Source organism: Cyanistes caeruleus, chromosome 9, assembly GCF_971803275.1.
Source record: "Cyanistes caeruleus chromosome 9, bCyaCae1.hap1.1, whole genome shotgun sequence".
NCBI classification, from domain to species: domain Eukaryota; kingdom Metazoa; phylum Chordata; class Aves; order Passeriformes; family Paridae; genus Cyanistes; species Cyanistes caeruleus.
In genome coordinates this window covers 23,633,848-24,777,574 of record NC_141709.1, presented here as the reverse complement: position 1 = coordinate 24,777,574, position 1,143,727 = coordinate 23,633,848, and the positions used below count along the sequence as shown (strand labels likewise).

The window sequence follows — 1,143,727 nt, the reverse complement described above, 5'->3', positions numbered from 1 at the left end:
ATTTGTCTCACTAAACCAGCCGGAAACTATCTTGTTTTAATTGTGTTTTATTCTGGCTGTGTTAGTCCTTTTATAGGTTCCTGTGGTTGCATCAGCTCACAGAAGAGCCAGACAAGCTCAGGAACTGGTGTAACGTAATCAGCAGGAGAGTAAGTCTGAGAGGGAAGGACAGGCCTGCCTCCTTTTGGCCTCCCAGAATTATTGGCTTGGTTAACCTCATTTTGTGTAGTTTCACACTGGTGTGTTTTCTTATGGATCCCAGGCAGAGGCAGGAGACGAGTAGAGGATTTTTGGTCTGATCCTGTGCAACTACTCTTTTCCTTAATAGCAAATCTGTTCTTCCTCTTCGGCTTTTGCTGTATGTGTCCCTGTTAATGCTTCTTTGTTTTAATTTTTGTTCTTTCCTTTCTCTACGTTTCTTCTAAGTGACCAGTCCTTTGCTGTGTGGAACTTCTTCAGACTCCAGCTTAGACCCGTTTGCTCATCTGCAGTTACTCTTGGAGAAGGTTTAAAAATACACAGCAAAGCCTGTCTTAGGAGACCAGTCAAGGAGCTGACGAAAGTGGGTTGCCTAGCAGAGGTGGCCTAATAAAATTGAAGTGGAATTGTACTGTGCATCTTTGGGACGGCTTCTGGGTGGTCTGTTCAGACAAATTCGTGTCCTGCTGGTGTGGAGTCTCCATGTGGGTTTCACTGTGTTGTCAAGTGAACTGAGATGTGTTTGTTTCCCAGCTTTGTAGGGTGCCATAGCTCCAGCAAGTGCTTCCCTAAGTAATCAGCGCCTTCGGCCTTGCACATTGTGATCTCACAAGCCATCGCGTCTGTGATGTCACAATGGAAGAGATTCTGGTGCTCTGACATGTGTGGTCGTGCCTTTGACAAATCAGCCAAGGAACCCAGCGGCAAGAATGAGCTCAAGAAATGGGAGAGACCTTCCTTAACCCGAGAGTGCCCTCCATCCTTTAGTCAGCCTTTTCCATGTTCCATAATGACCATGTAGAGGGAAACCAGTGCCTGTATAGGGTGAATTATTTTTTTCAGTTGACCTACCAAGTTGCATGTTTCTTCCAGATGAGCAGTTGCCCAATCCTCCTCCTGTACCCCTCATTCTATTCTGTTTTTCCCCTCACTTGTATTGCTTCTAATTTTAGACTGTAAGTTCTTGAGAACAGGGACCTCCTCATCTGTAGTGGGAAGAGCCTGGGTGTGATTGTGGAGTACTGTAAAGACAAAATGATGAATGCCAAGTTGTATCTGAGCTGAGTAATGATGGGGCAGCATATAGACATGCCATGACATTACAAATTTTCCAAAATACAGGCGTGGTTGTCTAGCAGTGCTGGAGGCAAACCCAGCCAAATGAGAAGGGAGTGCAGCCATGAAGTGTACTGTTCTCATGTTCAAGTGATGATACTGTGAGGTTAACAAATTAAAGAAGCAAATTTACCTGTCTTAAAAATGTGTTACTTTATTAAAAAGTTCTAAAAGCTTTGTCTTTTGTTATTTGTTTTACTTTATGTTGGTTGGTTTTTTTGCAAGTTTGAGTGGTGAGAGTGGATAAGTTGGTCTTGTTCATAGTCTCTTGTTTTCTGCCTCACAGGCTAGCCAGGTGCTGTCATTTTTGGACTGTAGTTCGTCTAATGAAATATTTGGGTTTAGGTTAAGGTTGATTAAAAAACACCCTGAGTTATCTCTATTGTTCTTCAGTTATATTTTCACACAAGTGAAATATGGGCTCACATTTGACCTCTGAGTATGCATTTGAACAGCTACCAAAATTGAAGTTCTGCATTTTTTGTTATACTGTGTTCCAGGTGTTGCAAAATGTGTGCAATTTTGTTATACAGAAAGCATCTCTATTACCTGAACTTCTTTTCCCCTCCATAATTCAATAAAATAGACAAACCTGACTTACATTTTTGATTGGTTTTAGTGCTCTAGCCTTGAGTTCAGTTGTCTCTTTGAGGCCAGGAGTCACAGCTGCCCCTACCCAGTTTTTGCACAAATAATAAACAAGCATTTTACTCCCAGAGCTTGCTTGCTTTTATGTAATTTCAGTTTGTGTTGTAGTTTAGGTTAGTGGGGTTTTTTCCTTGTTTGTTTGTTGGTTTTGTAATATGGTGGAGGGCTGTCTTGCCATAACAAAGTAATTTAACATGTAAGTGAAGGCTCTCATAAAATGTAATTTGGATCACCCTGCCAATGTGAAGTTAGGTGTTGTCTTCCTGCCCCTTCCCTACTCAACTTATCAAACTGAAAAATAAAGGGGGGTATTTTGGGCTTAAAGGCAAACTTCAGTTTTAATTAGACGTAGTTATAAAAAGTTCATATTTATGTTATATGCCAGGAATCATTAAGCTCAAGTTCGTAGGCTAATTTGTTGTGCCATTGATGAATTTGACTCCTCTGGAGCTTGTGTGGTGTACATTCCTCTCTGTGGCTTTAGGGCTGCCCTGCAGGCAAGGGACAGCATTTGCACCGTCCTCTGGCTCTTGTCACCAGCATTCTTCACATGGCAGGAGTTCCCTCTCTTGTTCATTGCTGCTTTGGTTGTCCCTAAGAAACTTTCCCAGTAGGAAGCCTGGTGTGCAACAACCACCAGTGCAGATTCTCTGCTTTGCACTCAGTGGGGCCCCTGGCAAAGCTGATGGCTACAGCTGGCTCTTGCCTTTCTCTTGGCTTTCCTTCCTTACTGGTGCTTACTGTCGTGCTTTAGTACCATATGCTTGGACTGCTAAAGAAGCAAGAGCTGTGGTCAGTCTGAACTTGTCTTGCTACCTGCAGCTGATGTCCAGAGAACATTTTTTCTTAAACTTACTTTTGAAATAATGATGCTGATTTTAGCCAGTCCTGTCACATGGGACACATACTGTTACACAGCACAGAACACAACCTATCTTCCAGGTGAAACCCATCACATATGGCCATTTCCCATCTTACTGGGTGCAGCAAATGTAAAGTGGTGTCACATTTTCCTAGGTCTGTGTACAATCTGTCAAAATAATTCCTGAGGTCCAACCTCAGTTCATGGTCCCATTACATTTCATACGTATCTGTATGAGGAATTTGAGCTCTGTGATATGAAATATCAACCTAGTAGGGTTGACTGCCAGATGTGACAGCTTGCACTGTCTGAGATTATAATCTGATCCTATGTGTGTAAGAAATATATATGGTGTTTTATGTAGGTTTGGAAATGGAATCACTGAACATGTGGATTTATATGGCTAGAGCTGGGTTTTTAATTTTTGAAGCTGCATTGCCTACATCGTTGTCTCTTGGAAAAAAATACAGGATAATTACTAGTGCTTTGCATTGTCATACCCATTATAAATGCTTTACATGACATCTAATAAAGTGTGTTTGCTCACCAGCTATCTTGTGCTCTGAGGCACTCTGACCTTGCCAAAGAAGATGATGTGAGGTCTTCCCAGGGCACCCAGAGCAGTGGCTGGGTAAACATACCGTTAAAACTTCATTTGGCTGAAGGTGCAGAGTTTGCAGTGGTGTTGCCCTGATTTGTATGCTGCCTGTGTAGGGAAATCCACATGCGATACCCCACTCACACACCTTTGTTCAGAGCACTGCTCCCTCTGCTACATGGGATAGTGGGGAGGGAGGCTGCTTTTGGGATGGGGAACCTGATCCTGTTGCTAGATATGGACCACTGCAGAAGCTGTTAGTGTAAACATGCACTGGATTTTTGCTGTTACTTCCTTCCATGGATGTCACACACTACTTTTGTGACCCTGACCTGCCATGCCAGGGTCTGGCATAGTGCTGCTGTGTCTGCATGGGGATGTGCCTGAATCCTGCCAAGGTGGCTGGTTTACCTTTGCCATGGATTCAGTGGCTCAGAAACCTCTGCACCACTGTGTTTAGTGCAACCCAGCCTGAAGATTCTTGGGGTCCATGTCTGATACCCGGGTTTTGCCAGTTAAGATATGCTAGAGAAGAGATCTTGCTGTGGGTGGATGGATAATACATGTTTCATTGTCTCTGTTTGATTTAGGGGTTGAAGCCTGTCTGCCTCCCCCACTCCAACTGTGAACTTTACTTGATGCAGTAAGCTAAAGACCAGGTTTTCCTGCAACTAACATACAAGCTGCTTTATTCTTGTGAATAAACATTATATATGTTGTGATGGGCCTTTAGAGTCATAGTAGTTAGAAGATTTAAAGCATGTATACCTAGAATATCTCTTATGTGGCACATGTTAGAAGTAAGTACAAGTAACTTCTATTTCTTTGTAATACATTTATGAATGACAGCCAAAGCTGTAGATGGAAAGGCAATTGGTAGAACTGAGCCCCTTTAAAATAAATGCCACATTGGGCTCTTCATTTTTGGTTTTGAAACTTGAGTTTTCAGTTTTTGAGGTACCTGCTGTCTGGCACACAGCTTTAATAAAGCAAACAGCTTCAAAACATGAAAGCCTTAAGGCAGGGGCAATGCATATATGCCATGGAATTGGCAGTGTGGGCACTAGCTCAATCTTAAACATTTCAACTTTGATTTTTGCCTTTCACTCAAAAGCTTGGAAAGGGAAGGTTACCAAATGTGTGTTTACTCGAAGCACACAACCTGCTTAGCCGCAATTATCTCCTAATCTGGTCCTTCTGAGTTTCTCTGGTCTCGCAGGTAAATACAGATTTAGCCGTTATTCAAGGCATATTATTTACCTCATTAAGTGTGTGTTTTGGCACGCGCATTATTTACCTGATGGACTAACGGATGGGAGAGAGCAAATGCTGTCTTTTGTGCAAACAGTGACTTTGTTCATGAGCAGCAAGTCCCCATTTTGCCACGGCCACCTTTGTCTCATGTCTCATGGTGGGTGTTTCCATCCCTTCATGGTAGAGCAAAAAGCCAGCACAGGTGTTGGGGCGGGGGGCATGTCAAGTGATGGAGTTCTTCCATGAGCAGTGGGACCAACTGTGGGGATAGATTTAAATATCTATGTAGCAGGATGTGTGTGTGTATATACATGCATGCACAATTAGAGGGGGTAGTCCTATCCTTGTTCAAGAGGACTGAGTTGGTGCAATTTGCCTGTTTAGCTATCAGTCCCTGTACCCACCCATGTAATACCATGAGCTGGTCTGGAGTTCTCATCCCTGTAGATACATTACCAGCCCTGAGGCTGACTCATCTTGAATAGTGACAACTGGCAACTTTTTCCTGAAAAGTTTTAGAAGAAAAGTAATAGGAGGGGAAATCCATGTAGTCTCACATGGATAATGCAATTTACTAAATAGTGTTTGTTAAATAGAAGTATCAGAAGGTGATGGCTGAGTGAGGTATTTCTTTGGAAGCGAGACTGTACCCTATAGAGTCCTGCTTGCATTTTACATTATTGCAGTCCCTGTGTGTGATTAGTTGAACTGATACCTTCCTCTGAGAGAAATACCTGAAGTAAGAAGCGGAGTGTAGCATTAAAATCACATCTCTGAGAAACCTTGTGTACAGAGCAAATGAGAACTTTCCTGGGGAGGAGCCTTCCAGCCACTTGGCACCTGGATTTGTAATGAAAGTGCCATGTTTTGGTGCAACTGGCAGATGTTTCAGGGCCAAGCTGTTTGGATAAACTGTAGTGTTGGTATGTGTATTGCTGTGTTTAATTTTTACTGTGTATCAGAAACTGCTTTGTATATGAAAAGATGAAAGACCTCAGAAATTTCAACAGGGCTTAGACTGGATATTCTGTGTTTTAGTTGGTTTGTATTATGTTCTGCTGTAATGAGGTTCAGCAGTGGGGTGTGATCTGGTGCCTGGAGCCATGACTGTTGTGTATCTCATAGTTCTTAATTTAGAGTTGTTTGCAGAGGTTAATTTTCAGTTGCCTGTGATTCTGGACACCTTAGGCTCAATCCAAATGTCATCTGCTGTGCTTAGAACAGGTTACTGTGTTATTTCAGGCTTGTGATGCTGGAACCTTCACTGGGAAGCACAAAGGGAATCCCTTGCAGAGGAGGACAGTGAATGGATACCAGCAGAGATAAAAAGTATGTGTGCGTGAGTAACATGAGTCTCTCTTCAGTTTCAGATGCCTCTGGATGTTCAATGATAGCACTTCTCCATACTGGAGCAGCAAAGTTTTCCCAAAACTTACTTTCAAGGTCAAGACAAGCTGTGTCCCCCATCTTCCCAGCTGGTGTTCTCAAAGGGTTCAGCTCCATCGTAAGCAGGAAACTGGCGTCCCACGGCTTTGGAGCTTCCATGGCAGCAATGTCATCCTTCCCTCCACAGAGATATCACTACTTCCTAGTGCTGGATTTTGAGGCGACATGTGATAAACCACAGATTCATCCTCAGGTAAATGGTTAATCCTATTAATTATTGCCTTGCAAGTTGCTGCTGCTCTTCTAGAGGTAAAAGCACCCACAGTGCTAGCTCACTAATTTTTTCTGGTTGTCCCACCTCCTTTCTATTGCTGGTTCTCCAGGGCTCTTGCCAATCACTTGCTGTCTCAGAAGCAATGCTAGGACTGTTTGGTGGGAATGAATAAATTAGTCTGATTTCCATCAAGGGAGTGACAATTCATGTGTTATTGAAAGCAACTTTAAGTCATGTATACTTTGTCATTTGTCTGAATTGGGAAGGATCTAAAAATTTTTGGCTGGAAACTTGCAATAATAGATGGCAGCCGTGTTTGATTCTGCAAGGAAAACGGCTGTTGGTGGTGAACAGCTTTAGGAAAAGAATATTTTGAACAATGGAAATATGTGGAACATGATGGTATTTCTAAGTAGAGAAGAAAAACATTTTTTAGATAGTTTCAGCAAGGTCAGATATCTTGCCTGGGTTTTAACTCTGGAGTGTAGAGACAGGAAGAGTTCAGCTTCAGAGAGGTCTTCCAGTGCTCTACCACTTGAGACATACAGAGATCCAGATGAAGTACAGGGCTTTTCTGCAAATAGTTCTTTCACAGTACTTTAGAGCAGATTAGTAAAAATATTCTCAGTTGTAATCAGGATGGGCTTAGGTTTTCAACTGGAAAACTGTACTAAAAAAACCCCAGAAAACTCCGATATTAGGTTGGTAGCGAACAAACAGAATTTCTGAGCCTGAAGTGGACTCAACATCCTCTGCTGAGTAATTGGTCTGCATGTGTTGGTAGTACCTGCTTTGGTTCACAACAACTTCCTTTTGCTTTGTTTCAACTGTATGAAAGGCTTAAGCAGTTTTCAGCGTGGTGTCTCCCAGTGCTGCTCTGGTTTCCCTTGCACTTGTCCTAGCAAAGGGTTGCTGCAAGTTGGGAACAAACTTGACTCCTGCCTTCCCCAGTAATGCTTTGGTGGGTGCTGCCTGTTCTTTGTGTTTCTTGAAAAATGGATAGCAAATTCCCTGCTCTTTCGCTGGCCCGTTGTGGGAGGCTGTTGTGGCTCTGCAAACAGTTCTACTTGTAGGCTCTTAACTGCTCTCCAAGTGAGATGTCAGGATATTTCCTGCATGCTCCGCCTCAGGTGCATAGACCTGTCAAAGCTGTAAATTGGATCTACCTTGTCCCTTTGGATATGGGCTTGGTCTGTGCACATTTTGATGCAAAACCATGATGCATGTGGAGCTAGTTTACAGCTGGCAGTAAAAAGGAGCATGAGTGGAATATGATTACTACTGTTTTAAGGAGCTTTGTCCCCAAGTCCTTGCCAGGGAAAGTAATGGTCTGGGCCAATGCAGATCTGCTATATATTTTGTTGGTGAGATAGCACCTTTAAGGTGGAGATGTTCTTCAGTGTTGTTTTTCCAGTCTGCTGTGTTCAGTGCCTGTCTGTGTCATATAATGTATTGAAAGGGCTGTCAGTCCCTCACATATCCTCACCAACAAATTAGTTTGACAAATAAAGAAATTACTTTTGCTACATGGGGTTCAATGTAGCTGGAAAGGCTAAAGGTGCCTGCCAAAATCAGGAAACTTCATAAAATGAGACTTCAGCTGATGCCCTACCTCTTATGTCACTGCTGACCAGCATGCCTTTTGTCCTCTTCACTGCTAGGCTGTATGTCATGGTGAGCAAACTGTGCCATGCATTTCAGCAATGTTTTCTGCAAAGTTTGAGTGACAGGATCTTTCACTGCAGGATTGATAGACAGGTTTTGGAGGTTCAGTCTGAGGTCAGAGCTGGGAGCTAGAAATGGATGCTTATCTTCATTGTGATACTGATTAATTTTTTTGCTTTTATTTTAATATCTGCAAAACAGAAGTACAGATACAGTGAAATTCAAATGCATTTGGATTTGATCAGAAGGCTGCATATACAGAGCTAAGCTAAGCTGTGAACCACGTTACTTTAAGTGGGTAGCCATAGCTGTAAATTTAGCCAGTTCAGCCTAAAAATCTTGCAAGAGTTCACTTACCACCATACAACACATTTTACATTTTTCACTCACTGCTCTTAAAAAAATATTCTGGCTTCTTACAAGAAACTACCGAAAGAGCTATCTTTTTATGTACACTAAGATGTGTGTCTGCCACATCTGCTCCCCCTCCCGTTGTATTTACTTGTGCTTCTCTGTAACTGGCAGCCTTGCTGGCTTTATCCCTGGGGGAGTCCTCCATGCTCATTCGTGAGCCCTGAAGGCCCCTTCATTTCCATTCCCTTTCACATTGTCTGATCTCTCTCTGAGGTCTCGTGGTATGGCCTCTGTAATGGGGATCAAGGAGGGTCAAGGACAGTGGTATTCCCCAGGGAAGCCATCTGTATGGTGGCTCCAGTGGCTGGGACTGCTGGCTGAGTGCCTTGTGACTGCTGCCCTGTGCCCTTCACCACTCACTCCTGTGTCAGGCATTGAGGGTTCCTTCACGTTCCACGCCCTATACCCACAAAGGAATAGGAGCATCCTTGCAGCCCTGACTTCTGACTGCTTCCAGAAGATATGCCCCTCCATCAAAGTGCTTGTTTATATACACATAGAAACCACTTAGCTTTATTGGTTTTCTGGATGTATGCATGAATAATTGGACCATCCCAGAGAGAAAAGGTGTGGAGGGTTTTGACTGAACAGTCTGTGTCATGTAGTGTTTTAGCCAGTCAAAGGTCATTTGGGGTTGGCAGTAAGAGATGTTTATGGCTGGCCTCTCACATCTCTTTAAAGCTTACCTTGTGCCTTTGGAATGTGATCCGAAGCCCAGTGGGGTCAGTTGGGAGCTGTCATTCTGCAGAGGTCAGTGGACCCTGAACAGTGGTGGTGTGTTTCATTTTTCAGCTGAGTTTTTTCTTTTACTGTCTGGTAAGAGTTTATAAGTACCTTCTGCTTTTTATACACTGTCAGCCCATAGAGCTGGGTACATATGGAGCTTTAGCTTCATGAGAAGATGCATTAGTAAGTGGGAGTCTTGCTCTTTTGTCCCTTTGTCCTTGTAGACACCAATGTTTATGGTGGTCAGTGCTTTCAGTGACTGTGCTAGGCAGCTCCACAGACTCAGATCTGTGGCTGCCTTTATTAATGCAGTAAGAAGGTGTGCCTCTTTCAGTCAGCAAGCCAGGCATCTTGCCTTCAACTTCAGCCGAGTGGAAGAAAATAAATTATTTGTTTTAAATATAAAAAGTCTGACAGCAGAAATCAGATATGTTCAAAGCTGAATTTGAAATTAGCCTTCTATATATGATGTTAATTAGTATCTACTCTGATTTATTAAAGCCACTTAAATGAAAATCAAATAAAATTCAAGCTCTGTATGTCTGCTGCCTGGAAATGTAAAAGAGCATCAGACCTCTGGCCTGGTAGAAGGAGCTGAATCTTAGAGTTGCTAAGCTGCTAAATGAGCTTCTGGTAATGATAAAGTTGCATTTTCTTGTGTCAGTTTTTTCAGGTGCTCAGTGTCTCAGATTCACTCAAATTAGTAATTATTTGGGAAGTAGAAATTTGCCTCTTGCAAACTCTCTGTAAAGGTAAAATATGAAATGTTCAGATCTTCTCATTGCTGAAGAAGGTTGTGACCAGAAGCAGAAGAATAAGTTGTTTATAGACAATGCTTTCTGTGTCCTCCCAAACAGTACTTTTTAAATGCTTATATGCAAATATCTTGATATTTTTTGTTAGTGTATCCTAGATACTTCAGGTCTGTTTAGCATGCATTTAGATTGTTATTTTGGGAGAATTTTTTATTTTAATTGCTGTCAAATGAAACTGGATATACTAATAAGTACAAAACATCACTCACCATTTCAACATAAAACCATAAACAGACACTGACTAAGCAGATGTTCAGTTACTAATAATTTATTTCTAAGTATTCAAACAAATCTGGGTGATCACAGTACATATTGTGATTGGCAAAACTGTGTTAACAAATAGGAGCCAATCTTTCTGTAAGATAATATTAAGTACAAATGCAGGAGAAGGTTATATTGGGTTCAGTCTGTATTTCCTTGAGTGCTGCTGTAAAAGAGCATTACAAGTGTTTTCCCTTGAACATCGGTCTCACATCCAGCCCACAGTTAGGGGCAGGTACAGCTGGAGTGGCTGTGATGTTCTGTACAGCTCCCTGTCCTGCTCTATCTGCGATCTTGTTACTGCAGCAGGGACAACTGAGTTGTGTCTCTGCTGCTGAGGTGCTGTGATTTATAGACTGACCTTGGAATGGGAATGGATGTCCATTTCCACCAAATTTAGGCCATATCAACAGATGTGCAGTCCCTGCCAAGCTGTCTGTGTAGGGTGACTACATTGGAAGCTGCACTGGAAGCCATAGCTGAGGCTAGTTTGTAGGAGGAATATGTCCTTGAAATCACAAACTTACTGCAGGAAGAGGTGATGGAGGGATCACTCATCTGCTGGGAAGCAGGCTGCAAGGTACCTTCTGTGTGCTTTCCACATTGTTTTCTGTGGAGAATGCATCAAGGCAATCGCACCTGAAGGCCAGGATGGGAATGCAGGTGTCTCACACAGTAACAGACATTGTCACAATCCTACCCAGAGGTGGATAAAGGATGTGTGTGTGCCTGTGCCTGCCTGTTCCATCTAGACATTCCCATGTAGCATCTTTCTTCTTGCACTGTTTTTGTGTGGCTGTTAAGCTCAATGCACTAGAAATCACCTGCCAGAACCTTTATTGAGGATGATCATAAGTTGCTGAAAAATAAAGAAATTCAGGCTTGTTTCCCGTGGCAACTTTAACTCAGCATAAGTATTACAATGGAATATTAATTTGCAATTACCTATGTTCATGCATCTTAGGCTTGGGTGTAGTTTTAATTACCTGCTTCTCAATTCAGCTTCTCACAATGCTATTTCTAGAGAAATGCTGTTAAAAATGCATGTAACATAACAACTTAAAAGCATTTTTTTAAAATTTTTACTAGAAGTAAGTAAATATATACATATTTATACATAACTTTGCCAGTTATGGCTGTTATTATGCCAGTGTTCTTTCATCAGAATGCTTTAAGTTCCTAGAGTAGCAGGAAACAGTTCCTGTAAGGGCCCTTTCAGATGGATTTTCCTGTTTGCATTGAGCTTTTGAACAAACTTCTTTATGCCTTGTAGCTTTAGAGGGTGACACTGCACCTGGCATCTTAGACCTGCACTCACTTGGAGACCTCCCTCATTCTCCCAGTAAGTGGGGAAAACCTTTCTGTGACCCATATCAATCTGACACGGTGGGTTATGACTTCAGGCAACAGAATTAGTTGTATTTATTTAAAACCTGATGAGCTAGAGAACATGAATTTGAGTTATTGAACCCAAATCTCCTGGAGAGCACAACCATGAGACCACCAGGCAAGACATCTGATGTATGAAAAAAAATTCAAAGCAATTTCTTATTTAAAGATATAAAACCAGCATTATTAAAAGTCTGAGATACCAAGGCACTCCGGTGGCCAATGGCTGCAGTCCTAACCTGACCTAACCTGCTCAGCTTTTGGCTGGTTATTGACAGGCTGGTGAGATGACTACTTTAAAGCAATCAGTCATGTTTTGCTTTCCCTCACAATGTGTGGAGACCCCACATCAGTTATGCATCCCGGAGAACAATTCCCCACCTGTGCTGTTTGAACACTGTATCCTTAGCTGTGCAAACATTACACACCGTTTAGGTGACAAGTTGCAAAGTTAAGTAGACTTGTTGTTACAGCAGAAAGTAGTTGGGCAGCAGTCACCCTGAAAAGAAAAGATCCAGGCTAGCTGAGGAATGTGCAAGTCTGCTGGATTGTTTGCCTGTCTATAAAGCTGCTGCTGAGGGCTACATGTGCTTCTGGAAATACTCCCATCATGTGCATTTCTGAACTGAAGGGGATGGGTGTCACAGGTTTGTACATTTGCTGTGCTTGTCCTGCCATGTGCATTGTCCTGTGTGGTTGTTGATCATTGGTGTGTGCCTGCTGCTCTTTTGCAGCCTCTGAGGTATGGGAAGTATTTTGCATCACTCCCAGAATAATGTTTTAAAACCAGGCAGTATTCTTTCATGGCATGGCACGGTATCCATTTAGTGTTACTTGGGAATGGTTCTTTTCAGGCTGCTGTGGTTCCTGTGTTAAAGTGGTCTTGTCTTAGCTTTGAACAAAACCTTCCTGATAAACAAGCAATGCAACTCAGCTCTTTAGTGAGAAGGACACAGGACATGCTTAAATCTTGTGGGCTTTCCCCCCTTTATGCCAAGCTTGCTGTGCAACCATCCCTGTGTTGTTTTTTTCGGTCTGTGCACTTGTTAGCTGGCAAAATAACTCTTCCTAACATTATTTAGTTCCTCTCTGTCAGGCAGAAATGCACTGTCATCAGCAGCTAGTTGTAATGTCTGTAAAACCCTTGGTATTCATTTACATGCACTAATGTGCCCTTTCTACCCATCCCAGATGTTTTAGTGTTGTTGGGAACATTGATCATTTGTCCTGCTCAATATCAGGTGAAGAGGTTGGGACTTGAAATGATCTGATAATTCTGCAACAGGGACTGCACAGGCTGTTTGTCTGCCATAGAGTGGAGTGGATGTGAAAAAAGATATAGTGTAGTTGCCATCTTGCAGTGGAAAGGTAATACTTGGAAATGTGTGTGTGTGTTGTTTTTAACCTGGTTTGAGTGCTAAACTTCTACCAAACTGTCAAGCTTAAATTGTTGTTGGCTGTGTCAGTAGAGATGTTCTGGGTGGTTAAATATATGTCAATAGTGCTTGAAGAAACTTGGTGAAGTGTTGATTTCTGTTGGTCTATATTTCTCACCCCATATGTGAAAAGAGGAAGGAGATTCTGCCTTATTTTTGATATCTGGGTCCTGCTGGAAAGATCAAAATAGCTTAGTGGGTTTTGGCAGGGAGAGATGATGCTGGTGGTGAGAGGCAGGAACAAGCCCGGGAGGAAATGATTACTGAAAGTTTTGTTAAGGATGGCAGGACAAGGGTTGTGAGCCTGCTGTCAAGATTTCAAGTGCAATGGCAGGCAAGAAAAACTCCCAAGGACCACAGTGGTAAGTTTAGGAGAAAATTGTCATTTGTGAGATGTGGATCCTCCTTTTATTGGCCCTGTATGAAGGGACTTGAGCTGATGAAGTACTTCACTTTGTATTCTGTATGCTTTAGAAGAAAAAAAAAAGATACTATTTCAAGAGAGTGAAGAAGAGAATCAGTGAGTGTGGCCAGGGGTCTGCAAAACACAGCTGTGAGTGCAGGCAGGATGGCATCGGGTTTGTGTTTAGTGCAGTGATGAGAGGTGTATATAAGATGAGGTCTTTCTTGCAAAAATGAGAAAGGCAATGTTCTGGCCTGTGTCTGCTGTGGGTAGGAAGAGTGGTTGGAATCTAAACAACAGCAGGGGAAAATTCAGATTAGACATTAGGAAAAACTTTGCAATGATAAGACTAATGAAACAGGAGGATAGAGTGAGTGCCTGGGGAGTGTGTGAGTCTCTCTTATTGGAGTCGGTAAAAACAGCCTAGACAAAGTCAGAAATTATTTAGGGGGTGATGATGCTGCCCTCAGGCAGGTGCATGGACTAGATGTCTCTTTTAAAGCTGAAGCTCCTGGAGGCATGTGATTAGATGGGGATTTCAGCTTCTATTAAAGAAAGAGAAATGGTCCCTCACCCTCAGAGTTGTAAGGCAGCACTGGGAAATAAGAGCCATGTTTGATGTCACTGCAGAACCCAAAATGCAGCTCAAAATTTATTTTTGGGGAAATCCAGCCTTTGACATTGGGCTTCAGTGCCTGAGTTTTTGGGGTAGGCAGTGTGATTCACCTGAGAGCAGGGGGAAGAAGAAGCACTGGATAGTCAATGATCAGACAGCAGAATTTTTCTTCCTGTCATCTTATCCCAGGGTTTCATGATCTTCCCATATGCCTTCCAGTTCTCTTGTGTTTTGTTTTTGATGTGTATTTCCCTTCATGCTTTTCTGGGATATAGTAGTTTTTTTAAATGTAGCAAGTTGTTAGGTGTGTGAATACGTGTATTTTAAGCTAGATAGTGATGGGAAAAAGAAATTTGGAGGCCAGCTGCTTCCCCAAAGACCTTTTGATAGGCTTGATCAGTATACAAAAGTAACTTAGCCAGGACTGAGAGGCTCTGTGGCACGTGTGCAGGCAGACATCCTTCGGAAAGCCAGCATAGCCCTGATTCAGCAGAAGTCCTGCTGTTCCACACTGGAGAGATGTTGCCATTATGGTACTTGTTTTGGTTAGTTTAATAAAAATTTAGAAGTGGGGAAAAGACCTATGAGGTCATCTTGGTTACTGCCCCTTAGGGCCAGTACAAGGCTGCTCACTTGGAAATGGCTTTAGTTAAAATAATAATTAAGGCAGAGGATGGAAACTGGGGAGGTAGATCTGTTAGGCTAGTGCTGTCCTTACTATGTCCCTTTCGATTTTAATTGCCTTGGAAAAAAAAAAGAAAATCACAAGGCTTTAAAAGCTCTGATTCTTTCTGCTCTTCAACGCCCCCACACCCTCTCCCCGATCTTGGAGGCATCAACTCTCATCTGTCAAAGTGTAAATCAGCAATTAAAACACAAACAGCGAAATGCCAAAGATGACCCGAAGCACAAAGCAACTGACAAACAAGTCCGGACAAATCGGCGGATAATTTATAAGCATTGCCCTAAAATCTAATTATTTGGCAATTCGAATTTGCAGCCGGCCAGGGCTGTGCAATAAATTTAACCCACCATAAATTATTTAGGAGCAGCCCATGGTGTAAATCAAAAACACGAGTGTTTGTTTAAGAAATAAGCTCCTTGTGCATAAAATCACTTTTTTTTTTCTTTAAAGAGAGGGGGGAAAAACTGTGCCTGAACCAAATGAGCTGGTGCTAAAGCTCTGTCCCTCCACAGACACTCCCTTACCTCTTCTGCCCTTACCTTTTTTGAAGGTGCAAGCAGTTCTTTTGGTAAGAAGTTTTATGCTTTTCCTTATCAGACAAAATCCGTTTCTCTCAACAGCCTCTGCTTGTTTTTATTGCATTTTGAACAGTCAGCTCTGATTTTTATGGGCATCTTTTATTCTTGTGTTTATTAAACTTCTTCACATGGGGGTTAGAGTAAGGGATAAATTATTCTCTGGTAGTTTTTGAACTGAATAGGCCATACAGTCTTCCTCAAATATATAACTCTGTGTACTAAGGCATGCTCTGTCCACTTTGTACATAGGCATCTGGATTAAAAGGTTTTGAGAGCTGGGAAGCTCTTGCTGGGAACTTTATTCTTTCTCTATAATGATGTTAGTGGTACCCAGATCCAAAAGGATAAGCAAAAAGAATTGTCTGTGGGAATTAGGGTAATTTCAGGTGCTTTCTCCTCTGACTGGAAATTGTTTAGCAAGCATAGCTGTGTGCTCATTCATTTCTTTTACTAGCAAGAAGATCAAGACAGCTGAATTGGTGCATCCCTGCTCTGGTGTTAAAGGGAAGGGAGTTTCATGTAGGATGACTGGGTAAGGAAAGGCTGGGTTTATAGCAGTGCTTTCACGTGCCATTAAGAATTTTTTAAAGCCCTCTTAGAAGAAAGTCCCTAGCCATTCCAGTTACCCTGATGCTGCTTAACCCACTGGCTTGGGACAGCCAGGTTGCAGAGGAGACTTCTACCTGGAACTTCTTTTTTTTTAAACCCTTGGTTTTTCAGAAAGACTAAAATTCTGAGGAAGCTGTCACATAGATTTGCTTAAAGTACCTTGAAATCGTAAATGTAGGATTGTTGTAAAGAGAGTGGACCTGATAATGGATATGTATAAGCCTCTGGCTCTGTAGGTTCCTATTGTTACTGTGTTTGGGGGCACAGCTGAGGGGAGGGAGAGGGTGCTGATGTTTTTTTCTTTAAATGTGTTAATATTGATTTTAGAAGCTCTGTGTTCCAACAATATAAATGCAAATGTCTGTAATTGGGAGCCTTGTGCAGAATTTCTCAACAGAAAACATGTCCAACTTTTCTGACAATGAAAGGAAAATAAAAAGCTGCTTATTTATTGGTGGTGGTTTGAATCCTGGATTTCCTTTCAAGTTACTTTGCAGTGCTAAATAAAATACCTAATTGCAGTGCTCGCAAAATTCAAATGAGTACATTTGTTCCTCTGGTAGCTCGCGGCTATTTGCAGCCTCTGGACACCCTCAGCATTATTTTAGCATATCCATAACTCCTGGTTGTGCTATAAGGAAAAGCTGGCAGTGGGGGCAGAGGGAAGGCTTAGAAGCCCCAAATGCTGCTGGCACAAATCACTGCCAAAGTTGGAACATTTACTCAGTGTTGGAGTGGATATATGTGAGGATCTCAAGGTAACACTTACGGATGATCAGGCTATGATAGAAGAAAGGAAGTGTCCATGAATCTCTCCCTTAACTCCCTCATGCTGCTTTCCTCCACATTTCCTGCCTGGGAAGAAGCAGTGAAGGTCCTTGAATGGTGGAGATGGAGCTGAGTATGTTGAGCTCACTGGGCTGCTGTGAAACATGAGAGAGCACCCGGCTGCCTTCCTGCATCACAGTCTGTTGGGGGGTTGTGTGTATGAGTGTCTAAGTGCTCACCGTTTCATAATAATTACTAATGAAATTCTAGATCTGTAATAACATTTCAGATATCTAAACCAAACCATATGCTTGTTAAAAAAAAAAAAAGGAGAGAGAGAAAAAAAAAGTGGAAACAGATCAACTTTAAGCCATAAATTCTTGGTAATAGAGGCCTCTTTTCTCCCCCCTTTCTGTTTATGTTTGATAGATATTTTTGTTTCTGCAGGAATGTCAACTCTTAATTTCATGATGTATCATGGGCTTAAGAAAATTGAATTTAATAAAGGCAAAAGATGAATGGCACCTTTAAAGGTCCCAACACTTGTCTTTATTAGCAGGACAAACTGCAGGGTCTCCAAACACTGCTTCTCTCCAAATGAAAGTTTAAATGAAAAGTACAGCAGTGTCACAGGTTAAATTTCATTGCAGGACTGGCTAACGTTGTTAGTGAGGAGTGGGGCTGATTTCATGGGGCTGGTATCTGTTGCCTTAGATACCAGTGGAGCAAACACTGCCAGAGACTGGAAAAATCTCCGCTATAGGAAGCGTGCAGATAAACAGCCTTTTGGGAAGGGTTCTTTACCACTTGCTTCAAAAACTGACCCAATAAGCTCAAGGGAGTGGCTGCGCTTTCTCCTAAGATGCTCTAGTTGCCTCTGGGGTTCCCCCCCTGCTCCTGGCCATTCACTTCCCACAGACCTACAGTAATTCTGGATATTGTTAAATTTTCCACATTTTTTAAGTATGGCTTTTTATTTCCTCCGTCTGTCTTAATCGGACCCTCCTGGAAGTGCTTTTTGCCTTTGGTTCTGGAAGGCGAGTGACGCCTTTGTGTATCAGATCAGCAGCATGCTGTCTTTCAGTCACACTTTGCATTCAGCCAGTTGATGGCCCCTGAGGATGTTTGTGGTCCCTTAGGGTACATCCCAGCATTGCAACGCAGCCCTGCTATGAAATCCAGCCGGTCTGTGTCCCTCTCTGAAAGGAGAAATGTTCATCTTGCCTTGCTGTGGGCTTGCCTGCTTTCATTCCTCTGGGTGGGATACAGGCCTAAGGGGCTGTGAGATGCCCCGGACCAATTTGAAAGATGGGATGGTGTTATCCTGAGGTTAAGCCTGGCTCTGTTATGGCAGCCTGTCTGTTGACTTCAGACTTTGCAGTCTGTTTTCCTTCTGAACAGAAGCTTGCTGCTTTCAGAACCTATCTGGCTGCCCTTTTGAGGGGAGGATCAGCTATATCCAGCATTTCTTGCTCTCTTGGGTTTCCATGGGTCCTCCTGGGTGGCTGAAGCTGGTGAGTTTAGCTGCACCAAAGCGGGCAGTCTGGCTAATACTCAAACGCTTGGCATGTGTCTTCTCCTTCCTTTAGAGCCTTTGGGTCAAGTTTGTTCTCTTTCCTGGGAGAACTTGGTGACTCCCAGTGGGGTGGTATGGCTGTGGGGAAGGATGTGCCCAGCCATCTGTTCTTGCTCATCCATCACAGCATGCACAGGGTGTGGCACAGCTGACCATGAGGAGATGCTTAAGCCATGCGTCCTGTGCAGCTTCAATGTCTACACCTGGGCACTTCCACACTGTTAACACTTTATTTGATTTTTACATTTTTTTCTAATTTTCCATCTCAGCAGCACGTGCTCTCCATGTGCTCTGGTCTGGGCTGTGCCCCTGCTCCACTGGGGAGCTGCTCTGCTCTATCTCTGGGCTCTGCCCACCATGGAAATTGGGTGTTTCTCCTGGCTATTTAAATTCTCTGTTGTTTCCATTTACCCACCCAGCTTCTTGCCCTCCTGCTGCCTAGTGGGGTGGTGAAGTCATCAGCTCATATGTGTAACCTCATGATAATTTCCGCCTGCAGGTCATGAGGGTTGCAACCATGGTCCAAAAAAGTGTGTTAGTTCCTCTGCAGCGGCTGCATTTTTCACATGCTAATTTTACTCACAGGAGTTGGATTTTTTTTTCATTTTTTATTATTTCTTATTTGTCTCTTCCAGATGTTTTCAGGCAGTTTTTTTTGTTGTTAAACTAATTCCGTTCATGTTTTAAAAATTTATGAAAGCACTAATAAAAATGTCAAAGTGGTAAAAATGTTAGCTTTTGCTCTGCTTTGATTAAATTTTGCAAACTGTTTTTGAATATTAAAAAGCAATATTTTTTTTATTCTCTCTCCCTCTCTCTGTTTTTCTCCAGAAGTGATTTGAGAGGCTTGTTGCATGGATATCACTCAGCAGGCTCATTTGCACTCCAGAACCTCGGTGTCATGGATCTCTATTAAATAACATAGACAAATTATTCTTTAAAGACACCAAACAAATTGTCACTTCTCCTCTTACATTAAACTGGAAGGAAGAAAGGGAGTGCAGAAGAAGGGGGGTGAACACAAAGGATTTTATCGCTTTTATTCAGTGGGCGGCTTTTTTAATTTCATGTATATTTTTTAATAATTGAGAAATCCATCGCAACAGGATTTGTTTAAACTTTTTATTAACAGGTCCATGTAAATTTTTGATTGCTGATTATTCAAATAATTGAACATTCTTCTGATGAAGGAACATTTTTATTTCCCTATCAGCATAAATTTGCTGCAAAGAGGAAAATGAAGTGGAGCTAGCTACTGTGCTATATCCCATAGGGATCGATTTGGGGGGAGCTTTCAGCTCCTCTTCTCAGTCTGTTGGAGGAGGGCAGTCCTCCTCAGCCTCTCCAGAGGAGGTGCAGTAGTCCCTGTTGTCTGTCTGATGGTGTCCTTAAAAGGATGGTGGTCTGGAAAGGTTGAGACTGGTCTTGGGGAGGGTACAGACCCTGCGATGTCCCTGCTAAACAGTTGTGAGTCCATTGGGAATACAGCTTCATACCCTCTGGGAGCAAATGGGAGTGGTGTGAGACCACCTTCCTCAGGTTCAGCTTAGGCAGTGATGTGTGCAGCTGCAGTGCTGAGCAGGGAGACCTCACAGAGCCTGTCCTGGCTGTGATGAGCATCAACACTATCCTCGTCTGTTCTGACCGTGTTGGATGTGCTCTGTGCAGCACCACCTTCCCACTTCTGCAGAGCTTTGTGTTGAGTTTACTTTTGTTTGGGACTATCAGACCACCTTGCTAGATGGGAAAATTTCCAGCTTAATTTCTTGTTTATTTGAAGTGAACAGCTGCTTTTCTTTTTGCCCTATTCAGGAAATCATCGAATTCCCTATCCTGAAGCTGAATGGCAGGACGATGGAGATCGAATCCACCTTTCACATGTATGTTCAGCCTGTGGTGCATCCCCAGCTTACGCCCTTCTGTACAGAGGTAAAGTGCAAAGGTTTCCTGGTGCTCCAAGAGTCTCTCTGGGAAGCAGGTTTCCATTGCACCAGAGACTTGGGTCACCTCTTCATGGTGCAGCTGCAAGGCAGCATGTCATGCCACCCTTGAGTTAATGACAAAGAGAATGATTTTTTGTTACTGCAGTAGTGTGTAAAGACCTCCATTTGGATTCATAACTAAGTCTAGCTATGATCTGCTAACTTAAGATAATTGTATTTACAGCTAACAAATGTCTTGATTGGGTGACCACCAAATAAACACTAGCTGATGTTCAAAATCCTGTAACCTCTTTATGAGCTCTTGCGATTTTGCTGTGTTCCTCTGTGGTGGGGAAGGTCGAAGAGAGCATAGACTGAGGAATGACACTGCTGGGCAGATGTGTGGTTCAGAGGCATTAAATGACTCTCCTGTAGGCATGCATGTTGGGATTTGAGAAGTCCTTCAGAGTGGTAGGATAATTCATGTCTGTATTTTTAAGACTTTCTTTTTGATTTTATAATTGTGGGCTACTTTAAATGATTGCTGGAGAAGAGGCCTCTTTACTTGCTTAGCCTCTCATTGCCTAGGACAGCTGCTCTTGAGCTGTGGCCACCTTTCCCAGATATGGAGTGAAGGTGGTAAATGTGATCCCTGAGGGTTCAAAGGAATTGAGGAGCAGACATTGGGTTTTGTTGTTGATTTGGGGTTGTTTTACTTTTTTATTCGACCCAAAAAGTTAACTGTTTTTCCAAATGTGTTTATCCTCCTTGCCATAATCATCAAAATAAACTTTAAGTTCCTTTTGTTTTAGACTTTCTTTCCTATCAGGCCATTGGTTCGATTTTGGCCAGATCAATGTCTAAAATACTGACTGTGGGAATCAGTGTATTCAAGTTCTTCATTCTGTCCCTGTCCTGTCTAGGATCATCAACACCACGGTTGTTTCCCCTCCCTCTGTGGCTACAGGCTTAAGCCCACAGAGGGCTTGTCCCCACCTGTACTAGCCTGATGAAAAATGACTCCTCTGTGTTCAGTAGAGTCCCCTCCAGAACCAACCAGCCCCTTCCATATTTTCACATTGTAAAAACAAATACTTATTTTTATTCTCCTGTAACTCAAAACCATCTGAAGGTATTTTATTTAAACTTAAAAAAAAAGAAAAGACTAAGCACCGAAAACATTATTCCCCAGAGAAGAGCTTTCAGAAAGCTATAAATGTGTGAGAACAGAGGGTTATAATGGAAATGGTTTTGCAACCTTAATGCTAGAAGGCTGGACAACTACTTTGGCTGTCCTTATCCCCATGAGACTTGCTGGACATATGCTTGTACAAATGTGATAAATCTCACAGCTTGCACCTGATCTTTGCTAAAAACAACGTCATCTTCCAGAGCTGAGCCCAAAATGTCGGCCTTGCAAGTCCCCTAAATTCTGGAGAGAAGTTGTCTCTTTAACTCCCGCCAAAACTCCTTTTTCTGGAAATCTCTCTATTGCATCCTTTCCTCTGTTGCTAAAGACTGCAGCTCTGTTCTTGCACAAGAACCTGCATGACTGGCTTGGTGTGTGCTTGTGATTCAGCTTTGTGAACTGAACAGACTCTCCAGCCTGCTGCAATCTAGGGACATTCAGAAGTTCCCTGGATGATGACCTTGTGACCAACAGTCAGCCCATCTAATGCTCCTGTACTGCAGTGATGGTTTCTTGTCTTCCCTTGCTCTTGGGGATCTGGAGCAGGTGTTCGTGTCCCCCATGTGGAGCCTTGAAGAAAGCAAGGATGAGAGTGTGTGTGTGTGTTTGTGTGTTTGTGGCTGTGGCTGTGTGGCTGTGATGGCCAGGAGTCCAGGACGGGCACAGGTGTCACAGGTCAGCATTCTGCTGCAGGCTCTGCCACAAATGTTGGTCTGGCATCATGTCCAGAGTTGGGTGAAAATGGGCAGTACTGATGTCAGAAGGCAAAATGATTGCAGGACCCCCACCTATTTGTATCAATGGTACAAAAAGGCCCCACTACCTACAAGTCCTCTGTTATTAACAGCATGGATTAGGAAGCTGGTTTTAATCCTAGCCATGATGTTACTGGCTCCTGGTCACCCCCACATTGTACCCCTTGTTACTTAGTGCCCAGCATGGCCCCTGGCCTTCCTGGCTTGGCAGTCCCCTGGCCTGTTGCAGGGGCTGCCAAGAGGTCCAAGAGTGAGATCATGCTAGAGGTGTAACTGGGCTTTTTCCTGGGGCCTCTGTATGGGGCTGAGTTTGAAACTCTGCCCTGAGAGCCACAGGTGACCCTTACTAAACAGTGGGGTGCTGCTTGGTAGGTGCAGGGATCATCCCTGTGCCACTGGTGTAGGTTCACTTGAGACCCCAGAGACACAACCAGGATGTGCTCTTGCAGAGCTGCTGCCTGAACTGCTCTAGCACTTGTTATTGGCTTTCTGCTGGTTTATGTTTTCTGAAAAATACTCATTTTGCTAAATGCCAGTAAAGGCCTTTGCCTAGGCACCTCTACTTACAAAGGGTGAGATTTATTGGCCTCTTTGTCTACAAAGAAAGATCAGGCCTGATTATCAGATTGTACACCAGAGACAAGTGCTTAGGTAATCAGCAAACTGATTGTCTTGAAGTAGAAATACGATGGTTTTCCAGATAAACTCTCTAGGTGGTGTTGACATTATGTGGGAGCCTGTCTGCTGTGCTGCTGATTTCCCCTCTCCCCTCTGCCTTTGCTAAACAGTAGAACTGCTTGGTGTAGACTGTGTGGAAGGGTTACTGGAGTTGCTTGACATTACTCCCTGGGGTTTGGAGTACCTCTTCCATCCCTCATCCTTCTTGAAGACAACAGCACAGCATGGGAAGGGTGCCTGGAAGGGTGGAGAGCTTGTTGCCCCTTCAACAAGCTTAGCTTTTGATGTGTCTGTGCTCTCCCCTGGCTACAGGATGTTTCTCCAACTCCCCACACCAATGGCCAGGAGCTGTCTTCCAGTGCTGGTTCACTCTTAGACCTCATCTCATCCCCTTTCCCCTGACCTGCTTCTGTAGAACAACAGGTCGTGAACCTTGGTTATTGTGAAGAGTGAGCTGAATGCTTAGGTGGAGAAGATAGACAGTGTTTGCAAGTTGCTGAAAGTTGTTATTAGGTGCATAAAGCTCATTGTGCCCTTTTGGCTGATGCAGATGATTTTCTGTGGTGCCCAAAAAAGTTCTTGCCAGGAGCTTAAGGAGATGTTCCCTCTACACACAAGGTGCTTGTACAGATCTTTTCATGATACTTTGCTCTCTTTTTATGACTAATTTTTATTGATTTTTTTTCCTGAAGGAATAGACAATAAAAATACAAAATGATAAAGGCATTATAGCTTGCTTATGTTCCCAAGTACCTCATGCTTCTTTGGATAACCAGTGAAATTTTACAATTGTGCAGTTTTATGTTTTTATACTTTTTCAAAGCTGCAAGACCAGATAATGCTGCAGAGATCCAATGCACTAGGTTGGATGCAGCAGATGGGCATAACTGATAACAAAAAATATCAGAAAGGAAGAGAGAGTAGAAATCTGGTCCAGTTTGAGCACTCTGTGACATGTATTGCAATGTACCTATGGAGCAGGTACATGCCTCTGTATTCATATGTGTGATTTCTGCAGCGTGAATCTTGTGTGCGTATACTTGGCAATGTGTCCTTGTACAGACAGGCTGGTACTTCGCTTGGCCTGGCAGAAAAGGACAGGAGTTTTGGGCAAGAATAAGCAGTGATTCTTGGTGGCACCTCTGCATCTGCCTTCATATCCCTCCCTCCTCCTGATGGGAAGTGTCTGGATGAGGCTCTTATACCCTGTCCTCCCATGACATCAGGGGTGCAGTGCTCCACAGATACAGTCCTGAGGGTGCCTGGAATAGTAGAAACCATTTGCATCAGTGCTGGCTGAGATAGTGAAAGGTCGCCTGACATCCTTAGTACAGGAAAGACTTGGACCTCTTGGAGCAAGTTCAGAGGAGGGCCATGAAGATGAACAGAGGGATGAAACACCTCTCCTGTGAGGAAAGGCTGGGAGCTATGGGAACTTGTTCAGCTTGAAGAAGAGAAGGCTCCCAAGAGACCTTATTGCAACCTTTCAGTACTTAAGGGGGCCTATAAAATAGACTTTTCAGTTTGGCCCCATTGTGACAGGATGAGGAATAATGACTTTAAACTAGTCAACTAAGTATACAGAAGAAGATTTTTACATTGAGGGTGGTGAAGCAGTGGCACAGGTTGCCAGAGAGTCAACATTCAGGGTCAGGTTGGACGGGGCTGTGAGCAACCTGATCTAGTTGAAAATGTCCCTACTCACTGCAAGGGAGGTTAGAGTGGATGAACTTTAAAGGTCCCTTCCAAAACAAACTGTTCTATGATTCTGTGTTCCTTTCTGAACGCACATTTCAGTCACTTCCAGAGATTTGGGTTGAGCTTCTGTCTGAAAGGCAGAACCAGCACTTTGCAATAGGTGAGCTGTCCACCTCTGCCAGAGGAATGCGTGGAGAGAAATAGGGCAAGAAAAGCAAAAATTATGCCAGTGAGCTTTAAAAACTGCTCTAAAGAGCCATGTGTTAATTCCTCAAATCTGTTTGCTTCTCAGAGTATGGAAGTTTGTAGCAGCTGTTAACCCAATTAAAATACAGATTAATATATAAACAGTTTCTGAAATATTAGAGTGTCTGTGTCCCTCCACTTTCTTAAAATTCCACTTCATAATGGCTTGATGAACTTGAGAAACACACCTAGAGGAGCTCTGCATTCTTAAAATTAAAATACTTTCCCTTAAAGGTATGTATTGCCATTTCATGGGAGTCACTATGAGAAAATAATCTTCCCACTTACAGTTTATTCAGTGAGTCAGGTATTTGGTATTCATTAAATGTAATTACAGTTTAATCAGAGTTTAATATAATTTCTTTTTCTATCCTCCAAGTTCAGTGTTGTAAGCTAAGCAGCCAACAAAACTGAGGGATAGAAATCATTTAGCTTCCTTCAGTTGCCACATACTTAATAAAGCAGAGCTCTGTGGTTTGTGAAAGGACTTATGTACGACTAGGTTGAGCTGGTCTGTGTGGAAGAGTTACTCCCGAGTGATGGTGGGGCCATTGGTATCTCTCAACTGGATGCTATGGCTTCCAGAGGTGTGGATGCTTCTAGGTTGTGCTTGACCTTTATTTTATGAAAACGTGTGAGATGTGTAGCTTCAGGAAAGTGCCATATGAAGTGAAATCCCATAGTGTGGACTTGTTTTAATAATGATTTTTTTAATTACTTGGGTGCATCGATGGCAAGCTACTGAACTCCGATATTCAATATGTTAAAGGACAGTTTTGTCAGTTGGAAGGCAGACAGAAAAATTATCTGTTTTCCATGTGCCTCAAGCTCTCCTGGGCAGACACAGGCAGAAGCTCATGAGACTGCATCTTTTAATGCATGTACTTAGCTTTGAATGGCCGAGCAGTCTAGGAGCAGTCAGTAGGAGTATCTGTCAGCAGGACCTCTTCCTAAGGAACCTCCTGGAAAAGAGACTAGAGAGGGTTCTGGAAAGAAGTGCTTTTCTTCAGATTTCATTCTCTTATTTTAAATACAATTTTGAACTGCCAAGGAATGCTGTGATGGACAATAGGAAAGTACACATGCTGGCTGTCCAGCTCAGGAGAAGATGACTGAGTCCATTCCAGGTCTCACTTACCAATACTCCTCTGTTTGGTTCATCTAACACTGAAATTTTGGTGTCCTCCTAGCAGAGGAATGTCCAGACACCTTGGTAGTTACCACTGCCTGTGTACATCAAGGCAACACCTAAACTGCTGAAAGGCATGCTGAAAAAGGGCATCATGCTGGTGCATGACACTGCTCCCCAAGTGGACCCTGCCATGCTGAGAATTTTGCAGTTTTGTGATGTGAGTAGGAGCACCACTACATTTCTGTGTTTGGGATGAAGCTGTGCCCTTGCCTGTGGCTGGGCAGCTGCCAGGGTCACTCTGCTATGGCTGGTTCCTCAGCAACATCCATGTGGATCACAGGAGCATGTTTTGGTTGCAGAAAGATGGACAGGAGAGTAGACCTCTCTAATGATCTTTTGAGTGCTGCTCTGGTGACTGCTTTCCGTTTGTCTCTGTTTCAGCTGACTGGGATTATTCAAGGCATGGTGGATGGGCAGCCAAGCCTCCAGCAAGTGCTTGAGGTAAGCAGAATAACCTTTAGTTCTCAAACTCTGACCTCTGGTCCTGCAGTCCCCTCTTCATCTCTTTCCCTGCACCCTCCCCTTTCTGAGAATCGAACCGCGTAATTTGACTATGATTACAGCTTCATTAGAATAACATTTGCTGTCACACTGGTGACACACTGCTGAGATTATTGAACCATTGATCTGTCATCTCCAGCTGTTCATGTCAAGGGTGCTGACAAGATATCCAAACTCCTTCCAGTAGATAGGAGAAGAGGCGATTCTTTCTTGAGCCAGTTTTAAAGCACCAAGACAATACTCAAGACCACTGCTCCTGGAGATTCTGCTTTCATTTCTTTTCCCTTCCCTCAGCACTTTATTAAATTATTTTTTCTACCTATTTAAATGCTCGATAATACATGTAGTATAGAAGGAAAATGCTTCTGAAATCTAATCTAAAGCATGTGTGAATGCAGATACAGCCCTAATAATACCATCTGCTTAATGTGGAATTCCTAGAGCATTTAAGGCTTAATTAGCTTGGAAGTATTTCTCCATCAATAGCTTTCATTGGCAGTCAGATAGTGAAGGAAATCTCCTCAAGCAGAGCCTGCTTGGGCTGCAGGTTGGTGTTTGATGCGTTGTCTCTGTCAGGATTTCCACTGCTGTGTTACCTAATTGTTCCTAATCAGAGTAATTGCAACAATTGCTTATCTGAGGAAATCAAATTAAAGGTGTTAAAATCCTCCATGGAGGCAGCACTTGATGGGCGCTCACATCAGGGAGTTTAGAAAGGTTACAACTGCTGTCCCTAACTCCCGGCAGGCTCATGTGAGGCTTGCTGGGAGATCCTCTCAGCCAAAGGGAGTGTGGCTGAGAGGCTGGGTGCTGCTTTTCTGGGGAGTTCCACTCAGAGGGTTGTCACACAGTCAGTCACAGGAAGAAGCATCGACCCCTGGCAGGAAAGGCTGTGGCAGTGACATGAGACTGAAGATGGTGCTCTGCAGAGGTGATGTCTCTCATCCATGCAAACCCCCAGCTCTCCAGAGAGACATAGCAGTCTTGCTTGTCCATAAATATATAGATGCATGTGCCTGTTTCCCCCAGGAGAAGAGCCCTCTTTGCCTGGATGGATGAATGTAGATCACTACTGGAGTATTCCAGAAAATAATTTGTTCTGTTTCTATGAAAGCTTTTTAGAGTATGGAAACGATTATGTGGAACTTTTTTTTTATTTGGACAGAAAAGGTGCTCATACAGCAGTATGCTTGTAGGATAAAATGAGATTCAGGTCAGGCAGTTTCTGAGGCATGCTGGTTTACTCGGGAGTAGAAGGTGTGAAGCAAGGGAGAAGAGGAGGGATTTCTGTTGCTCAAGCATTGAAAATACTGCTAGTGAGGTTGTGTAATAACAGTTGATTGCCTGCCACTCTAAGATTTTGGGCAAGTCGTTTGCTAGTCTTAGCTGGAATAAGTGTCTGTGCAGGGCTTCTGTATATGCAGGGCTTCTAGTCTAGGTTAGTTCCTTAATCCCTAAGGTGGGTTGCATCCTCCAGGTTAACACAGCCCATTTCTGAAGAGGACCCAGAATATCTGTCCCTGTGGGAAATTGATCAGGAATAGTGGATCCACTCTAAACCCACACTACCCTGAACAAGCACTTCTTCAGAACTGTAAGAAGGAGAGAGGGATCCAGTCTGGAGAGGAGGGGGATACCTGGCTTTGCTTGTTACTGCCACACAGTGCCTATGTGTACCCATCCCTTCTATTTTTCCCTCTTCCCGTATCCCCCTGGTGCTATATGAATTAGAGTATGTGAGAAATGCTGTAAGGGAGGGATGTCATCTCAATATACCTGTCTTTTCTCCTCATTGGAGGGGACACAAGTTATGTTCCCTACGAGCCTCTTTGGTACAGGGAGAGGAGAAATGCCAGGTAACAGCACAGTTGTATCGTCCCGTTAACGCTGCACAACTTTCATCCCTCCACAAGCAGAGCTGCTGCAGTGTCTGATAAGATCATCTCTCCTCTGGTTGCCTGATGTCTCCTATCAGAAATCTTCAAAGGTCCAAACGTGCTGTTGTTGAGATGGCAAGCAAAGAGAGAAGAGAGAGAGGGAGAGGTTGGATAAGATCACAATTTTCTTCTCTCTTGATTGCAAGCAGCTTATCTGAGTTTAACTGTTGTGGCTCGGCCTGTCTCTGAAAAACTCATCCCCTTTTCTTGCCTTCCTTTCAGAGGGTTGACGAGTGGATGGCAAAAGAAGGCCTCTTAGATCCCAGCGTCAAGTCGATTTTTGTGACCTGTGGAGACTGGGATTTGAAAGTGATGTGAGTATGGGAGGGAAGGGAGATTTTACTGGCCTTTATTGCTCCATGCTTGCCTGTAGTGCATATGTCTTTGTCCTTGCAAGCCTCCAATGTTTACTAGTCATTGTTTCTTAGGGAAATTGTTGTTTGCCATGCATAACTGGGAGAGGAGAGTTGTTTCAGAAGACAGGTGGGTGCTGGGCAGGGTGCAAGATCACTGCCTAGAATATTCCCTATAGTGAGTGAAGCCTTTCAGAACCCCAAGAAAAGTTTAAACTGGGGCTTTGTGACATTTTGCCTTTTATCCAATATACTTTCCAAAGGGATGGATATTTCTGAGTGCATACATGGATGATCAAGTGATGATCCTTACCTGACTTCCTGCATTTAAGGCTTTTTCTGTCATTTTGGCACAGTAACTCAATATGAATCACAAAGTAATCTTTGGAACAGAGTATAAGCCAGGTCTGGCATGCTCCAGTGGTGGTCTTATCGTTAAGGTCATCTTCATCAGCTGGGTGAATACCTGGCAAGTAGCAGGTGGGGACCTGCACTAGGATCTGCAAGTGTCAGTGTATGTGCATGTTTTGTTAGAAAAATAGCTAGGCCAAAACATAAAAATATTATTATAAGAATGGAACTAAATGTCCAGAAATTAAACTAGTTCAATCTCCAAAGCATTTGCAGATCAGTGTCCTATAGAGCTGAATTCCCTTGGATTTGTATAATCTTGCTTTAGCTTTTCATTTTCCTGTGGTGCTGGATAGACTTCTGTTGTTGTCACACCAGTAAAGCATGGGCTTGACACTTCCCATCCTAAACTGACAGCCACAACTCGTTAGTAGTGTTACTTGGTTTTCACTGTGACATTGGTTTCCCCAAGCTGGAAGCCTAAATAAACTGCACATAGTCTAGGAGCAATCAGCAAAAGTTCTTCCCTGACGGGTAGTCTTTGCAGAGTGGCAGCTCCTTGCCTTTTCTTGGTGTGATTAGTGGAACAGGAGATATGGGGTCCAAAGCTCAGCACAAGCACTAGTGGAGATGAGAAATTGGCTCCAGACAGAGACAGAAGGGTGGTATTTGAACTTTTGAGTCAGAATCTGGGTCTCTGCTCAGGCTGTGTCTAGAGCTCATATATATTGCAAGTTCCTGTGTTAGCTGCTTTAAATTAGGAGTGAGTTATTTTTCTTTATATATCATGTTTAAGCTTCTGTTAGAGACGAGCACAATTGCTGTACTAAACTTCTGTTTCTCATGTGTTTTATTTTCTCTGTTCTTTACTCCTGTATTGCTGTTCTGAGAGTCCAGTTTACCATTTTGTTGATGGTTGTGAGAAACAGTTGTCTTTGCTCCAATCCCATCTTTCCATTGCTTTCACAGTAGGCTGACAAGTCTCAGGTAATGACATCCTAACTTGGTGTCCATATGGAAGGAGCAACCTGGATGTGTTTGGTGGCTTTTTTTTTTTTTTCTTGCTTTTTTTTTTTTTTTCTTCAGAGCTCTACAGCAGGCAAATAGAGGTAAAGATGAGCCCCATTTCTGGTGAGCCATTGGGGTTGTAAGGTGAGCTGGCTCAGAGGGACATGCTGTTCTGGAGTGGAGATACACTATTCACCATTTGCAGTGGTCTCTCGCATGGATTGTCCCTCACTAGTCAGCTGGAAAAGAAGACTCCACTCCTGGCCATGAGGTTATTGCGAGTGGTTCATTTCTCCCCCTTCCTTTTAAAATTTTTTTTTAAACCATTAACTTCAGAATTCAATCCTGAAGCATCTCCAGGGCAAAGCAGAAAATACATTCTGTGTTTCCAAACACATGGATAGCAGGAGCCTGGCTGCAGCTGCCTGGTGAGTAGCACATCACGCTGCTCCATCACCGATTGGAGCTGCAGCGTGTAGCATCACATCTGATTAGCACCGTGCCAGTGGATGAGGCTCGAGTGAGGACTCCCTGCCAGCTCTGACTTGTCTCATTTCCCATTACTTTTATCCGTCACCACAAATGCCGAGTCTCCCTCCTGAACTAATTAAGTTTGCATGTGTTTAGACACATTGCCAAATAGGGTTTAGCAAAGCAGAACTGAGCATCTCTTTTTAAAGAGGGAAAGCAGAGAGCTGAAACAAGGCTGCTCAGACAGGGAGACGGAGCCTCAGAGACATAGAACATCCATGAGGTATTCCAGGGAATCACCCCATGCTTCCCTTCAAGACCTTCAGTGTAGCTGATGCTACCATGTTGAGACCACACTCTGGTCACCAAAGGCATTGGGGCAGTAGGAAGGGAGGTGGTGCTGTTTGTCCACATTTGGAGGAGTGTTGTTGGAAGCATTACATGGTTAGAAACCTGGCTGGGTTCCAGGGGAATTGAGGACACTGAGGTGAGTGCAACGCTTCTGGGCTTAAGGAGCCAGCACTTGTGACAGGTCCACTTCTAACTCTACTCTTTCTTTTCTCAGCTTCCTTAGTAATGACAGCTGCTTGCATAGCTATGCATAGCTTGCATAGGTGCTTGCAGTCCTCTTGCCCATCCATTGAGTGGTTTAGAGTTCCTGTCCTCCATTGTCCTTAGCTTGGCTGGTAAACCATGCAGCTTTGTTCCTGGCTTCTTCAGCAGTGACCTGGACATTTAGTTTGGCTTCTGTCTGCATGTGCTGTTCTAGAGCTGAGGCATGGTGACTTCTGAACTGATCTGTCTACTGTGAGGGCTTCCAGTAGGTACCACTGGTAGATGCCAGGGAGGCACAGTGGGATGAGCAACCTGGACGTAGGAAAGTGGCTGTAACAAGGAGGAATCTTCAAGCCTGTCAGTGTTGGATATAGGGATAAGGTGGGGAAATAGCTCTGCCTAAGTGAGGAGTTGCAATGTGTGTAGCACTCCTAGCTCAAACAAAGGCACCAGAGGAGCAACGATTGTCAGGGTACTGCTCTCTGCTGATGGTGTCTGGCACTGCTCAGTCTGCAGGATTCAAGATGTAAACTCAGCTGCTAAAGGATCACTAAAGCCTCTGCTTGACTCAGGGATCTTCAGGAAATGAGGTGCTGTGTGGCTACAGATTTGGTTGCTCTTGAGCACTGGAGCTTCCTTGGAAGACCACAGAGCTGTTTGTCTGTCTTCCCTCAGACAACAGAGACCACTAGTCACAAGGAGCTGGGTGCCCAGAACAGGAAGTTCTGGGTACCCTGAGTACCAAGCATCTGGGAAAGGCTTATGGAGATTTAGCATGAGTCAAGGTCCTCGACCATGCTGTCAAAGGCTTTGTTATGGGTGTGGTGCCCCATCAGAAGGTGCACCTGTCAGAGGGATTTGGTTGCTGCTGGAGAGAGTCCATTGTGTGAGAGGGCTCCTAAATGGAGCGCTGATCCTCTACTGGCTGTGCTTGGATCAACCTGCTTTCAGTTCTTGGTGTGTGTGAATCAGGCTGGAGTCGGGGAGACAGCAGCTCTCCTGCCAGCCCTCCCCTTCCCTCTTGTTAAGATGCAATTTCTTTAATGAGGAAAACCTCTTGAGTAGGAACATCACCTTTCTTGAAGGCTTGTCCTGACAAGGCAGTTCAAGCCGACAGAGTCGCATATCAACTTCAGCAAATATCAGTCACTCATTACAGAGACTCTTCTCCCCCCCACCCCCCAGCAACACCCCTCATTCCCAGACAAGGGAATGAATCACACTTCTGCTCTTGAATACATCATGACAAGTCATGGTTCTAATGAGAGAGGGCCATTCATTCTGGGTGGAAAGTTCCCTGTGTCGACTCAGAAATGTTATTAATTAAAGAGAGCTACCTGAAGCAAAAGATGAAAGGAGCACCAGACCTGCCAAGCTAAAATATGAGTGGGGATACAGCCTCGTTAGACACACGGTCCTCAGGCCTCTGCATGCTCAGTGGGAGGATTCCTTTAGCCTGTTGCAAGGAGCCATAGTCCAACTTTAACAGCTCCAGGGATGGATTCAGATACCAATGTCGTCTGCTTTAGTGCTTGGACCTCATTCTGCACCTAGGTTGGAACTGACACTAGTCATTAAGCAAATAGCATTGATGTGGCATTGGGTGGCGAGGGTAACGTGCCTCTGAAGGGGCTGAGGGAGCTGCTGACTGCAGGAGACGGGCTTAGTGGAAAAGAGGGTACTTAGTATCTGCCAGAGTTGAGCCCTTGTAATATAAGCTCTTTAGTGTAGTTTATCTCTGCTGAAATGTCAAATTGCTTTCCTCTGTGTGCGGAACCAGTTTGTGGGCTCTTAAACACAATGTGAATTAATCTTGGCAACGAAAGAGGCATTTTTACCATGTGTTCATAGATAAAGGGTTGAAATACAGTGAGGTTAAGTGATATGCCTGTGGCTGTGCAGGCAGGCAGAGGCAGAGCTAAAGTCTTATGTCCCAAATCTCAGACCTGCACCATAATGTCAGAAGCATCAGTTAATCCTTCTCCTTCCAGATTTGGATTGTTCTGTAAATGCACTGAGAATAGCTAAAAGTACATGTAGGCTTTGGTCTATATAACTCTGACATGAAGATGCTTGTATTGCACTTACTGCGGCTGATCAGAAACTGCTAATTTATGTCTTCACAGGAAACTACTGCTCAGAAATTTTTTATTTTCTTAAATAAGTGTTAAAAGGCAAGTACTCTCTAATATAGTGAAGTGTCTTGAAATGTTTATAGCCCTTGGTGTTCTTCTTCAGTTGGATATTAGTAAATTCTAAGCAGTAAATTAGACCATTGCTTAATTTTGTCTTACTGTTTTAATTCTTTCCTTGCAAGTTACGCAGGCTGGGAAGGATGCTTGTCTTCTCAGACCAGCTCCAAATGTGGCAATGGGTTGCTCTTTCCAGACTTCTGTTCTGGACATTTTTGAGATCAGAATGGAAAAGAATTGTTGGTGTTAGTGTCCTCTGTATGTGCTGTTCTTTATCACAGGACCAGGAAGGGGTTGGTAGACTCTGCCTGGAGAGAAATTTCAGATGGCCACTGACTGGAGTGAGTGGGAACGCTTGGGTAGTCATGAGGAAAGGTGGGCTGGCTGTGTGGCAGCAGAGCAAGAGGTATGTTCAGAATTGAGAGTAATAAGAAAGATCTGGTAACTGAAAGATAATAAAATAATTCCTTTCCAACTAAGATCTTTGGATTAGCTTGGTGGTGTTTTTTTTAGTGGGGATCATTTTGCTGAACAAGCCTATGCTGTATCTCTTCACACAGTTACATTGGCTGAACAAAGAGTGTGGTGTGAACTACAGTGAAGGGATGGGACTGAGTATCCAGGGTCAGGAACCTTTTGAGTCAGCTTTGCTGATGGAGTTGTTCATGTAATTACATCCTAAAGTGCTTTGCCAGAGCTAAGCAAGGGAGCCTTGTGAGCACTTACAGGGAATAGCACTGACCCCATTCACTTCTGCGACCCTGCAGTCCAGCTTTTTGTTTTTAAAGAAAGTGATATCACTTATGCAAAAAAAAATTTGGATTTAAGATTTCCCTTCCTGCTCTTCTATACATTCTTATTTAAAATGAATATACCAGGCTTGACTTCTGTTATCCTTATGTACCAGTTACCCCATCTGTCTCCTGTTCTTGTCTTTATTTGAAATTGGTTGCTTGGGTTTCTGCAAGTTACATTGTCCTAGATGTCTGGGAGTGCCTTTGGGTTAAGCTTTAGACATGAAATCTTTGCATAGGGATCATCATGCAATGGACTGTCACCTTCAGGTCTGATCCTTATCTGGCACATCATAGCAAAGACATTTGTCATAGTCAGGGCTATAGTGGCTACAGATTTATTGAGCTGTGGTGCCCAGTGCACTCTGGGGAGCAGGACTCATCTACCTGGGAATTAAGACCAAAGAAGTTGAAAGCAGCATGAAAAATGCTGGAGAAACTTCGAAATAAACTTGTAGTGTAGGGGAGAATGAAATAGGCATTGTATCTTGTGCTTTATTTCCAGCACTGAACCATTGGGATGGAGTAATAAGTGGAGAAGGTGGATTTTCTACCCCTGGGTAACTTAACTCAAGCTGTTTGAAAACAGTCACACTGAATTGGATGTAAATCGATGATCTCAATGTCATCTGCTCATTGAGTAGGGAGCCATGATTCCCTCTGCACCAGGAATCACTAGGATGAATTCTATGTCCAGCATTTTAGTGAATTCAGGCAAAATGGTTTCAAAATCAATGGATCTATAATGGATACTTGATAAAAAACACACCCTAGCCTCTGTCTGTATGAGATCCCTCTAATAGCAGTTCATGATTGTGGTGGTGCCCCAGATTCCTTGGGGAATTGAAAAGTTGGTTGGCTTGGGACTGCAGAGGACAATCGCTGGAGGACTGTTTGCTGTCTGAATTTTGTTTGTGGCATATGTGAAAAACAGGATTAGTTCCACAAAGTGTTCACTTTCTCTTAAAACAGCTTAATTTTTCTAGTGTTAGACAGCCATAGTGTTTCATGCTGGGTCTGAAGTGTCAGCTGTCTTCTTTTGGATCCCAGCTCTTCTTACTTTGCAGCTGAAGCTGAAGTTGTGTGTTGGCACCAATGCTACCCTCTCAGTGGCTTGGCTGGGAGAGATCTGCTTATGGCTCCTCTGCCTAGAGAGCTCTGCTTGAAGCTGCCAGCCTGGGAGCAGCATCCTTCCTTTTTCACTTGCTCTGCTGTGTGAGTCTATAGCTTTCTTGAAGATGCTTTATTTTGTTTGGATGTTTCTTTCCTTTTGGGAGCCATTTTCCTGGATGGGTTCAGTCTCGTTCCTCCTGAGGCTCCTGGCTGGCAAAGGCCTACTGGGCCATCTTGAGGTCATCCCTGGTATTTTCCCTCCAGCATATTCTCATGTGCCTTGTCCAGTGACACTGTATCCTCAGGAGTGGATGACCAGGTGCATGCAGGACTTGGGAGGACACCATAGCTGCAGACTAACTTTTTGAGCTGAGTCCATTTCATGTTGGAGTCACCTTTTCCAGTGTTTGGCCCAGGTGCTGCCGTCAGCAGCCTGGCACCCCAAAGGCAGTGTCATGTGCTCAGACATTGATATGTACCAGATATTAGCACTGATGTGAGGCATATGGCAGTGGTAGTAAAAGAAAGCAGAATAGAGAAGTCTGTGGGAAGAAGACAGAGGAAGCAGGGTGATGTCCTGGCAGGGTCCCAGAAGCTCATCCTGCCCAGGACTTCATCCTGCCTTGGTCCTACCAGTTTTGCCTCTCTTGGAGCAAGAATTTCTCCTCCTCTCTGCCTGTTGCCTACACCCTGGGACACCCTTCGTTTTTCCTCCATAGGTGCCTCTTGGTCATCTCTAATTCCTTGCTTCGGTTTTTCCACCTGAATGTTGAACCAAGTTCCAGTGTTGACTGTCAGCCAGCATGCCCAAGGTGCCTGGGCACCAACTGAGTTCAGTTCCTCATCCCTGCCTGGAGTCACATCTGTCCCTCCAAAGCGGGTGGATGGAGTAGGCTGGTGGGAGGTTGCCAAGACCTCTCCTCCAGCTCACAATGCTCCTAGCTCTAAAGAGAACTTTTGCATTTTATGGACCATTTAGCTTCCCAGTGGTGATCCTAATTCTTCACAGCATGTATATGCCATTTCTTGGTTACTAAAAGGTCCTCTGAAAAGGAGCTGCCCTCTGAGTCAGAGCTCTTCCATGCAGTTAATTGTAGGAAGGTTTTCCTTAGACTGTGAGGCTTAATATTTCTGAACTCTCTCTATGCTAAGAGGGTGAACTAATACCCAGGTTTCCCCATGACTGCAGAGACTGACCCTTGTGCACCATCAGTAAGCAGGCACGGGAAGAGCACTTACACTGGGAGTAGTTCAGACTTGGAATTGTTGGAAGGAAGTCCACTTGGTTTCTGCACAGAGCTGCACAAGAGGACTTTAAAGGTTTCCTGGCCAAGTGTTTCAGCCTTTCATCTCTATATCCTTATTTCATGTGACACTTCAGGTGCCAAAGGAGCCTCCATTCCTTGGGGGCCCAAGCAAGCACCATGTTTACTGGAAAAGGAGTGATTACCTTAGACTGACTGACAAGTCAGCTGAACGTTGGATGGATGGACTGGAGGTGGTTCAAGCAGGGAAGTTCTTTGTCAAATCACTGTGCTCTGTATTAGGAAACAGAGGCAGCAAGCCATTAGACTGTGTATTTCAGGTGTGAGGAAGCTGCTGAGGTCCCCTGGCATTGTGAAATGCCAAGTGAAATGTTACTGCCATGCGGAGCACAGCAGTGTGTTGGAATTAATGAGTCTGGTGTAGGAAGAGCTCATGTGAACAGTCTGGAGGGTTAATGTGTGAGGGTGATAGACTTAGGCAGGGGTTTGTCATCAGGATTGCTGTGTTTGGGAAGCACGTTCTAATGGCAAGACCACATGAAAAGAAATTGGGACTTGCAAGGAGAGCACTAAAAGTCATCAATTGCCTAAGCTGTTTTGCGTTTGCTGCAGGCCTGAAGCAAATTGCTGGCTTAAGGGGCTCTAAGCACCTGGGTCTTGCACTGGATTTACAGGTAAGGTGAAATTGAGAAGGGGCTAAGTAATTAATTCCTCTTCCTGTGACCAGGATGGGAGATGATTCTGACTTGCCACTTCTCCTCAGAAGTTGCTTTAGAAGCTGGTAAGGACTCTGGTTGTGAAACCTAGGAAGCAAAGAGGATCCCTGGGTGCCTGACAATTCCTTTTCTCTCTTGGTTCTTTCTTGCAGGCAGCCTCAGGCTGCCTGTCTCTTTGTTAAGAGAGTGACAGCAATGTGACACCGTGAAAATAATTACTAACAAATCACGGTGGTGACTGCAAACAGCTCGCTGTCTTCAGAGGCATGTCAGGGAGCATTAGAGCAGGGCCGTGGGAGCGGCAGAGCGGCTAGGGGCTCTTTCTCTGCTCTAGGCTGGGGGAAGATCTTCGGAGACCTTTGGTGCCTGCCACCCCCACATCATTCCTTCCTTGTTGGCTCTTTCTTTCTGCCCTTCCCTGCCTTTGCCATCAATAATTAAGCCCATTAATTGCGCAGTGAGTTTTAAAAAGGTGCTAATGGTAAGACAGGACTTCTGCTTTCCCTGGATTCAGCAACCAAACACAGAAAAATTTAAAAATTCTGGAGAGGTCTCATGGGCAGAAGCACATCCAAGCTGTGTTTTTCATCTTGCAGCTCTCATGTATTGCCCTGGGCATTAATGTTTATTAGCAGCATGCCCCTAGGAATTCATGGGCTGCTGGTACAGTTGGAGAATGGCCCATGTCCTTGTCCTCAGGAGCCTTCAGTCTTGGTGAATCTGAGATATGTTTATATTTGTGCAGAGCATCACAGCAAATGTGCAGTTACTTGGCATGTCCAGCAAAAACAGTAGGCAGAAGAATGAGGATGTTCCAATATTCAGTAGAGAAGGTTCAGTGTGACTGAAGCTGCAGGTGAAAACAATCCTTCAGGGAATGAGGAGTGAACAGGTCACGTGTGAGGAAGGTGGCTGGTATCAAATAGAGCAGCTGGGGGAGTTTCTGCAGGGATGAGCCCCTGTGGCTGTGTTGGAGTGGGGACCCTTCTGCAGGTCTGCATAGTCTGAGAGAAGCTCCTAAAACCTCTTGTTATATTGATTATAAAGCTCCCTCCAAAGGATGGGTCTAGCAGAGATACTGATAGGAAACTGGAAGGCAGCTGCTGGCTGAAGCATCATTCAGCAGCATTGATAATCAAACCCCTGGGCAAGCTTTGAGAGGGGAGCCCTGCCTCCCCTCCCCTCCTTGTTCCTGGTAGTATTTCATGCACCAGTTTGAGAACAGGCCGTGCAGTTTGGCAGGGCTGTAAGGGGAGGCAGAATGTGCGGATGGAAGCCTGCTCCCAGACGCCTGCTCTACTGTGCAGCCTTCATTCCCATTCCCTTAGTTACTAAAGTGATTTTCCTGACTGTCACATCTGTAAATAATGTTGCTGGCGTATCAAGCTGGATGCAGAGTGGCGATGGATGGGGGAGGGCTGGCGCTGAGGGTGGCCGTAACAGCCCCTCTCCCCGACTCATACAATATTTATGCAGGGCTGGGAGTCAGTGGCACTGACCTCTGGGTCGTGCTGTTAAACAGCTCCCGCAGCCCCTGCATCCTAATTGCTGCACTTGTCCTTTGCTCTGGAGGATTCGCTGCTCCTTCTCTCTGGTGAAGCAAATACTAATGGCAGCTTGTGCTTGGAGGTGGGAGCAGTCTCTTCCCTATGAGGAAAAGACAAACTTGTTTTCCCCTGTGCATGTGTAATTTGCACAGAAACCTGTGCTCAGACCCTGCTAGCCAATGTGCTGGTCTCCCCAGTGCTGGCAGCATGAGAGCCCGTGAAGCTGCTGTGCTTTTTGGGTTGTGTATCATCAGAGGGCACAGAAAGGTGGTTTACCCCATCCCACTGCCTTCTATTAGGATTTCTCTCTTCCTTTTAGTGGGGAGTGGGAAGAAGGAGCAATCTCAGAAGTCAGTTGAGAGAGTAAAACTGGGTGATGTGGTGCCAGAGGAAGACAGATGATGCCAGGAAGGAAGAGGACTTCAAACAGGGTCACAAAACAGAATGGCATCTTTTCTTGTACATAAATTGTCTGCTTCAGTGAGTGTAAAGAGAGGTGATGCAGAAGGCTGGAGACTCCCTCTGGATGAGGGGCTCTTCCCCTTGCAAGTGGTACAACCACAACTATGGCTGAATGTGGAGACAGACCTGGCAGATAGAGGTTTTCAGCTGATTTGAGTAGTTCAAGAAAGCCCAAAAGACAAAACTTTTAATTGCTAGAGTTGCCATGGTTTTCCTCCTTGCCTTCTGGCCAGAATCTGTCCTGCTTGGGGCTTCTGTTGGTTCTTTCTTGCAGGCCTGAAGCAAATTGCTGGCTTAAGGGGCTCTAAGCAGGTGTCTGCAAGTCCAGTGACCTGACTGACCACCCACGTCCCTTATTCTGCCTTCCTGGGTTGGCAGATCCCCTCTGTGACTGGAAAAGTGCTGTTCAGACTGGAGACTAATGGCCTTTAAGTGACATGATTGTATTATCTTAAGCGTCTATAGGCTTTACCATTAGGCACTAAACAGTTTATGACTCATAGCAGAGAAGCCCTTGTCCTGAAGAGTTTATATGCTAAATGGTCTGGACAGGCAAGGCTTGGAAGAGGCAAGATTTCCTCTTGCCTGTCGGAGAGCAGATCTAGAGAAGGCCTGCAACAGGACATGTCTTCTTAGTTTAGAGTAGCACCTTGTCTCTAGGTCTTGCATGTTCAGGTTTCCTGGAGAGAAATACTTCTGCAATGGGATTTGTACAGTGGGAGGAGAATCATATTTAATTTTAGCTTAGTTTTTGAGCATGTTTTGGTTTTGAGGGGGCTTAGACACGATGTGTTGTGGGTACATCCATTTCATCAGTTATATTCCCTTACTCAGTGCATAATTACAGTGTTCTGCAGCAGGAGTCTGAATGCTCCCTCTTAAAGCAGCTAGTATGCAGAGAACCATGCGATTACTAAATTAGTGTATGAAAGACTTATTAAGAGACTGTATAGACAGAGAAAGGACACATGCTCTGTGTAATCAGGCTCTGCTGGAGCATGATTCACAGAATAATTCAAATAGAGATCTCTAATCCAACCACCTGTTCCAAGCAGAGCTAACTTCAAACTTAGATTGGGTTGCTCTGAGTTTTCTCCAGATGAGTTTGAATGTCTCCAGGGGAGGAGATTTTGCTACCAATCTGTTCCAGTGCTTTATTACCTGCATGGTGAAGAGTTTTTCCTGATGACAAATAGGACATTCACCTGCTGCAGCCTGTGATCATGATGCATGACTTTCACTGAGAACATAGTATTCAATTTTGTACACTCCTCTTCATAAGATGCCGTATGATGTCATGTTTAGTAAGCAGATGGACTCTCACACCAAGTTTATGTGTAAAAATCAGTTGTAGGGGTTTTTCATAGGGTCAAGTTCCCAAGGCTGGGGAGGCAACCTCAGCCTCGGAGACTTGGCAGTTTCTCTTTTCTTGGGAGCAGTGTCATGCATTTCTGATGTCAAAGGGAAGTCCACCTAGTTGTTCTCCATGTCTGGAAGGGATGGTGAGAGCATTTGCTCTACCCCTCCACCAATCTGGAGTAGTGCAAATCTTCAGCCTGCTGCACTTCTGATCTCAGCTGAACCATGGAGTCAGCAAGCTCTAGTTTCCTGCATGGATATTAAGTACTTATTTAAAAATCAAGAAGCTCAATTCTCATTCTACTATCCCTGGCTGTTTACAAACTCCAGGTAAAGTTACTCTAGATTTACTCCCACATGCCTAGCAGCAGAATCAGGCCCAGTAAATAGAGCTATGAATCTTTTTAAGAGAAGCTGTTAAGAAGTAGCACATAGATTTATTGTAGCATCATGTGTGTGCAATTGTTGATGAACATCTTCTGTTGGGGGCTGTATACCTGCTGTGTTACAGCCTTGCTTTTAATGTTGAGATAGCATCTCTGCCAGCATCTTGCTGATGCACAGACAGATACCCATAAATGGGCCAGATCTCACTTCGTGTTAAATGCCTTCATGTTTCATTAAGGTTGATGGCAGTGGAAGGCACACAGTGCTTTGCAGGATGAGCGAGTCACAATAAGCCACCTGCCCTATGTGCTTTTTGTGACAGAATTATGTCCCTAGTGTATACGTTGCTCTGGCTACAAAAGGTTAACACCCTTTTCCATTCACTGGCTAGCCCCTTGGAAAGCAAGGGTCTTGAGGTTCTCTCAAATTTCTTTGTACCCAGCAAAAATTTGGAGACTAGGGAATCACACTGTTAGCATGTGATGGGTGTTCAGATATTTCAGCCAATGCTGCTATGAGTACCAAGTGTTAAGGCTTGCAGCTTGCCTTTTAGGCTTCCTAGACAGGAATTTGTCTAGTAGAGAATACAGCTCTGTCCAGAATTGGCATCACAGAAAAAGAAAGAAGATCTGAAAGTGCCAGGTATTAGCCTTGCTGCTTAGCCTGTGTTTTTAGCCTCATTACACTAATCCAATTAAAGATTGACAGGAAAAGAATGCACACTCCAGTGAAGGGGTTTGTGTGGCAACTGCTTTCCTTCCTGGGCATCTGGAGTGGCCTAAGTTATGTTGTGCATCACCACACCTCCTCGGGCCCTGCAGACCCACTGGTGCCTCCATGTGCCGTGGTGTGTGCTCTTCTCCTGCATCGTGTCTCTCTTATTACTAATGGAGCATGGATGCATTTTAGCTGCTGGTCAGCCCTCATTAATATCCAGAGATGACAGGTTGACATTTGTAAAGAAGACTTGCATTGACCTTCATGTTGTGCATCGGTGCGGTTGCCATACAGTGCCCTGTGCTGGATGCTTCTCCCTGTGCTGCCTCGGGAATGCATTTGTGTTAGCAAAGGGACAGACTGCTCTGTAACCCTTTGCTGCTGTCAGGAATGCAGGCAGTGTGTCTGGATGTCTCTGCACCCCTCTACCCATTCCAGGACTGGTTGCTGTAGAACCTCTGTCCGTCTGTCTGTTCGTCCATCCCATCCATCCATCCATCCATCCATCCATCCATCCATCCATCCATCCATCCATTCGTCCCAGTGAACAGGACTGGAGGGTGTTTGGCTTGCACTTGTGGCTCCTCATGGAGGTTTGTTATTTGGGTACTGGGGCCTTAATGGAAGACAGCTTTATGCCAACAGCAATGACCCATCTTCTTCCTTTTCCTGACTCTTGTCTGGGGAAGCAGCAGAAGAAAAGGCTGTGCTGCCCAGGCATCCTGAATGCTGTCAGTTGCCTGTCTCTCCCCCAGCCCACGCCATCCTGGCTTGAGGACTGCTGCAGCCTGCTCAACAATGACATTTATTAACAGAGGGGGCTTTGAAAAAAGGCAGGCTGCTCCTGCAAAGGCTTCTTGCTGTAACTCTGTCTCCTCTCACCAGCCCGTCTGAGGCAATGGCTGCTGGTGTTGAAATTCATTAGTGTTACCTGACAGGCGATGGAGGCTTGCTCTGTCTGTTCCCACTTCCCTGCTCTCATGTCCCTGCTTCATACATGCTGATATTTAAAGGTGATATGTGGCTCATAGGCTTGTTGCACTGTGACAAGTCTGGGGGTGGTTGGGAGAACTGAGAGGGTGGAAGGAAAGCAAAGAGGGAGGGAGATGGGACCTGTCTCAGGGTTTCTGTGAAAGCCCAGGGCTCTCCAGATATACTGTCTTTCCACAGCTTCTGCTTGTGAATTTAAAGTACAGGCACACAGGTATGGTTTGTCCTGCACTGATGGGAGGCAGAGAGAGATGGCACTGTGTGTGCTTGGCTAGAGTGGGGTGCAGCCACCTGGCAAGGGCTTATCTGGTGGAAAGCAAGAGCAGGTGGGCTCCTCTGGCCTCTTGGCTGGTCTGTGGGGCTGAGAAGCGTGTGAGTGGAGAGCCAGAGGTTTGCCAGGGGGTTTGTCCTTCATATTGGACAGAAGCCTGTTTGCACTGAGTGGCAAAGTACTGAGGAGTAGACACCTCCCTGCCAAAGCTTTCGGTTATACAGGAAAGTTGTCCCAGTCTAACCTCAATTACTGGGATGAGAGAGTTGGGATTTGGGGATTTTTGTGGAGGTGTATGTCAGCATGCTTCAGATTTTGTAGGCTGTGGTGTGGCTTGGGCTGTTCATTGTGCCTGGGTCACTCTACTGTGCGCGGGTGCTGTGACATCCCCCTGACAGAGGCCTCCTGGTGTCGCACTGTGGTTTCAGCAGCCTGTACCTGCCTCTTTGGGAGGGTACGGATCTACCTAAACTGCTTTGAATTCCTAGCTTGGCCCTATCTCATGTAAGTACAGGTTATGTGCAGACACAGGCAGCTTTGCCTGTTGCAGTGCCATTTCTCGGCTAAATCAGTTCAGGTGTCTTAGCATAAATGGTATTCCCTTGCTAGCTTGTGCTGTTGGGAGAGGACACCTAAGCTTTCCTCTTGGCTGGGCAGACATGCTGTTCTACATCAAAACAGAGCAGCACCTCTGAGCTGTGCGGTCCAGAGTGTTGACCAGCCTTGCTTTGAGCAAAGGGGCCCAGCTGAGGTGGTTTGACAGCTCCTCTCTTTCATCAGGGTGCATGCTGTTGTGTGCTTCAGCATCCAGGCAGCTTCCTATTTCAGTGAAGGATTTCCAGGGCAGTAGCCTGCCAGTGCTCTCCTTTGCAGCCCAATGCACAAGTATTGGCCAGGACACAATAAAAATGTTCTGCATCTCTTACAATGCAAGGTCTCCACAGAATGAATTTTTTTGGAAGGCTAAGATCAGGTTTATAAACCCCAAGATTTAATGTCCCTTTATCTTCCCATAGAGGAACTTGTTTTTTTAACTGCCTTGATATCAATACACCCTATGTGTAGCAAGTGGCCCAATTTCTTTGTCTCCTGACATCCTGAACCCAGAAGCAGATGGACGTTAACCAGCTCTGATTAGTTGGGAGAATCATGCATTAATTTTTTATACGCCAGAACCACCTGAGTGACGGAAATCAATTATGGCTGCCCCTCCCCCTTCCATATTAATGTGTTGGCTCTGAGCGGAGATGGAGGGACCTGTTGAAACGAGAAACCCCTATTTCTTCATTTGACCCTCTAGATAATTAGGGTTAAATTGATATGCTATCACACTGGTGACACATTTTATCTGCCTCTGTTTGTACAAGAGGATACAATAGTGGAGGAAGGACCAATTTGTGCCCTGCTTTAGCTAACCAGACTGAGATAAAAGGTGTCACTAGTATGATAACGTTCTTGCCTCATGCTCCTTTATTGTTGCTCAATTTGCCTTTTTTTTTTTTAATCCTGTTCTTTTTCTCTCAGTACCCTTGGTCATATTTTAACTCCATGCCATCGCATAATGACGCCCTGCTAAATGTGTGTGGAGATAGGCAACTCTGGCTGACAGCCTTCCCTGATAACCGAATTCCAGCCCATCCATCACTAGGCTGCTCTCCTTAACTTAAGGAAAGTGATAACTAAAGCAAGGCCGTTTATCACCGCCGAGCTGTGCGCTTCTTGCTGCCTTGGAGAGAACTGGCTTCAACAGCAGAAATGCAGCCGTGTCACCTCACCTCCTATTTGCATCCTGTTCATCTCCAGGCTCCATTTACCCTGCAGGGTGGTGAAGCAGGGCTGGATGGAAATCTGAGCCTGGGGTGGTAAAAGCTCTTGGAAAATGGTGCAGAGTTGCCACTGCTGACCACAGTCTAAGAAGGACTTAGACTTGCTTAGCTGGTAAAGGAGGGTGTGCTACCTGATGTCACTGGCTCTTCTGCCCAAAGGTGATCTGTGTTTTGGGAGCAGGCAGAAGTTATATGCTCCCATCTCTGCTTCTGCACAAAAAGAGCTGCATTGGAGGCTGGAAAATCCCACAGCCATTTTCAAGTTTCTCTACACTGAATGCATTTTGGCTGATGGGGTGATTTTTGAAAGCCACCTTCTTTCCTGAGTTGAGAGAGCTTTGGTGTTTGGGAAGCCAGTTAAACCTCATTCAAAAACTAGAAGGATCATGGGATGTTGAATTCAGCAAAGTGTGCCATCATTTCTCCCTTACCTGAGGGAGGGCCAAATTCTGAGCTATCTGCTGAAGCAGAGCTGCCCTCAGTGAGCAAGTTTGGCTCTGGCAAGAGCAAGAAGCTGTACTGGGCATAAAAGCTTATTTATCAAATAAGTGAATGCTCAAGTGAATGGTTGCTCTCAAAAATAGACATAATTCCTTACAGGCCATGGTACTTCTGTTCCCCAGGACAGCCACAGATATGCCTTATTCAGTCCAGCATGGAAAAGATGATAGAGAAACTCTTGCCTGGTCACTCAGCTGAAGAGTGGGGGGGACCACTGCAGGTGGCAGTCTTGGAGCTGGGGAAAAGATTTTGCAGGGGTATTTTCCTCCCCGTAGCTACCAGGAAACCTGGGTGCTGTGCAGCAAAAGCCCCTGGTTCCCTGTGCCAGGGGAGTGCTGCATATTCAGATTAGACCAGACCCATTCAGCAATCCTTTGCTAATCCTTGCTCAGTGGCTGTGACCCCAGTGGCCTGGAGCCTCCAGGACTGCATCTTCCAGCTCAGGGATAGACTTTCCTTTTGGTCTGTGCTGCTGGCAGCCTGCCCAGGTTATAATGTGAGTGTTGGTCTCCTGGTGCTTGAAAAACTTGAAGCCCCTCTGCTGCTGACAAGAAATGAGGGGAGCACAAGCTTGGAGGGAGAGGGGGAATGTCCTGAGGTCACACAGCTTCACAGGCAGTTTCTGGGGTTGTTACTTGTTTGCAAAAATGCGTCATTTATTTAGTTGACATATTTATTTGGAGCATTTATTTTCTCCAATTAAAGACCCACTGTCCAGCGCCCAGGGCACACTGCCATCAGTCTCAGGGTGAAAATAGAACCAGACTGTCCAGTTTGCTGGGCCTTTTGGTCCCACAGGGATGGCAGTGCTTTAGATGTCATTCGTTGCACTGGGTGGTTTGCTGTCAATTCCTGTGGCTAACAAGAACAATGATGCTCTCACTTCTTCTGGGCCCCATCCAGATGTTAGGTAAACTGATAATTTTTCTTCTAACTGGAGCTAGGCTGAGACCTGTCTTAATGAAAGCCTCTTGGGTTTGGAGGAGAAACTAATTTTTTGTAACATACTTTTTGTAACACAACTTCTGTTAGTATCATCCTCTCTAGATAAATGTGAGCAGACTGAAAGAGGTTGAGCTAACCAAGTGCCTTATTTAGAACATTTGTTTGTTTTAGATAGTTCCTTTTCTTGTGATCTTTCTTGATTTGGGCACCAGCAAAAAGCAGCTTTCCTGGAGAGTTTTCTCAGCATGCTGCTTGGGGCTGGTCGGGTCTGTTCAACTAAAGGATGTCATGGACATCTGTGTAATGGCTGTAAAATGCATGGGCCAGGTTACTGTTTATGTGGCAGTGTGCAATTTTGAGGAGTGACTCCAGGTGCTTTATTTCTGCATGATGGCATCAGATGAGCTGTGCCCAGGGATGGGACTGTGCTGTCAACTTGCACTACTTGCCCTGTGAATCACTGTGGCCTTGCTCCTTGCAAGCTTGTTCTTTTGACAGCCTTCCTGCTTTCAAAGAGGTTCCTCTGGATATTCTTACACAAATGTGTTTGTATGACTTAAATGATTGGTCCTAAATCATCACATGTACATCTTCTCAGGACCAGGCATTTGATTTTGGCATATGAAATCTATTATTTTCTCAGCCCTGCTTAGAAAACCTGTTTATTTCTCCACATAGAAATGGAGAAGTCACCAAGACCAGATTTCTCTGCTACTGCACTACCATGGGTCTCACATTATCTGCAAGTGCATTATCTGTGTTGCTCCTTCATCTCGTTACTTGGGGAAATGTCTGGAGATGCTTCCCTGTTCACCAAAGGGTTTAGAGCTGGGCTGAGCACTCAGGTACTTCCTGGGATACTGATGGTGCACCTTTGGGTGTTTACCTTGTATCCACTTCTCACCAGAGCTTGTTCCTGTATTTCAGTCTTGAGTCTGAAAACTAGTCTGGACTATTCACTTTTTCCTCTGTGGAGAGCAGGAGAAGACTTTGCCGTGTACACAGTGATCTGTGTTTGGATGTTTGAGCTGATGCTGGCACTTACAGCTTTTCTTCCTACCCTACAATCTCCTCCTACAACCCCCATGTGCCTGAGGAAGTTGGGAGATTCCCCACCCTCTCTGTTTGCAAAAGCTGATTTCTGGGGTTGTGACTTTTAACATGCACAAACAGCGCTAATTTAGTCATTTATTTAGTTGACATATTTATTTGGGATGTTCCTTTGCTTCACTTAAAGATCCTGTGGCCAGTGCCCCAGGCATGCTCAGCAGTATGTGAATGAACAAGATCCATCAATTACCCTTGATCAGATCAAAGTGGCCAGGAAATACTCACATAACTCATGTCCCTGCACAGGCTTGGCTGGAGACACACATTTTGCGACTCAGCATCCCTGGCTGAGGGCCGCATCCTTGCTGCCCTGCAAACACATTTGGATCAGCACAGTGTGGGAGAAGCAGCTTTCCTGAGGTGCTGCTGTCCCTTCAGGCAATCTGCCTCCCTTACCGGTGCTGTTTTGTTTTGAGCCCTGTTCCATCAGCTTGCTGTAGGAAGGGAGAGGATCAATATGTGTGCTTGCAGCTCTGGCTGCTGTGCTCACATCCCGAGTGAGACAGTGTGCACCACCTTGTATCTTCAGAGTTGTCTGCTCTCTTCTTCCAAGCACCTGCTTGGAAAAGAGCCTCTGCTTTATTGGCCCTACAGCATTTCTATCAAAAAAATGAATGCTGTGGTGCCTCCTTCCCTCCTTCATATCTCTTCTGATGTTTTAACCATAAAGGCCAAATGGAGAAGCACCATGGCATGACAGGTGAATGGTCTGTCTTTCATACAGTCTGGCCTGTAGGCTGCTGGCAGAGCAGGATGGTTTTGCAGGGATTTGTGATGGGTTTGCTTAGCCAAGGACAGCCTGGATACTCCAGTCGTATTTGTGTGTTAGCCAGTGTGGAGAAGAGCTGAGTGCTGCACTTGTACACAACTGTTGAAAATGTTTAGTCTAAAAGGTTTCAGCAGCCTGGATGTGCCTGGATGTATGTAAGTCTTAAGCCAAGCTGTACTCTCATGAGATTTTTTTGCCAAGAGCTATGGTGTTGCTGATGTGCAGCATGATGTTACAGCAGATTTGAGAGTCTTTTCCATCTCTGAACAAAATGCACTTAAGAAAACGGAGTTTGTGTTGTCAAGACACTGATTGAATCAAACTTGCTCTCTCTCTTCTCTCTTACAGGTTACCAGGACAATGCCAGTACTTAGGGCTGCCGGTTGCTGATTACTTCAAACAGTGGATTAATCTGAAAAAGGTACTGCTGTGCAAACTGCCATGGTCCCTATCTCCCTGTCTCCCTCCTCCCCTTGTCCTTCACTTTTCCTCTTTAAGGAGGTATCTAATAACTACTGCTGTTTTGCATTGAAATGAGTTATTTTCTCAGAAGCTGGGCTGAGCGAGTCCTCCAGCTCCCTATTGTATCTCCTCTAATAGAGTCTTACTGTACTTGATGGGATGTGTTCTGCAGCTGGGGAGAATCCCATTGTGGCAGGCACAGTGCAATGTCTCTGCATAATATTGGGACACTGTGAGACCCCTTTTCAGTGAAGGTTGTGTTGTCGCCAGTACTGCTGACTTTGTTTTGTTTTGCAGCCATATAAGGCTCCTTGGAGCATGGTCCCCATCAGATGAAATTCCAGTTAATAAATGTGGAAATACTCCAATATAAAAATCAGCATTTCTCTTTGTGGTGTGGGGAAAGGGAGCTGTCTCTGCAGCATATCCAACTCAGAGATCAATGATCACTTTGCTAACCAAAATGCCTTGGACTGAATACTGTCTGGTGCTTTGTCTTTTGCTCCATGCCTTCACTGGGTGGTTAAGGAGCAGCATGCTGTGCATCCACAAGGACTCCTGGCACAGCTTCTTCATCTGCACAGAAAAATATGATGATGCCATAAGTCACAAACCAAAGTGGGAAGAAAACAACTCTGATTACAAGCAGGAGCAGAGTGAGGGAGGAGGCTGCGGTCTGTGCACAAGAGAAATTGGGGTGGCCCTCCTGACTAAACCTTTAGATGAGTAAGATTCCCTTCCCCCATCCAATTTAGTGCTTTATTTGGGTTTCTATGCCTTTTCCTGGTAATTAAGGGTCTCAGTAAGCGGAATTTTCTTATAAACAGCTCGTTGTTCTTGCAGGCTTTTCTTTTGTTCTTTTTATTTATTTATTGTTTTAAATGGAAGTGTGAGTGACAGGCTGAGCGGCCGCAGAAGGACAATTTGCATGATCTGTTCCGTCAAATAGGGTAGAACATGAACTTAACAAGGGATGCTGGCAGCACATTCCTGGATGAACTTGTCAAAGGGTCTTGTATTTCCCTGCTGTCAGAGCAAATCTTTTGGCTGATTGCTGGTCCTTGGTAAATGAAATCTGAAAGCACATTGGGGCATTCTGCAGTTCAGTGACCATTAATGATCGCCATTTGAAGTTCACTAAACTTCCGGTGAATGGATAGCAGCTATATAACCAGCAGGTTGATGGCTGCAGAATAATAATACTAAAAAAAAAAAAAATCCCTGTGTACTGTGATGTTTGCTAAGAAGTAGGTTGATCCAGCCATGCTCCTCCTCTGGGCCTTAGGATTAATGACTTACGGCACTCTCCCATAGTTGAAGGCTCCTGGATTTAGTGTGTTAGGAGGTGGGATTCATCATTTTGTAGGTGTCCAGGCAAGTGTCTCTTCTTCAAGGTGAGCGTTCGTGTATTGCATGTCAGCAAGTACTAAGATACTAAGCTGAGGGCTTCTAAGCCTCCATGAAGTCCCAAGCACAGAGCTAAAGGCAGGAGCAGGAGGGAAGTTGTTACAGTGAAATCCTCCCCTCTCCAGCTACCTGAAAGGGTCACATGCTGAGCATGTAGGATGGGGGCATGTGGGTTGGGTTGTCCTCCTCTGCAGATGTGTTACTTGGAAAGTAAAGCTTCAGCCTCCTTCAGATTGTGCAGGAAAAGGAATGTGAGAGAGAACTGCTGATCTTCTTCCAACCCCTCTAGTCCCTTAAAAACAATGAAGTTTTTCTGACACTTTAATACCTGACATCCTCTGAGCACAGAATGGTTCGAGGGACCCTGGTCACTTCATAGGAAGTAACCCATGTTGCAGAGGAGAGCAGGGACCTCTCCTGTCTTGTGGCTAAGAGCTGCTTCTCCTGGGACTTGCTCTTACCCTGGGGCGGTGATCTTTCTATGCCATGCACTGCTTTCAGGTGCTTGTGGGGCAGTTGGCTGTGTGTTTTCACGAGAGAATTTCCAGCCTAGATAACTAATTCTGTCCAAGCAGATGGACCCAGTGGAGACTCAGTCTCTATTGAATGAGCTCCCAGTGTGAGACAGATAAGAGTAGACAAGTAACTAGCCCCCCCATTCTTCCCTGCGTAGCTCAGTTGGCCCTTTTTCCCCTCCCTCTGGCACATTCCTTACTAAGAAATACCTCCAAGGCTGAGTTTGCCTTTGACCTGATCCATGAAGTAAGTGGAGGTGTTGGAGGGTGGGTGGGGCTTGCAGTGTGAAACTGATGATTTCTAGGTCATAGATAATGCAGAGACATGAATGTTTCAGATCTCAAGAAAACAGGCATATATGACAGAGAGCAGTTTCCTGAAGGATGGCCCCACCTGCATCTGCTGTATCTTCTTTGAGTCTTTATGAGCAGTGATAACAAGAGGACCTTTCTGAATTAGGGAGCTCCTGCTGCAACTACCAGGCAATGCTGAAGTAGTATTACACACAGGCAAGTCTGTGTACCTATGTGTATTGCAGTAGTAACAAAATATGTTCCAGATTCCTCTGCCAATGCACACACAGCTTCAGGTCCTTTTTGTCTCTGTTTTTTATAATTTTTAAAAAACAGTCCTTGTTTGGACTCCCTCTGCCACAGCATGGGATGCTCCAGAGCTCAGCAGATCTTCTTCGTGGTGAGAGAGTGTTTCTCAGAGTTCATTTGCCAATAAACTTCCCTTTTGACTGCTGTACTGCAGGAGCAGTTGAGGTGAGAATTTTGTGCCTGCAGGCAGCTTTCACAGTTTCCAAGACCTGCCTCTCAGGCAAGCTGGAGAGAGAAATTGCCCCTAGTAGCTGTCACGCTTGCTTTGCCTCAGGCAAACTTGTTGGATTGATCTGGCCATTCAGGTGGTGGTGAGCTCCACATCTGACTGTTGCAATGGTGGCCATAGTGTCTTGGGATCAGTAAAAAAGCCTTCTGCGGAGGAGACTGCAGAGGGGGAAGCTGCCTGTGCACTTGACCATATTTGCTGAAGTTTTACCTTGCCCTGTGCCCCCCCAGTCTGCTAATGCATCCCTTCTGTCAAGCCTGATCGGTGTTTGCTGACATTTTTAATGTCACTGAGCGATCTTGTATCTCTAGTGAACTGTCAGTGTAGAGCTGACTCGGGGCAGAGAGTTTATCATGTTCTTCACTTCGATTAGCTCAGCCTTGTGGGAGGGGAGCAGAAAGCAGAGGAGGCTTTCTTTGAATGCTGCAACATTTCAGATATCCCCCTAAACCATCTCAACAGAGAGCCACCATCCCATCTGCCAGTTCTCCTTAGGTACCTATCATGTTGATCTGCAGAGGCCCTATGGGTTAGGACTGAGGTGCAGAACCTGAGCTACATCACTGGAGATGGATGCTCAAGGTAGAAATAGCAGAGAGTGCTTCATGTCTGGAGAGAGGGGCACCAGCAGAGTAATGTGTACAGAAAGCTAGAGACCATGGGTCAAGATTTATGCAAAAAGGAAAGCTGCTGCAGCTAGCAAGCTACAGCCAAGCTGTTGCCCTGAGAGTATCCTCAGATAGCCTGGGTAAATCCATTACTGCTTATTATAACACAGGGATCAGCTCTCATTTGTGGCCCCTCTGCTCTCTTAGGAGCCTCTGTGGTTTGTTCTCCAGGTCCCACTAGACTTAGCAGCATGGTTGGTCCTGTGAGGAATCCTTACCTCTGGGGCTGGTACCAGTACTGTGTTAGGCTGGGGACACAGTGCCTGCAATCACAGGGTGTCCAAGAATGGGAATGGGAAACCCAGCAGACAGTAGTTGTCATCACCATTGGTCTGGGAGCATGTCACTGAAGGGAGAGCGGTTTAAAGGAGGAAAGAGGTGGAGGAAGAGGGGTGAAGATAGATTTTCTTACAATGAGCTTTTGCAAGAAGAATGTTAGAAACACAATGAGGGTATCAAAATGGGCCAACCAAATATGTAACCCAGGTTATCTTTATGCCAGAGGCCAGTAGCCAGTGCTTGTGGGTGTAACAGGGAGAGCATGGCTTGAGTCAGCTTTCTCTGATTCCCAGCAATTGTCTCAAGAACTGAGAGCTGTCCCTGGACCACTGTATCTAGTACCTACTGTTCTTACCAGAAACTTGTACACCCTTTTCTGAATCTGCTCATGCCTTCAGTTTCTACAGCATCCTGCAGCAATGACTTTTGCTATTTAATTATGCATCAATTATACTCTGTTTACTTGTATATTGTGTGAAGATGCAGATCCCTTTGTTTCTTTTAAACCTATTGTCAGATCATTTTCTTGTACCTAGGTCTTGCATTGTGTGAAAGAGCATGTTTCTAGTTCTTCATGGTGTTACTCTTGATTTGAGACCTCAGTCATATTCTCGCTCAATTGTCTTTTCCAGCACGGCAAAACTTGTTGGAGGGCTCAAGGCACAAAGGCACTTGTGGTCTCTGTGACTCTATAACTGGCTTGTGGAAGTTATTCTTAACATGTGTACACTATCCTGATCTTCCATTAATTCTCTGGATGTTTTGCAGTTAAAAGATAAGAGGAATGTTTTATGTATCCACTAAGGGTTTGTTTTATTCCTTGTTTCTCAAATTATGTATATATTTATTTTTTTTAAAAAAAATAAGACAATCATCATACCCATCACAGAGCTGTCCCTTTCTCCACACAGCAATCCTGGCGTCTTTGACTATCTTTGATTTCTGTTCAGAGAGTGCAGCATGTCTTTAGATACAGTAATAGTGGCTGCTTTAGGAGTGACAGAAAACTGGTTTTAGTTTGACATCCTCCTGAAATTCAGGGAAGTTTTTATGAAAGGCAAGAGTAGAATGATATGTGTGAAGGAATGCAACTTTCCTTCTCTGAGCATGATGAAATAGGGTTGACAGAGCTTTGGGGAGCACAATGCTGGGGTGCCGTGGCTGTACACAGAGCTAGCCTTTCCCAGGGCCAGCCTTTATTGATCTTTAGATATTCCTGTTTGGAAGCAAACTGTTAATATACATTCACATATGTTTTAAGGTCACCTACTTGCATTGTGAAATCTGTCAGAGGAAGCATGTAATAGGATGTTTTTGTTAATATTTGGCTACTAGAAATAAACACATCTTAAACAAACAAAGATTTGCTAACAGCTTTCTGTCTCTCCTCTGAATTAACAATTCCTTCTGCCTTTGGGGTGGGAGGAGGGGCTCAGAGTACTTCTCAAGCACTTGGTGCTGAAGTGTCTTGAGTGCTTTGGATGAAGATAGTTGGAATGGGTGAGAAATGGTTTATGTGGTATATTTCGAAGTTGCTTTTGTGAGGTTTAAATACTTGAGGACTTAGAGTGATTGTTATCAATTTCCTGTTTATTGAATTACTGGCTGCAGGGAATATAAAATGCCTGGTCAGGTTAGAAATGCCAGAGGAGGAGTCCTCAGGCAAAGTGCTTCATGGCCAGAGCTCCAGGGACATGAATAAATGTTGCCTTCTAACTGCAAAGAACTGTGCCCAGGGCTTTGCTTGTTTGCAACATGGGTGACTGTTCTGAGACCCTGTGAAACCTTCCTTCAGCGGGACCTGGGCTTGCTTGGTTCCTCACCTCATCGGTGAAGCTCTTGGCTTTGGAAAGTCTCAGAGGGCACAAATGGGAGAGGTTGTGAAAGGGAGCACAAGGAGAAGTGTGACTCGGGGGCTAGGACAGTAAAGGTATCTCTTCCACAGAGATGAGGGAAGGAAAGTGTCTGTGGAATGGCATTGGTTCATAGTTGGAAGGAAATGGAAGGAATTGCTTATAACAGCAAAATGACTATGTTTAATAAATACTCTGCTCTGTATTTACAGAAAGGCAGAGGTTGCCATATTGCTGAGCAAGAGGTTTGCTGTTACAACACAATTTTCTGATAAAGTCAAGTGGTGAATTGGTTGGCATTTTGCATAGCTGGTTTACAGGACTTCTAAGAGCTGGCTGAGATGCCCTGGACTATTAATAAGTCTTTGAACATAGGGGAAGTTCTAGAGGACTGGAAGAAAGCTAATGTTGTACCAGTAATTTAGAAGGGCAAATGGGATGACCGATGAAGTAATTATAGCCCTATCATCTTGACATTAATTCTGGGCAAAGTAATGAAAAGCCAGATATCATAGTTGATTAATAAAGAATGAAAAGAGGGTAATATAATGCCAATCAATGTGGATTTATGGAAACTAGATCTTTTTCAAACTAACTTGATATTTTTTTTATGAGAATACATGTTTGGTTGATAAAGGTAACCATGTCAATGTAATATACTTCTGGAAGGCATTTGACTTGGTACCTTATGACATTTTGATTAAGAAACAAGAGTGATACAAAATCAACATGGCACACATTACATTGATTAAGAAAGAGCAAACTGACAGCTCCTAGCATTTAATTGTAAATGGATAATCATCATGGAGTGCATGTCTTCCTAGTGGGGTCCCACAGGGATCTATTTCTCAGACCTCTTGTATTTAACACTTTTGTCAATGCCCTGAAAGAAAACATAAAAATAATTTTCAAAAACATGTGCAGATACTGCATCCAGAAGGTGGCTGCTGTTGGATTTATAAACAGGCAATGATGAGGGGGAGCAGAGGTGCTGGATCATTTCTTTCTTTGGGTCTTGTTTGACCAGTGTGGGATGTTGGATCCCACCTGCATCAGAAAGAATTGTGGAAACCTGAAGACTGGATGAGAACTGCAAGACCAGAGGAGCACTCGCCATGCAGTAACAACCCTGGGAGCCATTTAGCTACCAGAGCCATTAGTACCAGAGAAGGGTAAGGGCTGTAGTTGCCAAGCATCTAAAGGGAGAGCCATGATGTGACAAGAGGTTCCTTCACAGAAGCAGACAAAAGCATAAGCAGTTCCAGTTCCTGGAAGACAAAGCAAGGTAATTCAGGTGCAGATCTTTACAGTGTGGGGTAATTAACTGTTGGAACAACTTTGTGAGGGCTGTAGTGGATTACCCAGTTTAGGAGGAAGGGTGTTTTTCCTAAAAAACATCAGCTGTGGTTCAGACAGGAATTTGGGGCAGTGCTGTGGCCTGTGCAGGTCAAGCCAGCTGGATGTGGCTGTTTCTTCTACCATGATGATCTTTTCCCGTCTTGTACAGCTCTGGCTGCTCTGTTCCCTTGCAGTGAGAGCACTCTCAAGGGCTCCTGGCTCGGGGAGCACAGACAGCAAGAACAACACGAGGCTGGGAATGGAGGGGGAAGCATCCCAGGGAATGCAGCACCTCTGGCATGGGCAGAAGAACCCTCCTGCTCCGAGGCTCGAGCACAGCAGCCTTCCGCGACTTCTCCTTTAAATCTGTCGTGCAGCTGTCTGAACTCTGAAATTTCTTTCACTCTCTCCCTCGCCTTGTTAACATGTGTTGCCTTTGGGGTAATCAGGGAAAAAATATTATGTCCTTTTACAATTACCGGGTTTTGGAATATTAAAATGTCTCTCTGCATCGGCAGTGTTATTTTGATTGGTATTCTAACCTTTGACTAGCCCATAAAGCGAGCCGCTCTTCAAGCCAATATTGCGGGACTGAAATTTAATTCCGAAATGATTCCAGATAATAGGGAGACAGATAATATATGCATGAAGGATATTATGTTTGGACTAAATGCAGCAGGGCCAGGGCTTGGGAGTTGAATAATAGCCCAGAGTGAGTTATAATCTGTGGGACAGAAATACCTTACTGTCAGGGCCAGGAGAGGAACTCTTAAATCAAAGGGAGGCAGATGAGGAGGGAGTTGAGGATAGTCATCTCAATGGGAAAGGGCATCCAGGAGAGGCCTTAAAGGAGCAGCCCTTTCTGTTCTTTTGCAGAGCAACCTGTCCTTCCTTTCTTAATAAGGAGTGCTGAGTAAAAACATACTTCCAAGGAAAACCAATAGGCAGGGATTCTGGAAGTTCTTGGCAGTCTTTTCCTTTTTGTCTTCCTGGATTCATTAGAAGAAGGTACAGCATGGATTGATGTCTCAGTTTCCCTACAAGTTGTACTAGATGGACCAAGGGGTTGTTGTTGTAGTGGGTTTGCAGTACATGCTAAGGTAGGGTGCTCACATAATACAGAGTAATCATTGGGGTTGATATTGACATCCACTATCACATACAACAAAGAAAGCACAGGCATGGCGTGTGGGCTACATGGACAGCAGCTGCTGTTCAGGGCTTTGCCCCTGACATTTTCAGCCTGGGACTCACTGCCAGGCAAGGCTGTTTCCTTCCCTCAGAGTTGCTGCCTAAGCTGGTGACTGGAGACACACAGTAGAAGTATCTTCTGTGACAACAGAGGTGCAAATTCAGTAACTTTTTAACATTGAAAGCTTTAAGAAACAACACCTCCCTCTGGGGTCTCTGTACCAGAGAAGGGAACTTGTGGTTTTTGCTATTTACTCCTCTACAAGTGGCACTTTGTTCTTTGCCAGCATCTTCCAAGCGTGATGGAGTAGTCAGCAGAATACTCTCCATTCTGGAGTATCTCAGTCCTCTAACTTAACCTGCTGGGCCAGCTGTTGGGAGCTTTCTGTAGGTAGACTTTGCAGAGCATTGCAGATAACCGTTCTGCCAGCTGTCCTGGGAGGAGGGGAACTGAGCAGGCAGAGATGGAGAATGATGTCTGCTGCTGGGTGACACAAAACCATGTCAATATAACAGGCTTTGGCTCAGTGGCACGAGCTTATAGTTTCAAAGTAATGATCCCAGCCTCACATTTCATTTCCTTGCCTTGCAGTCTCAGGAGCTGGTCTTGCTACAGCTGAGAGGGGCTCTAGATGTAGCTTGGAGGCTTCATTGGTTTTGGATGACTTGAACGATAACATACATGCCCCTCTCAGGAGGGCAGAAATAAAGAGTGTCCATTTTTGCCTAAATCAAATGATTTCGTGTTTCACTCTCCTTTGATTTTTTGTTTTAGGGTTTTTTTGTAAATTACATCATCAAAACACAGTAGCAATTTTCTGTGGACCTTGTGTCTGTACAAATTGTTCAGAGAGACAAGAAAGATGTGATCCCCTGCGGGTTAATGTAGTTATATGGAAGCCACTCAGAGCTACTCCAGGGTAAAGGGGATGCCTGAATATTTTGGTCCTATTAATAACAAGTTCTTCCTGGAACTTCCTTCCGTCCTCCTCGTAACTATTCTGCATGTTTTCTCATGGCATCTCACACACAAGTTAACTTCTTTACCATCAGGGTTCTCCTACATTCTCTTTTGCTAATACATACTGAAATGCACTAGGTGCATGTTAAAGCTCTTTTCCTAGGCAGGGTGTTTTACAGCCTGGTCTTAGCCTTTAGAACAATTAAGTTTAACATACTGCCTTTGGGGAGGATCTGGCACCGGTGGAAAAACCCAGAGAGGAACAGAAGGGTCAGAGAACTGGAAGATACAACCTCCAGAGGAAGACTGAGGGATTTAGAGGACAAAACCTCCAGCTGCACCAAGGGACGTTTAAGTGAAGAATTTGGAAGAATTTGTTCACAGAAAGGGTGATTAGATATTGGAATGGGCTTCCCAGGGAGCTAGTGGGGTCACCGTCCCTGGAGGTGTTTGAGGAAAGACTGAATGTGTGGAAACTGAGGAAAGACTGGATGTGGCACTCAGTGCCGTGGTCTGGTTGACAAGGTGGTGTTAGGTCATAGGTTAGACTCCATGATCTTAGAGGTCTTTTCCAACCTAATTGCTTCTGTGATCTGGGATATTCAGCCTAGAGAAGACTAAGCAGAAATAATTTTTGAGGAATGAAAATGCTCAGTTTCTGATTGGTTGTGGTGTATGGCTCTTGACCTGCTGCAAGATCAGTAAGCAGTCTCCATGGATAAGAGCAGGAATATGGGACCTCTAGCTCTTGTGAGTTCAGAAGAATGTGGTGGGGGTGGTTTGGGTAGAGCAGGTCCTGCCTTGAAGAAGACAGTCAGTCAGTCATCCCGTCTTGCTTGCCCTGTGTTCTGATACTTTGTCCTTTGCCCTTGCACTGGGACATGGGCTGTCTGCATTCCTTGGGACACATCACTGAAACTCAAAGAGTACGTGAGCTGGGAAAGAAGGATATTTTCCTTGGGTGCCATGTACAGTCTCCACTCCCCTTCTGATGCTGTCTGCCCAAATCCCAGATGTTTGAACTGGGAAAATCCCAAGGCAGACTTTATTATTTGACAGTGCTTTTGGGCTTCAAGTAAGAACCAGGGCCTCCTGTAGCCACATGATACAGAGGGCTCTCAGGTAAGGTCAGAAGGTATTGATTCAAGAGAAAATGCACAATTGTGTTCCTTGATCCCATGTACCCTGCAGCTACTGGACAAAGCAGGGAGGAGAATTTGTTGCCTTTGATCTTTTTTTAACCAGGGCAAAAGATTTGCCTTTTAGGTGAAATTCTGAGCACCAGTTTGCTGAGCACACTGTGATGGTCACTTTACCAAAAGCATCCTTGTCTATGCAAGTGGTTGGAGGCAGGTTGGCATTTGTGATTCTTTCCATGCACGTTGTTTTAGCTGCAGGCAAAAGGCACAAAGGCAGATGCTCAGACCTTGCGTGCTGCTCTTCCTGCTGAGTGCCATATTGCTTGGATGTACCTCACTGTGCCTGCATTCCCCGTGCTGGGGGATTTGAACATCTGTCCCCTGCACTGAGGAGCCTCCTGGTTTCCATCTGGCTGTGTGTGTGTGCTGCTGCTGAGGTTAAACATAGTGCTCAGACCTTTGTTCCATGGGTCTGGTTGTTGCTTGCAGGTTGAGGAAGGAGCCGTGCTGACACTCCTGGTCCTGCCTCTTTATGGGGGTGTGTGCTCTAGGTGCCAAAGACAAAAGCTTTAGAAAGAGCTTGCACCCAGACTTGGTCCCCTTAGCTTGACAGGCCAGGAGCAAGCCCGGGGAACCACAAGAATGGTGAGAATTAGGCATTTGTGAACTGGTGTCATGAGTCTGGCTTTTCACCTGCACACAGGACTGAGGCTGTGCCTACAGGGCACTAGTGCTGTTGGCAGAAGCTGGGGCCTCCAGTCTCACCTGCCTGTTTATGTGAAGCTGTGGAGTGTCCTGCATTTCCCCATGTCTCACTTGCTGAGGTTCACCAGAGGGGCTGGAACCTTCTTTGTGCCCTAGTATAGTGAGAGAGAAGCCGACCCCAGGCCTGACACAGCTCCTTGCAGTCAATACTGGAGCAAGGCTGGAGGAGAAGGGATTAGAGGCAGGGCATGTTTTACAATAATCCTGCAATGTGTCCTGCATTTCAGGCCAGGAAGAGCTGGGAGTTGAAGGCACAAATGTGTGAAAAATGGGATTAAAACATTGGCTGCTTTGGTCCTCATTTTCCTACCAAGGCAGCATAGCTACAAAGGGAGAGTAGCTCCATCACCACCAGCAACAGCAGACAGGTTTATGGTAGCCATTGGCTTACCATAAGTGGGAAGAACAGAACTTTGTTTTTTATTTTTTCGGGGTTTTTTTGTATGAGATGTTCCTGGTGCCCTGTGCCATGTGTGATGCACTGTACTACTGAAAGGGTTGGGACTTTGCTACTGGTGTCTTGGGTGGGAAAGTGTGGGTGTGCAGCCGCTGCCCCATTGCACAGAGGCATACCAGGGCTTGGCTGTGGCCTCTCATGGGCTCAATATAAAGTAGCCAGAGATGGTGAGCAGTGAGATGGGAGATACAGTAGTGGAATTTGTATATTAATAACTTGCAGTACTTCACACTCATTAAATTAATTAATTAAATCACTCAGAACCCCAAGGCTACTAAGCAAGTTGATTTCAGAGTTAGGATTAAAAGTCTCCTGTCACCCTTCCCCCATGCTGGCGTAGCACTTCTGGCTTCATCCTGGCTTTTGCTCTTTCCACTTGCAGGTTTCCGTGCTTGAACTCTGCAGCCCAAGGATTGAATCTGTCAAAGTGGCTTTTCTAAGAACTGGCTGAAAAGTCTACAGATATGATCTGCTTTTGTTTAGAAAACAACCCATCTTTTGTCCTTGTCTGGGCACAAACTTCTTTTATTTTGTGGCCTGCTGGGAAGGGCAGCTCTCATCACTCTGAAGCATGAGCCCAGCTAGGGTCTATCCCACAGTGACTGCCTTTCCCAGTTACCTGGGCACTGTCTCCTACAGACCAGGACCATCTTCTCCTTGGGTGCTCTGACATGAGTGTTGCTGCTATCTTTATAGGGCATTAAAGCTCCTGAGCAAATGGTCATTCCCAAGCTCACTGAGTACCCATCAAATGCTCAGCAGTCTCTTCTGGGTGTCAGTAGGTGTGGTGGGGCAAGATGCTTTTATTTACTGACAAACATGCACCCTTCCTTCCTTCCTTCCTTGTCTTCAATATTGTGTTGCAAAAGCTAAGCTCATAGTCATGTTTGATGTTTTCCTGGACATCCTCTCCACAGCTGAAAATGTAGGTTTCATGACTGATGGATCAGCTCCATCCACCTCACCTTTCTTTGAGTCAGGACATCGGCATTTATTTCAACACTGCACTCAAAATACCTGAAAGCAAATGACTTACATTAAGCCACGCAGGATGGAATGTAGTGGAGCTGTTGTCTCTCCTCCAAGCATTGGTTGACATCCCTGATGGTTTTAGTGGTTTGGAGATGAAACCTCAGTGTACTGTTCTGCCAGTGCTTCTCCTGCATGTATCCTGTAGATGTGTTTTTAAGCAAACTGTAGATATTTAGTGTATGGTTTTGTATCAATTTCAGGAAAGCCTGTTTCCTGTGCTCTCCCAGTGTGGTAACCTCTGTCAGCCTGGCCCTGATTGATGCTGTTAATATTTGAGAGATCATTTGGGATCTCTGCCTTAGCTGCGCTCCTCACTCAGGGAAGAACTGTCCTGTGTGGATGCTGCAGCTGCCAGTGGAGTGTGCTTCTTGCCTGATAGTGTGTTTTGGAGGAGGCAGGTCTACCAGGATTATGGGTAGCATGAAACTTTCAAAGAGCTTATTTCTAACCTCCAGCAGGTCCAGACTGAGCCTTTATTTCTGTGGGTGAGGGTCTTTCAGCCTCCCTGGGACATGTCAATCTGTTCTTGCCTTTTGGCACCAACTGTATTTGGACACTGCAGTGGAGGGGTCCTCACACCTCTGCTCAGCCCTTCCAGGTACTGGAGCTGACCTTGGCAGAGCTGCCAAACCAGAAACAGCTCTGAGTCTCTCCTGTGTTTTGGGTCTCCCTTTGCCATTGTACCACATATGTTTTGCCCGTATGGAGCTGGTTCTGCTGCACTGTTCCTTCCCCTGTGGGGACAGTCTGTGCTGATCAGGAGATGACTGATCCTCTGTTGGTAACTCTGCCACACACAGTTTTCAGCCACCTCCCAGATGCTGCACATGGGATGTCTGCTCTAAGCAGTGGAGGCGCATGGTCATTTCTCTTGCTGCAGGAGAGTTCTAGTGACACATTCCTTGCTCAGCCCTCTCTACAGGGCCCAACTAAATCCAGTTGTAAGAATGGGGCTGCCATGCTGAGGATAGGGGCTCTAACAGATCCAGGAGACAGTAAAGCCATGTGTCTGAATACCAGTCTGTGTTTGCTCTGCCTAATTATCAAAAGTATGAGTTTGTTCTGCTAGGTGCACATTATGCCTTTATTGTGGTGTAATTATGCCAGCTGCCTATGTTTAGTGTCATAAAAAGGAATAAAATGCCCATTACCCGCCTAAAGAATTCTTCTTGTGGGTTTTTTTTATTTTTATTGCTCTGGAGTACACAGTGGGGATAACTTTGATCGGCAATTCTCCATGCAAAATAGCTAGTGAAATACTGTGCCTTTCAGAGAGCTCCTCCAGCCAGCAGCCTGCAAAGGCAGCTGGCCCACGAGCCTCACCTGGCGATGCCTCTGTTGCTTTCTGCCAGCCCGATCTGGTGGTCAAAATGGTGAAGGCACCGCAAAGCCTTCCTCTGCAGGAGCTCACCTGCTTTCCAGCAGCATTTTCCTGCTGCCATCCAGGTCCCAAAGCTCCCTCCTGCCGGCACAGCATGTGAGAGGTGCAGGATGCTTTCCAAGCCTGGGAAAAGATGCAGCCTCTTTACCTGCTGACTTACTCGGGAAGATACAACAGTGCCTGGGTCTGGCTGAGGTATATTTTTTGGGCAGAATGTTGTGTTAAGGAATCCCATGCCATGGGGAAGCACTTAAAGTTGTCGAGGGGGCAGCCCAGAGAGATGTGTGGGTGGGAGCCATGTGCTCCTTTGCCCTGCCTTGTCTGGAAACACAAGCCAAGTGTCATGAACCTGCCAATGGCCTGGTGGTGCTCTTGCAAGAGAAGGGATATCAAGCCTTATCCCCCAGCCAGCCCACAGCTCCTGCAGTTGGGTTTTGGCTGCTTTGAGGTTTCCTGTGGTGTCTAAATATCTGAGGCCATGTTTCTGTGGTGCTGAGAGATGCCTCAAAGGAGCCACATCCTCCAAGAGCTGAGGTTCTGTGCAAACATCAATTACTGAAACACATACCCTGCCAGGGAACAGCAGCGGGGGGCTTGCTTTGTGTGTGTAAATCCTAGGGGCATTTTGGTGATATTAAGTAATTTCTGACAGGAAAAAAATTAAAGCCCCATATCCAAATCCCACATCTTCAGAGGTTTTTAAAAGCTGCCTCTCTGCCTTTCCTTCTTCTAGTGTTTCAGTCTCTTAATTGGAAACTGACTTTATTAGCCTTGTTAGGAATGGTTAGTGCTGGCTATAGATAGCGCTTAAATATATGGTTTCAGTGGATGTTAAATCTCTTGTGTTAGTTGGTTTATTTTTCAACTCGATGTTATGTTCAGCAGGTCCCCGATCCCCCCAGCCCAGCTGTGCCACAGATACCTTGCACAATGTCCCTTTTAATTCCCTCCACTTATTTTTTACATCAGGTGTTCCTTGAAGTGGCCTTCACAGTTCTCCACCCTTTCAGCCGATGACTACGTCAGGGGAAGATGGACTTGTGCCTCCCCGCAGCTTCATTGCATATGCACACGCTGTCTGCCCCGGTGGCACGATTGCCTTGGTGAAGAATCCAAGGGGCTGCTGATAGCAATCATTGATTAAGAGGGTAATTGTCCTGAAAATTCAGATTGATCAAAAGGCAGAAATGATAACTTGTGTAACTGTGTTTAAAACCACGTCCTGTCAATAGGGGAGACTGAGACGTGGCGAGCAGAAAGCAGGGAGAATTGGATGTGCAAGCAGGTGAGTGTGCCTGTGGTTCAGGGAGGAGGGGGAGCCATTCTTCCTTGGGGTCCATAGCAGGATGTTTCTTGTCACTGACGCTGGGCTATTGGAGATTCAATCACTTTTATCTTCCCCTCTCTCTCAATCCAAATGCCTTTTCATATTAGAAAATTAGAATCAGCTCTGCTCATGCAAGATTTATTAGCTCTGCTGAGCAATACCACAGAAGAGTAAATGATGTCGCATTTCAGGGGCTTTTTACACATTATGACCAAACTTGCAACTTCTAAAGTATTTTTCCATTGAGCCACTGCAGTATGTTAAAGGGATGGAGAGACAAACTTCTCTCTGGAAATAGTTCTGCACCAGTTCAGATGTCTTTTCTTTATTACCAGAATGATTGGATTTGGATTCTAATACAGATCTTTTCTTTGGGCTCAGTTTCTGTGCTTACTGCTCTGGAAATCAAACTCTGAGAACTGAGCCTGTTTATCGCATTTTTTTCTTGGGTCCCTTTGTAGAAACTCTTTTTGGTGCTAAAATGGGTGTCTTTGGAGCTCTGCTGCTAGCTGGCACTCATTTACATCTGAAGAAGGCAAGTCTTGTTTCCTGCTGACTTCTTTTCCATTGTGTTTTGCACTGGGTGGCTTCTTTTTAAAATGCCTTCTGACCTTGTGCCATACACAGCTCATGTTTTGCGTAGTGATGGTCCTTTGGTCTTCGAGTAGTAGATGTTAAAGGTCTTTAAAGACATGAATTAATTTAGGCTCATACCACTCAACAGATGTTATTATGGGGATACCGAGGCATGGGGGATTGGATGATTTTCCTGTGATCCATATCAGAGATTGAAACAGAAATTAGGTCTCATCTCTCCTGCCTCTGGACATCAGCCACAAGGCTCGTTTGTGAGGCTTTTCACTTTCAAATTGCTTTGCAGGCATTAAATCCATGCAGCATCCTTGTGGGCTGGCTGCACAGGAGGGTCACTCAGCCACAGGAGTCAGAACGACCAGTTACTGGGAGCCTCTGCCTGAGCTGCTGTTCAGTTTTTCTCCCCATCTCAAAAATTAAAGCACTTGAGTTACACTCACTGATTTCACTGATGCTACCTTCACAAATCCCTGGTGCTCTACAGCATTTCACCCCTCTCAGAATGAGCATTTTGTATGTAGCCCCTACACAAACATGGCCGTTGCCAAGGTAAACACCATTTTCCTGCTAGATCTGGTTTGGAATATTCTCAGAAGGGAGCAAATTTTTCTCCAGACATCATCATTTAGGAAAGTAGCACCACACAGGGATACTGATGCCACTGCTCAAGTGTCTCACACCAAAACCAGCATTAAACAACAGAAGCTGGAATCAAGCTGTGGAAGGGAATAGTTCATTCATAGCTTCATCTGCTGTCATTATGGCGTGGTGGAGCCCAGCACCTGCAGCTGAGTTTCTGCCAGTCTTTTGTCTATTTGGATCCAACTTTTTCTTGACATGGCTGAGCTGCTGGGAGGATTGCAGTGCAGACCGGGTGAAGGAGAGGTTTGGGCAGCCTCATGGTTAAGGTTCCAAACACCCAGCAGCATTCTTCACTTGGCAGGTGTAAAGGAGCCTTATTAACAGGCAGTACTAATTGCATTTAAAATAGCACCATATTTGGACCTGTGCCAAATATGCCAGGCTAACTTGGTGCAAAGTTTTGCCCTTCGTCTTAACAAAAGCTATTTCTGAAGAGCTGCTTAGAACTGTGTGTGGCTAGCAGGGAGGTTTCTCATCAGATGTCAGTGCTTGGGAGGCAGATACACTTGACAGGCAGAAGGACTTGACTTCTTCCCCTTCCATGTACAAGCACTATGTATTATTCAGGGTCTTCTTGAGTCAATGCTGGGTTATTAATCGGTCGTTTCTCTGCATGCTAAATTTGCCTACTAATTTCAAGGAAGAGGACTGTGGGTATGAGATTTCACAGTATTTTCTTTCCCTCTGTGAGTCTCTCAACACCTGTGTATGCAATCTGTGGCTGCTGCACCCCCTTGCTTTGGGTTCAGATGACATAGTTCTGCCTGTGCAGCAGCTGCATGGGGAGGCAAGGTCCATGTTATTGATGTAATGTTCCTGTATCCAGATAGTCACAGATGGTGGGGGGAGCAGGGGCAGGGCTGGGGCAATTAAAGCCTTGTTGAACCTAGAGGGACCAAGGAAGACCCCCACACACCACCTTCTAAGGACTAGCAGTGCTACAGTCTCAGGTGTCACCCTGGTGTGGTGTCCAGGTGTGGGGCAGGCATTGTACACAGGCCAGGAGGGGTTTGATCCATGACATAGATGCTGACCACTTCCCCTTGGCTCCTGCTCTGCTTGCAGACTGATGTAATGAGTTATTTGCAGCTGGTTTGTCTCTTGCAACAGTCTCTTGTCTTGGGACTCTCTCTCCCTTGTACCCCAGCCAGAATTTATGCTCTGGTCTCCTCTCCCTCCACAAGCTCTGGCGGTGCTGCCTGTGGTAGGCAAGGCACGTGGGCCAGTAGTGCCTGCACGTTCCAGGAATCACGTCAGCTGTCATTACTTACATTACCTTGATTGGGAACAGTCAGTTATGTCACCGTTCATCATCGCGTCTCTCCCAGGAGACGCTGAGGAAGGAGGAGAGGAGCAGGAATTATAAAGCGCTTCTGCGGTGCTCTGCCAATCCCACTGCTCCATTGGCTGAACATCTGTCATCAGGCAGCTTGAAGAGAAGGTGCTTTGTCTGATGGATCTTCACATTGTAGCTCCACAGGGAGGAGCCTTCTGCAACACCAGGACAGCCCCACGGGAAGAGCACTGGGGACTCTGTAAGAGTTTAACACAAAGAGAATAACGCTGCTGCCTGGGAAGCTCTGTGGGGTACTGCAGTAGAGGATGCTGGGCAGCAGGGGCCACAGGATGGGCTCTCCTGGCTGAGGACTGCTTTGAGTCAGGTAGAATTACCAAAACTGTCTCCAGTCCAAATGAGTCTGAGCTTGAACTTGGATGTTGTCCCCAAGTGTGACTGTGGAGGATTTCTGCCCATGTCTCAGGTGGCATTTAATCCTCCCTTTTGCCAGGAGCTCCAAATTCCCTGAATGAGAATGAGATCTGGGTTTTGCTGAAGGAAAGTTCTTATTTCTAATGGAGAATTATCTGGAAAGTTTCCAGTCCTCTGTCCCAGTTGATTTGGGAATTTGACTCCAGTTCCAGCAACAAGTCTCTTTGACTCTGGTCCCCCCCTGGCAGGCTGGAAGACAACATTGGAAGTGGCAGAAGCTATGTCCATCTCTGGTGGCAGAGCCCACGATGCCATGTGTGGGGAGGAAGACAGTTTGTCTGTCCAGCAGTCTCCTGTGAATGAATTTGTAACTGATCTCAGGGTGGGTTTGAGTTACACGGGTAAGAAGAATAGGAACTCTGTGGCTATAGCCAGGAGGTGCTCCAGGGCTGTAAGGCCAGGTTCCCCAAGGCTTGTGTGAGAAGGTTGTCAAGGCTGAAAGCAGGAAGGGTTCAAGAAGCACATGTAGCCCAGCAGGACACAGTGGGAGGGGGGGAAGGCAGTAGTGCCTGCTTGCTTGTGTTTCATGCTATGTGTATTGGTCCTGGCACTGTGACGTGGGAGAAACGCTATCTGTCAAGCACAGTACTCACATTTTAACTTCTGTAAACTGGGCAGAGAGCAAGGGTGGCTTGACAACAACTGGACCTGGCAGAGCCTCTCCAGAGATCAAGCCACTGAAGGGGAGGAAAGCCAGGACAGCAGAGGTCTGTACCCAGGGTCCAAAGTGGGGAAGGAAAATAAGTTCTGTGGTTCTGTATGTTTCTCCTTGGAGCAGCTCCAGAAGATTGTTCAAAGGGGAGGGAGTGTTAAAACACACGAAGGAACTGGCTGCACCAGCAGTGACACACGACTGCTGCATGAGGTGGGGGGGGAATGCGGGTAAGTCATGAGTGGCTGAAGTAGCCTGGTCTCAGCCTATGCAAGGCATCTTGTGCAAGTACAGCCAGCAAGATCTGACCTGTGATCCATTCTGTCATTTAAAGAACTTGCAGTTGTACAAAAGTGATGCTTTCTGTGTGCCAGGGGCATCACTGCAGTTTCTCTTAGCTGAGTTTGAAGAGCTCTTGCTGTCCCCACCTTTAGGTGTAGGCATTGTGCTGGATGGTCCAGGTACATGGTGTTTGCTAGGCAAAGAAGAGATTGAAAAGGGTACATGGAGCAGAGGAGAATTGTTCTTGAGGAAAGGTGGGTTTCTATGGTGGGTGGATAGCTAGTGAAGTGAGTAAATACTTGCTATAAACATGTTCAGAGCATCTCTGTGTGAAGAACCCAGCACAGCTTTTCCAAGTGAATAGAAAGAGAGCCTGGGTTCAGTTCATATGTCTGTTTTCATTTCTTTTCTTCTTCTGGTCAACTGTGGCTGTAGATAAGAGTTTTCTATTTGAAGTTCAGAAGGGAAGGGAAACCCATTGTTAGAAGAGGAGACATTTTTTTTTGCTAGATATCTATCTCCAGCGACACAGCAGAGAAGGAAAAGATTTGCTATGATAAAGGTAGGTTTAAGGAGAAGGAAAAAAAAAAGGCACATTGAGTGTTGCTTTTCTCTGTACTTCAAAGCCTGGAGTAATATGGAACAGTATAAAAGAAGAGAGGAAAAAAAAACAACCTAGCCCACTCTCTGCATGGGGGCTGAGAGTGCCATAATAGAGCACCATCCTGGCCAGAAATCCAGAGTTCTGCCTAAGCTGTTCATGTGGGCTTGGCAAGGTGGTGTTCAGTATGCACAGCACCTGCCAGGAGTCCGCAGGGATGGGCTGCAGAGGGGATGGATGCTCCTTATGGGGAAAGCAGAGGAAATGTTTTGCAGGTGTGCATCCTGTGGAAGGACTGAACCAAGGGAAGTCACTCACTGGAAAGAAAATCAGGCAAATGTGGAAACAGTATGGGAAAAATGTGCCAATAAACATTTAATTATTAAAATAACTTGGAGAGTGTATGGAGTGTTCAATACAGCGTGGCAGAGTGAAAAAGCTGAACTGCACAGCTCTGGTGAAGGCTGTGGGTGGGAAATAGCTAAACATCTCTGTCCACGTGCCTCAGGGCCAGTGGGGTTGGTTTTCTGGGGTCCTGGGCTGTAGAATCACCATTTCCTAGGGCTCAGTTTATTCTGAACAAATAAGAGTAGAGGAGTGCTGGGAATGAGGTACCTGTGAGTGCCATTCCCTTGCTTGGAGCAGGCATGAGCATACAGGGGGACTGCAGCTCCACAATCATCAGTGGGACTCCAGTCGCCTAAATGTGGGTTTGGGCTGTGCATAACAGTCAGGAACAGGAGCTTCCTCCCAGGGGACAGAGACTGTAACCTGGGGAGCTGGGGCTTGTGCCACTTCCACTGCAGTTCTGCTCTGTTCATGCAGGCATTTCCTTTCCTCTGGATCTCCAGCCAGACTCGTGCCCCATGTCTGCTCTGCTGTCATTATGCTTTTGGTCTTCATCCCCATTCCAAGCTCCATGCATGATCCTGGCTTCTGGAACAGCCCTTGTTGTGTCAGCCAGTTGCTGCTCTGCCAGCCTCTTTTGGGCTTGCTGAACTGCTGGGACACCCCTGGAAAAGGCACCATCTAAGGCCTCCCATTCCCCTCCAAGCTGATGCCTTAAATAAAGGAGAGAGCAAGCCTTTGCTGGAGGCTTTGCCTCTGTGGGAGTCTGGGGAGGAGCAGAACAAGAAACCAACAAGCTCATTTTCAGTGCTGACCTGAGCAGAGGTTGGAAGTGAAAAGATTTCCAGCAAACCTGAGCTGGTCAGGGTTGCTAACGAGCCTTTCCTTTGAGCAATGTTTTACATTCTTTAAGGATGGCAGGGTGCTCTTGGGGAGAATCTGCTAAAGTAAATGGCAGAGTCAAGTGTGCCGGCTCCTTTCTTTCCCTTTTCTTTTCCCTTTTTTTTCCTTTCCCCTTTCTTGGTTCTCTTTATTATGTGGAGTTGCTCTGGCTCTTTCTCTCACTTCTGTTTCTCCTTTTGTTCTCTCTTTGTCTATTTATCACACTGTGAAGGTTGAAAGAGATGTTATTAATCTGGGAGAATGAAGGCAGGATTAGTGGTATGAATCGGATTTTGAGAGCTGTAATGATGGAAAGACTCGCTCTGCTGGCGGGCTGCGTGAGTTTGATAAATGGGGAGCACTCCAAACTGACTCGCGCCTTCCTCCGCACTGCTCGCTTTGCCCGCTGGGGCGTGCCATGCTCTCAGATCTGCCAGCCATCCCACACCGCTCCTACCTGAACCAGAGCAAAAAGCCAAGGGTAAATCAGAGACAAATATCTCCCATTGCACTTAAAGAGATCATTTCTTTCAACATCTTTTTCAAACAGAGTCCTGTCAAGTTCTTGGACAGCCTTGTGTGGAGGTAGGATCCTCCCTTGGAGTGTGGCTCGGAGCCGTGGCCATGTGTTATTGTCTCCTGCCGTGGCTTTGCGGAGAGCATTGAGGAGTTAGTGTGGCTGAAGCAGAGCTCCCATCCTGCAAAGCACAAAGAAGCAGGATAATCTCCATAGGACTGCACCCTGCTGTGCTTGCTTCCTGAGGACTGCACCAGACTTCAAAGCCCTTCTGGAGCTGGAAGAAAGCAGGGGCTATTTCATCAAAAGTTGCTTTGGGGTCTTTGCCCTGAAATCTCCTGAGTGAGGAGTTCTTCCCTTGCATAACATGAACCAGGTTCCCTGTTCACAACCTTGGGGTGGAGCAAAGTAGGCTCTGGGAACAGCCTCAGAGAGTAACAGACCCCAGCTATGGGCCAAAACAGGACTCTGGACAGCATCTTTAGTGAGTAGGGTTCTTTCCTGGGATCACCCATCACTGCATACTCACCCACTTGAACCCTTCTTCATCCCCACCTTTGGGTATGTGGTGCCCCACATTGCGCCCTGCAGAGCCAAAAAACTAGGAACAAACTCATGGGTGTAGGTTATGCTGAACTTTGAAGCAAGGACAGAGCTCGCTGAAGTTGTGCTACCAGGCACACATATGTGGGGACTGCACCCTTGTCCCAGGGTCCTTCATGGGAGTCCTTACTCCACTCTCTAATATGGCCTCTGTGGACATTTTGGGCTCTCTGCTTGGTCATGGCTGGGCTTGGGTCTCGTGGTCCCACCCAAGAGCATGCATTTGCTGAAGTGAGATGTGGTTTTGTGAAGTCCATGTGCAATGTGTTGGGAAGGTTTGGGTTCTGCAGTGCCCCTTGCCCCAGAGGCTATGGGCATAGACTTGGCCCTACAAGTCCCCATCCAGGGGAGCAGCGAGTGCCTGGTGGTGGTTGCAGGACAACCCACCACTGCAAGGTTTGCATCTTGCCTGGATTAAGCAAGGGGTTATTGCTCAGTAGAGGAGGGGGAACAACAGTGTGCAGAAGCAATCCTGCTTCCAAGGGGGAGTCAGACCACCAGGCAGCCCAGAGTTGTCAATGTCCCTTTAACTACGAGGTAATGGACTCCCCCGCGCTTGGGCTGAGCTCTGCTCCTGCCTTGGCAGGAACAGTAATGATTGTCAAGGTAGAGCTAATGAGACGTGCACATCTTTAAAGGATCGTGGCTTCCAAGACAAAATTAAAAGGCAAAAAAAGAAAAAAGAAATGAGGGAAGGAGAGAAAATCCAACTACACTGCCTTGGCCAGCAAGGTGTCTGTCCATCTGTCTTGCCTGCCCTTGGCAGGATCACCCCTAAATGACTAGCAGGGCCTCTTTGCTTGCTGCTTCAACTCCTATTTGGCCCTGAGAGCCCCTTCACCTCCCTGTGACCTTCCCCCCAGCCTCTCTGCAGGCTCTGGCCCCAGTGGGGGAGAGAGCAGGGCATTTCTGGGTATGTGACACCTTTGCTGCTGTGTGGCACAGCTGTGGGGACAGTGGAGCTGAAAAGTGGGATAGCAGGAAGGCATACAAGGAGATTAAGAACACAGGACTATCCTGTCCTGGGTCAGTTGAAAATGTGGGGATGGTGGTGCTGTCAGTCCTGGCTCATCCCTCTCTTCATCTTTTTCTCCCAGGTCTGGGATTGATGCAGTTGGCATTCCCAAGCATACATAAAGGTACAATCTGGATGCCAGGGTTTTAATGATCTCCCAAATGCCTGTCCCATTGTGGGTTGGGAGGAAAAGATGTCTCCAGTGTTGGGAAATGCTCCATGGCCACTCCTGGTTTAGGAGAAGGCTGTGTCAATCAGGCTGAGTCAGGGTGTGACCCTTTGGGAAGAGCTGGCAGGGGAGCTGGGACGTTGTGTGCAGTGTTTGGTGTGACTGCCTGCCCACACTTTTCCTCCTGTTCTCACTATTTCAACTTCACAGGTTGAATTGGTTCAGAGCAGCCAAACTAAATGAGGAGAGAAATGATCAGTCAAATATTTCTTAAATCCTGTCTTTAAGAGATAAGTGCTTGGCTGGAACTTTATGGCAGGTAATGAGGCTCTCTTCAGATCAGCTTGTGATGTGGAAAGTGCTAGATTGACCAGGCTGCAACTGGAAGAAAGCTCTGTCACAGCCGGGGATGGTGCGGCACGGGACTCCCCACACTCCAGCACTCTGCACCAGCTGCCACCCACTGCTCTCTGCTGCCTTTGCCCTCATCCTGCAAGGAGTAAAATACACCTTGGAGCTGTGGGGAGCTGCTTGCTCACACAAAACGGAATGACTCCCTTCCACAGAAGGAATGTCAGTCAGTGCTTTGGACCCCAGGCCCAGTTTGCTCCAGCCATGCAGGCAAGAGTTTGAGTGGAGGTGGTGAGTGAGAGGACCACTGTCCCTCCAAAGGACTCTTACCAGTTTTCAGTTTTAAGCTGACAGATTTGTTTTGCTGAAGAAATCAGAGTGACTTCAAGCCTTGCAATGGCTCTTTGAGGTGGGGTTCTCTCAACCATGTCTCAAGTTGGTGCAAGGGGAGAAGGAAAATGATGTCATTCTTCCAGCAGCCTGGTAAGGATGTGTTGGTAGGATTGTCCTTCCTTTTCAAGACACTGTCCTTCCCTCTGCAGTGGGGCACCAGCAGTGTTTGTCTGCCTCAGGATGACACCTTCAAAAAGCACTTACCAGAGAAGAGGAGCTGGTTTGTTGGAGGAAAAGTGGCAGTGCAGGGGCAGCGGAAGAGAAGGGAGAAATGTTGTGTAAGATGGGATGTACAAGTGCCTCTTCCTAGCTCCAAAATAATTGCTTCTCTTTTAGTCTGTGACTGGGAAGAATCTGGTCTTACCTGTGAGCTCTGCACCCCAGTGCCAGTGCCAGACACCTGTGCTCTTGCTCCCTTGTGCCATGCCCACCGGGCAGCCGCTTGCCAACCTGCTCTTCTCTAGGGCTTTCCCAGGCAGGAGCTGGGGACCCTCTGAGCTTTCTGGTTTGTATCCAGGATTTTTAGGCCTTCTGTTGTTAATTATTGAGATGTAATAATGTGATTAGTGCACTATTAAAAAAATCGCTGATATGATTACCATGGATTTAATATCACATGATATATCATTACATTGTTACATGGTGACAGATGTAATTGAAATACACTTATTGGTGCCTGGGGTTGTGTTTCATTCAATCACAGCAGCACCTCTGGGGGGCAGAGCAGAAATGGCTAAAAAAAAAAAAATAAAAAGGCATCAGCATTGGAATTTGTAATGAAAACAAAGAAACTTCCAGCCTGTTCGAGTGCGAGGCAACTGCTGCTTTGGCATTTTCTCCATAGGAATTTAGAAAGGTACAAGTTTGGAGGATCACCTTGGGGAGATTGTCAGTCGAGTTGAACTTTTTAGCTCAGGGGACCGGCAGGAGGACGTGTGCTGTGGACTTGTACCCAGAAGGCCTCCAGCCATCTTGCAGCACAAGAGCCTGGCACTATGGGCACTGTACCACTGACCTCTTGGTCCCGTTTGGCTCCTTTTAAAAGGCAATTGGAGCCGAAGATGGTGTTCACTGTGCTGTGGGAAAGCCAGCTAGCTACTCCCCACCTTCTGCCTAACGCGTTTTTGGAGTCAGGGATAACCCAGTGTGGCTCAGGCTGTGCCACAGAGGGAGGGTAGACAGTGGTGAGCTCACCTGCACAACTGTGACCTGGGTTGTGTTTCCTTCATTCGTGTCAGTGGGGTGGCATCTGTCTCTGCCATGTTATCCTCGAGGGGATCTGCACGTGGGCTTTGGGCAGCTGGGGTGAGGAGAGGAGCGGCTCTTGTGTACCCTCTGCAGAGGCAGCCAAACTGGAGCCTGGGCAGGGAAAGGACTGGGTTCTCACTGCCCATGGGGAAAGGCCTGGGCTAGAGAAATATACCTGCAAGAGAAACACCAAGACGCTGCCTGCTGCTGGCTCAAACCTGCTGTTTCTCAACATGGTGGTCAATAAGAAGCTGCTGGTGAACATAGAGGTCTCCTTTTCCTTCATCTTCTTCCCTTCCCAGGGTCACCCACCCTCCAAGTCCCCCACAAGGCAAATTTGGGGTGTTGCCTTGGATAGGATCAGGGCTGTGGCAAGATCTCAGAGATACAGCCCAACATACTTATTGCACTTTAATTACCCTTATCATCACCATGTGCTAAATCGCATCCCCTGAAGGGGGCCAGAAGCGTGATTTTGCCTCAGGTACATCTGGTCCTACCTCTACTGCAGGTCCCAGGGCTATTTTATCTTTGCAACAGACAGTGTGTAGGTGACTTCAGAACTGAAGGGGATGTGTTTAATCTTGACCTTATCCAAAATAAAGAGGAAGAATTTGTGGATAGAGTGAAGGCGACTTTTCCACCAAGAGGGGAATGGCAGTGTGGTGAGCTTGAGACATCTGGATGTTTGCATAATGATGTAGCAGCATCTGGCCCTGGTCACTAGCTAGCATTCAGATGTTCAGCACAGCATCACCCCCTACTCCAATGTGTCTGTCCCCAAAAGCAAACCTCACTCCTATTTTGAGCTTTCAGTTCTGTGTCCTCCCCCCCAAAAAGTGCTCCCACCCCTCTTTTGTGGAGCCAGCATACTCATTCTAAGCCCTTGTTTTGCTGGGAGCTAGAAATTAATTTCCAACTGGCATGGGAGCTCTCTGGCTGGGAAGACTCTGGCAAGCATCTTTCTTTTAAGGTTAAAAACATAATTTCAGTCTGACCTCTGTGTTTCGGAGCTTTTGTTGGTTTTCTCCACCCCCAGATGGTTTTTGTGTGTGATTTTAAAATAGCCTTCTTCTCTTGGTTGAAGCTAGCTGATGCGTCCACTTCTCATTCGAGGATTGTTGTGTTTTATTAATGCTGTTATTATTCCATTACTGTCATTGTGCTCTTTTATAGCAAATAGCTTAATTTAGTTGAGATATACAGATGCTGAGAGTTTAAGTGAAATCTTCAGCACTTGGTATGCTGGGCACTGAGCAGATATTCCCTAAGCACTTTGGTATAAACCTTTCACTTAAATAGGCTGCTGGGGCAGGAGTTTGGGAGAGGGGAGAAGGGGTAGGGGACCTGTTTAGCACTGTACAGAGGACCTCATAGTTAAATGTGACTATAGGTGCTGAGGAATGAAGCTCCCACTGAGGATTTCACCCCAAAGATTGTCTGTAATGGGTCCCTCTTCCCTACCAGTGCTGCAGGACATGGGGAATTATGCCACCAGCATTTCTGGGTGCTTTGGGTTGAGATTTTTAGGGGTGTAGGGACAAAGTGTACTGTAATTTCTTCAGCTGAAGCTGTCTGGCTCCTGGGAGAGGTGAGAACTGGACATGCTGCCACCCTGGGGAGGAACGTACAGTGCCAGTGAAACCCAGTGAATATTTGAAGAAAAATATGGCTGCTGGAAAGCTGTACTGTGCTGCAAGTAGATCTTGGAGTAGAGGAGTTGAGAAATAACATTGGTGCCCAGATGACTTAGGGGCCAGGGCCCTACTGTCAAAAATTACTTGGGTGCTTAAGCCTACTGGGAAGCTGGTGCAATCCAGGCTTTGAAGTACCTTAGCTACTTCTGAAATTTTACCACTTAACTGTTGACAGATGTTCATCTGAAATGGATGCTTCTTGTTCGGTGCCTCTGGGCATTCATTAATACTAGTGATAACAATTTCAGATTGTCTCCTATACCTCTTTCCCTGCCTCCATCCCTTAAAAATTGCAGAGGTAAAGCTTGTTAGTGTCATGTTATTTGTGCACTTAACTCTTACTGCCTTGGCAAAACCTTCTGATTTTGGTGCTGTTGGTGCCAAAATTTCTTTATGTGGGGCAGGGAAAGCAAGAAGAGAGTAAAGTAAAGTGGAGCAGGCATGTTGCCACACAGGTTGAGGTGGTGCTGATGGCAGTGTTGGCTCAAGTTGTTCTCTACATGTGGCCATGGCATGGAGGGTAACATGTCCCAGCCAGGTGGTCCTTTGGGGAGCAGCAACTTTGCTTTCTATCTCTACCTCCCATAGCTCTAGGACACCCCAGTCTTCCTGGAGAGGGCTCTGCTCCTCTCTCGAGCCCCCCAGGGGCAACCTCTTTCGGGGTGCAGCTAGCAAAGACTTGCTTCCACCCTTTATTCTGGGGCAAAGCAAGGGGAGCAGCTCCCTGTAGTGGGGAACAGTTGGAGAGAAGAAGTGCTAACCCATGCTGTTCATCCCCACTGTGCACTCATAATAACTTGGGGGTCCATGGGGAGTTGCTGGGATCATTTTTATTCCCAGCTTTGTGGCAGCTTTGTGACTTTATCTGGCTTTTGAGGCGACTGGGGTAGCTAACAACATGCATGGAGCATCCTCTGTGGAGGAGGCCGAGTGCCCAGGTTTGCTAGAGGTCTGCTTTACCACTTATGAGAAACGAGTTAACCTCCCTTTGATCTCAGTTCACAGCTAACCCTTTAACAAAGTCCGGGATGTGCAAGGAAATCAATACTCAAGGCATTGAATTTAACACCAGCCATCAACTCAAGCGTAACACACACACTGACTGACTCCGATTACAAGGAGCGGTCTGGTTTGAAGCTTGTTTGCCAGCTCTCTGGGGTGGTGCAGGGCAGCTGTGGGAAGAGCAGGCAGGCTTACATGGCTTGCTGTCATTCAGGGAGGGAGTAAGAGGGACCTGGTGTGCTCTGCCATGTCCTCCTGATCATCTCTGCCTTCTACCTCCTGCCTTCTGTCTCCTTATACCTCTGATTTGCAGCCCCAGCAGCTGTTCCCTGACACTGGAGCAGAGAGCTTAGATGCTGTGTGTGATCACTGAATGCCTGTTTGTGTACACATGAATTGTGCTTTGCTGGTGAGAAGCAATAGGACCCAAGGCAGGGTAGGTTCTGCTGAGCCAGACAAAAATCAGTACTGCAGGTTAAAAATCAGAAAAATAAAATGCTGCAGGCAGGAAAGGTTGAGTATCTGGTCAAGGAGGCAGCTGTGTCATTTTGCCAGCTCTAGTCCTCCCCACAGAGATCTAATTAGATTAGTGGTGAGCTAATTGGGACACCTTGTTCCATACCAGCTTCTTACTCTTTGCTGGCACACTGGCAGTGGGCAGGCTGCCTGCCATGGTTCCACATAGGGGAAGCCAAGTGGTCCACAGCCAAGCGCTTTCTGGACAGCCCATGGACCTACTCCTCACACCTCAGCCCTCCAGTCCCCAGCTGGAGACCAGCTCTTCTGCAGCGACATTTGTTCCTACTTGCTCTTCATCTTTCCACCAGCCACAGCCAGAGCTGAGACAGCACATATAGGTTAGGGATGAGTTCAGAGGGCAGCTGAAGGATGCTGAAGAGGTGGGATGAGCATTCCATGACCCCACAGCTCTGTCCTTGCACCATGACTGCATGAGTGCCATGCCTCTGCTACACATGCTCAGTAATGTTGGGCAGAGCTCCTGGGACGTGCTTCTCAGTTCTTCTATCACCAGCAGGCACCAAGGCAAATCCTACTGGCGTTTCCCAGGCTCACTGGCTGCAAAGAGCCAGCCAAGCCACAGAATCTCAGCAGTGCCAAGCAGTGATGGCCCCTTCCACAGGGAGCAGGACCCAGGGGCATCCACGTGTCTGGGTGTCACAGCCCTTCCCAGTGCCTTACAGGAAAGCCACAACCAGAGAGTGTCCCAGCTTGCCCAGTAAGGAGACCAAGATCTGCTTGGCTGGGTGCAGATGACTCCCTGTGTCCTTGCAGGAGCCCAGCCTGGCTGGAGGTCAGCGAAACCTGGTGGCACCAAAGAGCTCTGAAGGTGCTTTAAGCTCTCTTGGAAGACATGAGTTGAGCTCTTGAGGACCCAAAACCCTTCATTTCTGTCAACTGTTGACATGATCTTCTCTGTCACCTTCTCAGGACTATAACATGGTGCTGGTGCCCCCTTTCCAGTCCAGCTAGCCAGTCCTGCCCCAAACTCCTGCCTGGCTGTAGCTGCTGTGGTTCATCCCCCCCATGCCTCCTTTATTAACCTCTTTTAAGGACCTTGCCATGTTCTCCTTGCAGGTCCCTTTATTTTCTGCTTTCATAACCTCTCTCCAAATTGATTCTCTCATGATGTGTTGCCCAGCCCCTCAGACCATCTCCTTCTGTTTGTTCTTCCATTGAAATTGGGAAACCTCAATTTTGCTGCTGGTGCCCCAGCAGGCTATGCTAGCTGGGCTGCTTGCCTGGTGTTTGCATCCATCACAGCTCTTAGAGGCGCCTCTGCTTTAACCTCCTCAGTCTTAACCCCGACCTGAGTCAATAATCATGAGGAAGAGCTGTTGCTTAGATGATCCAGTGTAAACTCTACCTTTGATTAGACAGGTATCATCCCTAGGCACTGGCACAGCAGCACCTTGTTAGCTTTCCTTGGTGTTCCTTTACTGTAGCCATGAGAGCCTCCAATGTGGGCAGGGGATGGGCTGCTGCCCTAGTAATCTTTATTGATCTTTTCCCTGATGTCTCACGCATTGTATTTCTTGCTTTTCTCTCGTTCTTCCAGCTGCCTCTCCTTTGAGCAGCTTTGCATCTTGTGGGAGTGCAGAGAAAAAGTTTTTTTTTCAATCCTTGCAGAGCAGCAGCACTCAGAGACTCCAACAGCTGTTAGATTGTTGCTCTGCAATGAAAACTTCGGTGCTGCTACTTCATGTTTTCTGTCTGGGAGGAGGAGGTAAGAAGGAGCAGGGCAGGTGTCTTTATGCCCCTCTGGTCTGTTGTGTACAGACCAGTTTATCTGCATTGTGCCAGAGGTGTTTTATAGAAGGTCATGTATCTGTCCCAAGACCTGACCTGGTGAACATGAAAATGGAAGGGATTGAAGGATGTGAGCTGAGGGAGAGGTGTTCCTGCAGGATCACTCTGATTTCTTTCCCATCCTCCAGGGTCTGGGTTTTCCAAACAGGTTATGAAACTAAGATGTGAAAATGCTGATCACCCAGCATCCCCACCCTTGCTGCCACCTTGCATGCACCTAAACTTGGCAAAGACAAGTAGTGGAAACCAGACAGTTGAACTGCCTTGTCTGGCACCTGCACTGTGAATGGATGTGCAGTTGTACATCATCTCCCCTGTGTGTTTCTCTTGGTAACCTGTCCGTGGGTCTGTGCCCTCCATGGTCCCATCATCCCCATCTGGCATGTTTGTACACAGCAGCTGAACCATTGCCAGAGGCGTCCTTGCCAAAAATGTCCAGACTACCACATGCTGAAACATGCTCTGTGTGGTGCAAAGGAACAGTGTATCTGCTCTGGACAAATGGCTTTGTTTTGCACTGGAAAAACTGGAGTCAAAATGTCAAAGCAGTGTTTTGCACAGGAATAGATTGCTCCTTTCCAAAGGGCAACAGTTCTGTCACTGGCTTTTACTTTGTGGCTCCTAAGCAGAACTGTTCCCACACAGTGAAACAAGCCAATATTTTGGCTTTTCCATCCAGGCTTAGGATGAAAGGTAATGTCTTTGGTCTTTCAGTGGGGTGGACGCAGTTTCCCAGCCTGTTACAGCAAGAGCACACTCCCTGGCAGGAGGCAAGGATGAGTCCCAGGGATGTGTTGCTTCTGCTTTCAGCACGTTTGATCCAGCCCGTCTCTTTCAAGGTGTGTGGAAATGAGCTACAATCTCATCATTCCTGTGGAGGCTTCTCGGAGGAGATAGCAGAAGGGTCACAGCGCCTCTGGAAATCTCCCTTCAGGTGATGTGCCGTCGCATTTCACAGCAGACAGACAGAATAACCTTTAGGGCATGGTAAGAGGCAGCGTTTTGAACTCTGAGCTGGGGAGCTCAGGAGCTCATTTCTCTGACACATCATCTGTGTCCCTGCCGGTTCCTGCATCCCCCTGAAATACCTTTGTCCTAATCCATCACTTCCTTAGCTAGAATTTTATAAAAAAAAAAAAGCTGGGCAGTTGGTCCCTTGTGTGCTGGCCACACAAAAGCTAGTCTCTTCTGCAGAAATGCACCCAGACCCTCTGCTGTAACCAATTTTGCCTTAATCTGAGCTGGTCTCAGTCTGTGTGGAGGAGGAGGGCTGCCCCACCAGGACAGCTCCTGGCAGCAGAATGGGTCTCGCCTCTCGCCTTTCCTGCATTGCAGCCTTGGTTCGTGGTCCTGAGTTGGGTTTTTCCCCCAGATTTATCTTTGCAGTAGTGGGGAGATGAGCGGGCTGGAGCCAGGTGAGCTGGGCTATGTGCAGGCTGGCACAGGCTGCCCCTATGAACCAGAGGCTGGGAACACTGGGAGGAAATTGCTGGCTCTCCCTCCTCCCTGCTCTGGAGTAAATAATGGTACTTTTTATTTAGCTATTATTTCCCAGTGGCAGATATCTCCTCGGCTGTCTGTTTAACTATCTTTATCTCACCCTCCTTCTCTGTTTGATATAGTTATAGATAAACAGATAGCTACCTTATTAAATAACATGTTTTAAGAGACCAGTGGTATGGTTAACATAATGCAGCAGCTGTTGATTTGTCTTTCACTGTTGGTTTGTTTTTTGGTTTTTTTTCTTAAGGAAATGCTTTAAATAAGGGATACTTCATCTATTAAAAAAAATACACTTGTAGCAGCTGCTAAGCCCATCCATAAGCCTGCTTTACGTTGTATTTGTGATGGGACTGACAGTGCATGGAGGAGCCTGATTATACACAATTCCATTTTAGCAAGCCCTGCGATGTAATTTCACAGGGCGATCAGTGTTTGAATGTAATAGCAGCCTGTGCTAAGGTGTCAGAATATTAAAGGCGCTAATGGAAAAGCTCCCTGGTACACAAGGGGGACAGCATTACAGGAGACGTCGCAGATGGCTGGGCACTAAACTAATGGGGCAGGATCCAAAAAGGGAAAAAAAACCTAGAGAAGGGAGAGCTCACGGGAGCACGGGCACCTGCTTCCCTCTCACACGGAAATTAAACAGCGAGCGAGGGAGAGGCGAGCGTGTGCGTGTGTAAAGATAGAAATTGAGGGGGGAAAATACCCCCACTTGAAAAGCTTGAAGGTTTTGACAGCAAGCCTGGTGCCAGCTTTGCTTGGGAAAAGCTTGGGGTTAGATTAAAGGGATATGTGGGGAGGTCTGAGCATCACAGCCATCACCTGGCCCTGGAAAAAGAGTGATGGATGGATACTGTTACCCACCCTATTGTAATATGGCAAAACTGCTGCTCTCTTTGGTGGTTGTTCATCTCCAGTTAAATCCAAGGAGGGTGAGATGTATCCGCTCCGTTCTGCAGCAAGGTGCATCTGCTGGGGCCACCATGCTCGTTTCCATCTTCATGCATACAGAGGCTGATGCTGGGTTTGATTACAGGGCAATGTCAACATTTTCCTGTTTTCCAGCACAGTTAGAGGCATCTTCTCCCTCCCTGTGAACCCCCAGTTTCCCCAGGAGCAGCCAGAATTGGACCAATCCATTCCTGTCTGTGTGGAGAGGCTTCTGTGCCTGTGGTGAATCATCCATGAACTGTGCTTGTGGGTTTTCCTTGGTATCATACCCAGCTTCCCGCTCTGCTGGCCACAAAGCTGCGGTAGGGAAAGGCTTAGTGCTGCTTTCCTGCTTGAATTGGCCCCATAGGGGCTGGAGTGGTTGGGGGATAGCACTGCAGGACGTGAGCCTGTCCTTCCAGGGCTGGAAGGGTAAATCAGCCACGTGTAGGTACTCCCTGGAAGCTGTCTGCCATGTCGTCATGTGTCTCTGCCTTTCAGACACTAATCGGGAGCTGCCTGTGTATTTTACTGCTGGGAGCCAATTGCATACATCAGAATAAGCCAGCTTGGGTCTGTCACCCTGCAGTGCCACTAGGAATTCAGGGACACCATGAGAAGTGAGCCCTGCCACTTGTCCCAAATTGGGAAAGGGATGTGTCGCCCAGACCCTCTGGTCATGCTAGCAGCCCCCATCCTTGGGCTGCTTTCTTGGTGGTTTGTGGCTCTGCTTGTCTCCTCTCCTGAGCCAGCACTGGCTTGTGCACACTCAGCTCCATTTCCCAGCCCTCCAGGAACCAAGACCTGTAGTTTTGTTTTGCTTGTGACCAAACCCAGGGCTTTGACCCAGATCTCCACAGCATTAACCTGGTGTGTCCCCAGCCGCAGAGCACACAGCAGTCGAGAACATTTTATCCAGGATAATCCGTAGCCTGGGAGCAAGGCAAAGACTCTTCTTGTTCAAACACAGGGAAATGTGAAGCCTAAACCGCTTGGCACTTTGACACCCTGCAGTCAGGCACACCAGTGTGTTTCTATTGCAGCCTAAGCCAGGGCACATGCTAAACCAGCACAGCAGCAGGGACACCTTCCTGCTGCCTGATGGGACCACAGCATCCAAATGCAACCTGGAGTGGGGCTTTTGGTGACTGTACGGTCCCTCCTGCTGCTCCTGAAGTCCAGAGGAGTTTTAGCAGTGAATTTGTACAGCTGTGGCTGAGTTGAGATATTGCCAGGACACAAGCAGGATGAGGCTGCTCAGATGTGTCTGAATGGGGGGAATAGGCAAGGCAAGACATCACAATGTGCCTCAGTTTCCCTTTTGCAGAGCTCCTATGTACACAGCTCTGATGGCATGGGCTGCTTCTTTTAGTAAGGAGAAAGCACATACAATTATGCTGCATCCTCTGCATCTTCTCTGACATCTTGGTGCCTTCCCTGAAGATTGACTTGTCCTCCTCCCATGGTCTGGGCCACCTTACCCTCTGTAAAGCACTTCCTAAGGTGGGCAGACCCAGGCAGCTCCTGTGTGCCCAGCACTCACCTTTCAAAAAACAGATCATTCATCTTTTTATTTGTTTAATTTACTCTTTGGTGTGAGGCATAGTTGTTTCTGTTCTTACAAGCAGCTTTGCAAATGCACTGCAGTGGACACCAGCTGGGCTTGCCAAAGGCTCCCTGCATCCAGGACACAAGGGAAGCTGGCTGTGTGGCACCGATCTGTGAAAAGCCCTTGTGTGAAGAGGGCAGAGTACCAGACAAAGCCTCAGCACCTTTTTAGCAGTCTGAGAGGATTTTGTCCAGATCTCATCCTCTCGCTTGCAGGAATTTCTAATTTTCCCTTACTTCCACCCAAGTGGGGCCAGACCCCATGCATGGTGTCCTATTTTTCAGTGTGTCAGCTGCTCTCCTTCCCCCACAGCTCTCAGAGGGTTTGGGCTCTGGAGAGTGATGTTCCCTGAGAAAGGGCACTGCTCACTTCTTCCTCAGCGTCCTCCCGTGTCCAAAACCCAGCCAAACCATGTCCTGCAGTGGCATTGCAGATATATTTGGCAAAAATGCTTTGTCACCCCCCAGTAATGATTGTCACAGATGTTTAATTCAAGGCTTAGGTTCACAGGTGCTACACTTGGGCAAAAGTTGTTTTTGTGCACCCTGTACCACTCATGAGTGTTCTCAGTGCACAGAGAGAAACTAATTAAACATGAGTGGTGTTGGTGCTGTACCTGGTCAGTCTGGTGGCCCCTCTTGCCACTGCGTTTGTAAAAATTAAATGCCTCTTATTAGTGGTGCAGCAGAAATCTCTAATATGCGTGGACAGAAAGGCAGGGATGGATGGAGTTGGTGTCAGGGCAGCAATTGCTTATCGTGCCTTATCTGGGAATATGAAACTGTATTGCATGACATCCAGAGGCAGGCTGAATAGATATGCCAATTCATCTCGAGCCTGGGCTTTGACAAGCTAGACTGCCCTTGTTGAAAGGCATCAGTCAAACAAGAGCTGCTGGCTGCTTTTCCCTTTTTTATACTTTCTCTCGCTCCCGCGCTCCCTCTCCCTCTCTCGCCGCCTCCCCTCCCTCCACCTCTTTTTTCTAAGCTTTTTCCACACAAAATTGAAAAGCTTTGGAAATAATAATAATAAAAGCCCCCCAAACTAATACCGTTTTAAGTACACCCCCCTCCCTCCCTAAATGGGATTGATAAGGAACCCCAGTGTATGAAGGCATGTTTAGATAACATTGAGAATATTATAGCGAGTGAGAGAAAGTAGGGGGAAAAGCTTCCTGCCGCGTCTAAGCCGGGAAAGGCGACGGCACCCTGGCTAATACGAGTGTTTAATATTTGATGTGTTGGGATAAAGCAGGATCACCTTCGAATTGAATTGAGTGTCAGAATGAGAATCTATTACTGAAATTCTTGTGTGATTTGACAGCAAAGCAGACGATGTTATTCTTCACTAGTTACCGCAATCTTCTCCCCTACATCACTTAAATATTTTTTTCTTTGCTTGAGTAAACACACATTATCCCTTTTTTCCACCTCCCTTTCCTTTTTTCTCTACCTCTTTTATACTTATTTTTTTATTTATTTTTTTCTTAAATCAAACCTGCCTTTCACAGGGCTGATGGAGTAGATTGTTATTTCTTTATTTGTCCTATTAAATGGAATTCCTGATCATTTAATCCTGCTTTTGTAAGTGATTTAAAAATACTTGAAAAGCTGTGAATGTGGCAGCACTTCTGACTAAACTGCTTAAAAGGGACATGTTACACCTGGGTTTAGCTCCTGACAGCCAGCGAGGAGTCCCAGGCTCTGTACCTCCATCCTGCCAGGCAAGCTTTCCTCTGCACCTTCCCTGTAACAGGGGAGTTCTGCTGTTGTCAGCTGGGGGTTGGCAAGCTGCTTATTTATTACCTGACTCTTCTTTAATTGCATTCAGCCCTGTTCAGGAGCCTCCTACTAAATGATTTGGTGATGGGGTCAGTCCCTCAGTGGTGTTACATTTGCCTTGTATCGTGCTGGTAAATTTGCATGGCAAGAAATCCCAGCAAGAAATGTCCACCTCCCATTCCTGGACTGGCATGCAATTAAAATGGGAACATTCTGGAGCCTCCAGTATCCTGGGTGCTGTTCAAGGATGTCCTGCAAGACAGTCCCAGCCCCAAAACCTTACAGTCACTAAAAACATTTCAAACTATGTTTAAAAGCCCACTTAGTCATAGACATGACCTCTTTTTTCTTCCCACCATACCAGGTAATATAAACCTTTACACCTTATTGTGGCAGCAGTGGAATAAGGGCAGTTAGAGGAGAAATGCTTATTTTGGGTGGGTGCAGTGCACAGTTGACATGACAGGAGGAGGAAGATGATTTTGCTGTTCTAAAGGTATTTTCTCCATTGCAGAAATGTCAGGGGGTTCACCTTCGATCAGCAGGCAGCTGTGCCCAGCCTGATCCTGGGAGAGCACAGCTGGTACCGACTGCTTGCCCAAGCTAAGGGCAGCTGGGAGTTCTCACACTTTCCTTCTGTATATTTAAAACCATGTATTTTTCATGTGTCTTTCTGAAATTCTTAATGGAGATTTTCAGCAAAACCCACCACTTTCCTTATTGCTTAGTACCTACCCTTCAGCATCTTCTCAGACTGCTTAAGCCCCTTTGCTCCTAGGAGGATTTTTTCCAAAAGGAAATATTTTCTCCCTGCCTGAAAGTGTCTGTATTAATATTAAAATTACAATTAGCAGATGAAACATAGCATATAAAACCTCTTGGTAGGACATGTGAAATAAAACGACAGCATTGCCCAGCTGGTCAGGGCAGGACACTCTGTGCCAGTCCTGGCGGTTCTTGCTGCCGTGGCTTGTGAACATGCTCATGCCAGTGCAAAGCACAAAGGTCCACTTCCCTCCTGCCCTTCAGCTAAAGCATCCAGGGTGATGCAATTCCAGCAGCTCTAGTGGAGGGTAGAGGGGCCAGGAGTTGGCAAGCAGGTTACAGCATGGACACATGTGGAAAGAACAAGGCTGCCTCTGCCAACATCACTGCATTGCCCTAGCAGAGCTCTGGCATCTCTGTGAGGACCAGCTCTGTTCCTCCCTCTGTACGTGGGGAGGATTTGTGGGGCTCCCTTATTCTGACTTCTGAACAGGTGCCTGTTTATATGCTGTGGGGTGTTTAATTTTGCCTTAATGTGACTGCCGAACACCAGTTTTTGTGAAGTGTGCTGGGCACTTCCCCATAAATAAATGATGGAGCATTATTCAGTCTACTTAGATCAATACATCAGCTTGACAAGTTCCAGTTCTGGGAATTTTCTGCCCCCCTGGAACATCTTCTCTGCAGCTGTGCTGCTTATAATCCATGGTGTGCAGCCTAAGCAAGCTCCAGAGAGCAGCACATCAGGACCCAACTGTGTTGGTGCTGTTGCTTTGCTGGCCCCGGCGTTGCTGGGGATGGGCGCTGATGTGCGCTGGGATCGCAGCAAGGGCAGGTGAGCCAAACTTGGTGCCAAACTGCACAAGCAGCCACCACCATGGGATTGTCCAGCTTCACTGGCACAGCCTCTGTCCCAGCACAGGGGACCGGGACCATCTTTGTACCCCAGTGCTGTCAGAAATAGGACATAGAGCTCTTGTTTCAGGCTCTTTGCAATCTGAGGCAGATGTGTCATAGCTTCTGGGAAGGTTTGTGACCTGGTGCAACAGGAGGTTGGTTTCAGACCTTTTTTTGCTCTGTTATAAAGCCAGCCTCAGATGCTGTGATTCTGTGCATGCGTCATCTCCATGCCCCATGTTTTATCCCCACTTCTGGTTTTTGGATTTTCCGCAGGATATGTGGTGTGCAGGTTACCTAATGACCTACCTCCCCACACCAGCACTTGTTTAACAAGGTGTGGATTATCCCTGGTGCTTGCTCTATGCATGGAAACACAGTATGTTCCTAATCTCCTGCTGCTATTAGCTCACATTTATCACAGGAGTATCTGCTTACCTTTGATTCGAGATCCCTCCATCAGGGACCCAGGGCAGTATTTGTCTGTGAACTACTGGGTATGCCTATGGGATTGCATAAGTAAATAAATATAATTAATAATCATCTGACTTCGGAGCAGCATTGGCAGGGAGGTAAATGTAGCCTTCATAGGATTACAAACAAAATCAGAAAAAAAGGAAAACCTTTCTAGGAGATGGTATGAATGAAAATAATTGCATTCTGTCTGCTTGAAAATTATTCTGTAAACATTGTTCAAGTGTTTTTTAGCAGATCAGAAATACTGAGTTTCTCTCTAAATCAGAATTTTGGCCAGAACCATAAAAAATATATATTTTTAAAGATTCCTGCATTTTTATCAATTAAAATGCAGATAAAAATAAAAAAAAAAAACTTAGGGTCCTGGCCTTGCTTCAGTGTCTGACCTAAAAAGGAGCAATCCAGTCTCTGCAACACCAAGACTGAACCAGAGGGAGGGACAAAGTAGTGCAATTTCCTCACAGAAGGGGTTTCATGGTATTTTTTTTAAATCCTTTGGATTGCAAGCGAACCAGGGGCATCTCAGACTCTTCTTTTTTTCTTTTTTTTTGCCACAGGGATAAGCACTGAAGGGACAGGGGTCTGCACCACTGCTGGTGGCTGTGCAGTCAGAGCTGGCAGGAAAGTGGATGACACCAGTGTCCCAGCAGCTCCAGTGAGCCAGTGGCTACAGCCACCCCTGCAGGCTGGGTACCCCTGGTGTTGGGGAGCCACCGGCGCTTTCTGCTTCGCTTTAACAGTCAGAAGAAGAACTTTCCTGTTTAAAGATTAAACGTTGTCTTTAAATATTAAACAGCAAAGCTCCTTGCTCTTGATTGTGTGGCTGCTGCCAGCAGGCGGCTCAGAATTGCCACTTTTAATTAAAAAAACTTTATTTTCCAGTGCAGCCCAGCAGTTGCTCCTCCTCTCGGCCAGCGGTGGTTGACCTCTCCCCTGCCTTCATCCCTTCATCATCGCTGCTTGCACTTCCCTCTGCCTGCAGCTGTGATGGTCCCTGCCAGCCCCGGAGTGTGAGCAGCCTTGTCTGGGACTGATCAATGCCCCTGGCACTTCCTTCCAAAACCCCAGGAAAAACAATTAAAACCCGATCGATCCTGCAGGCAGCTTTGAATATGCATAAGTGCACACTTGACCTTCAGTGGTCAGGCCAACTTCCACCCCAGCTGCTTAGGTAGTTTGCTCAGGTATTGCAGCTGTACCGAATGACCTTGATCAGGAAAGCAGAACGTGATGCAGAGATGGGCCTGGTGCTGATCCAGGGGCTGGGGCACAAGCTGCCAGCTCCCTGCTGCTGCTGCAGAGCCAGGGGAGGCAGGCTGAGGTTGGCAAGTAGCACCCAGCTGCCAGGAGCTTTCCAAAGCTGTCCCTGTGGCTTTCCCAGGATCCTGCCAGTCTCCTGTTGTGCTCCCTCAGTTGCTTCTGGCCAGAGTCCAAGGGATGTCTGGGCTGGGAAGGCAGCCTGCCATATGGTAGCTCCCTGTGCAGGGACACCCTTGGTCCTTCCTCATCTGGGGATACCCCTTCCCCAGGGATGGCCCCACTGCTGTCGATCCACTGGTGCTGAGCATGGGAGCCTTCCTGTGCTCTGCCTGAGTTTGCTCCGTGGAATGGAGCCCAGGAGAGGGAACACTTGGAATCACTTCTGCCAGCCGGCAGCTGGGTGGCAGGGTCCCATCCTGCACCCCAACCTCTGGTTCCCCCCACCCCGTGGCTGGCTGGCCTGCATCCTGATCATGGCAGGGAACATACCAGAGCGTGTTTGTCAAAGGCAAAGGAAATCTCCCCGTTGTGTACACAAAGTGTAATTTCAGTGAATTATGCATAGACTTAATTAGGAGTTTTAATTGCTAATCATCTCCCAACAGGATTAGCAATGCTGTCTATTAATTATCTGTGGAGCCCTCTGTTTTGCTAAGGCAGGAGTAACAAAGCAGCATGAATGGCTACATGGGCCACTAATAAATTAACTCCCCCAAGCCTCGTGGCTCCCAGGGGGCTGCCAGCAGAAGGGGCTGTGCAGGGGCTGGACCTGCCCGCTCTAGACACAGCAGCGGGTAGCAGGAAAGAGGGGCTGGCAGGAGGTACCAGTGGCAGGCAGGTGGCTGGTGGGCTGGTGGGGGACACCTCTCAGTGCTGGTCACCCAGTTCATCCCCATTCCTTCTGCAGAGCATCTTCCTGGCATTTGCAGCCTGCGGGGGGTGTCAGCAATGCCCTGCCACACTGTGGCTGCGGTTAGCTATGATCCCCCGCTGCAGGAGGGAGATAGGGGCTGCTGGATTGACCTGATCTCATCTGGGGACAATGGCTCTCGTGGCAGCAAAGATAGTGCCAGCATGAGCGACGCTAAGCCCACACACCCTTCTTACTGCTCACAATGCGTTCTGAGCTTAATTCCTCAAGATGAAGAAGATATGTGGCTGTCAGGCTGTAATTACAGCCGTGCGTGTGACATGGAGGCCCGGCTGCTTTTATATTTGCATTGTCCAGTGGAGTTTTGTGCTGCTTAGGCTCCCAGCTGCCCTGCTCCTCCTGGAAGCCCTGCCAGGGATTGCCATGGGTATGAAATAGGCTCCCTCCAGCCAGGCTGCAGGCTGTGTGCACTGGGATGCGCAGTACTGGCTCCCAGAAGGATTTGTCCCAGTGATGGAGAGCACTGAGGCAACTGGGGCTTGGGGGTGGAAAGGAAAGGAGCTGGGAGGGCTGTGCTTGCCAGAGAAGAAGGAGCCTGCTGGCCAGGCCAACCTGGGAATGAGAACCCCTGTCCAAACTCTCTGACTCCTCTTGGTGACCCTGTTAAGGCAGGAGTGGGTGAATGTTTTCGAAGCAACTAAGGACATAGAGGATGAGCTTATAGCCCCTGGCTTGCCCCTCCTCAGCATGGCAAAGGTGGCCTTGAGTGATGCAAACCCCTCTGTCACAAGTGTTGGCATGTGTACAGGACACCACCAGAGGCTCTGAACACCTCTAAGGAGAATCAGGTGGGACAGAGCAGGGTTGGAGCGCTTCGTGTGGGCAATTCCAGAAGAGCTGCTGCAAGGGTGATGTGCGGGTCCACACTGAACACGGTGAACACAGACACACTGCAGCTCCTGAACACAGACCCACTCCAGCCTCAGGAGCAGTCAGACCTGGGCAAGTACAGATCATGCCTGCACATGGGCTATGTCTGACCCTCTGCTTCTCTCTTCCAGGCGTACAGCTTTGCCATGGGGAGTTGGCCAAAGAACGGGCTCTTAGACATGAACAAAGGACTGAACCTACAGCACATAGGGAGGCCTCACAGCGGGATAGGTGAGTGATGCTGCCCTGTGCCATTTCCATCCCCACAGCTGCTGCTCCAGGTATGTGGGACATGCCTCAGCTCTAAGACATTCTCCAGTCTGGGGTGCCGAGAACAAGCCAAAGGGCTGCAGAGTCCCCAGCTGGTGGAAGGGATGAAGATGGATCAGGGTAGAATTGGGCATATGGATGACCTCTCTGTCCCTTGTACATGCCAGGGTGCCAGACATGCCTGCCTGTCCCACTGGCTGGGGAGCCGCTTCCCTCCTAGACTGCTCTAGCAGTGCCTGGGTTAGGGCTGGATTTGGGCAGCACCAGGTACCTGGAGCACAGTGCAAGGGTCCCCAAGCTGGGTGGGATGCTCTCCCTGTTGGACCAATGCTCCAGTTGCTCTGGATGCTGCAGTCCTTGGAAAGGAGGCTGTGCTGCCTTCCTTGGGAACTGGCTGGGAATACACTGCAGAGTGAAGATGTGTGATCCCAGCTGGAGAACTGAACCATCGTCCTCTTTGTTAACACGTATGATGAGTTTTGTGGTCCTACAGCATGCTCCAAGATAAACTGATGAACAGTGCCCTGAGATAAACAGTGGTAGAGTTCCATGTGTCCCCCAGCTCCTCTGTACCAGGGATCAGAGTAGTATGAGGGAGACCTGGCCCAGGACACTGAAGCCATATTTCTGCCTGCTGCTTAACACTGGGGATGTAGAGCTGGTACAGCAGCAGGCTGTGGTACAGGCAGGATCTCAGATTTACTGGGCTGTAGACAGGGCTGTGACTCAGGGCTGCATCGCTCTTGTCTGTCTTGTTTCTCTGTGGAGCAGTAGTTTACCTGTTAGACACCAGTGGTCAGGTATTCTCTTGGCCTCACAGCCCTTCATCCACAGTGACTTTTGAGCATTAAAGTTTGCAAGGAGGTAAGATTTACTTGGAAAAGTCACTGGCTTCCTGGGCCTTAAAGAGGCTGTTTAATATTGTTTCAAGTCTCTAACCATTAAACTCCCCAATCAATCCAAGTTAAGGAGATGAATTATTTAAAGCTCACCAGCTTTTAATTAGCAGGCTCCTTTTGAACTATGGATCTGGTTGCATTATTGACAGAGGTAACATTAAAATTTGCTTCCCTGCCTGGGAGCAGATTTGCCTGGATTGTATGCCATGTTGGGAGGATCACTGGGAGGAAGCAGGAGCTGCAGGAGTTGTGTTTGCATGTCCTGCTCTGGGGACTTAGGCTTTTTCTGGGGTTTCCTGGTAGATGCAGAGTTGGTTTCTGCCTCATCATTCCTCATTTTCTTTGTGTGATGAGCTCTCTTGTTGCTGTCATCCCTTCCTCCAACAAAGTGTCCTTGTTCTCTGGAGTATCATGTCTCCTGTTGGTTTCTGCCCCTTTATCTCAATGCTGTTGTCTTGCACAGATGTGATTCTGCTGCCTGACAGTTCAGGGATTTGCTGTTCATGTCCCTCCCCATTCCAGTCCTTTAGGAGAGTTTTGCCAAACTCCCTCTGTGGAGGAGCTCTCCTAGTACACAGTGAGCCATGGGCTAATAGCCCATGGAAAGTGAGGCCCAGCATCCAAGCTCCCTTTCTTGCACTGCTCTATCCCAATAGCAAACCTGCCTTTCCCACACTGCTTGGAAGGGGTTTACATGGGGGCTGTGAAGGATGCCAGGCCAGCAGTGTGACAGTCTCCATCTCCTTGGTACCACCAGTGGTGCACACATGCCCTGTGTGTTACAGCCTAATGGCTGCTCCATTTGGGCTGGCTCCAGAGCAGATCTGCCCTGGATGCCTGTAATGCTCTGACTGCCTGCAGAGGTGGTAGCCACTGGCACCGTGTGCCTGGTGGCTTTACTACAGGCTGAGTACCCCAGAGTGAGCTGGAGTTGGAGAAAAGAACTCCTCCTCCCAGGCAGCTTGGCACCACCAGGCACAGCTGCTTTTAGGGCTGCTGGCTTCATGGCTTGTTGCCCCATGTCCCTCTGGGAAAAGGCTTGGGGCAATGCTGGTGTCTAGTGACATGCCTTGCCTGGCATTTTTTTCAGAGAACCGGCTTCCTGGCTTTCTGGCTGCTTCATTTCCTAGCCTGGCCTAGGCATGGATTAGGTGCTGGTTCTAGTGACAGCCCAAGAGGTTCCCAAGCTCAGGAGGGACTGCCCACTGCAGAGGCAGCCTGGCTTGCCTGGATCCAGCATTGCTGCCTCATCCTGGAGACAGTTCAGTCCTCCCCAGCCGAGTTCTTCCATACTGGCCACTGGGACTGGGCACAGTCATCCCAATTGCTGATGGTCACCCTGCAGCCTGAACAGTCCTTACTTCTCTCTTCTTCATGCTTTTGACTGCACACGTGTCAGGCTTGGGAGGAGCCATCCATCCCTTTCCCTGCTCAGGGCTGCCCTTCCCTCTCTGACTGTAAGGAGCCCTGCTCCCAACACAGCCCTACTTCTCAGCCAAATAAAGGACTCCTAATCAAGGTCTGCTGCAGAAGGAAGTGGAGAACAGTGAAGACTACCAGTCTCTCACTGCCCAGAGTGAGACAAGGAGTTGCCTGTGGATCTGGGGATGGCCCCATGGTGTCTGGAGCTTCCCTTCTCTTTGTGCTCAGCCCTGGAGTGCAGCAGTGTTGAGGGAATGTTAGGGAGCTGAGAGGAGGCTTCCTGGGTCATCTGAGGGGGCATCAGCCTCTGATTTTCGTGGCCCCCATGGGTCACTGATGGCCAAAAAATCTGCAAACCAAAGAGGACTGAGAAGGGAGCAGCAAGAAGATTCGATAGCCAGACTCACCAGTTTCACAGGTACCATGCAATGTAAGAGTGTCTGTACAGCTCCTTTCCTGGCAGTCTGGGGAGCTGTCCAGGGAGATGCAAACATTCCTGTGAAGCCTCAGCGTGCTTATGCAGGAATGCACAACACGGATGTTTCCCTTCAAATCTGACAGAAAAATTGCAGTGGATAGCCACTTGTTTTTGCAAACAATTTGCAAGGAATTTTGCCGTCTTGCCTGATGGATTCTGTATTGCTTTGTTTTCAAATCACTCTCTGTTTCACTGTCTCAGCAGGTATCTGTTCCAAATCCCTGCACTTGACATGCTCTGGGACCAGACCTACTCTATGCTTCATCTTCTTTCCTTCATCATGTTCAAAATCTGCAGAGTTCAGGGTGCTTGACACCCTGCAGGGCCAAGGCTGGGCTCTGGATGGGAACCACCTTTAGCATCCAGTGGATACAGGCAGGATGGGCTCATGCACAGTGGAGTCTCCCTACATGCCCTGAACATACAGCTGCAAGTTGCTGCACAGAGTTTGTTTTAGCTTCTGTCTGGTTTCTATTCATGAGCAAGTGAGCTACAAAACTTATTGAGGGGTTAGAAAAGTGAATTGTGTCCCCAAACACACTGAAATCTACCTGCATACACTGCAATACAGCTGGCTTGGGGTGGGATGGGTGCAGGTCTGGTGCCATTATGTTCTTGAGAGGGAAAAGGTAAAGGAAGGGAGAGAATGTAAATATTTCAGGATAAGGAGTTAGAAAAGTCCTGCTCCAGAGGGTGAGGATTCGGGAATTCCTTGGGAGATCAGAAAGGAGCAAAAAGGGTATAAGCTTATTCTTTCATGCCCTTTCTCAGGTTGGTATTTCAGCTCTGGGCTGAATGTGTCCCTGGAGACCAGAAAGAACATTTTTATGCAATATCCATCTCTTCTCTAGCCCAGGTTAGATATGTGGCAGCCTCCAGTGTAGGCTGTAGAATCTCGGGGTGAGAAACTTATCTTTGTCTGCTGTTTTCTTGGCCCTCAGCAAAATGAAGTTGAGTCTTGCCAAGAAGTTACTCAGTCTTACATATATGAGGACATTGCCATTCTTAACACATGTGTTTGAGGCAGTGCTTGCCAAAAACAAGCTGCAGCTTTTAATGGGAGTCTCAGCACCCACAGGAAAAGACCATCATTCACAGGCTCCACACCAGTGGAGCTGGATACCTGTGTTGGGGTCTCTCTGCTGAGAGTCAGAGACTCATACAAATCAAAAGGATTAAAATCCCAGGTTTTAGTTGTGATTTAAATCAGACAGCAGATCACCTACATTCAGAAATTTTTTTTCCTCTGGTTTTGCCTTTTTTTAAATCTGTTTCCCTAAATAAAAATCATCAAATTTTACTGAACAGCACCTATCAAACCAAGTACAGCTTTCCTTACTACTGCCCAGTTGTTAAATTTCGTTATTCTTTTACTCATCCAATACTCTATTTTTGCTACATTTATTTTGATTGATTATGTACCATAATATGCCTTTAGTTTTAGTTTTTAAATATTTTTTACATTAGAAAAATGGTGAATTACTATTTGTTCTTGAAGAGTTGGTGATTAAATTATTACTCATGATTGCTCTTTTGGATGAAAACTGTAATGCCATGCTAAAGTACCCCAGTGGTAGTTGGAATTGATTTTATTAGGAAAATCTTCTTTCCCTTACAAATATTCACTATGGAAGGAAAAGTAAATTTCAGGATACTTTTTAGGTAAAAAAAACCTAGTATGTGAAACCAAAGCAAGTGATCAGTGAGCTGGAGGAGTGTTTCTGGAAATCAGCCTTTCAAGGTATTAGAATGAGTACAGCTCATCCTCTCTTACCTTGGTTGTTTTGTTTATCTTCACTGATTATGGAAAGATAGAAGACAAGCCTTCTTTTTTATTTTCAATCCTTTGTTGCTTCTCAGCTCTGAACTAGCCAGTTCTTAAACTGAAAATACACCAAAACCAGCAAAAAAATTCCAAAACTGCAAAAGCAGCAGCTCCTATTGGGAAAGTTTTTTTTCTCATTTGTCAGCTCTGCTTCCCTCTCCAGTGCATTGACTGTCTTTAAAACATGACATTACTCCTTGCTACTGATCTTTCTTGAATCTAATTGAATGTAATTGAATCTTTAAAGTTTAGGTTTTAGCACATACATTATTGTGATTTTAGATCTAGCTGTAAATGTCTGGAGTTTGTTTGGTTTTGGGTTTGTTGGGTTTTTTTTTCTTTTTAGGAGAAAGACAGTAATTAGGCTGCTATGTCTCTTGCTAGTGAACCCTCAGTCCCCATCCCAGGTGACCAGGAGATCTGATCCTGTGGTAGCACCTGTCTTCAGATGGTGCTGTTTTACAGCAGCTGTCATAATCCTGTGAGCTCCGAGCCTCTGTGCAGCCGGCTTCTCCATCTTCCTTCCCTGTTCCGCAGTTCCCCTGGCCGGGGCCGTGCCGTGCTCCCTCCGGGGGGGATCTCTGCCCCTGCCGAACAGAAGAGCCCCACCTGCCTGGGCAGGTCAGCAGCCCGTGCGGTGAGCGACCCAGCAAGCCACCGTGCCTTCCCGGCTCCATCTCTCTCTTTTCATTTACTGATTGGAAATCTCGGAAGGTTAGGGTGTGATATTGTTCCTGATCCAGAGCATTAATTAGGCCTCGGAAAGAAGAAGAGGAATTGCGTGTTTTTAACAGTGAGGTTAATGGGATGCTCGCAGAGTAGACAGTTTTAATGAGCTTCAACTCGATGTGCAGTGAGTTTACTCTTTGTGTTAAAAGGGTCACACTGCAGTAGTTTGATGTGGATTGTCTCCTGGCCCCCAGTGTCATAGGTGAGCGTCTGTCAGAGTCCAGTCAGAGCGCATTTACTTAGTGACACGATTCTAATTAACTAGCTGGAGCTGCCACCGCCGCGGGGAGCCGGGGCAGCGCCTGCCAGGGTGCCTCCTGCCCGGCGGAGCATCCCTCTCCGCGCCGCTCCGCCCGCTCGGTCTCGGCCGCGCTGGAGCGCTCCCCGCGCTGACGCTGAAGGACAGGCCGGGCGGGCCGCGCTCGCCCAGGCCGGTGGCAGGTGACGGGCCACCCTCCGTACGGAGCTCGCCGGGAACGGGTGGGGCTGTGCCTCACCCTGCAAGGTGCCGGAGGTGTGTGGTCCTGGCAGCTTGCTGGCCTTAGTTCAGCCTGCTCTCTCTCTTCCCTGTTTTCCTTTCCTGTCTTTCCTGCCTCTCCCAGCGTTTGTGGGATCCTCGGTCATTTTTTGACCTGCCTCCTCTGCGTCAGGGCAGGGGGAACAAGGAGGTGGGCAGCTTTTTGTGAAACTCCCCTTCATGTTTTCGACTACTTTTCATCCCCACCCCATGTGGCAGAACCAGTCGCACCCTCCCGGTCCGTCCCGGGGTGTGGGAGAAGCCCCAGAGAACCTCGTGTTCCCGCAGAGCAGGCATAGCCCGTGCTTTTTGAGCTCTTCGTTTCTCAGCAGAGGTGGCGCTTGCACGGCTCCATCCTTCTGCTGCGGGATCCTGAGAGCTGAGACCGGGGCTCACTCCTGCGGAACGGGGCACTGCCCCACACACGGTGGCTGGGGCTCAAGGCAGAAGGGGAAGGACTCTGAATTAAATAATTAAAAGAGACTTAAGTAAAAATCAACAGAAATGTCACCAAATGAGCAGTGTCATTTTGAATTAGCGCTCATAAAGGTCAGGCGGATCCAGAACAGGTGGAGGGGCTGCGTGCCGGGTGTCGCTGCCAGGCGGCGTGTCCCGGCACCCAGGCTGGCTGCAGGGACCGGCACAGCCGCTCCGGGGTACCCGCTGGGCCCTGGGCACAGGGACACCGCGGCTGGCCGGCGGCGGGGGGTCCTGCTGCGAGCACCGAGCCCCAAATCCCCGAGGAGCGGCGGGGAGGGAGGGCTGGCCGGGGCAGCCGGTTAGAGGACGAGCAACTGTCAGAGTCCAGTCAGAGCACATTAACGCGGTGACATGATTCTAATTAACTACCGTGAGAGGTGTCACAGCTGGAAAAGCAGTGAGCAGAGACAAGCTTTTAAAAAAAGAAAAAAGCAATGTGACAGTCTTTTTTTTTTTTTTCCCTCTTTCTTTTTCTTTTCTTTTCTTTCCTTTTTTTTTTTTTTCTTTTTTTTTTTTTTTTTTTTTACTCTTGTGTGCTCTCTCCCCTCCATGTGGGAGTGGATCTAAAGATAATTAGGATGTCTGGCTGCCTGGGAACCTGAGCCGGGGCTCTTTTGCTTTCAGTCATTTAAGTTTTCGACATCTCTCTGAAGGGACTTGGTGGCGCAGTGGATTACTGCGCGCCAGAGTGACAGAACACTCTTCTAATCGTAAACCCTTTTTAGAAAGGATTCTGCTCTCCCTTTTTCCCCTGGAGCAGCAGGGGGTATGTTCTGATCACTGCAGCTCTGTTCCCATACATGCTACAATGGGAAACTCAAGGTCTTTCAGCTGTTTCCTGCAGTTAACAAAGGAGGCACAGAAGAAAGAAAGGAAGGATGATTGAGTGTTTGTGTTGACTGCACTCACCCCTCCATCCTACCCTGCCAAAAGTTGGTCGTGTGCCCATCTGACCCCACTGCCTGACAGGGGTGTGATGGGTTTGTCACACCTTGCCCTTGGCTGAAGGCTCGGAGTCCCCAGAGAGCAGCCTTTGGAGGGAGTGTGACGGCTGCAGGGACTTCAGCTGCCTGAGAAAAGTCAGGGTGCTTCCATGTGTTTCTCCCAGCCTCCAGGCAGGCAGTGGCAGTGCCTGCCCCCTGGGGATGTGTGAAAGGTAGGCTCACGTCCCTCTCTTCTGGCTGGAGGCAGTTGCAGCACCAATGTTAGACTGAAGATTTAAGATGGATTTCTGGATTGTTTGCTGTGCTGCAGTGCCTAGGAGCCCAGCTGCAAACCAGGACAAGTCTGTCTCAAGCCTCAGGTCTGGCTAATCCCCAGCAGGACAGCATTGCCATCATCTGGGAGCTGCCCTTTGGCACAGCAGCAGCAGCTCTGCTGTCTTCCTCTGGCTTCTGGTTTTAGAACAAGCAGCGAGCGGGGGCTGTCTCCCTTGGCAAGAAGATGTGCTGTCCTTCCCCTTCTCCCTTCCACCCATGCCAGTTGTGATCCTCAGCCCAACAACTGGCCCAATTTCTGCCCCCCCATGACAGATGAGAAACCTTTTAAATTTATTTTTCATATCATTCTCAACTGTTGTAGTAGGAGCACAGGGAGAGGCTGATGGTTTGTATTATACTTGTATTATGTCTGCTCTGTTTTAGCAATCAGACAGTCTGAAAACCAGGAGTGTGGTTTTCAGACCTGAACTGATCTGTGCTGTAGAGACCCTTGCACTGCCTTGTACCCATCACACTCCTGGCTATTTGTTCAGTCTTTTTAGTTGTCTGTGTCTAAGTTTTGCAAAATATCCCCCTCACACACTAGTGGAACAACCCTTGCACTGTCTGAGCCCTGTCCAGTATTGTGCTGGGCAGGCAGAACATCTTTGCTAGCACTTGTTCTCCTGCCCCTGTAACAGACAGCACTTCCCAAGCACCGTGATGCACTCTCTGACACAGTGAGATGTGTTAGGTGAGAAGCCTTGGAAGATCATTAAGTTTCTACAGAGCTTTTTCTGTAGGAAATAGCAACGTAAAACACCGAGTGACACTTTGATTTCCTGTAGATTCTTTTGGTGCCTTGGTGTCTCTGCAATATGTCCCAGACGAGGCTAAATGGTAGTGCGTCTTCCCTTACCTGTGAGGAGGGGAAGAGTTTCCTGTTAATGAACATAAACATCTCACTTACGGGCACGGATTGCCTGCCCTGCTCCACACTGGACTCTGGTGGAAGGTGTCCTTTAACATCCTACTCTCCTGCAACAGCAGTGTGTCCCCAAATCTGCCTTCACATGACTGCAGCTGGCGGGATCACAGGCATGCTGTTGTCCCTCTCAGGTTAGCCCTTGTCTCCAGAGTCTGGGCATCTACATTGTCCCCTCTCTGTCCTCCCTAGAATGCACAGGGCTGGAGGGCACTGTGGTCCGCCTTTGCAAGGAGGAGAGACTCCTGCCTAAGTTTTAGTAAGGATCTGCCTTTAAGGAGAGTGATGGCAGAGTGCAGAGGGAAGGCTGTGTCAGCAAGGCATGCCAGGTTTAGAGGTGCCCCGCTTCACCTAATGAGAACCAATTGCAAGGTGCAGGAGGGCAGGGGGTAGCAGTCAGCCAGAGAGACTCCACCGCAATTTAACAAGTTTTCATTCCCCTGAGTTCCCTGATAAGACCCCCCTCGAAGTCTGTACAGGAATTCATAAGAATAGGATAATTAGGATGTTTCAAAGCTGCGACCCTCAGAGGAGTCCTTGGATTAATCTGTTTTTTCCCTTAAAGACATCTGTAACTACAATCTTTGTTTCTCTCCTCTTCTTTCCCCCCTCCTTCTTTTCCCTTCTTGTCTGTCTCTGTATCTCCTGTCAAACCGTAGCAGACGTAAATGACAAAGAAATCAGAAAGAGAGATCAATGCAGTCCAAATTAGCACTTGGAGATAGACTGTGCTGGAGATGTCAGAGCCTGACCCCAGTTGATCTGCCAGCCTCCACTGGTGATATTATGCAAATTGCATCCATCTGGCAGAGCCCAGTAAAGGACTAATGGGGCAGGGAGGGGGCCAGGACCAGGCACCTTTAGGAAGGGGAGAGAGATGGGGGTCTTTGGGGAGGGGGGTCCATGATCGACGGGGGAGATGAGGTACTGCATTGGCTTCCTTTGCACTCCTGGGTGGATTAAAAGCCAAACTCCAGATAAGAGATAACCAAACTTCATTTTGCTTTTTATTTTATTCCTTATTTCTCCCCCCATGCAACCTAGTACCAAAAAGAAGGGGGGGGAAAAAAAGGTGGTTCTTGGCGCTCGTTTCCTGCACGTCATTACCACTAATGGCAGTTCGAGGGGAGAGACAAAGTCAGGGAAAGAAAGCAAAAAAAAAAAAAAAAAAAAAAGCTGGCTGCTTAAAAGACTGTTGTAATAGGAGCATGGATAATAGAAATCTCAAATTACGGTGATCGCCTTGTTAAGAAGTTTGAAAATACAGCCAGATTGTCTTTAATGAGAGAAATATGGCTGTTAGTTAGTGAAGGAGGAGGGAATGGACCTTGTTTCAAGATCTGTAGCTTGCCCATCAAAGAGGCACTGTCTGTTTCATTTCAAAATCCTGCTCCTCTGCCTGATATTAAAAATAGTTGTTAAAGGCTTTGACTAGCAAGACGATTCTCTTTGACTTCCTACTCTCTTTCCACCTCCCCCAAAAGACTTCGCTAAGATAACTTCTGCTTTAAAAAACAGCTAAGCAAGGAAAGAAAGACGAAAGTTTTGGGGGCTGCAGGATGATACTGCCCCTGGCACTCCTGGGTGCCTGAAGCCTTAAGCCTGAGCACTGCCAGCACCGTGCCCATTCTCACCATGGCAGAGGGGAGCCTCCTCCGTGCCATGTGCTGCTGTGCCGGGATGTGCACAGATATGTGGTACCACCACTGCTTTCCTCTTGGCAGCCCTGACCCAGGCACAAGGCAGAAGTGCCTTTTTTTGGCATCTGGACCCCCATTAAGTGTCATGATGCTGCTTTCCTTTGCTCTACCCTGAGCCTGGGAAGTGGCACCAGGCCAGGTTTGAGGATGCAGAAAAGGGCTCTGACAGAAGCCAGCTGCCCGCCACCCCCGCCTCTTGTGAAGAGTTAAGGGGCACCTCTGTGCTGTTAGGCTCTGACCCGTAACTCCTGCCTCGCTGTGGTGCTGACAGTCCCCTCTTCATTCTCCCCTGAAATCAAAGGATCACATTAATTGGTTTCAGGATCGTGGCCCCATGTCCTGAGTGGCCTGTTTAAGATAACGAACTCAGAGTGTGTTAATGGCTGGTATAGCTCAGCAGAGGATCTAGGGACAAGGCCTGGATGGGGAAGATGCTGCTGGGTGGGGAAGATGGGCATTGACACATCAAAAGTCTGTCCCGTGCTGTGTTTTTCCTTGTCCTTACACAAATCAGTGTAATTCCCTCACTCCCAAGCTGCTAACATTTTGAAATCCCAGAGCAAAGGACACTGGCCAGAGGAGAGAGCTGGACCAGCCAAACTGTTGCCCTTTCCCAGCGTGGCCTTGCTCTTTTCATGGGTCTGCAGAGGGATCAGAGGGGATCTGCTCATATGCTCCATATCTTGAGGCTCTTCCCAAAGGCAAAGCTGCCACTGCACAGGTTGACTCTGCCATTAATCACCCAAGTTCTGGCTTGTTTTTGATTCTGCAGGAGAGACCTGCAGTGGGCTGCACTGGGATGACAGTGTTTCTGTCTGTTCCCAAGAGTCATGAGCAATCCTGCTCCAGCTTGAAAGCTGTGTTCTTCTAATACAGAAGAGGCCATGCAGCTTCTCCCATGGGCCCTGAACTGGGCTGCCAGTGTACAGGACGGGGAGGGGAGGCAGGAGGGGAGGGTCACGGTCATTGCTAAGGGTGGGTGTACTAGTCCATGCTACTAGACCAAGATTCCATGTTCAGTACATGTCTGCCCTGTATGCTTGGATGTCTCTGAAGAGATGGCATGAAGGAAGGGCTCAAGAGCTCCTATGAGTTTTTGGCCAGTTGATGGCCCAGGGATCTAGCAGGCTGTAGTGCCAGGTGGGCTGCAGAGCTGTCCTTCCTCATCCCCCATGGCACAGAGCTGATTTTTAACCATGGAATACCCCTACCCAAAAATGTGATCCAAACCCCACAGTGATGGAGAGTGCCTGGTAGTTGTGGGTCACTTTTCCCACTATAATTAGCCTCACTGTTAATTACTTGCAGGCCAGTGATGTGCAGGGGTAGCATCCACGCAGCTAGAGGGACTGCCTCTGCACAGGCCCTCGTGCAGTGCACCAACCCTGCATTGCCCCTTGTCTCCTGCCCACCTCAGCAGCAGGCATGGCACTGTTGCTTCTGGCTGCCTTAGCTTCTTTCCCAAGGTGTGCAGCTCCCTGCCTGCTGCCACCGCTCAGCCAGGCCCCAGGGGGAGGGGACCTGAGCCCTGGCACTGCCACCTCAGGAGCCTTTCTCCAGGGGCTTATGGATGGGGTTAGCCTGCAGACAGCAGGACCCCCAGCCCTTTGCCTTAGGGAGGACAGAGCAGCACCAGCTTGCCAGGAAGCCCACTCCAGCCCTTAGCTGCCAACTGCCCACTGCAGGAGGTGTTGGGGCTGGCTCCCCTCTCCTGTGCTGTGTGCCTTCAGCCAAGAACCACCAATTTGGCTCTATGTGCATGCCTAGGAGTCTTAGGGCTTGGCAGCTGGGTCATCTCCAGCACCCACAAAGCTCTCTGCTCATGCTCTCCCCCTCTGAAAGTACATATATAACAACCGAGAGAGGCAGAGAGGGAGAGAAAAGGAGAGACGCCAGCTTTGCCTCCGCGCTCCCATCCAGAGCAATCTCCTAATGAGAAGAATATGGCTGCTAGTTAGCAGAGGGGTGTGTCCTGTAGGCTAAAATGAGATAGTTACACTGCACTGATTGAAGGTTGAGGTTAGAGGGCAGCACAATTATGTTCAGGAGATTCAAGGGCTCTGTTTGATGCGGCAGTTCTAAGCTCCCAGCCAGTGTCAGTAGTTTAGCTCAGGGTTTCTTTTTTTTTCTTTTTTTTTTTCTTTCTTTTTTTTTTTTTTTTTTTTTTTTGTGGGCTAAAGACAGGAAGGATAAAAACTATGGGAATGAGTTGTTTCTATTATTATAAAGTGGTGTGAGTTTTCTTTTTTTTAAACCACCAGTTCACCCCCCCTTTTGCTTAACTGTTTCCTGATCATTATTTTTTAAGCTGCTCAGAGGGAAGAAGCGCGCATCCCTTTCCCCCTGGAGAGCAGCTCTGAATTTCCCCCAGACAGGGAACGTGATCAGTTCACTGACTACGGATCAGGAAAGCAATTAGCAGTTCAAATTATGCCAGCACCAAATTCTTTGTCTCAAAATCAAGGGTTAAGAGTTGCAAAAGAACCTTAATTGTCTGGTGCTGAACTAGATGTTTCTTTCTGAAAGCATTTCCAGTGCTTAGGGCTGTTTGTGGGGGGAGCCTCTTGTGTTTCAAAAACTGTGGATCCTTTTCCCAGAGCCTGCAGCACTGTTCAGGCACTGCAGCAGCATCTCTGGCCTCTCCAGCCTGTCTCCCATTAGCTGGCTAGCTGCCTTGCCCATCTCAAGATGATCCTGGTCACTGTCACCCATCTCCACTGTCCTCTAACCCATGTGTAGCTCTCCGGTCGCTGTGCACAGCCTCTGCCACCCGCACACACTTCGGGGAGGTGAGGACCAAAGGGAATGCTGGCCTGCAACAGCAGCACATGGCAGCCCCGTGCTGCCCATGGAAGGGAGGCTGTTGCTCTCTCGGCAACAGCACCCAGCCCTGCTGGGCTGAACATGAGGTGCTGGCCTGCCCATCTCATTCAGCCCATCCTTAAGGATGAACGAAGGGGTGCCTGCCCCTTTCTCTCCTTGCCTGCTCCCCAGGGCCCATTTTGTCCCAAGCCCACACTTTGCATTGCCTTTTGATCTGAGTGACAGACTGGTTTATTTACTCTAATGGTTCTCTGTTTTAAATGTTAATTCCTCCCTGAAGAAAATGTCTTTTCAGGATGAGTTGCCCATCAGCATAGACATGGAGGGTGTTTTGGCATCCCTGGCCTCTGTGCAGAGCCAAGGCAGTCTGGGCAGATCTAGGTGGGACAGATGCATCCCTAGCATCGCAGTTTGTCCCTGTGCAGCCTGTTTGGCACAGTGCCACACACCACTGTCACAGCCCCCCATAATCCCAGCTGCAGTTAGGGGTTGATGGATTGTCCCCAGGCCAGGGTCTCAGTACAGCCCCCTAACAGGGATGAGGCACACGCAGAGACAGGCAGGGGCCTGCTGAGCTGCCACCATCCAACAACAATTTCCAATCTTGATTGGAGAGGAGGGCGGTGGGCTGGGGGAGGAAGAATCAGAGATAAATGTTAGCTCATTTCTTAAGTAATTAGTTACCTCCTCATCCCCATGTTGTAATTGTGAACAAGCTGTAATGTTTAATTAGTGTGTAAATGAAACCCCAATTTCATAATGGCTGCGGTGACAGCGCTAAGTGAGACAGGCACAGAAGGGGCCGCATTGTTTCAGCAGGAGATGAAGCTGTCGCCCAGCAAGCCAAGCGTCTCTGGGAGAAAATGGAAATGATAAACGAAGTGAGGCTAATTAGCAAAATCCTACAGGCCCCACTGATGGTTCTCATCAAGGGGAGGTAATGAAGCGGGCGGGCCAAGCTGAGGGGGGATTAATTGGAGCTGATTGCTGCACATACAGGCATCTTAGAGCAGTGGATGCAGGGACGCAAACTTTTCTGCTTTTCTTCTCTTGCCTTTCCCCAGGACCCACCTGTGGGTAGAGCCTGTAGGGAGGACACAGGTGAGAGTCTGGTCCTAGAGCAGGCAGGACACAGATGCAGAGGGGTGTTCCCTGCCTGCAGGTGTCTGGGCAGAGGCACATGGGCACCCAGCCCATGTGAAAAGCATAGTATGAAGGATCTGAAACATTGGAGAGCTGCTGCAGGGCTGGTTTATAGCACAAGGAGGAATATAGCTCTTCATTTGCTCCCTTCAAGTCCCTCCTCCTGTGCTGACTATATTTTGAGTGTAGGCATTTGGAGAGTAAATAAAGCACCTCTGCATGATGGGTGCTAGGGAAGGGATAAGTCCTCCCTGCTCCCCCTCTGGGTGAGAGTTTCTGCAGACCTGATACCTGTGGCAGCACAGTGTGGCAACTGAGCCAGAGCTCACTGTGGTGGGGGAACCTGGGGCATCGTGGAGCTGAACTTTATCCTTTCAAGCTGTGTAAGAAATGCCCTTTCTGCAGCTGTTGGCACACAACCCTGATCACATTGCATTACTTAGTGACATTTCAGGGAGAGCATGGAGCCCCGCTGCCAGTGGGCTCGGTCCCAAATGTCCCATCCCTGATGCGGATGGGGTTCGGCTGCCTGCGGGCCAGGCTGCCCCACAACCTGCTCTTTACCTGCTGCCAACTCAATATCAGAAGTGAGCAAAAGCCTTGCCAAGCAGAAGAAAGGACAGCAATACCTCTCTGAGTTCGCATGCGTTAGTCTGTCCAAGCAGGTTATTCATGGCTGCATGTGGAGCTATGGGACCATGAGCAGGTCTTTTCAATGTCTCAGCCTCCTTTTCTGACAGAAAATGAGAGAGTGAGTTGTCTGCTTGACAAGTGCCCATACCTGGGATGTCCAGTGCCTGCTCAGAGTCATTGCTTCCCTTCCTCATGGCATCTCCAAGCCCCCTGCTGCCTCTCTTGCTGAGTAATGAGAGATTTCCCTGGGCCTCCGAGGGCTCTAAAGAGGGGCTGAGCAATATTATTTATTCAGTTGTTTACAGAAGCGTTTGATCGGGAATAGTTCTTCACTGCCAGCCTGTTGTGTATTATTCATTGCAATAATCTCTGCAGATTGTGATAAACTGTAACTGCGGCGGGGCAGCGCGTAGCTGGGCTGTACTGCCACCGCTGCCTGCTCCGGCCTCTAAAATATCGGCAGCTGCAATCATAAATCTCAATTTACAAGTGGGACTATTGCACGGGGAGTTATAGTTATACTAATGATTACTTCTCTGTCTTATTTTTCATGTTGCAACAGAGTAATAAATTTTTAAAAACAGCCTGGGCAAAGCGTCAGCAAAGGCTGTGCGTCCTCTCACCACACTGTCGGCAGAGAGGGGCATTCCTGCTCTCCAGCAGGCATCTCGCTGGCAGGGGACCGGCCCCACTTCTCAAGGAGGTGGCTCAAAGAGGGGGGACTTTGTGTCCTCACACTGGGAAAGATGCATAGAAACTCCCTGTGGGCATGGTGGGGCAGCAGACTGGAGTGTGGTGTTGGGGTCAATCCTTATGCTTGCTATAGCAGAGAAGAGAGCTCATCTCCCTGCATTGTTTTCCCTGCTGAGACTGGGGACTGAGCCCTGCATTTGTCACTGACCTAGTCTTTCTCAGTCAGACTTAGGACATCCTGGGGTTGATCGGTCCAAGAGTTGGGGATGTGATGACTGAGACTGGAGCTGACGTTTGAAGGGTGTATCTTATTCCTGTAGCTCACCACCCTCCCTGGGGCTTTCCCAGATACAGAGAGTTGGAAGCTGCCTTTTTCAGACCGTGTGCCCACGGTGTGGAAATGGGGTGATGGCTTGGATGGTCCCACCTGAAGGAAAGCCCCCCCTTCCTGGAGAACAGCAAGGGTCAGAAGGAGAGGCTTTGGGTTAGAGGAACTCAGAGCTTGCTCCCATCCCCATCTGGGAGCAGTGACTCAGGAACACCCAGTGGCATTCCTCCTGGAGGAGTCACCATGGGACACCCCCTCAAAGATCAAGTCTCTTGCCCAGAAGGCAGCAGTGGGACACGGGGTTCAGCGAGCATTTCCCGAGTGTTTATCACAGCTCCGAGGTCTGTGATGTGAGGCCTCTGATGGATGCCTCAATTCACAGACTTGACATTATGATGTACAGGGAGCCTAGAGATATATAGATTTTCAAAGTGGCCACTTTGAGCATAATTATAAATATCCAGCCTCTTTACATAGTGAATTGTTGCCAGGAAAAGAAGGACCCCAGGAGATCTGAAATTTAGCATCCAGGATTTCTTGAGAAAGGAGCCTTGGCAGAGGTTTTCCACCCATTTTGGGGCCAAGAAGGCGTGGGTGTTAAGGGATGATGCTTTTCCCATCCTGAACCCCCCTGGCAGGTCCTCCCTCATTCCTCATGGTGCTGGCAGTGTCTCTCTGCGAGGGACATCTCCAAGGCACTGTCTTGGACCCTCACCTCCCCTGCTTGTCTGCACCAGCACACTGTAATATGATTTTAACTGCTTCCGAGTGGCTGGCTCCCCTTCCAGATCACGGCACAGAGCACCAGGGGCATAACAGAGCTGGGAGCAGGTGCTCCTGATCTCTGTGTCTGATCCATGGCCCAGAGACACAGAAAAGGAGAGATCTTCCCCTAGCTCATGGCTGGCTCATCTCCTTACACTTACCTTTGGAGCATCCCAGCCCACAGGGGGAAGGGGTTCAGTACAAAAGCATCAGTTTTCAGGTTAGCAGAAGATCCCCCAGTGGGATGGGTGCTGGTTGCAAAACCAGCAGCTGAGACCTGAGCACAGTCAAGAGCACTTCCACATGCCCTCCTTGGATTCACAGGCTCCTAGAAAAAAGGCAGCTGTCCTTTACAGGAAACCATCTGGAAATCCCCTTATCATGCTTTTCTCTTGGCATTTGGGTAATATCAGAGCATCACCACTTCCATTTCCATGCTGGAGCTGGGTGAGTGTGCCCTGGGGAAGGTCTCTGCAGGCAGCTGTGTGCCCATCCCTGTGTGTGAGTATCTAGGCTCAAAGAGGCACTGGTTATTGCCTTCCCCACCCTGGGACTGGGGCACACTGGAATATTGCAGGGGAAAATGAAGAGAATGAGGATTTGTGTTCTGTTTGCAAGCAGGGTCTGGAGGAGAGAAGGTCAAAGAAGAAAATTGGAGCTGAATTTAAATCAATGGCATGTAGAGATTAGAGCAGTGGCCCAATTAACTGCAGCAAGGCAGGTGGAGGCTGAGGGAGGACTCCAGCTCTCTGGGTTAGGACACTTCATGGGACCCTGGTTCTGGTCCATGGAGATGTGAATGCCCCAGACAAAACAGGGAGCATGGCCAGGGACTTGGGATGGGGATTTTGTGCCAAGGACTTGCTGGTGGGCAAGCACTGGAGTAGCTGGAGGCTGTGGATGGTAGCAGGAGACCTAGGTGGTTCAATGTTGGATAGAATCCCACTCCCTCCTTCCTTCTTTGCACATCTTGCCAAGCTCAGTCTGCCTCTCCATCCACACACCACTCTTCATCCTTGTTTTCTCGTCCCAGTCCCTTCCCCCATGTCCTGCTATCATCTCAGCTGCTCCCACCACCAGCCCCACTTGCTCCCCATCACTGTTTCCTCCTGCTTGTCTGTCCCTTGACTCCAGCTCTTGTTGGTGCAAGTGTTTCAATGAAACAGTTTCCTCCCTCGCACTTCCTGGGGAAGTCACGGAGCACCCGGAGAGCTGGGTCCCCACTTCCCACGCAGGTGTGTAGAGTGGGTGCCAGGGGGGCTTCAGCAGCTGGGAGCAGGGACTGGGATGGGTGTCAGTGCACGTGCAGCTGCCCAAGGCCACATGCAGCTGTCTTTGCCCAAAGTTGGCTTGATGCTGATGGGAAATCCAAAACATTCTGGGTTCCCAGAATCACTTTCCCAACAGACTTCAAGGTTTTGTTCCAAAACATCAGGGCACATATGAAAAAATCTTGCCCTGGCAAGTAACTGGAATTTAAGGGAAATAGTGACATTCTTGTCATTCTTGTTGATGGCAATGTATTAATGGTTCAGGCTGGAATTTCCTGGGAAAAGAATTCAGTGTGAGTTGAACATCCAACATGGAATGTCTCAGCTGAATCACTAAATTTTGAGGAAAATCACATCAGGGCAAGGGGATGCCACTAGCACTGTCCCCAGCACACATTCCCCCATGTGCTCTTGGGATCAGGGCAGCCAGGAACACAGCTCCCATGTCTCTAGGCCTACAGGGATCTGGCTTTGCTCTCTCCAGCAACCCTGTGCACTGCAGCATGTTGCACATCACCCAAGGAACATTAATTAACATTGCTGGAAGATCTCAGGAAAGGTGCAATTTGAATGATCTGGCACCACAGTCATTCGGATGCTGAGTTAATTCAATCCTTGCACACAGTGCTCCTACAGATTGTTGGCTTTAAACAAACAGCGGTGACAGATTTGTTGCTGCGGAAATGTGGTCATTAAGTCAGGAGCGTGTGTTTGACCTGAAAGCGATTGAGTGATGGATGCAAGTCATTTTAAAGCTGCAGCAGGCAAAAGGATGCTCCTTTTGGAGAGCAATCTTGCATCTAAGGAGTGTAAATAATTTAAACAAACAAGTAAAGTAAGGTGAAAGCACTGCTGTGTTGTAGCTCTAAATGCAAAGCAGGGCAGTGCTGCCAGTCCTGTGGTGAAGGAGAGCTCCTTTGCACAGCATTGTCATAAAGAGGTGCAAGGTCCCAGCTTTGGGACTGTCTGTGGGGATAAATGGTACCAACCAAGCTCCCATCACTTCATAGTCACCTGTGGGAACTGTGCATCTGCCGCACTCCGAATGTGAGCAGTACAAGCGCTGTAGGATCCCCAAGGAACAGTAATCAAAGTGGATTGGTGGAGATCAACTTCATGTCCTGAAAGAGCAGGATTCACATGTCCTGTAGTGTGGCACTGTGCCACTCCAGCTGCTCCTCTTGTCAAGCTGAAGGAGTCTGATACTCCCTTGGCTTCCAGACAAGGTCTGGCTTGTCTTGTCCAGCAAGGAAGGTTTGGTGAACCAGGAGCTTAGCATGCTGCTGCTCCATGCCAGCCTTGCTCTGAGCCATCCTCTCATTGCTGTAGAAGATCCTCTCACCCACGGAGTTTGAGCAGGCAGGGAGCATTTGATCCACACTGGTCACGTCACATGGGTCTGCGCATTCTGCCGCTGGATGTGGCGTCCCCATAATGAGGCTGGTACTTACTGTGCATTAGAAGCAGCCACTGCTTAAGCCTCAATATCTCGGCCATTTAATTTAATGGGTTTTTTTTAAATACCAAAAGCAATTAAGTTCACATTGTGAGCTAATCGCCTACAAAATTTCATTTCAAAGATGCTCAGACTGTTTGTGAGAGAGTTGCTGGAAAGCAGCCCAAATATGCCATCTCATCTGTCTGTTTGTCCTTCTTTGCCTTCCCTCTTTCCCAACCAGAGTTAAGCAGACTTCTCAAAAGGAAACAATCACGTTCTCAGTTCCCTGCATTTCTGATAGTTTTTACCTGGTGTGAATTTTGGATATCTAAGTTAAATGCCAATGATTGGTGAGAATAATAGTGCTCAGCTGGTACTACAACAGTAGAAAACAGGGTTTTGAGGTCTGGCTGATGGGCAAAAGCCAGGCAGCTGTTGTTGGGGAGCGAGTGGGCACACAGATGTGTACCCAGGCCAGGAGGATACAGTGGGAGCTCTGATATTAACTTGTGTCACCACTGCCTTAAGGCCATGTGTCTGTGCTACTGTCCCTGGGGTTATAAGAGGTGCCTGAGCAGTAACGCCCAAACCTTGAACAAGGCCTTCTGCTTTGGAAAAGTGTTCTGGGTGCACTGTTTGCAGCATGTCCACCGTGTCCCACGGTGGCTCGCCTCACCATGCCTGCCTTCCTGATCCTCCTCCTTCCTTAGCAGCTCCAGCCCACAGCATTCATCCGTGTCAGTCCCTGCAGGGACCAGCTTGCCTGTAGGCTGCAAGGCTTTATCAGATTGGAGAAGAGCCGGAGGTCTTTGTCAGAGATTACTTGTTCTCCTAAACAACCGTGTTACTGAATATGGAATAATCCCTCCTCAGCATCTAGCTGGGGGTTTTGTTTCCTTCACTGTGGGCTATCATGTTAATGCTCTCTCCTTAAAGCACCTTTGCCAGCTGAGTCACCCACATGATGCCCATCACCTGACCAGCACAGTGGGCAGGGGCACACTCCACACCACTGCCCACCAGTGTATTTGGCTGAGCCATGCATGGCTGCCATCCTGTTTTGGCTGTGGTGTTGCCTTCTCCATATTCCCGTTGCCATCCCCCCAGCCGGTTTCCGTGGCCGGCAGTGGGGAGGTGATTTATGGAGTCCCACAAGCACCCAGTGAGTCCAGCTCTCTGTGTTTCAGGGAGATCCATCGCACAGGGAGGGGAGGTCACTGCGTTGCAGGTTTGCTAACCCTGCCCGCTTATTAAAAATGGTAAAAGCGTCCCTCAGGACTCGTGAAGTATAGATCCAAAGAGCTCCATATGCTGTTCCCCTTAATGAGATGTCTGCCTGAAGAGCAATAGCAAAACACACCATCCAGTGCAGGGTCCCTATAGCTAGATGGCCTGGCTGTAAACAGAGCCGTCCGTCTTAATGGGCTATCGTGTAAAAACTTCTCCCAGTCAATAAATCAAAGGGGCTCCATTTATATCATGTGCTGCCTTCGCTATTAGGCTGCCTCTGGATGGCATGTTCTGATACAGAGCTCCCCGGGCCTGCCAGACGAGGCCAGAGGCTCTAATAGGCATTTAATTTAGGCTTCCCCTTGCTGATACCCATGCAGAGTTCAGCATCTGGGACTCGGCAGGGGCTCCCTCATGGTTTGAGATGGCCCTGCTGTGCAGGAAAGGGCACCCGTGGATCGGCACCTGGCAGGCATCACCTCTCCTGCCCTGCTGGGTAGGAGCCTCTGGTGTACAGAGAGCCAGACCCTCTCTGTGAAGGGGTGTGTGGGTTTGGTGAGCACCCCTACTCGTTCGGGAGCAGCAGCCAGAGCCTGGCGCAGTTATTTATTTTTCATCCCCTCCCTTGCGCTGCTCGGATGCCACCAGAGGGAAGTTCCGCTTCAGCCACCATCCCAGGCAGAGATATTAGTCCTCATTACTAATTAAAGGAAGCAGGAGTAATTGACGGATGGTGGATGGCAGGGGAGCCAGTGTGATGAACAGCCCCTGTCCCTGTGCCGGGGACGCATGCTGAGCACTACCTGTTAGCTACAAATAAACAAACCTGATAAATAATAAATAGTTTGAGAAGAGTGGGCAAGCATTATTTAAATTAATAGGGATTAGAGGGAGAGGTCTGAAAGAGCATTCCTCCAGATGAGCTATCCCTGGACAGACAGGGACTCATTTGTTGCAGACTGGAGTAAACAAGGAGATGGGGAGGATTCATCACAGCAGGGCCTTGCAGCGCTTCTCGGGCTGGTAACAGCGTGGCTGTACTCTTCCTGGCCAGCCCTGCACCACGGCTCCTGTGTCTCTGCTGCCTCGCTGGTGTCACTGTGCTGTCACACCTCTGGTGCCAGGCTGGGGCACTGAGTGCTCTGAGGGAGTCAGTTTGCTGTGGCAGAGCAGTGGGGAGTGGATGCTGAGCTCTGGCTGCTGGCAGGGTCCCACATCATGACAGGGCAAGTTTTCCCAGACAGCCTGATGGCCCCCTGCAGCTTGCCCCCACCAGGTACAGGCTGGTCCCAGCCAGCGAAGCCGGCCGCAGAGGGGGTCTCTCCTCACTCCCTGACATTTGGATACCACCATGCCTGCTCAGGGCAGGAGGCTGGGGGTGGCAGAGGAAGGGGGAACGCTGTGGGAAGCAGGGGAAAGAGGGGAGGACAGACGCTCTGCTCGCTATCACATCTACTCCATCTTATCGCCACAGTAATTTGATGATAAAAAATAATCCGAGGCTGGAAAGGAAACATGTGTAGTGGAGTAAAGATTGAATGTAGGTGGATTGTGCCCTGGGGCGGTGGCTGGGAGATAGAAGGAAATGTCCTTCTGTTTGACATACTGCCGAGTCGCAGCCGTGCCCCCGCCTCGCCTCGCCCTGCCCGAGGCACGGGGAGCCCGCTGGCCCGTGGGCCATGTGCCGGGCAGGAGGGTGCCTGTTGCGGCCCCCCGACACTCCTACCCCTCCACCTGCACCTCCTGTGACCCCAGTACCCTGCGGAGTGCTGGCCCTTACCCTCCCACCCCACAGCTCGCTCCCAGCACACTTCTGGTTATATTTTTTTTCCCCTTTGGTTATGCTTCACAACTCATTTTATCAGCTGTCAGTAACCAAATGTCTTTTTTAAGGAGTGGGTTATAGCCACTAATGTACTGAATGCTATTGCACTGGCTGCAGTTAGTGTTCCACGGCTAAATTACTATAATTAATGTTCCACTAGAACTGTTTGTAACAGGCGGCTGCGGGAGCCCCAGGTCCGGGCTTTCACAGCCACTGAATGATCTCTCCTCCCCGGAGAAAGCGCCTCTCACAGCGCGGGGGACCAGGTCAGCCCTGGGACGGGCCGGCGCTAGCCGAGCCGAACTCCAGCAGATGAGGCCCGGGAGGTGTTCCCGGGGCACAGAGTCCCGGCGTGTCCCCATCTGGGCTGGCTGAGCTGGAATTCTGCTGCCATTGTCAGGGCGCTGCTGCATCGCCAGGGCTTCGCTCATCGCCCTCCGCGATTGCGTTTTAAAGCAGGAACACAGTGCCTAAGAAACGCTTCCAAAACTCGCTAAGGGCAGACAGCAGAGATGTTTCCCTGTGCCGGCCATGGCACTTCAGCCCACACTCCACACCAAGTCTGCACCCAAAACTATCCCTGCCCTCCCTGCTCCCCCATCGCCTCCCAGTGAGGCCGGAGGTGCAGGGGAAAAAAAATGTGCTCGGCGGGCACACACACCCCTTGTTTCGCTAAATGCATTGTTCAATACCTGCAACAAACAGATTAGCCGAGGCTTTATCAGGGACAAGAGAAGGGAGAGCAGTGTGATAATGGTTTTCAGCAAATCCTCGGGCTGTCACAGATTAGAGCCGCGGCAGGAGCATTATCAGCCCTTTCCTCCTCTCCCCATCACCTCCCCCTTTGTCTCTTCTCACCATCGGATTTCTCCAGCCAATCTATCCCTGAGAGAGCCGGGCAGATACAAGAAGAAGTCGGTTTCCATCTGATCTGCAATTGGTTTTTCTCAGCAGCCGATCCGTGTCGCAGCATTGATCCGTGGGCCCCCCAGCGCTTGTCACCTTGCGTGTCTGGAGAGGAAGGTGGCCGAAGGAAGGGGGGCTGAGGTGGGGGTGCTTTAAACTTGCTGTGTGCCATTGATCTGAAGGCGGGAGCGTGGCCAGGCCAGCCCTGCCAGGCAGGAGGGCACGAGCCTCCTCATCAGAGGAGTTTAAGTGGCTGTGACCTTCTTAGGAAAGGAGAGGAATGTCTTTGGAAGGCCAGCGGAAGGAAGGGGCCAGCCCCAGGCCCTGGAACAGGTGTTTGGGAGCTGCCCACCCCTCGCCATCTCACCAAGGGACAGCCCGATGAGACTGGCACCGGGGTGCTGGGAGCCTCCCAGGCACCCTCCTCTCTCAGAGGGGTGGTCACCCACTTCACCCACATCCCCATTTCTGCTCTCACCTCTCTGTGCCACACTGCAGCATGGCCAGGCAGGAGTGGGGACCCCTGTCTTGGCTCTGTAGTTTGCCCAAGCCTGAGGGAGAGAAGCTGCTGTTGAGTTAACTCCAGTGGGCGGGCAGCATTCTTAACGAGACCTGAAGCTGCAGAAAGTTGTTTTTTCCTTCTAAATGTGGGATACAAGGCTGTCCTTTATCCCAGTGACTGCAGTCAGCTCCCACAGGCCCCATCAGGTAGGGGTTTGTTGAAATACCTGGATGCTCAGGAGCCACAGCCCAATGGGCAGGGCAGCAGTGCTGCACCAAGCAGGACCCAGCATCTTTGGAGTCAAGCTGGGACATCCTGTCTGTGCCACCTGCCCCCCTCGTACCCTTCTGCCAGGCTCCTGCTAGGGCAGAGCTGTGGCAGCTCTGCCTCGTCTCGCCTTTTCTGGCTGACCTGAGGGATGGTATGCAGGTGGGTGGGAGGGCAAGAGGGGATATAACAAGTAATGGCCCCAAGTGTGGAAACAGTGTTAATAAAGTGTATTTCACTTTTAATTTTGGCATATAATGTAATGATCTTTTTTAAGGCCCTATCATATTATCTGCATGACTAGATTATTGAGTCTTCATCATCTCCAGATAAATTTATGACCAGGATGATGCTTGGAATTTATTATCAGTCAATAGAGCTCAATACTGTAACAAGGCGTGTAATAAGATATACATATTTAATGATCCGGAGTAAAACAGCCCCGCTAATGGGCAGGATGAGACGGAGGCTGGACTGTTAATTTCCATCCCTTGCCCCTTTCCATGAGAGCTTGCACCATTCAGCTGGGATGCAGCCCCAGGGTCTCGTGCGTTGCCTGAGGTCGGGAGCAGGGACTGGCTGTGGGGGATACAGAGGAGCACAGCCCTCATGCTGCTGTGGCTGTGAGCACGTGCCTGCTGCACGTATGCGCTCGTGGGAAGGCACATGTGCCACCCACCCCTGCAGAGATGTGCAGGTCTGTCTCACACAGCACACAGCTCTCTTACATGGCTTTGCAGGTCTGGCTGACATCCCCGTCTGCGCCAGGTAAGGACCATCACACATCCACTTTGCAGGTGGCTCTCTCCAGCCCAGCAGTCTGGGCAAGCTTTGCACCAAGCTGCTGCTCCAGCAGCTGCTGAGATAGCTGGAAAAGCCACGGAGTGCTTTTTATGTTCCAGGGGCAGGCCTGAAATCCTGCTTCTGGGACAGTGCAGGGCTCTCCAGCTCAACAAGCAGAGCCGGGGCAGACAGGTGCACTCTGTCCACACCACATGAGGACATCTCTGGCCCAGCAAAGCCTTTGGTGGGGACACCGTCGCATATGGCCTCACAGAGGGACCCGTGCTCCAGCTCACCTGGCTGTCTCCGTGTCAGGAGACCAGAGAGCACCAGAGCAGGCACAGCCCAGGGACATAGCAGGTCTGTGTGCCCAAACACCCTGGCCCTGTGTGCAGCTGCCTACAGACTGTCATGTTGAACAGAGGGCCATCTCCTTTGCCAGGTTATATTTTGAGCTGCCAGCGCTGATTTTTCCAGCCTTTTGGGATGTTATTAAATTACTTCCCAAGGACTTTTAATAAGCACTTTTGTTACCTTTGAAGCGTGCAGCTTTGTGGGAAGATTACAGTCCCGCATCCATCTCGCTGGGAGAGAAACAATGGCAGCAGGGCTGGTGTTTGATCTCTCCTCCAGAAGGCGAGAGAGGGTTTGGGTTAGACAAAGAGGTGAGCTGCTGATTTAGAGCTAATGTTTAAAAATAGGCAGGTCTCCCTCCAAGATAGAGAGACCTGCCCTCCTCTGTGTAATCGCCTGCTTCTGCCTTGCCGGACTTGCAGAAACACAGCTCGCTTTATTTGAAGGCTTCGAGTGCAGCATCGCAGTTTGATTCTTGGTCCTTTTAAAGCAATAACTAGGCCATCTGACCAAGCTTTAAAGAGCAGGAGAACTTTCCATTAGGACTTGCGACACACTCTTGGCAGCACTGGAATTGCATTCTTGCCTTTCATTTTCTTTCTCTGACATCTCATGTCACTCAGGCAGGAGAAACTCAGCTTTATAAACTCACTCATATCTACCTTGAAATTTCTCCCTAATTAGGGTCCCCATCCCAGTGGTGGGACTGGGTGTCAGGGAATGGATGTGGAACAGAGCCAACAGCAGTGGTGTAGGTCAAACCAAACTGCTCCCTGCAGCTCAGAGACCACCTGGCCCCAGCAGCGTCAGGGGCAGGGAGAGGGTATCTCCCATGTCTGTGCCCACAGCTCGCACACAAGAGAAACAAAGCCACCATCCCTGCCATGCCAAGCATCTGCATGTCGGGCTCCCGTGCTGCCCTCGGCAGGGACCATCGGATGAGTTACAGCACCACGAGCACCCAGCTCCTGCCAGGCATGCCTTCATTGCAGGGAGAAAAGGTGTCAAGGGAGTCGAATTCCCTTTATCTGTGGATAACTACTGCTGCCTTTAACAGCCTGGAATAAACTAGCCATAAATATCATGATCATAAGTGCTTAGATATGGCAACTTTATACCGAACAGAGGTTTTAACCTTCCCTGCGGAGGATATCCAGCTCTACATCACTGACTGTTTCCATTCAGCTGCACGGCCAAAGACAAGCTATTGATGAGCTGCTCAGTGCAGCTGCACCAGCTACTGACCACCTCTCAGCCCAGTCTCACCCCAGTCCTTATCCCAGTTTTGGACTCCCTCCTGCTTTCAGGTCCAGACAAGAGTCCTGCTGTCCTCTCCCCCACTGCCAGCATTCTTTCCTCCTCTAAGGAATCACCTGCAGTTTACTGGGCTCCTGTGGGGATCCCATCTTATATTCTCATTCCCACCCACAAGGAGGGTCCTAAGCCCCCAACTTCTGCAGCAACTTGTCCCTGAGCCAGGCCAGGGGTCTGGTATCAGCAAGAGGGCAGTTTGCATCCTCCCTGCACTTTGCCAGTGCCCCGCCGTGACTTTATTTTGCATGGCGACTTTGAGGGGAGCTGTAAAACACTCAGACGAGTTAAATAATACACGACAGTGTACGGTATAAATTACAGGAAGCCAGCGGTGGAGCGACATTGTATGCTGAATAAATTAAAGGCTGCGTGACTTACAGGCAAGATTGATCTGCCGAGCATTTTGTTTAGTGACGTGCTTGTCATAAGGGAGAGCTAATTACAGGCGCGGAGGCGCGCGGCTCCGGCGCTGGGGAGCACAGAGCAAACTGGGCTCACGAATGTCAGCGGGGTCCTTGCACTTCCAGGATTTGCTCTTTCTGAGGCCAGCCACATGCCAGACCCCGTTAGCTGGATGCCTGCTGTTTTCCCAGGGTCATCCAGCACTCTCACAACCAAGGAAAAGGACTGTGCTGTCACAGGGAGCTGCCACAGTCTGGAAGTGGGTGTGCTGGTGTGGGGGACACAGGCAGCTGGTGGCTCTGGGGTCTGCCCTGAGCAAGGGCTGGTGTTGGGTCTGCCTCAGCAGCCTAAGGGAAATGGAGATATCCAATGCTGAGCCCATTCTGAATGGAGCAGAGCCATATAGGAGTGCATCCTTTGCTCCTGTGGCATTTTGAGCCCAGCGCTGCTCACAAGGTGACACAAGGATTTCACTGCTCTGGGATACCCAGGGCTGGCTGAGCAGCAAAGCTGAGAGCTACGGGGGCTGATATGGGGACTGAAGAGTACAAAAAGGCAAGTACAATTCAGAAATTAGGTAGGGATCTTGTAATACAAGCAAGCTGCCATGAGCCAGCAAGGGAGGGGGCAGTCTTCTTCAGGTCAAAGTTTGGACTGCATAATTTTGGGGAAGATGTGCTTTACCCACAGGAATGTGGGAGACTGGCAAGAGGCTTGGATTCAGCTGGATGACTTTAACCACTAAACTTGGGGCTGAGTTTGGAGGCTTGTCCTGCTGGGCTCCAGAGCAGGGATGGCTCCTGTGCCAGGACATCTGTCCCCGCTGCCTGCACAGCTGAGGGATGCCATGCAGGCTGTGTGCAGCCCTTGAGGTCACAGCAGAGGCTGCACCATGGGGCTGGTGGAACGGGGACCTCCCTGGCCTGCCACAAGGGTGCCGGTGGCTGGAGACCACAGTCCAGAGCGGGCCGGCCGTCGGGATGTGCTCCCCTCCGGCTCGGCGGTTGTCTGTCACTCGGTGGGATTATGAGTAGTGAGTGTAATGCATCGGCATATGAATAGGGTTGTCTGGCTGATGGTGATGTATCGTTTTTCATTACTGCCTCTCAAGCCCTCCCTGCTCCACGTGTGGAAATTCTATTTATTCCCTAATTTGTAAAAATTCCCTCCTTATCTGATACCAATCAGGGAGGGGTAATTGGCTCTCCAGGGCTAGCGGCTGGGGTCCTGATGAAGAGATATGTGTGTCTGCTCTGGCTGTCCAGGCACCCTGCCCTGCTGCACCAGCGACACGGGCCACAATTAATAATGATTTGCAAATGGCAGACAAGCAATAACGCAGAAAGATGTCCAGCCAGCCTCCTGCCCGCCCCTTAATTTCCTTCTGTAATATAAATGGCACAGGAACGAAAATCCAGCGCCATAAATTCTGAAATTAGTTATTCACCGTAATAAATGGTTCCCTTTTTGGTGCACGGTCCTCCCCATCCTTCTCCCTTGACTCCCCCACTTCCTCCTCTCCTCCCAGCCCCCTTGCCTGCTACCTACTTTATTTGAGTCCTAATATGCAAATGCTGTAATTTAACGGGATGGTGAAGTTGATTTTCATGTTAACTTAATTACTTTGATTTATGAAGGGCTGGGATCTAGACACAGCTCCATCCTTACCCACCTCCCACCCTCACCCCTCTGCAGTCCTGCTGACCCACCACCTCTCTTCCCTTTTCTTCCCTTGGCTCAGTCCTCTTTTCCTCTCCTTCCCAAGTTTAGTGTTTTATTAGCTGCCTTTAAGTGGACATAAGTCCTCGCGACAATCGCATGATGCGGAGGACAAATTCCCCGTCCTGCCTTGTTTAATCGTGCCTGGATAATGGATGTATAATTGACTCATTTGAATGCTTTTGCCTACAGGAGTGCAGAGCATTAAATGTTTGATTGCCTTAATTTCCAAACAGATCATTATCCCCTTCTTACCCGCTCTTAATAAACACTTTATGAGGATTTTTTTTGTAAAGGAAAAAAATCTCCACTCCTCGTACTTCTCTGAAGTGATAAACTCTAATTAAGTCTAATATTTAAAAATATGGTAATGGTGACTTGTTTGAATAAGTGGCCTGCATTTCCATAATTTCATTATTACGTAAAACACGCTAATTATTTGAAGTGTGCTTATTACTAAAAGAGAAATCTCCTTCTAATAAAGATGAAATTGGCTTTTTTCCCTGTATTGCCGTGCACGCCGCTCCCCTTCTCTCCTGGATGGTGAGTGGCCACAGCCAGGAGTGGGGTGATGGCAGCATTCGCTTTGTTTGCTCAGGGAAGGCTGCCAGCCAGGGGATGCTGGATGTCCAGGGACAGGCAGAGAGGCTGAAGGACAAGCTGAGGTCTTTGTGCACCCTGTGTCACCCTTGGCCCAGCAACATTGGTACCCTTTGGGCTCATGGGCTCCAGGAGTTGTTTGGAACACTGCAAGACAGCCCAGCCCCTGCTGCCCATTCCCTCCAGCAGGGATGCCCCAGCTGTCATGGTTTGCCCACACAGCATCGCCTGTGCCAGGCTATCCAGCAGCCTGTGGGGCTGGAAGGTGTCTCAGCAGCCAGGTGTCCTGTAGTGCAGAGGCCCCAGCCACCCAGCTCTGCCCTGGGAGGGAGCCAGCATCGTGTGTGCATGATGGGAAGAGTGGTTCCCAATGCAGAAGACAGGAGGAAGCATCCTGTCTCCCACAGGGTGACAGTGGCCAGCCTGGGTGGGAGAAAGAAAGTGCCCAAGCAGCAGGTTGATAGCCAAGACTAGATCCCTTTTTCTGCACTTCCTGTACTTCCTCTGGGAAGTGCCAGAGATGGGCCCTCCCTGCTGCAGTGTCCCTGCTGGGGTAAACTGGATTTGGAGGTCTTGCTGACCCCCAGTGTGCAGGGAGTGGGACAAGCATCCTGTCCCCCTGGGACAGACACACGTTGAGGAAGGATGAGTATGAATTGTGTCCAAGCCCTCTTCAGAGCCTTTGCGGGCGCTCTGTGGTGGGGCAGGCAGGGAGGCACTGGGATGAAGTCAATATAAAACTAATTTTCTTTTCTTCATGAAGAAATGAGGTGTGTGGCAGTAACGTAATTGCAGATAATGAGGTAAGTTATTCTTAATATTCTGCACGTCGCTGTCAGCTCCACCTAATATACCTGCCGGCTGTGTGGGGCACACAGAGCCCCTTGCCCCATGCGCAGGATTATGAGGCCATTAATTTGGGAGCAGCTCAGCAGGACCATCCCTGGTGTCCCTGTGTATCCCTGGGAGCTGGGAGCACTTGGTTCTGACACGTCCTTGTCACCACTATGGCGGGCATCCTGGTGTCCCCACCTTACCCAGCATGTCACGGTGGGGATGGATTCAGATCAGACACAAACTCCCTCCTAGCTCCAGTGTGGACAGGGTGAGTGACACAAGAGCCTGGCTCTGTGTGCTGGGAAAATGCTGTCACTCCCTGCCCTGACAGTGACATTTGTGCTCACAGAAAGCAGCACTGCCCACTGTGGGGACACAGCGCCCAGTGCTTCCATTCATGATTGCTGGGGACACCAGCAGCAGTGGCAGACTGCGTGAGACCTCGGAGGTCCGTGTGGCTGCCGCCGCTCACAAGGCCACCTGCTGTCACCCGGGGGCGGCGCTGGGGAGGCTCCGGGTGGCGGTGGCCGGGCGGCCCTGTTTCCGCTTTGCAGGGAGCTGTTATACAAAGGCAGCGGTGATATTATTCATTAACAGTAATCTGCCATTAGAACATTGACAAATGGCCCCTCGGCGCCTGAGCATCAGTTCTGGTACAGCCCATAAAGCATGGGGACAGTTTAAATATGGACCTGCTCAGCTCGGGCCGGGGGTGATCTGTCTTCCCGGCCATAGCACAGGTGCACTGGGGTTGCCTCCAAATGAGCACGTTTGGGGGGGCCCTGCAGTCCCTGACCACCCACGGCCCAGTGGGGCAGCTGCTGGGATGGAAAAGCTCCTTCCTTGCTCCAGGAGTGTCTCAGCCCAGCGCACGGCAGTTGCAGCAGCGCTCAGCCCCTGTGGTAGAGGTGTCTGTGTGGTTTGATCCTATGGGGAGGTGGGAGAAATGCTGGCAGGGCAGCACGCACAGGGATCCAGCCCCTACCCTTCTCCCCAGTGCCTGGGCTGGGTGTGCAGGTAATGCTGTCCTGGAGTGAGCATTGCTGCTCCTGACAGCCCAGTCCAACAGCACAGACTCCTGCTGATGGAATCCTTGAGCTCATGCTGGGTTCACAGCAGTGCCACCATGCAGGGACTGGCAGGAGGGTGTCAGCCCAGTGCCATGGGCTCGGGACTTTCTGCCTCTATCTCAGCAGAGGAGTACAATGGAAACGTCTGTGCCCCTCCAAGGACAAGGCAGCCAGGGATGCTGAACGGCCACAAACTCCAGCCTCAACTAGAACGTCCTGCTGCCCCATGTGTATGCACGTGTCGCTGTCCTTGGCTGTCACCGCAGCGGGAGCTTGGCAGGACATGGAGAGGGCTGAAACAAGGTGTCACAGTGGGCAATGCTGAAACACACAGGGCAGGAGGGTTAAAACCTGGTGGGCTAAGCGAGCCAGGGCGAGTGGAGGCTGGGGTGTCACATTACCCCACACTGCACTGGCAGCTGGGCCAAAGGAGGGTCCCAGAGGTAGCCAGCCCCAGAACCCAGCACCTCAGGGCAAGCTCAACCCCAGCCATCCTGGGCCACTGCACAGGGACATGGGGGCAATGCTCGGAGACAGCACAGCAAGGTGAGGGGCAGGGAGGCAGGGCACAGCCACTGCTCTGTTTGCGTGAGGCAGGATAACCCCAGGCTGACCCCTTTCACACACACCGCACAACACCCCTAAATCAATTGCATCTTATTATTACAATATCAATATACAATATTCCTACAATAACACCATTGATTTTCTACTCAGAGGCTGCACCTAAGTCTGTTTTAAAGAGGAGGGAGTTAATAGTGCCCTCATTAAAAATCTATAGATTACCCCCCACCCCAAAAAAAAGAAAAAGCAGTTTATATTCATTAGGGCTATTGAATATAAAGTAATATGTTTGTGTAGGACATTGGAGTAATGTGATAATCCGTCCGCATATCAGGGAGAAATCCACTTAGCAACCCTGTCAGCTTGACAAGAAAAATGTGCCCATAAAGTCGGGAATACATTGAGGGAGTGAGCGGGAGGAGAGCAGGGGTGCGCGTGCGTGTGCGCGCCTGTGCAGAGCCGTGCTGGCCATCAGCGTGGGACCACCTTCATTCACCCCATCACCCTGCTCAGCCTTGGGACACGGCTGGGCACCACTCAGGCCCCTGGAGGTGTCTGGGGCTGGGACACACCAGGTGTGCCAGGATGGGGATCAAGTTGGGGGGCTCCACAACCTGCCAGCCTCCCCGGCCCCACCTATGGTCACCAGATGAGACAGGTTGGTGGGTGCCAGCCTGGTGCCAGCCTATGCCAGCCACAGCCATGTGCCCCCCAGGGAGAGCTGGGCTGGGTGGGGGCTATAGGGTGGTCAGGGATGTCTGCACCCTCCTGTCAGCCTCCGACTCTTCTTGTCCCCTGCCCCGTGGTCACCTTTGCAATGGATTAAGCACTGAAAAGCAGCCGAGCAATCCCAGTCGCGCTCTCTTAGGCTGTCAATTGCCATTTTTGTAATAGAAATTCCTTTCACAAGGTAACGACGGCCAGATTTAGAGGATTTCATATTGTTAATAATTCCCCAAACAGCCATCTGACTGTGTTGTTTTAAAAGCCGCTTAGTTTTTTGCTTTGGAGTTTATGAAAATCTCCCACTCTAATATCCCGAGAGCCAGCCTATAATTGTGTTATTAAATCAATCGGAGCGGATTACATTGTAAAATCAATAGATGGCTGTAATTGCATATTAGAAAGTTGTTCTGCTGTTGTTGATTTTTTTTTACATGGATAATTATAATAAGCGTGTTTACCTTAGTGCTGATTTGGAATGAGTCTCACTAAATGACGTATGATGAGCTTGGCACACTCGCTGCCAGGGGCCATAGCATCGTTTGGGACAGCAAGGACAGCACTGGCATGGGCATGTAGGTGACACTGACCCAACAGGATCCCACCAGTTCTGCAGGGTGGCAGCTCAGACTTTAGGGTGTCTTCCTGTGCTGGCACATGGCAACAGCACACTGGGGTTTTGGGGAGGCAGATGATGGGGTGCAAGAAGCAGACAGCCATGGCAGATGGTGTCCCCAAGGACCAGCCTGGGAGTCCCAGGAAGTGGCATGGGGTCTCACTGCCCATCTGGTAGCTGCCCAAGTCTCTGTGCAGTTCCCCCTCAGCAATATGAAGCAATAGTCAAGTCCCAGTGCCCACTTCAGCTCAGGGCAATGCTGCAGGCTGTGAGGTTGGCAGTGGGACACCTGGGGCTGTGCTTTCACAAACTGCTCACTTGTCTTGCAACCCACCTGCCACAGCTCCAGGATTTGCTTTGCTGTTACTTTTTGGGGGTAGCAGGACAGGGCTGGCTGGGTGGGGGTATTTTTGCCACAGACAGTTGCATTCCTCTCACCTCCATTTCCCCAGCTTTCAAGCCACTATTACCCTGTTAGATCCCACTGGCAGCTGGCTCCAAGGGCTGAGGGCTTTCCAAGGGGCACTCAGTTGTCTGGGGGATAAGATGGAACAGGTGATCCTAAGGACAGTGAGGGGATCGTTTGAGTGGGAACAACCTGACAGCAGCAGGAGCTAGCATTGAGGCTTGGCTGGGCAGGACACCTGTCACCTCCAGGGGCTTTATGCAGCCATCAGTGTTACCTTGGGCAGAAGAGAGGATGAAGGCACAGAGAGATGGGCTCACCTCTGCCCTGTGCCACCCAGTGGGCTGGGGACCCCCTCTTTTGTTGGGCTGTCCTCATGCCCAGCTGCTGTCCCCTGTCTGGCAGATGAATGACAAGAAGGGGTGCCACGAGAGGGTCTTGGGGACATTTCAGAGGCATGTGGCACTGATGGGGACATTACTCTTCCACTGCCAACCATCAGCCAGGAGGGTCTCTGGCAGCTCATAGCAGCCCCTCAGGAAGCTGCACATGGGGAAAGTTCTGAACCTCCAGCAGATGCTGGGGGACAGGCAGTGGCTTTGCCAGCAGGTCACTGGGCATGGTGGGGCTGGGCTGCGCTGCTGGTGGGGCAGGGAGCATCCAGGAGGCCAGGCAGCCCCATCCCTAGAGGCAATGCCTGGCAGCAGGACAGCGCTGCCCGGCTGCGGGGGGCCCTCAATCCGGCACGCGGCACTGTCAGCAGGCAGCCTGCTGTCTCCTAGACAGTGAAATATGGCCACAATTAGCCCGGATACAGTTCAATTATGATAAACAGCGTTTGCACCCTTTAAGCTGTGATTAAAAGGCCTCCTCCCGTTGATAGAGAGACCTAATTTCACATTATTATCGCTGTAGCTTGATTATAAAGCACTCCCTGGATTTACAGTTGGGAGATGGATGTGGAGGCTTCTTTATCATTTACACATCAGTAATGATGCAGCCGTCCCTCCACCACAACATCCATCCAGCAGCGGCGGGGAGAGGGGGGCCTTGCCTGCACCCCCCTCCCGGGGCACCCTCTCCCCATGTCAGCCAGGCCCCGCTGCCACACGCAAGTGGGCAAAGTCACCCTTACGGTAACAGCTTGATAAATGGGCGGGCGGTAATGAAATGGAGACATCAAGGCGTGGGGCGAGGAAGAAAGAGTGGTAATCGGAACGAGTGGAGCTGTCCCGAAACGGAGGGGAGCGGGAAGAAGGATCGCCTCTGCGCCGTGTGCTGTCAAGGGAGAAATTACACATTTACTCTTGCTTTTTCTTAAGGAGACGGCCCTCATAGATCAAAACATGGATTTACAAGCCAATTTTCAACATGAAATATAGACACTAGGAATCAATTTAAGCCCAGCTTCTATTTTAGCAAACGGTGCCTGAGTTTAGTCCCAGGTAAATAACACAAGAGCCTTCCCCCTTCCCATCTTGCTGCTCTGCCACAGCCCAGCACCAGGAGTGGCTGTGGCTTGCCATCCCAGCCACCTGTCACTTGTCAAACTCTGGTCGCTGGGCATAGGGAGGCACCGCGGGCTGGCTCTGGTGGGAACATGGATGACTCTGACCTTCAGGTCTGGGGCATGGGTCCATCTCAGTGCAGCACCGGGTCATACTGGGATGCAGGTGGCCAGTGCTGGGACTGGGAGCTCTGCAATCTTGCCACATCACTGCAAGGTCCTTGGGACAGAGTACCTGGACTGGTGAGGACACAGGTCCAGTGCGGGATTCAGAACTTGCTCCAACAACTCCTCTTTGGATCATGCCTCTAACCCAGTATCTCTGTGCTTTCTCCTTAGATGACTGCAAGAACATTGCCAACATCATGAAGACACTGGCCCATAGAGGCTTCATCTTCAAGCAGACCTCCAAACCTTTTTGATCCCCGAGGCAAGCCAGGCAAGGGCTGCATGCGCCCGGTGCCGGCAAGGCGGGGAGGACGGGCTCCAGCATTAAAAAAAACCCGGCAACCGAGGCCAGAGGAACCGACACAAAAAAAATCTCAATTTCAGCTGTTAACTCCAGTAGAGGTTGTATATATGGGAAGGCAAATCTGTGTAGACCTGATGTGACTCCCTCTCTGGGCTGCTCCGGACATTATGCCATGCTAGCGGACAGCCGCGTAGGGCGCTTGCACCACATTTTAGACTTGTAGTTCGTTCTTTTTCTTTGGCTCCTGATTTCCGTCCCTCCCTCCATATCCCACCCCGTCCTCCCTCTCCCACCCCGCAGCCAGAGCATCCCCCATCTCCACCCTGGCATGGGCCATACCCACCTTCCCTTCTTCTTTCTCTTCTCCGGTTTTATGTTTTCAGGCCTCGATGGCTGCTGCAGCGATGCCGGTGTGTGCCTGCACTCGGGCAGCACTCACGGAGGCTCAGCGTGTCGAGACGGCCCCTCGCCCTCCCCGCCAGCTCCCCCCGCCTCTCCCTGAGCGCCTTTTCCCCTTTTTGAGTCAACACTAACCCCTCTCTGACTCCTGTATGTGACAAACGCGATCCGTCTCTTTATGTTCGAGGTGAAGTGCCTGTATTCTCCGCTGCAGAGCCCCTGGCAGCCCCACCGTGGGCTGCAGGGCCCCGGAGGGCTCCCTTCAGTGAGGCAGGGGCCCAGCGGACAGGCGGGCGGCAGGAGGGAGGTGACAGTGTCCGCATGGAGCCCCGTCCCCTCCCCGTTCCGTCTGCTCGTGCCTCTTGCGGGGCTGGGTGGGATGCCCAGCCCTGCCTCGTCCCCGCCAATCAATTCCAGCTCCATGGGGGACAGGCCCGCCACAGCACCGTGTCCGTGTCCGGTGGTGGACGTGCCAGCGCGCGCTGGCCCCCGGCCCACAGGTACCTGAGCAGGGGAGCTGCAAATTGGCCCAGGCCCCTGAGTGTGCTCCCTGCCAACCTCCCTCGGTTCCCGAGCTGAGGCTCAGCCCCTGACGTGCCCACGTGCTGTGCCCCTCACAGGTCCCCGCGGACGCTCAGCAGCAGCTGGCTTGTTGCCTGAGAGAGTTGCCGAGCACATCCCCGGCTGGGTGGGCTCCCGGCCGGCCAGGGCGGTTGGGGGGAGCCGTGGGGCGGGCTGAGGGCGCACGTCCTCTCAGTGTCACCCAGCCCCAGGGCCCTGCTGAATGGAGCCCTCGTCCGGGCACTGACCTGCAGGGAGGCTGCAGCCCCAGGCCCGTGCGTGCATGGCCTGGAGCGAAGCCGGTGACGGCAGCCAGAAGGGCAATACAGGCACTGAACTTGGCGGTACATGACTGCATGGTGTGTGGTGTTCCAGTTAAACCAACCGATAATGCAACCCCAGCATTTTCATTGTCTAGTTATTCCAATCCTTGCTGTAAATGTGCCACATGAATAAAGTTTGGGGGTAAAGGAGCCCAGGCTGTGCCCATGCATGTGCAAGTTTGTATGGGGGGCAGAGGCAGGGGAGTGCCACCTGGATATGTGGGAGTAGGGTGCTCCCTGGGGTATGGCACGTCCGTGCTCCCCATAAAAGGCAAGGGTTTTGGCTGTGAAAGGGTGGTCAAGGTTCCCTGCTGCCAGGAGCACTGCCCCACTCTCCAGCATGGGCACTGTGAGTGGGCACCAGCCCCACCACCACCTCAGGTTTGCTTGTGCCCCAAGGCAGCTCTACCCTGAGGATCCCACCAGCCCATCACAGCTGGACCTTATCCATTGGTGCACCCCACACACTTTTCTGCCCAGTGCCAGGTGACAGCCACCACTACATCCCACTGGCACCTGTCACCCCACCTTGCAGCCTGGCACACTGTAGCCACACAGCTGCCACTGCATTTGGAGCATCTTGGCTACAGAATGGAGCCAGCATGGCTCTGCTGGACCCTGGGGCATCTGCTCTGCCCTGGCCAGCTGAGCCAGCACGAGTGCAACACTGTGGGGTGCAGGAGCAATACCCAGCCATGCAGGAACCAGCACTGCATCCAGGTGCCCAAGGAATTTGCCCCGTGCCAGAGTTCCACTGGGTAATGGGGATGCAATATCCAGCTAGCACCGAGTGGGCAGCTCCCAGACAGCAGGGGCAGTCCAGGCAACTTGCTCCATGCAAAGGTCACAGGGGTTTTACCAGTTCCCTCTGTGCAGCACCTGATCAGCTTTATTGACCCTTTTTCGATGGGAGTTGTCTAATTAGTTTTTTATGAAAACTAAGAACTTGGCCTTTGCCCTCTGCTCCTGCAGGCGAGAATGTGACTCAGAGGACACTGTCACAGTGGATCGATGATGGCCACTTACACTTGGAAGGCAGGTGTAGGGGACACAGGGTGGGCAGCAGCCCAGAGCAGGGCACACAGCCAGGGCCACCAGTGCCCACAGTGGGCAGCACATAAACCCAGGCTCCCACCGTGATGCCTCAGCCCCTCCAAGACCCTGCAAAACATGAGATGCCCGGACCAGGAGCCCCTCCCACCACAGACTGACGCCTTGGGTGGGGCAGTAGGAGAAACTGTACTGACAGTGAGTGCTGGGGACAACGAGTGTTTCCAGCAGGGGCAGCCCCTCACTTAGGCAAGGCAGCACCTGCAGGTGTCGGGCACGCAGGAGTTAGTGGAAGACAGCAGCTACAGAAGAGCTGGGCATGGGAGCAACAGGCTCACGGCATGGTAGCCTCAAAGGCAGCAGGGGCTGCAGCAGCTCCCAGTAGGGTCAGTGGCACCCAGCCTGTCTGGGATGGGGGTGAGACAGCTCCATGCACCAGGACCAGTGGCCACAGGGCAGCCATGGGTGCCCTGGGGCAGAGCCTTGCACATCTCTGGGGCAGCTCTCCAGCACCTGCTACAAGCACCTGGAGGTTGCACTACTCCAGAGGTCAGATGGGGCTGGGACTACAGCACTGGGCAGAGGGGATAGCTCCCACTTTTCTCTGGAGCACTGCAGTGTTTGTCCCAGCAAGGCCCTGTCTTGTCCCATGGCTGCAAGCAGCCAGCTGTCCCTAGGGGCACTGGGACAGTCAGCACTGCCCCTGCACCTCCTCATCCTCACCCTGCACAGCATGCTTACAGCTTCTTCACATTCTTGATGGAGAACGAGCTGGAGGCCAACTCCCTTCACTTTCTCTGCTACAAAAGGGAGACAGGAAAGAAAAGAGAAACCAGAACAGCAGGTGGGACCACTTGGGTTGTGACAAACACATCCACCTGTCCCAGAGCTAGCTCCAGAGCTTCAGCAGCAATCCAGGCAGTGCCAATTGGACTCCACTGCCTGGTCGAAGGCAGAGCCAAGTCTCTGCGTGACAGGAGGGACAGAGCTAATCCAGTGGTGACAAGGGGGTGGGACAGCACCCTCACAGGGAATGCTACCTCCCTGGCATGAACAGGGCTTTGGGATGGTCAGGAGGAAGGGGCTGAACTCTGCAAGAACTTGGTGGCCCCAGGAGTCCTGACTAAGCAAGACAGTGTGCACCAAGCCCTAAGAAGGACACTGAGAGAGGGGCAGAACAGCTCTGTGCTATGGGCAGCTGTGCCAGGGATGCTTCACATGGGACAGGACAGAGTCTGGAAATGCTCCTCTGCCATCCAGACGTGCTGTGATGTGGCCCAGGAGCAGATCAGGAGGCTGACAAAACAACAGGGCTCCTCAGAAAACCCACCCCTTTTCTGGGCAGTACATGCCAATATGCCTGAACGAGGCCTGGCAAGCTCCAGGGAGCTCCCCTTCACAGAGAAGGTTCAGGGCTGCACCCAGCCCTAGGAAAGCCGGGGCCATTGTCACCAAGTGAGACTTTCCCCACAGTGAGACTGTGCCAGGTGCCACATGGACCCTCCGCCCACAGCCACGGCAGGGTCAGCACCCAGAGCTGGGCTCCGCGTGTGGGGTGCCCCAGGCACTGCCCAGCTCCCAGATGTGCTGGGTGCTGCAGCGACAGGAGGTGCCAGAGCTCCGGGTCCCCACGGCACAAGGCACCGCAGGCAGCAGCACAGGCCAGCGCTGCACTGGCACAGTGACTGCACTCTGGTGCCCGCCGTGCCCGGCCCCACAGCCCTCCCCTGTCCCCGCAGGCCGGCAGAGCCACTGCCCCAACCCACAAGCGCCCAGGGGACGGACGAGGCAGCAGGGACCCGCTCTCCGGAGCCAGCCAGGCCTGCCCATCCCTGCTCCCGCGGCCCCCGGCCCTGCGTGCGCCTGCTCCCGGCGGCAGAGCACGTCGTGGGAGGCCCCGCTGCCTCCCCTGGCGGGAAGCGGCCCCCAGTTCCCGCCGGGCAGACGGCAAACAGAGCATGGAATTTGCACGGCTGAAAGTTAAATACAACACACACACGGATTTCGTCAGAGGCCCTGGCACCGCTGCCTTCGCGGGATCCGATTAACGGGGAAATAAAAGGGCCAGAGAACCCACACAGCAGAGTGAGCAGATGCCCTATAAAAATCAAATACAGGGTAATCAAGGGGACCGAAAGGTACATTTAAAAAAACAAAAACCCACCCTGGAAACAAAGGAGCTGGGCTTTGTGGCTTTCCTGGGAGGGCTGCAGAATTAATGGGGAAGAGCACATGTGTTTGATAATCTTTATATGGCAAAAGACCCATCTTTCAAATATGTCACAAATTCATATTAATCACCTTCCTATTGCCTTCCGTGGCACAGCTATTCCAGTTGCCTCGGGCAAAATTGGGAACTGTCTGGTTAAAAAAAATGTTTTACATTATAATTTACAAGAGCTTACAAGTCTAGTTTCTTTTAATGGAAAGAACGATTAAAAAAAAGAGAAGAATATATATACACCCTGGTATATATACACTATATATATTAAAATATATATATATAAAAGACAGATATTGTAACTCCATCTGGAAAGAGAGAATGTTTGATCTTAACAATGTAACTTCTAGCTTTCAAACAGGCTCAGAAAACAAGAAGTCAGCAGGAGTTCAGATAAAGGAAGCTTAAAAGTCAAATAATTCTGACTCTGAACCCGAGACTTCTTAGACTCAAGGTCCTTTCCTTTACCCATTAATGGGCTGACTTGTGAGCTCAGGAACAAAGTGCTGCAATGTGAGGATTTCTGAGAGTCACTCATTACAGATCACTGAGTGGAGTCTGAGTTGCGGAAATCAAAGGATCCAATCTGGAGTAACTGGCTGAACTTCTGCTTGGAACTAATTTGTTCCGAGTTCGGCTCACCTTTCACCTCCCGAAGGCCCCGAGTAAAGTCCCTACCGGGGTCAGCCTCAAACAGCACTGGGGGGATCCCAGCTCAGCTTTAATGGTCAGCAATGGGCACTGCAGTCCCTGGGAGAGAGTGGACAGGTAGCCAGGGTAGGCGAAAAGTGGTGGACACAGCAGGGCAAGACAGCACCAGGCTTCCCACTTCCCCATGGGCTCTGAGAAAGATGCCTCTCCCAGCCTGGCTAATACACCCTGCTGACATGTCCCCCATGCCCACTGCTGGCCAAGCAGGGTGGTGGCAGACAGCTGCTGACAAAACCGGTATCTCGAAAGACCCTGGTGTGCCTTTGCCCATTCATTCCAATTCCTGGGAAGGAATCCAGGCAGTGCTCAGGAGTTAGGACTCCTAATCCTATTCCTGGCTTTGCCACTCTCTCCAACATCTGGAGCAAGATACTTCTCTCCAGGGAAACAAATCTGGCTTCAGGGAAGAAGCTGGTTTGGAGGCTGAACTAATCCATGCTTAATCCAACATGTAGAGTGCCATGGACAGGCAGTGCTAGACAGCACAAAGGGATTCTCCAACTCAGAGGAATTTGAAGGAGGGAGATTAATTGATTCCCCCAAAGGCCCTGGCAGCTCAGTGGCAAAGCACACGCTTGAACTCGGGAGTTCAAGGCTGGCATGGCAGGGTTAAACCACTGCAGCAGGACAAGGGCAGGTGTCATGGCCAAGCACCCACAGCTGCAGGAGCAAGGGAAGGAACGGCCATCAAAAAGCACCGCTGTGCTCCAGAGCTACTTGTTCCCACCACCAGCCACACTGCTGCCACGGGGCAGGGACAAAGCGCTGTGCTTCCACAGGCTGCTTCCTCTGCACCCTGCCCTGGCCCCGCTGTCCCCACCACGGCCTGGACACCTTGAGGCCATCGCCATGCAGAGTGGGGACACATGCATGCACCCACCAGCCATCCCCCTTCTCAGTGCTGACTGAGCCCAACAATCTTCCAGAGGCAAATTTCAGCCATGATGCTGGACAAGAAGCACCAGAGTTGCATCTGCCAAGGAGGATCACCAGGACATGACCTCTACTCAGCTCAGCCTATCTTTGGAAAAGCTGGCTGTGGGCTGCAGGGCGTTGCTCTCTCCTATGCTGACACCACCAATAGCCCAACAACCGTAGAAAGGTTCAGGGCAAGCACAGTGCCAGGCCCTGCCTGAGTCTCCAAACATATCTGAACCAGGCAGAACATGGGACAGAAGCCCCTTTCTCTTCCTCTCCAAAATACCCCTCCAGCTGGGATGTAATTTCCCCCCCGCCCCCAAAAGGTAGCAAAAAATGGTCACAGTGTGAATGTGCTTGACCTTTTGTCTTGGACTAATCTAATTGTGTCGTCTTTGTGTAATCAGCCGGTAAAGGTCAGTGCTGTATTTAACATGGGGGCCCTTTAGGTACTGAATTTGCCTTGCAGTGAATTAACTTGATTATATTTCTTTCAAATATGTCAGAGACCAGGTCAGTTTAACCCTCTCTGTGCTGCCTGGGCCCATGCCTTTGTTTCCAATTCCAGGAGGTGGCACCGAGGAACAATGTGGTCAGAAACACACTCATGGGCTCCCTCCTCCTGCAGTTATGGCCACCACCACCATCTCTCCCACCTTCCCAACAAGCCAGTTCTCAAGGGAGACCAAGTGTACTGTAAATCAGCCCGAAAGTTTGCGAACCAGGACACTCCAGACCGCAGGGAGGGAGGGGTGAGATTCCAGATTGAATGCAGTAGGGGAAAAAAAATAATAATTCAAAAGACTCCTTTACAAACATGAACCTGTCTCAGTGGAACTCTTCCTTACGACTCAACATTGTCACAATCAAATAGGACATTACTCAAGTCCAGGTTAACGTGTCGCCTCTGCCGTCGACAGATAAGGTGTTCTCAATATCCTGCAATACATTATACATTTTAGAAAGTAAAGGTCTGTGCCGCTACCAGGGGCAGTGCGTTGGAGGCGTCAGGGATGCCACGGTGTGGAGATGGACAGCTTTCATCAGGCAGTTCAGCTCAGCTGTGCCAGGGGACTGCACAGAGGGGAAAGCAGCCTCAGCTAATCCCCAGGCTTACCCTTGACCCTGAGGCAGTGGTGAGGGGCTGGGCAGCCTGCCCTCCTGGAGGCAGGGAGGAGAGGCCGGTGATTCACATCCTGCAGAAGTACATGCACAGGACATTGCCACAGGGCTTGCACTGGAAGAAGCCCTAGGCCTGGCTTTTCTTTCTTGGCACTGGAAGTAGGGTACAAAAACCCTCCTTTGCTCTTCAAACACCTCTCTCCTTCCCAAGCCTCCTGCTCCAGGCAGGGCTACTGCTTGACTCCAGGGTCTTGGGCAAGTCATGTCTCATCACCTGAAGACTGCTTTCCCCACTCGCTTCCCTCTGCTGAGCAACCCTTATGAGGCTGTGTCTAGAGGAAAAATGCCTCAGGTTTGCAGCTGTACTGTTGCTGCCTTAGAACAAGCTCTCATCACCCAAAGCCTCACCGCTTTGGTCCACCCACACCAAGCTATCTGCCTGCATGCAGGATGTAGAGAAAGCCCTGCTGGCCCCACCTGTAGCACCAAGAACACTGTCCAGCACAGGAGACAAGCCCAGAGAGCAGCACTGGGACTTGGGGGGGAACAGGCGTGTTCTGCTCCCTTGGACGCGCATGCCTGGAGGGAGAGCAGGGCAGCATCCCCAGCGCTTGTCAGGGCATCTGCGTCGGAGACCTGAGTGCGCCCTGTTCTGCCCCCCCGACCTTCCTTCTCACCGAGTTGGGGGTCAGTGGTGCTCCTACTACATCAATGATCTGGTCCTTGGTATCTCCCTTGCCCTCCTCGATGCCGAGCCCTGTCTGGCCATCTGGATGGGCACCTTCCACGCTGAGGGGGCCGATGCTCCCAGCTTTGGCCAGGGCCTCGTAGCGGTGCCGTAACATCTGCAGCTCATACTCGCAGTTGGCAAAGGCTTGTTTCAGCTCGTACAGCAGCACCAGGTCACTCCGCAGCTCGTTGAACATCTGCACAATCTCCTCTGTGGGCATAGGGTTGAGATCTAGGGAGAAAAACACCCTCTGTTAAACACCCAGACCTACAACCCTATAAAATGAAAAATCCCTATAAATGTTTTGGCTGCTCTTTCATTCCCAAAAAGATACACCAGAAGCCTCACTCTAATCACATGGATCAATATCAACTGGTATCCCTAAGGGCTGGGCTGTCTTTTGGTTCTGGCCAATGACTAAGGGTGAACCTTCAAAGTCCAGCACTCAGCAAGTGAAGGATGATGGAAAAACCAGATGATTGAACCTTGCCACCCACAAGGTCACATATGAAGGGAGCTCTGTCTTACAGAGAGACTGGATCCACCTTGCTGCAAAGGGCAGAAGAGCTCCTGCTGTTCCCTACACTTTCACCAAAAGAGGGTGGACAGGCTGAGCTCCATTGCTTCTTATTGCTCCTCCCTGGGCAGGTCCAAGGCAGAGAACTGTTCTGCTGCTGTGTTACAGACCTGTTTGTAGCAGCAACTATCAAATCACCTCCCCACACCTTGCATTCTGCTGCACCCCACCATGCACACATAGAGAAGTGGGCCCCATCTGCAGGGCTGCCCACATGACCCCCTTCCTGCTGGCAGGGTGTTCACCCCCACAAAGCCCAGGTGTGGTTCTGCACTCTAAAGTACAGCAGGGCTGGAGCCCCAAGAGACCCCCAAGGTATGTGTGTTCTTTGAGGCAGGAACCTCTCCTTACCCTCATGGAAAGCGAGCTCCAAGAAACACTCACATGTTTCCCCCAGGCTTCCCTAGTAAGCACAAATAGCAGCTCCCTCAATTCTACAGCCGAAACAGGAAACCATCCTGGCTGAGCCACTTTCACCAGCCACGGTAGGTCTTCAGAATGGCACAGTTTCCGAGACAACATAGCGAGCCATAAACCAGCTGGCCCAAAAAACTAACAAGACTTAACAGAAGTCAGTGCTGGGAACAGGCTCAGTAACCTCTTGTAAATCATTAATAAGGCTTCTATTTTTCTCTTTTCCTACCTTTAAATATCTCTCCAGCCACCGTGCGGGAGAAAGGGATCATCAGGTGTCTAATCAAGAGACACTGCATGCTGGGACCTGTAATACCTGTAAACTGTCCCCACTGCATGGAGAGCAGCCGCTGGCCATGGGCTGCACTTCTCCCCCTCTAGCCACGAGCAGGTATTGTACATGTTAAGTGAACCCTTCTTTCAGCTACTAAGACACTCGAGTTCAAGAGTGAGGGATGTGTGTTTACTCGCCTTTCAGCAGAGATGCTCCAGATTTTCACACAGCATGCAACCTATAAAGGGGGGATGAACAGTCCCAGATGCATTTTGGACTTGCCACCGTGAGCAGTAAATTAAGAGGAAATGAGGCTTAAAAGCAAGACAGGGCAGCCCTGAACAATGCGCGTGCCGTGGTCACTAACACACTTAGAAGTACCTCTCCCGGCAAGGCTGAGATTTGCCTTCCTAATACTGCGCTGCCTCTCTTGATGGTTAAAAAGGCCCAAACAAGAGAGAAACAAAGGCTCTTTTAAAAGATTTTTCTACTGGGAGGAAAAAAAAAAAGCCCTGTGCATCTTGTTCTGGCTTTTACCCTCTCTTTTTTTTTTTTAAACACATAAAATATTTTAAAAACCATTCACATACTGTTATTCAAGAAACTGGCTGTATTACTAGGGGAAAAAATAGCCCATCTCGAGAACAAAGGCTAGCTCTGTGTGTCTCTTTCTCTCTCGCGTGCCCCCTTTACTCACCTACTCCGAGTTCCATCAGCATCTGCTCCAGGGCTTTAATCTTCTTCTGTCCCACCGAGCTTGGCAGTTTCATCTGGAACACAAAGGTAACAGAGCCACACAGCTCAGAGATAGCCCTCACTCACAGCCGTCTAGTTCAAAAGGCAAGAGAGCTTTTCTTTTTATAGTGCAGGGGGAACAAAAAAAGAAAGGGAGAGAAAGGAAAATCAAGTGGTAAGAGAGGGAGACAGGGGCTGAAAGTTTTCAGACTAGGTCCGAGGGCAGGTATTGAAAAGCCCGGTCGTGAGGGCTTTTATTTTCTCTCTCGTGTGTGTGCAAGACACGCTGTTTTACAGTTTCCATGTGTCACTGAATTAACAACAAAAGTTCTTCTTGGCTTCAAACCCTCTCCCGCGGTGCCCAGCCCATCAAAGGGCTCATTTACACAGCGGCTAATGTGCAATGCTGCCCTACTTTATTCGCTTTAGCCGGCCTGATTAGACTCATGCGCTAACAGACTCACTTCTCCTTTTACCTGCTGAGCCCCAGACCTGTGGGATTCATTTACAGAGCAGGCTTTGTAACAAAGGGGAGAGACAGAGAGAGCACAGTTACTTGACTGGCGGAAGTGTGCACACACATTTACATCGGAGCTAAGGGGCTAGGTGAGAGAGGAAGCATCAGATGTGAGCTATGAAAGGGAATTGAAGCTGGCCAGGAGAGGAAGAATGCACACACTTAGCAGGGTCCTTCCTCTGCATTCATTTGGGCTCTAGCAGGAGTGCTAGCTGCTCAGACCAAGCATTTATTAGATTATCAGCAGCACAAACGCAGCTGGCACAATATGGCAGGGAGAACAGGTTTCCAAGCCCTGCGGATATACCCAAGAAAAAATGAAAGCACTCAGCTATGCTAGAAAACACACCAGGAAAGAAAGGGCTCTCAACACTGCATTGTCAAACATCCTTCTGCACAGGCACAGGCTGCCCCCCTCTGTATCCAGCCCTGGAAAGGTGACCTCACACCTCAACCTGGGGATCCCATTCAGCAACCCAAGTTGCCCAGCAGGCAAGAGCATCCTGCAGGCATCCTGCACACGCTGCTTACTGACCAGGGGCCCAAACCTCAGCCAAACCAACCATGAGTCTGCAACGTGGCTGGGAATGACCTGAAGGAAGAAACATTATTCACTCCACCTTAAAACTGGCCTCTCAGGGAGAACACACTGGGAGGGCCTGTGGTCACCTTACTTCCCATAAGCCACAGGCTAAAGCTGCCCAAAGCAGGCAGCTCAACATCAATCTCCCAGATTAGACCCATTGCTTCCAGTGTTTGCTGCCCCAACACAAAAATGCCAAGAGGCTCCATCTGGAACTTCCTAATTCCTCTGAATGCCGGAGCAGTGCATGCATGCACACATCCCCAAATGCTGAGAGTTCTAACCTTAACTCAGCTATGGCTATGTCCATATCATATCCATAGCAGCTGCTCCACAACACCAGTGTAGGACCTGTGGGAAATCCTGCCTTCTCCATGACATCACTTCAGCCAAGAAACCAGAGTATGGATGCCATAGAGCACCCCAGGGGAATGGGCCTTTCACAGTACATGCTGGGAAGCACCAAGTTCTTTTTGACAGATATTAACACGACAAGAAAGGCTCCAGCAAAGGACCAATACGACTATCAGGGGAGGATTTCTAAGAAACCAGCCTGACCCAGAGAATCCAACAGGACCACTAGAGAAAAGAAACAAAACCACACCTTCATGCAAACACTTAGCACAGGTAAGGACCATGGGATGCCTCTGCCTTTTTGTTTTTTACCCCAAAGGTCTTTGGCTTAGTGCTGGGGTTTCTGCACAGCAGTCAATTTCATACTTCTTTCCTACTGCTAAAGAAACCAATTCTTTGCAGTTCACCACAGAATGATAGTTTTAGCAGAAGAAAGACTGTCAAAGTTATCATGTATTTGGATTTCAGTCAAGTCTTCAGGCCAGAGTCTCAACTTGAGCAGAACCCCACTAAAACAGGTTTTCCGAGGAACTCTGCTGCACAGACAACCTGCACAGGCTCTGCTGAAAAGGACAGGGCAGAGCCCTAAGATAACTCAGCCCAGCCCTGGGACAGGAGATGGATGCCTTGCTGCAGCTAGCAGCCAGATGCCAAGGAAGGAAAGGTCACTTTGCACAGCTTAGCAGAAAACTTAGTCAAGTCTAGAATATCAGGAAGACATCCCTGAAAGCAAGAAGATTCAGCCCAAAGAATTGCTCTGTGCCACAAAGAATCATACAGAACATCTAAATGGGTGAAATACTCAGCTCTGCCTCAGCTTCGGGATATAGGGGCTGATCTAGTCAGGAGGTACTGCCCTTAACTGGGGTTTAAGGATTAACAATGAGCCCAGCATCTGCCCACTGAAGAGCTCGTGGACACACAATAGTTGTGTGACATCACAGCCCTGAGAGTCTGTCTTCACCCCTGCCCCAACAGCAGACACTGGAGCCTTCTTAGCCAAAGGCAAGATTCCCTTCTGTTAATTTCCCGTCTGGCAAAAGCACGCTGGGCACCAAGCCAGCTTCAGGAACAAAGGACAAGAAGAGTTCACCTTTGGCTAGGCTAGCTATACAGACAGGAGGTCTTGGTTTGTTGGTTAAAGGAAGAGACCAAGCTTTCCATCTGGGAGGCCTCCACTAGCTCAAATACCTACTGGTAATGCAAACAACGTGGCAAAGCCTTCAACTGTGATGTTAAGCACATTTGGATCATGTCCCACAGGAGTCTGGTCTTCACTGACACTCTTGAAGATTAGAGGCTGGAGCAGGGAGAGGCAGGACAAATTAATTTAACTTCAAAGAAAGGAACACTAGAGGTGCTGAGGAAGAGTGGGACTGTGAGTTTAGTTTAAAACCACATCAATTAAGCTTCTTTTTAATTCAGGCAGGAGGATCTGGCCTGCAAACAGGAAGGCTTCATTGGTTTCTCAAAGCAAGAGTATATTTTAATTTTACCATCATTAAGAAAATGTTATGATTTATGTGGCTGCTGTCGGACTAATATCTTTAGAATTTAGCTGGCTAAGCCAATTCATCTCTAAGACTGATGAAGGCTGATTGCTCTCTATGCAAAATGTATTAAAACTAAATGAGCAGTCTATTACTCAAATGCTGCTGATAATCTGTTAGCCAAGGTCCGTTAGTTGGGCTGCCTTGTTGCAAGAGAGAAGTCTTCATGCTCTATACAGCTCTGATAAGACCAAGCTTACCTCAGGAAGCCCTTCTTTGTTTTGGTCTTTCAGTCAGATATCCAGAAAAGCAGCACAGTGCTGGAAGTGCTGCTCACTTACCCCTCATTCCCAAAGAATGAGGCAATCTGCAGGGGCCACAAGTCCCAGCCAGTAGCCCAAAGAAGAGCTCTCTGGCTCATGATGTCTGCAGTGGGATATGTGGTTTCTGCAGGCCATATCTCTGCATTAATGAGAACACCCCTTCAGGCAAGCTTACTGCTGACACCACAGCTCCTGGGATGTTCTTGGTGTTGTCATGGATGGAGGCCTCCACAGGGGCCGAAGAAAATTATGTTCCTCAGAGAACTCCAGTGAGCAACCACAGCTTCCGAGGTGAATGGCATTTGCCCTTTTCTTTCCTTCCTCATAGTAGACTATTATTGTTATTTATTATCTTTAAAGTCCCCATATAATAATAATACCTGGGAAACAGATTGCTCCCGTCAGAAAACTGATTAGCTGGGGTTTTTGAGGTTACTATATTTTGGATGCTCTTCTCCTCTGACAGCCTCTCCCTACAGCCCTCTTCGCAACACCAGCCTGTGCTTATAATTACACCAACATCACTTTTGATTTAAGGACTGTAATCCTTTGTCCTCGCTATAAACAACCTGCATTAAACACATGAACTGCGTGTACCAAGAGAAAAATAAAGAGCTACAGAAAATTGTGAGTCAACACCACAAAGCCACAGTACCAGAGCCTGCCTATGCAGAGAGAAGCCTGGGATACATAGGCTCTGCTGGAATGCACTAGGTCTGGGAGGAATGGAATACAGGGCACTGACCTGCTCTGTTTCCCCCTGAAGGAGGAGGACGTTGCTCCAGAGTTGAGTCGTGCAGTTCAAAAAGAACAGAACAGAGCTCCCACAACACCTTCACAGCAAGGGCTGGGACTGAGGTGGACCCTCTGCAGTTCAATTTTTGTACAGGATCTCACCATGAAGTACCCTTGAGGTTTTGCATGATACAGGGTTTTTATTTAATGTTCGAGGCATTCTGCCAACAAAACCTTGCTAATTCACACTAATGACTAGGGGACCTACTGCAAATTAATTGCTAATTGGCAAAATTCATTAAATGAACAAACAGGGTAAGAAATAACTGAAGATATAGCCTCCCCAAACAGACTCAGTTCATTTATTTTTGTGTGCCATTCGGTTTTCATGATTTATGCTAATACTTTTAAGCATAGTTATAAATGTATTTGAATCTATTTTAGTAGAGTAATGAAGTCTAAGTAATAGCAGAGCTTGCAACACAGTTCTGTTATGTCTCACAGCATCACCACCTGGCAGGTAGAGACTGTCATGGGGATCTGCACTAGGAATGGAAGAGGTCTATAGCATCTACAGATTCTCACGGCCCTTGAGTAATTGTGTGGGTGTGGTCATCTTAAAGGTCCCGCTCTCAATTCATCACTTTCTTCATAAATGCTCCTTTTCTGATGCTCCAAACTTCCCACTCCTCCCCAAAAAATCTTCTTTTGTGCTGAAGCCTTTTGTTTGGTCTGTTACCAAAATACAAGGTTTTTTAATTAATCAGTGGTTATTTGAATATTTCATGTATGTGGTGATGCCACACTTCATTTTTATTCAATTTTAAGGTAAGCTTCTCCTTAAAATCAGCCTTCCCCAACCCTAAACAACGTAACTGTCCTAAAAACATTCATCCTAAAATCTCCACACATCTGACCTGTGTCTGTACAGCTGTAAACTGTGGTTTTATGCACCAGCACCAGTATTGTTCAGCATTATTATATAGCTCACTGACATTGAAAACCACCTTCCTTGTAGATTTCAGCAGCAAGAAAACTTTCTCATTAGGCACTTTCTTCTTGGAGATCTTTAGAGTACTGAATAGTTTAGTGGATTTCCAGGAAAGAGCGCTGAAGTTTCAGATGAATAATGTTTTCTGCATTTTCTGCCTGAAGGTCAAACATTCCTGGGCTGCATGGCTTTACTCTGCAGGAGCAGAGAGCCTCCACTCCTATACAATTTTAACACTCAACAAAGGGAAGAACCATATCAAGTACTTAAGTCTTAGAGTTCTAGAATCTGAAAAACCTCAGCTGAAAAATTCAGTTTAAGATATGAACTTGCACATTTCTGAAATTCTGAAGTGCTTCACTGCATGGAACTGAAGTGCTGCGGTGGAAGGTGGACAGGCAAGTGCAATGAATATATGCAAAAAGTAGAAAAGGGTGAAATTGCACAGCTATTCTCTGTCTCAATGAACATATATGCTTCTCTCTGCCCCAACTTATAGCTATGGACTCTGTCTTCTGTCTATGCCTGCTGATCTGCCACAGTAAGATTTTGCACAGGTCAAAATAAGGAGTAATACCACTATGCCATCTCTCCTATGTTCTGTTGCACATTAAACACACAGCCATCTCTCTGGAGCAGTACATGACCATCAACTTGCTCCATCAGTGAGGCTTAATGACAAATAAACAAATCTTTTAAAAAGAAAACATTTCTAAAGTAACTTATGTAAATGTCTATTTAAGGGGTTTTTGGGCTGTGGCTAGACATACCTCAGAAATTCCCAAATCAGTTGTGCAAAACTGTAAAATTTATACTTGTATCCTCCTTGTAAATTAAACCAGTTTTACAGGAATATACCTAGTGAAGGCTTTGTCAAGATGAGGGAGGCCAACAGATACCAGAGAAGCACAACACACCTAGGCATATATGGCAGAGAAGCAGCTCACTGATCCTGTAAGCATTAACGCCTCATTATTCACCTGTAGCACTGACTCAAAGGGTAAAGCTAAGATTCCCTGAAGGAACCAAAGTCCTGGGGCATCAATGTCACAGCATGAAGGGTTTTCACCAGTGCAGGCAAAAGGGTCTTCAAGGCTTTTATACTCTCCCACCCTTTCTCCCCAGAAAGAGGATACAGACTGCTTTGAAACGGCACAAGTGGCCTAATATTAGGGCTACTTGGAATCTACATAATGATGGCTGAGAACCTGGAAAGCAACAGCTTTCTCCCCATTTGACACACAGGCTATGACCAGAAACAAGACACCTGAGAAAAAAAGAGGAACTCACACTTTGCTAAGATTTCCTGCCATTTTGAAGATGGACATTCTCTGGCAAGCGAAGTATCATTGGCCACTTACCAATCCTGAGATTCCTTGTCCTTAAATACCTTTTGCTTTCAAAATAGTGCAAGCCTATAAAACAATTGCAAAAGGACTACAGAAAGTGTTTCTGTAGGAAAAAAATAAAAAATACATGGTGCAGAAGAAAAAACTGCACAGGACATTTTTACTGGGGGTATTTTATGCTAAAAGCACATTACCAGAATGACACTACAGTAGTTTGCTTTAAGCAGATCTGCAGATTCCCAGATAGTCCTGCCCCTGTCTCTCACTACAGGCATGGAGACCAAGATGAGACCTATAGAGGTGGCTGCAGAAAATGGAAATGGCTGCACCCTCTGAGCTGCATCTGACAAACAAATCAAGAACTCAGCAATGTATGCTGTGATTACAGGGAGGGGGCCCTAAGGTCACAGGAGGGGGGAATTCCAAGGGCACTCTACCATGGTACAAGAATGATATGTAAACTTCCAGATCAGACATAGGAAAGTGTAGCAACACATGCATCTAGTCTTGAATTGATGTTGCTTTTCTTTTAAATAATTTAACTGAATCTCCACTTACACAAACAACCACAGTGACTAATTACAGGGCAATCATTATATTGGTTACACTAATGAAAGAAAAAAGGTTAAAGGATATATATGGAGCTCTGCACATGTTACACACAATAAAACTGGCTGATGAATGACACCTGAGACTGTGTCACTATGGGCACACAAAGGTAGTAAAAGCTTCTCAAATCCAGGACTGACAAAGCTCCCTGAGGCCACACACTGCATGGACACTGTACTGGATGATTCAACAGAAGCAGCAGCATGGAGTGTCCTTTCCAGAACTCAAATTTATTTTAAAGATCCCATTCCTGCACCCAGAATGCTTTCCTTATACCTGAGAACCTACTAAGGCTTTGGTCCAGAAGCTCTCCCACATCAATGACCTCCACAAAAAAAAGGTGATGGATTCATTTTCTTTCAGCAATTTAACATTAAGTGCCTTTTGGTTTAGCTAAAAACAAGAATGGAGGAAAAATGTGTTGGATTCACCTTCTCTAGTTCATTTAAGATTTTGTATCCTTTGCAGTTCTCTTTAAAAATAAATATACAAATATTTTCATCTTATTTCATTCTCTACGGACAGGAGTTTGATTAGGAAATGCACCAGCACTCTCTTGGCCCTAATTAAAGGGCATGTAATACAACAAATAGATGGCAATGCCACAACATGAATTCGATCCAGCCTGCATCATTTCTTCATAAGTTTTACTCACAGAAATGAGAGAACTACTTCCCTTCTACACCTCTGTCAGGCTCCCTGTGGAAATTACTCCCGGCCACTCTCTTGTAGAGTGCAAAACATACAACTTCACTAATGAAAAATTGCTAGCAGAAGCAACAAGCACATCTCAGCTAACTAATCCATGGGATGTTCAGACCTGGTAACATAAACTTTCCCCACCTAATAAGGGTTTGCTGATCTCCATGAGATTGATGTCAGAACGCCTTGGAGTGCAATCAATACAAAGCAAATAAATAATTAATTGCTTTAAGTAATTAAATTTATCAAATCCAAATAAGAATAACTGGTATTTTATGGAACTGCTTCCAAAAGCTGAACCTCTGAAGGGACAGTATTGATCACAGGAGGACAGACAGATGTGTCACATGTTCCCTGCCAATGAGGTCTGGGTTTGCATTAATGATAGGGAAGGAACAGAGCCAGCAGCCTCCAAAGCAAGGTAAACAGCCAGCATGCTTGGCCATTTAATTATTGGTTGAATCAAATATAGAAAATAAACATGTCTAAACAAATACATACAACCCCATCTTCCTCTAGAAATATCATTCACCTTGGACTTGCAGGAAGCACTTACTTCTCACTCCAAGGGAAAAAAAAAAATAGAATAACTCACACACATGTTTTCCCCACACAACCACAGTAAATTCTTATTCATTAATCAGTGCTAAAAAATGCTCAAAAGGCTACTAAATATTTAAAAGCTGGTGAGTGTGAATATTTGAATCAATTGAATCAATGAGTGCTAAAGTTCTACTTGTACTTTTCCTTCCTTCTTTCTTAATTTGTTCAACTGGCAAATTGTCTACAAGCTCCCAGTTAAGCAGATGGAGTCAGGCTGCTGGCTGGAAGCCTGTTCTGAAAGGAGGAGGCCAGCTTTGAATGACTAAGCTGGAGCATCCCTCAGTCTTTTCTGCAGACTGAGAATTCTACAAACATCTTTAAATCACAGGTTTTGGAGGTTTTTTTTCCAGATGAGACACCACTCAATCAATTATCTTCCAGTTCCTTTGCTTCTGAACCCATGACAACAGAGCAAGGACACAGACATACACCTCAACATCCACCCTTTCCCATTCATCACCCTCCTTCTTAAAATCACTGCTGAAACAATTAAACAGCATTACCAAAATTGTAAGTTAAAATCCATAGACAGGTCTGAGAGAGAAGAACAACTTAAAACACACTGCAGAGAAGTTAAGCATGCCAACGTCAAGTGCTCTGAACACAACAAAGGTTAAATTTAAGAGAATGCTGAACGTAAGATGGTACAGAAACACTGTGGCGAAATCAGGACAAACTCAGTTCTGCCTTACTGAAGCAACACCATGCCCAGATCACAAACATGTGGTTACTGTTGGTCTGTCTGGATCCTCGAAAATATCCAAGTTCAACAGCTCCCATTCTCCTTCCCTTCAGGAAGATCTGCAGCAAAGCATTCCTCCCTCATAGCTCTCTGCTTTCCCTTTAGTCTTTTCTTCACCTTCCCCTGGTCAAATTCCCTACACATCTGTTTTCCTCTGGCTCTTTGGCTGTCTAACCTCCCAACTGAGCAGAGCTGGTGTAACAGAAAGTTTTCCAGAAGTAATGCTTAGGATTAATAACACAGTTCTGATTTCATTTTCATAAGCTGTTTTACTAACATCAAATGCAAAGGTCTAAAATTCTTTTCAAGAAACTCTTGGAAGGCTCACTCCTTTCCAAACATCTACTACTGCCTCCTGTTCTCAGCAGCACCAAGGCAATACACTGTCTTGAATTAAGAGGAAGCTTTTCATAATGCCCAGCTTCCCACTGCCTCAGAAAAACTTGCAATCTGTGCTGTCAGGAGGCAGAGGGAAATCCCATGCAGAGCAAGGGCATGGGGGCTGTGGCCTTCTTTGCCTGTGGCCACAGTCCCATGGAGAACAATGGGAGACTGAGGCCAGTCTGATAGAAGGCAGCTTGTCGAAGTCACTGCAGAAGATTACTCTTCAGCGTCTGCTGAAGGAGAAACTTTCAGTTATGAAGAATAATGGCTCTAAGTGACCATTAATCCTCACAGGGAAAAAAAACCCAGTCTTCAAATTCAGCCTGTCCATAAGATCGTGTAAGCTGTAACAACAGGGGGAATTTGAAGAGCCATGGCTATTGTCATAAAAACTACTGCGAACAAATTAAGTTGAATACAGATTCCTAACTTTTTCTTCAAGGACTCATTTCTATAAATTAATTTTAACTCAGATTCCAGACTAATTGTAAATCCTCAGAAAAAAAAAAAAAGTCTCTAATCAAAGAATAAGTGCCATTATCCTGGGGATGATATGGTACATTTTTCACACATGACAGAGGTTGAGCCCTGATTTCACTGAAAAATCCAGCTTCACCTAACCACAAAGGCGTAAAGCATGGTAGCAAAGTATAAAATAAAGGAGGGCAACAGAAGCCTTTAAGTGAGGAACTCTTTAGGTCTTCAGGCAAAAAAACTTACTGCAGGACAGCACAAGCTTTAGAAATCATTTTTCAATGTGCTAAGGGCAAAACATCTTATGTTGGATGTTGCCAGAGTATGAATTTCCATTCCAGTTCCTCACTTAGCCCTAGTCAGCCTCCACCCTGATCAATTCCACATCACTGGAGTTCAGAGGGTTTGCCATATAAATCCCACAAGTAAAATAATTTGGATTAGCATGGACTGTCAACTCCATAACATCTGGCACTTCAGCACCTCTTACCAGTTCAAAAGGCCTGTACTGACCTCATGTAATTAATTCTCCCCATCATGCATCTGTGAGGCAAGTGAGTCTAATAGCTCCCATTTAAAAAACAGGGATGGCTTGGATAAGTAAGCCAGGTGACTGGCTAAAAGCCACAAATGAATTCATGTTTCTGGGTTAGAGGTAGGTTTCACAATCCAAACAGCAAAGTATTGTTTTTTCACTTAGATCAGTGATGAACCATCTTTTTAATTCACAAACTACTGGTAATTGTAAGAATAGCATTTATCTCCTTAAAAATTTCAAGAATAACATAGGAAGTTGCTCTAGGTCACTTCAGGAGCTTGGATACTGCAGCTAAAAGCTGCTGAATCAGACTGCCATGCCTCAGTTTAGCACTGCATCTTGTGAGCATTAAAAGGAACAGATAAAAGCATGTAGCACCCATTTTCATGAAGGCTGGGATTTGGATTGTCTGTTTGGCACACAAAGAGGCTGCTGGCTTTGCCAGATGGTTCCATCACTGATATGTTATTGCTCAGCTTCTCTTCCAGAGGGGGTAGAAAAAATAGAAAAGATCAACCATTACTTATTAGTTTTCAAAATCCAAATCAATCTCCATAAATTATCTATTTATCTTAGTGTTGGAGAACACATGTGCCACATCTCAATAAATCTCAACACTTGCACTGCAGTCCTGCTTCTCTCTGGAGTGGGATTTCCTCAAGGCTGTAGCCCCTCACTCAAACAGGTATCCTGCAGATGGTGGCACTGGTACACTGAAGGAGCCCCTCAGCAGTGACCCTGCTGAGGCATCCCACCTCTAACACACACATGCTTCAGTACATCAAAGCAGCATTATCCTTAACACATTTCTGTTAACAGCCAGCAAGATCTGAAACCATCCTGATATCAAAAGAACATTCCATAAAAACAGCCTTTCAAATTTACTATGCCAAGTGAGGATGCGAGGGCAAGGTATGTACTTATCTGATTTTGCTATAATAAAGCAATTAAAAGTTGCTTTAAGGATAGTTTTTTTTTTTGCTAGGAAAAAAAGCAGAAAAGTACTTGTATGTGCACACAGGATTTTGCTATCAAAACTTCTCTGAAAATATTCAGCTGACCAAACAGATCTAAGTTACTTGGTGTCCCAAAACCTGTGGCTAAGAGGCAGGTGTGAAGTCTTGCTGATATAAGAAAGCAATACAAAAACAGCAAGAAAGTTCTTTACTCAGAAGTACCTCTGCAACAGCCTGAACACAGGGGCTTTTCCAAAAAATATCTCCTAAGATAATGTATACAGAAAAGTTAAAAATTCTATGTATTTATGTGTTTCTGGTTTTTTCAAGACACAACCTGAGCTCCAGGTTAATCCAGCTCTTAATCATCTTATCTGGATGATTTTTAAGGTCCTTTCCAGCCCAAATGACTCCAAAAGAACCTCTCAGCTAGTAACACACGTGCTTCAAGGAGCCCATTAGTTCTGGCTTTGAGCTCTGGACTAGACAGCTCCATTTGGTTCTGTTACAGGTGTCTAAGAGCAGAGCAGGCACACCAGTGTCAAACACCAGCAAGTTCAGGTGCCTCTGCAAGGCAATGACTTGGCTTCCACAGAGCCAGCATTCCAGGTTTCTGAGTCTCCACATTTATGGAATGCCTTTCTTATTTTAGAGGCAAGAACTTGACTTTTTTAGCTATAAAAGGATGAGAAGAGAGCCAGGCACAGTGAAAGACATTAACAGAGGTCCCATGGGAACAGGACAAGAACCTACCCTCTGGCTCCGAAGCGTGACACCTGCAGATTTGAAGTCAGGAAACTTGATGCCAGCAGTCTCAGGAACAGCCTGAAAGAGATCGAAACAGGATGTGTTGATGGAGGAAACAAAAGAAACACGAGATTTCATATAGAGACTGTCTGAAGGGGAAAGACCATTTCCTATGACAGAGAACCACCTGCCACAGCCACATGCCAGAGCTGAAGCAAGAGGAAAATCCCAGACAACGGGATTCAGTGGGAAAATCCCAAGCAATTCATTGAGAAGAATACTCCAGTTCAAGGCATCTTTGGAAAGCTCAAATATTTTTGGCCAGTTGGTTTAAATGCACTGCTCTGCACAGAGCCTTACATCCACCCACACAGAAACCCTGACCCTACATGGTATTTGTATGTATTTGTACAGTATCATCCTTATCCAACTTAGACCCATTTCACTGATCAAAACAGCCCAGGACTTCTCTAAATCTTGCCTTTTTACTGTAAACTCTCTAAGGAATGAGCTGAGAAACCTCTGATCTGTACAGACATGAGCCCACTAATGAGGATGCAAGGACTGCCCCCTCCCAGGGAGACCTGCTGTTCATACATATTTTGTCATTTGCCCAGTCATTAGACAGTTTTGTTCCTTACTTATTTTAAGCACAGCATTAAAATGCAGCAAACTTCCAATGCTTCTGCTGCTAACAGTACAGCATATAGTTGAATTTCAACAAAATGGAAAAAAATAAATGCAATCCCTTACAAATCTATGCTGATGAAAGCAAAAGGTGAGCAGACTTTAAAACTATTAAACCAGGCTATCTGTGCACTGAATGGTTTGGGGTCCCCTGAATGGGTCAGCAGAACTTATGATTCAAGCTAAGAATAGCTACAACCTCTGCAAAACACATGCACAATTGTGGTTTTCCAAAACTAAGTCACCTCGAATCTCCCCATTTCTTTGGAGACAGCACTTGCTTTGCTGCTCCCAGATTCCTCTACAGAGAGACTCTGCAGCCTGCTCTTTCTTTGTTCCAGCCAGGGCTGAGACAGCCAGGGCTGCCCCAAGACCATAAGAGATGCTGAAGGACAGTGACTCAATTTCTCAAGTTCCCTGCCAATAACTCTCACATCCCTATCAGTTATCTCTAGGTCTTCATCTTGAGGTGGCACCCTGCAAATCACTCTGCATGGCCAGGCATTAAGTTTATTTCAGTTATCTGTTGCCTGTCCAATAAACAGAGGACCTGGGAAAAGATTCCTAAACATGACCATAAAGGAAAAAGTATTCGCTAACCACCAACAGGGCTAATGAACTTGTAGAGATCACTTTGATCTTTGGCAGGATATAGCCTCCCTGTTAGCATTGTTTGAGACAAACAAGGCTGCAATCAAAAAACCAATCCTCTCTGCTTCCTTTGAATGAAGGCTGGCTTCCAAACTCCCCGAACTCTGCCCCTCAGCCTGTTGCTGAACACCCTGACACAAGCAGTGTGGGGAAATCAGCATCACTGCCTCAGCCAAGCCAACTCTGAATTGCATTCAGCAATAAGCAATTAAATGGGTTCTTTTGCCTCATGTGGTCTGTACAGCCTGTACATGCTGTAAACGCTTCAACCTCAATTGACTCTTTGCTAAATGATTTTCCTTTGTTGAAATGATGCTGATGCAGCTCCCGATTCAAATTCTTAGTTAAAATGCAATTTTTTTCTTAACATTTCCTGGCTATAGTTGGTAATTGACTCCTAATGGACTCTGTCATGGTTGAAATGATGCTAGTACAACAACAGAAACTGCTTCTCTGCCTACCCTGGTGTGCCTATGCACTACATGCCTGCAGACAGGTCCCAGCCAACAATCAGGGGTGGACTCCCTCGCCTTGGCATCCTCAGTATCTTTCCAGCCCCATTCTCTAGCTCTCTTTTTTTCATTACCATCAATGACAAACTGCTTTCTTTACAGGGAGATATGCCAGCCATGGCTGAGCTTTCCCAGAACAACCCTTAAGGGAATTCAATGCACAAGGTGCCCAGTGACATCACACTCATCACACAGCAGGGACACACATGGGACACGACACACCAAAGGAGTGTTTTGAGGAAGTGGTGGCCATTAGGCACACTTCAAGCAGTAACTGTCTAGAATTCACTGCTTCTCCCACCTCTCTGTACAGAATCTTTTGGAGAGAAATGACACAGTGCTCTCTGTTACAAGGTGGAGGGACAGGAATTCCCAGGGATTCACTTGAAACATCTGAGATTTTTTTAACAGTCCTTTTTCCTACTGAAGGTGCTGAATTTAGATCAGTCCATGCTGTCCTCCCCTTTCCAGAAAGGGAAACTGAGGACTGTGAATGTGAACTGAAAGCTGTGTTCTGGCTCCTTAGAGTGCAGCTCAGCTCATGGAGAAATAGCAATAGCTCCCAGAATACAAGAGTCCCGCAGCAAGGCTGGTCTGATCACAGCTGAGGATCAGGAGAGGGGCAGGTACTGAGCTCAGGGAGATGCTGCTGAGATCCTAGAGCTGGGAAGAAAAGGAAAGCTTGAACTAGACAAAGAAGGCAGGTGAAAGACAATGGGACTGTGGGCCAACCCTACAAAGCAGTAACAGAATAGACTTGGAAGAAGCAGGGAGACAGATGCTTCTCCTTACCATGATGCATGAATGGCTGGGATAATTTCATCCCTTTTCTCAAGCAGGGAAAGAGAAACAGGACTTAAACCAGCATTTTTCAAACTGAGGAGAGACTGAGAGCACACCAGGGGACTCTGACAATGGCTGCATTACACAAATCTGCCTTCCAAAGATGTAACCACAACACATCTGCCAGAGAGCAACCAGCAGTTACTCCCCCTACCCAAAAAGGGTCTGATCCCCATAGGACTCCTGCAGAAAACATGTTACCCAGCCAGAGCATAAACAGGGTAAGGGGGAAAAAAAGAGAGAAATGTTTACAGGCTTCTCTGTCTCCTTCTTCTGTGGCAGCTTCTTCTTGGGAGCCTTGCGCTCTGCACGCCTCTGCTCAGTGGTGGTGTCAGCAGCTGTGATGAGCTTCTGCAGGTCTTGGGTTCTCTTTTCTCTCTCTTTCTTCCTGGTTTCAATTTTGCGGAGCTCCTGGATGAGGTATTCTTCTTCTGCCACCTGCAGACCAGAGCACGTCAGAGCAGTCACAAAGCAGAGGAGGCCTGGCAAGGCAAGGGGGCCATCTACCGATAACAGCTCTGCCCTGGGCCAGCCCAAGGATGATTTTATGCCCCTGCCTAACTTCTTGGATTTGTAAAGCATGTTTCACTCCATAACCTTACCCTGCACCCATGGCAATGCCACTCTACAATCTGGCAGCTACTGTATCACAACATTTATGATGCACCCTTCAACAATCCATAAATTATTCATCCCATCTTCCAGAGACCAAAAGCACAGAAAGAAGGGTTAAAAAGCCCAAATATGCTGTAGTTATAAATAAAGTGTTGTGAAAAGCTGGCTCTCCTCCCCAGACATAGCATGTAGAACCCAGAGCAGCTATGCCTAGTACTGACACCTGTCAATGGGGGGAAGAAGCAGAGTAAGTCACATACAAACTTGTCCTTGGAATGAACAAACTGAAAATGATGCTCTCCATCAGCCTATGAAGAACACACTTTCTTAATCTCTAAACTGTAAGACCATTACACAGCTTCAACACAGGGAAGAACTAAGCATGCAGACTTAGTCTTTGATGTTTTCTGGAAAGTTTTTTACTCTCAAATAAATAATTCTCTCTCACAAGACTCCGGTACTCATAAGGACATTGAGAATTTGCTTCTATCAGAGGACTCTACACTCTCTACAACTTCCTGAAAGATGGTTGTAGTCAGGTGGGGGTTGGTCTCTTTCACCAGGCAGCAACTGACAGAATGAGAGGACACAGTCTCAAGCTCTGCCAAGGGAAATAAAGGCTGAATATTAGGAAAAAGTTTTTCATGGAAAGAATAATAAAGTACTGGAATGGTCTGCCCAGGGAGGTGATGGAGTGACCACCCCTTGATGTGTTTAAAAAAAGACTGAATGTGGAACTCGGTGCCAAAGTCTAATTTGGTGTTAGGACATGGGCTGGACTCTGTGATCTTGGAGGTCTCTTCCAACCTAGTCATTCTGTTGAATTATGTTGACTAATACAGTCAATGTCACTTACAACATGGGAGTTACCAGAGACCATGTAGGCCTTTCTCCTAGATAGTCAGATTTCTCAATTATTGTCCTTTTAAACTCCTTACAGGGACATTAACCTAACAACAGCTGTACTTTTTTCTTCTGCAGCCCTTCTTTACCTTTCCCACGCTCTGGACTGCATCATACACCTACTGATTCAACATATCAATCTTCTGGAGAAGTGGTGTGCTCTTCCCCACGTTACCTGCTCTGGTGTCCTATTGTAAAGCCTTTCCAGCTGCTCCTTCCTTCGTCTCTCATGGCCAGCATCAAAGACTGGGATTTTCAGGTCTGTGCCTGGAGCTGCACGAATGTTTGCCAGCTTGGCACAAATGTGGTAATACCGTTCCTTCAGGTCCTCCACTGACCTTTTCTGTGGAAGACATCATAGGAGGACAACATTATGGAAGAACCAAGCAAAACCTTGTGTAGTAAGGACCACTGGCTGAAGGATGTCACATACAGTAAAAGACAATGCCTGGGAGGTGAGCAGGGACCCTTGCAGGTGCTGGAGGAATGACAGGGAAGGAGGAGTTTCTCAGTGAGCTGCATGAATTAACTGTCACATTTTAAAAACACCCACCAAATTATCCAACAGTGCTGAGGGCTTAGAGCCAACACAGCAGTGAAGCATCCTGAGCAGTGAAGATAAAAGGATGCAAGGAGAGTTGAGAGGAGAAAGCCTGTGTGCAGGAAACTGCAACTAATGTGCAGGTCTCCGAATTGCTCAAGACAATGGTCATTCAAGACGCAGCCAAGAAGGCATCAATTCACTGCCCATGATTTCATGAAGTCTGAGCTGTGTTCCATTAACCCAAGCACAAAAGATATTTGGGCTGCTCAGCTGGGCATACTCTTGTTATTTTACTTTGCTACATGCTCTTCATGTGAGAATTTCAGATGACAACAGAAACAGTATTTAGAGCTGTTCTGTAGATGTCACATCATTTCCTATGTCACCAGGAGGCATGGAACCAGTATAGGAGATCAGCAACCATGACACCAGGGTTGCAATTTCAGACCACTGATGGTCCCTGTTTCACAGCAGAGGTGATGGAAACCTGCACCATGTCAGACCACAAGTCAGAAGCAGCACCAGGGAGAAGTCACAGCCCCCAGGGTTCATTGGCAGACCCTTCTCCAAGGGCCTAGACTGAAATCTACACCACCTAGCCTGCTCAAATAAAATCCCCAGCTGCCTTATCTTCAAGGAACAATGAGCTGTTCTTCTGGCAGGTGCAAACCTTCTAACTTTCTAATAAAACACAACAGAGAATGAGAACAAGTCACAGTGGATTTAATTACACACGTAGCAAGCAGCAATGCCTTGTGTTGGAAATTCAATATTCCTTGCTGCCAATAATTCATTATTTTCCCCTAATTAAGTTGATATAACGGGTAATTTTGTCTTTCAAGTGCAGAAAACCCTGGACATGCCATAGCAGCAGGTTGCTAGCAGCAACTTGGCCCCCAGGACTCACCTTGAACTGCTGGTGATCGTAGCGGTCGTGAATGACCACAAAGCGCAGATCAAAGCGCCGAGCCAGGTCAAAGAGATGGTCTGTCTCAGCTTTGGTCCACGCATCGTCGTGGAGATACATCTGGTACTCCTGCTCTGAGTAGACAGGAACCTGCACTGTCTGTGGAGAGAAAACCATGGTAGCTCTCCTGCAGCAGTGCCCTCCTCACTGCCAAGATACCTGAGCCAAGAGCATGAGCACAGCAATGACAGAAGGGGACTGCCAGGACCCTGAGCAATGAGTCCTGATAGGAAACATGATGAGCAGGCAGAGGACTTGATATGGAGCAATGTGTGGTCCCAAGACCATTATATGACATTCAGGGAAGCCTACCAGGAACTACTGCCTAGGAGGCTGAAATCTATTTCAGATGGCTGACACAGGCAGAGGTCAGCAACCCACATCCTGACCATGGGTTTCAAAATTTGAGGCTAACATGACAGTGAAACCAAGGTTCAGCCAGCCTCCCTGCATTCCTTCCATACAGCAAAACCAATACTTCGGCACAAAGTACTCTGACAGTTGACTCTTTACTTATACAGGAAGAACAGGAAAGGCAAGGAACAGTAATCCCCAGCCTTCAGCACACCTGCTTTGATACTCAGACTACTTCTTTCATGTTTGGTGCAGACAGTATCCATGAAGATCTGAAAGACTGTGTACTGTACAACTGAAAGTCATGAACTTTGTCCCTCCCTTCCCCATAGATCTTTTTCCCAGCAGAATAACAGAGCCAAATGACAGTCCAATTCTCACAGTGTCCCAGGTGCCTAAAAGACCAAGCCCACACCACAGTTTCCAGCCTGGAACTGCTCTGCAAGGGCTCTATCCAGAAGAGAAGTGTCACATGAGTACTAAAGAAATAGCAAAAATACTTAGTATACTAGGGGAAATCCTAGCATGTGGTAAAGCAAAAGTGTAAATAAACCTGTGCTTTCCTCCCTTATTGCCCCTCAGTCCCTTCCTCCTGCAGCAAAACTTTGCTCAGCCTGAGGAGATCCTGCCTTCAGAAGAAAACTCTGTGCATGCAAGCAGCAGATGTGCTTCAACACCTCTGTGGTTTTGTGCCCTGTCACTAGGAAAGTCATACTCATGAACTCCATACAGCTTGGAGGAGCATTTCTGAGTCTCCAAATAACCGCTTCTTTAGGTCTACTGCCCTTCCTTTATCACTTAGACACAGAAATTCAAAGGTCAAGCAGACCTCTTGGGGATGCACTGAACCTCAGCCTTCAAGTACCACTTCCTCCAGGAGCAAAGCCATCTTACCAGACACTGTAAGGATGTCCCATGCACATAATGAAACAAAATCATTTCAAGAAGACACGCACACATGAGAAGAGCCAGCAGGACCCTCTGCAGTGGATGGAAGGGAAGGTGGCAGATGCCTCATCAGACAAGAGAATGCAACAAGAGCAAAGACACTTCCAAAACACTGCCCCCATTCATGGCTGCTCAGGTGAGAACCACTGAGAAATCTGGGAGAAGCTGGGAACAGATGGAAAGCTTGGGCCAACCACAGGCTGACTATTCATTCAAATGCAACATAACCATGAAAAGGCAAATATAACCCCCAGAGAGGGATTTTCAGCAGAAACTGGCAGTGTTTCAACTGCACAACAAGAATACTGGTAGGAATATCAACTACAACACTACTGATCCCTGGTCAGGAAAGATGCACTGAAATGGAAACAAGTACAGAAAAGAGCATGAGTAATAGGGAGGTGAGTTTGTCTTCCCACAGCAGACTGGAAGAGAATGCAGCCTAGCAAAGGAAATCTGAAAGAGAATCTGACTGCAGGCTTCAAGTATGCTAGATGAAATGAAAGGTATACTCATGGGAAGAAAAGAGCAACTGAAATAAGAACAAAGAAATTGACTTGCTAAGAAATGCCAATTTAACATGGAAAATTTAACCTGAAAATGAAATTGAGCAAAGACAGTCTAGAAGAGCTTCCCAAGGAAGCACAGGGGCAGGAAAAGCTAAGTGCTTTTCAGAAGGAACTTGATCAGTTTTGAAAGGGACTGGATTGTGGCAGGACCTGAAAGAGCCAAGAGGAGGATTCAGTGGCCTAGAAAACCCCTCATTCCAACATTGCACATTATAAACTCACAAAATTATGAGTATTAAATTAGCTGAAACTGCTCAGGATCCTGGAGCCATGAGACAGCTCTGTGGAAACATCAGCACAATGCCTCATAGAGGTGAAAATACAAACCAAACAGTAAAAATTAGGAGAGAAAAACAGCCAACATAAATCCACCATGCTCTCGTAAGTGGAACACTCACTCCTAGTCCACCCATTTCAAAAGAAAGGATATTTGAGAACAAAGGAGTGCACAGGAGGGCATGTCACATTACATACAACAACATACACAGCAAGGACAATTTACTACATCATGTAACACAGGATCTCAGAGGGACTAAACCTCAAGGCAGCAGTTTGAAATGATCACAAGAACACACCTTTGCACACCACAAAAAATTAACCTGAAGAACCCATTAGGATGGGTTACTCACAAAGCAGCTTTCTGCCCTGAATGTACCTAGCAAGAATTATTAAACACAAATTTCAAATTAGGAAATCCTTAAGCCAAAAACCACCAGAAGGTAGGAAAATATGTATTTGCCCCACTCTCATACTCTTTTGCTAAGCTTTTACTGATGGTAGCCAAAAAAAACAGTACTGGCTGAGAGAGAGCTTTGCAAAGCTGCTTTTATGCTCCTATTTCACACCCTGAAACAAGCAAGACCATGCTTTTTGCTGTAATGCTTTTTTGCATTACACCATGCTCAGTGTGCATGGTGAAACCCAAGTTCACATTTTGGATCTCACAACAAAGAGGACAGAATTGTATTGGAGACCAGAAGCACAGAGAAAAGGGAAAGCAACTGAGCAGTGACCCAGGAGCTTGGTTAAAGAACTTGAGTGAAGGACAGGAAAACAGGCTCATGCCAAGGAGACAGAAAGATTCAGGCAGAGGTATCAAGTATGGGAGAAGAAACCCACAAAAGTCTGGAGAAGTAAGTAAATTTCCTCTGATAAAGTAAGTATCTTCAAAACTCTTGATCAGTGCCTTCAATTTTCTTAACTACAGCACCACAAGAGTAACAACTTGCCCCTGATATTATGTAATTGTGCATTTGCAGATCGCAGAGGTCTGTACCACTAATCTAAAGGTTACAGCCTTGCTGAAGGCTCTTCTGTCTGTCAGTTCACAGTACCTGATAAAGTTAAGGAAAGGAGAATCATATAATTAAAACACCCATATGTGATGTGTGGCCCCCTCTGATAAACTCAGTTGAACTCAGCCAAAACCAGTTCCAGCAGTAGAGTCTTAGAGACAATTAGCCTCACAAAGTTTCACTCAGACAGCTAGGTAGGTGCCTCGACTAAGTGAGTCATACTCCAGACTTCCACCCCAGACATCAGAGAAGAGATACCACAGGAGGCTCTTACCAATGTCCCAGCTAGAGGAAAAGCATCAGTCAGAGCTTGAGCCTTCTAACATATGAGGTCAACCAACCACTTAACTCTGCAGGAAGCCAAGCTTTGTTAGAGCTGATGCTCTGTGGGTTATAAACTTAAAATATTGTATACGGTTACACACAAGCAGAGCTTTTGTGGAATCATGTTAGCACATGGTTTTCTCAGTCTTTCAGATTTGCATCATGAAGGGAGTTAAATTACATTATGGAAGCACCCTAACTCTGCTCCTTCCTAACTTTGGAGGTCCTGACTTTGAAGTATAAATCTTGATGTAGTTTTCTTTGTGCATACACATGAAAGGCCCAGCCACTCAAAGCAGATACATCTGGGACAAAAGACAGCAGGAGATTACAACAACACATTGTGACAATTTAATGTAAGACGCAAAGAACAGGGGACTGCACCACACTGATACCACGAGAGCAATTTCAGAGGGAACGCAAAGTAATTCAGCATCTGCGCTGGAATCTGGCCAAGAGGTTGCAAGCCACCTTTTTGGCCACGAAGCTCAAGCGATTTTTTCATACTGAGCAAAATAACAAGACTTACGACTTTTATGTCTCACTCAGAATAGAATACCTTTTACTACCCTGAGCCTGTAATCAGAGGGAGGATGTTGGTCAGGAACAGAGGGAGATATCACGAGTCCTCCTCACCAAATCCATGACTGCAAACCTGAAACCACAGGGTCTCTAGCAAGGTCTGACCACATACAAAGCCCACTTCACCTAAATGATTTGGAGACATCAGTCCATGGTCACATGGCTCAAAATGCAATTACCAAATCTAACTCAGCCTTCACTTGTTGAAAGAAACAACTTCCTCTCTAGACAGCCAAGAAACTGACTGAAGGGTATTTTCCAACTGCTATTTATATGCTTTTGATTGTAAGTGCTCCCACTTACTTTATTGAATCTGGCAAAAGGGTAATCCTTCCCTTCCTCTGCTGCTCTCCTCCAGTGGTAGAACATTGCTCCATCTTTCCTCGCTGGGTTGGTGAAAGGCATCCACTTCCAAGGCCGGACTTTCTTGGAGCCCAGTTTTGCTTTGACTGTACGATAACCCTGAGTTGTATCACTTGGCAGCAGCGGAGGTGCATCCCTGTGGTGGACAGAAGTGCTGGTGATGAGAAGCAAGGAACAGCCCAAGACAAACCAAAAAGATTTTGGGCTCAGAACTCTTTTTGCAGATTTAAAAGCAGGTGCTATTCCCAGTTGAGATTAAGAAAGCATTAGCTACAAAGGGTAAGAACACTGGTTTGTTTGCATTAGACTATTTTGCCTTCATCCAATTAATTTCCTATATTAAGCAAACTCCTCAAATTTAGAAGAGAGAAAACAGACCCTGTCCATGACTAAGAGAAGGGCACAAGCATGAGCCGAGCACAAAGGAGAATCAATCTGGGAAGCAAGACTGCTCCTGGTTTCAAGAGGATTCTGCCCTGCCACCAAAAGCCCAGGCCACCCAACAACCTGCACAGATGACCATGTGCTCTTACTTTTTGTCAGAATAGAGGAGTGCATAAACTTCTCGGTGCATTCCCTCTGGCCTCTTAAACGTCAATGTCTCTGAAGATTTCTTGGATTTTTTCTGAAACAAAAGAATTGCACTTTAGATTCAGAAGTAGAAATTCCTGAGGGAACTTTAAAACTGTATAACCTGGTGCCCTGAGATGGTTTTTACTTTTATCTGGTTTTAGACACCTTGAATTTCTCCAGGAAAGTGCCTATTCCTGGTGGAAGACACTGACAGACAAAATGTACCCACTTTCAGTGATAGGGCTCACCAGTACCCACATTTGCTCTTGCTGATAACACACTTAAATTCCAAGCTGAACATCTGGCTGTAGATTGCAGGGACTGGTGCACTAAGTCTTTTCTTACTAGGCAAGCACTGTCCTCCCTCAGAGGTATTAAAGCATTTAATTGATTCTCTACCTTTTTGAGAAGATAGTAGGAAATGTCTTCCCAGTTTTTTATAGTTTTTGTCACTTTGTTCTGCAGCAGCTTCAGTTTTTACCATCTGTGATTACACCCTTGCAGCAACCCCTTGGCAAAACCCCCAGTATCACCTACCAAAGTTCTCCAGTCCCAGCTCTGCTCTCCCATTTACACAGCAAACAATTTTTTTGAAAGTTTCTTCATAAGAGGAATTTGGTGTGCACAACTCAGCCTGGCCCCTAGGCCCTTGACAGAATTGATGGTCTCTAAGACACACTCTAACTCATACCCAATCCAAGTTCATCAGTAATCAAATCATCAGTTTTGGATTCAGGGAAGTACAGTAACAGCCACATTAAAAAGTTACACTTTATTTAAGAGGGAAAAGTTTACTGAGCATTTGGTCTACCTGTACCATCTTTATAACTACTACCCCAGTCACTACTATTACATACTTGCTTACCATATCGCTACCAAATTTTGAATCAGAATATTTTTCAGTAGTAAAACTAACACTGCATCATAAACTGCATTAAATCCATACAGTCACCTTTATCAAATAAATTCAAGATTCCACTGAAAAAATAAAACCCTGTCATCTTGGACTACAACTGCTTTCCATAAAACTTCATGACAGACATGCATTATATCAGCACCTTTTCATCTCTAGTCAATCACCTTTCTCCTAGTATGTCTGTCATTTTGCCCAGGAGCAAACTAAGGCCAACCAAGGCAGTTACCCAGAGGTCAACACACACCGTGTATGAACACAGGCTTCTGGAATTCCCCCAAAGTTCCCAGATTTATTAAAAGTTAATATCAGCAGGCCAGAGATCAGCTCAGCCCGCTTTTAAGGAGTTGAGAACAAATTACTTGGTCATGCTGATTTAAATGTTTTTATGCCTAGTAATTTTTATTTTAATATTCTCAGTCACTAATGGACTGGAAAGTACTTCATGGTTCTCTTGTGATTTCAAGACAGCAATCTGTTTCTTTTCTAATTGAGAACAGATCTATTTCCTGAGCGAGAGATGCACTGTTATTAGCAACTCTGCACTCTCCATGTGATAACAGCTTACACCTTCGGTTTGGCTTAGTTTCTGTACTTCATAGAAATTCAAAATGTTTCCTTCAAGTGGCCTCTTGCACCCCTCCCAAAACTTTTCACTGCACCTTTCCTTTGTCTCTCTTCCCATTACAGTAACTTGAGGAGGAAACCATCTTGGTCCCTGCTCCAAAGAGACAGCCAGCAACCAGTTCTTTGGCTCTCTGCTGCCTAACACACAAACACATTTATATCAAAGAACTCTCAACTCCAAAAGCCCAGTGACAACACTGCAGGCTGAATCCAGCCAACAGGCTGCTCACCAGAGACTGTTCACCAAGACAGCTGATAACCGGGAATTTTAACATTTCAGCCTTTAAATGACTGAAACTCACTGGTTTTCCATTACACCAATTATACTGTGTGCCCTAGCCCCAGCAGTGAAACCACAGTGCTTCTCCTCAGAAACAAACATTTCAGTGGAGGCAAACAGTGACAGCCAGGACATGCTTTTAGGGATGGGGTGGTTGTGTATGTTTAGTGTCATTCTGATTTTTTCCCCACATACACAGGCTTTACTTCAAATCAGACCATCTCTGTATCAGAGAGCTTCCTGGGCTCATTTCAAAGCACCTCCACCTCTCATAACTACTCCTAAGCTGACCTTCCCAACACCTTACAAAACATGGGACACCCACGACCTTGCCCAAATTTAAAATACAGAAGACAACAAGATGTTGTAGCACATTACCACACAGAATGCAGCACATCATGTAACACATCTTTAACAGAGCTTACTAATTTGCCATATTCCCACAGGCAATGCATCCCCAGTTGTCCCAAACCCCAGCCACACACCTTCCCCACACAGGCTGGAAGGCTTCTGTCATTCAGTCAAGTCAGACAGTATTTTCTTTCTTCTAAAACATGACTGTGTTATAGTATTTCCATTTGCTTTGGGGCTAGATACTTCACAAAATGAGAATTTTAGAGAGAGCTGAGAATGTTCTGGGGCCTGGCCCAGCTCAGCAGAACACCGCTTACACAGCTCCAGTTTAAATTCCACACCGGATGCCATGGCACAGGTAACTAAGAAGGTACACGCTTTATTCCATCTTTTCTTCCAATATTCACCTCAAACACCACATGCAAGGTCAGTGAGTGCCTAGAAATCACGCAGCAGCCCCTCAGGGCCCTGCAGTTCACCTTATCCGAGTTGATGATGTCCTTTTTGTTGATGGTGCCGGTGTTCTCTGACTCCACGCCTCCCAGCTCCAGGATGTCCCGTACATCTGCCCCCGTCGCCATGTCTCCGCCTGCCCTCTGGCCTTCTCTGCGCCGTCCTGTCCGTCCCCTCCAGCTCTGGGAGGGCGGGAAACCGGGGGTCGGGGGTTAACGGCCGCGGGGGGATCCCGGACTCATACAAACACGCGTAGGTGCGTGTGTATACACATACGCACACGTATATCTGCACACACGCACGCATATACATGCACACGCACACTCACACACTTATATCTACATAGACACACACCCCCCTCGGCCGCCTCCCATCCCCCCGCCAGGCCCAACAACGGGGCCTTGCACCCGGCGGGTCCCGGGGGTTCCGCACGCCGCGCCCGCAGCCCGCAGCCCCGCGGGGGGATCCCGGGAGGCCCGCGGGATGGAATGCGGGACGCGGCGCTCCCCGCGCGGCCGCGGTCGCCCCGCTCCGAGCGGGACCCGCGCACCCACCGGCGCCGGCTCCGCGGCCACCGGGACGTGCGGCGCATACGGCGGCCCGGGCAGCGCCGCTTCCGCTCCCGCCAAGAGGCGCCCGGAAGTGCCCGGAGCGCTTTGGGGGACGCACCAAGCCGGGGTGAGGGCGAAGGAGTGCGGGTTCGAGTCCCGCTCCTGGCGGGTCGTGGCCAGCCGGCCCGAGGCCACCGGCGCCGCTTTCCCCGCGGCAGCGGCCGGGCCCAGCCGGGTCCCGGCACCCCCCGTCCCGCTCAGGGCGCACAGCCCGCTGCAGACGCAGCTCGCCCCCGCGCCAGGAGGTGGCAGCAGCGCCGCGCTCGACCGGCGCCTCCGAGCCCGGCCCGGGGAGAGGGCGCCGCCAGCCCGCTCGTCGCGCTCACCGTGGCCCCCCCATTGCCGCGACCCCGTTCCCTCGGGGACTGTGGCATGGGTCGCTGTTCTCCCTGGGACTGACCCTAGTTTCCCGCAGAACTCATTTTCCCGGCTCCTTTCCCGAGGTGCTCGCTGGCACCTGTGCCCTGTCCCGTTCTCCCCAGCAGCCGTGCCAGGGGCCGGCCCGGTGCCAGCCACACCGCGTGGCACACCCGGGCCGCTCGGCCTGGCTTCGTGTGCCACAGCGTGTGCTCCTCGCCCTCCTGCTCTGTGCTCCAGAGCACTCACATGGGGCAGCCAGGAGTGAAAGTTTTATTAATAAGACTGTCCTGTTTCTTCTTCCCCGTGGGAAGAGATGGGGGAACAAGGAAAGGGGTGAAACAGTGGTGTGGGGCCAGGAGGGACTCGGAGAAATCCCCTTCCCTGGCAGATCGAGGCAAGGCAAGGCTGCCTGGCAAAGGTTTGCCTGAAGGAGATGGTTTCTGCACAGGGCACAGAGATACACTGGGACCTGTGGCCACCTGGGATAGCCCAGAGGAGGGGGTGCCTCTGAGGGGAATCTCTTCTCCTTGTGCAGCCCTGGGATGAGCTGAACCCCAGTTGCTCTTGCATGGAATCCCTCCAGCCAGGCTATGCTGAAGTTACCACCATCCCCATCCTGCTGGTGAACCCTTCTCACGAGGACCGGCACATCACCTTTGTGTCATGGCCTAACCGATGGCAGTGTGCCACAATGGGAACTGGTGACACCCCCAGAGTACTATCTGTTGCCCCCAGAAATCATTTAATCCCTTTTCTACCCCTTTCCACATCACCAGGGATGGCTTTTAGCATCTTAGCCCTTCCAGAAAGAGAGAGCTGATCCTAAGGTTTTGCCTGTCCTGCCTATTTGCTTTCAGCGCTGCCTCATCCACCCAAGTCCTCTCCCATCAGTGTGTGTGGACATTGCTAATAATTTCTAGCACACTTCCTTGTTCTCTTGCCACAACTGGCCTGGAAGTGGGGTCCACACTCCCCCAAGGTAGGCTTGCAGAGGGAGACAAGGCTTTCCCAACTTTTGCAGTCTCTGCCTGCCTGGCAAGCCTGGCACTATGGTTCCATGGAGAGCTTTGAAATACCAAAAAAGGGGGCCCCTCTTTTTGCCGCTCACGGCGGGTTGTTTGCAGTCCATTCATCCTGTTAAGCAGCACTTAAAGAAAACAAAAACCCGTTCCAAAAATAAAACCCGGGGACAGATGGGCCATTCAGTGCGTTTTTTGATTATATCTCCCACTTGCCTGCCTGACTTGCTCAAACCCTCTCCCAACAGGACTCAATCTCTGCCCCAGCGCGGGGTGTCCATTTCCTCTTCAACAGCCTGCAGCACGTTTTGAGCTCATCTCCCCAGGACAGAGGCTTTTTGATCTCGTTAATGATGGAGATCATGGGCAGCTGGACAGTGCTGTTTCGCAGTTTCACATCCTGCCTCTCCCACAGCCCTGTGAGCCTCGGGAGCTGTGTCCCACCAGGAGCTTTATGGACCCGCAGGTGAAACACATTAGCTGGGTGCTTTTGCTGATGGGCTCATCAGCAGAGCAATTAGCACTACTTCAAGGGAGCTTGGACTTATTGTTTCTGGTCACTGCATCCCAAAGCTTGCAGAGCAAAAGGGAAAGGCTGGAAACGTGAGTCACGTACCTGGTCCCTCACTGAGAGTCCTGCACTGAGACTGCCCAGATCTGACCACCAGGGTGGTCCTGACTCGCCAGCGCACAGGGAGAACCGAGGGAATTCAGGGAGTCAGGGAAAGTCAGCAGTGATGAGGAATCCAGTGCTTCTGTGCCCTGGAACTCTGGCATCACTGTTCTGTCACTGCAACACCTTCACCCACCTCCAGCTGTCCTGGATACACCAGGGATGTCCAAATTACCAAAGCCTGGGCGATCTGCCACCAAGCAGCTGCGGGAAAGATGTGCCCTCCAGATTTAGACCTGGCAGGAAGGCCCCCTCCAGGCCAACTCCTCACCCACCTCAGGATGCTGGGGAAGGATGCACTTCATGCCCTTTACCCATCCCCTGGCTGCCAAGCATGACCAAAGGTGGCCCCAGGCCAGAGGTGTGCGTGCATTCGGACCAGGGCTCAGGGTGTGTGTGTCTCCCAGCCTGGCACCAGCGGGGGAGGACAAGTGCAAACACTGTGGCCAGTGGGGCAGGAGAAGGTTATCTGGGGCCCAGCAGTGGAAAAACTCTCGGTGTGTGACTAAGGCACAACAGTGCCAGGTGTGGGTCCAGGCAGGGCAAGTGAGCCGGGAGTTATCGCTTCCCCATGGGTTCAGGTGCCTGAAGCCAAATGTTTCCTAAGGGTGCGGTGACAGCCACAGCCCCGTTATCGTGGTACCTGGCCCACCCCAAGCAGCATGGACACAGGGACCAGTTGCTGGACCTTTCCCCCACCCTGGCAGGGATGCGGCACTTCCCGCTGCTCTTCCAATGGGAGACGCAAGCCCTGAGAGCATACTTCAGCAGGGACACCTTGGTCCTGGGGAGCCGAGTTCTGACCTCATGGTGAGGAACGGTCTGTGTCAGCCTGTCCAAGCACTCCCAAACTCTCTCCCCACCCTTGAGCACCCAGGCTGCATCCTACCTACAGCACTCTTGTCCCCCCCTGAGCTCCATGCTGTCCCCATGGACCACAGCATCCCCAAAGTCAAGCCCTGGCAAAGGAACCCTCAGATCTGCAACACTCCTTTTCCTTATGGATCAAGAATCCCAGACCAGCTGTGGGACCTACTGGCTGTAGTATGGGGGATCCCCATGAGCTGGGTCATCCCCAGACAGCAGAAACCCATTCAAACCTCTCTTTCACCCCTCTCCAGCTTTGAGGACCCCAGGGCCCCGCTCCAACTGGCAAGTGACTGGTGCCAGGCCATACTGTGGCCATGACTCACATTTCTGCTGGGACGTGTTTCTCCATACCTTGTTCCTTCCTTTACCCACTTGCCTCTTCATTGGACCAGGTCAGCTGTACCCCAAAACCATGGGGTTTAAGAGTTACAGAGGGTTCAGGGGCCTCTGCACAGTTCCAAGGGTCCTTTTTGACAGGAAGTAACCATGGTGGAAAAGGAAGGGAGACATGACTTAGCTCAGGTTCTCCAGCTGACTGCAGGTACCCATACCACAGGGATTGCACCCCAGCTCTGCCTCCCTAAGTGCTGCCAAAGGTGTTTTCTTGCTGCCCTCATCACTTTGCAGGGCAGGTTTTGCTGGGGACAGGACTGACCTCCCTTGTCCAAAGGAGAGTGTGTCTTAGCCCAGGCAATTGGAAGAGGGTGTTTTTTATTAACAACAAATTAACTGTAATTGTCTTTTCCACTACAGCCACTCCTCCCCAGCCATGAGGTGATTCCCAGCCATGCTGGTCCATTTGACTGTCATGCCCCATTGTGTGCCTGAAGGAGTGTCTTGCCCCAGGCACAGGGGATCAAACCTGGAGCAGCTCTGTTTGGAGGAGCCAAAGCAGCCTCCCCTGCTCTCACCTCTCCGTGTAAGGTAGTGGCAGCAGAGCCGGACTTCACTCCTGCCCTGGCACAGCAATGATGAAAAGCGAGAAAGAACTGGTTTGAGCTCTGATCTCAGAGCTGAACCTCAAAACAGCTGTGAACTGTCACTCCGGCTCCCAGGATGCTTAGGGAGGACAGGACAGCAGAGCAAGCCTTTCCAGTGGGACAGGATGGTTGGAGAAATTCATCGTTCCCCTGGAAATAAAAATAATAATCATAATAAAAACACAAAGCCAGAGATTACTTATACGCACACAAACACGCAGGCACGCACTCTCCCCATCTGGCTTTGCCAGCCTGACTCATCGCTAATTCAAACAGCCCACACCTTTCCCTCTCCCTCCATGTGACATTTTGAACAAGTCTCCACGGAAGAGGCAGAAGTTTTGCCCCAGCTATCCCCTGGCAGTGTAGCCCTGTCCTTGGGTTCTGGTGGTCCCAGGAACAAGACATCCCCAGTCCCTCATCACAGGCCACATGTGTCCCAGCAGTCACCCTTGCACAGGCACCTCTCAGAAAGTGGGGCAGGGCAAGCAGAGGGTGGAGGCAGCAGTGGAAAGGACAAGTGATTGAGCCTGATGGATCTGACACCTGTGGATGCAGCCCCATGGTCCTGACCTCAGGCCTACAGGCAGAACACAATGTCCCAAACTGCTGCCACCCTGCCTGGAATCACCCATGCTTTTGTACCTACTCAAGGACAGACCACAAGGCTGGGTGCTGGTCCCAGATCAAAGAGCCAAACACCAAAATATTAGCCACTCCTCAGGGGATCATCAGACCTGTTTTGCCATTCCTATCTGAGCAGGAAGGAGTAGGATCAGCCCAGCTACATCCCACTTCCACTTGCAGGGCAAGCAGCCCTAGGGCACCCCCAGCCCTGGCCAGCCGCTGGGGGTTGCAGTGGTGAGCAGAGGAGGAGGGAGCTGCTGCTACCACCACCCTGGGCCACGGCATCATACAGCCTGTGTGCTCCCTGCACTGCCAGCATGGTGTCAGGTCTAGACAAGTTCCTGCCTTCAGAGGGATTCGTGCATCACAGGTAATCAGCTGTGGGAGGGAGGGAGGGATGGAGCCAGACCTGCTTGCTGAGCTTGGGACCTGCCAGCATGCTTGTGCTGAGTCACCACCTATTAACGCAGGGAAACCTCAGCACCTGAACCCCACCAAGCTGCCAGGCCATCCCCAGAGGACAGCAGAGACAGCACCCTGGACCAGGCAGCTGACAGCAATCTCCCTCCTGGTTGTGACCACAAGGCTGGTACTGTGGAGCTCCCACTGTGAGGCACAGCGGGACAGGACTACTCAGGAAGAATTCAGGACCAGCAAGACTCTCAGTTGAGTTTCGGCTGCCATTCCCTTTGGAGATGACTCACCGCAGGACCAGTCACACCATCCCAGTGCTGCAATTGCCCCATCTGCAGATTAGGGAAACTGAGGCACAGGGAAGTGGGGTGACTCAAGAGCTGTTGCACAGGAGATGCTACTCAGATGCCGAGGCTTGGGCGTTCCCCATCGATCCTCCGCAGCTAACTTAAGCAGAAATGAACATCGATGTAAATATTTACTGACAAACAAGCTCAGCCTCACCCTCTCCTCTTAGAAGAAACCTTTAAAGTAAACTCTCCTGGCTCTTTCATGTTTACATCTTGTTTATTTATTATACAGCAGATCACAATATTTCAACAGTTTGCATATAAAGAAAAGTAACATTTCAGAGTGCAAGAGACCTAACGTGCCCAAGCAGAGAAATGTTAATTAACAATATACACAGATGGGAACAGTGCACTTCCCAAAGCTGAGACTCATCTGTGTTCCCAGCTGGAAGAAAAAAATATATTAAAAAAACAGAAACATTATATATTACTGCTTTGTTTAATTTACAACTTGCTTTGCAGAAGCTGCACATAAAAAGACTCATTTTCCTTTGAGCTTTCTTTTTGTCCCCCCCTCCTACAAAAGTTTCAAGTATAGCAGAGACCTGGGTATTCATAGCTGGACTCACTGTCCTTTACATACTAAATTTTAAAAAGCAGCATGGGGAAGGCAGCTGCAGCAGTACCTGGTGTCATCCTGAGGGGAAGAACAAGACAAAATAAAGCAGACAAGAGCCAGGAGAGACATTTTAGGCTCTTGAGTGGAAAACTGGGAATGGTCAGGGCTGGACTGACCAGTGGAGTCCCAGGCTGGTGACAGGAGCATCCCTGCCCTCTGTGCAAGGCGATGCTGTGCTGCCAACACCTGCAAACTTTTATAGCATGAGCCAGTGAAATCCCACCCTCACCCATCCACTCCGGGCTTTGGGTCAGGAGATTTGTTCTGATGATCACAACTGAGACAACCAGCAACCCATTTCCCAGCACCACAACCAATGTGCCCAACTGGCATGGCTATCTAGCCAAAAAACAGCCAGTCAGCCAGCACAGCCCCTAGAGCCAGAGGGGTGCCAGAATCTGGGGAAAGAAGGTTAAGTTGATGCCAAATACAAGCCAGGAGTTCTGGGGACAGATCCCTTATGCACCAGCCCCCTGCTCACCAGGTACCTGGCTGGGGGGAACCCTCCAGGTCATGGGGGGCTGAGTGGTGATGCCTGGGCAGGTGTTTCTTGCAGTTTTTCTCCCCACATACATCCCCAAAGCAGCCCTTTCCCACCACTTGGCTGGGCCAGCTCTCACAGGGGTAGGAGGAGAGAACTACTTATCAACTATAAGCAGAGAGGGCTGGGTGGCCAAAGCTGCAACCCCCCATTGCCATCCCTGGCCCAACACTATTTACACCGTGAGCTGGCTCCAGGGACATCGAGTCCGGCTGCAGCCACTGCTCACATGTGCCGCTTCATGTGGAGAGCAAGGTGGTCTGAGCGGGAGAACGCCCGCTCGCAGAGGTGGCACTGGAACGGCCGGTGCCCTGTGTGCTTGCGGTAGTGGCGGGTCAGCTCATCGGAGCGGGCAAATTTCCAGCCACATCCTTCCCAGGTGCAGTGGTAGGGCTTCTCGCCTGCAGAGTAGAGGGGGTGTCAGTGGGCTTGTAGGTTCCCACCCTCCCTACGCCTTCAGCTCTGTGCTATCCTACCCAGCACCCCATTTTCAAGGGCGCTCCCTGATGCCTACCCTTAGGAGATGGGAGCCCCACTGCTCCCCTCTGCCTGCCCAACTTTTCCCTTCTGTCCCCCATTTTTCTGCCCTTCCCTATGTGCAAAGGTCTGTTCTCTTGGCATCCCTGCCCCATTACAGGTCTCCTCCTATGCGCCCTTGCTTTACTTTAAACTGCGGGTGGTCCCCTGTTCATCCCTGCTGTGGGGTGCCACCATGTGCCCTGTCCCAGCTCGGCCAGAGGGTCTCACCATACAGCCCCCCAGTCTGTCTCCCTATTCTGTTTGTCCCTAGCCCAAGTGGAGGGCTTCTCCACGTTCCCAAGTTCTACCACCTCAGGCACCCCCGGGTCCCAAAGCCAGCAAGTAGAGGCACCACAAGAGTGGTCTCACTACATGCCTCGGTCCCTATGTGTCCCTGTCCAACCCCACCGCGGGGGTCCTCCTGAGCACATCAGGGCCATCCCCATTGCCCCCTGCCCTCCACGCAGGACACCTCCACACAGTCCCATGCCGGCTGTGGGCTATCTCTGGGTGCCCACGGGGACACACCGCATGGGTCTTCTCCAAACGACACGCCCCCTCTCCCCCCCCCCCCGGTGTCACCGACACCCCTTCCCACCCCGGAGCCACGCTCGGGCTCTCAGCACGTGCCGCGGTGCCCCCACCCGAGACCCTCTGCGCGTGTCCCCGCCCCGGCGCGCCCTTACCCGTGTGGGTCCGCATGTGCGCCTTGAGGTGCGAGCTCTTGGTGTAGGTCTTGCCGCAGCCCGGGTATTCACAGTTGTGCGTGGCCGTTCGCTTGCGCGCCCACGAGCGCCGGCCGCGTTTGGGCTTGCAGTCCTCGGGGGGAGCCCCGGCCGGGAAGTACTCCAGCACCGGGGAGTTGGGCGGCGTGACCAGCAAGCCGGGCAGCCCCGCCGGGCTCGGCCCTGGCCCCGGCCCTTTCAGGGGCTCCCTGAAAACACTGAAATGTCCATGAAACTGCGGCGGCGGCTGGGGGGTGAAGTGGGGCGCATAGCGGTGCGGGGCCACGGCGTAATGGGGCGGCAGGTCGCCCAAGAGGTGGGGATCGGCGCCAGGCAGCGGCTCCTCAGGGGGCCCCAAGCGGCCGTGGGGGAATCCCGGGTAGGGCAGCGGCGGCACCGGTCCCGGGCCGGGACCCGGCGCCACGCGTGGCTTGTGCTCGCCGCCGCCCGGTCCCAGGTACTCGGCGGCGGACATCCCCAACATGCAGGCGCGCTCCTCCGGCTGCTCCTTCTTGATGCGGGGCACGAAGGACTGCGCGGGGTCCAGGGGCAGCGGGCGGGCTAGGGCCGAGTGGAGAGGCGGGTGGTGATGGGGGTGAGGGTGGTGGTGGGGGCCGCCGGGAACCCGCAACTCCGTGTACTCCCTCCGCTGCAGGTCGTAGTGGCCGGGCAGGTCCGGGGTGAGCAGCTCAGCCACGTAGCTGTGGCCCTGGCCCTCGGGGTAAGGCGCCGGGAACTTGCCCGGGGTGGAGTACGAGCCGTCGCTGTCGTAGGTCGTGCCACAGCTCTCGGGGGTCTCGGGCAGGGGGTAGTTGGGGCCGGTCGGCCCCTGCCCGCCACTGCTGGTGTGCGCCAGGATGAAGTCCAAGTCCACGAACTTGCCCAGGTCGTCTTCCTCCCGCTTGACGGCAGCGGGGCCATCCTGCTGTAGCATCCTCTGCGGGAAAATGAAGCGTCAGGATCGGCGGGGAGACGGTTGCGGCGGCACCCGCCACCCCAACACCGCGGCCCGCGCCCCCCCCAACCCGTCCGACGGGTCGGCAGCGCTCCGGCTGCGCTGCGCCGCCCCCGGGGCGCCCTCCCACGGCGGGAAAGGCGACCCGCCCCCCACTCCCCAGGCTGAGCTCCAGCCCGGAACGCTCCGTCCCGTACCCCCCTTGCCACCCTCTCCCCGATGCCAGGTGCTTACGTGGAGCATGTCGGCGGGCCGCTCCTCTAGCGGCATCAAGTTAGCGAAAGTAGAGATAGAGGGCAAGGCGCTCTCGTCCACGGCCACCGCCATGGCGAGCCGGGCCGAGGCAGCGGGGCCGGGGCGGGCTGGGGGAGCGCGGTGCGCGGAGCCCGGCACCGCTCCGCTCCCCGAGGCAGCAGCGCTGCTCTGCGCCGCCCCGCGCCCCTAAGCTGTTAACAGCATGGCTGCGCCCCGATTGGTCCGGCTCTCATTGATATTCACCGCTGCCGCTTGCCATTGGCTCTGCTGCAGCCAGAGCCACGCCCCCTGTGGCGGGGCTGTCCCGGCGGGCGGGGGTCGGCGGTTGCCGCTGCCCCGACCGCGCTCGGAGCCCGCGCGGGACGGGAGAGGACGGGGCAGAGCGGCGGGGTCTGCACACCCTGATTTGCCCTGCTCTGCGAGAGTGTCCCACGGGCGAGGAGAGACAAGGGTGCTGTTGTGGATCGCGGAGGCCAGAACCCTGCCCGCGACGTGGACGGGGCAGCGGCGTCCTTAACGCACCACGCGCGGGGAGGGAGGCTGTAGGCGGGAGAGCCGGAGCTCCCCGGCACGGTGTCCCGAGGGGGGTAGGGGCAATGGCTGTGTCACACGCACCCGTGTCTGGAGGCAGAGGGTGCCGGAGAGGTCTGGCGTAGGGCTACAGGTAAAAGCATTACAGCCGGTGTGCCGGGCACTACACTCGCCACGGGGGCCAGCGAGCGCGTCAGCGAGCGAAGGTGCAGTCCCAAAAAGGGGTGCTTGTGCCACAGTAGGAGCTGAAGCAGAGAACCGAGCCCCGGTGCCCCCACACCCCCACGCCATTCGTTTCACGTAAGCGCAGCCGTGAAGCCGCGTCCTCCCGCGCCGCCGCTGTCGGTGAGGCAATCAGCAGCACAGAGCGTACAGCTCGCATCTGCCGGCGTGCAGGGTGCGTGTGCGAGCCGAGATAACTGCTCGTCCACCCTGTCGGGGGCTGGCACCCTGCCGGCATCTCCTCATCTCGCCCGACAGCCCCCACACAGCACGTTTGTCTGCCCTTCCTAGGGACCGGTGCTGTGGCTGAGTCTCCGACCACGCTGGCACAGGGGGACATGAGCCGGCTGTCCCACCCTGAGCAGCCCCTGGGACAGTGCTGTCCTCCTGAGAGCTTCCCATGGCAGGGGACGCAAGGACAGCAGGTTGTTCCACCTTGCAGGAGACATTTAAGTCCCTCAGCCCTTTCTGGCTAGCTGGATGGCAGCACAGAGACCCAGGGCACCGGGCAGGCCTCCCCGCGGGCTCTCTGCCTCCCTGTCCAGCTCACAGCAAGATCTTCTCCGTCTGGCCCCCATCCAGCCAGTACCAGGAATGGCCCTGCTACTGTTGCGCTCGTCAAGAAGCAATGGCCCTTATCTCTTGGAGCCTGTCTCCCTGCTCTCTGGAGCTGTCCATCTCCAGATACCTTTCTAAGAACTGAGGCTGCTGCCTGCTCTATTCAGAAGCAAGGAGTCAATTTAAAAAAAAGCAAATATAAACACCAAAGGTGAGGTGTGCACACACACCACACGCACATGCCGCTTCTGAATCCAAAGCTACTCTACCAGTTGCTCTCATCACCACGCTTTAATTATAAGGGTGGAGCATTGCAATAAATTATTTCAGTAATCCAGTGGAACAACAACAATCCAGATCTTCCCCCTTTTACCAAGAATCCCTGCCCTGGTTTCCAGAGCACATGTTGGGCTGCTGCCTGGGCCCCATCTGCTTGTCTGCCAGCGAGGCAGCAGGTTTATTAATGGCACCTATTGGGTCAAAACACATAGGCTCCAAAGGCCTTTCTCGGAAAAAGTCACCTCCAAAGTGGCAAAGAAACATGTGGGCATTACTTGAAATTACTTTTAGTTTGCCTCCCCAGAGTAGTTTATTCAAGTCACCAGTTAATCCCATTACTTGTTTCTTGGCCAAATAATAATTAATAGTAAGGCAAGTTCCTGCCCCAAAGTTTTACAGATAAGTGAGAGAAGCTGCCATTGGAGACAAACACTAATTTCTCTTGGTTTTCCCCTTTCCCAGGCAGTTTTGGCATCTACACCCGTGCTGACTTATTTTGAGAGGCATTGCCAACAGATCAGCTTAATTTTTGCAGCCAATATTTCTTGCAAATGTGGGATATTCCCCAGGAAACTCTTTTTTACTGATGCTCTGGTGGGAGGACCGGCACGGCGGGGAGCGGCAGCATGCCAGGCACCGCAGCAACACAAGCACTGCCAGCGCTGACTGTGCAGGGAGCCAGGAGTGCGTCACGGGCAGGGTTTTCCTGTTGTGAACCATGGGGTGGGCACGGGGGGTCCCTGCCACTGCCTTGTCAGCGCCTCAGCCACAGAAGTCCCTTCTGAGGTGAGTGGGAGGCAAGCAGAAGCAGACAGTTCATGCACAACCCACTGTTGACAGAAGCCCATTTAGGAAACGTGGGGTTATCTCCCAAGCCACTACAGCAGACTGTAAAGTCACTGGCACCCCAAGAGATCAAACAGCAGCCAGGCAAGACAGCAAACAGAAGGTGGGAAGGGCCACCCACCCAGGTGATGGCTAAAGAGGAAAGGGTTAATGGTTATCCCTGCTTTTGGCACATCTGGCAACAGAGAAGCGTGGCCAGAGGTGGCCCCGTCAAACCAAAAGCATTGTCAGCCCCGCCAACACTTCCACAGTGCCATGGCACCCTCCCCAGTGGTCCACAGCACGCGTAGGGTGGGCAGGGGGACAATGCCCTGTGGCACTACCAGAGGTGGAATTGATGCCCAGGTTGCTCAGTAGGGCTCCCAGGAGACCCAGAGGGGTCCCCTACCCCACAAAACATTGGGGACTGAAAAACACCTGTACTGCATCCCTTTCTGTGCTGTCACTTGGAGCTGGGAAACTAGAATGAACCCAAAGACCCTCTTTCAGAGCATCTCCAGTGCCCCCTCTCCAACACCACCTACAGCATCACAGCCCAGAGAGCTTCTGCTTCAGTGGGAGGCAAAGCCCAAGTTCCAACAGCTCCAGAGAGGACCCCACAAGAGGTGCCAGGGAGATCCACTGCAGAACAACCTAAACAGCTGTGACACTCCAGGGTTATATCCCTGAGAGCAGAGAATTAATCTGGCTGGGTTTTACTCTCTGTTTTCCTCTCTGCATGGTACTGGCCTGCCTAGAGAAGGGTCGAGGAGCCCCCAGACCTGCCTGTACTCCCAAAGCCCCCTTCCCCTCCTGAAAAGAAAAGAGGAACTGAAAATGAAATTAAAGCATAATTCAATCCGGAGCGGGTCCAGAGTAAAGTCATCTGCTCTTATCGTGTGCTGGCAGGCTCTTCCCGCTCCGCAACAAACACAATGTTATCAGGGCACAGAGGGCAGATTCGTTTGCACCGACCAAGCAAGCTGCTGTGTCCGCCCTGCCTGCCCTGGGGTCTGGGGAGCACCGGGATGTGTGGCCGAGGACCGGGGCTGCCAGGGGCTCGGGGAGGCAGGCAGCACCCCGGCAGCACTGACAGGGAGCTCAGTCTCAAAACAGGGTGCTTTGGCTGGAGGCCATATCCAGCCTCCTGCACAGCTCTCTGGCCAGAGGAGACAGGTCGGGTTGCTCCCGGTGAATGTCAGCACAGAGTAAAGGCTACAGAGGGACAGGGTCCACGAGTGATGTCTTTGCCTGTGGGAATATACATGGCCTCATCTTCCATGGGTGCTGCCCAGCTGCTTGGCCAGGAGGCTGCCAAGCTGGCAGATCTTGGCATCCCACCCCCTGGTGAAGCAGTCCAGCAGCACCCCCAGACCCCGCACACACTCCCAGCCCCACTGCATCGCCTGGACCGCATCCTGCTTTGATCTCTGCCTGCTGCCTCGCTGTGCCCTGGTGGCTGCGGGGCCAGCGCAGCCCTCTCTGTCCTTCTTTATATACCCCTGTTATTTTTAACTCTGCCTACGCAAATCCCGAATCCGGAATGAGCAGCGGCCGGGGGCCAAGGGGAAATGGACATGGTGCAAATTTCCTGCCCTTTTTACCTCTCTTCCTCTATAACATACAGCAACGTTTTTCCTCCACTTCTTAACTTTCACTGGTACAGGAAAGCCGAAAGCTCCAGGGTCTGCACAGAGCCACAAGGTCCAGCAATGGAGGGGGTATCCCACGCGGAAGGGACATCGCACTCAGCATGGTGCCAGGGGACATCCCTACCAGTAGCTCACACCACACCACAGGCTCCATCAGCAGCGCGATGCGCTGGAGGCATCCGGACAGCCCTCACGTGCAAACACGTGTGCTCACGTGCCAGCCCAGGGGCCCATCCTTCCCCCTGTCCTGGCAAGAGCTCTGGCCCCAGCCACAGCAGCTGGGACTGGACCACAGCCATGGGAGCCGTTCCCTTTTGCCACACACAAAAATGCCGGACAAGACCTGTGACACCCCAGCAGCTCCAGGAGTAACAGGAGGAATTGCTGTTTTCTGGTTCCTTGTAAGCAACGAGGAGGAGAAACACAGGATATTCTTCCCAACATCTTTGGCTTAGTCTTTAAAAAAAGAAGCCACACCACAGAGTACCACAGTGAGTTGCACAGGGAGTCTTGCAGAGGATGCCATGGTATGGCTGCAGTGCCCAGGGAATGTGCATGTTAGAATCCTTCTCTCACGTGCTGGAGATTAATAGCTGTACATCGTGTAAAAGCAATTTGTCTTGTTACAAAAGTTCCAAATTACCCAGGTAAACATCTCTGCCACTCTCTTCTGAGCAGTGTCCATCCCTCCTCCCAGCTATATTCTAAGGTATTCAGTCTCCAATGAACCTGGATTCTCAGTGAGCGGGGAAAACCTCCCTTGCCATGCACAGAGGCAGGAGAAGTGTGGATGCCAAGGCCAGTGCTGGTCAGACCTGATCCACTCACCTGATACACCATTTCCCAGCCTGGAGAAAGCCTGGCTAGCCCTGGAACCTGGACACTGGTGTGGCTGGGCCAGTGGGAGAGCAATTTTCCAATGGGAGCTGTGGGATGGGGTTGAGTGAATGGTCTGCACCATGAGTCACTGGCAGCCATGGGGACACAGATCAGTATGAGGCAGTGGGGGACAGCCCAGGTGACAACAGAACAAGCAGGGAGCTGGAGAACTCTGTGTAGAAACTGGTTTCCAGGTAATTTGATTCTGTTATTCCTCCCATACAGCTATCTGCCCAGAGCCAGTGTAAATCACACACCATAGTGCATTGCATGGAAAACTCATCCTGCCACCTTCCCATGCCCCTGGGACACTGCACCAAGGCCACCACAATGGCACAGGATGCCGGAATCAATCACAGTCAGCCACATGTGGCTGCTGCAGTGGTTTTACAGAAGCAGCCCGCAGAAGTGTATCTTCCCGCCCTCGACACTTGTGGGGTGTCTGGCAGGATCAGTGGCCACCCTCTGTCAGGAGCAAACCCCTCTGCACTGGCATTACATAGGGTGCTTCATTCTGCTCCAGGAAGTGGCATTTAATTACCCAGCCTCCTGGTAGTAAATAGGTTTCCAACACATTACAAAAGGCTGTATTACATTTTTTTTTATCCCCAGCCTTGCTCATGCTCTGCGCCGGTGAGCTCATCCCCTGGGAATACCGTCTCCAAAATAGATTCACTCCCTTGTTGGAAATAATCAAATGGGAATCCAAGCTGCTGAGCCCAAGCCCAATTCCTCCCTTTGTTCTGGGGCTCTGGCAGTGAAGGGGTTCCGAGCAGGGTGACAGGAACTCGCCTTCTCTTTAATTGACCTCCGATGATGAAACAATCAACCAAACGATTTAGAAATGTGCATCCAGTGAGATCATCAGGAAAACTTCTCCACGAAGGGGCCTGGGGAAAGGAAGGTGCAGTAATCCACCTGCCCCAGCCGCCTCGGCAGGCCTCACTGCGTGGCACAACGTGGCACAGCATGGCATGGTGTGTCACAGCCATGCAGCGCCTCTTGGGCTACCTTGCTGTGGCTTCATGCCAGAAGCTGCCTCACTAGGTCTAGCATGGGGAAAGAGTACAGCTAGATCTGTCCCAGTGAGGACATCTCCTCCCATGGGACACCTATTCTCCTTGTTTCCAGCCCCAGCCCATGCTATTGAACACCCATTTATCCCAAGCCAGCACCAAGCAGTAGTGCTGCCTGTCTCCACTCCCAGACTCACTGCAAGTGCTGCTACCCTGACGGGCATTTAGGACAAGATTCCATGATGTTGTGGGGGAAAAACCCTCCTAGCCCCACAAGCACTGCCTTCCTGGGGATTTCCATCTCTTGCACCCTTTCCCCAGCTTTTTGTAGCCTGGCGGGAGGGCAGCCACCCGGGAAGGGCTGGCATGGCTCCCTGGCCCCAGCTGTGCCGCTGGGGCTGCCCCGGCTTCCCCAGCCCAGGTCAGTGCACGCTGCAGCTTGGCATGTGGCAGGCACTAATTTTGGCCCAAAGGGTTTCCCTTCAGCAGACTCTGCCGCCAGGGTGGTTTTGAAGACAATCTTAGCCAGAGTCTTCCTTCCTCGACTGCCAGCGATCCGGAGCCAGGCTGGTGTGTTTGTGTTGTGTGTACATGTGTGTGTGTATCTCCAAACCGCAACAAATATTTCATATTCGTTTTCTTTCTTTCCCTTTTTTTTTTTCCCCCCTCCAAGCCCTTGGCTGTGGTATTTAAATAGTAGGTGTGGTCCCGGTGCTGTGTGCCAAAACCAACACCAGTTCCAGAGCAGATAACCCTGTGAGCAAATGCAGCAGCGAAACCACACTGAGCTGCTGGGGGAGCTGTGCCGGGATGGGCAGTGCTGCTGGGTATGGCCACGGCATGGCCCTGGGGGCAGGCAGGCAGCAGGTGGGCACAGTGGCCCTATGGCTCCCTGGCCCAACACAAAAGCTCAGCCAAAGGGGCCAGGTGAAGGGAGGAGATGGTGGAGTCAGCATGTCCAGCTGAAGGGCCACACACTAGCTGCTCACTCTGTGCAGCCAGGAGCTGTTTGGGATAGACCCAGGTGGTCTTTTGGGGTTTGTTTTTTTAATAAATCAAGGCAAAACATGTTACTTAATCATCTGTTTTCCGTGTTATAAGCAGTCAGAAAGATTTGTTTGTTAAAAAGGCTACTTTTCTCCCCCCAAAAACGTAGAGCGTGAGCAAATGGGAGAAGTCACTTCAGCGTTTTAAAAGCAGTTTGCAAAGAAACTTTCTTACACCCTGATGTTTTTCTCATCCAAGCTGAAAGCCCTGAAATATGGTGAACGTCATGTATTTCAGCATGAGTCACCTGGAGAGAACCAGCTGCGTCACCTTCCCTGGCAGTGCTGGCTGTGCCTGTGTGTACGGGGGACAGTGGGGATGGAGGGGACCTCTGGGTGCTCCTCATCCTAGGATGGAGATAAGTCAGTTCAGGCAGGAGAGGAATGAAGCAGGATTGCTGCAGACCCAGAGCTGGAATGCCACCCTGCCCTTCCCTGGGGCAACTGCCATTTTTGGGGATGGAGAGGGGTTGCCTTGGAGCAGCCATGAAGTTTTGAAGATTCATGGTGTGAGCATAATACCCAGGAAGTTTTCAAACTCATCCACAGAGGAGTGTACACACAGTGCCACAGACAGCCAAGTGAGTGCCACAGCACTCCAGCTCCAGCAGAGCCTGTCCTGGCTGCTGGTGTCCCCCCAGAGCAACACCCACGTCTGAAAAGACAAAGGAAGATCCTTACTACAGCTCTCAATCCCCCAGCTTTCCACAGGGCTGGCAGGGCACCAGGTTTCTTGGAGGGTGGGTTCTCATAAGATTTTGCTCCAGACGGGACCTATTTGCCTTCTGCAGCCTGTGGTATAGGGGACCAATGTCCTGGAACAGAGACTAGGGGAAGCCTAAGCTTTTCCAGACCTGGCACTCACACCCTACTCTCCTCCTCACTCCCTGGGTGGCTCTGGTGTGGCATACCCTGTTTGCTCCTGCCCTAAGCCAGTGCCTTGTGGGAAGTAGGCAGAAGGGGCAGTGCCATCCCACAACTGTGGTCTGAGCAGAGACCACTTAGGTGAATGGAACACTCATCCCCAGGAGATGGGGATGCTCCTCTCCAGCTGAAGCCCAATACCCTGCCCAGGGGATAACTGGGGATAAGTGTCCCGTGGCTGGACAGTGCCTGGGGTGGCCACAGGCTGCTTGTCCCTGAGCTGAGCTGGTGCACGGCCACGGCCAGGCGTGTGGCAGGCACAGCCAGCACACCGCTCCCTGCCTCCCGGCCCCGCCGCAGCTGCAGCGCTGGAGAGGAGCCGGCCAGGCGTGCAGCACTTCGCCAGCAGCACAAGGTGCACAGCGGGGCGAGGATCCACCCAGCCCGTGGCAGAGTAGGAGGGTCCTTGGCAGACAAGGTTCTGTTTTAAAATCCACAGCCAAGCCGGCTCCCTGCCCAACCTCAGCACGTGTTCTGGCTATGGGCAAACAGCCTCGAGCCCAAACCCAACCTCCATGGCCTCCATTTTCCCTGGCTCCATCTTCCCTGACCTGCCTCGCTCCTGCTCTGCCACTGCCTCCCGTGTCAGCTCAGTGCCGTGTCCCGTGGCTCCCCAGGGACCAGTCGGCCCCACTGGCACGTGTCCCAGCGTGGAAAGGAAAATAAAGTTCGGATGTCACCTCCCCAATCAAGAGTGGAAAACTCTTTCCCAAAAAACACCCTTTTAATCCCTCACTGAGAGAAGCCAATGTTGGAGTCCCCAGTCCCACAGATTCACAGCCAAACAGGGAATTTTCCACCTACATCAAAGCAGAGCCGTATGGCTTTTACAGGAATGGACAGGGATGTTGTGTCCTGTGCACCTGCCTGCCTGTCTTCTTGTTTTGGAAAATTGCAGTGACCACGAGGCAGGAGTTATTGAGGTCCCCTGCTCCACACCATGTTGATTCAGCCTTTCCTGCCTCCCCCAGCACCCCATGTACTGTGAGGTGTAGGGAGCCTGGGGGCTTTCCCAGGAATGATTACCCTAAACCCATCACTCCTCTCAGACATGTGAATGAATGAGACCTCATTCAACTCATAGCACATGTGATGGTGAGGAGACTGCTCTGCCTACAACATGGGATAGGAAGAAATGAAGGGGGTGGAGAGGGGATCTCAGGGGTTTAGAGCTGTAAGTCTAGCCTGGCCCCGCTGCTGCTCTCCGTGCATGACCCTGCATCCCTCCCTCTGCTCTGAAGGGGAGGATGCTGGGGGACAGGGGGAGTTTCTAAGGGGCTGAAGTGAGGTTCTGTGGCACTTCAGAGCTCTCTCCATGGACTCCACAGGACGGTTTGTTGGGCTGTTCCTGGGTCAGTGAGAAAGGGATCACATGGGGAGAGTCCAGTCCTGCATCCCAGGCTTTCCCCAACACCAAGCCCTTTGCGGAGCCTGCCTTCACAAAATTACATCCCAGGGGTGGGAGATGGGGGTCCATAGCTTGGTGGGCAGCTTTCCCCCCACCCAAGGCTGCCACATCCTAGTGGCCCAACCTCACTCTTAGCCGTTGGGTGGATTTAGGAAGCCAGGATGCCCCTAAAATTACTGGAACTCGGCTTTGCCCCAGTAAGCCTGTTCCAATTCGCTTGGTGCACACGGGGCCACAGCAGGCACAGGGACTTGGGGGTACCCGGCCATGCCTGCTTACCTCCCCCACACCATCTGTGCCCTGGGAAGGGGCATCGCCTCCTCCAGCCCTCCGGTGTGGGTCAGGTGCCTGTACCTTCCCACTAGCCCAATCTGATGCACTTCAAAGCCGGGGCAGGAGCACGGGCTGCCTGCCCCGGGGACATTAGTGTCAGGCAGGGGGACATGCGGGCAGCCCCGGCTGGCGGTGGGGATGGTAGGAGATTGCTCCAGCAATCTGCACTTCCCGTAAAGAGGCTGATTCCGGGAAGGAACCCCCGGACCGGGGTCATCAGCGGGACCATTACGGGCCACTCCAGCCATCTGGAAATTTTAGTCTCCAGCCAAGTCTGCTTCCACCGACCATGATGTGTGGGGATTCTCCTGCCCTCCAAGTACACAACTGCAGGGTCATTTGCATCTAAAATGGGAGCTGGGCCCTTTAGCTCGTCTGCTCCTGATAGCGGGGCTGGGAGCCTGCTCGGGCACTAAACCCGCTAATGCAATCAGCGGGGCCGGGGCTCTGCACATCAAAGATCCCCGGCTCCCTCATAGCAGCCTCCCGGCCACAAACCTCCCCTCGGCCACCTTTCATCAGTGCCGGAGTGGCTGCCACCCCTCTCCTGGGGAAACGTGGCTGGGGGAAGTCCAAGGAACAGGGATGATGAAGGGCCACCAGCCCTCTGAGAGTGCAGCATGTGGCCACTGCTGCATCCTGGCCTGCACCCCCCTCATAGAATCATAGAATGATTTGGGTTGAAAGGCACCTTAAAGACCATCTAGTTGCAGCCTGCCTGCCACAGGCAGGGACACCTGCATTAGACCAGGCTGCTTAAAGCCCCATCCAGCATGGTCACTTCCTTCCCTACAGGACTTCCTTTGTCCCCATTCATGTTGTGGAGGAACATGACCATGGAGAGACTGGGGAGGGGGCCACAGCCCCCACACTGACCTGAGGGAACCACGGAGCCAGCACAAGACAAGAGCACCCACAAACACTGTGACGCATTAATGGGGTTACTAATAACATCCGAAAGGAAACTGGCTAAGGTGGCCCTGCCCCACATTCCCTGCACCAGGGAGTGGCACCGTCTTCATCCCACTGCAATGTGTCCCTAGAGAAAGGACTGGCAGCCCTGGTGCCACGTACTTCCAGGGAGAGTGCTGCTTGGCATCCAGGTAACAGGGTGCTGGATGCTGGAGGCTCAGTTGTGTGGTTCAGCCTCAGCACCTCAGGGTGTCCTGGCTGGGGCTGCTACATCCCTCAAGGAGTGCTTGCAGACCAACCAGCATCTCCTCCTCTTTGGAAGGTGTTTTCCTCCTTGTTCATCCTCTGCACCCCCAGGGTCACCACAGAGATCCTTCCCTGGGAGTAGAGAGGCCACTGCCCAAGGTGGCATCACACTGCAGCTGCAGGCAGGGCAGGCCTGAGTCATCCCTGAATCCAGAGACATGCACTGGGTGCTCCCACACCATGGGCTGGTGGCCCTATCCCTCCTGTTCAGGCAGACCCCAGAGCCCCCTTGGGTCACTGCATAATCCTTGCCACAGGCAGGTACTGGAGACCATGCCCTCCCTGACTGGGCTCCTGGCTACAGCTCTCTCTGGCAGAGTCTAGGTCTGCTGAAGGGACAGCACAGTGCTCCTGGAAGGACATGAGGACACCTACTCAAAGGCACAGGGGTGCTGGCTGCACTGGCTCGGTGCCGTCCAGGGCGCTGGCCCACGGCGTCTGGCCAGCAGTCACTGCTCATGGCAAACACAGCTGCTTCCCCATCCTTCTCCAGAGCCGGCTCGTGGCGCCAGAGGCTGCTGCCATATGGTGCTGATGTGTACACAGCGCCTGGGTACGCACAGTGTGCCAGGAGCGCCTGCACTGGGGTCTGCCTGGCCTCAGGGGGACACAGCACCCTCCAAATGGCTGCACCCTTTGGCAAGGAGTGGGGTGGAGGCCCTCAAGTGCCTGTACAAGGGATGGGGCCTCACCACTGCCTGAGCTGTGTCTGATCTGGCCTGCTAGAGAAGGGGATGGGCTCCTGGCATGGTGAAGAACTGCCCCCCCACCCCCTGCCAGTGGAGACCTCTTGGAGCAAAGTGGTGTTTTTTCATGCCTGCTGGTGGTTTGGTGCTCCCAGTGCAACCAGTGGGATGCCAGGTGGCTTCCCACCCTGGCAGGGAAAGCTGGCAGTGACTCACTACCCTCACCAGCCCTGCCTGCTGGGTGACTCCTCCTGCAAATCATCCCATTGCTATTGCCAGCCCCTGCTCCCTCCAAGGGCCCAGATCCTTTGGGGTGCTGGGAGGATACTGGCCAGGCTGGCTGCCACCCACTGGGGATATCCCCTGAGCCTGGGGGACCCCACACCCCGTGGCCAAGACTGCACCATTGACACCCTGTTCCCGTACCCTGGCTTGATGGTGTCACATTCAGGACAGGGGGAAAAGAAAGTCATCCTCCACTCCTTTTTCCCTGTTTTTCCACCCTCTAGAGGGGAATCCCAAATCTCTTCCACAGGGTTCCTTCATCCCCCTGCTCTCAACCAGTGCAGGGGACAGGGAGAGGGGGAGTTCTGGGATTGTTGTGGTCCCCAGAGCAGTACCCGGGGCTGAGCCAAGCCCTACTCAGCTAACACCTCACCCAGCTGCCCCAGGGCTTACAGGGATGTGTGCATCCTGGGGGAAGGATGCAGGCAACGTTTTCATGCATCCAGGGAGAAAAGAAAGTAATTTTAGTATGTGTCCCAGTTGTAAGTTGCCGTTTTGGGAAAAGGGTTGTGGGTCTGGGAGGGGCAGATGGGCCAGGTGGGGGTGAGGCAGTAGGCAAGAGGTGGGGAAGGGATGGGCTTTGGAGTCTGCAGAGTTTAGCTCCCCTGCACAGCTGCTGTGGCAGCAAGTGGGTCTCTACAGAACAGCCTCCTGCAGAATGTGATATGCTCTGGTCTTGCCACATCCAGGGTGGCAGCAAGCCCAAGAGCAGCCCCTGAATGTGCATGAGGCTTGCCCCCGCACACTGATTGCAGCAGGGAGGACATGGGATGATGCCCAGGGTCTGTCAGGAGCAGGCTGGGGGCTGGGGCCAAGCCCTGCCTGGCCCAACTGTCCTGCACAAGTCCTGCAGGCACCCAGCCCCCAGGCTGCAGCCCCCACCACATGCTGCAGGAGCACAGGTGCAAAGAGAAGAAAGCAGAGGCACCGATGCTTTGCTTCTCCCTGCACTCCCATGGCTAAAGATGCATTGCATGAACCAGTGCACAGAGCCAGGGACCCCAAAACCAGCCCTCCAGAGGAGTGCGGGGTGACGGTACAGGCGATGGTTGGGAGCTGCCGGAGATGTTGTGGGAACTGGTGGAGTAGGCACTGAGAGCTAGGAAGTTGGACCCCAGCTCTGGTGGGTGGTGATGATGGGGGGATTACAGGGTGGTTGGCATTTTTGGGGGTCTCCCTGCAGCTCTGCTGGGAGGCTGGGTACAGTACGGGGAGGAGCAGAGAGATCAAAGAGGTGGGGGAGAGAAGCTCGTGAGTTGTGGGTCATTATCTGCTATTAACATCTGTAATCTCCCAAGAGCAAACTGAGATTTACAGCCTGTTATTAGGCTGTTACTCAACCTGTTGTGCAACAGCTCAATTAAAAAAAAAAACCAACAAAAAACCCAAAAACAACCAAAAAAACCCTGAATGTGATTAATAGCCTGCTAATAAGGGGGAAATCTCTCCTATTTAATTCAAACAGCCTCTGCCTAGGCACTCCAGGAAGGTATGGGCTCTCAGCCCAGCTTCCCAGGCTGGCTGCTGGGCTCCTGCGCTCCTGCTGGGATTCCCCCGGGTGCTGACACTGAATAGAGGTCCTGGGGAGTCGGTGGGTGCTGCTCCCCACCACAGATCTGGACTCTGGATTCCCAAAGGCAATTGCCCATTGGGGTGCAATTGCCATTTCCTCCCAACACTGGCTCCATGCAAAGGGGGTACCAAATGGTCCCTGGCCATTCTTTGTGGTCACTCTCTGGAAGAGGTGGAAACTCTGAGTCAGCTGTGGTTCTTATCCAAGCATCTCACCTTTTCTTTGGCCATGACTCACACCTGAGTCTCTTTGACCCCACAGCTTCCTGCCCTCCTGCCTTTCACTGCCTGTGGTCCAGAGGGTGCTCTCTGTCCCCAGATGTCCCTACCTGCTACAACTTCACCTCTAGACTCTCACCTCCTTTTCCAGACATCCAAACCAGTCCTCCCTGTAAACACCTCCATGGCCTTGAGACCATTCCACTGGGAGTAGTCCCTGGTTCCTGAACTCCTCTGCTTCTGTGTCTTTGTTTCCTCAAATTGTCCCTTCTTAGGAGAGGAGAAGCAGGCAAGAGTCACATGGCTGTTCCACTCAAATCCAGTCTCTGGACACTATGTGCACCCCACTGGGACCCAAAACACTTGTCCCTTGTCCAAGATGGGGTCATCAGCACTTAGCACTACAGGCTTAAGTAGAAGATGCCCACAGACTCACACTTTGCAGCCTGGATTCAGCCCATTCCACTAAGTCAATCAAGGCCTCTCTCAGCTGGCGTTTGACCCAGTGACTGAGCACCATGGTTAATTGGATTGCAGCCGGCCTCATTCCTACCCCTGCTGCCAGCCCAAGTCCTGCCTGTGATCCTGGGATGCTTCAGGAAAGCTGCCATCTAGGATCCACCTCTCTGCAGCATTTTCCTCTCCCTGCGGCATTAAATCCCTTGGCCACTTCCCTTTGGACACACACTGGCCCTGCCCAGAGGGACTCACAAGCTCTACCCTAAGTGAAGAATTTGGCCACCCACAAGCTGCTGCCATCTCAATCCCTGGCTGAAGGCAACATGACCTGCAAATGCTGGTGCTTCTGGTCTTGCCAGCAGTAGCTGGTCTCCAGAGCCATTCTTTGCCTGTCCTGGGGTGGTTGAAGGCACCTGGGATCAGGGAACAGCCCTTGGCCCCTCCAAATGGTACCCAGAGAGGACTGAAGTGTCCCTGGGCAGCTTCTTCCAGCATCTTGATCTCTGCTTGTGAGCAAATACACCTGGGGAGGGCTGGGCTGGGGTACCACAGGGCAGTGAGGACACACACAGAATCCATGGGCACCAGGGCAGTGGCACATCACAGGGGTGTCCTACTCCCCACACTGACCACCCTGCAAGGCCAGGCAGCATCAGATCACCAAGCTCCTGTGCTGGTGATCACCACTGGAGCTGCCACCCACCACCACCTCCAGCACAGGGCTGCAGTGGGCCAGGGCTTTGTTGGTGGCCCCTGGGCTCCCAAAGCATCCCGTCCGGTTGCTGCTGTGGGACGTGTGGGCAGCCACACTATGCCAGCTTCCCGCAGGCTTGCTCAACACTGCAGTGGAGGGCGAGCTGAGCCCGTCCTCGCGGCCCACGCAGGTAATGAGGGCCCTGGCAGTGCCTCGTCAGCAGGCGCCCTCGCTGCCCCGGCCGCGCATCCCTCACCCAGCGCGGCGCACGCGGCGCTGGAGCCCGGCCGCTGGCAGGCCCAGCCCTGCCTGCTTCTCACGTGGAATTGCGGCCAGGCTGCATTTTCCACATTCTGCCCCACTCTGAGTCATCGGCACCTCTGCTGCCAAAACCTGTACCTGTGCCTGGCTGTGCCAGCAGGCTGTGCTGGCTCCAGTGGCTGTGCATGGCTCCATGTAAGGTGACGGGCACCTATCCTGTGTGTTTGCTCCAGGGCGCTGTCCCCTGCCTCAGAGATGAGTTTCCCACCCTTGGCCCAGGAGAATTGTGCAAATGCTCCTTCCTTGCCCCAGGGAAGCTTTGGTGCTGGAGGTCCTGCACCCCATGAGGAGCACCCACCTTCGTACCCTTTGCCCCAGGCATCCCAGGGAAGGGGTTTGCATCCTTTGCACCATTCCCCAGCTCCCCGTCTCCAGGAACTGCATCACTAATCTCCTGCTGCCTCCTGTCCCAGTTCACCGTGGTGCTTGACTTCTTCGAAGAGTGCAGCAGTGCTGCCAGCAGCCTCACCCTGCTGGCAGCCAGCCTGCCCCAGCCCCTGCTCAGCTCCATGTGCACTGTCCCATGTCCCCATCTAGACATGGCAGCACTGCCACCTCTAGCCCTGGGCCTGGACTGGCATTTGCAAAAGTAGCCATGACCTGGGCTCAGGCACATGGGAAGCACTTGACCAGGGGCACTGTGTGCTGTCTGGGGGGAGGAGGTGCAGAGGGAGAGATGTGTGAGGCTTCCACCCACAACCTCCTGGCAGCACCTTGGGACAGCTCACTGTCAGCCAGGACTGCACATGGCTCTCCCCTCCCGTTTCTCCAATCCACTGTGGAGCCTGGCACAAGTATGCCAGGGATTGCCAAGACCCAGCACTGGAGCGATGTGTGACCCCCAGCACGGAGGTGATTCCAACCCTCCGTGGGGCCCTTGGCTCACACCGGTGCCAGCGTGTGCAGTGACTTTGCCAAGCCATGGCTGAGCCCAGGGCAGAGTGGCCGCATGGGTGAAGGAGTCTGGGTGATCAACACACCATAGCACCCCACCAGCCCCACAGTGAGATTCCCCCAGGAGGGGAATCAGTGTGAGTGTTGGATGTACAGGAGCATGGGGATATGTGGCAGGAGTCTGTGTGGTCTGTGAGTGTCCACAGTGGCGGGCCATGCATCCATATCTCCATGTGATGTGCAGGCACACACAAGCCCAAACTGAGCCTGTATGGCTGGGGGACAGGGAAGGAGTGAGGTGAAGGGGGCCAGTGAGTGGGCCCGTGGAGGTTTGCATGTGAGGGGTGTGGGGAATGGGGGGGGATACACAGTGTGAGGTCTGGGCTCACCCAGGCATGCACGTATATGGTGGGTGTGTATGTGATGTATGCATGTGTAGGCATGTATATCCATGTGCAGGGAGTGCATGCGTGTGAGGGGTGCACATGCATTCCTGTGGGGGCATTTGTGTGGTGCAGGTGTGGCGGGGGGACGCTGATGTATGCACAGCACGTCTGGAGGGGTGTGGGGAGGCCTGTACAGGCCTGTGGGATATATGTCCAGGCATGTGCCTCACTCCTGGGGAGGACAGTGTAGAGAGGGGTGTAGGAGCTGTGCGTGTGGGTGGTGTGTGTGTGCGTACATGGTGTGTGCACTGCCAGGTGCACATGATGTCAGGTGTGTGTCTGTCCACCTGTGCCACACACAAACACGTGCGAGTGTCCATGGCAGCACCTCCCAGCACTCAGCAGTGTTCCAGGGAGCACCGCTGGCTCATTTGGTGCCAGCAGCCAGCGAGCTCTCGTGCAAGCAGGTGGCTGGGGAACACCCCTGAGCCCTTCCTGGTGCCTCTCCCCACAGCGGTGGCTCCAAGCCGTGACACAGGGGCCAGGCTGTCTCTTTCCGGCTGTTTCCCAGCCTGTCAGGCCAGTCATGTTGGGTCTTGCTGTGATTTCCCGGATGGTTGCTTGGCACCTTCCTCTTCCCCATCCGGATGGACAAGTTCCCGGAGCACCAGGCTGGGGCAACACATCTCCTTGGCTCCTGCCCTGCCTTTCCACCTCCATGCTCTGGCTTCAGAAACCCTCCCCAGTGCTGGCCAGCTCCGTGCCTGGGTGATTTGAGGGGGGTGGCGAGGCAGCGGGGCTGCGGGCGGGCACTGAGTCACGGCAGGGTGGGAGGCACGGGGACAAGGCTGCTGCCGCCTCTGCCGGGCGGTTGGGGCGGCTGGACTGGCTGGGCGAGTCAGGCTCGGGCGGGCAGCGCGGGCGCCGCTCGCTCGCTGCTGTGGCTGTAGGACGTGCCAGGAGGAGCAGCGCTGGTGGGCACCTCCTGGTGCTGGAGCCTGGGGAGAGGTGCCCAGGGCTGGGCAGGAGAGCAAGGCCTGCCCAGAGGTGGGAGCTGAACAGGCAGAGTCCGGCTGGGATGGCACCAGTGAGCTCAGCTCTCCTTCCTGCTGTGCTGGATGGTACCGGCCATATGGGGTTGCTCAGCCCTGGGGAGAGGCCAGATCTCACAGTGCCCATGGAAAATCCCTTCCTTGCCCGGAGCCACTCACAGCTCCGTGCCGAGGGTAAGGATGCAGTTTTGAGCAGAGGGTGTAGTTATGGCCACAGGCAGGCTCACGGGAGCCACTTGCCCTGCTGAGTCCTGCTGTGCCTTGCTGTTCCTGCAGCCTGCCCGGGGTGATTCTCACCATGCCACCACTCCTACCCTGGCAGCAGGACAGCTCACGTGACTGCTCGCTCATCCCTCCTTCTGCACATGGGAAAACTGAAGCAGAGAGTGTGGCAGAAAAGACATGTTGGGTTAAGCCCCAGAGAAGCTGTGGGCATTGAGCCATCAGCCCTGCCCAACCCCACACACTGCAAGAGCATCCTTTGGGGAAAGCTGGAATGTGCAGCTCAGGTGGTGTGGTAATGCCAGATCCATTTCAGTGTCCCCAGCAGCCAGGGGCCAGCCCTGGGCACTTGCCCCTCAAGCCATGCTAAGCTATGGTTCTGTGCCCTCCTGGCCACACAGGCTCTTGGCTGGGACAGGAGGAGTGCAGGCCCTCAGGCATTCAGACCTGTTCCATTTATTCCCACAACCTGTGATCAGCATTGCTGCCAGGGTCTGTAATTACCCACAGCTCTTCATGGCAGGAGCATGGTCCTGATGGGACAGGAGCCAAAGGGACCCCCAGGCTAGAAGTTCCCTCTGATACCCTTTGAGTCCCAGGGGCTACATCCCCAATGGAGGGGAAAAGGGCTTGCTTCATTCCTGGTATTTCCAGGAGCCCCTTGGCTGTGGTGTCCCACCAGCCACTGCACAGGGCACCAGGGGCAGGAGGCAGATGAAATGAGGATCCCCGGCTCAGCCCAAGGGATGGAGGAGTGGGGCTGACCAGCCCCATTGCTGAGTCAGGATCTCCTCCCTGGCAAGTGAGGCCAGATCAAGGAGGGATGGAGCTCCTCAGTGCCCAGAGGATGGGCCATTGAGCTCCACTCTCCATCCCTAATGAAGTCCTTCCCACCCTTGCAACAGACATCTGGTTAATGATCCACATAGTTCCTGCTGGGAAGGTGCTGGGAACCTTGTCCTTCTGCAATTGTAACCGTTCCCAACCCGGGCTCCTGCAGCCTGCCCTCTCCTGTATCCTTTCCTGGTTGGCAACTGGAGGGTGAGGATGCACCAGCCATAGGGACCCAGACTTTAGGGTTGTTGACAAGTCTGGATGCCCTGGCAGAGCCTGGATATGTCCATCTTGTGTGGTCCCATCCAGCCCCACAAGTGTCCTGGGGGATGGCTTGGGGGGAAGGCCATGTTGGAGAGAACCAAAGGACCTTGTGGACCCCACAGGGCAGTAGGGTGGAGGTGCAGGGATGGGGCTGTGGTAAGGGCCAAGCTGCACCCTTAGTGCATATCTGGGGTACAGGTCTGCCACTACAGACAGTGGCAGGGGCCTGCTGTGGTGTAAGGAAGCCAAGTGCATTGCCCCAGAAGGGACAGCAGCAGTTTTCATTACTGGAGGAACCTATTCCTGAGGGTGTCAGAGCCTGGCACACCTGTGCACAGGGCTGTACATGCCTGGCACACACATCCAGGGATGCGCAGATTGCTTGCAGCAGCATGTGGGCAGCACCTGCAACCTCTCTCCTGGCTCTAGTGCAATCAGATCAGTGTCCAGAGCAAGGGTGCTGGACACCAAGACCCAAACAAACCCACCATGTTCCTGTTGTCCCCCATATTGTCCCACCAGAGCCTTCAGCCCGTGAGTGAGGCTTGGCTGGGGTCAGGACAGGTAGAGCAGGATCCCCGCTCTGGCCTGTCATTTTGTCTCTAATTGGATCCCCTGCTGTTCCCCTTCATCAGGACTGAATGAGGTCTGGCTAATGAGGGGAATGTGATTAGCAGGGCAGGGGGCTGGCTCTGGGCACAAGAGGTTTCCCTGGGCCAGGTAATGACAGGCTTTTGTCCCCTCTGCTCCTCCTCCCAATAGATGCAAGAGGATGAGGATGCCCCGGGCAAAGGGCTGAACTCAGCAAGTCCTGGCTTTTCCCACCCATCTGTAGTGTCCTGCTAAGGGGATGCCTCAGCTGCCAGAGCCTGACTGGGGACCTGGGAATGCTGGCTCCAGTTCAAGTGCCCAGACCCAGTGTGTCAGCGGTGGGGACATCCCAGAACAGTCACCCTCAGGCCTGAGGATCCTGGTGCCAGCTGGGAAACTCATCCAGTCGTCAGGTCCTGTCTTTGGACACCGTATTTCAAGTGGCCAGGGTTTACCCAGGATGGGACAGATGCCTGGACAGCAGGCTCCAATTCACTTCAGCCCTGGGCCACAGTGCCACAAGAGGCACGTGGGGCCAGTTGCCCCCTAGGCTGCTCACCTGTGCAGGGGTCAGCATGAGGCCACATCAGGCAGCACTGTTTGGGAGACACATTGGAGGCCATGGCTGCTGAGAGCCAGGAACAGGGTGGGTTCAGTGTGGGTTGAGCTGTGTGTAGTACTTGGAAGAGGCCAGGACAGAATCAGAAGAGCAGGACTGGCTCCCACTCCTATGTATGTGAGGGTGCTCTCAGGCCTTGGGGGACAGAGGTGTGGGTTCCCACTTTAACCAAGGCCACAAAGCCAGTGCTTGGTCATACTTCAGCCCTGCTGGGGTCTCATACCCTGTGAGGCTGCAAGGATGTGGGGAACCCAGGATGGACATGGTGTGCAGAGGCAGGACCCTGCAGTGGGACCCTGGTTCAACCAGCACATGGGACAGGTGCTGTGCCTGCAACCTGGCAAGCAGGAGAGTGGAGAGGCAGACAGATTGCGTGCGACAGGCCAGGGATAATTCACTGCTCCTGAGGAGAGAAATCTTCCACCTGGAAAGGAATCTGCTCCCCTCCGCCCTCAGCCCAGGAGCTGCAGGGCCCAGAGGGGCAGGGAGGGGTGTGCAGGTGGGCTGCTGCACTGTGAGCCTGGACAGGCAGGGCAGGCAGCATCCTTCACTGGGCAGGGCACCTGCAGCACTGCCGTGTCTGCATGGGTCCCCTCACCCCACAGACACGAGTGCTGACTCTCTGTTGGGATGCTGGGGAGGAAGCTGGGGTTGGTGCCAGCTGCTCACCCACCCTGCAGCTGAACATGCACACCCACCACAGCTAGCACTGCCCCTGTACCGGGTGCACATGCTGGAATGAGCGGGAGGGTGCTTCCTGATCCTACCAACAGCCTGGAAGCAGCAGTTCCCGTCCGGGCATACGGGAGGGGCATGATCCCGGTGGGGTGCTTAGAGGCCCCAGCAAGGTGCAGTATATGCACTGCTTTGGAAAAAGGCTGTGCCAGGCAGTGCTGAGAGAGCTGGGAGCCAGCGCGGCTGGAGGGCTCATGGGGAAGGTATGGCCTGCGTGCCCCAGCCCATCACTGCTGTGCTAGGGAAGCCGGCTGTGTGGCACGCCCTGGCATGAAACAGCGTCTGTGCTGAGCACCTCTCGTGTCTTAGCATCTCCCAGGAGAGGCAGCGTGCTCCTCTAAAGGTGTCCTGGCCTTCAGGCTGCTGAGTAGACACAGACACGTGTGGGGGGTGTGTGTGTGTGTGTACATGTGTGTGTGTGTACACATATGTCTGAGCATGAGCATACTGGCTGTGCACGTGACACGTCTTCAGTCAGGGCTAATTAGGTAGTGAGCTGATCAGCAAACGACCCTGAAAGCATTGGCTTTCTGGGGACAGCAAAGGAGACAAATGAGGATCAGTGAAGACACAGGTTCCCCCACAGCATCCCTCTCAGACACACCTAAGCCACAAGCAACCTCACACCAGGGTCTCCTGAGGGAGGACTTTCCCCACCTTCAGCCAGGTACATCCATCCCTGTTGTCCTTGTTCCCAGCTCTGTCTCTCTGGCAAAGAGGATGAGATGATGAGGACAACATGCCAGCAAGGATGCTGGAGCAGGCTGCTAGCATGGGGAAATCTGCACCCATGGAGGTGGCTTTGCTTTCCCAGGGTGGCCAGACACACCAGAGGGACACAGGGACACCCTGCTGAGCTGAGGGCACAGGTGGCAGTGCCAGGCACCCTACCTGCAGTGGGCAGGACTGCAGCAGTGTGAGCAGTCCTCTACCCAGCACTGTCACACTCCCCTGCTGGTCCCCGTGTCGCCTCGCCGTCCTGTCCCGCACAAACATTCCCTCACTCCCGGCCATGGTAAATATTGTTGCAGGGCAAACAGTGAATCAGCCCTCTTTGTTCGAGTGCTGCTGGCAGCCCCATCTTGTTCAACTGCTGTTTAATGACCCTCCAGTTGTGTACCCTGGAGGTACTCATTAACCTTGGGCTGCAGATGGTGAGGAGGATGGATCTGAGCTAGCCAGGAACGGTTTGACAGTGCTGGGGACCAGCTCTGGGCAAATTCTGGTGACCTTTTACCAGGAGCGGATGTGCCAGAGGTTTCCTCTCACACCTCTGCAAGGTGCGGCCAACCTGCTGACAGCTCAGCATACCCACAAGCTGATGTTCTTATCACAACCCATGAGTTCTATTTTATTTTCTTTCCTGATTCTCCTCCCCATGCTGTTGGTGGAGGAATGGGAAGGGAAAGTGAGCAGGCAGTTGTGTAGTACTTAGCTGGCAGCTGGGGTTAAATCTTGACACCACCCCACAGTACAGCACAATGGGGCTTGACTTGAGAAGCATCTCCTTTAGAGCATCCCTCTTCAGCTCAGTCCACGTTCCTGGCACAGCTGTGGGGTGCAGAGAAGATGCAGCCCCTTGTTGTGTGCAGCAGGAGGATTTCAGAGGCCTCATGATGGGAGCTGTGGGTAGGAAGGCTGTGCAGAGCAGCTTGGGTGGGTTGGAGAGGACCGTGGATGTGAACAGCAGGACATCCTGAGACATGCAGGATGCAGTGGACTGGAAATGGGTAGTCCAGGAACAATGAGGAGAAACACGGGTGCTGAGCCCATAGGAGCTTTCTGCCACTGCTGAGAAGCTGCTCCTGCCACTCTGCCTGGTCCTCACCTCCCATTCATGTATTCCTGGCTCTCCCACAACACCTCAAGCTCCACATTGTGGTCTGGTTCCTTCCCCCACTGCGGTCCAGGCCTCACCCCTAATGGTGGCAGTGGCTCTTGACCCACAGTGGTCCCATGGTGGTCAGTGTCCAAGGGGCAGTGCCAGCACTGCCCAGGGACACTCCATGCACCAGCTGGAGCGAGGCCCAGGATGCCTCAGGGTCCCCTGGGCTCCAGCACAGGTCCCCATAGTGGTGCCCAAACCAGCAAACAGCAGGGGCCAGGATGCCAACCCTAGTCCTTTGTGCCCCCACACAAACTTCTTCTCAGGGAGCCAGGAAAACAGGGCTGGTGGCAGGTGACAGCACAGGGCCTGGGGCCATTCCCACTCCCACCAGCAAACTGTAGGAGTCAGCATCCACCCAGGAGCAAGTGCCTGCTGGATCTTTACTGCTGAGGGCCTGGTGGGATCAGAGCAGGGCCATGGTGCGGGGCAGGAGCCTGTGACCCTGTCCCTGTAGGGCTGTGCAGGACCCAGATGTGCTTCTGGCAGAGGGGACAGCCTGGGGAGGACTGCAGAGACTGTGAGGGATGCCCAGCATGTTGGATCGGGGCTGCCAGGAAGGCCCCGATAAACATCTAGCCTCTGTTTATTTATGACTGAGGATATTTATACCACAAAGTCCTTTAAATTTAGCTGGGGACACACCCAGGCACCATCCAGTGCTGACGGCCGTAGGGAGCTCCCGGTGCAGTCTGAGCTGGCACACCAACTCAGGCAGTGGGTACACCAGCAGCACCAGATGTGTGCCCTGGAACTGTCACCTCCAGGACCGACATCCACTGTGGGCTGTGAGGCACAGGAGCGTGGCTGTGGGGACAGCAGCACTTCTCATGAAGACAGGATGAGGCTGCACCCCAGAGGGACAGCGTTTCTGAAGATGATGGCACAGGCTCCGTGCCCATGGAGTGAGGACCCCAGTGCCAGGCTCACATCTCCTCTGACACAAAGTGACACCTTCCAATCCCTGTGCTCAGTGCCATGCGAGGCTGGTTGTTGGGTCAGAAACGTTCTTGGGGCTATATTCCCGACACTACAGCCTAGAGCTCAGCCGTGTGGGCTGGGAGCAGCCCGGGCCGTGGGGCACGCTGTGGCACCCGAGTCAGCCGGCCGTGGCCCTGCGCTCCTGTCGCTGCCGTGCCGGGCCGGGGGCCGTGCGGAGCATCCCCCGCCCCGCCGCGGTGTCTGCCTCCCTCTGCCGGCAGCGGGACACCCGGCGCTCCCCGCTGCCGGAGCGCCGCGGCTTGCGGTCCCTCAGCCCGGAGGCAGCACGGTCTCCTGCCAGCCAGGCTCCCTTCTTCCCGTTCAGCCGGCTTTGGCCGAAATGCGGCATTTTGCTCACACAGTTTCCAGCTGCTCCACGTGTGGCTCTGTCCTCGTTGCTACAGCATCGTCTGGAGAGAAGAGGTTTGGCATTTCCCCTGCTCTGCACTGAAGCACAGAGCAGTGTCCAGGCACCCACAGACCGGGCTGCCCCTTGTCCCATGTGGACCCTCTGTGCAGTGCCATGGACACTCAGCTGAGCACCCTTTAGCACTTGCAGCTCTGTGCTGTGTGGACGTGCCACCGTGCTCATTTTACCAGACTCCTTGCTGGTCTACCCAGTGCCTTTAACAAGTTAATTCCTTGTCTTGGAAAGGGACTCAATAGTTTTGGACAGGCAAGGCCGAGTTTACACGAGGCAAAGGCAACACGCATTAGGATCCCTACCCACTCAGTCTTTATTAATTAGATCCCATCTCAAACTCTGCTGGCTCTCCAGGACAAATGCGATGCCCATCAGCCTGTGATTGTCCTTGACAGCTAAGACAGCCAGCCCGTTTCTTTCCATAAATGTGCTGCACTTCATTCTACTCTGACACCAAGCCTTTTACCTCCAGCTTGTCCTAAAATCCCTGCCTCACAGATCAAAAGAAGTCCTAAAGGACTCTGTCTCTGAGCAGTGGGAGCTTAGGGCTGGTCAGCCTGAGCAGTGCCTGCATGCCCATCTCTCCAGCACCTCACCCCACCCCATGGGGACCATGTACCCAGCTGGTCCCCAGGCTTGGGCCATCCTTCTCAGTCTTTTCCAGCTGTCCCCTCTGTCCCCTGCTTCCCTTACTGCTGCCAAGTCACATTAACAGCTGCAAAGCTGCACGGTGGAGCTTGCTGGGGTGAGTGTCCCTAGGACAGGCAGCTCTGCATGGCAGAGCCTGGCCTTGCCCGGAGGCTGCTTATCCCTGTCCTCAGACATTCCAGAGCTTGTTTTCAGACTTGGGGACACTCTCAGTAGGGCTATCTGGATTTTATCTGCTGTGATATCTGATTTTATCTGCTCTCCCTCCCTCCAGCTGTACACGTGGAGCTCCTACAAGCTCTCCACAGGGAGACGTGAGCCGCTGTGGTTTCAGGGGTGTGATGGGTGCTCGGCAGCACCGGCACACACCAGGCGTGGGACACAACCCAGAGGGAGACAACCCTGGTACCTGCCAGCAGCGAGGGCTAAGGGACCCAGGCCGGGCTGTGCGCACCGCCTGCGGGGGACAGTATCCCTGGGAGAGCCGTCGGAGCCAGGCAGGATCCGGGATCCGCTGCTTTGCCGGCGGCTGCAGTGAGCAGCAGCTGTCCGCAGAGGGAGCGCGGCTCCTTCCCGGCCCTCCTCCTCCTCCTCCTCCTCCTCCTCCTCCTGCCGGCAGTTCCCCTTCAGGCCCCGGCACCTCTGCCCGTGAGTGTGAATGCTCAGCATCCCCAGGTCCCCGGGGTCCCCTGCACAGAACGGGGCGAGCTGCGGGGCAGGAGGGCAGAGAGGTGACTCCCTCTGAGCAAAGTTGGGTGCTGCCTAAGCTCTGTCCATGTGGCATGGCCTCCACCTCTCTGGATATGTGCCGGAGGGATCCACCCCCCTCCCAGAAGGGGTCCCCAGCATTCAGGTCTGGACACACCTGCTGGCAGCAGCTGTAGAACACACCCATCTCTGCCAGCACCAGGAATTCTATTTAAAATTACCTGTCCCGAGGTCCATGGAGCTCTCCAGCCCCCTCACACTCTGTGACTTCCACTCCTAATGCAGCTGGTGTCTGTTTTACACCCAAATCTGCTAGACTGTTATGATTCCAGTAAGAAAGGCACTCAGATTCTTTAAGTGACATTTAAAATAGTATTTAATAGAGCTCACAGAGACTACTTTAGATAATCTTAGACCCCTTGATGTGCAGGAACCCCAAGTGGCCCAGAACATTAGAACAGATCTCCAGTCCACACACAGCACTATTATAGAATTTCCTTAGAAGAAAACAACTCTTCAGTATTTTACTGCCAAAAAGAAAGATGCTGATATGAGAACTTCTTGCTGCTGTTTAAGATAAAGGCACAGATGTGTGCATGGCAGGTACCAGGTAGGAGCTCCCTGCAGACTCATCTGTTACAGGCTGGTTTCTAACTTGGATGTGCTTAGCCTGGAGCCAAGGGATGCCCACAGCAAAGGTCTGGGCCTGTTCAGACATGCTATTCCATGGGTCACTAACTCCTCCTGCCAGGAGGACAGCAGCACCCCGGCTGTAGTCTGTCAGAACTGCAATGGGCTGTTTCCTAGGGCTTCTGCCTCCATGATGTCATTGTGTCCCTCCTCCACAGGGATGCTTGGATGATTTCCCCAAAGGAAATTTCAGCAGAAGTCAGAGGATGGGTGAGGAGAAACGTCATGGAAATGCCCCAAAGGGAACTGAAACCCCTTTGTCATGTAGGGTGGAGGACTACAGGGTAAGCAGGGTGGACAGGACCTCGTCCTCCTCACTGCCCTTGAGGATGCAACAGAAACGGCCTTGGAGTCTCTCTCTTTGCACAACGGGCAAAGGTCATATAGGGGCAAGTACTGGCTGCTGCTTTGCAAGGCTGCTGCAGTCATTGTCCTTTGTCCCTCAACCCATTCTCTGTGGGAGTGCCATTACCCCAGGGATGCTGCCCACCCCAGCCTCAGCAGCCAGGTGTGACTTATGCCTGGTTCCCTGGCTGCCCACCACTCCCTAGGGACTCTGCACCAGCCCTGGGCAGGGCAGCAATGCCACCCCCTTTTGCCAGGACTCAAGAGCCAGCTGGCCAGGCCAGAGAGAGGAAGGTGCTTGAGGCAAAAGGGGAAGGGGATGGGGAAGGGGATGGGGGTTGGGAGATGGGGGGGTGTGCACCCTGCAGCGCGTGGCTGGCTGCCAAGTTGCAACAGGAGATGGGAGCATTTCTGCAAGCCCTGCTGGACCTCCAGGCACCGGCTATCCCTGTCTGGGGGGCAAAGGTGGGTTTGACAAGGCCCAGGGCTACTGGGCTACAGGGCTACCCACACACTCTCCCCAGGCAGAGTGCCCAAGGGTGCACCAGGTCATGGCAAGGAGACAGGCCCTATGGTGATGCTTGTCCCAGCCCAGGGTGCTCTGCAGCCCATGGGTGGCAGGCTGAGCATTACAGTGGTCACTTCCAGCTGGCTCCAGGTCCGTGGGGTGCTGTTATGGGATAGCCTCTAGCTGCCAGGCAGTGGGGGACCAGGGATAGCTATTTTGGGCAGCCCAAGGCACCCCAGCTGTCATGCTCTCTGAAGCACAGTGCTCTGGGCAGGGACCTGGGTGCTGCTCTTGGAGAGGAGGACCACAAAAGAGCAGCACCCTGTTACCCCCATGCCTAGGGGAGAACCACATTCCAGGGATGAAGCAGCTCAGTGCAGGGCTGGCCTGGGGGATGCTGAACCCATCCAGATGACTGTGCCTCCCAGACAGGTGTCATCAGGGCAGAGGGAGGAATAACAGCCTCAGGACCTGAAGCCAAAGTATGAGCTCCTAGCAGTGAAATCCTTGTCTGTATCCAGGACTGTCCCCACCAGCCACACGTAACCATGGTGTTAAACACAAGCTCTGTGTTGTGAGCTGGGTGCTGTGTGTGCCGCCAAAGCTGCAGGGAGGGCACAATGGGGCAGTGTAGGGGCCTGGCTTCAACCCTTGTGGCTGCTGTCCCCTGGGCATCCACACCCATCTTTCTGCCTATCCAAGCCAGAGCTTCTCCCAGGCTGTCTGGATACTCTGTGAGGGAATTTTCCCAGGTCATTAGCAGGCACGCAGGCACGGGAGTGGAAAGTCCCCAGGAGCTGCTGGGGATGCAGCTCCCTGTGACCACAAGCAATGATGCCTGTGGTATTTCCTCCCGATGTCACTTGCCTGTCCTGGCACCCACCCAGGCTGTGGGCTCTCAGTGGAAGCCTGGAGAGGGTGTGAGCTGCTGGTAAAGCCTGGGGCAGGGCTGGGGGAAGGGCAGCCCTTGGCACAGCAGGGACAGGGGTCCCAGGATGCCGAGTGGGGCCGGAGCAGGAGCATGGCACTGCCCTCACAGCATTGCAAATATACCAGATCTGTGCTGGGGAGCAAGGCCGCTCTCACAAGGTGGCTTCAAATTGCTGGCAAATCAGGGACAGTTTTGGGGGCTTCCCAAGAGCTTTGATACTATCATGGCTGCTTTGGGGCAGGAGATGAAATGCTGTCATAGAACAGTTCAGTTCTCCATGTGTCAGGCAGGATAGAGATGACATACCAGAGAAAAAAGAAAGATGGGAAAGCTGGGAGGACAAAACATGAGATGGTGGCTCTTCTGTGGCCCTTCTGCTGCTCCTCTTGCAGCATCCTTCCTGATAACACAGGGCCAGCTGTGAAATCCCCAGAGTGGGCACAGCCAGCCTGTGTAGGGACTTCTATACCCATTCCTCCCATCCTGAAGGCAGAAGCTATTCCCCACCAGCTCACTTCCTTCCCAGGCTTCAGTGCAGAGGTGGGAATTTGGGGGACCAGGATGACCACCACTCCAGAGTGTGTGGTCTTCCAGTCTCTGCAGCTCCTCAGGCAGCCTGATGCCCTTTGGGATTGACCTGCAGGCTGGGGAGCTGTAAGCTGCCTCCAAGAAGAATCCAAGAAGATTGTTTAAAAGAAAATTGGTTGATTTTGGTGATGGACCTTCTTGCCAAAGCTGAACTTAAACCTTCCCCTGCCTCCTATCCCAGGATACACGTAAGAACTGGAGCTGTCATTCTAGGAGGAGTGGGTAAGGAGCCCCCAGTTCTGCATGCAGCATCCCACCATAGGGAGACCTCAAGGCCAGATCCAGACCCAGCAGTTCTGGGTCTCATGGTGCTCAGGAAGTCCTTGGGACACAACCCCAGGGTCTGTCTGCAGAGGTGGAGAGCCAACCTCCATGTCAGGCACACAGCAGGGACAGCATTAAGTCCTGCTGTATTTGATGGATGCCTGAACTCAAGGGCTAGCCCTGGACCACATCAGGGCTTCAGCCACTTGGGGATTATCACAGGCCCATGCTGCAGGCCTGGTGCTTGGGAAATCTTCAGAGATTGCTGGTGTTTCAACCAGCCCATCCCTCTTGCAGGTGCTGGGAGCTGGCATTTCCTCCCCACCCTTCACCCCTCTGGATCCCTGCCCGCATTTGCCCATGGTTTCCCAGGCAACAGCACCCGTGGAGATAGGAGAGGAGAGGCTGTGCTGCCTAGGCAGCGGTGCCACCCCCATGGTGACCCATGTCCCCCACGGAGCTGGCACTGACGCCAGGAGGTCACTGCACCTGCCGACAGAGGAGGAAGCTTTCAGACTCACGGATCTGAATGGCACTGCTGTAGGGGTGCTGTGGCCCCAGCACCATGAGAGGATTTAGGGGACATTGTGACACCTGCCAGCCTAGGGGAGCAATAGTGAGGAAGAAAAGAGATGAGTGCTCCAAGATGGGGAATGGGGGGATGATTGCTACCAGATGGGGAGAGAGGGCTGAAGGGCGCACAAGTACAGGCTGGAGCACTTTCCCCTTTGGCACTGCAGTCTCCCACCCCACAGATCACAGTTGGCCTCTGCTCCTGCTGCATCTCTGGGCACCAGGAGAGCCCAGGAAAGTTCTGACAGGCATGGTAGGACCATGGCCAAAGCCATGGGTGCACAAAGCAGCTAGGCTCCTGGGAAGGAGGTGTTTGCACCCAGGTGTAGGTTGCTAGAAGATGCTGCAGCATCTCGGAGATTGCAGAGGAGAAGGAGCAGACCCTTGCTGATCCACTTGGGTCTGCAGGGCCCCTCCTCCTCTTTCCCCATGTTCAGTGCACTGAGGAGATGCATGGAAAGTGAGAGCGATCCTAAGAAGGGGGTTTGAAAGCACGAGTTTCACCCATGGAAATCCATCCCTTAAGGATCAACTCCACAGCTGGAAGCTCATTTCCAAAGCCCAGATCCTGGGGCAGGGGTGTGGGTTGCAGCCACATTCTGGCTCTGACACAGGACGCTGGGTGTGGAATGCTGGGTTCAGGAAGCTGGGTGTGGGTTGCTGGATTCAGGTTCTGGGTGCAGGATTTGGGCTGCAGGGTAGAGTGTGAGGCCACACGCAGCCAGGAGCGAGGGTGCTAGTGAGCAGCCTGGCTCCTTGTGCAGAGCAGCTATGCGTAGGGTGCTGGGAGGGTGTGGGAGGACCTGAGCACCCGCCGGTCTTGCTGCTGCCTTCCCCTTCCTGCTCTGGGAGCCCTCACTCTGGCTTTACCACACTCAAGAAACGAAAGCAGTGTTGGTGTATGGCTGCACTCCCTCCTATCCTGCAGCCCAGCACACTGGTGAGACTGCTGCAGTGGGGCCTGGACAAACACACCTGGGACACTGCCCCACCTCTACCCCATCCCTGCGGAGGATTTCCCTAACCAGGCAGCAACCCTCAGGGACAGCAGGGATCCGTGGAGAGACAGGTAAGGGGCGCTTCCCGAGTTGGTTGGAACACTGCAAGGTCAGCTCTGGGATGGTGTGCAGGGCTGTGGAGGCAAAAAGGATTCTCAGTGGGATGTGGGAAGGGCTGTACTTGGGGGGCTGGGCTGCACCCCTGCCACGGTCCCCAAAACAGCTCCTTCCTGAAGATGCAGGGTGCAGTGCCAAGGCCCCAAGGTACAGGAACTGGAAGGGATTCAGGGAGCAGGGCAGGGTGCTGGAGAGCAGGCACACATCCCAGCACGTGGGAAGCCCAGCGGGATAGAGAGGGGAGGGCAGAGAGGCCTCGGCGAGAGGCCAAGCAAGGGGTGGCCCCTGGCGCACTCGTCATGCATTACTGGAAACATCTGGCCTGGGATGTGGGGGCGTGCACTGGCTGCACACACGTGTGCACAAGCGCATGGGTATGGGGAAACATACACACACACATGTATTTATGGGAACATGTGTATCAGTACACGCACCCACACCTGTGTATGTGCACTTTCACGTGTGCCCATGTACCCATACATGTGTACATATGTGCCTATGCATGTACACACACACGCAGGCATGAATGTTTGCACACTCATGTAGCTGCCCCCAGACATGTGTGTGCCCATGGATGCAAACATGTACAACTACATGTGTACACACCCCTAACCACATAGGAATAAGTGTACAGATTTACACGCATGTATGTGTTTATGTGTTGCACACTTGCTACAGCATGCACAGGCATGTATACACAGGTGTGTGATACACATGTACAACTGACAGAGTGACTTCATGCATCCTGGCCGGAGCCTGTGGCCGTCCCGCTGCCCGGGATTGCCATGGCGCTGTGCCCTGGCAGCGTGTCACGCTGCGTGTGGCGGTTCCTCTGTGTGTGAAAACGCGTGTGTGCAGGGATATGTGTGTGGAGGGATGTGTGAGTGCAGGGATGTGTGTGTGCCCAGTGGGAGCCTCTGTGTGACCCCATATATGTTCACATGTGCCACATGCCTGGGCAAGCCGGCATATGCCCCTCCACGTCCACATGCCTGTGGGCTGCCATGTGGGATACCGGCGGCTATGTGTGCCAAGTATGCCATGTGCGTGCCCAAGCGCAGTGTGCCCGTGCATGCCCATGCGTGCAGCACGCCCGTGTGTGCCCGTGTGCCCACGGGTGTGTGTGTGTGTGCCATACGCAGCCGCGTGCCCGCCGCAGCGGGTGCGCTCTCGCGCTCCGCGGTGCCCGCGGTGCCCCGGTGCGGCGGGGCGCGGTGCGGCGGGGCGCGGTGCCCGCGGTGCCCCGGTGCGGCGGGGCGCGGTGCCCGCGGTGCCCCGGTGCGGCGGGGCGCGGTGCCCGCGGTGCCCCGGTGCGGCGGGGCGCGGTGCGGGTGCCGAGGCGGGGCGCTGGGGAGCGCGGCGAAGCGGGGGGCGGAGCACGGCGGCGGGGGCGAGAGGCGGCGCCAGCCCCCACCGACCTCCAAACTTTCATTAACTCGGTAGCACCGGCGGCGGCGGCTCCGGGCCTGGTGGAGCACCGGCACTGACACCAGCAGCGGGCTGGGCGCGGCGGAGCGGCGCCCCCGCGGGCCCACCCGGCGCGGCGGGAGGGGCCGGGCGTCGGCATGGGCACGGTAAGGGGCTCACACCTCCGCCGGCACCGGGTGCCCGGCCCGTCCAGCAGCCGTGGCAGCGCTGGGGATGGGACGGGAGGAGGAGGAGTGGGTGGGCTGCCGAAGAGGGGTGGGAAGGGGACGAAGGCGGCGAGGGCCTCCGGAGCGGCGGGCTCGGGGACATCGGGAGCGGCATCGGGAGCGGCCACCCGTCAGGACGATGTCGGGAGCGGGATAGCGGGATGCGGGATAGCGGGATAGCGGGATGCGGGGCGGTCCCGCATCTGTTGCTCTCGCGGCGCGGTGCCGGGGGAGCGCGGGGGCGCGGCGCGCAGAGCGGGAGCACCGCTGCCGCACCCGGGGAGGGCGCCGGGCACCGGGGCGGCCCGGCTCGGTGACGGGCCGGGGGGGTTGGCGGTAATTTTCCACGGGCATGTGCCGGGGCGGGGCGGCGGAGCAGCCACCACGTGGCGGCTGATGTAACCGGGCCCCCCCCGCTACCGTACTGCACCGGGCGGCGGCGGCGGGAGGGGGGAGCCGGGCGGCGGGCGCTGCCCCCGGGGCCGCCGCCGGTGCCGTCCCGAGGCCGGAGGGGAGCATGGGGACGGCAGGCCGGCCCGCTGACCGCCTTCCGTGGGCACCGGGAAACCCCGGTTGCGGTGGGCCCGGCGGATGGTGGCGGAAGAAATGGCCTCGCAGGTGGCAGCGGCTGCACCGGTGCATCGGGCCGCCCGCCTGCCGGGCGGGAAGGGACGGGGGTTCCATCCTTCAGTCGGGCATCCGTGGCCTTCCGCTAGTGCCGTGGGTTGCTTCCCCGCGCCGAGGTGTGACATCCTGCCGGGAGCCCCCGTGGGTGCCCAGGTGTCCCCATTTCCAGGGTGTCACCCGTGCCGGCTCTAGGTACGAGCTGCGCTGCCCTCTGGTCATGGCATCCCGCAGCTCTGGGAGAGCCACCCCGTGGCACCAGTGCTTTGCATCCTTGTCCCTGCTGGGCTGTGCCAGGGGATGCTGCAGCCTCGGGCATCCTCGCATCCTTCCCATTGCCACACCACCGCTGGCTTCGCGCTCGGTCCTTGTCAGGCTGGGAGCCAATGCCAGTGGCATTTACGGTGCTCACGGAGGCTTATCAGCACTTGGCAGACCCCGAGGGGAGTGACAGCCGTCCGGCCCCTTGGGCACACCCCCTTCCCGGGGCACGGGATTAGTACCCGGTGTGAATTCAGGGCCGCAGGGTGGGCAGCTTTTGGCTGGCTGGCGGTAGGTGTGTGATGGGGAGGAGGTCTGGCCACTGAGCCTGCACTCCCACCTTTGAGAGGTCCCTGTGCCATGCGAGGAGCCAGGCTTGTGGCAGAGATGACATCTCAGCTCCCCTGGAAACGCAGCCACTGCTGAGCAGCGCATTGGTAGTGGGGTGCAGGATCCACGGTATCTGCTGCCAGCAGCCTGTCTGCGCTGGAGGGGCTGGGGGCTCACACCACAGCCCCTGGATTCCTGCCCCTTATCTACACTGGCCACGCTCCTTCCTTATGTCTTAAAGTCTTCTGCTGATTGCTTCAGAGTCATGGCAGCCTAGGGATAGGCTCTGGGGTGTTTGACTGCTGCTGGTGGTGGTTGGAGACCCTCAGTGCGGGTCAGGGGTCCTTCTTCAGCCAGCAAGGGTACTGAGCACTGGTGTGGAATCTGCAAACACCAGTGCTTGTTGCACAGACAATCAAACTGGTGTTTTGCAAGAGCGTCTGTCCCTTTCAGTGGGGTCAGGTCTCAGTGTTCCCCTGGGGCCTCCAGCAGCCCCAGGCTGGGGCAGGGGTGAGGGCCAGGAAGACAGATGCCTGTGCCCGTGCACTGTCCAGCAGCACCTGGCACCCGGCAGAGCCCAGCGGCTCGGCCCCCCTGCGCTGCACGTGCATGCGATGCACCGGGGCAGAAGGCAATCGTTTCCCATCTGTGTCCTGCGCGGCAGCTGAGCCCTGCGCTGGCCCCGCTCAGCGCCCAGTCCCGGCGCTGTCGTGTGCTGCAGCCACTTCAGCTTCATCTCTCGCCGGGGGAGAGCTCAAGGGGCCCCCGCTCCTGCCCGCGGCCCCTGACGCCCACCAGCCGGGGGGCCAGCAGCCAGCTGTCCGCAAGGTCGTCTGTCCACACCGGGTAAATCTTTAACTGCTTCTTGGGAAACACCTGGGAGCCGCCACTCGTGTGGGTGCCAGGGGGTTCAGAGACGCTGCAGGGGCTGGGAGCCAGCAGGAAGAGACCCTGCCACCAACTCACCCAGCCCCAGGCCCTGCGTCCTCCACCAGGAGTCCTGCTACCCAGTGGGCAGGTAGAGGGGAGCGACTATTCTGGCACAAGCCCCCCAGTTCCTGGAGGGAGGGGGAGGCCTGGGGTGAGGATGTGCCCACCTCACCAGTCACATCTCTCTTGCTGTCTTCTTCCCTCTGCCCAGCTTGCTCTGACGGTGGACTGAAGGACGCTAGTGCCGGTGCCGCAGCCAGCGCGACAGAGAGCGGGCAGGCAAGGGACCCTGCACTGGGCAGCCGACACCGTGCTTCAGCCTCCAGGAATGGCTGATAAGTGCAGCGAGGGGCTGCTGGTAAGTGCAGGGGTGTGGGGAGCAGAATGGTGTGTGCCACTGCCTCGGGGACCCAGAGAACCTGGCACAGGAGCCAGGACACTGGGGCTCCTGTAGGACTTGGTACGCCCTCCCGGGACCTCTGTTTGGTGTTGTGGCACCGCGGTGCTCTCCCAGCATGATGATTTTTGGGCTGATGCTCTCTCTCCATGAACCTGTTGCCTGTGGGACTCTTCGGGTGTGGTGTCTTGTTGTGCCTGGAGATAATACTGCCTGTTTTCAGGCGCTCTGCCCAGCCTTATCACCCACCCCAGCTCTGCAGACAGGCAACTCTACAGCCTGTTGTCAGCAAAGGGTACAGGTGTTCCTTCAAGCCAGGTGCCCCCAGAGGGGCATAGATTGTGGGTGCTTCTCCTTTGCCTTCACCCAGTGGGCTGTCTGAGACTGGGCTGGTAGGATGGTAGAGGAGGGTTTCTCTGGGCACCAGTGTAGCGCCTGAGCCTCCATCCTCATAAGCAGTGTGTTGCAGGGTGCTGTGAGCTGCTGCGCACTTGTGTGTGCCAGGGGTGGCTTTGGTGTTCTGGGCAGATGTTGGATGTGCCTGCTGCATGTCTTTGCTGGAAGGCTTCAATGGCCCCATGCTTGTGGAAGCTCAGGTTCCTGTGATAGGCTGCTGTGCTGCCTTGGGCAGGTGAGACCCCAGGCTAGGCTTGGCTTTTTCCCTTTTTCCCAAAGGATGGGAGCTGAATGCTGAGATTGACACGGTCACTGGGCCCTCCCCTTCCCGGGGGGCTTCCTGAAATAGCTGCACACTCCAGCTGGAGGGCTGGGAGCCAGGGTTTGCCTGGGAAGCCAAGAGCCAGGGGAGCGGCATGCTCCAGCAAGTGCTTCCAGCGCACCCGCGTGCACGCCGTTCCTCTGCTTGTGTGTCCCAGCATGGCCCCGCCGGCTGTGCCTGCAGCAGGGAGCTCAGCGCCCATCCTGCCCCCAACAGAGAAGGGGTTGGGGCAGCTGGTGGAATAGGAAGGCAGATTTCTTCTGGAGAAGCCCTGTGCTGGTAGCAGGGAGGTGCTGAGGGTGTATCTGGGCATAGTCAGGGGTCTGTCTTGGGAACACACTTCTGCACATGGCGCTTGCCTTGACTGCATACCATTGATGTTTTCTTGCTATGACCAGGGCAGTCAACATTGCACTGGGGCGTGGGCTGAGCCTGACACCCATGTCAGAGAGCCAGACATTGGAGTGCCCACCCACTCCCCATAAATCTTTAACCTGCTTCTCAGAAGTACCTGACCAGCCCACCTGACCATGCCAGGGCCAGGGTGTCAGGTCCAACAGGGTCTGACACATGCTGTGTTTGCCACCCTGGTCTCTTCCTGGGTTCCTGTTTGCAGGATGCAAGGATACTCCTGCACAGAGCATTGCTGCTATGGGGTCTGTGGGAAGAAGGGTAGATCCCTGTGAGAGCATCCCTGGTCCTGAAGCATCCCCATTCCTGCATCCTGTGAGCCCCAGGAGGAGCTGCAGTGGGCCAGGTTCTGACTACTGAACTCCCTGAGTCCCTGGGAAAGGAACATAATATCCTTGGCCTGCCTCCAGGGCCCTGCCAGTAACCTCGTAAAGTTTGGTCCCTGCCTGTCCTCTCATCCCTGCCTGCAGGTGAAGCTCCCACCTCCACCACCCCTAGTCCAGCCAAGCTCTCACCATGCAACCCCTGCCCAGCATTGTGTGCAGTGACTGGGGCTGGACAAGTTTACAGTGGCTGCTGTGCCCCACCTGGGGGAGGGACAGGGGTGATGGAAGCAGCAGGTGGGTGATGTGTGGCTATGCCTCAGTTTCCCCTCCTGTCACCTGGGGCCTGGAGAACAAGGGTGACATGTACTGCTTCTGCAGGATCTATGTTTTTGGGTGTCCTGCTGAAGCTCTGAATGCTTACTTCAAAACAGGAGGCAGATGGGAGGGGCCGTGCCCACCCTACTTCTCCCAAGCCCCAGAAATGCTCTGATTGTGGATACCCAATGGACTGCAGGGCAGCTCCAGGGGCTGGATCAGTCCCTGTGCAGCTGGGCAGAGGGGATCCCTGTGAGCCACAAGGGAGGGTCTGACTGCCTCTCCCTCACAGGCTTTTAAGGACATTTTCTTTTGTTGTCCTTGGGGTGCTTTGTTCAGACTCAAACATTGCCAGTGGCTCCTGACTCCCAGGGCTGTCTTGCTGGCACAGCCAGGCAGCCTTTGGCTGCAGCTTGCCCAGCTCAGGTAGGTTCCTGCTGTCACCCAAGGCCACCCTGACTACACACTGGGGTGCTGCTCCCACTGCACTGCAGGGGGGTAAGGGCTGGGGGGTCCCTGCCTGTTCCAGACACCCCCAGCGGCGCAGTGCCACTGACCAGCGGCAGGAGCTGCGGAAGTGGCTTTTGGCTGCGGGAGCCCTTCCCGGAATACCAAGGGGCAGTGATGGGGGGGCTGGCGGGGGATTTTTCTGCCTGAACGCCCCAGGAGAATCATGTCTGCCCTGGTAGAATGGGGCCGGAGAAAGGCAGCCCTGTCGGGAAGCACTCAGCTAGGGGATAGTGGCACTGGGACAGGTCCCTGGGCATCATTCCTACCCCAGTCACCCTGCAGCCCTGTTGGGGGGCTGGAAGACCTGCGGACCACCCCCCATGCACCCATCACCCCTGTCTCTAGTTCAGCCCCAGCACCACCAGCCAGCCAGGTTGGAGACCAGAATGCCAGGCTAGGTGAGGGTCCTACTGCAGGCTCTTTATTTCTAGCAGCGTGCTCCGTGCAGCTGGCTGTCCCCTCTGTCTGCTGGCTGGGCTGCCAGGGAAGTGGCACTTTGCTCCCACAGGGAAAGGCTGGCACAGGGTCTGGCATCTGCAAGACAGGGCGGTGGGTCCTGCTGTGCTGTGCTCAGGCTGCTCTAAGGGGCAGGGGATGCACCATGCCCAGGGCAAGACGTGGTGGTGGCACACAGGTGACCCAGGCAAAGTGTTGCAGCTGAACTAGATCATGGAAGGATGCCCACAAGGGGCCCACGCACCTTGCAGGGTGTTCGAGCACAGAGCTGCCAGGCTGCGTGTAGGGCAGGACTGAGCTGGGGTCACTGGGGCTGGCACAGCATGGGGTGGCTCTTGGCTGGCACGTCTTAGGGGGCACAGTCGGGTGCTGCCATCCCATGGGTGGGACATGTAGCTGGTGCAGGAAGGGACAGGAACAAGCCCTGGGTGCTGGCATGTGGGAGGTTGAGTGCCCACCCCGCACACGTGTGCTGTTCACGTGTGTGCCCACGGCCGCTGCTGCCCGGACCCCAGATGGTCGCCTGAAAGCGCCGGCCCGTCCCCCCGCCCTCAGTGCACCATCATGCGTCGCTGGCGCCTTGGCTACACTCCCCAGCCGGGACACGGGGCTGGGAGCAGCTGGGGCACCCCGAGCCTGGCTGCAGGGCACCCTCTGCCTGTCCTCCTATGGGACACACCACCCCACCAGGGTCCCACCTCATGCTGGCAAAGGGGTGAGCAGGGAGGCTGTGGGGTGCCTGGGCAGTGAAGGGGTCGTGGCACAGCCCTCCTGCCAGCCAGATGGTCCCCCTTGGGGCAGTGACCTTGTAAGGGTTGCCATGGAGGCCCCATGATGTCACCAACAGTATGACGTTGAGTGAAGTAGCATGGCACCAGGCTGGAGATGTGCCAGCAGAAACGCTTGTCCCTGTGCCCCTATGCCCAAGCAGGGCTGTGCCCTGTTCCTGCAGCCCTTGAATACCCAGGGCTGGGATTGGGCATGCAGGGCCAAGCTGCTGTGTGGATGATGGGCATAGGGGTGGGAATGCATGTGCGGGGCTTGGGATGTTGAGGCATGGAAATAGGGGGCTCTGAGGGAATGTCATCCTCTGCTGTGCTCCAAGAGCAGCTCCTGGCCCCGACCAGACGGGCAGCGGTGCCCGCAGGGAGGGCAGTGCTGCCCACTGGAGCGTGCAGGGCTGTGAGCAGCTGGACCCCGCTAATGAGGCCTCATTAAGTGGGACAGGGCTGAGCCCGCTGTGCTCTGCCTTGCCCTGCCTACACGAGCCAGGAAGGGCACCTGGCTCGTGGGGGTACAGCTCGTGGGGGGTAGCAGAGGCACGGCAGTGCCTGCAGGGTGGGCCAGGCAGGCATGGTGCCAGGGCAGGTGGCATGGTGGGGTGCCGGTGCTGCATCGGGGCGGGCAACAGGGGGCCGAGCCTGGCTGGGAGGCAAGTGGGGAGCAGTGCCAAGCGCTGGAGGCAGCGGGCGGGGGAAGGCGGGAGGGCGGGCGGCTGCTGCTGCGCCGGAGCCCGAGGTGCCAATGAAGCTGGGGACTCACGGAGCCGTCCAGCCTGGGCCCCCGGATGGCAGCTGCGAGCAGCCAGGCCCCCTCGGACCCTCTCAGCAGGTCAGTGGGCAGGTGAGAGCAGCGTCTGGGGGGCAGAGTGGGGGGCGGGCCAAGTGGAATGGTGGCCGTGCCAGTGCTGTCCCCCCGCCACTTCGCAGACTTTTGGCTCTCCAAAACCTTTTGTACTGTCTTCAGGGTGGTGGCTCTGCAGGGCTGAGCTGCAGCTGTAGATTTGTGCCATGACAGGCTGGAGAGGTACCCCCAAGCCCCACAGGCTTTGATGTGGGTGCTCCAGGGAGGGAGGGCAGAGCATGGCACCAAAACCCTCCATGGCCTCAGTTGTGTTGGTAGAAGAGATTGCCTGACAGTTGTGTGTTTGTTATCCCTGGAATCAACCGATTTTGTAGAAGACGTGCACAGCACCTGGGTTGCAGCTCAGTGTTGTAGCGGCACTGTAGCAAAGATCCTCCTTCTGCCTCCCCCCCCTCTTCCCTTTCATGGACATTAGTGAGCAATGTCAAAGTTTGCCCCAGCCCCCCATGGCACCCCAGGGCAGTTTTGGTGGCTCGTGGAGCAGGCTCAGGGCTGTCACTGGGGCTGGAAAGCCTTCTGCAGTGAGGGATGGTGAAGTCTGTGTAATAGTCCTGGAAGGTCCTGGGGTTTGGGCATGCCCCTCATCACTGCATTACCCTAGCCCTGGGACTGTCCCCAGCACCATGCCAGATGCCTTTTCCCCCACAACATGCCTCTGGTACACTGGGACAGGAGCAAACATGGAGCTTGGCACTAAAGAGAGAGGTTAGGGAGAGTTAGGATATGCTGGTGAGGCTGGCAGAGTCAGGATGTGCAGGGCACAGCAACCTCTGATGTAGGGATGACACTTGTGGATTCATTACCCCATGTACCAGGGACAAGGAGTGCAGGGCTTGATTATAGGGCCCCCAGCACCCAGGATCAGCAAGGGCACCCAGGACACCCCCTCTCTAAGTGACCCCATCCCTTGGGACCCCCACCTCAGGCTGGGTTTCATCAGCCTCCAACATCCTGCACCCCACTTTCTTGCACCAGAAGAGCCACTATTGTGGTAAAGGATGTAATTAGCATATTTTTCTATCTTCCAGCAGCCCCTGCCTAAAACAGCTATGAGTTTGTTGCCATCGCCATGGCAATGAGCAATGGCATCAGGCTGATGACATCAGGGGTACAGGTAACCTCTGCTGGCGTTGCAGGACCAGCCCTGACAGCCCTGCGGCTGGAGGTTGGATGGAGAAATTGGGGGTCCCTCACTGGTTCATGGGGGCTGGATAAAATTTGTGCCCCACACAGTGCCTCTGCTGGGCTGGCATACCCCCATATGGACAGTTTGAATTAGGAAAACAGAGGAGGGGGTTGATGCTGGAGATTCCTCCCCATAGGACATCCCCTTCCAGTATCAACCCTGCCACCATCACAAGATTAACAGCCATAAATCAGGGCCCCTTAGGGAAGTGGGGGGCATCCGGGCACCCCAGCCAAGCTGTCATTGTGTGAGGCGATGCTGCTTAGCATGAGAAAGACTTTGGTGCCAGGCAGAGTGATGGATGATTCCTGCTTTGCTGGGCTGGGGAAGTTTTGGCCGTGGTATATGGGGGGTTCCCTGGGGAAGGGGAGGAAGGATGCCCTGGGCACCCCGAACGCCTCCTTTTGGGTTGTTTTGGATATTCCCTTTTGGAACTTCCCTTCTGGAAATATTCGGGGTGCCTGTGGCATCCTTCCTCTAGTCCCTGGTGTTATCACCCAAGCCAGGCATCCTTTGAAGCTGCATTGGATTACATGCATGGAAAATTTGGGGCCTGGGAGCCTGACCTGGTCCCCCCAGAGACTGCACTGTTGCTGGGTGGCAGCTCTCCCTTTGAATTCCAGCTCTGTCCCCTTCCTACAGCAGGGAAAGGGGAGAGTTTCATTTTCCCAGATGTCTGGGTTCTCTCTATCCACCCCTTCTTTTACCATGTGGGGTTGGGAGGGTGGTTAATGAGTGTAAAGGACAGGATGACCTTCCTAGTTTTGGGGAGGGGGGGTTGTAGCGAGCTGATGGGTGAGCATGCAAGTGTTCGCGCACGTGTGCTCGCTTGTGCATGCATGGACACACATGTGGCCGCCCCCTTATTGGGGACAAGTGCACCAAAGCCCAGTGCTGCAGGAAAGGAGGGAGCAGCACAGGCCTGGCAGTTTCATTGCACTGGTGCCAAGCAACTCAAACTTGGGGTGCTCCATGAGGCTTGGGAGTGAAGCCAGGGTGACCTGAGCAGAGCAATGGCTTGGAACAGGGATGAGGTTCCTTGTGGGCACCAGGGATCCTGGCTGAGCTGGGGCCATATAGTGTATCTGGTCCCCTCACCAGACCCTTTGTCAGGGAGGCTGGAGCATTGCCCCCACTCCTGCTGGCTCTGCTGCTCATTAGGAGCCTCGTTAGTGCGAGCAGCTTAATCAGAGGCTTCCCGATCGGATCAGTCTGCTCGAGTGGGCAGCGTGCCCTGGCATGGGGACGCTGCCAGTGTCCTGTCCCCACTTTGGGGACCCCTGCATCCTGCTCTTGCACAGCACCCCACAATGAGAAAGTCTGCTGGGAGGGAGATCCCCCAGCACCTGGAGCTGCCGTGAGCTGGTTTCTGACGGGCCCTTGGCTCACAGGGTCAGGTGGGGGCACTCCGGTTCCCCGGCTGGGCACGGCAGCGTAGTGTCCCTACAGCCCTGCCCAAAGTGCCCTCCGATCCCCCCTGGCCCCTCTCCTGCAGCCCTGCTCCCCTGCAGCCCCCCCGCAGCCCGCGGCGCGTGCGGGCCCCGCTCGCAGCAGATGGCTTTGTTTGGCAGCGCGGTGCCGGAGTCGCTGGGCATCACGTCCCGGCTGTGCCGGCCCTAATCAAATGATACGGTTAGGTGCACCGCGCCTGCTGCCTGCGCCCCGCCGGCGTGAGCAGATCCAAAGTGACGGCTCCCATTTGTGGCCCACTCACTGCCAGCGTCAGCCATTGTGGGGGGCACACGGGGAGAGGCATGAGGTGGGCATGGGCTCTGGGGTGTCCGTGGTGGTGTGAGCAGCGCTGTAGAGTTCCGAGAGGCTCCTGGGGCTGCTGGCACCCTGTGCTGCTCCTGCAGGGGCATGGAACCCGTGGGACTATGGACTGGCAACCATCCTCACCCCTTGCAGCCATCCATCACCTGGCCTCAGGTGGGGAGGGAAGGGCTTGGGGCACCCCTGCATTGAAAAATGCCATCTACCCTCAGCCTAACCTACCAGAGCTCCACAGCATCCACGCAGGACATTGGTACAGCCCCAGGACTGTGCTGGGACAGAACCATGGGGTGATGGGTGCCATCCCTGCTGGAGTGACAGGCACTCGTCTCCTTTGTTGTTGTCCTCGGTGTGAGCTCACATTGTGTGGCAGTCTGCACAAAGCGCCCTTTCTTGCCCCCTTCTGCCCTCCTGCCCCCCAAGTCACCTGCAGTGAGAGACAGCTGGGCACTGGGGCAGTCCATGCAGGGGACCCAACTGCATGGGACCCCCTGTGAGCTGGTGCCCTTGCCTAGTGCTGAGCTGGCAGCAGGACCCTGGCTGAAGCAGGGTGCTTTTTCCAGGGGGGTACCCAGGCCCTTGCCAGGTCTAATCACTGCACCTCACTTCCCATCAAGAGGGGCTTTTGCTTCAACCCGGGGGTCTCACAATTTCCCCCCCAGTCGTGGGCAGTGGCCACCCAGCAGGACCTCTCTCACTGGGCTCTGGGGAGGGGGGGGGCATGAGAACAGAGGCCCCTTTGTGCTCTGGCGCCTGGGCCTGCTTTGTATGAGTTGCAGGCTCTCCCTTTGCTGCAGCCGGGCTCTGGGCAGAGCCATTCATTGGGGGGGGCTGACACCGCTGCCCTCCCCCTCCTTGGCACTGCCTGTGCGTGGCGGGCGGCGGGGACAGGCAGGGGGGCGGGATGGGGAAGGATGCCGGGGACCTCCCAGTCCTGCTCGGCGGCTGTCACCCTTCCAATGGGGCCAGCAGGGGGGTCCCCAGTTGACACATCCTACGGCATCTCTCTGCAGAACGGCGCCGTGCCCGGGGAGCAGGGCAAGCAGGAGAAGAGTGTCAAGCGTGGCAACTGGGGCAACCAGATCGAGTTTGTGCTGACCAGCGTGGGCTATGCCGTGGGCCTAGGCAACGTCTGGCGCTTCCCATACCTCTGCTACCGCAATGGGGGAGGTGGGTGTCAGGAGGCCAGGGGAGGGGGGTTCCTCTGGGCAGGTGTGGGGGTGTGCACCCCAACCCCACATGGTATTTCTTGGGGTGGTGCAGGGCTTGGGAAGAACAGCCGTGCCTGAGGTTACTGCTCACACATCCGTCCTCTGGTTCCTGCTTACTAGGTGCCTTCATGTTCCCCTACTTCATCATGCTCGTGTTCTGCGGCATCCCCCTCTTCTTCATGGAGCTCTCCTTTGGGCAGTTTGCCAGCCAGGGCTGCCTTGGCGTCTGGAGGGTCAGCCCCATGTTCAAAGGTAAGGAGCTGCCTGTCTGTACTGTACAGGCCAGCACAGGACACCTGCTGTCACAGTGCCCAGCAACTGGTGTGGTGCTCACACACCATGGGGTGCTCGCACACCTCTGGCACACCACATGGCCCTGGTGCAGGCACCTGCAGCTCGTGCAGTCCTGCACACACATGCCCACCCTGGCTACGCTACCCTGCACAGCCTGCCTGGCATCCCTTGCACGCATTACACGTGCCCCTGCACACGCGTTGCATCTCCTGCGCAAACTCCAGCCCCGCGCTGGCATCCACTGAAGGCATTACACACACATCCCTGCATATGCCACACGTGTCCCCAGCACATCACTCCTGCAGAGGCCACTCAGGTCCCCTGAACACACTTTGGCACGTCCAGCTGTGGGCATGCTTCTGCAGTCGCCTCCCTGGACCATAGTTAGCAGGTGCTGTGCCCACGTGCTTGCCCTGCCATGGCTGGACCCTGCTCCAGGTGTATCTCCTGGCTTACTGCTGTGCTCCCATGCTGCTGGCTCTCCTGGCCCACACCTGCAGGCTGCCTGCCAGGTGACATGTCCACAATGTCATGTCTGAGTGCAAGCAGCCGATGCACACACTCTTGTGTGCTCTGCACAGTGGCATGCTGAGCCTGGGGTGCACTTTGTTGTGCTCATGTGGCCTGTCACATGCCACCACATAACTGCAAACCTAAAGTCATTGTAGTCAGGAGTGACCCCCACCCAGTTGTTCTTTCAGGCTGCAGACCCCAAGGGTTTGCCTGCAGCCTGTGTGCATTGCCATGTGTCCCAGCAGACCCTCAGCACCACTAGGCTTGTCTGGAGGTAGAGGATCCCACACACCCATGCCAAAGCCAGGCACGGAGCCGCAGCATGGCTGCAAGGCTGCTGACAGTGTCGCAATCATCCCACTCCTCCCATGCCACAACCCCTGGTGCTGTGCGCCGTGCCCGTGCCGCCGCACCCTGCCGCTCACCCCTCCCCGGTGCTGTTCCCAGGCGTGGGCTACGGGATGATGGTGGTGTCCACATACATCGGGATCTACTACAACGTGGTGATCTGTATTGCCTTCTACTACTTCTTTGTGTCCATGACGCGCGTGCTGCCCTGGACGTACTGCAGCAACCCCTGGAACACGCCTGACTGCGTTGGGGTGCTGGACAGGAACCTCTCCAGCCGTGTTGCCCTCAACATCACCCAGCTCCTCAACACCACCCAGAAGCGCACCAGCCCCAGCGAGGAGTACTGGAGGTACCGGGGCCTGGGGTCAGGGATGGGGGAGGTGATGATGGTTGGGCCCCACTGACTCTGCTGCCCCCTCCCCATACAGGAGATATGTGCTGAACCTGTCGGATGACATCGGGAACCTGGGTGAGGTGCGGCTGCCCCTCCTGGGCTGCCTTGGTGTCTCCTGGGTCGTTGTCTTCCTCTGCCTCATCAAGGGCGTGAAATCCTCGGGGAAGGTATCTGTGTGTTCCCTCTCCAGGCCCCTTCCTGTCCGTGTGGACATGCCTTCAGGATAGATGGACATGTCCCCATCCCTTCTGGGCACAGCTCCTCCTCTTTGTCCTTGCCCTCTGTATGCTCCCACTGTGGGAGAGGCCACACCTCTGTGACCTGTCCACATCCCTTCTGGACATAGCTCCTCCCGTGTGGCTATGGTCCCACCTCCTTGATGGTAGTCCCTTCTCTGGACCATGTCCTCTTCCTGGTCTGTCGCTCCACACCCTGGACCATAACCCCAGCCTATAGCCACACCTTAGCCACACCTGCCTGTGTCCCCACCCCTGCCCCCATCCCCACCTCACTGAGGTGCTGCCCTACAGGTGGTGTATTTCACGGCCACCTTCCCCTATGTGGTGCTCACCATCCTCTTCGTGCGCGGCATCACGCTGGAGGGGGCCGTCACTGGCATCATGTACTACCTGACACCCCAGTGGGACAAGATCCTCAATGCCAAGGTGAGCAGGAACGAAGGGTGGCAGGCAGCCAGGGCTGAGTGGGGCTGGGGGCACAGTATTGACCATCCCACTGCCACAGGTGTGGGGTGATGCAGCCTCACAGATCTTCTACTCGCTGGGCTGTGCCTGGGGTGGGCTCATCACCATGGCCTCCTACAACAAGTTCAACAACAACTGCTACCGGTGAGTGCCCGACCACAGTCCCCCAGAGCCCTGACAGTGCCCTCATGTCACTGCTGACCCTGACTCCTCTTCCTATAGGGACAGCATCATCATCAGCATCACCAACTGTGCTACCAGTGTCTATGCTGGCTTCGTCATCTTCTCCATCCTGGGTTTCATGGCCAACCACCTGGGTGTGGATGTCTCCAAGGTGGCTGACCACGGGCCGGGCCTGGCCTTTGTCGCCTACCCTGAGGCCCTCACCTTGCTCCCCATCTCGCCACTGTGGTCCATTCTCTTCTTCTTTATGCTTATCCTCCTGGGGCTGGGTACACAGGTAGGTCATGGTGGGGCCAGCATGTTCAGATGGAGCAGCATGGTGGGGTCAAGGCGGTGACATGCTGCCCCTTCTGCCCCTAATGTAGTTCTGCCTGCTGGAGACTCTGGTCACAGCCATTGTGGATGAGGTGGGCAACGAGTGGATCATCCGCAAAAAGACCTTCGTAACGCTGGGAGTGGCTGTGGCTGGCTTCCTGCTGGGGGTCCCGCTCACCACACAGGTAGGTGACCACGGGACTGTTGCCACAGGGTGCCATTGCTATGGCCACCTTCATCAGCCACATCCACTTTGCTGCCACTGTGATGGCAGTGACACCCAGGGCCTGGTCTTCCCACACCAGCACTGGTGATGGTACCCAGAATTAAGTGTCTCCATGCTGGCTGTGGCAGCTGTGGGGGTGGTATCCGAGCTGTGTGTTGCCAGCACAGTTGTGCTGTTGCCCTGCCAGCAGCGGTGGTACCGCAGGGGCAGCTGTGCCAATGAGTCTGTCTTCCAGGCGGGCATCTACTGGCTCCTGCTAATGGACAACTACGCTGCCAGCTTCTCCCTGGTGGTCATCTCCTGCATCATGTGTGTGGCCATCATGTACATCTATGGTAGGTGCAGCTGCCTGCAGCCAATCAGGTGGTAGGGCTGATCCAGCCAGCCAATGGGGAAGGGTTTTCCCCAGCATCTGGCCAATCAGCAGTTTGCTCTGTGCTACATGGGGAGGCTGTTGCCCAGTCGGGCGCTGCGGCCTGGGGAAGCTCGTGGGTCCCACCACGATGGCGCTGGGGCTGGAGCCGGCTGGGTGGTGAGGGGGCTCAGGTCACCACCAGGGCTGACGGTCACTTTTCTCCCCAGGGCACCGCAACTACTTCAAGGACATTGAGATGATGCTGGGCTTTCCTCCCCCGCTCTTCTTCCAGATCTGCTGGCGCTTCATCTCACCTGCCATCATATTTGTGAGCATCTCAGCCATGGGGTGTTGGGCTGTGGGAGAAGGGGGTGAGGAGCTCACCTGGACACGGCATTCCCTGGAGAGTGCTGGGCTCAGGAGAGCAGCAGTAGGGCAGAGCAGGGAAGCTGTGGGGGCACAGAGCAAGCTGGCTGCTCCCCACCGGCTGATCCTGCCTATCCCTTCCCAGTTCATCCTGGTCTTCACAGTGATCCAGTACCGGCCCATCTCCTACAATGAGTACGTCTACCCTACCTGGGCCATCAGCATCGGCTTTCTCATGGCGCTCTCTTCTGTCATCTGCATCCCCATCTACGCCATCTACAAAGTGTGCTGTTCTGAGGGGGACACACTTCTTGAGGTGCGTAGCCAGGGGCTACACCCTTTTGTCTATGTCCCACCTAGGGCTGCCATCAAGGCTGTCGCTGTCCCTGACCTCACTGGGGCTGTCAGTAGTGGCTGTGTGCAGGCAGCAGGCATAGGGCAGCACATGTGTGCACCTGTGGAAGCTGCTGGCATGTTGGTGCAGACTGGGGCAGGGGAGCATGGTGGGTGCTAATCTTGTCTCCATCCTCTCCCTTTCTAGCGCTTGAAAAATGCTACCAAGGCAAGCAAGGACTGGGGCCCAGCGCTGCCAGAGCACCGCAGCGGGCGCTACGCCCCAGCGTTCAGCCCTTCCACTGAGTCCCACCTGGAGGTGCAGCCCCTGCAGCCAGAGAAGGGCCAGAGTGAGGCAGCGGCTGCATCCCCCGTGCAGGGCAGCAATGGCTCAGCCCACAGCCAGGACTCCAGACTGTGACCCCCCACAATCCCCGCACCCCCTCTAACCCCTCTTGCACCTTCCGCTGGCGGAGCCTGGCTCCGGGCCGCACCGGACCTTGGGGGCTCTCAGCACCCATCCCCGAGACCCCCCCACCTCCTCGCCGGTTAACCCCTCCCGCCCCCGCCCCCGTGGCGTTCGTTAACCCTCGTGTTTACGGTAACCTTTGTGCTCGACGCTGGGACAAGAGAGGAGGGGGCACAGCCCCGGGAGGGCCGGGAGCCAGAGGCACTTTGCAGGGGCCTTGACCTGGGGGTATGCACAGGATGGGGGGGGTGGGATGCTCCCAGGCTCCCACCCCCCCCTCCCTAAGCCAGGTAGCCTGCCCTGCCATGGGGCACCCTCCTGACCTTCCCGTGGGGAGGATGTGGGGTGGGACCACGGCTGAGCATGCCAGGATCGCCTGTGGCCTGTGTGTGCACAAGGCCATCATGGCAGGGGTTGGCGCTGCAGGGACCCTCAGCCTGGGTGCACACCCACTGTGGCTCAGAGCCTACTGGCTCTCACAGGAGGTGCTGCCAGGCACCAGGCCAGCACAGGGAGATGAGGGGCAAGCATGTTGCTTGCACCGGCGGGGGGATCTGACGGCACAAGACACAAGCACTTAGAGCACACGTGTACACGTGTGTCCCTCACAGACACGGCATGGGCACACGTGGCATATGTGGGCATGTACATATGCACAGTACGCCGGGGCTGTTCAGGCAGTGAGCTGGGATGCTCCCCTCCATGCACCCCTCCACCCTGTGGCCCCACTGGGGTCTGTGGGTGCCCTTCTGGGTGGCCAGGTATTGCCTGCAAAGCTGGGCACAGCCACAAGCAGCGTGGGCACAGCCCAATGCCGCTGCCTGCCCCACAGTGGGGCAGGAGGCTGGGGAATACTTAAGCCTGGCCGGGGGGTAACCAGACAAGGATGAGGTCCAGCTCTCCCTGGCAGCCCCAGCACTGGCAGGGGAGGACCCTCCATGGTGCTAAGGGGGAGCAGGATGGACCGGCCTCCCCCAGCTGCTGCTTAGCATGAGGTACCAGCGGAGACATGAAGGGCTGCACCAGCCCACTCGCTCCGAGCCATCTGGGGATGCTCAGTCCCCAACCAGTATTAGTGGAACAGGATGCACTGGCAAAGGCCGGGCGGTTTTAAATCTGTCTTCCAGCTCCAGCCAAAGGGCTTGGAGCTCTTGATTTGGGGTGGATGGGATGAAACCCTTCCTACCCCACTTGCTCCCCTCCCAGCCAGCACCTTGTGCTCCCTATGTTGCAGCCCCGAGGCTGGCACAGGGACATGGCACAGCTTGGCACGGTGGCGGGAGGTGGTGGGCGGCGAGCCCCAGCAGGATGTTCCAGCTCCCCGTCCCAAGGCCCCCGTCGTGCTGCGGCGAGGGGCGCAGGTTCCCGCATGGTGCCCGTGCCCTGCCCCTCGAGTCACGCCGCTACTCTTCACCTCTAATTGTTAGCAATAACGCGCGCGTCCCTGGGCAGCGCTGCCTGTGCCAGTGTCTCTGGGCAGCACTGCCTGTGCCAGTGTCTCTCCTGGTGTAGAGTTCTAAAGTATCCTAGATTTTAATGAGATTTATATTCCTGAGGTTGTGTCCTGCTGTGCCCTTCTTTGGGAACCATGTGGGGGAAGGGAGGGGTTGAAGAGTGGGGGACCACACCTAATGGGTGCAGCTCTTTTCCTCTCTGATGCCTAGCATTGGCGCTCAACAGCCAGCCAGGTTCTGAGGAATTCTCCTTTGCCCTACCTGGATGTACAAAGCCAGCTGGCGGTAAGGCAGAGGATGGAGGATGAGAGAAATCACTGTCAATGGACAGGAAGGCAGCAAATATCCATGGCACAGAGAGGGCAGCTGGCTTTGCCCTGTGTACTGCCCTAGGTGGGCACCTTGTTAGGCCCCCTTGCATCGCTGAGTGAACTGGGGGGGGTCCCCCAGGGGTGGATAGGGTGAGGCAGGGGGCTCTGCCTCCCAACCAGCAGCTCGAGGTAGCAGACAGGACTTCCCCTCTATACTCCACAACCCCACTTCCACATCAGATAATGCTTTCTCCCACCCCCACCCACCCCCACAAAGCCTACCAACTTTTCAAACTTTTATTAAATACAAAACCCTCGGTCTCTACGACCGAACGCTGCATTCAACGTACGCTGAAAAAAGGGTCAGACATTCAAATGTACAAAAGTCACCAGTGCCCCCCAGCCCTGGCGAGCTGCCCTGCTCCCAACCCCACTGCTCCCAGCCCCCCATGGAGCGTCAGGGGTGCTGGGGCTCCCAAGTCCCATGGAGGGGTACAGGGCTACCACCCTGCATGGTCCCAGCCTCTCCTGCCTACAGCCCCCCTGCCCCTGGCCTGGAAGGGGGAAGGCAGACAAGAGGAGACCTCAAGGGGAAGATTCCCTCCCTGCAAGAGGGGGGCTGCACTAGCCCCCACCAAGAGGGGCTGGGGGGTTCAAATGAGCCCTATTTCCCCCACCAAAGGGGGGAGGGCAGGTGAGGGCAGGCGCAGGCAGGAGCTGCACACACACACAGCACCTGCCTTTGGGGAAGGGGGATGGGATACAGCTGCCATCCCCCCAGCCCTGGGGATACTGAGGCACAGCGAGGGGCGTTCGCTAATCAGAGGTCTCTGTTTGGCAGAGCTGAGACAGGGCCCGGCTCTAAGCACCAGACTAAAGCAGAGGAAGACAGCAAGCCACGTCTGAGTGCCCAGCAGCATGGGCAGTGCCTGGCCAGGGCAGCAACCTTGCCCTGATCCCGCCTGCCTGGGGGCCCCAGGCTGCTCCCATCCCCAGCTGGGGCAGCAGTGGCTCCAGCGCTAGTAAAGGGGGAAGCCTGCACCCCACTTCTCACAGCGCTGGTGGGGACCCTCCAGCTCTCACCGAGCAGTGGGATTTCACCCTCCCCACCCAGGGTGCAGGCAGGAGCTGGCATGGACTGGGGGCTTCTTGCCAAGCCTGGGGTTGCCCCCTCCCTCTGTGCCAGGAGCTGCTTGCAGGGCAGCTGGGCTCATCCACCAACACACCACGTATGGGGCAGGGGTCCTGCAAACGCACTCGTGGGGATGGGGGAGACGGAGAAATCCTGGGGACCAAAGGGCCGGCTGGGGGGCAGCCGTCTCCAGAAGGCAGCAGAGTAGGCAGAAAACATCCCTGTCCAGTCCTGGCTCTTGAGCTGGGGCAAAACTTGCTATGCCCAGCCAGCCTAGGCACAGGGGTTCCCGGTTACAGGAGCACTAGCCGCGGGCCAGGCGGGGCGGTGGCCTGCCGATCTCCACCGTGATGTTGGTGTACATGGGCTGGCGGGAGATCTCCACCAGCCGGTACTGCAGCGAGCTGATCCCATCCCGCTTCATCGTCATTTTGGTGTTCTGGATCTTGGTGAATCTGGTGGAAGGAAGAGTGGGATGAGGGTGGAGGGATGTTTTGCTGTAGTGCCAGCAGTGCTGGATCTCTATAGGGGTGAGCAGCCAAGTGATCGCCCAGCATCCCAACTGCCCCAGCCCTGTGGCTCACTCACCTCTGCGGGTTGGGCTCGTTGTGTTTGTCGCGTTCATGCTTAATCATGCGGTACCTCCCAATGCGGATGTCGGGCCTCGACACCTTCATGCCATTCAGGGAGATGCTGGGGACCAGGAGCAGAGTGGGATCAGTGTGTGGGCACCAGGGTGGGACATTCCCCAGCCCAGAGACCTCCAGGGTCAGACCCCAGGCAAAATAAACCTGTCCTTGGTTGAACAAAGCTGTGCCAAGCCAAGATGAGCAAAGCCAAGCCCCACCCAAGCCAGTGTCATGACCTAGAGTGCCACATACCCCATGGCACTGTGCCCAAATTGCCACTCCCGTCCAGGGACAGGCAGCTGCATTCAGCCTGTGCTGCACAGAGGCAGCCATCCATGTGCAGCCATCCATCCCTCCCTCCCTCCTTCCCTCTGTGGCCCCTGCCCTTTACATTCCCTGAATGCTGCTGCCTAGCCCTTCCTTTGGAGCCCTTCCCTCAGATCAAGGACTGCCTGAAGTTCTTCCAGAGCCCTACACACTTCTTGTCCTGCACCCTGAGCCCACCTTGTGTGGAAATCACAACTGTGCCACGTGCCTGGGGCTTCCACAAGGATGTTTTGCTCGTCTGGCCATTACAGGCTGGTTACACCCCTGTGGCTGCACACTGCTTCCCTGGGCAGCACCATGGGGAACTGGGCTTTGCTCAGCACGCAGCCATACTGCTGCCTGCCAGCTGCTGGCAGGAATGACTGCGTGGCTGCTACATGGCCACCACTGAAACGCTTCCAAGTTTTCGATCTCAGCCCTGGACACATCCAAGTCTAGCATCCCAGCCCCTGTACGGAGCAGAGCCCACAGGCACACCACCCTGCGGGTGCAGTGCACACTGTGCTGGCACACCTTCAGGCTTCAGCCACAAGGGAGGCAGAGGGATGTCCTGCAGCACCCTGGGAAAGGCCAGTTCCATCCATGCGGGTCATCAGCCCTGAAGCTGGAGTGTAATTCAGTCCCTCCCTGACATGTGGCACAACTTGTGCACATCCCCCAGAAAACCGGGAACACCACTGAAGTGGTGCTAATTCAGTGCTCAGTGGGGAGCCTGGTACACCTCAACCAGTCAGTGCTAGTGAGGGATCGGGACCTACCGATTAAAGATGTCATCATCCTCTCCTCCCCAGCCCCAGTACTCATTGGGAAAGCCATTGATCTTCAGGAACTGGGACTTGCTCAGCCCAGAGACACCACCAAAGTAGCCGGCATAGGGAAGCCTGCAGTTGACAGCAAATGGGTTAGCCCCAGGAACAGGCAAAGATGGAGGTGAGCCCCATGGAGACACCCAAGTACAAGGACCGACCCCTTTCCTGTGTCACCCTCCTACCCAGGGCTCTGTGCCCTCTCCCATCTCAGGTCCACAATCTGAACCATTGACCTCATGCCTGCCCCAGGTGACAATTGAGGATGGTTGCCCTTATGCCATCCCAGAGAGATAATCCAGCCCTACTTGGGCAGAAACACCCTAACTCCCCAGGGCACCCACCTGAATCCAAACTTGTCCATGCCAACAGCAAAGTGCCGTGGCTGCTCGTAGCAGCGATAGAGGTTGCGATCGTCCATGGGGATGAGGTCCACGTCGCTGAAAATGAAGCAGTCATACTCCTCGTCGTCCTTGAGTGCCTCCATGAATCCCACGTTGAGCAGTTTGGCCCGGTTGAAGGTGTCTTCACCGAACTGCAGGGCAAAGCTTAGCAATGCCTGCTTGTCCATCCCAGCCCCACCACCCCCTTGCCCCTGGCTCCCCTCACCTGGTTGATGATGTAGATACCATAAGCCACCTTCTGTCGGCGCAGGATGGGGTGCAGGTAGTGCAGCCAGTACTTGAGGTGGTGCTCACGGTGCCGGAAGGGGATGAGGATGGCCACTTTCTGCCGGGGTAGGCAGTCGGGGGGGGTGTACTTGCCGCCCTGGCGCACATCAGGGTTCTCCCGCTGCACTCGCTCCATGCTCATGGGAGAGCTGAACTCGATGAGCAGGCGTCCAACTGTGAGAGGGAGGGCAGGGCGATGCCCACAGGACAGGACATGGTCAGGGTCATGGTCACCTGCTGCTCCTGCCTGGACTGGTAAAGCAAACAGCAAGGGGGACCTGCAAGGGGGACCGGCACTGCCGAGGGCAGAGAGTGCCCAAAAATTTTCCTGAACAGGGACAGAGAGACTGGGCTAACAAAGCCTGAAACCAGCTATCCTGATACAGTTCCAGGCTGGGTTTTTTCTGCTATTTCACAGGGAAGCTGGGCCCAGGGAATAAGGATGTCAGTCATGAGCACCCACCTTAGCCCCATGTTCAGAGTCAGAGCCCAAATTCATCCCCAACGCTCACCCAGCATGTCTCACCTAAGCCAGGAGGCATCTCCTGGCAGGGCTGCAAGGGCTTCTCAGTGGCAGACTGGTTGGTGCTGGGCTTGGTGCTGGGGGATGGGGCCTCAGCACCAGCTGGCCCGTAGCTGGGAACGGTGCCGTTGGGGCGGGACGAGTTGGAGAAGGGGTGGGTGCGCGAGGCGTTCCTGGCGTTGAAACGGCTGAAGAAGTCCAGGTGCTGCGCGTAGACGTCAAAATAGAGGATCATGATGATAACGAAGTGGAGCAGGCAGAGCAGCAGCACGGCCTTGCAAATCCTTTCCAGGGTCACCCCCAAGAGCAGCCTGGTCATCTTCTGGGCACGGGCAGGCGGACATGTGCGCTTGGCGGGGCAGGGGGGCGGCTCCAGCCACGGTCCTGATCCTGCCAAGACACCTCATGCTCAGGACACCACGAGTCTGAGCTCCCAACCCATCCCAAATGACACTGGGACAGCAGGAGCAGCACAGGCCTGATGCAGACATGAAAGGCTTGTAGGCTGGTATGCCAGAGAACACCCGAGGAGGAATGCTGCACCTGGATCCCTGTTCTGAAGGCACAGCCATGAAGATAACAGAGTTCCTCAGCCCCAAATAGCAAGTCCCCTTCTTGCTTTCCTAGGCCAAGACCAGAACAGGACAGACCCACTCCCCTTTTTCCCCACTCAGAGAGATGATGCAGACACTTCCAGACATGCCACAAAAAGCCTCCATGGAGGCTGGATCCTTGATGAAGGATACACTCTCCAGAAACATGGCCAGCCTGGGATGTCCAAAGGGCACCACAGGTGTCCCCACCAGCCACTCCTTTCTGAGCCACTTCAAATCCCTGTTCCCCATCCTGCACCCTCCCCACAGAGCTACACCCCAGCAGCAGCACCAAAGCAGGGTGGCAATGAGAGTCACGCTGGCAGGGGCCCTCCTCAAGGCACACAGTGGGTCAGCAGCTGCACAGCAGACAGAGCCAAGCCAAGCTGAGCAGGACATCCCAGCCCCCAAGTAAGTTCCCTGCCCCATCCAGGGAGGTCTGGCTTACAGCCAGCAGCACAGATCCTCTCCCCTCCTCCTGATGGTGAGGCCTCCTGGGACACTGGACTGCTGGAAGTCAGGGTCCCCTTATCTCCCACATGACACCTGGAGCTGGGCCAGAGCCCTGCCAGGAAGCCAGCTGGGAGAGTCACTAGAGGGTCCCAGACAAGTCAAACCATCCGCCTTTCCCAGCCCTGCAATGCCAGGGCTCAGGCCACAGCACAGCCATGCACCCCAGTTCCTGCCCTGATCCCTGCCCTGCCCATCCCTGCTTTCAGGGAAGCTGCTAGGACATGGCAAAGCAACCACAAGGGACAGGCACTGGGGCTCACAAAGCCCTGAGGACCTCGGGACAGGCCAGAGCAGCTGCATAGTCCCTGGGGGGACCTTGGTGGCTGGGGGCCTGCAGCAGGACCCCCAGAAGGAGTGCAGGTAGCACCCAACAGTGCTGGCAACCAGTCACTGGCAGCTGCCAGCCCTGTCCAGTGGAGACCCGCAGGGCACAGAGCTGGCAGTGATGGCCACACTGGATGGGAATGGGGATCAGAGCCGAGGTGTGAATCAGGATTCTTCACCCCACCGTGCTCTGGGGCGTCCTCTTACAGTTGCAGGACTGACCCTGGCAGGCAGACCCTGGCACCCATCACAAGTAGGGAGGTGCTAGAAAAGGCTCTAAGCACACCAGCCCAACTATGTCCACCTTCTCTCTGCAGGATGCAGAGCAGTATCCCTGTGGATAGGGGTGTCCTGGCACGTGTCAACAGCCCAACCCCACATCCAGTTTTTTTCTAGAAAGTAGCCCTCTGAAGAAAAGCTGGTCTTGCTGCTATTGCTCAAACTTTCCCCCTTGACAGTGCCTTGTCACCCTGCACAGACCGTGACACGGGGACCTGCCTGCCCCAGCACCTGCCAGAAACCCTCCCCAAAAACCTGTGCAGTATATGGAGTGGTGGTGCCTCAACAGCCAGACAGGGATGCAACAGGGAAAAATCAGAGCTGGTTTTAGGGGTGCTTTGGCAGAATGGTTCACGAGGTTGAGAGTGCTGCACAGCAAGAACAAAAGCAAAGCAGTCCATCAAGCAGCAGCCACAGGACACCACGAACATGAGTGGGCTTAAACTGCTAAGGAGGGGGTTACAAAATATGATGTCATCTTCCCCCACCACAAGATCTGTGCAGGGTGTGAGGGGCCAAAAGCAAGCCGGGGTTGGGGAGCTGGTCCCCAGGGTTTCAAGCCAGTGCAGTATGTGCCACGGAGCTGGTGATGCTCGTTTTGGAGGGGATGCTCAAACCCGTGAACTCAATCCTTCTTCCCACAAGTCATCCCCAGGGCTGGGAGAAGGGAGGCACGGTGAAAGCCGGTGGTCCCGATGCCCTAAAGGTGGCCACCTCCCGGCCAAAAGTGGGGCGAAGGACCGCATTCAGCAAAACTAACACTCCCCCCGCCCCCTAATTTTTCTCAGTCCCCGACACATGCGAAAACTTATTTAAAAAACGAGAAATAACCTCAAAATTAGGCTTTTTCCCGAGCTGGAGCGGTGCCGCCCCCGGGTGACCGGGATCGCATCCCCTGGGTCGCATCCCGGGCCTCCCCCGCCCGGCCAGGCCTGCCCGCGCCGCTCCACTCACCGCGGCCTCGGGGCTGCCGCGCCGCCCCGGCGCCGGTCAGCGGCCCCCGCCGCCGCCTCCTTCTCTTCCTCTTCCTTCTCTTCCTCCTCCAGCCCCGGCCGCCGGCCCGCGGGCTCCCATGCCCGGGGCTGCGGGGGGCCCAGCCGGCCGGGCCGCCGCACCGCCGAGAGCCGCAGGGAGACGGGGCCGCGCCCGCACGCCGGCTCCGCCCGCCGCCGCCGCACCGGGCGGGGCCGCCGCCGCCGCCCGCCCCGGGGCCCGGAGGGAAGTCCCGCAGGCACCGGGGCCCACGGACGCGGATGCCAGGGATGCAGACACACCCCGGGGTGTGCGATGCCTCCGGCTCCACCACGGGATGCTCACCGCTCGGCCCTAGGAGCGGCACCGGGGACCTTCCAAGCACCTCCGGGACACAGGCACACGGTGTCCCGGCCTTCCTTCGTTCCCTTGCTCCTTGTTGCCTGAAGGCAGCGCTTCCACGGACCCACCTGCGGCCGCTCCCATGCTCCCGGCCGTTGGTGCCGGCTCAGCGTCCGTTGCAACCCATTCGTGGCTCCTTCCCCCCCCACCCTACGTTTCACTGCTAGGAAACACTGGGAATCTCACCCTCTTTACCATAATGGCATCACCGAAAGATCTCGGTTTGGTCCAGCTGCAAGTTTGGCCCACCAGAAGTAGTTATTGCACTGTCTGCAGACTTTCCCTTCCTGACACCCCCTGAGCTCCCTTCCCCAGCAATTGTATCTGTTTGGAGCAACCCTGTTCCCTGAGGCCTCTCCTCCTCCCATGCCTGGCTGCTCACCCAAGCGAGGGCTCTCCAGCTCCCTTCAGAAGCTCCCTTCAGCAGACAACCCTTCCGAAGAGAACTGAATGGCAGCCACCCAGCCCCGCCCTGCTCCACCCCTGCAAACAAGCCCCAACTGAAAGCAGTCCAACTTCTGCCTCCAGCTCTTGGTTTGGCTCCTCAGCAGGTGGCATTTTCCTCAATACCTACACATGGTTACCAAAATATCTTTCGACTCCCGCTGCCGATGCTTCTAGATGACACAAGGTGTTAGATCCTGGAGCCTTGTTGAAGCTTTTTTTCCTCTGCTTGAGCAGCAGGTGTTTAGTCCAAGTCCTGGAACCCAAGCATGCACACCTAGAACGAGGTGAGCACAGGGCGTGCTCACCTTATCACTGCTGGCTATGGTAGGTGGGCTGTGGGCCACCCTGAGAGTAGTCCTGATGGCTCTCATATGCTTATAAGGGGCCTGTGGGTAAGTCTAGAGCCCATTGCCCTGCCAAAGCTGTGACATACAGAAGCAGGATTGGGAGAGGGGAAAGCATCTCAGAGAGACATATTTCTGACGGCTGATACATTTCTTTCTGGGCAGGGCAGAGCAACGCCCATACCTAAAAAGCAAGTGCATGAATCTTTCAAGACAGCTGCTAACCAGGAAGATGATTAACCCCAAAAGCAGTTTCTCTAACACCAGCACAGCCTCTCCAACCCCAGGCATCTCCTTTTGGAGCTCGGTGTGGGTCTGATGAAATGGCTCTGCAGCTCTCACACAGGACAGGCAAAAGTCTGCCCACACCTGACAGACACTCTCTTCAAAGCAGGCAGAGCCCAGTTTGCCACTGCACAGGTCTCACATTGCTCCTGTGACACCCTCCAACCCCAAGGGACAGCTAGCACAGCTAGCAGGGCCCATGGGTTGGTTTTCCCCCCACCCAGGGCTGAAATATACTGCAGTCCCAAAACTCATAGGACAGTGCAGAACAGAGGCAGGAGAACAGCAGATCTCAGAGGGGTCATGCAGAGGCAGCTGCCCTAGTTCAAGGGCAAGAACCAGCAGGCCTGTGGTGTCCACATGAGAAGAGAGAAGAGCAGCTCTAAGAGTGCATCTGCTCTGACACAGCACTGGAAGATCAGTGCTTTCTCCATGAAGGTATACTGGTAGAAGAACAGGATGAGGCCCTGTGCTGGATACAGCAGAAGCAGCAGCCTCCAGGCTCTCTGCAGAGCACATGCACTAGGACTTCGTTCTTCCCTTCCCCCAAGCAGCAGATGAGCTGCAGGTCCAGCTGTCTACAGCCAGCTTCCCCCGCTATTCAGCACAGCCAGGGACCGGGAACAGAGCCAGCACAAAGCATCCCCACCCCTGGGACCTCTGCCAGGGCCCCCTGGACAGAGGGGCACTGCAGACTGGAGAGCCCCAGCACGCAGCCAACAGTCACACCATGGCCTTGCTGGCTGGAGGACATCCTTTGAAGGGGGAAAAGTTTCGCTTGTCTGTTCTTCTGGTGCTCCCCAGCTACACAATGGGGCTATGCACACTGTGTACACCCCCACTACACTAAACTACCCCAATGGCAGCTCAAAGGCCCAAAGCAGCTTGTTTAGCTCATGTTGGGCTGCTAGGAGCCTGGCAGAGGCAACTCAGAGCTGCCTGCTGCCTGTTCCAACAGCCTTGTACCTGCTCCAGGCAGCAAGGCCCAGCTCTGCGTTCCCACAGCCCAAACAGGGTGGCTCTTGCAGCCTGAGAAGGCAACAGAATTAATCCCACACAGGCATGACACCACCAGGCTCCTGGAACAGGACAGGGATTTTTCCAGAGGCACAGAGATGAATCTCTGGGCACTGGGGCAGCCCAAACCAGCACCTTCTCTCTGCAAACCTCCTTAGCATGCACAGGGAGGAGAAAGAGCTGGACAAGAACCATATTTATTTCACTGACACAGAATTGCACTGATGGTCGATTCTACACACCGGGGATGGGCAGCAGCAGGGCCCCATGGGCTGGGCCAGGCTGCTGGGGGCAGAATTCACACAGAGAAATTTGTTTCTTCCAAGGTGCCGATTGATCTGCAGGACGGGGCTCTACGCAGTCAGGCTCCTGCTCCTGATGCCAGTAATCTCCCACCCCAATCAAGTATACAAACATTAAATAAGTATATACAGAACCTCTTGGGGTGGGCTGGAACAGGCTGAGTGCAAGAGGGCTCAGCCCATTTTTACTCTGGACGTCTAGAAAGAAAGAAGAGAGGTTAGGTTGTGGCACATAAACCCCAGCTCAGCACCCCAGGTCCACCCAAGCACCCCAGGACCATCCAGTAGCTGCAGACAGCTTATCAGTCCCACTGGTAACACATGAGCGTCACACGAGGAGCACTCAAGGTGACACACTTGGTGACACAAGGGCCATCAGAAGGGTTCATAATGTTGCAAACAGGCACAGTATACTGTGGCAAGAGCTGTGACACCCCAAACTTTGTAAGCAGCCTCCCCATCCCAGTGCAGAAGACTGCTGAAACCCAGGGGTGTCTCCCTGGGGCTGGAGAGCATCCAGGGTGACAGCACCTTGTGCTCACATAGGCCTGGTGGCCTCAGGAAACAGGTACCTGCAGGATAGCAACGATGACCCCAAACAGCCCTATGGCACTGCCAAAGATTTCCACAATCAGGATCTTGACGAAGAGGCTGGCATTCTGGGCATCAGCCAGGGCAGCCCCGCTGCCCACGATGCCCACACAGACCCCACAGAAGAGATTGCATAAACCCACGGTCAGACCAGCTCCAAACATGGAGAAACCTGTGAGAGAGGAATGCTGTGAGAGAAGGGTGTAACCTACTTCCACCTGCACCCAGGACATGCTGCAGAAGCTCTCCCTCGAGGTGACAAAAGACCTGGAGCTGCCAAGCCCCAGCAACACCCTGTTTGAGGAGCTGGAATGCTCTGAGGTGTGCCTCAGCTCCTGCAGTGCCAGGCCACTGCTCCACCCAGAGGAGGAGCAGTGCTGCTGCTGGGCAGCACAGCCCGCTGGGTGCAGGAGGACCTCGAGAAGGTAAGTAAAATGCTGCCTTTAGGCAGAAGAGTCACATGTCCTTCAGACACCAGCAGCAGACCATGGGTAGATCAGAGGGTGGGGGTCAGGGTGTGGCAGTGCCCACAGTGACAGCACCAGGGACCCAGCAGTCCTTACCTGCGTGGTAGTTCCTGGCTCCAATCTCTTCTGGGGTGACTCCGTTGAAAGGCTGAAAAGAGAAAGCACAGGACCTGGGTTAGTGACAAGTGTGTGGTGTCTGGAAAAGGTACAGCATGAGGCAGCCACGTTTTGGCCAGAGCCGGTCCCTGACTCCACATCAGGCTGGCTTCATGGCATCTGCCTTGTGTGTGCTCTCCCAACACTCTCTTTATCACAGGCAAGGATCACTACACAGACCACCAGTCCAGGGGTTCCCAAAGGCACAACAGGGCTACTCCCTCACAACACTGGCCCATGACCAGCTGCCCATGCCCACCATGGCCGCAGGGGTGGCATGGCAGCCCAGGTGCTCCCATACCTCAGCCATGTTACTGATGACTATTGCCATGATGATCCCGTAGATGGCCACGGCCTCGCAGAAAATGATGCTGTGGGAGAAAGGCAAAGCCTGAGCACAGTGTCTCAGTCAGTCTGACCAGTGTGCCAGGGGAAAGACCCCACCCCAAGGAACCCCTAACACTTTACACCCAGCCAGCCAGACTCCTCCACAGCCATATGGGAAGCTACCCACTACTTTCCTTTTAAACTAGGGGGAGCTGCCAAGCACAAAGGCTGGTTCTGCCATGGCACCTGAGTAAGCTGCAAGGACCCTGTTGGAAACAGGCCTAGGAAGTCCTGCCCTTCACCAGCCTGTTTCTGCTCCTTGTGGAAGGGTTGTGCAAGGAGAACCTTTGCCTAGGCATGATGTGTGATCTCAGGGTGTTTGTTTTGAACACACTGGGCTCATTCACAGCATGATATCACACAGTGACCCTTCAAAGGGACACTCTGGCTCCTTTAAGGCCCTTTGTTTTGAAAGCAAACAGCATCAGCAGCTCAGCAAAGAACAATCTGCCAGCAGCACCCAGCTAGAGAGCACACAGAAGCCTCTTCACTGGGTGGGTTGTGACCTGCCCTACTCAGATGCAGCACAAGAACTAACCCTAGGTTTGTGCTTACCTGACCAGATTCTTTGTTTTGATCCGCGGGGCTTTGACTCCACCACCAATGATGCTGGAGCCCGTGATGTAAATCCCCCTGTAGTAGACAAGGGTGGTTGGTGGCAGGTCTGGCATTCGCAGAATTCTATACAGAAACCAGGATCTTTCAGCTGAGCAAGGAATCTGGCATGCAGCTGGGGGACACTGAGCACTCAGCCTGGCCACTCCTGAGGTATGAGTGGCCCCAGGGTGCATCACCTACACCAGCAGAACTGCTGGGGCACGAGAGCCACCACTGGACAGCCTGGGCTCAGGGGTACAGCTTCCAGAGACTTCCCTGTCTTGCCACTGCTGCCTGTGGGCTGGTCCACCCAGACTCCCCACTAGCCCAGCAATTCAGCCCCACTGCTGTGCTGACCCACAGCCCTACAAGAACACATTGCTCTACCCTGCTCTGCTGTGGGAAAACTGCAGTGTATACACAGCTACCAAGATGGGACATCAGGAGAATGCTGAAGAGTCAGTCCCACTCACCAGGCAGCTCCCACCACAGACAGGGAGATGGCCAAGCCAATGCCCAGGTTGGACCACATGTAGGGTGAGGTCTCCGTCAGAAACCTGGAGAGGAAGAAATGTCCTAAGTAAGCACAGAGGCTGAGGCCCCATAGTCATGCCACACAGCCTACCCCAAAACAGGTACCCCTTCACCAAATTATGAAGCCCAAGATGGGTTGGGCAGCCAGATAGCAGTACACAAGAACCTCTCTCTGCCAGCCAGAAGCACAGGACCCTCACCTGCATGGAGCAAGATCTTCCTCCCAAACCCTAACTGTGAAGCAGAAGCCTGGGCTCGGAGATGTGAAGGGCAGAGCAGCAACAGCTGCACCAGCACCTCGTATGGAGCTAGTAACAGGAACACATGGGCTGCATCCATCCCACCTCCCGGGGAGCAGAGGCCCTGCTCACTGTAGCTCTTGTTCTCCTGTGATGCAGTGACTGCTGCCCATCACTCAAAAGCAAGTGCTGCTCCTGGGAGGCACTGCCAGCACAGTCCTGTTTACAGGGATGTCTGTGTTTACAGGGAACTCACCAAGCCACATCGAAGCGGAAGCCCAGGTCAAATATTGTGTAGCAGATCCCTGGAAAGCAAGAACAAGATGGAAACTTCCGGGGAGGCACCAGCTTGATCCAACACTGCTGGTTCCTCCCCAGCCTGTGAAGCCCCAAGGCAAAGGCCCAGAAGCACAGCACAGCATGAAGGAGGGTTACTGGGAAGACTGGCTCAGGCATGCAGAGCTGTGGGACAGGTGTCCCCTCCAAATCATACCCCTGTGATCCCAACACTTCCACATCAGCACAGGACAGACAGCCTGGGCCCGCAATACTATCAGACCCCATCCCAGTCCTGCCCAGAAGATGATCACAGTTGTTGTCACACCCATCTTCTATTCCCTAAGACCATGCTGAGCTACAGGGTCTCCAGGGCAATCCACAGAGCCCTGTGCCCTGGCATGGTCTCCACCATGGCTCTCCAATGGCTCAGCCCTGTTGGAAAGCCACAGCTCCAGGGGACCAGCTGTGAGCTCTTCCCTGCCACAGGAGGGACAAGAGGAGCAAGACTGTGCCCTGAGTGACCATCACATGTTGCTACATCACCATCCCATCAGCATTTGTGTTGCTTCCCAGGAGCCCATCAACATGATAAGCTCCAGCTTTCCTCCAACACCTTCTTTCCAAGGCTGTGGGTTCAAGACCTGACTGTTTCCTCAGCATTTCCCCTAGTGAAATTTCTAGATAAATTTATACTCCAACACAGGTGGGAGACACCAAAGCACTGCCCTGAGAAACTCAGAAAAGCCCTTCCTTTCCAAGGAGGGCTTGCCCTGCTGTGTTCATCTCCCACCAGAGACCACAGCCAAGAGTCACATCCCTGCACAGCTCAGGCACATGCAGAGGTGCTTGCACTGAAACCCTGCTTTACTCTGAGCTCCTGAGAGGGAAACATGGCTGCAGACCAGAAGGAACACTTGCTCTTTGCTGGAAAAGGGAGGGTGACCCAGCCCTGAGGAACAGATAAGCACAAGCATCGTGGCACTGTGTGCTCCATGCCAGACAGAGAGGGTGAAGGGACAGCAGTAGCGTATCTGACTGTAACCAGTCAGTGTGACGCTGATCCTGCATACGGTTGGGAAAAGAGGAAATGGGAGACTTCTGAAACGCTCAAATGCAGCAAAGAGGTCACTGCACATGTCCCACCACTCCCTTCCACCCCAGAGCAGCAGCCTGGCAGTAGGGGGTGATGGCAATGTGCCCAGCAGAAATATGGGGGCAGGACTATGCCCCCCAGGTTGGTGAAGCCCTTCCCTGAGCACAGCCAAGGCCTGCAGGACATTTCGTCCCACTGGAAGGCCTTAGCACGGCAGATCCCTTGCAGCAGAGATATCCCCATTATTCTTGTGTGCTCACCCCTCCATGTACAGGTCAGGTCTTAGCACCTCACACTCAGGGGAGCACACAAGCACTGTCAGGCAAGCCAGTGAGCCCCATAATGGGAAGTGGTAACACTGGTCACTCTTTCTGCCACAGATTTGGGGTGGCCCCCTCCCCTGCAGTGACACACAAGAATGAAGAATAGTGTCACCACAGCGAGGGAATACAGAGGAAAGCCACAGCCCACCCTGCATGTCTGGCAACCTTCAAGGATGATCCCTAGTGCTGGGCCCAGCCAGTCTTTTACTTGTGTTTTGGCTTTGCTGCTTGGCTGTCAGAACAGGAACTGAACCCAGCCAGCCTCAGCTGCCTCCACTCCCCAGAAGTGGTAAAAAAGAGCTACAACCAGCTCAGGGCAGATCCTCAGGGCACCTTTCATCTCTTCAAGAGCAGGTGTAACCTTAGATTCATATGCAAAAGAAACAGGGTAAAGGACACTCTCCTGCGAGCTCTGACTTGCAGGCCTGCAGCCAGAAGGACAGAAGATAGGGCAGCAGAGCTGGAGGATCAAATCAGGGTAGTTAGGACAAAGACAGAAAACACAAAGAGCCACTACTACAATACTGCATGGAGCAAGACCCCTTCATGCTCATGGTCTTCCTCAAAAAAGGACTGCAGAAGGGCAGGGGAAGCTAGGAGCAGCTGGGTTCAGCTCAGCAAGATTTTCCGACAGTCTCATGTTCACAGGGTGAATCTCTACTGGTGTGAGCTACATGATTCAGAGAGCCCAGCAGGCAGCCCTAGGCCCATGCTGGCTTCACCAAACCCTGGAAACACGAGGGAGCGAGACACCCTTCGCTTCAGACTCATTCTCTCCCTTCACTCAAACACTGAAGAAAGGGACAAGGTTTCCCCTGCCTCTGCCTGGTTTGTGGCCACTTCATTCTGTGCTAAGAGAAAATAACCAGCAGTCCCACCACAAAATCCACCTGCTGGCCCTAGGGCATTAAATCCATCCTCCAAAAGCCCAACACCTTCAGCAGCAGAGCACGGGCTGCCATGAGCTCCAGCACAGCCAGGCAGCAGCTCCACGATCACCCAAACTTGCATATTCTCTCATGCTGCCACAGCTTGGCAAAGCAAGGAGATCTCTCCACCCGAGAGACATCAGCCATCACAGTCTGAAGGAACAGGCTCCTGCCTTTACCTCCCCCAGTCTACCAAATCCAAACACGACCCCTGACTGGCACCAGCACCTTTCTGCTCTCGCACACACAGAGAAGCAAATCAACTGCTCAAGCCAGACAGGCTCAGAGCGCTGAAAGCTGCACATCCAACAGCGACTGGGAGTTACACGGCACCGCCGGGGGCTCCGAGGGAGCAGCTACAAGCCCCAAGGGGTGATGCCCGGGCTGGGGAGCCCCACAGCAGCACTGCCGGTCGTGCCGCAGACCACAGACAGCCCTGGGGAGTACCCCGGCCACCGGGGGCCTGACAACGCTGCACCCCTCAACGCCCGCCTTCCTTTTCCACTCCAAAGCAACCCTCCCGGCCGCTCTGCAGCACAGGAGCAGCCAGCACGGGCACAGGCAGGAACCGCAGCCTCCCCTCCGTCCCGGAGACCCCTCCGGCCCCACGGCTCAGCCCCGTACCGCGGCCCCCTGACCCCCACCTCCGCGGCCCCGAGCCCTCCCCCGCCCCGGCGCTGACCGACGCCAAGCAGCGTGGTCCAGAAGGCGAGGCCGAGCCCCGAGTAGAGCAGGGCGAGCCCCGTCATGGCGGCGGCGGCGGCGGCGGCACCGGGCGGCGGGAGCGGATCGGGCCGGGTCACCTGACCCGCGCTCGGCACGTGACCGGAACTGCAGCGCCCGGACGGAAGTAACGGAACTCCACCGCTGCCACCGCGCCTGCTTATTGGCTGCCTGGTTTGACAGTGGCGGGAGAACTACATACACCATAATGCATCGCGACCAGCGCGTATTTCCATTGGCTGTCGTTCCCTCTCCACCCCGTTGTGGGCGGAGCTTCTGGGGCGGGGAAGGCAGAGCCGAGCTTCCATTGGCCAGCGCCGCGCCGCAGCCCGGAAGCAGGCGCAGGGTCCCGCGTGCCGCCATGGCCGCGGCCTTCAGCAGCGATGGGGAGGCTGTGCTGCGGCGGGAGCTGCGCTCGGCCGTGGTGGCGGCACCGCGGAGCGACCTCGATGGCTTCTACGAGATGGGCCGGGCCGCCGCTTTTGTACGGGATGGCGGGTTCCGCAAGGTGAGTGGGACCGATGATGGGGCCGGCCGGGGCTGCCCTCCCGGTACCTCGCAGAATTGTTAGCCTTGGAAGGGACCTCTGGAGATCATCCAGTCCAACCCCTTTGCCAAGGCAGGGTCACCAGAGCAGGATGTACAGCAATGCTCCCAGGTGGGTTTGGAATGTCTCCAGTGATGGAGATTCCACCACTTCCCTGGGCACCTGTTCCAATGCTTTGCCATCCTCAGTGTAAAGAAGTCCTTCCTCATTTTAACATGAAACTGTTTTTGTCTTAGTTTATGGCCATTGCTCCTTTCTCTCACCTGTTGCTGGGCTCCACTGAAGAGAGTCCGGCACTGTCCTCTTGGCACCCACCTTTGAGATATTTATATGTATTAATGAGATCCTAATGATGTCCTCGTTCCAGGAAGGACAGGGTTAATTTTTGCAATAGCCAGGAGGGGGCATAGCCACGACCCAGAGGTTACTGTGTGCCAGCTCCCGTCGTTTTCTGGGGACAGGGAAGGGGTTCTTTCCAGGTCCTGTAGTGTGGCACAGTCAGATATTGTCAGAAGCCTGCATTGAGCACTCAGGTGTGAATCATTTGTCTCTTGTACATTGTTATTAATAGTGTTGCTGTTACCATTGTTTTCTTATTTAATTTGTTTCCAGTAAATTGGTCTGATCTTGACCTGTGATCTTTACCCTTTGTGCCTCTAAATCTCCACTCCATCTCGCAGCAGGAGGAAAGGGAGGGGGGAGCAAGTGAGTGGCAGTGTGGTTTAGAGAGGCTTACTGGGAGCACTGAATTGGGGAGTACCATTCCTAAACCACAACAGATCTCCTCTCAGTCTTCTCTTGTTCAGACTAAATGGGCCCAGCTCCCACAGTCTCTCCTCACAAGAAAGACGCTCCAGACCCCTCGTCATCTTTGTGGCCTCTGCTGGACCTTCTCCAGCAGCTCCTTGTCTCTGTTATCCTGAGGAGCCCAGAACTGGAGACAGTACTCCTGATGTGCCTCACCTGGGGCAAGTAGAAGGGCAGGATCATCACTCTCAACCTGCTGGCCACACTCTTCCCAATGCACTCCAGGATCCCATTGGCCCTCCTGGCTGTAAGGGCCCTGCCAATTCATGGTCAGCTTGTCACCCACCAAGATCCAGGTCCTTATCTGCAGAACTGCTCTCTAGGAGATCAGCCCCCAGCCTGTGCTGATAGTTGGAGTTATTCCTCTCCCGGTGTAGTACCCTACACTTGCCCTAGTTGGCCCTCATTAGGTTTCTCTAATTAATTTAATTTAATTAATCTAATTTAATTCTCCAGCCTATCAAGGTCCTGCTGAATGGCACAGCCTTCAGATATATCAGCCACTCCCCCAGTTTCATATCAGCAAACTTGCTGAGGGTATATTCTATCCATTTTATCCCTTCTGTCTCTCCATCTCACCCTCTCCAGTGCCTCATTCCCTGTCTGCCATTCCCTTGTTCCCGCCAGGTTGCCCTGCAGTTCCCTGACGAGCTCCTGGCAGACGCAGTGGAGGTGGCAGGCCGCATGGAGGCAGCAACCGGGGCCGAGATGTACGTGTTAGGAGACACCACGTACGGCAGGTCTGTGTGGGGCTGAGGAGGGTGTCCTGGGCTCCCCTGCGGGCAGGAATGCCGCGGAGGAGGGAGAGTTCCGTGCTGCAGAGCCTGTCTGACACCGGCTTCTCCTCACAGCTGCTGCGTGGACGAAGTGGCTGCCGAGCACGTGGGTGCCGAGGCAGTGCTGCACTACGGCCCAGCCTGCCTCAGCCCCTGCGGAAAGCTCCCGGTGCTGCACATCTTCGGGCAGCAGCCCCTGGACGTCGGGCGCTGCACAGAGGTGTTCCGGGAGCTCTACCCCGAGCAGCAGAGCTGTGTGGTGGTGCTGAGCGATGTGGTCTATGCCCATGCGATGGGTGAGTGCTCTGGGGCAGGGAGGGGGCTCTGGTACTGCTCTGAGCTCTGCAGAGCTGCCAGGGTCAGACCAAGCAGGCATTCATTCCTCAGACATGGGCAGCTTTGATTTCTGTCTTCTCCCTGCCTTAGTCACATCAGGACTGTGGCCAAGTTTAGTTCTCACTCCTCTTTCTTCAGGTGAGCTGGAGCAGCAACTCTGCCCCGAGTACCCCAATATCATCTTCTCCAGGCTGGTGTGTGGAGACCCTCCTGGCCCCGCAGTGCCTGGAGAGGAGCGGAAGTTTGGTCGCCAGTTCTTGGTGGAGGCTGCAGGAGGGCTGCAGGATTATGCCATGTTCTATGTGGGAACTGAGGGCCTTGCCCTCACCAGCTTCATGCTGACCTGGAACTGCTGCCCTTTCAGCTCCTTCAACCCTATCACCGGCTGCGGCCGCCGCGAGACCCTCAATGTCAACCGGGCCTTGATGCGCCGCCTGTACCTGGTGGAGCGGGCCCGGGATGCCAGTGTGGTGGGCATCCTGGTGGGCACCCTCGGCGTGGCGGGCTACCTGACCGTGCTGCAGCACCTCCGGGAGCTGCTGCGCCGGGCCGGCAAGCGCAGCTACACGCTGGCCGTGGGGAAGCCAAACCCCGCCAAGCTGGCCAACTTCCTGGAGGTGGACATCTTTGTCCTGGTGGCCTGTGCTCAGAATTCCCTCCTGGACTCCAGTGACTTCTACAGACCTGTTGTGACCCCCTATGAGCTGGAGCTGGCCTGCAACCCAGCCCGTGAGTGGACAGGGAACTACCTCACAGACTTCCGAGACCTGCTGCCAGGTAATAGCTAGTGACAGCTACCCATCAGCCTCCCAGGGCATATTCTGCCCAGGTGCCCTGCCTGTAAGCTGTGGTTGCTCCAGGATAGATGGACCAGGCTAACATTACCGTTCCCTGGCAGGTGCCTGTGCGCATGTTGAGCTCCCACCGGCTGTTCCCGCAGCGGAGGCTGTTCCCGATGTTTCGCTGATCACAGGGAAGATGCGTGCTACCCACCTCTGTGACCCCCTGACCTCTCAGCTGCCCCCCAGCACTGCCCTGGCCTGCAGGGACCAGACACGGGCTCTTGCAGAGATCAGCCCTGCAGGTTTGTGTTGGTTTCATGGTGGGGCCGAGCTCTGGTGGAGGGGCAGTGCCACATTCCTGCTCTCGGTAATAATTCCCTTTCTCCTCCCAGCCTCCTTCCTGGAGTCCCGCAGCTGGCAGGGTCTGGAGCAGCAGCTGGGACAGACCCCTGTCTCCAAGGCTGTGCAGGGCCGACGAGGGATTGCCATTGCCTATGAGGATGAAGGGTGTGAGCAGCCCTGATTCAGCAGCATTGGCACCCAACCAGGAGCGGGGCCATGTGGGGGCCCAGACATTGCCTCCCACTGGGTGCTGGACCTGCTGCCAGCTGGCACCTTGCTGGATGCAGCCTTGGGTCAGTAATACTGCAGTGTGACAGCAGGAATTGCACGTGTGTTCAGGAATGCCTGTGGCACCCTGAGGCTCATGGCCAGGGCAGCAGCAGGGCCAGGAGAGATGGCCACTTGGCCCAGACCCAGTCTTGGAGGGCTCGTTCATCCAGGGCAGCTTTGTCCCTACATGGAAAGGTCACAACTTTGCAAGAGCTGACAGTGCTGAGACTTGAGGCTTTTGTGGACTATTGCTCCTAACTAAAGCTGAAGAGGATTTGTGAATGAAATGTTTTTTAGAATAAAACGTGGGCTGAAGAGTGCAGATGGGTGATACCAGCTGTCCCAAAGTGAAATAAACCTATCATGGTGCCCACCTGCGGAGCAAAATCTGTCAGCTCACACCAGCCAGAGGGAACAGAAAACCAGAACTAGGACCTCCAACAGTGAAAACACAGGTTGGGCTGGGGTACTAAGGCAAAGGCAGGGGGACTCTGAGCACAAACAAGCCCCTCAGCTGTTCTTATGAATGGGAATGGGGTGCTGCAGGAAGGACCCTGTGTTTGGCAGGGGTGGAGCCCCTCTCCTGTGAGGCAGGGCTGTTTATGTTCCATGCTGGGCAAGCAGGACAGACTGTTTTTTGCCATCCCTCCCAAAGCTGGGGAGACACTGAGGCATCCCAGCCTTGATTTAACCCCCTCCACCCAGTTCTTCCCCAGAGGGAAGAGGCAGGCAGTGTCTGGGCACTGCAATAATGACAGCCACAACATAGAAATATTCTTAATATAATTAGGTGCAGGGCCTCCCCCCTCCCAACCACACATACAAATGAGCAGGGGGCAAATTCCCCCTGCCCAGCCAGCCACTGCTGCAGGCACAGGGTGGCCTCCCCACTGTGGGGCACAGGCACCCATGGGGAAGGGCTGGGGAGGGGCTGGTAGCCCAGGCATGGGGCAGCCCGTGCTGGGGCAGTTCTGCCCAGGCTTCCCCTGCCCCGCCACCGCCTCCTGCAGCCAGCACTCCTGTTCCCTGCGAGGAGGGAGCATGCTGGGGGAAACAAAGATGCTGACACCGAGATGCGGCCACCAAATCTAGCTGAGGAGCGTCCCGAGTGGGTTAATTCTAGGTGGAGGGTTATTCTATGAGCCGTACTGCAGCAGGGCAGGGAGGATGGGGGGGCTTTTCCTTGTGGGGAAGAGCTGGTCCAGGCAAATCGTCCGCGGTCCTGGCCAGGTGCTCAGTAGTCTGCTGTGTATTCTGTACCATGCAGCCCTCGGCACAACAAGGTGAACTCCTTCACCATCTCCTTCACTCGCCGCTTGTTCACACGCTCTCTGCTAAGACAGAGGGAGGGGACAAATATGAAGTAGGAGGGCTGCACTGGGCCATGCAGGCGGGGTCATTCCTGTGGGAAATGTGTTGCACAGCTGCCAGGGCAAGTGGCACACAAACCTGAGGATCTGCTGGCTGAAGTTTTCCTTCTGCTCTGGAGTTACTCGGGCCGAGGGGAAGCCATCCTGCTGCATGGCCTCCTTGATCCAGACACTCAGGAGGCTGAAGCAGTGCTTGTTCAAGGCAAAGAGGATTTCTGCGAAGTGATCCATGAGGCTGCGGGAAGCCTGGCCACCGATGCCCTACCACCGAGCAAACAACATGCTGAGCCTACGTTGTCACTCCCCCTGCTCCCACCCATGCTGCTGGGCTCTCTGCCCCTGGTTCCATAGGGATGCTGCTCAGGAACAGAGCCCAGTGCTGCCTGGGGAGCCCATGGTCTGGCGCCTCTCACCTCCAGCACTGCCTGCAGCAGCGCTTTGCCATTCTCATGCACGACCTGTCCCACCGGGGCGATCTCTCCACAGCGGGGCAGCAGCTCCGTCTGCAACACACAGGCCAGGCTCGCTCAGTGCCAGCACAGGCTTCACTCTCCAGCACCCGTGCCCAACCTCAGCCCCACTCCTGCCTTCCCAGTTCTGAGAGGAGATGCCACGATGGCATCATACTCACAAAAAAGCCACAGGATGCTTTGACTGTTAGGGCCTCGGGAAACTTGAGTGAAAGGACACCTGCAGGTAAAAATCACTCAGGTTAGCAGCCAGAAAACCCCCTGGCAATCCCAAATCAGCCCTGTGGTCCCTAGCCCTTGGCTGTTTTGCACCCAGCTCTACAGGTGGAGCAGGCTGGCTTCTCAGAGTGCCCATGCTCATGGTACTCACCACACTGAAACACTGCTTTGACATCCAGGTTGCTACACAGGAAGAGATCCGGCTTCCTTTTCAGAGCCTGCAAGGCACACAGACAGGCAGCATGAACCCAGCGATGCAGAGGCAGCCAGGAAGCCTCCAAGGAACCCGATGCCCCAGACAGCCTCTGCCTGGACACACACTTACCTGAGCACACCCCCGGGAAAGGGCAGATTCACACAGTACAGCAGGAAACCATCACTTTACCCCTCCCCATGAATATCATTCAAACAGCCAGGCAGTTTGCTATGCCCAGGATCCACTGACCCCAGGACCTGAGGATAGGTGCCACAGTAGTGTGCAAACACTCAGACACAGAGGGCTCCTGTCCCATCAGAGCAGATCAGGCAGCAGCACCGCTCCCAGGACAAGGGAAGCCATGCAGGGCTCAGCAGAGACCAGCCACCTGTGTACTTTGCTCCTCTCCTGAAGATGCTGGCATCCCTGGGGTCACAGCAACTCTTTCAAGCAGTAGCCCCAGACTCCATTGTCATCTGTGACAATGAGATGCCAACATTTCTTGGCAGTTCCTGAGCAGCAAGTCTGAGATCAAGAAAGCCTGAGAGTTTCTAATTCCACACAATGATTCCACCAGCTTCTGTGCAGGTCAGGCACTGCTGCTGGCGACACCCTGAGCTGTAGTACCTCGTGCAATGACTTAGTCCCCCTGGTGCTGGCACTGAGCAGTTACTGGGTGGAAATGTTTCAGCCTGCACCCTCCACTCAATGGGAAGGGTTTCTGACCTGCCTCAGTGAGCCCTGCTATATTAGGCAGCCACATCCATACCCTGAGCACCATACCCACTGCTGCAGAAAAGCACTGGGAATGGCAGCCATTCCTCCTGCCCTGCTGTCACTGCAACACCAGGGACATCAGCCATGGCACTGGAGCAGCCCTGCTGTGTCCCTGGAGCTCAGAGAGCAGCATACCAGGGCAGGCAGCCCTTGGGCTGAACTCAGTGTGGGGCCACTGCTGCCCTCTCAGCCTTCTCCCAGGGATAAAAGCAGGACAGCTCTCCATCAACAGCACCCAGGACACAAGGCCATCTGCCCCTGTGGTCTCTACCTGGTGCAAAACAGACTTAATTCCCACCCCATCTTCTCCAGGGAAAGTCCAGAGCCATCTGCCCAGTGCAGATGCTGGAAAACAAGAAACTGAGTAGAGTTACCCCATCTCCTTTCTGACCTTTTCTATCACTGCAAAAGAGGATTCAGTTTTGGGCACTGAAGCCATCATTGTACCAGGTGGAGATGGCACAATTACAGGGACCTGCTCCCTACTGGATATAAGCAGAGAACTTCATGGGGCAATCAGGGGCCACATTATACCTGTGTGTGTATATACAGGCTGTGCACCACCGCTCCTGAGCCACTGGCAGCAGTAGCAGAAGGTGAACTGCTGGCTGAGCAATGGTTTATCAACATACCCGCTCATTGAGGCTGCTGCTGTTCAGCTGGCCCCATACAGGACCAAACAAAGCTTGCAAGAGATGTTATAGTTTTAGCCCTGGAAGACTACCCCTGCTGGGGCTCTACTCTGAGCTCCAGAGCAGGGACTGAGCCTTTTCCCCAGCAGCATGCTGCTCAAGGGCAGCTGGCTCCCGTGATAACCACCCAGCTGCAAGTTCCTCTACCCTGCCCATCCATGGGTTTTAACCTGAGTCCTGCATGCTACAAGTATTCCATTTGGCACAAGTCTTCCCACCTACCTGCAGGGTGCTTCTCCCAGCCCAACCAGACCTGCTGCAGGCTGAGCCTCCCAAGTTCTCCTGCAGATTCACTGCAGCATCTGCTCCTCATTCCATCAGTGCCACGGAGAAAAGTATGCCACGATTGGGACAGCTCCTTCCCATAGCACACTTTGCAGAGTGCAAGCCCAATGCAGACCAAGGCACATATGCACATGTCTAATGTAAAGAGAGATGCTTTTTACCCCCACAAAATGGGCCCCGTGGAGCTTCTCCCATAAGAAACCAGCACCGGATAGGTTTAGCTACTCTTTCCCAACACCAGGTATGTTCAGCTACTCTTTCCTAGCACCAGGAACCCTAATCCAGCTCTAGGACCTCTTCTTGCCAGACCACCTTCCCTGTCTCCTGCCAGAGCACCTCTGATCAAATGGGGGCAGGTCTTTAAATGTTTTCAAACGTCCCCCCCTCCCATCCTCTGCATGAGCAGCCACTGCGGAGATAAGCACTTGCTCTCCAAGAAGAGGGAACATTGGGTTCTTCTCCACAGCAGCTCAGACACCATCAGAGAGCTCTTCAGAGCAGGCTCTTCTGTGCCCATTTCTTCATAGGCAGAAAGGCATGGAACTCTTCCAGCAGACAGAGGGCAGTGGGGACTGCACCGCCAGTTCCTGCAGCTCTCCAGAACACACAGCCTTAGTATCCAGTACCCAATCTCTTCCCAAACCCCACAGCTGGCACAGCAGAGCCTCCTCCTTTGAAAAGGGCACATAAGGCTGGCCAGGCAGGAGCGGTGAGCCTCAGCAAGGGGATGCTGAACACGTCCTCCATGGGGTTCTCTGAGTCTGGCTGGAGTGGGTGAGGCAGAGCTCAACAACTGCCACATGCAGCCTGGACCAGACCATGAAGGGAGGTGGGCATGAAGCTGGCTGTGCTTGGCCAAGCACTGTCTGTGCCATCACAGGAGGTCAACTCTGCATCTTCTACCTGGTGAAGCCCTGGCAGGCAGACAGCCCCAAGGATCTGTCAGGGGAAGTCACAAAAATGCTCCCATGGTCTGTGCAAGTGAGAAGCCCTGCCGGGGTTGGGGTGAATGAGGTGGAATGCCAGGCTGGAGAGTCCCAAAATCCTACCTGCAACCGGGAGCACACATGATACCCACTGGTTCCCCAACTTCAGAACCTGCCTGGTTTTGCTAATGCAGATCTGGGTGCAAGCCCCAGCCACCATGGCCATGTGGTCCTGGGCAGAGGCACTCCAGCTGCATGGGTGGAACTGAGCCCACACCCTCCAGGTGGGATGCTTGCCTTGGGCACTGCAGCAGCAATGCTCTGCACCAATCCCAGCATGCAGCAGAGGAAGGAGGGAGCAGCTGAGAACAGGATGCTGGCACTGCTCTGTGCAGCCTTATGGCAGACTGGTTATTTTATCCTTAGCTTTGAGTACTATAACTTTGTAATTTGGTTTAAGCCAGCAGCTCCCATGATAAGCCAGCCATCAAGAGTGGATTGCCAATTAACACTGTGGCAAAAGGATCAGCTGCAACAATGGGGCAGTTCCATGGGCTGCAACCAAGCCCGAAGATAAAGTCAGCAGGAATCCAGAGAGAGATGGTTCCCTGTGTACTGGTGACAGAGATGCAGGCCTCATGAGCTTCTACAGAGCTATCAGAAGGTAGGACAGTACTTGCTGGCAGAGAGGGCAGAAACTGTGCCTGCAAAGAGGAACCAGACAAATTTGAAACAGGGAAGACGGTATTTCCACCAAGGTGATCAGCCACAAAAACAGATGGTCAGGGAAGTGGGAAAGTTTCCACCTTGACAAACTCTTGTGTCCACATTCACTGCTGCTCTGGAATATGCATTACTTTGCCAAGGGGTCTGCAGGCAGAGCAGGGTGAGTGAAAATACAGCTCTCACCATACAAAAATCTGGTCTGAAGAGATTTGCAGTTCCCTCTTGAGTTTAACCCTCTAATCTAAAAATCCTCAACAGCATCACCACAGAGTATGGTCCTCTAGAAGAGGACAGGCTGGACCCATTTCTGCCATCAGATGGCCCTCAAAGTCCTGAGAGCAAGGAGTCAGTCAGGGATGTTAAGGCCAGTTCTTGATGGATTTTAAAGCACCTCACTAGATCATCAGTCTATGAGAAGGGTCAGGCCAAGGAAGAGGAAACCTTAATTTCTATGCGTGAAGAGAGAAGACAGACATGGAATCCTTTGGTATCCGTGGGGCTTCAGGAATACAAAGCCTGGGAAAACAACAGGTCTTGAGTGGGTGGTGTCAAGCTGGCAGCATGATGTCAGAAGTCTCACAATGATCCAAGATGGAGAAGACACTGAGGTTGGAGCCTCTGAGCTGCTCCTGCAGGAGTTCCTCTGGAGGGTATCTGGAGATCCACACACGAGACAGGACCAGCTGCCAGCACATTGCCCCAGCACTGCCTGCAGATCCTGCCCAGAAGGACAGAGTATAACAGATTCCCAGCACCCTGGATGGGCGGTGTTTGGTCTCACAGTACACCCCATGAAAGTGCAGCATGGTTGCACTTTTCTCTCCAAGAAAGAACAAATATTCTGTGTCCAGACACAGAGGAGAAACCCAAGCCAGAGAGAAATTCAGTATTTTCCAAAGAAATAACAAGTAGCCTTGGGAGAGTCTTTCAGAGTCACCTAATGCCTTATACCCTGGCAGGACCACTTTTACCTACCCTTCAAGAGCAATGGGCTTGTTGGGTCCTTTGAAAAACTCCTTGCAACAACAGTTCCCCATATGATCTTTCAGTGCTTCCCTGCCCTCTTAGGAAGATTTGCTCCTGCCAGACCTGGATCCTTTACCATGATTTCCTCCTCAAGGAGAACAGGAAAGGGTTTTTTACCTACAACTGGCACATTACCTTTTACACATTCCAAGCCTCATGCAGCTCCGCAGGCTCCCATCAGCTTTTCCTCCCCACCATGTGTACAAGGTGGCCATCTTCCCACATGCTTTTCTCTGTGGTCTCTGATATAAATCTACAGGAATGTTCTGCCCCAAACTAGGCACAGTGTTCAAATGGAGGTTCTGCTAGCAGTGAGGACACCACCAAGAACCTCATGCACAGACCCCATTTACCACCCTCCCATCATGTTCAAAACCCTTGTTAAGAGGTCACAGCTTCCAAAACCAAAAGCAGAGCAGAAGTCTGATAGCCTTATGTTCCATCTTTCAAGATGAAAAGCAGGGAAGAAAAGACTGCAATATGGCTCTGTGATGCAATGAGTCTCAGCAGGCTCTGGGCATCAAGGTCAGAACTGTGAGGAGAAGACCCTGCCTGGGGGAGGTCAGGTGCAGCCCTCTTGCCCACTCCAACCCTCAAGACCCATGGAAGGATCAGAGGGGTCTGACAGCTTAGTACCAGGACGTGCCAGGCACCCTCCCAGGGCTGTCAGCAAGGGTAGGATAGCCACAGCTCTGGGAGGAGCTTGGGTGAGTGTTCCTGCACAGCCACTGGTCCAGCATGTGTGGTTAGAGGTCTCCCCATTACAGATAGAGTAGAAAGTAACTCTGCCAGGCCCCTCCTCACCACAGACCCACCCTGTGGGTAAGTGGGCAGGTGTCACGTCTCTGTCAGGGACACTGTGTACATGAAGGACATCAGGGCTTCTCCCTCAAGGGCCACGGGGGGCTGAGGAGCACACTGGGCAGGAGTATATACACACACAGCATAGCACTGGCCCTGCCTGCCCACTGCCAGCCCACACAAGTGCCAGCCCACGGGCCAGCCTGCAGCCCCTGCCACGTCAATGCAAACTGTCCCCGTGCACTGCTGAGCCAGCAGCTCCTGCACAGGAACTGCCACCACCCAGAGAGGCTGCTGGGGCAGGAGGCAATGTGGCTCTTGCCAGATCCAGATGCCATCACAAACACATTGCTCAGAGCCAAACCCTGGCAGCTGCCTGCTCCTGAGGGCAGGGGCTTCCTCCTGCTAGCCCCTGGGCAGGGCAGCCAGCTCAGCCTGTCCCCACTCAAGAGGACCCATCAGAGGGCAGGTAAATGGGTTGGAAAACATCCACTTAATGCTCTAATTTGTCTGTCACCCAAGGGTGACTGCAGCAGCAGCACCAAGCGCCCCATGCCAGCTTCAGCCCAGCAAGGGGGTGGGAGCTGGAGCTGCCCTGCAAAGGAGGGCACTGCCCTGGGGATGGTGTGAACCCAGAACTAAAGGAGAATGTTTTGTTTTCAACTTCCACGGAAACAGATGGAGAAACTCGATATTCAACTAAAAGGAAAAAAAAAACGTTGTCAACAGAAAGCTAAAAATAGGTTTAAATTGAATTAAAAAGAGAAAGAGAGAGAACAGAAAGTGAATGAATAAGAAACTAAAACACACCTGTGCCAGGAGTTGCATAAATGAATCAACAATATCAGGATGATCCCTGGGCCCTAAAATATAATAAAGATGTAACTTAAGAGAAAAATCATACAAACAGCAACTCAACATCATATAGTTATGTGATACAGAAAGAATTTACAAGTGAAAACAGGAGTGTAAGGGAGGAGGGGTGTGTGGGGAAGGGGATGGGCAACATGAGCAGCTTGAAGCAAGTTAAAGAAACAAAACATACAAAAAATCATGAAACTTGGAGAACCCAAGAACAGAAAGAAACTGCAAAGGAAAGGGTCTAAAGCCCCAGGGTCTCCAGCTAGCACCTGGGTGCTGCAGAGCCAAGGAGGAGATCTTCGTTTCCTTGGGGAGGAAGAGAAGGAGGAGCAGGGGCTAGCTGAGCACCATCTCCACAAGGAGAATTATAGCTTTTGCACTGAGGGGACTGAGCAGGTCTTCAGAGCACTGTTTGGTCCTGGAAGGTAACTGCAAGTGAACGACAACACCTCAGCAAATGCTTGACAGGCCTGGCTGGGCTCAGGCGTGCACATGCTTGTCACCAGCATCAGCTGCTCAGGAGACCCTGGCACAGACACCCTCCCACCCCATTCCCAGATGCTCTCCAGAACGGTGAGTCCAGGACCCTCCTGGAGGTCTCCTCCAGCATCCTCATGGGAGAGAGCAGCTCAGTGCCCAGAGATCTCTGTGCCAGCACCACTCACCCTACCTTGGCATCTGACTGTGCACACTTTTCTTGGCCCCTGTAGGCTCAGGCATGCCCCCTTCTCCTGCCACACGTGGGCTCAGCAGAAGGGGCTGGCTCTGCTCAGAGAGCTGACCCCCTGCCCAAGGGGACAGTCCTGAGCACACACCAAGCTGAACAGCCGCTTGCCTGAGCAAAGCTTGCATCCACGTGTTGGCACAGCTCAGGCTCTGTCCCCTCCCTTTTCCTCCTGCAGACGTGCCTGCTGCTGCCTGGAGGCATTGCCAGCTCCCCAGCACCGAGGCAAAAGGGCTCCAGCATAGACACATCCACACGCCACCGGCACGAGCGGGGAAGCCTGGTTTGCTTGTCACTGACCCCAGTGACACCTCAGCACAATGGGATTTGCTCAGACCGTGGCGTGATGATGAAGCAGGGCTCCTCATGTCTCCCCCCACCTCTCTAGAGAGCTCTGAGCCTTGAGCTGGGGGACAGAATCACCCTACCTGACACCCAGCTGTGAGCAAAAGATAAGACCCCGTGGGGGCCATGTGGTAATGCTGAAGGACCAAATCCAGCAGCTCCAATGTACATTTGTCTCTGTCACAGGGCAGGTCACCAATATGCTGAGGGGAGCCATGGTGCAAAGGAGCCTGTTCTAACTCCATTTGCTTTTTGTAGGGTGTGCAGTGAGTCACAGAGGGGCCCCTGCCATGCAGGAGGACACCAGCATCCTCAGCATTACAGCAGGGACTCGGTGGCCACCAGTGACTCTGAAAAAGTAATTTCCCAGCTGTTCACACACACATTCTTCTGCTCATGAGGGCTTGATTTCAGGCTACTACAAGTAGCAGTGGTCCCCAGAGAAGCCCCAAGAACTTCCTGTGGGCATAGCCTCCCTGCCAAGCTGGACTGCAGTTCCAGTTTGACCCTTGCTGCACCTGATATCCAGCCTGGGCTGCTGTAACAGTACAGAGGCACAGAGCACCCAGGGATTTCCTGCTTCTGTTGCCTGCAGGGAAGGTACCCACCTTCCAGGGGTTGGGATGAATCCAAGAAACAGAGATGGCCCCAATTAGCTTAGCTAGGAGTGAAAACAGCCATTCCTGGTAAGACGCCTCCAGACTCCATGCATGCAAAAGCCTGACAACAGCCCCAGCGCGAAGATGGGCTCATCCTACGTACCTTGCTGGAACAGGGTCAGTGTGACTGAGGTAACAAGCAAGAAGAGGGCCTTGATGGGAGGGAAGTGGGCAGGCTCATAAGAAAAGATGTGAACCAGCTGCAAAAGAGAGAGAAGGACTGAAGCTTCTGCTGGCCCTGCACATCCCCAGCCACCCAAGCACAGCTCCGTACCTGCCGGGTGAGTTCAATGGCAGAGACCTGGGGTATGGTGCTGTACATCTGCCCCAGCATCTCACACAGCTGAGGCACCATGGGGGCAAAATCATCCAGGAGGGTCTTCACAGACTTTTCAAATATGGCACAGACAGACTGTGGGAAAAGAGGGACTGCATGAGCAATGCACATCTCCCAGGACTTAATGGATGGATTCCAGGGGAGCAAAGAGCTGGCAGCAAGGACAGGGACCAGCCAGGCAAAGGGCTCAGACCTGCTCTGGTACTGGTGGCCTGCTCTGCAGCACAGGATGCTCAGAGTGACCAGGAAACACCACTATTCCCACCGCAGCAGGAGAGCTCCCCAAGGGCCAGGCAGAAATGGCTGGTGGGACATTGCACATGGGCATTACTGGACTGAATAAACTGGACAAGCACCAGATGATAAAGGTCCAGTTCAGAACAGAGCTGTTCTCTTAGGGAACACAGATTGGGTAGATCTCTTCTCCCTGCTCAAGGCAGGACCTCAGTTACTGGAAAGAAGCAGAACTGATGGAGGAACAAAACAGACAAGAATGACTTGATGTTGCTGGTGACAGCAAGCAGCACTGGTCCAGATAACCCAGCAAGACATCCCTCTCACAGGCCACCACCCAGAGTCTGTTCTTTGCTGTTCCCCACTCAGGTCAGCAAGGACAGGCAGAGCTGCAGGCAGTATACAGGTGAAGCCTGGTTACCTCCACCACCTGGGCATCATTCAGCCACTTGCTGAGAACCTTCTGTATGAGCTGGAAGACTTGCTGCAGAACCACCACCACCTGTAAGGAATGAGAGACACTGAAGACAATTGGTCCCCATGGCACTGAGAAGGGGAGATTCAAGACTAAGCATGGCCTGGACTCAAACCTTCAGGCACCACCCCTCTGCAAAGCTGGACAGCTTTTCTCTGAAGCAGCCTGGCACAGCTCACAGTTGGTAAGTAGCACTCAGACCATCCTCCAGAGCAGCACCTAGCCAAGAGGCATCCAAGAGGCAAGTCACCTCTATCCACCTCAGGAGTGGTGGGATGAGCTGAAGGAGCAATTTTAGCTGGAATAGACTAGCACTACCCTCTTGCTGGCACATGCTGCATTCCCCATTAACCCCCTCCTCTCCTGCAGTGAGCTGTGAGGCTCTGGCCAGTCTGTGGCAGAGAACATGGAACTATCGCTCTACTCACTGGGTTGGGTCCTTGCTGCACTGGCAGATTTTTGACCTCGGTGCTTTCATGGTCGTCATCGTGGTGGCTGATGTCTAGGGTGGTGAAGAGGTTTGAAAGCAGGCCCAGGATGTGGATGATGGCCAGCCTGTTGGAGGGATTGGGCTGCCAGGGAAAATAAAGCCGAAGTATGACACAGACTGCACTACTCAACCATAGTCATGTCTTTGGGATGCTGAGGATCTAGACTGGCAGAGGCAAAGTGCCAGAGAGGGGTTCCCTGCACTGCACTTTCCCTTGAGCCCAGGTTTAAGAGTGCTGCTGCAGCACAGCAGCCCCAGGGCTACAGCCAGCAGGAGAAACCACTTCTGGATGGAGGCAGCACACAGGCACTCACCGTTTCATCAGCCAGCTTTTCCAGCTGCTGGATGTAGGGGGTGATCAGGGAGTGCAGGTTCTTCAGGATCTCCTCCACTTGCAGTGCAGAAAGCAGGAAACCAAGAGCCTGCATCAGCCACATGCACTGGCTTGTCTGGGACAGAGAAGACACAACAGGGCAGGTCATTGCCTGACCCACAGCCCATGCTCTGACAGCTGCCAGGGTCCCAGTTGGGTGTGCTGCAGCTCCTGAGCTGCTCTATACAGGTCCCTCTAGGTGCATCTCACTGCAGGAGAGGGGAACAGCTCCCTAACAGCTTCTGTTCCCAGGGGACAGGAGCTCTGGCTTCAGCACACCTAGCCTCTTCCCAGCACCTGCCAAGGAAAGACCAGTTGGTGTCCAGAGATCTCCATGCTGGCATCACTCACCCTAATTTGACACACCATCCTTTGCAAAGCCTGTCTCAGCCAGCTCATCATAGTCACAGCCAAGGCTGGGACTCAGTTCTTACACTTATCTCCCTCTTTCCTCTTGAAAACATGCCTGTCATCTTGGTATCCTTGGGTCTGGAGAGACTGGGAACTGCAAGAATTAAGCCTCCTCCTCCCTCTCTAGGGGACATACCCTCCCAGCACAACCCCAGCCTGTGTGGGTGAAGTGAAGGCCAGCAGCGCAGCGAGAGGCAGCCAGCAGGTTCTCCTGATCCTGCACACCACGGATGCAGTGCTGAGCTCTCCTCTGGGGACAGCTTTGTGTCTTCAGCTGAGCATGACTAAGGGGGCATGGGGGGCAAGAAGAACCATCAGAGGTGTGAGTCAGCCTCTCTTACCTTGTGAATCTGCTTCATCAACACCTCCTGTCAAAGGGAAAGGGAGAAGAAAAGAGGAGGGTGAGTGCTGCAGAAAGGCCCTTCCAGGCAGCAGGACTGACAACAGGAGGTAGGATTGACACAGGAAGTTAAAATAACTAACATGAGTGTGGGCACAGACCAACATCGTGTGCTCCCCACAACCTGTCGCAGGCAAGAACTAAAATTCTTGTCCCCTGAGCCAGCCCACTCAGCCACCCAGCAAGGGGAGCTCCTGGCTTGGATGGGTTCTGCAGCAGGATTGCTCAGGAGTCCACCTTAGCCAGGGTTTTCTTACTCCAGTGACAGTGTTTCCTAGGCTCTAACAGCAGAGATGCTTTCAAGAGCCCTTCCTCTCTCTGCTTCCATATACATATATATATATATATATATATCCTGGCAGCATGCCCAAGTCCAGCCCTTCTCCTAGTGCCTCATCTGCCCCAAATCTTGAGAGTCAAGACAGAGCATGGGACAAGCTGCCCCAGCACTGCAGGGATCAGCTCAGTCTCCAAGGAGAGGTCTGAACACCTCCAAGATGCCCAGCAGCGGTACCAGCAGTGTGGCAGGTGCACAGCTGGCAGGCTGCTGCTCCCAACAAGGCAAACAAAACCCTGGGGGAAGGACAGACACCCATGTGCAACCCCAGCAGACCCCTTGGCAGCTGTGTCTGTCAGTCGCTGCCATTTCTACATTCACAGCAGGATGCAGGGCCTGCCACCTGGGTTTACTAGCATATGAACAAAACAGGCAAGAAATCTCCTGCACCACGCAAGATGCCTTGAGCTGCTCCTTTGTCCCCCTGTCCTGATCCTTACAAAGGAAAAGGTGTGCACAGAGCACATCCCAGGTCACCACCACACGTTCACCTGCATCCAGCTCCTACCTGTGACACAGCGACAATGTTGGCAGCATAAGGCGGCAGGTCGTACTTGCACTCTCGGCAGATCTTTTTCAGGGTGGAGACGCTGGAGATGGAGAGCTCAGGGTTGCCCAAGGCTTGGAGCACCAGTGGTAACACATTGTTAATCATGACAGGGTGATCAGCCAGCCACTCAGACAGGGACCCTGCGTACACAGATGGGATCAGACTGCAGGACTGCACCACAGGTTCTTGCTCTCTGCATTGCGTGAGCCCAGCTTTGCTTTCCACCACTGGTATTGCTGGGCAGATATGGTCTCAGAGGCTTTCACTCCCCAGCCCAGCCCACTCACCGATAGTGAACATGACGGTGTCAGCAAGCTGCACGTTGCTGATGCTGATCCGGGGAATGAGGCCGATCAGTCCAGGCACCACATCGGAGTAGTTTACATCGATGGTCTCAGCAATGGACTGGAAGCCATAGAGCAAGGCCTCCGTGTGCTGCCAGCGTGGGAGAGGCACTGTCAGAGCCACGCACTGACCCCTGATGCCCAACCCCACCCCAGCTCCAGGCACCAGCTCAGCACCCCCACAGTAGCTGAAGAGTCTGATCCCTTGGCAGCACTAAGGACAGGGAGGCAGAAGACCCATTCCTCTCCACAGCATACTCCAGAGAGCCTGTGTGCTGGCAAGGTGCTCATGCTCCTCACCTCTGTCATGTCCCTTTGCTTTCAATGCCCCATTGAGGGTGAGGACAGGTCCCTGAGGGCTGGTAGCTGTTGGCCTGGCACCTGGGTCCCCTTGCTCACCTGCCACGTGGACGGCTGCTCCGTGTTGGTCAGAAGACGTCCTAGTTTGTCATAGAGGCTGCTCAGGAGCTCAGCGCCCAGCATCTCATACACGTACATCAGTGTGTCAGAGATATCCACCCTGCAGAGAACACAGGTGTCTCCAAAGGTTGTCCCCAACCCGTGCAGAGAGCTCCAAGTGTGGACACATCACTTTCTCTCCAGAGCACAGACACTGCTCATACAAGCACATTGTCCCAACCAATGGAGTGATCCTATGGCCACTTGGGCAGGGTAACCGGTGCTGTGCCAAAATTTTGCCAAATGAGCCAAACCAGCTCATTTTCACATAACCACCACAGCCAAAACAGCTCTTGATGGAAGGAATCTCATCTGTGTCCCTCCTTGCATCATCATACAGCACTCAGTCTCCAGGGTGGCATAATACTGCCCCTGCATCAGCACCTGCATCCAGCAAATCCAAATCTCCCATTTGTACCTGTATATCCGAAACTGCTCCTTCTCATCTGAAGACCAGAAGCCATACTCCTCATCAGAGGGGAACTGGGCTTTGTGCAGCAGCACGTCCACCAGCTGGAAGTAGACAGGCCTGTAGACCTGCTGGTACACCGCCTGCTTGTCTGGCTCAAAGGAAAGGATATCATCCTGGAGGCAGGAAGAGGAATAAATACATCAGATGTTGCAGGGAAAGGAAAATAGAGCTAATATGTCTGCTGCATAGGGGACTCGGGCACATCTCCCAGGGCTGGTGGAACCTGTCACAAGGCTGCATTTCCAGCTCCCTGAGATCCACTTGATGCTGTGCCCTTCTGCAGTGGCAGCATTATCTGGAGGCAAGATGCCAGAAGCCCCAGAATCTGAGAGGACCCTCAGACAGCATCATTATAGGGGGTGGCAGTGTCCTGCCATGTCCTATCCTTGGGAGCAGATGTGCCTCAGACTGCTGTGAGAGAACTGACTGGGCACAGCACCCTCCTGCATGCACCTGTAATCTCAGACCCATCTGGAGAAGCAGCAAGAGGTGGTGGGAGCCCCAGCCTGGCCTCATGCAGCAGAGGAGCTGCTGGCACGGCACTGACTTCGCTCCCCTCCCTGCCCACGCTCAGCCACGCCACATTGGATTGCAGAGGAATGGAGCTGAGAGATGAAAGGGAGCTAAAAATAGAGCACAGTGTGGCAGGGATGCTCTGCTGATACAGGGAACACTGACCCTGGAAGAGGGACCCCACACTGTGCAGCCACTAGAGCCATACTCTTGTTCCTGCCTGCTGCAGGCATGCACCAAGGAGCTAAACAACCAGGTCTGCTGCAAAGAAAAAAAATTAACATGAAGTTTTAAATAGTTTGGGTAATGAGGCCCTTATAGGATGGCTTACACTTCTAAGGAGGACTTGTGGCAGGAAGAGCCAGCCACAGGGCCAGCATTTCCTAGGTATGTGCCCTGCCCGAGCTGCAAGTGCAGGGCAAGGAGTGAGGATATCAGAAATCCCTGAGACCAATTAAATCCAGGCCTGACCCCAGTCCCCAGGCACTGGTGCCTCTGGCCATGCCTGGAGGGCAGAGCCCAGGCAGGCTGTCCACAGCAGTCACTGACCTGCAGCGTGTACCAGAAGGTGAGGGTCAAGGAGCTGGTGGTTTCGTTGACGGGGTAGTGTCCAGGGATGCCAGTGCAGAACATAATCATGTTGACCAGGGCCAGGAAACTCTGCCAGTGCTCCACCTGGTCCAGGAGGGCTCTGGGAAGCAGAGAGCATGGTCAGAGTGGCATATCTGCTGTAAGCCCAACTCCTCTGCCCTGACACATCACTGGGTGCAGGACAGGCCCTGGACAAAGCAGCATGTGGGGAAGAGCAGGCTGCTCCAAGCTCACTCCCCCTCCTAGGGACCACACCCAGCACTCACCGGGAATGGTTCTCCCCCAAGGCCACAGCGATGCGGCAGATTCCGTGCGATGTCTCCATGTCCCCGCTCTGGACTGCCTGGCGCAGCTGCTCTTGGAGCCCCAGCACGGGCGGGATGAGCTTGAGGAGGGTGTTCACATACCTGTAAGCACAGCATGAATCAGTGCCAGGCATCACCTCCCTGGCATGAGCTGCCATGCCATCCATTCCTCCTGATGCTCTCCCAGAGCTCCTGCCCAGCCTTCCCTACTCGAAGGCTGCTTTGTGCAATGGGATGCACGCCGGAGCCCTCACTGCTTACATGAGCTCTCCCTGCTGCCTGTGGCATTAGGACAAAAGCTGCAGCCTCGAGCACTGCTGCAGCAGAGCCTCTGCAAGTGAAGTGCTGAGCTGGTGGCCATCAGCTCTGGGCAAACCCTGCACTGCACCACGGTGTGGACCCCTGCCTCTGCCCACCCACACCTGCCAGCACCTGCAAGCTGCCACTGCCACAAGCAGCTCTGAGTGAGCTGTGCCTGCACACAGCAGCATCGATGTGGAGCAGAACAGCCGCGAGGCAGAGCCGGGGGCTCTTCCTACCATGCTCGCAGCCCCCAGATCTGCCAGTGGGAAACCATGCGACTCTCCAGCCTGGGCACATCCAGACTGTGGGCCAAATCTGGGATGAACTGGGCGGCCACCACTGGGGAATCCCAGCCAGGGACAATGCTGGCCGCTCGGCACATCCCGACTGCCACAGCCCAGTGCGGCGCTGCTCTCTCACATCCCATCCCGCACATCAGCTTCCCCTGATGCCTGTAAGGGATGGTAACCAAGGCAACGGGAAGGAGGCAGCCAAGGTGAAAGGCAGCCCAGGGCCCCCGGAGAGAGGGAGAGAGGCCGTGCTGGAGGCTGATGAGCAGCCTGCCTTTTCCCTGCCATTTCTCTGCCCGCCCAGGCGTGTTATCTGCAGCCGCAGCCTGTGCTCTCTGCCCGCCCCCTACACGCAGGTGCGGGGCTAAGGATGCTTGGAGTGGGAGGCATACGTGATTCCAGCTCTACTGTGCCCACCCTGGGGAAGAGATGTGAGTGCTGACACCAGGACAGCCACACATCCACCCCTGAGTGGCGGGGTGGCTTTTGCTATGGATGATTTAGGAGGGAACAAAGCCATTGGTGCCACCAGTGCAGGGACAGAGTTGCGCGGGTGGTGACAGCTTTCTCTCTGGGTCAGCAAGAGAAGACAGAGGAAACAAGGTGTCTACAATCCCAGTTGTCATCCCAGCATTCCCTCTGTGCTGTTGGGGGTCATCCTCCTCTCACCCTCTCCCCCAGAGAAAATCACACAGCAAAGGGTTTATTTTTGCATAAGCCGTTTCCAAGCCTCTGATGCCCTGTGTGTTATGTATCTGGCAGCACGGGAACAATGTGATGATGGAGAATTTGGAAATTCAATAGCTCCTCTCCCTAGGAACCAATGCTGCTTGCAGGGTAGGCCCAAGGGAGCCAGGGCAGTGCTCAGACAAAAAGCCACAGGGAACCTTCCACTGCTCCAGTGTAAGGCAAAGCCATCCCTCCTCCACAGCACTGGGTTCACATTACCCTAGGGATGTTTTTATGGCTTTATGACTTTTTCTGACAAGGATCCTGCTTCTGCCAGTTACCTTGAAATACTCACAGTGCCAGGACCTGAACTGATCCTCTGGAATCCCCGCACAGCCAACAGAGATAACCACCCAGATTTGCTTCCATACTGCAATCCCATATCATTGAAGACTTCTAGAAAAGTGAACTGTGTCTTCTGAGCACCACCTTGCTCTGCTAACTGTTCTGCAAACACAAGGACATCCTGGATGCAAGGGTCCCTAGCCAGGAGGGAAATGCTTGCTCTAGATGAGTTGTTTTAACCAGTCACCCAAGACCTGCCAGATCAGCCAAAGATGCACTGCTCTATCCCATACCTAGGAGCACTGAGCCCCAGGTCACTCCACCTGGTCAGTGCTGCTTTCCAGCCCGAGGGACCAGCTGATGCCACACCCCTGAACAGGTACAGAGCCTGCCCCAGGAGGTGCTGCTGCCACTACTTCCCACCCCCACACCACTGTCAAGAAGAAGACAGAACCATCCCAGCTCAGAAAAGCCCTGGATGCCCAGCTTGTTTCCAGCAGCTAGAAACTGAATGCCTATGAAAACAGTATATGAACATGGCAGTCACATGGTGACTCTTGCCCATGCAGCTCCCTGCAGTGATTTGTCTTAGCCTTCCAGAGCAAGATTTGCTATCCTGGTATTTAGGAGCTGAACAACTTTTGCTTTCATGACTTTGTCTGGTCCCTTCTCAAAGCCCAGTGAACTGCAGCATTTGCAGCTCCCCCTGTGGGACCAGCACCTACTCTTGCTCTCCCCACAACCCTCTGCAAACTGCACCATTATGGGGGAGAACCTGTAGAGGGGAGATATGGACATACGGGACAATCTCATCCTTCCTGATCCAAAATCTGAGCTACATCTTGATGAGATAATAACCCGATCTTATTGAAAACCTGTTTCTAATGAAGCTGTTGGAAAACTGTTCAAGTGAAATTCCTCTCCAAAAATTCAGCACCAGGTGCCAAGACCAGAAACATATGGGCTGTACACAGGCAGCCCCATACAGACACCTGCAATCCTGCCAAGTCCACTACTGTGGCAGCACCCTGCTGCTTTCAGAAAGGACACTGAGTGTCCAACATCAGCGCTCCGTAACTCCTACCATGGCCATACACCACAAGCAGGTCCCTTCCCCACTCCAGTGCTACCCACTGCACTACAGGAAGGCCAAGTGGTCAAGTGCCACATGCCAGCTCTCCCCTTGTAGCATGTGCTGCCAAACTCTGACCCACTTAGCTGAGGGGATAATCCTCAGATGAGATGGAAAATACAGCCCAAGTCTCTCCTCTGCAAATGAGATGCAACAGTATCTCCATTCCTCCCCTCTGGCAACTCAGGAGCTTCCCACCACTTTCAAGAGCAGAGGTGTGCTCAGAGATGCTCCAGTGCCAGCTCCTGACCCAGCCTCCAAGGTTTCTTCTCAGGAATGCCATGTCCTAATAGAAGAGCAGCATCAAGACTCCAGCAATACCCAGCATGTCCCCTTCTCTGGGTTCACAGGGCTCCCACCCACCTGGCAGGTATAGAGATCAAACACTTTGCACCTACACATCTCTGGTGCATCATTTCTAGTAACACCTCGGAGGCAGGAAACCACTCTGCTCCTTGCAAGCAGGGAAATGGGAGCTGCCAGCACAAGTGACTTACTCAAGAGTAAGGCAGCACCAAGGCCATGTGGTCCTTACCCACGAGGTCACACCTGCCCTCACCTGGACACGGGTGCTGTGGTAGGAGAGCTGCCTCATAAGGTGGTGCTCCCCTGGGAAGATCAGCCACAAACCACCTAACCCTCAAAGTCAGAAGCCAAGTTCATGAGACACTGAGACTTCTGCTGGTGGCAGAAGCACACCTGCATGATCACCTCTGCAGAAACGTCAGTGAAGACAGCTGGGAGGGAGCGAGGGGAGAAAGACACAGTGTATAAAGCACTCGTGGAATTGGTGGCAAAGTGGTGAGCCCCAAGACATTGCTCTCATGGAGCAATGCACTAGTAATCTCTGGAGAGGACCATGCCAGCAGCCTAGTGCCAAGAATGCTCCGAGCCTGCAGCCAAGAGCCCGGCAGAAACACAGGCAAGAGACCATGGAGGAAGAGAGCAGCTGAAAAGCAGCAGGGATCTCCCAGACTATCAAGATAAGAGAGGGAAAGGTCAGGAGACTCCCTGGAGGTTCTGGGAAAGAGCTGGATCCACTTTGGCTGAGTGACAGAGGGGTGGGACAGCTAGCACTAGGGGAAGCAGGAGGAAGAACACATTATAGTGGACACAAGAAACAAAAGGAGAGGAGAGCACCCACCAGGGCTGGGAAGCAGCTGACACCACACGCCGCCTGGCAGGGCATCCCTGTGACAATGCCTGCCTGTCCCCACACACGGGGCAGGAGCTGTACCAGGCTCACACACTGGGTAGCTTTTCAGGCCAGCTGCCTGCCCTGTCCTGGCCACTGCCCACATGCCTACAGACTGGAGGGCGCTCTACATGGCTGATGATGCCTCCAGAAAGAAGGATGGAGAGCAAGTACTGATGATTCTGTAAGGGAGCAGCCAGCATGGTAGGTCTGAATGGGGCCAAAAACTGCATGGTCAGCACAGAAACAGAGAGGAAAACCCACTGTCAGTCACACTTCTCTCCATAATTCACTTTGAAAGCTCAACAGAAAATTCAGCCTTTTAATGCAATCAAAGAGCAGCACTGTAGGGCCAGGCTCCTGCACAAAGGTATGGAATCATGGCCAAGGGACTTCTGAGACTCAAGGGAAATGGAAAGCAGTAAGACCTAGTCCAACATTTCAGAACTACAGGTGACCTTCTCACACGTTCTCAGTTTCTGCCCCAGACCTGCTACAAGGGTCTGAGCTGGTCCACAGCCTTTGCCAGGCACAAGAAAAAACGGTTTGTGGTCACCTTAAACGGTTTGTGGCAACACATTAAAATCCTGATGGGCCCCTTTGTGCACCAGGATTTGCAGCCCACAGATGCAGCTCCTTGTCACTGAAAAGGACAGCCCCAGGCTGCCCTAGAGCTGGGGAATTTGCAGGCTGCCCCTGCTCTTAACCAAGGGGAGGACCAGGGCTCACAACTGCAGTGGCAGCATCATTCCCACCGCTGCAGAGGGTCGGAGCCTGCGTGATGTGCAGCGATGCACAGGGCATGCACAGTGGCAGCAGCTCAGCTCAGCCCTCAAGGAAACCCTCCTCTTCAGGGAAGGTTGCTAAGCAGCCAGGAAGGGATGTGGCCACGGGAACTGGAGATGTACTGTCCCTTCTGCAGGCATTGGTCCCAAGAGCTGACAGCAGGCTCAGGCAATGCAGCCAAGCAGACAAGCTTGGAGCCCCACAGCGCAGCCCCAGCAGGACCAGCTCAACAGCTCCCAGGGCAGCCATGGCCACAGACAAAGGATGAGTCCTTGGCTGGCACGAGCTGTTGGAGGGAAAAAAATGACAGATCTGGTTTCATTATCTCTGCATTGAATCAACTCCTTGGCTGGACCAGCAGCACAAGGCAGAGGAAGGTCTCTGAACTCCTGCTGGCAGGAGTCAGGCAGTTGCTCTCTGGTTGGCTGCTGCAGGATCTGACATGAGGAGCCAGAAGAACGCATCCTCGTCTGCCTCAGAGGCCAGTGTGGACATGGGCTGCAGCTGCCCAAGACTTCATGGTCCCTGCAAGTCAACCATCAGTGCATAGCCTTTCAGGACCGACCATGAGAAACCAACAGCCTCCAACTGCTTTTGAAAGTCTCCCACTTCCAAACCCTTTCATCATTACCTTCAGAGCCAATGACAGCTAGAAAAAAGCCCGAGATTTTTCCTTCCCACCCTGTTTCCCCACTGATGTCCAGGAGCACCAGTCTGCAGCACACAGGAGGGGCTGCCCTTACCTCTGGGCATCGGGCTGGGAAATGGCATTGACCACAGCCTCCACTGCTGTGTCAAAGAGCTCTGGGTCCTGCAGAGAGGTGAAAGCTGCCTGGATGAGGTTCTCGCAGTCCATCAGCGGGATCTCCAGCTGAACCCAGCTGGAGAAGCACTTCAGCACCTTCTGCTTGATGAAACCCGGGGAGTCCTGCTGCTGCAGCAGCTGCTCCAGCAAAGGGAAGACAGAGCCGCACTCCTGCGCCAGGACGCTGCGTACCTGGCCCTTGCGGTACTGTGGAAGGCGGCTGGTCTGAAACTCCTCGGGCAGCACCGTCAGCAGCTCCAGCAGCGCCAGGCACCGCGCCCGCCCGTCCACATTGGAGTCCTCCGCCTGGAACATGCGCACCATGTCTGCCACGGCGCAGGGCCAGGCCTCTGGCATCATGCTGAGAGCCAGGGAGGCCAGCGCCACGCACAGCCGGGTCAGCACGATCTTGGAGCCGCTGGCAAAGCGCGTGATGTGGGTGAAGAGCTGCGACTTGAGGCTCTCATATTGGTCAGCCGGGATGTCGTTCCAGTAGCGGGAGATTTTAATGTGGAGAGCGCTGGCACCAAAGTACTGGATCTCAGGCACCTTGTCCATGTGGAGAAGCAGCCAGCTGAAGTGCCATGCCTGGGGGGACACCTGTGCTTGCATCAGCCATTTCTGAGCCAAGTTCTTGTTCTCGATGTTTGGGTCATAATACAGCTGATGGAGAGCCTGGAAGAGAGAGGGAAACACCCTAGAGCAGCTGAGAAGCACCACTATGGCCTGTCCTGCCTGGGAAAGGCTTACCAGGAGCTCATTAGGATGGAGCCCAGTGCCCAGGCTGCCCTGCACAGCCAGCCCCCCTCCCCAGGGCAGCCTGTGGTAGCTGGCCTCCCTCTTCTCAGTCCCAGTGAAGCAAGAGTGATCTGGCAGCTGGAGAGGACCTGCAAAGAAACCTTCCCGTCCTCTCATGTTTCACTCTAGAAATGCCTTTTCCTTAGTCAGGTCTCATCCTCACCTTCACTCATGCTGAATCTGCCTGCTTCCCTGCTAATGTGCCATCACTGGGGTGGGCACAAGACCCTCCTTCCACATGTGGACTGTAAGGGACAAGTAAGTGCTGTAAGGGACAAGTGTAAGTGCTGACCAGCACTCCTGCCTTCCTCTCACTCCTGCTCTCTGAAAGGTGCTGTGGTCCACAGCTTGAGTCCATGAGCCCATGGAATGCAAGAGCCACTGCAGATCTTTGTCAGGTTATGAAGAGTCCTGAAAACCCACAGTCACTAAGTTCAGGGATTCATCTCTCCATTAAGCCCCTTCAAAACATTCCCAAACCCACCCAGTTACAGCTGAGCCAAGAGAGCTGGCATCCAATCCTGCCTCTGCCACCACTTTCTGTGACAGTGCAGTGCTGCTTAGTGCATCTCTCCATACGGAGAAGTGAAACATCACTTACCTGCTCCTGCAGCTTTGTGAGATCTAGTTACTGCTTTGCATAGTTCAGATCCACATGAACAGCTTCACACAGGCTACAAGACTTTATTTGCAGAGGAATATTATACAGACATGAATCCCAACCTTAATTAGCTACTTATCCTGAGTGGGTACAGCCAGCAACCAGTGATGTCCTCATACAAGGAAGGGAATAACTACCCCTTGCCTGAACTCCATCTTCCCAGCAGTGAGGATTTCTGCCTGGCACAGCATGTTTCATTTCAAATTGCTGACTGCACACATCAGGAGCAAGGAAAATCCATGGCACCTGTCGGGCAATCAGGCACCCGTTACACCCCACCAACACATCAGAGGATGATCGCAGCAGGTGCAGAGGATTTTTTTGTGTTCCCACCCTGGCTCCAGGTCTCAAATAGCCTCCCCCTCCCCCTCTAAAAAGCTCTATGTAATTCTTGTGGTTCTTGTACCAAGGAGAGGATTTAAACCCTATTTTTAAGCATGCAGAACTGGCAGCTTGGGGCACAGGAACAAGCGTCTCAAGCAAGTGCTTGTGCCTCCTGCTGCTTCCCAGCGTGAGACCTAAGAGAAGGACAATATGGCAGGAACTTCATAGAGTCAGCATTGCCTGGGCCATAATTTGAATCACCACTGTTCAAGACTTTGTGACAGGGGAAAATGAGGATAACCTCTTTGTAAGAAAGAGGTTATGAAGTACGTCGTAGGAGACGGAGCCAGCCAACATGGGCTGCAGAGGGACAGTGTCTGACCCACTAAAACATGCATCCTGACACAGAGAAAGTTAACCCTACATAAGCAGGACATGGGAGAGAGAAATCTATCCCAAGAGAGCAAGACCACGAGCTCTCAGTAACTAGCCAAACCTTTGCTCTGTTCCCAGTTATCTTGGACTTGGATGCAGGAAGCATCACTCAGCTGCTGGGGCAAAGGTAAGCACTGTCATCCCTTCCAAGCAAAGCCACAATTTACTTCACTATAGAGCAGCAGCTGCAGATGTGCTAAAAGCTCAGCCACTCCTGGGGGTAGGAACCTGGCTCCTACCCCTGCTGTTGTGCTAAGGACTGAGTCATCCTGCAGCAGGGCTGAAGCTGGAGCTCCCATTACTGGCTCAGTCTCTTGCTCCCATCAGAGCTTGCTGCTTATTTGTCTTCCCAAATAAATCTCACTTGAGATTCCCAGAATGGTGACAGCCCACTCTTTCCCTTCCCTGCTTGCTGGGCACTGTCACAAGGTGAAACGAGCAGTGCCCTTCTGCATGCTCCCTTGTCCAGGATCTTTCCCCACCTCTACCCAGCCTCTATTTTTGCACCTCCATGCACTTCCTAATGAATTAATTTCTTCTGAGTAGTGCTACTGCTCAGAAAACTGTGGGGAGAAGAAAATCCCTATGCATGATACATTACAAGGCACAATGTGTACACAGGAGCCCGAATCTCTAAACCTGAACAAGCTTCGTAAAACACAGATCTCACCATGTCTGCAGGATGGACCTGGCCCAGGGTTGGGTTTCTGACCCACAAGCTCCCCAGCTGCTCACCTGAGCTGGCCACAGAGCCACTGCACACCAGTCTCACATGGAGGAAACTGCCAGGCAAAGCATGGCACTGTGCACACTCCAGGCACACCACAGTGAGTCCCAGGAGTAATGCACATGCAGGGCAAGACCTGCACAGCACCGCAGGTCACTGGGACCATGGCAGGGCAGCAGAGCAAGAGTTGGCAAACACAGTCTGCCTGCTGGGAAGCAGCTGAGGGCACATCCTCCACCTGGCTGGGGCTGCTGGTTAAGGCCTGATCTTGCTAACAGGATCTGCTTCAATCCAGAAACCTCTGGTGTTTCCATCCATCCAACAGAATGGAGAGGAGTGAGCAACCGGGAAAAGCCCAGAAGGGAGCTGAGGTGCAAGCAGATACCAATGCTGCACACACCTCCAGCACACACACATCCTGCACACAATCCCATCAGAGAACTCCAGCACTGGCTAGGCTAAAAAACCCCAGCTGCTGCTTTGTAACAAGGGCAAAGAGGGAGCACTATCATAGCTGCTCCCCTCAACACTTGTGCTGGGGAGATGTTACTACCCCTGCATTAAGAGGAACAGAGAGCAGTTGGGTTGCAAGACCCCTTTCCATGCAGGGCCAGCTTTCCAGATATATGGACAGCTCTCCCACCACCACCACCAACCCAGCGCTTTGCCTGCACCCCTCATATTCCGCCCTGTGCGCAGTCCCCACAGTCACCAGTGAGCTCTCTGGAGAGGCATCCACACCCAGCAACACCAGCTCAGAGCCCTGCTCCTCTTGCTCCTCCTGCAGGGAGTCTCTGGAGAGGTTTCCAGCAAAGGTCCCCAAGGACATGCTGGAGCCTCCACTGCTCAGCACCTCAGGGAGAGAATGTGAGTGGCGAGATGAAAAAGTCTACTAACTACACAAAGAAATTCAGAGGATGGAAGCAAAGTTAATGCTGAAAGCTCATGCTACAAGCTGTTGGAAGACAGAAGAATATTCTGGGAAAAAGCACATGCTCACTATCTCAGCCCCCTTTTGCAAACACCCTGCTTGGGAGGGGACCAGTTGTGGTGGGTCTTGAAAAAAGCATGGCTGTTTCTGCCTGCATGCAGGACACCAGGTGGAAAGGAAAGGCAGCACATGCCCAACAACACACCCCATCCAGTACTCTACACAACGTGGGGGTCCCTTCCAGAGGACCTCCAAGGCTGGGCATAAATACTGGCACCATCCTAACTATCCTCAAAGCAGCAGAAGCCCCTGGGAGCAGACTAGGCTCTCTCCCTGGCCTACCATGCACATCAACTGAGTACCATCCTCTGCTAAGAGCATTGGGCAGGAGACTGCAAGACCTTCATGCCCTGCAGAAGGGTACCTGAACACCCAGCATGCTCTTCCTCAGCAAGGAGACACTGCCCTCATGCCAGACCAGGCACCAGCAACAGCTGCTGTTGGACTTTAGTCTGACCACTCTGGCCAGCACCCTGAGGCCCATCAGGAAGCACTGGAGATGACAAGGGGAACTCATTAGTGCCAAGAGGGAGAAGCAGAAGGCATGAAATCGGGTGACATCTAACAGGGAGGCTTTGTGCATTCCAATTTGAACGGGTGGCTGACACCAGACCTGCCTTCTCTGCAATTAGACCTGTAATGTGAGAGCTGGTAAACAGCCCGGCTGTCAGCTATGCCCTTTGGCTGGGGAAGGAGCCTTCTCCAACATCAGCTCTGCTTGGCTGAAAATAATTCAAGCTTATTACAATGGCTCTTCCCTGCTCCAAAAAGCTGTGACCAAAGCCTGTCAGGCTTTAGTCACTGGAGCAACATCAGCCCCTCGAGTAACCTGTGCTGGTGCAGGGCAACCTGCCCAAAAGACACGGGTCAGAGATCCCACACTGGTTCCTTTGTCAGGTGGAATGGGAGCAGTCCAAGGAGAGTTACAGCCAAGCAGAGGCACCTGATCTTAGGCTGCACTCAGGTAGTGCAAGAGAAGAGAATCTGCTACAAGCCCAGCTCCCACCCTTCAGAGCTCCTGCAGGGAGCCCAGTGCCAGCAGGCTGTCTCCCTCACTGCGCTGTGTAAATACATTAACATGGGCTACCCTGCAGAGAGGTGCTGTGTCCATGCCATTATGGGGTGACACCATGAGCCCCAGATACACAGCTCTGATCCCAGAGCAGGAGTGTGCTGCCTCCTGTTCTTGGGGGCTCCATGGGGAGACAGAAGCCCTCCAAGGGCCAGTCTGCTTCAGCACACAGAGCTGAGAGAGGTCTGCATCGCAGCTGGGGAAACAGAAAGCTGCAAAATACTCCTGCTCTGCTCTTCGTAGCGTGTCCATAGCAATGGCATGGCGGGGGCAGCGGTGGCCACGGCCCCTTGGCAACCACCAGCCTCCTTCCAGCAGGACCCCCGGGATGTCTCCCGCTGTCCTTTCTACTTGAACGCACTCGCAGTGTCAGTGCTCCAGGCCTGCAGCAGCACAGCCATTACCCTGGCTCTGCCAAGCGAAGGGAACATCATCCCTGCCTCCCCCTGCCTGCAGCAGCTGGCCCCCCCGCCCCAGCGGGGCAGGCTGAGCAGCCAGCACCCCGGGAAGGCGGCAGCCTGCCGAGGAGAGCAAATGGATGCAAAATAAAGCTGAGTGTGTGCCGCCAGGCATGCTGCTCCTGTTCATAGAGCCACATTTTGCCAGCAGTCCAAAAGAAAAGGGTTTTTCTCCCCTCGCCTAATTAAAGATGCTGCCACTCTGAAGCCCCTCTTTGAGCCCAGCTTGCCTACACCAAATCTTTGGCTGTCTAGAAGAGGCTGCAGCCCAGACAGAGCTCACCAGCTTTGGCATCCCTCTCACTGCTTCACTGCCATCAGCCCTCTGCAGAGCATGGGGTGGTCCCCAGCAGGGACAGGGGCTGTGGGACACACGTGTGCTCCCAGCAGGAGAGGGCAGGGGCCTGAAAGAGCGAATGGTGAGCGGGACCAGAGAGAAACCCTGGAGATGCAAAGCCCAGGATGAGCTGCAAGGGTGAACCAAACAGCCCCGTCCACTGTCCCTTATTTCTACCCAACACTTGCATGATGGAGTACACAAGCAATTTGAGAGAGGAATTCCTGCTGAAGCCCAGGCACCAATCCCATCCATTCCTGCACCAAAACACATCAGAGCTGAGACTCCAATGATGGCTCTTGTAGAGCTCAGACCAGCACTGGACAACAAGACGCTGCCCTCCCATCCCATCACCACCACACCACAGGAAGGAGACGTGTGTTCAGCCAAGGCTGGCTCTGGCTGGAATCTGCTTCTGCAAGAACTATTTGCTTAAACATATAACAAGGTTATATGTATATAACTCCCTGCTTCCCTCAATTCTGCAAGAATCTCTCCTCCTAAGGCCCCCAGCTTACCATCCCCAGTGTGGCTGCCACATCTCACACACAGGAGCTGCCTGCAAGAACTAAGTGGTCAATCCAGTACCAGACAGAGGATGCCATTCCCTCACTCTCCAGTATCTGTAATTCTCTTGATCAGGTTTCTGGAGACAGGCAATAGCCTTCCAAAGAAACCAGATGCACTTGATTTCTCCTCCCCATCCTCACGGGCAGGAGGCAGCCCCAGCAGCTGCCACATCCCCGAGGCTCAGCATCTCGGAGGAGCAGTGATCAAAGCCATCCCTCTCCCATTGCGGTAGGCTCCGGATGTCAGCTCCATGACACCCCGCCTACCCATCCTGCCGGAGAGACTCTGTGCATTCATCAGGCATCTCCAGAGAGGCACACGGCAATCTGGAAGGCCCAGAGATGCCAGACCGCTAATGTGCTAGGGAAAAGACGTCAGCGAATATTACAAACACCCCAGAGGATCAGAGGCAGGACAAGGGAGGAAAGACCTGGAAGGAATTAGACAAAAAAAGAGGGCGAGAGACTGCACCTGGGAAATTCACGGAGGAATGGCACTGCCTTTTTTCTTATTTCAAAAAGGGCAATGCTGCTGAAGCAGATTCAACTGCACTAAGAACATGTGAGCAGGGTCTCGCATTCTTCCTCTCCTGTCCAATACTGCAGTACTAAGTGCTGAGAGAAACCAAAATTGCAGGGCACAAGTCCTGCTTGTGCACTGGTCCTCTGAGATGGACAAAGCAGCCTGGACTAAACATCTGCAATCCATCTTCATCATCACCCAGCACCAGGCTGTCAGTCACACCAGGGACAGCTCCTGGGCACACAAAAGCACATGCAGGTCACAGACCAGATTGCACCACTTAGGCAATGAAAAGTTGAGCATTCTCACAGCCTGAAGCCCTTGGCTTTCCCAGCCTTCCAGTCCCTCCAACCCCTCCAAACACAGCAACAGAGCCCCACTCAGCAGCAGGTGCAGGGGTTCCCTGCAGAGCTGCTGGACTCCCAGCAGGTCCCCACAGCGTGGCCACACCAGCTGGCTCTAGCTGTGCTGAAGTCAGAGCAGCATCTAGGTCAGGCTCAGAAGAAAACAAAAAGCAGAGAAGCAGCCCTCAGCTAGGACTGGGGGATGCTGACACAGTAACCCTACCAAAACAGCTCAGCCCCAGTGCAGCCCCGCTCCTTCCCTGTGCCATGGGAGAGCTCCCTGTAGAAAAACAGAACAAAAAAATACAGGGAGCAGCTTTCTGATGGTTCCTGAAGTGCAGCACCTGAACCTGGCACCTGTCCGTAGGCTTTCAGACCTGTCAGCTGGCCCTGCCTCCAGCACCTGCACCCTCCTGCCTCCCTGAAACCACTGTTCACAGCTGGAGGGATCTCTCTCTGGCACTGATTATGCATAAACACAGCAACGATCCTCTCCAGCTACACAGGCACCCCAGAGCCCTGCAAAACTCCACTGCATAATAAACCACACTAGAGGTACAAAAGGATTTTCCAGGGACAGAATCTTCTCCATGAAAACCATCAGAAGGGTGTAACAGGCACAGTCTTGCCAGTTACTGCCCTAGCTACAGCTGCCACACATGATGACTTCCACTGCGGGGGACCTGGAAAGGCTTCAGCCCTCTAATTTAAGAGATAACCAGCTCCTCATACTGTTCCTAACCCCAGCACTTATCACTGACTGACTCAGAGTGGAGTCAAACTCCGACTTTAATCAGTATTCAGTATTATTAATAGAGCCATGCACAAAAACTGGCAGGTGGAAGAACCCAGGCCAGTAGAGGCATCACTCATCTGCCAGCATCACCTCTGACAAAGTGGCTCTACCCACCTACCTCCTCCCACCAACCCTGCTCCCAGCAAAGCCCATCTTTCCTTCACTTGGTAACCCACAGACCTTCCTGAAAAAGACTGACACAGGAAGGCTCTGAGCTGCTGAACCACTGTGTTTTTTTCTGATTCCACCCCATGCTTCTTCCCCTCTTCAGGGACTGCGCTGCTGCCCACCACCAGCAGCTCAGAGTCCCGCTGCAGTCCACAGCTGCACCTTCAGAGGACACTACTGAGATGGCAAAGCCTGCAGAGATCAGGAGAGGCAGAGGCAGGCTGGGGGAGGGGACATGAAGCATCCTAGAGGGCATCTCTGCCTCCTCCCAGGCACTGGGAGACTAAATCCCGAGCAGCTTGGCAAGGATGAGCTGCCTCACCCAGCCTGTGCCGGGTGCCCCCCACCCTGGCACTGCCCACCCTTCCCAAGGGCAAGTGTGGGCCTCATTGTTGGTGCAAACAAAGGAGTGGTTTGTGTCTGACGAAAAGAAAGGGAGTCAGAGGCAAAATCATCCAGCAGCCCTGGATATATGCAGATTAAGCTGCATAAGGTTGCATGAACATAGCATTTTCCAGACATCAGTTAATCCCCGGCTGTGCTCTGTCTCCGTCTCCCTGGAAGAGGTGTGCTGTGTCTCACCTGCAGCCACAAAGGCAACCAGTGACAAACCTGATATCCCTGACCTGACATCTCCTGTGAGGCCAGGCAACCTACCGGGGAGGGATGGATGTGAAAAGCTTGGGGAAACGGTTTAGTGGTGGGCTTGGCAGGGCTGCACTAATCATTGGGCATGATGATCTGAGAGGTCTTTTCCAATCTAAATGATTCCATGATTCTATGTGCCCACCAGCACGCCCATGAGTATTGCTTTGGCAAGGATCTCAGTCTATTCTTATAGAGGAAAAATGAGGACACTGGGATTCCCACTAACTGTCTGAGGACCAAGCTATGGATGTCTGTTGGATGTCTGGCTACAGGGTATGTAGAAGAGCGATGCACTTGCTGTTTGCCCTTCAGGGATGCATCCTCTGCTGCCCTGCCCCCATTGCCTCCGAGGTGGCCAAGGGAAGGTTTCTGCTCAGCTGCCTTCCCAGGTGTTCTCTCTGAGGTGCCCTGCTCAGTCTCTGTGATGAACCCCAGGTCACACATCAGCTGCTCAGGGCTCATCCCAGCAGCAGTATGATGCCAGCAGGCCTTGGTTGGCTGTGGCCATGCCTTGGATCCCAGATTTCAGCAATCAGCCTCGCTCCTGTTGCCCTGCAGATACCTTGAAGGACCTTGAGCTTCAGCAGGAGCAAAGGGGCTGGATTCCTGGTCTAGAAAGGTTTAAGTGTGCTATCTGCCTGCTGAAGCCTTTTCCCAACCATAATACCAAATAATTCCTCGCACCGGACAAAAGTTCCTTCCCTGCCTAATGGAGATAATGGGCTTCACAGTGATGCAGCTGGTTCAGCAGCCAGCACCAGACCCGTGGGCTCTCCCTGCCCAGCGCTGCAGCTGGCGACCTAGAGGACGCCAGTCAGAAACACACACAACCCCTCCCTTCTGCTCCCATTCCTGCCAAATCATTTTCCTTGCCCGGGCTGCCCCGGCGGCTCCCTCTCCAGCCCCGTGTCCCGGACCCCCGGCAGCGGCAGAGCGGGCAGGCACAGGGGACGCCGCCCTCGCCGGGCCCGGCACCGCCGAGCAGGTGCCCCCCGCTCCCCGAGCCGCATCCCCCGCAGCACCGCGGCACCATCAGCATCCCCGAGCCGAGCCCGCCCCAGCCCCGCCACGGCCAGGGGTGGGCCGGCGGGGTTCGCTCACCTTCTCCACGTTCTCCACGGTGAAGTCGAGGCCCTGCGGCGGCGGCGCCTCCGCCCTCCGCTCCATGGCTGCGGCGGCGCTCAGGAGGCGGCGGCGGGCGGGCGACAGCGGCGGCGCACGGGCAGCCGCATCGCGGCGGGACCCGCCTCCCCGCCCCGACGGGGGAGGCGGCACCGGGGCGGCGCGGCTCGGCGCGGCGGTCGGGCCGGGAGGCGCCCGCGGGACTCCCCCGAGCAGCCCCGGTGCCCCGCTCCGCTTCTCTCCGGCCCCACCTCGCCTCTCCCCGCGGCGCCGCAGGCGCGGGCGGGCAGCCCGGGGCCTGCCGCAGCGCCGCGCTGCACGCCGGGAGCGGTAGTCCCGGGCCGAGCGCGTCCCCTGCCGGCACCGGCGCCGCTCCCCACGCGCGGGGCGGGCAGCGCCGGCGGGAGCCGCCCGCGGCACCGCGCCGCAACCTCCCGCTGCCACCGCAGGGACACCCCCGTCCCCGTCCCCATCACGGGCACACGCAGGGGTTGGACGCGCAGCCCATCGCTTTATTGCTACAGGAAAAGGCGACTGTACAAAAATAGAGTTTATCCCTCAAATTTTACAAATAATAGAAAAAGGGTGCGGGGTGCACGGGGCGCTGCACAGGGCTTCGGTGCAGCGCTGGGGTTAAATTACACCCGGCCCCCGGGGGCCCAAAGTCATAAATACGAGCTGCCGCTCGAGAACAATAAATAAATAATTTAGAGTAATAAATAGTTTAGTGCCACAGCACCACGGAGCAGCGGGGGGACCCTTCCACTACCCTGGGAACCAGGCAGTGGTGGGGGTCCCAATGGGTGTCTATGACCAAACACCCTGCAGAATACTAGGGGCTGCTGCTGGTCCTGGTGCAGGTGCCCCACTTCACAGTGGTGCAAATTGGCCCCACTGCATCCCCGCCTTCAGGAACACCCCTTCCTTGCACCACTGACCCCAGGGTGCCCGAGGGGACCGGCAGGTTTTGCCCCCTCTGAAGCTTGGGTGATGCTTGGCCCCTGGAGCACATGTGCAGGAGCTCTGCTGATGGACACTGGGCTGGAGACCCTTGGGAGTGGTGGGGATGGTCCATACTCTCTTCAGCTCATCTCCCAGGGCTGAGCCAGGGCACCTGGGTAGGACCCCACGTAGCTGATGGCACCAGCTGCTTGGCACTGAGCAGGAGCGGGCTTGGCCACCCACACGGCAGTCACGACTCCATCTCACCTCGGTTCTTTGTGGCCACATAATAGCAGGGGCACCAGCCTCTGCCAGACCCTTGCTCTGGGCAACAGTGCCACTGCATGTGGCAAGCTGGAGTCTGTCAGCATGTGTCGAGCTGGGGCCAAGCCAGCAGCCCCCTCCTCAGCCAATACAGCTGCACTCAGCTGCTGAGAGCTTCTCCACTGTCTGCCATGTGTTCTCCACATCCATGAAGGAGACAGCCTCATAGCGGGTGGGTCGGCAGCAGGGGTGGCTGAGGACCCGCTCCTGTGGCCCCGGGGTGATGAGCTGCTGCCGCAGCAGGCTGCCCAGCGTCAGGTCATAGTTGCTGCGTGCCCGGTGGCAGGACCCGCTGCAGTACTTGAAGAGCACGATCTCGTCCGAGTTGAAGCCCAGGCCCAGGTCACGCACCTTCACCATCAGGTTGCGGATGTGGCAGTTGCGCCCACGGGTGCCCCGTGAGGGTTTCCGCGCCCCCTTTTTGGCTTTGCTGGCGCCTGGCGGTGAGCGCTCAGCACGCAGCAGCAGGTCCTCCGCCAGCTCTGCGGTGCCTGGGCCACCTGTTGTCGCGTTGTCCCCTGCACATGGAGGAGATGGCGCTGTCAGGACCCATCCTGCACCCATCACCCTCCTTCTGAGCTGCTGGTCCCCGCTGTGACCTACAGATCCCTCCTGATCACCCGCCACGGCAATGGCTGGTGCCTGAGAGGGCACGTGGGTGTGTGGGAAGATTCTTCCAGCCAAGAATCTTCTCATCTTCTCATTTCTAGGGCTCTGCATGTGGCTTCCAGTATGAAGCTCAGGGCCCCCATCTGTTGAGATCCCCTCAGCCTAGCCCCAAAGTGCAGCCAAGGCCCACAGAGGCTGGGGCTCCCCACAGCAGCTCCCAACCCGCCCATGCCACACACACGGGACTACCATGCCCAGGCTGGGGGCCCTGTCCCAAAACGCACCATACAGCTGGCTCCAGGCAGCGGCAAGTGGTGTCTCCACACCATCCTCCACAGACAGGCTGGCAGTGGCCATGCCCCGTGGTGTGGGGGCTGCGTCCAGCGTCTCGTTGCAGTGTGGTGTTCGCAGGGTGCCTGTGGCCAGCCCAGCCAGCAGTGACAGGATGGCAAAGAACCCCCACAGTGTCCCCTCCTGCAATGAATCACAGCACAGCAGGGTCAGCCCTGACCAGGAATAAGGCTCCATGAGCTGGGGATGGGGTCATGTAGTCCTGGCCATTGCAGCCAGACAGACCTGGGCTCACCTTGGGCTGCAGGTGTGTGGCAGATCCTGCAGGCTTTCGCTCTGGTGGCTCCTGTCGCTGGTCCATGCTAGCTGCAAGCACAGAGGTTGAGGTCAGTGCCCACACAGGGTGCATATAGAGCTGACTGGCTGGGAGTTGGCACATGCCACCCCTGTCCTGGCCAAGCATGCCACCCCTTCCCTTGCCCCCCAGAACCTCACAACACCTCCTGCACCCCATTCATGGCCCACCCCTACCCCTCTCCTTTCCTGGCATAACCAGGCATCCTTACCACACCGAGCACCCCTTCCAAGAGACCGGGCAGCTTGGGCAACCCAGCCTTTGTATCGCACCTCTCCTCAGGGGCAATGCAGCCATGTCCTTGTGTGAACAGCCTGGGATGCCAGGCTGGGCTCTGAGGCAGCGGCTGGGGCTGGGAGTGCTGTGCGGGGGGGGCCTTTCCCATGGCCCTTCCCTGGGAATGTTTTTCTTGCTCACAGTGGGAGCCTGACCTCGAAAACTCCAAATCCATTAGCACAGGGTCCTTGGGTGCAGCCACCCCTTGGCCCCGCGCTGGTTCCCCAGGCTGCTGCCTGCGCCAAGCTGGGACATGCAACCCCTGAACAGCCTGGATGAGTGGGACTGCAAGGGGCACGACGGTCAGGCAGGTCCTGTGGGGACACAGCAGGGTATGGAGCACCATGCTGGGCTCATATTAGTCATTCACCCCAACACCACTGCTTGGCATCCCTGACACGCAGAAAGGAACTGCATCCCTGCTGTGCATGGTCCTGGCGAAGCAGCCAGCAGAGTCTCAGGGGAGTGATGTCGCCCAGGAGGTACTGGGGCAACTCCCTCCTGCAGCCACATCTTTGCCTCCTTCCCAGCTCCCCCCGGCAGTGCAGGGATGCCCCAGTGGCCACAGTTAGGACACCCTGGCTTTTGAGGGCTTTAGAAGTGGTTCCAAAAGGGGTTGTACCCTCCTTGGCCCATCTGCTGCATACTCTATCTCTCAGGACGGGACTGTCCCCTTGGAGCTTAGTGACAACCTGCATTCACGAGTTCCTCCATCCCCTTATGACTTTAGCTGTGCCCCAGCATGTCCCAATTGCTTCCACTGCAAAGGAAGAACGGGAGACTGGGACATGCTGAGGAGAGCATTCCTGACCAAGAAAAAGTGAAAACACATGCCTGGGCACTGCTGGGACAAGAAGAAAAAATAATTTCTTCCAGTCCCTCTAGCATCTCAGGGGATGGTCCCCAAGTCCCAGTAGTGGAATCTCGATACCACCCTGCACTGGCCACACTGTGACAGGGTCTGTAGTGGGCGCTGCCAGGCCCATGTGCCCTCTCTAGGATCCGTGAACCGGGAGGGATGTGTCCCCGGTGCCGGCAGGGCTCGCACCGGCCCCCCCGGCCGCGCCAGCCGCCACAGCCTGGCCAAACACAGCCCACGCTGCACTTCGCTCCCGTGGCGGCCCGTGGCCCCACGCCAGCCGCTGCCGCCAGGTCACGGATTTCCCAGGCCGGCACCGCTGGAGGGGCCAGGCGAGGGTCCCTGTGCCCTGCTGGGAAGGGACGGACTCCCCGGTCCTCGCTTCCGCGGCCGGCCGCCCCGCTACGGCCCCTCGGCTCCAGCATCCCGGTGGGACGGGACGGGACGGGACGGGACGGGACGGGACGGGACGGGACGGGACGGGACGGGACGGATCAGCCGGTGCAATTCAGGCTTCTCCCGTCCGGCGGCAGCACGGCCCCGGACTCTGCAGCGGGAGCGCTGCCGGCGGGGCGCCGAACGAGGGCAGCCTCCCTTCGCCATCGGGAGCCCCAGAGCCGAAGCGACGGACGAACACAGCCAGTGCCTCCTCAGACTCGGGGCCCCGTCCACGGGAGCAGCTCCTCGAGCGAACAGGAGCGCAGCCCACGCCGGCCCCACAGCCCCGCTCGGCATCTGCTCTCGCCCAGCGCGGGCAGGGCTGAGCCAAGCACCTGAGCACCCCACGGGCGTGCCAGACCTGCACACCCCACAGCACACCCCCATGTCCTGTATGGGGAAATCTGACTGAGATCTGCCCCAGACACGGCTGCCAGAGCTCTGCCGGGCTATTCATAGACACAGGGAGGCTTTTTCCCAGAGTCGGAACCGAGCTCATCCGTGTGAGCACCTGTCTGGACCTCCGCTACATGTGTCCCCCGCCCGGGGCCGAGCAACAGCAATTGTTGGTGCAATCCCTGAGCGAGCCACCTCACAATCACTCGTGCAGGGCCCGCCGAGAGCGCCGCTGCCTGCCCCAGCATGGGGCGCTGGGGGAGGATGTCCCGTGGCTGCAGCAGGCCCCCGGGGGAGGCAGCAGACACTCGTGAAGTGCATCCACACTGTTCCAGCGGGTGCCCCAGGCCCGCGGTGAGTGTTTCGGCTCTCGGAGTAGCTGTGCCAGCCCTGCAGCCGCGGGTCCCACCTAGAAGCGCGGGGGGATGCCCAGAGACCCCTTCGGGCACCTGCGGGCACCGGCGGAGGCCCTGCATCCCTCCGCCCCGACCCTGGCAGAAGTGACGGGGATCAGAAATCAGCCCCACGTATGATGAGAGGCGTCCCGCAAAGCCTTGCACGACCGGGCTCGGACACGTGGGATACACGGCAGAGACCAAACTGGGCCCCAACTCAGGGACAGCAGAGCCGGGGGGCACAGGGTACCCCCGCCCCTTGCCTCTCGCCTGCCCACCGCCCGGGGCGCACACCTGTCCCACGTGCCCAACGGGCCGGGCGGGAGCCCAGGGAAGAGGACGGAGACGCCGTCCCCGTCCCCCCGGGCGCCCACAGCGGGGTGCCCCCTCTCCTCGCCCCGGCAGGGAACCCCGGTCCCGCCGCGGCCGCCAGCGCTTCCCGCCGCCGGGTCGGGCTCGGCACCCTGGTACCCTGGGGGGCAGCCCGAGACCCCTCACCGACCCTCGAGTATTGCCGGGAGGTGGGGGGCGAAGCGGGTTCCTCTCGTCCCCCCGTAGTCCCGGTACGAGCCTCCGCCGAGACTCGGGGCCGCCGGCAGGCTGGGGCGGGCGCTGTCGCCCGCCACCCCGGCCCGCACTCACCGTGCCCGCGGCGGGGACCATCCCCCGGGCCGCCGCTGCCCCGCATCGCCTCCGCTCCCCGCCGCCCCCCGCCGCCCGCCGCCGCTGCGCCGGGGCGGGGCGCTGGCGGGGGCCGGCGCTGCCCCGCCGGCACCGACTCCCGCCGCTGCTCCCGGTGCCGCTCCCGCTGCGTCTCGGGGTGCGGTGCCGGCGGCGTCAGGCGGACGCGCAGTGCGGGGCAGCGGCGGCTCCATCCCGCTCCCGTCGTCGCTGCCGGTGTCAAATTCCAGCCACCGTCACCTGACCGGCGGGGCGGGCACCGGCACCGGGACCCCGACCCGCACCGGCACCAGGATACCAACCGGAACCCCGATCCGCACCTAGTGGCACCGGGACCCCGACCCGCACGGGCGCCTGGACCGCACCGAGATCAGGAGAGCACCGGAATCCCGCCAGCAGCACGAGCCGCAGCCCAACCCGCTTCAGCACCGGCTTTTGCCGTGATCCGCACCGCCTCCGAGCTCCCGCGGAAACTCGCACCCCGCCGGGAACAGCACCGGGATCCCCGGAGGCACCCGACCCCCGCTACCGCCACCTGCCCGTCGGCCGAACCCCGGGCAGGCGGACCCGCAGCCCGCAAGGACGGACTCCCCGTGATCGGTGCTCTCTGCCCCGACAGCCCGGTCACAGCGCTGCCAGGACGGACACACGGACACCCTCGGGGGTTCAGCCCTTCCCGGAGCGCTCCGGGAGCAGAGCCCCACGGACACCCCACACCCGCATCGGAGGGCAGAGCCCCGCGGGGGACCGCTTGCACACGTGGGGATCCGGCGGGGATGGGTTGTCGGGCAGGGTCAAGGCCATCCCGGCAGCTCCCGGCAGCGGCGGGGCCGGCCGGCGTCCCGAGCACCCCGAGCTATCTCGGGTCACCGGTGCGCCTGGCGCCCGTGTCCGGCCGCGCCGGAGGAGGAGTCCGACCTCCCGCCCTCCCGCGCCCCGGTCCTCCTCGGCTGGGCCGCCCGCCACCGGGCTCCTTACCTCTGCCGGCGCCCTGCCTCCCTCCGCCGGGGCCGCCGCTGGCCCCGGGGACATGGGGGCCGGCTGGCGAGCCGAGCGGAGCCCGTGCGAGTCCTTACGTCACCGCCCGGGGCCCTCCGCGTCCATCCCGGGGCTCTCGAGTGCTCCTTGCGAACGTGCCAAATCCCGGGGCCGCCTCCGCTCGGCCCCGCTTCACACGTGCTCCCCCGGCCGGAGCCGATCGCCGGGCCGCGCCCCGGGCCGGCCGAGCCCCGCGGGTCCGGCCCTCATGGCTGCGGGGTCCGAGGCCGCCCGGGCGGGCTGCGCGCCCCGCGCTGCCGCCGGCCGTGTCACCTGCCCCGGCGGCGCTCCGCCGCCTCGGCGCAACTCCCCGGCCTTATGCAACTCCCCGGCTGGAGCGGGGCCAGCGGCTCGGTCGCCGGCTGTGCCACGGCTGCACGCCGGTCCCCAGGTCACCCCGACCCCGGGCCACCCGCGTGGCTTTAACCCCCTTCCCGCCGCCCGGCAGCCCGGGCCCCGCGGAGGGGTCGGATGGCAGCTCCCGCAGCCACCTGCGGAGCCGCCGCCTCGCTTGCTCTCATCTCCTCGGATTATCCAGCGCGGGGGTGACAACTCCCGCGTCCTCCTGCGACATCACCTGCCAGGGAGTGTGCGGGCACAGGCGGCGCCCGCTAAGCCGTCCCTGCCAGAGAGCAACAGGGACAGCGGAGGTGGCACGCGGCCCGGAGCTGCTGCTTCACCTGCCCTGGAGAGGCACCGTGTGGCCCCGGCTCCCCCCTTTTCACCCCCACTCCTGTCCTGGCACAAGGATCTTGACCTAGTCTGTGGTTATGGGTGGCTCCCTGAGTGCTAGTGGCATTGCGTGGGAGCACGGGCTCTGCCCTGGGACTGCTGCTCCACCGCCGTGGCCTGGGGCTGCTCCTATCTGAGATGTCCTCTTGGGCATCGGAGGCAGTGCCCGTGGGTGCCTTGGTCCAGCAGAATTTTGGAGGCCCTGGTGCATCTTTGCGGTAGAGAAACAGCTAGGGGAGAGTGACAGGGAACAGGATCCTCTGCTTTGCAGGGCTGCAGGCTAATGCAGCTGACTGCTTGGAAAATTTCAGTCTGAGTGGCATGTCCTGTTCCAGGTTGCCTGGCATGGAGCTGCATCTGGCCACAGCCTTGCCCATACTAGGGAAGCTGCCCAGGTAGAGACGACTGCCAATGAAGGGAAGGGCTGCCTTCCTCACTGATAACCCTCAGGGCTTGGGGATAGCCTCAGGTGCTGGCTCAGCACAGGGGTTACCCCATCCCCTCCCACCTTCCCTACAGGTTGGGCAGGTCTTCAGGTCCCCAGGACATAGCCAGGAAGTTCTGAGGATGTGATGCTGATTGTATGCAGGGGGCTGTGTGGGGCACGGCACAGGGTATCCAGGGGAACCCGTACAGGTGAGCCTGATGTCCCCCGTATGTGGAAGGGGTGGTTGTGAAAAGCCTGGCCTCTGTCCTCTTCCAGGGGTGCCCCCTTCGAGGCTGTTATCCCAGACAGCTGGAGGCACTGGCTCCCTCCTCTGTACTTTATTCTTGTCCTGGGAAACATAATCCTGTAGCTGCTGTCAGCCCCACTAATGTCCTACCAGCAGCACCTCCTCCCTGTCCCCCACAATCATGGTGGCAGAGGATGGCATGTCCCAGCTATGTGCCTCAATCCCAGCACTGCTCTCCCCTCCTGGGCTCCCATGAGTATTGACTCTGCCCTGGGCATGCTGAGCGTGGGTCAGGCTGCACAGGGTACTGGGGTGCAGGGCAGGCTTCCAGCCCTGCAGGTCTCCAGACAGAGGGGTGACCTGCTCCCTGAGTGCTGCTGGCACTGCCTGGCTCGGTACCTCCCAGGGCCCTGCCGGTGTCAGCCCGTGCTCCTGCACCCCTGGGGCTGGGTACCCCCAAGTGCCTTGTCTGGTCTGGAATAAGCCCTGCCGAGCCGAGGCAGGACCTGCTGTGACATCTGTCCCTAAAGGTGCCACCCTTGCATGTGGCAGGATGGGGGTGATGCAGACCAGCCAGATGGCAAGTCTGAGCATGCTGTGACTGCTGTCCGAGGCCATGGCTGGGTGTGACAAAACATACGTGGGAGAGAGCTTGACGCAGGCTGTGTCCCACCTCAGCAGTGACGTGGCTCTTTCAGGGGTATCTCTGAACAAGTCTCCTTGTCTCAGCTGACCTGAACGTCCTTGTGTGCCCTGGTCCCAGGCTCAGTGCTCTTTTCCTCCTCAGACCTCCCAAAGCCAGGACAGGGCATGGGCCATGCCTGGGGCTGGCTCAGCCCAATGGCAGTGGTGGCCCTGCATCCGATGGAAGGTGGATTTCAGCTGCTCCAGCATCTCCTTGAAGCCTGCAACTATGCATCAGGGAGGGTTGGGCAATTGCTTCTCTGGTGCCACATTGGTGCTAGCAACAACTGACCCCTCGTTGTTTAGAAGCTGGGAGGTCTGACAGACCAGTCACTCACCTGGAAGTAGCCTTTCCATGCCTCCAAGCAATGGAACTCTCTCCAACATATCCTGTGGGTCTGGGAGCCTGGTGCCATCACCAGAGTTTGCCTAAGCGGTTGCACTCCTCCAGCTGGGATTTGGCAGGTATGAGAGCTGGTCACAGGCTCAGTCCCTGGCTTCCTAAACCATTTCCTTTTCCAGGACACTGTGGTGAGAAGGTCACTTGGCTGGACACCTGCCTTTGTCAGGGCCGCACCCAGCCCGGTTGCTGCTGTGACCCTTGGCGGGAAGTCACCCTGCCGGCAGGGAGTTCCCAGGAGACTGTCACAACAGTTGTAGTCCCCAGCAGTCATAGTCACAGGCAGCTTGTCACAGGCAGGACAAGCTCTGATGCCTGTGCCTTCCAACATTAAATGAACCCAACCTGCAATCCCATCTCCCACCCCTCAAAGTCACCTGCAAGGAGGAGCACAGCCCTCTCCTGTCCCCAGCACCAGGCCAGTGGCATTGGCCAGCTGCAGCTCCTGGCAGCTGCATTACTGTTCTGGAGGAGTCAGCAGTGAAACCCGGCAGGGGACAGCCCAAACAGGGGAATCCCTCTACCTCCCATAAAAAAGGCCCAAGGCAGCAGAAAAAAGAGGCCAGCCAAGCTTGTTTGATAGCTTTATTGCTTCTGTGATATGACTGAATTGATGTGACATAAGCCGGCTTGGAGGAGCCTGCAAGACTCTTACCCTCCCTGCCTAGAGGGGAAATTAAAAAAAAAGGCAGAAACTAAAACTAATTTTAAAAACTCATTGAGTTCTTGCATCTTGGCTTGGTATAGTACCGGCAAATGCACTGGCCTTTTTGAGACCCTGTGCAGGCTGTGCAAGGAGCCAGAGCCCAGAGGGGCTGGGCAGTGGCCCCAGAGGGGCTCCTGCACTTTGGACACGTCTCTAATACTGCAAATGACACACGCTTGGACTGAGAGCACGTGCCGTGCCTGTGGAGCTCGGCATGGTGGTTGCCTCCCTGCCAAACACTCTGGAAGCCCTTGCCCGTGTCCAGTTCTGCCCCTACCCAACCCAACTGTGCCCATTTGACACAGATGGCCCTGTCCTGACACCTTCTCCCATTCCCAGCAGTGCTCACACCGAGGGGCAGCACAGTGGCTGGGCAGGGCCTCTCCACTTCTCCCTCCGAGGAAGGAGACACTGGAAGCCCAGAGATGTTGGGATGAGGAATGTTGGGCTGGATCCCACTGCTGCCTCATGTTTCCTGGCCATGGTGCTTACCTTTGGCACGTGTGAGCTTGAGGCCACAGCATGGCCAGGCCTAACAGGGTGAGCTGGTGGTGGGAGCCAAATGCCAGTGTGGTGGGCACTACCACAAATGCACAAGCAGCTCATGGTGTGCTCAGCACAGCAGCAGCAGCAGCTCCTGTCCCCCAGAGCAGCATGTGCAGGCTTCCCTGTAGGTCCCCAGACGTGCTCCCTGCACTAGCTGGAGCAAAACCCACTGTGGTCATGGCCCCTGATCTTGCTGTGTTTCCCTGGGCTGTCTCTAGGCAGGTTCCCTGCCACCTGAGTGTCCTTTCTGCACCACAGCGCATCAGAGGCACCAGGCAACCCCGCTCTATATTTAGGCTATGGAGAATTCCCCTGGGCTCTCCCTTCCGATCTGACAAGGTGAGTCACTGCAAGGGAGAGGCCAAGACTCACATCCGTCCCACTGACCCTGCTCTGACCCACGTGCACCGCTCCGAGCTGCCAGGACTGCAGCGGTTCAAGGGCGGGAGGTGGCTGCAGGTGCATGTGGGGAGGCAGCCAAAAAAACAGCACCCAGGAGCAAAACCCAGTGCTGTGCACTGCTCCTGGAACTGGAGCCCCATCACCCAGCCATGGGCTTCTCTGTGGTGTCAGTGAGCTAGATGAGAGTCTTGGTGCCCAAACACTCTTTCCTTCTACATGCAGGTAGTCCTGACCCACCACAGTCCCTCTGGGCCATGCACTCAACTATTCAACTTGGACTCCTCTGGCTTGAGACCCCTGTCAAGTTGGAGGGAAGGGCTTGGAGTCACCTTCCTGGTCCAACTTCCCATCAGGACCTGTTCCTGGCCATGGTGGAGAGCTCGGATGAGTAGTGTCCTTGGACCTGGAGCCAGTCAATTTGAAGATAAAAGTGCCCTGTAGCTTTATAGTGTTCAATAAAACTAGTCATAATCAAATTAATGCCATCACAATCCTCTGTGAGGATGCTTCCCCCAGTGGGTGGAGAGGAGCCCAGCACAGACACTGAAGGCTCTTCCCTCCTCCTTCTGGATGCAGCTGCCCACTCTGCCATCTCAGCTCTCTGAAGCCCATGGATACAGCCCTAGGGCTCTCATGGCAGCTGGTTAAAGCACCAAGACAGAGAAGTGAGTGTCAACCCTTCCCCAGCCACAACCTCAGCTAGATCCAGACCAAGCATTCCCACTGCCAGCATGGCTGGGACTCAACAGAAGATGATCCCAAGTCCAGGAACTGCAAAGGTAGTGTTGCCTGGTGAGAGCCATAGCAATCCAGTCCCATGGACTTCTCAAGAACAAAAACCAAACTGGAAGATACTTCAAAGGAGTATCTGCCAGAGCATATGCTCAAAAACCCACTGGAAACCTCACAGAGCATCCTGACAGGAGGCATGTCCCTGGGGAAACATGGACTGCCTGGCTGGGAGGCCAGAGCAGCGGGGATGGGACATGGGAAGGGTAAAGGGAAGGAGAACCTCCCAGCATGCCTTCTGTGGCCCAGAAGCAGCAGGATCTTTGAGCTGCTCCCAGATGACAAGGGAAAGAGCAGCCACAACAAGAAGCTGGGCAGGACTTGCCCCTGAGCAAGCTCCTTGGCTACAGGCATAGCAGGCAGGAGAGGCTCCTGAGGGGCGCATCCCACACCAGTCTGTAAGCAACACTCAGTACCATGTCCTGGGAACTGCCTCTGTCTGCAGCCTGGTCTCAAACCATTCTGTACAGTTTGCTTGTCTGCCCCATACCCAGGTCACTGCCTGTTCCTCCTGCACACCCCCTTGAGGGTCTCAGGTCCAAGGTCACAGACCCTGCAAGTCAGTGGGTGCAGAGTTGGTCTAGGGGAGCCATGTGAGCCCTGCTCTGAGCATTCCTTGCCCATGCCAGGGTCATGCTCCCTTCAGTCCAGAGCAAGGCAGACTGCAATCCTTGTGCTATGTCAGTGCCAGGACCATGAGCCCAACCCACAGCCCTCTGGGATCCCCCTCCATGGACTCCAGCACCGGCTGGCTGTGTGCCAGTGCCTTGACACCCAGGTACTGGGACAGTGCCTGTGGGTGCACTCCTGCCTGCCCCAGGCTAGGAGAGCACAGGGGCCATTCATTCCCTTACATGTTCCAGATGTAACCATTCATTCCCTTGGCAATCTCCTTTCTGCCCACGCTCTTCAGGTGGATGAGACCACCCTGCTGCCCTTGCACTTGGCCACGTTGATCAGTTTATTCCAGCTCCCCTGAAATACGTATACAAATCACATGTGCAAATAGTGCATCTTGGGACGGCGAAGGAAGGATGTGCTCCTGAGAGCAGGAGGAGCAGCAGTGCTAGAGCAGCACAGGAGGAGCTTGGAAATGGAATGAGCAGGGGCCAAGCAGAGGGTGACAGTTCCCATCGGGTTCCATTATCACTGAGGTCACACGTCGCTTAAACAGGGAACATGATCGAGTCTGGAACGTAAAACAAACATCTTCAGCAGTCTGCTCTCAAACTGTAAAGCTTGAGATCTCCGCTCAAGATCTGACCTCCTTCCAAAGAATAAATTACTCCCCTCCCACACAAAACCAAAGCGAGATGCTGTCCAGAAACAGTGACACCAGTCTGCATGGACTCCATGGGGGCCCTGCACAGCAGGCACAAACCAAGAGGCCTGAAAGCCTTGAGCACAACGGGGCAGGCTCCTCTGCATCGTGACAGGCAGGAAGGTGCAGAGGGTCTGCTGTAGGCGGAGAAAGCCACCGGCTCCCTGCTCCACCTTGGGGGTCAGGACAGAGGCAAATGGCTATGAAGAACACAGCCAAGTCAGTGGCTGCTGCTGTTGCTGCCTCTGTGGAGGAAGCGAGGAAAAAAATGCAGAAAAACAAACCCATGCTCATCTCCATCCAGAAGCTCCACGTGAGAGGAAGCCATCATTTTACCTTCAGATTGTCACCAATGACACTGAAGTTTTGGATGGATTTGTTTTCCTGGGGAAAGGTCTGAGGCCAGTAACAATGCAGGTGGAGTATGAAGAGGCCTGTTTTTTCGCAGGGCTGTGCACAAGCAGACTTTGCCTTGTACCTTGGTATTTCTAGTATGGTTCCAGCAGTCTTTTAAAAAATAATACTTTGTACATTCAGGCTTTGCTGCCTTGGGGCAGCATCACCTTCCATTTGGCACTAATCGTTTTATTCACAAACCTTTCTTCTCTCTCCTGAGTCTTTCCTGGCTAATTCAGGATGCAGAAGATCTGTCTGTGATGCAGAGTTCAAGAACGGTCCACTCAGCCCCTTGCCCACCTCCTGCCAGCTCTAGGCCTGTAGGTGGGAGACATAACCCTCGTGCAGACTGGCAATGCAAGAGGGTCTTCCCAGAGCACCTGGGCATCTCTGTGTGTCTTCAGTGAGGTGGGATTCTTGCAGGGGGCTGCCAGTGCCTGCTCCCAGAGCTGCAGCGTGTCTTTGTCTCCTCCCTTGGATGCAGTGGCTGCAGCCACTCAAATCCCACTGGTTAGGTCAGTGATGACTCGGGCTTTCACCAGCTTTCTCAGAAATTCCTTCTCCCGCTGGATGTTGTGCGTCCAGGACTGGAAGAAAATGAGAGAGACAGGAGGTCAGCAGCTACCCTGGCCAAGCATGCTCCTGTCCCTCATGCCTGGGAGACTGTCAAGGACACAGATCCTGCTGTAGGTCAGAAAAGCCCTTGCACACCAAGGACCTTCTCTTACATAAAGCTGACACAGTCAGGGTCAGACCTGTGTACCTGAGGGAGTAAGTTTCCCCACAGGCTGGGGGAAGTTTTTTGCTATGGTGACATCTGGGCAATCCAGGTTCTTTGGGCAGATGTGCCCCCCCCAAGCTATTGCACAGAGGAGCCCAACAGCACAGCACTGGTGATGTTCTGTGCCAGGGAACAGAGCTGGCAGAGGACACAATGGCAGGACATGTACCTACCACACACAGCTCCCTGCCAGCCCATGGCAGTGCATCGGGGTGCATGCAGCTGAAACACCCCAAGACCACCACCACCAAAGCTGGCTCTTGCTTCTGCTAGCCCTGTCAAGAGGAAATCACATGCTAAAGGTTACTCTAACACAATGTGAAAGGTGAAACAGCCACATCTCCCAGCAGGCACTTCAGAGCAGTGATTGCTATAGCTGGTGTCACCCCACACAGATGTGTTCCCTGCAGCAGGCTTGAGCTGGGATCACAGCATCTGCCATCACTCCCCTGTGCTGGGACTATTGAAGCACTTAATGAAAGCAGGAAGTTTGTCACACCATGGAGCCCAAACAGAACAGGGAAAAGCAACTTTCCCCAAAATCTCCCAACAGAACAAGAATCACAGTACATGATTTTGGCACAGTGCTCTGGTCAGCAGAAAATCTGAGCTCTAAATGCAATCTGGACCATCACAAAATCACTCTACAGGAGCCTCCCTGACATGGCCTCAAACCAACAAAGCATCAGCCCCATGAGCCCACTGAAGGCACTCTGTCATAGGTATCGAAATCCAGCTTACCCACTGCCAAACCATGGGCACCTGCCTGCAAAGCACTGGTTACATCGTGCACAATGTGCATGTGGCTCTCCTGTCATCCTGCTTGTCCTGCCCTGTCCTGTCAGGGACAAGCAGTTCTCAGCCGTCACTGCTGTGTGGCACTGACAGCCCCAGGCATGACATGCACACAGAGGGCTGACAAGAGGTTCAAGGCACTGAAGGTCCCTCTCTAGATCTCCAGCACATTTTGGGAATATCTTTCTTGCTCCTACTGTGCATTTACAAGCCACTTCCATCCCCTCAGTGCAGGTAATGACAACAGTTAAAGCTGCTAAATAAACTTCAGGCAGGTATTACCTTATAATCTGTGTTCAAAGGAAGTCTTTGCCTTCCTCTGCTTCCAGTGACACTATTACCTGAACTCTGGAAAGGCTACACCACTATTGGGAACAGGACCACACATGAGAACTCTGTTGGTGCTTTTTGGGACTCTGGAAATGCATAAGGCCTTATCTCTAAACTGAAAAGATGCTGCCCTGAAACAACTCATTGCTTGGCTTCAGCTAACCTAAAAGCAGAAACTGAAAAGTGACACTGGGGATAAGGGTAACAAAAGCTTGTAAAAGGAAAATGGCATCAGTTCCAGAAAGCAGCAGTGGGAATGATGGCCACACAGAGAGAGCTGGGAGAGCAGAGTGTGTGTTGGAGCCAGAGAGCCAGGATCCCCAATGTGCTGGAAACAGTTCCACATGTGGCATGTCAGCTGGGAGCCCTGGGCTTGGCCCCTGCCATGCAGCAGTGTCACTTCTGCCAACACAACCCCTTGCTAGGAGGGCTCAGCCCCGGCAGAAGCAGCTGAGCGTGCGGGTGAGCTCCTGCCCACAGCCAGCCAGCACTGCCTGCTGGCACAGAGACCACGCTGGGACACCAACTCTCAGGGCATTCACTTGCACCTGGCTGGGCTTGTTGTTAAAACCTGCCTGGAGCCTGATACCTCATAGCACAATCTGAGCCCTCCTCCACACCTTTCAGCCTCATCACAGGGTATGAGAAGTCAACTGGTTTCGGCCAGGACAACCATTTGTGTTTGTGATCTTTGTACAGATGAACTGGGGAGGCAGCCACTTGTAGGCAAACTCAAACCACCTAAAACATCACCTCAGGCCACGTGCAAGTGCCTTATCTGATGGCAAGAGGAAATTTGCTTTGTGAAAAGTACAAGTGGAGCAGGAATTTAAATCCAGGAGGTAGATGACAAAACTTTGGGTGATACAATTGCAGTCTCTCACATTACAGCTAGGTCTGGCTCCAGCACTCACCGCAAAGCTGTTGGCAGGACCTACCGACCTGTGGCTGCTCAGCATCCAGGCTGCTTTATAGCCCAGGCACTGCCACTAACTCCTTCTTACAGGCAGACAGTCACACAAGAGGCAATTCAGCCTCCCACCTGGCCCATGGATCTTAGTGATGTCCACATCAGTACTCTCTAATGTTTTGTGGTTAATGTAAGCCCACAGAGGAAGAGGTTCCCTCGTGAGAACAGGCTGTCATCCCTCCCAGAGCACTATCAGGGCACTCAGTGTGGTGCTGCTCCCTCATCGCCCGACAGCAGCACGGGCAGGAGGGATGAAGCATGTCTTCAACACCAGCTCTGGTTACTGATTACAGGAGAGGGACCCACCCCACTGACAGACAGAGCTGATCAGATGAAGGAAGCTGTGTTCCAGCACTAGCAGCAGCAGTGGGGAAAAGAGCCAGAGCAGTTTCCTCAAAACTGACAAGAAAACGGGCACCTCAGTCCCATTTCTCCAACAGGAAAAGGCAACAAAATCCACCCTAAACCCCAGAAGGTTTCAGGGTGTGTACACCTCAAATAGCACCGTAGGTATACACATCAAATAGCACACAGTGCTAGCAGAAAACTCCAGCTCTTTTCTTGTTAATCTGCATCTCAAAGACAGTGATGGAGCAGTTTGGAGCATTCACTGTCACCTCCACCTTCCCGTCCCTGCACATCACCACCACTGCTGTAACCTGGCAGACTGGCTCTGCCCTCTCTCTCCCCTGCTGCTCTCATCCAGAGCAGCTTCCACTTGCAGAGTCAAAAAGGCTGTTTGCCTGAGCCACTGGTTGGAGTAATGAACTTGGAGAGTTCCAACAGGAACATCCCAGGAGGCTCCAGACCCCGTCCTGTTCTCCGGGGATCAGGCTAGGATTTCCTGCGCTTTGGGTCTCTCTCTGAGTAGTGGATGTTTGCTCTTTCCAGTGGAGAGAGAAGCAGAGTTACTCTGCCAGCACTGTTGTGGCTGCTCATCCCAGGGAGGTGGCAGTGGCTCTGAGCGCTTGGTCACAGTTATTAGGTGAAAATTTATCATCAGTTAAAGCCACCTTTCAGGGTTATGCAAATGCAGCAGCCTCAAACCACCTATCCTTTTTATCTTGACAATTCCACAAAGAAGCACAAAACATCATCTGTCGCTTCAAGAGAAGCCAAGTAGAATATTTTAAGCCTAAGCAAATGTTTCAGAGACCAACCCAGGAGGAAGGTAAGCTCCCCGTCTGTAATCAATTACAATCGGGGAATGCCTCAGCTTCAGACCACATTAGTCTTATCAGGCATGCTGCAATTAAAATACAGGAAGGCTAAATTAGAGTGAAGTCAATGAGGAATGCATTCAAGAAAAACAGCAAGTTGTAGAGAAGGAGTTTTCCCAGTTCTGTTACATCCTCTGCATTTCTGCATGTCAGCAGCACTTCTCCACGAAAACCTGCACAGAAACCACAGCAGAGGAAGAAGCACTACTTCACTGGCAACAGTCAGTTTGCAGTCTCCACTGGTGCTAATTTATCTTTGTCTTTAATCTGCACTGCCTTGTCTCTAGAGCTGCTTAATTTTCATCATCAGACTGCCCTACTCTGCTTGAACCCCCTTGGGATTCCCAAGTACTGAAACAAAAGGGACGGCTGGGCACCCTCATCTTCTTGTCTTTAGGGGATTTACTCACAGCTCCTTTATGCCCAGTCATTCTTACATCAACTTTAAATTTCAAACAGCTGTCTTTGCTCCTGCTTACTCTTAATACTCACAGAGAGAGAAACTGTATCTCCTTTCTGTCTTCATTTTACCAAGTTAAACAAGCAATGTCTTTCTTCTACCAAAACAAGCTGTTCATTTACACCATGAAGACTTGGAAATTTCACAGAATTGTAGTAGCTCCCTCTGTCCCTATTTACTCAAAATTTACTTCTCATGATCTTGAAAAAAAAAGCTCACCAGTGCATCTTGCAGAGGCAATTCCCTTACTCAGCAAGAAGTCCTTTCCTCTAGTCTTTACAGAGGTGTATTTGTCTTTTTTTTTTTTTGCCAGTAACAATCTGGCAGCCTGAATTATTCTGTAATTTATTTGTACCTATCTAAGCACTGTCCTCCTCTGCCATTGCCAAAAAATGCTATCTCAAATTAGAGTCAAAATGTCTGTTATTTCCCCAAATAGCACAACCTTCCATTCATATTCTTAGGTTTCATGCCACTCAGTTCACTCCTGTTCTCAAGGTGTTCAAGGCCTTCCTGCATGGTATTTTGATTCTCCCTTGTATTGGCCACACCTGGCTTTGTCTCATCACAAATTCCACTCGCACACCATTGCCCTCTGTGCCAAAATTCATTAAAGCAAACACTAAACATGACCTCCTGCAGAGGAACTCCCAGCTGTCCATTCAGTGCTGCTTTTTGTGTTCTCTCTTAGAGAGACTATTCATGTACAGGTGTTGCACCAAACCATGGCTTCTGAAACTTAACTAATAATATCTCACACAGCACAGGATTGCATGCTTAACTGAACTTCTGACAGGCAGGACTGCTACACTTCCTCTGTCCCAAGAATACTTTTTTTAAAAATCAAATAAAGATATTAAATTAGTTTTTGTAACCTGCCTTTGGTAAATCCATGTTGTGTTTGCTTTCAGGATTTAATTATTCTTTCATTTAAACCCTGCTCTGAAGTTCTGAATAGTACCTCTGAGGTTTGTTTAAGAGATCTGAATTTGACAGGATTATTTTCCTTGACTTGCTCTCATACCCACCTCCCACCCCCCCTCCCCCACCCCCCCCAAAAAAAAAGGAAAAAAGAGGTATTATGTCCACTACAAGCTAATCCTGTGGAACCTGATAGATTTATTGTGGACCTTTTCCTCTGGACTTGCAGCTTAATTGGCTCAAAGTGGAACAGAGATCTCCTAGGCTCTCACACCTACTGCATTAACTTTAACAGCTTTTGCCTTTCAGTGCTGACCCAGTAATTTTCATTTTCTGTGAACTTCGCACCGTAACTGACCCTTTCCCTCACATTCATCATATCATCCTGAGAGTGGTAAAATATATATTCATGTGGTTCTTACTTTAATCCTTCTGCTTCCTTCACCTCCCTGGATGTCAGTCTTGATAATTCTTTCCTTGCCTCCTTATTAATTGTTTGTCAGTGACACTGTTCAGTATTCACTAATTTTCCTTTGCAATGTCTAATTGAACTTGATTTTTGCCAATTTCTACTTTGCCTCTTCCAGCCATCAGGACTGAAGTCTTCTGATGATCTTCCTTACTCCTCTATTACTTCTAACACCACTTTGAAGCAGTTCTTTATGGAGTTATATTTACAGCCTTCTCCTGTCAGTTTCTCCCTTGCTGCAAATAGGAATCACAGATAATTAATGTACTTTCACAAACAAGACTTCAAGTCTACAATAAGTCCATGAGCTCTTCAGTGACTCTGCTTTTAGTAGCCCATTCTCCAAGGCTAGAGAATAGGCTCTCTCCTAAATTCAGAGAGGTCAGAGTCTGCATTCATGTCCCAATTCCACTGAGCACCCTGCCACCACTGCTGAGTCTAAATTCAGCCTGCTTATCAAACTCCCTTGTTTTGGGAGCAAAATCTGAGTTATATCATCCCTTCTGTTGACCTTACATTTAATTTAACCATGAAGGCACTTGATCAAAGGCTATTTCTTAAAATGCCCTTCTGCAAGGTCTTCATACATGCTGAAAGCAGCTGTGAAAGGCACACAGCTCTTCTTGTGCCCTCCCAGCTGGTGAGAAGAGCTGTGCCAGCCACTGTGCCTGGGAATACCTGGGCTCTCCTTTGACAGTCCCACTGTACATCCACGACACAGCCACTTCTGGGGGCACCCAGCGCCCCACAGACATCTGTGTTCAGTGCTGGGACCAGCAGCTGGGCTCTAACACACCTCTGTAGATCTTTCACTGACTCCTTCTACTGAGATCTTGTCCAAACCCCAATTCTGTTTTTGTCCATTCTACAGCCTTCCTTGCTGTTCTTATCAGGTGATATCCTGAGTGTCACCGTACTTCTGTCCTTCTGAACAAGGCAATACCTGGGCTCTGGTCAGGGCTGCTATTCCAGCAATCTTTTCCAGATTTCTGTTATATAGACACACAGTCCTTATGCACAGGAACAGCATGTGAGGCCTTTGCTCAGCCCCAACGCTGTCAAACAGGTGGCTTTTAAACAAAGACAAAAATGTATAAACTTCATCAGTCATCACTGCCGGCCCCAAGAAAAAGCACTGCCCTTTCAGAGGTGCCCCTGCCCCAGCCCCTAACCTCCCCCTCAAAAGCTGACCTCCATTTCAGTCTGCACCACTCCTTGTACTGCAATCACAATTCATCAGCCGGGCTCCAATAGCCATGTTTTCAGTCTATAAATCACCACGCCAGACATCTGCCCGGCTTTCAAAGGAGTTTTGTTCTTCTTGTTGGCTACCACAAACTTTAAGGTACTTGGAAGCCTGAAGCAGCCCTACCACCCCCTCCCAAGCAACTCGTGTTGATTTAAAATGCAAAAGGCGGCTTCACAGAGAGAGCCCAGATGATGATAAAGCACCATTGTTTGTGCCTTTATGGTTCAAGACTCCAAACTCGATGTTTGTGGATTACTCTGAGAGGTAGCTGCTGTTGGGGAGAGACAGAGACAAAGCTGTGTGTCACTGCATGCTGCAGGCCACCTCCCCTGGCCCTTGTGACAGCCCTTACACAGGCTGAATGAGAAGTGTTACAAGATGGTGTCCTCAGCATCCCACAAAGACCTGCTGGGGAAGGGGCCAGTGATCAGAAAGAAGCCATCAAAGGCTGCCAGCCACCTCCCCCTCAGGTCAGGCAGTGAGTCACTGAGGTGCTGGGCACAGCTGTTTCAAAGGAGCTGACACCTCCAACAGCAGTGCTGGTGCTTGACCTGTTTCTCCAGTAAAAGGGAGACCCAACAGCAGCTCCACTGTGGGACACAAGCGCTGCAGACAGGCTCTGGATGAGCAAGGGTGGCTTTTAACCATGAATTACCCTTTTAACCATTCACAACTGTGTGAGGCTGTCTGCAGGCAGCTGCTGAGAAGACAGCCCAGGATGTTTCCTGTGTGGTATCTGAGGTAACTCCTTGCTCACGTCCTTGCTCCTGCAAGAAATGACCAGGGGATAGAAGCTCACCTCTGGATCATAAGGCTTGGGAAGATTGTGTGCTGGGGCAGAGCACATGGAGGAGAGATGCTGGGAGCCTGTCTTGTGCTTCGTTCCCATGATTTAGCGCAGCCTCTGGCTCTCTCAGTTTCATAAGCTCCTTATAGATCTGTTTTTACTATTCTAAACAGTCACTTTCCCATCCTTAAATAATTTCTATTTCACTCTATTTTAAAATTATTCCTTTTCCTCACCATCATTTCCACATTTCCTTCACTATGTTCCCAGTGGGTCTGACACTTCTACATTAATAGAAGACAGTGACCTGTGATAAAAATACATTTTTATGGAGTGCTTGGACAGGAAGCATTACAGGACCTGAGCAGGACATAAAAATACAATAAAGTATATGAAAATCCAGCTCTGATAGATTCATTGCCATGAAAACAGAAACAAGTGAGCAGACACCTTGGCAAAGACACAATTTTTTGTGCAGCATTCATGGAAGCAGGCAAGGGACAAAAGCTGTTGCAAAGTTATTTGGAATAGGGAAAATAGTGATTGAACAGAGATGACACACTTGGACATTCTACATTTTGTAAGCTAAAACAAAGAGATGGGATAAGAGCTGAAAAATCATCTGTGAGAGTTTATATAACAGCACTGGGTCTGTTGGACAGTGGAATCCCAGTAACAGATCAGAGAACACAGTTTGTCTTGACACCACCCAGAAATCTTCTGCTGAAGTGCAGGCCAGGACTCTGCACTCCAGCCATGATGGGAAGAAGTTGAGAGCACAGGGGAGAAGGTGCTGGACAGAAGAACTGGCCTTGAGGTACAGTTTTAATTGCATTGATGTTTCAGCTCACACCTGAAACTGAAAGCACCACCCCAGTGTGCTTCCAGATCTCCAGAGCACACTGAAGAGTATAAAAGGGTCTCCTCCACCAGCTCTGCCTGGACATACCCTGGCCAGAGTACACTGAGCTACCCAGGAGAGAGGGTAAAGAAGCTATCCAGCACTAAATTGGAGAAATTGGAGAAATGAACTCTGATGAGCATTCCCAAGGACAGGAGAATCCATACATGTTTGTATCCATACTACTGAACAGAGCCCCAAGACCATACACTTCTTCTTGACTACTAACAGTGGTCAAGCTCCAGTGCATCTGCCTCCTTGCAGAGCCTTTTCTCCTGGGCAGGAAATGCCTGCCCAGCCCTCAGGAGTTGGAGATTCTGCAAGACTCAGTGTAGGCAGCTGGCCTCTGTGGTAGCAATAGCAGAACAATCTTGGACCTTGAGAGCTTTTACTCCTGTGGGGAAAGCATGGGCTGAGCTAAGCTGTGGACTGGGTATGCCTGTTTCTCCTTTTGGAAATTCAGCTGCCAGTGCCACAGAGCAACAGGAAAAATCAGGTTCATTTCCACAGAGATTTTATCATCTCAGTCTTGGCATGGGAGAGGCATCTCCACCCAGCTGTGAGCAAGTGAGTGCATTTTGCCGGCTTTTTTATGTAATCAGAACAAATTACTTGGAGATGAGTCACAGGGTTTCAAGGGTGTCCAGAGAGATGTCAAGCAGCCGCAAGTGTAAATCAGTGACACACCTTGCTGAGAGGACTCCTGCTCACCAGCAGGCCCATTTTCCCTGCAGATACCAGGCAAGGGAAGTGGCTTGAGGGATATTACCCAACAGGCTCCCACAATCCACACACACGTGTGGCATCTGTAGACCCAGGACACTGCTGGTGTTTACATTCCCTCTGTAAAGACAGTGATGTTTTCAGGGTGGAGCTGGAGTGCTTCCCTGCAGCTGCTCTCTAGGCTTAAACACTGAAGATTTAAGGACATTCAGGCTGGGGGAGTTTGGCAGTCATTGAAGAGATCTGAACTTCAGAAAGACAGGTTCTGCCCCACCAAAGCCTGGTCAAACTGCAGAGGTTCTTACCTGGGACTCTGCACAGATTCATTGTGGTGGAACAGCTGCTTCCCATTGCAGTTGTTTCAGTGCTGTGATGATGCTATGATAAGTGAACCTGTTCCATTCCCCTGCCCAGGAATGAACACTCCAGCCTCCATGGATCTGCAGGCCCGAGGACAAAGATGACTCTTGCATAATTTCAAGGCATAGCCTGCTTCAGTGGCTTCTTTAGAGGCTGAAATATAGAGGAGGACCAGGAAGATCTAGGCCTGAACACAATCCCAGAGGTCCAAAGTAACACAGAGAAAAATCCTGTAGACACACTTGGACCTCTGGGTGTCCGAGCAGATGGGAACAGACAAAAACATTGGTGTAGCTTGGTTCTGGGTCAGTCTTCTTTCACTAATGCCAAGGGCAAAGTTTGACACAAAAGTCTGTGGCCAGTGCAGGCCAGCCTCCCAGTTTGCAAGGTGTGTGCAGGTCTTCAATCAAGCAGATGCTTCCAATCTGGAGTGGGGCAAATCTCTATTTCTGCAGTCTTTGGAGGCAACAGCAGAAGACAGAACCCAGGTATTATGCCCTTCACCTTTCAACTTCACCCTCAGATGACTAACAATTACCAGCTACCATTAATATTAAATAGGAGAGAAAGAAATGTGATCCTCTCGTTGCTCTTCACATTCCACAATATCACAAACAATTTGTCATATTGGGAGGGGCAGAGGCAGGAGGAGCATTAATTATTGATACTTGGGAACAGATGGCTTTTCTTGTACCAGGGCAGTGAAATGTAAGAGGAGCCTGTGGGTGAGGATGTGAGGATTAGATGGGCAGACACATATCAGATAATCAGCCTTCAAGTGGAACAGGAACCTTCCTCCTAGAACCAGCTCCAATGGGCTGCAGAGCTCTCAACAACAGCCCTGGCTGCAGAAACAAATCCACTGACATCTGAATTACTGAGGCTTCACCAGAACCTTTCAACGCTCCCTCACCTCTGTACAGAACATCCTGGACATGACAACTGATGGCTTCCAGACAGCAGAGGCCTGGCAAATCAGGCACCAGCAGCTCTCTCTAGGAGACTTTACTGGTTGCATTTCAGGTGTTCATCCTCATCTGTCCTGTGTCATACAATGTCTACTCCTTAGACCACATACAGTGCCCAAGAGTGACCTCCTCCAGTCTTCCAATGGCCTTGGATCCCATTTGGGGTGCTGGCTTCCAAAATCAGAAATCCAAGTGATGTGGATCTGAAACTTCAACCAGAGACTCTGTTAACCAACTCTTTGCCAAGTCCCATTGATTTGTGTAAGGATGATGAGCAAGAAAACTTAATTTTTGTCAGCCGCAGTGGTGTCCTTGAGGACAGAGACACACACCAGGTTGTAAAACAAGCTTGGCAAGGACACCTGCTGTGGGTGTCCCCATGTCCAAGAGCTGATCTTGGGACTGACATCCTTATGAGACAGGAGGAACAACTGGGCAAGAGTGATTCTCCACCAAAGGCAGCTGATTCACCAGAGTGAAAACAGTGGCACCAAAAGCTTCTCCTGAAACTTTCTTGAAGAGTCTTTGTACTCACTGCTGGATTCAGACATCTGCAGCCTGACTGTTCACTCTGGCATAGTTGTCTCTTTGCTGGAAGACTAAGGGACCAGCTGTACTGCCTCAGAGCTGGGCCTGGGGAGCCCAGGATCCTGTCTCTGGCAGTGGTTATAAGCAGATGCCCAGAACTGGACGAGCCAATGGTGATACCTCCTCTACTACTGCAAAAGTTATATTCCGTAGCTATTTTCCATTCACGGATTTCACAAGCCAGATATCACCTCCATTCAATTTACTTCTCTGGACATACCCCTTAAATCCCAAATAGGCACTCATTTTTCCCAGTAAGGACTGACTAAATCTATGGTTACTCCACTGAGCTAAGCAGATTCTCTTGCCACCTCCACTGGCCCAGAAGGTACCTCAGGACCAAAATGTCAAGTTCCTTGGTATACTGAAGAGCTCCTCACTGCCTTTTCCTAAACTCTGTTCTCTTAGCCTCTACTGAAAGCTTATTCCAAACTTTCATTACTCTGATAATTCTCATTTCTCAAGCTGACTAATCACTGATTCCTCTCAGTCTGCCTAGGGTCATGCAGCCTGCAGTCTGTGAGAATACTAAGACATGTACAGTCTTGTGATTTGGAAAAACACAACTTCCCAGCTTTCCTCCTGGTCTGAATCAATGGTAAAATGCTTGAGGTGAACAAATGCCAGGTGCCAGGAGGCAGCTACTGTTCATGAACAATACAACTTTTCACAGTGTGGAGTAGGATAGAGCAAGTTTTCCTATCCAGAACGATAGAGGGAGAAGCAATCTTAGGAAGACCTGGGCCACATCTGTGCTGGGAAAGAAGGAGCTCTCCCAAAAAAGCAGCAAACCTTCCCTCTATAGAAGCTTTGACCAGTGTCCAAGTTTGCTTTAGTTTGGTACAGGAAATGGACAGACCTTAAGGCGTCTATGCTGCTGCATTATACCAATATGAAAGCTTTTGTTCCTCCAAAAATGCTGTTTGCCTCCCTGTGACAGTAGCAGAAAATGTGTTTAATGTGGACCTGTTTTTACAGAGCAGTCTCCACAGAGCCTGGGTGTGTTTACACCAGTGAGGTGCTGCTGAACAGTCAGCTGAGAGCTCAGGCACACAGGCTGATCTCCCCCATCCTTCCCAGGGCCTGAGGAGGGGATCACCTCGCAAAAGAACCCTATGGATTAGAGAGCAATACAATGGATCAAAAAACAGGAGAGGGCACATCTTTTCAACCCCAGAGCAGAATTGCTCCCTTTCACACTTCTTGAGTAAACATTTATGTGAATCCTTTCCCTGCCACTCAAAGAGGAAATTACATTATATACACATTCCAGAGAACGTTTCCCAGCAGTAATAACCATTTTTAACATATATTGAGCCTGGGAGAATGTCTAGAAGTTTACAGGCAAATGCATGGGTGGAGCTGTGTTTTGATCCACACAGGAAAGCTGTAAGCTGACATCACAATCCCAGTCAGGCTCTGGAGTCGAGGTGGCCAGCGGGCTTGGGAGGAGGATGTGCTTGGCAGGTGCTCCCTACCTCTTTGATGGCAGACATCTTGATGTTCTCATAGTAGTGCAGCGGTGCATTGGGTGAACTCATGTCATAGCCAAACCCAGCCACCGCCACCTCATCACAGTTGTGCAGCGCCATGGTTATTGCTACGCTTCCCAAGGTGGGGATGTTCTGAGAGGAGAGAAAGCAGGAATGGAAGTCATTAGCAGGTTGCCATTTTTATCATCAAAGATTTCCTCTTATTGTCTCTGCTCAGGGGGAGACTGCTGCTACTAAGCAGAAAATCAGGAATGTGGTATTTGGCTACATTCAACCTGCCAGCTTGCAGGTTTGATAGCCTCCCAGCTTGTAAAGAAATTAATGCAAATGGTCAGAGTCCCCTTCCACAACTTTTCTGCCCTGAGAACAGGGCAGCAGATGAGCTGGAAGATGAATCACACTGGATACATTAGCTTTCTGAAATTAAAATAGATGTAGATAGTGGATTACAATGTTAATGCAAATTACTGTCTTCCAGCTAGGCTAAGGAAGAATACTCATCCCAAACAGGTCACCATACAGGAGCAAAAGTGAGGAACAGCACACACCCCTTATTTTACTGATGGCAAAAGTTTGAGGTTGTTAAACAGCTCTGGGAGATGGAGAGGAGATCAGGCAGTGATCAGGGGCACCTTGACAGTGAAGGGGCACTCTGACCTGTGCTATTCCCTCTGAATCACACACCAGGAAAACAAGGAGCAGTGGGAAGCCAGTCAGAGATGGGTGGCAGCATCCAGGGACACCCCAACTATCCTTTCCCATCTGCTGACCTGCAATTTGCACTCAAGTCCAGCCTCAACCCTTCCCATTTCACTGGGCTCTGCCAAGGCCCTGTGACAGCAGTGCTGTACAGCTACAACTCCTCCTGTGTGTTCTGCTGGGACAACAAACTGCTTCCAGTGTAAAATCCTAGCTCACTGACTTTCCTAGCTTCCCTTTAGCCGGATAAATCCAGAGGCAACTTTGCCCCAGGGGCTAGGGAGAGGCTGAGAAATGCACACACATCTTCATTTGTAGAGTATCCAACATTGGCCATATTGGAAATATCCTGAATTCAGAGGACATGTTCAGACAGTCACCAAGGGTGACAGCTCTTAGCTGAGATGTAGAAACCAAGTGCACACTTATATTTTTCATTTACAATGGTTCACCCTGAACTGGTGAGCAATGCTATTGCATGTTCAAAAACGTTGGGAACAATGTTTTGAGTTTCTGCTTCTCATTCAAAGGAACTTGGTTTTGTCAGCACACGACCTTGCCCACTTCTGACTGCCTGACCAGTCCAAAGAACCATGTTTTCCAAGCAAAGAATGCCACCCATATCCCAGCTGAGAAGTGCAGAGCTGGAAGCACAACTCATGTGCTATGTAGAACTCCACTACAGTGCACCAGAATTGCTCTAATCTGAAAACAAATGGGCAAAAACTGCTTATGGCTAAATCATTGAGACATTAAGTTCAAATATTTACAGCACAACAGTAAGAGAGCACATCTGAAATGACAACATCTTTCTACATCCTCCTGTTCCAGCTCTAGATGTTGGGAAAAACAGCAGAGTAATTTTGTTCTTGCTGCTTAATTTCAGTTGATACTCACAAAAACAATACTGGTTTTATTCTAGTTAATTTTGTAAACTGTTAATTCATGGGCGGCCAAAAAATATCAAGTAGGGGTTTCAAAAAAATGGAAAAAGTTTATTAGGCAAGGATAAGAACATTGCCCCAAATTTCAAAATATCCAAGAGCATCCTGTCTTTCCAGACATGACAGTTTTAATTCTGATTTCTCAGCTTTATGTTTTGCATAGAAGATGACATTTGTATGTGGCTGGAATTGCATCAGCTGGTAAGCGGACGTGCCACAAAGCCCTTTCCCTCAGCAGAGCTGTAGTTACAGTGTCCAAAACACAGTGAGTAAATGGTTACATCCTCGAGACTGTGTCGTCACTGGGAACACGATGGTGTTAACACCACCCACACTTGCACTGGGCCCATTCCCACGCTACCGCTCAAGGGAGACACAGGGTCTTTGCCTGGAGGGAATTTCACTGGCCAAGTCAACATTTAAGAGCTAACTTTCTAATGTGAGTCTTGCAAACCACAGAGAATTAATCACACTGCCCAACCTTACGGGAGGACTGCCAAACTTTCTTCCAGGCGTACTCTGTTTGGAGAATAACAGTAGACAAAAATCGAAAGTGAACTTGCCTTTGGTCGCCAAATATCTGACTTTATTCTTTCTGTAATACATCCAATGGTATTTATGGGAAAATAGGAGGTAATTTTTTCATCTGCTTCTGCTCTTCAGTAGTTCCTGAGATGCCACTATCTTAGTACCACCTGCTATCTCTCAAAAATATTTAAAATACCAGGGACTACCTACCTTCCTAACATCTTGAACTGTAGTAGATGTCTCTGATTTGGCCCCTACAACTATCAGAAATTCACAGGGTATCCTTAGCAAAAGAGTTTTGCATTGCCCTTAAATCACATTTGGAAACTGATGATCTGATGACAGTTTTATATTAAATTATACCTCATTGATGTTAGCACCCTCCAACATTGCCGTAGCTACAGCATAATATGTGTCCCCCTTGAAGACAGAATTCTGCAGCCTTTACTGGTGAGATGCAGCCTCACATCTCACTGCTGCAGGCAGAATCCTGTGGGCTACAGAGGTGCCTCTTGAAAATACTGTCAAGATTATCACCCCTGCTATTCACTGAGGGCAGTAACTGTCAGGGCAGCACAGGGGTGCCTGCAGAGCCCACCCATAGTAAATGGTGAGGATAACAGCACCTGCCAAAGAGAAGAGCATGGTACAAAGTGTGTGTGCACCCACATGTGCCCTGATCACACAGAGGTAACTGGGCATTTGCTCCAAAGTGTTTATCTTCTTTAAAAAAAGGAGCAACCTTTAATCAGAGGGATTAAACACTAACTGGGCAATTACAGTCTTGAAGAAAAAGGAGCTGTCTTGAACAAAAGTATAAAAAAAGCACAACTGTTGGTTAACTAAGTGTCATTAGTACATCAGCACAGTTCTTTGGTCCTGATTTGGTTTAAGCTACAGAAACTGAGCCTTCTTCTCCTGTGGCAGCCTGTTGAGCTTTTGCTATTCCTTCCCCCTGAAAATGAAGCACTGTCTCATGCTCAGCTTGTGGCATGGGAAAGACAACACCTTGTAGGATCTAGGACGTGTCCCAGGCTGTGCTGCAGAGAATGCAACAGAGCAGCACTCTGCAGGTCCAAGGGAAAGGGCTCTCCCTTCCTTTCCTCTTAGCAAAGAAGTGGCAAATAAGAGGAGACATGTCTTAGAGAGGAAATGGCTATAACTACTCCCTGGCTGCATCTACACAGCTCCCAGGCTTTTCTGATTGTACATAAATTCATCAGCTGCTAACCTCTAATCTGGACCTAAAGGACTGTATACAACTTATGGGCCATGCTGGGGGACAGGTCACACCAAACGAAGCTGGGCATCACGGACATGGCTGTGCCAAATCTGGCTTGCTATGCCCTGCACAATGCGTCAGTGCTATCTCACCACACACACACCCTTGTGCCGTGCCCCAAAGACATACCAAAGCAGCCACCACACCTCCTGTGTTGAGTTACGAAAATAAAACTCTCTCAAACAACTGAGCAGGCCTCTTGTTATTTGAGGCCTTTGCTAAGACAAAATCCCCAAAATTCCACCATCTTGCCTCAGGAATAATATAGTGTTAGACCAGTTCAAAGCCTGTCTTCCTGCTCATGACCCTCTGAATGCTGGGGTGTTCCTGTATCACCAAGCAGTGCTGCTTTCAACCAAATGGTTGAAGAGCTACAGCCCAACAGCAGCCAGTGCCGAGGCAGGAGCTTCCTGGGATGCCTCCCAGCTGCACAGAGACTGCCCAGTGCAGGTTAGACCATGGGGCTGCCTGGGATGGTCCAACATGACCACTGCTCCAGATGTGGCTGTGATGAGTCTCTGACCTGAAGTAGTGCCCAGCAAGCAGTGTGAGCTGGGGATGGCAAAGCCCAGAAGTCATTGGCAGCCCTCTCCCCTTGTCAATTCTCTGCCACAAGCATTGAGCTTGGCCTTGCAAGCTCTGCATTGCCTGCTGTGTGTCAATGGTTTCTGTCCAGGCTGGGGCCCATGGGGGTACCAGGCTTAGCATCCCCTCTCCAGCACCTGTAAACAACTACAAGGGCAACCTCACTGGATAACGTGTCCAGAACTGAAAGTCCACATTTCCAAGCTTGGCCTGCTTTTCTAAGACCAAACATATGGAAAATGTAATATCTAATATAATGCTCCCCAGAGATCAGCCCTTTGCCTGGTCCCATTTGAGAGAACACAGCAGACTGACAGATGAGCCAGGGATGACACTAAAAGGCCATGTGACAAACAGAGGCAGAAAACACAGCAGTGGTGAGTGACACGTCACCACAGCAGTGCTGGAGAAAGCCTGCCTGAGCCTCTGGAGCATGGCTCCTTCCAGGGGTGCCTGCCCTCCATGGGTAAGGTGAGCACATGCATGGTGGATTGTGGTGAGAAAAGTGACAGAGGCAAAGATTTCTGGTCTTGTGCTGTGTCAGGGACCACAGCAAGCTCCATGCAATGCAAACACAGCCAGTTTGCACCACCAGGTAAGGGGACCAGAAATGCCTTTAGCAGTACAGACATAGGACAGGTTCTTCTAACTGCTCCTATGCTGTTCTCTGCTGCAGGCAGGAAGACAAAAGGCTTCACCTCAAGACACTGATGTTTTATCTTTCATTCTGCCCCCTGAAGAGGCCTTAAAGACTGACTTCTACTTACATAAGGAAAGAAGTCAGTCAGCAGAGAAGAACACTGGAACTCCCCTGGACTCTGTTGAGGCTGCCCATTACCTCATGGGCTTGTGCTGAAGATCCAGTGCTGGTGACTGAACCAGGTCTGGAACTGCTCTTTGCTTGTTGCATGTGAAAAGCTCTTGATGCTTTTCATTCCATGCCCGGGTCATTCCTGTGTCACTGCCTGCTGCACTGGAAGGAAATGACTGCTGTAAATCTGTTTTTAGAAATATTTGACTCCCTTAATATGTTAAATGAATTCCAGTTATTTATGGGATTTTACTTAGTTCAGGGTAAGACTTATTGGATTGTTCAGACTATTCCAATTGTTACTTTTTTCAATAAAAGGGTAAGTGTTACTGAAGAATAAACCCCCTACAAACAATAATGCACCTGGATATTCTAAATGGTTTGACTACTATATTAAATAACTTAAGGAAAACCCCAAATATTTGCTTACCTGGGAAAAATCCCTACCTTAGTTTTATCAGTTATAGACCTGATCACCTAATAGCAATGAACAAAAGAAATACAGGACAAAACCATAAAAATCATCACAACATACACAACAATCACTATCTTTCCATTTTGTTTCTTTATGTTTGCAACGGAGCAAACCCAAACCTACCCTTTGTTTCCTTTAGCTGAAAAGTGTGGAAATACGGCATGGAAAGCAATTTAGTGTCACTCATTGTGAGCAGGCAAGTGCCTGGCATTCTGCAGTGGTCCTTGTTACAATGCACACTGCTGCTCCTACAGCTGCCTCCACCCATGGACACAAACAGCTGCAATAGTGGGCTTCAAAAGACAAAGCAGAGCATCTCAGTGCCCTTCCTTCCCTGGTTATCCCTTGCTGTGAGTGGGACAGAGCCTGCAGGACTGCCTGTGTGCAGCTGAGCAAAGGGAAGGGTCAGCAGCTGGTGGCTGGAGACAGGACAGCCCAGCAGGTTCCCTTCTGCCACTTCCCTGCTGAGCTCCTGAACACCTAAGCCCAGTCCAAGTATTTTTGACCACATCTAACCTGATGCACAAATTCTGATTCACCATTTGCCATAAAGCAGATTTCTGTGCAGTGCAGGGAGTACTTCCAAAGGACCTAAGGACTTAACAGAAGGCAAGCAAGGGCATGACTTTACTACAGTCTACCTGCTCTGTGATAAGCACGCTCACCCCATGCTAAATGGGAGTTCATGGTCTACTCTTCATGAGAAGCAAACTCCCTTCAGTTCCTTGTCATCTCTCATGTGCACAAGCAGGTGGCTGGGCTTGTACCAAGAAGAGGCTGGTGTGCATTTACCTTTTGTTTGTCTGAGCATCCTCTCCTTTCCCAGCAGCTCATGGACTGATCCCACTGCAGTGGCAATGGGTGGAACAGCCCAGCCCACACAGCAAATGTGCTGCCTTGCAAACCCAAAGTTTTACAGTGACACTAAGTCTCTACATTTAACTGACTGCAGCTGCAGTGGCCCCTTACCTGTCCCTCTACCTGCCTTAGAAGATGCCATCGGGGTGCAAAAAAGGGAGAACCACATACCTGGAAAGGATTAAGTGGAAGACTGCTCTGCTCCTGCCACCCCCACCTCTCTTCTACTCCACAAAGACCCAACAGGTTCCAAGACACAACCTTCACACAGTCATAGTCCAGTAATAGCAGCCCAGGAGACAAAGTTTGCTGACACCTGGGCAACCCACGAGAGAAAAGGTCACGATGATGAGACAAGGGAGCTGAAAACTGTCCAAGGAGCAAAGGATCCCCACTAGCACCTCCAGGAAGGCTGCCTGTCCACAGGAAAAACCATCTAAGAGCTGCTATGAGAAGCCCTGGCCAGGACGTGCTAACACTCCAGCATCAGAGGTTAATCCCTGAGCTGTCAGCACTATGCAGAGGTGCTAATCCATGGCTGGGTGCCTGAATCAGCCTGGTAACACCTCCTGCACATGGCTCCTCCTTCACCAGGTTAGTGCTGAGGCTGGGTGAAGTCCAAAGAAGGATGCTTTATCTTTTCAGTTTATAGATTCAACCATTTCCAGTATATGAACAAACGAAAGGTTTCCAGAGTTGGGTTAAATCATAAACAGATCCATGGATGCACAGCACCATCACAGAGAGAGAAACAAACATTGCAGTCTGCACTGGAGTCCTCAGACTTCTGATCATTTGTGTCACCTGAAGTGTTCTTTCCACCTCACACCAGGCTCAGGGCTCCCAGAGGAGCCAGAGACACTGCTCCAATGGCTCTGAGAGCTACTGACAGGACACAGCCAAAGGCACCACAGCAGTGACATCCCTAGGGCTGTCTGTGCACCCAGCAGTGACACCTCTGAGCTGATGCTCATGCTTGTCCCCCAGTAAAATGCCTGCAGCGTAAGGGGGGCTATTGCAAGCTTGAACCACCAGCTGCAATACCAGTGATTTCTGGTTTCAAGCCCCAAAGAGCTGTAGAAACAGAACTTCCACCTGAACAAAAATCACATTTGGCTAGTGAGAAAGCCAGCCCCATACCCACAAGTTAACAGAATTCTTTAATCAGAGAAAGGATCATTACTATATATATTTTTTACTTTTTTTTTTTTTTCTAAATCATCTTCAGGCATTAACAGTTATTTTTCTCCAGACATTGCTAGAAGCCCAAAGTTTGTTCTTTATGATGAGCTTATCCCAAGAAAGAGAAGTCCACATAAAGTGTGGAACAGCTCTCCCACTCTTGAGACTTCAATAGGACTGAAGAAAACTCCTGAAAAGCTCTACCAGTCCCAGAGAGAAGTCACTATTCATTGTGGGTGTGAGTTTTGCTCCTTGCTAAGACTTTTGGCTACCACTGCCATGAGTGCAATCAAAATGCACATCTGAGTTGTACCCCACTACTATACCCCAGGATCATCTGGCCCAAATTATATTATCAAAGCAGAGGATGTTACTACATTCACCCTTTATTGAATCCTGGGAAAAACGCTTTGAGATCAGCCCCAAACTGTTTTACTAGCTCTGCTCAACCTTGCTGAAAAAGCCGCCAAATTACAAAGTTAATTGGCAGCACATTGTTACCATATGTGGTGTGCAAGAGAAGCACTGAAGTTTATTTAGGCATCAGAACCAAAGGAGAGTGGAATATTACTGCTCTTTATGAGGATTTAGTGTTGGCCTTGATTACGAAGGCATCCCCAGCCTTGATCCTCCTGTGTGCAGCCTGCCCAACACAGCACAGCACACTGCAGCACGGGGGCACCAGTCTGCCTCCAGCCCCATTTCCCAGGAAAAACCCAGACACTCTGCTTGCTGTCTTTCTGCTCACTAGTCCTCAGCATTTTCCTTTTCCATGCTCACATGCTTCTTTCTTGAGTAAAGTTTTCCAAGATATCGCTCATGGTTAAAGCACAGCCCCAAACCCAACCAGCTGTGCAGCTGCTGGGTCACACAGATTTGGAACAATCCTCTTTGCTGCCCCACTTCTCTGGCTGGATCTCTCACAAATCTTCAACAAGAGCTGGATTCTCGGTCTACAGGCTCCGATTTCCACTCCTGCCATTTAAAATCTGAGCAAAAAAATGTAGCGAATTTTTATCACCAGGGCCTTACTCAGACTCTTCCCTCTTCACCCTGGCAGCAATAGCTCCTGTTGGAGCCTTTGCTCTTACAAAGCTCTAAACTTTGCAGTGGTGCAGCAGAATTCACTAAAGTGTGAAGCCCCAGAGCTCCATGACAGCAGTCCATAGCTGATGTTTGCAGTAAAATTGTAGCCACAGGCCAGGAACACTCTCTGTTTTCAAACTCTGACAGAATCCCTGTATTAGTGTCCTTGCACAGACCGCCCAGGCTACGCTGACATCTCAGCCCCACACAGGCACCTGCAGAGCCCCATCTGGAGGAATAAACTACAATTCACACAGTCTGCTAGGGGTCATGGGCAAAGACTTCTTGCCTCAAAGGATCATAAACTATTTTTAAATGTTTAAATGGACTTTTGTGAAGTGAAACATCAGGTTTCAATTAAGATGCCTTCATTTCCCAATCTGATGTGTGTTAAACAACCTATCAAAACCTCATAAACTTCAGTTCACAGCATTTTCATTTCCGGATTCTCTCTTCTCCTTTTAGTTTAAGTAATAACTTGTGTATTAAAATAATGTGTTTAAAAATAAAAACAAATTGGAGAAAAATAAAGTATGATGATTTTTGTCCTTTATTGAGGCAGCACTCCTGATTTTCTGGAAGACACATCAAGACCACATTGTTCTAATTGTAAGTTCTGGAGAATGCAGAGAGGTGAAGTAAGTTAATTCCTAGCTGACTGGAATATTTGCAATTAGATACCTTCAGTGCACAGAACAAAAATCCAGAGTTCCCATAATCCCATGACAGCTTCTGTACACAGCAGTGCATTTTTCAAAAGGCCCATTCCATGTGGCTGAATCTGTCTGCACATCTTGCACTTTGCATTTTGAGAAGGAAACATCTTATCTCCAGGCACCCACCCATCTGACTTGCACAAAATAAAAGTCTCTAATATTCCAGAAATCTTCATGATATAATTAGAGCATGGAAAATGAGGCACTATTCTGTGTAGTCCAAATCCCTGCTGTGACATAGCAAATCTCCTGCACTGATAGCAATGAAGGGACAGTGCCAGGGGCAGACCATGCACTCCTTGTCCAGTGAAAGTGCTTCTCTCTGGGTTTGTCAGCTGTGCTAATGTGCCCAAAAATGTCACGTGTGGTCTCTATCAGCAACTATATCACATGTGTACATGAGCAATTTACCCACCCAAGTAATACTTACTCTAATGGTTGATATATTACGTAGAGCAAATATAAATAGGTTCTGAGGACAGTGTTGCAATGTGAGATAATCCAGAAAACCCAAGTCACCACCTACTCTAACACTAACACTCCAAAAAGGTGCACTGTGGGTGAGAGATATGAGAATGACCATTAAGGAATTTTGTTAATAAATATGAGCTGAAGCTGTGGTTTGCATTGTTTTCTTTTGTGAGCTTTTACATATAAAAGGTGTTGGGATAAGACCAGAATTTCTTACCAAAGGCCTCAGAAAGCAAACCTTTACCCTCCTCTACTATAAGCCTGGGATGCAACTGTGGCTTTCAAGGCACTGCTAAAGTGTTGATGATCCCCCCCAAAATCCATGGAGCAGGAAAGTTCTTGCCTGGACCTGAAGGAGTCTGAGAGCTGCCACTGTAACAGAGCCAAGGTCCCTCCCTTTCAGTGTCCAACAGTGGAGGCCCAAAGGAAACATAAGAACAGTGTAAGCCTCCTCTGCTGCTTGGTGTAACATCCTTCTCTGAGGTTTTGCTTCCTTTGCTCTATACGTACCCCTCTGCCCATCAGGCCGTTGTTGAAAGGCAGTCCAATGAAGCTGAAAGCTGCCTCCTGGATGAAGTAGGGATTCAGGATACGTATCTCATGAGGCTCCCTTGGGACACGGGTTGCCACTGACTTCCAAAAGCCATCAGAGGCACTCTGGTAACAAAAAAAGAAACAAAAGATAAAACAACAAACAGAATTATATACAAAATAGAAAAAATATTTCTATCATTTTATGTTAACAATAATATTAAAATGCACTACTGCAGCAGTTGCCATTGTCTCTGCTCACTGCCACAGGGCAGTAATGTAACACTGTGTGAGACCTGTGTCTCTTGGAGAGGTGGCAGCAGCATGGGCTGATGCAGTTGAGCCAGTCTAGATAGTAACTGTGAGCAAGAGACAGGCCAGGGCTTCAGCACAAATTGCCTCCTCCCTGGTGCTTTCTTTTCACTCTAATTGGCAGCTGGTTTGATCCATGGATTAAGCATTCCAGCACATCCTGTGATCACTCCCACCTGCCTCCAAGGAGATACACCATTGGACAGCAAATGCTTTTAAGAACATTCAAAGAGATGAAAATGACTGTACAGCCCTACCTGCAGTGTGAGCTACATGCTTTCCACTTTATCCTAGATTCGTCCTCCCATTAGGTTTTAAGTGAATTAAGCTGTAAACTTACAGAGGTATCACCTTGCCTTGTAAACAGTCATGAATGTTCATGGTACAAGGGGAGAAACAACTATGTCTATTATTTTTACCCCATTCAAGCTTTCACTCTGCAAACATGGAAGAACAGTGGCCTTGATGTGTGCTGCACTCCTAGAGAGCCGTGCCTGGGGAGGGGCTTTTGCCACTCTGCCACATGGCTTCCCATCCTTGCTCATTGTTGCCTTTGCATCATTGCTTCCCATCACTGACACCTTTCCAGGGGTCAGCAGGTACAGCAGAGTGCCCCCAAAATAACCAGAGGCTCTGTGCTCACAGGACTCAGGGAGCAACTGCGTTCCAACTTCTCACTTCTGTTTGGGTTAATTCAGAGCAAGGCACAGGGAGGATGGAAGGAATTTTAATCTGCTGACCAGCATCTTGGGCAGGATAATCTGAGGGAACACCTCCTTCTTGCAGCATTGAGCCATCTTCCCTGAGATCTCCATGACAAGAAACAGACACTACACTACATAAAAAGGACACACTCTGGAATTCATTACATACACCAGTTTTGGGTTGCTTGCAGCTTAGCAGTGACTTTACAGCTGCTCTCAAGGCACAGATGAAAATGTTGATTATCCACTGCAAAATCCTCAGGAGCTTCCTCTGCCCAGTAGTGATCACCCCTGTAATTACAGACTGGAATTCTGCCTCAGCCAATGCCTGCTGCATTTCACACACTCCTTGTACTGTGCTCAGCTCCTGTGAACTCACTCCACGTGTTGCTAAACACCTTACAGAGTGTTTCTTATGGAGCAATCCCAAGGATATCTTTAGCTGCTGAATTTCATATCCTGAAATTGAAACTTTGGCAGATGGTTCAGATGCTAGAAAAGGCATTAACAGAGCAAACCTGAGGAGGGTGCACACCGTCATCCAAAGCAACATCTAGGAAAGCCAAATCCCATTGCTATCTGTGGCCCCTCTAAACTGCCCAAACATAATACACTTTTGACAACCAGGGCAAGCATCCCATGGGTTTAAGTTCACATTTCAATAATGTATTCCTTTGGGATGCTAAATGGAAAAAAAATCTGAATTATCACTCATATTCTTTCATCATAGTAGAATTAGAAAGAATGCCTGGTGTCAAAGTAGTCTAACACTTTCTGTTATAAGACATTTCAGCCACTGAGTGATCCCAGCATTTAAAAAAAACAGAAAAAAACTTTACAAATATTAATAAAGTCCAACATCCATTTGACCAAGGGATTTGAGGGATTTGGTATGCCAGCTGGGTTTTGCCTCCTTGTGAAAATTCATTAAAAATTGGATAAATATTAAACCTTTGGAATTTCCTAAGGGCACATATAAAGTAGAGGCCTTTCAGTTCCAGGAAAGGAGGGGGAGAAAAAAAAAAAATGGTCACAGACTCCACTTGCATTAAGCATGCTCCAGGTCTCACAAAAATGAAGATGATAAGCAAAAATCTTCAACAGCTACTCATTCAGTGAAACCATCTTATCATGGGCTTAAGCAGGCACACCCTGGAAAAATAGTGTGTGACCTTGAAACTAAAATAAATTTATAAGTTCAATTATGATTTCACATACAACTCTAAATATGGCATTGCACAAATTTTGTGAACAATTCAAGCCAAAGGTCTGCAAGCTATTTAAAGTGGACAGAAGATGCCTTTTGTTTGGACTTACACTCCATAGGAGATTCTATATAAGTTCTGGGATTTAAATAGGTTTTACATGGCTTTTAGATTACACACAAAACACTAAATAGAAAAAGAATTAAAAAAGAAAAAGAAGGAAAGTTATAAATATTTGAGAGTTTTATTCTTTGCTGCTGCTGGAGCTGTTTGGAGAGAAATAACCACACATATCACCATTGTCCATTTTCCCAGCATTGCGTGAACCATGAAGACCACACCTGGGCTCCTCTCAGCTAGTTCAATGCCAGTGCAAAATAAATGTGGGTACCTATCCCTAGTTGGAAATACAACCAGTCTGCTTTACTCCCCTCTATTTGGCTGTTTCTCCTGTTGTTCTTCATGGCTATTTCCTCAACCATTTCCTTCGGCTATCACACTGCTCTGAAATTGCTCTGGCTTCTCCATTCTGTCTCATTTCTATTTGCTCTGTGTTCATCCCTTTAACCTTTCTGGGCAGTTGCCCTGAGATTAGTTTTGAGGGACACCTGGGGTAGTCTTTCATTTTGGTGAGTTTTCCCGCTGTAGTTTCTGAAACAATTGTAGGGAGGAGCACGGAGTCTCAGCAGGCAGCTCTCGCTTCTACCTATACAGCAGGCAAAGCCCTGTGCAGGGCTAAAGAACCAAAACCTGTTTTCCTGGCTTACAATTACTGAAATCCCAGCCTTGTGGTTTGGCTCTCCAAGCCCTGCAGTCCTGAGCTCCCTCCTCAAGCAGTGGTTTTGTTCTGCAGCTTGTCACTGGCACGCTCCAGAGCGCAGCACCAGCCCCACGGGCCCAGGGGCTGCTCCCGGACACAGCCCCCGAGCGGGAGCGCAGCCCCTGCCAAGGCTCCGCGCTACCGCTGCTGATCTTCAGCCTGATTGGACCCAGATGTGCAGAGAGGTTTCCAAAGCAATTACTTCCCATCGGGGAACGCTGTCCCTTTTTTTGGCTGGGAGGAGACCCGAGGAGCAGCAGGCATTAGGAGGGAGGGCACGCTTTTCCTGCCAGATTCAGGAGCTCAGACTCAGTTGGAGGTTGGGGGCATCCTCTGTTGTCCGCTGCAGTGGCTAAACCTGCAGTGCTTAAGGGTGGGCTTGTCACAATGAAATAAGTCCTGTCCTGATGAGCACAAGGTAAACAGTCAGAAAATGAGTCTGAAAAACTACTTTGGCAATGTTCCTGCAGTGCCTCATCACCTCCTGGTACTGAGGTGGAAACCAGAGGGTCCAGGCTGGAAATTGTGCATGCTTGTGTTAAGCTTCCACTGCTATTACTTGTTGATATTACAGTGTACCTGGAGTCCCAGTCACAGATCAGTGTTCACAGTGCCAAAGGCTGCCAAAAGCAGCATCAAGCTTCTATGATACAAGCATAAAGCTTCTATGATACAAGCATAAAGAAACAAGCATCACAGAGAGGCAGACAGGAGAACATGACTGAAGTACCAGTCTATGAGGGCCATGGCATTTTTAACCAATCTTGGAGTGTTTTCAAAATTGTATAATTGCAAAGGCATCACTAAAGACTTTAGATGAAAGTATTTTAAAAGCACAAAATAATTTAGATAGGCCAGGGCTTTCAAGCCAGTCTCTTATCCAGAAAGAGAGGCAGAAAGAGACACCACCTCTATAGACACCACTCCAGGAATAAACTGGTAGAGATATGACAGACCAAAGATAACAGATTAGGAGGAAGGGATAAAAAATGTCAGGGCTCACCAAATAACTCCAGGAACAAGACAATCCAGCTGCAATCCCTCATTCTGTCCATTTGCAGAGTACTGAGGGCTAATAGGCACAGCCAGTTGTAAACTATTTTTTGTCTCTATTCAGTTTTCCATCCCCTGTTCTCAGATTTACCAAGGCAAATCACAACATTTGCTAAAATAAAACATGGAAACTGAGAGCCTTAGCCAAGAAGCACCTCAGTGGAAAATACAAACCACTGGAAGCAGGCTGAGTCTCCCACATTAACAACATTTCTAATATACTGAGCAAAATGAGAGGTAATGCCATTGCATCCTGGTGATACAGATGCTCTTTTGCGCCTCTGTGGCAGTGCTGGATTTAGGAGTACAAGAAGCATAGCTCATTGAGACTTCTAGCTCTGATGGGAAGGGGACAGGGACAAGTCAGCTACATGCAACATGATGTCTGGGTATGCAATACTTTGCTGCAGAGCAGCCAAAGGAAGAGACTGGAGAGGGAGCCTGTGGGAAATGGAGATTACTGCTTTTCCAAACTCTGCTAATACCAGAAATGGAGAGGAAGAAGGACATGAGGCAATAAAAAAAAGTCAAGGGATGATGCACCAGTCACAAGACCTCACTGTGCCCTTGAGCACATTGTTAATTGGAATCTCTGCCCCCACCAAGGCTGGAATGTGGTTTATTCTCAACCCGTCATCCACGAGCTCTCACTGTCACACAAACAAGGTACAGCAAAACCACTGCAATCCATCTGCAGAGGCTTTTGAAAGGTTTCTGCTCAGGCATGACTGGATTAGATGTGGAAGGTGTGTTTCCACTAGAAAATAACCATTTTATCTGCCAATGCTGCATTTCTCAGCGGTCAAGTAGACACAGAAGCCTAGAAAATGCTCTTCTATAAGTGGTAATATAAATGAAGTTGCATCATTTGCACTGATTATCAAAGCAACCAGGAATTTTTAGCAACAAGAACAGAGGTGCTGAGAGCCTGCAGTCTGGGTTAATGGTCAATTGCCAGACCCACTAGCCCACACTTCAAGCATATTTACCCAACTTTCTCCAAGCTATGGAGAACCCCTCACCATCCTCTGCACATGGCTCTGACAACCAGCATTCATTTGGAATGAACCTATCTTCAGTTTCTAGAACTTAGAAATGCTCTAGAGACTAGTTCCACTCTTATCTGCCCCACTGAAAAGCTCTTACTCTGCCTGAAGTAGGAGCATTGCTCCAGCCTTTCCCTTATCTTCTCTTTGTTCTGCTGTCAAAACGGATGCAGCTTTTGGACTACCCAACAACACAATACTTCTGATTTTTTACCAGTTTTGTTTCTTCTCCCAAGGCACCCTCCCCTTGACCAAGTCTAAAATCAACTGGCTGTAATTTCCCAGGCCATACCCCTGTTAGTATGCCCCACCTCCCACACAGCACCTAAAAGAACTCCTGACAGGTTATAAAGCCCACAAATTAGTTTTTACTAATGTTTCTCAGTGTAAAATCCAAATATATTTTATACATAGCAAACAAAGGGCAGCAAAGTATGATGGCAACAAAAGCACCTCAAAACATGGCACTACTAGAGCTTTTTTTTTCTCTTTAAAGCAGCAATATTTTCTTCTTCACTGATAGAGCTGAGCTAATAGTTCACTACCTTGGCTAGAGATAAGTTTCTTTAGTCTTGATAACCAAGTTGAAAACCACAAGAGAAAGGAAACTGATTCCAAGCAGCAGCTGCAAACTTTAAACATCGTGCCAGATATGGAAGTTACGCAGCACCCTGGCTACACACGGCACTGGGAGCTGTCCCGTGCACAGACACCAGCTCAGAAAGCAGCAACTTGAGTGGTGACAAAATCCACCTGGGACATGAGGGTGGCACTGGTGTGTCACACACCAGCTTGCTGTAACTCAGCAATGTGCTCATTCCCATGGATGTCAGGAAGTTTCTGCCCTGCTTACCTGCAAACATATATTGTGAATAAGCAGATAAGCATATTCAAATAGGCCTACTGAATTTCCAGCTTTATTTGACCTACATAACTGGGTGCTACAGCTAACCCAAATACAGACACGTGGGCCTCCTGTGTGGCTGGTCTAATACAAGCTGCTGTCTTCTGATTCACAGGATTAAGCAGCACAAGGCCAAGACCAGCTTTAAGGAGTCATGAGAGCAAAGCTATTTTTATGATATGTTGTAAATGAAAAGGAATTCCTCTTTAAAAAAAAAAAAAAAAAGGTATTCTCATGGTTTCATCCATGTAACTGAGAGCAAAATGTGGTTCACAGTTGTAAGATAACAAAACGCTGTCAAAAAAGAGATTGTCCTGTGAAGAAAATGGAACTTGGAACATGTCAGAGGAGCTGCAGAAAAACTGAAGATTTTTCTGATGAATGCTGTTTCACAAGTTGAAGCATAAATGATGGCTCACATACGGTGTGTCAGTAGACGTGTCTTCTATGTACAAACTGGGTGATGGATAGACTGTCCTACAGACTTTTGTTCAAAATGTAAGCTGGATTTTGAGCCAAAATTTGAAGAAATATTCCTGCTCTGGAATGCTCTAGGAAAGATGGAAGTTTTTAGTGAAAGGAATGGATTTAGAAAACTTATGCTTGCTTTGTGGTTTTTTGTCTGTGAATAATTATCCTTCAATGAAAAGAATGTAGACTTTCAGAAAAATCCTAAAGAAGAATAGGCCCTGTATCATCATTATATACAGGGTGTATTATTCCCCTAAGGGTCCAGCTCCCTCATTATTATTTTTATGACATAGTTTATTAAAAGTCATACTCATGTAACATCTTTTTAAAAGATACCAGGGCTGAAAGTGTAAGATCCACATGCTGAACTGGGACTGTCTTGCAATTTCAGCTCAGGATTGCTGTTGAGAACACTGACTTTCCAATCTTCCCACAAGATTTTTCTTATATTGCCATGTATCTAAATGTTATACAAACCATATTTTCACAATTAGAGCATCTCTGCAATACTTTGTGTGTATAACATCTCCTCAAGAGGAACCCTCAGTGTCTGTAACCAGACCATTCTTCCTCCTCGCATTTCCTCTCTGCTATCCACATGTTCTACAGCTCCTACAACAACTCATACAAGGCTGAATGTCTTACATTATAGAAATTAGCCCAAATCTCAGTCTTCCCTCTCCACAAGATAGACAGCTGTGTTCTAAGCAAGCCAGGATATAATTATGTAATTAAGGATAACATCTGCACAGGAGAACTGAATCAACATTGAAAATGCTATGTTATTTTTTTGCTTTTTTTAACTTTTGGCAGCTTGATTTCTATAATCACACAGCACTTTAAAAAGTCTTCAAGTGCCAGTGTTTTAGGAATTTCCTGCCAGTTATAAACCCTTCCTTTCTCTGCTGTCCCCATCACTCCCGCTCTTGCCATGTCCCAGACCAGGCTACTGCTCCTTCACATTGCCTAGATGGCTGGGAAGAGAAAAAGGGGTTCCTGAGAGTCCAGGAGATATTCCCTGCTCCCTGGTCTGCTGCCCTTGCCCCATACTCTCTGTGGAGAAGTAACTGATGAGAAAATCCTACTTGGTTCTTACATGCCTGCAGATATTGCATCCCAGCTAACTCACTGTGGGGGAGGACAGCAGGCAGGCAGGACAGGGGAGCCACAGCAGGACTGACAGTGCTGGCACTGACAGCGCCTAACAGCCCCCAGCAAACATCAGACCCAGCCCTGGGATTTCACAGAACTCTCAAATCTGGACAACCTCAGCAGAATAGGAGGGAAGACTTCTTTAGACTATTTTTTTTTTTTTTAACAGAGATATAACTGTACATTTTCAGTAGCCTCACCTTGAGAAAGCTGAGTTATTTCAGCTGAACTCTACGGCTGTGCCAAACATGGGGCACGGAAAACATCAGCTCAAAGATGCCAGTGTAATAAAATGACAAAGCACTTTCCCCATCACTTATAACAGCAAACATGAGGTGATCCCAGCTATGATCTAAACTACAAGCTCAGCTACCTGCTCCACTTACTACCATATGCCTGCTCAGAAGAAAAAAAAAAAAATTAAAAAAATTTAAAAATCTGTCTTTGCAGGCTTGGGTGACAAAGCACAAGGGCATCCCAGGGCATCTGAGGACACCCATCAGCAAAGTCTTTTTTGGGGAGCTGAACTGGTTCATGAGTTTGAATACAAACAGCAACTCATTAAACAATGCATATTTAGACTAACAGAAAAAGCTAAAGGATCACCACAGGAAGAATTATGGACTAAAACCCCTCATTGCCTTCTGAAGTTATCTCAAAGTGAGACTCCAGGGAAATTGTTACATTGTTTTTACAGCAAGAGTACACAGAAAATCTGTCTTCTCCTATTTTGGCATCTTCGCTGAAATGAGAAGCCAAATCATTTGTATATTCACTGAGTGTTCATATAGAATATATACAAATTATTCAGCATCCTCTAAGAGGAGAAGGCAGAAAGGTCAAAATAACAAGAAACTGGGAGGATGCCAGGAAGCTCCTGCCCTACTTTGTTTTCTAGACTTGCATTAATAATTGGTGTTTTACAGAAGAAGAGTTTTTAAGTAAGATTATTTAATATTCTTAAAAGATTAGAATTTAAATAAACCGCAATCCAAACAGAACATTTACATTTAAAGAGTTTTTTCCAAATAACAGAAGTACTTGGGCCAGGCCCTCTGTTTTCTGTCCTTGTCAGGTGTCGGCAAAGTTAATTTAATCAAAAATGGCCAGAATACAAGTGATGGTCAAGATAAAAAAAACTTCCAAGTAGACCTACCAAGCTCTTGTGCACCCAACAAACTGGCCATTTTCCTCCAATTTTATGCCTCTGACTAAGTAAATAAATAAAAATTAAGGCACTAACAGTTTTACAAATCTGTCTTAATTAAGAAGAGAAGAAACACCCTCAGACACATGGCATAAAATCACAACTGCAAGAATAGAAATACTACCTAAAAAAAGCCAGGTCTTTCCTGAATCCCTCTTGCTTACTGCCTCCACATGGCTTGGTCTATTTTCACTCCTGTTGTCAGGAGAAGTGTTTGCACTGAATAGCTGTGAGTGTTGAGGCAGGGGTGCTGCTCAGTCAGGAGAGGAAGGAGGTCAGGGATGCACAGCTCGCACACAGGAGCATCCTTCTCTCCTGCAGAAAGAAGCTGCCATTCCTCTTGGGCAGAACCAGAAGCACCACACACAGCCGGAGCACAGGGGGAGAGATCAATTTAGGAAGATAAAAGCACACAGGGAGTTTAGTTACCTCAGTGTTTATTATAGCAGACTGAAGATATAGGTCAACCCCCTGTCCTGGAGCCCTCGGTGATTCGAGGCAGAGAAAATGTTACAAATTGCTCAGACAGCTCTAACTATGCAAGTAATCCATGGAGCCTGCCAAGGAACACATGTGTTCCAGGCATAAATCGTCCAATCTATTCCTTTCTGAATTAACATCTGTCATCGTGACACCATTCAAAATGACTGAAGACTGGATCATATTAACAACCACACATCTTGGATAAATATTTACTGTTCAGACTTTCTCCCCCCACCTCACTTTAAATAAAAAATGCAGATAGCAAAATTCCTGGAGCTGTGAAAGGGGAGTCTCTTTTCAGCCACTGACAGAAAGCATGTGATTTTATTTACAAAATCAAATCTGTGTTTTTCCCCTCCTCTGTGAGTCTTCATACCCCACACCAATGAACTTAGAGCATCCCATGGTGTTGCAATGCTTTCCAAAGAGCTCTTCTGGGGAATTTTGTTATGCTGGAGGTTGCTCACCTCAGAGACTCCACAAAGCCTTCTCCCTCTGGATGCAGAAACAAATCTGGCTAATTGTGCCCCAAGAAGAGAAAAATTTGCTGTGACCTTTGCAGACAACTGGATAAAGCAAATAACTTAGGTCCATGACAAGCTGTCAGGTGTGTTACTGGCTTGCTACCCTGCTCCCCATAGTCAACAAATGGGTCACAGAGAGTGAGGACAGGGGGTCCCAGAGTCACAGAACAGGAGGGTGGGAAGGCAACACGTGAGTGCAGCCCTGTCCTTCGTACTCCCAGGACACACAATTTTCCCAGGTACTGGATTAAGTCTGCATTAAAGAAAACAAGATGTCAGCAGTCAGCGCTCCCCTCTATGAGTATGTCATCTGAGAATTGCAAGGACAGATTTCTAGGAAATTATATGTGTTCAGACTGATTTTATCTAGTTGAACTTCTAGCCACCACCCTCTGCTATTTCTTCTCAGCACAGCTTGAGAGGCTGAGAGAAATCCTGCTGACATCTTTCTGGACATCCTGCCTAGCAGGGAGCAGTGCTCCTCCATCAGCAACTTCTCCTTCCAGCCTTTTACTCTCACACTGCTTGAGTGGAACTTGACCAAGATATCCAGTCTTGATTTCAAGACATCAAGAGCAAATTCATCAAGCCTTTAGGGCAGATGTGGCAAAAATACTTATACTGATATAAATATTCTGCCTTTTTTGGTCATTTGCCTAGGTTCAGATACACTTTTTCCTACAAAATTAAAAAGTTTTTTGAGAAAAAATGTTCCCTCTAGGTAGAGAGTGAGACTACAAGTAAATCCCCCCAAAATCTCATGCATAAGCTAAATAAATTGAACTCCGTAACTAAATAAATTGAACTCAAATCTCTCAGACTAAGGGAGGCTTTGCAGACTTCAAATGATTCCTGTAGTTCTTTACTGAAGTGTTAACACGGAACATCTTTATTCTACTAACAGTTGCAGGAATAGCTGATATCCTCCGGGTGACGTTTCAGTTTCACTGCTGGCAATGTCCTGGCACTTTTTCTGTGTCCTGGATTCACCATGTGGAAGAACATCTGCTGCACATGTGGGCCATGCAATACCCTCAGCAGGCATGGGCTGCACTGGTGGTAAAGCCAAGTATGGCTGGGTGGGAGAGACACACACCTTGCTGCTGGCAAGGCCAGGTGGAGGTGAGACCATGCAAGTAATGGGAAAGTTGGGGGATACCCGAGAGCACTGTGGCACAAAAGGGAGCAGGACACAGATCCACAGGCAATCAGGCAATTTTGTTAGCTCTGCTCTTTATGGAATTGTGTGTTTCATTAAGACCAGCATCAGATTTGGAATTACTTTCTTTACATTGGCTCAGATATTCCAATCAAGGCAGGCAACCTGAGTTCACACACACTATGACCTTGAAATGCACCTAGCGGGATTTGCATAATGTTGGTGTCTGAATATTGCCAGAGCCTGCCAAAGACAGCGAGTGCAACATGAGCATCCTCCTGGTGCTTTTTCAAGACATCTGCACTAGCTCTTCAGCTGGCCTGCACATTGACTTTTCGAGATGTGGAAAAACTGCAACTCTAAATTGCCCATCTTTTTTGACTTTGGTTGAGAAGGAAGGAGTGATCGAATATCTGGGCGAGAGCAGGAACTGCTGGCTGGATGGCAACAGACATCAGGAAAGATTAGACAGTGACAATATTGGGAAGAAATTGTCTCAGGAAAAAGCAGGATGGGGAGGCAATCCCAGAAAGGATGTCCTACTAGGGCAACAATACAGTCTTTTCAGGGGTAGATCCTGTTTGGGTCTCTTCATTTAAGAATGATGCACATGAATAGAAACTAAAGAAATAAACATCTGACTGCGGCTCTTTGGTTTTCACGTTACAGCTGGGATTACTGAGCCAGAAACGAAGATGATGCTGTCTTGGCAGATGTGGGTTAAAGGTTCTTTAAGGACTGCTGATGGCTAAATGCTTCTTCTCAATTAATAAAAGTATAGGGATGTAAAAGATGACTGGTGTTAGGTAAGAGCAAGCAAAGCAAAGGACAAAAATAAAAGGACAAAACCCACCAATGGTGTGGGAAAGACTAGAAGGGCAGACACACCAACAATTTCTATTTTAATTTTATAGGGAAACTGCTTAAAAACTGAGCAATCAATGATGTCATTCCTTCAAGTATAGATACTTTGCAGACTTTTGATACCTGGATTTCTTTCATCCAGGAAATAGTGTGGTCATGGCTATTTTTTATTTCCTTTGCCTGCCCCATGATCTTAGGTGGATGGTTACAGACTTGTAGATATTAATGGCTACCCAATCCAGGTGGACAAATTTTATTGTCCAGGACACATCCACCTGGCAGTATTAAATGCTATGAAGACACATTGCAAAGGCACCAGAGCAGCCCCTGCCACCAGCTGATGCTTAACAGTGCACTTAAGACACACAGTGCATGCCTGGGTGGGAGCAGCTCTCAGCTATGTAGTGACCTGCCTAATCTCATTACGCTCTTGCATGCAGGTATGCATGAAGGGCAAGCTCCAGCCTGCACTTCCCATACCAACAACCTTCCTTTGGGAATCTGGCCAGGAAGTCTCCCCCAAGGCCCATGCTGCAAACTGGGTCGTTTGCCTACTGAGGTTCCTGAATGGTCCTCCCCACAGTGCTACCTGAAAGCTTGTTAAAGATCACAAAATACACAACTAAACTTTTCTCCCTCTCTTGGTCAACAGGAACAACATTTTATATAGCATATCTACATATTTTCGAGCCTCTCTTCTAACCATGACTGGAAAAAACTGGCTTACGTTCTCTCACAGGGCACCAGTGTTCATACTTCTCCTAAAATCTTCTGGAAATTGCTCTGATCTCCTAGGCCAGTGACAGAGAAGGATTTTTTTTTTCATATGCAAGTCTTCTGCGGTTCTCTTTGGCCATTCCCACCAATGCACTGTAATGGTGAAACAGCTCCTGACCATGACAGCACAACCCCCCAGGCAGTATGGGTTAGCTTTCTACACAGCCAGAGAGATCAAAACCTAAAAAAACCCAAACAATGATGTCAAAACAATCATACCAGAAAGACAAGCTAACTTCCAGCTACTCTCTGGCAAAGGAATATGGAACATTCTCCACAGAATGCATCACAGAGACTCTCCCACCTCATCTTCTCAGTCAGAGATTTGGTAGGAGCCAGAAAAGTCTGCCTCGTGTTTTCACTTTCTTACAAAGCATTTTCTGTGCTTCAACTTTTAGTCAGGGTTCAGTTGCCTTGACTGAGGCACTGAACCATCCTGATGATGTGGTAAGGTATTCCTTGCTACAATTCCTCCTAGAATTCCCCCACACTCTGAGAGTGGAAATGGTTTTTAAACCATGTTCTAAAGCAACAGGACAACCACCACTTGAAAGGCTTTCTTGCCTCTTCCTCCCTGCAAGCCTCATCATGTCCCTTGAACAGGCTGGCTGCTTTACTCACCAGCCATGCCTTCCTAAATTATACTTCTGAAGGGATTAGTTATAAATAGCTATTTAGGTGAAAACTCAAATTTGTGAAAGAAATTAAACAGTCCTTAAGCTGACTTCTCAATTCAAAAGCTTTTCTCATTTATGATGGAGCAGCTTCTGTTCCCTTTCAGATGACTCCAAGGAGAGCAGGAGGACACAAGGCAATGCCCAGGCAGGCACATCTCTAAGCAGATGGGCTGAAGCTGTGTTTCAGCATAGGATGAGGCACCACAAATCTATTATCAAGCTTTGCATTCACAATGCATGAAGAAAACTGGTAGTGGATTTACAGCTCCACCAAACAAGAATGTTATCTCAACCGTCCTTTAAAACCTGGTAAGACCCACTCTACACAAGACATATAAAGCAGCAAGCCCCTTGGAGGAGTAAAGGGAAAGAAAAAATCTGCAATTCAAAAGCAAACCCTGGAGTGAATCTGCCAGTAGCAGTGGCCACTCCATTTGTCACCAAAGGCAAGGGACACCATTGGACAAAAGCAGATTCTCCCTCCCTAGTGCAGACCCAGAGAAACCACCTCCTCAAGCACTGGTCTCAAGTTCCAAACAAGCCAAAAATCGTGCATGTGAATGAAGCTTTCCTTGGGATGGGACAGCATCAACAGATTCACAGCCTCGCTGTTTTCCTGAAGATGACAGCGTGATGGCTCCTCAGGTTTCTTTTAGGATGTAAACCAGCCCACAGGTAAGGCTATTTCATAATCTGAGGAATCCACAGTGAACTACAGGGCTGTGACACTCACAGGCTGCCCTAGCAAACATGCAGCATGACAAGGCCATTAACTTATGGAAGAAGAGGAGCTCTAAACCAAAGCTCAGCCGGCAGCACGAGAGCTGGCAGCAGTCCGGCCTTGGCTGCAGCACAGCAGCACTCACTGATTGTGCCAGGAAGGTATCACAACACACATTTTACCACAACTAGGAGAATGCTATTGGGTTCATACAATAATGTAGCTCCCCAATAAAAAGTTAAATAAAACCTTCCCCAGTGCCACATCCACAAGGTCTCTGCAAGCAGCAGTCATGTTCTGTGACACAGGAGCAGGGGCCGTGTCATGCCCACTGCTGGAGGTTGTTGGGCACCACTGCTGTGGGCCAGCTGTCAGAGACATGTCCCTGCAAGGGACAGACAGACAGCCTGGCATCACTCACAGGCAGGTGCTCACTTGCTCCTATGACTTTCACTATCAAAGAGAACTTCTAGGTGCCGCAGGCACTTTCTGCACAAGTGGCTCCTCCTGGCAAAAGCTGCAGAGATCCCCACTGGAATCATCCACAGGCTCATTTCCACATGAGCAGGAAGCTCGTGAGCTGCCAATTTCTAGTGGCACCTTTGCCCTCACTTGGCTGCTTTATTGCCGTGTGCCAGGTGTTCAGGGATGTGAGCCCTAACAAGCAAGAGAGCTCCCTCTAATTCACTAATGACAGCCAAGAAACAACCCTGGAATTGGCCTCAGTACTAGGCTGAGATGGCTGCTTTGCATATCTGGAGCTTGTAAATTCCTGTTTGTTTCAGGAAGCATCTACTTCCCATGCAATAGAGAAACTTTCAGCTTTTGACCACTATTTTAAGAAGAGTAATATATGGCCAAGCTCCTATGCCCCTGCAATTCCTCTGGTACTTTGTGTATTCAGAAAGAGTTTCTGTCACTGAGAGATCCAGGCAGATGTAGGAGGGTACAAGCAGTGGGAAGCAGCAGGGTGGATCACAATATATATAGATTATGTCTCTTGGCAAAAATAGCAGTTCAGGGGAAAGTGTAACTGTTCTGAGTGACTGTCCATGAGTAATCCCCCTCTGGGGATGCGCTGGCAGCAGTCATTTCATCAGCAAAGGGGTGCCTGGAAGTGTCACAGGCTCTTACAGCAATTATTCCAAGTCAGCACTGCCAGACCAGTCACCACAGACGCACGAACAGCTCACATCTGTGACCCTTCTGCAACAGCCATGAGTTCATGGAACTGCAGGCTCTGGGACTCCAACCCACTTCCTTTCACTTGTACACTGACTTATTAGGTCAGCATGGTGCAATACTCCCCTCTGCTAACCATGGCACCTTTCTCCATCCCACACTCCTTTTAGCTGCAACCAGTGCAATGATTTTCTCCTTTAGTTTATTCTAATGCTTGTCAAATGACTGAAATCAAGTTACCAGCATTTTAGTCACTCAGATCCACTCACTCTTCCCTTTCTTAAAGGCAGGTCTACATTCTCTGGTGATACACTATGCTCTAACTTCCTACAAGACTTCAATCTGGAGTGCCACCTCAGCCAGAACTCTGTGATGGAGACTACCTTTGTTTTGTTGCTGACAGTGAACATTTAGCCAAACCTGTCCTTTTTCTAGATCAATGTTTACTCTCAAGTTTTTGCTTGCTTCCAGATCTTTCTGGTTTAGTGTAAAATAAAAAGCTGCTGAGCTTTTACACTTCCTTAGGTCCATATTCCACTGTTCCTGTTTCTGGATATAGTGTCCCCCAGGGCACTAAGGCATCACACAGTTATCAGGGAGGCTGTTGCACCAGACTGTGTGTAACACATAAAATCCCCTGCCCCACTGTTCTGCTGCTGCTTCTGCATCACACTGATTCTTTTTCCTTATAACATCTCCTGAAAATCCTCCTCTCTACACAGCACTTACCCCTTCCTCAGTACGCAAGTGCTGCCAAAAGACAGCACGGAGCAAATCCCTCTCAGCTGCAGGGAGAATAAGCTTATCTGACCACTGACCCAGCAATAAATAACCACTTGCCTTTCATTTACTCTTTCTCAGATAAGCTCCCTCTGATTTCACTTACTCAAGAGAGGACTAAGCAAGGATCCCAGCCTGGAATCTCTGGTCCAGCAGGTCCAAGCTTCTCCAGGTGCCTGAAGGAATTCAGAAGGTCTCATTACGTACCTGTGACTGTACCATGGACATGTGCAGTTGCCATCATCAGTCACAAACAGAGGAAACATCAGAGGGCAGAGATCAGCCCATTTTTTTGAGGAATGTGTCAACTTTCACAGCAGTTGTGTTCTTCAGCAGAATGCTTCCATTTTCCTTTTCTTTTTCCTGAGGTCAGACTCCTGACTGCAGCCACTGGTTTGAAACAGGGACGAAGTCTTGCAAATGGACATGTCAGATAAGGAATAAGCAGCAGTGGCATACAGAGCTCTCAGGTCATGCAAGTGCCTCTAGATAAATGCAGGAAAGGAAGAAACTCCCCTTTCTCTGGAACACCAGCTGAGAGTGAAACACACTTGACACACAGAGAGCACTGGACAGACATTTGTCATTTTGAACTTACCACACACTGATTAAAATACTAACACTCACTACCAGAATAAACAGACGCCTACGAGCTATTCCCACAGCACTGCTGGTTCTCCACTGTGTCATTCCTATCTAAGAGACAGCACTTTGTGTGTTGGATTCCTCTAGAAAAAGCAGCTGTGTGAGCCACCTGCTTGCAGCTGAAGCCAGTGACAGCAAGATCTCAGCCTCAAGCAGAGAGAAATCAGACTAGAGCACAAGAGAACGTAAGACAGATGTTCTCAGTCACCTGGGCCGCATCCTAAAGTACTTGAACTGGCTCAGCGGCCTCAAGAGCTAGCATTGATTTCCTTTGGAACTTGTGTGGAACAGGTAGAGGGTCAAAGGATTAAAAAATGGGCAAAAGTAGTGCCTAGCATTAAGAAGGCAAAAAGGTGAAGGGAGTTGAATTATGATTTCAATTCCCAGAATAGCAGGATTAATTATATGTAAGCACCTGTAAAATAACAGAGTAGCAACCCAGGTGGATTTGTCAAGAGTGAATTATTTTTAAAAAAATTTCTTTATACAGACAAAAAATTACCATAGGGGAGAAGCAAGACATAAACTGGAATTTAGTATGGCTTCTGGCAGAACACTTTCACAAACATGCCAAAAGCATTATTGATGATACAACTGTGATACAAGTTCAGAAGTGGCCAAAAAACTATCCAGGAGGCTCAGTGGGCTCACTCGAGGAATGGAAGGATGTTAGTACTTCGGGGTCTGCCTAGGAACCAACGTTGTTTCGTGTTTTCATTATCAACCTGGATGATGAAGTAAAAAATATGTTCATTAAATTGCAGAGGACATGAATCTGGAAAGAATGGCAGGTATGCTGGGAAGCTCTGCCAAAGGAACTTGGCAAACTGGAGGAGTGTCCTGGAAGAAAGGATCAGCAGGGAGAAGTGCACAATGCTGCTCTTTGGCACGAGGAGCCAGCAGCACAAGCACAGGGTGTGGAGCGGGGGAAGTGGCTGCTCTCCAGCTCTTCCCAAGACCTGGAGTCTCCAGGAATCCAACACTCACCCTCAGTTCCATGCCACTGTGGAAAAGGCCATTGAAACAGTGGATGTATAAAGAATGAGAACTTTGAGGTTATTGAATTATCCATTTGTTCCTCCTTTTTGCTGTAGTCTGTACATTTTTGGGCACTGCTCCTTAAGAAAAAGATGAATTAACTACAAGCACTCAAAAGAGCAACAGGAATTAAGAGATCTGGAAAACATCACCTAAAAGAACTGGAAAAATCTTAGAATGTTTATTCTGAAGAACTGAAGGATAAGGAGCCAATCACAAGAACACTGAAGTAATGCACAAAACTCAAGTTCTTTCTGCTCTCTGCCAAGCTGGGCACTGAAGCACTCAGTTAAGAGAGCTGCAATCCATCTCCCCGGTCTAGAAGGTTTTAGCAGACTATTTGTTGCATCCTCCCATGAGCAGGGGATACCACAGAAGAATCTAGTGATGATGACTTGACTGCAAGCATCAGGTGGAAATTCAATTTGTTTTGAAGTAAACCAACCCATTCTTTGAGCTTCAAGCTAAACACCAGGAGTCCCTGGAAGTGCATTCAGATTGCAGGGCACTGACACTGCCAGGGCTTTCCCTGAATGAGGAACAAGAGCCTGACATAAAGCAAGGAAAATTACTTTTGACTCATTTATTCATGTTACGAAAGCCCACTTGTGCTTGCCCAGAGGCTGACAGGTAACTTCATCTGTCTGGTAGCAAGAAAATAATTGCAAGTTGGTGCCAGTGTTAGACAAGAGCAAAGTATGAGCCCTTAAGGCCCTCTCTGTAACAACCATATACAATTATATTCCCAGACTGTTTTATTCTGTATGTGGTGAGCTGCCAACCTCCTCTCTCTGTCTCTAAATACACAATATAACATGCCATCCCATGAATGCTAATTCATTTGTCTTCTTATTTGATGAAAAGTCATTAAGCAACATTTGAAAACAGATATATAAGATTTGTAAAACAAGAACTATACCCATTATTTATTTGGGATTTCCTGACAGACAAACCATCTACTGAATGAGAAGTCATTGATCACAACCTGATTCCATTCTGGATAGGAGAATTAAAGAGAGCAACCCTAATTATTAATAGGTCCGTGGTGCTTCAGAAAGGCACTCATGCAAATGAAGGGGTCAAATTTTTACATGGGGAAAGCAGTACATCCACCACTTTAGTGTTTTAAAATGAGACTTGATACTGTTGTTCTGGATGATACTTTAAGCAAACACAAATCATGAATCTCAGTAACTGAGCAAAATATAATGGCTTGTGCTATTCAGGAGGGCACATTAAGTCTGATTGTAGCCTTTTCAACAAGTTGTGCTGCCGCTGTCTCCTCCTCCCCTCCTCTGACATCAGATCCTTGTCCCCAAACTCCCATTTCATTTCTTCCCCTTCCCATTTCTCTTTTCCTTCCTCTGCTCTTAAATCCTAAGAGCCCATAAAATTCATGCAAAAGCTGGTCCTTTTAAATACTCTTTAAGATAACTAAAAATTAATTTAATTGTTCATAGTACACACTAACAGTCTTGAATAGCAAGCCTCATCTGTGATGCAACACAGATTACAGAGAGATGTCTTTGTAAAACATATTTAATTAAAGCTGAAGTCCATGTAGGTAAAGAAAGTCTTCACTTAAATGCAGCAGGAGACAGAGTGGAACTCTCCTCAGACCGAAATGTGGCAGATAAAATGGTGATATAAAGTCTGCCCATCGTTATTAATTAGGTGACCTTCACAGTGTCAGCTGACATCATTCTTACCACTTTCTCCTTGTAAACAATGTATTTCAGCCACTTGAAATCCTGCCATTTGAATCCTGCCAGAACAAACAGGGAATCCTTCTCATACTGCTCCATTTTCTGGATTGCACCTTCAGGATATGTGATCCGGAGCGTTGTCTTGCCACCCACATCTTTCTCAAAGCCCTTCACCGGAGCCGAGTTCAGCCTGCAGGGCAACCAGAGAAGACACGGTCACGGATTCCCACTTACACTCACATTCCCACTCACACTCCTGTGATGATGACACAGCAATCACTGCTGGGCAAGAGCTCCCTGTAGCAGCTGCTACAGTAGCAAATGTTAACTCTTGCAGTTCTTCATCGCAAACACTTAAGGAGGTTTGTACCAAGTGACGACAGCTTAATTAGAAGTTACATAAATTCTATCATTGAATATAATGTAAACCATTTCTGCATATCAACTCCTGTCATTTAAATAGGGTTGGAGGCTTTGGAAGAGGAAAGTGAAAAATACTGTCCTTGCAAATTTAGAGTAAGAAAGTAAGCATTAATATTTTAACAGCCCATTGCTCCTGTGATGTGTTGGTTGGGTTCTGCAAGGCTGTGGTGAAAGAGATGATGCAGCTCCTCATCAGTTTAACCAAACTGAAACTGGTCTCATTTTCCAACCCCAGCCCACAGCTTACACCACTCATCTTACCTGCAGTGAGGATGCACAGGGAAATAAGCCAACTTGTAATTCTCAAACAAATCCCCTAGGAACAATCTGAAGATGGTTTAATTCCCCACACAGGCCCACTGGGAGGGTGAGTTGCCTTGCAATGCCAGCACAAAGGAGGAGGTTGGGCTGGGACAAGGCTCAGCACCACTGCAGTCTCACAGACTCCAAGGAGTTTCTGCTATGGAAATGCATCCCACTCTGAAAACACTCATTCAGTCACACAGCTTTGCTCTTGGGGACACTGACTGCTAAGGAGATGCTACATATTTAGCTGTGCTTTTGTTAAAACATTTCTCAGGAACCAAGTTTTTTCCCTTGGAAAATCAAACTGCTTTGGCATGAACAGCAATGGTAACTACCATGATGTTAAAGTTTTCAGAATTTCTATTTAAAACAAAAACCCCAAAGCTGAGGAAATTTCATGTAACTTGGAATACAAATCTTGCTGACACCAAACATCAGCCTCTGATGGCACAGGATTGCCTGCTTGAATTATTGCAGCATTCTTGACTTGGTGTAGTTCAACATACTGGAAAGTGCTTATGGACTGCAAATTTTGCCATGTAGGAATGTTAATGAGAATCTGGATTTGTCTTTTTCAGCCTGGGTAAGCATTTTACATTGGAAAACTGTCAGAAGAATAAAAATATCTATAAAATCTGAAATTATATTAAAAATCTAGAGGAATACATTCTTATGGATTCTTAGCAGAAATGCTTACTTTATCATAAGGAATAAAATATTAAAGGAAAAAAAATCCTTGCTTTTTAGCCTGACTTTGAGGTAACTAGACCTGAGTACAATGCTCCCAGCCAGCCTGATCCTTTGTTTTTTCCCTCTTCATTCACACATCACTCACTTTTTCTGTGGGCAGTATTTAAACTTTAAGGTCTTGTCTCTTCAGGGCAGAAGACCTTACATAAAGCAAAAACATGCAGCTCTAAAGGTAACATAATACTACCAATACTCTGCAAAAAAAGCTAGTTTTACATATTTTCATCTGTTTTCTTTAGGATGAGGAGGTGTCTGCAGTTGTTTCAAATGTCACCGTGCAGCTCTTTGGCAGGGTTTTTCTCATCCCCAGCTGCTGGGTTCACTGTTTTGCTGCTTACTTTGTTAACACTCTCAAAACTTGGGAGCCCTACTTTGTACCTAGACAGAAAATAAATCTAGCATTTCCCCAAGTGAAATGAGCCTCCAGCAAAGGGCGGGAGTGTGAACTGCTGATGGAGCCAGCACCACCAAGGCGGTGCCCCGAGGGCAGTGTGGGCAATGGAGCAGGGAAAGTTCTGGCAGCCACAGCCCACATCCACAAAGGTGCAGAATCCACAGCTCCAACCCCTTCCCAGGCAGGATGCACTGGTGGTTATAAACGCAGCTGAATCTTGGAAAACCTCAATTAGGATGTCAGGCCTCCTTGTACTGCTCGTGGACAGGCAGTTTTCTCCACAAGAAGTTCCAGAGTGTTTTTCTCTCTGTGCTTGCTGATTACATATAGAGCTTAGAGACACTAACCCTGCCTAGCTCCTAACCCTGGCACCATGAAGATCCTTTCAGATACCACTCAAGCATCAACACCAGGTGAATCCCTATCTGGTTCTAATCAGGAATTTATAATACACACTTATTTTTGCCCAGTCTGCAGTCTATTCTAAGGAGGCATTTCAGAGCACTGATGACTGCTGCAAGAAGTCCTGCCAGGTAAACAGTGTGACAGCTGGGAATAACATCTGCACTGAAATCTGATAATGTCTAGTTAAAGAAAAACAATAACTCACTCCAAGCTCTTTTAGAACAAAGCTGAATTGGACTACCTTCACTGCAAAGAACAAAATTTCTTGCTGCAATTAGCAATCCTCACATGGCAACACATGAGGCATCAAAGAACTCCACATACTGCTGGATCACTCCTTTGTCCACAAATGTACCACTTTTTTCATTTAAATTTCACTCCCTAGGTCCCAAATATCATCCTTCAAAGGAGTTCTGCAGTGTATGAAAAAGGATCTTATAGTACATGGGACTTCCCCAGCTTCCACAGGAATAAAGCAAGCAGTTGGATACATATCCAAGCACCTGGCTTCATTTAACCTTTACAGTTGACTTCTCTCTCCTTTATCCATCCCACCAACAGCACAGGTGCTCAGCTGCCCTCTTATCCTCTCAGCTTGCAAACTGACATAGATTTACTGATGTGGAGAGAAAAGTTGAACTTTTCATTTAAAAATTAAATAGTGGTCTTTCTGATGTAAATCTTAGTGGGTGGCTTAGTCCAGATGGATTGAAACTGTTCTTTTGCTACTTTTTGAACAATCTGAGCCCAAGGAAAGGCTATAAACTGCATTTTAATTCAGCTCAAATAACTACAAGTCACCCAACTATGACGAGGAGTAAGAGCTCTTTGTTAACGACTGACAGTGGGATGAACTAGGAGAAGGGCTGCAAAAATTTTGTCCTGTTCTGAACAGCCATCCCCATGTCCAGAATGCTGATGGAGAAGCAAAGAACCATTCACAGGAAGCAAAGACTGAAAGAGATCTTCTCAGTCTTTTTGTCAAGAGTTAGAAGATATTTATGTCTCTCTGTATGTCCTATCCTTTCCTTACACAAGGGAGAGAATAGAGACTGTGCTAAATAATATCTGCCTTAAATTCTTTTATTAATCCCTTTCTTTCTTCTACCTTTAGCTAAGAATTTGCAATTTGCCACCATGTCTTAAGGTTGATTAATATTGAGAGAGATTATATCAGATACATCTCTTTTAATACAAAATCAGTTATCTTACTAAGAAAAAAAATACCAATTTAGACTATATTAAACCACTTTTATAAACTTACATTGCAGTTTATCTCACTTTTGTTATTTACCATCATAATATTTTTTTACTCATGACTCAAAACCTGATGGAAAACTGTATTTTTTTTTCAGGTCAGACTAATGGGTCTGTAGCTCCCTAGAGCACATCCTCCCTCCCTCCTACACACACTCTCTCACTCTCCATTAGTACAGGTATTATGTTTGCTCATCTCCAGTCACCCAGAACGCCTCCCTGAGTTGACAGATTTATTACTGAGAGTTATGACTAGACCTGTGATTTCACATATCAGCACGTTTTTCAAGCATTCTGAGATGGCGCTGCTCCAGGTCCTCAGCAAAAGTCCTAACTCTGACTGTGGTCCTTTGCACTCCCACCACTCTGCTTCTGGTGCCTTGGTCAACATTGTCATCTACCAAAGTATTGCCAATTTCTAGGGCACACTTACAGGTGTTTAATCACTGCTGGGTCCTTGCTCATAGAGGCTTCCTGCTTCCTAACATCCTTTGCTGCAGCATTCTTAGCCCATCCTAACTGTGAGGTGAAGTTCCAGGGGAATGCAACATGACCAAGAATACTCTCCTGAGCTACCACAGGGACACATCTGGGAGCAGATCCAACAGTGTGAATTACTGCTTCACCACCTAAGGGAATCACAAAAGCAGCAACTTTTAGAAAGGAGCTATGAAGGGAATGTTCAAGTGATATCATACAAGAGACCACATTCCCAAGAAGCTGTGGAGAACAGAAAGCTTGAGGAATGCCTTTATCCTTTGATGTGATCATTATTTATAACAAATCTTTCTAAGCTCATGTCTATTTTTACCTTCTCTGTAAGTTAATGCTTCTTCCATAGAAAGGGATACTGTCACTAATACAGGTTAAAGTTTGCCTGCATAGCAAGTGAACTGATAGAGAAACTGAATATGTGACAAGAACTGTAATGCCAAAGACTCACCTGACAACAACATCATAGTCATCAATTTTTAACCCTAATGACTTATTTGCAAGGACTCCACCATTTCCCACAATAATACATCGCCGGCAGCTGAGACTGTGGAAGAAACAGAGAAGTGATTTTTGTAACAGAACTTCAAACACACAGAGAACACATGTTCAGTTTGCATGCATCTGAGAACTACAGGAAACCTCTGTAAATATTAATAATTAAGAGGGGGACAGAGATACACTTGATCCCCAGCTCACCTCGTCATGCCCAGGCATTACATGTGATAAACTGCTTTCAACACCTCACACCACGTGTGGCCTAATGAGATGAGCTGTCAGGACAAGCAGCTCCTCTCCCCCCACACCCCTGATATGATGGGCTTGAATCAAACCCATCTGTTTACTTGAACCACCTCATTATTCATTCAGCACTGAAATAACAATAAACCAAAGGCTTAGTGAGGAAGTCTTCTCTCCGAGCAATTTTGTGAGTGCAGGCAGATCTTGCCAGGTTATCTGGGGTGTGCTCACCTTGCTGAGAGAGCAAAATTGCTGCTGTTATCATGAGACTTCAAGAGACAGAAAAACATTAAATGGAGAGGAAAAAAAGACCCCCACCCCCCCATGCCTGTCCAGTAGGAAACATATCTGGAGATACAATAGGTGAGGAAAGGGAAGGAAAATAACCTTCATTAACAAAGAAACAGGAAAGAGAAGGAAGAGAACAGTTTCTCGTGGAACCCCAAGTCACGAGAACTCTGCAGCAGATGTTAAAAAGTGATTTTGTTTTGAAGGCAGAGAGAGGACTTCTTTCCAGCCATCTAATCCCAAACGCAGCTGGCTCTTCTGGCAGTGTGCCTCCATCTCTGGTAGTTCACTGAAGGAATACGTGTCTGCAGAGCCTTTTTCGGAAAGGGTCCAAGGCAATCAGTTGTTTGGAGCAGATCCCTGAACTAGGCAGCCTTCCTAGTCCCAGGCACAGTCAACTGGTCGCTTCTAGGCTGTCCCCTCTGTGATAACTAAAGAGCCAGCATGGGGGAAGCTCTGCCTATGTGAGGTCCCTTTTTGCAGAGCAGGAGTGCACTCAAAAGACTCAGCTAAACTGTTGAAGATCACTCTGCTGTCAGAGCCATTAGCTGGAGACATGTGCAGAATTAACAGCACCAAGAAATGCTCAGGAACAGCTTCCCCTGCCCAGATAAAGTTCCCCTGCAGATCCAAGCCTTTCCGAAAGAAAAAAACTTCCTCATGCAGATGGACATATTAGCCCAGTGTCCCCAAGGGCTGAAGAAGTGTGTGTGTTTGTGATAATCAAACCACAATAGAGAAAGAATTTTATAGATAATGGCATAGCCAAAAAATAAAAACCCAGTTCTGGCAACAAGGAGAAATCAGACACAAGATCTGGTTCAAGCAGTATACTGTGACGAAGAGGGAAAGGAGAGGCAGCGCCAAGTACACCAAAATGAGTGACAAAGATGGTAACAGCTTTGTCAAAACCTTCAAGGAAAAGGTGCTGAAGAAGGGAGAAAGAGACATAGTTCAGTTCTGGTCAAGTGATAGTTCAGAAAGAAATGCACTCTTGATGATTATGACAGGAAAGTTTGACCTCCTAAACAACAGACTGCTGGGTGAAATACTGTACCTTCTCTACTCAGCTGTCTCTCAGCTATGAGTCCTTTTGAATTTTCTGTTTTGAAGAAGAATACTGTGCTGAAATCCAAAGGCTGCAAGCTCCAGGCACTCCACTCTGTCCTCTTCCCACTTACTGTTAGGATGTTCTAACCAATTCTGAATACAAATCTGCTTGTTTCAACCTCAAACCACTTAGTTGCTTTCTTTGCTTTCCTGCTAAATTAAAGCACCATCTACTGTCAGTAGTCCCTTCCACATCTGCATGAGATCCACTTACTGACAAAGCACTGTGTATAAACATTTGCCTCTCACAGGACAGACTGGTGAGCATGAGCTGCTGCACATGAGATAAAAGAACCAGTTCCACCAGCCAAAGCTGTTCCAGCAGCTTCATAGTCCTGTTCCCACACAGGACTCAGACTGATCAAAACCCACTCCTAATCTTATATTGACCATACAAACTGGAGTGAGTTCATCACATCTTGCACAGTATGACAGCTCTTCTAGGTCTTGAGTCACACTGGCAGTACCTCCCTGAACAATTCTCAACTTCTCCCCAGATCTCCAAAGTAGTGATTCTGGAAGACCAGCACGTGGAGCTAATGCTGCTCAAGGCAGAGTGCCTTTTACACAGATTTTCCTTACATCATTCCAATCCTCTTCTTACAGTCATTGGTTTGCAGAATATAATCCTCATCTTGTAAACATCACCTGCATTGTTACCTCTGTGATACCTGATTTTTGATGTGGCTCCAGTGAAGGATGCAACAAAATAGTCAAGACTGACTTGGCCTTCCTGCTTGTTACTTTCCCAGTCTTTAGTTCTGGCAAATTTTCCTAGTGGAATTTCACATTTTCTCCAGACTGGTTTTAGCCCCTGTGAACACCTGCCATCAGGATTACACTAGAAGTGTTACCAAAGGATTAATTCTCAACTCTGACAATAACTTTTTAAAGCTGTGTAACATATCCTATGCCTAAAAAGGACACCTCTAAATGGTGTAGTATAGAATTAGAATACAATGGACTGAGACAAATAACTAATGTGTGCCTCTAAAAGTTTACCTTTATCATTCAAGCTTCTAGGTAATCTAAAAATATATCCTCTATATGGCAAGATTTAATTTCCACAAACCCAAAGCAACACAACATCAGTTATGCTGCCATCCTGCCTCTGTCCTCTGCAGGATTTTTCCTGCAAAACCAAACGAATCAACTTATAGTTACCTCTTTATTATCTCCCATATTTCTTCAGGAATGGCACAACATTTGCTGTTCTATCAAACATTCCAAGAAGGGCTAAAAAGCAAACAGGAATAACAAAAAATTCTTTGTTTAAAACACTCTTCAGTGCTTACTGACTTTAAAAGACATATAATTGTCATTTAATATCCTTGAAGTTACTAATAAAAAAATCACAAAGTATTTCATTGTTGCTGTAAAATGAGACATCTTTCTATCTTTACCCCCAAAATGAAACAAATACTTAACTGAATGGTTCTGCCTTTACTCATCATAATTGATAGGTTAATCACTTTTACCCAGCCTCATGTCTGAACCACTCTTCTACCCTCATGATTCTGACATATTTAAATGCATTCTCCTTTTTCCTTAAGTCTGCAGATAAGATTTTTCATTAGTAACTTTCTGACCCTAAGGTCTCATCTTTGATCTTCTAACAGCTTAAATTTCTTTCAAATGTATTCTGTCTACTGATTGTGCCTGAGCATGGGAAACCTGCACAGTCACTGCTGGCTCCAGGCAAGTTTCTAGGTGAAGAAATACACAGTGCAAGCAGCATCAGTTACAGCTCAATTGTTTCTCCACAAAGAAGTGTGCAAACACCTTTGTGCTTGTTTACACAGTATGTCAAAGCCCTGTTTCTTTTCCAGAAGAGCTCAAGGACTGAACACCCCAGACACAGCCCATGTTTCAGTTTGCTACCAGGGTGGTATGAAGGACGGTCATGGACTTCCCACCACAGATACTCCCTAAAGCCCTAAGCTGGGAGCTGCAGCCAGATGTACAGACTCTTGACACAGATCCTCCAGGGTTCAGTTCATCTACACGAAAAGCAGGATTCATGCAGATTTTCTTGAACAATATAGAACTGTAAACACATGTATGCGTTGTAGTGATTCCTATTTCCTCTTCTCTCTTATCAAAGTGCTTTAGGGATTTGTCAGGGGAGAAAAACCACAAAGCCTTTCTTTACGCAACTTTGGATCTGAAGGCTTTGAGGAAAGATATAACAGAATAATTAAGAAAAACATCTTTAGGGTAACTGATGCTTAAGGAGGCTTAACATATTCTGGTTTGATCTAGCTGCTGTTACTTAAATGGGTGCTATCAACCTGAACCAGAGGGACATACACACCTCTCTTCTATTAAATCCCTTCCTCACCTGTTCAGGTAATATAGTGCATTAGTAAAGACTGTGATAGCTATAAGCTCAAACTCTCAGCTTTCTTTCATTACTAGCTGGAGGCAATACAAAAAAAAATAGTCAGGTTTTTATAATTATGTCTTTTCATAAGAAATTTACATGTCATCACCACGGAGATGTAACCCAAAAATTCACTGAAGTCCAGCCAGCAGATGGGCTGTGCAATTAAAAGCCAAGCCCTGATCCATTTGCAGAATGAGGGTCAGGCCACTGGAAGAGCCACTAAATCAAGCAGTGAAAATGCCAGCAATATAAGTGGGCCTGGAAGAGCCAATGGAGGGCAAGAAGTTTCAAAGATGGGGCCCATTGACATCTGTGAAAGGGAGAAAGATATGCCAACTCATAAGGAAGAGGTCAATGGTTCTAAAGAAAGTCCCCTGGATCTCCAAACTTTTCCAGACAAGCTCAGGGGTGAGCTGTAACTACCCTTCCTAACATGACTGCAGCTCTACCTACCCCTGTCCTGGAGCAGGAGCAGGTTACTATTCAACACAACGGTGCTGTAATAAGGAGTCATGAAGAAAGAAGGGTACCAGGTACACTGTGAACAGGTGTGAACCACAGCCTTTGTTCACATGCCCTCCAGCTGCTGCTAGCTATAACACAATGGAGGGATTAGTTGAAGTGAGCTGGCAAAGCTGTGGGATGATGAAAAGTGCACGCATACCCGGAAGGATCACGTTTGCCTCGTTTCAGCACCATGTCAGTACATTGTGTCAGGAAAGGTGCATCAGGATGCCCTTTAGCACAGGAATAATCAAACAAACAAGTTAATTTCCAGGGCTTATGAGAGGCAAGTGAATGCAACTTCTCAAGGACCAGCTTTGTGAAGAAGGGCAGAAATAGAGAAGCTTGGGTAGGAACAAGACCAAAGGCTTGGTGTAGAGCTCCTTCACCACACAACTCTAATCCTCTCTGCTTCCTATGCTCTCACGAACTGCTCTGACCTCACCTTTCCTGCCTCTCCCACCCTTCCCCTGGGAAAGCTGCCTTCAGTGTATAGTTACATGAACACTTATCCAATGGGCTGGGCAGTGCTCACTCTCCCCACCCATCCCAGCCTCTGCCTCTCCTGCTGCCATTTCAGCTCTGTGCCCACACAACTCTTCAGTGGGAGGGGAGCTCTGGAAATGAAGTCACTTGAATGACCTGGGTTGAGAGTAAAACTTGCAAACTGGAATCATCCCACTGATCCACGTTAAAGTCCCTTTTCAAACAATAGCAGCAGCACAAGGAGAAGGGCAGCAGCAGTAGCAAATATGGTTTCTTAGACTGGTTTTGCCAACAGAGAAAATATTGGTGTAACCCTATTCTGAAAAGATGGTGAACCTGGAGCCTTTTTCATGCTTCTAGAATCAGCCCACTAGACTTCTGAGAGTCTACAAGTGGAATGGCTCACAAGATCTCCCAAGCCCAACCCCTTGTACTTCACAGACTTGAGTTGTGTCTCTAATCCTTCCACAATAAGACATGTTCTCAGTCCTTTATCATAGAACCAAGAATGGTTTGGGTTGGAAGCGACCTCTCAAGGTCCCCTAAATCAGGCTTTCTCCAGTTGCTTCAAGGTGTTGAGCAAAGTGAAGAGGTCTGGACTTTCTCCTTAACCAGTGAGCAGGGAGGGAGTAGCTAAACTCAAGGTTCTGCCTCTGGCACACTGGTGCTGCCATGGAGGGGAATTGTTCAGATCTGCTTGGAGCTTGAGACAAGATGAGAAAGGAGCTAACCTTCCCCCACCAATCTTCATCAACTTTTTAGGAATCCAAAATGACAGATACCCATTGCTGCCAGCACTGGAATTCCATGATGACCACAGCTCAGGAACATTTCTGGAACGATACCCAAGTCTTCATCTGTGCCCTACTCACCAAGCTGTTTTACCAGAGCAGCACTATGGCAGCCTTAACACCTCCTACAGATCCCAAGCTCTTTCTCCTAATAACTCCTCTGTTGTAACTCCACCCATCTCCTCCTTTAGGCTCTCACTTTGTAGCTTGCCATCCCCAAGCCTTCTTGAGTCCCTTTCTCCCATATACACTTCTATTTTTATCCTTCCTAAGACCTGCTCACTTGGAAGGCCTTTGGGAGCTATTTGATTGTGACACAACCAACATCCACGGATACAGATTTATCACAATTTCCAAGGAAACAGTACTTCCACAAGATATCTGTGTGTTTATACACCACCAAACCTTGCTACTGCAATACCACAGAAATAGATGTCTAGACTGTTCCTGAGGTCTCATTTGCACTTGGTATCTCAGGGATTTTGCATACATTTCACATGTATTGAATGTTAGACCTTTCTTCTCTCTGCACCAAACACCTTATAAAGAACACAAACCAAAGTGAGCAGATCATGCTAGAGTAGTAATGTTTCAGAATCTCCTGTGAAATTACTTTTCAAAGGCCTGAAACTTTCTACTCCTCACAAAACAGGTGAGCAGCAAGGGTCACAATTACATTAACCTTCTCTGCAAGAATCTTCCACCTACCCTCTGTCATTAACACTAATTTCATATGAGCAGCCTTCTGAAAGAGTATATATGTAGATTTTTCAACAGATTAAAATCTTAATTCTCCAACCAGAATTGAGATAAACCCCAGATGGATGAGACTCAGTTGTGTGAAAAATCTCTAAGAAGGTCATTTGTAAAATGGTTTTACCTTCTGGACATAATTTCTCAAATTAACCCAAAGTCTGAGGCCTAACCCTATCTGGCACTGCTGTGAGGCAAGGCAAACTTCAAAGAAACCTAAATTAACACACAGACTGCAAAACTAAGAATAAGCTTTCACACAGGGAGTAACTTCCAACTACAGCACGCAAGCTCTACAATCAGCATGGGAGATGTGGAGACCTATGGAAAGGCTGGAAAAGCGTATGAACTTTGTTATGAAAAGTGGGCAGAAGGGGAGCTGGGCCAGGAAATAAAACCCATGTGTTTAGAAAGCAGGAACTGTGTTGGCAGCCTGGGTCAAGTACCACTGGAAAGAAGTATTACCAGCACTTTGAAAAGAGCTCATGTCCCAGAGTAAAACCCTCTGACAGCTTCTGAAAAAAACTACCCCTAATCCTGGAGGTGGCACTAAATCAAACCTGCAAGACAAGTGAAAGGAATGACAGAAAACCAGGGACAGGAACAACTAAAGCACCATCATTAGGAAGTTGATTGTAAGCATGCCAGTGAGTTTCAGAAACAACCTCTACGACAGAAGTGAAGAATCAAAGGAACTTCTTCTAAAGGCATCAATTCAAATACCACAGGACCAGGAGACTGCTATCCTGTTCATCCTAGCACAGCCTTGGCCAATACAACCAATATTCCTGCTTTGAGAGTGAGGTATTAGTGAAAAACATTGTTAAAATAAACCAGTCCCTTCTTTCCTTCTAAAGTTTCTTGTGATCCTGCTGCTTTGTCAGAAAGGCTGGAAAAGAGGAAAGTGTTTATTGAAAACCTGCTATTTACTTATTTGAAAACAGGACAAGAGGATATCTTGCAACAACATATGAAACAAAAGATTAGGAAATAGTCAAAAACTAAATACTTTTTTTCTATTTATGTCTGACTTAACAGAGGTCTCCAGACTCTACAGATTTACTATAAAGAGGGCTCAGTTTTCAGCTCCTGATATACTCATCCACATCCAAATGTATTGCCAACAATTTCTGCCAAAAAATGTCTAACAAAATTTATTTAGGACATATGGAAAAGAATCACTTCTACTCCTGTTCTGAAGGTCTCATCTTACCTGTCAAGAGCTGGAGTTAGACGATAATCTTTGGTTGCTGACAGGATGGCTTTGATTAGATTATCTGGGGAGAGAGGAAGAAGACATTAGGAACAAGTTCTCACTTCTAACGGAAATGAGAAACAATGTGGTGTAAAGCATCTGAAGCAGTTACTTGAAGGACCTGAAAGGTTCTTATTAGGAATGAACACTAAGTTGAATGTTTTCTCTGGACAATGACCTTCACACACAGCCCACAAAGACATGTTATGTGCCAAATTCTGATGCAGTGTGTAATTGCCTAGCATGGAGAGTGTCACAGGGAACAAGCACCGTACATTTTATAACAGTGATTTCATATCCACTGCCCTGAGATGGCAGTTTCACAAACATTTCAGACGTGAAAAGGCAAGCATCACTGTCACTGCTTGCTTTCAGAAAAGCTTTTATGCAGCTGAGTGGTGAACTGGATGCAGGAACAGAACCAGGTTAAAACAGACGCTTTTTATTCTGCAGGTTACTTTCAGTTTAGGTTCCTCAGCCTGTCTTTCTTCAATTAAAGCACCATAACTGCATAACGAAATGCCCATGGAACCACAGTCTGCACTGATACCCTGTGAATGCTGCAGCAACCAGATGATATAAGTTATGCAAGCATAGGCATACACACAAATTTATTGCATTAAGCTGCAGAGGCACAATGATTACATATAAATCTATCAGCTGTGGAAACTCTGGAGTCTGCTTGCCTCTAGATTTTGTCATTTGTCCCTAATTTTTCCACCTTTCTCCCCCAGCAAGGTCCAAACTCCTTTACCATGGCCCAAATAGGGCCAAGAAGCATCAAGGCTCTGGCTAGTCTGTATTTACAAAGGTACCAGTAATTCAGAATGTCTGTACTGGGTTTGACAAAAAGTCCATCTGCTTCCAAATCCTGACTCTAACTGTGGTCTTAAGCAGGTACCTAAGAGGAGAACAAAACGAAAACCAACAAATATATTTCCCTGAAATTCTCTTCTGCTGTTCAAGTGTTTCCAATTCAGGGATTTCATATGACAGATATAGCTTCTTTGTATCTGGTAACCTGCAATGACTTCTAGTCCATGAGCTCAGAATCCTCCTCGATCCACATGGACATTCCATCACTTCCCTTTCCCAATTTTGAATATGGCTTCTCTGAGCTTCATTTATACTGGAAAAAATTGTGAACATTTAGTCCCCTTCCATCTTTGCTTGGGAGATTGCAAATAACTCTAATAACCTTAAATATATGAGTCAACTTGTTCAGAAGTTCTTAGGAAACACCAGTCAAAATGAACAAATAAGTCTCATTTCTTTACAAAAGACTAAAAATGGTACAGAAACATTAAGAAAACTGACAACAAGTGATTTTCCACCTCAAATTTAAACAGCTTTCCTGACAAACACTGATCACTGCAATAGGCACAGTTAGGGGAGACCCTTTCACATAAAGAATTCTGTTCTTCTCCACTGCATCCTTCCTCAGCAGCAACAGGACAAATGTGTGGGATAAACACAGGAGCTCAAGGCAGCCCAAGTGCCAAAGAACTTTGAATGTGACAACAAGCTGGCCAGACACACAAAGGTGATAAACAGCAACTCTGACAATTACTTTGAGATTTGGGGAAATTTTTGACATGCCAGCAGTGACAGCACCTGCCAACCATTACAAGCTGGGGAGTGTGATTACTTTCAGAACATTGTAGTTTAGAGTTGAGTATGGGACGAGGCAATTTATAAGGGTAAAAGCAACTTTGATAACAAAATAGTGGTGTTGTTTAATTTTTCTTCATCTGAAGAATTTCTTCTGAATGCTATTTCTTTAAATCTGCTGTAACAGCAGTAGGTTGCTGTGACCTCTAATGGCACCATGCCGCAGTCCTCTCCTTGGCCTGCTTCACACCTTGGCTTTTTCTGAACAGCATACTTTACTGATGTTGTTTTCCCACGTTCCCAAAGAAGAGATCAAAGGATTGCATGTCAAGGGCTCCAACCTCCCATCTACCAAGCTTTTGTTGTGCCAGGTTTGCTCTACCACCCACAAGTTACACCCTGCACTACTTGGAGACCATCCGATGGACTATTTTAGAAAGAGCATCAAAAGAATACAATTGAGTGATGCACTCAAATTATTCTGGTTTACTCATCTTGCCAGATAATTAGCAATGCTTTAGTGAATGCTCAGGAATGAAATAAAACTTCTTTAGGAGTGGATATGGCAGCATTTGGAATGGAGGTGCTTCCCAAACAAAAGAAACAACAATTTTGAGCATTCAGTACAGATTATGAACAGACAAGCAGGAGATAGCTCTTCAGCAGTCCAACAATACATGGCATCCAAAAGGTTTGGAAGTTGCACAAATCTCAGTGTTACTATTCAAAACTGCTGAATGAAGCTCATTCAATAAAACACAAAGTACTTTGCTGTCAAGGGTTCACCCACAGCTGGAATGAAGGTGGCACCAGGTTCAACTGGTCTAGCCCTCTTCTTGGAAGCTAGGAGCAGGAGCTACAAGCCAGGAAAAGCTAATGGCTGGGGCAGGGGACAGGCAGTAGATATTTCTGGTTGAGCTGGAGCTGTACAACACTGTTGCTCACGTGAGCATCTGCACTTGCACCTTGACACTGGCCCTAGGATGGAAAGACAAAGCCTTCTCCAGGAGTTTCTGTACTTACTGTATTTTCCTGGGGAGAGGTTTGAAGGATCACCAGATGCTGCTGTGGCTGATCTGCAACCTTGGACAAGCAGTAAGGAACAGTAAGGAGTCACTGGCAGGATCTTTTAATATAGCTGGGGCAAGCAAAGACTATGATCACAGATATCAGTGACCTGCACGACACAAAGCAGGGCTACCTCCAGGCTGTGAGTAAAGAAAATTTGGCACCAGGAAATCAGGTGCATTTTGTAAAGTTAATTGATGAGATGCTCTCTCCAAGGTAAGAAACTGAAGGGGTGATGAGCACACTCTGCCTTACACACCTATGTACTGAGGGATAATAACGGTGCAAGTACACCTAACAAATACTACAAAGAAAAATTCCTTCCTGGTTTAAGTAACAGGATTTGTGCACAGCTGCTGCCTGGAAGTCAAGGAGTGAAAGAAGTTTTGCAAGGACAAAAGAAAGGCCAAGTTGTCTAGATGAACACATCAGGAGGGCAAGCAATCTACTGCAGTTTCCTGCAGCCATAGCCTGTTTATTGTATTTTTTTTTCTTGTCATGGACAATTTAGATCATTGGGGAGAGTGGGAGATTATTTAACCCATTCATCTATCAACCACTATGCATGCACTCTTACTATAAAAACAAAGCAAGAAGCCTCTGCACATTTTTCTCCCATCTAGAGGAGGAGCTGACTACATTTATCTAAGAATCCTGAGTTATCTTGACATATTCTATCAACTTTGCCTTATAATATCAGAAGATTCAAAAGCCAGCTCGGTACTGCACGATTTCTCTGAACCCAAGTACATCTTGACTTCAGGTTGACCCTGAAATTTTCAGACATTTGGAAAAACTAAATAGTTAGAAATTAGGCAGACAGTGACCACACAGTGAGAACCAGCCTAAGTCTCAATTCTAGCCTTTTTCTCTGTTATTTATGTGAAGGAGTGGAGGAGACCTTCACTGTAAATGTCAACAACACTTAAAATTGTTGTTTCTAATGCAGAAACTTCTTGCTTGTATCACCAAAAAAAGATGGGAGGCCTTTTCAGTCCACAGGGCTTTCTGAAGGCATCTCACAGGGTCTACCTTTTGCCTGCCTTGAAAGTAGGCAAATTGGGATGTTTGTGCACTCTCAAGTGGCCAAATTTTTCAAGTTTCAAGAGGCCATAATTTTTCAAGTTGTCTGTACCAGCCACTTTCCTCAAACCCCAGGAAGCCTACATGTCCCTACTGCCAGCAGTGAGTGTGTGAACACCCTGCCTCAGGGTCAGGAACAGCGTGCTGCTGCAGGGCTGTGCGCTTGCCCTGGGAGCTGTGGCCAGTGCCCATCTCCACAGGTGGTCACCCAGCTGCCAGCCCTCCAGCCAGCACTTCTGCAGGTCCCTGGGCATCAGCTCCAGCTTTTGGGAATGGACTGACTCGAGTGAGGTTGGTTGTCATTCTGTGAAGCCTGCCAGGAGGCTCTGCACATGGGTCCCTGTCCCACGATAACAGAATGCCACGTGTGTGTCAGCTTTGTGGGGAGAGTAAACTAAACACTACCAATGCTATGGATTAAACAAATCACAGTATTTACAAACAAGTCCTTAGCACAGGCCAGTGCAGACGCTTGTTTCGATACACCCCCCAAAAGTTCAGCTTTGTATAAAATTCCTCCTTCAGCATTTTTTTACCTTAAGGTCTTGCTCCATATGGGAGCTGAGAAATGACCTTTAACAGCAAAATTTTTACATCTTTTGAGGAATGATCTTTACAGTAGGTCAAGGGAGGTGATTCTTCTACTCAACCCTAGTAAGGTGGCACCTGGAGTTCTGTGTCCAGTTCTGGGCTCCTCAGGACAGAAAATGTGGAACTCCTGGACCGAGTCCAGTGGAGGGCAACAAAGATGGTGAAGGGACTGGAGCATCTCTCTTATGAGGAAACGCTGAGGGAGCTGGGCCTGTTCAGCCTCGAGAAGAGACAACTGAGAGGGAATCTCATCAATGTCTGTCAGTCTCTGCTGAAAGGAGGTGTCAGAGGATGAACTGGGCTCTGCTCAGTGGTACCAAGGAATGGTACAAGAGGAAACAGGCAGAAACCGATTCCCAGGAAGTTCCACTCGAACATAAGAAAAAACTTCTTCACTGTGCAGGTGACTGAGCACTGGGACAGGCTGTCCAGAGAGGGTGTGGGACCTCCCTCACTGAGGACATCCCAGAATCGTCTGGATGCAATCCTGTGCAATGTGATTTGAGATGAAGCTGCTTGAGCAGGGAGGTTGGACCAGATGACCCAGTGTGGTCCCTTCCAACCTGACTCATTCTGTGATTTGCCCAGCACGAGGCCATAGACCCAAGTCTCATCACATGTTTTATTCTCTCTTCCAGAAACACCATTTCCAGCTGTCGACACTCATTATTATTCGTACCTTTGTGAAGCTGGGAATCCAGTGGTTATAACAAGTATCACAATGTGTCTGAAATTCCCTGCACAACTTCTTTTTATTATTGATCACTTAACTTTAAGAGGTCAATGCAGGAAAAAGCACCTATGAAGAATTCCAGAATTTAGCAGTACATTGCAAACATGTGAACTGGCTCTCAAAACCAGCTAACTACAAGCTGAGGAATCTGTCCCCAGATCAAAACTTGTGTGTAAATAACAGGAGAGTGGTTTCCTGAGGTCACTAGCTGTACCAGACTTAGGCGGATTACTGGAAATACACTTTACTAACAACAGGATTTTAAACTGCCACTCCTTGCAAGATCTCCATTGATGATTTTTAACAACATTAAGACAAGAGGCATATACTGTTGCCTAGACACAAAACAAAAATAAAAAAAGACTGAATGTGCATGGTATCCTCCCTAGCATTTTTAGAAGAACCTGGCATGCATTAAATGTAAGCTCCATTAAAGCCCTTAAGGCCTTTTTTTATAACAAGATATAAATAAAATACATAACATTTGGACTCTTCATTTACATCGTCATTTTAGAGCCTTCGGGGATTTTTTTTTCTAAGCTTTTCTTCACAACAAAGAGTTTGTTTTTTTAGAAGACAAGCTAAGTTCCCAACATAATCCCAGGGCTTGGAAAGTTGGAACATTAATTTAAAAAACAATTATGCAAAAAAATGGGTAACATTTTGCAATAACTATGCATTAACAATTTTGATCTAAACTTGAGTTCAATGCACAGGAAGCAATAAAGTCTGTAGAAAGAGGCAAATTCACGCCAAATAAAAACAGTCCTTGAAAGATACAGAGTGTGCTGGTTAAATACAAGCAGGAAAATAAACAGAGTTGTTATATAGGGCTCTGAATTTTTGATGACCCTTCACAGGTGGTCAGGCAATATCTCCAAGACCAAAAAACTCAGTAACTACTACACTGATTCCTAATTCTTCTGCCCCTTGCAGAAGCATTAATAAATGGCACTTGAAAATACAACAGCCAGAGAAGATCTGCTCTTCAGGAGGCAGAAGAAAGGAATAATGACATATCCACGTTTCCATTGCAATTCAAGATTTCTGTGAAGAACTCCAATATATGGAGCCATCCAATTAACTGCAAACTTAAGGTTTGCATCTCCCTTCTCAGTGAGATGGGAGCAGGACTATTCCTTAGCAACACTCAACAGCAAAGCATCGGTTTTGATTGAAATAAGGGACTGCACTGTTATACTTTCATCAGGAGAGCTCAAGAACGAGAAGGGATTTAACTTCAAAATTTACAACATAACTTCCCTTTACAAGTTTTATTCAGTAATGAAAAGTCAACCCTCTACCTCCTCTGAAACTTTCAACTTTTTTCCCCCTTCAAACTACTAATTTAATTTCTTCAGGCTATAAAATCAGCTAAATTCCCTGGGGAAACATCAACATTTTTATATCTATATTCCCACGTGATAATGGCAACTATTACCAATTTTGGTAAAATGCAAAATTCTAGTGGAATCTAGTCCAGAAATGTGCCTCCAACTCAGGAAGAAACAACAGTCTTGTTAATAGCTACTCTGAACAGAACTACTGGCTATACTTGCTTGTGCTTCTACTTTTCTGTTAGAGGAATAAGACATGAAGAGCAAAAGAATGCTTATGGTAGGAAAATCATCTGTACAAGTGAGTATCACTAAGAAAATGAGGATAAAGTTGGAGAATTAAAGCATAAAATGCCTCATTCAGACCTAGTCAAATGTAGGCAAGGTGTCTGCATGTGGTACTCCAGTCTCTACAGAGAGATTAGGTTAGAAAAGACCTACTTTTCTAATGTTTTCTTTTCTTGAATCAGCTGTAAATTTTAATTGTCATGTCCAACTGAATATGTTTTCTCAGAGATTAAGTACTGCTCATGCCAAGAAAGCCAATATAAAAGAAAAAGCTGTGCAATAACATCATGAAATGCCAACTTTTGCAGGCCTGAAAACTCAACATTTTCACTGGAGATGAATGACCTCTGCCTCATGAGACTACTGAACAACTGCTGAGCAGCACTGAACCATGGCTTTTCCCAGGAGCACTGACACAAAAGAAAACATCCAAATAAAACCAAGTACAAGAACAGTTAATCATTGCACAATACATCCATTAGCATTGGTGGTCTGGACAAAGATTTAATTCCTTTGTCACTGAATGTGTTACCAGTTCCAGACATCCCTCCACTATCAAGTGAAAATACAAAGTCTCCTGGCCAGTAGTTCATATTACATTTGATAAAACTGTGACATTTCAAACATGTTCTTAATATTCTCTTAACACCATGGGGAAGAAATTGCTTCCTAGTGTCTTGATGGAAGGGAAATTCTGAATGGTGACAAGAGAATCACTCCCTAAGAAATAACTATCACCTTCAAAGACAAACTGATTCAGGGCCAACAAAGCAGCCTCTCTGCTCAAAACAACTCAGCAGGAACAAAGGTGGAAGTGAAGACCTATAATTACTGCTAAGCAGTGACACAATTACTGAACAAATGCATGGAAGAAATATTACATTGATCACGTCTGTTTAGTTTATGTATGCTGTGCCATATGTTTTCACTTAAGTTCAAAAAAACTGCAGCAACTCTTCCATCCTCATTACACAGAGAGGATGCCAGATACCAGCTACTCTTTCTTATGAAAGCCTTTTATATTCTTCAAACCACATGTACTGAGAAATTCTATTAATAGTCAGGTATTTACCCAGTCTTGTTTGTTGCCCTTCTCCAAATAACTCTTTCCTTTTGCTTTAGCTACAGAGGTAAATTTGGGGAGAAGGCCCTCTGGGATTAATAATCTTACTAACACTATAAACAATTTTTCCATTGCTTATCCATTGACAAATTTAACCCTGAGAGCAGTGCACATGCTAGAGAATCTCTGCAACTACGTGGACAGCATGGGCATATTCATAGCTCCATAATTACACTGATAAAAGCACTGCTAGAAAAGGGTGCAAATCCAAAAGAAGAAATTTCAATTTAGAATTAAAAAAACCCCTCCATGTGACTTGTTTAAGAGCCCAAGACTGCTGCAGTCTCCCTGCTCTTCACTGAAAAAAGTTGCAACAACTGACTTGGTGGGTGCTGGGAAAGAATTCCTACAAGCAAATTATACCCTCACAAATGGTGAAACATGGGAGGCACTCCAACATCCTAGTTAATGCCAAAACAATAGCCTGGGACACAGGAGGGTGCGCAGCAACTGGAGCTGTCCCCCACAGGAACTCTTGACATTTGAAGCTTTTAGAGTTCCAACTTCTTGTTACAGTTTGATCTTGACAACTGTGAGAGTTGACCAATTTCATCATGTTCCTCACTTTGGCTATAAACACACAGTAAACAACTTGGCAGCAGGGCATGGGCCTGCAGTCCTACTCGAGTCCATACTATTGAAGTGTTAGCACAGTCCCAGATGTGCTCACCAGGGCCAACAAACATCCTCCTCTACAATTCTCACGCATTCACAGGCAAATACAGGCCAGTGACCTTTCTTGATAGGAAGCCTGGACATAGCCACTCTATTTTTGTGGGGGGCAGGGAGTTAATCTGTTTGAACAATGAGCTCAACAGTGTTCACGACCACAGGACAACCGCTTTATTTATTAATAGAGACGGAGTCATCGTTTCCAAGCACTTAGAGTGGCCCATGCCCCAGACTCTGTCAAATCCCACAGTAGGAGACAACAAGTTTGATGTGGCAGACAATCTCAGTTTTTAAAAGTAAGTGCAGTCAAACATGACACTGGCCTGTTTGTCAACATGGTCACTCCTCATTTAGAAAATCTTGATCCAGATTCTGAAATATAATCTCATAGGTTCCCAGCCAGCTGCAGAAGTCACTGGGCAAAACCAAGGTCCACTGTTATGATGAATGGTCAAACTAGATACTGGTAGTGACCATTTATGGTGTCAAAACATAATCACATCTCTTCATACCTATTATTTCCCCTATTGTCTGCACACAGAGGAAGCCAGAGTTTCCACAAGGTCTACAGACATCTGTGATGAATGCAACATCTTCAACCTGCTGGATTAGCTCCAACACTCCTGACAACTCTCACCTCTGCTTTTGTTCCAGGTTGCTGGGCATTGTGATCAAGTAATTAGGACCAGTCCTTGGTCCAGATCTTTGGTGAGCAGTGAACTACAAAACATACTAAAACTCTGCCCATTTAAGACAGGTTAAGAAAAAGGTACAACAACTGCTCTTATGCTCTTCTTCATCTATTTCTAATACCTAGCTGAGGACCCTCAGAACCACTATTCAAAGAGAGTTTGCACAAGACTCTGTACCACACACCTCATCTCAGGAAGCCCTGCTCACAAAGCAGGCAGCAAGGCTGTCACCTGCTTGTTCTGTGCCTCTTTCATAGCATGCAAGTAATCACTAAGGCTGTTAACTGACAGTAGCAGCAGTTTCTTATCACACACAGGTTGTGCAGTATTCCTATCACAACAGTCCATTTCACAACCAGCAGCATTCAGGGGAAAGTCTAAAAACTTTCATATTCAGGACCATATTCGCCTTCAGGGCTTCTGCACACAAATGGTCTTGCCAAGAATGGAGCACTCTGCCCATAAAACCTCCTTGCCTGGGCTAATGGCCAAATCAGAAAATAACCACTGGAGTGAAGGAGTGAGAAATCTTTCACAAAGAAACACTGTTAATCTTTCACTGTTAAACACTGTACTGAGTACTTTTAACCGTCTGGAGATAGAAGAACTGTCTTTACAATCAGATTCTCATTGAAGAAAATTAAAATCTCTGACGGACTGTTGTCAAAATGATCAGCATACTGCCATCTCCTTGATATGATAACCTTTAAAGAGCAGTAGTCCTGCTCTGAAAAATTCTGAACCATTTCTACTATTTTACATGTAATTTATAGAGACGTGTTATTCCAAATTAGTGCAGTCCTGTAGACAATACTCCTCAAAAGCTGCTTTCCCCTAAATATTGCAAGACTCATTCTTGCAATCTTGGAACTGTCCTTTCTTGGACCAGTAAACACAAAGTGATGGATAAAAAAGGACTTCAGCTTTTTTTCAGAGACAAAGCAAAACTTAGGTAAGAATAGAAACTTGAACAAGAGAAAGCAAAAATGGTGGATTGATTAGCTTCCAAGCTACCAAGAATACCTTGATTTCATAACTGTAGCACTTCCAAGCTACCACAGATTAATTTCATGAAATTGCTTGGAACATGCAGCATTACTGAAAGTAAACTCAATCCTGTAGCCATATTTCACACACAAAAAATGCAAACCCAAAAGGACTTAAAAAAAACAAAAAGCCATTTTTTGCACTTGGAATAGATCACAGTGACTTAAAACCAGCAGGTGATATTCACCATAGTTCTCAGCAAGGTCTTGCCATTACCATCTCAGCTGCAGTCAGTGTCTACAAACACCAACCACCTTTCCCAGTGTGATGCATGTCGGAAATCCCAGCTGACAGTGTCGTGGGGCTGCCTAACACAGAGCAGAGCTCCTGCCCCATCTCCCTCAACACAGCCACCCTGACTATGAGATGACACTCCTTTTCCTGTGCACATCCCAGCTCTGAGAGTCTTCACCTTGCACCAGCACATCACTGAGCCCCACGCTGCCTGCCTGGATGGTTTATTTGGATATCATTAGACTGCCCTGACTGAAAGCCCTAATGAGGTGCTGATCCCATCATCCAATCAGTCGTCTGAGCCCAAATGCATCCCATGGGACAGCCAGAAAAGACTGATGCGAGAATTCCAAGTGATGTGTAACATGAAAGGGCGCCATTCGAATCGCTAGAACTCACAGCCTGTCAGCACGGCCATTAGAAATCCGGGGCTACACAGATTTATAATTCAACCCTCCCACACACAGAACTTGCTCCGGAGTGAAATTTGGCACAAAATTCAGTCCCAGGAGGGTGTTAAAAAAATAACCTATTCAACAGTTTCTGTCCCATGGCTTCAGCTCACAGCCATTTAAATAATGGCAATTTCTCATTTCTCTTTTTAACTGAGGAAATCCAATATAAAACACCAGATTTACATAACATTGCAGTGGTGATACAATCTGGCAACAAACCCAGAGAGAAGGCTGCCAGAGCCATTCTGTCATTCTTTTTTGGTGAATTCCTCCATTTGGATTCAGTTTAATGGAATGATTTTTATTAGGTCCAGCTGACATCACACGTAACCTGCAAACCCCACCTCCACCCTGGCCAGGCACCTTGCCCTAGCTTTGTACACCTTGTGTGCTGGTTAGAAGGGGACGAGCCCTCCTGTGGCCACAGCAGCCTCCCACTTGTGCTGCCACTGTTAGTTCTCTGCTGCAAACTCTGCTGGCTGATTTAGAGGACAGTAATTAGCATCCTATTGAGCTGCAAAAGACTGAGTGGACAAGGAATGGACAAAACAAAGAAGGGAACTGATGCAAGCCAAAAGCAATTTGTCAGTAGAGCCTTTGACTTGATCAGAGATTGTTCTGACAACTACCACACCTGCTTCTAGGGAGAGACACAGAACCAAGCTTTCTGGGGCTGCAGTTCTTTCTCCACCAGGTATTTAAATTAATTTAAATAAATTAACCTACAAGATTATCTGTAATCTTCCAAGATGATGCAGTGCCACAAAAAGTTCTTAAATACACAGGACGTCAGACAGTCCACAGCAAATCACTGCAGAGAGCACAAGCCTTCTGCTCCACCACCACTTGGACAGAGATGCTGTGACAGTACGTGGGACAGGTAGGAGCTTGTCACCCCAAAACAGATCATCATCTGGGTGGGCTACTGGCTCCCATCTCATCCACCAGCCACCACTCCTGCTTTCCCACATCACACCTGAGACACAGCCCCTGCTGCCTCGCTCCAGCTGGAGGACAAGGCATATTAAAATAATCATCAAAGCATCTGAACATACTTTTCTTACTTGTTATGTAAGTAAATAAGTAGCCCAACTATAAAATTCTATGAGAAGAAAATGAAGATTTGTATCAGTGGTCAAGCCCAAGGCATCTTTCCTGTTCTTTGTAGAATTACTGACTTAAAGGTACTTCAAACCAGTTTGAACTCTCTGCTGCTGTCAACAAAGCTGCTACAAGGTTCTCTGGCAGCCAATATCAAAATGCTTCTTCAAGAATGCAGTCATTGGTCTAAATTGCCATCGTTGCACTGACTCTCCACATGTACTAAACCATCTTCCATAAGGCCAGCCTCCAAGGTCCACAGTCCAGCTGTAAAAACCCTTCTGCATTTCTGAGAACTACATATACAATAATTCTCTCAAACAGGGGAAATAAACTGAGCCCAAAGGACCACCTGAGTTTTCAAAACAGAAAAGAAAACGGGGCAAGCATCTGCAGAACCTCCTTCTTATCCATCAGCTACAGTTTTCTCATACCTTGTCCTTTAATTCCAAAGGGGGGTACAAAGTCCCTGATACGTGCCCATTTCCTGAAGGAATCATCCAAGAACATTGGTGCCGGCTTCGAGAACCTGAGAAAACCAAAATGAGAAAGAAATTAACTCCTGAACTAGGAAGGATAAACTTCTGCAGAAATGTTGAGAGAATCCATACCTAAGTGCTGATTCTACATTGTCACTGGCAACAGAGTAATGTGGAAGATTTTACCATTACCCAGAGATGACTGCAGTGAAACAAACCTGTCAGAATTTGTGCCACAAGGACACTCAAATCACTCAAGCTGTGAACCTAGCGATCACTTCCACTCAACAATTTAGAACTGCCCCAGTACAGTTTGGCTATTAACTTAGCTACAATAATTTGTAAATTGCAAGCAGGGTTTAGGCAGTTTAACTTCCAGCTTTGTGACCCCAAGGCAATTTTTGTGCTGTGTGAATGTGTGAGGAGGCTGCTTTGGCCTCACTCGTGCACATACACAGCAGCTATCACCACACAGGCAAGAAAGAAAACAGTTCAGGAGACATGAAACAGCTTGTAGTTTACAGAGAAAGGAAATGGAAATTCAGTGCCTTCTTCTGCATTCATTAACATATAAATGATTCAAGAGACATCCCTGCCAAACCAAACAGTTATGATCTATCCAGAATCCCCTACAAAAGAGAGACCTAGTCCTTCTTAACCATGTCATTATGGAAATACACTATCCTAATTATACCCTCACCACACAAACACAGCAGCTAGTAAAAATTTGTCTCTTCTAAAAATGATTGCTACAGTGGCCAGAGAAAAGGAAACAGTTAGCAAATATAGAAACATTAACTTCCATATGGGACCATTTCTGAGTGTATCAAGTATACAAAAAAGTACGCTGATTCTATTAGAAATGCGTTCATTCAATTGTATCAAAACAGTGGCAGAGATGTTCTGGATCAAAATCAATCCCACCATGAAAAGAAATGCACTCCATGTTCAGAGTGAGAGAAAACACCTCCACTGCAGAGCAAGGTACATGCCCCTGAAATAGATCCAGCTTGGCCAACCTACACATGGGAGCAGGACAGATGTAATCCACGGGTTTAGCTTCCCTCCAGGCTGTTTCTGTACTCAGCACACAACTATTGAAGCAATCAGATAACCTTTGGCCTTGAACTAGATGATTTAGGATAAACTCAGCTACACTGTGCCACAGCCAGGTACAGAGCAACAATTTCAAACAGCAGCACAGTGAGGAAAGAATGGAACAAAATCTAAATTACAAACTGATCAAAGTGAAGTCCTATCATAGATGCCCAGTAAATAACAGATGCAGAAATCTATGGAAAGGGGAAAGAGCCCAAGATATTTAACAAAACTAGAAGACTCAGATTCACCCATGCATACTGCTTCACATCCACTCATGCAATCTTTAATAAGATCATCTATAACCATAAAAGCAAGATGCACATATGACATGGCTGATCTAGAAGGAAAGGAATGTTTTTCCAGAGCTGAGAATACAAAAGCATATATATAACTTTATCTGGGAAAAGGTGGAAGAGGTATGTTAGATATATTAGAGCTTCTAAAACTTTCAAATAAAAACACCCCACAAGCCTATTTAAAAACAAATAAAGAACAATACAGTATTAACTGTAACACATTTACTCTGAAAATATCCTAAAAGCTTAAATAACCTGACAAATTAGTTCAGTGTTTTCTCACACATCTTGGTGCACCAAAGCATAATTATTATGTTTCCCTGGGGGTTCTCCAGGGACTTATCTCCACCTCCTTCCAACATCAACAGGAGGAATCTTTGCAGGACTGTCATGCAATGCAAGAGCTTTTATAAACTGAGGGGCTACAGCACAGGTGTTCACAGCCCTTCCTTTACAGCCACCCCTTGAACTCTCAGTAGAAGCCAGGTCCCACAGAGTGGTCCCTGTTCTCCCCAGGCAGCAGCTGGGGAGAACAGGGACCTTGGGGACAGGGACATTACCTGGGGCTCACCAGCACCTTGGGGCTGCTCTGCAAGGTCACCAAGCTACTCTGGTTGCTGCAGTGACATGCAGTCTCCAGGAAAAATTTGGACACTTCAGAATATGCATATATGAACAGGTTTTTTTCTCTCCTCAAGAAATAAGAGGATGCAAGAGGATACTCATTGCAATGTAAATAAAACCTTTGCCAACTCAGTTCACCTGTTCAAAAGCACAGCATGAGAAAGAAGGCACAGGCTATAAGGTCAGGCCTAACTCAGAAGCTGGTGTTATTTATACATGCAAATCTGGAAAAGACAGCTTAGTATGATGTGGAGTAAGGAGTGCCTCTCCCCGATGCAGACTCCCATTTACAAGGTGCCTGGTAAAACCAGGAGGAAAGTCAGATCCTCCTAAGATTCCCTGAACCACCGGGAACACAGGGGAGTTCCCAAAATCAGCTGAAGCTCAAGGCATGACTGATCCAATGCTCTATGGTATCGCTTCTGCATGTAACAACCAGGGCAGCAAAGTGATGCCAAAAAGGGTGAAATGACCATTGACCTTTTTATTATATTTGCTACAAGTAAATGTAGGGATTTTTCTAGCAAAGAACACAATAGCCTTAGACTAGCTGCTATTATTTGGTAATACTTAATACTCCTGTATACAGGGCCAGGGAAACAGATTTTTAATTCATACTTTTGCTTCATTTAAGAAGGAGGAAGAACAGTATTGGGGAAATATTATATCCATATGGGAAAAAAGGGAGCAAGTTAGAAGATATTTTGCTCCCATAAATCTTGCAAGTAATTCTGTTTTGGAAATATTAAGAAATTCTGAATGCTGTAAGCTCATGTGCTGATGTCCAGCAGTGACAGGGAAATGCTGTCTGCCAGACTCTCCAGGAGCACGGCTGTTCTGTCTCAGCTCTGAACCGCATCTGGCATATTCCAGGACCCTTCAGGAAACATTGGGATTTTCCTCAAACAGGCCATGGGACTGCTCTCTGCAGAGCACCTAAAATGCATCCCAAGGAATGCACAGGAGTTTGTCAAACAGAAAAAGCAAATGTTTCCGACTGATGCTAGAATTCTGCATGCACTGAGCAGCTTGGTACGGGATGCTGCATTTTGCCTGTCACAGCTGCCTAAAGGCAGGTTGGCTTCACTGGCAACCACTGCTCCAGACCCAAAACAGGTTTGTGCTCCTTCAGCAAATGGCGCAGAAAGTGAAAATTTAGATTTTTCAGATTTAAATTTTAAGTGCTTCCTCTCTACCCCACCCCAAATTTCAGAACAGACATAATGCGATCTCATTGCACGTACAGCCTGAAAAGTTGAGGAATTTGGCTGCTTGTGGCACACACTTATGACCTGTGTAATTTGAGAGAGAAATGCCAAGTATCTACATTCTCTAGTTTGAATGGCATACCCTGCTAAAACACAAATGACATCTAAATGGACTAAATGCTTGACATGATAATTGTGAGGTACAAAACAAGTCTCTCCCAGTTCTCAAGTTTGAATTCCTCATACAAAGACATTAATAAAATCTCTAACAATTTGTCACCATGCACAGCAAAAGGAAGTGAGTGTTCTGCCAGAAACTGTTCTTAAACAGGAATCTATAATCACACAAAAATGTGATATATATTTGTGCCTATGTGACTCTGGCTTATGTGACAAAACGGTACATTTCCAGTTTCTCCCTCCCTGACAAGAAGAGTTGCGACCCCAAAATGTTTCTGAAGGCTGAGCTAGCCTGCCAGAAGCTCCCCAGCCAAGTTTTTCGGCCATTCCATTTTGTCCCTGATATTGAGACCACTTCACAGCTGCTCCTCTTGGATGAGCACTGAGGTACTCGGCATAAGCAGCACTAACTTCCCAAAGTATCTTGCAGTCGCTCTGCAAGGCAGCTATGGGACAATTTCAGACATTAAATCTTGACTAGAATCTGGTCCCTACTCCTTATCTGCTGCTTTCCAGGTAATTAATACATAAATGTGTAGAAGAGAAAAAGCTGTATCTCAGAGAAAGTAAAATAAATAAACTGATTTACATGTCTTCGGCTTTAATGAGGAGGGACTAAGACAAGGTCAAGTTCCTGAATGAGTTAAGAAGACCTTACCACAACACTAAGGAAAGGCAGACTGGCAGCCAGTAAGCTATAAGCTTGTATTTCAGATATTTCAGATATTCCCTTTTTTTAGACATCCTCCTTTAAGCTGACCTGCGCTTTTGTTTATTCTTTAATTAAAGAGAATCAGTAGTGCTGGAAAACTGAAAGCTAAAAGAAAAAAGCTAGAAAAAACAGTGCTAGAACCTAATGCTGTGCAGAACCTGCACACCTGCACTGTAAAGGGCCAGGAACAGCTTCTTTCTCTTTTTTAAAACCACACAAATAAATTATTTATTTGTTCTGGCATGAATTCTGTCTTCTGTTTGCTGATGGTCAAAAGCATTCATGGTTAGACAGAAGGTACAAAATTTACCAATGTTATTAATTAAATTCAAACTGAAGCTCCTGAGTTGCTGAATCATTAGCCTGACACAGGCATTTATGGAGATAGAAAATCTAAACTAACCTTTTCATTTTTCCTTACTGAGACCTAGATGTATGCTGTCTCCTTTGCCTCCCTTCTCTGGGGAGCAGCATGGTGTGACAGCATAGGAATGAGGAGGTTTGTGATATCCTGATTTTACATTTCTTATTGACATTAATCCTCTGTCAAAAATCCAAGCAGTTCAAAGATTCCTCAAGAAGCTGAAAAAATTAAGAAACCACATTAATAAGGATTAACCCCATCCTGCAACCAACATATTACTTTTCCTATACCAGCAAATGAGTCCCCCCCAAAAAAAAGATGTCTGCAAGAATATCTTTAACAGCAGAGATCATGCCAAAAATTAAGCTGATCTTAACAAACTGCAGAAGTCTAAAATAATATGGTAAAGACAACCTAGCACTAAGGAACAGTTTTTCAGGCTGTAAAGGTCTTGGCTACTTGGCCACTCCCCACAGTGACACCACTGAATTACACAGCAGCACAAGAGTGCTCTGCAGGAAATGCCACCGCCACTCTGAAAAGATGGCTTTGAACAGGCTTCATTCCATAAGCAAAGGGCAGGTAAAATCAACTGAACCAAAACCCCACAGACCACATAGCAATTATCCCTGCTTACTTCCCCAGGAGTGATTGCTCTGTACCTTTGAGGCACTCTGGAACATCTTCAGCCTTCTTGCCCTCTGCTCTCCATCACCTAGTAGGTTGTTTAAACTCATCAGTGCAGACCTTTTCTCATTGCCTGCTCATTGCTCTATTTAGAGCTGGACCAGCTGCTCCAAGATGTATCTTAAAAGGCCCTCTGTGCTGTGGTTCATACAAAGAACATTGTTACGCTCTTGCCGGAAAGATAAACATCCTATCATGAATGAAAAATGTAACTATCACAGCTGTAAAACCTGTTAAATACTCTACTTTATTCAAGATCAGAAAGCATCAACTCAAGGACTATGTCCAATTCTGGGCCTCATGTGAAAAACAAGAACAAACTGAAAAAAGGCCAGAGGAGACTCAGAAAAAGATCTAAGGTGTAGAAAACATGATGTCCAAGGAAAGCTCGGAAAAAAAAAAAAAAAAGCTTTGTTTAGTCCTAGAAAAAACTGGAAGAGGACATTATAAACCATTAAATATTACAAGGCTGCGGCAAAAGAGAAAGACGGAATCTCCATGGTAAAGAGAAGTACTAACACCGGTCCTAAAATGCAGCAAAGAAAACTTAATCATTAAAAAAATGTTTCTTATGCTTGGGATTGTTACACATTGAAATCTACTGTCTGGACATGGGTCCAGACTGGACTGGACAGAACTCGCATCAACTACACCAGTTTCTGATTTGACTGTAATATTTTTAACAAGTTTATATCTATTAGACATCAGATAGCCACAGTTGTGCCTCCTTTTAAGAGGGAAATGCAAATAGATGATCTTTTGAAGTTCTGCACAGGCCTATTTCATCTAAAACCACGTTCATACTGGGCTAACATTGCTAGGATGTGACCAAGTAGCCAAGTTACAGTCTGCTGTAGCTGGGAATCAAGACCTGCCCTTCAGACTTCTTGCACTTCTTAAGTATTTCTCTTCATATATGGTAATCAAATTTCAGTACAATCACTGTAGATAAGCAGCACGTGTATTTTCCAGCCTGCTGCCTGCCAAGAGTGCTTTCTGTTTGTACCCCACACCTTTGTGATAAACAGGAAGACACGTAAAGTTTAACCTTTCTGCAGTCATTAATGTCTTGGGCTTATGGCACCACCAAGGCACAAAAATCAAAGAATGATTTAATACTGCCTCAGTCCCTCCTGCTCACTGACTGTGTTCTGACATGCATAAAGTCCAACAAAGTGTCGAGAGTAGCTTAACTATATAATGCAGTTAGTCATGGGGACTGGAAAAGTTTTGAGATAAACTAAATATTAAAGATGAAAATAAATCAGTTTGCCTGCTCTGATGAAATCCTTGCACTTTCCTACTGATTCTCCAAACATTTCAGACAAAAAAAACACATGCATGCACAAAAATAACAAGAAGCTTGGTTTAAAGGTAGGCTTCCTCTCGGGGAAAAAAAGCCCAAACCAAAACCAAACAAAACTATAAAATTCAGACCAGGCAGAAACTTTGTCCTGACCTGCCTCATGGAGCAGCTTACATGACAACATGCAAAATTTGTCATTGTTCTCAAAACTCTCTAATAACAAAACACAATTATGCAAGGGTGAAAAGCTAACTTCTCAACTACACAAGGTTCTGTTAGTTTAAAAACCAGTCTTCTAACATCATTTCAGTGTCATAGCTTGTTTCTCATGTGTTATTGTCAATGATGCAAGATTGAATTACAGCTCATTTTTCCTACTAAAAGCCAGGTGGGGGGTTCAAGAACTCTGAGGGAGCATTGAGCCAAATAGATGAGATTATGTGGTATTTGGAAATATGATGAAGGTGAGCGAAAGCAGACTGCAATTACTGCCTGGGTTTCCAAAGCCTTCTGTGAAAACAAAAAATGACATGAAGAGGGAAGGTGAAAGGTCCAATACTTCTCCCAGGAAGAAAGAGTGAGGTCCCACAGAAGATGCCAGCCAGCAACTCTGCCGCTTGGCCAGACTTTAGTACAATTATGTTCCTGTTAATATTCCACTGGAACAGGAATGGGATTTCCATTCCACAGGAACTGGTGTTCTAACAAACACCAATTGGAGAGCAGTCATGTAGGGTCTGCTGCTGTGCAACACTGCACTCCCAAAAGGCAGATTCCTTGTGAAGATCTAACACATTCCAGAAGACTGCAAAGGAGGGGCACAGCTCCCAACACGGACCTGTTGTCTTTCATCACGCTAATTAACCGGTCTGTTAAATGCAGTGCCTGCATGTTACTTTTATAAAGCAAATTTAATGTTCTCTTTATCCTTCTTGCAGAACAAGTTAATCCCTGTCATTGCCACTCACTGCTCATTCTTGCCACCACTGGCCACGTATGACTGTCCTGAGCTGCCAGCAATCTTATGGTGGAGCACAACAAATGGCACTTCTCTGTTTCAAAAGCCTCTGATCTCATTTCTCCTACCACACTATTTAATGTATACACCTATCCTGATATATCTTCAGATTTCAGATCATTGGAGGGAATAGTAAAATTTTGAGTGGCCTTCGTACAAGTAATCATGTCACTGCAGAAGGAGCCTGGAACACTCAATGCTGTAAAGAAATGGGTATATATGTAGGGAACAGGACAGTGATGAAAAAAGAGCCTTCCACCATCAGCTGAGCCAAAAATGCACATATTGCTCAGCACAGAACAGATGTGACTGCTCTGTTGATGTTCAGCACAGGGGACGTGGCACAGAAGGGAAAGAGCTGTTGAAGCTAATGAACAAGCACAAAATGAGTGTGACTCGATCCTGATACAACCAGCTAAAGACAAAAATAAGGTCACCAATGTTTAAAAAAATCCAGAACAGCTTTGTTATGGAAGCTAATGAAGACAGGAAAGCACAAAACAAATTACTTGATGTGAAGCTTGGTCATTTTGTGAAAGGGGTTGTATGATTTGGTGTCTGCATAGATAGAAGACTGGACTTCATAACTCATTCAGTTTATGAATGCCTGATGTTCCATCACCTCTGGCCCGTTGCTCTTATCCAGGTCAAAAATTCACTTGAGGCAAAAGTTCCCTGTGTAAGTCTTACTGGAGTGAGAATTCTGGTAGAAGAAACATCAATGTTTCAATAATTGTAACTGAAAGAGATGGACTCATCTGAGTGAAAATAATCTTTAAATTTTTCAAGGCTCATACACTTCTGGAATGACCAATGCCATTTTAGAAGCTGGACAAAAAATTCCTATTAACATGATATGGAAAACATTAGTCTGTTGTGAAATACACATTGCATTAACAGAAGTCTTGTGAGCTCTTCTGATTTTCTTACACATAAGGGAATATTCTGAAAAGTTCTACAGGACACAGCTCCTCATATCACACTTCTGGGAGAATCTCAGCCTTCATGTTAAAAAAAATCCCACAGCAAATAAAAAAATATTTTTCTAGAGTTATAGTTGGAAATGAGACCTCAGTAACTAACAAATGCTCAGAAACCTGAGGACAAATAAAAAGAAACCATTATTTTTCAACTGCATGAATTTTCTGTCCTGACTCATTATTACTGACTATTTGCAGGTTGCAATTCTCATCAGAGCAGCTCCCTACAGTGACTTTAAGGTGATCCAGAGAGGGTTTCCCCAACGAAAATACAGGCAAGGGACAAGCTTGCTTTCACACACCAGCAGAAAATGAGAGGAAAGGAATAAAAGTGAGGAAAAAAAAGTCTTCAGAAGGTATTGCTCCCACAGCTGCCTGCAGCACAGAAGACAGGCAGATAATTAAATGCAAAGAAACAAAGACAAGAAGTGAATCTTCTTTGCATATTGATGCTCAAAGACAGTTATACAGATAGTCCACTATGATGCTTCTTACAATTTTTTGTCAGTTATTTTCAAAACAATTTTTTTAAAGTTATCACAATGTGGATTTCATGTGAAAAACTGGCATAGCAATGACCGTATCAACAGGTCTGTGGTTCATTTGATAAAACAGGAAGATATGAACTAGAAATGAGAACAAAATTTGCAGTGGAAACAAGAAGGGACTGAAAGCATAGGAGGTGTTGGGCAAGCACAGGAGATGCCAGGCAAGCACAGTTCTCCCCAAACACCTGGAAATTGGACAATGCTTTTTGGCTGGAATCCACACCATGGCTTGCACCCTGCAGATGTCCAACAGATTGACATCCTAACTTAAACAGTGAGAGTGGAAATGTCCTCCATTGCACAAATTCCTAAGGCCTAAATAATTTAGCTTGTCATGCTCCTTCTTGTAGGAAGTTGCTCAAGGAACAGTCGTGTGATTTTCAAGCTTGCCAAGACGTCAAGGCATCATTCATCCAACCAGAGAATAAGCTTTTTTCCTTCTATCAGGTGAAACAGGATAATGTAGCTTTAGGTGCCATCTCCTAGGTACAGCAACTAGATGAGCATTTGTAGAATGTACACCAAAAAAGTATCATTACTATCAGAATAATTTCACTTGCTGAAAAACAGTTACAGATAGATCACAAAGCTGCTATTAATGAGATCCATATCAATCTCAATGGGAAAAATTCCAGATGCATTTCTGTTTCTCTGCTGCACAATAGACTTCACATTGTAGTCCAGGACAAAGTGGGGGCAGCCAGTTATTACTATTTAAGATTCAGACAGAGGCTTTTTTCTTCCTTTAACCAGATGCAAAAACCTCCAAGGATTTCACTGAAAGCCTGACCAAAAAAAAAACCAAAAAGCTCAAGTGGAAAGAGTATTTTCAGAGGGACCTATCCCCCTAAGTGCCAGAAAGTACTTCTGTAACTGGAGATAATACTTAATAGGGTTGACATGGACCTCATGTCCAGTTTCACTTTATTTTCTGGCTCCTCTGTCACCTTATTAATTCCAGCCCTTAGCCTAAGAGTGGTGATCTGCAAAGCAACATGCACTAAAATCTTCCAGATAATATCAGCACTATTTAATATACGCCTCTCCCCTTTGGTCCCATAGTTTTAAAAATAAACAAGTATTTTAACAAAACAAGGGTAAGACTCTGATCTTGTAAAACCTCTTTCTAGGTATTGTTTCCAGAGATAAGGCACAGAGACTGGACACTGAACAGTTTCCATGCAAGAGGCCACCTGACAAAACCAAAAGGATTTACTGACTCACAGAGCAAGTGGGTGCTGTGGAGAAAGCTGCAAACAGTGCCAGCACAGACAGCTACATCCTCTCCTCATCCCACACACAAAGTGTCTGGCTTGAGTTAGAGATTAGGCAGGGAAAAGAGACTGGAGGTGAGACTTGATTACTCTGATGAAGTAAAAAACCACAAACCATGTGGACTTCTTCTGTCCTACCTGAAAAACAGGTGTGAAAAATAAGGCCTGCCCTTGCAGCCCAGCACATTCACTGGCCTCTTCCAACCAGAGTCCTCTGCTCTGCTGTGTCCCCACGTCCAAATTCATCACACATATGGCAAGAGACCATGCAACAACAACAGCAGCCCCAGTAACTTCAAAGGGCTCTGCAGAGAGGCTTGATAGATACCTGAAGCACAAGGATAGATACCTGATGCTCTTAAAAGCCTACCCTCTAAAATGCTATAAATCTCCTGGAAGAACTGATATCCACCCTGACTCACTAATCAAAGCAGGGATACCCTCCCAGTTCTTATTGCTCCACTTGAAGAATGGTACAACAGTCCTCCTTATTCCAGGAATGGAGTTTTTCAATGAGATAGTTCATTTCAACAAGTTCCCACAAGAAAAAAACTGCAGAAAAAAATGATATTGCTGGTTTATGCATTTGAGATTTATGTAAGTCACTGAAATAAATACTAAATATTATTAGCTACTAAGGAAATGGTTACAGTGAAGATGGGGGGATAAAAGCCTCACACAAATATGCCTTCTCTTTCAGTATCCTTGATAGAGAAAGCACTTCTCCTACAGCTGTGGGAAAGAAAACAAGACAACGGCTGAAGTTAAAATTACACATCTTTGGCTGTTATCAAAGGGAGCTATAGCACATGGACAAAGTGCAGTCTGCGTGATTCCAATTCCAAACCAAAGAAATGCTGCAGGCATATTCATCATTGACATTTGTATTTGCTCCTGAATATTACAAAGAGCAGTGAACACTGCTGATCCACTACTATTGTCCCAGTAGCAATGTTCAATTGCGTCAACTGCATTCAGCCTTTGTAGAAAGCATCAATGAGCTCACTCCTACAATTGATCCTCTCCCAGTGACCCCCTCAGGCAAACCAACACAAGCAGCTCCAGCACAGCACTGCCAGCTGACACAGAAATCCTGCCACACCCGGGAGTCTTCCATACCCTTGGAGTGTGGGTGGAACAAAGTACAGAGAGTAATTCAGCATCTCCATGAATCCATCAGGGAGACACAAAAGAGTAATAGAACCGCTGAGGTTGGAAAAGACCTCTAAGATGGAGTCCAACCATTAACCCAGCCTTCCCAAGGCTACCACTAAATCATGTCCCCACGTGCCACATCTAAATGTCTTTTAGCTCCTTCCAGGAATGGTGACTCCACTACCTCCCTTGATTTTAGTGGAGAAATTTTCCTAACATCCAATCTAAACCTCCTCTGACACAACTAAAGGCCATTTCCTCTTATCCTGGAGAAGAGAAGGACATCCACCACACTAGAACATCCTTTCAGTCCCTCATCCTGTAGACAGTGATGAGGTTCCCTCTGAGCCTTCTTTTCTCTTGGCTAGACACCCCCAGGTGCCTCAGCAGCTCCTCACAGAACTTGTGCTCTAGAGCCTCCACCAGCTAGTCTCTGCCTCGGCCTGGAATTCAGTCTATTCACTGTATTTTCTTAACATCATCCTGTTTGGGGTTTTTTCTCATTCTTTTATTTGCTCATTTATGTTTGTCTAACCACTTAGATGGCATTCCACAAACAATTACTTTCAATTTACGTCTGTCATAGAGAAGGTGTTCTGTGTTTTCTTTTCACTTCTTAAAAATATTAAACTTTTCACTACAGACATTTTGGAAGCAGACACGCTTGGTGTGACAGGGCAAGAAATATCTCCATTAAAATGACAAATTGCAGTCATTTTGTTCTCATTTAATCTTACTTTTGATAAAACAATCACCTTGTTAGGAAAAGACTGAAAAAAGGCATGAAAGCTCTCAGCCTGTAAAGTGAAGGCTTTGAAATGCACTTGCAAAGAAAACTAAGATCATAATATAAATGACAAGTAATCTTAACCACCAGCTATTTCTAATATCTTTTAGTCTTAAATATGTCTACCCACCAATAAATCAAAAAATGCTTACTCACTTCTTTGAATTTACAGAGGTACAATAGAACAATTAACAAGAAAGTTATGTTTCAGCCACTGAATAAATAAATAAATGCAATAAATAATAACTTTTTTTTTTCAAAGCTATAAGAAAATCCTATAAAATATGGTGACTGTCCCTCAAATTTTTTCCCAGTTATTTTTTCTAAAAATAATTTCCCCATGTTAACTTAGAGTAGTTTAAAAAAAGTTAAAGCCCACAACACCATCTAACTCAGGATATTCTTAAATTTCCTTGTCTAAACAGAAAAGTTGAAGGACTACATTAGCCAAGTATCTGCTGATCTCAATGACAAGAGAAATAGCAGATTTGCATTAGCCAGCAAAACAGCAATGCTGTTGGCCAAAAGGAGAACTTCCCACATGTATTTATGGGTGCTCCTAGGGCAAGTGTTCAAACAGACAGCTGTGGAGTGAGAAAACTAATTTTATCCCACATTACTCTCTCTGGCCCTGTAATGCTCATGCTCAGCCCTCCTAAAACTGTACGTTTCCACTGGAAATTTTGCTTTCCCTGAGCTGCAGACTAAGTGCACTTGGCTGTGACATTCACAACCAACACCACCACAAAACCTGCAGATTCCCACATCAATGCTGCATAAATGTCACTGTCTAAACCACAGAGTACAAGTGACAAAAGATTTTCAGAGACAATCAGCACTTTGCTGAATACAACAGCAACTGTGTAGTAACCAGTCTTCTTAACACATCAGGTTACTCATGTTACCATATTTGCCTTGTAGCAATTATTTCTGAGTATTCCCAGTGCATGTTTTCCCATCATGACAACCTGATACATGCTCTGCAGCAATGGTTTTCATTTTAATATCTTGGCCAGTCATGGAATGAGTCAAATTGACAGCCCCTCTGCTGATATCAAGCTTTAGAGGCAGCAGAACAGGTCCACTCCCATCAATTTTTATCAGCTGAACTTTGAAAAATGGTGGTCCTAGTTAAAGGGATTAGTATGTCCCTGAAAATAGGTATTAGGAATAACAATACAAGAGCAGCTCTAGCAGAAATAAGAACAGGCTGATGTGCAGGAGTATCAACAAATTGCTTCCAAAACTGCCTGGGGCCAGCAAAGCTTTGGAGAATCTGTAACACTTGGAGGGAGCTTTCATCCCATGGCTACTTACTTCTTTTGATACCAAGAGCATGCTGAATGTGTGCAAAGCCTAAATCTAAACAAACTGCCTGCTCTACTCCCTGTTATCACCCACTGAAAGCTATCATGGACCTTTCTTGAAATGCAGGTGAAGAGTCTGATCTGAGGGCAGTGACCTTGAAGCACCGAGCACCAGCCACCAGCACCAAGCCCAGGACAGGCACAGGGATCAGAGCTGTGCTCTCCTGGTAATTACAGTTACTGTGCCAGAACTGGTTGTCTCTGAGGGAGGGAGGTGGGGGGGAGAAAGTGTTGTTTGATTTTTTAGCTTGGGATTATTTTTTTAAGAATTCATCAGCTTGATTGCCCAGCAGCAAGGAAAATCCCTCCTAAGGATGCAAGTGAGACTCTGCTGGGGCAGATCAGAGTTCAAAATCTCTTTCCCAAAAATGGCAATAAAATGGATGTCCAAGGTAAAGCAAGAACAGGGCAAAGAGATAAAATATTTCCTCCCTAACATTCACACAGCTTTCAAACATTTTCAGCTGAGTGGATTTCCTGAGCTTGATGTGGTTTTGTCTAATCAGCAACCCCCTTTCCCTCCCAGCAATGGATCCCTCCTCCAAATGTTTGTCCAGACTCCTCTGGAATTTGTACAGACAATTTGCAGCTGTCACAAGCTTTGGCAAGGAACTGCCCAGGTACATGACCTGATACACAAAGAACTGAATCTTTTTTGTTCTGATGCATGTAAGTAGAAACATATTATGCAGAAAGACTCTATCAATGATTTTTCCCTTCCCTTTTTTCCCCTGTAGTAAAAGCCAAAGGTAAATTCAGTGCAGCCCAACCAGAAGACCCCCCATGAAAGATCATATTTCCTTCCAGCTGCCTCAGTAATCACACTGTCCCCTACCTTTCAATCCCTCTTTGCCCTCAAGGTCTTTCCTTATTCTGCCTTTGGGATCTGAAGTTACCATGAAGTTTGTTTCATGCAGCTCTCATGTAGGAAGTACACTCCACATCTGTACAACAGAAGTCTTTTCATCATTTTATTATGTTCCTTATGTGTTATCATACTGTATCTCCTAAAGCTTCCAAGTGGTTCCCCTGATGTTGACCTCAAGCCACTTGCTCCATCCCACCAGGTGAGCACCTTCTCCTTTTTAGCCTGGCAGACCACTCAGCAACATTTAAATTGGGAAGTACTGCAGGCAGTATTGCCTCTCCCATCTCATAAGGAGCCTAGCCTCCTTCTGTGTTCACAGAGGACAGCTTTCCCTAAGATGTTTCTGGCCACTAAGATGGCTGGGAAATTTCAGATTTATGGCCTGTGACTGAAAAGCTCTCTCTGCACGTTATAATTCCTGACAGGACCATTACAAATCCCAAATGGACTTGCTGGAGTGAGTCTAGAGAAGGGCCACAAAGATGATAAAGGGCTGGAGTGTTCAAGGGTAGGCTGGATAGGGCTTGGATCAGCCTGGTCTAGCAGAAGGTGTTGCTGCTGGGACCTCAGATTAGCTGGTTTGGAAAAAGGCTACAAATAAGATGTGTGCAGCCACACATGTTTTTACTCAATTAGATGACAGTAGGACATGTATTACTTCAAACATCAAGGCTACACCAAATCAGATAAGCAATCCCACCTAAAACAAAAACCAGCAACATACTTCACACAAATGTAAAAAACTTTGTGCTAAGCCACAGTGGAATAAACTGACCAGAGACACCATTTCTTCCCAACCCCAATCAGCTTCAAAATCAATACCTTAAAGAGCAAGAATTCAGGGGTGACTGGAACTAGATGATCTTTAAGGTCCCTTCCAACCCAAACCCTTGTATAGTTCTATGATCTGTATTGGACTGAAGGGCCGTACACATAAACCTCAGCTGCTTTCTGGAAACAGAACACATGCACAGACACACTCAGGAAATGGTCTGGGCTTCCAGCTGGTGAAAAACGAAGTCACTACATCCACAGACTGCACAGAACAAGAAACAGCAATTATGGCAGCGACCAACTGCTTTGAGAGATCCTCTCCTGCTCTTTTGCAAGGGCCAATGTTCATCAGCAGCTGCACACAAGGAGTCAAACACCAGCTTTCAAAAATACATTTCATTCGGAGATGTGGTCTGTCCAGACACAAATGACGAGCCACATTAGTCCTCTTTAGCTTTAGCTAGCGTGGGAATGAAGCTCAGACACAGGAAAACTTCCTCCATAGCAATGTCCTGCAGCTGTCAAAGAACTGGCACGTGAACAAGTCAGGCACAGGAAGAAGAGAAGTGCTACTACAACTCTGGCCAACTGAGCAACTTCAGAGTCTCAATCTGCCAGCACAAATGTAGGTGACCATTGAGACACTCTCCCACTTTCTGTACAGCTTTGACTCAGACATTCACATGTTGTCCCTATGGGCCTGCAGGAAGCATAGGAATACATATGGTTTAATCCAGCAATAATGACTTAAAATCCAGTCTTGTGTGGGAAGTGTTGACAAATTACCTCTGGTAGACACTGAAATCAGTCAAACAATTAACAGAGATTAGATTAGCTGGTAGGTTTGGAAAAAGGCTACAAATAAGATGTGTGCAGCCACACATGTTTTTACTCAATTAGATGACAGTAGGACATGTATTACTTCAAACATCAAGGCTACACCAAATCAGATAAGCAATCCCACCTAAAACAAAAGCCAGCAATATACTTCCCACAAATGTAAAATAACTTTGTGCTAAGCCATAGTGGAATAAACTGACCAGAGACACCATTTCTTCCCAACCCCAATCAGCTTCAAAATCAATATCTTAAAGAGCAAGAATTCACATTCTTACCTTTTTAAAAATCTATTGTAACTACAGAAGTTTTATTACTTCTGTATTAGAATTAGTTTATGATGTTACATCTTTCTTTCAGGTCCTGTCTCAGTAAAGTATATAATATGAGACCAGCTTGAAACATGATCTATTTCCATTTAATTGAAAGCCAAGAAGGTCTAATATTAATGCAATTTACTACTTTTCTGACATTCACTAAATTGTACACACCTATGGTATTTCCCCTGCAAACTAAATGCATCACATTTTTGTCCATAGAAAACCTGTCCTTCCTAGACAGACATGCTGTGATTTTATTTTCAGAAATCAGATCTGATGTAGGTTTGCAGACATGCAGGTCTTCTGTGCCACTACCTCTTCTTAGCACAGAGTAAGAGAAAGAGCACAGGACCAATGCCCGAGCACTTGGGGCCTCCTTCTAAAGGAGGCTTTACAGAACTGGAGTGAAAGAGCTTCTGAGGGATCTGTAAAGGAGTGCAGTGAAAAAAACACATTATGAAAAGAGCCAGCTTGACGGTGGTAAAGGCTGTTGGCTGAGGTAACCTTAAAGACCACCAGTTTTAATTTGTTACACTTTTTATTCTACCCCCTCCTGTAAAGTCACATTACATCAGCTCAGAAAACACCACCAGGAAGACATAAGAAAAACCTCATAAACACAGGATTCCACAGACAATGGGACAGGCTCTCAGGTGACTTGGACTAGAAAGTTTACTTTTTAAAACCATATCTCAGAGTCACACCTCTACAGTCTGCTTGGAAGCCATCTGAGAGTAGTCCTTGAAGCTTAGCAGTGAACCAAGCAAAAAGAAGACAGGGAAAACAAAACACCTGTAAATGGAGGGGGAAAAGCAGACACAAGGCAGTATAAGGAAAACACAATGAATTGTTGTAAGTGATGCAACAGGTCACAGCAAAGAAGAAAAGAGCACTGAATTGTGAGTTTTGAACCACTACATAGATAGCAAAACTTCAAATAGGTTCACACTGCATCACATTGAATTACAGGAGTCGTGCTGATCTGTGTCACACCATGGTCACCTAGATGTTTAAAGGTCTATTTTTAGCACTCCTTTTAAAGAGTTTTCCTAGTAGAGCATATTTATTGAGTTGTGATTTTTCAAGTCTATTGCTGAGTTTATGTAATACATTTGTTTCTTTTGTTCCTGCAGCTGAAAGTCTGATTTTAATGAGAGGTTGCCCATTTTGGTTAGCAGCTCAATCTTTACATTCTTAAGCCTCTTTGAAATTCCTGGATATATACAGCCTAGGATGGGTGATTTAGTACTGATTAGTTTAGTGGTGTGAGAGAGACCAGAGACACTGCTCAGAGATATTTTACTGTTCTGAAGTTAGGTCCTCAGCATAAGAGGTTTGAAAGCCAAAAAATAGGAGAGCAGCTTTACAAATTGCAACAGGAAGGAGAGCCAAAGATTCAATGAGATACACTCTATCCTCCACCTCCTTCCTGTCTGTACAAATGAAAACAAAATGCCTCTAACTTACAAAAAATACTTGCTACTATGGGCAGAAGCATGACAAAGAATCCACCCTCCAAGCAGTTTTAGTGACAGCTTCCGTGGCAGTCCACTTCTTGATCAATGGGGTTCTTTTTAAATGATTAGCAAGGGTGTAATTAAGGAAACCAAAGGAAGAAAGATAACTCAAAAGATGAATGAGGCCTTTATTCAAGGTATCACTGAGATGGGGCACAGGCTGTATGACAAGCAAAGATGAGAGTCCTGGTGGGTAAGATGAACACGAGCCAAAGTTGCACCTTTGTGGCAAAGGCAGCCAACAGCCCCCAGGGTGGGGGGACCCTTCCCCTGGCTCAGCACCAGGGGGGCTCTGCTGCAGGGCTGGGGCACTGCTGGGCTCCCCTCGACAGAGACACACTGGAACCAGTCCAGTGAGCTAAGATGATTAAAGGATTGAAGCATCTGCCACGAGGGAAGGCTGAGAGAGCTGGGATTGTTCAGCCTTGAGCAGAGAAGGCTCAGAGGGCTCTGATCAGTGTGCATAAACACCTGACAGGGGCAGTCAAGCAGGCAGAGAGTCTCTTCTCAGGGGTGCACAACACACAGGGCAATGGGGGGAAAAACTGAAATACAAGAAATTCCATTGGAATCAATAACACTGCTTGGGTGGTCAAACATGGGAAAAGGCTGTGTAGAGAAGTTGTTCAAACACAACTGAGCATAGTCCCGAGCAACCTGTTGCAGGTGACCCCACATTGAGCAGGGGTTTGGACTAGATCATCTCCAGAGGTCCCTGCCCACCCCACCTAGGCAGTGATGCTGTGATCCTTCTCCCTGTGAAGCAAGGAACAATAAAGTTGCAAGATCTCAATTTTTATCCAGGTCAAATCACAGAAACAAGGGTCTGCTAAAACCCCATTTTATACAACTGCTGTAATTCCTGCTGACCTCAATCACCCTAATCAAGTGGCAAGATTACAAAATGAAAAAAAAAGGCTTTAATTTGATCACCACTCATAGCTATTCCATTGACCTAATGCTTGGCCATGAAGAGCTCAGGAAAACTGGATTAATGCATAAAAATAGGATTTCATCCTCTGGAAATCACAGTTGAAATTTGACATTCAACAAAACTGGAAGTCTGTAGCTTTAATGTCATCCCACTGATAATGGGCATATTTACCTGGCATAACACTCACAAGGATACTTTGATAACCAAGGTATTTGCCATTTAGTCAAAGCTCTCCTACGAATGCAAACACCCAACACCATTCCACACCTTCACAGTTTAAAGGGAGTGATAGGACTGATAAATAAGTTAGCACCAGAGCTGTGTGACACCACTGTCTGTGTTGGGAGACTCAGGGCTAGGGTACAGCCAGCAGTGCTGCTGCAGGCAAGGACAAAAGGACAGTCACAGAGCAGAGATGAAAAGAACAAGAGAGCCCAGCATGTCCAGTGAGCGTGCACACTATGGCACTGCTTAAAATGTTAACTTGTGTTGCAAAGGAAACAGTAAAAGTGACAACTATTTCTCCCTAATGTTTTGATTTGATTTTTTTTATGCTACTTCTCAGCACAGTCATCTGACAAACTACAGAACCATGCAACCTATGCAGCTAACAAGCATAAATAGGAAAGATGCTTCACTTTTGTGATTGAGTCATATTAATAATTAATAATCCCTGTATTAGTCAAGGCTTCCTAACAACCTCATGAAATGCAGCAATTGGCAGAGAGGTCAGAAATTTGAAAATTATGTGCCCAGACATGTGATCTGGTTTCATAATTTATACTCATGAACCATCTTGGCCAGCATAAAGCTGAATATTAATTGAATACGAACACACCATGGGAGCAATGGGGACTTCAGTTTATCTGATCTGAGGCTTCTTTTCTACACCATTTCAGCATCAATCCACCTGATCTGACAAAAGGTATTAAGCAAGAGACTGGAGAACAGAAAGCACAGCCAGCACTTGGGTTATGCTGGCAGCTAGATGGCAGGTTTTATTCTCCACAATTATTATTAAAACCTGGGTCCAAAAAACACTTGAGAGTCCAGAGCCTCCCAGACATGAAAGAGTCTGTGAACATCCAAGGAGTGGGTAGCTCACTCAGGACTATAACAACCCCAGACAGAATCCTTCTGATGAGGCCAAGGTTCCTGACAACACAAACATCACAATTCAGTGATAAAGGAAAGGCTGGCAAACCTGTGAACTACTCCTGCTTCTATAATCCACAGAGCACAGAACTGCCCTTCCTCCAGAAATTTGTCCCTCCAGCTTCCCAGCAGCCATCCTAGAGTGGATCATGTTATCTCCTTCTGGAAGCACCTTAGACTCCTTAGCCCTCACTTCGCTTTCTTTCCCTGTCCAGGAGAGGGAGGAAGCTGAACTTAATCCTTTGCCTGCTTGCAAAGCAGGAACCAAATAAATTTACTCCTAAACCATCTACAACTTGGACTATTTTCTCTTGAATAATTCTATGCCAAGAGTGACTCAGAAATTATTTTGAGGTAAGTTTTATTAAACTGTTCATAACCATTACCCCATTGGAAAGGATGGTCAGCGTGAAGAATGCCTTTCCATCACTGTGAAATTTTGTGCTTTAGCAGCTTTCAGTCACAGAGGTCAATATTTTCAAAATAGGCTACCCAGACTTCAGTTTTCTAAGGCAATTTAAGTAAAATAAGTCTATGAAACTTTGTCCTAGATTTCTGAGGTATTGAATGCATGCATCTCTCACAGCTCTGTAGCATATATAGATAAAAAAAAAAAAAGAAAAAAGAGAGACTAGGTTCTATATCCATAAAACATGGATATAGACTAAACTTTGGAAATGTTAGTTTAAAGTCAAGGATCTGAAACTGATCACAAAAGAAACCAGAGTCAGCTTGTAAAAATATTTTCTATGCATTTTTTCTTAGCACATTTATGCCACAGCAGTGTAAAGCATCATGCACACAGCAAAGATTTATTGAGTTATACCTTCATTGGGAACATTCTTCTCTGTCTTTTAAAATAAATTTTAAAAACCAACATTAATATTACACTGCAGTGGGGGATCCATGACCACAAATGCCTCCTTTTTGAAGCATAATCCATAATGGATGTGCTTTTAATAAGCACCTTAGACGCTGCGGAAATGTCAACTATTAAATGGGACTATTAAATGTCTGCTATGGAATACACTGACTGCTTCCACAGAGCTCTGCTAATGCTTATTTTCCTACATAATTCCTAGTGCTTGCAGGGGTGTGACACACACTCTGACTATTGCTCTGGTACCTCAGCTGGCTTCCTTCCTCCTGTAAGTACACTTTACAGCACTTGCAGATGTGCACTTTAGGAAAAAATTAAATCTATACTTTTCCATGGCACAGGTCCCAGCAGGCAGAGCTCTTATGCTTGTAATTGAATTATTCTAGCTTCTCCTTCACCCTTCCAAATACCAAAGAACAGACATAACTACTGGGCTTTTTTCTTTTATTACCTCCTCAGAGTAGGCAAACCAAGACAGTAAATTCAGAGTTGCACCACTTAAACTCAGATGGTATGAGCACTGCAGAAGGCATTGACACACCACATTAAATTAACACCTTACAAGAATTTCCATTATTAGTCTTTTCTGCTTAGTTCAAGGAGTAGAACACTACACTGAACCAACACAGGCAAGAAGAAAATCTCTTCACTTTCCCTCTGGTCAAGAGGTTTTGCCAGTTGTCTGCAAACTGATATGCAATAAAGGTAAGGGGTTCTCTTCCCTCCTCATCAATATAATTCAGAGCATCTAGAAATGAAAATTGTAAGAAGAACTAGCAAAGGCAGCAAAGGATTCAACATCTACAAATTTCCCATGAGGCTGAACTGTAACTTTTATAGCCTCCATTCTATTAGCACCATGGCTGCTTTACAATGATTTCCATCCCTGTTGTGCATTTCTATTATTTGTTAATAAAGCGTGGTTTTACTCTTCTGCAATGCCCAGACATGTCCTTTGGGATGCTCACAACATATTAGACTCCACCTCCCCCTGATTAACAAGCACAATGAGAAATGCAATGTAAAAACCAATGGACACTCCAATGCACCTCACAGTCAGAGACCTCGCAGCACGTCCACATAATGTAACAGAGCTGTGCTGCTGAGACCAACCTGGCATGCACAGCTACACCAAGGTAGGAGCCTGGTCCCAGAAGCAGGAGAGCCATGCCAGAGGGAATAAAGCTCCCCACGAGGCTTATGAGCTCTGGCACAAGAGCCACAGATGAATTTCTCCTCCTTCCAAAGGCAGGTTCATGCCCACCATTTCGCGCTTAGTGTATGCATTACGTAACATGCTGCTCAGACTTACCACATTCAAACTCCTAGGGTACTTTGTGGCAACATCTGGCAGACAAAGAATATGCAATTCAAATCTAGTTTCTTTTTCCTTCAGCCAGACAGATGAGCTCTCTTCTGCCTTATCTTGTTTTTCCCCTAGTCTCAGGTACCCACATACAAGGATTAAATAATTCTGAACATTTTACAGGAAAGTATCATCTAATAATTTATCTTTGCAGTTAAATTCACTATAGGCTCGCAAACAGGCTGTGTGAGCTGTCAAAATGTTCCCAGATTTCCTTGGAAAGACAAAAAGATTTCACGTTTAACTCAGCTGATGGTTAAGTGGTTGGCAGTAACTGTCCACAGAGTCCTGCAGAGGCAAATAAGCCTGAATTTAATAGGGTGGAAAAGAGGGAGTTAGTGAAAGGCGGCAGCTCTTGTCACTGAAAGTATGACAAATGAGAAGGATGAACTTAATAGCAGTTTTACGAGAGACTAAAAGGAGTGATACAAGTATAAACAAGAGGAGAAAGGAGCACATTACTGTAATAATACTAAAAAGAGAAAGTGCCAGCTCAGGGTTCAGCTATGTAAAGAGGAGGCAGCTTGCTGGTTTTTTGTAGATCAGTTTTGGAGCAGAATCCCATGGGTTATGTCTCTACATGGCTATACTATTTGAGTTACATTTAGCAATCCAATCTTGTTATTTAGCAGCACAGACTTGCTGATTCATATAAGCTAACCCAGAACACAAAGTGTTTGGATTCTCTTTTCCTGTTAAAGGCTTTTGTTATTTACTGCCTGCAAGATTGCACTGAAGTTCCAGCCAAAACTCGTTTCTGCTGTTTCCAATGTACATTCCAAATACAAAAAACATGGCATCACATCAAATGTTAAAGTAAGATCGTTATCAGCCAGCTGCCAAATAGTTCCTACAGGTTCTGAGGCAGACAGTTACAGAAATCATGAACAGTGGCTCAGCAGAGTGAGCTGACAAGTGTTTTCATACTTGTAGTATCACACTGCAGTACCACAGCATACTGGGAGACATGGTGGTCTAGAGGATGAATAGATTTTACCATGGAAGGAAAAGGATAGATAAGGCAGTGGCTCATAAGCTCAGAGCTACCCAAAGAGCACAGCGTGCAAAACTGCAAAAACAGGCAGAAGGACTGCACAGAAAGGGCAGAATAATCTTTTGCCAGCAGAATAACCCAGTATCCTCCAGGAATGTTACTCACAATGTTAATCACTGCAGAGTCAAGGATGAAAGCTGAGGTCCTATTGTGCTGTGCAGCATAAAACCATGGACCAGCCCATGCAAAAACATCTGTCATTCATTTGGATGAATTTGGAGATAAGGCAAAGGCAAGACAAATCTCACAGAGAAAGGGAACTGCACAATGGTAGTAGTTATTTTAGCTTCATAGTTGAGAAACGGGTTTAGGTCAGAATGAAATGACACAGGATGAAGAAAGTAAGGCAATACTACAAGGATAATTTTAATGAAAAACTGTAATTGAAGAAAACCTGGAAAGTTCTAAGGCAGTTGTAGGAAATAAAGCCAGGAAGGTCTTAGAATATAGATGTAAATGAGTCATTTGGCAAATTTAAGGAAGTTCAGACTGAAAAGCTGAAAAGAATTCCACAATCCAACCACCTTCAGGATTTGTTTGAATTCCTTGTATCTACTCAGCTGTTGCTTAGAATGTTGCAGTTCTTTAAACTGTCCTAAACCCAAGGTGACCTTTAAAAAAAAAACAACCAAACAGCACAACCCAAAAAATTTGCCAGCACATACAAACATATTCTAAAACATGCTGTCCAGAACAAAGAGTCTTCAGAGCAGGGCACCAAACAGTCTCTATAATAAGCCACGAGCAATTATTCTGCTGGGAAACACATCAGCTCACTGAATTTCAGCAGTGAAGTGAAGCAGAGTGAAGGTGGCTGTCATGCTCCAGGGGTGATGTTAACTGTAGGGTCTTTTCCTGAGCAATGCTTACTGGAAACCCACTGGTTTATACCTACTAGTGGGAACTGAGAATTTCCAGGGCCTAAGAGGTAAAGCTTTGCAGTGACTCACTACAAACCACCAAAGTACTGCTTGTGCTCCCTTGAAATGCCCCAGAGAGCCTGAACCCTCTGGCCCACCATGCTCTCTTATTCTTCTCTGCTGCCTCTGAGTCCTCCCATTCCATCCAAAACTTCCTGCAAAAAACTGAGAAGAGAGATCTGTCTCAGGTTCTCATCTGTACCATTATTGTGCTTTGGGAAGCCTACAGACAGCCAAGCTCAGCTGGGGAGCAGCGTGACTGGGACTTACGCACACTGGACATGCTTCCTGACAGGATTTACAAGCTGCTGTAGGAGACTTACAAATGATGTGAACAACAAAGGTTACCATCTTATTTAAACAAAAGTAAACACAGATGTAACCCAAGAGAGATAAAGGAGGGACACAATCTGTGTGACACAATCTCCATCCACATAGGAAGGTAGATGGAGCCAAAAGAAGAGCTCTGAGGTAAAAAACAGGAGGAGGGAAATGATTGCCTTGCATGTGAGAGAAAATAGCCCAGGATTACAGCATGGAACAAATCCTGGGAGACCAGACAGAGAACAATCATCATCTTCTCTAGCATTGTGGTGAAATGCAGCATTATGAAGTCAAAGTATTGAAGAATTGACACTTGGCTTCCACAATCAAGATGAGTCTTCAAAATCTTCTAGCAGCAGATGAAATGAAGAGATTGATGCCAGGTATATTCAGAATTTTGCATTTGGCTAATTTTATGTTTTGTAGCTATTTCCAAGCTACTGATCAAGAATTTAAACTGTGATTTGCTGGAGACATCAGGTTGGTTTTTTAAAATTTTGTTTAGTGGTCTGACATGAAAAGGGTGCATTGTAATCCACAAATAAAAATCCTCAACCCAAACCCAAAATATAATGTAGCAGACAAACCCTTTCAACACTTACAAACTGGAACAAGCTTGGAAACCTCCCCTCCTGTGTGTCTAACTCTCCAGCTGACATGCCAGCTCTTGGGTATTAAAAGAAACACCTCAGTAGCTGCTGAAAGTCAGTGCTATGCTTAAAAACTTCTAGAAGTGAGAGATTCCCACAACTCCAGAAATGCCTCAAGTGTTTAACACTGATTTTCCTACTTAAATTTTCACTTCTTAGCTGCAGTGGTCACTGTGAACAAGCTGTAGAGGGCTCCTCCTCAGCCAAATGTCTGGGATACTTAGGGTTCCTCTCCCCACCAAGGAAGAGGGGCTTGTCACTGATGGCTGCTCCAGGTTCTCCAGATACAGACAACTCAAATTATTATTTGGTTTACCAACTGCAGGCAACAGAGCTTGTGCACTTCTAAACAGGCCAGGCAACTTATTAAACACTGTTAGATCTGTGTATAGGAACCTTTTCCTCTTCCCTCTCCTCTGATTCTCATTGGGCTTACTGCATCTTCAGGGTGCATAATTTCTTTAGAATAGCTAAAGACAGGATTATCTCAGAATAAACTGCCCTCCTGGCATCACTTTATTTGAATTACTGGATCTTCTGTTTAACATAAGACAACATTCAAGTATTTTGAGATCTTAACTCAATAAAGACAGTTCTGTCAGTGAAAATATTTACAGTAACCTCACTAATTGAGACTGATTCCAGCTTCCTGAATCTCATTATGGTAAACTGGGCACCGCTGTGAAAGGGAAACAAAGAGGAGATAAATTAAAACAAACATGCAGAAACCCAAACAACTGCTTGGGTGATGTTAATCATTACAAAAAAAAAACTGTCAAAAACATCCCTCTGACTGGCATCTGTCAAAACATCTCAGCAGTTCATCATTGCACAGCCACGGTTTAGATGGAGACAGAGCGTGCATCAGCCAGCACTGCAGATCTCACACAGCTCTGAATTTCTACATGAATTATTCTGTGTTTTAGGGCACTCCAGACATGGCTTGTTTCACAGGATTTCTCTCCTCTTTCTTCTGGATAGCCTGAACCATCATTGTTCCTATATCCTCAGAGAGGGTGTAGTGTCTGGCAGCTAATTACACAGAATGATGTACTGTTTCCCCCCCATGTTTTCTGTCCAACAACCCACAAGAGATGGTAAAATACTGGAAATTAAGTCCTACATAAACTTAAGCCTAACATAAAGAAAAAAAACACACCCAAACTATTATCCCTGTTTTCTTCCATTTCCTGTCTGGATGTGGTTTAGGAGTCCTCCAGCTATTGCAAATCCTAATAATGCAGTACTGAAGAATGAAGAACCTGCTTCCCAGAGAAGAGACAGAGGAGATCAGGATTTCAAACCCACACCCTCCATTAGCAGCAGGTGCCAGAGCTGGAAGAATGAAGCAGAACAGTTCCTTCTTTCCTTTTAGAAAATACATGATGACTACTTCCCAGTTAAAATACCTTCCTTACTGAGCACAGGTGGAATTTTTGGCTGAGCAGAACAGATTTTCCACCAGGCTACTATGGCAAAGCAAGACCAACTACTTCTTTACAGATGTGTCTACTCATACAAGTTTCTTCACCCTTGATAGATGAGGAAACCCCTATGTGAAATGAGCAGTCACAGAGCAGAAGTAAACAAACTTAGAGTTTATAAACTGTTCGGTATCCTGTTGTTCCACAAATAGTTGTTATTACCCAGGAGATCAGATCTGTCTTAAGGACAAGAAATGCCTGGTACATGTACTGACAAAAATCCCCAAAAAGGGGAAAAAACTGAGAAATTTTCTGGTTTCCTTATTTTAGTTTTCTTTCCTTAAACCAGAACCTGTAAGCATATTTTGCCTCCTTCAAATTCTGGACATCCTTTCTCAGACGTTCCAAGAACAGCAGGAATAAGTCAGCAACAGCAGACTGAGAGTTGGCCTGTTTAATCAGACCCTTGGGACCAGCATCTTCCTCTGCAGATGCCTAAACTCTGCAGACACTGTTTAAGAAACAAATCAAAAGCAAAAAGAGCTGGCCACCACTGGCTCTAAGAAGTTGCTTGTTTGCCACAGGTCACACTGAGACTGCCTGGAGCTGTACACTGTATCTATCCATGAGGTTACACATTTACAAACAATTTCTTAAAACATAAACAAAAGTCCCAGGACAGATATATGCTGTGCTACTCATCCCTATTTCACTGCCTGGTGGCGCAGCTGGCGTGGCTTTGAACATCCCTGAGGCCATTCCAAAGTTGGTGTTCTCTTTGCAAACTGGAGGCAAGACTCTCCCACCACAACAGCTGCCATCCTATGGACGTGCTCATGCTGCAGGCCAGCCCAGGATAGCACATTGTGGAGCCCAGGGATGGCTTCAGGGACAGGGAAACTCATTTTGTCACAAACAGCTTTCCCTTGCTTTTCATTTTCAGGTGACTTAAAACTATTCCACTTTTCCAAAAGCATCCAAGGGAACTGTTTGTATTCAGACCAGCTTGACCATGGGCCAGTTTTCACTCTCAGTGTAAACAGTCTATAGAAAAAAATAAAAAAAAATAATAATAATAAAAAAAAATCCAAGCCCAGAAACAAACACTTCTGGTGGCTAACAGGGCATCACCTTCCATTAAAGGCAGCAGAGACTGACTCTTGCCAACAGAGGAAAGCCCAAAGTAAATCAGATACACAGACCTTTCAGTCCAGGAATAAAATCATTGTGGTTTTATGCACTGGCATAGTTATATATTCTTCTGGTTTCAGGTGTTCCAAGATCCCACAGAATGTAACACATATTTTGATCTGTTTCATTCCAAGATAAATTAACTAACTTCTCAGCAATCTCTTTATCATACTGATATCACCAGTGTAAACATGAGCTTAGGCTGGCACAGCTGATAAACAGATAAGAAACATGGTGTGACACAAATATCAGTTTAGAAAGGGGAAACCATATAAACCTCAAATCTTCTTTTCTCTTTTCTGAGAACTGTGTAAGTCATGTTACTTGAAACCTACATAATCCTGAATCTAACATCAGTTGTTTAAACTTGAAAGAAGAGCAAGTTAGCATGGCAGATGCATTCAGAAGAATCACAAACATCTCTAAGGAAAGTTTGACACAGTTATTCTGTTTTCAAGCTGGATGCTGGAGTAAGCTACAGGCCTGACTTGCACACAGGAAGTGCAAGTAAATCAAAGTGCTTCAGGAAGAAAAGGATGTGATCATTTTTAAATGTGCAGATTACACAAAAAGGAAACAACTTTTACTGAATACATAAATCTCCAGAATTTAGCAAGACAGGAGCAGAATAAAAACCACAGTGAGTAATACAAGTGAAATCTACTATCCCATTGCATCCCAGTGTGTGGCAATGCCCTTGCCCTGGTTTCCTGCATTAAGTGTGTTTTGAGTTGGGTGAACTTAGGAAACAACAGGAACTTCACCAAGTTATTGTGATCCCTGGCACTACTGCAACAGCTTTGCTTTGATAGTATTTAGCAATTCATTTATGGATTTTATTTTGCTGCATACTTACCTCAGAATTGTAGTAAAGGTACCAAGAAAATAATTGCCAAAGGAGCTTTTGCTGTTCTCTCTGTGGTGGAGTCAGAGTTTCTACAACATTATCTGAACAATGTTCTCAAGCGACTTTTCAAATCGCTACAAAGAGAATTTATAATCTTTTCAGTTTTTACCTTCATTTGCCTAATGTAGAGTTGGAGGGTTCCCCAGACTGTTTCTAATTTGGTCTAATAATCTTGCATAAATTATCAGGCTGCCTTTTCATCCATTTTCTTAGCCAATGTACACTGGCTCAGTGACAGCATTTGCATGCACTGACACTCCTGAAATGTTTCAATAATAGAACAAAGTGAACAGTAATAAAGGAGAGGGAAAGATAGAAGAGGAAAATAATTTGACTTGATATCTACCCAAAGATAGGAAATGATGAAAGCGACCAGTAGGGAGTTCAGAAGGAAAAATTATCTACTCTTGAACACAATTCAGAAAACTTTGAGGGAAGCTGCACACTTTTCTACAGAAAGAGGAAATCACTGGTGACACACAGAGTCTCAAAGATACCAAGGAACTTGTTGGAACTCTGGGGAGATGGTGGTCTGAACCAATAAAAATGAACTTTCAGAAAGTCAAAGTCAGAGTTTAAATCAAAAGAGATAAAAACATTTTCTTATGGGAATGTGAGGAAGAGAAAAGAAGGTAAGACTTATATATCAAAACCATGGTGATATTACAGCTTAACCTTCAAGCTCACTGATATTTTTCATTTCTTGCATTCCACGCTCACTGATATTTTCCTTCAAATGGATTTAGATCCTCAAGAAATCTTTCCTGCAAGATTTTCCTGGAAGTCAAACATTCTTACTGGTGTAGCTTTAAGAGCAGATGGGCCACAGCAACAGAGCCCAAACACACATACACAATAAAATATGCTCATTTGGTGGCATGAGTTAAGTTTATTGCTTCTATTACAATCTTACATGCTCACACAAATATGGTTATTTATTTGTACATTTGCAAAGCTGTCCTTCCTTTTTTTTTTTTTTGTTAACAGTCCACAATTTAGAAATAACTTTAGTATTCTGCAAAACAACAAGAAGTAAAAAAGAAAACCACCCCCAAAACAACCAAACCTGTCCTGTTCCCACTCTAACATATGATGCAGTGTACTCATATTAAAGCAAGAACACATATGCTCTGCATCTTTTTTGAAGCCAGAAAGGCAAATGCTCAGTAAAATCCCTTGTGTCCATGTTCCAGCTTTCATTTTATAGTCTCACTTAGTTCCAAAGTCACGATAAAGACTCAGAAGACATACTTTTCAGTCACAAAGCCTGCACATCACATGGATTCACATACTTCATTTTAAACTGAGAGTAGTCAAACATGAAAGATTTTAGCACCAAAAATGGCTCTGATACAGAATCTACTGTCATGATCAGCACATGGGAATTGCATGTATTACTATACACATTTGTTCAAAGGTTAAAAGGTCAACATGGGATAGAAAGAACAACCTACATGAACTGAAGGTGAAATCACACTTCTGCCTCCTGAGCATCAGCTCCCCACATCCCTGTCCTGGTGCCCAGGCTGACTGACCGAGTTTCTGCAGTGCCATCACCTTGGCTCCTCAATTCTCAAACTGCTCCCTGGCAGGGTTTGTATAATGATATGGTAATTTCATAAGCTGAATCAGTGAACTGGTCTGGATTAAAAAGAATCTTGCACAAAATGAGTAGATGGATGGGGAAGGGAAAACTCATGTTCATCCATAAGGATTATTTTACTTACCCAGTTCAGTGCATTGTGTGCAGGCAGCTCTGCTCACTCAGGTAACAGAGCAGCACAAACTCCTCAGGCAAACAGTGGGGATGCAAACACAGAAACAGAGCTTTTTCTTTTACATCTACTCTTACATTATGCCATGTCTACTTCAACCTGACTGCAGCAGCATGCACATCACTAGAAGTGAGGCAATGAGCTGCTGTCATTGAATTTTGTTTTGAAGTACAAGCTCCAGCTGGTCAATCAGTGCATGAATTTCAGAGCAAGCATTGAAGTTGTGTCAGGTTTCATCTGCTCCTCTCTGGAATTACATTCCCAAGCACTTCTCTCTATGATAAAAAATGAATGCAGGGAATCTGCCACAGAGAAATTAAGTTATATGACCACACTTTAAACAAAGCTTTGGTTACCACCACTTCAGTACCAGAGGTTTGCAACGCTCTGGACATGAATTAACAAATGCTGCTTCTTAATCCCAGCTTCCTCCTACAGACAAGGCAGGTGCAAGGGACTGAAGCAGTCAGGGTGTTGTGAAGGGCAATCCAATTGGCCCAGATATAAATAGCAACTAGAGCTCAGACAACAATCCTAGTTTGAACATTAAAAGCAAATATCTCTTAAGAGACTGTGCTGTATATTCACTAGAGCCAGCCACAGTGAAAATATCTTGTGAGATAACATACCTGTCACCTTTAGGCTGAAGTATGAGACATTTAAATATCTCAAATGAGTCCATGTCAATAAAGAAAACATAGGAATTATACCTGTTGTAGACTGACCCAATTTTGTCACTCAAAATCTACACTAATACATATTTTTTAAAAAAATCTTCCTCTTAGTAACAGCCTTCAAATAATACAAATACCTAACACACTGACTGCAGAGGTGAAAAAGCTGAGAAAGTTTTCCCGGAACAAACATATAAAGGAGAAAAAAGCCACCACTTCATAAAATTCACAAGGAGAGAAAGGTAGAGAAGTGCAAAATATTCCCTTTGCCAGCAGTGACAGTGGAACAGCAGCAGGCTGGATGGGAAGATGTGTTACTGGAGAAGCCACAGAGCTCTGTGTGGGGAGGTGCTACCCAGACACCAGGATTTGAGAGGGTGTGTGTTCTGGCTTGCATCTTTGTTTAGCCTGGGATTTACAAAACACAGAGTAAGGAGGTGACAGGAGGTAAGGGTGAGCAGCAGCAGGCTTCAATCCCCTGGCACAGCACAGGCCAGGCATTTAACAGCCTGGAGCTTGGAGAAATGGAAAACCCTGACAGCTTAACTGACTAGGGTGCCAACAACTTCTCTTTTATCCTTACTTTCCTGTGCTGCAAGTCTTGAACTCTTTTAGGCACCAAGAAAATGAAGGAAATTGATGATGTTCAGTACTGCCTGGAAGAAAATACACCTGCATCAACTTGTCCCTTCAAATTCAAGCCTCACTAATGCAACAATGATATTTTCTTAGTCCTTGATGTGGGGGCAGGGGGCAGGTGTGATGAAGATTCCAGGTCAGCAGTTTGGCTTCCCCAAAAACCCTTTTGGACACTTTTGGCACCTAAGAAGTTCCTTCCAGAGCTGTGATTACAGCAGTTACTGGGTCTCCAAATGTAACTGTGAGCTCTGAAACAATCTCAGTCACCTTCACACACTATTCCTGAATGAATGCACAGGCGCAGAACAAGAGGTTTAAGGAAGGGACAGGGATTTGAGCATTCCCCATTGCCAGAACAGCAGCAATCTTATTTTGAAGGAAAGCAGAAAGACTTCCTCACAGCAGTGTCTGGGGCACAGGAACCCTGACATCAGTGGAAGCCTTGAGATGCATCCACTCTTCGTTGAACACAAGCTGCTTTCACAGATCACATTAACAAAATTAACCACCTCAGTGTGTTTCAAAATGAGATGTACATTATACTTAAATTTAGAAGACAAAAAACTCCCTACTATCAATAACTACAGTAACTAATTCAGCATATATATATATATATACATACAGACAAAATTTTATATATTCTAAAAACTTAAGAGATACTATTCAGTGCACCTGGAAAACCCCAAGCTATGCAACAGATGCACCACACTATAGTCAGGCAACAGTTTTGAATCCCTGTAGCAATCCTCAGTGGCACATTAATTATCCAGCCTATTTCTTCATGAGCTCTCAGGAACCATATGAAGCTGCAATCCTTTGCCTTGCTCTACTCTCCTTAAATAGTTAATCACAGAGGAAGCAGCCATCACCTGCACTGACAGCTCCTAAGCACTGAGCTCATGCCCTGTCACTTCAGTACAAGCCCATGCTGGGCACAGCAGTAATTCATGAGGCACGGAGACAGTCAGACATGAATAAAGTCAGTTCCGAGCAGAGGGTTAAAAAATTGTCCTCCTAGAATATTTTTTTTTCTGAATATCTAAACAACAAAGCAGAAATGTGTGGAATGGACAGATGCTATTGTGTGCTTGTTATAAGAAGCACAGCTTCCTGAAAGGAGATATGGAAATGAATATGGAAATATTTAGGATCAGGGATCACATTTTAAATTATCTTGCCTCCTACTAAAGCCCTTACTGAAGCTCCAGTTCCACTCAAAGTCCCTATCCCCCATTTGCATATAAGAATGGGGTTTTTCCCTAAAGCATAGAAAGTGCAAAACCATATCTCTAACACATCAATGGCAAATAAATTTTTACCAAGCTCTGATGTGAAGGAGATAAGTCTACACTCTAAAGAAAGGCCTTCTGGTCCTGCCCCATTTATACTCCCCCAGCCTGTGGAAGTGGAAAAAGGCACAGGAGTCTATGACCTACAAAATCAAGGGGGAACTAAACATCAGAAAAAAAAACCCACAGAAGAATGACTTCAGAGAAAGCCACTGAAATTTCTGTGGCTGGCACAAATCCGTGTCATGCACTCTCTGCTGATATGAAAGCCTTAAAAATTTTGAACTTAATGTACAAAGAAGCAATTCAGCATGAAAATATAAACCCAGAAGACTTTACAGGAGAGCTGTTTATAGTCTGAGTGAAGAGCAGGCTACAGTATTGAAAAATAAGAGGGGGGGGGGGGAAATAAGACTGTAAAGAAAATATCAATTGCTAATCAATAGGAAGTTCACACCAGAATAATCAAACAAACAAAGCTGAATTTATTTTTGAATTGGCTTTAAAAGGTTTGTGAATCATATAAAGCTATTTCTTAGCACCAGTTGACTACAAAATGCTTACAATCGTATCTCCTTGGTGAAAAAATACTTTTATGTATCTGAATCACAAATGATAAATTCACTCTTTTGGTCACAACACCAACAGATTTGTTGTATATTGCACTTCCCCTTTCTCCCTTATTCTGAAATACCTTCAGATACTCCTTAAATAATTATTTGCCATGTTCCCCTACCAAACACAGATACACAAGTCTGCAGGCTGCAGACATTCCCTCCCTATTTACCGCCTCCTCTAATTTTTAGTATTAGCTGCCAAATTACAAGAGCTTGTGGTTGGAAAATTGCAGCTCAGTATTGAGTAGCTGAACTGTCCCAGGCTGGCATGTCAGCCACAAACGGCGGGCAGAGGTCTCTTTTCTCATTTGATAAAGAATAGGGCACAGAAAGAGCTGTACACAGGCAGCGCCGTTTGCACAGCAAGGCCAGACACGCAGGAGACTGCAGTGTTACCACTGCAAACACAAGTTAGTGCCTTCTACAGAAAGGTCAAAGCATTAACTCCAGACGTGTAGGTGACCTCAGACCAGCTAAAATAGAGTAATTCACTGAACATAGTAGTCTAATTCACCGACCTACTGATGCCATCTTACCAAACACATTTGCCATTTTCTTTGTATCATTCTGAAACCAATAACCTCACTTCAGGCACTTTGAGACATTATCTTCTATTGGGAGAGTTGCAAGAGGCAGAATCTTATTGTCTTGGAAAGTGAAAAACTAGGTAACTCCTTCACTTAGAGCGAGCAGCAGATGCAGCCCAGCTGGCCAGACCTTACACCAAGATGCAGGACTGGGATCATGCACCCATTTCTCTTGGTGTGGAGCCAGTGTTGTGACTCAGACTGCAGCCTGTTTTTCTGAAGCTATGTCACTCTGCCTTTAAGGCACAATCATTAAAAAACCCAGAAAAGAAATCATGGGAACAAGGGATTGGACCAGACATCCATTTTGCCCAATACCTGATGTCTGTGTCCATGTGACAACACTCCAGTAAAAAGCCTAAGAAAGAGGGATGACATCAAGCTACATGCTGCCCTCAGCATCCATTTAAGATGTAACTTAGAGAGTTCCATACACGAGTACTTAAGAGTCTATTTTATTTTTTAAAATCTTCTACCCACTATGGATCCCATTCTCAGAAAAATATAAATGGAAATAGCGAGAAATAACACTTACCATAATTTATATTAAACCTGAAGCACAATATTTGGATTTAGTATCTCCAAACGTCCTCAAACCATGTCATTCACTATGTTATACAGGCTTGTGAACACCCTCTGCTTGCTCTACTTCAGAGTGTAACTAAGGCACAGCTAAGTCCACCACACACCTCAAACTGTCAGATCAGTCTTCTCCACAAACACTATCTTATATCTATCAGAACTGAATTTGGCCTGCCATTTTCTTGCCCCACCACTTACACCACTGTGAGATCCCTCTGACATTACTCATAGCCAGCTTTTGATCTTATCACCTGGAAAAATGTGCTAGTGCTTTATTATTCATCCTCCATTCCAGGTAGTTTATGAGCACTTGGAACATCAGAGATTCCAGCACACTTTCTTCCAGAAGACTCCAGGAATAACATTCCTGTACTGTCCAATCTTTTTATTTTTTCCATAGTTTCCACTGTTTACCTAGTCACAATAGGATTGCACCAGTTGAACTTTCAAAAAATCTTTGAAATGGCAAATATTTGGTTGTTTTTGGGTTTTTGAGGTGGGGTTTGTTTTCTTGGGGACTTTATGTCTGTGTGTATTAATTTTTTTTAAGAAATCCAGGTGTATTGTATTATTTAAATCACCTCTATCAAATGCTGATCTGGTCATTGAAACAACAAAGCAGATTTACAGGGCAGAAATTCCTGCTGCAGAAGACAACTTCTCTCTTCTCTGTGAGCTAACACTAATTCTTTTCTTTATTTTTAGATTCTAAGAGGAGCCTGGTACAGAAACCAGGCTTGCTGTTAGCTTCCACTTTCCCAAACAACCCCCCAGACCCTTTTTGAAAAGCCCAGCACGTTTACTGCTTTTCATTCTTCCATTCTAAGGCCAGTTTAAGCAATGATTAAACGCAACCGTGTGTAACTCGGCAACTTCAACACCAAGTTCCTCACAAAGTGAGAACTTTTCCTAGCAATTCTTTGTGCTAGGAATTCACTCCAAAACGTCAAGCTTCTGTCACTTTCCCCCAGCCTGTCCCCTGGAAATGAAGGGTCCACATGGGAACTGTTCTGTAGTGAATAGCAATGCAAATAACTTCTCTGCTGCAGCTTTACCTCCCCTTAGCTCACGTGTAATATTATGAACCTCTATCAGCTCATCGGGATCTCTGACAGCTTTCTGCCTTTGACAGTTAGACAAAAAGCTTTATTTTTTTTTTTAATGTCTTTACAAAGTTGTTCCTCAACATTTTTTTTGCTCTACCTCATTATGGTTTATATTTAACTTGCCAAAGTTAATGCTCTTTCCTATTCTCCTCATTTGGATACTTCTGCTTCAGAAAGATGACTTATTTCTAGGAGTCTTGTTTACTTTACTGTTTAAGCAAGTCATTCATTTCTGTGGCTTCTCTTCCATCTCTTATTTCTTCTCCATTCTCACACTTTACCATTGAAACTGGACACAGTACTCCAGAAATCTTGGATTGTGAGGTTTTATATTTTTATTATAATTCAGCGCTTCACATAAAATTCTCAACTTTTTTGTGTACATATGAAATAGCACTTAAGAAATGGTATTTTATTAAGATTACATGAAGCTTTCTCTGTTTCCAAGACAGTTTTTTTTCTGTCTTGAACGTAACATCTGCATTTGTTCCTCCCAGATGTTTAATTTCATGCTAGATATATTAACATATATTTTGTTGGACTGTGGTCATTTAAATCAGGCAATCCAGATTGTTCCCTAGAAGTAACTGACCTTTTATTTAGTACTCTACAACCTAGGATTCTTCCCAGGTAGAATTATTGATTAAGGGATCAAGCACTGCTAGAATGAGAACTGATTGACTGAGGACCTCATTCAAACAAACAAATAAACAAGCATTTAGTCTTTCCTTACCATAAACCACATTTTGGTACTTCTCAGGCCATTGCCCTTTAATCCATCCAGCACTTGCTCGTGCTTGGTAAAGTCTGAATTCCTATTTTTACCAGTAAAAAGAGCACTTATCAAGAAGAGCTACATTCTTTGAGAAATATTTATTCTATGTCAACTATTTCCACCATATTTTGCCTATTTACATTTAAAATTGCACTAAAAAGTCAGGAACTTTAAAATGGGAAAACATTTATTCATTTTATTCATGCTTGAAAACAGCCAAACCAACTTTATCCAAATATTAAAAACACCCAACAAAACCACACATTTTACAGCAAAGACCAAGCCTAAAAAATGTCAGTTGTAGAGATGATGGATTCCTAATGACACAATCAACTGAAAACAAAAACTAGAATAAAGCAAATCATGCAGCTCGAATCTTTAAATGAACAGGCATGATAATTTGGTTTTAAGAGTTCTAAATATGTTGAATACCTGGCTTAGTAACATTAACATTGCATAGTTCTCCAAGTACAAGGAAAGTTGCAGAAGAGAAAGAATTTTAAGTGCAGCATGATTTTTTTTTCAGAACTACTGGTCAGCCATCCTTACAGCAGTACTCGGTAAAATAATGAAATGTCCAACACTGAATTCAATTGGTAAAGAAATTAAAGGCCTCACAGAAAAAAAAAGTTAACATTAGTTAAGTTCTAGGGCCCATGTTAGATGAGCACCTGAACATAAACACCCAGTGAGATGTTGTGTTTAAACAACATCTTTAAACTGTGAATGTGATTTTTCAATGTATGAACAAGACAACAAGCACTTGCTTTGACTAGAGACACATTTGTACCTCTTTGCATGGAATTGGTTCAATCCTATCAACTGCTGGGAGAAGGTGACTGAACAGAGATCTGTAAGCAGCTGCTGAGGGAGAGAATATCACTTCAGATTCTAGGAGGCTAAAAACCTCCTTCTCAAAGCCAAAGTATTTTAAAAATTAAAATAAGATTAATAGTTTTGTAATAATGAGTTCATCCTACTCTCTACTATTTACATTTAATATGTACACAAACATAGATTTAAAAGCACTTACTTTCAGTTCTAGTATGCATACTGTAACCAGAGTTCCAAAATTCTCACAGAAGATAATACTGATAATTGTTTGGTTTACACTGCTGATGGAGAACTTCAGTGTTTTGTTTTGTTTTGTTTCTAAGGCTTGTCTGTAGTATCTACTGGTTACAAGGCAATGTCGGATGTATTTTTTTATTTTAAAAAAGCTTCCTGACACCATGCTTGTCAACAAAAAAAAAAAGACAGAAGATAACACCAATTTCAGGCTTGACTTGAAGGCCATGATCATTCAACCTAACCTTTAGATGCACAGGTCGTGGAAATTCCCTCCTCAAAAGAAATAAAATCTCTCTTTTGGAAATGTGCCAGTTACGTTAAAAAGTCCACAACCTCTTCTGCCACAGAGATCATTGCACTAGAGCATCTCTTCTGTGTGTACAAGAAGCTTGTACAATGGTCAAACAACCATTTGGTCAAATCTTCCATTCAATGCACCAAACTGAATTCCTTGAGCCTCAACAGATTAATGCTCCTGCCAGTGTATCTTCTGAACTGTCTTCCATCAAATCTACAAACTCCAGGTGCCTGAGGATGCTTCACCCTGCTCTTCCAAGAACAGAAAACCCCAGAACTAACTACAGCAAAACATCACACCTTACTATCTACTCCAGATAACTCAATCATGACCAAAGCTTCCTAAGCATTCCATCATCTGGTACTAGCAGTGAACTTGACCACACATTTGTATCATGCACTGACAACATAATTTGTTTTATTACTCAACACCCAGAAGTCTCTACTCTGAGAGTGAAGCCCTAGTCAGACTAAAGTCAACTAAGCTACTGCCACTGACCGCTCAAACAGTCCAGAATTTCAACATTGGCCTCTCCATGGACCAGTCGAGTGACAGAGTAAGGAAACTTTTCAAGACAAACTCTGCCAATCACCCACCTTGAAGGATGAGAGGTCATCAGGGGAAGTGGGAAAAAGCCTCCCACAGTGATTACTTACTTTGGGAAGATGACAGTCATGAGCGCTGATGCATAGCCTGGCTTGCACACTCCCTCAGAGAAATTGGCATACTTTGATGCCAGTTCTGGAGGCCTGCGGAAAAACAAGTACAGAATCAGGACTCTCCTGGCTATGAACTAGTTTTTGCAATCATCCAAGTAATTCTTCTCCTAATAGCTTTGCTATAACTGAGAACAGCTGCTGGGAGTAATTGCAAACACAGACCGTTATTTATTTGTTGCACGATGGCATCACAGAAGAACAACAAAGGAGAGAGGTAAAGATATCTGAAATACCACTAAACCACTAGTTTTGCTGAGAGATTTTCATAGCTAGCAAGGTAAAGCTCATGGAAGAAAAATATCAATATATCATTTCAGACTTCAACCTTTCAAAAGGAAAAAAGACGTAAACAGCAATTTGCTTTGGCTATTTTTTTCCTAAGTTATGATCAAAGTTAAAATTATAGAAAAGTATTATTTAGAAGATTACTTAAAGATAGTTTCAGGAATTTGAAACTAAACTACAAGCAGTACTGGCAGGGTATCATCATAGGATGCGTGGTTTCACTGTTTGGAAGAGATGACAATTGCTGCTGCTTTGTTGAGGAGTGTCTTAATTCAGCTCAACTAGTGACTCTTGGGCCAAATTTAGAATGTCGGGGGTTTTTTCATTCCATTTCTGTACAGAAACAAAAGTAGCAACTCAATTAAAGTCTCAAAATTCAAAATTTTGTTCAAAATTTCAGTCCAGCACATGCATTTACCATAGGTCTAGTGAGTGACCAGAAAAAAACATTTCCTTTTGTGTCACTATTCACCATCTGCAACATTTTTATATTCATCCATTTCATTAAAGCATTACAAGGGTCAATTCACTTGTGCTTTCAAAGTAACACTGGATATCTTAGTGTCAGCCACAATATGAGAATTGTTAATATTCCTTCAAAGAACAACAAAAAAAGCATTTACAATTCCGCGTGTGACGCTCAGTGGAAGTTGCGAAGACCCGATCGATAACACTGTTCTTGCTACATCATTATCAGCAACAGGCAAGTAATGAAAAGTTTCTTCCTCCAGTTCCAAGCAGGACTCAAATGAAGATGACAGTGCAGCTCCACAGAGTAGCACCATGAAATCAGTTCTGAAGAGCCTTTGCTAACCCAGTCATGTTCTTTCCCAGGCATCACCATTATCACTTAACCAGCGAATTACTACCAACTACAAGGAACGTGGATTCACAGTTTCAAAATTACACACAGGAAAGACAGTAACTCCATGCTGAACTGGTAGTAACTATTCTTATATTGGTCCTGCATTACCTCTGAAGAGGCCAATAGCCAGTTCCAACTGGATGAACAAGAGATGGACAATTAATTTTACAGCAAGCTGCATACAGTACAAAACCTGCCATAGCTCCGAAGCAATAGGGAGAATGGTCTCTCTGTACACAGAACCCCTGTAATTCTGAATGTACAGATATGTACAGAATCTCTATGGCTCTTAAAGAATAAAATATATTTCTGCTGAATAAAAATCTAAACCTTCCAACATCTGGAAGAGAAAAGAAACTGGAGAAGATAATCACTGTAAGTATTTAATTTCTTAAGACCTTTTAAGCTAAAGAGTACCATAAAAAGCTTAAGAACACAGATCCTATTTAATTTTGCCACAGATATCCTGCATAGCTATGGTCCAAACATGTAATATTTTGCTATCAAAAATCCTCATCTGTAGGATGGCAAAACAATGCTTCTGGCCATTTACACTGTAAATTATTTACAATAAAGTTTAGATATCTCTAAGTATGTAATACAGACATGGGGAGAAAAAGACACGTGTAACATTACCTAGCCCAACCCATATCCATGAGTTTGGTTTCCACAGGTGATCATGAGATCTCATAATACATTTCTTTAAATGACAGAGATGAGAAAACATCTGAGAAATGAGCATCTAAAATGATCTCTTTATAAACAGGCACATTAAGGACTGACAAAATAGAAGGTTATAATGATGCTAAAGTATATTCCGTTCTGACAGTCAAAAGGGACAGCAGGATGTATGAACCATAGCTTATTGAAGCATTTCAGATAAGAAGGATGTATGGGAAATTTCAACTGTTTTCAAGCAAACCTAAGCTTGCTAAAATTTTATTCTTTAGGCAACATACCAAAACCTTCAAAAACAAGTAGAAAGCAACTGGAATTTATCTGCAGCCACCATGGTAGTGAGTCATTGCTGGCAAACTTGTATAACTATTTCAACAGCAGGCCTGTCTCAAATGACCTCAGTGGTCACACAAAATATCTTGTGCCACAAACAGGCATTTTTCTCTTTTCTGATTTAATGGTGCTTTCATTATCAAATTAAAACGTCACTCAGATGCCCATCATGGCGTTTCTGCACAAGAATAGCAGGCTGAGACCCTCCTGCATGTGAGCCCCCCGGATGCCAATCACTGCATACTGATGGAGGGAAGCTGTCAGTACAAACCCACAAAGACACTCAGAGCTGCTAAAGCCCCCAGGCCGAGCTGTTAACATTTCTTGGATGTGATGAAGTTCATGATCCAAAGTGCCAGAGGCAGAACAGTTCTCTAAGCCAACTGTAGCTGCCATCTCGTATCATTCAACATTTGCTCATCTCCTTTCTTGGTGCCGCATTTTGAGTCAGCAAGCTACAGAAAACTAGAACGGGGCACTCTACATTTAAAATCCATCTAGGGACGTGTTTTATTTGTTCAATCTCTTTGAAATAGGCATTGCATACTGTCACTGCCAACATGCTCATAATGATAAGCCTCTAGTAGGTGTAACCCAGAGCAAATTTAGAGGAAGGCTGGATCCAGCCTTGGTGTTTATCATTCTGCTACCAGATGAAGCTGTCCAAGTTAACAACATTTTAGATATATACATTTGTTTTGTGAGTATTTTTTTCTGCAAGATCCACAAATCTTGCAGAGATCAGTCTTCCATAAATCAGGATGCAAAACATTCTGCACGAAGTATCCCACAGAGAACTATACATCTTTCAAACAAATCCAACTTCAAAAAAATCACACTGTGTTTGCAGCTACATGGTCCTGCAATAAAAGAACTGTACAGAACTGAAGTCTACAAATGAGCATCTCCTCTGTATTTGATGACAATGTACCTAACTACACTGCTGCATATATTGCTGCTTCTTTGATGGGGTTTTTATTTCCAAATGGGAAAACAAACACTATTACTGTCTTAGTCCTTTAGAAGCTAGCAGATAACTTCATCTCACTAGGCCCATTACTGTGCCTGGACTCCAAGGCCATCCTGATAAGCCAGCCAGGCAGGAGCATCATGATGCTTATGACAGAAGAGTGCAACTCTCCCTTACATCTTCCAGGTCCAGGTCCATTATTCCAGCTCACAACTCCCATGCTCATGCTGGGCTGAGGTAGTTAAAGAGGTAGTGGAGACAGCAGAAAGAATGCAATTAGACAACATTGTGGACCCTTTAAATTTTGGTCAGATTATGTGCAGGAAAAAGCTGGTAAAGTAAAAAATTTCTCCAGAATAAATGAGAAAAACAAGTCACAGTCAGTAACTGTAAACATCTGCTGTTTTTAAACAAGTGCCTGCATGAGGGTGAAGTTAAAGGGAAGTAATTGGCTTATTCCACTGAAGAGAAAATGCACTCTTGCTTTTTTTTCCTGACTATTCTCTTATGAGACCAGCACACATCCTGAATTCTTAAGATTTTCTGTGCTTCTCTACACTGTTATGTGGACATCAATCTCAACAAAATGTCACAATTTGGATAAGTTAAAAATCCAGCTGCTTTCAGAGGATTTAGAAAAAGTAACAAGATTTTTCCTTCTGCTTGCATTTGGCAGATGTGTGTCTTCTTTTAATCTCAAATATGAAAACGTCACCATGGTTAATTCCTTCATCACGTCCTGATCAGGGACAGCATGTCATCCTCATAGACTGGAATCTAAATCCTTTTTAAAAATGAAATTAGTAATACAACTCAGTGTTTAGATTACTGAAAAAATGGCCATAACTAAGCTCATGTAATTGAATATTACAAAATCTACTAGAAGAGAGAGATTTTGCTGCTTTGCCTCTCACATGGAATTTCAATTGCAGGTTGTAAAAAATCAAAAAACTTCATCTATTTGAGATGAGTCCTCATCTTATTTGAGGACTGATGTCTCTTGCTGTTACTCTTGCACACAAAATATATGAGCTGACATATTTCTGAAACAAGGGAAAGGAGTTCTTGGCAATGTGCGCTCTAGGCTGATCCCTCTCCTTGGGGTTTCTTTCTCTTTGGTTCAAAATAACTTGAATCTCATGGCTATACAGCAGCTCTACAAAGCCTATGTCATGATACATGAAGAATGAACAGGAGATGGAATGAGAACATGAAATGAAGGCATATTAAACATAGTGAGGTATTATGGAGCAATAATGAAATATTAGCACATAATTTGGCAGATCACTAAATCAAAGCAGTTAATGCTGAGACCCCATAGCTATACCCTGTGAGATTCAGAGCATTTTAATTTAGGTAGGACCCCCTGGATCAGATGCATCCACCATACAGTCATGGCTCAGTGTTGGCCAAAGCACAGTTTTGTAGATTCCTAGAAAAAAACTTCCAGTTCAGTGTCCCTCAAATAAGCCAAGGGCTACATTTCAATCAGCATACAGTAAGAACTAGTTACAGGATTTATTTCAAAATTGCAGGACTGTTCAAAAAACCACACTACTGAAGACACGAGCAGAATGGTTAGGGTGTGCATTTGTGTGTAATTCAATGAATATTGAAAGGTCACCGATAATTGAATAGTATTTGTTTTATACATCACTTATAGTCTAATAAACAGACAGCTTCCAGTCCTTCATGTTCTTTTTCACAATATCATATACGCTTGTAAAGCAACAAATTCCATTTGATGGGAAAAACCACTGAAACAAAACTATAAACCAGCCCTCCCTTCTGCCCAACCAGTAAGGAATTTTGTTAAATAGAGAGGTGAGAAGGTAAGTGCTCTGTCAACTCTCCCCTTCATTACAGACTGCCAGGCTCACAGCAGATACAACCAGTTTACCTAAAGGCAGGGCAGGACACCTGCAGCAGGTTTGGTGATGCAGCTCCTCAATTGCTCAGCCTGAGGAAGTAATTTACATTCATCTATAGGGTGGTCAGTGCCATACACCGGGGCACTGAAAAATCCATCTCCACATCTGCCTTTGTAACCATCGTGTCACTCAGCTGGTATCTCCTTGAGTGGAAGACACCAGCATAAAACCCTCCCCTGGCTACATGGCTGGAGTTCCATGTTCATCAGGAGCACAGTGTGGATTGGGGAACACTGAACCAAAATTTTAAGAAGCTCCAATTACAGTTCTCACAAGATTGCAAACTTGGGTTCAAAGCATTACACAGCCTGATCATTTGATATTTGCTATTTTCCAGCTGAGGAAAAAGTAAACAAGCAAAATAAAGGAATGGCTAGATAGAAAGAAGAGGAAAAGCAAAATGCTTACATTGAAAGAGATGGGAACAGCATCTATTGTCCTATAGCCAGCAAAATAAATGTAAATATTTTCAAATGTTACTCCAGTATGTAAGCAAATTCCCCAAGGAGATTGTATGGCCAAATACAAGGACGGATGATCCAAAATCCTGCTTCTAAAATGACATTGTGAATGGTAAATTCTGCTTCTCTACCACGACCTGTGGCTTCTCGTGAAATTCATTTACCATGATAATCAACACATTTATTTGGACTACTCAAGAACAGCAGCTGAAGAAGATTAGGTTACATTAAATTGGCCCAGGAATACAAAGTTTTGAAGACATTCCACCAAAACCCACAACCTACCTTCACAGCCCTGAAGGAAGAGGTGACATGAAGCCAGTTCTGCCCTTGGGAAGTGCAGGGCAGGCAGAGGGGCAGGGACAGCTCAGAGCAGTAACACTGAATGCCACTCATCTGAAATGCCATCTTTGCACAAACACACTGAAAAGGCTTCCACCCACAAAAAAATCATGAGGATTCTACTTCCTTACTAAATTCCATTCCTAATCTTTGCAATAGCAGAAATTAGATCACCAGGCAGAAGTAGCAATTTCAGATTAGTCTCAGCAGTGCTAAAAACATAAACATCTTAAGAAATACAGCTACAAGTAATTTCTATATCAGAAAAGGACCAAGAACCCTGCCTGGAGCTTCTCAATTAATAACCTTTCGTCAATGCCTAAAAAGTGTCAGGATTCTAATGGAAAAAAAGAATAAGAAGTTTTCAAGATGGACAGTTTTTATTTAAGTAAGTAAATAAAGAAACAAAATCCTGAGTTTAACAAAAAACAGATTAAAAGGATCAAGATTAAAAATCCAACCAAAGTCCATGGCACATTTTGTATGTGACCTCATGCTGCATACTCCTTCAAGATTGAGTAATATCCCTGATCTCCCGATCTCTTTTGGTTTCTGTAAACTTTCCCTTTTCCCCAAAAAAACTTACCTTCAAGGCTAGTAGCCCAGAGAAAAAGCAGAATTGTATTCAAATAGACAGAGATGAGGAATAAAGAAAATAGTCCATTTCAGGTTTGTTTGTGATTTTAAAGAAACATGGAAAAGAAAAAACAACTGGCTAGAATACCAGTTGTTAGACTAAACAAAAAGCACGAAATCCAGAAGTTGTTGTTTTTTGGGTTTTTTTTTTCACAGAAGGCAGCTGTTTACCAAAAGAAAAAAAAAAATATGAAGATGACTGCTCCCTCAGTTTTTGATTATTTACTAATCTGCGGACAAAAAACAGTATAACTTAATGATGAAGTAATTTGCTGACAACCAACACAATTCTTCAATGTATATTACTGAACTTTTATCTACTTTAGGTTCCCTAAATCCAAAATTACTGGGTTTCTATCCTCAGTGATAAGTAACAGCATTCTGGTTTCACAGATAGGAGACAAGGATAACCCAGCTGTTTGGAGATGGAATATGTTAGGACTCAATAGTCAACAAAAATTCTCTCAGCAGTCAATTGGGATTCCTAGCTGAACTGCTTTCTCAAGAACCTTCTAAATGAGCTCTGTTTCCCCAAAGCCAGAAATTATAGTGCTCCATGATATTAGGTCATGTGATTTTCAAAACCTGCACAAATTAAATGCTGTGATTAACTATTTAAATGCCTCTTAAAAACCACTGTTAGTGCAATGACCATAAAAAGTGAAGCAATTAAAAGCCTAATAGGAAATAAAATGCTCACCCATTACGTCCATTTTTGCCAAATGAAGGAATGAAGGAAGCCAAATTGAGGCATCATAATTTTGTTGCTGTAACCCATAACTCTTCCTCACCAACACTCATCTGTCACACATAGGCAATGTTTTCTTTGGACAGGAAACAGGGTTTGTCTCCTTGTAGTATAATGAACCCAGCAGCGTAGGTCCAGGAGACACAAACAAGTGCTAAAGAGATGAGAATAAAAAATTCAATCCAATTAGAATCCAGGAATCCTCTCTTCAGACTAACAGGAATCAGTACATCTGAAAACAAAGATACTTCCCCAAAGGCTATAGCTATGGGGGAAAAAAAAAGATCAACTAAGAAGTCCTGGAACAGCATAGCCAAAATTACAATTTTACGTATGTGGATAATACAATTTAGTAGATTTGAGTGTCAAAATCCAGTGCTTAGTAGTTCTAAATGCCAAATGAGAACATCAGTCACACCAAGGTTTTAATCACTGAATCTTCCTTCAGAAAACTGCAGTTCATTTCATTGTAGAAAGCACCAGGCTATGGGCTCAGTGTTTTGCTAGGCGTAGAGCACAGCAGAATTATACGTAAAATGTCAACCATGATTTATTATTCACTATTTCTCATATCATTGGAACATCAAACAAAATTACTCTGAAGATAGTAAAACTGACAAAAGGAAGCACTTGTAGAACATGCTGTTAATAAGCAGATTTCTTCACATCAGTATGTTATAGACACCAGATGTATAAATGGCATCAAAAGCTATGAAGAGGTTTAACAACATCCTAACCCTAAAGCTTCCTCCCCTCAGAAGCTGGAGAGGAACACTGGAGCAAGGACAGCATCACAGTTGTGTATTTTTCTCCTTCCCTAAACTAGGGGAGCATTTTGAGACAAGATATTGGAGCAGGTGAGTCTTTGGCCTGGCTATTTCTCTTTTCCCACAAAAGAAGTCCAACCCTTCCTGTTGCAGTAGCAGATCTGCTGCACAGACAACTAGAAGACACCAAACCTTAGGGGAATAAACTCCACTTGGAAAGATCTCTCTCTCAGCTACTGAGAGAGATGGAAACCTAACACAAACACTTCACAACACCCTCCCTTTTCAGTCTCTTCAGTAACTTTCCAGGGCTAAGGGTGATAAAAGCTGCCCTTTAAACTCTTCTTTAGAAGTTCTGGACAGCCTGGGAAAAAATAACAACTTCTCTAAACAAAAGAAAAAGCCAACTTGATATGGCAAGGGTGCTTTCCCCCCTCTCCAGACTGGATGAAATGAAGAGGAAAAAACCACTGGTCAGTGAATAAAGTCCTCTAGACAGTATGCAGTGGTGACCTCACAACTGGGGAATGTGGTTTAACAGTAGTTTTACAAAATGCTGTATATAGTCATGAGGTTTTGAATTTTTCTCACTCCTCTTTCTGAACCAGTAGTCCAAAAAAGGCTGTATCCACTGACCTATATTAGAGACAGATGTCATGAATTCAAGCAGACATCAATTAATCTAGTAAGGACCACATGGAAGCCTTAAGAAGAAGAATGCTATGGGAGGAAAAACACTTCCTCCAGAAACTTTGCTGTAAATACAGAACACAACCCTGACCTGGAAGAACCCTTGCAGTTACCATGACTAAAAGTGCCCTCACAAAACTAACAAAAATCCAAACTGCTTCAGGGAAAACAGAGAATAGCTGGAACCTTTAACAGTAAGAACAGCTGCAGAAACACTGAGATCAAAAAAGCCCTCCTGTTTACTCCATACATTGTTCTAGTGAATGCTCTTCTGCTAAGATAAATGCTTTCTTCTTTCTTCCTTAGCTTCAAAGAGCAGCTGTTTGCTGAAAAGGCTGCCCAACATCCAAACTGCCATAGGTAAGCACCATGAGTCAGAGAACTCAATAGATTTTGTCTCAAAGAACTGTGAATAGTCCAATTAATCAGACTGTCCTTCATCTTGTATCAGCATAACTTCACTGAACACCAGCCTTACATCAGGTGATTATTCATGGCTCTGACACAGAGAGGGAGAGAAAAATGTTTTTCCCAAATAGTTTGGTGAACAGGCTAAAGGAAAGCTCTAAGGTTGACCATAATATAGTTTTACCTTTTTAACAGGACAAATCCTGTCCTCTCCTACATGTTAATTCATCAAAATAGCAAATCACCAGAGCCAAGTTAAATGATGTTAAAATACAGCTTTGACTCCTGCACAGATCAGAGTCACTGACTCAGCCCAGTGACACAGCCACCTTCAGGAATTTCTGCCTTTAACAATGTAAAAAGGGTCATAAGAGAGGATGAAAGGGGGCAGAAGGAAGGCACCTGACATTTTGCAGCTCTACAGGACACTCACAGTTTTGAGGTCTTCAAGATTAACTCTTTTAAGGAGCCAAGAAGAAGATATTTCTAGGTAGTAATTAAAAGTCTGAAATCAACCAGAATCATCCAAACACATTCAATATGGAAATTTAAAACACTGTTTGTTGGCTTTTCAGTTTATTCTTTGATGAGTTGGAACAGATTGCACGGCAGACAAGACAGGAACAGTACATACATGTTCTCAGTTTTCCATCTCTCCCTTTGTGGTCCTGATTCCCATTTCTTAGAGCAGGAGTGGGGCTGCAAGCTAGTGTTAGCAGTAGCATTTCTGCCTGTTTTCATTTTTGCTGTGAACTGGGAAAGAATCACATGAGCTTCTATGTAATGTTAGAGAAAAAAGTATTTCATTAAAATTAATTTAATTTAACTGCCTAGTTTTCTCAAAAGCAAATAGAAAAAACCTCATCTCAGCCTCATAATTTAATTCAAACATCCATAACCTCAAAAACATCTTACAGCAACAACTGCTACATGACTGCTTCCCCAGCATGTCATATCAGACACATTAACCTTTCTGCTGCAAAGTAGCCTTCATCATGTTTTGTTTATTGCAATGGGCATCACACACCACCACCTCTCCCACCAGTCCTAGTCAGGGTTCTTTGGAGTACTTCTCCAAATATCCAGTGCAGATTTCTCAAGGATGCTAGCAGCAATGTCATGCTACCTGAAAGAAAAAGCATAACCTAAATTTATCAACCTAACCAAAACTGACCTTGTGCTTCAGTCCTAGAACAACTAAAATAAGGAGGTCTTTACTCATCACAGCTTACTATCATCAGGCTTCCAGTCTTAAGACTGGGAACAGAACAAGTAAAATAAAGTATCCCTTGGATTATATTTAACAGGGTTCCTTCAGTCTCCTTCATTCCTCTCTTCTGCTAGACAGTTCTCAAGCATAACAATAAGGCTTCTTCCATTCTTGCAGCGTAAAAAGATATTGTTTTCTGACCTAACAGATGCTAATCACAACTGTTAAAAGTATGTCTTGGTTTTACTGTCCTTTCTCAGCACACAAGAAGTCTGTATGTGTCGCACTAAACTCTTTCCTGCCTTGATGACTACTACATACTCTTAAAATTTACGTACAGCCATCTTAGCAAAATGAGGCAGAGAGCAAAGCTTTGATGTCCCTGGTCACATTATAGCAACACAGAAGACAAAATTAGAGGCAGACTGAGTAGACTAAGTTGTTTCATCTATATACTCCATTTACAAAACCTCAGAGCCAGCTTATTAGTGTCTGGATACCAGTGCAAGCATGTTCTTCAGAGTAAGTGACAAGGTGCAGAAGAAGGCCTGAGAAGCAGCATAACATTCACCTACTGGAATACACTTGACTTCCATTCCATCATCTGATGAGGGTTCCCTACAACATTTCCAAGAGAACACAAAATGGAAGTAGTTTCCCTTTGGAGGTGGAACACTGCTGACCTTGCAGGCAGGCACAGAAGAGTTGATGCCTGGTGATCACACACACACCTTCAGGATTTTCAAGAGAAGAAGCTCTTGCATCAGTTTAAGGTCACAGCTGCTTTGATTGAATACATGCAGCAACAAATCACCTGCTTCCACAGTGTGTCCTGGTGCTTTGCTCTTGATGACCAAGATCAAGAATAAAATGATGAATGGCAGTGTTTGAACAAAAATCTCTGAACCTATGGAACATCTAGCAGTAATTTCTAATCTCTTAACTGAAGTGTTGAGAATGAACAGTGTTTAGATTGCCCAATTCACTCAAGTTTTATAACCTATTCAGGGAACAAGAAGGTCTTTCTAGGAGGATATTTTTTCTCTGAGTTTTAGAACAGATTTCTGAAGGAAGAATATGAAGTGCAGTTTTAATGTGCTCTTCTCTCAAGAGGACAAAGAACCATGACAACCCTCCTGCCATTTCTGAGCTACTTAGATCTTCCCTGAATAGAGTTTTGCTACTAAAGAAAATGTAGCCCTCTATGAATGCAACAACTGTAAAAATTTTTGCACAAACAATAGTAGTAGAATAACAATAGTAGAAACTTGTAACTAGTTATAACCATATCCACTCTCAGAAAACAAATAAACATTTAATTAGGTTAATGCTACTGTGGTGAAGAGTTGCAAGCAAAGAAAGCATTTCACCTTACACATACAAAGGGAGAAAAAGCCCTGAGATTTGCCAGTTTTATGCAACTCATCTGGCTGGTTAGAAGAACACAAAATGTACAAATTTAGTCCTAAGATGAACATATAAAGAAATAGATCAACCTCATACATAGCAGGCACCTTCATGAATATTCACAGGAAGAACAAGTCCATCTTAAAAAAGTGTTCATTTTTCAGTAAGCATAACAACTGGAACTATAGGTATTGCTTCTTTTTCTCTGTGGAAACTCATATTGGCAAATATGCTATTGTTCTCAAAATCAAAAATGGATTGAAAAGCTTATGAGTCATTCCCTTTTGCTTTTAAAATATTTGTACTTCATCTTTCTGCCAAGGATATGGAGAACCCCTTGTGTTTGAAGATTTATTAATAATCTCTAGTAGTCCAAAAAGTCCTCTGCTACTTCTTCAGAAACTCTTTCAAGAATCTTATCCAGACACACCAATTCTAAAGCACATAAACTTAGATATCTACTGCTAGAATTTTGTTGCTGATATTAAAGACAGCATTTTTTCCCCTCATCCAAGCAGAACAAAACTCTATGTTTACTGCACACTTCCACCTTTTCTATAAATACATTATTACTGTCTCCCCTTGTATTCTCAATAAAACTATTTTTCCATGCACATTTCTTTCTTATGAAACGGAACTTTTGGGGCAAACAGTATAAAACTGCTCTAAACAATGCCCAGCCATTCATATTTCTTGCTTTACATGCTTTCCCACATGGTTTGATTCATAATTACTTCCAGCTTCAGGAAACTGGCCCTTTTAAAGACACCAAATGTAAGTTTTTGACTTTGTTTGCATTTAACAAATCAAGCAATGAATCAATTCTATCTAAGCTGCCAGCAGTTCTGAATTCTACAAATTTTATCTTCTTCTTCATCAACTGAGACTGTATCTAACATAGGAATCCCAAAGTTGCATAATAAAGACTTGCATGAGAAATCCTTATCAGAATGCCAAAGGATCAAAATTGAAACAAACTGAAATGAACTAAGAAGGGCAAAAGAAAAACAGGGATGGCAGTTAGATCCCACCCAATGTGAGAGAGGTTTGATGGATGAACAAGGAACAGCCAGGTAACTGAATTTGCTATAAATAGCTTGGGTTAACTTTCTTAACTATTTCAAGAGCTCAAACAATTACTACAGAGTGAAAGAGATTAGGCAGAAGGAGACGAATTAAAAAACTTAGATGAAAGAGAAATAAATAACCAATTGCCAGAAAAATACCAGTGTCATAAAGCATGCTAAGCATTTAAATAATCTTTCAGAAAAAGCATCAGGAGACTCTTGCATGTGATGGTCAGAATCCTTTAATTTAGCCCATGAGAGACACTTTTAGTCTTGGGCAGGACGGGATTGGGACTTCTTCACTTTTGTCCCTCATTCAGGATTGCAGGAATACAAAAAGACAAATTGAAAAAAAAAAACCAAAACCCAGGGCAGAAAGAAATCCCACAGCACCAGGCATGGGGAAACTCCAGCATTCCAACACGTTTACTGCTTATTTTTACAGTGTGTAATGGCAAAGTACCACACAAAGACACAAACAGTTTCAAAGCTACCTCCCAGCCTAGAAAGAAAATGAGGGGAAGGGGCTCTGTTTCAGTTCTTCATTATTAAAGCTCTGAAGTAAAGAAATTTCAACAAACATAAGTAACCCAATCTGTGTGTTTCCCTAGCCCAAACTCCCTCCACTTTTATGGTCTTTTCAAAGTCTAGATCAAGTTTCATTTGAGTTTACATGGTGAAGGTTGTTATTTCTGGCTTCCCCCCCCATCGCCCCCCGACTCAATTTCTTTGTCTTTTCTTTTTAACATAAAGTTGAAATCATCATAAATATTAAAAAAAATCTTTGTTGCACCTCCAAAATCTATTCTATAATAATGAAGAAATACGTAAATACACAACATCATAAACTAGCAAAACATAAAGTTCATTGGAAAAAATATTCTTTCTTATTTAAGTTCTGCCTAAAAATTCCCAAAGTACACAATACAAAATATATACCAATATAAAATACATACCATATAGTTAACAGAGTCTCCTGATATGTTAATATTATGTTGTTCTGAACCATAGTAATCTTATAATCATTTTTCCAGCTGAGAGGGGAAACAACTTTTTTTTCCTATTTCTACATTGAAAGAAAATGATAAGGCCCCCTGTTTTGTTAAAGTGCAAAATGATTCCATGAAACTCAAGTGTATCTTCTAACATTTGTTTAACTTTATGAGGGAGTGGTTCTTCCACAGTCAAAGTCAAACCCTGGGAAGATCTTACCATCATTCATCAGCTGTGATTTTGAACTGACAATGATCAAGGTTTTGAACTGACAATGGCAGAAGGTGAAAAGATCGACCAAGTTCCTATGGGGAACTTTTCTCTGTTTAGAAGCATCAAATCCCCCGTATATCTGCTGAAGTCTCTTTGAAAGTAGTTTCTGAAGGATGAGTTTGAAAGAGGGGCATAAGCAGTCACTAATCTTCCATCCCACTGAGGCAATGACACAGCAGCAGAGCAGGAAGGAAAGCTGGCACAGAAGCATGAGAGCAACAAAGCAAAAAACCAAGGTTTTTTGGGAGAAACCCCCAAATTATATGAGTTACAAAAAAGAAACTTTTCATATGCTCAACACAAATTAATCTACACTTGCAATCTGCCATGGCAGACTCAAAGCAATAAGTAAGGTGACTAAACCAAGCATTCAGAGAGTACTAAGTGACAGAAGAATGACCATACAACCTTCAGCTTGGTCCACTTAATAAGCATTGAATACAGTCTATAATTAACTCCACGTTCATGATCCTCCTTTGGAAATCTCATTTAATTCAATGCAAACATAGATTCCGCTTGGGGAATGATTCAGAAATTGTAGTGAATGAGACTCTTGTTTCTAAGACCTGGCCAGTCTCAAAGAACTACTACAATATAAATATTTAATAATAACAAAAGCATGCAACTCATTGCCAAGCACAGATGTTAGAAAGTGACTGCAAATCTTGGCATTTGGTGGCACCTAGTAATCCACTGGCTGAGTCACTAATGTGATTGATAGCCTTAAGTTGTTCAGGAACTATTGCCCCCCTGAGAATAAAAATCTGTGGGTTGTATCATAGTTTTTATATAAGTATTTTTCTCTACACAACCAGTAAATGTCAGATGTTATCCTTACAGGTTTTAAAAAGGTTCCTGCTGCTTGGGAAAACCCTTTAGCAGGGAGAAACGGATGCAACCGGCCTGTTTCTATACTTAGGGCATATTTTGTTTTGATATTCTAATTCTGGTAATGGTGTTATGGTTAGTACAAACATAACTAAAAGATGAACTCCTCTTGCAACAGATCTTTTTCACTAACCTGGTCCTGAGGAGACTTATATCTTATTTTGACTAAGGGAACAACTCATTCATAAACTGCATTGCCTGTGGAAGTCCTCAGCTTCCCATTCACCCTGTATGTCATTAACAATCCCCACCTGGATACCGTCCTGCCCCTTGAAAGCTGTTAGACTTTCTAAAGAAGAGCCTTCCTAGGCAAAGGCACCAGAAAGGAACCATCTTCCATCTTAATATTCTCCTTTCCAACAAGAGTGGTCAGAACCTGTCATTTCCATGAAGCTTCCATACAGTATCTTTAAAACTGGCCATCCCCTTACAGATGAGATTCCTGTCCATGCCAGCCTCCCTAATTACAGCAAGGCACTTATCAGACATAGAGCTCCCACAGAAAACACTATTCAAGTGCTTCTGACAGAATTCCTTCCAAAGTGAACAAATCTGGTTTCATTACCATTTCCATGAATTCAGGGAGAACAAAACCATTACATTCCTGTGACCACAGCAGACTGTGCTACATCTGAATAACACACCCTGGACGTCTGCAGGGTAGAGGACATTAAAGCATCAATGCATAAAAAAAACTAAAGAAGCAAAGGCAAATGGACACATTACTACTTATTTATGTCAAATGTTTTCCTTTGTATGACATCCAAAATGCAAGCCAGAGCATTGAAGGTGTAATGCAGATCTACCTTTGTAGAAAATGTTAGTCTTACGGGCAGTTAGTTTCAATGACATCAATTGACACAGCCAGCAACAGGTTTTGAGCAAACAAAAGATTAAGAAAAAAACATCCAAAGAAAACTAATTGTTGCCTTAAGTCCTTCAAGCCACTCAAGATTCTCACATGCTGTCAATTAAGTGAACCCTATAAAGTTACGATTTATGGCAAGATTCCACCAGAACGATTATATCACAACAACAGATATAATTCAATTATTTCTGCCAATAAAGTCATCAGTGCAGAACATATTATCCCTTTCAACTCAAAGCATTTTTTTCAAACCAGAAAGTGCTTCTGTGATGGTATCATCTTGACTCAGTCACAGGAAGTATTTTTAACCACCAAGTTCCATTAAATTCAGTCTGTACTTAGAAATTTGCTACTACAGAATTTCTGGCCACAAAAGGTGAACTTGTAGAATGGTAGCAAAGTCCTTTAGGCTATCAGCCATTTTTCTTTTAAAATTTATTTCTGATATTTTGTGGTATTTTCAGCCATTTTCTGTCTTCCTTGCTATTAAAAAATAAACAGACCAAAAAATCCAGAATAATTCAGGTCAGAAGTGAAGTCTGCAGGTCATCAGGTCTAGTCTCAAAGCAAGATCAGCTTTAATTCTACAGAAGAAACAAATAAACCACAACAAAAAGAAAAAAAAAACAACTAAAAAACCGTAACAAAGCTGCACTTTAAAAAAAAAAGTTATTTCACCTACATACAGTACTTGTTTTTCTTGTTCCTTAGGTTAGCTTATAGTATTTATTTTAATCATGCTGATTTTTTTACAAGTCTTTCTAGAAGTTAACTTTAGGACTTCAAAAAATGAACATGCATAGTTAGAGTACTATATAAGCATATATTTTTAACTAGTCAACAAAATCTTTCTTTAATCAAACTAATGGAGAGTTTTTATAATGGGAAGTTTTAAGAACAGAAATCAGTGTTCTGGAAGCCCTCTACCAGGTAAAACTTCACTTGGCCTCATACTGAAGAATAAAAAAAAGCAGACTGTGCCTTGGAGAGCTGTGATCAAATAGGAAAATCAGCAAAGAAGGAAAAAAAGAATGGAACAAAGGCCTGAGGGGAAGGAAGACTCAAGGGGATTTACTAAAAGGAAAATGAAAAGGACAGTGCAAGCAGGAGAAGGAAGACTGAAGCAGTGGTTTGGATGCAGCACAGACTGGGATGCCAACTGTGTGTGGACAGTCAGCAGGCGTGTTCAAGAAATTGGACATTACAAAATACACAAAAATAGCCTGGAAAAAAACCAATCAGTCTAGTTAAAAACTTAAAAACCATTTTTCCCTCTTCAACACGCAGACATTCACTCAAAGGCTACTTATTCACTTCACTATTTTGGATTAATCTCTTTACTTTGACTTCTACATGTATAAATTGAAGGTAATGTACCATGTGAATCTCATCCCACAGTGTGTATTGATACACCCACTGTTGTCTCTGTATCACTGGGATGTCTCAACACAGAAAGTTTAACAAAGAAATTGGGTAACTGTGCCACCAGTATGTGTTCCAGACAGCATGCAACAAAAACTGTGTAGAACACGACACTGAATGAGACTAGAAAGAAACCTTGAGCTATTTATGCAGCCAACACTATCCTTCCTGACCACTGAACATGATACAGAGCCTTTGGAGAAAAATAAATAAATAAATAAACAAAGAAACAATATTCCTTCTTTATCGTATACATTCTGCAATCTTTTTGCTGTATGTTTCTATAATTGAGTTTATACACTCAGCTGCTTCTGAAAAAGAAGCTGCTGCCTAGAGACTTTCTCATCTCCTGCAAGCAGCAGTTCCCAACACACTTAGGGCACTTTTATTCCATTATGGAAGCTCACAGGCTGCTCACCATCACCAAACGGAATTGTTTCTCCCTATAGGTACAATGCTATTTTGAAAACATTAAGAATAGGGTTTGTATTGACATGACGAGAATACATCCCCTGCACAACACAAGTCACCCAAGGCCACGAGATTGGTCCTGGGCCCTTTTAAGTAGAAGGCTTTCAGCAGCATTTTTACAAAGATTTTTTTGAATATTTAAGATGATTTCACCAAGAAATTCTGTCAGGTTGCTGACCCCAGAAACAGGGTCCCTACTGACCCCTAGTGTTCGGCAACCCAGGCTCAATTCGATTGATTTAAGGCAAAAAGCATGAGAAGCATCTTCATCCTTCAGCACTGCATTGCCCTTCTGACATAGCAAGAGGTCCCTGCCTTGTGCTGAGGTTCTTTCCACTCTATTTTATCAACACAAATAGTAGTACTCATTTTTTCAAGAAACAAATAGAAAGGAAATAAAAACTCTCAAGCATCTCAGCAAATTGTAGATTCACATTCCTTCTGCTTTCACATCTGTAATACATTTTTCATTTGGAAGATTAAGAGAAGGATATCTAGAGCAGAGACTGACAGTTGTGACTTCAAGTAGGTATTTATAGTCTCTTGATCAGTTATTAAGGAATTAATGACAGTGAACCACAATCCAAGCTGGCCTGCAAAGCCTTGTGCAAGGGAAGGAGTTGTAATTGTCAGGTTGCTGCAGGACTTGACTGTCCCAGGTAGAGTCCAGTGAGCCAGCTGCTCAGATGGCATAAAAGTTGCTTACAACAGAAAATTGTAACTACAGAAATGAAGAAGAATCCTACTGTTCTACTTACAATTTTGAGTCCAGGTTCAGGAGAAAGCCCAGTTTGTCATATTCTGGAAAACAAAAGCAAAGGACACAATATGATAAAAGCTGCAAGAGTCTCCTCTGCAAAAGGCACCAAAACCAAACAGCAGCAAGTTCTTATAGCAGCTGTTAATACAGATTATTGTTACTTCAAGGTATTCCTAAATTAACATTTCTCAATCTCCAGGAAATACCAGAGCAAGAGAACACATGGGTAACCATTAATTTAGAAATCACTAGAATTAACCAAGATATCCAGAGTGATAAAAAGAAACCATTACTGGAACCACTTATGCAGTGATAAACAAAGCTTTCCTGCTTGCTGTACAAAACCATATGACAAACATTCCTCCTAAATTCTGATGTGTAGAGCTTTGAAATTTGTCTTCATTCCCTGTCTATTCCAACCCACAACTTCATAATCAAGCAGCTGCTCTTCAAGAGAAAGTGACTTACGGTGGCAAAAGTGCTTCAGGTGCTGTTCAGCTGGGAACTGCAAAGTCAGTTTATGCCACGAACAGGGGGCAGCTACAGAAACAAAACTATCACTCAGAACATCTGTAAGTCATGTATAAAATAAGCTTTTCATTCAGCATCTCTGAATACATTGTGATCTTGAAAATCGAACACTTAATAAAAAAAATAAAAACTCACTTAGAATTCACATGAGATACACAAGAAAAAGGTGTAGTGTTCTCCTGCTGGGTTAGGCTCAGGGGCCTCCTCACACTGAGGACCCCTGAGCCTCACTGCTATACAATAAAAAAATAATACAGAGAAGTAAAAGATAACCCAGTCTGAGATTAAAAAAAACCAAGAAAAAAAAATCTCATAAGCTTTTAGAAAGAGCTCATTGGAAATACAAGATTAATTTTCTCATGAGACACCCCTAGAATTCCTGGTGCAGTAGTTTACCTGAGAAGATCACAAACTTTTCACACTCTCATTTACAGCAAAGCCTAAACACACACCTCAGACACAATGATTGCATGAGATAGGTCAGTGTAAATTGTGCCATTGGTTTCAATCCCATTAAGATTTAATTCCTGAGCCAAGGGAAGTATTCTATTTGACGTCACTTAGGTAACAGAAGCTGCAGAACACGTGCACACTTGATACTGGCACATACTGTCTGTTCCCTGCCAGCACCCGAGTGCCACCCACCATCCCCACTCCACCTGTGCTTCTCTCCTCCGCTTTCCTCATTCTGACAGTTCTGTTTCCCCCATGTGCTGCTTTCCTCATAACTTCTTCCCAGTTTATTCCTCCTACAAGAAATTATGTCCTGTACAACCTCACCTCCGCCACCTGTAGGACTGGGCTTAGGAAATTATCCATTCCAGAAAAAGAAACATGTCATCAATTTTTATTAACCCTTCTGACTCCCAAACCCAACATCTGTACTATGCAAACAGCAACAAAGATTTTTTTTTTTTTTTAATAACTCTTTCTTTAAAAACATCTACAGCCACTGACCCATCTGTCATCAATCTTATCTCATTCAAACCAACATTCCCTTCTTCCTAACAGGAAATGCAAACAGAGGAAATGCAATAAGAGATATATCACCTCATAACTACAACAGCATCCTGGACTTTCTATGTCTATTAACTCAGCACTTCATTAGCTTTGCAACCAAAGCACCAGAACACAGACATGAGCTAAACATTAAGGACAGACTTCCATTGCACTGTTTCACAAGATTTAACTTCAGTTTGTCACAAAAGTTTCATCTTCCCTAGGCTTTAAATTTTCATGTTCAGTGATTATTGCTGAGAGAGATAAAAAATAATATTTTAAAAATGATATGTCAACTACCTTGCAACAGGCACTTTATATTAAAAAAAAAAAGAAAAAAGAGTGTTACAAAAGAAAACAACATTTCTGGTTTCAAATCAGCTGCACAGGTATCTTCTTGATTTTCAGTAGGGTGCAACTATAGTTTCAGGCTGTAACATCAAACCAGAAGCACCCACACCCCTTCCTCTCATTGGTGAGATGTGCAAGCTACTGCAGGCAGAGAAATGCTGCCCTCACCATGGGCCATCTCACACTCATGGGCACTTTTTGAAGTCAGCATTACTATTAGCTTGGAAATTAATCTCTATCACATGCTGCTCCCCCAGGAAAGCCACTAGGACCCTCTAAAATGGCAGCCTCTAAGTAATCTTCCTTTTTAGCAAAAATCGGAGTCTTGCTACAGACTTCCAGAGACATTTGGCTGTACCACTACAAATACAGGGCCTGAAAGTTAGCCCAACATGCCAGCTGGAAGTGGCCTGGATTCACAAAAGTCAGATAAAGCCCCAAAGATCTGAAGAAAGCCAAACACAGAGCCTAACTCCAGGAAAAGGCAATCCTTGTCTGGAGTTATGTGTTTAAATTAAAACAAGAAACACAGATCCATTAAATCAAAGTATAACTGAATCTAAAATAGTTTGCTCAGTGTGTGATGATTACAGGAGAGGAACTGAACTGATCACACAGCTCAAGAAAGGGGCAATCCCATTCCTACCCCTTCTTCCATTTAAAACAGAGGTGTCAATAACCTGCCTTGGCACTCATGCTATTTCTCTGTATCCTACAGGTTGCTTCCTCCTCCCATAACCTTAGTTTAAAGCCTTACTCACCAAGCTAACCACTTGATATACAGAAATATTTCTCCTCTTTTTCATGTAGTGGGATAAAGAAGTGCTGGAATATTAGAGAAAGCAGAACAAAATAGTTAGAGAGTACAAGGTAAAAAGACTCTAGCTTCTCCACCAAAAATCAGCTTGGACCAGCTGGCCAAATTAACTGTGGTTTGATGTTGGCCTCCACCATCATCATGATGACCTTTCCCCAGCAGCCCAATCATTAGGGGGTCTCTGCACTGAAGGACAATGCAGAGCCACTCACAGGTACAGTCTGGAAAACTCCCTTCACATTTAAGCATGTTGATAGGTCTGATCCAGCCCAGGCCATGTCTGACCCATCAGTCTCCAGACAAGACACCTCTATGGCTGTGTGGCACAGGATCTGTTTCTAAAGCAAAAAATTAGTAAAGGGAATAAAGAACTTATTTTGCATCCCCTGGAAGAACATCATGGAGTAATCTGAACAAGACTTCATATTATCAGCCCACAGAAGACTGAAAGGCCCATGGAAGATAAAAGTAACATGATTAGAAGAGCACTAGTTAATCTAAAGATCACAGTCACCTGTGCTAAGGAGCCACAGATCTCAGCTGACAATGTGGTACAGCAGCACACAGAAGCAGAGAAATGAACAAACATGGGAAGTGAAGTTTCATCGTGTCCCATAAGAACAAGAGGTCATCCTAGGTCAAAAACAAAATGCATTTCTACATTTCCAGGAAGATCAGAACTGAATAAGAATCTAAGAACTGACAACAATTTCATAATAAAGCATGTAATTGGGATTACATGAACAGAAATAGAGCCAAGTATAGCAATTTCTATAAATTATGCAAATCCTGTGACAAATTCAATGTTGGCATTAGCATGGAAATTCCTCCAAAGAATCCAACAGAAATACAGATACCAGGCTGCAAGTGAGAGATGAACTGTCTCATGTCTGAAAACTCCATGCAGACCACCCAGGAAGCCACAAACCCCAGTGTACAATATCCAGCAAGTATTCAAGTTGCCTTTTGCATCTGCAGCCAATATAGCTATATAGAAGCAAAATGGGAAAAATTTTGCCCTTATGATACTAATCTGAAATTAACAATCCAGGAATTAACTTGGCATAGTGGATCTATCCTTTCAAACTACTTGTAACTAATTTCACTGATGACTTGAATACTAACCCTTTTAGCAGCCAGCTACTTAGAAGCACAGTACAAATAACTTTGCCTGCAGAAATATAAAATTAAACTTTTTTTTTTTCATGACCAGCTATATACAGTTCTAGCTCTGTGTTTAACTGGTGATTGCAAGTACAGGAGGGAAGGCAGAAGATTCAATTTCACTATTTTTTTCAAAATGTTTGTGTTTGTCAAAGAAACGAGTATGATTCTCAGGAGACAGAAGCCCTATCAAGGATGCTCAGACCACCCTGATACATTTCATCCTGTCTAGTGCAGTTTGGTCTCTGCAGAACTGAGGATCCAGTTGAGCCAAGCTTCCATTCACATGCAAGTTCTACATCTGCAGCAAAGGCCACAGGTAAAATTACTTACTCTGCATGAAAAAGGCCAAACATATCACATTCACCTTGGACTAAGAAAACACATATGGACAGTTATAAAAGTTCAGTTGATATAAAATAATTCTGCTAGAACTCGAGAGACAAGAAAGAATTAATGAAAAAAAGTCATGTTAAATGGATCAACTGAAAGGGACAAAAGAAAGATTTTATTCCAGGGTTAAAAAAATACCAGTCAGGATTACTGAGCAACAATCAAAGTACTGGATAAACAAAGACTTCATTTTGCATCCTTTCCTTAGGATTTTCACTTTAACCTCTTCAGTGATGGAATTTACTGATGGAAGCATTATCTTCTATTTAAATAACCAGAGAATAAAAAAGACTGCAAAGGCAAGTTCAGAAGTGGTAAAGCTGAGGCCACCCGAGCTTCTCAGCCCAGTCCTGCATGGTCAGCATGCAGGGCTGCATTTCAGCTTCCTCCTCATCCCCACTTACACTTTTGCATACGCATTTACCAACCTTTTTCTTCAGGTTGCCAAGTGACACCAAGGAAAACACCAAGACAAAGCCCAGTCCCTGGTGCCTTTCCCTGCTGTGTAACAACAGACAGAAGAAGCAGAAGTGACCCCTGTAAAGCTAAGTGCTCAGCCCTTGCAGCCCAGCACCAGGAGCTCACCTCACCAATCTACAGCTACACATCCTAATACAACTATAGCAACCTCCAATGGTAGAAAAGCAACTGACTGCTTTAAGCTGAATTTAGGAAAGACTCCAATAGGAAGATGAAAAATTTCCTCCTATGATCTGCATATGCCCTTTTGCTTTTCCCAGGAAGTCATCTTTTTCAAGCCAGACTACAGCCTTTGCTAAACAGTTGTTCCATTTACTGCCATGAGTCCACTTGGCAAATGGAGTTAATGCTGCCCTATTTAGTCTTCCAACATACTCTTTATTCTATAAATTGTATCATATTTCCTAATAAAAGTCAAGAACAATATTAACAAAACAGTAATCGATATTGGCTTTTAGTAACTTACAAGATGTGCAGATTTGATGCAGAGAGATGTCACATGAGAGCGAAATACTAAAATACTTTTAATTTGAGGCATTCATTAAGCCACTTCTTGACATTTGCACCTCAACTCATTCACAGCTGTATTTTCAACTGGAGGAATAGAGTATTAATAAGAAGACAGATGATGATACTGAACATGCTGGCAAAGTCACATAAGGACTATGAAACAGCTTCATGACAGTCACTGGCAAAGATTCAAGCAGCTCCCACAGTCTACACTCAGAAAAATAAAGAATGAAGTAGAACTTCATTAATCAGAAATGAAAAGGGAAAAGCATTTTTGCAGAAAAAAAGGCACTAAAACCAGCAGAAAAAATACACATATTTCCCTTTTTTCTTTCTGCCTTTCAGGGATGAAGAAACACACAGCATAGTAAGTTCATCTCTCCTTTCACATCATAATCACATAGTGCTAAACAGAAATGCAATTTGGCTGAAAAACCCCAACATGCTGGAACCACATCAGCTCCAAATATTAATTAAACTTGCTTTCCTCAAACCACGAACATCTAAACCTAATTACCACTGACCTGAAAATCCAGGAAATATCAGAGTTTGCAACTGTAGACATCTGAGTATCACTGAGAAATCAAATAAACAGCAAGGAATCTTCTGCAAGTCACCAATGCTTTTCTCTTATGCTAGGAATCTATCACTACTCTATCCATTTGATACCTCATTCAGTTGCACTTCTATTCCTGGCCTCCATCCACACCACTCTCCATCCAAAACATAGGCAAGCAGTCACCAAATTCCCACTGGAGTTGTATTTGATAGGACAGACACAGTGATATTCTCATCCTTCACAGAATGGCTATCCGACCATCTTCAGCAGCTGAACAAAACAGAGAAAGTTGCCTTCATAGTTCTCACAGCTTCTCCCAAAATGGTTATGGACTTTGACTTAAGGAATCACTAACAGCAAACTCCTAAATAAACACAGATTTAAATTCTCAGATGATTACTCCACTATCAGTGTGAACTCAGCATTTGGAAGCATGGTCTCACATGTGGGCTTTCACAAGCACATGAGCTGCAGCAGATAACACTACTCAAACAACTTGACCAAGACCTAGATTGCTAGTAATTTGGTTGCTTGTAATGTTGGAAGTAGCACCTTTTAAGCCTGCAGCGAGAACATCTGCTATGAATCAGTGGTCAGTACTGCAATCAAACATGTCTAACAAGAGCATAAGCCTACAGCCCAAAGGTATTCAGTATTTTCAGCAAGCACAGTAGCATCTGGGAAACTTGCACTCGTATCCAAGGCTTAGCGAAGAAAAATTTAGCTTGCTGTCAGACGCAGGAGGTAGGAAAAAGTCTTGAACAAAAATAGCAGGGGTATAAATCTAACTTTCAAGGTCCAATGTTTGATTTGGTAGCAACAAAGTAAAACAAAGCAACTAGAGAGGAAAGAAAAAAATAAAAGGAGCACTAGCTGTCTATGGCAAGTGAATGAAATCTAGGTCTCCTAAAAAACTGATTGTTTCTCCAACTTCAGAGCATGACACCCTTCTTTCTGAAATGGTTTCAGCTGAAACACTGGCCTAGACATCACATCAAACATTTATCTCAGCTGCTCAAGAGCTGCTCAAAACTTATCTTTCAAGGGAATAGACAGCCATGAAGAGAATTACAAAAACATCTGGACTTGTGAAGGCTGGACCACAGCATGAACCTCATGGCTCAGCCTCACTCAAAGCACATTTGGCTTGCATGTCCTCTACCCAATAATCTCCTGTGAAGCATTACATTGAAGCTCCATAGCCAAATGAACTTCTGAACAAGCAGTTCAGAAATTTTATCCAGGAAAACCTAAACAGTGTCATTAGTCTGAGTTGCATAAGGACAGATTTCCAGCATTTCTGAAAACTGTGACTTCCATATGGGACAAAGTTAAGGGGAAAGCCAAGATAAGGACAGTCAATTCAAGTATGATACAGAAGCTGCAACAAGACAGCCCTTCACGTGGCATGATTAACAAGTAGCAAAGAGCACTTCTAAACTGTTTAATATGCAAATACAGGTACCAGTTTTAAGCAGCATGAAATCTAAACAGGGAGACTTACTTTCAGCTGGTTTTGACTAATAAAGAAAAAGGTATATGTAATTTTATGTTTCAAATCATATAACTTTAGCTGAAACATCACCTACTGGGAATGGCTGGGCCTGGAGCTGCCATGGTTTCTGTGGGTTCTTTCTGGGCTCTGTCTTTTCCTGGGTCTGCAGCAAGGTGAGATGGGATGGACAGCGGAAGCACAATAGCCACAGTTTTTCTCTCTCTCCTTCCTGTTCAACAAGGAAAGCTATCCCTCAGTTGGACAAACATCACACATCTTGACATCTTATTACACATACCAGTTAGAGCAAGGTGAAGTTTGCAGCACAGTAAGTGCAAAGTACTAAACACAAGAGCAATAAACATACAGCTTTCTCAGACATTTCTGAGCCTCTCTTCTCAAACACATAAGTTTTCTTCACGTTTCTTCAATGAAGGAAGTCAAACTTGTTGCAGTGAAAGGGTTTACAAAAGATCAAGTGTTACTGCCTCAATCCCTAACCTTTTTCTAGCTTGAGTTGTAAAATGCCAGCAAAGACCAGTGCTTTTAAAAGAGACCGAGGTAGTCCAATGTCTCACATGAGCCTGTCTCCCACCCTCCATATTAACAGAACTCCAAAAGACACAGAGCAGTTGAACAGTTTTTCATCACTAAGTTTACTTTCCTATTGGTAGAAACATTTATAGTTAACTCCATAGATACAAAATCTGTGATTAAAATTCAAGCAGGGGTATCTCAAACCTATGCAACTTCCTCCCTACTTTTGCAGGCTGAAGAGACCACCACCCAATACAGGAGGCAGGCAACAACACACTTCAGTTATGACATAGTAATTAGTAAGAGAGAATTAATAGAGGATTTCTTCCCCCCATATACACAACATATCCATTTGGCACCCTAGAGATACTCCCACTTTAGATCATGCACTAAGAATAGATCTGTTTCCAGACAGAAGTTTTAGAGGAGATACAGGGAGAGAAGAAAAAGTTTGAGTTCTTTTAAACTAAGTAAGCTATTACCACTAGTTCAGGGGTTAGTAAATCAGATATGTGTTCAAGCTTCAATGTTAGTGTCAGGCAGCAGGCTCTCTTTCAAACTGTGCAGGCAGAAGACAGGTGCTATGTTGGAAGGCAGCATGTTCCCCCTATCAGCCTAAGAGGAAAGGCTGGCAAGCAAGATAAAATAAAAAAAATCCAAGCCAAGGTTTTATCTTTTGTGTAAGACAATAAATATCCCCATCTTTTACGTGTTAAGGGGTTTAAAGTTGTAAGAGAAATTCTTAGCCTTTCCCTTGCACTTCATATATATTATATACACTGTAAACTGAATTTCATCAAGTATCATGCTCACTATGGTGTGCCTTGGCTGCAGCTTGCATATTACACACAGCCAAATGGAGTTACTGATCTAGCAAAGTGCCCCCAGCACAAAAGAATTTTTGATTTCTGGTTCAGTTTAATTGTAGGTCATGCTTAGGCTCCAAAGGAAATGAGATTGGGAAAGATTTGCCCTGGGGTTTGATAATTCTGGTCAATATCCACCCAAAAAACCCCGTTTCCAGCCCTATTGGTTTAGTTACGACTTTTTTGCCTTCTCCTTCCTGGAAGCATTCCTAATGTCTTTCCCCAAATAACTCAACTGTTTGTTTAGCTGGGAAACTGTCCTAGTAGCATGAAACAGTTTTTCTTCTGCTGGTGGGTGACATCATCTTAATGCCTTTCACATGAGAAGAGAAGCACAAACTGCATCATCAACACGTGTCCAGGTCGTTTCCTTGCTGGGTAAGGGAAGAGTCCCGCAGGTTAATCCTTGTGTCGTACTAAGGCTCTTAGAACTCCCACTGCACTTAGGAAAGGACCCATTTACCCTTTGGCTAGATGCTTGATTCCCACACAAGTCTGACTCGGTGTCCTGCCTCCCAACATGGCTACCATGTCCAACTAAGTAGAGGCCTTGTCATGAGGTGGGAGATAGAGAAGAAGGCAATGTTGTACCTGAGCCTAATGTTTGTCCAACGGAGTCAAAGGAAAGAACCACTGAATCTGTAACACAAGAGTACAAGTTCATTTTCCCCTTTTTTCAGCACCATTTCTTGCTGTAACATTTTTTTGTTATTTTGCTTAAGCAATTCCTTGTTGCTCCCTTCTGCCAGGAAGCAGAACAACTTCTTCACCAACCAGACGAAACAAGAGGCACCAAGCAAAGGCAGAACAACGGAGTATGCAATAAACCACAGTGCTGATAACCAATGAAGTAGCTACAATTCATTGAAAAGAATTTTATTTTATGTCTAATAAGCTTGGTCAAGTGAATCAAAACATGCTTTGACTGCTGGCCTAGAGAGTTTTTTTCTTATCAAATGTATTTCCAATATTTTATCCCCACTTAGGGGCCTCACTTCTTACGATCAGTTCTTCCCTGACACGGTTTGCTAAGCCAAGCACTTTGTGCTCCTTGCATTCCATGCTCACCATGTTTCCCACATCTTTACTCACAGTAGTGGCTTCCAACTACTTCCAGCAGTGCATTTCAGTTCATCAATATCTTTTCACCTTTGCACTATATGCAGCACATGTGCAAAGCATCAAGAAAATATAACCTCTCTACTTGATACTCTTATTTTTCTATCTGGGAATCACAACAATGCTTTTATCCATGACTGCATTGGCACCTCTTGCTCACCAGTTAATGCCTGACACTTTTAATCACTGTTTCAGATGATGAGGCACTCTTTGCTTCAACTGTGCTTTAAAGATCCTAGTTTTTATATATGCAACTTGACATTTGGCCACATAGAAACCCTTACTGCCTGCTTGCACTCAGCTCACCCCATGATCCAAACCCCTTTATTAGACATTCATTTTCCTCATATACCACCCTTTCAGCGTAGAATTTGTTTGCAAAACTACCAGTAATAATTTGATATTCTGTTTCAAGTGGAGTTGCATTATGTCATCATGCTCAATAATGGGGCTTCCCCCCAACTTTATGCTTATTTGAGACAAACTAAGATTTATTTTGGTAGTAAGCCTCCTGGTTTGCCATCCATTTTCATGGAAATCCTAACTGAAGGAGGAAGACTACCAAATTCAATACCCTTACAGAATTGGGCCCAGAACTTAGAGACAAATTGCCAGTGGGCACAACACAGAAAAGAATAAAACACCACAATAGGATTAATAATTTTATGGTCTGAGAAACTTTAAACTGACACAGCAATAGCTAAATGAATAGACCAAATCTTTTGACATTTCTCTTTGTCACTCAGGGTTCAGAAGCGATCAATTCATCACACATCCTTTGCAGTATCACAAAGGCTGCCAAGGTGCAAGTCCTCAGTGCAAGGCAAAAAGCTCAAGCACAAGAAGACTTAGCCTGCTGAAAAAGAGTTCAACCTCCTGCTAGATCACTTGAAATTTAGGCAGGATACAATCACAGGCACTGGCAGTTACCATGTTAAAGCTGAAAATAACTTGACACAGGACTGAGCCCTTGGATTCTCTATATTTTACATTATCCTGATGCTTTTTTCCAACCCTTAAAAATGCAGTAAGAAACTTAATTTTCAAAATTAACACTGTTGTTTTAATAAAGGACTGTTAATCTGACTGGGTTTGAAAGGATTTAGAAAAAGTCTATGCTGTCTCAGATTCAGCACTATGGTAGTAACATTAAAAAAAATTAAAAAGATATTACTGGTCTCAAAACTTACTCCAACAAAAATAAAAATCCATCTGGACTTAACAACTATATTTCCTCTTTTGGGAATAAAATTCAGACATCATTATATTATTCTAAATAACAAGGAGTTTAATTCATTTTAACTGCATTAACTTTATTTGCCATCAATTTTAAAGTATCTCTGTGGAGTTCTACTTTTTAAAAAGAACTGTTGAGATTTTTATCAACATAAAGTACTGCTTTCTAGTTAATGTCAAATTTAAAAGCTGTTAATTTTTCTGAAATATATTTTGCGCTCACACACTGCACATGAAATATTAGGACTTATCTAAGAATGGCTGAAAAGCACTGCAAGCACCAAATTAATAACATTATCGCAACCCACAAAAATAGTATAATGTTTCATTCCCTTAACTGAGAACATTATCTTCCTCATATAAAAAAACAATTTACAAGAAGATTAAGAGCTCCCTTTTCCAATCCAGTCCTTCATGCTACTAGTAGTTTCAACTAATCAAATTCACTGTGAAAAACCTGTATCACAGTCAACTCCCCCTCGACCTCCAGGAGTAATTTCACAAAACTATGGATCTTTATTAAAATGGATCTTTATTAAAATGCTTTGCTGAAACTGTGTTTATTTCTGGTATTAGCACTCCAAAACTGAATAAACTATAAACCTGAAGAAAGCTAAGAAGATAATCATATGTTACCTTTCTTCTACCCAAATAGTTAACATCCAAATTCAGAGCTACAGGTTATTTCTGTCAGAAGTTGACAGAGAGAAGCATTTCTTTGAAGCAAGCCAGATTTACTTGCAAATACACTGAGTTCTGCTTCCACAAACATAAGAAAAAAAGTTTCTTTGCTTCTAGCTTCAAATCTCTTCCAGTCACGGCTCAGTTCAAAATCCTCCTGACTTTCTAGGGGGTCTTTTTTGCTGAGACAAAGTGGCAGCTCTGTCTGTGCCCAGCGCCTTTCCCCAAGCCCTGGAGTGCGCTCTACCTTTCAAAGGCAATCTTCAAAGGCTTATCTTTCAAAACTTAGTAAGATACAATGTAAAACATACCACTTACATGAGCCCTTGCTTTAGGTGCCAGGAAGTGTTTGTGCCTGAAGGAAGTCCCCAACCTTTCAGATAACTATTTCCATTAAGAAGCTTAAATGTTTTTCCTCCTGCCTTAACTAAAGGGCAGCCTTTATACCTAAATCATGAAATCTGACACACAGTAGTTTGCCAATATGTACAGCTTAAGGCTGCACACACCACAGTGCCAGTCTTTTACATCTGTTCTCATGTTAACTACAACCTTTTTTTTCAGTGGCTCTAGCAGCTTAAAAAAGAAAAGGGAAAAAAAACCCCAAAACAACAAGATACAGCAAAATCCAAATGTAATTCTGGACCTTATCCAATCCATCAGAAGAAGCACAAGCACTCACTCAATTTAGAAGGCACTCAGTGCCAGGAATAATGGCAGCTGAGATCTTACCAGCCAGATTGCAAAGTTGCTTTGGGTCACTTTGTGTCAAATTTGGATTAAAGTTGCATTGGGATCTATGCCCTGGGTCACTTTCCCCTCACTCCCACCATTCAGTTAGAGCATCACAAGCTGGACCAATATACAAATCTGCTCCATCATCCCCCATAAAACAGTGCTATGCAGGGCTACCTGAATGCATTCCATCATAGCCCCTTTGGAGTGTGGAGGAGTGTTGTATGGGACCCTGTTCCACTGCTGTGAAACCAACACAAGGATCCCATTCCATTCAGGAACAAGGAGCTCAAAGACAGACTCTGCAAAGACCCTCAGTGCTGCTCTGGGAACAAATTTAAACTCAGTTCCAACAATGCTCCATACAGGACCCAGAAGTGAATGTACCTTCGTAGGAACACAACTGGACTTGCACAGATCTGTTCTGTAGTAAACAAACAAACAAACCAACCAATCAAAAATGAAAACCAAAAACCAAATCTCAAAAAAACCCACCTGCAAATCTGTAATGACTACATTTATTGCTGCATTTACACCACAGTCCAGCTAAGACATCCAGGTATGTGGACTGATTGTATTTCAAGGCAAAGGATGCACTTCAAGTATTGCTAGCCCCTTACCTTTCTCAGGGCCTGGATAACTGTGCACCACACTCCCCTGTCCCTAAAACAGGCAGATTGTATCATCCATCTTGCTACATATATTGTGCACCTTAGCTTGGGGCATTTTTGGACACCAGACAAGTATTTAACTGCTACTTGTAATGGATTGCTGTATCTTTTCCTGTAGTCTAGTTTCTGAAAAGAAAACTAAACCAAGATTTGGATCTTCACAAATGAGTGATGATCCTGACCAACAAACTGCAGATTTGTAGGAGACAAACAAAGCCATGCTGAAAAACATCTGAAGTTTCATACCCCATGTACATCACTAGATAAATATTTAAAATGGGTACTGCTCTGAAGAGATGTATGGAAACAGCTCCTAAAAGCCCAGTTGTGTTAAGTTCTTACAATCATGTAGGAGCAAATACACAGATTAATTTCCAATAAAAATAGTGTCCTTTGATTTCATCCTTGAAGAAAATGCAGTATACAAACCTAAAACCAAACAGTGGCAACGCATAATGAGAACAGCAAATATAATCCACATTCAAACAAAAACTGTATATAAACTGTATGTTTACCTAAGTGCTGTTTCAAAATTTCAGTCAAGATTTTTATAGTAAGTCCCTCTGAGAAGCCACTAACCTTTTATCGCTTTTTACAGATTCTCCCTGCAAGGATTTGTACATATTTGTCTCAACCTATTGGAAACCAAAGAAGCTAAACCAATAACTTCTCTTATCTGGGTTTTTTTTGTTTGTTTGTTTGTTTGTTTTTTGGTTTTGTTTTGTAGGGGGGATTGTTTGGGGTTTTTTTTAAAGAAAAAAAAATAAAAAATGCAAACCCAGACTTCAGCAATAAAGTAATTTAGTAACTTCCCCAAGAAAAACATGATTGCGTGCTGCTTTGGAAGTGGTCCTGAGAAACCACAAACTGTCAGTCCCACTGGAGTTATAAGAGTTTAATAATAAAGGCTTAACACAGCCTCAGTACCACATACCATTACAGCAATACACTCCACAGGCCAAGCCAAACAGGGAATACAAGAATACATCACAATATAAGGCTGTGATTTGGCACATCCTTATTCAGACACTCAAGCTCTGAGGTCTGTATTGCTTTGTTATATGCATAATCAACGTCTCTCATTCCACACCCCTGCTCTCCAGATACTCTGACGGATCCCTACAGAACTACAGTCTATATTTAATAACATTTAATGTAATTTATACCTCCAGAGCTTGGTCAGAGACCAGATATGCTGCAGAGCTCCATCAGCTGGCCTGGGGATGGCAACTGCAGTAATATTATCTACTAAAATTTTGATTCAGAGTCAGAATGAAAAAAGAAAAAAAAAGAGGTGTTTCATTTTTATCACAGAATTAGAACAACATCCTTAAGGGTTTGTCATTCATCTGTCTCCATTTTTCTGCTGAGTACTGAAAAGTATAGGATCAAACATCCCAGTAGCCATCAAAATTTATTTTCTATTTGAGATCAATATTCTGCAATGTAACATACCAGAGAAGGAACATTTAATGCATGAAACTCTTCATAACTTGCTGACAAAGAGATCAATAACAACAAGAACTATTCTGATGTTTCACCTAGTCAGGAAATGAAGCTCACAAAAGCAGTGCACTCTCAAAGAACATTCTACTGTCGGGATTCATTTGGCAAGAAGATCTGTCTTAGAATATCTCCTGCCCCAAAGAAAAAATATTTTTAATAAGACCCTCTCTTATCATGACTATGCAACATACTGGATAATTCTTATATCCAAAGAATTGAAGGGAACTGCATAATTTCACTTCTGTCTTGGAGATCTCATTTAGATATCTAAAGCATGAATATCCTTCCTCAGATTCAGAAAAACAACTGCCTACACTCAAAAATTCCTTGACAGGGCAACAGTCACTTCCTAACACATTGTTTTGCATGCTGAAGATGGATTTAGGGAAGGGCTAAGTAAATTACTCAGTTAATGACAAATGCCATCCTACTAACTTATTAAGAATCCTACTTTTGTGTTAATGTTGGGCTCCCAATTCCTCCAGCTTGGTCTATTTTGCTGCACTAAGCTCTTTCTTCTATAGTGCCCAGGATTTCCCTATTTGACACCTTTTTTCTGAACACAGTGAGATGGCTCTGTGTTAAGGGCACTAGTCACTACAATAAAATCTTTTGTACCACAGTTCAAGGATGTTCCAAGTGACTCATATTCATCACTTAAAACTCAAGGCACTAATTAAGACATGGCCTAAGCTCCACTTCACACAGCATCAGTGATGGTAAAGGAAACACCACTCTTACGGGTAATCTCAGCTCCTACACACATACTCTGTCAAAAACAATCAGTAGTGCTCCCATGTTTAGACACCACAAGGAGTTATGATCTCAAGTGTATTGTTTGAGCAGTGTAATTCTAACATTTTCAATATCTAAGATGAGAAATTACATAAAAAGATGACACATACAGAGCACAGGCACACTTCCTAATCACAGATTTGAGAGCTAATAGAAGCAAATAAAGGGATTGCAAGTTTTGGCAAGCAAAACACATGCAGGGTTTCAGTCCAGTGCTGTCTGCAGCTGATAGGAGACTTAGGTTCAAAGTTTAAAACTTAGTCCATTTATGGGAAGAGAAAAGTCACTCAGCAACAGGACACATCTTCAGCAGCAGGAAACATCTGATTGTAAAGAACATTTCCAATAAACTCTGTATTTAATAAATTGTCTTAAGACAAAGCTGCACTAAATTTGAATGCCTGTCCTGTGTGCCACCTGGCTATGCTTATTTTGGTATGGAAATATGGGAATAGGATAATGCTTGTTTCAGATAATGTACCTGTAAGGGAAGAATCATCCTCATTTGAGAGCCCACATAATGGAAATAACTCATTCTTAACAGTAATTCACTTCTGCACTGTACAAATTAAAAAGCTACTGCACTGTTGCTCTAGCCACTATTTCTTTAAATACCATCCCCATTTACAAAGCACACAGCACTAAAGAAGGCCCCTAGGTTCTCTCTCCATTTTTGTGCCTGACCCAAAACACCCATTTTTTATTGACAGCTGACCTCACAGCCAAGCTTAGATCTGAACCCAAAATCCTTGGTCATCCACTCTGTCCAGACACGAGGTCCCTTTTGTGCTTCAGCCTGGAGCCAGCCAGCTTCCACACCGGGAAACTTGACACAGGGCGCTGAGGCTCAGCACAAGCTCTGCTGCAGGGAGGGCAGGCACAGCTGGCTCCAAGTGAGTCTCTGCAAACTGAACCACAGCCAACAGGGGTAATTTTGCTATAACCCATGCAGCCCTGAACAAGTCCTTTGATTAAATTGTTTCTCATCCATAAAAATAAACAGTCTGATTTTTTCCAAAGGCCCTTGGATAAAAGGCTCGAGAGCTAAAAATGGATATTTTCAAGTATTTCAAGTATTATCACTTGTCTGGAGAATTTAATGTGGCATCAAGGTCTACTGGTTACATTGTAAATAGAAAAGTCATTCTCTATCACCTTTCAATTTCCTGTCATTTAATTGAAAATACAGCTCTCTTAGTGATACTGAGCTCGAGAGATGTAGTAATATTTCTTTAGGCAATTTTTATGCATTTCATAGAACCTAACCAACCTTTTTACACTTGCTGTTTTGTGCATTGCTCCTTTTTCATCAGGACGTTTGTTATGAAGTGGTAAATGAACTGAACAAGAAACAACATTCATGTTCTGAACAGATGTATTTTTAAAATGGTCTGAGCATGCCAATTTTCTTTATTCTGCAATGAATGAACGGAATGAAAAGATGTGGTGCCCTGCGCCAGCTGGCAAATGCTTCAGAAGGATATTACATTGCTATTGTCTTCAGCAGCGCCCAAATAACTGTTTGGTGGCAGCAAGGGCTGGTATGTTGTGCTCATAAGATCAGTATTTATTTGGATCTACTACATGAGTGTGCAGAGCCATGACTTGGTGTTTCACCAAGCATCAGGGACATGCAGCTCCTCCGTGTCCACCACAGCTCCCCATCCCAGGGGAAGGCCAACAGCACCTGCTTCTTACCTTGCACTTTCCAGAGGAGAGATGGACAGTTCCCAGACACAAAGGAGAGGGAAGATCAAGGTGCTGCAGGCATTCAATGAAGATATACTTGGCTTTGAGGAACACTACTGAAGGCACAGAACTACCATAATGTCACAAAAACACCCAGGCCAAACTCTGCCAATAAAGCAGATATCCAAGAGGTTCTTCACTTGACAATGAGAAATCCTTTCTAGCTAAACCCAAACAGATTCTCAGTATTTTAAGGAGCTCTTTATCTCCTAAGTCAAGCCTCATATTTTGGTTTCAATTATTACTATAGCACAAAGTCAGTCATACTCCCAAATTCCATAGAGGAACATGCAATAAATTACAAAACAGTACAATTTCTCTCTTTGAAGATAACAATCTGTGGCCAAGACAGAAAATGGGTAGTGGCAGTTGGGGAATTGCACAGCACAGAGAAAATTAATTTTGTATTTTCACATTGCAAAAAAAATATATCTTGTTAGCTTAGATGCTATAAAACACAAAGCATTTATCATTTGAAATAAATTGCTTTAGTCTTGTAGCACTTTTTCTAAATATGGACATGGACTTTTACCTTAATAAAACACAGTTTGTGTCTCAGACTTACATATACTCACACAAGTGTCACAGAACTCTGGAAGGCTGATGCACATAAATGAAGACATCTATATACAATTAATGACAATCAGGACAACAACTATTTTAATAGACTGGTCTTGGTTTTATGCTTACTGGAGCCACTCAGCTATTTTTGCCTCCCTTTCCCCCACATGCAAAAACCTTTTCCTTTTCTGAGCTAACTCTCTTGAGTTTGTTTGAAAATTATCTACAACTTATGATATTTAGCCAGTGGTTAAAAGCTTCCCAAAATCTTAAAGCACACAACATCTGGCCCACCTACCACAATAACTGCCAACAAGGTCCTATGTAGAGTGTTACAGTGAGATTTGTCATTTCTCCCTGCCTGGAGCACAAACAAATCACAGGAAGGAGTAAGATACGAGGTATGAGCATAAAACATCTGAATACAAGTGATTTAGAGGCATTTTGTCTAGAAAATGACCACACTTGAATTTCTTTTGCATTGCAAGGACCTAGATTATTTATTAACATGAAAGGTGATGCTGAACAGAAAGTCTGCAGGATCCATTTTTCACTCATGTATTTTGCAGTTTGGGGTCAGAGGGAAGTTTATGGGAACTTAACAGCATCGCCAAACTGATTCTAAAATTTGAAGAGATTTCTGGCCCATCAAATCCTAAAATTTAGTAAGTTTCCAAAACATGCTAGAACTCCCAAACTAAGATTTTGATTTCAGAGATCCTACACAACATGTGATTTTATAGGTAGTGGACATACTCAGAGAGATATGGAGCATAAGTTCTTCCCAAGCTGACTGGCTTGAGGAGCTTGAGGAGCAACTTGTCTTTACCTTACTGACACACAAACTGGTCAACAAAGGGCATCATGCCTACACAACCTAAACCAAACACTGACACGATCAAATCTGAAATAAAGGTGTTCCCAGAGTATCAACTTGACTATGAAAGCGCCTACACTCAGAGGAAAAAACCAAACTAAAAAAAAAGCCTCCAAAACAAAAACCACAGTAACTGAACAATGCATATATTCTCATTTCCTATTATTTTCTTTACATAAGTGTTTGATTTTAATTTTTAAAAAAAAGTTCACCAAAACGCAAGAAAAATAATCCAGGGATGCACTAAATACTGTCAATAGTGCCCCATTTCCATGTGCAGAAATTGCAGGACAATGAAAAACTTATTGAAATAGCAGCTGCAGGAGCGGAAGTTGATCACCACACACACCACTCAGCCCCTGGACAAATACAGCTGGAGACAATCTAAAGGAAAAGCGTTCCTTCTATCACACCACATACAAAAATACAATGAATCCCTTTAAATTATCACTTGGCAGAGAAACAAGCCAGTGAGAAACAAACAAAAAAAAACAACCAACCAAAAACAGCATTAAAATAATTTCAAGGCACCCAGAAGGTTAAATAAGAAGAAACATTGGTTCCAGTCTAGGATCAATGGAATTAAACTGCTGAGCACCTCCCTGAAGTGTTTCACAAAGCAAGCAAGCTTTTTTATAAAAATTAACTCATAGGGTAATTTCCAAATCAGCAGCAACTAAAAATCAGCAGCCACTGAAAAGGGAAAAGGACAAAAATAAAACATGCCAGTCTCACCTCCAGCTACAAGAATTTTTACTGTCCATGAACAAATTCTACCAAAAAGATCCTTGTCAATCAGACTGAAGTTACAGTGACACAAAGCTTGTATACAAAACTGGAATAGGCAGTAAAAAAACCAGAGAACTGCAGAAAGATACACTGCATCCAAACATATTGGGTGACCCTATTCAGGAAAGCCACAAAGTCTCTCACATCTTTGCTACAAGCAATCAAAATGCCTCTGGAAAACAAAACTAAACAAGAAAACCAAACCCAAAAACAGAAAAAGAAAACCCAAACCAATCCACATCAATGGACTACTTTAATGAAAATATCGAGACAAGGGATAAACTAGCTTAAGAACGGTAATCCAGCATCCAGCGTAGCAGCATCCTGTGAAACTGCCAACTCTACTTCAACAAAAGCTGAAACTTCAGAAATTAAGTGATGCCAAGAACAACTCCCTTTCTAAGTCAATTTCCACAAATAAAATCTACTGTAATCTCAGAAAGACAAAACTTCCACAGCGCTCCACAACAGACTCCATTCCTTATTAGCATTTCCAGCCACCTGCTGAAGTCTGCTTCCAGCCAGGATTTCACAGGCTCACTGGGATTCACAAATTTTAGAGTTTCACCAGTTCTGGATTACTCCACTAGCAGAACTTGTTATAAAAGGCAACAGTCATTTTATTAACCTTACTCTAAAACAGCTGCCTCATCTAACACAACTTCATTTGACTGGCAAAAAAACCCAACAGCTTGGTGTTGGCAGGTCTGGGATCAATTCAGCAATGGAAAAAGGCCTTTTCTTGGTTTGTGACAAGTCATCAATGTTGGCAACTTTTTGGCCCTAAATTAGACTGTGAAATTGCCTGCACAACTGAGCACATGATAGGGAAAGAGAGGAGAGGATTAAGGGAAGGGAGATAGCAATGAGTAGGGCATTCTAAAAATAAAGAATATTGCCGAAGCCTGAGACAGCAGGTCACAAAACACAAAGGCCTGCTGGTCACTTGGAAAAGGCAAACTGTGTTGAATGGCTTAAGCTGTTGGGTTTTAGAGTCAGGGATTGGTTGTAGAGGAAGAGGTTCTTAGGTTTTATGAGGTTTTTCAACTGTAATAAAAGAGTGACTTTCTCAGGCTGGATAACCTTGACATTCCTTTTAAACCATACTAAAACAAACATGCCCACCAACTTTCCCAAACCAAATCAAGAAATGGCAACACTAACCATCATAGATGCTATTCAAGGCAATACACAAACCTCAGCATCTCAAGGCCAAGGACTCCATATGGAGAAATGCAAGCCAAAAGCAGGATTTAGGGCCAACTTCAAAATTGCACATATGTAAGAGAACTGCAATCACTTTAAGATCCTCACTGCATCCAAGCAGCTCGTTATCACCAGCCCCAGGCCCACAAGACTTCAGAGAAGGAAATCAAGTTATCAGTTGCAGCAGAGCACTTTTCCACAGCTGGTTTTAATTAAGCTAATTTGGCAGTAGTGATTGACAGCAAGCAGAGCCTTCCCAAATCACTTTCCAAGCATTTTTGCCAGTATTTCACCATCTGTGATAACCAGGATACTTGATACTAACTAGGATCTGTCTGAGGTTCAGTGTGTCCACTCTCCCTTAAAATCATCTGGTACAGCCACTGCATACAGGTAATGTGGTGCTGGGAGAAGATGCAGAACTTGAAGAAAGGTATTGGATAAATTCCACTGAGAAAACCACTCCTGAAAAAGCGGATATATCACTTGCCAGAACCCTATCATACCTTGGCCATACCCATGGTACATGAAACTTATAAATGATCACATGGATATGGAGGAGATTTTGGAGCTGTAACAAATAGAACAGCCTATATAATTTCTAGGCTAGTTGTGCAGTTTTGTGGATACATGCAAGATAGGGGGCAGGTTTACCACAAAGAAATGCTTTGGGTTACACCATGATGCCAGAACAAACCAGGGTATGGCCAGACTGGGCAAATTTAAACCCCATTAAGGGAATGAGAAAGGGTCTAGCAAGGGAGTAATTTGAATGGCATCTAACTACATGGAATTTTTTTTCTAAGGTAAACCTGTGACCAGCGATTGGAGTGGGAGACACTAATGGTATCAGTACCAGCACTGGTACATGAGACCAACACTCATAAGAAACGGATCAGTAAATCTAAGTCAAGAACATTAAAAAAACAAAAAGAAAAAAACCAAAACAATTAACCTTCTGCAGGAACATTTAGCATGTACCCACACCTGGTCTGTTTGGTTCACTCAAGGTATAAATATCTGATACAAACACTAGTTCAGACTAAAACACTGACCTGACCAACTCTAATAAATGCAGACTGCTGACACTAAAGCCAGGGTAGTTGCCAGGAACCAAGCCTTAAGTCTGAACCAAGGCAAAGGAAACAATGAAATTTGCAGGATCAGAAGTCTGGGCTTCACAAGAGCAGAATTCAGGAACCAGCTTCAGAAAAATCCACAGGATATGTGCCTTGGGAGAAGACCAGTACAGGAGAGTTTGCTCATTTTGAAGAATGACCCTACCATGCTCAAGATTCCTAGAGCCAATGTGCAGAAAATCAAGCAAAGGTACCAGGAGACCCACATGGATCAACAAGGAGCTTTTGACAATACTCAAATACAGAAAGGATGCACATGAGGTGGGAGCAGGGTCAGGTGAGTGGGGATGAATGTAGAGACACTGTCCTAATGTGCAGACTTGGGAAGGTCAAGTCCTGCCTGGAGCTGAAAGCAGTCAGGGACAAGAAATGCTTCTACAAGTAATCGAGCAGTAAAAAGAAGACTAGGGAAAATGTGGGCCTCCTGCTGAGAAAAAAAATATGGAAAAGGTCTGGAGAAATGGGCAGATCTCACAAAGTTCAGCAAAGAAAAATGCAAAGTCTTGCTCCTGGAGAAGAATAACTATGCCCTACAGGCTGTGTGCCAACCTCCTGGAAAACAGCTTTGCAGAGAAGGACCTGGGAATCTGGGTGGAGCAGCTGAACAGAGCCAGCAACATGCCCTGGTCACAAAAGCAGCCAACAGCCCCCAGGGTGGGGGGACCCTTCCCCTGGCTCAGCACCAGGGGGGCTCTGCTGCAGGGCTGGGGCACTGCTGGGCTCCCCTCGACAGAGACACACTGGAACCAGTCCAGTGAGCTAAGATGATTAAAGGATTGAAGCATCTGCCACGAGGGAAGGCTGAGAGAGCTGGGATTGTTCAGCCTTGAGCAGAGAAGGCTCAGGAGGACCTTAGTAACATAACCTGATGGGAAAGATTAAAGAAGGCAGAAATGGGCTCAGAGGTGAGGTGCCCAGTGAAAGGGCAATAGGCAATGGGAACAAACTGAAAAGCAGGAAATTCTGTTTAAACCTAAGAAAAAAACCACATTGGTACTAAGGGGGTGCCTCCTAGTTACAACTATTTTGTGATTCTGTAAAACACCCTTGTGTTCTAAATAAGTATTACTCTTAGGATTTTAGTGCAAGTACTGCCCCTCACCTGAGACTGCTTCAGAACAAATTAAATGCAGAGGAATCAACTGCAAAAAAAGACAAACCTTCCAGTTTGCTGGTAATACTATGCCAGGCAAAAATTCTTAACGATGCCTTAAAAAAGTGAGAACGCAATTTATCCCAAATAGAGCACAGGATAAATCTAATAACTACAAGGTTAGGGTTCACTTAAAAAGAATTTCCTTCCCAGTATAATGAAATATATTGTTAATGGCTACTATTTGAGTCCAGGAGTGAAAATCCAGCCATCCTGCTGAGGTCACAATTATTACCCATAATAAACCGGGTTTTACTACAGGTTTTCACAAGCAGCCAGTTAAATACAATGGCCAGGAATTGAGTTAGAAGGATCTGGGCAGTTTCTTTATGGTTGTTCAACATATTCAACATGACTTCATCACATGAAGTGCCCCACACTGACAAATTCTCCCAACAAATTTCACTCCTCAGAAAATTTCAAGCAGGTGGGTTTATTTTATTTGGATTATTATTAATGCCCTGCATTCTTCTAGTGAAAATTTACAGTGATGCCACACAAGGCACAGCTTCCCACCACAGCCCCAAACAGCTCATTCCCCTATGCCTCCTCCTCTGAGCTATCACAAGGACTCTCCTGGCTGGAAGCTCAAACTGGAAAAATGCCTTTCCATTTTGGTTTTCTGCTGTTTTGCAGTAGGCTGGCATTGTTTACTATGCCATCAGTCAAATAGAAACAGCTGGCTCAAGGTAAGCTGTAGAAGGGTTAGGGTTGAAGCACAAAGAATGCAAGTGATGTTTCAAAACACAGTTATAGCCAGTGCTAGCAGTGTTTCCCATTGCCAAAGCCCAAAAGCACATAAATACCTTTCTATCCACTCCTCCTCCACTGTAGCTCTACCCCTACCAGGCATCTTGTTTCCTGCTCACAACAGATTCCATCACCAAAAGCTACCTCTTATCCCAGAAACGTGCAGAATAATGAAGACAGATTGGAAAAAGTTATTGCGGCCTATGAATATTTTTTCTTTTTCAAGCCTGTCTACATAAGGTCTTCTCTCCATGAAATCACAGTGTAGTACCTGTAAAATTATCCATGAGGACAAGCCTTGATGAGAGGTAGACTCAGCAAATGAAGTGCTTCAGTGAGTTTGCCACTATACCTATTAAATCTTGGACCTACGAGGGGTGTCTTCTGACACCGTGGCTTAGATCACTTTGCAAAGCAGAAAACTTCACTCACAAAGTAGTTCTTTTTGCCAGCTTAATATCAGATAAGCCTGTACCAGAATTCCATGGAACCAGATAATGGTTTGGTTTGGAAGGCATCTTAAAAACCATCTTGTTCCAACCCCCTACCATGGGCAGGGACAACTTCCACTAGACCAAGTTCCTCAAACCCCTGTCTGACCTGGCCTTCAAAACTTCCAGGAATGAGACAGCCACAACTTCTCTGGGAACTCTCTTCCACTGCCTCACCACCCTCACAGTAAATAATTTCTTCCTAATATTCAGTCTAAACCTACACTCTCAGTTTGAAACCATTTCCATAAGCACGTTACAGTAGAGCGAGAATACAGCAGTGACCAAACTGAAGGTGTCTCGCTTCCATCAAGATTACCAATTCCAGCCACAAATTAACACCAACCCCAAGGCCACACAGGATACTTGGGGAGCAAAGCAAAATTTAGGAAACTTTCACATCCTGTGTGGCCCAGCACATCACTGCAACTGCCCCCAGCACAGCTGTGCCATGACAACTGCTCACAGGCTGAGGGGAGGTGGTAAATTGGATCACTGAAAAACTGCACAAAAGTCACCAAAAATAGTCCTTAAAAATGTTACTATGTAGTCATTTAGAGCAGATTTACCACAAAAATCAACATAGTATGTAACTGTACTCTCAGAAACTTAGATTTGGAAAGCTCAGGTCGTTTTCACAGAACTGAAATGATGCCTGGCAAAACGGTAACATTCCTTAACATTCCTTAAAAGCGGGTCTTAAATAACAGCCCACCTGTTGACATTCAAATAAAACACAACTTCGGTGAACAGCAGCCAGAGACTCTGCAAGAATGTGGTAAATAAAACACAGGAGAGAGAAGGGCTGTCCAACAAGAGATGGAATAATTGCAACTTTGTTCTCAAATTTTTATTTTTTTTTTTTTTTACTTTTATCTCCAGTAGAAAAACTCTCTAGAGAGTTCCAGCATAATCAACTCCTCAATGTAGAACAAAGAAGGAACAGTCTTACCACAACACTGAAGGACAAACAAGCTGTATCTGAATATACATCTTTGAATCACTTTTTGTGACAGCAAAAATAATGAGAAAACATTCATATTTAATTGGGGGATTCTCCACAAAACTACTTAGCAAATCCATAAATGCATGCTATGAAGACGAGGCAGTGATCTAACAACAACTAATTACATGTCAACAGTTCCAGTGAACAACAAATTAGGAGCAAAAAAAAATAAATTCCAAGCTCTGTGTGAAAAACCTCATTTTTTATCTTGCACCAACAGTACCCTCTGCCGTTCCAAAGCTGCACTGCATAAGGTGAAATCCAGCCCTGACCATGGGGAACACTCAATCCATCAAAAGCACCTACCTAGCTTTATCCATTCATTATCTCACTTCCTGTAAACATGTTCCAGATATGTTAGTTTCTTCCTACTATGAAGCCAGGTTTTGGGTTGGTTATGATGTTAATCTATTTATTGTCCCAAGAGTTTCTTCTGTGATTAGAAAAAGACAGTTTTAGCCTTAAAAATAATTTTTAAATTAACAAAAAGAAAATAAATTGAAGGCTATCCTCTAAGGAAGACAAGACCCACTCACCACCACAGTAATATTTTCTGGATCATTTCTGTAAAGCCAATAGGGGGTTTTAGATTCTAAATTCAGTGAACCAGTCAAGAGACACACATGAGATAAATCCAAATATTCTACCACAAAGTTTTTCAAAAAGCAACTTAAAGGCTACATCCCATCTTGCAAATGGCCCTAGGGGTAACAACACAGGAAGACTCATGTACTTCTGGTATCCTGTGATAACCCAGCACACCCATGCGGTAAGAAGGACCATCACGCTGCAGAAGCAGCACAGCAAAAGCAGAAACAGGGAGGTGAGGCACAGTCCCATGGGCTTTCCCTGTGATGAAGATTCCAGACCCATCCACACAGGGTCACTGTGAAGCTTCAGCAAAAGCCCTGAAGCTGAGAGGACACCACCCTCAGTGTCCAGCTGATGATCTTCATTAGCAGAGAAATTCAGAAATTGAGAGTACTACTGTTCTTCTCCCCTCGTGTGGAAGGCAGCGTGAGGGAGGATAGGCACAAATTGTATGAGCACTACAGGAGAAGAAATGCCCCCAAGTGTGATTTGAAGCACAGGCATCTCACCACAGGCAGCCTGTATGAACAAGCACAAGGAGGAAAAGACATACAAGAGCAAGGAATGCTCTTACTAGATTACATGCTTAAGATGACCGTGCCAAAATTGAACTGTCAATGAATACACTGAAGCATAATCCAGAACTACAGGAAAAAAACCAAAAACAACACAGAAAATAGAACTCCTTCAGTATAGAGAAGAAACGAACTTGTACAACTTGCAATGGAAAAGAAACCTCTACTACTTGATCTCAAAAGCTTTTCAGGGCAGGGTAACACATAACAGAAAATGTCTACAGAGCTTAACACCAAAAGAAACTGAACAAAACATGTTGTCCTTAACTATTCTGTCCACAAGACACTTCCACCCAGTGCAGTGTCTTCTTCTGAAGCAATGGGAGGCAGCAGTCAGTTGCCTTTGACTAAAGACACAACTTTGAAGCCCCAAAGATGGTTCCATGTCTTTCCATCAGAGCAGACTTAGAACCACATTTTCATACATTTCAGAGCAACAGCAACATGACTTCCAAGTGTGTGGCAAGTATACAAATATTTGATCTTGGCAAAGGAACAAAGTACTTCTGAGGGGACTCCATGGTGTTGTAATGAGTTATGGTGAACAGCAGGCTGATCTGAATTGGCACCACAGCACTGAAACCCCCATGTCTTTGCACTGAAAAGCATCAACTAGAGCACAACTGCAGACCACATTTTTCTATTCCAGTCATGAAGATAGAGCCTCCAAAGAAATACATGCTGGAGTACCACGCTCCAAGAAACATACACACAAGTTTTTATTTACAAGTAACAATGTTTAATATTTTAAAATTTTAAAAAATTTCTCCACTAGAAAGATTATAAAGCCCAAATCTGTAGAAAATAAAGACTGCAAGAAGCTTATCAACTAATCTAAAACTCACAAACACATGTTGAGGGGAGAAAAAAAATTAAAACAAGAGAGCATGAAAGTCAGAGAAGCTTACAAATGACTTCATTGTGGTCAAAGTGATTTAGAGAAGACATCAGGAAAAATCTGTCTAGAGGGAAGAACAATTAAGCACTGGGATAGGATGTACCAGTTTCCATGATTAGATTTTATAGAGTACTAATAATATATGTTGGAATAAAGTGATGTCAAATATATTATTTCTAAAAGCCCAGATAAAGACCTCCTGTAGTTCTTTCCAGGGCTATTTGCTACAATTTCCTATGAAGAAAAACATTCCGAATAGCCATTATTAAAATATACAGCTTCTAAAACAAGTAGTAACATTTAAGATCAGATAATCAAGAAAACACACAGTACTAGAAATCAAGCATATTAACCTAAAAAGCACAGGACAATAATTTTTCAAATTAAGTGTTTACTAAAGTATCTGAGAAGGTACCTAAATGTTACACAGAAGGAAAGGAAACTGCCTTGTACTCCAGCTCACCCCCTGCTGCTTCTTACATGCCAGTGAGGTAGCTGGACTAAATGAGAGAGTGCCAAGAGTACAAAACTACAAAAATGCAAGATAATGGCACAGAGGTACATAAAATAAATATTAAAATAAGTTAAAAATAAATAAAAATTATGTTTTCAGAACTTAATTATTTTGGAACTTAACACTATCCCTTTCTTACCTACAGACTGACTGTTCAGGACTAATATTCTCACTTGCTGATATTATCTTGTTGCTCTCGGTGCTTTAAAAAAAAAAAAAGGATAATTAATTTTCAACCAGTTTTAGCATTAGGACAGAAATAAGGAAGGAAGCTTCTGCTTTATGGCCAAAGAAACATTATTTTTCAATACAACCCAAGTCCTAAGAAGGTTACAATCACAACAATGTAACTTCTTTCTCAGTACAATTGACGAACATCCCTCTAGAAATTTGAGACTGGTTCAAGCCTGTCCTTTAAGAGAAGCCAAAAAAACATTTGCCTTGATGGAGAAACAACACGGAAGAAAAGAGAAATTAAAATTATTAACACGGATTTGCTCCTATCTTCAAGATGAAACTTGCAATATGCAAGCACCTCCACGTGTTTATAATCCTGTCAGAGCCCAACATTCAACATGCAATTGCAGGGGATTTATACCCCACGTGATTCCATGTAACTGCATTCCCCAAACGTTTTATTGGACCAGACAGACATTCCAGAGATGAGGGTTCACACTGTACAGGATGCAGGAAGGGAACCACCCAGCAATCAACACAAAATGAAGCCTTCTGGAAACATTCATCCCACCAGCTCCCACTGGACATGGACAAAGGAAATACCACAAATAATGCTTTTTAATTAAAATGTGTTATAAAGTGTACACACTAGGAGGAACTGATAAAAAATATTATAAGACAAAATATCTTAGAAGAGGAGTACACTTACTTCTCAACTCCTACTAAAAGAAAAGAAATTATGGTATTTGTTATGGATTTGTAGCTTTGGAAATTTCATCTTTCAAGGACAATAAGCAGAGCTGCTATGAGGAAGAGACAACCACACTGTTGGTGCAGTCACTGCAGGCAGAAAGACAGACAATTTTGTGCAATGGCTAAAAGGACTCAAAAGGGAAATGAATCGGGAACATACAACACTCTGGTTGCCACCAGCATATATCTTTTTGCACAATTAATGAAATTAATTAATCTCCAGTGTTCCTACACCACAGAGCTTTGAATCAATGAAGCAATTCATGGGAGAGATTTAAACAGCTTAGTGTAGATGCCTGACTGAAAAAATAAGCTACCTCAAAAATAGTTTGGAAAACATCATCTGTGCTATAGCAGGAATTGCAGAACTTGAAGAAAACTGAATTGAAGAAAGATGTGCAGAAAGTTGAAACATGGTCAAATAAGCAATACAAATGCTCATAAGGATTAGAAAAACCATACATAAGTACACAAGGGAGACTTCAAGGACACCACTCCTTTTGGATGCAACACATTGCAGTGCCCAACACCCTCTGAAATGGGTTGCAACCCCAGTATAGTCACTTCAATAATGAACAAACCTATGTGCAACACTCCAGATATTTCCACATTTTTAGTCACAATCCAGACATGCCTATCATTAATAGCTGGCAGCAGCAGAAGTCATTAAAACACAGCAGTGTTCACACCCAATCAAGCTATTTTCTGCAGCTTTGCTTTCTCCAGCAAGAGCCGATTACAACATGCATGGCCCCCCTTGCAACCATCATCTTCACACGAGTCCTCAGCTTCTGATTACACCGCAGTCAGTAACAGCCATCCTCTTCCAAACAGTTCTTTGTTATCCTGAGCTTACTTAAACAGCTGTGTGTCAAGCACTCAGAGCCTAAATTAGAAGTATTGCACATACAGCCACTGCCTTTCCTCACTGACCTTCTCATCTGCTGACTTCTGAAATTTCAAGAGACAGCCCTGATTACTTTGGTAATTACTTCTCACATTGTCTTCTGGTCTTTGCTTTACACCTACAATTATAAACCAAAAAAAAAAGTGTAGGCATATGGAACACATATTCAATTCCCACTCTATCCTGCAAGTTCTTCAGGGGAAGGAAGTGACCATGGCCACAAGTTACAGATTAGGATGTTCTGACTGGGCATTGGGAAAAATGTCTCTAGCAGAGCACAATGGAACAGGCTGCCCAGAGAGGGTACCAGGTACTTGAAGTCTGTTTTTCTACTCCACACTCTGTTCTATACTCCCTTAAAAGTAACTGCTTTTGGACTGATTCCCTTGAGAAGCAAAAGGTCTTTGTGACAGCAACATTAACACCTACACTGTTATTGTATATTCAATACATTCAATATTGTACGTTCCATATTAAGTGTCCCCTCATTTACCTGACGTTTCTTCAACCAATTCCCAATACGAGCACCTCCAGCGCAACAAATGCACAATAAAGAGGTGTCTGAAACAGAAAGTGAGGTACCCAAAAGTATACAGAACAATTGAACTGACACAAAACAGCAACAATGTTTAGGACAAGGGGTGTACAGCAACATCCAAATATTAAAAAAAACCTCACACCACTCCAAATGACAATGAACCCTCTGTTCTACTACCTCATGTCTGGTCCCTAGGGAGGGCTACAGACAAACAAGGGATTGTGCAGGGATTGTGCAGATGATCAAACACCAGGGCACTGACAAGGCCTGTGAGGACAGACTGGGGCAAGGAGCTTGTTTAGCCTGCAGAAGACAGTGCCTGGGGGAGGCCAAAGGGCAGCACCTGCAGGGAGCTCCCCAGAAAATGCAGCCTGGTTCCCAAAGTGCCACATGGTGGCACGATGAGAGACAGTGGGCAGAAGTTGAAATGAGAGGTTTGGACTGATGGGTGTAAAGAAGTCTGCTCACCACAAAGACAGAAAGGTTGTGCAGCCTCCATTCTTGGAAGTTTTCAAAACCTGACTGGATAAAGACTTGGTCTGAGCTAGTAATTGAATGCTGTTTTGACCAGGAGATTGGACTGGAAATTTAGTTACATTCATTCCAACTAGAGTTATCCTCTAATTTTGCAAAGTCTTGCTCTAGTCTTAAAAACACTTAAGATTTTTTAAAGATGCTTTAAACCTGAAAGAATTGAACATTAAAACTTATCCATGTAGATTTATTTTCCTCTAGCTTACCATATCTGGACACATAAGATGGAAAGGGTTCTTTTTCCCACTTTTTACACATTACACATGTAGTCACACAAATGTTGGAGTGTACTACAGTTATCTCTAGTAAAAGCTCTTTCTACTATTAAACCTCCAATGATAATGGCTAAATGGAATCAGAAAGAAATATACAAATAACTCAGGTGAGAGATGCAAAAAAAAATCTGCCTCAAACAACAGAATAGAGATGGAGATTCTGAACATATCTAATATTTCTATTTCTGAATATGGCTAATTCTGGTATTTCCCAAGACTAATTCACAGTCTCACCCTGCTTTGCTAGAATAAATCTACTTTCATCTTCAAGCTGATCTCATGTCAACAGTTACAGTGTGCAAACCTAAGAAGTACAAAGATTAGTTGCTTTCAAAGAAATAATGTAGAATGTGCACTTAATCTTTCAGGTGCTTACAGCATAGGAAACATTTGGAAAAGCACAGCTTCAATTATAATATATTTTTTCCCAAGTAAGTTTACATAAAGAAGCTTAATATCTTGAAATACTATTCATTCTCCTTCCTAATCTGGCTTTCTACAGTCTTGGTTAGCCACACATTCTTAGCCTTTCCAAGCTCTATGTAGATGCTAAATTATTTTCTGAACCTGGGTAAATTCTTTAGAGTCTTAATGTAATTTCTACCCAGAGTTAAACATTCACTACCCTGTCTTCTTAATCACCTTTTGAAAAACAAACAAATAGAATACTTTGCCATTCATTTAGGGCAATTTTATCAAGCATTTCCCCCCTTCTTTTTAACTCATTTATGTTTTAACTAGGCTTTAGGGGTGCTTTTTCAGACAACACCATTAGTCTGGAAGCTCAATACTATGTGAAGATGGTAACAGAAGCTCTCATATAGGTTTGCAAATTAGTCAGACAAGTTTATGTCTGAAAATCTTAACAGGCACTATTATGTAAAAAGATAGATAATATCTATCTCAGGAAACGAAAGGTCACACTCTGCAGGAAGACAGAATAGGATGGGAGAAACAACAGTGCCTGCTGACACCACTGCCAGTTTTCTGAGATATTCTGCTGCTTGTGCCTCTGTTCTGAGGAGCCCCAGCTGTCCTTACACCAAGACTGTTACCAGTGACAGAGGGGCAGAACTCACCTATACAGATTTTGCCATGAAACAAGAGACATATAAACAGATGTGCTTCTTAACACCAACTTGTCTCCCAAAATTTTCTTTTACTTCTTTCTTTAAAGTTCGTGAAACTAAGAGCAGTAGTTGTTTTAATAATTATAAACATGCCCCCATCACTTGTCAGAGGACTGCAGCATATTTTCATCTTCAGTTCCCATATAAATTCTACCTGGAGCAAATTATTGAATGAGTTTTTATTTTCCTTCTACTTCAACCTCTGCAGAAGGATCTGCAGGTTTTCTGGATCTTCCAATTTTTCAAGATTAGAAGCATCCAAATTTTCTCCACAGCAACAACCCATGAGATAAGATTAAGTAGTAAAATCTTTTATTCTCTCTCCTCAGCTGGCAGAAGTCCTTTAAATAGAACAAGCTGTTTTGTAAATAAATTAAGTAGCAAAGTCTGACTTCCTGAGAATTTTAGATTTGTCTACATTTTCTTCTCCCTGCAAGAATGCAAGCATAGTACTCAAAGCCTTATATACCTGTATAATCTCTCCAGATTCTTTGGGCAAATGCAGAATTTCAACTGAATGTAAAAGAAAAAAAAAAAATCCAACAATTAGCAAAGAACTTCTGAACAGGAGTGTCATGAGATAAAACCAGAAATTTGTCACACGATGGGACTTGATCAGATAATGAAAATAGCTATAGGCAACAGCGTTAAATATAAGTGGATATAAATAGCAAGGTTTCTCCAAATTAAGGTACTGTAAAACCAAATGACTCCGTGGGATGATTTCTTAATTTTCACCCAGAGGATGGCAGCTGCAAAGACAATATAAGGCTGTAACTGCAAAGACAATAAGAACGCTCCGGGTTTTTGCTCGTGGGTTTTCCGTGGGCTCTGACCCCGCGTTCTCCCGGGCGGGCGGGCCGGGCCTCTGCTGCCCCCGCGCGGTGCCCGGCGGCCCTGCAGCCCCGGCGGCCCTGCAGCCCCCCACGCCAAAGCCAAAAACCAGCCTCGCTCCCTGGGGAAACTCACAAGTTTAATAAAAGACAATAGGAGACAAAGATAATAAAACAAAGATTAACGGCCGGGTGCGTGGTGTTCGGCTAAGAGCACGCTTGCTAGTTCGCAGACACTCTTTATATACTTTTTCTATTGCATCAGCCTATTGCATATTCATAAGCAATCATATATATTCAAACTTTTCCTAAAAATTAATTTACATGTTCCAAGAACTTCTTAGCATAACTCCTCCTCGGGAACGCCTTTTTAGAGCACGCACACCTCTCGGTTGTGGTTTTAGTCCGTTCTTTCCATCACCCCCAGCTCGGGTTTTAGTCTGTACTTTATTCAGACGGTGATGATAGTTGGCATATCAGTAGCAGGGGTCTTCATCATATGTCCATTGGATGTTACCCAACCAAGGAGGCCGTTCACAAACATATCTATATCAGCTATTTCACTACTATGCCTAAGTTTAGTTAATAGAAACATTTAACATCCATTTCAGTATTTTGCAAAAAGCCAATATTGTAATATGTATTTATAAGAGATTATAAATAACTTTTCCTAAAGAGCTGGAGGGAGAAGGAAGAGAAGGTCCCTGTATTTTCACACAGTATCAGTTCCCTGGACCAATTCACTACACAAACAAGTTTTTCAGAATATCTGAATGCAAGCCAGAAGAGCAGAAACTGCTTAGCCAGGAGCTCAGCAGAAACTTTCCAGTACACACATTACCTACATTTTTGCATTTCACATTACCTACTCTGTCATGTTATTTAGTCTTTACAAAGACTGAAGTATTTAACTGGGGGGAAAAAAAAAATAGGAGCACAGAACCAGGCAAAAAACTTAATTCTTCACAAAGAAATGCATGCAACTTTCACTTCAAGCATGAGGCATGGTGTGCCTTAAAAATATCACTGCTTATAGAAACAGACAGGTATAAAACATGAAAAAAAAAAATGCTCACACATGAAGAAGAAAAAATTTATCATACAGCCATCTCAGACATTTTTATAAATAGGTCCTTGAAGAAAGAAACGATCCCAAGATTAGTTTTCACTGAATGGGGACAAGGATAAGTAAATCTACTTATGGGGTAATTCCCTTCCTGCCAAGGCACAAGCAAACACACGACTGCTGAGCAAAGTATACTTACACTAGTACAAAGTTATGTCAAAACCAGCAATTAAAATTAATACACAACAGCCAAGACACTTAAGGGTTTTTTCAAAACCTTTTTGGCCACATGGTTGCACATTAAACAAAATTAAAGTAGCCCTAATTTCCTGAAATTACATCGAAGTCTGCAGTAAGAAATTCTTATCTTAGCTCTTTTTAATGCTGTAATTATGAAGTTTTCTAGAAATGAATGGACTTGGCAATAACAAGCTTTTTGCTCTTACCCTAATGGTTCTTCTGACTTCTCAATTGTCATTTCCTGATGTCAGAGTTAATCACAACGAAGGAATTCTGTATCTGCATCAAGACTGCATCAGAAGAGTGGCAAATCCATCACACAACAGCAGCTTTCTCTAGTCCTTCATCCGTCCATCCATCCATCCATCCATCCATCCATCCATCCATCCATCCATCCATCCATCTTTTGACACAGGAAATGTAATTTGCATAGGAGAATACAGCATAAAGAGTACTTAGCTCCAGCTTACAAGCTATTTTTAATTCTTATTGGAAAAAAAATCTTATTGCAAGTTACTTATTAGTAACTACTTTAAGAAACAAGACGTCCAAAGGTAAAAAACACCAGCCCAAAATCCCTTCAGATAATGGCAGTTTCTATTCATGAAGGACAAACTGTTATATAACACAATATGCTGTAATTATAAAAACAACTTCATGGGAAATAAAATACACAGTGAGGAGAAGTAATATACTGTTATACAGTACTGAAGCTTTAATGTTTTTCTAATATGAATAAGGCTTCTTTTTCAATGACAGAATGGTTTAGGTTAGAAAGAACCTTAGAAGATCATCTAGTTCCAATTCCTCCACCATGGGCAGGGGACATCTTGTAATAAATAAGGCTGGTCAATGTCCCCACCCAGCCTAGCCTTGCACACTTCAGGGATGGGGGATCCACAACTTCTCCAGGCAACCTGTTCCAATGCCTCACCACCCTCACAATGAAGAATTTCTTCCTCATACCTAATCAAAATCAATGCATAAACCTACCTTTCAAAAGTTTAGAAATATTAAAATTATATTTGAAGCATTGTTAAATAAGAGGCAAAATTAGAAAATTCAATCAAAATTAACGCATTTTTCCACTGTAATTCAATTTGCATTGCATTATCTCAGGCTTTTGCTTCTAATGAAGTACCTGACCCAAACACAAAAGCTCTGGACTCAAAGATATAGAAAATAATGTTAAAATGAATCATAATGAAAAATAATAAAAGCCTTTCCATTGTTCAGATAAGGCACTTTTAAACAGAGATTATAGCAGAAGCGCTAACAGAAAAAAAACAGCATTACTAATTTCCTAGCAGCTTAATGGAGAACCGCCCATGCTCCACTTGGAACCTGATAGAATTGTATGGGGCAAGTCTCAAAAGGCTGAAAAGTCTTTGCAAGTAAATTCACAGTAATTAGGTTTCTAATTATACCCAGAGCATTAGTGATTGCTATGGTTAAAACAGCCTGAACTGTTTCATTATTCCTCTCTTTCTGAAAGCTCAGTCTTTCACGGTTTAAGCAGCAATTCTAGAAGTTTAGTCTGCCTGAACATGTATTTTTTTAAAGTTTCAACAGAAGAACAGTCTTGTGCTTATATATGGAGAGCAAAATTAAACTTTTCCACTATAAAAAAAAAATACTCCCTGATATTGAAGCAGCTAGAAAGTGTGATGTACAGGGTCTTTGATGGGGGAAATGTAAAGGCTGAACAGCCCCAGGCCAGAATTCACAACAGTTCAGGCTGTATGCTTAGTTCTGAAGGCACTTGCACAGATGCATCTGGGGCAGCTTTTAGCAGTAACTCACAGTAGCCACATCATACCCTAATTACAGTACCTACGTCACACCACCAGCACTGCCCATGCAGACCACGCTTTATTATCAATACAGTGCTCCAAAATACTGCCTGTGCTTTTATAAGCATCCACAGATGACCTCTGCCCCAAGCAAGCAACTCCAACATCTTGCTGCCCTCCTGAACTACAGACATAGAATGTGTAATTATAGGACAGCGAGTCTCATTTGGCCAACTGGACTGAGATGAAAAGCCCTGAGACCTTTATTCTATTCATAGCTCTGCCCTTGAGCTGCTGCATGACGTAGAAAAATCTGACTTTCCTGTGCCTCAGCTTCCTCTGCCTGCCTGAGTCAAGTCTATTCATCACCCTTCATCCTAAGAAATGTCCCTCAGTACACATTCTTATAAGGGTGGCTGGGCACAATTACAGCTGAGAAATAATATTTATATAGTATTTTATAGTTACTCTGAGATTGATTAACTTGTAACAAAGACAAAAAAATGCAATTGCACTCATAAATTATTAAATTTGCAACAATAAGGGTAAGGCTTCAGAAGTAGGAAGCCATCAGCTACTTAACTGTTGGGAAAAATCAGCTTTTATTGACTTCTGTGCCATAATTTTTTTTCACTTTAAATTCTTTTAAAGTGTACATTCAGCTGTTCATAGTGCTTTGAAAGAAGATACTCCTTGGAACATGCATACTCATTGCAGTTATAAAATACATCAGTTAAACTTTTCTGTAATTATTAACTCTTTTTGTGAGTGATTAAGGGGTACACTTCCTGCACTGCTGCAGCTCTGATGACTCACATTTAATCAGTGTCCAAACACTGAAACCCACAGGATAACAACTGTGAAAAAGTGACATGCTGTAACAGAACCAAGTTAAAGTAGGAGGGATCCCAGTGTGACATGAAAGAAACACATGCATGTTGATAAGGACTTAAAAACGGAAATAGCTGATTTTAATACATTCTGATTTATTTTTTTTTTAAGGAACTGAGCAAGAAATGCTAAATCCTGACCCTCAGAGATATACATTTCCTGGATTGTTGAAGCCTTTGGTTATGCAAAATACCAAGAACTGGTTAAGAAACATTCTGTAGTTTCTGTACCTGACTAGAATTTTGGCATTATCCTCACACACCGTTACCTCCTCAGGAAAGCAATGCATACAAGAGCAATATAATCACCCAGTACCATGAAGGAGTAACCACTTGAAATCAGCTACCTCAGGTTCAAACATCTATTCAAGATATGCACGTACAGTATAAATTACTTTTTGCCTGGATGCACAATTACATTCCTTCTGAAGTGCAGAAGGGATACATAATTCATAGAGAGCTATACCTCATGACCCAAGTGTACTTGTCCTTGCAAGTCATACCCAGGTTCTTTGGCTGCTTTATTGCCTCAGCCTGACACTGTGATGGAAACCCAGACTGCAATGACAAAAAATGAGATGTTACAGTGACATTGTTGAAAGAAGATAACTAACTAGGAAAAATCTCCTCTGAAAAACATCCCTGAGTGTGACAAGCACAGTCAGAATCAGTAGCAAGGCCACAGTCAGATCACAGCAGCACCGGCTCTCCAACTTGTGACAAATCACAAATTACCTCCTTTGTCCCAGCGTCAGTAGAACCGATGTGAAACAGAACTGAGCGTGGAAGGTGCCCAAAGCCAGCCTGACTGTATCAAAGTCAACAGAAAAAGTGCCCTCTATTCTATCAAATGAGTGATGGGGGGAGCTCCCATCGAGTTTGGCAATACCTTAATCACTACAGCCAGTGCTGCAATGGCACAGGTGAGAGCTGGGGGGATGCACGGTGAGGAGGAGGAGGAGGAGAGGCAGAGAACCAGTCACTAACACAGATGACACAGCTCTCACAAGGAGCTATTGTTTCCAGCTGAACGCATTGCTAAGGGGTTCACAGTCAGCTGAGATGAATAAATCCTTTCACCTCTGAAAGCACTCAGCTGCAGAGCAATTGCTACTAGAGGTAAAATGCTTTCACTGCAATGTACCTTTCCAGAATATGGAAAACTGCTGACTTTGACCTCTGGAAATCTGTATTGGAGGACACAGCTTTGGCTCTATGTTAGATACTGAGTACTGTTCGTTATGAACACTCTCCCAATCCACCCATCCAAAGTCACAGGAACATACCCTTCCCAAAAATTTGTGGGGAGGCCAAGGAGAAAATGCACAAGTTGAGCAAGTGAAACACTAAGGCTGAGATCAGCTGTGTGAAACAAACAAAAATCACACTGTTTTAAACTGGGCAAGTTCCTTAATTGTACCTATCAGGTAATAACACAAATGGAGAGAGGAAGGAATAGAAAGGGATTCAAACAGCATCAAGACAGTCACTGTCAAGAGAAGCAAGAGCAACTTACTATTTCAAAAAGCAAAATTAAGGCCCAGCATTGAGCAAGGAGATGGAGAAGTATTCTTGCACCTTACTTTTCAATCTTGCTAAAAAGTCAGCACTCGCCCAGAACTAAAACAGTAACCCAAGAAAGCCCAAATGAAGATAGTACAAGTACAATGTTACAGCCACCCCTGGAGCCGCAACATGCTCAGGTTGCTATGCCCTTAATGACCTTCACTAAACCTGCTCCTTTATATGCTCCTAAAGCCAGAAGAATGTTCAGGGAGTTTCCTCCTCTGGAGAAATCCCAAGGACAAGGCACGTCATACTTGCTCCCTCTTTCAACAGCTCTGTCATGCACCATTTCTCATTGCCCCTGCAGAGTTTTGTCCTGCACTGCTAACATTACAGCAGCACTCGAAATTCCTGGAGACACAGCAGGGTCATAAAGTAATGCTGGGTATTTCAGTAAATAAGCAGTAACGGATCAGAAAAAGATGAGGTACTTTCATTCTCCTATGCTCCTTGTCTGTCCTGTGAAGTGCTGCCTTCTAAAAGACAGAGAGGCACTCGTGAATTTTTTAGTTTTAAGTCTCGGAAGTTCTGATTCACATTCACTGAGCAGACTGTCTCTTCTGTCCTGGTGGCACACAGGCAGCTGCCTCGGGTGAGCCGGGCAGGCAGTTCTGTGCAGTCACATCCAGCAGCCAGAGCAAGAGCAATCAGCTGCCAGCCAAGAGAGAAATAGCTGGCACAATTACAGCTGTGAAAGATACTACCACAACTGAGTGTCCTGGAGTTGCTGGAGTTCAAGTTTAGCCATGCTCCTTATTCTGGCAGGCTAAGAGGGAGCACAAAGTAACTTGAGCAGTGGCAATTTCTGGACACCAAATCAATTTTTTCCTGTGTTCTGCACAGATAAGAGTATTATTCACCATAGTTAGTATACTATAGCTTTAAATTTCAAGCTGAACACAAGTGTAATACTTCAGCCCAATATGAGAAATCTTAGAAAATTTAAGCTACTTTACCAGACAACTCTTGTTTTAACTTCTATTTTTACATCTTTGTTTCTAATATTCACTGCTGCCTCAATAACATTACTTGCTATTTTTAGCATTTCAAAAAAACATTACTGTGATCCTCAAATCCCTAAAGCATCTGAAAACTATCAAAGAGATCCTTAAAACTGTAGCTGGATGTATGTTATGAAAACTTTCTAAAAATTTGTTCTCAATTTTGGTGCAGAGTACAGCACTAACACAAACTACAGCTGAGTGAATGAAAGAAACCTTAAAGTTCCTAATAACTCAAATTAAAGAATTTATCTCAGTAATAATAATAATAATCCATCTCAGTGCTGTACCCAGTTTTTTTCTGCAAAGCAAAGCTTTGAGTGCTGCATAATACTGTCCAAAACAGTCTTTTTTTAAAAAGAAATGCCCACAAGGTTAGGCTTTCCAGCCTGGGAAGAGGCAACAACAATAAAGTCTGCTTTAAAGAATAGATACACACACACACCCCCCTAAAGCTAACACCATAGAGAGCAATTAAAATTGCTACCATCACCATTTGCTTGCTATCCTTCACAAGAGCACTGTGAGTGCCTTTTCAAAAAACATGCTCCCTCAGCCACCCAACCATCAATTCAGCCATCCCAGCTCAAACCACTTTCATCAGATTTATGGTCCCAGAGCCAAGTTGAGCTGGCCTGGAGTTGTTATTTTTTATAGGAGCACTCCTGCATTCTCATCTCCTGGCAAAGGCAAGTAGGACAGTCACAGGACAACACAAAACCATTACGTGACTCTCCACAAAGAGGACAAGTTTGTCTTCATGGCCTAGTTGTTCACACACCAACTGAATGTCTTTTCATTGGTTCTTCATTAAACAAAGAACAGAAGTCAGATGCCAGCGTACATAAGATCCATTCCCTTGACGCAGAACAAATGGCACTCCCAGGAACCCAAGACACAACAATCATACCCACCCACCCACCCTGGGTGCCACCACACACCCATGAGGATTTAGCCACCTGAGAAAGAGTACACATTTTCCAAACCCTTGCAAGAAGATCCATTTTCTCAGTACACTATTAGACCTTAACACAAGAATAGACAAAACTACCATTTCACTTTGAAAGAGAAAAAACAGTATTTCTATTGATAATAAAGGTTTGATTGCTTTTGATTAATTCAGCCTTTTTTGCTGCATGACTGGTTTCCATGGAAATGCAAGCAGATTAAAAACCTGCAACCAGAAGTGAGTCAGTTTTGCCTGTTTATGTCTCCGCAGTTCCCTTGGAAACAGACATTAAAAAAAAAAAAAAAAAAAAGGATAAGGGTCCTGAAATACCTTCGGAAATTCTCTTCCCAAAGCTTTATCTCTTTGCCTGTCTTGCCAGAATTAGAGTTGAAAATAACACAGAGCAACAGATGACAGGATAGTGAGTTGATTTTTTTAAGGAGACATCAACAGAACATACCTGGAGATGTTTCAAAAACCACATTCAAACTGACAAGCTCAAATTGTATTAACGTGGGTTTTGGCAAAACTACTTCATGCAGAGTATATATTTCTTTAAATTAGTTCAATGCTAATGTAGAGAGAAACACAATAGAGAACAAGAAAAGAGAATCACACTGTCCTTGTCTCAAGTACATTTCAATACTTTGAGAGAGAAGGAAAAAGCAAAAGCTGCCTTGGGGGAATAAATCCAGTATTTCCATTGGCAGGATGCTTTTTAATAGAATCATTCCTTCCTTCCAATTCATTTGAAGTTGCAAAAGTTAGGTTAAGTAACAAACATCACTAGTAACTTTGTTACACATAAAAACGCGTTCTTCCTAGCCGCTAAAGCAAACCTAGGAGGCCCTGTCAGCAACACTCCATCTCCCACCACACTTTTCAAAGACAACAGTGCACCCTCCTAGGAGCTGGATCTTCTCACTGGTACAGATAACATCTTCCTTCCTCAGAGCCAAATGCATCAGGGAAGGAATAGGATGTGAAGTTACTAGGAAAGAGGCTGCAATGCATGTCTCAGACCTTAGAAGCCTGCTCCTATCACTACCACTGCATCACTACAATGCAAGAATCCCCTGACAACTAAGTGTCCAGAAACACAAAGAACAGCAGTAAAATTATTTGCTCCTGTAAATTCCTTCTAGAATGTTCAGGACAGCCAAACCGGATTACAAACTATTTATTTCCTTGTTTGTCTCCCACATCATTATCAGTTCTACGTGCTCAGCACACCTCCCTGCAACTCAACACTTCACCAGAGAGCTGTGGAATCCACCGCTACTGCCTGCCTGGGAAGAACGTGCAGGGACGGCACACGTCTCTTACCACTACCTCAGAGACTGAAGCTGCATTACAAACACCAGGAAAGAGAAAAAGGAAATCTTACCTCTGTCCTAAACCCTGCTCATATACTCCCAACGATCACCAGAACTCAAGGGCTCTCCTGCACTCAGCATTACACCCCTTATTTTTGTATTTTGCTGCTGCTCTGAGAACTCACAATATTCTGAAACCAACATGAAACAAGGCTTGGGGAAGAGTAGCCAGTCATGATACTCATTAAAAGGATGAGAGAGGGGTAGCAATCACTGGAGGTTTGTCTTGAATAGAAGTAGTTGAACTTAATTCAATGTTAATTAGTTCACATTAGCGAAATTCAATCTATTCTTGTCACAGTAAAGATAAGCCTTAGAGAATTAATTATTTCCTATTCCCCTTTGTATTTTGGCAAGGTGTAGAATCACACAGGAAGGAAAATAATCTCACAGTACTCACTGAGGCATCACTCCAGGAGGACAGATTTACCATTAAGTGAAGAACATTTAATGTTTAGGGAACATTAAGAGAAACATTTATGTGTATCTTTCAGTCTATTTTGAAGTTTAGCCTCCTTTCTTGTAGAGGTTAGATGTACATATAAACAATATAATTTAGCTATTCATTTTTCTTTAGCAGCTAAATACACAAACATCCAAGTGTCAGGCTGACCAGTTTACACAGTAAACCACTTTACACAGTTACCATTCAAATTCATCCATGACAATGATAGGCACAGGCATCTTCTAAAACATTAAGTGAACAAACCACACAAGCAGCAAATAAGCAGATCAAGTGTTTTCCACCGTACTCTACAACAATTTTGTTTGTTTCCATTATTAAACTCAGGTGTTGTTTACTAAAACCAGTCTCTGAAGAGACTGCAAGGGTGTCAGGTGTCAGGACCAGCTTAGTTTCATACCTCCTCTAGCACAAAGAGCAGAACAAAGATGAATTTCACTGCTGAAGCTAGCGAGTCACTATTAAACAGATGAAAGGCACTGGTCACAAGAAAAGTGAAAAAAATTTCATAAGAAGATAACTCATACAAAATCAATAGTCTTTGTTTAGTAAGGACCCCAAAATTAACACAACTGACTTAGTTTTGCCTTTGGGGACATCAGCATAATCATATCAATCTTAAGGAAATTTACAAGGTCACACACTGCATTGTAATTCAGGAAATAAAATCAGAACAATTATCACACACCACCTGTCTGGTGCACATAACTAAGCCCGACTCCTCTTCAGCAAATACAAAGTACAATTGTCCCCTTATACATTGTATCATATTACACATTCCCAAGAAAGCCTAATCGTAGTTAAATAAGTAATTAAAATCTGTCATTTGTTAACTTTCAAATGCCGATTTATAGAAGCTTAATATTAACTCTTTGTATCAAGTTTCCCAAAATGGGGTTTTAAATTTGTACTTGAAATTTGCCTAAGTTCCTCCTGTGTTAAATTGCATGATAAATAAAATAGGGTTTAATACAAAAAAGTCTGAAGACCAACTGAAAACAGGTACCATTTTTACTGCTTCAAAAGTAACATCTGCCCCTTTATGCTACACTGCTGCTTATGCTAATATTTCAAAGAACATCCAAAATTTACGACACAATGCACAAAAGTGTCTAGAAGGAGCACTACAGCCTAAATCAATTGGGACAACTGATAAAGAACAGTAAACTAAACAGTAAACTAAATCCTCAAGCTAGCATAATCTCTTTGTACATGTTGAAGAAGCTTAATGCAAGCAATACAACTTCCAAGAATAAATTAATGACACATTTTACACAAATATTAGAGAAAGGGAGACACACACCAAACCAAAGGTCTGTTATGGTATCTCACAGTGCTCCTGTCACAACATCCTGAGTACTCAAAATCTGCCAATGCACTCAAAGGAAATCACTGTAATTAGGCTGCAACTTAGAGTCATCTTTCCAGGTAAAAGCGTTCCATTTATAGAAATCCACAGTGTCTGCACACAGATTTGCAACACTGCATTGCAACCCAAAGTTACCACAAAACTCCCCAGGAACTGACATGGTGTAAAACAACAAACAGCACACACAGCTAAAGGCACAAAATCTGAAGAGGATTGAAGAAAGCTAGAATCCTCCTCAGCACCCTGGTGCATAGCACATAAACACATAGCTGCTTCTTCATTTGTAACAAAGATCACACACAAGTTGTGGCATGAAAGGTTTTTTTGCAGGCCTTGGGAAGTCCAACATGATTTCCTGGTGGTGTAAAGGAAGTAAAGGATAGTAGGTGGTATCATTTCATAACAGATCACCTTGTTACATTCATGCAGATATGGCAAAACTGTTCTTTTAACCACAACTGTATTTCTTTTCAAACAGGAAGTATTTTCTATACCTAGTCAACAAAAGTGCTATTTTTCAGAAGCTCATAAAATTTTTAACTCCCTCTCTGAAGCACAAACCTGAAGAAAAAATCCCTGCTGAGAAAAACCCTATACATCTCCTTCTACAAATTTAGTCTTACAATACCTGTTCTAGTCAAAGGCCCCTTAGTAGTTGTCCTGTCAAAATCAGTGCACAAGTGTCATATCCAAGTCATCATGCAAAACTTCTTAGGAGCGCATAACAACAGATTTGGAGCATGTAAAAGTAGAAAAATGCTAAGTTTAAGATGCATTGGAGCAGAAATCTCTATCAGCATCCACAAAAATGCAATACAGCAAAGAAGAAATTTGACCAGGGGCTTCTTGTCAGTTCTGGATCAGTGTTTCTCAGCTGCTGTTCCAGGGAGCAACAGTCAGCTCTGAGACATTTCAAACAGCCTGTGGAACAGCTGCAAGGAAAGCTGGCTTGTGTTTTGGGCAGTAGGGTAAAGAAGGGAATTGTTTTCTTGTTCTTATATTTTCAATAAATAGTTCTTACATGCAGGCAAAAATCAACACAAACAAAACCAAGAGAAATCAAAGTTCAGCTTAATTTCTGTCTCACTGCAACTGTAACCTTCTATGGCCTTACTGCACAGTACAATCCTCAGATTGTATTCAGTGAGGTCAGATATCTCTTCAGACTTAAAAAGGTTGGGAGACATCCTTTAGATGACAGATAGTTGGCAGATAACGACATGGAAGATAAATGGAAGATGAGGATTTCTGAAGGACAAAGTAAGATGATGAGATAACCAGCATATACGATTACAGAAAGAAATCAAAATTCACCAGAGGGGAAAAACAAAATTTGTCTTAGATATTTTAAAATGCACAGAGGATTCAGAAAACAAAAACCTCATCATACAAATTCTTTATTCTGACAATTAGGAATCATTAACTAGCAGAATATTCCAAGAACTGAGACCTCTAATACTAGATTTATAAAGCATGAACCTGCTCTTGTACCCAGTAATAAAAGTAAAGCCATAAAGAGCATTAGGTAGTCACAAATTCGACCCCTTAAGCATACTAAGAGCTCTAGCATTTGAGTGGGCTTAATCACATCCCTTTAATACAAATAAATCAGAACCATCTCGCCGCGATTGCAACTATTTAACAGACGTTTTAGGAAGCCCAGAAACAGTTGCACCGTTCTCCTACTTACTTGAATCCTCCCAACGGAGAAGGTGCAACTTCCAAGCAGAATAGTACAGAAATCCCAGTACCAGAAAGAGGCAGAGGGCTAGCAGCAGGTTACGCATAAACACCAGGAGTCCCATCTTCACATTAAATCTGCTCTTCTACATGACCTGAGAAAGAAAAACAGATGGAGGTTGGAGCCACCTTCCCTCCAACGGGCATCCTCTCCAAAACATGCAATCCCATACCCACCATAAGGCAGAGATTCCAAGGCATGCTCTCCACAAGCTAAAACGCGTTCCCCAAAGCACAGCAGTGAAACAAGAACCACCCCAGACATCTGCCTGTTCTGGCCGCCACAAGGGCCACTGCCGCTCCGGAGAGGCGGGGGGTCACGGCCACGCCGTGACAGAGCATCAGCCCCGCTCCTGCCCACTTCGGACAACCGAGTCCAGCACGGCCCTGGCCGCGGAGGCCTGGCGAGCACCGCGTCCTCCCGGCACGCCGCAGAAGCAAACCCACAGCGCCGGCTGTCCCGAGGCCAGCAAAGCGCCGGTCCCGGCTGGAGCCCCGCGGAGCCCCGGGCACTCGGCGCTGCCCTAGAGACGGTAAACGCGCCAGGGGAGAGGGGCTCGCCGGGCCCGGGCAGGACGGCAGCTGTCCGCCGGCTAACAGCTGCCAGCGGCTGGCTGGAGCCTGGCTCTAAACGGGCAGCGGCGTCGCCACCGCCGGGCTGCCTTCGCCTCGCCGTGCTTCGCTACCGGCTACGCCGCGCCTCGCTCGCCCCGCCGGCCGCTGTGACCGGCCCTGCCCGCCTCGCCCGCCCCTCCTCACCCGGCCGCCGCCGGCCCCGGGCGCTCGGCCGCCGGCTGCGCCCCCCGGGCGCGGGGCTGCGGGCGCCGCCATGCCGGGCGCGCCCAGCGGGACCCGCCGCCGCCGGGGGGCGCCGCGGCCACCAATGGCGCGCCGGGGCGGGGCGGGGCCCGCCCGCATAGCGGCCGCCGGCGGCCAATGGGACGGCGCGGGGGGCCGCGCCCCGGCCAATCGCGGGAGGAGTCCGCAGCCAATGGCACGCGGGCAGGGGGTTCCCCGCCAGAGGAGCGCTGCGGCAGGGAGGCGGTGCGCGTGCGCGGAGCGCCCCCCGCGCCCCTCAGAACCTGTGCGTGGCGGCGGCGGCGCGCGGAACGGAGCGGGCCTGCTTCCCCCTCACGGCCGCTGCCGGGCATCGCTCCTCCTCCTCCTCCAAATCCCGGCACCGCTCCCCAGTCACACCGTGGCACCTCCAGAGCACTGCTGTGCCTCCAGGCTGGCCTGCCAACCCTGCACCGGCGGTGAGGCTCCGCATTGTCACCCCACAATACTGCGCCTTCCGCCAGCTGAGACACCTCAGCTCTCGCCCGGCCGCTGGGCCCCTGCAGTGACATGGCATCACCCGCCCTCCAGGCACCGCGTTGAGTGCTCTGCGTCTGCCTTCAAGTGCTGCACTGCCCGATGGCCTCCCAGCCCTTCCCCGCTCTGCACAGCCACGACACGGCAACGCTGTCCTGGGCTGCTTCCATCGCTGCCCAAACAGAGCATCTGTTCCTTCCACTGCCTTCACACCATCCTCCGGCTTCTGCAAACCCTCCCAGCACTGCAAACCCGACAAGGTCCTGCCCAGCCCCTGCACGGCTCTGCGCCACCTCCCCGGTGTGGCACAGCCTCCGCCACTGGAGCACAGCAGGCTGCACGACCTCCCAGCTGCCCTTCCACCGCACAGCACGGCTCGCGGCACGCAGGCAGTGAAGCTTCCACGCACTTCCAGGCATGTTACAGTCTCCACCTCCCCACTGCACAGCAGCACTGGGGCCAGCCTGCACCGCACTCTTCCTGCTGCATTGCCCTCGTTCTTGCTGGCCCCACAGCCTTTTAGTGCTCCTTAGGCAGAGGGCAAGTGACAAGCTCTAATATAACGCCTCTCAGGGACAGATAAACAGAACAATAAAGAGAAATGATTAGTCATGGGGGGAGAAAGTTATTTGAAAGGAAAAAAACCGTAAGGAATAAGCCTGCATCTTCAGTGACCAGCCTAATGACCCTCCATTTGTCACTGATAACAGAAAGTAAATAAAAGGTGATTTTAAGGGAATCCTAGTAAGATAATATCCAGCATGGTGGCAGCTCCCACTGAGGTGAGCCCAGGTGCCAATGTTGAATGGCAGACACTGCCTTGAACAGCACAGAGCTGGCTGAACACTGCCTTTGACAAAAGGCAGAGTTCCTGCTGGTCACAGGGAGAGCTGGTGGGGGCCCATACAGCCTCATTTTCACAGACAGAAGCCCCACTTTGTGCTCTGCACAAATGAAGTCAGTGCAAGTTGGTTGCTAGTGTGGCACCTATGCAGCCAGGCTTCCAGAGCTACCACGCTCCTCTGCAGAGACACAAGGGGAGACACATGTCACACTGATATGCCATTAGGTTTTTTGGATGCCAACAACAACTTCTACAGACAGCACAAGAGACCAACAGACTCACACAAGCACCTAGGTATCATTGGCACCAATATCCCCATCTGAGGTGGTATTTGGTACCCAAGGAGGTATGTGAAGAGGGGACACAACCATGTCCATGCAGCCCTATCCATCTGTAGATCTGCCCCCAAGGTGCTGCCCCACCAACCCCCAGCTCGCAAGGCTGACCTGCTCAGGATGCTCGTTGCTCTCATTCATCTGAGATAGCTCCCTTCCCCTCCAGCTTCACGGCAAGCTGGCAGCCAGGGCTGGTGTGGGCAGCCTCCTCCTATGGCCCTGGCTCTGCTGCCGGGCTCATTTCTTCCAGCAACCCCACTGACTCCTGCACCACATCACGTCTGGCTGAAGCCCAGTTTTACTTTACAAACGCTCGCTTTATGTCTGCTCCTCTCTTGCCCTCTTCATCTCTCCATCTGTGTAAGCTGGGTCTCATCTCCCTACCTCAGCTGCCCTTGTCCCTGTGACACGGACCTGTTGCACTGCCTGCTGCCACTGCGCCACATCTGCTCCAGCTGTCCCCAGGCTTCACCTAAACTGCCCCCGACTGTACTGCCTTTGAACCCCGCGGTGTGCGGGCACAGCAGGTGATCTGATTTCAGTGATGAGATAAGCGGGGACCTACAGCAAGGGGCCAGATTGCGACAAGTCTGGGGCTTGCTCCTGAGCCCGTGTTTGTCACTCAGGAAACTCTAACCCCGTGATCAGGTGTCAGTGTGCTGCAAAGAGCCCAGGATGAAGTCATTCTTCTTGCCAGCCTGGAAAAAAAACTCAGAAGGTGAGTGCTGTATATCTTGGAAAATCAGGTACCAGTGCCTGGCAGCTGTTTGATGGCCATGAGATGAATTAAGACAATGATTAGTGGACTGATTTGGTTCAAGTAGCAGGACTTTAGTCTGAACATGTTCCTACTTAGCTTACACATTTCATTTGCAGGCAGATGTCAAGCTGGATGTTGCTAGGAGATAGACAGCAGGGGAATAATTAAGTCTGATTAAATCCTATCATATTGCTGTGCTGCTTTCCAGAATGCTCTGAAGCTTTTTAAAGCCAAACTGACCAAATGATCAGGCAAATGGTCTAGCCCATCCTTCTCAACAAAACCCATTCTCAGCCAACCTGCTGAGCCTGTGTTTACCCATGTGTCTGCAGGGAATTTCCTGCAGCAGCACTGGCCATGAGTTGGAGAAAAAGGGCTCTGGCAGAGGGCACAGCTGGTGACTACATTAGCACGAAACAGTTAGGGCTGGTCACTGCTTGGAGCAGACAGTGCAGGGTTCTACCCCCGTGTCCCTGTATCAATGCTGCAGAGACACTTATGTTGGACTAAGCATGACTTGGACACACCAGCGTAACCATAAGAAAAGCTTATTTCTGCCCTTTTTTTGAAAGGAGCCTGCCTGTGGCATGTCAAAATTGCTCTGCAAATTCTCCTCATGCATGAGGAAATGCTGAGCACCACAAGGCATTCCCACTGAACTAACACCTGCCTGCATTTTCTTTCATGGTGGTTGAACCATGCACTATATATGGGAGGACTCATAAATAACAGCTACAGGTTCTTTTCCCACCAGTAAATGAAGTTAGGCTGTAACTATCTGCATCAGATGCCAAATATACACATCAGCCTCCAGGCTTCCTTCATAGGGACTTCTAATCTTGTTTTGTTTTTTTACCCTATAAAAATTACCATTCTAATACTCACACTGTAATCCTTCTCCCCAAATTAAATGTCATCAAATCAGACCCAATACTAATTAATGCAATATTTTATGATTAATTAAATACCACTATATACTACAGCAAAGATCTCTTTCAATAATGGCTAGACAGAGATTACCTCTGCTGATGCACAGGCTCAAAGAATGCAATCTGGGCTGTAAGACACTTGTAGTTTGTCTTATCTCTCTGACCAAACTTGTTTCATCCCACACATTCATTATGTATTATTCTTAAATGCAGACTCTGAACGTGATCAGACTGTGGAGAACACTTTACATTTCTGGTGCTCTGGCTACTCTGAAAACAGAAATGTTAAACAGCACCAACACCAGGCCCACACAAAACATGTTAAAACAATCTGAACTTGGATCAAAAGTTCTGCCACCCTCTAGATGTTTTCAACAGCAAAGAATCACACTTACCACTTCGGGATCAGATAAACCCCTGGAGCCTGCCTGATCACCTCCACAAGCACTCTGACTGGACCAGATTTCCAAGAGTCTTCCTCAGATGAAGTGACCCAATGGTCGCGCCTGGCAGGCGGCTGTGTGAGTGCAAGCCCCTGGCCAGCACCTCGCTCAGCAGTTCATCTCCTTGCAGTAATTCCAATACACTATGTTTGGTTCACTCATAGTTTCCAAGAGAGGAGGTAGGCTTGAATTGAAGACGAGCGTTGAAGACTCCCACTTTTCTGGGTCTGTTTCAGGAGTCCCTCACCCTCACGTTCAGAAGAGCATCCCACCTCCCTGTGTCTGGCTTCAGCTTGCAGACATACCATTTTATTCTGCCTTCTGCTTGATTAAAGAGCCTTTCAGAGCCTGGCATTTTCTCTTTGTGACACTACACATATGCTGCAAGCAAACCCCCTCTCATCCGTCTTTCTGAAAAGCTAAATATACTGAGTCGCTTAATTCTCTTTCTGCCAGGCTTTTCCTCCCACCCTCAAGCCATTTTTTGTGTTTCTGCTCTATAGAGCCTCTCTGATTTTTCCCGAATCCTTTTCAAGATATGGAATCCCACAATGAGCCTCCCTAATGCTTTGACACAGGGATTTAGTCTGCTTTTCCTATTTTCTGCCTTAAAGGGCTGCATTAGTCCTTTTTACCATAGCATCAGGATAAGCATTCAGGCAGGATTGTCTTGAATCTTTTCCAGACCCCTTGCTGGCAGGTTAGAACCACCTGTATCTCAGCTGCACACCCAGGAACTGATGGAATTTGGTGGTTAGGGACACCTCCACTCCCATATGCCTCCCTCACTCGCTCCCTGTCCTAGAATCATGGATGTCATGGTTGCCACATTTGGCGGGGGGCTTAGGGAGCTGAGCTCAGCAGGCCTTAGGAAGATTTGCTGAGGCCTGGTGAGTTGTCCAGGAGCAAATATCCTGATCCCAGTAGGTTACTGTGCCATGAAAGAGAGGAGAGCACAGAACCAAGCAGTGCCTGCTGGCATCCAGTCTGGTTTGACTGTCTGGGAAATATTTTGCAATGCTTGTTAATATTTTACCCATCCTGTTCAGAGTGACAATGGTCACTGCAGAATCTGTGATGTGACTAGTTATTAGGCTGCACACAATGAACACAGCTCTTAAAAATAATAGGCTAGATGAAGGTTCCTTCTTAAGAAACCAGCTAAAATAACCTCCCCTCAGCAGCCTCCCCAGTGAAGCCTACCTGAGATCTGGGAGTGAAATAGGGAATCTTGCTCAGCCCAGGGGCCATCACTGGATATCACAGTGCATTTCTTCATGCCAGTGCTGCAGGAACCCTGAATGAGCCCAGCTCCAGCTGTGTCTGTGCTGCCTCTCCAAAGCCAGGAGTGCTGTCCTTGAGTTTCCAAGATGATTGCTGAATAAACTTGAATTTCAGAGATAGATGGAACTGTGATGGCCATGAACCTCATTGGGTTCATCTTGAGCTCTCCAGACAGGCATTACCCCATCCTCTTTCATACCATAAAAACATCTGGAAGAGACGGGTGAGGCAGGCAGGCACCATCCAGCCACTGCCTCCTCTCAAATGTGAATGGCAGGAGTGATTCCATCTCATGTGCTGTCATAGAGAGGAGGGAATTTGGCAAAGCAGTGGCACAAGGAGAGGCTGCATCTCCCCAAACCAGCCACAGTCATGCTTAGGCCCAAGTAATTTGCCAACAATTTGATGATTTAATCACACTCTTCCAAATACATGTGCTAATTTTTAATGAATGGTCAGCTGGTAGGAGGCCAGCATAATCTAAAGGGTCAAAGCAATGGGCAGAGAAATGGCAGAGAGCCCCAGACTGCTACTAGGTAAATGAAAGCACAGCTAAGGGCAGCCTGAAGCTCTTACACAGGGAAACTGCTCCCTGGGCAAAAGGAAAGTTCTGGCTGCTGAGAGCAGGAGCATATATAGAGAACACTTTGCTTTCTCCTGCTTTCAATAATGCTGTAGGATTTTCATTGAAAGACTCAAGTAGATTAAAAATTACACATATTAACAGCTACATTCTGAGATCTGCCACTGAGCCAAGGCTTAATGGGGAGACATCAACAACAGGAAGCCTACCTAGATCCCCAGTGACCCCTTGGTCCAGTACCATTTCATAGATCTTAGTATCAGTTGTCTGGATGACAAGATGAAGGCTTACGTATGGGGCTGATAAAACACTGAACAGGCTGCTTGCTACTACAGCATGAGCTGAATGGTCTGGGAAAATGCTAGCAGCCCACAGCATAGTGATGGGCTGCAAAGGAAGGTTCTTGGGAATGGAAAAGACAGGCTGTACCACAGGGTGGAGAATCTCCCTGAAAGCAGGGGTGGGAGGTGAAATTAGGGAAAAAAGCTGAAAAAGAACTGTCCCCACACATGACTGTTGCTATGAGCCTGCAGCACAGTACCTTGGCTCTGAGGGCCATGAGTCAGAGGGGCATGGAGGGGATCTGCAAGCCCAGTTAAGCTCTGACAAAGCCAACTTGATGTCTGGTCCAGCTCTCCAAACTTCAGAACAGGCACAGAAATCCCAAGGAGCAGCAACACCACCACCACAAAAAAGGATCTAAGGGTTGGAAATGCAACAATAAGGCTGCATAGGATGTGAGAAGCACAAGCTACTTCACTGCCCCAGGAGAGGGTCTCTTCACTGCCAGAGGGAACCAAGTACCAGTATGGGCAGAAGGAAGTGCAGGAGCCAAATGTGAGAAGCTGAAGATGGGAAAAACTCAAGCGTGAAATTAAGTAGAGCATGGTCACTGAAGGCTGCAGGGGCAGCCATCATTACCAGGAAACAGCTTGTAAAATAAGTTTAGATATCAACTAGTTTAAGGTCTCAAACTTTTTGACATCTGTGGCTCAGGCATGAAAAAGAGATGCTGTATGGACGTGCTTGCTGTTTTGCCCTGAGCTGTAAGCACCCTTCCTGATCTCCTGTCCAAACAGCTCCAGCAGCAAAAAGGAGGCCAGGACTGATTCTTTCATGCCAGAGAAGGCAATGGAGAAGGTGTGGAGGGCTCTGCCTGAGGACAGTTTTGTTCACCTGCTCTTCTAGCTCATGCATGTCTTTCTAAAAACAGGAACAACAGCCTGAGCTGGCTTTGTGGCATTACACTACCTGCAGCAGTGCTCATTGCCAGCCTTTGACCCAGGGAATGCATCATTTCCAGCCCGGAGCTTCACTACTTAATTACTTGCACTGGAGCAATCCCTTGTGTACCTTCAGCTAGCCTGCTATGGTGATGGGGCCACTAGCCATAGGCTCATCTTTTCATCCTGTTCAACCTGAATCTCCTCTTCATTGCTCCCTGGTGAACTGGAGCCTCTGAACCCAAGTAAAGCACTAGCAACCTTCACACAACACAGCAACCAGCTTTGTTACTTATACTTGTTTCTCCCATACATGCCCAGGTGAGTTGATGCCAAAACCCACTGCATAAACACAGCAGCACAAGTGCCCAAATCAGTGTCCACTTCCCCATTTGTGTCACTCTGGTCTCTTCTCCACATGCCCAAAGGAAATGGTCAGCAACACTGCCTCTGGTAAGCAGCTCTTGTCTGCAGAGCCACAGGCTGCACCCCTGTTAAGTGACTGCCCCTCTCAAAACCCCATGATGCACCAAGGGACATCAACATCTCCCAGAGTGCAGGACCACGAGCCCAGAGAGATGCTCTTGAAGCATCCCACCTCCTACACATCTGAGACCAGGGCAAGCATGATGCTCAGGAAAGGGATCAAAGAGGTAGGAAGTAGCAAGGGCAAGGTGAGGCAGGAGGAAGGGAAAGCACCAGGCACCTCAAATGCTGCCAGTCACTGAGAAAGTGGTGTGAGGAAGTACTGGTGCTGCTGGTGGAGGTGCTTCACCATTGGTCAAGAGAACAGCTGCCTAGCCTGGGGCCCTGGGTTGGCAGGGTGGCTGCCAGCTGAGGTAGCCCTGCTATGTCCCAGTGCCTTTCTTCCCCACTCCTGGGTGCTGAGGCTTATCTGCTCCCTCTTAGGAAAATGAAGAAAGGAGAGGAACCACCCAGCATGGCATGGGCCATAGGAGCTGTGTGGGAGGGTGCAGGGACTGAGGGCTTAGCCCCTGCCCCGACCCCTGTGCTGCAGGATATCGCCAAAGGTGTGTGCTCTACTGTGGGACATGAACACACTCAGTTCTGGAGATTCAGCATTTATGACAACCTGTGCATTCTTGCAGCTGCTTTGCATAATGGAGTTAGAGCAGCCAGAGGGAAAGGCCTCTGGGTGCTCTGTTTGCTGTCAGGATGTGGGCTAATAGCAGCCATGAAGAGGCAGCTGCCAGCCACAGGCAGAGGTCACATACAGAAGGGTGCTGCTGAAACACCTCAACCCCCCAAGTACATCACTCAAAGTCACAGAGGTCTATGTTGCTAGGTATGAATGAGAACAGGACTAAGGGGACACTGGATCCTTGTGTAGTAAGTGGGATCCTAAACAGTGAGGGTACAAGAGCTGCCAGCCAATGGAGGACTGTGCCCCTGTCCCAGCAGTCATATGGGGGACCAGCCAGGCCAGCAGGTCCTCGTTTTCAGCTGCAGCCCATCCCGCCCAGCCACAAGAAAGAGAGGACAAAGCTCTGCCTCTCCAACACAGCTTCTCCACCCTGCTCCATGGGAAAAACCTCCCTATGCCACAGCCAAGGGAATATGAACTTTCTGCAGCCACCTGAGCCATCACTATGCTGGGAGATGCTGGCGATCCACAGGGTAAGGCAGAAGCAGCTGCTCAGGGCTGGAACATTCCAGGTCTCAGTAACCAGTTGAGGAAGGTTTGCACCTGCAGCTGAACTGGTCCTTCCAATGCAGGGATGGGACAAGACCAACACAGTGAGGTGTTGGTACCAGCAACACCCTCTCTGACAGACTGGTTCCTGGTGGATAGCATAGATTAGCACCACTACTTTGTGCAGTCACCTAGACAAGTCCTGTGTTCAGAGTCCAGCACCTACAACCCACCTGGGCTGGCATTTGAGCCCTGGTGTGAAGGTGAGTAGCGCAGCCTGCTCCAGCCCAGCCCCCCTCTAACCCAGCCACAGACTCTGTGTAGGACACTTCTCCCCTCTGCCAGAACCCACAATGCAGTCATGGCTTGGCACTGTCAGCTCTCAGCAGCACTGTGTCATTGTGTGGGTCCAGGGCATCAGGGACCTGTTTCATGCAGGGGCTCCCCAGCAGTGCTGAGGGACCAGCTTCACACAAGCCTGACCACAGGAGACAATTTTGTGCCCCAGCTCTCCTGTCCTCCATCAACTCACCCCAGTCACCTCCAAATCACTGCCCCTTCCACTCCACCAGCTGCAGCCCCACACAGGGCTCTAATGAAAAGGGGAAGCTTTGATACCTTCTTCCCATAGGCTTTCTAAGCCTCGGGCCCTGCAGAAAAGCCAACTCCTCAGCTGAAAGGGCTGCCCAGTTCTGTGACAGCAAGGGACCATCTGCAAGCATGTCACTGCCATGCTTCAGATTTCTCCTTTTCCTTCACAATCCAGGAAATACCCTCAACTTCAAGAGCCAGCGGGGAATTTGCTAAGCTGCTTTCTCAAAAGCAGTGAAGCTGCACAAGTTCAGAGAGAGGATGGTGGTATCCTGCACCAATAGCTGCTCCCAGCAAGCTCAGAGCCACAGCATCCAGCCAGTGCTGCCTTTCCTGGAGGAACAGCCCACGCTTCTCCCATTGCACCAGGTGGCTGCAGCTGGGAAAGGCATTGCATGGTCTGGATGTGGAGTGAGCTTGTCATCTCTCCCTCATCAGCAGAGCTGGCCTAAAAATATCACAGAGTGGGTTGATGGTGGTTGTGCTACAGTCTCCATTATGCAGATGGAAATGGCTGGTCCCTGCCAGAGTGCCTGGGGAAGCACCAGCTCCTCTGCCCTGCACTGGCACAGGATCTTGGGATCCTGTCTGTGCTGCAGAAATCTCCATAGGAGGGAGGTGCACGGGACAAACCATGGCACAGAGCATCCCAGACAGGCACAGCATCACTGTGGGGATATCCTGCTCAGGGCAGACAGCTCCATAGGTTTTGTCCCTCCTGGATGCATGGGATTGAGTAGGGTGGGGAAGAGGAGAACAGAATTTCACAGCCCACTGCCTTAAAATCCTAACAGTGATGAAATGGGGAGCTGCCCAGGCAGCACATAATGAGTCAGAAGTGCACCCAGGCAGCTGAGCTGACAGCACTGTGTGTGCAAGCATAGGGGCACAGGGAGCTGAAGTACAAGTCAGCAGAGAGGCCACAGAAGGAGTGGGATGAACCCTCAGCCCACAGGAAAAACCAGAGGAGCACAGGAGCAAGGGGCCAAATTTACAGCTTGGCCAGGAAGAGGGCTGGCTGGCTCTGTGCCCTGCAACATCCTGCCAAAGGGCAAAGCTGCCAGCTCCTCCCTTCCCATCCCTGCACACCCCAAATCCACAGGGTCTGACAGTGAGCACAGCTGCTGACACAGTCTCAGGCAATCGCTCACCCAATAAACCTGACTGAGTGGGAAAAACAGCAGACACTGCTGGAGAGGGCAGGAAGGATGTAGCAGCTCCCACAGGAATTGCTTACAGGAAAAGATCATGAATCCAGTGCCAGAGATTCTTGCTCTGATACAGACGCTTGTCTGGCAGGCAGTCTGATTTCATCCCAGCCTCAAAGGTGTCCCCAGGATGTCGCAAGCATCCTTGACCACAAACCTGAAGTGCTGTTTACTCACCCTCATCACATAGTGCACTTTCCGCAGATCCTGGGCCAGCAGGGCAAGCCCCATGTGCAGCCAAAACTCTCCTGGAATGGTGACCCAGCATCAAGGCCACACTGCCTGGGCAGCCCTTCCCCAGAGGCACAAGCTTCAAGCACAGACCTGTCGCACCTCTCCCTGCACCAGACTGTTGGCAGCTCCCACAGCTTGCGTGGAGCTGTCGCCAGGAATCAGAATTCTGAGCAATCTCACCTGCCTTTAGGGCTGGAGGACAGGTTGTGCTGGGAGAGGAGTGAGTTCAAAACACCATATGGCACAGCCATAGCCAGGCATCTGTTCACTGGGAAGTGGAAAGTCTGCCTCAGCAGGTACCAGGCACCTCTCCAAAAAGGCTGCACAAGGGCTCTTCTGTCCAGTAGCTTTTGAAGGAAAGATTCTCTAGGCAGGCTCCAGCCTGCACGGAAAAGGGGTGGGGAATCTGCTGTGAGAGGTGATGACTGTTCAGCCCCCAGGATCACCCCCACAGCCCTAGCCTGGAACTCTCTGGGAACGATCCATGCAGTCTTCACACAGCCAGGGCACAACTGGAGGCTGCTTCTTTGCAGAGTCTGCAGTGATGGCCAAAGGACTGATCCAGGTCCCCCAAATCTGTACCCACAAGATGACAGAGTGGAGGACATGGGCAGGCAGGAGGGATCTCAAACAGCATGGTCCAGGGTAGCAGTGAAGGAACCAGGCTCCTGAGGAAAGACCTTCCCAGCGCACAGGGCCAGGTAACAAGTCCAGCCTGGAACAGGCAGGGGAGAGGGGCAGGAGAGACCCCACTGCACTGGGCTGGGACCCCTTGAAAGGGCTCCTCTGGAGAAGCTGAGGAGCAAGAAGCTCTTCCTCGTGTGCTGGCCCATCAGGTGCTGACGTGCCTGGCTCCCAGCCCACCAGCTCACAGTCACGCAGCTCCCATGAACGCTGTCTTTCTTCTCCCTGCTGTAAAGACCTTGGCAGCCCCTCACCCGCTTCGACTGGGGAGGGAGAAGAGCCAAGTTCTCTTTTTCTGTCCTTTCTCCTTGCCAGGCTCTGCACAGTGCTGAGGGCCCAAGTTGGGAGTCTCCCTGCACTGCAGACATCTGCTCCCACAGGAGTCACCCTCCAGCCAGCAAGGAAGAGCAGGGTTGGCCCCAGCCCCACAGTGTGAATGGCTGAGGGTCCAAACAAGATGTCTTGTGCTACCTCTGCATATGAAAGAGAGAATGGCAGAATATGAGCATTTACACTTCTGCCAGTCCCTGTGGTCAGCAGCTGTTAAATGGTGTTTGGAAGTATCTATCCAGCTGGAACTGGGAAAGCCAGAGAGGACTCAGGACAGACCCATCTCTGGCTGCCAACACAACTACTCTCTTCATCCTACCCTGGCTCTGCTGGGGCTGGACAAGCAAAGCTGTGTTCCTGCTGCAGAGCCAAGTGGCCTGGGCAGCCATCCACCACAGGCAAACACACGGGCTGCTCAGCCCTTTGGTGTAGCTGCTCCACATCACCAGTTTCCTTGCTCTCCTTCATCACACCACTCCTGTTTTCCATGGAACTGTCTGTAAGTTAATTGCTCCTCTGTACCTGCAGCCCATCAGTACCCATCACCCACACTACTAAAGGCATCCCTATCCTGGCACTCAGGACACTGTCATTTCTTTTTAATTGCTTGTGGCTATCAGGAATGAAGTTTGAGTTAACCTGTGCTGCAAGGATAGGCAAGAAAAGTAACCCAAGAGTTGCAGAGATACTGTATTCAAGAGAAGCAGCAGCATTTGAGGAAATGAGAGTCCAAGTGTATGAACGAGTATCAGCTCATCCACAACCATCTGATCCCCATGTCTGAAATGTCTCTGGAGGCCCATGGGTACAACATGCTGCCAAGCCTCCCTAAATTCAGTAAGACTGTGAGATTGAGTCACAATACTTCTTGAAGTAGCTTGATTTGATCTATAGCACACTTGCTGGGCTGTAAAGACAGGTTTGCTCCTAACTCTATATGGAGGACTTCAGTCTGCATATGAAAACCAGCCACCCACCTTACCTACAGCCTGTGAGGAGGCAGCTCTTCCTGCAGCCAGTAGTGTGGATAATGCTGAGAGCATCTCAGTTCCTGGGGTGTTGGGCAGCATGAGGAGCCCATGCTGCCAGGCAGTAACTTACTGGAGGTAGAAGAGCCCAGCAGCAAGCCTGTTTCATTTCTCTCCTGCATTGTGTACTGAAGGTGTTCACAGCCCACTAGAACCATTCATAACAGTGAGAACATTTCCTAAATGCAGAATTCCAGGCCAAAGATACCTCTTCTCAGGCTCTCCTACCTCACTCAGTTTTGTTTCAAAATTAAGATGCATACTATACAATTTAAATTTCCAGTACCCTCCCACACACTTCCCTCCTTTGCTAGGTGCTGTCAGAACTGTTTTGATGCTGGTGTTGTCACATTACTCATGCTGCAGCAAGGAGGCTGTGGCAGTGCTTCTGCATGGATCTGTAACAGCTTCATCAAAAGACAGCAATCAGGTGATTGTTTCCCACTCCTCTGGCAACCATTCTGGTGAGGTCAAAGGAAACTGCAGATTCACACCTTCAGCTATGTTCATTACTGGAACCAAGCAACAAATGCCACCTGAAATGTTGTACTCTTCATTCATCCAAGGGAGAAATCTAAAGCTATTCAATGGCCCTAACAGCAACATGGAAAAATGGAGACTGATTATAGGAAAAGAGGAAAAAGGCTTATTTTGACTTTTAACAATACAACATCATCTTTGCTCATGTTCAACTGAAAATACTACATGCTTTACACTAATCTAAATGCTCACACTGGAAGTATATTTGTGCAGTATCTACAAAGTTGTCAGGGAAAAGGAGCCATTATAATTTTCCCCAAACTACAAAAGCTGGCTCCAGAAATACCTGGCACATTACATTTCAAAGATATGAACTGAAATAACCTTACAATAAGGAAATTCCTCAAGGTCACTTGGTGTATCAGTAACAAAAAGCCCTGAGCTAAAGTAGAAGAATCTCCTTTCCTTGACTGCAAATTCAGCAGGTCTTAACCAGCACTGTGAAATTCAAGAGTCAAGCCCAAAGTAAAGAACAGAGCAGTCTGAGACTGCGCCCAGATAAGATTTTCTGATGACTCCTCTTCTGGCACTCTCAGCTGCATAGGGAACCTAAGGTTCTTGCTGCAGATGCCTCAGCTCTGTATTTCAATGAGAGATGATTCTGTGGTTCTAGTTCTAGTTAAACAGCCAAGCTGGACTGAGTCTTTAAAAGACAGAACTCCACTTAAGTCTCTGAAAGACACCTGAGAATTCACTAGATAGGCATTAAGGAGACGAATATTAGAAAAGCATAATGGTAATAGAAAAATTAGAAGCATGATGAGAATTTCCAAGTTCCATTGCTTCAGCTCCTAAATTAGTTTACAAACTGTCTTCTTTAAATTAGATTTATTTCTTGAGGAAACTGAAAACAACATACAGGCTACCAGTCTTGATTTCACCCCACATTTCATTTAAAAACAAGCATAACTGCAGACATGTCAGACAACAGGAGCCCAGTTAAAGAATGGAAGAACAGAGATGCACTGGAAGCCTTGGGATAAGTGACTGTGCTCCTCAAACAGTGCAGAATCAATGCAACCCAGCTCAAAACACCAGAGAGAGAAGCAGCAAGGAGAATGGGTCACACTACTGACAGTTCTGCCTCTGGTCATCTGAGAAGTCTGCTGATAGAAAAGCAGTCTCCTAGAAGTCCAGCCAGAGGCAGAAATGTTACTGCAAGCGGGTGCCTTACAAAGAATAGAGTCGCCTTTTAAAATCTTATGAAAAGTTATCACTGACTTGTGAAGATCGTCCTGAATTAAGGGCAAGCCACTATTTGTTTATACAAAAATTGCTCCTTGTGGGTCCAACCTGAACCAGTCACAGATGGAAGCTTCATGGAAAGTGAAGAGGTCTACTGCCTGCAGCACCACGTGCAATGGACCAAACAACGGGTCACCAGAGCGCACACTGAGCATGATTTTGTACTGAACATATTCAAGAACACCTGACCAGCTGATAATCTGGCAGCCCCTCACTCTCACTGGAATGATGCTGGAGAAGTGATAAACACACTTTGAAAAAAAACAAAACCACTGGAGAAAATTATCAGACATGATAAAAGTCTTGGTAATGGAAAGCCTGTGTACTGTTGAGACAGCTGCTCTGTACAGAGCTTTTATTGCTATCTCTAGCAAACATACTTCAAACCATAAACCAAAGTGCTTTTGCCAAGTCGAAAATAAAGACCCCTCAAACATCAGGGTCACTGATTTTAAGTTCAAAGAGAAGCCAAAATGCAGTTTAGTCCCTGCAACAGGAAATAGAGTGCTCACGTCTGAAAGCTGCAGCACAAGAACTGACAGGAAAATTGGGAAGGCCCTTTGTCTCAGAGTACAGGATGGCAGTGGTTTCCAACATAGTGCAGTCAGCTGTGCAACTGTCAACAAGAGCAGATCTGGCACCTGCAGAAAACATGACAGAAACTGATAACAAAGCTTCTGTTCTAGAACAAATACTATGTGTAGGAGCTCTTAAAAGTCACTAAATACTGTCAGAGATGAGTGGCAGAATCTGCTGCAGTTGAACAACAGAACATCCTGAGTTGTAAAGGATACCAAAGAATCAATAAAATCCAACTTTTGGCCCTGTACAGAGCAGCTCCAAGAACCAACCCAAGGAAGAACACCAAACCACCAAACAAATCCAGCTGTTTCTTATGAGGTCATCATTTTAGGATGAAGCTGTTGAGCCAGGTGTTTGCAGCACAGGTAGCATAGCATGTGACACCTAAAATGTGCACTTAAGTTCTATAGCAGTTTGGGGACAAAGTCTGGATGCAGACACCTTTTCTCTGGAGGGAGAGTGGCAGATTGAGACAAGAAGTATGTTTTTCAGTAACACACAGGTAGTGTTCATCCAATGAGAAGTTAATACCAAGTTAACTCGGACAAAACAAAGCCAAGTTTGTTAAGGCCCTGCCAGCTCTTCTCCACATTTGCTCACAGCACATCACTTCAGAGGCTTACGTACAAGCTCAGATATCAAAGTGCAATTTTGTTCCTATTGCCTGGACCAGATTAACTACAGCGACCAGACTCAGGTATTAAGAGACCTGGTTTTATCAAGCCAACTATCCCATTCATCAGAAAAACATTTAATACCCTGAGACCAGGGGTTTTAGACATGGTAAAAGGGAAAAAACAAAAACCAAAATAAAACAAACCAAAAACCGCAGAGGAAAGCCATTATCTCCTTTCAGAATCTGTTTAAGCCTTCCAATACTGATGGACAAGGTATTCTACCACAAAAGTAGGACAGACTACCTCTGTAAAGCAGTGTAAAACAGTGATTGTGCAAATCTTGGCTGCTTATCCTCCTGACCCTATAAAAATGTAGGGCTAAAGATTTACTGTATAAAAGTTGCAGTTTATTTCTTTTCTGATCAAGAGTTGTATCACTACTCAATACTACATTTTATTGCTAATCACAAATTGATGCACCGGGGTTTCAGAAGGGTTTGGTTTATAGCGTTCCTATGTAACAAAAGGAAAAAAGTTACAAATCCAGACTTTGCAGACACATGGCCATGTCCCTATAGAAGCAGGGATGCATTACGTCTGTTTCATTAGAAAATTCTCCTCTTGAACAGTTTCTGGAGAACATACAATCATGATTTTCTCCAGTAGGAAAACTCACTCCATCATTCCATGCAAAAAGAAGGTGGCCAATCTGCTCCACAGCCTAAAATCCCTTTCCTACAGAATGGGAAAGGAACATGTACTTACACTGCTCCTACTGTGATGTGTTAATGCTTAAATTAATAGGAGCAAGTTGGCACATCTTCCAGGTACACCTAGTAACCCAGCTCAACTCAGCTTCCAATGGCTGGGGTAGCAAATTCTCTTCACCACAATTGAGATGTGTCCTAATATTCTATAAAAATGCTACGGTAACCTTTGCCAGACAGCAACACGGTAGCACTCCTGCTTCAGAAGAGCACTGCACAGCCTTTCAGTAATAACACAGAGCTCAGTGCATACTTCATCTGTCTCAGACCCAGTATTAGCTGCTGTAAGCAAAAGCCTGAGGACACACGATAGACAGTGCTGCCCCAGAGCAGCACTGCTACAGATACCGCTGCCCTGTCATCCCCAACACTGTGATGCTTGGATTTCAAGAAGGGAGAGTTAGGACTGTCCCTTTAGTCATATTGCCTTAGAGAAACTCAAACGAAACTCTTTGGGAGGTGCATGTCTATTGGGAGCTGAACACCTAGTCTTGTTAGAAGGCTGCACTTCACAAGGCTCCAGAGAGATTTCACTGGTTCTGAGGCACATACTATTAACAATTAAACTTATGATTAAGTAAGTCAAAAGCACTATCAGAACAAAAATATTAAATGGAAGGTTAAATAATTTGTCCTACAGGATTCATTTTCACATTTCACCTGTTCACACAAGCACCTCCTTTCTGTTCAGATTTGAACATCCTACAGCCCAACCTCAGAAAGGAGGTGCTGAGAAACAAGAGACTGAAGCTGCTTGCGACAAAAAATGGATATAAATATAAAAGAGGTTCCATTTCCAGCACCAGTAATACTGCCTGCTCAAGCCCAGGTGTGGTCACCAGGGAGACTCCTAAATTCAGGAACATTATTCAATTAAAACAACAGACCACACTATTCTGCAGCTGCCAGGATTCCTGGCAACAACTCTCCAAAGAGTTTGCCACCTGTCAAAATTGTCTCTAAAGGAAAAGCAAGACTGCTCAACAAGATGAAAGCAGCATCCCCAAGCTGGCTTATTTGGTAAGGGCCCAACTTCAGACCAGCAATCTGCAGGCATCAGCTTCAGCAAATGGGATCTCTTTCACTATCCAACAGCTGCCTTACAGCTACTGCAGAGCATCAGCTTTTTAGCTTCCTTAAAATATAAAAGAACAAAACCCCAGAAGAAACCCTGGATTCAAAGCATCCAAATATGGCCTGTTGTACTGGAACGTTTAAATCCTTGGGGGAGGTGGGCATCTTCTTCCTCTGCCACAGGCAGCGTTTACTCCATGATGGCCCGGTACAAGGCAGGTTCAATATAATCTTCACGGTAGCGTGAATTGATCACTCTTTGTCTCTTCCTCTCTTGACTGACCTCCTTCTCTTCAAAGATCTCTGTGAAACGCATATCTGAAGCTATTGACTAAGAGAAAAAGACAGAATTAGTCACTAGAGCACAGATGAAATCCCTGTCTCCACACCCTCCTATTACATGTAAGAACCAAGCCAAGACACATGGGAACATTCAGCTTTCTTCAAAAACTGACCAAACACAAAAAGAAAAATATTTAAGAAACTGGATTTGCAAGTCTGGGGGTAAGTTTAAGCAAACTGTAATTAGAGATGAATCTCAAGTTGCAAATGTAACAGCACTTAATTTAAATTCACAATCACTTTCTCAGAGTAATAAACAGAGTCAGCTGTTCCAATTTTCAAACAGTCTAGTACAATTTCTGCTTTATGGAGCAGGCATGTTTAAACACCTGGTCACAGAATTCAGCTTTAATACATTCTCTCTTAAGCCTCTGTGCCTGGCAACAGATCTGCATTGGGGTGTGCATGTTTGTACTGTAAAGCAAGACACCCCCATGTGCTGTTTGTAACTACAAATTCTGTGAGGGAAGTGTAAAGCAACAAAATGGGGTGTGGGATCTCCACCCTTATTGATAACCAAAACTTAATTGGAGATAGCCCTGAGCAGCCCTTTCTGAAAATTACCCCTGTTCAGAACAGGTGTCTGGAGACCTGCAGAGATCCTTTCCCACCTGAATTATTTCACAGTCTCAAGAAACACCCAGCTCTTTCAATGCAACCCTACTAAGAGCTTCTCAGAACGAAGGGTAAGTGAAGGAACTTGGCCATTCTTTGCAGTGCAAGTAGACAATCAAACTTATGAATATGAGCATGAAAAAGCATTAGTGTGCTCTCCCAGTTTGTGACTATGATACAAACTCACAACCCTGCAGAAAGAGAAATTCTCTCCAGACCAAGACAGAACTTTGTTTTTGTAGCCTGATCAACTACTTAGCTTTGCAATGATTAAGGAGAGCACCAGATTGTATTTTGCTGCTGCCACATGATCAGGTTGCTGTTCAAGCACAAATTAAAACAAATTTCTTTAGTAGAATTTGCACTCTGTTTACCTACCAGCCTTGACTTCACTCTCTTAGGAAGCTCCTCTTCAAGAGTATATACATCATCCCTTTTCACCATCAGCTGTGAACCATCTTCAAATTCCACCTAGAAGAGAACCAGAAGTTGTTCTGTCAGAAGTCTCACAAGTTAGCACCCTGCCACAGGTACGCAGAAGTTGCCTTCTCCCCAGAACTCTTGCGTGAAATAATCTTCTACCACTTGAAATTGGCAAGATACAAATGCAGCTATGCACACTACAACAGAATTGAATCAAAACCTCAATAATCTCATGACAATAATAGCCCAGCAAATTTTGGGATATTCTTTTAACACCTGACAAGACAGTCTGGCTGTTCACTTTAATACAGCCTGAATATTCATCCCTTTGGAAGCATAAAAGGCATGGTGCACTCTCACTAGAGAAAAGCAAAATAAACTTTAAGTAGTTTAAACTACAGAGTCTGATGAAGAACTGCAGACCAGCAGTTTTCAGAAGTGGACACTTTCAAGTAGGTAGACAGATGTACATACAACTGCAAGCAGTCACTTTCAGCAGCTGTTGCCAGCATCTGTCATTGCTAACACATTAAGAGTAACTTACCCTGGAGTGTTTAAGCATAACTCCCCTATAGCAACCCTGTTAACATGGTTGGCTTGTTTTAAGTGATGAATTTTCAGACAGCGATTTTGTACCTGGTACATCTGGATAGCATGTGATGCGACAAACTTGGCTCCATAAACTTGTCCATCTGTCCATCTTACTTGCACAACTTCCCCTTCAGCAGGGGGACCTAACTGAAGACAGTCTCGACTCTAGAAATAAGAGGGAAGATGGGAGAGACAAGGAAAGGTAAGCAGCTTCCTTATGTGAAGATTCAGCAAACTACCAAGGCACAGCACCCCAACGATTCTCAATTTTAGGCATGGAGAACTAGGCTGAGAGACATCTATTTATGTCATCTGCATTTAAATCCCAACAGTGGTATATTCAAAGTATTTTATGTGAGGATGGCATGCAAGTACCTGCAAGTTTTTCCTTCCAACCTACCATTGTTAAGCAGCCAGAGATTAGCTGCACTCCCTGTTATACCTGTCCCAATATGGCCTCAGGTAACAGGTAACATCCCTAAGGCCATCCTGGGGCACAGCTCAGCCACTACAGCACCCAGGGAACAATTACCAGATCCCCTGATGTGTCTGCTCTACAGCAGAAAGGTATACATGACTCGTATCATGTGTCCTGTACCACAACCCCAGTGCACAACATACCACAATGTCCTCTGGGTACAGGTTATCGCTGAAGGAGCCATCATCGAAGTTGACCTCATAGAAAGTCTCCTTTGCAAGGCTGACCACTTCACATTGATAGAAGCGACCATTCTTGTGCTTGCTGATGACTATCTGCCCAGGGGACAGATCCTGGAGTGCAGCCTTGGCTCGCTGAGAAGAGAAAAATCACTTTTTATACACTGACTCAATAACAAATGTGTTGAAGACCATGGCTCCAGTGCTGGCAGACAACAAAGCAAAACATTTTAATTCAGATGATTTACTCTACTTAAGCCATCATCAGCAATGTTTTTAGAGAAGTTCTGCCTCCAGAATTTTAAATGCCTAAAGTCTAATCTGTTACGTGCTACCGTCCTTAATTTACTTAGTCAATTAAGTTCTCATTCTTCAGAGCAATGGAAGGCCTTTACAGAAAACATTCTCTAATAAGATTGTTGTGGTTTTAGTTAAAAAGACTGAATGGGAATTTTAAAATTCATCAATCACTTAAATGTGATATGACCACTCATGTAGACTACTGGAGCACTGGCACTAACTTCTGCATATTAAATATCACAGCATAAATCTCACTAATGTTCCTCATGACAACACAGCCACAGGAGGGATGTGATGCTTTCAGTCCTTCTGGTCTGCAAACCTGAGTACAGTAAAGGATCTGACTAAGATCAGAGTAGCACAGCAAGGCTGAGATCAGAATCCAAGACCAACACATTACATTACATTACATACTGTGAGACAGCCAAGCCTTCAGTGATGTTTCAAAATAATCACACAATCTACTAAACTTTTCAGTGCCTCCAACACACTGCAGTTCAAATCTTAGGAATAACACACCTACACACCTCTGCCTGAGATGGGGTCTTATGCCTGAAGCAGGTAATGAAGACAACAAACGGCCAGTCATCAGGCTGCATCATGACTCCTGCTGCTTGGGCACAGCTGACATGAAAGGATGTGGGACACCGACCATGTGAGCACTGTACACAGCAACCTGCAATTCTCTTTCTCCTCTTCTTGCAGAAGATGCATTTCTGTGGACAGGAAACTAGAGGTTATTGATTGGTACTAGGTTTTATCCCACACCAAAGGCTCGCTAGCAGCTTATCATATAATAGCTGTGCCATTTAGCCTCTTTGAAATTACTGCTGCTTTCTGACTAAACAGAAGTAGGCAGCTACCAGTTTATGACAAGACAATAATTCATAAAAGTAATGCAAGAGAGGAAAAATGTAAATTAAGTATCTACCAGCTCAACATGCACAAAGCATGCAACCCAAGGATGCCAGGAACAGATCTTAGATTAGATCAGCTTGCAATGCTCCAACTCAATAGGGCCTTTCAGCAGTTGACTAAAAAGTTATATAAATGCAAGAAACAAGATTAGAATAATGGGAAATGACCACAGAGGTAACAGTTAAAATTCTGTCACTACTACCAGTGACTCAATTGGGCCTGCTGGGCAGATGTAAGAAAAGAATGTTATCTGCAATGCATATGAAAGCAGAGTCATTTTCCCTCCAACATTGAGCTGTTAAGTAGAGTTGTTTTCCTGCTGAAGACCTTCACTCATTATAGGAATGCCTCACATATCCTGAAGCATCCAGTGCTTGAAAGCAGTCAACTAAGCAAGTGGAATACTAGGGAGGAGAAAAACAATCACAACAAATTATCACCATTACACCACTGTATAAATATTATTTGCCACATACTGAAAACAGTGTCCCTTTTGCTGGCTCTTCATGTGCATAAACACATACTAGAACAAGGAAAGATTTTTAAAAATGGCAATAGGGACAACTGCCATCTCTCATACACAGAGTTGAGCAGATTATACAGTTCAGTCTGGAAACTGAACCAAGATGACTTGGGTTTGATGGGATTAACAAAACCCCTCAAATTCTGAATGGACTAGAGACACCCCTGATGCAGCACGGGTGATCCTTACCAGTCTGAAACGCTGCAGGGGGATTTTGCCAACATCTACAGGACTCCGTTCTGCGATGTTCACAAATTTTGCCTCCAGTACAGCCACAGCACACATCACATGAACCCACCTGTCAGGACAGAAGAAAGGAAAAATAAATTAATATGTATTAGACCAGCAGAGGATGCTTTGTAGTTTAAGTGAATACAGTTCTGTTCAAGTTTGCCATATAAACCACAGTAAATAACCTGTGAGAATGATCAGTGTAATCTTCCTACTGCTACAAACAGGTCACATGTAGGGCAAAACCAAAATCTCTTCATACTTAAAATCCACTATTAACAGGCTTAACAGGAAAGCAATTTAGTAACTCCTGCATGATAAAGGCAGCCTGGCCAAGTTTGTTATTTCACGGTGCTACAAGTCTGCCCCATTGCTATTTTGCATCAAATAACTTTAGATAATTCACCACAACCAAGGACACAGGACAGGCAGTTGTATGCACATTTTGCTGTAGAGGTATTTGAATTTCAATGTTGTGTTACTTAAAACTACGGTTGCCCTGTCATTACTGTAACCACAAATAAGATGGAAAATCAAAATCCTCTGTAGAGAAGGTACTGAGAGATGTTAGTTCATTTGGAACCTTATTTTTATGTGGTAGGTTATGCCTCTGCATATTACAGCTCTGCACTATCAAATGCAAACCAACTAACAGCTGCTATCAACAGAATGAGAACCAAGCATTACCTAAAGAGGTAAGAATTGCTGCATGAGAACACAATGAACACAGGAAGTGTGAAGGGTGTTGTCGGTCACCCTGTTACACCAAATGCAGTTTACCAGCTTACCCTCTGGTACTTAGGAACTCAGCCTCTCCTTAGAATAAAAAAAATCTGAAACACTCACTTGTCATCATTGGCTCTCTGCAGTGCTCCTCCTCGTAAGGAACACAAACAGCAGTCCTGGAGTAAAGAAGAAAGCATTAGCTAGTGCACCACACTTGCTGCAGAACTTCCACCTCAAAATACACATCCAGAGGTAGAAAATTATTTTGCTGTCAGAAGAGAGCTAACTACTTTGTACAGATCAGCTCCTCAGCTCTCAAAAGTTAATGCCCTTAGGGCAACAAATATAGACTCTAAGTCTGTTGAAGGCAAGCAGAACCTACCACTGAAGGGTCGACTTATTTGTTATGGGTTCCTTTTACACCTGCAATACCCTATATCCTTTGGGGATGTGTAAAAGGATCCAGAACAAACATGAAGAAATAATAATCAAAAGGCTGACCCATTCCACTGACCTAGAGTCTATATAGCTGTTTGAGGGAATCTCACTCTTCTTGCTTTCTTCACATGTGCATACATGCAAACATACATGTGCCTAGTTATAAACACAAGTTATTTTCTGAATAACTTAGAAATAGTAGCTACCATAAATTCAGACAGACAATGGAGCTATTCCCACATTCATGCAGAACATCTTCCCTCTAACTCAAGTGAGCTCAGCAGTTTTGCATCAGTTAAAAGGATATCATTATGATTTAAAAGTACCAAAACACAAGAGACTAGCTCCTAAATATTCTCTAAATCGTGTTATTTTCACATGATAATTAAAAAACCAACACTCACAACACTATGTGAATTAACTTTGTAGCCAAGTTCCCAGATGTACCAGACTCCATCTGTGAAAAACCTTACCTCTTCTAACGCATTTTCTGTACACCGTGAACACATCCAGTCTTCAGTGGCCTTCTCAGGGGATACACCATAACAACCTAGAACAGACATCTCATTTAAGAGTTCATTTAAACTCAAACCCATCTCCCTTGGGCCCACAAATAAAGCAGGAATTAAAATTGATGAGCCCCAGGATGATGCTGTGTACTTGAAGCCACTGTGCAGCTAACTGCCTACCCCACAGGCCAGCACCCAAGTATATACTCCTCTGGTAAGGGCTGACCTTGGTCTGTTTGTACATTAGATCAACTGGCAGAGGTCTGCTATGATGTACTGTCTCAGTACAGAGAACACCAGAGCTTAGGGTAACATCTGGGTGCACTCACTTGCATGAACACAGACATGGCAGTTCTTGCAGGTGATGAGTACACTGGTTCCATCTTCCTCCAGGTAGGGAGTGGAAAGATTGAGGTCAGTGCTGCAGCCAGTGGCAGTAAAGCACATTTCAGGAATCAGGGGTTTAGTTCGGATCTTCCCATCCATAGCAGCTGGAGTTACTCCAGAGTTTTGACTGTTGCCTTCACATTCTGCCTGTGGGGGATGGATAGGGAATTTAAATTTTACAAGTAAAATGGTCTCATGTCATTTTTACTCACATATAATTTCATACATATATCCAGTTTAAAGAAAAAATTAGGTACTGAAAGACCATAGAGTCAGTAGGTTAGGTGAAAATATAGTTATGTTTATAACTATTTATTATTACATTTATAAAATCCTCAGCTGCTATGGCTTCAGAATGAAATTACTTTCTACTCAAATACTAAATTTAAAGTCTGAATTGCATCCCTCTAATGAGCAACAAGATACACATTAAACTGCATCTCTTCTGACAGAAGAGGCGGAATCACCAACCCCACCTCATGCTCTACAGGCAACACCTCTTCTGCATATTCCCTCTGTAATACAGAGGATCACAACGTTACTATCCATCAGTGTACACTTATCTTACCTCAGTATGGAAGGATTACCAAAACACAGATAGACACCTACTACAATCCCCATTATTTTTTCCCTGTGTAGTTCTGATCAAGTCTAGTGGGTTTTAAAACTAATTTGTTCCAGGAAAATAAGCAGACTAAAAATGCAATTTCCCATATAAAGCTCAGGAGACTTTCAGGCTAATCTTTTGTATTTTATTCTTCTAAAGCAGTGTCAAATCAAACAGCTAAGACATACAAAGTTTACAGACATATATTTCTATTCAAGCTACTCCTCTGAACAGCTAAACAAAAATTAATCTTTCTCTTTGAAAAAAATGTTTAAACCATCTTTTGTACCTTGTAGGCTACGACAAAATAGCTTGCCTAATCTTTTAAAATTACTGTTAGCAGAAATTGCAATAGCAGAATCAATCTGCACTGTCCCTCCTACAGTGCCTCAAAAGCTAGGGAGAAAAGGTACAGGTAATGCTCACAGTTGGAAGGAAATGGACATGTTTTCAACAAGTCTTGTTTAGTCTAATTCTGTAAAACTTACTGATTTAAACTTACATTGCATGTCAAGCAAAAGACAAAATGACAGAGAAATCTGTAGCGAAATTGAAGAAAATAATGACTTTTTTTTCTCCAAAGCAGCAGATACTCTTCTTCTTCCCAAAGGAAAAGTGCATATTTGTCTGGCATTTTGTGCCAATTTTTTATTTGAATGGGTAACTGAAGTGAGTTTCCAGACTTGCTACAGAATTTCTGAAGTTGGAACAAAGACTAACCACAGCTCAAATCTTGGACGAGTTTCTGCTCCATTGCCTCGTGTAGACAGACATTTGAAAACCTGCAGCTACGAGTTTTCTGCTCAACAGCAACTTACAAAAAAAATCGTAAGAAAACTACAACTATCTTTAAATCTTTAACTTTATACCTTATGCACTAGTGAAATCCTCATGTACCACACAGTTCCTAAGTAGAATTTCCATTCCTAAGAACTTACTCTCAGAAATAGCAAGACTAAACAGAAACTATGGTCTGTGGTTTTCATTAAAATTAGGAACTATATGAAATCAAAATCCTCAACAAAAATGTGAGGTCTTTATTTCCGAAACTGTGGTTTTCCACATGTTTTCCAAACAGGTTTCTAGTGCCACCACAACTGCACAGTCATCACAAATGAATCAAATATGCTTAGTGTATGGGAAGAGTCAAACTATCTCAAAGTTGCAGGTCAAACATGCAGACAACTATTCAAGCTACTTTAAAATTATTTATCTTAGGTATATCAAAAAATTCAGTGAGGGACTCCTGCCTGCACATTTATTCAATGTGACAAAGGACTTCTGCACCCATCCCATGCTACTGTCAAGGATACAAGACAATCTATACCATCTACAAACACAACCCTAAATTCTTTTAAGTAAAAGGTTTTCTGTCTTGCCAGCTCCTCAAAGACCATGTACTATGAGAGGACCTAAAGTGTTTTCATAAAAAGATTTTAGAAATGAAGGAGTCAGTCTGCAAAGGAGAAGTGAGATTTTAGTCAGTTCTAGTGACATTTGAGCTCCATTCTGTGGTTTGAGCAAAAGCCACAAAACACAAAAGCTTCTGCCGACCAGCTGAGTGAGCCCCTGGGAACCCACAGGGGCCCATCACAGGTGTGAGAATGTTCACCCACTTGTGCTCTCCTAGAACAACTCCTGGGGAAGACTGCAACATTGATAGAGCTTTTGTTAACTGGCAATAAACCAACCCACATATTTAAAACTATGTGCCACAGCAGCACCTACTCTGTTACCTCTGTGATAGCATGAACAGCCTTGGTTTCATACCTGATACGCCTGGAAGAGCATACAGACAGCACAGTATGGGGGCTGCTGGGCCATGGTGCGATTGTATTCTTTTTCAGCCTCAAAATTTGGTGGCCGATTCTGCCACAGCTGGCTCAGTGGCTTGGCCCATGCTTCTGTCTCCTCAGCCTCTTCTTCAGGAGTTAGTTGCTCTGATGCCTCTGTGATAAGAGAGCATTCACACAGTGCTTATGTGGCCTTTTATAGATATTCTTGTAAATGAAACTAAATAAGGCAAGAAGCTATGAATGGAGATGAAAGAAAGACTGCCAGAAAGCAAACTGACAGAAGGGTGATGGAAGCCAGTAACTCAGTCTCCTTTCTAAGAGGCTTCTACTAACCAAGCAACAGTGCAGAAAACAAGACAGGCTTAGTGCAAGAACAGAACCAGCTCCAAATTACATCTACATCAAAACTAAAGCAATCAGTCAAAGAATTTAGTGTTAGAGTTTTGGTTTTTTTTAAAATCATTAATATTTACATCAGCGACTGGAATATTCTAAGGCAGATGCAGTTAGCCAGCAGTCTCTTGTAGTGGTTTAATTTTCCTTTCCAAAGAAAAGTACAGGAAAGGAAGATGACACCACTTGAGAAACAAGTTTAGTGATACAATGAGATATGCACCTTGTCTAGGAGGCAGAGCTGTCACTTACTGACTCCTCTTTATCACCAGTTACTTACTAAAATATCCCACACTGCCCACCAAAGCTGAGACCTTCTCTCCAATTTCCCAAAGAGCATAAGGCTTTACTTACCATCATCACTGATGCAGTCCTTCACCAGGAGTGGGTGGTGACGTGGGAGTTTGCTCAACGGCTGGCGACGACCCTTGGACTTCTTACTCTCCTTCACAGAGCTTACATACTCCTTTCCCACCTGGACCAGGAGAAGCAATTCAGCTGTCAGTTAGCATGTGCCCTTTTGACACCATTTTGGAAGCAATTAATTTTGAACTTAGAGAAACTTCTTCAAAATGCACACATGCTTCCACAGTTTTATTTCTAACAAAGTAACTTCAGTTCTAAACTCTTTTTCAAAGTGCACAGAGCACTTCTGTTATGAAAAAACTGGACAGAGCTGACTCTGTTGAGTCAGTAAGATAGACACTTTTCAGAGGTCCCAGTGTAGCTTTTCATGCTGTTTCTTTAAAGAATCATGTAAAAGACAGAAACACAGAAGGACAAATTGGATGGTTCAACTTAAAAGAGGCAGGATAAGAAGTCTCATGGATTCTGGAGAAGCCTCAGTTTGTGTGTCACTTAAAATATTCCAAATTTAAAAAGTAAAATAATAAATAAAATAAACTAGAAGAAACCACAGAGCTCATAGACATCTCAAACTAAAAGGGTTATTTTAAATGAAGGACATTTTCATCCTTTCTACTTATTACTTGCATTGATGTCTTACCAGACAGACTGGAAGGAGATTGCAACAACAGCTATTTCCTCTTCCCTTAGCCTCATACAAAAACAAGTGACACACTGACAAAATTACTACTAACCTGACAAGCAGGGCAGTAAAGGTAATGATTTCAACAGTCCAGGAAGTCTCCCTCTAGACAAGAACCTATCCTATTTTAAAAATCTGTTTTTCTTTTAAAAGCAGAAGTAAATCTTGGATTAAATGCATCTTATGTATGTTTAAATATCTTATTTTCATAAAAGAAGACAGAAGAGAGTATAATACTCATTACATCTGTTCTCTTTACACAGAGTTGGATACAAGACTTCTAAGAAATACTGAAATTAGCATATCCAATTACCACCTAATGGAAAATTTGTTTTGAAGTACACCACTCTGGGGAAAACAATGCACACCCATTGAAAATGTCACCGTTTCCCTGTACAAAGCATGCGATGGAGACGTCTGTATCGGCAACAGAATCTTTGGTTTAAATAGCTATGGCAACTCTCTGTTTCAGCTTAATTATCAAGACTGGTCTATCTGCTGCTCCTTTGGTGTAATTCTTGACTTCTTAGGAAGTCATTACTGGCCCCCCATTCTCTAAACACAGAGTTAAAGAGGAAAACAAAATATTGGAAAGACTCTAGCAGATAAGATTCTAATTCTTCTCTTAGGTTGTTTAGTAAAACATTCATTGGCAGCTTTTAAACACTCAGATTTACATTCTCCCAACCAGTATTTTTGTTGCATCCTTTCTCCTCTTTTAAAAGGACACAGAGATGTACCCATGTATGCAATTTTATATTAAAAATCCCTCATCACATGAATGTGCTCACAATAAAGGCTGGAACAAATCAGATTCATTTTAGGTACAAACAGGTGTCTCTTAGTACAAAATGACCTCAATCATCCTGTAACACTACCATGTCAAAAACACGAAGCTATCCTTTCCATTACAGCACATAAATAGTTTAGAGAAGTTCTCAAGACAGGTAATCTCCTTGCTTACTTGAAAAGCTAAGTATATAAAGGCTTTCACCTGAATTCTTGTGTGTTTAGCCAAACTCAGAGGTGCAACCTGTTATGCATACACCAGTGGGATGAAATTCTCATCTGCATAGATAGGAAGTTTTGTCACAGCAAATTCCTGACCATGGAACTACAGGCCTCCAGCTTTCAGTTCTTTTGCCATTCATACCTCTGTCAGTTCTTGCTCATTGACACTGGAGGTGGCACTGGCTTTCTTCCCTGAAGTCTGTTCATTGTCGGATCCGCTGGCATCCCCCTTAGCATAGCTGTGGACTGTGAACACCCCGGCTGGCCCAGGAAGAGTTCGTTTTGCCAACAGATCAGACGATTCAGAGTCTGAAGAATAGGCAGGTGAGCTGGACTGAACACTGGATGTAGCACTCTGTTTTGAAGATGGCAACACTGAAGTGGAATTTGAAGCATGTGAAATGGAGAGATCCAGTACAGCTGCTTCTTGTTCTTCTTCCACCTCAAGCTTCACCGTTTTCAATTCTTCAAATTTGGCTGACTCCACACCATCTGGAAGAAGGGATATACTGAGTTTTTCTGAAGTCTGGGCAGAAAGAGAACATTTGTGCAACTATTTGCACAAAGCCAAATAGAAAAGCAAACATCTACACACAAAAAAGCAACAGTATGTCATATAAAGAGTAGATGATTAATTCAAACACCTATAAAGTCATAGATGGCTTAGTCAGGGAGAGAATAAAAGCATCTGTTCATTGCCTCTCCCATCACAAGAACTAGGGTGTTATCAAAAAAACCCAGAAGACACAGCGAGTTCAAAATAAACAGAGATGATCCCTTATACAGACATGTATATAGCTAAACCAGCCCAACTCCTGGACATAAATTACTGTGGGTAAGAGGTTACCAATGTTCATGGAAGACTTAATTAAAAAAAATAAAACCCCACAAACCAATAGAAGATTACTAAATACAAGCTGCAAAGGGCTGGAAAACATAATACAAGAAAGGGCATCACCTGTTTTCCCTCTTCTGGTGTTGCTCCATAGGCCCCTTGCTCCTCCCCTAATAGCAAGGATAACTCATCCATTACAAGCCATATGAATTTTGTCCAGCCAACTCATTACAAAATTACAAGTAACACACCTATAAAGCATACCAGACCCACAGTACCAGGAAGTGTGTATACATTATACTATGCAATTCCTATAAACAGGTCACATTGCTCAAGAGATACAAAGGAGCTTAGACTATTGAGGCATCCCATATATTTCTGTATGCAGGTAGGCAAAATAAAGAGTAAAAATCAAAAACTAGAAAATGGTTATATTTCAAGTTGTATAACTGCAAATTTCTGAGGGGCTAGCAGTGGCTCTGACAAACCAATGTCTGCTTTTTTGGACACAAAAGCATCCTGCCAACTAGCATCATACTGAAGAGTGCCCCAGACAAGCCTAGCACAGTTACCTGGAAGTTTGAGCCTTTGTTCACCTTGCTGCTCAAATTCATTTGTGGGCCTCTCGCAAGGCTCTGCCATATCCGCTTCATACTGTGTGGAGCTCAGCTCCTCCTTAGGGAAGGCCTCACTCTCACTCACCTCCTGAGGCACTTCCAGGCAGACCCTGTGCCTTTTTGTTCCTATGCGGTGCTTGGGGATGCTGCAGAAGACAAATCCCTATGTCAGGTTAGCAAACATGTAAATGTGTTAAATTTCTGTGTGAATGCATAAAATACAGTCTGGTCTGGATCAGTGTTTTATGAGACAGCCTCTGGAAAGCCAAATAGTTTCCAAATTATTCTGAAGTGTTTTCTTTGCCTTTATAGAGGAGAAGTCAGTAATCCCTAGAGCTGACTTCTCAGCATGTTAATCATGTATTAAGGCAGCTATGTTCTAGCCATGCATTCTTTACCTTAAACAAAAACCCTCCTCCAAACAAAACCCCAAACAAATCAAACCAACAACAAAAAAATCCACCACCAAAGACAGCCTTAGGATCAGTAGCTGGTACTGACTGAAAAAGATTAAACTGCAAAATATAAGATGATTAGGCTGTTGACCTTCAGCAACCAGGAACTCCACACTAATGCCGCAGCTTGCAGCACTGACTGTACCAGAATTTGCTAGCAAGTATTGTCTCACGATCTCAACACTCCCTCTTTTTCTTCTGGCCTGTCAGTGCAGGGTACACACCGCCAATCCAGGCTTTGGAGGTCTGTCCCAAGATGAAGAACTACCTTCCAAGCTGGTGTGTTTCCTGCTCACCACAGACTATCTATTAATGTGGACCTAAACAGTAAAAAATATTAAGAGTAAACCCTATTTCCAGGAAAGAAAAGATTATTCTTAACTTTCACTGTTCTATCAGAATGGCAAACATCTAATTGCAACTGGGTTCAAATTCTAAGAATCCAATAGAAAAGCAGAGGGCTATATGAAGCAGTACCTTTTTGTCTCATCCCCATCCACCTCTTCTTTACAAGCCTCTTCTGTTTCCATCTCCTCAGCACAGTGTTTCCCATTCTTGACTTTTTGCATGAGATCCCCTTTAAGGAACTCTGCTGCCTCTGGGGTTGGAAGAGCATGGTCAATGACAGTCACGTCCTTCCCAGCTTTCCAAAGCTTGTAACGATCTGGCTGGTACTTCCTCACAAACACATCCATGGAGATCTTCACCATGTCCTTCCTACATGAGCACTGAAGTCACAGAAAATATTAAAGTAAGGCCATTCTCTGCATTTCTCTAGCATTTTGCTTTCAAGACTTTAAGGAACAAAATCGCACAGTGGCATGTAATTGAACCTCAGAACTCCCAAGATTCTTTCCCAGGAAATCAAAAGGGTATATATTAGGTTACCAAAAATGTCAGAAAAGCCAGCAAAAATCATGAAACAGAAAACCAGATGTTATCACAACAGCTAGGAAAGAAAACTCATAGGTCTTTTTACAGAGTTGATGGCAGAAGCTGAGTGTTTTAAAATGGGCTCATACAGAAACAGGCTGCAAAACCAGAGACTACAATGAAGAAATCAGAGCCACACAGGGCCTACCCAGAGCTGTAAAGATTCCCCTCACCCAAATGTGGTTACAGCTAGTGCTTCAAAGCATTCACTTCAATGTAGCTTCTGAAAACATAACTCTTGTTTTAAGGCACCTCTACAGGGATATAATGCTATTCAATTTAAAGGTTCAGCCAAGATACGTATTTTGATAAGTCACTGAAGTTACTGAAGTTGTATTCAAGGCTAAACAGTCAATAAATAACAGGTAAAATACTGGAGAAAATTAGTAATGAGCTCTGCCCACCAAGCATATTCTTTCACCTCTGGAACGACAACCAGTTCCACGCCTTTCTTTGAAGCTTCGCTTAAGCTGCACAAACTTACAAAAAAGTTACAAAGTTACAAAGCACGTTGCATGCTATCCATGGTTGACACAAGGCATCAAGCAGGACTTCGCCTGGATGTTGCTACTTTATGAGATGATCGCATCTTAAAAGGCTTGAAACCACTCTCTTAAAACTAACAATGGAAGCTTAAGGATGGCAACAGATCACTCACCAGCACCGACTGCTTCCCGTACTCAATCCAACGAAGAGTAGCAAAGTTGGTAGATTCAGCACAGTTGAAACCGTGGTTAAAGCCAGCATGATAGCTATAAGGAAAGGTTATCATGAACTCTCCAGCCTCCTGTGTCACCTAGAAGACAATTGAGACATCACAGTGTTATTCAGAGTTTAAGAAGGTACTTGGTGAATATGATTAAAAGGAGCTCCTGTACCCCTTTCTGCAGCACATCCAAAAATCCAACTCGCAGATGGTGGCTGGAGCTCCCTACTGCAATGGACAGTCTTGCTACTGACCTTCACTACTTTCCAACTTATGTTAAATATCTGTTTACTAAAAAGCCATGCACAACAGTTTTTTTACTGAAACACAGCACAACTGGTCAATTTAGCATAGACATGGTTATACATACAAAATACTCTGTCACCATCTATATGAAGTTCATAAAGATACTTATCTATATCACTAGAGGTTTGGCTGAACAGTTATCTAAGGTTGAGCAAATTTCTATCCACACAGAACTTGAAAATTTATCGCTGTTCACATTAGAGTACAACTCTCAGTCAGTCTTGCTCTTCAACATTTCCCCATTGTAAAGGCTTATGACAACAGAACCCTTCAGCTGCCCAGGCAGATGATACAGTATATCTGAATAAGAATTCCAAGACTAGATCTTTAGTATCTCTGTGTGAGAGAGGGAATGGCAGGTCATTAAGGGAGCCTAGAAAGTTACTAATTTTCTATTGAGGAAGCAGATTGCAACAAACAAAATTAGCATGGACAAATTTGAAACAGAAAAGAAAGATCTCATTTCACCAAATACACAACTAAACGGTGAAGTGAATCCAACACAGACGATAATGTTTAGTTTTAAGTTAAAAAATTTTAAAAAAATCAATACTGCAGAAAATCAAGCTTTTGTTTTTAGGAGCCTTTGACAGATTTTTCAGTCTCAAACTCTTTCAGGCCCCAACTGCCAGATAAATGGAAGTACAATAGGAAGGATTGCGTTATACCCTGACTGTTTCTATTTTCCTCTCTAAGCATCTGCTACTGGCTGCTGTCAGAAACAAGACAAGGCTGCAGGAACCTCTTGATCAAGCTGGTAAAACCACGATTACTTTTCTACACCTTATCAAATGGAATTCCATATTTCTTCAGAATTGATGGAGAAATGAGAGTCATCTTGTGACGAAGAAATGCTTCACAGCTTTGGGCACTTCCTGGAAAAAATCCTGTTTAAAATAAAGACAAGGAGAGATGTTACCACTGTGCTCAAACTACATTTATTTTTCAGCAGTTTTATTCAAAACTACTGTTTAGATAATTTTTCCCTACAAGCAGGAACCACCTTATTTGAAGTGTGCTAGTTTGCATGCTGAAGAAAAATGACAACTCCCTAAGATTTCTCTTTTAACAGCTGCCAGTTTGAAAGAACATAAGAAAGACCTCAAATAGAAGGATCCTCCCTTGGCCATAACATTCCAGTTTTAATAATCAATAGCTAAGGATTTTCTCATTAAAGGTTAGACAGACCACAAGTTCATTATTTGCAACGTGACAATTTCTCTTGTGTGTACCCCTATGAGCAAACATTTAAAAGTAATGTAATTTATATCCTGAAAGGCAAATTATTGGCTCAATCATGCCAACCTGTGCTCTCTAAAAAAGCTGAAACCCATTGCAGCTGTCCATCCCATCTTTAGAAAAAGGCAGGACACGAACTGCCTGATTACCTTTCGCAAGTCTCTCCAGCCGCTTCCCATGCTCTGGAGGGATGGAGTACCTGCAGTTGTAAAAACAAGTCTGTTAAGTTCAAGTGACAACAACAAAATCTTGAAGTTTGACTGGAAATCATCATCAGTTGTGAAGATGTGAATCACTTAAAAATAAATAAAAACTCTATTTCTACACATGTCTTTTTCAAAGTTTGATATAAAGCTAAAAATCTTAATTGAGGACTTTTACCTTTCTATCCCAAGAAAAATCAACACCCAAAAGCTAACCATTTCTTTCAAGAACTTTTGCTCAAGCAGTCAAGGAAGTAAAAAGCCTGATGCACATAATTAGCAGATCTGTGCAGCAAAACACAAATTGCAGTGAGAAAGTGAAGAGAACTTACTGAACTGTCTCAGTTCACAGCTGTGTAATCTCAGTATATTCAGTGCAAGGAGGAACACAGGGCAAGAGAGAAAATTGAGTCACCTCTTTCAGCTGTTCAGACAAAGATGGGACTAAGTCATCCTTAACATGTGCACAATTCATGGAGTGCTCTTTAATGCTATATCTCTCCCTGTACACACCTTTGTATGGGTGCCACAAAACTCCTGTCTGGTGTGTCTAAAATAAGTAAGTCAACTCACTTTGTTTCCTTTCACTCTGGAATACAGTGCTATATTCTGAAAGGATTCCTTGCTAAATTAATCAAAGATACCTGCAAAACTCACTTCTTCCAAGTACTACTGTAGAAGAAGTAATGGCCAAATAGTTCAACAGACTGAACTATTCTGTTTCATGTTTCCCTGCTACTGCCACTGCATGGGGTTGTTCATGGGTCACATTGTGCTAGCTATTATTTTTTTCTTCAAAGTTGTAATAAAAGGCAGCCAAAATTACTTGTTTCCAACAAAAATGCCATGGAAACAATTGTTGAAGTTGCTTGAGAAATTCATTTGTGAACAGAAAGGCATGATTCACTCTTAAAATGCAACTCATGCTACAGAGAAATTCAGAAGCCTCTCCTAAAAAGAATCAAGAAAACTGGACAAACCACTCAGTGACATCTGCTAGCCTGATGTTTGGATATATGATAAAGAGCTACAGTTCAAAGTCTGTTGAGAACTGCCCACTTCCCCAGTGCCTGTGTGACCATACCTCTGTATGGTCATTTTAGAGCCTCAGGAAATGATAAGCATTTGGGCCAAGTTTTGGCTCTACCACAGCAGAGAGCATCCATGCTATACTGTAATTCAGAAGAACTCTCTACATTAGGAAATCAACTAGACCCTTTTAGAAGGTAACCAAATAAATTCTACTGAGGACATGCACTGCTCTGCAGGTCCTTACAGATTTCTATTGTTCTTGTCATCAGACAGAACTTCAGTGCAAGACTAGAATACTGGTAATTATTTTAGTAAACTCTTAGCTTCATGACTTTGACTCCAATATTTTATGGTACTGCTTTTCTACACCTAGAAGATTCCTTAGAAAATCTTACCATGACTTGGGTTCCCCAAAATGCAAGTAATTAATACTGTAAAGATCCATGTCCTCGGTGTGCCAAGCAAAGGAAGTTTTCCACATTCCAAAATATAGGTAAGGAGTATTCACTCCTTCGATGGTTATGCCACTTTCATTCTCCACAACATCCAGGATTGTGTTCAATCTGCCAATATTCCACGCATCTACATGCTGAAAAGCACAAGCCTCATGTCAAACAAGGATTACAAAGTACAAAACCACATAGCTGAGACGACAGTTTGCAAAAGCTTAACAGACACTTGTGAAACAGTACATCACAGAATTACACAGCTCAAGCTGTGAGCTAGTTCACCTAAACCCAAAGTTTTGCATGGTAGCTTTCATAGTGATTGCTTGTTGGCCTTTAAGGAGGGGAAAAAAATTACCAGTCAACATGACTACAAAGGAGAAATAATCATGAAGCTACAGACTTAGCAGAGAACAATAGCTGATGTTGATTGAGTTTGAGCTGATGTCTGAACCCTCTTGAACAAAACCACTTTTCATTCCAAACATATTTTAAAAGAATAAACCACGGTAATTTAGGAGACAAGCAAGCAGAATGCAAATTGTCTCTTGACAGTTATCATCCTACCACCTAACAGCTACAGTGGTGTCCCATAAAAATACATACAACAGTGGATACCAAAGCAGCACAGATCTGCTGATCAACACTTCCCTCACACGCCTTTCAGGACAAAGCAATGCTTGGGCAATAGAGGTTTCTGCTTTCCTAAACTGAACTGCACTACAATGAAGTGCTAGCAAAGGTCCCTTAGAATGCCACCTCTGTCAGCTACCTACTCCAGAAGCTGGAACTATGCTATCATTAGGTCTTTCCAAAAGGTAAGAGTCAAATGCCACATTAGTATTTATGGAATGCAATATACCAGGATAACTGTTACCTGAAAACCAGAACAGTTTCCGTACCTTGTCGTAGAGCGTGCCATTAACGTCAGCCCCGTAGATGGGGGCATTGAACGTAAGGTTCTTCCAGTATTTTCGTTCAAGGTCTTCAAAGTCTGTGTAGCGGGGTGTGCAGTACCTGAAAAAAACAAGAAAGATACTAAAGACTTTGCAGTTTGATATTTGACAAGCCCAAACCAATGTTTTCCCCGACCGAAAAAATGGAAAGCTACAATAAAAATACCTAATGTGCGTTACCAGCCAGATAAACAGTGTAAGCACTCATGGCTCTGTTTCTGTGACACTTGGGAACAGGAGTATCAGGAAGAAAATGACTTTCCCCATTTTCCAGTTTACTTTCATTTTTGCTTTGTGCACTTTTCTGGGGTCAGAACAATTTCACTTTCTAGCTGTAGCTACTTAGAAGCAACAACAGAGTGAAAAGCAGAAATGATACAAAGAACAACTTAAAAAGCAAAACCAAACAAACCAAATTTTTTCTGCCACTGTGGAACTACCAAACCTTCACAGACTCACCATGGTCAAACATGCTCTGCTTTCCAGAAAAATACCTATTCTTGATGCCCATTCTTGGCTAACTAACTTTATACTGGACTATTTGTAGCACTGGGGGATCAAATTTACTATTACCACCTATTTAATGCGTGCCTATATACATGGATTCCAGACAATTACATATATAATGTAAAACAGTAACTTCCATCAAATTATTCTATTAAACAGAATTCTAAAATATCTGGTCTGTACTGCTTTTGAAAGATAAAACAATCTACGATGGACCAACTATAGCTGGCAATTCCAGTGCTATTTCTAGTTACTGCAAAGGCTATTTTGCTTCAGCTCCTTTTCAAGTTATCTTTTCTTCATCTCCTTTTTTATGTCATGAATGTTCCTTTCTCCACTACTTAAGTATTTCAATGGTCTAGCTACTGGGGACAGACAGACAGAGAGGAGCCCACAGCACAAACAAAAATTCTGCTACCATTACACATCCTCTTGCTGCACGGGTGACAAAGGTTCCCACGCACAGCCTGCTGTACAAGCAACCTCATCTGCCCAGAGCAGTTCACACTGCTGGCCCCAGAACGTCACGGACTTGACCCCAGTGGGAAGCTGTGGATGCCCCATCTCTACAAGTGTTCAAAGCGTGCTTGGAAGGGGCCCTCAGCAACCTGCTCTTGAGAAATAAGTCCCTTCCCCTGACAGAGTGGGGAACCAGATGATCTTTGACGTTCCTTCCAACCCAAACCATTCCATAACTCCCCGGGACTAGCCGTACTTGTCACTGTTGGCGATCCTGCGGAACTCGCGGACCGTCATGGCCTTCTTCTGGATGTTGTACTGCGTGAAGAGCCCGGACTGCCCCGTCACCACCTGCTGGATGGGCGCAGGGATGACGAGCTCGTCGATGTCATCGTAGCACTGCCGCGGCTTCCACTCCTTAGGCGGCACGATCTGCGGGGACACACGGGCCGGGAGCGGGGGCCGCGGCCGGGGACAGCGTCAAACTCGGGGAACTCGGGCCGAGCCCCGGCCGGGGCGCGCCCGCCCCACCGGCGCCGCGGCGTAAACAAAGGGCGGAGGCGGCCGGTGCGCGGCCCGGGGCCGCCGGCCCGGCCTCCACCCGGGGGGAGAGGGAGTGTCGCACCTTGGCCAGTCCGGCGCGGTGGGCGCCCTGCGACTCCACGTAGGCGATGTAGCGGCTGAAGTCGCGGAACTCCTCCATGGTGGGGCGGAAGGTCATGATGCGCTGCCCGGGATTGAGGCTCTCCAGCTCCGAGGCCATGATGCCGGGCCGGCCCTGCGCGCAGGAGGCGGGGGTGTCCTTGCGGGGGGCGGGACACCACGCTTACCCCGCCCCTCCCGCCCGCCGGCCAATCGCCGCGGGGTCCGCATCGGCCCTGCCTCCTCATTGGCGGAGGACGCGTGCCCGTCAGGACCCCACGGCTCGCTCTCCCTCTCACGGCGGAGAACGCCACCGACTCGCCCCCCTCCCCCCCGCCCGGCCCGGCTCGGCCCGGCCCGGCCGGCGCGGCGGAACCCGAGTCCCCGCCCGTCGCGCTCACGTCGGCAGCGCGCCTTGCTCCTCCGCCGCCCCCACCCGACCCTCGTACCACCGTCCGACCGCCGTATCCCTCCGCACCACGCGCCCAAAGAGTCCTGCGGACCGCCGACGCCACCGCAACCGTTCCGCTCCGCCCGAGCCCCGCCCGGCTGCCCCGCCTCTTCCCTCCGCCGTCGCAACCAATCGCTGCCCGCTGCCCGTTTCGCAGCCAATAAGAATTCGACGGCCGGCCGGGGCGGGCCAGCGAATCAAGAGGCCGGGCGCGGGGCGGTTGCTAGGCAGGAGGGCGGGCGGGAGCAGGCAGTCGCTAGGGGGCGCTCGAGCGGGGGCCCCGCCGGGGCACCCTCAGCCCGCTCAGGGATGGCGGGGGCACCGTCCCCATACCGTCCGCGTCCCACCCGGCTCCTTCCCGCATCCCTCCTGTCTCCCGCCCGCTCCCCGCCTCCGGAGCCGCAGTGTCGCCGGGTGAAACTGATCCCGGTCCAGCGGGCGCTCAGCGCGGGGTGGAAGCTAACCCCGGGTACGTGGGTGCTGCAGCGAGCGGGTGAGTTTCGGGCGCGGAGCGGTGACACACAGCAGGCATCTGCCAAGCGAGCACACGAACCCCGCTAATTATACTCCTACAGTTTCCGTGTGTAAACAAAGCCAGAGTAGAATTTGATACTTTGCGAACGTTTGGCAGCGAATGCAGACTGAGGCTGGACCAGCACCAGGCCCGGCCCACGCCAGGGCGCTTGGCCAGCACAGTCCGGTCATCTAGAAACGTGGAAAAGCGCCGCCGTAGCCAGCGGATGCTGCCAATAATCCGCCACCGTTTGTGTCAAGGACTGGAACCTGACAGTACAGCTTTAGCAGCAAATGCCTTTGAGTGTGTACAAGGCCGAGTGCTTAACAAACCCTTTCTAGGGACACTGACCTCTCCTTGGCTGGGACTGGCTGCGATTTTCAGACTCTGCTGTGCTAAATGCATTTTAAATCTCTTAAGTGCCAATGAGCAACCTTGAAAGTAAGCACAGCTGTCACGATCCGCAAGGTGGGATTCGTGATGTGGTTCTTTTAGCCGGTCTTAGAGTACAAAAGATTATCAGCAAACCAAGGACTTAAACAAGAAAACACAGTTTATTGAGTGCTCATCAGCACTAATATGCGATAGAGGGAAAGAAAAGAGAAAGCAAAGCATAAGAGAAAGAGAGTAAGGGGATTATAGCTACCAACGTCGAAGTCCACTCAGCCGTCCAACGACGCAGAGTCTTCTGTCCGTTGGGGAGATCTCAAAGGAAGGTAAGTTTGGGGTATAATTTTATAGTCTTTTGCAAAGCGAGGGGCGCAGGGCCAAAACCAGATGAGATTGATGATCATTGTAATGAAATTCCATTGCGCAGGGAGCAGGTGTAGGGTACAGAGCGATCCATGTCTTGCAAGTCTTTGCTCACCAGCAGGAACAAGGACAAGGTGTTGTGGAAAACCCATTGCACCGGGTACCACGCACAAACATCTGCTCACCAGCAGGAATGAGAGCCATGAGTCGTGGAAAACCCGTTGTGCAGGTTACCAAGCCTCTGCTCACCAGCAGGAACGAGAGCAGTGTACCGTGCAGCCACCTGCAAACAATCACTGAGCAAACATCCATCTCAGCTAGGCCCAAACCCCCAAACCAAGTCCCTTGTGATATTCAGGGTCTCAGTCTCTGTCCTTGAGACGGTTGTGAGACAGATGAGGGAATCTTCGGACCGTCTCTTACACCACCCCGTGGCTCACAATCGTCGAGGTCTTTCTGCACGATGTTGTAGTGCTGCTGCAGAATTCTTCTCTGAAGTCTTCAGGACTCGTTACAGTTGGTAGTATATCCCAGAAAAAACAGAGACAGGTAGTAGGGAAAAGATAAGGGACAGAAAAAGGAAAAAGAAAAAACAAAACAATAGAAAATCAATATATTGATTTCAAAGAAAAACTATTATATATAATTTCAACTAAAACTTACAGATTGGTTTCTTATCTTAAAACAAACAATAAATTATATTCTAAAATACACCATAATAAAATGATTAACCTCCTAGTCACAATGTCAAATTATTTATTGTAGTGCCTGCATAATTCATCGAGTATCGATAACCTTAGGGGTATCAGCAACATGTAAAGTACCAATCATTCAAAACACCTGTAGCAGTTGGTGACCACCCAAAAAGAGTGTCCCACCACTTGTGTTCAGCATCTTTCCTTACTCTTTCCAGAACACGATGTATTCCTTTCACATTGTGGTAACTAAGGTCTTTTGTCCATCCTTTTTGATCTTTTCCAAAATTTCGATTAAATCCTGGTGAAGCAACAATTGCCTTACCAGAGTAAAGTTCATTCCAATTGGAGCAGGCACTAAACGATGAATCAAAGTGTAATTATACTGCAAAAGATAATATGAAGTAACTGGAGCTAAATAAAAAAAGTCACAACCTATAATCTTAGTAAAATTGCATACACAAAAATTTGAATGATTCTTAGTATCCACTACTATGTTTTCTACAAGCATACTATCACAAGCAGTTCTCAAGCATACACATCCATTGCCTACATACACAAGCACTGTTTCAGAAGTGTCATTAGAATGGATTTCAAAATGACAGATATTCTGTTCTCTGTCTAAACAAATGTCTTGAGCTTTGATTGCATTACTTTCACAGATAAACCCTTGTTGTTCCTGGACAATACAATTTTCTAAACCAACAGTTTGCCATTTCCCACCAATCTGACGGGCCCATTCCCTATGCTCTAAAGGATAGAGAACAGCTCCGTCATGATTCAGCCCCAATGCAATGATAGGAAAGATTGAATGTACTGAAGCATTACGTATTGTCAACACAAAAGCTGTGGCTGTGTTTGTGATGGGATCGTAGGTAAAATTTACCAAATTCCACCAAGATTGAAATTCCTTTTCAAAATCATTGGCATTGTCCCAGACTATTTTCCGAATCTCAGTGGGAAAGGTGCCTTCTTCACCCTCTCTGATAATTGATGCAGCAACTGACTGCATCCACAACTGGGCTTGAATACAGCTAAGAGCCAGAGAAACATTGTTTTGGGTAGCACTGAGTGCATCAATTATTAATTTGTGATCATCTACATTTACCCTTTCCCAATTTGGTAATATGTTTAATAGCAACCACTGTTGGGTTCCCAAAGCAGTTAAAGATGACCTCAGTGGTTGTTGTATTTTGGTCAAATCTTTAGTTGCAACAGCCAATTTATACATCAATACTTCTGAATCAATACTATTCAAAATTCCTAGTCCTGATCCCATGACACCGGTTATATCTCTTGTCATCCGTTTGTGAAAAGAATTTCGCTTTCGCAACCAGGTTGTCCACCCCTCAAAGGAAGTTTGCAAAAAAGGTGAACAAGCTGGCTGAATCTCTGAGACATTGTTTTGCATTAGTAATTTAACCTGTTTGATAGACCATGCTGGATTAAATAGCATTTGTTGTTGGCCAGTTTTCCTGATTACATAGGGTCCAATTTCAGAAATTTTTGGAGTCAATCTAATTGGTGGTTGTGTGGTAGGTAGTACAACCTGAATATTAAGCTCTCCTCAATATTTGGTATTGTTTTTACCACACACGACTTTGGAGGACAATTGTACAGCCGTTAAATTCAGCCAACAATCTTGATTCCGAGTTTCACAAGATATAACCTGGCCACGAGATCCGGCAACTTGACTGTGTACAGGCTCAGTATGGGATCCGGTACTCAGTCTGCAGCGTATTGAAACATCATCACCTTGAGTTAACAGAAAAGAAAGGGAAAATATTAGCTTTGTCATTTAGCACAAAAAGGGGTATTCACACCATGGTATGTGATTATTACACTAAATATAGGCTTTGTTACAGCATTTATTTTAAATCTATAAGTTCATGGTTTATCTGATCTTCATGTCCCTCGGTGTTCTTCTGTAGAAAATAAACAAAACAGAGTCTGCCACATAGGGGCAGGAGATTAAAATGATGGAATTATCCAGTGGGTGTTTATCCAATGCTCTATCCCCAGGGCATCGGAGGTTACCCATGAATATTCTCCTGTAGTTCTTTTAAAAGTTTCAGTTTGGACTAACCAAGATATAATCCCCACTCTTACCAGCAGAAAGCGTAGAATTTCTTGCCACTTTTCCTTTTGCCATACTGGAATTCTGTTTACTTCCCAGTCCTTTTGTTGCCAAAAAGGAAGCCACTCAGTATATCCCTTGAACATAGCAGAGGAGTTAGTGTAGATACAGACAGGAGAGGTATTCTCTACCTCATGTTGGAAAACACTCCAAACAGCTATCAGCTCTGCAGCCTGAGTGCTGCTTTCTCCCTCAGTAACGATTTGTTCAGCAGAGGAAAGGTGGAGGGCTACTGCCCCACACCTCCACACCTCTCCCTCTCGTTTGGCAGAGGTATCAGTGAACCAAGAGTTTGCTGATTGTTTTTGCTCACTGTCCAGAACCTGTGAGTGGTGTTGCTTTGGCCCACTGCCCAGAATCAGTTGAGGGCGAGGTGGAGCGCTTGGTACAATGGGGCTGGAATCCTGCCACTGAGAGACCAATTTACTTAATTTTTTAAGCGGCAGGTTAACCATTAAACCCTTCGGTACCCCTTTCTTCACCCCCAAGTTCCACCAATACTGTAGGCTAGAAATCAGCCTACCCTTTTCTGTTTTTATGTTGGGAGGGGTTTCTTTAATTATCAAGTCAGGTTTGTCATGGCTGCTACTTAAGCTCTCAGTTTTTTGTATCACCTGATTTTTTACAGCTCCTTCTGTTATTGAGAAGATGTTAGAGTCATGTTCAATCCGGGCATACCACTTTCTCACTGTGGCCCTCTGGGCCACCCCGTCAGGGTGGAGAGTCCCAGTAGTGGCTGTCTTAGTAATTTCAAAAGGGCCTTTTAATGCAATTGGTTGTTGTTGTGTAATTTTTTCTCCTTCTATGAGAGCTGGATTATCTACCAACAATTCCTTTTCCCAGGTAGTGTACCTCTTTTCAGTATCTTTATTTTTTATTACTTCTTTTTCATCTCCTCCCACAAGGATATCATCTGTGGTTGTTTGGAGGAGAATTGCTGTAGGTTTCAGTGATTCTGGAAGACCACAAATTAAAGGGGTCATAATTTCAGCTTTCACAGGTAACAAAATTGGTGATTCATAACCAACAATTAATTTTCTTTCATAAATCAGTTGTAGACAAGCTGCCTTATGAATGTTTTTGAGAATTTGGTCTGGGGAGCCGGTTAGAGCTACAGGATCTCCCCTTTCCAGGGGGTTAAGTCCCCCTGCCCAATATGCAGCTCGCTGTGTTAGGGACCATGGGTTGCGGTTATCTCCTGTTGTTAAGAAAACACCATGTCCCCAGTAACCACTTGCTTCTTGTTCAGATAATCGAATTTGATCTCCCCCTGTGAGAGACACTCGGAATACGTATTCTGTCTCTGACTCGTGAGGGAGACGCCCATACTCCTTTTTTAACTTAGCCAATTCAGTAGCAGTGTATGGGATTTCTTTAGTGGCTATATGTGGATCAAGATCTTCATCATTGATATAGTTATATTCTGTTTTAATCAAAGGTCTTATTTGGGAGCAACAGTTTTCACCACAATTTTTTACCAAATGTAATTCTGCTTGAGAATATTTGTGATTTATCTGAGGAGTTTCTTTTTCCAGCGACTCCTTAAAGGAATCAGCACACTGTGAATTTTTGGCACACTCCTCACTCAGAGCAGTTCGTAACAAATTATTTTCATTTTGCAAACTTTCAACTAAATTTTGTAGGGATTCAATAATTGCATTTTCTTCCTGCCTTCGTCTCGTGCGAGCCTCTACAGCTGACGTAAGGCAAGCTCCCAATACAGAACAAATTATGGTTTTATTACGGCCAAATTTGAATTTTGCCTCATGTTGCAGGGAGCAAATTCTATCAGTTACATTTTCTAGGTTGTACCAATTATTTTGAGCCCATTCTTCCCCAGTTGGGGAGGGCTTAGCATTGTGTTTTGCTAACAAAGCAATGAATGCAGCTTTACCTTTTATACTAGAGTTTTCAGAGTGTTCACTCATGTTTGTGTGTGTGAAGGGTTCAGTACCACTACAGGGAGGTAAGACTTAAGTTACGCACAGACGCAGCCTTTGCCACGTCACCCTTCGCGTCCCTGTATGGATGAAGAGACAAAATCTGCTTGGGAGGCACCCCTTTATGTTAAAATTCAAGTTGTCTCTTTACTACACCAAGCAGTCAAAACTCATCAAAAACACATAACAGTACACAGAACCACTACAGGGAGGTAAAACTCACACTACATCAGACGCAGCCAACGCTGCGTTCCCCCCTGCCGTGGGTGGAGAGACCAAATCTGCTTGGGAGGCACACCTTTATGTTAAAATTCAGACTCTCCGCTACACCAAGCAGTCAAAATTCATCAAAAACACATAACAGTACACAGAACCACTACAGGGAGGTAAAACTCAGTTACATCAGACGCAGCCAACGCTGCGTTCCCCCCTGCCGTGGGTGGAGAGACCAAATCTGCTTGGGAGGCACACCTTTATGTTAAAATTCAGACTCTCCGCTACACCAAGCAGTCAAAATATAAAAAACCAGTAAGTCCCACCTTTTGTACTCAAAGATCCCGTGTAAAATTCTGAAGACAGAGCCCTCAAATGAGTGTAGGGGTGCTTTTCACCTGGGCGTGTGCAGTTTGCGAGAAATTCGAGTCGCCTCCCTTGCTTTCTAGACACTGCTCACCAGCGTGGCAGGCTAGGTGCGGCTGAAGCGAAACGTCCTTCCCCTGATACAGACTGCACAACAACCTGCAACCCCTTCTGTCTCTCAGAATCCTGTCCGTGACGCCAATTTATGTCACGATCCGCAAGGTGGGATTCGTGATGTGGTTCTTTTAGCCGGTCTTAGAGTACAAAAGATTATCAGCAAACCAAGGACTTAAACAAGAAAACACAGTTTATTGAGTGCTCATCAGCACTAATATGCGATAGAGGGAAAGAAAAGAGAAAGCAAAGCATAAGAGAAAGAGAGTAAGGGGATTATAGCTACCAACGTCGAAGTCCACTCAGCCGTCCAACGACGCAGAGTCTTCTGTCCGTTGGGGAGATCTCAAAGGAAGGTAAGTTTGGGGTATAATTTTATAGTCTTTTGCAAAGCGAGGGGCGCAGGGCCAAAACCAGATGAGATTGATGATCATTGTAATGAAATTCCATTGCGCAGGGAGCAGGTGTAGGGTACAGAGCGATCCATGTCTTGCAAGTCTTTGCTCACCAGCAGGAACAAGGACAAGGTGTTGTGGAAAACCCATTGCACCGGGTACCACGCACAAACATCTGCTCACCAGCAGGAATGAGAGCCATGAGTCGTGGAAAACCCGTTGTGCAGGTTACCAAGCCTCTGCTCACCAGCAGGAACGAGAGCAGTGTACCGTGCAGCCACCTGCAAACAATCACTGAGCAAACATCCATCTCAGCTAGGCCCAAACCCCCAAACCAAGTCCCTTGTGATATTCAGGGTCTCAGTCTCTGTCCTTGAGACGGTTGTGAGACAGATGAGGGAATCTTCGGACCGTCTCTTACACACAGCCCACTTGAAAAAGGTCATAGGCGTCCTTGGAGACCACACTTGGTCCCTCATGCCTAAAAACCTTGATTTCATTCTGTTTCTCTTAATACGTGTTTCCTGTGCTGTCATGATACAGGCAGGCAGCAGCCCTGAAAGGCCTAACAAAACATCACTCCAACACAGGTTTTCCCTAGTCTGCTGCCTCTCTGACCTGCTCAGATTTTGAATTGCCAGGTATATACATACCAACCTCTTAAAGCAGATTACAGCAGCACCAGGCACAACACACAGCCTCATATAAAAAATCAAGACAACTGTCAGGTAACAATTTTGAGACAAATTGCATTTCTGGCTTTTCTGGTGGCTTGGCAGCTGCACTTGTCATCCTTTAGTCAAGAAACACAAACTTTCTATTATCATAGAATCACAGAATGGTTTGAGTTGAAAGAGACTTTGAAGATTATTTTGTTCCACCCCCCTGCATTGGACAGGGACAACTTCCATTAGACATGGTTGCTCAAAGTCCTATCCAACCTGACCTAGAACATTTCCAGGGATGAGGCATCCACAAGTTCTCTGGGCAATCTGTTGCAGTGCCTCACCACCCTTGTAGAGAAAGAGTTTCTTCCTTACATCTAATCCTGCCCTCTTTTGAGTTCAAAGCCATTCCCCCTTGTCCTATCACTAAGACCCTCATGAAAAGTCCTGCTCCAATTCTCTCTTTAGGCACAGGAAATTGTGTAAAGTCTCTCTGGAGCCTTTACTTCTCCAGGCTGAACAACCCCAACTCTCTCAGCCTGTCTTTACAGGAGAGGTGCTCCAGCCCTCTGAGCATCTTTGGGACCTCCTCTGGACCTTTTACTTGCAGGTCCATGTTACTCCTGTGTTTGGAACCCCAGAGGTGGACACAGTGTTCCAGGTGGGGTCTCACAAGAGCAAAGTCTCTACAAGAGGAGGGGGGCAGAATCACCTCCCTCGACCTGCTGTCCACAGGAGACACGACTCAGCCTTTTCAGTGGCAAAATGTTCCTGTGAGCAGAAATGTGTAGGCATGGAAGCTCACAAACCTGTAATTGTTACTGGAGACTGAGATTGCTTATTATAACCAGAAAAAGGGCAACAATGAGCTTTTAATTGGAAGGATCAGGATTATTCCTGCCCTCAGAAATGAACCAGGTCAAACAGGAAAAAAAGGTAAAAAGAGGAAAAAAAAAAAAAAAAAAAAAGAAAAGAAAAGAAAAAAAGAAGTCACTCTTAACTAGGAAACATTAGAAATGAAAATGGTGATGTTGCTGAGGACAAGAAATTTGAGGACTGTGGGGGAAGGAGTTGCCAAGCTACTGTGCAGAGTCTGCTCAGATTTTTTTCAGTGTTACAGCTATTTCTTTCTCCTTATTTAACAACTATTTTGCCTTTGAAAAAAAAATTTAAAGCAATGGAATCCCAAAGGGATAGTGCTTGGTCAGGATGGTATTTGGAGTAGCTGATCTTTAAAGGTCTCTTCTAAACCAAACCACTCTATGATCCTGTGAGTTAACATCACTAGGAGGCAAGCCAAGCTTGGGCAGTGCCTGAACAGCTCTTGCTATAAGCATCAGTGGTATGAATAAAAATACGAAAATCGAAAGAGCAGAAGGGCACCTCAGTGCCCAGAAATTCACCTTTGACTAGCTGCCATTTAGCTGTTGTCCCACCTGCCAAACTGTGGCCTTTTCAGAGCTGCTTATCTGAGGCTGCATTGGGGCTACCTGGTATAACTAAGGAATGGAAAATTTTCAGCAGGGAAAAAAAAAAAAAAAGACAGCAGTAATAGCCCAGCTCGATTGCTCAGTGCAAATATGGCTGGTCTGTTTGAGACTCCAAACAGAAGACGCTAAAGTGTCTTACAGCACTGTCTCCAGACCATTCCCTTCAGATCTGGAGCACAGTGTGGTACTGATACCAGAGGGAGGGAAAAGCCTCAAGCTGATACCAAAGAAAAATGAAGGGGGAAAAAAAAAAAAAAAAAAAAGCCAGCTGTGGTAAATCCTTTCTAGCCAGGAAAAGCTGAGCAGTGCAGCAGCCCAGGAATGTCAGTACCAAGCCCTGGGAGGAAGCAGGATGGCTCTGCCTGGAGTGTGGCGCAAGCTGTAGTGCTGGCTCAGAGGGCAGAGCAGGCTGGCATTGCTGTTCATCTACTATGCACCATGTTTTTTTTGTTCCACTTCTATCTTGTGAGATATACAGAAATAATGGGAAATAAGTGTTGAAAGAGTAAGTGTTTTTAAAATGATGCAAGTCCATTTCCTTTGGAGCAGTGTTGGCTTTGTGTGAACAGGCCAGAGGAGTGGAGAAAAGGGACTGGAGAAAAGCTGTCCCAGCAGCAGCTGTTTTTGCTGCTCTCTGACCTCCGAGGGGCCTGTCCCCTTGACAAGGTGGCATGTGCTCACACTTTGTGCACTGAGCCTTTCCTGGCCTGTGAGATCAGCACGAGGCTTTGGCCATGTGGCTACTAGCAATAGCCTTGTCACAGAGGCCTGGGCTCACTCGTGTTATTCTTTGTGCACTCCATGCTGAGGTTATTCACCCTTTCTCTGCTTCCTCCTGCTTCTGCTCAGTCCACAGACAAGCCCACAGGTGGGGAAGGAAGTGCAAAGTGTTCCTGGACATGGAGAAAGAAGGCCCATGCATGTGTGCATATCTCTAAGTGTTCTGGCAACTCTTGGTGAGGATCTCTGCATTAAAGGCTGTGCATGGACCAAAGCTTTGTGTGGCTGAGTGCTCAGTGAGTGGCAGAAGCATTATCACCACCTGTAGTTTGGCAGCACAGCCCAAGCACTGCTGCTGCAGCACAGGCAGGTGCTCACTGACCATCTCCCAGCTGGCTGGCTGCTGATGTGAGCAGGGTGCCCATCCTCCCCAGACACACCCGTGTGTGAGCAGGTGTTCACTTGGCTTGCTGCTCTGCCATCCTGGACCCTGACAGCAATGACAAGCATCCCAATGCTAGCAATGCTGGCACGTGCCCACAAACACACATGCACACGTGTGCTGTCTCACGGGCAGGAGCTTGCTTTGCCTGTGGATCTGCATCCTCAGTGATGCTGCCCAACAGCCCCTCAGGCCACTCTGTAGTGAAGCAGTGTAGTAAGAATGAGCTAGGCAAGGGGAAAACATTTCTGCATCTGGCACCTACCCAGGAACTGGTCTGGCCTAGCAAGGAACACTATGTGTGATTGAGCTCCAGCAGTCACTGAGGAATCATTATGGTGCCCATAGCTATGCTAGGGAAAAGCTCTTCAGTCTGCCACGCACTCCCACCCATCGTGGATATGCTGGCCAGGGCAGATTTGGCTCCCTTGGGAAGGATGGAGATGCCATAGGGTCCTGATCCATGTGGTTCTGCCCCTTGCACTGGCTTTTCCCTCACACACCTGTGCTGTGTGTAGGTGCTGATCTCTCCAGGAGCTGGCACTTTGTGTTTTGCCATTCACACATAGGCAGGGCTGGACTGGGCTGTCCACACAGAGCAGGGAGGGTTGCCAGCCTGGGCAGGGGTTTCACACCTGAACAAACTTGGGTGCTGCTCTGCAGTCAAGGGCCAGGTGATGGCTTTACTGCTGAGCACTAACATGAATAACTGAGCACATGAATACACAACTGTGCTCAGTGCTAGAGAACAGCATTACTGCAGCGTCCCAGGAGGCTGGCAACCATCACCATTGACCCCTCTCTTTCCTGCAAGTCCAGCCAGTCAGTGCACTCCTGTGCAGCTGCAGAGAGGCAGGAGGTGAGCACACACATGCACAAGAGGAATTATCTTAGGTTTCCAAGCTCCCTCCAGGCATAGGGTCCCTGCAGAAAGTGTGGCACACTCATGGCTGGGAGATACCTGTGGGAAAGAAATTAACTGCCACAGGCTGAGGAGTGTGCCAATTGCCAAAGGAGTCTATGGCCTCGGCTTATTGCAGAAGAAACAGACAGGAAAGCCAGCTTGTATGAAACCCAATTATTCAAATTTATTAACATCAAGAATTATGCAATGATGCTGTAGATTTTTTTTTATTAACAAATAGAAAACAGACTGTATACAACAGTGACCCCTACAGCACTATGCATCCACAAGGTAAAAATGAATGTGTCCTCCAACATTACCAACCCTGGATTGCTGATTTCAACGTAGCTTGGATTCTTAACATTCGGAATACATGTGATAATACAATTAGATACCCTTCCACCACCTTTATTCATAACTCAATGCACTCAAAAGAGGGCTGCTCACTCCCCATCTTTAGTGCAAGCGTGATATAATAAGGAGTATTAATATATAGTACCATTAAATTAAGTCCAGTAGTCTTGCCACATTGGTTCATTAGAACATCCTGAAGTAGCGGAAAGTACAATATTCTAGTGACTCTTAACATTTGCAGGATAGCAGAAATTATAGATACACCCAACCTCTGAAGCCATGTGTACTCCCCTTCCCCCCTTCCCTGCAGTACCCTGCTTCCAAAGAGAGCTGGTGCAGCTCTGCTGTGGATTGCCTAGGCTTGTGCTCCTTGTCTTTGTCAATGCTCTGACGCACTCCACTGGTGAGAGGTGACAGGATGGCGCTTGCACGCACAGAACCGTGGGATTAACACAAAGGGCCGTGTCTTGCTCTCTTGCTCTTTCCATTCCCTCCCTGGGGAACTGAGGGACCCCCTCAATACTCCTGCCCCTTTCCAGCAAGACACACAAAAAGAGGTTCCAATTCCTGGAGCCCGGGATTTCGGGTCTCTCACAAACAAGGCGACGACAACTCACGTCATATCAGGATCTGCCAATACACACGGTCACTGGATTGGTTGAACACGTATTGTAATAGGACTGAATGGTTTCCAGCTGACAAAGGGACGCTTCTCCAGCGACCCCACATGCCCTCCCAAACCCAAACCTACTAAGGAAATAATGGTGGGGGGAAGAAGACTAAAAAAATAATTGGTAGCTTAGGTCCAGTTCCATGAAATTTCATATTCTACAGAGGATTAAAAAGCCTATGGGGAATGGAGATGGGCAGGAACCACAAGCCAGCTGCTGCAAATTACCATGGAAGCTGCACTAAAATGGGCAGAACCAGCAGTGACTGGGCTGAAATAAACACAGGGCAGTAAAAAAATGTAAAAGCAAAAGGAAATTAAGAAAACAAAACCCAACTCCCAAAGGTTTGGCGGGTCCAGTTCTGCTTGGGCAAAACATTAAGACTTGCAAAAAATAAAAAATAAAGAGAGAGAAGATTATAAAAACCACTAGTAACTATTTTACATGTTTAAAAAAAAGATCCCATTCCACCCACCTAAAGCCTTGCTGTGAAATGCAGTCGGCATGAGAGAGGGTGAGAGATGCACATGAGCAGAAATTCAGCCAGAGACTGGAAATGCTTTTGGAGTCGGATTCCCTCATTTGGCGCTGGGGCTAAGTTCCTAAATGCCGTGGTCAAAACTGGTTGGCATGGAGGTCTGCTGCCTGGGCAGTACCTCCACCTGTACAGGACTGAGGAATGGGTGGCTCTGGCTCAGAGAGACCTGTCTCCACTCCTTGACATCCCCACCGCGACTGGAGGAAAGCACTGTTACGTTGCATAGTGGTCAAAGCTGCCAAGGTACTCCAATGCGGCTCTGTAGCACAGCTGGTACTGGTCCTGCAAGGCAACAACGAGGGAAACATGAGCAGTGGGGACACAAGGACAGTGGGCTGTAGGGTCCAACATCCAAAGACATCAGGCCCCTCTCTTCTCCAGATCTCCACTGCCACACATAGAAGGTGAGCTCACCTCTGTCTGCACCATGGCTGGCCGCTGCGTCCGCAAGGTCTTCACCATCTGGAACATGTCCACCACACCTTCGTAGCGCATCCTCTCCAGCACAATGCTGAGTGTGATGAACACACCAGTGCGCCCAACCCCAGCACTGCACAGGGAGCAAGAGGGGCTGTTATGAGTCCTGCCAGCCCCAGAAAGGCTCTGCAGAGCTTCTAGGAGTGGTACAAGCCGCTCCTGGAGCACAGGGACCTGCTCACTGCAGAGAGGCTGCAGTCCTCACTTACCTGCAGTGCACTGTGATGGGCCCATCCTGCCCAAACTGCTCCTTGGTCTTGTGCACCTGTCCAATGAAGTCAATGAAACCCTCTCCTGTCTTTGGCACTCCCTGCTCAGGCCAGTCTGTGAACTGGAACTGGCGGATTGTCCGTGACTGGCCATCCTGCAGGGAGAGGAGTGCTACATGTGAACCACTGGTGAGGGCTTGATCTCACTCCCCTCAGCACCGGTGCTCTGACCTGCTCTCAGACCCCCTGAACCAGGCCAGGTGAGAAGGTGCACAGGCCACAGATGAGCCCAGGGAGATCTTTTGCTGCATGTTTGGGACCTGTGTTTGTTATCCCATGTTCACCCCAGGGTAGCTGAGCTGAGCAGGGCTTTGGGCCCCTACAGGGTCCATTGGGTCAATGTTTGGGGCCCAGCTAGCTACCTATCCACTCTAGGACCATGTTTACTGTAACACAAGGGTCCTGTGCCCGGTCTGGTGCTGCACACACAAACTCCAGGTGCAGGGGGACCTGTGTTAAATGCTCGCCTGAGTGAACAGTGCAGGCAAGACAGGGTCTGGTGCTGATAGGGATCCCTGAGCTGCTCATGGGGCTGACACAGCTGGCAGGGCAGGAACCTGTGGAGAGAGGAGCAGTAGGTGGTGGGCAGCAGCCCTTTTTGCCTGCAGTGCAAGGCAGCATTTGCTTTCCTGTTGCTCCAGGAGCTGTTGCATGCTCCCTTAACTGGCCTGGGTAGGGCAGAGGCATGAGAGGCAGAGAAGCTGGGGAGCCAGCAGGTGCACTCACCCTGGCATCCGTCACCTTGAACTCCCGGAGGATGTACTGTGGCATGTTGTACTCTGCCATGGGGTCCACCACAAAGTACTGGTACCGGGCAGAGCGCTCTGCAGGCCAGTACTGATGGCACTTCTCCTGTGGATGAGGAGCAGGGTAAGACATTAGCACTGACAAGCTGCTGCTCCTCCCTCCCACTCCCTGGGAGCCTGTGTGGTTGTGGGGCCACAGGGTCAGCCACCAGACAGTGGGAAGCTTGCCCAGAGCAAGTGGTGCCAAAACCAGGCTGGGGTGAGCAAAGAGCTTGTTCCCACAGACAGCAGCCTCATAGCCCCCTTCTCCCCACAGCAGGACTCATACCCGGCCCATCTCACGCAGCTTTGTCAACATCACCACAATGGTGGAGTCGTGCTCCCAGAGCATCCGCCAGAAATCCTCTGTGGTCTCGGCCAGTGGTCCCTGCGTGGCGATGTAGGCCTTCTGCCGCCTGTGACAAACATAATGGTGCTCAGAGCAGCTCCTCAGAGATGGGCAGCAGCTGCTCCTTGGGGCTGGTGGGCTGGGTGAGCTGGAGGCAGAGCCCCATGCTACCAGGGAGCAAGGCTGACAATCCAGCTATAGGAGGCAGGTCTCTAGGATGAGCCATGGGCTCTGGGAAAAGATGAGCCTGTTCAGCACTTCTAAGTGCTCCCCACAGACACGGGGAGCACAACACAGAGGATCCAGAAAAGCTCTTAGTCCTTGCTGGGGTAATGGCATCCCCAGCCCAGCCTCTTGCTGCTGGATGTCTCCAGTGCTGCTGTTGCACTGAGAGCCCTCTTGGCACCCAGGCCTCCACTAGCAGGCTGCCAGCACCCACCCAGATTGGAAAGAGAGACTGTGTTTGGGGATGATCCCAGCAGCACCCCTGTGTTCCTGCACTTTTACCCTCTGCATTACCCACCGTCCCTCCCACTGCATGGGAAAACAGAGCACCTGGATTATACACTCCGGACAGTAACAAGGGCAGTGTGGAAACCATTAATACAGTTCTGTCTGCTTTTCTAAAGCTTCAGAATTTGTTCTTTGTTCCACTGCCAACCAGACCACCTCCCCTAATTTTCCCTGTGGCCTGCCCCAGACTGGTCCCTGAAGAAAGGCCCCTTGGTGTTTTGGACTCAGTTCTGCCATGCTGGTATTGTGGCTCTCTGAGCTCCCAGCCCGGCACAGCAGAGCCCGGGCTGGCTCCACCACTGTGGGGCGCTGGAGCCCGCGGGACCAGGGCCGGCTTCCTCCATCCTGCCTTCATCCCTCTACTGGTGCTATTTTTAATGGTGCTAAAATTAATGAACGTGCTGCAGGGCAGCTGTAAAGTGCGGGATGCAGACAGGGGCTGCTTCAAGGTGGATTTATAACACATCGTAAAAAACATGGAACAGGGATGCAGAACGAAGTGGAAAAGCTAATAAAGATGCAGCATCAGTGATATCTGCAGGACCTTGGGCCAACCGATTACTTTAGATAACAAGAAGAATGCTGTTTCAAAGGAAAGGATGGGAAGAGATAACAGAACTTAGGGATGGGGTAAGTAGCACATGAAATGGTACCACCTGTTGTGCCGGCAGCCTTCACCATTTCCCTCTGTAGCATCACCAAGAGGCAAAGCCAGTGTTGCTCTCCACCAGCTCTGGAATCAGGATAGTGGCTGCAGTCCATCTGTCAGACTCAGACTGCAGCCAGGGAGCCACCTTAATGACTGGTGGTGGATGGCTCTGTGCCACACAGGCAGGAGGGAGTGGAGGCTCCCTCTGCTCTGTGACAGCTCTTCTCCAGCCCCTTCATCCTTCCCTGATACTCTGTTCCACCCTGAGGGAGCTTAGCTTGCTTTGGTTTTCCTGTGTTGGTATGCTCCCCTTTTGCTCCTTATCCACACTCTTATCCCCACAGAGCTCTTCTCCCTGGGAACTCTTGCTGGGCTCAGCTGCTGGAGCAGTGACGAGGCACAGAGCTGCTGGCCTGGCTGCACCCACATCTGTTCCCTTTGGCAGTGCCTTTTGCTTCTGGGAGGTTACCAGACCAAAAGAGGCAGGGGCACAAAGCCAAGCTGTAAGGGACGTGCCACATCTGTCATTGCATCCCCCACTTCAGCACTGAGGATGGTGCACATGAGGGATGACCCTACTGTGATGGTGCAGAGAGAGATGACAGGAACAAGCCTTTTATGTGTATCATTGTGATTTGGTTTGGTTTATTGTCTAGGGGTTGGTTGGGAAGGGGATGTGGCCACTGGGCTGTTCCTCTCTCCTTGCATTTAGCATATGAGAATGAGGTATCAGCAGACAGATACAGAAAACTTAAGCATTACTGCCCTACTACATCTTAATTTGTGCTTTCTAAACTGTGTTCTGGAGAGATGAACCTGGTGATGGGCTTCCCAGTGTCCAGCGCCAGCCCTACCTGAGGATTCAGACTCCTCCCAAAATCAAGACATGGAACGTGGAACAAGCCTTGAGCTGCTGGATCAGCCACTCAGTGGAAGCACACTTCTAACTCCAGTTGCTACAGTGGGGAGTTAGGTACTGTAGATATAAAACACAAGCCAAGGGATGCCTACCAGAATATCTTGTAAAACCTTCCCAGGAGCCAACACAGCCTGCCGCTCCAGCCATGTGGGCATCTGTCTACAGCAACATAAGCCAGCCTGGCAGTGCTCACTCACAGGCAGTCTTCACATATTGCAACTACACACACTGCAGTGTCTGAGAAGATGGAAATAGATAAAATGCAACAGAGTGGTCCCCAGCCCACCTCAGGCAGTCAGGACCAGTCCTCAGGAAAGAGAAGGCAGCTCTGCCTAGGTTTCCAAGCAGGCAGGACAGGCTGGCACATCCACCCAAGGTAATCCTTACCTGTAGCCATCTATGAAGCTGGCATTGATGTAGTCAGAGCCCTCGACACCCCGGATGGGCTGCAGGCAGACTCTCGTCAGCTCATACGGCATGATGTTCACAAGGCGGTTCTTGAATTTGTTGCACGGGAGGTTGGCACTGATGAAACGTGAGGTATGTGCTTTAGAATTGGCCAGATTCTGAAAGAGGAGGAGACACATCAGATCCCTGCTGGTGGTGCAGCAGTCTGGGGGCAGAATCAGGACCCTGGTAGCAGTCATGTAGTGGAGTGGAGACCCACAGCAGTTCTCTGATACACACAGAGTCACGAAGCTTTGAACCTTGCTGAGCCAGGGATGTATGCTTGGTGGCGGCAGGGAAGCAAAGCTTTTCCTCTTCCAACAATGTCTTGCTATTTACTTCTCACCCCAGAAGAACCCAAGAAAATGTGAGAATTGTGACAGTTTTAGGTAAAGAAGATCTATTTTGGGTTACTGTGAGACATTTTATGGCTCTCTATGAGTCCCGTAAACTGGAGTCATGGTAAATGTGTTACTTAGATTCAAACAGAAGTCACTCTTCCCCCTGCCAGCTTAATTTTTTTGTTTGTTTTGGGTTTTTTGGGGTTTTTGTTTGTTTTCCTTCCTCAAAATACTGTCTCCAGCATCTTCAGAAACACCCTTCTCTCTATGAGTGGCAGATGGACCTCAGCAGAGGCTCTCTGCAGAGGGACAGGGTTGCTCTCTGGGGAGAAGTGCAGCCATGTGAGGCCGTCCCGTATCCTGCTCCCCAGGGTTTCCCATACAGTGGACACTGCCAGGGCACAGACAGGGGTAGTTTTGTTACTGTTCTGAAGAGATCCTTGGAGAAATGAAAGGAAAATAAAATTTTGTCTTACAATAGAACTGCTTGAGTTGAACACAATTCTGTGTCTCTCCAGGAGTTTCTCAGGGCAGGTGTCACCATGAGACATTCAGGCAGTGAGTTTTACTGTCCCAACCCCAGGATATGAGCAGCTCTGATAACCACAGGACAGAGTTTCTCAACTATTTCCAGTTTACATGGAAAGCCAGTATTTTGACTCTCCTGCTCCTTTGTCACTTGAAGGGAATCCCCAGGGTGAAGCTGTACTGCTGCAGTTCATTTCACAACCTGCATGGTCTGCTGCCTCCCTGCATGAGCTATATTCCCTGCAAGAGATCACTGGACTAAGGCACCTCATCTGAGAATATGGGCACTTAACAGAGCTCACTTCCAGCTCCAAGGCTGTAATAAATATCTGCAGTTGCCATACACAGATACAGGCAGAAAAAGGTGGGCTTGGCTTCTTAAAAATGGTGTACCTTAAAACACTGCCTTCACCAATTCTAGACAGTGAGGCTTGGTGTTGAGGTGGTTTAAAGATTACAGAGCTCAGCATTGAAGAAATGAGACCAGAAATATCTCACATATTTAAATTGAAGCTGTTTCCAGACAAGTTGTTCACAGTAACATCAATTATCACTAACACGATCTGCATCTGATTTCAGATGCAGCTCCTGCCACACAGTGAACCTAGAGCAGAATGTGCTGCTGGGAACTGCACATCCATCTGCCTTTTATCTCCTCCCCAGAAGCTGCCAATCCAGGGGGGACCGTGGCTGACACAAGCTTTACAATTCAAATGTATTTTAAATCACTGCCTACCTGCTTTAGAAACACACAAAAGAATAACTGTCTGTAATGATCCATAGCCTGCCTCTCCCAACACCTGGATAAGCAGCCTGTGGAGCTCTGTGGGCAGACAGGGCACTAGAGAAGTAGGGTGCTGGGGCTCTGCCACCAACCTTGAATTCCAGCTCCATTAAAGTAACGCTCTCGCCTGGTGGCACCTGGGACAGCTTCTGGATGTGGGCTAAGAGGTTGCGTGCGGGCACCTCGGTATTGCCAGACGTGGCGGCCTCCAGCAAGGCCTCGTGGATGAAGATGTACTGGTCCTCTGTCTGCACCATGTAGTTGCGCTGGGAGCGCATGCATGTCACGTGGCCGTAGATGTCCACCGTCTTCTCGTGCTTCATCCGCTCCAGCATGGCATCAATGACAATGAAGCAGCCGGTTCGGCCCACGCCAGCACTGCAGGAGCACAGCACACGGTCTGAGATGACACAGTCTCCTACAGATGTCACATGAGCTCTAACAGTGCTTAAGAGATCACTTGGACTTAGGGCACACAAAAGGGGAGTAAAGGCTGCTCCCTATGAGTGGAGTTCCAAACAAGAAGCAACTGGAGGAGCGAGGGAGAGAATCACTGGAGAATGTGAGAGGCTCCTCTCCTCCTTTCTGCTGTCCCCCTTTCACTGCTGGAGTGGAAAGGACATGGTGTCAACCCTGCTGACCCCTGTGGTGGGTGGCAGCCCCTCCACAAGGGAAGGAGAAATGTGTTTAACGGACAGGACAGTGACAGTGCACGTGTGTGTGAAGTCTGAAGACATGGAGAGCAGGCTGGGCCCTAACACCAGTGAAGTCCATAATTTCCAGCCTGCTTGTCCCCTAACCTGGGTCACTGTTTCCTCACCCATAAAACTAGTACAGCCAGCCTGAGAAGGGAAGCAGAAAGCTGAGGTCATGTACAACTATGCTGAGCCCTCTGCTCAAACACCAAATGCCTCTCCACAACTCTTGGAAGGGCATGTGCAAACCTAATGCTACTCACTCTGAGAGCATCCTGAAAACAGACACACTGTTGTGACGTGTAAACACAGAGATAGGGAGCTAGGCATTCCCTCATTTATGGTACAAGTCATATCCCTAACAGGGCTTTAATACAGCTTGTTTGTGTGTTAATTATACTCCACTACCATCTGAAACAGAGCATGAAAGAAGAGCATTAAACAGCACTGGTAAGGCTGGAACAGCAATGATAGAGTGGTTTGTTCAGTAACAGTCCCCTCTCGGCTGGTACAAATAAATCTTGGCTGGGTAAGATGCTGAGCCTTAGCAGACTAGTATTTTGCTTTAAGACTTGCCTTTCTACCCTGTGAAAGAGTGCTGCTGTAAATACTGCATATGAATGTTGGTAGAGGTCACTGCATCCATTTCTGTCAGTGATGTGCCTCTCAAGGTACCACCCACTTATGCTGGGCACAGATAATTTAATTGTTAAATGGCACTTGCCATTTACAAAATGTGTTTTTGAGGCTCTCCATACAGCAGTGCTGTTTAATCTGATCCAGCAATAGAAATGCCACCACTGCATTACCACTGCTGGGCTTGTTCTGCTGCCAGCCCAAGCATGCAGTGCAGGTTATGCTACCTGAAACCTTTCCCACAAGAAGGGGAGACTCCACTTTCAGACAGGTTAAAGCTCCTGCAGCCAGAAACCAAACACACAGTCCTACCTGCAATGCACAACCATGGGCCCAGCATCTGTTGGGTTACAGGCCTTGACGCGCCGCAGGAAAGTGAGGATCGGGGTGGGGTATTCTGGGACCCCGTGATCAGGCCAAGCCATGAACTGGAACTGTCGCAGCTCTGTCTTCTCATTGGAGCCATTCTGTTGAAGACAAAGAGGAGTTGTTTTGCATGAGAACAGTTTCATCCCAGTGCAGGAACCTGCTGATGGGCCAACAACAGCAACAGGCACGAAAAGCTCTGTGTGATGGTGCAGGTACTGGGCTTTCACCAGTGAAAATCTGCAGGAAAAATGCAGGTTTGTTCCAAAGCTCCTATATATACAGCTGGTCTGTAGAAAATAAGTTTTACAGACAACAGAGCAACTCTGCAGGAGTGGAGCAGGGAAGGTAAAAGACTCTTTTCTGCAGAGCACAGGTTCACTACCTGCATACTCACTGCACATTCAGGGAAAATGGGCACTGTGCATGGAAGGGCTACAGCAGCCAGTTCCCTCCCTGCTCCTCTGCATCATGGTGTCCCTGGGCTGGGTGGTCAGCCTGTGTCTGCAGACTGCCCTGCTCCTCTCTGGGCTTGGCTCAGTGATCTATGTAGCAAGTGGTAGGACTGTCTGGGTGATTGCTGGAGCCTTCCTGGGGCATGAGTGTGTCCCCCCCGAGCCCTGGGCTCCTGGCCCAGACTCAGTCGCGCACAGAAGCAGCTCGCTGCGAAGCCTGTCTGCATTGACATGCTGCTGCTCGCACTGCCCCCATGGATTTCCAAACACTAATGAGGAATGCAGCAGGCAGGAGAGAAGGGTTTGTACTCACATCAGAAATAGCCCTTCCATTTGCATTATTAGTGACAGGAGTGATAAAAATTCACTGCTTCCCATGTTGTCCCTCTAATGGGAGGACAGCTGCTACCTGTACACACACCAGAGGCAAGAACAGCCCTGCTCTGGGGCCCGTCACAGAAAACACAAAGGAGAGCATCAAGTATCCTGGCCAGAGTCCAGTGGTGGCCAGAGGCACAAAGAGCACCTGATCTCCTACTGCAGCCCATCAGTGAGACACGGCTCATGGGTGTACTGGCCACATGCTTGGCCAAGCCAGGTACAGCCAGAGGCCACTGCCTGTGGACCAGGGAGCACCCTGCAGCATTGGGAAGCATCTCTGCAATATGTGAAGCAGCAGCAGCCCAGCCAGCCCCATACCTTGTACAGCGCAAAGGTGCGAACGGTGTAGGTCGCCAGCTCAACTGTATCCACCAGGGCCACCTGGATCATCCCATAGGTTTCCATACCCCGGCTCGGCCAGTACTGGTCACACTTTACCTGCAGGGAGGTGAAGAGAATGGGTCAGCTGCTGGCTGCGGCATCTGGGATGAGGAACAGGGCTCTGCCCTTCAAAGGGTAAAGATAGAAATTAGTCATTGTGCAGGGAGGGCCTCTAAAATCCAGATTTCCTTCCCCAGAGTGTCCCAAAAGGAAAGGCAAAAAGACAGCACCCCCTGGACCCCTTTCCATAAGTCTCAGAATCACAAGAATATTCTGAGTTAAAGGGACCCACAAGGATTTCAGGTCCAACTCTCAAGTGAATGGCCCGTATGGGAATTGAACCCACAATCTTGGTGTTATTAGCACCGTGCTCTGACCAACTGAGCTGATCTCAATGACCCATCGAAAGAGGGATTTTCTTTTTCACCTGCAGCTATGAGTGGAAGTGGCAAAGTGGGCCAGACCACCAGACAGAGCAGCAAGAGCAACACCAGATACCAAGACAGTAAACATCAATTTCTAGCAGTGATTTGTGCCTGCTGTAGCTCTTCTCTGTCTCCTGTTCAGTGAGATGGGCATCTTTGGGGCTTTACTTGAGCAACTCCCTGCCTGAGCTCCACCTGGATGAAGAGAAGGTTAGCAGCTATGTGTTGATGGGAAAAGAGCTAGAGCAGCAGGGAAGAGGAAATGGTGGTTTCTGTGGGCACAGCTCTAGTCAAAGGGCAGCTAAGGTGAATGAGATGCAGCCTGTATCACCCAGCTATGCCAGCCTGGTGTCCATGACTCACAGCTGTGGCAGGACAGAGCTGAATCCAGCACAGTACACAGCAACTCAACAACAGGCACTACCTTTCCATAACATCCATAGTCCCCAGGGTGCCCCTGCCAGCATGGCTTGTGCAGCAAACCACCCTGAAGACAGGTGGGACACAGGCCATGCCAGGGCTCCAGCCTGGATGCTGTAACCACCCTCTCTGCACTGCTGTAGGCTTGAGTGCACTGAGCATCACCCAGTAACACCAACCTGCCCCTGTGGCAGGTGGCACATCCCTGAAAATCTGTATCTCCCAAGTGTTTCAAAATGGCTCTGCATGGAACAGATGCCAGCTCAGACACAGACACATCTTATTCTCCCTCTGCAAGAAGACACAGACTGTGTCCAAACTATCCCTTCAGCCCCTTCCCGCAGGCAGGACTGTCCCATCATGAAAACACTGCTGCTCCCTAGAAATCTCCTGCCCTGCATCATCCTTATCACCCCCTTCCAACTCTGGAGCCAGAGTGCTTTTAGCTATTGGTCACAGCTTTTGTTGCATCCCACTTGGCAGACAGCCAAACACATCCCCAGGGGCCCATCTCTCTGCTCCCTTCACATTCCTCCCTGCTCACATGCTGCTGCTCTCCTCCTCCTCCTCTTCACAGCTCAGTGTTTGTAAACTACTCCACCAGGTTTTTTTTTTCTGTGAAGCTCCAAGCTCCTTATTTAATTGGTACTCTAAGCATCCCTGTTTCATTTGGTACCTGGCTGCCCCACCCTACAGAGCCACAGTGCCTGGCTGACAGGAGGAAGACTTCATTCCCACCCATGTGCACCACACCGAAAACAGTTTTCCACCCTAGGAGAGAGGAGTGAATGGAAGATCATCTGTGCTTGTCAAGGAATAGTAAACTTAATTATTAGCAGAACGTGTTTACAGGGGAATGTGTGGGAAGAGAAACAATAAGCTTAATTAGGAATCAATGAAGTTCTGCCTTTTAATTGAAACCACTTGCAACTGGGTGGGGTTTGTGAGAGCTAAGAGCCCTCATCCTGCACTCTGGCTCTGGAGTGCAGCAACCTGGAGTCAGACAGATACACCACTCTCTGCTTTTTGGGTTCTCCTCTCAGTAAGGTCTGCCCTGGCAGAAGTACCTGGAGCAAGGCTGCCTAATGGGGTACTGCAGGTGCCTGTGCAAGAAGAGCAAGCTCTGCTGCCTCCTGCCCAGGCTTTCCTGCTGTGCTGCCTTGAATCTGTGACTACATGGCAGGCCTTGCAACAATCTCAGGATTCCTCTTCCTCACTTGGCACAGAGCATTTGATGCTGACTGGCTGCAGCACCAGCAACTTGGAGGTCACAAATGTTATTTCACAGCTAAACTGATCCCATACTCATGAGTGGGTGGCAGCTGCAGGCTGTCTCCATGAGGCCTGAGTTTGTCTTGCCTGGTTTGGGGATGATGTGACCCTCTCTAAGGGAGAGGAGAGCACCATGGCATCCTGCAAATGCTGGGGACAGCTGCTTGCTGTAGTTTGCAGGGGATATTTCAGGGGAACAGCACAGCCTGTGCCTGAGCCTACACCTCAGGGACAGCAGTCCCCTCCTGCCACCCACACGCTGCAGGGCTGTGTAGTCGAGCACAAAACAAACTTCAGAGGAGTTTCCTGTGTGGGATAATAGCAATGCCTGGGCTGGTAATTGAAAATTATTTATTCATGACCAGATAAGAGTCAGTCACATTTTCTGCCAAATTTACCCATAATGTTTATGCCCCATTTTCAAGCTCTGTAAATTTTATGCTGAAGCCGATGCACTGTGGCACTAAAGCAGATAAGAGATGTTTTCTTCTGGCAGTGCTTGTTTCTCATTAACTTAAGGAGCACAGTAATGTCCTGAACAGCCATTTATTGCAGCTTTGCTGAGTGGCTCCTGTCCTTCCCCTTTGATGCCCTGAGCCCAAGAGCAGCCAAGGTACCTCTCTTCAGCTTGAGAGCTGTGCTCTGCTCCCAGCCCTGCTCACAAGCTCCAGATGGCACTGCTGTCAGCAAGAGGGCTGGAGCATGATGTGGCTGCCAGGCTTCTCTTCCCCAGGGCCCTTGAGTATCAGCCTCTTCACACCCCTTCCTGGGGACATGAAATGCCAGGGGAGATCACACCCCAGAGACTGCAGCTTGGTGCTCTGGGCTGGAACAGAACAAGCCACAGCACTGCTCTGGGAGACCTCACTCTGCCAGGCTCTTGGGGATAGCCCAGGGTAGGAGGAATCCTGCTTTAATACCTCTCTCCTGGCAACACAGCCCAGCAGGGACTCACCATGCTCGCAGCTTCGGGAAAGCTAATCTACAATGTGTGTTTCTGAACTGCCACCAAATGATTCTGAAACTGATTGTAAAGCTTTGAAGGCAGCTAAATTGCACAATCCAGCCATTTCTATCCTTTATGTGCTTCTTACTTTGTGAAAACATGAAAAAGGGAGGATGATTTAGACCATCAAGCCAGCTGAAATTGCAGACCATAAAAGCTGATGCTCTTTAAAGATTTTTTTTTCCCTCTGCAGCTCAGGAACCCTTTAAAGCAGTGTCACCCCCACAGGGCTGCCAAGCTGCTGCTGGTCCCGGCTGGCTTATCACAGCACTGCCGAGGGTGACCTGGGGAGCTCGCCTGGAAAGGCAGCAGAGCCTGCTCTGCACTGGGCAGCTCGCCATGAGGCCTTGCTACCCACCCCAGGCTCTGCAGCTGGAGAGACAGTCCTGAGCTTGCGCCAAAGCCCCTGGGCAAGGGGACTTTCAAGCAAGGTCACCCTTGGGTAATGCTGTGATGCCATGTGACTGCCTGGAGCAGTGTTGTCCCACAGCAGCATGAGCATCAGCAGGCAGCAATGCTGCAGGGACCCAAGAGGTTATATCAGATGAAGTTTGAAGGCTCTGGAGTGGAATGAACCGCAAAGCAGTGACTCATGCTAAAAGTTTGGAGCAATGGGGAATGACTGGGATTAGGATCTTCACTAGTCCCAAAAAGGTGTGTTCCAAGAGAGCTCTAGCCATCACCAGAAGGGCATGAGGAAAAGCAGAGCAGGAAGGTGGCTAAAAGCTGTCTTGCCTTGGAAGATGCTGAAAAAGACAACACAAAAACCTCAGAGAAAATAATCTCCTGGAAGTCCACACTGCAGCTCCTCACCAGAACCCTGCTGTGAGACAATGCCCTGAGACACCTACAGGGTACAGCAAACACATCCAGGGAAGTGCTTGCTGTGGATCACTGGTTCAACTCAGGAGTAACCAGGCTTCTCTACTGACTCTCCTGGCAACCTGCCTCTCTCTCCCACAGTGCCAGAGAAAACTGCCCACTTCTCATTAGTGCTGGGGATGTGCCAAAGAGGCAGCAGGACATGGGCAGGCAGTGTCAGGGAGTGAATGCAGGGGTCTGGGTCTGGTCAGGTCAGCCTAGAACCCCTGGGCAGTGTGCCCAATCAGGCAGGCTGCCTGAGATTCTGTGAGGGCTCTGGTCACCTCTTGCCCATAGCAAGGATTCACAATGTCACCAAAAGCCTGACCACACACACTGTGTTTGGGAGAGAAACCAATACTGCAGAATGATAGGATGAGGTGTGTTGTGGGGAGATAATGCACAGCTCAGCAGAACAGACATCTCAGGCAAAGACAAGTCCCTCTGGGGTCAAAGAAAACCTGTTATCTTCAAGAAACATGCACCTTGGAGTGCCTTGCCCTAACTAAGAAGCCCAGAAGTTGAGTCAAGATTCCGGGTATGGATTTATTTGGCAACCCAGAAGGGCTTTTCTGTGTTCTTCAAATACATGCTCCATCATTGAAATGTGAAGGCACAAAAAAGTCCCCATACAACCCTCAGCTGCAGAGCGCAATTGATCAGAAGCTTCTGATTTTGCTTAGCCTGTGTGCCAAGCTGTGAGCCACAGGGCAGGTCAGAATCATTTCCCTGCTTGGGCTGTGTGGGTGACAGTGGCCATTGCAGAGCAGGCAGGGCTCTGCAGCAGGAAGCACAGTGCAAAACTGGGGTTGGATCTCTAGAGACAGCTCATCCCAAAGGAATGCTTTTTCCCTGCAGGCTGTAGGGCATTTGAAGAGCCCAGGAAAGCCATCAACAATGCCTGTTTTTTGTACATTAGGAAAAGCAGATCTGTTTTGCCATGGTGATTTGGTGGTTTCAGCCACTTCCTCACAGTCAGGGTGGGCTGGGACACCCCTTCTAAGTGCTAAAGTGCTAAAGCTTTGAAAAGGAGGGAGAGCATGTGGGCAGAAGTTTTAGCTAAACCCAAACTTGACCGTTTCTGCTTCTCAAGAATGAGCTTATTGGGCTAAAAATAATCAGTGCTTCACAGCTTGAGTGCACAAGCCCCTTCTGCTGTTGGCATGGCAACACTAAAATATTCTGCTAGTACAAACGTTCACCACACAAATTTTACTTTTAGGAGCAAACTGAATCATGAGAGGCAGAAGCTTCCTCCTCCTTGGGCAGGCTTTGCCCAAAGGGTGCATCTGGGCACAGGAGCACTTGGTCACAGCTTACAAACTCTTGCTTCAGGGGCTGAGTATGAACTCTGTCATGAAAACTGTATCATCTGCAGTGAGGGCTCCCACTCCTTCTCCAACCCATGCCTTCCCCATGGTCTGCAGGCAGCTTTGCATTTATTACATCAGAATATCTAATCCTGGCAGTGTAAGGTGATCATTTATACATGTTGTCATTGGACAAGGCACAAATTAGTCTTGTTACTGCAATGAGACCCTGTCAGCCATTCCTATGCATTGCCAGAAATGCCAGGTCCCTGTCAGGCTGCCAGTACCCCACAACTATTGCAGCTTCTCAGCTTCTGGGATGGTCCACACTCCCCATCTCAGAGCTTTCCTTTCCCCCTTTAATGAGAGTGATGTGGGCAGGACAGGATGGGTGCACTTGCAGACATGCAAGCAGAACAGAGGTAAATGAGCAGGCCAGCAACAGGAGGTTGTGCCACCCTTTTGCCTCACAGGGATATGCTTACAAGGCATTTGTTGCTGGGCGGCATGAAGCCGTGAGCCACATCACTGGAACTGCCTCTCCCTAGGTGCCCTTATGCTGTGAAGTGCTCCCATTCCTCTTTTCTGCTCCCCAACGGCTCCAGAAAAGAGAGAAAGCACACACTATACCCTGGACTTCTCCTCCAGCCTGGTCATCATGACTATAGTTGCTGTTTTCTGTTCCCACACCATCCTCCAGAAGTCGCTGAGGGTTTCTGGCAGCGGTCCCTGTGTGGCGATGTAGGCGTTCTGCTTCCGATACCCATCAATGTAATTGGCATTGATATAATCACTGCCTGGGACTCCTGAAAAGGAGAAAGAGGGCAAGAGTTACTGGGGTAAGCCCACAACCCTGTACCTACTGCTCTGCTGGGCCCTGCAGGCAGAAGAGGCTGGCTTGTTCACAAGGCTCTTGACAAGTCTCCTTTACGGGGTGATGTCAGGATCTCTCCCAGGAATCCTGCAAAGGACAGGGATGGTGCCTGAGAAAAGAAGAACCCTTTGTAACTCCCACATTAATGCAACAAGCAGGCAACACCAAAGCAGAGAGACAGCTGCCACACGCACACAAAGGAAAATTCACAGGCAGGAATATTAAGGAGCTCATTCGGCCCCAAGCAACTGACTGAAATAATTGTCTTAAATTCACCAGCAATTTGTTATGGTCCTACAGCACCTTTTAAAAATGAGGCTCCTTTATTAGCTTGTCTCTGTTAGCAAGGGATGTCAAGCAGGGATGTCCTCCCATCCTTCCTGCAGGGACAACTATCCCCGAGGAGCCAGAGATCTTCCAACACCGTTGAAACCCTTCAGTGTGAGACCCTCTCTGCTGCCTGCTGGCAGGGGCTGCTCCAGCCCCCACGAGGCCTCCTCCACTTTAAGGAAAGGAATTTTTCGTAAAGGCCTTTAAAATGCAAACACAGTTACTAAAATAAATTCGGCAAAGCAGAGGCCTGAGGCTGTTTTCAAACCCTGCTCAGCATGGGCTGCCCAGGCTGCAGGGAGAGAAAGCAGCAGGAATCTCATTGTCTCCCTAGGAGAGAGCATCTGCATTTCACTAGAGGAAGGAAATAAAGCTGGGGGTCACCCCTCATCCTTTTGTCCTGGGGAAAATTCTACAGGTCTATTCTACAGGTCTCAGCAGTCTCCAGCAGACACAATGTGCTGGCAGCTCTGGGGGAGTGGCAGCAGCTGGAGTGCAGTGCTTCACTCCCTTGGCATGGGCGGCACGGACCTGGCAGAGTGCTTCGGGAACAGTTCCCGGGAAGTGCTCTTTACTTACAGCAACTGAGTCAGGCTGGAAAACAGGGATTCCCCCACGTGCTCACCCCACAGCTGCCTGCAAGGGCTTGCCCATGAGCAGACATGCCAGATTTTCACATAGCTGCTGCTGCTGCTTAACAGGGCTTGCTGTGAGGGACAGGTTGGCCCCCTCTCCTCTTCTTGAAGAGGATTAATAGCGTATTACCATTAGAAAAGGCTTTTCCATCTCCCAAAAAAGGATGCTAGTGACTGTAGGGCCACCTGTGTGCAAAGCCAGGCCACAGTTCCTTCCCCAAGAAGGGGTGCATTTGAATTAGCTGTATCTTCCTCATCCTTCACCAGTGGGCTCAGATCTGGGTGTGCAGAGTTGGGTGCTGATTTATAAAACAAGGGGAATGGGTGAGCCTGGGCTCTAGCTCCTCTGTGTACAAGAGGACTAGAAACATGTATTAGTCCTAACTCCAGGGATCTGGGGCTGGTTCTTGGAGCCACAGGGTCAGTGCTATGGACATGAGGGTCTGATGCTCCCTGATGGAGGACAGGGATGTGTGGAGTCTGATGTCCCAGAGGAAGGAGCACCACTCATAGTGTACTGCTCTGGGCACTTAGTTGGGACCATATACTGACAAGTCCCAGAGAAAGATACTGACCCTACAATTGTGTTGGGACAGAGGGTAGCAGTGGCACTACTAGTGCCATATTTCACTATGTACCAAGGAAGGCAGCTGCAGTCAGAGAGGACAGTGGGAAAGGAGGCTGCTGGGACAAACATGTTTGCTGCCAGCAGTACTAAGAAGTAACCACACAGAACACACTTCTCTGAGGACACTGGGGAAGTGTCTCTTCTGGCCAGCTAGAACACACATTTGATCACACTGATGGATGGTGTTTGTCCCTGCTCAGCTTAGAACACAGAAAAAGATGGGTCTCCTTGCTACAGTCAATCTTCTTGCTGGATGGGGTACCCACTCCAGTTACTCTTACCATCAATGGAAGTCAGGATGACACGCGAGTGGTCATAGGCTATCACGTTTGCATAGCGGTTTTTCGGTTTATTCACTTCCAGGTTGGAGTTCTCCCAGGTGAACTGCTGCCCAGGATCAATGGACTGTGGCGAGAAAAAGAAGGAAGGAATTAGTAGTGGTTACAGCACACTGGGGTGCTGCAGCACAGGGGTTTCAGTCAGGAAATCTGCATTGCCCTGCACACCTCTCTCCAGGCCAGACACAGCTTCCATGGGTGTCCATGGCAGTAGCGTCAAGCCAGACCACACCAAAAAACATTTTCCAGTGGGACGTGCATCCCACGATCTGCAGGCAAAGCAGTTCCTCACAGGGGCAGCCTGCTGCAGATGAGCCTTCATCTCTTCTGCTGTGTGCTCATCCTTTCCTCTGGAGCTACCCATCAGCAGAAATTTGGTCTTCTGCCAGGATTCCTGAAAGACCTGACTGTGCAGATCTTGACCTAGCAGTTTTATTAGCTGTTGAACTGCAGTCTCTTGAAATATAGCAAGCCCTGGGTGTCTTGTGCCCCAGGAGCCTTTGGTATGTGTCCTCCAAGACAGCCTATGAGCTTTTGCCAGGGAATAGTCATGAAAATTAATAGGTTACTATCCACTGCTCCAGCTACTTATGCAATGTAAACACCTCTCATTAGAGTTAATAGAGTGACAAGAAACTATAAACCTGGAGAAGAGATGTGGTTATAAATCTTGGCCTGCACACTATGCAACAGTCTGAAAGGCACACATCCCACTCCCACCTGCCCTTGCACACCCAGTGCTTCCTCCATGAGCCATATGCTGGTGCACCCAGTCCATGGCTGCTCCATGGCCAGGCAGCCTCTTCCCAAAGCCTTCTCTATTGTCTCAGTCCATCCACAAAGCAAGGTGAACAACAACCATCCATAGAGCATCCCTCAGAGATGGGATGGTCTTGTTGTCTGAGAGACACATGAGACACACAGGTAAGACAACTGCCTCATGCAGGGACTTACTCTGCACAAGGCAGCCCTGGGAAAGCTGAGGGCTAGCAGCTACAGCAGAAATCAGTCATTCCATGAATCCCCTTTTCCCCCAAATTAGCAACACTGTCAAAACCTTCTTAAAATCTTGCTCCAGCTCAGGGTCTCTGAAACTTTGCTGGCCCACAGACAAAAACACTGGGGAAATAGGCAAAAGGAAGCACTGCACACTGTGCTCCCTGCAGGCATCTGCGTTCATCGCTTGGCAGAGCAGCGTCAGAAGGTTTTTCAGGCAGTGAAATGCCTGTCTGTCAGCTCTGGATCAGCTGTGAGCAAAAGGCTGAGGTGGGAAGCACAGCTCCCTGACTAGGCTTACATGAACAGCTCTCAGTCCCTCTGCTCAGTTCCACCAACCACCAGCTGTGCAAAAAGTGACACCCATCGACTGTCCCCTGTGCTCCAGTGCTGCGCCAGGTGGCAGCTGTCTGTCCCCAGGTGTGGCCCAGGGTGCCTGCAGGTAGAGGAGCCAGTACTGATGAAAACTCACAGGAGGATGTGACATCACAGAGATGCTAATAGGTAGTTTAGGAAATGTAGGATGTAAATAGACACTACCTACAGAAAACCTGTAATTTTCTATTATCAGTGTAATAAGCAAGCAGCCACTGTGCTCAGAGATGCTGCAGCCAGGATGGTGGGAGTGGAGGCTGCAAGCACCACTTCTGGCTGCAAACCCAGTGGCCTGGCTGCCACAGGCCTTGCACTCTCCTCTGCCCAGGCAGAGAGACATCTCAGCACAGCACAGAGGTTTCTAGGGCACTTTATTTCATTCAGGCACCTGTATTTTGCTTTCAGAATAGGCTGCTCAAGGGATCAGGTTGTTGGATCCTCCCCACTCTCAGCTGCGTGGCAGGGAAGACTCCTGCCCACCCATGGTGGGCCTGAACTGCACAAGGGGAATGCAGAAATGATCAAAGACATGAAAAAATAAGAGGAATATAATATGAAAGTACTTTATGGTTTGGAGCAGAGATAAGTAAGAAGGGTTTTGACACCAGTCTGATCAATATGGAGCACACTGAAGGAGAAACACAAACAGACAAATTAACAAGGAAAATATGGACCCACCAATGCCTATTAGAAACATAAATAACACCTATTTTTCAGAAAGGTGGCCTTAGTCTGCACAGACAGCCCATGCAGTCTCAGCTCCACAACTAGCTGGTGGTGAAGCTGAGACTGGCTCTGACAGTATCAGTGAGCATCTTCTTGCTGTGAAGAAGCAACTCAAGAAAGCACCAGCTGTAATTGCACTCTGTGAACACTCTCTTTGGGCACAGGTGGGTGCTGGAGTCCTACCCCTGCAGCAGAGCTAAGCAGAGCTCAGTGCAGTTGTTCACACTCAATCTATGCTGCAAATCACTGCCAAAAGGCTGCAGGGCTGACCCAGCTGTGGGTGCAGAGTGCTTTGCACAGCAAGTCTGTGTCCTGCCACAGCAGAGGAAAGGGTTATTTCCTGGGGGAGGACAAGGCTGCCAAGAGCCCCCAGAATGGAGGAGGAGCATCAAGGTGTTGCCATTAGGGTTAAGAGCTTTGATGTGCAATGAGTATGTGCAGAAATGGTCTAATCATCATCAGCCTCTTAAGAGGGCAAACAGGTGAGAAAGTCAGAACTAATACAGCACCTGAGTGCAAAGAGGCTCTAATTAAATACTCCTGCAAATTAGTGACTCATTTAGAAGTAAAATGATTTAATTTAAACTCTGGTGATGAATTAATGTACACCTGTTCCCCCCCTTAAGGCAAACAAATGAGTAAATAAATGGGAGGATGATGGGCTACTTGGAGGGAGTTGGAGCCCTTACATGCAGTAGTGGTTGGCAACTCTTGTCCCATCTCTACACAATGCTCTGCAGCTCCTGTGTGCAGTAGCACTGCCTCATCTCTCCACCTTGCTCCACAACTGCCCTGTCACTAGGAGTCTGTTCCTGTTTCTTTCTGGGGCTCATGGGAATCACTGCTTCGTCCCAAAACTTTATCAGAGTAACACTTCCTAGAAAGCAGAAGGGCTGGGAAATTGGAAGGAAATGAGCCAGAAGCAAACTTAAAAGCACCATGACTTTTACTTTGCTTTGAAATGATGCTGTAAGACAGCAAGTGCAAATTAAGAAAAAGCCCAATTAGTAAAACTCCTCCTTCCCAGCATGGAAGTGCAAGGAACGACTTCACCAAAGCAGTTCAGGGATCCCTGCTGCTACTGCCATAAAAACAGAGTCAGACCATTGAAAAAGGATTGGAAAAAGGCTCTTTCCTCGACAGACACTAGAGCACTTTACAAATGCCTTGAAAACGTCCCTGAGTGCCAGTTTGACTCTCAGGTACAGTCACCTCGGGCTTGCTGCTCCCCTTCCTTAGAGCAGTTCCAGAATCCCTCTGCATGCGGAGGCCCTGCTGCTGCCTCTGCTGCTGGCAGGCATGGAGAGCCCAGGCAGGCAGTACCCTGGGGCAGCACGGCAGCTCAGAGCTGCACAAGGGCATGGGGACAGGGAGACGCTCAGGCAGTGAGTGCTTCCTGTCCTCCTGTGAAATCAACCACATTAGCAGGAGCATTGACCACTGTCAATCTGCGCAGTACCTCAAATGAGGACATAATGTGCTTCTGAATCAATTGCTGGCAGCACTTCAGCCTTATTATTCTTATTACCGGAACGTGAGCACCGTGTGCCTGCCAGGCGGTTTCCCAATGAGACATCAAACCCATGGCAAGCCCATTAAACCAAGGCTCCCTGGTGTTACCCAGATCCTGGGCCCAGCACCTCCTGGGCTCACTGGTCCCAGGGACCCAGCACCTTTCCTGCTACCAATCTGCCTTGCCAGGGCTGCAGGCACAGGAGATGCAGTGTCTTCAGTGGCTTTATGGGAAATGTAAGGGTTTGGGCAAACCACCATTGTTTCTCTCCACAGAAAATTGTGAGGAAAGGTCTGCAGCATCCTTACCACACTAGGAAGCAGGAGCACAGTCAAATCTCATACACAATCTAAAGATTACTACCAACTAATGTGCCAGGCATGCCACACTGCCAGGCTCTCATCACCTGCTCTGCTCTGCCCCTGTGGGGCCACACACTGAATGGACATGCTGGATGGACTGTACATGAGGGGCAATAGCCAGGAGTTGCAGTTTCAAAAGGAGTAAGGAGAAAATCTTCCCCTGGGAAGGTGATGCAGGATGTAGCAGCACTACAAGAGAGCAGGAACCAGCGCTGGTTGGAGCCAGCCTGTCATGCGTTTGCTAACAGCACCGCAGGGGACAGCAATGCTCAGCTTGCTGGATGCCACGGTGAGAGTGTGAGATGTGGTGTGTGTGTGCAGCTTGTCCCAGGGCAGGTACTCCTGCACCGCCCGTGGGCAGGATGCTGCCCCGGGAGCACAGGCTGCAGTGTGGGAAGGTGCCCACAGGAGGAGCTCCAACATCAGCGACAGCGCCTGCCACCACCTCCAGTCCACAGTCAGGGAGCTCAGCCTTCCTTCTACTTACTTAATTCCATTAATCCCACACTGTAAATTCGCTGTACTTTCACTGTACACTAAAAATGAAATACTTTCCCGGTGCAGCCAGGCCAGAAGCAGCTGCCAGTCCCTTGTGCCTGCTCCCCAGCTTGCTGCCTGCCTGTACAGCGTGGCAGGGCTGTGCTCTGCCCCGTTCCAGAGCAGATGGCAGCAGTGAACTGTGCCTGCAGACGGCTCAGCTCCCAGCAACTGCATCTCAGCCTCTCCTGCTGCACCAGGGGCACCAGGAGGTACAGCTGGGATGGCTCCCAGGTGCAGGGGGCGAGGGCTAACGCGCAGCTCACAAGCCTGCTCACACTGCAGCCAGCCCATAGCAGCCAGCCCATAGCTTGCTGGCTTTGTCACACGGGCTGTGTAGCCACACGGGCTGCAAACTGGTGTGATCAATATCATTTTTTCTCTGACCTGTGAGAATGGAGGTCAGACGGCTGTGAGAAATCTCTGCCACCCTTCCTATCCCCTTCCCAGGCATGTGGGGAGGTGCTGACAGGTCTTGTTTCATGTCACCTGTGTCTAGGTTACCCTGCTATTGCTTGCACAGCCAAGGCAAGCGCCAGACTGATGGCTCCAGGCCAGCTGGCCTCAGTGGTTAAAAGTGCTGTTAAATATTTGCTCTCTGCCTGTGGTGACACTGCTCCTGGAATGTGAGCCATCTATAAACAGCCCTGCACCCCACAGAGATGTTAGGCTGACAGGCTGCTCGACAAAAACACTTAAAATGCAACCATTTCAAAGCACAATCAAACAGCAAATGGGCCTTGGGGGTTCACCTGCCATGCCTTCCTCCCTCGTGTCTCCCTGCTCAGCTGTGCTATGGCCGTTCTGGCAGCACCATTATACCTTAGGGAACAGGGCTGGGGCCTTCACTTCCCGAAGTGCTGGGTCACCACTCAGCTCTGTGTAAGGTCTGGGGGTCAACGAGCCCCAGGGCGAGCACTGGGACTGTATCAATGCTTACTGCAAATGCAAGCCTGTGCTGAGGTGTGGTTCCTGTCTCAGGCTCCCACAGGGGCTGCACAGCCTGCTCCCCTCCCACCTCCGCTATTTCCACATCCACTCTGCAGATTTCCTTAGTCAGCAGCACACACCGTGCCTATCCTGCCCTGCAGCCCTCCTGTCAAAGGGAGCTGTTGCCCTGCCAAACCCACACATACAGGGACCAGGATGAGAGCAGACCCGCTGCCACAGCAATCCTGCAGAGGCAGCTGCTGTTCTCTTCACACTCAGTCCAGGATTCTTCTCACTGGCACTTCAAATGGGAAATGATTGCATTGATCCCCACATGCCAACAAGGTGCAACCCCTTCTACTTTTGGGTCCATCCTAGTGTCAAACACTGTACAAGCCTGTCATGTTCAGCAATTTCAAGATGATGAGGAGTCAAACACAGCAGAATCCAGGGGAAAAAAATTACGTGCAACAATCAGCTACTTAATAGCTGCTTCAACATGAGAAGTACAACTGATTGGTGCTCTCAACCAGCCATGATATTCTAAAGAATGAGAAATGAGAAGAGAGAGGCTCATGAAAGTGGCTAAGAGAATTTACTTAATGCTCATTTTTTCAAAAACAGTTCCCACAGCTCAGTATTGTGCTGCGGGCTCTATTGAGCACAGGCCTAGTGTGAGGGTGGGAGTGCAGAGACACTGGATCCTGCTGGATTCCCACCGTGCAGCAGAGCCACAGCCTGCCTGTAGCAGAGTGGACAGCCCTGCTTAACATTTCACTTGGACTGGTAACAAAAAGCCCAAGGCTGACAGATATGACTGCACACTTTGGCTCCACTGGCAGGACATACATGAACACACAAGTAATTGCAAGGGAAGCACATTACTCCTTTAAACATTTCCCAAGTCACAATGTAATGCTGCATCTCATCTCTCTGGTTCAGACAGTACATGCAGAGGGATGCCAAGACCCTCCACCTGGCATCCCAAAGCAAAAAAAAGAGCTCTGCGCCTTCCTCGGATACACACTTTGAACTAGCTGGAATTCGTCCCTTACCATCTCAACACAGAGATCTGCTTTCCCTTTCCTGGCATATATAATCCTACCTTGTGGGCAAATGCTCTGATCTCATCTCATAAATCAGTGTAGGTACAGTGCAGGAAGGGGTGGCCACAGGCACAGGCAGATAACAATTCAAACAGAAGTGATAACACATGCAAAGAACACTTCCCAAATTTATTCCCTCTTTAATACTAGTGGGGGGTTTATTTACAAGTCCCCTGCAGCTCAAGAGGGCTCTGCATATAAGCACAGCAAAACATCATCCTGCCATTGCTGCTCTCACGGCTGCAGAGGAACTTTTCCCAATTTTAAACAGTTGCAACCTGATCACGCAGCCTGGAGAGTGCCAAAAAGTGAGGTAGCCCTAAGGTAGATCAGCCCCTTCTCCTCCATGGGTACATGCCATTGGCAAGTTGCTCTCAGGGGAGGACAGGGCTGGAGGGAGTTGGGCTGTGAGAGGTGTAGTGGAGGGGTTCACCAAACACCCAGCACATGCCTGTGTGTGTGAACAAAGGCAGCGTCAGTGGTGGATGCAGACAGTATCTACCCAGGGGCTCCACCAGAGACACGGATAAGGGTGGGAGTATGATCCAGAAGTGCAGGCAAGTTTGCAGCTCATGACTGCAGGTCACAGGCTCTGTGCAGGGAGGGGAGCTTCGACTACTCCAGAGCAGTGGGACATTAGCAGAGTTTCTATGGGTACTGATGCTGAACAGCAAAGGCTAATAATGCCAGCACAGTCCAGTAGGAGATTAGATGGAGAAAGCAGGAATGAAAACTCAAAATGCATGTTTGTTGGCATCAGAGGATGGCGCAGAGAGCAAAGCTTTGAACACAGATGGAAGTGAATGGGCACAGGATACTGCAGACCAAAATACCTCAGCCAACCTGGATGGAGTGCAGCCCTCACAGAGCAGAACAAAGTAAACAGTGACAGTCCAGGTATGCGGACATGAGCTCCCATTCACTCAGACCATACCCACGGTGGCAGCATGGCAGGTTGCTGTGCATTCTCCTGCAAGTCTTCTCCCTGTACAAGCCATGCTTCAACTGCTCAAGGCAAGTTCCCACCACTGTGGGCTGGCAGGGAGAACTGGCAGGCTCCCAGGCCTGGTGTGGAGACTGGCCACACAGCATTGCTGCAGGGGAGGCACAGCTCAGCTTTCCCCAGGCCCTCTCTGCTGGCGTCCCAGCCAGCATCACCGTACCCTGCTGCCCGTCCCGCTCTCACCTCGTACTCCTGGGAGAACTTCAGCCCATCGTTGGCCTTGAGCCGCTCGATGTTGTCAGCGAGGTCGGTCACGGGGATGGGGGGGTGGTCACGCATGCCTGCAAGCGAGACAAGGGGGAAGGAGGGAGAGGAGAACGGTTACAGCTCTGCATGGCCAAGGAAGGCTCGGCAAGAGCATGTGCAAACCCAGGAGGTGGGTGCGAGGCAGACACGTGTGATATGTGAAGCGCCGGGCGGGACGGACAGGAAGCTGACGAGCTCACACGGCATGCGGCACACACTCCCGGAGCACGCGGGGCGGTGAACAGAACACAAAGGTGATGTGCAGAATGTGCATGACCGGGTGAGCATGCTCGGACAGTACAGCCACTGGGCACACAGAGCAGGCCACGCAGCGGGCAGGGGCTCGGCCACCCCTGGCAGGAACAGGCCGAGGATACGCTGTCACTGTGCTTCCTGGGCTCCCGCATGGGCTGAAGTTGAACACACTGATCCTCTGGCGCTCTCACTGCCAAGGGCTTAGGCTGATCCTCTTGCTTACACCTAACAATGGCATTTGCCACAAAGAAACTCTGCCAGACCTGCAGTGAAACCTCTGCAGTGAATGTGCACAGCTTTATGGGTAGGCAGATGCTGTCACAGTTCCCAGGGCATTACAGAAGGATGAGAAGGAGCCCCACGGAAGAATGGCTGATCCCCTGGTAGGGCATTGCACCATGTTCTGAGAGCTGAGGAGCAGCTCTGCCCACAGCTGCCTAACTCCTCAGTGATGCTCCAGAGGCAGAGCTCGCTCCAGGGCCCAAAATCCAGCTCCCTCTGGGCTGGCTCGTGCAAGGCACCATGTGCAGCGATGTGCCCTCCAGCAGCTTCTGGGAGGCTGCTGGAAGCTGGGATGCAGCTCAAGCCATGGCAGAAGTCTTGCCCTAGTTAAACCAGGGATCCAGCATCCTGGGCACAGCTTGAAGCCCTGCTCAGCAGAAAGGCCTAGAGGAGGGGATCCCACAGATCCCACAGAGGGGACAGGTATTGTGGGGGTATGCATGTGGGATTGGAAAGAGCCCTCCTGGGGCCCTGGGATTTAGAGCTTAACCATCACAACCTCCTTCTCTGATGCTGAGATGCTGAACTGGCAGAAACGTGATTGTGAAACATGTCATCCATATCCCAAGGCTTGTGACTCCATCGGCTGCTCTGTGGGTTTCCCAGAAACCCCACATGGGTAATGATGATTATTAATAGGCTGAAGCTGTTGACTCACACCCAGGGAGACAGGCTGGAGCACAGCCAGAAGCTTCTCAATTGCTCAGGAGGCTGAACACTGCCACAGATGGCAGTGATGGGCCACTGAGGTGATGGAGCAGTCCTCAGGCTGGATACACACATTTTACATAGTGGTGACAAGTCATGAGGTGGTAACATGGATATGTTACACCTCAGATCTCTGCATAAAACATCTGACATCACTGCACACAGGCAAGACCCGCTCCAACACACACTCATCCTGCCATCGCTTGGCAGTGCAGAGCTATCCGTGGATGGCCTGAGAACACACAGACAGGTGGAGAAGGAAATACCCCTATTCTGCCTTGTGCTGAGGTCCTCCTGCAGACGGTCCTGTTTGCCACTTCACTCATCAGGATCCCTGAGGTGACTAAGCAGGCCCTCAAAAGGACAGAGATGATGCTGGTTTTGGCACAATTTTGTCACTCATGCCAGAACTCTGAGGCTGTAGCTCAGGAGCAGAGTTGTCACTGATGAGCAACTGAATGATGAGAACAGTGTGGGACCAAGACAGAAGTGTGGGGCAGGAAGGAGAAAGAGACTGGAACACAGCCACAGTATGTGCTTCTTCCAACACTGTTATGTGCAAAGTACAGCAAAGCCATGGACCACAGCAGAGCTGCAGACCCTCATCTCTGCTGAGAAACACTAGGTGGTCTCTCCAAACTTGGGTTTTGCCAGCCAGAGAAGTGTGGCAGGAACAAAAGAGCTGCAAAAGCGGGTGGGGAGAAAGAGGTGGTTGGAATCCTGTTATGGTGAATCTAGAAAAACAGTCACTGACAGTGGAGAGCAAGATGGAGATTTGTACACACTGCCAGGACTTCCACAAGCTCTTCCAGTTGGTCTGGCAAGAGGACAGTGAGCTCACCATGAGGCTAGAAGAGCTCAGAGGTCTCGCAATCCCTGCAGGGACGCACATGGCAAAGCCCATGGCTCTGCTCCCAGCGGAAATATTTATCATACATACTTCTCCCACTCCTGTGTGCAGACACAGATGCCTTGTACACCCCAGAGCAAAGTGGGCATGCTTTTATGGTTGGTTGAGGATGAACTTGAAGCTCAGAAGACAAGTGATAAGGGGGCACTTTTATCTGCAGATTGGTACTACTCCATCCAAGCTGCTAGAGCAGTAAGTGACTCCTTTGTGCCTGGGATTCTGGCACCAACACTGTGAAGCAGACCAGATGCAGGCAGTCCAGAGACCATCACGTGCTCTGCCTAAGTCTATGACAGGTGACCCAGCCTAGGGAAACCAATCTGCCCGAGGTAGGAAGAGAGTGTGTTCAACCACTGAAGAGCACCCTTCAATTTGTCCATTTAGGGTTTTTAGCTGGTCACTCCCTTCAGAATCGTGAAGGTTATGAGTCCCCATGCAGGGCCAGCTGCAGGCTAGGCACCATGGCAGAGCCTGGCCTACCACTCCTAGGGGGTAGGAGGCTGGAGAGCAGAGAAAGGTTGCTGCAGAAGCCTCCTGGCAGCCCATCACTCAGGACTTTCCCTTCTGCACTGTGCTGCGGTGAGCTGCTGTAGTGCTGTGAGAGCAGGACCGAGCCTGGCCCCAGACATCATGTCAGAAAGTGAAATCACTGCCATTTTACAGTCTGCTGTGAGTGAAGGTGATCTTCATGACATCGAAACAAAAAATACAGAAATGAGAGAGAAAGGGAAAGAAAAAGCAAAAGGTGTCGAAAGATAAAAACAGGAGTTAAAACTAACTTGAGATATTCGGGCAACAGGGGACACTGGCACCTGCAAAGAAAAGAAAACGGGGCAAGAACAGAAATCCCATTAGCCTTTAGTCATCATTGCAGAGGTTCAGAGATGGAAAGACAACAAGATGAAGATGAAAAGGAAAGCACCATATGCCACAGCACTGGGAGCTTCCCTCCTGCATAGGAGCGACTGCCTGGCCCTGGGGGCTGCTCTGCAGCTGGCTGTTGCACAGCAGGCTGCTGGCTCTGACCAGTGCCATCCCCTGACACGGGCAAACACGTGGAGCTGGAGCTACTTGCAAGGGAGTGAGTCCACAGGCCTTCATGTGACACCGAGAGCTACAGCTCTCACTGCACACCACTGGCCCCAGCCCCATGCCCCAGGGAAGCCTGCAAGGGCCAGTAAATGGCAGGTACAGGGGGCATTGGTGCTGCTTGGTGGCCAGGGGGACTGCACTCAGCCCCAGCCACCTCTGCTCAGTGCACCTGAGCCTCCAGCTCACTCATAGCTCATCAGCAGCACAAGTCAATCTCATTTCATGGGGTACTGGGACACTGCCCAGTCCTGTATCCCCTCAGTGACTTGGCACAGCAGTACGTTAGTACAGGGAGGCCAACAGTGGGGAATAACCCTTGTCTGAAGTAAAAACTGCAAAAATGAGAAAGCTTAATATTTAATAACAGTAGACCAATTAATTATGCATTAAACAAGTTTTCCCTGCTCAGCAAGCTCCAGCAGGGAGACCAACTACCAGGGCTGCTGGCCAGCACCTCTTGTCAATGCATCCTCACAGCACTGCCTTGACCTCCATCAGGTGACAGGGGCAACAGCTTGGGCCCACTGTGCCTGGTGGATTTCACACGCCTCATTAATGAGGACAAGCTCGTCAGGAGCTGGAACAGTCACTTCAAGCTGCATGACACCCGCTTCTGCCCCTCAGAGACTCACAGGGGATGCAGTGGGGAGAAGGAGAGGAGGACAGAGTGCTGTCTCTTGGTAGGGGAGCGTTGTCTGGCAGTATCCCAGGATCCTGCTGCTGTCTTGCCTGAGCTGGGCACTCTGCCTTGGTTTTGTCTCTTCAGAGAGCTCTGCAAACTTACCAAGTAAGCAGCATCTTTGGCTTATCCTCACTCACAGACAGGAAAACTCTCTGATGGCAGCTCTTGAACCTTGCTACAGGTCTAGCAAGGGACATCCTTGCTGCAAACACCCTGACCTCTCTGAAGATGGGAGCAGATGCAAGCCCGAATTGCCACAATCCTCCACTCAATGCAAACTACAAGCATATAGCAAAGATGGCTTTTGTGCCCACATGGAGACATGTCACAGAGGCCTGTCCCCATGCACAGCTGTCCTGGAGCAGCCCTGTTTAACACACTGTGCTCCTCCTCAAGAAGCTGCATGCTGCTGCTGACTGTGTGTGTGACCCTCTCCCTAGTGCTGCTCCCAGCGATCTGCCTGTTGAGATGTTCTTCCTCTGGCACATATGCCTCCCTTGCTCCCCACAGCATCTTCCTCCCATGCTGTGACACCATCCTGTGCTGTGCTGTGGCCAATTAATGTGCCAGCTCTGCTGACAACTACCAGCCTGCTGCTGCTGCCCACACATGAGATCTGCCACTGGTTCTGCCTGGGAGATGCACTAACTAAGGACCCCTGACAGCTGCCCTGGCACAGAAAAAGATGTGCTGGTGTAATTCACCCCAGGTATGAGCCAGACTGCTGTGAGTGGCAACAAGAAAGGCTGTCCTTGCCCCCCCCACCAGACACAGCAGTTTTACATGAGGAAATGGCCCCTTCAAAACTCTCCTGTTAGATGAAAACTCTTAGATGAATGAGCAGCAGGAGGAAAAGGAAAGTAGGTTAGAGACCAGGAGGAGCTGGAAGTTAGAAGAGAGCTCTATGTGCCTCATTTGCTGCTGAACTGCTCCCTCCATCACAAAAGCCCAAGCGCTCCCTCAGTTCATCTAGGACTTGGACTCTCTGAAAGGCTCTGAACGAGTGAGGGCGAGCCTGTCTCTGATCACTACAATGACAGGTACTGTGCTTTTGGTGCCATCAGAGACGTGCAGACACAAAGCAGCAGCACAAGACCTTTCTGCAGTGTGAAGTACAGTTGCCTCCATGAGCTGGCAAAGCTACAGCCTGAGGCATCCCAGGCCAGTGAAAGCAGCATGCAGAGAATGGCTTTTACTGAATTATCATTCTCTGCACTGAGAACACCACGATCAGCAGAGCCCTTCAGTGGGACACAACACTGGCTGCAGAGCACTAGAGTCTGCAGGTTGCTCTTCTCTTGACCCTTAATTGAGCAGAGCAGGAGAGTCAGCATACCAGAGATCCCAGAATGAAGCTGCTGGGACACCCACAGCAGTGTAAGAGCTCTGTGTACCTCCTGACTGCCCCAGATGCAGCCCATGTGGCCAACACTGCACCAGTTGTGCTCAGCACTGAAGCTCAGCCAGGACGAAACCAGTTCAGCATCATGTGGAGCATCCCATGTGTGGACACTCCCAACTGCATGGAGGCTCCTCCCAGCTCAGGACAACTGTAATGAGCTTCACACCATGTCTGACACACACCACACAACAGGCCTGCCCCATCCAGGCTCCCCAGCCTCAAGGGCCTGCAGTGACAGGGACAGGGAGAAGGATTTGCAACCCAGAGAGAAACACTTGGGCATCCTTGGTCTAAAACCCACTCTTGTGTCACTGTGACTGAGAAGGTGTGGATCTCCTGGAGGGTACGAAGGACTGCAACTCTGCCTCTGGTGACATGGAGAAGGGGATCCAGAGGAAGCAGGATTCAAGAGGATAAGCTGCTCCTTACCTGGAGTCTGGTAGTTGAGCCGCCTCATCTCAACTGGGTCCGACGAGTGGGCCAAGAGTGAGTCCTTCAGGCCGATGGAATGCTCATCCTTGGAAGAAGGGGAATGTGCCCTTTTCCTGTGGACAGAGAGGGCAGAGACAAGCAGATGAGTTCTGGCATAGACTGGCATGAATCACTCTGGGAAGGAGTCTGGGTCCCTGTGTCCCAGACATCCAGGTCCACCCCAGCCTCTCAGGGCTCTGGGTAAGTCATATCATCTTCCATGCCTCCAATTTCCCATCTATGAAATGGGAGATTATATGTAAGTGATGTCAGATGTTTGATTAGTGAGGCAGTTTTGAAATGTGGTATTCTGCATAGTATTTATTAGAGAAAATGCAGATAGAGGCAAGATGTTGTTCCCTCTTACTGTCTCTAGGAACTATTTCCTGTAGTGGAAGGATATAATAAAATTTTTTTCAAGTATTAGAAATATTTAAATATAGAATGCTGTAATATAATAGTGTAAAGGCTCTTCAGGGTGTGTTTTATTGGGCCATTAATACATGTCTTGAATGGTTGAAGGCACCCAAGGCGTGTATTAATGGAACAATAAAATACAATGTTGTCTCTTCATGCTGTATTTATGCCTAAAGCGATGCCACTACCTCAGGCTCTTGCTGGAATTCACAGGCAAAGCAGGGACAGATCCAATCAAAAAGTGGACAAGTGAGTATTAAGGAAAATATAATACTGCAAGAAGAGTTTCTAGTCAATCTCTAAGTCCCTCTTCTAGCTCTAGATTACAAATATGTTGGGTAGACCCAAGGGTTGAAGAGTAGCACAGCAGTTCTCTCTTCTGAGGCTGTGCTGACCCTGGTGCTTGGCCAATGCACTGAGCATGCAGGAATACAGAGATTTTGTCTTTTGGATACAGCCCCCAAATGGATTTTGCCTGAACACCACTGCTGACCTGATGTTTCCTGGAAGAGAAGGAGCTGCAGCACTGCTGCTCTGTATGAATGCAAGCACATTTACCAGCCTGCAAATGGCAAGAGTCAGTCTCTGCTTTGGACCTCCTTGTGAGGCACCTGGAAGCACACTGAAGGGCTGCCAGGTTCTGCACAAAGGCAGCAGCATCCCTGGATGGTGGGACCCTGAACTATGCATGATCCCAAATGCTCTCACAGGTACAGGGCCCTTTCACTTCCATCAGAGGCTGGGCATGCTGGGCTGCCACTAACAAGAAGCACTTTGAGAAAATTTAGTGCATAAATCATGAGTGAAACCTGTGTGTGTTCTTTGTGTGGCCCAGCCTGTGAGCAAGCTCCACCTGCAGCCTGAGGCTGCAGCAAACACTGGAGTTGTTCAGTGGAGAAAACCAGCTTGTTTTACACTACTCTGAGGCATCTCAACATCTCAGAAGCCTTCCAGCTGCCTGGACCAAGACAAAAAAGCTGAAGGACTGAGAGCACTGATAGAAAGAATGGAGAATACTGAGCCAACAAATAAATCTCCTATCAGGGGCACAGCAGGATATGCAATGTGCTACTGTGTACCAGTCCTCAAGCAAACTGGGCCATCTTTTTTGGGGAATGGACACAGCATGTAATTAAACTTTATCTCTGTCTCATTAGCCCAGTCAGGGCAACTGCTAAACCATCCTCCAGATCCCAAGCTATCCACTGCTGCTCAGCTTCAATTTATTCCCATTAGACTTGCCACTGTGAATATTACACACAGATACCTTTGAGAGAAAATGCCTCCACAGACAGGCTGGGCAGCCAAAACCTCAGCATCACTCTGAGCACATGGGTGGTGCTGGAAAAGGATGGGATGCAGCAGGTACATGTATGTCAGGTCTGGGCACCTCAGGCTGGTGCTTCCTGGTGCTCCAGCCACACGGCTCCGGGACAAAGCAAAGCTAAGGCAAGGTGGGAATATCTTCTACGGAGCCTTGGTACAGAAATCCCCTCTGGAGCCACTTTCTCTCAGTAAAGACCAGCAAACATCTTGTTTCTTACTGTCTCCCCGTATTCCCTCAAAGCTTCCTCATTAGAGGCTGCAAGAATGCACCTGCATTCTTGAGGGAACAGATCTCAGTCTGAAGTGACTGAGAAAACAAAGGAACCCCTATAACTGCTGTAATTGTCGGGTTTTTTTGATTTTTAATTTAATTGCAAAAGCAATCTGGGAAGTCTTTATGTTGGAACTTCTCCCTGAGAGCTGTGAGAGGCTGACAACTGCTAGGAGGCTGATACCTTTGAGGAAACAAAGTCTTTGTAAACTCCTAAGGCTGGCATGCTCCACGCTCCCAAAAACAAAGATGTCCCTTAGTAGCTTCAGGCTTGATTTTTAGAAAGGGAAATAGACTTGAAATTTTAGGAGAACAAAAAGATAAAATGGATTCATACCTTTCTTGCTTACTAGATCCAGGGAAAAGCAGGAACAGAAGAAAGGAGATGATCACTGACACAGAAAGGCACTGACTGCACATGCACAGCAGAACCCCATTTAATCAGACAACAAAGGCAGCTCCCTTCCCCAGCTAGAGAGCCATATGTAAATAGAAAGCCCAAGAGGAGCAGAACCTCAGAGCTGAGCTGATAGAGAATGACCTACTGTAATTGAACAGGCTACATGAACACATGCAAATGCAACCCATGGCTCCTCCTGAGGACTAACAATCATTACATGCTACAGTTACAACTGGAGCAGGACTGCTCTTCCAGGCAAAAGGAGGTGTCTGCTCCCACAGGGAGCACAGTGTGAGGGTGGTTCTGATCCAGGAGTCAGGACTGAGAGGCCCTAAGAAGAAAGCTCCACTCTGATTTCAAGTCTGTCATATCCATGCCCTGTTCTCACCACCATGGTCATGTTCTTCAGTCAAAATTCACAGGAGGAAGGGCAGCTGCCACAGATCAAGCAGGCCATTTCTACAGAGAACCAGTACTAGAGAAGTTACCAAGGCTGCCAATCCAAGTTGTTGTGACCAGAGAGCAGTCAGACTGGCTTTAGGGACAAAGCTGCTCTCTTCTGTCCCACTGTTTATATGTTTCCAGAATCCAGAATCCACAGGGGCTGATATTAACTACCTTCTGCATACCCAGCCCTGCTCTCTTACACAGCAGCCTTCTGCTGTGCCAGGTAGAGACCTTCCTTCTCCCTGTGACCACCAAGGATTGTCTGTCAGAGCGCCCTGTATCTCAAGGTTACAAGAAAGGCCTTGAAGGTGCCAGCACCTCTAGTGCTCATGCCATAACTGCCATGTCCCAGACTGGATCTCACCTTTTGAAGAGAAGTATGGCAATGACAATGATGATGATTAATATCACAGCCAGGACAGGTCCCATCACCCACAGCATCTCTGGTTCATCCTGCTGCTTCGCTGATGCCACTTCCATCACGATCTCATCGGAGTAGGGGCTGGCTGCATATCTCTTCTGAACAGCACAGGCAGGAGAGGGAGAGAAAAGCAAACATCCATTATGCTAAAGCAACAGCTACATCCCTGAAATGCTGAGGTTTCCCCTTGCTTCTGGCTAGCAGAGAACACCCATGCTTCTCAAACCCCAGCAACATACCATGAGATACTCCCTCCCTTGGCATCAGTGGAGGTCATGCTGTGGCAACAGGTTCTGCCTGGCCTGACACATTCAGGATGCCAGCAATTTTACTGGTGTGAAACAGCTCCAGTGCCAGCAACTTCATGGCTGACAAACCTGACCTGGAGGTGCAAAATTGAAGAAGCCCAGCTAAGAGCCACTTGCCAGCCCTGGATTCTCTTGGAGCCAAATCACAAGCTTTTGAATCCCAACCAATTGCACAAAGGAGCTGGCTGATGATTCCTTCCTAAGTGGTTTACAATACCTGCTGTGCTGATATCAACACATCTCTTCAGGATAGAGTTATATTAGGAAAACCCCTGCTGGGCGAGGCGTGTTTTCTTAAAGGAATGAAATGACAGGAACATTTTCTACCTGATGTCTTTGATAAACAGACCTTAGAAAGAGCCTCATTCTTACAGGTTGCCTTCCTTTCTGCTATGTGGCAGTGCAGTGATTTATAACCTGAAGGGACAGCTTTCTAGCCCCACTAGCTAGATGGAATCAGCAGAAACCCGAACCCTTCCTGCAGAAAAACGACACTGGTGTTCTGCTGCTGTTGCTAAGGCTTATGGAGCTGTGTTGCACCTTCACAGCACAGCGTTGCTGGGTCAGAAGAGTTAAATGCTGCAAAAACAAATCATTTCCCCCTATTAGAGAGGGCCAGAGCTGTATCAGTTCTGTGCCTGTGGCTTTTGAGCGGCACCTGCTGCCAAGCATTAAGGAGTCAGAAAGCTCTGTTCCTGCCATAGAAAGTTTCATTCACAGAAGAGGTGCCTGTGGATCTATAAATCTCCTGCTTTAAGGTTGTAGTTTAAACATGCACTTCATGTCTTCACATACGTGAGGAGAAGAAAGGGAAAAATCAAGCCTGCTGGTGTCACACAAATGCACATCTTGATCTACTCTCACAGGTGCCCTTGATCCCAGCCAGGCTGGTTTCAAATGTGGAGTACAGAAAATACTCTTATCTAGGACATCCTTCTGGCACCACGCACTTGTTCAGCATCCTAGCAGCTCTCCTTAGGTTTATCAGCAGAGGTGCCACTATCTGGGAAAGAAGTGTGGGGGGTGGTTGCCACTTTGTGAAACCTTTCAGCCCTATGAGACACGATTTCAATAACTGAAATAGCTGCCAGCTCCTGGTTTAATTCTGTTCTAGAGGAAGTCAGCACAGGACCACTGGAAGCCATTGGACTGTTCCTATACCCCTACGTCCAGTTCAAACAACAGGGTAGAGAGTCAGCTACAGCTCTGAACATGGCATAGACAAGGAAGCCTGTGACTCCTCTTGCTTGGGTAAGTGGCTACTCTGTGAGGGAGGCAAAAAGGCTTTGACACCCCAAGAAGGTCAAGGTTCATCGGTGGTGCGGGAGGGAAGGAGTGCATGCTGATGTGTGCAGCAAGGTGTGACCATCTCCAAAGCTTTGTGCAAGGGGCAAAGATTCATATTTTTTTCAAACACACTTTGGAGTCGTTGCCTTCCAAGGAAAGTCAGATGCAGAAGAGATCAGAAGGACTGTTATCTCAGTGGCATTTCCAAAGGCAGACTGTGAGGTGCAGGTGAAACACTGCTCCCAGAGACAGTGTTTCAACCACATTTCCTCTGCCTTTGAAGAAGGGCAATGTTACGCTCTCCTGCTGACACTAGAGACAGAGAAAGCAATTTCAGAGGAGCTGGGTGGGGGAGATAGTGCACAGCCTCGGATAGAGTGCCTCTAAATGAATGTGGATGTGATGCAGCAGGGGATGCAGAAAGGTGGTCTGTAGGAGCAGGGTATATAGGAGGTTTGTAGGAGTGCTACTGCTGGCTGGTGGCTTACTAGAGGGCTGTGGCAAGTCTATGCTAGTGAGGAGATGATGATTATAGTTGGGATTAACTAGTTAAGGTCACCTCTTCTTGAAAGGGATTGTCAGGATAGTGCATCTCAAGGCCTCTGCACTACCTTGTTGTTTATCTGTGACTCTTCTTCCCTCACTGGTGTGCACATCTTGCCACAAGAACACATGAGCTGGATGAGTAATGAAGAACTCAAACAGCCCTAATGAGCAAGCAAATGAGGCTGAGGAAGGAAGCCACAGCTTGGAATCCAACCAAAGGATTCAGTGCATCTCTATTATTCCCATTATTTACACACTGTCCGCTGCTACTGCTGCCACCAGCACTCCTGCCCTATATTTACAGCTGGACATTGATGCCCAGGTCCTGCTGTGCTGCTCCTTGCTTACTGCATCAGCCTCTCCTGTGCCCAGGCCCATGTGCTGCTGGCTTCTAGCAGGGACATGTGCAGGAGCAGAATCCCCATGCAACAGGGAAATGTGCACCTCTGCCCTGCTGATAAGCCACTGTGATGGGAGACAGGTTTGCTTTTCCAGGTGTCATCTTGAAGTGAAATTCTGGGCAGAGAAGTGCCTTTGAGGGCAGGTTTGCAGGGGGAACATCCTGTTCACTGCAGAGTCTCAGCAATTGCTAAGCAGGGTAGGATTTTGTGGATTGCTTTCTACAGACACTTACTTGAACCAAAGCAGAATGAGAACCCATCCCAACTGTGTGCCAAGCTCTGTTCTGAGCAGAGCCCAGCAAACCACAACTGAGCTTGTACAGAACGTGTGTGCTGACAGTATCCTCCACTCTCATCTGTTATGTGGAACACACGGTGCCATTTCCCTCCAAAAACACCATTTATCAAGTCAATTCCCACGGCTGCCTCAGCTCGTTCAGGCCAGCAATGCAGCCTCCCTCCTCCCTTCAGAGAAAACTCTGTCATCCAGCGTTGCAGCAATTGCTCACCCTGCCTGCACTGAGCCCAGCTCAGCTCTGCTAAGACAGGCTGTGCTCCCCACACAAAGTCCTTACCGTGTCCCCATCCTCCAGCGAGGCCAGCACGAAGCAGCGATAGCTCAGGTCTTGAGACAGAGGCTTGTTGTAGAAACCTTTGTAGTTCTTCTCATCCCCCAGGGTGAAGGTCTCAGGCAGCACATCCACTTGAGCAGCAATGTAGGGTTTGAGTCTGTCTGCCTGGCGCCGCTGCCGCCTGCTCTGACTCCCCTGGCTTATGGCCTCCAGCAGCTGGGGACAAACAAGGTGCCATCACTATTGCTGACAGCATGACACTGCCTTACACTGTCACCTTACTGGCTGTAGCACTCAGTAGGGGTGAAGGGAAGGGAGGAGCAGATGACTGGGTTTGATTTGCATCTGTGGTACTAAGGAACCAGAAGCAAGTATCAGCCATTCAGGCACTGGTGGGGCATATGTCTGCAGAGCCTCACTGCAAGAACCTCCACTAGGAACTCAACTTTGGAAGTGTCCTGAGTCCTGGGACGCTGATGTGGTAAATTTTAGGGCTGAGACAGCCTGGCTGTGACTGTCCCCCTGAGTTATGTGTCCCAATGGGCTGTGAGGGAACCAAGCCATGCTCTGTGGCCCAGTTATTGGTCTGGACAGCAACTCAGACTCTCTACGGACACTGGATGTGAATTACAGCTGATGCCAATGTTTAGGGAAAAAGTGACATTTGCTGTGTCCTTCCCTTCTGTCAGTGCCTCTACATTTCACCTGCTGCTGTGTCAAAAGCAGAGCTTTGTTTAAACCACACAGAATGGTAACAGATTTCATGGAATGTTCAGAGTAAAAATAGCAAATGTCATAGTCACAATTTCATGAAAAAGGATATAATGCACAAAAATCCAACTGCACTGCTAAGAATGACTCTCAAATGTTTAAAGATCTCTTTTTCCAATGAATAAAAATGAACATCAAGTTTGGAAGAGAAATTCTAATTCAAAATGAAGAAGGAGGGCTGAAATACATTTCACATAGAAATGTATCAATGCAACATTGTCAGGGCAGACAGGGAACATCAGAGGGGTAAGGACAGTGATGTTCACACTAAGTCACACTGCTGAGCTAGGCTTACTCCCCCTGAGGAGGAGAAGCTGGAGAAGAAACCCCTCACTCTTCCCCCTTGACAGTACATCCTTGTCCTCTTATCAGTACTCACACAGAAGCAATTTAGGAAAAACTATACTTTGTCATTATAGTACCACCAGAAAAAAAAAAATTAAGAAAATAAAAGAAGAGGTTGGAGAAATCTTAGTTGTTTCATAAATGTCATTGTAATCCTGAGGGGAAAAAGCAGGAAGTTTTTGGAGTGTGGAGTTTGCTTCTTATACCCATCTCTTTCATCTGTCTGAGATTACAGATCTCTGAGATTACTGAGCTCTTTGGGGCAGAAAGTGCAGCATATACACAAAACCACAGGGCTCCAGTTGTGGTTAAGGTTGCTGGAGGCTTCTGCCCCTTATACATGTAATACACAGCAAAATACTGTGAATCAGAAAACTGCTAGGCCTGTTCAGATCCTGAAAAGTTAGAAAATTAATACTGCCTGTGGAAAATTAATTCAACTGTTTTATGTACGTGCATTCTGCAGCACCCCTGACTGCAGAGTCACAGACTATCTTTTCTGTAAGTCCCCTGCTTTCCTCAATAGACAGGACAGACAGTGCTTAATCAAAGAGTAGCTATTCCACATTTTGTTTTCTTCTTTGCATTATGCAGCCTGAGGCCTTGTTTATTGCTTACTATTCAAATCCAGCTCTGAAGACAAAATTAATAATTTCCTCATGGGCTTTTCTATGGTGCTGATCACTATACTATTACAAGTACTTCACAAACATTAATGATCTTATCTTCCAAAGACCCATATGAGTCAAGATGAAAGTGATTATCCCAATTTTACAGATGGAGAACAGAAACACTGCAACATTAATGTAAAAAATGTCCACTAAATTTGAAATGACATTAGCTTTTTTTTTCCAAGAAAACTTAGTATTTTCTTTATAGCACTGACTGTATCCAGCTCCTATTTACTTTCTTTGCAGCTGGGGATGCTTAGGCTTTGCAAATGAGAGCTCCAGGATCTCAAACTGAACACTCAAAAAAATCACAATATGCAAGACACTCGCTGCTAATGAAAATTTTGGCTTAAATCATTTGCCTGAGGCTGGATGAGACAGAAACCAGTTCTTTCGATAGCTTTCAACCAACTAAAACAGAAAACCAAAGCAACCTTCCTCATGCTGGTCTTCTTTTTCTCGTGACATCTGCTATGCTGGAAAACTTCTGCAATGAAAACATGCAGGAGACCTGTGTGTGATGGTTCTCCATCATACAGCTGTGCTTCATTTGCAGAACAGAACCACAAATACACATTGTGGAGCTGGAACCTCACAAAAAGGACCGTGTGATCGTGTAAATAAAGCCAAGGGCTGACTTACAGCTCCTAACTGTTTGCCATTTCTGAGTGCTTCAAGCTTGCAACTTTGTTCTCTTAATGGATCTTTCTGTGTGTTATTTCTCAGAATTTTTCCTTTACACTTTGGGAAGTGGTGTATGTGGTGTGTGTGGGGAAGAAAGAGCCCACAAAGCCCTTGTGTGGGAGTCTCCTGACACCTGCACATGTTTCATGCCTCGGGTGTCAGAGCACTGCTGGCACAGGACAAGCTGCATCCTGGGGTAATGGCTGGTGAATGCTCAAAGCCTTTAACAAGCAGGTGTGAAGGGAGCTTTGCAGGTTTTGTTAGATACAAGAATGAACTCTTTATCTACACTGCAGGCTTAGGTCCTGTCCAGAGAGGGAAAAGACTCCTGACAACAAAGCTTAATGAACTGAAACCAGTAATTTTCTCTCCTAGCTTGTTTTCAGCATCAGCATGGTCATTTCATCTGAAAAAGGGCTGCAAGGACTGTATGACCTGCGACAGGATCTGTCCTGGCCAGAGCTCTGAGACACTCAAATGTGGTCTCCCTAAGGTGGCACATTCTGGGAGGTAGCTCCTCCTTACCTTGACTCCAGCCTCCTTCCTACATGAAGAAAGGCTGAGTGGGCACCCACAACACAGCCCCCATCTCTGATGTGCAGCCTGCACCTGTGTTGCTGCATCCATGCTGCTGCCAGGAAGCCTGGGCAAAGTGCACTGGGCTGCTTGGGAATCACTTCCATCACAGCAGCTGCTACAGGTTCCTACCTGGTCCAGCTCCATCTCATCCGGAGTCCGCCACCGAGCAGTCAGGGTGCTGGTGCTCTGGTCTGCTGGCACAACCACGATGTAGTACCACCTGGGAAGGAAGGAAACATAAGCACTGGACCCTGAGCCATCTCTCTGGCAGGTCACCAAATAATGTGTGCTGTATGACTCAAGCATGACCTACTCCTTTCTGTGCCCTTTAAGCAGCAAAAGGGCTCAGTAAGGAAAAGGCTGGTTTCCAGCTGCACCAAAGAAGAGAATACTGCCATTAGCACTCATTAGGATAATGAAGATCTACATACTGGGTTCCAGAGGGTGGTGTGGGAGCTGTGAGAAGGACATTTATATAATCGGATTGTAGCAAGAACCCTGGGGAAATTGTGCTTCAGCACAAGGATACCACAGTAACGAATAAGACTTCCATAAACTCGCTTTTCTAATCTCCTTGAGGCTTTAGGCATTATTTATTTAAAGGATATTATACAGTGTCAGAGAAAGTCCCTCCTGATCCTCAACTGTATTTATGCTGGTAGCATCTGGAGTATACCCAGCAGGGTGAGAGCAAACTGTCAGAGAATTGTCTTAATTTTATTACACATCAATATTTGCCCAGGAAGAGCCAAGACCGTGATCCCATGTTATGGGTAAATGCCTGCCTCTGTACCACAGCCTGCTTGGAAATTCACTCCCCGGTTACAAAATCCACATGTTAGCAAAGGTCTGCCCTGCCTTTCTCTCCCCACCCCTAGCCCCCCACCCTGCCTTCAACACCCAGGCACGGCACCTACCGAACTGGCACAGTGGTCTGCACTTTGGGAAGAGTTAGTGTGAATTTTCCTTCCTGTATGTACTTGTTTGTGGCGATGGGTTTGCTTTGCAAGACATCAGGAGCAGTGCGGATTGAGACGAGGTGCTGGAGCCCCCCTGCGCTGCTCCCACGGTTCATTAGCACAAAAGAATAGTCCGTGTCTGGCTGGAGGTCACTTATGAGTTTCTTCATCGAGTGGCCGTCCACCTCCACACTCTGGCTATTGTACAGAATCTGAAACAGGAAAAGGACATGTTCATGCAGCTGACAGCTGCTGCTGCAAACTCACACTCAAAATAGCAGTGCTAGAGATGACAGTTTGGCTCTGGGCCCTCCCTCAGGTGGTTTGGCTACTTTATGCTTTGTAAACAGCCATAAATCTTCAGCTAAAGAGCAACCCCCAGCAGAGGGTGGGCTGTCCTCCCTGTGCCTCACAGTGGTGGAGCAGAGAGGGGTCATCTCAGCCTGGGTGGCCAGGGCCAGCAGTGAGACTGGTGGTGCCACATGCCCTGCTTTTCAGCACCTACTTGGGGGAGGAATCCAGATGGCTGTGCTTTGCCCCCATGTGGAAATGAATGGGTCTTTGTTTCTTGTCTTACGAGGCTACAACACGCAATAGGCTTGAGGTGTAAAATCCAGCCTGCTTTAAATTGGTGTCACTCCCATGTCTACCAGCTGATGCCTGGCTGGATGCTTAATGCAGATCCTTCCCCTCCCAGCAAGGTGACCGGGGGGGGGGTTACACGCCTCACCAATGATGTGACAAATCCGGCACAGGGCTCACAAATTGGTACCCAGAACGGCGGCTCTGCAGGTGTGACACCCTGTCGTCATGACAACAGATGCTGGCGCCACACAGCCGTGGGCAGGAGGTCGGAGCTGCTTTTCCCTGCCGTGCCTGCAGCAAGGGGCTGTGGGCAGGGCAGGGCAGAGCTGCTGGTGGCTGGGGGCAGTGAGCAGCCCCCAAGCTCAGCTTCCCCTCGCAGACTCCTCAGCCAACAACACTTCTCACTGCCTTGTTGTCGACATGCAGGACCCCCACCTTCCCCCAGGCACAGCAACCATTGGCACTGCTGGATTAGCTGCACCCAACGGCCCATCTGCCCAGGGAACCTCGATCCTGATCCTGCTGGAACAGCTCCTTACCCCAAAATCTTGGGTGCTGCCTCTGTAAATCAAAAACTCACACAGTTTCCAGAGAGAGAGACAAATGGGGTGTAGACAGCTAGAGCGGCCATAGGTTGTGTCCCAGCTGTGAAAAATCAGCTTATTTCTTTGCACCAGGTGACTGTCCAACACCTGGCAGGGGAGTGCTGGATTCCTGACAGTGGTGCAGAGACACAGCATGCCAAAAACTGTTAATGGCAGAGATGGAGCATGTTAAACCATGCCAGAGACCACACGGTAAAATGTGCTTGTTTCAACAGTGGCCTTGAAAGAGAGAAGACAGCTCTGTGGAAGACTAATTACTTGAAATGATTTTTCACCACCTGAGCCCACCATTCAGGCTGACTCCAGCAGCAAGGGAGGGACCAAACTTTCCTTCAAGTCCCCCTTTCAGCAGGTGGCTGAAATCTACAGAAAGCTGCCAGCTTTCTAGTATAAGGGCAGCTGATTAGCACTGCTCTAATGTTCAGTGTTGGAGCTGGAAGGGGAAGAGAGGTCCTGGAAAGAGATCTGAAGGACAGTGGAGCACAAGGACCTGGCTAGGCCCAGAATTTGCAGCTCAGCTTTTGTGTTATCCAAACAGCAATACCCACAGCATGCTTCAATCCTCTTCATGTCACTTTGCATGGAGGTCAGGATAGGAAAAGAGTTCCAGCTTTTTTGGTGAGAAAAGACTCCTAACAAATAACACAGCAGCAGAGAGAAGCCAGCTATGGAGAAGAGATGCAACCAATCTCATTTGTTGACGTGCTTCAGTTTTCAGGAATGGACTGCAAAAGTAAGCACCAAGGAGCTAAAGTAACAGGTTTGTAGGGACAAAAGGCCCTGCTGCTGCTCCACGTGCATGAAGGGCTGTCAAAGGTAGCATAGTAGAACAGCCAGAGGGAATTGTTTTCTGTTGTGACTCCTCTTAATAGTACTCTCTCCTGGGCCTTAATCCCTTTCTCCAAAGACATGTACATCAGCTGCGTGCTAAAATGAGTGAAAAATCAAAATGAACAAATGCTTCTTGCAGCACTGGACTATCAGATAAGTAGTTGCTCTGACACAAAAGTAGCCATACCGAAGAGAGGACTACTAGACTTTAAATCCAGCAGCTCTGCTGTCTGGAGCAGCACCACCCCTTCCAAAACATTGCAACAGTACAGGTCTAGATACACCAGATGCCTGTAAATCAGGGCGTGTCCTGGGGGAACAGACAGATTTCTCTTTCATGTGCTCACATGGAGATTTGAACAAAACCAAACTTCCAACACTAAAACCTATGCTGAAAGGATGAAAAGCCCAGACTTCTGCTGCCTCTTGGATTTCTCATTATGAATTCTTCCCTAATAAAGGCATCACCAAACGCTTCTCAGTGTGCTCTAGGGAAGACACCCACCAACTGCCTGCACATGAGCATGTACTGGGGACACAGCCATTTTCCTAGAGCAAGAAGCAGAAAAGATGGTAAGCATTTAGTTCAGAGTTTTCCTGCTTGCTCTGCACTGTAATGGCCAGGACACAGCCTCTGATTCAGAGCTGACACCAGATGATGATTTTTATTGCCATGCACAGGAATTTGCATGCAAGGACAGTGAAATTGGCATTTGCAATGCCTTCCTGAAGCATTCTCTGCCATCCCTCCTTTTCACAGCTGCTGCAGCAGTTCTGCATCCCTTTACCTGCCACAACACATTGTCTTCTCAAATGTTATGCACCATTAGTTAAGGCCTCTACATAAACCTTACACTAATGTAAGGGCTCAGAAACAGTCATTCATGTGCAGCTGGAAGATGCCCAGAAGCTCAAGCAGGAATGCTATTTAGAGGCTGCATCATGGCCCACTGGTAACTACCAGAGTCAGCAGCAAATCTGGCCCACGGGTTCTGAAGTGCCAAAGAGTGCTGACTAGCCCACAGATTGCTGTAAAATGTCATCTGTGCTGCTCCTACTCACAGGGAAAGATTTGCAAAGCTAGGTGGGTCCAAATGTCACTGCTTAAGGTCTCATGCTTGATTTCAAGGCAGTACAGAATGTACTGAACTAAAAGATGAAAAGACACATAGTGTGACACTGGCAAAGATAACAACTCAATGGAGAAGTAGATGAGGCTGGAGTATTTGCAGGCAGCAGTAATTACTACATTCCATGGGACACACTGTGAGAAAGCACTGCCCAGCATTCTCAGGGGTTATTTCCAAAACTGTATCATTATAATTTTCAAAAGGTGCTGTTCCTTCTCCCCATTTCTAAAATACCTTGTAATGCTGCCTTTAACCAATATATCCTCTGTCCCACTCTTAAGGTGAAGAATGTGTCTTAGGAAATGCACTTTCCCCAAGGAGAAGGTTGTATCTATCTTGTGCTTTCCATGAAAGCTCTAGAACAACTTTTTGCAGGTGGAATAAGAAAAGGAATGGTGCCTCGTCTCCACCACAACCGCTGGGCAACATTTTACAAGGAATTTATCTCCTGGACCAGAAGAAGCTGTGGAAATTCCCCAAAGAGATCTCAAAACTTCATTATTGATTTGGCAGCAATGAAAAATCTTGAGGTCTCAGTTCATTCTCTAATAAAAAAAAAGCACCAGTCCTTCCTGTGCCTCACTATTCATTGTTGGAACAATATCTACTTTAATTAAATCTGTTAAAGTAGAATATGACACCCTTTGGGACATAGATTTAGCATGAGACTGTTTATCAAGTGTAGATAATACTAATTGTTCCCATGGAGATTTATCTGCTATGCTAGTTACAGTATTAGGCTCTGGCCTCAGCATTCCACGTGCCTGAATTAGAGGAGAGAGGTGAACCTTGTTTATAAAAACACAAAATCCTGAAGGTTAAGGATTTCTTTCAACTGGCACAATTCAAGGAGTTACAGTTGACCCTCTTAAGCTCCTGGCCTTGACTCACGTGTGTCTGTGAGTCTGGGAATATTAATAAAAAGAAGGCACTGTTACAGAAATATCCCTCTAACACTCTGGTTTGCATGACTGCTCTTAAGTTAGCAAGTGGCTAATGCCATCTCCCCTGTCAGCTGAGGGCTAACCTGCAGCAGGGGCAGACCTGAGTCACCCTGAGATAGCAATCACAGCTATACAGCTAGGAGTGGAGACAGACAGGGCATCAGCAGCACATCCCTGGCTCCTGGCTACCTCCAACCACTTCACCATCCCTGTGTGGTAGTAATGCTCCAAGGGTCACACTGTCCCTTCCCAGCACTGTGCTGTCAGACAGCAATGTGGGCTTTGGGCCACAAGACAAAGCAAAATGAAGCACACAGGTTCTGCAGCAGAGTGCCAAGTAACAGGGCTCTGTGAAGTTCCTTGCAGCCAGATATCTGAACACTGATCCTAATGCGCCCTACATCTGGGAGAGCTTTGAATACCACAAGGTCTTCACAAAAGCCTTGTCTGCTTCAGCTAAACTGTATGTTAACAAGTGCCTGCTATTGATCAAGGTAATTCAGCTTCAGGGTTTAAACAAGGAGAGCTAGTAACAGGGAAGGGGAGGTGCTCACACACTTTGATGTGGATGTAGTTCAAGATTTCCCCTCATTTCCCTGGCTGTGGATCCCCCACAGCTCATGCAGGCCTTGTATTTGCACTTTAGGCACAGCATGGCGGGGGGCACATGCAAGGAGAAAGAGAAGTCACACTGCTTCCACCCTGGCACCTCTGCAGAGGCAGCAGATTGGTGCTGAGACTGGGAAGATTATCTTTGATGATGTGACATGTTGGAGTTGTTACTTAATGGAGAGAAACTGCACTGAGATCTATACACTCCAGTCTTTTATCCGTATAGGTGACAAGTACTGGGGGTCAGACAAGAGCAGGAAGGCAGCGTGATCAGTGTTGTCTGCACCTGCTGGATGACACCACATCCAGAACTGTACTGGTGAAAGGAGAGCAGCATTCCTGCAGAGTTCCTTCTGTACTGACACATTTTGTGGTGCTCACACCTCTAAGACCTTCAGGAAGTTTGATGATGCTTCTTCCCTTCACTCCCTGAGATTATGCATCTGCCCTGATGCTCTGAAATAACTCATGAGGGTGATATGGATGTTTGAGACAGGACATGTTGTAGAAAGAGTTATTATAATCTTTTATTCACTGGCTGGTTTTCAGACCACTTTGTCCTGCTAATTCTTTGTGATTAAATCAAATTTTTAACTTTTCACACCTCAGTTGCATGTCAGGCATCAGGACAAGCTTGTTTGACCACCGTCATGTAGCTACAGTGGTGAGCCTGACCGATAGGAGCCAGCTGCTGATGCTGCCATCCACTGTCCTGCTCACTGCCACAGGTGGAGCTTCCTCTCCTCCAAATCCCCCTCTTACCTTAAAAGGCACTGCAGATTTATAGGAGTCAGGCACTTCCCAGCTCAGCAACACAGACGTTTTCATGACGGCATTGACACGGAAGTTCTTAGCAAACACTGAAATGAAAAACAAGGTATTTGAGCACTGTAAAGCCAAGTCAGGAGGGAGCCAGGTGGCAGCTCGACTCCAGGTCTCTTTGTCTAACTCAGCAGCAGAGGTCAAAGAGTTCAGCGACAGAGAAGTAAGAAATGAGGAGAAGAGAGCAGCAGCCTTTTACCAAGTCTACGGTCTCCAGAAGAGTTCTGCTTTTTGACTATACTTTTCAGCATCACGGAAAGGAAGTTGTAGGCTGAACTGCAGCCTTTCTCTGTCCCTGCTCCACTCACACTCCCTCGGCCCTTCACCGTGATCAAACAGCAGTGTTATTCAGATACTGGATCTGCAGATGATCCTATTCAGCCACCTGCTCTGGTTCAACCAAGAGCCTTTCATGCACAGATAAAACATCCAAGGGTGCCTGTGGATGCAATTAAGGTACCACCAACGCCCCTCTCCCCCCAAATGGCAACTTTAGAAAATCTTCACTGAGCCTTCCCCCACTGAACTAGTTTTAGACTAGGGAGCCGCACAGTACCTGATCACAACAGTCAGAGCAGAGGGGAGCGAAGCCTCATGAACCAAAGCAAAGGTCCCTGTCCTGGAGGCAGAGCTTCCTGTTAGGGTTTGTTAGAGGGGCACTTACCTTGCTCTACAGGCATGGTCCGGGACTGGATGCTGGGGCTGAGTGGCCCAGCCCCCTTATTGGTGCGGGCCCTCACTTTGATGTCGTAAGTGGTATCAGGTTTCAAATTTGTCAAAGTGATACTCGTGTCCTTGGTGATGTTAACCAGGTCCTGCTGGCTATTTATGTCTCTGTATACCACTGTGTAGTTGACGATCTTGCCGTTCCTTTCTGCCAAGACCGGGGGGTCCCAAGCAACTTCTGTGGTGGAAGTGGTGAGACCCACCACACGCAGGTTCTGTGGGAAGCCGCTTGGCACATCTTCGGCAGTTGTGATCTCCTTCTCAAACTCTTCTCCTGGGCCAGCTCTGTTCTTGGCAGACAATTTGAAGAGGTAGGTGGCCCCCTTGTGCAGGTTTGTCACTGTGTAGTGATGGTCTCTCTTCCCGAAGTCTATCGTGTTCATTTTTTCCTCATCCAGACGTCTGTACTGCAGCCGGTAACCCAGCAGCTCCCCTACCATCTCCTTGGGTGGGTGCCACTGGATGAGGGCTGTGTTCATGGCTGTCGTGCTAATCATCATGGTGGGCTTCCCCGGGACTGCAACATAAACACACAATGACCATCTATAGCCTGGGAGGAGGGGAAGGAAGGACCGCTTCCGTGCTGCTCAGTCCGTGAGGATTGAGGAAAGTGGGAAAGTTCAGACAACAGGGTGAAGAGGATGACAGACAATTCACAGGGATAGAGGCAGACTGACCCTAATCCAGTGGTGAGGGAAGCTAGAGCCAGCCAGCTCTTGGTTGCCATTTTCCCATGTGCTGCCATTTAAACCGGAAATAAATTCAGCCATATCCAGCCCCAAAATTCATCCCCTTTTACAGGAAATGTTTAAGGTACCTCAAAGCATCACATTTATCTCAGAGAAGATTTGAATCCTGTCCTCCCAATCAGTGGTCTTCAGACACTCCAGCCAGTGCACAGCACCAGGTCATGCTGGCCCTGATGCACTGTACCACAACAGACACCCCGAAGCCCGATTCCAGCGCCCTGGTCTGTCTGGAGGCAGACAAATTTCATCCTGAAACCTTGCAGTTTTACCATCTGCAGAGGCAGCGAGCAGAGCTGGGTGGGCTGTTTGCCATCAGAATATATTTTGGTTTAGTTGAGAAGTAGATTCGTGATGTCAGTGTCGATGTGAGAGGTGAACACAAGCGTTCCACAGGATTTTTGCTTACGCTGCACGAGTCAAGGGGCGTTGCCGTCACTGGTTAGGAACTGATGGCTTTAAATTGATGGTTTAGTACCTTGATCTCCTTCAGTTAAAAAAAGGATGCGTCTTCACATCAGCTCAGATTTGTAAACAAATCAACTGATAGGGAAGATACTCAGAATCAAAGGCATGGGGCCAGAGAAATGGAAAAAAAAATATGCAGCCAAACCCAGTCAAATATCCTTGCAGTTTTTTGAAATGTATGAGCCCAAAGTCGAGCACAAGAGAAAACCGTATTTGCCAGAATTATGCCCCCCTTTTGCCATCAGAGGGCGACACCAACGCTCCCCTTTGAGGTCATGCCTGCAGTCGAGCCTGTACAAAGGCCCTGAAGGCGGTTTTGTATGTATTTAAGAGATGCAATTACATTCCCATTGCCAGTGCCATCCTCCTTGCACTCATAATACAATGTCTAACAGCAGCTAGTATTAAGGGACACAGTATTTTCCAAGCTGATTCCAAATATTAACCTTAAAATGTGCATCATAACACGGGAAGATCCACTGTGGTTTACAGTACAACACTGGGACGTTTAGGAAGCTCTTCCTGTTTATAGGACAGCTGTAGCAATTTGATGAACAGAAAATACATCATGGCAAGGCACCAGGGAGACAGCATTTGAGACTGTGACAGTGGAAACTACCTCTGGAGCTCCCCATATGCAGTGCAGAGGAGATAGCAAGCTGTTCCTTGTTTAAAAGCACCAGGAACAAACGCTCTCAGTTTGCACAAGCTGCATTCCAGTAATAACAAGTGGTAAATACTGTTCCTGTGGCCGGTGTGAGGAAGCAGCAGGATTACTGGTTGTAGGACAGGCTAGTGAGTGGACAAGACAGTGTCAACTAGCTGGTACCAGTGCCAAAGGCAAGCTTGACCTCACCTGGAGGGAAGTGCCAGATGACTCCTGGGTGCCCCTGATCCAGGTGCAGGTACGATCTTACTGAGACAGCAGAACCAAACAGGCTGGGATCACCAGGACCTACAAGTTGTGTCTGCAGCATTTCTATGGCAGATTTGTTGCAGTCCAGGTTTTACCATGGCTCTAGGAACAGCCAGGCTCAGCTATGTAAGTAGCATCAATGGCAGAGGGGAGCTGAGAAGCACCTCTTAGGAGCCCTCTGTGCCAGGGGCCCTTCCAGGCGGCACTGCAGTCACCACAGGAAGCAAGAAATGACACTTGCCTAAAGGAACAAGGTGAGGACAGGCCAGCACTCCAAAGCTGAGGGAGGGCCTGAACTTTCAGGCTTCCTCTTCCCAGGTCTCTGGACTATGCAGATGAGCTCAGACCCGTGAGTTTCACTGCTCTCTCACCAGCCCTGGTAGCGTCTCTCCATCTGTTTGCTGCACTTTGCTCAGGTGATCCAGTGGCAAAGGCTGTTAAGTATGGGCTGGAGATCACACGAGTTTGTACCTCTGCAGCATCTCCAACCCTCTTGCTTCCTCCTGGCCCTGGCCATACTCCCCACGCACCTCTTGGGAGGTTTTACCACCTAGCTACAAGGCTATGACACCTGCTCCCCACACTCACCTGCCCCTGTGGTGGTGATGACTTTGGGCTTGCTGCGGGCACCATCTCCTTTGGTGGTGTAGGCAGCAACTGTGACGGAGTAGGTGGTTTCTGGCAGCAGGCCTCCAATGACTGTCTCCTGGGAGCGCATTCACGAAGCAGAGAGGAGGCAAAGGAGAAGAGCAAAGACTTGTTACTGGAGTGAGCCAAAGGAAGGCACCAGGGTCAGTGTCTCCAACAGCAGCACACTGACAACACTCCCTGGCTCACACTCGCGCATCGTGCTCAAACACACATGTTGCACAGAGCCAGAAAACAACTGCTGCCACTCCAACACTCACCTTCCTCATTTCCACCCCTGCCTTTAACACTTGGCCTTTCCAGGGACCCACCAGCAACCCATGTCAGCAGCTGTGCTCTCCCACGGCTTCTGCCAAGCGGGAGATCTGATCCAGATATGGTTCTGTGTGAAAGCTAAGTAAGAGGACTATGGAGCTGTGAACCAGAGCAAAAGCAAGTTCACCTGGATATGAGAATCTCTTGGGGGCTAATTCCAGGTTTTTAAAGTTGTCTCTTGCAGCAGAGCCGTGGGGAGCACAGGGAGGCAGAGCAGGGTGGGGGGCCCCGGGCAGGGAGCACCTGCAGCTCTAAGCATTGTGTTCTCCCTCCTTGCCAGGCACTGGGTTGTGGGGATGGGATAGGTCAGTGCAAGGCCCTGGCAAGACCTGGAGGGAAAACCTGCATCGTGGGAGGTCTGGGAGGGGGCGGACTCACAGGTACATCCTTGCATGCTCTGGCTTCCTCTGGGCAGGAGGAGGGCATGGCTCCACACTTCAATCCAAGATCAAAGAGAAGAGCACTGCTCCTCCCTCCTGGCCTCCAGCAGCAACGTGACTGGTGCCAAGCCTGGCTGGCCAGGCCTTCGAACAAGTGAGCACAGCGAGCTCAGCAGCTCAGGCAGGTACCCCTGAGCAGCATTCATCTGTGGGTGCAGTGGGAGTGTCTGGGCCATTAGCACTAATAACCCATTGGGTCAGGGAGCAAGAGATGAACGGGGGGTGGGGTTGGGGAAGCTTTTGGAAAGGAGGCAGAGGCTCCATGTTGGTTATTTACCCCTTCAGACAAGGAGAAGAGCAGAGATGGAGAGGGTCAAGTTTGAGCTGCTGGGAACAGGCAGCATGGGCACTGTCAGAAGCTGCTCCAGGGGCCTGACCCCTGCCCAGGGGCTCCTTGCCAGCTTGAGGGGTATGAGGGGTGCCTGTGGTTGCCCTCAGAGCTCAGCCACTCTCCCATCACTCGCACAAACACCCACGCTATTAAACCTGCTGATTTCCAGTCATTGCTGCTGGTTCAGGTTACCTGCCCAGGCTTACTCATCAAAATCACCACGTTACCATCGCAGAACCAGCCAGCCCAGAGAAGTATCAACAAGCACCAACAAGAACCCCACCAAAATCACCGTGTGAACCAGAGTCCGATCCCAACTCCGCCCCTGCAGCAGATCGTGTGTGCGGGTGAGCGGACGCACAGTCCGATCGGTGCCAATGGACCCGCAGGGAAGCACTCTCACAAAACCTGCAGACTCTGAACGTCCCAAGAGAATTCACTCCTCCCAAACCCATGCAAAGAGAAATTCTCACGCAAAAGCATGCCACCGGGAGCAAAGCAAGCAAGCTGGGAGGAGGGGAGAGAGACGAGGGATGGATGAAAGAAGGTCTGATTGCATAATGCAAACACAGTGCTGTCATGACAAAGCCACTCCGAGCAAGAATGCTCCGTATAAAGCAGGAGGAGAAATGCATCGTGCTGGGGAAGCTCACAGTAGGGCACGTAATTGAATTGCTGACTCTAAAAAGGTCATTTTCTAGTTTGTTCCTCCAAATTTATATCTCAGAATTATATGGGGAAAAATTGAATTTAACTGTTGAAATGTGATTGTTTTCTTATTACTATCTGTGTTTCAACCAAAGGTCATGGTTGAGGGTGTAGGTTATTTCTCATGACTACGATCAATGTGGTTTAAAGATTCTGTATCTAATTTTACCACATAACTTGGTGGGCCAACTACTGCAGGATGAACCTCCTGAGTCGATCACTTGAACCTGCCTAAAACTGCACTGCAACAAGCTGGAAATACAGATTATAGGAAATGTCAATTGCTTTTCTGCATTTAGGAGCAATCTAAATGCCAGTTTTCTCTGGATTTGCTGCTTGCGGAAGGTTTCACAATGTAACTCTCCAGCCTCATTAAGGGAGTGAAAGGAATGTTTTGACAGTACTGTGTCTACAAAATTCACAAATCGATTTACCAAACCCCTCTCTTCCAACCTGGATACACACAAGTGGTACTTACATGGTCGACGGAGTCCTCAGCTCTCCACTGACGAGGGAGAAAGGAAGGAGGAGAGAAAAATGGAGACACAGAATTTTAAGGGGCAAAATGTAGGAAAGGGATGACAATGACGACAACAGCAGGGGTTAGCAGAACTGGGTTGGGGGAATTACAACACTTATACACAGAGGGTCACTTGACACAGGCTGTGTCAAGGGAAGAAATGGCATAGAGCAATTTTTGACATGCCGCTAGCCTGCGCAATGAGTCTGAGATCATTCACACAAAAAAAGAGCTTCCTTCTCACTTGGGTGGAGAGGTCATCCCTTACTTTTTGTACTTTGCGGTAGTTTCCCCTTCTGTCTTTGTTTGCATTTTCCTGCCTTTTCCATGAGCAGAAGCAGGAAGGGATAGGTTGTACCAGCTAGGTTCTGAGGGTGACTGCTGCCCACAAGTCACTCAACAGTTTTGTTGCCTAATCTCCAGTTTCTGTTCTAGTGATCCTCCAGCCACCAACTCCTGTTGAGAACCAAAGACTTCAACACACAAAACAGAGGCACTCTCTGCAGGGAAGCACCAATGCAGCATTTCTAGAGCCTCTTTTTTTTCTGTATCATTTGCAACAAAATGCTCTGGGGACTTCAGAAAACTGAAAACATCTGTCATCAACAGTGCAAGAGAAGCTGAGATCTCACACAGAGCTTCACAGTAAGTGCTCCTCTCCAACAGTGGTGTGTGGCTTGGAGAGAGGTTCAAACTTGTGCATGTACTGAGGAAACACTTCTCACTCCCAATTACACAACACCAAATGGCAAATGCTCACTTGGCAACAGCTGCCCTGCAGGGAAAGCTTCTGCACAAACTATTTCCCACCAAAAGCTCCCATGGATTCCCGGCCATGGCAGTTCAACATGGGCTCTGAACTCTTCTGGCTGGATTTGGGGTTGTAAGGCATCAAAGCTGCATTGGGATGGTGAGACAGTAGAGCCTGGCTGCTGCCACGCATGCCCGCAGCACTGTTCTTTGTGGTTGGTGCACCAAAGGAAGGCTTGAAGAGATCACACAGAACTCTCTCAGCCAAGGTGATGTGTTACAGCTCACGTTACTAAATCTGCCTGGAGGAAGCACCAGTCCATGGGTTCAAGCACAGAGATGAAAGTGAAGATAGGTATTATTGCCCCTGATTCACAGCGTGAGCCCCGGCAAACCTTGCTTCTCAGCCTGACCTGACAGCTGTGAAACAGCTCATATACCAACTTCCTCAGGACCCTGGGAAGCTCAGCTAACACTGCTGGAGTGTTTGGGAACCTGCAAGTGCAAAAGAAGCACTAAACTGCATCAAAGATACAAGTTGCCTTTTGAACTCAGGCTATTTGAAGTGGCTTTCGAAGGCTGCAGCCTATCACAGTGGCATAATACTCACCTCAGCAGTAAAATACATGACATACTTCCAAAATATTTGCTAGTTTAGTCTCTAAATTCAGAGAGAAGAAGCTTTTGGAGAAATGTTCCTCTAAGATTTTATTATAGTTCACTTATTAGATGCCATGAGACTGCAGTAAAATTATCCCCTAAACCATCTTAACAGTAAATTTCAGCAAAGAGGGCAAGTTGCCCCTAAATACTTTCTATAAAGCCAAGACCCTTGCTAAGTATCGTGCTGACTAAAGGCTCTCTTTCCACACACATCTCAGTGCTATTTCCACTGTTGCACAGTTAGCTGAACCCAGGTCAGCAGCCACACACTCCACCCTGCTGATCTAAAAGCTGGCAGAAGTGCTGCCACAGGAAGGATCCCAGGCCTGATACTCACTTCTACAAAAGCACGTCTCTAATGGGTGAAAACCAGGTGGTTGGGAACACCCCAGCCTGCCTCCATGAATACAGGAGCAGAATGTGACACCTCACTGCAAAAGGAACAGCAGAGCAGAGCTGGGCTCAGGAGGCCTCCTACGCCATAGCAGGGAGTTTATCATGCCCTAGGATTTTAAACCAAGTGTTTAATGTTCAAACTCTGTTTGCTCTAATGTTTCAGTGGACTTTAATCTTGCATTAGATCAGAGTGCAAAGAAATGCCTTGAGATCTGTGCTGGAGTAACAACTGAAAAACCAGGCCTGCATAAATACCTTGGTATAAATTCAGTTTCATTACGAAAATTTAATCTACAGATCAAAACACTTCCTTCCTTAAACTAGCTCAATTGCTTCTTAACTGTTTAAGGTTGGTCAGTAAGACAAATTGATGTGAAAAGCCCAGGAGCAGTCATAAAAAGAGCTGAGAGAGGGCTGTGTGCATGAGGCCCGATGGCTCTGCGAAGTGCTAAAGCTAACAGTGTGTATTTATGGCAGCTGCAATGCTTTAATGTTTCATTTTACACTTCAACACAGCATAGTCATGTCTCACCAGGGAATGTCTGTTTTCCCTGACCAAGGCTCTTGCAGAAGACAGATTCAAGCTCTCAACAGTCCCAGCTATGGGAAGGCAATATTGGTTTTCCTGCAGATTCCTCTCCTTTCTGCTTCAGTCACTGTGGTGCCACAGTGGAACTTCTGACATAAGCTCAGGTACTCAGTGAGATGCAGATGGGTCTGAGGGTATCAGAACTTCATCTTGGTCCTTTACTTTAGTGCCTCTTGGATGATGACTTACAGTTTTGTTCCATTTAAGAAGCAGAGAACATCCCACCTCCATGTCAGACTCCACCTAGACAAGTACACATGTATGAGATGTTCCAAGTACATTCAGAGAAAGGTCCTTGACTATCATGCAATGAAGAGGGAGGCTATAAATTCCTCTGTGTTGTGCCTGGGGTAGGTACTGCTCGGGGAGAATTTAAGTCTCTGCTTTCTACTTTGATCTCAATCCAATAGCTTGAAGAGATTGCCATTTCTTCCTCCTGCTCCTCTGGAGCAAGCTGGTGGAATGTGCACTCAGTTTGCATGCTGGCTGGTGAAAGTGCTGCTTTCAGAGACCACACCTCCCTCCTGTGAGCCTGCAGCCCTTCTTGCGGGTGGCACATACCTTTCCCGTGCCATGACTCTGCACAGCAGGAGAAGGTGGCAGGAATCTCTTCACAAAGCCTGACCTCCGTGTAGCCAGCTGTCCCAGCCAGCCCCACAAAGTTGTTTGGGCAGGCTGGATCTACAAGGATGAAGGGGTTCAAGCCCTCTGCCCCTCCTAACATGCACCAGCTGCCCAGAGATTGGAGACCAAGGAAATGAAGTGGGCCCTGCCTGCCCTGTCAATATTAATGCTTGTGTCCCATGGCCCTGCTATCCCTTGCTCCCTTGAGCTGGTGAGGACTTGAAGTAGTGGTGGAGTGCAGCTCCAGCAGTGGACTCCTTTCAAAAGCTCTCTTGGTGCTTGGATGTGCTTTATGCAAGACCCAGGGCACAGAGATGAATCTTCTGCCATCACCCACCATGGGACCCGGCTGAGCCATGACAGGCACGGCCCAGGCAAGAGGTGCTGCAGGTACCTGATCCAGCTCTGCAGCTGCACACACCCTGGGAGCTCCTCCACAGGGTAGGGTCACATTTGCTTGTCCATCAGGCTGTCAGTAGGAGGTGAGAGCTCAGACTGGAAGGCACACAGAATCCTGACAGAGGTAATCACTCACAAGCACAGCCACAGAGGGGAGGGAGAGGCCTCAGTTCCATCACAGGACCTTCTTAACAACTGATTACTCTGCCCAGGCAGGAGGCTGTAAAATAAAATCTCTCCAGCACCAGGGCCCCCACGTCTCTGCTGATGTTTTAGTCCTTTCCGCTCAAACGGTTTTGAAAGCTCAGAATCCATATTATCTGCATAGCTAACATCTCCGTTCCCTTACCGTCTTCCTTTCATCTTCGTTTACTCTCTTTCCATTTCTCATCTTCAATAAGGAAAAATCATGAGTCAGCTTTAGTATCAGTGTCTTCACACTGCCTGCAGGAAGCAGATTATGTGGTACATGCCTACTCAAATCAGCAGACAGCCTGGCAAGGCAGGAGCAGAGGCTCTGCCTACCTGTCCAGGATTTTCTTCTCTGACCCCAAGATTTTCAATCTGTTTAATTTTCTCCCTGTGCACTGGTTTAAATGCTTCTGAATGTTTCTGAGTACTGAACTGTGGCCATCTTTATCTTAAAACCTTCAGGGCCAGGTTTTCCAGTGTATCTTTTTGTTTTCTTTCACAGAAAATAACTCTTCCAGGACTACTCGTTAAAGTTTCATCTGGCTGTTTGCAAAGACACGCACTGCTGTACTGAAAGATGGCAGCTCTTACAGGGTTCTTCAGCATCTGGAACAGATGTATTTCATCACAAGCACAGGTCATGCCTGGCTTCTCACTCTTTTGGGAAATAGAGATCTCTTCTGCCAAGTCAGTGAAACCTCTTCCCTGCAGGGCTGTCATTAGCTTATCCCAAGAGCGACATGACTCTTTCAGAGTAGTCGCTTCTCTGCAACTATCATTTTCACTTCCACCCAAAAATTACAGTGGATGAGTTCAGCACCATACACAGCAGGAAAAAATATCACAGAAATCAAGAACTTTCCCACATAAATTCACCAAATATAGAAGACTGGCAAGTGGCCTGACAGGCCAGGAAACTTCTAGGAGCTTGCCTCCTTGATGTACACATTCAAACTAATGCAAAATCCAGCACTCCTTCAAAAGTTTCTGGCTCTGGCATCCTCATTCTGCACATCAGCATGGGATTTCTCTCTCTGAAATGTATGAGTAAGGAGTGAAAGCAGAACTGGCTGGGCAAGCATAAAATATTTGAAAACACCAAGAAGAAAAACATTGCCAACTTCGCCCACCTACACTTGGGACCAACCCATTAACTCCAAACTCCAGCTGAACAACACAGCCTTAACTGTTCTAACAACACAGAGGATTATATTCTCCTGGAATAAGTAAAGGGCAGGAAGCAGCTTCTCCAACTATTAAAAAGCAACATCTGAAACATAAACAGAGATGTGCCCCAGACAACACTGCAAGGACCCTCAAAGTCTTTTCTCTCTTTAAAGTTTTCCCTTCCACATTATTACTGAGTTTTATCCTTCAGAATATGAATGGGGAGTAAAGCTGCCTCTGTGCACTGAACTCCCCACTGACAAACGCATAAATGATTCACAGCTGCATTCAGGAGACAGATCAATTAATCGTTGCAGCTCTCCAGTATTTATACTGGGCATCATTCAAGCAAGTCAGCTCTGAATCGATTCCTCGTTGCTACCAACAGCAGCAGATCCTGTTCTTCATTTATATGATTATCTTAGTTGAGAACAGCGTGGGTCATCCAGGATAAAGGACCCCTGCTCCAAAGAAGAGTTGTATTTCATTGCACACGGGGCACCATAAACTTCCTTGGACTTTGGGAAAGAGGCAACTGTGCATTCCTGGGCTGTGCAGAGTGCACAGCCATGCCTGGAGCAGGGCGTGGGAAGAGGGCTGCAGCTCACAGACAGTGAGGTATCCAGGAGATTGCCTAAGTATGAACAGATTGTTGCACAGGGATTGCAGAGGACAAAGTCATTTCCAGGGAATGTGGGCCATCACCTCATTTTCTTTCTTCCACCCCAGCCTTTCCCAGACTAAGTCGGTTTCACCTACTGTTTGGTTTCGAGAAGCAATGCAACATCAAGGCCCTGCCCTGCAGAAGCAGGAAGGAGGGGAGGCTTTGCTGAGCCAGAAGTGCTGTTCTGCCTGGCATGCTGTGCCCACACAGGGGTGCAGAGCCACCCTCGTGGCCCACGAGCAGGCAGTACCCAAGTGGATGCTATCAAGAAAGATGCTCTGCCCTAAACATCATCAGCATCACAAAGAAAACAGACTCAGGGCTTATTTAAAACTTTCTGACCATTTATAAACGGACTGGCAAAGCTCAGTTTGCTTCAGCTGCAGTCTGCACAGGATGTGGCAGGCAGAGAGGTACATATCAGAGAAGGGGTAAGAGAGGAACATCATCCAAAACATCATCTTTTCTACAGTAATTCTTTCCTGATTAAACCTTTTACCCATGTTTAAGCTACAGCTTAAGGATAAACTGTTTGCCTTGCTCAGGCAGGCTGAGTCCCACGCTCTGGAGCTGCAAGAGGAGGCCAAGAAATACTTGGATCCAGCCAGCCTGCCCTCTGCAGAAAGGGAAGGTGTCATGCCCACCATCTGGTGGTCCCCACACTGTACCTGTGCTTCTGACAGCATGACGTCCTTAATCACTGGCTGCCCTCGGGGCTCGTTGTTTTCCAGCTTCACATAGGTAACCTGATACCCTCGGATCTGCCCATGCTGCTTGTTGGAGATGGGCAGCTTCCAGCTCACCCGGATGGCAGTCGAATTCACAGACTCCACCTCCACCTTTCGCGGCGGGGCGCTGGGCACTGCAACACACACGGGACAACAGTTAGCAGGTACCACACAATCACTGTCACTACCTCTCACTCCTCTGCTACCTTCCCCCCACCTCACTGCCAGGATGGCCCCATATGAGCTTCCTGTGCCTGCCCAGGACATCACACTGCAGTCTTGCAGCATGACCACAGCCCTGACCCCTTCCCTTTTGCTACTCTCAGTAGGAAAGAGCATACTTGTAATATATAGGAGCACCCCTAACTAAAGGAATTGTGCTGAATCAGGCCCATTGTCCACCTATCCCTCACATCTCCAGCAGTAGGGGAGCAAGGAGGAATACAAGAATACAGAAGCATATAAAGAACACGGTGACCCCCTGCAGCTCAGGGTACCCTGGGGCCCAAGCAGGGGCTTTAAAGCTTTCTCTCCATCTTGCCTGACGCAACACTTCCTCTCAGACCCATCTAAATGCGGTGCAAGAGCCCCAGGTAGCATGACTGGGTGTTGAGTCTGTTTTGCAGGGAGCCCTGGTACCTGCCACCAGCCAGAGCACACACGTGCTCTTCCCCTGTGACAGTGAGAGGTTAATGAGGGGGAAAAGCACCATCCTAAAACAATAACCCAGAGCTCAGAGACAGCAGTCACTGAACTCAGCCAGATAAAGGGGCCTGTGGGGATTGTGACAGCTCTGGGGACTGTATTTCATGCATGGCTAGCTGAATGCTTTTTGATAATAAAATGAAAAATTACACTGCCCAGAAAATATCAATTTTCTTGCAAGGTGAGGCCCGTTTAAAAATGTATTTATACCCTATTTACCATTTGGAAAAATTACCTCGTTATTATATTTTGCTCTTGCATTGACTGTGACAAAAATGTCAATTCTAAAAAATTAGCTTCTCAGTTGCTCCTGGAAAACTCCTTCTGGCTGAAGCAGCTGGGAGTAGAGGTGTGCACTCTGTGGAGGATACTGATGCTACCCAAGTGCCCAGTACCAAGTGAAGGACCTGGGCTTCATCCTATCACCTCATCTGCAGAACCCTTTTCACCTTCCATCGCCCTGGGAAAATCTGGGGGTTTGGAACCTCCTATGACCCAATTCTCAACACAGCAAGAAACCAGTATTAGATAATTAGGGATGGATACCTGACAAGAAGACGTAATGAGTATTGCTATTTCAACCAACTAAATGGGACGAAACAGCTACCCAGCAGGTAAGCACAGTTTTTAAGCTGCAGGGCAATTCATTACTTTTCCCCAGATGTCCTTTGTAATTGTAGATAATTTAATAAAATAGAGAAAGGAGGAACAGAGCATTTTAGCACCATGAGACCAACTCAAGGTATGGGAATGGAGGGGGCTGTGCTTGAATAGTTACCCCCTTCTGCCTGGAGCAGCCTATGCTGTAATCCACAATTCACTTAGTGCAGTGACCTTCCACAAGCCACAGGGCTCTCCTGACCTGGCAAGACACCTGCCCACACACACAGCTGGGAGTCCAAGCGGAAAACAAGATCCTCCCTGAGAACCAGACAGAAGCTGCATGTCAAGCTCTGCTGGCATGAGAAGGCGGGAGGCCTCGGCAGGACATGATATGGGGATGTTGCAGGGACACAAAAAGATGTGAATGTGAACAGACCACAGTGTTTCGAGGAACTCTGTCCTACCCCACTATGGGAAGTATGTGCTTCATCTGAGATCCAAACAGGGAAAGTTCAATTTGTTTTCAGACCATAGTTTAGCATTTCTTATTCCTTCACCATGAGTATCTACTGAGCATCAGCATGTCAGAGGAATATAAAAATCACTCTTGACAGCTAAGCTGGAATGTCCAACCACGGTGCCCAAAAACTAACTGAGAGAGCTTGTTGCGACATTTCTGGGGTAACAGCTTCCCCTGGGCGACAATTCTGCTGAATGAGAACTGAAGCAAACAATACAGGCAGCAGGACACACACAGATGTGTTTGCCAGCCCAGGAATGCAGTCAGCAGGCATTCCCAGACGCCACTTTCAGAGCCATGGAGACATGGGGGACAGTGGCAGCCCATTTAGGGGAACTGTAACATGTCTGGTTTCAATTCCCTACAGTGACTGGGCAACACAGAGATCCTGCTTTCTTTGCCTGGACACTCCATCTCTTTCTTCTCCCATTAAATCTGCAGCTTTCTTGGGTCAGCATGAAGCCACGGGAGCTCCTACTGTCACCCTGAGCTCTGGCACTTTCAAAGGAAATGGCTTAAATCATGATGACATAACTGACAGCCCTGCTAATACAAAGCAATTTCTCTTTAAAGCTGTCGTATCCAGTAAAGTGCTCTGTACGTGTGGTATTCTGACTCTTGAGTGGAAGAGCAGCTTTATATAAGCTGTGGCTTGCCTGGAAGCTGGAGCAGGAAGCAGCTTTCCTGCAGTATCTACAACTTTCAAATAGATTGCTTTCCCCCTCTTTAGTTTGCTGGATTTCAGGTCAACAAGTAAACTTTAAGTCCTGATCTCTCAAGAGAAGCCTTTGGCTGGGAGAGCTCATTCTACCTTCAAGAAAAAGGAATCCACCACCACCCACTATAAAACCACAATGGAAAGCAGAGCAATGCCTCCCTGCATGCACAGGAAGCACTGCTGACAAAACCAGGACCCTGAAGGACCACGATGGGATATCTGACACAACCTGGAGGCAGAGCAAGGGCCAGCAAAGCAATTCCCCAACCCCATTACAGGGCAACTGTTGAGATCCACTCCCTGGAGCATTGTTCCCGACAGCCTCTGGTCCTGCCTGAAAGGCGCTCCCAGGTCAATGTCCCTGCTCCCTTTCCCCCCTTTTCCAGCAGCTCAGTTAGGAGAGGCTGGGTTAACCCATGGCAGTAGCTGAAGGAGCTGGTCAGTAGCACCTACCATCCTCGTCAGTGCGCACGTGCACGGGGATGCTCTCCGGTCCTGGCCCCACATCGGTGTGAGCCCTTACCCACACCTTGTATTCGGTCCATTTCTCCAGGTCCTTGATCTCCCAGCTGGAATGCTCCCGTCCAATGCCATCCACCACATGCTTGGTGTTGTCATCTCCTTCCACTGCCTGGTAGGCAATGGAGTACTGGGTGATGACCCCATTGCGGCTCTGGGCGGGCGGTGGCACCCAACTTACCCGGATGGTGGTGGAGCTGGTGCTTACACACTCGACTTCTTGGGGTGGGGCGGAGGGGGCTGGGGATAAATAAATGAAGTGGGGAGATGAAGGGAAACGAATGGAAGGATGAACCAAAATGCACAGGGAACTTTTACCCAGCCGACAGAGAACTGAATGTACATGTGGACAACTGCCTGCCATCCTCTTGGATCATCAAAGATGGCACTAGGGGGGTAATTTGTATTGGAACAGTGTGGAGACAGAAGTGCTGTTCTGCATCAAAGAACACCTCTTCTCAAAGCAGTTCTGGACGCTCACTTTACCAAACGCAACAAATGGCAGTAATGGAAGGGGGGCATGTGGAGGGCGCAAGAGAGAGACTGGTAGGGAGAAGAACGATGCTTTCAGTGAAGATCTGGAGCAGATGGAAAGCAGAAGAGGTAGAAAGCTGTGGCAGGCAAGAGTGGCAGAAGGGAAGCTCACACACCAGATTGTAGGAAAGCTTGTGAAAACTCACTCCTAGACAAGCAGAGGAAACAAGTGGATAAGGAAAGCAGGTGACAGGCTGGAGGTTGTTTGTCCTGGTAGGGTTTAAAATCATGACCATCAGCTGTATGCTGCATCCTAATCAGGTGGGAGCCAGGCACCATGTGGGAACAGGAGATAACCTGCAGTTTGCATTAACTTCTAAGTCCTGGCAATGTTATCTGTCCACAGGAGGAGGAATGGGATCCAGGCAACAGCTGCTTCTCATTGGGATCATTGGGAGCAAAGTCTCTCCACACAGCACACGGGGGAAGAGCAGGAAAACAAATCTGGGCAGGGAGAAGAGAGAGTTCAGGAAACTAGAGATGATCTGGACAAAGCAAAGCATCTTGAGGATATCTGCCTGGTTCACTCCCTTCTCCAGCCTTGCAGAACCTCTGGTTGCACCAGGGCTCTGGCAGCATGGGGGCCCTCTCATGGCAGCATCAGCCCCCTGTCAATTGCTCTCACTGCCCTGTGATGCTGCAGACAGCACGCCTGCACAGAAGGCAAGAGTGGTAGTCTGGAGAAGGAAAGGAGCCCCCACAGTCAGGGAAGGAACAAGGGACATGGCTCCATCCCTGGATGCTCATCCAGAAGGAAGCAGTCCTAAGCAGAGGGGGGCAGGGCATCATAACTAAAAAAAATGCACCCTGTTGCTCCAAGATTAGAAAGCTGTGTGGCCACACAATAATGGAGTACAAAGTATCTTGCTTTGCCATGGCATGGCAGGTGAAAAGCAGCTTCCACTCTTCACTGCACTCAGAAACACAGAAATACCTGAAAAAAGACTACTGCCCTCCCCCATGCTTCAGTCCTTGCAGCCACCAAGGCAGCAGAGCCAGCCTTGCAGGGGCACAGGAACTACCCTGCTCACTGTCTGCACCAAGGTGAACACAACCTACATCACTCCACATGGAACCAAGGACCTCAGGTAGTTCAAGCACTCAGCAATGGTGCCTTAGCTTTCTGGGCACAGGTTGGCAGTGTCAGAAGATCTGGGAAAGCAGAGGGCAGCAGGACATCCCAATGCCACTGTGACCTCTGCTTGCTGGGAACAAGGCCCACTTGCTTGCAGAAACAGTTGCAGACTGCATGTAACTTTTAATGCCCACTGCTGCGCTCAGATAGCAGGGAACATTCCTGATGCTTGGGCTCAGATGCCTGGAGAGATCAAAGATGGAAGAGAGTAGTGATGGAGCTGGAAGAGAAGGTGCCTGAGCAGTCAGACTGCTGCTATGGGAGCTACACCGGGGGAAAAAGAAGTCAAAGCAATGCGTGGAAGTGAACAGCACAGGATCAGCCCTGCCATCTGGTATAGTGAAAAGGGAGCAGGGGTAAAAAAAGTGAATCCTCACACTCTTTTGGTTAATCAGCAGAGAAGTGGCAGGGAAGAGAGTAGGAAGATACAGCACCAAAGTAACACCTACAATGGAGGGCATAATGCAGACAAAGTGCCTGGTGGCATCCTTCAGACAGGACAGGTGAGACTCAAGGGGCTTGGCAAACCTTTCCTTTGCCACTGCAGACACCCCTCACAGAAGAGATGTGCTTTGACAGAACCTCCACAGTTTCCCTTGGCATGAAGCAAAGAGCTCATTCTCCAAAGCCAGTTTTGGATGACAGTGTGGGCAAGTCAAAAGTTGGCTGTTGACTGGGTAAGAGTCACACATATGATGCACAAGGCAAAAACTCAGATCAACACTTAAAGAAAACAAAATAAAACTTGATAATATGAGCAGGATCAACTTAAAATGCACAAGGAGTTGAAGTGTCCCTCCTGGGGCCAGCAAAGAGCAGACTGGGTGGCCAGCATGCACCCACACATGCAGATGTACCCACACACGAACACTGTGCAAACCTCTGCTGCCTCCAGGCTACTCACGACAGCCTCCCCCGACAGCCCACAGCAACTCTGTGCACCCATTCAACCCACCTGCTCCTTAGGCTAGGGAACAGGCAGACTTAGGACCCACCTTAGTACTTCAAGGGAGAACAGCATTTTAATGCCAAGGCCTAATGGGCACAGAGCTGATGTTTCTCTCTTGCATCATTCTGCTTGCCTGAGGCACTGCAGACTCCTGGAAAACTCCCCAGTGCTCCTCAGGCCCTCAAAGCAGCACTGCTTCTACTTTTTGCAGGGTGCCCAGCAACTAAGTGAGCAGCTTAGCAGGAAAGACAGCCTAGAAAGCAGCTGCCTGCTCAGGAGATGAGGTCTCAACTCTGCTCCTGAAGGGTTCAAAAGGGCATTGCCTCCCTCTGGCCTTCCCACGCAAGCATCCCTCCTACTCCTGAGCAGGGGTGCCACAAGAAAAGCAAGACCAGCATCCTTCTCCAGCCCATTAGTGAGTCATTAGTGATCATGGGCCTCCTACCTTCCCCATGACTGGTTTGTCAGGGACAGGAATAGAGACTGAAGAGAGGCTTTTTGGAAAGCAGGAATCTGACTGCTCCTGCAGTTTGTGTCCCACCTGAACATGTCAAGCCCCATGATCTAACAGCCTTTTTCAGAGTAACCAGATGGAGAAGTGCAGGAAGGAGGAGCTGTTGTGTTTCTAGATTAGTAAATTCTAAGGCCAAAGGGGACCAATCCAACCATCTAATAGAAGGTGTTGCTAGGTAAAGAACAAAGGATTTCTGCCTGGAAGTTGTGCACTGTACACACAACTTCTGCCAAGGTAAAGCACAGCTTCCTGAAGGACCTATGTGATTCTGAGACCCCCAGTACTCAAAGCTCCACACTGCACTGGGATGGTTCAGACAGTACCTCAGCAGTACCTGCCAACAGTCACAGAACAGAGTGCCATCCGCTCGCTATCTTTTCAAGTAGGAGCCTGTAAACCATGACCCAGGTCACTTCTTGGATCAATCTAAGAATTCTTAGGTCCTTCCATGTGAGGAGGGCTTCACTGGTCAAACCAAGGTAATCCTGCAGCTAAATGCCAAAACTCTTCCAGCCTACGCACATTTCTCTGACTAAACAGATGCCAGAACCAGCCAGCGACTGCACCACTGCCCAGTGAAGTGACAGCCTTAAAACCAGGGTGGTGTGAGATGCCTTGTGAGCAGACAACAGGTAGAGTAGGTCACGATAAAATGTCTGCCTTGATGAATCCATGAAGCAAACGTTTCTCTTATTTGGACTGTTGTGAGACTCTGAAGGACTCATTTATGCATGGAGCTGTCTCTGATTAAGTGTGTTCAAGGATAAGAGCATCCACTGATGGAATTAATTTACATGGCAGGAGAATTACTTCAACCTTTGCCTATCAATACAAAAGCTATCTAAAACAGGTATACAAATCCCCATATTCAGAATTTGCTCTCAATGTTCAAATATTTATAACTGCATGATCTGAACCTTTCTCCATTTTCATACCTGTCTATTGTGCAGCTCTAAGACATCATTAGCTCACTTAACGAGGTGGAGGAATGCCTGGGACTGGTATATTAATGAAGCTGAGTTTTCCTCAAAGAGAAGGTCATTCTAAAAGTGAGCAGAGCTGCTCTTCCCTGCCAGAGCTCCCTTTCTAATGGCCATCTCACACTCCTGGTTGCTGTGCATGCTGCTGTCCTCCCTGCAGGGAAGGCTGGCTGCCTGTGCCAACTGCTCACTCCACACAGCGAGTAAATCCCAGACAGACGGTGCTAACGGAAATGTCTTTTTTCCCCCCTTTTAATGCTCTTTGCATAATGGCAAGCCCAAAAATCGTTAGTGAAAACGAGCTTATCGCAGGGCCCTTTGATAGCCCTAATCTGCTTACGCGCAGCACTTTGAGCTGCCAATCAGAGCAATGCAAACTCCCGCTCTGTGATCACGCAGGGCAGAGCCAGGATGAAAGTGATATTGCCTGGGTCACCTCATTATTGAGCCTCTCTATTAACTCAACTGCAGCTTGTTCTGGTTTCCCCTAGCACTGCAGTCCCAGAAGCAGCAGCCTCACTTCTCACACAACCCTTGGCAAACCCTCTTTTCCAAAATGACTCCTCCAGCTGCCTGACAGGCACAGACACACCTGGCCTCACAGGATGCCTCACCTTGCAATCAGGTGTATGGACCAGGGATGGACTCCTGTGTAAGCAAGGCAGCTGCAATGGGGAGTGAAGGGATGAAAATCCAATGGTTTGGAGACAGTCACATTTAGAGCCAAATACCCATATGCTGCCTGTCCAGACAGCTTGTCTGCATGGGAGTAAATTCATAGAGATGCACAAACCCACTCAAATCAATCTCTCCAAAGCAATTTCCCAGCCTGTTTTACTCCTCCATCAGTTTTCTAGAATCTACCCTTAGGGAAAGACAGTATGATCAAAGGGACACGAAGAAACAACTTACCCCTTGGGTGTACCCACTCTGCCAAAGAGCCCTGATGCAAACCCCAGCTGACTTTCCCCATGACTTCCTTCAGTAAACTTCATGCCTTGCAAACCCACAAGGGCAGAGGCACTGGGCTTTGCTGTGCCCAGGAGATGAAAACTGGACTGCTTTTGCTTTGTCTCCAGCAGTGTTGAATGCCAGGCACTTACTGGATTGGGCAGTTCTGGCTTCCACCGTGGGGGTGTAAACTCCCACTCCCAGCTCCGAGCGGGCACCCAGACGGAACTTATACAATGTGTCTGGTTTGAGACCTTCCACAGCATATGAGGAGGTTGGGTCAAACTCCACCTTTTGCTGCCAAAAAAAGGGGAAACAGATTATTTGGTGTAGTTGGAGGACATAGAAAAGTTGGTGGGCAGCCACTCCAGGCCCACAAAAAGTCACAGCCATCTTGCCAAACGTCCTTGCAGTCCTGCAGGACTCCATGGAGCTTCCTGGGTGACACAGCAGGACTCTGCAGGGAAGCAGACCTCTGCCAGAGCCAGGTTACACTGTCTGGTGCCTAGACTGCACTCACTGGCCTGAGAGCTTTGTGGGAATGCTGGGTCCAGCTATAGAAATTCAGACAAGGGGCACAGGACACACAAGTTTGTTTTCTCCCAACAGTGTACTGCCTGTGAAACAGAGTAAAGCCCTCGTCCTGTAACAGTTGGGATCTCTAATGCACCAAAACACTGCTGGAAAAGAGCTTGTTTTGTTGACACATCACCTGAAGGGCACTTATTTTTGGCAGCTCTCATGCCACTTTAGTAAGAGGAGAGGGAGAGGACCATGGGACACTGTGATGTTGTCATGGCACAATTCTTGCTATGCTGTCTTGAAGCCAGCCTACCTTTGATATATTTTGAACTGGACTTCCTTTAGGGACCTGCATTAAATGTAGAAGGGCTCTCTCTAGGCCACCTTTAATCTGCTTTTTACATCTAACCAGTCCAGGGGCCAAAGACATGTGGGAGGCCATTTCAGACCTGCCCAAAAGTGCTACTGTTTACAGGCACCAGCAGTAAGCATGCCTCAAGGATGCTGTCATGGCATTCTGAGCCTTTCCAGCCCCAAACCAGTCACCAGCTACTTTGCTGGCATCAACAAGCACAGCTGAAGTCACTTACACGGAAACCAGAATGCCATGTTCCTACTGCACACCACTGAGGCAGAAGAAAGATAAAGGAACAGTTCTGTTATCACCCTGGCTCAAGCAGTCACCCTCCCCAAGCTGATAAATTGCCGTGTTCAGCCCTAAGAGCTGCGAGGCAGGATCCTCACCTGAGTGCCATCCTCCCCTTCCCAGTACAGCAGCTCATATTTAGTAATGCGTTCCTGAGAGGCGGGCAGCCATGTCAGCAGGATGCGGGTATCAGACTCTGCTTCTGCCTGGAAGTCAGCTGGCTGGGCAGGAACTGGGGAACAAACACATGGTTAGTGCCAGCAGAGGTAAGAAGAGTTGCATGACTTAGCAAAGTCAGCATTTTACCATGAGAGGATCTTCTTCCATTTCCGCCAGAACATCCCTTCTCCCCTGTACTGCGCTCTTACAACATCTCAGGCCACAAGTAAGCACCTCTGTCACTCAGGCGGGTGATTATGGGGATTGTGCTCACTTCCAGACCCTGGCTGCATCCCAGATCCTCCCTGCCACATGTGTACTCAGACCCCAGAAGGATCCAGCAGTTACACAGGTGCTGGCATCCAAGTCCAGGACTTTGTGTCACGTTTTTAGCCACTGTGTGTCAGACAAAACTGTGGGCTGTTACTTGTACAGAGATTGATACCAACTCCCAGGACAATCTGACAGCTTAAATCTGAAGGCTGTAGGGTGGGAATACCCTCCCACCCTCTCACATGCAATCATTTGAGCACCAAGTGCAGTTGTGATGCCTAGTGCAGGTCAGACACCCAGCTGAGCCGCGCAGGGCGGCTCCAGGGCTGGCCCTCCCTCCATACGTACCCCCCTGCTGCGTTTTGACCTGGATGATGTCCGAGGGGGGCCCGTCGCCCACCGAAGTGAAGGCCAGGACGCGGATGCTGTAGGTGGTGCCTGTGATGAGGCTGCCCACGGTGGTGAGGTGGCTGTCATCAGTGTTGTGTTTCTGCCACATGCTCAGAGGCAGGTGCGGGTCGGTGGTGTAGTACACGCGGTACCCTCGGATCTGTCCATTGGGCTCCTCCGGCTGCTCCCACTGGACCAGCATGGTGCTGGCGCTCAGCATCCGTGCCTGGACTTTGAGAGGTGGGCTTGAAGGAGCTTGCTCTCCTGTCCGGGCCTCGACCAGTTCACTGGGGGGACCCCTGCCGATGTTGTTGACTGCGATGACCCGGAACTCGTACTCTGAGAAGGGGCTGAGCCCACCTATGCTGTAGCGGGTGGTTGCCACACCATCCACCTCCTGGAACTGTCCCTCCAGGGATTTGGGTTTGTACTGGATGACATAATATGAAATGGGGTCAGAGTTGCCTGAATCCCAGGTGAGGGTCACACTGGTAGCTGTCGTTTCAGTCACTAATGGCTCTGTCGGAGGTTTTGGCAGTGCTGCAATTGGAAGGCAGAGAGGTGTGATTTAAATAATTCAGTCAGCTCAAACCTTGCAATGTGCACAGGGATAAAAATGGAGCTGCCACCTCCCATTAACATTCTTCTTTAAAAGGCAGAAATCATTTCATACTCTATAACATGCATTTTTATATTACCATATATTGCTTGAAGTGGTTCTTAATGGAAGGATAAACAGAGCAATCATGTTATTAGATGTGCTTGACGCACTTACCAGCAGCAGGCTAAATAAAAGTAATTCGAAGGGGATGCAAGAATGTTTCTGTCATGGGGGTTCACCCCACAGTGGGAAGGTGCTTGCTGGGCTGGGCTGGCACCAGAAGCCAGGTGCACAGTTGATTTACAAAGGGATACAGTAAAGCAACCAGAGCACCAAAGTAATCTGGAGTTATGCTCTTGCTTCCAGAGAGGCAGTATCTTAGGCCATAGGGAGTTCATGGACAATGCTGTTAGAAGGGTTGATGGGGCAATGCTTTGTAAGTATTACAGTACATACAGGAGAGATACAGCCAGAGAAATGACCAACTTTCATACCCACTATTTCACTGGGTGGTGTGTCAAACTGCGACCAGACAATAAACTGTTAAGAACTCTGACAGTAGCATCTCTGAAGTGTCAATGAGAACGCAACTACTGCAAGCAAATATTTCCAGATTTGCCATTTTACCACAAGAACAAAGAAAAAGAATGAGTGTGTGTGAGAGAGATTTGCAGAGTACACAAATACTTTACTACAATGACTGAATTAAAGTCTACAGTAAGTTTAAACCTCCTACAAATCACTCTAAAGTCATTAGTGACTTGTAATGCAGCTGTGCTTGACAAGGAACTAGGGAAAATGCTCAATCCAAATTAAGATCCTCAAGAATTTCACTCTTTGGCAAAGCCATCAGGCTTCTAGTTTCCACATGTTTCTCAGTTTCAACTGAGGAAGGCAAGCTCCTTAGCACAGGGCATGCCTGCTCTGAGTACCAGAGAGAATGCTTCCTCCAGTGCTCCTGCAACATGAATACTGAGAAGATAATCAGGGGCTGAACTGGCATAGGAGGGGATGGCACACAACCCACAGCCAGACACCCCACCACTACCCATGGAGGACAAACCCAACCTGCACAATATTATGGCCCGAAGAAACGCATTTCCTACAGCATCCTAGGAACTTAGAAACCTAGAGACCTAGGACCTTCCACAGACTTTCAAGGACAGATGAAATTCTTTTGAAGAGCTGCAGGTTTGACTCTTGACAGCTGTTGGATGTGCAGCCTCCATGTGAGCAAGGACAGGTCTGGAGCTTCCAGCGCACTTAAGTGCAATCAGTTGTGTGTAATCTTGCTTCTCCTGTCTGCACTGAAAACAGTCTGCTTGCCAGCAAGGAGAAGCAACATTGGGTGAAGGAGTTTGGGACAGAGGCAGTAAAATATCCAGAGTAAAGGTGCAGAAAAAGCAGATGAGGACACAAGGAAAAAGGTGAAGGGATAACGGAGCTGAGCAGATTGCTCCCTGTCCTCAGGCATCACATCAGCCAGTGAGGAATCGAGGCAAAGGCATTCCAGCTATGAAGAGGTAAATGCTGTGAACCATCAGTGCAATGCTGCAGTTCCCACCTCTTCCCTCCAAGACCAAACCACCATCCCATCATGGCCCTTTTTTCTGTATGCTCTTGTGTATCTACTGTAGCAAGGCAACCACTGTGCTCTGTATGAAAAGCAAGGCTGGAAAAGGCGCTGACGAGCAGGTGTTGTGGGTAAAGGGAGCTGGGTGCAGCTAAGGTTAAAAGCATCCTCTGACTAGCCAAGAGAATTTGCTGTTTTCTCCAGGTAAGAGAGGGCTAACACTCAATTCTCTGATTTGTTCAAGCAGGAACTTTATGTTAAAGGTGGCCTTAGCGCAGGAAGGGTGTGCAGGAGTAGACAGACTCAAAAGATGACGTATTTGTGGTAATCTGAGCTACAAATCAACTGCAAGCAGAGAAGGAAAGGGATACTGTGGCTCTGATAGGCCCCAGATGGGAAAGGCAGGACACCTTCAGCCTCCTTTTAGGGGGTGGGCTACCCCCTAATCAGTAATCTGCAACAATATCCTCTTTGGGGCAAAGCTACTTGTGAAATGTCAGCAGAAAGTACAGCTGAAAGACAGCAACACAAGAGAAAGAGAGAGGCAAAGCAGTAAGGGAAGACACAGAGCATTATATAACAAATTTTAAATGAACACATAGAGCTCCTCCCTGCAGAGAAGGAGGATGCTCATTTTGAGGCTCATGGACACTTCACATTGCTGGGATTAACCTTGGTGTCCCACCCTTACTGAAAGAGGACATCTGTGCAAACAGCTCTCTGACTGCACACAATCACAGACCCTGCCCCAAGATAGCCCATGGCCCACCACTGTGCTGAGCTGATCCTGCTGATGCACAGAGCAAGCCAGACATTGCTGACACAAACAGTCTCACTGAGGTTCTCTCATGGTATAACAAGGACCTGGCCTGGCACAAGATTGTCTACCATGCCACTTGCAGGGAGAGAGAAAATGACCTACAGAGCAAATATCATCATACAGTGAACAGGAAAAACCAAAGTTGTGTGTTTGGTTTGCTCCCTTGCAAACTGGAAAAGTCACATAGATCCTTACCTTTGACAGTGATCTGGGCTGTGGCTTCTATCATGCCGAGGGAAGAGATGGCCACACAGGTGTAGTTGGCAGACTGCATGATGTTATTCAGCTCCAGGACATTCCTACCAACGGGCATCTCATCTTCTTTGGTCAGTTCCTCCACACCAGCCATCCACTTCACGTAGGGCATTGGAGCACCTACTGCCACACACGTGAGGTTCACGCTCCCCCCAGGCATCACCTCGTGGTTGCTCGGAGGGATAGAGAATCGAGGAGCAACACGCCGCACTGAAACAAGGAGGAGACAGCTAGTAGGGTCACAGAACCAGCACAGAGTACTCAGTTACACTCGGGGGGGTACATGAGGGGCAGTCAACATTTTTGCCTGTCTATCCCTCAGGACAGATAAAATGAAGTGCAAAAGCTGTTCACTACTTTGCCAAATTGAACACACTTTGCTCTCCTTCCTTAGCCACTGGCATCTTATTAGCAGAACTCATTAAGAGATGGCTCAATCCATTCCCTCCAAACATAGCCTTTTGAAATCATATTACTAACATGAAACATTCCTCCATTTAAATTACATCCTTCTAATTAGAGAGCATGCACAAATGCCAGTCACACGCTTAGCACAGGGCCCACTGGAGCTCTGCAAAACGGAATCACCTGTTCCATTTATTAGCTCTGGAGCAAAGCAGCCCATTCCCTAAACCTCAAAGGGTTTGGGCAGGGGCAGCGGGAGGGTTTCTTTTTGAATTAGCACACGTGTGCTGCTAAATAAAATATAATTCCTTTCAAAATGTAACTCAGGTTCTACCTTGGCTCAGAAAAAATAGTCGCTCGAGCTGCATGACATTGTCAGGGCCTGAAGAGATCACCTTGCTGGGCAGGAGAGAACTAATCCTGACAGATGTGAGATCATATCCATTTTGACAGAAGAGAGCTGGGCTGGCAGAACCTTTCCCACCTTCATGGCAGCTCTTTGGGAGATGTATTCCTCCTTATTGCATTGCACAGCTTCTCTTCATATCAATCCCTTGCTGGGTATTTCATTCAAGACTTATTTGTAAGCAACTCTCAGCTACAATAAAGCTCTAAAGCTGCCTGCCATATGCATTCCCGTCAGGAAAATGACACTGAGGAATGAGGTCCCTTCTTCAGGGTTAGTGTTATGGGCCTATTTAAGTAAGGGTAGAGAAACAACTGTGCTCAGTAAATCTTTGTCTCCTCTGGGCAAGCTCATTTTAAGTCTGTAGTTAAAAAGGGAAACTGCTTGAATGTGTCTTGCCCAGCAGCTCTGCTCTGCTCCGGCCTCCTCCACTGGAAAGGCAGCCCTCGAGCAGCGGCCGGGGTCACGACTGACCAGCTCCGAGGAGCCTCTCCCTGCCAATTATGCTCCTCCATCAGTGCACTGGGCTGGTGGGGCAGCGACTGCCACAGCGCTGGGGGCAGGTGGGAATGGGGCAGGAGCCTGAGCAGGGCCAGCTCACAAGGAGCACAGCCAGCCCCATGGCCGATGGGGCCTGGGGACTCACAGCTCTGCTGGCCTGGCTCCTGCCACTGCGGCACCTCCGCAGTAAAGCTGCTGACAGCCCCGTGAGCTGCAGAGGTGTCAGCTCCGCTTGCCAAGCTGCCTCTACCCAAATCAAATTTCACTAGTGCTCTCTTTGATGATTCATCCCCAAACCATCAGAATTGCAGAAATACACTGAACACAGAAGCCCCCACACTTGCATGTACAACAGAGCTAAGACTTTGTGATAAATTAGACAATACTGTCAACATGGTGTGTGTACTACACATCGTCTCAGTGACAAAACAGGGCTCATTAGCTCCTTACCAGCCAGGGTAAGGATAATTTAAGGATAACTTCCTTTGCCCCCCCCCCTTTTTTTTTTTTGACTATATAAATCCGAAGTCTTGCTGGATGCTTCTTTTAATCAATTATTAAATCTCAAATCAATACCTACATGAGCAATCACCAGTGAAGTGTTACCTGACCGATGGGGCAGTGCTCCCCAAATGAAACAGAACTCAGAAAGCGTACTCAAATGCTATGCAGTCATGAGAATACAGACTTAACCTGATGGACATGGCAATGGTTTAACATGATGGCATGTATCTCCAACCAAAGCATCCCAGCACCATTCATTAAGAGTCAGGCTTATTTTCCAATGAACGTGGCGTTGAATTATTCCAGGTAGAAGCTGTTCAAATTCTGTCCCCATCAAAGAACCAAATCCACCCACCCAAGCTGTATTAGAACAGAAAAAAAAGCGAACTTTGAGGATAATGCCATAGATGTGCACAGAGCACTCACACACACATGCACAAGGCAAACAGGCTGGCAGGCACTGGAGGACTACAGAGTCACACACACAGTGTGGAAGGGCAGGACAGGGAGAGGGAAGGTGTGCAAGTACTCACATACAGGGACCTGGGAAGACAAGACACTGGAGGACACAAGGCCATGCAGAAAGGTCAAAGCCCAACATGCACAAATGGATTTTCATTTCCAGCCCTGTGAGACCAGAGGCAGCACAGCCTGCCACAGACTCCCCTGCACCCCAGACTGTGTTCCCACATCAAGCACCTGCTTTCAGAGTGCTCCTGGGGCTGTGTGAATCCCACTGGTGCAGTGCCACCCTTGATGTACCCTGCAGAGCCAGGACCTGTGGGGGCTGTGCTGTCTCTCCCGAGAGATGTCAGCAGCTGACCATCACCTGCTCCCCTGCAGGGAGGGGACAAGCACTTCACTGAGGCTGGGGCCCTGCAGCAGCACTCTGCAGGGTGATGGGAAGTCACTCTCCCCTGTGCCACACACATGGGAGCAGCAGAGATGGTTGCTGTGTTCCTGTAGCCTAGAAAAGGGATCAACGGCAAGGAAAACCCTCCTGTGGATCAAGGACAACTCTCCTGTGGATCAAACAGTACAAGACCCCTCACCAGCCTTGATATGGGCTGTGCCTCCCACACTCCGCAGCCTGTGGATGCCAGAAGTCGTGTGGAGCCTCAGCTCTCCAGCCTGGCAACAGATGAGTGGCTAAACAGGCTTCTGTGGTGCATTTCTGCAACCCAGAAAGGCTGAGCTGTCTTCCCCTCATCTGCACACTGGCAGAGCTGCTGAAATGGGCTCGCTGCTCCGCACCAGAGAGCAGCAGTGCCCAAGGCACCCAGCTGCTAAAAACGGATGCCCTGTGTAGGGTCAGCTCTCTACATGGGAGGTGGGAGGAGGTCAGGGCAGTGCCTTTGGTAAGAGATCTGGCCCAGGCAACGCTCTGTCAGGAGCATGTGCAAGGGAAGGAGGCTCCATCAGCCTCCCATCCTCTTGGGGGATAATTGGCAGCTTCTTGTCCCAGTCAGTATGGAGGGAGAAGGGGAGATGCTGTCAGTTAGCATTAGCAAGAGCTGGCACAGCTCTCACAGCAGCTTGCAGAGCACCATCAACACATTCCTCAGGCTCAAGCCAGTAATTTAAGTTGCTTGCTTTCTAGCATAAGAGTCTGGTAATAATTTAAATCAGTGTAACTCCTCAAAAAGCAGCATTCTTAGAATTTCTATCCAATTTACAAGTCAAATCACATGGGTTAGCACAGTCCATGATGCTACCTTAAGTGCTCCAGAAAATTTTGTTTTGTTCATTTTTTGCAGCAATGAAATTTCCCTTTTAATTACAATTTTCTTGACTAGAATTTGCAATAATTTTTTAATCCTCTTTTTGGATAAGGATCAGAAAAAGGTGGTTTGGAGGTTTTGCAAGAACAGCACAGGGAAAACTGCTGTGAATATTAAAATTATTTCAGTGGACAATACTGTAATTCAGGGGTTTAGTTAAACCTGCAGACTGTCAAAAATGAGATTCATTATAATTCATCCTGAGAACAGGCATCATAAGGGCTCTGTGCTAGTCCACAATTCTGCATATCTCCCCATTGAGAGCATTCCTTAGGAAGTGAAGTGAAACTTGGAGCAGTGAGTGCAGTGCAACCTGAGCCTATGCTCTGGATCTCACAGGACCAGGAGAAAAGACAATGTGGAGTCTGGTTTTCCACTCACAGGGGGGGACTGCTGGGGGGAGGGAGGGGAGCAAGCAACACTAGAGCCACAAAGGTTGAGAAATGTTAATAATTCAGCATGCACTAACATGCACATTCCTTGCCTTGAGAGCAAAGAGCTTCAATCGATTGCCTGGCTCCTTTCAGCATGGGAGAGGCTGTTTCCACACATCTCAGGTTCCCTCTGAGGGTGAAGTTATCCCTTTGGAAAACCAGGGACACCCTCCTCCCTGCTGCTGTCTGCAAAAGCTGTAGGCTCTAAGCTCAGGGCTCTCAGGCTGGTGCTGTTAGTCCCTCTCATGTGCTGAGACACTGCTGGCATCCAGTGAGGCTCTGCTAGAAACACAACAGTGCCAGGAGGACTGCCCAGGCTTCCAAAGTCGTGCAGTGCTGGTAGGAAAGGGGAAACCAAATTTCCCAATTTTCCTGCTGGCTGCCTTGGCCACAGTACAGCTTAGCAGATGTCAATGCTAATACCCCTCCCTCTGGTCTGCAGAGATCCAGGCACCTCTACTTGCCTGCTCCTGCTTTGGGGTTTCCTTTGAACCATGCTGGCATCTAATTCTGGGCCTCATCTTTCCCCTTCCGGGCTCCCCATGGCAGGCTCACTGACTGCTGCCCCATGGTGATGGAGAGCATCACCATGAGCTCTGCACGTTTCTCTGCTCCTCTCTGAGCCAACGCCAGCTGCTCAGGTCCTGCATCAGTGTCTTGGTATCCTCTCCCCTTTGCTTGTCCTTTGAAGGCATGAGGGAACAACAGCCTGAAGTCCCTGAATTCAAGCTGAAGTCCTTTTTGCTCTGAATGAGAACGAGAACTGCCTGTTCTGCTGCTCCACCCCGGTCCCAGCACAGACGAGGCAAGGTCGGGGGGCTCTGCTCTAACCTCCCAGCTGGGAGGAGCAGAAGTGTGTGATGCAGGAGCACATCTTTGAGAGCATGAGACTCTCCAACTTCATTACTTGAGCCAGGCAGGCTGAAGGATCCCTGGTGCACAGATTATGTTCTTGCCCTCGCCAGACCGGTAACCTGCCAAAACTCCTGCCCTCCTCAGGAACCACCTCCTCCAAGTCAAGAAGGACTGAATTTAGGAGCTATCCTCAAATACAATCATTGGTCTGCATGGTTTACTCATGTGCAGGCACCTTTCATCTCTCCCCAATGCTATCACTTTACAAAAGGACTTCAAACAGAAAGGCAGTTGCTGAAGTCTCACAACCTATTGACAGAACCAACAGAAGGAGAGGAAAAATTGGAACCAGAAAAAATGCATTTACAGTCTAATCTTGTGCTCAAACAATGCTGTACTATTTATGCTCCCAATGTATCCTTGAGTGCTGACATTTTATAGACAATTTCCAAAACAGGGCCTTGCCATTTTTGGATTATATTTCAGCTATAACTTTTAGGTCTAATTATTTGTGCTGACAACCACATATAAAAGAGGATATATCATTACAGTGGTGCAGCACTGGAGACACATCAGCATTCAGCATACTGACATACTAATAGCAAAGTAAGGGAGAGCAAGATTGTGGAGCTCTGCAATTTGCATTCGCTCCCAGAAATTTCTCTGATGAAAATAACACAACATTAAGGAGGGGAATAAGAGAAAAGATCCACTGTATCAAGATAAAATAACTTGTTAATAAATAACCTTGTAGCAGTCACAGAGCAATAATTAAATGCATGGGTTAGCAGTACAGAGTTTTAAGTAAAGCTGGAAAAATGTACGATGTAATTATCAGTGCCAAACAAATTATAAGCATGGCAAATCCCAATGGAATATTTAGAAACTAATTTCTGGCTTCACATTAAATATTTGTATATGTAGGTATTTTTGGTGGAGTGGGAAGGAAGGGTCGACACAAAGAATGAGAAATTCTTCATTCCTGCTGGCTTATATCCATTCTCAGCTGCCTCCCTTCAGCTAAACCATGTGGCCAAAACATTTAAGTGCCCTGTCAAAGGTTTAGTCTCCAGAGGCATCTCAGCCATCACAGCAGTGCTCCAAATTCACTGAAATCTGGAAGGCTTTGGGCCTTGGGTTTGATTTCTTCTCTTTTCTTCCTTGTTCTCATTTTTCATCATTGTCTTGGGCTGAGGTAATTTTATCCTCCACAAAATCTATTTTTAGAAGGTAAACAACAAAGGTCCCGTTCCTCAGTACAATCTAAATGAGAGCATGTTCCAGGGAGAGAAATGGGATCGAACTCAGTGTACTGGAACAACCGCTATGACAATTTGTTAAAACTTGTTCCAGTGATGATCATAATTCATCCATCTGCCTGATGGTTTGTGGGAGACAAGTCAGGGTCTCTTCCTCATGCCACCTGGGGAGCAGTGTGAGCATCCCTCACCTCTAGCATGTGTGGAAGGACAGACCCCCACAGAACCTGTTCAGTGAAGGAATCATCTCTGGAAATTAAACCCAGACTTCTGCCAGAAACACCAGCTTTCCTCAGCATGAAATCATGAGTGCCTCGAGCTAGGTCTGGAGCTAGATTTAATTTAAAGGCTGGAGTTGCCTTTCACTACTGTCCTTTATTCACCTCTGGCTCTGTGAGAGCAGCAGGACAGAGCAGAGCAAAGCACCAGTCAGGTTTTGCTGAGTGGCTACGAGCTCCTGTGCATGTTACCATGGACCTCCCTAAGCCACCTCTGGTACGGCTGGGGCCGCTGCCAGAGCTCCCTGCTCTTCTGCCAGCCCCAGAGAAGGAAGGAGAGGCAGACCTGCTTGTGCAAAGGACTCTTGTCTGAGCATGGACAGAGCATGGAAAATGGGCCACCCCTGTGCAGGGACTGCTGAGGAGCAGGGAAATTGCCTCAGCACAAGGGATCTGGATCTCAGCCAGCTGCCCCTGCTGCCTCCTGGAAAGGGAGGGCAGCATTCTGGGTTCTCCTCCAGCTGAGATCGAAAGTAAGCTTTTTGCCTCTCAAGTCAAAACTTTTAAAGCTTCAGGAGGAATTAAGGAACCCACTCTCCCTAGCAGCTTGTGAGAGGACCGATCATTTTGTCTCTGCTTCCAAAGGCTGTTCTTGATCTCCAGCTAGAAAGCAGCTGCAGTTTAGAGGCATTATACTAGCACAAATAAAGGGTTAGAGAAGGACTCCACACAGAGCAGCATGCACTTCTTCCTACCCTGCCTTTGACAAAACTGCCCTGACTGGAATTTGCATGCAAAACATCTGTGCACTTCAAATCTCAAGCAACAAAGGCATGCAGCAAAGTATCAATGCCATCACCAGAGTCACAGCAAACAGTAAGCAGATTTCACCAGGCACACTGTGGCTGTGCCTGGAAAGGAGCCAGTCTGCAGGGCCCCCTTCCCTTTTGGGGATGGCTCTCCTCTCCCTACTGGAAAAGTCCCATCTGACGTGGCGTACTGTAGATGGATAAGAAGTGAAAAGGACCAACCTTCTCGCTGATCTGAGAGATGAAAGTTTGTTTTGTTTGATGGCAGAGTGCGATGAAGATGAGGAGGGAATAAAAAAAGACAAGGAAAAACACAGAGAGTAAAAACAGGCCAAGCTTCATCTGTCTGCACACCACTGAAACGACAAGACAAGACTACAGAGGTCAGCCATGACTTCCCACCATGTACACACCACTCCACGGCAGGGACAAGAGAGGCCACACTCACACTGCTCTGGCCCAGAGCAGGGCTGGCCCCTCTGCCTCCCCGACCCACTCCCTGACCCTGGAGTCAGGGCAGAGGGGACTGCCCATCCCACACATCCCCACATGGAGGGTGCTTCAGGGACGGCCCCGCTCTGGGCCATTTGCTGGACACACAGACATGTTTACAAGTGCAGAACACACACACAGAGCAAAGGACTCCAGCCATCACACATGTGCTCCCATACACCCACTCCAGCTACAGAGATGATGGCAAAGGCACTTTAAACCCATTGACCACACACTGGGAAGACCATATAGGTAAATCCAAATTTTATAAAGTATGAAAGAAATGCTCCAAGTGGTGATTTGAAAAGTCTTCTACCATGAAGAGCTGTTTCCCCTCTCCAAACAAAGAGCTAAATGCAGCAGAGAGGTATTAGGCAAGTGACAGACATGCGCAGTCTCAGCTGGGCTCAGTTTTAAGAGCCTTATTTGGTACATTGTGCTGCGAGTGAGAGATGGACAAGAAATCAGAAGGACAAAAACACCCAGAGAATTGAGCAGGTCCCAGTTTTTGTTCCTGCGGGAGAGACAGCAGAAGGTTAGTTGCATTTTCCTTATAGACAAAGGAGATCTTATTTCTCTAGCAGGAGTGACCTCACTGCAGCTACAGATCTGTGGCATACCAGCTGTAATCGAACCCTCGCTGAGAGAATACACAAATGGATTTGATAGTTAAAGACTGCTTATGAGTCACATTTTTGATGGGGGAAGGAGAAGGTGGGGGAAGGAATTTGCTTTCCAGCAGAAACACTGCAAATTAGAGAACAGCATGTGGCATTATACAGTGCAACAGTACAGTAAGCCATTTCCAGCAATCAGAGGGCAGGATTTTACCCAACACTTGACACAGTACAGGCAAGGCAACAAGCTACCAATAACAGCTACCACAGTGGCCTATGGAGTGTAATGGAGCTTGCTAGAGAACAGTAAAGCATTTATTTACATTTTTTAAAAACTGTAGTGATACCAGGGAACTTGAACCAGCCAATTCAGAGGTTAACTGGCCCATAAGTGAGGGCCATACCCAGAGAGGAGCCCCACCAAGACATCTTTAAAACAAACAGTCCTAAGCTTTAAGTCCAAATTTCCTCTGTCCTGCTTTAAAAAGGGGATTTATCTCTTGGTCTACAAAATCTTAGCATAAGGCTCATTTGATCCTGTGAGACCCTGTGATGGGAGGGAACCTCTTTATTGCTGTTCCCAAGCCAGCACTTTGTTTCCTTATCTAATGGAGCATATCACATCTGCATGGCTTCAGCAGACAATGAGGGGCTCCTGCCTTCTGCTCAGCTCTTCCCAACAGAGAGGATTTGTTTCTTGCCCTTGCTCAGGAAGGACAGTGCTTCTGGCAAACCAGGTGTGCTTGTGGAAGGCTGCATTTCTGGAAAGCAGCACTAACATTGCAACAGGGCAACACAAACTCCAAGTGCCGCCAGTAATGGGCCAACCTACTGAACCCACTCACTGGGACTGTGAGACTGAAGGGCAAGAAGCTGGTGAAGGGTGTGAGACAGAGGGATGATGCTGGAACAGCTACAGGAATACCTGTCCTTGTTGCTGAAGTCTCCAGAGCCAACCCCTGCCCTTGGGAGGGACTAATGGACCCTGGCCATACCAAGGGGACTCACTGTGGTGCCACTTGGCCAGCCTGTGGGCAAGGTGAGGGGTGCTGCTCCAGCAGGGGGATAGCCAGCAGCTTTGTTTTGGGGAATCTGGCAGGGATCACACTACATCAGTGGGCATAGAGAGGAGTAGGCTCCAGCAGTGGCTTTCCACGGGTGTTGACACTTCAGATTAGAGCTGGAAAGGTGAGGAGACACATGTGAAACACACTAATTCAAACAGATTACTTTCTGGTTTGTCAAACATGAACAAGTTTAGGACCTGCTATTTGTCATTAATTGCTGGATTATCTCTTAATCTCATTTTATATTAGTGGCTTATAAGCAATAAAAACCAGTAGCAGGCTATTTTAGAACAGCTGTAAAGCAAGAGGGAACACCTCGGCAGAAAGTTCTCTCTGCTCTTCCCTTAGTTAAGGCTTAAACAGCTGCTGCTTTATCTGACATAAACCTCATAAATGGTAAATTCAAAGTTTCGTCTTCTTACAGGTTCCATTCACATGGTCCCTTATCTCCAGTTACCTATCCAGGTCACTCCTAAGGTAAAAAGCATGTTTTATCAATGTTTTTTCTGCTTTTTTACAATGAACAAATGACTGAGCAGCTATGGTAAATAACAACTGCCTCCCCACCATGCAGGGACAGAGGCAGAGGATTTAAGCCTGGGGTTAGCCAGAGTATCCCCTGTGCAGAACACCATGGCTCACTAGGCAGGCTCCTGCGTTCTCGTGAACCTGAGCTGCCTGGCACTAAGCTGAACATGCCAGTCTAAGTGCAAGTCAAGTCACAGCAGAAAAGTCATCAGAGGACAGCAAACTCTGGAAGGTAAAAATGGGGCTCCATTTGAGATCCAAGCTGAAACAGCAAAGAAGCAAAGAGCAAGGCTGTATCAGATACATGTCTGCATCAGACACGTCTGCCAGTCGTGACTGTCAGACGGCTCTCGTGCTCTACAGGCAGAAATTCCTGTGCCAATTGAATTTGGCTTTTACTCTGCCACAGATGTACTTGTCTGTGCAGCAGCAGCAATACTCTAACCACAGCTGCTTGCTGCAAAAAGAATGAATTCGGATTTATGGGGGGATCTGCTTTTGAATAGTCTTGGTCATTAGCTACCTGAAACAAGGCAGGGGCTGTGACCAGGATATGAATGCACAGGTCTAAGAGCTTAGATTGCTAGCTCAAACAAAGGAACATATTTCCAAAGCTTTTCAAAGTGGGAAGCTAATACTACCCTGAAAGCATCAAGAAAGTTCATTATCCCAACTGGTTTTACAATTCTACTGGGAACTACCAGCATCTGTCCTGTGTAAAAACCCTCTGGGTACTATGCAAGGCATTAATATAAAGGCCAACCAAGACACTTTGGAATCCAATAGACAGAGAGGTTAGCAAAAACCTAGAGGGGGTTGAACCTGTTCCTGGTTATCTCCAAAAGCACATCTTGTGTCTCAAGGATTCCACATAAATCAAATTTTCTCCTTTACAGCTTTTAGTGGTATAGAGGAACAAAAGGACAGATTGTCTTTTTTACGCCAGATTACATGAAAATAAGACAACCTTCCATTATATCCGATGAACAATGTTCTCATGCCACAGTGATGAGTATATTCCATCCTAGAGAGACAGACAGGATGCTCAGGGTGCCCAACCATCCTTTCCCATTCATAGTGCACACACATGCATGCATGAATTTAATTATGAGCAGAAAATCTCAGAGCACCAGAGATGTATTTCTTAGTCCTTTGTGCAAGTGGATATTGAAGGGGAGGAAATGGACATTTAGTTGGCACAGATATGCAAGCCTAATTGTTCCACAGATGTCTGTTCAGGTCAGGTGGGGAGGAGGGGGAAAGAGGTTTTGAAGTACATTTCTGTGTTGCATTATCATACACTAAGCCACTAGTCACTCTCCTTCTATTTTCCATAAAGGTCATTTTACAAATAATAAGACTTGAGCCTTGCAATGCACTTTGAACCATCAAAGGACTTTGCAAAGAATAAAATTATTAAGCTTATTTAGTTGAGTTCTATAAAGGACATTGGAATCTTTAGATGGAATGTGCTAGCTGAAGGACAAGGAACTATTATTTATTAAACCATGATCACTGCAAGTATTACAGCATAGCAGAATGCTCTGACGGTGAACACGCTTCCTTGCCAGGAGAAAACACAATGAAAATACTCATAGTAATATCTGGGGAGGAGAAAACTTGGAAGAAGCTTCCATATGTTTTTCTGGCTCTGAAGCTGGGCAGCTCCAGTGTGAGGATGCTCAGTGACATCGAGCACGAGCCACAGTGCCGGTATGTGCCTGCTCACAACCAGCACCTGCCTACACTACAGCTGCCCTTATGTGGGTCTCAGCAGCACGGCTACAGCTTCAGTGTGCACAAGCACCCGGGGGCAGAGGAGATGAAATTAAAAGCACTGGAACTCCATAAAAAGGAGGGCACTTCCTTCAGCGGTGTCACCGGTCCCTGCTGCGCTGCAGTACCGCAGCGTTATCCCGAGGCCAGGACTGTGCACAGGGGTGTCGTGGCCCCTCAGACCCGCGGCCTCCTCAGCCACGGAGCAGCAGCCGAGGGCTGCGCTCTGCGGCCTCCACCGCAGCCTGCCCTTGCTTCTTCTGATGGTCCGGGGCAGACGGCTGTCCGGAGCAGCAGGCAGGGTCAGCCGCTCTGATTCAACTGCTGGTTCGTGTTTCCTGTCATCCAGGCATCTCCCTCACAAGTCTCTCCAGTCTCTGCTTGCCTGTAATCACTGCCAGGCCCTCAAGCACTGGCAGTGCCCCTCTCTGGTCAAGTACTGTCACCCTCATCAACCCTGAGGAGAGGCAGGCTTAACGGAGCACATTGCCAGAAGTGTGCATATACAGCTGGGCTGTAAACAAATGTATTCCCTTGTTATTTAGCCATTTTTTCAGACATCTCCTGTTTTGGTTGCTGACTGTTCAACCACTGTCCTCAGCTTTTGCTCTTCTCTTGGCAGTAGCCTTGAGCTTTGACTGCTGTTGCTATTTTAGCTGCTTTAATATTACATAAGCAGAAAATGTTCTTTTTAAAGGCGTCAAGTCTTCTTGCTCCAGGCCCGTGTCAGTCATTCAGAATTATTATTATTTACACAAGGTCCCTGCTGCAGTAAGTATCATATAGCCACAAGTAGCCATTTCAGTGAGCTCCCTCCGTGTCTGAGCCTAAGCTACTGCCAAGTTCTCAAGGGTAAAACTCTGCAGAGGCCAGAGAATTGCTGCTAGGGACAGAACAGCAATCCGAATTTCATTTTGGGTGATGGCTCCTTGGTGAAATTTGGCAAATAAAATTTCAGACTCCAAGCAGGGTTCCCTGCTGCCAAATGAAATACTAGTCTGGCCTTTCAAAAAGCAGGTCAAGAAAGCACAGATTTTCTCAGTAATACAATTTCTATTTACTGCAGTCTGATTTACTAGTTTGTAATTTGGGGACAAAGCAGATAATTCAGTTTTAAATAGCTTTTTTTTTTTTTTTTTTTTTTAAGTAGCTGTGCAGCTCCTTCTCTGCAGTAAGTGTAGCGTTTTTGGGCTAGAGAACTTACTGCACTTGCCCCACTGGGCCATGCCTCGAAGGCCTGAAAAGCAGCACTTAAGAAAACTGGGCAGCAGATTTCTCAACTGATGTCAAATATGCAGCCAGGGCTCCTGTAAGTAGTAGTCTAATAGCAATGGCATTGCTCACTGCTGTAAGCAGCACTGGGGAACACTTCTAGTGAACCCCACAGTGTATTCTTATGTACAGTCTTCCAACTCATCTGCTTCATGTGTAGAGAAAGCCAAGGGCAGAAAATCCCTTCATACAAGGAAAGAGGAACGTGACAATGCACTTATTGTGGGGTGCCCCACACAGGCTACCACCTTCACAGGCACTTCGTAGGACAAGACTTGTGACTGAAAATCCTTCTCTTTGTGCAGATGGCCCTGAAGCTGTAGGCAAATGAAAAATGAAATGTGTTCCTAAAAACCTAGTAGCATAGGTGAATCAGTGCAATTACACTATACTCCCAGTGAGCATGACAAAATGACAGGACCTTTTTTTTTTTCCCCCATACTAGGTCAAATCTACCTTCTACTCTTAAATGAATTTCTTAAATGTCTTGAATCAACGTCTTGGATCTTTTGCTGCTAAGTTAGACAGTAAACTCTCTGGATTAGAGGAATCACATCTTCCATGTTTCTATTCCCTTCCCTTCTCCCTGTAGCACCATCAAGTCCCAAATCTAATCATTGTTACAGTATATTGTGGTAGATGTAACCATGGACCACAAAGGGATGAGTGTTACTTCACGGTGGTAAGGTTAACATCCAGACCAGCACTGGCAAACTCGCTTGTGGTTAAAGGGCAGGATAGGAATATGCTGAAGTGCTCTCTTCAAAATCCCTGCTATGGTTCAAATAGCCACCTTGCCCTGGCACACTCCCTGCTCTTCCTTTCACCCTGTTCTTGCTCCTCTGATGGTCTGGATGTTTTGTGCCACCATGGAGCAGTGGGAGGCAGTCAGCTCCCAGTTGCTGCTCCCAGCCCCATCCCAGCTCAGCAGCAGCAGCCAGATAGACCCATCAGTCCAGAAGCAGAAGGCTTATGAGGGTTGCTTTCTAGCACACTTAGTAAGATGAAAATAATAGCTCCAAGGAAAATGCATCCATTTTCCTTTACAAATCCCTGGTGTGGAAATGTTTTAACTTTTAATGAAGTCCATCTGTGCAGAAGTGCTGGCTCTAAAGGATTCACAGAGACAAGACACTGGTGTAGCCTGCTCCTTCTTCCTCCTGTTTTTCCATTGATATAGAAAGCCCTGAGCAGTGCCCGGATACTCCTTCTCAGCACCCAGTCTCTTCCTTTGTTAGCATGAAAAGTATAAAGATGCTAATGAGCCTGTGCTTTCTAACAGAGCCCACTCACACAGGATTACCTGGGAGGCTAGGAAAGGGGAGAGAATATGATCAAAAACATAAATCCCAAGAGTCAAGAGACAAACAAACATTTGAACTATTAGAAAAGCAATAGGCTGTAAATGAGAGCAGGCAAAGCAGTCCCAAGAACTACACAGACTGGAAATTAGTGCTGCTGCTCAGCACTCAGCCATGCTTCCTGAGGAAGTGGACAACTGCTTGGGTATTGACTACAATGAGGTCAATCACTATAAAACCACCAAGCAGTGGTGGTGTAGCCCACAGACTTAATTTCCACTTTAATTTAGCATTAATTCATGTCCTCTCTAGTAAACATGCAGGCACTTTTTAAAGATCCTACTGCAAGTCACTAATGACAATACTGTAGGACTATCACAAAAAGAAAAAATCAGGGATTTCTATCCTGCATCTCAGACCTGAGAAAGTAAGACATTTCTATTTTTTTTCTTTGCACAAAAGAAATAAAATACTGTTCTCAGTTTGAGTAACTTTTCAAAGTCTTTAACTAGTGTAGTAACAATAAGACTTTTTTTTTTATAGAACATTTGCTATCAGAAACTGTAAGCAAAAATACCATCTAGGACCTAGTATACACAGGAGATATCATCTGATAACATCATCATAATTTATGGGGTGCCTTGTCTTAAATATACAGATGGACTTTATCAGGATCACATAAGTTAGGAGATTCACATTGTAAAGATTATGCGCAAGAAAAAGGCTTGTTCCAAACATGTATGTGTAAAAAAGTGACAGTTAATAGCAAAACGTATGTCAAAGAACATGCTTTTGTCGGTGAACATGAGGATCCCCTCACATGTGCAGACTGCCCACAGCCCATGCTTAGTCCCACAGGACAGATGAACCTTGCTGAGCACAAGCCAAGTGTAACATCCAGTACACTCCTCAGTCCTCTGGGATTCATTTGCTAAACAAAGAGCGTTCATTAGTAAGAAATCGAAAAGTTGTTAAGAAGAGGCATTTCTACCTCTTGAAGCTTTTGTGCCTTTTTCAGCCACATGTCTATAGAAAATAGAACATTGACAGTCTGAGCATGTCACAGGAAGCAAAAGCATCCCAAATACTGCAGTAATACAGCTGGATATCCACACAAACCTATGCAAGAACAGCCAACCTGGTAACTAGAATCCTTTCTCTCAGAGAGCAAAGGGTCAGTCTGGGATGAGTTTTAGTACAGCTTGCCTGAAAAATGAAATTGCAAAAATACAGGGAATTTAAAATCATCCATAAATATATTCTGAGAGTGAAATGAGTGATTCCACTGCATAGATACAGCTTCATCTTCTGAATATGCTTAATTGGATACTTCAGTCTTCCATAGACTCTTATAATCCAAATTAGGCTGCAAAATAAGAAAGCAGTCCCCCGTAATAAGCAACAAAAACAATGCCAGAAGCCACCCCCAGAAGCAAACACACAGCATGAGAAGACTTAACCATTCTCATGTCCACTTTCCATACTAACCAATGCATATAGAACCTTAAGATTGTATTTTCTTTCTTTAAATCAGAGGAAGGAAGAAAGGAATATGAGATTTTATTATTAGTCTGTTGATTTACTATATGGAAATAAAACCTGGTTCTAACTTCCTAATAAGCACCAGCACAAGAATGTTCTTTCTTTTCTTGGGAAAACCTGTAACTACATTTCCCAGGGGCTCCTGAACAATGACTCTGGTTCTATAAAGTTTCATATAAAACAGCACATTTTTTTTCTTGTTGAAATTAACAGAAAGTATACAAGGAATTTAGCACTTGCTTCTCTCCAAGCTAATTCAAACACCTTCAATGTAGAGCAACAAAACTGCCAGGAGACTATCCTAATATAAAACCTAGTTATTTTGGTACACTGAAAACAGTTTTAAATTGGCAACATAGCATAACCATTAGAAAAATTGCTTTACATGAATTGTGGCTAATTTCCAGCAGGTTCCCAGTGTGAGCCATTAATACCCAGAGGTTCAATCATTGATGCATGTAAGATGGATTAGGACAACTCCAAAAAGCTGTGCAGTTTTTAAAGGTACACATTCCAAAGCAGAGGCCTAAATATTGGTTCAGTATGGCTGAGCATCTCTGGCTGATCAGAGCATGACCAGTTTTACACTATGCCACCAAAGGTTACTTTATACTGAAATGATTAAGCACTTCTTGATCCCAATCAAGATAACTATGACACAGAAGTTAAGGAACTCAAGAGAGAAAGGAATTCCCATTCTGCTCATGTTTCAGTATTTTACATAACACCACATAAACAGCAAAAACAGATTTGCTTTGTGAGTCAAACACAACGTTGATCAAAGATATCATTGAACTTAACTTGCTGGTTTTTGAACAAAAGGCCCCATCACACAATCCACACTGTAATCAGGGCACTAAGGCAAGGAATGTTCTCCTTCCACTGAAAACCATGGAGATTTTGGGAAGGAGGAGAGTGACCTCCTTGGGTAGAAGCTGCTCTTACCTCGGACATAAAGGTTGGCTGGGGCAGAGTAGCGGGTTCCTGCGCTGTTGGTTGCAACACACTCATATTTGCCTTGGTCTGACTCCTCACTGTTCTCTATTTGCAGAGCTCCTGTACACAAACAAGATGAAACAGACAATTCAGGTTATGGCAAATCTGGTAATCAAACCAACAGCCTCTGAAAAGGAAGGCCATGCCCCACACTTTTAAGGTATCTTCCTGGATAAATATTTCATGATGTTCCCTGGACCCACAAGGTACCAGCATGCAGCCAAAGGTACCCAGTCTGCTGTTAGAAACTTGTGAAATTGATTATTGTTATTTTTCTAATGTGCAGGGAACCAATTATTGATTTGTTTCTAACCATCCCAACCACTTCTATTTTTTTGCTTTAATAAAAGAAGAAAACATACACATACACACATATTAATTACAGCTTCGTATGGGAGTCCTGCCTAATAAAAGGACCTCTAATAAGTCTTGAATCAAAACAGGCAAGCACAAAGCACACTTAACTGTAGCTGTTTCTTATCTGATCCACACAATGCCTAGCAAACACTCAACAAATTACAAGCTTCCTGCAGAAATTGGCAGAGCCCCATCCCTCCCACCTCACCACTCTTCCTTGGTGATGTTTCAAAAAGACATCTCTTTTTGAGAAAACACTTTGCCTTTCGTCAGTTTTTTCCATGTTAGTGCTCTCTGTATTTTTTCAGATTTCATCATATACAATATAAAACCGTAGAAAGTTAGTCTGAGACAAGAAAGATACACAGCAATGCAATGCACCCCAATTGCTGCACGGTGCTCGTGTGAAGGCCACCCTCCCTTTGTCCCAGCAGTGCCTGCTCCCCCACCTTTGGGTCAGGAATAGATGCTTATTCCATCCTACACATTCCTTGGGACATGATCTGACCCCATCCCCAAAGTGCCAAATGCATGAGGGGCACATGTAAATAATGGCAGCAACTGTCAGGGCACACAGAGTAGCACTCTACATGGGGAACCTGTACAGCACCAATGATGTAGAAGTGAGCCATAGTCTAAGCTGGTTTTCTTTCATCTACTCAGCGTATTCCACTGGTGTCCAGCAGCACTCAGCCTGGCAGCCTGGACTTTCCATCCAAATTCTTGCCCAGCACAGATGACTGCACAATTGGTCACACCTAGACTCCCTTAACTGGGCTCCACATGCAGACTAAAAGATGGAGATGCAGAGAAAGAAAGAAGCAGGATGCATACGACAGCAACCTGGCACTGCAGGAGTGTGTGGCCTCTGGCCAGACACTGAAGTGGCTGCTGCTCAGCCCCTTTTCTCCAGGCATTGTGAGAATAATTTTCTAAGTGCCTCCAAGTGCTCAGATTCTGCTGGTTAGCATTGCCTGCGAGAAGGGAACTCTGCTCACAAACCATATACCAAACTAAAAAATGTTAACCCCTTTGCTTGTAACGATCTGAACTCATTTCTGCCCGCCACGGTTCAAAATGACCACTGAGAGCCACACTGAGAATAGCTGGTGAAATTGCCTTCTCCCTTCTTGCTGGTTCAAGCTGCAAAGGTCAAACTCAGTTTTTCATATCATCAGAACAGAAGAAAAACTAATGTGAATCAAGCACTGCCACCTACATTATTTAGAAGGATAAATTGAGACTGTAGCATAAGCCTATATGTCATGGGGAAAAATGAACTTCCCTGGGTTCTGCCATATAATAAAAATGATCTAGAGAGTCCTCCCTATTGTTGCATTAGTGCTGGAAATGAGGCTTCAACTAGACAGAGAAAGCTCATTTGCAGAAAGTCTTTCCACCTATCAACAAAAGGATCTGCCAGCTTGCCTGGCCATAGCACTCTCTGGACACCCGCAGGCTGAAGCCTACAGAGCTCTGCTGCTTAATTCAGGGACAACAGTGAATTTCTACACCCTGTCTGGAAAAAGTATCTTCAAGCAGGCATCAGCATGATAGGCAGTGGAGCAGGACAAAGTTTCCCAGCATTGACAAGATACAGAGAATCAGGGAATCTAGAAATGGAAAAGACCTATTAGGTTACCTCGTGCATCCCTGGGGACCAGGGCAGGATTGCTCCCTGTTGTAAATGTGCTTGTCTTGTGTCCAATCCCATTTTAAATGTGTCAAGTGATAGGTCTTTCACTACTTCCTCAAGGAATTGATGCCACTGCCTGGTTATGCTCTCTGTCAGGAAGATTTTCTCAGAATTCACCATATATTACCTCCTTTTGTAATTTCTGCTCATCATTCCTTGGGCATGCATTTGCTGCAGAGCTCATTCCAAGTGCTCCCACCAAGCTTATCTGGGAAAAGCTGTCTTTTGCAAAATATACCCAAGCTTAACAAAAAAAACCCCAACTGGCTGGGCTGGAAACAGAGCCAGCTTCAAGTGATAGTAGTGTCTGCCTAGAAAAAAAATAAGATCCCTAGATAATTCTGCCATAAACACAGACCTTTTTATATGACTGTTTTAGCCATTTAATACCTATCACTGGTATTTTTTTTACCCTTTATACTCAGATCACCATGACTCTTAAATGTCAATCAAACTATTTTTCATCTTTAGGGGCCTCAATAGCAGAAAGGGAAAAAGAGAATGAAGAAAATGAGGGGAGTTTCAAAAGAAATGCTGTTATTGCCTGTCAACACAGACCAATTTCTAGAACCATACTATAAACATGCAACATGTCAGCAACTGCCTACAAACTGCTCAGGGACATTGGGCAAGGGACTCTGGCTTTGTCTGGGTTGGCACAAGTATTCAAACTATGGGGTGTCAGGAGGAAGACAAGAACCCAGAGCAGACGGAAGTCAGCACAAACCTCTCATATGAAGCAGAAAGAAAATAGGTAGTGCAATAAATCATCGTTAGACAAACATACAGATCTTGCAGCACAACTGATAGCCAGCAGGATCATGGTAAACTGATTGCAGTCAGTGGGGCTGTAGGGGTTTTCTTGAAGGACAACCTACAACTAAGTAATGGATCCAGGAAAGTGTAGGCTGTCTCAGAGTACAAAGATTTATGAATAAAGCTAAGAAGCTTAGACATTTCTGGAACCAGAAAGCTGGAGGCAGACATGCATCTGAGACTTGGGAAAAAACTTCCTAAAAAATGCTCTCAGCTCTAGTTCAGTGATCCCAGAAAAAGAAAGACATCATCTGTTGGAGGGTTCATGTCTAGGGTGGACAGGACACATAGAGCACAGGAAAGCTAAGAGCTGAGTTCTGAGTAGCATCTTCCCCTGAAATTCATGGAAGCTGCATCCAAAGATGCTCAAAAGCGCAGTGAACTCTTTGCCTTGACAAGTACAAAGGATCTGATTTCTATTCCTAGCCCTGTCAACATCTCATAATCTTCTGTGCCTCTGCAAACCAGGGCTAGGAAGGCTGATTTATTCATTACTTTGGGATTTATGTTGCATAAGTTGCTGAGTGAGGTCTTGTTCACACAGGATGTTACTGCAGACTTCTCACATGGACTCCCCCAGTGCTCCTGTGCCAGGTGCCTTGTTCCCATTTGTGTGGCCAAGTCCTGACATGCAATCAGACAGCAGGGCTTCGGTGGATGCATGAGGGCCATCTAGCACCAGGACATGGATACAAGAGGAGCAGTGAACAGCTTGTTTGGGAGCCTGGGGAGCTCTGCAGCAGCACGTGCACATCAGAGTGAAACCTGTCCCTGTTGAGCACCACTCAATTCCCGCTGCTCCTCTGCAGCATGTCTCCAGAGGAAGAGGGGAACAATTCCTCACCACACTGCCATGTCATGTCAGTGTTGCTTGTGCCTCAGACCTGCTCCTGATAACACATCTCAGCTTATCAGAGAGCTGGCAGCTCCTGAGAAAAACCCCTGGCTGCTCTCCAGTGCCAGGGAGAATGGTGACAAGGCAGAGTTTTCTAGGGCTGAGGGCAGGAGTCAGCTCTGCTGACTGACAAGCATTCCTTACTTTAGATTCTTTATTCCTCTTTACTCTATGCTGGTATCTTGCCAGCCTCTCCCTTTCCTCTCCTAGCTTTTCTTTTGCTCTTTAACTTGGGCACATACAACAGCCCTGTTAGCAGCTTTCCAAGATACTTATCTATTCAAATATACTTGTGCTCAGGCAGAATCATTAGTTGCAGTGACAGTAGTTAAAAGAAACATTTAAAAAGTGCCCTGCACAGAGAAAGCATAGGGAAGGCAGATCCTGATAAGGGATGCTTTTTGGCACTGCTGGGTACTGTTCTGCCATGGAGGGCTTGTCACTCTCTTCTCCAGGTGACAAAAGGCTCTGAGCTGCTGTACAAACTGATCCCTCTGAAATCCTGCTCTGTAGCTCATTGGGAGCTTGTGCTCTCTTCTCCCAGAGAGCACCGCATGGAGCCAAACACCACAGCTCCTGAGGCAATGCTTTTCTGTATCACTCCAGGTTGGAGCTCCATCCCCCAGCAGTGGGAACAGCTCTTTTTCTCTATCAGGGCATTCACAGCCTCAGTCCTCTGGGCTCACAACCAGGGGACAGACTTTTTGCCCTAGTTATAAAATCAGACATGGAATTAAATGCTCCTGTAAGTCACCCAAGAGTCAGAGAAAACAGGCTGCAGACACAGCACTCATCTAAGAAAAGGACTTAGATATGTAGATATAATGAACCCAACTACCTGACCAGGGCTCTTCCTCTCAGCAAAGCGGTAAATTCAGCCCATCTGCACATTAGAGCATATGGAGCATTAGAGCTATCCTAAAAATCTCCCTTTTCTTTCCCTCTGCTTCCCATCAACTACCTTCACATAAAAACTACCAGATTTTTCCTCCGGCAGTATTCTTAGCACCCTCCTCAGCCAGTTCCTTCTTCAACAAATGCTCAAGTGTGGGTCCCAATTGCTTTTGCTAAAAATTTCCTCCTAGGGAAGGAGAATTTCTCTAATAAAACCCAGAGAGCTGTGCAGCAGGGTCAGAGACAATCCCAGATCAAATAAGGACTCATAAGTGTCAATATGGTGGACAAAGAAACAATGTGAAGCCCTGACAATGGGAGAGTTGGACTCTGACATCCTGGCTGCTGCCTGAGATAACAAACACTTGCTATGGGAGCTGCAAAAAAACACCAGACCATGTGAGAGTCACTAAAAATGAAAATAAGCATTTCCCATATTCCCTAATTTTGGAAATTTATAACAGCAGCATCTCCCAGATGTTGATGTACAGAGGATTGTACCTAGTCTCCACAAGCTACTGGCACTGCCAAATATGCAAAACAAGGTAACTACAAATGTATTTTCTTTGATAGTGTTCATTATGGTTATTATGCCTGTGAGGATGGGGATTGGCATACCAGGGGCCTGTTCTGGATGGCAGCACTGCTGAGAAATCACTCTCCTGAGCACCAGGGGCAGCTGCTGATGGTACCTGACTGCTGCCAGGAGCTGGACTCAGGCAGAGGAAAGGAGAGCCAACATTCTCAGCAGTGCAGGGCCTCCTCTTAGACAGGAGAGTTTCAGGATGCTCTGATTTCTCACTAGCAGGTACAGGGAATCTCGGGGGACTCTGCCTCAGAAGCAAAACTACAGCACTGTCAAAAGCACAGTAACACCTCTGTGTGCTTCTAAAGGGACATGAGTCAATCTGAATGTGACAGTAAGAAACATGGCATTACAAGCATTTCCAGGCACTATCCCACCCAGCCTCCCCCTGACACTTCTCCTACAAGTAGATCTCATTTTAAAATTGTTTTTCTTTCGCTTTCTTTTGGTGACTGGAAAAGCTCAAGAAATGGGAAGAAAATCCTATAATACACAAAGTACAACCAAATGTACAAACACATACTCAAAAAGAGACAGCAAAATTCTTTTAGCTTCCTCTAATCTCTTTGGATAGCTTTACGCTCCAGCTTGCAGGATAGCATTGAAATAATGGAGCTATATTTAAACCACTTCACTTGGGACTGGAAAAGGTTTAGCTAGCGCTATACAGAAGTCGGTGCGGGTGTTTACCTGGCTTCCCAGACAGCTTCTGACACCCAAGTGAGCTGATCTAAAGTTAATTCAGACAGACCTCTGCTACGCTGACGTCTGCAAGGAAGAAATACTCTTATGTATAGGAACCTCTGATATTTCCTGTGGTGACAGAAAAGTAACAAATAAACCTGACTGGAAAGGGATAATACCTGAGATGATGGTATTTGTTTACCTCCTCATGTGTATCCAATCTAGTCCAGCACCCACTGGAAACACAACTGCATTCTGCTCTCTCTTACAGCCCAGAGCAGGAAAATGCAGCCAGGTTTCACAAAAGGTTGAGTGAGTTAAATTGCAGAGAAATTCTGGAAATTAACATCTTATATTCTACTTTCAAAATAAAAATGGGGCATAAATCGCTCAAACATGGATTTGCTGATACTATCTGTGGGTCACCCTAAGAAGCCAGCTCTTGCCTAATCTGAGAGGCATTTGCCAGCTCTGTGTCTTTCTGATGAACAAGCAGGGATTTCAAGATTAAATTACGATCTGAGGCAGTCCCTGAGGTGTAAAGAGTGAACCTACAGATGGAAATTCAGAATTACGGATGGGAATTCCTCCTGTTTCAGGGAAGCCAGAGATGTCTTGGACAGAAAGGACCAAATACGTGTGGGTAAGGTCAAATAAGTTTGTTTAGAGATAAAAATCTCTTCCTGTTTGGAGGGGTGCATGATAGAATATCTCAGGTCATCCTCTGTCTAACCACCTGCTGTTCCATCCAGGTGGGTTTGCCGCCGCTCTGACAGAAACGTCTTGGATACCATCCCAAGAACTGCAGACACACAACTCCTAGCAACACAGTCACAGCAGCAATGACATCAAACCAAAACCACCCCTTCCCCCCAAACATTATTACCAAAAGGGTTCATTAAGAGTAATTAGTTCACCCTTCCTTTCAGACCAAATTAATGGATTCCAAAGCATCAAACTTACCTTAATGAGGAACAAGAGTGCAGCTGGGTATAGAACATGGCAGAACAGTCACTTCTACATGGACACAACCTCACCATCATAAAAGCACTTTCATCTAATCTGTCGTTATCTTTAGAAATTCAATGACCTCCGTTTTAAATAAAAGGCATCAGGCTGACAGAAATCCTCTAGGAGAAGCCAGAGAGCAGCACGTGGCTTCTGTTTGCTCTTACAGAAATGTCATCTTTGACATTCAAACAGGACACATATATTTTAAATAATGTCAAGAACACTCTTAAAATACCTCATCAGGACTCAAACGGGGGTGGGAAGGGGGTGGGGGTGCGGGGAAACTTATGTTTTATGAGATGGATGGTTCTTTCCACAGAGATGCGATCGGTTCCCAAGCAGGACGTATGGAGTATCCATGTGGTTCTGGTGCTGAGTCACTAATGTCATCAGCTAGGACGGGCGTGCAGCAAAGCGTGAGGGGAGGCCCTGGGATGGCTGCACACTCAGCGTGCTCGGCCGGGAGCTCGGAGCGGATGGCGACTTAGCATTCCATCTGTCACTTCATTTTAGCGTTTGCAGTAGAAATTGGAGATGAAGAAATAGTTTTAAGGAGTTTGTAGCATCACAGCTGTCAATCTCCAGTCTTCCAAAGGGAAGAATGACAGATAGGTAAACCCATTCATATAAAAATAAGGTTTGCAGTCTTTTTCCCTGACCCAGATTTGCTACAAAGGCAACTTAATGCAAATATGTATCAAATAGCAATTCACATTTACTCTAAAATCACTTAACAGAAGCTGAAAACATTAACCCCCAGCAACAGAACCAGTTCCAAGAATAAGATTATTAACTTCCAGCAGTGATTCAGGGAAAAGGGGGAGGAAAAGGGAGAAGGGGGAAAACTGAACAAACGAGGTTGTGTTGATTTATAGGTAGTAGTCATTCTGTCAAGAAATCCAGAGGTCAATCAAGAGGGGTAAACCAAAATCACAAGAGAATTAGGAAGGGCCTCAGCACATAACACTGATTAACATGCTAAAGTTAATCTAAAGAGACAGCTTTGAGTGTTTAGGCTAGAAAAAACAACACTCCAATTGGAAAGTCATTACTGGTGCACACAGGCTGTGAAAACTACCCAGGGACTGTGCATCAGACTGGGCTGGGCTGTCAAACCAGGGGTGGGTTTAATTAATGAGGGCTTAAACAGCCAGATACAACACTTCTGATTTATCTATTTAAAACAAACCTTAATGATGCAAAACAACATCGGAATGTCCAGCTCAGAAAGGGGGGTCTGGGTCAGTGGTTCTCCACTATGCCATCACACTAGAGGGTGAGTGCACTTAAAAGAGAAACATGAACACAAAGGTGTTCCTTATCCCAGAGTCACGTTTACTCAACCTTTCAAGAAATTTTCTCCTTCCATTTAGAGTTTCATGACCATCAGCAGCAGCACAGATGAATTTGACCATTCTCTTGTGAAAATGTTACCTCCAAATCCTTATACCAAAGCAATCCATCTGAAACCCTTGAGACACAAGACCTCAGAAGGTCACAACTGTGTGGGAAGTTCAGAGACTTTCAGGAGCTGCAAAGTATGTCAGCTCTTCTGTGGTGGAGGTCTGGGAGCATTTCCCAAACTTTTGCAAACTTTCCTTTGAATAACCCCCTTTCAACAGTGCAAAATTGCAATGGATGAGTCTACAAGAAATCACGCTAAAACCCAACTGAAATAAACACACTAGTGGGAGAGTGCAGATGAGTGAGAGCACTGGCAGAGTTAGGGCTGAGAGTAAAAGCTGGAGATGAGAAACACCGGAGAAGGGACAAGGCAGACAGGAGATGGAGTGACGTGACAACTGGAGGCACATTTCAGCATTCTTACCTCTGATCGGTGTACCACCTGGTGAGGTAATTTGAATGCAAATAAGATTAGAGAGAAGCATTAGTACAAAGAGGAAAGGAAGAAAATTATAACTAAAAAGCAGAAAGTTTTTTTAAAGCTAGAATTTGTATTAGCGCGACAGGAATAAACAAAAAGAAACTGATGTGCAATAAAAGTCAGAGTGACACTCTCAGGAGGTTAGTAAAGCTTACTGCTTTCAGGAGTGCAGCATCCAGCCCTGCATCTGGCCATTAAAACCCCCACCCTCATGAACAGGGGCCAAACTAAGCTGCCGAGGTGGCACTGCTGGCTGGCCTCAGCACTTGCATTCACCCACACCACTGTTCAAGCAGTTGAGATGGAGGACACTTTGGGGAGATGGTGCAGTGCCCCTTTCATTCCTCATACAGAACAAGGAGGGTGTGTCCTGGGGCTGTGTGACTGTGAGTGTGCTGGGCAGGAGGGGTGGAAAGCACATGGCTGCGGGCACTCGGTGCAATTTGGCTTTGAGGTTAGAATGACCAGTGGGACAAAATCTGCTCGCTTAAAAACATTAAACTAAGAGGAAAGTGTAATAAATCAGATTTGAGTCATTCTCCACATTCGCATAACCCTTGCATCAGGTTCCCTCTGGCAAAGAAATTGGTGTCACACAGAATTAACTTTACATACAGAAATATTTCGAAACAAAGTGGTTTCTGGTAATGTAACAATGGCACGCTAGCCAGATCTCTGTTCCTGTCTAATTTGGATGTTAGCAGAAGAAAGGAATCCCTACCCTCTTTATAAGGCACTGGAGATAATTTTACATGCTGTAATGAAGAGTATCTTATAAGGAGGGCTTCTCTGGGAGTAAGGTTAAATTATCCTGTTGCAACAATCTATAAAGGTTCATTTTATGAGGTCAAGGTATTTACCAAGTGGAGGCTCCACTGGTCAGTGTCTTGAGTTCGGTGTACAGTCAATACTGAAGCATGAAGCAGAAGCTCCAGCTGGGCAAATTGGCAGGGAACCCCTTCTAATCCCCACTTTTGTCCCCTTGGTCTTAATTTGCACATATGAAGGCTGTTAGTATAAGGGAGAGATTCATGCAAATTGAATCCGTAGGCAGTTCATGGTATGTGTTGGTTTTATGCAGATTTGTAGGATCTGAATACCAAGCACTTACCAAAGAAAACTGAGGAGTTTAAACAGACAGAAAAATAGGGTTAAACAGGACACAGTGTGTCAAATCATGTTCAGTGTATTAATTAATAAATACCAGTATGCATACAAGAGTGTCGTGTATCTCAGATTTACAGCTCATTCCATTATCCACAACAATGATCACCCAATGGGAAAGAAAGACAGAAAAGAATTTCTGTAAATACAAAGAAGGCATATTTTAAGCACATTTAACTTGCCTCTTAAAAAGTAATTACAATATTTATACTTATTCTTTCTTTTCTAACTACCCTTCCTTAAGGCAGAGTCCCTTTTTTGAAGTAGGAGTGCAATTCAAACTACTCATTTTAGCATTTTCCTCTGCCAAAATGACATTATCCCATTTTAACTTTATGTCTCGTTATATATTCTGATGTCTTCTATCCAGAGATGACTGAACATCAGGAAAAATCTTGCAGTGATTGAAGTTGTGGGTAATCTCTCTCTTGGAATAATAATCTGCTGCTTACTTATGTATCTTAGTATCTACCGCTACCCTTAACAGAACAGCTATACCCAGAGATACTTGCATGGAATAGCACAGCCATGGAAAACAGGGTTATTTCTCTTTGCCTGTTTGGAAAGTTTGCCAAGTGATATTTTTGTCCTGTTTGGTCTAGGGCATTCCCACTCTGGTGTGTTGTGTGTCCTCCCAACCCATGCCTTCCAATTTTCAGAGTTAGGGGAAGCATCACCACAATGTGTCACTTCACACAGGAATGCAGGTGCAATGACTTTGAGCACAAGCCCAAGGGACTAAAAACATGACCCCCTTATCTCTCACCTGGCTGAAATAGGGTTTGTTGCTCTGTCCTACAACTGAAAAGATTTGCAGGAAATCTTTTTATCTACTCCCTGCAGAGGCTCAATCCTTTCTCTATTATGCAATTGTCTATACAGAGCTCTAGAAACAACTGCATACTTGAAGCAGATTCCCTAAAATGTTAAATGTGGACAGCTAATTTTTTCATTAGTAAAATCCCAATTCTCCTGGCTTCTGAACGCAACCCAACCCTTGCGGAAGCAACAGAGAGGCTGGCTGTATTTACTGCAGTGTTTGTTTCACCTGTCACCTTTGCCAAGTTAAGACATTCAATTTTCACTCAGAGGACACCATTACAGAGTGTGCACAAGGCTTTTCATACAGACCCCAAATTTCCTCATCCAGAAGGAAAAAAATTAAGTTTTCCTTTATCCTTTACATCATATGATGATTCATCTCTGGCTGCTGTCCTTTTAGGGTGCCCCTCAAAAGGATAAATCACAGCGCACAGGCCACAGAGTGCCAAAGGAAGAGACCATCAAGTGATGGAAGTGTCATCATTCCAAAGGTTACTGAGGCAAACCTGTGCCCTCTGATCACCAGACTGCTTTATGCAAAGGGCACCCCAAGATCGAACTTCAAACCCAATTCCTTGTGTTTGAAAGGTTTGAAACACTCATAAGGAAGGAGAGTTTATTTCCTTTTCATGATAACAGACACTGAGTAACACCCCACACATTCACCTCAGTAAGGAGTGTGTGCTGACCTGATACTCTGTATGTCCTAGAAGCATCCAGTCAGACTCAAAGCAAGAAAAAACCACAGGATGATACACTGGAAAACCCCCTGGGGTTATTTGTGTCAGTATTTCCTAGCATGTGGAAGTTCTGTTGGAGAAGGGACTTTACTCTGCTGACAAACTCACATTACTGACATACCATCCTTGTAGGAACCTAAACCAGCAAAAAATCACTCCAAAGCAACATCAGCAGAGAAACCAAAGCTCATGCTAGCTGCAACTGAGCACTGCAGCAGTGCAACACTGGATCCCAGAGAACTCTGACAGTGCTTTTGGCTACTTCCTAGCATAGGTTATGGGGAAACTCTTTTCTAAAGTGAAAGACTATTTGCCACCAGGTGCCACAGGGAGTCTGAAGGTATTCCACAACTGCTGTGTGTGCCTCACGCAGCACGACCCAGGTGCGCAGTTAGGTTCTTCCAGGAGACAAAACTTCAAATGTCAACTGGCTGTTGTTGGCCACTATATTGCTTCAACCCTTTTCCAGTCAGTCCTTTCTGAGAGAGCATCCATCCTTGTGTGGGTTGCCTGATCCCTGTGGATAAAACTACCCAATCTCCATTCTTTTAGGCTGTCTTTACATCTGTCCCAAGTCAATGCCTATCTGATGTCTGGACTTGAAGCTGTTCCTTGCTAAGAGCTGAACATCTGCTGGATACTGACTGCTGGGTATTAGCAGTGAAGCAGGATGTGGACATCATGGCCACTTCACTGAGACAAAGAGGCACCACCTCTTTCTGCAAGTTAGCTCTGTGCATGTTGGGTACTCCTTTTGTTTCCAAGTAAGTAGTGCTTCTACTGATAGGATCAAGCCTAAATGAAAATGCTTGCTGAGCCCAAACGCAGTAAGGTGATATGGTGAGCCAGCTCCCTCTGCTTCTGTGTTAGAGGCTGTGCTACTTTTCCAGAGAGTGACTGAAGTCACCTGCAGAGTCCTCTCTAATACTTAACTTGCAGTTAATTGTCTGAAAGTCGCTCTAGGGTCGAGGGCATGGTTCTGTAACTCAGTTAATTGAAAGTGATTAAAAGAGAATGATACTTTTTGTAACACCAAGTTCTCTATTAGATGAAAGATAATGTTTTCTGAACTTCTAGAGTTTTCTCACATGGCAAAGAGTTATGTTAACAGTCAGAATAGCTATTTATTCTAATTTGACATTTTGTTCATAGGTTTTCTGAAGAGCAAGGTGGAAGAACAATTCTTCAGCTATGAAAATCACTGGAGACATTCAAGAGCTTTGAGAGTATGAATTCCAACAGAGTTGCTTTAAAGTCCTCAGGAGCTTCTGATCCAAGAATCTGCACAGAAGAACTGTAAAGCATCGGCACAATCTGATCTATAGTGAGAGAGCTTCCACCACATCATTAAAATACAGTTAGAGGTGCAGCATTGTCTCTGGCTGCCAGAACTCACATGTGTAATCACCTGCAATACTACAGTGCCTGGACAGTTTTAAAATCAGTTCAGCCAAATGTATTTTAAACGTGTTAGCATGCTGGGGAGGTTTCCCAGCCCAGAGCTGGCCTTAGCTCCTGTGTCACTGACTGAGGCAATGAGTGAAGCTCCACACCCCCGGGGGAGAACAGGGAGTTGTCCTGAGTCACTGCACTTGCAGAGCAGCAGCCTCCCCACAAGAAGTGGGAAGTATTAGCAAGATGAACAAGGGAGAATTTGCTACAGCCAGCATGACTCAGAGACCTTGCTTTTGCCTTGATCTGGGAAAATAGAGATGAAACCCCAGATTTCTTTGTGTTCTCTACAGCTGTTAGGCTAATATTTACTTGCAAAACTACCGAAAAACTGGACTTAAAATATAATTAAGCTTTACTTGGGAAGAAAAACCTAAACAATAGTGAGAAATAGTTAAAAAAGCTCTCCAAATATAGAGTTATGCTGTCAGAAGGTGTAATAGGAAAAGTGCATATACACACATATAGATATAATTACTAAATGACGGAGAGTAGATACAAAGCAAATTTATTAACTGTCCATTTGCTCCTGACAAAGACACCAGTTTGCTGGGGTTAAAAAAGCCTGATGGTGGCTCGGATGTCTTAAACCACAATCTCAACCTAGTACCTTGATGAACGGAACTCTATCAACTGATGTTCAGAGCCCCCTGGGGCACATGATCTGACTGAATGCAAGTTCAAAGACTTGCCTGAAGCCCCCAGAGCACTGCCAGCCCACATAACTGTGAGTGTCAGAAAAGAGCACCTTTCCCAAACATGCTGCTTCTTTACCTCTAATTATTTATACCATTCAAGGAGCCCGAAGAAACAGAACCATCCCTCAACCCTCTCTCTACGTCAGACTCCACAGCTGTGTTGACCTTCGTGACCTGTATTTCGTACATCTGAATACTAATATATTATGTACTCATTGAAGGTCGGACACTATATACACAGTATTGGGCTCACAATGTGCTGCAGCTATTTTAACTATATTACATCTGTCTCGCTTTTATTGGGTTTTAATTAAACAAAATTAAATGAGCGTATATTTAGATTGAGATAGTATAAACTGACATTCATGCAGATATGCCAGCATGACTATAAGATATGATCTTAATGGAGCAGAGACTTTGCAAACTATTAAACTCTACCATATAATGAGGTATCTATTTAAATACTCTTTTCTTTGAAAAGCAACTCTGTCTAACTACAGTGTAGTATTGGAGAGCTCAATTAACACCTTGCAGAATGAATGGGAAACTGCCCAAGCCATCACATTGCTCATACAGAGTGCTGCAGTCACCTAAGTGGGACTCAGGCACTTCAAAGTGCAGGCCCTACTTTATGTCCACTACAAATAAAGGAAAAAGCCACAAATGCAAAGGGGAGTTTAATCTCTGGCCCATGAGAAGCTGTGAACTTCATGTTCCCCACTCATGCCAGGGTGGAGCAGAGCCTTGGTGAGTCTTGGCATCATAGCACCAGATCCCTGCAAACAAAACTTCAAACTCATATTTAGAAGTCTCTTGCACTGAACTGTAGAAACCTCCCATACTACATTAGAGAGCTAATCAATTTCTTTTGTGAGTCTGAGATGTGTGTTGCTCATTGATTTCTAAAAGGTTCCCTTGACACCTCCCTTGGTAATTACTGTGTCTTCCGTAAGCAGCCAGCTCTAGAGTTTGAATCCCACGTGAAATATTCAATTGAGATGTTGCTCAAGAACAGCGAATAGGAATCAAAACTTGGACACTGTGACAGGCTTTACTAGTTTGTTTTTAAACTTTCTATCTCACCAAAGTTGTGAAGCAGCTGGTAGAGAGGCAGCCAAGTGCTTGTGAAAAGGAGGCTGGAGAACGTACAGCAAGTGCATCAGAGGCTGCCTTGCTGCTCATTTATGGTAATTTCTGATGCTGATTTAGTCAGCTATGAAGTGAAACACATCCATGTGCACGTTCCTATTGCTGCTTCCTAAAGCTTCTCAGAATAATTAAAAAGTGTGATATTTTCTTCCAGCACAAACAGATCAAGATTAAACCATGTTGCGGGGGAGATAAACTAAAGGTCACTGGGAAATTTCAAAAACTATAAATGCAATATATAATTAGCGTTCACTGGTACATCAAGGTGGGATCAGGAGTGTCAGGCTGGGTTCTATTTTTGCTGAGAGTGATGTCTCACTTACCCACTCCTCCAAGTACAAACCTACTTATCATCCAAGCATCATCAAATGTATGCAGAAGGCTCCTGCTATGGGGAAATGTTTCAAGACATTCACCTTGGTTAGAAGAAGATGGTGATTCCCTGGCAGCAAGCACTCATAACAAATGGCTTTTGAGTGCCCAGAGATAATTGTGGCCAGGCAAGGCAGTCTGCTTCATCCTTAAGCATGAGATCTCTCCAGACCAAAGTTGTTCCAGCTCTGGTCCCTTCTGTACTTTGTGTAGGGCACTGGGGGCTTTTTTCCCCCAGACTAAAGCTGCTGTGTAGTCGTGCTGTGCACTGTTAAACAGCCACTCTAATTCACACTGGGGAGCTCCACTTCATCAGTGAATAAAGAAACATTTTATTTTCTTTAATTCTCTAATGGGCTTTACAGTCCCAGGAAGCTGAACAGTGCAGTAGAAAAACAAGAATTCCTTGCTAAAATGAGTGCATTCTTAGCCACCCCCAAGAAATAACCATCTGTATTTCAAAAGCTAGTATTTGGCTTGTCAAACAAAAGAATCAAAAAGAAATTGTGTATTTTAAAACTGTGTCCACCTTCCTTTGAAATCCACAGAATTGCTGCTTTTTGGATTTTTCTTTATTCTTGTGGTGTCACATAGTAAGGATGGCAACAAGCTCAACAGAAAGCAGAGCACTGTCTTGCAGAGTCTGTATAAGGAGTAAAGTTGAATATGACCACTGATTGTAAAATCCCAGCCACTATCTCATTATCCCGATTTGCACTGTGCTCCTATTAAAAAATATCTGAGACCCACTGAGTTGGTAGTGAAATGTCTGAGCCTGCCAAGGATTTGGGGCAACATCAAGATAGTCTATCAAAGAAGATATCCAGGTGATGTTCCAAAAGGCATGTCCACGCTAATGTCTCCTTTTAACAAGCCACGATATCCTGCCAGAGAGAATCAGCTCCAAGAACTGTTTTTACATCACAAAAGAAACAAGCTCAGAGCAAATTGACATTTGGGTTTAGAATTGCATTTCAGGGAAAAAATAATAGCAGCATGTAAAGAGAAAAGGGAGGAAGAGTGAGGAGGCTGGGAAGGCTTACTTGCTTTGCTACCTTACCCGAGCGGAGTTGCTTGATTCGCCCATTGCTGGTTGCAGTGTCGACGGGCAGGAAGTCCTTGAACCAGGAGATTTCAGGATCAGGGTTCCCACTGGCAGCACAGAGCATCGTGGCTGTGCGGGCCTTTTCCACCACCTTCAGCTGTGGGCCCATGTCAATGGTTGGGAAGCCAGCAGGGAGGTGGTCTTCTGCAAGAGGAAAAAACACACAAGGTTAAAGAGGAACGCTCCAGCCTAGCAATGGGACACAGTTGCAGTGACAGCAGTGCCACCATACAGCATCTGTGCCTCTGCTGGAAAACAGCAGCCTGACTTCCCTACTGAGAATGTTATCAAGCCCTTAAAGCACATTAGGCTCTATAATGAGCATTCATTACACCAATAGAAGCTTCCACTAAATTTAACTCCATTTAAATCAACTGCCTTGGGAAACGTCCATAATTTTCATTGATACGTAAGCTCCATCCATTGTTGTTAATAATTCAGTAAAAGCAGGTATTTGACTTTTTGTGGGAGGACTGAGTTGAAGATAACAGACAAACACAAAGCCAAATAGTCCGAGGCATCTTGAAAAACAACAACTAAACAATAAAACCCCTTAGAAAGGTCCAGAGAGGTCTACTTTATCTTTTTTTGACTAGCAACATTCTGTCACACTGGTAGATAGACTATAAATTTCTTCCTCATGCCTCCAAATCTGATTCTGAAAGCTTTTAGAAACTAATGAATGTAAAGCTAATGAGCCACACTCTGCTCATGAGCTGCCTGGCCAGACTGTGTCATGGCAAGCTCCTGGTGCATTTTCTGGGCTGTAGAAAGCAACAGAGTTGTGCAAGAAATGGCCAGTGCATGCTCTGGCATGGCTTACTACAATACTGTGAAACAAAGTACCCCCTTAACTGCTGAAATCATTCATACAGTAGGTAGAAAAAAGCAGTTAATTGGGTTTGTTGCTGCAGAGCACGCTCAGGTAGGCTGGGTGGAATACATTAGGCAGCCTTCACTGATAAGCCAAGGCATGCTCCAACATCGTCATTCAATAGCAGCTGCAGAACTGAGCTCGTTTATTCATTCTGTGGCAAGATGTACTGTACTCTGCTAAGCCTGAACTGCAATCAGAAGAACATACTTTTGCAAAAAAAAGAACTTGAAGAACATTAAGAAGCTTTTAAAGCACCAGAAACTCAATTATTTTCAGTGTGTTTCTTTTTTCCCCTGTTTTAAGGAACTTTAGGCAAACTTCTTTGGCAAATCCGATTCTGCAAGGCTCCTAGCTCACTGCAGTGTTTAAACAAACATGATCTTAGCATCTTCCCAAGTGCCAGAGGAGTCTGAACTTGCTGCAATCTGATTTTTCCTGCTATCACTGCACATCTGTACCCCTTACTTCTCACAAGGAGATATTAGCAATAGGTCACCTCAGGTGCTTCCTTCTACCTCTACTGCCATACCTGCAGCATGAACATGGCCTGTGGTAGCTAATCTTACATGTGTCTAACAAAGATCTCAAGAGAATTCCCAAGACCCTTGGCTTGTTTGCAAATCAAGACTGTACCACAAGGCAAGATCTGCTAGAAATAAATAAAAAAATGCCTGGGAATATCATTTAGATGAGAGTGACTATGAAGCATTCAAGGTTTTCTACAGGAAAAAAGGTTCCTGATGTTTATTAAAAGCACAAACTATATTTTGTCTCCCAGATCGACCTCCTGAGAAACCTCTATCATCAGCAAACATAAATGGAATTATTTTTTTTTTAATGAAATGTACTATGAAAACTAGTTCTTTTAAAATTTGCTCTCCATTGATTTTCAGAGACAAAAGGTACATAGAGCTTAACTGGAATGACACCAGCACCAGCATTCAACAGCAAGCAAAAGAAGCACTCAATACCGAGCAACCACAATGTATACTCCTACATGGCTGAAAAGAAACAAAAGAAGGGTACACACAAAAGTACAACATGGTATAGACTTAAAAGCAAAGGAAGAATTGTAGAAAAAGCAGTAGATAATGACACTCCCTTGGATTAAGGCCAAGTTTACCTATAGTGCAGCACCTTGCCATTTAGGGTATTGAAAACAGATGTTTACTCTGGGGAGGCTGAAACCCTGAAGTGATCTAATCTAATCACCACGATTACCATAGACAGTATTTTCTGGTTTGCACAAGATTTTACAAAGAATGCACTGCGCTAAGTATCACCCAGTTAACTTCATCCAAAGTCTGTGTAGATGCTTAGCACATAGGTAAAAGCAAACAGAAACCAGCATTCATACAAGAAATCTCTTCCTGTCTGCAATGGTCCCTGACCAGACAGGAGAGAGACCACAGAGTCCTTCACAGTGTCTGATCCACAGGTACACAGCCAGTCTGCTGCACTGGAGTGACTGTTCAATCAAAATTAGCAGTTTGAGATGAGCCACAGATCATCTAACCTTGACTTCACTGAGTACAACAGAGACACCGATTACAAACACCCAGCAGCAAAACTGCATCTGCTGTACCAGAACTCTTGGCTCAAGCCTTTCCTACACTCCAAAGTTAAATACAATGCTGCTCCCACACCATCTACCCCCTGCAAGACCAAGTCATTACAGAGCCCAGGTGAGAACACTGGGCACTCATCAGCTGAACAGAGGGCACAGGGTGCCGCCACATCATGATCCTCAGCACCCATACCCCGCACTGTGCAGGACACAGGCACAGCCAGCCACGCAAGGTTCATGCAGCACAGTCTTTTCCCTCTTAACTGCACACAAGCCCCAGAACTACTGTGGCAAATGACAGTAGTACAGAAATGGTGCACCCTTCACAGTCAGAGCCACAGCATGTTTCCTGGGCTAGCACTGGTACTGGTACAGCCCAGTTTCCATGCATGCCTAGAGCCTGGAACCACCAGAACTCCAGCAAGCAGTGCTGACATGCCTGCATCTACCAAACAAGGACTTGCTCGATCCCTTGTCAATCAAACACAGGGGCAGCACTGGTGTTTCAGGGCAGCAGTGTGACTCCAGGAGGCTGTAATCCCAGGTCACATCACTGTGATGAGATGCACAGGGAAATGTGACAGCTGGTCTCTGATGACACCTCAGACACCCAGAGGCTGGAGTTCACCTGCTGTTAGTTCCATGGTAGCTTCAGGAGACATGTACTGGGGACAAGGTCAGAACATCCAGGGATCTAGCTCAAGAGGAAGACAAGCACCTTCTCCAGAGGTGGTCCAAGATGTACCTGTACCATCATGAAATGGGCAGCCTCAACCACTCCAGGTCTCCCCTGTATTGTGTGGCTTTGGCAGCTCCCCAAAACCCTCCTGAAAAAGAGTGGCTTTGGAGAAAACCTGAGCTGGTCACAGTGCAGAGCACAGCCCAGAACAAGCCCACGCCTGCCCCGTCAGCAACAGTCCTGTAGAGATAACAGGGCTTCGTTCCAGCCGGGCTTGGCACTGCTGACTTCACTGGGACAGCAAGGGATGCGTCTGTGTTCAAACACTACAGACCACGATAGGAGTTCAGAGCTGTTCTTGCCGTGCCTTGCCCTCAGGCAAAAGTCTAATCTAGGTATAATTATGAGGCTCAGTCATGCCTCGACTCCTTTCAGCCCCTGCTCGCTGTACTAACTTGTCTGCACACGGAGCTTGTCAGTAACAGCTAACCTCCCGTTCCAGCCAATACGAGGATGCTCTTATTTGAGAAAATGAGGTTGTCAGCACTTGGTTTTATTCGAGGATATCCAGTGTGCCTTCAACGCACATAAGAACAGGCTATGAATCTGCTTTCAAGTGCATACCATCGAAACCAGTTTTTATTTCTGAGTTTCAGTACTTTCAGAAGGTAGACCTTAGGTTAGAGCAAGCAAAATCTAGGCACAACAGGATTTTTGGGGGCACTGCAAGCTCTAACTGCCTCCACGAGCTACAGCAGCAGTAGCAGAAATGACAGAGGAAAGCAGGAATAGAGGAGAGAAGCAGGAGGAAAGGAAAGGAGAGGGAAACAAAAGGAGAGAAAAGAACAAACAAGTGGGTTTTGTAGTTACAAACTGAAACTTGGAAAATTTTCAACCAGGCTAAGGTCTTGCTAGCCGTAGTCACCAAGGAGACAGGAATGTCCCTCTGGCATCTAGCATGACAGCATGGGCAGAGGATATCTCCTCTCACTTGACAGCTCCCTTTGCTAGTTTTCTTTCTGAAGTGACAGAAATCTAACCCCTGCTCTCATAAAGCTCTTTTGTGCCATACATTTCTCATCTTTAAGGGAAAAGCTAAGGTAAGAAACCTTTCCCACAGCCCCAAACTGGAGCTGAGACCTCCTTTAAAGCAGTTGCAATTACATGGCTTGTTCCCCAGCTCCCCAGAAAACTACCTGTTCTGAGGATGCTGCTGTGAGAGACATACCCCTCAGTGTGTCCTTATTTTCTGCATCACTCGAAATATCAAGTGATGATAAGGGACATAGAGGCAATTACAATTTACGTCTTACAAGAAGGACGGATCAGCCCCAGCATGGAATGGTGTGTAGATAACAGCTGCTTGCAAAAAATGCCTGCAGAGGAGTCTGTGGTGAGCACAGCTGTTGACAGCTGAATCCTGCAGGATTACCCCCAGGATTTTGCTGAAAACTTGTAATCTCTCGCAGGACAGAAAAGTTGGAGGAGCTGAATATCAAATTGCTACCAGCACAAACATTGTACAGCACTCACTATTCTTGCAGCCAAGCAGTTGTGTTGTGGGGGGAGTCATATCCTGACTTGGCACCTGTAAAACCTTCCCCATCACTATTTATTTCCTCTGTGTCAACATAGGAAATGGTATTTTAGAAATGATAGTGCAAACTGTAAACACGTTTATGGGAGTTATTTGTCACATTCTTCTTCCTATAAAAGCCAGGCTTGCTTACTATCATGAGTCCAATTGTTCAGACTGCTGAGGGAGAGTTAAAAAATGATACCAAATATAATTTGAAAATAGGAAAAAGTAGCTTTTCTATACATTACAGTTACAGCTGCGAGGGTAAATCTCTTACAATCTATCAAAACCACAGCCCCACTGGAAGGGGTGTTTTCAACTCCTTTCAAGTGAGATATTGGGCCTTATACAGGGCTGGAAATGGCTTATCTGGGCCACTGGCTGCTGCCAGCCTGCATCAGCTGAGGAACTTCCAGATCAACATCAATTTTAGGGTCTCGATAGGGATGATTAAAACACAAAGCTGCTTTATTTTCAGTTCTGCCAGCTATCTGAAACCACTCAGGAGTGTGTGGTGCTAGGGACAAGCCAGGAAATGGATTGAGGGCAGAGAGATCTCTGATAAGTGTGTCTGACTGTGGTCAGCATTGCACAGGAGCAGGATACACAAAGCAAAAGCTATTTCACATGTTCCTTACCCATTTCAGTGAGATAGGCTGGGATCACACCCAGTTTATGTCACCAGGGCTAAACTGATCCTGCCCAGATCTGCTGGTTTGATGTACTGTAGCACAGGATGTGGCAGGGATAACCCTGGTCTACTGACAGACTCTATCCTGACGGATCAATGGAATTACTTTGCAAATTTTGCAAGCTTCCAAATCTCCCTTTGCGACAGGGAAACACATTTGCAAACGCAAAATGATCAGTGCAAGGACGATAGCCTGACTAGCTGGCAACATTAACTAATGAAAGACGCAAGCCAGGAACAATGTAAGCACACCACAAAGCAGGACATCTGTTTGCTGAATAAACAGCCCTGATTCCTTCAGCACAGGTTACACAGCACAGCTATTCAATTACCACAAGACAATCAAAAGCAGTCGAGCAATCCAGCGGCCCAGAAGAACGGCATCACTTTACATGATAAGAAAACCCTGACATCGTTCTGCTCAGGTTCAACTGAAGCTGCACAAAAGAGCATTTTATCAGCCATTTTGAGGCAATGCTCTTCTTCTGCATCCTTCTTACACAAGTCCCTAAAGAGGTGCACCACAAATATTACTGAAATTCATGGTCTCCAAAGGCTGCCCAGTGTTGGGCTACCGCCCATGTGGGGAGGGGCGGGCGGAGCACATTTGTGTGAGCTGGCTGAGGGAGCCAAGTCTCATCCAGGTTAATGAATATATCCCCTGCTCCCCATTGGCACTGCCTTGTAATTGCCCATGGAAAAGGTGGGGCACTGAAACCAACCTGTTCCAAAGGCAGCACACTCTTAATTACTGGGTTAGTAAGTATAAAACAGTTTCAGGCAGGCAGAAAATGCAAACAGTCATCTATTGATGACAAGGTTTTTAATGACAAATCTGCTGGCTTTGTATGACATCATGCCAACGTGACATGCTGAAGCCGTGTACTGAAAATGGGGAGAAGGGCACAGATGAATGGGTGGGTGTGGAAACAAGCTCCAGAAGGACTTCTCTGTTTCACAGTGTAACCACATGAATTACTGCATAGAGCTTACAGTAAACAAAGTATTTGCTATCTCTTAGAAAGATCACAGCACCAGCAAAACAGCTCACCAAAGAAGGAATCTGAGTCAGTTCAAAACAAAGAAAGTACTGTAAGGAAAATTCAAGAAAGTACGAGACTAGACACGGCAGAAGAAGATAAATTGTCAAGCAGATTCCTGCTCCAGGGTCTCCCAGTATGGGAGCTCATGGGACCTGCTTGTTCCAGAGCTTATGAGTCCATGAAACACCTGATGGAGGCAGTGACACCCTTCCAGTGCCAGATGGGTACTGCTGACATTGTCCTCTCATGTCTGGACAGCAATTATCTCCATTTACAAGCAACCAATACTTTCTCAGTAGTGCATGAGTCTGTTCCCAGGCACCTGTTTATCTCAGAGGGGAGCAGGATGGCGTTGCAGAGGCAGGTGCTCCCAAGAGTAAGACAGAGCAGCACCTCCCAACTTGCTCTGATGAGGAATCAGGCTGTGCTCCTGCCAAGTCCCTGCGCTGCTTCCCTCCACGCGCGGTGCTAAGGTAACGCAGTCACTGCAGAAACCTGTCCCTCCCCGGGCTGAGCACCCCACATCTGCCATGTTCACTGGCACTGGTGAACAGCAATTCCTCTCTCTCCTTCACAGAAAACCTTGTGCTTGACAGAGGCAAAGCAAAGATGATTAACAGCTGCTGAAGCTGACTCAGAGCAGAGGTAAGGCACAAACCTGGTCAAATTAAAGGTATGCATCCACAACCCACTGCTGGAATTCTTAGTTTAGGGATCTTCCTAAGTAATAACAACATCTGCCCTGTATTGTGTCAACTGTGGAGTCTGCTGCCAACTAGGAGACCTCAACCCATCCTGGAAGAAAACAATTATTTACAGCTTGATCAGATTAGATTGCAACAGTAAGAGGTGGCATTTACAAAATCCCTACTACCACAACATCCTTCTGTCAACCCAGCTACCTCTTCTGGCTTTCCATTCTGGTTCCTTCATAATGACAGTCACACTTGCAGCCTCGGTCCTAAACTCAAGTTTTTCCAAGACTGAGACCAAATATATCTAAAAGAATTAAAAAAAAACAACTCCAGAAGGAAGATTATAGCAGAAGCTTCTCTGTTCAGGCTAAACAAACTCTATGCCACAGGGCAGAGCGTCACAGAGTACTGGCAAGTGTGATACAAAGCCTTAGGATGTGAGGAACAGCCAGGACCTCCTGCTCCAAGCCTGCTACTCTGCCACAAGTGTGAAGCAGTGTCCACACACAACTCAAAGCCAAAGACACATCAAAACAAGCCTTTTCCTGAAAGACCAGAGAAACTAGTCAGTCATGTTAGCGAAGTACTAAAAAGAGCTTAGACTGTATGACACTGAGAGTCACTTAAGGGTTCAATGTATAGCACAGCAAAAACTACATCAAGAAATGTCAAAAATGTGGATGAGAAAGAGCTTGCACAGAAATAGAACATATCTGCAAGACTCCCTGGATGAGCAAGCACCCTTTTTAAAATCCTTGTTCGGCAAGAAAAAAAAAATAAATTTATTTCTTCCCTCAAAATTACAGCATGATTTCAAGTAGGTAAAAATAAGAGTTTTCTGGGTCATATCCAACAGCTGATAAATAAGGCTAGGCTCTTTCAGTAAGTACTACAAAAAAAAAACCCTCATCAGCTGGAAGTATGCATTGAAAAAACTCACAAAAGTTCTTCAAAAGCATGAATTCAGAAGGGTTTTGCAGCCAGTTATTAAGACTCCATAGTAAAGGAATAGTAAAAGTCGACCATGCTGTGCTTTCAGGCAGGACTGTGCCATTTGTTGGTACCAGCTGTTGAATATAACTGCCTGTAGAACTGTTTCCAAACCGTTGTTGCTCTTTAATATTTTATACTGAGAAATACAACATAGCTATTGCTACTGCACGTTTCCTTGTGACAGAATATATAAACACACCCCCACTAAAACACACCCAAAGCTTCAGTCTTTACAAGGAAAAGCATGGCAACAGCTCTTACTCATAGACAAAGTCATTTATTAATCCACTGCATTTTTCATACTACCTGCCCTGATGTGAGGTGTTATTAGCATAAAGATTTTCAGTTTTAAGATGTGCAATCAATAATGCATTACCATATGCCATTAAATCCAACGTGTGGTTAAATTAATAGAGCATTTGACTTTTGATCCATGTATGTTTGGTTCCAGTTCAGTGCAGGGAAAAGTGCATGAGAACGGAGTTAATCTGACAGCAGAGCTCTCCCACGCTTTCTAACATCAAGTTTCAGATTAAAGCAAGCATTCCTGTTGCCACTCAGCTGGAATACTAAATCTCTTCATTTCCACTTCACAGGCCAGAATGCAAGATTTTCGGTCACTTAACTCCTACTGAAAGGGCTAGATCGTGTCAAAATCTGACTTGCTTTGTTTCTGCAGCCTGTTGCATCATCTTCTTCAGTGGCTTCTCCCTCTCTGGGAAACACTGCAGCCTGTCAGAGCATCACTGGCCAGCAAGTCTGAAGCAAAAACTTAGATTAAGGATGTGAACAAGTTGTGTGTTTTGACAAAATGTCCTGCTCAGAAAGTCTTCCAGCAGTTGTTCCAATATGGGAAAGAAAAACTACTGCTTTTCCTTACACCTAAGCTACTGAAAAAGGGAGGTATTCAGACAATGTGGATGAGCAGACTGCTGACTTTTGAAGGAGAGAACCACCTCTCTCTTGTCTGTCTTTCACCCTTTCCAGGATCCCCAAACAAAGCCCCTTGAGGTACCAGGTAACTGGAAGTTAGCAAACAGATGGAGATTGAGGGCGCCCTGACAGTCTGCAGAGCACACTGGGCTGAGTGGAACCTGTTGGAGGGTAGGAGGGCTCTGCAGAGGGACCCAGACAGGCTGGGTTGACTGGCCAAGGCCAACAATATTCAACAAGGCCAAGGGTTGGGTCTTGCACTTGGGTCAGAACAATACCATATAGAGCTATAGGCTGGGGACAGAGTGGCTGGGAAGCTGCCCAGCTTGGAGATGGAAATTTAAAGTTATGCTGGGGAGGAGTTAGAGACTTGTTAGAGAAAGCACAAAAATACTCTCCTTTTGGCATTCACAACCAGCCACAGCTTTAAAGGAAAACAAGGATTCACTCTGCTCCCAAAGAATGTCCTCTTAACACCTTTTTGTTCTCTGATCTCAAAAAAATGAAACTTTTTGCAGTCAATCTCCAAAACTGCCAAGCTATGGGATGGAGTTGCTCTGTAATGAGACTCTGAAACCCAAAGCCAGCAATCAAGGTGTGTGGGTGTGGGAAAGGAGGATGAACACAATTCTTACGAAAGCACAGCTCCTCTGCAGCCAACAAGCTGAAAATCATCAGCCTGGGTGCTCAACAGCCTGCTCTGCTACATCTCCATATCTCCTCTTCCTTTACTCTACACCCTTCCTCCAGCACCATCCCTTCCTGCCTTATCAATATATTCTCGTGCACGTGGTTCTGTCTGCCATTTCTGTACTTGTAGCAAACTGTGTTTTGAGCCAATGCTCATAAATCATATAAAATAGCTAGCAAAAACAGTACATAGAACCAGTCCCAGTAAAGGCCAATACAGTAAAACACAAATTAAATTTATAGTCCAAAGCATTATTTCTTTATAGTATTCAGAAAGAAAGTAACCTTTAAAAATCTCTAAGAAATATTCACATATTGACATAAGGTAGCTCTGTGATGCTGGTAAAATTTCTCCAGTACCTTTTTTCCCCGAGAAATTCTATTTTCAAATGAAAGAAAAAAATGTGAAGTTTCAGTGGACTTGTTCTGTTGCAGCCAGCTCAGGCACAGAGGATCTGCTAGCACGGAAATCACCCAAGAACTGTAAAAAGAGCTTTAATTTAACTGCAACACCAAAAAGATCAGTGACATGGCATCACTGCTTTCCATGCAGAACTTATAAAATACTCCATCACAGAAAATATCTTGGGTAAATAACTTTATTGACTTGGTAGGGCACTGACTTTTTATAAAAGGGAAAACACAGTAAGCCTTGACCAGAACCAAAGAGATATATTCTCTTGTTATGACTTTTATGTCTTATGTTAAACCATTGCTTTCTAGAAAATCCATTAATTGCACTGTCTCCAACATCACTTTAGATGGAGACTCTGGTTACCCTAACAGTCTTTCAGAGACAGTAGGATGTAGAAATAGAAAGGCCCACAGCCAAAGACCCACAGTAAACCAATGGCTACATGCAAACACAAGTAAAACACTGTTGCCAGACAAGTGATGGCTTTTAATGCTGGGATGATGTAATTGTTCAGAGTTTAACAGAGGACATACGCTTCTTTTTACAGATAGCAAGTGTTGCAGAGGCTCAATATCCTATTTACTGCTTTGCCACAACACCGATCTTTTCAGAAAGATGTGCAATAAAAGGAGTGGCTGACAATTTCAGCCAAGGTTTTAAACAAATCCCCAGTGCAGGCCCTCATGAATTAAAGAGCACACAACAGATAAATGGAAAGCTGGCAGTGAAATTACATCAAGACCAAGTGGATTTAAAAAAAAAATAAAATAAAAGGCACCTCTTGGCTTCTGTGGTACTCATCTTAATATAACCAAATGCAGGAAATCAGCTGAAATTCCTTTGCTGTTCAGGGAAAATGCGTTCTCTAACTTTAGACATATTTGCTGGTAGTCAGAGTCTCATTTTATCAAATGACCATTATGGAAATTGTAGGTTTCCCCTGCTTTTCTGTGGCAAGTGAGGAGGGATGCACAGTTTGATGGCACGGACTTCTGACTTGCCAGGTGGATGGTTGTGTTTTCTTTAAATACAGTCCCTGCCTTTTCCCCCAAAATGTTACATCTGCGAAATACAAACCAAGTAAGCTACACAGATACCTGGATTTGGCAAGCTTCAGCTTCACTGTGCTGGAAAATTAAATTAAGGGAAGCTTTTAAAAGGTTTTTTCCCCTCTTGAAAATGGAAGGATTGTTGGCCTTGAAGTCTTAAAGAAAACCTGCTATTTTGCAACGGCATTATCATTCCAGCTTTCCTTAGGAGGATCCCTGCACTAGTTCCATACAGTAGTGGCTGGAAGGAGCAGTTTCCACAGTAGCTATTGAGGTTTTCTTAATTCTCATTCTTTTTGATTTTGGAAATCACAGAAGCGGGTAGGGAGAAGGTAGCCACTGTGGACTTCTCAGGATCTACTCATGCAATAAAGTCAAGGTTCAGGCTAAACAAAATTGAGAACAGCTATAAAGGGGACACTGTGCTCTTGCCCTATCCGGGTATTGTTTCATTCCCGACTGACTGGCAGGCAGCGTTTGACAGACAGGGGCTAAAGCTCCATGGGGTTGCAGTCTCAGAAAATGATTACAAGGGGAATTGAGTGCATGAATTGGTTTGTCTCCCTTGCTCTGAACCATCTTTCCTTCTGCCCCTCAAATACACACTGGCTACAACTGTTCCTGCTAGCCCTTTTTCAGTGTCTTGATGGAAACACTACCTAGCTTGCAAGAGTTTGCAAGTCCTCAGGACTCTCCAGGCCCACATTTCCTTAAAACCCTAAGATATTTACCCAGAGCTTTACAATAAGGGTGATATTACTGTGTTTTTTTCCATTTCCTGGTGTGTATGAAGTAGCCAGCCCTGTTGTGGGACAGGACGTGGCACTTCTGCCCCACTCCGCAGGCACGTGCAGGGGTGACTGCCTGGCCATGGCTGAGCAGCCCCTCATGCTTTCCCACATTTCCAGCACGGAGGTGCTGCACTTGGAGCCACGCAGTCGCAGTACCTGCTTTTGCTGCCGCTGCCAACTCAGGGAAGTGTTGCTACATCTTTCTTTAACCCAGCTCAGGCTAGACCAGATTTTCCGGTACAGATAACAATTGCACTATTTACATTTCATACACCTGAAGGGCAGACACCCAGGCTTTGCTGGAGCAGATGTCTTAGGAGGAAGCTCAAAGACTGAAAAAGCATGTAAAAGCTGCAGCTGCCTCTCTGACCTGCTCCAGCACGGCCCAGGTGATTTTGTCTGCACAGACTGCCCAAGCAGCTGACACGCACTGAGCTGCTCACTGCAAGGTGTCAGAAACGATAAAGCAATGGCACAGTTTGATTTACTGCCGGGCAAACACCGGCTGGCAGTGACCACACACGCAGGGGTCGGGCAGTGCTGTCCTTTATTAGCACGTCAACCATCGCTGGGCTAACACACTCAGGGATTAGACTCCCAAAGCTGGGTATCTGAGCATGCTTGGGTATAACTAATTGGAAATAGGCCCTGAATTCCTAATAACCTAAGTTATGGTCCCTGGGATTTATGCCAAATTAAAGACAATTAATTCTCCTCTCTTGATTATTACACACCTTAATAGCTCTGTCCTTGAGTCAGTTCCATCCTTGATGTGCAGAGCCCTTTAGCTCAGTCTCTAAAATCTGATGTGCATGAAGAACAGTTAATAAGAAAATTCTGTATCAAATCCGAGTTACTGTATCAAAATCTCTCATGTTTTACAACAGCAAAAAACACAATTGGATTCAAAGCCTACTTCAGATCCTAGATTATAAAGGCATTTGCTGCATAGCCTCTGCACTATAGTCTTTAGAGGCCTTAAACAATTCCATGTTTCCCTTTAAGATCTTCTTTTAAAATACCACACAGCAGTATATACAGATAATCAGGACTGTTTTCATTAAATGATTTCAGTGAAGTTCACTGGCTTTATTTGATATACAAAAGACTATTTAACCTTCTCCCAAGACACTCTACTGATGTAATTACAAGCAGGAGATGAGGCATGGCTTCCCCAGCTGCAACCACTAACAGAAAAGAAAACTTTCTGTAAGCAGAGGCTGCTGTAAGTCTTTCCTACAGGATATCAGAGGCAGGTATCTCCTTGCAGATAAAAATAATGTGAATCCTCATTTTCCCAGCTCACTATACAGTGCATAGGCCACAGGTGTCAGGACAATACAGCTAGAGGAAAACTGCTGGCACTCCTGTCTCAGACATCCTTCATGCACCAAATAAACAAGACCGTGCGCTCCTTTTCAGAGTATCATCAGGAAACACTGCAGGGCAAACTCTACTGCAGCCCTAAAGACACAGATGGGATTCTCAGAGCTGATGGGGTGCCAACCTCAAGCTTGCCTGGGACAAGAGGACACCCTTTCCAAGGACAGAAGTAGAATTGACTGAATCTCAGCTGCTCATTTTTACTGAGCCAAAAACACCACAAAATGCAAGGAGGAGACACCCTGCACAAGGAATCTCTGATGGTGGAGATGATCACGGGGGCCTGAGACTCGTTGGGAAAATAGCATCTTCCCTTTCAGACAGAGGTTTTTTTAGACCCGTGACCTGCCTGAGGGAAAACTGAACAGATCCTCATCCTGCCTATGAAAACCAACACAGTCCCAGTCTTCTCCAGACAACGCTGAATTCCTCGTGACCAGACCCGTGGCTCAGCATCTGGAGGAAGATCTCAGGGGTTTCTCTAGGAGACAGAAATGGCAGGGAAACCACAAACCCATGCAATCTGACCTAACTGCTCTTGAAGCTTCACAATGCACACAGGGCTCTCCAGCAGACAGACAGGCAGCTGTTGGGATTTTCACCACATCTCCCCAGCAGCAGGCCTGAGGCAGATCTCCACAGAACCCATGCATTCCCCGTGACAAAGCAGGATGGGAATGTCCCAGAAAAAAGCCATGAATGTATTTCAGCTATGTGAGAGCTGAAAATCCCAAGTTTTGTATTGCCTGTTGAGTCCTTGACCCAAAGCTAACATGACTCTCCAAAGCATTTCAGTTCCTAGGTTTCTTCTCTTTCCCTCATTTTTGCTGACCTCTGCTCAGCAACATAACTGATTCCATGCCTTGGGACAGGAACATGCACCCTGAAATAATGGAAAGAGCTAGGGAGAGAAAATCTCTAATGTAATGTGAGGCAGGGAGAGCAAGAAAGCTCCCCCTCAACTCGTGGCTTATGAACAACCCTGGTTTGCTACAGAATAGCAAATCAACAGTTTGCCTGCCCACACACTCAAACAGCAAGCAAAACCAGAAAAATAAATGAAGCACATGAAAATACAATTTTTATTTGGTACCATGAGGCAACATTACACTGGATAGTGTAAAACTTTTTTTTTCCTCCCCAAGAAAGGTCAGAGAGCGCTCTGATAAAAACACCTGAGGAACGTTGGGTGGGGAAATAGGGTCCTACCAGCTCAGGGAAGCTGAGCCACCACAGGCACAAGCTTTGGACCCAAACTGTGACACATTGAGTACAAAGGGTTGATTCTCTCCTGCAAACCACCTGCAAACAGAATAACAGCATCATCTTACATTTACACTGAGAATAGAAATTAAATTAGCAAGTAGATTTTGATCATGAAGTGACCTTTAAAAATGACTGAGAGAAGAAAATATTAGCCACGATTATTTGTTCTGATACAGATCCCTCCTGAAGGCAGCTTTGTGTGCAAAATATTATTGCTAATTTTATTTCATGTTTTCAAACTTCTTTTAAGAATCTAAGATAACTCTTATTTTCTCATTTTTTCATAGACAACCTTTGCTGTCTTCTTTTTTCATCTAAGCACAAATTGGGAAAAGTGCTGTAGCTGAACTTAAAGAAATCTGGTCAATTTTACGATATTTAATAACATTTGTAGCTATAAAGGCTAAAAACACTCAGGGTAACGAAATCTCACACTCTGGTGCTTAACATATTCTCTTCCCCTCGTGCCACACGTTGAACTGTGGAAACAGTTCACATCAGTATGGGAAGGAGAAAAAACACTCTCCTTGGAGACACGGACGGGGGCTGGCCACGGCTGGAGGTCAGCCTGGGAGTCACAGCCTGCCAGACTCAGGGCAAGCGGCTACACCCTGCAATCTCCTCTCACTCAGCTGTATTTATGACCACCATCAACACACTCACAATTGCAGCATTCGCTGCACAAATCTTTACGAGTTTTCCAAATGAAAGCGGGCTTTTCTTTCTTCCTGCCTTAAGCAGGTTTATGGAAAGACTGCCAAAAATTGCACCTGGTTTATGGCTTCAACAACATTTCTTTTTGGCACCCTCATTGTACTTCTTCCTCACTTACATAAAACTGCAGGGATTATGCAGAATTCAGGTTTGCCTTGTGACAAGCTCTTTGAAAAGTCAATACCATTTAGAATCTACTTTGACCTTGCATTTAGACAGACATAATATCATGTGTAACTCCATCCTGCACACAAACTCCCTTATTCACGTGTCAAGAAAGACAAGGATTTTGACTGCTAATGCCTTCTTGTCTTTGCATGTGAGGCCAGTTTTGCTTATATCTCAAATTAGGACAGGCTTGCGCTTACAAAATTTGGTAAACTCTTAGGGTAACAGCCCTTATTTTAATTTAAAACCTTCCAAAATTAACCGTGTAATTACAGCACTGTAGACCAAGAACCATTTATGAGCATCATCTAAGCCATTTTGTCCTTACCATGGTTTCTGACATTGGATGTCCTGTGGCCACTTACTCTTTTGCCTTTCATATGTGATATTTTAAGCAGTTATCAACCCTGTTATAAGGGATGCCACACAGGACAAGATGACAGTCAGGTTGTACCAGATGAAACAATAATCCTTTATGAACCAACAAACATCTCAGCAGAAATCTAAAGTTCCAGCGGTTTTTCTACTTCCTATACACCCAGCTTCAATACCTTGGGGTTGCATTTTTGTTCCATTGCCTAGCTGTATCTAGCCCAAAGCTCTTCACTCTATTAGCCCTATGTCTATCTCCAGATTTGTTGGGAATGTCAGTGTGGTCCACTTTTGCTGGGCTGTCTCTCATGAGCACATTCTTGCTTTTTAAACAATCCTGCCCTGAAAGACACTATTTCATCTGGATTTGCACCTTTCTGGACTAGCCTTTTTAGCTATTTATCCAGTTACTTAGCACCAGCTGCATCAAATACCAGCAGCATGTCATGAAAAAAGGCATTAAAATATTGTCCAGCCCGAACCATCTGCCTGTAGATCTCACTATTCCTACGATCGTCTTATTGCTGTCTGTATTTTAGCCAACAGACCAAGGACTGAAATCTCATATATTGCCACTACCTCCACTAACAGGAAACACAAAGTTTCCACATCTCTACACAAGAGGCAGGGAGCAGCCCACAGGAATGTTGAGCTGTTTAACTGGCTCAATGGATGTGAGGATGGAGAGCAGCCATGTCCCCGTCTGCCAAACTCAAGAGGGGCTGCATCCCTATGGTGGAGTGCAGTACACATGTCTCTAGAGCACATGAAACTAAGCAAGGGTGTAAAGAAAAGTACAAGTAGGTGGGGAAGATTAATTGCCTTGGAGGGGTTGGGGACATCCTAGGAGCAGAGAATGTGCTCCACAGCTCACAGGAGTCAGGCAGGTTGCCGTGCACCTCCCAGCTGTGCTGAAAAAAATCTGCTGCTCCTAGTGCAGAGTGGAGAGGTGGCAAACACTACTCTGAATGTCTGGAGCAGGTTGCAACAGGCTGTGGCTCTGGTGGGACAGGTTTGTCAGCAGTGCCTGAGCTGCCTTCCCTGACAGCTCCCCGCAAGGCTGATCTCCTGAACACGGGGGTGTGGAGGTCCAGGAAGGGAGCTGGTCCCCCGCACGCCCCGGGGCTGAGGAGATCAGCAAAGGCAGCCAGCTGCAGCATGCCACAACCAGGTGGCTGCAGGCACTTTGTCTTGCCTTGCTTTGTATTAGCATTGGACTAAGTGAGCTGATCAGGTGAATGACGAGCACCATTTGTCAAGCCAACCTGCAAAGCGTGCCGCACCCCCTCTTGGAATGGAGGTGCTGGAGGCTCTTCCCAGGAGCGTGCTGCAATCCCGCCTGCTGCTGCTTTGTGAAGAGCTCCTCATAAACTTGCCCATTTGCAAGCTGCATGCAGCACAAGGCATCGCTGCAAACTCATAATTAAATTCATTACTCCATACAATTTTAAGCCATTCTTCAAATAATTACAGTAATTTGATAAGCAGAAATCACATAAACCTGCTGCAGTTTTATCTCTCCCATTTGCTGTCTGAAGGAAAATGTGAGTAATTAGTCGGATGATAACAGTCCGGGTTATGCAAGCAAAACAAAATTAATATGATCCTTACTCAAAAAACTCTAAAATAAAATGAAACTGATGACTCCTTAGGCAGCGTGGGGTGGGAGCGAGTGGAACGGCAGCAGCCAAAGGGAACGGGAGGATGGCAAGGCTGCACTGGCCACGCTCCCCACGCCGCTCTGCAGGCGGGATGCTCTCTCCAGCCGCCCGCCGACCTGCAGCTATCGCTCCTCTCTCCTGGGAGAGCCATGTCAGGTAACCTTGGTAACTCGAAGGCAGGGGAGGCAGGAGGCGAAGGCTTCCTGCAATATTCACGGGACCATGACAGAACATTCATTAGCACTCTAATGTCAGGAGGAATCAGCAGCCCGGGTGGCCGTGCCCGCCCCACTCTGCTTCTCACCTTGTTTATGAGGTTCCTGACCTTTCCTGCTACGAAGCAGCGAACTGCAGCTCATGGCATGCTGGGCCACAGGGAGAACAGAGCCATGAAAAATTCACACCTGCCGGCATCTCTGGTGTGCTTGAACTTGCAAATCAGGAGCCAGGGATGTACAACATGCAGCACCTCTCAGAGTCCCTGGTTATCCTTTGGGCTCACCTACCTGCCAAGGCTGCCAAGGCAAATCCACTGTAGTCATGAACATGTAGCCATGAACAAGGACTCACCATGTTGTGGCCACCAGGACAGTGCCAGAACCCTGCTTTGCAGGAGGAGAGAAAGAGATAAAAAGACCTGGAACCGGAGACTATGAATATGTTGTGATTAGCACAGACCCCAACTCGCTGGGTGCCTTGTGTCCTGCTCTTTCCACACAACTGCAAATTCACAGCTGGAGATGGCAGAAGTCCTCTTTGTACACCCAGACTCTCTGAACCCTACAAGATAATGTTAGGTGACTAAGGAGTTAATAAATCCAAAAATGCTGGGGATGAGTTTCACTAGAGATAAGGAAACATGGAGTATATACTAGGCTGAAATAGAAATGCAGCCTGGCCGCAAGATCAATAAAGAGGAGAAGGCCAGAGCTGTGGTTACTTGGTGCTTGGATTAAGAGCTTCATCGGGTTTCTGCAATCAGATCTGATGATCCCACCAAAGGAACAAAGGAAAGGCTCCAGGCCCTCATTTTAGAGAAGCAAACGAAGAGTCATCAATTTTCTGAAAGTGACTTTATGCCTCGTTAAGACCCATCTAAATTATATACAAGATGACTTCCAAGTAATGGAAAAATGAATCTGCAGACAGTTCTTTTTGTTTTTTTTTTTTTCCTTTTATTTCCTCAAGGATGTGTCTCCAGCCAGCCTGAAACCAAATACTTGTTTTGGGGAGAAAAATTCCCATCTCTACAGGAAGAGATTGCAAAATGAGCACTTCAGTCTTAAATGCAGCTGCCCTTTCACACTCTTCTTTCCCTAGAGTTTTTAGCACCCTGGCCAAGAAAAACAATTCAAGACCTAAGAACCACCATAATAAGCAATTTACAAACTGAAACAAAATTAGCTTTAAATACCACTCTTTCCAGAGGAAAAGATCTCAATGTGGCAGCCCCATGGATATTAAAATACATTTAAAAAAAAAAAAAAAGTATCTTAAAATGAAAGGAATTTCACATCCTTAATTTGGAAATAAAAAAGAAATTCCCGAGTGAACCAGTTCAATGCAATATCAAAAGGAGAGGAACAATATACTGGGACAGAACCCCACATGTTCTTTTAGCCTGTATTTTACCGGCTCCTAAAATTAGAGTCAAACATGAGTGCATGAAAGAAAAACGTATTACAGTGACTGCATCTCCTTCCACCACACAGCCAGGACCTGTGACTCTTGAGAGGATGCTGGTGGTAGACAGCTCGATGGCTGTCCAGGCTCTGGTGTGGCTGTGCTGCTGCCCTCCATCCCCAGAACCACATGACACCCTGGGGACAGGCATCAAATCCTCCTCAGAAAGCTGAGTCAAAACTGAGTCACCACCAGGAAGGATGATGGATTCACTGCTGCTTGGGATTTTTCAGAGGAAATTAAAATTATAAAGGGTTCCATCACTGCTGGAAAAGCTGCATCCGTACTGCACACGTGTGGCAGAAGTTTGGGCTCTTGGGCCAGAGTGTCACCTGGGCTGTGAAGCCACAGCAGCACCTGAGTCACTGAGCAGGCTGGGCCAGAGGCTTCTCATCAATTCCTGCAGCCCAGGGCTTCCAACAACTGCTTACTTTGCTCAGGGAGGAATTTTATTTGTAGTGTGCCCCATATTTTGCTTCCTTTCCAGCTTTCATTGAAGCAGTAGAGAGCAGCCATAGCTCTATCATGGGGCTAGGAGCAGTTGGGGTGATATCAGGAATGATCCCGTTAAACCTGCAGAAAGCTGAGGAATCAGAAATAGTAACAGATCTCTGGGGAGAAAAAGCAGATGCAGGCTGTGGGAGAGGAAGGGCTGCTTCCCCACCAGAGCAGCCCAGTGCAGCTTGCAAGGATGGCACGAGCCCCTTGCAAATCCCCCTTTGCTTCACGGGAACCTTGGCATGAGCAGCTCCCCTGAGCCTTCCATTCTGCTGGGATAGGTTCCTGCACAAGAGGAGGCCTGTGTGTATAACAAGACTATGTGGTGACTGTCTGAGATGTGAAGACATTGGGAGAGATGACCTCCCTTCTGATCTCACGCTACTAAAATCGCTGGATTCTGCTGATGCAGCGAAACCAGAGGCAAACTCTGCTATTTCAGCTGTGGATTTCCATTGGGGTCTGTAATCAATACGAGCAAATCGAGCAGCAGGAAACAACTGCTGCCATTTGGGCTGTTTTCACCAGATCTGATCCTGTGTGCCTGACAGAAAACAGTTGAAAGCCCCAGCCTGGGGGACAGCAGCGAGTCCTGGCAGCCCTGGGACAGGGCCACAATGCGCTGCCTCCTACGCTGCCGGTCCTGTTGCTGCTGCTGGGCTGGCAGGGCAGCTGGCAGAGCACTGCAAGCCTGCGGCGCTTCAGACATTTGTCACAATTACCAGGGATTTATGAGGACAGGGATTGTGTCAGCTGCCTGCCATTTCTGAATGATGCCCCTCTCCATAGGTGGCAGTCTCTGAATTGAGCCACCCTGTAGGGAGAAAGGGAAATTGGACACTGAATGCCTCTTTGATAGACACCTCACCCAAACAAGCTCTTTTATGCAGCTCCCAAATGGTGGCTGGGGACCTTGGAGTAAGTCAGTGTCCAGCTGTGCAGGAAGCCTCTGAGCCCTGTCATGGGATGGCTGCTGGTGACCAAAGAATAAGCCCAGCCCACTGCAAGTGAACACAAGGCTCCATCTTGGCCATGCTGGGGATGTGCCCAAGTACTAAAACCAAGCAAAGAGCACAGAGATCTGCCCTAGCTGGCTGTCTTTGCAAAGGATTGGCATCTGCAACTGCTGGTTGTATGGGAATAGCTGCCCGCACAAACCTCCAAGCCAGCAAAAGCAACACCCCCAAAAGCACAGCATAAAACACTTTGAAAAGGAGGGATACCACATGGGAACAGACACATTTAGTTGCAACACTACCTGCAGCTGCCCCATGTACATGCGATCCAAAACTCTGTTCTGTTTAAATTTGCCTCATACCAGTTTGTACCACAGCAACACAGTACGTGATCTGCTGCCTTTCCTAATTATTAAGACTTAGCTTTTAGAATGATACCTGATTGTAGGCAATGACTTCTGCAAATATAACAGCTCATCTTTTCCATACCTGAATCCCTGAAACTCATCAAGAAGGAAGCACTCTGGGGGGAATACATAATGTAGCAGGAGGTATGGCATCATCTCCTTCTATGAAACTGCAATCCTAAGGCTTCACAGTTCACACAGTTCCATTTGCTGTACTACAGAGGGACTTATTGCACTAGCAGAAATCTGGTGCAATTCCTTTCATAATCATCAAAGACCTCTTGAAATTGGTGTTTTTAACAGTTGTACTAGATTTTCTAATGTTTTTGTTATATGGCATCACGGTAATTCTTTCTGCAGGGCTACATACTGAGGAACAGAACAGTACTACTATTGCTGCTCTTTGGATCATTAAACTCCTGTCCTTTAAATCAACCAATTCTTGCTGATTCATGTTTAAGTTTTCAGAGATGATTATATGAATTCTTATTACCCATTATTTCATGCGTGTTTTCAACTATCCTGAGTTTTAAGAGGACATCAGTATTACCATAACCTCCCATGGGATACTAATTTGAGGACATTAATTTTGAATGTTCTGTAGTACCTACAGCAATCTCAAAATTCACAGATTGTATTTCAGTGGTATGTATCTACCCATGGCAACTGGCCAGTGACTGCATATTTATGACTAATTACCTGCACTGTTTTCAAGTGGAAGAATCACCTAGTACAAGGTACTAAGCAGAAATTTTGAAGGGATTCTGAAGTCAAATAAATATGTATCTTGGAGCTAGAGAGAAGGCTGCAAACTCTCACAGCTTTCCTAGAAAACTATCTCAAAGCATTCTAGGTGAATTCTTCATTTAACAATCTGTATTTGAATACTTCTAAGAGACTGGCTGTCTATATTTAAAAATATTCCTAACAACTCCTTTTTTGAAGCTGAAGGTGCTCCAAAGCATCCCTGGCAGAGGGATCTTATAAACTGCAGTGAAGACACAGAGGAAGCTTGAAGAGTTCACAGGGCAGGAGAGGGAGAGCTGCTGTGCTAAAGCAGCACATGCTGCTTATTAACCCCTGCACATCCAAAGAGAGTGGGCAGAACTGCCAGTTCTGAGCAATGCACAGCTCTGTATGTACAGGGGTTTAGGACATGCTGCCCAACTCAGCTTCCACACACTGCTGCTGTGTGTCTACAACAAAGCTGCTGCCTTCTCCCCATGGAGCATATCCTCAAATGTCCAGGGAAAAACTACTGCCCACTATACATGATCATAAGGAAGCAGGGGCTGTGGTTACAGTAGATATTTGCAAGCACGGCTCTCTAGACTATATTGGCAAAAAAGTCAGCTGGATGTGTGCTGTCTTTACTGACAGATTTTCTTTTTCAAGTTTTGCTTGAGCTGCATATGGTTCTGTAAAAAGCCATTCTTTTCTATGCATTCTGGCTTTGACAACCATAGCCCAGATTTTAACACTGCACACAATTCAGCCACCACAGAAATTTGTGCTAATGAGGAAATGTGCCACTGAACTGTATCATTTTACATGGGAGAAGGAGGGAGAGGAGGGAAGATGCAGGCAAGGCACCAACTGAAAGAACTCATAAGGACATGCAGGCTGGGCCAGATGGCTCCCACAGGCCTCAAGTCCACAAGAGTCTCAAAGATGCTCTTAGCTCAGAAGGTGGAAATGGCCATAGCTGCCAGTTTGCTTCCCACGTTCTCCTCAATGGGAACAGACTGGATGGGAACACAATTGACTGGACTGGTTTGGTAAGTCTTTAAACATCTTTCTAAAGAGTCTAACTAGGCACCAAGCTGAAGTGCCTCAGCAGCTACACCATCCCAATGACTGTGCACAGATAAGCTGTCTGGGATGCCAGCAATGAGAGAGAAAGTCTTAACATAAATGCAGCCATCGCCATCCCCCCCAAAACTGCACTAACCACATCTGATTACCAGAAAGCATTAAGTCATTTTGGAAATACAGACAGAGGTAGAAAGTAATAGGGTCCCCACAACTTGTTTTTTTTAATTTTGTTTTCATTTTCACCTTGGGGGGGAAAAGGACAAAGACTTATGGTCAAGCAACTTTACAAACACAGCATTTGGAAGAGAGGAATTTCATGTTTCATCTAAACCCCTCTGGGCAGAGCTAGCATTAGGCTGAAGTGAAGTATGCCACATGCCTCAATGGGAAAAAAGCAGATGGTGATAATAAGAGGTGGAATATTTCTGCTTCCCATCTCTGAGTGCTCCATTTACTCTTAACTAGCTGTTTTCTGCTCAGTGCAGCAGATATTGCTCCTGCCTGAGCACAGTCAACTGACCTGAAACACTGCGGTGAGTTCCTATCATGGGACCACTGGGGTCTGGGTCTTGGTTCTACCAAGCATGAAAATGACCCTAACGTCTTTCTGTGTTATTTTAGCTACAGATACAAGTAATAGGAGACATACAATAATTTGATGGAAATAGCCCAAGAGTGAGTAATGACTTCAGGAGAAAGGGCGAGCTTTGTGTTCTTAACCTAAAAATGGAACAGTGACATGGTAGTTATGAGCCATTACCAGAGGAAAAAGGGACATGTCAAAATCCATACCTGACAACTGAGGTTACTGACATGCCAAACAAGGCAGCCAGTGTCAAATAACCTGAGAACAACCCTGCTGGCACAGACTTAGCTTAGCCAACAGCAGTGCTCCTACAGGCCACCTAACTCAGGTGAGCAGCGGTGCTTCTGCTAACTGGAGCATGACTGGTAGGAGCCAAGGAGCATAGTTAGGTTGCTTGCACCATCTGTTACCTGTCAGGTTTTCCACAGAGTTTGTTCTAGGGTAGTGTGTAACCAGCCAAGCTGGAGGATGGATCCTTTAGTTAAACCTTTAGTTTATGCCAGATGTGCTGGCAGCTCTGTGCTGTGTTTTCCTCCTAACTGACAGTTGAGGAAACTTGACAGCATTCTACCAGCTGCAGCATTGCAACGACACCATTTCCCACTCTCAGGGCTGCCAATTTCTCTCCACTGACCTTGAGAAAGAATCCTTTTCTGGGAAAATGATGGGATGTGGGCCCTGCATACATGTATCACATCTATTCTTGCTATCCTTTCCCGAATGAGCTGTTTTCAGTCATGTTCCATGTCAACAGGATGAGAATAGGGGTCAACCTCTGACAGAACATGGTCTCAAAATTCAGCCCTTGCCTTTACTCTGATTTTACTGGGAAGTCCCAAACCAGCACTGCACACTGTCTGTTTTACAGCCACCTCCTGGGACCACTGCTGAGCCAGTTCCATGGCTCACTCTCACATGCAACAGGAACATCCACTCTGGATATCCCGTTAAGATTCAGGCACACTGATCCAACAGTGTGAGGTTTTAGCACAGCTACCATCTTTCTGGGACCCCAGAGCAGGGACCTGCACTTTTGCTGTTGAGGAATTTAAGCTGCCATCTGATGCAGACACAAAATTGCAAGACGGAAGGACCTAGTTAACCTTGTGATCGAAGCAGTGTGCCTGCAAAGATGGAAAGGAAGATTTGTTGCTAATTTGTATGATTGCTTTCTGGTTTTTCTCCATGCCACCCCATCAGACGTTACTTACTGATAAGAACAAATTCAATTTCATTGACACTTCAAAATAACCCAAGTGAAAATCTTGAAAAGCAAGTTCTTTGCTGCTTTCAAGGAGAAGATCTAACAAGAAGAATCTTTTCCTTCTTGCAAAACCAAGTTAATCCAGAAATTGCCTGCAATATTTTCAGGTAAAAATTACAAGACCAGAAAGAGTATTTGGCCACCTTGCCTGAACCGCCACAGCAAACTTCATGCAGCAGCCCTTCACAGTTGCCTTGTGCTCTACTTCCACACAGAAGGAAGGTCTTGCTGAAATGGTCTTGCAGAAATGTGTTCAGCATCAGGTAACATCAAGAGAGAGAAGCCAATACTTCCAGTGGCAAATCAGTCTCACTGTTGGAGATCTGAGCCTTACTTCTGCTTCACTTTCTCTGGTTTCAGCTTACAGTTATTGATTCTTGTTCTGGCTCTGTCTGATAGATTAAACAGCCATTCCTTGCAGCTAGCACCTTTTCTCACTTTAGGCACTCATACTACACAAATATTTCACCTCTTGCTCCTCTTTCTGCTAAGTGCAGCACACAGAGCTTCAAGTCTTTTGTTGCATGGAATATTTTTTCATTTGCAGATTACTTTTTGTGGCCTTTTACATACACTGTAGTCAGTGCCTGCATTCCTCATTGTCAGAAAAAAAGGTGGGCACATGAAACATTTGTTACTGCACTTGTCCTTAGGGTAATTTCAGGCAGTGTAACAAAGGACAAGAACCATCTCCTAAATAAAATCTGTGCTCCTAGGAAGAATGGCTGACCTCTCACTCTCATTTGTGCTTCCTCCTTTCCCAGCAACAACTTAGCTCTTCTGTCCCCATCTTCTACAGCCCCTACACATACTCAACATGCACTTCACATATAAATGAGGCTCATTCGAAGACTGGGATGGAGAGCAGTCCACGCAGGAAAAATCAATTATAAACCTAGATCTATTTCTGACAGTTTGATCTTTCAGAAAAAATGTTTAATGAGGGTATTTTTTATGAAATATAACAAATGTAGTTCTTTCTACAGCGATTTTGGTTTTAATATCAGCCCTGGGAGGATTTCCAGAGTGGCTAACCACAGTCATGATGCCAGCTTCCTCTCCTTTTGAGGTGAAGAATGGCTTGTTCCTGGTTGTCATTACAAGAGCAGAATGGGACATTTGTGTAAGTGGCACGAGAGGAGCTCAGTGTGTATCATTAACACCCATCAGGCCCCTGCAATGGCTCAGGTGAGGGGACAGTCTGACCCTGTTGCCCCCACTGGAAACCATCAAAGCTCCCGTGCAAGGAGCCTCGGCGGGTGCTGCTGCGAGGAGGCTCAGCTCATACTGCAGTGCTGGTCACAGGGGACATACCCAAGCACGGGCATGTTTGAAACCCCCATGCTCCACCTGCACTGTGCCACACTGTTGGATACCAGCTGCAGCCTCTGAAGATTCTCATCTTGTCCTGAAGCTTACATCCTGTGAAACATAATGAACCCCCAAAACTCACCCCTCGTGACAGTAACACAGCATGCTTAGGGGAAGGAGGGATCATACTGAAGTAGTAGGCTTTGTACTTGTGCTTTTAGGCTTCAGAGAGAGACAGGAAGAGCACCCCAGGTGTACAGCAGAGTGTTAAGGGATGTCAGGTAACCTCTGTCCCCAGGACACCACAGCTACAGGCAAGATCTACACCACTGAACAAAGCAAAGGCTGATTGTACTGGCTCAGCCAAAGCTCTAAGAAAGTAAAACTACTGGTGAGGAGAAGTTGTGTGAGATCTTTGAGTGCAGGGCCCAGCAGAGCAAACTACATGAGAAAGGTTAAAGAGAACCAGAGCAGGATCTGAAGAGGCACTGATGACCTCCTGACAGCAGGGGAACAAGCCTCTGCTCCACTGATATCTTGATTATAATGGCAACTTTGACCAAGACAGGCTCTTAGTCTCACTTTCACACACATTCAGCGTCTGAAGGAAACACTGATTGCAGAAAGACTTAAAACTGTTCATCCCCTCTCCAACTTCTGTTGAAATTAGCCGCAGGTTCAACAGAGACAATGATGGAGGCAACATGCAAAAAGGAGGAAGGAACACTCTGAGCAAAAATCTAGCAATCAAGATTATGGTGGCAACTTCAGCCGGTAATTAGTAAAATGGAATGCTAATTATTGCTACTTCTCCTGTCCTTTCACCATGTCTCACACAGCTGTTCATAAATTGATAACCACAGAAATGAGTGTGAGCCAAGCCTGGGTAGTTGGTTGGTATTCACACAGTATCAAAAGAACACATTTGCATTCTTTGCCAGAAGAATCAATTTACCTTGATTGATGATTGAACTTCAATAAGTTCTTTAATACTTTGGTCATTAACTGTGATGCTGTAACAGTGTCACCACCAGAGTGCTGTTGTATTTCACACCATGCCTCTTATTAGCTGCACTCAGTAATATGCTTGAACTTCTAACTGAGCCCTTTTAAATATTGATAATAAACGTATCTCAAAGGTGATCCTTCAAAACAAAGCTCAGGCTGCCCAGAACACTTTATGAACACAGTGATTCCTGTTACTGAAGAGGCTGGACAGTGCAGGTAGATGCACAGAATGCTGCTAAAAGCAGCAAAGGCCTCCTTCTTACTGCTGGTTTTGTAATCAGTTCACTTCCCCCCAGTAACACTGAAACATTGCTTCCAACTAAAACCCTGCTCCTGCTTCAAAGTGACCTGCAGTAATTTCATTTTCCCTCTTAGTAACATTTCAAAATAAGATCAGCAGTAATACTTCTCTTTATGTATTGGGCTAAATGTAGGCAGACCTAAAACAACCTGCCTGATGATAGATACATGTCTAAAGTCAAAGAGCTAGAGGCACTTAAAGGTGCTATAAAAGGAAAAAAAAAAAAAAGACATTGTTGGTATTTTGCAGTTGAAAAATAAGTGAAGAAAATAAAGAAATAGTAGTTAATGCAAGCAGCAAAAAGAATCTCCAGGGCACCAGGCAGCTCCACTTAAGTTACAACAGCAGCCTCAGCACTGGACTCCTGTCCTGTCCTGGCTCTTAGGTTGCTGAGCTGTGACACATGGACTGTTTACTGTCACAAGAAAGCATGAAACTGTTCCTGCTACAGATGTGAATGCCAGTGATGCAAAATCTGTCCCTGCAGAACATCTCCTGTTTGTACTGGAGCAGCACAGCTCAAGTCTACCAAAGTTGAACGCTGGCCTAAAGCCATGTCAGACAGCTCAAGTACACCACACCACTGCTGAACTGGGGTAACTCACAAGCAAGGTAAATTAACCCATGCTTATCTCCACATGATCAAAACAAGATCCTTTGTGAGAGCCTGCAGAGCACCTGTGCACTGAGCCACATCGTGTGGTGCAGGTGAATCCTCAGCTTCACAAGGATAAACCAGCTCGCTTCCAGCCGCACACGAGCATGGCAGGAATATGAAAGACCAAGAGAAAAGCTGGTAACATTTCAATGCTGCATTCAGAGGTGAGACAACTAATGAAACTGAGATAGCAGTGCATCTATTAAAGCCAGGGGACAGTGGGAGCCTGCACTTTGCTCCTGCTGCAGGAGAACTGTCTGTTGGCTGGCTGTTAAGAATTAAAATTGTGCTGTCAACAGTCTAAGTCTCGCATGATTACACACCTTCAAAGCCAATCAGGAAGAAAATAAATTCAGATGTGTGTGGCAGGAGTTGAATAGGGAAGATACCATAACAAGTTTCCATTACCTTTTAAGAGCTGGTCAAATATTAAACACTATGAAATCTCTTGACAAAACCAGTGGTACAGCTCAGGCTTTCCAGATATGCAGAAATACAGAACACATGTGTGAGGATCACAGGCTCTTCCCATCTGTGCCAGCAGTGTAACAAAGCACACCTTGCTTCTCCACTGGCACTTTGAGTTGATGCACTGTCCACAGCAGAAATACATCCACTGAATGTGGATCAAGGATTTCCTGGCCTGAGGACTGAGGTGACTCTCACAGGAGAGCCTCTCCACTGGAGCTGACCTCCCAGTCCCTGCAGTCTGCTCAGAGTAGTCAATGCCTATTGCTATAAGCAAGAAAAAGAAAATTCTCCTATTTTATCTGAATTTCTTCTACCCTTCTGGAATAATTCTAATTCTTCCCTTACCCAAACCTGCAAGAAGAGATTATTTTTATTTTTTTTTGTGTCTTGTTTGTTTGTGGTATTCTCTGATGAAAAAGTAAAGATGCAAAGAAGTTCTTATCTTTGCATCTTTTGTTTTTGCATCTCTGCATATTAACAGAATATTCAATGAACTCATTTAATACTTCTCAGTGATCTACAAATAATCCTTTGTGGTTTTGAAATGTGGCTATAGGCATAAAAATGACTGTATCATTTTTTTAACATAACTGCTCTGTTCCCTGTGTGTAATCAGTCATGTCTGCTAAGTATATTTACAAAAATGAAGCTAAACATCTTCCATCCTATTGTTTTGCAAAATAAATGTAGCTCTAGGAGAGAAGGCCGGCATCTATTCTGGCTCATACATCATTAATAGAATTACATGCAAAATCCTGAATTGCTGTATCGCTGAAGTAATATCCCAGTTTTACTGTTTTTCACTGAGCCTGCAGTGCTGGTAGCACAGAGACTACCACCAGCAAACTTCTCATTCTGAAGTCAAAACCTTTCTTCTTCCCTAGCTAGAGTGAAAGATGGAAGTAACAAACATCCCCCACCCTTCCAAATGACATGAACTCTGTAGAAATACGACAATAAAAAAGCAGGCTTTTCTAAAGAGCTGGCATGTATGTTCAAGCAAAATGCTTTAAACAGAGCCAGTGGAATTTAGGGAGATGCACTCCAAATCCAGACACATCTGCAAGCACAGTGACATGACAGCTTCTCTGAGGCAGCTTCCCACCAAGGTGTTCCCACACTGAGGCAGCTGCTGGGGTGACAGCAAGATGGTTCTTGATTCAGCTTATTCTGGCTGAGCCTGTAGGTGACTTCGACCATATTTTCTCCCAGGTGCTGCTGCATTAACTGTATGAGGAATGCACCATGCACTGAAGCTGACAGAGACTTACAGCTCTGAAACTGAGACAGTTACAGCTGCCCATACATTCTTCCTTTCTTATTAAGGAAGAAGAAAGTGCTGCTACTCATCCTGTTAGGATCCCTACAGCAATGCCTCAGTCACATTTGCCTGAACGTGCAAATGCTGCCTCTGCTGTGTCCTGCCCAGCCCTCTGAGCTGCACCAAACCCACCAAAGCAGCGCAGTGCCTGTCATTGAGCTATGAGAGAGGTCACTGCTGGGTCCCATCTCCTGTCTTCCTGTGAAACCCAGGATTATCTCTGCATCTTGTGTCCAGTTCTCCTGCAGCTGGTCCCTGGAGAAAATGAGCCTTTGTGTGCTAGGAGAGGAGGCTCAGCACAGATGCAAAGCCACTGGAAGGGACAAGCTCTGCAGGGCTGTGCTCTGACTGCACAGAGAGGGCAGCCCAACTCCAAGGGACCATCCCAGCGAGGCACACCAGCTTCAGTGAGCCAGGCAAAGCCAAACGTGAGGAGCAAAGATGCAGAGTGAAGAAGTGTGTTTTCAGATGTGTTAACAACAGCAGTGACTTGTTGCCAAACAGAACTGTGATTTATGCAGCAAATTTGCTTTCACACAGGCAAATTCAAGCATCTGCACAGACTTTGGCTGAGAATTGGGGTGGGAAAGACCCTTTGGGTCCAGCATGCATATGAGCAGACACATGTGCACGCATGAGTGTGTGACAGTGAGAAAATAGCTATACTCACAAGTGAAGACTTTATCCCTGATTCCTTCAGCTGAAATCCACCACTACTTATTTTCTTTTTTGGTTGCATTAAACTTGGCATTTTTTAAAGCTTGTTTTCTGGTTTGGTGGTTTTTGTTTTTCCTTCTTTCTTTCTTTCAACTCAGTGCTATTTTGAATTTGTTTTAAGATGAATGTTGCTTTCATTCCCATCCCTGGTCCTAGACTGCATTTCTGAGCCTCTACTGCAATTTCACTACGTTTAGCACTTACTAGGCAATTATCACTGAGTCAGGTAGAATGACAGCATTTTTTCAGTTCAAGCACACAATTCCGTATTTCAGTGAGCTGATTTTTAAACTATTTAAATGTTAATAGCATCCACATAATTGTACAGATCAGAATGTCACCAGCTAATCCTTGTGCCTTCCAGCTGACTTCTGTCAGCTGCTCTTTTGCTTTCGTTATCAATGCCAGAATATATTTTTGATCACAATTATTAAGGTGAAGTCAGAAACACTTTTATTTGTATTCCTAGGTGCTTGCATCTTTCTGCTCTTAAATCTCACCAGCCCATCATTTCTTACACTAGCAGAATCTCAAAGCACTTCTAAGGCATCACAGGGTGGAATTAGTTTTTACTGCAAACCTCCATTTTCAAAACAACCAGTACATGATTGCTACAGTTCTCAAGGGAAACCAGCTTTAATGTGTGTTCATATCCCCCCTGCATTTCAACTCAAAATGTTTTAGAACATCCAAAATATTGGAGAGTGAGACAACAGAGGAATGTCCATTTGGGATCACAGGAAATAAACCACCTTCCTCTGCCTCCCCCCAGGTTTTCCTTCGTATTTGTTAAAATGGAATTTAGACTTAAAAAAACAGTATGAAAATCTTCAGCCAGTTTCAAGCCAAATGTAGCTCTGTTACACCACTTTTTCAGTACAAGAAACTGTTTCAGCAGAAGGGTATGAGCAAATCCTTATAAGCTAAAGTATCCTGCTGTAATGGGAAATGATGAGGGAAAATGGTTTCAAGGAAAATCTATTACCATTCCCCTGTGACGGCCAAATAAAAGAGTACATGCTATTGCCACTGAGTCACAAGAAAAGTGAAATTAGAGTTCTGGTAATGTGCCGATTTTGACATGCAGCTCCTCCAAAAGGAAGTGGTACAGAAATAGTAACTGTCATACAGTCATTTATTAATAGCTAAATTTGTTATACATATGCTCTGTGTAGAGAGATTCTCCCACCAACTCAGCCAGCCTGGTCTGTGGGAACGGGGAGGGCAGCGTGGCTCCACCACAAAACAAGCAGTTAAAAAAAACCCCAAGCATGACAGAAACAACACAGGATCAAAACAAGAAAAAGCAGCACAGACGAGTCAAGAAAGTGGAAAATCCAGAATGACTTAGTGCTGCCATGAATGCTGTGGGAAATGAGAAGACAGCTGAACTAAGTAACAGAAAACTAGGTCTGGTAAAAAAGGGAGAACAGAGCTTCATTTAGGATTCAAGTGCTTGAGCTGCTCAGCACTTTTTGGGAAAAAAAAAAAAAAGTATAGGAAAGAAAACTCAGCTTTTAGTTTTAATGACAATGTGTTATGGGAATTAGCTAACAAACTCACTATATTAATTGAGATTATTTTAAAATATGTAGAGAAGTAAGTAATCTGAGAATCCAAAAAGCAAAAGAACCTGCTGCAAGAAGAAGGAAAAAGGATGATCCAGGAATCACTGCCCTGTAATGACAACCCTGTAACAACAAATGCAGTGACAAACCTGCCTATACTGAAGGGCTAGCAGGAATGCAGGACTCGTTTGGGATACAAAAACAGATGAGAAGGAGTAAACCAAGCTTTTCCTTCTGGTTGGATTACACAGTCAACAGAAGAAGAGTGTGCTACAGCACTTCTTTAGAGCCATCCCAGAAACTGAAGCTGACTGGGATTAAATCCTGGTGGAGATGGATGAAAACTTACTAAAAGTCCATAACTAAAAGGGCAAAGATAAACGATAACACGTTACCCCCGAGACTGGTGTTAGGAAAAGATCTTATTTAACATTTTAATTACTCTAGGAATAGGGAAATCATCGCTAGTCACATGAGGAAAACCCAAGTGGCAGGCTATAATTAACCACTAACCCACCCAGAGACTAATGGGAGGAGGAGACACTGGAATATTCTATGCTGATAACCTACACACCACTTCTATTTTCCTTAGGATTATAAGATTCTTCACTCTATATCACATTTTCACCCTGTTTGTTCAGATCACAGCTCTGACTTCTACTGTCAAAATACACTGCAGTGAGAAATGAGGCAGCACACATAGCTCACTTCGTGCCTTTAGCTGGCATGTAGCACTGATACAAGGTCTTAAAGAATTCACCGAATTGGTCAAACGTCAGGATACAGCAACATTTGTATCTTGGATTTGTGAAGATGCGGGGATTCTTTTTTGATGAAAAGCACCTGTGAAGTGCAGGGTTATTGTGCTCCCTTTTGCCATTTCTTGGATAAATGTCATCATTTTTAATGCTACCAATCTTCTTCTATAGCCTGAAGGAAAGATTTTCTGAGGCAAAAAAATGACTTGTAGGTGCTTAATTCCCATTAAAATCTACTGGGGAGATAAGTACCAAACTGCTATTGGAGCCTTTGGGAAAGTCTTCCTCTAAACCATTGTTATCTACCCTTTCAACTCCTGAAATAAGTCACTCATAGAAGATATATTATTAAAAAAGGAGATGTTTGAATCTTCAGTGAAATCACTTTGTGGCCTGAGAAGTAGTTTTCTGGCATCCTCATGCAAGTATGAGACAAGATGAACTCAAATTCTCCTTCTAAAAAGATCTCTATTTTAGGCAATGTAACGTGAGAAGGAGGATGTGTCATCTATCTGACTCAGCATAATTGTCTCATTTGAAAACTCCACAGCAAGTCTTGACTGGTATTAATGAATAGTTGTATTTGGTTTAGAGACGAAATACTGTGTGCATTTAAAAAAAAAAAAAAAAAAAAAAAAGAAAGCACAGAGACTATGAAAGAACAAAAGAGCTCTGGAAAGAATAAAAGAGCTCTGGACAAGAGATCTGCTACTGCCAATATTCTTGTTGGTTGCCTTTCTTGAGGCTAACCACTTTTTGCTCTGGATGCACGGGCTCTGGCTTTGATGATGAAGAACTGATGACTTCAAGAGAAGTTGTTAGCCCCCTGCTCCCCATCCATGGGGAACATGCTCATTTTCAGGGCATTTTACAAGGGACTGGTGCTGGGGACCAGATATTAAAAAAAAACACACTAGAAAATACAATAAAAAGGCATTTAATAATATAGTCTGACCTGTGTGCTGTCTCTGCACTCCAGGAATCCCTCTCCACTACCTTCATGTTTCTCCCATGGCACTATTCTTCAACAGAGCCCGATGGTTTGTAAAAGAGGATGCACCAAAGTCCCCTTTAACAGACCTGGAGCCCTGTGAAAGAAAGCAATTTTCTACAGTCATGTGAAAGATCTCTTGTGGAGCCACGGGTACCCTTAATGTCTCTGGGGACAAGTGTTCTGGGGACCCAACCCCAGAAGAGACAAACAGGGGTTAGTGCCTCTTGCTGCCTGCAGAGTCAGCTGGGGGGACAGCTACTGTGATGGCAGCTTTTACACTGCAAAAGGCTGAACCTGCTGGAGCAATACTGAGGTAACAAGTTCATTTCAGACAGCTAATACAGAGAGATTCACTGCTAACTTTTAATCAGCAGCAAGTTAAGACAAATTGGAAGCCATGACCTACAAAGCAAGGCTCTGCAAATCCCCCTGCCAGCCTCCCGAGGATGGCAGCTCCCCCAGTACACAGCTGCGATAAACGGATCCTTTTACAAGGTCTAACTCATTTAATCATCCCCTCTGCTTGCATTAACCACTTCTGCAAGGGTATCTTTCCTGTGTGGATTGCTTAAGTTAGGTCAAAAACCTGGTCTTGTTTTCAAATCCACATTGATGATGAAAGCCTCCAGTCTAAGACTTATATTCTTCTGAGACCCTTGGAGTTATAAGCACAGTGAATAATTATTTTGCTTTTTCTCCCAGCCTGCTATAGGGCTGTGTCCCTAAAGCACAAAACACTTTTCCTTGCTGAATTCTCTCCATGTGTCTCCTCTGTACTCAGTGAAATAGCCTGACATGATGGGCTGGGTCGAGGCATACAATGACCAGTCTCCCTTGGAGCACAAAGCTTCTGTTCCCAGCAGAAGGGCTGAACCCTGGGTAATCTATTCACTCCCTACCTGGCAAGGGAAGCAGCAAAAGAATAAGTCACTGCACTTCTAACTGAAAAAACGTCACAGAAGAACAAATCTCAGACTTGAGCCTTCAACAATGAACTTTAATTTGAAAATGGTACCAAGTTTTGACCTGAAGTGAACTGCTTCCCTTGATGAGGCAGACAATTAGAGAGGAAGGAGCAACCTCCAAGCCTTCACACTGCAGCCAGCCTGAGCCAGTCCTTGGCAGTGGCAAAGACTAAGCTGAGGCTTCATCCCCCTGAGATGATCAACTCCAGGGCAGTCACAGGGCAAAGCTGTGAGAAGGACAGGTTTGGGTGGCTAGAAAGGCACAGCCAGAATGATTGTAGAGCTCCCTGCAAGGCAGGAGCCTGCCTGACTCGCACGAGAGCAGGGCTGGCACCGGCGTGGCGCTCCTTTGTGTCTACAAGCGCTGTCTCCCCTCTCATTGCACATACCCTTGATTTTGGCAGCATGTCTTCTAACCTTAATGGCCCTTCCAAAATGGAATTTTCAAATGTTTATGTTTCCTTCTTTTCCCCACAGTAATTTTTGGTGCTTTGAATGTTTCAGGGATTCGGCTACATAAATAGATATCCTAATCTTGTAACAACACACTAGATTACATAATTGCGATTAGGATGGGTAATTACACAGTGCCCATGTGAGGCAGACAGCTTTGACACTCCACATCACAACTGTGTCAAAATATTTTATTTACAGAATACCAGAAGTAGTAACTCCACAGGCTACCGTAAAACATTAATTTTTTTTATATCATTATACAAAATAATTAGGAGAGTCCTTCAAGTGCTTTCATTGTGTTTCTATTTTGTTAAGGAAAATCACACTGTTGGGGTTCTCCCTTCTACAGAACATTTCAGCAGCAAGCCGGATTTCACACCCCTAGCAAGCGTGCTCCTGTTCACTGTAGAAATGTTATATATTAGAGACTATTAAAATGCTTTCCTGAAGTGAAACTCACAGAAGAAGTAAAAAAAAAATGACCCATGGTAGATATTTTTGTCAAGGTATTTAGCTCTCATTTTGATCTGCTGATGACCTTTTACTTGAGTGAATCACAGCTACATCCTAATGCCAGAGCTTATTCACCAGCTATGAAAACAACCTGGAATTGCATGCAAATTTTATTTTTGTTTTCCCTTATGACCTCAAATTTAGACTACTTAGTGCTCCATCACAGAAATGTCAAAAATCACAAAGGCCCTCTGTAAGACAGTGAAGTGTACAGAGAAAGCTCTCTATTGGCAGGAATTACATCAGGTGTTTTTAAAACAGCCAGCATTCCAAGGAATGAGATGAGGTTAAGTAACACTCCAAACATGACTCAGGAAGCCTAAGGAAGGGTTTAGGCACTGCACACCAGTACTGTAAATGTCACAATATACTGCTCCACAGAAAAATAAACAAAGCGAGTGCTTCGTGACTCCAACTGACCTGACATGGGCTTAATTGTATGTTTATTCCACATGCAGAATAGGTTAGATTAGTATTTTCCATACAGCTAACCTGGAACTTTGTGAAATAATCATGAAGCTACACAAATACTTAAATGACAATCCTCTAATCACTGTCACATTCAGTGCATCACATGCATTTTTGAATCGACCATGACAAACACACACTAGAGGTTCTCAGAGTGAACTGCTTATTATGTTAAAATACATTTTTCAGAGGTTTTATGAAGTTTAATTGCATGGGATGAAACATGACACCTAAGCATTTGATTTATTACTAAGCATGACTCTATATTAGTGAGACTGCAGAGCATACAGTGTTGTGGAATTATTTTTACTCTGTCATGACAGATGGAGTCAGCGTTTGGTAAAGACTGCGTGTAAGTGTGCAGACATGCTGCAGGTGGGATCCTCTCTGCTGCCTCCTCCAAGCCAAGCTGTTATACTTGAAAACAGCACATTTCAGATGATGAAGAAATCATCATCTATGTTTTCAAAATGGCAACACAGATTTTAATCTTCTCTGTACAAAAAAAAAGGTCTGCCTTGCCTAGGAAGAATCATAGAAAAGAGATGTAAGCCTTAATGATTTGAGGGGATCTATGGAACAACAATCTTTGAGTACTGGTTATAATCCTACCCTTTGACAGGTTACATTGCTCATGCTGCAGTGGTGAACACAACTACCCCGTGGAGGTAGCACTAGATGCAGCGAGGTGACAGATTGATTTAAGCTGTCAGCACACCCATGCTTTGCTTTCTGTCCCCTCACCCACACAGCAGGGGACCCCATTTTATGCTCTGTTCTCTACCATACAGAACAGCACCCCACAGTGCTTCCACTTCTAGAAGATGTACACACTGCAAAAGGTGAGTTTCCCTGCCCAAGTGGACAGCAGATCTGTCCATACCAAGGCAGGACTGTGCACTGGTTTCCACTTTGTGCCTTTAAAGCTGCCACACTGACAGCAGGGCTCAAGGGCCAGAGCAGCACCCTGCCTGCAAGGGCCCTGGGGAAGAGCCTGGATGTGCCTGCAGGGGCACAGCTCTACTGACAGCTCCTCTTACAAAAGGACATACCACCCTGCCTTCTGCCATCTCTACAGAGATGATATTTGGCAGCTGCATTTCAACCTGCTTTTCCGTCTTTTCTGCTTATTTCACCCTTGTGAAAGATCCTCCGTCACCTCCTCTGCCATGCCCCAGCATGGACTGGTCACACTGTCCCCCTCAGTTGGGGCAAACCCCAAGTCACCATTTCACGTAAGCTTTCATTTAAGATTTTTTCAGCATGGCCTGTATAGGATAAACTTGAAACTGTTACTCCATGATTTATGAGAAATGTGGTTAATACTTGGAAAAATGCTTTAAAAATGGAATTCTCACATGGCACTTCTGACATACTGTTGAAAGCCAGCAAATACCCCCTCTCCACAATCCTTTTCTGAGCTGACGCTAAACTTTCCTACAAAGCTAATTATATCACCACGAAAGGCATCTGACAATGTCCAACAGGCTTAGAAATGGTCTCAATCAAGGCCTTTGGCAGCAAGTTCACATTCTTCTGAGGAGAAACTTTATATTAAATCTCCTTGACATCAAGTGCTTTGGACTGGCCCCTTTCCAGTAGCTCAAGATATCACTGCCCAAACTTAAGGAGTGCTTTGTTCCAGCTGGAAGCAAGCTTACAGCTAGATCAAATGGAGGTGGGAGTAAATCTCTGTATTTCAAGAAAACAAGATGACATCCACTCTAACCCCTGCTTTTAAGAGAGGCCAAAAAAGGGCATCAATTCAACAGGATCAGAATCAAGCGTTCTATTGGAAAAACTATTGTTAGCTAGGATAGTTCAGCTCTGTATTCAGCAGTTTTACCAATTCAGTGTATTCTTGTGTGACCAGAAAAATCTGTACTCCCCCAGTAACTTGTTTCTGAGCTATTCTGACAGAAGGGGACTGGCTTTACAACTGAAAGCAAAGGTGCAAACTACACCAAGAACCAGGAAAAAACACTGAAACAAATGCCCATGGTAATCTTTGAAGCTCAAGTAAGCTCTCAGGGCAATTCAGATGCTTACTGTTCTTTGTTTAAGTGTTGAGTTCTTTATGGTTTGGCTTTATGCATGTTTTATACATTGTATATGCAGCATTGTAAGATTTCAAGGCTGATTCACTGATAAAATGCTCATTCAGAGGACTCCAGGGGACTAGATGTCATGTTCCCTTTCAAAAATACGGCTGAAGTGAGTATTCCGTAAAAATTCAAAACAGATCTTGGATACAAAGAGCAATGGAAGATAAGCAGTGCATAAGGGGACACTGAACAGGTCATGGAATCTTCAATAAATATTACTGGAAGTACTGAGGTTCGATTCATAACATCTCTAAGGACATTCATCATTATTACTGGCAGATTACATGCTTTGTTTTAGGGGAAGCTGACAGAGGACTGCTGTTATAACTGTTCCTAATAGCTGATTACACATCATTACGGATACTTCAGCTTTGATTCTGGCCAACTTCTGTTGATTTATAAACACCATTGCCTACTTTAAAGCCTGCAATCAACCACATTATGCACTAGATAATGAATACACTCCCTAACTTCAGGTAACAGGCAGAAACTCCATTAGACAATAGCTGAATGAAAGGGAGTTCTATATATATCTCTGTCTTCCCGAGTGTTCTGGTGTGACATTCCTACTGTATTTCTAAGAATGGGGTTTCCTGCCAATCACTCTCCAGTCTAAGTCCTTGTCCTCCCCTGAGACAGAGCCTGCTCTGTTCACAGCTACACAAATCGTGCTGCACAGGTGGACAACTGGAAAGCCTCGGTGAACCGCTTCCAAATTCTCTGCACAAATACATGCTGGGCTAGAGCCATACCTAGACAAAACCAGGGATGAATTAGAAAAAGCTGCAGAAATGCCGGACAAAAACTTCCTCCACCTTACTTTGCCATAATTTAAAATACAGAACAGAACAGAACAAAAACAAAGTAATTGGATGGACACACAACAAAAGGCAGATACTCAAATCTCACTCAGAGTGGCCAGAAAAAGGGAGTCAATAGTAGCAACCATACAAAGCTAAAGACCTCCATATTTCTCCCTCCTCTGACGTTTCCCAGCACATCCCTAACCTATTAGTTCATCTGCCAGCAGTCATTCTCCTTTTCTGCAACGTACAAGGCCAAGCACATTACCAGTGCTTAACAAGCTATAATAATGATTGATGATTACATATGGACAAGGCAAAGTTAAGATGAAGAACCACATTAAAACAGCATCAGAATTTCAGGAAACCTTATCTGATAAGTGCTTAGGAATAAGAAGAGTAAAGGAGAGTAGCTACAAACACCACTGAAGAAACCGTTCTGCATCCGTCAAGGAGAAAGAGAGAAACACACAAAGAGAATTAATAAAAAATGGATGAGAACAAGCACTGTATATCCCCCATAATCTCTGCTGCTATCAGGTTAGCTGCAAATCTGTATAGGCATAACATATGCCAAAGCCTCAAACTACTCTTTCAAGCAAAACAGTGTTCAGCCTTAAAATATTGTTTCTAATTTTAAGTCACTACTTCTCAGAGGTTCCACTCCTTTTTATTCAGACTTCTGAATTAAGAAGCAGTGAAATTACACAGTTCCCAGTGGTGCTCATGCTGCAGGCAACACACCTATGAGTCGCCCAGCAGAATTCCCAAAGAAGGAACAGAGAACCCATTTGAACTTAACTACTTGGGTGTTTACACTGTAGTTTTCTGGCTGCTGAGGTGATATTAAAAAGGGACCCTTTTCACTTAAGGACTTTTTTTAAAGCTACAAAGCAGCCAGTCTTACTATACTTCACATAATTGCAGGTCTTCTTATGTTAACAATTACTTGATATGAACTGGATTCCTAAAGATGAAAATCTGTTTCCAAGATGTTTTCTGTCTCAGTGAGCTTCATGGGCAAGAACTAGAGCTGTAGGTTTTTGGTGTTTGTAAAACAGGACTTGCAAAAGATATGAGTTTCATTTTGTTGAGTCCTGTGTGCATGAAAGGACAACAGTCTCTGCAAAAAATCTAACATTCCATAACAGAACAATTTTCTCTTTTCTGTCCTGTCTTTTCACTCCTCAGTGTTTAACATGAGAGTTGCTTAAATCTTAACAGCATTGTCAGAAAGTCCAAGAGTTAAAGGTTTCATCACAGCATTTACAGACTGCCAGATGCTACAAGCTTCTTATATCCAACTTTGATTAGCTGTAAAATTAATCTACAGGCAAATTACTGCTGTTTTCCCAGATAACTTTTCCTTTTCGGGTTCAGGATTTGTATCTGTCATTTAGCTAAGTAGCAGCCAAGATTACTGGCAGAGTATTCTCTTCATCCCAGGCCCTTTAGTTTTTGATAATTGTGGTGTAAACATATTACAACACTGCAAGATCACTACTGACTGACAGCCACCATTAGGGGCATTATATTGTACTGGATTTATTCAACACAACTTCTGCAACTCCTTTCAGACAATACAAACAACACAGCAGGGGAGGCAGAGGGTCTGCAGAAATCTCAAGCTTCTCCCTGCATTACATGGCCAGACTCCCTTCGAAGCCTTTCTTAGCAACATTCTGCCTTGCTGTCACTCAGCATCATGATGATGAAGGCTGAGCAGTCCATCCTTCCCAGTTCTCCTTTCCTCCATTCAGTTTCCTTGGCAGTTGCCAATATTAGCGCTGTCCCTGTTGCCCTGCCTGAAACCCCATTCCTTTCAGGCTGCTGTGCATTTCCTATCCCATATGACATTAAAATCACTCAAATTTTTCTCTCATCTTCACCCTGTGAAGTTCCTGCACTGATTATCTCCCAATGAGTACAGTAGCTCCCGTCTTGATCTTCTAAATCCACCCAAGAAACCAGCAACTAATCCTCAACCTTACTGGTTGCTCAAGCGATGCTTTGTGAGCTCTGCTCAAACTCCTTCCCACAGGAAGCACTGCACCATCTTCTGCTTTTCTTACCCTCACACATTTAAGATCTCTGTATTTTACTGCAAAGCTCTGCCTAAGGCTGTCACCTGCATATTTCTGCATGCTGACCTTCCTGAACCTCTTTGAATTGGAAACAGTGCCAGATTCACGTGAGTTTTTTTACTCCCAGTTTATTCAATACACCAGCCAAGGAATACAAAGAAGAGCTGTATACCCAGATACAAAAAGGTATTTTAAGGCCTTGAGGGAACACAAGATCATCAGTCTGATACCTTGCTTCATCACAGACTGTAAAGCAGCACAGTCTTGCTGTTCATACAGAAAATATATGTTTTAAAATATCTCCAAGAATATCATCTAGGCATCATTAAAGTCACATGAAGATGAACAATTTGTCACTTCCAGTGCTGGATTGTTCCACCTTGACCACCACCTTTCTGCTGGAGACCTGTGTCTTGCTATCATTTCAATTTGCCATGATTTAAAGTTTCCAGCTATTAAGTCCTTGTAATACGTTTTTTCACTTGATTAAGAAACCCTTAAAAAGTCCTTCTTCTCCCCATGAAATGATTTATAAAGCATAATCAAATTCCTCATCATCTTCATATTAATAAAGAAAGCAAATTGATCTCCTCCAGTCTACTATTATATCACATTTTTCTCTGTCTTACATCATGGTTGCACCTCTCTTACCTCCAGTTTAGTACTCCTCTTAAAACACTGAGAACTAAATGCTCTTTTGATCTTCCCTGTACCAAAGTAAGGATTTTTCCCTGACTTTTCAGTGGAGGTCCAAGGACACACTGTCATTTCAGGCTGAAATGCTAAGCAAGTCACAAGGAAAACCCAGCTGCAGGCACCACATCAAAAAGGGCTGCTTCTCTATGATGGAAATCTGGAATACTCTGCTCAAAGACTCTGCAGCCTTGTGCATGGCTCTGGAAAAACATTTAGTTATAAAACCATGTAAAAACTTTACCCTCTGCACCAATCATCTCCTTACATTTGTCATCCACAAATATTAGATTTACTCCCCATCTCTCTTTCTTTGATGGAGGAGTTGTCTAGCACTGCAGTCATTGCCAGTCCCTGCCAAGTCCCACTAGAAACATCACTGTTTGATGACTGTCCAACAAGAATGGCTTCTTAGTTCTGGTCACTGATCAAAGTATCCTTCAGCACCACGAATTCCAATCAGATGCATTAAGTCAAATGCCTTAGAAAAGTTAGTATGTCACTACTGCACAGTTATCTTTGTAAATTGAACTTAAAAGCATCAAAAGATGGAAGCACTTTCCATAAATCTACACTAACTGGAATTGGCTTAGTAACACCCTGGGTCTTTATAGACAAAATGTGTCACAAAATGAAAAAATATTTTGATCTAACAGAAATGTTAGGCTTAATTAATTGGGTCAACCACTTGGGTATTTTTAATATTAGTTTATCAAGGACTTCCCTAGCATTTTAAGTTTTATTAAACAGGAGCCTTGAATTTTTATAAGTTTAAAAATGCACAGCCTTTGTACGTGACTTCTAGCATTCTTCACTTTAAGAAAACAGCACCGATCAACATTTGCACACAATACAAACCCAGGTCCTCTTGTACCCTTATCATGAGCCACTGAAACAGTGACTGAAGATGTTGCAGGTCTTTTCTCCATCACCACTTTGTACTTTAGCAGGCCTTTCCCACCAGGACACTCGGGGTATTCAAGCCCAGCTAGTCCAGCCTCACCATTATGTGATAGGAAAAGTGAAGTTGTGGATGAAAAAAGACAACAAAGGCACCTTTAAGGAGACAGGAGGAGGACATGACAGACAAAAGCACCAAGATGCAGGCATGAAAGCCGTGAAGGGAAGGATAAGAAGCTCAAGCTCGCTAGGCAAAGACATCAATGTATGAAATTCAGGGACTGGCACACAGTGACAATTGGCTCAGCACGCTGGAAAGAGATGTTGTCAATATTCTGTGGGTGAACTCACACATACACATACTTTTCCCAATACACATGGGCTTGGCAGTTTCTCTCTTCTTCAGTTCTGCCCTTTCCAGAAGTTTGTCACACTGCCATGCCAACAAAGTGTGCCGAAAGCACTTGGCAGTGCTTTCACAAAAAGCTCTCCTAGCTGGGGGCTATCCAGACTTCCCTGGCTGCCCAAACTAAGTGAACTATCACAGCAGTATCACTTTCTCTCTGCAGAAGTACATGACTTAGATGGTTTGATGATGCCACCAGCAAGCTTCTCTGCCACCATTTCACATTTACCTGCATGACAACTGCATCCCATCCACACAAGCAGACAGGAAAAAACCCCAATCACTAAATCATTGACTGAAGAACCAGGAGCTGCATAACATAACAAAAAGTTGCTTCTCTGCTAACCTTGGGTTTATGTCCTCATGTTCTTGTTGCTTGCCATGAATTTCCCTAAAGCAAACACAACACAAGCCCAGCAATACCATCACAGGCTCATTTCATCTCAAGCAGGGTACGCTTCTCAACTTCTGCTGTCACTTCTCCAGCAACACTCTGGAGAGATAATTTTCCTTTAAGCATCCAAGATCCAATTATTAATTGTTTTAATACAGGTTATCCCTTGAACTGCGCACAGGGCTCCACAGTGAGCAGCACACAAGGGGAAAGCTGTCCTTCCTGGAGCTCAGTGTGGTTGCAATTGCTTAGCCTTTCCCAACCATCTTGTGCCTTTTTCCTAGCCTCAGTGTGAGTGAGGATCTGTCATCTTTGTTTTCAGGAAGAAATTAGTGCTCTAGTTCAGTTTTCACTGTTTTGGGGTCTGCCAGCTTTGAGAGCATGGGCTAATGACATGTAAATCTCTGAGGAAATTTGAATGAAAATTGTCATTCTATAGCTTTTAAATAGGAACTGCTATCCCTGGAGAGCTGTTATCCCTCATTGGGTTAAGCACGTGGAGACAAGCTGCCTTGAAAATTTATTTTTGACAAGTGATGATAATGCTCCCTTCTAAAGCACTAAAATAAAACCTTTTCAAGGTATATGGGTTCCCGAATTGTCCAAGATGTAGGTGCACACAGACCATATGATGAATTCACAGAAGAGGATGACAGGACAACACTATAGGCTTAGGACTCTGTCAGCACAAGCACTGCACAGCTCCTCATGTTCATCTCCCACTGAAGGGGTAAGTGCTTTGAGGCACAAGCAGATGCCAGGAGATAGGATGGGAAAGACAGGAGAAATTCATCTTCTTTGCATGTGCTGGGTGCTAGTTCCTGAGCTAAGTGCAGGAGTGGTGTGGATGAGCTCTCCAACATGAGCAGGCACAGCCCTGCAGTAGATGGACTGATGGCCTGATCTGACACGGCAGCTGAGAACAGAGACTAATGAGAGCAGCACGATCCTACAGCCAACAGCCAAGGGGGAGGAGCAGATGCTACATCTCTTCTCGGGAAAGGTTGAGGAGCAGAAGCCTTTGTGAACACCATTCTCCCCCAGCCCTGTGTGCTGTTCCTTTAAAGGGTGAGTTTAGATGAAGTAGTATATTAGGATCAAGCTAAAAGTGTTCCCATATAAATCTCTATGATCCATAATGCACAGACCACACAGCTGCTGACCAGGAGGATAAGCCCCAAGCCTTTGGCTACCTCCTCCATGTATGAGTGTGGTTAACCATTGATGCAGATCATTTTATTAACTACAAGGTTAATATAATCAGGAAGAAGGACCATTTTGCTTTGCCCTGCTTCAGACAAATATGCGCACTCACAACAGGCAAAACTCACACCCTTGTCAAACAATTTGTCTTGCATGGGACCAGACCAGCTGCAGGTAGGGATCACAGCCTGGCTTGGCCTGCCAGCACATCCAAACCCTACTGAAAAGCCCTTGCAAACACTTCCTACTGCATGCAACAGGGAAATGATATGGTGCAGTACACTGGTTATTGACTTTCCAACGCCACGCTCAACAAACTCCTGTGAGCATCCCTGCTAATTCCACAGAAGCCAATGTGTTAAGAAATGTCAAGGGAATAGGGCTACTTTTCCTTGCAGAGAAAACCGATACAGATCAACACATGTATTTGAACCCCAGAAGTATTGGTGTCACTCTAAATGTATCGGTGAAACCAATTCTTCACCAGAACACTTTCTTTGCAAGGCAAGAAACTGCCCACAGAACGATCCATAATGCACTTTACAGAGCTCTGTGTGCCTGAATCCAACAGCAAGGTCTGGTTGCTGGAATGAAACCAAGGACAGACATGGTTTTCTACCTTTAAGCCTGAGTTCAGACTGTGTCTCTTCGTGGATCTCAGGGATAGCAAAATTCCCAATTCATCATAGCTAGAACACAACACCCACCTCACAGCTGGTACAGCACACACACTACCTGTACACCTGCTAGGAATCTTCAGGAGGAAGAAAGCACTCAAGCTATCTGTGCAGTCTTTAATTCCATTCTCCCAGTTCACTGCAAAGTTGTGACATACCATAAAGCCTTGAAGTACCAGGAAAAGACGTTGAACACAAGCCTAAAAATTCCTTTACCTTCCCCTTTATTTATTTTTTAAATTCGAAATGTATGGCTAGTTTAAAGAATTACCCAGGACCCCTGAGGATCCCTGATCCTACTGAGGACCCCTCCTCAGTAGGAGAGGTAGCAAGTACGTTGTAGGATAGAAGAGTTATTCCACAGACTGAGCTACCGTGTGCCATAACACAAATGCCAAATTCACAAAAAAACATTTTCTGTCAGTACAACTGTGTTGGGTTATCTTGTGATTTTCTGCACCAGAAAAGCTGCTGTTTCTTAGTGGGAATGCAACATCAAAGAGCAGACTGGAACAAAACATGCAACCCACAACCACTCGATTCATATAATTAAAAATTAAACAGCAGACAGGAAAGCAGGCGCATCTCCATGTGTCTGTGTGGGTATTCAGTTTTCAACAGAAACATCTGGTGCCTGAATAAGATATTTCATTCAGCAAAATCTGTTGGGTAAAAGTTGTTTCTAAAATATTTGGGTGCTCTGAAAAGCTCTGAAGACCTACCAAGGAAGAGTTCTGGAGACTGGTGCATGGTGCCCCACCAGCACGGCACCTCAACCTCCCCACATCTCTCACCACAGCCTGGATTAATTGTATCCTCTGCAGAAGTACTGGCTGGGGAGAGCTCTTCTGGCAGTTACGTGTCTGTAATGCCTCCTGGTTTATATTTAAAGGATAAAACACTGTATGGAAGGCACTTGGAGTATTGAAAAGCACAGAAGAATCACTGCTATTTACATTTTTCCCTTTTTAAAACAAAGCCAGGCTTCAGTTGATTGTTTTGTTTACAGTAGAAGTAACAGAAGAGAGTTTTGCTCCTTACAGCCCATTAAACCTGTTTTTCTCCTACTCCTGTTCTCCTCCCCCTCTTCAAGCATTTAACAAGCCACAGGAATACAAATCAGAAAAAAAATTCCAACATCTCTCTGCTGATGAACTGCTTAGAAAAGGTTTCAACTCAGCTGGTATTAACAGTGCAAATTTCCGACCTATTTATATCATGGATAATTGATGACTAGAAATATTTGCATTGCTAATTTCCCTCCATTAAGAAGAAACCCAGGATTCCAATAATATGATTTAATAGCTGCATTTAAGTTACTACCCCTTCCCCATCTTCCTTTTTTTGTTACAAGGAGTTTTTCCCCCTCTCCACACTCGAGTTCCTAAACAAAGAGTTCATTCTTCTTTTGCTGCCATTACTACCAAGTTTGCTGTTACAACAACGAGCTTGACTTTCTCCTATCTAAGTGGAAAACAAGAGACAGAGGATGGCTAGGAAGAATGGTAATTAAAAATCTGTTACTCTGTGTATTACCATTTCCTTACTATGAATTAAATAAGAATAGTAATAAATAAATCAGCACATTTTTTCCAACACATACAAAGCCGAGTTCTTGTGTTAGGTACTTCAATTTTAAATTTGATGCCCTAGAAATACACGAGAGATTTGAACAGAATGGTTAAACCAGGCTTTCATTTCCATTAATAAGGGCCAGCACTACCCTTTAACTGTAGCTCCCCGTAGGCTACAGATGGCCACTGGTGGGTGATGGCCCTGCACCCAGAGGGCTCTAGGAGCTGATTAGGAGGCTGATACGGCAGAGTTTGAAGTCATACAAAAAGGCAATCAGCCCAAGTGCCCCCAGGGAGAGGGAGAGCACAGAGCAGAGTGCCTCTGACTTCAACCAGCAGCTCTGTTTCACATAAAGGGACACTGTCAGGTCCCTTTAGAATCACGTTAAAATAGATGAGGCAGATTTGAGGGCTAAAAAGAAACTTTTCTTACGGTCCACTGAATCTGCATGCAAAGCTCATTGAAAACATTTGAGATACATACCAAATTAATTGTACCGGGCAACCAGAATTAATTGTGTCCTTGACAGTGTGGCAGCCAGTAACATTTGTTATCCTGTGAAGTCACTCAACCCACAAACAAATCCCTTCCCTGCCATTTATGCCCACTGTGCTCCCATAAAGCATCCAGAACAGGTACCTACACCTATTAATAACCCTGTCACCGCTGCCACATTACAGAGGAATGTGAGCTATCGTGGTTCGGTGACATTTAGCTGATCCCTTGTCCTGCAAATTCAGCTGACCAATGCTACATTTCAGGAATGAGTTTTGCAGTGGTGAAAAGAGTTATATACTGAATCAGACAGCAGCCCAGCAAGCACTGGCTGTGCTGATTTACTGGGGGTGGCGACTGCATTGTATGGCATTGTAGCTGTGCAGTGACAGCCGACTCTCACGCCATCCTTTGGAAATAAAGGCTGCTGCCCCCCACCGCAGCACAGAACAGTGGAGATGTAGCAATTCTGAGCAGAGGTAATTCAATCCTTCCTGAAAAACAGAGGACTTTTCAAAGAAGGCACCTGAATTAACAGCTAATCATCACAACTATAAAAGGGGAACAGACTCTTCCAACTCAGCCAGCCTGCAGCATAATCCAGAGCTCAGAGAGATAGGTGGCAAACATTTAACACTAATGCCAAAATCCAGAAGACTGGGAATTCTTTGAGAAAATCAAGAGGAATCCAAGCAGGTAATTCCAGCTGAGCTAAAGATTTTAAGATGACTGCCAGTCGAAAAACAAAACCTAGATAAAGTCACAAAGCCTGCAAGAAGAAACCAGTATGAGAAGAAGAACAGATTTTTGTGTGTGTGTCACTGCCAATACCACAATATTCTCTGCCATATCTATGGAAATATTGTAATCTCCCAAGGAAATCAGTTCTTCCTACAGATCTTCTAAGCCCAGAAATGACATTCTTTGCTACAGTCAATAGCAGGCCCCATGAAGCATCTGCATTCTCAAGAGGTGAATATATTTTTCTGGTTTAACAGTGATAAAACCATAGCAGTATATGAGCATAAAAATATATTATAATTTGAATTCTAAGTCCCCTGAACTCCGAAGTTACCTTGCTAAAAAGTGACTCCCATGACCTCTTAGTTCTGCACTAATATCACCTTCCTTAACAGAAAAAAACCCTCAAAACTGGAAAGACGTTTTCCAAAAGCATCACGCCAGGAAATACCATCTTTGCAAAGCACCCAAACACCAGAGCCTGTATGGCTGGTGACAGCACAGCCACACTTCTCCTGGTGCCACAGCTGCCAGGCAGAGGGATCCACCAAGGGCAGGCACCTTTGTGGGAAACCATCAGGAGCAAGCCACCATGGCAGCACAACACCACTGCTTGTGATCATCGAGTTGGCTCCACTCTCTCCCCGTCTGTCCCAGAAGAGCTGCTGTGTATTTCATGAGGTCCCATGAGTAGCACTGGGGGAAGCAGAGACCATGAATACCAGCCTCTTAAAATTATTATAGATGGATTTGTTAGTAATACATAACATATAGCTGAGCCCTTCTAAGTGATACAGTGCCGAACACAGAAAAGATTCTGTCCTGATAAAGTCAGACATTTTGAGTACGTAATAAATATGATATTCCCCCTCTGTCTAATGTAGGTTATGTGAAGCTGCTAAGACTGCAATTTTTAGGCTATCACTGTCCTTAAATTATTAAGCAATATAGCATTAGAAAGCCAGACTGAAGGCTGTGCATTGTAGTTTTGTTTTACTTTTTTCTGATGTGTGCCTGAATACAAAATGTGACTTTGGAGAAGGTATTGTGGTGCTAGCACGCATCAGGAGGATGCTTTGAGACTGACACTGTGTCAGGTGTCACTGTTGCTTACATTTATATCTTCCTTTTAGTGCTTGTGTGGTGAAGAAAAGCACTTTGTAACCCCACACTGTATGAAAGCAAAAATTCTATGTCTTGGCAAAATGTTGTATTAACTGTTTGCACGTTTTAACTGGAGCTTGGTAAACATGTCAGGATATTTTAAAGTCACCTAAAAATAGGTCTGTAGTTTGGTCCTAGCTTATTTAAAGCCTGAACCAGAGATCTCCACGATATCAGTATTTTTCCTATAGGAATAAGGAAAACGGTATCTAAGAATGCCTCAGCACACCCTATGCCACCTCCCCATTTGATTCAGTAGGCCCAGGAGGCAGAACGTATAAATTCATTGCATTTCTGTCAAAAGACTTGCAAAAATCCAGGTTGCTAGTGCTTGTGTGCAGCAGTGAAGTCTACTCCTTGGTTATCTCCTCTTCTCTTTGTCTCTTGCATGCAAACAGCTCTGGAAGAAGTCTCATTTCACATCCCTTTCCTAATCCCAGAGACTCCTGGGCATCCCATTCCTCCTCCTACTCTGAAACTGAGTAATGCTCTCTTCCAGCAAGGAGTATGTGTCCACAGAAGAACTTTCCAAATGATGACAGTAAATTCAGGGCAACTTCACATTCTAGGAGATGTGGCTGTCTTTCCTGGATGCATAAACCTACTGAGCAGAGACTGAAAAACTCAGGTGCTTAATCCATACTGAGCCTCTTCATTTCTTCCTAATGAAAATGTAGTATCAGCTGCTTTTAACAGAGCAAATGACTCTTATTGCTATCACTGTGTATTATTCAGCCTCCAAGACAGAGATACAGAGCAACCTAGTTAACTCTGTTCACAGAGACAGCATTAATCTGGGAATTACCTCTTTTCTCCAAAGGAAAAGAAAATGAAGTAAAGGCTGCAGTAAAAGAAAATGTGGGGACACTGAGGATTTCTTTATACACCTGTGCAGGAATGGGGTGTTTGTCTCAAAAGCCTCCTGTGGACATGCTATTTTAAATGCATTTTGAGACAGTGAGATGCTGTAGGACAACCTGACACTACTCCAGAAAGATGGTAGTTTCATTTTCCTTTTGTTGTTTCTACCATGTTTTGAATTCCAAGCAATCTTTGTTACACAGAGTATTATAAAGCCTGATTTAACCATTAAAGGCAGAATTGTGGTGGCTGTGTGTGGGAGTGGCCAGGCTTTTGCAGGAGTTGGCTTTTTCATAAAAGCAGCTATGGGCCACTTTTCTCTGAGATCATTCTGAGTCACCTGTAACTGAGGAAGACTGCACACACAGCCTTTCAGACTTTTAGCTTGTATGGCCCCTACTTTCAATCATGCTTTAGGAGCTAGCTGAGAAATTTTGTAATTTCTCATGTTGGCTTGCTGCTTATAGGAAGCAGTAAACACACATTCATCTGATGCATGGTCAGAAATGAGGTCGAAATCCTCTGGGAAGAAAAGGGGAGAAATCTAGAGACTTTGCAACATTTATTTTGGGAACAGCTGCCTGCAGAGATGTCCCTGCTGAAGTATATGGTTCCCTTTGCCAAAAACTGGCAATAACAGGGCTACTTGTTGTCAAGGGGCTTCTCCATCAAAACATGATGAGCCCCATGAGTCCTCTTCCCACTACAGCCATATACCACAAAGACAACACACACAGTGGCGCCCGTGTTTGTGAGCACACGTTCACGTGTATATACCACCTATGTAAGCTGCTCCTGATAAAGAGAAAACCAGATTGAAAGCTAAATATCAAAACACACAAGGGGAGAAAAAAGAAAAGGGATCATTCCCACCCACAGCTCTTGAAACTCTGCTTCCCTGCAGGCCACAGAGGGAAGGAAGTGCGTATGCAGAGAGGCGAGTGGTGCGCAAAACCCTCAAGGCACCCGTTATCTGAGCTGCTTCTAAACCTTACTAAATAAGCCTATTAGTTTCTGAAACCTGGCAAATAAGGGAACAGGGCCCAGAAGTATGAACTGAGACAGACTGTACTGTTTCAAGTGCATTTATATGCAGTACCAACTTCTCTGCTGACTGCCCAAAGGTCATCTGACAAACAGTGGTGAGTTTTTTACACCATGTCAATTTTTGATCCAACACCACTTGCATACCAGATGGTTTAAAAATATGTATTTGCTGCCACTGTTTCTGCTCTGTTCAGCAGTGCCTGCCAATGTCTTGAGTTTATGATGTCTGTAGCAAATGTTTTAGTGTTGACATCTTCTGCGATGTGAGTGAAGATAAATTGCATTAAATGCTAAAACATTACTTACAGATAGAAAATAGACTGACTTCCCAGACATTTGCAAGCAGGATATCTCCAGTTACGCTGTGGCAGAGGCTGCAGCAGAGACAACCCAGTTTAATAAGCAAAAATCAATTGGCATTAACCTGGGGAAAAAAGCCACCTTTACTTTCATTCCCACTTTGGAAAGTGCTGCTCTACCAACACAGGGTGCTGGAGAAAGACTGCTCTCTTTGTGTACACAGTGCTGCACAGGAGCATCACTGCATTGTGTCAGAATATGCGGCTGTAATACACTCTGCATCCTGGTGATACTGGAAAGCCACTCCGTGCCCATCCCTACATCTGTGAAGAAAACATATTTAAGAAAAATACTGATAAATATTTTCTTTTGTCCCAGTTTTAAACCTAGCTATTTAGCGCGGAGCACAGAATGGGAACTCCACATCCTGTTACTTCCATTGCATTCCCTATTCCCCTTCCCCATTCCCTTCAGTACAGAGGTTCATGATACAAATGTAATTGCTCTAATTTTTTCCACATCCTTTTGGGAGAGAGAATATTTCTTCTTTTAAAGGGTATTAGTAACCCTCTGGCAATTCCATTTATCTCTTCAGCACAGTGAATCTGAAAGAATCAGCCAGGCTCGCTCTTCCTTGCACCCGCTGCCGCGGCGGAGCCCACAGAGCACCTCTGGAGAGGGTGGGAGCTCCACGTGTGTGCTGCACACACACAGTCACAGCAACACACAACACGTGACACTTCCATAAATAATGAGGGGCACTTACTCTCTAATAATGAGGAATTAAAAACATACACGTTTTATTTATAGAACCGACAGCAAGAGATGTGCTCGTTTATTTGACAAAGGTAAAATATTTCTGATACTCATGGGGCAGCTGAGCAGGGAAGGAGTTAAAAGCCAGGGTTTCAAATGTAAAACAAACAAGGCTAAGCCTCTGTTTCTCCAAGGTCTCCCTCCTTCCTTGCCCTCTGCAGAGGCTATAAATAGATTGCAGAAGAATGAAGTCTGGGTGGGACCAAACTAGCCAGTCCCTTCTATTCTCCCTAGGGAAGGGGGAAAAAATAAAAATACCATTTGACTCAATTATTTCAGATTATGAAGAAATTAACACCCCATGAAAAAACTAGAAGTGCTACTTCTAATTACGATATGCAGCCTTCTAATTTATCATCCTACTGAATATTTGTCTTTGAATTCTCCTTTCCTTCCTTTGCATCATTTCTGTGCATAGCACACATTTACTGAATCTTGCAATCACATTTCTTATAGCCCACAGATTGCCTGCAAGGAGGAGAGGTGTGCACAGACAGGGACTGTAGGTGGATAGCATCATCTTTCCCATGCTCTGCTTTGTTAACTCTGAAAAAAGCCCTACCCCTAAATAAATCTTAAGTTTAAGAAAAATGCATTTTGCCCGTCACCCCAAAGCTGAAGTGTCATTTCTCCAGCAGTCTTGTGGAGTAACACATTTAAAGGCAAAAGATTCAATGTAAAAACTTAACGTACAACTTTGTATGCATTAAGGTAAACAGTCCTGGCTTACCTTCCCAAGCTACTTTTTACAGCATCACCAATTAGCAGAAAGGTTCAAGAAATTAAGTACTATTTGTTTGTATTTTTATTTATACTTGAACTCAAAAGTGAACTGTTGCCTACCCCCTGAAATCTCCTTGAGTGCAAGATGCTCTTAATAGCTGGTGAAGACAGTACAGGGACAAATACTAACTTTCTTGACTAAATTGCTGGGGTGGACTGGCTCCACCTCTCTGAAATCAGGGTATGCCCACCTGCAGCTTCCTCAGAGTGGGAGACATAAGAAAACGACACCAGGAAACACTGTTCAGTAGTTAAAGCTCAGGCAGTACATCTGTGTAACCCACAATTAATATTAGGGAAATTAATATTAGGGAAATACTTCTAATTAGCACCAATTACAACCATAGTAAGGGTCAGAGTTTCTGAGAGATTTTAACATACCAAATTCACAAAGTGGTTTGATACTGAGGGTGAGTGGAGGTTATCCTTTTTCTTATACTCTCAGACAAGGACCCTGCAGTTTGCTTTCCCTGAGCGCTGTCAGGTGGTTCAAGCCATTCAGCTTTGCAAGAAGGTCTGTCTTCGTGGTTTGCAGACATGCCTTCCTTGGGAGGGAAAACCAAAATGCACCAGTTTGTCAGCACCTGCGTAAGAACTCTTCACCTGCTGCCCTGGAAATGTAAAGAACTGCCTTGCACCTCACGCATATAAAAAATATCTAAATTCTAACTTATCCTAAATTTCTTCTGGAAAAAAAAGAAGTTCCATTCTTACACTTTCAGGCTTCCTTTCTTCAGTATTTTGCTTTTTTAAAGCCAGTCACTTCCCTTTAACATCTGCAGGGAAGAGCAGGCACGAGCACCTAATTACAAGAAGGCAGAAGATTCATTACACATGCAGAGAGGAATTTGAATCACCCCTTCCTGGCAGATGTCCGTGCCCTGGAAGGCTGCATGCACCACCCAGTTTGCAGTAATTCTTGTCACAGACCAACTGAGGCTGGCCTGGCCTGAGCAGGGGGCTGGGCTTGGTCACCTCCAAAGATCTCTTCTAACCTGTTTTCTCCAGTCCTCCAGTCCCAGACTTAGGATAACAAACTGCTAAAAAGGAAAGCATGACACCTTCCTCCCAGGAAAGGATCCGTATGGTAGCAAAACTCCTGTTATGGGAACCAGATAAACTAAGCTGCCATCCACAGCCTTTCCTGTTAGAGCACACAACCCTCATCACAGAGGCAAAAGCAACCTGGTTTACCTTCTACTGCAAAGCCTTATATTGACTCTCCAAGCTGAGTTTGCACCAGGTTTTCACTGTCTGGTCTCTGTGGGACTAAAGAAGTCAAACAACGCTGGGTTTATGTGAAGCATGAGACTGTGCACATAATCTTTTTCTAATGCTTTGATAATAACCTGTTAACTGCAGAGGAGGCTGTATAAAATGAAGGCTACAAAAGCATTTCTCCATGAAAGTTCGATTTTTATAAGCACTCCAATTAAGAAGAGTTCATTTTTGTTCAGCCACATCACACTCGACCCATGACATCTCTCAAAGATGAAGTTCAAACCAATGGGCATAAACTTGAGTTTTCTGCCCACAGGGAACTGTGCACACATGCACCGACACGTGCAGGCTGCCGGGAAGCCTGGCCACTGTACAGACATTTTACATTTCAGTCTCTTGTCCACATGTTAGAAGCAGAAAGGAAAAGTGATGGGCACCCATGCAAACAGCCCAACAGATATTACTGCCACAGGCCTGTTCGAGATGTGCAGAGCCATATGCACAATTCATTTTGTTCAGAGGTGCTGTGAGGGAGTGAGCCAACATCTTAGATAAGCAGGGCAACATGAAAAAGAAGGTATTATTATTTTTAAGGTAATATAAATCCCAGTTCCTTCCTCCAGTTCCTTTTTATCATGGTTGTCATGTTTTTCCCACAGGCCACTGTCATAAAGAATGCAACATACTCTCAGAATAAAAGCCCTGAGGGGATGTGGAGAGCAGAAAGCACACCTGGTCCTATCTACCCAATGACACAAAAAATCAGAGAGGCCTGGAAAAGGTGGGATTCCTGTTTCTCACATGTGACACTCCCAGTTTCACCCTCTCCCCGCAACATCTACTTACTCACCCTGGGGCTCTAAACTTCCAAACTGGCTCTTCAAGGCAGCAGGGCGAAAGCTGCAGAAGCCAAAACCCCCATGTAACCTAAGTCAGTACTGGTCTGCCCAGCAAATGACACCATGTATGAGTACCCAGTGCTCAGTGGGAGATAGCAGCCTTTAATTCAGTAACTTCTCTGTCTGGTTGTGGCAGACTTCTCCTCTGCTTTTGTTCCCAGCCCAGGAACAATTTCCTGTAGGTCCCACATTCACTGCTCCCAGCCTTGTTTTAAGAAAGAGCAGGTGCTGTTCTTGCCAAAAACACCTGCAGGATGGGAGGATGAGACTGTGCATCACAACTCACAGGACTGCCAGGCTTGGAGAGGACTGAGAGGACTGTAAGCATCAATATCTACAGCAAGCATCAGCATCTCCACCTCACCCACAGAGCACAATGGGCCCTGAAAACAAGGCTGAAGGACCGAATTTTCATTACAGAGCTGAGCACCACAAGTGCTATACAAGACAAGTCTATAGTCAAATTCAAGAACACTTTCCTGGGCCAGGGACCAAGGAAAGTAAGCACACACAAGGCTGTGAGGAGTCTCAGTTTTGGTTCTTCTACTCTCCTTGGCAGCTTCTGCTTATGAGAGACAGATTAAGCAATTTTGATTTCTGGAAATCCTTTCTGCCTGTACATATTTAGGTAGTTTTGAAAATCTTCAGGATGCAGAACCATGCAATCACAAAGGAAGTGGAGCACAAAAAGGAGGTTGGTGTGAGATGCTGGAGGGAGAACAGAAAGATTATGAGACAAGAAGTAGTAGAGAGACTAGTTTCAAAGCATCACTTCCATATAATGTGAAAGTCATCCCAGGAGATAGCAGCATAGGAATAACATACTATTAACTCTTACAACATTTAGATTTTGAAAGAACAAAATTTTTTAAAATAAGTTATCAAGATGTTAGACACCTTCACACAGATTTTTCTTGCATGTACTTCAGAGAGACTGGCAGTTTGGGATCTGGTCCAGAAGGCAGCTCACTGTGTCAGAAGTCCAAGTACAGCCTGCCCAGTTTCCAAGATCCCTAATGAGTGCTGTCTGTTTGCACAAGCACCTGCTCCCTGGATTGAGGGGGCCACTTTGCAGTGTAGCCACCAACCTCAGCTTCAAGCAGCACAACAAACTTTGCTACAAGTCCATGAAGCTTCTGCTCCAGAGTGTGTTTGTCGTGTGTCAGTACCAGACACCTCTTTTTTAATCAGGAAGCTCTATGATGCCAATTTAACTGCAGAGCAAATACAGCAGTTAAGTATTTTTCTTTCCAAACTATGGCCTCCAACTTGCTGCTAGCCAGAAATAACCAGCCCTAACTTGTCTGTTCTTATTGTCTCTCTGGGAAACCAGAACATTTAGCAGGAATCTTCACTCTCATTTACAAGTAGGAAGCCGAGGTACAAAGAGATTAAGGAACACATAAGCAGGCAAAAGGAGGCAGAAAAAAAGCACTGGGAAGAAACCCCTTCAGTCCCTTGCCATCCTAATGGCTGAAGTTAATACCATAGCCTTAAACACCTGCAGTTCCTTCTGATAACATTTCCTAGCTCTTGGTCTTTGACCAAAAATGAATAGAAGAGGTTGTAGACTTCTGTATGATGATGTTTTAAGCTCACTCTTCAGGTAAACACAGCCCCCAAACAGTAGCCAATGTATTTCTCTCACTTAGAGCCCTTAATAACCTCATTGCAAACACAATGAAAAAAGCTAAAACTACTCATTTCATTACCTACTGCTCTCCAGATTAATCTCCATTCTGTGCTGCACAATGATAGGGTCACCATAGGGTTTCCAGGCCACTGGGGCTGTGTAAGGAAGTATGTGGCCTGTACAAACAAAAGCAGGGGAATTCTTTATTCTTGTTCTTCCTAACCTGTGGTTTAATTCCCTTTCTTTTGTAAAATGAAAACCAGTCTTTTCTCAGAACATAAATGATCAGCGCCAGATTTCCCAAAGGAGAAGTATTACAACTGTGTACAGCTTCTGCCAAAGTTAAAAACCTTTCCTAGAAGGATCTTGCATTTAAAAGTAAGCTCCAAGTTCTCTAAAATAGTCACACAGAGTTTAAAAACAAGCAGGTGAAGCCTCGTGAAATGAAGATTACAATTTAGTCCAAATCTGGTGCCTTTTAGGTAAAGGAATTTCTAAGGCAGGAAAGTGGCTTTTGTTAAGGTTTCATGTGAGTACCAAAAGATTATCAAAGACTAAGGACTGCAATTGTACCTCTTCTGATGCCTCAAACAGCCCCACTACTCCCATATATTCCATGAACCTACCACATCTACAAGCAAGCACTTAGGCAGAAGCCAACACCACTCCACTCATGAGGGATTTATTCAGAACCCTGAGTGGAGAAATCAGGCTGGCTCTGGGTACAGCACAGCTAAACAGCCAGGGGCAGCACAGGAGCACAGCCTTTCTCTGCTGGGTCCTGTCCGGGCTGGGCAGGTGGCTCTGCATTCCCAGTGCTGAAGGGATTCTGTTGTACAGGAATGAATGTGCCAGAGGCAAGTCTTCTCCTTGGCCTCTTCCCACCTGAGTGGGGTGACATACAAGCCCATGATCCCAACATGCACACCTCCATCTCCTCCACAGCATGCTGGTCTAGACAGAACCTGAGCATGAACAAACCACCTGAGCTCAGTGTGGTACTGCTCACCTCTCTCCCACATCTATGTGTGCAGTGCTCCACCTGAATGAGGAGCCCTCGTCGTCCAACCATCCCCTGCTCTGAGGATCTGAGGATGAGAATATGCCTCATCTCCCCTGGGCTGCTGGGTCCCCCCAAAACTCCTTTTCTTCAGGGAAAGGCAGATCTCCATGCCCTCTTCCTGCCTCCCACAGGAATGGAGAGGAGCAAACCCAACTTCCTGCTCTGGGAAGTGAAACACAGCTGCACATCAGCCTGCCCCAGGCTGGGCCCATCAAAGGCACAAAGCACCGGGGTTCTTGGGCAACTCTTTCCAGTCCCAGCCTTCCAAAAATTGAGCACTGGAAATGCTAATGGCTTAGCAGCCCAAAGATGACAGTGAGCTGCCCAAAAGACACTGAAACAGAATAGAGGGACCAGACATGCCATTTTTTTCCTCTCCTCATTGAAATTTATTGCAGCTAGAACTGAATAAAACAACTGAGATTCAGCAATACAGATAGCATCTGAGATTTCTTGCTGTCCCTGTCAACAACTTGCAGACATTTGAAAGCACAGCCATAATCCCCCTTTCACTGCAGCAGAGAATGAGAATGAAACACACAGCAGCCATCATTTTCACTAGGAGATCAAATCTGTTCCATCACAAACCTTCCCAAACCCACAGAGCAGTGCCAGACAAAACCTTGAGAGCTCACTGAGCCCATCAGTCCCGTGCTGAGGAACTGATGATATTTCCTGGGACCATCCTTCTGGTTAAAACACCAGGCTGATCCATGATAAACCTGTGTTAATGCATAGTTAATATAGACTGGCTGGTGGAACTCAGTCCTTCCCAGAATACCTGGTTCAGAGCAACTCTAGTTTGCAAATGAACAAAGTTAATAAACAGGCAATTTTACTTCTCATTAAGTGTCCTAACAAATTTGTAAAATTCCCACACACCCTCAATGTTAGCCTTCAGACTGACATACATACAGGTACTGTGAGGTCCAGGTAGAACCTGGATCTGTAACCCCCCCATATCCCATCCATCTCCTGCCTTCCTGCAGAGAAACCCCTCAGCTGCATCCTCCTGAGGCACTCCAGGTCTCCTAGCACAGACCTTCCCACTCCCTTGAAAACACACAGGCAGCTTGAGCTGTGTCCCACCACACAACCACACCTAACCAGCATGACAAGCTCTGTGTTGCTCCTCATGGCTCCCCCTGGCTCAGCCCCAACCCTGGCATCAGCCTCCCCATCACCACAACAGCCAGGACGGGACACACAGAGGTGCACGTAGGTTTTCTCTGTTTCTAGAGGGAACTTCACTTGCCATTGCCAACTTCTTTTCACCACAGTTTCTTTTCTGTACCACTGGGCAAAATTAAAGACGTTACTTCATCATCCAACACCACAAGGTACCACACTTTGCTGTGAAACTGCAAACCTCTTATGGAGAAGTCCTCAGGAAAACAAAGGCAGCAATCAAAAGAAAGAGATAGGAAAGTGGCACCAGCATAGTACATAGGCAGCTTCTAGACAGACTACAGGTCTGCATGCATGTTCTCACATTCCTCCTCCAAAGGCAAGGGTTACAACAACCTCACTCACTGCAGAGAAAATGCCTTCAAGGAGAAATGAAAACACATCAACAGAGACCTGTTCAAGCACACACCTACTGTGAAAAGACTGTCCTGACCTGGCCCCTGGTAAAAATATTCCATCTGCTCAGGATCTCACCTATTACAGAAAGAAGACATGGATGTTTTCACTTCAATATTTCTACACTTATCACCACTGGGAGAGAAAAGAGACAGAGGACTCAAAAACATTTCAAGTGTGAGGTAGCTATGTTATGATTTTCCAGGGCAGCAGCTAGGTGTCTGAAAAGGCACATCTCCATAGGCAATCAGTGACCCAACAATCATCATGCCTTCTGAATATGTTGTGGCATTTACAGCTCTGTAGAGGTTAAAATCAGAGGATGTCAGCCTCTGTGGACTGTAACAAAATAAGATAGAAAACACTTCCATAGGCTTCCTTCAGAAATAGAAGAACACTCGTTCTTAGGTCCTTCTTATTCATTTTCACTGTCAAACCAAGCACATACTGAGACGTAAGAACTGCCCCAACCTCTTGCTACCTAATTCAGGGGAGTTTCCTCTCATCACCCCCAAACTCTTCCACATGATCCTTGCTATTCATGCACTGAAAACAACTAACAGGAAGCCTCATCTGAGAATTCTTGCCTTTTTCACTCCTGCAGAAAATGCTAGCATGAAGCAAACTAGTCCATCACCTTTTCCTTACAGCATATAAATATTCAACACCCACTGACAGCCCTGGATAATGTTTAAGTCAGTCACATTCTCACAGTGCAAGCATCTGTTCTTTCCTAATGTAAATCTGGTTTGAAAAAATTTGATGTTCACGACGGAGACCAGAAATGTATAAGGCCTGGATCCTTTTCTCATTGTGTCTGTTGGAACACCTCTGGTTTCCCCTTGTGCTTTCTGTAATTAAGTAAGCAGTATCAAGATTTTTCAAGCATTCATGTTTCAGTATCAAAGTTGGAGGTGAGTCTCCACGGTGTGATGGAGGGGTGTCTGCAGCCCTTCTTTTCAGCCCTTTATTTCAAAAGGAGTTTCTGTGAGGAATGGCTCTGGAAATTCCTGTGCAAGGGGAATCTCCTTTGTAGGTATACAAAGTATTGAATAAAACTACAAGCCAAAATCAGGGCCCAAGTACTGACTTGGCCTATAAAAAGAACAGCCACCAGGGAATAGAGTTTATTGCATCATGATGGCCCCAAGAACAGCTAAGAAACTACCACCAGTATCCCAAGGCTACCTAAAGGCATAAACACTGGAACATGCCTTTTTGGAAAATAATCAATTTCAGAATGCCATGCATCGATTATTAGAAATATTGTATTTCTTTTTTTATTAATATATGCAAAGCAATCAGATTAGAGCCACAGGAGGTAATGAAAAACCAGCTAAGAGATAAGGGCCTTTTTCTGCGTAGTGCTATGCATGTTTAGTTCCTGTTTTAAAAGGAGACCTTGAGTCAGCTTTTGCAGTGCTTGGAGTGAATGTCAACTACAGAATTTTCAAGGCAGGGAGAACTGCAATCCTGCAAAAGAAATATCATGATTCCTTAAATAATGCGGACGCCTGACATGATGAGCCTCATTTCCAGGCTAAAGGTGGGGCCAGAAGAATCCTACAATGAAAGGATAGCATAAAGACTGAAAACAAAGGTCGAAGTATTTGTCACCAGTTTTGGTATAAGCAGGCAGCTGCAAAGATGCAAGGAAAGCTAAGTTTGCAGGGGTGGAGGAGGATCTTATTTGATGAAGGGCTTCACATTCATTTTTCCATCTGTGTTATCTAGTCTAATAAAAATGTTATCTCTTCCTACAGACGTTGTGTCTGAAAAGCCTCTCTGTGAAAGGGAGCTACATGCTTGACTCAGCACATGATGCTGTAACCTGGTCTCTATGGAGAAAACCACAGGAGACGGCTCTGGGCTGCAGCCAGACCCTGGCAAGGGGCAGACACACTGCACTGCCTCCTCCAAGTTTGGTACCCCTCCCAGAAAGATACTGCTAACACTGAATCCAGGGCTGTGGGAATGGTGTAAGCATGGAGAAACACAGCACTTCATAGAGAGAAGTTCCAGGGTCTCAATCTGTTCACCTTATCAAAGAGAAGACTGAAAGATAACCAGATCAAAGTGACTAAATGCCATTACAGAAAGAGAAATGTGATTAGAGTCTGGAGAAACTTAATAGATAAATGGCTGAAAGGCTGAACTTTTACCAGGTTCATTAACAATTGGAACAATATCCCATGAACTGCAGAGGACTGTGCATTGTAGACGACTGTCAAATTACGATGGGATGCTTTTCTAGAATATTTTTTTAAGTTCAAACAAGAATTAATCCAGAGAAAGCCTGCATGAGAGACCACAGCTTTCCGGCTTTTATAATCTCCAAATGCAGCAGAGCAGCAGTACTGGATTTCAGGACAGCAAAGCCAAGTCAGTTCAGAAAGGAGAACAGAGTAACTCACTAATATCAACAGGAATATCTGCATGAGTAGGACTCCCCTCACACTGAGGAACATACAGCCAAGGGGCTTAAATAAAGTGACAAGCACAGAAAATTAGAAGGAAGAAACCTACAACCTAATAACATTAAGGTAAAGTAGGATGTTTATTTAGGAAGAAAGCTGACATGTCTGAAGGAAGAAGTGGCCGATGCAGCTTTCATACAGACCAAGTGAAATAGGAAGGAATAAAGAGGTTACAGTGCGTTAGTTTTGTCCTGAGATAAAAAGCCAAGCTCACTATTCTGACTGGCAGATGCCACCAGCTCCTGCTGCAGGCCGTGACAGGAGGGACTGAACCCAGGTGGAGAGCTGGTACAGCATGGAGCCACTGCTTTGTAGACTGTGATACTGTGAGGTACATTTTAAATAGTCTTTATTTAGTACTGCAAGTTTTTCCCAGTTTGATTTATGAATCAACAAATCTAAGAAAAGTTAAGTACCTGTATTTGACCACAGAAAAAGATTAGGCTGATCCTAAAAGAAAAATCCAGGGAGTGAGCCCTGTTAGCTTTAACACCTACCAAAAAAGTTGCTTACCAAGCAGCCCCTAGAGAATAGTCTGAACTCCAAAGACAAACATCCTGGGAGACCCAGGACTGAAGGTATTCCCTACTCTCCTCTCATGAGATTTGCAGACCAGATGTTTGGCAATGATATTCCTGCCTGTATCCTCTACCTGTTCTGAAAACAACTGTGGCTTTTTCAATTATCTGTGAGTTGATTTGTTGCTTTAAAAGAAGCAGCTGCCCCATAAGTCTTTTTCACTGTGCTGCAAACATATGCAAGTTGTTTATGATAGCAAACAGCAGGAGTGTTGAGGAGTCTCACCAGCTCTAATTAAAACAGGCTCATCCTACAATTTTATCCATGTAGAACTGAGCTTGCTTATTTGTATAAGTGCAAGGCTTAGCTTGCAAATACCAAAATACAGGTGTCAATATATGACAACTGTAAGCTGCTGAGAAGGGAGTTTTCTGCTAATCCTTTCGAGCAGATGTATTGCAGCAGATCAAAGAACACAAGCTCCCACAGGCTGGACTGGCACATATCCTGGGGACATAGCAGAGAAACAAACACTCATCGCTTCCCTTAGCAGGGACAACACCATTAGGATGAGCACGGTAACAGGCACGCTTGGTCTCTATCACCACCAGTCCAAGTGAGTGACTTGGGGGACACTAGCACAGGGCTCAGAGCAACACAGACAGTGTCCCACAGGACTCTGCTCCTTTTCAAGGGAGCAGAAGCTACCGTGAGTGTTACGAAAGACGCTTCTGTGGAATGCAGTGCAAAGGAAGGAGAGAAATTCAGTCAGGCAGTGGACAACCCCTCCCTTGCTACTTGGTCAGGGAAGCGAGCAACAGCGTCTCTTCACATAAGCCCCAAAGGCGCATGGATGAGACAGCTCTGCAGGGAAATGGCAAGGATTATAAACACAATTTCACTTTGTTGCTACAGGTGAACAAATATCGCTCTGGTAGGAGTGCAGTGGCACTGCTGCCTGTAACTAAGCCTGTAGCACATAGGCTGCTTCAGCCAACAGCTGTGTTGTCAGCACAAATAATTACCAAAGAGGGACCACCAAGCAAACAAACCTTTCAAATGAACCACTCTCTTCCTGTGTTTGCCAGAAAAAAATGTTCCAACAGTGAGATCTCCAAGCAGTACCAAAGGCATCTTCAGGACAGGTAATGAGTATCTGTCCCATACAAAACAAGAAGCACCAGAGGTGAGTCCTAACACTGGCCTGTGCACTGTGCAGTGCCTCTAAGATTTGAGCCTTCTTTTTAATATTAGACATAGGGAAGGTGTTTATCTTTCTTCACATTAACATGTTAGTTTTAAGTGCATTTTAAGCAACCTCTCTCTGGAGTCTCTTGAAGGTTCACAGGATGGTAATGGACGACTTCCAAATGTACAGTCAGCAGTCTCAAAGCTTGCCTTTAAATTTCTGTAACAGGAAACTTGGATGTTTTGGAATGGAGGGCTAAGTCCTGACTGGCTTTCTGCAAAGGACAGACTCTGCAACTACAGCAATGCACTTTCCTTTCATCCCACACTGAAGACAAGGCCCAGATGAATGTGCTGGCCATGAGGAAACACAGAAAGGACAATGTGTGTTCTCACTCAGCCTTTTCAGGTCCAGTGACTTCTGTGCTGAAATACTCGATTTTCCAGGGATTTCTCCATCTACTGTGAAAATATTTAAGGTTTTTTTTCTCTTCCACAGCCAATATGATCTTTGTTATCTAAGGCCTCTAAATCTTCCTTAAGCCAATACACTCTCGCAACAGGTTACCAGCCTCCAACATTTCCCCAAAAATATTTAGGCTCAACCTTTTTTTTTAAAAAAAATTATTACCCCTTGAGAGTTACCACAGAGAGAGTTTAAGAAATGCAAGCAAATGAGACTTGAGTATGTGCTAGCCAAAATGACACCTGAATGACAGCTGGTAAGGTCTGACAATGAGGTGGAGATGGATGAAAACATCCACTCACTGTGCTCAGACCACACATGGGGCTCGATAGTCTAAGACACACAAGCTGCCTTGGCTGTGCTTACCAGCTATGGGAATGTACTGCTTGCACAATGGGGTAGCAAAACTTCAGCAACAAGATAAAAATCTCCAGAAAATGATGACATTCATCCTTGGAGAAAAGGTAAAGAGTTAGCACAAGCTTTGTTTTGCTCTGAGCAAGCATTTCTACACAGATGTGCTACTCCAGAGTGACAGCCTGTGCTGTTACACCTCTTTACCAACAGTTTGCATGGGGCTTCATGGAGTTAAACATGAAGCATGCCTTCTCCTCAGGGTGCTTGGAGCTCAAAGCACACAAATCATGTAGAGAAATTAAAAACAGGACTTGGGAAAATGAGAGGCATGAGATAATGTATCGTTTTATATGTTCGGCTAGCAGCGTTGCACTATCAGTAAAGCCAGTGAAACCAATCCTTGTGGTAGCAAAACTAAATCTCCTGTTTTGCAGAAGGACGGCATGCATGGGCTATGAACATTGTGAATGGCTCCTCTAGTCTTGGGACAGTATATCCTGAAGGACCTCACTTCCTGCAAGAAATGGCAGTAAGATTTGCAAGCTGCTATTAGGGTTCTGTCAAATTAATGAGTCTTAAGGGTACAAAGTTCCTCTCATGAATACAATAAACTGCTGCTATACTGATATAAGCTCTTTCCAGTTCAAATATTGATAGAGGAGCTGTGATCTACACTGGCATTACAATTTATGTCCAGTCTGGAGACATCCCTTGCTTTATAGACGTAAGGCTAACAGGTTGGTTAGAGGTCAAAAATGAAGAAACAATTTTCATCATTCTTGATTATCTTTGAGAGATCCTGAAGCAGATGGAAGCTGCTCAGCCATTCAGCCAGTGTTACATATTTCACTCTGACAAGGCTCTGGCACCATGAGCAGAGGGAAACCTGAGCAAGACTATTTCCTCCCATTTAACCTTCTTTATTATTAAACCTTTCAGTCATCAGCAGAGCATTTCTTTGGTGAGTTGAGGTTTTTTTAAAACAAAATACAGAGTTTAAGGTATCTCCTTTTTACATACTCAGATCAGAGTCTTGAGACATGTTCTGGTTTTAATTATTAAGGCTGATGGATGCTGTGGATCACTGACTGTAAGACAAAACTAATTCCTCTTCAGCCAAGCACTGCTAGTACATAACCCATATATCCCCAGGTATTTGCTATTGGAATGAAAGCTGGTTACAGCTATCTGGCTCAAAATTAACTTACAGCATCATTGCAGATGCAGTTCATGACAAGCTCCATCTTTCAAGTCAATAATAACTTTACTAAATTGTCTGGTTTGCAAGGTAGCCCACCCTGAGCTACAGCCTCATGTCACAACAGACATTTAAATAATGAATGTCTGTTTTATTCAGTAAGGCACAGTGGAAGCTTTGCTAAATTTAACCATCCAATTAGCCTAGCGACATTCAGGATTTGGGAGTTTTCAGAGTTCACTACTTCCGAGGAGCAAAGCTCAGTTACACCAATTAATATTCTCTCTCTAAACTGTACCAGAAGATACTTTCCTGGTCTTCCTGTGGTTTGAGAGGCAATGAGAACAACTGGGAGTGTAGCCTCAACTTTTTAAGCTTCCCAGATGAAGAAGATATTCTTCCAGGTAATGCCAACCCCCTGGCTTGCTCTGGGCTCACACAAAAATAGATTCTATTGCTTTACCAGCATTGAGAAACTGTTGCTGGCAGAAAATAAAACAAAACTAGTTTCAAAGGCAAGTTAATTCTGTATAAAATTAACTATGATGTCTTAGCCCAAACCTTTTCATTAGCTGCAGCACACAAAACAGTCACCATTTCTTTTTAACCTTAGGCTAATACAAAACACACATATCTCCTGCTGGCATGACTGCACACATTTCTTCTGCAAGCTCAGTGTAAGAGACAGTATGCCCAGAGATGGGCAATGGAAATTCTTCAGGTCACTTCAACCCAACATAAATACATGTCTACAGTATCTGAGCAGCAATCACAGTGAATCCTGTTACATCCAGCTGGCTTTTCCTCTCTGTAACACAAAGCTGTCTTTATAGAAAGAGCTAGCTTGTAGCATCTCTCCTTCTACTTATGCAGATCACACTGAAGAGCACAGGAGTGCTCTGAATATTAAGCTACTGCATCTAACTTAAAAAAAAATAAATGCAGAAGCTGAAGAGGAAAATCAGGGGAAACTTGGCAGATGCTACCTGGGTATTTTATTCCAAACCTCTGGTGTATCCTCACATGTCTTTAGAAGGAGGACAGGAACAAGGCACCCGCCCCTAAGCAGGGGAGTCTGAGCAGTCACTTCCCAGCCAACACAGCTGCAACAAATTCAGAGCTTTTGCCTTTCAAATACCCACCCCCAAGAACTAAAATACAAAGGCTATCAGACCCTTGAGGCTGCACTCAGAAAAAAAAACTTTCCTAAATCCTGCTCAAAAATACTGGGAATCTGCAATGGCTTTTAAAACACACTCATTCCCAGATTTCACAAGGACAGATTCTTTCCTAGACCTCTTCAGTTTAATCTCCTTAAGCCTGGAAGTTAAATCTTCATCTAGAGTGAAAATATTTTACCACTGTAATCTAGTTACGAGTATTTACACAATTTGCCCCAAATTCTCTCATTACAGCTGCCATTCTCAATTATTCACAGGTAGTGGTACATGCAGTTTCCGTGGAAACCTGCAGATCACAAGCAACTGATGTGCAGCCAATTGCGGGCAATGGGCACTCGAGCAGAACTGGTCGGCTGCATAATTGTGCTTAGATTTGACCATTTGAAACCTATGGGTAGCAAAGGACTAGTTTACATTTCAGAGTCTAAATTTCAAACATCTTAACTATTCCAGGGAGCAACCAAGACCTTGTATCTCCCAAAGCATAATAAACTTGATGAGGAGGCTGTAACTTTTATGATATCGCATTTTCAGCATTTCACTATCATTTTCTGTATTTACCATTGAAAGTAAATGTCAGATTACTCTACCATAAAACTGGTCATAAGTGATTCACTCCATTACACTTCAGAACCTTCCTTATTTTTAACTAGTGAAACTCTGCCAGTCATTTGCCTGAGACTGTGCTGCCTCTTTTTTCCTTTCCTTCCATTACTAGTTGCTTTATTTTATTAAAAATGTTAACATTCACATGATGAAATTTCTTGTTCCTTTAAGGTTTTTTTTCAGCATTTAACATTCTGAATGTCATGGAGCCTCAAAAGCAGTTATCTTAAAAAGGTTTCAGATACTCTTTGGAAATTCTCTTCGGATTACACTAATGCACAACAGAATAAAAGTATATCCTTGTCAGGCAGAGCTGTGAAGCTATCCAATATTAAATTGCTGAGGCCTGACCATTCAGTGAGGGCTGTCCAGCTACTATCCTGAGCTCTCTAAGACAAGAGATTCCACCATTTTCTGTCTGAAAGACTCATGCTTCTCCCTGATACACAGCATTCCACTGAGGCGCTGACTCTCACCAGGCACCGGCAATGCTTCATCACCCACACTTTATATTTTCACATAAGCCCCTTCATTATTTTTTTCCCATGCTAAGACAGAGGCCCTTTTCGTACCATCTTCACCAAGACACAGGACTACAAATCCTTCTTTTCCAATGGGATCTCTTCAGGATTTGAGCAGCAATTATGCTGTAACCAGTAATATTCCAGGCACTCATTTTGTTTCTGTGTTATCTTGTGTCACATGCACAGGTTTGTGTGTACCCACCTATGTTCTGTCTCCTCCCTGGACCTTCAGATGGCTGTGCAGAGCCCTCTGTAGCACACTGTGCCTGCATGGCCATGCTGGTTCAGGGGCTCTGCTGTGAGGTTCCACAGTCCGAGCCTTCATTACTCTACTGACACAGTCAACAATGGCATATGAGGTTTGCTGTGTCCCCTCTGTGAGCTGAGCTTTCTTCCTCCACTGCCATCCAGGAAACCAACTCAAGCTGCACAAGTAAGGTGGTGCAAGGCTCAATTTTTTTATCCAGAACTTTTCCACCTGGCATAGTTTCAGAACTGGAGTGGCAAATTACATTGCTGGTGTAGATCAAGTACTGAGTTAACCTCAAATGAAGAAGAGTCACATTGGACACAATTACTCAAGTAGCATCACCTAATCACACCTAGATGCTAGAGCAAGGAGCACTTCTGTGATGGGTGGAAATGCTCAGCACCAAGAAATTAAGTTCTAACTGAAAGAGACAGAATAAAAACATCTGTTGTACCTGCATTATTCAGAATTTAGGGTTTCCCAAATATAATTTCCAGCTTATCTGTTTTGAAAAATACTCAGAGTTCATAGAGGGAACCCTCTACACGTTGCTTAAAAAGGCAGACTGGTAAAGCACTTGGAAACTATCTTCATGAAAAACAACAGATCTATTGAGAGAGCAGCAAGTAGAATGCCTACCCTGCACTGCTGCACAAAGCAGCTGACATGGTAACACACAAATATGTCCTGAAAAATGGCACTCAGTATGCTTCTGCTTCCCTGAAAAGCATTAGCAGATCATATGCAGACTTCTTTTATAAAAATATTATGGTATAGGAATAAACAAAAGCTGCTTTTAATTCTATTGCTGAAGTGAAAGGTCATCATCTAAGGCAACTGACTGGTGTACTAAAGATAAGCACAGTCAACCTACAGAGCTGCACCTGTATTCTAAACAAACTTTGGACTTCTGCATACTCTCTTAAATGCTGCTTACTGGAAATGCAGTAGCACTTAAATTAGAAACAATGTTCACTTCTCCTTCCTAACTGTAAATGAAAAACAGCCCAGAGCACACACTGGTGATGGGATGAAACACTGGCAAAATTTCCTATGGTTTAGCCAAAACTCTATTGAAACTTGTATTTAACTACGGAGTTTCAGTTCTAAAGATCCCAGTCTTCAATGAGTATCTGTCAGGAATGTCATGAAGATAGAATGGCCTTTTACAAGAAATGCCAAAGTAAGTTAAAAAATGCTGAAAGGGTCACACTAACAGCACTATAGAGTCATTGTTAACTGCATAACTGGAATCTGGGTAATTTCTGCTGGTGAATCTTGTGTCTGCACCCCTCTATCTGATCCTCCATAGTAGCTGTAAATTAATGCCACAAGGAGAACAAGTTCAAACTCTGTTATTTGGCAGTGAGGTCCAGCTTCCATGAAATTCAGCATGTCATATCTCAAACTGAAAAGTGCATAAAGTAATGAATCACCAGGTTATATTCAGATTCTGCAGACTCATTTTTCAGCCACAGAAAACCAGCACTTGCCAGGCTGAGAACAGCAGCTCTGATCTAAAGGCTAACAGTGCTGCAATTCTAAAAAAAAAAAAAAAAGCATACCATAAAAGAACAGGTTAAGTGATAAGAGAAGGCATTTCAATTCTGTGCTTCAATGAGTGTTAGTGACACAGTCGTTAGGAAGGTGGAGAAGATGAGCTGTCAAGTTTTGTCAAGTTTTGTGACTTATGTTACAGAGTTTTGTTAAACATGCCATTTTTATTTTCTTCATGAACACTTTATGTATTTGCCACTGGTCAGATAAAGGCACTATTCAGCAGCACAGGACTAGATGGGACACAGGACACTTCCGAGTTCTCTTGCTTTGCTGCATATAAAAGAGGAAGAAAAGATCAAAAGAACCTGCTCTGTTTGGCTCAGCTCCATTCCTCAATTACTCCAGCATTGCTTAGGACTTGTATACCTCACAAGTAACAGTTCGGTTGGGTTAGGTTTAAATGTTCTAAGAAAAAAAGGGGAAACTGACTTCAATCAAGTGTTGAGGGGTGACTGTCATTTACCATCCTTCATTTTCATCAAGTAGCTCAAAATCTTGAACTGGAGAACCTGAATACTAAAGCACATTCACTGATCCAGGGCTGAATTTTAGTGAGGTAGGGAGTGAAAAATTGCCCTGGTGCTTGATGGCATTTGAAATTCGCCTCTGCTGGGCAAAAGCCCTTGGTCAAGTCTGGAGATGGGAAATATCCATGCTTCTGCTGCCAAAATATATGCAAGTTAGACCTGGATACAGCCACAGCTGCTAAGCTTTTGCCTTAAAGAGAAACACCCTCACCACAGCTACCGAGGCAAGATGCAAAGCACATCCTGCTGCCAACCTGCCTCACAATCAGCATCTTGCATTATAAATAACAAAGACAGGCTACTGCTACAAACTGCTCAGGATTAATGAGGCAACATCCAACATCTTACATCTGAATGAAAGAGAGTACAAAGTAATCTGAACAGAAGAAATTTGAAAAAAATACCTGAGTTACTGAGGCGAGTTCCCTCCTAGTGCTCATCACAAAACCCCTCCCAAACTTTCATCTTTTGTCTACTCTGACCCTGTACACTGAATCACCTGGACAAAAAGGCCTCTTGGAGTTTTCCAGATGCATAGTCAGTTGCCACAGGAATGAGGAAAACTGTATGCTCAACCTGCAAGGTGGAAGGAGTCCTGGAAGATGGCAATTAAAAGGGTTCACAGTATTCAGTACTGTGCCAGATAAGGTAAAGCTACTCAACAGTGCTGCCAAGCCCTGTTTCTATCACATGAGGACATATAATTTTGCTGTTGCAAACAACATAGGTTAAATCACAACTAAATATACCAGCACTTTTCAGTATGAAGACACAAGCATGGATGCAAAGAGAACCATTAAATCCAGACTCCCTTCTAATAAAAAGAACGACAATCCACTGTCCCTTCTAATACAAAGAGTGCAGGGCATAAATGGTATCAGACGTTAACAAGTATTTTCTTCACAGACCACACAGTGAAACTGGGAAGCATCTTGCTATATGCAGTATTATATGGACACAGTAAGTTAAAGTTCAAAGCATAACGAGATTCTTCTTTCATCAGTTTGACTAAACCCAGTGCCTTTAGCTCAAAAATGCCTGAGGTACACATCAGTAGAGGCCAAAGAAGCATGTACTTGAAGGTATCGTTGCTCCAAGCATGGTCCTTACAGACTTCTCTGGCACTCATAATTGACTCCTGGCAAAAAAAAAAGAAGTGGGATAGACTAACCTTCAGTTTCAGTCATTGCAGCTGTTTCTTATGGCAGCAAAATACAGCGTGAATTGCAAAACACGTATTTCTAGAAAAGCACAAAAACAGCACAGAGAATTTCAAGAGGATCTAAAAAGGAAGCCAGGTGCTAGAAAATAAGCCAAACAACAAGGGCTTACTGAGCTCAAATGTTCAGCCTGTTGAGGAGAATTTACAGAAGCTTACACGGGAAAAGGGATCTCAGAGACACAGGGCAGAGAAGAGGGTTTATGATCTCAGGAAGAGACAAATGGCTTGGACTGGAGTTGAGATTGTACAGTTCCAACACTGGAATTATGTATAAACTACTGGAATAAACTGACCAGTTAGTGCTGGACTTACAGTAGTTTTGCACTTTTTCTGGATGGTGTAGTAGATGATTTCCTAAAGATATCCTTTAATCTGCCTTTAAGAAATGTCTGCATGGCTGAAGCGAAGAGGATGTGAGTGAGAGATACCAGACACAGACCCTCTCACCACAGAGCCTGTGATAAACTGAAAGTGGACACAGAGCCAGGTACACTGGCTGGTATGTGCTTGAACAGATGCAGTCTGCTCTCCCTGGGTACTCCCTGAAAGGCCTGAAGCAAGAGGAGTCTTATGGTTTGGCTGCACTGGAAAATGGTATTAGAGACAGAATGCAACCACAAGAAAATGCATTAACTACACAACGCAGCCATAACCTTGCTATGATTTAATAGTGGGTATAGCTTGCCTCATCAATGCAAAGCCACATTCCATTAGACAGACAACTCCTCAGATTTCTGCTTTGATCAAATGCAAGCCTCTAATAAGGGCCAGTCTTAATAGGGGTTTGAATTAGGGGAAGAGGCTAGGGGTAGGTTTAACAACTAAGATGTTTTACTGTTACCACACATTCTTGAGTTGCTGGTGCCAATCAGCCTTTAAGTCAATACACTGAAAGTTCTTGAGGTCTTCTCAAAAGCCAACACCACATCACACAAACTTCAAAAATTCAAATTCAAAATCCTGGGAAGTCAGTAAAATCCTGCTCCTGAGTTTACATATTCCCCATGATACGGTGCAGGAAATAACCCCAAATGCTGCAAGCAAACACCAGGAGAAAGGAGGTGACACTGAAAAAGATGGCAGCCTGCAAAGGGACAGACATCAACTCACATTCTGCAAGGCCAAGATTGCTGGGAAAATCAAATTCAGCTATCTGAAATACAGAGAGAAGTGACAAAAAAAGTACAAGGAGAACCAAAAGACTTTTCCTCTGCCAACCACAACAAATGGCTCAGTAATACAAAATGTCAGTTGGCACTTGAAGCACAGTGGATGGCCAGAGAGAAAGTGCATTTTTAAATCATTAACACATTGGGAACACACAGATGTGCAGTTCAGCTACATCTGTGCATTGTAATTTCTACAGTAGTCACAACTTAATGAATCATCAATTGTGACAAGATCAATGAACCGAACTGCACAACAAACTAAAGCTAGTAAATTCATGCCTGGGGCAAGAGCTAAAGGTTTATTTTATTATTTTTTTTACTACTTCTATAATTTTTAGTGTCTAATTAGTAAAAACACGAATCCTCCAGAAGCCTTTTATTTTTTCCTCCCTTTTAAAAGTCTTACTGCAAAGGATAAAGATTTCGTTCATGTTTGCTAAATTCAAGTCTGAATACTACTCATCTGATCAGCAATTTCTTCCTCAGGACCAGGAACACATGGCAGCAGAAGTTACAATGCTGGGATGTGCACTCCATGACAATCAGGTGGACTCTGATTGAGCCTACCACCTCTAGGCAAAACAACTGCTGTTTTTTTCCACAAGGCCAGATTACTCCTGTAGGCAAAGCATCAGCTAAGATTCTCTGCAATGCTACTTTTTGAAAGGAAAAATTCACATCCAAATCAAGCAACCAAATAATTTATTCGCAAAGAACACACACTGTGTTTCCCCCAGCCTCAACCCCTTCAACAACTTCAATGCTGAGTTTCTCGATGACATTCATAATCTAGATAGGTTTCACATCAGTGATAGTCTTACAGAAAAACTCTGTCCAAATCAACCAGGAGGCAGAAGACAGCACCCCACATCTTCTAACAAAGCGAGGTCCATGCAAGTGAAGGCTCTCCCTGCTGACCTCTTCACTCTTCCAGGTAAACCATTTTAATCTCTACCATATGTAGGCTTTCAGAGTATTAACACCTGCCAGAGGTTCAGCTGGACTCTTGTCTCCCTTCCAGACAGGCTCCAGGGAACAATAAGCTCTGCTTAGCCTGGCTTGTTTGTCACACATTCAGAGTGGAGCTCCATCTGGAAGGCACTTCCATGAATTGTAGCACTGCTGGCATGCACTACTCTCCCTCCTAGGACTCAAAGTGAAGGAGATGCAGGCTCTCTTTAGAAGGCTGATTCTGTTCCAGCTCCTGACCTTCTTTATATTAGATGTCTTGTCACCTTGGACTGTGCATTCCCCAATTCATTACTTTCCCCTGCAGCAGCTTTTGTTAATACCACCCCGTGTGCAGCTTATGCATTTTTCATCAATATATTTATCATTTCTGTTCTCTCTCCAAGGACTTTCTCCTCACTGGGACCAATTGTGCCATTGTCTAAATCAAAGAGATATAGAAAAATAAACTCCAGTATTTCCTTGCTTGTAAACAGAATACAGTTTTGGAGCTGTAGTACCAAAAAGCAAGGCTCGGTGTTTTTATGGTCTCCAACAGGTTAATGTTTCTAACACCTTTCCAGTGGTCTCAAAGCTAAAATATCATAATACCAGTTCTACTGTTCGTAGCACTTTGTGCAGCCAGTTTTACTTAAAGCACTCTGCATCCTGTGCTGACAGGCACTCTAAACGCAAGGAAATTTTCCCCAGTTCCCCCTTCCAGTGAACATTCACACACTAGAGCTGGAAGAAGTTATAGTTCTGATTGCTATTTAGACTTCTCAACTCAACTCTTAACACCGAAGAACCTGGAAAGGTTTCATCCAGGCTGGACCCTTGTGATAAAAGGATTGAAGGAACAGAGCACAGGATTAGCACGACAGATGAATACATTGCAGTGTTTTCCCATTGCAACATCCAACCTACCTCATCAAGGCACTAGATAATCTTGAAAAGACAGATCTTATTATACCTCACACCTGCTGGTTTGCTTAGGATAAAGGATTTGAAAGAGCTATTCCAGAGCTCTGGGCAGAAAGAATCTGAGCAGGTGGGAGTGCCAGGAAGAGTCACTTACTTTATTATCCAACTGAAATAACCACAAGAATAAACAGCTGTTAGGAAACTCTATGGGGAAGGTGGTATTTTACTACTACAGCACTGGCCTTCTAAGACAGCATGTAGAATGCATATATTTTAGGTAATCTTGCTTGATACCAAACATACTATAGTCACTAGCAGCTCAAGTTACAAATTAACAATGAACATTCACAATAATTACTTCTTGCATCCAAAATTAGGGCCAATTATTCCTTCTGCTCATTATCTGAGCACTGCATTTTAATAAGCATCACAACCATAGAGCCTTCCTGACATCATACTATATATAAACAACACAAGACCAACAAGAGATCATAAGGACAACTAGATGTGGGACTTGTGAATAAGCATCATACACAGAAACCAGCTGTTGGAATGATCAGTATTACAGGTCTTCAGTGCAAAATCTGCTTTGATTTGCATCTCAGACCAAGACCAAAAGGCAGCACATAAGCAGCAGTTATGTAATTTTCCTTTTTCTGCAGGAGAGAAAGTAAAACTAGTTGCTGAATGTTAAACAAGAAATACATGTAGTCCCTCCATGGACATACTCCCTTCTGAACAGCTGATGTTACTACAGGTTTATTAGCATGTGCTTATATTCCAGTTTCACGTTTTTGCTGGCTTACATTTTAAAATTTTGATTTCTCCAAGAATTACTTAATTGGGACAGTGACTTTATTTTTTTAGTGAGAGGAAGAAGATAAGACACCCAACATAAGATGGCTGGATAGAACCTTCTTGCACGCAGAGTTTTTGCTTTTGTAGCCAAAAGAACTGCATTCCCCACAGCCACGGTTATCGTCTTCTGTACTCTCCAATCTCCATTTTTCATTTAAGAACTTACTCTCCAGTTTTATCAAGGGGATATGTTCTCCCACTTTTGCACAAGAAGGTACAGAAGATCACCATCTTAAGTGACTGTGTAAGCCATGGCACGCCAGTAAATGACAACAGGTCACTCAGCTGTGGGCAGTCTCTTGGTCATGAGCAGATATCAAAGATAAATTTGCAAAAATAGTTAAGGCCTCAGGCTTTCCAGACACCTTTCTCTTGCCCTTCCATTTTTTCCTTGGAAGAAAAGCAGATAATCCATGTGGCATTATCAAGCAGCATTTCTGATTAATTTCCAGGAGTTAAGCAATGAGTTACTACTTCTTTCAGAAGGCTATTCCACAACCTAACAGACTTCAAAGACTCTACAAATACACACCAGCAACAAACTTTATTAGTCAGCAGGAGACAGCAGCAGGACTGACATACCAGCTACGGAGAGCACATCTGTCAATAACAGGTTGCCACAGACGCTCTCAGAACAAGACATCTTGAAAGAGATCCAGCAGTAAGAAAGGTCTTTTGAAACATCTGATGATAAAGACCTAATATTTTAGTTTCTGATGGTCACCAGTGGACTTTAAATCTGACAAGAAATGTGTGTGTGAGTTATTCTGACAAAGTTTACAGTTACACAGATTATCTAAAGGAATTAATTCTCATTTGCCTGTTCCAAATTAATTAAATGAACTTCCATTAAATGCCTTTTACAATAAGAAAATTATTAATTTATAATTATGGGGTTTCAGGTCTTTTTTTCTTCTTCTCTGAAAGATTTCTAGAACCCTGCATACACATTTCATTAATGAAAATATTTTCTTCTGGCTGCCAGTCCTCCAAAATAATTTTATCATCTGAGAGTCACCAGGTCCATTCTCAGACTAGTTATTACCAAATAAACATTTGGAGAGCCAAATCAGGGCTCACTGTAACCTAATCAACTCCACTCTCTTGTTTGCAATTTTTTTATTAGTCGTGCAATAACGCTCTCTATCAAAAAGTTCCTTGAACATCAGTTTTGATATTATGAGATTCATTAGCTGCCTTTGCACAAAGGGTGGGTCTTAAACTGACAGTGCTGTGGAGATGCTGTAAATAAAGACGACAGTCAAAAAAGTCAAGTCAGAAGAGCCAAATCACCTTAAGTGACGGGAATAATATGAATAAGGAAAAAATGTAATTAGAATTTTTGCTGTAAGCCTGGCATATATTGTGAGGAGAGAGAGAGGGAGTGTGGATGCATCAGAGAAATGAAGAGAAGATATGCTAGCTAGTGACCAACTGAATCAAAAAAGCAGCTATGATCCTAGAGTCCATTCAAGGGTCTATCTCCAAACTTCATCAATTTATCAGTGCTTTTGAAAAGGCCTTTACAAGACTCCTTATGTGCTCATCTCTAGTAGGGAATGTTCAGGAAAGTCCCTGAAATCAAACATGAACAGGTACAGAAGAGGAATAAGCACTGAGTCTCAGAGAATTAAAAAGAAGACTGGCCCCCATGAAAATCAAGCAGGGATTTTACAGCAAGGGGAGGCTTAGTTGGCCACTTTCTGGTTAACTGGGACGTAAACATCAATTTTCCTAACAAAATAATCTGTTTTGAGATTTACAATATTTATATATATATACACACACATATATTAAAAAAACATATATCATATATAACATATAATATATATTATATTATATTATATATAGTTATATGTTAATTATAAGTTATAATTATATTATAATTTTAATTAGAAAATAACCTATGGTATTTTTGCCTTTTCTTCCTCCATAGTACCTAGTACAAGAACTTTACAGGAGATGCATCTCCTCCTTGGCAGCCTTCACTTTGCTGCTCCATTCTCCTGCTGTTTTCAGACTACCACTCTTTTTAGCCTAGGCTTGTGCCATGTTTTCCCCCTGGTTTTACTGCCTACTGACACCACCAAAATCCCAGTGCTGTCAAAGCTTTCCAGACATGGTTGTGGCCATGGGGGGTGAGGGCACATGGGAACACCAGCCTTTCTGCAGGGACGTGAAAGGCAGTGCTGGTGGTTGCTGCCTCCCAGCTGGGACCCATGAGCTGTTCCAACAGAGTCAAAACAGATTAGTTAAAAACCGCAGACAATTTAATCTAACCTGTCTGATTTCTAACTGGAACAGAGAGGCAGAAGCAGTCATCTGGCCATCCCTGGCCTCAGCTGGGAGATGGCAACCCACAGGGACACCTCTCCAGCACGACAGAAACCTGCCTGCATGAGCACATCCCTGCCAGGGAGTAAAACTGATCTGCTTGTGCCTCATTTACCTACTGGAATAGGCTGAATGTTTTGACAGCAGAGCAGCACTAGAACAGCCTGACACACTTTTCATGACAATCTCCCAGGAAGCTCCAAGGTAACACAGAGTGAGAAGCAACCTGTCTGAACATCCTGAGCACACAAAAAAAGAGAAAATAATGCCCAAGACTCAATTATTCATTTTCATAATAGACAGAAGATACCAGTGGGTTGCCACAAGGCTCTCAATAAACATTCACGAGTATCTTCATGAAGGACTTCTGAAAAGGAGCAAATAAAATGGAGACAACTGCTAATGGCAACACGATTTCTTAGCTGAACATGATTTCCAATATCAAAGTCAGAACTTATAAACTGTTAAATAAACTTGGAATAAATCAATTATGTGAGACAAGAAGCTCTGAGAAGTCTTTTACAGGATATAACTGCACAATTACAACTTCAAGCTACTTGGCAATATGAACCCTGTGTTAACAGCTTTTGCAGAACTCTGTAGAATATACTCTTATTCTTGTTTGTTTGACACTTAAGGTTCTCTTGTTTTTATCTGAAAAGTCCTTCCCAAATCACAGGTGCTGCATTTGGGCATTGCAATACCACTGAAACTTGCTGCTAACGATGTGACAACACCCCATCCCGATACAGATGTCATCTCATAGGACCTCATTTGAGAGGTAATATGCAGAAACAGCCATTTGCTGCAAAAGAAAAACGCTCTCAAGATTAAGAGGTCAGTACCTATTCCAACACAAGGTTTTATGGGAGTGCACAGCTCCAAAGGGTTCAGCTTGGCATTAACAATGTGATATTTCATATAAAACTTTTCAAAGGTTGTATTTCTTGCTTCATAAACTTGTGGAATGAACCTGGATGTTAACCTTACTGCATGGCAGTCTTCTGAGGGAACCTGCTATCACGGATACATTACATGGTTATGTGCCATTAGTTAATCATTTAAACAGAGATAAGAAATGGAAATTATGGCATTTGGGTCTGATACGTTCTAAAGATCTGCTGACTCTCCTGTTTGAAGGAGACATCAACAACAGTTAAAACTTTTCTTCACCTGAGAAAATTACTTCTTTGTCTTTCACTCACAGCCAAGAAAGTCTTTCTTGTTAAATATAAGAGTGGGACCAATGCTGTTACTGAATCCAATCACTGACAGCAAATAAATATAATATGCACAGAACCAGGAGTTTAACACCTGAATTAAAATGACAGGTGCTTCACAGAAACCAAAACTTAAATAGCTGGAACAGTTTTTCAGATACCATGGCAGTCTAGGTTCCAGCAGCATGGCACATAATGGTGATACAAGTAAAACAGCCTCTGTAAATTTTCTTGGTCTAATTGAAATTGATCACAAATTCTCCTTAACCTTTTGTAAACAGTGGGACCAAGAGACCACCTCTTTCTCCTTGGAGGATCCTTTTAGCCAAACTGGTCAGTACCTGGGAAATAACTGGAGTTGTTAGCATGATGTTAGCTCCTGAACTGACAATCTTTCCTTGTGAACACTATTTATGTCTTAATAGCACAAGTCCACATGAGCTCAGATTTAGCTTATTTTAGGTGACAACCTGAACTTTGCAATGAGGCCACCATGAGTAGCTGGCTTAATGTTTCTCTTCCTAACAAGCACACGACATGCCAAGACCCAATGAAAGGCAGACTCAGGCTTCTTCACTTCTCTGTGCATCACTGCATGTTAGGACATTTCCCTAAGCAGGGGAGCATGTGGAGTCTCACTGCTGGAGCTCTTGGGAAAGCAATAGTTACAAAGGTCCATGAACTGCCCATCTTCTACAGGAAGGAAGTGCTATTGGGATTGCCTGTGCAGAGAGCTAAGGACAGGAGTAGGACCTCTGTAGTAGGATCACAGTAGTCCTTCCCAGAGAGACACCAAAGGACATTGAAACAGTTAATTAACATGAAACATCTAGAAGAAAGATCTGTCCTCTCTTGACCAGAGACATGAAAACTATTCTCTACTAGTACCAATCCCAGGAGCAGCAGAGCACAGGGAGCTTTAATTCATTTACACAATCAGAATGAGCACATGCAAATAGATTCAATTTCCATTCTGTAATTGTTTCAATTTTACAACAAATTGCAAGGAATTCTTCCTGGCAAAAAGATGCAAAAGCAACGAAGCCAAAATACAGTGATCCGACTGATCCTTTTGTAACAAACCAAACATAAACAAGGATTAAACATAGCTAACTTCTGTTTACTATTCCAATGACAAAAATCACTTTTAGATGGATGTTTACAAAAAGGGCATATTGGTTCAGGCCTTCTGAGATCTAGCTCTCTGCAGAAATCATTTGTAACAGTCAAATGTTTACCATTTACAGCATTTCAAACAGGGTAACCCCAGGAACTGGAATGCAGCTGGCAGATGGTGAAAGAAATTAAGCTCATGACATGGTTCAGTAAACAGCAAATTATGATATGCCAGAAGTGCTTGCCACCCCAGGACAACTGCTGCACTCAGGAACTTTCTAGGTGTGCTAGTTTTGGCTGGGATAGACCTCATTTTCTTCACAGTAGCTTGTATTGGGCTGTGTTTTGGATCTGTGCTGAGCACAAAGTTGATACCACGAGAATGTTTCAGTTCATGGTAAAACACAGCACAAGGGCTGCAGAGAAATGCTCCTAAACTTCCTAAACTTCTGTCAGCATAAAGCCAGCCAACAAAACTTAACTTGCCAGGTTACACTGAAACTGAAACCCACTGTGCAAGCAGCTCTTCCTTAGCTCTTCTGTCTGTCCTCTTTACCAGTAGCTGCACTCCTGTGGAGCCTGGCAGCACTCTCCAGGCAAATAACTACATGCCACATGATTAGGAGTCTGGGAGAGAGGCATAGGGGATTTGCATACAACTAGAATGGAAATTGGAGATGGTATTTTAATTTAACCTACTTAAAAACAAAGGGAAATGAAACTGAATATATTTAGTGTCACTTGGATATGACTGTATGCTCTGAATTACAAGGGAGTGAAAAAAAGACTGCTTGTAAAGCATTAAAGGACCAGTTGCAATTAACTGGTTTTACAGTTCTGGAAATCAAAACTGAATGTCTCAGTTGGAAAGCCCTGGGAGAAGGGACTGATAACATACTTTATATACTTAAATATACTTTATTTGGAGCTACCTTTCTTTACCAAAGAATCAATATACTTCTCCCTGCCCCCTGAAGACCTTTTTTTCCACTGCTTTTCCTTATCTTCCCATGGGGTGGGAACTGCAGGAAAACAGACTGAAGGCATCCTTTGGTGAACAGGTAAGTAGAGACAAATACTGCGACCATCACCTTTCCCAACACAGCTGCAATGCAGAGCGTACAAGGAGTCTCATGGAAGGACATCAAGGACCTCTGCACTCCTGCCATCAGCTTGTGGCTTCATTCTTGCACGTTGGCATCTTTCCTACTTGTATTTCATATAACCTCCCTATTGAAAATGTTCTGTAATTCTCAACATTACCACTGAATAATATATTTATTAATTTGTTACTGCCACTAACTGTCCCTGAGGCTTTTCTTGAGAATGTGTGTCAGCTTATTGATTCTAGCCTTCCCCCTCCCTGCTCTGCTTTCCTCCTCTGCCAAGCAGAAACATACTTCTGTGCTGCTTCAGGTCATAATTGGAAAAAAGATAGAAATGTTCAATATGACTCATACATAATTCAGCTTATCAGCTACCCAGGAGAAATGAGAAGAGAAGGTATACGCATGTCTATTTCTTCTACTATCAACAGGAGAAATAATTTCCAGTTACACAAAGTATACGTAGTTTGGTCACAACAGGATCTGCAGTTAGAAGGGAAAAATGAGAGACATGGAAGCAGAGAATAAAAGGGCAGTAAGGAACCAGACTGTTAAAAGAGATTCACTTATGTGAGAATTCCCGATTCCCCTGTAAGACTGGACTCATGCTTCTCTTTTAATATTCAGAATTAAGTAAGTTGGCAATTAAAAAGGATAACCAGTTCCTGATCTGTAAAACATCACTGAAATCGAAATAAAATAAAGCTCTGGCTTAGTTAGCTACAAAGACATCTAATAACAGCCTGCTAAATCCTAACTGTGACTTCTGGATTTAACGTTAAGGCCTATGTTCTAAAGCCAAATTGTGAAGGAGCATTAAAACTTATTGTTATAAAGGCTTCTTAATGTAAAAATCAATACATGCTGTGTATTTAGCAACATGTTACCACGAGGATGTCTATGATAAGCTTTGTCATGCACCAGGGACCACTGCATTAGTCAAAATCTTGAAAGCAATTGCAGAATATCTGTATCATTCAAACTGCCATCTGAGACCAATTACAGAAATTATTTTAACCCCAAAAGCAGAGGGAAGAATCCAATCCTAGTTGACAGTCTTGAGAGTACCAAGGGCTCCACACGAAATGTGTCACTTTCAAAAACCCCTGCAAAATTAATGTTAGAAAAGTGATGGCAGAATGAAGAATTTGGGCACTTATCACTATTTTTGGGAAGCCATTGAGAGTAAACAACCACAACCAGGACAATATCTACTTTGCCAAAATGCAAACAAAGGAATATTAATAATAATTTTTTTAAAAATCATATTCACAAAATGCTGAAACATAATAATATCTATCAGACAATGCAGAAAAATAAGATAACATGACTGAAAAATTATAGAGCTGTCTGTGGAAAAGTCTCAGCAAAGGGAAATGTAAAATGTTTTTTCTTAAATATAGATACATCATAACAGAATCCATCTTCTTTGTCAGTTAAGCCAACATAAAAGGCACACACAGCTCTTCATCCTCGCAGTCAGGCTCACAACTCTATATGCATGAGCGCATACCAATTGTTAGGCAGCAAATGTTTCTTAATTTTTCCCATTACAAGAGTGCCCAGCAAGGGGTCGATACTCTTCAGTTTGAGTGGGAAACACAGCCCCCTCAGTCTGCAGATCATTTTTGACCTTATGGGATCATGTTCAACTACCATTACTCCCAATTAAACGAATTTTCCAAACAGAAAAGCAGGCTCAGTGCTTGACTGCTACTGAATTCTGCTTCTGCAACTCTTAAATTGTGTGCCTGCATGTCTTTTCCTGTCTGTGGTGTTTCCTAACATTCCCTATTTATGTGGTGGTCTGCAAGCTTTACCTCATCAGGAAATCAGCAGGAGCACTATGGAGCTAAGAAATACTGTTGTGATCCTTGATTCAAGGCATGTCTCTGTGGGCCTTTGAACACTTAACACAGAGCAAATAAATTATTAGCGTTTGTGTGCGTGTGCATACATATCCAAGATACATAAAGGCAGCTACAACCAAAAGAAACAGGAATGTGCATGGAAGAGTAATATTCAGGCATCCAGTATCACAAAAATCCAGTTGCAGGAAGCATTTAAGTGCAGATCTGTACACTGCTGAAAGAGCTCCACTGAGCTTTATGCACTTGCATACACTGCTGCAAAGGCAAGAAGTAACAAAAAGAATGTGATTTTTGTCCCCCAATAATTTTCAAGTCTATAGCACTTGTTATCCTATTCTTAATAATGCTATTACTGGAGAGCAAGCTGATCTTTAAGATGCCCCACCTCCAGAAACAAGATACACAATCACATCAGGTATTGAATGATTTCTATGATTCTCATCACCACGGTGCCTGAGCACATTACAGTTGTTTAATGTATTCTTTGTCACAGAGCAGAAAGGAAAATATGATTACCTGTATGCTATAAATGGGGATGGGAGAACAAGGAACAATAGGCAACTTGTCATGTGTGGCTGGCACACTCACCACTGGGATAACCACTCTCCTCTGATTCAAAATCCCACAAAAATAAACACTTTCCAGGCAAGTTTTTTCATTACTTAGAAGTTACTACATCAATCAATAAACAATAACTAACTTGCCTAAGCCTTTTCCTGCTTGTAAGAGGTAAAAATGCAAGGGGTAAAAATCCATTCAGCCAAATGCCCCAGATTTTTAACACCTCAGTACATTTACAAAATCCTATATATAAGCAAATGGTAAAACACATTGATGTGCTGGGAAAACCCCATCTTTCCTTAAAAGCAGAAAACAATTCTGACATTTTAATATTAAAAAAATCAAGTGTTTACCAGCCTGTTTATATCTAATAAACAGTTTTTCCACAAACATTTAGCAGAAACAACATAGCAAGCAAAATAAAACCTGCTCATATAGCAGACAAGTAGGAAAATATGTTCTCTAACAGGAGAGACAGAATTAAAAGTTGTGAGTACAGTGAAAAATAAACACAACTAAATTTCACATCAAGTAAAAACCTGATGTGTAACCTGAAAATCTATGTGCTGATTTCATCCAGAAGGTGCAGCAACATAGGTTAAGTTTCTGATTGGCAGACACAATACTTGGATACCCTGAAGATGGGTATTTTATGAAAGCAAACAGATAAGAAAAGTATACAATTGTCTCTGTAGATAGCCCTCCAAGTCAGAAATGACACCTCTCAATCAGGTGAGATTGAGACAAAAACACTCTAAAGACAGTCCTGAATCTGCAATCCTTTCGTGATTGTCTCAAAAATGTGATGGTCTATTATAGGAGAAATTATAGCAACTGCTGCAGGAAAAACACAGCTTTATCAAATCAAGCTAGCATATCACCATGCCATTTAAATGCAGCACATCAACATGTAGCTGCCAAAGCCACATCTCCTGCCACTTAAGGCATGCAAAAACTTCCCCCTTACCTTCTAAGACTGTTAACTTGGCACTGGTGTTTATCTCCCCCACACTGTTGGTGGCTGTGCACTCATAGATAGCTTCATCTCGATGAACACGCAGGGGCTGTATCCGCAGAACTGATCCTGATCCATCATCAAACTCAATAACCTTTGAAAATGAAAAGACAGCACTTCATTACTGGTGCCTTTGCAACAAACACTGAAAGTCAAAACAATCTAGGGGTTGAAGAACAAAAACCAAACCAGAACAAGCCCTGTAAGCTCTAAAAAACCATGCAGTAAGTTAAGCGTTCCAAACCCAGTAGCACAAAAATTTCAGTGTCAAGAACGTACTTGTCCTCTGAGGAGGCCAGAACAAATGAAGATCCAATGAAGTTCTTTATGGATCAATTAAGGTTGACAAATTATCAACCTGGTATTAAGATGTGAATCTGATGATTTAAAACATCTGAGCCATATTTGCACTAATGATTTTGCTAATCACTGATAACAATTTAGTGCCAACTTTCACCTTGATGGAAGAGGAGAATGATATACTCTTGTGGGATTGCCAGGGAAACAGTAACAAAACTTGAATAAAACCTCCAGCACCTACAGCATATGCTAACTCCAGCAGAGTGAGGGGTTTTAATGTCCCTCAGCACTGGGTACTTTGCAACTCTGGTATAATCAACAATGCTGTAATTACACTTCCTTCCCCAGCATAATAAATTAAGTCTTTAATAAATCACTGCCTTTCCATCCATCCTGCTAAGCTGCAAAATGCATTACTCTGACTTATACATGGTAGAAAAAGGTATTTATTAGTTAGTAGCTGGATCACTATATGCTATTTCATAACAGCAAGGCTGTGATGGCACAGCCTCGAGCCACTATTAATGCCAAATTCACCCTTTCTCCTATCACAGAGTGCAGCAAAAGTTAGAAATACTACCTGATTTGCAGGCAGTGACAGCATGAGGGGAAGGCAGATGCCACCCACTCCTGGCCCTTGGGAAGTGAGGGAGAGATGAAGACACTTAAGGGATCCTTCCTTCCAGACATGGATTCAACTTAGGGCTGCTACCCCCATGCAAAACTTTCACCCTATTTCCAAGGGCCTGTTTAGGAGCACTTCTCACAGCGTAAAGATCAAAAGAGAGAGAACAGGAAGGAGGAAAACAATGCACTGCAAGACTCTGAAGTGACAGAAGAAATAGGAAGAAATCAAAAGGTAACCAAGATCACTAAAAAGTCTGTTATTCCTCATGCTGGAATGAACAGCCCTTCCGTTTCAAGAAGAAACCCCTAATACAGTCAGGTAAAGAAAGAAAAATATAAATATCACCATAATACACTATGAAGAATTAAATTTTTTAAAAATACTAATTTTTAAATTAAACTTGAAACTGTGACAATATACTAAATATCTTTACAAAGGATAGAGCTACTGCTAAATTTTAAAACAAGACAAAGTCAGCTACAGAGATTAATTCACTTCAGTGATAAGGATTAAAAAGCAAAGAGATGAAACGGCAGAAAAGCTCTTCTGCCCTCACTATCCTTTGAACAAACACTGTGTGACAGAAACAGAGCTACAACTACTAAGGGCCAGACAGATACTGAGAAAAAAAATGTTAATTTGCTAATGATGGATACCTCTTCTTGTCACAACTTAGCATGTGTACATCAGATTTGGTTTTTTTCTCCATTAAAACTTATTTCCGAATTTTCCCTAAGACTAATAATGAAGTAAAATTAATAGTTAACTTAGGAAAAAAAATTATTCACTATCTCCTGACACAAGCTATGCATCCAAACTGATGTGAACAAAGGTGTGAAATTGCTCACATAAATGCATATAATATGGCATAGCTCTCTAGTCAGCCAAAAGCACCTAATTCACTATAAAGGTTGTATCTACTTACAAATTAGAATGTTTAAATAATTACTATACAACAAAACCTTTACCAGAGAAAAATAACAATGTAAAACAAGATTAAAACTGATTACTTTAATCAAGGTTTTCTGCTCACATACGATATCATGATTAAAAGTGGTGACTTAAATCAATCCATTCTGGACAGCAAAGTCATTCTTTGCTCCATTCAGGAAAGCAAAAACATCAAAGAGAGGGGATTAGAGGAAAGGCAGCAGAACTGTAGAAGGGTCACATTTGCGAGGGCAGTTTTAGAGAAGGGAGCCTGACACTAAAAAAGGAAAGCAGAGAAAAAGGTGGAGAAAGTCAGTAAAAATATATTTGCTATGTAAAATATAAACCAAATTGGACCCTTTTTCAACGATGTTTCTAACACCTGCTCTTCTCCCTTCCCTTCTCTCCTACTTTAGCTCACAGGGACATTGATTAACTCTTCACTCTTCCCCTTCCAAGTATCTTTGTGGGAGAGACGGCAGTAGCCATCACTTAGAAAGATTTCCAGTGGTGTTCTGGCACCTTACTTTGAATTCCACTGGGGATTGTAGGTCAAAGAGGTGCCTTCTAAATTCTGACAATGAAAACAGAAAACTACTGCTAGATCCAACTCTTATCTGCCATCCAGTTCTCTGTATGAGGATGTCCTGTTGGTGTGTTTCCAGCATCACGCTCAAAGGACACCACCTGCTCTATAGGTTGCATTGCTGCAGGGAAGGAAACTTGTTTTACATTGAAGCTTTACACTCTGTATTGTAGTGATGTAGAGATACCCAGGTTACAGTGATGATTATTGTGCAATTAAGACCTGTGAGGATTAGATTGATTACCAAATTTTCAGCTTTGGGTTGTTTTTTTTTTCTTTTGGCAATTACCTCAAACCGCTGAGAACTGACTTTCTTCCCCTTCTTCATCCACGTGATACGAGGCTTGGGCTCTCCTGTTGCCTGACACACAAAAGAGGCCACTCCTCCAGAAATCCCAATCTGATCTTCAGGAGCCTTCATAAACGTTGGCTTGCCTGGAAAAATAACCAGATCACCTCCATGAGGACATAACATCACATAAGCATGGAATGTGTCACGTTAATCTAAATTATAACATCACATAAGCATGGAATGTGTCACGTTAATCTAAATTATAAGATAACTGGTGCTCTTAATGCAAATCCAGGTTGAATGGCCTCAGCCACACAAATTCAGTGCAGACTGCAACATCACAAGGACAGTTTCTGCTTGAGTACCTTTTTCTCCTGAAATGAATGAAGTCCATCTGGCTTGCCTATAAATGAGGGCAGTAGAAGGCTCCCCTGCCCCCTGGGCATTCATTCAGGTATTTGACAATTTGGAACAATTTTTCTGGTTTATTTTTAATAAATGGATTTTTTGAGATTTACACCATGGTCATAGCACTGGAAATTATGGAACAGCTGACACACCAAACCTATGAAATGCACCATACCTTGACATTAGTTTTACTGAAAGCTGTTAACACATCCATAAAAATGAAAAGATAGTTTTAAGTATACAAATAACAACCTTTAGTTTCATTTTAAATGTGGACTGACATAAAAATCCTACAGTTTAAGTATCTGGAAACTTGCAGAAGCTAGTCTATGCTTGTTAAGAAACTAATCACTAGAAGTGAAAGTCAGCAAAGAAACCAAAGTGGCATTCAGGCATGAAAGACTCAGCAAAAATGAAAAAAACTAAAGGTATCATATAACATTTAAATAATCAATTAAAATCTCATAGAAATAGAGCTGTGTCTTCAGGATTTACATAACAAATTGAGATGGATAAAACTGTGCATCCAGATTGAATGGTTGTATTTTAATTCCGTACTTGCTGTACAGGAAAATTTCACACTATGTGATCTGGGGATCATCTTGAAACACTGCTTTGTCCTCATGAGAAACATTTGATGATCCCATATTCCTATAAAGCACTAAAACATTTAATTTCACAGGGAGAGTTAACAGAGTCCACCCATGATGCTATTCCATGCACAGGTCACACTACAGCCATGTTTCAAATACAGTTCTGATCAGCTACCTTAGAGATGCACCTGACCTATAAAAACGTCAGAGACAGCTGCTGGCACATAGAAAGGAGCCTGAGTAAAAGAAGAAACCTGTTCAACCCCAAGATAACAAACCAATGACCCCAGCAGAGCTGCTGGTGGTTTCACACCTTCACATTCTAGACACATCCTTGAATGTGTCCTTGAGGGAGAGGGGGGGCAAGGCATCTGTCAGCCCAGGTGCTTTAAACTCTAGACAAACTGAGGGCTGAATTTCCCTGATCTAGGAAGGATACAAATTCAGCCATCCCAAAAGAGGACAGCCTTTAAATGTGTTTTTTTAACATATGAGAGGTTTAAATTCTATGGGTGCAGCCGCAGTTACAGCTGAGCCAGGCAGTGGCAGCTACTGCAGAGGGCAGGGGCAGTGTTCTGCTCCCCACCACCCCCCCCCGCCTCCAGACACTGGCACCTGAACCCCTACAAGGAGCTCCAGGGCCATCAAAGCCTCTGTGGAATAGATTTGGGCTCCTAACCTGGCAGAATGATACTTTTTTCTTATTTTCCAAGCTGGGCGTGGAGAGCAGTGGCTCAGGGAAGGATGAGGCAGAGCTCAGGAGAAAGTACCTCTCTCTCAGCAACTTTCACACCTAAACTGCAGTCCTTGGAGACTTGGCTGATACTGTGGCACCTCCTCAACCCTAGTTCCACCTTCTGCTTTAGCCCACACAAACTGCTTCTGCTGAGCCCTGTCCTGGCAGCGTTGCATGGTGTGACAACACACACAGCCACTCCACCAAGTGAACGACTTCAATCCTCCCTGCTTTTGACAAAGCCCAGAGGCCAGGCTCTGCCTTGCTCCAGTGCATGTGTCCCTAGCCAGGGAGCCTGCCAAAGCCCCAGGATGCTTCTAGCTTCTCTCACATGGCACCACTAGGGTGAAGGGTGTCGGGGTGTGCTGCAAAATGGTCTTTGTGAAGAGAGGTCAGGGCTGCCCTGTGCTGCACACAGCAGTCCCACCGTGCCCCACAGCATGGCACAGCCAGGCTTGTCACAGCAGTGCCTCTATGGTAACAGGTTAAAAAAGGGCAAAACACCTCGCAGGTGAGAGGAGTGAGGTAAGAAGTGTGAGAAACAGCCATGTGAGCACCCAGCCAGAGGGGCGTGCAGAGCTCGAGGTGCCTGAGCAGGTACTCCCCTGCAGCCCATGGAGACACCACAGCCAAGCAGGTATTTCCTGGCAGCTGGCTGAGGTCAACCTGCTGGCTTCAGAGTGAGGGACAAGGCCAGACCTGTCGTCAGCACCTGGAGAGGCACCCAGCAGCTGCAGCCACACATAGCAGAGGGGGCTGGAGGTCAGTCACTGCAGGGGCAGCAGGACAGCTGAACCCTTCAAAACCTGCTGCATCCGATGCTCAACACGGGCTGTGCTGGGGAGCCACCAAGCACCCACGTGGGGACACGCCAGTCCCAACACAAGCCCATCTGGAGATCACAGCTGCGACACCACAATGCAGACCTGGACCTCTGCCACTGCTGCTTGCTCAGCCCGATTTCCAAAAGGCCTTGGCGGGTGGCGGATCCACCAAGGTCAGCACTGCCCGCGCAGAAGCGGATACACATGCTCTGTCCTCAGTAAGCTTCTCTGAAGGAGCATCACAGACCTGGCCTCACCACACAAATTCCTCATAAAGGTGTTTTTGCCATCTTTGGTGAAGAGAGCCCCAAGACTGTGCTCAAAACCCAGAAAATGCCTTTTAAGACATGATGGCTGCTGTCTAAAGGCTTTGGCACATTGTCCTGACATGAACAGCAAGCAATTATTAAGTCTGCTTGCTTAACTGATGCTGATTCCACATATTTACTCATCTATAATCATGTCTATTTCTACTTAGTTTGTATTTACATATATCTCTGTTTATTCACCTCTCATCTATTCCAGAGAAATGTTAATTTACCATTCAGGCTGCTAGTGATGGCATTGTGATTGACTGTTTTGCTATGCAGTGTGCTGAGCTGATGTCTTGTATTGCACTTCAGCAGCTGATTTGGTTTTCTGATTTTCTGTTATTTACTCTGTGATCTTAGTAAAATAGTGTAATTTTTTTTCAAATGGCAAATACAGCAGAATCAAAAAACTTTTGTCCTTGAAGAATAAAATGCAATTAGATCTCTGACTTTATACTTACTCCCCAGCACATACTCTGAGGACTTACTTTACTTTTGTACATTTTTAAAAAATCAATACTATTAAAACCAGAACAAAAGGAAACTGAACGTTCACCTGCAGTAAAAACTAAAAAACCTGCTGCCTTGATTTTACATTGCTGCAGTGAATCATTTTCCTCTGCACATTTAATTGAGCGACACTGATTTCTGGAAACCATGTAAATCCTCTGAGACTGGTCACAGAAGTACACCTGTATATAAACCAAATTCTCAGTGAGAAAGGGTATTTTCTACAAAGGCATTTTAAACATTTCTATGCCCTCAAGTTTTGAAACGGAAGGAAAGTACTAATTAAGCAAACCCATAATCCTGAGTCCTCGCCCCAGGACAATAGAGTCAGGCATGAACATACATATTTTTATACCAATTGGTAACTGTTACAGCAAATCCCAAAACTTATCTCTGTGAGAGCTAACACAATTGCAACAGAGCATCCTCTAAACTCTTGGTGTCTGTGAAAAATGCATGTTAAATGGACTAGACAACCTCCACATCTCCCCTCCAACCAACATCTCTATAATCCTACTGCCCAGAGGAAGCTGCCATGAGACTATCACTAGCTACCTCCATGGGGCAACACTGGGGATAGGGCAAGATCATTGTACAAGCTGTCTTGTTTAACCCATTTTGAGCACTTGCACTCTTAGGGTAGCCTTAGAAACAGAGTCAGAAAAAATAAGGATACACTGAAAATACAGAAGTAACCTACACGTTATCTTTTCCCTCTTCTTAAATTCAAAATGACCAGAGTGCCCAGTCTGAAGATTATGCATGTACAAAGTTTTAATTTAACTGTTGCTCAAACAGGCTACATATAAATACAAGGAACTGAAGTATCTTTTGCAGCGAAAACCTGTCCTTTCCCTGATAACCTATGGACCAAGGCTGAAGATTTTCTGTTGAAAGCTTAAGGAGTGGGGGGAAAGGAAAAAAAGATACTGTATTTCAAAGACAAATCTCTCAAATACCAGCTTGAGAGAACCTCCTGAGCAAGTCTTGGATGACAGCAGGGAGAGGTGCTGGATGGCTGAGTGCCCATCACACCCACCTCTGCTTACTCCATCACATGGAGTAACAACTCCAGACTAGCACAGTTCCCCTAAGTCCAAACTACTCCAGTCTCTCTCCCTAGCCTCTCTGCTCAGTAACAGATCCCTGGAGCACATTCAGGCCTCACCCTCTGAACTAATTCTTGCTCCTCACTTCAAAAACAAGTTCCTATTACACCAGGAGTAGAAGTCAGTGCTCTTATTTCTATTCACTCATAAGCTTCAGGGCAGGAGAACGGGAAAACTTTCACCGTCTTGGCTGAAATTTTCCCTGTTTGGTCTTTGCTCAAAACAAAATTCTTCTAGATAGCTTATGGGAACAACACAGTTCTGACAAGGAAGACTGTAAAAAAGAGAGTATTTCTTTCTCTTGTAAGAAACTGGCTTCATCTTATTTGGCTGGGGGCAGAAAAATAACAACTTGCTCAGACATGCTCTCCATTGAGAAATTAAAATAAAACCAAAAAGCAACATTTCAGAAGAAAAGGACTTTCCTTTCACATTTGGTAGTGTTGAAAAAGCCACTTGCCGAGCAAGCACTGATTTGTGGATAATTCCATAAAGTGAATCCCAAGGAGGGCCTCATGGCATGGACGAGATGCTTGCAGAGATTTAGGCACACAATGCTCTACTGAACTATCCTGGAAAAACAGCAGAAAACTCATGCAGTGTCCTGAGCTGGGTGTGTGACACGTTCAAAAGAAAAGCTCCTTTGAATTGTATTTTAAAAGGTCAGCAAGAACATGCAAAGAAAGCCAGACACAGCCAGGGATTCTCTAACCAATACGGCTGTTGCCTGCCCTTCCCTGCAAAACAAAGTGTGATGGGTTTGGGAGAGGAACCTGAAGCCCTCCAAGACAGAACCTCAGGTTTCCTGGAGAGCCACTGACACCTTTCCTGCAGGGCACCTCAGAGCCAGGCACAGCCACGAAGATGCCTCTCTCGCCTTTATGTTATATATAAAATCACTGCTGCTCCCTGCTATTCTGGAAAATTTGTTGTGGAACAATTCTTATGAATCAGAAAACCATTTCAGCCTCTGTTTTAAAATCTGCCCTACCAAACATCTGTAGCAGAAGAGTAAAATTTCAGTTCCCTTTTCCTTCCTTTAAAGAAGGTTTTACCTTCTTTACCAGGTAAGTTCAAAGTCACTTCATCACATGAGCTGCTTTTAGGCTGTGTGGCTTCTTAGTGAACCCAAAGGACTTTCCCAGGGAGGAAAGTATCCCTTGTCAGATTTCCTTCAAGGCTGAGGATAGAGGTGTAGCCTCACTCTAACTTGGCAAGGTGTCTTTTATGTGAACCATAGTCTTTGAGGAGTAACATACAATCTGTATTACCTGACTTGAATACTAGCCAGATCCTTGAAAAATAATGCTAGGTCCTGGGTATTTAGCACAGATGCTTGCATTTTGGAACACATTAAGCACGCAAATATCATATAAAATATGTTTCCTTGTAATTCTGTAATACCCAAAAATCTCAAGTGGCTGAAGCATAATATATGCCAATATAAATACACATAATATAAACAAATGTTAACTTGTTTAATTTCAAAGACTCATCATTTTCTTAAAATAAATGGGAAAAATAAACAGAATCCTGATGAATTTTCAGTATTTAGTACCCAGATCAAGTGTTCCTTATCCAAAAATTTTAATTCAAGAACTGGCAACATAATGCTTCTTCTGTTCTTGTGGATACCATTTTTCGAAAGGGTCACACACAGGTTTGAGGAAATATATATTATTGAACATGTCTGCAATTAAGTGTTCTATGAACGCCCACCTGCTGTGAGAGATTTTAAAGAAAAAAATCTTTGTCCTCATGGTGCAAGTTCTCACTACTCTAAATAGATGGGCAGCCAAAAATAAGACTTGTGTTGTAGGAGAGGGAAGCTTATATTTTTATCCAAAAGCTTTTACGACTTGAGCTAAATTAAGATTGGAAGCAGACTCCTCTGTGAACAAAAAAATTACAGTTGCAATGTAAGATGAACTGGATAAGGACATACAATAGGCATGGGCAATCTTATTTAGCTGCCTGGGCTAAATGAATAATAAGAAATTATTGACACTGGAATGAACAGATCACAATGAAATCAGTTCCTGAGCCTGGAAATTGTGAAATTCAGGTTTAAATCCCTGCCTTTAACCTTCCCTGTCACATACACAAAGGCTCAACTGTGCCTCACCTTCCTCTGTTAAAACTAACCTGCTGTTCTCACATGGCTGCTGTCAGGACAAATATGATGATGTGGCTCACTTATAACACTGGGAAGAAACCAACAATGACACAGACTTTCTCATGTTCATGACTGACTTTGAAGTGGAAATAAAGTGGTCTAGAAGACAGAGGTGGCCCATGGTTTTATATACAGGTGAAGTATTTCTCTTTCTGTGTTTCCTTTATGATCTTGGATGATTGATATCAGTGCATGGATGGAAAGATACTCCGGAGAAAGCCACTCAGTGATTCTTCTCTTAAGCACCCATTGCAGGGCAGGAGACAAGTCAGGAGGCTCCCCAGCTATCCTTATGTTTAGTATCCTTATGCAATATACCCACCCATTGTTCAAATGTAGTTCCTGCCCCTTCGTGATTAGCAGAAATACTGTTTGGAAAAATACAATTTTTCAAACTTTTTGTTCTTGGATAATTTATATGTGGGAAGAGCCTGTTTGAGCCTTGTAATAGCATTTGTTAAACAACAGCTTAGGAAAGCCTCTGTGGGTCTCAGCACAATGCTGATTCATTCCTTTTTTCCTCTATTTTGGTTTTATTTCACTAAGATGATAGCACTTTGTAAATGAAACTTCTGGCCTTTATTGTTTGGTGCAAAGTACTTACTAAATAAATGCAAATCTATGTGGTGGGGTGTTGCATGTTCAGATATTACACAATTTTCTTTTTATCCATGGTATGGATCATAACCCTTTCTCCTATCCACTTTAAAAAAAATACTTAACAGCACCCCAATCACAGAAAATGGCACTCTGAATTCAACATATTCCTCAGATCAATCTGAATTACAGGTTACCTCATGTTACCTGCATATTTTCTCTTTTTTTTACAATCTGATTTTATTACGTTTTAATGCTTAAGAGATTCCCAACAGCTAGGACAAATGATTCTGCTATTTCAATCCAATTTTAGTGGTTGAGTTTTACAGCTTCAAGTGTGAATGTCCATTATAATCAAATCTACAAACATTATCTCAGAGCAAGTTGCATTTCTCCTCGCCGCCTTCTCCTGACTCCATGAAGTTACTCAGAGATAACTTTTGAGTTTGTACAAAATGAAATCAAATAAAGTGAATGATTAATTTCCAAAATTCCAAGAAGTAGATCTTTTAACATGTTCAATGACCTCTGTAACTTTCAGTAAAAAAATTACATTACAAAAATAACAAATAGCAGTCATTCAGCAGAAGCTGGCTTCTCCCTAAACAGCAGCAGGAAACACACTGAACTAAGCTTCGAGGCACTCATTTCAGCAGGCAAGACCCACTGTGCTTTGTTTATCTGGAGTAAGCTTAACTAAAGGAGAATGCAAGGGTACATGTAAGGTTAAAAATATCCTTTTAGCAACATTTGTAATGACTTAAGCTCAGAAGTTCTGACAATCTTCAACTCCTCCTTCTTCACCATCTTGGCAAAGAGGCTCTTTCCTGAGCACAAGCCCAATCTAAAGGCAAAGCCTTTGACAGGGTGGAGGTGTCTCTGCAGACACACAGCAGGAACCTCTACACCCAGACAGGCATTTTCAAGCCCTCTTTCCCCAACACAGGATTCATACAAGTTTAAGTCAAAATCAAGTATTTTTAAATTTCTTCCTGAAGAAACATCTTAAGACCTCCCATGTCCTGTGTTTTTCTAGTTCCATGTCTGGACAGTTACACATAAATCAACCCTTCACCAACAGAAACTCAGCTTTCCCTGTTAAATGGTGATGTTTGGATAAACCTGCTTATTTCACAGCAATATGGGTTAAAAGCCATTAGCTCACTCAAGTGTTAAGACCATGATTACCGGATATTAATAAACTACAGCAACAGCCTGTCATCATAGTATTGCACTTGAGTAAATTTCTAATTCTGTCTCTTTATGAATCATGGAAATTGTTGACAAAGTTTAAACGCCTAAAATTAACTGACGTTACTGAATCAGAATTGTCTCAGGCAGCCATCAGACGAGGATGCTGTGCAAGGCACATTCTGGGTGCTGATTTATTTGTGGAGCTTTATGCAGACAACTTAGACCTTAACGCAGTAGGGAGGTGGTTTTTCTCCATATCACATCTGCAGGGGGCCTACAGATTCTGCACACAGGGTGGCAAATTTTCTCCGTTATTTTTCCAGGCTGTTGTAATTGCAATGTCTTTCTCAAAGTGCCTGGCTGGCTATCAGTGTGAGCTGCTTTACATCTTAGTAAGAAAATCCCTAACTCTGGCTAATCCCTTGGCTTTGACTGACTCTCATCCATGGGAAGGGGTTGAGAGGGAAATAAATCAATCCCTCTACTACGACATCATTCTTACTTGCTTCCAATATCTGAAATAACACATAACCAAAATAAAGAAAAATATTCGAAGAAGCATAAAGCAGTCCTGCATACAATTGAAGAACACTGATTAAAAACAAAGCAGAAAAACAGCCCAGTAAAACATCCTTCTAGAACCTGAGGCTGCCTTCATTTCTCTTCTTCTGCTTTTACGTTTCCCTAGAGCACTCACAGCTTTTTGTGCAGCCTGTTACATATTTTGGGGAAAAGCCAGAGCTATATATGGGTTCAGCTTTAACTTCCCAGCATTTATACTAAGCATTACACAGAGTAGAAAAACAAAAGAGAGCAGAGAAGCGCTGCTCTAACTGCAGATCTTCCAGCAGCCTCACAGAATGGTTTTCTGCTTAATTTAAAACTGAAACCTGAAGTCAAATTTCCACCTGGTAATAGCTTAAAGGCACTTCCAATTAACTTGGTAATACACACTTTCTGAGTTAATAAATTTTTCAGCCTCTGTGTTTAATACAATTAAGCATTTGGGCCTTTGGCCTTAGACCTTGCTCAGCTTGAGAAAGGATTGCAGGGAGACAGTCTCCAATTATCACCATTTACATAACATTCACTTAAAGGCTTTCAAATGCATACATATAGAACATTCATTTAATCATACACAAAATTCAGTACCTGAATTCAAGCTGCCTCTCTCTTGCACACAATATGTACAAGGGACAAGAGAATAAAACCCCCATCTAAGGGGCTTTAAAATCAAGTCATCACCATGCTACCTAATGCAGCACAGAACAGCTGTGCCTGCTCCTAGCAACTTATTTTCCTTCCATATACACATTTTGTTATTTGCAAATTCCTTCAAAACTTCAACGTTAATAAAGCATATTGCATAGTGTAAAGAACCCACTAAGATATGCAGAACCAGGAAACAGACAAAACTGAAATCTTGTGCTTGAAAAAACATGAAAATTAATTTTGCCAGCATGACTACCACATTAAACACCTTTCTTTTTAAAAAAAAAAAAAAACACAAAAGGATTAAAAGGTTTTAATCTTTTTTTTTGCAAGCAGATAGTTCTTGATTCAGCAGTTCGAAAGGCTTTGCCAAGCTCAGGTTTTTCCTCTGCTTATAAGAATTAAAACTGCGTGCAAACCTTATTTTGCAAACAGATATCACAGTAGAATGATTCTAACGGAACTGGGCACCAGAATACGTGACCTCTTCAGAATATTCGTTACTAAAGCAAAGGCATTCTGGGCTCTCAGGAAGGGACCTGCATTTCATTTTAATGCCACTGTATGTTGCTCTGTCCTCCTCCTGTAGTAAAGAACCAAATTCCTGCCTCATCTACTGGTGAAGAGGAAGACTTTCTGCTTAATAATAGCAAGTGTATGCTGGCACTTCTGTAATACAGTAATTTTTTTGGTTTTCTCTATTTGTGTCAACTGTTTTATCATGCAGCAGCTGTAGTACAGTCTGCAGAAAACCAAGAAATATAATTTCCACATTTAAATGTTTACCAGAGCACGGAGCTAGGTACCTAAGCAAAATACTGTCAAGTAGGGGAAAGAAAAAAGAAGTAGATCACAGAATGTTCTGAGCTGAAAGGGACCCACAAGGATCAGCAAGTCCAACTCTTACGTGAATGGCTCGCATAGGTATTAAACCCACGACCCTAACACCATAACATGGTGTTGTCAGTGCCATGCTCTAAACAACTTATCTCAGGGTCTCAATTGTTTTGACTCAGTCTTTCCTGAAATTCCCTGTAAAAATGGTCTGTTTCTCCATTAAAAAGCTTCCTACAAATCAGACTCCTTGGAAATTTGGATAGAGGTTCAAAAATGAGGGTTTGAACACTTCTGGGAGACACCATTGAGCATTTTTTACCCAGCAATGATGTACTTTTGCAATGGCTAAATGAAGGCACAGAGCCTCACACAACTGAGAAGCCCTTTGAGCGGAGTTTCAATGTCAGGGCTACCTCCACCTGGCAGCCAGACTGTGCTGACAGGGGGCTGCTGAGCAGTTCCAACCCTCCGCATCAGAAAGACAAGAACTGCACAGTTCACAGCCACACCGCATAGTGCCCGGGGACTGCAGGGAGACCAAGATGTGGTAGAGCCAGGAAAATTCCACAAGCTACTGTATCCTGTGCAGGACACCCCTGAGTTCTCCCAAAATGGCTCCATATGTACATGGAAAACTTCTCATTCCTTATAACCTGATGGATCAATTCCCACAGTAAAGAGAACCACTGACAGACACCAGAGATTTAGAGTTTTACAGTTGCCACAACCCAGCTCTGCCCTGTGCACAGAGTGTGTACAGTTAAGGGCAGGTGCTTCATCCCAGGAGGTGCCTGGTTCCCTCCACCACCTAGGGCTTTCTGGTTCAGAAAGGAGTGAGTTTTTAATCACCTTCATGTTCACTGCATTCTTGATTTAGTTTTTTTAGCATCCACTCCTTGCTGTGGTATGAATTTAACAGATAAAATGAAAACCTCTTTTCACTTTAATAACTTTTCTCTGTGTAGACAATCAGCTCAGCCTCTGCTTCTAAACTGAGTTTCTTAAATCTCCAGCTACCAGGCATGGTTCCAGAAATTATTTTTCTGTGGCCTTTTACTCGCATCAAACTTTTACGTGATTTCACCCAATTACGCACAGAGCTGCAAGAAATGCAGAAAGCCAAAGTCCACACGGAGAAGTTACCATTTGCCACATTTTGCTGTAAAAAGTTGTTGTGGCCACCAGGTATACCCTGAAGCCTAGCAGATCAGGTAATGGGACCACAAGGTGCTGAGTTTGAACTTCCAGAGCTGGCGGAGGATGTGTGTAGAGGCTGGAGGGTGCACTGCAGAGGAAAGGCTGCACACAGCACCTGTAGGGCTGGGGAGCCACCCCAGCGGGTGGCACTGGGGCTGCTGAGCAACCCAGTTACCCCACAGGCTCCGTGGCAGCTAGGCAGGAACTGACCTGTCTAAAGGAGAAAAACCTTCTACGTCATAATTTATCTATTTTTCAGCACCTCTAACAATATCTGTATCTCTGGGAAAAGGGAAAGCCAGTTAACATCGCCACTGCAGAAGGTATCTTGGCAAAGCAGCCAAGAAGGGGGTATTTCAGACAGTGTGCTTTATTCTCACCAAGCCAGAACACTGCCCACTACCCAAAAACAAACTTCCCTAGTTAAAACCACCAAAAGTATAATCCACATTTGTTTAGGAGTACATGGTCCTTGCTCACCATTGACTCCTGCTGCAAGTCACAGACCCCACTGCAGCACCAGCTCCTGCAGTACCAATTCCTAGGACATTAGCAGACCAAAACCCAACAAAGCAGTGGCAGGAAGTTACAGCATATGACTAAACTCAAAGAAACTGGCACTCCTGACAAGGCCTTTCAGGCTGGGTACCATTCAGCAACTGCTTTCTATGAGAGAACCTTACTGCTCCGATTGCACTCGGAGCCGTGAGCCGTGTCAGCTGGCAGAGTGCCTGAAGAGTAATGTTTACCAAGCAGGAGCTCAGTACGAAGACTGGGAATGTCTGTGAACAATGAAGAGTATCCAGTAGCTCCTGCCAGTTTTTGGTTTGTATTCTCTGCATGCACTGTAACTCATTTTTATACTTCCAGCCATAACCTACTTGCAGATAGTATTCCATTTTCCCTCAACCCAGACCTCCAGCATTTTCTTCCACATTTCTCCTCACGTCAGCAGTAAGTTCCAGTTTTGTGCATGATTCACATGATCACAGAAGGCTGCCAGGCATTGTGAGGGCTTGACTCCTTGCCACACATTTACCAGGGTAAATCCATCGGGGAGAACCCAGAACTGGGAATACCAGCTCTCACACTAACTTCTGCTGCCTGCAAAGATGTTTGTGTGTCTCGGGTTTGGGAATGAACACATGGAAGGCTGTACATGCTACGAGAGCCAGAAGACAAGTATGCTGCTTACAGAGATTTGCCGTATTTGTACTTGCCAAAATGTGTTTGCCTACACCACTTAATTTCATTCTCACTGCCGGACAAAACTATCACATGCTACAAACTTAAGGGACACACACAGAGATATCAAACCTGCAAGGTTCAGCTTGTTTTTAAAAGCTCTTTTTGGGGACTATAGAAGATATATTTTGAAAACAAATTTGTCTCCTAAAGTGCTGTGTCTAAGTCTCCCTCACCCATCACTGCTTTGTTGACTGAGTCCCAAAGTTCCTGGCTTCACACTCAATTTGCTGAACTAAAATCCAGACCAGCAAAGAGGATGACAAGCTACCTCAGAGAAAATTAACTGCACCTCTAGGGCTTTACATGCAAGAGGAAGAAGGCACTGTTTCACCTTGGGGATATGACATCCCAGTATGTTTTGTGAAGGACATACACTGGGGTAAAGCACAAATCTCTGTGTGAATCTGAGGCTTGAAAGAATGTCAGCCTTTTCTACCTACTGCAAGTCAGCACATTGCTAAACCGTAATGCAGCCTAGAAAGAACAGGATGAGACAAAAGAAACTGTCCAATTATGCCTGCCTCAAGTGAATTTTATTAGTTGCTCAGGTCTATTAACAGTGAGGATAGCATACCTTTATATAGGCAAATGGATCTTGCTTAGGAATTATCCGTGCAGGAATAATCCCCTGCCTATCACCAGTCGTTGAATTTCATGTTGTGTTTTAAAGTCTGACTTGAAGGTAGGTGCCTGCCAACTCTGCTTGTGTTCTCCAAGAATAAATGTTTATCAAAGGGGGGCTCCCCATTTGCTGAGCTGGAATTAGTTACACCAACAGGGTATCAAATGGGTTGTTGCCTGTCACTGTTATCAAAGAGGAATTTGAAACACAAACACTAAGCAGCAGCAACTGAGCACTGAAGCTTGTCAGAGCAAGTGTGACATGGGACAGCCAAAATGAACAGACACAGGGGGCTGAAGAGGCTCTCTCAAGTACAGTCCTGTCCCACAGCCTCTCCAGGCCTGCAGTGCACAACCTCTTCTGTAAAGGGATCATGCACCAGCTTAAAATAGGTTTGAGTTTCAGCCATACTTCTCATTGGAAAACTGTTCCAAAATTATGGTCATGGAAGTATTGTGGGGAAACAGACTGGTTTTTAAAGTCATTTTCTGTTACTCATATTCACTTGTTTGTGTACTAAACACGATCCTTTAGCTGTGAAAAGTTATGTTCTATCTCTGTGCCTTCTCTCTCCTTCCTCCAAAATGTATCTCAGATCCATTTTTACACCCTTCTTAAAACACTAAAATGTTTCTGACTTACATAACCCCTGAAACTCCACTGAATAAAGCTCTCTTTTTAAAAAAAGAACAAAACAACAAAAACAAACGAGAAAAATACACAGTTTGTTGATTCTTGCAGAATTCTTTGAATTTGCTTCATGCTTTCTTCTGATAGAATCCATAATGCTTATCACCCATCATTTTATTAAAAACATGCATTTGGGCTTGGGCATCTCAAGATTCATCATCTTGCCATGTTTTTTTTCTCACTCACACTTTTTTTTCTTTTTTTAAAAATTAACTTATGCAGCTGGATATGGCTTTTGTTAATTGTTCTGTATAACTTAAATTGAACCAAGAACCTATTTGGTCTGAATTTATAAGATCACATTTACAATATCCTCATGAAATACCATTTCAAGCTTCAAGAAAACCTGCACTTCTGCTGATCATGTGCAGGAAGTGTTTGTTAACAAGACTACTTAGAAACCTGCCCTTGCACTTTCATATTCAAGAACATGTCCAGACCTCCATTTTAACCATAGTTATGGAACAAAAAAGTTTATTTATGACTTGCTGGCAGCCTCAAAGGCATGGTTACTGCGCAAATTTGAAACTATGCTGTTGAGTCATACAGAACATATAAATTCAGCATTGCTAGAATATAATCTCAGATAATTAAATGTGAGATAAAGGTAGGAAAGCAGATGAATGGTAATCTGGGAGAACACAGCCACCAGCACAAGAGTAGCTGCCTACATTCTCTGTGCTTAGACCATAAAAGCAAGGCTGACAATACAATTTGCATAGTGCTGAAATAACCCAACAGCACCAGTCATAATCTGAGATGCACAATTCCTTCAGCCAAGCATTTTACCACTATTATTAGTGATAAAGCTAGCATATGAATTAAAGGTTTGAGAAGGGATGATGACAGTATGGAAATTAATCACACATTAATTTAAAACTTCCAACTGTCTTGGTGTTGTGAAGCCATCACACTGCCATATCCCAGAGAGAAGTGACACACCAGCTTCACCACCCTAGGGAAAGACAGTCTCCTACTTCAGGCATCTTAAAAATCTATTAAGTGTCTTCATTGAGTTGCACCAAATCATATTTGGGGAGCAGTGTTTTAAATTTCAAGTATTAGAAAGCCCCACTGAAAGTACTAAAAATTCAACAGTGACACTGCAGTAGGCAGGGATGCATCTTTCAGACCGCTGCGATCATTATTAATATTGCAGCCACTTTTTTTGCTAATTTGGCGCTCCACCTACAAATAACTGGACTTCAAAAATTACATAGAGCAATTTTAGTGGTGTTCTTACTGTATTAACAGGCACCCATGTATGTAATTCATGCAGAGTGGTTTCTGACTATATCCACGCTGCACATAATGCCATTAGGCATTGATGGGCTGGCTTGCAACCAAGCTCACCCATTGTGGAATCACTTCTGGATAGCAGAACAGCTGGCTGGTTAGGAAACCTAAGGCAGAAGGACAGCAGTTCTTTAACACAGACCTCAGAACTGCAGAGAACTCAGGAGGTGCCTTTCTAACTATTATCTCCTTCTTGGATGCAGAGATTTGGTGTCTTTTTTTCCTTCTTGGAATAATGATTCTTGAATAGATCAGTCAGAACGCTGACTGCTAAAATGAAAACAGCTTAAATTAAATGCAGGATTGTCACACATTGTCAAGTGTGCTACAGGAAGGAAGGAGGACAGAAACAGCTTCATCGCTGCTTCACTGCTGCCCAAGTGTGAGTTTGCAGTTGCACAGGAAGGAGAAACCTGAATTTAGGACTTGTCAAGCAGGATTAAGGAGAAATGCATATTCTTTTTATGCTCCTTCTCTCTTCCAATTCTTTGCTCATCGTTTTATTGAGGAATCAGATCTTAACTGTTTGAGCCATTTGCTCTATAATTCCTCTTTCAGAATTCTTAAGTTTCCTTAAAATCCAGGTTTGCTGCCATTTTGGCATGATACAAATAGACTGAATGTAGCTAAATGACTCAGAGTACTGCAACCCTTTTGTGTTTCATTGTGTTGTGGCTTTTTCTTTAACATTGAGAAGACCATTCCACTTAAGAAATAAACAAGGAAAACGCTGCATTAGGAGTTTTAAAAGGGCTGGTATCTGGAGAAAGCAATAGCAAAGCAGTAGTAGTGACACACACTTCCTAGAACTTTTTTCTATCCTTCCACTAACTTTCTATATAAATTCATATAAAATTATATTATTAACATCTTAGCCAATATATCCCATGTAAATACTAGCAGCTTGCAGTTTATATTTTTTATTATCAGGAATTTAAGAGGAAGACAAGTGGTTTTGTTTCTATCATCATCTTTTAACTAACTTTTGGTGACAAGCAGCCAAGACCATGCAGCTGAGATAACTGCTCTCTGAAAGGGCAAGACGTCTTGCCATCTACCACCAGGAATCCAGAATGTGCTCTGCCTGCCAAAAGTGATACCCTGAACCCGAATGTCCAGTGCTATAGGCCAAGCTGAATAACAGAGAAAATGCTGAAACAAACTTGACTGTATTTCCTCTCACCTAAGCAAGTGACAGTTTCCTAAAATATTCTTGTCCTAGTTACTTGAGAGAACTCTGTATTTTCAGGTACCTTCTGACTGGTGCACCTGCAAAGGGTGGAAAAATATGTGGTACAACTGAAAGTTGGATCAGATATAACTGTCCTCATGGAACCTGGAACCACTTCTGCAACAATACAGGTGAGAAAGGGGAGAAAACTATTTTCTTCCATTCTTTATGGAAAAGACTCCATTCAGTCATAAAACCATATCTGGGAGGGGACCTCAACAGGTCTCCAGTATAACCTCCTGCTTGAAGTGGAACCCTCACCAACAGTAGATCATTTGTGTGGTGGTGATGTCCAGCTGAACCTTGGGAAGCCCTGAGGAATGAGAATAGACCACCTTGTTAAACAGCCTCCTCCAGTCTGCTCTGCCCTCCAAGAGGAAAAGCGTGTTTCAATTATTAATACTGAACTTCAATACAATCTCCTCTGTCTCTCCACCTTATCTCTGCTAAACTCATCTGTAATGACAGATATTGAGCAACTGGATGACTAAAGATGGCAGACACTCTGACTGCATGCATCCATCAGAGCCCATGTTTAAATAAACAAACCCACTATTTTCAAACATGGCTAATCACCACATCAATAGACTTATTAATTGGATTCCTCGACATGGTTGGATGCATGTTGCAGCAGCAGGGACTGGCTACAACAAACACTGAGCTCTACTCCATCCGTATGTCTCAAAGATGAAAGAAAAATTGGAGCGCAATCAAATGCAGTGGATTAAATAACAAAAGAAATTAAACAAAATGGACATTGAATTTGTTTCATCTAACACGTTCTGTGCACACACACAGACACACACACCCTGCCACAGTTTTGAGCATGTCAAGAGCTTGTGATTCACACAACAATTTAGTTTGGAAGGGACTTTTGGAGGTCATCCTTTCCAAACACCCACTTAGAGCAGTGCCAACTTCAAAGCTGGGTTCAACTCTGAAGCTGGATCAGGTTTCCTGGGGCCCCATTCAGTCAAGCTTGGAGTATTTTCAACAGTGGCCATTCCAAAACATCCCTGGGGCTCTGGTAGGACACTTGGCCATCTTCATGGCAGGGGAATTTTAAAAAACATCGTTATTATAGCTTATCGCTATTTCCCATGTTGGAGCTTATGTCTCTGTTGGCTCTCATCATATCACCACAAACCTGCCAGAAGAGCCTGACTACTGCTGCTCTACACCCTCTGCTCCACCCGCTCCCATCAGGCAGTGAAGAGAGCAGTGAGTGCCCATTTCCATCCATCTCATCCTAAGGCCAAACAAACCCATCTCCCCCCACCTCGCCTGGCACATCTGATGCTCCAGAATCCCCTCTCCAGCTCAGTACCAGTGTGTTGTATGCCCAGACACCAGCCCATGATGCTGCACTCCCTTCCTCATCAGAAGATATAATTTTTTGCTACCTTCCTTTAGCAGGAAGGGCTACATTTAGGAGTCAGTCCACCTCTCCCATGTTTCAGTGAGTTCAGAACCATGTACAAGCTCTGTGCTGTGAGCATAAAGCATGACCACTGCTAATGAAAGATGACTTCTCACAATACCTCCAAGACCATATGAACAGTGCAGGATATCAACCTGCAAATTTATCTCTGTTACACAGAAATATTACTTGACTAGCAGCCACTAGCATCCCTTCCAAATAAACTTCACTTACAATTATTTCTAATGTTTTCACATCTTGCAACCCTAGCTCAAGGAGTGGCAAGCCCCTAAAGTTTTATTCCCAGGTACCCCTGAACAGTGTTATTCTCTGGTGTTTGTCACAGTCCTCACACACCTTTGGCTAGACAACACATCTTCTATTTATTTTTTAATCAGATTTCAACCATTTACTTTCCCCGCTCTACCGGTTGCAAGACAAACAATTCTGCCGTACTTCCCCATGCTCACACAGTGCATCACAAAATGTGGGGGTTACAATTGTTACCACTTCAGAACCCCTGGCTCTCTAAAGGAAAAGTTGTTCAATGGGGCTCCCACTACAGGGGACTGCTACACACACTACTAACTTTAAAATATTGGGAAAGACACTTCCCACTTCTGCTTCAACACATCACCTCATGTTCAGTTATTATGTTAAGTCTATGCACCAAATGAATCCCAGTTGCAACTTCCACTAAGTAATCAAGTAACTGAGCATTTTAGAGCCACAAACAATAGATTTTGCCTTTTTTTGGATATACTAAACAGCCCTTTGTCACTGCAAAAAGAGAGGTTGACATCTGAGATATAAAATGCTCAAAAGAAGGCTGTATCAGTTAATCAAAAGTGAATGATGACTGCAACAAACTTTATCAATTCTGACATGAAAAAATGAAAGCAGGAGACCACTGTCCCAGACTGGCAATTCCATTAACTCTTTGCATCAGTGTATTTTTATTTATTTTTGACCGTTCACAGACTATCAATAGCCATGTGGTAAGAGCAGCAGCATACAGAGGCCAGTGTTGCCAAGCCTCCATTTTCAGGAAACTGCTTTTAGCAACTCCCTACCCCACTTAATGTGACCATGGAAGTAGGGAAGACCAGGTTCTGCTGCCAGCAGCAATCACAGCAGACATTTTCCTCTAACACGAGAATTACTTTAATTTTGCCCATGAGAAACTAAACTATTTAGACTCTGGCACCATCACAAGAACTAAATACAACAGAAAATATACTGTATATGTTTTTTTCATATAAACAGATCTTTCTTCTTCATTTCTTAAGTGCTCTTTCATTTCCCACTGTATCCAGCTCTTACAGACATTTCTAATTCCCACTAACATGCAGGTTCAAGAGCTAATTCATGGACACCAAGGAGTGAACTTTCAACACCCCTTTTTTTACCATCAGATCTCTTAGTATCAATAAACAAAGCAGGTGAGCAATGCCAAGCAGCTACTGGTTTCTCACTCATTTATACACAAGGCATGTGATGTTCTTGTCAGTTTGACAAGTAATGGTGTTGCTGGCCTGCAACAGCACGGGGGAGATTCTAGAGAAACATTTGGAAGAGGATCCACTGATGGGGGTATTCAAACAGCACCAACAAAAACCAAAGCATCATTCCAGCTTTTTTTTCTCCCTGTTCTGAAGAAACTGCATTTAATGGTCAGGACTCTAAACTGCTCCCTGGAGAAGCTGAGCTATTATTACTTTTCAACTTGATAAAGCCACTTTGTTTTGCACAGCAGAAGGGGAAAGTTTAGCAGTTTGTGTCACACACAGTATGGTACAATGGGATCTTTAGGGAGGTTTGTGTACAAGTCAGCAGACAATGGTTAGACTGACAAGGACTCAAGTCTGAGGACTGACAAGAGAAACTGTCAATGTGCAACCACCACCTGTTCTCAGAACTCTGACTTTTTCCTGGCAGTTCTGGGATCCTCCAAAGGTAACAAGAGGCAGAATTAGTCAAGTCTTATCATTTATGGAAGGGTCCTCTTTGATTAGCCTTCCATCAGGGTGTACAGACAAGGGTATTTGCTGTCCTCTCATAATGGCTGGCTCCTTGCTCTTTGGAACATGGAAGGGGTTCTGCAGAAACAGCAGAAGTGCCCATCTGCAATCTCCAGGTAATAACCTCCATGCTGGAGGAGGATGTATGTGCCTTGCTTGTCTGGATCCTTAAGACAACCTGCTTTGTGTGGTGCAAGTGAAGAGGTTATTAAATCTTTCAGGTGGAGAGAAATGTTACTGAGACTAGCAGAGCAGCTAAGGCTTAACGTCTTTGAGGCTCAGTCTGGGAGCTCAGACTGAGAACCAGCTGGCTGGAGAGGGAGCTGACGAATGTGTTCAGGCTGGGCAAATCCTTTTATTCTAGTACTTAAACACCCAGGACATGGCATAAAAAAGGGCCTTTCTCACCTGCTGCATCTTCCTGGAGAAAGAATGATCAACTGTCAAGAAATATGCCCTCTCAAAAGGAAAATATTAACTCTAGAAGCAGCATAATAGCTTCACTGGAAAGTCTGGGAAATGAGGGAGCCTGTTCCTACCAATAGCCACAGCAATTCAACCCCTGAACTGAGGAAATATCCACCATGACAAGTGATTCCATCTAGTTGTAAGGTCAGTCACTAGAGAAAGGTGGCCCACAGGATGCAGCTAAATACAGCAACTAACACCCATTAGCTGGAGAGCACAGAGCAGCAAGGCAGCAGATTCTGCAGGTGGGAGGGATGAGGAGCAGCCAGGCTGGGCCCGCTGGCCCTCCTGCAGCTCTGTGGAGGAGGGAGCAGGGGTGCAGTAACAAATCCAGGCAGGTAACAGTCATGGGCTGTCACCTGTATGTACACAGAAATGAGCAACAGCTCAAGGTGCATTACTGGCATAATCCTTTGAATTATTTCCTATCAAGACAGTTGCTATCTTCCTGTTTTTTTCCCTGTTTCTAATGAAATTCAGTGTCTCCAACAGTAAATTGCATCATACTGACTGCAAGCACATATGGTCTTCAGGAATACTACTGTCACAAACTCTGTGCACTGCTAGGAACCTTGGCTACGCTGAGGAAGGAAATGAGCAGAAAAACCATTCAACAACTCCAGCTAAGTGGGACACAGCTCACATGAACCATGGGTGAAAAAAACAGGGGGGAGACTGTCACCCCGAGACTCAGCAGCCAGGAAAGGCTGGATGAGAATGAAGGAAAACAAGGTGACAACAAATGGTGAAGTTTATTTTGCTTATGAAGGAAAGAAGGAGTAGTAGTAGCAAGGAGAGTGAGAACAGCCTTCAAGGATCTGGGAAGAAACTGCAAAATGAAAAGGAACTTCCTTTTTCTTTTATTTTTTTCTTTTTGCATGTCATTCAAATGGTCAACGATTCATAGTTAGAAAACTGCTGAAAGGGAGTTTAAGGTTAGGATGTTTGGGGTACACTTCTATACCATACCATATCCAAGGTATAAATATACTGACAATTAAACATTGGAACAGCTTGCTGAAAAAATGGTGGGCTCTTCTCTCACCAGAAGTTTTTAAGGATGTGCTAGACAAACATCTGTTGTGAACAGCTTAGAGCAATCCTGTCTGAGCACAAAAAGGAGGGATGAAATTCCCTTAACCACTATTTGCTGCAAATAGAAATCTTCCATTCCTTTTTGAAGATGAAGAAACATAGTTGTACTTCACATTTTGCAGAAAAGCTCAGTCATGGCCACAGCTGTAACCTCTGGGCTGCAATATACCTGCAGGAGGACAGCTAAAGACAAGCAGATTCAGGTTCCTGCAGCCACAGGGCTGCCAGGAACTCCCACGTCCCTTTGCTCCACAGGGATGAAGATATTTGGCACTGACAAATGGTAACCTCATATTATCAAGTATTCCTTTACTGTAGATATATTTTATCTGCTCCAGAAGACAGCCTGCAGAGGCACCCGAGCAGCGCCCCTGGCAAAGGGCAGTCCCACACTGAGCACACGGACATGGTGTGCAGGCAGCCCACCTCCTGCTCCTAACTTAACCAGACTGAGCCAAAACCACCTCAGATTAATATCAGATTACAGGAATGGTCTATGAATTCATAGCTCTGCATCAGACTACTAAAGCTATAAACTATACAAGGAAAATTCCTGTACAGCATAAGGGATAACAGAGCTAGAGGGAAAAAAATTCTAATGCAAGGAATCCCATTAAGTCCTCCATGTATTTAAAAAAAACAAAACATTTAAACAGTAATATTTTGGATTACTCATTTTGTAATTACCTTAATTCTAAAGCTATTTATAATTTTAGTTTGAAACCAGCAATAACCTAAACTTTTCAGGTCCAGGAACTGGACTTTCTACAAGCTTACCACCACTGCTGTTTCTTAACTCTCTTGTGTTCAACATAGGGGCTACTGAAAAGATCCTAATTTCAAGTTATTTAGGAACAGATCTTGGCACAAATTTTGTTTAGGTGTAGGCAACATGTCTGAAGAACATCCATAGCACAACAAGTCTCACAGTTTTGGGGGTTTTGTTGTTCGGTTGATTTATAAGTTTAGTAGTATAGCTGCTCTTCAAAGCAATAATGGAAATCTTTGGGAAAGGAATAAATAATTCAATGTCAGGTTTTTTCACTAATCTCTTTTAGACAAGATAGCAGAAAAAAAAAAACAACCAAAAAATCCCAAACAGCACAACAAAAGACTTGACTCTCCTAGCAGCTCCTTCTGTTTGAACCTCAGCAGCATTAGTTCCTGCTGTGTGCTGAATAACACGGTGCTGGCCTCAGACCCTGCTGCTCTGCCTGGCCCTGGGAAGGCTTGAAAGGCTCCTGCAGACAACAGGAAAACCATCTGAGGAAGTCTTAATCATAATGGTTGGCCAACAACACATGAACACCACCCATAGGAACTAACAATGCCCACATTATTGCTTGTTTTCCTGGTTGCTATGGCATAATCTCAGTCTCTGCACTGATTTGGGTTTGTCCCCAAACCTGGGCACTTTGACCAAGATGAACCATCAGCAGCTTCCCACGGCAGTGAGCAGCCAAGGCTTGCTGTCATCCACAGCTGCCAGGACACGACTCCCTCCCACTCATGCCTAGGGGCTCCCCTCTGACTCTGAGTCCTTGGCAAAAGGCACAGCAACATCTGGTTTTTTTGTGATGACGTAAGAGCAGTCATTTTCTCTGAGCAGTACTTCCATAAGGCTGACTCAAGGCCTGTTTGCTGCTTGGTGAAAATCCCAGTACAACCTGATCTACTTCATTTTTAGCACAGAAAAAATACCAGCACTGTAGAATCCCCAAGTTCTGACCTGAGACCAGAGCTTATTACTCAGTTTGGAAAAGCAGATGAGCACAAGCCAGTTCTCCAAGATGGAACTAATCATAAAAAAGTAGGGTGGGTTTTATTTACCCATGTAACAAACTGCATAAATGGTCAGAGAAGGCAGATAGAAGTCAGTGTTGTCTAATTTAATGTAACATGTTTTGTAGAGAACAATTTAAACCAAACAAACACTTTCCTGGATTCTAAATGAACTGTAACCACACAGGCACTGCGTAACCTGATGCACCTATAAGGGCATAACCTAGATGCCTTCAGTGAGGTGCTCGGTGCAGTTGCAGTCATGAAAGAAGAAAGAGCATAGACATGGACTTGGAAGAAGACAAAGCTACATTACTGCAAAAAGGCGAGAGAATTTTCAAGGCAAAATAATCTAATACCTACATCAACTGTGACTTGCCCTTGGACAGCAGGGTTGACAAAACTCTACAGAAGTGTCTGCGAGAAAAGACCGAGATGGGTGATCCCATTTCATACTTGCAAGAGAAACAGTAATTCAGCTGAACGTAAAAGTGATAAATTTGAAACAGTAAGTCTTTTGTTTTAATAGCCACACAACAGATAATTAACCTCTAGTCAGTGAGGTGCCCCAGAGCAGCAGCAGAAGCAGGAGTCTTGGAGAATCCCCTTACAGGACAACGGCTTAGGGCAGGAATGGCATTAATCAATGACCTCACTGTACTCTATACTATAATAGATGCATATTAATATTCATAGATTTTTAGGACTGAATGGTCCACTCTATCATCCAGCCTGACCTCCATTCTGACACAGGACGTGCTTTAGCCAGCTCCTCCAGCCCCTGGTTCCTGTTGGGCTTTTCTCTGCTAGGTCAAAAGAGGCTGCTTGTAATACAGAGGCTCTAAGGAGGTTGTAGTGCAAATTTTGGCTCAGCAAGATCTGGTGATAAAGTACTGAGCTGAGATCCAAGTGTCAGGAATTAAATAAACCTTTCAGTTGTGTCAAATAATCCAAGAAGCAGGAAATGGGAAATGACACCCGAGCATTGTGCAGTAGGTGAGCAAAGCACATTCCCAGTCCCTCTCCAGACTCCTTTCAGGGTCTGCACCTTTATGAGGCCCCCCACAAATGCAGTGTGGGGCTTTCCAGGATGTATGTCAGTAATGTTTTTATGTTAAGGATGATGGAATCACACCACTCCCCATTAGCTAATGTTTTTGGAATGACAGTATGTTCAGGCCAAACATACATTTGTTTTTAAGCAATTCTGGACCAAAAGTACCCAGTAAGCAAACAACATTTTTCTTCTTTTTTTTTTTTTTCTTTTTCTTTTTAAATTATTCTCACCTCTGTGACACTGAAAGAAAAAAAAAGGAGGATTTGTATTCCTAATTTTATAAGAGTTCAGCTTTTGGATGACCCCTTCTTGGAAAAGGTTAACTCTTATGAACTGCATAGCTTAAATATGTTTCAATACAAGCATTAAGATCCACCCAAAAGGGATCCTTTCAGAAAATAAGAACCTAAAACTTAGTGGTTTATTTTTTTTAATCTATATAGCTTCCAACAGTTCCTAACTCACTATGGGTTTTACGGAAATGAAGAGCAATAATTCCTACCCTGACGCGCTTTCCTTCAGACTGATACCTCTGTGACGGGAACTGTTAAAAAATTAAAAAGGTCTGCTTACCTTACCTAAGAAACAAGAAGTAACTGAAGCCCCTACAGTGAAATCCTGGGAGGGAGGAAACAGAGGGGGAGACTCATTGCTGTATCACAACCCCAGAGCTGCAGAGAACGCGCGCCTGCTGCACTGCCTCTACTCCTGCGTCCAGCCATGGTGGAAACCACGCGTGGGGACATCCATCACTTTTACACCTCTTGGTCAGGAACAAAAGCAGCCACATTGTCATCTGTCAAAGAAAAGCTCCTGCCACAGCAGCAGCAACTGCACCCTCAGATATTTATGACAGCTGACAGACAAACAGGAAAAAAAAAAGGTTTAAAATGCTAGCTCCCCTCTAGTGCCTGATCCATAGGTCTGCCAGCCATTCCCTGAGCCAAAGCATGGAAAACCTCACTGGAATCTGACTGGACACAAGTCCACTAAAAACACGTGGTGACTACAATGTACAACCAAGTTATTGCACTGCTCCACTTGTACCCCTACGTAAGTCTTGCTGATGGAAAAACTAAGTTTCAATGAATATAGGCAAAAGATTTGGTTCAGAGGAGCCTGGAACAGATCAAGTCTGATCTTTGCAGCAGGAACCAAGTCCTGCTGATCAGGGCAGGAGGACAACTCTCTCCTCTCCACTCTCCTGCCTGTAAAATGCTGAACTTTCTCTCCAGCTCATTAAACACTTTTGTAAGGAAGTGCCTCAGCATTTACTGCCAGTTCAGGAATATACTACCAGTATTGGAAGCCCTTTTAATCAACAACAACCATCTGTCCCCAACATTACAGATGCGGTTCAATTTAAAGGGCAACCACTTAGGTCAGAGATGTGTGGTGAGAAGATCAGTCTTGGCACTGCAGAAGGATAAAAGAGCAAACACCAGCAAGCCATAACAGTGGGGTTCCTACAGAAACTGCAGGCTGGACTAGCTGAAGTGTTTAAATAAATATGTATGGGGTATGTGCAACATGAAGTGCCACTTGTACCTTGTGTGGAGAGGTCCTGAGTATGAAACTTGTGTCCTCCTTCAGGAGATCTTGCTTGGCTTGCTGGTTTTTCTCCCACTTACATTACACAATGAAAATGTTCATAAATATGGTTAAAAAAGCTCCAGTGCTGGAGGCAGCATGACTGGAAACCCCCGACAGCATTAGGAAGTCCATAAATCCCATACTTTTTCTACCCAGAGCTTTCCATGACTTTTTTTCTGTTGAGGCCTAATCTCCAAGTGTTCACTTCTCTGTTTAACCCCCATAAAGATATTCCTAAGGCTACAAGGGAAAAAGAAGAGAAGGATCCTCGCATCTGTGAGAAACAGGAGTTTCTTCTACAGTGGCAGGAGTCAGCACAGACAGGCAAGATGCTGCTGCTGCTCCAAGAGAACCAGCACCAGTGAGTACTCAGGACTCACAGAACTAGAGCCTGACACCAGCACAGGGACCCAACTTCCTCTCTGGAAAGCACTGAGGCTTTAGGAAAGGGCTAGAGAGTCAGCTCAGGTCCTCTACACAACAATTAAAAAAAAACCCATAACAAACTCTAAGATACCATAAAAGACTGCAAACTTTTTAAGTTACATCCACCACCAACAAAGTTGGCATCATTTCAAGGGGAGATGATAGCAGGTGAAGTCTGTTTAACAGCAGTGCTCTTCAAGTCAGGAATCCACACTGGGTTTATCTGAGCATCATCATGAATTATCAACACTGGTGAGGAGTTTTATCCAACTTGAGACAAGTCTGCAGCAATGTGGGGGCTCTGTGTCCTGGTTGCACAGAGGGCAGAAGTAGGTAGTACAGGATACAATCAGCAAAACTTGCCAGTTAAAAACCATTTACCAGTACAAACAGGTCTTTTGCAACTTTGGGCTCTGGTAGCCAAACTTCTTTTTAAAAAACAGTTTCAATCTGTGTAGAGCTCTAAACTATATTAATAGCATGACACACTTCTTCAAAAATGAAAAAATCAAAGGTACTTTATATAGAAGGAATAACATTCTAAATACTCTCACTGCATGTGCTGGATTTGCTTTAAAAATACATAGTGTTGCCATGCTGGTTCTTCTTACAGTCACTAAAACAATTTTTTTCAGGCTGAGAAGTGCTGTGCTCAGTTTCAGTACATGGCATGTTGCAGACGAGTCAAACATGCCAACACCTTCCATTTCTGCAGTCATAGAGTGGATTTTGTATTTCTCTTATCTCTCATCTCCATTCATTTCCTTCTTCCCATCAAACACACTTTAGAACTGAGCTCCATCACAACCCACCAGCAAACTTGTCCCAGTCCTACTCTCTGTGACATCTTTATAGCCACATCCAGTAATGCTGGCAGTCCCCACCAAGGCTCTCCAGGCTGGAGAAGTCAGGGAGAGTGGTCCAGCTGCCATTTCCAAATAGCCCAAGCCACCTGCAGTGTTCCTGGAAACCCAAGAGCCTCTCTCTAAAGTGAGCAACAGGAACTTATGCCAAAGAACCAGCAGTAAAAAACTTAGGAAACACTGATCAAGGAGAGATCCTCGGGCCTATCATCCAAGCTAATTCCTTTTAGCTGACTTTATCTTCACATCCACACTGACTGCATGGAGCTGTAACAGAAATTGCCAGAACAAGCCCACATTGGACTCAAGTGCAGGAGCAGCGAGACGCAGCTGCCGCCTCTGAGCGACCTCCACCAGCCCCCCACAGAAACCACAAGGACCGGCAAAGCTGACACCCGGGGCTCAGAAGGGAATCAGATATTTAGCAAGATTATGCTATCTGCTAATCTGATTAGCCCCAGAGACTGCAGATAAACATAACAAAGAACAGCCGGACACCAGCTGTAAAACCCATCCAGTCAAGCAAATAACACAGCTGCCCAGAAAAGCTCAGCATCTGGGACCTGTCGTGTGTAATGCTTTTAGGGAAATGACAGACTCGCTGCTCTCACGTTAGACATGGGAAAATGTGTTAATCTGTTTACCTTAAACGGATTTAACCTCAATCTGAAAAAGAGAGGACTGACTTGGATTCACACAGCCAAGACACTCCTGCAGCAAGGCAGAGTGAGCAGGAGGCAGCACTCCTCAACACCATTTACATGGGTTCGAAGGATCAGGCATGGCACAGGTCAAACAAGAAACATTAAGAGATTAAACAAGCACATTTGTAATTAGGTGTAATGTTGATTGTCTTCTGCCCCTGAAATGATAATTGGGTCCCACATCTAATCACTACAAGACACCTGAGCTTCAGGCTGATGGTGACAGTCTCCACAGCCAGCCCCTTCCCAACACAGAAAACACACACAGGGCTAGGGACCTGGGCTGGGGAGAGGGATTTAAAAAATGAATACTATATTTTTACATAAATATAATAGTACAGAGAATTAGCAGAGAAGCTCTCATGCCTTCCATATAGGAAATGGGCTGCTGAAAGACCAAAAGCCACCCAACTCACTCGCCATACACTGGCTGTTACTTTCACAACCGCAGAAGGGAAGGCGAGGGCATTATTTAACGTGTCCACTTGACGTTTTTAAACACAGGAAAACCAAGAGCAACTCCTCAAGGACTGCATTCATCACTGCCTGCCAATTACAGAAACAAAACTGATCAGTCAGGAGGACACAAGTGGCACAGCGGCTCAGCTCAGCGCCGTGGAAACACAAGCACTCTGAAGTGTTCTGTCACAACAACAGGCATTATGGATATACAGAAGCAGGTCAGAAGCTTTTCAGTCACTCTGTGGCAAAGCACTTCCTTCCTAATTAGCAAACACTCTGCAGTAACTTCAACCTTCCCTACAGCTCTCACTTTAACTGTTGGTTAAAATGTCAGATCAGTTTTTTCCCAAATTTTCTCCAAGATTCTCCAAGACTGAATTAATACACATATTTTTCTATGCTGAGAGCATCGATCAGCACGAAAGAGGAAAACCTCTGTTTTAGGGTGATTCAAATGAGAGCAGAAATACTGGGGTCAGATGACTCCTCCACCACTGGAAGCAGTGTCAGCTCTGGTATTGCCACAAAACCTGGCACCAGCAGCCAGGAGAAAGCACTGGATCACCAAAGACAAGGGTGCCCAAGAGGGCACCAGGACACAGTAATTAACAATGGTTTTAGGATCCAGAAACAACACTTCTGGGGCCAGCTCAGGGCCATGGGTATCCCAACAGTGCTGAAGGGTAACTCTGGAAAGCAGCTATCACTTCAGTGCAGACTGAGGAGGAGTTGGGGTCTAGCTAAGTTCAGCATGACAGGGACACCCAAAGAAAAAAGATAAAACACTTCTAAAGAAATTGTCTAAAATATGCATTTTCTATTTTTATGGCAAACATGACTAGTTGCTAGTATTCAAATGCAATTATGCAGAGGCTGATCTATAAATAATGCAAAACCCAGAAAGGAGAGATCCAAACTCATTTACAGCACACCCCATGCTGCACTGAATAATGTTATGCCCCAGCTTCCACCATCCCCATAAAACAGAAATGCAGTCAAAAAGCTGAGAAGGAAGAGAAGCACCCCCCCTCCACTCCCCAGCTAAAAGAGAAGACAACATCTGAACCAAGGTAAAATTTAAGGTCATTCTATTCAGTACTACTTCAGGGATAGAAAGCTTTATTTCTGCATTTCCAGCTCACCTGCTCTTTTCACACGTGTCCCCAGAAGCTGCAAACAAAGTATCACGGAAATACATCATCCCTCACCCTGCTGCAATGTGCTCTGAGTAGATCCATACAGAACCTCACAGCATCAACAAAGTTGTGTCCCAAATTTCTCAAATGAACTGTCTAAGTCTCTTGCACAAAGCAGTGAATAACTTAAGTTGGAAGGGGCATGTGCAGGTCAGCTACTCTAACCTCCTGCCCACAGAAATACTAATAACTTTAAAGCAGTGCTTAAAGCTTAAGAAAAAGTATCTCAGGACCTTCTTCAGCTAAGCTTGAATATCTCCACAAATGAAGACTCCCAAGCCTCTCTTGTTATTTGCTCCAACTGAGAACCACTCTCATCACAAGAAAGTTTCCCCATATATTTTGTATCATCTGGATGCAAATGGTGATTTTTTGACTCTTGTTCTTCAGTAGATCAGAACCTTTTCCATTTCCCCCCTCAAAAAAATTTACTTCTTGATTGCAACTACTGAATTTCAAAACAGTTAATTTTTTAAAAAATTTATTCATCTAATATCCTTACAGCAACAATACCTTCCCACACATCCTCTCTGCACAACCAAATTTATGCCATTTACATTGAAAACTAAGGGGTTTTTTTCTCTGCTTATAGCTCAGTTAGCTTTGTTATAATGCAGTTTATAAAATTGCATTTAATGGAGAAGGGAGCAGGTAATTTGTTTATTTCTGAACTGTGATGGCTAATGGATGGGGTGGGAATAATGACGGAATATATATTATGTTATGTTATGGTCGAACAATACAAGGAGAGAATGCATGACCTGATAATTTTTACCCTTCATTAAATGGTCTATTGAGCTGCTTTTTCTCCATATCAGCTTTTAAAGCGGAAAAAAACCACTGCAAAAAATAACATATTACTTCAAATCACAAGATTACTCTTAATTAAAGCAAAAATTACTTGTCTATTTCTTGAATTTATTAGCAATAGCTGAAAACATACCTAAAAATAAGGAAATCAGCATAAGGAGACTAACTGTAACTAGCCTTGTTAGCTACCTTCCTCCATAAATGCTGAGGCATTTTAATTCCCATGTCTGGAAGGACAAATAAAGTCTGTGCCACTCTGAGCATCCTTGCCAAGTCCTTCCTCCTCCCAGCAAGCCAAAAGCAGAATCCAAAGCTGTCTGCACATCCAGATGGAGCAGTGTCACCTAAGCTACATCTGCTTTCAGAGGCTCTTTGCAGCTTTTCTGAGAAGAAAAGGGGTCTGTGCAAAGACAGATCACTTGAACTGACAGTCCTAAGTTTTCATTTACTTTCTGCAAGGAAGAAAATAGATGGGCTACCAATGGGTTTATCTGTGTTTGATACAAGGAGTTGTAATGCACCACGGGCATGTGCCTTGAGCCCTGGCTGGGAAAGGGCAGTGAGGGAAGAAGTTCCCAAGGACACGTGGAGAAGGGTACCCCACCATGCAGTCTTCTGCAAGGGCAATCCCAACCAAAATGGAACAGCTTCTGAGACTGATGGGTTGAAGCAGGTTTTTTGGAAAGTTATCAGTGTGTAAAAATCCACAGGAAAAAAACAGGTTTGCAGGTTATGCTAAAACCCAAGCTATGTGACACGCAAGTAGTCTCCAGTGCAAAGTAACACATGATGGAAATACGGAGATAAGGGTGCAATGTGAAGGAAACCTGATTAGGCCCCCAGCCTAATGATGGAACATTTTCATTTCCTGCAGGGAAAATGGCTGATATTGGTCAGCATCAACTGATAAAGGGCTGGCTATTATGGCTTTCAAGAGAACTTTGATCTACATCTCACATCCCATTAATAGAGACAATAAATTACTCTCACTTTTCATGACACAATGTGCAGAAATAAAGCTCACATGTTCAAAAGAGACACATCTTCTTGATGAGTAAGAGTGCTAAAACATCAGCAATGCATCAAAACCACTCAAGTTCACACGCTACAACTCCAAAAGAGCAAAAATTAATACCACTGAAAGGACATGCATTCAGTTTTGCAGAAATCACCAAAAGTGAGAATTTCTTCCCTTAGAAGCTCCCTTGTATTCAAGTTCCTTCCGTCTTTGCCAAGTATGCTCATATGGCAACTGAAAAAAATACTTGTGGCATTTGATTCTCAAAGTCCATAAGCATAAAGAAAAGTTTTCCCAGAAAGTGCTTAGATAAAAGTCCTTTTCTGTGGTTTAAGCAGGAACACCACTAGTCAAAGGAAAAACATGGAGCTGGTTGATGTGCAAAGAACCACCACTTTGAAGCACTGCAGAGGTCACACTGTGGCAGAGAAATCCTGCTTCATAAAGCTTTGATGTAGAGCAGCTCACGGAAATATCTTCATTATTTCACTGAAGTACATTGCTGTTAAAGCCTCTTTTTTACTCAGTGTTAAATAAGCTTTTATTGTTCTTTAATATGAAAAAAGAGCATTAGTTTCTCTGTCAGCATTTCTGGCAAATGTGCAACAGGCAATAAAGAAGGTCCTAGGAGGGTCTAAACTGAGTTCACGTTCAATAGTACCTCACTGACTTCCAAACAAAACCCCCCAGTCAAAACCAGCATAAGTTCAGCTCGAAGTCTCACCTTCCACAGCAGCAGCACAAAGCCCAGCACTCAGAGATCAGGCAGTGATGTGGAGGGACAGCAGCACACCTTTCCACTTCACCACCTTTTGCTTTTGACTAAAAAAGCTTTCTCTTTATAGTGCAAATGGTGCGATCTATACATACAGAAACACACACTGGAGTGTTTTTTTAGATGATGTCTCTAGTGAAGGTTAAACATCAGCACAGAAGTCTTGTTTTGGTTTTAAAATACTGTGGAGATCCCCATAAAACAGCTTCTGAAGAAAGCCACTGCAGTGGTTTGAATATCCTGAATGCTCAGAGTCAAGAAGGAAGAACATCTGCATGCATTTTTATGGTCCACTCAAACCTTAAGTGCTTCCAAACACACAACAGCTACGACAATGCTTTCGATTTAATAGACAGAAGCCTATAAACAGCCCACATTATGAACTCCTCAATTTATCTAACATTTCCTCCACTTACATTTACCTTATCCAGTTCCAACAACAAACCCTTCAATTGCCCAGTCTCTTCCACCCTCCATGAGAACAAGAGTAATCAAAGAGCTAAAATTCTACCAAAACCTGGAATAAGCATTTGAAATGAGGGAATTTGTCCTAATCCCGACTGGTTGCCAGTACAGAGCCCCCGAACACCACCTGCCCAAACCAGCCAGATTCCACCCTGTTCCCTTAAACTCTTCTGGCTCATTCTTGATTTTGTTTCTTTTCACTGAACTTGTACAGCTGCAAATGCACTCCTATAATGTGATGGCTGAAATAAGATCAGGAGAGTTTTCCTGAAACATGAAGGAAGTTGGTGGGGGCGCAGGACCTGCACCAGCTGCCCATCAATATTCAGTGCATGCAGCTGCTCTCAGTGGCATCCTTGGAATTCAGCTTGGCTGGGGAAAAAACAACCGTCCCTGCTTTTTTTCTGGAATTTCACCTAACTGCTGTAACATGCCTGTGTAGTTCTGCCCAAATTCTTACACGTGTTCTAAACACCTCAGTGTAACAGTTAAAGCCCAATGTTTATATTGCAGGAGTGCCTTGTTTGTACCTTTCCCTTTATTGCCATCTGTCAGACTTCCTCATTGAAGCTTCACACCAGGAAAACATCAGTAATGGCAAAACAGCAGGAATTTCAGCAGCCAGCTACCTCCTCCTTCAGCCCTTAAAAGGTTTGAGGTTTGTGTCAGGGAAATTTTAATAGAGGCCCCTTTTTGCTCCGACACAGCCACGTAGACTGACTGAGCACAGCATCGGCCACAACCAAATTGTGCCAGTACTTCAATATCCCACCTTGCACCGTTTTCCTCTAACCAGTCTAAAGCTTCTCCCATTTTCCACTCCCTTTTAATCATCTACCTAGAACCCCCGTGGCTGAAGCAAGAACATGCAGTCCACCGCTATGAGCCCACGTGGTCAAGTAGAATGCCCTAAATCATATGAGATTGCAGGGAGCACCTTGCTCCCACATATGTACAAACACTGGCAGACTCACAAACTCCCCTGACTGTTCATAAATGTGCTTAGGAGAAAATAAAGGATTTAAGAAGTGTTACCTCAGCTTCTTCTCTGACTCCGTATCAGTGAATGGCCCCTGCCCCCCTCCCCGTGTTTTAGAGCCAGTCCTGCAGACCAGCCTCATACACCATTTCAGCACAGTCCACCACAGCACTTTTCCTCTTTTTTTTCTTTCTTTATTTAAATGGAGCGACTTTGAGTAGGACTGCCTGTGTTACAACTTTTCTGAAGTGCTAAGCACTTCACTTGAGCTATGAATCATCAACTGTGACAGCAGCAGAAACATCTTGTCATAAGCAATGAAGAAACTTCAAATTAAGTATCCCACCAAATAATTTATGAAGATTGCTTATCCACAGTCAAGAGGGTTTTCTTATAAAAATAATTTGTAATTTGATAATTATTACAGAGACAAAAATGTAACTACCCAAAGAACTTCAAAAATGTTAAATGACAAGAAGCAAAGGGGGAGGAGGGAAGTGAAGACAGGAGATGAGCATCTCTCAAGCACTTCTCAGGGCTCTAAAATGCAAATCTTTCTCACATACGTGTAAGGTGATCCATCTGCAAACATGTTGAGAAAAGGTTTTTAAGTTTCCCCAAGCAAATGCAGTTTTTCCCTCCTGCTCACGCTTTTTGCAGCTTAAAAACCTGATGCTCACAGCCTAGTCTCAAACTTTCCATAATTTTAATCAAGTCTCAGTGAATGCAGCCCTTCACTGTTCTTCCGAGGGACTTGCAATATACACCTCAGCACTAACATTCACACAAAGGCATGCACTGGAGAAAATCTGGAACTTTTTGTAATCCTAAAACTAAAGCAATTTTGTCCTGCTAGTAAATGCTCTCATGGGGTAAGAGGAATAGCACTATCCTCTGCATTTAGGTTGCATTTTACTACTTTTTAAAAAAATTTACCGCCCTTTGACAATTACAGGCAGATTCATGCCTTCTGAAATTCAAACCTATGAGACATCAAAAACTGCTTTAACTATAAGACTCTTCCCTCCCAGAGTCCCAGTACACTCCTTCCAGCTTCTTCAGCTAGAAAAACTGGCAATTCACAGCACCTTCCCTGCACATAGACCATTCACTGCCAAAGGCCTTCTGTCTCAAACACTAAATTAAATAGGTATTACACACAAAAAGGAGCTGCTATCACATACTTACTGTTTTCAGATTGTTCAAAAAATACAATTAAGCTTAAAATGTTTGGCTTCCTGGATTTCAGTGCAGCCAGCTTACATACATACCCAGACAGTGTATTCTATATAATTAAAAATAATTTTCTATACTCATATCTTGCTGCCTCTAGCTATAATCCAAAGACAGATGTTGATGTGCTGACTATTTCAGACCAAATAAAAGTATCCCTATGATTTCTGAGCCTTTTTGACCTGCTTTCAAACCTCCACAAAGAATGGATGTCTTGCTACTGCTGGTTTTGCCCTCATCACCTCCCAGGAGAACAAAAAATCCCACCTGTGTATGGTCCTGGAATGTGAATCCTTGTAAAAAACACTGTGTCATAAAAGAAATTTTGTTATTCACTGTTCAAGATGCAATTTCCTTTTCTAGTAACACCTCCATGTGCAGCAGGTGCTAAAAGGCAGCATAATAAATTATTTTAGGCATGTGGGTGTGCATGCACACTGACCTTCCAGTACACAGCCTAATGAAGATCAGAAACCATCAAGCGCACTGATACAAATAACCTAAATTCTCGTATGTGTGCTTAGTAAAGCATTCAAGTGACTTCAAAGACTTCTATCAATACAGAAAAGAACTGCATTAAAATTCTGAGCCTCCAAATCTATTAAGCATTTCCAAACACAGGAGAGGACGAGTACCAGGATTTGTTCAGCTGCCCTGACTGCGTTGTTCTCAGGGAAGGAGTGCGGGCTCAGTCATTCAGCACGCAGTGACTCAGCTCCCTTCCATCAGCTCAGCAATTTAACAGCCAGTAAATCTAACCTGTGTTTCCAATCTCACTTGTAAAAACACTGTTTTAGCTTGGTGAATGCCAATGAGTTACACTTCTGAGGGGCACCAGCACTGAAGGGATCCTTCCCCAAATGGTACTTGCCCAAAATGCACCGCTGAACTTTGGTCCTGGACACACAGGAGAACATCATGCAGCTCCCAGGATGCACCAGCAGTGGTAGGGATATCACAGGCAAGCTCTGGCTTCTGCACTGGGGTCATGAACCACCCAAGGTGGTGAAAGTCCTGTCCTCACCATGGTGGCCCTTGGTCCCAGGCAGAGATGCTGGCAATGCACGATGTGTTCCAGCAAGGGCTGTCCTGGGTGACAGAGCTCAGCAGAGGGGAGCGGTGAACACAACCAGTGTGTTCAAATGGGATTCATTAATCAGGCTCCAACTGCTCCACTTCACTAGATGGAAGCTCTTTATAGACACTGCCTCATTTATTTATTTTTTGAATGCTCACATTAGTTTAGTGCGAAACTGCTGAGAGATATAATTTGTCTGAGCAGATCAAGTATAGATCACCGAACGAACACTAAACAGGCTCTTGCTGTCCATGGAAGAAACTCGCTGTGCACTCTACCATGGCTGCACAGGACAGGTGAACCCTTCTCTATCTGAAATTTAGCCCCCAGTAGTCTGGAGGTCGAAGGGCTGGCACTTCTTCCAACATACTCAGCCCTGACTGAGGACAGGGCTGCAGCCGCTGCCGAAGAGGAGCAGGGCCCTCAAATCAGAGGGAAAACAGCAAGTGACAACTAACCTGGCATTCTGCTGGGGACAGGCTTTTCTCACACAAACAGCCTTTTCTGCTCACATCTGTGAATATATGCATATTTAAAAAATAAATTATCTTTCATTCAGATTAGTTACTAGAATATCTCTTTCTCTGCTGAAGCAGATTTGTTCCTATGGTTGTATCTACTGCTATTCTGGGACTTGGTATTGTTTCCCCACTATTGCTGCAGAAAATGTTCAGCAGCTAATTGCACAGTCAAGTCCTTTCACATAATTTTCACTTTGACAAGAGTAATTAAAAAGCTAAACGGCTCGAGAACCAATTGATTAGGTCTGGAAGCAAAGCTCTGTTTAGGCGATCCTGAGATGCACGTGTACAGAACATCAAGCGCTCACAAAACACAATTAGGAGCGTGTTCCTCAAGTGCTGATGGTTTAGTGCGATTCCTGCAAGATCTCTTTTTTTCCCAATTTGTCTGAAATGTTGTATTCACATATGTGAATACATACACAGACCACGCTTTCCAGAGTCAGGAAAATTAACATTACAGAACAAGTTACAGATGATTTTCCTTCCATCACCTCTATCTGCAATCACCAAATAGCCGGAGTTTGTAAATGGACTAAAACACCTCCCATCACAGAAATGAATTACACAAGGCTATTTTATCATTAAATTTCATTTGCTTGCCTTAAAATTGCTCTGACTTCTCCATAACAGGACTTCTAATATCACTACATTCCAAATTACGTAATTGAAATTACAAAGGGCTCCAAAAAATACGTACCAAAATAATGAGTTTATGAACAGTAATGAAATGGAAACTCTCAGAAGCCTGACGTTACATGAAGGCTTAAGAGATGCTCCCCATAACTTTTATAATAAAGGAAATAATTCTATTCTTGAAAAAGAAGTTGAAAGGGTTGTCTTTAAACCACTTCCTTCTCAGTGAAGTTTGGTCACTTAGTGATTACATATTTGAAAAACTGTCATGAAATGTGCAAGGTTTAAAGCTACTGGGAACTTGGAGCAGCAATAATGAGAAACTCCCTCTACGTACACAGAGAGCAATCAAACACCAGGCTTCTCCTGTGCCACCTGATGACCAAGAAAGTGCTAGTGCTCCTCAAAGCCAACAGCCCTGGCCTCTGTGTCTGGAGCATTAGACACAGGATAGAGAACAGGTTCACAGCACAGGCCACCAACACACACAAATAAATCTTTGAATGAAGCTACAGCAGCATCTGAGAAAGCTGGGTGCACATGTGCCTGCTTGCAGAGGGGTCTCAAACAATGGAAATCCAGATAGGCCTTGTGTCCCACTCTCCGCAGCAGCACTGCACAGTTACTCCAGGCACAACAATACCTCCAGGACACAAAATGCAAACCCAAATCCACTTTCTTCAGTACAGAAAGTCAAAGGTTGACCTAAATTTTTCTGCACAAGTAGGATGCCACATCTTTTCAGGAAGTCAAAGACATAAAGAGAATTGCGTCATTACTGCTGAAAGAAGCCATAGAAAGTTCCACACATTCACAAATGTGATAATTTAGATGACAAATGTAGCAAATTAAATGCAACTTGTTAGCTAATAGAATATTTAATTATGTACTATGAACGATCACTTGCATATCTGGGAATTTAAACAATTATTTTTGGAAGGGGGAAAACATTTCTGAGAACAAGGGGTTTTTAGCATCTAAGAGCTTTTCTATTGCTTTCCCTTCCACCTTACCTTGTTTATAGCTCTATTCAGTAATAGTTTTTACTTGTTTCCTCGATGTCTTAATTTCCTGCAATAATACATCTGCCATGAATAATTAAGCAATACATTTGCTGCTCGCTGAAAGCTGAACAAGTGCTATAAATCAGTTCTGAGACCCTCTGCCAGCACAGACACAATCAGAGATCTGCTAATGTTGGCATTTCTTTCTGCAGGTGAGAGGAATGGAACACAGAAACACTCAATGAGCTGCTCTCAGCAGTGCCAGGCTTGCTTGCCCTGGAACTGGCATTATGGGAGTGCCTGTGCGCATCTTTTCCCAAGCAGCAGGACTTCAAAGACTGTTTTGATGAGGAACAGTAAACCCAAATGTTCTGTATTCTTCACATTTACTCCTTTCTCACACTCCTAGGTTGTTCCCTCTTACTCTCCCACTCCATAGTCAGGAGGAGGAGAGCAGAACATGCCCTGGGCGTGCATTATTTCTTCTCAGCACCAAAATGATGGACTGCTGTTCTTTGCTGTATTTCCACCCTATTTCTCCTGCTGCTTGTGGTTCAAACCAGGACACTACCAGATGGTAGTGAAGAGCTGAATGATCATCTGTAGTCAGGCCCATTACAGCCAGTGAAGGTTTATCTTGCCGAGTCACACTCGCTCGCAGACAGCTGGGCAGGCTGCATTTCTCACTTTTTTGTATATGAAGATGGACGATAACAACAAGCTACAAAAGCAACAGCGATAACGCTTCCCTTCAACACTTCCACTCGCATCCATATCAGGGGAGAGGACAGTAAAACAACTTTCCACTACCAGAACAGGATTCACCTTTTAATTGGATGAGGTTTACAGTGGAATCACTTCAAGCACAGCTGTGCAGTGTATGAGCCTCTCCAGCTTGGCAGTGCAGGTACACTAGAAAACTAATCAAGACCAGGTATCCAGCCAGGCCTAGGAAATGTCAGGGTAGCCATCAGAATTCCACATATTTTAATTTGAGAATCACCCCAATTCACTAGAAGGTGCAGAGACTCAAAAAAATTTTAAAGGTCAAAATGTAGAACAATTCATCACTAAATTTCCCCACGAAACAAACCATGTAATGTTCCTGGTTTTAATTCTGTTGACAACAGATTGCACATATTTTAAAAACGTAACGTTTAGCAGCTGTGCTGCCAGTCTGCAGAGTTTGCATATATAGCTGTGATATTACCATACTCTATTATTCATAACAGGCAACAGACTTCATTCTTCATCTTGTGAAAAATAATTGCAGTTTGAAGTCAAAGTCTGATGGCAAAGAAACACCCAACATAATGGCTAGAGTTTCCAGAATTCAGGAGCTCATGTAATGGCCTGCATTTTGATTTAAATCAATTCATTAAAAAGACAAATCTCTTCTGATCTGTACTTCTTCTGCAAGAAGTACACGGCTCTTTTATGAAACCCAGGGAAGGAAAAGTCTAGGTAGGTAAATAGCTTTTTCTTATCCACAACAAACATGCAATAAATTAACCGTAATCTTTTAACATGAAGCATGAGATACTCCCATCTCATACAGCCCTGGGACCTCACTCAGACAGAAATTCATGAGCTGATGTATAGCTATTCATAGCAAGAATCACTACTGGAAGAGAGAAGCAAAAAAACCTTACCCATCTTCCCTTCCACTACCATTAACATTAAAAGCATTCTATACAAATACACATTTCTAATACATTTTCCCTTTCATACAGATAAATAAGCATTTAAACATATTTCAATCAAAAGGTGTTGCAAGACCTACAGTATCCTTTGCAATTGTTTCTCAAAGCATTTTGTGCTGCCAGCAGCTGTTTCAATCTCCCCCTCCAAGAGCTGCTGGTCAGCGGTGCTCCGGACAGCAGAGCAGCATTGTTTGCCTAGAGCGGTCCAAATGCAGACCCTCCGACCTGCTCTGCTGCTCTGGGTGCTGTGTTACGTGGGCTGGAACTGCCTTTCTTAGCAACATCTGACTGCAGAACAGCACAGATGTTTGGTGCTGTCAGAGAGACGGGCTCTTGCACACCATGGCAGCAACCACCAGATACACACCAGAGCCCTGCCTTGGCAAGCAAAGCCCCTGCAACCAAGAGAGCTCAGACACCAGCCTCTGAACAGATGTACAGCATGGCAAAGGCTCTGGGCAGCCAGCTACCTACAGATAAATACCTAACACGTCCTGAGAGAAAAAAAACCAAACACAGAATTACCTGCTACAATGTGCAGAGCTCAGTTAACTGTATGGCTTCAGAAGATGAAGCACACACCAGAACAGGCAGCTGACCTTTAGTCATGCACAGACGTGGGCAAAAAGATAGCAAATCTATGAGGGCTCATGAGAAAACCAGTGGGTGTTTGCAAGTCTCATATTCTCCCATTTTTGCCCACCGGCACCTCTAGAGCAGAGATATGAAGTGCACTGAAAAGCACTAGGGGCCTGGAAAACATTTTCACACAAAGCTACATAGTCAGAGGAAAGACAGTGATTGCCACCTGAGAGGAGGACAGAATAAAAATCTAGGAGTTATTAGGTGACCTAGAGAAGACAGGCTACGAGACTGTACCTTTCCTGGTTCATAAATGAAGACAAAGAAACATTCATTTAAAAAAAAACACACTGCCTATTAGAACATATCTGAGGGAACACTTTCTGTTTGCATTAAAAATTCCAGAAATTCCTCCAGAAATTCAATTCCATGCCCAACAGTCCTGCAGGTTGCTTAGTGCCGAACCTGAACTTCCCAGATGTAGTTCAAGCACATTATTTCTTCTCCTAGCAGTGGATGGGAAAGACTGGCTTCCCCCCAGTTAATCCTTCCATTCTGGCAGAGGGACGCTCGAGATGTTTCACTGGAGGCCTTAACCATGTGAGCAGAGCACAAAGACTATCAAATGTGTCTTCAGGATGGTACTCCTCATTTTTGCCTGTCACTGTGATGTCTGTCCCCCTCAAAAGAGCACTGCTTTGTTGACTCCTTTATGGTTTATGATCCATTAGCACTGCAAGACCTTTCCTGTATACCAGCTGTCTAGGCAGTTGTCTCTCATTCTGTATTTATGTAGCTGATTACTCCTATTTTCAAACATCTATCCACATTTTTCCTTATTGACATGCATCCTCTCAGACAGTTTTGCCAATTTGTAAAGATAATTTTGAATTCTAATGGTGTCCTCCAACATGCTTGCCTCTCTTCCCAGCTTGTTGTTGCCTGCAAATTTAATAAGCATGTTCTCTATTCTATCAGAGAGATCATTACTGCAAATGCTGAATGCTACCAAACTGCCAAATACCCACCCTATGAGCAGATGTTTCACAGGAAAAAGTCTCATGAGGGAGCACTGAAAGCTTTACTAAAGATAAATGACATCTACCGCTTCTCCATTCACAAAGCCTGTTAGCCTGTCATTAAAGGAAATTAGATTGATCTGACCTTGACAAACGTACATTGGGTATTATTCCTTTGCCCGTGTGGGTAAAACAGTATTTAGAGTTGTTGCAATTAATAAAGCTCTACAGAAGGAGTAATACAAGTCCAGTTTCTGAGAACAACTTCTAATTTTGTATAGGAAATGGGAACTAACGTGGGTGAGGAGGAAAAGCAAGAGTACGAGATGATCTTTTTTGTACCTCTTTAAAACACCTAGCATTTGTTGGCCATCACTGGAGGCTTATGTTGGGATAATTTTGGTATAAATGCACCTCGAGTCTGACACCATCCAGCAATTATTATAACACAAAATAATTCTGCAATTTGACATAAACTTGGAAAACTCCACATGGTATAACTGCATATAAATCTTTAGATGTTAAGTGGGGTTTCTTAAATTCCACAAAATTACACAGGAAGCTCTTCTCATACAAAACACTACAGATTACAGACAACGGCCGAACTTTTGAGCTAAACTTGCCTGCAAAAAAAACTTTTATCTGCAACAGAAGGCTGAGTGTCTAATGGAAAAGACATTGAGCATTGCATAGATGCTGACTGAACAATACAGGGATTTTGTCTTAATGTGTAAAAAAAGCCCCAAATCACACTGCTCTTAAAATAGGGCACACAAGTCTACAGACAGTGGTGTATTTTATCATTTGAGGAGAGAAAAAAAACAGCTTTGGCAGTTAAATATGTTAAATGTTCTATGCATTTACTACAACAGAATAAAGGTTCAACAAGCACTGCCAAGAAAGACGGGACCAAGCCCCTGTGGCCTGCAGTACAACCACAGAGCAACTTCATCAAAAACCACTTTATTTCCACAACTGCCCCAAGAAACAGACAAATGCACTAGAACAGGAACTTCATGGTGCTGGTGCAAATGAATTCTCAGTGCCCACATTCCAGGCTGGGCGCTGGAGGACCTGGAGGATGCCTCTGCTGTGCACCTCTGGCTCTTGGGAAGGCTGAGACCACAGAGGCAAGAAAGAATATACAGGCAATTTAGTTACACACGAGTTCACAGAGCATCCTTTACATAGTGATCCAGCATGAAATTCCCTTTATATTATTCAGCAGCCTGTTTTTCTATGGGTCACTCCTTCTACAAATCAGGTTCTATTCTCTCTGGACATTACTACAGATTTGCTTTGGTGATCAAATGTTTACACAGACATTTTATACTATAGATCTATAAATATCACCACAGCCAGCTTTAAGGGTACCAAAGTATTTTTCCACTCTCTTTGTTTTTAAGAGCATTCAAAGACAACTTTTGCAGAAAGAACCAAAAACTAATGACATACTCATAAAATACAGTCCCTCAACTTGAACTTTGCCTATAGACCAAGCAGGGCACATTTCAGGCATGAAACAAACTCATAAAAAGCTGAAAAGAACAGGTTATAACTAAGGAACTTCATGTTAACCCCTGATAAACTGTGTGTAATGGAGAATAAAAAAGGATATTAGAAGTTATATACAGCAAGTATAAATGACAAGTCAATAACTAGGATCATTACCAGTTACATCAAACAAGAGTAAAGGGAGACTTTCCAGGTTGGATTCCCCTCATCATCTTCCTGAGAGCCATACTAAACTCTGTACTCAGCATGCCAAGACTGAGAACACTGTGTCAGGACCAGACATCCCAGTCCTTTAAATAGGAATATGAAAGTACTTGCTTATAAGTTTGCTTCTCTAAGGTTTTTCCCATGTCCTGGAAAAACCGAAAGCTTCTGTTTGATCCTAAATAGGATTAAAATATATAGTCAGCATCATCAGATCAGTATTTTAACCATTTTCAGCACATAACAAGAATCACACTATTCATTGCTCTGTTACTTCAATGAACATTCCCTCTTCTAAATTAAACACTCAGCAAGTACAATACACTACAGCTGCCTCACTTCCAGAATGTCTTTTTTCCCCAAATGCAGGGATTGAAACTCTTTCTGAAATCAATGCACAGTAACTCACATTTACCACAAAAGACAGAATTTCAAGTTTGAAAACCAAGGCAATGCCCTGTCTTAGGAACGACACCAAAGTGAAAGCTTTGCAACACACTCTGTCTCCCCCTCGCACAAATCCCCAACTTTTGACAAGTGGGTGAAAAGGAACAGTCCCACCTGCCAAGCACAGCTGTGCTAATGCCGAGGTTCAAAATGGTTATTACAAGTGGTATTTTTTCAGTGGCAAAACCCTTACATGTGTAAACCTGCTGTGTATTTCCTGGCCTCTTTAAAACCTCTTTTCAAAAAAAACCTTTAACAGAAGTAATACAACAGTTGAAGTGGATTTGGCTAAAAATAAACACAAAGAAGACACGTAGGTGTTCTGCACCCTTATAACAAAGAGCAGAGACTCAACAGTCACTGTCTTCTCCCCATGTGACAATTAACTGCCAAAGGCTTGTATCTCACCTTTGAGGTGAGCCAACAAAGTTATCATACACAGAGTCTGTAAAAAATTTTGAAACAATCTGCAAGAAAAGCAGCAGAAAAAAAGCAAGAATTGAGAGTGATTCCTTTGAAATCTGCAGTATTTACCAGTGCTAACAGCAGACTGATGATAGTCCTTTCCATGAGACCCCAGTTACTTCCAGAGAATCCACTATCAGCTCAAGTAGAATAACCTCATGTAGCAAAGACAAACCAACTCCAAACCAATTCCTGAAATGCTGACTTTATTAAAAGTACCAGCTCAGAACAGTCACATTTGGTACAATGAACACCTCTTGGAAAATGGTGGCATTTCCATTTATTTTAAGATTTGACCAGGTACTACCTATACATCTCAATCCAATCTTAAAAAATACAATTTTCCTGGAAATTCTACTATTAATTACGGGGAGGGGGAAGGAAACAATGAGTAATATAAGCAAGGAAGGGGCATCTGAAAAGCGCAGCAGGACTACGAAGTCATTCTAGCCTGTACTACATAAAATGGAATATATGCTGTAATTATTTCTTTTTAATACCACGTCAATACCCCTTATTGTGAAGGTTTCATGTTATGATGCAAGAGAGAAAGACAGAACAAACACACATTCAAAGTTCTAGCATTGCAGGCTACAATTCATGTACAAATGTAAAGCCATCATCCACTATAAAAAGTGCCTTGATTTAATTCAGTGATCATATGTCAGTAAAGTGTGCAAGGCAAAAGACATTTCTATGACTTAGAAGTTTCAGTAAGCACCCTACAGTGTTTTCACACCAACAAAATAAATGAGATTTGTCTCTGGCACAGACAAAGCACTGATTCTCACAAGGGACTAAACAGAGCATTCAATTAAGAGTACACCATTGCTTTTCAGCTCCTGATACATAAAGACAGACAACTTACCAGAGAAAAAGCGCCCATGAACAGATGCTTTTTTTTCCCACTCCTTTTTAAACCAGGCATGTTCAACATCAAAAAAGATTGACTAACATTTTGAGCAAACAAATTTCATACTCTTGGTTGTTCACAAAAATGAGCTTGATCATCTTATATTACAGTATCATTCTGAAGCACCAGTATAATGAAGAGATAATCAAAGAAACAAAAAAAGCATTCCTATTACCACATCATTGCTTTTTACAACTACTCAGCTAAAACACCGAAAGCTCCAGCAGATCTTGTACTTTTTCCCTTTCTGACATCAGTACTAGTAATAGCCAGGAGCATCACGACAAACCATATTATTTTATCGGTTTTCTGGCACTCCTTTCCATCTGCAAAGAATGTTACCATCACTACTATAGGGTATTTTAAATATCTCTTTAAAAACCACACAGCAGTCTCTGCATACAGCCACGACTGATTAACATCTGTGAATGAATGCAACTAACTTGCAATTAGATTTGGAAAGTAAAGGGTAAGCTTTACCAAGATTGGTAGTCAGCTACAAATAGAAAGGGAAAATTACCTTTAAAGAATTACTCAGATGACTAAATGAGACGTGATCCAACAAAATACATTTTAAAGTACCTAGGGGCAGATATTTGTGAGCAAAAAACCAAGTCACACTAATGAAATCTGAGTTTGTATCCTGGGAATCAGAGGTCCAGAAAGGAATTCAGAGGTCACAGTGGAGGACCATGTTCCCAGCTGAATGCTCTGGGTAAAAAAACCTAAAGGTGCCATTGTACACTTAGAAAATGCAGCCACTTGTCTTGGTCCTGGTCCCTTGACTTTAAAAACATACTGAAAAGTCTGGCAGATTAGTGAAGAACAACAAAAATTATATCTGCTCAGAAAAAAAACAAGACAAGTCTATTTTTCTACAACAAAAAGGACAAACTTTCTGGTTCTCTAACTCCTCCACTTCAAGTTGCTTCTCCAGGAGATTGCATTAAACAGCAGGAGTCTCCAGCCTCAATGACAGATGTTCTAATATCCAGTGTCTAAACCCTAAAAATGCATGAAGGTAGTCTGAAATAAATACACATTTGGAGAAGTAATGATTACTTGCCATTTTTACAGATCATATAGGAGATGGGTAAATTCTCTATCATTTAGTTTTCAAATCATAATTTGACAGCCTCCCAAAGGCTACGTGCTAGCTCATCCACAGCTGTTAAAAAGTTGATGCAGAAATTACTACTGAAATTATACAGTCTGTGATACACAGGTCAGAGTAAAAGATTGCTCTGATCTGATTTCTAGCCTTAAAATCTATGAGTCTACACTGAAGATAAAACTGTAAGCAGCTAGTTCTATCGGTTTTCTGTATCACCAAGCCAATAAGCACACGCTCTCTCAAAGAGCAAATATTAAATACATCATCCCCTCAACATTTGTCACTGTGCTGGATAATCTACACATATACTTAATCACAGGAAGTCCCTTGTGAGGGCAGGAGAGGAACTTCTGGCTGCGCAGCAGAGTCTGAATGGTGCAAATGGCAACTGGGGATGCACAGCCCTGCACAGCAGCAGTGAGGAGCTTAAACAATGAGCCATGGAGTAGAGGCAAGAGTCAGAGCCTACACCTTGATCTCCATGCAAACCACTGCCCCCCAGATGTCCCTGCAGAATGACCACATGATGCCCAGCGCAGCCCGAGAGCAAAACCCAAAATAAGCTTGGCTGCAGTTACTACAGCACCTCTCTGGGTTCAGGAGCCACCACTCACTGAGGGCTCCAAGACGACAACTGGAAGAGATCGCTATATATTTATTCTGCTTTTACATCCTCCATAGGTCTTCGTACTCACCACTACTGGATGAGGGATTTAGGGCTAAGCAGACCTTTGACCTGTCAGCTGACGTTGATTGATGAATGCTGGTGGCTTTAACAATATATAAAAAAGACAAATCATCATGCTGTGATTTGTTGTGGATAGCAACCCAAGTAAATTCATGCCCTCTGCAAGTGCTGGAGCTAAAAGGGCTATAAATGCAGAAAAAGATCTGTTTTCTACTCTAAACATGATGTTTGTCCTCACGGCATCACTTCCACCTTGATGTCTGCACCACAGAGGTACAAGCAGACAGCATTTAGGTATTTTATATGAAAGTGCAGAATCCATTCCTACGTAAATATATGTATTTTTATACATGATGAGTAAGGACACCAAAAATAAACACTGCACAATAACTGTAGTTAATATTTCAACCCGGCCCTTAATGACGCCACCTCAATGCCTCAGGTACAGGGGTTTTCCTAAACAGTATTTTCCATGTTCTTTTTGCTGATGGAATATGTCAAGCTAGTCAAGGTAGAATTGCAGAAAATTAGTATTTACCTCTGCTGCAATACCTGGATCCAATCGCATCAATTACACATAATCACTAGATGCTGTGTTTGGGGACAGGCATGCAAACAGGAAACCTGGAAACAGAAACTGATGCAAGGCAGCAGTGGAGAAGCCTCGTGTCCAGCTTTTGGAATGGGATCCTGCTGCCCAGTCTGGCCATTTTCCAGGCTTGCACAACATCAAGTCTGTCCCACAGTGTGGCCTGGAGCAGTTGTATTTGGAGTTGAGCTGATGTTGAGGCATCATTCATGTTATGAAGCAAAGGCAGCAGAGCTGAATCAGGAAGTCAAAATGAGTGAAGCTGGTCTTGGGAACACTGAACAGTAAGGGCAGAGAGCAGAGTTAGGGGACAAAGAGAAGCTAGTGCCATAGCAAATGTTCCCTCCAGTGCTCTTCCATGCAAAGCCTCTGCACAATACTTCAGGTATAATGCAAAATCCCTGGCAAAACAGAGCCTACCTGAAGCTAGAAAGGCCATCTTACTACTCTTAGACTTGAGACATCACCATATCTAGAAAAGCCATCTTAGTACTCTTTTCCCAACCTTCACAAGCATCCACACCCTCCCTTTTTATTTTTTTTTTAATGTGTCTCCTCAATTCAATTAGCACCCAAGAAACACTGATTTAAAAAAAAAAAAAAGAAGAAAAAAACCCAAAAAAGCTGCATGTACAAGATGCACATCTTTCAGATTTAAAGTAACTCTTAATTTCAGGGGCAGGACAGCTTTGAGACACTTCAGACTTGAGGTCCCTTCTGGCCAGGGGTGGTGGGAGTCCAAGCTCTGCCTTGACCACACCAGCTCACTGAGGCACATTTCATCTACCCCCTCAAATAAAATCCAAGTTTGCTCTACCTCTAGAAATCAAAAGGTGCAAATTGTTTGTTTACCAGGTATCAATTCACAGGTAGTTGGCCTAATTCTGCCTTAGTTCTTTCCTTCTACAAGGTCACTTTTGAAGTGGTTTTATTCCTTGCACCCTTTGAAATTCCGTGCAAGACAAACCAAAATATACTGTGGTTAGAAAAGGCCTGGGATGGGTCACCTAGTCTCTTCCTTTGGTTAATAGAACCCATGCCCAGGACTTCAAAAACAAAGCCTAATTTTTAAAAAACCAAGACAACAAAAAAAGATACTGTTGATTTTTCATGACAGTATTGATTTTCCCCCGTTTTCTCTGCATTTTGTTTTGAGGGGGGATTTTTTTGGTTTTTACTTTATTATAATGAATGACACATTTTCAAAAGTTGGAAAAAAGCATCTTTTAGTTGACAATTGCACTGAACACTAACTGAAATCTGCAAAGCCATTTTTCCCATGCACAATCAAAAGCTGACAGACAGGGAAGCACAGAATGTATAAAAAAAACCCACACAAGCAAGCTGAGAGAGAATGGGTAAAACAGCCATCCTGAATCAGCTCTGAGCTGCGCTAATGGAATTAGGGTCACCCTGACAGAAACACAGTCAGATCACAGAGAAAATTTAATAGTTTCTTATTGCAGTCTGTAAAAGCTGGGGAGGATTTGAAATAGCTGTCTGCCAAATTAGCACTTCTGTATCCACCGTTGGTGCGCATGTGCCCCTTCCCACTCACCTTCTCCTCCCAGCACCCAGCAGAGCAGCCTGGAAACCACTACTCCCCTCCTGCTACCAGGGAGGCACCCAGTGAGCCCCTCTTTCTGACACTGCCACTCAGTTTAAACTCTGGATGCCCTTTCAACTCCTCTTCACTGACATTCTTCACAGCTCCCATGAACTGGATTCCAGGGGAGGCACCGGCACAGCCTGGCGCTAATTCTGCCAGGCAATACACACTAAATCTGCTTTATCTTGGGCACCAACATCCAGCTTTCTGCCAGCTGCCTTAATTGTCAGGAAGCTACAGCAGTGACACTGAGATGTGTTACAACAACAGCAGGTGGGGAAGGTAGGGAAAACCCAGTGCTGGGTGCTCCCTGAGCATCCAGCCACAAGCCATGCTACTGCCAGGGATGCAGCACAGCCCATCTCCAGGCATCCTTTTCCTGCTCCTGTAAGAAGCAATCTGGGGACTGACTCCAGAAAATACAGGGATAATGCTGCTCCCATTATCCTGTTGTTTTAGTGGGGGAAATGCAGGAACGTTTTGCAGATACAGAGTCTGCCTATCCCTCCACTGACTCCAAGCAGCATGCAATGGGGAAAAGGAAGAATCACAGTGATTTCTTTGGAACAGCCAGACCAGTGTAAATAAATGCTCTTTCACTGAAGCCAACAGGATGCTGTGGGGACTAAAGAAACAGAGGAGTATGCACATGGGGTGCTCCTTTCACAGCATTCCTCCCTATCTTCTTCTGGAAGCTCCAGGGTTCATATACTGTCAGATCTTCCCTTTGCCCTTCACTACAGTCCTGAATCAGGACTCTCCAATGCCAGATTCACTACGGCATCACTTGTCTGCATCACTGCTGGCAGGTTCCATAAAGTGCAGGGTTTAGGGCTTACATTTTGCCCCTGCAGAGGCACAGTGCAGACAGGTCTTTCCACACAGCTCCCAGCCTCTGAGGGTCAGTGGCAAGATGCAGTGGGTAAGATGATAGAAAAAAATCTAAGTTGCTAAAATACACAGAGCAACACTTTCCACCCTAGGAAACCCTTGATTAATCCATGGTGGCTGTGGTGGTTAAAAGGTCGGTGCCCTCCAGAGCTGCCTTCCAGATTAGGAAAAAGCAATTCAGAGTCTGTCTGCACCAGAGAAAAAGACATACATACAGATAAGCTTGCTACTCAACACGGAAACATTCCATATCTGAGATACCACACAGAAACAGAGCCAATTTTCTTAAATTTAAGCATGTGGAAGGGTCCCACCAAATTAGCAAACCACCTCTGCCAAAAGTTATTCTCAGGCCAAAAACTGTCCTAGGACATCTCGAGCTCCACCAGCTTCTGCACATCTGTGATGTGAGTGATGCTTCTCTCCTTTGCAGGAGCCAGTATGCAGATAATAAGTTTCAGGGAATCTTTATACACCTCAGAACACTAAACAAGTATTTCTCTATGCCAGATTCCAAAATGGACTGCAATGTGCAGACATAAAGTGATCTGAATAAGCACCTTTCAACAGCACCAGCAGACAGCAAAGTAGGCTAAAGAAGGAGACAGCTGCTGCTCCCAGTTTAACTGGGCAGCTCAGACTCATACAGACCCATATTAATCTGCTGCCTGTGCAAGTCATCCCTAATGACTACAAAATAACTGAATTTGTACGTTTCTTCTCATCCCTCCTTCACTCTTCTCTCCAGCTTATCTAAATTTAGGTCTTCCTTTCAGTCAGGGACATTTAGGACCCCCCAGTCTGTTTCCTACATTCAGCCAGGCTCCTAACAACATGAATCAATTTCAACTTTCACAAGAATATATCTAATTATAAGCCTGGTGACTAAAGCTGGAGTGAGAAAGAGATGATTGTTGGCAGCTAAGGAGGTGCATCATGGTCACCTCAGCTCCAACTCAAGCATCCCAGCAGCCTGGGTACTTTCAGAGGCAAGAAGTATTTACAACTGCCAGAGTCTGTGATGAATGTGCAGACATGGACACTGAAAATTTGGGTACAGGTTAAAAAAAAATGGAGGGGGTCTGCACAGATACTTGGGGATTGCTTAACAAATGCATACCCCAAGATTATGCAAAAAAGCCATGAAGTTTCCTGCTCTCCCCATAACCCATTCCCTAAGACATTCCTACAATAAGGTGTTTTTAGTAGGATACCATTAGCCATGTTTTTCTTCTCTAGTCTGTCCACAACAGCACTTCGTGCACATATTTCCCCCTGGCTGGATGGGGCTAATAAAAGCCAGTCACAACAACTCTGTAAGACGACCAGAACAACAGCAAGGACACAATAGCTAAAAGTATGACCACAAGGAAACACTGTACTCCAATTCTGCCAAAATATAGGTGTAGGAGAGCTACACCAGAAGGTAAGAATTCGTACCCTCTTCCCCAACAGCCTTCTCCAACAGCAACTGCCTGCTGACTCAGGAGAGATGTCTCAGTGCTACACAAATTACAAGAGCTGGCAAAAGAACAAGGAAAAAGTAACAGGGATTACTGTGACCCCAATACTTCTTTCTTCCTCCGCCCCCAATTTTCTTTACTCATCTGTGCGTGTTAGAAATCAAACTGTCAGGTTTTGATCTCGCAGCTACTACAGAAATTCCTTCTTCACTTGAATAAATTTTGTCAGTCTTTTTAGTTCTACTTGTGCCCCTTCACACACACCCTGTTTATCTGCAATGCGCACACTGGGAAATAGAAGACTGGGGGGAGTTGTCTCTTAGCCCTCAGTTTCCAGTACAAAGAAGATTTAATATTTCTGAAAAGAAATTTTGCAAGGCATTCAAGCTTTCCAAAACAAAATGTTACTTACTGTCCGCTCCTGCTAAAGGCAGCATCAAGCAGCAGAGGATGGCTGCTGGCACAGTGAGTACTGGGATGCAGAAGTTAGGCACCATATTCCAAAGTAGAGCAAGTCCTCTTCAGTCTGAGGCAAGTGGTCAGTACATCCAGCGTTACAGACACAGACTTACTCCTGCAAACCAGAAGAGGAAGAAAAGGAAATTTATTATGACACACAGATTAACTGCCAGTATACCGAACTGCACTGCAAAGACATCATTACAGATACTTTTAAAGAGAAATTTACCCATCTTCCCTGCACGAGCAGTAGAGCACCACAGACGCCTCCGAATTCAATAAGCTGATTTCAAGGGTCAGCAGGCATAAATGCACCTGTCTCCAAGTTTACCTTCATGTACAGTCTGGTTTATGGCCCATTAATGCATCCTTTAGTTGCTGTTGTTCACAACAAATAGCTCTGAAGCAGCACATTACATACAAGAAACAGTCTTAAGCTCTTGTAACTCTCCTTCCATGTGCCCTAGACAGACGTGGTTTTCTGCGTATGTAGGGAGGGTCTGCGATCAAATTGCAAGTGAAGCACAGCTTGGACCATCCAGCCAGGCTGGTGTACACCAGACAAGCCTCAGCAGGTTCAAGCAGAAAAAACAGAAGCTGAATTGGATCAGCTGTCAGCTCACAGGGCCACCAGAGTCACAGCAGAGTGTTCTTAAGGAAAGTGCCTATAAAAGAGAAGTTTTACCCAAAGCAGACACCTCAGCTTCAAACTCCTCAAAATGGAGGCAATGACTACCTAAAAGGATTCATGACTGGATATTCCCTCTCCAAAACAAAGCAAATTATCTTGTAAATTGCCTTAACTTGGATGTCTGCTTGAATATTGAATTATAGAAAATTCCTTGAAAACCAACCAAAAGAAGGCAAGTATTTTAAAATAATGTAATTTCTGTGTATCTACCTTCTTTATCTTTTAATGGGAATATACTCATTGTACTTCCATCTCAAAGTCTAAGGTCTACCTGTTAAAACAGACTTGAAGGAACCAGCAAGCACCATGCCCTCAGTGACCACACTCTGCAGTAACAGGGGTTCACACTTTCAGTGCCAGGTATCTCAATGCAAGCCCAAGAGTTATTTAGAAGTAGATGTGATTCTCCACTAAGCTGCAGAAGTTACCAGACTTAGCAACACAGCATTATTAGTGAAAAAAATCTCATGCTGGCAGATGCCAGCCTGAGTGGACCCCATGAGTATCCTTGAAGCAAAGTACCTGCAACTGTGCACACTGTTCATAGCCCAACATGCCACTCTTACTTGTGTTGGCAGACATTTCAAAAACATCTTCAAGACTGCTCTAACAAAGATATTTCTGAATTTTGCTAGGTTTGGAAGCGCATTGTTTTTTTGGAAACCGCTGAGCTTTTGATGGAAGTATCACAAGTTACAAGCACGTCTACTTCTGACAAAAACACGGCGCTCAAAGAATGCCAGCAATGATCGTGCCTAGGGAAATCCACAAGAAATCTCAAGAGAATCTACCTCGGCAAATATTTACAGTGCATAGTACTAACAAACAGGAGATCATGATTCTTCTCCATTCTGTTACTGTATTTGCACAGTAAATCTTTTCACATGTTATAATATCACACAACACAGAGAAAACTTTATTTATGCAACATCTTCTGCAGCCAAGACATCTGAAAATGCTTTACAAAATAACCTAGTTCTAACCTAGATGCAGAGAGAATACTGATCATCTCATCCTGCTTTTATTGTCTCAATGAGAAGGCATAAATCAAACTAAGTTCAGCAGCAAAATTTTGAATACCGCAGAAGAGGCTCTTTGTACCAGCCACACACTTAGTTATTTTTGCTGCCCTCCAACTTCCCTATCCCCACTCAACTCTCACCAAAGGATTACTAAAAGCACCATTTACAAGTCTTACATAGCAAAGACAGATACAGGTAGTTGTATCTTTATAGCTGCATAAGCTCTGTTCCAATGACAGAGTAGTTCAGTCCCCAAGCAGTTGGCCCAGTGTTAGCCAGCTCCCCAGATATGGTCCACACAGGAATAGGAAGAAATGCCTGGATCAAGAGTGATGATTATGCTTCTGAATTCTGCATGTACAGGGGTAATTTGTGCTGCCCAGAGGATTTGTGCTGCCTGGGAACCCACTGAAGCACTTTAAGCAGCATTACATCTGGCTCAACAGCAGCCAGAAGCCTAAAAGGCTACTCTTCCAGGGGGGAGGGGGTGGGAAACACCAAGGGTTGAAATTACTGTGTCAAAACTAATGATGTGTGTCAAGCTCTCTAAGATTAGGACAGAGAACGAGTTTTACAGGTGGTGCTGAAACATCTTAGGTATTTGTCAGACCACATTGGGGATGAATAGCTTTCAGAGAGCTTTTTCTCTTTCACTCACTTCCATTAACAACAAAAGTGTCTCATCTAACGGAGTATCTTGAGCACAGATTGCTCAGAGTCTTGTCAATGGCACCTCCACAGCCCTCATTCAGAAGTAACTCTCAGGAACACAAAAACCTCAGTTAAAGAATAGGTCTGTCTCCTGATTTCTCTCTTCTTTCAGTAAATGTGATCAAGCTTCTCTCCAGTTTCAACAGATTTATAACTTTCCTCTCCAGCCCATGAGATACGTACAGCATGCACTATGCAAAACTGATGAATTGTCAGATACCCTACCAGATGCTTCATGGACTTGATCTTTTTCAACTGTTTAGCGCTCTAAATAATTTACCATCTGGTAGTAAAACCAGATTTTCTTATGCCAGACTGCTGTCTGTCCCTCCAAAGTTTATAGACCACCTTTGGCCTTGAACAGGATCAAAATGTCCCACTTCCTCTTTCCATGGTTGCTCTGCCTATGGAGAAGTTGTCTGCATTCAATAATTAAAGAGCTTTAAATTGGAATGTTTTAAAATTTTATAAATCTCAGTAGCTGTCATTCTCTTTTGAAAGTGAAAATATTAAAAAGCTTCTCCCAGTGGTTCAGCTTTCCCATTTTTCAGAAGGGACGATGTTCTCTCTCAACAAGACAACACAATACCCAAAGAAAGGGTTTCAGCTGAAGCTCAGCTAACCCTTAGAAGGGTCATTGCTACTCAGACAGTGTTTAACAGCAATCCTGAAACAATGCTAAAGGCTTCCTTTCCAGGGGCAGAAGGCAGCCTAGGACAGAAAGCAGCTAAAAACCAGATAGTATTGGTACATTTTGGCAAAATGCTAAACAAACACGAAGTCGGTATTGCTTTGGCAAAATCAAGTACAACAGCAACTGACCAAATAATGCTCCTACAATTCATAATGTGTCTTGTCCCCGGCAACCTCATGCCTCTTCAGCCTACTCTCTTGTTTCTGGACTGATCTCCTGTGCGCCAGACGATCTCAGTCCCTTCACTCAAAGGCCTCCTTTAATCTCACTGCTTTGGCCAGCATCTCACAATTATAATATTGCATTTGGGAGCCCAGACACAGTACAAGAAAGTTTTTCAAAAACACACGTACATTCTCATTTCTTCTTCTGCATCTGGTCCTGGCAATATTATAAACTCTAGACTACATAACCCAAAATTAGGCTGAGGCTAAGCACTCCAGATGGCTTTGTAAAAACAGCTTTGAGTTTAGCAAACTAAACTCCTGCCTCTGCTCCAAACTCAGTGTTAGAGCTACCAAGAGCTGGTTTGGCAGAAAGCTAGAAAGCAGGAAAACATAACAAAAAAACTAGCAATCTTCATTTAAATATATCATTTTTTTGCTGTGGGGCAGGTGGATGGAAAAGAGGCAGTCTTGAGGACATTTTTTGAAACCTACACAGTTTGATTCTTTCAGACAGGCAGAAAAAGCTGGACTCATTTAAAACAGAGCCAAGAATACCAACAGCTCATATGGTACTAAGAAATTCTGGCAATGAGTATGTCTCACAGGAGACGGCAAGAGATTAGAAAAAGCAGTCAACTTTAAAGAGTCAAGAGGAATTTCAGACCAGCACTGCATAGCTTGTGTCCTCTATGAACTCTTCTGTAAGATAAACTGAACTGAAACAAGTGTCATGTGGGTCACCAGCCAAGACTGGCACAGTGGAAAAAAGCATCGCCAAAGCAAGCCTGCCCATTCCAAACCAGGGACAGAAGTACTGCACTAAAATCGCTTTTTAGGTTAAGCTACTTTGCAACCCAAAGAATCTAAAAAGTCAGCACAAAAAAGTTCCCTCCAGGAACCCCTGCACATCCACGGAACTGCCACGTTTTGTTGTGTGTGTGAGTACTGACACTGCCTTTGCTGTGAAACTGCATTAAGAGACTCTGGAGAAGCTTACAGGGTGGGAAGGTGAGCCCAGTGCATACGCAATGTCCTTATCTGACCTGGGGATGTAACAGTGTCTGTTCAGAAAGGAAGAATTGTGTTTGTTTGTCAAGGTGGAACCTTCCTGAGCGTTCTCAAGGTGAGCCCAAGGATGCAGGTCACAAAATACCAACTGGGCACACCCAGATGATAGCAAAGACAGGGCTGAAACTACATCAGCTTCTCCCAGCACTACTGCAATTTACACAATTAAACAAGCAATTTTCTTTCTGGACCCCTTCTTTCTGTATTTTACACAAGTACCTGAGGAGAAACCATTGCTCCAGAGGGACCCAATCAACACAATAGCACCTGATCAACTCTGGGGTGCCACATCAGTGATGGCCATCATGCACCACACAGAGCAATAAGGCAGCTCTTTGCTCTGTTAAAAGTGAAAACAATAACTGGCTACAGCTCAGCTGCCTCGCTCTGTACATAATGCTTCATCTGTGCTCAGAAGGAGGAACAGGAAAACCATGACACACCATATAACTCAAGATCATCATATTGCACACATTAAAAGTTGTGGAAGCAGTTACACACAGGCTAATGACTTTTCAATGTTTCACTTCACTATATTAGTATTCCTTTAGCATAGATTTCTTTGAGCTTTTCTGTGAGAAATATAATATAAAGAGACTTGGGGAGTACAGCAATATGGCCAAAAAAGACAAAATGAGTCTCATTTCACTCCGAACTCCCACATGCAGGGAATGTATTAGAGAGATTCAGTGGGGAGATATATGAAGATGGCACCAATGGCAACACTCGAATAGATTTAGGGAGGAACTTCCTATGAGCTTGCAATACAATAAAAAGGCCAAGAGGTAAAGAAACTGCCACATGAGCAAAGGTACCCCTCTGGGACCCAGGTGTGAGCAGGCCCAGAGCATCAGTGTGGTGCTCTCAGTTACAAGACTCTCAAACCATCTGGAGAGGAGGGATGAGCAAAGCAATTCAAGAACCAGGAAGGATAAAACTCTGTCAAGTCACAAGCACTAGACAGACAGGCTAAAGATCTGATAGCTATCTGTAAGTACAAGAAGGATACAAAACACCAAGAAAGGTGTGGAGGAGTATAATTAGTCATGGACACATCACTGTGAGAACGAGACAAAGCCAATCAAAGCGTATGTTGAATATTCTCAGTAAACAGGCAAAATAAAAGAGGGAAACACACCCTCCCCAGAAGTATTTTTCCCAGAAAGAAAATGTTTCATCACCTATTTGGAAAGAAAATAAAAATGGGACAGGAAAAAACAAAAAGAAAACCCAAAATATCCCATAATCTGGGGGAAAAAATAAACCCAAAACAAACCAACAAACTAATACAAGCAGATTGGTATGGAGCAATATATATAACATCAAGAACAACTCAGAAGTACTTTTAAAATATTCCCCTTATTTTGATAAAGCACAAAAAAGTGAGAAGTGTTTAGGCACAAGCTGCCCCAGTTGCAGGTCACTGTGATCCTGAACATGCAATCCCAATTTGACCCAAGTCGGGGAGCAGAGCCACTTTTAAGCAAAATACAAGCACAACTTGAATATTCCTGTCACCTTTATTGGCTACATTTGGTTCTGAAGACATTAATTTCTGAAGGTGTCATTGCCTGCAGACAATACTAGATAAGAAAGAGGAATTTTTCCACTGGAACAAGGATTATGAAGGGCCCCGTTAAATAACTATGGAGATAAGTTAAAACACCCACTTAAAATATAGATCAGCCTTGAGCCTCACAAGCCCAGCTATCACTCACAGTGAGCACTAAGCACAGATTGCTGTAGATCACCATACCCAAGTGTAAAGGCTCCTAATGCCTGCTGTAAAGTCTCCTTTAAAGAAGTAACCACTGCCTATCAGCCTTCTAACAGAGGTCTCCTACATTTACAGAACAGGCCCAGCACGGCATCCAGATGCATGAACTATGGATCCAGAGCAGTAGAAAGCCCCACAGAAAATAAAACTAAATTCACCTACTCCCTAACTATCAGCAAACTCTGCTAATGTAGAAACATGCTCGTGAGTCAGACATTTCCACAGAGCAGTAATTTCTGTGATTTTTCTACAAATTACTGAACACGTGACAATACATTCCCAATAAAAATGACTGTGCTGAAACAGGCTTGACTGAATTCAGCACAACAGAAAACAGTGCAAGGACTATAATCACTAGGTACTAAGTCCTCTCCTCTAAACCCAATTCCAGGCCATTAAGTTCTGCACAGCCAGGGTGCAGACAGGTGGTTTTGAACTCAAGAGAAGGAGAAACACGTTCCTTCTGGGCTCTATGCTTACAACACACCACAGCTGAGTGCCATTGACTGTACAGCTGTGGTCCTGTTATTCCTGCATCTGGCTCCAACAGTGCCAAACACACCAGTTCTGCATCTCTCAGAATGACAGAACATGCAAGGCAGGGCAGACCTAAGATCCACTGAGCACCAGAACTTAATTTTAACTATAACTGCAAGAATACAAATGATTGACCAGATGAGAGACAATCTGTCCTTCCATTCCTTCAAGGATTTGCATGATGTCTAATGGCTTGAAGCCAAACTAAATCCTAAATCAATTCTAATTCAAAATTAAATCAGTTTCCTCTTTGTAAGAATGCTTTTACTCTACCCACATATCTACTCAGCTTCCTTAGAGGCCTCGGTGTCAAAATTTTTCAGAGACCTCCCAGAATCTAAACAAGCCCTTTCTCTGGCTTGAAGATTTTGAGGAACTTCTAGAATTTTTCCTTTGCAGAATCCATTGAAGTTGGACCCTGTGAGAACATGATCTCCCTGTATTGTGTTATTTTTACAGTAATTTTTGCTCCAATCATAATACAAGGTACATAAAATACTTTTTTGGGGGGAGGTAGGGGGAAGTTTTTTTTTTAACAAAAAATACCTTACTTTTGCTAGAAGTTCAATTATGTTTTATGTAACATAGCATCCTACTAGGGTCTGCTCACTTAATGCTTTTCAGATTAACAGCTTATTCTAAATCTGCTTTTGCCAAGACCTCAATTTCTGGAATTTGCTTAGCTTTTATATTTAGAAATACTGGGCACAATACTAGTACCAAGTCTTCTACAATATTTTCAGTGGTTAAATACTGATGCAAAGTAATAATTTCCCTCTTTGGCAGCACACTCCTCTTCCTTAACTGCCTTCCTTAACCTCCCATCATCCACCAAGACAAATTTTCACACAAGACAATGGCACCAATTTGCCTAAATTATTTATTGTCTATATATAGTCAGCACTTCTTCAAAGTCCACCTTGGATCTTTCAATTTTCCTTTTATACTCATTTTACTTTATACACTCTACTACTGACAAATGAGAGTTGGGTTTCCAAATTTTCATCTCAAACAGTTTCTCAAGCCTGCCACCTACCTAGAGCAAATTACTCCCAGCTAACTGCTTGCTAATTTATCTGCTTTTCCCAGTTTGTTTTCTTATGCTCCTCTATTGATTTCAAACCACTTCAAGGAACTGATTCACTCTCCCTTGCAGCCTCCCTTTTTCTTTCTTATTCTTACTTTTTTCCATTATAATATTACGGATGCTTCCACTAACTTGTTCACTTTCTTGTAAGTTACCCTTTCTAAAGTTTACCATCATTCTCAACGTTTTCATCTTCTTCTGTGAGTTCAATGATGTATTCATGTCTTACATCCACCACAGTCATGGCCACTCATGAAGACTTATGTGAGGAGCCCACAGACACCTTCAACCTTGCTGATGCTGCAGCATCTTGATGAAGACAGTAGTGATTAAATAATCCTGAGCAACTCCTTGTGTCTGCAGCTATTTTAAGCCAGGCTCTGGAAAGAACACACATGCTGGTGACAATGTCTCACAGCCACTGTCACACGTGGCAATGGAGTAAAAAATTACTTACTGCTTTGGTCCTGCTCACAGAGACAATAATCCTTTTCCACAGGTTCACCAAGCACACAAAGTGCCAAGCTCTCAAATACATCTTGGCTGCCATCCTCTCCAGACATGCCGCCACCAGCTGGGGAGCAGCACGGCTCCAGCAGACGGGATCCCCGCCTGTCCCAGCCACCCCTGTCAGCCAGCTCTAACCTGCGCAGGAGAAGACAGCAGCAGGCTGCCACAGGGCTGGCTTCTTCCTAATGCCATCATTTAGCAGACAACTTATGCCCTACTGGAGGGTTTATGTATCCAATTAAACTTCCTGTAATTCTCATCTTGTGAAACTATGAACATTTTCAATGCTAGATTTTGGAATTATTCTCTCCCAAAGGGCTTTGAAGTTAATTATATCATAGTTGTTATTACTGTCTCAAGCACAGATACTGCTTGAACCCCATTATTGTGTGTGTTACTGAGGGCTAAAAAAGAAGAGCTGCTGTTTCGGTGTGCTCTGGAGCCAGCCTTTCCTGCAAACTGCTTCTATAACCTTTGCCCAAACATTATGTGTGTTCAGTTCATATGCAGGTAGTTAACAGAGCCCAGTAGGGTAAATGGACTTATTACATTTATTAAACTGAATTCTCTCCATGCAGAACGCCCCCAGCATCCTGCAGTTTGCTCGCTCTGGAGGCATTTTGGCATTTGGAAGACAGCACCCAGAAATTCCCTCCGCAACTAATAAGCAAGAACTATGAAAGCACAAGTTTCATGCAATTGCCTTCTGTATGAAAAATGAAAACTGTTTCTGTAACCTCTAAAGAAACCAAGATGCAATCAAGCTTATTGTAATAAGATGCTAAATTTATGATTATTCCTTTTATTTTTTCCTGCTAGTAAGGCCCCCTAGCTTTGCTTTGCCCGAAGAAAACAGCCTCTGAGGTGGCATACATGACACAGCACCTAAGCCATAAAAAGAGATGTAAATAAAAAAAGCCCTGGGTGTAATATAATGCATATTGAAGATGAAGAAACTAAAGGTCTGCAAACTGTCAAATCCTGATTTAATGGCAGCAAGTCAATCTTAACTCTTAGTACAAGGATTTCTATTCCTAAGTTTTTATTCCAAACTACTTCTCTCCTTCAGTAGCACCTCAGGCTAAAAATTAAATTCAGGTTTTCTGCATCACATTCTATACAAAGAATAAGACACACAAAACATACACACATCAGATTTTGTCTCACTCAGATCTGAGGCTGTGTGATCAAAACTGTTTGATGGACGAAAATCAATTAATATATTTTAAAAGCCTTCTTTCTTTGCCAGATCAAAGCAGTAGTTTTCTAGTTACTTCCTGTCCAGAGGGACTGAGATAACAGCTGCATCAAGGCTGCAGCAAATCCAACACTTTCTGGACAGACCAGCCATCTTCCATCTTTCATGCCACACAGCAAGTGCCAGGACTCTTCAAACAGGCCAAAATCTAATTCCATGCTCACATTCTGCAAGTAAGTTCTTATGTGGGGACCACACCAAAGTGCTGAGCACTTACAGGCAGCAGATAGGAAGGCTCCACATGGCTGTGGACTGGTGCTACCTGGCACCTTATCAAGCATGTACAATCCTCATCTGCTTCGGATTAGAAAGATGAGAAAAGGCGGGAAGGCTAACAATATTCTGCACGTGTTAATGAACCTCTGATAATTGCCTCTGCCAACCTCAGAAAGAAATCCAAAACATAAAGCAAAGGTAAACATTAGTACCTCTCAGGTAAGTTGGGTTCATCACCACCCCTACACAGCACTTGCTGCTCCGTGCATCTTGCCTGAACCTGAACCTCCCACAGATCCTCCTCATCCACCATAAAATCCACGCTAAATATATCACAGGTTATGTGTGACTTTGCTTTTTATATCCAGCAATTTTCTGACTACTAGAAAAGGCATGCTTTCCTAACCAAGGGTATTCAGTGCATGGCAGATATGTAGCTACTTCCAATGGCTTTGTTATTTCTGCACTGGAGAGGCAGCAGGAGATATCAGTTCTCGTATTCAGCAGGGCACACACGTGGCACAAACAGAGCCATAAGGGACATTCTTCATCTCTTGGTGGTCCTCCATTACGTCCTATGGCTCTAAAAATATTAAGTACTGCAATTCAACCTTAAGTAAAGTATTCAAAGGAAAAAAGGCAAACAAGTTTCACCACCACAACATGTCTGCTTCTGCAAGACAGTAGTTTGCTTTTGATTTTTATAAGTCAGTCTTAAAAAGCTCCTCTTCCTCAAACTTTGAGAACACTTCCTGTGTGACTCAGATCTTCTAACTTTTGGGCATTCTCTTTTCCAGGAGAATAGTCCCCATGCTAACAGTCTGAGTCAAGATAAACTTGAATTCTAATAAAAGATCAACCTGAAAAATAAATAAATTATGTACCTCACACGAAACTGCCCTTTTCTAATGGAGACCTCTGCCAATGGCAGATGGAAAGACCTTTGAAAAATAAGACATCCCATATGCCATCTGCAGCAACTTTGAGCTTTACTATTGAAATTATTCACTCTTTCCTTCCAGGCCTTCACCTTTACATGACCTTGAGTAACACATAAAGAGGATAATACATAATGTGCAGCTTCTTGGGATACTATTCAGTAAAACCTAAGGAAGGAAAATTACTGCTAGCTGTTTTCTCAATCCATTCGTGCATTAGTGTGCTGAAACATATATTTGGCGCCGTTGAAATCAGATTCAATGTACGTTTTAGTGTAGTTAGGAGGAAAGCTACTTTAATTTGTTAGTTGCCAGAATGTAAAATCCTGAAGGGAAAAAAGCTTCCAGCAGAAAAACAGAACAGATCTTAAAGGGGAAAGATATTACTTAGTTTCATAAAAAACAAAAGAAGGCTTAAGGTGGACCAGGTTAAGTACAGCTCCAAGAAAAGGAACAGCCTTTTCTTCCTCCACATGGCTGATGCTGGTGTGGGGCTAACAACACGAAATGCAGCATCTTGTTCATCAAAACCAAACAAGTTAACAGCAGCATAGCAACTCCTCAGCTGCCAAGAAACAATGGCTCTGAAGCTCTTAGTATGGGGAACATGCTCCAAGTTTGAAGCATTTACCTTTGGATATGCAATGGCACCAGACGTCCAAGATTTTTCTTACCTGCAGACTAACGCATCAAAATGGCTGTGATAACATTCCCTCTGAAAGCTTGTGTGCTCCAAGTCTGCAGCTCTGTGTCCATCACATCTAGATGTGTGCCCAGCCCATTGAAGTGGAGCTGAGCAGAGGGGTGGTTTTACCCAACCAGCAGGAGCACACAACACCACGTTCACACCAGTCCTGTGTTTAGTCAGGCTACAGAGAAGTAGGACAAAGTCATCCGATGCCAGAGCTCATATCCCTGGCTGCTTGACCTCCAGGCAGTGCATGGATTCTGCATCACTCAAACCTGCTTTGGTTTTACCCTTGTGGGTTTTAATAATTATGCACATACACAGAGAGCTTGCAATCAGTGTACCCTGAATTAAATTTTAACCAATAAATGAAGTATTAAAAGCCACAAAATTTTTTATAACATTTTAATTGTGTATTACAGAACTCATCTGGTAACACCTAATTATAATTCTAAATGAGCAGCAATTAACAAGCTATTTTACGGTGCCTAAGTCCAAAATAAACAAGGTCAGGACGGTCCTGCAGAAGGAGCTGCTAGTATGCACACTGCAGAAGGGAGGCCAGTCTATGCTTGGAATGTACTCATCCCACAATTTCTGCATCAAAGCACTGAATTTTAGAAAGTGTAGGGAATATCACTCATCATGTACAGGACTTGCTGTTATCACTGGATCCTTGTCAAGAAATGGGCAGCTCTGCTCCTCACATACCACCCACAACGCCAGTGTGAAGTTCACATGAAGTGACACACACCAACACAGTGTCCCTTGACGGGGAAGGTCCAGTAGAATCAAGTGCTCCCACCCATCTCACGTAGCAAAGAGCCCAAAATGGGATGGGTTGAGGACAGACCAATGAAGAAGTCTCTCCTCTTCACACAGAAGCCGTAACACTCCCTGTAGTAAAGGCAGCCCACCTATTGCTTGAAAAAATCAGTTAATCTTTCAGAATCATCCACCACTTTTGAACAGGAGAAAGGTAGATACTGTAGACAGAGCCACAGATTTCATGGTAGAAATTCTAGGACATTTCCCACTGACCGGGATGCTCTTCCAGAAACTTCTTGGAAGAATCTTGCCTCTTTACTCCACTGCTAGTAAGCCAAGTCTTTCTACCTGGTAAGCATCCAGTAAGTGTTCCAGAAATAGTTCCAGCAGAGAAGTACCCCACTAGCAATATTTTAGGGGTCAACCAGCAAAGGTTCAAAGCCCAGAGGCTTGATTTCAGAATTCATTACCCTTTACTGACAGGCTGGGTTTAAATTTTATTTTCGTATTTTATCCTTTTAAAAGAAACATTCTTTGAGAATTGAAGTGTGAGGAAAAAACCTCAGCCTAAATTATATGCAGTGTACAAGGTAATTTTCTCTTTTCAGAGGGTAGACAAGATTTCTGAAAAGGGCTCTGAGACAGACTCATGCATCTTTTGGTTTTTCCTTTAGATTTTTTCCCATGTCCTCTGAAGAAAATGAATCCTAAACCTCTTCCACAAAGAACAGGGGCCATTCCTGACTCTAGAGGAGGAGGCAACAAAACACGAACTTGCCTGATGCAGCTGATATCCTCTCTGTCTGTAGGAGCAATGCATTAGATATTTTTAACTAACATTAAAGACATGGAAACATTTGGAAAAGTATCAGTGATCAGCTTTTTAAGCAAAAGAACAAAGTACCCAAGACACTGTCAGGGCGAGATCAGCAATCCAACTCTACAAGATACTGGCAACAGAAAATGTACTTTATGTATGCAGGTGGTTTGTAAGAAATACAAGGTTGTGTACAACCCTTTTAAAAAGAATCCATGAAGGAATTTGAATAGCTATCCCTCATGAAGGAGTGCTGTTCAGAATAAAGCTTATTCTGTTCTCCAAACTCACAGACAACATAATTCCTGACAGATTAACCCCCTGAGGACACCAGCAGTGTAAATCTGCTTAAGGTGCTGCAGATTCCCCACCGCTCTGGTGTGCTTCTGTCCTACCCACAGAGGCACCAGATGGGTCATGGTGGTGTAGATCCCTGTGAGAAAGTATCTTAGGCTTGCTCTTCCACTGAGACTCACAGGCTTCAGACAGTCAAGTCAACCTGCATTTGTCCAAATAAGTATGCCTGAGACCTGGCATCTCCTAAGGAAGCCAGGGCGATCTGTTGTCTGACAGAAATATTAAAAATACCAAATAAAAGTATGTCTCTCCCTTGACAGTGTTCAATAAAGTCCAATTAAGACTCAGAGCTAACTGAACCAAAGTGACCATCCCTGGCAAAAGGGACCCTTTCTGAGCAAAAGCAACATGAGAGCTCCCAAGGGCTGAAATAAACAGTCAGGGCTTTACACATGCAAGCATCCCTCTGGTACCCTTCTTTGCCAGCAAACATGGAAAACCCTTATCCTTTGATTACATGACAAAGGTTTTGGATATACTGCAGTGTCTATCACTTAAAAGTTCACCAATGACCACCAGACATTTAACCACTGCCACATGCCTGTCCTGACAACCTTCTCCAGGAAGGGGATCCACAGCAGGACTGTGCCCCAAGTCCTGTTTGGTGTTCAGCTACAAGATCAATCCTGACTCTGTACCATGGCTGGGAGGAGGGCATCCTTTCAAGGGCCTGGCAAACTCCATCACACAACCTGCAAGCGCCCGTCCCGCAGCCTCCTCCAGAGCCTTCGCTGCCCAGCAGCACCAGCAGTACAAGTGGAGCCAGCAGGACTTCATTTTTTAGCTGTGCAAACAGGAAAAGGAAAGCTGATCAAACCACTGCCTGAAGGGAGGATGCACCAGGAAAGCCAAGTGAAACTACAGGCACAGCAGACTCAGAGGCAGCAGCCATCGTTAAGACCAAGACTAAATAACTACCGACAGTCCTTTGCATGAACCACGCAAAGCTGATTATTTTTTTTCCAAGAGACCAACTACCCTGGGAAAGTGCACCATCCCCAGAACCCTTTCCATCAACTGTCCAAACGAGTTGCTTGAAATTACTGGAGGCACAAGCTGCAGCTGCTTGGCTCTTTATCTTTGAAAGCATGCCACTTGAATTTATCACACTACATGCAAGTCAAACTTTATTTAGCCAAACGAGAATCCTATAAGCCCCCTTTTCCTCACCAGAGAGTGAGAACAAGCAGAACAGCTAGTGCCTTCTTGCTTTACTGAATTCATTATATTAAACCAAAAGCAATGTCATCTTAACTTGAAAGGACTTTTAAAAGAGCTTGAAGCAATTCTGCTGCTGTAGCATTTTTATATTTTGGATTAACTACAAGCCCTTTTAACCCCTCCAAGTTTGTAACAGCACATACTCATATCCTCGTAAGCTTTCAGAGCAGCCAGCAATCTCTGAGCTGTTAGCAAGCTGAGAGTTAAAGCACACACCATGTACAACTATTGTAATTTGACTACTCTACAAGTTAAAGAAGTCCACGTTTTAGGTATTTTTGTCCACAAGAAAGGACCTGCAGAATCTTGCAAATTATGTCAGACATTCCTCATGTCTTCACGTGCAATTTTCCTGATTAATAACCCAGGCTCACAGGGCAATGAAAAGGTCAAAATCATACTACAGGCAACAGTGCTAAAATACTGCTAAATGTTACCTTTAAGACATTTCCAATTGTAGAGTTGTAATAGCATTAATATAGAAAGATTTCTATCAAGAGATGTTATGCAAATTCATGATTATCATCACTGACTTTTTAAACTGTTATTCAAACAGGATTTTTTTTACTTGATTGTTTTCGAGGCTTATTTTTTTACCGGTAGAGTGTATCAGAAGGTATAGAAAACACCTTAGCAGCAACTTTCTTGAAATGAAATATTTAAAAAAAACACCCTGCTACCAATAACTGGTTCTGTTTGATGTAGTTTGTCATTTCTCTGGACAGCTGAAAGCCTTAGGCAAATGTGCAGAGAAAAACAGTGAACCATCTCATCCATCTTTTGTTTATTAAACCCTGAGTTTATTCAAGTGGCTTTGAATCCTGAACTACACAAAGTCTTCTGAACCATTCCACGCTCAGCAATTGAATCTAGGGGACAGAGATAATGCAAAATGTCCTTTATGTTTATTAACTTCTGAAGAAAGCATCAGATAACAAACCCTTTCATCTCAGCTCACACAGGTGAAGAACAGTGAGAAACAACAATGGCCAGAACCAGACCAACTCCAGCATGGTGCTACCAGAAAATCCTTGTCAGGTGTTTGATACAACCCCTGCTGAGAGCACCTCTATCACTCCTGGGCTCTCTTACCCTGCCTGTGGGGGACACCATTTGCAGAACAACCAAAAAACCATGAGTAAGCGCTTTCAAGCTTTTTTCTGACTCTGCTGTGTTTTCAGAGCAATGGCTGCATCTCGGGGACAGCCGTACATGAGCTGGAGATGAAAGGTTGCCAAGCAGTGCCAAGATATCTCAGACTAATAGTATCTAGGGGAGATGGAGATGGATGGAGTCAAAGATCAAACTGCAAACACTCCCAGTTCAACATTAGTTTGAAAAGGGCTGTCTTTACTCTGTCCATTCACAAAAACATGGGGAAGGAAAAAGCCATTTTTATATACAAAACTGTATAACAAGAGTGCCCTAGAGGCCACTGCAGCATTCATTTTCGTACTAAAGTCAATAAAAATACACCGTTCTTATTTAGATTAAACAGGTGCAGCACCGAGGGGTCTCGCAGCAGCATTTAAGACCTTGTTGAGAGCATGGCCTGCCCTAATTGAGGCAACCAGCCTAATCAGGAAGCCGACATGGGCAATTTGACTGCAGTAGGTCTAGCCCCAGAGGTCTCATACATCACTGCCTATGTCTGCATTTCCCCTCCCTTTGCTGTCTTTCCTCACGCATTTCCTAATGCTCAAGTGTATACCACGACAGTTGAGAGGATGCAATTTGTAATCTCAATTAGGCACAACATGAGGTAGCCAAGTTGATTAAGAAAGAAGGGGCCTAAATTAGCTTACTGCCCCTTTACAAGAATTAATTTCTATTCCAGCAGTGCCTAGGGTGGTGTGTCCAGTCCAAAACATAACAAACAGATGCACTCAAGAGAGACTGACATTTTTCATGTGGCATGGCAGGGGAGCTGTGTGCCTGTGAGGGTGCATGCACTTCAGCCTACCTGATCCATTAGCGCATGGTCAATAACAAGGAAAGTACAGCCTTTCCTTCCCTTAAGTAAGACACTTATCTATTACAACTCTACAAGCTAGAGTAATTAATCAAAAATCTATCATACCATATAAAATGAAAATGGCTCAAAGATGTGCCTGTTCACATCAATTAATTATTAAAGGAGCATTAGCTGAAGCTTTTCACCTGCCATTTAAAAGTTCAGGCTAACATGACATGACACGCACACGACCACCGCAGCACAGTCTACACCTCCATTCCCCCACCCAGTCATCCCAGTTGTGTCTGTACCTGCTCTGTTTCTGCAGACTGGTTCCAGTAACACCCCAAAAGCAACCAGAGCCTGCCTGCTAGGGATGCTCAGGATGTACAGCTGGGGAAGAGTCAGCAGGTAGCCCCTCCAAAACGGCAATCACAACAAGCATTTGCACATGTTTGCCTGACATTTCCTCTTCTGTTTCAAAATAAAGTCCTCAAGCAACAAGGCAAGGGCTTGGTAAAGGTAGCACAAGCATTCCTAGAAACCACCAACCGTGTTGTTTTCAGCTGTGTTCATGCTGCTGTAATCAATGGAAGCACTTAGCAGTGATGAGCACATACCAGCACGAAAAAACACCCCATCCTTTATGCCATGGTTGTTATCTTCTTCCAGACCAACCAATGAATCAAGATCACTGACTGCACTCAGAGGCAAAGCACTGGGAGGGCTGGTGCTTAATTAAGCTGAAGTAAATACACCCTGGCTCAGGAGCAGACTAGAATCACCTCCACAGCACATAAACCAAGAGCAGACAAGAGCATAGCAGCATCAGACCTGCTCATATTTCTACCACTTATGACCCAAGCTTTATTCTAATTGCACAAATTGAAGAATGATTAGCAGTTGTGTGGACATTAAATGCCCTGCTGATGTAACCAAAACAGATTTGCATTATTCAGAACGATTACATAAGGCCATAGCTGTGAAACTAAAATGAATCAAAACAAAAATATACATTAAAAACATAAAGCATCACCCCATAAACAAGGGGGGATGGCAAAACAGCCTAAGTAATAATTTAAAAGGCACACTCTAACATCGTGATTTCTAAAACTGGAGATGCAGGCACTTTTTTCATGAAACACCGTAAATCCACTACAGTGGTGTTCTCATCCTTTACAATCTCTAAAATTAAATTTTATGGATATAAATACTAATAAAATTCACCCCATCTATGTTTTGCACCAGGCTGCTATGTAAGACTTCATATCCAATTTTATGATAAATTTATATTTCTGTTGAGAAGTGTTATGCACAACTCAAGATCAGCAGAAATACTGGGTCAAGTTAGACATCAGCTTCCATGAGCCGTGGGAAGTGAGTGGTAAGTGCAACTCTGACAGACCACAGCTGCCTGTGCTGAAACAACTTTATAGTACACTCCCTAATAAACTACCAAACAGGCACCAGCACTCCTGGTGTAGTTCGGAAATTAAATAGTAAGCTACAACTTTAAACATTTTTGCCTCACCTCCCATTTCACACAGATGCTCTTCTTCACAGCTTATCTCCAAGTGGAATGGTGAGAAAAGGGGTACCCCAGACTGGCTGCCAGCCAGCCTTTTCAGGCTTCATTTTTAATACCATTACCTATGAATACATTACATTTATTTGGCCTCCACTCACCTCATTAACCCTGGCAGCAAAGCAAGTAACAAATACAGCTAACAATATCTACTTGATAGGAAAGCCTCACATTTTTCCTTAGCACTTCATCTGAAGAGGTAAATCTCGGGAGGTAAGTCTGTAGCTGTTAACCAGCTATTTCCCTCTCCCCACAGAGGAAGAAATTGTGTTTTTCTCTGACAGCAATATATGATAGTACTGTCATTACAGCTGTTTTAGAACAGCTTTAAACTACACTTGTGTTACAGAACTACCTGCCAGAGCCCTTGTTCAAAACTTTCATCTCTCAATATATTGTTTCAATGGAAGCTTTTAGTTTCAACTGTCCAAGTCATCAAGTATACAAAAGAATATGCATACCTAAAAGTAGAGGATACAAACCCACTCACTGCATTCAAAATACAATTCTCAAGCTCCTTCCCTGGGGCTTTCCCAGACTAGATTTCATCCATGCTATGAGACAGGGCTATAAAATCTCAGAAAAGGTTCCCTACAAGCAGGGATGAGCCAGTGCATGAGGTCTTGTTAGGCATCCTCTGCACTGAGATTGTAGCCTCAGCTGCTGTGACTCCCCAGATTTTCCTTAACCAGCAGATCTCACTTCTACCTGAGTCCAATAGAGATCTGCTAAGAGTTTCTTTCCAAATGACTTTTAAACATATGCACACATATTCACACGTCATTTGTGTGTATTTCACATCTGTATGCACATATTTCTATAAAAATGACACCGTGCATGTATTTTATAGTGAATGCATTGTGATTTTCTTTTTAAAATCTCCAACACCCCTGTTGTGCTTTGCTTTTCCAGCTGATACAGTGGAGCAGAGTGGCTGTTTTGCCAGAAGCCAAGCAGATCCAGAGCTCCAACCCTGCTTTCAAGTGCAAGAACTCTCACAAACCTTGTCAAGTGCCTTCATCTCTGCACCTTGCACTCCCCAACTATAAAGTGATAACACTCTGCCTCCCTGACACTATTTAGTGATAACAGATTTTGAAAACCAGAAAAATAAACAAACAAAATCCACTATGAAACTCTGAAGAGCAAATACCACTGTCTTGAAAACACAGATGCTTATTCCAGTTACCAGACTTCTATAAAAACAGAATTACCCTGCAAACATTTTCTGCACTAATTTTCATCTTAAAATGCCACTAAAACTTTAGTTTTAATTGCAACAATTTATACCACTGCTTTGGAGAGATCTGAATTGCAGTTTTTCTACCTTAAGCCTAAAAATACAGTTTCTTTCTTATAATCCCGTAGCAACAAGAGGTTTTGCTCTAGGAGAACAATGAGATACAAAATCAAAATAGTCATCTATCCATTGATAGTGCAGATACACTGTATTTATTAGCACTTCTACATACTGATTTTAGACTAACCTCTTTCTCACAACAGTAACAGCATAAATGACCATTTCAAGAACACTGTCATCCAAATGTCACAAAACAAAAGAGAACAAATGATACATCTACTTCCCTGTGTCTCCTCTGGCATTTAGAAGCTGGCACGTGAGCAGAATAATCCAGCTCCTGTGCCTCATCTCTCCCTTCAATGCCAAGGCAGGCTCCGGGACGGAGCGAGGATGGGAGCTGCACCAGGAGGTCCTGCCAGTCCTCCCCATCTCTGCAGCAGTTCCTCCATTTTGCAGAAGAGAGGCCACTCAGCACTCTTCTTCCTAATTACACACCAACAATTAGCTGGAATCTCGTTGGACTGTGCATGTCACCTGTTAACAGGGCCCCGTGAAAAAGGGCTAAAACTGGATGTGGCAGATGGAGCTATATATTCTGTCCATCTCTGGAGAGCAGATTTGTAATGCAAAACACTGAATTCAAGATGAGACCCATGGATACAAGGAAGTAATCAGAACCAAACTGATTAAACAAGACCCAGGTCTCAGCACAGCAGACAGAATACTAAACAGAAACAAAGATACCTCGGAGAGGGAAACAAACCATGCATGGAGTCACACACCAGCCCAATCTTCCCTGAACCATGTGGCTCCCTCCTCAAAAATCAGACCATTCTCCTAAAAACTCACCGAGGCCAGAAACATCCACATTCCATTTCAGGTCCACACAGAGGAAAACCTCGGGTTCTTGAGCTGCCTGTTTTATAATGGGGAAGCCCAGGGCAGTGCTGGCATGATCCACATGGCCAAAAACAACTGTACCTGCTGCACAGCCCTCCAGTTCAGATTTACAGTGCCCCAAGTCAGAGGACTAGTCTGGATTGTTACCCCAGCCTCTCACAACCTGGGGCACGTGACATTTCATGCAACTACCACTATCCTAAACCCAAATCCTGTTTGACTTGAGCAAATCTGGACTCAGTGTCTTAAAAGAGCAACAACTAATTTTTTCACCTTTTTTTTTTTTTTTTTTTTTAATCTTGTCTTGTCTGGGCTCTTTTAAATAGTCTTCTAAGACACCCAGTATGGGAGGAATCCAGACTGATGCCCAGTACAGACATCACGACATGGAAGAGATGCACTACTCTGTATCTGCCCAAGAGATGTGCTTTGATTCCAGCCCAAGTACTGCTGGCTCCCACACCCAGTCACACCTTCTTGCTCTGCTCTTCATGCAGTATTGAAGTGAGTTTTTAAATCCTTGCATTGGGAACTGTGTTGTCCCTTATCAACAGTGATCTGGCTTCACAGACCTCCCACTCGTTTTGCTTCATGGACTAATGGAAGAAAAGAATTAAACAGACCTGTATGAGCTCCTGCAGCCTCTCTCTTACAAATACTCCACAGACATATTTCTCAGCAACACCCTTGCTCAAAAACCTATCAGGAAAAGTGTAATTTAGACTTTTAACACTTTCTCCAATGAAGCACAAAAAAAAAAAAACAAACCCCACTCTTAAAGATGGTTTTGCTTTGCTTTCTCTCAGCAAAATGCTTACCCCTTGCGCAGCTGCAAACAACCTCATACACTATTCCTCTGTCTTACATCTCCCTGCTAAATGGATGATGTCACACAGCCTCACAAGAATAAACATATTCTGACACGCACCAAAAAATGAACCAACTAAGCTATAAGCAAAGACTGTTTACATAATGCTTTGCAGACACCTTTACATTGTCTGAGTCTCATAGCCAGTTTTGTTTTGAGCTTGTTTTTAACCCAAGGTTTAGAGAGAAGAAGAAAAAAAAACAAATACCAGTACAGTGCTTGTCCACTTTGCTTTGCTTTTGTGCAAGCAAAAATAAATAAATAAATAGAATCATCTTATACCCAAAATCTGCTGGTTCAACAACATCAGCACTGCCTGGCCATTACAGTTCAGTGCCTAAGTGAACCAAAGAAACTGCAGCCCACTGTCCTTTGCAAGCCAAGGCACAGCAAAGCCCACCTCACTTGGCTGTGCTGGCACTGAGAGCGTGACAGAGCCCCAGGTCCAAGGGCTGGGAGCGATGGCCTGGTCCCCCCTGTGCCCCCGCAAAGCACATCACTGCTCCCACACCACATACACTATTTGAAACTGATGCACCTACAAGCTCTTGGCTGATGTGACTGTAGGCACATGTAACAACACAGACTTAAAAATATCTAACAGGCTCCCCCCGTAGCTAATGAAGGGGAAAATGGAAGAAAAGCAGCAATAATTCTACTCATGACCTGCAAACACTAATGCCTAATCTTTTTCTCGGGGAGTTGGAGCAATAGCGTGAAGAAGAAAAGACAGGCATTGGTGGTGATACCTTTACTCCACAGGTTGCTCCCAAGTAAAGCAGCATGCCTTTGTGCCAGGCACTGCCTCAACACCACAACCCCAAACAAGACAAGATTTTTTTTACAAATAAGATTAGTTATTGCTCTTTCAAGACATTCCTCAATACTGAACACACTGCTCCACTTCTGTGTTCCAGAGCTCTGCTAGCTGTAAAGAAGAGTTAGGACCAGTACTTTGCACTGCCAAGTTCAGATCTTTGGATGGAAGATAAAAAGGAAAGTAGTATTACAGAGTACAGCATGATATCTCTCACATAAACAACTTAAAAATCACCATTTAATGATAAATCTCGTCATCAGGAGCATCAAGCACAGCATGACTGTGCCGAGGGAGTGGGGAGTGGATGAAGGTAAGATATCTTCTCTTTCTTGAAATTTTTAATAAAAATGTAGCAATGAGACTGAGTTTATTTTTGTTAGGAAATCTGCAGAATAAAATTATTTCTGTTACTATATCCAGGTGCTTTACACATGTATGAGTCTAGTTATTTGAGATTCAGCATAGATCTGCTCTTGAAGTTATAAAAGCATGTTCCTACTTCTTCAAGAGAGGGCATGGCCAGCTTCCATTTAATATGGACAAATATGATTTCAGCATTATTCATCGCTTCAATTTCAATAATGAAATGAAAATTATTCCTGAAGCTGAAAGTTTAAAAATCTAACTACCTCCCATTATTTTCCAGTCCTCTAGAAGCTGGCATCCTCCAAGAGATTTAATGGACAATAAAAGACTCTCCACTCCCCATCTCAAAACACTAAGGCACTCTTCCTGTAATGACCGGTTGTCTCCTTGGATAACACAGACAGCAAGATGCAAATGCAGCCACCACTGCATGCACTTTATGGGAAAAGTACCTGCAAGAGCTCTTCAAGTTGAAAATTTTATCTATCACAAGCCTTCACTGCAGAGCCAGTACATCTATATCAATCCATTTTGAGGTTACATCTTTTATACTTCAAACATTTTGAACAAAAATCTAGAGATCATCCAAAAAAGCTTTAAGTGATAGTATCACTGGAAAATCACTGAGAACATTACTGAAAGCCAACTGTCCAGTATCTACAAAGGAGAGGGGGAAAGAAAAAAAAGTTTTGGTTTTTTTTTTGAGACTTGACTTCATGGTGCCAAAACTCTTCAGTAAAATGGGTCAGTACTAGCATTGATACCTTTGAGAGTGCAACCATGTACTTTCAGATACTTCAACTTTTACTTCAATGCTTCCAAAACCCTAGCAAGTTCTTTAAGAGAATCAGAGAACTCTTGGACATCCACAGGGCTCACTGCTACCAAGGCTTTCACAATAGTCTCTAGTGTAACAGCGTATTCATCTCCTGGAATCGAGGCAATAATTTGCTAAGCACATCTTTCAGCAACACTGAGGGCTTAAGCAGTGACAGTGCCTCAGTCCAGTCACCTACCCAACTGCATCAATAGTTTTGTGCTGTTGATTGGATCAGGGAACCAGTCCAAATTAAAAATAAATAAGAGGGAGAAAAAGAACACAATTCTCTTTGACCCAAAGCAGACTCCTGATTTATTACTCTGCTGCTAGTGACAAAACAGTTTTAGAGTAAGAAGGAGGAGATGGTTAGAGACTGGTGAAACCCAGATCATCAGTGCAAGGAAGGTTCTATCTACCATAGCAGCCCAATTACTGCATACTGTAAAACCTCTAAAAAAGTATTTCAAGGCAGTGTTTTGATTGTTTTGCAGAGGAAAATCAATCTCCCACCTAGGGTCTATGGTTACATTTCAATAACATCAGAAAAAAATAATTTAAAAAACCATGTCCCTCTGCAGAAAACAACCTTTAAGGAAAACCCCAGCACTCTTCCATAACCAGAACAATGCTCTTCCCGCATCAACAACACTGCCAGGAGGTTTAAAAGCCTTTGCCAGCTTTTCAGAGGGAGATTCTTCTGGTAAGTATTGGGTTTCAGCAAATCACTTTCTCTTTCTCTCTCAGACCAGAGTCACTGCCACATGTTTCCTTACCTTTTATGAGAAACTTAAAATAGAGACTGCAGTTTTCAGAATTTACAGCTCAGGTGGACCAAGTTCCTTCAAGTAGCACATGTGATAAAGATCTATTAAGGAGGATAGCCCCTCTCTGAAAAGACAAACCTTTGAGGATTTGTCTCCTTGCTCAGCCATACCAAAGGCTGTGTCTGTGCCCTGTCCTTTGACCCGGGAATCACAATGGCAATGTGGAGGCATGACAAGACCTGTAGTTCCCTAACAACTGGGGAAAACCACAGAGAACAACCCACAGGGAGTGGATTATAGTCTCAAAAGTTCTTAAAACATTTTCCCATTTATTCTGGGAAGTGGTTCAGAGTTCATCAGAAAACTCTGAAAACAGCAACATGAGGTAGCACATGATTCACATCCAATCCTTAGATGTTGCTTTCTAGACAAGTGTTCAAGGCAACAAGGCTGCACCCTACTAAAATGCTCATTTTTATAAAGCTTTAATAGAACGTTAAAGTCATGATAATTAGGGCTCCTATCTCGTTCTCAGAGCCTACAAATTGCTGGTCAACATTAAAAAAAGTATTTTTTAAACTAAATAACCTGGAGAATATTTTGTTTCCTTCTTCCTTTACCAAATGATTAAATAGAGAGATCAGAGGCTCAGATTTCAGCAACAGATGCTTTATTTTAAAGTCTTAATTCTTCCTGGCAAAACTCTGATATGTCACAAGATTGGCTTATTGATTAAAACATGAATATGTATCCCAGGTAACTTTTGCTTTGAAATAATGAGATTGTAATCTGACTTGCAACATAGTTGTTACTCCTGTATCACCAATGAACACAATCTTTTATTATCAGCTTCTGAAATCCTTTGCACAATCTGGTTCTTCAGCACAGTGTGGTTTGCACTCACAGTGGCACCAAAGTGTCTCCTCTTAAAATGCCATTCCCAGTTCAAAACTGTTGCAATGCATTTAAAAACTACACAAGGAAAAGAAAACATGCTGCACAGTACAGCTTTCTTGCACTCCGTAATTGACTTAATAATTTCCATAAACCCCAGTGAGAAGTTACCAGTTTGTCAATCTATACTCTTCCACACAGCAGATTTTGGGAAAATGCTTTGAAAAGGCTGATTTACTAATTCTGCCCTAGCTACCACTTCAGCAGCAGATGTCATCTAGCCCAAGAGAATCATCTCATTTAGAAGAGCAAAATGCAGCTAACAAAGCTACTCTAAATTTAGTTCCACCACCAAGGAAGGAATATTTATGAGGACATGGCAAAAGTTTGTGTTACCAGTACAGGTGCAACCCAAATACCTCATCTACACCAACATGAGTTGCTACTAGGTTTAAAATAAAATACTGAATTATGGATATACACAGAGCCTACTATATCTTGGTACAATTGCTAGAAACTCCATTAAGGTCATAAACACAGAGATAGCTGACAAGAAGCTCAACAGAAGGATAGATGTTCTCCCAGTAGCAGAAAATGCTCTTAACAACTACCTGTGGGATTATGAAAATAGGCTACTTAAGTATCTGCTGCTATTAGTGATTCTGCCTGCCAGATCTACGAGAGTTTTCATTTTGATTGCATGCTTGGAATGTTTCTTCTTTTATCAAGGGAATATAAACACCATTGTTTGGGGAGGACAAACAAAAAGCATCTCCTCAGCAGGGACAGCAGCCACCCTCACAAGCCCAGGAAGAGCATCAGTGACCTGTGGTGTCAGCGTGTCACAGAGGACACAGTCACTAAATCACTACAGCGGTCACTTGTGAGTGCAAGTGGCACAGACAGAGGTGTCTGAACACAAAGACATCTCCAATCCAGGGACTTCACCAACCACACAAAGAAAAGGAGATTAAACATCCTGGGGAACAATGAAGGACTCCTGCCAACACCACTGCTTAAAGTGCTCTAAGAAAGAAAATTCCGCCTGATCATCACATGTGATCCTTTTCCCTAAAATTACACATTTTTCTTGTATTAGTACACTGTTTTGACTTTTTTTCCTCCTTTACTTGTGAAGGAGCTACTATATTCAAGTGTTTACAGAACTTACCATTTTTCTCACTCTTTCACCCCTGCCATGTCACTGTCATAAAACTCCCTCTTGATTCCAAAAATACTTTATACAACCCTGTTGTGTTCACATGAAGACTTTGAGGACCATCAATAAGATAAAGGAGCACAAGATGCATCCACTAAACCAAAATTATAGACTGCATCTTAGGTTTCTAGAAAACAAAGGTTTGAGTGATTAACATGTAATGATTTCTGAAATTAAATAATTGCAGAGAAACAGTGCTGCTTAAAGAAACCAAGAATTCCATGCTAACAAAAATTAGAGGTAATTATAATGTGTATGTAAAGGGCACAGCATTCTGAGTGTTAAATCACCTTTAATTATGTTTTCTGGATTTGTAACACTGACATTTGAATTCCTAACACTGCACTGATACTCCACGTTAAATCAAACATGCCAACAGCTCTATTCTGAATCACCTTGAAGGCTTGCAAAACAGAGCTGTGTTTGAACACATTTATCTTTTTCCTTACACTCTTTCAGCTATTGAGTGAGACCACAATGTATACTTCTGGAGTCATAATTGGTCACCAAAGCAACAGCCTGGATGCCAAAAAGCAGGATTTCAACTCGACTGCACAGGGTGGTGGAAAGAGAAAGGTGATTACAATACCTCCATTGTAGCCTTGATCCTGTGACTCAGACCCTCGGTGAACTACAAGTCATTCATGCACTGAATCGAAAATGAGTAACAGAGAAAGCAACTGAAAACAAGACTTTGTTTTCTTTTAACTTCTGTTCCTGGTACTAATGGCCTTTGAAGGGTCTGGGCATTAATCCTGGATTGCAACAAGAGAGATGAGAAAGATCCCTACCCAGATTTTTTTCCTCTTTAATAAATTCTCTAGAAGTTGTCAATTTTCTATTTATTACCAACCCTCAGAAAAGGAGGCCTGCATGCTCCATGGTTAGTGCACAGCACTGACAGTAGATCTGGAGTTCCTTCAGCACAAAGTAAAACCAGACATTTACACACCAGAGGCCTTTTCTCATGTCATCAGCAAACTGTGACTGTATGGATCGTGAAGAAATACCCACTTCTCATACTATTATTCCTTAACCCCTTATAAAGAGCTTAGGTTTCTTTCCAGCTCATATTCTGCTATACGAGGACTGAGATGGGATATTTGTTTTCTTTTCCCCTTTCTTAGTGATGGCCTTTTCCTCCCATATGCTAAGGCAGCTGTTTACCAAGTTTCACAATCCAGCTAAAAGAAGCTAAATTAAGAAATTTCCTTTGCTTGCCTCCTCTGTTTTAAAGGTGTTATATTACTCCCTTTGCAGTTTGTGGTTCAAGAACTGCAGCTGTTAGGAAAAAATGTATTTATGTACATAAACACATTATTGAAAATATTTACATTAATTCAACTGTGACGCAGAACCCTGTCCAGCTAGATCGCTGGTCACTATGGCTCAGCTGTTGCAGAGCTGGCAAGGCCAGGGCTGAGGATGGGGAATGTTTCACCAGCACTTTTCCTGTGTGCCCACCCTGCCAAAGCACCAGCACATTTGGACCACCCACCCCAGTGCCTGAGCAGCAGCAAATACCCTTCTCCATCAAACCCATCCACATGCTCTGCTGCTGCTGCTAGGGAGGAAGGAGAGATGAAGGGAGATAGCACCACCGGGGTCAAGTGTCCCTCCAGGCAGAGGTCAGCAGCTAACTGGGCACGCAGAAAGACAAGAGCAGCAGGGCTGGGCAGGGAGCTCCAGGAGCAGCGAGGTCCTGCCAGCCCCAGTGCCCTGCTGGCCGTGTTCATCACTGCCCCGGGTGTAGTGAAAGCACTGCCTTCCTGCTGACCTCAGGCTGACAGCACAGCTTTGTGAAAGGTGTCTAGCAAATAAGATTTGCACTTCCAAAACCTCCAAGCAACTCCCAGCTGCTCCTTTCAAACCTGCCATGTGCCATGTATTTCCTCTGTTTCCCAGGTAAGAAGAGAGCTGCAGACATCCAGCATCAAACTCTCCAGCAACAAAAAGCGTCTGCTGTAACAACTCAAAACAACAGAGTAAGAAAGGTGGTTTGTCACAAAGTGACCAGTGTTAACCCTGACTGCCACAGCAGTTTCAGGTATTGAGGAACTATACCAAGAATTGAAAGTCAACCTTTAAGGATTTCAGAAGTTAATTGCCCACAGCTTTGCCTCTCTGAGGTTTCTACATGTTGAAAGCACACGGCTTTAACTAGCAGAGCATGACAAAGAAGCAAAGCCTACTAAGTATCTCCACAACAAATCTGCAAGAGTTGTGGCAAACACTGTAAGCAAAAGACAGGTTAGGCTGGGATTTCTGTTTTCACTTTGTGATGACCTAAAAAAGATCAGTTTTACCTATATAGATAAGACAACAGGTGACTACCTCACTCCTATGAGTAATAATAAAGATTTGATTTGACCTCATTTTAGCTGCATTGGAGAAAGGCATCTCAACATCAATAATAACAAAACAGTTAACACCAGCACTCACTGAAATGTTTCTGTATCTGCCAACCCTAAATACCTTACAGTCTGCAGATGGGATGGTTTTATTGTTTTTAAATACACATAGGCACGTACTTCTTAATTACACTTTAAACCAAGAACAAAGGTCACACATATGCTCTTAGCAAGAGGCAGCTATGCAGCCACTATGTTCTGTAAACAACTCCCATCACTTCAACCATTACCAGTAGACCTTTAGACTTCTGCATTTCTTGGCCCTTTTCATATTGGAAAAACATCATTAGAACAGATTAAAAGTGCTATTCCAGTCAGACCACTTATCTAAAGCTTGAAGAACATGTGTACCTGCAATGCTCTACTTCAAAACAAATGATAAAATCGACTGTTCAGACTCTTAATCTTGGAAAAAAATATTCTCTCTAATCAGAGACTACTAAATCTACTCTCTCTTCTATTAAAACTATATATTTACATAATCATAGAACTGATTCAAAGGTGCATTTTTAGGATGGATACACAGAGCCCTCACATGTGTTCATATATGATGAATTAGATTAAATAACTTTAATAAGGAAAGAGTGTACATAAAGCACAGTTTTACAATTAACATATGCTTTATCTCTTTTTTCTAAGGTGACATTTAAGCTATATGCACATATCAGAGCCCTTTATCTCACAATGCCGTTTTCCCCTAGAGTATTCATGTCTCACTTCAATAAAATATCAGCACACGCGGGCTTGAAACTGGCTTTACCTGCAGCAGAGACAATTCCCAGACTATCAATTTGTTAAAGCATTGGGAAAGCTGTAAGAACAATATTGATAGATGGGTTCTCCCACACTTTCCCTGAACAAGCATCTGCTCTGAAGCCACCTTCCCCACAAATTAGTCTTTGCAGAGTGAATAGACAACAAATCCATTTCAGTCTTTGAGACTTCAAAAGAGTTAGCATGGGGTATTTCAGGTTTTGGGGTGGGTTTTGTTGTTCTTCTTGTTGTTGTTTTGTCCATCCTGCTTTCCCTAAAGTAAATTAAACTTTGAACCGTGATTTCAGGAAAAGGTAAACTTAGCCATCAGTGCAATTCACTTCTCTGGGATTTCAGTAACATTCAGGGGTTTTACTCGGTGTGTAAAATACCCAGACCTGTTTCCAGAACTCTGAAGATACAACCCATGGGCAATGCTCATCCACAACCAGCACCTTGGGTGTTTGCAAAGTCTGGGGACTATACTATCACCAAGTATATACTTTTGGTTTAAATTACTTTCATCTCATTTGCTTTCCCTCTTCATATCTGCAGGAACAGACATAGCTTTAGGTCTTCTTGCAGAAAGGTCCTGCCATAACACTACAAAACTAAGGACAAAAGAATACCAACTCAGTTCAACAGGACAGCATCTGACCTATTACAATTCTCAGGAGGAAGCCAGGGATGTACTCGGGGAATGGAGCTGTCCACTCCCACCTTATCTCTGAACTGTGGTTTTAACCTTGAGCCTATATTTAAATTGAGGGCTCATATTAAGCAGCAACGAGCACTCCCAACCTCAGGACATCAGTGTCCTCAGCAGCAGAAGGTACAGCATGTCTGTTGTCATTACCAGGTGTGCTTTAATTACTGCTATTACCAGCAGCCAGGGAAGGGCTGCAAGGCAGCAACTCTTTAAAGAGAAAAGGCAGAGCAGGGCAGCAGATATTACTCCAGCAACTGTAAATACTTTGCCATCTGCAGAGTCACTGGAATTAAATAACAATTTTGAAAATGCTCATTTATTCCCTGTCCACACTATGCACATAGGCACCTATGCTGACCATAGTGCCATGGTATCATCAGCATCTCCACAGCTGCCTGATCCATGGGCCACACAAAGTAAATACAAAGAAATATAAGCAGAGGCACACTCATGGGTGGAGCAAAGGCTCGCCTATACATAAAAACAAACAATACTTCAACCAACTGTTATTTTTATCCGTATGTAAACAGAACCGCAAAGAGAAAGTAAATGTTCTGCCTTGCTCTTGCTGTAAAACTATGGGAAGAGAATTATCTAGTGTGGCAAAGGAAGGTACATTTCTTAAGAACAGAACTGAAAATCCAATCCCTGCACAAAATGTGGAGTGTGAGACACTCAGCCACGGAAAGGGCTCCTGCAGATAAAATGATCTCAAATCTATTAGGCCATTCTATAATGGATACAGCTGCCAGCATCTGCTATGATGCCAGAAAGCAGTACAGGCTTTGGAATCAACACCAGATCTCTAGGCAGTGCTAGGGACTGCACTGAAAATGCACATGGCTTTCAAATAAAAAAAAAAAAAAAGCTACATGAATTTCTGAAAAATTCTACAATATGGTACCAGGATCAACAAATTCAGTGAGAAAAGGTCAGGGCAATTCAGCATTTTGGAAAAAATCCCACTTTCCCACTTTAGTCTCTGTCCTGACTGTGGACCAAAAGGCAGCAATGCCAAGTGCTGTCTGCCAGGCCAGGAGAGGCAAGAAGATTCCCCCCCTACCCCCTGCTTGGGGGCAACAGGGACCTGCAGCCAGCTGGGGCTGGGGAAGAAGGTGTGACAGCCAGGGCAGCTCCAGGGACATCCAGAGGGGTGAGAGCTCCTGGACCATTAAGGGAAGCCTTGCTTTTGCCACCAAAATTAGCATGTTAGAATAACTGAGATTCAGAGACTCTCTCCTGTTTCTGAGCAGGGATCAGGGGTTTTTCTCATCACTAGAAATGACTTACTCTGATCTGATTCAGCTTTTGGAAGACAGTGAAAAGCCCTGACTTCCAAACAGTAAGTTTAACAGATCTGTGCTTCAAAGTAGGTGGGTTAAACTACAAAGAATTATTCATTCTCCACAGTTACTGGCCACTGCCATTCCTTTAACAGTGGGATACCCATCTAACACATACAGACATCAATATACATTAATTTAATCCACAGGTCCCTCTGCCCCTGGATAAAAGGCCAACTTTAACCCTATGCTGCTGCTGGAAGGACAAGAAAAGCTCTGCAGGAGCAATGGAAAGACCTTGTTTCTTCACCTGAAAGCACCCATAATTAGGAAGTGATGGATGTTGCTAGTAAAAGTGAGTGATGTTTTTCAGGAGGTCTCTCATCTGTAACTGCACTGTTTTCAGATAAAATAACCCTTTCTGTCAGGCAGTGTCAGGAATGTCTACAGCCTATCAGTCACTGCTATCCAATAAAAGATATGACGTTTTTGTCATAGTATCTGTAGTGTACATTGTATCAGCCCTCCCTCATTGTGTGCCTCATCAGTCAGGGTCTCCACCCTGGCAACACCAATAATCGGTGCTCCTGAGATACACAGATAAAGTGAAATTTTAAAAAAACCTCAATCCCATTGCATGTGATACACAACTCCTTTTGAACAAAACACCTTTTACAAGCACGTAAAATCATATTTGCCATCTGGACTTAATGACTATCAAGCAAAACTCAGGAGGAAGACCCGCTCACCACTGCTGCATGCTGGCCTACAAAGCGGAACCACCGCAAGAAATAGCTTGGAAGGAAGTCAACAAGATAAGCGGGATCATTTCCAACTCGGACACCATAAAATTTCACACTGTAACAACTTCATTTACAAGACTTTGACAAACATTAAACAAGGAGAGCAAATATCTAACACAATTAACTGAGATTACACATATGGCCTAAAGTCTCCGTGCCACTGTGCAAGTGCCAGGAGAGACTGTCCCAATAGGGAAAATGGGGCAGCTCTGTAACCTAAGTGCTCCTGCAGACTGTCACAGTATCACAGAAAATAAACCCTGCACCACCACAGCTCTGAAGCCTCGTCAGCTTTACAGCATGGCTTCAACAACAAAATAAAACCAAAATCCCCATCAAAATGATTAAGGAAATGGGACAGATGAGCTAGACAGACCGTGAGCCTTTGGGAATTTTTTATGTGATCCCTGTCAAGCATCCTGGCTATGTTTTTAACTGATTAAATCAGACCTTGACAGAAATCTTAAGGGTCAATTTCTCAATATTCTAATAATTGCATGGAATTCTTGCTAAGGTTCTTGCAACAGATGACCACTCTGATGACAACACACTCCCTTTCTACAGGTCACCTTACAAAATTCGATGGAGCTTGAGAGTTGATGTTTCATTACCTAAAAAAACATTCTTGATCTTTAAACACAATGTATATTAATATTTAACCACTGCATGTTAGAGATTACATATCACTATTACAAGCTCATAGCTATTACTTTTGAAAAAACACTTTGCAAAAACACTAAGAAAAAAATAGATGCCGATGTCACTGATCACATGTTTTCTATTTATTGTGATGGGAAATAATCAGCTTCTCTGATTAGATATATGTTTATTATATTACAAGGCAACAATTTCCTTCAAGCACCCAATCCAATCCATGTGCTTGGCACAAATGTTTCTTAAAGGCTAAAAATATAAACACCTGTGTCCTAGGAAATACACTGGTGCTTCTAACAAACAAAATCCTGAAGCATAGAAGAAATTTAAACATTTGATTACACTGTTTCCTCTTGACACCTGACTGAGAAAACAAACATTTTTATTTTATTAAGGGAGACTAAGGGAAGCAATCCCAGTAGTATCTGGCCCTTCTGAACCACTGATTACCAGGAGAAGCACTGCCACTCACCTGAGACACACATAATTCAAAAATTTCATCCTCTAAAGATGAGGAAGGAAGTAGCTTATTAAAACTCTGAATAAAGCAGATGGGAAAGCACCTCAGCATGTCCAAATCCATGCACAAAGCAGGAGTAACTCTGAAGTCAGACCATGCTGTCCAGAGCCTTGCCCAGTTGATTTCTGAATGGCATCTAAAATGGGAGCACTGCAAGCTCTCTGGACTCTTGCTCAGTGCTCTTCACTCTGAAGCTGAGCTATAGGAACTTTCCTTGCTGCACTCCGTGCACTTTCCCTCTTATCCTTTCCCCACGCTCCCCATGGAAAACCTGGACACTGCCATCACCCCACCCACCTACCCAGAGTGGGTGACCATGCTCAGACCCTCCCTCCCCCACAGCTTGGTAAGCACTGCTCCCCTGGACCCCACTCACGTGTCTCCTGCTCCAGTCCCAGCCACCCACAGTCTTCTGCCTGATTCATCTGGTTCTGGCACCTAGCTGGACTTGTGACCACCAGTGGGATTCAAGCTTCCCCATAAACTAGGACCACCTCTTGTCCATCCCTTGGCTGAGATGGCAACTGACCACTTGGTCTCTCCATCCACAGGCTGGTCAGACCCAGCTCCAGCAATACCCACTTCCCATCCTAGCCCCCAACCTACAGCCAGCCCATGTTCCCTGCTGCACCATCCTGGCCACAGCACCATGTCTGGAGCCTCAGCAGCACTGACAGCAGCACCATTACCTTCAATTACAGAACTGGGCACTCCAGATGCAGCAAGTCCTCTCTGAAAGTGTCAGCTTGGGCACAGGTGGTGATCCAGCGCCTGTCCCAAAGCAGCTTTCCTGTGCTCTGCAGCCCTGCCACGTCCTCACCGCTTTGTATTTCCTCATTTCAACTCATTAAGTTGTAAGCTGCAGATTTCCACATGCCTTTTCAATCTACCATAGCCATTTAACTCTGAACTATGCTTCGTAGTGCTTGAGCACCTCTCAGTCTGGACTTACTTACAGATTTAGTTAGTATTCCCTTGTCCACACCAGTAAAGAGAACAGCAAATAAAGCTCAGCCCAAGACAAACATGGGTGTATTCACACAATTCCTCATGCCATCTCCCTTCTTCCCCTGATTTTCACAGTAAATTATGGGTAACTACACTTCAAACATGGTCCTTAAACAATTCTTTGTTTACCATATTATTAAATACATATATTTCCTTATTCCACAGAAATGTCACGAGGCTTTATCAGAAATTACTGAAGTTACAAGGTAACATCACAGGTACTGCTATCCCAAGTCCTTATTTTCTTATCCTCCAGATTCCTAGAAACTGATTGAAATTTTTATTCCAATTCTCTAAGCACTGCAGCTAGACTAACTAGTAAGTCTGTAATTCCCTGGATCTCCCTTTTTCAAACTGAGGTAATACCATTGCCCTTTTCAGTCCTTCAGGATCTCTCCTGGCCTTCCCAATTTCTAAAAGATAATTGTAAATGGTTCAAAGGTTGCTTGGCTAGTTGCTGATGTACCCTAGGGCAAATTTCATCAGGCTCTGCCTATTTGAATACACCTATCTTATCTCCTTTTTCTGATCTATCCTTTTTCTACTCTGCACTTTACTCCTATCACCTTGTTTAAATTAATTTGAATTAATGTGAAGACACACTCAAGCAATACAATAGCTCAATAGCTACATTACATCTTTTTTTTTCCCCCCAGCAGTAACGTTAGCAAGAAACCAACTCCACATCATGCATGTACTATGACTATGGCCTTCTAGAGATACAGAAGAACATTTACAAAGATTGGTCTGAGCTAGACTGAAGACTTCAAATGTTTTAGACCAATCCTTAACCTAGAATGTTGAAGGGAAAACACTAAGAAATGTCAATAAACTCCCTGCCTGTGCAGGAAGACTTAAAGAGAAATTCTGACTGCATTTTACAAGGGACTCTTTTTCAATTACTAAATCAACCTGGTTTAGTTTTATAAGTTAAAAAAAAAGAAAAATAATCCAACACTTCCCCAGTAGATAAAACATCTGATAATCAAATGCACAATTTCCTGCTGATTGCTGAAGTTACTCAGCACTGATCACTGCCAGGGGTATTGAATTAGACTGACCACTGGTCCAAACCAGCAAGTCCCACTCCTCCATGAACACTGACAGGTATCCTGAAGCACATACGATTTTAATGCATCCACCTGTTCTAGCCAAAATTTACCTTTCATCAGCTGGAAATTATCATCCTCATGGCTGAGATGTAGCAAGACACTGCAGAATCACTGCTAGTCTGCTTCTATGCAAAGCAAAACAGACAGCTTTAGATCATCCTCTGTGATTTCTATTTTGTTTTTCAGCAAAATGAACTAGACATGGTTGTGTGCTGTTACCACGTTTCAGCTGAAGCACAGTAACTTCCTAAACTGCATCATTTCCATCCTCAAAGACACGTCAAGGCTCTGTTCTGTGATCCCCCAGGCAGAAGATGCAATGTTAATGGAGATTCTGGCTGTCACTTTTAAAAGCAGTTAATGATTTGAATGTCTCTATTTCTAGTGTACCCAACTTGAAGTTTTTTACAAGGTCCAATTTTCAAGAAATGATGAACACTCAAAAGCTGCTGGGTGGAGGTTCCCACCCCACTTGGTGTTTAAATCATTTTACCCAGTATTTCTACCTAGAAAATCCTTTTGCAAGACTTAAGCCCTAGTACTAGTCAAAAGAAGGGGGAAAATCATATTCTTTTGCTAGCTGTGATGAAAATGCAATAAATCCATGCATTCTTCCAGTTACACAAAATACAGCAGCCTACCCTTGAATATGAATCTGTGAGTATTTTCTTCCAGAGTGATACACTGAAAACCTTCTCCCACAAAATACTATAATCAGCTTTCAGTGAAACCTACTTTACTGGACATAATATAAAGCTTGATTTCCAACACTGTCAGGACAGAAAACCCACCCCATATTTCCAATCCATATACTGCTAGTACTTGGCCCTACTGCAAATGCCACCATCAGTAATCCCTGTCTTGCTGCCTGCCTCCCCTGAAAAACGGATCATAATTAGCAGAATCCCTGGATCTCATCCTCGAGTTAATGATGAATAAAAACAAGGTATGAATAGAGAGAACAGTCAGAACAGTAAAATACTGCTAAGTCTCTGCTGCTGCTCCTTATTCCACTAGTGGAAAAATTCAGACTCTATTTTAGTCAGAGGAGTTTGGTGTCATGCAATTGTTCAGTCACAGCTCAACAAACCTCATTATTTCAGGCCTCTTTAGAAATCCCGAGTTTTGCCCGAGAGTACGATGGGATGCGGATCCGCTTGCCGTGGCTCTGTGCCCCAGGAATGGCACAGCTGGTGCTCATGCCCAGCACAGCCCCGGGAGCTGGCACAGGCACCAGGAAGCCCAGCAGAGCCACAACTCCGTGCGTTTTAATCCATCACCCCGCTGGGCTCTGCTTCAAACCCACAGTTTAACCAATACTGCCTGGTTTCAGCCAAGCCTGTGCTGATAGTAGAGAGAACGAAACCAAGTTAATTAGAGTTAAATGTAGCCTCAAAGGAGATCTCAGCACCAAAACTCCTTATGCACATTAACTTATATAACATGTATTTTTAATGAGTTCAGCACTTGTCTCGGGTTTAGGAAACACACACATGGGGTGGCAGCTATTCAAAGCCGTTGCGCCAGAGCATGAGCAAGTGCTGACTCTGCAAGATGACAAGGTTATGTTGCCAGTTATGGAGATTCTACTTTTATTGCACAACCCTCAGATAACTAAATTTAAATTAAACAGGTGAAGTGACAACACAAAAGCCACCTACCAATATACTCATCATAAAATACAAAAGGAAATGAAAAAGACCAGGGGGCTAAAGCTCATGTTCAATTTTGCAAATATGTTTAAATCTTGTAACATCTCCAGCATCTCCTGAGCCTCTTTTTCATAAATAAACTTCTGAAAATATGTATCCCTGTAGACAGCTAAAGCAAACACCTTCAAAGCGGAAGGGAATTTTACAAGTGCAAATCTGGAGCTTTAAACCCCACCCTTCCATCTCCACATGTATTCTCCAACACTCACCATGTCAAGCCAGGTAAATGGGCAGTAGTAGCCTTTGGCTTCCAGTATATTAAAGAAATGACTTATTTGTGAGATAAAAGGACTTGCAAAGACTCTTAGGTCCAAAAAATATATAGTCATATATAAATAAGGCTGAACTATGCCAACAAATTCTGCCAATGCCCTTTTGAGCCTGTCATTTAAGTACAGCCAGAAAACTCTGTTTGCTGGATTACAGTGAAAAGGGGTAACATAATTATAAGTATGTTCCAGCCAATATGGCATTAACACACAATTAAATCACTTTGACTCACAGAAGTATTGTGCCAACATTTTTTGGAAATATGTAACCTCTATTACAGAAAACAACCCTTCAATTAGAATATGGTATCGTAATACATTTTCCAAAATGTAAATAAACTAAGGAATAAAAATGTTCAAAGTATTGTAAGAGGACAATGTGACCCAATGACAACAGTTTTACACTTTAAAGTCAGAATGAAAAAACCTAACTGTGTAAAAGTCTCAGTTTCAACTACAGTTTCAATGGCAATGCTGCTTGTATAAAATCCCCCAAACCATGATCACATATATGTATAGTATTTCCCTAGCAATAGCCAGTTCTAATGAAAAATCTTTACTTTGTTTTTCTTTTAATCTTTTCAAGCAGTATTCACTTTGATAAATTTCTCAACTTCATGACTGTAACATTCAAATGGATAGGTATTTTTGTATATCCCTAAAAATGCAATCATACAACAATTTTTGTTTAAATGAATGACAAAAGACTGCTCCAGGACACAGTGTTGTCTCAAAACTCCTGAAAACTTAATCTGTATTCCGCTAATCTAGGTTACAGTTTATCTTCAGGGGTTCTCCTGTAACATCATTCCTTGATGCTTTAGATTCATCCTGATGTGATTGAAAAGGCTTCCTTTTCTTTTTTTCTCCCATTCATCCACTTTGTTCCTAGGCTCCCCTATCCCCTCCCCAAAAATAATTATTAAGGAAATTATTTTAAAAGAAAACCCTACAGATAAACCATGACCTAGAACAGGGTGATTCTACCCAATTTATGTTCCAGAAAGTTGATTTACTTTAAAAGATATTACTGCTTGCCACTCAAACTGTACTTTCAGCCACATATTTTATTGACTGAGTCCGTCATCTTTTCTCTCCTGAAACCTGAGTTTACTTTAAGAATGACAGAATACTTTCCCAGGGTCAGCTGAAAGCATTCATAACTGCACATACCAGAAAATAAGAGCTATAAAACTAAGAAGCCCTCAAGGACAGCTGTTTTGCTGAGGAGCTGCATGACCAAGCTGCTGCCTCAGCTCCCGTGTAATGTCACTTCTCCTGGTTCAGTTCTGTCACCACATAGTGCCCTCCCAGGTACTCTCCATCTCCAAACCAAGACTGCTCTAGGATGCTTCCAGACACAATACAAAACAAAATGCAGATGATTAGTTAAGAAATGTGAACTTAGCATGACAGATGCTACCATAATTCAGATACTGTCGAGGTTTGTAGCTCGCCAAGTCTGCCTGTCACCGGGATGTACTCAGCCCTGCTGCCCACTGCCAGCCTGCCTTCATGCTGACAGCTCCATGGGACAGGTGAGCCTGCAAGGAAGCTGGTGGCCAGCAGGGAATCTGACCTGTCTGTACCTCTGCATCCTCAGCACCTGCTCGTGTCCTGTCTCCTGAGCTAAGGGAGCAGGGGATCCAGTATTCAAACTCTGCTCTTCAGTGGGCACAGCAGCCTGGAGCCTTCCTGCTCACCCTCCTGCCTGCACCCAAGTGCAATCACGCCAACCCGGGCTCACCTCTGGGGAAAACCAAGCATGCCATACAGCACACCAACACATCCTGCCCTGCTGCTGCTGTGAAACAACGTTTCTGAAAGCAGCCCTCCCATTATGTTGTCTCCTCATAACCTCTCAGGCAGTACATCCCAAACCCTGAGCACCACCTCCAGCTGCACCTGCCACTGCCCAACCCACACCAGGTGCCGGCAGGATCTCCTCCACAAGGTCTGAGCCCAGAAGCCCTGGAGCAGCTTTTCCCCACCCCAGGACCACATCAGCAGTACTTTCAAACACACACACACACACACACACACACACACACACACACACCTACCATGTGTGCTTCTAGCTCTGCTTAAGCAGCAACACCAGTTCTCAAGTTAGAGAAATCTTGCTTGATTCAGGCATCAGCATCTTAGCTAATGAATTTCTGGTACTCTTCTACACTCAACAAATACTGGGCTGAGTAACATATAGCCTAATTGACTGTTAAGGTCACTGGCCAGCTCTTTAATCTTATTTAGTACACTCTGAGACAGTTCATGAGTCATTAGGGCCTTATTCTTGGGGACACAAGGACACGTAATACACACTAATAAAGAGCATAAATGTGATCTAGTACATGTAATTTACAGATTGTGAAATTAGAAAGATTACATTAAATATTTTTTGCAATGTTATATTTTTAATATTTTTTATGCTTTTACATACAATAAAAATATTTTTCAGAGCCTGCTGGTGTATTCCTAACTTACAACACTGCTAGAACTCTAAGAAAATTCTTTAAGTAGTAAAAGCCATACCTTAAATACCATCTTGAAGAGGAAAAAAGGGCTCAAGGGAGACTTAATTTAAAAATTCCTTACTTAAAAGGGGAAAAAAAAAAAAAGACATTTTTCAAGCTGTTATTCTTTATATTTGATTTTATGATGGAAATTGTAATTCAGTGCACACACATGACAGAAACTTTGCAATACATTTGAAAGGGATCAGCATCACTAATCAGGTACTGAAATCCAATTTCTGGCAGAATCTGGGAGCTCAAAGCTGCACATTTTAGCTGGCTTGGAAAGATCTTTGAAAAATAAAGTTAAACAGTAATTATACATAAGTGTGCTTGAGAAACTTTACACCTGTCTTGACATGAATCAGATCTTTGCATGGATGATGAAATTCTTGGCATTGCTTTAGGTGATTGAGAAGGCATTAGCTTAGGCAGGGTAAGAATTCACCAGCCACAAGCCTAGACAGGTAGGATAAAGGAGTTACTGACTCAAAAAGGCAGGGCAGCTTATCTGTGGAAGTCTAAACATGCTAATAATTTGACATAAACAGATCTCCTGATATTTTTAGAAAGGAATCTCAACTCATAAGTAACAATGTTAAAAAAAGGACACCAGTATCCCTAATCATATTTTCCACAGGTCCTCCCAGCTCCTTGGAGATTACTGTCACTAAAACTCAGACCAGAGAAGGGAAAAGAAAAAACAAACAAAGAAGTAAAAAGAGGAAGAAAGAAAAAAAGCCAGAGATAGGTAGCTGGGTATGGGATTAGGGCAATAATGAACTTGTTGGCAATCAGTGTTTGACTGCTGGCTATGTTACAAGACTCCTGCAACCTTTGTCTCCCTCTGCCTCAGATCCCAGTCTGTAAAACCAAGTGATAATATTTCCTTACCTCACAGGAACGTTCTCAGAATAAATCCATAAATGCCTGGAAGACACTGAGACACCACTGTGACAGAGGCCATAAAAATACCTAGGGGAAAAACAAACAACATAAGAATATGTGTCGTAAGTGACCAAAACAGCAAAGACATTCACAGATTAAAGATACAGCAAAGATTAAAATGTTGCTTAATGACATGAATTCTCCACCCTGAGGAAGAAGCAGTTCACTTCAGCACATATTCCCATACAGCACACCTAAAATCATGACAGCAAGGAACAATTTTCCCTTTTCTCCTTGCACATGACACCATCATGATAATCCACCACCAGATGCAAGCAGGAAAGATGTTTACAGATCATTAGCTTAGCCCTCCACGACAGGTATCACATCCAAGAGCCCAAATGACAGCAACAGAGCCCCACATACTGACAATGCTCTTCCTCAGCCTACACATCCAATTCTAACTACAGAGCTGAGTTCCTCCAGTAGTTAAAAAACTTTCAGCCTAACACTTATTCCTGAACAGCTTTTATCCATTTGTTTTCATGCCAACATTGATCCAGCAGCTTAAACAGCTTTTCCCTCTCCCTGAAGTTTATTTCCCTGACAATAAAAAATGAACTATACAACCTCCCTGTCAGGGCCCATTTGCCCACCCAAATCAAGCAAGTTCTTGGAGTTTGCTCACCGGTGACTCCCCATCTTTGCTACTACCTGTCTCCTGTATCACCCCACATCTGCCCAATCCCATCCTTGTGACTTGCTGTCACCTTGCAACTGCCCCAAGATGTGTTTCTCCAGCATTTTCAGCTGGTAACCCCATCCATCCCACGCAGTGCAGAGCAGAAGCTTCTCTCCAAATGCCTTCTAAGGTTATGACCCAGCAAGCCATCACCATGGAGATACATCCCACTTCGACTGCTCTGGCTGTCAAGCTCTTTCTGAAAGACTCCCTGACCTTTCACAGCACTGACCGTGTCTCCTACCTGTCTGACCTCTGAGCCCTCAGGGCACTGCTCTGGGGTGCCAGGGACATCACAGGGAATGTGCATGGTCTCCCTAAAAACATACCTTCTATCTTCAGTGTCAACTCAATCCACAGCTGATGGCTTCAACTACACCACTAAGCATACTTTAACATGAGCCAAATGACTACAGCCCTCAGAAGGATAAGTGATTCAAAATTATGCAAATGCACAGAATACATTATTTAGTCTTTATCATCTACAAAGCACACATTTTGTAAACAGTTTCAGTCCTCTTATGGAGAGTGTGACAGTGCCCTGAAATTTGGATGTCTGACAGTTGCCGCATCATGTACTGACCATCATATCCCTGGTGGGAGAGGGTTTGCTCCAGTTCTGAGGTGGGACATGAGGCTTGAACAGCCTGGCTGCCAGTGCCCCCTGTGCTCAGAGATGCCTCCACCTACCCCTTCATGCACACATCCCTTGGAGATCCCCTCACCAACTCAGCTGACCAGGACAACAAAAATCCCCCCAGTTTTATCCATTTCTGAGGGGAGACGGCAGTTCCTTTCCTCCTGGCACTTTGTGTGGAACCAGCTCAGGAGCTGCTCGGACAAGCACTGGAGCTGGCAGGAGGGGAACAGCAACCTCCCCCCTCGTGCTGGCAGTCTGCCCCCAGATCAAACTGGGATGTACTGGAAACCTCTGCCCGGGGAACCGAATACACTCACCTTTCCAAGGACTTGGATCCATTTAAAACTGCGCTCTAATAACCTTCACAAACAAATATATTATGCAATTTATGTTATGCAGCATTGACTTCAATGACTCTGTAGCAGTGCTTACGCTACTATATTTACTTCTGGCACACACTGGCAGCCTTCGCTGTAATTATTCTGAGCGTGCTCCTGTTCTAAACCTGGAGGTCTTACCCTGCCAATATCTATGCACAATGCTCCTCAGTACGTTTTCCGTAACTCTGACCACACAGTCCTCCTTTCTTCTATCCCTGCAAGCTCCATTGTCTAGAACATGTCTTAAGCTTTTCCCCCTTTCACAGAGGGTCCTGATTTTATACCCCAGCACCTGTCTCTTAATATCAGATCACCAACTTCCACCTTCAGCTGTCCCACACTGTAGGTCTCCATCCCTCAATAGAGAATTTTAGACAAGCACCCTGGCACCTCCTGCCAAGCTCCCTGAAATTTGAAGAAGGCCCTCTTTTAGGCATACACACATCCACCTTGAGCCCCATGGCGCAGATCGGTATACTAAATAAACAGAACAGAGATTATAGAGATTTGTTTTCTCCCTTCCCCCAGACTAACAGGATGACCATTTCAGTACTGGCTCTTTCCACTCTCTTCATCAGTCTTTGCTTCAGGAATGGCAGTTGCATCAAGTGGAATTTATCCAGCAGTAAGTGGTTTGTTAATTCCCAGGATACACTGCATACAGAGAAGGATACTTAAGCTACTTAAAAAGCAACCCTTTATTAAAGGCATAAAAATGCTTGAAATTTCTCTAAGCCAACACTTTAAATTAATGACTTCATTTAAATATATCAGTCTCTGCTGCTAATTGTTATACTGCTTTTTATGCATTCTTTCAAACCTATTCCTTGGAAACCCTATAGAATTTGCTATAATTCTAATGCACAGTTGCAGTCATTCATGGAACACACTCCTGTATTTCACTAGAAACTTCTTTTTCCCAAAACCTTAAGTGGCTTTTTGCATTTGTGTAACAGGGGCAGTTCAAGTCAACTATTCTCAGCTACACCACAGTGACACTACTGCTACAAAAGGAAGAGGAAACATATCACTAAAAAAAATAAAAACAAATACACACAAAAAAAACCCACCCCAACAACAAAAACCAACAGAAAACCCAAAAACAAACCACCAAAAGAACTCCAAACCACCTCTTCTACATTGAAAACATTAAGATGAGGTTAGAAAATATTCTCAGTCATATTAAGCACTGTTTAATAAGCAATTGAAGATTCCTGGAAATCCCTACCACAAGAGGACCTGTGCACACCAAAGTGATCACTTCTGTTCTGAATTTCTTTGCGTCTGTTCATCTGACAGTTATATTTAAAATTTTACACTGATTCAGTTTTGGATGTCTTAACTGACTGTATAAAGGAGATGTTCTGCTTATCCAGGGAAAGGGCATATAAACATTAGGTATTTGCTGTTGAGGATTAAACATTAACAAAAAAAATTAATCAGCAGTGACGAAAGTGGTGATGGCAGTTCACTGGAGATAACCTCCTCCGTGCAGCAAGCTGCAGTCTCCATCTGCTAATTTGGGCTGCTGGAGGCCTCGAGTGACGAAAGAGAGACCATACCAACAGAATTTTAGCACACTGCAGTACACACAGCTTCCCCCCTCCCACAAGTTAAACTCGAGGCCATCAGGAGCAGTGGGGAGGCTGCCAAGAGTAAGTGCCATGCTGCACGTCCCCTGCAGCACCCTGAACAAGAACTCAGCACCTCCAGCTGCACCTGGACACGTCTGCTGCTAAAAACATGAGCACAACCTCCATGGGTTTTGCCAATTTCCACGTGCCAAGCTGGGAAGATTTTCTGGAACTCTTCAAGGCTGAGTTTTCCATCTGTGGAGACAGTGTTTACTGAACAAACACCAGCAGCCATGAGCTTTCTATGCAGCATCAACAACGGCAAGAAATTCCTCATCTCTTGGTGAGCTCCCATGCTGGCTGATGCTGCAAGCACTGCAAGGGGCCAAGAACAGCCACAACTTATCACAAGAAAATGGCAAATTGTGAAAAACCTGCATCACAAGGTTACCTGCCTAGGCACAGCTCCATAAATACATCAGTCTAACACAGACAGAGGTTAAAAACCTATTATCTTTCCCAAATGACAGTGTGAACACATGTTCAATGAAACACCCCTCCTCACCAAGCTACAAAGTAGATTCTGCTCTTTCAGTTCAACAAATACAAACCACAGGGAGCTTTTTAAATGAAAGCATTATGAAGATTACATTTAGGCAAGTTTGATCTACTGTAAAACACTCACACACAACATTAAGAGGTAGAACAACCTTTAACACCTGCTTTCTCTTCAAACATAGCACTACCTCTGTGCATGGTTTGGCTCTTAATGGGATGAAATCTCAAGCTAATTTGTATGGTTTACTCCACCAGCAAAGAACATCTCAAATGCTTGGGATCTAGCATTCCACTAATACTGAACTGGATATATCTATAATACTGAATATATATAATACTGAATAATCTTTTAGGAGTGTGTACTCCACAGCACAGCTCAGCCAGCTGCCACCCTGTGGGACAGATCCACACAGCAGAGGATATTTTCATGCTGGTGTGAAATGCTGTGACACAAGAGGAGGTGCAGCAGCTGGAAAAGCATTGCATGATCCAAGCAGTGTTGAAAGTCATCATCATAAATATTCACAAGCGGACAGAATTGTTTTCTTACTAACAGCACATTGTTAGTCACAAATATTAATTAGTTTCTAAATGTCACCTGTTACTCGGCCCTCCCTCTGCCATGTGACATGGGCTCCATAGCTGGCTTGCAGACTGTCCACACTGCTCAGAGATTTAATGATGTTTCAACTTCCAGAGCTCACTCAGCTACCGGGAGGAGAGGAAGGGAATAATTACTTACTTATGTCTTTCTCTGCTGACCTCTCTGGCGGATGAAACGAGCAGCTTTAACAGCCTCTGAAGGGAGGCTGGTCCAGTCCTCCTCAGATGGGAAGGATGACAACTGCACTAGTACAGGTCTTTGGCATGGAGAATGACTTTAAAGATCCAAACTTCAAAGATCTCAGTGAGGGGAGAGTTCAAACTCAAAACTTCTCCCCAATGGAGGGAAGAAAGCTGCAAATGCAATCAGTCGTGTTTCCAGCGATCACTCTCACTTCAGACAGAGCTGAGGCACCAGGAATTGCCTGTCACATCCTACAGTATAAATAAACCACAGACTGCCAGGAGGAAAGCTGTTACAAACCTTGGCAATTTTCTCTGGATTTCTTTAGATCACTTCTTCAAAGGATCTCTCTGTAGTAAGAGGTACAGGTGCAGACAGACAGCCAATATGACAGCCAATTCCTCTTCCTCCCCACCAACAACCTCCTCCTAATTACGTGCATCACCCATACCATGGGAAAGTTGGGCAGAACACTTACAGAACTGGGCAGAGCACGGACAAAATGCACATGTTAGTAGTACACTTAAGACTGAAGTAACACAGATGAATGATACTGTCTTGTTCTCTACAAACCCTGGATGGAAGATCCCTCAGACCTTTCAAACAGACTCCTCCCGCTCGGCATCCAGCAGACAGACAGGGAGGATGAGCTTATCTTGATGAATTCAAATTAAAACAAAAAAAAAAAAAAGGAACTATTTTGAGCCTGGGCTCACACTTTGCCTCACTGGAAGAGATGAACCTGGAGCATTCTCCTCACAGATGCCAGCTGAAAGGCTCAAGCTCTGAAATGCAGCATTTGGCATTTCCATCATCTCAGGAAGCAGTGCTGCCTTTTCAGTGCAAATGTAGCACGAAGGTTGTTATCCCACAGCTGCCAGACTCAATACCAAGGCACAGACACAAGCTTGTAAGATTCCAAGGGAGGAGACACAATCTATTCAACATACCTTCCTGTAACATCAGATTTTTCTTACCAGCATGTCGTCACTGGTACGTCCCAATCTGAATACTCTGTGAATGGTGTTTCTTTTGAGATCTTGTGCATCAGGCTATCAGATCCACAGAACAACTAGAGTAGAACAGCTAAAAAATTCCAGATTTTAGATGAAAAGTAAGAACAGTTTTTGCTGGAAAACATAACTTCAGGACAATTTAACCTTGTCCTTGCTAAATATGGAATGGGGAATGCAGTCAGGGCTTTATATCCTCAAGCTCCTAATAGAAAAAAAAAATTCTGATGTAGTTCCTGCAGACAGCAATAACCCAGGACTGTCAGGGTTTTCTCAGAGTTTGGACAGCCTCACATTCAAGTCCCTAAGATTATAAAACTGGGAGGGCAAGGAGCACACACACACACAAAGTCATTTTTCCAATGACTGACAAACACGGTACTCAATTTCTTAGGGACTTGAATGGCTGGAGCTGAAGTTAAGCTTCACTAGAGCTATATTTAGTTCTGCACAAATACAAATTAGGAAACACTTTCTTCCCAGTTACTAATGCAGTGTGACAGGAAACAATTATTTGCTCTGTGTCTAATGTTACCTTTGGTTAATATCTAGTTCACAGAAATAGTATATTGTATAATAAAGAACAAAGCTGATATTCTGCAAATCAATGAGAAAACTTATTTAAGAAGATGAAGAAGCATTTGAACACATCTGAGCTACACTGGTCTTAGCTATGCAGACAGAGTTAGTGCTGAGGCATCTTCTGCTTTGATAATAAACAACCAAGTCAGTTTGTTTTCCAAATTCTACATTAATTTATTCAAGAACTCTGTGGATATCTGAAGAATATCATGGTTCCCCTAAAGTGTAACACAGAGTTGGGCAGAACAATTAAAATAAAAACAAAATCTAACCCTTATGATTTCAAGTGCCAGTTTCTGTCTATGAAAAATGCAATTCTGTGTCACAAGGGAGCTCTCAGCTCAGCAATTGCTTCAGTCTTCAATCTCTACAAAACACAAAAGACAACAAAATGCATGACTCACATGAAGGGCTAGTTAGACCTTGGAGAACCAAGGCATGATTGTAAACAGGAGTCCCACGTGCCTCAGAAGGGCTCAAAAGGCTGCACTCAAGAAATCCTAGGCATGTGGCTGAGAACAAACTCTGCTCCTGCCTACTACAGCAAGAATGCCAACTAACAGGCTTGGAGTTTCTAGGCCATCCAACACAGCATCCTTGGAATTTAGGAAGAATACAAACACTAAGGAATTTAGGAAGAATACAAAACTACTGCACAAACATGTCCTTTCTTCTGGCACCACTGGGCAAATATGTGCCCAAGCCCTTTGCTATAGTGAGTCACATGAGTATTTCTAGAGCTGAAGGAGCTGACATTTCATGTTTGGCTTAACTAAGACCCAGGATAACCAGAGAGATGCACTGAGTATCAGCGTTCTGATGACCTTTTTAGTTGCAGATCCCTTTGAGATGGAAGGCAGACAAGCCCTTGGCACCATCCAAAAAACCATCAACAGCCCAGGTTTTCTTTAGCCAAAGCTGGACTACTGAAATATATGCATGTCTTTGCCTAACCATCCACAGCTTTCTTCTGGGGGTGAAAAAAAAGGAGGCTGAAAAATATGTGGTTTCTTGGTACTGTCTTTTAAAACATCAGTTATTTTGACAGTCAGTTCTTGAAGCAGGTCAGACATGGAAATTTGAGAGTTCTGGGCACAAAGCAAACAAACCTCTCAATATAAGGCAAAACATTTCTTGAGAATTCTGAACAATCTCTCTTACCTACAAGTGCCAGGTATGACTAAGTTTGATGAATAAGTTACAAGGATTTCTGGGGAGAAATGACGCCACTACTCCCACTTGTAAAAATTTAGGAACATTGCTTATGTGCTCTATCCTCTTTGAGGATCCTGTGGTAAAGGGGAAAATTCATGGCCCAACCTGGGCAACTCAAGATTTGACCAGGAATTTTACTTCAGATGCCTGTAAGGTCCCTGCCTATGTTTTACTTGCTACTTGTTTACTTTAACAAGGTAATTCCTACAGTGCTTCCTTTATTGATCAGCAAAACCTGTGCAGAGTCAAAGACTTATCTTGTCTATACTGATGGAGGGAGGGGGGCTAATTTTTTTCAGATATATCCAACTGACACAACTGATACTATTTTATCCAAGCAAAGCTGTACATCTCGCCTCCATTTCTGACAGCATTCAAAGGAGCGGGAACAATCACGGATACACATCACTTGGGTAGAGGTGCACATCAATATTCAGCCCACAGATCTTCCTAGTACCAAAGGGCAGCAGCTACGTCATTTTGTTCAGAAAGGTACCAGATTAAAGACTTTGCTCTATTTCAGCAGTACTGACACAGCTGGGCTTGCAGACCAATACACACACGAGCCTGATAAAACAAGTGGCTGGAGCTCTTCAGGGAGCTGATGCAAGGTAAGTGCATTTTCTTGCTACTTGTGTTATTCCTGTACATGTAGTACTACAAAGCAACACTCTCCATGACTAAACAGGAATAGTTGCTGTCAATGTTTACTGAAGCAACCTGATTGGACTTCCAGCATCAAGCACACGTAGGCCATGTTCACCTTCTAGTTTCCTAGAATCTTTTAAGTTATTATATGACTCTACATTGCTCCTTGACTGTCCTCAAAAGAGAGGACGCAAAGCAAAACAAGGCTCTAGCTTGGAACAAGATGAACAATTACTCTGGAAGAGACTCATTTTCACTAGAAATCTCATTTCACACCTTTTCTCACTCCTCCAAAGAGTCATCTACTTGCCCTCTTCATCACAGTGCTAAAATAATCAGGAGGAAAAGTAGGAACCTCCTTTCTGATATAGTTTCTGATATTGTACCTCCTCTCCTCAGAGTACTGAGCTTTTAGACAAATGTATAATATGAATGGAATCAAAGAACTTCTTAACAGAGGTTTATGAAATGAGGAAACATGGATGACTGGCACACAAATTATTGTTAGCTACTAAGTAATCAAAGGGATAAAGATACATGTTTCAAGAATTATGAGTAGCTAATTCTTAGTAATTAGGATTAGAGTTACTCTTTTTAAGAAATGTACTACTATACATCAGCCTACTGTAACTTTTCTTGCATACAGAATAACCGGTACTGGAGAGGATGGATCTCTTTTCAACCAAAGTATACATTCCCCAACCTGCCAATGGTAAACCAGAAGGAGTATTTCCTTCCATACACAATATCTCAAAATCTCAGCTCTCTACATTGTATAAGCCACAGTTATACTGCTGTCCCAGAAAAAACCTGTGTGAATTCCCAGCTAGCTTGGAAAAAAGAAAAACAGCAGAATGTGGATACTGCCACTTTGTCCAGGATGGGCTAGAAAGGAGTACTCTCCAAGCACTGTTCAGTGGTTCCCCACCTCTTCTTTTGTAAGGTTTTAATTCCACATCAAGCAGAATCCTGCACAGAACTGATTTTAAGGAACTCTAAAGAACTTCGAAGGGTTTTAGAACAAGAGAAAAGTACACGGGTATCTTGTCAACACCAGAAGAGTGGAACAGCTCTAGCACTGGGATGCAGAAATTAAGAGATCTGAACAACTGGACAACAAACAAACTCCTAAGAGTGACACCAACAGGACAGACAGCAGGAAGTCAGGACTAGGATTGTTCTTTTGAAGATGAATGACTCTCAGCTTTCTTTGCTTGCCCAGTGGCATACTTCACAGGACAGCAAATTCTCACTATGTTTCCCTGTGTTTCAAGAAATGGTATAAAATTAATGCAGTACAATGACTTGATTGATTTTAATCAATCACAACTCACTGGATCAGACCAAGCTCACATCAGCGCTGCCAGAAGTGTGTCCCCCAGTGCACCGAAGAGCTGATGTTTATCTGTCTCTCTACAAGGCTTTTGACACAAAGCCTGAAGACCCAAAGAATTCATTAACATTGGAGAATCAGCAGCAATGTCCAAACCTGTAAACTGCTACCAGTAACCCCACTCTATGTGTAATCAATCTTTAACACCTTTATGTAACATACTAGGTTTTTCCTTTCCGACTCCTCTAAAAGGGTAACAAAAATCAGAAATGGCATCAGTCTGCACAAACCAAACGTGTTTTCCTTTCAGAGCAGCAATGCTGCCATCCCAGACAAGAGCTGGAATTCCAACAGTCATTGCACTGGAACATCCCATCCCTACCAAAGGTGAGATGCAGCATAGAATTGAAATACAGGTGTCTAAAGTGAACACAGATTAATACATTTACTCTATCGCACATTCATTACTACAGAGCATCTATTATAGATGCATATATTAAATGTGGATGAATATACTCATGAAGTCTAGACAAGCATATTTACAATTAATAAACAGCCTTCCCCACTCCCAAACCAAAATTATCATTAATTATAATCCCCAATGAGTGATCTCCTATAACAGAAAGTATTAAAATAAAGAGCACTTTAAAAAGTTATTTACAATACAAACACTCTAGTTTATGCTTAGTAAAAGAAGCCAAAAATCTGTCTCAGAAATGCTTGTATTTCAATTTTATATATGGGAATAAAGTACCAAAATTTGAATATTCTGATAATAGCAAAAGAAATGCATGATGTATCTATTTTGCCCTACAATTTCATGTCTATACCATCACACACTGAAATGCAAACACTACAACATGGATTCCCACACTACTTATAATGGCTTCATCACCACCACATGCTCATATGGATGATTAACAGTACCAGTACGGTAACAATAGCCACCTTCAGATAATCAGAGTTCTTATTTCTTGTAATCACAAATAAAATAAATCCTAATTTCTTTTGATCCTTATGCTTATCCACATGCTTATATAAGAGACACAGAATAAAAAACTCCCAGACACATGAATTTCTCTTTTCACGTGGTTAAGGATTTTTCCTTGAGAAGTAAAAAAAAATGTTTACTTTAAACATATACTTAAATAATGTCCTGACACACTTAATAAAAATTAGGTTTATGTTTCTAAAGCATTACAATGTATTTTATGTATTGTAAATAGGCATAAAATTAAATTAATTTATGTATCAAAAGTATTCAAATTTAATATATGTTCAAAAAAACCTACATTTGTTTGCCATGTCTTCAAGAGAGGCAAATCAGCAGGTTAAAGAACTGAAAGTAATACACTAAACTAACTTGTAATAATGACTGACCTTTTGACTGATGTAGAAATAGCTTTTCTCCTAATTTCAGTTCATCCAGTTAATTCAATTCAAATACTTGTTTTGCTCAAAAGAAATACATTAAGAATTAACACAGCATGAAGCTTTGTTTCCATTTTCCAATCTAGATAGAAACACTTAGAGCAAGAGGATGAAATCTGCCATTTAGAAAATTCTCTGGGGCCAAAACTATTTTCCAGTCACTATCTAGAATAAATACCATAACTATTTTAAAACTTGAAAGCCCTCTCTTACCAATTCAAAATACAGAATGCACTGCTGCTTTTGATTTATGCACCAAATAAATGTAAGAAAAGCTTTAGTTAACTATTCAATATTGTTTCATGCATTTTAACTCAATTCAAATTTTAACATCAATACAACTATATATTCAGCCCTCAATATATGTTAAACAGTTATTTTACTACCAAAAATATGAAGTTGGATGCTTATTTGGCATAGCCAGACAATTATAACATATAACCCTAAGAAGGCTGACAAAAGGTGTTACCTTACTGTAAAAGCTGTACTTAGCAGTAAAAATCAAGGCAATCTAATAATTACCAAAGTACTAATATTTAACCTCCCCTTTGAGAAATGTAACAAAGTAAGATCAAAGGAACCGATTTACTTCAAAGTTTCTGCTTGATTTACATCGTTATTTAAATCATGTTTCAGAGAATGACATATTTATTACAAAGTCGGGGAAAAAAGTGGAAAGATTTAATGAACTCTGACAATGTTTTCTATTTTTAGCACCACACCAAAATCACCATATATTTGGCAGAAATACTCTTGAAGGTCCTTGAGCTATCCTATTGGTTTTGTAACTGATAGTCTTTAATTTCAGAATACTCAGATGGGGTAAAACTCAAGAGTGAGTTATTTTACAATTACTTGGGAGCTGGGAGTGCTGAGGCGCTTGAATAGATTTCAGCACATCCCTACCCATGCTGGGATTGTGCTCCTGCTGGTAAACTGAAGCTTTCTAAGTATCTCCTCATCCTGCACCAACAAGGAACATCTAAATGATACTTTAGAGCCCGCAGTGGGATTAAGCAAAACATCCCAGAGTTCCAACACAATCTTTTACTGATGAGGGAGAGAAAGGAGGGAGGACAACTTCTTATCACTGTCATGGTATTTTTCCTTTATTACAAGAATTAAGGAATTATGAGAAATGTACAAAGTTAATGTAGACAAATGATATTTTTTTTTTTTTTTTTTATCTCACTAGTATTTTAATTAAAACCTTTTGTCATGTCTGCTAAGCAAGTTCAAAGTACTGCAATGTAGTAATGCTAACGCAGAAGTCTTGTTAAGCTTGGGGAAAAGAAATATTTTCAACTTTTACCAAATCAGTGACTGTAATTACTAGAGGAATAAATCAAATTTATAGCAGGCAAACACAGGACATAATATTTTTTGTACAGCCATAAATGAGTTTGTTTTTGTTGCAGTGCGATAAAGTTTAACATTTTCTGCATGTCAGACCGACTATTTTGGTAATATTCTTTACATTTCCTCCTTATTAAAGAGATGAAAAATTTGCTATTAAGATATTCAAGTCATCACAATACATCTTGTTACTGGATAAGCTTCAACAAAACCTTAAAGTACTTTTTCCTAACCACATTAACACAATAAATGCATAGCCAGAATTCTTACTTCAGAATTAGACAATATTTTATTCTTGCAAAATATCAGGAGGTAGAATTCAGCAAATTATGGCAAATCAGTTGTTTGCTAGGGTTTTTTTGGTATTTTTTAAAATTCTGTTCAGAGTGCCGCAACATTGGAGACAAAAGCAGTTTTGTTTCATTGTATCCAGAGATCTTTTTTTCAATTTAACTGAACTCTAGACAAAAAAGTTTGTTGTTTTTTTTTTTTTTTAAATCATGCCATACACTACCTCTGCTATTTAAAAGTGTTTTCACATCTCCACTTTCACTACTAGCCTTTTGTGAAGACCAATTTCTGAGTGCTAGGCTATTTTTGCTTTGCCTACTTCTATTAACAAAAAGAAGGAAGCATGTAAAATGGCATATTTGATAGACTTTAAAAGCTTGAATAGCTTACATATGTAAACTGATTATGGTTTGCAAAACCTGAAAGTAATATTATCAAAACATGGGCTTGCTTCAGCAAACAGTGGCACTGCTAACCACAGAAAAGCTCCAGCACTCACTGGCATCAAACCACAGTAGCACACCATGAACACAAGTGTTTTGTTCTTTGTTTGAATGTCAATTTTTGAAGAGTAAATATTGTACACACACACACGTGCGCATGCATTTGAGCACATACACAAAGGTTGCCCATAACCAAATAAACCTGTAGCTCCTACTTGAAAAAAGTGCTTTTATGAGACTGCCTAGCTCCAGCCACCAAAATAGTTTGCACAAAGTTATCCAGAAGATCTCCATTTACAAATTTCAGTTGCTCCTTGATGTGGTCTGAAAAATTGCAATGGAAAGATACAACATTAAATCCTGCAGGTAGAATGTCACCTCCGGTGAGAGATGGCTGAGCAATGCCCCCACAACAGGAAGGATGGCTGTGAAAACATTTCTGCAGGATCGCTGTGGAAAGACCTTTATCAGCTAGTGACTATAAATTTATTTCCTGCAAAGGAACCTTCTGGCATAATGTGCACAGAAAGGACATAAAAGGCAATCTGTCTGCCAATGAAATTTAAAAGTAAATGTGAAGGCAGGAGAGGCGGTGTATTTTGTTGAAATATGTAGATGTGCCACTTAGATCTCAATGCACACCACCTCCTGACACCAAAGGGTGAAATGTTCTGATCTCTGCAGACAATATTTATACTGAGAAAGCCTACAATATTTCATTCAAATTTCCTAAATGCCTATGATCTTTTCTCCAGAAGTAAGGCATTGGGGTGAGAGAGTCCTCTGCAAGTCTGGCAAACAGGCCACTGACCTGTGGAGCACCTCACCAGCATCACTTGTTTCCATCTCAGCAGCACTCACCAGTCTGCTATCAGAAGACAACTAAGGACCACAGAAACCTAATTCACCTTGTTATCTACAGTAAAAAAATAGATAAAATCCCTCAGCAAGGACCACTGCAGCCTGCACCACTAGCTGGGCAGGAGGCCAGAATCACCTGTACTGCTGGCCAAGGCACATGAAGGCCACAACTCTGCTTCTGCCTGCAGACAGCTTAAGCAACCAAATAATTCAGAAAGTTTTAGGTTTTCTCCTTTCTTCTCACTTCCGTCAGATGATTTATGTAACATGTAATTTTAAATAAAAGAACAGCAACCATGTCCTTTAGGAAAAAAGACTTTTCTTTGAAAGAAACAAAATAACCATCACCAAAATAACCATCACCCTCTTATCCAATAAGGCCCTTAAACAAAACTAGTAACATTCCATCAAATGCACACACAGAACTCTAATCCAAGTTCATCAGATGCACACACAGAAAAAAAATCTTAGCACCTATACAATACAACCAAATTTTCTACAAGGCAATATAAAATATAATTATCTAATTATTTTAAAATATAAATACAACAATTACATAATACTGAAAGAGGGCACAGGACCTATTGGGCAATGGATCTAAAGATACAATTTTAAATATTCAACCAATTTTTCTTCCTGGGGGCATGGGATCCAAAGGCCAATGGATCTAAAGATATACTTTTAAATATTCAAGCCAGTTTTCCCCCTGAATTTTTATCATCCTATTAACATAAGTTTATACATTTTGTAGAATACGTTTGTGCATTACAATATTTTTTCAATTGTTTAATCTTCCTATTCCTATTTTTTAAACATCCAGCAATTGCTCAAGCCTCTGGGTGTATTTATTTTAATTAAATACAACAAAACCAAGTGAAAAGCTTTTGCATTTTCTGAAAGAGGAGACCACTCAGAATTTTCCTCCATGTGTTGCAATAGAGATCTGTCAGATACATCCCCAGAGTAACCCTGCAAAGACAATAGCTGTGCCAGCAGCAATTTGTCTGCATTGTGAATGCAAACATTTAACAAACAAAATAAAACAAAGAGTAATTTAATATTTGTATTGTGTTTGCACAAAGAAGTGCTGATCAGAACAAATACTGAATGCCCAGAGTAGCACCTTCCTCCCTGCATCCATACGAGGGCACACTCCCAGACCCCAGATGCAATGGGGGACAGACAAGGACTGGGACAGACTGGCACTCCAGCTACATATAGTTCAACTTTACCTCTTTTTGAGCAATCAAAAGCATCTGCTTTTATTCCACTAAGATGGATATTGACATATTTTGACAGAAGGCCTGTCAAATCCCAAGTGAGACTGCACACCAGGTCGCCTCATCCATGTGCTGTCCAGTCCTCACTCGACCAGTGGGTTGGCAAAGCATCACTTCTTTCTTCAACAATTCCCACTGGCACATCTGTGTACGAGTCTTAACTCCACACTGCATGCACCAGCCTCCTGGGGTTTCCCTTTTTGTAAAAAAAAGTACACTCAAACATTTGGTGAAACCAAATTATATACACAGGGATCAGTCTACGTTCACCTGAGAGCAGGTGAAGCAAGCTCTGCCTCCTCTTTACCCACCACTGTTTACTCCCACTATCAGAACAGTGCAGCTCAAAACACTGAAGATAAATAGAAAGGCTTAAAAGGCTTCCTCCCAGTATCCAGCCAGAAAGCTATCTCCTCAATATTTATGCCTTTTCACAACCAATTTCTCCGATAACAAGAGGCTGCTTTTGAGGTAAACTCCTTGCACTGTATTAGGTAACGAACTCCAACAGCACTACAGATACTGCTAGAAAAGGTATTTTAAAATCCTGTATAGATATGCTGGAACTGCACATGTAAGGAAGAAAACTGGATCTCTGACTTTTACCCCACCAGGATGACAGTGTACAAATTTAATGTAGGGAAAGGCAGACAACACTTAAAATGTGCTACTATTTTGGAATGTTATTTCATAATATTAGGAATTAAAAAACAGCACAGTGGTACTTGACAAAGATTTATTTATTTTTTTTTTTAATAAGCTTATACTGATGAGAATATTTTCACTAAACTCACCATTTTATCAAAAAGGCAAATACAAATTCAAAATAAATTGCAAGGCAGCATTTTAGGTAGGCTACTTGTGTTCACATTTGTGGATTTAGTTATTGAATACAAGCTAAGTTTAACAACACAACTACCAAATGAACGATTTCACATCATAAAATTGCCCTGTACTTTTTGGGAATAGCCTAGAAGTCTGCTATACCAGATTCTAGACTACTTAGAAATTACTTGTCTTCAAAGTCTGAACAAAACTGAGGGACAAGCAGTACCCTTCTTCTCAAAAATAATTCTCCAAGTGGTGCTCCTGAAACTCACAAAGTATTCTCCTTCCCCCTCTCCTTTACACAACTTTGAAGTTATATTTGCTTTAACTCCATTTCTTCTATGCTAACAGAAAACCTTTCTGGATATTAGGTTTCAGCCTCAATTTCACATCTTTATATGTTTCACCTAATTCTCAGTCTTCCCCTCACCAATTGCAGAGATCTGGAGAAGTAATTTCCCAGAGTGAATTACTTATTAAAAAGCAAACATAGCAATGAAAGAGCCCAAACTAGTCTCTGTGCTAGGCCAAAGCAATAATTTCAGCCCTCTGATCTCTCCCAGATAGCCAACAAAGGGGCAATTACAGAGTAACACCAAGGCACAGCTCACATTTTGGGAGGATTTCACCCAGAAACATGCTGCTAATATTCACATTTAAGATCTCCCAGGGCCCTATTACCTCTTTCTTTTTCAATAACATACTGGATTTCTCTGGCATTCAAAACAAAATCAAGTCTCACAAATTCAGATTTTCCCAAAATTTGCTTCCTTTTAATTGTGATACAATTAAATAATACAAAAATTCATGCCAAACTATTCAGCTATCTACCTGGCCAATTTTATGCCTATATTCACACCCTGGGTGAATCACATTTAGAAAATTATATATATAAACATGCTGCGACATTCTGTCAAGTTACCTTTAATTATGTCATTCCATCTTTTAAAAAGACCAGAAGATAGCTTATACAGTCATTTAGAAATTTAATGCTGGGATAGATGGCTAAAACATGCCAGAGAAACAACATGATCATCTGAAAAGCTTCCAAGGGTGTTACAATTCCTCACTCCCCTAAACCTCAATATATCACATCTTTATTACCTTTGTTTTATGGCTACCCCTTATTATCCAACTTGCTTTCATCCATTCCCAAGCTTTCAGAAGAAAAGTATTTTAAAAAGGAAAACAAGTACTGAAAACTCCAGTAAGGGTGGACAAAAATTGTGACGTATTAACCCAATAAAGTACACCTGACACAACAGTGGTGCACACCAAGGCCAGAGGACCGTCCTGCATTCAGGTATCACAAACTCTCACCCAAGGCCCCTTTCTTTCTTAAAGCTTCCCATCAAGCTAAAAATCGAAAAAGTAAAGATCCACCATAGCTCAGTTTTCCCCTTGGATAAATGGCCAGTAGGCCAGTACACCTCTGTCTCAAATCCTCACCCCAAAACTCCCATCCCTGCCACTAGGTATGACTAAAGCTCCACCACAGCCAGGAACCACCTGCAGGACTAACTGCCCCAGTTCAGGTTTATTTGATAGCAATCCCGCCTGCTCCCCCAGTATTAAAACTCAGCAACTGATCTCTAAACCAATCAGCCTGCTCAAAAGGACACACTTAGTGCTGCAAGAACAAACTGTGGTACAGCAGCACTGTCCAATTTACAGAACTTTAAATTAAATTTCCCATAAAAACTCTGCTTCAGATGTCCCTTAATCGGTCTCCTGTTTATGACTTTACACAACCCTACCCTACATACAAATTTGTCAAACACAGTGATTTCTTCTGTAACACTTGGTGCAGCAAGTCCATCCCTATGTAAGTCAAGTGATGACCCAACTCCTCCCACAGGAAAACCAACAGAATGCTTTTAATACCTTTTTTTGCCAAGAGTTCAGTTAACCTTAACCCCATTTCTCTTCCATTTCCAGTTAGATGGCTTCCTCAGCTGAAAAATTTAATTCCCGATAAGACAACCTATCAACCAACAGAAAATGGACTTCTGAGTAAGGACAACCAGCTGCACCAGTGGAGGTTGTTCAATCCTATTTAGATTTTTTTTCATTGTCCTCAATCACCACAAGATCAGTGGACACAGAAATGAATTAAAGTGCAGAAAATCCTGATGTGTCTTGATTCCACAGGTGCTGGCAGCAGGCTCAGCCTGGCACCCCCTCTGCTCCCAGGGAAGAGGCACAGGCAGCTGCACAGAGAGGCTCCCACGCCAGGCAAATTCATTCTGAAGGTAACTTACCACCCTCTTAATGTGCCTTATAGACAGCTGTAAATTTGCAGCATTACAGCACTTTATGATGTTAAATAATGCATTGCATGTTGCACAGGTATTTTATTGTACATTTTTCCATTTTGAAGACTTTTGAGGATCCCATACAGATTGCACACAGCTGTCTGTTACTGGTAGTTGACAAGTTATTAAAAATTACATTATCTGATCATTTGAGAAACAGAATGCAATAGTGCCGCTGTTTACTACGCTTTAACATGTGCATAAAACCGAATGTTGTGGTCCAATTTTTAAGTGCCTACCCTTACAAAGAAATTAGTTCTTTAAATAAAGCTCTACTGCTTTTACAGCATCTGAATGTAAACTACTACATATTCTGCATATAAAAAAAATCCCACTATGAAGAGCTGTACTACAGTGAAGAAACTGCCACTGAAAATATTGGAATTCTCTGGCTTTCCTGTAACTAAAATCCCCAAATAAATATTGTATTAGCATACCTGTTTGTGCTTCATTTGCTGATAAGAGTTTGGTTAAGACTGGAAAAGCAGGTAAATTACAAAGCAAGAACTGTAAGTCAGGATACTCCGTTTCCAACTTGTTTGAACTTGACTGTATATTGCTAAGCTCAAGCAGAACGTAAACTGCTGCCCTGTAACAGTTTAGATCACATGTTAAACAGCTTTCAAGCATAGTTATTTGTATTTAAATATTGCCTGAAGGTCCTAAACCAAGATCATACCCCATGATCCTGGATTTTCCACCATACAGTTCCTGTCTTGAAGACGTTATGATCTAATATAGACAAGATGCAACAAAGAAATACAATGAGCAATCAAGGCAAGAGTGGGAAGTCCTCAAGTTAAAAACACAGTTAGTTAGTTCTCCAACTACTGAAAAATCCCTCTAGGCAGAGAGCAAATAAAGAGAAATAGCAGCTACCAAAGGAGCTCCCTCCTTTAAGGAGCAAATACTTAAATAGTTCGGAGAAGCAGCTTTGAAATACAAACCCTAACTAGCATTATGTAATAAGATTTATAATCTTCAACATTAGCAATTTGTGGCAGAGGAATAAAAAGCCATCTACCTTGTTACTATTTTCTAGACAACTGAAAAAGAATTGTTGCAAGTGATCAGTAGCAAGAAATCATACAACACCTTCAAGTCCTCCTGGTTTGTTTAGCCATTCCCATATTGCCAGAACACAAAGGTCCCTCATTAAAGGCAGGTACGACACAGCTAGTCTATGAAGAAGGAATTACAGCCACTCATTTTCACCACATTTTCACCAAGAACTACACTCACCAAGGTTTCTCCCTGCCTTAACTAAAGACCACCTGCCTCTTCACCAAAGCCATTGATTTTCAACCACAGATTTCTTGCCCACCCATCTTATTCCTCCTTCGCATATTTAAACGTCCAAATTACATCTATGGATTTTATTTGCAAGACTCATTTCTTATCACCACCAAGAGTTTGGTAAGCCTAGTGAGATCTTTTTCTGTACTAAGAGAACACTGGGAAAAGAGATCTTCCATTTTGGCTACTACCTCAATAAAAATTAAGTAAAAATCCCTCAATCTCATATATCCAGTGCAGTACTACAGACACACAGCAATGTCACACTCAACACATGTAACAAACAAAACTAGTTTGTTTTGAACCAGAAGTTCAAGTTGCTTTCCATGATGACATTTCTCTTCCCAGAAGGCACACTACACTGTGACTGATCTGTTCCTCCAGTCTCAGACAGCTGTTTAAGGACTAGTAATGGAGTTTGTCACATGTTACAGTGGAGGATGGAGGGAACCATATCCTATAACTCCAAGCTGAAAGCTTGTCCAGGCCTGACACTGCAGTGTAGAACCTGTCTCCAAGATGAGTAAAGTCACCAAAGGAAACCACCATCAGTGACAATAAAAATTGACATTGCAACATCATAGGTGGAGAGATAAAAAAACCCCACAATTTACTAAATCATCACTAAGCAACGAGACCTGCAGCTAAAAAGACTATGCATACAATCTCTGTTCTGGAATCTTTTTATTAGTGAATGTTCATCCTCCAAAAAATATCATCTGTAATACACTGAATCTGAGGTTTGAGCAAAATATATATAATATGGCACTCAGCCAAATACTACTGATTACACCACTGTCTCGAAAGTCTGCTGGCAAGGTACGCCTTGTTTCAAAATAAATCCTGGAGCCTCCACTCTTTATGAAAATAACATTTTATTTCTCGCTTATCTTGAGTTACCAAATATTTACTTCCTTGGACAAGGAGAAAGAATTTCTTTGGGTCCTTTATTCCCACTGATTGGCCATGAACATGAATATGCATAGCAGTACAAAAGAATATAAAAATAGAAGGAAAGATAACAGGGAAAAAAAAACCCACTACTATCAATATTTGAATAATGAGGCAGCTTTATCTTCATCAGTATATCAAATTATTCACATGGGGTGACAAGAATATATTAAAGCTATTCTGAAGTTGGGCCATTAAATTGCTTAGACAACCTGTTAACCAGTGCTGCTATTAGGAATGCATTCTCACTGGAGGCCTTCTGCAGAGCCATGCTTCAAAGGTTCAATGTGCTGTACATCAGCTTACCAAGAAACACTCTGAGAACTGCTCCTCTGTCATGTAAGCTCAGTGCCGCCAACTAATTAAGCCTACAGCTCATATTCTGAAGATGTCAATGTCCTCCTGCCAGTTTAGCATCTGCACAACCATGGGAAAGGTAACTCAGACTTAAAAGGCAGCCAGGCTACACTAATGAATGCTAGGCTGGCTATAAACGTCCTCTATCCCTAAGTAAGTTTGCAGCACATTTGGACTGAAGTGTTTTTATCTCAGGCTCCTGCAGCATGCGTGATTTTGCACAGATACTCAGGTATCCACATGTACATGCTTGCAAGACAAGTTTACTTGTTACTTTTCTATTAAGAGGAAACTTGGCATTTTTATAGCACAAAGCTGTAAAAGTTCTCCGGAATGCTGATCCTAATCACCAGTGAAAAACTTGTTGAGAGAAGGGTTCCACACCTTGCTCCAAAATAGAGCTGTTCCACATAGACTGGGGGAACAAGCACAAAACTCAAATAGAAATGGAGACAAGTACTGATGGGCAAAGAACAAGCAGTCCAAGAACAAAACAGCAACTGCCAAATTTTCTTTTACATTAAGGGGATGGTTCATTCTAAAGCCCTATGAGCAAACTGGAAGAAAACTGTGTTGCTCAATGCATGGATGAATTATCCAAAACCACCTGGATGGCTTACATCAGCCTTCAGTGACTGCAACAGAGATGAGAAAAGGGGAATGAAAGCAGAATGCTGAAGGCACTCAGGGAATTACTGTAACCGGAGGGTAAGACCAGCTCTACCATCCTCGATGCACTGCAGCTCTGGGACCCAGAAAAAGCCTTTCAAACACTCACATGGGGTGTGATTACTGCAGGTCTGATAGCAAATATATCAAGCTAGACTGGTACCAGAGGATTACAGAACAGCAAATGCAAATGTCTGTTTAAAAAAAAAACCTAAAAACTAATTTTGTTATCTAAATGTTGGCTGATTTGATCTCAGGAATAATGAAATGTTTTAAAACATTTCAAAAGACAGATAATTAGAGACCTACCAAAAAAGGAGAAAAAAAAAAAACACCCAAAGAAAACCAGGATAAGACACAACTTGGGTTAACCAGCAGTAATTCATGGTACATTTTCCAAGTATGTTTTGCAAATAAAACACAGTATTTTCTAAACATAATGCGGCAGGTCTCGTTTATCCAGCTATCAGAAAAAAACTCTGCAATGTAATGCAGGAAATAACCAATTTAGTGGGAGAAAATAAAAAAAAAACAATATAAAAATTCTAAGACAAATAAAGAAGGGGGCTAAAGTTAAAAGGTCAAACTCACAAGAAAAAAGAGGTTGCAGTGGTTACTAATACATTTCCCCCCCCCCAAGGGTTTATCCTGAGACATGTATGTTATAATTTTATATAGATATATATATATACACATACAAAAATAAAAGCAACTTAAAAACAAAAGGAAAACACTACTGAAGTTTACTAAATATCACTTTAGAGAATAACATCTGTCACACAGCAAGAACATTGTAAATTTAAGGACAAAAACAAATACTAGACTTAGTACTACACACAAAACGATGCACTTGAGAAGGAAACAAGAAGAATTTCTGGGACAGTCACATAGAAAATTCTTAAGAAAGTAAAATTTGGTATATTAGATGGAGAACAGGTAAGTTATACAGTTCAGAGAAAAGCTCCAGAGAAGCACTTTTGCTGCTTGTAATACATAAGGCTCAATAGAGCTCTGGGCACTCGCATACACAAATGACTTCAAAACAAGACCTTACAGATGAAGGATCCTTGAAAACATTTAAGCTAAAACTTGGACCTTTTTTAATAATCTTGTACTTTTGTATTTTTTTAATTTATTGTGAATCCTTTGCCCATTCAGCAAGCAACAGTGTACCAGACCATAAAGTCACCCCAGGACAAACAGCCATCAAAAAGAATTTTTTTAAATGGTACTTGATTGGATGACAAGGAGGGCTCTGATGCAACTGCCTGCAAAAGCAGTGGACCAGATGTGACACATATTAGTAAAAGGGGGAAAAAATAGGGAAAATTCTGAAGTGGCATTGGCATTGCTTTTCTCTTTACAAGTTTCTTCAGCACATACCTTGGTGAAAGAAAAACAGTGTTGGTAAACTGAGAAGGCCAACTACTGAAGGAACCAGATGGTATAGGAAGCAAATAAGTGAATACACTGTTCTCTGTATCCTCATCTCTTCCTAAAATATCAATGAAACTGCCGTTCAGACACCAATTCAATTTTAAAAGAAGGTTTGTGACAAGAAGAGACAGAGAAGGGTGATAGGAATAGCAAGGGATTTGTTTTACTTTGCAGGTCAAAAATAAAAAAAGAACTGTGGTGTCACCCAGTGCCTTCTGCAAAACCTGAAAGGTCAGAAGTATGTCTTAATTCCCTAATAAATTCTCCCAGAATGTTTTTCTTCAGTTACGTTCTAGCTCCTGACATTGACCTCAACATCATTTTTCAATCTGAGCTTCACTTCAGTAACACAAAGATGAGGGCACAAGGAATGACGCATTTTACTTCATGGCTAAGTTATATTGTTTTTAATTTAGAAACAAATTTTCAAATCCAATGCAGAGATTTCCCTTAGATCAACCTAATGCCAGAGGCAAAGCTCCAACAGATAACTGATTTGAGGGGTAACCATTACAGTCGCATTGCCTCACTCAGACTGCTGTAATAGCTCCCAGATAATGCAACCAAATATCCTCCTTGCACAAGAAAACTCACACGTCAACAGCTGGGAACACCAGGGCAGCCTGGATGGCATATTCAGCACATGTGGACTCCTGACAATTCAGTGCTTTTTGCCTATTTTTTTTTGCTGCTGAAAATAAGATAATAAACCTAAGAGCATCCCTCTAGTAAAACAAGAGCTATTTAGCCCCTACAAGCCTCCACAACTCCTGTGAGGAATTAAAATGGATTTGTAGAATTTGTAAAGGACTAAAATCTAGTTAGCACAGTCACACTTATGCAGGGGAGAGAAGGTGGCCTCCTGAACACGTGCAAGCCCTGCTGGAGTGGCCAAAGCCCCAGCAGGCAGGCTGCTGCCAGCAGGCCACTAAGTGCCCCTCACATGAAACCAAGGAAAAGGCAATTAATGAGCAGGAAATATCAGAATGGGGTACAGTGAGAACAACAGCTTCTGATCCCTCAAACAAGCAATCCTGTATTCTAGCAAAATAAAAGCTGGTTAAGATTATTCTGTGTTGCAGATCTGTTACTGTTGGTAAATACATCGTTATATTTTGATCGGGTTGGCGTCTCTTGTGGTAGGAGGGAAATAAATTAAATCTTTCCTGCAGCAAATTCCAGAAATGATTACTATGTAAATATTTCCTTATTAATTCCACAGTATGTCTCTCAACACACTCTGTACAAATATATGATGTATATAAGAATTATTTCAACCTCTCTTTTCCTTATTTTAGCTAGTGTAAGTTCTTCTGCTATTCAGAAATAACCCTAATTGAAGTTCCACTGATGAAAAGGAAAAGCAAGCCCCTTAAAATGAGCTATTAATTCTTTTGTATCTCAACCTGAGAAGAGCAAAACATGCATATGATTATCTTCTGCACAAAAATGATGCATTTCCAGTACAAAGATAGTGAAGTCCTTCTACTGCATATAAACCAAAAGAAAAAAAAAAAGAAAAAACTACATTAATTGCCATTTATTGGACAACATATTTCCATGAACATTTTTTTAAAACCAGAAGCCATCCCAGGCTGAGCCAGCCCAATAAAGAGCATAAGGGTGGAGTCAGGAGCCAGAAAATGAGGAAAGAAAACCCCACCACAACCTATGTTGATACAGACCATTCAAGGTAAGGTTGCTTCCAATACAGACTTGCATGCATTCAATCCCTGAAGACTTTTATACGCTGCAGACACCATGATGAAACACTTTTCATTTTGTAAACACACTTCTGCTTTCCAGGAGTTTTTCTTGTAACAAAAGCAAATATACTCTGCCAGAAATACTAAGTAAGAGTGGTCCTATAGGATCTGGAAAATTCCATCACAAACCTCAAGCAAAAGTGCTGCTGAATGGCAATAAAACATTCCAGCATTTGCAGTCCCTCTTCTGCACCCCAGTATAGGAACAACAACATGTGTAACATCCTCCCTGTGCAACAGGAGCGAATGTGAACAACACGTGCATCTGAAGGAACTGCTCTATGCCCAATACAGTGATTATCAAAAGCAGTATTTCAACCCTAAGGAGAAGCAAGGGAAAGAAGCCAGCACACCTAATGTCTAAAATACAGCATTAAATAAGACAGCTATTGCCAGAACATCCAAACAGGTTTTGGACAGGCGGCTCAAACCCATTTTCATTTCTTCACACCAAGAAAATAGGTAAGCCTGGGAATGTGAATTCCTAATCTTGAACATACCATCTTTGTTTCTTCTCTCTGCAGCCTCTGAACATTTTACTTTAAACCTCGTGAATGTGGCAGAAAAAAGGAATAATTTCAACAAGTTAGATGTTCATTATCTTGTCATAATGCTCAAGACTCACATGTTCTAAAAGGCTTCTATTCTTTCCTTTAAATATTTTTATTCAAATAACCTCAAGTGCTGTAGAACCTGAAGTTAAGACTACAATACCCAGAGGGGAACCCATATGTTCTCTTTTCCACCCTGAGAAGAAAATAGGTATTTATATATCTGCATGCCGCAGAAGTACAACCCACTGTTCTCTCCTGTAACGCTGCTGTATTAACCCAGTTGTTGCTAGGATAAGCTAGCCAGAATTACCTGGTGGTCACACCAGATCCAAAAGCACAGCTAAGCCCCCTGCTCTCGAAGCAGCCCACAGCAAGTGAACTGTAAAAACAGTAGCAGTATCAAAAAATCTCTCTGCATCAGTTTTAACAACTGTCAGTTATGGATTTTTCATGTTACAGGATCTAACAGGCACTAACCACCCTCCTTTAACTCCCTCTGCTTTAACATCTGACTGCTCTGAGATGAGTTTTCAAGAATTCGTGCCAGCACAATCAAGCCCCTGTTTGAGAACCCCAGTGTCAGTGCACGAATCAGAGACAAGCTTCCTAGACAGAAAATTACTAGAAATCAAATCATGTTTTTTCCTCCCCTTTTTGTCCATGTTTGTCTTAACTGCACACAGCTAATAGCTCACTGGTGACTGGTCAACAGAGGCTCTACCTGGAAGTTCTGCAATGCTAAGTGATTTCAGCAAGGGACCTTCTGGTAACCTTCCTGGAAAGCTACAGCTGCCGTGCCAGCTCATTCGCCTACACCCACATATTCACAGGCTCCTTCAAACAACTTTCCTCTCTGAGAGCTAATATTGACTCTTCCCCACGTTCTCATTAGGACTATTCTTTATTACAGTTTCTATCAATATGCCCTGTACATTTACTGTCTGCATCTCCTTGCAGTACTCATCAAGCTCTGAAGGAAAAAAGAAAAGACAAAAAAAGGGAAAAAATTCCTGGCATCCCATTTAATCTTCTATTCTTCGTCATCAAGGCCAACTGAAGTAATAGGTTACACACCAGAGTCAGCGGCTCATCAAGTTCACATTCAAATGCTTTTAGAAATCTTGATTTAATACCATCTGGTCCTGATGATTTGTTACTGTTCCTTTCATGAATTAATTATAAATCCTATTCCACTGACACTTCAATTTGAGACAGTTCCTCAGAAAAGTCTTCTCTAAGAAAAAGGGTCTAAGGTATACAATCATTCTATAATCCTCTCACATGAGAAGAAACAGTTTAGTTTCAACATTTTCCTTCCTATCTTTTATTAAATGCTCCTTTTACACCTGGAAGCTAATCTATTTGGAAAAGGTTTCAATCGTGATTTTTCCTTACATCCGTTAATAAGCTGATCTTTCATCTTGGAAGCAGAATTTCCTATTTCATCCTCACATTCAACTTCCCAGAATTCATGCCCTTTCCAAGCTTCCTTGTTTTATGATGGCTTCCTCTTCCTGAGAGATGCCTTCTTTCTTTTAGTACGCATCTTTGGTTTGGCAATATTGGATTTTCCCTTCAAAAACCACTTTTTTATTTGAGGCAAGTATAGCCTCTTTACACACTGCCATTACACAGTCGCCATGCATCCTCCTGAAGCCACTTGAAACTCTGTTAATGCTGTTTCCTTTATAAAGGAAAGGAGTGAAAGAATTCTCATCTTTAAAATCTTCGTGTCACTCTCATTACAGAAGTTGCCTATGACAGTGATGGGGGATTTATTGTTTTAAAACCAAGTAGAAGACAGCTGCTGTCACAGTGGCTTTACTCTACCTCCACCACAAACCAACTGCACCAAGATGTGATTCTCTTCTCAGGGACTCTCCATCAAGCTGCTCTACAGAATGGTCATTCACATTTCATGCAGAATCCCTGCCTAAAACTAGTCTTGACACGAAGGCAGCCCTCATAAGGGTGTAACATGCATTTTTAGTTCCTACAAGCTTTGTAATCTTTTCACTATATATAGTAATTGCTGTATGTGCCAAAATAATTGTAGCAATTCAACTGAAAATGATCACTATTAGATATAACCAGACATATCCCCAGCAAGTACGAAAAAAAAAATCAGTTTCCATCTGCCACATCCAGAGAGGTGGGATGCCCTACAATAATTATGCAAGTATCTTCTATTGATTACCTTTGCTATCACCCAAAACACTTTCATGCAGGAAGGCTGAACAATTGGCCCACAGTGACAAGATTAGTAGTACAGAAACATCACCAAAACCTCCAGCTGAGACTGGAGCTGACAGTAAAAAGAAAATACTTCACAAACAGACAGGAATATTACCCACTCCATACATTTCAGCTTCAAAAACCCTACAAATAATAGTGAGATTTGTAGCTGCATTGTCCCAAAGACAGGCTGCATGAGAATTACATGATCAGCACTCTATTCTTTCACTTATTCACTTGCCTAAGAGCAAACCATAAAGCTATAGCAATAAAAAATGAAAAATTACTTCTTCCAGAAACTTATGGGCTTTGGTGACTTTATTTGAATTTTTTTGTTTGAGCTGGAAGATTAAAAAAATCCCAGAAGCTAAAAGCAGAAGAAACCCATAAGGTTACCCTGTCCCAGATTGCTCCCACCACTTCCTTCCTAATGCAATCACTTACTCCCAGGTTACAAAGCCCAGTAAAAAAAGTCAGGCTAGAAATGAAACAAGCAGTTTCTGTAAAATGCTTCCTCAATTCATTAGAAATCTTTGCAAGTTTTACCAAAACAGACAGGAAAAACCAAACCAGTCAGTAATTTTAGTGGAATAGTACAAGGAAATTAATGAATTTATGATAAGGCAACCTCACCAGGGACAGCAGGAAGGTATGAGATTAAAAAAACTTCCACTGTGGAGCAGAATATGATTATAAAATGAGAAAGCAAAGCTGGATCAGTTTTGAAGCTTAATTCTTAGAAGGCTGCTACTGAAAAGCAGGATTCATCAATATGCCCTGCTGTAAAATTATGGCAAGGCAGGCAAATAGCAACCTAGCAAAATCACTAATGTGATTTGTATGGTCAGTAGAGATTGCTTTAAATATCATACTGTGTCAGTAGAAGCTGATTTTCAATTCTGCATTTAAAGAACAACTTTTGAACATGGCTAATACTCGCTGTCAAATTAGGGTTCAGGTTTCCCCTCCAAACTACTCACGCAAAGATCTCTATTTAAGAAGTATGCCAAAAGCTGAATAAGTAATGAACATAACTGTGCAGGGATGTCAGGTAAACAAACAGCAAGAGAAGAAGAAATCATGTGAATCACGTGAGATCCAAAGGTCTGAATTAGTCACTAAATCTGATGAGAGGTATCCATTGCCAGAAGCAAGATATGGGTCCTGGAAGAAAGCAGGACCTCTCCTCTGGGAAGGCTAAAGACTGGGCACAAAGATTTTTCTTCACTTCAGTAGGCAAAAAGCACGAGAGGGAAGGAGGAAAAGACAAAGACCCCAGCAAAAGAAGCAGCAGGAGATCTGAATACCCATCTTGCCCAGAGCAGACTTGTCACACCAGAGGCACAGGAACAGCAGCAAAGCAACACTTGGAACAGCCCTTGCCCATCTAAAATGCAATTAAAGCTGGAGAGAAGTCTAGTTTACAGTAGGAGCCCCCGCCCTGTTTCTGTTTAATCTATTCCTTGTTTGAAAGGTTTTGAAAATACTAGAGGAAATTATTTACAGCACCACTGCTGTGTCAGCCAACTGCTTATGCACTTCCATTGACAGTCTTCCAGCAGACACATTGCGAACTGTCCAGAGTCACTGCTACAAGTACAATACATCAAAATTAATCTGGCACCTGCGTAAAATTTGGCAGTCATACTCAATAAACCGTTTCAACCATGATGCAGCAGTGACTGACAACTCAAACGGAATGAGCTGGGTACAAAGCTCCTCTCCACGCCTCATTACAGTGCCTCGCCAGTCAATATAAGCAGCACTACAACTATTGCTATGAGGGCCATTACTCATTACAGTAGCCTACAAAGATAGCAAATGCCCTCTGGAATCTCAAAGAGCACAATTTGCCTGTAAAGTAACAGCAGTAAACACCATATTAAGCGGAGAGTCCCTAGAAGAAAACAGGAGAAGGGATGCTGACATCACCCATGGGCTGCACCTTACCCAAAAATGGGTGACTGAACATAGAGGAAAGCAACTCAATTTAAATTCAGAGAACAAGCACAGCTGTAACCAAAGCACCATCATGTAACCATGAAATATCACACAGACATTCCATCACCCTTTTACACTCTTGACATCTTTGTGTTTTTCAGTGTGTTGCCTTGCCAGCAGTGCTTATCAAAAACCTGAGCACTAGTGGAGAACAAGTCCTGTACCTCATGCCTGTCCATGGGCATTCTGCAGCCACAAAAATATGTCTTATCTGGGTAACTCATTGTTCTTCTTTTGTACAGTACAGCATTTAACAAGGTTGTGCATAATCATTTGAAGGCATGCAAATCATTTTTATTTTGTGTATTACCTAGGAAATTAAGTGCTGCCTTCTTCTTTTATCTTGTTAGTACAAGTCATTACATCTTTTTCATGTGCCAAGATAAATTTAACGCATATTCATTGGTTTCTAAGGAAAAAGAAACTGTAGGCATCAAATTACACCTAAAATGCATTTAATTTCCTCTGCTCTTTTAATTGTATGTAAAGAGCCTGATCCTAACCCTTCAGCTTCCCAAAGCTTACTATTAAAATGTTATTTTCCTGTCAATACCACCTGTTTTCCATTTTATTTTTTGGAAAAGCTAACTATCTTTAAAAGATGCCACCTTTTTTATTGACATACTATTTCCAAATTATAGCTCTATCTCTGTTACTAAAACCTTATGCAACCACTGAATACAAAATGGGTTTCCTGGCCCAAACCACCTTTTCCTTTCTGACACAGTGAGGTCTCTCTTGCTTTAATTTTAATGAAGCTCCTGCTCCAGTGTTCATACTTTGTGGGCACACATCCATCATCACTCCCCATGGGAGCAAAGCACTAATCCATGCCGCTGAGCCAGCAGAGGGAGCACAGAACGTTATTTAGACCAAGACTCATAATTGATTCTTAAAAAAAAAAGAAAAAAGGAAAAAAAAAAATTAAGTTGGTCAGAGTCACTGAAACTGCTTGGATTTAAGCAACATCTTCAGAGTACAGAAGAGCAGGGTGTTAAATATGGGGTTAAAGCAGAGTAACAACATCTCTTCTAGCACCACAAAGTACCAACAAAGCCTTACATAATAACGTATTTTCAATTCTTAAATGAGCAAAATACGTTTTTCTTTTGGAACCACATTGAACAGTCACAAGGATATTCTCTTTAGGCACTCAGCAGAGTAATGAACTGATCAGCTGCAAAGGCTGACAGAGGGACAGCGGCTGCCTGCAAGCACCACCTCTTCCAAGTGCTCCACTATCTGTCAAGGTCTCGACTTCTGCTAAGGGTCCAGTGGACATCCGTGCCAAAAATAGATCCTGGCAAACTCATCTAAAATAGGCTATGCAAGCCTCCACCAGAATAGGAACAAAGTAACATCTTGCTTTGAGTTTTATTTAAGGAAAGCATGGTATAAGAAGGACAGCAAGCCCCAGTCTTACTTTCCAATGAAAGTTTAAAAATTAGTAAAAAGAGAAATCAATTTATTTCTTCACCATCTAAAGTCTGGGTACTCATTAGTGTGCATAACTGATGTATTTTGTGATGACCATTTTTATATCAAGCTTAGTTAATTTACTTTGTTTTTCAATAACACAGTATTTCTTTTCGCATAAATGGACATGGTGAGAAAAAACACATACATAACATGCAAATTAGGAAATTCAGAGATGTGAAAGTATGCTGTGGGCTTGGTATAAAGAAAGAAGCTTCAATTTACTCGTCTTAGTCTAAAACATTTGAATATTCTTCCTATTAACTCCATCATCAACACTTTCCTAAATAAGTGTGCCCACAGCAGCAAGGGTAATCCAAGAGGAAAAGGAACCAACCACTAGATGACCAGGAATATTTTAGTGTACAAGAGTATATAATAATATATATAATACCCAAATGATAGGAACAAAGGTTAAGACCCTCCCATCAGAGAGATGCCTCTACCAAGAGTCACAAGAGCCACAGAGGATTCAGAGAGCATCAGAGCTAATGTAGATTAATCAGTAATTAAGGTTCACATGGTCACTTTTGCTTCAAGCACCTTCCCCTGCCTTCCTCATTATGACTTCATGCTCTGGATGGAAGGGCAGATTCTGACACATCCCCTGCCTCTCACATTCCCATGGCAGAGGTGGATGCTGCCCAAGACCCAGAGCTGCACTCGCCCAGCTTGCACCAGCCAGCATCCACACATGAGCTCCTCCACCCTACACTGCTCCCAGCAGGTCAATAGGGGTGTGTCCCATACCTGAGGTTGGTTTGTTATGCTTTTTTTCTCCTTTTACTTGAAGAAACAGTGGTGGCCAAGAACGGTAGATCCTCTCAAAGCTCACAGCACAGCATGCTCCATGCAATTTACAAAAAGGGAAAAAAAGGTAGTATTTTTGAGTGTGAATGAAGCTGTTCCAAAAACCATATAAAAAGTCATGAATCCTTTGCAGGAGACACTAGGGTTGAACTCAAGTTTTATATTTCTTTTTCAACTATGTTTTATATACACTTTTGAACAGGCAGTTTAGTAACTGATGCAGGAGACTTATTTTCCCAATCCAGGATCACGGAGAATACAAGTTTTCATCCCTGTTTTCACCTCCTTACAGATACAATGATTTAAAAGCTTTTCACTCTTTGCTGGCTAGAGACTGGACAACTGCAATTTTAAGGAAAAAAAAGTCCTCACTCTTCTAGTCACATAACTGGAGGGAACAAGGCATCTCCCTGGCTTGCCCAGTGCTCCTCAGCATGTGCCAGGAGGGGCTACAGCTGCAGGGCTGCTACCCTTAGTATTTCTAAGCAGCAAAGCAAAGCTAGCATCCTCCACACAATTTGGATTTTATTCTTTTCTTTCTTCTACAACCAACAGCTGCCAGAACTAACAAGTATTGGTGACTCCACAGTCCCATGCATGGCTCAGCTGCCTCCCCCAGCATGACACTGGGGACATCCTCTCTCAACAAAGCATCATCCTCAATGTCACTCTGCTCAAAACCATCACTCTGTCACAGCTATCCCTAAGGCATTTTCCTTTTGTATTCACCTGAAATAACAACCAGCAGCAACTTTCCTCCTTAAATAGCTCATTCTATTGGCACAGTGTTAAGACACCTCTTCTAACAACAGCTAAATGTCCATGTTTTCTGCATCTATCAATAGTTCTCCAGCGTAGGGGCACAGCAAAGCATTTTGTATAATCCATTCCCCACAGTTACGGCTTTTAGTGATGCATTTTACCTAATGGCTATTGCCAGAGGCTTTAAAACACCGGGAAGTGGTGGACAGCATTGCCTGGGGTCTCTAAACAGTGTGAAAGCTGTGTGAGTATGTAAATTACAGATTTCAGGTGTCACTGCTTTAAAAAGGAACGGTGACTCTAATCAAATTAGGGCTGATCCCAGACACCCCAGAGACCAGAACAAGAAGCACTATTTCAACTTCACATCTACAGCCTTTGAAGCATCTGTCAACACCAGAGTAAACAATGAAATAAATCTGTGATGTTCCACACTTAAGGAAAACGTGCCTTTGCACTTCTGGCTGTTGCAAACATAGCTTAGATGTGTCTGTCTCTCAGAGTAGACTTAAATTCCAAAATTAATAAACTATATGCTGTTTTCCACACAAGACCAGATCTTATATCCTCTCAAAACACAGCAAAAACAAGCCAATTGTAAAACTGGGGATTTCTCCCCCTCTGCCTGCACGCACACCATGTACATGTTTCAGGCACTTGCTGAAGGTGCCATTCCTTCATGCACTTAACAGCTCCTGTGATCTGCTTTGCTGTGAAAAATTCTAAGCCATGCTCATCTCTTTCATACAACAGAAAACTGTTAAACAGAGTTTCCACCACGGGGCACTTGAGGGGTTTCTGTATCTCCACAGTGCTCAGTTACACAGAGAAAAGTGAAACCAGACATATGGAAACTCAAGCATACTGAGACACAGATTTCTGCTGGAGCCTTCCACTTCTCTACAATGCCTCCACCACATCTGCAAGCCAGCCTGCAGATGCTGAAGCTCAGAGTCACCCCAAAAAAATCCTGTCTGAATGCTCCAGTGCTTCTTACCATCACTCTAAGTTTGCAAAAAGTTCAAATGAAAGTAACTTTACATCAAAACTATGAATCATTTTCCCAGTAAATACTTCAGTATTTCTTCACTTTTCTGCATTAAGTTCAAATCAAAAGCCCCCTGAAATCTCACAACCACCCAGTAAGAGTAAATTATTAATTACTGTTGTGAACAGTGACAGAAACACAACCCTCCCAAAATGCAACTTCATGGACAGCCCAGCATGCTATCAGACCTCAGTGGTCAAGGCAACAGAATTTTAAAAATACTCAAAAGACTTTTTCTCCAGTGAAGACATCATACATTTAAAATTTTATAAGTGTGCTACTAGGCTCATCATCACAGTCAGAGGTATTTGGACTAATATAAGAGCTGCATAATTAACTTGCTCTATCAATTTTGTTCTGCAATGATCTCACACCTAATGATGTAAGCACTATCTTTTTTGACTGATGGTCTATGAGCTGGATGATGCATTGTCACCTGCTGTCCTACAATTCGGCCACGCAGCACATGTTTTCCATCTAGATAGAAAAGAGACTCTCTTTAACAGCAAGAGGTCTGAACTCAGAAACCAGACAGAGTAACCAAGATTATCTGTAAATAAATCCATACCGTCTATTAACTTCCAACTCCTCTGTGCATCCTTCTTTGAAGGAAGGCTCTGCTGTGCACATCTACAAACTGATGCAAGAAATCACATCTCTGTAACTCTAACTCTGATTTTATGGGGGGAGGAGGGGGAAAAGAGTTTGGTTATGTCCAAACACTGCAGTCAATAGAATCCCTGTGCAGGGGGCAGCTCTCCCTCCCTGGCACTGGCAAGTTTTTCATTTCCTATACCTCTGTGTACTAAACTGCTAACAAATCTCCTGAGTGAGCCTTGTGGAGCTCCAAGCTGCTCCCAAACAGCCTCAATCCTCCTCCTCCTCATCCTGCCCAGATGCTCCTCATCTAAGCCAAATATATAGTATCAAGAGGGTTGGCCAAGATTTCCATCGAGCTTGCCTTTAGGAAAAACACAACATTGTTCCCTGTAATTATGGAGGAAAGAGAGGATGAGGTCATGATACTGGGCAGGGAATCAGTACCCAGCAAGGCTCATGGAGATAAAGGAACTGTTGATTCTGCAGGAGATAGATGCTTCATTGTCATTCATACACTGTGTTATCTCCCCACTACAGAAAAGGGCAGAGCTCTCCTCAGAGACCACTTTTCCTCCTCTTGCCCTCTTCTCCACAGGGAAAGGCTGTGTCAGAGCCACCTTCTCCTGAGGTGTCACACAAACTGACCCAAACACACCAGGACAGAACTGGGCTACCCAGCTGCACTTCTCTTGACAGTCATAGGCGTGTCATACCAGCACAGCAGAGCATATCCTTTGGGATAAGGAGCTACAGATCTTTCCATTATTGATTTGACTTTTAGGGCTAATAGCAAATGCAGGTTTAGAGCTCCACATACTGAGTTTTATGAGGCTTAATGTTACAGCAAGCAGCGAATTAACCAGGGGGCTGGGTCAGCTTGAGGAGAACTGAAAAGAAATTACACTTCTACAAACTGAATTTCTTCAAAGCTAAGAGAAGTCAAAAGGTTGTGTGAGGATGAGAAATCAGTATTTGAGCTGTCAAGCTGGCAGCACAAAGTAGACTAAACCAGATCCCTCCCCACAAAGCACATAGAAATTTCAGCTCAAAATTAACCCAAGACAATGAATTCCAGCACACACTCTTCCATGCAAATCTCTTTCCTTCCCAACCATAAGCCTCAAAAGCCATCCCCAGTGCCATCCTGTTCTATATAATGTACACCTGTTCTACAAGCAAATGGAGGATTATCTTTGCTATCTCAACTCTGCACTGAATTTTATTGAGCAATGTTTCTAAAAGTTCCTGCTAGAGGGCTGATGTTCATCCAAACAGTGTAAACTGCATCTGACATGTTAGCGTTGGTGAGCAAAGCAACTCAAGCAAAAATCCACCACAGCCCTGAGCTGTATTACATGGAGGCTGGGGTCTCATACATCTTTGTAACCATACAGGTGACAACAAGATAGGATTTGCTGGGCACAGCAGAGGTAGGCTGGAGACACTACTGGCTGGGGATAATTCCCCCAGCTTCCTCATCCACAAAGCTCCAGTAAAGAAAAAAAAAAAAGGTTAATGTATTATTTTTCGTTTTGGAAACAGCAGCACATCTCATACCCTTTAGCAGCAGCACTAGAACTTTGGCAGAAGCAGCTCCTTCTACCATCAGTAACCATTAATTCAATATGGTAATTGAAACTGTGCCTGTGTAAACTTCATTATTCTACTCTATGGCTGAGGTTCCTTCTTAAATACATATTAACATTTAATAAATAAGCATTTTTGACTCAACTCTTTACCCACTGTTTTCCTTACTATCAGACAACACCTACATGCAAAATACATGGGGTGAAAAAAGTTACAGGAAGAGTGCAGACAAATATTTGATGTGAACAGATTAGCCCCACTTTGCTCAGCTTACAATATACCTAGCAAACATACAGAACAAAAGAATAATTATTCCCCAAATACCAGATGAACAAAACACTTCCTTCATATCGTCACATTTATTTTAGCACCTGACAAGTTCACATCTAAATTTGTCTTTTTCACATCAAATTATTTGTAGATGCCACCTAAAACACTACCTACAGAAACAAAGTACTACTTGGACAACCCCAGGAAGACTGATGCCATGACTGATGCATTTCCTTAGCTTCACATGCAGAGAACAGTTCGGACATACAAGGTATTATCAGTGGTTCTTGAAACACCTGCATACTCTCTGGATAAAAAAACTTTATCAAGTATGTGCTACAGCACTGAGGCTCATCCTTCCTGGTTAAGAAAGTTAAAACTATTTTTGCTTTACCCTGTACATCACAGTGCCATTGCTGAAAAGGAAAGTTTGGGTCAATTAACTTATGCATCAACCCCTGTCCTGTCACACCTCACCATCCCTTGAGGGATGATGTACTTGCACAGCTTCACCACAGACAAAGGGTTATCAAAGTCAGATGAGTGAAGGTATGCTGCAGGCTTAGCCAACATATGCAAGCAATCAATATATGAAATATCACAGGAAGGCTCCAATTACATTTCATGCACTGCCAGCAAAGACTTTTACCTCCAAATCAGCAAGCTCCAGTATTTGCAGGTGACCATAAGTTAGAAATCCAAGTATCTGCTGTCCCCAAGAAGCTATCTGGAAAGTGCTGATGGACAAAATCCAAAATACCACAGGGGGAGTTTCTTGCAGAGCAGCTGCTGGAGTGAGCTACCAAGTAAATCCCAGCTCTTGACAATTTTCAGCAGCAGAAATATACCATCCTACTGGGAGCAGTGGAGATCTCCTCAATAAACAGTGCTAACTCTCATCTTAATTTCAGTATAGAAGACAGAGTACCAGGGCACTACAGGTATAATTAGCCAGCAACCCAGTTGTTTCAACTAAAGAAAGAAATGAAATTAAGGCTGTGAGTGGAATTACATTAAGAAAACAAAACCAGCTTCACAGCCTTCATAGCCACTTTTCACACAATGGTCTTTTGAATTAAGCAATGTCCTTTAAATATGCTAAAAATAAGTTTCTTCATATGGAAATAGATGAACACATCCACATGCTGTGACTTTATCAAAATGTCACCACTACAAACCTCAGCAACAACTAAAACCTAAGTGTAATTTAAAAAACAGTAACTACTAAATTTGCATTTACACATACGCTCCATGCAGCTGAGACAGATAATGGCTAGCAAAAGAAGCTGGCAACAGGGCTTTTTTACCCCTTTCTTCAAACTGTGGGAAGTAGTTTCACAATATAAGGCATAGCTCATTATTTGTGTGTGTCAAAAAAGGACAGAAAAAGAAACACTCAACTGAAGGTATAACAGTGGAGATAGGAGACCAGGTGTTCTTAGCTCTCTCCCAAAATATCCCAATATAAATCCTTTCCCAGGGTTAGTTTTTTATTCAGACAAAGGACATGCTCTCCAGACACCACCACCAGCTCCACCCTTCTGACTGCACAAATAGTTCCCCTTCGAAAATAATGAGTATCAAATACATTTTCTTCAATCCGGTAATTTGTTCCACTAAGACATTTTCAGGATCAGCTTCCTCTAAACACCAAAAAAAAAGAAAAAAAAAAATAAAGAGGCCTTCTCAATCAACGAACTATAATAAACTGCTTGCTAGAAAACATGCCCTCTTAAATTTATCTTACGCATCATTTAATATACTATTTTGAAGGAACAAAGCTTCAAGTTAGAAACAGAGCATTTAACTTGATAAACTGGAAGTTGACGAATTCTAGTACCTGGATATCATTTCTTATATTCAGTATTAACATTGTGTCTTGACTGAAGGGCAGAACAAGGAAGACATCTTCAGCAAACACTCTGATATTTTAACATTAATATCTAATTAGAAAGTTTATATCCATAAATAACCATATATATATATATATACAGCACATTATCTAATACATGTGTTTTGAAATATATCAAGGCTAAACCATTGCTCAAGATAATGATGCAAAGTGTTGACTTAAAGCGTGCATTATTTACAAGAACAAGCACCAGCTTCAGAATTTTGAGCTCAATTTTCACTTGATACAATCTAAATTGCATTAAAAGCACATATATTGTGCTAACCAATAAAACAATTCTTCAGGAACATTCTTTTTAACCTGCCTTTTTTATATATCTATAAAATACATTCGTGTAAAAAAAGTATATTCTGCTGATGAGATAGTAAAAATAAGTAAATCCAGACTGCATTTGAATGAATTTTCAATATGAAGTATATAAAATTATGCTTTCTCTATAGCTTAGAGGAAGAAGAAAGAAAAAAAAAAATAACACCACTGAATTAGGTTTTTCACAGACTTTATTTTTTCCTAAACAGAAGTAGATTTCACAATAAAACATAATTCTGCACTGCTGTCTGGCAATGCTGATAGGGAATGAAGTTTGCAAAAACAGGCTAGCTCTTCTTTTAAAATGCTTTACAGGAAGGAATCCTGTTAAACCACCAGTCATCCTTCTAGCAGATGATACATTATTAACCAAAAAGTGCAAATAGCATCATCATGTTCAAACCTCTAGATCACATGAACTCATCATCCCTTCACCCGCTTTAAATCAAACTGTAATCCAAACTAATTAAAAACTAAACCCAGGGCTGAGAAGAGAGCTTTTGTTTTGAAGAGAGCTGAGAATCTTCATTAACCTCTTCTCTTCTACCAGCTTTCCACAACACGAAATTACTCCTATGCAGTGAAAGCCCCTTGCACCCACCCAGAGTCAGGGACTACAGCCTTAACAAGAAAGTGATTTTTTGGCAGGAGGAGGATGCAGGTACACTTTATACCATTACCCTCATCTGCATAAGTCATGGGCCAACAGGCACCCAAGCTGTGATCCTAAACTCTAGCAACCTGTATTTTCAAATGAAATGCAGAAATACACAGAGCAGACGTTTTTGTCTCTTTCAGGAAGTATTCCACATGAATCAGTCTCACAGAAAGGCATCTCGTGATGCCCAGAGCATCAGTACACCCTGAGCTCCAGAACAGGCACCACAGCAGCAGGCTGGAGCACCTGGGAGCACTGGGCTCCCCAGCAGTACCCATCTGCCTTGGAGAAGCAATAAAACCACGCACATACTTATCATCCTGACATCTCCCCCACCTCTTACCATGTGTCCATCAACCTCCAGCTCACAGAAATCATACCAATTCAGAGACTCATTTATTAAAGTCAACACAGTCCTCTTCTACAGGTATGCATAAAATTTCTTTACAAATGGCTAAAATGAATTTAAAACATTGCCATTACTATAATGCCACAGGTATCACAGCAGTATGTGTAGGGCTTTACAAGAAACAGCAAGAATGAAACCTAAGCTTTTAAGAAAATATTCCCAAACGCAAAGTACTTCTACAATCAGAAGTTCGTTTTCCTCTTCTAAAGAACAATTACACAGATACAACAAACCATCTCAAAGAGAGGGCATGGTTCCTGTAGAGTAAATCTGTATTCTGGTCTCACAGTGAGTAAATTCAAACAGCCAGGTTAGCAATAGCGTGAATGTGAAAATGAACTGTTTTCTTTTTTTTTTTTTTCTGTTGAATTTTGTAGTTTTAATGTCAATAAATCTGGATTCATTCAGAGCCAACAAACCACTAAGACTGGCTGGGAACAAGTTTTTCCTCTTGTGTTAAATAAGGTAAGTTTGGAGGTTTTCCCCATCCTGGGAAAAAATAGACACCTGTGTTTTAGAATTTTGGGTATTAAATAATTCTCCATTACTAAACGTTTCAAAAGATTTTGAGATGAGAATCAACTAAGCTAATGGTCTCCTGCAATGCTCACATTTCAGCTAAGAATTACCCATCTCCATTGGCCATTGCTATCATGGCTCAATAGCCAATCCCAAGCTTCTACAGAACTATTCATTTGGAGAACCTAGACACTAATGGGATGGAATTCAGTATTTTATTTAAGATACACATGTAAGGCCCATATAAAGTGAAAGCACCAAGTGCAGAGATTGACTAGCTCAGCAAGCACAGCCAGACCTACAGCAACAGCTCTCCTCTCCTTTCACCAACTCCTTATACTTCCTTACTCTGTAGGATCAGTTAGTTCCAGCACCCAGGGAAACAGCATCTTAACCAGAGCACCACAATTCCTTGATAGTTAATCTAGAATAGACACACAGGAGATTTAAATTCTTCATCCCAAAAGGACAATTTATCAGTAAGTGACCAGCAGGACCCCGAAAGTTTATGCATTTGAGACCATGAAATTCATAGTTTCTCTGAAAAAGAGATGATAAAACACAGACTAGGTCTGCAAGCAAAAAAAAAAAAACCTTAACATCTTCTCCTCTTCAGCAGTGCTCAGCCTGAAAAAAAAAAACAGTTAAGAATAAGATACCACAAGGGTGTAATCCTGCATCTCCCATATCACATGTCTGTGAAGCAGTAGGAGTTGCCCACCCTCTCCCTAGATGACTAACTCTGCAAATATTTCACTGGGATATTTGGAAAGCAAAGTGCATAACAACAGTCTTAAATTTATCCATTTCACAGCATCTGCTGAAAACACAGAATTAATCCACTGGCTGGGAAGCACAACAGTCTGGATCACTCCTTCAGCCAGTGACCTCCCCACCTCTGGCAGGCTGCTCCAAGCCTCTGGAAATGCAGGTACACAAACAACTGCAATAAACCCATGCAACACTGCCATTCAAGAGCACTGTCCCAGCTCTCACTTCTCATTGCACTGGTCCCTCCTTTACCCCAGCACACACAGCACTTGGGTTTAGCCCGTGCAAAGAGCTAAAAGCTCCTCTAATTATTGCTGCTAATAAAGCACTGGGATGGACTCCCCACCACCACACCAAGCACATGCTGACACTGGGACTGCACAAGAGGAGCAGGAGCTGGCAGCAAGAACAAGACCTCCCCCAGCATCAACAGCTTTTACGTTCCCCTGGCCGTCAGACCGAAAAACAACAGATAAAAGCAACGATGTAGGACAGAAATCCTGAAGCACCACTGGAAGGACACTGGGGAAAGGGAGGGGAATATTTTATTAAACTTTTCAACTTCAGGAAGTCCAAAACATGTTGTGATAAAATTGGTAACTACAATTTTTTAGGTGAAAAGCTGCTAAAACCACCGCATCTTTGATCTACTAAGTCCCTTAAAAAATTGCATCAACTGCTAATTACCTCCTGTAAACATGTTTTCTATGTTCTCTGCAAATTGTCTCTCTTCAACTATCAATTTGGCTTTTCCTGTAGCTTTCTTCTTTCCTTTTCTTCTAAATTGATCTCTTTCTCTTACTTAAGTATTTCTAAGCAACAGCAATGTCACCTTTTCTCCTTCTCTTCAATGAACAGTTTGAGCTTTAAATCACTCACTAAAATGCTTCCCAAACTTGAATCATTCTTGAAGATTTTACTGAAAACACCCAAAACTGAATGCTTTTAGAAACTTGGACATTAACACAGGACATGTCTATTCCTACAGCAAATACATCATTACCAGATGCTAAGACAGCATCACCTTAGTATGTTCAGAAAATATTTTTCCCAGCTTTAAAATTCAAGAACTTTTTAGGCCTTTTAACCACAAAATAAGTGTCAAATGCCTTAAAAATCAAATAATCAGATACAGTAGGTAGTACCTTTTTTGACCACCTGTAAATACAACTCAATGTAGTGTAGAAGCAGCAGAAAAAGGTGACATGTAAAACAATATGAAAAACTTTGGATTCATATATCTGAGGGTAAGTCACAATTAGGCAAAGATCTTCACAAAAAATTTCCAACTCTCCACATTTACTTTTATCACCCTATCACTCTACTCTAATCAGCCTTTTGCTCCTCCTTATACTCAAAATAAACCAAAAGAAAACTCAAAGTAATAACATTAGATAAAACGTATGAGATTTTTTTGCTGCCTCCACTGCAAGTAAACAACAGAGATGCCATTTATGAAAGTATAAAGCAACCCAAGGATGGTAAAGGAAAAATATAAAATATGCATTTACACATAAATATTTTACATGGGTGAGATAAGGCCTTTATAGTCAAACTGGGGGTGTTTTCGGACACAATTTATTACATTTCATGCAACCTGCAGAAGGTTTTCTATTTCATATAAATCCCTGAAGCACCATCTTTATGAATGCAAGCGAAACACATCCCTTCATGTCAATTTTATTTGCCTTAAATTCTGGGTTTGGACACTTTCAAGTCAAAATCAATGTTATACTTAATACAGTCTGCAAAAAACAAACATCTTTCTTCATGACTGCTAATAGTAACTTTTATAAACTTTAACATATGAAGTTGGGCTTAATGAAGTCCTAATGATTGATTTTCATAATTGAAGCTGACACTGCTCAAGGATGATTCCACTTCAGAAGAGATCCTCGCCTGTCTGCTGAGCAGGGCAGTACAAGCCTTCTCCATAAATTCCACAGAATGGGAATTGCTGTGTTTCCTGGAAGTTCTTTCTCCAAGAGGACCACCACTGCAGCACCAGCCATTATTTCCCCCTCGACAGCGTTCTGGGAGATTTGTAGAAAGCTTCTCTTTAGATCATGGGTCCACACAGAATGGGTGACTAAGCAGAACTAAGCTAACTAAGCAGGCTTTTCCACCACCCTAAAACCCCTTTCCTCTCCCACTCTTCTCTGCCTGAAGCTGAGCAGTTCAGCCTCCCACCGCCAAGCTCTGCGCACGCTGCCTGCCAGTAACAATGCAACAAGGGTGACAGGCACCTGTCCTGTGCTGGTGGCAGCAAACATCCTCTCAGCAGCAAACAAAAGCGTGCCCTGCATTGCAAATTTGTACTACGAACGTTTACAAATCTGCCAGAGGAACACGATACTGGGTCACAAAGCAGGTCACCTGAAAACTCAGCGTTATGCAAAACATGAGCTGTATGGCTTCAAAAGTCATCCAAATTACTTTACTTTTACATAGGAACAATTCTCCTGGGGAGAAAAAAAAAAAATCACCTTGTTAAAATAATGCAGGCTGCTTAAAAATATTTTAATCTGTTTCAGTTCCACTGAAGTAAGCTACAGCCTTCCTTTCAATGCAACATCTCTGTGGGCCAGAATCACCGCAGTGCAGGAAAATCTGTATTTATAGCATCCAGAGGACAAATATCCAACTATAACATACTGAGCATCCCACCTGGAAGTGTCAGTTGTCTCTGACACCTCCCATATTTTAGAAGCTTTGTTTTACAGCACAGGTTGAGCCAAGAAGGGCTCACCAAGCTGCAGCAGTGCTGGCAGGCATGTGCTTTGTATCTGCCTGCAGACACAAGAAGTATCTGCAGTTACTGGCCACGTAGGCAGGACTCAGATATTTATACAGCTGCATCATGGAAGAGTTTGAGCTGAGACAGGCAAAGTGAAGACAAGAACGCTTGAGTTGTGTCAACACGTCCATTCACAGCATGGCAAACACCACCCTGCACAGTGGGGAGGGCTGATGGGTGCTCACCAGCACAGTCAGCAGCAGCCATGAACACTCCATCCAGTGACTCCAGAACCAGCATCCTGGAACTGGCACCAGCACCACCTGACTGGATGGTGAGGGGTTGGTTTGTTTGATTAACAGAGAACAGGTTGCCAGTCTTCTGCTAAAGCCTCCATCATTCACCCTGTGCAGGGCAAGGTTAACGATGATGAATAAGATCCTTTCTAAACTGTGCACCAGGCACAAAGTAAGGAAACATCAGCAGAGCAGGAAAACATGACTTAGCTAAGCCACCAGCGGGATCTTATCGAAAGCTCTTCCCCACGTGCCCACATCTGCAGCTGTGGGAAGGTTTTGGTAGAACACCACTGTTTTCCTGAGGACTGCAGGCAGAGTGCACAGAGGCGTTCAGGACCTCCTTTGCTCCTCCTGTGATGGGCGTGCTCCTTCCACAGCCCAGCTGAGCCCAACAGTGACAGCACAGAATCCTCAGGAGGACACACTGGAAAGCCACATTGAATGACTTCTGACGATGCTGACACACTTCCTTACGCATTTTAAAATACATAAAGCATAAACACTTAATTCAGTCTTAATTCAAGTATTCTTTAGTAGTGCTGTTCCACACCAGCTGAGAAAGCTTCTTGCACTGTATTGAAGACATGCTGTATCTCCTATTATTTATACACCTGATGTCTATACGGTGTTTTTTCAATTCATTATATAAAGATAACTACTAATTTGTCAGCAGTACAGATATTTTAAGATATCGACAAGAAAGGCTTCCTTTGCAAGCAAGGACAGTTTATTTTAGCAAGTATCAATACTGTTTCAAGCTCTGCTGTAAAAATCAAAACTGACCCAAAAATGTGCACTCTAACCCAACTCACTAAATTCCATGGAACATACTGAAATCCACAGCTGTTTATATCTGCAGCATTATGCATTTGACAGTTTTATTTGTGTAAGAGTTTATGCTTTCATTATGTTCTGTCACTTGCTACATGGAATTTGTGTTTAAGAGGATTCCACTGTATCATATCTAAGAGGTTTACAACAAAATCCAAATAGCTGAACTCATGGATAGACCACGCCACTAGATTTAAGGGTTCACAGTAACTCCTTCTACATTAGCCATCATTTTTTGAGTAGACTCATCTACAAACAACACACAATGCTACAGAAAAGTTACCTTCAAGACTGATTAAATGAAAAAATCAATACACAGTATTATTACACCTGCCTTCCCATCCTTCTGTCATATATAAAAACCGTAAGAAAACCAGATTTCACATATTTATTCTCAAGTCTTAAAAAAGAACACAAAAGCACATTTCCTTCCAAGCCCACCAGTTAATTAAGAGTGCCAGGAGCTGAACAAGCGGCAGAACTGCAGTTGCCAGTAAAACCATGTAAACAACTAGTGACTGAGGAGCCAAGAACTAGAGTAAACAAGACTCACAATACAGACAGGATCTCCTGCACACACCACCATACGTGCTATTTAAGTTTTATAAAAACGGAAGTGGGCAGAAAATAGGCTAAATACGGAACATGTCAAGAGCAGCAAGGCTTACAGGCTATGGCAAACCAAACTACAAGGCTGTGTCTAGTAAATCTACTCCCTGTGGCTAGGGAGTCTTTTTTACCATTACAAACAAATCTTCCTCATGAGGCTTCTACTTCCAACACAGCAGCTGGAGAAAATCACTCTATGTACTTCTAAAGATGGTGTCTATGTTCAGTCCCCCCAACTTCAAGTATCTCTTCCTTGGGAAAGGGTATTTACGGCCTTTAACTTCTCTTTTTTTGCAATCCAACTGACCTTATCATTCATTCTGCTGCTAAATTAAACAGTTTTCCACCAGAAATTCCCCACTCCTGCAGATACTTGCATGCTGGTGGTTAAGTTATTTTTCTCTGAACCTTCTTGGAAATAAGACATCAAGAGTGAGTACAGAAGCTCAGGCAAGACAGGCTCTATGGACTTCAATGCCATACTGGCACTACTTTAAAACCCTTTCAGATTTTTTAACACATTTTCCCAGAATAAGCACAAGAACTCCACAGCATTAAAAGAACACACTCTTAAAACAGCCCCCTTTCAGGTAACAGCACCACCTCTTTTCACCTGCATCTATCTCAAGTGCTCACAGGAGGCAATCAGGGCTGTCAAGGCACTGATGCAGGCTCAGCTGACAGTTCACCATACGTCCTGCTCCAGTGGAGAAAGCGCTGTGCTTTACACCACTCCCCAGGCTGTAATTGTGCTCCACTCTCTGCAAAGATACTTGACAGAAAGCTTCTCTTAACTACAGATGATTTCAGTAACGAGTTACTTCATTCATGTAACTGTGATCTGTGGTGGAAAAGTCAAGCCAAGCTTATGTCACAGCTTGTGCTAATTTCCACTAATGAGAATCCCAACAGTTGCAATAAATGGATCCATCCATAAACTGGGAAATAAAATATTGGAATTACTTTCATGAAAACAATCTTCAAAGCATTAGAGAAAAAAAAGTCTACAATCCACAAAGGCTGTCCTCCAGCAGACATAAGTTTCACACAAGAACATGGATACATATCAGTACAATGGACATCAAAATCTTAAAGGAAGCCGTGGAAACTGAAGTTTCAAATGATTCACCTTGTGCATTGCAGAGATGGTTGGAGAGGCCTAAAAATCTTTTCTATTTAACTAGGAAGGACCAGTCAGTCTTTACCATGAGGGAGATCCTACCATAAAGCATAAAATAGATGTTGGTCATTATGTTCTGTGCTTAACAAGCATGAAATCTCCAGGGATCTATCTAAGGGAAGGAGAAGTAGTAACTGGGGTCTCCAGCCACTAAGTCTTTTATTTGACCTCCACCTATGCAGCTCCTCACTGGCTTCAGCCAGGACATGCATGACACACGTGGCTGCCATGGAGTTCTCTGTCAAAGTCAGAGCCCTGGATCACAAGCTGCATGATGGCCACCCCCACAAGAGTACCCATCTATTTCACCTCTTCACCTTCTCCACTGTCTCACCACATAGAAGGAGCAGCTGATCTGGGAGCCTACACCAAGAACCCACAGCAGGTTACAAAACATGACAGCACTCTCCGGTCCAGCTGCGAGGTGCAACACTCTGAGGAACGATGATGCTAATGAGAACCTAGAGGAACCAAAGTTCACCATGATTTGTTGCCTGCTCAAGTGTGACCATAAAATGAAATCCTCACACATCAAAACACTGACCTCATTGTGCACTGTGTTAGACTAAATGAGGTTCAAGATAATGTAAGAAAAACCTGTTCCACAGAGGTGGGAGATGTAGGCTAAATACAGACAGAAGAAATGTTGGCTTTTTTACTGCACCTCTGTGCAACGAGTAAATAGTCTCAGAATGCTAGCTAGCACTCATGATCTTCACTAGTGAACTTTTACCCACTTCAACTGACGGGAGTTGCATTACAAAACAAAGTACTCCTAGAAAAGGTGTGGATCTGTAAAAGTCAACCACTTCAGTGTTATTAAATATTCATAAGGCAAGATTCAGTGGATGAGACTGTTCACGTACTCTGAATGTGCAGTATGTATGGCAATTGGGATTTGGCACACTAAATGCAAGGCTCCAGCAAATTTTTGCACCTTTGCAAATTCCATCCTCAGAAACTGTGCATAAAGTTTAAGATGCAGAAAGAATAATAAAGCTAGTAACTGAATCTGCAGAGCAGTATACTTAATCTAACCCTCATGTCACAGGCACAGGCTTTCCAAAGCACATTCTCTTCAGGATGAAGCTTCCCGGTATTACTTTTATGCCTTTAATTTGCACAATTTTGTTAAATTTAAGCAAAGTCAAGATCTGATGATTTAGAAAAAAAAGCTCAGAGTGAAGCCTTTTAAAGAAAAACTTTTTAATAATTTTGTCCTGGTTCTCTCTTCATATGTGGGTAGGGATCTTGATGACAAGCTTACCTGCATTACCAACGCTTGATTTAGCTGTCAGAAGCCTGCTATTTCTTCCCCCTGCATTCTTCTTGTAGCATAACCATCTAAAAAGCCTTTTAAATATTCACCTATTGATCTGCTCCACTCATATATTTCATTAACAACATACTTCTAAAAGTTTTTCACTTTCACAAATAAACAGGCATCTGGCATTTTAAAGCACCAGTACCAAATTTCCTGGAGGATGCAGCCTAATTCAGGAGTTTTGCTGAATCCTTTTAGAGTGTTTTTTTTGCATTCAAGAATTACAGGCTCCTTGTATCAATCCCAAAACTGGGTCACCTAAAAGCACTTATGAAGCATTTAGCAAGCACTACCAAGCAGAATTACATCCAGCCCATGCTGTTTCATGAGTAATTGAAACAGCTAGGTAGCTTAAATATATAACATTTCATCAGACTGTTGTTGAAAAGACATTAATACTCATTTTTCCCTCAGTGGTCATGTCATTTCTTCCCCTTTACTTCATCTTCATAAATCCACTAAAGTCTAAATGCAGAAGAGTTGATTTAATCAGATAGCCAGCGATGCACAATTAACTTTTCTCTGTGTCATTTCATGATTTAGTGACATGATGCTGTGAGTGGCAGAAGTGAAAAACAGAGAGAATGTAGAAGCAGGGGGGAGTTGTTTTGTTTTAAATAAAGACAAAAAATTTCTCACCTCAGCAATAAATACAGCAGCTGAGGCTCCAGCTTCTAAAACTGTTTTCACAACAATTCTTTCTGTAATACAAATCACTACCAAGGTGTTAGCTAGACTTGTTTATGGGGCTTCTAAATGCTGATACAAATGAATATGAGAAATGATTCAATAACCCCTTCTGTCAAGGTTACACTGCAGAACAGATAATTTCTTCATGCTCCTCAATGAAATATTGGCATGAAACATCAGTCCAAGTTGGGAATCTTCTCCAGTTACACCAAGAATTCTCAGCTTATCTTCCTCTTCCAAACACTTCAAATCGGCTTCAACAAAGATTTTGTTCAAATTTTAGGTGGATTTATAGAGTCTCAGTTAAAAAACAAGTGTGTGCAGAGCATACACTTGAAAGATTTAGGAAAGGTGACATTTGCCTCTCGCAGAATTTTCTTTCATACAACATGATGGCAGCTACTGCCGTCAACAGAAATCTGGGAGTTGTCATGCACCTTTTCTTGACATTTGAGAGTCACCTGGTGGCTGACAATAAAATGCTGATTTATGATCTGTAGACTTATATTTATTGGAGGGCAAAACTCCCCTTAGGCAGACATTGAGATAGCATAGCATACTTGTATTCTCCTGTAGTCTCTTGAGAAAGCATATTCTAGAAGTTGCAAAGGCAAATCTGTGTAGGCTTGGCACTCTCATATGCAATTTTCATTTAAACTAAGATTATAAAAGATAATAAAATGCCATTTTAAAAGCTTGGTGTTTTCCCTAACAAAATGGATGCCACTTTATTACAGAAACTACAGTTTTTCTGTGGTTTTAAGAAGAAAATTAAGCACAAATGCCTGCTGAGTCTCTCATTACTTCAGTGCCCTTCTAAGAAAACTGAGTTATTAATACAACAGATGTGCTGGTTTTGGCTTGTATAGACTCACTTTTCTTCACAGTAGCTAGAATGGGGCAGTGTTTTAGATTTGTGCCATCTTAACAGTTCAGGAGTGTTTCAGTTATTGCTGAGCAGGGCAATGACCAGCGTCATAACCTTTTCTGCTTCTCACATCACCTCACCAGTGAGGGGGCTGGGGGTACACAAGAGTTGGGAGGGGACACAGCCAGGACAGCTGACCCCCACTGACCATGGATATTCCATGCCATGCTCAGCCTATAAAGTTGAGGGAAAAAGGATGTTTGGACTGACATGGTGTTTGTATTCACAAGTCACAGTTATGCATGATAGAGCCCTGCTGACCACCAGCCTGTCCCATAGGAAAAGGCAAAAGAATTCTCTGTTTTGTTCTGTTTGCATGTGCAGCTTCTGCATCACCTATAAAACTATCTCAACCCATGAATTTTCTCACTTTAACTCTTCCAATTCTCCTCCCATCCCTCCACAAGGGAGTGAGCAAGCAGCTCTGTGGGACTGAGTTGCCAGCTGGAGTTAAACCACAACAGCAGCACTGACAGCCAGATTTGCACCACTGGAAAATTTTACTGTGCTTCTGAGCAAAGAAATGTCTTCTCATTGTAATAAAAAGCTTTGAGGTGTGAATGTTTAAAAGGATGCTGTGAAACAAGTTGTATAATTGTTAAGTATTTCCAGGGAAAAAAATCCACCTCAAAATATTAAATTCTGTCTCTGGAAACTAAATATACAATCTAAGTTAAATTCTCCATGGTAGTGATTTTACAATTTTGTAATAAGGATCATTTAAATCTATAGAAATACCCTTTTCTTCTGGAAGAAGAACAGTCTGTTACACGTAAAAATTATTGACTCGATGCAACCTACCTAAATTACGCAATTAAAGTCAAATGCCTCTTAAAAAGAGATAAAATAATGTGAGCGGCCTTTTTCAACTTTAAACCAACTTAGATGGCAAGGCTCAGTTGAATTCTTCAGAACTGCAGTTTCTTAGGTCAGTGCTGTGACCAGACTGAGTTCTGCTTTCCATGCCATGTCATGCTTGTTACTGCATCCCACAAGCCCATTACTCCCTGTCTCCCACTGACAACACCCCCCTGACCACACATCTCATCCAGATAAACTGAACTGCCCTGTGATCTAGCAGATCCTTTCACCATTTCCTCTCAAAAACCTCAGTGGACACCAGGAATGAAGATAACTCTCTCCCTTGTTATTTCTGTCCCCCAGATCTTCAGTGTCAAGTGGACTCAGGAAGGAGGTACAGGAGAAGGCGACCTGAGCTGAACACAGGTTGGAGGGAAGATGATGTGGACAGACAAGAACAGAAGACGAGACAGGGGTAACAGCAAGAAAGAACTGAAAGAGGTAGTGAGAGCCACTAAAAACAAATTCAACACTGATCAATCTCATTACCCCTGAGCTGCTCAGCAAACAACTGAGAACCACACTGACCCAAATGGAACATGATTTATCATCACTTAATATTATGATTGGAAAGTAAACATTACAAAATGTAATGTTTAGGAGAGAGCATGATACCTACATTACAAGCTCTAAAAAACCTTAAAAAAGCAGCTGTAGACCAGGAAGAGCAACCCTTCTTCTTTATCAAAAAGCCAGCAAAGACAACTTGGTTACAATATCTAAGCAGCAAGAGGTTCAAGTAGACCACATACAAGAGCAAACTTCAAGTAGAAACCACGACTAGATGCTGAAGCTAGTCCAGATGAAAACATAATGAACAAGTTTTGCCTTTCTAATACTCTCAGTGGTAGATTAACTAACTGAACAGGATTTTCCTCCTCCCTACAACTTCACCTTGAGCTACATATCTTTTAGGAAATTTTGTCTTAACAAAATGAGTGTTAAGAACCCAGAGCAGCTGAAATATATTGGTTTGCAATAGACAGAAAAATCAGATAAGGCATCTAACAACACCATCCCACCTTAAAGTCCATGGTTGAAGGACAGGAATCCACTAATGCTATTAATTACTCTTTGTTCACCATGAACAGCTCTGATTCAACCCCGATGACAACCTGCACAGGATTTAATGTATTTACCTGTAGAAGAACTACTGCTTTTCCTCCAAACCTACTTTCTCTGTAAATCAAGAATTACAAAGCATTATTCTTCATATTACATGCAAAAGATATTTAAAACAGAAAAAATTCAAAGGCAAACAAGAAAAAAAGACACATTGTGTAATTAGGATAGTCCAGCTTTCTCCAGATATGTTTCCTGACCTAAATGCACTTCTAGGCACAATTTCTTTCACAAAATCATACTACAGTCAGTTAATTAAACAGATGAAACTTGTGCTTAAGTTCTTAGTGCTTGAACTGAACACTTGAATTTTCAACCCCAATATTCTGTTAACATAGTTGGTTTACAAAGTTTGCACAGTGGTATTATTATTCTCTGGGGAAGAAGAAAGGCAAAGCAGCAAGATACAATTCTCTAAACTAACTAGAAGCCTGAAATCAATAATAAAACTGTTACTCGACAAAGGTGATTAAATGATGCTCTGCAAATTAGGAGTAGCATTCCTCTTCCAAAAGCAATCTGGTGGTAGTAGCATGATATGACAACACTGCTGGATGTCAAATGCTCTTTGTTAAAAAACTCTGCATTTCACAGCTTAAGCTTCACATAGGATGAAGAATTTAATCTTAAACCTGACAGTGATCTGTCCTTACGTGAGGAAGAGAAAATACGTGTCTCCATTATTTACCCTTCTGCTCTCTGTTAGGACTTAGTCAAGTTTAACATGATCTCCCTTGCCTCCAGGTTCTCCTGCAGAAGATCTGGGAAGACAGCTGGTCATCCTTGCTGCATTTCTCTGAAATTTTCTTTCCCTCCATAGAGGACTAAAAACTAACCATCATTCAGAGCACAAGACTCACCACAGACTAGGACAAAAATGTAATTATACCTTTGTTTTCTCATAGTAATTAATAAAATTGTTTTCTTTTTTGATCACTGCTGACCACACAGTGCAAAGACACTGAACACTTATCACTTTCATCATATAAAACTGAGTCTGGGAAAACAGAAAGGAATCCACTTGAGCAAGTATTTTAAAAGGGACTCCTTGATTAATACAGTTTTGCTGTCAATAGATACAATCTTGGTGAGATAATTATGTCTAAATTACACTTAAAAGGTAACTTAAATTCTACTGGACAGGAGTTCTTGGCAGACTGAATAGAGAGCAATGCAAAAACATATTTGAAGGTAGCTGGTGCTACTAAATATCAAACATAAAAGTGGAATGCTGTGAGGTAAATGCTTTGAGGCAATGTAATGAGGAGTCTACTCCTTGTTGGGCTTTCAGGATGAAGCAACGCTAAATGCTGCCTAGGCAAGGGCTGTCTCCTTGATGAACAGAGGTAAATTTCTGCCCAAACTAGTAGCACCAGATGCAGAACACATGATGAAAAGAAAGCTCCATCCAAATTTTGAAAATTTATTTTGAAAAAAGTTACTGCTGCCTCCTTGCCACACGCCCTCAAATTTCTACAGAGTGAAGTCTAAGTGTGTTTATTTTTTTTCCACAGTTCAACTCTCAGTTTTCCTACCTTTAAAAAAAAAAAAAAAAAAAATGAAGTCTTGCTTACAAATGTATTTCATCTTTTTCCACACGTGAATGGTTTTGGAAAGAAAAGTCCAAGGAGACTAAAGTATCCTCCAGCACAGAGCTCAGTGAAGCAGCTGCGACGCTATTACTCACTGTCCTGCCTGTGGTGAAAACAATGCCACAGCTATGCCTCAGTGGGCAACAAAGGAGTTCATTCTTCAGGGGTTATTCAATTCTTTGTCCCTTGGCTGAGTCTGCAAACTCAGAAAGCAGGAGACAAGTTAATGCTCACCAGGACAGCTGAGACGTAACATCGATAGGTGTCCTGTTTAAGAACTGGACCAAGTGCTACTTAGATTTGTCTCTCAATCCACTGTATGGTCATTTAAAGAGAGAAAGCAAAGAGTGGAGCAGGAGCTGAGCAAGGAGTGCTTCTCCAAGTGCCAGAAATTTCTGACTCACCGATCACTCCACAGAGATCTAAGGATTTTTCTTCTCTAGACATCCTGTCGTCATAAACAGATCTTTCTTCATTAAAAAATATGCCAGGTTCAGACATTTCACTGCTCCAGTTCAAAACCCTTACCCAAGTAACATTCTGAGCTCCTAATCTCTTCTCGCCTCACTAGTTTTCCTTTTATTGTCCACCCATCACTGCATTTCTCAGAAACTGTAGACTTCCTGTTTAATATCTCACTTACAATGACAATTGAAGAAATAATTTATTTCTATTCCCTATTTATAAACTGCCCAGAAGCAAGGTCAAAGCAACTCCCCAGACATCTGCTCACACTGAAAGCAGTAAAAACACAGCAGCTACACTGCCTGAGAAACCACAGAACTGGTCTTCTAAAGTTCCCTCGCTCCAGTCACTCCATACCCGGAAGAACAGAAGAGGTCTCAAAATAGATTTCCTTACTTACACAGCAATACCAATATATATGGATTTCATATGATTTACTGCAAAACACACCCTGAAATTAGAAGGCAGATAGAAAAAAGCCAAGACAGCAAACATGAGACAGAGAGCTGACATCCCCTTCTCACTTGGAAAAGCAGAGCGAAGTTGCTACTTCCCTATGAAGGGCCAAGATCTACCAAACCATTTAAACCTGTGGCTCAGAAATCATCACTGAGGCATCCAGGGGGTGAATGAAAATTAGTTATTGTCCCACCTAAAAGCCACAACTGATGACCAAGCTCAATTCTTCCCTAAGCTATGAAGAGGCAATAGGAGAATTACTTTTACACAAGAGGATGAAAATGAGTCAATGTAGGTCCACCCTGTGCTCACCACAGATACAAGAGCCATGCTGGAGCAGATTTTTCAGCCCCCTACACCCTACAGGTAACCCTGCATAATCCCTCCTGGTCAGCTATGCTAACTCTCAGACACCAAAACACAACCCAGCACAGTTCTCATTTCTTGTCCTCTTCTCGAGCTTTTGGGAGGTCAGTGGAGGGTCAGATTGCTCAAGTAGCTACATCTAAGACTACACCTCCTATAATACCTGTGAGTTCCCATCTTGTCTGTAATCAGGATAGGATGGGAGAAGGGAGAGAGGTGGTTCTCAATTTCACTCTTCCAGACAGTTCAAGGAGAGGAAAGTGCTACTCCCAACTGCACAGAAACTGACATTTACCCAAGAACAGTAAAGGTGCTTGGGTTTTTAGTACCACAGCAAATACCATAACTACACACCAGATCACACAGTAGTATGACCAGATTAATTTCAGATTCTAAATACCCAATTCTCTTTTTTTTTCTCAGTCAGATACACAGGGTTATTGCTTCTCCCACATGTCCCCTACTTTCAGCCTTTTCAGTAAGCAAAGACTGAGGAAGAGCAAAAACACTGTGTTGAAGATGACGATATAAAAAGGCAAAGCTCACTGCTAATCACCAGTTAAGAAAAACTGAGATACGAGTGCCTAGACTTGTCATTTCTCTTTGCTGTCTACTTAGTAGGTACGGTCTAATTTATCAGCAGTCTGTTTAGACTGTCTTGTGCATACCAGTCTTCATCTAATAAGTAGCCATCCAAGCCACATTCTGCCAATTTTCACAATTTGCTTATGTCGCCCACTCTTCTTGCATAGGCAGCTGCTAAATCCTCAGCGTCAAATCAGCTGAAAATTACAAACTCCTTCTGGATAGCACTGCAGGTCACTTAGCATTATTCTTTGACTGTAAGAGCAGTCTTATAAAGAAGGAATTGAAAATAATTCAGTGTTTTGTCATTCAAGTTTATTCTCACATTTCTGTGGTAACCCTTCTTGAATTTACTTTAAATATACGGTAATTTTTAACTACAGGTTTGGACAACAAAAAAGCAGGATGAATCATTCTGGGTATTTAAAGCCTACAATCAGACAGCTTGAGTCTCCCTTGTATTTTGCCACAGTTCTTAAGCCAAAGTTTTATTTCCTACTTATCAGCAGGAACACTTCCACAGGGAGCATTAATTCATTAGAACATGCAAAACACTTGAAGATTTGGGAATTTTTCATATACTAAAAAGCTTTAAAGGTCCATGTTCTTCCCTCTGAATTGATTTTTGCTTTCTTTATAACTGCATACTCAGAATTAGAGGGCATTAGAGCTAAACTGGGAAGATAGCACATGTATATAAATATATCATGCAAAAATAAAACTGGGCAGATGCATAGAAAACACCCTGCAGCATGTATTACCCTTGTTTTCCTCATCACTGCATGGGCAACACATGTTACTGGTACAGTACTTCAGAAGCCAGGTCCACTCTCAGGGATAAACACAGGCCATAATGCTGGAGAGAAGATGCTGTGGGCAAGTGAGTCCTTTCACTGTAGCTGCTCTCCAGTAAGCCACCAGCAGTTTTATGTTGGAGCAATGCAGAAAGTAGCTTTTCATTTGTATTGCCTAAAACTCACAATATGACACAGTTACAAAATACTCATTTTGTATAAACAGCCTTAGATCAAGCAAAGCTTGCTGGAGAGTTGTCTCAGGTTGGATAAATCCATGATAGCAATCCATGTTTCCTGCTGTTTGTTTTTTTTTTTTTTTTTCAGCACAGCTTTGAAAAATACTACAGTAGCAGCAACTTACACACACATGTAACACTCCAGATTTCTGTTAACACTCAAGTTGTCATTTTATTATGCTCCACAAAATGAGCTTCTCAAAGAAATCAAGACATTACTTACTATACACACAGAAACAGCAACCAGGTAACAGTTACATAAGAGCAGAATTCCACCATGTCATCCAGTGGTTCAGTCTACAGCTATGTATCTTACAAAAGCCAAGTCTACAACTCCCACTGCCCATCAGAACAAATCATGTTGATCTAACAGTCATGTCAACCAGACAGCAACACTGAACATCCTCCATTGATTCAAATGATGTAACACTGAACTGCACATCTCCACTTTGTCAGTTTTACATCAAAATCCATCTCAAATATTAAATTCTAAATGCAAACATTAATGACACATCCCAAAGGAATCCTTGCTCCTGGAACTTTACAACCATGTTAGTGGATTTCCCTTTACTCCTCCCCTACTGAACAGCTGCAACTTCAGTTGTCTTCCTCTTCTACAGCCAGCACAGCACAGCTGGTGATAACCCCCTCTGAATGCAGTATTTAACACCTACCTGCCAGGTGACAGGTCCTACAATACAACAATATTAGTAAAGTGAGGTGCCTTTACAGGGACAAGAAGTCACCATCAGCCAAGCAGAGCATCAGTAGCTGTGCTCAGGCTTACCAAAGCCCTTACCACCCATGTGTGCATCTGTACCTTTCAGACATGCATAAACCTTTAGGTTAAGGGCTTCTGGGGGATATATCGATCTTCCTATAGAGGCAACAGATGCATGCCTGGACAAACAGGCTGCCATAGGATGATCCACCTCCTGGGCAGCCTGACATTCTCAGGTAAGGATGCTGAATTGAATGAATGAAACAGCAGCATCACATGAACCTTTTCAAGCCCTGCTGCTTTCACTACAGCAAATACATGCCTGAAAGATATTTAAGAGTCTTTTGGGAGAACTAAGGGCATAGAAAAACCCAATCTGGGATAACAAGTCATGAAGTAGGAAATAAGAACCAAGATTATACAAAGCATCAACCAAACAGCAGGTATCTGAATCTGCCAGGCAAAGATCAGCGCAAATCAACACTGCACCTAAAGACTGAAATACTGAAGAATTTTCCCTCAACTTCAATCCAACACATAATAATTCTTACCTGAAGTTACTTATCACCCTGACACAGACTGACTCATGGCCCCAAGGAGTCTCCAGAGGTACTATAGAACAAAGAAGGATGCAAAGAGCACTGGAGAAGAATAGGATCAATTTTCTTTCTCTTCCACTTCTACTTCCTGAACATTAACAAGTAAAAGTCAGCTATGCCTGCTTGTTATTCAGCTCAGCAGTCATTATCTGATTCTCTGTTATCGGTCACTACACTACACCTACACTTCTTGCCACACTCAAGGTATCTTCTCAAATCTCATCTTCCAGCAACTGTAACACATGTGATGTACCCCTTTGGCTGAGCAAGGCTTTCCTCTGAAAGAGTCAAACGCAGGATGAAAGGCAAGAAGAGACTTCTTTCACTAAAACTTGGCAGATGAAGACAGCAAAACTCATCCTCTGAAGTTAAATATGGCTATGACCTTACTGTTTTCTAAACCACTGCTGACAAGGTACCTGTTGAAACAAGGACACTCATGTAAAATGGTTAAAAAAAAAAAGAAAAAACAAACAACCCAAGAGTCCATGACTTTAATGTTTTCGATCCAGACTGCCCTTTTCTATCACTCTGTGTAGGCTTCTTCACTTCTGTGTCACAGGACCCCAGAGTCCATGATGTTTTATGCTTTGCTGGTCATGCATACCCCTGATTATCATCCCCTATTGGCCAAAGGAAAACTGAAGAACATGCACTGTGAAAAACAATGTAACCAGAGCATCTGCTGGATCTCAACTCTCCAAAAATTATTTCTTTACACTAGTCTCCTGTGTACCTGAGGCCTTCCATGAATACCAAGTTACTGTATGAGCTGCCTAACCATCTAGACTTCCAGCTTCTCCCAGTATCAAACTCGTTTCTCCACACTCCTTAAAATGTAATGTCAGCATGGCATAGGACAAGCTGTACTCCATTAGGATGGAAACTTTTGCTTTCAATTGCACTACCACAGTAAAAATATGCAATTAGCAACACATCCTGTAGATACTGTTAAGACTTGTGGTAGTGAAAAGAATATTCAATTTGAGAGAGTAGCCCACAACAATGAAGACTGCAGGAAAGACATTGTACCTCCTCCTCAGCAACCTATAAAGTCACTAGACAAGCTTATGCCATAAGAAGCAGTGAAAAAACTGTGCCTACTGCTCTAGTGGACACACTATTCCACAGTGAGAGCTGGTATTACCAGCTCTGCTCTGCAAGCATACTGATTACCCCACGTGAAGTACGCTTATCACAGGGATATACCAGGCAAGTCTTAACCCCGCTTCAGCCTCAAAACTGGAATGGAAACCCAGGAACCTAACTTGCCTGAGGAGCAGAGGGAGCTTATTCCTTATATAAAAAAAGGTTTCCTGTAACACATGTAAAATCCTCAGCTGTATTCAGGAATCACATGAAACACAATGTTGAAAGCTCTCAAAATGTAACTTCATTCCACACCTGAGACATGAAAACTCGGAGATATTCCAGAGACACCAGCATCACACCAAGCACTGCCCAGGAGACACGGTTCCTTTCAAGCAGAACATCCGCCAAGGAAAAGCCATTTCCATTAGCACATAAGCTGCCACTGATCCTGGTGCATAGACATCATTGGAAATATTGTTGCAGGATTTTGTAAGGACAAAGAGCTACGTAATATTTCCTAGCTGTAATCTTTTACATTATACAAGGGCTCCTCAAACTGGCCTTTTTTCCTGTATTATAAGGGTTGCTGTCATGAGCTGCTTAAGTGATCAAACAAGCACTAAAGACTACAAGCAAACAGACCACAGCATGAACAAGTAATGCCCACTTCAGAACACAGAAGCAAGGCACTCATTTATCCCTGATGAATTATGAATTGCTTTACACTTACAAAATGTTTCCTGAAAATTTTTATCATTAAAATACAATATATCAGTTTTATTCTCCCCATTATATACACAGTCAGAGACTGAAGTAAAACATTTCACATCAATCAATTCCTGTGGCAATGGGCACCACTAAAATTTAGAACCACCATGTCCAACCCATGGTAACTGACATTCAATGCTGCCTCTTATGCTGCTCATGAGATGGGCAGAAGGGCTGCTTCTGCCTGGCACAAGCAGCAAAATGCCACAATGTAATTCTAAATACCAAAGAAGCCAAACCTGCAAAGAAAAGAGGTGACAAGCCAGCAGGATCCATGCTTGTTTAAATTCTTGCTTTGCTCTAGGAAACATCAGCCACCCAATCAAAAGAAGGGTGGGATCCTGTGGAATCACTCAACCTGTTTTTTTTCCCAGTCCCCTCAGTTCCACAAGTCTTACAGCTATTTCACCAGAGACAGATTTGAGCTGTCACTCACAGGGTTTGGGAAACCAGGGAAGCAGTAATTTATAACGTACTAATCTCAAAGTGTTTTATCTGCCTATCTTTGGATATCCAAATAGCTCATTGCTCTACCTTTTTTATTTTCATTTTCTTTCTGCTGCCATAGGGATGGTCTCGGGTTGCATCCCAGCAATAGTTGTGTGTTATACCTCACTATTTCAGACCACCCCAGGACACTACTGTGAGAGGCTCCTTTAATTTATGTGTTAATGGAGGTTCTTGTGGATGTCCCTCGTGTCAGACTGACACCACATTCAAATTAGCAGACCTGCCAGCAAAACTTAATGCAAGAAAATACTGAAAGGAGAGCAGGAAGTTTTGGGTTAGGCCATTTTTGTTTAACATTTGGCATTTAATACACCTCATCAACCAACCATGCACAGAGGATGTTCTCCTGCTTCATGTAGTGGCTGCAGACACATTTAGGAAAAGACTTTCATGTGCTCATTCAAACTACCCAATTTTCTGCAAATCAACCATGGCCTCTCCCATTTTAGATCAGATCTTTTCCAAATAAAGCAAAAAACCCCTCTAAAACGTATGTATCTACACCAGCAATCTGTATTATGTTAATTCGTATGAGGTATCATACCTAGCACCACACAGTGACGTAAAATATCTTGGTTTTATTCTCAGCTCAGCTGAAAACTCAGTGTCAAGTTATTTAATCCACCAGATTTCCTGTTTCTGTGTATAAGAAGTGGGGCTTTTACGATCCTATTGCCACAGGAATTTATTAAGGATAAAAATCCATCAATAACTACACATCTCTTATAACAGCCTGTACTGCTACTGGATCTAAATACCTGTAGGGACATCTGGACAGACAAGGACCTGTGCAACATCTTCATGGGAAAGCAGCAATTGCACATCTTTTAATGCATCAGAAGGGGCTATTTCAGGGCTGTGAAATTCCACTCAGAAATAAGACACTGGCTGCACTGAACAAATAAGACAAGGAAAATAACTTCCTAAAAAACAGCAACATTAACTCAAATTTCACATGATCTCACTAGCCCAGGACAATACTGAGCGACAGAAAACAGCTGGGAAGTCTCCTCAATTTTCAGAAAATGGGTTATTTGTAGAGCTGCAGTAGGGTTTTCTCCCTTGCAGCACTTGATGTCATCCCACACAAAATGGAGTCCTTAGATTTTGTTAAGGCCTTGCTCATACAATAGCAGTGGGGCACCACACCTCCCAGGCCTGGCACACATCACCTGACAAATGCTGAGAATAACTGGTAAGCCTCCGTTCCAGTGACTTGTGGCCACTGATCCCCTGAGACCACTTGTTGGACCAGCCATTCCAGCAGACAGGTCAAAGGACCAAGAGCAAGAAACCTCACATTCTCCTTCCCCAGCTTCAGTAACCAGGACCTCCCTGCTCAGACAACAGCTCTTTATTAAAGCCACGAGTGGGCAGTTTTCTGTAATGAGTGCCATTTCAAAGAGGATATGCTAACCAGAAACAAGACACTCTTGTTTCAAAGAAAGAATTTCTACACATTTAATTAATCAGAAATTACTACTGTGCTTACATCCTACTTTAATCTGCATTCACTTCAAGCATAAACAAGACCCAGCTTTCCAAATTAGCACAGGCAAGCATGGCAACCATCTCTGGACATCAGTTTCTTGAAAATACTTGCCCAGCTCACCACAAGGATATTATGAGTCTAAACTAGTCTCTAATATGCACCTAGATCTTCTGATAAAAGCTGCTTCAGAAGTTATATTAAAAATATTAACCAGCAACTTTAATAATCATCCAGACCAACTCAGATCTTCCTAAAGGATCTTTCTTTCCACTGTGAATTTTAACTATGTATATTTCTTGCTTATTCTTTTACTTAGTAATTTTCAAAGCCAAAGAAATTAGAGACTACCATGATGTTCTTACTTTTTATATATACAGCACCGCACACAGCATGTACCATAGCATGCTAAAATGCATTAACAACATCTCTGACACCCACCCATAATAAATGACCAAGACCTTAAGTTCCATAACAGCAAGGAGTTCCAACAAGACGAATTATAGCAATCATGGCTACAGGTTTTTTTTGGTATGTATTTCGAATTACTTTGATTTATATACACACTTATCTTAATTTTATTTAAAAAGAAAAGAAAAAAAGTCAAAGAAAATAATGCCATGTTTGTGCAAGACTTCTATTTCCTTGCCAGTACAATTTCTATTCTTATCAGTTGTCAAGTGGATTAACAGTTACTATATACTCACTTTTCTTACCATTGCTGTCTGAGGGCCATGCCTGCTGTAAATAACCACCAGCCAGAGCCCTTGTATTTTATCTTTAATCATGCATATTACCATTTTTATAAAATATTATTTGCGTAAACACTGAAGTATTTCAAGTTTGTTCCCTTCTGTGAAAAGGCAAATTAAGTGAACGCTTGGTGGAGGAAAGGGACCTTTAATAAACATCTGATTTGCTGCTGGATGGTGTTTTAGATTATATTTAAAACACATCATGTTTTGTTGACACCTCCCTGCACACTTGCTGGTATAAAGCCCAGCAAGAATGTGACTATGGCAACCGCAATAGGATATATATATATATATATATCCATGCATATGCGTGCATGTGTGTGCTCACATAAATACACACTCACAAAACCAAACTAATTCAACTGACCATCAGCAAGATTTTTCTCAGCTCTTATGTTCACAGGATCAGGTAACCATGTATAAACAAACAGGCTGAGGAGCCAGCATTAACTTTAATATGGTGAAAATCTTCCAAGAGAAAAGCCTGTAAACCCACCAACATTTACAGACTGTACACAAACACATACTCACTTCAGAATGCTTTAGCTGTAAGCAAAAAGAAACCAAAACATCTGCAGGCACAAATTCAGTGACACTGTCAAAATAACAGGCATGTTGTATGAGGCAGGCATTAACAAAATTGCACTTGCAGGACTTTTAATTTTTTTTAACAGGGCTTTTTACCTACAGAACTAGGTTCTCACTGGAGTATGCATGTAATTTTACAAGAGATCCAGACCCTGCTCTTCCTTCACCAACAATCCCATTCCTTCTCTTTGAATACAGAACATGCAAAAGTTTCTTTAGTCTGCAAATTAAATAGCTACACACTGAGCTCAAATTGTTATTTCTGGTATTAATTTCTGTCTCCTGACAGATCCTGATAGGTGATGCAGGAAATTCGATGTAACAAAGGCTTCTGTTTGCAGCAATAGAGGACTCTCAGCAAGGGGGGAATAAAGGGATCAGAATAAAAGGCGAATATATGGAGCCTACATACACTACAGAATATCTGTGTTGAGTCCAGCAAGCAAAAAGTCTAGCAGATTCAAAGCAGCATTAAGAAGTGTTAATCCTTTTACCTCTGAGCTATTCATGAGCAATATGCAAAGCTGCTCTTATGGCGTCGCGTTTGCAATGCTCCAGTTATGCTTGCATCAGCATTTCCATTGTGAACCCTGCTTTCAGAGATCTTTTACTTTGCCAAGTTTTAGTCTGGAACAATTTTACTACAAGCCTGTGAGATTTTAGACCAGGATTAGGATTTAAGTCTGGTGAAGAAACGTTTGGACAAAATCTGCTTGGCTGTTTTATTTATTAGAGTGCAAAGTTAATCCTTCCAAGTTATTAGACCGGAAAAAACCCTCAAAACTGTAATTTTTTTTCCAGCTTAGAAAAAGAAAAGGGAAGATTTACTCTCCCCAAGAACTCCTTGTCCCCAAATCTCTACAACCACAGAACAGATGAAGGTAACAGACCACAAAACTTAAGTGCAACTGAAACATGTCTTCCTTGGTCAGGTGTTTTCTTTCCTTCACTGATGCAATGCGGTGGCCAGGAATACAAGGAAGAAACACCTCACTGTGGCCTGCAGGTGGAAGAGGGACACAAACCACAAGCTGCACATTAACAAGTGTAACATACAACATTTCAAACTCCAGAAATCATCCCACTTTCCTAAACAATATAAATCACAAACTTGAAGTATCACCACATAACTTGCCAGGTAGATGATGCTCATTCATGGTGCTAGTGGGGACGTGGACACAGGCAACTGGCTATGCTACAAAAATTCACACAGAAATGAACATAGCATGTACTTTAGAGAGATGAACCATCTAGACTAGACAATGTTTGCAGCATCCTTACCAGTTTCCTAAAGCTCAGTTCTCAAACCCTGGGACTTGCTGACATGGCTCAGAGTCACCCACTTTTCAAGTGCCATGTTCCGTAACAGGTGTGTGGGCTACACGCCAGAGTGTGCAACCCCAGAACACACAAGCACCACCTTTTTGCAGGCCCTCAGCAGTGGGCAAGGCTGGGGTCTGTGGCCACACTGCCCCCACTGCCCCCCACGCTGTGCTTCAGCCACGCTTCAGCATCTGCTCCACCAGCACAACCACACAGCCCAGCGAGCTGAAGCTCCCGTTCCTGCAAAACTTGACAACACGGACTGATGACTGCAGAAAAGCCCTTCTCAATGCAGCTAAACAACAGCTGTAGTCCAAGGGACAGCCCTGGCTAATTAAAACCAAGGCAACATTTCCAAATATTGTCCTTTTGTGAACTTTTCCAGATAGCACCCACCCCACAACCCCCCAGTAACATAATGGAATCAACACTTGCAACTTCTCTCTGAAAAGCCTACATGGTATTGTCCTGCATACATTATGTGCATCTTCATTCAAGCAGAGAGTTAAATGTTTGCAGGCAATGTAGCTTGCTTCTGTATCAAAATCTCCATTACAAACCAGGCTTCACAACAAGACTTTCTGCCCTGCCTAAACCACAGCTCCCACCTGGGCTGTATGACTATGTGAGCTGCCTATTGTAAACTGGATAAATCCTTTCAAGACAGAAATCCTTACCATGACTGCTGAAATGCACAGATTATCTAAGAGCAAAGGACAGCAAACATATTTATGAATAAGACATGAAACATAATCCTAATTTAAGGTCTCTCACCTGATCTATTCTTCACCTTTTGACCAGACTTTGTATACCAAACACCTACTAACAATTTATCACTCAGTATCTAATATCATTCACTTTAATGATGTATGTATATATATATATATATATATGTGTGTGTCTGGATTTTTGAAAAAGTAACAGAATTCATTTCCTTCCCACAATTTACAGAAGCAGTTTGTAATTGTGTATGCTTTTGTGCTTTTCAGCTATTTTCTTGAGAAATGCTGCTTCTTACTGATCACTTGATACCAGTGAACATTAAATTGCTTCTAAAACTATGTTCCAGACTTCAAAAAAGTAGTTATATGGTAAAACATCCACATAAATTGTACTGCCTGAGTGTGTGTACACGTACATGTGTATGCGCACACACTTCTCAATTTTAATTCTACATCTGACACCAAGCATTATTTCCCTCTCTTCCTTACTGATCTTTTTTCTTTTGACTTGTTCCAGTTGAATTTGGATGAAAACTGAGCTCAAAAGTATGCAACAGTGACTCTTGAAAGATTTAAATGTTTCAAAGGGTTCACATGAAATGGACCAGGTTTATCTGTACATATTTTTTTGTAGTTTAAACCTGATGGATTTAGCATAGATCTATCTACCACACATCAAAACGGTCTCATCTTTCAAGAATATGCTATTCATATACAATAAAAAATGAACTTTCCATCTTGAACAAGAAAAAAATAAATCTTTCATTGCTTAACTGTGTACAAATAAGGCCACAAATGAAGCTCACTATGTAAACCAGGTCAATATTATGTCTGGAGATGTAGAATGAGCTACAGGTGATTTAACTTTTCTACTAACTTCAGATCCAGGTGGTACACAAATACCTTCCTATGATCAGCCATTTGGTTGTTGGGTTTTTTTTAAAGTACTGGAAGCAAAAATACAGTGCTTGGGAAAAATAATTTATGTTTACAGGCCTTAATGCAAGGCACAATTTTCCACACAAAATTAATCTGAGGTCCATTGCATTTAACAGTAAATTTCCTTTTTTCTCTATGATTGAACAAAAATTGTAATTTTGATTTCTTAGAAGAAGTAAGTTCAGGTTCCAAGCTTCCCCTGGGCACAGCAAGTCAGTGCCACTACAGTTTGTGCATCCTCAGGTAGCAGAAGCGATACAGTCTTCTCCTATTTATCACAACCCTTTCTTTTGACACTTCTGTATTTTCATGATTGTGTAGAGCTTTTTCTTAAAAGGAAAAACAACAACCAAAAGAGGTTAACTAGGAACAGCAGAACGCTCCTGGTCATTTTTAATGTATAAGGTCAGCCAGAAAATGCCTGGGGGCTGCATGTTGGCCCAAAGAAACCACAAGTTTTTAACTCTAGATTACCAAGCTCAGGTAGATAGGCTACACATACACAAAAACACCACAAAGCAAGAATATTTTGAACCCGTGTGTTCACTGTCATGTAGTAGTGGGTATCACCATATAAACCACTCCTTAAAATAGGTAGGGAGAAAGGGAGAGAATTTCCTCCCAAAAACATAGTTCCAGAGTGGCATGACTGTAACTACCAAGCCCATGATGTGGTTTGAAGAATGGCTGAAGGACTGAAATAGTTAGCTATGCTACACGCCGACAAATATGCTCAGTACATTGCCATAGGGATTAGAATTTTGTCTGGCTGTATTAAGTATCTTATTTAATATAAAGATGGGAATAAACCTTGCAATTACATTTTCTGGGAGACTCTACAAAACAGAAAGCCACCATCAGAGACTATGAGACTATATATTATGGCAGGAAAGAAAAAAAAAATCAGTTTAAACCATAAAAACAAGCAGAAAAAAATAAGCCAACACATGTATCCAATAAAAGGTAGTAACCCAGAAAGCAGCAGAACTGAGTTGATACAAACGAGAATTGCAATGAAATATATTATGACTAAGCAAGACTACAGCAGTTAGCTATCGAAAGAAATCTGAGCTACAAAAGACAAGGTGAAGCAGATCTACCCAACTACAAAGGAATAAAAACTGTAGACACAGAAGAAGGTTGGTTTAAGGAAACAATGTGAGAGAGAAAGCAAGGCATGAAGAGTAGGGAGAAGAAAGGAGCAGGAGTACCAATATTCATAACAGGCTTCTGGCCTGGGTGATGGGAGATGGATGACAAAACATTCCTGGCCCAAACAACAGAACACCCACAGCACAAGCACTCACCCAGAAGGGCTTCCATTGGATTGCCTTCTTGTTGCTTCATGTACACACACACACAAATTAGGCAGCAATAGCCCAGACAAAGCACAGCAAACAGACCTATGAGAGCTCCTAAGAAGGGAAACTGTCTTGAACCAGCCCTCTGCCAACAACATCGAGTCAGGGTGATGAAAGAAAATGCAAGTTTAGTGGTAAATAATTATGCAGATTTGGCACACAGGTGAACTGGGAACTACTATTTAAGGTGTCCATCAGAGTCCTAGAGTTTCATTTGAGGAAGAAAAGCCATGTGCCATTAAAACCAAAATAAGGTCTGGCTGAAGAAAGGTAGAAGAAAGAATTTAGAAACCACATTCTAAATTCTGATACATCCTAATACAACCTCATGGTATCTACAAAATAATGGGGAAGTACAGGAAGTCCAGTCTTTCTCAAAGGCAGGGATACAAGAACCAAGACGGGATCAGTGTGGTTCCATCTCACAGGTAGGGAGACTACTGGATTTGTGTCTCAGTAAGAGAGCGGAAGGACACCCTAACAAGAATTAGAAAGCAGTTACCACCTGCAGGGAAAGATAAGCACAGCATAAAAGCCAAAACGAGCTAATGCTTTGTGGCCATTACAAGGATACACTGGGTCATTAATAAATGATAAAGGAGGAGGTATTAAAACCCAAATAGCTGGCCACACTGACCACCTTTTAAAATCTAAAAGGGAAAATAAAGGAAAGGCTAAACAATTAGAATGTAATTATGAACTTATAAAACATTTTTATATATATAGCCACACACAGATACTTAGCTGTGACAAATATAAACAGTAACACAAAAACTCAAAATTTTAGACACCTTCAGTGAGAAACATACAAAAAAACCTAGAGAAATCAAAATTATGACAGACAGCTCTTCTCAGCAAGCACTCCTGGCAATACTCACTACTGCAGCTTTTATCTGTATTACCTCAGTAAAGCACCAATTGATAGCCATTACAAATGGGCATTAATAATTACAAATAAATGCCTTAGGAAATGTAGACGTACATATCAAAGCCACTCCTTGGAATAAGTGATACTATGGAGTTGAGCCATTGAAGACAAATTAGCAAAGAAGCTTAGCAGATATAGCCACTAATTCCTTTCTGGAACATCTATAGATGAAAAACATATTTAGACTTCAACTTCACAGAAGAAAAACAGAAGGAAATTATCATATAAGGAAGCAAAGTCTACTTCTCCAAAAATAATAGTTTTATTAAGATAGGAAAAACCAAGCCCCTGAGACTCCTCAAAGATTATCTTCTCTCAACCAAAATGAGAAATGGGGCTTACAGAATATGTGCAAAACCTGACGCAGCCCATCACTTTTATAGAGAATTGTAGTTCATAGCAAGCACAGAGCGGAAAAAAATATGCTTGGATGTCAGTAAACCACTTGACTGTATCATATTATACAGTTTCAAAATTATTTAAGAAACCAGTTTTGATGTGGACAGAACATTGTACAAAAAAACAAACTTCAAAAGAAAATGAAAATCATATACCAAAACTTTGAAAGCATCTCTCAAGGATGCAAGGAATTTTCTTACACATTCTCTTAAAAATCTTAGTTAATCATGCAGAACAGGAGTATAACGTGTGTTCTTGAAATCTGTGGATGATACTAAATTTAGGAGCTGCAAGCCCCAGCGAGGACAGAGAAAGTTGAGAAGCAGGCAATTAAAAATAAGGTTCTCCTTGGGAAAGTGCAGCGAAGACATCCAACAGGAAAATAATCTGAAAGAAATATTCAGTGGGAGTGACAAAGTGAGGAGCCAAGAAATTCTTACAAGGTTTGCAGTGTGATCTGGTAGCAAGAAAGATTAATGAAACCTTGGCTGCACATGCCAAAAAAAAAAAAAAAAAAAAAGCCACATCAAGCAAGAGGGATGAAACAACTAAATATGCCCACTTTGGGTAGCAAGCAATATAATCAGACAAGTCTGCAGTAATAAAATGAATGCAAATACCACTGGGATAAGACAAGCCTTATTTAGACTAGTATGTGGTAGTACAAGGACATGTTTGAAAAGGAAAACAGGGGTTAGTGTCTGAAAGCTTTCCTCTAACAGCTTTTCTAAAGCCCCAATATTACAAGCAGACTCACTAGAGAGACTTAAACAACCACTTAAGAAAAGTTCACTCCCACAAATGAGATTAGTAGCAGAAAGCTGAAGATGTGCTTAAGGGTCTCCCACAGAAAATACCATGGGCTTGTTCTGCAAACACCTCTGCACCGACCTGGAGAGGTTAGAATATATAAGCAGTGCAAAGCAACTTAATACTGGGCCAGACAATGAGTCCAGGTAGCTCTCAAGTTGGCTGAAGGTCGTTAATTTCTCAACATATGATTAGGTAAACATTTGTTTTCTTCTATGCACAACCTTCATAACATAACAATATCGAGGAAGAGGAAGGTAAATCTCCTTTTGTTTGCAGAAGACATGAGCAGCAAACACATACACAGTATAAAATTTGAATTTTTTTTCTTTTTTTCATTTTACATCAACTGCTTTATCTTAATACAGCAGGTATTTCTAGCTTTCTTTAAATAAAGCAAAGCAACAGGAGCGTAGTGTCACTGCACATCCCTCACCACTGGGACAGAGGCTGAAAAAACACCAGGCACAAAACTATCCTCCTACAGTGTCAAGGATCAGCCCTCTCCATGTAAAAGCCACACACTTTCCTTCAATACTGGTATATATCCATAAACATGAATGCCAAAACACTGGTCAAAACAGGAATACCACCCTAGCATTTAGTACAGGTATGTCACAAGACTTTGACTACTTATTATAAACCTCATAGGGCAAAAGTTCTGGTTTTCTTTCACTGCTGCAGCATACAAACTTCAGTCAAGCGTTTTAAAGGAAAAATGCAATGGAACAAAAAGCTGAGTTGCAGCATCTGCTTTGTTTTCCCATTCCTTTCCCCAGTGCTTGATGAGCCCAGCCATGTACAGCCAGCCCGTCTCTCCACAGCACGGATCACTTCATAGCCATGCATTATTCAGAACACACTGCAAGTGCATTTAACACTGAGATTTTAGAACTCACCAACACTACAACTTCTGAACACCTTTGCCAAGTGATGTTTATTGAACACTCCTATTGCAACACAACAGAGGTTGTGCCATGGGTTTGGCACAGACAGTGCTGCAGTTCTGTGATCCCATGGCTGGTGCTTTTCTCAAATACAAGACTGTTTTCAGGTTACTTCTTCACAGAGAAGAGGAATGAACATAAGGGTGGCAACAGTGCCAGAAATACTCCAATTTCCACTGAGAATTTTTTGGATGCTAGTTCTAAATATATTATTTTGAACTCTGGATTAGACAAAATATTTTAAAGAAATACATATTCTCCCCAGCAATGTACTCATTTAAAGACCAATTTGCTGCTCTGCAATCACAAAAATGACAATTTTTTTTATCAAACTTTCCGATAGCTGCAGCTAAGTTAAATCTGTACAACTCCATTTTGTGACTTGAGGAAAAAGACACTAATGATCTGACACAGATTTTCAACATGGACAATGCATCAACCACATGGATTTCAAGTCCCATGTTTTCTCCTGCCCTTTCTACTCAATCACCTCTTGTTCCAACAGTTTCTATCACGGTAACTGCAACCTCAGATCTGCCTGCCACAGAGCTTTTGCCAAGGTTAAATTTCAAGGTTTAGAAACAGTTTTTTCCTCTGAGATGACCTTCAGCAATCGCCCCAGTTCTGAGAAATGAATGAAGTGTTCCCAAAACAAAGTAAATTTTAGTAGTAACCTGTAGCTAAAAAGAACACACAGGTAACATGACCTGCTTTAGGGACAGAGACTGCTAAAAATACTCCTGTCTGGGCAAGACTTTTGGGCAGACTTTTGGGATCATGGTAATTGGGTAATTCCTTCTGGATTAACTATATACAAGATTTCTGCTTACCATTTTACATATTTTGGTTCAGTGGTATGAAGCCATAAAATAAGGTAACACAGGATGTAGGATCTGTTTTAAGGGATCTGACCAATGTCCACAGAAGTCAATGGTAATCTCTGCACCAACTCAGTAGAAATCACACCAGATACCAGTATTAATCTAAATATTAAAATTCATTACAGTTATACCTACTGATAATAAGCCAATCAAATACTCGATACAATCTGTCAGTTTCCCAGGGGAAGGTTATGTCCTCCAACTGATTTCTACTTACATAGCAGTCCACAAAGTGCACTTTGCTGATCTCACGGAGATGCACAACACGTCCAGCCTCAAAGGATGCTACAAGCAAGGCAGGATAAACCTCAAAGCCCACCCAGCCACGAGCAGCCTGTTACTGATGCACTACAGGGCTTGGGGGAAGATGCAGAAACCGCCAACAGAGGTTCAGTTCAGTTTAAGCTTCATCCCAGTGCTTTAACAGGGATTGCTCAAACAAAAGAAAGTCAAGTATAGCCTTTAAATGTTATTGCAAATCCCAGCACCTGTACAAATATCTAACCTTCTGAACTTCAAAAACTGACTTCCCATACAAGGGCCTGCTACAGCCTTTCTGAACACATCGCAAGGATTTTCATCTCACCCATCTTGAACTGACCAATCTCAGTGTTTCAGATTTCCTTTTCATCTGACAACCCAGGAACAGTCTGTTGACCTGGATTCCCTAAATAATTTATTACATTCTAGACTTTTTATGCCCCTTCTGATTTGTCTTTTTTTGATCCAGCTTCTCTTCATGTGAAATCTTCCCAGACACAGATGATCACTGGCCACCTCTCCAGCAACTCTTTTAATTCCTTTTGCAAAGTTCCTACATAAAATTCAAACAGTGCTCAATTACTTTCAGAATTTTACTGAAGTTTGAGATCTGAAGAACTTCTGTTTCAACTGAAGCATTTTGTCAAATTTAAAGGTATATCAAATAATATTTTTATTATTTTGAAAATCAGTAACATTGATCAAACTACACAAGTCAGTCTTCTGTATTGATAAAATCAAAAAACTTATATTGGAAGCAGCTTCATATAGATTGAAACGCTTCACGTGGCTTAAGACTGTGCTTATATTGTTGTCTGCAACACATATTTACAAGCATTTGAAGCACTATAAATACTTCACAACGTGTTATGAATAACTCAGATGCTGTTTTCCAAGCTAAAATAAAGAAATATACAACTGGGTAGTTTCACTTTTTACAGCACTCTTTGTAGCAAATCATTGGCAGCTACAAACAGTCAGGACTGAGCAACACAGGTGGAAAGTGGCAGCTGTGAAATCCTGTGTCAAGCGCTGCAGCTGCAACTCCCTGGAGCAGGGAAAAGAGCAAACCTGGAGAAGAACCAGTGAGTGCAAATGGAACTGTCAACCCAAGAGCTCTGTGCACCAGGACAGCCAGCCTTGAGGTTCATCCACAGCAGCTGCTTGCCTGGCCAAGCAGAGCCCTCCTGAGACCTCAGACAGCTCCTGCTCTGAAGCACAAGGTGCACAAACAAAATCAGGTTGATTACCCTGTTCCAACAAAGGTCAGGCCCGGCCTCAAGAGGAGAGAGCTTGGGACAACTGATCTGCAAAAGACTGCCTCTCCCGTAGGTGCAGACCTCCCCCAGGCTCACAGCTAAGGGGCTGCTGCCTGAGCCCAAAATCTCCATGGGGTGATCTACAGACACTTCAGAGACACAGGATGATGAAAGTCACATCCCACCAGCATGAACAGGAGAGTGCCCTTAACCATAACCAGTGGGAACCGAGGACAATGGAGGGAGCACAGACCCACACCAGATTCCTGGCAGGCTGATAACCACCGCCAGGCAAACTGTCAGCAAGCTCAAGGAAAAGGCAGTTTCTTCCCTGCACCCAGGAAAAACGGGACTGAAGACCGTTAAACGTGTTTGGAGAACATCCAGAAAACCACAATGATCCTATAAGAACCAAGATCTCATCAGATCTCTGTTCAAATCTGCCCTCAATAAAATGCTGTTAAAGGCTTGAATTTAATTGTTATTTCTGGCAGTGCACCAAGGAGTAAAATAAAGAGGTCTATCAGGCAATGTGGAAGAAGTTACTGTATTGCAGATCACTCAACACACACCAGCTCCCCAAATGATGAAACAATCCAGTATAAATCTCAGGCTAAAATCAAGTTGAAGACCCAAAACTGGTGACTAAGCACACCATGACTTCAGGCCATATCCCCTGCAAAAAAGTGGCTGTGGGAAAAATTTAGGGAGCAATTTTCACTCAAAATAAATGGCTGTCAGAGTCACAGAACAACCCATTCCCACCACTAAACAGTTTAAATTTTGAAAGCTTTTGTGACTATGATCAAAATAATTCAAAAAAGATGTGCATAGAGATGTTTTTATTTTCCACCACTCTAAACGCCTTTCCATTTATGCAGCCTGTTTTACCTACCTTAATATCCGCAATCCTAACACATACACTCCAAGAGCTAAACAAAATGGGCTACTTTTCTATAGATATTATTTACCACCACTCCTGCCTATATTCATACTGATGCTTTTACAATCCATCATAAAAGTTATACGTGTTTCTCCCATAACAGAGCATTTCCCTCCATGAACTATGCACTAATGAAATTAATCTTTAAAGAAGAAATTAGATTAAGATTTCAAGCAACATTTCAGCAAAGATTTTAAAAGCTAGGCCACCAGAAAAAAAAAAAATTGAGGAAAATAAGTGAATTATTTAATAGCATCACCCCAGAAGGAACTTTACTGCACAACTGTAGTGAACAGAGAAGCTATTAATGATCTTCAGCTAGTTAGACACAATGAATTAGCACTTCTTTAAAAATCAATTGTGGAGCTTTCTAAAAAACACAAAACCTAAGTTTGTGAGAATCTAAAACACTACAGAAGTGTTGAAAAGTAGGCCACAGACATGCCTATTTACACAGCCCTGCAAAAGCAGGGAAATTTTCTGTCCTGTATAAAGTGCTGCTGACCTGCCTGTACTGAAATGATAATGGAAAAAAAAAGTCTACATGACATTTTGCTGGCCTGTCCACGAAAGAAAAATTATTTTGACATGTAGCACTAGATAGAAGCAGTAGAGCAAATCTCTTTTGGAATAAGTAATGTAGAACAATCTAACTAGAAAGATGAAGATATTTGCAGAATAGTGGGAAGTTATTAATATTGTAATATATTTTTAAAAAGTAAATATATTTTTTCGATCAGTCTCAACTGTTAGTTCTCCTAGAAGAATTCAAACACAAATTTTTATCCTACACCAAGATACTGCTCATAGGTGTCTGTGACATTGACAAGGTAACTCCCTTCAACTAAAAGGGGATCTCTTTCATTTGGAATAGCAGCCTTTTTTTTGTTACTTATCCAATGAAGTAAAAGGTCCTGAAGATCACAGCCTTTTGAGGGTGGTTTCTGATGTCAAAAGGAGGAGGCATAATACATGATCAATCTGTTTTTAAGACAAGTGGACACACTTGCAAACACTGCTCATTTTCACGCATTAATAATGTGTTGATCAGAATTTTGTACACAAAAGCACTCATTCCAACAGAACAGAAAACAATCCACTTTCACAGAAGCAGGAAAACTAGCTTTGTGCTATTCCCTGGGCAAACAACATCTCCACTCTGTCACTTACAGACACTACAGAAGAAGCTCTGCTCCAGATCTAATTCCCACCACCATCCCTTTTTCAAGCTGTTTTTGGGAAACTCCTCCAGTGCCAAAGTCAGTAAATAACTTCTGCCCACCTGCACACTTTGGTAGGCTCTCTTCTCACCAGAGGACCCCGAGGTTCCAGGGACAGGTAACGACTTTTTTTCACATGGTCTGGAGAGGAAAAAGTGTTGCAGTCTCCACCACGCTGTGGGAGGCAGATCCACCCTTCCATCAGCAGCAGTCTGGTTCTGCAAGGGAGGTTACGACCACTGCAGCAAGGACTGCTCATGCCTGTTTGGGCACTGCTGCTGTCTACCCATACTGGCATGGAGCCCTACTCGAGCACCATTTGTGATCTACTTATGCTTGCTGAGAACTTGAAAGGCTGCAACAGAATTTGGTAGTTTTCTTTCGTGTTACTGAGATGTAGCCCTCCACAAGTTAGCTGAACAAATCACCAAAGTTAGCATAATCATGGGAGGACTGTGCATCTGGGAGATGGGTGGGCTGTGCCACATCCAAATTATCTCATAGCTTACTAATGGTAAAAAGGAAAATATCTTGCTGCCTTCTCTGGGGCTGTGCAGTCCCACCCCCTTCAGCATTTGCCGTACCTCTGAACTGCTTTAATCCACTAACCAGCAGAAAGCTATTAAGCTCTTCCCTTTCCTCCTGAAGTTAATTTTTTGCTGCTTCAGTGAAATGGCACCGACACCAAAATAGCATAAAGTAAGCCACAGCAACTGGGAGCACGAATGGGAAAGTAGCAACTCCCCCTTCTTGCGTTCAGCTTTTGCCAGCTGCAGCTTAACTATTCATTGCTATTGCTCAAGAAAATAAGTTCCACAGAAAAGGCTTTACTGCAGAGGGCTTGCCCTGCACTAAGCAAACTGAGGACAAAGCAAACTGAGGACACAAAGTTCGTGGAGTTCATGGCAAAGCACAGGACACAAAGACATGCTGGGTCACACCAAAGGCCCTGTTAGCCCAGTACCCTGTCTCCACCACAGCCTCTAAGCACAGCGCTGGAGAAGAGCAAGAACAGGCTGAGCACATCTGCACTTCCCCCCAAGCACATGTGTGGCCTTCAATACTTTCACTGAAGAGATTTTCTTAGACTTGCATTTGTCCACCAAATAGTCCCCAGAAGACCTTTTCCAGGAGTTCGCTTATCTGCCTGAAGAACGTGCAGAATGTTCTAGATGCATGAAGAATGACTTCCCCCGCCTTCAAAGTTTTTCTAACTTTTTCTTGGCTCTTTCACACTGGCAGATGAACTAGCCAAACTCTCTTCAAGCCAGTCACAATTTCATGGACCACTGACATCATTCCTCAACCACACCTTTCCCAGTCACATGGAACATCTGTCACAAGGAAGCCATTCCAGGTCTCTAATAACTCATGTCACTTTCCCCCACAGTTCCTCTAGCTGCCCTGTATCTTGATAGGAAAGGGAGATGAAATAGTATCTAATGAATGGACAAACCATAGATTTAGACAAGGCATAATAATGTTCTGTATCTTATTCTTTACTTTTGTCATTTCGTAGGACTTGATATGCTCTCTTTAATCACTCCTAAGCACAGAGCTGATGATTTGACAGAAATATCATGGGTCTCAAGATCCCATGAGCAGTGACAGTTAACCTGGAGTCCCTAACTTTGTACAGAAAGTTCAGACAGTTTCCTGCTAGCAGAGCAAATAATTTCACATTTATCTATATAAAATGCAGGTATCTCATACTTTACTTTTAAGCAATACCAGGAACCTAGAAAACTTGTCATAAAATCTTTGAGTTAAAATCTCCAAGTTATATGAATCACTGAAAACAGGACAGTAATAATAAGAAATCTACTTGGGACAAAAAACTGCTGAAGCACTCAACTGCAGTGAGCATGCAGGACAGAGAAGTCCTACAAATGGGACTGCACATGTAACAAGGAGTTCCTTTAGGCTTTGATCTGCTAGTTATTTGAAACCACACAATGGCTGACTGAAAAAGGTACAAGATCCCAAAGGAATCAGATTCCCTGCTTCTTGCAGCAAGCTTCTAAAGTTCCCTTTTTATAACCACCTTCACCAAAACAAATAAATCACTTCTAGGTTAGAAAAAAAGGTAAACCAAGGCATTTCCATGCAATTCCTTTCATGTCTTTCCACTGCCTCATCTAGAGTCACATGCTCAGTCCTGACCTTTCCAGATTCTCCTCTCTGCCTCACCACACTTATTCAGACTATCAAATTCATTTAGTGAAACCATCCTATCCTTTCACACTTGACTCTTTTCACAGACAAGCAGTTCATTTTCATGCAGACCCACTTTTAACTTCAAAAGGTTGCTTTGTATCTCAGCTTCTGATGTCCCTTGTTTAAAACACTTTCAAATAAGGATCTGAAAAGCGTTGTAGCTGGGAACGTTCAGCTTCGTCTCTGTCCCTCCTCAAAAAAAAAAAATAAAAAAATCCACTATTAAACAAAGTGAGAGGCCATGCATCCACTCAGGATTTCTGTAACTTGTCAGTAGTTGTCACAGTTCACCCATGCACATCCAAGGTCACGACCAGAGCTCAGAAAACTGAGCCCACAGCTGTGGTGGGCCTGGATCAGTCTCCTGGAGTTACCTCCACAGTGACACTTGCTTTACCTTAGGCCTCCTGTGAAGCCATTCATCTCCACTTATCCGTAGGTGGTTGGAAGGAGCCAGCCCCTCTGAGCAGGGTCAGAAGGCAGTGACAACCTGACAGACACCTGGTGATGTCCCCTCTGACTAAGGCAAGAGCACAAACCCGTATCACACCATTAGCAGAGAAAGCCACCCTGCAAACACATTTGTTCCTCATGCCAGTGCACACAAAAAACAGCACTGCAAAACTGAGCTGTGTGAGTTACATCACACCACACCAAATGATTTTTGCTTTCCTTTCCGACAGCTCAGACAACTGCATTGCCCCAGGCGGGCACTGGCCCCCTCCTCTAACAGCTGCACCCAACACCTTCCACACAGCTGATACCACACCATGGACCATAAAGAGCACTTTTTACCCATTCTGAGATGCTTCAGCAATCATGCGAAAACAATTTAATTAACAAGATTATATGCAAACTCATAAAGCAATTAGGTGAAAAGACAGGGCAGAAACTTTGCCAAACTTACATCTTTTAAGCACACCTAGAAACTACATTTGTGTCACAGCAAACTACCATAAAAATTCATGTAGTGGCTCTATTAATCAAAGCATTTTTCACTTTGAGACCAAAAATACAGGAGAATACTTGTTCATAGCTCATTTCAGAACCATTTTCCATTTAAAATATTTATAACTCAGTAATTTCAGGTGAGAAAACCATACTGAAAAGAGCAGTATATTACACTACATTTCTCATTAATTTCCCTGTGAAACATCTGAATCTCCAAAAAATCTGACTTTTAACTTAATTATGCACAATTTGGACACTCCAGAGTCAGGAATTCAGAGCTGAATCCCATCTAGTCACTCACAAAACCTTTGTAATGAAAACACATTATAATCATACTCTTTTCTTGCTAGAACAGACAAAAAGGCACTACTGCAATTTTTAAAACCACATTTGAATCCCAAGGGGGTTTGTTTGGGTTTTTTTGTACTAGGTTTTTCTCCCATAAAACTTACTAGACACATTTCTATCAGAACACCTTCAGCAATGCATCCAGAAATGCAATGAATTAAAATGCAGCAGCTATTTCCTACTTACTTTCCTCAGATTTTAAGTACAGGAATTTTACCTAGCTCTAAATACAGAGAACTAACACAGATCTTTAGAAGGGGAAGACAGTTCTTCAGCATAAGCCTCTGCTCCCATCCCCTTGAATCTAAATGGAAACACAACAATTAAAAGAGTCACTGATTTTAAATAAATTTCACTTTCTTACATTAGACACTGTATCAAAACCACAGCAGTTAAAAAGTCAAACAATTTTCCAGCTGGCTGCTACATACATTGAAAAACAAGACCAGTTCAAGATAATAACATGTCCTTTGTATTAAAATACCGGTCAAGCTGCTGACAAGGAGACAAATTAGTTTTTAAACCATTAGTATACACTCACATAAAATTAAAAACAGTTCCATGGAAGGAAATTTGGATAACCATGATATGCCTCTTCCAGCACAATACTTCCCTTTGATTTTTTGAGAAGTTATTAAAATTGGACTATCTCAACTTGCTGGAAATTCATTTATCCATTATTACAATACACAGTTAATGCAGGAGATTAGATTAGGTTTTGACAAGTCTTTTACACTTCTCAGGGCAGCACTGCTATTTCTGCCTAGGTTGGTAACTTTATCTACCAGCTAACCTTTCTGGTGTTGACAATGTGCAATTAACAATTTTTCCCCTTGCCCCTAACTCCCATCCCACTGCAGAGGATGCTGTTGCAGTGACACACATCCCAGCTCCTCCTGGCAGCCTGGTCCAGCACCAGCCCCAAAGCACTTGCTGTGCCCCCACACATGGCTCCCTTTCAACATCTCACAAGACTTGGCAACAGCAGCAAAACAGAGCAGCCTCGAAATGGAGGAGGCCATCACCTAATGAAACATGACTAACAGGACTGCTGACTGTCCAAATATTTAACTGCTCTCCAATGCTGCGGGTCAGATGGGTTAATCAAATAAACTTACATATCCGGAGGGACTGCCCATTATTTGTGTTTTCTTTAAGTCCTTATCTGACTTTAGACTCTGAATAACTACCAGGCTGTGAGCAACTGTGAATATCTGCACATAAAACCTAACAAAGAGACACCAGAGCTCTCCCTCATGAGCTGAAAACATGTCCTTTAAAAAAAAAAAAAAAAGTTTTGCTGAATAATATGACAACTCTCTTCAGCACACGCTGATGGGAACTGACAACACCTACGCCAGGTACCTGGAAATATAACCCATGTCACAGCACACAGTTGCAAGTGGGACTCTAACACACACCTCTCCCAGACTTAACCATTAAAACTCATCAGAAAAAAAAAATGCCAATACACATGGACAAAGTAGATGCAAAGTGTTTTCAGTGTATGACAATGGAAATGAAAATAAAGCTAGGATTAAAATATAGCTTAGTTTCACTGATTTCTAAGAGCATTTGTCTCCATTCAACAGGAATTTATGCACCATTTCAACCTGATAAGAATTTAATTTTAGGTAATAAAGCTTTACAAATTGAATTCAAAGGGGAAAAAAAAAACCCCAGCATTTCCCAATTATTTCCAGAGCTCCGCAACTACAGACTTCAACTAAAGGAACAGGGAAAGCTGTCACTATAAAAGCAGAGCTAACGTGACCTCTGGATACAGTGGCACTAGCAAGCAGCTATAATAAAAATCAATATTAATTCCACACATTTCTGTTTTGAAAATAAAGCAATGAAATTCCCTCACACCCACCTGCCACAGGGACACAACTCAGACAAACTTCGTCAAAGAGGATTTTTAAAGTCTTTCTATGGGCATGTAATGGATTCCAAGACTGAACGTGCACTGAATGTTCAGTGAACCAAATAATTTTTAATAGATTCCTCAGGGGAGTTTTTTTATATTTTTAAATCACTCTGAGACCTTGGAATGACAACCTGATTCAGAGGCAAAGAAAGGCTGTTCATGAGGTGGGGTATTGTGTTTCTTCTGGGTTCTTCCCGAAAGAATAACAATCATGTCTGTTATGTGGACTTTAATACATACTTCAGAAATGTCTTCATTTCTGCAAGACTTAAACTTTTTAAATTGCTTTTCAAAGCATATACAGAGGAATTCTGAAGTTCCTCCCTACAGAAATACTACACAGCAAGTACAGAAAGTTGATCTAACAGAAAGGTGGGAGGAACTAAAAGCTGGAATGAGGCAGCTCACCTACTTCAGCCACAGCTGCAAAGAGGTACGTGATAGAGAGCATTAACAAAACCATCAGGCCCTTATATAAAATACCCTAATGTAGCACAAATTAGATCAATTTTCACATTTCAGATTAATGAAATCTCTCCCCTCCTCAGGCCCCTCAAATTCATGCCCACCTTAACAGCAAGGCCCTATGACATGATGGCAGATTCAGCACGAGAAGCAGGCACCCCTTGAAAGAGGGAATTTTTCCAGCTGTATGATTAAGTACGTAGGAAAACAAGACGAGGAGCCTCGAGCGCTGCCGTTGTTAGTGTGATTTCAGCAGGATTAGGCAGAGCACGATGGAGGAAAAGCCTCAGACAATGAGTCCTTTCATACACCAGAAACAAAAACTACCGTTAATCACACCCGCAATTCAGTTTCTTCCACTAATTCCTAATCAGACATCAACAAATAAAGCAAAACACTTATTCTTGTTTGAATTCTATGAAATAAAAACAAATGAAAGGAAGTGATCAGCCCGTGCTGTAAAACTGTCGTTGCCTCTCCACCTCCTGATGGACAGGGAGCTGAGACAGGCGTGAATAGTTGGGAAAGGAGCTTTTCCATAAAGCCCGTCCATAGAGAAGTCCAGAGTAGAAGAGTGCTTCATTAACAAAGAGGAGAAACTTCAAAAACCAAGAGACAAATTCAGTCAAAACCCTCCTCTGTACAAAAAGAGACCCTGTACCACAGTCATTAGAAAAAAACATCTGGTGCACCACTTTGATTTTCTACACTAGTCACTGGACAGAAACAAAGCATCTTTTTTTTCCAAAAGCAGTAAATAATTGCAAATCCACTTCTATACATAACCTATCATTTATCACCTCATCAGCGATTGCTTGAGGCTGACAGAATTAAACACTCAAACCAGGCGTTTCTGTTAGAAGTAATAATTACATTGTTACTACAATATACAGTAAAAATATAAACAAATCTGTCTGGCAATATTTTTATGCACTCTCACTGAAGTATCACTAGACTCTAAACAGGCAAAATTATAATAGTCACCAAAAAAAAAAAATAAAAGATAAAAACACACCACCAACCACCAAAAAAATCCACTTCCAACGAAGTATAGCTAATTTCAATTTAAAAATTTACCTACAGGCAAAAATACATAAATGATTAGCATTACAGTGTTTATTTTAATTACACTGTGGAACAAAAATCCAAGAGCCTGATAACTCCCTTCAGATACTAAGAAAGCAAATATTCCAGAGCTTATATTCCACTTATAACCTACACAGTAATGTCAGGCCATCCTATCACTCAAATGCCAAAGCCAGCATTTCTTGTTGCATCTAAAACCAACACGCAAGTCTCAGCTCAAAGAAAAAATGGGGGGGAAAAAAAAAAAAAAAAAGGCAAAAAGGAGGTCAGGAGGATCCTTCACCTGCTCCTTCTAGACAACACTTAAGAGCATCAAAAATTCACTGGTCTTCAAAGCTCAACTCTTCAAAGTTTAATAGGGGGAAAAAATACATCTCTTTAATTCAAGCTTACATTTACAAATGCTTTCCAGCAATGTAACTGCTGTGTAATGTATTCTTAAACACCGTACAACTCATGGTGCCTACCCTGAACACTCAATGATCTAAACAAACAAAACACAATTCACGATTTCTAGCGTGCTAAAGATGTTTTTTGTCATTGCAGTCAAGTTGCTGATCCCAGCAACTCTGTGCAAGTCATTTTAAAACAAATGTCTGCCCATCTACCTTGATGGTTCTGGCCAATGAAGAAGCCTTTGATCACTCTTCAGCAAAACACTGTGTGTCCTAAAGGATGCCCAGCTTTCTGACAGCAGGCTGGGGGATCACTAGAAGAGCATGACAGCTGGCTGCCATGCAACGCTTCAGAACTCTTCCTTTTTGTAATTAATTATGCTCCTTATTTCTTCCACAGACATAAGAAAGAGACTGGCATGGAGGTAAGTTGTAGCAACACACTTTATTATTATCTTGTTTACAAAGAAGCTGCTTCAGGTAAGAGCCCTGTTCTCAGCAGTACCAGCCTGCTCCCAGAGAGCTGCTGGGGTTTTATCGTGGAGGTGCACACGCTGCACCTTCTGTGGACTTCTCCTGGGCACAGCCCAGAGGTGCCCCTGGCCACCACAGCCTTGGCCAAACCCCCAGCCAGCCAGGGAAATCAGCAGCAAAGGCTGCAAAGCAAAGAGAGATGTTCACTGCCAGGAGGAGCCAACACCTCCGTGCTAAGGACAGCCCCAGTGTGGGGGCAAGGAGAGTCCACACTCACTTCATCCAAAATCCAGCTGCGAGTAACAGAGACACTTTGCACCCACCCAAAACCAGCTGCTGAAATCACAGCCATGCTACAAGGCTTCTACAAGCTCTCCCCGTCTTGGCCTGGCTGAGGGAAGTAGGATCCAGCACTTACTGATCTGTGTTAAAATGAGCCCTCTGCAGTGGGACAGACCCCAGGAAATTAGGCTAATTGACAGCCTACTCTAAAATGTTTTTTTGGGTTTTTTTTCCGCAAGCCAAAAGGCCTCAAATGAGTACATTACCTTAACCAAAAGCATAAAGTTTAGTTTTACAGGATCCAAAGACATAGCAGAACCCAGAAAAAACACAAACCAACAAGAGGTGTTAGCCAGACAGACTTCCATCTCACAAGTATACTAAAGGAGAAAAAACTTTCCTGCATAAGTTTATAATCCTACCTCTGTGTCAAGAGGCAGAATTGAAGCCGTAACACCATAAAATCTGCTGAAATACTTGTGTCCCCAAGCGTAATTCTTTAAATCTGTATTTTATTAATGAGAAGCTACTCACGAACAAGGCTACAGCAAGGAGACATTCAGTATCTAAAATTCTTGTTCAAAAATACATGCTTCATCCTGAGGTTAAGTACAAGTTTACAAGTACTTTTTTTTACCACATAACACAGGCGTTAGCATACACAGACTGTAAAGGAATTTTGGTGGTGCCAAAGTAGTCTCAACAAAACCACTGAGAATATATATTACAAAATTATTTCTACGCCTTCTAGTTCATAGGTTTAAGAGGCCAATTTTCTTTGTTTATGGTAATTATGTTTCATATTTCATTGAACTTTGACATGATAAATGTATTATTGGATTTTGTGTGCATCTTCTAGACAATTTGTGTAATCTTGCAAATTTTGTAGTACAAGTAGTTAAAATACAATGGACAGTACATTCATAAATTACAGATTTTTCCTTAAGGTAAAAGAATTACTATTGATTCTGCAACAACTAAACCTTTGATCAAATTTGGTGAAACAAATTTTACTTAATATTATATAAACAAACATAGCTCCTTTGCATTTGAAGAAAACAGTAGTTTGTAAAAAGGAAACAACTCCATCTAAAAACAAGGTCACTTTTTTCTCATTTGCCCCATCTCACATTTTTGAAGTATGTAACACCTCAACACAGTCTTAACTCACTGTGTCCAAAAGGCTCCCTTGCCATTTCTATGGTTATTCTTCAAGACAAAAGATCAGAAGCACAGTATTTGCCAAGTAAAATACTTATCTTTTTTAAATATCCAGCCTAAAATCCAAACATTAGACTAGCCTTTTTCATACTTCTCAGATCTAACTTATCTTCCCGATTAACTATTCTATCAAAATACATCTAGGGAGAAGAAAATTTAATACATTGATATAACAATTACCCAAACTCCTCCAGAAAAACAGACGCTGATCATCCCACTTCTTTACCTACTCAGAAAACTCTCTAAAAAATGATGACTTTTTCAAAACACTGTAAGGTCTAATTTTGTGAGGAAATCTAACAGAAGAATCAAGTACCATCCCATGAATAACTTCCTGCTCCTGCAGAGAGAAAAGATATTACAAAGCTCAAGTGCCTGACTGCCTTCAGCAGCAAGGATGACACATTAGAGAAGAATCCATACACAGGAGGGACAGAAAAGCAACCCTGCTCCGTGGATCTCGTAAAATATAACAGATGTTATTCTTTGTATACACACATGCAATCTAGTGTTAAACACAGCACTTGCAGGAGGAGAAGAAAAAAAAAAATGGAAGAGAGGCCTATGAAGCTAACAGATAATTCCTCTCCATGGTCAAGCACTTGTATGCTTTGTTTGGTTTCGAGTGATGACCGGATTTCCAGCACTGCTTTTGAAAGAACAATGCCACATGCCTGGCCTTCATGCTTTTTCTCCATTCAATTTCATGTGACAATTCCAAACTATAAACTTCTCGTGCCAACCTAAATAATTCCTCTTTCTCAGTAACACTGGAAGAAAGTACTTACCCACTTGCCAGCTGCAGCTGAGATTTTGTGCCAAGAAATAAATGTCTTTTGGACAGGTTGTAAACTGGAAGCTTCTACGCCTGCTAAAGGACATAAGAATGGGAGCATCCTATTCCTTCCCAGATTAATGGTATTGCTCTATTTTAGCTACACAGTGGATTGCACTTGATTAAAGCATCCAAACAGCTTCCTCTGAGTACAGTGCCCAGATATTAGGAGATACTTTTGTCAATTTTGATCTCAACCAGGCTTTTTATAAGCATTGCTTCCATCCTCTGCTCCAAAAACCCTAACTTATCTCTGTATTTCCGATCTTTAGAATAAAGTTCTCAGATAATAGAGTCTTTGAAGGAGCAAGACCTGTTTCGCCCTTTTTTTCTGCTAAGGCACAGGTGTATAAACACTGTGCGCACACTGACATTAAATAGCAAGTGCGCCAGCTTCCCCTACTTGGCCTCCTTTCACAGTCCCAGGAGACTTCAACCTTTCTACAGATAGCAAACACTTGCAGGCACTGGTCACTAAGCTCTCATGATCACCATAAGGCGAAGACCAAGGCATCTTTCCCACCACCCAGAAAGATGATGATTAAGAGAGTGCAAAAGGGACAGGCTTTGTGGCAGAATGGCTTAATTAGAAATTAAAAGAAGCTGAGAATAGTTTAAAGTCTATCTAGGGCCAAGATCATACTGGATTTCTCTTCCTCCTAGTGTTGAGTGGCTCCTGGGTTCCTTAGCTTTGCAGGCTGGGATTCCCCACAGGTTTCATCAGGCGCCCCAGCATCCAAAGGTAATACACACACACACGTGTGACACACAGTGTAGCAGCACATACATACACTTCACTTTGCCTTCTCCTCCCAGCTCACACAGGCTTCCCAAGGGCAAGATGTTACTGCCTGTTACCATGTTCTGTTTTTTTAGGGGGGCTCTCCAAAGCTCTGTGAAGCTTCTCATAATGACAGTGTCAAAGGCATGAATAAAACCTGTGTTGTTGCAGTGAAAAGTGGCCTTTTCCTCTTTAACCGACAATCGTGAACCCCTTTCCCATGCTGACCATTATTACATTTTCATTTTGGCAGTGAACTGAATTTTATGTTCACAAAAAAGCTGCCAAAATGCCAGTTAAAAAAATCCAAATATGAATATGTATACTGCTAAAAAGCCAAGTACTCTCTCCCATAGAAAACAAAAATTGAACCAACATTAGTAAACACACATGAACAAATGATGATGAGGTACATCAAAAGAAATACACATCTCAAAATAAGAATCAGTACCATGAACTTCATTTTAATGTAAGAGTAGTTACATCTATCACCTTCACAAATAGAGCCAAGCAATGCTTGTTCCCCTTCCTCATTAAAGCTCTACAACTGGTACCTCCTGTATGCCCACATGCACCATTTCATTAAGCTCACTTGACATTAGATGAAAAAAGAGTACAAGAAAATTGCATATTCCCTGCCTAAAGTAAACTTGTCATTTAAGCCTTGTGTATAGATAGAATTTGATATAGCACTGGCGCAGTGAGTCATTCGTCAGTTTTAGAGTTTGTACGACAGTATTCTTACATATGTTTTGCAATACTTTCCAGTTCGCTAGCACCCCATGTAATTACAAGTTTTTACTGGAAAGGAAGCATATATTTTGGGTTTGAACACTGCACTAAGATCTGTAGAAACAACGCTTACTTTTATGGTCAGATTTTGAGAAGTAAATCCACAGAAGGAACCCTCACATACTGTATGAAAGGTTAAAGTTGAATCATTACTTTTAAAGGAGAGAAAGCAGTGATGGAGAGCATCACAAATATTTCTCAGTTAATTACTCCAAACATAAATATAAGCAAGTCTCCTGTCAGTTTCCTTCAAAAGCTGTTTCCTAGCTATGTAAGTTAAAACTGCATTCATTCAGAACACTATATAAAACAGCCAGTAGCTACTACAAGTGCTTTACTTGAAAATAACAGATGATTTCACATCCTTCAGTACTGGGGCAAGATATCACATTAAAAATTTTCCCTACTGTCTTTCCTCCACCTTTTAAGTTGCAAAACAGACATGAGTAATTTAACTCTCAACTGTGGTTTCTAAGAAGCACCAAAAAACACTGAAACAGAAAGATTTGTCCTGATGAATACTACTAACAAGATCAGCTCAGACTCAGCCTATCATGGGGTGGCATCCAGCTCACTTGAACACTTCACAGGAAAGCCTGCAATTCTTCAACAGGCACAAGTCCCGGTTTTAACTTGCACACAGCCACAGGTTTACTGTTCAGGAAAACTTCTTCAGTCTCTTAAAGCTGGTTATTATTACTATTCCTTCCCACTATCTAAACTCACATCAAATGGATCTACTGAATTGTGTATCTCCTGCTATCTGATAAAAAGCTGGAGAGAAAAAGCACCCTTTGCCCAATTAGAGTCACCTGGTTAAGATTCAAGAATGGGCAGTAACAACTCAGTGGTTCTTTCCTCCCAACTGCATATACTATGACCTACAAGAAACATTTTCTGCTTAAAAGTAATGCTTAAATGGAGATCTATGGCCGAACATTATCACAAGGATTGCACTTACTTGACAGTCTGCTATTAGCCAACTCCATTATCGCTATTTGCAGTTTTTAAATGTACAGATTCAGAAGTAACTGTACAAAGCCTCCATTACAAGTGGATTTATGGAAAGCCACAGCAATAATCATCTTCATTAGGCATATCTGCCCACAGCCCTGCATTATGTGGACACAAAGAGGAAAACATTTCTTCTCCGTTACCCACAAGCTTAGATCTTCTTCTTTATAATCACAAGCTTTGACTGTCTTCTCTGCTTTTGCCAATGACAATTATCTCACGTTCCCAAAAGCAGGACTTAGTTTAAAAAAACAAAATTAAAAATACCTCCATACCTCCCAACCCACAACCAACATACAATGTAGGACGGCTTCTACTTCGATTTTCCAGGAATTGACACTTTCATGGGCAACGTGAATGAGAAGAAAATGTTGTCTGTGACTTCTACTATTTTGCTAATGGCCCCAACCAGTAAACAGACAGGACACATTCATGGACACACAAATGCAAAGAAAAGGGCTGGCAGCAATGTTCGTAACTAAACTGAATATAAAAATCTCTTAATCTGAAGTGTTAACTTTTTGGCCATAAGCTGTTTTAACCCTTTCACATATGTGGTCACGTTGCATCTTATTTCAAAACCTAGACATAGGCTAAGAAACTTGCACATTATGATGGTTGGTTAAAGGCAGAAGCTGAGAACTTAAATAATTCAACACTGTCACCCACCACACACTCAGATCACAAACTGGCTGCTTTGCCACCAGATTTTACTCTTTGCTTTCGAAGTTCAGATTGCTGATCATGCGCTTCACAGTACGGATATCTATTACTCCTACGTCCTCAGTATCACAGCAAAGCACCACAGAAGAAATAATAAAATCAGGATTAAAGTACACTTGTTCCTTCCATAAAACCAACCTCGTGAGCCATGCATTTCCTGCATTATCATAATGAATGCAATGGACTTCATTTAAAAATCTGTTTTCAAAGCCTAACTGGCAGTCTTGGAACAATCACCCAGCAACCAGACACAGAGGTAAGTCATTTGCAACACAGGACCTTAGTAATCTTAAATTAAATTTGTCATATCCCTAGCATTTACCTTGAAAAATGAACAAAGGTGGTTACAGAAGCAGCGTAAGGAAACTCTATTTGCTCACTGTCCCTGCACAAGTTAGCTGCCTTCAGAGATCTCTAAACCAACAAATATTCAACTGAAGCTTTGATTATCCAGTTATCGTCAGCCCAAATCACTTTTTACAGCTCAGTCCTAAACTTGACAAGAGAATATTGCATTTGATACTGACAATACGGCTTTATTTGGTTACATGTGAAATAAACACGAAACTCCAAAACGCTTCAGAACAGCTGCCCCAGTCAGTCTCCTGGAAACAGACCACATCTTTCCCACACAAGAGGTTCGCGGGAACAGACCTTTAACAGCGCGGAAATACTTTCTTTCGTCGAATTTAATTTACGCCAGCTATTTGAACTGCTTGAAGTTGGGTCTAAACAGTTTGTGGGTGCAGAAGCCACCGCGAAGGCAAACGCACCCGCCCACCGCCTTCGCCTCCCGCTCGCCCCGGGGCTGCCTGCGCCCACCCCGCGCCGCTCCACGCGAGCCCGCCCGCCCCCCCGGCTGTCCCGCGGGGGAGCGCTGCCCGCCCCGCCGGCACCCCCGACCCGGCAGGCGGCACAACAGGTTGCGGAGGCGGCTCGGGGCAGGAGCCGGCCCCGCGGAGGCTGCAGCCGCGCTCCCCACGGAGGGCGGACGAGGGGAGACCGGGATGAACACCCCCATCCCCAGCCCGCTCTGGGGAGCCGGCACCCCGGGAGCAGCGGCGGAGCTCCTGCCCGCTCCCGCCGGGGGCCCTTTGTTCTCACCACCCAAGACGCCGCCGCCCGGCAGCCCCGCGCTCTCCCAGGCGGCGGCTCGCCCCACCGGGGGGGAAAGGCGCGGTCTGCCGCCCCCCGCTGCAGCGCCCTCCCTCGCTCCCTCCTCCCGCCGCAGAAACGGCCGGCGCCAGCCGCGGGAAACGCTTCGGGCCGCTACCGATCGCCCCGCGCCTCGCACACGGCACAGGCACCCCCGCCCGGGACGCCCCACGGCGCTCAGCGCTGCACCCCGCGGGGCGCGACCCCTCTCCCCCGAGCCCACCGCCACAAGTGCGCCCGCCGGGGCTGCCCCGAGCGCCGCAACCCGCCCGGGAAGGTCACGCCGCGGCGGCGATCCCCGCGCCCCCGGCACCGCGGCGCCGGCAGGTGCCTGGCTGCCCCCCGCCGACCCAGGGAGGCTCCGCCGGGCGCAGCCGGTGGCCGCCGGAAAACCGCGTGGCGGCCCCAGCGGAAGGTAGAGGGGCTCCGGTACCGCACGACGACCCCCACGGGGCATCCGGGGCGGCGGCGGGGCCGAAGCGGGCGGCGGGGCCGTCGCTCGGGGGCCGCGATCCGCGGGGCTCAACAGGCGGCGGAGTTTGGCGGCTCCCAGGGAGACGATTCCGCCGTGTCGGTAGCCGGACGCGGGGCTGAGGAGGGAGAGGCGACGCAGCCGAACCACTTACCGGGGCTCCGGGGCTCCGCCGTCCGCATGCTGCCTCCGGGCGCCGCGCGAGAACCCGCTCCGCTCCCCGCCGGCAGCTCCGCTCCGCTCGCTCCTTCAGCCGCCGCCGCGCGGGACCGCGCTCCGCGCGCGCCGCCGCCAGCCCGCCCACGCCGGGGCCGCGCGCCGCTCCCGCCCCGCCGCCAGCCCAGCCCAGCCCAGCCCAGCCCAGCCCTGCCCGCCCCGCCGCCGCCACCTGCCGCCCGCGGGCTCACCTGGGCTGCGCTGCGCTGGGCCCCCGCTGCCGTGCTTGGCCCCGCGGCAAGGCGAGGCGCTGCTGCCGGCCGAGTCCTGCTCCGCTCTACCGCGGCCTGTACCGCGCTGCCGCCCGCCTCGCCTGCCGAGTCGGCCCGGAGCCGGCGGGCAGGGCCCGCCCCGGCCAGGTGTGGGCGGGGGAGGGCGGGGGGCGGCCCGGTAGGGAGGGCGAGGGCGCGGCCGCGGCCCGGGGCGGGCGCTCTGGAGGCGCCGCCGGAAGGAGCCGGGCTGGCAGCTGGGGCGCTCTGCTCAGCCGGCGGCCGGGAGAAGGGGCTACAGCCCAACCGAGACTCGGAACGGGCCCCTCTGCCCGCGGCCGGGAGAAGGGGCTACAGCCCAACCGAGACTCGGAACGGGCCCCTCTGCCCGCGGCCGGGAGAAGGGGCTTCAGCCCAGCCGAGACTCGGAACGGGCCCCTCTGCCCGCGGCCGGGAGAAGGGGCTTCAGCCCAACCGAGACTCGGAACGGGCCCCTCTGCCCGCGGCCGGTACCTCCGCTGTTAAGCCCGGGTCGCAGAGCGGGTCAGACCCGAGATGGCGGGGGTGGTCCCCGTAGGTGCGAGGAGCGGCGGACGGGTTGCAGCATGGAGCCCTCCCCGCGGCTGTCCTGGGCGGCCCCGCTGAGCGCCGCGCTGGGACCTGTTGCGGGCTGTGATGGCCTGGCCCTGGCGTGGCTGCCCGCGGTGTTTCAGCCCGTGCGCTCGCCCAGCGCTCTTCTGCTCGTTTACTCCGTCCAGCCCCTCCTGCTTCCCCGTCCAGAGCCCTGAACCGCGAATTGAAACTGAGACGTATTTTCTGCGGGCTTTTGAGACGGTGGAAGGGTTAAGTCAGGCAGGCCCTTGCACCGGGTGTGTTGGTGCTCTTTGGCTCCTTGCCCGAGCCTTCCTAAGAGCCGGGGTTGCGTCAGCACGGGCAACACCGCGGTGCTGGGCAGTTTCGCCCTGCTGCCGTTCTCTGCGCACCGTGCTGGGGTCACTGAGGCATTTCCCACGGCATTCAGATTTATTTTTTTTCCCCTCGGCGGTCTCCAGGATTTCTCCTCGTGTGTGGTAATAGTATTCCTTTGTGGATCTTTGGCCGTTATCACCTCATCTCCTCCAGCCAGGGTGCTGGTAGGAGCCAAATAGTTTGTCGAGGTTCTTCCTCTGTCCTGGCATTGTTGCCTCAAGCACTCTTAGGAGCACTGGACTTCACACTATTGAATGTGATGCCTGGCCCCTCATGCGTCACTTGCCTTGGCTCTAAACCGAGTACCTAAAGCCAGTTTTGCACCCCTGCCACACCACAGGAAGCTCTGGCACCTAAAGCCTTTGGTTCTGGGGATATTTTCCTTCCTACACAGTATCCAAATATTGCTGCAAAACAGCCCTTCTGTGCATTACACAGTGAGGCCACGGAGCTTAGAGTAAGTGGTGCTGGCTGAATGCCACATAGCACTGCCAAAGTGCCCATGGGCTCCACTCTCTCTGTTAAAATTTGGATCTGCTTCAGGATGCTCTGGAGCGCAAGACCATGGGGAAGGGAAGGCGGGAGATCCTTACTCCAGAGAAGGGATTCTCAAAGCTGCCAGAGCCCCAGCTTACGTAGCAGCCATGTTGGCAAGTTTAAGTGGGGTCATGTATACTCAACCCTCATTCATTTTATGTATGAGCAACAGGTTGTTGAAGTTTGCTTGAAAAATTGAGGATATGTGACTTGTTCCTTTACTAATCTTGTCAGATGTTTAAGAGTTTTTGAGTAGTGACACTGAAATATCTGACCAATCTAGTAGATAAATTTTTAAGATCTTTTTAGACACCTAAAGATGCAGTTTTCTAAACACCTTCACCAATGTGAATTCATGTGACTGACACAGAGCTGCCTCATAAACTTTTGATGCCCTTAAGCTTCTAGCCAAGACTTGCAGGTAAATGATTGTCCCATGGGCGTAAGCCATTAATCATCTGAATCATGTAACAAAGAGTTTTCTTATACACTACCACCCTAAACTCTTTGTTACTCCCCCATGCACTCTATGCCTACACGATGTAAAAACCTGGAAAGCTATGGATAGTGTAAGCCCACTGGACACTGGTGATTTGCTTCCACTTGATACGGGGCAGCCAGTTTGTCACCCCTTTACCTCTCTGAAGACTCCACAGTTGCAGGGCACTGTTCCTCAAAGCAAAGGCATCTTCTTCAGGGACTTGTATAATACAGGACACAGTGGCATGTTGTCACCAAAGCTGTGCTCTGGAAGGAGCTGTACAGGAGTCCTAAAGACCTGAGGATGACCCACCAGTTCACACATAGCACCCAAGTGTTTCCTCTCAGTACCTCTCACGGCTCCCACCTGCTCAGCCGTTTCAGTGATAAGCTTTTTGGAGAGCAAAGTCTTAGTCTGTATTTGCAGTATTCAATTTGGAGGTCACTGCTCTTGGTCGCCCTTCCCTTTGATCCAGCTCTTCTGAGTAAGTGCCACACCCATACCCTTGTCCTGTGTGCCACTTGATAGCCAGATAGTCTGTAGATACAGTGGAGTTTGCCTTTAACATAATAAACTGGTATAAAATCAAAAGACCAGGATGCTGATTTTTTTAAGACTTGTCAGAACAACTTCCCTTCTTATTTCAGATGTTGCAAAACTTGCTAAATGTTTTGGATTGAATCTGTAAGCTGCAGAGCTTGTCAGAAGCTTGTCCTCTCTCCAACTGTTGGGGTTTTTTTAAGGGAGTATTCTTGCTGCTGACTGTTCCTCACCTGATTTTATAGTAATTGTCAATTGTATTGTCAGGTCTACTGGTCTGATTCACAAGTGCCTGGTGCAATGCTCAACTTGGTGCTCATGTAAGATAATACATCTCCATCTGTAGATCTGCTTGACAGCACAGCTTGAGGACCATATGGCCATGACTCTGACTGCCCACAATTTTTTCAATATTACCCCCAAGACTTTCATTTCCTTTGTAAGACAGGATTATTAGAATACTGTTTTGCTCAAAATAATAATAATAAAAAAAACAATCTGTGTTGCCCATTTCTGTTATTCTCCAGTTGAAGGAACTGAAGCCTTGGAGAGACAGCCCTGATGTTTCCTCATCCATAGCGCTAAATTGTCTGAGTTGAGAAATCTTTAAGAGGAGATTAACAACTTCCCCTTGATTTTGCCTAATTATACCTTTTACTTTTGAAGAAATGAAAGTCAGTGTTGTAATAATAGTACAATCACAATGCTGAAGTGTTATTTGCTTCTGTTTCCTGGCCAAGGCTCATAAGCTCCTTGTGTACCTTTCTGGAAAGTATGTTCAAGTGTCTTTCCCTTTCTGCATTGTTTGTCTCAGCTCACTGACCACTTCTGGTCAGGATAGGTGTTCTCTCTTGCTGGAGCATCACATGGAGCTTAGCACAGTGGAGCTCCCCACCTGCCTGACGCCTTAGAGGTCCTACAAAGCACATAAGCATAAGTAACAATGCTCGTAGTTTGTTTTCTTCCTGCTCCTCACACCAAAGCAGAAAGCTAAGATTATTGGGGAAAAGAACAAGCAAACAAAAGTCAAGCACCACTAAAAAATTTGGTCCTTGTGTGTAGATATATTTTGGGCATTACTGAATGGGAAAAGTTTTCTGCTCCTGACTGAATAAAATGTGCTAGAAGAAGACCCTGGGGATGCTGGTCACCAAGACAAAAATTGAAATGACCTCCTGCTAAGGGCTGAATTCCAGAGTACTAATGGCAGTTGGCTTATGGAAGACTCTTCTAAAATGTAACCACTTACTCAGAAAAGCAGTGCTGCAGATGAGTATTTGCAGCATGGTCTGCATGTGTTCACACCCCAGGAATATCAGCTTGGTGTTCTTTTCTAACCCTAAATGAATGGCAATGGAAAGACTAAAATACATTGTGTACATGTAAGTTAAAGCAAACAATACAAAAATACAGGGACTTCGCTGCTGGAATGGTCTCTGCTCCCTTCTGTGTTTACTGCCAAAGTTTGCTTCTCCTCCATTTTTTTCCATTCTTGTCAGTTCCCTGAGAAGCTGTGTTTTTCTGGCTTTCATTGTGAAGACATCTGTGCTCAGCGAGTCCAAGAGTTGATCTGGTGGTCTTCAGCTCCAATCCTTCATAGTTTGGCAGACCACAGGCTTCCAGGCTACAGAATACAGCCTGCCAGAGAGATGGAGAGGAGCAGTGATCACACTGGTATTTGAACACTTCCTAAGCTAATGTATTTATCTTCACAGGATTTCTGTGACATAGGAAATTACTACTGTCCCCCTTTTAGAGGTGAAAAACAGATGCCAGCAGAAGCTAATTGACTTAGCTAATGTTGCACAGGAGCTAGTGGCACAGCAGAGAAATGAGATCAGCTGCCAGCCCCGTTGCCACGTGCCAGAGGACAGGTTGACTCAGTTTTGAAAGCCCTGTCAGTGCCCACAGGCTTTTACAGCCCTGTGCAAAGGCAAAGCACGAGCTTTCAGAGCACGGCAGCCCACAGCAGAAAACTGAATGCACAAGCTTTCAGATCAAGGCAACCTAGGAAGGGACAGATTTGTACCAAGATCCAAGTCAGGTGGCTGCAGAAAAACCAGCCTGGCCCAGGTTTGCAGAGTGACTGGGCTTTTAGACTTGGTTTTTGTTTTTCCGTAGCTACTGTTGAGCAGTGATTCCTGGTATTGGATCAAAGCTCTCTGTCTGATTTCAGCCTTGCCAGATAATCTGTCTGGGGGCTGAGAACGCCCTTCCTCACTTTCACACCAGTGAAAGCAGGAGCTTCTGGAAATGTAATTTCAACCCAATCCTTTTTTTTTCCCCTTCTTCTTTTTTTTTCCTCCTATTAATTTTTAGTCCTGCCTACTTTTATATTCAGTTCTCAGACCATGTTGAAAGCATTTTAAAAGAAGCCATGAAGCAGTTAAGAAAATACTGGAGACTATGTTCAGAGACCTTAAAAAAACAATTCTCTTTTGGAAGTTCATGTTGGGCTCTAAGTATGAGACAAATAATGGCACTAATATAGCTCACGTGTACAGGAGTGGGTTTTGATTAAAGCATTGAGACAGGGAGTGGCATTGTCTTATCCTTGCAGCAGACTTATAGACCTTATTAGCAAGGTTAAACTTTTGTGCTGACTAAACTTTTTCACACTCTCTTTCTGCCGTAAAAATCCACCTCAAATTTTCATCTCGCAGCCAAGTTGCAGCTGAAGTCATGCCGAATGTTCACATTAAAGCAAGTATCCCAAAGTACTGTTCCCCAGTGCCAGAAATTATTCTGTCCAAATGGCTTCTGCTTCCTCAGAGAACTCCACCTCTTATCAGTTTCTAGTTTTTTATAGGAGTGCACAGCTGGTGCTTTTCTTTGACCATACTATCAACTTCAGGTCTGGCTGCAGGGTGGATTCTGCTCTTGGTTCTGCATTCAGCAGCATTCACTGACAGCAGTCACCTAAGATAAAAAAGGTAATTCAGAGAGCAGATGCAGCAGAAGTAACTGGGAGAAGGATCACCCTGACGACAACTCTGCTGCAACAAATGACAGGCAAACAGGACAAAGATATTTGATTGATATTTATATTCCAAAAGGAGCTGACACAATTGCTGTCTACTGAATTTTCTTTTTAACTTGAAAGATCAGACCTGAAATTTTCCTGGTGCACTAAATGAGGAATTCCATATTCTTACCTCAGTGTTTGAGAAACGTAGTCCTGAAAAAATGATAAGAATAAAGTATTGTCCCCGCATCAGGTATTTATATATGCCTTTTGTGTGTGAATGGCAAGAGGGTGTCAGGAGCCCTTTGACACAGGATGGTTACCACAGCTCTGCTCCACAGTTGAGGTCTGTGAAGAAGGCAAGGAGAAGCATTTGGGTGCTCCAGTCCGTGAAGTAAAGGCACAGAGGAGGGGTTTGGGTCCTGCCCAGCTGTGTATGTGAGAGCTGGGATCTCCTAGCTGAAATATTACAGGCGCCAGATCTGGCTTGGAGTGCGACAGGCAGCCGTGAACTTGGCAGAGTAGAATTTCACAGCTGACTTGTACTTCCTCCTCTCGCAGCCAGCAGTGAGTTCTCTCAGTGCTGAGCTCCACATGCAAGCTCTGGGCAGTGACCGGCCTGCAGCAGCCGGTCGGTGTGAACAGCATGAGAATGTCACGGAGCCAGGGAAGGTGACAGCGCTGCAAGGTGTGACTGTGGTGTGACAAACACCAGCACTGGTAGGTACAAGGATCAGTCCTGCGCTGGTTTGCGGGACTAATCCTCACAGTGCTCACAGGGCAGGATTCACACCCAGGAAGAGGTCAGAATGAGGGCTATATGATGCTTAATCTCATAAGCTTGAGCAGGACTTAAATGCTTCCCAGAATTTTGTTCCCTGTTGCAGAACAGTCATGAATTATAGAAGTAAACTGAAATGATCCCCTAATGATTTTTTCTTCAATTATTTCCTTCTTCTACCCCAAAGAAAAAAAAAAAACCAAAACTGCAGGGACCAGCTGTCTTGACAGGTCATTAAACACTATTTTTGTAAAAATAGATTTGTATTTTATAGTTTAATATTTTAGAGGCTGGTGGCTGGTTAAACTTCTTTCAGCACCAGCACCTCTTGCTTTGGGCTTCAGCCTTCAAATAAGTCACCGGTTGTCATGATTTACTGTGTATACTATGGGACAAGTGCAAGATTTTGACAAGAAAAGATATTTGGGTGTTATTTGAGGAGACATGGGGAAAGTCACTTAACTCAGTGTTTATATAGAATGGCTTTCTTGTTCAGAGGTCACCTCTGTTGGAATAACAGGTGCAGGCTTCAGACATCAGCTGCAAGGGCTGTTTTGTACATCAGGGTGGTTATAGCTTTTCCTATTAAATATAGGAATTTATTTAAACTAAAGATGGTTGGAATTTCAGGGAATATATTTTGTTTGAATTTAACTAACCTTTCTATCATGGTTCTAGGAGAAAAGTGCAGCCTGTTAGCATACAATTACTTCAGTGGTGATAATACCAGCGTCATTTCTCAGCACTGTTCCCATTAATGATGTTCAGAGTAACGGATGTGGAAAATGTGTCCCAACTTTGAAAATGTCTCTCTGCAAGTTTAAATAACAGCAATAAACTGGGTGAGGAACAGGCTATAAACAGCATAGAGACTTTGTTAAAATTTAGGAATAAAGGATCTGCAAAAATCCTTTGAAATGCTGTTCTGTGGAACTATGCTGTCAAAGTGGGGAAGAGTTGGCTCCCATAGTGACTCTGCACAGTGACTCTGTGTTTGCTTTTAAAAGCACCTTGAGATGGCATTTCTCCAAATCTGAGGGATTTGTGTTCAGCAAATGGGCTGCCTGGGCATTCCTGACCATCTCTTGCCTGACTCCTGAAAGAAAGCAGAAAGCTGCAAGGCTTCCTCCTCATACTGCCTCTAAACCAAACTTCACCTGCCTGTTCCCATCTGCTGACATCATTCCAGCAGCTCTCTGGGCCTGTCTATGTTTTTCTTCTCTTTCCAGCTCTGTTCCCTCCTGCACACACACACACAGATACACAAATACACACACACGTAGACACACAGAGCCCCCAAAGCACTCCCTGCTGAGCACTTGCAGAGCTGAGTGACTGCCCTGGGGCCTGGCCATCTCCATACCTCCAAGCTCTCCTTGCTCAGACCGCCTCCACATCAAACTCCAAAACAGAGGTGCTGAGCTCACTCACACTTTTACTTCTCTACCCCACATTTTTCTTCTCTCCATGTCTTTTTAACAGTTTTACCATGTCACTTGCCTTATTTTTTAAAATAGGCTCTTGGCCCGGGCTCATGGCTGTAGTATCTGAGCACCTTTCAGTCATGCATGAACTGATGTGACTCATGTCAGGCTTGGGTGATTTGTTCTCTCTCCCCATTCTCTCCCGAGAAGGAGGGCTGCACATGCTATGCTGGAGTCTTTGTTTGGTTTGGATAAAGTTTCAGTTTGTGAGATTTTCCTGTGAGTGAAAGGCAGGGGGTGTCACCCTCAATCTTCATTCTTTCATCCCTTCAGTGTATTCTGCTGGTATGTTGAAGATTTTCACAATTTTTACGTTATCTCTGTGCTACATTCCTCTGATACCAAGAATATTTGGCATTGTATTTAATGGCTAAAACCATCCTGAAGTATTCTGTCTTCTGTTTTTGTGCAAGTCAGTCTTCAACTATTAGAGGTCAATCAGAACATGCTGAGAACAAGGCAGTCCACCCATGTCCTGTCAATTTTTACACCTTTCCCTGCATTAACCACTGCTGGTCATAGCAGGACACGGGGCTACATGGATGTCTGGGCTGGACTGGTCTGAACAGTTCTGCATGTGCTGTTTTCCAAAAATCTTTTTTGATGCTTTTCAAGGTACACCCCCAAAATACACAAACCCAGGAAAATTGTAGTCTTATATATTTTTTTTCTACTTTTCATTCCATGGGCTATTAGCAGAAAGATAACTTCTAGAAGGTGGGTTTAGTTACAGTAAGAACTCCACTTTGGAAAAGATATTGAAAGAAAATAGTGGGGTCATCAGATTCATATTTGGTTTAGGTAATGGACTCAGTTTTTGCTCTTCCTATCCTCCAGCCATGTCTGAGTGAAAAAGAAAGTGAGCAACTGAGTTCAGGAGGAGAGTTGTAATGAACCAGGTGATTTTTTAAAAGTAGGTAAAGAACCCTAAATTCTCAAACAATTCATCTTGGTGATCATTAAATAAAACTGCCACTCAAAATCTCACATAAGATACAAAATGATCTGTAAAAATGGTTGTACAAATAAGTTCCCTTGGGCATTCCTGTGGCTCACTGTACCATCATATACTGTCTTAGGGATTGATTTAGAGCAATCGAAACTAATAAAAATGAAACTGCAAAGAAGAGGAGACAAGCCAGCTTCAACTACTGTGGTTGGGTGTAGATTTGCTTCAGGCAGCTGCGAAGAAGATGAGTCTGTCCTCTTCCATGTCTTCTTTCCACCCACTGCTGCCATCCCCAGCATCAGGGACAAAGCAAAGCTACCACTGAGATGAGCCCTTCCCCATTTTCCTGATGAGGGGCATCTCTGTGCATGGCCGGGGACACTCAGTATTTTAAGAGCTGATCTTCACATACAGCTGAATCCAGAAAAAGCTGGTGCTGCCACCAAGAGAAGTATCCATGTCATTCTCACTTGATACCACATTTTCCATTACATTAACAGAAGTGACTGCAGTATTAATCAAATCAGGGGACAATTCTGGATTAAAACTAATCTGGGGGAAAAAAAAAAAAGGAAAAAAAAGCAAGTTGTAATGATGTGTTTTCCCTTGCAGCCTTGCTTATGCTGGCAGCAGCAGAAGTTGAAGGGCTGGGCTGAGGATTGTTGCAGGGGGAAGGCAGGGATGCTTTCCACAACAGGACTCCTTTATGCATTTGTTCTTAGACAACTGACACTTCTTTCTGCAGTGTAAATTATATATAAAATTATAGCCTAATGTAAAAGGTATTGCTTTGTTCCTACTTTGATATTAAAAGGTTTCCCTAGGTTAAAGTATCCATCAGTACTTCCTTCTGTAAGACCAAAGGCCCTGTGTGCTTTGGGTGCTGTGTTCTGTGCTGGGTCTGTAGAGCAGCTATAAATTCAGGAGGCTGCTTTGCATTACCATTGGAGCACAATGCAGCCCACACTGGGGTAAACCAGGGATGTACTCCATCTTTTTATGTGTTGCATTGGAGAGCCAAAAGGAGAGAGAACTTCCGTGCCAGAGAGCGAATCATCTCCACGCTCCGGTTTTGCCAGCTCTGAGCAGGGAGGAAGCCCCTCAGAGTAGCAACAATTGCCATCCCCCCAGCCCAACCCTGGCAACAAACATCCTCTTCTCCTCCTGTTTCCTATCTGAGTCTCTACCCCAAATTCCCAGCAGGATGCTGAGCCTGAGGCTTCCCCTCCGAAGCTGGAGGCATTGGCATGCTGGAGGAGAGCAGGTAGAAGAGGGATCTGCTTGAAGATAATATATAATCATATATTTAATTAATTAATTAATTAATTAATAGATTTAATTTTCCCTATAATAATTTATAGGGGAAAAGGGACAGCTACAGAACTTGGGAGAGGCTGGGCTGTAGGATGTGAGCTGAGGATGGAGCAAGAAATAGGAGGAGGTCACAGGGATACAGAAGTTATCAACTCTGTCCCCAGAAACCTCCCTCCAGATGGTTGCATTACACCTCCAGCCTGCTGCTCATAGTGTCCTCCACAATCCCATGTCCCTCTCCAGCCTCCTGCTCCAGCCTAAAGCTTCCTGAAGCCTGGCTGCTCTCTCCAAGCCCCCCTTCCTTCCACCTGTGATTCCGACTGCTGGCACCGCTGCCATGCCTTCGATGAGCTCCAGCTTCAGGCATCCTATTACATCCCTTTGGAAGCTGTTTAACTCTATTGTGGTTAAAAATGTGTATCTTAATTTCTAGGTTGAATTTGTCCAGTTTCATCTTTATTAGCTTTTATTATCCTGCTCTTATCTGCTGTAGAGCCCTTTAATATTGAAAGGCTGCAGACAGCCAGAATCCTCATAAGAGCTGGGTTCTTGCGCCAGGAACTGCAGCATATGCTCCCTGTGGAAAAACCATTTCTTTGGTCTTCCTCTTATACAAACATCCAAATGAAAGTTTATATCTGAGCACCTTTTTTTTTTCTTCTTTTTGGGGGGCAGTTGTGCTGCTGAAACTTGGGTGTCTCACTGAACTTCTTCCAGGTGCAGGTATTTTAGCAGAGGTTTCCAAATTGTCAAAACTTGGCAAACAGGGGTTGGAGCTCAAACCTCAGCTCTGAAGACAGGATCTGGATATCCAGGCTGGGAGTAGAAACATTGCTTTTGGGTGAGGAGTTCAGACAATACTGCAGTGTGTGGGCACTGGTGTGTGCATGTCCCCCTGCCTTCCCACAGGGCCCTGGCAGGTGAGGAAGGCTTTCAGGAAAGACATTCCATGAAGGTGATGTCCCTGAGAGTCTTCTTGGGGTGTTTCCTCATGTAACTCATCATTCACATCTTATTTGTACTTCCCTAGTGCATGACCAGACATACTGTGAGATGCTGTATGAAAATGCTATAAAGCACAGAAGAGCTTTTATTGCATTGGCTTAAAGACTGCATCAGTCTTTCAAATGGCATTTAGTATTGCCACTTTGACTCCATAGATACAGCTCTGTCACGCTGCCATCATAAACCTCAACTTACAGCTTTGACCACGAGGCTGCACTTGGCACTGACAGCCCAGCCAAGGAGGATGGAATCCTTTCCCAAGCTGAAGATACATAATCCCTTGGAAGATAATTTGTCTCTGAAAAAAACACACATTAGTGGGATTTGTTGTTTGTATAACCCAAGAATGGTTTTAATTAAACAATAAATCTAAGAAGCAATTAGGCAAAAAGGAGTTGAGGCAAAATTGGTATTTTGAGAGAAAGCTGAGATATTGCACTTTAAAAATCAGATGGGCTGCATGTTCAGCAAGTATCTGCTACAGCACCTGTGGAAGAGCCACAGTGTGGTGTTGCATAAATAGATGCCTATCAGGCGAGAAGCTCCATGGGTAGATATGTAATTATACAACTTAAAAAAAAAAAAAGGCATAATATTTATACTGCAGCCTGGATTGGCTTCAATCATGTGCATAATACATTTATTTGAAAACATCCTAATTATGTGTTTACCTGACAGAAGGAGCCATTACAATCACCCTGGCACGTAAACCCATTTTATAAATCTGCCTGCTTTTGCCTTTTCCCAAGAGACATACACCAACTGCACATTTATGATTATTTATTTTAATCTGTGAAATATATAAATAGTGGTATTCTTAAAGGATATCATTAAAACATTCTGGATTTCTTTTTTTCTTCTTTCTCTATTGCTGGGCTTTTTTCTTAGAGCTTTTCTGAGCAGGGATGTTGCATTTCATATGCAGGGAAAAAATGCATTCTTAACACTCTAGAAATAATAATAAACCCCTTGAAAGATTTAAATTAGTTTGTTCCCTGAATTAAATGTCCCATCTGCTTCCCTTCCCTCCCCAAACCTCTTCTCGCCACCCCCTGGTGCGCGTGCACATGCGTTTGTGGTTTGTTTTTTTCTGGCGTTGCTTCTGAATTCCATCAAATGCACAGCTATTGCAGCCTGCTGGGGTTGTGCCTTGAAAACTCCAGGTTTGGAGTTTGTGCTGGGTGTTGAGTGCAGGCATTGAACCCCCTGCTCAGGGGCTGCACGGTCTGGGGTGGGAACGGGTGTGCTGGTGGCTGCTGGAGTGAGAGAAACATCAGGGCTTGGCTTGTGTGTTTGGTTTAAACCAAGAGCATTTGAGCATTTTGTAGGGAGGAAGGTGAATAATAAGAATCCTACCAAGTTTGCAAACAGTCGTAAGGGGGAAGGGCAGTGAGCAGCTCAGCAACCTTGACAATATCTTTCTGAATAATGCTGGTTGTCTAATGTACTCACAAGCTAAAGGAAATTCTAATTTGAGACTGACTCCATTCTATACTCGCAGGGCTCTCTCTCAGTCTCTTTCTCTCTTCCCCACCCTCTCTCTCTTATTTCCCTCTTAGTAGAGAGAATACTTCAGTCATATTAGAGAATGGCCTGGCAGCCTTAACTGCACATCATCTCCCTCATTAGAGACGAAATAGAACATGTAAATATTTTCAAACATGATGTTTTGTTGAATCTTTTCTTGTAGCTCATGCTGATCATTAGCTTGTATTTAAGGCATTTATAATGAAAATGCATTCATTTAAATTTATCCATGCTTTTGGGAAATATCTGACTTTAAATTTAAGAAAAAGAGCAGTAGACATGGTTCTTGTTGCTAGCTGCATGTCCTGCCAGTTTGATTACACAATCTGTTATAATTACACTGAGCTCTGCAGACCTTCGGGGAGCCAAGTTGTACAGTAGAATGACTGCTAATTGCTGGGGGTAAAACCTTGGGCCCATTGAAGTCAATAGCAAAATTTCTACTAATTTCATAGAGAGTATTTTGAAGACCATCTTCAGAATGATAAACATCAATATTATTTAATGTACTAACTTAAATGAAAGGAAACCCAAATCTATCATTAATATTATATGGAGACTAATAAACTCAATTTCTTGAACACTTAAGTTACATGAAATATAAAAATCTTTAGGTCATCATCATTGAGGAAAACAGAGTTTCTTAATTTAAACTGACCAAGATAATTCCTTCTAATACAATTGTTATGCCTCTGCAAAATTTATGATGGAAAGCTTTATGTCTATGTGGGTTTTATGCATGGGAAAAATGCAAAATGGCAGGATGGATTTGATGAAAGACTTAAAAATGCAATCTGAGCCAGGATTCAACATCCAACAGAGTTTGGTTAAAGGCAATTTCAAACTCTTGAAAGGGGTGAATGAGGTGTAAAATTCAGTGTTGTTCAGTGACAACAGCTGTCTTCCCTTTGCCATAGTGTGAGGGGTGGCACTGTACTTTTGGCATGCTTGGGATGTGTGGCTGATGCCCAGGTCCCACCTCCTCAGAGACCCACAGTAATTCCACCTCTTCCAGCATCTCCTGGCCATGGCCATCTGCCTGCACCCCATTGCTGAGCTGCTGTGTGGATGCATTTCCACTGTGTGCCATATCCCTTCTGCATGGCCTCCCTGTGACTAGATTCACCCTTTCCCAAACTAATTTACAGAGCTAACTGATGAATCCATTAAACTTCATGTATAGTCTCTAATCAGGTAGGGAGAATTTGACAGAGGAATTGAAAATTAGAGCCATGCTCAAAAGTGGGGGAAGCTCTCACCAGTACTGACCCTTTTGCATTCTTTCTTCCAATTCATATTCATTTCAAATTATCATATAAGTTTGCATTGAGCAGTATTTTTTGTTGCTGGAACATAATATTAAGCCAAACAAATTTAAGAATCAGCATAGAAGATTTCATGTTCATAGAAGAACATGAAATCCTGACTAATCATCATTTTTTAAAAAGAGAATCAGTCAGAATGAAACTATAAAGCTGTGCCTAAGATAATTAATTTTTAAAACCTTTTTTTTGGTAAGTGTATTTGGAATGAAAACAATCCTAATGGTAATATTGGTCTATTACTAAAAATGATGAAATTGTAAAAGCACAATTTTTTATAAAACATCATCCTCTGTCTTCAGAGGAAAAGATAAATCACATTGTCATGTTAAATGATGGTGGGACATAATTAACTGTCATTGATCATGGAAGGCAATGCACAGCACCATTTTTAAACTAGTAGCATAGATAATTTGCATCAAGGATCTTTTTTGGGAGCCAGTCAGGAAGCTGTCTGGATGATTACCATTAGTTTTCAAGAGGTTTTGGAACTTAGGAAAGTTAAAAATGTTAAAAAATCAACATTGTTTGAGTATTTAGGAAAATACACAGTAGTAGGCCCTTCATCTTGAAAGCTAACCACAGCAAAAGAATCAAATACATCACTCTGGTGAAGAATTAAATCTGGCAAATATAACTCACCCCCACTGAATTTATGGAAAATACCAAGCTAATTTGATATACTTTTGAATAGCTGGCAAATTCAATTTTAAAAAGCAATAGTCTATTAATACCATCTACAGCTAGACTTCTAATTGCCTAATACCAAACATTCTCCTTAATAAATTAGAAACATGCAAGCAAACATGCTAAAGATTAAGTGAGTCTGAGGGTGGCTCTTCCACAGTTCTGGCACATGTTTGGCACTGTAATGGCAAATGAGGAACGCTCACAGGAGATGTGACTAAAGAGTCCAAAGCAATCAGTTCCTGGCCATACATATTTCAAACATTTCAGCAGTGAAGAAAACAGAAAATATAAATTCTTAATCATTAGTTTGTCAATGGCACAAAAATCTTGGAATTATTGAAAGGCAGAAAGCCGTGATAGAAGATGAAAGAAGACAGTCTGCACCAAAGGCTTATCTTGGCAACATGCCTTCTTCACAGTATGCTCTAAAATAGTATTTTCATTCTCCATCAAGGGCTAAGAATATACCAGAAACCATAAGCTTACACTTAATATTTTTTATAATATGTATGCAGAATATTATAGAGTTTATAGAAACCTAAGAACATGTATTCAGCCACTCAGGTCAGAGAGGAATTATCTAGAGCTGTAGCACATCATCACTTTTCAGTTTCTAAAAGAAAATTTGCAACCACAGGATTGTGTTTCGTAGCCACAAATGTACCTATCCTTCATGAATTTGTCTAATCCCATTCTAAATCCATTTATACTCCGCAGTATCTCATGACAATGAATTCCACAAATTTTTATATATATATATATATCTTGTGTGGAAAAGTGCTTCCTTTTGTTGGTTTTACACCAGTGACCCATTTCAGCTGTGAGTTTGCCAGTTCCTGTGTAGTGAGAAAGAATGAGTAGTTTATTTTGCATCACTTTCTCCACATCATTTTTGATTTTACAGACTTCTATGGCTTCTCCTCAGCTCTGTCTTTTACAGGGTGCATGATCCTAATTGTTCCTTGCACAGGCATTGTTCCATGACTTGCTGCCCTCAGAGGCCTCAATAAAGTTATGGGGAATCAAACCAAAAGTTTGTGGAGACCAAGCAGGGGACGACAGCAGTATGTACCTTCCTAGTCTATTCTCCCTTATCCCACTGTTCACAACTCAGGCTTTTCCTGCTCCAGAAAAGATGATAAGCATTATTCTGCTCAGTTGCTTCTTAAATGCTGTGACCCTTCATCATGCTCAGCATCCTCTGGCAGCAGAGTTCCCCACCTCATTTGCTTCTCCTCTGAAGGGGCATCTCCTCTGCTTGGTTTTGAACCTCTGTCTGGCTGCTTGGCTCAGGCCCCAACCTCTGGTATTGAAAAAGCCATAGGAGGGTAAATTCCAATTCATCTTTCCTGGCCTGTTAAGGACCTTGTAAACATTCAGGATGGTTTGTGTCAGTTCAGATCAGGAGTCCCCCTAAGTTCAGTCATTCCTGTATCCCTGTGTACTCGGGGTTCTGAACTCCCCTTGGTACTTTACTCCCATCTTTTCCAGCTCTGCTCTCTGCTTTTCCCAACATGAAACCAGAGCTGCACCTAGAATCCACAGTGCTGCTGACCTGCTGATGTTTGGTGGTTTGGTCTGGATTCCTTTTTCAGTTATTCTGTTGCTTTTCTGATCTCTGCTGAACACTGCAATGACATTTCCAGGCATTTCTCTGCGATAACCTCAAAATCTTTTCTCTGTGTGGTAACAGTCAATTCATAGGCCAACACATGCACTTGAAATTAGATTTGTATATTCTCATTACAGCACTTTGCAGATATCTACATTGGTTTTAGTGACATTTTATTGTCCAGTCATTTTGAATTGCAAGATCTTTCTAATATCTTCCTGGTAAATTCTTGTCCTTTAACCTTGAATAACTTCTGTCAACAATTTTTTCATTGTTCAACCTTTCTTTTCCAAATGTCTGGTGACTCTGCTGATAGCACAGGCTTTTGTACCTCTCCTGTGACCTTGAAGTGGGGAGGGAGGGAAGGAAGAAGAAGAAGGAGAAATAAAAAGGCGGAATCAGTTCTGGTTGCAGTGTTCAAAACATGGCCATAAGGTGGATTTGACTGTAAGGTAGACTTAAAGAATGTCAGTGATTTCCTCTGCTTTGTTCTCTAAATAATTAATAAACTCAGATTTACTTTTTAGAGTGGTGTTGAGCAGTGAGGTATTGTTCTTCTGAGGCCATCTGCAGTGACTCCACAGTCCCTTTCGTAGTACAAACAGCTCATTCAGGGCCCATGATTTTATATGTTGAGGCTGCTTTTTCACTGTGTATTATTTTGCAACTACAAACACTGAATTTAATTTTTAAACTCACTGACTCAATATTATGAGATCACTCTCCACTTTTTGCAATCAGCTTTGGTTGTGTTTAGTTTCATTTGAGTAACCTGAATAATCTTGTATCATCTTCAGACTGTGTCACCTCACTACTCACCCTCAGCTTCCAGACTCCTTCGAAGATGTCTCGAGAAACCCGTGTGCCTGCAGCAAAGTGAGGGAACCCAGCAAATGGTGTTTGCCAGCCTGCCAGGGGTAAGTGGGTGGTGAAGGAGGAAAGCGAGCACTCGTGTTGCCAGTTTGCTGCTTTGGGAAGGAAGGTCCCTCCAACTGGCATGAACTGCTGTGCTGGCTGCCAGGAGCGGCTGCTGCTACGCCACAGCTACTCTTCCAGGCGTCAGAGGTGATGAACAGCAAAGAAACATTTACTGAGCAAGCCAGAATGCAGTGTATAACACAGGAGCAGGCAAACAATATCTGTTTCAGTATAAGCAACTATTTATCTAAAAACAAAGAAGGATGCCTACAAATAAGGAATGAGGACTTTGGAAGTGGTGGCTCTGAGAAGGACTCATGGGTCTTGGCGGGGAATCACTTGCAGATGAGCTGCCAGTGTGGTTTGGGGCCAAAAGAGCAGGGGAAACTCAGGTATGTAGAAATAGAGCAAGCAAGTGCTGGCCAGGAGTTCCCATTGTCTCTGTGCTTGGCCGTGGTGTGGCCTCTTTATTGCTAAATATAATAATATCTACATTGCTTTTATTCTGTAATGCTTACATTATTAATACATATTACATAAAACTTTATTCTTTTCCCTGATGTTATTAATCCTTTTGGTCAAATTTCATAGCCCCTGGATGATGTGCTCAGCTAAATCTCAGCTATTGTCATACCTCAAAAGTTAATTGAGACTGGTGGAATGGGGGAAGTGGGATGCCAGCGGGGTGAATGATGAGCAGCAGTAAACTACGGCCTGCAGATTACATGGACCTTCCAGCAGGTTGCCACAGGCTTAGTACTTAGGCAAAGTATTAATTAACTTCTATAGTAATGATCTGCAATGGAGTATTAATAGCACACTGTGTGCATGCAGATCATCCCAAAGCTGGGAGTGTTGTACACACCAGTGAAAAAACATAAATAATATGAAAGGATTGTGAACCTTTGCAGTACAGACAGGAGCTACCACAATGATCTGTGCCTTGGAAAGACAGGGGCAAGTTGTTCAGGCCATGGGGAAATGGGGTCCTGTTCTTGATCCATCACTTTTCAATGTTGCAAAGCTGAATAGAATCTTCCTGGTCAAGAGATCCTGTTTTAAAGGTAAATATTTGCAGGGTCAGTGTTCCTATTGGTGGGCTCTGAACCTTGCAAGGAGCTGTGTGTTGGGCACCTGGATATCTTGGGAGTTTTCCTTGGCTCCTTTCTGCATATTTGAGTACCAATATTTAAAAACTCACTTTATGAACCTGCTGTGTTGGTACAGTGTCACTTTTCAGGGTCACTGCCAAAGCAGGACAGACAGTTAAGCTATGAATCTGTGGAGCTCAGCATGGGAGGCTGTTTAGTTTGGATGGTGTAAGGATATAAACAGGAATTCTGGGCTGAAATCAAATGGGAAAAATTTTAAAATAATATGGTGATATAACTACAATGAAGATCACCCAATACCAATGGTGGAAAGGAAGGCATGCCTTTGGGAGCACCTTGTGGGGAATCATATCTACAGGGGAAGAGTTGAGTTGGTCACCCAACAGCTTTAAATTTGGCCTGTGCCTGCAAGTTCTTCTCAGCACCTGCCCAGATGTCCCCTGAGCCCAACCTGGAGTTGTCTCCAACCAAAACTCCTCCATGGGGTGGTTTTGCAGATTTACTTTCTGAAATGCCTCTTCACCACTGTGTGGCAGCACTGGATGCCGGATTTCTCCTCACCTACCTCCTAGCCAGAGTATGCCATGGATATATGGAAGCAGTCATGGGACTCAACCCTCCAAGCAGCTGCTCTGACACAGTCATGGGGATGGATGGCAATGCTTGCAGGTCTTGCTGAAGCCTCTGTCCTGCCTTCTGCCCCAGCTGGAGTGGGAAGGTGCCCTGTGTGGTCAGCACCCACCCTGGCAGCTCCTGGAGGACTGGCTGCTCTGCAAAAAGACCCTGACCCAACTTGCATGTCCCAGTGGGACCCTGGAACCCTGAGCCAACCTCGGCATGGGGCAGGAGAGAGAGCCCCCTCCAGGGCCTCCAGCAGAGCTTCTTGCTACGGCAAACACACAAACACTCCAACTCACATTGTGTCTCTGCTCTGCCAGGAATTATTTTGTTGGTGAGCCAGAGCTTCAAGCTTCTTTCTCACTTTTATCTGGCAGCATTAGCAGTGGGTGAGGAGCAGGCACATGGGCTGCTCCCTGCCATCATCCCACTGCTGCATCACTCCAGCCTCGTGTGCCATGGGGAGCTGAGTGCCCTGCCTGGGAATGTTCACTGCTGAGAAAATCTTACATCCAGCCTCAGCTTCTCCTTTTTAACTTCAGGCTCCTTGTCCTACCATCTTCTGAGACTCTAACTAATTCCCTTCCTTCATTTATATTGTTACCTTGAAGGTATTTATAGAGCAAGACTGCATCCCCTCTGACTCTTCACACCGCTAATTTATAAAACCTTGGTTCCTTTAGTCTTTCATAACCATGTGCCTTAATCCTGGCATCATTCCTACTACTTCTATTTCTCAAAGTGGAGGGATGTTTTTATATTTTAAACTTGGAACAACCTGCAATTTGGGCAAGTGGACATGCGCTGTGACAGGCTGCCCACCCCTTGGCCACTTGGGTTCTTCTCCCCGTGGGGAGGCAGGCAAGAAGAGCTCAGTGCAAAGAGGTACATCCCCAGGTGTGATGCACAGCTGGCAAACATTTAAATGTGGCTGGCATAAGGGATTGTGGTGAGGGACACACTGGCAGTGCTGCTGAGCTGCAGCACTGGAGCAGGCACTGGCATGGCAGGTACCATACAGCAATCTTCCCAAACCTCCATCCTGAGCTGGCATCAGCTCTGTTCAGGGCTGTTAAATGGCAGAATTATACAGTGTTAGCCTGGAGCAGCCTCATTCATTAGCCTTGATCTCACTGCTTTCTGGTACCTGAGCCATTCCTTGTGCTGGGTTTACATGGCAAGGGTTGGGTAGTGGGGGTGGCTACAGGAGTGACTTTTGTGAGAAACTCCTGGACGCTTCCTCCATGTGTGACAGAGCCAAGATTGACCTGTCATTGGCCAAGGCTGAGCTTATCAGAGAAAGTGGTAGCCCCTCTGGGATATCAAATTTAAGAACGGGAAAAAAACCCTGGCAGCTGCAGTCAAAGAGAAGAATGAGAGTATGTGAGAAGAGCTGCTGTGCAGACACCAAGGCCAGTGAAGAAGGAGGAGAGGAGGTGCTGCAGATGCCAGAACAGAGACTCCCCTGTGGCCCCTGGTGCTGCCCATGGTGAGGCAGCTGTGCCCCTGCAGCTTTGGAGGTCACAAGGGAGCAGAGATCCACCTGCAACTCATGAGTGACCCAGTGCCAGAGCAGAGGGTGTCTGAAGGAGGCTGTGACCTCATGGGAATCCTGGGCTGGAGAAGGCTCCTGGCAGGGCCTGTGAACCTGTGAAGAGGGACCTCACCCTGGAGCAGCTTTGCTGGCAGGACTTGTGACCATGGGGAGTCCACACTAGAGCAGGGAAGAGTGTGAGGAGTCTCCTCTCTGCAGAGGAAGGAGGAACAGAGACAACATGTGATGAATTGACTACAGCCCCCTTTCCCTGTCTCTATGTGCCACTGCAGGGGAGGAGGAAGAGGAAATCAGGAGTAAAGTCGAGCTGGGGAAGCAGGAATGGGTGGAGGGAAAGTGTATTAAGATTTAGCTGTATTTCTCATTATCCAATTCTGATTTAATTATTAGCAAATTAAGCTAATTTCCCCAAGTCAAGCCTATTTTGCTGAGATGGTAACTGGTGAACGATCTCTCCCTGTCATTACCTCAACCAATGAGGCTTTTGTTTTGTTTTATCTCCTCTGTCCAGCTGAGGAAGGGAGTGATGGAGCAAATGTTTCAGGCTCTTGGTGTCCAGACAGGGTCAACCCATCACATTCCTCTCTCTATGAGACTCCAGATTGCTGTGAATTAGTGTTGGGTCTTGTCTTGTTGCATCCACCCCTTGGATGTAATGTTCCCAGACAGATTTGGATGCATCCCAGGCTGTACTGGGTGCCCACTGGTGTTGCTGAAATTAATGGTGCTACCTCATTCTCTGTTTAATGAAACTTTAAAATGCACATACCGGTCCTGTCTCTGGTGGTAACGTCACTAAAATTGTTCCCAATTTTGAAGTTTCATTTTTATGGTTACTATCTGAGTCTGTGACTCATCAACCAATTTCTAGCCCACACCAAATTCTTTACTGAGTTTTCATTCAGTCTTTAAGAAAACTCAGTTATAGCACTACAAGAGCAACTCTGAGAGGACTGGCCACAGAGGGAATAGAGGAGCAGGTTGCTAATGAGGGCAATCAGTTCACATAGAGGAGGAAATGAGTTGTAAGCCGGGGTTGGAGGCAGTGCAGTCCCACCTCGGGATGTCCCTGTGGGTTGAAGGGAGCATGTGGCTGGGTCCCTGGCAGTAACTGATGGCAAAGCAGCTTCAGTCACTGCAGAACTCCCAAACCCACAGGCTGCTTGAAGGGCTCGAGTGCATCCCACCTCACCTTCCTCATTACCACAGTTAAGCGCACTCGGTTGGAGAGCTTTGTGATTCATCCCTGGTGTGAGCTGTGTGCGGGAGGAGGTGGGTGAAGGGCAGATTCCCCAGCCTCAAGAAACTTCATACCACTCTCATACCAGCTCTCTCACATCTCAGTCCTTTCCCAAAACGTGAAAGAGCTGGGAAGGAGAGCAAAACATCTGCTTTCTGGTGAGGGAGAGATGTGTGGCTGCTCAGCAGGTTATCTGAGAATAGAGGTTATTGAAATTCTTATTTTCCAGGGACTGCACTTAAAAAGGCTGTTGGTTATGTGAGCTGCTGGACTTTGAAAATAAGATATAGAGTTAGCTTTTCCTCCCTACTGACATTCAGTTCCCTTCGGATTTTGGAAAAAAAAAAATGTCTCCGTGTGCAAAAGCAAAGGCAGAGTGCAAACATTCCCCTCCTGCCACATGGGAAGGACTGAAACAAGGAAGGCTGTGTACACAGGCAAGAGGTGAGCCCTGCAGGCAGGCTGCCTCACCTCCAAGCTCCCAGCTGTGCTGTGGTGCCCTGGGCAGAGGCTGTAGGTTAGGTAAAGCAGTAACAAGGAGAAGCAGGAAAGAAGATGGAGGGATGAAACCAAGTTTGAAATTCTCCTGCCAGAGAGCTGCAGATTCTGATCCTGTCTTCTCAACCTTTTTTTGTAATGGGATGCACATTGTTCTCTCCCAGGGCCCAGATAACCCCATTGATGAAGGGAAGATTATTTTTCAAGATTGTCTTTAGAGATTTCTTTTAAAATTCTCAGGTGCACTGTGTCTGGACCTGCAGAATCACAATATGTAGGCTGAGTATTGTTAGATACTCTTTTACCATCTCTGTGTTTATCCTTTGCTCTTGGCCTCTCCAGCTGCTCTCTCATAAATTCTCTGCTTCCTGAAGAAGAATCCCAGATTTCTTCATTATTATTACTGAAGGTAGGAGAGCATGGTTTTCTCCACCCCAAACCACTCTGGAGTCAGCCCAACTCAGCCCTCAGTTGCTGAAAGCCTCGGATTTATTCCCTAATTCCTCTGTCCTTCTGTTCTTGTTTTTGAATTAATAACATTAATATACAAACACCACAGTGTGACTAGAGTGAAGCTGTCCACACGGAGGATGTTTAAAATGCACAGCTCAAGCACATGCTGCTACAGGCATACATTGTTTTGGCACTTGCTCACCTTCACGTGGACTTGGTGTGTTCATGCATTTGATAGATTAAATGAGTAGGTCACAGCTCTGCCCATGTGTATAGGCTGTTTTCTTATTTCTTGTTTCCTAACCACCGTCTGTAATTTTGTTGCTGTTTTCTATGCTTCCCTAGCTAGGCATTTCTTGTCTGACATTTTATACCTGTGGATTATCTTTGAATTGCTCCTCTCACCACCCAGCCACTCACACTGCAATTCTCCCTGCAGAACTGCTCACTGCAATTTTTCCTGCTCCTGGCTGTCATTGCCCATGGGTGGCAGAGCCATCCGTCAGCCACTTACAGCTACACAGGGACAGGACAAGGGCCCTGGCACCAACCCAGTGGCTCTGTCTAGTGAGTGGACTGATGGAGGTGCAGCAGCATCTCTAGGGATGACCTGGAAACTGGGTAAGTCATTCCTGAGCACCCATGCTGGCCTCTGCCTTTGGGATGTGCTCCCACTCCTCATCAAAGTGATGGTGAAAACCCTGGATGGCTTCAATCTGCTACAGACCAAAGGGACTGCAGGACACGAAGAAAGGATATTCAACCTGGTGCTTCATGTTAGTAGCCATTTCCTTTTGATCAACAAGGGCATGATTCTGCAAGATGCTGAGGATTGGAACGTGAATGCAGCAGGGCACCTGACACATCCACACACCCAAATTATGTGTGTCAGGACTCCAGAGCTGTTTAAGACACTTGCCTGTTGTGTTTTGCTTGGTGCTTAGCACTTCCCGAGGCTGAGCATTTCAAGTGAACCCCCGTGTGTGACAGGCTTCCTTATGGCACTTGGTAGCCCAAATTTAGACGCTAACAGCAGCAGTTGTATATTAGTGTGGTTATAGAGACTGAAGGGAACAGACCAGTCTGAGCATCCCATACTCCCACAGAACCAGAGCAAGGCTCTTCCCCCAGGACCCTTGGCTGCTCCTCTCAGATTTAGGCAATTGCAGCCTTTTCTAAGGAAGGAATAGTCTGCAGCCTATTTTAATCCTTTTTGTTGCGGTGGAGCTGGCAGGACAAGGCTCTGCAAAGCCTCTTCCTTCTGTTCCAGACCCTGGGTGGGTTTGTGTTTAGCCATGCTCAAGTGCTCCTAGTGCAGGCTGACATCCTGGGGAGCCCAGGTTTTGGTGGGGGGGGAGCAGGAGCCTGCTGCAGAGCCTGCAGCTCTCCTTTTGCAGGAGATGCAGTGCATGCTCCACCTGTGCAGTGGGCAGGAGGGAGAGACCCCAGAGGGGCTCCAGCGATGGCAGTCCCTGTCCAAAGGCCTGCCTGGCTGTCACAGGGCGAGCCCAGGAGCTGCTCCCGGGCCCTGCCCGCTGCCTTCAGGCGGGCAGCAAAGGGCAGGCAGGACCCCGCGGCACGGGAAAGGCTCTCCATCACCACAGCTTTAGCCTTCCCAGCGCTCACTTCCCTGCCTGCCCAACACCAGGCAATTTCAGACTGCAGCACTTCTCTCCTGAGGAAATACTGGCCATAGATTTAGGAATAGATATTGCCAAATAGTATATTGTTTTCATAAATCTCCGTAGATCCGCTTTATATCCTAGAGGCTAGACATTCTAATTATTGCTTCTATTTTATCTAAATTGGCAACAAAGCCATCATAGCTCAGCTCAGAGACAGTGCAGGTAATTCTGCTAGACCAAATTTTGACCTTTTAAAGTTCATTCTGAAGCGTCTTCTCCGCTCTCTCCGGTTCTTGCCTGGCTCTTCGGTTCTGCTTTTTTAGAACCATCACCCAATTTAAAATAGCAATCACCATTGCTTCAATACATTGTACCTTAAAGATGTAGGCAATTACCGTGTGAAATATCTCAGAAGCAGGACTAATATCAAAGGGCATTCTCATACCCTTACAACATCCAAATAGCATATTAAAGATCTTGTTGAAGTTAGATTTAAGCTTGTCTCTTCACAGTTTATTTGCTGAAGCAAATGCCCTTCATTTCACAGTGATTTTTTCCCCTTTTGCTGGGAACCTGCCTGTGGTTTCACAGAACCGTGTTCATGTGTTGCAGCTGCATTTAAATAATGTAAACCAAAGCATCTCCCTCCTTAAGCTGCCTCGGCAGTGACAGATACAGAATTAGCTCCATCTGAAATTTTTTCTTCTTTCAACAGCTCCCAGATTTTCTATATGATGTTGAATTTTTGCTTTATCCTTTAAGAGTGGGGGGATTTTTTGTTTTTGGTTTTTTTTTTGTTTGGAAAGATCATTGAAGTAACCGACCTTTGGAGTTTAATGTGGTATTCCCTTTCCAGACAGCCTCAGTCCAACCAGATATCTGAGAACCCTCCCGGGCTAAGCCTATTATAGCAAATGTTTCTCCTTCCTTGCAGATGATTTTTTTTTTTAAATGTAAATGACATTCTGTGCACCAGCTTTTAAACTAAAGTGGGACTCAACTGTCACAAAGAGTGTGGAGTGGCACAGGGTGAATATCTCCCTATATGTCATCCTGTGGCATTTACAATAAAAATATTTCTAAGATCACAATTAGGAGAGGTTCTCAAATGGTGCCTCTGGATGGAATTGTTGGAAATGCATTATCTGCTGCTTGTTTAAAGACAACAGTGTTGTGTGTTGTTGTTCTTTTTTATATTCTAAATGCAAAGCAGCCTTTGTTATGGGCTCTTGATTAATTCCCATAACTGTAGCACCCTGTACTGCTTTCAGACAGTGATTTCCAAAGTGGCTTGTGCCTTTCCCCAGCCCCCAGGAAGGTGCCTGCTGCCTCCCCTTCAGGAGGCTCTCAGCCCATCACCCCATGCCCAGCAGCCACTGCCCTCACCTGTGCCTCAGGGCAGGGCTGGCTCAGCTCACACTGCCCCGGACTCCAGTTTCAAGGATAATTCCATAAACCCATCTATCCCTCAGTTTGCACAATTTATTTTATCTTGTAGGAGAGGGAAATAAGTTAATATCCCACAAAGCTTCAGAGAAGGGCATTAAAATGATGCAGCTGCCTTCTCAGAAGCCGGACAGACAAATAATGCCAAATATGTGATATTTTGGGTGGATGGAGACAAGGGTTTCAGTGCTTGGCAACATTGCCAACTTCTGGTGGCTGCACGCCCATTTCTCATTCTTTTCACTTTAAAGTTTGACCACTCACTTGACCATATTTGCCCCTGTACAAGGGTTTGCTCTGCTGACATTCACTGCATGTGCAATCTTGTCTCTACCCTCTGTGCCAGAAAGCACCCTGGAATAACTCTGGCACTACCGCAGAGAATTATTTTCTGCATCATTTGTGACATATTTGACTAAACATGACATGATTTTCGCCTTGTGTTTCCAACAAAACTTAGCAAACAGGGACTCCCGCCTGTCAGAAAATGTCTTATTCCTCCTTTCTTTTCTTCACTTTTAGCCTTTTGTTTTGGAAACGATGCAGCATAAATAGCTGCTTATTCTGCAGAGAGGGATTTAGAGCCCTGCTGGTGCCTGCCAGGCTTTTCCCCCCATCTCTAGGCAAGAGCAGTGCACAGCCCAGCAGCCAACCTGCTGCCCATGCTGAATTTCACCCCAAAAGCCTCTGGCTGAGGTTCAGGTTATTGCAGTTTCTCACAGCCTTCTGTAACTCATTTACTTAATGATCCTCTCCATACAAGTCTGTCTGTTATTAATGAGTCACTAAGTTTTCAACAATCCTGTGTTTGAGCTTTAAGGTTTAAGCCCATCACATGTGCATCCAGTAATCTGCATTGCAATTAATTATGAATAAAAATGAGCTTTTCTTCTAAACAACGTCAGAGCCTCCCATGTGCCCTGTGATCAGCACCAAGGCTCCATCCTGGTGTAAAAGGGCTCCATGGCTGCAATGGTGGCAGCTGCCTTTGCTGTCTTCCCCAGGATTCTTCTAATTTCCCCTCTCAGGCAAGCCTGCTCGGGGGGGTTGGTGGGCCAGTGCTACTCCCTGTGGTTCCTCTGCACAGTGTCCCAGCAGTATTTCAGTCACATACCCTCCCCCCAGACCTCTGCAATGCCAGCCAAATCACAACTGACTTCATGCATGAGAACTTCTCATTCCTCCTGCCTATTCCCTTGGTTTCCAGCCTCAATGCAGAGACAGCTCTGACATATTTTGCTTATTCCCTCTCTAATTCTCCCTCAAAGTTTCCAAATCTCATCACAGACACATTTGCTTGGCTGTGCAGACTTGGAAACCCTCACGCAGACATGGGGGGAGACACTTTGGGCCCCTCAGATCTCCTTGCTTAGGGCTGCCTGGTGCAGCCAGGGCTCTCCAGGAGATGTTCCTAGCAAAGGACATGAGCTCATTCCCTGAAGGGATGCAGCTGTGTCCCTGACAGGGCTCTAGCTGTTGCCCAAAGAAAGAAAAATGGAAAAGCAACTTAATGAAAAATCTTATTTCTGTTTTGCTTGGTTCAAATGAAATCTTTCCCTTAATTTGTTTCTGTTTTCAAAATCTGACACCTCTGTGCACCCTCCTTCATTTGTGTCACTTTCGCTCTACCTGTGGGTTTACAGATTTCACTTTACCCGCTCTCATTTTCCTCTTTAGGTAAAAAACCCAACCCACCCCAAACCCGTTTTTCTTATTCTGCCATTTCAGATCACCAGAATTAGTGCTTCTTTTTTTTGTTTCTCTTTTGTCACTTTTCCAAAGTTGAAGAAGTTTGGTCCTGTTCCAGCTAGAAAGGGAAAAGTCATAAGGCAGTCCCCACCCACTATCCTTCTGCTCCACTCCAGAGCAGGAACAACTAACGGGAAAGAGATGGGAGAAGAGGCAAGGGAAATAAAATAACACACCAAACTTCCAAACTTTTTATTTCAAAGAAATAGATATAATTTCATAATTAAAAAAAAAAAAATCCAACCCAAAATCACTAAGGAAGAGACATTGCTTTATATCCACAGCATTTTTTTTCTCCAAATGAGACACTTCAGAGAGGAGCAGGATCCTTGCAGAGGTGCTTGGCTAGGGACACTCACAAAGTGTGCTGCTCTGGGCTCAAGGCTCAGCTTAGCACAGGGTGATGCCTCCACAGGGCGTCCAACCCCTGTTCCTGAGAGCTGCCCAGCCCTGCTGAGCTGGACTCAACATCCTGAGAAAGAAGGGAGAGAGGGAAACAAAATCAGTCCTGAGCCACCTCCTGCCCCTGTGGCATGCAGGCCATGATGATGTCGAGGCCAGCACAGGCGGTCCTGGTGTCCCTGGGACAGCTGAAGCACCCCTGGGTACAGAAGGGCTTGTGCACAACAAGGCTGTGGAGCCTCCCCAGAATCTGGATTTACCTGTCTCACATACAGGAATTGGTTGTAAAATAGGTGAAACTGCTGCCTTCTGGGTAGCTGATCCAACATCTCCTGCCCTCCTGCTAGCATCTTGTTTTTCCTTCCCAGACTGAATTTTTCTTAACTGGTGCTTCAGCCTTCAGATCTTGCTGCTCCTCTCTGAGATGGAGACTGCTGAACTGTCAGGAACATTTCTCGCTGAGGCTGGAGCACCCCTCAATCTTCTTTCCAGCAAATTGAGCAGTTTATACCATTCCACTCTTGTACCACAGCTTGTTTTCTGATGCCTGGATAGTGTGTATGGCTTTCCTTTCCTGAACTTTGGTGACCTTTTTAATTGTAGACACCCGAGTTGCCAATAACATCCATAGTAATCATTTCAACAGTAATGTGAAGAGTCGAGATGCTCCCCTGCCTTTGTTAGATATTCTCTTGTTATATATTCAAGGAAGATGTTGGATGCTTTCAGCATGCTGTTGAATGAGAGCTCATGTGGAGTCAGTTACCTGAAATCATTCCTGAGCTGCCTTCTGTCACAGCTTTCCAAGCCCATCCTGGAGATAAAGGCTGCAATCTTTGTTCCCAGTTGCCTTCGCTTGCATGCACCTGTATTAAAATGCATTTAGTTAGATTATGGCCCATTTTACCAGGCAGTTTAGAAGATACTAGAGCAGCAACATGGCCTGCTTGTTATTCACCTCCCTACCAGGTTAGGTTAGGTAGGTTAACTGCATCACCTGCAGACTTCACCATCACAGCTTTTTTATGGTCTGGCTGGCCATTGGATAAAAACATACACATTGTTGCAGTAAGAAACAGATTCCCTCAAGAGACCTCACTGAGGACACCTCCATCCTCCCAAGTCCCCCCAGCAGCCACCACGTGGTGAGATCTGAGGTGGATTTTAGTCCACTTAGTTCGTGCTCTGATAATTCCTTCTGTAGTGTGGGTTTTTGCATTCCAAATGTCATGTAGTAATAGGCAAAATGCTTTGAGGAAGTCCAGTTTGCTATAATGGTGCACTTGCCTTTATCAATCATACCTAAGACTTCAAAAAAAGACCCCACAAAAAGACATGAACCAACCAGTTCATGTGCAGGTCTCTGCTCTGTGCCTTTAAATTTTTCTACACTGGAACTACACTGATGTTTCTCTAGTCTTTTAGAATTTGACCATTTTTCTAAGATCTGTTAAGCTGTGGCACTGACTTGAGCTAGTTTCTTCTAGACTCTTGAGCATCAGCTGCCTGGATGATCTGCAAATGCTGAATTCGAGGAGATCATGCCTCACATCCCCCATTGTTACAGATGGCAGGATTTATATTCCATCCACAGTATCATCTGGAGATGAATATATCCTCCTGCTTCATTCCAAATACAGAACAGAAATATCTACTAAACATTTCTGCCTTTCTGCACCAGCCACCATCTGGCACGAGCAGGGAAGAAGCAGCGCTCGGAGCCAAGCTCCAGCGGTCCCGCCAGGAGGCTTGTGCCATCAACACGCCTCACACACCCCGGAGAGCCTTGGGGCTCCCCGCAGCCCACGGCCAGGGCTCTCCCCGTGCCTTCCCCTGCATTCACCAGCCTGCTTCCCTGCTGACCCTTGCTGCTGGCAGGGTGCTGGGGCAGACCCCCGGCCCTTGCCCTCTGCCTCAAGGCCAAGCCGGCAGTCTGGCTCCAGTGAAATTCCCCATCTGACCCTGGGCTGAAGAGGCCATTACCATGTAAATCACTGAGCCTGGAAGGCAGAGAATGTGAAGCAGCCTTGATGGAGAGGGATGAGATAAGGGGGCTTTTATTGAAATTCAGAAATCTTTTATTCTTTTCCCACCAGCCACTCAAACAGCAGCTGAAAGCCAAACTGGGGCTTGTATGAGACTTGTTAGAGGAAAATAAACATGCCAAGAGTGCTTTGGATGTGTGTCTTAGAGTGGAAGTCACCTCTTGTGCCTCTTCAAGTCACCCCTCTCCTCTAGCTCCCATCTGGCCTGGAGTGGCATCCCCATGCTGTCACACCAGCTGGGCTTGATGCTGCTTTCCTGGCTCTCTCTGGTTCCTCCTGGCTGCAGTATCAAGGGCTTAGAGCAGGCAGTCCCTCAGCCCTGCAAACCACACGTTCAGGGAACACCACAGCCCCGGGGCTGGTGTGAGTGAGATCGCAGGGAAAGGATTCCCTTGATCTTTTTTGTTTTGTTTTGTTGTTTTTTTTTTTCTTTTCATCAGTGTTCTTTATTTACTCCTTATTGCATATGGCAAAGCCAGGAGGAGAGAAGAAGAGAAAAAAGGCACAAGTCTGCAGGGGAGAAAAGAGAGGCGTTATTGTGAACGTGTGTTGTCCCTGGCTGGTGGCACAGCAATTCTGTGGGATGTGGGATTCCCTGCTCCAAGGGCTGCCTTGCTGCTATGTCACAGTCAGTGGGGGCTGCTGCAGGAAAGGCTGTGCTTGGGTTGGAGGATGATTCTGGCAGCGGTCGCTGCGCGGAGCGGGGGTACCGGGCTGGGCTGGCTGAGTCCCCCTGAGCAGCAGCACAGACTCCTCGGTTAATAATTAACCAGGTGAGGAGACAGGCGTCCGGTGTGTAATGGCATCGCAGACATCTGACACTCCCAGTGGCCTCCTCACTCTGCCTCCCACAGCAGGGCTGCCAGCTGATCCTGCCAGGGCTCCTGAAGGTCATCCCTGCGGTGCCATCCCCTCCCGAGGGCTGTGCCAGAGCCCTGCTGCCTGCAAGCCTCACCCCACGTCCTGCCTCCAGGCGCTGTGCAGGGTCACAGCTTCACCCCTGGGATGGCTCTTGAGGAGCCACATTCTCTGTGGCCCCGATGCCTTGGTCAAGGCCAAACCAAGCTGGGCTCCACCAACCAACCTTTCTGCTGGGGTTTTTGGCAAGGAGCCATCCTACATTTCATCCAAATTTGTTTTTCCAGCTGGGAGAAGCCCTCTGGCACGGGCCAGCAGTCCCTGTGCTGGGGCTATGATGTGCTGGATCAGCACCAATGCACTGGCTTTGCAGAGCCACACATGGGGGATGCATCCATGAGTGTGGCTCCTTGAGTGCTCTCCAGCTGCCAGGACATGTCTGGGGTTGGGTGTAACACTGAGCACAGCAGGTCATGGGGAGGCAGAAAACAAGTCCATGGGGAGGGAAAGCCTCTGGCCGCAGCTCAAGCATCGCTGCAGACGCTGGGGCTGTGCTGGGACTTGGGCACACAGCCCTGTCCCCCATGCCAGAGAGAAACATCTGCAATGGTGTCAATACCGGCTATGGCCCTAACAAAAAGGATTGCTGGAGGCACCAGCCTTCAGGGGGTCCCTCTGAAGAGACCACCCTGCTGCGATAAGGCACCAAAGTCCCTGGAAAATGAAGGTAAAGGTTCAGGTAGGGGATTAGCAGGTGGGATTAAAGGCTCAGCAGCTCTTGAAGTGGATCTGAATCACATTCTAAAGCAGCCCACCGCAGCTCTGCAGTGAGAAATTGCTCCTTGTCTGGCTTAATTACATCTCATAGCAATTCTTTCCTTGCTGTCTGTGCTCACCGTTCCCAGGGGTCACAGTGAGGGTACTCTGTGCATCCCTGAAGGCAGCTTGGCCAGCACCATGTTTGAGGCTGACACATGGTGAGGGTGAGGAGGCCAGTGGCAGAGCTGCCTCCTAAAAATCACTTGGAAATGTGGAGAAATGCCTTTCATCCATCAAATTTCAGTCACCAGCAAAGAGATTTAATTTTAAGCACCATTTGATTTTAAAGAAACAGAATCCATGGCCACCAGTGACTCCCACCTTTTCCAATGGCCAGCCTGAGAGCTGGTGGTGCCACCAGGCTGTCCCCCTGCACCTGAGCACCCAGACCCCTCCAGCATCAGTGCTGGCAGCTGAAAAATTCACGTCTGATGTGGTTGGCAATGTTTGTCACTTACTTCTTTGACACCCTGTGAATGTTCCCAAATATCAGTGGTGGGTGCTGTGGGGATGCTTGTGCCTTCCCAGAACCCCCAAACACTGTCAGAGTGGGCCAGGGGAGATTTTCCAGTGTCATTTCACAGTCAGGAACTCTCACCTTTCCAAAGACAAGTGGGGGAATGGAAGAAGCTCTGCCCCACAGTGCCCATATCACATAGGTAGCCCTGGGAAAAGGGCTGACCTGTAACTGGGTCCAGGATATGTGGATGAGTGTGGAAGGGAAAGCAGCCAAATGGGGCTGGGTGAAGCCAGTGAGCATTGCCAGTGCTGCCACACACAGAAAAAGGGCCAACACAGGGAAGGTGGAGACTGATCCCCTTCTGCACCCGCCAGACCCATGAGTCTGCTGTTTAAATCTGTGTCAGGAGAAAGTATCTCCTCGATTTTAAAAATGCCAAGCCAACTAATTTAGGAGTCTCCTTGTTTTGAGGGACACGGTGGATATTGAGGACTTCCAGGCTATTGAATTTCTTCTCAACCAAACCTCAGAGCTTGTCACCCCACCTGGATGGTGCTCAGTCCCTGACTGAGCCAGGGTAGCCAACAGCTGCACTGCTCATCCCATGGCTCTGCTGCACCCCTTTTTGAAGTGGTTTCTGTTCTCTTTCCAGTATCCATCCATCTCTCTCCTCGTAGGTTTTTGTGAGCATCACTGGCACTGCAGAGAGGAGCCCACAGGGACATCGGGGTCTCCCACCCGAAAGGCAATTGAAAGCCCTGCATTGTCTGAGAATGCTGGGATGATTTTTCCACTGTCTGCAGCATTTTGTTTCATTTGACTGTATTTCACCCCCTCAACTATGAGTTCCGTGGCCCAGGTGTGGCCCCAGGGACCAGGCTGGCTGGGGACACTGCAGGGCTCCGGGGTGTGCCAGGTGTGGAGGGGACCGGGAGGGGATGCAGAGGCGAGCAGGACGGGCTCTCTCCCGTGCAGGGTTGCCATATCAACAGGTTCTCTGGGAGTCTCTCACTGCAGATGCAGCATTCTGGGATGCTGTGATGTGAGCTCGAGCAGTCCTGGCTTCTGTGGCCCCGCATCCCTTCAAGTGCCCTCTCCTCTCTGCTTCCCGGGGGCTCTGCCACGCCTGTCCCCGGGTGCATTTTGCTTCTCCCAGTGCTGCCGGTTTGCAGCCTGCTGCCGTGGTCCCTGCCTGCATCCGCCCCTGCCGAGCACCGGCCCCAGCTCACGATCACAAGGCAGCAGCCTGAGCAGCTGCAGCTGATGCTGAGGGGGACAGGAGGGACACCGAGCCCACAGACAGGTGAGAAAGGAAGCACTGGGCACCGGTGGCTCATCCCAACACCCTGCAGCATCCCCCAGGGTCAAAACAGGGCTGCTCCAGCCCACAAAATGCAGGAAGGGAGCAAACAGCAGCTGCATTTACTAATTTCAGAAGGGAGGAGGAGGGTTTTATTGTCTAATATCAGCCAAAGCACCAGGCAGCGACACTGAGTGCCCCATACTGGGGTGCCCTGAAACACACCAAGCCTCTTCCAAGGCATCTGTTTCCTCAGCCATGGTTGTTCCCCAGCTGCCGAAATTGGTGAGAAATGCTGAAATCAGTGAGAAATGCTCTTTGACTGCTGGCAGGGTCGCATGGCAGAGATATTTCATCTGGCAAAACCGGTCTGAGGAGGAGGCTGAGGCTACCAGAGCAGGGGGGGACCACCACCACCCTTCATCCTCCCAGAGAGATGGGGTGATGGTGTGGAGTGGTCCAGGAAGTGTCAGATAGAGGGGAAAGGGAAAAACACGTGTGTGGAGTGAATGAAAACGGGGAGCTGCAGGACAGCAATAGGGGGACTTGTCCCTGCAGATCTTGAGGCCCCCACAGTTGATGCAGGAGGCAGAGCGGGAGGAATTTGCTCTGGAGGCATTTGCTACTTCAGATAGCTGGGATGCCCGAGCTGGGAGGGTGTTTACATTCCCTCCCTTATCTGCACATAGGCACTGTGGGGCCCCTTTCCTGCTGAACAGGTTCTCCTCGGCGGGGGAGAAGCTGCAGCTCGGCGCCAGTGCTTACCCTGCACGGTCTTTGGTTGCCAGGGCTGCCTGCGGGAACGGGAGGTGGGAGGGGGCAGCCCTGTGCCCAAGCCCTATTGAACTTCTGTCTGCATGGGGTGGGAGGGCTAGGCACCCCCCAGAGCACACCTGCCCTCTCCCCCTGTGTATGCACCTCTTTGGACACCTCATCTGGGGGTGTATGTGACTCAGTCACCCATCATGTTCTTGCCTGTGTGGCTTGGCTTTGCCTGTCAGGGTGTAAATCTCCCTTTGCTCCTCTTATCTGGGAGCCACACGTGCAAAAGGGTCCTGTAGAGGAGCTGGGGCTCATCCCTAGGTGTGTCCCCTTCACAGACAGAGGTGTGCCCTGAGCCTGGGGGCTCTGATCCATGGGCAGCAGCTCTGGGTGCTGAGCCTCTCCCTGCTGGACAGGGCAGAGGGTGACTCCGGGGACAAGACATGGCACTGCCAGCCTGCCTGCTCGTTAAACTGACCCTTGACCATGTCCCCAGGAAATTACCAGGCCTGGGAGTGTGTCCTGTCAGCAGCCCAGGAGCTGGATGGCTGTGCCCCAAGCAGCAGAACGGCTGGGCAGGGAGGGCAGCAGTGCTGCCATGACCTGCCTGCCCACATCACACCTCCCACATGCAACAGCCTCAAACCCTCCTAGAGCTTCCCCATCGTGTCTCTCAAAGTGCTGCTTCTTCTCCCCAGACACCCCACAGATATGTTAAGTGCCACAGGGCCATGGCAGAGCCTGCAAGCCTCCGCGGCTGCCCGGTGCTGGGATGACAACTGCCCGTTTATTCCTCCTCTGTTTTCTCTCTCTTGGTGAGCCTTTGATCCATGGCAATACTTTGCCTCTCACTCCACGACAACTTAATTTCTATAGTAACCTCCTGTGCTGGATCTTGTCAAAAGGCTTTTTGAAAATCTGAATAAACTGTTGAGTGGTTTTCCCTCTACTCACTCTTTACTGAAGTATTAGAAGAACTCTAATACAAGAAATGAGGCTGGATAGTCCTGGCTCAAGCCAAACACATTGCAATTATCCAGCCATTCAAGTTTTGATAATTGTCTCTTCCAATTTGCCAAACACACAGGATTTTTCCTTGCAATGCTCCCATGGCACCAGCAAGGCCACCCCTGCCATGGTGGTCCCTGGGGACAATCTGGGGAAATGAGAGTCCCAACACTGCCCTAGGCCAGTCATGACGGGGATTGCCACAAACCACTTCAGCTTGTTACAAAATTTTAATTAATCTATGAAAATTTCCAGTCTGCAAATAATTCAGACCTTATGAAATTCCAATAAAACCATTTATCACAGCTGGCAATTTGAAGCTGGCAGCGGAGCTCTTGGATGCTTGGGGAGTAATTGATAGCCTAATATAATTTTAAATTAGGGTTTGTGTTATTAATTTCAGCCTTCTGAAAACACCTCTTTGTTTGGACTAAACCCCACTTCTCCTGTGGCACTGCAGGCAGCGGGCACACACCCTGCCTGTTCCTGCTGCCCTGCCTGCCACGGGCCAGGGACACCCAGCACCCCGTGCGGGCTGTGACACCAGGAGCAGGGCTGGCTGGTGACAAGCTGCGCATCCCTTGGGAGCAGAGGTGGCTCCCGAGGCAAGAGGGCTGGGGAGGAGCAGCGGAGCTGAGAGCAGCATGTACCCACAGTGGGGGCTGAGCACGACCCCCATGCCCCAGCTCACCACTTTTGCAGTTAAATACTCCATCGAGTAATTTACACTTACGCATCGCATCCATCACCTTTCAGGGACGTGGGATCCTTCTCCCCCTGCTGAGTAACATCCCTGCATGTTGCTAAACAGCTATTACACCCTGTTGCAGGGTGACTGAGTTTTGGAGGTGGGAGAAGGAAAATGATCCCTGTACTTACGTGGTCTCAATTCTGTAACACGCTCAAAAGCTTGAAAAAGATACTGAGTAACAAATATGTAATGTCAGCCGAGATGTGACAGTCTCACCATCCTTCCACTACCGCGCCCACCAGGAATCCCAGTGACAACAGGAGCAGCAAGGGACAGGACAGGGGGTAGCTTGTGAGCACCCCAGTGCTGCGCTGGGGCTGTCTGTCCAGGCCAGGGCTCCCACCACAGAGCCCCAAGCTGGGAAGGGGTTGTTGGTGACATGCCAGGGGACCTGGGAAGGGTTGGGGACAGCAGGGACAGCAAGACCGGGAGAGATGTGAGGCAAGAGTTCATTTGATGTCATTCATTAATTAATGGGCACACCAGCCTTGAAAGTGCAAAATATTAAAGAGGTGCAAAGGATTTAATGTTTTTAATTATTTATCCATTTTTTTCTCTCTTTTTTATAACTAGACACTGTGAGGAGCAGCCTGCCTGTGGCTGACTGGGAGCAGTGTGGCTATGCCTGAGGCTGGTGGGAGAGAAACTAATGCAGAACTGGGCTTCATCTGCTGCTGCCCAGCCCTGGGCTTAGCACCAGGAGCCGGATGCACGAGGCAGGGGCCACGTGTGAGGCAGCATAGGCAGCATTGCCCAGCCAGGAATCACTGGGGACCCTGTGGGCCTACTGCCACCAAAGGGCAGCTCTGGGGACCCTGGGGTATCATGATGGTGTTCCCATAAACAACCCCTTGTCTTCCCCATCACTGCCCCCTGAGCACAGCAGAGAGCAGCTGCTTAACCCTTTCTTGGGGACCATCAGGACACCGAGCCAGAGGCATAATTGAGCAGGGCAGCGATTATCACGTTAAAAATCTGGACACAACCCGTAACAAGATTTGCAATTTGTACCAGGCAGGCAGGCAGGCTGCAGGGTACTTTCCCTATTAGGGGCCACATGCTGTTAGCAATCACATTAGTGGGGCTGGGATTTAGCATCAGGAAACCAAAGTGGTCCCTGCAGACCCCTGCCTATTGCCAAACGCTCCGGGCAGCCAAGGGGCAGGGAGGGGCTGCTCATCCCCTGCGATGAGCTCCCTGCTCACAGCTGGATCGAGCTATGCTGGGGTCATCATTGCTCCTGCCAGCACCGGGAGCCACAGGGTCCTCCCACTTGGTGACCTGGTAGCTGATCCCCCTTGGATGTCAGAACACAGTTTGCTCTTCTCCCAGCTGTGCTGAAGCCCCAGCAGAGTCCCAGCCCTTGCAGCCACACTGCTCTCGTTTACTATTTTATTCTTTGGATCTATTGGTTAAACAGATTTTAATCCACACAGTCTGGAGCTATTGATACCATGCCGTGCTAATTTGTTAGCTGGCTGTCAAGTAAATGAAGTGAAATGCCAAATATTAAATGAAATGTATTGTGTGAAACGGGCCAGTGCTGAGTTCTCCATTTCCCATGTGGCATTCTGCTCCCACACAGGGCTCAGGGAGATTTACAGGTCTCATGGGCCTGGACTCTGGGCAATGGGTGCTTTTGGGGTGTACTTTGGCATGTGGGATACCTGCAGGGCTCCCCTGGCCCCGTGGCTTTGGAGTATCCAGGATTTATGCTGATCTGCACCAGAGCTGGGACATGTGGCTGTCTACAGGCAGTCCTTGGTGTCTCACCCCTCTGCCCTCAGTGGGGAGGATTGCACTTCAGCATCCCAGCACCCATGACACCCCTCAGCTCACTGGACACCCTCTCTGCCCCTCAGTGTGTGCCCCGAGGGGTCCTGCCAGCCCCCAAGGGATGGTGGAGGATGCTCTGTGCTGGGCCAGCTGCATGAGTGCAAGGGGGCACCTGCTCCCTGACTGCCGTGCCTGGGAGATTATTTATTTGGTGAGTTATGACTTTGTTTTCCCCTGTGTAAATATCTGGGAAGCACAGCTAATGTTCTGTGCACAGCTGAGGTAATTACAGCCCTCAGCACAGCTCTGCACCCCTGGCCCCTCACAGAGATCAGCCCAGCCATGCTCCTGCCCCATAAAAAGGGTGAAATTCCCATTAAACCACCACAGTGAAACATGGCCAGCTCTGCCCACAGCCCTCAGCAGCCCCAGTCTGGGCTCTTGAGACTGGATGTACTCTTGGGGCAGCCCCACAAGAGACAGATGTGCTGAGATTACCCTTCCAGCTGTACCCTGGGTGGTCTTTACAGCTGTTCCAGGGGCTGAAGATGTGCAGAGGTGGTTTTTCAGCTGTGCCTGGGGTGCCTCTCCAGCTGAGCAGGGCTGGCTTTTCCAGCTGTTGCAAGATTTCAAGCTGCCCTCAAAAATGCTGGGGAAGAGCCCCCCAGCCTCCCCCACAGACCAGGTACAGCCCCAGATGACTCTCCTGCAGACAGGAGCAGGGCTGATGCTCCGGTCCCAAGGGCTGCTCATTTCACTAAGGAGGGCAGGTGCCTGGGCCATGGAGCCTGGGCAGCAGCTGTGTCTCCCAGGTCCTGGCCCCTCGACGACAGGCAGCCCCCGAATCAGCTTCATTAAGAACCATTGATCTGTTTCCTGCTTAATATATTTTTCATTTCCAAATGTTTTTTTCCAGGCTCCACAGCGTTTGCAGCTTGTACCAATTAAGGCAGCACAGAATGAGTGCTGCAGCCCATTAATTAAACTTACAGGGGGAGATTAAGTGCCCACTCCATTCTCCCTGGCAGGTCTCTCTGAGCAACAGGCATGCTGGGGACGGGAGCAAGGCTGAGCACTCACGTGCTGGTCACCTGCCCTCTGTCCCTCCTTACCTGTCATGTTCCCAGCTGGCCATGAAGCCCCTGCCACGCTCAGCTCCAGCCCATGGATGGGCCCTGGATGCTCACCCCGGGCAGAGTGTGGGCTGCAGAATCGCAGAGCAGAGGGAGTGGGAGCTGCCCCATGGACCAGGGCTTAGAGCTGGCTCCTCCTGGCTCTGCTTGGAGGAGGGTGCTGTGCTGTGTCTCCACTTGGGAAAGGGTGCAGAGCACACAGGGGTGCTGCCTTGGCCTGTGTCTGCCAGGGTCAGGAGCTCATGCTGGGGCAGAGCTGTGGCACCCACTTTGTTGTCGTCCTCTCGAGTGGCTTCTGCCCTCACTGCAGAGCAAGGCCCTGGGCAAGGGGATCCCTGGCTTCCACGTGCCCCCTCTGAGCCAGCTGTGGGCACAGCTCTGCCCCACGTTTACAGAGGTGGTCAGGGACCAGCCGTGGGTTTACTCAGGTGGGTCTGAGGCTCACAGCAGCCCTTTGCACCCCACCATCAGCAGAAGGTGGCCGTGCTGTGCTGTTCCCTCCAGGAGAGCGCACTGCCGGGCCACCCGAGCTCCAGGCACCGGCACTGAGGAGCAGCGAACGGTGCTTGTGCTGTCATACACCGTTGCCATGGAAATTATCACACTGTCACATGCTGATATCCTCCCACCCAGGGCACCTGTGCAGCCCCTCTGGCACTCACTTTGGTGCTGATTATGCCAATGGGCAGGTGACCCACAGCCCTGCAGCAGGAGGGAATGTGGCAGGAACTGCAGGTGACTGCAGGTGCAGCAGGGGCAGGTCTGTGGGTGCGGGTAGATCACCCCATTGCAGAGGGGTCTTGCTGATGAGTCCTCCAGACATTAATTTAGAGAAAAGAAGGGAAAATGGAGCCATGCCCAAAACATGGAGTACAGCCCAAAGCCCGTGCTGGAGGCAGAGCTGCTTTCCCCTGGACAAGGATGGCAAAGAAAAAGGGATGGTGCAAAAAGCAAAGACCAAGTGGAGAGATGTTGAACTCAGTGAAACAGTAGAGGGTTCAGGTGGGGTCATGTCAAAGAGCCAGGAGGGAACCCACTATATGTCCCACATCAGCTTTGTACAACAGACCCACTCCCTCTGGGCAGGAGCAGAGCATGGCAGGCACAGACAGCTCCACCAGCAGAGCACCACGGATTTCTCTTCAGCATTTCACTTATTGCCATGTGACATTTTGATTAAAAACTTGTTTTATGAGGACTTAAGAGGACACAGTAGATGGATTAAAAACCTGCCCATGGACAGATTCCCCACCTGGTCTTGTTAATGGGGGAACATCAGAGAAAGGCTATGCCACGGAGAAGCCCTGGGGACTAAAACAATTTACTGTTTGCAGCAACAGGTAATGTGAGATTGCAAAAACTTCCCTAGTGTGCTGAAGATTTGAGAATTGATAGTGAGGAAGAAGATGGTTTGCTGCAGCATCACAGGCTGAGGTGCCAGGAAAAGCACAGCAGAGCAAGCTGCAACATGAGGTGATGTGCTTAGGTATCAGTTTAAGAAGAAATGGGGCGTCTTCCATCCCAAAACACATTTCAACACAACTTTGTGGGCAGGGCACATTAACCTCTGAGTTTTCTATTTGTTTAGGGTTTTTTGCCTTCCTGTGAGCAGTTGATTGTGTGGAAAACCAGCCCTCATCCCTGCTTTGGGACACCCAGTCTGGCCATGGGCTCTCCATTCACCTGACACCACAGTGAACACAGGGCAAGGACAAGATGCACAGGCCTGCTGAGGGCTAGTGGGGCTGAGGAAACCTGCAGCAGGTGCTGGGCTTGGAGGAGGTGACAAGAAATAAATCCAGCCTTGCTGGGGACTGAGCGCCTCCTGCCCATGGGCTGCAGGGAGCTGCATTGTGTAAAGCAGAGGGAGGGCAGGATGCTGCCTGCTGGCCCCCGTGGGCTCAGCCCCATCCAGCTTGGGACACCCACCAATTCTGTCCAGAAGGGAGGCTGGAAATGCCACAGGAGGCTGTGGGGTGTGGTTGGGGTGTGCCAGGGCAGGACCAGCATCCGCTGCCTACGCCGACACCAGCACTGGCACGGTGGCACCTGCAGCATCACTTGGTGTTTCCCTGCCTCATTGCTTTCGATTTAGCAGTTGCTAGAGAAACTAAAAGTTGCAGTTTGGGGAGCATCTGTATTTTAATTAGTAATTACCAACAGTGCTGCTCTGGCCCAGCTGTTGCCTGCAAGGTCCCTGCTGCCACTTGGGGCTGCCCTGCCCAGCTGGAGATGCCCTCAGCCTGCCCTGCCCTCATCCCTGTGCCAGCAGGAGAGCAGAGGGTTTGGCATTGGTGGTCCTCAGTCAGGGAGGAGGACTTGCTGAGCAGGGCTCTGTGCAAATGACTGTAGGTCCCAGTGCCCCAGCTGCAGCCCTGCAGGAGGAGAGCATCACTGTGGCACCTGCGGCCACATCTGTCTTGGTTTGTGCTGCAGCGGCTCCCTCTGCTAATGCCTGTACTGTCCCTGTTCTTCCACCTAATTCCTCGTGTGGCTCCATAAATGCTTGCTGTGATGCCCAGAGCAGGGAGATCTGCATATCCCCTCTGCCTGAGAAGAGCAGTTTGTCCAGGAGAGAGCCTGAGGGAGTGTCCCCAGGCACTGTAATCATCTTCCTTGCTCCCCTCTGAGAAGATGCCTGCCATCCCCATGCCAACCCTCCACCCCACGCCAGGTCCTCTCCTGCAATTTTTCACCTGTGGCTCCAGGACCTGTGAGGTAGGTGCAGAGGCCAAGGGCAGGATCCCCCTGCAGAGCTCTGCTCCTGGTTGCTTCCATCTCCTCCCCGGCTCACTGGGCCAGTGGTTCATTTTAACAAGGCTTTTAGGCTTAAGTGCTGCTTGACATGACTGGGAGAAATTGATATTTTGAGAATGAGCTTGTGAGGGGCCATGAATAATTCACGCTGGGGCGGTTCTGTTCCCATAAACAGGCTGCTAAAAAAGCCAAACCCAGCTCTTAACAGGGAAACAAATTCCCATCCTCCAAAGCCCCAGACCCCAGCTCAGCCCCTGCTGAATCTTTCATCTCCAGAAAGGGGTTCCTACGTGGCAATGGCAGGGAGGGAAGCTGGCCCCTGTGCCTTTTCTGGAGCATCCTGTGATGATACCTGCTCCTCACGCCTGGACAAGCAGCACAGCCCTGGGGAACCCTGCTGCAGTCACTGGTGGCAGTGGCACTAAGGCCATGTGAGCCAGCAGTCAGCAGCATGTCACCAGTCCCTGGTTTGACCCCATTATTTCATTGGGTCTCTATTTAAAGGCCCCTTTTGGGGCTGGGGGCAGTGAACCCCCACTGCAATGAGCACAAGTGGTGAAGCCTGTCACACCAGGGGTGGCTCTGGGAACAGGGTACACCTCAAACAGCCAGGGCAGGCAGCAGGGCACAACCTCGGGACACAGGACAAGGAGATGTGGAGGGGAACTAGGCTCAGGCCCTCTGCAAGCATCTAGCTGCCCACCTGAGGGTGTCCCCATGGAGACCTCCAGGACTTGGAGGGCATAGGTTCTCTCTGAGCACATGAGGATGAGCATGCACGAGGGCACAGCACTGCCAGGCTGCAGCACAGCACAGGCATAGGAATGATGGGTTTGAACCGGCCGGGGAAGAATTTGAGCTGGAAATTAGAAGCAGTGTCAACACCGCCAGAGCAGCCAGCCCCAGTGTGACCCCAAGATGGACAGTCCAGGACAGGAGCTCAAGCCAGGCTGGAGAAAGAGAGCCAAGTTTAGAAGAAAGGGAGGGAGGAGTGGATGGATGGATGGATGGATGGATGGATGGATGGATGGATGGATGCATGGATGGATGGATTCCATCAAGATTGCAGCAGCCAGGCATGGAGCCATTCCCAATTCCACATGCCCTTCCTTCAGGATGTGCCCACCCCATGCCATCAAGGCTTTGGCATCCAGATGCCAAGAACTTTATCCTCTGCACCATGGCTGGGGGACCTCTGTGCAACTCAGGAGCATCCCCCACCTGTGTCAGTGCTGCAGTAGGGAGGCTGGGACCCCATTCCCCACCCAGAGGGGACAGGACAGGACCACTTGCTGCTCCCATCCCTTGCACAGGTCTTTTGGGAAGTGCCTTCACAGCCCCTGTCCCAGCACGGAGCTTGTAGCCTTGGTGTGCCAGAGGCACTGCATGGTGACAGCAGAGTCTGCTTGCTGCCACTGAGGATCCCTCTCTCTTTGGCTGCTCATTACTGGACACCTTCCAAGTGACAGGGCTGGATGACACTAATCTGGCTGGCTCCACAGCAAGAGCCCATGTGGCTGCCCCACAGTAGCTCCAGCAGGGTCCTGGAGGCTGCCCAGGTTTTCACAGGGATCCTGGAGCAGCCCGGGGAGGAGGCAACCAGAGAGGTGAACTTGGGGCCAGAGCCAAGCTGTCATGACAGTGACCAGGAGCACTGAGGGTTACCTGGAATGACCTCAGGAAGAGTTTCCCCCCCCACTTCAGACTGCAGGAAATGTAAACACCATACAGCCCAGTTGTCCCCCATCCCTGGGCTACACATCAGCTGTACAGGATTCCTTGGCAGTGCTGTCATTCTCACAGATGCTGGTCCTGTCCCCTGTCCAGCTGACACCCTCAATGACCAGGAAGCTGATGGCTTGAGGGGAGCAATGGTGCACGATGAAGGAAATGCAACCATCACGGGGGCCTGGGAATGCTCAGCGAGAGGTGAGGGGGGACCGCGTGAGCATCTATCACCTCCACAGGCTCCCGTGGCCGTGCCGGCACCAGAGCTTTGCGGTTCCTCCACCATTCCATCCGGGCGGACAGGAGCTTGGCACGGACTCAACCTCCCTCAGGCTGGATATGTGGTGAGGGGCAGAGAAAACGCCCTGCCCTCCAGCAATACCCCGCGCCCTGGGGCCAAAGGCACGGCGGGCCGGAGCGGGAGCAGGGGCCTGGCACAGCACCCTGTCCCCCGGGAGCGCGGGGGGACCTCCCGCCGGCGCCGCGCACGGAGCCGGGCAGCGATTAGCGAGGAAGAGCCCTGCAGCCCCGCCGCTGCGCGGGGAGAATTAGCAGTAATAAGTCATGATCATCCCCTGATGACGAGCACTTAATGTGTGCCGGTTCTGCTATCAAAGTGCCTCTTAAACCCCAATCGCCCTGTCGATAGCGATGGCAGTGGCTGATGGATCCCCAGTCGCCCGGCCGCCTGGCCAGGTCGCTCCCGGCATGCCACAGGCAGGAGCATCGATTTCCCACAACTGCAAAGAGGCAAATATTTGAAAAGTGATAAATAAGGGGAGCTGCCGTCTCTGCTGCGCATGTCAGCGCCCGGGATTAAGGCAACGAGGTGAGACTGCCCAATTAAATCCCAATGAAAATGGCCGCAAATTCAATTTTTCCCTTTGCCCGTATCCATCCCAAGGGCCGGGGGGGTGTGGCGGGGTGGCGGGGGCTGATAACACGGGGTTCATCGATTGGCACTACTGGGAAGAAATTTCTCTGAATTCAATTAGTTGGGAAAACACAAGGGGCACCACAGGGAGCAGGGCCGTGACTGTGCCTTTGTCATACCCCAGGGAACAGAACACCAAGCACCTGCTGCAAATCACTAGAAGACCCCTGGACATAGTGGTGACAGCACTCATGGGTAGCCCACACTTGGTTTGAAACCCTTGAGGGTCACCCCAGCTCTGCCGCCCTACCAGCACCTAAGGGACACGGTGGCAGCTGTGTGGGGGAATCAAACATCCTGCCCCCTCCCTGCCACTGATGGCGACTGACAGGGAACAGCTCGTGTGAAGTAAACTGTGTCCCTAAGCAGCACCTGGCCAGTGCTGACCTGCATGGAGCAGAGCTGGCCCCGGCAGGGACAAGGTTGTGGGTGATCAGCACATCCCAATAGAGTGGGGAGCTGGAATGCCAGGGCTGGGGGCTGCAGCTGATCCCCAGCCCCTTCTTCCAGAGCTCCAGTGCAGAGGGATGACCCTGCCGGGATGAACAGCCATTATGTCTCATCGCCTTGGAAACCAAGAGGCAGCTCTGAGGAGCCTCTCAATCTCCTCCTTCTCCTTCTCTTTCTAGCTGACCCCCATGGTAAGAGGCCAGAGGGATCTGGGGATGTGGGGCTGGGGACAAGCCCAGGCTGTGCTGCTGGGTGCAGGCATGGGGGCTGCCTGTCCCTGCCAGCCACTGGGCACTCTGCTACCTGCTGCCTTGCTTGGTTTCTCCTCCCTGTGTGTGAGAGGTCCTCCAGTAAGACACATGGTGCTCAAACTAGCCTGAGTAATGGGGGAGTCCTGCTTCATCCCCACATCGGAGGCACGGGGGTGAAAATGTGTATTCCAACCAGTCCCTGCCACTGTGGAAAAGAGACTCGTGGTGGGGGGTGAAGTAAAGGCTCCCCAGCCTCAGAGCCTTGCTGGGCTGTGGAGATGGACTTGCTGGGGCTGTGGGCAGCAGGCGCTAGGGTCCTTGCATGGATGGCAGTGCCCTTACAGCCCCATTCCTCTGCAACCTTTCCTGGGTGGCACCAGTGGGGACAGGAGACCAGAAGCTGCAGTGGGGGGCTGGGGTGACAGAATGAAAGCCTTTGGGACAGAAGGTGTCCCTAGCCAGCACACCCCTCCTCTGTGGCACAAGAAAGGCCCTGCACGGGGCACGGCCCGCAGGCCTCATGCGGGCCGGGCAGGGCCCGCTCCTGCGCTCCGTGAGTCCGGGGCCCTTGTGAGGGCTGGGATGGGCCGCTTGCCCGGACAGGGATGGCAGGACCGGCCTGGGAGGCGCTGGGGCAATGTGGGCTGCTCTGCCTCGGCAGAGGTGCTTTTTCCAGCTGCAGGCACATCTGGGACCGGCTTCGGGGCTGCCCAGGCCGGGACAGGCCGAGCGCTGCTTTCTGTTTCCCTGCTCCGGCCTTTCCCTGCGTGACTTGGAGCGCTGTGGGGAGCAGGAGCACAGCCTGCTGGCTGCCGGCTGCACGGCCCGGCCCCCGACTGCTGCCTGCCTTCCGCGGGAGCGAGACCCATGCGGGCATCCCTATAGTCCCAAACAGAACGCTCCGTGGCCCCATGCAAGAAATCGCCACAGCCCCGCCTGCTGCAGCCCTGACAGAGCACCTGTCATGTGCTGCTTGCCCCCAAAGCATCCCAGGACATGTCAAACCCCCAACTCAATGGTGAGTGAGGGGCTAGAGGGCCCAGCTGGCACAAAGGACAGGGTCTCCTTGTCGCAAGGGTGACAGTGGCTCCACCCAGAGATTGCAGCAGGACCAGTGCCACACAGCTGGGGCTTGCTAAAAGCAGTGGCACTGTGTGTGGGCATGGGGCCAGCACCGCCTCAGCAGCAAGGGGCAGGGTCAGGACACGTCTGTGCCTCCCGCTGCCATTTGCCTCCAGCCCTGTAGCACCACGGTGCCTGGTAGCCCTCCTCCTCCTCTGCCTTCTCTTCCCTGCAGCCCAGTGACCAGCATGTGAGTTTGAACAGGAGTGGAAGTGGAGGGACAGTGCTGCTGGGGACAGGCTTATCTGGCAGAGGGGTTAGGAGTCATGATGCAGTATGGAGCTGCGGAGCCTCTCCTGGAGAACTGGGGAATGGGTAAAAGGAGTCCATGCAGGATCCATGACACAGGCAGGTGGTGGCTGACGTATGTCCCTGCTGCCTGTGCCCTCACACACACTTTTGCTGAGCCCACAGGAGCAGGTAGAGCCCCTTTAGCTGGGCTTCCCCCTCCTGCCTGAAGCATCCTGGAGTGCCTCTGCACCCCAAAGCTCCTGGGCCCTGGTCTGAGACTTGATATTCTGCCCACTCCCTTACACACACTGGCAATTAGAGCATAATTGTAATATTTGCATATTCATAACAGCTGAAATTAATCGCATTTGCATAATGGTAATGAAAGGGACTTCATTAATTACCACTTTTTTCTGGGGATTTTGCATGTAAGTGGATTCCATTAGGCAGGTTGAGCTGTGGTGGGTGCAACGATGGGATGGGAGCTGAGTCACTGAACTGGGGATGGAGCTGTAAGGAATGATGGGTATCACTGCCACTCTGCCTGCCCCATTCCCTGTGCCCCACTGCCAGGCTCAGCTGTGCTGTGGGGACTCGGGCAGCAACTTCCTACCTGAGCCCAAACCCAGTCACTTCCCCTTGTCCTGCTGACACCACACTTGCCTCAGGCACCCTGCTACAAACAAAGGATTGCAGGTGGGCACAGGGATGGGCACCATGGGCTATGGAGACACAGAATCTCTCCTGCTCCGTGTGCTCAGCTGGGGTGACTGCTGCTACCAGCCCCTGTGCCTGGGTCCCCTGTGTATGGAGAGAGCTGGGCAGCTGCTCACAGTAGTCAACAGACCCCTCTCCTGCCCCAGAGTGATGCCCAGGGAGAGCCGGGCAGTGGGGCCAGCCAGTGTGAGCAGATGGCTCCCACTGCATTGCCTGTCACTGCAGGGCCCTTCCCAAGGGATGCACCAGCTTGAAGCCCCAAAGCACAGCCCCGCTTGCTCTGCACAGCTCCCTCCTGGCAGGGATGGAGGGGTGGGCAGAGGAGCAGGGCTCTCTTTGCTGGCACAGCCATGCCAGAGCCAGGCAGGAGCGATAACCCGGCCCAGAGAGCTCTGGTGACCACAAGCCATAGTCCCCTGGTGACTGTCCATCCCTGAAGAACGACCACCTTCCTGTGCTTCCCAGCCCACCTGTGTGTCCACGGTCAGCTCAGCCCTGTGTGTGCTGGTGCCAGGTGCCTGAAATAATCAACTCGCATCAGGTTTGGGGGAAACGGCTCCACAATGGCTTTGGAAAGTGACAGGTTTCGGTTCGGCACCGGCCATGTGCTGCGTGTGGACAACCCTGCTCTGCTCTGGTCCAGCCGCAGGGCACCTCTGCTCAGCTCCGGATGGGAAGAGGCTTTCCCGGGAGACGGAGCTCGTTGACTCCTTATTGATGACTCTTCCTCCTGCACGTCTGGGGAAGAGACCTGCGGAATAAATCAGTGCAAGAGACAGATTATGGCAGCTAAAGACTCCAAATGAGATGATAATTGCTGTAGTAATGACAATGAAGACCTGATGCTGCCGATAAGGAAACATCTCTTCTGCTCTTGTCTGGTGCCCGGACCGGGGTTTGGCACAGGCGCACATGAGGCTGTCCCCAAAGATTCCAGGGCCAGGCAGCGCTGCCCCCCCTGTTCCAGGGCAGGGGCTGGGTGCCCACGGCGAGGGTGGTCGGCGCTGGTCCCCACAGAGGCAGGGATGGGGGTGTTGGGGCAAGGCGAGGGGCCCGAGTTGGGCAGCCCTGGCGGGACTGTTTGTCTGGTTCGCCCGCCGGCTGCGTGTCAGCTCTAATTAGGCAAACTTCTGTATTCATTGCGAGCCTAGCCAGCGGAGAATTCCACAATTGAATTTTAATGCCCTAAAAACACATTACAATCAGCCTGATTAATTAAGAGATGGCTTAACATGGTGACCGGGCTGCAGCGGGCTGTGCTGGGGAGGGGGGCCACAAGGGCCGGCTCCTGCGCCCCACGGCGTCGGGGAGGGGCTGAGTGTGCTGGGGCCGATCACGGAGCCCCTGTGGGAGGGGGTGAGAGCCAGGGGCTGGCTGTGCCCTGGGGGTGCCGGGCTATATAGGATCCCTGCACCTCCAGGCAGGGAAGGGCTGAACTCAGACCCTGGTCAGCCTCGGCTCAGCCAGGCACGCAGTGAGAGCATCCCCTTCCATTCCTGAGCGCTGCTTTCCCTTGTCAGCTTATCACTGGAGCCCTGCTGAGTGCCTGTTCACTGTGTCCCCACTGTGTCCCCACTCTGGGCATGGGGACTGACACTGTGCCATGCCAATGCCAGGGCACTCCTGGGGGAACCCACTTGCTTTTGTTTGTGAATGAACTATTGGCAAGCTGACAGGCTCCTATTAATAGCTAATAGCTATTAACTATTACATACTATTAATAACTAATGATGAGCTGGGAGGTTCCGATTAATTTGTATCTGCAGTGATTCCCTGAGGTGCCAGCAATGCTGGCTAATGGGCTGCCACCTCCCTCAAGGCAGCTCTACCCTGCTCCCAAGCCACAGCTTGATGTCACCATGCCTAGCCCAACCCAGGCTGTGTCCCTGCATATGTCATTGCTTGGGGCAGCCTCACGAGCCCACCTGGACACTGTGGGGTGAAGCACCCCCAGGGGAGCCCTTCCCCTGCATCCCACCATGGGTGGTGGGTAATGGGAATGATCCCTGCAGGCCCTTTCTGGGTTGAATTCCACAGGGTGCCCCTGGTCAGGGAGATGGTTTGGCCTCCTGCTATGTAATGAATGGAAAAGGGAGGAATCCATAATCATGATGTAAAGGAGAGGGTGCAACCAGCAGGGCATCAATCAGAGGAAAAGTGATAAAGAGAGCCTCTTGACAGGAGGGGCCAGCAGAGGAGGGAGGGATGGTGGCAGCATGAGGCAAAAAGAAATTTTGGCACAGCAATAAATCCTGGTGTGGCTGGAGCTGCTCGAGCACTAATGATGAGGCGAAAACACCAGCCACGTTTAACAAATATTTCTGCTCTGTATTTGTAGAGAAGCAGGACGACATGCTCGAATTGTACAAGAGTGATGAAACCATCTATTAATTACTGCCGGGAATGTTAAACAACATCTGCCAGCTCAGCGGGCCTAGGCACCGCCCGCCCTGGCCTCTTCCAAGAGCTGGAGGAGAATTTGGCCTCCTCATTAATTTCCTATGAAATCTTGGAATAACAAGAAAATCCTGGCCAGCTGATGGAGAGCCCACTCTTACTGGGAGCTGCAGGGATGCTGGGGTGCTCAGACCTTAACTTGGCTCTGCTGGGATTTATATCATGTTTGCACCCAGTTCAATCCTTCTTGATGAAGAATAGACATAAGCTGGAAAAGGTTAGGGTTCTGTTTTCTCTAACTTGGTATATAGGTTTTCCTATATCCATGTGCTTTTGGAGGCTGCAAGAAAATGAAGCCTGAACTGGACAACATGCTCATTAAGGCATCCTGCAGGAATCTTTGTCACAGCTTTGGGAGAGACTGCCATCTTTCCCTGCATCTCCCATATGCTGTGTAGTGCCTGTAACCAGAAAAATGGAGGGGACAGAAGGACAGGGGGGATATGGAGACAGGGGAATGGAGGAGATGAAATATGGAGGGGGTGGAGGGATGGAGGGTAAGGAGCAGAGGAGGAAGAAGAAATAGAAGGCGGCAAAGATGAAGAAGAGGAAGAGGCAGAGGAGAAAGGGGGTCCAGGAGGGAAGGACTCCTCAGGACCAGGGCAGGTCCCAGCTGTGGCACAGTCCTGCTGCACTCCATCATTAGCAGCAGAAGGTGGCTTAGTCATTTTAGGAGGTGAAAGTGGACTGAGAAGCAAAGGGGGCTGAAGGGCACAGCAGACTTCAGTGGCAGAAAACAGGTGGCCCAGCAGCAGAAAGGCGCTAATTAATGAATTAACTCTGTACAGTATGCACTGACCAGGGTAAGCAGAGGAGGACCTGACAGAGTGACAATCCCACCAAGGAGTCCCCAGCAGGCACTGGGGCTGCCACCTCTCTTTGGTGCCAGGTCCTTGAGTCAAACTACCACTGGTGCCTATGGCCACGGAAACAAGGAGGTCCAAGAAATTCAGGTGGGATTCTGGGTAAGGAGAAGAGCTGGGGGTGCACATGCAGCCAGCCAGGTCACATCACTCAGCAAAGCCTGCCCCAACACTGGGGAGCTGGCAGGGACACCCCAGCAGGGCTGATGGGGCTCAGGGCATCGCTGTCATGGGGATACGCTGGTCTTGGGAACACAGGTGAGGAGGCAGGGCTGGGCTGGTGCTGGATCCTGTGGAGAGGCTTTTCATCTCTTGGCCCTTTTGCATCCTGAGGGTGTAGGTTTAAGGAAAACTGTCTTTGGTGAAAAATCATGATATTTAATACAAGCAAAACTCCTGCAGCTGCCTCCGCAAGATGCTGGGTCATATGTGGATTATTTTTCTCAGCCCTTTTCTACACATAAAGAGGCTAGAATTTAGTCACTATAAAAGCCAAAATCCAAACATGGCTGCAAAATATTGGGGTGTTTTAGAGAAGAGAAGAAAGCTTTGGGGCAGAAGGGATGCCTGGGATGCCTCCTCCCACCTTGAGCCCTGGATTCTTTCATACAGTCACAGGGTGCAGGGGGGGAATGGGGCAGATCTGGGGGTATGCAGAGGGGGTAGGGTAAGTGTCAGTGGGATGGTGCCATCCAGCCATCTCAGCCCACAGCACTTCATCCCCCATGGCCCCCAGGGTGCTAGCTAAGCCACCTGGGAGCCTGGGACAAGCAGTTAAAATACAGAAATGTCAATTTAAATTAAAACATGTTTCATAAAGCAGAAAGATAAAACCTTCCCTGCAGAAAAATGAGATGAGAGATTTATGGGATACTGGGAGGACTGGTGTCCCCACTTCAGTGGGCTCAGGGTGGGGGCCTGGCTTGTCTTGTACTGTTGGCACTGTTGGGCACCCCAAGGCACTGCCATCTCCCCGTCCCAGCCATCACAGAGGCCAGAGCTGGGTCCACGACAAAATGTCAGCTCGACAATAAAATGTGCAGGAACTACGTTTTCTTCAGGCTAATAAACCTCCTGGGCAGCAGCAGAAACGCCTGGTTCAGAGCTACCCTCCCTCTCCAGCGCCCCACTTGGCCCCTCCTCATCTTCCTTGGGGATACAGGGCCCATCTGACCCCATGCTCATTGTGCCAGCTCCTCACACAGAGGCTGCCGAGCACAGGCCCCAGCATCAGCGTGAGACACGGCTCCAGAGCTGTGTGTGCCACGGCAGGGAGTAAATCCTCTGCGTCCTGTCAAGGTAAAGTGACAAAACACTGGCCTGCAATGCAGGAACCGCAGTTATAACATGAGAAAATCAATGCAATATATTACCAGAGACATAAAGATGCTATTAATGCTTCAGCACAGAGCCCTCAGTTCTGCCTGCCATCCCAGGGCAGGTTTACATGAGGGCTCTGTGATTCCCATCTGGTGGCTCAGGTCACCCACATGCTGGGGCTCATTTCTGTGTTTATTCACTGATACCCCCACCCAGCAAAGCTTTCCTGCTCCCACACACTGACTCCTGGGCTTTGACCCTGCCAGGGGCTGGGGCTCCAGCTGGAGATGCAACCAGGACTTCTGGTGTGATGCATGGCCTCAGTGAATGCCTTTCTGAGGTGCAAGAATGCAGTGAGGCTGCAGCCCCAGGCCAGGCAGGTGCCAGCTCTCCTTCTAGGGATTCCAATGACTGTGTAGCTCTGCCATCCACCCACCTGCACTCAGGTGCCTCCTGGAAAAGACCGAAGAGGATGACAAGCCCTGTGCACCACAGAGGTTCATGTCCTGTGAGGCCACAGGATGTGTATAAGGTGCAGCGCTCCCCTGGCATGGCAGCTGCCAGCAGAGATCAGTCTGTGTCCTGGGGACATGGGTGCTGGGTAAGGAGAAGAGCTGGGGGTGCACATGCAGCCAGCCAGGTCACATCACTCAGCAAAGCCTGCCCCAACACTGGGGAGCTGACTGGGACACCCCAGCAGGGCTGATGGGGCTCAGGGCATCGCTGTCATGGGGATACGCTGGTCTTGGGAACACAGGTGGGGAGGGGGACTGGTGCTGGATCCTGTGGAGAGGCTTTTCATCTCTTGGCCCTTTGCATCCCGAGAACATGGATGCCACTCCCTGCAATTGACAGTTTGGATTATTACTGAGAAATTGAGTCAAGCCTCTTCTAATTGATTAATCAATAGCTTTAATTGAGTTGAGACTCCATAGTGGGTAGCTTCACTGCCCTCACCCCCCACCAAAAACCTGCTGGCCTCTGCCCAGGCTGGGCTCCCAAAGCACAGCGAATTCCTGGGGGTCGCAGTTGTCTGGGGCTGCAGAAGGCTGCTGCAGCAGTGACAGAGGAGTCGGACCACGCAGAACTCCCCCGGCACGGAGTAGGAGCCGCCAGGAACAAACTGAACACAAGGGACTGCAAAATGTGCACGGCTCACGGTACCCGTTCTGTCAGCCACGGCACAGCCCCCGGCCACGGGCAGGACAGGACACGCACCCCAGCCGTGCAGCCTGCGAGCGCGCCGGGGGACACAGCGCGGGGAATGGGGAGCGGGAGCGCGGGGCTGCCCGCGGCCACCGCCGGGGTCACACTCCTGCACGCCCGAGCCACGGCTCTGCAGGAGTGGAGATGAACATTTTATGCTAAGATATGCAGAGCACGGGACAAAAGGAGAGAGCGTTTCTCGCATAATGAGGCGCTGTCAGATACAAGCTCCCCAGGAAACCAATTAAGAGGGCGCTTTGCGTGTGTCAGGCCAACACCTGGCAAAACCCCGTTTCCCAGAGCGGATTCCGGCCCCGCGCCCCCAGCGCGGCCCTGTCCCGCAGAGCCTCTGGCGCAGCCGGGAGCCCCACGCGTGTCACGGGGCCGCTCACCCACGGCCGCGGGCACGTCCCGGAGCCCTCCGCACGCCCGCAGGGCTGAGCCCAGCACCGGCCCAGCCGCTGGGGGCTCGCTGCGCTCCGCGGGAGGGCCGGGGCGGGCGGCGGTGCCTGGAGCGGCCGCGGGAGCACCGCCCCGGCCCGGCCCGCCCCGCCCGCCATGGCGCTGCGCTTCTCCGCCAACCTCTCGTGGCTCTTCCCGGAGCTCCCGGCGCTGCCGGCGCGGCTGGAAGCGGCGGCCGCCGCCGGGTTCGGAGCGGTGGAGGCGGCTTGGCCGGCGGGCTGTCCGGCCCAGGAGCTGCGGGCCGCGGCGGAGCGGGCGCGGGTGCGGATCGCGCTCCTCAACACCCCCCCCGGTACGGCCGCGTCCCGCTGCTCCCCCATGTACGTGGGGTAGCGAGCACCCTCCGCCGACCCTGCCGCTCTCTCCCAGGGGACCAGGAGGCGGGCGAGCTGGGGCTGGCGGCCGTGCCCGGGCGGCAGGCAGCTTTCCGGCAGGGCCTGGAGGCGGCCGTGCACTACGCCAGGGCTGTGGGCTGCCCCAGGTAGGTGCGAGGCGGGACCCCCGCTCCGGCCCCGGCCCCGCGGCTGCCGGGGGCGCTTCCTCTGCTGCCCTCCTGCCCCAGCGCTGCCCCCGAGCGGAGCCTGCCCTTTGTCCTGCGGTGCCTCCCGCCGCCGTCACGGAGCCTCTCCCGGGCAGCATCTCCTGCTCGGCTGCGTTGGGCCGGAGCCAGCTCCGGGCAGACCCCGCTGAGCGGGGCCGCGCTCTCGGCCTGTTCGCTGGGGGCGGACCCAGAGCTGCCAGGCACGAGCTTGACCCTGCCCTTCGCAGTAGAGGCTCTTGTTCCCACCCCCACACAACAGTCCCCCAGGATAATCCTCCCTTTTTCCTCCCCGACTGCACCGGTCGTTTCCACCAGGACACCACAACAGTTGCTTTATTGAGGGCCATGCTGACTCCAGCACAGCAGAGACACCGTAAAAGATGCAATTAGCCTGGCACAGCTCCCTTCAGAAAACCAACAGGGCCCTTTTATTCCACTTACTTTGCACCATTCTTTCATGTTGCAACTCAGTCCAAAGCCCTGTGGAGGGCATGGGCTAGGCAGGCCAAAGGCTGTGCAGCACCATCTGCACACTGGTACAGGCACATTGAAAAGGTTTTTATTTCTACCATTCACCTTCCCCCAATGGTGGCTGAAGGTGGCCTGGCGCTTGAGCTCTTCATGGCAGGGCAGTCCAGTGTGGGACACTGTCCTCTCCCTGCTCACAGCCAGCAAGCAGTGACACCATGCATGGCAGGCCCCTGGAAGAAGCAGCACTCCAGTTGCCCACATGCTGGATTGGGGTCCCCCAACAAGAAAGAGCCCAAGAAAGCTCCAGTGTCAGGGTGAAAGAGCTGAAAGCAATTAACAAGAGGGAAGAAGCAAGGTCTGTGATTTGTCAGGCAAAGGTTCAAAGTCATCCCTCTGTGTTTTCAGGGGAGATGGTGCATATTTGTGTCCTGGTTGGCAGCTTGCTGGCTGCTGTAGTGCCTCCTGCAGGAGATGGCTCTTCTTGCCCCATTCTGTGTCTGCTCCCCCGGCCTGGCCCCCTTTTCCATCAGCAGAGGAAGATGTATTAGATCAGGCCAGCAGCCTGCAGGTGCTGCCTGTGATTATCTCTCTGTGCCTGTAGGATTCATGTGATGGCTGGGCGGGTTCCCCTGGGCACAGACCGGGCTGCAGTGGTAGGTGAGATGGAAACCACCTTCATTGAGAATCTCAGATACGCTGCTGACCTCCTGTCCCAGGTAGGTGGGGAATGGGTCTTGCTTTGTGTGTGAAGCTCTTAGGATACCCAAGATGGGGAATACCTCACCAGCATGGCATGGGGAAGTTATGCTTCCTGCTGCAGAGATGTCAGGATGCTCCGCAGGGTGACATTGCTGTGTTACAGGAAAACATGATTGGACTGCTGGAGCCTATTAACAACCGCATCACTGACCCTCGCTACTATCTGAACACGCCACACCAAGGTAAGGCAGACACCAAGAGTCTCCGTCAGAGGAGGAGAAGGATCTCCGAAGTCTGAAAGGCAGGAGGTTGCCTCACCAGGACAGAGATGCTGAGGGAGCACAGTTCATAAAGGGGGTCCTGGGGCTTCTCTGCAAACCCTTCCACGCTGGGGGTAATGGTTTCTCATTTCTTGCCCCCTTAGCTGCTGCCATCCTGGAGAAAGTGGGACGGCCCAACCTGAAGCTGCAGCTGGTGAGTCAGCATTGAAGCTCTCTGTGAGGGGAACTCTCACAGGTCCACAAAACTGTTCTGGTGGCCATGGGCTTAATATCCCTTCTCGGGGACATTGGACAGGGACCATAGCACAGCTGTCCTTAACTGCTCACTGCTGAGCAGCTGCACCCTCCATTTTCCTCTCTTGCCCCCAGGACCTTTTTCACTGCCAGATCATGGATGGCAATTTGTCACGCAATCTGGAGATGTACTTCCCACTCATCGGTAACACCCTGTGCCCTCCCAGACCAACTCCACTGCAGCCACTGGGCAGGAGTGGCTTTGAGAGAGGGCCCTCCTGCTCCAGGCTCTGCTGCAGCTGGCTGGGGGTGTGGGGCTGCTCTTGGGTCTTGTCTCATAGCTAAAGAAGGCTGTAGGCAGAGCTGCCTTGGGCATGGCCCCTTCCCTTCCCTCCCTAGGTCATATCCAGATTGCACAGGTACCAGGGCGGCACGAGCCCGATAGCCCTGGGGAGCTGAACTTCCCCTACATCTTCGAGCTCCTGGAGTCCCTTGGCTACACTGGCTACGTGGGGTGTGAATATGCTCCGAAGGGTGAGTAGGCCTGCAGGTGTGAGCCCCATGGGCAGGTCCAAGCACAGAGCAGCTGGCTGGGTACTGTGCAAACAGGTCCTGGGGAGTGCAGGGAGTGGGTGTCATCCCGACCTGGGAATGAGGGCTCTGTCCTTAACAGAAGCTGCTCCAGCTTCTCCAGCTGCAGCAGGAAACGTTGTCTGTCACTGCAGGAGACACCCTGGAAGGTTTGGGCTGGCTGCGATCCTACTGGGAAAGCCGAGGGCTGCAGCATGGTGGGACCAGCAAGGCAGCCAAGTAAAACTAGAAAACCATGAGAATAAAAGACAAAGCAATGGCTTAACAGAGCATGTGTCTTCAGGACTAGGGGAGTGTGGTGGGTGGGACGATTTCCTAGAATGAAGTTAGGAGCATCTATGTCATTTCCTTTCCCCAGGCTCTACTGGGCCAGCCCAAACTGTTGGACCCTCATCCACACAAGTACCACCTGCAGCATGTTCAATTTAGTGATGGCTCAGGCACCACTGTAGGTGACTTCAGGTACACAGAAAACTTTCACTTCTAGGCTGCAGGGGTGTCCAGGGAGAGGTTTCCAGTCTCCCCACTAAGGGGAGTGTTCCAGCTGGTACCTGAAGTTGTGGAAAGAACACTCTTGACTTCTAGGTACTGAAATTCTCAAGGCTGTTGCCAGTACCCAGCACTGACTCTGAAGCAGGGCTGCAAGTGAAGCAAGCAGTCCCCTTCCAGGCTGTCCAATCCAAGGTAACAGGCTGGGAGCTGCCTGTGAATGGATACTCAAGGCTGACTGTCCTGCTGCTCCTGCTCTGGAGCAAGTGTAAGATTCCAGAGCAGCCAGGGCTGCTCTGGATCCTCTGCAGGCAGCTTTCCACAGCCTACAGCGACTGAGCAGAGATCTGGTTCAGTTTATTTCACAGATAGAACAATGGCTCAAATGTACACCTCTATAATACCTTCCTGTGATCCAGTTCACCTTTCCTATCCCATTCATGCTCTTCCAAGGAAAACAAAAGAAGCAGTTATCCTCACTGCCAGTCAGGCAGCCCTGCAGTCAGGAGTCTTTCCTCCTAAAGCAGAGCACTGTGCAGTGCTACCCTGGGCAGAAGATGGTGCTGTGCATGCTCCTCAGTGCCTTCCCAGCAGGCAGAACTCACCTATGGATGCCAAAGCCACGTCCCTGAGAGTTGTTCTGCTTCAGCCAGGCTGCAGCAGCCAAGTTCCTGCCCTTGCTGTTTGCTTCAGGGCCATTCAGTATCAAACCCACTGAAAACAGCACACAAGGGCTGTACCAGCCAGCCAGCGATAAGGTGCACATCCCCAGGCTCCTTGGGTCAGTAGCCATGTGTGCCACTGGCAGTGCTGCCTGCAGTGCCCACGCACAGGTGCCCCCAGAGACCTGTTCCTCCCCATGGTCACCAATGGCATGGCCGTGCCGAGTCGGAATACGCGCTGCTCCAGGAAGTGGGTGCCAGTGCTAGAGCAGGCCTGTCCACAGGTTGAAGCAGGCGGTGTTGATGACTGACTCCAGGTGATGGTACGTGGACACAAGCTGTGGCAGAGGACTCTCGCTGTTCTGGGGCTGCACTGGGAATGGCTCCCGGAAAACCACGGTGAGGCTCTGCCAAGAGGGAGGAGAGGGTCAGGGGACAGGATGCAGACAAGCGCTGTGCAGTCCCTAGCCCAGGTGTGTGGACACTTTTTTGGCAGTGTTAGGCAAATACTGGGAGTAGTCCCAAAATGCCCATGGCACTAAGCTAGCTCTTCCTGTGACAGCATGTTTGAGCCTCCTCCCAATTTTTCTGCTGGAAATTCAGTGTGAGGACTTGCCCACTCTGTTCCAGCTTTTATGCATCTGCAGTTACGCCAATCCTGGCAGCAACCAAAGGAGAGGAGGGGATCCTACTGCCTCCACAGTACCAGGAGCTTCTAGGGAAATTAGAGGGAAAATTCTTCTTCTAAGGGAAAGAGTAGGAGTGCAACAAATGGGGAAGGGGAGGAGATTAAATGTAATAACCGCAATCCTAAAAATAAATGCTGCCTGCTCCGCTCGGACTAGCAACTGTATTGAAAAGGCAGGGCAAAGGCAGAGGGGAGAAGGGAGCAGCAGAGGTTGCAGAAGCTGAAGCAGAATGAAAATGTGACTCAGTGCACTCAGATCAGCATCATGGAGGCAAGACACAGGGACAGGAGTTCTCCAGAATTGAAATACAGCACATCCACTAGCCAGGGTCCCTTACAAACTGGTAAAGTCATGAGAAGAGTTGTGTGAGTACAAAACAGTGAATGTACCACCATCATTTAAGAGGGGAAAGGAAATTATTTGTGAGCCCAACTCCAGCAGCATGCAAGGCTTCAGAGCAGACTGGGGGAGACAGAACCATGAGGGAAATGCAGCTCAGTGTTACCAAAATGATGTGCTAATGCTAAAATTCTCTTTGATAAAGTAGTATTTCTAGACAATGGAATCATGGTACATCTTATCTGAGATTCAGGAAGGATTTGATGTAGTGTCACAGGGGAAATTTAGGTAAGCTGAAAAGATAGGAATTAACTCAAAAATTATAAAGGGAGAACATGGCAGCACTGAAAAGGGAAATGGAGAGAGGTTACAGATAGAGCTCCTTCAGGACAGGCTTTGGGGCTCACATTCCCTAGTACTTTAACAATTGTCTAGTACAAAGATGAGGAGTATGCTGATAAAATTTGAGGCACTAATACAAAAGAGGATTGGGATAATGCAAAAAAAACCAAAACCAAACCAAACCAACAAACAAACAAAACAACCCTGAGAGAGTTTTGAGAGGCCACAAGAATGGGATGAATGCTAAGCACAAAATACAATATTATGAAAACAAAGGGTTTCTATTAAAAAATGAGAGTCACTGGGAGAAGGAATGGAGGGTCTGGCTTTATTATATCAATGACCACAAGGTGACACTATGACCATCAGGTGGCAGGAAGCACTGAGCAGCCTTCCAACAAGCACTGCCTCTTTTGTCTCCCCTACCTGCTTTTCAGATGGAGCATGATTTATTTTATACAACATCAGTTACTCTGCAGTCTCTGCAGAAGCCTTGTTGTGGACTGAATGCTCCTGTAGATCCCCTGCTCTCACATGGAGCTGCATTCCCTGTGACCCATCCTGTACCCTGGTTCAGTGAAGGCAAAGGCCCTTGCAGGTTTGCTGGGACCCTGACAGTGCAGGTCCCCTTCCTTTCTGCTCAGGTAGGAGCAGCCCACAGCACTGGTGACCCTTCCCAGCCAGACCCAGTGTGATCTGGCTTTGGACTGAATACAGAAGGACTGCTTAGCCTGGATACAGAGACAGCTAAGAAAATGATCCAAAAGCAATCCTGTGAAGGAAAAGAGGATCAAGTGCTCACTGTTTTCTAATACAAGAACAAAGGGGGTATCACATGGAAAGAACAGCAAGAACTTCAAAAATAAGCCAAGGAACTTCTTCACCTAGACTGCAACTGCCTCATGGAGCTGCAAGTCAGGGGAAATCATGGATGCCAGAAATTAACAAAAGGAAATAAAGCTGTGGAAGGGCTATTAAATAAATGCAAAGGCCATTTCTAGCTGAGGATGGGCCTAAGCTACAGGTTTTCAGATGCTGGGACAGTATTTTGGAGAAGCATTACAGGCTTCTTGACCTGGTCATGTTCTCATGCACACCTGCCCTTGGCCACCTGGATCAATCTAGACAGATTCCTGGCCTGAGCCAACATAGCTGTTGTTCTGTTGCCAAGGACTCACCGTTTTTCCTGAATGAGAATCAAGAAACACAAGAACAAAGCAATCTGTGAACTTCTGGTTGAGCACAACCTGTCAGGAGAGTCATAGAGCATGTTAGAAAGGAGCCAGTACAGAACCCAGGACAGGGACACAGGGACAGAGGCTGCAGGTGGACAATGGGCTATGTCTTACCAGATACTGGGTGCCAGTTTCGGCATTGTGGAAGTGCCGACAGCTCTGGGGAAAGCGGCTCAACAGCACCTTGATGAGGCTCTGGTACCAGGAGACTGTCATGGTGAGGAAGCATTCCTGAAGACATAGAAAAGGCCTGATCTTCAGCCTCCCTCTAGCCATGGCACCAGCAGCCATAATGCTACAGCAGCCTTCAGACCCCAAAACAGATGCAACCCTCCCAGCCCACTGAGGATGCTGACTGAGGGCTGTTCACTCTCTATAGACAGATCAATGCAGTCTTCCCCTTCCCGTGCCAGCTAGGAGCTGTGTTCCTGCCTCTACCTTCCCAGCAAGCACAAAGAGATGTGCATTGCAGGCCCCTTCACCTGGCACCTCACCCCACCCCCAGAGCAGAATAGCAGCTGCTGTGCACTGTGCCCCCATCCCTGCTGCTCACCAGCTGGGGGTCGACATCTGCGATGGATTTCCCATGCACGGCATCGAGCAGCTCCTCCAGCTCCACCAGCGAGAGCTTGCCCAGCTTCAGCTTGTCAGAAGCCAGAGGCTCCAGAAGGAAGAGGCGCTTCCAGAGGTTGTCCCTGCGGCAGTGGCACTTGGCCAGCTGCACCATGCTGCTGAGCTGCTTCTGGGCTGAGGCCACCTCCGAGGCCAGCAAGGGGAAGAGTGGAGAAGTGTAGAAGAGCCCTGGCCCCAGTTTGACCTGCGTGCCCCCCGCGTAGAACTCGCTGCTGTCCTCCACGTCCTGCCACAGCTCCCGCTCTGCCGATGGCTGCCGGTCCAGGCTCGGCTCCGGCTCCGCTGCCTCCCACGCTGCCCGGCCTACCACAGGCTCCAGCACTTCCCGCTGCAAGCGCGGCAGCTTCTTGAAGCGTCGCATGTCGGCCGTGAGCCGTGGAAAGAGCTCCCGCTGGCTTGTCATGATGACGTAGAAACGCAACCTGGGAGCAAGGAGACACTGTTGACATGGGAAGGGCTGCTCCCCTCTCAGCTGCACTGCAAATGCACCACAGGCCACTCTATCCCTGCCAGAAAGGGTGCTTCTCTGCCCAGGTTCTCACAGTGATCCTCCCCAGACACCAACAACTCTGCCTATGCCATTCCAGACAGAACCTGTCCCTCCCAGAGCCCTCCTCTCCAGCCAGGAAGCTTTGCTCTGTCAGTGGTGCCCAATGCTCACCGGAGCATGCGTCTCTCTGCCTCACTCTGCTCCTCAAATGGTGCCGCACTGTGACAAACCAGGAGGGACACATCAAAGTCATCATGATGACGCAGACCTTCAGAGTCCTTATAGGAGCCCGAGCTGGGATAAAAAAGCACATCAGTATGAAGGAAGCCTCACTTTGTTCTTCCAGGGCTCTTGATCACAACAGAACAGTTGGACATGGGGAATTCCACACAGCAGGACTCCTCAGAAGTGCCACGGGAAATGTCAAATGCACCTGCACACATACACCCTGTTGGCCATCTCAGAAGGACTGGCCAGAACTGCTGTCTAGCACTGTATAGAACAGTCAGCTTTGCCAGCACCTTGGGGTAATGTCCCCAGTACTGGCAGGTTGCCACCAACCTCCAGCAGCTCCAAGAACTTGCAGCAGATGCACTCACCTGTTCCAAATAGAGACCAGTGCATATTCGTTCTGCTCTGTGCCTGGTGCTCCCTTCTTGCTGTCGTTGCCCGTGGCTGGCCGGGCCATGCGCAGGGGTTTCATGTGGTAGGTGTTGGCATGGTCAGCAATGTAGTTGTACAGCTGGTGTGCAGTGATCATATTGGTGGGCAGGGCCAGCGTGCCTAGTGGAAAAATACACTGCTATCAAAGGTGACACTCTGTGCCTCTTACCTGGGCCCAGCAGTGTCTTCCCATTTACTCCAGAACACAGAGCAACCAACCTGCCCCTTCCACAACAGGGCAACAAGGACTTTCCTTGGAGCTCAGCCCCTCCCATCACCCTCACCCTGTCATATCCCTGAATACTCCAAAGGTTTATTTGTAAAGGACTTCTGCCAAGTTATGTGCTGGTGATCAATCCCAGACTGATCATATATTGACCTACATACCTTGGAAAACGTGATTACGGCCAAATTTGGGGATGTCAGGGTGATGGGCAATGAAATCCTCCAGGAAGCTGGTGAGATGGTAGCCTTGGCGGAGAGTCATGTGGGAGCCCAGCAGATACTGGTGGACTATGCGCAAGTGGAAGTCGTAGCTGAAGGAATGCACGTGCATGAGGTCCCGCACCTTGTCACACTCCTCCGTGAAGAGCATAGACAGCTGTGGAGGGACAGAGAGTCAAGGCAGGAGTCTTACCAGGCACCTCACACCCTCCTGCAAAGCCCTGCTGACAAGGCATGGCACAGCCAGTGCAGCTGTCCCAGCATCACAGCAGGATGCAGCCTCATATCACTGCCCTGTGCATGTGCAAGCTTTCCAGGAAAGGCTCAGTAAATCTGAAGACAAAGTCCTGGAAAGCTCTAGGAGAGACACCCCTGGCATATCTAAGATGCAGCCTTGCTACAGAGCTCCCTTGGGAAGGACAGTATGGTCATGCATGCTTCCTGTCTCAGACAGCCTGGGGCTGGCTAGCCTCTGCACAGACACCCAGTGCCCTTGGGAACCGGCAGGAGACACCCTAACCCTACAGAGGAGAAGGGAGCAGGCAGCCTCACAGTGCTGTAGAGCACGGCACAGAGGTATAAAGGAACCTTTCTGGTGCAGAAAATAACTTCTTTTCTAGCAAAGGGCAGGAATTATGTTCACAGATCCCTGTTCCCATTTCACTTCCTTCTTCATTCCAAGGGAAGGAGAGAGCCATGCACTGACTCTCCTTGGAGCAAGGATCTTTGCCAGAATTGTTCCTATTCCTCCCCAGTCTGCTCTGTCTTGCTCCCCAAGCTAGGACAAGAGTCATCCTCTTGTCAAGCCTTACACCCCTCCTTGTGCTGCAATCCAGCTCTGCTCAAGCAGTGCCATGGAGGGCACGTGGCTGCAGAAGGCTCTGCGAGGCTCTGCTTTTCCATGAGGAGGGAGCAGAGCTCTCTAGAACTTGCTGTGCCTGAAATGCCCACTATGTTCCAGAGATGAAGCATCCCCTGACCCTGAGGAGCACCAGCTGTGCCTGCAAAGCCATTACCTGAGAGTTCACAGACTGGCCCATGGGGATGCGCGAGCACTCCAGCGCATATTGCTTCACACAGAAATAACAGCCCTGGAAGAGAGAGCAGAGAGCATGTGAACAGAGCAGAACACAGCCTTGGGGGTCTCCAGGGAAGGAGCACAGCCCTCACACTTCATGCTTGGGCCGGGGCCCAGACACTTTCACCCCACATTCTGTCTTACCTTGTCTGAAACAAGCCAGACCAGCCAACATGTGGCTGAGCACAGAGCACCCTAACTGGTGCTGAGCTCTTCATTATCCTTCCCCAGGCAACTCTTACTGCTTTGAGACCTGCACAATCCTTTCCAGCTGATCCCAGTCTTTCAGGACCATGGAAGAAACAGGACAGACGAATGAAAAATCACATGTCCCTGCTGCACTCCTCATCACTCCCTTTGTCACCTCTGAAGACTGTACCTGAAGATCCCTGAGAGATATGCTCTGTTTCTTGTTCTTTCTTACCTGGAATGCCAACTCCATGAGCACAATCCCACCTGGAAGGGCTCTCTGTAGATGGTAGGTGGCAACAGCAGGGCTTGTGCTCTGTAAAGAGAAGGACAAAGCTGAAGAGGCTCTCTGGCACACAAAAGGTGCAAAGCTGCCACAAGAGTCTGTAGCAGAGGCAGAAATAGAGGGGCCTCATCAAGTGAGCAATCTCACAGGAGAGAAGAGAGAAGATATGGCAGAGCTGACAGTGGGAAGAATCCTAACAAACCTAATAAACAGCCTTTGAGAGAATACACCAGACACATGGATCCCTTCACCTCCTGCTTGCTCAGGACAGGGTGTCTCAGAGTGTGGGACGCTGTGAGCCAAGGAACAACAGTGTTCCTTGAGTGAGTGGAACCTCACTCCCTGCTGTGGTGTCCTCAGACCATTGTGCCTGCCTGATACAGCAGCTATCAGAGACATCCTGTCTCAATTCAGAATTTCGCTGACAGCAAATTCATTTGCTCCCTCTTAACTTGCTCAGCAGATTGCTCTCTTCTCATTTTATCTGCAAGGTGTTGTCTTATCCACAGTCCTGCAGTAACATCAGCCAAAAGCAGGTGCCAATTAAGTGTCAGAAAAGAGTGAGTAAATGCTACGTGCTCCCATCATCCCTGGGTGATTCCACAAGCCATGGGTAGTTAGATAGGGACTCCAACAGATTCCTCTTCCAGGTATGTACTTATTCTGTCTTGTAAGCTCATATTCACAAGACTCATGTGTTCACAAAACCTGCTTCTCAAAGAAACACTCTCCTTAGTTTCAAACTGGCTCCAAATACTTTCATTTGATGGTCTCTAGGTGTTGTATTGAATAAAACAGGAAAGGGTCAATCCCTTTCCAGGTTAGCTGCAATATTGTAGAGTTCCAACTTGTTCCTCCCTAGCTGCCACTTCTTTATACATGAGGAACCTCAGCCTGCTCTCACAGTAGAGTCATTCCATGCTTATCTTTTCTAACCTCTTTAACTTCCATATTCATCTCACTATAACTAAAAATCCTTCTGCCCTAGAGTTGCCCTTAAGCATGGATGCTGGAGGTTCTCTGACAAGTAATCCTTCAGAATCTCACCCCAAAGCAGCTATCCTTGCCCTAGGTCATCTTGTTCCTCTTCTGAGCCCTTCCAAGTTGTCACCAGTCTTAATATTTGCCCTAATTCCACCAAATGTCAGGAAAGGGCTCTGAGGCCCTTGTAGGAAGACATACAGGAGGGCAAAGACATCTCATCATACCTCTCAAAGATGGTGCTGGTCTAGACAGGCTGGCTTTGATGCTTTCTCTGCCCTCCCACATCCCTTCTGCCTGAAACAGTTTTAAAAGCTAGCCAGAACTGGCACACTCCACAGCCTGACTTCCATCCCAGTTCCACCCTTGTAACAGAAATGCACTCACCTTTGGACTTCCCTCTGGTTTTGGCTTTGTGTAGGAGAAGGACCCTCTACCCTCCACTCCCATTGCTGCTAGAGCTCGGATGCGGCTCGTGCTGCTGGAAATGAGAGCAGAGACAGCCTTGAGCAGAGAGCCAAGACCTACTGTGTCAAAGCAGGGCCCAGCTCAGTGTGTTGGCTCTTCTCCAACACCAGGATTCCCAACACATCACTGACCTGCGAGTGGTAGGTGAGGGTGGCCGCACCTGGACCAGAATGAAGCCCATGCTCTGCAGATACTGGATGTACTGCTGCAGGAAGGCATTGCACATCTCCTGCAGCCATGGCTCCTCCTTCACCTTGCAGGGCAGTGCTTCTGCCGAGTCACAGCTGTGGCTGCGGTCCCTCCCCGAAGCTGTGGAGTCATTGGAGCGGTGGCGCTTCTGCAAGAGAAAGTTGCTAAGGAAAGCTGCTGGGACTAGCCCCAGCAGAGGACACCAGATGCCCTGGTTGAGCAAAAGGTAGATCTCTTCCTGCCAGAGAGCATCTAACATCTGGTTGTCCAAGCACTGTCCTAGTGCATGCGCCAAAAAGCAAGATCCAAGACCTACCCAGCCATGAACTGACCTAACAGCACTGCAATAACCTGCAGGAACCTGCTGCCTGTGCCAGCATTCACATCTGACTTCCCCAGAACGCTTCCACAAAGTGTTAGTGGCTCACAACTGGTTCATACAAAGCTCAGAGCTTCAGCTCCTAATGCCACAGTAAGAGCCCAATCCCCTTATGAATGCTGCTGACTTCTCAGGATTTTCTAGCAGTTCAGTAGCACTGAAAAGAAACAGTGTTTCCTTCTAAACACTTTCAGTTCTCCTTTTGATGTCCTGAATATTCCTTTTCTTCATGCTGAGAGAGACTAAGGTTTCTTTTTTGATCTCTCTACTTTAAGCCCACAGCTCTGTTACATGTTTCCATCTGGCTTTCTGCCTATCTGCTCCACCAAGTGCAAGAGATGTCTCTACCTGGCATCTCTCCAGCTCCTCTCTGACCTTCTCCAAGTCTTTCCAGTTCAGTGCCTTTGCCACAACATGTTTGGTCTCACACTTACTGCCCAGATGAAGACATTAGTACACTAGTATTTTAGGAATTTATTAGAATATTACCCATTATACTAACACCCCTTTCTGATGTACTCTAACCAGTGTCTGCTCTACTCAACTGCTCACAAATTGAAGAAACCACTGAGATGTGTGCTCTGCACAGGCTCTGCAGTGAGTGTACAATACAAGAGGGTTCAAATTTCTCTCCACATTGTGCTGTTTTATTGGGAACCAGGTCCCAGTTCCCACAAAAGCTCTCATTTCACAGGTGCCTCTTGAGCTCCTTGCATTCTTTTTCTGTTCTGACCAATCTGAACAGTCCTCCAGCACTGCAAAGCCTGCCATCTCATACATCCCCATAAAAGACCTGGAGATACAGAACCTAATACACCACCATGAAACCCCTGCTGCAAGGCTCTTCAACTCCAATAACCAATTTCCATTTTGCTCTGTTCCAGAAACTAAGTTAAGTTTTCATTTTGTGATGATATTTTCCCTTTCATCTGTAAGTGTTCAATTTCTGTAGCAACCTCTGTTTAAAGACTGTCAAAATCCTTTTGACATTCTGATAAATTACAACAGCCTGTTCTTCCCTTCTGACACACATGCAGACTGAACAGCCGGTATGGGATCTGCACTGGTTTGTCTGTCAGGCTGCAACCTGCTAGGATTCAGCTGGTTTGCTTTCAATTGTTTTGGCTACTTGTTTGGTCCAGGAAAGGTTTACTAGGTCTGGCTGCTGAATGCATAAGGGAAATTCTGCCTCCTTAAACAGCTCAGTACCAGACAGCACCCTTGATGGCTTCTCCAGACTCAGCCCTGAATTCCCTGGGTAGACAAGGAAACCGGTCTTCTCTAAGGATAGCGTGGCTGCAGGAGAAAAGCTTTGAGGACCCAAGAATTTTCTCAGTCTCCACCTTACAGCATTCAAATTCATCCTGTATTTTAGGAGTGAGGCCCAAGCAGCCCTGTCTTGGAAAACAGGACAAACTCCTTTGTCCCTGTGCACAAAGCCCGACCCCACTGGTGCTTGCTGACACTCACCTTCCCCTCTACCTTGCCCAGCTGGTCAGTCTGGATTTGCTGCCGGAAGGCCGGGTCAAAGAGCAAGGGGGTGGCACAGTAGTGAACCAGGCGTGAGGACTGCTTCAGAGTCTCCAGGTCTGCCAGCTGCACAACACGAGAGGAGCATGGTTACAGCACACACCCCTCACTGAAGCTGGGAACAAGTTTGTCCATGACACCACAATACTGCTCAAATGGAGATTTACTGGGGGAATCCCCTGCTTTACAGCATTTCCAGTGCTGGGCAGTGAGGCCCCATGCCCAAGTGTGGTTCAGAGTCCTGCAACCCCAAAAGTTCAGGCAGACACCACTGCTCCACTGCCTAGCACCAGCCCCACTATACACCCTGCTCAGAGCTGCAGTGCTCCCCTTTGCTGGTGCTCCCAGCGTGCTGTAAGAAAGCCCAGCCCACCACCTGCCCAGGCTGCACTCACACTGATAGGCATGTTGGACTGAGCTGATCTCTGCTGCCAGGTGACAAAGAGGTTTTCAATCTTCATCTGTTTCTCCAGTTCTGAAGGAAAGACAGCAGTCACAAGAGCATCAAGCCACAGCACCAGGTATTGCTACTCTCCTTCACTCCCACCCTGAACAGGCCATAACCCATTCCCACAGAGAACTGTCGCCTGACAAAACTCCTGTTCTGCTCTAATTTCCTTTTCCAGAAGTGAGATTATTAGGCAGGCTCCCATGATATCAGCCCCCTTGCTTTACCTTTCCTCTCCATGCTCTTGATTTCCAGGAACTGGGCCCCATGCTGAGCCACAGGATCAAAATATCCCAAGTCAGGCCCATGGGGTATGCGCCTGATGGTGGTAACATCCCGCAGAGCTTCGTCAAAGGGCACCACGTCAGGATGGAAGTGCAGGGACGGGAGGCTGCGGGCAGAGCTGCTCAGCCGGCCTTGCTCCTTGCTGGGCGGGGGACAGGGGCTCCGGATCAGCGCATCCACCTCCAAAGTGGAGTTCAGGAAAGGATTTGGCTCCTAAGCAAACACACACAGCAATGAAAGCCTCCTTACTGCCAGCCCTGGAGCAAGAACCCACAGAGTACATCCAATTCTGGCCCTCTGCTGAGATCTTTGTTAGCCTTTTCCACTACCACTTCCAAGAAGAGAGTGTCTGGGCCTACCATGACTCTAATGTAAAGTGAGAAGCCCATTCCTCAGCCTCCACCTAAGTAATTCAGTCACCAATAACTGCTGCCAGCAGAAGGACCTGGCTTCTCTTTCCACCTGTCTCCAAGAGCAGGGCAACAGTCTGGCTGGAAATGGTCAAGTTGAACATGTGAATGTCTGGGAATGCCCTACCAATCAGCACACAAAAGGTGCTTGCAAATTTCCTCAGACACCCAGATTGCCAAGGCCCTTCCTGAAGAAGAAAGGACTGCTCTGCCTGGCATGGTGCCCTACCTGCTTGCTGTCCTCATGCCATGGTGTGTCCATAAAGCAGTGGTGGTGGAAGAGTCCCAGCTTTTGGCTGATCAGGCAGTGCACGATGTGGGACCGAGCATTCTGCCACTGCAGCAGGCGTGTCAGGGAGCAGTTCAAGTTGGCCCCCAGGTCTGGGGACCAGTTGTAAGTGTAGAGGGTCAGCTGGAGAGAGAGGAAGGGGAGGAAGACTTAAGGACATGGTGGCACAGGCTGCCCCAAGTGTGCCGGTGGTACTTGCTGCAGCTGCAGCCAGTTTCAGATGACAAGCCTGGAACAGGAAAAATGGCAACAGCTCAATTACAGTCCCCTGTCAACAGCCACGGCCATTACTACCTTTTTGTCAATGATCTCCATGAAAAGGAACCTTTGCCGGGGCACCAGGTCTCGACCAACAAGGCTGGGATCAGAGCCTCTCTCTGCTGAGCTGAATTCCATGGCCTCAAAGCGCTGGAGCCCTTTGTGAGCTGGAAGAAGCCAGAGTTATGACCCTCAGTACTGGTTCATCCCACTTTTATGTCCTGCCATGCCATCAAGGTGGCATGACAGGATGTTTTGCCACAGTACTGCTCAGCTCGTCTTGAAATAAGCTGTTACAAGCACATTCAAAAGTAAGGTCTCAGAAGGCAAAACCACACAACCCACTGCCCACCTCTGGGCACAAGCAGTCTGTCCCAGTAAGGAGGGGATCCTGTTCATTGATGTCCCCCTACAAAAGACTCCAGCACAGTCCCAGGGACCATGGCCAGGCACTCACCTTGCTCTGTGCTGCAGCGCCACTGCTGGAAGTTGCGCCCCAGCAGGATGAAGTGTCTGATGACTCCAGGGCAAGGGCTGGCATTCTGACCAGACTTATAGGGCAGGAAGGCGGTGCCCCGATGGTAGCTGCAAAGAAAAGCCCCAGAGGTGGCTACCAAGTAGAGCTGTGGCAGTAGAAGTACAGCTGATCAACAGCCACCTGTGAATCTCATAACTCACCAGATCTGCTCAAACACTTTGACAGTGGTGTCACTCGCCAGGGCAGTGACCAGGTTCACCACTTCCACTAGGATGGAGGACAGGAGGAAACGAGAAACCATCTCCAAGGAGCACTGCTGCACTGACGGGCACCCTGAATAGAAGATGTACTGTAAGACAAGGTGCCAAGCTGCCCCAGAACCACATCCTGCCCACATTAGCAGTGCAGAGAGCTAAGGGCCTGAGGTAAGGCAGAGCTGGAGAACAAGAACCTTACATGGACAAGGAGATGAAGCCTGAAATAACCCCTGGTTTCAGGTCCTGGCTCAAAGTAAGACCTGGACCAAACACCCTGTATGCTCTGAGCACAGCACTTTATTCCATTTATTCCTTCTTCCCTGACTTACTCCTCATCAGAGGAAGATGAGAGCTCCACTTTGCCAACAGGAGTGTGAGAGGATGTACAAACATCAAAGTGAAAGGTAACCAGAAAGTAGCAACATGGCAGCCATACAACCCCAAATCCCTGCATATGAAGGGTACTCCTCCTCTCCCTCCCTCCCTGCAAGAGGGTCTCCCATACAACTTCACAGTCCTCAAGCATATTGCAGAGGCACAGCTCCTCCATCCCTGCTACATCTGGGAGCTAAAGCACTATCACAGCTGGTTGTTGGAGTCCAGGTCTCTCCAAAGCAGCTGCAGGCAAGTTCAGCAAGCCCTGGACTCGGAGCATGGCAGACCAAACCACAAGCCTTAGAAGGTTTGTTCTGATGCACAGGCACATGGCAGTCCTCCTGCCACAGCTTTCTAATGCTGGTGCTGGCCCTGAGACCAATGTGTCTCTGGGGAGGTTTGGGGAGAGACAGGGTATGTAACTAGGACCAGTAAGGAATGAAGATGGATGGTGCTGTAAGAGGACTTGTCCTGAGAGCTCTGGGTAGAAAGGCCCACTTCCAGCCTGTCTGGAGGAGCTGGGACCTGAAGCACATACCCAGGTGGTTCATGAATGCCATCCACTGCTGGCAGGTTTGATTGAAGAGTGGGTGCATGGTACCTGCATCTCCTTCTTCCAACTGGCAGGCTCGGCGCCTGAGGAGAGGGAAGGGAAGCACAGTTACACTAGATCAGTCATCTGTAGTGAAGGTAGAAAAGTGCAACAGTCCCCTCCCAGCTCCAGAGCAGAGCCCTGGGAGCCTCCTTTTTGGGTTGATATATTCCTTGAGCTGGGTCACTCTTGTAGCCATATAAGTGTCAGGTGTTGCACAGGGCCCCACAGCGCAGAGAAGGGATCTCTGTCAGGGAGAAACAGCTGTGCTCCCAGCAACACCCCAGCAATAAGGGCTTTGTGTGTAGAAGGCAGATTTCCTAAACTGCCTGTGTAAGGGAGAAACTACAAGGAAGGAAAACGTGGTCCAGAGGCCATCAGGATGCAGAGCAATGTACAACAGATTAGGGGAACAACATCCTGACTGTCCCGCCTGCAGGCTGTGCTTGCCTCTGTGCCTGCTCCAGTTCAGCTGTGGCTGTGGCTCTATCCTGGCTCAGGTGCTGCTTGACATTCTCTGTCTTGTGCCGCCGTCTTGTGCGAGCCTCTTCTGGCCTCTCCAGCACAATGTCATCAGTAGTTTTGGGGCTGCCCAGCTCTGAGGACTCTGCCTTGCTCTAGGGGAGAAACGGGTAAGTTAATGCTGTGCACATATACAGCCCAGTCAGTGCCCTGATCTCAAAATCCCTGCTGCAAGCCTGATTTCCCACCCCCAGCCAGATCCCTACTGTCCATTCCTCATGGCCTGACACACCACAAGGACTTTACAGGCCCTGTTCCTGCAGTAACATTACCAGCATGTCCCAGAAGCTGCGGCGTCCCAGCTTGTTTGTGGGTGTCACTGGCTCTCCAGAGCTTGGTGAAGGTGCAGTGGTGAAGTGCAGGGGTGGAGGACAGCTCCTGCCAGGCCCCCCACTGGTCAGGGCCAGGCCCTTGGTCTCTGACATGGTCCTCCTTAGGCCTCCTGGGGAGACAAAGCAAATCAGACTCTGCAGAGCCTCTCCCTGCAAAGTTGCTGGGTACCTCATTGTGTCTGGCCATAAACTGGCTGGAGAGAAGGGAAAGAACCATCAGTAACATCCAGCAAAGTGGATTCAGTCTTGGGGAACAGATAGATTCTTAAATATTTCTTCCAACACCAATGTCTAGGATGCTTCTTCCCCAAGACACCACATCACACGTATTGCAGAGGGGAGAGCAGCTTCCTCCCTCCTTGCCCACCCAACCATATTCCCCCCAGCACAGCTGAGCTCCTGCAGGCCAGGCAAGAGGAGCAGGGCTGGGTGGAGGCTCAAGGTGGCCATCCTGGCCAGGCTCTCACCTGTAGAGCTCAGGTCCTCCAGCTCTGCAGCACTCAGGGGGCAGGCGGCTTCCACACACAGTGGGGCTGGCAGCACAAGGAACTCCATGACGGCGTCGCAGAGCGCGTGGCGCAGGGCCCCGCGCAGCTTCTCCGACAGCTGCAGCAGGCTGATGTTGCCTTTCTCCCAGATATCCAGGCGCACCAGCACGCAAGGCCCTGTGAGGAAAGGGTAGTTCTGCATGGTTCTTCAACCCTGCCTTCACCAGCCCTCCGAGGTGCCTCAGGGAATGTGGAGGCTGCAGGCAACTGGCAGCTGCTGGCCAACTCCCCACCTGAAGGCAGGGGATCAGCCCCTGGCTGGTGCCTGCTGACGGCTGTGAGGCTTTCAAAGTCGCTGTCCTGCAGCAGGCCCACGATGGGTGAGGGGGAAGGCAGCTTCAGAGGGTCAGGCCTCTCCCCGTGGAGCAGCAAGGTGGGACTGCCGTGCTCATCCACGAATGTCAGCGCAATGCATGCGATTCCTGTGGGGCAGAATCCGAGACAGCCTCCATCAACACGGCACCAAGTTCACCCCTGCAGTGCCTGCCTACACCTTGCTATCTGGCAGCTGGGACCATCATGTCACCACTTGAGTTGCACAGTGTCACGTGGCAGGCAGGGCCCACAGGAGGGGAGGCAGCCAGGGGAGCAGAGGCTAGCTGTGCCCGTGGGGAGCCAGGGTAAGAAGCATGGGGTTTGGCACAGGGTGTCCCCATCATTCCAAGAATCTCTCTCCTGTAGAGTCACAGCATATTTCACCTTGCCCCTGCAGGAGCTTCCTGGGTTGTTCAGCATCACATGCAAGAGGAAAGTATCTCTGTTTGCACCAGGAAAGCCTTTATGCAGATTGATCCAGGATGGGGCTCACCATTCCTGCCCTCTTAAGGGATAGAGTACAGGGCCCAGACACTCTTCAGTAGCCCCCTCCAGGCTGTGAAGAATGTAGAGTCCCTGCAGATATGACACCTTGTTGCAAATGACACTCACAGCCCCCTCCTCACTGTACACCTGAACAGGTGCCTTCCCCATGCGCTCCAGCCAGGCAGGACTGGGGACATGGCAGGCTCACACCCAGGACTAGCCTGGAGTCACTGTAGAGAAAAATTCAGAGCCTGCCTGTTGGCTGTCCATACTGAGCCCTACACATGCACAACAGCACAGTTCAGAGCTGCAGAGCAGCTGTGTGGTTCCTGCCCCACAGCCCATGGGCTGTGAGCCCTGCTATGGACCAGAGCAGAAACAAGACCTGACTCCTCATGCCCAGCTCAATGGCCAGGGCACCAGGGAAGCATCTGTAAGGTCCAAAGCTCACATTGTAACCCTAGATGTTCCCACTCCCGTTGAAAGCTCCCTGACTAAAGCAGCACTCAAGGTGGCTGGATGGCAAAGCTGCCCCAACACTGCCTAAAAGTGATGTGCCCAGATACAAATAACCTCAGCCCTACACTGCTGAGCCCATACTCTCTCCTCCATCCCAGCAAGGATGGCACTAACACCAGGCTCCACTACCACAGAGAAACCAGTGTCCCTGACCAACCCCCAGCTCTGCACTGAGGACTGGTGCCCTCTCTGCATGGAGACAAACCCAGCCCAAGCAGGCTGTGCCCAGCCTAATCAGCAGCAGCACAACCACCCAGTCTCCATCATTCCTTGTGAAGCATAAGCTCTACAGCAACCTTTCCTCCCAGACATAGCAGGGAGAGTGCACTGGGATGGAGAGAGATACTCGCAAAGGAGAGAGGTAGGCATTCAAATCAGAGGGCAGCTCATGTGCACCCCCACTGAGGAAAGGACACTACACCTATGAACAACCCCCACAGAGCCTCCTGCTGCAGCAGGGCAGCTCTCCAGGACATGGGTGTCAATACAGACGCACCAAGAGCAGGAAGTCTGCCCCACATGACAGTGATTATGAGCTCTACCAACCAGACTTTCTTTCTTAAACAGTAAAGGGCACAAACTCCTCAGCAGTCTGGCTTGGCAGTCAGCCCCAGGCCCACTAAAATAGCTGAATGATCATGTGGTAATTATAGACCATTCCCCTTTTCTTCTCCTGGATAAATTCCCACACTCAGCCCCTTCTGCCTCTGGTGAATTTCCCTGTCACATCCATTCCTGTACCTCTGCTCTGCTTCAGTCTGTCTGAGCTAAGGACATGAGAACAAACAACCACAATTCAAGCAGGCCAGGTCAGCAGCCTGTCCAATGAGCAGAAAGACTCTCCTCCATGTCACAGGGAACAAGGCTTCCAAGAGCATAGAAAAGCTGAAATCAAACCATTAAATCATGGATTAAATAAACAGCTAAGAAACTCAAAATCTGAGTTCTGGAGCAATAGAATGAAGTACATCAGCAAAAGCTGCCAAGGGTCTTACTGTCTGGTGCACTGGAGGTGGAGTAACTAGAGAACTAGAGAACTGTTATCTCCCATCTGTGGGGGGCTCTGAGCCCCCTCTGACCCAGGCTCACTGAAAAACAAAGCATGCATCTAATGCCCAGTGCCTGGCCACTCCAGCCTGGCCACTCCAGCCCTTTGCTAAGCAAGGGAACACCCCACACTAGGGCACAGCCACTGGGAGAGTGATGACGCTACACCCTGGGGCATCAGTGACATTTGAAACATCAGGACTCCTGTCTTCCTCAGGGAAGAGAAGCCTGTTTGCACCTGTGGGAAAAAAGATGCAGGATTTTAGAGTTCACTGCTTGCAAGCTAACGAGGCAGCACACGGACCCTCAGCAGCTGGGAATCGCTGAGCTGCCATCTCAGGGCAACAAGTTCTGTTTGCTCATTTATCCAGCCAGCAAGAAATAGGGCTCAGCTAAATGGACACACACACACACAAACACACAGAGGAGTCAGAGCTGAAGCCACAACACAAGGAAAACAAGAACAGCTGGGACCAGAGAGCTGCATGGGAAAAGGAGATGGAGTAACACTTGGAGCTACAGGTGCTACCTTGGAAGTGAGAGAGTGGAAAGAGGTGCTGCACAAGGTCCGACATGGTACCTACATAACAGAAGAACATTCAAACAGTGCATGAGGGGCACAAGACACACAATGGCCAGGTGACAGACCACACTGCCTGGACAAAACATGACGTGACAACCTGCTGCAGGGTGGGCCCTATCCAATCCCTTCTCTAGCAGTCTAGAAAAAAAAGCAAGGACATTGCCCATACAGCCCACGCTCAGCTACACACAGCCAGATTTCCCTCTGCAGCAAGGCTTCTGCCACAACTGCTCCCACCTCCAGTCCCATGGAGCCCCTGTGCCCCACTCTGAGGTCCTGATGTGTCTAGAGCTGCTTCCTGCAGCCTTAGGTCAAGCTTAGCAAGTTTCTCTGTGGGAGGCCTTAGTTTGCTCCGCCACACATGCAGAGGTGTGCAGTCCCTCAGGCACACACCTTACCCACCTTCTAGCCACAGAGGAACACACTCCCCCAGGAGTGGCCCTCCTCAGTCACTCATACCTCTCTAGCATGGGAAACACCTCCCCAACACACAGCTCTATATCCCTTTTCAGAAGAATTGAGCACAATACCTTTTCCACCAGTGCCTTGGCCGCCTGGTTTGTTGTACAAATATAGATCCTGGTCAGGGATGCTCCCATTGTGGTTGAAGTAGTGCTAAGGAGAACAAGGAAGAATACTGACAAAGATTAGAGAACTTGCCTTAACTGGAAAAAGGCTTTTGTATATGCAGAGCTCATCCCCAAACTTATAGAATCAAATCCAGACCTACTCAAACACTTGCCAACACAGCCTTCACCACTGCTGGGGTGAAGGAACCCTTATGTGGTTCTACATATCTGGCCTCACCCTCTGTCTTTACTATGGCCATGCTAAGTGGTGGGTAGCTGCTCCCCAATTTTTATTAACCCTGATGTTTCAGTCCTTAGATCTGAGGGAGCCATGCAAGGAGCCAAGTTCAGCTTTGAAAGGGGGTTTTCTCCCATGCTCCCGGGAGATGACTGTGGGCATGAGCTTTGTGGTTGCTGCTTTTTGCACAGCATCTGCCTGTCATGAAAGCATGGCCTGTCTGGGCTAATCAGGATGTGCTCAGTCCTGTAAAACTCCCCCAGGCCTCAGGAGCTAGTGTCAGTTTCTCCCTAGCCCTCTGTGGCAGAGCTGGCAATGTGCTGTCTGAGCTGCCCCAACAAATGCCCCCAGTATCAGCTAGAAGCTGGGCAAACTGCTGTCCCAACCCCAGCCCTGCTCACCTTGAAGTGGTGCTCCACATTGCTGTCAGTGTACTTGGGGGTGTGCAGGAAGATGAGCAGGTTCTGGCGCAGGTAATAGGCCACGGCGTGCAGCCAGGGCAGGGCTGAGGGCGGCAGGGAGAACTGCAGGACCTCTGTGGGCGGCGTCCCGGGGGGCTGGATAAACTGCACACAGGAGGCTTTAAAACCCAGCTGGGACTAGCAGGCTGCCCTGGGGCTCTAATACTGATAGAAATGACACCAACTGGCTCTGCAAAGGGGGAAGTGTGGTGGGCAGGACCCTGAGACAGATCACAGAATATCCTGAAATAGATGGGACCCACAAGGATCAAAGTCCAACTCCTGACCCTGCCCAGGACAGTCCCAAGATGCGGGCACACGTCCATTCCAAAGTGTGGGAAGAAGGGCACAGGAAAGTCCTGCCATGCTACAAACCCAGCAGAGGGAATCTCCCAGCTACCCTGGCACCCACACAGTATATAATACCTTGGTGAATGCTAGCCTGACCAAGCACTGCAGCAGGGAACAGGTTTTAGCAAACTGCCCTGGTCTTCCTTGGGGCAGAAACAGGTAAAAATGTAGGAAAGTGCTCTGGGATGAAGAGAACAGATTAGCCAGTGAGGTACCTCCACATCTGCAGGGGTCAGCTTGCAGTTCCGCACCAGCATGACAGTGATGATGTCCAGGGTGGCCTCGTCCAGGCGTCTGCGCAGCACTTTCACCAGCTCATCTGTGATCTCAGGCCCTGACAAGTGAGCAGAGGTACCAGCAGCTTTTTCACCCCATCCAGTAAGAATGACTACAGCCACCTCTCCCTCCCTGGTCAGGATGTACCATCCTCACACTCACTTCCCACAGGGAATTTGACTTTCCCCATCATCAGTTTCTTCAGACATATTTTTCTATGGGTCTCTGATCACAAAGGACTGCTGGTGCAGTAGGCAAAGACAAATGAACTCCTGCACAGGGTCTTCAGGAGATTCCATTGTGGGCTATGGATCCTTTCCTTGTATTTCCACCCACACAGAACAGAGAGCAGCTCTGGGCTAAGGGAGAGCTGTTTGCTCAGGAAAGAGATTCCTCTTTCTTCAAGCAAAGAGGGCAGGGAGCAGAGCTTTGTTTTTCTGCTTTACATCAGCACAGTTCTGCAGAAAGCTGCTGTAACATATACCTGCTGGGGCAACACCATGGACCATCAGCTGGATGTGCCTGTCTATCTGTCCCACAGGGCGGGCAGAGTCAACACTACGGCATGAGGCAGTGTCCAGAGAGGATCGAGAACCCTGGAAAAACAAAAACAGCCATGTGGAAGTAGTTTCATATGAATTCTAGATCCATCATTGTCCCAGGTTGCCAGCAGGGTCAGGCAATCACCACCCACTGCTGCTCCACTCCACACATCCACAGTGTTTTACCCCAAAAATATCCAGGTTGCTAGAACTACTGAGTTCCCTCCACTCCTGTGACCAAGAGCACCCATGTCCAGTCGCAGAGGGCAGCAGACTCACCATTAGATCCTCAGTGTAAATGGGCTCCTGGCTGCGTGTCAGGGCCAGTGAGCGAGATGATGCACTAAGGCTGCTCTCTGCTTCCCACACCTTCCCACTGTGGGTGGTTTCAGTCAGCCTGAATACAAGAGAAAGACATGTCAGCCTCCATTCCCAAGCATTCCCATTGTCCATCTACAGAAGATCCACATCTTCCCTGCCCTCCCCTGTGCACTAGTCCCCTGTGGGGACTACTCCTTAGAATATGGAATTTGTGGAAAAGCTGTTCTCTGGCTGCCTCAAAAAAGCCATCATTTCTCCTCCCATTTAAAGGCTTAGCACAGGGACAGCAGGATGGGCCTGGCTTGATGTGACTGACTCATCAGAAATCAGATATTTGCTGCTTGGGTCACAACATGGTCCCTGAGGCTGGGCAGAGACTTCTGTCCCAAGGAGCTCTCAGTCTGGTGTAACACATGTAGCGAGGCCAACAGGCCAACAAGTCACACTGGCTTCTTACCGGAGGTAGAAAACAGATTTAGTGGCACGTTCCTGGTAGACAAACATATTCTTCCTGTTCACCACAGAGAAGGCGTTGAGCACCGAGCGAAGTGCCTGGATAGCTGTGGGCGATGTGGGACATTAGCAATCACATACCCTTCTCTGGAGTGCCAATCCAGCCAGCAGCTGGACTCCAGACACACCAAAAGGGAGGGAACCTGGGCTGTACGCACCTCGTGAGACCCCCATGTTGGGGCCCATCTTGAGGCGTGAATGCACATGGATGAGTGTGCTCCACACCACCTCACAAGCAAAGTGCCCTGGCATGAACTGCATGGTGGCAGCCAGGTAGTCCCGGGGCTGGTAGCTCTCCTCTACAGAGTAATCTGTAAAGAACATAGGATATAGCTGGGGCCACAGCAGGGAAGTTAACATCTTCTTAGGCATGTGTGTAGCACTGCAGCTGAGGCATAGCCAGTGGAATATCCATACCATCCGTGGGCATCACACGCTGCCTGTATGAAGTATAGGGTGTTTCACTTTTCCAGATGTCCTCCTCACTTTCTGCCACCAGTAATGAGTTGCATATGTGGCTGTCATGCAGGTCCTGCAGTAGCAAGCGCTGCAAAGGATGAGGAAAGATTGGTTCTGTTGTTTGCACAGCCACAGAAGACAGCAAGAAGTGTTTAGGGCCAGACTGAGTCCCTTTTCCTATGACCCCCAAGCTGGGACTCCACCAGCTGAACTAGCTCCCCAGGCCCTCCTCTGAGCTGAGCCCAGACTAGCCAGCCTCCAGAGGTCCCTTCTCATCTAAGCCATCTAATCACTGGCAGCTCTGTTAGTATCCTCTTAAGATTTATTACCTGATTGACAACCCTGCAGATTTCACTGATCTTCTTCACCACCACCTGGTTGAGACTCTGGCACTCCCCTGGCTGCTCCTCTTCTGCCTCTGCTGATGCTGCCTTCTCCACACTCAGGCTGCTTTATGAAGAAAGGGAGGATGGGGTGTTAGCAGGGCACCTGGACAGTGCCCATCACTGGGTGCTGGGAGCAGGAACACAGTGGGAAAGGATGGCAGTTTTGCCCTTACAGAGTACCAGTCTACTCCTGCAACTTCCCACCCACACTGGGCAGGGAGGAGATCCTGTCCAGAGATGAGTGAGTGGCAACAAGGTCACAGTGCAGAGAGGCAGTGGTCAGACAGGGGACCCTCCTTACCGTGTGTGGTAATAGACCTCCACTCGGTCCTGATGGATTTTTATGATGAGCCAGAAATCCGGCATAAGGGGACACCTGGGTTCCTGGTCGCTCATTAACGCCTCTTCATACTCTGAGTCACTGCTTCCCCCATCATAACCTGCAATGTATCCTCACTTCAGTCCTAGGCCTGGCAAAACACCTCCTCCCTGGGCATGGCAGCCACTCAAAAACCCTGCCCTCAGGGCTCAGCCCAGCCCAAGCACACAGACCCTACAGTGTGTCACTATCAGTGCCACCACACACTGTCATCCCCCAGCCCTGCCAGACTCACCCAGGTGATCTGAGTCCATGCTGCCCTGGCTTGACACGAGGCTCTGCACTCGGCTGGGACGCTGCCTGCTGGAGCCTACAGAGAGAAGAGGGGTTTGACCATGAAAGTACTTGCTAAGCCCCATCACAATTCCCCATCTGCTGGAGAAACATGCCACAGGACAATCGGGCTGTGCTGGCCACTGGAGGCAGTGCTGGGGAATGGGGCTCTCACAGCCACTACTGAAGTCACCAGGAACTGGAGGTCATTAGGGATATCAGTGCAGCAGCACAGCCCAGTATCCTGGGTACTGTCAAGCACTGAATTACCAGCACCCTAGCAAGGAAGAGACCAAAGTCCAGGGTACCAATGGAGGTATTTAGGGATGGGAACAGGAGTAGCAGTTATATTATATATGTTACAGCCAGAACTGAGCTCTCCCCTTAAAAGTTTCTGATGCTGAGGTACATCCTGCCCACACTGCAGCTCCTACCTTCCCTGCCTGGTGTTACAGACTCAGACAGGCTAGCTGCAGATGGTGTCACCAATGGTGATTTCTCACTGTTTCCCTTCTCAGAGGATGATGATGGCAGTGACTGTATGGTTGTCTCTGGAACTGCCTCTTCCATGGAGTCCTGGCCTGGTGCTCTGCTTTGATCGAGTTTCAGCATATCTCCTGGAGCCTGCATAAAGCCAAGGTCACAAAAATGACCAGAAAAACAGGCACTGAAAAGAAATCCCATCATCCTTCTACATTCTGTTACCAGTGTCCCCCACCTTCTCACCAACAGATTGCTCAGTGCTTCTCACCTCATTCTGTGTGTGGCTGCCTCCAGCTGCAGGGTTTCCTGTGTCCGGTACAATGCGTGTCTCACTCTCTGGCCACTCCCAGAGACCCCTGCCTTCTTCTGGGAGGACACAGCTTGTGTGGTGTAACAGCTCAGAGCCTTCTGCCTCTGTTTCACTGCTCCCCTCCTGGCCTGCCTGGCCCAGGCCTGTCCTGGTACCCCCTCCAGCTGGCTGCTGCAAGCAGGGTGTCCCTGAAGGGTCTGGAGCAGCCCTCCTGGAGTGCAGGCGGCTGATGGAGATGTAGTGGTAGTCGTTGCCTTCTGCATTCAGCATGTAGCCTGGCAGAGCCATTCTTCTGAACTCCTGCAACACACAGAAGAATAAGCATACTGCTAGCAAAGCACGATGCTGCCTCAGGGCTTTCTCTTTACCTCCTTGAACTTCTCCAGAGAGTGCTCAGGCCCAAAGACAAACTGGAGCAGCACCACCTCGCTGTGGCAGCTGGGCCGGCCCTTGGAGTTATAGATGTGGGTGGCCACCCTGTGCAGGATGGAGGTGCTGATGACTTGTGAGTGACGCAGTGCTGACACAATCTCATCATCCAGGAGCCAGCGAATCTGAGCAGAGCAAGGACACAGAGCAACATCCAGGTGACCTGCATTTACAAACCTGCCCCAATTCACACCCAAGCCCCAATAGGATGAAGCCAGTCTCTCTCATCACCCACATCCCTCATCTCCTGAGTGTACCTAAGAAAAGGCCTTCAGAAAACAGTTCTGCCTAGCCAACCCCAACTGCAGCAAGAATTTTCTCACGGTAACCCCACACTTTTGGGAACCACAAGGCTAACAGCCTTTGTGGCACCAGTAAAGCCAAACAGTCAGTTCAGCTGACAGGTTGCAGCTTGGAGCAGGCTAGGAAGTCTGGAACAGCAGTTGTGTGCTCTAGCTGGAAGGAGGGAGGCAAATCTGGCTTACCTCATTCATAGTGGCTTCTATAGCCTGTCTGTGCACTCCAGGGAGGTTGGAAAGGGCAGGGTGCCTAGGAGAGAGGAGACAAAGAATCAACCAGCCCTTCTCATTCATGCAGCTACAACAGTGCAGCTCCCAGGCAGTAAAAGGAAGCGGTGAGGGGCTTGCTACACCTGCAGTGCCATACCTTTCATCTCCGGTGGACGGGAGCCGTTCCAGGTTGTGCATGATATCCTCATCCGAGCGGAAAGAGGACGGCTGCCCTGGAGAGCGTGTGAAGGACACGCTGCTCTCCGAGGTGCATCTGTCACAGGAGAGAGAGCAACCTGAGCGTTGGAGCCAGAGAGGATAAAGAGACACAGAGCAGAAAAGGGATCTCTATAGAAGGTGAACCTATCTAGGAAATATTTTACTTTTCTTAAGGCTGTGACAGGCTCTGCAAGAAGAATCGTAAGTCTGTACATGGCAATGGGACAAGAATGACTGTCTGGCTAGGACAGGCAGAGGGTGGGTGACTGGGCCTCTTTCCACCTACCTGTTGTGGAGGATGTCTGTGTTCACAACTTCTATCTCCAGGGGCAGTGTCAACACAAAGATGTCCAGGGTCACACAGAGGTCCCCCAAGTCAATGGTGTTCAAGCCCTGGCAGCTTTCCAGGCAGCCCAGAACTTCCCCTGAGGAGAGATCACAAACCAAGGGACTCAAGCAACAAACATCTCTGCTTACACACATACCCAGCCTGGTGGCAAGTACAGAGACTGCAGGAGGTGGCTGTCACACACACACCTGGACAGGCTCAAGAAGGCCACCATCATCTTCCATGATCCTTTCAACCTTCCATGACCAATCCCACAGCAAGTGGGAGACCTGGTGAAAAAGCCCTTGTCTGATGATGGCAAACCCTGGGGGTTTACAGGGAAGGCTGGTCCAGGGAGATTGCTGTTTAAGACACAGCATGTTTGTTCCAGGGGCTGCTCACCCAGCAGGAGCCTACTCACCAGTGCTCACTCAGTAGAAGCACTACTGCCATTTAACCTCCCAGCAAGAATTGTTCTTACCTAGACAAGTTGGCAGGGACTGCACGGGCATGGAGCTGTGCTGGCTACGCAGCTTCACTGAGCAGGTCAGGTGCACAAAGAGTGGGGGCATCTCCTGCTCCAGGAACTCCTGCTCATTGAGTGAGTCCCCTCCCAGCACGCTGAAGGAGTCGTCATCTTGGTTCACTGTGTTGGAGTCTGAGAGGGAATCTGTGTCTGGAAACTCGTGCTCCAGCTTCTCACGGTACTCCACCTCCAGCTCTGGGTCACTCTCTGTGGCAATGCAGCATCCAGACACAGCTCCTGTGGATACAGGTTCCCCATCAGTAAAACAGGTCCACATCTCCAGAGACTCGACCAAACACACCTAGCTCTGAAAGGCATCACCACACGGACAGACATTTTCTTTTCCAAGACAGAGCAAGCAAACTTTACCTTCTTCAGCTGCCATTTCTGCCTCTGATCCCTCCATGTCCTCACTGCCTTTCCTGTCTGTCTGATCCCGAGATGCCTCTTCCTGAGATGGAGAAAGAAAGGGCATATACTAAAATCCTTCCAGGCAATACATCAGGTTGTTGATGGGAGCTCCAGGGACTAAATCCACCCATGGGTCTGCCAGCCCCAAATCCAGATTTGACACCAAGAAGAGCTACTTCACAAGGATCAGGTGCCTTTCAGGACATCCCCATGCCTACCTCTTTCTTGGCTGATGGTGGGCAGTAGAAGAAATAGTGAGGATTTGATGGCACTGGCTTGAAATGTAAACTTCCAATTTCCAGAAATTTTTCCTAAAAGAAAAATCCTAAGTATGAAGCAGACATCCTACTCTACACCCTCCTGTTGAAGCCAGGTCAAGCTTGCACATTCCTCACCTGGATAATTTTGTGCAAGTCTGGGTGTGCCTGGCAGGGCTGTCCAATTTCCAGCAGTGAGAGGGGAAATTCTGAACAGCAGCTGGTGCCCACACTGGTCTTGGGCTCCTCTGTGGGGCTGGCAATGTTATGGGAGTCCTGTTCACTGTAGTCTTCCATTTCAGCACTGACAGGATTGTGGACAGGTCAGACAGGCAGATTGAGAAACAAGACAAGTTTTGTGTGTTATCCATCCTGCCAGCATCCCACCTCCCAGCTCCCCAAACCTCATCTGTGTCAACACAATCTGAACACCCACAACTCCACAGCCCAGCAGCCACACATTTGCCCAGATAAGGGCTCCTGCTGTCTGAAGCCAGGCCTGAGCTAGTTTAACCATGCTGATCACATTGCCATGTCTGTACACCACACTACACACCCTGCCTGGGAAACAGAGACACAGACTACAGGGACAGGCCTGCAGCAACCTGAACTACCAGCAGCCAGTTCAGGGTACCTCACAGCAAGTATCACCATGCCAGCACCCCAGTGTCTGGGCAGCAAAGCTCAGGCCCATGTTCACTCAGCAGCTCCATGACAGAATTAGTCCCTGAAACTCAGGAAAAGCCATCTGGGGAGTGGGATATTGACTGGTCAAAGGACTCCCCTGGTACTCAAATTAGTGATTCAGGTGGCAGATCTGGGTGCAACGTATCACAAGCTATATAACCTTCAGTAAAAGTTTATGCAACTTGCATTCAGATAGGGGTTTCATAATATTGTATAAACAAAAAAATGTTGTCAGTTTTTCTTGGGGAAAGTAGTATTTGAAGTCACCCGACTTTTTAAACACTGACCACTCTTCAAAATCACAGTCTCAGCTCTATGAATTACAGTATAAGGGGACATAGCATTGGAGATTCCCAATAAATGCTAGTGAATTCACATAAAGTAACTGTGCAGAGGACTTAAGTGTTTCTTTGACAGACACTAAGGCACAGAACTTCTTTCCCCCTTAAGTTTTCAGAGAAGAAACAAACCTCATAAACACTCTGAGGAATAGGACAGAAGTTTAGCATATTTCAATTCTGCCTTGGTGTTTCTCTTGTGCATTTTTTCCACGGTTTTAATTAAAAAAAGTGACAATTCATTAGAAAATGATAACAAAGTTGTCATTTACACCAGAGTCAACAGGAAGCTCAAATGAGTCAAGCAGCAGGAGATGCATAATTTCTCCAGAAACAAGTCTTGCAGGCTTGCAGACAGACTGCCCTCCAGCTCAGGCCAGATGGGACAGTAATGAACCAAGACTACAAGAGAAAGGAAGGATGGAGGTCACCAGAGACTGCAAAAAATAGAGGGTCCTGGTGGACACCGTACAAGGTGGATATCTCACTGTAAGTATCTGCTCTTCTGTGTGGCTGTTAGACTCTGCCCTGCAGCATTCCTTCTAGCTGGCACTACAAGATGCTTGAAAAAAAATTTGTCCTGGTATGATGCTAAGAACAGAAGGCAAGACTGAGCTGGGTCCCTACCTTGACTCAGAGACCAAGACACCTCGTTCCCTAGAGTTCTGCTCCTCTTCCTGCTCTATGCTGCCCACTTGGAAGCTGGCTGTCTTGGAGTGTGTATGGAAATGTTGATGGCTCTCTCGGAACGAGCGGACATGGCTGCACACCGTCAGCAGGAAGTTGGTGATATCAATCTCCTGGAGCAGCTCCTCACAGTAGTCCATGGCAGTAAGCAGGTCCTGGGAGCTGATGCTGTGTGACTGCTGAAGGGTCTTGAACAGCCCTAGTGATAAATACAGTGCTTGAGCATCCCATGGCATCCCAAGGATGTGAGGCTGTGGGAGTCAGGCAGTGGCCACATGTGGATCGTCACCAAGTCCCAGCACAGAGCTGGAGTCAGTGCTGCTGCTGGGAGACAGGAGGCACCCAGGGCACCTAACGCTGCATGTTAGCCTGGGCTTGGGTGACACCAGAGTGCCCATGGCATCTGTCACCCAAGATGAGGGTGAGAGGAAGACATCAAAGAAGGGATGCTCCTTCACAGCACTCCACAGGCTTGGGAACAGCCTCTTTAAGGCGCATAGGGAATGCACAAAGGTATCTTTAAATCCCTCCTGGTGGTAACATCAGTCCCACAGCTCCTCCCTTTGCTTGGAGTAAGACCACAAGGAAAATGAGTCATTGCTTTCTTAGAAGAAGATCCAGCCCCAACCCTGCCCATGGTTGGGTCCCATGTGCTGCTGCTCACCTTTCACATAGCACTGGTGGGAGTGCTCCTGCAGCAGCGTGCAGTAAGTCACCAACTCCTTGTGCTTGTGGTCTAGCCAAGCAGCAGCTGGAGGACGTTCCAGAGACTGGGACCTGGAAAAGAGGAACCACAGCCTTTAGTACCAACAAAAGGCATTTTAGACTGTAAATGGCCCTGGTGCCAGTAAAGCAGAGCCTAGGGCATATGCAGGCAGTGGCTGCTACCAGGCAGAGAGGCCAGGCCAAATCAAGCAAGAGGGCTAGAGCCAGTCTCTTGTCAAGGAAACTCCTCTGTTTTTTGTCTAGGTACCAAGTATGGTTGGTATTACCTGAAAAAGATGTCCCGAGGAGGACGGTGTGCCCGTGGGCTGACGAGCTGCTCTCGTAGCAGCTCCAGAGAGCAGCTGTAGATGTAAATGGGGCAGCGAAATCGGCGGCACTCGCCCAGCTCGGACTGCGAGTTCTGGCGGCAGAAGGAGATGTGCACGTCTCTCCGGGAGGGGCCACTCTGCTCCCCAGGCTCCTGGCTCACTTCTGCAAAAGAAACAATTCTATGATAAAGGCTTCTGATGGTTCCTTGTTCTTGGTCTGAGACATCACAGCTCTCACAGAAGCACCAGTTAGATACTGACTTTTCTAGCTTCTCACCACTCATCCTCACCCAGCACCCAACCACTCAGCCCAGTGTTTTGGCCACCTCGACCCCCTTTACAGCCATGACTGTTCATCACCACCTCCAGCAGCAGCACAACCCTTCATCTTCACTGCAAGCATAGATGATCTGCCCTAGGGGCTGTGAAATCAAATCCCATATACCTCAAGGCCTGTCCCTAAGACAATCTGGTGCTGACAGTGCCAGTCTGGATCATGAAACCAGTCACTGACTTTCCAGTGCAGCCCACTACTGCCATTCCTAGTAGCTTCTATCTACCTGCAGCCTCCTTGCCCACAAGGAACCAATCTTAGGCTAGGGGCACCCAACTCCCATTACACTCCTTCGTGCCCCCATGAACATTACTGTGCCTCTTGTCCCGACTCTGCTGGCTGCCACACAGAAGCTGCCAGGCTGCAGCAGCCAGTTATTCCTTCTGCTTTAACCTGCTCAACAGTATGCTCAAGAATACCAATCCTTTAACAAGGCACTGCTGGTACCATGGGCTGGTGTTATGCTGAGGGTTGGTAATGGCACTGCAGCATCCCCCTCTTCAGCCCTGACTCGCTCTGCACAGACAGATCCCATGGTATCTTCTGCAGATCGACTCTCATCTTTTGGAGATTTGTCCAACCCACAAGCCATCAGCTTCTGTACATCTGGGGGAAAAGAAAATAAAATCATTCTTTGTCCAGTGAGAACAGCGTAACCCTTCAATCTACATTCCCAAGAGATCAGATTTCCTGCTACCTCTTCATGTGCAGAAGCAGCTTCCCCTGAGCCTAGCAGCCTCCACCAGTGGCTCGGTAAAAGCCAGACCAGTGCCAATGCCCAGAAGCAGGGACTCTCAGACCATCCCATTAGCAATCTCCTTAATCCATTCATTAACAACCTCACTGGGAAAACAGTCCAAATGGCTGCAGCTAGGAAACAACTCAACACCATAACCCCCACCTGAAAACCCTATGTGGGCAGCACCACATCCTGAGAAGAAGAGCAGGACATTCAACACTTGGCACTATATTATTCTGGCCATGTGGTGCAAAAAGACCGTGCACGAACTCTGCTGTTCAATTTTCTCTCCACCCTACAAGAGCTGATTCTGGTTTTTCTGTTTCCCTGAGGAAGTGCATAGGACTGCTGCCTCCTCTTACCCCCCACAACAGACCCCCTCACCTGAGAAGGTGGCTGGCAGGAAGGTCAGGAACACATGCTGCGGGTTGACCAGCTTGGCATAACATCGCCATTGAGGGGGAAAGGGCCCCATGGTGTCACTCAGTGTCACATCATCCTCAGGCAGCTCTGTGTTGCCAAGGCTCTGATGGAAGAGCAGAAGTTGGATAAACTCATGGCATATGACACAGGCCCACCTTGAGGCAAGTAGCAACCACAAAGAACAAGCTCTTCCAGGCCTGCTAGTTGGCACAGTGCTGAAATCACCCTGGTCACCTCTGCATATTTTCAGAGCAGCCTGGCTCTAGAAGTCACCATTCTGGGAGCAGCCTGGCTCCAGGAAGTACAGCACAATAGTCAGAAGATGCTTAGTCAGCATTGCTGGGGCCGATTCTGATCTCTAGGCAGTGACTGCCCATGGTTTCAGAGCAATCTAAAGCACAGTTACCAGTGCTGCTGTAACAGGCTTGGCCCATAGCAAATGCAACTATCCACACACCTTCCAGATTCCTGCTTGACTTCAGCCACAGGATATAGCCTAAACTGTTGCCAAAGGTGGGCAAGAACAACTGCCTTTCAATCTTTCTCAGCCCTTTTAACTCTCCTGCTCTTAAACAGCTGCTGCCTTGGTTTCTGAGGGGTCTCAGGAGAAGGACAGCAGTACCTGCAGAGTACTTGTGGAGCCAGTCATATCCCTGGTGCCATTACTGCCAACAAGATGATAGGATGCAGAAGCATCCTGCTGCTCCAGGGTCCCAGAAGCTTTTAAGGTTTCTTCTGAAATGGAGCACAGATAAACCAATCTGAGAAACCCCAGCTGAGGATGAGGCTTGAAAGCAAGGCTCCTGAGAAACCTCACTGCTCCTGGTGTCACTACTGCCACACTCGTGGTCCTTACCTCTGATCACAGGGAGTGTGAAGGGGGGCTGATGGCCATCACGATCCCGCTGCAGAACCTGCTCCATGAAAGCCACATGATCAGCATCAGCCATGGGGATCTCCCGGTCACTGAGGTCATGCTGAAGGCAGCCATGGAAGAGGTTTAGTAGCATTTCATTGGGCACAAATGAAGAGTCCTTGGTCACCTCCTCATTCTCTGCTTCAAAACAGAACCATGGCACCTTCAGAGATAGCATATCATAGCCACCACCTGTCCACAACCCCAGGAGACAGCCCTTTGCAAAGAAACACTTCCACATAGCCAAGAACTTCCCCAGCACCTCTGCAAGACTGACTCGGAGAGTACTGAGGAGGCTCTGGAGTTTTTGGCATCTTTAGTTACCCTGCCCTAATCCACCCTGCTATTCTAACAGTTGTGGAAATGCTGGGGATTCACACAAGAAACCACCACCACTAAGCTACTACCTAGGTTTAATGATTTCAAAAGCAGCTTTTACAAATTATCCCAGAAAAGGCAGCAATATAGCTGGACAGCCTGCAGAGCTGGGAAGAACAGCACTGAGCTACTCAAAGAGGCATGACAGTGCCCACATGCTGCTGCCCCGGGAGACAGGCACATGGAGCACGCTGTACGCAGGCATGGAGGGAGGACAAGGGGAGGCAGGTGGTGAAGAGGCACCTACCTTTTGTCAGCATTAGGAAGAACATTTCAACCTGCTGGCACCTGGGCAAGAGCTTCATGAGGTTGAACTGGAATGGGATCTCATGCACTCGAAAGCCAGGCCCCATGTCTGGATCTGCAACAGAGGTGAACAGGACCACCAGAAAGCAAGAATTTCACAAACTGCTCTAGGAACTGTGACTTGAAACAGAACAGAGGAGCTTTTCTTTAACATCCTTTACAACTTCTATAAAACAACTTGCCTAGGCATACCAGGCCTATCACTGAAGAGATGAGCTCATTTTCCATCTGCTCCTGAAGTCAGCTCCTCTCACACAATTACGGAATGATTGATGTTGGAAAGGTCACCTGGACCAACCCCAACCTGCCACTCAAGCAAGGTCACCTTATCACCTCTCCAGCCTTGGCAGAGAAGTCTCAATGCTTTTTTGGCCTTCCCAGCATGATGCCATTTCTCTGTCAACTTAAGTGCAACAAAGTGACCCACAGCCATCAAAGCCTACATAGTTGTGAAAATACTTGTTCTGCCTTCTATGGGTCCTGAGACATTCAAGACCTAGCTTCTTCTTTGCTCCATCAAGCTTGCTAGGACATTGATGGTGGACTCACCTTCAGCAGCTTTGGTATCTGAAGGAGGGCAGACCCACTCCTTGTTCTGGCACAACTGGCTGATGTATTCGAAGGTCAGCATGGTGGCGATGCACGCAAGGTCCCGGGGGTAGAGCTGCAGTAAGCAGTTAAGGCTCAGTTTATGAAGCAGAATTATTACCCACATATGCAGCAGAAAAGGGTCTAAAAGCAAGAAGAGCAAACACCTATAATCCTGTGCCCTGAGTTGCCCCTATTCTCACTCATTGCTCCCTCCTTTTCCACCAGCCCTTTAGCCTGTTTGCTCAGGAGGAGTGCTGGTAGCAAACCTGCAGTCCCTGCTCTGGTCCAGCTTGCTTCCCTCCAGTAGAATGACTCTTCACAAAACAATTTCTATTTTCCCAGCTATCCCAAAAAAGCATTGCATCAGCTGCACTGCAATCAAGAAACTTTTAATGGCCAATGGCCAGTTCCTCTTTTAGAAATCTCAGACTCTTCTGTGACTAGCATTTCCCATCTATTCTGGCCCTCAAGATTTACCTGCAGTTTTGTGATGCACTTGCAATGAACTCTTTTCCCTCCACAAAAGAGTCCATGCCTCTTCCCTTTCAGGGACTCACCGCTTTAGGTATTTTCTGGTAGGGCAAGCCATGGAGGTGCTTCCAGTTCTCAGCAGTACTGTGGACATGGCCACTCTGTGGCTCTACCCAGCACTCAGTGACCAGGTTCAGTTCTGTGTCCACTTCAATAGCCTCTACCTCTGTATCATTGTCATCATCTGTGGAAAAGCTGGAGGGAAGTCAAAAGGAAAGTCCTGTGAGGTGGCACAGAGCCAGCAGCCCACTGCAGCTCTTCTCAGAGCTGTGAGAGGAGCCACAGGAACCCAAGATTGGCAGGCGAAGCCCCAGCGACCTGGTGGTCAGTCCATGACAACTGGCTATCTGTACTAGATGGAAGAGGTCTCCCTCCTATCCACAACCACTGCAAAGGCAAGTCTGGAGCTGTGACTCCACTGCCAACCCTCCCTGGGAGCCAAACAGCAGCCTCACCTGTCCTTGGTAGAGGTAGAGTGGGGTGGGAAGAGGATGTATTGGACGACACAGGTGTGCTTCTCCCTGTCACTGCTGCTCTCGCTTGAGCCATCAATCTGGAGGGGAGACAGTGCATGAGCCCTACCCAGTACCCCCTTACACAGCCCCATCACCCAGTCCCACTAGCAGTGGTGGAAAGAGGAAGCCTGTCCCAAACCCAAGAACTCCTCCAGCACAGCACACCCCTGCCACAAAGCAGCTCTCTAAATGCAGATGAAGTCAGAAAAATGCCCAACCCACAAACTGCTTTACTTTCTCCCTATACATGTCCACGGTGTGTGCTAGAAGCAGATGATAAATCCTATCACAGAAGAGTGAATCTGCCCCAGAACCAGCAATGAGGGACTGTGTCCACAAGAGTACAGCACTCAGGCTCACCTGTATGGGCAGCTCCAGCACCATGTTGATAATCCCATCCCCGCTGGATGCAAAGTGGAAACCCTCTGACAGACGAACCCTTGCAACAGAGAAGAAGTCAGACCTGCAGAACTTCTTCACCCCTACTTTAAGCTTTAAATGCAAGAATGACTGTATAGTTCACCCCAAAACATCATCCTTCTCAAGACAGGGAGATACACATGAAGAATGGGGAGATGTGACACTGCCAGAACAGCCTGTGTGAAGATCAGCACACTCCAGGCACGATAACACCTCTTGCCCTTTTGCATGTTTTCCAGGACATTTTCTCTGTTTCCCCAGCTACAGCTGCAGAACTGGGTCAAGTACTGACCCAAGTGGCTCTAGAAGCTGTGTACCAGACCAAAGCCCTCTGCACAGCAGCTTTAGCTGTCACCTATAATAAGGCCTCATATATGTAATAAGCAAGGTTGACCTTGCTTTCCCCATATCCCCAGGAGCAGCTTGGAGAGAGGACCCCTGTCAGGTGTGCAACTTACTCTGTGAGTGTGGAAAGGAGCTGGGCCACAGCAGTGATGGGCACAGCTGGTGCGAGCCCTGACTGGACACTCCAGATCCAGCGCTGGTGATAGAAGTAGCGGGACAGCGAAGCCAGGGTGGAAGAGGCAGTGCGATTGGCCACCATGGTGAGGGGACCAGACACGGGGGGATGCTCCAGGTTGAGAATGAAGGGGGCTCGATAGTCAGAAGGCAGCTTCTCATACCTAGGAGAGGGCAGAGGTGTGGCATGCTGACGTGGAAAAAATCCATTTTTTTTCTGTTTAGGGTCAGAGCTGTCTGGATTCACAACCCACTTGCTGGGCCCAGGACAGAGTCTTCCAGCAGCAGAATGTGGCTGGCCCAGCACAGGATCCTGCTCAGACAGCAGTAACTAAATTTACTTTTACATCATATTTCATTAGGAGTGACAAATCTGCCTGTGCACCAAGAATCCCCGCTGCAACTCACAGCCATGCAACCCAAACCCATCCCAACAACACATTTCATTCACAGCACTCTCATTAAAACTGACAGCACCATCCACAGATCTTCCTCTTTCCCACTCTGCAGGGCAAGGGGGCTATGCTGACAGTCTGGGACTCCATTGCTACCTGATAAGCAGCTTCTCCAACGGTTTGTGCAGCACAACAAGGCAGGGTCTGTCTGAGAGGGCTGACTGGGCCCCAGCCACAGGTGGGGACTTGGAGGGAGAACTACTGCCCAACATTTTCCTCTTTGCTTTTGGAGTTGCCTCCTTGCTCTGGACCCTGTGGGGAAAGCGCAGCTGCAAGATTCGGTCCCGTAGTTCTTCCACTATCTGTCATGGCGAAAGCAAAAGGTAAACATGATCAACTTTGTCTGGAGACATAAACTACTCAAAATAAGTGTCTAGAACAAGAGCTTGACCAAAAAGAACAGAACACTCCTTGAATACACAGAAGAGCAGGAGTTAAAGGTCATTTTACTTCTGAGACACTAGCAAGACCAAGATCAAGATGACACAAAGCTCTTCGGTCCCTATTTTAAGTATTTCTAAAAGCAAAAACAAGGTTAAAAAAACCCCCAAAGACTATTTCAAGGCTGAAGAAGTTGCCTTTCAAAACTCAGATTAAAAACAAATTAATTGCATGCCAGCTCCTCCACAGAAGCAGTCCAAGCACCCACCCTCATTCTTCCCTCCTCCTCTCCTCAGCCTACAGTAAATGTAAACTAGTCCAAATCAGCTGTGGGAACAGTCTGGCTCTGTCTTATGTATTCTCTCACTATCATGTTCACTTGTCAAACCTCTATGGCAAAAGGTTTCAGGAGCCTGGGTTATTTTTTAGGTTAATTTTCTTCAAGATACTTTCGCAACGACTTCCTGACTACTCTTTTTAGCTTTTAGTAGCTCTGAATATAGTTCTATCCACACCAGCATCTGATTCCCACAATAGCCCAGTGTTTTCTTTGAAATTTCTACGTTAGGTTTCTTTTCATGATCTTTGTTCAACTTTTTTCAAATTTTATTACCATTGTAGGCAAACAGAACAGCAACTCTCCATCTTCCTCAACACTAATTATTTCAGTAACTTTTCCCATCATTACTATGTCTTTTTCAAGGAAACGAATGTCCCCAAACCCAAATGTTAAACCAGAGCTTTCCTGCACTGTGCTGCCACTTGGGTCCCCTTCATGGTTTAATATTGATATCACAGAATCACTAATGGTGTTTAAGTTCCCAAATCCCACTGTTTTGCAGTTATCCATATTGGCTTCCAGCCACCACTGTGCTGCTTAGGTGTCACCAAAGCCAAGAGGCTGAAATAGCTTTGTGCCACCTGCACATTTCCTCAGCTCAGTATGTTACCTTTCCACAAATGAATTCCCTACCCTTTGACTAGAAAAAAGATTGGGAAAATCACAAACAGCTTCTGCTGTGAAGAAACAGCACTTTTCAATTTCCTTGCTTTGTTCCCCAAGGCAGTTTCTGTTTTATGACAGCCCATTCCTACAGTTCTACAGTTGTGCCCTACACAAAGTCTCGCCAAAAAGCTTTCTGAAAGTTGACTGTACAAGGTGCTTTTCTTCCTTTCAGCATTGGAAATTTGAACTGCTCAGCACAAAACCCCTTTCCCTCAGACAAAGCAGGCTAAGTTTACTGCCATACTCCACACTGAGGAGTTAATCAGCTCTACAGCAGGCAAAAAAAATATTGTGGATGATAAAATTTATGACCTACATATAATTCCTGCTGCCATGATCTGGAGCTTGCCCACAGCTGCAGGGTATGGTGCTTGTCTCACACCTTCTTCATGAAAGAGATATTAATTTGCACCTACCAGAGGTAACTCCTTCAAAAAACCTGTCACTTGGCATTACCAAGCCCACATATTGACCCAGCAACCAGCACCTAAGTCCTGGATCCCCTAAGGTCACGAAAGGGTAGATCTGCCAGAGTGCCAGAACATTTAGTATTATCTGGGTTCATTATCTCCTTCCCATGTTTGTTACCTTCTCAGACTAGTAGTCTCTAACACTAAAGCAAAGCTAGACAAACCAAAGTTTTCTTTCATGAAGATAAAAGACCTAGATTTAATGATAAACTTCTGGTTTATATTAAAAAGTTCACACAGTTTAACAGCAGGGCATCTTTCCCATGCTTACCTAGGAACACTTGTCTCAGCCATTACAACTGCAGAATCAGTCCATGCAGTAACTCCATCCTCTGCATCTGACTAGGACAACTCATTTCTTTTGATACAAAAAGGTTATTAAAAGTCTCTCTGACAGACTTTTATCCTGAAAACATTTCCTAGGTACTAATTTTTTTTCTCTGCCTGTACTGGTTATGTGGGGCATTGTTTGCATTTTAACTATTAAATTCCTCCCTGCCCAATAGATTCAATATACATGTACTGGAAGAGATAGCCCAGGGAACATGTAGTACATCTATCACAGAAGTCTTTACAGATGAGTCAGACAAGTACCTGCTGTTCTTTACAGATGGTATTGATTGTGCTTTGGTCAGAAGGATAGACTAGATAACCTTTGAGTCATTTCAAGCCCCTCAATTGAATTAAGCAGTGGGAAAAAAAAACATGTGACCAGCTATTCTATTGATCTTTGAGTCTTTGGGTTTAGATCTTTCATAGACTTAACAAAGAAAGTTTGTCCCAAATGACCCTTTCTGTTACAGTAGATTCAAACCCATCTAAGCCTTAATGTAGTAGTTACTTAATAGAGGGTAGCTTCCAACAGCATTGCCTGTGATCTACCACCATTTCCACATGCAGAACTTTGCTCAGCTCCTACCCCACGAAGCAGCCAGCCAGCTCTCACCTTGTTCCTGGCCTGTGCAGGTGTGCCAATGGGGAACCCTAGCCGGAGAACCATGCAGGGAGCCTTGGAGATGATTCGTACCACATAGAACGAGGAAGGGGTAAGATCCTCAGGCCTATGGAAGAGGAATTAGGACAAGGCTGAAATTACATGGATCTTGCTGCTCTGACATGCCAAACCAAGCAGGGGCCTGCTCCACAGAGCCCAACAACCCACACAATTTCACAGTAACACATATCAGTTCTAGCATGCAAGGAACCCTCCAGCTGGCCTCCCTGTCCCTCCAGGCTGCACCTGGAACACAATGGAACAGTTTAGGAACTGCAGGATTTCATACCCCCTTGTCTAGCTCTCATCCTCTCCTGTAAACATCTGCTTTGGGCAGATAGCTGCACACTGATCTAACCAGACCCTTGGTTTGGCCACACACCCAATTCCCCTCACAGCACTGCTTCAGAGCCACTCACCCATGGATCAGCTTGACGTAGGAGTAGCCCTCCACCAGCACGAAGCTGCTCCAGTCCCGCAGCAGGGAGGTGAGTGCTGAGTGGGAGATGCGGCACTGGATGGTGCTGTAGCGGCCATTGTTGCCTGGTGTGTGCAGGTGCTTGGGCACAGGCCTGCAGGATGGGCCAGAAAGTCATTTCAGAGCTGCAGTTTCTCTTCTTCCCCCAAAACCCACAGAGGCTTTGTGACATCCATCCTACTCTGACTGGTCTATCAGCCTTTTTTACTCCACAGCAGCCAACAAACAAGCACCTCCCCTAATCAAGCACTGGGGAGGCCACACTCCTGAGTGCACTGGAATTTCCACACTGCAGAGAGCACATCCCTTGTATCCTGTCTCCCTCCATGTAACACATGACTATTATTCACATTACTCTGCAACTAGGACCAGTCTCAGGAAAGCAATGCTTTTAGGAAAGACATTTTCCAGCAGCAAACAAAAACATGTGGGTTAGCTCCCAAATGAATGGTCCCACACCCCCTGCCATCAGGAAATCAAAACTCAAGAGGGACTTGAGAAACAATTTATCCTCCCACCCAAAGATGACTTCCCAACCTACTGTCCTCCTCAGATTAAAAAACCTTTAGCATCCATCGGGACCCACTAGTAAGACCCTTCCCTTGGCCATAGGCAGCTGCAGAAGGGCTGCAAGTCCTCAGCCAGACTGAACTGGACACGCTGCTTTCCCAGGCTGGCCCACAGTGTGCACATGAGCTCAGCCCTGTCCATTACATACGTGTCATGCTCCAGAAGGATGACGATACGATGCATGTGCAGCCACCTCTGCCAGAAGTTGGCATCCATGGAAAGGATAGGCTTCCAGTAGGAGGCAAACTGGGAATGGCTTGAGTCAGACCCACTGTGCTGCAGAGATAATACCTGAGAAAATGATAGGACAATATTCAGCATGGAAGTTCTCCACCCAGAGAGAGCAAGACTTTCTCTAGCAGCTGAGCTGCTGTGGGCCAAGAAGGCCACATCCCTGGCTTTGGGTAATTTCCTCTGAACAGAGTAAGTGTGTTCACATTGAAACAGGCAGTGCAGCATAAGCTAAAATAAATTAGGCTCCTGAAATGTCAAGTTAATTAGGAATTTAACTACTTAGCATCAAGTAAATCAACCATGAAAAAGATGGCATATGTAATGGTGTGCCTTCTGATTGAGAGGGGGATATATGGCTTGTGTCAGCAAAATAATTAAACAGCGAGATTACTCATCTGAAAGTGCTCAGGTAAATAGGGTGCCAGAATGGGTGGCATTGGGCAACCTAAAAGGTTTGTATAATGACATTGATTCCACTAACTATAGCAACTCTGCTGACATTGAAATACAGTGGTGGTTAGCCATAAGATGAGATGTTCCATATATACTGTGGGATACCTAGCCCTATACAGGGCAAATGTACTAGGCAAAGCTAAACAAGAGCCTAAGCAATAAAATAAAAGGGATAGTTCTCTGAACATAAAGCTCCCCTAGCTTTAAGATCTGCTAGTCCTCTTCCATCTATGCCAAGGACATTGGTAGCAGAGATCAGGTAATATGCTGGTTCTTCTGCGTAGTGAGTTTCAATGAGTTTGAATTTTGCAGTGGAAACTATTAGCTCATATTTTGTTTAGTTTCTGCCATGCAGATGAAAAGTATCTCTCTTGCACCTTCCACATGAGTGCTCAGAGCAATAAGCCTATTGAACAACTATTCAGCACATTTTGTATCTTCACCTGACAGTACTGAGCTATGTCTCCAGGGCACTGGTTGCACTGCCAGCAGCAACTCCATGCCTATGGGGCATCTACTGAAAAAGCACAGCAAAAGCAAGCATGTCATCCTTCCCATCAGTCTCATGCATCCCAGCACTACAGGAGAAGGTTTCACAGCACACTCAGGAAACTTGCTGTTGGGATTAGAGGTGTAGCTGCAAGAATTAAGACATGGGATGATGTCTCAGAGGAAAAAATATGTGGCATGGGATGTTCACTGCACCACACCTGACCTCTCTGAGCAGGATAAGATGAAGACAAGATGAGCAAGAGATAAAGCCTGAGTACAAGAACAGGTAGGGGAGACAACCTGTCTCTGTCCCATGTTAAACAGAGAGAGAGGGAACATACCGGAGTGGTGGAGCCTGGGGGGATGTAGAAGAGGGGCACCCCATTCTTGGTGCTCTCAGGAATGGTAAAGTGTTCTGGGACTGTGTCAAAAGACTGCAGATGTACCAACATCTGATCTGTTTGGTTGATGCTGGAAAAGAAGAGGCAGTTAGCCACAAAAGCCCACGCTCTTCCCCCTTGCTGCCCCAGTCAGCGCAGGGCTTGCACACACAGCACTCCCTGTGTCCTGGGAGCCTTTCTACACCAACAGAGCTTTATGGGGAACGCTACCATTCCATATCCAAGAGCAAAGTGTGTGTTAAAGGGGCTCCAGTGTAGAAGCCTCATACATACAGAGGATGATCAGAGTTGGAAATGAAGTGCTAGAAGAGGAATCTGTGGAATAGCTGGGAGTAACAGTCACCCTGGCCAGGAAACAGTTGTGACCCACAAGTACTTCAGCCACAGAGACAAGTGTTTGCTGCTCCCAGTGGGACCATGCAGCACAGCTGCACAGGTGTGCTATAAGAACACAAGACCTCCGTGGGATGGCAGTCAGAGGTAAGGTTTGCATCCCAAGATCCAGATTCAGGAGCAGCAATACCATTACCCTGAAGCATTCTTACAAACTAGATCACAAACCAGTTCTAGTGTTTCCTTGGGTAGACAGCAAACTTGTTATCAGTCATGCCACTTTCTCAGAGCATATTCCTTTTGAACCCTGGGTTGGGATGGCCACCTGCAAAACCCTCATCCTAGCATGCCAAGGAGGAATTACTTGGTAACACTGGAAACTGCTGGGCATGATCCAGCTCACCTCTGCAAGGTGTTCCAGAAGCGGCGGATGACTGTGGTGCGGTACAGACTGGTGATAGGCTTCCTCATGGTGCAACTGATGTCATGCAAAATGTCATAGCTTCCCTCCATTGTCACTTCCACCCAAGTGCTGCGTTTTGATGGGTCCAGGGGCCAGGGTGTCACAGCTAAGTACTCAATCCTCATGTTATGCTTCCAAAGCAGCACTAGTTTCACCTCCAGCTGAGATCCACCTGCATTGGAGCAGAAGAGCAAGTTCAGGTGCTTGTTCCATACACATCTGAGTTTAATCTCTGACCAGGAATTCACGAGAACCATGAGATTGTTTGATTGCTGAGGGGAACAGTCTAACGACTGTTTGCTTTAGCTGAAGTCTCTCTCCTCTCCAACTGAGGGAGGCTTTGCTTGCACTGAAGCGCTTGGTGAAGAGTTCTCAGTTCTTTAAGTGTACGTGTACTACCTACACTACAGAAGGCAACTGAAACTCAGAGGAGGTGCTGCTGACATTTGCAATGGGCTCCCTTCTTCACAGCCTCATCTTTGTTTCCAAGAAAACTGTTGTTTTGCACAGGTGAGCAGGGCCATTCAACTATAAAGTTTTGTCATCCACACTGCAGAGTTAATCCATCCCACTGCAGAAACACAGGCATCTGATGGACACAGATCATAAACAACCTGGAAGATGAAGCCTAATTCTTGAATTAATCTCTACTCATCCTGCACAGACTGTATTTCATGCAATCTAGAATTTCAATCTTCAAAGCTTCTCACCATGTTTACCTCCTCTTCCCAAAGCTAAGATGTTAAGAATGAATATTCACCTATTCTTCATACTGTACATTTTTACCTTTTCCTTTAAGTGAGCCTGTCTAACAAGATTAACAGAAACACCTGACAGCAGGCCTCGCTGAGCCAAAAGAGCAGAGAACTGTCCCACTCCTGCTGACTGTGCATGTGTATTTGTACTGAAACATCCCAGGGAAACACATGACTACGCTGCCATTTCAACTGCTTGATCATCTGTTCTATGTCCAGCCTGCTCTACAGTTTGCCAGAGTTGCAGGGTTTGTGTGATAAGTGATTGGATGTGCTGGAAACCTGAACAGATCATCAGCCTCGATGCTCTGTTTCCTGCAGAGTTGCATTTGCTGCTGTCATAGGCACACCATGCCATCCCCTTCACAGGCTCTACTTTAAAGCCATCTTTTTGCTTTCATGATCCCTGTTGGGAGGCTCCCTCAAAGAACTCTTCCCCATCAATGTTCAGAAGAAACTTTCCAAAGTAGATGCCAAATGCATGATTGGTTTTTCTTTTGATTAGATTATTTTTATTCTGAGAAATTTCATTTCCATAACACTGACATGGAGTGTGCAGTACTAAGAAATCCTTGCCCAGTTTCAGCTGTTACTGTGACAGAACATTCATTCCCCTTAACAGACCCAGACCCTCCTGCACCTTTAGAATTCACCTTTCTTGAATAAAGATAATCAAAAGTGTATACTGTATTTTACCTGTACTTAATCTGGGGGATTAGCAGTATTTTATTTAAGATCACTAATATTTTCTACAATGGATGGTTTCTGTTACTATAAATGCACTTTCCAGGACTGCACCATCTGTTGTTTCCTCTGAAGATTGTCTTGTTTATCAGAGGCTAAACAAGAATTTATAGATTCATCTCTTTTTATTTCATACTGTCACCTCATTCATTGCTTTAAGGCTCATCCACCGCTTTCTGCACAATATTTTGGTTCTCATAATAAAGCCTTTCTATTTCATCAACAGCAAACAAGATAAGTAAATTCCTACATTTTTACTTAGGTCATAAATGAAAATATTTCCAACTTCCACCTCTGTTTCCATTAGTCATCCTGGACTAATTCACTCCTATGATCCCACACAAGCAAAACTGAAAACACAGGCAAAATATTTACTTAGTTTGAAGTTACATCTAAATGTATATTTGGCTTTTTTTTAACTACAAAGCAATCTCTTCCTGGTTCCTGAGTTAATAGCTAATAAAACTTTTTCTACTTTGATTTCCTTCACAAAGTCCAACTCTGTTTTTATCCGAAAACTCACTTTGGCTATTCTCTAGTGACAGGAATCAGGAAGACATTCTCACTGCTCAGTTAGTGCCTAGCCAGTTTTGGTGCTGGACTGATTCACAGAGGAAGATTATGTTTTGAAAACCGTCCTCCAGGCTGCCCTCAACACAAAATGGTCAGTAAGAATTTTATTTTTTTTTTGTTAAAGGGAGATCCCCTGACAATGTCCCAGAAAGCAGAAGAACTGGGCTCCATTACACACCATGACCCCATAGCTTCCTTGCCTTCCATACCTTCCAATCCTTTCCCTTTCACATGCACTCCTGAATTCCTAATGCAGAGCTAAACAAGCTGCCTCCTAAATACCTCAATATTTAAAAATCAAACAGTGAGGGTAACCAGAGCACTTATAAATATCACAAACAACCTCTCCAAGCAACTCTGAGCACAAAACTAGTCATTTATTCTATTTTGTCTATGGTAAAGCAAAGGAGAAAGGTGTCAGTGTCAAAGTCCACAACTGCACTTTTTTCCTCTTGCTTCACAGCCAGCTGGCACCTTAACAGCCTTTAATTGGCAAGTTTTAGAAATCCAGGTTAATTAACTGTTCTTTGTTATACACTTCTCTGTAGAATAGTTCAGAGAACTCTGATTAGTCAAACATGCTATTCCTTAGCAAAGGCAAGGCTGAATGTCTAAATGTCTTGATCATTTCTCAACTCTACTTTAATCTGTTAGTTCAGCAAATTTTTTCAGCAATTCCCCAGAGCATTTAGCCTTTCCCAAGAATTAAGTAACATTATCTGCTCTTGTCTGAAGGATGCATAGAAATACACTCTATGTTTTTGATACTTCTGACATTTCATTTTTAAATTTATTCTAAAAAATACAGAGAAAGTATTTCTGGCTCAAGAAGCCCCTGAGCTGCAAAGAGCTAGAGAGGGTCAAAGAAAGAATAAAAAAGGAAAGAAGAATGGAGATTATCATCATGTGTGTTTATCCTGCTCTTACTCCTCCCTGTGCACCTGCCCATAGTTTTTCACCACAGAAGGTCACTCTGATCCAGCAGCTGCTGCTCGCTGCTCTTGCAAAAATGGGAGATCAATCCATTCAGCATTTCAAGGAGTAAAAGCCAGCAGGTAAATACCTGGAGGAAAATGCAGGGAGCATAGTAACATGTGGTGATATTTCTAATACATTCCTCCAGAGTGCAGGAATTCACTGCTTTACAATATCCTGAGACAGAGGTTGTAGCTATACCTTTGTATAAAAGGATAGAAGATGAACTTGTCTGACTGCTTTTTGAGTGATTCATACCTGGTGAATGCTCTTCCAGCATTTCCATCTAGGACTACCAAAAGCACTTCAGCATTGCTGCTGGACTAAAGAAAAAGGCTTTTTATCCAGCACTGCTCAAGCTGTGAGTGAACTTGTGCACAGAAGAATAGAAGACACTGAGGGTGGACAGGAACGGACTTGTCACATTGTTTCACACACATTCCTGGACAAAGAGAGTGCAATGGATCTAATTTGCCTGGATTTAAGGGAAGTAATCTCACGCCTCCCCTCCATTAGTGAAAACAATCTGCAGGCAATACTAGAACAGCTGTCTCACTGGGAAAACTTAGCAGATACTTACTTTTAACAGAAAATTCCTGAAACAAGAAATTAGGGAGATTTATGTTAGACCAATTTTAGGAATTATCCTACTATGATTGCTAGCAATCTTCCCCCCAAAAAAGGTGATTTAGTTCCATTCAGTTTATAAGATGCATCAAGGCAAATGAACTGCAATTGCCAGACATCACAGAGGAACAGTGAGGTGAACTGAACAAGATAAATTTAAGATTACTATCACGTGAAGGACAGCACATTCAGGGACTACTAAACAAACAAAACCCAATAAAACACCCCCAAGGACTCATCAGCTGAAAGAAAAGGTGTGTGATAGACTCAGGGATTTCTGCAAGACAATCATGGAGAAAGTTCACGTGATTCTTGGTCTATCTGATTTGGTATTTTACTTCAGAAGCAGGGAAACATTAAGACTGCTGAACAAGGCATTGATAAAACCACACTTACAGCTCTCTTATCAACTGTTCTGAGACATATGAGATTAAACTGAAAAGAAAGCAACTTAAGGGGAAAAAAAACAAAAGAGCTATTAACCTGAATAAACAAAAGAGAAAGCCTGCCCTTACAAAAGAAATGTGAAATATTGGCTTGCTTAATATTAACCTGCCAAAAGGTAGATTACAAGGAGAAAGATGATGTTAAATATGTTTGTGCAAGTCAGAGGAGGATAAACTTAATTAAAGATAATAGCCACACAGGTCTAACATGGTCTCAGGGAATTTAGAAAGGAAGCTAGAGAAAGAGCAATGAAGCTCTGGGACAGTCTTCCAACCAGAGCAGTGGCAGAAGGGATTTACATGTTTATAGACAGAGCACAGTAAATTCACAGAAAATATCACATGGGATGTTTGGAATGTTTTTAGAGTTAGATCACAGACTCTGTCTGATATAAAACACATTCTAGTGTACTAATGAGCTTGCATTTGGATTTTTTCATCTCAAAGTACTACCACTGGTCACAGCTGGAGATGGAAATTTAGGTAGGATTTACTGGCACTCCTAAGGACAATCAAACTCCTCAAGGTCCCTAGTCAGCAGCTAGTTCTCACACTCCAGGTGCCACATCTAGTGAGTCAACAGGAGTAGTAAGTAGTAGTAAGAGAATGGGATCACTGGAAGGTTTTATGGTATTCTAGAATTGATTATGGTCCCGACTGATCTGACATTTTCACCTAACAATATCTCTGTTTCTCCCAATTTCTTCCTTTGGAAGACTGTAGCTTCGAGGCATTAAATCTGTTGTACCAAAGGGCTCAACTTCATGTTAGTATTTTGGAGTGCTAGAACTAGAAAGGGAAGAAAAAAAGGAGAAATATAGATGAAATCCAGAAAAAAACCTCTGCAAATCCCAGTTCTGTCACTAGTTTCTCTACAATTGTGGGGAATCATTTCCAAGATATGGAGCATCACTGGCTGTCCCTCCCTAGGCACAACCACAGAGGGTGAGCCTGGCAAGTGCATAACTGCATAGTACTGGGCAGCCCTACATCAGACAATTACTCATGAAAACAGAGTTTGGAGAAAATGGCTCCTTCCTCCACAGTTCCACCACCGCTGAGATGGCAGACCCTGTGCCTTCCTCTAAGCAGCTGAGAACAGAGTCCTAGCTGAGTCTCCAACCCTCAAGGCAGCAGTCACCTTTTGTGATGTTGACCTCACGGATGCTGTAGCCCTCGCGCAGCCTGACCGAAACAATGCTCACAAGGTCAGCGTGCACCTCCTTCTCCGTGTGCTTCTTCCTCCGCATCGCCAGCGCAGGGTTGCTGCTTGCAGACACCAGGTGCTCATTGAACAGCCTGTGCTGGGACACTGCAAATGCCAGAGATGGGTTTGTGAGGGAGCAGCTCCCCTGAGCCCCATCCTGTAGCAACAGGCCTCCCCGAGAGCTTCATGAAAGCTGCTGGGAACACCCGCTTGCCTGAGGAACAGTACATCCTTCAGGCACCACTTACACCCACTCCTGATTCTGCAATACAGCAAACAGGTTCATTAGTGTGGCCAAGAGGCCTGAGAAAGAGAGAGGGTGGGGTGGCAGGCACTGCTTCCTCTCGGACAGCTCTTGTGATCAGGCTTGCATTGGAATTCCACATTCAGCCCAGACAGGCAGAAACTGCACATCTGTTTCAACAGTCACACACAGCAAGCTTTGGGGCTTTTTCTCTGGAAAACTCTGAGTTCCCAGGTGCTTTTCAAAAGGTATCAGGATGTGGAGCTTAAACTACTAACAGCTGATCTTTTTAAGATTCAACATTTCCAAGTCCCAAGCCAGCTCTCTTCAAATTTGCCAGTTTATGTGGCTTCTGCTGCCAAGTTACAGAAAGAGCAGATGGCACCAGCATATCACTGGGACATGAAAGGGTCTTTCCATGTCTTACTTAACTAAACTAATCTCTCCTGGAACACTCTCAGTCACTAACAGTCACAAAATAAAAACAACCAGAGAGGCACTTGGGACAGTTCTCAGGGGTCTAGTTTTTCAATCCAAACTGCCATCTGCAAGCCCTGTTAGGACAAGCTCTCCAGAACATCCTCACCTACAAGCCAGCCAGTGTACACAGAAGGGCAGGCAAGAGCTTCTGATCTCCCACCAAGTCCCAGCACAGTGGGCCTAACTGCAGATTGCTGAGCCAGGGGAATGGTGGAAAATGGGTCATTTGTTTTCCCTTGGTCCACTCAATTCCTGGAACCAGGGAGGGATTTACAGGTGAGACTGTGTGACCAATTGTGCCCACAGCCTACAGAAGGCATGACAAGGGAGAGTATCAGCATAACCAAGCCTGGGGAGCCTCCCCAAAGAGAGGGGCTCTAAGGCATTCATCTACTGCAGCAAGAACATGCACATTCCTCACCACAGTAATATTCTGGATTCAGGGACTCCCCAGTACGCAGAAAGGAGTACAGTAGAAATGCCTTGTGATACACATTCAGATCCAGGCTCAGGGGATCCAGCTCAGGGCACGTAGAGAGGTAAGCACCAAAAGTGGCCATGGCAATGAATTTCATCAGTTCCACATTGGGAACATGGCCAAAGCTGCAATCATAGGAGTAGACACCGCCCACCTATGGGATGATAAAGGAGACACCTGAGAGAGAACAGCAGTGCTGAGAACAAAGCAGATGGCTGGTCAAGGACTCAAACAGACAGAGAAGGCCCCCACTTCTCCTCTGGAGGTAAATGCCACCACCACCAGTCCACTTGCCTTCCTCTGGTACCCACACTGCCAGGTTCCAGCAGACATACCTGCACAAAGGAGCAGGCCACAGTGCCACTGCGCAGCTGGTTGAGTAAAGTCTCACACACAGCCACGTCGGGGACACTGGTCACACCATCCGTAATTATTATAATACCTGTAAACAAGGCAACATCTTAGTGCATCTTCCATCTCAAACAGCTATCATTCTCCCAGTAAATCCACTAGACATAAAGTTTAAGCAGGGCAAAAGTAGAAGGAAAATCCTGAGGCTGGTTTAGAGCTTCCAAAGCATTATAGACCTGGCAAACATCCTGTTTAGGTACAGCACAGTACAGAAAAAGGGCACAGCTCTTCACACCCCAGGTTGTCTGGAGCAACAGTCACAGCTGCACTGTCTCACAAACTCCCCAACACTCACACACAGCCCTTGGCACAGTGTGGTCCTCCCCATTCCCACCACTACAATTTAATCCAGAATGCAGAGTAAATGTCTCTGTTGAAATTTCATCCCTAACAGAAAGGTCCATGCACACACCAGCCCTTATGAAATTAACCTCAGCCTATGGCAGAAGGAACACAACCCTCTGCAAACAACCAGGCAAACCTTAACCCCGAGGACACAGCCAACCTGCACTGGAGTTGGAGGGCAGCAGCTGCAGGGCCAGGATGCCTTGCCGGACCATGCTGACCAGACCAACATCAGCAGTGACCACAGACACACTGGGCTTCCTCCCAGATGACTCCTGCACGTCACCAGGGCTCTCTTGGCTCAGGGGGGATAAATCCACCTGGAAAAGTTAAAAGAAAAACAACACAAGGTCCCATGGGGCAGACTTCAGCTCAGCTCTAGTTCTTGCTCTTCCAAACACCTTCAGTCTAGCAGTCCCATGGTACTCTGGACCACGGCAGCAGAGTCCATTTGCAGCTTTAACTTCCAGATGATGTTAAAATCCTGGTCTCTTGAGCCCCCTAGAACAGCTGGGCAAGGCTGCTTGAAGGTAGAGGGACAGCGTGCTCAGAGCTTTATATTAAGCTGATTTCTCATAGAAGGGGAAATACGAGACACTTCACAGTCAGTAAAAATCCTCTGTGGAGCAAAGTATTTCCCAGTTAATCAGATGATGAATATCTCTCTCCCCCTGTAACTTAGTAGAAGCTGCAGCTATTCAGCATCTACTCAATCTACTATATTCAGCCCAGAAACACTGGAGAGGCAGAGGCAACTATGTCTCACTTGTGAAGCTCTGCAGCAGAGGGGGCAAGGAGCCTCACAAAGACAAAGTCTAGTGCCTATGCATTTAACTCAAATGGCCCTCGTTATGCAGTGTTGATATAAACAAATGCAAGTAGGCTTCTGCATCTTCTATGAAAAATATCCTCTAGGCAAAGCCTGAAATTTGTATAATTACAACAGTGAGAAACCTACTGTATTCATAGTCCCTTAATCCCCACAGGGCTCTGGCAGTTCAACCCTGTAATGAAATACTGCTTCGGTTTTACTGCTAATGCAGAGAATGGCTGAGACCCCCCCGCTCTACAAAGCTACACATGATTTGAGCTGGGGAAATAAAACTAGAAGTAACTAAATTTTTGCTATGCACAAATGGGAGCAGTCTCTGCCCATGAGCAAAAAATACTGACTGTCCATCACTTTAATTTGCCAGATGCCTTAAATTCAGACACTTGTTAACAATGATACGGCTAGCACAACTTCAAAAGTGAAAAAAGTTTCAGTCTCTGCCCTTCCCCTGGGGCCTCCCACCTCCACCCCACAGCCTGTGGCAGGACTCACCAGTCCCTCTGGCCTGCAAGAGCGTCTCTCTCCTCCATTTGCATGGAAGAAGTTACAGGGTAGTTTACCATGAGAGAAATATTGCATCAAGCAGGAATGCATACAAAGCACTACAAAAACACCATCTGGACTCACCAGTCGAGGTATTTACTTCCGGCAATCTACTTTCTGTTTCAGGACTGGCAGTTTTAGCATTGAAACATATAAATTTCAGCTAGAATATGAGATTCCAAGCACTTCAAATATGCAACTGCAATACATCACCAGTAGCCTCCTGGTCATCTGATTTTGGGACATTTTTTTTCCTCCCTTTTGCCCAAACTCTAATAACTAATGCTAACTAAGGACTAAATAACTTCAGCCAGACCAGCAATCACTTTGACTACAAGAAGATCAAAAAGCAGCATAGCCAGCAGGTCAAGAGAGGTGATCTGTAAATGTCCCTTCCAACCCAGACCATACTAGGATTCTATCATTAATTTACCGATACAAATATCCATGGCTATTAAGCAGCATCTGTCACAGATTTCAAATACTTGAAGAAACTACCTGTTTATTCAGCTTCATGGCCAGTTTTCATAGTAATAAGGAAGTATTTTCATTCAAGAAATGTAACAAGGGCTAAGGGCATATTCACAGCTATTTATAGATTAATTAAATGGACATAATCACCTCTCCCACCATCTTCTTTGGCGAGAAAGCACATCCTACCATTTCTCCCAATATACAGTCAGGTGATCTTACTGCACATTAGCTTAGGAGGAGGTAACCATCCTCATCAGTCCTTCTAACACTTAGTTGTTCTGCATCCTCAGCGCTCATGTCTCATTACTGGATCCCACAACATCATCTCACCAACCCCTTAGTTGCACCTTCTGCAGACCTATGCTACTTTTCCTCTTGCCACCCCACTTCAGAGGGGCCTCAGAGTGCAGCTCTCCAGGAAGCCAAGAGAGCCTAACTACCCTTGCCCTCCTTACCTGTGGTTTGGGCTCATACTGTTGCTGAAGCATCTCTGCCACTTTGTTTTCAAAGGCACAGAGCTGTGTGTAAACTTGGTGCAGAAAGGCCTCCCGCTTTGTCTCATCCAGCTGACAGCCCTGGAAGAGTACCTGGCCCAAGGACACACATGTCAGTCATCAAGTTAAGATTTTATAGCACCAGCCCCCAAGCTGGTACACAGGAACACAGTTCTGCACAGTGAAGGTGAAATATGTCCCTGACAAAGCACAGATACAGCACAGGCCTCTTCTCTCTGTTCCTGCTCAAAAGCAACTGCCTGTGAGCAGTGGTACCTCATGGCATCTGCTGTGCATCCCACAGCAGCTTACATGACACTTTGGGAAATCTCCTTGGCCAAGAAACTTCTACTTCATCTGACTTTCTCCAGGATAAGCAGTTATTAGGAGAAAGTGATGTGGGATCATTGCTAGAAACCATCAACTGTATGCTCCTAAGGAAGGCCTGTTTGCTCTAATCTACCTTTACCTATAGACTGATCAAATTATTTTGCAAGGGAAACAGCAAGTTGAAATAAAGAAACACTTAGAGTGGACATTACAAAAGAGGCTGAGTGATGTGACAGAGTAAGCCTGCCACCACAGAAACTCCCCAGGGTGACAGGGGACCAGATGTTTACAGATGTCACCCTGGTACAGGCAATCCCTGTCCACAACCAGACACAAAGAAGATACCACATGCAGGCAAAGACCTCAGCAGATTGGTGGGGTGCTGCATGTTATCCACATTCCCTCAGTCTCACATGGACTAGAGCTCATAGTGACACAGGAGAAATAAATGATTACCACAGAGAGTCTTTCCTGCATGAGTGATACACACATACACCTTTTCTTCCATAAAAGGAATATAATTATCCAATTGTACCCAGAGATCACAGTTCACAGACTCACATACAAAGTGGGAATTTAGAGAGGTTCCAAGAAGAAAAATGTAGCAACTTCAGAGCACTCAATACAGTGTAAATAGGGGAGATACTGAGGCACAGAAGGATCGTCTGCAGGACTGCTGGACAAGATGACATATAAAACATCAATGGCAAATAGAGAAATTCCTGCTACACTTACTCCAGTAGCACCTCAGAACAGACCAAAGTGGTGGCCACACTCCTCAGGTACAACACAAACCCTGGCAGAAGGCTTAGGCAGGGAGGGCTGGGGAAAGGAAGGGAGGGAACAAACATAGACTAACAGGCTCTTCCTGTTACCACACACACTTCCCCTGGTATTAGCAAAGGGATGAAATACATAAACACAATAGTTATGTGAAAATACTATAAGGTGGAAGAGATCAAGGATGAACTTCAAAAACAACACTGGCCCCATAAACCAGACTCGAACTTTTTAAACAGACTTGCCCTGACACAAGTGAAATCTCACTGATAAATCTCAATACAGGGGGTGGCTGCTCCCTCCAGCAAGAAGCTGCATATTCAAACCAGTGCAAAAAGAACAAGGTTTATAGGAAGAGGCAATTATCCTTGAATTAACCACTGCTACAGAGCTGGAATAGACAAACAAGCTTTTGGTCATACAAGCTCTTCTTGAATGCTTCCAGCTAATTAAAACAGGCAAAAAGAATTAATCAACAGAAATTAAAAACAAAAACAATCCCCAAACAACAAAAGAAGAAGAATGACAAGAAGCACACATTCAACATGAGGAAAATATTCCCTGTGGCCCAATTCTAAGATCATGCCTGAGGGCAGCATTCTCCAGAGAAACCTCTGCTTCCTGCCCAGGAAAGAGAAGTTGCTCACATGCACTTCTGCATCATGCCAGGCTAGGTGTTTTAGTGAGACAAGCCTGCAGCATCACAGATAGCAGAGCCCAGCTGCCACCTGTCCCCCTTCCCTTGCACTCACAGAACACCCGTGCAGCACAGCGAGCTGCTCACACTGTGCCTAGGGAGAGCCTGAACTTTACCTGGTGGGACTGCAGGCCAATGATGGAGGAATACACCTGGATGGTGACAAAGATTTCTGGCTGGTAGATAATGTCTGAACCAGGGATACGAAAGGGTCTTAACAATCCCACCAAGCATCGGGAAAGGGCATGAAACACTTCATCAAAAATTATCTCCCCCGTTGAGTCATCCTACAGAAACAGAGAAAGGGAACAGCTTTTTCATCTTCTAGGACTTTTAATCTCATTGTTGGTTGTTCCACTGCGCATGGCCAACAGCGAACATCCTTCTGCAATGGCAGCTAGATTAAAGTGACAACTCCTGTAAACAGAAGTCACACATTAAGCATCCAATGGCGAAATAGAATTTGCCATTAAATTCCCAGCCAGGGGCACAGCATGGCTCCCTCCTGGAAAAAGCAAGACTTCTGCAAAAGCTCAGATTGACACCGAGAGCAATAAACCTTTACTCAGCAAACAGAAATGGGTTTGTTTTAATGCAGAACACCCCAAGGAGATGCAGTTTCTGCTCTTACCACAATCCCTGTGGAAGGGCTCAGATCAAGCTCAATCACAAATCGGTACTGACGGGCCAGGAAGGTGACCCGTGTAGAGGGGACAAGGAGGTAGGGCCTGGGCTGGACCGGCTCGTCTGGCTGCCACCCATTAGGCAGGATGCTGAGAACATCAAGCTCATTTTCTGATTTTACCTGCCAGAGCAAGCAAGTGAGAGAACATGAGAGAACATCAAGAAACACCAAAGGAAGAATCAAAGAAAGGGATGGGGCTCAGACGCTCTGCAGGGTGCAGGTGCGGCTGAGTGGTGCAGCAGGGGTGACCCCATGCAGGCCTGGGCACCAACTCACCAGCTCGGGCTCGGGCACGGCCCGGATGACCTGGTGCAGGCGACTGAGGACCCAGGCGAGCCGCACGTTGCGGGAGATGCGATAGTCCTTCTTCATCAGGAGGAATACGTGCCCTGCCTCCTCCACCTGCGGCGGGAGCACAGCGGCCCAGGTCACCCCCGGAGCAGCCCCGGACAGTGCCCGCGCCGCCCCTCACCCCGGGCTGCTCCGGGCCCGCGCTGCCGGCCCCACTGCTCCCCATGGCGGCCGTGTCCCCCGTGTCCCCCGCGCCCGCCTCTGGCCCCGGCTCGGCCCCGCTCCCTCGGCCTCGGCCCCGGCCCCGGCCCCGGCCCCGGCCCCGGCCCCGCTGCCCTGGTCCCGGTCCCACCTCCCCGTCGGGCCGCTCGGCCGCCGCCATGTCCGCGCGGCCCCGCCCCGGAAGTGCCGTTCTCCCGGGATAACGGGGCGGGGCCGCCGCCGCCATCGCTGCCGTCGCCGCCATGCAGGTGAGGGCCGGGGGCAGCGGGGCCGGGCGGCTCCGTGGGGCCGAGCCCCGCCGGGGCTGGGACAGCCGGGGCGGGCGGCCGAGCGCGTCCTCGAGCAGCCGGTGCGGTGCTCTGCTGTGCCGCAGCCCCTGGCTGCTGCACGGCTGTGGGGTGAGCGGGAGTGCCTCGGTTCCGCTTGAATGAAATGTCATTAACGGGAGAAGAACCTAACTATTTTATTAAGTGCTGTGAACTTATAGCATCCGTATTGTCCCAAGAAAAGAGCATTGATGACAGGTTAATAGGCTGTAAAGATGTACCTCCTTTGGTTTGTTTGGAAGCGCAGCCGGCTGGTCTCATACAGATCTCCTGTTTGTCTTGCTGGAAGAGAAAGTGAAAACGAATTGTCCCGCTATTCCTCGTTTATAGGATTTGTTACATTGTCTCTCCTTGTTTTAGCCACTTACTCATACCAGTCTTTTTACTAGGGTTATTTTTGTTGGTTTTTTTTTTTTTTTTAGTTATGAATATTCTTCATCATCCTCGTTGCTTGTATTAGTACATAGTCCTACTCTATCCCTTCTCAGTTGGGAGGACAAGAGTGACATGTAATATTCGAGATGGAAAGGAGGCATTCATTTATGTGGTGACATAATGATGCTTAGTTTCTGTTGCTTGCCTAATAACTCCTGTGGTCACTTTTACTTCCTTGACTGCCTTTCTATCATTGGGCAGATGTTTTCATGGGTTACCCTCAGATAATCATGAGATCTTGTTGTTGAGTTACAACGTTATCAGCTCTGATAATGTCATTGTGTACAGAAAGTCATGGATCTTTTTCCCCCTTTGTTTTGCCGGTCAGGATTATTTTTCCTCCCTTTGTTTCACCACCTGCATTGCTTTACCTTTACCCACTCTGAATTTCACCTTTACCTTTCAGTTGCTCAGTATCAGGAGGTCTTTCAGAACCCCTACCATAAGCCCTGTCTTTACTGCCTTGGGCCAATTTTAACATAGTTAACAAATTCCTCAAAGCATCCTTCTGGAGTGGCACAGCATTCCTTGGAATCACTGATCAGTCTCGTTGTATGCTTATTGCACTGCTTGCATCTGCTTCCAGCTCCTAATGGCTTTGGGAAGAGCCATGGGAAGGAGGGCTGAAGTGCACTGCTGCCGTGAGAGTGCTCCTTGTGCAATGGGCTTTCATTTATCCTCCTGAGGGCTTCTTGGATAAGCACAGGCAGGGGGCCAGGGGAGTTGCCATGGGTGCATATGCCTGACACCTCTGCAGTAAAGCACTGGCTACCAGCCCAGCTTGTAACACAGACAGTAGTTAACCTCCTTGCACAAACACAGTGCATACAAACTGTTACGGGCACATTTCTTAATTGGACAGGAACTGACTAGTCCTGTCACAAGATGAAGGAGAGTGCTTTTATCTCTAGGTGGAACAGCAGCAGCAGTCTGTTCCATGAATCCACTCTGTGGACTGAGGATCAAATTTTAATAAGGTTGATTCAGCTGTTTCTTCTAAGGTGGTTAAAGTGAAATGAAGTCGTATCAGTGATTACCAACTTGTCAGAGTACAAATAAAATAGAATAATGTTGTGCTTTCATGAACATGGAAGGTGCCTGATAATCTCTCCATGAAGCTTACACTGGGCCAGTGTATTTAAATAGAGCAACAACAAACCCAATAGCGAGCATGCCAACAGCCTGAGTCACTCTATCTGCTTTCCCAATCAGTATTCCCTTTCTATTATTTGATAGTTTTGTCCCACCCTCTTCATGCTTATTGTATTATTATTGTACAGTTCTCAGTTTACATGAGAAGTTCCCTAGGCCTGGGACTTTAATTATATTTTGTGTAATACTTTAGTATGAGTAAGAGTAGAGTAAGAGTAGATAGCAGTTTAGAGGGTTTTTGCAAGAGTCAAGGATATGCCTTGATGTCTTTGGCAACACATCCCCAGTCCTGACACTTTGTCTGTCACCATCCTCCCTCACCCAGAAGAGGATGTCAGTGGGGAAGATTTCTTGAACCATGTAATCCCAGCAAAAGGCAGGAGGTGAGGTGTGTGTGGGGGGGTACAGCCCCAGTCTGTGGGGCATAAGGCCAGTGGGAGCTGCCAGTTCCCTTGGCAGCTTAAAGTGGGCAGAAAGAAAGTAAAGAATGAGGTGAAGGGCACAAACGATCCTGGCACTCATTTTGCAAAGACTATTTCGGATGAAGACATCACAGCACCCACAGCTGCTGTCAGAAAAGGCTGAGGGAATGCTCATCTTTGATCTGGGTTAGCTTAAGTGGTTTACAAAGGTGGTGTGAGCTAATTTTGATGACTTTGCCTGATGGGGTAAAAAGCAGATGTAGGTGATGTCTTCACTACACTCATCTAGATCTTTAACAGGGCAGCTGGCCAAGTGTTTGTCTCAGACACAAATTTCTTGCCTGAGTAGTCTGACCCAAGGGAAAGGGGTCAGTGTGAAATAATAGGAATTTTATCTCCAATGCCTCTGTTTCCTCCGAAAAAGAGGTTGTCTGTAGGACTGGCTGGGTCATTGATGCATGGGTGTGGATTCACAATGTCTTTGTTCCTCCTCCCTTGTCTGTCTTGTCTTTTTTTAGAGAGAGGAGAAGCAGCTGGAGCTGACCCTGGAGGCACTCATCAGTCAGGTGGCTGACCTGAAGAACTCCTTGGTCAGTTTTATCTACAAGCTGGAGAACGAGTATGACCGACTCACATGGTAAGGTGTCTCACTGTTGATCACTGCCAGAACTCTCAGACTTGGTTCAAAGGATTAATTAAAAAACATTATCTTCTTGTCAATAGGTTTAAATTTTCTTTTTATATTTGTGCTGGAGGAACCACTACACATCTTCCACAAGAAAACCAGCTGAAATCCATTGGCTTCATGCTGTAGAGTAATGAGTCATGCAAACACCTTTTAATCCAGACATTTTATGGGAACTAGACTTGCATCTGCAGTGAGTAGAAGTTCTCAGATGAAAGACTTTAGAGATCCACACATACTATAAAGTGAGGAATGGTTCTTTCTGCATTTCCTGACCTTTTCCGGCTTTTTATGGCTCTGATATAAGCTGAGCTTTTGTATTTTGCTGATTCTGCTTTACTCCATGGTTTGGGAGCCTTGCAAGATGGCATTCTCTTCCTGGAGAATATGGAGTATAAAGATGTTAATAGCTGCAGCTTAATAAACTATATGGTATCTTTGTGTCTGCCCTTCACAAACAAGTTAACATTTATAGTTAATGTTGCAAAAAGCAGGAGAGCTGATGAGTCCCGCACAGAAACCAAGCTGAAGAGGACCTCCTTGGAAAGATTATCAGTTATTTAGCTTCATTGTTTCTTAGTCTGGATAGCCAGGCTATAAATATTTTCTCTCCTGGCTGTGCTGGCTGTACTAGGATGAAATTTTTTCTTAGACCTTGCTCCAGAGTTTCAGTGGGAGAGGTAGTGACACTTCTGTGTGTGTTACTGAAATACCAAACAACTGTCACTTTCAGTGGTACTGCTTGTAATGTCCCTGAGATATTTGCTGCATTTGAGCCATTTCCAGTAAGGACTGGGGTTTGTCCACACCTGCATATTCAGCCCTAGGTTTTACTGCTTACCGTATGGAGTAGACTGATTAACAGTGTTGTTTCCTCACTCCTCAGTCATTTGAGTGAAGAGAAAATAGCCCTGTGTGGCATCCCCTTTCATCTTCCATCTTTATTTGCTTTTCCAGGCCTTCAGTTCTGGACAGCTTTGCATTGCTCTCAGGACAGCTGAACACTTTGAATAAAGTGCTAAAGCATGAGAAGACCCCACTACTGCGAAACCAGGTGATCATCCCCCTAGTGCTGTCTCCAGACCGCGATGAGGAGATCATGGTAAGACATGTCCCTTGAGTATCAGAGAGTGCTTGAGTGCCTGATATTCAGCTGGGTGTTCCTCAGTTCTGGGCGTAAAGGAAGAAAGGGCAACAAGTATTTCTGTCTGAGAACTGCTTTGCTGTGGGGTTGTCACCTGCAAACACTTGCACTGGATACACTTTACAGAAGGTGTTCCTGTTAATAAATATGTTGCTGTTACTAAACAGGCACAGTGCAAATTCCTAAGCAAGTTGTTGAAACTTCCTAGTGGTCCCCAGATCGAGGTTTCCCCTGTAGCTTTGTTCAGCACCATGGCCTGTGCCCTGGTCTGGAGCTGCCTGAGTGCTGGGCTGCAGGAAGAGGCTCTGAGTGAGGCCTGTCCCACTATTGCAGCGGCAGACAGAGGGGCGTGTCCCGGTGTTCAGCCATGAAGTGGTGCCCGACCATCTTCGAACTAAGCCCGACCCTGAAGTGGAGGAGCAGGAGAAGCAGCTGATCACAGATGCAGCTCGAATTAGCCCTGATGCAGCGCAGGTAGGTAAAGAAGAGTTTGATTCTTCTGCCTTTTATCCCTAGAGCACAAGTTGGCCTTTAACTGCTTCCTCTACCCTTCCATTTGACAGTTTTCTTTTTCTTCTGTGTCCTTTCCTGTCTGAGATTTCTCCAGCTGACTCTAGCTGAGGTTTGGTTTCCTCCACAGTTTCACAAGGGTATCCAGCTCTCTGGCTGTTCACAGGAGGTGCCATCCAACCAGTCAGAGGAGAAGACTATCACATTCCCACAGTGCCCTTCTGCATACCTTAGCACTGGGCACTCTAGGCTCAGCTACCAAAACACTTACATTTGGTTACACAGATCCTGGGAAGGGAAAGCTTGTTCATTTATCTTGCTGATTTGTGCTGAGTTGGAGGTATCCTGGCAGTTTCTGACAGTTTTCTTTTTGCAGAAACAGATCCAAAGTCTGAACAAAATGTGCTCAAATTTGCTGGAGAAAATCAGTAAAGAGGAGCGTGAATCTGAAAGTGGAGGTATGTCCCTGAGGTGGAAGTGGAGTACAGGGTTTAAGCAGCAGACTTGAGAGAGTAAAGGCAAAATAGGTGTATTGGAGAGCCTGAAGTATGGGAAATACAGTTGAGCAGCATAAATGAAAACATTCTAGAAGATGTAAGATTGGCTGTGCTGGAGCCCCCTAATTTGAGAAGGAAGCCTGTGGGTGCAGTGTGTCTTCCTTGTGTGACCTGTGCATGGTGGGAAGGTCACTCCAGCCCTTTGACATATCCCCCTTTGACGAGGTGGTAAGTATCTGCCAAGAAAACTTCCCAATCAACTTTAATTAATAAAAAAGCTGTGAAAATGCAGCAGCAGTGAATGAGAAACTCTTTAGCTATATTCTGAAGGAGTCTGCATGTTTGGCAGGCTCTTGTGTGATCCTGTCTAGGTAATGGGTGCTTCAGGCTCATGGCCAGCCTTTTCTGTTTGTGATGTTCACTGTTCCCAGGAGTGCCACACACTACTCATAAAGGCAGTGGCAGTGTTTTTACTGCCATCTTTGACACATGACCAGAGCACAGGTTCTATCTAGTAGCTGGGATTAACAGTATAATTGGGCACATGTGTGGTAAAAAAACTTACAGACACCATGTTGCTTATGGGCCTCCAAAATGGGGTGTTGCTCTTTTTTGTGTGAATCACAGTGCTTGTTACCTGCCATAGGATTCAACAAACAAGCCTTTAGTGGGAGCTTCTTATGGGCATGGAGGAGTTAGCTCACTCTATCCTCCTTCCATGAGCAGATTATGCCCTGCTCTCCGTGAAAAATCTCTTGGATCACCCAGTGTTCATTGATTTTGCAGCTTCTTTGACCTTGCTGAGACTCTTATAGGACAGCCTGTAAGAAACTCATCTCTATTGCATGCACTAAAGTAGCTGAAAAGTAAATTCAGGACCAGCTATGCTACTTTTTAGACCTGATTGCCAAGTCTAAAAATAACTTCCAAAATAACTTATTTTTTACAGGTTTGCGACAGAACAAGCAGACCTTCAACCCTGCAGATACCAATGCACTGGTAGCAGCTGTGGCCTTTGGGAAAGGGCTGTCAAACCGGAGACCCCCAGGCTCTGGGGCATCTGTCCAGTCGGGCCAGGCAGGAGCTGGTGCCATCATTGCAGGTGCTTCAGGCATGCAGCAGGTCCCAATGACAGGTGCACCAGCTCAGCAGCAGCCAATGCTGGCGGGAGTGCAGATGGCACCAGCAGGACAGCCAGGTAAAGTTCCATATCTGAGATCAGCTGAAATCCAGGGACCAAGAAAGACAAATGCAGATGTAGAGATTCTTCCTCAGTTACCTTTTAGATGTAACTAAGGATGAGGTTCCTTTCTGGCCTTAATAACATGAGTCAGGTTATAATAGAGGAGTAATACCTGTTTCAAATTGGCTCAGAGGGTGAGGTGGATCCCAGCCAACCAGCTTCAGCTTCTTAACTCCCACTGCAATACTGTTTTAATAATAGACTTAGTGAACATAGGAATCAATATAGGGTTAGGGGAGATAGAGGGAGATCACAGTTTTCAGGGATCTGTACTGGGGGTTTTTCTGTGAAATTTAAGTTGTGTGTAGGTAATAAAGTGGAAAAGTTTGATAATAATGAGTTATTTAGGGTAAGAAAAAAAAAGTTTTCTGTCAAATTTTAGGATTTCCTGTACAAAGTGACTTTGTTTAATAGCAGCATATGACATTTGCATTGAATATAAAATGAAATACATAGGCATAGAAATTTGACTGTACACATCCAGCACCTGGACCCTAATCTACTTACTTGTATTTGTGAAATTCATCTATGATAAAAGAGTTCTGTAAATACAATATTTTGGTATTCAGTTGAGGCAGAAATACAAACCAAATACTAGGAATTTCTAGAGAAGAAACAGAAAAACAGAGGATATCTTCAGGCCATTCTGTAAATCCATTGGGCACCCCCACACCTGCAATAGTATGGGCGGTTCTGATATCTTCCCTGCTAGAGGGCATAGCTCTGGGATAGGGAGAAGAAACTGGAAGCCTATAAAGTCTCAAATTATATACAGCAGGCAAATAAGGAATGATTGTTCATTGTCTCCCATGATACAGAAGGATTGGTGAAAGTGCACCAGTCAAAACGTGGGCTTGTAGGTTTGGAACAAAAGGGAGATGCTTTTCTGAATACTAAATAATTACACTGTAGAGCACATTGTCTTGTGTGTGATAGGCAGATAATGTTTATATGAGATAGAAAAATAAGTAAGTACACAGACTTCTGGATGAAAAATCAGTCGACATCTAGTCCTGAGGATACCAGCTCTGATTCCATGACACTGAGCAACAATATGTTAGAAGCAGAATAGGTATTCTGCAGGGATATCACTGCAGGCTTGCCCTGTTCTGTTATTCCTCCGTAAAAGTCCTCTGTTGTCAGGAACAGGTTTGACCTGGGGGACCTGCAGGCTAACCCTGTACTGTCAGAATGTTTATGTTCATTGTGATTTAGGATATCCGATATCCTAATTGGTGTTTTCTTGCCTGTATATAATGACTGTTGTTTACCCGTGTACTTGAGCAACAACATTGATCCTAAGTTAAGTATGTATTTATGTAAGGGTTAGAAAGTCATTTCCACTAATTTGGTAACAAAGAAGACCTGCTGTGATTCCTGGCTGAACACTCAGAGACACTGTATCCAGGGTGGGGAGAGTCACTTCTGTAGGCCAAGCAGAGTGCACTGGTAAGGAGAGCACTTGTCCAGCCTGAGTGATGGAGACAGTACCTCTTGGTAAGAGCAGCCACAGTGGGTTTTGGCAAAGGTCAGTCTCACTGTTCCGCTTTTGATAGCTGAGGCTGAAAGAATACAAGAACCAAGTATATCTTGGGAACAATTGTTTTTTGGGAATTTTAAGCCAGAGTTTTGTTTGATACCATTGGATACAGTAGCCATTAATTTCTGCAGTTCCTGTTTGAATTACATTTTGACTTCTACAACACTTCAGGCAGTATGTCCCACAGCTTTATCACATTTTGCTGAAAATCTTCTATGTTTAAATATTTTGCTTGATAATTTAATTGCATTTTTCTTTTTTTACCCATGTTGGGTAAAATGGGAAATGGTGAATAATCATTCCTCAACTACCTTATCCATACTACTTTTCATGTTTTGGAAATATGTCATGTCTCCTTCCTTTGTCTGTTTTCAGGTGTTTTTCCCTTAGCTAAGTCCTATTCTCTTTAATATTACTTTGTGTGAAAATTATAACTTGGACCATTCTTATCACTCTTACATGCACTTTTTCTGGTTGTTCTCAAGACTGGGAACACCACAACCACTCACAGTGTCTCAGATGTAGGTGAACCATACAGTTCTGTTCCCAGTTGCTTTTGGGGTGATATCTAACAGTATTTGTCTCCTGATTGTTAGTGATATCTATCAGTTATCTGTCTACTCATTGCTGGCAATGACCCACTATGGATATGTTTGAGAAAGTTTAATAATCTTTATTGTTTTAGGCTTTTGCTTATCCAATCTTTTCTTGTCCTGCTGTACTACAATTTTAACTTTCAGAAGTTATCCCTTTTTTTCTGCTTCAGATTGAAGACACTGAAGGAGTGGTTTTTTTAATATCCCTTTGTGCTGCTCTTTAATCATGGGGTTTTTTTCAGATCATCTTAATTTTGTCTAGCACTCTACACTTACTGTAAGCTGCTAGTAAGATGTCTTTTAACACACTCCCATGTGAGATTGGTATCAGCAGAGAGTAGTAATGCCCAAGAGGTGGATGTGGATTCAGGAAATTAAGAAATCTGAGAGAGGCTTAGTAATTTAAATATACACCCTGACTATAAATAATGCTGCAGGGAAGGGGATCCAGATTCTCTGAAATGGAAGTGGACACAGTCTGGGTTCTTCTCAGTGTGTTGCTGCCAGCAACTTCTATGAGACTAAGTCCGACACTCCTGTAGGAGCCTCCTGACAAAGAAAAAGGCTTTCTGAGGATGGAAAAATAGTAGAATTGGAGTGGATAGCAGGGGGACACAAGAATTGTCAAGGAGATTTATCAGCAGAGAAAGATGCCAATTTGTAGAAATGATTGATCGTGTAGGTCAGGAGCTGGAAGGGGCTGTAGCAAATGAGCCTGGAGTGGAGCTGGAAAAGCCCACACAGGGTCATTGTGAGTCTTTCATGCTCCTAAGTAAATATCCTCTCATATTGCTGATTTTGCACTGCTTTTTCTTTTTTCTCTCTCCAGGAAAAATGCCGAGTGGCATAAAAACAAATATAAAATCTGCCTCAATGCATCCGTATCAGAGATGAGCTGAGATGAACCAGACCCGTGGAACAGCAACATTTGTTACTGCTGCAGGCACCCCACCTGGATTCCTTCCAGGACTTCCAAGTCCCTTCACATATCCACACAATTTATCCGGGAACACAGGGTTTATAAGCCCTTCCCTGGATTTTATTTAGTGCTGGGTGGCCTGTGTGGAGCTGCTGCTGGCCATGTCTCCTGGACACAAGTACTCTGTTCAGCCAGAGCAGAGGACTTTGCTTCCGGTATTGATGCCATCTTCTCCAGGTCTGGCCTGGAGGAAAACTGCCCTTTCCTGACACAGAACCTGAAGGGCTGCACAGAGCTCCTTGTTTCTGCTTGTTCACTTGGCATGTTCTTTCTTTACTCCATCTTGTTTAATAAAGACCTTGTTATGCTCACTGTGACACACTAGTGTCCATCTCTCGGGTCATACGAACTCTCCCTCTGGGTAAGGCTGCAGAGCAGCTCCAATCTAAACCACATGGAAAATGTTGGAGGCCAAGTGCTGGAGCTGCAGGTTTGTGTGTAAAGGAGTGTAGTACAGTGAGCCAGCAGGGTACAAACATCTAGTGCATTAAAAAACAATTATGTCTATACCCCAGAAAGCAAAATACTGGGAAGGACTATTTCAAGGCCCACACCAAGAAGGCAGCACTTGAGGAACAGAAGCACAGAGCTTTTGTATTCTGATGCTGCAGCAAATCTCAGCTGCAGCATCTGATTTCACTTCCATGCTTCTCTGCTTCTGTTTTCTATAAAGTTTTTTAGCTGCTTCAGAATTAATATATCACTTTGGAAAGGTATTGCAATGTGCCCAGGACTGTAACACTTCTGGATGGGCCAGGTTGTGAAGTCTGGCTCATTTCTCTTAGGAACTGGGCACTGTGAAGCCATCCCTGTTCTGCTTTCTGCCCTTGAGCTGTAACATATAATCTGCCTAATGAGAGATTCCTGTGAGACAAAAGGGTGGGGGCACATCCCCATGGATCCTGTCAGTACATACAACACTATCCTAAAGGACCAATGTCCTGCCTCTGGTTGCCCTTGCATGGACTTCCTTTTGACTTGTATTGAAAGCCAGCAGTGTTTTACTCAATAGCATCTGTCAGCAATCTTTGGGTGAGGAAATCTCCACTCAGCAGATACAGCTTGCAGCTGCTCCTGCACTGCTTGCCTCTGAGCTAATCAGATCCAGCTTATTTGTGGAGGCTGTGAGCTGTTCTCCCAAAACAAAACCATCCACAAAGCTGTGACTAGGGTAGTTATTGACCCATTTTATCCTGCTGGCCCTTGAAAAGCACTGAGCTGGGAAGTAGAAAGTTGAGCTGGAAGCACAAACAGCTTATACAGTAGCAAAGCTGCTCCACTAGTGATGAGTCCAGTGATGTGTCTGCAGTGGCACCATCCCAGCCAGACTGGTGGAATTGCTTTTTGCTTCTAATGAATGTGGAGGTCCTGGTTCTCTGGGATGCCACTGACTGCTGCAGAGAACTGGTGTGAAGGCAGTGGAGGCATGTTAGTGGTTCCAGTGTGAGTGGTTCCTGCAAAAACAAGCCTGACAGCCAGGGAGTCGGAGCCTGCAGGGCTATTCCTGTGATGCGCTGAGAACCACGGGAATGGCTGTTCCCTGCTCTGACTCATGTCCTTGCTTTGGTTGGAAAGGAAGGCAGAATACTGTATGTGTCAGACCCTTGGTGCTAGCCATTCATGGAGCCTCAGCTCTAGGACGCTGCTTCCTTCGTCCCCCCAGAGTGGCTTCCTTATAAAGCTGAAATGCCTCAGTGCCGGAGCTCAGGCCCAGCAGCTGGCCGGGTGATTCGGGGCAGCCTGGGACACAAGCAGGGCATGGCTGCCTGCTACCCACGCTAACCTGAGTAAAACGCCTCCAATGGGGCAGGCCAGACCTTTCACACACTTGGACGGGAGGAAGGGAAACACAGGCAGGGTTTTTTTCCGTAGATTATAAAGCAGGGAGGCTGGCCAGGCTCGCCAGCGTAACTTCCTGCATGACACAGGCTGCCGCGAATTAGTTCTTGTGTAAATTAGAGCACTGTTGTTAGGAAAACAGTTGCTTTTAAACTGATGTATCCCTGCTACAGTGGCTGGTGAGTTGTTCTAGAAACTATTTTCCTTGTTGCACCTTAAATTGAAGCTGCATTTCTTTAATGCCCTTCAAGTCAGTGGATCTTCTCAGGAAAGAACTAAGCCATTGAGCTATCAGTACCAGAGGAGTCAGATACTATGATCAAGCTTTCCTGATCCTTTTTTATGACAGACTGAACTGATGAAAGTCCCTTTTGCTTTAAGGCATATTTTCCATTTCTTGACTCACATCCAAATCTCCTTATGCATCTGTGTCCTTTGGGACGCTGGACCAGAGTACACTATTCTAATTGTGGGAATGGGAATTTCAGATGTAGAGTGACTTTAACCTCTTACCCGGTAGCTGCCAGTGCTTGAAAGTTTAAACAGGCAACAGGAACAAGCTTTTTACCCATAAAGTCACTGTGGAATTCATGGTCCACTGCTTGTCACTGTGGTCTGCAAGTCCAACAGGGATTCACTATTCCCAGTGCACTGTGTCAGAATAGAAGTATTTTGTAAAAATAAAGTATTCTGCCCTGCTGGGTCAGGGCAAAGGCTCAGGCTGTGTCCTGCTGTGGCAGGGGCCAAACAGGTGATTGAGAAGCACATTCTTCCTCTGAACATGGGATGTGCTGCTATTCTGAACCCTCGTGGTTTTTTCACTCTGCCTTATCCAATTGCTTTTGAACTTGTCTCTTGCGAGTAGGATAATCTTGGCAGGGGGGAGGCTCAGCCCTGGCATGGCAGGTGCTGTTGGGCTGTCTGGGTTCCAGTTCAGGTGCAGGAGAGTGATGGAGAAGGGCACTGGTTTGTTCTGGCCCCCCAAGCCTCTTTCTCATCTACCTGCCAAGCTCTGGTGCAGACTATGGGATCCTTTGCTGCCCTGGGGATGCCAAGGGCTCCCAGGACAGCAGGCTGTACCTATAATGACTTCATTTTTTTTCCAGGTAACCAGCTTTACACTATTTAGCACTCCCTGCTGCAAATACATGCTCTGTACCAGCTCCGCAGGGAGCAGCTCCTCTCCTGCCTCACATTTGGCCAGGCCCATGAGCTTGTTCCTTGATCGCACACGCTGCTGTACCAGCTCTCTGATACTTAAGAACATACAGTGCCAAAAAATATATCATGTTCGTCTGATAGGCTTATTGTCTGTAATCCTTGTTGATTGGTATTTATATTTCTCTGCTTTAAGTCTTTATCAATATCATCACATATTTTTCGGTCATTATTTTGCATGTGATGTCTGTCAAATAGACACACCTGTTTACAAGGCCATCCTGTTTACTTTTTTAACATGTTGGCATAACATCAACTTGTTTGTCTGGAGCTTCTCCAGGTTTCCTTGTGTTACTGGATCTCAGCATTAATAGTTTGGATTTTTAAAAGCGGGTGTTATTTTTTTGGATGAAGGATACCCAGACTGTTGAGTTTTCAACACTTGCCTTATGCAACTGTTGTTTAACATCCTCCTGAGTTACTGTTAGAGTAGAAAGTGTTTCACTCTCATGACAGGAATCCTTCATCTGGCTTCCTCCCAAATGCAGGAGAGAGAGATATTTATTGCCTTTCCTTCCTGCCCAGCTACCCACAGGCCCCCTGTTCCTGGTCTGTATCATGCATGCAGCCATGCTGGTGCCTGTAGCCTGTCCTGCTGCTGCCCTGGGCCACATCATCTCTGGGAGTCATGAAGCTCAGAGTGGTACCACCACTTCCCTGCATCTCTCTGCATCCAGTGATCAGCATGACAAACACCTGCTGCTTGTTTGTTCCCTTGTCCTGTCCCCAAGCAGTGGTATGCACACAGATGTCTTTGTTTAAACGAGCAAAATGTAACACTTTTGTTTGTTTTTTTAACCTACAGATCTTTTAAATGGGTGTCATTAAACCTTTATGGTGGGAGTGAAGTATGTGAGGTGTGAGGGAAGAAATGGCTGAAAAGATAGGGGGACAGAGGAGTTAGGGGAACCTCTTCATTCTCCACACTCCATACCACAGGTAAGGCAGGGTTTTGGTGTGAACTGCGGGGTTGGTTTCCATCCTCCTGCTAGGATAGGATCTTTCTACTAGAAATATCTGGGACGAAAGAAGAAGTCTTGTGGTGGTTGGGTTGAGAAAGGTGGAGCACTTTTTTATGCTAAGAAGCAAAATAATGGGGTGAACGCTGCCAAAGGGTGTTCAGCCAAGTTTTTCATCTGCATTGTTTCCAAAGCAGCTTAACCTGCAGCTCACAGATGAGAGAAAAACACATGGAAAGAGCAGAAAAACGTGCATCTTAACAGAGCTCTGAAAAGCTCAGAGACTGCTTAGAAGTCAAAGGCACAAATAAAGGGCAAGTGGTGGAAACATCTCCCCAGTCTGGGTCTGTGCTTTTCCCCAGGTTCCCTGCATGAGCTTGGTGCCCCCAGGACAGGCAGAGCCTGTCTATGTGACAGCTGCTGCCTACAAATGAATACACAGGTGCTTTCAAAAAATACCATGGATCACCTCCTTCCACCCAAATGCAATGAATCTTCAAATATCTTAGACATAAAATGTTACCACTTTGTACCTCACAAAGATGCTGTGGTGGTAAAAGCTCATGCTCAGGAAATGGGATGTTTGGATGTATTTGTAATACATGCCATAAAAATAGTTCAAGCTGATGTGATTCCACAGTTTATTTATTGTCCCTATGATACTGCAGCCCTCTGGCTGGATCCAGGAACACTGCCTTGGTGGAAACCTGCACCTAGAAATTAATGAAAACCTTCTGTAGTTTCCTCAGGGGTAACCCTGTACATGAAAGTAATGCAAAGCATGCTGTCTAGCTCCTCTAAAGGAGGAGCCTTTGCCCCTTTTATTTTTTTTTTTTGGTGTGTTTTTTAAAGAAAGGAAATTACTGCATGTGTATTTCTGACTGAGGTGCATATTTTCCAAAGTCAGGGGTTCAAGAGGTGTAGTTCCTGCAGCAGCTATCTTATCACTGCTGCTCAGATTCTGTCACTGATTTACCTGCTTGTTGTGAGGCTTCTCCCTTTGCTACCATCATGTCCAAGCAGTTTTTGCACTGAAGTAGCAGTGGGTGCTAAGTCCTGCCTGGTATGTCAGCTCCTTTCCTCTGAATAAAGACTGTGCCCACAGGTACTTTTGCATTAAGTTTTTTATTTGCTGGCCATACACTGGGGTAAAGGCCATGCTTTGGGGCACTGCTGCCTATGGCTGTTATTTCAAAGCTGAAGCATTTCCCAGGGTGTTCCTCTTTTGTACGCAGACCTCCGCCCTCCATGCCCTTTGCCAGGTGGCTTTGGTGGGACGTGTCTGTCTTCCACTGCCATGTGCCAGTCTTGGGCTCTGCCCACCTTGGCGTGCAGCACAGAGGTGTGCTGCTCCCACGGGAATTTGGCTTTGAAACGTGCAGCGGATGTTTTCGTGAAGTTTATTTTTGGTACTGATGCAGTACTGAAGTTGGGGTCCTGCTGTGATATGAGAGAGATGGCTCTTGTCTCCTGCTCTGCTGCAGCAGCGTGGCGAGACTTCAAAGCACTGCCCTAAGAGCTCACAGCAATAGCTAATATAGGAACGGTTTGCCCTAAGAAACATGTTTTGTGAAATTGGGGCTGCAGAACCAATTTTGGCTGTCTTGGGTTTGTATGTTTAGGTTCTCATGGGCATCACAGCAGCAGAAACAGTGTCAATCATCATCATCGTTGTTGTCATCGTGGCACAGCCTCTTTTGCTCCAGTCAGCAGAACAATGCATCAGGTCGTGACTTGACTGCGCATGGGGCTGTGCGGGAGCTCCCACCTGGGCAGCCCCTGCCGCAGAGCGTGGGCTGGGCAGGGAGCCGGGCAGCCCCGGGACAGGGGCAGGAGCAGCCGGGCAGCCCCGGGACAGGGGCAGGAGGAGCCGGGCAGCCCCGGGACAGGGGCAGGAGCAGCCGGGCAGCCCCGGGACAGGGGCAGGAGGAGCCGGGCAGCCCCGGGACAGGGGCAGGAGGAGCCGGGCAGCCCCGGGACAGGGGCAGGAGGAGCCGGGCAGCCCCGGGACGGGGGCAGGAGGAGCCGGGCAGCCCCGGGACAGGGGCAGGAGGAGCCGGGCAGTCCCGGGCTGCGGAAGCCCCACTGCAGCTGCCGAGGAAGTAATGACTCACACAATACTTCTGTGGGTGCATCCATCGTTGTTCTTAAATGTTGGTATTCACTCATACGGGGAGTAAAACCAATAGGAAAGTATAGGAGTGTTCCAACCCACATTTTGAGCGTGCAGCTCCCTCTCCCTTTGCTTTTTTGTGTCCTGTGCTCTCTGGTGTGTCTTGCTAGGGCTCAGTTACAAGCTGCTTGTCCCCTCACACACATTTAGGAAGGACATCAACAACACCTTTTGGAGAGGTGAGTATATACCTGTCACTGGGAGAAGCAGTGCAGCCTCTCCCCACAGGAGATGCCCCACTGCTGCTCTCCCCTTCCCCTGTGACCCTTGGACCTGCCAGGCAGGTGCAGAAGGCTGTGGTAGACCTGCCACAAGTTTTCTTATCCCTTAATTTCCTTTTTCTCCATACCCACCATGGGTCTCAGAGCATGTACTTGTGCTGCTGACTGTGCCAGTGGACAACCTCAGAAGCAGAGAAGATGCCAGTCAGGCCACAGAGGACAGTATTCCCTGCCAGCCTGCAACCCAGACAGGCAGGCAAAGCCCAGCCCTGGCTGGAGCTAAACACGGCCTCATTTCATGGCAAACAATTCCTCTTTGTGCAGCCTGTTCTCCCAGAACAATCCTTTGCTCTGACAATATCCTTTCTATGGCTTAGTCCCTGTGGAGTGACCAGCAGCGTGCTCAGCCTGATGCCTGGCAGCTCACACCCCACTGCCTCACAGCCAAGGTGCAGCACCTGGGACCCCTGCCCTGGGCAGCCTCTGCTAAGGACTCTGTGGCCACTTCAGGTCAGGGCAAAGTCTTCTCAGAAAAGTCCCCAGCACAGCCTGGAGATTTGGGAGGCTTTTTTCTTCTGCCTTTGCACACTCCATAGAGCTGCATGGCCCCACTGTTCCACCAGCTGGGAGGACTGCCCTTGGACACAGTTGTGGAGTGGGACGTATGGGTGTCAAGTCACCAGATCTGACTGCAATCCCAACTGCCTGAGTGAAGAAGTCACCCAGCTTTGCCAAGCTGCTCTCTCAGGCTCCAGGCAGTCTGGGACGGGTTGCCAGAGATGATCGACTCCTGTAGGCTTTAAATCACAAAGATGAAATGAAGTTACTTCATATGGAAAGGGGAGACTCTGGGGATGATCAGGACCATGGCTTTCTCATCACCTGCATTTCTCTCTTCCAGGAGCATATGCCCATGAGAGAGCCTTGAAAGGTCCCTGAGAAGGGGCAGTTTTCAGGTCCCTACAAGAGACGGAGCTCCCAGAGCTCCTGTGCACTGCAGGTGGCCAGTCACCAATACTTGTAAAGTAAGTGAGGACTCCTGTTGAGCCACATGTGCTGAAACCTTCAGACCTCCTGACCCTTTCCAGTCTCCTGCCAGTCCACTGTGGGCCTTGAGGTGGTTCTGCTATGCCTGCTGCCATGCAGAGACACAAGAATGGGCTTCTCCAGGCTTTTGGTATCCTTAGACACCTTGCTGCGGCTATGGCTCTGCTTCTTTCCCTCCCACCAACACATGATTTGATGGATTTCAAACGAGCACCATTATTCCACAGGACTATCCTGTAGGCCACAGGAACAAATAAGAATGCTTTAATAGGTCCAGAGTGGGCTGGACACATCTGTGGAGGACCCTGGGGTGTCCTGTCTTGCTGGGGTGATGTTGCCAGGCCATGGTGATGCTGACATTCATGCCAGCCCTGGAGAAGCTGCTATGCAGCTGACTAAGAATTCTTATCCCAGCAGGAAACAACAGTCATGTGTGCTGCCCACTCGGGCTGGCAGGCAAAGTCCAGCAATTAAGCACACTGGGGTGAAAGTCTGCTCTCAAAGCTCCAGTGCACCACCACAGTGCCAGCAAGCTTCCAGGTGATGCTTTCACCGCCCCTTTCATCTCACAGAATGTCTTTTTGCAAGTGATGTTTTAACGTAAAACTACAGTGTCATGTTACAACTGGGGTTTCAGCAGGGTCATTTCATGCCTGTTGGCTACAGAAATGTTGTGGGTTGTTTGCTGGTAGCTTGAGGGGCTTAAAAGGATCTCAAATTCCAGGAATGAAAACATTTATTTTGGCTTAAGGGGAGAGGGCAACAGTGATGGGGTAATTTGCCTTTACTGCCACTACAATGTAATCAGCACAAATAACATACAAAATTTTGCACAAGGTGAGTCACTTAATCTTGACGTTAGCCCTGGAAGGAGGCAACACATCAGCCTGAGCAGCACATGCCCAGGCATGGCCTACCTGCCCACCTCCATTTATTGAAATTGCAGAGCAACATGATGGCATTTAATGGACCTTCAGGTGCTGAGTAATGTCATCTCTCACCACTTTTAGCGGCCATGAAAGCTTTTTTGATTATCTCAGTATAGAGAGGTGTTTTAGGAGCATTTCTTGGATGTTTTGTGATTGTGAGCATAATCAACTTAGCATTTTTCTCCCATGGAGTCACAGAGAAGGTGTGCAGCAACGATTTGTGGTTGATAGTGCTTTAGAGTCCAACCTCAGGGAAAGGCAGAATGGTAAAACAACATTAGAGAGGCAAATTACATTGTGTTTTTATCTGGTCACATGTAAAATTTTTGGGTTTTCAGGATTAAATAGAAAAGAATGGGAGAATCTGTAAATCATCTTCTCACTCCGCAAGTGTAGTAAGATGTATAAATTTACTATGTGTGTCAAATACATTACTGAAAAATTACAGGGCCAGTTGTTCATGTGTTTAATTTCACTGAATTAATTTGAAGTTTTTGTTTTCTTTTAGGTTTTTCAAATTGAAAGATGTTAATGTTTTTGCCAAATAAAACTCTCACCATTCAATTGATTGGTATTTAGAAAAATAAATTTGTGGTTATAAATTCATTGAATAAGAGCATATAAATTTACTATATAAACCAGGCATGATCAAAAAGATATTTCAGTTTGCCAGAAAACCAGGATTTTTAGAATTTTTAGGTTCTCAGAAAACAGAGAAACTTGACACCTGAAAAGACTGAAACCTCCCTTTTCCCACCCAGCTGCATGGTGAGCCTAAGCCAGTCTTCAAGACTGGCACCAGAAAAGGTGCAACACTGCACTAGCATCTCTCATTACATGCATAAAAAATTATCATTACTAATCCCTGAGGTCATAACCTCTCAATGAACTTCTTTCCTTTTCCATTGCTTAGTTCTTACAGACCTTCCCATCTGATAGTCTGGTAATTGTCTGCACTGAGGATGGCTTCAGTATTTGTGCCTTCAGCAAGTTGCATTAGCTCACGCCTCCTTTTTGCACTAGGGCAGAGCCATGAGGGGAAAGAGAGGTGTACTTGGCTCTGCAAGGAGCAAGGAGAAAGCTGAAGAGAAGCCCTGGTGGGGGGAACAGTGCAAAGGAGAAATGCAGAGGCTCCCACCTACCTCCATCTGGTTGGACCCCTGTGCTAAGAAGCACCCTCACTAAAGCTCAAGTGAAAATGGTGTGTTGTTCTCCAGGATAAGAAATGGAGGAAGGAGCCCAAGCTTTCCCAAACTAGAACCTGGTGCAGTCCAGGCTGCTGGGACCAAGCACAGTTGTTTCCTGAATTGCAGGTGAAGAGTTAATGAATTGTAGGGCTTTGCCAGCTGCAGAAGTGGCTAGTGAAGGCAGGACTCCCTCCTGCAAGCATGTGACAGGGTCACCTCTGGCCTGGTGGTCCAGACTGTAGTCAGGGTGACAGCGAACAATTTCTCTCTCCCAGATTTCAGGTCAGTTGGGCAGGATTCAAGACGGAAGCAGAAGATTACCCATCTATAAAAAATTCTGTCCCAAGACACTTTGGGAAAATCAGGCTGTACACAACAGGTCACATCACTTGTCTCCCCCAGCTTCTTATTTTTGAGGGATTTTCTTTGCTATGTGTTCTTGTGCTACCCTGCTTCCAAAGAGGCTGGAAGGCAGAAACCCAGACCCACAACATGTAGCAGATTAGTCAAGTCCTTGCTGGAAGCCCGTCCCCAAGGGTTAGGAGGGGACCCTGCATCACCCCCTTGGACAGCACAGCACCAAATCCATGTCCCTGCAGCCAGGGTGCTCCTGCAGAGCAGGGCCCTTGCTCCAGCTGGAGCTCCTGCCCAGGCTGCTGCAGCACTTCGAATGTTGTGGGAAGGGTGAACACCAGGGAGCCCAGACACCTGCTGAGCATGAGAAGTAAACAAAGGCCAACATGCAGACAAAGGGAACCCATCAAAGCCTGTGAGCATGAAAAGAACAACAAATTGATGGAGCAAAAATAAAATAGTAAAAATCTATTTGATATGTTGGAGAATTAAGGAGAGAAGCAGAAAATGCAGTAGAAAGGAAAAACTAATGAGCAAATACCACACAGAAATAATGGTGGAGGTGGCAGACACAACAGGGAAATGGAATCCAGGACCAAGAGAGGACAAATAAATTGCATTCAAAGCAGAAGAAAAGAGAGTGACCTGGAAATTAATTCCAATAGCAGGAAGAGGCTGGGCTGTGCAATTTGGGGCTCATTGTTAGAGCCTGACAAGCCTGCCAGCAAGGGTGGATCCAGAGGAGAGAAGGAATGCTTGGAGAAAGCTGTGAGATGCAGGATGCAAGGTGGAAAAGAATCCAGTACTAGGGACTGTGAAGGAATCCACTGGTTTCTAGCTCCATTACAAACTACATAGCAAGGTTTCCACTGATTTGAACCACAAATCAACTAAAACTAGAGTAATGTTGCAAATTAAAAGGAGAACACAAAAACAAAGAAAAAAGTGAAGAGTAATAAACAAGGCTGATGCCTATATATAGCAAGGGAGAAAAAGTGACAGAATGCTTTGGCTCTGCCAGTCTGGTGTTAGCAGTATCCAGTTAAAGAGTAACACAGCACACGGACAGGAAATGGAGGATAAAATAAAGTTTATTATGTCTGCTAACTTGATAGTTAAAAAAAAAAACACAACAACTTTCTATAAAGCTGTAAGCTCTGCATGGACTCAAGGGAAGCAGCTCTGAACTTTGGGACCAATTAGGAACTGTGGTATGATACAAGCACAGGAATTTCATGTAAGAAGGAGTGGTTAAGGTCAAGATGAAAGCAAAGACTGAGGGAAAGGAGCATATCAGGACACACAGGTTACTACTGAGGTACTTTGTGGATATTTTTATAAATTAATTTCCGTGAGGACTGGCACAAATATTAGGTGTAATCTGAGGAAATCAGAATGTTGTAGTGCATTAACAATGTAGGGGAAGGTAAAGGAATGCTGTACCACCACAAAAGGGCTAGAAAGTCACTAGAAGAGACACTGACCTGTCTCTGCAAATGCAGCAATGCCTGTATCCAGATGGGGAATTCTCACTAGGTACAACAGCACAAGTTTGCAGCTGCTCCTGGTCACCCATCTTTAGGAGAGGAAATGTGAACAGTAGCACAGCAAAAAGAACTACCGTGACATTAGGTACAGGGACAGGCAGACTAGTAAGAAAATGCTGAAAAAACTTGTTCAGTTTTCCCTGTAATGGCTGAGAGGGAGATGATTGCAGTCTACAAATACACTGTAGCTTGAACACCAAGGCAGGACCTAGGTGAGATAAATTACAATGCAAGCACAGGAAACAAATGTTTATTAACCAGCCGTGCATCAAATTAAGCTGGAAATAAGAAGATGGTTCCAAACAATTAGACTAGTAAGTTCTGAAAACGCCTTCGGACCAGACGAGCGCAAATCAAGTCTCGGCCCCTTTTAGGATGCAGATTGGCATGGCCGTGAAGGCGCCACAGGATGGAAACACTCTGGAAACTGCACGCGGTCAGAGTTGGCGTCTCTGGGTTCTGCCCGGTGTCCCCGAAAGCTCGCGGCGCCTGTCGCGGTGTCATGAGGGGGAAAAAGCCTATGAGCTGCTGGTTTATGAACTTGTACGGGTCTCCCTCATGCTGTCACCACCACCCTCGAGCCAGCTCTCCGCACCGCACGCTGACGCTGCCCCAACCCGCATCCTTTCCTAGCCATTCCCCTCGCACCGCTCAGCCCCGCAGGCAGAGCCCGCCCGGCTCCCGCCGCAGCCCCGGCCCCTCAGGCCCCGGCGCGGCGGGCGTGACCACGGAACGGGCGGGACGCGGCGGACGCTCCGATTGGCCCCGACTCTCTTGGGGGCGGAGCTCTGCACTTTCTGCCAATCGGCAGCGACGAAGGGGCGGGGCTTCCCGCTTTAATGGCGGGGGGGGCTGTGGCGGCGGTAGAACGGGGTGCGGCTGGTGGTGAGTGCGGGTGGTCGTGGGGTGGAGAGTGTGGGGCTTGTTCTCGCTTGCCGGGAGTGGGCTGAGGATGTCTGGTCTGTTCCAGCGGCCCTTTGCGATGTGTGCGAGGGGGGGAGTTTGGGTGGACGTGTCCGAGGTTAGCCGTGGGTCGAGGCTGGTCGATGGGGTGTGCTGAGGGGGATTTGGAAGGTAGTTGCAGAGCAGGAGGGTGCTGGGGAGGCCTTAAAAGGGTTCAGCTGCTCTGAGGGCTTAAGCTTTGCTGCCAGGAATGGCGGGTCTTGCCCCGCGGAAGCCATGTGCCGGCTTGGCACCTGTTAACTAGCCTGCTGGAGGAGGCTTGTGCATTTGTATGTTCATGTTCCCGTCACCTGGGATGTTCATGGTCTTGGCAGGAGGTGTGTGGTGTCTCCTCACCGCGGGGCTGGAGGGGTGCGTGGGGGAGGCCGTGGCCTGATGGGTGGGATGGGTGTTGTGATATCGTGACGTGCCCTTGGCGGGTGATCACGCTGGGTGCGGCTGTAGAGGCTGTCACCCCCCGGAAAGGGGAGTACCCGCAGTACAGTGTGGCAAGTCCACCAGTGTGCAAACCTGCCCGTGCCAGACGGAGGGACCCAAGTGGAGTCCGAGTTGAGTTGTTGAAGGTTTTTTTTTGTTTGTTTGTTTTTTCTCAAAAGCAGCAGGGTCCTGACTGTGTGCGGAGCTGCAGTGCTCCTTGGCTCACAGCCTGGTGCCGCTGCCCTAGCGCACCCCTGGTGCCAGGGAAGGCGCAGTTCCCTTCCCGCAAGCGGCTGCTCTCCTTCGGGTCAGAGCCGGCCCCTCTGTGCGAGGCTGGGATGCTTTCCCGGCCGGCTGGGGCAAAGGACTGTCCCTCCGCGCTGTGTGCCGTGGCACAAACACCGGCCTCCATCTCGGCAGTTCTCTGCCAGAGGCCGCGCTGGGTCCCGGCCGTGACGGGGCTGCCTCCCCACTGCTGGCCGGTGGCCCGAGCCCAGGGTACGCCTGCTTCCCGGCTCAGGGACCAGTGGCTGCGCAGCCTCAGGAACGAGATCGGCATCGCCCTGTTGGCGCTTTGGCGGGACTGTCCCAGCTCTACAGGCAGCGGAGTAGCCCCGCGGGCTCGCTGGAAGGTGGCTGAACCCCCACACATCGCGGCGGCGGCTCGGGGCCTTTCCGGGCCCGCTGCGGCCCTTCCCAGCCGCGCAGGCCCCGCTGGGCCGCGGCCCCGCTTCCGGGCCCGTCCGCGCCACGCCCGAGCCGGGCCGCGAACCGCCTGGGCGGGGGGAGCCCAGCGCTCTCTCCGGCGGCAGCGGGGCTGGGGCCTCTGCCAGAGGGACTCGCAGGGGTGGCAGCAAGGCTGAGCGGGGCGCTGCCCGGCTCCCGTCGTGGGCACCGGGCTGAAAGCTGCTGGTACGCTGAGCAGCCGAGGGCGGTGGTCTCCTGGGGCTTCTCTGCCGCGGGGCGCGAGCAGCCTCCGGCTGCTGGGGAGCTTTCTTTTACACAGCTCTCGGCATCAATGTAACCATTCAGATAGCTCTTCCCTCCTCCTCCGGGCAGGGTGGCAGTACCAGGCCTCCCCCGCTGCTGCGACACAATGTCAGCTTTGAGTGCCGGCTCGTGTAGGTGCTTGGCCTCCCGCTGGCCCTCGCTCTGGAACGCGGTGGCAGGAGGAGGAGGTCACTGTCACCCCCCTGGTGGCAGCAGTTGCCTTGCCTCGGGCTCACCTGGCACTGGTGTGGTTGTGCACAGGAGTTTGTGCTTCCTGGACCACTGCAGGCTCGATAACCACTGCCAATACAGGGCTTGGTCTGTGGATTTCTTTACATGGGCCAGTTCCTCTGTTGTAACGAAGTGGAAGCTGGGATAGCTACTTATTTTTTACGTTGTAACAAACTAAATGAGGCAGTATAAATAAGCATTGCAATAGGAGGCGAAGCTTTGGGGGCGGCTATCTATGCCTTAGTGCCTGGGCTGCTGCCTGCGGAGAGACTGTCAGTTGCTTTCCCAATGACTGATCATATTGGTTCTGAGGCCCTAAAGGCAGGGAGGGAGAAGTGGGATGAATAGCCCTTCCTATTCTCAGTTGGAAGCATGGGTGCTTTACCTGCTAGTGCATTTCCTCAGAGCATCTCATCCCTTCCTGGAGACCAGGATTGCCTGTGCAGCAGTGCATCCATCCTGCTGTGCTATCCCAAACTGGCCACCTTCTCTTCTACCAGAATGCAGCCAGGGCAGATTCCTAGCTAGATGGAGCTGACCTTCCTACCAGACCTGCTGGGCAGCTTCTTGAGGATAGTTTAGAGTCAAACAGTTGGCTGAGCCCTTGGGGCTTGACTGAGACTGCTGTGCCTTATCTCTTTCCTAGGAAGCCACACTCCAGCTCATGTGTGTGAGCTGCTGCTAACAGCCTGTGCCTATGAGAATCAGCAAGATGCCAGCTGTTGCAGCATCTACTTGCCGCATCTTGCTGCAGAGATTAAGCTGTGCCACCCACACAACCTGGGCCTCTGTGGTCCTGCCTTATGTTGTATTCTGATTTTTCCTTCCTGAAAGTCCGTTGGAGAGGGGGATTATTTGGTCCTTCAGGGAAGAGGTATAATATGAGAGAAGGTACTGTTAAAACTGAGACTGGGGAGTAAAACCTCACTCCGACCTAGAGGTGTCTTGTACCATATGTTAGAGACAGAAAATAAGGGAGCTTATTGAAGTTGCATAGTATCTTTTCCCTCCTGGTGGAGAAGAGCTTTGCCTCCTGAGGAACCTCTGAAGCTGGTGTCAGAAGCAGGTGCTTGGCTGGGCACTGTCCTTGAATGTAACAGTTGAATGCTTTCTCCTTTCCTGCTGGGGGTTACAGCACAGCGAACACTCAGTCTGAGATGCTTACAGGGCACACTGGGAGTGGTGCCTGTGATGGCTCAAGAGATGCTCTGTGTCTCTGTGCTTTTGTGTTGGAGTTCTGGTGGTGTGTGTCCTACCAGCTGTCAGATGGTGGGAGTACTTGGGCTGGAAAGTCTGGTTCTTGCCAGTCAAACAGGTGAGGCAGCTTGGGCTCTTATAGGGAGGAGACGGTCCCCAGGAGCCAGGACTCTTCCCTGCAGGAGTTGTGGGACTGCTGTTGCTCAGAGATGACAAGTTGCAGCTGCCACAGCCTATTCCCCACCATCAGACTGTTGTTTGCATTCTGAGCCTTTAGTGTCTTGAAGATGGAGGAGGTGGTAACTGGATCTGATGTTTCTTGATTTCCTTTAGTGTGTCATAGGGTTAATTCTTCCCTCTGAGGTGGATCAGGGTGGTGAGCTGTCAGTGGCAGCAAGTTCTCCAGCTTTGTTGCATGGAGTGCTTTTACTCTGTGGATCAGATCAGCTAGTTTGCTCTCATCATTTAAGATTTGCTCTGTACACACACAGATTTTATAACTCGTGCTGCTTCTACTTAACCCTAAGAGGCTTTCCCTGTCTGTACAGCAGTAGAAGCAAGTGTGCTGACTTTGAGAGGTTAATCTACACGTATGTTGAGATAACCAGGTTTCATACTTCACTTTCTTTGTGCTTGGAAGACTGTGAACCTGCTTGAATGTGGTAGCCATCAAGCCCCAGGCTCGTTGGGTTCTAGGTGCATATACTGTGCTAATGGAGTATGGCATCTTCATACTGTCAGAGAACATCCTGCTCTTAAGATTGTGTGACTCCACTGCTTTCTTGGTGTGGAGGGTACGGGACCCACAGCTGATGTCATGGTAAGTTCCAGGCAGTGGCCCCTTGTTTCATTGAGAAGTGGCTCTGGGTTCACACCTGGGCTTCTTGAATAGTCCAAATAAAGCTGTTGGAGGGAATTTGTGAGTCTTTCCTTTCTGTATCTTGCTTTGTAGATTTTAATGTCCATTTTATCTTGATGTGCATGTCTAATTAATGCACAGGCCTGAATGGGGCAGAGCACACTACTTATTACTGTGTCATGATTATAGCCAGGGCTGTGAAAACAGACGTGAAGCCATGTATTGAGGCATTTGCATAGTGATTAAAACCAGACATGAATGCTGTGGTACAGCCTGTCCCACCTCCAGATAGGGGTACACTGTTTCTTTGCTATGTCAGATTTTCTGTCTAATGTTGCCTTTTCTGTTATTTTTCTCTGACTGCTCTCATCTCCACTGATATCAGTTCTCTGAATATGCAGCCACCAGCTTTGAATGGGATAAGGAGTAAACTACTCTTAACAGCTTGGGGAGGTGCTGCCTCTGAAAAAAGTATGCTCTGCATATTAAACCTCTTACTGCAAGGTATGTTTTTGTGGGACCTTGAAGTCTGATTATCTGCCTTGATTTTTGTACGAGGTTACCAGTACCCTATTGCAATGAGTGTCCTCCTTTCCCTGAAAGCTTGTGAGGTGCCACACTGACTGTCAGTCGAAGCTTTCCTGCTAATCTGGGAGTCTCCTCTTGCTTTCCCTGCTTCCTGTGATTATGGGAAGGGATGAGCTTAATCCATTTGCAGGATGTTATCCAAAGGCCTCAGGGTTTTACAGCCACTGCGTGAGAGAGTGGTAGGGTATTAACACACACCTGGTGAAGATGAGGAAACCGCTCATCTTCAGGCAGGACACTTCCTGACACTTGGATTCAGTGTGCCAGGAGCAGCACCCAGCCAGCCTGATTCCCACACCAGTTGCAATGGCAGCTCTTGCAAGAGCTGTTACATATCACTGCTCTGAGAGTATGCATCCCTTATGTGAACACAGACCTCCTGTACTGACTTCAGAATATGCTGGTATACAACATATGGTACCAGGTTGTTGGCCATGACCTTTGACACTCAGCATGAAGTAGGTGAGCCAGAGGAAGCGACCAGTGGATAACCTTCAAATAGGAAAATTTATCTGGTGGTGCTAGCATAAAGTTTCCTTGCAGTCTTTGTAGTTATGTTGTAGACTGGGTTCTGGGACTGGTTGTTCTCAAACTGCAGTCTGAGTTTGCCCCAGGTCCTCAGATCTGAGGTGCCAGGCTAGCAGAGCTGCTTTACTGCTCTGCCCTAATCTGTTGGTATGGCTTTCCATACTTAAAACATAGATCCTCTGGTTGTCCTGCCAGTCTTGTCTTCCATGGCTGGTGAGCTGGTGTCAGGCATGTCTTTAGACTGATTTCTTTTGAGAAAGATCATGACTTTAGAAGCATGTGAATAATGCTTTCATAACTTGAGTCTTCAGTGAATGGCTGAAATTATTTGCAGGATTACAAATGTACTTGAATACAGCTCTCCTGTTGAGTGGCCTCTGCTGTGTGTGTTTCAGCTGGTTAACAGGAGATGCTGTGTGTGAAGTAAGTCTGTTATACCTGGTTACAAGCACCTCTCCCTTTCACTGGGCACAGAGCAGCAGACTGAGAGATCCAAATTCACTTTTCTGTGCTTCACTGTACATTTCAGTTTCAAAGTGATCCCACTGTGGATCTGATAAAAAACAGGGGTTTGCAGCTTATGGTGGTTGGGCTCCTTCCCCCTCTTGTCTTACTCTGACTGCCTTGCTGCCTGTGTGTTGTTTGGGGCAGATAAAATTTCATGTTCCTCATCTTGCTGCATTCACTTGTGCATAAGCTCAGGAAAGTTTCTGGAACTGACTGTCAGCTCTTGGTGGTGATGTTTTGCAGTGCCAGCTTTGTGTGTACAGTACACACCCCATCTGTGCCTGGCCTGGGGCTGCCAGAGCCTGGCTTGATCAGTTCCACTCTTCTGCAGGGAAATATAGTCCATGAGCATGTGGGGCTGTGTGCAGGCCTTGCTGGACCCCACAGTGACTTTCTGGAGCTCCAGGCAACTGGACAGATGCTATGGCGGGGAGGAAGATGCCTCATCCTGAGAAGTGATGTAGCTCAAAGCTGCATTAGGCAGCAAACCTTGATGTCAGCTTGTAGGTCAGGGATGTGAGTTAGTTTCACATCTGGCCAACTGATTATCTCCTGACCTTTGAGGGCTGCTACTCCCCGGGAAACCCCCCAGGGGCCAGGCCTGCTTTAGCGAGTTTGGTGAGGGCCCTGTGCCAGCTCTCCCTGGGGTGGCAGCTCTGTGGCCACCTACCAGATGGTTTTGGTGCTGCCTTTAATTAAAACTAGTGGGGAGATGAGGGTGTCTGTTTATGCACTTATTACAGGACTGATTTCTGACCTGAATGCTGAGGAGTAGGAGTATTCGATGTCTGGGGCAGAGTCTGTTGCTTGCAGATTGTTGTTGTATGGAGAGATGCGCACCCTCCAAGGCTGTTAACAAAACTAACTGGGTTGAGCTCTGGTCTCTGTCAGTGTCATGGTTCTGACACTGCTGTGGTCTGACTGGGGCTGGCCTTGCTGTTGTTGCTGAAGTTGCACTGATTAGCTGTATAGCTTGCTGGAAATATGCAGTGTACACATTGCTTGGTGTAAGCAAGTATTTAATCCTTGATGTTGGTTACTGGAGCAAATTGTGGCCTGATACTCTAGTTTAAAAATAATGGGAACTTTTTCTCTGACATGGGGAAGTGACTCCCTGTTGCTGAGAGATAGGAGATATGTTGCAAGGTTTCTCTGTATCATGCAGGGTGTGTCTGGGCCCCTAGGGTTCCTGCTCATTTGGGATGTCTCGACCTATTTGCTTGATTTCTTTTCAGCTGTTCAAGGCTCAGCTTTGGGTTTCTCATCTCCTCCCAACTCCTTGCCTAAGAAGGTCAGGATTTAGGAGGAGTCGGAGGAAAGTAAGTATCCTCCATGTTCAGAGAGGATGGATCCAACCACTGAGCCATGAACACCCACAGTGTGTGATGTGCAGTATAGTGTGGAGTGCAGTAAAGCAGACGCCTGTCTGGATAGTGAACCCCTCTCAAAGTGCAGAGGGGTGTTGTGCACAGAGGAGATGACAGAGGAGAGTTCAGGTTCCTGGACAGTTGGTACTCTGTGCTGGAAAATCCCTGTCTGCAGCAGAAAGGCTGGCATGGAAAAGTCATGGGTTTTAGGCAGGCAGTGCACTTCACATCCCCCTGCCTAGTGAATATAATTCTTGGGTCTACCCTGCAACTCCCACTTTGCTGCTCAGCTGTCAACACCCCAAGGCCAGTGGCTGCCCCTTGGGGGACAGAGAAGGGCAAGACATACTTTGGCCACTTTGATGCGGGATGATGTAGCATGCCAGTGTGGATGGATGCCAGGTCATGCAAAGACCTGAAGACCTCAGGAGTTTCCCTGGAGATGTGGTTGCTCTGTTAGCTTAATTTGGCAGGATGTTGTTTGCCTAGAGAAACTGAGGAAAACTTTCTGTAAGGTCCTTTAGCATAATTCTACTATGTCTGTCTATTGTAGAAGTCTTGGTGCTTGCCCAGAGCCTGTGTTCAGGACAAGTCCAATGCCTCCCAACTTCCTGTGGCATGTGTGGCTGTAGGAGTGTTGGAGGTGCCTCACATAACAGCAATAAAAGAGACTTGTTACTGTTCATGCTGGTGGGGACTTCTGTGCTACTCCTGGTTTGAAATGGGCTTCTCCCATTGCTTGGAATAGTTGTCATGGACCATGAATTGTTTTGAGCTGTGTTCCTAGTTGTCCAGTGGTACTGGAGGCTTTGGCCCAGCATCAGCAAAGTGATGTGTAGTCCTTGAGCTGAAGTGTTTTGCTGCAGTGTGAGATGTAGCTTTGAGCTCAAAGACAGCTGATACTCTTCTCATCCTAGCCTGCCCAAAATAGGAAAGTACAGGGCAGGATTTTTGTCTCTGCCTTAGACCTGTAGTGAGGCTGACTCATTCACCTTGATAAGATAAATGCAGACCTTGAATAGTCAGGTGCCTCTGCTGGGAACTGACTCTTGAGGGCTCCTCAATCTAGCAAATAAAGGTGTAGCTGGATGTAGTGGTTGAAAGCTGAAACTAGACAGACAAGTTTGGAGCTTGCTCTTAGCCATTAAAGCAACATAAAGCTCAGCAGCTTTCCAGACTTGTACTTGCTGTATTTCCCACACCTGAGCCTTGAGTGTCTCTTAAGGATGCAATAGTTCCTGCTACACTTTTAGCTGGTCTTTGCTGCATGTGGAGAGTGGATTGTCTTGGCAGTGTTCTTAAATACAAAGGCAGAACCTTAAATATTACTTGTATCACTGTGATACTACAAGTGAGTATTACTTGCTATTAAACCCTTTGAAACCTTGGGTTGGGAGGGTGAGCATCTGTTTGGGCTGCTGAGGTGCCCCTGATGTGTGAGGGGATGAGACCTAAGTGGGCTTTACCCTATTGCTCCACTTGCCTCCAAGATGGCACTGGGGACCTATCTATGCTTTCTGAAACACAGCAAAACTTCTTGGGCTCTGTTCTTGGACTGCGTGGCTGTGCAGGCTGCTCTGGAGCCTTGCTTGGTGGAATGGGTGTTTTTGGAGGATTGATATGAAGGAGACCGCTTCCTGCCTGTTGCCCTTGCAGAGAGGTGGCACTCTCCAGTCTGGAGGAATGCAGAGGGTATGACTGGGCAGGCACAGAGCCAGCACTACTGCTGCACCAAACTGATTTGCAGGGAATGTGAGCCAGAATGGTGTGTGCCAGGCCTCCCTGAAGATTACTGACAGCAAAGCCTGCCATGGAGGTGCCTGGTAGCTCTGCAGAGGAAGTGTCTGCTACCGTCCTGCCTACAACAAAGATGACATTGAGTTCTTCGTCTTGCGAAGCTGAAGGAGCAGTGCTGGTGTTGGCTGGTGGAGGCTTGAGGTGACAGTGGCTGCTGAGTACTTGGGGACCTTACTGGGAAGAAGGGTACTCTGGCTTCAGCCTCCTGGCTGCTGGTCTGGAAGAGGCAGTGTGCTTTCTGGTGGTGGCAGCAATATACCTCCTGGGGAGACTGGGCTGGGGACTCATTTCCCCAGAACATGTATGGGCAGTGACTCCTGTGCACCTTCTTGGAGGGAAGGGGTAGGTGGAGTGTCTGGTAGCAGCTGTGGGGAATGCCTCCCTCACAGATGGATGAATCAGGTGAGGCTGGGCCTATGCTCTGCCTCCCTTCCTGCTGCTCTGGTGTCCTGTGGGCTGGGGAGAGCTTGGAGAGCACAGGGGGATGGGTGAGGATGTTTCAAACTTGCCTGCAGCACTAAGAGCCTGGGCCCTTCCTGCTTTTCTGGGTAGCATCTTCCCAGATCACTTTCTGGTGTGTGTTCATACTGAGGCTGAGCAAGTGTGGGGAGTGCCAGTCCTGCTCCCTGCAGCCTTATGTTGTATGCCAAGCGAGATGCACCTGGTCTCTGAGGTATTGGGTTATGTGGTAGTAGGTTCTTGTCTGGAGGGTTTTGTGCAAGGATATGAAACCAGGAACTTTGACACCAGAAACCGATGCTTGTCTCTGAACCTAAGGATTTCCTTCCTTGTGTAATCTGCCTGCCAGTGATGGTGTGCTGCTTCTGTGGTGGGAATCAGTTGTCAGGAGCCCAAAGCTGATCATAAAGGCACTGCACTGTGGAGAGTGTGGCCAGCCCTGCATCTCCACACCAGGGTCAGATGGAGCAGTGTGCTGAGTAGGTATGGCTGTCAATGCTGGTGGCTATGTCATGGTGGTTGTGGATGATAATGCTGTAGCTTGTACAGCAGGAGCAAGATTAAGGGGCTGTAGATACAGTGCTGAGGTTGGAAGCTTTCCTAGCTGGCTTGAAATGTTGAGGTCTTGCCTTGGAAGGACTGCTGGCACTTGATGATATGGTTCCCAGCAGAGCTGGGGAAATAGGGCCAGGCTCTGTGAGAAGTAAGAAGGCCTGTGGCTCAGCTGGAAAGTGGATGCTGGTGTGTGATCAGCTGAAAGCAGCACTAGCCAGCCCTGCTGATCTGCAGGGCTATGCTCTGTAGGCTGCCCTCCTGAAAAAATAGCTACTTGATCTCCCCTGCCTCTTTCCACAGAGATACTGCCACCACCATGGAGGGGATTGTGACTATGTATCAGGACTTCATGAAGAAGGCAGGTGAGTGTTTGGCTCTGCCCAGCTATCAGAGGTAGCACTACATGCTTTCCTGCCAGAGGCACTGGGGGGTGGTGGAGATCCAGGTGATGCATCCCTGAGGCATCCCTGGGTCTAACTGCATCCTGTCTTTACCCCTACACAGATGCAGCTCTGGGGTTTTTGTGCTGCCTGTTATGAGGCTGTCCTGCCTCAGTGCCTGTACAAATCATTTTGGGGCACTTGTGCTCTCCTGGACAGAAGATTTCCAGACTGTCCTGCAGCATGGCTTCAGGCTATACTGTGCCGAGTCTGGCTGACTTCACCAGCCTCTGCTCCAGACTGCTTCCCTACTTGTGTCCTAGAACAGGATTGCCATGGCCTTGCCTCCATTATGGCAGTAGCATCGCTGGCAGCAGGCTGGGGTGAGGATGCTAACTGCTCTGCACTGTGGCTCTTTCTGCAGACCCCCGCATTGCTGATTATCCATTGATGCAGTCCCCATTCCTTGTGATGGGCATCCTTCTGGGATATGTCTACTTTGTCCTATCCTTGGGTCCCTGGCTAATGGCCAACAGGAAGCCTTTAAACCTGAAGAAGTTCATGGTGCTATACAACTTTTTTCTGGTGGGACTCTCCCTTTACATAGTCTATGAGGTGAGTTGTCAGTAGCTTGGTTGGGCATGCATAAAGCAGTGTGTGCAGGCTGTGTGGGTGATGTGGAGCCCTTTTTCTGGCTGTTCTCTGCCCTTCTGTGCAGAGCTTGATGTGCAGTGGGTGATGTGTTAGGTATCACCCTGATGATGCTCTTGTTGCAGTTCCTGATGGCAGGGTGGCTTACTGGGTACACCTGGCGATGTGACCCTGTGGACTTCTCACAGGACCCCAAGGCCCTCAGGGTGAGTTCTCATCCCTCTTCTGATAAGTGGGGATGGCCTTTAGTGCTTCTGCTTGGACAGCAGGGTCACAACTCCTGCCTTTCCTGAGGCAGGGGATGTGCAATCTCTGGGCCTTTGTTTTGTGCCAGGGTAACTGCATGGAGCCCTTCACTCAATGGGCATGTTCAGGCTGAGGCAGGTCTCTAATGTTAACCTGTTCTGTTACAGATGGTCAGTGTTGCTTGGCTCTTTGTTTTCTCCAAGTTCATTGAACTGACAGACACGGTGAGTTACTAAGAAGGCCTTGTCACCACTTGCTGGACAGGGAATTGAAGCCCAGTATATTTTGGGTAGTTGCTTTTGCAGCCCTTCCAGTCTGACCTAGCAGTGCTTCTCTTCTGGCATTACTGCCAGGGAGGCCACTCTGGAATATTAATGCTGAGGCCATTCTTTACCTACTACAGCTCTGGAAGCTGTGGGGTCACCTAATGGGTCACAATGAGTGGGAGGAAGGGAGAGAAACATCACTGATGATCTCATCACATGATGATGAGATCTGACACTGAATTAATGGCCCAGCCTGCTCTAGCTGCTCCTAGGGCTGCAGGTCCTTGATGCTGCTGGGTTTTCATTACAGGTGATCTTTGTCCTGCGGAAGAAGAATGAACAGGTCACATTCCTGCACCTTTTCCACCACTCTGTTCTGCCATGGAGCTGGTGGTGGGGAGCAAAGTTTGGTCCAGGTAAGATGGCAACTGCCTGGGTGCATGGATTGGGTAGAGTTACCCCAGCATGCTGAGAAGGGGGTTTTGGCCCTGCTGTGCTCTTAGCAGCTCTGTGTAGTGCTGATTGCTGTGGAGTATTGACTTACACTAAGGAAAATCTATCTTAACAGGGGGAATGGGCTCATTCCATGCCATGATCAATTCCATGGTGCATGTTGTCATGTATTTCTACTATGGGCTCTCAGCAGCCGGACCTGCCTTTCAGAAGTACCTGTGGTGGAAGAAGCACATCACAGCCATCCAGCTGGTGAGTCTGTGTGGTGGAGCAGAGCATGTGCCTGCTGTGAAGGGCAGGCCAGCCCTTGTAGATTTGAAAGGTACAGCCAACAGCAGTAGTTGTCTCCTCCGTAGCATATTGCTCTGAGCTTTTAGCAGCTGTGCCTCACTGTGGGCCTCTGCTAGCTCTACCAGCCTGCTTGGGGTCTGGGTGCTGTTCAGCTCCTGGGCTGCAGCTATGTTGGGAGAGTGAGAGGCATATGCTGCTTTGAGCCTTGTGCCTGCCTCTTCCAGCTGCTGCTGACTGCCTCACCATAAGGACCTCTTCTTCAGGCTGGGAAAGGAGTCTAGGTGTTGCCTTTAAAAATAGGGTCTCTAGTGGGTTCCCTGACCCTGCTTCCATGAATAACTTGTTTTTATTCTGCCTTGCTCTCAGGCACAATTTGTGATTGTCTCCGTCCACATCTCCCAGTATTACTTCATGCCCAACTGCCAGTACCAGTTCCCCATCTTCATTCACCTTATCTGGATTTATGGGACCATCTTCTTCATCCTCTTCTCCAACTTTTGGTACCAGTCCTACACCAAGGGCAAACGGTTGCCCAGGGTGGCTCAACAAGCAGCCCAGCACAACGGTAGCAGCATCCATGAAAATGGCACTGTCACCAATGGCAAGGTCAAAGCCAACTAGAGGGTAAAGTGCTCCCAGAGCCAATGAGAGCCCCGGGGCAGAGGCAGCTGGGACCTGTCCCTCTGCTCCTGGGTGCCACTAGCCAAGTCAAGTGCCTACAGACTGTTGTACCCCTGTGCCCAGTCCTGCTGTCCCCTGTCTGCATGCTCAGCCCCTCTGCTCTGAGCAGTTATGGGCCACTTCCCCTCCTGGGAGGGCTTGTGCTGTTTCTCAGTGTTGCTGAGCAGAGAGGCAGCTGCCTGCATCACAGCTGTGGGGCTGCAGTCCCATTCCAGTGTTTCCAAAGGAACTTTCCCCAAGTGCCTACATCTGGCTCTTCTGCCTAGGGGCCTTTTCCTTCTGAGTAGGACCAAAAGAAGAGACTGCTTCCTGTCCTGGTGCCCTTTCCTCTTCCCTGTCTCACAAGAGCTTGTGTGGATGAACAGATTTGTCCCTGGCTGCTTGTTACTGCCAGCTCATGTGTGAGTGCTCCTGCTCTACGATGCCTTGTGCCACTTTGTTCCCTGCCACAGTGCTGCATGTCCCTTCTGGACCCTTTGTGCCCAGTTTGGGAGTCCTGCCCTGGCATATCTGTGCCCAGGTGTCTGTGGAGAATGTAGGGGCAGTACTTATGGGACTTATGGGCCCAGACCTGCCCAGTACAATACACATGCCCTGTGCCTAGTACATAGCAGGGGCTGTGACAGCCTGAAAGGCTTCCCCCACACAATAAGCCCAGGTTGCCTTGCCGTTCTTGTACCTGGGCTGGGTGCTTAGTGTGTGCTTAAGCCACACTTGCCTGATCCTCTATGGCAGCTGGTGGCTTGCTCCAGGGTGGGGGAGACCAAGCTCAGACTAGTCTTGGACCACTTCCATTCCTGTAAATTCAAGACTTGAGCAATAAGTGCCCCTAAAATCAGCTCCTGGGCTCTCCTGCTTGGGACCAGCCATGCTCTGGCCTAGCCTGAGCACAGTAGAGGGCAGTTTTAGTGTGCTTGGCTGTGGTGCAAGAATGAACACCTCTTGCCTCTGTGGATCTGACTGGGCCTGTGTGAAGATGTGTTCTGCCCTTCAGCAGGGCAGTGCAGCAGCTCTCCTGGCCTGGTGCCTGTCACCTGCTCTGGCTGTAACCAAAACATGCTGATAGCCTCTAGGATGAGGTGAAGGAGCCAGGCCCTGTCAGATTGGGCTGCTCTTCTATCACAAATAAACAAACAGAAGGAGAAATGGCTCTGTCCTCTTGTTTTCTTGGTTTAATGTAAGCAAAAGCTGTTCCAGGTGCTGGGTCCTGCCCAGGGTGGCTGGAGGCAGGGCTGGGAGAAGCAGCTGGTGTAGCAGGTTTGTGCTGGGGGAAGAGGGTGATAGTTGTGTGCTGATGAAGCAGATGGCAGATTGTTTCCAAGTGTTTTGGTAGAGCAGTGCTCAGGGCTGGAGCAAGGCTTCTGTTTATGTGTCAAGGCTTCTGTTGTGAAAGTGACTCCACCCTGTCAAAAAATGGCTGGGGTGGAGTGTGGGTGTGGGCTGGGCCCTGGGCCACCTGCCCAGGAAGAACTGCTGCTTTTCAGAAATGATGGGGATTTGAGGTATGGCAGAGCAGGGACTAGAGACTTTGGAAACTTGAGTGCTTACTGCAGCTGCTGAAAGCAAGAAGTGCTGCCAGCCTGTGACTGCCCCTGCAGCATGAATCTGTGCAGAATGTAGCTCATTCTGTAGTTGGTTGGAGGGAGGTAGATGTTGCTGCCTTGCTTTTGCTGCAGAAGTGCATCTTGGCCTGGCTCTGTTATCTTTCCAACTGTCTCATTCTGGTGTCCCTTCAGTACTGTTGGGGTGCAGGGCTGTCTTCCCCATCATCCCATGACTGGGGCCCTCTTGAGCAGAGGCTAGCCTGGGTGCTGACTCAAGCCTGGGAAGAAGAGTGGGGAGCCAGCTGGGCAGCTTGTGGCTGGGAGGAATGTGTTAGAACAGGAGCATCCAGATGCTGAGTTTTACTGTAGGTTTGGTTGTGGGGTGGGAGGTCTGTGGTGGATGTCCAGCCAAAGCCCTGGAGCAGAGCTTGATGTGAGAGAGCTCTGCTGATCTGACCTGGGCTGCTGTACACCTCAAGGCCGTGCTCTGAAATGTAGGAAAGCATCTTCAAGTGACTGAACTGCTGTGACTAATAGACCTAAACTACACATGAACATCACCCTCTCCTATAGTGCTCAATGTCCTTGTGTGCAGGAAGTCATAAAGTGGGATCTGGCTGCTGCACTATGCAGTGCTCTCCCAGTTGCTGATGATTCTCTGGGAGTAAAGACTTGGATGAGAATTTGTTCTGGTCCATGCCAAAGTGGTGTGGAATGTTATCTCAGTGCTCAGAAGTCAGCACTTAGGAGCTGTAGGTGATGGTCCAGCTGATATGGATCTTTTCCTGTTAAGCCTCCTTCTCCCCTCCAGCTGGCTCTTGATAAAGACAGGATTGTCTTTGCTTTTTCCCAAAATAGTAACAATGCTTTAAACTACTTAGGCTTGCATTTTAAAATTGGCTGTTCCCTGCATGTGCTCTGTTCTCCCTTCCTCCAATTGTTCCTGTTAGCTGTGCTCTTCTAAGGGCTGGCCATGGCACTTGGTAATTAATATGCTGTCATGCTGTGAACTGAATTCACACCTTATAGGGCTGTGTTTACTGGGCCTGTTGGATCAGTGCCCACTTCCTTCCTCTGCTCTTCCTCACTCCAAGACTGTAAGGGACCAGTATGGAGCCAAAGACCCTGCAATATCATTACCCTCTAGTAATGCTCAGAGGACTTTCAAGGGCTGTGTAATGTACATCAGCTGGGGGGTGGGGTATGTGGTAAGGAGAAAGCTTGTCAGAGAAAGCTGAGCTGCTCTTAGACAGGAGTGAAAAAATTACAGCAGCTTTCAGACATAAAACCTTCCTTCCAGGTCAGGGAGCAGGGAAGGCCTAATCAGCCTAGAAGGCAAGTCTGTGCTAACTCTCAGCACCAAAGTACAGGGGTGTGGGCTAGGTCTTCTACAACAGCAGCACAGCTGTGGGGAAGAGCCCAACCTTGCATCTGGGTTTGTGCCTGCTTCCCTATTGGAGGCAGCTGCAGCCTAGGATTTGTGTCTAAAGAGGGAGAGCTCCTTCCTTGGTCCTCCTGTGGTCTTTCCCAGGTGGCCAAATGGGGGTGCACCAGCAGCACTGCTGAGAAGGTGCTGGGCTCAGCTGCTGTTTTTTGAGACTCTTTCCCCCCTATCAGCTCGGTGCGGGGGGGGGGGGGGGGGGGGGGGGTTGCTCTTCTGCGTGTGGTTACATTCTCGCTGGCCTTGGCAGAGCACAAGTTTCCAAGTTTTGAAGGTTTCAGCTGGTGTAAAGCTCAGGAGGCACAGCTGGTGCTAGGTACAGTGTGGTACTGTGCTGAGGGGAAGGTGAGAACAGTTAATAATCCACCCTCAGCTAATCACTGAGGGCTGATGGGAGACAGGCTTTGTGGAGCTGCTTTGCACAGGCCGAGGTGCTTATCAGCTGTGCAGTGTCCCCAGCAGCCCCTGGCAATGCTGGTGCAGCTGAAGGACAGGCTTGATAGGTCTGTGCAGCCCCACTACCTCAGACACTGTGGCTCCACCATGCAGAGCAGCATGGCTGTTGCTCAGGTCACATAAGGGCTCAAATAGGTTGCCTGCAACTTGCTCCAGCACAATTCAGCTTGGGAAAAAAGGCATTGTTCCAGGTAGAGGGGAGTCATGCTCTAACAAATGTCAGCTGAGTCCTGGTGCCTGCTCCACTGCATGAAGCCTCAGCAGGGTACCAGGGCTTCCTGTCAGCAGGAGGGGAAGAGAGTTCAGAGTTGGAAGAATATGTGACTGAAGGCTGAGCACAGGGTTGGGGGTGCTTTGCATGGCAGGCAGGCTGGCTGTGGCAGTGTAAACTAACCTTTTGTTTTGCATCAGGCTTTAGGCCAGTGACAGCCCCTTTCTGGCCTTCAGGGTAATTACAGCTGCTGCTGTATGTTTCCCCCCCTCCTTTTTCCAATAGCTATTCTAACTCCCAGCAGTATAAACAGGTAGTGATGGCTGCCTGTAGCTAACAAGACAAAGTGAGTGTGGCCTGCAGAACCAGAGTAAGGCACCTGTGGTTGTGAGCCAAGACACAACAGAAACTGAGGCCATCATTTGCCCAGAGCCCCAGCCTCAGGGAGTAGTTGGGTCTGGGAACCATAGCATTTTCTTCCATCAGACTCCATTAAGAAAATGTCAAGTTAAGCAATTTATTAACATTTAAAATACTGTACAGTGTGTAAACCAAATATCCCCCTCCCCACAACAACCCTGTGCTTTCAGCGGATGCTCTGGTGAATAATACTGCTTTTGGCACTGTTTGCCTTCTCTTTCTCCTTCTTCTTTATGGGGTCCATCTCAAAACAGCGCCACAGTCGCAGTGTTTCATCAGCAGCTGCTGAGGCCACTGTTGTACCATCAGGGCTCATAGTCAGGTTCAAGATTCTGGCGGTATGACCTGAGGAGGAAGATGAGGGTGCAGTCAAGGCTGAGCTAATCAGCATATATATATATATTTACTCCTGTATGCTCCCATGAGCTCTGCCAGCTTGCATAGCTGTCCCCACGCTGGCTGTGGCAGCATGATTTCAGACCCCAAGCAGACACTTGGAACAATGGTATTTCTTCCACAGCCCATGGGGCATACCTTACTCCCAGCCTCAGGCCCCTGGATACCATCCTCTATCAGTGATGCTCCAAGCTCAAAGCAGGGCGTGCAGCTTCCTTCAACCTCTAACAGCCCCACCTTGCCCAGGCCACATCCACCTACCTTGCAGCTCTGCAACCTTGGTCATTGTTGGATACTTCCATAGAACCAGCTGATTCTGTGCAAAGCCATGGCCTGAAATGAACTCCTTGTAGTTTGTTGACCACAGGATAGAACAGACCTGAGAAGAGGCAGGAACACAGATAAGACAAACTGCTTGTGCTGATGGTTACCCACTCAGAGGTGAGCATTGCCCTCCCCTCCTTTTAAGGAGCCAGCAGCTCTGTGTAGGTGTGCTGCCAGAAGTTGTTGTTCATGTCTCACCTGGGAGTGGGCATCAACAGTACTGAGGCAGGCACCAGAGCACACATTCCAGATGCGGATATGTCTGTCACTAGTGCCACCTCCAGTGGCTAGAACATTCATCTGCCATGGGCACCATGCCACAGCCTGAAAGACAAGAGTTCATTTTAAGATATGCAAGAGGCAACCTGCACCCAGCCAGTGCTGCACATCTGCCTTGCACACAGCCATCTGCCCCTGGCAGCTCTGTGCTCACCTTGACAGCACCCTGGTGCTGAGTGAAGGTCTGTACAGGAGCAAAATCTCCACCCCCACCTTGGGTGCATGGCCAGACATTCACCAGATTGTCATTGCCACCACTGGCCAGGTAGCGGCCATCTAGAGACCATTTGAGTCCGCACACCTCCTGTGTGTGGCCAGCAAGGGTAGCCACATGATGCTCAGCCACTCGGACATCGTGGTGGTGGATGTGGCCAGTCCGTGCCCCGCTGCAGAGAGAAGAGAAGGCTTGCAGGGTTCGGCTGACACATTTTCACCCAAATCCATCTTTGTTGTTGCAAGATTGCTGTACCTGTCACCGGGTTTCAACCAGTGTTCCCAGCAACACTGTTCTGGGAACTGTTCTCCTCACTCTCCCAACAGCTAAGACTGACTAAGAATCCTAAGCCAGGACAGAAACTTCTCTTTGCCATCCCTAACCACACCATGGACTGAAGGATAGGAATTTGCAACAGCTGGAAACTGCCCTTGACCCACTGCTTTACCTGGAGAGGATGTAGCTGTTCCAGCTGAGGGTTCCCACACGGGCACAATGGCTGGTCATGTTTCGGAGACGTTTCTGCTGCTGAATGTCCCATAGCTAGAGAGGCAAAGTAAAAAGTTCTTCAGAGGAAACCCAGTCCTGTTGCTATGCCCTAGGAACCTCATTGCACAGGCTCTGGCATTCAGCCTCCTCAGGATGGGAACAAAGAAAATTTCTGTCTCATGACTATAGCACAGAAGGTAATGCCACTTATCAGAAAACCCCCAAACCAAACCCTGCCTTGCATGCTGCACTTGGCTGCATGGGCAGTTCCACCCAACACCAGGGAAGACAAGTCAGGTGCATGGTATCCTTTCTCTGCCAGCCAAGCTTTTTGTCCCCAGGCCCCACAATTCTGTCAATCCCTAGGAAACACCTCTAGTTTTACTCTTGCACTCACCTGGACCTCAGCATTACTTGTACCAACAGCAAGGTAGTTTCCTTCTTTAATCCATGACACAGAGGAAATGTAAACATCTGGATGCTCCATCTGCAGCAGCTGGATAATCTCCCCAGAAGCATGATTCCACAGATAAACAGAGTTGTCCAGAGCCACTGCCAGGAAGTTCTGGGAGCTCCAGTCTATGAGATTCAGATCTGCAATTTGAAAAAACAATGCAGGTTACACCATGCTTACCTAGAGAGCCCTGCCCTTCACCCATGCTGATGCAGCAGGTATGTGTTGTGCACATGTGCACGCACACACGTACTAGTAAGGGGCAGTCTTCTGGGTGTCACTGTGCCCAGCTGGTGAGGTCAGGTACCCTGCTCCCAGTCATCTACACAGTGCCCTAAGCCACTGTGCCTGTAAGGCTACACAGGGACACTCCAGAAGTGGTCTGTGCTAGCCTGGGTGCACAAAATAATACAAGCTACCCAGTTACACTGTCCTAGGGTCAGCACTCCAGGGCAGTGTTGTGGATGTCCAGCACTCAACCATGCAGCCCACTTACAGTAGTCATTGCGGATCTCTGGTGCATCCAAGATCCGGTCTGGCATTGACGGAATGTATCTGCTATTCTTCCTGCTGGATCCAGGCGTCATTCTCTGACTGTAGAGCACTTTCAGGTTATTCTGATAGCCTGTGTGCAGAGAAACAGGCTTGTTAACCTGAGTTAGTTTCCTCCCAGCTGAGTGCTGCTCACCCAGCTAGGAATCCCCTGGAGTGAAAATAAAGTCCTACATGATAGATTCACAAGTGTGAATGTGCAGTGTGCTAGCGTCACTGGCAGTTTGAATTGCTGAACAGGGTGAGTTACAATTCCCTCATTCATGGAAACAAATTTAACAAACACTTGGGGTTTTGTATCCTTTTTAGTTACAGTTAAGCTAGAAAGTGCGCAGCCGAGAGTTTGATGCTCTTGCAGACCTCAAGAAGGTTTGCAACCTGGAGTATGGGTGAGGAACCAGCAGTCATAGCAATTTTCCTAAATAAATTCTGTAACTAAATAACTGTAACTGTTATGCCCTCCCTCAACCTCAGGAACCCAAAGAGAGGAAACAACACCAGTGCCTATAGCTCTCAGAAACCAGCTGATTTCTCCTGTGACCACACACAGAGTCTGTGTTGCTGTTCCTCTGACCAGATCTCCCCTGCTGATTCAGCTCCCACAGACCCTGTATCATACCTTCTGGAGCATTCTGTAGTTTTCCACTGAGACGGAGGATCTTTGCCTCTTCTACATCAAAACCATTCAGATTCACTGCCCAGGCTTTCTGTTGCTCCTATGGAGACAAATCACCCTCAGTCAAATGCATTTAAAACAACTCCCATACTGCAGTTAATACAGACACCTAAGTCCCCTTCTTTTAGAATCAGGAGGTGTTCAACTGTGCTGCAAGAGTCAGCCACAGACAGGTAGATTGAAACAGTTTTCCCTAAGACTTTCACACATTGTCCTGCTCAGATTTTCATACAATGGCAAATTCAGTGTCGTTGCCAGTGGGAAAAGCCACAGCCACAAGTGATCAAATGCTTCATAAACAGATTTCAGAACAGTGTAAAACATTCCAGAAGCATTCCCTGTGTAGACTTTGTCCTAAAATAGCTACCACCAGCAGTTTCACTTTGCATAGGCTCACAGCTTTGTGTTTTTGTTGCCTGCTATATTTTAAAGCCTCATTAGTCAAAAGCTAAATTTTGCTACCAGAAGCAGCATAGGCTAGAGTGTGTGGCAGTCTCCACAGCTCCAATCTCATCCTAGGCTCCCAAAGCCCAGAATTGCAAGTAGTGATGGCTGGGGCCTGTCAGTCCCACTTGATAGAACCTATAGTTTACGTCTTTGTAAAGGGTCAGGAAGGATGAAGTGTTTAGTAGTCGTTGTTGAAGTAACTGTAACTTAGAAACATGCTCACCTTCTTGGTAGGGGATTCCTCAGCAGGGTCATTCTCTTTGGTGAGGAGGAAATTTGCCATCTCCATCTGCATAGCGCTGCGGCTGGGAATGTAGCGATCCCCCCCAGCCTTTGTGGGGGTGCTTTGAATTTTGGATCCAGATTTGCCTGCATTCACATATGAAAACACTGTCTTACAGCTATTTAACAGCCTGTGCTAGAGCTTTCATGAGAGCAAACCCAGCACTCTTCCACATCACACCCACCAGACAAATTCTAGACAAGCAGGACTCAGATCTCATGCCACCCAGTCACAACTAACTTTTCCCCCTGCCACCAAACTCTGGTTAGGGACAGTCAGGAAACAACTCTTTGGGCCTAGTGCTACAATTCCAGCGTCCATAGATGAGGGGAGGATATAAAAACACTGTTACAGGATGTAAAGCTGTCAGCTGACAGTCACACCCACACTTGTCCCAACATGCAGTTACGCCGGCAAGGCTCAGTTAGGGGATCAGCAGTTCACCAGCTCCAGTGCTCAGAGCTCTGCCCGTCGTGCTGGGAAGAAGGTGGGTGATTACCAGGAGCACAGCCCACCTCCTCCTGCCTGACCACCAAGCCGGTGGAGCAGCGTGGCAGGGAGCCCAGAGCCTCGTGGCTACAGACAAGCAGCCTAGGAGAAACTCCCGCACTCAACCTCTGCCGCTGATGGCCGGCACTCACCGGGTGTCTTGGACGGCGTCTTGCTGGAGCTATGGGAGCGATTGGCCGGCTTCATGGGCGACACGCCGACGGGGCTGGGCCCGGGGCCACTCTCCTTGGCCTTGCGCTGCCATCGCGCAGGCGGAGCGTTCGGGATCGGCGTGTCCAGCTTCAGCAGCCCGTGCAGGTCTGCCTCGAACAGGAACTGCGCCATGGTCCTGCGGGCGGGCGGCGTCAGCCGGGCCCAGCGGCCGGGCTGCAGCCGGCTCCGACGGGCCCCGCCGGCCTCCTCACCGGACCTTCCAAGCCCTCCGGCCGCCCCTCGGACTCCTCCCCACCACCAAACACCCCCCGCTCTCCCCAGCCGCTCCTCGAGGCACTTTCCATCAGCCGACACGCCCGCCCTCCGCTGGTCGGGGTTCCTTTCCCTCAGCCAACATCCCTCCCAGCCGCTCTACAGGGCTGTCTCCGCTAAGGGACATTCACCCTTCCCCTCGCCCCCTTCACCACAACCTTCCCGCTGGAGACTGCGCCTCAAAGCTGCCTCCCCGACCACCCCGGCCCTGTCTCACTCACCGCCGCCGCGCCGCCGCCGCTCGCCCGCCCCGCCTGCGCCGCAGCATTTTAAACGGCGCGCGGACGGGCCCCGGTTGGCCGCTTCAAACCCAACGGCCGCGAGCTGCCAGGCGACAGCCGCGCGACGCAACGCGATTGGCTGAGCCGTGGGGTGGGGCGGGGCGCTCCGCGCGTGCAGTTTGGGGCGGGGCATGCCGGGCTGGGCGGAGCTACCCGGGAAGGGGCGGGGCGATCCGGCCCGAGGGGGCGGGGCTATGCGGCCCGAGGGGCCGGGGCGGCGAAGGAAGGACCAGGCGGGTGCTTGTGTGGGGACACGCGTTTATGGCGGGGTGGGGGCGGTCGTGGTTCCTCGCGGCTCCCAGCCACTCATGAGCAGGTAGGACTGGTTGGCGATGTCGGTGCTGGACAGGCGGCCCCCAGCGTGCTCCGGTGGCGGGCCCGCCTCGCGCCGCGGGCCGGGCAGCACCTCCAATAGGCAGGGCACGACGGCCTCCTCCGGCGGCTGCTTGTCGAAGGCGCTGTCCTGGGGGGACACGCAGTGGACGTGGTAGGGGCTGCCCTTGGAGCTGCCCCCGGGGTGAGCTGAGCCGCTCTGATCCAGCCCCTCACCTGGCCGTGCTTGCTGCTCTCCTGGAGGAAGTTGCCCAGAGCACGGTGCAGGTCAGGAACAGGTGGCCAGAGTTTCTCCTTCACGTTGCTGGGTAGCGGGGAAGGGGCATCGAAGGTACCCTCAGACTTGGGGTGCCCTGATGCCCCGTGCAAGGTGCCCAGGCTCGGTGCTGGAGGCCCCCGCCCACAGCCCTTTACCTGTAGAGGGAGGGGAAGGTGCACCGCAGCCCCAGGAGCACTGCTGAGAAGAGCAGCAGCACCACCGCAACGCTGGGGATGAGCCAGCCTGCATCGGAGGAGGAACGCTGGAACTGTAGCCCTTCCCAGACTCACCTCCTCTGAGCCCTTCGCAAACCTGTCACCCTCTGCCCGCTGCTCCCCACCCCGTTTCCAGCACTCTCCTGCGGTCTCCTGCGGTCAGCCGCCTGGCTGCTCCAGCCTCCAGCCCTGCCCTGTCCCTTACCCGCATCAGCCATGGCATCAACCACAACAGGTTTGGACCAGGCGCTCCAGCTGCCCTGGTACCACGGCCCGCTGGGCTGCGCCCGCACCTGGGCGTGGTAGCGGGTTCCTGGTCGCAGGTCCAGGACTTCTTTCCTAGCTGCTCGTGGAACCTGCAGGACCTGCGGGGCACAGCCGAGCTGGAGGCATGGCTGCTCTGGGGTGGCCAAGGCACCAAAGGGCGGGTCCCGGTTTGCCTGACCGCGGAGGTTGGCAGGGGTGCTCGGGGTATCCTGGCCAGGCCCTACCTTCCAGTCATGGCTATTCTCCGTGGCATAGCGGACCTGGTAGTCCAGCTGCTCTGCCAGCAGCTCCAGGGGCGGCAGCCACTGCAGGCTCAGCCGGCCCTGCGACACCGTCGCCTGCACAAGCTGTGGGGCTTCTGTGAGCACTGTTGGTGTTGGGGACAGGCATGTGTCGCTCCTGTGAAACGGATCATGGGACACTGTGTCCCCTGTGAGCCAGGCAGGGGCTGTGGTGGCACTGGGACTCACCAGCCTGGTGCAGCCAAAAGGGTTCTTTGAAGTAGCTGAGTGTGGGCAGCATGTGGGTCCGTGTGACATTCACCAGGACGGAGATGGCACTGCCAGCCTTGGGCTGGAAGGTGCAGGCATGGGTGCTCTGTGCCCCCCTGCTCACCTCCCAGCACTGTTGCCATGCGTCTTCCCTATGGGAGAAGTGGGAAGCCAGTCAGTCCCACCAAAGCATTCCCACAGCCAGCATTCCTCCTGCACTTGCCCAGGAAGGCTACTGCTGCTTGTAGCTGGAGGTGCAATGTGGCCAGGAGAGGTGGTGAGGAAATATGAGATTGGTGGTGGTAGGGCAGGACAGAGCAGGGCATGGGCAAGGGGCCCAGTGTGGGATACTGGGACCCAGCAGGACCAGTGGTCCCTGGGATGTGCCTGTCCGAGTGCCGTATGCCTGACGCCCCTTACCTTGTGCCAGCCCCGCTTGGAGGTGGCCGGTAGAAGAGCTGGTGGGAGCTGTGGGGCTCTGCAGGGTCCCAGCTCCACTCGCAGTGCACATGCCGCAGGTCAGGGGTACTGCAGCACAGCCCGATGTCTCCTGGGCAGGCAAGAGCCAGGGCAGGGAAGGGGCTGCTTCCCCTTGACCCCCCAAAACTTGGGTGTTGTACCTCACCTACAGCAGGACTCCCACCCCCTGCAGCCCCAGGCCTGGGTGCCTGTCCCCTGCAGAGGGGACGGCTGCTCACCGGAGGAGTGGGGTGTCTCTGCAGCCACTGCCTGCGACCAGGGCCCCCAGACACCGTCCATGGAGGTACCGTCGGGCTTGCTGCGCACCCGGATGTGGTACCTCACCCCTGGCTGCAGGTCCCGGAGCACCACCCTGGTGTTGGCCTGGACCAGCCTCTGTAGGAGAGGGGCCAAGCTGAGGAGCAACTGCAGGACCCAAACCCCCCTGCCCATCCCTGACCCCTTTATATACCTGCCCCACTCCTGGTAAGGCTTCTACAGCCCTGGCTGTGTGGGTGCTGACAGTGGACTGGATGGAGGGGTCTCCAGGGTGCTGCCCCCCGGGATTCAGTGTGGTGCTGCAGAGCATCCCTGGGGTGTTGGCAGGGCAGCACTGCACCTCGTAGAGGAAGAAGTTCAGGAAGTCAGCGAGTGGTGGCTGCCACGACACACAGATCTGCCCTGCAGCCCCAGCCCAGCGGGCTGTGATGTTCACTGGGGGAGCAATGAGACCTGCAGAGAACATGCCAGGGTGTTTGCCCTCCTGCAGCAGCCCTGGTCTGGGCAATGCCTGGTCCTGCTGGAGGACACATGGAAGTTCCCCCCAGAGCTGCCTGTGTGGCCAGCATGCAGGGCTCAGGGTGTTGCCAGCCCCTGTGGCAGGCAGAAGGTCAGGGGACCCAGATCTGGGGACTGTCCTGTTGTCACAGAGTATTGCCCAGTCAGAGGGACTCACCCACTGCATCCACGCTGAGCTCCCGCCAATACTTCGTGTGGTTTGTGGTGGCATCCAGGACACGGAGGTGGAGCTGGGTGAAGAGCCGCACGTCCTGGCTGGGGAAGACGCAGACATGTCGCTTCCCACCAGTCCCATGGTGCCACGTGGAGACCATGCACGCTGTGGGTGCATCCCTGAGGAATGGACAGCGGGGTCTTGCAGCACCTCACACCTCCTGTCTCAGGCCAAGCTTGAGGAGAGGGAATGTGGGGCACAGCACCAAGATCTCAGTGGCCCCAGCTCCTTTCCTGTACCACCATCTACTGCAGGGCACCATCCCCTGTGGGACAGCCAAGGCCCCAGCCCTGCTGCAGGCTCAGTGCAGCCACAGTGGCTGCTGTGTAGCTTCTGTGGGCTCTCCATCTCTCCTTGCAGCTTGGAGCCACTGGGATGGCCCAGATTGCTGTGACACCCTGACTCTGCTGCTGTCTGTGCAGTAAGGAAGAGGCTGGGCTGTGTCCCCACCATCTCCTACCTGCTGTACCAGTAGTAGAAGTGGCACATCCCAGTTGTTGTCTCCTCCTCATCCCAGAAGCAGGTGAGGTCCTCGAAGGAGCGGGAGAAACAGAGGATGTCCTCGGACAGGCCTGCTAGCAGTGCAGCGTCTGGGAGGAGTGTGGGCATGAAGGATCCCCTGGGCACAAACCCATCCCCATCTCACCTGCTTCCACCCGCTCCATGCCCGTTGGCATGGGGGGCAGCCTGAGCAGGGCCATGGCACAGGTGCTCTCCACAGCTTGGCACACTGGGGAGGGACACGGCACCCACGCTGGCTGCTGGCTTGCACTGGGGTCCTGGCTGATACAGGGCTCCCCCCGGCCCCACCATGCCCCCCTCCTCAGAACATGAGGTCCTCGAGGACAAACAAACATCCCAAAATAGCCCTGTGGTTGGAGGGGAGCTCGGGGCACAGCGATCAGGGGGAAGCACCCCTGCCCCGCTCGTGCCGGAAGGTGCACGGAAGTGAGATAAGGAGGAGCAGCACTCCAGGGAAAGGGAAAGGGCCTGGGGGCTGGTGTGTGGGCATGAGGTCCTGAGCAGGGGGGATGCCCAAACCACTGCCCGGGGACTGCCCTGGGGGCATGTGGTTCTCTGTCCCCCTCAGTAAGCCGTGCTCCCTGTCATTACACAGACAAACTGGAGCATCACACCCTGCAGGATCTTCATCCAAAGCACTGGTGGCTCTGCTGACATATGGGTGTCTGCCCCTGTTGTCCTGGAAGAGGGGACAGCCCCAAGATGCAGATGTGTAATGCACAGGGGTGGTCTTGCCGCCCCCAGCATTGCTTCAGCAGTCCCTTCTCCCCCACTCCCTCTGCCCTGGGACCTCTTCCAGCCCTCTTCCTCCTCTTCCTATTGGCATTTGCTGCCTTCCCCAGGGGTTGCCCCCAACTTTGGGACCCCACAAGTCCTCTGCCAATGTCTGCTGCATTTGCTGAGTGTATCCATTCTCTGCTACATACCCACTGCGCTGACAATTGAGCCCACCCTAGGCAAAGAATAAGTCACAGTTCTCAAATGTTCTTGCCACCTTCTTGCTGTCCTGCTTGCCCTGTCCCATCTCTTGCCTGGAAGCGCCCAGCCCTGTTCCTCATTTCCCAGCCCTGTGTTGCCTTCTTCTCCATGCCCACTGCCCCATCACCACCACAGCCTCTCACCTGTTCTTCTCTTTTTGCCCCCATTACCCCACCCCGGGCCTCACGCTGGCTGCATGCCCTCACCCAGCTCTAAGCCCCAGGAGATGAAATGGTCAGGTCCCAGCAGCTTGGTGGCACAGGGACCCACGGCATCAGTGGGAGGCCACCCTGGTCCTGTGGGCTATCAGAGTATCTTTGCTGAGCACAGCCCATTTCTCAGGCAGGGCAGCTGCCCAGCTCTGCAGCCCACACCAGCCATACTCGGACAGTGCTGCCAAGCCAGCGGAGGGCTCAAAGCACAACGACTTTGCAGAGACTGTGGGCAGAGAGAGGATGAGTCCTACCCTGACCCTCGTCCCACTGCCCCTATGGGAGTGACTCAAAATGTGCTCCTGAATCTGTCCTGGCCAGAGACCCAGGGAGGGGGTGGGGCTGGAGAGACAAACAGGAGATCAACAGGGTTTTATTCAGTTAATGCTTTTTATGGTGTTACAGAAAGTTCTAAAGAGGCACTCATAGAGAAGCCTGAAATGAGACAAAGCTGGGGAGTGGCTCTGGCAGGTGCAGTGAGCCAGACTGGGGCCAGCTATCAGCTCAGATGAGGGTGTCCAGCAGGACAGTAAGATCACGGCAAGCCTGATGCAGGAACATGGGGTTAGCCTGGAAAGTGCCAGTGCATTGCCTGTGGTGCAGAGCTGTGCCATCAGATGTTGAGTCTTGCTGAAGCCCTTATCATGTCATAACTCTGAGAACTTCTAATGAGTGAGGAGCCCCTCTGCTACCTGAACATGACTGGGAGCACCTGGCTGCCATCCCCAGGGGTAGCCAAGCACTGCTTGCAGAGAGCATGGATATTCCTTTACTCCAAGCATCTCAGGGTGTCCCACAGGTGAGAAGGGCTCTCCATTGCACACCCTGAACACCCCCTGCACACCCTCCTGGAATGCCCCCTTCCCAATCCTGTAGATTTTGGCTGCTGTGAGGTACTCGCTGCCCACTGGCATTCTAGCTCCTCTCTGACCCGTCCTTTAGGGGAGAAAATAGTCCCAAGGACCTACCTTGGGATGTCACTGGCTCAGGGGCTGATGGTGGGCTGCGGAGGCTGAGCAGGATGGCAGGGAGCAGCGAGAGCTGCCAGCCCTGGCACAGGCAGGCTGCCATCCTGCAACCCGTGTGCTGGAGCCACACGTGCCACACTCGGCCCTTCCCAGTGTCCTGGGAGCTGCTGTGGCTCCTCTGGGCGATACCTTTATCTGGGAAGTGGTGGCTGTGCAGCTCAGGAAGCCTGGCTGGGGGCTCCCCCCGCCCCATCACCAGCACTTCCCTGTGCCTGAAACCACAATGCCACAGCCCCTCTGCCGCCAGCTGCAGTGCCAAGAGAGACTGCTCCTATCAGATAGGTGGTATGTCCTGCCCTTGTGGCTACTGGCATGCTGGGAGGATGGGGTAGGAAGAAAAACAACCCCCAAGAAATTAGGGAGGCCCCTGTGTGGGGCAGGGTGGGCTGTTTGGGCTGTGCCACATGGGAGCATGGGATATGGCACAGGGCATGTGCCTCCATTGTGTCCTGTGGCATTCGGCCCCTGTGAACTCCAGGTCTGCCCTGCCAGCAGCACTGTCTCCATGGCTGTGCTGGGAGCAGAGCTGCAGGCACAGGGGGCAGAACCCACAGAGGTGCTAGTAGTGGTGGTGGTGCAGGAGCAGGGCCACCACAGTTAGGTCCCACACTCATGCTCAACCTCATGCCAGTCCACTGCTTGTGGTGGCTGGAGGGTCTCCTGCCCTGCCAGGGCACAGCACTGTTGCTGAGCCCAGGGGACACCAGGCAGGACACAAAGAGCCTCTTGGAACTCTGTCCCCTGTGCACCAAGGCCAGGTTTGCTTCTTCAAGCCCAGCAGCTGAAGACAGCAACAGAGGCACTGAGCGGAGACAGGGGCACCCAGCCCCAACCTGCCACCGACAAATTTTGTCAAAAAAAGCAGAAAGACCTAGGTGTGAGCAGGACTGGTGACACTGCCCTGGACACTGTTCCCAGCTGGGAGCAGAGGGTTTGCAAAGGCAGTGGCACATGTCAGGCTGTTCATGAGGGTCAGTCCCCATCACTGATTCACTGGGGACCTCAGGGATGGGGCAGAGAGACTGCTCACTAACAGCTGCAGTTGACACCAAAGAGCACTGGAGAGGTCAGAATGGAAAATCAGAATGGTATTGACAGGGTTCAGAGACCTTCTGGGGATAAAAGACTCTTGTCCAGAGGGACAATGCAAATGCCCCTGTCTCCAGCAGGTTTACCAGGCTCTGCAGGAGCCACTCTTGTTTCTCGTGGGACTACAGAAGATGAATAGAAGAATAGAATAATGTAGAAAACATGCTGGATGGCATGTCCAGGGCTGAGCAAGCTGAAGCCGGCATAGGTGAAACCCAACCATTCTCAGGGTAACAAACAGCAGCAGTGCAGGTGAGGGACCAAAGCCTGGGACAGGAGCTCCTCCAGGAGGGTCAGTGAAGAGCTCAGGTGACCCTTGAGGGATGGGCATGTCTGAGCAAGCTGGTCAAACACAGCCAGATGTGGGAAATTACCTGATGGCTTGGCACAGTGCTGGGAGGTGCCAGCTGGCCAGGGAGGGAAGGGTGTGGAGTTGCACAGCTCCACAGGACCCAGCTGGAGGAGCAGGGCCATCCCTTTAAGGAGCAGCCAGCTGAGGGGAAAGCTGCAGGAAAAAATTTCAAGCATACAAGGGGCAGTTGTGCACAGGAAGAACATAGTCTGTTCTCCATATCCCTTTGGGGACAAGACCAAGTCTTAAATTATGTGTGTGTGAAAAGATCCCAGTTGGATCCCAAGAGAACCCATCTCCATGTCAGGATGAGACCTGGGACTTCTCTGGGAATGCTGGACATTACTGGGTATTATCAGAGGACCCCAATGGGAACAGAATTCTGAGGAGTGCCCACCACAGCAGCAGATCACTGGGCCCTCACATCCTGTTCCCCAGTGCTGTCAGTGGGGCAGAGTTGGGTCCCTCCAACACTCCTCTGGACACGGCTGTTGCATGATCTTTATTGTCTGTAAGGCAGAGCTGACACTTCTGAAGGGCTACTGCAGAGCTGGAGGCTGTGCACAGTCAACACTGTCCCTTTGCACCTGCCAGGGTGGCCCCATCCCATGCCAGCAGTGCTGCTCACAACCCCTGGCACCACCTCAGGCCCAGAGCACACTGAGAGTTGCAGGGTGGCCAGTTGCTGTGTTGCTGCTTCCTCCTCTTGCCCCAAAGCTTGAGCATTTCTGTCTGTGGGCTTAGGCAGTACCCTGGTTCCTGAGGGAGGCCCTCTCCTGCCTGCTCTGCTGCCAGCACCCTTTTGCTGCTGTTGTCTTTGGGGGCCATCCCAGCATGCCCCCAGCAGTGTGGGGCTGTTAGTGGCTGGTGCCATGACAGGGAAGGGATATCACAGTCTTGCTGCAGGGAAGGCGCTCTTGGGAAGGGGCACTGCCATTTCGCTGCTTGGCCCTGGAGTGGGACGAGCAGCCCCTTGTCCCCACAGCACTGTTCCAGCAGGCTGGGGCCAGTGTTGCCCCTCTGAGCGGTGCCAGCGCAGCCTCATGCCTCCTCGGCAGTGGCATCGATCCCCGCGTAGGTGAAGTTCTCAAACAGGGCCATGTTCACGTAGGCCTGTGGGGGAATCCCAGTTAGGAGCCAGCTGTGAACATACCCACATCTACCTCCCGTCCCCACTAGCCTGCTCGTGGGCACTGTGTCCCGTTGTCTCCTCACACCCTAAAAGTGACTGTGGGATTAACCCCCACACATGGTTCTGCTCTGGCTGTCCAGTCCTTGAGGCCAAGGGATGCTCCAGCATGTGGAAAAGCCCCGTGCCCTGTGGGCATCCCTCCTCCTGAGCCGCTACCACTCACCTTCCTGGCCTCCAGCATGCGGATGAGCTGCATGGAGATCTGGGCGAAGGGAGGGCGCTCGTAGGGGCGGTCGCGCCAGCACTGCCTCATCAGCTCGTACCTGGGGACGGAGAGTCGTGGGCGGCTCAGTCGCACAGGAGAGGGGATAGAAAAGCTCTTTGTGGGAGATAGGGGAAGCAGGTGGGAAACTAAAGCCCAGGAAAGGTGTTTGGGTGTGGGACCCCAGCCCATCCCTCAGCCACAATGCAGAGACAACCAGGCAGAAGCTCTTCAAAGTTGGTGCGAGCCCTGTGGGTTGCCACCATCAGCCAAGCCTCTGTCCACTTACACCTCGTCGTCGCAGTTGCGCGGCTTCTCCATGCGGTATCCCTGGGGCAGCTTCTCGTAGAGCTCAGCACACGTCATCCCGCAGTACGGTGTCCCCCCTACAGCCAGAGACACACGGGCTGAGGAGGTGACAATCCCTAGGGTGTTCCCCTGGGTCTGCAGGATAACAAGACCTACAGGGATCTGAGTGAAGGCAGGGGACAGAGAAGAGCCTTACCCAAACTGACAATCTCCCAGAGCAGGACACCGAATGACCACCTGGAAAGGGAGGAGCTGAGGCTGTGACAGAGTGCCCAGCTGTGCCCCGCTGATGGGAACAGGGCAAAGCCCAGGGTGGAACATGCAACCAGGGCTTGGGCTGAGACAGCAGCACCTCGGGGAGATGCACCAGCATCACCTCCCGCCCTTGCAGCAGCCAGAGCAATAGTATCACATCTCTGACTGCGCCAGACAGGGGTGGAGGCGGCCACAGCTATGCCCTGGCCTGGTGCCCCCTCCTGCAGCACTTACACATCGCTCTTGGTGGTGTACACGCTGTAGTTGAGGGACTCGATGGCCATCCAGCGAACTGGCAAACGGCCCTGGGGAAAGAGAGAGCAACCATCAGGGCTGTGGGACAGCCCCTGGGTGGAAGACAGCTGTGATCCAGTCAGTCCTGCCATGGTGGGTTGGTCACACTGATGGTGGGCATCCTACCCACCACACGGGTGCAGGCCCCATGGAGATGTTTCACTCCTGGCTCACCATTGTTTTCTTCACATAGACCTCCTCCCCTCTGGAGAGGCCAAAGTCAGCAATTTTGGAGGCCAGGTTTTCTCCCACCAGAATGTTTCTTGCTGCCAGGTCCCTGTGAATGAACTGAAAGGCAAGAGCAGTTAGCAGGAGCGACATGCTCCCTCCTGCTGGCCCCAGGGACCTCATGCCCTGATGGGGGAACCCCCAGGCCTCCTGGGGAAAAGGGTGAGCTGAGGGGCTTGCTGGAATGTACCTGCTTCTCACTCAGGTACTGCATCCCCTTGGCCACATCTGAAGCAAACTGGAGGAGCTGCTGGGATGTGAGGGTGGAGGCAGTGCCATGCTCCTTGGCAAAGGCTGGGTCTGTCTCCAAGACTCGGCTTTTGCGGAGGAAGTCGAGGAGGTTTCCATATGGAGCATACTCAATGGCAATGTACAGGTAGCCTGGGGGGCAGGAGGAGGTTGGGCTGCTGGGGCTCTCCCCGGCAAAAAGGAATAGACAGCTGGGCAGAGGTTTTGAGGTATGGCATGAGTGGGGCTGGGGTAGAATGGGACAGTCCTCACCCTTGTTCTCACAGGCACCCAGCAAGTTGATGATGTTGGGGTGATGGCCCAGTTTGCACAGCACCTCCAGCTCCCCGGCAAAGTCCCGATGGTCATTCTCTGAAGCAAACTCTGGAAGCAAAGGAGGGAGGAACACCTCAGGCCTACAACAGGGGCCTGTCCTCTGCTTCTCTGCAAATGACTCCTGATGCTTCCCAGTGCAAGCATGGCCCAGGACACAGCTGCAGCACTCAGCCCACCCTGCCTGCCTCCCCTTTCAGCACTCACCTTTCAGCATCTTGATGGCTGCATTCATTTTCAGGCCGTCCTTTTTGATCATGGCCCTGATTACCTGCCCAAAGTTGCCCTCCCCAATCATGTCCTCAAACTTGATGTCCTCCCACTCCAGGATGGGGTAGCTGAGTGGCTCAGGCTGTGGCTTGGGCCGGCGTGTCAGGGTCAGGGTCCCTGAGTTGAACTGTAGGATGGTCTCTTCCCCCTGGCAGATGGAAGTGGGTGAGGTTAGGGGCACCAGGCACCTCTGCCCACGCGGCAGTCCCAGCAGGACAGGAGTCATGGGCAAGGGCGGGCTCCGCACCCTCTCCGTGTGGAAGTGAGGTCTGGCTGCATCCGGGCTGGAGGCTATGGAACGTGACCTGGATCGGGCTGGGATGTGGGGAGCAGGGGACACAGTCCTGGTGGGGCAGGCGGCACTCACCGAGCCAGACTGGTATGTAAAGGTGCGGCGCCGGTGGAAAAAATTCTTCTTGATGAGGAAAAGTGCCAGGAGAGCAAAGAGGATGGTGAAGCAAGTGACGGACACAGAGCCAACAATGGCCAAGAGCAGCTGCTGGTCTGTTCCCGCCTGCTCAGTGCTCTGGCTGCCCAGGCTGGGCGGCACACTCAGTGCTCCTGCCAAAAGGAGGGATGGAGGGTTGTGGTCCATGGTCAAGCCCCGCTTGGACTGTACTAGTGGCCAGCAATGATGACAGCAGCCCTCTCCCAGCACCCAGAGCCCCCAATGAAGATACCATAACCACATCTTAAGCTCCTGGTGCCACAATGGCACAGAGGAGAAAGTGTCACAGCCCAGCTCCTGGCACTGAACAGCTGGTTTCTGGAACTCCAACCGGCTTTGGGTCAAGCCATGATCTCTTCTCATGCTGGCTCTGCTCTGCTCCCCTAGCCCCTTGATTCACATCCCCCATTGCCCAAGGCAGAGTCACTCTGTAGGTGCCATGATGTCATCATGCCACTGCTGCCCCTGTAGGACTAAGAGGAACAGGTATTCTTAGGACACAAAGAGTTTTGGTCTTGGGCTACTGCTTCAGAGCCATGTTCAGAGGTTACCACAGGCACCCCAACCACTCTTTTCTGACCCAGAATCTGAGCCCAAGCTGCAGCAGAGCTATGAGCCCCCTGCCTGCTGGGACACCCCTCTCACCGTCCCCAAGGGTCTTGGCTTTCACGGGCTGGCTCCATTCCCCTGGAACATGGGAGTTGGCACGGACACGAAACTGGTAGCTGGTGCTGGCGTTGAGGCCCCCAACGATCTTGGTGGTCTCAGCGCCGCTGTCGGTGTCAATCCACTGGGGTTCACTGGTGCCCCCCACCTGCTGCAGCTCCACAATGTACTTGGTGATGCCCCCGTTGGGGTACTCAGGCACCTGCCAGGAGAGCCTGACGGCGGTGTCGGACACGGGCTCTGCCGAGAGCAGCTGTGGGGAGGAGGGCCCTGGGAGCAAGAAAGGAGAGTGTCAGTCCCAGAACAGGGCTCCTCGTGCTGCAGAGGCTCAATGCTGCTGCTAGGATCGGACCCTGTGGATGGCAATGGCAACCAGAGCCAGGTCAGCTTTGAGGGATCTTCAGGGACCCCTGGGCCCTGCTTGGAGGAGGTGGAGGTGCTCTCCATGTACCACAGTGAAGCAGGACTCTATCCCCAAATGTTCCAGCCTGAGGTCTAGATGCCTGTGTATTGACTAGCTCTTGTGACATTTTATTTCTTCAGGCCTCCCTCACATACTGTGCTCCCACCACCTCCTCTGGGCCCTATCCTGCCTGCCCTCATCCCTAACCCCAGATTCCCAAGTCATACAAAGCTCTTGCAAGCAGAGGAGAGTGGAGGAAACCTCTCATCCCTCAAGCCTGATGCCTGCCAGTCCTCTCAACGTGTACTGTATGGTGCGAAGCCTCCCCAAAGGCCTTGCACATGCCTTTCCCCTTGGTTGCCAGAAAGCTTGGTTAGGCTGGTGTTCCACCTCCCCATGGTCTTCCACCACTTCCACACTTCAGGGGCTGCATATGTGTATGTGCCCACAGATGGGACTGTATGGCTCCCTAGGCCCTAGTGACCACCCAGCAAAATTACCTGGCAGCAGGGTTAAAGCAAACCAAAGGGAAATATTTTTTTCATGCAGAGTATAATTATATTGAGGAACTTGTTGCTACAGGGTATTGTAAAGACTGCAAGTATAGACAGGTCCATCAGGGTTTGGGCAAGGGTACAGAAACCAGATCTATTTGTGACCTGAATGTCACGTTCAGCTTAGGATGTTCCTCGGCTCTTTGGTGCTAGAGGCTGCAGGATCTAGTGAGGAAAGGAGGGTCCATTTTCCCCAAACAGCTGTTCATGTTCTATCAGAGATGGGATAAGGAGATGCCAGATCTGGGGATGGTTGCTGTTACAACTATAACTGATTTATCATTGTAATTCCCTGTTATAGTTCCCTGCATTGCTCTGGACCCACCTTTGCTGTTGATCATGACCTTATAGGGGTCAGAGGGCGGCCCCAGGCTGGTGCAGTGGTACACCAGCACCTCCAGCCTGTACTCCTTGTTAAACTCCAAGTCCCCGATGCGGGCAGAGAGCACAGAGATGGACGTGATGTTTTTCTCAGAGACCAGCCGCCTTGCAGAGTCAAAGAGATGGACAATGAACCCATGTGCTGGCTCATGGCTGCTTGGCAACTTCCAGTTGACATGAAGTATGTTTTTCTCTTCTATGGACCAGCCTTCAATCACAGGCTTGACTGTGGGCTCTGCAAACAAAAAGGCAGCAAAACCTCACGGCGCATCAGCTGTGAGACTTTGTAGGCTCTGTGCTGTGCAGGGTCAGGGAGATGGAGGCTCACCAAGGCAATCAGTCACCATGATGGCTTCAGGACCCTTGCTGCCCTCCCCTCCAGCCCCTGGCCGGCTCAGCTGCACCTTGACGATGTAGGCGGTCACTGGCCGGAGGTTCATGAGGGTGATGTTCTCGCTGTTGTCGACTGTTGGCCAAGAGGACATGTCAAAACCATGCCCATCATCCACAGTCTGCCCTGCCACCAGCATCCTCCTCAGCATCACCATGGGGAGCCTGGTATGGAGACATCTGCCCACCTCAGACCTCACCCTCCCACACAGGTTCTATCTGTGTCCCCCAGCCCTGCAGACACATACCCACAATGGATGACCATGCTGAATTGTCGTCCTTGGGCTTGTAGAAGAGCTTGATGGAGGTGATGGGTCCGTCACCAGAGAAGCTGTCCACAGGTGACACCACAAGTTGGCGACTCTGCTTGGCCAAAAGCCGGGGAGCGCTCAAGGGCACTGGTGGCACTTGGGGGGAAGAAGGGAATGACACTGGTGGAACTGGGAGCAACAAGAAACAGAGTGTGGATACATCTGCCACGTCTTGGCTCCTTCCACCTTTGTCACGAGAGTCTTCCATAATCACCCAAACCTGTCTGCTGGCACTGCAGCCCACGATGGGAGGCACCCAGTTTGGCACAGGCATGGTATTGCCACACCACGCTGGCAGCCTCCCTCAGCAACCCTGGCTTGTCCTGCTCATGCCAGCACACTTCCCTCACCTCGGATATTGACCTTGACTTTCCGGCTGTCCTGACCCCCGGTTGTGGAGACCCGGCACTCCCAGAGCCCCGTGTCCGCCTTGGTCAGGTGCCGCACCTCAAACTCACAGGTGATCTGCTTCGGCTCGATGATGGTTTTGATGACCTGAGGCACAGAGGGTGCTGTGAGCCCCTGGCTCAGCCCCACATCAGCCTGAAGCTGCCCAGCAGCCCCATGTACTCTTGAGGGAGCTGTCAACATGGAGAGGGTGGTGGGACAAGAGCACAGGGCCGTACCTTGAGCACAGTGCCGTCAGCCTTGCGCAGCTCCACGCTGTCCCTGGTGGGCAGTGGGTTGCCAATGGCCACGCAGCTGATGATGGGCTCTGAGCCCAGGTTGAACTCCAGCTCTGAGGCCAGTTGGATGATCTGGGGGAACCGGTCTGGTACACAGAAATCAACATTAGGGCTGGCCCTGCTCCTCCCCAGGCACAAGAAAGCCTGGCACCTTTTCTTGGACCCAGATGTGGCTGGACTGTGGTGCCAAGGGAAAGGTGATGGATGCTGTGGTCCAGCCCCGATCCCCACCCCACATGCTGGGCTCAGCAACACTCTCAGCACAGATAATGCTGGGATGGCAGACCAGATGTGGCCCTTGCAATGTCCTGGTTTCCACAAACTTGGAGGCTACTTCTGCAGGCCAGGGTCCTGCTGAACCAGCTGGTGAGACCAATAGCTAATGGCCCTCCCAGCCACTAGTGAGGAAGGAGTCAGCGCCCACTTGAGGGTGAGGGATGAAAACATGCGACAGACCTGTGCCAGTCTCACCTGATTTCTCACAGTGCTGCCCATGCCAGCCTGCGGGGCAGACACAGCCACTGAAGCGGTTACAGCTGCCTCCGTTTTGGCAAGTGCACTGCAGCGCACAGTCAGGGCCATAGAATCCTGAGGGACAGGCTGTGGGAAGAGAAGAGCTCACTGCTACCCCTGGCCATGGCACAGGATCACAGAGAGAGCAAGCAGTTGATGCAGGCTGCAGTACTGCTCAGACTGTGCCAACCCTCAAATGCGGAGAGGTTTGCAGAAGTGCTGCTAGAGAGCAGCCAGGCCTTGGAAGAATCCCAGGCTGGGTGGGAAAGCTGATGGACACCCATGTCCCTGTACCTTGGTCGCAGCGGGAGCCACTCCAGCCGGAGGCACAAGAGCAGCCGTAGGGGTCAAGCAGGCAGAAGCTCAGTCCCCGGCAGCCCTGGGCTCTCTGGCACGTCTCCTGGCAGTTGCGGCCAAACTGGCCTTCCTGGCAGGCTGAAAAAAGAAGCATGGTCTGCCCTCACCCACCATTCACCCATGCACTTACTGCTTGTGCATGGCACAGAGCTGGCTCTGGGGCCCAAGCCTCACCACATTGAGGAGACATGGGACCCATGTGGGTGCTCCAGCTGTGGCCCAGAAACAGAGGGCACTGAGGGTGGGGAAGTGCTGGGGATGAACATGGTGTTTCTAGACACAGTGCTCAGGTCTAGGGGTGAAAGAGAGCCCTCACATGTGCCCTGGGCACAGCACCCAGTGCAGGGCAGGTGGAACCCACCTCTCTCACAGCGGGTGCCCATGAACCCTGGAGGGCAGATGCATTCACCAACATGGTCATGGCAGATGCCACCGTTCAGACAGTCGGGACAGTCCTTCTCACAGGATGGTCCCCATTTCTTCGCAGGGCAGGCTGCAGAGAGAGCAGAGGGAGCCAGAGTGCCACCTGCTGCAGGGCAAGGGTACGCCTGTCCCCAGTCCCCAGGCAGCCAGGGCCCTGCTCACCTCTCACGATGAGGCGGTAGAAGGCACTCCACAGAGGGCTGTCCCCCATGAACGTGGCACTGTAGACACCATTTTCGCTGACACTGACATTGGGGAGTGTCAGGACGACGTGGTCATCCTGCACCTCACCCCGGTCTGTGGTCTGGTAGTAGGTGCCTGCGAGGGGACAAAGGGTTATCTGTGACCTCCCTCCCGTGCGCCCAGGCCAGCGCCAGGCACCAGCTGGGAGCAGCTCCAGCCTTGTGTCTGCTCTTGGAACCACTTGCCATTTCTTTTCCACATAACATCTGTCTCCTTCCTCTTGAGGATCCTGGCAGAGAAGGTGGCAACCTCGGCAACATTCACAGACTGTGTGGCCTTCACCGGGAAGAGGTGGGCTGCAGAGGAGGAGGAGGCACAAGTTGCAGAGCAGTCACCCCCAAGGGCACTCACACCCGAGGGCAGTGCTGACACCCTCAGACCAGTCACACCAGGACACACCCTGGCACAGCCCAGCACCCATCACCTGTTTCTTCTGGAATGTTATGACACATTTCCCTGTTCGCTCCATGTTGGACCCACGACCCCCAAAGCTTCTGCAGGGACAGGGCTCCCTTTCAGCCCCTTCAGGCAGACACCAAGGAATGAGATTTGGCACCCTGCCCTCTGACCAGCTCACCACTTGCACAGAATGCTGCTGGCAGCAATCTGGGGAGGCGACATCTGGGACAAATGTGTGTGGTGCACCCCTCCTGCTGGTGAGGTGTGGAACGCTGCAGGCAGGGAAAGCAGGGCAGCTGAGGGGAATTAAGTGTGCAGGAGGCTGCACTCCAGCCCCCAGGACCAGCAGCCCCGTCATGGCTGTTTTCCCTATTCCCCAGGTGCTGGGGCGTGCAGCAGCGATGAACTCCCAGAGTATTAATGTGAGTCAGCCAGACCCCAGCCGGAGCACACACAGGGCTATAAATACCTTAAGGCCTGGGAAACCAAGCCCTGGGCGTGCCAGGACAGACACAAAGGAGGACACAGGCGGCTGCTGGCTTTTGGAGCCTGGCAGTACTCCAGCTTGCACACACTAAAAGGAGCCACGCCGGGCTGGAGCTAAAACACATCCAGCCCTGTATCGTGCTCCTCTGAGGCCAAGGACCAGGAGGAAGCAGCACACACCGCAGACGCCCAGGGAAGGGCACTGCAGGTCACACTTGGCAGTAATTTCTCAGAATTGCCTCCCCACCTATCCGTCTAGTTGGGAACTTTCTCCCATAGACTTTGAAGACTCCAGTGGAGTGGTGGGCTCACAGATATGGCCCTCACTCTTTTTTCACTCCACCTCGCTCCTTGGAATAAATGGTGACAGTTCCCTGGGGATCCCCAAACACAAAACTTTGCATTTGTGCACACCGATTTACCATGGGCACGACTATTGAGCACACCAAGTCACTCCATCACTGCAGCCCTCCCTGGCTGCATCTCTCCCCTGTCTCTCTGTCACTCCATAGTTCAATCTTTATCTCCCCAGGCAGCTTGGGGACAGCAGCCAGCACAGCCGCTTGTTCAGCTCTTTGAACCCACAGTTGGTGACCCAGCTCCATGCAAAGATCTCATGCCATGCCAGTGGGAACTCCCTCATGTGACAAGGACTGCTGTCGCCCTGAGAATCAGGCCTTCGATATTGTTTTTTACAAGTTCTAGCCACTTTCCCAGGAAAGTAACTATAAACATAGGTGTTTATACATTCCATTAAAGATATGCCTTTTGATGGACGTCTCTCATGGCCAATGTGGTTGGGAAGGTGTTAGCCTGACTGTCCAACCCCTGGTCGTGGTCAGAAACCAATAAATACTGAAAGAACAAATAAACAAGAATTATTCTTTCACTACACCTCAAGCTGCGTCTGTGTGAACCATTTCATGACCAACAGTGACAGACCATTCCTATTCTTACTCTCCCTTCTTTTAGCCAGTTATTTACTCATGCAAAGATCTCTCCTGCTACCCCCTGGGTGCAAAGTTTATCTCAAAGAAACTTTGAAGGGGAGTTTTCCCAGTTTGCTCCAGGAATTTGAGTAGACAGCATCAAATTTGGTCTTCCACAGCATCCTCACTGCTGCCACCCCAGAGATCCTACCACTGCAAACTCAGCTGCCTTTCTCAGGGACCATACAACCACATGTTCTGCTCTTTATTACAGTTTCTGATAATTTGCCAGGTCCTGACTTGAGTTTTCAGGCCTGTAACTCCCTACCCAGAAGTTTTTGGAAAGTCTGGTTTCCCAAGGGCCCAACACAACCTTGCTCACTGCACACCCAGCCTGGCAATGTCTTGCTGCTCCGTTCTGCTATTCATTGCCTGTCTCCTGCTATCAACAGTGGCATTTTAGACAGACCCCCCAGAAAATTTTCCCAACTTTTCTGTTGTGCACACAGATACAAAAAATCTTAAAAATGTTGGTTTTCTGTAGTTGTTTTTCTGGGTGTCTTCCTGCTCTGGAAGGTGTAGCTGAAATTGCTTCTCAGGATCATTTTGGTTTGCTTTACTTTGTTTTTTTAGCAATGCTTCCAAAATTTATCAAACCTCCTAAGTTCTTCTCCATGCATGACCTTTTGGGAGCTGCCAGCTTTCCTCTAACAGCATTCCCCACCCACTGTTTCATTGCCCTGGCCTGCTTTGGTGTGTTCTCAGGCTAAACAGGAGAGATGAGATGATACACCAAGTCCCTTCAGTGGGTTCTGTATCCAGCCCTCCTGCAAACACACAAATTTTTTGCTTACTAATCCCTTTATTTGTCTTGACTTCTCCTCCAAACAGAGCAATAGCAGCTTCTTTAGAACTTGTGAAAGAGACACCTTTTTGGAACTTTCAACTCCCACAGGGGCTTGAACCCATGCACTGACTAGCTCCTCCAAAGCACTATTTTGGCCTGGCTAAGTGGACCCAGGAATGGGACTGACTGAGTACACCCCACTGTCCCAAGGATGGAGCCCCAGAGCCGTGACCTCCGTCCGTGGTTTATAAACAAGTGTAGCATTCAGAGGCTGCAGGATCATGTCCAGGGAGGCTACAGTTACCAGTGACTGATATGGTCAGGAAACCATTTATTCAGCACAGGAACCAACGAGATTCAGAGACAGAGAGCCCCGAACAGAGGCAGGGTGATGGGTTTTGTGGGACAGAACCAGGGTGGAGTTTAAGGTCAGGGACTAATCGGGACATAGCAAGGGAGAAACTGCATGGGCTCAAACCAAATTAAATCCCCGGGCTGCCACTCCACGAGGGGTCCGGGGTGGAGCAGCTCTTCCCGGGCTCACAGGGCTCATCCCCTGAGGCAGAACAATGGAATTCACACTTCCCGGGCTTTAAAGACACACCTCTCACTTTAACAATGCTTATCTGAAACTAAATCTTTGCCTCCCTGGGCGGGGGGCACCTCACAACTGCCCCTTTTCTTCTATTAAAATTTGATTAGGAGCTTAGAATGTTTCTAAAATTTACACCATAGAAAACCCAACCCCCCGACAAAGAACCCGCCTTGCTTTGTGGGACACTAAAAACAAACAAGGACATCTGGGAGTGCAGGAATCCCTCTGTGCTCCTCACCCCATGCTGCTGATCATGTTTCCCACACTGTCTCCTTTCCCCCCTGCTCCATTCCTCAGTGCCACCCTGCTTGCTCAGACCATCCATCTCTGTTTCCGATTGGACCACTGCCATTTTTCAGCTTGAATCTCTTTACATGGACAAAAGCTGAGCGCTGCTCCCTGGGGGATGCTTGGGCCCTGCCAGCAGCCTCTGTGCACCAGCTTGGAGACACTCGATCTCCTTGCTGAAGCTGTGTCTTAACACTGGCAGGGAAACTTGTATTCCCTCCTCTTCTCAGCAAAAGGTTAAATGTTTTAGCTAGACTTTCTGAAAAACAGCTAGAAAGCACCCTGAGGCAAACATCATAGAAAATTTCAAGTTTTGCAAAGTCTCAAGCACAGGGAGGGGAGGTCAGAGGGGCAGTGTGGAAGAGTGCTGCCCCAAGTGGTATCCCTGCTGCTGATCAGACCAGGGATGCCCTTTCTTATGGCCCAAAATAGGAGTGGGAGAGGAACCCAGCACTGCTCTTGGCTACTGTGCAGTCTGGCAGTGCCTCTCAGCAAGCCCCACTGCTGGAGGGGTGACGTGCTACCCTGGGATGGTGTTTGCCCAGCACCTGGGGAGATTGCCAAAGATCTGCCCCAGCACTACCTCTTCCCCTTGAGCCTGTACTGGGGCCATGGGCTGGCACAGCTCCAAAAGGCTGCCCCCTGCTCTGGTTAATGATTTCTAGATCCTACAACCTCCTCCAAGGGCACTCAACTTCCTCTTGGACCTTGCTCTTCTCCCAGACACCATTACAAACCCAGATGGCTCCTCCATGTGGCTCAGCCATGCTCCTCCAGCTGTATATCCCTTCCACCTCCACCCCACCGGTGCTGGTGGACCCCAAACCTAGCTTATGGGTCACCACTGTCCCCATACCACCCTGGCTGGTACTGGGATTGTGAAGCACAGGGCAGGCAAGTTCCTTGACTGCTCCTGCTGCCCCCAAAAGCCACTCACCATTGTGGCTGTTGTGCACGTAGACCACCTGGGCCTGCTCGGTCGGGGTGCGCCCCAGGCAGTAGAGGATCCCCACCGGGTCGCCCTTGGAGAAGCCCCTGGCCTGGACTTGGTTGCTGCGGTTGCGGTAGTTTTGGAAGCCCATTTTGGGATGGGTCATCACGATCTTGTTCTCCCGCTCGATCTGCAGGTAGCTCACGTCGCGCTCCCCCATGACACAGGAGAGGAAGAAGTCGGAGTGGGACAGGCTCTGCACGTTGGCAATCAGGGTGATGTCCAGGATGGCCCCTGGGGTGAGGGAGCACAAAGGTGTGTCACCGCTGGGCAAGAGCATGGCCACATGTCTCAGGGCCAGATCCTGTCACCCAGATGTCTCCCCCTTTCCAGCCACCCCCATCCCAGAAGGCACAGCTAGGGCAAAGCAAGGTGGGTTACAGATGCACTGGGATGACACGGTGGGCAGTTCTGTTCTCCTTTTGCAGACACCAGCTGGATCAGCTCCCCAACATGAGCCAAGTATGCATCAGAATGGGGATCTTGGGGTGCCTCTCCTCCCATGTCAGAGATAGGCAGCCAGGGGCCTCTAAAGGCTCCAAATGGCTGATCACAAAGGGATGTTTCCTCCCTCCCAACCCTGTTCCGATGGCGCCACTGAGTTTCCACAGCTGCCTCATCCCACCAAGCCACCCCGAGGCAGGGGCTGCTCACTTGGGGCAGACGAAAAGGGGCAATTTACCTGCCAGATGTGGGAAGAGAAGTAGAAGATAAACCTGGAGTCCCATATCCTTGGAGCTTGTTCCGAATCTGGCAGAGGTCAGAAAATCCCCAGCATTTCCTGGCTATGGGGGTCAGAGCTGGAGGCTGTGGCTGCCTAGGAGCTCCACGTGAGCGGCAGCTCAGGACCGCTGCTCCCTGCCCGTGCCCCCCATCTCTTCTCCATGCTGCTGCTTGACTTCCAGGGCAGCTGGGATCACGTCCTGTGGTGCATAGCCTGAGCACAGACAGAGAGATGCCCCCGTTTCTGCTGGCTCCGTGGCAAGCCAGCTGCTGGCGAGCAAGGCTTGCTGGCCAAGGGGCCACCAGGGTCCCCTGCCTGGTGGCAGCTCTTCCAGGGAAAGGCACTTGCCCACCCCTCCAGGGGCTAGGGCTGCACGCTCAGGGTTCCCTGAGCCATGCTGAGCCCCTAGCCCAGGCAGGAGGTGTCCCAACCCTGCTTTTTGTCCTAGGTTCAGAGTGCCTCATGCCCCAGCCCTCCCGGGCGGTGGCATCCCCATCCCCTCGGTGCAGCCCGGCGGCTGCTGGCTGTGGGAAGGGCTCTCTGGAGCAGGGAAAGGAAAGGGGCCAAGGGGCCGTGGCTGGCGGCGGCGGCGCAGCCAAATCCTGTTTCCCATGCGGCGTTTCCTGCTCTCCACCCATTGTTTGGAAACGGCCCTGACTCCAGGAGCCGTCGGGAGCAGCCCTGCACAGGCTGTCCCCCGGGGAGCGGCGTGCGGCGGGGCTGAGGCCGAGCACACCTCACGGCGCCTCGGCCTCCCGCCGCCACGGGCCGGGGTGCGAGGCAAGGCCCACCCGGGCCCCGCGCTCGTCCGGCACTGGCCCATTGGGGACACTGCCCAGGATGAGGGGCTGAGTGGGAGCACAGGCAGGGTGTCAACAAGCTGCCCAGCTCACATGGGAGGGTGGCCACTGCCCCAGGAGAAAACCCTCCGTGTTATGGTAAGCATGTCGCGGGGGAAGTGGAAGCCTGGCTTTCCCTGAGCACTTTCCCATGCACAGCACTGGCATGGGCACAGCACGGCATGGCCTTGCTACAGCCCAGCCCCAGTGTGAGGGTCTCACACCCGGCATTCCTGGGAGGCTGTGCCAGCCACCAGCAGGCTGCAGGCTCTTTGCCTGGCAAACGAAAAGCATTCCCCAGGAAACCACCATAAGCTTCACACACCAAACCTCACAGTGCTTCACAAATCAAACTGTTCCCATGTGAAAGCCAGGGCTGCCAGGGAGTGAGTCTCATGTTTTGATGTGTCCTGAGCCCATTCTGTATCCGGCCAAAAATCTAAAGCACACATGGAGAGGAAAGGGAAACCCATTCATCACTTCCGACTATTTACAGAGTGCTCTGGGGCTGTGCGGTGCCCATGGCACGCTGAGGGAGGGATGGCAGTGAGCAGGGGCTCTCACAGTGCAGCTGCCTGACCACCCCACTGCAGGAGGGCTGGAGATGATCTGAAAAACATGGACACCAGGTGCAGCTGCCCTCATTTGCCTGGAAAATGAAGCTGGCTGTAGAGGCCAGTCAGGCTCAGAACTGTGTGCTTACACGTGCAACTCATTCTGTGCTTCCCTGGCAGCTGTGGGGGAGCTCATCACACAGAGCCTGAGTTACAGTGCACTCTGAGAAATGCCCTCTTTCAGCAGGATCCGTTTGAGGATGGGATTATTTGCACAAAATTTTTGCAGAATGGGAGCCATATGGGGTCATCCTCTGTACCAGGCCGTACCCAGGAGATCTCAAGTAACCATTGAGCAATCTGACCAAACATGATTTTTTCGCATGTATTTTTTTCTAGGAGCACCTGGATAAGAGGTGTGCTGTCCATCTGTGTAGATTCCTTTGGTGGAGGTAGGGTAGGAGACCTTTCAGGGGAGTTTTGTGGGGATGCCCAGCCAGGACCTTACAGCTCCAGCTTATCTGTCTCCAGAGGAGGCACCAGAGAGAGGCACAGCTGAGCGCAGCTGAAGCAGCTCTCCACACTTGGTCTCCTGCAACATGGAAAGCTCCCGTTGCCCAATCCACAGGACACTCCCAGCACCTGAATATCTGCTGATTTATGGACCTCAGCTTTTTTGCTGAATCACAACAGATTTTTAAAAAACCCCAAAGACTGACAAAAATACCACTTTTTATTATCATTTGCACATTGCAATGCACAGCACCCATGCCAGAAACCATAACACACAGACACATTTCCTGATAGGAAATACAACCACCCTGCAGATCCACCAATGGACTGGGCTGCCTCAGCAACACTTTCTAACCCTGTTTCTCTAGATGCTTGTTTTGTTTTATGACAAGACTGGGCTAAGGACTGCTCCCACCAGGCACAGGAACATCCTGGAAGGGGGGTAGTCGAGCATCCCCAGCCCACCTGGGTAGCTGGGAAGCAGGAGCTGCCTGCTGCTTTGGCATCCAGCATATGCCCACAAGATGAAGGACAGGCTGCTGGGAAGTCCTTTCCCTGAGGAAAGGGTGGGATGTGTGGCTGTGGAGGGGCCCTTTGGCCACTGGGGGAAGAGGGGCCATCCTGTCCCAGTTGCCAACAGCTCCAAAGTGCTCTTGCTGGCAATGGGCTTCCTGTTGTTTGAGCAGGCGTGGGACCAGGGAATGGGGAGCAGGGAAGGGAGCTTGGGACTCTCTCTTACTGCAGAGGCAAAGCCAGAAGCAGCCAGCATTTTCCCTGCCTGGCCTGTGGCTCTGCCAGCTTCGCCCACTCACCTGCCCCATCACCGCTGGACACAGGGGCAGGTCTGTGTGCCAACAAACACCCATGAGATGCTGCTTTGACAGTCAGATTTCTCAGAGTTTCACTGACCCCACGGCAGGACTGGCAGGGAGAACTATAATAAGTGGCAGGTCTGCATGGGGGGTGCTGAAGGTGGTGGGGCACTCCCATCCTCTGGGACCCTCATGGACAGGTGCTGCTCACTGAGCTGCTGCTGCTGCTGGGCCCAGAGACTTGCCAGCTTGCTGCACGCTTTAAACACCTTTCTGCTGGAATCCCAGCAAGACTTTTTTTTTTTCTGTACGACACTTTCCTGCTGCCTCAGCCACAGATCCCCTGGGCGGGGCTAGCTGTGTGCCCCGTCCCAGGTGCGTGGACCAGCACCTGGATCAGGCTCAGGCTGCTTTCCTCCAGGGCAGCATCTCAGGGCAGATGCCACAGGGTGCCCCCTCTCCCTCTGGAGGCCCCCATCCCCTCCCAGTGTCCCGCTGCATTTTCAGCAGGCTGTCCTGCCGGCGATCCCGGGCGGCCACACGGCTGGGGAGGTGCTGGGGCGCGGCTGTTAATGTGTAACCGGCACCGCCACCTTTCACCGGCTCGGGAGCGGCGGGGCCGGGCGGGAGCCAGGCTGGGTCCCGGGCGCTGCGCTCCGCGGGGCCGGCGTGTGGGGGCTCGGTGGCGGCCCTGAGCCGTGCGGCCGCGGCCACACCTCACCCGGCACGGCCGGCTCGGCCGGCTTCCCGGCTTTCCCCGAGACCTGTTCTTCTGGCCGGAAGTTTCCTGGAGCCAAATGGCTCCTACCTGCCTGCTCTGCTGGTTTTGTAGCCTCCTCTGCGCCTGGTCAGTGGGGATGGGACAGCCCTGCAGCCTTGACCACCAGGTAGGGGAGCCGCGGGGGCTGCGGCGGGGGCAGCAGCTGGGGATGGGCAGGGCCCTCGCTCCTGGTCCTGCCAGCACAGCTGGGGTGCCCACGGGGCAGCAGGGCCTGGCAGGCAGCTCCTGCTCTGCACAGCTCAAGAGAAGAGGAGCGATGAAAACCCTTGGAAGCCAGTGGAGTTAAATGGGAGATGTGCTCTGCCGGTGGCCGCCAGCCGCAGGGGTGGTTTGCCCGTGCCCAAAGCCTGGCTGTCCTGCTCCCAGCCTTGGGCTGAACATGTCATGTTTTCCAGCCTGTTCGCCAGAGCGTGGCCTGGCAAAGCATTGTCTGACCCATGGCATTTCTGACTGTGGGGGTCTCTTGGCTGCAGGTGTAACACAGCTGCCCATAAAGGGTGCATGGCAAGCAGCTGTGAGACACATCCCTGAGGAGGTCCCAACCCCACACTCCCTTTCCCAGTGCATGGTGATGCAGTGACTGGAGCCAGGGTGATGGCAAGCATGGGGCCAGGATCCCTGAGCACCTGGCAAGGAGCAGGAAACACAACTAACCCACTGGGACAAGCACTGCAGCCAGCAGCTTGGCTGCATCAGGCAGGAGCTGAGAGAATGAAGGAAAGTGGCTGTCATAGGCCACTGACCTTTCCACTGAGCTCTCAGTTGTTCCACCCAAAGGTTTGCACTGTTTTCCAAAGCCTCCCTGAGCTCAGCTGTGCTTGAGCTTGAAACAGGACCCATGTGGTGCCCCTGTGGCTTGGCGCAATTATAAAACAATCCTCAGCACTCCAGGTTTATAATGGGCATATCTGTTCCTCTACCAAGCAGGAACAGCAGGGTCTGATAGGAGGTTTAGGTGGACAGGAGGATGAAAGGAGAGGTGAAAGAAATGGAAAGCTGAGCCAGCTGGAACATAGCTAGACACAGAAACCCAGGACTATGGACCACAGTAAACTTAAAACACAGCATCTCTGTTTGCAAGGTCCAAACACAGCACTTAGCAGCTTGTGCCTGCCCAACCAAACTTAAGTTGCTGACCTGCTCACTGGCAGCTTCAGATTGGACATTTGACCCCCCATACTAAAAGCCCAGGCAAGAGTAAGCATGCTGGGGACTGCTCCACAAAACTGTCTGTGTTGGGGCACCCTGTTTTATTGGTTAAAAAAAATCCATCTGGGTTAACTGATCTTTCCATCCTGCTCTGCTGGTCTTCTGGGACAGTGAATAGTCCTTGGTCTGTTTTGTTTCCTAATCCTGACAAAGCCAGCCAGCAGTAAGCCACAGCTACTCAGCATGTATCGTCAGGAAGGTGGGATAGATGGAAGCATTGGTGAATTGTCCTGCCCAGGTCCCAGGGAGCTGCTCCTGGTGTGGGTGACTGGTACAGGTGCCTATTGCTCTGCAGACTGGTCAGCTTCCTGCCTGTCCTTGCAACAGACAAGACTCACCTGCTCCAGTGGGAGGATGCCCAGTGTCACACAAGAGCTCCCAGGGGGTGGAGGTTGGGATCCAGGGGAGGAAAGGGAAGGCCCTCTGCAAACTGACCCTGTATGACAGCTGCCCTGTACGGAAGGACAGGGGGGTGATGACCTGCTGCCTTCCCACTCATCCATTTGGGTTTTTCCTGCAGTCCTGCATGCTCCTCTTTTACTGTTTCAGTCAGCTGCTCTCAGTCTTGGGCTGTCCTGCTCATCTTTCTCCATTTATCCAGGCCCACTCCAATCTGGCAACTCATGTGTTTTTTAAATGTGTGTCTTTCTTATTTTAAACTCTGCAAGGGTAATTAAGACATTTGAACCCTTGGGGACTCTTTCTCTAGAGACACTCCCCATCATGGATAGCCCATCTCAGACAGTAGCTCTTTTCCCAGGGATGGGCCGACTGCAGTGGGAAGAGCCTTCAGCATCCTCCAAGTTCCCTTCCAAGAAACATCACCAGTTTGGACCTCTCCTTCAACTCCTTGGTCATGCCCCATCACAGGACTCTCTTGAAGCATTTCCCTTCCCTGCACTCTCTCAACCTCTCCAGCAATGGCAAGCTCACGCTGAGCCCAGGAGTCTTCTCCAACCTTGGGACACTGCTTCTGCTGGACCTGAGCAGCTGCGGCATCACCTACATCCACATGGACGCTTTCAAGGGCCTGGGTAACTTACACACACTGCTTCTAAGAAACAACAGCTTACAAGAGCTTGATGTCCCTTTCCTTTTGCCGCTGAAGGCTCTTTTCCACCTGGACCTGCAGCACAACGCGCTGGTCTCTGTGGACACTTGGAGCCTGCAGCTGATGGAGACAGTCCCGCAGGTCCGTCTGGAAGGGAACCCCTGGGTGTGTGACTGCAGCGCGCACCCTCTGCAGCAGTGGCTGCAGCGCAGGCGAGGTGAGCGATGGGGATGGCTGGCAGGTGATGTGTCAGGCAGAACCCTGAGCATAGGAGTCTTTCTTGATCCATTTGCTCTGACCCCTGGGCAAGATCTGAGATGGCTCTCTGTCCTACCCTGCTGAGGGACAGCAAACCAAAAGGTGATGTGTCTGGTCCTTGCTTGCAGTTATGCAGGACACCACGGATTTCTAAAAATGTCAGCAGGATAATTTGGCCGCTCTTCTGGGAAAAGTGTTGCACATACACTTTGGCCTCTAAATCCATTGTTATGTGTCTTTGTGGAGTGACCACATTTTCATTGTTGAGGGCTTGTCAGCTCCCTCTCTGGAGCTAGGTCAGACTCCAACCAACTGAGCTCAGCTCCGAGTAAGAGCATTGGGGTTTCTGTGGGTATCCATGAATTTGTCTGTATTCAGTTTAAAGGAGCTGCTATCACAGTCACACACAGCTCCTTGGTCATGGGATTTTCTCTTTGGTTGTTCCCTACAATACGCTGAGGGTCAGCAAGTCTGTAAGGGAGAGCCAGGAGCACCTTGCAACACATCGCATCAACCCCGGAGAAAGCGGGGATCGTCTTCTGTAAATTAGAGAGGAGATGGGTGCAGACCCCCATCCCACCTTATCTCATTTGTCTCCCAGCTGTGCAGGTGACCTGCTTGTCTCCCCCGGGGCTGAGGGGCCAGGACATCGCAGCTCTGGATTCTCAGGACCTGGGCTGCCAGATTAAGCAGCGGTTTGCTCGTGGGCTCAGCACAGCACAGCAGATCACAGTGCCTGAGAACAACAGTAAGTTGTGCAGATTCAGAGGGGTCCATAAGGTCTGACATCTTCCTGTCCTCCGTTATACTCGATGGGGCTGTGGGTGGAGACTCCCTGCTCTGCCCCACAGTCCCTGAGGCTCAGGCTGCTGGGCCACGCTGGTGCAGTGGCTTGGTGGGAGGGTGGCCAACACTTGGGTGGCTTTGTGACAGGAAAGTTAACAGGTGCCACAAAGCCACATGGAGCACAGACTCCACAGTGGTGGGGAGCAGTATCAGCCAGCTGTCAGGCAGTTTTGCCCCCACTGTTCACACCCCCTTGGTAGCTGGGTCTTGGTGAAGAGCATCTGTATTGCTCCTAATGAAAGTGATCTAGTGCTGGCTGCACGCTGCAGGCAGGCACAGGGCTGGAGAATGGGGAGCACTGGGTGTGCCACAGGCTGACCATGTGCCTTTCCTGTGTCACAGCCACTGCACTGCCGGCCAGCAAGGGGGGAAGGAGCTGGCCATACCTGGTGGGATTCCTAGCAACAGCCATTGGCCTCTCCATCCTGATCGCACTGGCTGCCAAGTGCAAGCTTGTCCACAAGAACTTCGCCAGCTACCGCCACCGGCCACTGCCCGAAATCAGCTCCATTGGTGGCAGCCCCATGGAGGATAGCAGCAGCTGGGACAGGGGCTCCTGTGGGAGCCATTCCATACCTGATGCTGCCGACCTGCAAGCTGAGGATGATGATGGCTTCATCGAGGATAACTATATCCAGCCCAGTGAGCAGCTGCCAACAAAAGGGGAGCGGGAGTTGCATCGCTCCATGTGAGCTTACAAGCTTACAACTCAGCCACCGCTGCTGTGGCCTCTTGCTGTCTCCCTAGCCCCACCCCTTTCCCACCTGCCCTTGGCTTTGGGCCCCACGTATTTGGGGCAGGAGGAAAGGAGCAGAGAGGAGAGGAGAGAGGGATGGGCTAAGAATGGTGATGAAAGCTGAAGGCAGCCAGTCCCAGAGTGTCACAGCATGACACCAGTAGGCAGCACTGTCACAAGGACACCACACCAGCTGCTGCTTTCCCAGCCTTGCTCAGATGCTGAGGCTGAAGGAGGTGGTGCCTATAGTGCCCGGGAAGCTGGTTGCAGTGGGAAAACAAGCCTGCCCTGGTGCTGCCACGGGGTCTTGGGCGCTGGCCCCACTGCCCCATGGTGCCAGACCCAGCCCTGCTCTGTCCCTCAATGCGTTGTCACTCTGAGGTGTGATTAAAGCATGATTTAGCCCTGCCTCTGCCTGCAGTGGTTTGTTGGGACTCTCCCAGTGACAGTGCTCGGAGGCGACCCTCAGCCCCACGGCTTTTTTTTGCATGTGCTTTCAAGGACTATGAATACATTCCTCTAACTGTGGTGAAGAGAGACCACATCTGTGGCACAATGAGTGCTCTTATCCAAACAAATATTTCACCTGCTGTGGTGCAATCATCGCAGGTTTCTGTGCATGTCTCTCCAGCCATGGCCCTTCTTTCTTTTCTCTTTCCTCTCCAGGAAGGCAAGCTAAAAGGCACCTTTTCCCTGTCAGCTCTGCAGAGCTGAGCAAACTCATCAGTGCTGCCAGTTGCAGTGCCAGGCACATGCGCTGGGGCGAGATGACCCTCCCCCCCAGCACCCATTAGAGTTCCATGTGTCTCTTTAACTGTGGAGTTGTACAAATGCGATAATTTTTACATTCTTGTTATCTTTGTGGTATGATGAACAGCACATGAGACATAGGCAACTGCAAGTTATTTCTGCTGGAGTCATTGTGCCTTCATGGGTTACTCTGGAGTTAAAAGAAGGGAGCAGCAGTGGCATTCACCTTTAGTAAGTGATTCATAAGGCTGTTACCAACAGGTTGGGAAGATTTCCCAGGGCACAGCCCAGTCATTACTATCCCTGATAGCTCAGGAATCTCTCCATCATACTCCAGAGCATGAGGTATCAACACAGGACAGCATTTTTCAAAGTTCTGCCACACAGCTAATTCCTTCACCTCCTTCAAATCTCTATTTCACTGCTAACACCTTTCTATTTCTCCACTCATTAAAACATTTACAGTGTCTAAAAAATTAAAAAATACACCTGAGAATGTAAACCAAAGGGGAAAAATGGGTCAGGCATTGAATGGATGATACAGGCTAGAGAGCCACTTGAAACCATGAGCAGTGACTCAAGTCAGGCTTCTTTCAGTGGTCAGCCAGATTTTGCTCTTAAATGCCATATTTCTAAAGTGTGCTTTACTTTTGCAGTTACTGTTTCATTGTTTGTCTTCTGGGTTCATCAGCTACCCATGAAAATACACTATATACTGTATATTTGGAAATTTCTAACATCATTTGGGTAAGAGATTTAAATCTGAGGGCTGGGAAAAAGCATGTCAGTTATCTTTTGGAAGGTATTTTCTGGGCTTTTCAACATGCTTTTCAACCACATGAATTCATGCTAGATGAAGTATTTTCTTTTTAGTCTCAGTGATGTCTCAAAAGAAGTTAAAAATACAGGTGCCCAGGTTTATTTTTCCAGGATCTTATTCACCAGTCCCTCAGCACTTAGTGGTTGGATGACTTGTCTACTTTTACTCTGCTGAAAGGCCCACTCGTTTATTTTTTAGCCAAGCAGACAAGGCAGGTTTTCTTGTGTGTGTGTGTGTGTGTGTGTGTTTGTGTGCATTTTCTGCCCCCTCAGGCAGCTGCAGTACAAGCAGGCAGGAACCTGGCAACTCATGTCTGAGGGGAAATACATCTGGCATGCAGAGCTGGGAATACAAGGGGTCAGAGCATGAGAAGGAGGATCCTTCTCCAGGGATGCACACAGGAAGCTGCGGTGAGGGCCTGGCTGAGGCTGGCTGGGAGCAGGAGCAGGTATGCAGGCAGACTGGTTCCAGGCTGTGTCAGGCAGCAGCTGCTGCTGCACGGCTCAGCCCTGCCACAGGGTGAAACAGCTTCTCTGTAAACAAACTAGCCAGCACTGACATTTTCAGGAGGCTTTCTGTGCTCCACGTGAGAATCTTTCAGTGGCATGGCCAAATCTCAGATTCACAGAGTAGTGGTAAGGGTATCTGGATATGTCTAGGTTCTTAAGCAGAGAGGTATTAACATGCATCTGGAGATAGGAATTGTGTTATCAGGAAAGAAGTACATGCAACTCTGGGGCTGTGGTGGCATTGCCACACTATCTGGTGATCCAAAACCACAGCCACATGAGGGACCCTGGGTTGTTGTGATTCCTGCCCTGGGCTGAGGCCAGCCCTGAAAAGACGTGACACCTCCTGCTCAGCAGAGGCCTGCGCTCAAGTATCAGCCTTCAACACAATCAACTTCTCTAACACTTTATTATGTATGTTCACACACAACACAGGAGCCAAGAAACAATCCAGCACCTGTGCTGCAGAGGGGAGTCAGTGACTGGGCAGCACAGGCTGTCCCTCAGGGCAGCTGGACACCCAACCACCATCTTCAGGCAGTCTGTTCTCAACCATCGTCTCTTTGGGTTGCTGTTGTGGCCCAGAGTCAATCACCCTTTTCTGGCACAATTCACAGGCACTTGGGGCACATTTTGAAGGGGCTATGGAGGGGACAGGATTCACATTGACATGCGGGCAGCATGGAACTGTGAGCTGGGCACAGTCATGCCTCTTCACAGAAACTCCCAGATGTGCAAAACAGCTGGGGTGCAGGCAGCTGTGGCCTGTCAGTCCTTGGAGCTGGCAGTCCTTGCTGGATCACTGGTGCTGGCAGAGGGGGTGCAGCCTGGCATAACTGCACATGCACTGACACAGACGTGCAGAGCAGCAGCAATGGTGATGGTGCAAAACCAGTCAGTTCTGGCCTGTCCCCTCCTGTGTAGGCACAGGGGGCTCTGCTGGACCTGGGGCCAAACAGCCCAGAGGGAAAGAACAGCTCAGCTTTGAAGAGATTTAGCACAGGAGGATCTGAGCTCACCACCACCTTCTGAGCTCTTGGGCAGATTAAGGGAGGAGATGCAGAGAGAAGAGGAAACAGCAGTTTAATAAAATCTACAGATGATGTGAAAGTGGCAGAGGAAAATGTAACAGAGATACAGAGAGAAAAGCCCAAATGATGTACCTGTACATTGGGGAAAACAATCCAAGGCTTCAGGCAAAGGAGTCAGCAGGAGCAAGGCAAGAGCAGGTGAATACAGATGTGGTCTCATGAGATCTCACTCATGCATTGGGGATGGTTGGTATGGAGCTGTGAAGGGGTGAAGCCCTCACTGACCAGCTGACGGTGCACTCTGACAGTGCCTCCAAGTGTAACATGAACAGTGATTTGTGCTGTTAGCAAGGGAATCAGTTATCATCCTCTTCCAAATGAATTTGCCACCAGGCACCAAAAAACAATAGCTCAGTCTTGTTCCATTGCTGAGGAAACTTGGCAAATAATGATCAAAACCAACACCCAGGGCAGAGCAACTCAGGTGAAGGAAAGATGGGAGCAGTCAAGAAGATGAAGAATCACAGAACAGTCTGAGCTGGAAGGGGCCCAGAAGGATCCCCTAAGAGTCCAACTCTTAGGGGAATAGCCCACATGGGGTTCAAACCCATGACCTTGGTGTTGTAGCACCATGCTCTGACCAACTGGCTAAGAGGAAGAAAGGATCATGCAGGAACATCTTTAGCAGGAGGTTGGGATCTATGTCTATGGAAAGGGCAGTGAAAAGGTTAGTGGGTCTATGAGGGAAATTAAAATTTTGATGGGTAAGTTAGGCTTAAGTCACAGGAAAAGTTCCTGGGGTGAATTGTTAGTCTGCCTCTGGGAGAGACACCTTGGTGATAAAACAAGATACCTTGTAGAGATAAAACACCAATTGAGCTCCAGGCAAGGCCCAAGTGACAATAGAAGAACTTTTCTGCCCTGCAGCAGCTGCAGCACTTGGGAGATAGAAACAGCATGGAAACAAGCAGGGACTGGGATGAGCTGCAGGGCTCCTGGCAGCAGAGGTGCCTGTGCCTGGGAAACTCCTGTGGGAGGGCACAGCACTCTCCCCTTGCACAGCTTTTGCAGAGGGCAGCCCCAGCCCCAGGATTTGGGCATCCCATCACCATCCCCCAGCAACTGCACCTTGCTGTAGCTGGAGCACATTTGCATGATAACAGAGCCCCAACACCCAGTCCAGCACAGATAACCCATCAGGGCCTTGACACCAATACCCCTTGATCACCCCTTTGATAAACCACAGGTGATGGTGGGCTGCAGAAATGTAACACTGGAACAGATCCTGGCATTGCAAACACAAACAGCATTTCATGTGAGGTCCAGCCATGCTATGGCTCTGGCACACACAGTCCTATGCAAATTCCACACTCCCACAGACACCAGTGATTTCATGGGAGCAGCCCCTACAGCCATACCTCGCATCAGGCTCCCTTGTGCCTGCTGACATGCAAAATATCTCCTGCCATTCACCAGCTGCTAGAGGCTCTACTTCACTCAGGAGCTGGAGGCTCTGCACAGAGCACAGGTTGGTTTTATACCATCTGCAATTACAGCCTCTCCTGCCAGGAGAGCATATGACACAGTTCCAGGAACTGCAGGGACTAAGAAGGTACTGGGGTCCCCGGGGTACAGGACAGGCTCACCTTCACTCTGTAACATGGGTCACAGCCAGGCAGGCAGGCAGCTGCCACAGGAGATAAAATGCCAGCCAGGTCAGAGCCCATCCAGGCACCCCATGTCTGTGCTGTGCCACCAGCCTGGGGCAAAGCAAACGCCAGTCATTTCCAACAGAAACACTAGGCACACTGCAGCTCTCGCCCTTCCTTGGGAAAGGCCATCACTGGCAGGTTGTATCCACTAAGGCTCATGCAGAAGTGTCCTGGGTCAGATCAGGTTGGCCATGCTGGAGGTGGGAGGAAGCCGCCTGTTCCCAGCCAGGCGGCCGGAGATGGTGAAGACGCGGATCTCGCCGGTCTCCAGGCTCCGAGGAGCCGCCCGGCGGCAGGAGGTGCACAGCAGGTATAGCAGCAGGCAGAGGAGGATGGCACTGCCAGCAGTCAGGAGGATGACCCCGCTGGTGAACATGCTGGCCAGCGGCCGTGCGGGGCTGAGCTGCATGGTGGTGGTGGAGAGGATGGTGAGCACCACCCCGCAGACCAGCAGCACCAGGGCGCTCAGCAGCAGCACCAGGCAGTCCGAGAAGCCTCCGCTCTTCAGGAGCTCGATCTGATCCCGGCTGCGGATGCAATTCATGTCCTGGATTGCAGAGCTCAGCAGCTGCTTCAGCAGCACGAGCAGGGCCAGGAGGCAGAGTGTGGTGCCCACGGCGAGCCGCCACTCTCCAGACCGGCTGCTAGTGCTGTACAGCAGGATGATGCCCCCGATCCCGCAGGCCATGATCAGCACCACGGCCATCCCATAGCACAGGATGGACTTTTTTGGGTCCTGGAACCACCAAAGCTCCACATGCTCTTCCAAGATATTCCTCTGGATGTGGTCCGCATCCGCAGGGGTGCGGGGGCTGCTCAGCTCTGCCAGCTCTGGCATGGTGGGCAGCTGGGTGAAGAGGGCACAGATGGCTTTGTACCCTTACAGCAAATGGAGGGTCAATGCAGCAGCAGTGGTGAAGGCAGCTGCATTTCTCCAGCAGTGACGTCTTGGTCTCATTCTTTGGATCCTGATGGAGTTTCCTTTTGCAGTGGTGCCACCTGGAGAACTATGGTCCATGTGCTGGGGTTGAGCCCACCACCCAGGCAGGACTGTAAAACATGATGGAGCATTCCCAGAGCAGCATCATAGGGGAATAGCCAGGGCTGTCTCCTTCCTTTCCTGTGTCTTTCATCTGGAAAAGTCAAGAAGAGAAGATATAAATAAACAGAGACCCTGCTCCCCCGTACCAAATAATCTTGTGCCAAACCCTGGGCCTTGGTTGCTCCAGGCTGGCCTGCAGACCTTACTGTGCTTCCCTCACAGAAGCCCTGTCTGCTGGAGAACAGCTCAGCCGCACGTCTTCCTGGGAGACCTCCATGTGCTGTGGGGGAACCCCAGCCTGCCCCAAGGGTGAGTCTCCTGCCTCCCCAGTGTCGTGTGCCCTGCTCAGAGGCTGCTGGCACATTGCTGCCCAAAGGACTCTGCCTGCAGCTGGTGCTGGCAGCAGGGCAGGGACGGAGCAGAGGCAGGACCCTCCTGGTATAAAGCCCCATTCACAGCTCGGCTTCACATGCTCCCTCATCAGCATCAGCCTCTTGTCACCAACTGGCTCTGCTGCCCAGAATGGGAGGTGGGGGTCAGGACCAGTGTTTAACCCTTCCACTCCAGTGGCTGGAAGAGTGAGAGCTACCATAGTTGTATGTTCTCAGCCCTGTCCCCACCCCTGCACTGCCAGCAGTTTCCCCTCTGAAGTTCCCTACAGAAATGTGGAGCTACATCTCCAGTGACCTCAGCACTCCCCTGGAAAGAACCCTTGGCTATGGCCTGGCACCCTGAGATTTTGCTCTCCTTGCTGCTGGTCTTTGAAGTGCTTTGCCACTGGAGGGGAGCAGAGGAAGGGCAGTATTGGCTCCGAGGTGCTGTGCTTAGCTGGGCTCCCCTGGACACAGCACCTTGTCTCAGCTCTCCACTCCAAGTTCCCAGGCTTGTGTCCCCGCTATCCTGGCCCCCCTCAATACTTCTTTGGGTACATTTTTAGACCAAGAGTGGAAACCAGCTGCATTTCTCTCACACAGTGTTCCTCCCTGGCATGTGAGTGCTCCAGCTGGTCCACAGCACCACAGGGACCCTCTAGAACAGCTAGTACCCAAACCATGGAGAGGTGCTGGAGAGGACAGCAGGAGAGCACATCAGCAATGGCTGAGCCTGGGAGACACAGGGCAAACCCTGGAGACCTAAGAACAGCTTCTGTCACCTCCTAGACAGGATAATGCACCCTTGACCACTACAGGCACACACATGAACTACTCTGAGTCCTGCAGCAGCCCATGGCAGGGACAGGAACTGACTCTGGTCCCTTGTGTCAGAGCTGTGTCATTGCTCCTCGGTGGGGGGACAGCCACCCTGCCTTCTAGAGATGGTCTCAGGAGCCCATTAGCCCATGTCTAATGTGCTTTGTACCCTGTTCTGCTCAGCACTGGGGCTCAGGGCTCATTACACACAGGCAGGGATAATTTATGACCTCCACACATGGCAGCTCTGCACACACCAAGGATCTTTCCTCCCGTCACTCTCCCTGTCTGTTTCTACAGGCTGCATCCCTGTATGGCAATGCCTTTGCTGCCAGCAAACACCTCAAAAGCTCCTCCATCGAGGCCCAGCCAACAGGAGGGGGGGAGAGGGAGGACAATTGTGTGGGGAGTGCCCGAACCAGACACCGCCTGACAGTGTCAGGCCAAGCTCCTCCTGAGTCACTCCCCGGCTGTGATGGAGCATGAGGTCACTTTGGACGTGGCTCAGGGCCTGCAGCCAGCAGCAGCACGTGTCCAGGAAGTCTGTGAGCGGGTTTGCAGGCCTGGGAGCCACCCGCCCTGGGAGCCCACAGGGCTGTTCTGCACAGCTGCTGCAGCTTGGGGAGCCCGGGCAGCCAGGGGCTGCGGCACAGAAACTGGGGTCCAGAGGGGGCACCCTGGCTGGGAGGCCTGTGAGAGACCTACAGCTCCTGGCTGGAGCCAGAACAATCAGAAAACACCAATTAGAGAGAGACAAGAGCTGTGGTTGAGCATGTTGGCTTGTGCCTGCTGGGATGCACTTTGATTTTGCGTGAGACAGCAGATAGCTTGTGTTGTTGGTGTGTGCCCAGGACAAAAGTCCCCAGGAAGGTGAGGATGTCATGGGGCACTATTAAAAGTAGAGAGAGGCAAGGAGACATTGAGTCTGGAGTTATCTTCTCCAGAAACCCATGCAAATCAGCTTGGTGCTAAACATTGCTCCCTCCTGCCTTTCCTTCTCCAAGCACACTGGTGCCTTATCTCCTACTTACCAGTGAATGGGCGAGTCTAGTAGATAGTGAGTTTGTAGATTAGATTGAGATTTCAGACTAAGAGAACATAAAGCTTGGAGAAGTGCAAAGTCTGTGTTTTCTGCTGCTTGACCTGAGTTATACGAGTCAAACAGTAAACAAAAAAACCACAACAGCATAAACCACAGTGAGGGAAAATGTGATCAAAATCAAGGTACAGCACTGCATTTTCATGTTACTTCTTAAAATTTAACCATTTTAGTTTTTTATTTGCTCAGAAGAAGGACAAGGGAGCAAAATAAAACCATAGGAGCATCTGGCTGAGGAACAAAATTAGTTATCACCTTTACAAGCATGTATTTCCCAGTTTTATACTAACCTCTATTTAGCAAATTATTTGGAGAGTTTCCCAGTGTTACATTAACCTCTATTAAACAAATTATTTGGAGAGGCAAAGGCTTCCACTGAAGTGTGCTTTCATGTTTCCTTATGTCTGTTTGAAAATGTTCTGGGAATATAATCTTTTGCTCTAAAGCCATCCACACTTGTTTCTCTAGACCCTGAGGGTTTGTGCTGCTAATAACAGTATTTTTACTCCTCGATCACTGAATAATTAAGGTGGGGTGAGACCTTGTGAAGTCACCTACTTAAAGCAGAGTTCACCTAAAAGTCAGAAGGAGCAGGTCAGGGCCCCATTCATTTAGGTGCCAAGGATGCCGGATCTACAGCCCCTCAGGGATCATTCCAGAGTTAAATCACCGTCACCATGAAAACATTCCTCCTTAAATCTAGCTACAGTTTCTCATTCCTCAGGCTGGGTGCATTGCCTCCCACTCTCTTCAGAAAACTCTTTTTATATGTTAAACCAAGGCAGCCCTACCCTGGGCTGTCACCCACCACTCCTTGAAGAAGGGATGAACCTAGATCTCACAGCAACTTTGCTGGTCTGCTTTCTTGGCTTTGTGCAGCACACCACTTTGCCGAGATCAGACCGAGAGAAGGGAAGAAATAAAGATGCCTGCTCTGCCATGAGGGAGGACAGCCATCCAAAGCTGTTGCCCCTTCTTTTGGTGCTCTTTGGGCTACCTGCTCTCACTGGCCTGGGGCAGACCATAAGAAGCCAGTTGGCCCATCAGATTGGTGTATTTGATAGTGTGGATAGTGTGTAGTTAATCTCTAAATTTACTCACTACTGAAGCAAGCACCTTCTGTGCTCCCATCTCTGTATGTAAGAGAAACAAGAGGAGAGGACCAGCCCAGCCACACAATGCTATAAGTCCAAAGAGCACATTTTAGGAAAAAAGTGGACATGCTGTCCTTCACCACTGCTGGCTGGCAGCTGTGGAGGAAGAACAGGAAAGCACTGGGAATGCAGGAAAACAAAAATATTCATGTTTTTCCTTTTTCATTGTGTTGGGTTTTTTTCTTTCCATACTCTGACATTAAACTGGAAATTGAGGGTCATGATCAATGTGCTCCTGGCCACTCCTGGCTGCAGGTGTGGGAGATGTACACTGGCTGAACGCCTTAGAATGATACATGCCTATATTTATTTACTTAAAAACTTTTTGTGCCTGACAGACTAATGTCTGACAGATAAGGCCATGGACTGTGTATTAATTAACTCTTCAATTTCAGAGTCACGTACAATTCAGCTCTTGAAATATTCCTCACTTCCCTCTTCTCCTCAAACCCAAGGTACCCCTTGAAACAGTGCTTACCCACAAGATTCAGGAGGGGAAGTCTGGGGATGAGACAGGCTCCTGCAGTACTTCCTTGTACTTCCAGCCTCAGAAGGGTTTTATGCAGCTTTTATGTGGACCTTGTGAGTATCGTGGAGACTGGGAGAGTCCAACAAGATTTGCTATAAAATAACAATACACAGGATCATGTACGTGAGCAGTGTAACAGTGTAACAGGTGACAGTAAACAGAGCTTTGCAATCTCAAATCTGAGCCATCTCAGCCCTCTGCTTTCCCAGTCTATCACAGCTTATTTGCTTCTTCACCTGGTCTGTCCATAGCCTGTTAGGGGTGGGCTTGCCACCACTCTGTGCCTCACAAAAGTCCTTAATCCAGAGTAGGCATAAACAATTTCCCATAATTTCATGTAATTTTTTTTCAATTTCCAGTGCTTTAGGAAGCATTTCTTTACCAAAAGAATCAGCCCTGAATTGCTGTATGTCCCTTCCAACTGAAACAATACATCCTATTCTGTCTATTGTATTCTGGTTTGTCTATTCTAGCTTGTCTATTCTATCCTACTGTATTGTCTATTATATTGTATTTCAATGGAAAAGGACCTAAAATGATTATCTAGTCCAACTGCCTGACCAATTCAGGGCTGACCAAATTCAAGGATGTTTTTTAGGGCATTGCCCAGAAGCCTTTTCAATACTGACAGGCTTGGGGTATCAACCAATTCTCTAGGAAGTGTGTTCCAGTGTTTGACCACCTTTTCAGTAAAGAAATGCTTCCTAAGCATATTTGATTCTGTTCTAACTCCCTATAGGCTCAAAGAGAATGAGGCTCATGTATCTTGTTTTATGACTGAATTACTGCCAATGCACAAAGCAGAAGCTCTGAGTGTCATGGTGTCAAGGCCTGCCTGTGTACCTGGGAGCATGAGGGAACATTCCTTCTCTGAGAACTGGGAATAGAGAAGCTTGCAAGGAATGGGAGTAATGGGGTTTTTATGTGGCATCTATCTGTCTCACCCCAAATCCTAGCAAGAGACCCACACTCCTTTGCCTGCCACACCAATTCCCAATACTTCTCTTTTCCTGGGCTGCTCAATTTCCATGCAAACTTGTGCAGCTTGATCTGCACCTCTCTCCCCTGACAGATGGATAATGCTTTCCCAGAAGCAAGCATCTGTCCTACCAGTGCTCCGGCCATCAGGCTGCATTTGGGAAGCCCCAGGGAAGCCCTGGGTGATGGTGGACTGTCCCTGCCTTTCCCCAAGCCTAGGAGCTCTGGGCTTAAGGATGGTGGACGGCTTGGTCAGTGCACAGCAGCCTTTCACACAGGCCTAGACAGTTTTGGCACGCTCCACTGTAGAGTGTCATGTTCCCCTTCCTCCCTGTACGCTCAGCAGGCATCCATTATCCTGACCCCGCAGAGCCTGTCCTGATGCGCCTCCGCCAAGTGTGGCCTGGCAGCTCCACGGGAACAAGAAACTCCCGAGCCTTGTGCGCTGAGAGGAAACAATGGCACCAGGAAGAAATGAATCGGAGGCAAGAAGCGGGGTCTCTTAAGAAGCAAGTCTGAAGGAGCCTCAAACCTGTGGCAGCAGCTACTGCTGGAGTTCCTTCCCGCGCAGCTCCCAGGGAGGAAGGGATCGCTCACCTGCGGCAGACGCTGCCCACACGCGATAACCCAGCACACTTCCCTGCTCCAGGCTGGCAGCAATGGTTTTTCCTGCTTTTCCTTCCACTGGATCCAGCTAATGAGAGATCCCACGGAGAAAATCTCTTCCCTTCCTCTTGCAAGTACCTGCCAAGACCCAGGTGAGGCTCCCCTTCCTGGTGCCGCGGCAGCAGGAGCCGAGGTCCGGCTGCAGCCCTCACCTCCTGCCCGGGCAGGTGCATTCCCCAGCTGGGTGGCGTCTCAGCAAACCTGCTGCTGCTCTTGGAGACGCTCCAGAGCCGCGCCGGTGTGCAGGCGCTACCCCTCCCTCCCTCCTCGGGCAGGATCTGGCCTCTGGCCGCACACCGATCCTGGAAGGTGGCTCATTTCCTCCCTGCTGGAGGTGAAGGGGTGCCTGAGCCAGGGAGCAGCTCCCAGGCAGCAAGGTGAGAAGAAGCCTGCAGCTAAGCTGGCAGTGCTAGGGGATATTTGACACATTCAGCAGGTATTTGGTATTAAATAAAGTAGCTCCTGCTCTACTGTATAGGTTAGGGCCATCCAGTCGTATCGGGCTGCCTCTTTCTCTGGAAGAAGTTCAAGCAGGCACTCAAGTCAGGAAAGATGTCACTGTTATCTCTCCCCACCAAAAAGCAGCTGCAGAACCCCCTTCCTGGGAGAGAGCAGCACCAGCAGAGTTTACCATGCTGCAGAAGAGCTGATTTCCTTGTAATCCGGTGGTAAAAAAAAAGGGGGTAACTATTTTGAGAGTAATCAGGGAAACAGAAAAGGATTAATTTAAGAGTTGAAGAATAAAAAAAGGGAGTAGCAGAAATGTTGAAGTCAGTAGAGGAATGGGATTCTCAGACTGAACTGGGTAGGTTTCATGATAGCAGAAGGGATCATTACAGTTAGTCTGAGCAGCTGGAAAATCTCCAGGGAAATGGAGGAAGAAGAGAACGGGACTGAACAACAGCTCTTGCCTGGCTAATGGAAAGGGAGGCCCAGTTATTAAGTCACTTGCTACTTTTTTATCAAGCTGTGAGAAGGGAAGCTTAGGATATGCTAATCAAATAGAAACCAAGTAGTGTGACAGGCCCAGGAATTTGTCTGAGAAAAAGCTGATAGGTGTTTCGAGACTTTTGAAATATCATCAGTCCAGAGGATGTTGTCCTACACATAGGACAAACAAATGGTATGTGATAGTTTTTCCTATACAAACACCATGGGACAATGAGCTTGACCCTATCCAGAAAATCCTGGTTTTTTAAGTTGGCCCAGTTAGCAAAGAAGTCATCTAAGGGGAAACCTTATGCAGATAGCCATATAGTCATTTTTGAAAGTGGGCTGTAGCTTTATAAGAGTATGAAATGCTTACCAGCTCCTTTAGGGAGGTACCAAAAGGAGAAACAGAACAATGCAGGTCAAGAGAGGATGAAAGCAGAAAATGTTTTTGCACCCTGAGAGAATTCAGAAGACCATTAGCACAAAACCATAATCCTGTTACAACTTAATTCTAAAACATTTATGGAGTGTATGTGTGGGAGTTTTGACCTTGCTCTGCTTTTCCCAGTATAGAAGGGGCTTGTACATCTATTTTGCTTCCAGAAGGTCTGCTGAAGTCTGGTTGTAACACTCTGCTGTGCCTGATGTTTAATGCTCCCCTATACAAGCAATGTTTCAGCTGCCACTAAGCCACTAAGATCAAGTTCACAATCCTCTTCAGCTTAGTCTGGCAGCTGAAGCTACCTAGGCTTCATCTGACAGGCTGTGTATTGCCTTTAAAATTTGCTAATAAGGGTGACATAGGGGCATATCTTTAAGCATATCAGTCACCATTTAGAAATAATTCACTATCTGTATAGGCATATTAGGAAAAGATTCTTCTTTTTCAGAAAAGTTGGCTGCATTTCTCTAAACCACAACTTTTAAAGCAGTATGTTGTATGATTCTAGCACTCAATTTGTCCTGACAGAGAGGGGAAAATTATACCACACCAGAGCCTAGCTAATTAAAATGGGTGTGTCCTGAAAATTTTAGAGGGAACTAGATTCTAAAATATTTACTAATTACATTAATTACATCCTCTTTCTGTACAGGAAGTATCAAGATGATTATATGGGGAGGAGAGGAGGAAGAAAGGGTGTTAAACTGCCCCATTAACAGACCATTAACTTCTTCCTTTTGCTCCTGTGAAACCTATGCTCCACAGAGGTTAAAGATGCAAAATGAAAAAAAAAAAAAAATAGACTAAAGAAACTAAATTCCACATTCATGGACAATGCACTCAGTTGAAGTCTCCAAAATCATTGGAGCTCATGGAACCATCTATTTTGCCGTGGTATTGCCCTGGAAGTGAGTCTACTATTCCTGATGGTAATGCAGTTTACATGTTACCCAGCCCTGGCACCACCTTCCTCTGTGTAATATTATTAGGAGTACATTAAACACTTATCACTTTTCCACAACTCAGGATAGGAAATGAAACAGTAACATCCTGGCTGTTGTAATACCATATAGTTCCTTGCTCAACCAGTAGCTCAGTCTTCTGATAGATGTGAAATACTCCTCAGTGTCCTCAGTGGGACAGCGTGTCACGCACTGACAACAAAAGATGAAAAATTTAGGGTTTTTTCCCCCCCCCCCCGCTCCATTACTGAAGAAATTACTCCCTGCCTTTTTCTGTATATGAATACTTTGCAGAGTGACTTATTAGGAGAATTTCACTGAAAAACTGAACTAAAGGGATTGCGGGTGTTGAAAAAAAGACAAACAAAAATCAATTTCTCAAAGTTATAGGAGTTATGACATAAGGTTTGGACTTTATTCCAGATTTTGGGAGTTTGAAACTGCCTTTTTTGTCCAGCTGAAATTATTGTAGCATCTGAGGCAACGCATCTCTAGACAGGAAGCAGAGGCTTTACCAAGGGCTCTAGCTCTTGTGTGCTTGAGTCAAAGGTTGCCCTCACAAGGTAATTGATTGTTAATCTGTGACTGGATACCTGCTTGGAATAACAATTACATTAGTTTTAAGAGCAGCAGTCATTTGTATAAACATAGGCCATTTAATACTGGAAAACAAAAAGCTGATGTTGAATTTTGCAGCACAATGACACCAAATTAGAATTCTAACAGAAAAGGCTTACAGTTTGACTATCTCTTCTGAATTAGGACACATTAGTTTTCAAGAGAAAGATGAGTACCTAGCATGAAGGCCCAAAGATTAGTCTTACACTAACACAATTTTTTTTGGCTCCTAAATCTCATGAAAAGGGCAAATTTCAGGAAAGTAGAAGTGTTCAGAGCACCAATTGTTTCATAAATGCTTCTAGTGGTAGAGTATAGGATCATGTAAGCATACTCTATGCTGTTGCATTTCTGATCTTGCCAGGAGGATACAATAACTTAAGGCATCCTTGATCCATGTCAGTGTTGCTGTGTCTCGTGGCTTCTTTCCAGATTCCATTCAGGAAGATTTCTGATCAAAAGAGGCTGAATCTGGACAGTTCAGGGCTTGCCCCTTCTCCTGGATTTGGTCTCGCAAATATTGAATTTCTAGCTGCTGCATTTCTATGATTTTTTCACTTTCCATCTCTGGATTCAACCTCAGGACAGCTGGGCTGGACAGAATTTCACTGGAGGGAGCTAGAAGATAAAATAGAGAGGACATAGTACAGTAACAAAGGTCCAGCTCATACAGTTCTTTGGCATGAACAAGGGAAAGCATCTTTCAGGGCTGAAGGAGTAGATCTAAATAGTAAGAATCTGCAGGATTTAGCAGCTTCAACAATTAACATTAAAATATAACAGGTCCCACCAGGCAGACAAGCTAGAATGAAACACAGACAGTAATAGAAGTGCTCACCAAGGACAAAAAGGGCTTCTGCCATGAGTACTAACAATATGGAAAATATACAGGAACTATTCACCTGTGTCTTGAATTGCCTTTTTGTTCTTGTTTAATCTCAGTTCTGACTGGAGGTCATGTACCTGCGTGTTGGCCACCCTCAGTTCTTGCCGCAAGTCATTAATTTCCTTAATCAGACTCACATTTTCCTGCAAAAACAACATGCTCTATAAGGAAAAGCACAGGTACTCACTGGCTGAGCAATATGTATCTTCATATCTTTGAGAAAAACACTGGACAGTATAGAATCAGTATCACAAGCAGAAGGTGCTGGGCAATCAGGAGAGTAGACAACATTTCAGGTAAGACCGCAGTAGATGTGACAGAAAATGACAGAATTCAAACCACGTTAGCTCAAAAAACTAGTATTTGTTTTGCTTTTCTGACTGCAGCTGCACCCCAAGGTATCATTTTCCTTGCCAATCCAAAGAGAAGCTCAGGGCCTTCCTAAACTGATCCAATTAATTCAGAATTAATGTGAAGAATTCCCATCTCTCCCTCCAGTGTGTATTATTTTGCTTTTCATATGTCATTATGTATTTGTTCACTTAAATGATCTTTATCTCCTTGAAATTATTCAAAGCTCTCTTCAACAGTTCTGACAGACATCACTTTTCTACACTCCTTCCAAATTATTAGGAAATATATAAAGCATGTGGAGACTTGAGATACCTGCTGCTAACATGATATTATAAGGAAAAGTTAGCAATGTATTCATCTTTCGTTCTTTTTTTTTTAAGTCAGTTTTCAGCCCATAAAAGTTCAATTCTCTAAGTTTTTAGTAGCCTACCATGAAGCATCTTGCTGAAGGAGCTGTGGAAGTGCCAGTAAATGTAATTTACCCATTGTTGCAACAGGTTCAAATACTTCAGCAAAACCAGTATGGGTTGATACTAGTGAAAGATGATAACACTGCTGCTCATGATTTAGAAACAGGGGAACCATTAACTAAATATTTCTTTTCTGTATTCAAGAGAGTTAAGTGGAATTCTGTCTTTGCCTTTTACAAGGACAGTGAAATACCACATCAATAACTAGAGCAAATGTTAAATAGCTGTCATCATACTTGAACCAAGAGTAGAAACTATTTCAGCTACCTGTGGTGGTTTTTTTCAGAACTTTTGCAACACAGTGGCAACATTTAAAAAAAAGATAGATGGCAAAAAGGCATGTTTAGGGTACCTCACAATACCAATCCCAAGCAGTAGTGAACCCACTAAAACAACGAGAGGCAAGAACAAAGATGAATGAAATTTTTCCATGAAAATGGTGCCCTCAAATCTTGTTTTTTTACTTTTGTTTTAATGATAATTTTGGCTGGTAGAGATAATTATGTTGCCACAAAAGATTGTGTAAATCATACAACTCAGTTCCTTTGTGTATACTTATGGAAGTGCTGGCACCACACAACTGCAGGCTGGTCAGTAGTGAAGTACAAAGCTCACTGCACCTCCCAGAATGTGGCTGCACTCAAGGAGTTCAACTTGGCAGCACTAGCTCAGGGCATTTGTGGCAAGATTATCAAGACTTCACATGGAGGCAACTACAGCAAGCTGTGCTTTAGCTTCTCCTCAGCTGAAAATCACTGAGGAGCAAGAGTGTAGGATTCATTAAGATCTGAACTTGTTGGGAAGAAGAGTCCCTCTTGCAGTGGTTATGCTGGACTATAAATGCAGCAGGAGCTGGTGTGCTCAGGCAGCTCTGGAACTGTAAAATTTTGTTGAGTCTGACTTGTCTAGTTCAAGCCTTTAAATACAGATGAAATTTGACTTTATGCATTTATTCCAGAGCTTGATCCTGAAAGAGCACATGAAGAGAGTAACTTCCAATAATCAGTCAAGGTCATTTTATTTTGACCAGCTTTCAGGGTTGGGTCATAGTATTTCCCTTTAGGTGTACTTTAGTCATGAGCACCTTCATACATTCAGCCCAAGTGATTACCTGCTGCTGTCAAATGAAGATCTTGTTTTTGATCTATCAGAAAACAGAATACAAAGTATCTTGCATGAAGCAATCTGGGCTATGTAGAAATGTCTTGTTTGGTTTGCTTGGTGCTAAAAGGCTGTTGGTTGACACTGGTAATATTTTCCTGAAGAGTCGTCCTCTCCAGAGAGATTAGCCTTTAATTCAATATTTGCATTCTGACAGAATGCTTGCACTGCAATGCAGTGTCACAGAATGAATTAAAATAAATGTTCATGGGAAAACTAATTGTCATGGGATGTTGTGGCAAAGAACCAATTGTTTCAGAAAAGGGACTGATCAAATGCATGGATGATGAGGCCATCAGGTACAGTGACACATCATATGGATGCAATGTACAGTGTAGGAAGTCTCTACAGTGCTGACTGTCAGAAACAGGTAGGACATATAGAAAATTTCATCCTATATGGGCTTCAGTTTAAGCAGCACTACTTCAAGGTTATTCAATGTCTCTGTTTTTATGTATCCAAAGAAACCATTACAAATACAGAAGGCTGGAGGAAAAACTAATAGTTGAATAACAGGCAACTTGTCAACTGGTAAGAATAATTAAAATTATCTTGACAGTTCTAATCATCTGTTGCAGCAGTCACTAGTGGAGTGTACCTATGAATAATCTCTCAAAGAGGAGGGCATAGCTCTGAAAACGTAAGCCCAACTGAGGAATAATAGAAATACAGAGCTAGAAGACTGTCAAGATGTCATTTGCTTTTTCAAAGCAAATCCTCACAGAAGTTTGTCTAAACTAGTCTTAAAAGCTGCTGTGAAAGACTGGAAGGCCATGATAATTCCTGCTGGCTGTAAAATCTCATTAATCTACTGGACTTCAGAGAACTGCTTTTTCTTTGAAGAAACCAGGCTGGTTAGAATCTTTGATATCTTCATCTTCCAGATGTTTTATTAATTTGGTTTTAATCATCATTTCATGTTAGGCTTACTGATCCAAGACATCAAGTATTATCATTATGAACACCATCTGTCACCCTATTCCAGTAAGGAAATTCTTCAGGTTATTTTCTGAACCCATCTCCTTTTGTGCCAAAGGAAACGTCTAACTCACAGAAAGAGTAAAAAAAAAAAAATTAAAATAGTGGCAGGGAAGAAGATTGCTGCTGTCTAGCCCTGAAGAAGCAAATTATGAATAAATAGCAAACAACAAATGACTTAGGAGGGGACTAAGATTTAATGATCCTGAGGAAGCATAATAAGTAACAATGCAGAAAGGGCTACTGAGGGGAAAAGGAAATGCTGACTGAGCAGAAGGAGATCTTGTTAAAAAGAGACTAGAAAAGCTATCCTCCTAGGATATCTGGTGTGGGGCTCTAGGTCCTCCCACTCCAGATGAAAACAAATTGGACCTTTGACCCCAGCAGTCACGAGCTGAGTTTGCTTTGTAAGAAACAAGAATTCTGAGCAAGAGATTTTAGTACAAATAGACATATTCCCCACATATTTCTGAACTTCCTTGAAAATTTTGGATGTGAAAGGCATAATGTTCTTCTGAATTCACACCAATAGGCATGGGACTATGTGGACAAAGAAGGGGTTTTTTTTTATTTTCTTTTCTTCCTCCAAAATTACTTCCTAAACATTACTACATACCAGATACAGCTTGACACTCAAACAAGGGAAAATTGACTATGATGGCAATTATGAATACTGTTTGAAATAAAAAGTAAGTACATTAATGTCCTTAAAAACATCCATGCTACAGAAGTTCCCTATCTCCTTTTAGGGAGTGGGAGTTAAACAAAAGTATCCACAAAACAGAAGCCATTCAGAGACCTTGCTCTTTTTGTTCAGAAAAGTTAATGGAAGCACTTGAAAAATGTAGGAATTTCTGGCAAGAAAGCCAACCAAAACTATTTCAAAGTCCTAAGAAACCATAACAGTAAGGTTACTAAAGTCTCTTGTGCAGCCACTTCCTTTGTTCCCCCTCCATACCACAAGGAAAAGGCTTATTACCTGCATGATGCGCATGTAAGCAGTGTGGTGCATTTCCTTATCCTTCGTCATTCTCTTCCTTAAAATTGCCAAATTCCTCTCATTATACTCTTGCTGTTCCTTGTACTTCTGCTGCAAATCTGCATCTTTTGCTTGAGCCTCTGCCTGAGAAGGGACAGCATGCTGCCTCAATAATTACACTACCAGACAAAGCCATGGGCAAGGAGAAGGCAAAGGTTCTGACTCACCAAGTCTGATTGATGCACATACTTGGTGTAGAGTTCACGGATACCATCTTTCATTTTTCTAGAATCGTTAATGAAGCTCACACAATTATGAAGATCTGCTTTAAATCGTTTGATGAGGGTTTCCATATCTTGCTTCTGCAAGAATGATATAGTCACATTCTTATTTGGTTCATCAGAACATGCCATTGTGCAATTTTCTAGAAAGTCTAGTGGAACTGGTGAAAACTCTCATATACTTTCTTCTACTTCACTTTAAAAAGAATTAATTAAAAACTCACTGGGAATGTGAGCACTATGTGTTGAACAGCAGTGATAAATTTAATAATAAACCTCTTATTAATTTTATTAGGCATCAGTGCCAGCCTCCAAAGATGAAATCTGAAAAACAGTGGTTCATTATGCTATTGCCCACTGTCCTTTCCCAAACACAGAATCACAGAATATGCTGAGTTGGAAGAGACCCACCAGGATCATTGAGTCAAACTCAGCCCTGCACAGGACATCCCCAGGAGCCACATCATGTGCCTGAGAGCATTGTCTAAATGCTGTCCTACCTTCTTATTTAGAAACAACACACCAACAGTTGAAAAGGCAAGAACAAAACGTATTGGACACATGCACAGACTGCTAATTTCACATCAAGATTGCCCTCTCATTCTCTCTTGGTCTCTGCCAGGCCTCTCTACCTGCTTCTTCACTCATGCACTGCCTGCTAAGCTCCTCCACCTTCACCTGCAGTCCCTTTTCCTCCCTCATAACTGACATGTTGTCAAACAAGGGGTCCTTGACTCCTCCATTAATGAGACCTTCCTTTATGTCATCCTACTAATGCTAAGTGGTATCCTACATGCTGCTCCTGTTTAGGCCAAGTGTCCCCAAATTGCAGGCTTGGGCAGGAACAACTTCAGCATTCACCTCACTGTTCTGTTAAACTCAGGAGAATATGTGTTGATGCATAAATAACTGGATTTTTTTTTTTAAATACGAATGCTGTAAGCTGTTTGCAGGCTTGGAAGTTTTGTGTCTTTGTCACCACTGACCAGAGACTCTCTTGGTCCTTGGACACAGCACCCTTGAAGTAACTGTTTGGTCAGTCTAATGCTTCACCAGTGTTCTGTCCCCACCAATGTCATTCTGTGGGACCTGCATGGAGGGGGAACCCCATACCTTTTCCATCTCTCTGTGCACCTCGTGAGCAGTCGCCTTCTGTTTCTGTTGCAGTCGTGTGATGTTCAGCTTCAGCTCTATGCTCTCCTTGCGGAATTGTTCCAGCTCCTCCTCCATCTGAAAGGAAGCAGGAGGAGGAAATCAGGGCTAAAGGGAGATGTGAAAAAATAACATAACAGGAAAACCAGAGACTGGAAATACAGACTTGAGGGAATAGTTCCCCCTTCAGGTTGAACGACAACATGAGAAACATCAATTTTGTAACAACACTGCCCTCTGTCAGAATATGCAGAAACCACATAAGTGAATGTGCAACTCTGTTACAGAGTCACATTAATTTAAATTATGTGATACCCCTTAAATTCCTTGAGCTGAACGGGAGCTCTTCTGTTCCATCCGAATAAAAATGGATGAGGTGGAAATGGTCAGTCAATACTGGAAAGAGTAAGAGTAACAATAACTAGAACCTGATACTGAAAAGAAACAAATGGATTGAAAACTGTGGGTACATATGCAGAACACAGAGGAAAAAACAATAAGAGTACTACAGCAATTATTTATGGCACAAGACGGTGACCAAAAAAGACAACAGGGATTTCATCTTGCTAGTCTGAAGTGCATACAAATTGTTCATTGGTTTGCATTTTATTTAAAAGACTGTCACCACAGTCCTAGTTTGACTGAGCTAAGGATACATCTATGCAGAGATCATAGCAAGTTTCTATAATAAATACTCTCAATGAATTTGCTGCATGCTAAGTATGATTATGTCCAAGTTTCCCATGTATCAACTGATGAATATAATTTGTCCATGTCCCTAAGGCCTAGTAGAGCTATGTTTGCATAAATCTGTAACATTTCTGAGAATAGAAATTTACTTTTTTCCATCAGATCAGTAAAAGCAGTGTCTTGCAAATACTATAGGGCACATAGAGGGCAACCACATAAGGAAAAGACCGACTTTTAAAGCAAAATCTAGAATTACATACAGGAACTTAAATAACTATGTTCATCACTGATAGCGTGTGATAGAAAATGAAATAGCTATTGTCTACAGATATTTTTATTAGCTGCATGGCTATTGAATTAGTGTATCCTTGAAAGAAGTCAAGGAAGAATCAGGGTGGAATCTTTAATGGACTTGTTGGGTCATCTTTGTATTTAGACAATGGGCTTAGTAGCAGAGGCCAAATGAGAGTGTTACTCACCTCACTGATCTGTTTCTTCATTGTCTCAATATCATTTTCACGTGACTCTATTAGCTTCTTAAACTCCTCTATTCTGTAACTCAGTACAAACTTGAAATTTTGCAGTTCCTGATTTTTAATTTTTAGATCATAAATATGCTTCTCCTGGAAGAAATGGGTACAGAGATCTGAATCAGATCCATCACTCTCAAACAGATCCCCTAGGACAAGGCACAAATATAGAAGAGGCAAAACCAGCAGTCACAGATCTTGTGGAAGATTGAACTCCATTTGCAAATCTACTGGAGATTTGCAACCTCCATCTGGTCAGATGGGAGGGGGCAAATAATGGTGAGCCATCTACAGATTCCAGAACAGGGGATGAGAAAGTCAACATCCTGAACTTGAGCTCCCCAAGAAAAGCCTAGAACGCCAATTAAAAACCAGAATCGCAAATTGGAGATCACAAGCTCCTTAAGTTGAAATCGGGTTTCCAGTCATGTGATATTATCACAACAAATACTATTAAAATAAATATCTCTATTTAATTAAGGGAGGTGATTTTAATCTCATCCAACTGTTCATTTTCTCACCTTCTCTAGGACAGTTTCAGTTCTGTCTTTAATATCTGTCTTTAGTGCCAAGATGTCCTTTTCCAGTGATTTAATGATGTCTTGCAGCTTCTGCTGTTCCAGTCTCATTTCCTCAATATCCCTGTTTCGGTCCTTGAGCTCTTTCTGTAGGCTGCTCAACTAGAGAGGCAAACTAGTAAGAACTTAAAAGTCTCCAAATGCTGTGCACAGCTTGGTCCTCCTATTCTGTAGGATACCTTGTAGACAGTGTGGGATAAAGAATATCAAATTAAGATGTAATGAAGGAGCAGCACATCTGTTAAACGCCTCTAACTCAAAAGGGGGTTTAGTATCCATTTTTGTTTTTTCTGTGTATTCTACTGCACTAGAAGGAAGGAAGCAAATTGCATCCAGCAGCAAGAAGGGTATGGATATTATACCTAAGTATCAGCTGCAGATAGTACTCAATCCATGGAATATTCTTATAAGATGAAGGCAATACCGCTCTAAAGATGGAAAACTGGAAGGGTGCATGGTACATGGCCCTTGGGCACCCTCAAAATCCCTGCCTCAATAGTAAGATCTGCAAAGCCAAGAAAACTTGAAACAATGAATGGCACTGGACAAATTGTAAGGACACATGAAGAAATCCCTGAAGTCTAAAAAACAAAGAAATTAAAGACAGTACCACGATATTAGAGGGTATGAAAAGAACCTCTATGTCTCCAGATAGATACTGGAGAAAACAAAAAAAAAAGTCCCTCTAACATCCTTAAGCAAATGCAGTACCTAGACAATAAAAGAGGTAAAATATTTTATGCCTCCTTAAAAATCCCAGTAAAGCAAATAAAAAAAGATTATGTGAACAAAACACAGATTATTGCATTGAATGAAGCAATAGAAGTATTTTACTAATAAAGCAAAGTATTCAGTGTTAGAAAAATTAAAACTTCATTTCTTTCCTGTCGTAGGATGAACAATATTATTTATAGCTTGAAACTATCAGATCAGAGAAAGTGTACTAATAAAAACATAGCTCCTTTATCATCTATCTCTAATCATACCAGCAATACAGTCAGCAGAGAGCTTCTTCTTCTGCCCAAATACTCTAAACATTCAAACTAAGCTAAGAACGGGCTACTGTTTTTATATGAAATGCCACATATTTACAGACTAGATTAATGGACTAAATTGACATGCTGTTAATCACATTCAATCCTCAAGTTATAGGTCTTCTTGTGCAGGTCTGATACTAGCATAAAATAAAAGATACCCTTTTATTCATGACTCCAATTTCTCCTTTCAGTTGCATGTTGGACTCCTTTTCTTTCAAGAGCTGTCTCTCATAGTTGTCTTTGAGTTCCAAGATTTCCTTGTCTCCCTCTTCATAAATTTGTTTCTCCATTTCTACTTGTACTTCAATCTGCTTCCTCATCTTCTCCTTTGCCTGCAGTTAAGGAAAACAAACATTAGAGAAGGCAAGAGTAAGAGACCAATAAAGGAGAGAAATAAAATGTTATTTGTAACTGTGCTTCTCCTGGGAGAATCTATGTTTAATGGAATATTCAATTGCAGCAGTATCAGCTAAGATAACTTTTTAGTGGATTAAAGTAACTTTAGAAACTGATAGCATACACATTGAGGTTTTTTTGGGTTTTTTTGGGGGTGGTGGGTTTTTTGCTTTTTTGGGGGGGGCAGGGGTTGATAATTCTTCAGACTTGAAAGCTTTATGTTAGGAATATGGCCTAAATACTAACATCAACAAACTTGTTCTGGCTGAAGAAATCACAAACCAGTATCACTTAGGATCTTTTAAAATTGCTGTTTCTGATGCATTAGGAGCAATAAGCACCCAGGTTTGCCTCAGTCTCTGTATGCCTCTCTTCCTACATTCTTTTCAAATTGGTATTGCAACATAGGGCTGCAAACAGTAATGGTGATTTCTAACTCTAAATATGTAAGTATCGGTTATCTGGCTGCCTTTTGTCAAACCAAGTCTTTGACCTCAATGTGCAGGAGTTTTTTAAGTATTCAGGATATTTATCTTTGTTCCCCAAATTATGCAGGTAAGAACCTCAAGGACTCAGGAATGTAATTCACCATTTTTAAAACGTTATCTCTTCACTAGAACAACATAATTGAATCTTTCTTTCTTCAATTACTGTAAATGTATCATCTAAATCACATTAATAAACAGGAATTCTAGGATGTAGGAGAAATGGAGGTGAAGCTGAGAAAGCCCAAGAATATTAATCCTAGCAACTTACTCAAGGTATGAAACCCCAAAAAGTTGATAACTCAGCTGGGTCTTCCTTATTACTATTTTACCTGTCAAAATATTTTCTCATTGTTACAGGCAGATTAGGATTTGCATGGAAGATGCCAGCCTCTCCTGTCCTAGAGAACATTTTATCACACTTGAAGATAAATTTGGTCAACAAATCAAACTGCAAATCAAGCTTCCTACCTCTTCTAGCAGAACAGACTTATCTTTAAGTTTTTTCTCATAATATTCTTTTAGCTCTGCCAAAGCCCTGGTTTTGCTCTCCTCCAAATTGTGCAATTGTTTCTCATATTCCTCCTCCATCTTCTGGGATTTCACCTGAAGCTCCTGGTATTTCTCATTTGCCATCGAGAGTTTCTGACTACTGTCAGATTCTGTTAACAGGAAACATACAGAATGGATAAAACTAATAGAAAAGATGAGTGAATCCAATCCTTCTGCAGCTATCACAACCTTATTATTTACTGTCTTTTTGGCAGCTGGTTGCAATAAATTACAAGTAGAAGTATTTTGTCACTTTCTTCATCAGATATACAGGGGCTTTAGACTCTGTAGCCATGCAAAATTGACAACTAATTGACAACCCTGATTTAGGCATTTCCTTGGGTTGACAACCATGGCAGAGCTGGATGAAAGCTCAACTGCTACAAAGTATGAGTAATGGAGAATGGACTCATTCATGGGGGGAGTCTTTGGTAAATACTAATTTGCAGTATTTTTATCTTGATTACAAATCTGGAGTCCAGGTATTTCCAGGATGTGTGCACCTCCTTGCTGAATTGAATGACTGCACTGCTCTTGCACAGTGAGCTGTGCATAAAATAAAAGAAGAAATTACTAATTTTAAGAACCAAACCTCTAAGATACATGTATGGTGCAGTTTAAACAACCATTTGGTCTGCACCAAACACCTACATGACATACATCCATTTTTCTTTGTACCTCTACTCTAGTAATCCCTCCTCATCACATCATTTGCCATCAGTAAAGCATTTCCCCCAGTTTCTAGTTACAAATACTTGTTATAGTCTAACCTAGCCGCTGCACCTCCCTGGCCTGTTTATCCATCAGCTCAGACAGTTGAACCTGGTGTTGTAGCTCCTGTTTTTCTTTCTCTTCCTTCAAAATCTGGGATTAAAAAAATAAGAACAATACATTTTAATTTGAAACTAGACAAAGAAATGTCTAAATTGTTTGTGCTCTTGCCTCTGGTGAGGAATACATACACAACAGATAAGTGTTTGAAATCTCTCACCAAAATTGAGATGCCATATGTCACTAAAACAAGGTTTCTCACATTAGTTTTCCACATTAGTTTGTTTGGCAAGTTAAGCTAAGGAAAGCTAAGGAAAAGCAGCAAACAGGGCTCATATAATACAAGGTACTGATTCTAATCTAAAAAGCAAAGTTTGTGAGCTACAAAAGCCTCCACTCCTTTATGTATGTCTGCTTGAGGAGAATTTGCAGTTCCATAAACTGTTGTCCAGATATTAAAGTTCAAGCTGCTTCCTGTCTCACTTAAAGCAACTTCGAGGACCTAAAATGCTGACATTTGCATAGTATGACATAAACCTAAGCACAAATGAATTTCAAATGCCATTCACTTGGAATGTCAGCCTGCCACTACAAATTACTTAATCTTCTAAAAAAGCACAAAGAACTGGAACAATAAAACAGCTAAAAAATTTCCCAGAGATGCTAGGAATTCTACCATAGTTACAATATTTTCACTTTCTTCTCACAGCAACTGCATGGGTCTTGCATAAGCAGAAATATTCCATTTGTCTGATGGATTCAACTAGAAAGGTTAGCCCCAAGTCTAAAGTTGTCATTCTGTTTAATCTTAACATGTACTGATACTTGGACAGGAAGTACAACTTGCCTGCCTAGAGAACTTTTATTCACCTTCAAAGGCCTTTGTTTGCAAGGCTATAATCCACAAGTCTAAAGAATTTTCAGTGTAGCTGACATTATTATAACTTTATAGCCAAGCACTACTTATCAAATGACTTGAAGAACTGCAGAAAAAAACCCAGCAGAGATTAAACAGAGGTAGAGGAATCCACAAGAATTTAAATGGATTTCTTGTGCAAGGCTAGGTTCTACAAAAGACTGGAAAAATAGAAAGGTTAAAACTCAAGTAATTTAAACAAAAAAAACCCACAATGAGACAAGCCAAAGAGTCTGAAAAAAATACTTGATGAAAACATTAAAATGAATTATTAAACCTTCTCAAAAATGAATATAAAAAAGCTACTACACAACTATTGTAGGGCAAACAGACAAAAGAGGTATAAAAAGAGCACTTGAAAATTGCAAACCTGTAAAATACTGAAACTAATAAGTAACTTGGCAAGCTTTCATACTGAACTCCTTTATGTGGAGTCAAATTAAATACTGCTTGAAGGGACTATGCACAACTTGACAAAATAAGTGGTAACAAATCACTAGAGCAGGACAATATTCACCCAAAACCTCAAAAAGAACATGAGGTTGACAGGATTGATTCATGTGATATATAATCCAGTTGTTTTACTGCCAGAGAAATTACTACTGGATCCCTTGCCTTCTGCATCTAAAAGAAGTCCAGAAATATAATGAATTACAGGTCAGAAATCCAGTGTGTGCACCAGACAGATGGACAAAATAGCATTATCAGACACAGATAAATAAGACACTGGGAAGAATTATCATAGCCTTTGCTTTTCATGGTAGTCCTGCTTCATGACCACAAATAAATCAATAAGCACACAAACAGAAGACATCCAGGGAATATATTTTACTTTTATTTTCAAAAAATATACAAGAAACCTCAGCAGATGTTCTTAAAAATCTAAGTAGACAGGACATAAAGAAGGCAGCATAGGAGGATAATTGTTAGATCCTGCAGCAGCTGAAACCTTACATGGAAAGGAGCTTTTAAGGCACAGTACCATTTCTACTACTGATCCTTGGTCTCAGGCACTATTTTTTGTGCTGGTTTTATGTGAAGATACTTACAGGCTACCTAGGAGAGCTCTTGCATCCCCTTGTACCTATAAGATTCTTGACTCAAAGGTAGTTTCATGCTTTATAAATATTAAGAACATGTTAAACTGGAAAGGAATGATTTCAGATGCTGTATGGCATTTCTACATATGTAATGCAAGCTTGAATTCAACTCTTCAGTGAAAGATTTTTTAGTATTTGGTTCTGCAGCATGAATCATACCTGGTGTTTAGTTATAAGGGAGTCTATTTCCCAAGTGAAATTCTCTTCCAATGATTTTATTTTTCCTTCACAGTACATGTCTTTGAGACGTAGCTCATAATCACTTTCTGTCTGTAGATCTCTCACACAAATCTGCAGGTCTAGTATTGCCTGACTCTGTTAGGACATGGATGAGAAAACAATCTTAAGAGAGAGAATATTTGCCATTAGCATCAGCTTGTTAAGGATGTTTTATTTACATGAACAGCTTTTACAGAGCATCTTCAGACAGACAACCAAGAAGTTCTAGAAGTGAAGTTCCTTTGCTGTCTTAAAAGACGGTTTATAGAAATGCATCTTCTGACTTCTCTACTCCATTAAAAGTGTTTTATTTCTCCCCAAGAGATTTGGGAAAGTATTAGAGAAAAATCTAAACCTTTCTCCACACCTTGCTCTTTGCACAATGCTGTTTGTGTATTAAAAAGCCACTGCAGCAACTTGCTGTAACCTCTTTGACCAAAGCCATGCAAGCCATATAGGACTGGTAACAAGCATTATGCAAATGCAAATCACAGAAATCCCATGGTTTATGTTCACAAGTTTCTTCTCCTCCTACCTTCTCATCTATATCTGATTTCATGATCAACACTTCCTCAGCATACTCAAGTTCCTGTTCTCCTTTCACTCCCCCACCTTCTTTATCATGCACTTTCCAGATAAATACACAGCCATCCTCTGAGGCAGTCAGTAGAAACTGGTCATCACTTGTTACTGTCATCTTAGAAAGAAGAGACAATAAAATAATAGATGAGACATGGAAGAATGGAGAAACAGTTTTTTATTTTACACCCCATTTTTCTCCCCACCCACATACTCTCTTCATTTCTACCCCAGAAAGTCAACAGTGGAAATTAATAACACAGTTCTACTACCAACATTTTGACTCTGTCTCCTACTCCTGTTCCACCCCAGCTGAAGCAACAAAGGGAAGGGAAAAAATATGTGTAGACACTGGATCTGCTTCTGGTCTCAAAGCCATAGGAAGATTTTTAAAAACCTGAAACAGAAAAGACCTTCTAGACAATTATAGCACAGACAGGCAGTTTATATGACAATTCTGAAGGTCTCTAGTGTTTTTCTTTTGCAAAGTTGCATGTGCAACAGATGGCTAAATGTTTCCTTTTGAAACTACAACTAAGCTCACCAAGAACTATGTCTTAGTAAATGCTGTCACCTCCTCCAGACCTCCTGTGGCTGCCTGATCTGGCATAGAGTACCTGGGAGCTGATACATCTTGCAACTGAGGTGAAAGTAGAGTTACAGTAACTGAAGTTCATATTCTAATGTTGGACTGTGCAGGGATAAGTCAAGGTGCTGCATTTGACAGTGATAATTAAAACACAAAAATTATGGCCAGTTTTAACAGCACAGAACATGTGGCTTCCTGGAGAATGGGGACCTACCAAAGCCCACTGAGGGATCTGTCAGAAGTGCTCTCTGAGCTCTTTCAGTATTTGGCAGCAATACTGGCTCAGCAGAGAAGTCTCAGCTGTCTGGAAATGGGCAAATGTGATGCCCCTCTACAACTGAAAGTGGTGCAGTCACCATCCCTGGAGATATTTAAGAGATATGTAGATGTGGTGCTTGAGGACATGATTTACTGTGGTCTTGGCAGTGCTGGGTTAACAGTTACACTTGATCACCTAAAAGCTCTTTTCCAACCTAAATAATTCTAGGACAAAATTACCTTCCTCTTTCCAGAAGGAGCTGTATCAAAGTTCTCCATCTAATGTGCCATGTTTTGTAATCTGGTGCAAGCCACTTTTCAGCCAACAGCTTATTCCCTGACATATCTAGAGACAGAACTCCTATGAATGCTGCAATATTCATTCTCCATGTGCAGACTCAGCCTTAACATATTTTGCTATGAATTGAGAAGGAGAATCAGCCCTAAAGGAGCTTTGTGCAGCTGGCACCACAGGGAAAAGAAAAAACTCTGTGCTACCTTTGTAACAGCACCTGCATGGGCCTGGTACTCAGTGAAATCCTTCTTCAGAGTTAATGGGTACTTCATAGCTCGAATTGTCCCCAGGGATGTACCAACAAATATCAAGCGCCCAGAACGAGAGACAGCGACAGTCGTATAAACAACATCATAAGCAGGTACTTCATGCTGGATCTAAAACATAAACCAACAGCACAAACCACCACACAAAACCCTCACATTAAGTATTTGATTGTGTATTGCACAAGCAATTGTTAGATCTCTGCCTGCAGCATGTAAAGTTATAGTTAAAAGAACCTATATGCCTATAGAATTACAGTATTTAGCATTGTTTTATACCTCAAAAAGAAATTATTTTAGAAGTGAAGTCCTAAATATTAATAAATATTTAGATATAAAATTCCTGAATTTCTTATAGTTACCATTATTAAAATTTCAAGCCAAACTGATGTGTGATCTAGAAGATGTAATGGTTATCACACACATTTTACTTTCCTGGAAAAAATTGCATGTAGATACAAGTGGTAGATGTTTGTATTTCAGCAGAACAATATTGCCTAGTTAGTTTGTTAGCTGGATGAGAAGATTTCTAGGTAAATCCAAGGAAAATTATTAAAATATAAAACTACAACAAAATCTCAGGTTTCATTGTAAAGGACATAAGAACACAAAAGTGTCAGTAATATCACAGCTTTCAAAACAAGACTGATTCCTATTTACCAAATGGATGCTAAGGAAAGCAAAGCACCAGTACTGTCCCCAGAGAATGTAGCAAAATCCTAGAGTGTTTGTTAGCTCACCGAAGACTCTGAAATTTCTTTGAGAGTTTGGTCAGATCCAACAGCAAAGATAATTTTGGCATCATAAGTCAGGGAAATGCTGCTGTAGATGCAGGTCTTGAGCACACACTCTGACACCTTTTTACCTGTCAACAAATTCCACTCATACACAGCACCATGTGTGTCACAGGAGACAAATTTAGTGTCATCTGCACTCCATTTAATTGCATGTACCTGGCAAAAGCAAAACACACCAAGGAGCTTGATGTTTAGATTACAGACATACAGCATGGAGTCATTGCACTGGTAAAGGCATGACAACTTCAGAATGATACTTCAAAGTCTTACTGAAAAACCTCCAGATGTTCCTCAACCAATTATATTTTAGCATTAGAAAAAACCAAAACCAGTAAGAAGTACTTTATGAACACACTATCATCTCAATATGGAGTAATTTTAATTTTAAAATCTATTACTGGGATATTTTATTTTGTTCAGCCAGCTGCCAGTTGTTCACCTCCAATTTAAGGGCAGACTTTTCTGATGTATCTAGTGCATGAGAATTTTGCCTTCTAAACAATGAAAATGGAGTTTTCTATTTCTGTTTTTAGTTTTTGGAGCCATCTAAAGATCCAAAATTGTATTTTACCTCTTCAAAATGCATCTTATCAACTAGTTAATACATTAATAAGTTGTACTGTATAAGATTTGTTTACTAACCTTCCCAGTATGTCCTTTCAGATTAGTAATATTCTCAAAGGTGATGCTGGAATAAATTTGAATCACATTTCCATTAACTGCAGCAAAAAGATGGCCTCCGTTACTGAATGAGCACTACAAAAAGAACATAACCACCCATTACTGTAGATGGAATGGATAAAAACATCCATGTATTGAATTTCAACTGCATCCTTTAATATCAAATTGTTGCATGAAAAGAAAAATCCATGACATAATTAGCCACTTTCAGTTTTCTTAATCAATGCTTTCCCCTTTCCCCTGTAAAATTCAGTTCTGGATTATTTCTGAGCAAATTATCCATTCTGCTGCTTCCCAGGTCCACACTTACACATCAGCTTCTGGGTCTGTTCTCCAATAGTTAGAATCAATTTCTCTAAGCTTTGATACATGACATCCTATATCCTACTAGGATGTATTGGAGAAGTTTTTATTTTCTGTCATGTTCTTCACCACTCTGCTCCCCATAACTCCCCAGTTTCATTTTTGCACCACTCCTTACCTCTCTACACTTTTTCACAGGAAACTCCTTGAAAACATTCATGTCCTCATACAGCAGACTTACAAATCGTAGTTTGTCAGAAAACCCAACCAAACAGAAAAGGCCAGTGGGATGAAGTGATACTGTGTGTGCCTCCTCCTGATATTCCTTACATAGTTCCAAATTGCTGAAAGAGAAAACTGTTGAGCAGTATGGAATAGGACAAACTCCCCACTGCACACTTGACAGGATATTATCTGGCCCAGCAAGGAAACCTGCAGCTAAAAAACCTAACTCTGCCTTGTCCTGGAGGAAGTGTTTTGTTATTCAGTTACGTAATGATCACAGAGATGTTACAGGAAACAAAAGCAAATTTGACTTTCTGGTTCACAGAGAAGGTGTGGAAGGTGCAAGAGCAAATCCTTGTTACTGTAATATAATGAAGAAGGTAAATGAATTGCTGATCGCAATCCTACACAAACATCTCTTGAGATTTGTTTTTGCCTCCAGGGAACCTCAAGAGCTGGAGTAATTTTGTTTAAGAACTATGCCTAAGAAGCAGGATGTGGGATAACAGTATCTTAAGACAAAGCTGAATGAAAGAGTTTTTTCCAAAACACAAGAAGTTTGACACCAAAATAGCTTAATAGAAAAGGTTTGTATTCTTTTGGCACCAGTTTTAAAGGCACTGCATATTCAAACTCCCCAAATATGTAAGTAATACCATTTACATCACACACCACACAAGAATTTTACCACAACAGCACTCTCATTCATATGAGATTGCTGCTGCTGCTGTCTCCTAAACACAATATACAAAAAAGCAATAACAAATACAAACAACTCATTACTTCGTCTTGTAATTCCAGATGCGGACAGATCTATCCAGGGAACACGTAGCAAGAATGGGTTTCCAAATACACATGTCCAGACCAGTGATTGAATTAGAATGCAATGGGAAATTCATATATGCAAAATGAGATGTCTTCTCCTGAGAAGGAATGAGAACATTAAGAAATCACAAATATTTCATTGCAGGCAGTAAGTCAGATAAAAATAATCTATCATGGGTCTTTGGATACAGTTGTAGAATAGATTTGAGGGAACCACTTAATTCTTTTGCTGCACTGGTCTGAACATAACAATGTTAAAAACCTGACAATGATGGTTTTAAATTTTTAATTAATAATCAAGAAAGTGGTGCAGAGCAGAGCAGTGAGAACAGAATGTAATTGCAGGTATATAAAAAAGGAAAGTTAGATAAATAAATAAAACTGGACCTGCAAGAATTCAGTTAATACCTTCTGGTCATGTAGATATTTTAAAAAAAAGTCAAGTTTTTATAAATAAAATCAAAGTCAAGCTTCTCTGAGGGCAGTATTTCTGTAGCCCCTAACTACAATCCCTCTTCCTGTAAAGATCTTTCTGTATGTCTGTAGACAGGTTAGGTACTATATTCCATGTAAGTCTATTTCATGATAATTCAGAGTAGGGAAGGTTTTTCATTATGTTTGTATTTCACAGGAAGTTTTCACTTCTAACTAGGACTTCAACAACTGTCTCAGAGTCAAATGAGTTTCCCATGGCTGTTCCAGCTTTATCATTGCAATAAAGTTTTTGCATATTACAGTGGAGCATGGACCACACAGTTACATTGAGGATATCCCAGTTAAAGCCTCAGTGAAGTGGTTCAGCAGTAACAGGCACCCCTAAATGGTCTTAAGAGTCCTCTATGATTCTTCTGATTAGCATCAGGTATTCACAGGGAGGGATGCTTGGAGCAAGGGGCTACGGAAATACTGCCCTCAGAGAAGCACACTTTGTACCTTGAGCTTTAAGGGTTCATTTGAAGGATTTAATGAGAATGCATCATATAAAACAACACTGGTTAGCCTGTATCATTACAATACTGGACATGAAAGCTGTGGAATGGGACTGAACTGCACTTACCCTTACAAGTTTGGTGGAGAACATAGAAAACATGTAGAGCTGATTTTTATTTGTGCTAACGACCATCGTTTCCTCAGAGGGGCTGAAGCATATACATGTGATGTCCTGTCTGCATGACTTTTTTGGCTCGGTGCTGAACAGGTCCTGAGGAAGCTGCACAAGAAAGGCATCCCATGGGTTGTGCCAGGTTTCCATGTTTTGGTAGTAGGCATGCACACACAAACTTTTGTTATAATGCTCCTCTAACAAGCACGTACATCATATCAGCAGGACAATTTGGATATTTAATAGCACATTACTAGGTTTACACATACACATTATATTACACATAACACATTACATTACAAGGCAGGAGAATAGAGTACAAGAGGACAACCCAATGGTATCTGTAACATTACAGCTGAAATAAAGTATCAGGGGAGATTTCAGTAATCTGAAGTACTGCGCTAAACAAGAATTAAAATGGTAGTAGAAAAATATCAAGAAAAAACCTAGCAAGTGTCAGAATGCAAACTGCTTAAAAATTTCGATTTCAGAAAAAGTCTTTGTAATGTATTACTAAGGTAGATAAGTCTTATAGGGTCTCATGCATAGGGAAGATCTGACCTTTTAGAATGAGAGTATGAAGTCTTGACCAGCTCATTAGAGTTAAATGTTCTTATCCAGAGATTTCAGTAGGTCAATGCATACAGTTTGCCATAGAACAGTTAGAAGGATTATTTAAGAATGCACAGGTCTCATCACAGCTCTAATAAATACCTGAGGGGAAAAAAGCTTCTGCTTGGAAAAAAACAATCAGCCAAGTTTTCAATGATGTAAACTACCTCTTAGTCCCAAAAGTCTCCACAAAGAAAAGCTTCTTAAAGGCTTTTTTGAAGTTTAGCAGCCTCAAAGCACATTTTATATTTGGGGAGCATACAAAACTATCTTGCAAAAGGTCATCAGGCACTGACCTTCATTGTAACCTTTGGCAACTCCTTTTGACATCACCAGTTACCTAATCCTTACAATGCAATTTAGCAGTATGCAAAAAAATATTAATAACTGAATCAAGAACACTCACAGTTCTCTAAACATGCTTCTGCTGCATAATTGCTTATAAAAGCTTTTTTCCTCCTTACCCAGACTTCTTGACTCTCCTCATAGACTTCCTTTTCCTTAGTCTTCTCAAACAGAAGAACAACTCCTGGGCTGGGTGAACATGCAAAACCTTTGGAATATGCTGCAACTGCAGATATTTGAGGCAAAGAATGCTGTTGTAAACCATTATCTTCAAAGGCCAGTCCACTAGAAACACCAGAAATGCAATTAGGAAATGCATAAAGACTTAAAAATAAAGAAGCACAAATCAAAAAATGCTAAGCAGCAATCGATATGATAAACCAGACAAGAAGGAAGTAACTAATCTGTAGGCAAAAGCATGGAATTATTACTAATAATATTAAACAAATTTACCTCTCATATTCTTCTGTTGTTGTATCTCCTAGTTCCCTGGGTGGCTTTCTGTACTCCAAACTTGTCTCCCAGTTCAGCTCTCCAGTTTCAAACAAGCTAAGTTTGCCTGTGTCAGTGCCACATATAACTTCCTCCTCAGACAGCCAGGCATGGCACAAGTAGTTTTCTGGCTCTCCCCTTTGTAAATTCATCTGCTTTAAATATCCTTCACTGTATTTGAAAAGTTTAAAAAAGCCATTTCCAGTGATACAAACCTGTGTATTGTCTTGAGGATTAAAGCTCACCTATGGAACAAAAAAGAGAGGAGGTATTTTTTTCAACTATGTTCACAAATAAGTAAATATTATACCTGTTCTGAAGAGTTTCTATACCAGATACAGGAAAACAAACAAAGATGGTTCATAGAAACATACAGGAATACCAAAGAGAGTAAGGATTAGCCACCATAACTACATACTGCAGTTTTCCCCCTTTCAAAAGCACGTCTATCAAAATTAAATCACAAAAGTAAGGCCAGAATACCTCTTTACTACTGATTAACAATTTTTTCCAGTAGCAAGCCTCCTGAAAAGTGGGACCAATTGTTCTCAAAAGTCCAGGAATAAGTTCTGTATTCCTGTATTTCAGGCAAACAGTATGCAGATGAATTCACATAATTAGGTGTTTATTTGTGAAAATTATGGAATAGCCATCTCAATAGTCAACATGAAGGATAGGAGGGGTAGTTTGAAGTAATTTTTTATGCTTAATGGGACTTCAGACAGCCAGAGTCTTTACACTCCCCCCTCTCTTTAGGAACTGAGCTCATAGATTCAGTAGTTCAGCCAACCTCTGCTTGTAGCTGTACCAGTATCCCTGCATGAAAGAATCTAAAAGGGGCAGCCAAAGCTGGATGCAAAAATCATTTGTGTGCCATCAACCCGCTCCTAGCCACTCTTCTCCAGTCTGAACTCAGAAGACTTCAGAAAGGAAAAGGTGCACTGAGAGCTTCCAAGCATGTTACAACTACTGAGCACAGCCCACATATTTAGTGTGTGCTTTTGCAGGGAGACAAAGGACAGATTGCACACTCACTGGCCTGTTATACTGGTCCCACAACATAGATCTCATGTGATACAACAGATACAGGCATGAAAATGTCCATTATGGGTCAGTGCAAAACCTCATTTAGCCTAGCATCCTGCTGCCAAGCGAGGCCATCAGCAGATGTCAAGAAAGGTGAGAGAAACTGTATGAAATACACAGTGTGGAGCCCTCTCCTCCTCTTGCCGTGGATAAAAGCCATGTGGCCATGGGAAAATGCACTGTGCACATGTGCTGAAGGACGAACGTACGTCCAACCTCGCACCTGCTACTTGTTGAACTAAAGTTTGATCGTTTCATCCACTTTTTGAAAAGTGAAGTATGCTCTCGAAGAACCAGTCAGCTGCGAACGAGAGTGTTACTAACGAGCCGCAGGGACTGCCGCAGCTCGGGTTTGCAAGTTCTGAACAGGCGGAGCTGGAGCTGTTACCTGGCAGGGACCGTCGCCCGCGGCCTGGACGCGGACGGTCGCCGCCAGCTGCTGCTTCTCCCAGAGCCAGCAGGTGAGGTGCCCCTCGGGGGGGGCCGTGGCGGCCGCCAGGAACCGGCTGTCGGGAGAGAAGGCGAGGGACACCGCCTGCCGCGCCGGCAGCTCCTCGGCGGCCAGCACCCTCCGCCGCTGGGCCCGCTCCGCCGTCAGCTCATAGACCGCCAGCACCGGCTGCTCCCCCGCCGCCTCCGACAGCGCCAGGAACCGCCGGTTGGGGCTGACGGCCAGCGCCTGCACGCCCCGGCTCTTCTCCGTGCCTGCGGGGAGCAGAGCGGTCAGGGCGGGCCGGAGCGGGGACCGGGGTTAGGGTCGGGACCGGGCTCGGTGCCACCTGGGATGAAGTTGTGCCACTTGTGCTCGAGGTGCAGCCGCAGGCAGCCCGCCCCCGCGGCGTGCAGCACCACCCGCTCCTCCAGGAAGCAGACACCGCCGGCCACCCGCGGCCGGCAGCCGAACACGGCCACGGGCAGCACGGCCGCCCCCGCCATGCTGCCGCTGCCGCTGTCGCCGTGGTGACCGCGGCCCCGGCGGCCCCGGAAGCGGCGCCGCACGCGGCCGGAAGCGGCGGCGGCGATGGCGATGGCGATGGCGGTGGCGCGGCGTGGGTCCTTCTCGGACTCCGGCTCGGACTCGGAGGATTCCTCTCTCTCGGACTCGGAGGTGAGCCCGTGGCCGCGGTGGCGAGGCCGGTGAGGAAAGGCCGCCCGGTGCCGGCGGCGCGGACTGACCGAACTCTCCTCACAGCTCCAGGAGGCCTTCGCGAGGGGCGCGCTGAAGCCGGGGCTCAACGTGGTGCTGGAGGAGCGGCCGAAGCGGCGCAATGACACGGTGAGTGGCGAATGCGGGGGCCGGGAAAACCCCGGGCCAGACTCGCGGCCCCAGCGCTGGGTGCAGGGCCAGGAGGCACGGCTGGGCCGCGGGGGTCGGGGCCGGGAGGGCTGCGGTGCTCCGCGCTGCCGGCGGGGTTCGGCTGGGTCCCCGAGGGGCAGCCCGCGGTGTGACTGGACACTGGGCGGGCCAGCCGTGCGGATCAGTCCGTGCTGAGCTCTGCTGAGCCGTGCTGAGCTGTGCTCCTTTCACAGGACGGCCTGAAGCAGTGCCTGGCCGAATTCAGGAAGCAGCTCGCATGGGTGGAAAGGCTGGACGTGACTCTGGGCCCGGTCGCGGACCCCGTTTCTCAGAGCGCTTCTACGTCTGATGCTGTTGACCCTGAGAATGATTTCCAGAGAGAGATGAGTTTGTAAGTGTCAAAAAGAGATTTCATGTAGTGTCCCAGTGTGTTGCTGCGGTTTTGGAGTTATGCTTCACCATTGTGCTACAGACTGCTACACTGGTGGTCACTGTGGTATTCTTGGGCCATGTTATTTTACATTTGATGGCTCTGAATATTTTCCAAAATAACTACAAATTAGTGATAGTATATTTAACTGCTGTGTCACTGAAAATAAATAATTTTCCTCTTCACAGCAGACTTCATTCTTTGCTGAGAAGTTTATTTTAAAAGCTCCCTGACAGCAGGACTAACGCTTTAACACAAGATACAGATTTTAGTTTGTGGTTTTGTTGTGGTGCTCTTACATTTCTCTTGTTTTGCTTTGCCTTTTATATTCTAATATTAAAAAAAATCTATAACTGGAAATAAGATAAATGTATATGTGCAAGATGTAAAGATTAATACTGTATTGGCACCTAAGCTGCTTTCAGTAGCACTGGATGTGCACAGAATGTTGATATAATTGATATAATTCCAGACCAATGCTGGCTAGATCCCTATATCAGCCTGATTGGGTGAGCAGTTTGTGTCAGCACTGTGAGGTGCCCGATATGCAGTGACAGGGCTGGTGCAGTGGCAGGGCTGGTGCAGTGGCAGGGCTGGTGCAGTGCCAGCTGATGTGGTGGCAAGGCTGGTGACAGCTGGTGCAGTGACAGGGCTGGTGCAGTGACAGGGCTGGTGCAGTGGCAGGGCTGGTGCAGTGCCAGCTGATGTGGTGGCAGGGCTGGTGACAGCTGGTGCTGTGCTCTCTCCCAGCTACCGGCAGGCACAGGCAGCTGTCCTGGAAGCCCTCCCTAGGCTGCATAAGCTCCAGGTTCCTACGAGGAGGCCGGATGATTACTTTGCAGAGATGGCCAAATCAGACCAACAGATGCAGAAGGTATGTGCAATGAATGTCTTTCTTTCCTGTGTAATGAGTGTGTTTTAGCCTGTGGTAGGGATTAAATTTAAGGTGTGATGTGTGAGTACTGACCTTCATCTCTTTTTCGATTCCTGTGACAATGATTCGGTTAGAAACTTTGTGACAGAAGATTTCTTTTTGTTTAGGTATTTTGATGTAATATGGGGATTTTTATACCAGGTTGGATGATAAAGTAGAAAAACATGACTTATGCTTTGTCCTGAATATTATTGTTTAATATTAAAAAGGGAGATTTTTTTCTTAATATGTGTAACAGTGGATGTAAAGTTGCCTGTGTTTTTGCTCTTTGTCATAAAACTGTGGTTTTAATGCAATCCTTCTTTTCCTATTTAGGTATCACGTTTTGTTTATTGTTAGTTTGTTCTGATTTTCTATGATTTTAAACCATATGTTATTGAATGACTCTGTTTTGGATAGAAAATTAGATTGGTGTAGGAAGACTTTCACACATTCCCTTCTTGACAGTAGTATTTGTTCAAAATGGAACTCTATTTTTTTATTTAGATTTGGAAAAAAGTCTACCTTGTATAAATTAAACAAACATGAGCTGGAGTCTAGTTTGAAGGTTCGTTTATCATTGAGTTACTTTTTTGCTTTCTGATGGAACTTTTCTAGATAAGATGAAGAATGATAATTAGCTCATACTAAACCTTAAGTCAGTCCTGCACATTACGACTCTGTTCTTTTGCTGCTTCCATTTGAAACAGTTTTTATCTCCTATTGCAGTCACTAGACTGAATCATGTAGATCCATGTTGAAATCTTTGTGATTTTTCATAAGGCAGCATCCTTATAAAAATGTTTGTGAGCAAGGAGGGAACAGAAAACATGTTTTTTATAGGATTGTTGATTTTTCTTCACTGCTTTACTTTTAATAATGACAAGAAAGGAACTGTTAAGTCTTCTCTATACACCCAGATAGATGGACAAGGTTCTCTCAGTTCCATTAGAGCCCATTATAAGGCTTTGTCTTCTCTCTTGTGTGAATTTTGTCTTTTTAGGCAGATTTTGGCTATAGATAAGTTCAGGAATTTCTATAATAATTGTTCCTTGAGCTGAAAGGATGGTATGCCTTATAGGCATTATCTGATTGAGAGATGTTTTCTTTTTTACACTCACAGATAGTTCACAAATATTCACTTCAGGACTGTACAGAAATTATAAAATTATCTTTTTTTCTTTTGTGGTACTGATTTTGTTTTTTCTATTCCCTAATTAGATTCGACAGAAACTTAAGACTAAACAGGAAGCAATGGAAAGGTCTGAGAAAGCAAAACAACTCCGTGCAATGAGAAAATACGGCAAGAAGGTGAGGAGCTACAAAAGGGACATGTGCAAAAGGGTTTGGGACAAGAATTTAGAGCCTGAGAGGGGAGCTGGAAAAGTGAGACCATGGGAGTCTGACTAGAACACACAGAATCTGTCTAGTCTTCTGGCTAGCTGCTCTAAAGGAAAACCAAACAGATAGGATACCTTAAAAAAATTTATGGGACACTGCAAGGAACAACGCTAACATTCTGCTTCTAAACTCAGGTGCAAGTTGAGATTCTGCAGAGGAGACAAAAGGAGAAGAAAAATATGTTGAATGCAGTCAAGAAATACCAGAAGGGTAAGTCAGCTTGTCTAAAAGAGCAATTGTGTAAGGGCAGCAGTGGTGTGTGAGCAGTGTAGGGCAGTGTGATGTGGTCACTGTGTCTGTAGTTCTGGGCCTTGAGGTCGGAAAGCTGCTGCTGTGCAGAATTGTGTGCCAGTGGCAGTGAAAAGCCACCCAGGCAGCTGTTCTTCAGTAAGGGTGACCTGTTGTTATTATGTGCTTAGACTGAAAATCTGTATCTTCTGAGGTGTAGCTGTGTGATGTCTTCATTCTTGCAGGTCTCTCTGACAAGCTGGACTTTCTGGATGAAGAGCAGACATCGTCACAAGGGAATAAAAAAGGCAGTGCAAGTCAACGGACAAAGAAGGGGTGAGACCAGAAACAAAAGATAGTTAAACACAGGATGTCTGATTTTTTCAGTGTTTTTAGAGGATAGTTTTGAGAAACAAGAAAACTGTTCTGTTTAGTGTTAAAGTAAGTCCAAGGTGGCTTTCTGTCTCCAAAGAGAAGAAAACTATGGCCAAAATTAAATAGAAACTGAAATGTGTTAATTTCTGCATCTTTGTTAAGAGGGGGAAGGTTTATGATGGTTGATGGGAGACCATGAAGATACATATGTGTGTCTTGAGAGCTTTCTGAAACAAGGAATGTAGGCAGTGATGTTGGTTGGTTGTTTTTCAGGCCAAATGCCAAAAGACGATACAAAAATCAAAAGTTTGGTTTTGGTGGGAAGAAGAAGGGCTCAAAGTGGAACACAAAGGAGAGTTTTAATGACGTATCCAGCTTCCAGTCAAAAGTGGCTCACAACAAAGGCCCAGGAAAAGGAGGAAAAGGAGGGAAAGGAGGCAAAAAAGCCCTTAATGTAAGTAAAATGTTGCGTGAAAGTGATCCTGGTTGGCTAGGAAGCCAGGCCATGTCTGGCAGGAAGAGACGAGTGCATGATGGGTGCCTCCAGCATCTGGAAGTGATGCCTGTCTTTGGGAGCTAAGCATAATAGAGTTACTAACAGAGTTGGGGACAGTGGTTTGGTATCAGCAGGAAAATAAGAAGGGGAGTTAAAAAGTGCTGTTTGCTACCTGTGTGCCAAAACCTCCCTCTCCAGATGTTCCGACAAATACACTCTCCTTGGTATCCTCCCCAAGCTATAGAGCTGGAACAAAGACGGAGAACATGAAAATAAAGATCTGAATCTGTCCTTTTTTTTGCAGAAGAGACCTGGAAAGAGAGCAAGGCAGAAAATGAAGAACCGAGCCCGCTGAGAGAACTGTGCTGCACAGTGAGGTTCCTGTGTTTCTTTGTGTTGCAAGATGTGTTTCTGCTGTCATCAAGCAGCTAACTGTGGAGCAAGCTGGATGCTTTGCAGCAGCAAGGAAAAAAAAGCCAGTGGAAACCAGTGCCTTATCACTAATTTCTTCTTACTGTGTGTTTTGTTGAAGGATTGTTTTCTACTTAAACCTTTGGTGTGTGTGCACGCATTAAATGGTTTGCACAGAACTATGTGTAACTCATGTTTAGGTGTTCAATGGGGTGGCTGAAGCCAGCTTTTTCTACCACTGCTGTTAAGATGAAGTTGGTGACCTTGAGTTCTGGGTCATATTGCTGATACAAAAAAAAGAAGTCTGAAGCTTTTTGAGGTGTTAGAGTGTTTTTTTGGACTATTTGTGTAGATGGATCAGAAACAGCAGTCAGATGAATACAGAGCCTTAAAGATAGGTTTATTTGTGTCACTGTTGTCAGGCTGCAAATCTGGACAGATTATAGTTTTCTTTTTTCTGTTGTCTCTCACTAGAAATTTGCCAGACTTGGTGGGTAACAAGCAGGGCCTAACACATTAGATTCACATTAACATTCTATCTATAGATTTCCTGCTGTAGTAGTTTTAGGCTTCTCTCCCCGTGGTGCAGGGTAGCCATGGATGGTAATCTCAGTTGTCTTGCGTGGGAAGTAGAATCTGGTGTCACTGCGGTCCAAAGGAACCTGGGAAACAAAAATCACAGTCATGTGCTTTTATTGCAATTAGTGGTAGTAGTCCCTCCTGGGGAGCATGATGCACAGTGTTCTGCTGCTGAGAAATGTCCAAATGACAGAAGAGCAGGGTACCACTGTACTGTTCACTGCTTTGTCATGGTCAAACCTACTGAATAAGGAAAACTTAGCAAATTAAACATCATGAGTTCTGACTCTAAAAATTGAACTTGCTTCCCTACAAACAAGTTCAGTTGCCTCCACCCTGCCAGACTAATCCTACCAGTTCCTTGATACCATAGACCCCAGCTGGGATGTCTGTCTCTACCCTTGTCATGAATAAGTAGTTTACTTGATGTATAATATGAAAAGTCAGTGAAGACTGTCTTATTTTCTTATTTATTTTAGTTTTCTTTATAACAGGCCAAAATTTGCCTTTCCCAAAACACTAATCTGCAAAGTCAGTCATCATCACAGCTGGTTGTCAGATATGATTGATGTCTCAGCTTGTTAATCATATTTATTTTCCTCCTGTTTATTCACACTTCCCCAGAAGAATCCTCACTGGTATATCTGCTTTGGGTATACTTACATGATTATTAATTTTATGGTTCTGCTTGCAATTTGTTTGAAAGATGCTGTGCAGCAGCACATTTTTTTCCACAGTACTTCTGTATGTCACTTCACATTGCTCACTACACCATTTCTCATGGCTGAATGCTTTAATAAACAGCTCTGAGTACACCTGTGGCATTTGGCAGTGTGCTGTCACTGTCACTGTAGATGCTTTGCAGTCAGGTTTCTCAGGGGAAGTGTGCTGCTTCTCTGTTCACAAGTCTATGCCAGTGTGAAGAGTCCTCTTACGTGTAAATTTTAAAAACTAGTTTTCTGTGAACAGCTCTGCTCATTCCCTGTAATTCTTGTTTTCCTTGTTGTCACAAATCGTTTCCTGCATGAATATTTTTCATTGTGGTGGGCTTAACGCCTCTGAATCCTGTAAAGAGCTGAGTCTTTAAGCATCTTACTCACCAAAGGTGTTGAATGCCAGCCAATTTCTTGGCTTTCAGTTTGTGGCTCTGAGTATTTCTTTCTTGGCACCTCTGCTGCACGGTGAAGAAGTTTCAAGAATTCATCTGTTGTTTTAAGAGACAGAAATACAAATGAAAGTGTGTTTAAAAATCAGTCACCTGTGGCCATGTGTTAGAATGGGACATCTTAACACTCTCCAAGCTACAAGAAGGACACCAAGGATGGAGGCAGCCTCTGTTTCTGTGAATAGTATTGTCAGGATGCATGGTGATGTTTCTACTCATCAGTAGAAAGAAGATGTTTCCCCATCTTCCTGAGGAAGTTTCAAGATTTCTGTGATAATACTGTCCTGTTAATTCTGGTATCCCTGTCTACTGTACTGCAGCATCTTACTTTTCCTCCACCAAATCTGGTACAAACCAGTGTTCCATGACAACTTTTGACTTCCTCATTTGCCTGAGACCTGCAGCCTTTCCCTGGTTTGGTTTTCTACCCTCCCCAGTCCTTGAATAGAGCAGGCCGAACTTACCATTAAGGTTTTTAGACAAAAATCAGAATGTTAGAAATAAGGGAGCAGCTGTGATAAGGACTTTTGTTACCCGTGCTCTAAAGTAAGCCTGGGCAGTCATTTCAGCAGTTTAAGCTGCATGGTGTTAGGTACAATCTGCATTTGCAGGCAACATGTACATATAGGACATGCTTCTAGGTATTTTTGTTTTCCCCTGAGCTTTAGATCCTCAACAAAATTTTACAGTATGAATATAAGGAATTTAATATATTTTATAGTTTATATATTTTTTTAATTAGAAACAAAAATGAGAGCATAATTGCATGGATGTAAACTTGTGCTGAAAATGCAAAGTAACGAATGGAAAATGGAAAGAGCCTTAAAATGAAAAAAAACCTGCTTTACAAACAAAAGCCATAAATGAGTTTAACTTACTTATATGGTCACAGATATGTTTCCACATACATCATATTTTAGACTGATTACAGTTATTAAATCTTACGTGTCAATAATTTTTTATGCAGTTATCACAAGTTTTTCAGACTTCTTACCGTTTATTGGCAGATGTACGTTCTCATGCCAAGACATTGGCTTCCTAGCGACCATGTGAACTGCCAAGAAACAAGACAGGTGAATGTTTTTAATATGAATTTGGCATCACAGCCAGGTATAGAATGTGTTATTGAACTGCATGTGCATAGATGAAAATTAGTTAGAAATACTGATTAATGGCAACTTCTAGGAAGGGAAGGTCATTCATCAAGTATGCTGAAGGCCCTTCAACAGGATGCTGCCTATGCTCACCATATCAGTCCCACCCCACCCAAGGGCTGGCCTGCAGAATGCCACATCTCAGGAAATTATTTTCTTTTATTGTTTTACTGCAAAACCTAGACCTGAAAGAATCTACTCACATCACCTGCCCGTGCTAGCACAGACTGAATTGGCAGATAGAAAGCAGATCAGGACCTGAAGGAACATGGTGTAGGGTTGGGGCCCTCTAACCCATCTTGGCTCTGTATTTACACAGAATTTTTAAGTTCTTTAATAGTTGCCTCACTTCTACGTTGTTACTAAAGGCAGCATCTGGGCAAATGGGTCATGTCTCCGTTCTCTCTCTAAGTGTGCAGACCGGTTCCTCAGGCAAAAGGAAAGCCCACCAGTTGCCCGTTCCAGCTTTACCCCTCTCAGTGGCCACTGCTGCCTCGCTTGGGTGCAGCTGCTCGTCCCTGCCGCGCAGCCGAGCGCTGCGGGCCCCCCACTCCTCACGGCTTGTCTTGCCCCCGCGGCTTTACGCCAGTCCCCTGTGGCCGCGAGGCTTCACCGGGCTGGAGGGTGTTCACGGTGTACTGCGTGAAGAGCAGCTGCCAGCGGCGCTCCTTGTCGGCCCGCTCGCTGCGGAAGCGATTCTGCAGCGCGTCCGGCGGGCTCCTGTCACCGCTGCGAGCGGCCATGGCCGGCCCGGCTCCCGCGACGACGCCCGCCCGGCGCTCCGCCTCGCGCCCCTCCCTTCCCGCCTCCGATTGGCCGCCCGGTTAAAGCCCCCGGCGCTGATTGGCGGCGGCGCACGCGGCGCGTTTGAACGGCCGGCAGGGCGATGGAGGCGGCGGAGCTGCGCTGCACGGCGGCCGTGGAGCAGCCGCTGCCGGGGGGACTCGCCCCGCGCCGCCGCGTGATGCGGGCCGCGACCGTGCTGCTGGGCCGCAACGAGCTGCGGCAGCCCGTGCTGCGGGTGGCCGGCGGCAGCGGCACGGCGGCGGCGGTGCTGAACTTCGTGCTGGCCGGTGACGCCGTGAGGCTCTTCACGCGGTTCGCGGGCGAGGGGCGGGCGGCGGTGCGGGTGGGGCCGGACGGCGCCCAGGTGCTGCTGTCCGACTGCCCCCCGGACGCGCTGCGTCGCTTCCTCCGCCTCCTGCGGCTCAAGGTGGCCGCGGGGTCGCGGGACGCTCCGCGCCGTCCCCGCCTGCTGGACCGGCCGCCGCCGTCTTTCTCTGTCATCAGCCCGGTGCAGGAGCGGGACCTGCTGTGCGGCCCCGGCCGCCGCCGTGCGGGCGAAGAGCGAGGGGAGAGCCCGGCGGAGGTGAGTCCCGGGCCGAGGGGGCGGCCCCGGGTAGCGGCCCTGCCCTGACGGGGCGCCCCCGCCTGTCCCGCAGGTGCCCCGCGCAGAGAGGCGGCCCCCGGCGAGGCTCTCGGCGGAGCAGGAGGCGGTGCTGCGCGCCGTGCGGAGCGGAAAGAGCGTCTTCTTCACCGGCTCTGCAGGTGAGGGGCCCCGGCGACCCTCATCGGCTCCCCGGGGGAAGTCCTGGCCATTGACCTGTTGCTTCTACCTCCAAGGGACTGGGAAGTCATTCCTCCTGAAGAGGATCGTGGGCTCCCTCCCTCCGAACATCACCTACGCCACAGCCAGCACGGGAGTGGCAGCTTGTCACATCGGTGGCACGACTCTCCACGCCTTTGCAGGTGATGGCCCGCCCGACAGCGAGGGGCTGGGAGCTCCTACTCCCTTCCCAAAGAATCAGGAGTATCCTAAAGCATTGCTTTTTGTCTTGTGACAGGGATCGGTTCTGGGAAGGCACCGCTGGAGCAGTGCATTCAGCTGGCAGAGAGGCCAGGGGTGCGCCAGCATTGGCTGGCCTGCCAACACTTAATTATTGATGAGATCTCAATGGTGGATGGCAAGTTCTTTGACAAGCTGGAGGCAGTGGCAAGGTGAGCAATTGTCAGGTCAAACTAGCAGAAATTAATTTCTCTAAACTTCCAGTCTGCTTCCTTTCTTTAGTTTTATGATTGGATACAAGGCAGCTGCTGGTATAGGCCTGTAAGGAAGCAAGAAATCGTAGCATTTGGGTCGATCTTTACCATGAGATAGGTTTTGGTCATGTCTACCCCTCACTCACAGCTATGGCTGTTTGGGTTGCTCTCTCCATCTCCTGAGCTAAGTGCTGTCTATAGAGCTGTGTCCAGGATGTACAGCTGTGCCCAAAAGGTCTCTCTTGGCAGAGAGAAGTAGCTGTAGTGTAGCAGCCACTAAAAAACTGAGACTGATAGTGACCTCTAGGGTAGGTAAGCAAAGCAAATATAATGTCTTGTACTAGCATTGCTTAATTATTTGAGCTCTTCTGAGGCAGCTGGGGATAAACATCTTTCACTGTAAATTGTCTAGGTTTGAATATACTGACAGATTCAGAAGTAACTTCTGGGACCTGACTATGTCCAGATTCTGGAGGACATTCAAACCTTCTCTTCCATTCCTTCCAGGGCAGTCAGAAAACGGGATGAGCCTTTTGGAGGAATTCAACTAATTATCTGTGGAGATTTCTTACAGTTACCCCCAGTCTGCAAGGCTAATGAAGAAACCAAGTTCTGCTTTCAGGTACAAAACTGTTCCTAAACTCATTCTCATACTTCAAGTCTGCCTCTTTCTTAACAAGAGAATTATTTTTTCAAGGCAAAAAGCTGGAGGAAATGCATCCACATAAACATGGAGCTGACTGAAGTGCGGAGACAGACTGACAAGACCTTTGTCTCGCTCCTCAGTGCAATCCGTTTAGGCAGGTGAGGAGAAACTCATCTCTCTTTGTAATCCCTGCTCCCCACTGATGGAGCAGAGGAGAGAGCAGTTTGTCACTTTTCTGTGCTCTGTCAGGAATGTGTAGCTGTAGGAAAAAGCTATAAATGCCTTAGTTAACATAGACAGTTTTCATATATGCTGCTCTGGTAAGGAGGGACAATTCCTCTGCTCTCTGAGTTTATGCAGGTATCCTTCTCTGTCTTCTCTGGAGGCCTGTAGCTTGCACAGACTCATCTAGCTGTGTGAAGGTCAGTGCTGCTCAAACCTGTTCATGACTTTAAGGAATTCCCTTTTCCTGGCTACCAGGTGCACGGAGGAGGTTACCAGACAGCTGATGCAGACGGCCGCTCACAGGTCTGAGCGTGATGGGATCCTGGCTACGAGGCTCTGCACCCATAAAGATGATGTAGAAATAACCAATGAGAGACGCTTGCAAGAGCTACCAGGTGAACTCAGTGGAGGAAACGGCTGGCTTTGGGGCTGAGCTCTGTGTGGATGCACTGGGGGTACTGGGGTGTCAGGTGGAACTTGTGTTCTGTCATGCATAGCAACAACACCTGTCCAAGCTCTGTGTGTTGGAATTGAGGTGCCTGCGGAAAAAATTCACAAATTTTTGTTTAAAAATCCAGAATGTCACTTTTTGGTTTGTAAGAGACAGCAAGCTCATTGCTTGCTCTGAGATAGGGTGGGTAACTTATTGCCTCCACTCCCCTGCTTCTTCTTTCTGTAGTATCTTAGGCCATGCTCTATCCACCCATTACTTGAATTAATGGTATTTATTTTTTTGCCTCCCTTGCTGACCCTTGGATTCTTCCTTAGTCTGCTTTGGAGATCTGGTGTTGGTAGTGAGTGAAACTGCTCAAAATGCTGTTTGCTCAGTTCTTGTTTAGTGCTGACCTTTCCTTCCTGTGTCTTTTCATGCTCTGGAAGTTATATAGGGAAGAGAGGCAATTGTGAGCTCTCCATTGTTAGATGTGACATGGTTTTTGTGAGGATGTCCTAGCAGCAGAGCAGAATGGATATTAAAAGTGGAATTGCTCTTAGAAATAAATGCTGAACCTCCTGAAATGTTGTGTACAATTTGTTCAACAGTTTTAAGTTCTGTCTTTCTTTCCTTAACAGGAGAAGTGCATGTGTTTGAGGCTTTGGACAGTGACCCAATGCTAGTGAAGTTAATTGATGCTCAGTGTCCTGTGGGTGGTAGAGTTGAGCTAAAGCTCGGAGCTCAGGTAACTGTGTGTACATACATGTGTGATAGATCAGATCAAATGGTGTAAGAAAAATGGAGGAATATCAGAGAAATGTACAGAGTAGATTAATACATAGAATGTAAATTCAGTCTAGAATGGCTATGCCAGGCCAACAGAAGACTCTATCCCAATCTTTGTATTTTTTCTGCTTAGAATCTTATCCAGACAGAGGATGAGTTCAGGTCCATGTCTTGGGGACAGTGGTGATTGCTGTGACTTTGATAGACATGTCAAATCAAATTTAGAAGGCTTCTAGTAGAAGAGAGCACAAGCAGTCCTTGCCTGCAGTCTCAGCTCCAGGTACAGCAGCCCTCCCCATCTGTAAAGGTATGGCACAGCTTGCCATATTTGCTGAACTGAGCACCTAGCTCTCAGCTACGCCTGTCAGAGTGGAAAAGATGTAAGATTGTACTTAGTAGTAGCACCATTTGCTTTGGAAACTTGTTCCTTAGCTGTTCCCAGAATGCGTATATGCATAGGCTGGTGATGCCTTGTGAAGGGGAAACTGCTCTTTGGATCTGAGCTCACAGCTGTGGACAGAAATAGCTCAAGTAAAGTGTTCAGTGCTGTAAAATTATGTAGTTACAAATTCTAGGAAGGAAAGGCTGTGAAATAATTCCAATCAAATTGGAGATGGTACTGCAATAGGCAGGATAGGATGATTTGGCTAAATCAGCCTGATGTACTTATGCTTCCTGGCAAGAAGTTTAGCTGCAGGTAGCTGAACAGGCTGCAGAAGCAGTGCATTAAAGATTTTTCTTTTTCTCTGTAGGTGATGTTAGCAAAGAATCTGGATGTGTCTCAAGGGTTGGTGAACGGGGCACGAGGTGTTGTTGTAGGATTTGAAAGTGAACAGAAGAGTAAGTAAGCCTTTTCATCTTTTCTTAAAGGAAGTGGGAAAATAACAAATCAGTATTGGCGGCTGATGACTTCTTAATTTTGTTTACAGCTTGTTGATAATTTGAGGGAAAGCAGAGAGATCTCAGCGAGCTTGGGGCTCTCATGAGCTGTAATGTCATGCACTGCATCAGCTATAGCTGTCTGTAGGCCTCTTGTGTCCTGTATTCTGTATGTAAATGTGTCTGCTCATTTGAATTTCCTATTTGTTCTGTTGAAGCAAGTTTTGATGGATTTTTGTTTGTTTTTCCCAAAGAATAATGTTCTGCTACCAGCAAAATGTATTATTCTTTGCTTCTCAACTGGTAAAATGCCTGCCTTAGTTCTCCTGCTTAAGTAGGTGTCAAGCATCATTTCAGGGCATGCTATTAACTGTCTGTGAATTTAGGTTTGGTTTAGGCAGAAAAAAGGTGTTCTTAAGCTGCTGACATCCTGGCTGTTGAGTGTCAGGAATACATCCCTGTTTCTTTCCTGCTCCCATTCCTACAGGGCTGCCTAAGGTGAGGTTTCTCTGTGGGGTCACACAGCTCATAAAAATGGAGAAATGGATCATTAAAGGACCATCAGGAGTTCATCTGAGTCGTCAGCAATTACCTTTAAAATTGGCATGGGCCATTTCCATTCACAAGAGTCAGGTGGGTGTTCTTGTACAGCTGTCTGTAGACTTTTACACCGTTATAAACCTTATTTCCTGGGTGAGCTTGCATTGCTGGTGAAATAGGAGGGAAAGCTGAAAGGCCCTAGCTGGGGAGGAACCCCAGAACATGTGTCTAGCTGCAGAGAGATAGCATCTCCTTTGCTTTTGGGACTGTCAGTACAGCTGGGGGTTCCTTAAGCACACTGCCATCTGCAGAGTTGGTGTTGGACTGTAAAGCAGCATTATTTACCACTGTGGGCTGATGAGGGAAGTATTCCCCTGAGAGCATTAGGTACCCTGAGCTTTGCAGTGTAACTGAGGAAGCTGCTGGAGCCACAGCTGTGCTCTTTGGGCTGGACTCAGCCTTTGGTGTGTGGTGGGGATTTTTGCAAGATAAGGGTCAATGAAACAGTGTAATATTTTCCAAGTTCCTTCCTTTCCAGAAGACTTCATATTTGGTAAGTACTGGTCTTGGAGACCTGTGACCTGTGGGTTTGTTCCCATGCCACATATTAAACTAGAACACTAGGCTGTAAATTCTGCTGCACCTGGGACAACCCATGAGACAGGGCTGGCCAGGCCTTACCCAAACTCTTTCTCAGGTCTGCCTGAGCACTGCTTGAGAATGGTGCCTGCTCCAGTTAACTACTAAGAGTGAAACCAGCAGGATTTCTTTCCCTGCTGTGTTGATTATATGGGATTTATGGAGGTTCATGCAACAAGAGCCTCACTGGAATTAGTTAGTGGATCCTAGTGGAAAAATGCCTTTTCTTTCTACTAGTTCATTTTTTTTAAAAAAATTGAAACCTTTTACCAAAGATGGTATCTTGAACAAACTCACAGGACAGGTTAGTGTTGATACATCACAGTGTTCTTGTTTGTTTGCTCTGTAACAAAGTTCTCTGTGCCTTTGACAGGGCATGTCTTTAGACTGTGTGGAAATCTCCCTGTCTCGTGTCTTTGAAAGTGGGCAGGCTTACGTAGCCCTCTCCCGAGCCCGAAGCCTTGCGGGTCTCCGTGTTCTGGATTTTGACCCAAAAGTAGTGAGGGCTGATCCTGCTGTGCTGCAGTTCTACAGACAGCTGAGACGTCATCAGCTTCTAACCCAGGTAAAGAAAAACCTCACGCCAGCAAAGCCTGCCTTGTGTAGAATGAGAGATGCGGGCAGCAAGATGTTTCTTTTTCTTCCTAAGCAAGATCAACACTTGTAGTGACAGGAGAGATGAAACTGCAGAGAGGGCATGTAGCAGGGCAGCTCTGGGTGACCAAATAGCCTCTGTAGTGTTGGGGTTGTGTAACACTACCTGGTCCTTTGGGTGAAAGGATGGGTTTGGATTCTTTGATTCTCCTTTTGCAGTAAGTAAGGAAGGAGAAGTGGGCACAACAGAAATTTCTGGTATTTTCTTTTCTTTTTCCTCAAAGGATTCACTACACACCCATTCAGGTGCTGATGAGAAGGAAAACTGGAAATGCAACTGAGGATGCTCTTCTGGTTTTTGTGAGGTATCAGCACAGACTGCTGAGGTGCAGCGATCTTGTTGTGTATATTTGATAATATAGACAAAATGAAAGGAGATTTTTTAGATGTCTGCTTCATTCAGCTGACTCTGGATATGTAGAATAATCCCCACTTTACATCTGTGGGATTTGGAAGGCTTCTGCAACCCCTTCTGAGCCCTCAGCCTTGAGTACTCCTGTGTCACAAATGCAACTCTAGCAACAGAATGACTGAACAAGGATGTGCCTGAAGGACGTTTCTACAGTTTTATCCTGGGGGACCTTCCTACTATTCTCTCCTGCCTGCTAATTGTATTTTATTCTCTGCACATATAGACTAAAAACCTGTATACACTGTTGAGAGAGGGAAAATGTGCATCCTCTTTGCTTAGATGGATTGTTCACAGGAGCTGCTGACAAAAGGTAAAGAAGTGCTAAATATCTGGAATTCTTGATTTGCCTGCAAGAGAAGAGCTGTTCTTGCTGCCTGACACCAGGAGGCTTTGCATTAACTTCTTCCACAAGCAGAACTGTCAGAGTTGCCTCAGCCTGTTGTGCTGATACATAGCATTTTTATTAGTCTGTTGCATACAACGGGGTGATTATTTTTAACCTTTTGAGATGAGCTGGCACTATTTAAAAATAGGAGGAAGCCTTACATCTTATACCCATAATTATGGAACTATAAGAACTGTAAAGATTCATTCTCCCATGAGCAAGAAGGTGAGAGGAGATGGGTGCAGGTGGGACCCTCTCATGTTTAAACACACGAGGATCCCATTCAGATGGGAGCTTCTCCTGGAAAAAATGTCTGACTAATAAGGTGGAACTTAAGTGTGCAATAGAGTAATGGCTGAGGACATGTGAAGCAAGCTGTATCTTCACTTGTTTCATCAAAAGCAGGGCCAAGCAGAGCTAATGTACTGGCTTCTTAATAAAGGAGAAGCTTTGTTCTTTTGTATTTTAGCACTTTGCTTAAAGCTAATGTAACTTGTATATTTTAAAATGTTTTACAAATGGGAATAACATGAAATAACATCCAACTGCAACTTGTCTCTTCCAGGGGAACTCTCTATAAAAGCCTTTGCAGTGTAAACAAGTTGAAGGCCATTTCTTGGCAGCTGCTCTCCTTAAAGCCAGGAAAGGATGTTGACTAGCTAGGTTAGCATAACAGAAAACAGACTTTGATAGAATTAAAAAATGTATTTCTAAGTGGTTTGTTTTTTTTGTTTTATTTTGTTTTGGGTTTCTTTGTTATTTTTTTCTGGCCTTGAGAAGGTATTGCTTCTTGGGGGAAGCAATAGTATAAGACAGAAATGTGACTATTTATTCAGAGAGGTTCTTAATATATCAGCATATTATTTCTTCAAAGAAGTTTGGTGGGGAGTGGATGGGCAGTACCTGGAGGTGGAGCAGGAGCCTACAGAAGACAAGTTCCAAACGCTGTGCTTGGCCAGGGGTCTGGTTTCAGTTAGCACTTGAGGGTTTTTAAAGATGGGATGCTGCAGCATAATGAGGGCTTTGTGTTGCATTGGACTTTAAAGGGTGGGATCTGAAATACCCAGAAAGTTAAAGTGAGTTTTACTGTTGGGGTAGACAGCTATGAAGGATGTGCCAGGCAAGTCCAGTCATTGATAAATTGATATTGATAAATTGATTTATTGACTCATTATGTAAGAGTGATGAGATAATGCAGGTTCAAATCCTTTAATGCCTCTTAAAAAGTTCCTGTACCCCTGTAATTGCAAGATAATTTAGAGTGTAAGAGTGGTGATTATGTACAATGCAAATAAAGTTTTAATTGTGGTCTTGTGAAGTAACTCACTTAACAGCAGCTTTCATGAACTTAGGGACTCAAATATTTCCAGTTGTACTGGGGGTGGTGGGTTGGTGCCAATTTGAGGTAAAATGCTAACCAGAACTTAAAGATGAAAAGGTTAATCAATATTTCATTTAGTATTAAATCTATGTGAAATATTGTGGATGCATTCTCAGTGATGGAACTGTGGAAGCAGAATTGCTGTGGCTTTTGAAGGGCTGGCAGCTCTTCTGAGGCCAAAAGGTGTCCATCTGTGTAAATTCTGGCTGTTCTCACTTGCAGCTAAAGCAGATATAGGTGCTGAGTTTGAAGGCTGCTATTAAAATCCTGAAAGAAGCAGTCAGGATAAATCTGAGCTGTTAGGCTCTGTCATGGCTCCCCTTTGGTTGGGATTATGATGAGGCCTTTTTAAAATGGAATAATGCTTCCCTACACATGAGCTAAAAAATCTTGTAATACAATAAATATTCCTTTTTCCACATTCTCCATAACATATTAATTTTTCTTACAGAGATACTATCTAGAGTTAGAACTTAGTAGAGCACCATGCGATTTAAAAAAAAAATAAAAAAATCACATTTTATTGTGGTGATTGTACTGGAAGAACAGAAATGCTCCCCCTCCTCTCTTCATTAATCAGTCAAATGGAGAATAATCTGAAGACCAGGGGCCAGGACAGGCTCCATGAGAGCACTCAGCTGTGCTGCAATGGCTGGGACCCACCCCCGTAAAAAAAGAGGCTTTCGTGACTGTACTCCCATAAATATGGGTACTGCCTCACTTCACAAACTGAAGAGAAAACATTTAAGCATTTAAACATCTGCCTTAACTGCAGCCATTATTAAGTGTATTAAACTAAGAGTTTGATTCATAACAAGTATTTCTGTTACCACAAAGCACAGCCATTCTCATTTCAAATACATTAAACTATAAGAAACTGCTTTATACCAGCTAAAGCTCCATAATGCATTTATGTGTTATTGGAAGCATAATTCAGAAACAGAGTGTTATTAAAACCTTACCAGCTTCCAGTTTAAATCTTTGTATAGTGATTTAACACCCTTTTTGTTCTTTATGTGACATTTTCATTATAATTAAACATGGATGTGTCCCCACAGTCTGTGCCCACAAGTCCTGTGAGCACAGGAAAGGCAGCAGTAGTCCTGTTGATCTCAATGCTGTAATAAGATTTTGTCCAGGAATTAGACCTTCATATCCAGAATTGCTCTGAAGAGATAAAAATATGCTACTCTTAAGTAATGGAAGCACAGTACATTGTTGGTGGTGCTGTGAATGCTAATCATGTAATTTTTCTTGTAGATATTACAAGTTTCTCATTTTATATTAAGCCACTCCGTGACATGTAATTGTCTTCTGCTGTTAAATCTAAGCAGTTCTATTATTAGCATGAGAAAAAACCTGAACTACTAGAGATTGCATTTAGATGTGTAAAATTTCTATTTTGCTGTTTCCTATATGACTATTTTATGCTTGTTTCTATTACAAATCAGAAGATGTTGTATGGAATACTTTAGCTGAGCTAGTGACTAGTATATAATTTATAAAATCTGGTTAATAGAGGCAAAATAAGCTGATAGCAAATCTAAGGTTAGTTTTTTCACTTATAATTATTGAATGCTGCACTATTTGATTTTTTTCTTTTAAATTTGTTATGGTGTTGATAGAGGGGGCTGTCAGACGTGACAAACAATGTATGAGAGCCCTCCTGGGGTGGCAGCTGTGTAGGCACTCTTAGCTTCCTAACTGGTACCACATGAGGGCAACTGGGTTCTAAGGTAACACTTTTTTAAAATTTAAATTGTTTATTAAAATATTTCTGCAATGAGAGCTATGATAAAGATAAAGTCTGACAGAAATTTAAGATTTTTAATTAAGATTTTTTTATTATTATTATTATATAGACTTTGTAGGTTTTTTTTTCCCCTCGTATTTCTCAAAATATATGTTTTTCTGTCAACAGGTAGGTGAATGTGTACAGGAACCATACCTTCCACCTACTGCTTCTTAAGCCACTGGGCTATATATCAGTTTTCTATAGGACACATAATTGTATTTTTTTTTTTTTTTTCAAATTACTGTAAACACCCTGAGAATTACAGGGGAATTTGCACAGACTTTCAGCTGGAGGTTAGGAGTTGGTCCAGGTCTTTAGATTTTGGACTCTGATTTGTTTATTGAAAGATCCCTCTAATCAAATACCAAGTTAGAGTGAGTGTTACGTATTTGAAAACAATGCTAGACATTAAATGAAAAACATAAGATTATTCCAGTAGCTAATAATTCACAAAAACAAGGCATCACTTTTAATATTTCCAAGTGAAAGCTGGACAAACTTACTGCATGTAACAAATCAAATATGAAAAACATTGATGTGAATTAATGAGAATAACTTGGATTAAAAAACAACTTTTAAAGGTTGTGATTCATCTGGGAAGAGAGCATGTAGTGGCCAGCCTGTTTCTAAGTTGTTCCATAAAAAATTTCCAGGTAGGTTACCTTCATGTTTGTATCGGATTAATAGGACACCTTGTAATAAAATATTTGACCATAATAACATCAGGTACTTTTAACTGACACTTGGAAATACAAAGTAAATTTTAAAAACAAATCTTGAATCTTAAGCAGTGAGCTAGTTATTAATTGCCAGAATGTCAATGCCTAGTGCAGAGGGATGTTACCAGATCTAATTTAATAATAAAGAAGGAAATTTTGAAATTGTTTGGGTTTTAGTGGCTTCCTCTCTAGATGAGAGAGATCTTGCAATAACCTTAACCATTTTATTTGTGATAGTAGCAAGCTATGGCTATTTTAACACAAAATCCCCACTGAAAATAGAACACATAAGATGATTCAGCCAGGTCCAAATGATAAAGTTTCATAAAATGTTGTCCCTTTGTCTTCATTAGCCACAATTATTGCTGTCAGTTAAACTTTGGGACAAATACAGTTCTTCCTTTTGATTTAAAAATAAAGGATAAAAATGGCTCTGTAGAAACAATTTTAAGTTCATGTTTGAGGTACAGTAATATTTTTGACAGATTGCTGTGAAGTCTTGTGCACTCCCAGATCTCAAAAAATACAAGGTCAAAAATATAATTTTTGCTGCTGTATTTATTTTAACAGAAATATTGTCAAAAGAAATTATAATCAGGTTTTGATACTTGTCCTAAAAGTGCCAAGGCCTCCATAAAATATAATACCTCAGAAACTTCAAGCAAAAAATTGTAATATTCATTCAATAACTCTGTAAGGTATCGATCACCTTGCAGTGCTCAGTTTTGGATCAGGACACACATGAGAAAGAGGTATCAGCCCCTTAACCTTTGCTATGGATTTCATGAGATGTTTAAAAAAAAAAAAATAGAAAGGGGAAAACCCCCCAACCAAACAGAAAAAGTCCAAGCTCCCCCTCAAAAAACATATTCAGCACTGTACCAAGCTCTAACAGCTCCAAGCAGGGTGCCTGGAGTGGGTATCAAGCTGAGATGATTGCTGTGTCAAAAACTGAAGAAGAAAAGGGGACATAGCATCTGAAGAATTCTGTTTAGAGCCAGAGAAATGGAATCATTGGGAATATTTCCAGCTCAAGGCATGCAGGCAAATTAAATTCAGAATAGTTACCAATTATTATTCCAGATTCAATAACGCCTATGGGTCTTTGGGATAGTTAAGAGATCCAGTATGGTCCAAAAGTGTCTGAAAGACCAAGGGGAGGCACAGGATCATCCTTTAGCACCTTTGGTGTCATTGTGGAATGGCCAGAAGTATAAAACTAGAGGTGCTGATGGCGAGGAAGGAGGGATAGGAGCAGCACCCAGGCAAAGGCTGCTCAGTAGCGCTTGCAGTGCTGTGCACCCAAGGGACATCAGCTCAAATTGAAAAGGAGCTGCTGGCTGTGTTCTCTGCTGCAGAATAGTTTGTCAGTTCACCTCGAGGCAGCAGATGGACAGTGTGCTCAGAAGCCATTAGGAAGCATTATGGTGAAGCTGGTGCTGGGGGCAGACGAGTGACTACAGCCCTTGTCAGATGTATGTCAGTCCAATGAGGGGATGGTAAGGGACTCTGAAAAGCAGTTGTGGCTAGGGGCAGATGCACATGCTGACAAATTTTTGGAATGAAAGAAAATCTAGCAATGTGCTTCAGTCTATCTTTTTTGACTGAAGTATGTTTTGCTATGATGGACTGCTTGAAGAGAGGGAGGTGGGTGGAGAAGTAATTTCTAGGGTTCACACTTTAGAGATGACAACAAATATGTGCTACATATAAGTGCATAAAGTACATGGGATTATGACATGTCCACAGGCTGGTTATATACAAATAGATTTTATCCCAAACAAGTGTAAAAAACCCCACAAAACTCCCTGTAAAACTTACCAAAAAGGAAGATATTTTATTTCTTGAGCTATGTTAGTGAAGCATATTTTGTCTTTACATCTCAGTTCATAAAGACCTCATCTTGCTCTCACTGAAACTATTTGCTAGAAATCACAGGTGAATTCTCTGCTTAGCATGGTGACAGGGAGAATATGCTTTATATCTCCTTTTATTTGTCATACTATGTATCTCCCTTTTTTTCCCCTTCATCTAGAGTTTGGCTGGGGGTTCCTTATTTCAAAGGGAATTTACTTGTGCTAAACCCCTAAATGTGTATACTTGCTATAGTGAAATGAAAAGTAAATTTTTTTTAGTATTTGTTTGGCATACTGTCCAATATTTGAAGGGGAAAATGCTACCTAACACATATTTGAATAGAAAATGCTACCCAGGAAATAGACTAAAACCCAGCTCTTTCTTTGAAGGGAAGTGAAACTGGTGTGATGTTACTAAACACTCTGAAGTAAACATCTCCAGTTCACTTTTTTATAAGTGTGGGACTGTTTTCTGCCTCTAAAACATGCAGTTTCATTAAAGAGAAGATAATTGACAATAAAAGCAGAAGAGTGTGCATTCTGATCTTAAATGCTATGTAAGTGATATAACATCAGAAGAAAACTGGATTGCCTACTTAGCAGGCTGGAAGCTGCTCTTATTTTCTATCAAACAAGATTTTCCAAAATCACTTTACAGCTTATAAGTGGTATGCAGGCTTAATTGTTTCCTTATGCTCCAATCTGCAAATATACTAAACGATAACAATCAATTAGCTATCGGTGTGCCAGACTGTTTCTTAATGTGGAATTCCTGCTGTGTCTTAATTTTTGCCCTGAACAGGTATTTTTCACAGAGCTAATTCACAATATCTTATCTCAGTATAATCCCAACTAAACATTTGGATACTTAGTCCTGTGACTGCCTCTTGGACTTCTTGTGCCAAGGGGTTCCTCCTTAACCTGTCAGGAAATGTGACATGTACCTGGACATGTGCAGATGCCAATATGAGACAATTCATGTGGAATGCCTGAAGGAAACAATAAATATTGCATGCAATGCAAATTCTGTTGACAGAGATATCCGAGGGAGGGTGAAATCCTTATCTGGCTGTTTGGAGGACTTTGTATGGAAATGAGCCACTGGTAGGGCTCTAGGAATTGCCATATTCCATCAGAACACTGAGTTTGATTTCTTGCCCTCAGCAATGCTGTTTTATAATCTGGTTATCCAGAGAATGAAGGACTACCCTTCTACAAATATGCCAATCTAAGTCACTCAGAAGGCAGCTATACTTGTTCAGGGATGAGGAGTAGGCTCTGTTGATTTTTTTTCTTTTGAAAGCCCTGACCTTCTTCCCTGAAAGATGAGAGTACAGTATCCTCGAAACATGTACACATTGACATGGCAACAACAGGTCTAATTACTGCACTTCAAATAAATTCTGCAAATATTTTTGTGTCCAGTTTCTTTTAGCTGCAATTGGTAGAACTTTTTACCTGATCCATCTTATCTGGTATTTTCCCTGTACATCAGCTGAGAGCATAACATTTCTTTTTCAAGTGCATTATTTAAAACGTTTTTCTTAAGTTTCTTAATGTGACTGGTGTTTAGAAAGACATGCATTTTCTTGAGTTTGGCTGGTCTTCAGTTTCAGCTGCAGTCTGAGCTACTGGGCAAGGTGGATCAGGCTGATAGGGACTGCAGCTGGGAGCCTGGATGCACAGAGTAAACTGTGTTGTCTTCATTCTGGTCAAACATAACCAGTGTTTAGACATTTACTTCGGATATTTCAAGCTAAGCAACTGTAGTCTCAGTGTACTTTATCAATTTGCTGATTAAGCCCTCTGCAAAGTGTGACTTATGACTAAATGACATTAAACATCCCCTGTAGGCCTCAGTGGGAGCTTTGCACAAGGGTTTGCATGCAGCTTTATGATCCACCGTGAACATGAACCATATGCAGACTTTAATGGCACCATTCTGCTCTCCTTTATCCTAGAGAAACTTGTTAATTCTAAGTAGCTTTACTTATGTTTATTTTTTAATTATTCCTCTTCCTTCAATTTCTTACAAGGAACATTCAGGACATGTAGGACCCATAGTCCATTCCATTTTATCCAAATTTATGTCAAAGCATGTGAGAAGCTATATACAGATTTGTGTATATATATTTAAGAGATTATCAGAATATAGTTTTTTCTTGCAGTTTTCACTAACAGCTGCTGGAAAACAGTTATAGCCAGAGAGAAAATATGGAGATATGTGAAACCTAGGGCACACTAAATGCAATGCTGATTAAATTCATAGCAAGATCATTTCCTGTTCAGCAAAGCTTGCTCAGCCAGCCAAGAAAAAACAAGAAGACAGATACCCAACCTGCCTTATTTTCAGTGCTCAAATCTTGTGCATTCATCCTCAAGGTTCAACAGTGTGTTTACACCAAAGCTTTAGTTGGATCCGTATTATTGAAAGCCTGTCCTGGAGAGAACCTCACAACACATTACCGCAGAAATCACCCCTAGCAGTGGAAACCTAAACGCTGCTTAATTGCATAAATAAAGGCAAAACTCAAGGCATCTACAGGCTGAAGCAGGGGTGGCTTAAAATAACATATCTACAAATTGCTCAGCTCTGGTAACAACTGATAACAAGCATTAATGCATAGCACAGCAAAGAAATTATAGACATTTATATCCATCTCCTCTCTACAAAGAGCCATAAATGTTGTTCTTTCAAAATGTGTTACTGCAATGTGTGAGACTTGACATTGGTGTGACGAGATAAATTATTTAATTGGAGTTTTAGCATACTAGCAGTGTACTTATCACAGTATTTAGCATTCAGTGACTAGGGAGCCATGAAAGATTATCTTTCCTGAAGAAGTAGAAAATGGCATCTCCTTTCCACTTGCTGTCCTCTAAGCCTCTTCTGAATATCCTATTTACCTTTTGGAATCACCTTGACTTTTCCCTGTGTCCAGTTTCCAAGAGGAAGCTTATTTTGGAGTTGTCCCAGGTTAAATACATTGCCTCCATCTACTTCTCTAGCCAGATGAAAGCCTCTACTTATCTACAGGTGTCTGATTGTATTAACTTGTGCTTTTTCTGCCTGTGCAGTATGTTGCAGTTGCCTTCTCAATGCAGGCAATCAGGGTGGCCTTGGGAGTTTACTGCTTGAAAGATTTATGGTGTGAATCACACCGAAAAAAAAGCAAAAAAAGAGAAGATGTGGATGTCCAGTGGTTCTCACAGGTTCTGGGAGCATCCTACTTTCCATATATGTATATTTCAACTTTTGTTATTAAGTGAGGTGGAGACACTTTTATCTTAAAAATAATGGATGAGCTACAAAGTAGTTCCCTCTCCCAGATTTATGTTTTACATCCAACAGAATGTGGCTGTTTTTTTACTGCTACATACTGGTGTGGTACAGTTTACTCACGTTTTCTCTGCATGTCCAGAAAAAATGATCACAACCAAGAAACAGCAGCAGGGTACAGGTGAAGGCATTATCTACTGCTACGTAGTCTTGAGGATGAGGAAGTGTAAAGGAAAAGTTAAAAAGAAGGTCAGTATTGCATCTTTCCAGCCTGACAAAACAGTCTGAAATACTTTTCTTCATTTTCACGTTTGTGGACGTCATTGATCCAATCCAGAGCCAGCAGTTTGACACAAGTGGGAATGGCCTCATTTACAAGCTCAAACACTTGTAACATGCTGCTGGTGTTTAATATACACATACTCAGTTCCTCCTCTGTGGTTACCAAAACCACAAAGCTTCAGTCACATTCCCTTTTTGGTTGGAAAGGGGAAAGAGTAGAGTGTGACATAATTTTAGTATTTAACTATACAATGAGTATCACTAGGATCATCTTGATAGAGCTGTAGCTGTCAGTGGGTGAGGCAATTACTAAATGAGGGCATAGAAACACCCTTGAATAAGGATCCTGCAATAAACTTCCTTATTTATGGGTACTAGAGAGAATAAATTTTGTAGTAAAATATGATTTATTATATTTATGCAGATTTGGAAACTGCTGAACAGCTGGGCAGAGAAGTCACAGAGATGTGTATGTGGGTATCAGTTTGTGCTTTATCTTCTGCAGGAATACAAGAATTCCTGCCCCAACCATTTGCAGAGATGGGTTCTATCAGCTGGAGAACAGAATAACCTTCCTTTAGGTACACCCATCAAGCATCTGTCCAGCAGTCACCTTAAAAACCCAACTACTGCAACACTTACTGCTTTTTTCCCTCTCCATAGATACTTCTTACCCCCAGATTCTTAGAGCGCTGAGTGTTATGCCTTTCTGAGGAGTGGGACACAGAACAGATTATTTTGTTGGCTTCAACTTGTTTTCCCAAAATGTTTGACTCTTACCAAGTCATTGTCTTCCATACTTCCATCCCACTGGTAGCCTTTCTGTGCCTCTTTAAATCAAAGAGCCTGATCTTCTCATGTAATAACCTCCTCCCCTTCCACTTGGCTGCAGCTGGCATTGTGAGCACTCAGCACTACTGTAAATTAGTCTCCAAGTGTGTAACTGGTAGCATTTGTTCTTTGTAAGCACTGGCTCACTTGTGCTGAGCTGCTGCTTTAGAAGCTTTGAACTTTCTTAAGTCGCTGACGCACAATTCATTTCCTACTGGAGTTCCTGATTGTATGGGAAAATCTTTATCTTGTCAGAGACAAAGGGAAAGGATGTAGTGGGTTTGTGTTTTAAACTCTGTTTGCATGATGTCATGCGCTGCTCACTAGTATCTGTACAGGTTTATTGAATTTTAATTCGTAGGACTAGCTGGAATTATATTCTTCTTCATCCTATGTTTTCCAAACATCGTTTTCCTAACACATCCTGTTAGGCAGATCACCACTTCATATGACCTGCAACCTAAGGCTGACAAAGACACTTTCTAAATCACATTGGCTTAAATGTGTGTCCTGGGTTGCAGTATATTCTATCACCATCCTCATGTACTGTTGAAACCAGGTGAGGCAGTGCTCCCTGCCTCCCCCCCCCCCCCCCGGGCTACCTTCTGTTAATGGGCCCATCAATGCCCTGCCCCATGACTCATAGATAACTTCCCCCTGTATTGTCCCCTGTTAATGGGCCCACCACTGCCTTGCTGCATGACTCAGAGATAACTTCCTCCTGGACTGTTTTCTGTTAATGGCTCATCAAGGCCTTATCTCATGACTCACCATCCCATTGTGAGATGCTCCTCCCCGAGGGAGGAGCCAAGCATTCCATACTGGATATAAGCTGAGAATTCGAACACCACAGCAGCCCTTACCTACGGGACTTCCAGAGGACAGGAGCTACTGCTGGACTTTCAGCTGAAGACCAGACCCCCTTTCTTCCAGAGGATCACGCTTCAACAAGACCACCTCATCTAGACGACTACCATCACCCTAACAGGGTTCCAGGCTGTATTCTGACTCTGTCAGTGTTTTTGATATTATTGCATTTATTCTTTTTATCATTTTCCTATTAAATTATAATTCTGACTTGCGATCTCTCACTGGTTTGATTTCAAACTAGTACAATGTGTAACTGCTTATATGAACAAAAATCAAATTACTTTCTACAAAGGCGAGACCTAACACATCAAAACTTTCTGCAGTTCTGTGGTCACAGTTTAACCTCACCCTTTCTAGAGCTGAGCTTCCTGAGCCAGATATGCAAGATTCTCAGGAAAGCTCCCAGCCTGCTTTCTGAAATCTCTTCTTTGCTGTTTAAGACACTGAACTTTTGCCTCTACTCAGGCTGGTAGTCACAAGTAGTCACGAGTGCTGGCTGCAGCCGTGTGTGCTTGTTCCTAGAACACAGCAATGCATTTCCAACCTGCCTAACGTTCCCATCAGCAAAGGCTGCTCATGAGCTATGCCTGCTAAACCTATTTGTTTCACCTCTATTGCATTGTAATCCAGCTCCGTTGTTTCTGCAGGAGCCACTTGTTCTGGCATGCTCCATAACTGCAGTATTTCAATCACACAGCACAGAACTAAGTGGATTTCACATTCTTTCACTAAGGTGTTATTGAAACTGGATGGCCACAGCAAAATGGCTGTGGGGCAACTGTTTGTAGCTATATGAAGGAGATGCTGGAACTCAAAATAGCTGCCATGATTGCCTTCTTAGCATACATCAACACAATTCATCCTGACAACAACTTTGTCCCATGGCCAAGGCAGGTTAAATGATGTTGCAAACACTGCTCAGAGAGAGAGATGGCGCTGTAGTCCTCTAGCTGGGACTGCTAGCAAGGACAAGCCCTGAGTAGAAGCTGGAGAAAGAAAAGCAACATTTAATTGCCAACTCATCCTTTGTATTTATCTATTTCACCTGGGAGCAGTGCCTTCTAATGGAACAAAGATATTTTCAGAACAGAATAAAGCCAGCATGGGCATGAATAGGAAAAAGGCAGGTTGAGGTTCCAATACCACAGAAACATATTAGAGGGGGCAGAAATTGAGTATTTTTTTCCTTAGTTCCCCCACACATCCTTTATTTGCACTAGAAGAGCTTTCCACTATAGTATTATGTGGTCTGTGATTATCTGTTGAAAGAAAAAGCTACAGAACACTTAAGTCACAGCCTAAAATCAATCTCCAAGTACAGTGGTCATGCTATATCTTGTTCTCCATGACTGTTTGTGGTAGTAAATGAGAAGAAAACTTGGCACTTGCAGAGAATTTTAACATCGTTAATGTGTTGTAAAAACAATTAATTAAGGCTCCTCAGGAAAAACATCCTTTTGCCTCCCACATCCTTCCCTTTTGCAGTCAAGTTTCCAGCTCTGCAGATCTGGGAAACAGCTTGTCTAAAAGAACTTGGGAGAGATTCTCTGACATAGCAGATACAACTGGCAGAAAGGGCAAAAAAAGATATTTTTGATTTTTCCATTTACATTTTGGCTATTCAATCGATCAAGATAAGGGAAGTTAGGAACTACTTGGTTGTAGGACTGGCTTTGCAATGATTTACTGTGGGTGGCTTTGTGGTTAAGAGCAGCTTTCATCACTGCAATTGCAGCTCCAGATGTGCCAGCCCTGAGCAGTACCTGACCCTTTCTATCTGCAGAAGGAACTGAGAAGCTTTGCTTAATCAGTACTAAACAACTTCATAGAGGACATTTTCCTCCTATGTGGTTGAAATGTCTTTCCAGAGAGATGTAAAGGAGGGAGGTGGTGGCCCTGCCAGGTGCAGCAAAATTATTTTTACTAAACTTGGCCAGTTTATGAACTCGAAGAGTTTCTCACAGTCTCTGTAAGTGGTCAGCTGATGGTAATACCAGCATAGTTTGATTACCTGAATTAGATCCCAATTGTCCCAATTGGCTTTATAGCATCTACTTTAAAAATAAATTAAATGTGAAATGAGATACCAAGAGGAGTCCCAGCAGTAAGCTACAAGTGGGAATCAATTTGAACTATGTAATCTAACATGAAGGAAAGAAGAAGCCAGTAGATACTGAGAGAGCCAGGGAAAGCAAGTAAAAAGAACCTGACTGGAGAAATTGACACAAATGTGTTGTTTGTGCCAAATAATCAAATTAACTCTGACTGGAGCTGAGAGATGATAGTTTGCACAGAATTAAGGCCTAGAGCTGCAGAGAGTTAGTTGTCTGACTTTGGTTGTAGTAAATGATTTATATGCCTAAAAGCCTTTGAAAACCCAGTCCTTAAAATGCTTAAATGTATACAGCTCTTACAAAATTTGAAACTTCCCACAGCTACTAAAGAAGTGAGCAGGTAGGACAAGACAAATACTTTGGCTTTACAAAACAGCTGCAGAGCAGAAGCTCTGGTTGTGACAGTCACTGCTGCCGAGGATTTCCCAGGAAAGGGAGGGGTGGTTTATTTGCTGCCAAGTATTTCCCAAGCAGGTTGATCTCCATGGCTGATGTAGCTGTAATCCAGGGGAGGGAGCTGCTCTCCACTCTGACAGCTTTTCACTCAGGGCTTGCACTCAGGAGACCATGTTGAGCATTATTATGGGTAAATATGGAAGGAGTAGGGTGTGCTGATAAAAGTTGTTTTGCAAATGAGCTGGGTTGTGAGGTGTTATTAGGAGTGTTTTTTTCTTGAGACATTACATGTGCAGTGCTGGCTTTCTACTACTGACACATTTCAGAATATCTTCACTTGTGTGGGCTATGTTGTCTCTTGAGCAGGCCTGGAGTTTCATATGCATCTTCAGGATAATGAATGTATGTCATATTTATTTCTCTTTTTGGATTTTTTTTCTTCATATTAGAAATCCTTTCACTTTGTTTTAAATCACTTAACTAATGTAGATCTTGAAATGTCATGAGGATTAGCTTAAATATTTTTGCTGTGCTTGCTTTGAAGATGTAGAATATTAAAGTGCTAAGATTAAAATATGGGCTGTGAAGAAAGTGCTGCTGATTGAAATTTTAGAGGCAGCGTGTTAGATAACACTGAGTTTGTTATTTAAAGGTAAAATGAAAGCCATGGAGAACTGCAAAGTATGAATAGTAGAGAAAATTTCTTAATGACTTTGTAGAAAACAATATGTCTCTCTTTTATGGATGCTTAAAAGCCCTTAGGGTTTGATATAGATTAGAATACTTGAGGGATTGTGATGAGAATGGCAGTCAAAGCCCATCTTTTGGCCTGAGACAATCTTGTGTTGTTGTATATGACAGATATAATTGATGCTTTATAGGTTTTTTGTTGTTTTAAATTTTGATCCATATATGCAAAACCAATAGAATAAAGACACAAGAGCTTTACTCTGTGCACTACACCCCCCAGAGGATAAGGAAATGCAGATGAACAGGCTTTAGATGGGAGGGATATAAATTTTCCTCTAAATCAAATACCATTTTGCAGAACAATATGGCACAGATATTAATAGGTTAAAGCATCCTGCTAAATATGCTGTTAAACCTCTAGGAGGGGAAAAAAAAAAAATCACAGTTTAATTCCAGTTTTCTTCAGGGGGTACAAGTACATGGATTGTGGTGTTGCATTCTATGCAGCAGATATAAAACCCATGTGGCAAATTTTCTTTCATTAATAAAATATTTGAATGGAAACTTAATAATATATATGCATACAGATTGATGTGTTTCTAGTTTTTCTTTTTGAACAGAGAACATATTAAAGTCTTCCTCAAAAACAGTATTAATGACTCTTTTGCAGAATATGCAATAAACATTTAAAGTGTTTCCTCTGTTAGTGTCTTCTGCAGCCACATTTCAGAAGGTTAAAAACTTCATGTATGAAATGCTGCCTTCTGTTTTGAGCAGGCTTCTTTTTGTTTTCTCCCCCAAGAACTGAGAATATTTTTGACTATTTGGAAATGAGTTTTTGTGTTCCCCAAGCAGCCTGCAATATCAATTATTTGCATAGCCTTAGTCTTACTGTGTATCATCTGCTATTGTGTGTTCTCAGGAAGGCAGTAGGTCTTGGATGAGCTGGAACATCTCCAAACAGCCTAAGTGGTACCTTAGATCAGTTTGATTCTGTGATTTACAAAATCAGCATGAAGATGGAAGCAAATCTATTTTCTATTTGTTTCAGCAAGCAGCTTTGTTTCACATAACAGTATTTTACCACACTTCATCTGACGTAGAATAATCCTCGTAACACATTCTGAGTAGGATGCTGGAAGGATGTTCTAAAAGAAAGGGGAAAATATGTTCTCCAAGGGACCAGCACTTCTGAAGAGAATGAAAGGCCAATGAATAGTTGTTCAGTGTTTCTTCTGCCTTTTCCTTCACTTTTCTCAAGAGATTTTGCAACTATCTTTTGACAGAATATAGCTGTCAGCACTGTAAAACATAGAATGCTTATACTTTGCCAAATATGTGATGTCATAGTGCCAAAACTATCAATAATATGTATTTTCTATTTTAGAGGGCTCCCTAAATCATGAAATTGAGTGAAAATCTAAATTCTTGATTCCCTGCAGGCCTAGGCAGAATTTAGGCACTATTTTTGTTGATTAGTTAAATAAACTGATGCCTTATGTGAGAGACTGCTGGATTTGAGAACTTGTAACTGGGGTGAGAGGTTTACAGCATGAAAACATCCAGAGATGGCAGCAGTGGGTGAAGAGCCTTGTATTGGCCAGGAAAGCCAGGTAGCAAAATCAGAACTATATTCAGCATGTATTTATTGTGTACTTGGTAAGCTAGCCTTGGATCTTTCTGCTGTGCTGGATATTTTCCTACAGACAGGTGGCTCAGACTCCCCTTTGGTTCACTACAAGGTTTCAGTTTGAAGTTATGAGTCAATATTGATGATGTAACTTGGCATCTGGTGGGTAGGTGCACCCTTTATGAGACTTTGGCAAAGGAAAACTCTAGGAAGAGGTGGTCAGTGTTGGAAGTCTCTTTTATGTACTGCCACGAAGCTTATTCAGATGCTGCAGCAGTGACAAGAGGGTGCTATCACGGCAGATGGGCAGCAGTGAAACTGTGTTGAGGTTTTTTTACCCAGGGTCTTGCCTGGCATTTATCACCTTAGTAATAAATCTGCCCCCCAGACTTGTAATACACATTAAGTGACTTGTACAGAGCATCCAGTGCTTTGCCAGCAGCAGCCAACAATTAAAGCTCCTATTGGAAGCAACTGGAGGAGAAGAACACTGCTCAAGCTTCACTGGTGCATGTGGGTGACTTCTACACCCATCCTAGTTTAACTTTCCAGGATAAAACAGGTAAGCTTCAAACTTGCTTGATGTTTGAAAAACCCTCACATACAGATGGATACCTTCACTGGTGTCCACTGGTAACCTGCCATGGCCAAGCTGAGCATGTGAGATGGAGATGCTCCCATGGAAGAACACCCTAGGGTTGTTGTTATGCTCTCTTTGAAGGTTTGCAGAGGCCTCTTTTTCCCCAGCAGATGTTCTGCAGCTGGCTATTACACAGGAAGGAAGCAGCAATAACTCTTTCCCTTGCTTTCAGTGAAACAGATTTTTACCAGAAGAATTATAAGTATCTACCCTTGGCAGTGTGTGACCACAGAAAGTGATTGTATGAGATCTTCAAAGACATGGTTTATGAAGTTTTGTAGCAAGCTAAAGGCATCATTTTAGCTAAGGGCGGGGGTAGTCATTAAGTACAATGGAAGCACATTAATTTGTGCAGTAATCACTGTCCCCATCCACCTTCATTCTGGAGACTAATCAAAGTCTTAGCCACTCAAAATAACAAAACCCAAAAAAAGTAATTGATATAAAAGATGATAATGAAATTCAGTAGTAGAAGAAGAAAAAGTGTTAGGGTTGTGTCTGAGGCTTTGCTTTCGGGCAAGTCACTTGATTACTGAGAAGAATAAGACCTATAATAGGTGGAGGCTGTAATCTTTCTAAAGAAATAAATTCTGTCAAAAGCTTCCCTATGAGGTTCTGAGTGTTAAGCTTGGGGAAAGAAAATCTGGAATTAACTCAATTAGTTATATAAGCATATGTGACTATTCTTTTCCTACAGGGAGTATGCTATAAATGGAGTCAATCCAGAATGGCTCAAGGGCTTTTTGGTTTGTTTAGCTTTTATCAGCTTGTAAGGGTCACTTGTGAACTTATAGCTTCAGAGAACGATCACATGGAGGGTCTCTGGCAAATCTTGGAAAGACACAAATCTGAAAATTCTCATAAATGACAGTCTGTTTCTCATCCGTTGCTTAGAAGGACAGGAATTTCCAACTGATTTGAAATTTCACTCATCAGGGTGTGTGAGGATCAGCTATGGGGCAAACAAAGAGACAGTATTTTTCTCAAAAAAACCTTCCCAGGGAGGATCACAAGAAGATAATTAATTCCAAAGGACAACAGTTCCAGTGAGAATTCACTTTTCATATGTATGTTATGAACTGCTGCCATAGCAGGACTGAGTGATATAAAGTCCAAATGACACAACAGATGAACTTAAGGGAATTTTGAAAAATGAAATGGAAAACATATGGAGGCAATATGAATGTCTCCCTAGTGTGAGGATCCAGACTAGATCATTACAAAGGGGTGGTACCTCCTTCCTGTGATCTTGCATCATGTTTGGCTAGTCACTGACAGGAGTATTGCCGTGATTTCTATCCCCCAGCTCTGCAGAAAAGGCAGACCTTCTTCAGAAACTGAAGGACCCAATTTGAATCATGACTCTGACAATTGAGAGCTTATTTATTTTAATCACATGCATTTTTCTGTGGTATATCTCCTAATAACTGTGAATACTTCAGTGGAAAATATCAGTTATTTCCAACAGTTAACTGAAGTGGAAAATTCAGATAGACAAGCCCATTCTATTATTTCATTCCAACAAGAAATGGTAGATTGGCTCTTGGTCCACATTCAACATGCTACTGGTATTTGCTCTAGGATGCCCAATGTCTATTATTCCTTACTCTTCCTCTTGAGAATTATTTCACAGTAAGACAAGACAGGCCCAGGTGATCCTGGCTGCCTCAGTATGTCCTGACACATTTTGCTTTATAATCTAACTGATGATGTGGTCTATACCATTGAATGCTAATATTTTTAAAATTATTTTTATGTTTGGGTTTTTTAGAAAATAAAAAATAATTTGGTTGGGCTACAAGTAACATAGGAATATGAATGCAATATCTGATTCAATTTGTAATCTAGACTGGTGGAGCTATTTGAAAATGTAAAAATACAATAATGTCTGGCTAAATCAGGCTGAGTTCAGATATTCTGTGCTATAAGAATGGTGCACTTGAGACTACTGAAAAGGAGAGGAGAACAGCAAGGTTAGAGAGGGCAAGTTATAAAGCTCTGACTCGGAAAAGTAATTCAATCTTCTCACCTGCAGTCACTGTTAAGTACAAGCCATGAATTGCACTGTTGTAGTTCTGAATGGCATTTAAGAACTGCAGTGAGCTGCTGTACCCAACCAAATACCATGAAGGGGAATGGAGGTCAGTGTATGTGCTTGGGTGCCTTTTGAATTTGTCACTTGAAAGTGTACATTCTCTGAATGCTGCTGCATGCGTGCTCCCAAGCAAAAGCATTCAGTGAGAATTGGAGGGCTCAATGCTAACACGTTTATTTTCCTATGTTATTTTATGTTTCGTTGCCCTCTGCTGAAATCTTGAGCAAAATGTACTAACTTTCCTCCCATGGCAGCGGTTTGCCATTGAACCTCAGGAGGAAGGCCATGGCTGTAGAAATTTGAGCACTCTGTCTAATAGCACAGCATAACCCCATCACAAATAATCTGTCTTGGAGGTTGCTAGTGCCAGGCTCTAACATTGTTCTTGAGTTCTGTGATTGCTACAGTGCTGTTTGACTACAAATGCTGTTTATTATCCTTTTGGGAAGGTTTCTTCTCTCTTACTTTCCAAAACAAATCTAAGTGCTCACTATTTAAATTCTTACTTCATTAGGTAACTAAGCCATTAAAGTCTGTGAGACAAATACCATGAAATAATTTTGAGGGATAGTGTGAAGAAACTGAAATGTGTTCACAGCCACAGAAGAGAAGCTAATTATATGAGGACTTTATATACATACACCCACAGATATACATGTGTGCACAAAACCAGACAAATATGTGTACCCACACTGGTGGCTAATTATGCTGTAGATCATTTAATAATCTCAACTCTCTTGGATCCTTCTTCTGGGTTGCAGTGTCCATATAGAAATATCTGATGTGAGATTTGCTAATCCAAGATGAAGAGAGAAACCCTTCTAGTTTGTCAGGACATGCACCTAGGAATATTTCTGTTATACGATTCTTATCAGTATTTCAAATACCAAGATATTTTTAATTAAGATAAAGAAAGCTTTATAGCATTTTTTCTCCCATGTTTCTCTTACAGCCTGCAGAACAGCACTGGTTGCAGTGGAAAATACCCTTGTTTTTCTTTAAAATTAACAGTTCTATTTACAACTGATTATTGGTAGTACTCTGTGCAAGGAGAAGGAAGCAAGGATCCTGTTACATGTGGGTATCATGGATAATCCCAAAGAATAATACTGTGTGAACACTAGAGTACACTTGAGGCTAAAGCAGAATAATCTCCTAATGGGGTATTTGCTGCTCAAGACAAGTGGCTCTCCTGATGATAATATAATTAAGAGCTTTTTTTAATAACCAAGCCTGACAACTTTACACTTAGTGTCACCACTGGCCCTTACACAAAAGGTGCTTTGATGTCTGTGTAAATAGTTGCCACCATTCCTTGAATTTCTGTATGGTGCTGTGCAGGTGTCCAGTTTGCAGCTCAGGCAGAGCTGCTTTTCAGACATGTCATGAACACTCAGTCACAAGTAACAGGCAACAGCACAGATTTGGCATAGAAGATGTTTAAATAACTTTTCCTTAGAAAAGGATTCTGTTCCAGCAGAGCAAACTGTTAGATTTATTTGCATTTACCTCACTAAAAATGCATGTCCTTACTGTGAAAGTACACATTGGGTGACATGACCACCTAGCGGGGCTTGTTTTTTCAATGTGAAAATAATTTGCTTTTGGAATAAGATGTTCCAGTACTGACACTGCAGCCTGAAGTGAGAACTGAAACAGCCAGTATAAACCTGGGCTCAAAGAGATGTGGCTTGTTTGGGGTTTTTTTGTGATTTCATCATATGCAGTACGATCAGCCACTATAGTTAATGTCCTAAATTCCTAAACTGTTTAAGAGCAGATCCTGACCTCTGTGAATTGCTTTATAGCACATCTAGGAACTTCCTGAGCAGTTCCTCGAGTTTTCTTTCTCAGGGCTAAATCATAATACTGTTTACTTGCATTTCAGCCACAATAAGGAAACTTTCTGTCTAATCTTGGGATAGGTGAATTTAGACTGTTCCTGTAAATAGATTCATGTTTTGTTTGAGAATGTTTTCCAGTGTGTTTCACACATCACTGAAAGTTCTTTTGTAGTTTTAGAAAGAAAATGCAAATGTGTGCTAAACACTTGAGCAAATGCCTCCTTGAAACCCTAATTAAGTTAATACAGAAAATAAATTAAAATATTTAAAACTTTAAATTTCCATCTGTGTGTTAGCAGTCTTGTCTCATGGTCTTTTCTCTCTCAGGTTTTTCCATGCAACTTGCAGAGTCCTGACCTAGTTTTGTTTTGCCTCATGAAAGTTTAGTCATTATTTTTGTCAACTGCAGCAAGTTAAACAGAAATGCTGGCTTTTTGTAGATTGTTGCTTGCTCCCCAGCTGATATTATTTCCTCTAACAACCCATCTCCCCTTGCTGTATGAAAATTCCTTTTTCCCAGCATTTACCTTGGCACACAAATATGGGGCTATGTGGGTGATCTCTGACACTATTCTCATTCGGGCACAGTCAGCATCCTTGCTTCTGCTTTGAGCTGACTTGGAGACAGGGAAGTAAGGATGAAGGAGTGCAGGAGGGGGCAGGTGGAGGGTTGGGGAGAATCCCACATATTTCTGCAGCTATTCTCTAGGAGAGACAGGATACCATGATAAAACTCCAAAAGCTTTGTTCAAAGTACAGCAGAGCTCCTGTTTGAAATATATTTGAACCTAAATTCTTATGCCCCTCCACTGAACTTACTTTAGCAGTGTGTGTTTTGACTGTGCAAAAGAAAAGCTTCAAGTGATGCAAATAATGGCCTTCTGAAACCTGGATAGAAATAAACTGGGCACACTCTAGAAATGTAAATGTCGCTAAAATCTCAAGTGGGTTTAAGAAACTGCTTTGAAAATTCACAGATTTGCTCTCACTTAGCCAGGCCTTCTGTTGGGGAAGCTGTGTTAAAGGAAGAGATTTTCACTTTAGCAAAACAGTCTCCAATTCTGTTTGTAAAAACAGAATTAAACACAAATCTGTCAGCTCTTCACCCAGCCCTGATGCTGCTCTGTTGAGCTGTGCCAGTCAGTGCCCTGGTGCCTTTACCCTTCTAGTGCAGAGCTGCTGTCATCTTGGAGGAATTCCTGATGCTTCGCTTTGTGGGATTTAAAAATAGTAACCAGGAGAAGGAAGAAAATGCTCTTAAAGTTGCAATAGGGTAATTTTCTGATTGTCATTTTTCTTTATCACCCCAGCATCTATTAAATATTCCAAGACCTTTAGTCCCAGCTGAAACCTTACTATAATGTTACAGCCCTTAGCACTCCACAGCAACAGCAGCAAACTGCATGGTTCACAGGAGGAGAGTGTGGCAGCAAAGCCTGATGTCCTTGATGTTTCCAAAAGGGAACTCTACTGGTTGCTATTATATTAAACTAAGATTTTTACAGGGCCACAACTATGTGCAGTTCTCTTTATTCTTATCGGGAAAAGATAGAGAAATGTTAAATTGCAAAGCAAATTGTCCAAAAATACAAAGGCTATGTCTGAGCTATGAGCTGAAAAAGCTGTCCTTCCTTCCTCCCACTTAACTTCTGACCCAGCTGCCTCTCAGGTGCTCATGACTTCACCTAACAGTCAGGTTTATTTCTTCCTTCTAATGAAAACTCTCAAAAGATGTTGATTTATACCAGGGAGGATGTAAATATAATCCTGGACAAAGTTTAGTGGATCTGGCCATTTCTCCCATGGTATCTGCTTCAGGAATGATAATTCATTAAGGGAATTAAAGGAGAGCGTTAGTCCAATATAATAAAATCTCCCTCTCCCAACTCCAAAGTTATGCAAATCTACTTCAGGGGCCTTTAGCTGCAAAAGATAATTTCAGATTAATAAAATAGAGGGACTCTATGTTTGTAGATAGGTGTTCCATTTAGTGTCACACACAAAAAAATCTATGCAATCCATATACTCTGACACTTTTTAGTGCTAGCAGCCATCCTGTTTGCATCTGAACCCCCTGAATTTAAATTAAACCAATCCTTAAAATACTTCATGGACCTCGTCCTGACAGCTTGCTTCCATGACTGTTACATAAAAAATTACAAAATAGGTGTAAAGTAAATCTTAGCTACTAATGTGTGGTTTTTTCACTCAATGAAATCTGGTACTGCAGTTTCTGCAAATGCTGTTGTAAATTTTATTAAAATGGAAAGCCAGACACAGTAAGTTTATCTCCAACTATAAAATATTTTCTTTATCAAGCACTGCAGCATTATAAAGAGACAAGTGAGCTATGGGAAGAATTATGTCACATCTTGATAAGGAAAATCCTAGAAGGTCTTGAAAACAATAAAAATGTTATAAAACTGTATTAAGGTGTGCATAATAAATTACAAGCTATTTTTAAATTTGATGTGTTCTGGTTGATTAAAAGAAATACTGTAGTTTTATTGAGATTAACAGTAATTCTAGTTGCTGGGGGAAAATGCAGTGTGTTACCCACCTGAGGATGATTAAAACTATTTTCTTTCCAAAATGTTTTCTATTAAAAATATATCTCTCTATGCTTATTTTTTCTTGTCCTGGATGTTGACATGCAACATTACTTGTACTTTTGGTGCAAAAGAAATAGGTTTTCATATGACCTGCTAACACTGCTCTCAATATATGAACAGACAGAAAAATGAGATGCTGATAATCATCTTCAAAATATAGGGGCAGGAAAGGTCTTTATTTGTCATGCATATAAATTTGAAAAATCTGCATTATGAACACATTTCACTTAGATGTTCTCAAACTGGCTGGACCCAAGTTCTGATTCCTTTGCTCCTGAGATGTAGGCTATAATTATAGAGCAATCTTAACAAACTTCTCCTGGAGATACGGAACTTGCTTCCAGTGAAAACTTTACAAAACCTGGTATTTTACACCAAAGACCACTGTGTCCATAAAGTCTCTTGCTTGGCTTAGAGTGATCTATGGCAGGATTGCATTACTTATAAAAAGGGTTTTTTAAAAACAGTCAGATTACCAAATCTTAGTGTTTTGACACTATAGTGGATGTGTGAGTCTTCAGCTTTTAGTTTGGGGAAGCTGTTAACAGAGGGCTTAATGACTTTTTGAAAATACAAAACCAACTTTGAACAAAACATCAGAGTCACCAGAAGCCATAAAATATCAAAATTAATTAACTAGGTTGCCTAATTTCCTAATGGACACTCTTATGCCATTCACTGTAATATGACATCTTGACATTAAAAATGATTACTGCTTTATAGGAAATAAAGTGAGTCACAGGGAAAAGAATTAATGTGTCCTTTTATGGTGCTGTCCAATATTGGGTGCCTAAGATTTTTTTTTTTTTTCGTTCAGAGCAGTCAGCATTATGTATAAATTAATATGATCAAAATGTAACTCCTATTACCTTCAATTGCAGCTGCAGGTACCCAGTGCATTGGTAAATAAGCCCTTATGGTTTCAAATTGAGTCCAGAAAATGAGGAAAAATAATACCAGAACCTAGGTATTAAATCAGAGACCATTGCAGTGGACTTCTGTTAGAAACAAGTTCAAAATCCACCTCTTCACAACTGCTTTCAATGATTTAAATCATCAGACTTCTGCAGCTTTTCTTTAAAACCACATCTCATGCATTGTATCATGTTTTCCAGTAAATGAAGCAGTGATCCTGTAGGAAACATCATATTCATGCAATGCTGATTCACACTCATCATTTGCAAGTTTCATTTTTTGAACTAGAAAAGAGTGGACAAATGGAAAAAAACCCCAAAACCCCAAACCTCACTCCTCACTCCAACTAAAAAAACCCCAAATGAACCTAAAACCAAACAACAACCCACAACCTCAAAGCTTCCTCTGGGGAATGAATGGTGTGATCATGTTAAGCAGTTAAGCAATTCTGAGACCTGTACTCAGGTTGAATTCCTGTATTTTCTTAGTCTTGTGTTCAGTGCTGCAATTTTGATTTCAAGGTTGCTGTTTGGTCCAACAAGGCAATATTCACAAGTTCTTTAATTTATTAAATACCTTAAGATCCCCTTATAAATGCATCTTTTTATCTTCTTGTTCACTATTACACAGCAGTATAGACAAGTGTCAAAGGCAAAACTTGTCAGCTGTAAATTTTGTTAATTAAAACAATTACACAGGTTAGATTTTGTTAAAAATTTGTATGAGAGCTGTCAGATGTTCCAAAACATGCAAAGGTGTTTTCCTTGAGTATATGTGTGAATAGTTGGAGATGGACTCTTCAAAGTACAGCAATGCTTTGCTACTGGCAACTTTTATGGGTGAAAATCATTCCAACAACAAAATATTTTCTTCACTTTATATCCAGTGGAGCAAAGTCTGTTGGCATTAGGGCACAGCAGGATGGCTGGTTAGAGCCTCTGAAGGCTCCAAGGAGAGTGTGGATTTACAGGGCAGTAGGGTAGCAGTTTATTTGGATTCAGAGGAGTAAAAGCTCATGATTCCAGATCTGTAAGCAGCTTTTGCTGCTGCTCATGCTGTGGCTAGGTAAGACATTAAATTTGCCAAGAACAGAATTTCACAGAGAGAATCTT

At 46.5% G+C, this 1,143,727-nt stretch overlaps 26 protein-coding genes and 9 long non-coding RNA genes across 176 annotated transcripts in view; 16 read left to right on the top strand and 19 right to left on the bottom strand.

Annotated features, from left to right (window-relative positions):
- The window catches only part of ERI3 (ERI1 exoribonuclease family member 3), a 130,444-nt gene extending 3,494 nt beyond the window's left edge, over nucleotides 1–126,950 (top strand). For 3 of the 6 annotated variants that reach the window (XM_086841290.1, XM_086841291.1, XM_086841292.1), the window contains exons 2-8: nucleotides 6,041–6,315; nucleotides 20,090–20,206; nucleotides 26,339–26,398; nucleotides 28,618–28,709; nucleotides 48,446–48,518; nucleotides 89,954–90,053; nucleotides 125,385–126,950. In XM_086841290.1, coding sequence (XP_086697416.1) covers nucleotides 6,064–6,315; nucleotides 20,090–20,206; nucleotides 26,339–26,398; nucleotides 28,618–28,709; nucleotides 48,446–48,518; nucleotides 89,954–90,053; nucleotides 125,385–125,467 — 777 coding nt within the window. In that variant the 5' untranslated portion in view covers nucleotides 6,041–6,063 and the 3' untranslated portion in view covers nucleotides 125,468–126,950. Of the gene's footprint in view, nucleotides 1–6,040; nucleotides 6,316–20,089; nucleotides 20,207–26,338; nucleotides 26,399–28,617; nucleotides 28,710–48,445; nucleotides 48,519–63,346; nucleotides 68,635–89,953; nucleotides 90,054–125,384 lie in introns of those variants that run through there. The other 3 variants (XR_015273580.1, XM_086841294.1, XM_086841295.1) reach the window with 3 other exon arrangements.
- Nucleotides 126,951–130,083: 3,133 nt separating this feature from the next.
- On the bottom strand, nucleotides 130,084–165,523 carry DMAP1 (DNA methyltransferase 1 associated protein 1). Of its 3 annotated transcripts, XM_086841287.1 has the most exons (11): nucleotides 161,561–161,624; nucleotides 161,033–161,188; nucleotides 158,340–158,431; nucleotides 157,747–157,942; nucleotides 153,312–153,470; nucleotides 152,036–152,203; nucleotides 150,595–150,780; nucleotides 147,656–147,727; nucleotides 135,515–135,587; nucleotides 133,500–133,783; nucleotides 130,084–132,639 (listed from the first exon to the last, which is right to left on the bottom strand). In XM_086841287.1, exons 2-11 carry the CDS (start codon nucleotides 161,132–161,134, stop codon nucleotides 132,583–132,585), a joined length of 1,389 nt encoding a protein of 462 aa, XP_086697413.1. In that variant the 5' UTR covers nucleotides 161,135–161,188; nucleotides 161,561–161,624; the 3' UTR covers nucleotides 130,084–132,582. The 3 variants fall into 3 exon arrangements, with proteins under 3 accessions (XP_086697413.1, XP_086697412.1, XP_086697411.1); XM_086841286.1 differs by lacking the exons at nucleotides 130,084–132,639; nucleotides 161,561–161,624 and adding an exon at nucleotides 165,451–165,523 and having other exon boundaries at nucleotides 133,298–133,783; XM_086841285.1 differs by lacking the exon at nucleotides 130,084–132,639 and having other exon boundaries at nucleotides 133,298–133,783.
- Nucleotides 161,666–167,333, top strand: LOC147651690 (uncharacterized). Its single transcript, XR_015273581.1, has 2 exons — nucleotides 161,666–166,516; nucleotides 166,617–167,333. It is a non-coding gene; the product is annotated as an uncharacterized LOC147651690 (long non-coding RNA).
- KLF17 (KLF transcription factor 17) lies at nucleotides 167,109–174,768 on the bottom strand. 2 transcript variants are annotated; one of them, XM_086841289.1, is made up of 3 exons: nucleotides 174,544–174,768; nucleotides 169,276–170,251; nucleotides 167,109–168,471 (listed from the first exon to the last, which is right to left on the bottom strand). In XM_086841289.1, the coding sequence occupies exons 2-3, from the start codon at nucleotides 170,246–170,248 to the stop codon at nucleotides 168,296–168,298; spliced, it is 1,149 nt and encodes a 382-aa protein (XP_086697415.1). In that variant the 5' UTR covers nucleotides 170,249–170,251; nucleotides 174,544–174,768; the 3' UTR covers nucleotides 167,109–168,295. The 2 variants fall into 2 exon arrangements, with proteins under 2 accessions (XP_086697415.1, XP_086697414.1); XM_086841288.1 differs by lacking the exon at nucleotides 174,544–174,768 and adding an exon at nucleotides 170,504–171,322.
- Nucleotides 174,769–200,640: 25,872 nt separating this feature from the next.
- On the top strand, nucleotides 200,641–219,692 carry SLC6A9 (solute carrier family 6 member 9). Of its 4 annotated transcripts, none has more exons than XM_086902352.1 (14): nucleotides 200,641–200,862; nucleotides 204,899–205,045; nucleotides 213,437–213,593; nucleotides 213,755–213,886; nucleotides 214,889–215,141; nucleotides 215,221–215,353; nucleotides 215,717–215,851; nucleotides 215,931–216,034; nucleotides 216,113–216,350; nucleotides 216,439–216,573; nucleotides 216,850–216,949; nucleotides 217,197–217,297; nucleotides 217,481–217,651; nucleotides 217,877–219,692. In XM_086902352.1, the coding sequence occupies exons 2-14, from the start codon at nucleotides 205,016–205,018 to the stop codon at nucleotides 218,087–218,089; spliced, it is 1,902 nt and encodes a 633-aa protein (XP_086758478.1). In that variant the 5' UTR covers nucleotides 200,641–200,862; nucleotides 204,899–205,015; the 3' UTR covers nucleotides 218,090–219,692. The 4 variants fall into 4 exon arrangements, with proteins under 4 accessions (XP_086758478.1, XP_086758477.1, XP_086758476.1 ...); XM_086902351.1 differs by lacking the exon at nucleotides 200,641–200,862 and adding an exon at nucleotides 202,331–202,482; XM_086902350.1 differs by lacking the exons at nucleotides 200,641–200,862; nucleotides 204,899–205,045 and adding an exon at nucleotides 209,323–209,431.
- Nucleotides 207,767–208,153, bottom strand: LOC111943482 (uncharacterized). Its single transcript, XR_002870912.2, has 2 exons — nucleotides 208,065–208,153; nucleotides 207,767–207,898 (listed from the first exon to the last, which is right to left on the bottom strand). It is a non-coding gene; the product is annotated as an uncharacterized LOC111943482 (long non-coding RNA).
- Nucleotides 219,693–220,185: 493 nt separating the features above from the next.
- Nucleotides 220,186–227,575, bottom strand: B4GALT2 (beta-1,4-galactosyltransferase 2). 8 transcript variants are annotated; one of them, XM_086902361.1, is made up of 7 exons: nucleotides 227,456–227,575; nucleotides 223,994–224,380; nucleotides 223,406–223,641; nucleotides 223,141–223,331; nucleotides 222,749–222,871; nucleotides 221,623–221,727; nucleotides 220,186–221,489 (listed from the first exon to the last, which is right to left on the bottom strand). In XM_086902361.1, exons 2-7 carry the CDS (start codon nucleotides 224,307–224,309, stop codon nucleotides 221,339–221,341), a joined length of 1,122 nt encoding a protein of 373 aa, XP_086758487.1. In that variant the 5' UTR covers nucleotides 224,310–224,380; nucleotides 227,456–227,575; the 3' UTR covers nucleotides 220,186–221,338. The 8 variants fall into 8 exon arrangements, with proteins under 8 accessions (XP_086758487.1, XP_086758482.1, XP_086758480.1 ...); XM_086902356.1 differs by having other exon boundaries at nucleotides 223,406–223,719; nucleotides 227,456–227,520; XM_086902354.1 differs by having other exon boundaries at nucleotides 227,142–227,473.
- A 1,772-nt stretch (nucleotides 227,576–229,347) lies between these two features.
- Nucleotides 229,348–236,014, bottom strand: ATP6V0B (ATPase H+ transporting V0 subunit b). Its single transcript, XM_086902362.1, has 8 exons — nucleotides 235,746–236,014; nucleotides 232,696–232,744; nucleotides 232,140–232,223; nucleotides 231,625–231,702; nucleotides 230,984–231,053; nucleotides 230,623–230,674; nucleotides 230,041–230,231; nucleotides 229,348–229,666 (listed from the first exon to the last, which is right to left on the bottom strand). Exons 1-8 carry the CDS (start codon nucleotides 235,810–235,812, stop codon nucleotides 229,643–229,645), a joined length of 615 nt encoding a protein of 204 aa, XP_086758488.1. The 5' UTR covers nucleotides 235,813–236,014; the 3' UTR covers nucleotides 229,348–229,642.
- Nucleotides 236,015–236,126: 112 nt separating this feature from the next.
- On the top strand, nucleotides 236,127–240,019 carry DPH2 (diphthamide biosynthesis 2). The gene is made up of 6 exons (XM_023932547.2): nucleotides 236,127–236,294; nucleotides 237,768–237,880; nucleotides 237,992–238,212; nucleotides 238,391–239,029; nucleotides 239,151–239,336; nucleotides 239,427–240,019. Exons 1-6 carry the CDS (start codon nucleotides 236,148–236,150, stop codon nucleotides 239,555–239,557), a joined length of 1,437 nt encoding a protein of 478 aa, XP_023788315.2. The 5' UTR covers nucleotides 236,127–236,147; the 3' UTR covers nucleotides 239,558–240,019.
- A 393-nt stretch (nucleotides 240,020–240,412) lies between these two features.
- On the bottom strand, nucleotides 240,413–271,734 carry IPO13 (importin 13). Of its 6 annotated transcripts, none has more exons than XM_086902347.1 (20): nucleotides 271,492–271,734; nucleotides 261,478–262,214; nucleotides 255,976–256,116; nucleotides 255,668–255,809; nucleotides 254,552–254,718; nucleotides 254,074–254,194; nucleotides 253,618–253,765; nucleotides 253,289–253,470; nucleotides 252,385–252,411; nucleotides 251,574–251,708; nucleotides 251,198–251,341; nucleotides 250,716–250,796; nucleotides 249,998–250,135; nucleotides 249,827–249,923; nucleotides 247,945–247,997; nucleotides 241,857–241,923; nucleotides 241,648–241,706; nucleotides 241,430–241,519; nucleotides 241,096–241,277; nucleotides 240,413–240,980 (listed from the first exon to the last, which is right to left on the bottom strand). In XM_086902347.1, exons 1-20 carry the CDS (start codon nucleotides 271,555–271,557, stop codon nucleotides 240,881–240,883), a joined length of 2,877 nt encoding a protein of 958 aa, XP_086758473.1. In that variant the 5' UTR covers nucleotides 271,558–271,734; the 3' UTR covers nucleotides 240,413–240,880. The 6 variants fall into 6 exon arrangements, 4 of the variants coding, with proteins under 4 accessions (XP_086758473.1, XP_086758470.1, XP_086758471.1 ...); XM_086902344.1 differs by having other exon boundaries at nucleotides 240,413–240,977; nucleotides 271,492–271,696; XM_086902345.1 differs by lacking the exon at nucleotides 271,492–271,734 and adding an exon at nucleotides 262,939–263,293.
- Nucleotides 271,735–272,003: 269 nt separating this feature from the next.
- On the bottom strand, nucleotides 272,004–280,831 carry ARTN (artemin). Of its 4 annotated transcripts, XM_086902340.1 has the most exons (5): nucleotides 280,545–280,831; nucleotides 280,257–280,427; nucleotides 273,974–274,044; nucleotides 273,672–273,861; nucleotides 272,004–273,296 (listed from the first exon to the last, which is right to left on the bottom strand). In XM_086902340.1, the coding sequence occupies exons 3-5, from the start codon at nucleotides 274,037–274,039 to the stop codon at nucleotides 272,860–272,862; spliced, it is 693 nt and encodes a 230-aa protein (XP_086758466.1). In that variant the 5' UTR covers nucleotides 274,040–274,044; nucleotides 280,257–280,427; nucleotides 280,545–280,831; the 3' UTR covers nucleotides 272,004–272,859. The 4 variants fall into 4 exon arrangements, with proteins under 4 accessions (XP_086758466.1, XP_086758467.1, XP_086758465.1 ...); XM_086902341.1 differs by lacking the exons at nucleotides 280,257–280,427; nucleotides 280,545–280,831 and adding an exon at nucleotides 278,057–278,171; XM_086902339.1 differs by lacking the exons at nucleotides 280,257–280,427; nucleotides 280,545–280,831 and adding an exon at nucleotides 277,040–277,093.
- A 346-nt stretch (nucleotides 280,832–281,177) lies between these two features.
- Nucleotides 281,178–463,668, bottom strand: ST3GAL3 (ST3 beta-galactoside alpha-2,3-sialyltransferase 3). Of its 19 annotated transcripts, none has more exons than XM_086902321.1 (13): nucleotides 460,740–463,668; nucleotides 454,862–455,006; nucleotides 418,861–418,908; nucleotides 416,961–417,095; nucleotides 409,566–409,608; nucleotides 391,032–391,124; nucleotides 352,190–352,284; nucleotides 339,679–339,742; nucleotides 331,858–331,953; nucleotides 327,383–327,569; nucleotides 307,929–308,075; nucleotides 297,767–297,913; nucleotides 281,178–285,353 (listed from the first exon to the last, which is right to left on the bottom strand). In XM_086902321.1, the coding sequence occupies exons 2-13, from the start codon at nucleotides 454,974–454,976 to the stop codon at nucleotides 285,264–285,266; spliced, it is 1,260 nt and encodes a 419-aa protein (XP_086758447.1). In that variant the 5' UTR covers nucleotides 454,977–455,006; nucleotides 460,740–463,668; the 3' UTR covers nucleotides 281,178–285,263. The 19 variants fall into 19 exon arrangements, with proteins under 19 accessions (XP_086758447.1, XP_086758446.1, XP_086758445.1 ...); XM_086902320.1 differs by lacking the exon at nucleotides 460,740–463,668 and adding an exon at nucleotides 459,489–459,720; XM_086902319.1 differs by lacking the exon at nucleotides 460,740–463,668 and adding an exon at nucleotides 455,671–455,761.
- Nucleotides 297,871–302,578, top strand: LOC147651689 (uncharacterized). Its single transcript, XR_015290520.1, has 3 exons — nucleotides 297,871–297,951; nucleotides 299,571–299,625; nucleotides 302,496–302,578. It is a non-coding gene; the product is annotated as an uncharacterized LOC147651689 (long non-coding RNA).
- LOC147651688 (uncharacterized) lies at nucleotides 455,952–460,947 on the top strand. The gene is made up of 2 exons (XR_015290521.1): nucleotides 455,952–458,122; nucleotides 459,307–460,947. It is a non-coding gene; the product is annotated as an uncharacterized LOC147651688 (long non-coding RNA).
- A 69-nt stretch (nucleotides 463,669–463,737) lies between the features above and the next one.
- LOC147651687 (uncharacterized) lies at nucleotides 463,738–470,409 on the top strand. The gene is made up of 4 exons (XR_015290519.1): nucleotides 463,738–464,264; nucleotides 464,364–464,543; nucleotides 466,847–467,014; nucleotides 467,313–470,409. It is a non-coding gene; the product is annotated as an uncharacterized LOC147651687 (long non-coding RNA).
- A 1,315-nt stretch (nucleotides 470,410–471,724) lies between these two features.
- On the bottom strand, nucleotides 471,725–494,904 carry KDM4A (lysine demethylase 4A). 2 transcript variants are annotated; one of them, XM_086902315.1, is made up of 22 exons: nucleotides 494,481–494,904; nucleotides 494,015–494,167; nucleotides 493,646–493,821; nucleotides 492,370–492,484; nucleotides 491,417–491,610; nucleotides 489,936–489,985; nucleotides 489,331–489,434; nucleotides 488,194–488,331; nucleotides 487,080–487,330; nucleotides 486,103–486,293; nucleotides 484,838–485,187; nucleotides 482,991–483,111; nucleotides 482,218–482,396; nucleotides 479,783–479,987; nucleotides 479,418–479,494; nucleotides 478,627–478,682; nucleotides 477,739–477,847; nucleotides 476,636–476,824; nucleotides 475,773–475,943; nucleotides 475,197–475,316; nucleotides 474,516–474,608; nucleotides 471,725–473,511 (listed from the first exon to the last, which is right to left on the bottom strand). In XM_086902315.1, the coding sequence occupies exons 2-22, from the start codon at nucleotides 494,150–494,152 to the stop codon at nucleotides 473,371–473,373; spliced, it is 3,168 nt and encodes a 1,055-aa protein (XP_086758441.1). In that variant the 5' UTR covers nucleotides 494,153–494,167; nucleotides 494,481–494,904; the 3' UTR covers nucleotides 471,725–473,370. The 2 variants fall into 2 exon arrangements, with proteins under 2 accessions (XP_086758441.1, XP_086758442.1); XM_086902316.1 differs by having other exon boundaries at nucleotides 494,433–494,561.
- On the top strand, nucleotides 494,705–610,260 carry LOC147651685 (uncharacterized). Of its 20 annotated transcripts, XR_015290510.1 has the most exons (4): nucleotides 494,741–494,975; nucleotides 542,768–542,904; nucleotides 563,931–566,151; nucleotides 608,820–610,260. It is a non-coding gene; the product is annotated as an uncharacterized LOC147651685 (long non-coding RNA). The 20 variants fall into 20 exon arrangements; XR_015290518.1 differs by lacking the exon at nucleotides 542,768–542,904 and having other exon boundaries at nucleotides 494,734–494,975; XR_015290501.1 differs by lacking the exons at nucleotides 563,931–566,151; nucleotides 608,820–610,260 and adding an exon at nucleotides 547,306–552,187 and having other exon boundaries at nucleotides 494,734–494,975.
- Nucleotides 498,309–502,026, bottom strand: LOC147651686 (uncharacterized). Its single transcript, XM_086902317.1, has one exon. It carries the CDS (start codon nucleotides 500,507–500,509, stop codon nucleotides 498,416–498,418), a length of 2,094 nt encoding a protein of 697 aa, XP_086758443.1. The 5' UTR covers nucleotides 500,510–502,026; the 3' UTR covers nucleotides 498,309–498,415.
- On the bottom strand, nucleotides 505,990–882,821 carry PTPRF (protein tyrosine phosphatase receptor type F). 47 transcript variants are annotated; one of them, XM_086902264.1, is made up of 36 exons: nucleotides 882,636–882,807; nucleotides 792,824–792,904; nucleotides 752,119–752,280; nucleotides 700,105–700,250; nucleotides 697,324–697,465; nucleotides 612,399–612,587; nucleotides 604,885–604,902; nucleotides 596,067–596,177; nucleotides 579,295–579,564; nucleotides 576,064–576,645; nucleotides 575,382–575,515; nucleotides 574,268–574,412; nucleotides 568,987–569,292; nucleotides 565,928–566,121; nucleotides 559,774–559,800; nucleotides 557,442–557,559; nucleotides 554,662–555,240; nucleotides 553,938–554,035; nucleotides 548,427–548,680; nucleotides 547,639–547,729; nucleotides 544,463–544,675; nucleotides 541,289–541,443; nucleotides 538,022–538,137; nucleotides 535,196–535,228; nucleotides 532,199–532,296; nucleotides 524,411–524,534; nucleotides 522,293–522,468; nucleotides 516,306–516,425; nucleotides 515,098–515,252; nucleotides 513,547–513,832; nucleotides 511,742–511,920; nucleotides 509,214–509,340; nucleotides 508,866–508,991; nucleotides 508,080–508,234; nucleotides 507,808–507,943; nucleotides 505,990–507,675 (listed from the first exon to the last, which is right to left on the bottom strand). In XM_086902264.1, exons 3-36 carry the CDS (start codon nucleotides 752,201–752,203, stop codon nucleotides 507,607–507,609), a joined length of 5,757 nt encoding a protein of 1,918 aa, XP_086758390.1. In that variant the 5' UTR covers nucleotides 752,204–752,280; nucleotides 792,824–792,904; nucleotides 882,636–882,807; the 3' UTR covers nucleotides 505,990–507,606. The 47 variants fall into 47 exon arrangements, with proteins under 47 accessions (XP_086758390.1, XP_086758389.1, XP_086758391.1 ...); XM_086902263.1 differs by lacking the exon at nucleotides 882,636–882,807 and adding an exon at nucleotides 882,383–882,531; XM_086902265.1 differs by lacking the exon at nucleotides 882,636–882,807 and adding an exon at nucleotides 882,383–882,508 and having other exon boundaries at nucleotides 752,119–752,347; nucleotides 792,765–792,904.
- A 30,331-nt stretch (nucleotides 882,822–913,152) lies between these two features.
- On the top strand, nucleotides 913,153–917,638 carry LOC147651684 (uncharacterized). The gene is made up of 2 exons (XR_015273711.1): nucleotides 913,153–915,930; nucleotides 917,388–917,638. It is a non-coding gene; the product is annotated as an uncharacterized LOC147651684 (long non-coding RNA).
- An 18,298-nt stretch (nucleotides 917,639–935,936) lies between these two features.
- Nucleotides 935,937–938,939, top strand: HYI (hydroxypyruvate isomerase (putative)). The gene is made up of 8 exons (XM_086841428.1): nucleotides 935,937–936,147; nucleotides 936,225–936,336; nucleotides 937,469–937,583; nucleotides 937,730–937,808; nucleotides 937,991–938,040; nucleotides 938,217–938,286; nucleotides 938,481–938,615; nucleotides 938,807–938,939. The coding sequence occupies exons 1-8, from the start codon at nucleotides 935,952–935,954 to the stop codon at nucleotides 938,893–938,895; spliced, it is 846 nt and encodes a 281-aa protein (XP_086697554.1). The 5' UTR covers nucleotides 935,937–935,951; the 3' UTR covers nucleotides 938,896–938,939.
- A 558-nt stretch (nucleotides 938,940–939,497) lies between these two features.
- On the bottom strand, nucleotides 939,498–993,783 carry SZT2 (SZT2 subunit of KICSTOR complex). 12 transcript variants are annotated; one of them, XR_015273631.1, is made up of 72 exons: nucleotides 993,654–993,783; nucleotides 993,287–993,412; nucleotides 992,957–993,130; nucleotides 992,442–992,612; nucleotides 990,480–990,611; nucleotides 988,336–988,495; nucleotides 987,755–987,861; nucleotides 987,363–987,573; nucleotides 986,152–986,322; nucleotides 980,831–981,062; nucleotides 980,035–980,164; nucleotides 978,663–978,805; nucleotides 977,886–978,038; nucleotides 977,419–977,533; nucleotides 974,712–974,917; nucleotides 974,100–974,324; nucleotides 973,582–973,660; nucleotides 973,162–973,259; nucleotides 972,733–972,901; nucleotides 972,134–972,248; nucleotides 971,526–971,639; nucleotides 970,841–971,041; nucleotides 970,607–970,719; nucleotides 969,946–970,087; nucleotides 969,270–969,428; nucleotides 968,447–968,651; nucleotides 968,119–968,231; nucleotides 967,395–967,653; nucleotides 965,881–966,046; nucleotides 965,704–965,796; nucleotides 965,444–965,525; nucleotides 965,030–965,311; nucleotides 964,507–964,645; nucleotides 964,159–964,275; nucleotides 963,978–964,041; nucleotides 963,432–963,617; nucleotides 963,022–963,363; nucleotides 962,705–962,894; nucleotides 962,233–962,307; nucleotides 961,920–962,058; nucleotides 961,562–961,682; nucleotides 961,191–961,320; nucleotides 960,932–961,084; nucleotides 960,718–960,820; nucleotides 960,219–960,336; nucleotides 959,882–959,993; nucleotides 959,337–959,455; nucleotides 958,711–958,875; nucleotides 958,033–958,117; nucleotides 954,786–954,974; nucleotides 954,472–954,669; nucleotides 953,945–954,114; nucleotides 953,601–953,767; nucleotides 953,097–953,194; nucleotides 952,127–952,259; nucleotides 951,906–952,033; nucleotides 951,485–951,615; nucleotides 951,131–951,313; nucleotides 950,434–950,704; nucleotides 950,154–950,233; nucleotides 949,699–949,824; nucleotides 947,792–947,997; nucleotides 947,580–947,673; nucleotides 946,161–946,241; nucleotides 945,675–945,749; nucleotides 944,602–944,815; nucleotides 944,151–944,334; nucleotides 943,723–943,984; nucleotides 942,982–943,483; nucleotides 942,543–942,659; nucleotides 942,372–942,440; nucleotides 939,498–940,230 (listed from the first exon to the last, which is right to left on the bottom strand). XR_015273631.1 is itself a non-coding variant. In XM_086841417.1 (72 exons), the coding sequence occupies exons 1-72, from the start codon at nucleotides 993,765–993,767 to the stop codon at nucleotides 940,087–940,089; spliced, it is 11,001 nt and encodes a 3,666-aa protein (XP_086697543.1). In that variant the 5' UTR covers nucleotides 993,768–993,783; the 3' UTR covers nucleotides 939,498–940,086. The 12 variants fall into 12 exon arrangements, 10 of the variants coding, with proteins under 10 accessions (XP_086697543.1, XP_086697546.1, XP_086697545.1 ...); XM_086841417.1 differs by having other exon boundaries at nucleotides 943,723–943,845; XM_086841420.1 differs by having other exon boundaries at nucleotides 943,723–943,845; nucleotides 947,580–947,670.
- MED8 (mediator complex subunit 8) lies at nucleotides 993,686–1,003,369 on the top strand. Its single transcript, XM_086841429.1, has 7 exons — nucleotides 993,686–993,771; nucleotides 996,377–996,495; nucleotides 997,501–997,645; nucleotides 998,021–998,161; nucleotides 998,574–998,655; nucleotides 999,644–999,892; nucleotides 1,002,903–1,003,369. Exons 1-7 carry the CDS (start codon nucleotides 993,766–993,768, stop codon nucleotides 1,002,965–1,002,967), a joined length of 807 nt encoding a protein of 268 aa, XP_086697555.1. The 5' UTR covers nucleotides 993,686–993,765; the 3' UTR covers nucleotides 1,002,968–1,003,369.
- Nucleotides 1,003,370–1,014,052: 10,683 nt separating this feature from the next.
- Nucleotides 1,014,053–1,015,240, bottom strand: LOC147651683 (uncharacterized). The gene is made up of 2 exons (XR_015273630.1): nucleotides 1,015,175–1,015,240; nucleotides 1,014,053–1,015,015 (listed from the first exon to the last, which is right to left on the bottom strand). It is a non-coding gene; the product is annotated as an uncharacterized LOC147651683 (long non-coding RNA).
- A 57-nt stretch (nucleotides 1,015,241–1,015,297) lies between these two features.
- Nucleotides 1,015,298–1,029,098, top strand: ELOVL1 (ELOVL fatty acid elongase 1). Of its 7 annotated transcripts, none has more exons than XM_086841409.1 (8): nucleotides 1,015,298–1,015,411; nucleotides 1,025,285–1,025,346; nucleotides 1,025,789–1,025,979; nucleotides 1,026,141–1,026,221; nucleotides 1,026,429–1,026,485; nucleotides 1,026,838–1,026,943; nucleotides 1,027,096–1,027,232; nucleotides 1,027,638–1,029,098. In XM_086841409.1, exons 2-8 carry the CDS (start codon nucleotides 1,025,301–1,025,303, stop codon nucleotides 1,027,890–1,027,892), a joined length of 873 nt encoding a protein of 290 aa, XP_086697535.1. In that variant the 5' UTR covers nucleotides 1,015,298–1,015,411; nucleotides 1,025,285–1,025,300; the 3' UTR covers nucleotides 1,027,893–1,029,098. The 7 variants fall into 7 exon arrangements, with proteins under 7 accessions (XP_086697535.1, XP_086697537.1, XP_086697539.1 ...); XM_086841411.1 differs by lacking the exon at nucleotides 1,015,298–1,015,411 and adding an exon at nucleotides 1,015,885–1,016,037; XM_086841413.1 differs by lacking the exon at nucleotides 1,015,298–1,015,411 and adding an exon at nucleotides 1,015,965–1,016,052.
- Nucleotides 1,029,099–1,032,107: 3,009 nt separating this feature from the next.
- On the bottom strand, nucleotides 1,032,108–1,037,537 carry CDC20 (cell division cycle 20). Its single transcript, XM_086841404.1, has 11 exons — nucleotides 1,037,335–1,037,537; nucleotides 1,036,780–1,036,976; nucleotides 1,036,079–1,036,224; nucleotides 1,035,352–1,035,448; nucleotides 1,034,677–1,034,805; nucleotides 1,034,124–1,034,320; nucleotides 1,033,686–1,033,780; nucleotides 1,033,178–1,033,409; nucleotides 1,032,943–1,033,068; nucleotides 1,032,682–1,032,799; nucleotides 1,032,108–1,032,369 (listed from the first exon to the last, which is right to left on the bottom strand). Exons 1-11 carry the CDS (start codon nucleotides 1,037,379–1,037,381, stop codon nucleotides 1,032,191–1,032,193), a joined length of 1,563 nt encoding a protein of 520 aa, XP_086697530.1. The 5' UTR covers nucleotides 1,037,382–1,037,537; the 3' UTR covers nucleotides 1,032,108–1,032,190.
- Nucleotides 1,037,538–1,037,637: 100 nt separating this feature from the next.
- On the bottom strand, nucleotides 1,037,638–1,043,461 carry MPL (MPL proto-oncogene, thrombopoietin receptor). 3 transcript variants are annotated; one of them, XM_023932212.2, is made up of 12 exons: nucleotides 1,043,111–1,043,461; nucleotides 1,040,891–1,041,020; nucleotides 1,040,374–1,040,549; nucleotides 1,039,891–1,040,150; nucleotides 1,039,658–1,039,814; nucleotides 1,039,380–1,039,509; nucleotides 1,038,939–1,039,111; nucleotides 1,038,693–1,038,835; nucleotides 1,038,407–1,038,566; nucleotides 1,038,142–1,038,229; nucleotides 1,037,944–1,038,031; nucleotides 1,037,638–1,037,857 (listed from the first exon to the last, which is right to left on the bottom strand). In XM_023932212.2, exons 1-12 carry the CDS (start codon nucleotides 1,043,361–1,043,363, stop codon nucleotides 1,037,654–1,037,656), a joined length of 1,962 nt encoding a protein of 653 aa, XP_023787980.2. In that variant the 5' UTR covers nucleotides 1,043,364–1,043,461; the 3' UTR covers nucleotides 1,037,638–1,037,653. The 3 variants fall into 3 exon arrangements, 2 of the variants coding, with proteins under 2 accessions (XP_023787980.2, XP_086697523.1); XR_015273622.1 differs by having other exon boundaries at nucleotides 1,037,838–1,037,857; nucleotides 1,038,495–1,038,566; XM_086841397.1 differs by lacking the exon at nucleotides 1,037,638–1,037,857 and having other exon boundaries at nucleotides 1,037,962–1,038,229; nucleotides 1,038,495–1,038,566.
- Nucleotides 1,043,462–1,045,100: 1,639 nt separating this feature from the next.
- TIE1 (tyrosine kinase with immunoglobulin like and EGF like domains 1) lies at nucleotides 1,045,101–1,059,372 on the bottom strand. 4 transcript variants are annotated; one of them, XM_023932592.2, is made up of 23 exons: nucleotides 1,058,515–1,059,372; nucleotides 1,057,779–1,058,066; nucleotides 1,053,483–1,053,593; nucleotides 1,053,217–1,053,372; nucleotides 1,052,993–1,053,124; nucleotides 1,052,569–1,052,709; nucleotides 1,052,233–1,052,361; nucleotides 1,051,702–1,051,847; nucleotides 1,051,426–1,051,570; nucleotides 1,051,013–1,051,171; nucleotides 1,050,703–1,050,840; nucleotides 1,050,319–1,050,609; nucleotides 1,049,016–1,049,306; nucleotides 1,048,290–1,048,483; nucleotides 1,047,860–1,048,070; nucleotides 1,047,593–1,047,703; nucleotides 1,047,282–1,047,472; nucleotides 1,047,038–1,047,151; nucleotides 1,046,804–1,046,874; nucleotides 1,046,511–1,046,551; nucleotides 1,046,295–1,046,391; nucleotides 1,045,967–1,046,066; nucleotides 1,045,101–1,045,724 (listed from the first exon to the last, which is right to left on the bottom strand). In XM_023932592.2, exons 1-23 carry the CDS (start codon nucleotides 1,058,558–1,058,560, stop codon nucleotides 1,045,653–1,045,655), a joined length of 3,375 nt encoding a protein of 1,124 aa, XP_023788360.2. In that variant the 5' UTR covers nucleotides 1,058,561–1,059,372; the 3' UTR covers nucleotides 1,045,101–1,045,652. The 4 variants fall into 4 exon arrangements, with proteins under 4 accessions (XP_023788360.2, XP_023788358.2, XP_023788357.2 ...); XM_023932590.2 differs by having other exon boundaries at nucleotides 1,048,170–1,048,483; nucleotides 1,058,515–1,059,366; XM_023932589.2 differs by having other exon boundaries at nucleotides 1,048,170–1,048,483; nucleotides 1,051,013–1,051,204; nucleotides 1,058,515–1,059,087.
- Nucleotides 1,059,078–1,066,565, top strand: C9H1orf210 (chromosome 9 C1orf210 homolog). 2 transcript variants are annotated; one of them, XM_023932594.2, is made up of 4 exons: nucleotides 1,059,078–1,059,494; nucleotides 1,064,025–1,064,532; nucleotides 1,065,175–1,065,321; nucleotides 1,065,762–1,066,565. In XM_023932594.2, the coding sequence occupies exons 1-4, from the start codon at nucleotides 1,059,168–1,059,170 to the stop codon at nucleotides 1,066,109–1,066,111; spliced, it is 1,332 nt and encodes a 443-aa protein (XP_023788362.2). In that variant the 5' UTR covers nucleotides 1,059,078–1,059,167; the 3' UTR covers nucleotides 1,066,112–1,066,565. The 2 variants fall into 2 exon arrangements, with proteins under 2 accessions (XP_023788362.2, XP_023788361.1); XM_023932593.2 differs by lacking the exon at nucleotides 1,059,078–1,059,494 and adding an exon at nucleotides 1,061,873–1,062,161.
- A 2,059-nt stretch (nucleotides 1,066,566–1,068,624) lies between these two features.
- On the bottom strand, nucleotides 1,068,625–1,077,891 carry TMEM125 (transmembrane protein 125). 2 transcript variants are annotated; one of them, XM_023932596.2, is made up of 3 exons: nucleotides 1,077,567–1,077,891; nucleotides 1,075,941–1,076,083; nucleotides 1,068,625–1,072,110 (listed from the first exon to the last, which is right to left on the bottom strand). In XM_023932596.2, the coding sequence occupies exon 3, from the start codon at nucleotides 1,071,813–1,071,815 to the stop codon at nucleotides 1,071,153–1,071,155; it is 663 nt and encodes a 220-aa protein (XP_023788364.1). In that variant the 5' UTR covers nucleotides 1,071,816–1,072,110; nucleotides 1,075,941–1,076,083; nucleotides 1,077,567–1,077,891; the 3' UTR covers nucleotides 1,068,625–1,071,152. The 2 variants fall into 2 exon arrangements, 1 of the variants encoding a protein (XP_023788364.1); XR_015273625.1 differs by lacking the exons at nucleotides 1,075,941–1,076,083; nucleotides 1,077,567–1,077,891 and adding an exon at nucleotides 1,072,221–1,072,310 and having other exon boundaries at nucleotides 1,072,031–1,072,110.
- A 2,455-nt stretch (nucleotides 1,077,892–1,080,346) lies between these two features.
- On the bottom strand, nucleotides 1,080,347–1,103,597 carry CFAP57 (cilia and flagella associated protein 57). Of its 2 annotated transcripts, none has more exons than XM_086841395.1 (22): nucleotides 1,103,357–1,103,597; nucleotides 1,102,966–1,103,282; nucleotides 1,101,453–1,101,736; nucleotides 1,101,119–1,101,284; nucleotides 1,099,998–1,100,150; nucleotides 1,098,899–1,099,038; nucleotides 1,098,069–1,098,234; nucleotides 1,097,549–1,097,662; nucleotides 1,096,850–1,097,062; nucleotides 1,096,050–1,096,223; nucleotides 1,094,661–1,094,822; nucleotides 1,094,066–1,094,221; nucleotides 1,091,890–1,091,983; nucleotides 1,091,039–1,091,229; nucleotides 1,089,845–1,090,018; nucleotides 1,088,593–1,088,751; nucleotides 1,088,021–1,088,164; nucleotides 1,086,813–1,086,929; nucleotides 1,085,646–1,085,780; nucleotides 1,085,419–1,085,562; nucleotides 1,081,493–1,081,619; nucleotides 1,080,347–1,081,208 (listed from the first exon to the last, which is right to left on the bottom strand). In XM_086841395.1, exons 1-22 carry the CDS (start codon nucleotides 1,103,511–1,103,513, stop codon nucleotides 1,081,030–1,081,032), a joined length of 3,666 nt encoding a protein of 1,221 aa, XP_086697521.1. In that variant the 5' UTR covers nucleotides 1,103,514–1,103,597; the 3' UTR covers nucleotides 1,080,347–1,081,029. The 2 variants fall into 2 exon arrangements, with proteins under 2 accessions (XP_086697521.1, XP_086697522.1); XM_086841396.1 differs by having other exon boundaries at nucleotides 1,101,453–1,101,643.
- EBNA1BP2 (EBNA1 binding protein 2) lies at nucleotides 1,103,559–1,108,441 on the top strand. Its single transcript, XM_086841414.1, has 9 exons — nucleotides 1,103,559–1,103,685; nucleotides 1,103,770–1,103,853; nucleotides 1,104,108–1,104,265; nucleotides 1,105,055–1,105,178; nucleotides 1,106,439–1,106,528; nucleotides 1,106,753–1,106,828; nucleotides 1,107,092–1,107,182; nucleotides 1,107,495–1,107,675; nucleotides 1,108,022–1,108,441. Exons 1-9 carry the CDS (start codon nucleotides 1,103,599–1,103,601, stop codon nucleotides 1,108,070–1,108,072), a joined length of 942 nt encoding a protein of 313 aa, XP_086697540.1. The 5' UTR covers nucleotides 1,103,559–1,103,598; the 3' UTR covers nucleotides 1,108,073–1,108,441.
- A 66-nt stretch (nucleotides 1,108,442–1,108,507) lies between these two features.
- On the bottom strand, nucleotides 1,108,508–1,111,803 carry CFAP144 (cilia and flagella associated protein 144). Its single transcript, XM_023932600.2, has 4 exons — nucleotides 1,111,640–1,111,803; nucleotides 1,110,867–1,110,926; nucleotides 1,109,808–1,109,911; nucleotides 1,108,508–1,108,790 (listed from the first exon to the last, which is right to left on the bottom strand). The coding sequence occupies exons 1-4, from the start codon at nucleotides 1,111,767–1,111,769 to the stop codon at nucleotides 1,108,668–1,108,670; spliced, it is 417 nt and encodes a 138-aa protein (XP_023788368.1). The 5' UTR covers nucleotides 1,111,770–1,111,803; the 3' UTR covers nucleotides 1,108,508–1,108,667.
- Nucleotides 1,111,804–1,111,853: 50 nt separating this feature from the next.
- On the top strand, nucleotides 1,111,854–1,119,978 carry PIF1 (PIF1 5'-to-3' DNA helicase). 7 transcript variants are annotated; one of them, XR_015273624.1, is made up of 14 exons: nucleotides 1,111,857–1,112,395; nucleotides 1,112,469–1,112,574; nucleotides 1,112,650–1,112,775; nucleotides 1,112,871–1,113,024; nucleotides 1,113,574–1,113,688; nucleotides 1,113,764–1,113,870; nucleotides 1,114,193–1,114,332; nucleotides 1,115,009–1,115,115; nucleotides 1,115,909–1,115,996; nucleotides 1,116,523–1,116,668; nucleotides 1,117,588–1,117,779; nucleotides 1,118,093–1,118,173; nucleotides 1,118,504–1,118,590; nucleotides 1,119,231–1,119,379. XR_015273624.1 is itself a non-coding variant. In XM_086841399.1 (13 exons), exons 1-12 carry the CDS (start codon nucleotides 1,111,913–1,111,915, stop codon nucleotides 1,118,582–1,118,584), a joined length of 1,845 nt encoding a protein of 614 aa, XP_086697525.1. In that variant the 5' UTR covers nucleotides 1,111,854–1,111,912; the 3' UTR covers nucleotides 1,118,585–1,118,590; nucleotides 1,119,231–1,119,379. The 7 variants fall into 7 exon arrangements, 5 of the variants coding, with proteins under 5 accessions (XP_086697525.1, XP_086697524.1, XP_086697528.1 ...); XM_086841399.1 differs by lacking the exon at nucleotides 1,118,093–1,118,173 and having other exon boundaries at nucleotides 1,111,854–1,112,395; XR_015273623.1 differs by having other exon boundaries at nucleotides 1,118,093–1,118,590.
- A 5,488-nt stretch (nucleotides 1,119,979–1,125,466) lies between these two features.
- Nucleotides 1,125,467–1,133,579, top strand: LOC147651682 (uncharacterized). The gene is made up of 2 exons (XR_015273629.1): nucleotides 1,125,467–1,129,312; nucleotides 1,129,921–1,133,579. It is a non-coding gene; the product is annotated as an uncharacterized LOC147651682 (long non-coding RNA).
- Nucleotides 1,133,580–1,143,727: the final 10,148 nt, after the last annotated feature.

Excerpts from the sequence above, each read along its gene's own strand:
- DMAP1 (XM_086841286.1), bottom strand. The coding sequence starts at position 161,134 with ATGGCGACGGGGGCAGATGTACGGGACATCCTGGAGCTGGGAGGCGTG. Across the intron at positions 158,432-161,032 it reads ACATCATCAACTCGGATAAG|AAAAAATCCAAGAAATCTTC; the intron begins GTGAACTGCAGG and ends CTTTTGTTTCAG. Across the intron at positions 157,943-158,339 it reads CTCCTCTATTCTGACAAAAA|GGATGCACCTCCGCTGCTGC; the intron begins GTAAGAGCACAT and ends TGTCCACCACAG.
- KLF17 (XM_086841288.1), bottom strand. The coding sequence starts at position 170,596 with ATGGCGGTGGCCGTGGACGAGAGCGCCTTGCCCTCTATCTCTACTTTC. Across the intron at positions 170,252-170,503 it reads GGCCCGCCGACATGCTCCAC|AGGATGCTACAGCAGGATGG; the intron begins GTAAGCACCTGG and ends ATTTTCCCGCAG. Across the intron at positions 168,472-169,275 it reads GCACATGCGGACCCACACGG|GCGAGAAGCCCTACCACTGC; the intron begins GTAAGGGCGCGC and ends TCTACTCTGCAG.
- SLC6A9 (XM_086902349.1), top strand. The coding sequence starts at position 209,345 with ATGAAGCTGGGGACTCACGGAGCCGTCCAGCCTGGGCCCCCGGATGGC. Across the intron at positions 215,852-215,930 it reads ACAAGATCCTCAATGCCAAG|GTGTGGGGTGATGCAGCCTC; the intron begins GTGAGCAGGAAC and ends CCACTGCCACAG. Across the intron at positions 217,652-217,876 it reads AGGGGGACACACTTCTTGAG|CGCTTGAAAAATGCTACCAA; the intron begins GTGCGTAGCCAG and ends CTCCCTTTCTAG.
- B4GALT2 (XM_086902353.1), bottom strand. Across the intron at positions 222,872-223,140 it reads ATGGACAAGTTTGGATTCAG|GCTTCCCTATGCCGGCTACT; the intron begins GTGGGTGCCCTG and ends TGTCAACTGCAG. Across the intron at positions 221,490-221,622 it reads AACGAGCCCAACCCGCAGAG|ATTCACCAAGATCCAGAACA; the intron begins GTGAGTGAGCCA and ends TCCTTCCACCAG.
- ATP6V0B (XM_086902362.1), bottom strand. The coding sequence starts at position 235,812 with ATGACGGGGCTCGCCCTGCTCTACTCGGGGCTCGGCCTCGCCTTCTGG. Across the intron at positions 232,745-235,745 it reads GACCACGCTGCTTGGCGTCG|GGATCTGCTACACAATATTT; the intron begins GTCAGCGCCGGG and ends CTTGCTTTCCAG. Across the intron at positions 231,703-232,139 it reads TCTGTGGTGGGAGCTGCCTG|GGGGATTTACATCACGGGCT; the intron begins GTGAGTGGGACT and ends TGTCTACTACAG.
- DPH2 (XM_023932547.2), top strand. The coding sequence starts at position 236,148 with ATGGCCGCGGCCTTCAGCAGCGATGGGGAGGCTGTGCTGCGGCGGGAG. Across the intron at positions 236,295-237,767 it reads GGGATGGCGGGTTCCGCAAG|GTTGCCCTGCAGTTCCCTGA; the intron begins GTGAGTGGGACC and ends TGTTCCCGCCAG. Across the intron at positions 238,213-238,390 it reads GGTCTATGCCCATGCGATGG|GTGAGCTGGAGCAGCAACTC; the intron begins GTGAGTGCTCTG and ends CTCTTTCTTCAG.
- IPO13 (XM_086902347.1), bottom strand. The coding sequence starts at position 271,557 with ATGGAGCGGAGGGCGGAGGCGCCGCCGCCGCAGGGCCTCGACTTCACC. Across the intron at positions 252,412-253,288 it reads ACATTGTCGCTGTGTCACAG|GAGGTGTTGATGAAGCAGAT; the intron begins GTAGGAGCTGGA and ends TCCCTTTGACAG. Across the intron at positions 241,924-247,944 it reads TTATGCAACTCCTGGCACAG|GCTCTGAAAAGGAAGCCGGA; the intron begins GTGTGTTTTAGT and ends TGTGCCTTGCAG.
- ARTN (XM_023932216.2), bottom strand. The coding sequence starts at position 274,141 with ATGCTTGGCCAGGACAGGGGTGGCATGTGCCAACTCCCAGCCAGTCAG. Across the intron at positions 273,862-273,973 it reads CCACACACCTGCAGCCCAAG|GAGGGGACACTGTGGGGGTT; the intron begins GTGAGCCCAGGT and ends GATTCATTGCAG. Across the intron at positions 273,297-273,671 it reads TGCCTGGAGCCAGCTGTATG|GGGACAACGCGACAACAGGT; the intron begins GTGCGTTTTGGG and ends CTCCATGTGCAG.
- ST3GAL3 (XM_086902321.1), bottom strand. The coding sequence starts at position 454,976 with ATGGGACTCCTGGTGTTTATGCGTAACCTGCTGCTAGCCCTCTGCCTC. Across the intron at positions 339,743-352,189 it reads CTTTGGAATTAAAGGACAAG|ATAATCTAATCAAAGCCATC; the intron begins GTATGAGAAAAC and ends CTCTCTCCCCAG. Across the intron at positions 331,954-339,678 it reads CTAACTCCAGCTCTTGACAG|TCTCAGCTGCCGGCGATGTA; the intron begins GTAAGATGAGAC and ends TTTCTTCCACAG.
- KDM4A (XM_086902315.1), bottom strand. The coding sequence starts at position 494,152 with ATGGCCTCGGAGCTGGAGAGCCTCAATCCCGGGCAGCGCATCATGACC. Across the intron at positions 493,822-494,014 it reads ACCGCGCCGGACTGGCCAAG|ATCGTGCCGCCTAAGGAGTG; the intron begins GTGCGACACTCC and ends GTGTCCCCGCAG. Across the intron at positions 475,944-476,635 it reads AGACCCCATCTCAGGCAGAG|CGAGCCAAGGCTGCACTCCA; the intron begins GTGTGTAGGTGT and ends TTCTCTTCTCAG.
- LOC147651686 (XM_086902317.1), bottom strand. The coding sequence starts at position 500,509 with ATGAGTGAACACTCTGAAAACTCTAGTATAAAAGGTAAAGCTGCATTC.
- PTPRF (XM_086902264.1), bottom strand. The coding sequence starts at position 752,203 with ATGGTGCCTAACTTCTGCATCCCAGTACTCACTGTGCCAGCAGCCATC. Across the intron at positions 612,588-697,323 it reads CAAGTTAACAGTCTTAGAAG|AAGACCACCTCCCTGCTGGC; the intron begins GTAAGGGGGAAG and ends TTCCTCTTGCAG. Across the intron at positions 544,676-547,638 it reads ATGAGATGGAGCTGGACCAG|CTGCTGGAGGCCATAAGCCA; the intron begins GTAGGAACCTGT and ends GTTTGTCCCCAG.
- HYI (XM_086841428.1), top strand. The coding sequence starts at position 935,952 with ATGGCGCTGCGCTTCTCCGCCAACCTCTCGTGGCTCTTCCCGGAGCTC. Across the intron at positions 936,337-937,468 it reads AGGGCTGTGGGCTGCCCCAG|GATTCATGTGATGGCTGGGC; the intron begins GTAGGTGCGAGG and ends CTGTGCCTGTAG. Across the intron at positions 937,584-937,729 it reads CTGCTGACCTCCTGTCCCAG|GAAAACATGATTGGACTGCT; the intron begins GTAGGTGGGGAA and ends GCTGTGTTACAG.
- MED8 (XM_086841429.1), top strand. Across the intron at positions 998,162-998,573 it reads TTAGCCCTGATGCAGCGCAG|AAACAGATCCAAAGTCTGAA; the intron begins GTAGGTAAAGAA and ends TTCTTTTTGCAG. Across the intron at positions 998,656-999,643 it reads GCGTGAATCTGAAAGTGGAG|GTTTGCGACAGAACAAGCAG; the intron begins GTATGTCCCTGA and ends TATTTTTTACAG.
- SZT2 (XM_086841417.1), bottom strand. The coding sequence starts at position 993,767 with ATGGCGGCGACGGCAGCGATGGCGGCGGCGGCCCCGCCCCGTTATCCC. Across the intron at positions 974,918-977,418 it reads CTGCACAGGCCAGGAACAAG|ATAGTGGAAGAACTACGGGA; the intron begins GTGAGAGCTGGC and ends TCGCCATGACAG. Across the intron at positions 947,674-947,791 it reads CCCTCACCTACCACTCGCAG|CAGCACGAGCCGCATCCGAG; the intron begins GTCAGTGATGTG and ends TCTCATTTCCAG.
- ELOVL1 (XM_086841408.1), top strand. The coding sequence starts at position 1,023,984 with ATGGAGGTGCCTGGTAGCTCTGCAGAGGAAGTGTCTGCTACCGTCCTG. Across the intron at positions 1,024,112-1,025,284 it reads TTGGCTGGTGGAGGCTTGAG|AGATACTGCCACCACCATGG; the intron begins GTGACAGTGGCT and ends CTCTTTCCACAG. Across the intron at positions 1,025,980-1,026,140 it reads CCCTTTACATAGTCTATGAG|TTCCTGATGGCAGGGTGGCT; the intron begins GTGAGTTGTCAG and ends CTCTTGTTGCAG.
- CDC20 (XM_086841404.1), bottom strand. The coding sequence starts at position 1,037,381 with ATGCTGCGGCGCAGGCGGGGCGGGCGAGCGGCGGCGGCGCGGCGGCG. Across the intron at positions 1,036,977-1,037,334 it reads GCGGCGGCGGCGCGGCGGCG|GACCATGGCGCAGTTCCTGT; the intron begins GTGAGTGAGACA and ends GCCCGCCCGCAG. Across the intron at positions 1,035,449-1,036,078 it reads AGGAATCCCCTACCAAGAAG|GAGCAACAGAAAGCCTGGGC; the intron begins GTGAGCATGTTT and ends TTGTCTCCATAG.
- MPL (XM_023932212.2), bottom strand. The coding sequence starts at position 1,043,363 with ATGGGGCGGGGGGAGCCCCCAGCCAGGCTTCCTGAGCTGCACAGCCAC. Across the intron at positions 1,039,815-1,039,890 it reads CCTTACCAGGAGTGGGGCAG|AGGCTGGTCCAGGCCAACAC; the intron begins GTATATAAAGGG and ends CCTCTCCTACAG. Across the intron at positions 1,038,230-1,038,406 it reads TGATGCCATGGCTGATGCGG|GCTGGCTCATCCCCAGCGTT; the intron begins GTAAGGGACAGG and ends CCTCCGATGCAG.
- TIE1 (XM_023932589.2), bottom strand. The coding sequence starts at position 1,058,560 with ATGGGACTCCAGGTTTATCTTCTACTTCTCTTCCCACATCTGGCAG. Across the intron at positions 1,052,362-1,052,568 it reads TGGCTCCCGCTGCGACCAAG|CCTGTCCCTCAGGATTCTAT; the intron begins GTACAGGGACAT and ends CTCTTCCCACAG. Across the intron at positions 1,048,071-1,048,169 it reads CTCACTTCCACACGGAGAGG|GGGGAAGAGACCATCCTACA; the intron begins GTGCGGAGCCCG and ends TCCATCTGCCAG.
- C9H1orf210 (XM_023932594.2), top strand. The coding sequence starts at position 1,059,168 with ATGCGGCGTTTCCTGCTCTCCACCCATTGTTTGGAAACGGCCCTGACT. Across the intron at positions 1,059,495-1,064,024 it reads AGAAAACCCTCCGTGTTATG|GGATGGGCCGACTGCAGTGG; the intron begins GTAAGCATGTCG and ends CTCTTTTCCCAG. Across the intron at positions 1,065,322-1,065,761 it reads CACAGTGCCTGAGAACAACA|CCACTGCACTGCCGGCCAGC; the intron begins GTAAGTTGTGCA and ends CCTGTGTCACAG.
- TMEM125 (XM_023932596.2), bottom strand. The coding sequence starts at position 1,071,815 with ATGCCAGAGCTGGCAGAGCTGAGCAGCCCCCGCACCCCTGCGGATGCG.
- CFAP57 (XM_086841395.1), bottom strand. The coding sequence starts at position 1,103,513 with ATGGCGGGGGCGGCCGTGCTGCCCGTGGCCGTGTTCGGCTGCCGGCCG. Across the intron at positions 1,094,222-1,094,660 it reads AATCAGATATAGATGAGAAG|AGTCAGGCAATACTAGACCT; the intron begins GTAGGAGGAGAA and ends ATGTCCTAACAG. Across the intron at positions 1,081,620-1,085,418 it reads CTTACATGCGCATCATGCAG|GAAAATGTGAGTCTGATTAA; the intron begins GTAATAAGCCTT and ends TTGTTTTTGCAG.
- EBNA1BP2 (XM_086841414.1), top strand. The coding sequence starts at position 1,103,599 with ATGGCGATGGCGATGGCGGTGGCGCGGCGTGGGTCCTTCTCGGACTCC. Across the intron at positions 1,105,179-1,106,438 it reads CAGACCAACAGATGCAGAAG|ATTCGACAGAAACTTAAGAC; the intron begins GTATGTGCAATG and ends TTCCCTAATTAG. Across the intron at positions 1,107,676-1,108,021 it reads GAGGCAAAAAAGCCCTTAAT|AAGAGACCTGGAAAGAGAGC; the intron begins GTAAGTAAAATG and ends TTTTTTTTGCAG.
- CFAP144 (XM_023932600.2), bottom strand. The coding sequence starts at position 1,111,769 with ATGGCCGCTCGCAGCGGTGACAGGAGCCCGCCGGACGCGCTGCAGAAT. Across the intron at positions 1,109,912-1,110,866 it reads CGTACATCTGCCAATAAACG|ATGAATTCTTGAAACTTCTT; the intron begins GTAAGAAGTCTG and ends TTAAAACAACAG. Across the intron at positions 1,108,791-1,109,807 it reads GCTGGCATTCAACACCTTTG|GTTCCTTTGGACCGCAGTGA; the intron begins GTGAGTAAGATG and ends TTTGTTTCCCAG.
- PIF1 (XM_086841398.1), top strand. The coding sequence starts at position 1,111,913 with ATGGAGGCGGCGGAGCTGCGCTGCACGGCGGCCGTGGAGCAGCCGCTG. Across the intron at positions 1,112,776-1,112,870 it reads GACTCTCCACGCCTTTGCAG|GGATCGGTTCTGGGAAGGCA; the intron begins GTGATGGCCCGC and ends GTCTTGTGACAG. Across the intron at positions 1,116,669-1,117,587 it reads TTTCCATTCACAAGAGTCAG|GGCATGTCTTTAGACTGTGT; the intron begins GTGGGTGTTCTT and ends TGCCTTTGACAG.